The following is a 1,153,433-nucleotide window of genomic DNA, read 5'->3' on the forward strand; positions in this document are numbered from 1 at the left end:
GAGGAAATGAACGTGTGACTTAGAAAATGATGACTCAGGTGATCATTTATTGGGTTTCTGAAAAGCTGTCGCTGGATAAAATAAAAATACCTCGATCTATTCTACACTTTATTTTAAAAAGTACGACCAGGGTTTCAGCATATCATGCTATCATCAGGTAATATAGTAAATATCATATCATCCCGATGATAGCATGATGATATGCAGAAACCCGGGTCGTACTATTGAAAATAAAGTGTGGAATAAAACAAAGTATTTTATTTTATGATGAAGCGGTTCCACAAAGTAACGCCGGAGACCGTGTCTTATACCATCGCGGGAGTTAATGCTTAAAATGTTGATTTCATTCACCTTTTCCATGCTTAAATATTACCTTCAACTTGAAAAACCATGGCTTCCCCCTCGCCTAGTTTTGATCCTGGGTATGCCCTTGGGTGGGGGGTCATGATCTGGATCCGGGCAGTACGGAATACCCCCCGGAAAAGAGGGGCATTCTCCCGCGTGAAATATTTTGTAGGGAGTGCTATGTTCTACGATAAATATCTTTCAAACTTCTCTCACATTTGGGACTTGGAGCAATGCATTTCCAAATGCTCTCCCTTACTCCTGTACAAGGAAATGAAAACTATTACACATGAAAATTAAAAAAATTTGTTAAAATTTAGGGGGATCATGGCCCCCGCATAAATCCGCCCCTGAATTGAAATGAACTTGTGAAAAGAGGAACGATAGGGTAGTTTCCTGAATCGAAGAAAACGAAAGGCATTGATTGCGATTCGTTACCCACCATTAGTGTATTCTTAATATACAAATTATTTGGTTTTAGAAATACCGGTTTAGACGAATGGGAATGGTCAATTTTAACCTCATTTGAAAAAGGCCAGATTGGCGCCCATGCGATGCAACTCCACGTGACGTCACAGGGACCTAGATGCTATACGAGTAGTCAGGAGTTTTACATCATCTGAGATTACCAATGCATGCATGAGGCACAGGGCTCAGGGAAACATGTTTTAATAATCACCTATTAAAACTGCCTAAGGTCGGAAAGTTTCCTTCGTTTGATAAAGTATTAATAATCCTTATTTAAGCCAAGCGCTACCAGCTATCAGGGTACTATGCTACCTGCTAGCATCCTGCGTCGTATCAGCGCTCAAAGTCTCGCCCCAAGGTCACCTCACTTGCGGCAGCGGGAACCAGAACGACATCAAACGGAGTTTTCCCGGCATTCATACTTAGCCGTCGCGCTTTCGCGCGCTTGAAAATTTTCACTTTTCATTTAATCGCGAAAAATAGATATCGTCATTTAAAAATCTAAAAGCGTGAAATACGTACCGCAGGAGTAATAATCCTTCGATTTAGGCAATAAAAAATAATAGGAAACCACCCTATTCTCAGAGGGGCAGAAAAAAATGATCATGTGATTCAGGCTTTACTAAGAAGCAGTGGTGGATTAAAAGTGGGGGCGTGGGTGACCGCCCCCTGACCCATATTTCCCGACAAAAACAGGAAAAATAGACAAGATGGTAATCATTAAGGTAGGTCTCTAATGAAAGTGTTCATTTCACAGGCTATACAAACAACGTTTAAATATAATTGAACAGAATATCTTAAGGCCACATGTCTATAAATGGTCACATTAACGGCGAGAGGAATTGCATACCACATAAGCGTTGCGGAAAGCATTGAGCCAACCCCAAAAAACGACCTAAAACCACTCCCGCAAAGAAAGTGCCGACAAACGTCACATTAGACTTAATGGAAAATAAGTATACAGGCATAATAGTGAATGCAAAAATGTTAGATATTTACCAAAACACAATCATTTCGATGAGAGGGAAGCCGTACACTTTCTCGTTTTTCCATGCAAGCTGTGTATTTTTGGAACAGATACTGAAAGTCAGTGACAATTGCAGTCCTGGGCCAAATGCCAGACTCCATCACAAAACACGAAATACTTCAAAGTAACAAATTATTACATTTCATTGCGTGCGATCGTCCGTACGATACACCTAATATTATACTTTCATGCGAGACACGCCACGGGTATGTTTCATTATCAAGTAATTACTAAATATCTGCATTGATTTTCTTATTGCCCATGCTTGATTTTCTTAATGCCATATTATTATATTACCCATGTGTGCCAAAAAGTTTGGGAAATTGACATTTAAACTGACGGTTGCCTTAATTGACCTCGGTAACCCTAAAAATTCAATTGTGTGCGATTCAACTTTTTGGAAGTTCATTTCAGAATGGCGCCAAGGCACTCAAACTGGTCTTGGTAAATTAAAATATGAGGAAAATTTCAAATTTTGTGTTTTTCATTCGATTTCTTGGTACCCTTAGCTTGAAACTGATCGCTCTGATGAGATTGTAATTTTTTTTTTAATCAGTAGAAAATTGCTTACTCTTCTCTCCTCCCTTTTCCATTAATGTCGTCTTTGTTTCCTTCCCGTTTCAACATAATACCTTAAGTTTTAAACGATAAAAAGTCGCGAAAATAGGAAAAATACTACTTTTTTTTGCTGGAATAGTGCATCCCCTCGACTCTTGAATATCGTGCAAGACTCTATCCTCTGCTACCAGTGGCGGCTCGTGAGTCAAATGCCTGGGGGGGCGCACTCCACCGGGCACCACTCCACTTTTTTAATATTTCGTGTATTTTATTAAGTTTTTACGGCAATTTAGGAATAAAATTTAGTAATGCCATATGTTCCGTTTTTTTCAACAAAAATACCTAGTTTTCCTAATAAAGCTTGATTAATACATACTAAATGCGGTAGACTCTCGTTCATGCGGATCCGCTTAGTCCGGACTCTCGATTATACTGATCAATGATCTTGAAGAATAAAAATATAATTGCTGCGATATTTTGCAAATACAAACGAAAATACGTAACTTTAGGTTTTAGCGCCTACATTCTTCGTGCGGATATGCCCGCAATACACTTATATTGTTCGTTTTGCAATCATAATGCGTTATTTGTCAAATCTATTCGACATTTGCAAAGATTTAGGTATCAATGACACTTGTAACACCTGAGGAGGGAGGGGAGTGTCACTGACTTCCACTAGGCAACAAACACTACTAGAATGCGCGCACTTTGCTATTGTAGATGTAAACTTTGATTGCGGTGTTCGCGTTGCTTCTTGAATACAGTATGATTTAAAATCAATAATTAAATATTTCTCACACATTTTTAACAAAATCTGAAATACTCACATGCCTTAAGTTATATTGCACAAGTCCATCCTTCTTTCCTTTTGTCCAGCAAAGTGATCAATTACACGTTCGTTGAAATCAGCGCCGGACAACAATTTCTTTCCGATTGAACACATAGCAAGGGCACTAGTCTATAAATAAACAAGGGACGACACAAAATGAGCCGACAAAAAATACGACCAAAAAGAACAAGGTGCCAGGACACAGATTTGGGGACAATTTTTCCCTATATTTCCCTAAAACAAAAACGAGCACTGTTGATTAATTCAAAATTGTCTTCTTGAATGTACACTTAGCACTAAGAAACTTCTTAATCGGCAATTAAGCACAGTTAACTCCTCAAAAATGATGTCTGAACTCATTTCACTCCGTTCTTAAGGAGAGTCTTGCGTTACCATAAGGATTAAGGAAGACTCAAGGGAGATAGAAGTCGTGGTCCACAAATGATGATTCAGCTGAGGGACGAATTTAAGGTCAGCAAAGGCACTCAAGCAAACAAAAGACGTCACGCACCATCTCCTTGAGTCTAAGATTCATATGTGGCAAACACACGAAACGCCAACGGGTCGCACTTGGAATAACCATGTCTTCGAAATCATTGCCATGATATAATAGAAAATAAATTCTAGATCGTAAAAGAAGACGGCTCTGAACCACAAATAGGAGCTGTAAGGATCTCCGCACTGATATGAACTCTTCGAAGCCACTTAAATCAGACCCAAGTGGACATTTTCCGTCAGACAGCTACCGCTCTGCCACTGAGGAATTAGGTGAACATGAACTAATACAACAAGGACGGCTAGAAAAATGATGAACCTACACACAAAAGGTGCATTGTACGCGAAACTTCTTGACATTCATTGAATGACTATTTAAAGTCACGTTTTACGGGTTAAATCATGTTTAATCCTTCACCCTATCACGCACGCACCTATTTCTTAAATTATAAATCAGTGGGGAATGTTAACTGATTTTTCCTAATACTGCAGGTCTTTTGATAAATTTATCTGAAAAGTAGGTACCGCATTTCTAATCATCGGGAAGATATGAATACATTGTTCAGGCCTAAACATTATAACATTAGTTTCCCCAAATTTCTTGAAATTCGTAATCATAACAGAACTGTGGCAAATACTCGAGAATAGTTTTCCTACGTCAATACGGCCTTTAACTGGTTGGATTTTATGTGTTCCGGAATTCAAACACCCAAAAACGCAAGCATAATGAGATAATTTATTTTCTGTAGCAATATCTACCAGTAATTAAAAATTAAAATCGTATAACTACACCCAGTACAGTGACCATTCTGATTCCGTACGTCCCTTTTCTGTGGCAGCACCAAGTAGACGCCAGTTTATATGCCCGCCGGCCTGCGCAGCGATGTCAACTCACACGTCGCTCTGCGCATTCTCGGACGACGTCCCAAGACCTCCATAAGACACAACGTTAGCCGCGTCATAGCACCAGCGGCCCCCACCACTACCACTCTCCGTATAACTGCATGGGGATGGATTGGGACGTTCTGGCCAGCGCCCCACGGCTACAAATACGAACTTCTCGCGCCATTTCTTTTCGTGTTTTTCCAATACTTTCGATGTATGGGACTGAAAAAACACTTTGATTAATTAGATGTTTAATTATAAATTAATGGATATTTATTTTATTTACTTTTTCAAATATTTGGGAGGGGCGGCGTCCGAGAGTCCTTATGGGCAAGCCGCCACTGTCTGCTACTCCGAACTTCTGATTGCTTTCTTTCGGAAGTGCTGGGTGATTTCAATGCGTGTGATACGCGCCTCAGCTGCGATGCCGAACAAGGGACAACTCGTAGCACTTAATACGGTCCCGTCTCCGTGTCCCGCCACCGAGCCAACTGATCTCTCATGCGGGGTCCATCATTTGACTTTCAATCAGGTGATGTCGTCGTACGATTATTGCAGTCTCCACGGTATTGATCTCAGGTGGAGATAGGCCATAAAAAATACCAAACGGGATCGGGGTTGGAACAGGTACGGTCAGTGACGTAGCCAGTTGTTTGGGGGGTCCAAAACCTGGGAGGAATATTTTTTAAAAACAGGCTACGAAGTAGAGGTTTTTCAACTAATTTTAACACTTTACCTTATCGAAAATCTTCATTAATTAAAGAAATCTTTTGTGAATTCATGATTTTCCGAATGTTTTATTTTCTTCTATGAAGCAAAATATATTTAAGCTTTCGCGGCTCGTGATGATTAAAAATACGTCACATATGGGTGTATGCCGCGTGTCGTACTGGAGATTGCCCCGACGTTTCGCGACCGACTGCCGGTCACTTTTTCAAGGGAAGTCCCATGAAAATTCCCGTATGTGACTTATTTTTAATCAAAGTATATACGTTTCTATATTTTGAGTAGGGTCAGGACCCCCTGCTACGCCACTGAGTTAGGTGAGCATAAGGAGAGGGAAAACTTAGTAATTCCACGTAATTTTTTTAAAGGACGACCTAGGTTTCGACGTGGTACGTAATCATCCATGAAGTCACGCCAGAGACAATCACTCATATACGGACAATGTCAGCTCTATGGCCTCAAAAGTGAAGCAGAAAATCGTCTCAAATGGCGGCAACGTTAGGAATTAGTAACGTCGCTGGTACGAGACAAATAATTATGATGGTTTGCTGTTTTACAGGTTGGATTGTTGGTCGCGCCCCATTCAACCCTCGCTAAGTTTCCTTCGAGTTGAGTGAGTGCTTGCGAAGGGTTGAGAAGCTGGGGTTGGTCGATGCTGCGAATACTGCAAGCATGAATATTACAAAAGAAGATCCTCAAGTAGTCCTCTAAATATGTTGTCACCAGTAGTGTCTTTGCGCCGGAACACCGTTTCAGCACTGGTTAACAAAAGAAATGGTGGTCAAACAACACTTTTATCAATTTTGTTGCCTCAAGATTTATAATATATACATTCGTAACCAAAACATAAATATTTGTCATAAAATGTACATAATGATTTGAAAGAAAAAAATACTAAGAGTAGTATTTCACGACTAAAAATGTTAAGAAAAGTGCGTTTCGGCACGGCTAATTTTTCCATGACGTCATTGGTTGTCACCCACGGCACATTTAAATGGGTTTACTGAAGTCGCCACTCGTGTCGCTGACGGACAAACTGATCCGAGTTTCACGGCGAAATAATGTATAATTAAGGGTATTAACCGAAATGTAAACACATGATGATGTGATCTGTCAAATCCATTACTTTTCAATGCTATCCCTCGCAACTGCAAACATTTTACTGCTAAGTATTGAAAAAAGTGGTTCGCATTACATTCATCACCGCGCCGCGGACGCTTTTGAACGCCGATTAAAATGCGACCGAAGTGGCGACAGAAATCAGCCTTCTATGGGATGGAATTAGACCTCCTCTATTCAGTCCCCTTGACTCACAGAAAACCAACACAGTAATATATCTCACCTGCGACGTGATCTCTAGCGTTACGGCCATTGGGGGTAGGGTTGATGCCTAGAGTATTTGTTTTCCACCATGTGGGCATGCGTTCAAATTACGGAAGTGACATATATTTTTCAGAATCTGCCCGAGCCTCAGAATAAGAATAGGGTAGTTTCCTTCATCAAATAAAACGAAAGGCATTGATTGCAATTGGTTACCCACCATTAGAGTATTCATAATATACAAATTATTTGGTTTTAGAAATACCGGTCTAGACGAATGGCAATGGTCAATTTTTATCCTCATTTGAAAAAGGCCAGATTGGCGCCCATGCGATGCAACTCCACGTGACGTCACAGGGACCTAGTTTCTATACGAGTAGATAGGAGTTTTACTTTGTCTGAGATTACCAATGCATGCATGAGGCACAGAGCTCAAGGAAACATCTCTTAATAATCACCTATTAAAACTGCCTAAGGTCGGAATGTTTCCTTCGTTTGATAAGGTATTAATAATCCTTATTTAAGCCAAGCGCTACCAGCTAGCAGGGTACTCTGCTACCTGCTAGCATCCTGCGTCGTATCAGCGCTCAAAGCCTCGCCCCAAGGTCACTTCACTTGCGGCAGCGGGAACCAGAACGACGTCACACGGAGTTTTCCCGGCATTCATACTTAGCCGTCGCGTTTTCGCGCGCTTGAAAATTTTCACTTTTCATTTAATCGCGAAAAATAGATATCGTCTTTTAAAAATCTAAATGCGTGAAATATGTACTCCAGGAGTAATATTCTTTCGATTTAGGCAATAAAAAAATAATAGGAAACCACCCTATTCCTATCCTTACTCTGAGGCCCGATCTTCGCTTTATTGCTTAGTGGGCCTCGAGTGCAGCACTCCGTCTGTTGGATGGGATGTTGAACCGTGATCCTTTTGGTGCCTTTCGATAAGATCAGCCCAACGCTGACGCCAGGTTTCGCACCACGGTTTCATCCACGGGTGTACTCAGAATCAAAACTAGGGAGGGGGGGGGCGAAAGCAGCCATGGTCGTTCAAGTTGTAACTTTTTTGCACAAAAAAGGTTAATGAAACCAAAATTTAAAAAAAATTATGACAGCAATTTATTAGTTTTTTTACCTATATGATAGAAAAAATAATGATTTTTAAGTTCCATGTCTTAAACTAATATCATGTTTCTTCAAAATGAAATTTTGTTCATAACTTTTGTTTTTAAACTAAATTTATTTTCGCTGCTGGGGGGGGGGGGGGGAGGATTGGCCCCACCCCTGCTCTCCGCTGGGCACGCTCATGGTTTCATCCCTACCCTTATCCATGGCGCTAATGACCTTAGCTGTCGGTCGCCTCCTCCAAAAACAAATCTAGCAACGAAATGATAAAGTCACAATCAGTTTGAATGTCATCTGTGGTTGTATCATCCACATTGACTTCTCTCCTCGGCCTCTGAAAGATAATTTCATTTGAAATTGAAAAATAATCATAAAAAACTGAGGAAAATTCAAAACCGCTCTGAATTCCCCAAACTCTTCTCTGAAGTGATTAGAATTCTCTATAGAGATATCGCCTAGTATCTCCATTAGGAACGCTCAGTCAGGAAGGATGGGACAAACCTAGTGTCGGAATTAGCCTGCTCTTTACGAAAGACGCCATCATGGTTTAACGTCCCATCTGACGGACGGAGTGTTGAACCGTTTGGGAGCTAACACTCTAGGCACCACCCTAACCCCGATCCTCGTTCGAATATATATTTCGTATCAATATCCACCAGAGCTCTATATCGAGAGGACTGTGATAATCGTACGACGACGCTACCTCATTGAAAGTAAAATCGTGGAACCCGCATGAGAGATTAGCTGGTTGGGTAACAGACCCGGAGTCAGGGTTATATTTAGTGCTAGGGGTCGTCGCTTGAAATATTCAGCATCGCATTTTAGGCGCGTATCACACGCATTGAAATCACCGGACACTTCCGAAAGAAAACAAATCCCAAGTCCGAAGGAGCGGAGGACAGAGACTTGCACAATTTTTAAGGGTTAAGAGGGCAGATCACGTTGATCGTTGGGTCGATCCTATCGCCTGCTATTGCTGCCCAAAGCAATCGACGTGATCAAGATAAGTCGTGTGTTTATTGTATTTTAATTGTCGCTGCAGCGCTTTCTTCCGTATCCAGTTTAAAAGAAAAAATACGTCCTGAATTCTAAGTATGGTGATTATCGAAGAAAAACTAGCGAATAGATACCCGACTCTAACTCCTCAGTTTTGGGTGCCAGATCGAAGATACTAACACCGGGGAACACAGCAATCTACCAGGTCCAAATTAGGCTGTGGTCCAATATTTTCACCCTTGAAGTTCACTCCGGTATAGAGCTCCTATGACAGCGAATTGAGATCGCCGCTTGAGATCACGAACAGCAGTTTGTTTAGACTGTGACGACGTTGTTTACGTGAAGTACAGTCAGAAACGTCGACTTACAAAAAATATTGGGGGGGCCCAAACCGGGGATCCCTCCCCGGGAAATTTTATAAGTAATGAGTTTTAAGTTTTTTAAGCATTTTAGAAGAGTCACGATCAACATTAGAACACTGAGAACTCTAATCTCGATATCTGGACTCTCCGGGGAAAATCGGCAAGCCTGACACTTTTTTCCTCACACCCATAACGAAATATTGAGGGGGCTCGGGCCCCCTCAAGCCCCATGGAGTCGGCGCCACTGAGTACAGTATATGTTAAAACCGAGCTATAAAGCACCCCCCTTATGGACATTCTAGCACAACGTCAGTCTAAACAAACAACAGTTTGTTTAGACTTGTTGTTCGTTTTGTCTCAGTCTGAACAAACTGTAGTTTGTTTACACTGTGACGTTAGAATGACGATAAGGTGGGAGTGCTTCACCACTTCACATAGGTATACTGTACCACATATAATCAATTCTCATGACACTATAAAAATAAAATTTAAATTTGCCATTACCACCGATGAAAGTGTAGAGTTCCTTCCAGTTGATTCGGAGTAAAGTAACGGAATGCTTGATTCACCTATCACCAGCATGGGGGCTCCAATTGCTCCATTCTTGCGATCAAAAGGATCGAATTGTGGAATACCGCGATAGGTCGAGCGTTATTAAGCTTCGATTTCGATGATACCGCGATATTTTTCGTTTACGGCGGTTAGGATAAACTTAAGTTAAACCAATTGGTTAGTTTTAATGAATGAACTTTAATCGCGTAGGGCTTGCGTTTATTGCGTAACGAAAATTTCACAGTTGATTACTTTTAAAATTTTTTAAAACCAGGATCTTCGGGATAACAAAGAAGATTAAATTTTTAAAAGTTCCGATTTTATTGGTATAGACTATATTTGTAAGACCAAGTAAGGATGGTAAAATATGACGAAAAAAACATATTAGCAAAAATAGGTGATGTATGAAATAGTACAATTATTGAAGACAATTGAGAGGTATCATTGAGAAGAAACTACACAGGATAAAATATAAAGGGTCTTCTTCTAGTCAATGATGCTAATTTTAATAGGGTGGTTTCCTATTATTTTTTTATTGCCTAAATCGAAAGATTATTACTCCTGGAGTACGTAATTCATGATTTTAGATTTTTAAATGATGATATCTATTTTTCGCGATTAAATGAAAAGTGAAAAATTTCAAGCACGTGAAAACGCAACGGGTAAGTATGAATGCTGGGAAAACTCCGTGTGACGACATTCTGGTTCCCGCTGCCGCAAGTGAGGTGACCTTGGGGCGAGGCTCTGAGCACTGATACGACGCAGGATGCTAGCAGGTAGCAGGGTACCATGCTAGCTAGTAGTGCTTCATGGCTTAAATAAGGATTATTAACACCTTATCAAACAAAGAAAACTTTCCGACCTTAGCCAGTTTTAATAGGTGATTATTAAGACATGTTTCCCTGAGCTTTGTGCCTCATGCATGCATTGGTAATCTCAGACGATGTAAAAATCCTATCTACTCGAGTAGCAACTAGGTCCCTGTGACGTCACTTGGAGTGGCATCGCATAGGCGCCAATCTGGCCTTTTTCAAATGAGGATAAAATTGACCCTTGCCATTCGTCTAAACCGGTATTTCTAAAACTATATAATTTGTATATTATGAATACTCTAATGGTGGGTAACGAATCACAATCAATGCCTTTCGTTTTCTTTGATGAAGGAAACTACCCTATTGCTCCTCTTTTCACAAGGTCATTTCAATTCAGGAGCCGATTTATGCGGGGGCCATGATCCCCCTAAATTTTATCAAAAATGTTTAATTTTCATGTGTAATAGTTTTTATTTCCTTGTACAGGAGTAAGGGAGAGCATTTGCAAATGCATTGCTCCAAGTCCCAAATGTGAGAGAAGTTTGAAAGATATTTATCGTAGAAAATAGCACTCCCCACAAAACATTTCACACGGGAGAATGCCCCTCTTTTCCGGGGGGTATTCCATACTGCCCGGTTCCAGATCATGACCCCCCCACCCAAGGGCATACCCAGGATCAAAACTAGGGGGGGGGAATGCCATGGTTGTTCAAGTCGAAGGTAATATTTAAGCATGGAAAAGGTGTATGAGATCAACATTTTAAGGAAACTGTAACAGCTCTATATTAGTTTTTAAAATTATTTACTTGAAAAAATATTATTTTCCTATTGCATTTGCAATTTTTGCTTATAAGGGGGGACAGCTGCCCCCTCCTGTGCCTCGCTGGGTACGCCCATGCCGGCTTGCCCCCACCAAATTTGGTGTTGAATGCATGAAGAGATTTGTTCATGAATAATTTACTTAATTCATTCCAAATTTCTCATTTTAAATTGGTTTCGTGCCCATAGGAGATGATAACACCTGCATTAGGATGTCCCAATTCATTCTCCCATTTGGATTGGCTGTCCAATATTTAGTTGATCAAATCCATGCTCCCTAATGCCTAATATGTTGGAACACAGCTTAAAATCTCTCCTGCTGGGCAGGAGTGAACGAAGGAACACATTTTACTCACTAGAAGGCAGATAGGAGAATGATGAAATGAAAATAAGGCTTTTGCTTGTTATTATTTTATTTTAAATAAAAAAATATTAAATAATGTTATACCTTAAAAGTATTCCCAGTAAATTAAAAGAGCTTCTAATGCCAATTGTTATCTTCTAACCATTGCAGAATTATGGAGTTGTCAAAAAACAGACACCATTTCTTAAGTTAATTTTTTAAAAGGTATCCTAAGAAAACGCTATGTTTCCTTATTGAAGGCTTCTGCAGTTTTTTCAATGAGAAAATAAATAATATTTTCAATTTACAGTGTTTTATAACTACTACTTCATAGAAGACATTGGAACGTGTATTTCAGATCTCTAAGGAAACGCACCTTTCTTAAAATAGTCAACAAGAGGTGTGATATAGCAATGCACAAAACTAACCAGTGGTATGAATAGCAGGAATGAGCCGAGCTTGAATTTTAGTTTCAAGATGGCTTACATTATTGACAAGTAAAACCAAGTGAGAAGTACAAAAATTGTCTTCAGTATCTATGACATGTACTCCTATGTCCCGTTGGAAAATTTCCACCTTTTCCAGATCTATAAAAAACAACAATTTTTAACCAAACATAGACGCATAACTTTACAAAGAAAAGAATTTTATACTAGGAATAAGTCTCTTTCAAAATTCACGCACAAAAAAAATAATAAAACACATGTTCAATTCCACCATTTCTTAGGCAAGGGGCCTTTTCCAAAGGGACAAATTTTCCAAAAACAGAGATGGAATGTGAAAATATCTTAAAATAATGTTCCGAGATTGTTCATTAGCTTCCTCACACCTGGTTGACTCGCCTCTTATCATAATTTGTACAAAAATTATCCTCCATTTATACAAAGCCCACTTTCAATACATGTTCAATCTCCTTTCGGGTGAAGTCAATCACCTCTCGAACCAGATTGTACGACAACCAGAATAAGTACCTACAAGTTTATAACCAGGGGGTGAGTTATTACAAATTTTAAGTAGACGTTGTTGTCAACATAACATTAGTTTTTTTCCACTAACTACACGCATTTGCAACTGTAATCAATTCGAACCTCTCTACATAATTATTTACATTGCCGAATAAAGTTGATGTAAACATATTAAAGGCAAGTAGGTACAAATTAAAATGGTATTTAATAATTGTGAAAATGGAAATTGAAAGGAGTTGAAAGAAAGTGATCACTGGAGCTCATGAAAACTAATTTCATGCAATAAAAATCAAATGCACATTGTGCATAAAGACATTCACGCAAGTTTTTCTTCCTTGCTTCAATGGCCCACTTCTTAACCATAATTTCAACTACGTACAAAACAAAGTCCAGACAAAAATATTCTCACAGACAAGGAAATAAATACATTTTTTGAGGGCACTGAAACAAAACACTCTAACACAAAACAAAGGAGTTACATCAGGCAGCTTCGCTGAGCAAACTGATGTTTGAGAATGTACAATATACACATGAGGAATATCTATCCACATTATGTGATACAGATCAGTAATCACCTTTCAATAAACCCATTTTCATGGATTTGTTAAAAATTATTTTTATAACTTAACAAAAAAACTTGAAGCTTCATTATTAAATGTAAAATTCAAGAGCTGTTAATCAATTAACTGACTGGTTAATTATTTTAGTAAATTAAAGAAAATAATTAAGTTTTTTTTTCAGCTATAATACAGTAATTGACTCGCTTTAACTTCTAACTCAGGACATAGAGAATTGTATTCTATTCTAAAAAACAAACATAAGTATTGTTTACCTTCACACACAGTGTGAATCGCAGTTACACATTGGTACATAACAAAAAAAAATACTTTTTGTAGAGGACTAGTTGTGGACGGGGCACGAACTAAGTAGAACGTTTGTGAGGGAGGCCATATCAGTCCAGTCTCTCTTCTCTCCCCTGATCATCATGTTTCGAATACATCCCTTAAAATTGTCCCGACTCAGCAGAGTTCCAGATGATGTGTTATCTGTGGATGGCATTAAGGTTTATTACTCATAACAGCAGAGACATTTCTTGAGGCCATTTTACAAGGTGCATAATGTCACTCATTTTTTACATGTTAGTCATCGTGGAAAAATACCTATTTATCTCAATTTAATCCCCCCCTTTTTTTCCAAAAAGGCCCACAGTAAAAGTAAAGGGAGCCTATAATCAAATGCATTTTAAAAATTTTTCCCGAAACTGAAGCCCCAAAGTTATGGGGTGGGGATTATATTCATAAAATTACGGTATTACTGGTGCTTGAATTGTAAAAATAGCACTACAGTGAAAATAACATGAAATTAATCTCACTATAGTTCCCGGGTAGGTGAAATTTTGTGTTAAAAAAGGCAATATGGACTAAACTGAAGTTATACATTCCTATCTCGAGGATCACCCCTTCCATTTCCATTAAAAGTACTACTTCTATAGGCTGTTTTGCACACGGCACGAGTAAAGATACAGGTTATAACTGTATTAATTTCTTATTACGGCATGAAATTGTGTGAATGCACGAACAAAATTAGAAAAGGGGCTATTTTATCATCTCACTTACATGCATTCTTGCATGCGTTCAAACAATTCAATGCTTTACATGACACAATTTTGACTTCGCATTAGCATTGACTGAATCAAAGTTACCAAGTTATAGGAATGATTCCATTTCATTTACTTTTCATTTGTCACCATTACATTGAATGAATGTTACCATTACTTTTTATGTACCCAAAATAAAATATAAATTAAAATCCTTCATGTTTTCGAAATAAGATTCAGACACATTTACAAAGATATCAGTAATAACATAACATTTTGGAAATAAAATGCTAATGTTGATAAATTTATACATTTTCTAGAAAAAGTATTTGGAACAAATTTATTTTAAAGGATAGAATGAAACATAATTGTTTTGTAAGTGAGTTGAAAAAAGTGTCCATCACAATTACAGATCTGTTGTAAAATTAAGCAAGATAATTTTGGAATGGAATTTATTGTTAACGTAAAAATGTGAAAATTGTGCACATAGTTTGAAAACCATGCATCAGTTGAATATTGAGTGCATTGGACACCTGACAATTTTTCCATACCTTCACTGCATAAATGCTCAACAATCGCCTACTGAATCAAATCCACTCATCTGGTAGCCCTAGCAGGTAGTACTAAATGAGCGGATTTGTTTTCGTGGGTGATTGTTGGGTGTTTGTGCAGTGGAGGTATCCATTTTCCTGACACAAACTCCAAAGGAATCTCTCTTTTGCTCTTTTTCATAGCTCATAAAATTTGTTAAACATCTCATCATCAGCAAGTTTGCTAGTTCTCTTTGATTCTCCAAAAATTGCTTAGAAGTTACACAAAACTCAAATGATTCTGGTGCATATGCTTAGCATGGTATTTTAAAAAATTATGAAAAGTAACTATAAGTAGTAACTTTTTGAAATCATGACTGATACTTCATCCATCTCTGAATGGTAGTTACCATGCAGAGGAAGGGTGTGGAGATTGGAAATCCATAGGATATAGAATTAATTCTGAACAAAAAGCATTGCATACATATAAATTTTTAAAATGACAATAACATGAAAAAATTAACCAAGAAATCTAGTTTCCGTCAAGGAATTTCATGTTCTCGGGACTTTTATAAATACCCGATAATAGCGAAAAAGTTTTAGTCCCACAAGGCTGCCATGTTAATTCATGTCCATATATGTCAAAAACTAATCGACTTTATCTAGTTTTCAGCTGCTTCCTCCCTATGAATGTTATTTTTTACTTTTACATCCCATATGCCATATACCCACACCTATCACAGTTTTGGCTGCGAATTTTGCTGAATCAGTCAATATGTCAATCAATCTGTCATGATATGTATATAGCACTGTGGAAAAAATTTCTGGAAGAAGGTAACATATCCATAAAACTCCATTTCACTCACCCTTTGGATGAACAAAGACATAAAAAACAAGATTTTACTAAATATAACTAGCATTCACTCACCAGGCAATCCTCCTATGTAAAGAGGACTATGGGTATCCGTTTCTGTGAGATTTCCATTCCCAGAAAGGCCATACTGAACATCTTGGTGATCCACTCTTAAGGTAAGCTCATTGTTAACGTAACGAGCCTTCACTTTGTGCCACTGGTCATCACAAAGCTGCATGGGGGAAGATGGGGGCAACCCTTGCTCCACTCGGAATGGACGTCTATCGCCCATGTCCCCAGACATGAGAACCTGAAAGGGATTTTGCAATTAGAGAAAGAATCCAGAATAAGATTTAATTTAAATACACCAACTACTTAACTACCAACACCAATACACCAACTATTTAACTTTGCACCCGTGCGCGTGACTGCATACAAAGCCACTTGTTCCTGCAGTGCTTTGAAGATTTGATTTATAAATTAATTTATTTGTGAATTAATATTATCACTGACTGACATTGAAATAGCATTTTATCAATAGGGTGGATTCCTATTATTTTTTTATTGCCTAAATCGAAAGATTATTACTTCTTGAGTATGCATTTCACGCACTTAGATTTTTAAATGACGATATATATTTTTTGCGATTAAATGAAAAGTGAAAATTTTCAAGCGCGCGAAAACCCGATGGCTAAGTAGGAATGCTGGGAAAAGCCTGTGTGACCTATTTCTGGTTCCAGCTGTCGCCGTGTGAGGTGACCTTGGAGCGAGGCTTTGAGCACTGATACGATGCAGGGTGCTACCAGGTAGCAGAGTACCCTGCTAGCAGGTAGTGCTTGGCTTAAATAAGGATTATTATTACCCTATCAAACGGAGGAAACTTTCTGACCTTAGGCAATTTTAATGGGTGATTATTAAGAGATGTTTCCCTGAGCCCTTTGCTCTGTGTCTCATGCGTGCATTGGTAATCTCAGACGATGTAAAACTCCTATCTACTCATATAGAAACTAGGTCCCTGTGACGTTACGTGGAGTGGCATTGCATGAGCGCCAATCTGGCCTTTTTCAAATGCGGTTAAAATTGACCATTGCCATTCGTCTAAAATGAGATTTCTAAAGCCAAATAATTTGTATATTAGGAATACACTAATGGTTAGTAACAAATTGCAATCAACGCCTTTCGTTTTCTCTGATGAAGGAAACTACCGTATTGTTAATTTATTGACTAAATTATTAGAAAACTTATGATTATCATGAAATTTAATATTATTTCAGCCTTCTTGAATGTTTTTGGAGGGGGCAGAAGGGTGTAAAAAGTTATAGTTTTTGCAATTTTTCCTTAAATCACTTTTCGAAAGAAGGAAATGAGGAATACAAAAATAGAGGATATACCTTTCCATTGTGTAATTCCAAAGAAAGTGCTGGAGATCCACTAGGCTCAGAAACACTTAGCAGTACACCTGTTAATTCAGACGTTCTAAATTCAAGCTCCAGTTCTAATAATGATCCAACATGGAAATTTGATTCTGAAAATTAATGGGAACATGATTAATTAATAAAAAAATTCATGTAGGTATGGAAATATGTAAATACATAAAATGACATTGGAGGATAGATGGTGAATAAAAAAGACACGATTAAGACCATCTGATGATATCAATTTCATTTCAATTAAAAATGTCTCCAGAAAGTCAAGACTACCCCAATGAATGAATCTTAAATCAGTGAAGATTCAACAACTGCTGCATATTATTCATACTCGTTATTGCTAAATTTCAAATTAAAAAAAATAATGAACTGAATAAATGTAAATAAGTACATAATAGTAGTGGGCCTGACTTGGTGGAAATTCTTTATCAAATGAGTTGCAGGAATTAAAACTTTTATGTTTCCTATGAATTGAAAAATGAATTTATACCTATAGAACTAAAAAAATCGAAACGGAAAAATGTAGTCTTTTTTTCAATGATTTCAATACATTTAAATTTAATATATATTATTAAAATGTAATTGTTGACATCTGAAAGACAGTGAGAATATACTTACTGTACACAGCATACGCATCACCCGGGAAATATGATCCTGTTTCAACAATTGGGAAGCACTGACCCACTCGATGGGGAGTTGCGCGCTCACCGACCAAGTCTCGAGGAATATTATCCACAATAAGATCCCGAACACAACCTTTGAAGTTCTCAACTCGAGTAACTTGAGAACGCTGAAAACAAACCAACAATTGAAAGTTGTAGAATATCGTTGCAAAATAAATTGAAGACAAAAATGATTATTTGGCAACCATACGCTATTGCTGGCCTTGGTAGTGTCAGGGTAACATCTCCGACTACCAACCTAGAGGTCGCAGTTGGAATACCACCTGGGTGGATTTATCACCATCCAGGGCATATATGTATCTATGTGATTACCAAACAAGTAAATAGTAAGAAAACTATTTTAAAAGGCAAGAGGTTGAGAGTAAATCATTATCAGTATAAAAAAATGAATAGTGCATTGTAAAAACAGAGCTATAATGCAAATTTGTTGTTCCTTTACAATTGCTACTTTCATTCCTCCTTAACACGTTGCGTACTAGGGTATTTAAATTCCTAGGAACGCCGATTCTGGAAATATGTGCCTATTAGGGCGTACTGCCTTTGGTTTAAACATGGTTAAAAAGCTAATGTTTAGAATATAACTTTACCCAATCAAACACTATGATGTATCCATTAATTATGAATAACGAACAACAACTGAAAATGTACTAACGAATACGTATTGTACGCTTTAAAATTGTTTAGGTTGACGCGCCTAAACGACGAGAATCTTCGTCATCTGTCCGGAACGTTAGGGAAAAAAATGACGAGAATTCACGCCATCCGTACGCAACGTGTTAAAACTCTCATCCTTACACATTCCACTTTGAATACATGTCAGCATTAAAACAAAAATTTCTGGGAAAAAAATAGTTTTTGTCCCAGAAATGTTTGCAAATAGAGCGTACTATATTCCGAGAAATAAGCCAATTAAAGAATTATATTTATAAATATTACAGACAATATCATGCTGGCCTGATGAAGACACTGTTGAGGGAAAAGTAGATGGCAAAAACTGCAAAGGAAGAAATATGTAGGTGTGAAAAGATTAGCTGTTTGGAGAATTGAGTGAAGAGCTGCCTCAAAGCAATCTTAGGATTGTTGACCACTGACAATGATGACTGACAATATGTATTCACTGACATATAAATATTCTATTATCAGGTTATGCACAGTTTTTCATCAACCACTGCCTGTACTGACTCAACTCAAGTTTTGAAAAAGTGGTCACGTAGCCAGAAATTTCATTTGAGGGGGGTCCAAAACCAGGGGTGACAATTTTTGAAGAACAGGCTACCAAGTAGAGGACTTTAAACTAATTTTTAACACTTTTCATGATAGAAAAAACTTAATTTGTCAAAGAAATCTTTTGTAAATGCATGATTTCTCAATTTTTTTTTCTTATTTGAAGGAAAAAAATGGTGTTTTTATATTTTGAGAGGGGGGTCCGGACCCCCTGGACCTTCCCTTGGCTATGCCACTGCTCAAGAGCCAAGAAAGGAGAGGAAATTAGCGCGGTGGCGGCAAAAATTTAATGAAGAGCTCATTGGGGTCAGAAAGCCACCAGTTCAGGAATTACTAGAAGACGTCCGTTCTCCAAAATTTTAAAATAATTTTTTATAATTAGAATTAAGTTAGAATTGTTTATAATAGAGGGTTTTAAACTAATTTTTAACACTTTTCGTAATCGAAAAAACTTCGTTTACCAAAGAAATCTTTTGTAAATGCATGATTGTTCAATATTTTTTTTCTTTTAAAAAGGAAAATAATTGTGTTTTTATATTTTGGGTTTTTATATACCCCCCGGAACCCCCACCCCTGGGTATGCCACTGAAGTCAAGTTTATCTCCAACTCATCGTGACATGAATTTCTAGTTGCTCGCACACCCCTTATAAATAAGCAAAACTTTGGCTTACCAGATTTTCGGGTAGAGAAGCAAGCCAGGTATCGCCAAAGGGTGAATCAGCATTGGGTATACCACCAATGTATATGTCGCCAGCTCCTACGCTGCCGGCACCTCCACCTCCAAGCTTCTTGGGCACTTTCATTCTCGTTGGTTTGCTACTATCAACTGACAGCCAGAGCTTACGATCTTCCTTGCGTATCAACACCTAAAGGAGGAAAAACAGATTCAAATATGACAAAGCATTATTTCATAAATTTTGAAAAAAGCAAGGGTGCTAATGGTAACAGAATTTTTCATTTGATTTAACTCCAGAGTATGGAACTAGAAATTATATTTTTAATTTTAGTTAAATAATAATGACTTCAGAGTCAGAATTGTGCCTCTTCATCTCAGGCAAATATTTACCAAATTTCAACACAAAAGCAACAAATGTTAATAATGGAAATTTTTGGACTACACTGGGCAAGGTGGTCTAGACTGCTGAGCATATTATGCAGCTATAGCAGTCTAAATCGTGCACACTGCACCACCGCTGAGGAGCAAAGCCCAAACTTTGAACACTAGAGGTGTTTGCCCCTGACTAATTTAAGTATACCAGGACAAGCCGCAGTGATAACTTTATGGAGTAAGCTGCAGTCCACAAAATGTGTAAAAATTTCTCAGAGAAAGAAATCATTCACCATGACCTGGATTCGAACCAGGATCCCCTGATTTCCGATAGAGTGCTTTAGCCAGTAAAGCTATCAAGGCGTCATACCAATCTGCTTTTCTCTGTGAAATTTTTGCACAATTTGAGCATTGCAGGTGACTCCGTAAAGTTATCACCATGGCAAGTCATGTTATGCTTAAAGTAGGTAGTAATACTTAATAATCCAAAGAACGAAGTACAACAAAAATTTCTTTTTTAAAAGTAATAATCAGCAAGATATTTTGAGACTTGATACTTCAATGGTTATATTAAGGGTTCCAAAATAAGTTCACACGAATAATCTAAACATATAATTTTATTTATTTGGTTAAGGTATTTGAGGTTGATACTTACACTATGCCAACTTCCATCATTGAAGACTCCAGGAAGTGTAGCTTCATGTTTCCTCTTCCCATGCACAAACACGTGCAACTGACTGTTCTTCAGGGAAACCATGAGGAAAGTTTTTCGCTGTGGCTTGACCACTGGGAGCATGGAACTGTGCCTCTTCTTAGAACCTGGGGATACTCCTCCTCCCTAAATGAATAGAGAATATAAAACTGAATTTTCCATGCTTGAAAACCAGGGTTTCATTGAGATGTTACCAGGAACCAAATCCAGTCGTTAGTCTTCATGAGCTATTCCTAATCAGTGACAGAAGCAATAACCAAAGTAAAAAGTTACCATAATTTGGTTACCCGGGTTGAATACACCTTAGAACAGGGGTGAGCAATGGCTTGGGCTTGAAGGCCATTTTGTATGAGCAAAAGTTATCAGGGGGCAGCACCGTTTGCAATGATTGTATTCATCAGATAACATTATATGTATTTAATTTCAGAAAATATATAAATTGTATAGTAAAAATTTAACAATAATGGTAGTAATTAAATAAATAAAAGGTTGCAGTACTTTTCCACAAAATTTTTTACGTACAACGCGTTTCGGCTCACAGAGCCATAATTGGACATTGCAGGACATTTAAGTGAAAGTTTGGGTAATCCGTATTTTCTGATTATTCGCCCAGATAATCGGGAGTGTACTGTATTTAAAATTGAGGGAAAAATGCATGTGCAGTAATACAGTATTCGATATTCGAGTGAGGCATTTGGAAAAATATCAAGCATTTGTATGCGATATTCAAATTGGGGAAAAATGCTACTCAACCTATCTCCAATAAAAATCCTAAACAGTTGACACTTACCGGCACCATGAAGATGAGGCCTCCTGGGTAATGGGTGCGGAAAGTTATCCCAAGGGAGAAGTTTCGCTGCAGAAGAATGGAGGATCTCTTCCGATGCAGATACTTGATGTGTGAGCCCGGTTTATCGCCCAACTTCACTGCGCCTGGTTCCAACGAATATCTTTCCACCTTCTTGCAACCCCTCTCGGAGCCATCCCTTCGTCCCATACCTGAGTGGAATATCTCGCCAGGATCCCCAGAACCTCCATAAGGCTTTCCCCTGTCGTTGACAACTGGTTGGTGAAGGTGGGATGAGGAGTGACCAGCTCCAGGATAAATGCTGGGACCTTCATTTCGGCCAATGCCCGCGTTTAGGAAGGACACTGGTTTATCGAATCGGAGAAGCCTATTAAGATAGTGGAGAAAATCAATTAATGGAGATGCTTAGTCAAAACTAAGAGGCAATGCAAATTGCAATCAAAGCTAATGCAAATATGGTGTGGTATGTGGCAGAGGCAACTGATAGCTATGCTTTTGTGTGCCATGAGGGAAGCAGAGGTGGATTTAGGTGGTTACAGTGGTAATAACCCCCAAATTTTATCAAAAAGTTTTGACTTTTATTAGTTTAATAGTTTTTGTATCCATGTAAAGGAGTAAAGGGAGTGTATATGCAAATGCATGGCTACAATTCCAAAACATGTGAGAAGTTTGAGTAGTACATATCATAGAGCGTAACACTAAGTCGTTGAGGAAGCAGTCGTTCTTGGATCCATCACTTTTTCTTTATTAAAAACTTTAAAATTTTGAAGGAAAAATTTCTCTACAATTTTCAATGGGCTCATAAATACTCCGTTTTTTAAATTTTAATTTTGCGAGTATTTTTTTCATTGTATATTAGAGTCCATTGTAAAGTCGGCCTAAAAATCTTTATTGGTTGCTCTCAAACCTTTTTTGCCATCGAAATCAATAATATTTCGCAAAAAATATTTTTAGAGCAAGATATCTAATGAAATAAACTATTATGTTGCGGGTTGCCTAGCTAATCATACAAGATATGGCGAATGACTGCTTAAAAGTCAAGAATTTTGTTAATAAAAAATTTTTTTTCACAGAAATATGATAATATGATATAATTGTGCGGTAATCAGCCTTACAAACAAGAAATTAGCAAAATATTAGATTCGCCATTGAACATGAACTCCAAATTTACACCCACACTGAAAGTGTTAATCGCCATACATATAGGACACAAGTGAAGATTACACTTTCTCTGAAAAATCTTTCTCTGAACCTACACCAGGTTTTGAACCCAGCCCCTGTGGATGGGAAGCCAACAAACAATCCACCATCCCAACGTGAACCTTTTCAAGGCAAATATACTCACTCATCATTAAATATGAAGTCTTGTATGGCACCAATCAAGGGATGGAAGTTTGGAGCCATTCCAGCCAAAGCAACGCTAGAATTCCAGCTGCCATCACCAGGCGGAAGTCCACCGAGGAACAAGCCTCCAGATTCTGGGGCTCTTACTTGCGACGCTCCTTCAGGCAGGGTGGCTGAGCTCACTGTTCGATCGTCAACACGAAGTTCAACCCTAACAGAGAGCAAAAATTTCTTAGGGTCTTAGGATATTGCACGCCCAGAAATAGCTTTTGATGCGATTCTGGCTTTGAAAAAACTAGATGAAAGTTAATAAATAGCAATTTTGTAAGAAAAAAAAATACTATCAAAACTGGGAATTTCATAGATTATAAAATTCAAGAATTTATTACGATTCTAATATCAATTGAGCGAATTTCCTCTCTGAAACTGCACTGAAATCTAAAAAAAATATCTCTAAAATAATCTTTTCGAATAACCTTTTCAAAAAAATGATCAGGTTATCTTTTATCTTCTGACACCTTTATTTTATTTATTATTTTAAATAATCTTTTTTCACTATACAACAGCTCAACAATTGCCCACTGTATCAAATCCGCTTATCTAGAAGACCAACAATAGACATACTTGCAGTAGTAGGACCACAAACGCTCACCTCCAAGCTTCGGAGGGGAGCTTTTGTGGTCCAGCTACTGCCAGCTGAGTGCATGCGTATTGTTGGACTACTAGATGAGCAGGTTTGATACAGTGGGCGATTGTTGAACAATTTTACAGCGGAGGTAATGAAATACACATCTTAAACTAATTCTGTGTGAGTCTCCAACTAATTACCACTACCTGAAAACCTGAGGAAAAAATGTAACATAACCAGTGCTGTAGTTGGGCCATACCCCCTAAAATCCAAACTCATTATAAGCGTACTGGTTAAACTACCTTTTTAAGCCACATAAAATACATTCAGGCATTCAGGGAATATGTGGACACAAACATGAAACCTAAAGACCTTGAACAATTACTACAAATAGTTGATTCAATTCCAATTTCCACATCAGGATGCGAAAGATCATTTTTTGCGAAGAATGACATTCTCACTAAAAAAAGGAACAGTTTGTTGGTAAAATAAACAAGAAGATTAATTTTCCTCAGAAGTGCTGGGCCGTCATTGGAAAAATTTAATCCAGAAATTTATGTGCAGTCTTGGCTCAGATCAGGTAGAGGATCAGCTAAAGAAACAGCGTGCCAAAAATATGTCCCACTCAACGAAGTCCACTACGAGTCCATCTGGAACCTCCTTAACCCTCAAGCCTGATATTTTTACACGACCGAAATGCATGTCCATGATATGCACATGCATTTATGATATGCATGCATACCTATGATAACTCTTGATTTTTGTTAAAATTTATCTTTATTTCTAAAAATTAGCTCAAGCTTGACATTCATAGGCAATACAGATATAAAGGTACACAGGTGGTACAAGGGCGGTCGCGCGGCATAATTTATACGCCATGGGTGTCGGATTACTCTTGCCAGTCTAAAAATAAATTAGCTACAATACTTTGAGCTTTGAAAATTCGCACTATAGACTGTCAAAGTTCAATGTAAGAATACATGAGGCCATTCTAGACCAGAACGTATGTACAATGCTGAAATACTAGGTTTTTGAAGATTGGTGTACTTAATATGCCAGCACGCCTGCTTGAGGGTTAAGTGATTTTTGATGAGAACTGCCTAAATAAATGGCAGTTAAGCCGGCTGCCGTTAAAATTTCGCAGGCATTGGAAACAAATATCTATCTTATGCATACATAGATAATAGAGATGCCTTGCTATTTGCTAATGACCACAAATTTCTAAGATTACATACGTAGGTATGCAAAAATTTTCTATTCATTATTTGATTACATTTTTTTAAATTGACAGGAATTTATTAAGTGCTAAGATCGTTGATATTTAACTTTAATGAATGGGCAGTTTAGGGTTGTATGATTTTTTGAACAATCTTTCAAAGCCTAAAATCACTAACAAAAAGAATTTTTAAAAATTATAGCCTAAACAACCACCGAAAACGTTAAAAAAAGGCCACTGAAGGCAAAAAAAGGGCAGTAGGAACAAAGGCAAACATTTTTTTGCCGCTTATTAAAAAATTTTGAAACTCGATATTACGAAGTGCCAATTTCCTGGTCCCACTGACTTCGTATGATCGAGAGTTTACTGTACCGCCTAAATTTTTTTCCCAACTACAGCACTGAACATAGCAACTAAGTTATTGGATAAAAATGCGTTCATTTCCTTCAGATACAAACCTTCTTCCAGTTTTGATCATTGTGACAGCATGGTTGTGGTTGTCATCATAACGCGCTTCTGATCGCAGCCGAACCTCACCTCTCCCTGCTTCTACCCTAGCCTCAACTCGACCCCCATCGAGAGAGACAGAGTAAAAAGAATGGTTCTGTTTGCTGATTTCTGAAGAAACTAGGTCCATATCCGAATCCTGCAATTGGCAGAAAAATTGGTTGTTAGGACTGTAGGTGATGGAATGATTCCTAACACCATTATCTAAAGGCCTGGTTTACCCAGTACATTAACAAGTACCTGTTAATGTGTGAATGCATGAACACTAATGGTGGACCGGACGAATGCATGAACCAAATTAGAACAGGTTCTATTTTCCGTTCATGCATTCACACAAGTTGGGAGGTTAAAAGGTGCAATTTCATGTTCATTCACGTGTTCATACATTTAGATATAACCTTGCGCGTGTTAATGTACTGTTCCTAAAGACATGAATGTATAGAGGCACATGGGCGTAACCAGTAAGGGGCAGCTGCCCCCCCTTAGAAGCAAAAATCGTTTAAGTCTTTAAGGGAAATCAGACTGGATTGAATAAAAAATTTTCAACAATTTTTCTTTAATATTAGTTAAAAACATGTAACTAAAATGTTTTTTTAAGCAAATAATTAAAAAAAAAACAATAAAGCGCTGTTATAATTGTCTGAAAATGTTGGCTTCATTCACTTTTTCCATGCTAAAATGTAAAATGTTACAGCTTGAACGACCATGGCTTGCCCACCCTAGTTTTGATCCTGGTTACCCTCTTGTAAAGGCAAAGTTACAACCGGGCTCATCATTAAAAAAGGAATGACAAGCTAATCAGACATTGACATTGTAGGTAGTTAAGATGCTGATCAGCAAAAGGACAATGCTCAACACGAAGTAAGGACAAAATACATATATCACACAATTAAAAAAAATATTTACAAGACAAGCTACCCTATTTTAAGAATAAAATTGCTTGAGATGTTACCAGAACAATACCAGATATTGATCAATGAATAATGATTATAAAAATTAGAATTTCCTGAAATCAGAAATACCATCGATTTGCTAGAAACATCGAAATTCAATTATTAGGAATTCAATTACTAAAAATTCAAGTTGTGATCATCTTGAAGTCTCCAACTTGGTGGATTAAAACTCACCCCAGCACTGACTAGGTTTGTCATTTCCTCATCAAAATCATCCTTTGAAGATTCCCCTCCAGCACCTGCAGGCTGTTTTGGATATGCATCAAAGGTGGATAACAGAAGAAGGGCATTTGGCTGAGGAGATCTAAAAACAAACCCCAGGGAAGCCTTCTTCTTCAAAGTATGTGAATCCATTTCCAAATAACCATTTCCGTAGAAGCTCACCACTCTTGCAGGCTGTAACGAATGACGTACGAATGTATTGGGCATAATTATTTTCAATTAACTGCTAATTTTTCATCAAGGAAAGAAAAGAGCAGTACATTAACATTTCCAGAAGCTTTTGATTCACTAATATGTTGGAATTTCACCAAATTTAAGCATGAAACGAATTCCTCTATCAGGAAACAATAGAGCTAAATAATTTGACACTAGATAAATAGTGAAAAGTCAGAGATAGTTAAGCCTGAGAATCAAAACATAGCTCTGCAATTTAATGATCTAGTATTTACAGCTGTATTTTACCCTCATTGGCAAGGAGTTGAATTTATTTTTTTATTTTGCAGTAGTTTAAATCAACAAATTTAGAAAAATTTACAGAAATACAACCAGACGTTGCTATTAATCTAATTAAAATTGTAGATGCTTAGATCATAGGATTAATATCTCGATAAAGCAGGAGAAAATAAATATAATCCCTAACTCTGCCTCAGTTGATATTTTTCTTTTATGGACAGTATTTTAAGGTAATATAATGAGATAAGCTGATCAAAATGTAATTATATCAATCATGACCAGTCAAAAAATACACAATATGAGATTACAAGTAGATGTTTATGAAAAATAGATCGACAGCAGTCATAAACATCTGTAAAAAATACCCAGAGGAAACATTTGTTTTAAGATGTAGGTGAATACATGAAGAGTCGATTTTGAAGTTATGTATTTTTTGCTGTTCTCAATATAGATGTACTTATCCTATTACATATTTGTTTTTTTTGTATATGTAATTGACATGACCAAGTTGTATATTTTGTATTTTTGTAACGTAATTGACTTGACTAAGTTTATGTATTGTACGTACTTTTGAGGACTCCATGCAAATGTATTTGCCCAACGACAATAAAATTTAATATTATTATTATTATAAGGAAACAAAACAGTCATGGGCAATACCTTGTTTGGGCAAGATGCCTCCACACCGTAAAATTGTCCCCTGAGTGGGTTGTAGCCTTCTTGCACCATCTGGAGATCTGCCAGACAACCTCGGAAGGGGTGCGCATGTGACCCTTTCCCCTCCAGGATCCCCCCCATTATGCCCCAATCGCCCAGGGGGCCTAGCGAAGGCAGCGAGAATCCGGGGGGAGTGCCTCCAATGTAGTACTCCCCTCCCGACAGATCGGGCAGGGCTTCTGGACCAGAGGGAGGTGGACTTGGAGCCCCATCTCGACTCTCTCCACCCACCTTCAACAATCCTGAAACAATCAGCATGGGATACAGTCAAGGCCTTAGCCAGAAAACATTTTCGGGGGGGTTTATGGAATAGTAGACAAGCATAAAATTATTTTTATAAGATAAATAAAATAGCATATATGGTTAAATATGCATATTTATTATAAACCCTTAAAGGAAAATATAAAAATATTATTATAAAATTGAATTTAGCCTTCTAGCTTTTTTTGCAGCGACCAAATGAATTAACTTCTCGGTATCGATGCCAATTCTGCGGTCCCCCAGGAGGCTCATAAGTCACTCACCTCTCTACCAATTCACAGCACTATTATTTCACACACTGCACCCACAAATTCGCTTAGATAATTATTGACTTAAGTCACATTGGACTACTAGATGTCCCTGCGCCGCTATATAATATCGTTGTGTGAGAACCAAGCGAGCATAAAGTATCTATTTAATTTTTTTCATTTCGGGAGGGGGATCAATCCCCCTTGATCCTCCCCCTGGCTACGGCCTTGGATATAGTAGTAATAACATTGTTATTCAACATTCATATAAAATAATACAGTTGTTGGGAAGAGAGCCTCAAGTTGCCACTGCATCAAGCGACGGAATGTCGATTAACAGGTCAAAATGAACGGTGTGGCATGAGGCAGTCAGGCATGGGACTTGTGTTGGATATAGTGTGCTAGCATATCTGAAGATATACGTGTAATCTTGTGTGCTGTGTTTGCCCCAATAAATGGAGTTTGCTCCTTGAACTCATCTCAGTTATTCCATACAACAACAGTAAAACTCACTTATAACAAATTTCATGGGACCATCACTCTATTTTGTTATAAAGGTTTTCGTTATGTCCAACATAGAGGATTTTTCCCTATTTATCACAAGAATTTCAGGGGACCATTGTTCTATTTCGTTAAACATAAATGTGAACAGAAAGTTTTGCGCAAGAGCCAAGAAAGGAGAACACATTAGAACAGTGGTGGAAAAAATTTATGCAGAGCTCATTGGGGTCTGATAATGGCCAGTTCAGGAATTACTTGAAGATCCATTCTTCAAAATTTTGACCTCACAATGTTCTCATACAACTGGGAATTGAAAAAACTGTATGCCCCTTATACCGGGGAAATAATCATATCCGTTGCATTATGACAACATGCAAAAGATCCAACAATGAATTTTTCCCATATTTAAGCAATTACGAAAATGGGAATATTTGTATGAGGTGCAGAATTACTGCACTATGGAACAAAATGTTTCAACTCTTAAACACCGTGGCGCAGGGTATAACCACTCGTACTGGGGCCAAGCACTGCAGAAGACAGTGGGATAATGAAAAAGATGATGTCTTGAGTGAGTCATGCAACTTTGGATGAACTTTAGTGAAGATGTACTTAATTCTCTAAAAATTGGGTGAAAATGGTGCATTTAAACTGCAATCTTCGTGTTCCTAGATCTATTTTTATATCAGTCTTTATTTTCAAACCATTTCCTTCACTTACCCTTCTCAAGACGCCTCCTTCGATCATAAGCCCTACTTGCTTCCACTCTGATCCACTCTCCATTGTTGTATCGGCCTTCTGTCGACAATTCCAAGCGAGAATCACCACCATACCCTATCCTGAAGACAACCCGTCCTTTGCGAAGCACAATAGATATGTATCTATCCTGAAATAAAATAATTGAGAATTACATGTCACTTCCAACTACTGAAAAGTTAATTAGGTAAGAAAAATTATGAATTCAGCAAACAATATACAGTGGAACCTCGATAAAACGACACCCCACAGTGCACCAATAAACACTCGCTATAGCGATTTGTTGCTTTACCGGAGGTGGTGCAAATAATAGCCAATATACCTCATATTACTCCTTTATTTTTATTTTCTCGCTTAGACGTGTTTGGTGTTTTTTTGGCCATGGTGTGTTCCATCAAATGCTTTCTATTCATGCAACTCATGGACGTGCGGGTATGCTGACGACTGCTTTCTGCCGCCCGAGGAATAAAAGAAGATCAAGCATTCGCGAATGCTAATGCCACAATATTTTCACCAAAATTAACTACTTATTTATCGAACGATAGTTTACCACATAAATTTGAGACTGAGCACTCCATTAACTTCATTTCTAACAGATCGCTAGCAATTACAGAGATTAAGGAGTCTTGGTGTAAGTTTTTCCGGCGGTGAAACCCTCGCTATGGCGAGAGTCAACACCAAAAGGGCCTCGTAAAAACAAAATTTTTAACATGCTTATTATAGGATCAATTGACGGTGCATAGGCTATCTCTCGTAATAGCGGGGGTCTCGCTATAGCCCGTACTCGCTTTAACGAGGTTCCACTGTATAGTAGACTCCAAATTATCCAGCTGCGGCTTATCTGTGTTGCAGATTATCCATGCATTATTTCACTCTTTTTCAGTATTTTCCACGATCTTTATAAAAAGTAAAATCGGACGCAGTATAATCAGAATTACTGCATTTCATTACTAGGCTTATTATTTCAAATAAGAATTTTCTTTACTTAAATGGAATCCCCTACTTGGAGTGTGCAACTGCGCTCCGTGATAATGGATTTGTGTCTCTCGGCAGTTGCACCCCGGGTAACTTGTGTGAGACGCAACTACGTGGCGTGGTGCCTGACAGTTAGTTCCCGAAGTCGTGCAGTGTTTTTGAAGCATTCATGCAAACCTCTTTTCTGTATCCATGATCACACAGCCAAGGATGCGTGCTATTCAAAGCCAGGTCTTATATGGAGCAGTAGACATACAAATACAATCACATTGTCGCTGCTAAAAAGATTGCAGTAAGATGTAGAAAGCTCTCAATGAGCCCGAGAAACACTCTAAAATAACAAAATTAGTGAGTGTTTGGATTATTTGCCTTTTCTGATTATTTGTGCTACCCCAACATTAGTCCAGATAATTGAGAGTGTGCTGTAATATACAGTAATGTTGTAGTCGGTTATATCATACCAATATTGCAAACTCCAGAATTCTAAAAATATTTTAAAGTCTGAATAAAATCATATGACAGCAAAAGGCTAATGACTCGCAAGTGACTCAAATAGTCATTACTTACCTTGTTTCGACTAATAGCTAAGAAGAGAATGGCATCTTCATCAAAAGATCGCATTTCAAAGGAGACACTGAAAACATATTTATTGTATGGTGAGCGGCTATCATGGAGTAAAACAGCATAACTTCCATCCCCACTGAAGCTGTAGGCAGACTCATCCTTTATTTCTTCAGCACTGGAAGGGAATATTAATAAAAATTAGATTATACGAGCCAACTGGAGAAAAATCTGGTTGATGGATTCATTATACATCAGTAGTTCAAACAATACATGAGATCAGTTGCTTATGGATAAAAGAGCATTTCATCTTTTTCTTTAAGCTTTAAAAACCTCAAGAACAATGACTATAACTTATAGCTGTTCAGCCTAATTTATAATCCAAGATTTTTTATTGGTGGGGAAAGATTTTCACGAGGAATTATTAAAATTCTGATATATGTAATTTGATTGCTGGCTAAAAGTAGACAAAGTTTTCCCTCACATCTCCTGCAGGTAAATGATGGAAAATATACATATCATTTTTCATGATTCAAGATCAAACTAGATGAATATAGGGCAAAAATGTTACTGTAATTGGTTTTCTAACAAGTCTACATAAAAGATCATGGGCTTTTTGGGTTAATTCTATAGATAAAATCTTCTTGGGTGTGGTACCACATAAGGCTGTTCAAGGCAAAAATCTTACCTGGTGTCAAGCCTGGGAAGATTTTATCTGCGCCTACATACACTATCAAATACATATTTCAAATATGTGATCATTACTACCAGTTCATCCAAATTGAGCAGATGAATAGGCTCTGAAGATATGGGACATTGGTTTACCTTTTTATCAAATTCTACAGCAGCTATGGATGTAGATAATTCATGCATTAACTCTAAAAAAAATAAAAAAAAAATGAACTCTTTACCCTTCAATGCAAGCAGTGCAGGCTCCATCAGGACTTTCAGCCATGAAGTTCCAGAGACCCAAAGGTTTTCCGTCGATGACGACCTGATGCATACATCCCACAAACCTCTGAGTCTTCAAGGTGTTAGGTTTATCCGATGATGGGTACAAGACAGCTGGAGTGGACGTAGTTGTATGCGAAGACATTTTGCGGCCGTGCCTGTTGCCTGGAGACTCTTCCCAACCCCACCCTCCGATCCACACTTGGTCTGAGTGCAAGTAGTCAATGCGTCCATAGCCAGGTGCTGTGGCATTGGAAACTGGGGGAGCATTGAGGTGATGAGACCCTTCAGGTAGCACCTGGGGTCTAACCCACATCCTTGCCACATTGCCTGTCCTATAGAGAGAGACATATAGAAATTTTATTCTTTTATCTTCACCAACCTCAAAACTGTGCATTTAAGGCCTGCAGAGCAGAAGAATCAATATAACAACGAAACGATATTTAATTGGATGATTTTATCCATTGGTGATGTTAATGTAGCTCTGAACATAACCAGTGGCCCGTCAAGCGGTTTTGTTGGAAACACGAGTTACAACACCTTGAAACAGTGGGGCTCCCACCACTTACGTCATGGAAAAATTAGCAGTGCCAGAATGCACTTCCTTTAAATTTTTTAGAAGTGAAATATGTAGGTATTACTCTCTGTGTTTTATTAATTGCAAGTTATTATTTACATTTTATTACAATTTTTTGTCTTGGTTACCAATGCATCTATTAGAAATTATTATCCCTTTCTTGGTGGCGCCTACAATTCAAAAACATTTTCCATGCTAAGAGTAGCATGAGAATATTTTAAACCTCTCTGTACGGACCTCTATTGTGGGGTGGAGTTACCTTTGTATTTTCATCCCTCAGATTTGAGACCTAGCTCAACGAGGTGACCATCCCTTACCCCGACAACTGGACTACAGCCTCTAACCCAACCATAGCATGAATCCACGGTCATCTCATTGCATTACTGGTGTTTTTTTCAACCAAATATTGCATTTTATTTTCTATAATTTACTCTTCTAAAGGAATTACAAACATTTTTTTACGTATTGTGGAATTTTAGATGGAATTCATTAATAATGACAAAGTTAGTGAACATAAGATACTAAGACTGTGAGTCCAGAAGTCCATTATTTTTAATCCTAAATTTTTGTTTGAAAATTGCTTACGCACAGAAAAAAACACAGAATTCATTTCAAAGAATAAAAAAATTGTAGTATGTTGCAAAATATATCATTGAAAAAACTATTGACAATATAACCACTTTGCAACGGATTCCTGCGGTGAGGATGATCATAAATGAGTTGAGGGAGGGTTGGGCTTAATTGCCAAGGAGTTGCCCAAAGGACTTGCCAAGCTAGGTCTCAGGCCAGGCCTGAATGCAAGACAATTGCTAACTCAGCGGTCACTCCCTTCTTTCGTGTCAGCCAGAGCTGACGTCCAATAGTTTGTGTTGAAAAATCCGTGACAGCTTTACCCGACATCAGGTGTTCTGCTTATGAAAATGCTGATTGGCTCCACCCAACGTCCAGCACGAGAGGGTTAAGAACAACATAATTGATGAAATTGTTATCGTGCTTTTGTTAACTAGTGCCGGAACAGTGTTACGGCACGTTCCGGCACCATGTCACCACTGGCTCCCACCAAAATGGGCCACCAACATCCTAAATCCGAAATTGGATGGAAATGCACCAAACTCATCTGAAACCACATCTTAGCTCAACTATTGATTACCTTTCAACTTCAATGCGATACCAGTGCTTGTCTTCTCCCAAATCCCGGGCTGCTTGAATGATCAATGGATGATAAACTTCCCCAACTCCTCCACCAACGTCCCATGTGAAACGTGCTCTTCTATCCACAATTTCCAGAGCCATGAAGTCTTGCTGTTTCAATGAAAAGTTCCGGAATAAAACAATAAGTATATTATAAGGAAAAATATTTCCTACCAAGGACACAATTAAACAACAAAAATTTCAAAAATTTGCAAAAATGTGAGATTCCTGAATTCAAAATCCATCACTTTTCCTCGAAAAAATCTACGATTCCCCTTACCTTTCCCCAATATCCATTTGATTGCATAATATTACATAAATTTTTAAAGAGTAACAATCAATAAAATAAAAATATCTTTTTAAAACACTCAAAATTCCCAAGTTAAAGGCTGGGTCAACCTTTGGCTGTCATCTGTATGCCTCCAAAATAATAAGCAAAAGGCCCACTCATGCACTATGCCCAGTGCATCTTCAAAACCTTGACTTCTTGCAATCATATTCTGGGAACCATTTAAATTCGCAAGCAATATCATGATTTAATATTTGAGCGCTTAAAGATATTGTGTAATGTGATGTAAGCACTGATATGAAATAAAAGTGGTAAGTATAGGTGGATATTGAAATCAAGGGACTTCATCCTTCACCTTCAGACATAACAAACATCTGATATAGCAAGCGATTGTGCAAGGATTATAAGCCCTCATTAAACCAAGCATCCAATGTATTTGAAAAGGCAAATTTACTGCATTTTTCTGCAACAAAGACACATGCCCTTAGCCAGAAAACAGCGAGGTCGTTCTTTTGATTAGTGGCCAGTTTGACTTGACCTTGACTAGTCCCAACCCTGCAAGGGTATCACAAGGTCCCCAGGCTATACCCCAGAGCTGAAGATGATTCTTAGACCAACTACAGTTGGAGTTTTTAATCTTGGCTGTATTTAGTGCTCCCATTTGAGTGACATTTGTTTGAATATCAGCCAGAGTGAATAATTATGAGCTCAAAGTGGACTTATCGATACCTCCACAGCACAAACGCTCAATCCACCCACCGGATCAAATCCATTCATCTAAGAGCCAAACAATACAAATCCGCTCAGCTGGCAGTATCCAAAGAACAAACGCTCACCTCCGAAGCTAGGAGAATTCGAGGTGAGTATTTATGCTCCGGCTATTGCCAGCTGAATGGATTCGCCTTGTTGGGCTCCTAGATGAGGGGATTTGGTCCGTTGGGCGATTGTTATAATAATAATAATAATTTTTTATTCACCGAACTGGCAATATACATTGCATGGTTTCGTTTGTTGAGCATTTATGCAGTGGAGGTATTGTTATAGCCTGGCATGACTCCTTGTAGGTAGAGTTTCATAGTTAGGGCATTGTGAATAGTTCAGATTTGAATCAAATGAACCAGAAAATGTCACAATTGATTTTATTTACCACCAGCTCAGAATTTTCTTTGACAAGGAATACATTTTGGAGTGACTTAATTTTATTATTTTACAACTATAAGTCAATTCTCTAGTTCATATTTATTCGTTAATTAGGAAAAAATAAATTTTTCATTTCTTTTAAAATTGAAGTAATGGTGACGTCCTATTTCAGGTAAAATGTTTTGAATGCACTAAATTCGCTTTGAGAGAACTATATGTAGAATTGTATATTAATTGGAAATGTATGCATGTAATGAAGGACTAATTAGTTACATTAGTTAATCTTCATACTCACCCCTGTTGCACTTGGTATATAGAGCAGCAGTGAATCCTTTTCCTGCACACCTCTCGCAAAGGTGACCAGTATGGAACTGGTGGTGCTGGGTTCAAGTCCTGGACGGTATGATCGGACACATCTTGGTCCTTTAACTGAACCTTTCAGAGACAGGTGGATCTGAAAGAATGCACCGTGCAGAAGAATGAAAAATAAAAACATGATGAAGAAATAGATGGCATTCACACAAATGTAAAACTACATTCTCTCCCCCTATATACAGTGGAACTTGGTTAGTACGTTTCTGAAGGGACCACGAAAAATGAACGTACTAACCAGGAAAACGTACTAACGAGGAAAGTAAATAATAGCAGTCGGGGTTATTGCAATCAGTGAAAAAGTCGTCATAATTACAATTACTATCGGTAGTTCTCATAGGATCGCCTTCCTGAACTCTTTTCACATTTAAAATCAAGAAAATGAGCGCTACCATGAAAAACAATACCATGTGAATAAAAATCGCAATTTTTCATGGACATCCCGGAGACGATTTCATGATTACGGCGTCTGTCTCCCGTGATTTATCCTATATATATTTACAGAACGAGGACGAGTGAAGCTCAGACAAGCGAAGACAAGTCATTTTTCTTTCTCACAGCGTACTCGGAGAATATAACAACAACCCGGAGTAAGTCAACTGGTTTTTTAAACATCATAAAAATTGGGCAAAATTATATTGACTTTCAAATTACGGCAACAGCCGTAGACATTCGCTTCTGGAATGATACCATTTCGATTGTAAATCGATCGATATATCGACTGATGACACGCAAGATTATTAGATTACGACGTAATTACAAGAAAATTTTATATTAAACAGTTGAAATTTACTTTCAAAATTTGTCTAATGTCGTCTGCTTTCGTTCCGAGATCAAGTTTTTTTAAGCTAAGCTTCGCGTGGAGATCCAGAGGATCGTCTGCTCCCGCAACAGTAGTCAAGTAAATACGCACGACGTCGAGTTTATGGAGCAGTACTGCTTTAGATAATGTGGGAATTGTCTTATACCGTTAAGACCACGGCCGTCTTTAAACCGTGGTTAAGACTCATTTCTTCATCATGATAACTCGTGCAATAGCAACAATTGCCCACTCACGAACTTTGTGCGCAGCAGTGGGCACTCCCAAGCGCTCCAAAGGCAACAGAAGGTGAGGAGCTCGGGGTGGGGAAAATTGGGGCTTCTTATTGGCTGTAGTTTTTCATAGTCAGACATTCCCGAAAAATGGCCGCATTTTATTATTCAGCACGTCACAAGAATTCAGAAATGCATTTGGATAAATTACGGTAGAAGAAAGAGATGTGGAATGAATGGAAGAATGTTAATGGCTAATAATAATAAATTAAATCATGAATTCAGACGTTTGCGACCCTTAAGAAGACACTTAAGAACGAATTGCGGGTTGCGTCACGGCAAGCAATTGAGCGTACTAACCAGGAAAGCGCAATTTTTTCAAATGTACTAACCAAATTCTTTTACCTGTATTTTGTTCGGATGGTACCGGGACCGAGGGAAATCGCCGTACTAAAGAGGAAAACGTACTAAGGAGGAACGTACTAACCAAGTTCCACTGTATCTGGTAAAAACTGTCCAATCATTGATGGCTACATAAGGGGATTCAGTTTGATTTTAATCGACTTCTTCCACAATCTATTGAAATAAAAAAGGCATTGGCAAATGAGCACTGGCTCTCAAAAAAATAAATTAATTAAACAATACTAATAGTAATAAATAAAACTATAAATATGTTCTACTCTAACTCAGTAAATGGAGAATATAATTGAATAAAATTATTTCATTTAATTAAAACATATGAGTGGGGCAAGGATGGTTTAAATAATCCTAGATTGAAGACTGTTGGCTTGAAATCAGTTCATCTTATGACTACTACTTGGAATACATGGTATTTCTGAGAGCAGATTAATGGTGTTGTATAGTTAGGCAAAAAAAACCGTATTCAACAGAACTTTTGTGCATGGTTTTGTATACTAACGGCATATGCTGCATGGCGTGCTTGGGCTATACGATCTCGGAGGAGTTGAAGGCTTTCTGCTAATGAATCATTTTTCTTCTCAGTGCTTTTTATCTTCTCCTCCCTTGCCTCTTTCTCCCTCTTCTCCAATAACATGCGTGCCTCCTGCAGGTCATTCCATGCTTTGTCCACTGCAATGAAATAACATTAGTAATTATGCGATCAACTACACTGAGTCATATTACATATTTAGAAAAACACTTATGCAGTGCATTCTGCTAAATTGGGACGGGTACACTTTGCACTAATTAAGCGGCTTCTCCACTATCTCAAGCATTCTGCACATACACCTTATAGCAAATCTTTACAGTTACCTCCTTCAATTTTTTTTTCAACAATAGGAAGCTAAAAAAAACTCCTCTTAGAATTGCAGAACAGAGGGCGTCCTCCAGAGTATTCATGAGTAAAGAAATGATGAGTGTACACTAGATGACACTAGATCAGTGGCGTAGCCAGGAATTTCGTTTCGGGGGGGGGAGGGGGGGGGGGGGGCCGAAACCAGGGGAGGAAAATTTTTGAAAAACAGGGTACTACATAATGGGTTTTAAACTAATTTTAACACTTTTCATAATTGATATACCCTCATTTTTTAAAGAAATATTTTGTAAATTCATGATTTTTCAATATTTTGTTTTTTTTAATGAAGAAAAATAATAGCATTTTTATGTTTTGGGGGGGGTCAGGACCCCCCAGGCTTCCCCGGCTATGCCACTGCGCTAGACGAATATTCATAGTGATAAAATTGAATTGCCTTCTGAATAATCTAACAGTGCTGAGGGTGAAGTATTCTTCGAAAGTATGACTGATTTTTCATCTCTGGTAAAATATAGGGCAAAAGAGGATAGGTGACAAGGATTACATCAAACATGGAAAGGACTGTCCCAATAGCCAGAGAAGAATCAGGGCAGTATACCTCAATATTGTTCTGCACTAAAAGAATTATCCCAAATAAACAGCTGCCTAAATTATGTTTTGACAGCTTACTCTCCTCTCATCTTCAGAGATGATTCCCTCTCTACACCACTTCATCCCTGAAGACAGTATAGGAGTAAGCTGCTAAAACATTTCAGAGATAACTTTCTTTGATCTGGATGGGAAGTAGAGAAATTATTAGCAAGACAAAATTTTATATTAAAGGAAACTTTTAGCAGCAGTTAGCTTTATTAATGGGTCTAAATCTACACCATAAGCATGAAAATTTACACCGGAAGTTTAATATTTAAGATTTATAGTTAGCATACTGAATGAAGATTTTATGATTATTGCCAGAAAATAAGACACCAGGCAGCACTGGGCATAAAAAAACTAACTACTCTATGATATCAATTGAAAGTAACGATAATAAATATCAAATATGGGCTAAATTAAAAATTACCATGATTTTCTGCAAGAGCTCTATGAATTTCAAGATCAGTATTGGACTTCAGCTGTTCGACTTCAGGACGCAAGTTTTTGGTAGCATTACCAGATATTGCATTCACTTTCTCCAGCAATCTGTCAAGATCTTCTCTCATCGTATCAACTTCAGGAGGTGGTCTGGAAGCTAAGGATACAGAGATTAGTACTCAACACATAATGCCAATTCATTTTCATGGACTATCATAGCATTATGAAGAGAGAGATTGTTAGGCAGCAGCCTGGCCTGCTGAAACCTCAGAGAAAAGAGTGTGAGGTGCCGTAGCCATTAGACTGTGGTGTTCCTTTATTTCTTCTCGAATTTTCTATTCCATGTTCTTAGCACTTACCGTGCTGACCTTAGTACTGTTGATCTGTACCCTAGTGCTAGCCATTTTCAATACTTTTGTGTTATTTCGTAACAGCCACCCTTAGAACCGAGGAATATATTCCTAATATTCAGACACCCTACCTTTTTAGAAAGCCTGTAGACCATGTATGACAGAATAAGGGGTGGTCCCATGATGCCCCCCCCCCCGGTCAAACTAAAAATGTCTCTACTCCAGCATATGGATATATACATTAACACTAGAACCGCCGAACTTTCCAACCCTACCAAAACAGCGGCATGGGACTTTTCTGTCCCATTGACAAAATACGTTGATCCTGTCATGTTTAAGTATAATTAACGGTTTTTTTATGGTTTGTGTGAACAAAACATGTGTTTAGGTAATGTTTAAAACGTTTTATTAAGTACAACTAGGAATACAGTAAACTTATTTTGACAGCAAAAGTGTTGAGGGTAGAGGTGACGCGGCCGGTGCTGCGTGAGTAGGCGGCCGGCGCAGAGAGCACAGAGTATTCCCTTCTGCGCTTCTAACTGGCAGAATAACGGTAACTGTTTATCGATCCCCTTTGTAAACTGTTATTATACTAAATACAAAATAAGTGTACAAAAAAAACTGAAATTGTATGTTTTCCCCATATGGGACAAAAAAGTCCCATCCCACGGTCCTAGGTAAATCGTACAGTATTTTCAATATGACCATTCGAAAGAGCATAAAAAATGAGTACAAGTCAGTAAATTTCAAAGGGATCAAACCACTAGAACATGAATGGCAAACATTTGCAAAGGGCGATGGGACTAAAAAGTCCCGTCAGCGGTTCTAATGTTAAGTCATCTACTTGCAAGACTCGAGTAATGAACTTTCAAAGATACCAACATATATTGTCCGAAACTGGCAGCACAGAGGTCACACTTTATTCTTAGGGGATAAACCTTCAAAAATGTTGCTTGATTGACAGCATCACTAAGTATGAATTGTAGAGAGTAGTGCTAGACCAGTTTGTGACCATCATGAGTTAATGCAAAGTTGTAATGCAGTGCTACCTGCAGCAGTATAACAAAACTTTTAAATGCTTTGCTTGTGTTTTTCAATTTATGAACAAGGTCTCCGAATGCACCTTGTTCATGTATTGAGGACTCATTGTACTGTAACTTACCCATTTCCTTCTCCAGCCGCTCAACTTCAGTTCGGAACTTCTTCTCGGCTTCCATCGCAGCCTTCACGATCTTCTGGAGCGTCGACACTTCCCCCTTCCCTCTCTCCAGTCTCCTCCTCAGGCCCTCCACCAGCTCCCTCCCACCAGCCGCCTCCTCCCACAGTCCTTCAGAGTCCCCCCTAGCATCTTGTGCCCTGTCCAGCAACGAACCAGTTCCATCTTCCTGAGGAGAGTATGCCTGCAAATAAACAATTTGGTAGAAGTACTGAGAAAAAAATAACTGGGGTCGATTACAGTTACAGTCGAGGACTTCAGATCTGGAATCCAGAAACCTGGAAAACCAGAAATCCGAAAAGTTCGAAAATTCCTCTGCGTATTGTTTCGACTTGCCACCTCGTGGCACCACTCTCCGAGCCTTGTTCTGGAACGAGTACGAAGCTAGCACACGCAATGAACATACGCTAACAACCTAGGCAGGAACACATAGGGATCTCAAATATCAAGCACAAGAGCCTGAACACATTTATTAATTAATTAATTACCTGACTATTACGTATGCACATTGATAAATACTAAATGTGATTGGTGAGTTCGTTCATGCCTTCCCCTCCTTTTCTTTTTCTCTCCCCTCCTTTCCATTCCCCTCTTCTCCCGATCGTCCAAAGCGGGCAGTCTCCCTCGATCCCTTCCCGTGACATGACGGCTAACCGTTAAAAAAGAATGTCGTGTGTTTGATTAACGAAATCGTGGAGGTGCCGATGAACTTAACTAGGTTAGGCCTAGAACTTAACACTGAAAAAATATAGATGCATTTGCGCAGATTTACTGTCCGACTAAGGAAGGTATCGATAGATATCGCAACGTCTGCTAGTGAATGCTATCTTATTGCTCGTTCTCATCCAGTATTAATGTTAATATCCATTTCAAGTGTAATTTCTAAGTTATGGTTTCATTGCATACAATTCTCAAAAAAAAGTACCACTTTTTCGACATGCTGAAGACCAGAAATCCAGAAAAACAAGAAATTCAGAAACCCTTTGATCCCAAACTTTCCGGATTTGAGGTCCTCCACTGTTGTGTACATACTTACTTTAAAAAGTTATCATTTACGAGTACAAATTACTGATTAAAAAAAAGTAAATCAGTAAAATTACAATTACTTCTTGTAAGATTGTCACCTCAAGAGACCAACTGTAGAATAGTGCAGTAAAAATTTTAAATAACTGAGTCATAGTAATTGCTAAAGTGGCTCAAAACAAAGCACATAAAATAAAGTGAATAAAATACAAATGTAACAAATAATCTCAGCTACATTGTACAAAAGGTGTTGATGAAATTCTACAAGTTTTATTTTCCTATGAGGGAATCTAAACTAAATTTATTTCCCCTTATCCCTGGCATACAATAGTTATTTACATACAATTATTATTCTTGAGATAATGAAGGCTTGTCACAAATAAATGAATTTTTTGAGAGCTCACTTGAACAAAATACAAATTTTGAATTGAAGTAAAATTATTCTTTACCTTTGAGTAAGCAACTTGTGCAGCCAGGGTAGCATTTTTAGAGGCTTCTTTGGCACTTTCTAAAGCTTCGACAATTTTGCGGTATGCTTGCGCTGCTTGGAGGGCATAACTGGCAACTTCTCTCGTGGCGTTGAATCGACTACAATCATAACAAAACCAAAATTAATGCAGACTACAATATGAGGAATACATAACAATTTAAATCATGCATATCACAAAGTTAAACATACAATTAAAAATTAACTCTAGGTGAAAGAGAAAAAGAAATTCTAAGAAATCGCTTTACATAATTCTAAAAATGATTTTGTAATTAGTATACATTAATGAGCTTTGTAAGTATGATCCAAGGTAATTCTAATCCACAACAAGGCCACAACTTTCTATCATAAATTGAAATTTGAAAAGTTTTACAATATTAAACAAATGAATCTCACAGTTGTGAATAGTGATGCATTTCAGCAACTGGATTGTACTTACCCAATGAATTTTTTCCTGCCCAGTTGTAACAGAATGAAATACAACAAAGATTTTAATGATTGAATCCTAACAAAAAAATATTTTTTATTATACCACCCTCACTACAGCATGCAAATTGGAGAAAACAATTTTCCTTAAAAATTAATTTAAAAAAATAAAGACTAATTAGTAATATTAGTAATTTTATTCAGGCAGCTAGCAATGGCACAACATTGAGGCATCACAAAACAATGGCATGTCTCTGGTACAAGATGAAGTTCAATAATAAAAATAACTAACTCTAAGTATAATACATATGTATTTTCAAATGGGGAAAACTGTCCAACTAACTTCTTTAGATATTACATGGATTGCTTCAACTTTGAGTAGTAAACCTTGGTAATAGTATCGCCCAGCTAGAAGAGTCTGTGAGCTATCCAAATATTAAGGGATAGTAACCCATGACTAATGGATACACACCGATAATAATAACAATGCATAATTTTATTTATCTTCTATTACTTGGACGTCTGATTAAACATCAATTGTGAAAAATGCCACAGTGAAGAAGGATATGGTGAAAATCCAGCACACAAATTTTGTATTGGACCAGAATAGTGCTATCAATGGATTGAATATGAACTGCATTAAATGTATTGATACAATAAGGAGTTCTACTCTGGCCGTTACTATACAATCCAATAATTTGTGTCACGACTTCTTCACTTTTATGCCCCATTAATGCACTCAGATATTTATACTATTGAAAACATTCACTATCAACACCTTCAAAACTCTACTTTTGTATATTGTGTTTTAAAAATGTCGCTCAATCCAAAGATAGGTAAAGGAATGTCGGCCATCACGGAAAATTTATGCCAAATTTACAGTGATCAAATTATGCAGAAAAGAATCCAAGACAATTCCACAGGTATTTTTAAATAGAAAACACAATATTGAAGGCAATTATAGACTGAATTTTTATAAAAAAAGAGAGAAAATTACTTTGGTAATGATGTGGAAATTTGATATTCTCAAAGCCCGTAAGATCTCTGTAGTATATTTAAAATTCCATATCTCTTGTGCTGGCTGATGAAGTTCAAGTTTAAGTTTATAAACCTCTGTACTGATCAGAAAAGCATTGGTATTCTCATGTATACAAGGTATTAACTTCTTGTATGAGTAATACCATAGAGTATATACTTACTCTATGGTAATACATAGAACATAATTGTTAGTACTCACTCTCTGTATTCATCAGCTCTTTCCATCAATTTATCTGCATGATGCTGAGCAGCTCGAACATACTTCTCCTCATAAATTGGGTTGAGCCGAGAAAGCAAACTCTCCCGCTGTTCCACCTTATCCGTCAGGTTTCCCAATTGATACTCGAGTTTTTGCAAGTGCTATCGTAAAAAAATATATTTTAAATTAGATGATTGTTGAAGAGGAAAATTAAGGGGTGATGAACATGGAAAAAAAACAATGTTCGAAGACATTGAATACTTACATTTAAACTGTTTTCAGACAATCTAAGAGCCAACTCCCCATCCCGGTTGTATTTTGCCGCTTCATCAGCTGCCATGGCGATTGCTTCCTGCTCGTCAACAAACTGGGAAAGCCTTCCTTTGACTCTTTCCAATGCAGCAGTGTTCTCTTGGGTAAGTTCCTTTTCCTGTCAAATGTTTACAAAAATTCAAGGTCAACAAAAATTAAACAAAATATTAAACAGTAGTAAAAAAATTCTAGGCAGAGGCCAGAGGGTATAATACACCTGTCTGCCAGCTGCAGGAACAGCCAGTGAAGGCCTAGTTACATTTTTTTCCCATGGGATCAATCACGATGTTGTGCAGCTGCCAGCACGGCACTGTGGGAACTCTGCTGTCATTAAGTAATCTTGAATTACTTGTGACCTTATTTATTGTCAAATACTATCTTTTGATCTAATTTTTGCTATGAAGTGGAACACTCGATTTATGACTGATTGAATGATAACATTTATTTTATCGTTTTAAACAATTAGAATTTAGAAAAGCTTCCTTTGAGTTTATCTCTTCACGGAGGAAAGATAAGGGAACATTATTATATTCTGAACATTCTGAATGAATACCATTTTTAAGAAAACAGCAGAGTGATAGCGGCAGTTATGCCGATGAGAAGACATGGCATCAGCAGCACTGCAAATTTGCTGTTGTCAGCAGTGTAGCACGGTGGTGCACAGGTTTAGGGTTGAGTACTGGGCTATGATTGACATTTCCAAGTTTGAGTCTGGGTGAAATCTCTCGATATATTCAATAAGTATGCCATTTCATATGGTTTTCTGAATTTCAAAATTTCTGTGAAAGCGGAGGAGGACAAGAGAAGGTAACATGAAGGAATTGCTTAACCCTTAGATGCTATTGGAGCCAATATATGTATCGCTTTTGGTTTTTGCTTTAAAACACTCAAGGTTATTGGCCCAAACACTCTAGGTTATCAATGTATCGGCCCAATTTCAAAAATATTTGCTCAATTATTTTCTTTAAAAAAATACATGTACAAAAATACATATTACTATTTTTAAAATCAAATTTATTTCTACTTAAAAAGTAATATGTTCTGAAGATCAAGTCAAAATTTAAGCATCCAATTTCAAGAAATAACTTTGCGAAATATATTTGAAAAATACTGAAAATTAAAAAAAATCGGTCTTGAGCTTTCTGGGAGTGAGAACAGAAATTACCTTTGAGAGCGAAAGGGTTAAAGTTTATAGTTGACTAGTTAAATGGTACAATACTTACTCGCTCCAGAGTTGAAGCCACATTTCCAATGAGATCATCAAGATCTTCCAATCTTGCAGTCCATGTTTCCAAGCTGTCCTGTAAACGATGGGCTCTGCCTCGATCCATTGAGTAATTTTTAAGCCTCCTGAGTAGATCTTCTGATGTCCTGTTGGCAATAAAAAATTAAACTGTAATATCTACAAGGTCTGCAAGCTGAAATAATGGTTCCAAATACTTTTCAATGCATCTATTTCCAGACAGCCAGGGCTCTGGCTAACAAATGAGGGTCCAAGATGATAAAATATCTGGGGTATATAGTCTCAAGAGAAAACCCCCAAAAACAATTAGCTCAACACTTAACTTTGGCCTTGCAAGTAATAATGAAGATGTAAACAGTTCTTGGGTTTCCATTCAGGTTATATCCACCACCTCCATCCTTGCTGACGTTTCGATGAATGGCCTATTCATCATCATTTGTTGATGATTATGATGTTTAAACCATTATAAACCCCAATTGTCATAAACAACAGTCCTGATGACAATGAATAATTCATTCATTGAAAAGTGTTGGCAGGGATGGAGATGGAGAACTAGTCTGGATAGAAAACTGAGAACTGTTTTCGTATCACATTCGTCAGGAGAAAGTTTAATCTTTCATAATAATCAAGACATTGTAGTCGACGTAATAGCCAGAAATGTTTTTAAAAGAGGGTTTAGTTAGAGTAAGTAAGCTTAAATCTGTGTCTCCTCATAATTTTGCGGGACTTGAACCCTTATATCCCAACGGATGAAGTTCGCCATGAAAAAATATTTGACTTAGCCGGGATTTCATGGGGAACTTCATCCATTGGTGTATTTAGCTTTGCACCTGTGCATGTGACTGCGTACAAAGTCACTTGTTCCTGCAGTGCCTTATATCCCTGTTCTTGCTATGACCTTTCCTGTGATATCCATCATATGAATGCTTCCGTCCAGTAAGAAATAAATCAGGCCATCAGTATCACACTCAATGTACATTAAAACTAATCTGACAGCCCTGGATTATGGGAAAATCAAAGAGAAAAATCATCCAATTATCTTCTTTGCATAAAGAAATATGAAAAAAATCCTTTCTTTTTCTTAGTTATGGGAATTCTATTTACCCTCAAACCATAAAGGATTTCAATAAATGCTAGTCGTAATTTCCTTAGAGCACTTCCTTTTTATTTGTTAACGGCTGGCGTCCTAACACCCCCTGCTGCATGCCTTTTAGGTGGCTTGCGGGGTATTATGTAGATGTAGATATTTATTTCTAGACTTATTCAATTGATTTATGAAAATGGCTTAAGATACAAAAAGACCAACCTGAGAGCCTCAGTGGCTGCTACCGATGCTGAACTTGACTGTTGACCTTTGTTACGTATCTGATAGAGAAGTTTACGAGCCTCATTAAGCGCCGCCTCCATACTGATGACTTGTGAATTCTGGTTTCCCTCCCCTCCATACCTGCGCAATTCACTCACAACATCTGAAAAGAAATTGTAAACATTTGGTTCACGTAGAACAGTGACTTTTATCTCAGGAGGAACTATACAATTGTCCAAAAAAATAATTGGTAATTGCAACCATGGGCGATGGGCGTATCCAGCGGGGGGCAGAGGGGTACATTTGCCCCCCTCTAGAAGCGAAAATAAATTTAGTTTAAAACAAAAGTTATGAACAAATTTTCCTTTTGAAGAAAAATGATATTAGTATAAGAAATGGAACTAGAATAAAACTCATTATTTTTTCAAGCAAATAATTATAAAAAATAATATATTGCTGTCATAATTTTCTCAAAATTTTGGTTTAATTAACCTTTTCTGTGCAAAAAAGTTACAACTTGAACGGCCACAGCTAGTTTTACCCCTGCCCCTCCCCCCCTAGTTTTGATTCTGGGTACGCCCATGATTGCAACATTGGAAAATTAGAGATGATTTGACTTAATTGCAAAAATTAATATGATATACATATTAAACAAACAAGGATTATGAATTTGTGCTGAAAGTGGATTTCAATTAATATATGTTTATAATTTAGTTAAATCTTATGATATTAAAGCAGTGCTTCACACAGTGTTTCAGTGTGTTGGAACACACTGGAACAGCATTTTAGCACTGCTCAGGGAAAATTGGGATAGATAAAAATGTGATTGTTTTTATATTTTATTTTTTTATTATTATATAATTGGTAAAACATGATTCCTCATGGTAACTTTCATTTTAAGTTTTAAAAAATTGGATGTTTCAGGGGGGTGTTGGCTTATATTTGAAAATCATGTTTGGATAAATATGTGGTTATGTGTTCCAGTACCTAATATTTTAGAAATTAAGCACTGTATCAAAGTACCGATGTGCTAAAATAAATTAATTCCCCCATTTTAACTCACTCAACTCCAGAAGAACATAATCTCCCTACAGTGATTATCACTTAAGAAAGACAAGTATTATGCTCATGATACTGGATTATTAGTTGGGCAATTAATAGTATAGCAGTATGTTTCTCTATTCGCTCTCCTCTAAGTTGAAGAAGACACAATGTGAAACTCGCATCCCCAACCACTGCACTTTGCTATAAAATTAGAGTATTTACAAAAACATTGATGTTTAGACAGGAGAGTAATAGCTAGGCATACAGTTTTCAGCAGATGCACATTTGATGTATCTCTCATAAAAATTTGATATCACTGAAAACTTTGAAGGTCATGGACAGATGGGTAACTAGGAATTTTGTTGGCCGGGGTCCAAAAACAGGGTGGAAAGTATTTGTCAGTCTGAAAGTATTTGTTAAGTCTTAAGTGGAGGGTTTTAAACTAAGTTTAACACCTTTCATAATTAAGAATTTCAAAGAAATCTTTTGTAAATTCTTGTTTTTTCGATATTTTGTTTTCTTTTATGAAGGAAAGAAATTAATTTTTTATATTTCAGGGGGGTCCCGATCCCTGGACTTCCCCCCTCACTAAGCCACTGATCATGGATTAAATCAACCATGTAATAAATATATTGAATAATTTAAAAAAAATCCACGATTTCCAAATTCTCTTGTTCTTACCTCGAATCATTTTTTGGGCATCAGTTACTTCTTTCTCCTCTCTTGTTACTTCTCGCCACACAAAATTTCCTGATTCTGCAGCATTTGAGGCGGTTACTAGAATTTCCTTGGCCTGAAAAAAATGAACGCTACTTACTTATCCATGAAAACTTTGATTTATCACTATTTGTTACGTTAACGGACGAAGGTGATACATTGTGGGAATCCTGAGCATAGAACATGGTTAATGAAACAACTTATCACCTATCCACTCAATCTCAATGAATTAGCATCAGTATGTTGACAATACTGAGAGATGAGAAAAACTCCCATATTATGTTATCTTTGAACAAAAAAATCTACCCAAGAAAGTGATCTTTCCAGCTGTTTTCATAGTGAGGGCACAAGATAATGGTTAGATGAACCATAATATTATACATTGTATGGTTATCCCAAATTTTTTTAATGATAAAAATGTGACGTCCTTTGGAGTTGTTCAACATTTCATCTTTGATTTTGAATTTTGAGTGCTTGTATCATAAAACTTTTCATATCTTTGTAGGTAGCTTACATTATTTCCCATGCTTACTTTTGATTCTTCTGCGACAAAAACTATTGCAAGCTCCATTCCTTTAATGTCTAATAAAAATTATTGCTATAATTACAGCAAGTTTAAAGTCTAGCCCTAGCTGATACTAGTTCAATCAGGATCACTCAGAAGTTTCCTTACCTTGGTCACAGTGAAGTGCGCCCTCTCTTTAAGAATGCTTATATCACTCTCTCCTGATATGCCCTTCATGGCGGCTTCTCTTGCAGCATCCAGTTTTGCTCTTAGGTCTTGGGTTTGTGTCTCCACGCCAGCCAGTCGACCCCATGGAGCAGGTGTTGCACCACTGAACTGTGATGAACCATAGGTAATTGTTCTTCCTATTTCTGAAGCATAAGTAAGTAGTGGTCCAGTGCAGTTGTCCATGCAAGCTAAAACAGAAGTAAGCGTTGAGTTATTACCATAAAAATGATCCAAAAATATTAATAAAAGATGAGAAAAATACACGAATTGGATTCTCTTGGAATACTTACGGAGAAAACAAAATAAATGGAAATTAAGCAATAAAATGAAATTAGTAATCACTTAACCCTTTGAACTCTAGTCTATTTCACACTAGATGAAGTACGCTTAAAAAGCATCAATCAACGTTTGGTTTGGGGTGAGTTTTACCCTCACCTATACCTCCTAACCAACAGGTTGAATCACTTACTGAATGAGTTCAATAATTTTTTCAGCCAAACACTTTTACTTATTGAAGCCATATTTTATTTTGAATAGTAACGATGGAACTAATATAGGGAACTTTAAGATGAGAATGATTTTTAATGAGAAATATGATAGATGGAAGTTATTATTCAAAATAGTTGAATTTGGAATAGTGGTACAAACCCATTTAAACAGATTTTTTGCAAGAGGTAGTGAAGATTAACAGAAATACATTTATGCACGAATTGTTTTCTGCAATGCAAAGTCACATCAATACACACATGGTGACAATGTTGCATAACACTTAGGATGTTTGCAACTTGCAAGTGAGCAATCGCACTCGCAAGTAATTTGACAATATGTATTGAACAGTTAGCAGTACATCACCATTATTACTGAGGAACGATATTCTTCCGTTTTCAAAATCTTGTTTTTCATATTTTCAAAATAATTATTTTCTAGATTCACGGCCCAAAAATAAAGGTGTACATCTTACATGAGGAAGCACTGTACATGAGAATGTACAATTTGGTATGTGTACCAAAATGCTGCCTGACTTACTCTTGCAACCAGGAGGTGGTCCTGCTGTTAGGATCATTCCAGGCTCCTTGCATTGGGTGCAGTCTCTACCGGTGACGCCAGGTCGACAGTTGCATTCTCCCGTCCTCTCGTGACACTCATCGCTTACGCTCCCAATCGGACTGCAGTTGCATGGTTGACAAGTTCCGACAATTTCATCGCCGTACCTCAACCCAGACTGCTCTGGCTGTACTTCTCCAGACTTTCTCACAGTGCGACCAGGCCATCCATAGAAACCGTAACTGCATCTGTACATTGCAAACCAAGAGAAAACAATAAAATTTATGTATGCATTAATGCGAAACAAATGAATTTCAACATTAGACGTGACACCCTCTGATATGATAAACATAATGGCTTGGTTATGTCAGACAAAACTGTAAGGTTCAGTGGTGCCTACTCCATAGGACCTGAGGGGGCCCGAGCCCCCTCAAAAATTTGTTATGGGGGTGAGGAAAAAATAAGTCAGGCTTGTCGATTTTCCCCGGAGTGTCCAGTTATCGAGAGTCGAGTTTTAGTGATCTAATGTTGATCATATGACTCTTCTAAAAAGCTTTAAAAAAACTTTTAAACTCATTATTGCGATTGTTTTTTTCTTGAGGCTTTCTGGGATAGCTAAGGTGTGTGAAGATCCCTCGGGATGCGAGTATCATGGCAGGCAGACGCATGTATTGTGGTTGTGCAAGGTGAAGATGGAGAGATTAAATTTCTACAAAAATGGAGACTAATTTAGTTAATCCTGGTTAATCCTGTGGACTCAACACAATTCTAAAAAGTCTTGAAGAAATAAAAAATTATCTGAAATAATAATGGCTTCTCATTGAAATGACTCCAAATACTTTCCAGACAATCATAGTTAATCCATCCGTGCAACACAAATGGGTAGAAGAGATTGAAAGATGGATCAACTTCATCACCATATCTTGATGCATGATGGCCTCATGAAAAAAAATTCACGAAGGGACTACTGGTTAGCAAGAACAGAAAAGAAAGGCCTCAGATTAATTAAATGTAGCAAGTGATGAAGAGTGTGAAAGAGAAGAAATACTTGAATGTGAAAAAGTTAGCTGATGGGAGAGTGGAGTGGAGACACGTATCTTAATAATTTTAGGCTTGCTGAACACTGATGGTGACCACTGTGTACATTAGAGAGACTTCTCCTTCTTTTTCCATCTCAATAGTATTTTAATATCACAGTTTATAAATAAAATAATTACAGCAGACTCTCAAATATCCGGTATAATTTTCACTCTTGCTCAATTATTCCGGGATCTTCATAAAAAAATAAAACTGAACGCAAAATCACGCGAATTACTGCATTATACTGCTAGGATACACTGGATTTATTACTTCGATTAGAATCCCCTTCGTAAAACAGAAGCAATTGCACACTAGCTGCATTCCCGGGAGCTACGTGTTCATGTTTTCAAAGCCTCGCAGTGCACGACTACGCTCCGTGATCATGGATGCACGCCCCGCAGCAGTGGCAACCTGGGCAACTTGTGCAAGACGCAACTATGTGGTGTGGTGCCTGAAAGTGTTGTTTCCAACGTCGTGCAGTGGTTTTGAAGAATTCGTGCAAACCACTATTCTGTATCCGTGATCACACAACCATGGATGTGTGGTTTTCAAAACCAGGTCGTATATGGAGCTGTAATAATGCGAGTGCAACCATGTTATCGCCGCTAAAAAGATTGACTTGAAAGACTGGCAAAGAAAGCTCTCAATGAATCCGGCAAGCACTCTAAAATAACAGAATAACTGCATAAATAATAATACTTTGTTTGTTTTACATAAATTATGAACATTACAAGACATTAAAGTGAAATTTTGGTTTATCTGTGTTTTCCAATTATTCGTGCCGTCTCTCCCCATCATTAGGATAATTGGGAGTATGCTGTAGTAACTATTGCCATAACTATTGATTATTACAAGTAATAAGCATGAGGTGAACATGCATCACTCCCAATTAAGTGGATAATTTAGATTTATATGTACTTAGGTGGGCTTACCGGTCACAGCGAGGTCCAGTGTAGCCATGGCGACACCTACAGGTTGCAGATCTTCCAGGGATTACGGTGCATGACTCGGCAAAGTTCCTCTCAGGTCCTGGACCGGGGCAGGGGCATGGCTGGCACCTTATTCCCCTCGCAAGATCACCATAGTGACCCGGGGCACATGTTTCACATGATACTCCACCAGTATTGTCAGTGCAGTTCTGAGTAAAGAGGGAACAATTGAATGTTAATGTGTACATATTCAAAGAAGGAGAATTTCATAGTAAGTATTAAAAAACTGGTATTCTTCGGTTTTCTTCCCACATATAGCATAGTGGAAGGCTGTTTGAATTTTCTAAATGGGGAAATCCTAAAAATTTTGGAAGGTATTGAACTATATGCACTTGGGAGGAACAGTCTACAAGAGTTAGGCTTTGAGCCTAATGTCAAAATAGTATAGGCACAGATAATTCATCACATGTACAAAGAAGAATGCATTGGATGATTACGGTATGGTAATTGGAGGAGCCGACCGACAGCTGAGGTCATTTGCGCCATGAGGGAAGGGTAGGTAAGGAAGGGTGGAGAGAAACCCGGTGTCAGCATTTGCCTGCTCCTAACGAAAGGTGCCAAGTGGACCACGGCTTAACGTCCCATCTGACGGATGGAGTATTGCACTAGATATGTCCTCCACATAGCTTTCTCGCAGGGATCGGGCAGTCTCTGAAAATTCTCTACCACTGCTGGGATTTGAACCCGAGCCCACGAGGTGGGAAGCCAACACTCTAGCCACTACACCAACCAGATATCCCCTTGGATGATTACAAAAAGGTAAATGGTCATGGAATAAAAAAAAATAATATCACTGCTTATACAATAAAAATCTCACCAAGCAATGTCCTGTTTCTCGATCACAGACACCAGATCTTCCATTGCAACGGCATGGTCTAGCCTCTCCAGCAAGTCTGCTAATGATAATGACAATGCTCTCTGCTGTGATGTCTTCCTCATCTGGCCATGGGCTCCTCCATCGATAAAAGCCAATGCTGGGGTCCTGGCATGATGAGGCACCATACTCAGACGGACAATCACAGAGCTCTACTCCATGTGCTGGGGTAAGGTACGGCGTTCGGGTTGAATTCCACCTATTAATAAGAACAAATGAATGATGAACTGAAAGCTTTTGAAAATTAGTATCTACTGGCTTGAATACTGAATAAAAAAATGAAAACCAAATGATTCAATCAAGATAAACCTGATAAATGAGATGATAAATGAAAATGAAAAACTTTGTGTATGTCCATAGTATTTATTATTGTACGGTGCATTTCAGCGAATCGCCTTCGCCATCATTCGCCGGATCAGGTGCTGGAAGAGGATTCGCTGAAACACGTCATATGATAATAAATACTGAGGACATACAAAAAGCTTTTCATTTTATTTACCATTGCAATATGTTCCACAGCATCGCGGCAAACACCGTTGAATACAAGATAAGCGTGGACAAAAATCCTTGCACACTAATATTTGGGTCTGATGACGTCAACTAACAAGTGTTGGTGAAAGTCAATTGTATCAGAGTCCACTCGCTGGAAGTCTGCTCACACTCAGCAAGGATAATTAAAGATAAAATATCAATACCTCCACCGTAAAAACGCTCAACAATCGCCCACCGAATCAAATCCACTCATCTTGTACAACTAGGGCTACTAGGCGAGTGGATTTGATACGGTGGGTGATTTTTGAGCGTTTGTGCAGTGGAAGTATCAATATTGTCCAGCTAGCATCAAATGACAATAGAGTATAGACATACAGACTGTATAGTCAAAAATATTGAATTTGAGATTCACTTAGACTGATTTAAAAAATAATAACTCCATAAAAGGGCTGGAAAAGTTATCTGCAAAGCCATCCTGACATGGTAACTCATTCTCTTTTTAAATACCAATATAAATTGAAATTTAATGATAGCCATCCACCATGATCCACATTTAAATTTAATATTTTTTCATGTTTTTTTTCACTACTCGTTGAGGAAACGAGATCTTGGAAATTGATGACTGAGATAATAGATGCTGGATTGAACTTCAGATAAAACTTAACATTTTATCAGCATCCTAGTAAATAATGAAGCCCGTAGTTGTTACAGGCACATAGGTTGTACTGAGAAAGCAAGGAAAAGAGTTGTAACAATGGGTCAACATACCTCATATATCGTTGATCATTATTCCGCTGGGTCGTCAGCCACTGTTGATCTGCTTTTGATAGTACTGGTGACTCCTCAACAGCATCAAGGGAGACATCTCTCAACCTAGAAACAAAAATAAAAATTTAGACAAGAAACCTCCAGAAAAAGAACCCAAATTGAAACAAACAAATTAACTAAGCCGTTATCAGCACTACAAATCAGTTTAAATAGGATAAACTCTTACTACCTATATCACTGTGTATACATCAACTGCAAACACCAAACATAATTAAAATACCCAACAAGTATTGAAAAACACATCCATTTGAGAGCCTCTTCTTTTTAGAGCTATGGATTTCAAGGAAATTTGACATATTATTTTATAGTAATAAGGTGTATTAAAGTTTAAGATAAGAAAAAACAAAAACAAGAGGATAGAGCAATTGGAGCTGGCTTAGAAGTAAAATGGGAACTGTTGGTAGTCAATCAAGGCAGCTCATTGGTGTAGCAAAATCTGATGGACAATGCTTGTACGAATACACTTGATTTTGAATAGGAAGAATGTACGCACTCCTTTCATGATTTAAATAAATAAAATATCGTAGCACTTTACCACAAGAATTTTTAATGCATACAACGCGCTTCGGCTCCCTGAGCCATCATCTGGTACAAAACATTTCAAAACATCATTACATGATGTTAACAGAAGATAAAAACTTGTAAGTAAGGTGGTGACCATATCAATAACGTTAAGAACCAGGAAAATATTTTAAGTACTAAGCAACTAGATTGCAAAGAGGAAATGATGAAAAAATTGAATAAATGTACTCTTTTTAAAGCAGATGAGACATATAAAAGGAAATACACAAGAAGTGTTCCTATGGGACATGAAAAGTGGGGAAAGACTTGGAGAGAAAACCTTTCATTCCATACACAATCTCCAATGGAATAATGATCTGGACTAGCTAATGAAAACATCATAATTGCACACATACATATTTTTAGTGGCAACAAAAAAGATAATGTATAATTAATTTTTTGACAGTAAGATTTTCATAATTAAAGTTTTGTACAAGAATAGCCCTAAATACAATGAAAGTACTTACGTAATTTTGTCAAAGTCAACAGAATCAGTGGCTCTTATGAGTATATGCTGAATATTCTGCAGGGCCAACATCATAAGCTCCCTTGTCACTTTCACTTGAGGATGATTTTTCAACTTCCATTCTGATTCATGTAATCTATAAATAAAAGAAACAAAAAGTTTATGATGAAAATCACACATTTTGCAAACAAAACATCCAAAAAATAAGGGAGCCTGAGTACCATGGGAGTTCCCCTGTGTGTACCAACTGCTGCAGCAGTTGGTACACACAGGGGAACTATCTAATATATAACACAAATAAAAATCCAAATACAGGCCCAACAAGATGATAGTTATTGTCCCCACACACCACCTTATTTAATAGCTAATTATCAATCAAAAAAAACATAGCTGATACTGATTAATTTTGAAATATCACCTAGTTTCAGATACCCCGACCAAATGTCTGCACCACTGATTTACAAATGGTAGAAATATCACTCTAATGAGTATCAATCAAAGAAAATTTAATAACGAGCAAAATTTTAATGATTCAAAGAATTAAATCCAGTGGACTGTAGGAGATAACTAAAACAATGCAAAATACATGTTGTCATCTCAGAATAACAAAAAAAAATCATAAAAAACAAACACATCAAAATAATCAATGAATGCATAGGAGGATTTAGGGGGAGGACATGCCCCCCTCAGACGCTTAAAAAAATAGGCAATATTTATAATACGGTTTTCATTACGTTCGTTTAATTTTGTTTATTATCATAGAGTAAGTATATTCTTTCTTATATATACTTACTCTATGGTATTACGGAGCCTCTATCATTTAATTTAATATTAATAACTTTCATATTGAAATAGAGAGAATATTTTACACAGTAATAGTTTTATTCTGTTGTATTTTGTTTTTAATCTGAAATATGAGAAGACCTATCAGACCCTTGTGCCCTCCCAGAAAAAATTCCTGGATCCGCCCCTGAATGAATGCATATACATACATAGATCACTAAAGTAAATTGACTGACTGCATCCCCACCCGAAAGAACCTTACCTGACTTGGTAATGGCCGGACGGTGAAGGACGAGAAACAGGATAGTGTTCCAGCACAAGACGGAGATTTCCCTGAATTTGTACTAGAGGATAGGACTCAGTAACTGTGTTTGGAAGCAACGTGTTTCCTCCTTGAGCCTCGACGCCAAACCGTAAATATCCGCCGTATGAGAGGACCTGTAAAATTATAGCGATGAGTTAGTTCATGTAAACATAAAGATGCTAGATAAATGGGGTCCAGTCACACCCAATATTGAAGTTCATGAACAGAATTCTGTACGTGGAAGTGGGGAGATATGTATGATTCTGCACTTTCCTGGCAAACAGAATATTTAAACTTTTATCGGGTTTCTGCTTGGGTAAGAGATTCAAAGAGCACCAACGTTTCAGGTTCCGACTCGTTACCTATTCTCAAGGCTAGCCTTAGAATGAGTGACGAGTAAATTCAGAGTAGAGTGAGTGAATTCAGTAGCCTTGAAAATGGGTGATGAGTAGGAATCCGAAACGTCGGCGCTCTTTGAATATCTTACCCGAGAAAAGTTTAAGTGGGAAGATATGTTATGATGAAAAAAAATCTTTCTCATTCACTCACTCCAGTGGCGCAGCAAGGGGGGGTTTTGGGGGTTAAAACCCCCCCCAGAGCTCAGAGAAATATTTAAGTTTAATCCATTTTACTTAATTGGATTGATATTACTAATAGAACCGTGTAAGGATTAATTATATATCCATCAGAAAGCCGTAAAACTCACCATTTCGAACAGTTTATCATAAAATTTCGCAATTTATTAATCTCCACCTACCGCTTATCCTGGTGGGTATTCCATACCTCCACACACTCCGGTATTAGTTGCACCTAAACCCCCCCCCAGCCTTAATTCCTGGCTGCGCCCCTGACTCACTCTATCATGAGTTTAAAATAAGTAAACACAAAAGTTGCTTATACATGAATTGCCACGAGAAAAGATTCCCCTGCATTGGGAATCGAACCACAGATCTTTGGCTTTCCATGGGATTCAAAGAACCTATGTAGTGTAGTGAAATGCTCAGGGGCCTGGAAAGCTAAAAGTCCGCGATTCGATTCCCGGTCCAGGGGAATTTTTTCTCATGGCAATTCATGAATGTTTCACTACCGTTCACACTGCAGGCTTTGAAATATGTACAGTTGAGGACCTCAAATCTGGAATCCAGAAACCAGGAAAATCAGAAATCCAGAACGTTTGAAAATTCCTCTGCGTAGTGTTTCGACTTGCCACCATGTGGCACCACTCTCCGAGCCATGTTCTGGGACGAGTAGGAAGTTAGCACACTCTATGAACATATGCTAAAAACCTAGGCAGGGACTCGTAGGGATCTCAAACATTGAGTGCGAGAGCCTGAACGCATTTATAAATAATTAATTAATTAAGTAAATATAATAGCATTTGCACAGACTTAGTGTCCGACTAAGGAAGGTATCGATAGATATCACAATGTCTGCCAGCGAATACTATTAACAAAAGCTATTGAGCATGAAGAAAAAGATGTATTTATTGCTCGTTATCATCCAGTATTAATTTTAAAATCCCATTCATGTGTTATTTCTGAGTTATGGTTTTATTGCATTAAAATTATCAGAAAAAAGTGCACCACTTTTTCTTCATGATGAAGACCAGAAATCTAGAAACCCTTTGGTCCCAAGCTTTCTGGAATTGAGGTCCTCAACTGTATTACACTAAAGTTGCTGCCCATTTTCCATGAGTTAGTGATGTCATTACAGTTGCGGTTCATTCATTTGCTCAGGGAGAACTTTATCACCGAGGGTAGGAATCATGCAAATGAGTATAAACAACAATGAACCTCAGAAGGCCCTTGCACAAGGCTAGATACATAACATCTTATATCATAGCAGCCTCAATTTAAAAAAAATTTTTCAATCCACTCTTAAGGTAACACACACATTTTGTTTTTGGATAAACATATTAGTCATGTAAAAAATGAGCAGATACCCTACACAATTCCAACAGCATAACAAGCCACTCTAATAATGTAGAATTCCCAATGATGCAGGTAATTATTGTAAAGTGTTTCCTATAACCAATCCGATGGTTGGATCGGGGAGTTTCATGGCAATGCTAAGAGATAATGCTTGAAGAAATTTGAATTCTTCAAACTACCACAAAATTAAAGGTAAAAAAAGGAAACAAATTAAAAAATTTACATGTATAAAAATTTTCCCTTCACTCAATTAGTGCAAACACCAAAAATGGTAACATAATACACACCTTGTCACCCAAGAAAGGCTTTGGGAGCTGCCAATAGATGGGAGTGTCAAACAGATAGCTAACACCCATTCGGAGGTCTCCGGCATCACCAGGTATCATTTGGAGGTTATTGGCCAAATCTAGTCGGAGCCCTGGCTGTTTCCTTCCACCTCTACCTTCCTGTGTCCTCGAAGAATCATGCTCCTCACCGGGAACAGCAAACTAAGAGAAAAATAATTCTATAAAGAATTCATCTCTTTATGGCATAGCACACTGTTAACAATTAAGAGATTGTATACTGGGCCAGGAAATATTAATAATACTAATAAATAAATAAATAATATACATAAATCAGACAGAATTTTAACACATTCACTGCCGCTTCAAAAATCCAACGATTCGATCTTTGGATTTTTCTCTTTTATAGAAAAAACTTCTGAAATTGTTGGTACAATAAATTATAGTTTCGCTAATAGAGGGCCCTGGTCGTTTCCATGGCAGGGAGGGTATTCCCTAGCCCACCCTTCCATTCCTATCCCTACCCTGGAGGCGTCAACAGGCGCGAAGGTTCATTTCAAATTTTTTCTTCACCTACGCTCCAAAATACTGATTCAATATTCGTACTGGTACAGGTATTTGGAGGAGGTGACCGACAGCTTTGGTCGTTAGCGCCATGAAAGAAGTATAAGGAGGAAAGGGTGGAGAGAAACGCGGCATCGCCATTAGCCTTCTTATTCGGAAGGTGCCGATGGGACCACGGCTTAACGTCCCATCCGACAGACGGTGTGCTACATGGTGTTATCCAACAATTTGATCTTTGGGTTTTACTTATTTATATTAAAATCTTCCAAAATCATTGGCACAATAAAGTATGGTTTCGCTAATAATGGGCCCTGGTCGCTTTCATAGCGGCGAGGGTATTCCCTATCCCACCCTTCCATTCCTATCCCTACCCTTGAGGCGTGGACGGGCTCCTTCCTTCTTCCTCCTAGCGGTGGCGCCTCCATCCTTTTTTCCTTCCCCTTCCACTCCCCTCTCACTGGGAGCACGGGCGTCAGGAGTTTGCTGTATTAATATTGTCAAAGGAGTATGTGACCTGTTTCTACCTCTCTTGTCAACTAGCCCCCAATATGTATCCTTCCTTACATTTCCCTCAAAGGTAGGAAACATCCTCCATACTCGTAAAAAAATACACGGATGAATGAGGATTCTTAAAATAAGTAAGTTTGTTCACTTTTTTTACCTCATGATAGTATCTGATATCCTACAGAATATAATTTAAAATATCATGTTCAATTATATTGATCTGGTAATTTATGCTTGCTTATGGTATCAATTTACAAAAAAATGTTCTGATTTGTTCTGATTTGCTCTGTTGACATGCAAAGAGATGATAACAGGGCCATTTTGTAAAGCATGCTGTTGCGGATTCCCTAAATTTTGCTGCAGTATTTTAAATGGATCCTTGCCAGTATCTTGTTTACATCACAAGACCTAACTGTTTTATTTTCTTGTTTACTTTAAACTTTGAAAGTATGCAATTTTTTATTCAAAGCTTTACTACTGTTTTAAACTCCATTTATTCACAACTGAACTCACCATGCCATTACACAGGTTACAACACACTGCTCTGACCACCTTCCGGTCAGAGATACCAACCTTACATTAATGTCAGTTACCAATCTATAATACTGACCAATCTAAGTTATCCTAAGTGATCTGTGTTTAACCAGACATTGATTTTGCTCTAGTCTTAATGTACTAAAGTAGAATCCTTACAGGAACCTTCCTTCAACTTTGGTGTCTACAATACCGTAGGTATCCTGAGATTTAGAGAGAGATGAAAAGCTGACATCTTCTACTGGCAGGGTATGGAGATTTTTGAACTCTAAATGCTTTATCCCGTCAATGCCCACAGGTGCCATGTGGCACCCAGTGCAGTGCCGAACCAATACTTTTGTAATGCATTAAATATCTGAATTTTAATGTTCATTTTGGTGCACATACTTAGTGGAAGGTTTCCTCTATTATTCAGTCAGTTTGAATTGTGTTCACTGTGTTGAGCTCATATGTATCATATTTTATAAAAATGAACTATGTGGGATTTGAAAATAACTTTGGGCGCTGATGGGTTAACTGGTGATCAATTTTTAAACAGACACAATCCTGATCAGATGAATGATTAGAGTCATCACTCTAGGAGAAATATTATGACTTACATTGATGTAACAGATTTCCTGAGTGTTTACCGGCGACACCTGACCTCCTGGCCTGAACTGTGGATCTGGTGAGTCATACTCTATGTGCACTGTCCTTGAATACGGCATTAAAATCTGAAAGTATGAATTAAAAAACAAGAGATATTAAAAAATTAGCAAGAAACATGCCCACATTTAACCTAAAATCAGTGACAGTACAGGGGTGCCAACTTACAAAAAATATTGGGGGGGCCCAAACCGGGGATCTTGCACCGGGAAATTTTATAGGTAATGAGTTTTAAGTTCTTAAGCATTTTAGAAGAGTCATATGATCAACATTAGAACCCTGATAACTTGAATCCCGATATCTGGACACTCCGAGGAAAGTTGACAAGCCTGGCACATTTTTTCATCACACCCATAACGAATTTTTGAGGGGGCTCGGGCCATGGAGTTGGCGCCACTGTGACAGTATTATGATAGTCTCAAATAATGACAGGTACAATTCTCATAGCAACATACCTGACTCCATGTTACAGAAGCTTCTGTGCAAGATGTACTTCGACCAAAGCAAAAGCATTCAAGGCATCCATTCGGATTATCTCGTGATACGCCAAATGTCCCTGGTTTACACTGGTCACAAGTTCTGCCGAGTGTGTATGGCTGTAAATTAAACATTAACAATTATTAAAGTGTTTTAAAACATGGAACATGATGGCAAATCAAGGTAGAGTTGCCCTTATTCAAACCAGTTTTCAACACAATCAGCACATTATTAATCACATGCATTTTGTAATATTTGTGCATGCATGCATGTACGGATATTTGTTCTCACAGCAATATGATTTTAAAAATCTGATTCTACACTGACCTTGCATCCACAACGCCCAGTATCCTGATCGCACGAACATTCGCTGCCCTTGTTATAGTCCCCAATGTCATAGCCCTCTTCGTCGTAATCATCGAGGGGCATGTCTCCTCTCTCAATGCCTGTCGCATCCTTCTCTCCTTCCCTGTAGTAATGCCGACCACCATCTCCGCCCCGTCCCTTCGGCCTTGGGAGGTTCGCCGTGAAGTTGCAGGTACGAGGGTCTGTGCCTCCAATATCACAATTGCACGGCCTGCAGTCTGGGAAGCCATAGAATCCGAAGGCACACTCTGCACATTTGGGACCACCAAATCCTCTCCTGCAAACGCAACGTCCTGTTGTAGGGTGACATTGGACTCTCAGCATGCCAGATGGGTCACAATCACAGAGCTGCGGACATAAAAAGTGAATGGATAAGATTATTCAAAATGAAACCTCCAGATTAAAGCTATGCACATAGAAAAAAATGCAATTAAAAATTTACTAGAAAACCTCTCTGAGCATTGCAAAAATTGATTGAATAATAACAAAGCAATACTTCCATTAACTATTTCTACCAATAATGCATGAACTGTGGGGTAGAAAACAAGGAATATAGTTGCAAATTATGGTAGAGAATGCCTTTATTCAAACCAGTTTTCTATACAGTCAGCGTACTAATTAAACATATGCATTTTGAGACAGATATTTGTTCTCACAGCACAATTTCTATCATTTATATGCTCCCTTTTCTCTCTTACTCTAGGATAGAGATCCCTTTTAACTCAGGCACATATGCATTTCTAGATTATTTTCATATGAATAAGCCATAAAATAACTTTAGACTCAAAAAATTTATGAAACAGAGGGTTTCCCATTAATATAAATGGAAGCTAAAGGAAAAATTGTCATTATATAATGATGAGATTTAATTATTGACAGCTACAAACATTCTCACTTAGCAAAAGCATGAGATACCTTTCTCCAAAGCATATAGCAAGAAAACATGAAAAATTTACAAAGCACATCAAATAAAAATGATGACCACAGGTCAGAAAAGAAATTTCTAATGAATAGTCCACACTACTATCAAGAGTCATTATGTCCATGATAAAAAAGTCAGTAAATAATTATTTTGCATGGAATAAAGTTATAAATTGTTGTAAATAGTTACTGGGGGGACGATGGTTTTAGATTCAGGAGGAGTGGTAAATGAACACGACCACACGTGTTGAATAACATGGCGAAACTGCGGTTTATTAAAAGAACCAACTTCCGGTGAAGAACAAAAACAAATGAATACAGTAATACGATAGTTGGGAGATTACCAGCCATATTCAAACAAAAACAATCACAACACTCTCCCTTAATCTACCAACTTTACATTGCATTTTTACAATTAACCATACCCAGAGGAATAATGCACTTGCGGTGTGCAGTCACATTAAGTGCCTTAGTAAACACATCGGCAATCATTTTTTCAGATTCCATGTAATTGAGGACAACCTTCTTATGCTTAACAAGTTCCCTGATGTGATGAAACTTCACTTCTATATGCTGAGTGCGAGCATGCAATCCATTGTCAGAGGCTAATTTTAGTGCACTCTGGTTATCATTCCATAAAAGAATTGGCCCCTTCCTACCACATAACTCAGAGAGTAACCCCTTCAAGTAAGTGGCCTTCCTACCTGCAGAGTCAATGGCAATATACTCTGCCTCGGTTGAAGACAAGGCAGTTACACTTTGTTTTTTACTCTCCCAGCAGATTGGTCCACCAGCAGACACAAAAACATACCCAGTCACTGATTTTCTGTTGACGTCATTAGCAAATGACGCATCAACAAAACCACAAACATCCGGATTATTCTCAGTCCTTTGGAATTCTATTCCTGCATCAATTGTTCCTTTTAAATACCTTAACACTCTTTTCACACACTGCCAGTGTTCATTTCCATAGCAGTTGTTGAACTGGCTGAGGTAATTGGTAGCATAGGATATATCAGGCCTGGTACACACTGATAAATACAGTAAACTTCCAATCACTTGTTGGTAAGGTACACTATCACACGTTATCGATTCACCCTTGGTCAGTCGAGTGCCAGGAACCATAGGGGTTGACACAGACTTACATTCTGCCATCCCCACCTTACTCAGCAAGTTCAAAATTACCTGTTTTTGGTTCAACTTTACTTTACCATTACCCATTTCTACCCTCATTCCCAGGCAATCCACGACTGATCCTAAGTCTTTTACCTTAAAACAAGAGTGGAGCTTTTGTTTCAGTTTCTCAGCTTGAACTTCATCATTAAAGAATACAAAAAAGTCATCAACATAGACACATATTATAACCATGGATGCACCATCTCTCCAAAAATAAACACAAGGCTCATGTTGAGATTTCTTAAAACCAACACTTAATACGACTTCATCCATTCTCTCATACCAGGAACGAGAAGCCTGTTTCAGGCCATAAATGGCCTTCTTTAACTTATACACTTTACTTGCATCTGAAACAAAACCTTCCGGTTGGTACATGAAAATGTCTTCACTTAGTGAACCATTCAAAAAGGCTGTGGAAACATCCAAGTGATGTATATGCAAACCATGAGCAACAGCAATTGAAAAACACAATCTTAAGTTATCATGTCTCACCACAGGAGCAAAAGTGTCAAGATAATCAATACCATAACGCTGAGAGAAACCCTTAGCTACCAGGCGAGCCTTAAACTTGTCCACTTCTCCCTCCCCATTCCGCTTCAATTTAAAAACCCATTTGCATTGCACTATATTTCCACCCTTAGGTCTGTCTACAAGATCCCACACATCGTTTTCCTGAAAAGAACTGATCTCTCTTTCCATAGCTTCTTTCCAATGAATTTTATCAGTACCATTTAAAGCCTCGGTAACTGATGTAGGTTCTACCTTTTCATCACATGCTAAATATAACTCAAAACCAGGAAATTCCTTCCTTTGCCTTTCCCTCATAGGATACCTCCTTTCACCTTCATCGACATTATTTCCAGGATTTATTTGCACCTCATTTGCTTCCGCAAAAGACAGATTTTCAATATCATTCTCTGCTCCATGAATGTGATTGACATTGGCATTTGTTTCACTCTGACAATGAACATCATCACTGACATTACACACTGAAGTAAATGGCAAATCATCATCTAAGTTTACAGGCACAGGCATACTGAAAGAACCCTTCTTCCCTTTACCAATAGCCTTGATTGCAGTGAAACTATTTTCAATGAATTTAACATCACGAGCAACAAGAATTTCTCTCGGGTTTTCAGGATTAAGCAAACGATACCCCTTGGAAGCTGAAGAGTAACCCACAAAGACCATTTTCTTGCTCCTAGGATTTAGTTTATCCCCCCTTATTTCCTCAGGGATTAGAGCATATGCATCAGAACCAAACACCCTGAGCTGATCATAGCTGACTTTCTTACCTGACCACAGGACCTCAGGGACATTGTCAGGGACACTCCTGTGGGGGCTTCTGTTTAATAAGTACACAGCAGTGTTAGCTGCTTCTGCCCACATCTCCTTAGGACTTCCTGCGTGAAAGAGCATGCATCGCACTTTCTCCAGAATGGTGCGATTCAGTCTCTCTGCTACACCATTTTGCTGTGGAGTATACCTTACAGTTCTCTGATGTGTGATTCCTCTGCTTTTAAAGAAATTCTGTAACTCATCACTCAAGAACTCAGTTCCATTATCAGACCTGAAAATTTTCAACCTTTTACCAGTTACATTTTCAGCCATATTTACAAAATCAATCACTCTCTGCTTGGTTTCAGACTTGCTCTTTAAGAAATAAACAGTCGTTCTGCGAGAGAAATCATCTATCAAAGTAAGAATGTACCTTGACCCACTCCATGACTTTACATTAGAACCAAAATCACACAGATCAGAGTGAACAAGACCTAGTACCTCATCTGCCCTAGTACCTCCTTCCTTGGGAAAAGGATTTCTGTGCTGTTTTCCAAGAACACAAGCATTACAATCATCAGCAGGTTCATACTTGAAATCAATGCAATCACTTAATTTGTCCCGCAACAATATCATATTTTGCATACCCAAATGACCCATTCTTTGATGCCACAATTCATAATCATTAATATTGCACACAAATGCCTGCTTTGATTTAACATCCAAACGGTATAACCCATTACTCGTTCTACTTGCAGTAGCTAGTTCTGTACCATTACAGACAAAGTCATCATCATACATTTTACAACCCTTTTTATCATAAACAACAGTGATCCCTTTGTCGGCAACTTGACTTACAGAAATCAAATTTTCTTTCAATCCAGGAACATGCACAACATGTTTAAGTTCACAAATGTGATCACTTACATTTAGGTTCACAGATCCAACACCTCTGCTTTTAAGCTTACCGTTATTTCCGACAGTAATCTCAATATGACCGTCAACGTCACGACAATAATCATGCATACGGTCTTCATGGGGTGACATATGCACGGATGCTCCGGAATCTACAAACCAATCTGAGTCACACGATGCAGCCGACAGGGCACACAGAAGACTTCTCAGCGGTTTCCTTTTTTCTCCTTTCTTCTCTCCCTTAACCTCGGCTCTGTTCTCGTTCGGATCCCTCTTCTTCTGCGACTGCGGGCATTGTGTTTTAAGATGCCCCTTTTCACCACAGTTCCAGCACTTCCACGCCTTCACAACTGATGAACTCCCAGCCATGGTCGAAGAGTTGTACTTCTTGCCCTTGGAATACAGGGCAGTGGTTTCGGGAGCACTCGCATTTTGACCGGCACTCACGCTCTTCCGGTAGCTTTCGTCTAACAAAATCGTCTTCACACGATCCAAATTTAAGACATTCTCCCCACTCGTGATGGCCATGACAAGATTGTCATACGAATTTGGCAGCCCCTGAAGCAACATTGCTGCAACAAAGTTTTCCGCCATCGGCTCACCGATACCCTCGAGCTTGTGTGCCAACATTATCACCTCGCTGATATAAGTGTCCATGGTTTCGAACTTTTCTAGCCTCATTTGGCACATAGAACGAAGCAGGGATACATACCGCCACTTGCCTTTATCCTCATATGCCTTGGATAAAGCATTCCAGGCATCCTTTGCCGTTTTAGCTGGCCTTACATGGGGATATACCACAGGCTGCACCATAAGGCAAATGTCTGCTAAAGCTTTCTCGTCCCTACGTTCTTTACCTTCGCCATTATCACTTCCCTGGACACAACTCCACAATCCATTACGACGTAAATAGTTCGTCATCGCGAACGACCAGTCATAATAGTTTTCCCGCCCAACGAGTTTTTCGAAACCATACGCCTGCGAAGTGACCTGAGATTCTTGCATCTTTGCTACCACACGGTTTACCACAAAAATAAAGAAATCTGAATTCAGCAGCGCAGTGGAAAGTGCGATGGGCCCATAACCTGTTGTAAATAGTTACTGGGGGGACGATGGTTTTAGATTCAGGAGGAGTGGTAAATGAACACGACCACACGTGTTGAATAACATGGCGAAACTGCGGTTTATTAAAAGAACCAACTTCCGGTGAAGAACAAAAACAAATGAATACAGTAATACGATAGTTGGGAGATTACCAGCCATATTCAAACAAAAACAATCACAACATAAATTAGCATAAAAGGTAGCCTGTGCATGGAACATTTAAAATTAGGAAATTTTGTACATCTATCTCTGACTATATTTTGGAGGATCAAACCAAGGATTTCACTAAGTTGCTCTTTGTTACCCACCTTACAGCCTGGCTCGGAGGAGTTGGGGTCCCTCCATGACCCAGGCATACAAATTTGACATCTGTCTCCCTCAGAGAGTGGTGGGCAGACACAGCGTCCACTGACAGGGTCACACATGTGACCATCTTGATTGCAGGGCTCACATTCTGAAAAAAAGTATTTTTACCATCAGATACATCTTACCTCTATAGATATCAGTAACCCCTTATATTTCCTTTTTTCTGAATATCACACTTCTATCCTCTATTTAATTTTTATGTTGTCCTTTTTAAATGGAATGGTAGGCAATGAAATGATAGATGAAAAGTTCTCGGGCTGTCCACCGAGTAATAGAATCCTTCTCCGCCGACGTTTCGATGTCCATCAGGGGCATCATCCTCAGGGCAGCTGAGTGTCGAGACATAAATTCGAACTTCATTTATAGGGACGGCCAGGTGGTCAGGTGCCGTGTGAAGCCACCACGTGGCCGTCCCTATAAATGAAGTTCGAATTTATGTCTCGACACTCAGCTGCCCTGAGGATGATGCCCCTGATGGACATCGAAACGTCGGCGGAGAAGGATATTATTACCCGGTGGAAAGCCCGAGAACTTTTCATCCAACACCTACGCCGGGAAAACACCCGATTATATTTCAATGAAATGATATTTTGTGGTCTGCAATCAACGTAGAGGAGTGAAATAAAAGGTGATAATCATTTCATATTGTTCAAGAACGAACCCTCTTCCTGTAAGTATATTAAGAACACAGCGATCGCTACTTGTATTAAATCATTGCATTCCTTCCAATCATGGGCGTACCCAGTGAGGAGCAGAAGGGGGCAGCTGTCCCCCACTAGAAGCAAAAATTGCAAATGTCTTAAAGGAAAACAATATTTTTTCGAGCAAATAATTTTGAAAACTAATAAAGAGCTGTTACAGTCACCTAAAATGTTGATGTCATTCACCTTTTCCATGCTTAAATCTTACCGACAACTTGAACAACCATGGCTTGCCCCCCCTAGTTTTGATCCTGGGTATGCCCTAGCTTCAATTGCATCATATTTCATGAAATATTAGTTCTTTATGTACATATGGGTGTCTTAACATTGTTCCAATCCCAAAATTGGACAAAATTAAGTGAAATTCTAAAAAATTATAATTATTTACTATGTAAAGCTCTGCAAAAGCTGATAAGGTGGTATTAGAGATAAAACTATGACTTTGTTAGTAGTTAAAATGCCAAAGAAAAATGTTTATTTATAATACATACAAAATAAACGTTTCAAATTTTCCTGGTGTTGTGTAAAAATAGATGAAATAAAGAAATCGCTAAAAAATGTAGTTTTTTTTCGTGAATTAGCTGTCAAAGAATGACTTTTCTTGAATAAAACTAATCTGCTGGTGCAGGTAAAAATTAATTACGTAGTTTGACTTACGCTTGCATCCTTGTTCAGAGAAGCCGTAGTATCCGGGGAGGCAGCGATTGCACGCGGGTCCTCCCACGCCTGGCTTGCAGGCGCACCGGCCAGTCTCTGGGTCGCATTCAACTCGAAGCCCTGTACCGCCAGTGCTGGAGCCAACGGCGTCGCAATTGCACTTGCGACAGCCCCTTCCAGTCGACAATCCCCAGTAGCCAGGCTGCAAAGGGAAAGATAGCAAGGAAATTTTAGTCCCAAATGACCAGTGAATGCAAACACGATATTTTGGGAGACCAGCCTCACCACAAGAGCGTACTATGGAATTCTCATGCAAATTAATTAAAGAAAAAATCGCTTATAACGATCACGCATCTAACGAAATCCCGACTACAACGAGGTGAGTTTCCGATCCCTTGGACTTCCTTATTATCGCCAATGTTAATTTCCCTGCAGGTACCGTGTTTGGATAGTACGATATCCCTGTAATTATGAACTATTCTTAGGTCCCTTGGGGAATTACTTCCTCTTTTACAAGGAAATTACGGAACTTACTTATCCGTTCTTACCTAATTAGTCAGTTGTTCTTACGTGTGGTCATCACCACGTAGTTCTACTACTGCTGGTCTTAAAATCCTTCCTTTTATAGCCATTAGATGGAAAGGGTGGTATATCGCTAAAAGTTACGGATTTGTCGCTAAAGACTATTTACGGCATATTAACCGGATATCCTGTGATTTATAGGGCAAAATCCTTTAATATGGATATAACGAAACCCAATTTATAACTAAATAGAATGTGGTCCGGTAAAATTCGTTATAAGCGAGTATACTGTGCATTTTGTTTATCAGAAAAAGCTCTTACTCGTAAAACAAATGAAGCTCTGAAGTCCATAGCATTAAAACCTACACGAAAAATCTAAGACACAAACCTTTTCCATAAAAAAATTATAAGCTAAGAAATCTATATTTTCAAATTTTCCTACGATAAACTGTGTACACTACGTAACAAAAATTCATTGAAAAATTCTTTAAGCAATATTTCTGGTATCCCCTACATTAATAGGAACATCGTTAATCCCAAATTACTATCAAGAGCACTATAATCCTTTTCAAATATCTTTGCGACAGACCCAGCCGTGCAAGCTGATATTGTTTCGTGCGGCGTCGCGGCAGGAGGTGGGACCTGCGACTTTGGTGATGTGGGATGGGGAGAGAGGCGGGCGTTGCTATGTTTCCTCAAAAGACTTTGTCAGTGCATGGAAACGAAAGAATGAGTCAAAAACCCTCCTCCCACTTGGCAACACAGCTAACTTACTTACGAACCGTACACCACGGAGCTCTGAAATAGACTGAATTTCCTCGAGGGAAGGCTGCGCCTACCGCATTTTGGTTGGTTTTCAGGACGTCACGTGCCTTCCGCCCTCACCCCTAAAAAAACTTGGGCCTGCCTCTCAGTCGCAAAGATAGTTGAAATGAACTATAGTGTTCTACTAGAATTCATAGCTTAAATTTTTAAACGGAACTGTTAAATACTAGTGAGTGAAAGGTGGAGGAAAAGGGTAGAGTAAACAAAGATATAGGAAGGGTATTGGGGGAAATACACACGCTATAATACAAAAAATAGATACTTAAAAATTTACTTACCAGACATTGATCGCACGCTCGGCCGGCTACGTTGGGTTTGCAGAGACACTGTCCGCTCACAATATCACAGGCAGGGGAATCGGACCCGTTCTTATGACAACCGCATCCTGCAACGAGAAAACGCACAATAATTAGTACATACACGAGTAAAACAGAAATAAATTAAAGTGATGAGCACTGTTAACGTTCAAAATGATAAAGACTAAAATAGTTACACACAGAATAACAAATAATTTCGTAACTTTCTTTCAAAACTTAACCTGCTAGGTTCCATCGAAAAACTTCGAAAAATATGCTTAACAAGTCATATTTAAGTCTTAAAAGTTCTACGAAATATTTTTATGAAATTAATCAAGAGTTTTGTTCGAGTGTAATCGTCTACATTAAGGGTCTCCAAAATACGGCCCGCGCACTGGTATCGGATACTTCAGTAGACGTTGGTATCGAATACTTCAGTAATCGGCAAATTTGCTATCCGGCCCGCGGGACGATTCGGAACTTGGAATGTGGCCCTCGTGGCCTAGTAAATTGGAGACCCCTGGTCTACATTATATGACCCGTCCCTATAAAACAATTTCCAATCAGTTTATTTCACAATATTTTTTAAAAAGATAAACAATTTTAATGACTGCAATTGACCGTATACGGCACATTGCCCCAAACCCAAATTTCCCGACCGCGAGCGACCTAGCTTCACTTATTGCTAGAGTACGTCTGTCTGTAACGAATACACATGTCCACTGGTAATGCAAGTTCGCTTGCAATGGACGAGCCCTACGCTTGTAGGTACTCATTTTGTCACAGCTTCTTGCCTCCCAAATACGCTTCAGCGCGAAGGCGCTTGAAAACGCTTCCAGTGTACGACCAGCCTTATGGCCGTTTTACACGGGGCACGGAATAGGGTGGTTTCCTATTATTTTTTTATTGCCTAAATCGAAAGATTATTACTCCTGGAGTACGTATTTCACGCTTTTAGATTTTTAAATGACGATATCTATTTTTCGCGATCAAATGAAAAGTGAAAAATTTCAAGCGCGCGAAAACGCGACGCGTAAGTAGGAATGAAGGGAAAAAGTCCGTACGACGCATTTCTGGTTCCCCCTCCCGCCTGGTACGTGACCTTGATCGAGGCTCTGAGCGCTGATAGGACGCAGGATGCTAACGGGTAGCTGAGTACCTTCCTGTCTGGTAGCGCATGGCTTAAAAAAGGTTTATTAATACCTTATCAAGCGAAGAAAACTTTCCGACCTTAGCCAGTTTTAATAGGTGATTATTAAGACATGTTTCCCTGAGCTCTGTGACTCATGCATGCATTGGTAGCCTCTGACGATGCATAACTCCTATCCTCTCGTGTAGAAACTAGGTCCCTGTGACGTCACGTGGAGTGGAATCGCATGGGCGCCAATCTGGCCTTTTTCAAATGAGGATAAAATTTGACCCTTGCCATTCGTCTAAACCGGTATTTCAAAAACCAAATAATTTGTGTATTATGAATACACTACTGGTGGGTAACGAATCGCCATCAATGCCTTTTGTTTTCTTTGATGAAGGAAACTACCCTATTGCGCAGGTTAGAGCTGCATTAATTTCTAAAATGGCGTGAAATTGCTCGAATGCATGAACGACATTAGAACAAGGGCTATTTTTCCGTCTCGCATCCATGCATGTGTTCTAGCAATTCACCGCTTAACACGACGCAATTTTGATTGCGCCTTGGCACGTACGTCAGATTGCGCAATAACGTGCCCCGTGTAAAACAGCCTTTAGTATTGTTAACCAGTGATGACGATGATGATGAGAGTTAATCCTTGTAAATTTGAAAATTAAATTTTTTTAAGCAAAATCACAATGTTAAAAAATACCCTTAAAGTGATAAAGGGAGAAGATTGTTGACCAAAACGGATAGAGAGGAGAGACCGAAAAGTTTACTGGAAGAGCACCCGACTAATTTTTATCCCTTCACAGTCGAAAAATAGATCGACAGACACCACTCAACCCAAACAAGCACTTAACAAACTCGTTCCATTAGCTAACGCTTCAAACAAGTGAAAATAAACGAGGTTGAGAGAGGACGCAAGCCAAGAGCCGGAGTAGGGGTTAAGCTTGAAACGTCAAAACAACCACGAAAAATGGATTTTTGAGGAGGATTCCCGACATAGGAAGAGAGATATATTCATTTGTTGAGTCATCGGATGAACCTGAGCGAGTAGGCGCGTGAAGACAACTGTATATTTACCAACGCCGCAGCCAGGAACAATGGACCAGTTGCAGAAAATTTGTTATGCATCAGATTTTCATCATTTCCCTTTATTTTTTCCCGTAGGATACGAAAATGTCAATTTTAAAGTCGAACAATGAATATAACTAATAACTTCAGGCTTTACTTTGTGAAACCTCTCCTTACTTCTCGTACAATGAATATTAGCGCAAAATATTAACCTTAAAATATGTAAAAAAAACAATTAAGGCGTCTGATTGGCTGATGGCCCGAATGATGTAGAACCACTTCAAAATATCGTGAAAGACGCCCGTAACAGTCGATCTCCGCTGTATTTATAATAGACCAGCTCGCTGTGGCCACTCCTATCACTTAATTGAACCAGTGGCGTAACTAGGAATATGCTTTGGGGGGATGTGAGGGGATAGGAAGGGGACACCACACCTTATAGGAAAATTTTGGAAAAATGACGTACCTGTAAATAAATTTTACATAATTTTAGCACTTAAAATGTGGGTTTCTTTAAAAGGTTACGTTAAAATTTACTATTAGTCAAAACTAGACAATGGTTTTGAATATTATTTTTATTTATCTGAGTCTTTGGGGGGGGGGGGGGGCGGATCCATCAACTACCTATCAAATCCATTTGGAGCCTTTCTACTTTTCCTTTGAATTCAATGTACCGGTGTGTTTTATACTGATTTTTTTGTCAAAATGTTAATGTAATTTTTTTAAACCCTGATACCATTGAAATTCATAGTACCTCCTCAATCCATCAGAGGAAAAGTGATAGGTTTTCACAAATTTGTGGAAGGCAGTTTCCCATAACACCATATAAATTGTTAAACAACGACGTTTTTAATATTTTTCGTCTAATTAAATTTTCTACTACCCTCCCAAATTCTTTATAAACAATATTAATAAATTAACTGGGAAGGAATTAAGTATTTTGAGTAAAATATGCAAACATTGGGTCAAATTGACCCACTCAGGCATAATGGGGCGTAAAGATTGGTCGAGCATGCTTGTGTTTAAGTTCAGTTTGTGGTGTGATTCTGACATGTGCAGTTATAATTTCAAGCGTTCCTTTAGATTCCCTGCGATCGGCGTCGAATTAAAGAAGTTGATGGGTTAAGATCTACTAAATTCAACAGTGAAACGGTCATTTTTTCCGCGATCATTGAAGCGATCACTGGAGCTGTACCTCAAAAGGGGATCGGATTTAAAATAACCGTGTGATTCGGGCTTTACTATGAGATTCTTCTCTCGCAGTCGTTATTTTTTCCCGCCAAACACACCGCATTCACAAACAGGCGCCCGCCATGTTCCACTTCCAACAATCGCTTTTCCTTCCCGCTTCACATATTTTCCTTTCGTCACGGTCTTTTCTCATGCTTATCAGAGTGCGTTTCGGCTGAAAAAAAAGAAGAGCGAAAAAAAAGAATCCCGTCACACTCCGAGGCCATGCCACATTCATTCTTTCGCCTTCAGAAAACAGCGCCGGGTGTCGCGACACTGGTCCCCGTCACATAATGACAAGCGGCTGGGGTCATGCACCCTCTTATTTGGCATAACACGACGCCTTCCATCAGAAAAAATCTAATAAGGAGATAAAAAGAGCGAATGAAAAAGCAACGATACTAAATCTTGGCCTCGGCATCAGGTTACGCGGTACATAAATCTATTTCTAAAGACATTTTCGCTCCAGTAAAAAATGCCGCCGTATATCACTGAGGAGAATCCCGAAAAACATCTTGATAGTGGAGTAAAAAACGCTAACTTCCATGATAAACCTGCTAAAAAGAAATCGATCTAAGAAGAAGTAATGATAATAAATACCAAGATATTTTCCCTTCGTGAATTTTTCACACAATTAACTGAAAAGCGTGGTGTCCATGTGCATCAGTCGGAGAATCAAGTGGTCGAATTGACAAAGAAAAGGGTATGTTAGCCCAATCGCTCCCCGTTAATTCACTAGCAATAAAACCGTACCTGCGGAGAATTCCCAGATACTTTTGTCACTTGGGACAAATTGGGTATGAAGTTTATGTTTCGTTAGGATAAAATTTAAAAAACACGAGAAAAATGTACATGAATTACGCTTCAATGATCTATTGAACCCCTGGACGAAGTCCAAAGAGCAAACCGGTTACTACGAAATTTAACCGATTCCTACACGAAGTCATAAATCATAAACCACGCATGCTACGATACGCCTATAATGGAGGATGGGAGTTTAAACTTTGAATCGCGGGATGCCCATGGGCAAAATCGATTGAAAAGACGGCGATAAAAATGTTAAATTAATCCGCCATGAATAAATCAATAGGTCGCCAGGCAACGCATATTCACCCGCGCCTCTGAATAGCCCGAGTGTAAAGGATCTGAGGGGCTAGACACGGACTTGCCCACCGGTGCTGAGTAATTTATTTCAATTGTATGCGTCAGCCTTATCGGCGTGCACATAAATTTCACGGCCATCCGACCACGTGCCCTCGGGAGTCGTCGAGAATTGCCGCGCGGTCGTGGCCATTCTTAAAGAGGGCCGCATTCGACTTGCCCTAAGGGCGCAATCTGACGAAAAAAAATGAACGGGGGCGAAGCGTGTCGGTAGCGCACGAGCACGGGGTCCAATCGGTTTGGCCGAAGTTAAGGTTGTGTGCGGACAATAAGATTTAAGGCAAATTACCAGGGCCAACAGCGTAAACTTCATAAAGTAAAAGCAACGATTGGTCTCATGTTTTTATGAGAAATTTCTGCACAATATTGCATTTAAAACATAGGATTATCATTACAGAATGGTGCGGTTACAGTAATTCATAAGAAGATAGTAGGGATATTTCAAGATGTTGTTTTGGAGATTTTTTTCTTGCGGGGGGTAAATCAAAAGCGTTTATAGACGTTGTTTTGTTTTTTTACGTAACGTATTCCCACTTAAAAACTGAAATTTGCGCCATCAAAATTTTACATCTCAGAAAATAGAGACGTAAAAGGTCATTAATGTATAACACATAAAATTCATGTAAATTTTGACTGTGGTGTAATGTACATCATATGAATATTTCAAGATGATAGCTCACGTTTTTTTAATTGTTATACGCCACGAAATTGTTATACATCAGTCGAGTGGTACTGATGCGTCCTCTTAACTCTTTCTCCATCTCTCATAACAAAAAACAGCAGCAACGAAGGAACTAGATTCCAAAAGTTCGTAAGTAGACCCATAGCACTTCCTTGCGGAACTAAAGCGGTGAACGCCTTTAATGCCGAGGCTGACGCGAACAAAATATTTTAATAAAATTGTCTCCAAGCAAACCATGTTTTTAACAGCTATGCAGTCTCTAGCGATAAAAGTATCTAACAAATCATGGTGCGGCGCTGTGGCTGGTAGAAAAACGGGAAGCGAAGTGAGTTATCTATGTTCATTTATCTTTATAAGACAGTAAATTAAGGGTCGATAAAGCTAAAATATGGAAAACAACTACGGAGAATGTTAAGTAACTGGAAAAATGCATACCGTTTAGCTCCTTTCCCGGATCACGTTACAGCAAAAACAGTAGTAGCAAAGAAGCTTGATTCTACGAGCGGAAAATAAAAGTGGACCCATAGCACTTCCTTGTGGAACTCGTGGCAGTCAACGCCTTTAACTTGGACGCCGATGAGAGCAACTCACTTTCCTCTCGATTCCCAAACGCGAATCCAGATTTCGCATTCCCGAGTGACCCAGAGGGAATGACGCCATCCTTATTCATGAAAATCGAGTCAAAAGAGATCGATGAGATAAGAATAAAAACAGCTGGAGGCGAGTGAATTCGCGAGCTGGCCATTTCAATTCGCGAGCCGCAGTACAAGGTGCCTCTGTCGGAGGGCCTCCCGAAATAGCCAAGAGGGACACGTGCTGTTGGTTGGGGAGGAAGAGAGAAGAGGCTCCCTGGTGTCTGTTAGAAAGGAACACCCACGCTCCCGTGAGGCCTTAGGGAGGTCACTGGCCTGCGTTTTGGGAGCATTAAGCAGTCATGTACTATTTCAAAGTCTGTGAAACAATAAAAAATGTATATTCTTGGCTTCCTACCAAAGAGAGTGCAGAGCAAATATTGTAGTAAATAACTTATGTAAATGAGTTATAAATGAACGGATAGTGAGTAGCTTTAAGGTACGCACTTATATTGTTAAGAAATAGTCATTGTATCACTACACGACCAATATGTATCTATAAGTAAAAGCAAAATGCATTCTTATTTGATGGTAGCCTTAAAAACGTTCACCTGCAAAGCTACCTAAAATTACTCTACATTGGTAATTGAAATGTAATTTTCTCCATGGAATAATAAAACTTATTATTACTGTAAGTCGAACATATTAAAAATCCGGGCACCTAAAATTGCTGCTTTTGATGCGTACATATAAAAACCTGACATTTAAGAATGCTAAATATGATTACAAAAAAATTAACCACATGACGATAATTTCTTTCACGAAGTAAGATTTGATAGAAAGAAATAGAAAGGAAAATATTTGCAGTTCAGGAAAAAATCCATAATAACAAAAATAATATAATAACTTGCAGGCACATTCAATACAAAATAGATAATTACAAAAAAGATACTCTTTTCATTCTTTGAAAAAATTATGTCTAATTTTTTACCATTTCATAACATAACAAAACATAAAAAATGCATGTACCTTAGTCGACAAAGGCAAAAAGGTTTGGTGCTTTCTCGGTGCATTAAGTGGGTAAACTTTTCGCGGGATTCCCACCGTGTTAAAAATTTCATTTCTGCTCTGACGTTTCGAGCTCTGACTCGGGGCTTATCCTCAGAACTGCTGAATGTCGAAAAAGATTTAACCTAGCAACCAAAAACAAATCGAAATTCAGTATCCCTGAGGATGAGCCCGGAGTCGGAGCTCGAAACGTCGGCAGATATGGAATTCTTTCACGAAACTTGTTCAATACTAAGAGACCTAGTCTGTAACCAATTCGAATTGGCAAAAAAATAACTCATCCTTTTTATCTTTACCAAAGGTTCTCTCTCGTCTACTCTTTTGGCAAGTAAAATTAGAAACTCTCAAGTCTCACGAGGGTGGATAACATCTGATGACTTCTCTACTCCAGACAAAGACATGAAAGGGATGGGCGTCGAATACCTATTATATATTTAAACCTTTTTCGATTCAATATAGTTCTGATCGAGAAAAAAATTAATGGACACCATGGTGTAAGGTAAACTGCAGTAAGGTAAAGAAATATTCCGTTAACAATTATAAACCGACGGAAAAGTGAATAAAAACTAAAAATTGGCGTTAATGACTGATAAGTCGTCAATGATTCATGAAAAGAAATGAAAATCTAGAAGTCTGCATTGCTACTCGTTATTTATGTGGTCGCCAAGATTAAAGTTTTCGTTTTCACGGTACCAAAGTAAATGGAAATCAGTGCATCGTTTTGATGGAGGGAAAATGGTCATCAGAGCACGAATTAAATCTTTATGCGCCGGATCCGATAGGATAGCCGAGTATGCTACGTTTTAACTGACGAGTCCAAATTAGCGTCTCCCAATTTTTCTATTACAGAAACTTCCCACAACGGGCTTTACTAATCCTAACTTCGTCATGGCTCTGCCAAAACAAATTTCTTACATGTGCTCCCCATAATAGGTTTGAAGATATCGTAAATCAATCCCAGATATTAGACCCCATGGGGTAACCAGGTTCAGGAGGGTCCAAATCTATGGGGAAATTTTTTGAAAAACAGGGTACAAAGTAGAGGATTTTAAACTAATTTTAACACGTTTCATATTTGAAAAAACTTCATTTTTCAAAGAAATATATTGTAAATTCATGATTTTTCAATAGTTTGTTTTCTTTCTTGAAGCAAAGTAATTGCGTTTTATTATTTCTGGGGGGGGGGGGGGGGGGGGGCGGACCCCTCTGGACCTCCCCCTCGCTACGCCACTGAGTAGACCCCATCTAATACCTCAGAGCCGGCCTTAAGGCGGGGCGACCGGGGCGACTGCCCCGGGCCCCGCGCTTTGGGGGGCCCCGCGTTCGTGAAAAAAATTAAAATATACGATAGTTTGAAAACGCAATTTCAACTATTACTGTATTGTTAAGTCCGTGCTAGACAAAAAATAATATTATGAAAAAGGAATAATGATGCAGTAATTTAAAGTAAAAAGCGCGCTTTTTATGTTTATTTTACGTTATAATTTTATGAATAAATATAATTATAAATTTAATTTGTATTATACTATTTTGAACTCAACTGCGTGATGGTATCATAACGGCGTAATTACGAAGTCTGAATTTGGGAGGGGAACACATACTTAGCCAGAGAGTGGTAGGGATTCAAAATGCTCGAGTTTGTAGATGGGGTATAGAGTTTAATATTTTAAGTGAAGGGCCCCGCACTGAAGGTTCGCCCCTAGCCCCGCACCTGCTAGTGCCGTCACTGTAATACCTTCTTGTTAAGGTATGAGTACACAAAAAGGATGTATGTGAATGTCACGATATTTACCGAAAGTCAAGTAAGTATACCATTTGCACTCACATACAAGAACGCGAAAAAAAATCCAAAACGAAAGTTTCAAAATATTACGTGCGGAAATTGAAATGTATTTTGAAAGAAATGAATCACCAATACGCACTATTTTTCCACGATTGTTGCGTTTAATAAGTGATTTATCTCACATTTAAACCAACGTTATCCGGTATATTACCAGTAACATCATTAGTGTGCAAATATGACAAAAAACAGGCTGAAAATTATAGCGCAACTCAGCACTAGGAATAAAAACAACTTCAGCAGCTTAAAGTAGCAATTCCAGCAGGTGTTACGTTACGAAGATGGTCGCAAAACTTGGGCAGTAGTCACGTCAGTCACAAGTCACCGTTCACGTGCGACCGCTAGGGTAAAAAGGTGTTAACATTTACAAGTAACCTGAAACCAACGACGACACCAAGATACAGTCGTAAGTCTCCCATAATGCTTCGCCCGTGACCCGGCTACGGCAACCCCTGAGGCGATTACGTGCGTTATCAGTGGATAAACTTCATGGTCTGCCTCACTTTGCGTGTCACACATTAGTCATCGTAGTTTTTTTTCGCTGACGAGTGCGGGCCCTATCTCAACCGCTTTAAGATTGAGGATGGTCGGGGACATAACCTTTTCAACCAGGCGTCAGCACAAATTAACCGCTCAGATGCCTCCAAAACGGCTGCCTCCAAATTAAGAGACGGATGACAGCCCATTGACAAATCCTTCGCGTTAACGATGGAGGGATAAAGAATTTTATATATTTATTTCTATTCTTTCGCCACCGAAAACAACACGATTACCCTTTTGCAGCGGAGATTTAACTTAAACAATTAAACGTACAAAAAAATCCATGCCCTGGACGGAGGCAACCTACCCAGGCGAGACTCGAACCCACGACCTCTTGTATGTCAGGCACGGACTTCATCCTGTCGCCACCGAGGCCAGCAATACTTATGATATAAAACGTCAGATAAAGAATTTTCAACAACTCCATAATAAATCCTTCGAGTTAGCCATGAAGAGATTAAGAATTTTAAATTATAACGTCTGATTATGCATTGATAGATTTAACTATTTAGGGCAAAATATTTATTCAAAAGCTTCAATGAAAATATCGACACGATCCTTATGTTTTGAGATTATTTTCAACATATTATTACCATCAGCTTTGCACTACCGGTTTATGTGGGTTTACGAGGACGACTTCAGAAACCACCACGGCCTGTCTCTTATCTGGATTAATTAACATATGAAGCCGCAATCCACATGACAACAAAATGATTTAAGAAGACTCGAACATGAGCCCGCTCCGTTCATATTTTTCTTTGGATCGCATACCGCAGTGATTGAATAATATCGCAATTTGAACTGATCAACTCAACGGAGACTTCAACAGCCAATGGATTTCACAAAAGACAAAACATCAGTGGCCCATATCTGCGATCCGGCCCAAACTTCTGTCGAAACAATTAATGCCTAACTCTCGAAAAACGTCACCGCTATGGTAAGGAATTTCTATTGTTCAAGTGATTTCCCAATGAAAAACCACAATTTTCATTCACATTACCGCAAATCCAAATCCTCACCTTGTATATATAGGTGGTTCTAGAAATATCCGGCTGAAGGACGAGGACCACTTTTTCAAATACGAATAATTACTTTCACCAGTAAGCCATACTAAAGGACTTATGGTCTAGGGTGTAGCGGTTCCCAAACGGTGGTACCCGTACCTTTTGGAGGTACGCGACGAACCAGTCGGGGGTACGCCGAAAATAATCGGTAATGGCGGACGTTACGTTCCATGATAGTAGTCTGGCAACAGGAGCGGTTAAACTATTATGCATCTTCATGCGTACAAATAAACAAAAGAGAGATCTCAATATATATTTATTCTTTCATTTAAAATATATTAAGTATGAATACTTACAGTCGAAGTAGATGTAAATAAAATACAAAAATAAATTGTAAAACAAAATAAATTACGTCAGGGTAATTGGATATCTAGTTTAACATGGTGAAAAATAATGTCTTAACCACGAATTATGTATGCATATTATATGGGGTATTTAAAACAAAATTTCTATTTATACAATCATTTATAACTAAAAGTGTCACCTTTCCGTAGTGGAATTATGTAACAAAATGTGCACGTCACATATTAGGGGGTGCAGTTATGCACATATAGAAGGGTGCGAGAGGAAACAAAGATTGGGAACCTCTGGTCTAAGGGAAAACGTTTGACGACTGTTTGCAATTCGTCAGAGAGGAGGCGAGCAAGAGAGTTATGGTAATTGGGGAAGTATTTTTTCCATGAGGACTACTTTAAAATTAATTGAGATTCCTTTTCGGTGACAATACGAATCCGAGGCCAATCTAATTGTTCCGCTATGTGTGGTCGTTTAATGGGATCATTTAGGTCACAAGTCGTAATTTGGATAGTTTCCCATTAAAATCGTTATGGTGTCAGGCATTTCTCTGTTTTTGAACATGCTGCTTTTTTCTTCTGACGCACATGATTACTTGAGTGATTCATCCGGAATTTAGCATGAACAAAATAGTTTCGGGTTCAAAAAAATACTACCCAGACAGCACAGAATCCTCCGTATCTAATTCGTATGCAGATAGTATCCATTGACTACCGCTCCGTCACTTTTCGTCAATGGATACTATCTGCATACGAATTAGATACGGAGGATTCTGTGCTGTCTAGGTATCGTCGCTACGATATTCTTCATCTGTGAAAATACGTATTCGAAGGCCAATTTAATTGTTTCGCTATGCGCGGTCGTACAATAGGAACAATCTGATAATTAAGCCTTTTTTGTCGCGTTTTACGCGGTAGAAAATTACTCCATCATCTTGATATTTTCAGGTGACGCAGAGTGCTGGAGCGCATTTGCCTGATTTTAAAGTATAAAAATTTAAAATCTGTGTTAAGTAATGAGGCAAAATTTTCGAATTTGAGAGAACAGCTGTATTTGGCCCCGAGAAAAGAAAGCTTCGTTTTCCTTAGAGCTTCTGCACTTCTGATTCTTCTTAAAACTTCCAAATTACCCACACGATGTATCCATTTGATCTTCATCATTATTCTACAACACCAAATTCCGAAAGATTCAAACCTTGATTTCTCCGTCATCATCATCATCGCCCATGCCCTATTTACTCCGTGATGTTTATTATAATTCCGTGATGTAAATTACAATTCGTAGGTATATATTTCAATGAAGGTATCATGAAGAGCCCTTATTTAAAATTAGTTAACGCAACCTCGCATTGATCCTTGCCACAATCATGGATATAATCTATAAAAGTCACTGTCATAATGTATAATGGTGAAGAAGAACGGCCTAACTGACCAGACTCACTTCTGCGAGGAAATAAGTAGCGTCTAAAAGTATATAAGAAAGTATTAATCAGGTGCTACATGCGGAGTATGTTTCTCTAAGGAAGCAAGGCTTGGACGTTGACAGCAGCGGAGAAGTCAAGAGTGGAAGCGTTAAAAATGTAGTGCTACCGAAAAATGATGAAGATAAATGGATCGACCGAGTTATTAACCCTTTCTAACCCAGAGCTGCTTTTGGGAGAAGTCAAATATCAAGATTTTTCATAAAGAAAACTTGAAAATTGTGTACTCAATCATAAATATCGTGGTAGCTAAATTATTAGTCATTACAATTAACGCCATAAAATAATGCGTAGTTTAGATATTTCCTGAATAGAGCAGAATATTTTTGATGTTGCTTAGAAGCAACATTGGGTTATAATGGGTAAATAAGTAAGTGCTGAGAAGAGTGGGAGAAAAGAGAAGTCTTCTTAAAGCCTTAAGTCGAAGACGGGACTAGTAAGTTGGCTACATTATGAGACATGATGGCCTGACGAATACAATCATAGAAGGGAAGAAGGGCTAGGGAAGTCTCCGAATGAGTTGAATAAGGATGTAAATGAGAAGAAATACGTCACTAGGAAAAGGCTAGTGGATACGCATGCATTCGATATGGTAATGCATACGATGAACGAACTTTTCACCTTTTTTTTTATTTTTTTTTTACATTTTGGATGCATCAAAATTTGAAGTGCTGGCACGACTGGTCCCATTCAACGGCCGCACACAGCGTAACAATTACATTCGTCATGGAAACGGATTGTCACCATAGTGGAATTTCCATTCGCAATCTCGAACCGACGTCCTTCAAATGAGACTCTCCCAAGATGACCGACAGGGTTGTGTGACCAAACCTCAAAAATCTTTCCGCTTCCCATACGACAAAAAGAAAAAGAAACCCACATTCAAAATCTCTCGGGGTCCTAGAGGTCAGCGATGGTCGTTTGTCGTCGCGGCGATGTGGAGACGAGAGTGAGTTGGGGCAGAGGAGGGTCAGCTCGGGTTTGGGGGCACGCTGAAGTGTCGGCGATGCGTCATTTTTTCCTTTCCCTATATAAAAAACAGCGAACCACCCACACGATGCCAGCAAAGCTGGAAAGAAGCAGACCATTATTATCGTTAAGGGGAAAATCGTTTTATGACGGAATCTCTTAAAAAGAGTTATGGGTAACGGGGAGATGGATTTTTTTCTGCTCTCCTTAGGAATGAATGGAAATTTCACTATGGCGGTAATTCGTGTCCATGACGAATCTAATTGTTACTCTGCGTGCAGCCGCTGAATGGAACCAGTCGTGCCAACACTTCAAATTTTCAGACATATTTTATTTTCTTTTCAGACTTGTAACTAAAAATAAACAAACTATAAAGCTCGTTCATCGTAAGGAAACCGTTAAGAGTAATATGCAATACTTTTAGAAGCTACTAATTTCCACTAAGAAGTGAGTCTGATTAGCTGAGCCGCTCTTCTTCAACAAAATACATTGATTATAAGGGTCACAGTCATGTTCATTGTAGGAAATAAAATGTCATAACAGTAGATTCACGGACTCTCTTATGTGGGAGTTATGTATGACCGGAAGAGGTATTTCTCGCGCATTCAAGAATGAATGGAAATTCCATCATGGCGACAATCTATACCCATGACGAATCTAATAGGGTGGTTTCCTATTATTTTTTTATTGCCTACATCGAAAGATTATTACTCCTGGAGTACGCATTTCACGCTTTTAGATTTTTTAATGACGATATCTATTTTTCGCGATTAAATGGAAAGTGAAAAATTTCAAGCGCGCGAAAACGCGACGGCTAAGCATGAATGCTAGGAAAAGCCCAGGTGACGTCATTCTGGTTCCCTCTGCCGCCGTGTGAGGTGACTTTGGGGCGAGGATATGTACGCCGGTGCGATGCAGGCTGCTAGCAGGTAGCTGCTAGCAGATAGCAGAGTACCCTGCTAGCAGGACGACTAAGTCGGGCTAGTCGAGCGACTAAGAGCGACGCATTGAAATTAATTAGCTAATAAAAGAATCTGTTCGAGACGAAAAATTCGAAAAATAAAAACAACGTAAACTGAAAGTAATTCTGTTTTCATTTAAACCATATCCAAAACAGCCCCACTATTTTATGATAATCCGATACTATTGAAGGAGCAAAATTAAGGAAAAAAGATTAAGGAATACCAGAGATCCCAAAAATACTACATCCTGCGGCTTACTCTGAGGTGAGCTCTGCCCTCTCCTATCCAAAATAACCTACGCGTTGAATCACTGATTATGTGAGAGAGAATACGATGTGCCCTTTTCCATAAATGGGCGGATGTACTTCAACATTGCCATTGCTTGAGAATGTGAGAGAATGAGAAAACATGGTCAAATGAAGACTCTTAAACACAAAACGCTTAACTCCGCGAATACGATGACCACGAAAATAACTCTCTGAGGGTGATAATGAACTCCTCGCCAGAAGAAAATAAAGCAAGAATGAGAATTTCTCCTTCCAAAAATGGAAGAATGGAAGGGATAACAGTGAGTTATGTCCTAATATATCCTCCCAATGTGTGTAAAACGCGTAGGAAATCTTCGCATGGACCAGTCGACAATTGAAGATGAATTATCACTGGTTGGGAAGGAGGGGCGGGCTGCCAAGGCGCGATTAGATTCGGGAAGGATTACGAGGATGCTAACGAGAAATGTCCATATCGGATGGCGAAGCATTAGCTGTGATTTCCTACTCCTCCCAAAACCTACCCCGTAAATCACGGCAACTTATACTTGGCTCTGGGACGAATTTTCGGAATAAATGCGTGGACCAACAGCAAAAATTAAAACAACATAAAAAGATAAAAAAAGGCATTTTCCAAAAACAGTATAATATGCACTCAAAAGTAAAATAAAGTAGATTATCACTACTCGGAGAATAAAGCGTGAGTGGTCGACTATATTTATTTGATGTTAATTTGAATAGGTGAAAAAATATTCTGCCCATAATTTCCTAAACTTGGGGAATCACTCGTTCAGATCTGATTTCCATTCGTTTAGTAAATAAATCTGCTATAGATTTTACACAATCATAGTTCATCCGTGAGGAATTAGGAGGATAACCTAATAGAAACCACCGATCAATTTTTTGTTTAAAAATAATAAGAGACAAAGTTCTTGTGTATAAAGCCATATGCTTCTTTAAAACCCTGTACTTAATTTTTAAGTGTATTTAACCAAATCGAGCAATTTGATGTAAGCATAGTTGGTATTACCTTCCGGGAATGCTGATTTTTTTGCGTAAGGTCTTCTAGGTAATTCTACCGGTTTAGTTCGCTGTATAACACCTACGTTTCAAAGGATGGCTCGTGTATCGTTATCAAGGAATCGTCCAGTTTTCGCTAACCCTGCCATAATGCGTGTTTTCATAAGCACACTGAATATTATATTGATTTTTTGCCAAAACGACATGTATGTTCTAAGATATATCAACATTTTCACTATTCTTAGACAAGTATTCCGAAAGCTGAATAAAAGGGCTGGTTTCCCTTAGCAATTCCCAGATATAATAGCGTGGATAACCTATATTTTCTGGCCGTCAGTTGATGTACTGTAGCTATAAGATTGTATATTTTGAAATTTTCCAGAAAATTACTCATACTTTGTTTCCGACACTTCAAGCTAAGACCCAACGGCTAGAGCCGCAACACGTAAACAATAATTCTGATAGAAAAGAAAAAAAAAACTTCCACATGGAATTTCCAATAGGCATCTCGTAAAGAATATACCGAATCGGAGCGAGGCCAAGATTTATAGCACGAAAACGGAATGTGTAGTTGGCATAAAGTGATAGCTGGAGAAATTTCAGTGACCGATCAAAATTATTTTCACGTTTTATCAATTTTCCGACAATCCCCCGGAGATTTCCGTTGAATCCATCCGCCTTTTACACGGGGCACACAAAAATAAAGTGGTACCAACTTAAGAATTCGTTCACGTCCTAGAAACCGCACTGTTAGAATTCAACCCGAGTCACACATCAATAAATGCCGCAAGCATTCCGACGAAGGAAAAAAATCCATGAACTTTAGCCTGGAGTAGAGGAGCACGTGAATCCGCTTTCCATCTTCGTGACTTTCAATAGGTTAAAAAAAAAACAATGCCTAAGCTCCTCTTAACATAATATTCGTGCTTAATTCAAGCCATAATCTGGAAAAATACCTAAAGATTTTAGATTATAAAAAAAGCCATCATTTTCCCCAGCGAATCTGCCTCCAGGCGTGGAGCTAGCAGAGACCACCCCAGTTTACGACCTACAGGGTGAAGAAAGGAGTTTCCCGGGCCCGAAATTCGTAATTTGGGCCCTAAATATTGCTCTTGACGCGGATGGAGGTCAGTCGGGTTGGGTCTGCGGTGTCTATAACCTTTCAGAAGGTCTCTCCGACTACGTCATTCAAACAGTGAAAGTATTATATAAATTTCAACGCTCTAATATAAATACGTATATGATTAATGCCTCCAGAGTACTTGAGAAGAAAAAGAATCACAAATATTGAAAATAAAAATCATAAAAATATTTTTGTACTATTTTTTCATCGCTCAAACAATTATTAACCATTATAGCCTTATTTTTGATGAATTTACACATTTATCTAAAGTAAATCCTTAAACTTAAGTTTAAATTGATTTATACCAAAATTTTGACGAAAATTTCGTCTAATATAATAAATCCAAATTATAAATAAATAAAACTATATAAATGACGAAAGTCTTGAAGTCTAACTAATAAAACAGGTTTGATAAAAAACTTGCATTTAACAAAGTAATTTTTAAAAACGATATACACAAAAATATGTTCGAAATATACAAAAATGAAATGTCAAATATCCTCTACATATATTAAAAGGCAAACAAATAGAACAAAAAATCAATAGAGGCCAAATAAAAATTACTGTCACTGATTATTAAGCGCCGAAAAAGTCTATGGTTCGCTCTATCCTAATGGACCTAGCCAACCTACGGGTGGACGGTAGCCTGCCGTCTACACAGCTTGCCCATCCATCTGACTTAACAGCCGATGGCCATCCGTAATTATTACGAGGTTGAAGGGAAGGGTGGCCATTAATAAGAGGATGGCTGAGGCCTCCCTGTCTTCGTGAGGAATCTCGGAAGCGGAACAGAGGGCAAATTCAGGCGAAAAATCCTAGAAGGACCCACGCAACGGAAGCAAGTTAAAGAAAAATATAAGAGGAGCCCCTGTCTAGCTGCAAAAAATCTCAGCAATTTCGGACCGGCGTCAAAATGTCTATACACTTTTTCTCTGAAATGGTCTCTTATGCTATGTACCTACTGGTTTGAAATTGGTAGCTATGGTAAGCGAAATCATGAGGAAATTTTTTAAACTATCATTGTTGATTTTGTTACTATAGCAATAGAGTATAAAAAGGCCGGTTTAATCCCAATTTCAATGAATAACTTTTAGAGTTAGTATTTTCAATAACTCTTAGTGGAATATAACTGAAGTAGATGATACGCAGGCTATCATCTACGCAGAAAAAAATACAGAGGCAAACTGAAGGAGTCAGGTGTCACAATCCTATATATTATTACAGAAGGGTCTTTTCCTATCATTCCGTATATGCTCCGTTAATACTGCACCTACAGTGATAAATGAGGTATCACATTAAACGTTGAATCACCGGCTTCTGACAAAAATGCAATCTCAATCTCGAATTTCACTATTTAACTATTAATTTGACTCAAAAGTTTCGATAAGAAATACATGTAAAGTTCGTTATTAATGCCTACAGACCTTTTTTCTATCGCACATTTTAAATTAATGATAATGTTCACATATAAATAGTTGAAACATATATCATTGGAAATAAAAATAAGTTCATATTCGTTTTCTTGCATTCGAATTTCGTTTTCCACATGATTTACGGTGAATAAAAAAATATTCATAGTAAAGGAAATTTTAGTATTTTTATAAAAAAAAACATTCATAAAAAAGCTAGAATTTTAGCATTTTTGGTTTACTGTCCCCTCGACGACCGTCAATATTGTTTATGTTGTTTGACGTCTCTTTCTAAGTCGAGTCACAAAATAAATCCTTCATCCTATATATTATTACGGAAAAGTCTGAATCAGGCGCGCAGCTAGGAATTAAGGCTAGGGGGGTTTTTAGGAGCAACTAATACTGGGAGTATGGAATACGGGAGTGCAGGTGACCTCCCCCAGAAAATTTTTAAGATGAATGGTTCAAAATGGTGAGTTTTACGGCTTTCTGAAGGATATTTTATTAATATTTACACTATTCTTTAAGTAATATTTATCCAATTAAGCAAAATAGATTAAATTTTAAAATATCTCTGAGTTCTGATGGGGTTTTATCCCCCAAACCCTCCCTCGCTGCGCCACTGGTCTCGATGATAACAAAAAATTTACAGGCACCAGCATTGGTACTTCTATTATTGTCTTTAAAGAAGTTTTGTTAATTGCTTTCCATTTTTCGGTAACAGACGTCATGATTGTTCCTATTGATACCAAACTCTCTTGCCTGTATTGTACTAATATGTTTCGCATGTTTTATCAAGAAAGCAAGTATAAAGGAAGTACTTTACGATTCACCTTCTTCTCTATTTAAAATCTAATTACACTGTTTCCTTAGCATACTTATTCCTCATACCGTGAAAGTGCGAAATTTGCGCACGGATAGCTGAGAAAAAAGAGACCACCATCCCATTTACTATAGCTCTATTATTCACAAATTAATCGGCGTAATAATTTCTGTGAAACCGGACAAGGGCCAAGCCATATTCAATCACCGATTTCCATGATATCTCCGAGTTAAGCAAAGTTGGACTCGGAGGTTAAGAGAGGGTGACCACTCATATCGTAATTATTGAAAGAACAGAGAGATGGCACTTTTCCACAGGTTTATTATTGAAAGTACGACGCGTTTCGACCGTCAGGTAGCTATCAAGTACGATTTTACTTGGTATTGTACTTGATAATGACCTGATAGTCGAAACGGGTCCTAATTTCAATAACAAACCTGTGGAAAAATACCATCTCTCTGTTACTTCAACACTTACAGGATGTCATTCCACTATACCCAGTGCTGTAGTTGGGCCGGTAGGGCGTACCCCATAAAATCCAAACTCGTTATAAGCGTACCGGTTAAACTACCTTTTTAAATCTGTAAAAAATAGCCCTACTGTGGATTGTCCAATGGATTTCAGGAAGAAAAATCGGAAATGATTATTTACTTGTTCAGAGTTATCTCGTGGCACAACTTGGAATTAATGTAAGAGTTGGAGTTTGACATTTAAATCGCGCCCGGATGTATAATACATTTTCAGCTGTTGGCAATTTTTGGTGAGTACCGCCTAAATTTTTTTCCCATCTACAGCACTGACTATATATCGTCTGCTTCTGTTATTTTTACTCATATCGTAGCTGTGTTGCTTTCGTCTGCTGTCTGCAATGAGCGGACTGGATGACCATGGGGTTGAAACAATGGACCGAAAAGGTCTACTAGAATACCGTAGGTCAACTACCAATTTATTTCAAATTGAATCTTTCGTTCGAAAAAATACGGAGTATGGCGTGGTAGAAAACTTCTTTAATGGTAGTGGCGAAAGCATTTTGTTCTCTGAAAACAGGAATAGATACCTTTCTTGTATCAAAATATCAAATTACGGTAATCAAAGCTATAGCAATACCAAGCGCTCGAAGCTGGGCAACGTGACTTCACGCGCAAAAAATGGACACTTTTTTGGAGAAAAAAATCAAGAACGAAAAATACTACGGGGCAAAGAATATATCATGAAACGCAGAAAAATATAGTCTGTTATGCTTTCTGATGCATTGAAATTGGTTGCTGCCTTCCGCAAAAGCATGAAAATATTTTCGAAACTATCAATTCTGATTTTGTCAATAATTATCAGTTTTGTTAATATAGCGATAGAGCATAAAATGGCCATTTAAATCCGAATTACAATGAATTATGTTTAGAGTTGGTATTTTTAATAACTTGTAGGGGAATATAACTGTAATAGATGATACACACGGCTATTATCTACGCAGAAAATAAATTTTTGATAAGAATCCAATTAGAATCCCACTTACGTCTCAGTACCAAAATTCTACTTCAAGAACGATGAAAATTAAGTTTGGAAAAAGAAGCAAAGAACATGAGAAGTTGCAAATAGAATTTCATAATACTTCTTACTTTGATAATTAACATACATTCGTTCACAATGGAGAATTTTTTCCCCTATACATACCAGTCTTCACTGAGAAATTTACGTATTTATTTTCTGTCAATTTTCCTAACCAACTCCCCTCCAGAATTACGTTGACCAACGCCCTTGGCTGCATTGGCACTAGCAAAATATGAGTGATTTAATTCGCAATTCAAAAATGTGTAAAATCCTATCCAATGCAAATAAAGAAACTAACTGTTTTGGTAAATACATGAGATTGATAAAAAAATGGATTATAACTTTTGAAGGCATTAAAACTTTATTGTTAAGGGCCTATATGTGTATCGTGCATAGTATGCCTAGCTTTATACGATTGTAAATTTTATATTGCAATTCACTTTACAGTCTTACAGTTTTGAATTTATGTATTTCACAAAAAATTCCTTTCCATGTTTTTCATTAGGAAATGAATATTTTTGGTTATAATTTTTTTTCACTTCCGCATTTAAGAGTTTTCGAGTTAGCCAAATTGCAAGCTTATTGCCGTACATGCCACCTTACTTCCCTGAATGGAAATAATTATCCGTATGAACATATGTAAGGTGGAAAAAATATTATAGTTAATGACATAAAAATGTTTGCGTCCCAAAATAAGGAGTAACACGGAGAACATTGTCTAAATACTATGTTTTCAAGCTAGAGAGAAATGAAAACATAAGAGCATTATTTTGCGGAATATATAAGCATATTAGCCAGTTTTTTCCTCGAACAATAAAAGAATCGAATATATTATAAGCAGTGACGTCATGGCAAAATTAGCAGTGTGCGCACTTTCCTAAAGTTTTTTTTTGGATGTTATAAATTACTTTGCATATTATTTAAACGATAAATTATGATTTACATTTTATTAAAAATTTATTGTTTTGGTTTCGAATGTTTATATTGAAATGTTTAGGCAATAAAATTGATAAAAGTGTTATTTCACTATTTTGTCGTTTGTCAACCAGTACCGGAACGGCGTTCCGGCACCATGACACCCCTGATTAAGTCGAACTATGGCAGACAAATCTCTCTTAAGTAGATGAAGTTGTAACCTCATAAATTGCTTGGAAAAAATCGTACCGATCGCCCAGTTCCTATAGGGGCCGGTAGATGGGATGCGTGCAAGGCCATCTTAGAAGTTTCGGAAGAATAAATAAGCAGATTAAAGCAGGAGACTGGAAAGATGATGGGCAGGGAGTGGGGTGGGCATAGCCTGAAATGTATAATCATGGAAAGGAATTCTGGCGAAACTCAACCAAATCCACACGAGATGGCTCCCCTGTCCATCGAACCCGGATATTTAATAATATTCCTTTCCGCTGTGTGCCCGATGGGATGAATAAATATTATTAAGCAATTTTTGGAGGAAATGGTGGGGTTCCTATCGGTGTTTACAATCTTGTCCCGAAGATGAAGACGAAGAGGAAACGTCGTATTTTGAATGAAAGAGTCGAATCGGATATGCTGTAAATAGCGCTTTGATTTTATGCGGGAGCGATGCCCCATTACTGACGGAGCCAGACTCCGTTGGAGGGTTGGGAACACGAACAAAATTTTGGGGCATGCGATCACGGGACTGATTTACGTGAGTCATACATTCCCCACGCTAAATTTTGGCAGGAAAGCGACTCCACATCAAACCTAAGCTTCAGTTCCTCAAAACGGATTTGAAAAAAAAAAACAAATTGCACAGCATGACAACAGTATTTTTTTTACAATGTGGCAGTCTAACATTAAATGCACTCTTTAATTTATTTAACATTATGGTCCCGGTAATCAATAGAAATGAATAGCGATGAATATACAATTATGAAGGCTACTTCAGTACCGGTTCTCCTTTGAGACGACCCAATAGCCTTTCATATTCTCTTATTGTAATATATTCAGTATTTTGTATTGTTTTGTTGAAATCAATGAATTTATTACACCATTTTCTTATTATTTTACCTTCATGGAATTTCGTATTAAACGCACTACCCCCATTCATTCTATCTAAACTCCTATTCTCTTCAAATACAATCAGAAGAACTAAGCGGGATGGATTTGAATTTTTCCATATTGAAAGAAACGCATGCAATTTTCCAGGATTATGAACTTTTACTGCCGACCAAGGTTTCGATGTTACTAGATACCTTCAAGGTGCAAAATAGTCCTGTTAGTTCCAATTACCATGAACGTATCTATTTCTTCCTTCCCTTCTCTTGTTTACCAAACATTCTATCCTCTAACACCATTTTTAAAATCCCCTCCCCGCTGGTACTCGCTCCATCCATGCCTTCTGCGTCCTCCATATCTTAATCTAGAAGCTGTCCCTCCTCAACCACCAAATCCAGCACTTCGTCGCGTCTACTCCCCTACGTCCACTTCACCTTCTCCACCCTTCTCCACACCCCCATCTACTAGTTACTACTGCTACTAATTTTTACTACTAGTAGAACGCCTTCAGTCTTCTCTCGTCCTCCTTCTTGAGTGTCAATATTTCCGCAACATACTCTATAAAGCGCTATACTCCAGATAAGACTTAGAAATTTCATGAGCATGATTTACACTTCGTTGCTGCACCCAGGGGCGAAGCTAAGAATCAAGGCTAGGGGGGGTTTTAGGCGCGACTAATACTTAGGGATGTGGGTTATTGTATACCCTCCAGGGTAAGCGGGAGGTGCGGGGGCTCTCCTCCAGAATTTTTTTAAAGATTAATGGTTCAAAATGGTGAGTTTTACGGCTTTTGGAGGGATATTTCATTAATCCTAACACTATTCTATAAGCCATACTAATCCAATGAAGTAAAACGGAGTAAACCTATAAATTTTTCTGAGCTCTGGGGGGGTGGGGGTTTATCCCCCAAACCCCCCCCCCCCCTAGCTGCGCCACTGGCTGCACCAAGCTACTCAAATCAGCTTTTCGCTTTAAAGGTAGCGGGAAAAAATGGAGTGGTCGAGAAAGAAATGAATTCTTCCCCATGCCAATTCTTCCGATAGGTCCCAAGTCCGGATTCCTATTCAGGGATTCGCCACCAGCGCAGAGGAAGGACCGCACATTAATCAATTCCTGGACTCTCCAACGCTTCTCCTTACGCCAAAGGGGACGAGAAAAAAAGTGGCCACACTATTCACTCTTCGACTTCTCGATCGGCGAGCGAGTTGCTAAGATTTTCACGGAGCTGAAGGACGCGTTGAAACGCCGTGGGCGGCGAATAAAAAAATGAAACTAAAAGAAGTAAAAACATACTGCTTCCTCATATTTTTCGGTGAAATACCCAACTGTGACCAAACTCTAAAGGCTGTTTTATAAACGGAACTTCATTCTCCATTCTTCTCACTACCCACATCTCGAATGCCTCCAGTCTTCTCTCGTCGTCCTACCTAAGTAATATTTCTGCACCACAAAGCGGAAGTTATTATTTATTAACGTATCCTACTGATTAATCTAGGCTTGCATGGAGTATTTCAGAAGTACTCTAGCAGTTTCCTCTCCCTTTTCAATTCACAATAAGGCCTACTCACTTTCAATCTATCTAACAGTCCTATTTTATTCCTTCCTTTCCCTCGTTTACCCAACAATCTACCCTCTAACACTTTTTTCAATATCCCTACCCGCTAAGTACTCCCTCCATCCATACCATCTATCTCTTCCGTATCTCATCCAGAAGCTGACTATACTAACCCACCATGTCTACCGTGGATTTTTTTGTTCCAGTCTATTGCTACGTCCTCTAAAAAAAATCTGAAAGGTAAATTGGCAGCATCGCCCTGAAAGAAAATTCCCAAACTCTAAACCTTTGTACTTTTTACTTTTCGCACAGGCCAGTTTATGTTGGGGGGGAATCGAATCAAAAACAAATTTTAGTATCGGAAGCGTATCAGAATGATAATTTACCTGCTATGAACAATAATATGTGTGCTAAATCAAGGCTCCGACAAAGTTCATTTCGAGCCTGACCAAGCAGCTCAAAAATACATTTAAGTGGAAATTGAATTTGTTTATAAAGTTTTTGGCGGTACATGTACATATACATTTAATTAAGTGTCCCTTTTGATGTTTTATAATCGAAAAAAAAGCATTTTCAGCGATTAATAATGTTTACGACGAGATATATCAAATTTGGAAGTTGAGTGCCGAGTTGTAAATGTCACTTATTTTTCGTAAAACCAACGTGTGATGACCCTTCCACAGCAATATAATATCGAATTCAGCTAAAAATAACATTATGCCAACCATTTCACCGAATGTTCCACGTGACTGAATGTATTCGGACAAGAATCCCGCCTGTATCGAGAACCCACGGCTGGCGCCTTCTCCCAACCACGACGTTCTTCCGCCAACGTGACCACACTGGTGGCGCGATCAATAGCACGCCCATCATATCAACTGTCAAAAATGCTTTCTCTACTGAATATGAATGCCTTACAGCGAAGGAATTGAACCATTATTTTTTTAAAGTCCCTGAATGGGCCCTCTGAATTCTAAGCAGGGAAGGATAGAATCAGCCGTCATCATTCATCCATTACTTAAAGAGTGACTTACGTCGGTCCTCAAACCTTCCCCATGCGATTGTGGTACGACGTCTGCCTCCTGAGCAGATCTACCTTTATATCTTTCTAATTTTGAGTCAAGCACCAACTACTCGACTCGAATTTTCGAGTACTCGCACATATCTACTTGTTATCGAGTCCCTAAATTCACTTCTCGAGGAACATGAAAATAATTACCGGAAGATGTTGAATTTGTAAAGCCTCAAAATATTGAAAATTAACATTGCACCAACATGATTCTATGATTTCAGAAATTGATTTATTATTCATCAACTAAAACAAATTTAGTTTTCGTTTTTTCAGTTTTTATATGAAACCTCGTATAGAACACTTGTGTGAATAAATCCATGAATTGACTTATTTTTACTCTACTTGAATAAAAAAGTTGATTCCAGCGATCAGAAGGTATGATAAAATAAGCAACGAAGGTCGCCTAAGTGTGGAGAAGGAACTCTAATCCACTGGGGAGCGGAAGGTTCGTAACAATGGGCACTCCCTTTCGCATAATAATATAAATAACAGAAAAATAAAGAGCAGTAAGAAAGCTCCGAGACGAAGCCTGTAAGATAAACAAATAGGCCTCATAATGAGGGATTAGGCCAAGGAAGATTACTAGTAGCAATGGGAGGAAAGGAGATTAGAATGGAGCAGAGCAAAGCAATCTGTGGACTGAATCACTAACGACTTTAAGCGATGGTAGGCCAAAGATTTTAGATGGTTCGAAGCCTACGCCTGCACCAAAGGAGGCATTTTAGTATCGACCAAAATGATCTATGGCTTAGAAACACGAGAATTTCCTTGCTCTGGATCGAGAAAATGGAATAGGATGTTTGGGGATACGCAATAGTATGAAAGTACTATGAAGACTTGGTATGCCATCGTACTTGGGGGTGGCGATCAAAAGCTTTTAACATTTGCCTCATGCTGAATTTCTCTTTGAGACAATTAGTTTATTCCCCTCTAGGTGAGGGTCCTCCTGATTATGTTAATTGCTTATACTCTTCTATTTTTTCCAATTTTATTTGATTATAATTTTGTTTAATCAATCAATTCCTATTATTGCATTCTTATCGTATTTTATAATTGTATTCAATTTTTTCACATCCTTTTATTCATAATACATGGACACATGTAACTATTATGAGAAATAGATGAGCTACTTTTGCTTAAATCTTATTTGTAAAATGTACTGCCGAGCAATGCCTTATTTTAATTTAATGGCAACCTCTGCATGAGATTTTATCTTCTAAGGTGCCTAATTACGCTGATTTTATAATCACTCCAAAACCGCCTTAGCTACCTGCTCAATTCATTACCAGATAATATTGATCCGTTTTTTTGCCCTTTAAACTCACTTTTCAAACTCGCCATGCCCCATTCCTCGGCTAATAAATAAACCTCCCTCTCCACCTCCCTTTCCACGCGTCTTCTATTTTTATTCTTTACTATCTTATGCCTGCACTCTTTTTCTAATTTTTTATGTTAAAATTTCATGTTTGTTCCTGCGTCACTATAAATTGGCAGAAATGCTGTATGTGAGCAACTGCTCAAATAAATAAAATAAATAAACACTGGCAGCGCATTCAAAATGGAGTCTAGCGAGGGAGAAGTAGCTTTTGAATATCGTCAAGACGTCGTGTAAGTATCGGTGGAAAGGGTTGCGGGTATATGGTAAAATTATAAGTAAAATGATCGCGTGAAATTGTCATTTCTTTCCGCCATCATTGGAGTGATCGCTGGAGCTGTCCCTCGGAAGGGATGGAAAAAAATGATCGTGCGATTCAGAATTTAAGGAGATAGGTTCACTATTGCTGATTCCAAAACATATACTTTTCGCGTATTTCAAAAACAAATTTGACATTTGATTTCCAGTGCTGTAGTTGGGCCGGTACGGCGTACCCTATAAAATTCAAACTCGTCATAAGCGTACCGGTTAAACTACCTTTTTAAATTTGTAAAAAAATAGCCCTACCGTGAATTGTCCAATGGTTTTTAGTGGGGATGGTCGGATCGGATACCCCGGATCCAAATATCCGCGGATATTGCCCTTCATCGGATACATCGGATCCAAAGTCACGGAAGATATCGGATCTGGATTCGAAATTTTAAATAATAGCTTCAGTGAATGCAACACCCCAATAAGGGTGGAAAGAGTTACGATTCTATCTTCGAATGTGCCGTCGCATGCGATTATTGTCCTACCCATGAACCGTTTTGTTTGAAAGCTCTCGCAGAGGTTACGTAGGAGAATTTCAACCGTGGAAAATAAAAAAAGGCAAAATACGACTGGCACATAGAGCGACTCTTCCCAAGAGATTGAACAATCATCGGGGGAATCTCAGCGTCAGGAATTTGAAAATGCATTTGTATCCGAAAATATCCGATCCGAAAGATCCGGCTCCGAAAATCAAGGATCCGATCCGAATCCGGATCCGAAAAAAATCCTGGATCCGTCCATCCCTAGTTTTTAAAAAGAAAAATCGGAAATGATTAATTACTTGTTCAGAGTTATCTCGTGGCACAACTTGGAACTAATGTAAGAGTTGGAGTTTGACATTTTAATCGTGGCTGGATGTATAATACATTTTCAGCTGTTGGCAAATTTCGGTGAGTACCGACTAAATTTTTTTCCCAACTACAGCACTGACGACATCCATTAAAACTTTAAAATGAGTGTACACAGGTTTAGGATATTTCGATCACCTGCCATGGGATGGGGTAGTCTGAAGAGCCGCTGCTATGGAAACCTATTGGGAGGACCCGAAATAAAAATCCCCTCGGGAAGAGGACCCAACATAAATACGGAGAGATATGAATCGCACGTGGGCGGAAAGATTGGGAATAGAAAAAAAACAGGAGGAGAGAAAGGCTTAGACGGGAGCGCATGGCAAGTTGGGTAGAGCTCTCCCGAGATTAGAATCACCTCGGAATACTGAACGAACCCATGATAATGGAAGGATCCCAAACAAAAAATTCCCCTTCGCCGAATTTCTGAGGGCGTGGATGATGGAAACATAAACATACACTGAGGTCAAGATATCCTATAATAAGTCGGGTCTACTCTGGCAGGCGTTTGACTCTACCTTTGTCCAACCGATGCGCCTGTAAAGTTGTATCTATGAGATAAATCGCGAGAGAAAACTTTCACTTCTTTAAGACGGATCCGATGCGATGCTTCAGGACGTTCGGAAATGCATGGCCTGGTACTCGTATCGTATTAATAATAATAATAATTCGTCTTTACTGGGCGAGATTGGCACTAAAAAGTCCCATATTCCATCTAATAGGATGGTTTCCAATTTTTTTTAAATTGCCTAAATGGAAAGATTATTACTCCTGGAGTACTCGTACGTATTTCACGATTTTAGATTTTTTAAATGACGATATCTATTTTTCACGATTAAATGAAAAGTGAAAATTTTCAAGGGCGCGAAAACGCGACGGCTAAGTATGAATGCAGGGAAAAGCCCGTTTGACATCATTCTGGTTCCAGCTGCAGCCGTGTGAGGCCACCTTGAGAAGCTATGAGCGCCGCTACCATGAACATGCATATGGACGCTCATCGAGCCAATGGCAGATGACCCCAAACAATCCGCTTTTAACGCACAAGCTTGCACTCACAGATATATACAATAGATTGGCAATGGGAGTGGGGGGGGTGAAGCCATGCCTTTCTGCTGGCGGCCATGTTGCTTTCACCGACCTATGCGTTTGCGTAAGTAGGGAACTGGAGGAAAATTACATTGTGAAAGATAATGGCGCATTGATTAAGGCTATGAACTATAGAAAACGTTGTCATTTTCGTTTAAGATGTATCCAATTAAAAAGAAAGGGACCGATCTTGACACTTACGTGGTAAATTAACCCATCTTTGAGCGGAACATAACCGTGACGAAGTTATGAAATTGGTAATATAAGCTGAGCTAAGATTAATACTAATTCGGTTCCTGCTCAATATTATGGAATTGGAATCCATATGCATGAGTTATCTCGAAAAAAAAATATTGTGTCCCAAATGTAGAAGGGGCGTAGCAGATGGGGAAAATGGTTAACTACGTCGTCTGCTAGTGTAGGAAGGTAGCCTACAATCGTGAATACATGGTATTGTTCACCCTTAGATTTACCAGCGACATTGTCACACTATTCAAACAAAATAATTCGAAAATTCCAAAGGTTTGATGCTTCCACTTACTGTATTTTTGTTGTCAAAGAGTTGTTGCTCAGTTAGAGTTGTCAATTAGACGAAAAACGTAGAAGCAATGCTACCTAACCTTTCACTGCCATAAGTAATCGGGCCAAAAATATTACGTAATTAAGTTTGATTCAACCTATTTAAACCCATTATGATCTAACTTTCTGAGCAAGGCATGCTGCTTGGTGCTGTAAAATGCTTTTCTGAGGTCGTAAAGAGTCAATGCGATTGAATTCCTATCCTTAAGCATCAGAAATATAATTTACATTATTTTATATAGGCAGTGTTTTGGATTTCCCCTCACTATCACCCAATTGCGAACTTGAAAAGAAGTTAATGGCTTAAAAAACTCAACGATTTGATCCATGATCATCAATAATCAGTTTCATGTTGTTATAATATTCGAAGGGGAAGCAGACTATAATATAAATCTTACATCATGAGGGGGTACGTTTTTAATTAGAATTTCTATCTTACCGGGATAAGTGATTATAACAGACACCATGTTCTATATAGAAGCCACAAAATGATCAAATACCTGATAAGTGCTACATGGAAAGGTTGAATTATAATGAATGTGACCGCGTCATTTCACCGCGAGCACATGCAAACCATTATTTAAGCGATCAGTTTCTCGGAATTTCACTCAATAGATATTAACAAAGTCAAAACTTATGCTTTTGAAAGAAATTCGTTAAGTTTCCAGATAGAGTTAAAGGTGCATAATACACGCTCTACATATCTAAATAAATAATAATACTACAACGGAAATAAAATTCCGATACAATGTAATAATGCAACAGCGGAAAGTATATGACATAATGGAAACTGGAGAAAGTCTTTTCTTGGTAAACACAGAAAACACAACTTAAAACATCATGATGATTCCGTCATCAAAACACTGACACCGAGACAGAGAATGCACATGTTATTAACCCCTCAACGCCGTCATGCGTACCCAGTACGCTTCCTGACCTACTGTATATATTTTTTTTTTCTCCGCCAGATATTGTATTTTAGATTAAAACAAATTGCTCTATCTTTTGAAGAAATGCTTTCCCTCTCCAATAAAATATTCATAACGACTTTAGGCCTTCAGAAATTTTTAAAATGATTCGATGAAATTCCGTTTTAAACCAGCACATTGACGACTTCGGTCGAAAAACTCAACGCCTATATTTATTCAAATCGCTTGAAAAATTATTATATAGTAGCGCACTACATTATGCAAGTTTACAAAAAATTTTAATGATAATGATCGTATATTATGAACGATATAAATTATTGAATGATAGTATGCCAATAAGGTGAAGTCTTCTTAATCTCATCCGGCCGCTGGGATGGTATTTAAATAAATGCCCGCCGCGCTTGAGGGGTTAATTACCGATCCTAGAGATATGAAGCTACTGCATTTGAAATGATATCGCTTTCAGAAACTCCGGTAAATATCCGCTTCCGTCACACACCTTTAGAATTTGTTTTCGAGAGCAATTTGCATTTCAGCAAAAATAACGTGTCACAGTTTCATGATGCTATTTCTACAACTATGTGAATTTTGTCAACAATAAATTTAAAAAGGTAGAGCATAACCTGCACTTCACGTGATATAAATTTCGTGGCGATACGTACAAAAAAAAGGCTTTGGAAAATATTTTCATGCTCTGTGAGATGGAAGCGGAGACATTACTGAACGCAAACCATGCTTTCCTTATATCTATTATTTACGCGTGTAGAGACACATTTTCGCCCCCAGGAAAATTTCCCCTCGTAGTATACTTAAATGTGCACCCCCACATAACGCAGTGGTTCACCATTCTTCTTTTAAAAAGCTCCAAAAGCAGGAAAAGTAGTCTCTCAAATACACGTATGTTAATGGCACATGAGCAACGGTCGGTGAAAGCAAGATGGCTAGTTGCGCAAAATTCTTCTGCCGGCCGGCTTCAGCGCCACCGTGAGGAAAACATAGGCACTGCCAATCTATTGTATATATCTGTGCTTGCACTCGTGGTCGTGGCGCCACTACTCGGCAGAAAGTAGTACTAAAAATCTAAAACGCGGGTTTTCAAATGTGGCTTTAAGTCGGCCTGAGGCGAAATAATTAGTTACAGTTATTACGATTAAAGGAAGCAATGGAGTAAATCCCGGCAATTATCGATTTCGGTAGCAAACGTCTTTTCACCACAGAAAACTGAAATTCACGTAACGCCACATCGAGTAACACTTTGCCTCACTGTAAACAAACTACATGAAATTTCCTAGGAGTAAAAGAGCTGAATATTTGGAACCGACAAGCCACAAATGCTACAATGCATCCTCTAGCCCTCAACCATGCCAATGATAAAAAGAAAATCTGCATCACGTAGTAACAATGCAAAATAATGAAATGCCTGAAGCAGCAAAGTGATCAATTACAGATAACCCAATTCTGTACTGCTCCTATATTACAAAAAACCGTCACACTGTAAATTAAAGGGTGATTGGCAAGTAAACTAAGCAACAATCTAATAACATTAACCGTAATTCCCTGATGAATCCTACTAATCCTCCTCTGCGTAATTGCTTCCTTCAATTCCATCCATTTGGACCACGATAATCAGATACAACTATTCTACCATTTACCTGTATTGTGATGCCGCTGATAGGTTTGGGATGCATCACAAAGAATAAAATCAAAAGATTCAAGCGTGAAGGAGTGGAATGTTACCACATTGAAATAAATGCTTGCAAGAATCATAGAAAATTTCATGTATTGAAACATCACCTACCTCATGGATTCAATCACTCTTCTCATATGGATTTCAGGGACACCCTAATCCTGAAATATTACCTCCAATGGAAGTGTTGGATGGCCAAATACAAACTAAATGTGATTTAAGATCATTCTCCTGGGCCTGTGCAGGTCTACCTGGACCAACACAACCAAAGAATGGCATCATACAAACACCACCTATGCTTCAGAAGTGTAGTATAGATTCCAGAGATTAATCTCCAAGCATTCTAATCTAAAAGCTGATGAATGACTTTTTATTTTCTCATTAATTCATTTATTTTCATAAACATAAACATTAGCATACATAACAACATCAACACTATAATCCATCAGTCTTCTTTAGATGCCTAAACAAGCTCTGCATCGAAGACTGACCTGTAACGATAAATAAAGAAAAATGTAACACTATCAAGCAGGACTTTTTTTTGGTTATTGATGGGTGCAAATCTTAACCTTCAAGGAATAAGAACAGGAATGAAAACCCTCCACCCAACAATTAAATAGGACATTTTCTTTATCTTCTATTCTGCTTTAAAATTTAAATTTGTATCACCTCTTTAAAAATATAATACAACAGAAATTAGTTTGTATTTATACATTGGAAAATGGACCTTGCCCATCAACAAGTATCCTATGCCATTATTTTACCTTAATGCCCACCACTCAAAAAGTAATTACTACAGAATTGAAGCTACAAAATAGTTTCAAAAATTAACTCAAACAAACAAATGACAGAAATGTAGCACACTAAAGATGAAGTTAATGCCATAAATTACCAGCCTCTCAAATACATAATAATGAGTGATAGGAATTATTAATTATCGAGAGCAGATAAGTAACCCTTCAAATAAACCCAAATGACTTAAGTAACTCCACTTTTACCAACTGACGAGGGAAGACCACATCCACTCCTAGGCTTTATTCAATGCCATATTTTTTATTGCAGAACTGGAAGTGGTTTCATAAAATAATTTAAACTGCGGGAAGCATAGGCAGGATAAGAATTACTTTGCCATCGTTATGGCCTATCAAGCAGTGTTATTTTGAACGCAAAGATAGGAAGACTACACTAGAAAGGGTCACTTCAGATTTCAGCAGAATTCCACTCCTCACCAGACAGAGTGAATGACTCATAAAATAGGTCGCGACTATACTAGAACTTCAAAGGAGCACACAAAGCCCTTTTGAAGGAAGGATTGCTGAAATGCAGACACCACATTAGGGTAACATGAAAAATGTCTCCAGAGCTACCCTCCTAGAAAACCCACCAACAGATTTTAAGGGGAGCAATAATGGCAGCTTTTTTCTCAAATAAACTGCATTTGTTGGTGGCCCTCTTGTAATCACACACAAAGGGTTTCAGAAGATACATTATGGGAAGCAGTGGCATTATTATTCTGCCTAGCAGTTAAAATAAATAGTTTCAAGCAATAAATGAACAAAATGAAGACACGAAAATATACCATAGTTATAAGGCCCTTAACCCTGGTCCGCAGAGTAGGAGTCAATGATACTAGCCTTTACACCAACTCAACCATATTCAGAGAGGGCAGCTATTTTAGAATAATATATAACGCATGTTGAAAGTATCGCATGAAAAATAATTAATTATAGTCACACTAAGGCCCATCCAAGGAAATCACTACCAGTTCTGCAATGCATTCGGCATTATGAATTTCATAAAAATATGGTGCTGAGAAAGGCATAGTAAAATATGTGGTCTCCTTGGTGAATAAATCTTATACATATATAAAACAAAGTTGTAAATCGAGACCTTCGTACATGGGCGTACCCTGCAAGGGGCAGCTGCCCCCCCCAAGAAGCAAAAATGGCAAGTCTTTTGCCAAAATCACTACTGAATTGAAAATATTCAACAAAATCTCTTTAAACCAACGAAAATTTATATACATTAGTATAAGTTATGAAACTATAATAAAATTATTTTTTTCAAGGAAATAATCTCATAAATCCCATGGCTTGCCCCCCTTCCCCCCCTAGCGACCTGAGGGGGCCTGAGCCCTATTTAAAATTCGTTATGGGTGTGATGAAAAAATAAGTCAATTTTCCCGGAGTGTCCAGATATCGAGACTCGAGATATCAGGGTTCTTATTTTGACCATATACATAACTCTTCTAAAATGCTTAAAAAACTTAGAACTCATTTCTTATAAAATTTCGCATGGCCAGATCCCCGGTTTAGGCCCCCCAATATTTTTTGTAAGTCAGCATCCCTGAAACTAATGCCCTTTGACTTTAAACAAATTCAAATTCCAATTTTTGTTTCATTCGCAATGATGATTAAAAAATCACAAGGTGAGTGTTTGTGGCCTGAATCAAGAAAACCCATGTTTTTCTCACCGTCAGTTTTACAATTTTTTTTCTGAAAAAGAAGAGCGTGGTGTAACAGAAATGCTACTGAGTACATTAAATATCCTTACCATATTCTTTCTGAAATTGGCTCTTTTAAAAAAGCCTTTCAAAGTGGTCATATGGATTCTTTCCATCACGCCATCCTGCTATATGTGTCATTCTCTCTTGATCCCACCTTCTTTAGCAAATCATGTATCTATGATTCTTAAGTATTTATTTTTAATTTAAGGGGCACCTGGTTTTGCTGCATTATCTGCAGTGTTCTCATTACTGTAGTCTGGAAGCCAGTCCTTGCACCTATAAGAAAAGTTAAATAAATAAAGAAGTAGCTCTCGCAAATGTAAATACTAAATTTTTCTTTAAAATATAAGCTCTTGAGCCTGGAAAAATGTTAATCACTCAATGCACCACTAAATACTATTCCACAGAAAGTGAATAAAATAATTTTAAATGACTCAACATGATTACCTATGAAACAAAATTAAAGTTAAACACACAGAAATACCCCTGAAAAATATATAAATATACTTGGGCTGCTATTCTGGATAAGTGTTGCAATAAATACCATATGCTATTCCGCGGGTCATTATTGCAACGACCCCGTATTGTGAATGAAGGGGTGCAATAATTTTGTTCGGAATAGCATCTGGCTACTTCTTGCACAAGCTACTTCGGAGCTCTGCCTCTTCCCTTATGAAAAAATAATTCAACATCGCAATGTGAACATTTTCTGGGTAGCAATACCGAATAGCTCGGCCTGGGAGACCGCATATTATTATTGCAACCCAACCAGTTGCGATTCGCTGTTCTGAATAATGAATTGCAACGGTGCTATAGCTATTTTGAGAACTACGTCTTCCAGTGTAGTAAAAACAAGAATTGCAACCATTCTGAATACCGTATTGCATCTGGGTTGCAATATGCTATAATTATATCAACTTCAGTTGCAATATCGGCGAATTGCATGATGCTATTCCATCCAGATTAGCAGCCTTGAATCATACCTAGTTCACATAGACAGACAAAGTAGTTGACCATGACAGTCCACAAGTCTCATAGCCATACATACTATCCTACATGGCAGGACCACCCATCACTTCTCTGATCTTTCAGTTCTAATCCCACACATCTAATCAGACCGATGTATTGATAAAATGTGTTAGTCTCTGTGGACATCATATTTTCAAGGAATGTTCCTTCACTTACTTGTTAGTGGAGCTCATTGGCAGAAGACACAGGTAATGGGGGCAAATTCCTCCTCGGGACCTTATACTCTCATTGGCTGGCATAACCCTCTCATCATTAGTGTCTCCACTGTAAAGATGTCTTTGTGTCCTGACTCATCTCTTTCATCCCGGCTCTGCCTCTGCATTTGTATCAGAATACATTGCTTGCTTTAATTTTCTTTTCCCCCTGTTGTAGCAATCTGGAATGAATGGAGGGATACCAGTCTCATAGATACTATAGAAATTTTACTATCAAAGAAAGCTATCGTAGGTACTCCAAAGTTGTAACTTACCAGTGCCATACATAACCCTTTTGAAAGGGTAAAGCAACCAGCTGTTAGTAACAGAGTAAATGTCTTGCCACACCTACTGTTAAATTAATATTGCTGTTTGTATCTGTCCAAAAAGCTCTTATTTTCTTCATCCGCCCAAGTACTTGGTAGGACCTGGATGCCATCACAGACTCCACAACCAGATTAGCTGAATAAATATAACTAGAAAGAAAACAAGATATGAAATACCTTACGAAAAAATTTCCACTAGCAAAAAATAAAGTTTTATGCAGACACTTATGTAAATAATCATATTCACCCAATGAACAAGGACAAAATGATGTTACTTTACCCCACAATACAAAATAGCTATAAACTGTTGCTCATTCATCGGTATCAAAACAAACACAGAGCAAATTATCAAGATTGAATGCTTTAACTGTACTCTCTAATTTTGCCACAGGAAATAAAATTATATGGGTAGATTTGCAAGGTGAGATGCAAAAACTCCCCTTTTCTCTAAATTTAAATTCTAGGAGCACATTCTCTTTTCTGTGCAATGAACATGCGATGCTATTTTTTATAATATTATAACCTTTTTCGACTTCAACGAAGCACAACTGTCTTTTTCTCGTCTAGAAGCAATAGAGTAGTACAAGTGTAGTATTCTTAATGGGGAGGCATACCTCCTTATATCAGTGGTTCATCGTCACCATGGGGATACATGCAATTTTTCCTCTTGAATAAAGAATAAAGGGAATACATTAAGTTCATCAAAGTGAAATATATAATTGAGTTAACACACATTAACCGTGAGACTAACGCCCGTGATGGGCTGCTGATATTAATACGTATATGAACACCATTATCTTATGTAAAAATTTGTAAAAGAGTTTTCTCGTTAATTAAATTAATTAATCCATACCTCGGAATCTAACTAACTCTATCAAGAAAAACAGCGTACAAGAGAACTTGCTGCGCGAAAACAAACATCTCGCTACACTATGTAACTAAAAACTAAAGTTATGAAAGGTAGAACACGGCAATTTCAATTCCGATATCACATTTTCATTCGATTATGATAAATTAATAGCAAATAGTGGTCAGCGAGGTACCACTGAAAAAATTTAATTAATACTACTCACATAAACAGTAATGGCTGCCTCACCAAGAAACCCAAACAAAATGACCGCATGGCGTAAATACTAGGATTTTCGAATTTCTGGTCTATTAAGACACACGATCTCTTGTATTATGGTCTAAAATTCCACTTGATATAATAATAACGAAACAAATATTATAAATAAAGCTTCTCATATGAATAATAATGGCTGCCTCATTTAGAATCACACCAAAATGACCGCATGGCCAAGAGTAACAACATTACCGGATTTCCGGTAAAGTCTATTAATGAACTAAAATTACACACTATTCAATATTAAATAAGTTAAGTAATGAATATGCAACATAAATAACACAGAATACGTACTTACAGTTACTTGTAACAATGATTTGTTCTTGACGACCATCTTGGCATTATCTGCACTTATTTTCCAGTGGTTGTCTTCCAACTCGGCACAACAGCTTGCATCCCGCTTCCTATTCTTCTCTACCGTGATAGCGAAGAACAGACTCCACGAAAATTGATACTGAACACAAACCACACAAATATTCCGTGCACCCAAGCACAACTCTCACAGCGGTACAACGCGTTGTGGTAAACAACGTAGACAACCACTCCCAAGCGAAGATACTACGCGTCTAACACACTCACACCCACCGATTAATATCTGACAATAAACAGTTTGAGCAGCATTTCGAAGGAAGCTCTATTTACTGCACAATTCTCAATTTTGTCGCTGGCCGACACGAATCTCCCTACTACCGCCATGTAATTTTAACGTGACAAAGCAATCCTCTTCCAAAGTAGCGACGCCACACGACAAATTTTGTAAACCTATCGACAGGAAGTTCGGGAAACAATCGCTTGCATGCAGCGCCCTATGTCGACGATAGTCCATATGTATGTTCATGGCCGCTACGATGCAGGCTGCTAGCAGGCAGCAGAGTATCCTGCTAGCACGTAGCGCTTGGCTTAAATAAGGATTATTAATTCCCTATCAAACGAAGGAAATTTTCCGACCATAGGCATTTTTAATAGGTGATTATTAAGATTTTGGAGATGTTTCCCTGAGCTCTGCGCTTCCTCTGCTCATGCATGCATTGGTAATCTCAGACGATGTAAAACTCCTGACAACTCGTAAGTATAGCAATTAGGTCCCCGTACGTCACGTGGAGTGGCATTGCATGGGCGCCAATCTGGCCTTTCTCGAATGAGGTTAAATTTGACCATTAACATTCGTCTAAAATGGGATTTCTAAAGCCAAATAATTCGTATATTATGAATACACTAATGGTGGGTAACGAATCGTAATCAATGCCTTCCGTTTTCTTTGATGCATGAAACGTCATAGGTATAGAAAATATTTGCAAAGGGATACAATGTCAAGTTACTCTTGAAATTAAATAACGTCGAATGAGTAGAAATAAGAGACATAGAATAATGCTTAAAAAAGAAATAAATGTAACGTGAACATCATTAAATTAACCAAGCGTAAAAAGATGAGAAAAAACGTGGGAAAACCCTACGGATATTGATTCACGTCGCTATTGAAAGAAACCCTCTTTAGGAAAACGCCCACACAAGAAGAGGGCGAGAAAACTCAGCGAAAACCTACTGAGAAAGAGCTAATGTAGACATTAATGTACAAAAATACAAGGAAATATCCCCGAGTACTTAGAAAGGGAAAAAATTAAATTAAGCAGAAGGATATAAGTATTGAATATTAATTCGAAGAAAGGGGCCGAAAACTGAGATTGTAAGGGTAATGAAGTAGTGGTGGAGAAAAAAGCGGAGTCGGCATAAGCCTGTTCTTAAGGGGATAGGTTCACGATTGCTCGATACAATACAATTAATTTTCACATTTTAAAAATAACCTTGCCTTCATGGACGATATCCATGGAGGAAGGCGCATTCTGACGTCAAAATTTCATAAAAATGATTTCTTCGCGTAAAAAAATGAATTTTAGATAAAAATATAAAAGAGCAGTATTTCCAACGAGAAAAAAATTCCTCTCCGTAGAATTAGACCGGCACTTCCTGATCTCTCTAATCCGCATTCCGCCATTACACCACTGAGATATCTTACACAGTATCAGAAAGTTAAACTCATCCAAATCATTCAAATCTATTCTCGATATTTGTTGTTTAGCCGATATTTATTACTAATTTACTTATTGGGTCTCTGTAAATTGGAAATATTTCTGTGCGTGGACATTTTTAATTAAAAAAAATCAAATGAAAAATTATTCGTTGCAAAGTATCAATCCCGTGAACGAACCTGTCAGTGACTGAAAAGATCACAGTATTTTATTTTTAATGATATGGTGATTATTTTCTTGTTAATTAAGGGAATAAAGCGATAACAGTGATTATGAATGCATAAATGGATGGGCTGATTGTATGCAATGTGTACTCCTTATTTTCACCTTAAGGCTGGGGAGCACGATAAATGTAAACTTGAAACTTTTTACACATACCGTGACTGACATTTCCAAACAACAACGGCAACTGTATCCGGATATTCATAAGAGACGGAAAACCTGGAAAACGGCCAATTTAGTTAAACGAAGCCACAGAGAGAGATGAGATGGACCAAGGATGCAACAAGACGTTTTTTTTTCCTGATTCATTCAAGAAAGCAACACATGGGGCCCCCACGATCGCGAAGACATAATTTCGACTTATATCTCAGTTTCATCGAGGAGTGCCAAGCCGTAAAAAAAACAGAAGCGACTCGGAAGAGTCGTTGATGGTCTCAGCGAAGAATTTTCGAGAGATGCGGAAGTCGAATGGTGAAGACATCAACTGAGTTATCCTAATGCCCGAACATGCATGAATGATTTAATTTTACGAAACGCTCTACCATAAATATTCTCCATCCCGCGACTCCCTTGGTTCCCGGCGGTCGCCGTAAATAGTGTGGCTCCAGTCGCTAGGATACTTTTCAATGCACAACAGTGCTGTAGTTGGAAAAAAAATTTAGGCGGTACTCACCAAAAATTCCAACAGCTGAACATGTACTATACATCCGACCGCGAAGGTATTTTAACCGGTACGCTTATAACGAGTTTGGATTTTACTGGGTACGCCGCGGCGTACCCAGCCCAACTACAACACTGATGCACAGTGGTTTCCAAAAGTTTCTTGACAAATTGAGCGGCGCCACTTCTCCTCAGAGAAATTGAGCTTCACTTGCTGCTATTATTGACCTTGGTTACGCGCCACACATATTTCGTTTGTATGTAAATATATGTTGTTCTCGAAGGTAAGAGTGTAGAATATACCGTGTTATTGCATATTTATCTTTCTCTCATTGATTTATTTAATTGACAATGATTTTTTCGTGAGCTCCAATGACTTTCTGTCTCCCAGAGTTCCTGTCGGTTTGTATTTTGCGTATTTTAAGCCTTGCACTACAAGGAACTATCCGTGTTTAATAATTACGATTATTGTTTCAATTTAACCTCACGTGTATGGGTGTCATAAGTAAATATAAGTTTATGATTATTTCTGTGCGTGAAATAGTGCATTGCGGTGTTTTCTGAAGTAGATAGGTTAGTGTGCACTGCTTCGCTCGATTTCTAATTGCATTTTCGTGACGTTGATGACATTTTCTGTATTGTGAAGTGATCGTGTCAAACATCTATGATGGAACGGAGATTGATTTTGTTTACTGCGATGTGTTACTGTCCAAAATATGTCGAGAGAAATACTTAGGTGCATATTCAATCTTTCCGTAGTGGTATTACGGTTGCCGTCGCCTCAGGCAGGCATTTGTTTCTCTCGAATGAGCATACGAAGGCATGCAATCGTGGGACAATTGTTACGAATATTATTGCTCTCTGGCTCGCCCCCTATGAAAAAATTGTATAAACCTGTTTCAAAATTTTATACAATTTTTTCATAGGGGGCATTATACCACAAAAAACGAAAAAAAGCAGAGGACAGCGCCATTTCGTAAAGCATTACCAGCATGACTCAAACATTGTTTTGGATGCACTTCTCAGTTGCCATGAAAACGGTTTTTATTAGTTTAAATAAAACAGAAAAGGCTGGATGCCAAAGAAAAAAGTTTTCATGGTAACTGCAAAGTGCATAAAAAATGTGTGCGTTACAATAGCTCAGCCACTAAGGAGTTGCGACCTCATGTTTATGAACAAAAAAAATGCTTTTAACTGTCTCCAATATCACCTCTTAAAATATAACAGATTCCTCCTGAAACTCCCTGCGTATTTCCCAAACAAAAATTAGTTTTAACAAAAGATCAGGCATAGATAACTTAAGAAAAATTTATAATTATTGTATTGATCAAAACTGATACGTTACAAACCACACATTGTATGAGCTCAGTGACTTGAAAAAATCACTGTAAAATGATATGTGTAAAATTATAGTTTTCTCTTGGCTAATTTACCCCTGAATTTGTTTCTTTTTTAGACCACACAGTACAAATTATTGTAAAGCATTGTTATAACCCTATATTTTTATTCATATCTCCGTTGCCGTAGGAGAATGCTTGTAATTATTGCGAACATAAATGTCTATGAAGCAGTAAATATAATTTCCAGTGATATTTAGGAACCTTTAACCCCTTACCAACTAAATCGCTGAAGTTTTCTCGGATACATAAAAAAAACAACACAAACAAGTGCATAGTGGTATTGGAAGGGTAACCCGGATGAGGACTAAGGTACGGAAGGGATTCGAATATCAAACACCATCTCCATCACATGGGTAGTTATCCCACGCATCAAGAAGAATAATAGAAAGCGGGCGAGTAAATGGAATTGAAATTGCCGCTGAAAACTCACAGCAGGGTCCACAGACGGCGGGTCACATGACTGATGGATGGAGGGATAGAGCGATATCCCTTTGATGGACCGTCAGTGAGGATAAGTCTATCCATCACTCTTGCGCAGGCCAACCATATTCCACGCGCCATGCGAGCCAATTTGAATTTTTCAATTTTCAACTATGTAACTCAGAAGGGCGCCTCGGACAGAACTTCGGCAACTAAACGGAACCAAGAGGTATCACCCACTCGACCGGTCTTTTTATGGCGACGCGCTGTTCGTTTAAAAACTATTTTAACATTCCCACCTTTCATCTCGGAAATTTGTTGTAGAGAAGAAATCCTACCTTCTTTCACAACTTCTTCTAATTAACTCTAACTAAAGTCCAGGCTAGCGGGAAATTTCATACACTTTTTACAGACATTTGTTTCTTCAACACTAAATACGGCCTCAATTTGTTACTCGCCTATGAGTCTTTCGTATGTCTGCACCTTCTTCTGATCACAGGTTTTAATTTAGTATTGTTTTTGTATCAATTTCAATGTTGAATTTTATTAATTCATCCAGTTTCCCTTCAAATAAATAAGTAAAACCATAAATGAGGAGGAATTTTTTAACGAATTTCGCAAAAGTGAATCCTATTGGAAATACAAAAAAAGTAAATGTAAAAAAAGAGAAATAATAATTTTTACTAATTTGTCTTCCCTAATTGGCAGCAAATTTTGTAAATATTTTTCAAATAAATAGTTTTAATTTTCCTTTTTCATACAAACAACATTTAACACTGCCAACGGTACACTTGCACCATTGTTTAAATTTATTTTTGTAACCTGGCTGGTTGGGGTGAGTTCGACTCACCGGTACAGTTAATATCATGCGCATTCGGCTCGGCGGCACCGGTAGATTAATTGAAATTGTATAGTAATAATATATTCATTTTTTGTTCTAGGATATAACTCCTGCGGAATATTGTATCGATTTACAATGTTGTACGGGATTAATACGGGAATAGGCCAATCAGGAAACAAATAGGGGAATTATCATAGTAATAGTTAACAATATACATAAAGCTAATAACGTTATCATTCAACAATGTGAAAAAAGAACAGAATTTCTTCTTTGAACACAAAAATGAACAATAAACACACCAATAAACAAGTAGATGAATTAACTCCGTCAGTAACAACGAAACAAAACTCAGTAACTCTACAGTGACATTAGTAATACAGTAGATGTAACGGTAACTCAAATATAATGATTAGTCGCACGAACTTTGGAGTGGATCACATGTAAAAATTACCAAAGATGTTATCGTCAACAGTAATTCGATTGCCATTTCAACGTTAATCACATTATTTGTTATTATTATGGCCTCAAAGAGGCTGTCACATGCCGTTTCAACGATTTCAAAAACATTTTCCAAAGAGGAGAGAGTTATTTTTCGAATAGCCAGTGCATATTGTGTCTCCCCGTCATCTTCTCATTTCAGTGTCGTGTGTGTGTGTGTGGCGAGAACAATGTGACGGACGATCGCCTGTCGTTTGTTTGCTGGTGGCCCGGGCGACGAGCCAACTCAATTTTGTCGCCAAGCGAGGACTCCGATGGTACGCGGCTGATAGCTCAATTTCGCATCGGCGCCTGGCGTCAGGCGGGCGCCACTATACATTCAAATTCTCGGGGGCGTCAACCGATCGCCGTCATCATCGCCGCGTTACGAAGCATCAATGAAAAAAAAGCATCGAGACGGCGCATTGTCGCTATAATAACTCTCGCTCAAGGAGGTTGAAAATCTCGGTTGTCAATATGAATAAGGCTGCTGGCCCATCGAGTAGAAATATCGGCAGAGGGCGGGTTCAAAGCTCAGCTCAGGACGCATACGGGAAAATAAATGAGAAAATCCAATCGTAATAAAAAAACACGAAAGCCATTCTTAACCAGAAGTGATATGCAGTAAAACTCGCTAATAATGATCACGAATTTAACGAAATCCCGCCTGTAACAAGGTAAGTTTCCGGTACCTTGGTCTTTACTATAATCACCAATGCTAATTTCCCGCGTGTCGGAATGATACGAAATCCCCGCTATTACGAACTATTCTATGCGGATTTATTACCATTTTTGTAAAGAAATAACGGCCATATTCGCTACTTAACCGTTCCTTAGCTTAGCACCAGTATTTCTCACGTGGGGATATCACCACATAGTTTTCAAGTTGATTTAAAAAATCTTCATTTTCAAGCCGTTTGGCGGGACGATGGCTAAATGTCAATGATCTGCTGCTTAAATTGCTATAAATACGATTTGCAGAATATTAGCCGACAATCCTGCGATGTATGGGGTAAAATCGTTTAGTATGGATATATCACTTTTATAACAAAATAGAACGATGGCCCCCTGAAATTCGTAATAAGCGAGTTTTACTGCATTAATAAAATACAACCCATCAAACTTTTAGCAACTTAACGGGACAAAAGATAATTTTTTTGTATAAGTCGGTGCCGTGCATAAGTTGCTATGCTAAATAAAGGTGAAAAAAATCCACTACTTAATTTATTACGATGGTTGTTGCTGGCCGACGGCACTCCCTTGCAGTAGGATTTGAAAATCTATGTATTTAAACTAGGGATGGTCGGATCGGATACCTCGGATCCAAATATCCGCAGATATTGCCGTTTATAGGATACATCGGATCCAAAGTCGAGGAAGACATCGGATCTGGATCCGAAATTTTCAATAATAGCTTCAGTGAATGCAATTCCCCTTAATGGTGGAAAGAGTTTCGATTCTATCTTCGAATGCGCCGTCGCATGCGATTCATGGCACATAGAGCGATTCTTCCCAAGATATTGCCAAGAGACAATCACCGGGGGAATCTCAGCGTCAGGAATTTGAAAAAGCATTTGGATCCGAAAATATCCGATCCGAAAGATCCGGCTCCGAAAACCAACGATCCGAATCCGGATATGAAAAAAATTCTGGATCTGTCCATCCCTAATTTAAACAGGTTCTTACGGCGATATGGTCGTAAGAGTGATGGAAAGTGTACTTGGGCTAAACCCGGGTAGCAATAAGAGTTTTGGTAAACTGAAGTAGGTAGTCGAGCAATGGTCAAACGTTTAAAAACGTGTTTACCGCTGTCAGCGTACAAAACGTTCCCGAAGCCAAAGGGTTTAATGAAAACGGCGTAAAAATTAGCTCAAATACATAAAAAATGTAAAATTAAAAATATGAGGATTGAATAATGCACCCTAATTTTCAATAATAAACTCATTGGTTTTCGTCTTTTTTCGATGGGAAAACTTTTTTCCAGTAACGCGCGCGAAAGGTTTTGAATGGAGAAGTTATGAACATACTTCCTAAATCAAAAAATTACAAAATAAAAATGACATTCATCCATATACTCGTTGAGAGTTCTGTAGTCTGAAGGAGTGGTGCAGGGTAGAATTTTTAGACCACCAAGAGTTAACTTCATTCTATAATGTTGCGTTCTCAACAAATCTTCTCAACTCTTCATCCTCGAAAATGACGATAAATTTTCTGAACTCATATAACTCCATTGTTTACAAAAGCATAGCTAAATTTTTACAGCTATATCTTCAAGAAATACGGAAAGCCATCGAAGCAAATTAATAGGAACATAGAACTTGGAGTCGAAGTTCTTCCACCATTAGCGTTGTCATTGCAATTATAATTTAAAAAATACAAATCCTTAATATGATACCGACTCAGATCCACAATGCCTAGATAAAACTTTCATAACATGCATAATCCCCGATTATCAAGTAGAAGCGAAGTAAACGACGTAAAAAATATAATCCGCAAATTCATTTCCTCAGCTTGAAACGCTAATTTTTTAAAGGTCGGCAAAAAAATCTATTTTCCACTCCAATACGAAAGCCGTAAGACCCTTTTTGAACTGAGAACTCTTTGTATTAATGATTACTTCTTCCGTCGCGTGATCTCACGACCGATGAGTCACGCGAAGCGGAAGTTTTGATGCTTCGGGCTGGATGAAAAATTACGCGATCATTTCATTGCTCTTTGCGAAACGATGTGATTGAGGCTCGAATTGGTGGAGAAGGACGACGATTAACGGCTTAACCATATGAGCGATGTTTCTTTCACATAATCTTTGTCTATTTTCTACATTACCAGTGCTGGTAAGTATCGAGCATAAGTAACTGGATTGCTTGTAACCATTACTTTGGCAGTATTTGAACTTGTAACGATTACTTTTTACGAAATCTAATTTTTGTTTTTAATTTATGCCTCGTTCAGATAACGATTGTTCCAGCAATCGTTGGAACTATAGTGCATTCACACAACGATGGTTAAAACCTGTGCTGCCCTCCAGTGCTGAAATCTAATGTGAACGAGACGTTGACGGTTAGCAAAGCTGTTGAGGTATACAGGGTCAAGATATTACTGTGTTCAACGTGTATTTAACGAATAACTTTTCGTCTTTCTCATGTCGCTTCCTTTTCCGGTCTCCCAGCGCCTCAACATCGTTAAGTGGCAACGTTAGGAACTACGGTAACTGTCGTCAGGACATGCATTCACACTGCTAGTTCGGCCAACTATCGTTAGGACTATCGCTCGGACAATCGTAATCTGAACGAGGCATAATCAAACTTGTTTTCCTTTGGATTCGGCACAATTATAAAATACAATTTAAATGAAGTTTTTATGCGCTACAAGAATGTTGTTATGGAAATATAGCCAACCTCTTAATTAAAATAGGTTCTATTGAGTCCATTAATTTTCGTCAATTTCTTACAGACTAAGGTCTCCATTTAGTACTTTGGGAATTACTATAACATATTTTCAAGGACGATGGAATTATTTTCATCACGCGTGCAGAAAAAGTAAAAAAAAATTACATCGAAATCATTAGGCCATGTAAAATTTGTAATTTTCTCCGCAAAATCATTCCAAACTTATCACCTGTTCAGATAACTTATTTTTTAAGAGTAAAAATAAAACAATAAAGTTTATGTACCGCCTAATCACATCCAATTTAAACCTAATTCTTAAGAGAAAAAAATTCAACAATAAAGTTTATGCACCGCCTATTCACATCAATTTAAAACGCGGTCGTAAAATACTGGGAAAGAGCCAATGCATTGATTCGGAGATAAGTCTTCCCGGTTATCTGATTTGTACAACATTTATGGAGGTGATCTGAATCTACCCAGTGGAAATGAGATAGGAACTCTCAATGACCGGGGCAGTTTCGTGAGGAATTCCACGCGTCATGAGCTTACCTTTCACGACATTCACGACAGACGACAGATGTCATAAAACGCATAGACAAGCGGATAACCATTCAAAGGTCCCATGTCGCTTCGAAGGAGATGACATCAATGACATTTCTGCTGTTCCTATCAAGCCATCGTAAAGTGCCACCGTTCTAAGACAGGCATTTACGACAACTGAGATTCCGCGCATATTACGCTGGTCCCAAAAAAAACCGTTAATGCTCCGCCTTTCATCACAAAGTATGAAGTATCGGTTGGAATTTTGAGCAAAATGATTCACTACACGGAAAAAATTGACTCAAACTATCAAACTGGAGTGATAGGGAGTATTTTTGTTAAATATAATAAAACTTTGATGTATTTTATTGAGCTCTTGATTTATTTTATCAAACGCTCTTGATATATTTCATCGAACATTTTGATATTTCATAGCTTGGTCTATTGTACGATAGAGTTTGGTAAAAATATCTGAATTAATTCAATACGATTCAGAGTTTGGTAACTTTCATCGAAGTTATGATTAATTTAACGAAAGTGCTTGCTTGTTAGATAAAAATTATCAAACTCTATATTGTTAGCCAAATTTGATTGGAGCCATATATGATTTAACACTTTCCCGGGGAACAACTTTTGAAAACTCTTCTCGGGATACCGCACGGGTAAGATTATATGAGAGCGCCGACGTTTCGGGTACCGACTCGCTACCCATTCTCACGGCTACAGACAGAAAATTCGAAGTGACCGTTGAAGCCCAGCATTAGGAGGGGCCGGATTGGTCGATATCCGATTGTTGTCGCGGAAGACCGTGGACCAGCGTAGACTTAGCTCTGGCAAACATAACTCTTTTAAGGGTTCTATTCCAAGAGCTGCTGATCGAAAATCCGGTGTATCTGTTTACATTCTTATTTTCAAGTCTTATTTCGATCGCCTCTTTGGTTAAACGATTCCAGAAATGATTTTATCGCCATAAAACTCTAGTGTCATCCCACCGTATTTTATGGTCCACATCAAAGCTACGCTCGACTATGGCTGATTTTTCCGGTTGACCAAGTCGGAAATGCCTTTGATGTTCTTTGAGACGAGTAGATACTGTTCGCCCAGTCTCACCCACGTAGACATTACCACACTCACAGGGGATTTTATAAACTCCAGGAGTCATTAGGCCAATTGGATCTTTTACACAGACGAGGCGATCTCTTAAACTCGTCATAGGGCGATGGATGGTTTCGATATTATACCTCCTCAAAACCCTAGAAATTTTGCCCGTAATAGTGGAAATATAGGGTAAAAAGGCCCTGGCTGTCGGTTTAGGTTGGTCTTCCTTCATAACCGAGCCCTTTGCATTTACGGAGGATTTTCTGAAGGCCAAAGAGATCTGCCGCTCTCCGTACCCATTCAAACTCGCCTAATTGGACCATTATTTTTAAATTTTTCTTGAGGAGGGCCCCCGCAACTCCTGCTTACCCTGGCGGGTATGCAATATCCCCACACCCCCAAGTATTAGTTGCCCCCCCTAGCCTCAATTCTTAACTGCGCCCCTGATCCTGGGTACGCCTTGTGAACATTCACTCAGAAAGGGAGGAATAAGCTGAAGACCAAGAGAGGCGAACATTTGGAAGCGTTTGCAGAGCTGCACACTGACAACTCGGGCCTCCGACACGAAAGTGAGGAAGAGGAGCCACGCCCACGGAATGAGATGATTTGGGCATGGGCCATTCCAACCAGAAGCTGTCCTCCGACTCAAACAACACCTCGAAAATCGTTTCGAAAAAAACCTGCCCCCCGTGGGCGGCGAGAAATATTTCTCTCTCAGGTCCCATTCACACAACCTCGGTCGTAACAGAGTTCCGCGCGGTAACCATCGTCTGAATTAGCGTTGGTTACGATGAGTTCAGACTAAGATTGTTCCAGCAATCGTTGGAACTATCGTGCATTCACATCACGATGGTTAAAACCTGTGCTGCTCTCTAGTGCTGACATCTAAAATGAACGAGAAATTAATGGTTAGCAAAGCTGTTGAGGTATACACGGTCAAGATATTACTGTGTTCCACGTGTATTTAACGAATAATTTTTCTTCCGTTCATATTCTTCTTTGCTTGGACAAATCCATGAAAAAAATTGAGCAAAGGTAGCTTCATGAACTTTTCGTCCTTCTCTTGTTGTTTCCTCTTCCGGTCTCCCAGCGCCTAACCATCGTAGAGTGCAACGTTCGGAACTACGGTAACTATTTTCAGGACATGCATTCACTCTGCTAGTTCTGTCAACTATCGTTTGGACGATCGCTCGGACAATCGTAATCTGAGCGGGGCAGTACCGAGATATATCAGTAGTTCGTAATGCTACCACATAACCGTGGTCAGCGCTGCTGGCAGGGTCGAAATCGGAAAAAGGAAGAAACGAAATGATCATTTCGGGGCATTGAAGCCGTGTCCCAAGCAACCATTAGGAAGCTCGTATTTGGGCGGCCAAACCAAAAGGGAACGTGAATTGGGACATCCTAACGCAGGTGTTGCCATCTGGTAGGCACTAAGCCAATGAAAAAAAAGAGATCCTTTATGACATGACATTTTTAAGTATATTCTTTGGAAAAGTTATACCTGTGCAATTATTACACGACTTTCTTTGTTTCAGTGGTGATTTCAAGGAATACCAGACTTAATACTTAATAATGAGACAGACTAAAATGCAAGGAGTAATACATTAATCATAAAAGACGAATAAGACATCCTTTATTATACGTAACATTTCTGCAGTTGGTAGCAGCCGAAGCTATCTTTACCGTATTCACAGTCGCAGTGATTTCGAGTATTCAGTGATTTAGTCACCGGCAGTGATCGGTTACTTCTCTTCAATCACAAGTAGCGATATATCGCTAATCACTTGGTAGCAGCCTGAACTATCTTCACCGAATTCAGTGATCCAGTCACTGTGATTTCGAGTATTACGTCACCGACAGTGACTGCTACTTTTCAATAACGATGATTAAGTCACAGTTAGCGATATATCGCTCATTACTTTTGAGTACCCTAAAGTCTGATATTCCTTGAAATCACCACTGAAAGTCGTGAAATAATAGCACAGATATAACTTTTCCAAAGAATATACTAAAAAATGTCATTACCTTCGCGCCAACAATGAGCTACAGAAAGTTATTTTGTGGGGAAGGCAGATTCCACAGAGGTATTCAACTCCATTAGCACTTCCCCATTGACGACTAAAATCACCTCTTAAAATGCATGGTGTAATACATTCATTGAAATAATAAACTATTTTGTAATATTATATGATAATAATAATACTTATTGTAAATAGGATCACTCAACCATTTGTAAATATCAATTACACGACCAACATCAAATTTAATAAATAACCAGACAATCTGGATGTTACTACAGGTAAAATCATTCCATTATTTATTAATTAAAGTATTCTACAAATTAAGGAGGGTTCGATTAGAGTATTTTAGACCTAATCTGTTAGTTTCCCCTCCCTTCATTGACTTCACTCTTCGGTTCATAATGAAGCCAACTCCATTTCATTCAATCTCCAAATCCTATTCTCTTCCTTCCTCTCCCTTGTTTACCCAATATTCTACCCACTACAACCGTTTTCAAAATCCCCTTCCCGCTCAGTACTTGCTCCATTCATACGTTCTGTGTCCTCTATAATCTCATCTATGGGAAGCTGCCTCTTCTCGACCACAATTATTTATTTTTCTCATACCATTACCAAGAAAAAACACACTACTAGTAAACGCTCATCATAATTCAATTGTCTGGAACATAACATGTCGATTATACTCAGGAATAGCAAGAGAAACTAAACGAAAGTCAAAACCAGTAAAATTTCAAATAGTTTCGTTCCCGGGAGCGGAATATAGGAATGAAACGAAATGTATTCAAACCCGAGGAGCTAAACTCAGGGTCGAAACGAAATCGGAGTCAAAACTACTTCGGGTCGAAACTAAACTAAAATTCTGGGACGAAACGAAACACAGATTATGTTTCGCACCCGAGAGACCACGTCCTTCACCATCGAACGGTTTAGTTTCGATCCACACACCGATTACGAAGTGTGGTTGAATGAAGTAGCGGTTCGGCCTACCGTCACTAGATGCATGGGGCATTCATATTTTGACAACAAACATCTACATCTACAAATTACCCTGCGAGCCACCTCTAGGGTGTTTGGCAGGGGGTGATCAATCACCAGCATGCAGCATGCATTTGGACTCCCACATGCACAGTCAAACAGGAGAATGGTGAACGCAAAATCGCATGCAAAGGGTCTGTCATAAAATGGGTCGAAACTATTCCCTCTTTTCCCCCTCCACTCAACTTCTGGGATCGAAACTTAACTATGAGCGGCGGAGTTTCGTTTAATTTAGTTTCGTTCCTGGGAGTAAAGTTTCGTCTCGGGTCGAAACTAAATTCCTTGGTGATTTTAATTTCGTGCGGGAACGAAAATAAATCCATGCCTCGTATTTTCGTTTCACTCCGGGTAGAAACGGAACATTTTCGTTTAGTTCCTCTTGCCATCCCTGATTATACAAGGTGGAGAAAAATGGTGCCACGAATTTAAACTACTAAAATTCTGAGCCAAGAAATCCGATTTTCCGCGAGTGTGCGCTGTTGCCGGATGCCCTGGACTACTCATGACTTCGAATGCTTTACCTGCTGGAGATCACGATGTTGCCAAGACATCCTGCAACATGGCAAATTCGCGGCCAATTGGATCGCCTAATACAAAAATTCCTGTAGTTAAATATGGTGCGTTTTCGACCTAAAAATCACCAGTAAATTTAGTCGTCATTGGCGTCAGCTATCCAGGTTTAAAGTTTCGTGAAACAATTTTTCTCCACCCTGTAAAACGATGCCTTTCTCTCAATGTAAAAAAAATCGGCGACTACGTTCTCACACTAATATTTACTTCTCTTTAGGGGTGTGCGAGTACTCGATAATTCGTGTAGTTTCGGTTACAGAGCTGTTGAGGCCAGTAATTCAGAATCTGCCGAAAGCAAGCGCTATCATGAAATATTATTACAATGCACTGAATTGTTGAGGCCTTTACTTTGTAGAATTCCATATTTAATGTTTGGAAGGAAATTTCTTAGCTTTTATACAAAAAACACACACTTTATTGCCGACTAGTTTCGGTTACACTGTACCATTTTCAAGACTAGTGATACACATCAGAATTTGCCGGTATATATACTCTGTGGTCGGGTGATTGGAGGGGAAGGGGAGAGGGGAGAGGTAAGTGACGGGAATGGTGAAGGAGGGAAGGGATAGGGGAAAACCAGAGGTAGTTACAAAGAAGAGCGTGGGTTGGCGTCACAAGGATTTTTTGGGGTGTAATAGTGGAATGTCTAGGAGGGGGGAGTGGAAAGGGAAAAGGTGGTCATTAGCAATGGGTTCTTTCCTCTTTACAATTTTTAAAATTTCCAACTGTTCCCTGATGTCCAGCTGTGTTCCTTTTTTGACTCGGTGCAGCAATTCCGGGGTAAAATCCGCTTGGTGGCCTTCCTCCCGAAGATGGGTAGCGAATTGGGACATCCCAGTGTTGTTGTAGTAATCGCGCCGGTGTTCCTCCGCTCGCACGGTCAGACTTCTTCCTGTTTGTCCTATGTATTTGGAGTCACAATCACCACACCTTAATTGGTAGACCCCGCTCTTGAGGGCTGAGTCAGTGGGGTCCTTGACTGAAGGTAGCATGCTCTTCAGGTTAGAATTATTGTAAAAGGCCGGTTTTATGTTGATTACTTTGAGTAATTTTTCTAATAATAATTAATTTGAGTAATTACAATGGTGCAAATGCTTTTGCTCAGGGCTGTTTCTAGCAGTTTGGATACATATATATTAATTAAATTGACCAATTATTACTAGACGTTAATTCATTTAAATAGTACTTACACGATATAACTGCGAACTTCAAGCCTGCCTTTGTGAAACCTCTCCATATTGGAAATAAACGAGTAAAACTTTGTCAGGATCACTATTATATTATACGGGCACGACCCGGGTTTCGTAACGTAGTTACATCTTCAGGTCACGTAAATTATCAGTCACCTGAAGATTTAACTACGTTACGAAAGCAGGGTTGTGCCCATATTAATATAATAGTGAACCTGACAAAGTTTTACTCCTGTGCTTACATAACTTTTCAAGACACGTAAATTATCATTCGTCTCCTTATACTGACACAATTACCATCAACATTCCTCATTATCTTTTCCTTTTTACACCAAGCTAAGCATTCAGAAAAGAAAATTCACCAACGGATTTGAAAATGAGAATAATTTGTGGTATATATGTATTATCATATTGCCAGATCCAGGAATGACCAAACTCTAATCGGTACCTGCGAGTAGTTTTCAACTCGACTCGATACTCGACTCGAGACCAAAAATCGCTACTCGCGCATCGCTACTTTTCATGTATTCAAGTAGTTTAAAAATGGGAAAATACTGCTGTTTGCTTCCAAGCAGCTTCCTCGACGTCAGCAAATGAGGTGTGACTTCCGATAGCCGCGTTCGTTTGGAACACCAACCCACCAAAAGGACTTTCCCATTTTCCCCAAAACGTCTTCATTCTTTAAGAGACAGTCCCGAGATGATGGGTGGAAGATAGGAAACAGGAAGGAAGCGAGGGGGGACCGAAGTCGTTCGTGACGTCTATTTTCGAACGGTTCCTCCATGACATGCTACACTCCCATGATCGTCCACGCGTTGCCTAAATATGAAAAACTGTCAGTGGGGATTACCTAAAGGGCCGAATGGTATCCACGCTCCACTTCAAGGCTCAATGGGCTATGAATGGTGACAGGCGTGTTCTGCTGTGCTCCTTTTCCCCTACGCAGGGCTGGGCAAAACACACCAATACCATGAAGAAAGATTTGATGCTTTCCCGGCGAATGATGAGAGTAAACTTCTCTCGGGTTTCCCACCGGGTTAAAGACTTCATAATGGCCGACGTTTCGAGCTCCGACTCGGCGCTCATCCAGTAGCCATGATGATGAGCGCCGAGTCGGAGCTCGAAACGTCGGCCATTATGAAGCCTTTAACCCGGTGGGAAACCCGAGAGAAGTTTACTCACACACCAATCCCATCTTTATTTTTAAGATTAGATTTTATTAATGCGTGTTTTGGCCACTAAGGTAATACAAACATTCAAAATAATTTTGAGGTTTTTCAAAATCAAGTAAAAATGTTGCATTGAATTTAAAAAATTTGTTGGTATTCAATTGTAAATATGTTTTATTTAAATAAATAAAAGATCGTAGCACTTTTCCACAAGAATTTTTAATGCGTACAACGCGTTTCGGCTCACTGAGCCATCATCTGGTACAAGACCAGTCTTGTACTAGATCAAGTCTTGTACCAGATGATGGCTCAGTGAGCCGAAACGCGTTGTACGCATTAAAAATTCTTGTGGAAAAGTGCTACGATATTTTATTTATTTAAATATGTCTAACTTCCACCAATTGAAGCCTGAATCTGTTGAACTTATTGTAAATATGTTACTTACACGTTGGCATCTGTAAAGATTTTAAAACCAACTTTTAGGAAAATGTATTTGTAAGGGCTTGGAATTTCATTCGAAAACTCGTCGATAAAAACAACCAATCTTTACTAATTCACAGATAATTGACAATTCGCAAACTACTAAAAAATAGTTACTTTCCGTAGAATTATACGTACCGACCATATCTCAAGATTGACTCAAAAATTTATTTTATGTTTAGAGTTACGTCACATGGTAAAGTGACGGTCATGTGGTGCTGCATTGTTGTAATGTTGCCAGCTTCTGCTTTCTAATCTCTTCTACGTTCTCTCTAAGATATTAAGTGAAAAATAACTGTCTAAATACGATATTTGCAATACTTTTCATTGAATTATGGACAATAAATTTTAAGTTTTCGTGGGAATAACACTATTGGTGAAAAAATATGGACTTTAAATGGCATTAAAGAATTCACCAATGTCATCCTCTCATATTTCCCACACATAATGCGTTGTATTAACCGTCCAAGATGAAAAACACTGTCAAACGGGGAATAATTAATATATTTAGGACACCTATAAATTTTTTAGCTTTTTCAAGGTAAATACTATTTGGTTAGAATATGCTCATATCAGTAATGACACGCCGTATCCGTCTTTAATAGATATTATTAGATATAAATACGCAATGCTTTGAACTGATAAACTTGTAATTATTGATCGAAATTGAAGAATGATCACACAAGGTATTTCATATTATTTTACTTCATCGGTGCAAAACTGATTGAATAACTTGCATTTAAATTCCGCTGAGATCAACGGCATATTCTTCTAGCTACAAATTATGAAATAAATTTTCATGCTAAAGCGTACCAAAGACAAGATGTAAAATGATCTCTCCTAATGACCTCATCTCCACAGATTGGAAGCGAGCAGTAACAAATATAATATATCGATGAACACCAAGGGGACACGGAAATAATAAATATATTTAAGGGGGAACGTTAAGTGTGAAATTTGGCTGCCGAATCTTAGAAACTTCTTCTTCGCCGATAGAATCTTTATTTCCTCGGCAACTTAAAAAGAGGGAGGAAAACCAGATCTGGTGAACCAGAGCCGTAAACACGCTCTTTTATGTTCAAATGTTCCCATTCCTCGATGTTCCACCCCTCCTCCTGTTTCCGAGGTCTAATAGACTTTCTGAGAGCATCGTGGAAGCAAAGGATAGGACGCTAGACGAGGCGGTTAGTCAAAGTCACGCAATCTAAGACTAACGCCTAGCCTCTCGTGTTTCTATCGGCTTTTAAGGCCGTTTTACACGGGGCACGGAATTGCGCAGTTTAGAGCTGCATTTATTTATAAAATGGCGTGGAATTGCGCGAATGCATGAACGAAATTAGAACAGGGGCTATTTTGCCGTCTCGCATCCACGCGTGTGTTCTAGCAATTCTCCGCTTTACACGACGCAATTTTGATTGCGCCTTCGCACGTACGTCAGATTGCGCAATTCCGTGTACCGTGTAAAACGGCCTTTAGCCTAAGTCGTGTAAAAACTAAGTAATGAACACCCTTAAGAGATAGTACAGATTCACAAATTATCAACAACTCATGAATTATTAAAAATAATTAACTTTGTGAGAACTTATATTGACCAAATCTCAAGATTAACTTAAAAAATAATTGAAGTATATTTTTATTAAAACAAAATTAATTTAACAAAATTATTAAAGTTATATGGTAGCAGTTTTTGACGAATACCACTGGTTTCATTTTTGTTTGACGGGCATCCAAGGTTTCCACCGACATCCGTTAGAAAGCGCTAGTAACTAAGATATAAAATATGCATACTTATGGGTTCAGCAGAAAAGTCATCGTTAGGAGAATTGTCGGAGCACCTTGGTCCATGTCGAATAAAAACATTAGGAAAGACCTAAAACTAACCTCTCTCCTTTCCGTTTTGAAATCATACCTTATCCGGTTCGAGAAATCCTTCCCTGCTACGAAAAATGAACTCCTAACAACTGATTGGGATTATACCCAATCACCATACGCCAAGCACTAAGTCCCCAAGACTGCCCTTATCCCCTCCCACATTCCCACCTCCACTTCATCTAGCCTACGACACTATGCCATGCTCACTCCGCGAAAATAAAACGCTAGAAACCATCAAAGGTGTAGAACTTCTCAGTAGATAGCTAAATCAGCTGGGAGCTTGAGCTACAATCAAAGTCCGCGAAATTTCAGGGTAGCGTAGCGTAACTTATGGGTTATTCACTTGTATCCCTAGGTGTCGATGGCTTTCGGGAGAAGCTGCGTCTTGCGCTGAGCGCTCTGCGTTTTGCGCTAGCTTTCGCGGCCATTGTAAGTCGCATCATCAGGCGATGAATGAACTTGTATCCTTCTGTCACAACAATATTGTGAACCCCACCAACCTTTATCTGGACTTATCCAAAAATTATAAAAATTGCGCTCCAGTCCCTTAAGCCTGAATCACACGATCATTTTTTTTCGTCGCGAAAGTGATCACTATTGCGATCACTCATCCCGTCGCGAAAAGCGATCGCTCTAGTGATCATTTTTCTGAATCACATGGTCACTCCCGCCGTCTCTTTTCGCATCATTTCCAATATCACAGCTCGTTGTCATAGGACCCGCATCACGAAAATATACAGCGTGTTTGTTCATCTAGGTCGTTCCCACGATTGTCAAACGTTGCGCTGTAATCGCTCCATACGGGAATGCGTTCCGATTGGCTGATATGGGGTTTTAGTGACGGTTTTAGCGACGGAAAAAGCGACCGGACGAGTGATGAAAAATAGCGATGGGAATCCTCATCGCGATTGCGATCGCGAAAAAACAATTGCCGGCGACGATCATTTCGCCTAGTGATCGCGATAGTGATCACTTTCGCGACGAAAAAAATTATCGTGTGATTCAGGCTTTAGATTCTAGGGTCCTCAAATTGGGCTCCAATTTGTTTATCTTCCGGTGACTACCGCGTCGGTTGCTATGACGCAGTAGTTGCTATGTGACGGCAATAGTGCCAGCGAAACTGTTGTCGTCACTTAGCAATTGACGCGGTAATAATCGCTTTTCAAAAGATCGCAGCGAAATCGACTCAGGCTATAGGCGCAGAGCAATCCATTTATTCTTAAGAATGTATTTGCAAAAGAGTATTTACACTCGTGGGGAGTATCAATAAAATTTTACCAACACGGTAGATTTATATCGCCACCAATATACATTTCGGCGGCGAAATTTATTTCGAAAATTCGAATTGCCCTAGCAGGCATCGCAAAGGGCGACTTTTTTTAAAACAATTTTGAATTCGCGGTGTGCTATATCACACGTATTGGCCGAATGGAGGATCCTTAAATGAAGAAATGAGCGATTTCATTCGCTATATGATCATGCAAATGATTTCATTCGTATGATTATTCAGCATGATCATTCACCGTGTATAGCGGCCTTAATACGAGAGCATAATTCGCCTCTCTTTTACGATTCGTTCAGTCATTACTGGAAATCAGATTAAACAAGACTGGTTACATGCATTCCCAGCAGAGAAACCTAAAAACGATGTTTCTCCTTTCCTTGAAAACCGAAGTAAGAGCCGGTGCATTTCTTAACAGGCTGCTGCTGGCTGTCTTCTCGATTCGAGGCGCAAGCGGCCGATATCAAAGGAATCACATTGGAAGGTGGAGGGGAGGGGAGTTGAGAAATGCAGAGCCTCGCATGCAAGAGACGAGTGGAGTCTTTTTCCCGCGGATCGGTCGACAAAGAGTTAGAAAATGAGAATCGGCCTCCGCCATCTCCATCGGTGGCGAGAATTCCGAGGGGGGAGAACTTAAAGCTACCACAGAAGCTGGGATCGAAGTAATATCTATATTGGATGCTTCAGGACAGGGTACCCCATTGTAACTAAATTATAAAATCCACGGTTTTTACCAGGTTTTCACGGTCTAAATTGCGTCAAATTCACGGTCTGTTGATAAGCCATTTTAGGAAGAAAAATTGATCACTTAACAATCACTGGCCGCACGTTAACTAAAAATATACAGCAAACGCGTTGAACGCGGGGAATGCAAACGCAGAAATGAAAGTGCCGTTATGACGTCGCCTATCGTTAGCAAAATTCAGATACGGCTAAAGGTCGTGAGTGGGAAAATGGAGGGTGACAGGGAAGTGAAGAGGTGTCTGATTTCTCGCCAGGGTTAATGATTGTCACTTTGGTTAACGGTCTTCCAAACACAGCCTTAAGGTCAGTGTGTCGTCATGGCACACAGCACAATATTTGCGCTTCGAAATACAAGTGTGCTGATAAATGCGAGGACAGTGTCTGCGAGTGACTGACCTTGAAATATGATCGACAAATCGATTTTTCTTTTTATCCGTCAATCGTGTATCTACAATAAAGTTTGAGAGATTTTTAAGGTTTTATGACGAAATTCACGGCTTTTTCCATGTTTTTTTTTCACGGTATGCGAAATTCACGGCTTATTCACGGTTGAGTGGGAACCCTGAAGGGAGGAATCTGCAATGCTTCAGGATTGGTCGCGGAGACAATTTCAAGCATTTTTTCTCCACAAACATGAGGTCGCAACTGCTCAGTTACTCAGCCATGGCAACGAAAAACATGCTCGTGGGTGCACTTTGCAGTTACTATGAAAACGATTTTTTTTCGGTGTCCAGCTTTTCGACATTTCATTTTACACTTCGGATTTTAAAGGACTTTAAATAATTAAGGTTGGACAAAAATTTACGATTATAATTGAGGAGGTGACAAGCCAACGGGTACTAGAGATTTGTTTTCTAAGCAGAGTGAAGCACGGAAATTAGGTAAGTATGGAAAATAATCTTGATCAACAAGATATTTGACAGTGAATTTGATTTTCTGTTCGATTTCAGTACATAACACTCGTATCCCTTGGTCACCAAGTTTTTATATATTTCTTCTATCAATTTATATACGTAACTCTGTTTAGAAAACATATGACTTGTGCCTCTTGGCTTCTCATCACCTTAGATGTCAGAAACAATAAATCTCAAAATGGATGAGATTGCGCAATCGTTTTTTTGATAATCGCTATAAGCTCTAGTTTAATTAAGCTCAAATATTGGCACAATCTTACAACTCTCCAAAAGAAAGGTGACCAGAAACGGCCGCGAAACGTCAGGCAACAAACCGAATAAATACGCCGGGCACACCCGAAAAAACATCACCAACAAACAGGGGCGGATCCAGGATTTTTCTCTGGGGGGGTGGGGGGGCACAAGGTTCTGACAGGTCTTCTCATATTTGAGATTTAGAACTACATGCAAACATTACTGTAGAAAACATTTATTTCATTTTGATATGAAAGTTACAAATATTAAATTAATTAATTGATACTCGGTGTAACAAAAAATTAAATGAACGTAACGGCAACCGTATAAAAAATTATATATATATTTCTTTTAAGCGTCTGGGGGGGGGGGGGCACATGCCCCCGTGTCTGACCACTCTAAATCCGCCTATGCTAACAAATACAAACAAACGCAAGATAGTGCGCGAGACAGCCTCACTGTATTTCATGCTGCTTCAAGTGAACAGGTACTTCGAGTTTGTTTTAGTGTTCGCTAAAATACATACATAGGCGGACAAGGAGAATGACATAGTAAAAGGAACATGAACGGGATGTACAATTATCTCAGCCGTACAAACTTGGAGGTGGTTCACGACGCTAACTACGGATCCAGTGAAAACGGAGAGCACCGTCCTTATATTTCTCTCTAGATTCACTAATAAAAGCTTCATCCGTTCGAGGGTAAGAGCGGTTGGATTACGCAGAAGGTTGTCGATGTTTATAAGAAGAACAAACTGGGTTTGTAAGCAGCTCAGACGGCTTCGGCCCTCAAGCATCGCAATAACATGAAGAAATACACTGAGCGACGAGACGATTTTCCCAGAGCAGAACTCACACACCCGCTACCCTCCGGCCAGTCATCAGACATTTAATCCTCTTGCGTTGATCGAGCTGGATTTTACCACCTTGTGGTAAGGAGCATACATACACAAGGAGCAACCATGAATTGGGAGGGACACTGGCGATCGTTATGGATATAGTGGTCAAATTTACGAGATTCCAGCAAGAATGGAACATCTTATGGGTTAATAGACTCCGTGCTTAATATTATGAAGTAGGACTCCTTGATTTTCGAGAATAAAAATGTTCAGCCTTCACATTTTTTTGAATTTTATACACTTTTTAGTATTCATAACTTTGATTCATTTAGTATTTTTTTCGACGATTTTGTTAAGATCTTATAACCACATTAAAAAGATGCAGGCAGCCAGATTAAATATGTCGCTTTGAAAAGTCTAGCGGATAGGAGAGAGGAATGGAGAGCTGCGTCAAACCAATCTTAGGATTGTTGACTAATAACGATACACAGTAATGACATTAAGGAAATTTTTAGTCGCGAAATCAATTACTAGAATTGATTTCCTGTGCCTTTCTCTTAATTTTAGTCTTGCACGGAGATATCTAAAGACATGACCAAAAGACAAGACAAAAAGTGCAGTTTCTTACGAAGGAGGACGAGAGAAGACAGGAGGCACTACAGATGTGGGTCTGGAGAAGAATGAAATGGTGAAGAGTAAGGAGAGGAGGGAGAACGACGAAGTGCTGGAAATGGTGGATGAGGAGAATAGCATCTAGAAGGGATACAGAAGAGACAGAAGGTATGGATGGAGCGAGTAATCGGGTGGTTTCCTATCATTTTTTTATTGCCTAAATCGAAAGATTATTACTCCTGGAGTACGTATTTCGCTTTTAGATTTTTAAATGACGATATCTATTTTTCGCGATTAAATGAAACGTGAGCATTTTCAAGCGCGCGAAAACGCGACGGGTAAGTATGCCGGGAAAAACTCCGCGTGACGTCGTTCTGGTTCCCGCTGCCGCAAGTGAGGTGACCTTAGGGCGAGGCTCTCAGCGCTGATACGACGCAGGATGCTAGCAGGTAGCAGAGTACCATGCTAGCTGGTACCGCTTGGCTTAAATAAGGATTATTAATACCTTATCAAACGAAGAAAACTTTCCGACCTTAGCCAGTTTTAATAGGTGATTATTAAGACATGTTTCCCTGAGCTCTGTGCCTCATGCATGCATTGGTAACCTCAGATGATGTAAAACTCTTATCCTCTCGTGTAGAAACTAGGTCCCTGTGACGTCACGTGGAGTGGCATCGCATGGGCGCCAATCTGGCCTTTTTCAAATAAGGATAAAATTGACCCTTGCCATTCGTCTAAACCGGTATTTCTAAAACGAAATAATTTGTATATTATGAATACACTAATGGTGGGTAACGAATCGCAATCAATGCCTTTCGTTTTCTTTAATGAAGGAAACTATCCTATTAGCGGGGAGGGGATGTTAAATATGGTTATGGCAATGACATAGGGTAGAATATTGAGTAAACGAGGGAGAGGAAGAATAGAGAAGAATATGAAGAACAGAGGGAGAGGAGAATAGGATTTTTAGATAGATTATAAAGGAGTATACCTTATTTTGAATTGATGGAAAGGAGACTGCTAGAATACTTCCTATATACTCCATGGAAACCGATAGGCTATTTGCACAACAACGCTATAAAAATAACAATAGAATGATATTTAAAACATAGCAACAATAACAATACCTAGGTACATCACAATTAAACCCTCTATAGATATTTTTGGACTTTCAAATTGGAACAATGAGTTTTAAAGAAAAGAATAAATATATTTTTAGAATTGTAATGAATCTCTGCGGGACGGAAAAATTTTCAACCTGTTGGTCATCAATGTACTCCCCTCCAAGAGAGATACATGAAGAGCGTAATGAGACAGGTGCAACAATGGCCGCATACACATTCCTCCCCGTCACTACCGCCCAGAGATGTGGAAAGAATGTAAGCTGGCAGCAAATTGATACGCCATTTTTCTTCCTAGCGCGCTCATGGGAAAGCAATTGCAACCGGCGGAACAAATGCCATCGTAAAACACTCGCTTGACGTTTTCCAAACACAAAGAGCGAGGAGAAACGGGAGTGGGACTCACAGGGGGGGGGGGGGGGGTAGGGGGTCACAGTAGGCCTTGGATCTTTTACAATGCCCTTCCACGCTTTTCTTACGGCACAAACCGCATGTGACAAACGACAAGGGAATAAATGTGCTACCGTTATCGGATGATGTGCAAAATATCCTGAGAGCTTCTTCGCGTACCTTGCTTAAAACCCAAAACCATGGATGGCAATAGACACTAAAAGAAAGTCGAAACCGCTTATATTACAAAAGAGGATCCTCAAGTGGGCCTCTAAATGTGTTGTCACCCCCCGCGCATTTTAATGGGTTTACAAAAGTCGCCACTCGCGTCGCTGACGGACAAATTGATCCGATTTTCACGTAGAAATAAGGTATAATCAGCGGTTTTAACCGATATTTATATACGTGATGATGTGATCTACCAAATTCATAAAAGCTCAATGCTATTCCTATCACAAACATTATACTGAAAAATATTGTAAAGACATGGATCGCATTGCACTCATCACCGCGCCGCCGACATTTTAAAAAACCGATTGAAATGCGACCAAAGTGGCAACAGATATCACCCTTCTATGGGATCGAATTGTGCCTCCTCTATGCAGTCCCCTAGGTCGAAACCAGTAAAATTTCAATCGCTTCGTTCCCAGGAGCGAAATGTAGAAACGAAACGATGTGGACTTAAACCTTGGGAGCTTAACTAAGGGTCCAAACGAAATATGAGTCAAAACTACTTCGGGTCGAAACTAAACTAAAACTCTTGAGACGAAACGAAACAGCAGGTAAAGTTTCGCATCGGAGGGACCACGTGATACACCTTCGAACAGTTTAGTTTCGACCCACACACAGAGCACGAAGTATCATTGAATGAAGTAGAGATTCGGCTTACCGCCTTTGGATGCATGGGGCACTCATATTTTTACCACTAACAGGAGAACGGTGAACGCAACCTGGCCATTCGATTTTTAAGCTTAATGTTTTAACCTCTGTACATGTATGACAAACGTAATGGGTCGAAACTATTCCCTCTTTTCCCCCTCTATACGCAAAATCGCATGCAAGGGTCTGTCATAAAACGGGTCGAAACTATTCCTTTTTATCCCCCTTTACTCAACTTCTGGGATCGAAACTTAACTACTAGCAGCGGAGTTTCGATTAATTTAGTTTCGTTCCCGGGAATTAAGTTTCGTCCCGGGTCGAAACTAAACTCCTTGGTGATTTTAATTTCGTGTGGGAACGAAACTAAATCTACACTTCGTATTTTAGTTTCCCTCCAGATCGAAACGAAACATTTTCGTTTCGTTTCACTTGCCACCCCTGCTTAAAATCCGAAACTGGTCATTTATGACCCGTACCGAAAATCACACTGAAATGTGTAATATTTCATAGCCCACCGAATGAATGGCGGTGAATTATACATGAATTGCCACGATAAAAAATGACCTTTGACCCTTGATTCCCAAGACAAATTTCCCGAGGCTCATTGTACTAGATGTTAGGGAAATTGACATGGGAATCAAAGAACCTGGGGTAGCGCTATGCTTTGCGCAGTGGCCCGGAAAGCCAAATGTCCGTGGTTCGATTGTCGGTCCTGGGGATTTTTCTGTCAAGGCAATTCATGTACACTTTGTAATGCGTGGTTTTTTTCTCGGTGAACAATTAAGGTGAAGATTTCTTTGGTTACACACCAGGTAGGGCCCTCAACATCTCCTTCTAACTTTTCGATAGGCGAGTTTCACACAGACATTTACGACACGGTCGTTAAGTTTAGGTATTTATTATTTTATTTCTATGTTAATACTTTATTTTGTAGCTTCAAACGAGAGTGACTTCCTTGATGATCATAATCAGTAACAATATACTCACAAATAAACAAATTATTGCTAAACAACATGTAAATAGGGATCGGGTTGGTGTGGCGGCTTGAGTGTTGGCTTCCCACCCGGCGGGCTCGGGTTCAAATCCCGGCGATGGTAGACAATTTTCAGATACTGACCGCTCCCAACTTGAATGAAGTGTGGAGGACATTTCATGCGCAATACTCCGTCCGTCGGATGGGACATTAAACCGTGGTCCCCTTGGCGCCTTTCGTTAAGAGCAGGCTAATGCCGACGCCGGGTTTCTCTCCACCCTTCCTTCCATAACCTTCCTACATGGCGCAAATGACCTTAGCTGTCGGTCTCCTCCTCCAAGTACCATAACAACATGTAAATAAACAATTCAAACAACTAAGGCAGCGACAACACTAGACAATCTCTCTGCGAGAAGGAAACAGAATAGCATCGGCTTCTAACGGAAACCGGGCACGCAAAACAGCAGCCTCAAGTTGAACATCGATTAAAGTTACCGACAGCCAAGCTCGGTGAGATCAACGAACATACAAGGATTTGAACCCATGACCTACGAGTTAACTGCAATGCTATTAACTAGCCCTCCCAGGAGGCTCGGTCGAGCAAAGACAACGTGCTTCAGAATGAGGATAGAATGTTACCCGTGAGTCACGGAGAAGAACAGATGCAGGGACTTGGAAAATATATCTTCCAGCTTTGCGCAGTTTTGTTTAATTTAGATAGCAAGATTTATGACACGATTGCGGTGTTTTCATCAAAAGCATATTTTTATTCTGGTATTATTTGGCAATAATTTTAAGTTTTGCCAAACAATACCAGGCACAAAATGAGTTCTAAATGAAAATACCTCAATTAGGTCACAAAGGCGTAAATATGAAAATAAACTCCTCATTGTAAATATGACCATATATTCTTTGATTATATAATCTGCAAGTTATGTCTGACTCCTAACATTAGTATTTTGACTGATTTTTAGTATCAAAGGATACAATCTGTGGAAGCAGCATTTTCACAGTATTTGTACAAAACAATTGATATTAATTTCTTGCTTGAACCACGGAGCAGGCGCGCGGCCAGGAATTAAGGCTAGGGGGGTTTCAGGCGCAACTAATACTAGGGGATATGGAATACTGGAGGTGCGGTTGCCCTCCCCAACAAAGTTTTTATGATAAATGGTTCAAAATGGTGAGTTTTACGGATTTTTGAGGGACATTTTATTAATCCTTACACCATTCTATAAGTAATATTTATCAAAATAAGTTAAATTGATTGAATTTTAAAATTTCTCTGAGTTCTGGAGGGGTTTTGTCCCCTCACTGAGCCACTGCCACGGAGTACCTTTGGAAACCTCTATAGCGACAAAAAAATTATATCCTGCTGAGAGAAATTATAATAGAACCGGGAGGAAAATCTCTAAACTAATTACCTAGCGACAGGGAGAAATAAAGGGATGCAGTATACTTATATCTTAGGGCTGTTACACTACGAATTAATCAAGATAATAACGCAAAAATGCAGCTGGAAGATATATGAGGGGTGAGAATCCAAGGAGTGCAAGCAATTTTCTTTCTAAAGAGTGATAGGTACAGTAATTTATAAAAAATGCACAAAAACTTGTTCGCCAAGGGATACGAGTGAGTCTCAGTTTTGTGCAGACATCGAGTAGAAAATCAAATGCACTACTTAATATCTAGTATATCTCCTTTGTTTTCTATGCCTAATTTCTGTACCTAACTCTGTAAAGTAAAAGAAATCACTTGCTCCCCTCGAATTCTCACCCCCTCTTATCTAAAAAAGAATGAAGTTGTACGATAAAGTGTTGACAAAAAAGGAATCTTGAGGCTAAACATTAAAGAACATGGCCAAAAATTGGATTAGGTGGAACAATTGAACTATTTGGGCAGCCCGTGAAATGAAAACGGGCATAGCAGAAATGGTTTTTCGAAAAAAAATAGCTTTGGCAAAGAAACCTCTTATAAAAAAAAAAAAAAAAAAAAAAAAAAAGATTTAAAAAAAGTAATAAATTAGATTTTCATTACTCGCAGGAGAAATCGTGGGTTCGGAAGTGTGAGTAGTACTTTTTCTTCTCGATTAGAGTAACGAGTCGAGTTGAAAACTACTCGCGAGTATCGAGTCGAGTATGGCAATTTCTGGACCAGGGTATATAACAAGGCATGCTCCAAAATATTCTCTTTTTTCCAATTACCTAGTATATTTTCTATTCTGATTGCTTATCCTGATCTAAAAAGGAAAAAATAACGAGAAGCGTTGATGGTAATTGTGTCAGCATTAGGAGGTGAAAGGAAATTAATGTCTTAAACAGTTTAAGCACAGTTTAAATGAAGTAATCCCTAGTAATACGTCGAAAATTTAATTAATACGTGCATTCAAAGGGCTTGGAAGAGCCCTGAGTAAAGGCATTTGCACAGTAGTTGTAAATGTTACATACACAAATTAATCACTGGCTTACTGGTCTCAACAGCTCTGTAACAGAAACTACTCGACTCGACATTCGTAATGCTACTCGAAACACTCGATTTGAGTACCAACGACTCGACTCGACTCGAATTTTCGAGTACTCGTACATCCGTAATCGTGGGTGTTGATTAGGTTCAAGGACGTACCCAGGATCATAGCTTGGGGGGGGGGGGGCAAGCCATTGTCTATGGGGGCAAACCAAGTTGTGACATTAGATTATGAGATTATTTCCTCAAAAAATTGTTTTATTTTTGTTGCATATCGTACACTAATACATATCATTTTTCGAGAGTTTAAAGAAAATTTGTTGAATGCTCTTGTTTCAATTCAGTACCGATTTTGCTTAAAGACTTTTGCGATTTTTGCTTCTAAGGGAGGGGGGCGGCTGCCCACCTCTGTCCCTCGCTGGGTACGCCCATGATTAGGTCGATTAGAAATGAATGCAGAAGAGCCCGATAGGTGTGTAAGGATTGGCACGAAATATTAATATAAAAAACTGGGAACAGGTAAAAGATTCAAGAGCTATGGAACGGATTCTGTGAGGTGTTCCACGTGCTAATGGGGATGAGCCAACAGTGGTTCGGATGAAACGCTAAACCTTCTTGGGTGCATATGCATGTATACTGTTTGTTCACACCTTGGTCACGAATGGTCTGATTCGTCTCCTAAGTATCTTAGTTCATCTTTCTTTAGCTTCCTCCTCCTCCTTCCTGTAAACCAGTTAATTTTTAATCTCTTCAGCATCGATTATTAACTTACTCTCTTAACATTTTATGAAATTTTATTTACATCTACATCTACATAATAGCCCGCAAGCTGCCTAAAAGGCGTGTGGCAGGGGGTGTTAGGACACCAGCCGTTAACAGCTATTAAAAAAAAATGAAGGGCTCTTACGAGGTTGGGACTAGCGTTTATTAAAGTCCATTATGGTTCGGGGGAAAACGAATTCCCATATCTATCCGTTCGGCAAAACATCTCTCTTAATTTATCGCTTCTATCGGACCTGGAAATATAGTGTGGCTCTAATATTATGTTCTCTGTGTCGCTCTTAAAGGTATCCATTCTCAATTGTTTAAGCAATCTAAGCCTAACGCGCAGCCTCCGAGTCTCCAACGGCTCCCAGCCTAATTCACTTAACATCTGGGTAACACTGTCTGTACGCCCGTAGCAGTTTTTGACGAAACGCGGAGCCTTCCTTTGTATTTTATCCAGTTCGCGGATTAAGTCTTTCTGCACCGGATCCCATACGCTCGCTGCATATTCAAGGTGCGGTCGGACGAGAGCGAAATAGCACCTTTCTTTTACTTTCTCATCCGAAAATCTTCCCACAATACGCTACATGATAATGATCGATGAATGATTTGATTTATATCTGATATGATCTGAATGAAAGCCGTTACTATACTATGCTAATCCGAGAAGGTATAGAGATAACTAAGCATCCAGAGAACTGCAACAGAAGATGGCAACACATTAGCCAACACATGGAAAAGTTTCTTCAAAATCAATGACCAATCAGAGCCCACCTGAGATCCAACCAATCAGAACCGACCTCTAATCCCCAAAGTACCAATAAAAGTCGCCCAAATTTTATGCATCGCTACTTCTGACCTGAAGACGCCAGCAGGATGGCTGGAGAAACCTTCGTCACACATGAACAACTCAACTCGGAGGAACGCCCGGAAGCCGAGACTATTTTGATTTATATCCATTTAATGATATTTAACTCTATTAAATTAATGCATACATTTTTAATTCCCATTTTATTCCTGTCTCAGATCTCGTTTTTCTAATAAACTGACGTTTGCCTAAATTTTGATTCTAAATTCTCACGTCTTAGTCAATATTCTTACCAACTCTACTGTTTCAATTGTATTTTCCTCGTTTTAATCACTGTTCTATATATTTTTATGAATGATGGAAAAACGACACGGGTTTTCTTAATGTTACAGAAGTTGACCTAAACCTTGGGCCTTTGACTTGACCAGCACAACCGTCATCTATTAGAAGACATAAGGCATTATCTTATTTATCATGTCTTCGCATAAACCGAGCTGAAAAAGTGAAGTATATCTGAATCTTGTTCCTGTAAATCCTGTTCCCACATTAATATTCGAAAAGGGGGTGAATATTGACAAGAATATATTGCAAAAACCTCACAAATTTCAAGATGATAGAGTAAGCTGGGGTAATCTTTAAAATATTAATTTGTCGCATATTTGTCTTTTTTGTGCGTCGAAAACTGGCTGATTAGTAGTAGTCTTAAAATGGTTTTGGCCATTGTTCAACTCTCTAAGCACAACTGAGCAAATGAAACAGAATGCAAAATCCTGATCCCACATTAATATTTGAGATAAAGTAGAATATTGAAAAGTATCCATAACATACAACTCGAACATTTCAAGATTCAATTAAATGATAGAGTGAGCAGGAGAATCCTCAGAAACGAGTAATTCGTGGAGAAAAAAAGACAGAATGCGACAAATACTGGCTGAGCACGAGTAATACGTCATCATAATGAGGCTCCTGGTTAAGTCAAGGCAACTGATTCACACACACACACGATACTTCCGCAAGAGAAATGGCACGTGAAAAAATTGACATTAATTTCATATTTCGGGAGGACCTCATTAAAAGCCGTGTGATTAGCGGTGTTGCGGCCGCACAAGTTTTCGGAGAGGTCTTCCGCTACGAACGTTCAAGACGGGACTAAAGAAAGGACGGCGGAAAAAAACACAACTCCAAACCGAATCGCCCAAAGAAACAGAAAGTGCCCAATCATCCTTGGCCCCGGGAAATTAATCGAAAACCATTTCCATCATCGAAACTCATGGGTATGGCTGGCGCTCATCTCATGAGCTGGCGGCGGCCTTTTTTTTTCAAACAGGCCTCTCAAGTAGGACCCACGGCAGAATAGCTGTAATTTTGCAGACTACCACTTAACTAGAAAGAAGTAAGAGGACAAAAACTGATCTCGAGCAGAGGTATTTGGCTAACCTATCCAATAAACTCGCCTCCACACTCACGTTTTCGAAATGTATGAAATAACAAATCATAAATGACTTGTTATTTCGTGACCAAACACTTCCCACTAATTTTCTCCTAGTTCATGTCCCACAATAGAGGAAAATTCGACGGAATCGATGGAGTAAGGCATATTTAAATAGGAAAAGATCACTGAAATCAGTCTTAATATAGTAGATATTTTCTTCAGTCTTAGTATAGATATTTTAATTAATCCAAAGCAGATAGTGTTTGTAACAGCTCGAACTATTTACGGAATACATGTCATTTAATGTATACATTGCATTAAGAGTTCATGCTTGTATAATATATGTAATAATATACAACGTATATACGTCAACATCAAAAGGTTACCTTAGCCAATTAACTATCATCTTTGTCATCATAGCTATTTGCAATGAACCACGTAGCGACCGTTAGTTTTCAAGCAGGATCTACGGTAAATAGCAGTCATTATCATCACCATAAATCAACATCCCTAATATTGGTTTACCGCAGCTACTAAGTTTTTTTAAATATCAGACAAAAAAAAATAGCTGTAATTTTGTAAAATACCATATACATATTTAATATACCAACATGTATCAAAACGCACCTCATGTACTTCAGAAAACTTTTAATATTTAACATACAACTGATTATAGACAAGGGCCAACCCTATAGACATTTAAAGATGACAGCGGAAGTTCTCTGAACAAGTTACAAGTCAAGAAATAAAGCCAAAAAAACACCGAAAGATCGGGAGTTATGTGCTCCTTCAAAGATTTATATAGAAGAAACAAAAAAGAGAAGTGGCCAACACAGAGGCCGCAAAGATAACTAATCCATTAGCCGAAACAAAAGAGAACTTTTCCCTGAATCGCCTGAACGCAACGCGCCTCCATAGGAAAAAATCTGGGACTGCTTCCATGATATCACACAGGAAAACGAAGAATTTAAATTAGCATCAACGGGGAAAGTGAACTTGGAGAGATAAGTGGTTTTTCGTTCAGCGAGCTATCAGCGCTAAAACACGGGAGACCACCAAGGTGAACGCATGGGTTGCTGGAAGCCTTCCGAAATAGACAAGTGACTGACGTTTTCCGTAGACTAGTGTACCTGGATTGGTAAAAAATAGTAGGAGGCAGTGGCGGAACTATGGGGGGGGGGGGGGGGAATTTTAACCCCCCCCCATGGGCTATAGGAATGGTCACTGAAATCAGTCAATTTGTTATTTTCATGAATCTAATGCAGATAGCGTTTGTAGTGCACTTAGCATTCCCCTTGTCCCTCCCTATCCTGTATCCGCCACTGGTATATTGAAAAGCGGGACAGAAACATTAAAATGTACACACAACAAGGGCAACACATTGACTATTGGTAAACCATTCCGGCTTCAATTGGAATCAATTTAGCTTACCTCGCATTATATTTTAATCATTATTATTATTATGTAGTACTCTACCGATTTAGGTAGGTTTCCGTGGAGTATTTACGAAGTATTCTGGCAGTATTCCATATTTTGATGTACTTCCCTCTAAAATTGACATTAGGGCCTACTCCATTCCACTCTAGCTAAAAATCCTATTCTCTTCCTTCCTCTCCCTCGTTTACCTATCATTATACCCTCTAACACTGTTGTCAACATCCCGCTAAGTACTCGCTTTATCCATTTACCTTCCGTCTCCTTCGTGTCTCATCCAAAAGCTGCCTCTCTTCACCCACCATATCCAGCACTTCTTCGTTCACATCATCTTCTCCATTCTTCTCCCAATCTACAGCTCGAAAGCCTCGAAGGTCTTTTCTCGTCCTCCTTCGTGTCCAATTTTCCGCGCCGTAAAGTGCAACACTCAAGATCAGACTCTTCATTAGCCTTTCTTTAAACTCGCACATAAAGATCATCTCATAAGCTCCTTCCTGGTCATGTACTCCTCGTTTTCCAACGAAATTCCCTTCTTTATATCCATTAATGCTCAATCCGTTTTCCTGTTTAATCGTTTATGTGCTACCCAAGTAGGAATTGCTCTAACTGCTCAAGGTTTTCTCCATCTACTTTTGGGTCTCACATTCCAGTCTCGCGATTCTTCACAAAATTGCGTTACTTTGGTCTTCTTGTGATTAATACTCATGCCATATTCCTCTCAACGCTTGTTTAACGTTACAAATTAAAGGTCATATAAACTATCTTATGTCCTCCAAAATACACTTCAAGATTAATGCGGAGTAGGAGCTGTCATTAGTATAATATTCCAGCCATTGGTCTGCGACATTTTGACTCGAGTTATGCCAAGTCAAGAAGAAAACCGTGTTTTACTCACATAAACAAAAAGAAGCAGTTCGTGATGGGCCTTACAAAGACATTTCTCTCTATCCAAGCATTATATCAAGCACTCCTTTGCAAGTAGGAATTCTTTACAGTCCAGAACCTCGCGATAATTCTGCACGTCTAAATTTTAGAATCTACTCCTTTCCGTCGCCGGCGTCCAAGTTTCCACGAAATTCAAAACTACTCTAGTCTCAACATCTTACTCACGATAAGGTTCGCCAACATAACATCCGCAAAAGGTCCATACCATCATTCGCCTTTCATCGGTGGACTTCCCTTCCGATATCGCGATACAGCCCGGGTGATGAGGGGCAGTCCATAAAATACGGACACAAACAGCACCATTCTTCTCCGTCTTCGCGCCGAAATGCAAAAAGGAATTTGATTCAGGAGTTATAGGGGGAGTGGGAATATCGAACAATAGCCATCACTCTTCACGGAGATGTTTCACAGCCAACAGAGACTAGACTAGCTTAACGAATACATCCACTGCGCTAAAAGAAATAAAATGACCTACCCGCGCTATTGCACGGATGTTGTGAGGTGATGTTATATTTTTTAAATTTCTTTCCTTGTATACGCAATTTTCATTTTTGGGCACTATATTTTCCCAATGTGTTTCATATGTCTGTTATATATATTTTTATTTTTCTCTCCATTAGTTGGGTGAACGTAAAAAAAGAGTAAAAAATGTAAACAGCACGGGCCAAATTATGTTTTGAAATTTGGGATTATTTGTAAATGAATGAGTCAAGTACCTCAAAGCGAGGAAAGCCTCAAATGGTATCCGTTTCAAAATCCTTGTTTATACATATTGAATATGTTAATTGAATTAAGAGGAGTTAAATTATTATTATTATTGTTAATAGTATTGTTATTTTTATCAACTAATTTTCAAAATACGCCCTCATCTATCGTCGGGTTCCGAAATTTACTGCCAGTACCGACTGTGCTGTCAAATATCGGAAAATACTGCCTATTTGATAGACGCTGTAGCTTTGGGACAGTCGACAGAGGTTGCTCTGAGAAGCTATACAGAACGAATATAGTACTGATAACGAAAATAAGTATCGACCGAGTAAGAAATGAGGAATTGCTATAAGGAGAGTGGGAGGATAGAGAAGTCTTCTAAAAACCTTAGGGAGAAGACGGGACAACTTATTTGCCAACATGATGAGGCATGATGGCCTGACGAAGACAGTCGTTGAAGAACAGTGGAAGAGAAGAAGGGCAAGGGACGGCCCCGAATGAGTTACATAGGACAGGTCATGAAAAATGTAAAAGTGAAGAAATATGTCACAATGGAAAGGCTAGCGGATAGGAGAGAGGAATGGAGAGCTGCGTCAAACCAATCTTAGGATTGATGACTTACAATTATTTTGTTCAAATTTGGTTTAAATTTACATCAAAGCCTTAAAAATCCATCAGACTGACAGAGAAAGCGCAATATAATGAAGTATCATCATAGTTTTTTTCCGTATAATGTTAGGATTGTTGACTTATAATGATGATGATAAACGAAAAAATGCCTATAAGATCAGTAATTTTGAAGTCTGGTGATTGGTCCAGATATAAAAGACTAGAATCAACCACAGAGTCTAGAGACTAATACCATTAAGTCATAGAGACTATGAGTTCTTCTAATCTGCAGACTTTTTTCTGACTAGAACGTTTCTAGTCAGAAAATACTAGAACCATGATCACAATCGTTCGAAATGTGGGTGTGGAGGATAAAGGTGAAGGATAAATGGAAGGAGAGGAAAAGATACGCGGAAGAACTTGGTGGGAGGGGAAACTTTTAAACGACATATGAAGGATACAAGGTTTGGATAGAGCGAGTATCAAGCGCGTAAGGGATTTTAAATACCGCGTTAAAGAAAGAAAATTTTCATTTTAAGCATAGATATAATGATATTCCAAGGTATTGAACGGTATAATTTATTCCTCATGTCGTAGGCATTAAGCACGCCATTTAAATTACTCTCTCATTGAATATAACTTACTGATGATCCCAGAAGTCAAGGGGTACAATTTTAATTTTTATAATTTTGGAGATAATAGCAAATAATGGTTGGTGGGGTAACGTATTGTTATATATTTATCAGTATTTCACTTAAATTTCTTTGCTACAACAATATTGTTCCTTCCATCGACCATTATCTGCACTTATCTCCAAAATTATAAAAATTGTAAAACACCAGTAACCTTTGGCTTCTAGGGTTCTCATCCGTATACACAGCTCCACTGAATATAGCTTATTTATAATTGTCATATCCGAAATTATGAAGAAATGAAACCAATTTTCATAAAAATAAGTAGAATTAAATAAGTAAACTGCCACAAGTCCACTCTTACGAAAAGTTTTCACTCAAAAGAGCACGTCAGAAAAATATAATCATGCTTGTAAGATAAATACGATCATTGGGAACCAACTTCAATACATGAATCCAGCTCGCACGAAATAAAAAATGGTCCGATTCGAAAATATTTCGTAAAAACGGAAAACAGCTTCGAGCGCATTCCTCGCCAAAAAAGTTCACGCCCCCTGCTTGCTTTAGAGCACGCGCGCCGACTGTGAGGTCAAGGCCCTGCACGGAAGATAACAATAATTCCGAATTCCATGAAGGACACTGCATTGCGAATTCTGACGGGTCCTTTCCTCTTTCAACCACCTTAAGACCCAAAAAATAAACAAACCTCAAGAATCCTTTTGTAACACATTACACTGGTAATATGAAAAAAAAAAACTAAACTCGTGGTAAATAAGGTAAAAAGTTAACTCGTACATCTGAAAGACATAACCAAAAAATACAAGCAAGTTTTGATCATGATACCGTTTTTGATCTATCCGTCTTCGGGTAGCATAAAATTTACAGAAACAAGAAAAAAAACCTACACTACGTTTTACTCTCCGAGTGCTAGAACTATTTTTATTTCTCGAAAATTCACCAATGTTTATTATCTGGATCTAGCATTAAGGCCTTCAATTAACCTTTCTTTATCTTTAAGTTAATTATGGACATCTATTTCCAGTTTTCAACAACAGATTGCGGACTTTTTCGCGCACAATTACCGGCGAAGATGGTAATTTTAATCCCTGCATATGTATCTATGCAAAAACTCCACACTTTTTTCCATTTTCTTTGGTACCTTTAAAAAGGTTTTGTTTGATTTAGGTCACCAAAAGTTCCCGATGGCCATATTTGGCTTCGCATGCTCAAGTAAACAATCGTTGGAACTCGATCGTAGAGCTGATTCAATCATACTTTATATTATAATTTTCATTTTTTGGAATAATCAAATTATAGTAATTTTGTCTTAAATGTGAGTAAATACTGAGAACTATGTAAGACACGAACTTATTAAGGGTGCAGGAGAGCAAAAAGGTATTTCAATAATACCAAATTAGTGATGACTTTATATAAATCCATACGGTGGACAAACGAGGAGAAAATTCGGTACAAAAACTTTTCATTAAAGCTCAAAAAAGTTAACTCTTACATCTGAAAGACATAAGCGAAAAATACTAATAAGTTTTGAACATGAATAATACCAATTTTGATACAGCCGCGTTTGGGTAGCATAAGATTTACAGGAAAACCAAGAAAAACCAACACTACGTTTTACTCTCCGAGTGCTAGAACTATTTTTTTTTATTTTTCTCGAAAATTCACCAATGATTTTTATCTGATTCTTGCGAGAGTCTCCAATAAACATTTTTTTATCTTTAATTCAAATGCGGACATCTATTACCAGTTTTAGACGCTAGTAGAAAGTAAGAACCTAATTAGAAATATTTTAAAGCGTGACAACTACGGGAACGTAGAAAATTAATGAAAACCCTGAAAATTTTCTATGGAGAATTTAGAAATATTTTTTGATGAAGAACTGTCCAGGTATGTTATTTTTCAATTGGAAAATTGAAAATGAACAAACTCCACACGTCTCGAGACAATCCGCCAATAGAGATGTGCCAAACGACGGTACACGGCAACGATTCCATTTCGTAGTTACGATGAGGTAATATAAAGGCCTCTGTTACATATTTACTCTGAGGGTCGCTGAACTGCCAGCAACAAAACCTATTGAAAGGGAAAGGCGGAGGGGGACCGTGACATAACTGCACCTGCTCCGACATTGAAAGAAAGCGCTCAATGAAATTTCCATCGGCGAATTGTAAACTTGGCCTCAATTCTCAAGAGTATACATTCCCGCCCACTGTGCATCAACGTGTCGATAGAATAATCCATTAAAAATGTAAAAAATATTTCCACCAAAGATTTGATGTCATAGAAACGGCGTAAGTGGAAAAAGTTACTAGGCATGTGAAATAATTCGCTACGGTTCACCCCATTTAATAAGAAGAGGACTTATCTATTGACACAAATGCTGATCACAATGGCAGGCTACCTAATAAACGTTAGCAGCAACGAATTCGCGACCCGGTTGGAAAACTGCAATGAAGTCGACACTGATGCCTTTATTCCGGTTCTTTCGTGGCAAAGAATTAGCTACAGCCAATGAAGGAAAAGCGTTAATTATTTTCCTGTGGAAGTTTTTAAACGTCAAATAAAAAAATGCTTTTTGCATATTTTTCTCGATGTTTTTGCTTTCTCGTAGTTTTTAAGTCAAGTTTATACCCGGGGAGGCATGTCATGCCGTCTGAGCACTTAGTTTATATTATTCCCGAGAAATATGCACTAACACATTATTATTTCGGAGAATTAGTAATTACATGGAAATATTGAAATTTAAAATATAACATTATCACCAAAGGTATTTGCATTAAGTTTATAGCGTATGTAACATCACATGTCAATACTCATTGTCAGTGAACCAGAAAACATGTTTGTTTGGGGACTTGCTAGTTGAAAGTAATGAAAAAACTGTTGGAAAGAGCTCTTTGCATGTAAAAGGTATTAAAAATATGATAATAAGATTCATGAGATATATTAATACGATTTATCTACTATGAAAAGCGCCATCCACCAAGTAATTGAAAACATTTTTTTTCTTACGTTCATATCGAGCCGAATAAAAAAGTTTATTTTCTAAAGTTTAAATGGTTTTCGCCTTATTCGAGGCCCTCCTCCATAGCTACAGGTTCGTTTCACGTTACCTTGGCAAAAGAGGATAATGAAACAATCGTAGTCACAATCACTAATTTTCACGCTAAATTGAGTTAGCGATCGCTAATAAAATCAAGAATAGCCGTCCTGTTCAAAAAATTAAAATATTTTTTGTATTTTTCGAGGTGGACTTCTATAGCTACAGATAACGTTAGCAAGTGTCATGAAGATAATGCAAATATCGTAGTTATGACATCAATTTCCACTCAAAATTCTGTTAGCGATCGCTTATAATAACAAAAGAGGATAGTGCTGTAATTGTAGACATGATCACTAATTTCTACGCTGAATTGAGTCAGCGACCGCTAATCAGAACCACAATAAAACGCCCAGTACAAAATAAGTATTCACCGTATCTGAGGCCCTTCCACGACTCGTACTCCTTGGTATATTTGGGCGAGGAGGTCTTCCTGGACCAGGGGAACGTCAGCGGCGGGGCCGGCGTGGTCGTCGACGAGCCCTTCGGCCGGGGCCTCCGGCGCCGAGGATGGACCCCGGCGCCCCGCGGCGAATAACCAACCGGCGGCGGCGGCCCGTAAGGGATGAACACAGCGGCCTGGCCGCACGACACGTAATAACAACCCCGCTGGGCCTGCTGAAGGAGCAGACCGCTGCCCGGCAAGTTGACCACGACCACCAGCAACACTCGGACGGCCAAGAGGGCCCAAGAGTAACGAAGGCGCGGCTCCACAGAGCTCTGGGATGCGGTAACCAGGATACGGCCCCTCTGCGGGGCCGGCGAACAAGTGGGTAGGAGACACAGAACTGAGAGGAACACCAACAAAACCACTTGGGAGGCACTGAATGGGATTCGAACTCGGGGCTCTTGACTGGAGGCGGAGGTCGGACGGGTTGGAAGGTGGGCAAGTCCTCCAACACCTCCTCCGCTCCTCGGACTCATCTCTGGACTGAAGGATCGTAGAGGCGAAGTGCTTGGATGGAGAGTGAAGTGGGAGGGGAAGAGTCGGGAATGAGGGGAAGTAGTTGGAGGGAGGGGTAGGGAGATAGTAGAAGGTGGGGAAGGGTAACGGTGGGGGTGAGGTATAGGAAGAGGGTGAGGTTGTGGAGGATGGGGAAGACTCTGACTGCCTCGGAAGGAACGAGTTGAAGTGACTAAGCCTCCGGAATGGAAGAGGAATCGGAAAGACTTCAAAGAGGGATATCAGGAAAGATTTGCATCCAAACGCCACTCCTATAAGCCACCAGGGAAAGGAATGGCAGACAATTGGGTAGAGCATGAGGTACAGAGCTCAGGGAAACATCTCTTAATAATCACCTATTGAAATTGCCTATGGTCGAAAAGTTTCCTTCGTTTGATAGGGTATTAATAATCCTTATTTAAGCCAAGCGCTACCTGTTAGCAGGGTACTCTGTTACCTGCTAGCAGCCTGCATCGTAGCGGCGTTCATAACCTCGCACCCAGGTGGCCTCACACACCAGCAGCCAGACGTCACACGGGCCTTTCCCAGCATTCATACTTAGCCGTTGCGTTTTCGCGCGCTTGAAAATTTTCACTTTTCCTTTAATTGCGAAAAATAGATATCGTCATTTAATAATCTAAAAGCGTGAAATACGTACTCAAGAAGTAATAATGTTTCGATTTAGGCAATAAAAAAACAGAAAACCACGCTATTGGCCCCCATACCCTCACAGTGTCATTCATCATTCACGTGCCAAATCCTTAGTTCGGGGTGAACCACCACGGAAGAGAGCGGTAGACTAGAGGGTAGAGTGATTGGCTACCGAACGAAAAGTCCTGGGTTCAAGTCTTCGGGTGAAGTCTTCTAACATGACATGACGACGCGTTTGCTCAGGATGAGCACTACTGATACATTATAAGGAGAAAGTTCGCAAGCGTACAATTCTAAACAAACAAAGATCGCATACAATACTCAAATAAATGTTCCGTAAATAGACCACAGTTATCGATGCTAAAAATTAACTTATTTTTTCGTAGAACGAGGATAAATCAACCCTTATATTTTAAGGTAGCACTTTTTGCAGCTATTTTACGCTTTTTAGGTAGGGATCCGACAGAGGCTCGTCGGCTATTGGCTAGACTTAGATTGCTAGAGAGTTGATATCATTCAGAGTGACCTCGAGAACATCATAAACAACTGCACTATTTTTTAAGATATGAGATAAAGGATAAAAGAAGAAAGATATTTTGCCGAGAGGATAGGTAGAAAAATTCGTTTTTCCACCGACAGATAAAATACTTCAATAGCTTGTAGGCAATAACCCAATCACTCAAACAGCTTATACCACTGCAAATATACAGGCAGATAGCTGGCGTCATAAAAACTTCTGCTGCAATGGTGAAAAGGCCAGACCACAAACTTATCACATCAGATTTTGGAGAAACTAATATATCCAGACCGATGGCTAAAATTTTTCACCAATCAAATCAATACTTAGGGCCAAAATTATTTGGTATGTTGCCAAGCAATCCAGCAAAGAAAGGAAAAAGATTAGGATTCATATCTGCTCTCAAAAAAATGGCTTATGTGCAATGAGGAAAGAGAGTGTTTACTAAGAAAGGTAACATTAAAATGCTATTAATTAAATTATATTGTGTATATGTAATTGCTGTACGTTTCTGGAAGCAAGTTAGTTAACATGTGTGTAAGTTTTCTATGCATGCACAATAAATAGATTCATAAAAATGAATGAACAAACGATACGAAAATCAAAATAATCACTGAATTGAATTGGAGAGAATTTGTACCACGTATTTATAGCACCAGTTCAAACATGTATTGGTTGTATGATGCAAGCCCCAAAAAAGGTTCATATGGAGTATTCAAATATACCACTGATTTTGGGTATAGGTACTAAAATTGAGCGTGAGTAAAATAAAGCTGTACTATAATTTTCTTAAATCATACATAGGCGGCTCGTACAGAAGAATAGAGCGAAAATCCACTGTGATCAATGCTAGACTTAAGATTAAAGATAACACAGTGAATGCGCTTGAGCACGACAGCAAGCTTTGTAGTAATAATGAAAGCGGCATGAAAGAATGTGAGGAAACGATTTTAGTTCAAGAAGGAAAGCGGGAAAGTTGATTGGATAGTCAGCGCGCGGGGAGAATGAGAAAAAAAGCAACTTTAGAAAGAAGAACCCTTTATCGGGATCGTAGAAACTAGACCCATTTTGGAAATAAAAGGCGTTTAGTCCATAATAGGTCTTTTAACGACTTTCCAATCTTACGCGCACTAATGCTCAGCCGTGTCCACCATATTCTCTGCCTCACTCCGATAGCCATCCATCCCTACCTTCCTAAACCACATTCACCCTATCCGTTGTTCGATCTCTAAATGCCTTGTCCTTCTCCAATACCGTTTCTTTGTCTCACGGCCTTAAAACACGTCCATTAAGGTCTGCTAGAGCTCGGGGAAGTGACAAAAGGACGCTTAGCTTTGTTAGGAATATTATTTACTTAGTCCTATATTCCAGCAGATTGAATAAAAATAATACCATTTTTAGTCCAACCAACATGTTTAGAATTCAAATGCGGCATTATTTTGTTGATAACTACCTCAAAGAGTAGTTTTTATTGTAATTTGTTGCATTGTACGTTAATATTTTATTTTGCGGACATGCGGTACTCCCACTAAATTACATATCAGAAAATTCTACGATATGTACAATCAGAGCAATTGGAATGTGTTATGATTAGTATTTTGCAAGAATAACTAGGCCTTGTACATCTGTATACATCTTCTAAAGTGAATTAGATAAAATAAATTTTAAGATTATTAAAAAAATGATAAAGTATATGAACATTTTATAATGCGGATATGGTGTATTTACTCCATTCAATACAAATTTGGATGCCGGAGAAATACAACGATGTGTACAATCAAAGCAATCGGAACGTGTTATTACCTACGGCTTGTAAAGTTGTATGCATTTTCAATTGTTTGTTAAAAGAATTTATTAATAAGATTATAGAAAAGTGATACGGTAAATGTACTACACTTTCATAATGACTCATTCATATCATCGCTTCTTATGCCTTTTGTCAGAAAGACAAATATATATTTTAACTTTATATTTTATACCTTCACTACGAATACACGATGACGCAACAACAACTTAATCGGCAACATCATTACGCATGATGGCCTGGGGAAGAAATCGTGGAATATCAAGTCGAAAGGAATAAAGGCAAAGGGTAGCTTCGGATGACATGCATGGAGCATGTGGAGAGTATGTGAAACAGAGGAATTATGTGAGAGTCAAACGAATAGCTAATTGTGAGCGGAGAAATGTGTGGATTGAGAACTCCTGATTATGAAGAAGCAGTAACTGACTTTTAAGCCCTTTTACAGTATTGTATTTTAAACGAAAGGGCTGAAATTATATCGCGTGGAAAATTCCTGAATTTTGAAGCTAAAAAATAAGAGGCATGCTTCGAAGTTATCACGGAAATAACAATCACCTTCGTGTTTAGTCATTTTTGAATATTGGAGAAACATTGTAGAATTAAAAATAAAAAAGGAAAGGGAAAAAGAAATAAAAATAATAATTATGTATGATCATATTAAATATGCATTGCTCAAAAAATTATAATAAATGCACTCAGTGAAGGGAGGATATTAAAAAGGCAAAAGTGAAAAACTAAAATAAAAAGTTAAATACGTGGCATGTTCCGTTGCTGTGTGACACCTTTGCGCCCTACATTAGATTTAAAAAGATATTTATAGCTCTAGGACATATCTCCTCTAACAAAAGAACAAAATCAATTTACAGTAGAGAAATAGAATCATTAACTCAACTCACATACTCATTATGAGCAATAAACCAATGCAACAAGACAATACACCAAAAGTGCTTCATTATACCAAGTTAAAAAAAGACAAAACCTATCACACACGATAGTCCAAAAAGTTATAATACGTTCCATCATAGTAACTATAAGTAACAATACAGCCCATTAGGGACGTAGCGACAAATCACAGAGAGCTGAAGCTTTAATGAATTAGAATAAGATGACATGAAGCCTTCATGAAAAAATAGAGCATTTAAGTCTTTATTTTGGGTGAAGTAATAAATTTTTACCACAACCATCATGAAGCAATTTCACGAAGCGATTCGCAAACCATTTTTCGTCGCAATCCTCTTCGTACTACATCTTCTCCCTTCTTAGCATTTACCCTGAAGGACAAAGGTAGATGTGTAGTTAGCGATCCCAATTACTCTCAAGCTTTTGCCAACACACGAGGATTGCCCACCAATTTCTTCTTCGCCAATACTTTTTCGCACCGTCACTCTTCAAGCTCCTAACACGGGCATGCTGCGATAAATCTTTGTTCAGAGCCGGCCGAAACGCAGCAGTTCACCTGTCTGCGGACAGTAAATTCTGAATCCACCTCGAGAAAACATTGAACAAATACGTGACGCTTGACCTTAAGATAGTTGCGCCGAGGAACAGGGAATGCCCAGGAGAACAAAGAACATGCCAAAAGAATTCTTTCCTAATAATATGCCTACCACAACTTTTTTGTAATTAACACAATTATTTTAGAATATGAGCCTTTCAAAGATGCTACTTATGGCTAGGTTTTCAAAGGAGAGTTCCCATGGATATAAAAACTCACCCCAAACAGCTCCTCACGTCCCTAATTAAAAACTGCGAACGGTACATCTCAGAAAGAAATTTAACAAAATATGTGGAGAAAATATTATTCCCCAGTCCAGAGACCTTTTCGTGATTACGAGTAGAATTTTCAAATAAGTATGACTTCACTGGAAGTAAATGCAAACCTATTGTGTAACGAGGTATTTAATGAATAAATAATAACGCATTATATTTAATCAATACTCTTTTCTGAGAGGCGCTACCACTAATTAAGGGTTGACGATAGAGGGATTCATAATAAATTTTAAGCATGAGGCCAAAAAATGTTTTGCCATCACTACGACACCTACCATGGTAATCAGGAAAAATAAGGAGAAATAGGAAGCAGATGATTCAATCTTAATATTTTTCCGTTTAAAATATATTTCCAGCTATTTTAGAGGCAACCATAGCGCTATTTCCATACGACTAACGCAATTTGGCTTCAATAACAGCAATAATTTGCTAATAACTCAAAAAAGAGTTGGGAAACAATCTTAAGTTTTATTTTTACCATAAATACTATAGTGTATCGAATATTACACCAGTTTTTTGCCCAAAATTCATGCGTATTTTGTCACATTGTGACATTGTTCGTATGTTTAGATAAAAACTGCCGGATTTAAAAATTCGGATTCAATAATGCAATTCCTGAAAAATGTAGTGAGGAAAGCTTAAGTTTTTTTTGTGGCCTTCAGTCGACAAGGTAGAGTACATATGGCATAATTTGAGATTTATACGACATGTAATGCACTTCTTTTCGCGTAACAATCTTCTTCAGGGTAAATATTTGTGCGGTGCATGAAATTACTTTGGGGTCCGCGGATTATCAAATCCTAGTCAACTCGATACGGGAACAGTTCATCTTATTTGTTCAATCACACTAAAAAATGTGATGTCACAATTCTAGTAAAGTGGAAGGCAAAAGTCTCACCCAGAGACCACAAAATTCTCCTCACGTCACCAAAAAAATGATTTGCCATTACGGAAACACCTTTCATGGTAATCCAGAAAAATAAGTACAAATACATTGCAGATAAATCGACCTTAATATTTTTTGGTGAACAATATTTTTCCAGCAATTTGAGGTACCACAGTCGCCATTTCCATACAACTAACGCAATTTGGCCACAATTACAACATTCTTTGCTTGTATTGTAAGAAAAATTCACAGAGGGAAAATGATCTGCCTTGACTGAGATTCGAACCCGGATCCTTCGATTTCCGGCCGAGTGCTTTAGCCAGTTAAGCTACCGAGGCATCATTCTCCCCTGTGGACATTTTTGGACTATAACGGACAAGGAATGACGCCTCGGTAGCCTAACTGGTTAAGCACTCGGCCGGAAATCGTGGGATCCGGGTTCGAATCCCGGTCAAGGCGAATGATTTTTCCTCTGTGGATTTTTCGCACAATTTGTGCATTGCGGGTGACTCCGTAAAAGTTATCACAGCGGCTAGTCCCGGTATACTTCAATAATTCTTTGCTTATAACTCAAAAAAGAGTAACTCGACCTGGTTCGAATATCTACTTCACGAAGATTTCTTCTGCTTCGAGAAAGCCTGAAGTAACCATTGTTTCATGTCTTACAGCCATCCAAGATATGAAAAAAGAGTACAAAACGCGTGTCCTTGTCCTACTCCAAAGCAAATTTCCTTTGAAGGATCTCGAGTGTCCTCACTTCCGCTCCAGTTTTATGCGTTTCTTTATTGTTTTCGCGCGTCTTTTGTTTCATCAACGCCCACATCACTATCTCGAATTTTCTTGAGCATTTCCGTCGAGATACTGAGACATACCCTAGCGAGGGTGCAAATAATACAAGCTTGCCTCATAATAAACGAAAGAAGAATACTTCAACGGGGACAACTACACACCAAAATTGCGATTTAACTGACACTTGGCTCATAATGCCCTAAACATGACTATGGAAATATATTCAAACATACTCACATTTCATATGCGCAAACTCAGCTTCAAACAGGATGAATTTGGCACAGAGAATAAGGTAATTAAGTTGTAGCCGCATGTATTTTTATATCTGAGACGATTAGCACCAATGAAAAATTCTATTGGAAATGTTTACGTTCCTACAAGAAGACAAATATTTACAAGTATTTAAGACAAATATTCAAGAACCCTTATCTGGATGTTTGGAGTAATTGACTGTCATGTCCAATGAAATAATTTTACAAAATATTGGTAGTGATTCCCACTATCTGAAACGGAAATTATAATTTGTAGACGCTTCTAGACTTTCAGGACGTGAAGAAATACGATTCGCTTAGCTTAAATTAATTTTAGTGACTAAAACAACTTGAATAAATATAAAAACTTCAGCAAAATTACAATTATGACTCTATTCTACCTAAATTATAATTTCTCTCGATTTAAAGTAAGGCAGACAGTAGTAATACTTAGTGTGCGATATACGTTTCCACAAAAAAGCGAGGAAAAATCTAATACGAGAGGATATCAATCATTATCACAGAAAATTTTTTTTCAATCAAATAACGAGTCACCTGCATTTCGTTACTAATTCAACAATCACACACAGGACATATTCTTGCCACTTACGGTTATAATTCACCACTCTGAACAGCATATTCTGTACTCACCTGAAACAAAGGAAATAATCTTATTAGTTGACTAGTCTAGTAAACACAGTATAATAATATAATTAAATACAATTACATTGTGTATAGTTAGGATAATAAACATGTGAAGATTATCAAATCCTAGAAATGAAATATCGAATCTAAATATAATTGACTTAAGTCCATTGACATCATTTAGACATTATCACCCTGTGCTACGAATGAAATAAAATACGAGAGAATGACGAGTAATACCAAAATATGTTAGGTAATGGTAAAATATATGCATTGAAGACACTGCCTCAGAGTAGTCATTTAGCAAACCATTGAAGCATAAAACAGATTCATCATTATGGTCGAGGAATATGCAACAGAGGTCAATTTCCTATATATATCAGCAGGTGAAAATAATAATAGGGTGGTTTCCTATGATTTTTTTATTGCCTAAATCGAAATATTATTACTCCTGGAGTACGCATTACACGCTTTTAGATTTTTAAATGACGATATCTTTTTTTCGCGATTAAATGAAAAGTGAAAATTTTCAAGCGCGCGAAAACGCGACGGCTAAGTATGAATGCTCGGAAAAACCCGTGTGATGTCGTTCTGGTTCCCGCTACCGCCGTGTGAGGTGACCTTGGGGCGAGGATGTATGCGCCGCTGCGATGCAGGCTGCTAGCAGGTAGCAGAGTTCCCTGCTAGCTGGTAGCGCTTGGCTTAAATAAGGATTATTAATACCTTATAAACCGAAGGAAACTTTCCGACCAAAGGCAGTTTTAATAGGTGATTATTAAGAGATGCTTCCCTGAGCTCTGTGTCTCACGCATACATTGGTAGACTCAGACGATGTATACCTCCTATCTACTCGTGTAGAAACTAGGTCCCTTTGACATCACGTGGAGTGGCATCGCATGGGCGCCAATCTGGCCTTTTTCAAACCAGGTTAAAATTGACCATTGCCATTCGTCAAAATTGGGATTTCTAAAACCAAATAATTTGCATTTTATGAATACACTAATGGTGGGTAACAAATCGCCATCAATGCCTTTCGTTTTCTTTGATGAAGGAAACTACCCTATTATGGAATTCGGAATTTTATACTTAAAATTTCATTGCAGGTTAAAAAATAATTATATTCCATACTTACTGTATACATTTAACGAATTCAAAACAGTGTCCTACTTGCGGGAGAACTCCTTTTCATGATGGTTATTTCAAAGTTTATGTTTTTTATAATGCGTTTCACTTTGCATGTGTTACATACATTATTTGGTATAATTTGCACATCCATGATAAAACACAAATGGTAATTTCCACACTATTTCATTTAACACTCAACGACCGACCATGGTTTCAACATTTTGTGTCATTTTCAAGGCCTTGAAAATGACACAAATTGTTGAAACAATGATCGGTCGTTGAATGTTAAATTAAATAGTGGAAATTACCATCTGTGTTTTTATCATGGATATAGCAAACTTCCACAAAAGTAAGCCTGAAACGATTTTTTAAATTTGCGCATATTCGCTGTATATTACCAAAACGAATGAACCACTCCTACGTTCATCAGATAATAACTCTCATTTGAAGCATAAATAGCGTTCCTGAAGATTGCCGTAGACGCTGAAAATCACATCCCAAATCGTCATGGCGGTCTAGATTATACTTTTATTTCAAGGTCGACCGTAAAAGTTCTAGCCATGTTCCTTATCGCACAGACCGCTTGGGGTAGATACTTTTTGCAAATGAAGGGCGTGTTCGAATGTGTCCAAGACTTTCAACTGTGGGCACATTACCAACACCGGCGTTGGCACTACGCGTTCGACAAGGCTTTTAAGGGGTGGGAAAAGGCGAATCTTTGATGGCGGTCGTTTCCCACAAAACGGTCGCGGACTTTCGCGTTCGAAACGTGAGGGCGATAAGGTTTAGTGCGGGGATACGACCCAATAAAAATTGGAACGAGAGATTTTCTTACGAGTCTCTAGTACCATGAGCCTCTGTAAAATTGTCATGGGAAATGGAGGACCGTACCCGGTGAGAAACCCTAGAAGTCTTCACTGCCATTGTTCGCCGGGAAAAAATCCCACAGGGAATCGAAGAACCTGGATAGCGTAGAGGTCTGCGTAGTGGCCTGCAAATCCAAAGGTCCGTGCTTCGAATCCCGACTACCACTACGCGATCCAGATTCTTTGATTCCCATAGCAGTTTCCCTAACATCTAGTACCATGAGCCTCGGTAAATTTGCCTTGGGATTCAAAGAAGCGTAGCGTAGAAGAGTGATAGCGTAGTGGCAGCTAAAGCCAAAAGTCCGTGGCTCGATTCCAGCGTCAAGGATCATTTTTTCCCATGGCAATGCATGTATAATTCACCACCATTCACGCGGTAGGCTTTGAAATATTACACACTACAGTGTGATTCGACCAGTTTCGGGTTTTAAGCAGGGGTGGCAAGTGAAACGAAACGAAAATGTTTGGTTTCGCGTTCGAAACGTGAGGGCGATAAGGTTTAGTGCGGGGATACGACCCAATTAAAATCGAACGAGAGATTTTCTTGCGAGTCAACGAATATTGGAGCAAAGCAAGTTTCCAGTAAGGGGACTCTATGAGAGGAGGCCTCGGTCCATCATCATCGTCTACGAGGTACCGTGCAAGTAGGTCTGGCAAGTGAAACAAAACAAAAATGTTTCGTTTCGACCCGGAGCGAAACTAAAATACGAGACCTGGGTTTAGTTTCGTTCCCGCACGAAATTAAAATCACCAAGGAGTTTTGTTTCGACCCGGTACGAAACTTTATTCCCATGAACGAAACTAAATTAATCGAAACTCCGCTGCTCATAGTTTAGTTTCTATCCTAAAAGATGAGTGGAGGGGGATAAGAGGAAATAGTTTCGACCCATTACGTTTGGCATACGTGTAGAGAGGTTAAAATATTGAGCTTAAAAATCGAATGGCCAGTTTGCGTACACCGCTCTCCTTTTAGTGGTAAAAATAGGAGTGCCCCATGCATCTAATGGCGGTAAGCCGAACCTCTACTTCATTCAATCATAATTCGTACTCGGTGTGTGGGTCGAAACTAAACTGTTCGAAGGTGAAGCACATGGTCCCTCCGATGCGAAACTTTACCTGCTGTTTCGTTTCGTCTCAAGAGTTTTAGTTTAGTTTCGACCCGAAGCAGTTTTGACTCCGATTTCGTTTCGACCCTGGGTTTGAATCCATTTCATTTCGTTTCTGCGTTTCGCTCCTGGGAACTAAGCCATTGAGATTTTACTGGTTTTGACTTTCGTTTCATTTCACTCGCCATCCCTGCTTGGAAGCAACCACCAGGGTGAGTGGCACGGGGTGATTCCACATGCAGGTGCCCACATAGCACAAAATATCTTCTAGATATCTAGAAAATATCTTCTACGTCTTGAATACTTTAAATATCTGCTAGATGTCTAGAAAATATCTTCAACGTCTTTGATACTTTAAATAATATATCCTACTTCATCATGCCTAGAATATTCTTCTGTTGCACAGTGGGGACTAGGGAGTTCGCACCTTCCCTATCCCCCTCGAAATATTAAAACATATTTACTTTGTTTCATAAAAGAAAAAAAAATGAAGGATCATCAATTTTTATATTTTGTTGGGGGGGGGGGGGGCGGACCCCCTTCGACCTCCTCCCCCCCCCCCTAAAATCCGACACATAAAAACACATTCACTTTACCTCATAAAAGGAAAAATTGAAAAAAATCATCAATTTTTATATTTCGGGGGGTCCAGTGGGTTCCGGACCCCCTTCCTCCCCCGTAGTATAAAAACACATTTCTTGCCTTGTTAAAAAATATAAATTTGAAATTTGGCGGGGGAATTGGGGGGAAACCGGAGCCCCCAGACCCACGCACTCGCTATTCTACTGATTGAGGCTCTGTAATACACAAAATAAAACGATCATAATGATAAACTGTGTTGAAATTCTTGCCTAATTTTAAACCATCTGGGTGGGGGCACGTGCCCCCCTCCCTCCATATATCCTCCTATGCTGGCTGGGATCCCTAGCGAATCATTTACCCTGAATTTTCCCAATGGATCCAATTTGAATATGAATGTCTAGAAAATATCTTCTCAAAGATATCTTGTAGAATATTTTGTAATATCGGAAAAGCGGACATTCAGATATCTACAAAATATCTAGAAGATATTACAAGATATTTTCTAGACATTAGCTGAAGACACTCTTGATATTTTCTAGACATCTAGAAGATATTTTGTGCTATGTGGGTGTAGTGATCCGGAAATGGAAGATTTCCATTTCCAGGATATGCATAAATATGTTGTTGTGTGACGTCTCAGAATAGGCTGCTATGACAAACTATGCCTCGGGATTTGTACATTTTCACTTTCAAGAACGCCTAACCTTCCTCATCCTCTTCCTTTCCCCTTCCTCTTTGATGAAAACATCCTGATTCCACTTTCCTATACAATGGTACGGTGGAGATGCTATTGGCACTCAGTGACTCACGCACTCAGTTACTTTACGCAGTGTTATTTGTTCGAACTTAATTTTTTTCACAAATTCAAATCATTAAAACTTTGATTTTTGTTGGAAAGTCGAGCTTTTCACTTTGATTGACAATCGATTGCTCGAAAAATCGAATATGACCGACATTAATCCATCACTGACCCCCGTTATAGAGGGCAAAACATTCGCGTTCATATGAAAATATCCTCTTTTATGCACACTTTGCGGCGCAATAACTTTGCCTTTACGAAAAGAGCGTCTCCGTCCGTTGCAACACCTATCACGACATAACTATCCACAATAAAACGCTGAGACAATGCGATTCAAGCCACGCTGTCGGGAAAATGTCACGATAGAAATGATCGCTGGAGGGATGCCTGTCAATTCTCGATAATCGTCCATCCGTCATCCGTCCCTTCGCTTCGGAATCTTAATTTCTCGATCGTTTCCTCCTGTCATGACTCACCCGTCCTTCAATTATCGTCATATGCCTATCCTATCCGAGAGGCATGCCTTAGAGTCGAGTTTGCTGCCGCCGAGAGCGTGTGCATAGGATCTTGGTCTCGCAATGTCAAATAGAACAAAGCGCGTGCTTACGAATTAGGTTCGCAATTTCATTTTACATCAAGGGGACTGCATAGATGAGGCCAAGTTCCATCCCTAAAGGCTTGGTTACACGATACATTAACACGTACGGGTCAATGTCTAAATGTGTGCACGCGAGAATGAACGCCAAAATGCACCGTGTAATCACCCAACTTGCTTGAATGCATGCACAGAAAATAGAACCTGTTCTAATTTGGCTCATGCATAGGCACATGTTTCGTTCCGGTCCACCAAAATCATTCACGCAAACGTACATTAACTTGTATCCGTTATTGTACCGTGTAAACAGGTCTTCATAGACTGATTTCTGTCGTCATTTCGGTCGCACTTTAATCAGTTTTCAAAAATGTCCGCGGCGCAGTGATGAGTGCAATGCGATCCAATATTTTGCTTTAGACTGTTTTTAATTAAGAGGGAGCATTGAAAAGTAATGAATTTGATGTATCACATCATGATGTGTATAAATTTCGGTCGGCACCCCTATTTATACCTTATTTCCCCGTGAAACTCGGATCAGTTTGTCCGTCAGCGACACGAGTGGCGACTTTTTAAAGCTCATTGAATGCGCGATGAGTAACAGCACGAGGCTGACTTGACAATTTGGGAAAATGCTTGAAAAGGCATTAAAATTTTTTAGCTGGGTTTTATTTCATAATATCTCCTAATTAGTTGTAAAATAAATAAGAAAAATGCAAAATAATAACAAAAATTAGTTGGTAAGTTAGTCCGGTCTTTAAAGGGTTAAAATTTTAGCGAAGCCGAACGATTTCAAGCGGCGATCCCTAAAGTTTAACATGCGCGCATTTGTAAATTTTTACTACTAATTGTTCAATCATGCATTATAAGTAGTTTTTTTCTATCTTATTCAAATGTGTATTTTGAGTCACCAACCCAAGCCGACACTACTTTTTATTATTATTATATTGTACAAGTTACAAGTTGGCAATTTGCCAGGTGGTAACAGTTTATACAAAATAAAAAGAAAAACAAAAATATTGCAAATGAGAAATACATTACCAAAATGAAACTAGAAATTGAATATTTAAAATTCCGTGAGATTATTTTCCAATATTAATCCTCTACACCTCTTCTTGAAAATCCTTACGTTGTTAGGGTAGGGCTTAAACAGTTCTGCAGGGAGTCTATTCCATTCCGTAATCGTCCTGTTGAGGTACGAGAATTTCTTTACGTTAGTCCTTTGCGGCCGGCATTTCATCTTGTATTGGTGATCATGCCTACCAATATAGCTGGGGTATTCAATCTTCTTCCGTAGTTCCCCCCATGCCTTTTCCCCTTTCAGTGTGCGGAAGAGTGCGCAAAGCCTATTTATTTTTCTTCTCCGTTCTAGTGTGTCCCACCCCAGTACTTTCAGCATTTTACCGACACTTTCGGTCTTTTTGTGTTTCCCCATGACGTACCTTGCTGCCTTTCTTTGCACCTTCTCGATGGATTCTGTTTGTCCCTTTTCTTATACTTTGATCCTTAGTTCTCAGTATATCAGCTGTCTTTTAGGCATTTCTGAAACAGCGTTGACTTATATGCTACAGTTGACTTCTATCTTGATGTTTCAGTCATGGCGTATATTTTGAGTACTTTTCGAATGAGTAATAAACGTGTTTTTGCACACATTTTTACTTTGTAAAGAACCTTGAATTTTTTCGAATAAACGATATTTTAGTTCAAAATTATATTTTAGTTGATAATACTAGCTCTTCACTTGGAATAAAAATCGACTGCTCGAAAAATCGATTTCTACCAACATTTTTCCAACACTAAACCCACTTTATCCAACCGGCATCTAAGGTCATCACCGCTTGGCTGACTTGTTAACGGTCAAAGGATCCAACTCCGTGGATCTCACTATAACTTTGACCATTTTAATCCGTTTAGCGAAACCTGAATGATTGTCAATATCATTTTACCGACTTAAGAACGAGAAAAAGCAAATCAAATAGAGACATAATCAATGTCCACTCAGAGAATTTCAGTTCCATCATTGATTCTCCACCTTTATAACAACTTGGACAGAATTCACACTTATAATCCAGCGATCTAGAAAAAAACTATCTTAGAACAAGTCTCACACACGATACTATGCCACGATTTCCGTCTATTATGCAACAACACGCTTCTTTGGCTACCGCAGGGCATTCAAAACAAGGAGATTAAGAGAATGAAAAACTAATGGCGCGACAACGGATTTAGATTCCAACTTGAAGTCTTCCAGATTTGAAAGCTTTAGGGAGAGGATCTTGAGATTGAAAACATGTGTTTTGAGTTTTCAACAGAGGGAGCTAATCCTTAGATGCGAAGGCTCAGATTTCGGAGCGAAGGTTTAAGACTAAAAAGAGATGAATCTAGAAGATTTATACACTTCACCATGGAAACCCCGCACCATATCGTAATTAAGCTGGCCTTACGCTTACCAAACAAAATCGTCATGCATGCAACAAAAAAAGGTTAGCAAAAACAGAAATTTTAAAAGGCAATTACTTGAGACTTACGGAAGATGCCAACGGTCATTACGAAGCATACTTAGTTTGAAATTCACTCTAAGTTGACTGGAGTTTTGACTCAGCCGTGTGCCATCGTCTGTTTTTTTTCAGGAAAAATTGTAAGTGATTTTAGGGCACCAGTCGTCAATGATAAAGTGGATAAATACAGCAAATGAAGATGTGCATTTGTTTCTTTATACCCTACATTTAATATAGCTATTTACTATCAGCAGAAATAACGAATTCTCATTACTATCCGTTTGGCAAAGTAGATATCTTATTTTCTCGTTTCCGACCAAATTGGAAATATAGAGCGGTTCCAAATTGATGTCTTGTGCATTACTTTGGAAAGTCTACTCTTAGTTGAGCTAACCTTAGACCAGACTAGCAAACAAGTACACATCCTAATAGATTTTACCGAGGAGAACATTGAAGTCACACCATTTTCACGAGAGGATGCCATTCATGACATGCTCATGAACTTAGAGCGAATGTGAGCAATAATGAATATCGGCCATAGCGTACACAACTATGACTGAGATGGCTTGATCTGTTAGCGCACATAGCCTGGAAGCGGAAATTTTAGAAAACCAATAAAAAGGCGCGCAAATTGACAGCATAAAATCTGTATTCTAAAGAATTTACTGCGGTCTCCTTTATGTAGTCTCTATGTTCTTCACACTCTATCGTCAAAAGATAGGATACTACATAGAAGATGAACAAGTCCGTCCCACTAAAGCTTGATTTTTTTTAGGTACTTCTGGCGCCGTTTAATCGCTTTAGAAATATCCGCAGGGCGACAATGACGTGAGAGCGATTTTAAATTCCTCAATGTTTATTATAAATACATAAATAAATAAAAAAACTCTTCTTGCCCTAGGGTGGGAACACAAAAACACTTAGTTTAGAGGAAGAATAAACGAAAAATAAAAGGAGAGAACTTACGGGGAATTGTTACTTCGAATTTTTTGTGGGACGCAGCCCATCTTTCTCGAGTGAAAAGAGAAAGCCTTTATTTTTTCCTCTAAACTAGGTGTTTCTGTGTGCCCACACTAGGGCATCAAGAAGTTTAATTTAATTTCTATTTATGATGCTCGTGCGAGTCTTATTCAAACGTTTCAATATGTATTGTGTAATATTAAAAATCGAGAGGAATACCATTGAAACGTAATGAGTTTACTAACATCACCAAAATGATAAAGTTCGATAAAAGGCCCTAATTATGGCAAAATCGATCAGCCTCAGTTCTTTCACAGACGAATTGATGACTATACGGGCTAAACCCGAACGCTCAGCCTCTATCTTCCTCGCATTGGCCTCTGTTTTTACTGTCTACACTCCTGCAAGTGATTACGGTATCTTTCGTCCTTTTGAAAAAGTGGTGTATGGCTAGAACACGGATTTTTTGTGGCTAATAGGTAAGAAAAATCCATTTTAGACCCCTACAACTCCGCCACTGACAGAACCAAGGAGACTTTATAGAGGAGGCCCAAATTCGTCTAAGCAAGCATGTAGATATCAGCGCCGAAGGCACGTATACAGAAGCCGTACCGGTGAGTCAAAACTCACCCCAACCAGACAGTCTACAAATTGCTATTAAAAAACAATGGCGTACGTCTATAGTTGGCAGAGTTAATGTTGTTTGCGTGAAAAGAAAATTAAATGAAAATTATTTTGAAAAACGGTGAGCAGTTTGCTTTCCCTTTTTTTAAATTCACAATAGAATAATTATTGTAAAACTTTTTTCACACTTTTATTAACATTAATGCGGTTGCAATAATGAAAATTTAAATTGAGACAACAACTATAATTTGAAGAAAGTAAAGACACACGAAAGACGCATAGACGCGTAAATAATTAAGGCAGTGTAATTTGTGAAGAATAAATATCTGTAAAAGTGTTTGACATTTTGTAAAAGCTTAATTTATACTGCCTATTTGTGCGCTTTATAATCGGTATACGAAATTGTCCGCTGGGCGTCTATGAGTGCAGAGTAAATCATTCATTTAAAATATTTGCAATATGTTACTTCAAATCGCGAGGAATAGAATTGAAAATCTATTAATTAAACAGATGAGATCACGGAGAATATAAATTTCGGTTGACATCCATAATTTTAGCTTATTCCTTCGAGAAATTCGGTCGTTCTCCTCATCGGAAACGCGAGAGGCGACTTTTGTAAAGCTATTCAAATGCGCGGTGGGTAGCAGCAAATTCGGAGTCCGACTTGAGAATCCTCTATCGTAATACTCTTGGTAGTACCCTTGAACTTGACACACTATCTCCAAAAGGTTGAGTCGTCTTTTGCCTAGGAAAAAGGCAAAGAAGTGGTAATATCTTCGGCGGTCGAGGACAAATAGCTTGAGGGATCGGCAGGAAAATTGACCGTGCGGTGGAGGGAGATCTTCAAAGCAGCGAGCTCCGTGATCAAAAAGATGCGACGCGAACCGGCCTATATCGAGTAAACCTGGCGGAGACGGGGCGACGGGAATTGCCCGATAAAAGCCGCGCGGCCGGCGAGAGGTAATCAGTGATTTACGAACCCTAACTCGAATGGAGAGTGCCCCGGTGTATATAGGAGCGGCAAATATATATGCATACATATGTCTACAAAAAGAAATAAAAAAAGACGAGCGCTCGGCGCGAAAGGAACTCGTTTTCTCCCGACTCGAGTTGTCCGCTCAAATCGAGAGGGAAAGGAAAGGAGAGGGAATTCTTCTACTTCTTTATTTTCCGTCTTCGGTGCAAACATAATCGAGAATGTCAAAGCGAAGGAGTACATGTGACTGAAGCATGGTGTTGAGGTCTATTTTAGCATGTTTTGCATCACCGAGGAGTCAAGGAAGTGCGCATTTCGTGTAAGTTTCAACAGAAACTCTCACAGCACCTTATAGGCAGGCGTTAAAAATTAGGCTGTAAGTGGTATATTATAACATATGCATTGAAAAGCTTTCTCAAGAAACTCACGGCAAAGTATCTTTGAGCGAGTATCAACAACACGATTGCGCATCCCTCCCATTCTGATATTAATTGTTTCAGACAATTATAATCACACATTTTCGTTCAACCTTAATTATTTAATGTCCTTAAATATACAGTAAATGTTTCTCTATGGAAGCGAGGCTTGGACGTTGACAGCAGCAGAGAAGTCAAGAGTGGAAGCATTCGAAATGTGGTGCTACCGAAGAATGATGAAGATAAAATAGATTGACCGTGTGAGTAACGAGGAAGTGCTAAGAAGAGTGGGAGAAAAGAGAAACCTCCTAAAAACCTTATGCAGAAGAAGGGACAACTTAGTTGGCCACATTTTAAGGCACGATGGTCTGATGAAGACAATCGTTGAAGGACTAGTGGAAGGGAAGAAGGGCAAGGGACGGCCCCGAATGAGTTATATAGGACAGGTTATAAAGGATGTAAAAGAGAAGAAATATGTAGCTATGAAAAGATTAGCGGATAGGAGAGAGAAATGGAGAGCTGCGTCAAACCAATCTTAGGATTGTTGACTAATGATGATGATGAAATATATAGTATTAAATAAAATGTCGAAAATGCTAGATATCCGAGAAAAACCGTGTTCATAGTTAGAGGCGCAGCTAGGAATTAAGGCTAGAAAGGGCTTTAGGCGCAACCCATACTACTGACTCTGGGGGGCATGGAATACTCGCCACGGTAAGTAGGATGACGATATAGAATGCATTTGTGGTCTCGGAATGATGGCCGAATCCAAAGACGAGGGAAACAACTGACGTTCCAGAAGCGCGATTAAAATCTACAGCTTTTTCCCCTGCGGCGGCAGAAGACCAGACGGACTGGCTTTTTTTTTGCACCGGTCTGATTCCGAGCTCCAAAGAAGTTGAGAGCGTCCATTATGAAGGCGCATGCCAAGGATGCTTCCGGTTTTATAATTCTTCCACTTAGGCCAATTGAGAACCTATGCTGGAGCCGAAAGTGTTTACAGTTGACATTATTTTGCCCAAGTATTACGGTATTTTCTCACAAGGGCAATGCGTTAAGTTGAACTCACTCAGTAATTCAACTGAAAGATTAGTTGGAACAGGTGCGAAAAAAGCAATTAGACCACACCGCTAGAGCATTTTCAGACAATTTAGTTGGGACATGTATGAAAATAGGATGGCTTTCGATTATGGATTAACGTGTATCTGAAGTTATTTTGCCTCGTACCTACTGTCTGAAAAATCATTTTTTAGCATTTTCAGACTATTTAGTTCTGAAAATCATCAACTAATGATTAATTGAGTAAGAGAGAAAAGAAAAAAATAGCACAAAAAAGAAAATAGAAGAAATTACGCATAAATGTATTAGTTTCTATGGAAACAGAACAATAAGGCCATAAATAAAAAAGTGTAAAACAAAAAAACTGGACAAGGGAAAAAGCTGGTACACGCTGGGAAGAAGAAAGGTCTGTTGCGTAAACTTGCGCCGGAAACGGGGCACGTTTACGCAACAGACTTCGACCAAAAAATATTTGTTACGGTTAAAAACACATATAGATCGACAACTGAATACACGCATTTTGTCTTTATTAACTGCTTTATAATGCAATAATGTCGAAAATTTCCTACGTTAAAACATAAAAATTAGAAAATTCATGGAAAAAAATCTACGTAAACGTGCCCCGATCTACCCTATGTCATAATTCGTTGTGTCGAGAACTCGTCGACTTCATGGAACCGACTAAAGGCAATGAAATGTAAAATAAAATTAATAATTCCAATATTAAATTATACCAAGACATTAAGCAAGGCACAGTATTAAATGTATGTGGATTCATAAAGTTTTTTTGCATTTAATTATATACAGTATGTCTTTTTAATGAGTGGTCCCTCATAAAACTACACCCAAATTTAACCTTACGGCTATAACCCAGACAATCGGCTGCTTCCACCCTTCATTTAGCTTTCCATCTGGATATACAGGCTTCTGTTTTCTCCACTCCGCTAGAAGAAGGAATGGAAGAGCCAGCATTTTTCACGCCTCATCTTCTCCAGCACCTTCCCGTGCACCACTTCACGAAGGAATCCAAACCCCTGTGGCACTGCCCCAAGCAGCACCACGAACGCGGCGCATAAGCGGAGAAAAGGCGCTCAAGATAAACTGTTTTAAGGCAGTCTCCATCCCGGCGAAGACAGGTTTAAACCTCGAGCTATATAAAATACGAAGGATAGCGGCTAGACTCGTCCAAAACTGCTACCAGCGGTCAGCTTTTGCAAGAATTAAAGGCTGGTTTGAAGGAAAAAATAGTGCGGCATGACATAAAATACTGAATGAAGTATTAGCTTAATGGGTCTTGGGCGTTCATGCAAACATTCAACGCGTATTAGATGCCACCCTAATTTTATTCCTATGGATTTTCGTATGAAGATTTTCACAGCTTCTTTTATCAATGTTGTTGGTTGCTATCGGGAAATGCTGCGTAGTTAACATTATCTGCTCGACGTTTCGTTATGGTTATAACCTCAGCCGCATATGGAGAGGGTTCCTGGCCAAATCTAATGAACAACGGATATCGTCTTCCGTGAAAATTCAAATCCTAACTGCCTTTAATTTTTATTTTATTTTAATTTAATTTAACCTGACTTTATTTGCTATCCTCTATTACATTAGGGTAAACTGATGAAAAACAAACATCGCCACCTATGTCATAAACCTGTAACGTCGATTTTTCAGGAAAAAGTGACGATGCTGCGTTCCAACTAAAAGAATATCATCAGGAAGTATGATATAATTTGGCCATTGAAGACTTAGGTCCATTTGTGAACATATGCAGCATATAATTTCCGCTTCTTGAAGCAATTTTTTGATATTTTAAAATGCAACGAGGTAATTACGAGCCATTGAGAGACACGGATCATCTATTTTTTGATCCAATTTTTCAGACACAATCATTAATACTCATCACATGTAGACGTTAATTTGGTTCCTCGGAAGGAGAAACACTCCGATGCACGGAGTGAAGAACTTTTAGTTGGTTATAAAAAAAACAACTTTAGTGTAGCGATGGCACATAAATGCTTGTGAATCTGCCTCCTCATGCTGAGGATCCTGAATTTCTTCGGAATATTTTTGCTCTTCCATCTGTCATCGCGGAGGGCGTTTAAAAAGCGTCGATCTTAGGAACTATAAAAAAAACCAAACGCTTAATTTCCGCTAAAAAAAGAGGGAGATTATACATCAAATTCCTACTCGGAGAATGATGACGGAGAAAAATAAAAAAGTACGGAAAAATAAACGGAACCCATTAACCTTATATTATTCTTCCATTCCTTTCTTGAGATTTAGAAATTTAAGGCACAAAAAAATTCACAAACAATCAGCCTATCATTAGGCACGAGAATTAAAATGCGAAAACTTAGGAAATCTTTTAGCGACCGCATATTAAGCAGTTATTAAAACTTGATTGAATAAAACGTGCTCAAATTATTCGTAGGGCAGGAAAAAAAAGGTTTATCCAATGATTCGTCCTAATTAATACCTAATTCCTCCAGATCAGCTTCGGGGTTTCATAATAACAGACCTAATGATTGCTCAGAGTGTGAAAATAAAATTAAAAAAATAATAATGCTTTCTTAATAATTTGATTTTGGTGCCTAGGATTTGTAAATAATCACCTTCTGTAAGCCTTTCGTTGCCGCGTATAATAAAGACAAATATATTCAGAATTGGTCATTGACTTCCGACAATATGCCTGATTATGTTAAACCAACTCATCATACAGAGTGAAACGCCATAGATAAAGAAATAAGATAATAGTAAGATAACACTTTTATCAATTTTTTTGCCTCAAAACTTCCGATACATAAATTCGACACCAAAACAAAAAAAATGTGAACAATAACTTGTAATAAAATGCAAATAATCATAACTCGGTTTTCAAAAATGTCCGCGGCGCGGTAATGACTGCAATGCGATCCACTTCATTCCACTATCTTGTGGTATAGTATTTTTAATTGCAATGAATAGCATTGAAGAGTGATGAATTTGATAAACTACATCACCATGAATGTTGATTTTGGGTTGACACCCTTCATTATACCTTATTTTCCCGTGAAACTCGGATCTCTTTGTCCGTCGGCGACACGACTTTTGTACCGCCACTGACAACACATATACCTAGATATAAATACTTGTAGGTCCTCTTTACAGGTTCATTTAATTAAAATTTCATGACTTACCGAATAGAAAAAAACAGTGAATACCCAGGTTTGGTTGTCGCCTTAACCTTTAGGCTCGTACAAACACTCATGGCTACCCAGGTTGCCCGCTCTCTATGGCTTCTCCACAGGGAGCACACGATGTATCATCTCTTAACTCCCAAACTGTTGGGATGTGCATTCTTCTTTTGAGAAAAAAAGAGACAGTCGGAAGAGATGGAAAGAGTAAACGCAGAGATATCGAGTTCGTGAGGCCTTAACAACCCACAGCTGCCAAGCAACAAAGGATCGTTGCCGTCCACTAAACACGATCATTACGACGGCTACAGAGCCACAATCTTGGCACAATCAGACCGCTGTAAAAACCTCTGCGTCAGAAGTAAAGACTATAATCGCTTACGTGAAATTAAGACATTTACAAGGAATAATTGAGGGTATTTTGACACCAGGGATGGCTTTCACGAGAAGAAGCGGTTTCTCACAGAAAAGAAGGGAAGAGATTAGCAGCCCCCACTTTAGTTTCCACATTATTCGTGACTAACTCGAATGAGGTTTTGAAGAGACGAAATTATGCCCTCACTATGACTAGAGGTACGATACACAAGTCATAACTGTTTATGGTCTCACAAATTATTGGAAACTGGCTGGGGTACAGATTTTTAAGCCAAATATTTTTAAAATCATTTGGAGTACACATAGATGATCTGCCAAAATTGAGTGTTGACGGTTTGTTTCATTATAATTATTCCTATTCTTTTGTCACATTTTATTGAGTTTTCCCTGAGTTTTAAGTAAATATTACAGGTTCTCACCGATGTTCCTCTTTACTGCTGTGTTGAGAAGCTTTCTAGTGAGGTGGCAAGCTGAGATTATTATGGCCTTCTGCAGTTTGATACATGTATTCGGATTAAGATTGAGAATTATTACTATTTTGTATTTGCTTTGAGATGATACCGGTATCAGAAATGACAATAAGCGCTGTCAAAATCCTTTCCATATTCCATTTTATTTTTTTTATAGCCAATTCTAGGTACTTTCCATTGAAATAGAAGAACTAGTCCATAACGGCAATTACACACGGAATATTTTTTTAACGTTCAAACAGCAGCATTTTTACTCTAGGGGGCGGTTTTATAATGGCTGGTCAAATGTTGTGCGTAAACCGTTGTTAACTACTCCTTTGTTGAAATTCTACTCCTGCGTTGAAATCATGAGTTTACCGAAACGTTATTCTGAACTACTTTGACAAATTGTAACTTATTAACATTCTCCAGCTAAGATTTTGGCTGTACCATTTTCCGCTCAACGCTAACCAGACATTATAAAGCCGGCCCAAGGTATCCGAAATAAGAATTGCGAATCAAAATGAGCAGGAATTTCAAATTTTATCGGTAAATACACCCTTAAAATTGGCAAAGAAGCAGATTCCATTAGGAAAACACGAAAAATCTACGACATGGCAGTTGGGGAAGCGAGAGATGAGAATGGATGACTAACACACATGTGTAGTCAGGAGAGGAATTAGGGGGAGGTCACAAGGTCATGATTCCCCCAAATTTGATCAACATTATTAAATTTTTATTAATTTAATAGTTTTGGTATCCTTAAATGTCCACAATTGTTGAATTTAATACGTTTTTAGCCCTAAAAATAAAACCTAACCTAACCCTAACGAATAAAAATGAAATGTTAGGCTCCAAAATGCGTCAAGAATAGGTATTTTAAAAACAATAGGAAAATATATATATAAAATTATTCACATTGGCCCTCTCTCCTGGGGGGGTATTCCATACTCCCCGGACCAAGCTCATTCCCTCCTCCCCCAAATTTGATGCTGAAGTCGCCCATGCGTAGTGTACAATACATCTGGAGCACATTGCCTTACGGAGGCTACACATACATTCGTCACGGTTAAATATCGCTGCTAACACTTTTTCATCGCAGCGAATTGATTGCCTGCTATTTTTTTTCACTTTAACTCGATCCATCCGATAAGTCATAATTCACTCAGCAGGTGACTCGTTTCGCGATTTCCACGAATAAATCACCCGGTCCGGCATCCACGACTTCAACTCGTTTACTTCCGGGCGACGAATAAAAAGCGTTTTGGAGAATAAAACGTTCCTTGCGACACTTCGAATCCATCCCTAACTTTATTAAAACCGATTTAAGACGCAGGATCGACATTTGACGATAAAAAACACTTCTCACACATATCATTAAAAAATATTCTTTGCCAGCGTAGACGAGATTCACCTTGGTAATAAGCAGAATAAGTGCACAAAGATTGTGCATAATTTAATCCTGATTTTTTTATACATACACTTTTCCCAGACATTAGAGGTGTCCGTGAGGCCATTCCTGTTAAACTAACGTGATGTGAATTCAATTTCAACATTCATTTCTTGCCTCGTAACCCAAAAATTAATCGTGACTAGCCAAAGTTTATCAAATACTTTAATAATAATTACTTGATTCAAGCAGAGGAGACATAATTTTCTTTACATCCTCTCCTAAAGACTTTAGAGTCAAGGAAATCCTGGGCCCAAGTAATGGGACACGCCATCCGTTATTAGTTGGAATTACACAAGCGGCAAAAAGCCTGCATAATTTATCACGGGTGTGAGCTCACTGATTTAATACGTGATATATTCCACACTCTATAAACTTGAACAAATGGTGGCACCGCAATATTTTATTCTGGCGGCGAGACAAAGGAGATGTCACTTGCAAAGGACACTTAGTTCATCCAGAAAGCTGAAATAAAAGTGTCGACGATGGACGATAAATTTTGGGAGATCGTGCGGGGAGATATTTGGACGCTTGCCCGCACTTCGGACAGAAAGCCGCGCGACTTTCCCTATGCATGGACGGCTCTTGAGGGCCGAAAATGGACCCGAAATATTTGGCTGAGGTCAGACATTACGAAAGATACATTGGTACAAGTAACTCGTGAATCCGCGATTAACTGAAGTTATGATGGCAAGAATAGGGCGGTTTCCTATTATTTTTTTATTGCCTAAATCGAAAGATTATTACTCCTTGAGTACGTATTTCACATTTTTAGATTTTTAAATGACGATATCTATTTTTCGCGATTAAATGAAAAGTGAAAATTTTCAAGCGCGCGAAAACGCGACGGCTAAGCATGAATGCCGGGAAATCTCCGTGTGACCTCGCTCTGATTCCCGCTGCCGCAAGTGAGGTGACCTTGGGGCGAGGCTTTGAGCGCTGATACGACCCAGGATGCTAGCAGGTAGCAGAGTACCATGCTAGCTGGTAGCGCTTGGCTTAAATAAGGATTATTAATACCATATCAAACGAAGAAAACTTTCCGACCGTAGCCAGTTTTAATAGGTGATTATTAAGACATGTTTCCCTGAGCTCTGAGCCTCATGCATGCATTGGTAATCTCAGACGACGTAAAACTCCTATCTACTTGTATAGATACTAGGTCCCTGTGACGTCACGTGGAGTGGAATCGCATGGGCGCCAATCTGGCCTTTTTCAAATGAGGATAAAATTGACCATTGCCATTCGTCTTAACCGGTATGTCTAAAAACAAATAATTTTATATTATGAATACACTAATGGTGTGTAACGAATCGCAATCAATACCTTTCGTTTTATTTAATGAAGGAAACTACCCTATTTTGCACCGCTTACCGTATTAGGGATACCTTTCGGGACACTTATTCATTGTAATTTTAATAATGAACCAACAAGTGCAATTTTCAACTAACTAACGTGATTGGACTTCAATTACAGCATTCATGTGCTGAGAGGAGACGATCAAGAAAATATCCTTGAAGAAAGATACAGGATCACGTAAGTAAACTTTAGGCAAATTTGTGATTATCTGAAAGAGTGCCGGTAAATAAATATTGCACAAATGAATCATGAAGTAGTCCGCTGAGCAGCACAAGTTTAATTTCTATCACGATTCATACGGTATTTTAAGTCTTTTTCGGCGTTACAGTTTTTTCTGACGTAGATTTTTAGAATTTTTTCTGATGTAGGGAGAGGGACCAGTCAGCGGAAATTAAGCAGATTAGTGGTGGGCGTGGAGGCTGAATGACGAATATTGGATAGAGAGAGATGCTACACACACTCTGCTAAGAAGATTCGGACGAGAAGGACGCAAGGAGACATAAACCCACGTGGGCGGACATGAGGACAGTATGATAATAAGCTTTTCAACGCTCGGAGAAAAAGCGTGGGTACTGATAAATGTTTGTTATAAATTAATGTAGAAGAGCCCTATAGGTGAGTACGGACCGGCACGCACACTTAATTCTCCAAGTGATGAAAAACTTTGTTCACTTTTTAGAACATTTGATAATATTTTTGAAAAAAAGCGCATTTAAAAAAATATAATTTTTACATTATTTTTATTGTCTTTATCATACGTATTGTACTTTTTACTGGTGAATCATATAATCGATTAAACCGGTGCTGTTACAGAAAATGAAAATATTGAATCTTAAAACAAAAGCATTTACTATTTTTAAAAATATAGCTGATTGTATTATTAAAAAAATGTTAAAATTTGAAAAAGAAAAATTCGGAATGGGTAGAACTTAAACTGGTTTCCTCCGACAACGTAAAGAGTCAAATGTTCGTAGAAACTAACGCCATCTATAGAGTGAAATTCACACGCCTATTTTTTTTCATAATGAATCGCTTTCACAAAGTTACGCCACAAACCATCAATTTCATCGTCATGAATGTAAATTTCGTTTGAAACCCCGAAATTTATCTTATATTCCCGTGAAATTCGGATCGATTTGCCCGTCAGCGACGCGAGTGGCGACTTCTGTAAACCAATTTAAATACGCGGTGGGTGACAACACATTATGAAGCCGACTTGAGGATCCTCTATTGTAATATTCGTGGCGTAAAGTAAGTAAGTATGTGATTTCTTACTCCAAACACCACACCTCCTTTACGTTCAAGCACAACTATCAATGGAAGAAGGTCAGAGAAGGCTAGAATGAGTGGTGAGACGATGAAGTTGACGCTTAGGGGACTAGAGGCGTAACGAGAATTGAAGAGGACTTATCGCATCGGAGTCGACGGAGCTGAAGGAGAGTGTCGTGGAAGACGAGGCATGGTGACGCCTACACGTCAAAAACCGAGATTATGACCAAGCCAAAGGCGAGGTTTCCATATGGGGAAAGGAGAGGATGGGAAACAGCACGGTATATTAAATGAAGTGAGTTCGCGACTACGAGAGCCGAAACCAAGGGTACTGCATAGAGGAGGCCCAATTCCATTATCTACTCATTACATACTGTGATGATATCTAAAGGCAGCTATACACGGCGAATGATTTCATGCGCATGATCATTCACCGTGTATGACGGAACAATTCGCGAATGAGCCGTCATGCGCATGATCATTCAGTGAAAATTAGAACATGTTTTATTTTGCTCGCAATATCCTGTGAATGATCACGTGATCATTCACAGGATCCGACCATTGCTCTTGAGGCCGTTTTACACGGGGCACGTACTTGCACAATCTGACGTGTGTACGAAGGCGCAGTCAAAATTGCATCGTGTAAAGCGTGAATTGCTAGAACACATGCGAGAATGCGTGGACATTAGATGGCAAAATAGCCCCTGTTCTAATTTCGCTCATGCATTCGTGCAATTCCACGCCATTTTAGAAATCAATGCAGCTCTAATCTGCGCAATTCCGTGCCTCGTGTAAAACGGCCTTTAAAGATATTTATTCTCAATTGCTCAAGCAATCAAAGTCTAGTGCGCCGCCTCCGAGTCTCCAGCGGCTTCCAACCTAATTCGCCTAACCTCTGCGTAACGATTTCTGTATGCGCGTGGCAGTTTTTAAAGAAATGCTCTGCTTTCCTTGGTATTTCATTAAGTTCACGGATTGAGCCTTCCCGCACCTGATCCCCAATTGCCCGCCGCATATTGATGGATAAGTTCTAACAACACGTATCTTAAATTTGGCCGGTTTGAGATAGGTATCTTAAACAAACTGTTATAACATTAAAAAATAAAATACTGGCAAAAACCAACTCCTTGTTTGCAAACGAATGCTTATTTTTCAGTTTTGTGAACTTTTGATTTTTAATTTCAGTGTACAAGTAAAAGAAATTAATCGTTTTTTTTAGCTCACCTGAAAAGTTGCTATTTTTGAGATACGTGTTGTTAGGACTTAGTCATCGATATTCAAGGTGTGGCCGGATGAGTGCGAAAGATTACTTTTCTTTTACTTTCTCATCCGATTCCGATAATAATTCTACCACATCTACTCAACCATAAACGTCGTGTGATCCTATTCAACAAGGAGACAGGAATACGCGACGCGTTACTCAGTTTTGACGCGCCTAACGGGTGGGTGCCTAAAGTAGTGCGCACGTCCCGATTCATCTGTCCGCGCACGTTAAGCATCGACCTCTATAAGGGGCGTATATTATGTTCCTATAGGCGAGCTCGGATAGCTTTAAATCCACCATCCAAAGTACACGAGAAAGCCGGTCTCAGGATGATTAAAAAACAAGTGATTACATTACAACATCCGCCTGATTCGAATTCCAGCCACGAGGAACACAAGATATTACGAGGACGTCCTTCTCGTTTGATCTTACTCACGTAAATATTGAGCGATCATCTTTTCAAACCACTTCCGCTCACCGTAGCCCTATGGCTGCATCCAACCATTCTGAGCATAAGATGATCTTAAAGAAAACCCACACTAATTTTTGCAGTAGATATGTCACATGCATGTTTTTGAATCTTACAATAACTTAATCCATCTATTAGTAGACTTTTGAAGCCGGCCGAAATAAGCCCATGGACGGAAAGAGACGGATGCGAAACGTAAATTGTGAATATGGACGCCTATTACCTGTAAATTACATGCAAGTATCAAAAACTTAAACAGGATATGCTATTGTATTGATTATTTTAAAGTTTCTTTATCCAAAAACTTGCTTTCTCTGAAGATACATATTTTCTATCATGGTCACTCGTAGAAATTAAGCAACATTAGATTCAGACCCAGTTACCACGCAGTGTGGATATATGGATACGGGTCATTCTGAAGAAACAAGTTGATGCATCACAACAATATTTCACTGGATCAATAAAAATGACCACAGAAGCAGCGTACCAAAATATCTTCACAATCGCAAGCAGAAAGTTTTCTGGGCGGAAATGGATTATGGTAACCTGACTAGTCTCTGTTCAGCATTATATTGTATCTTAAATACTAAAAAAAATACGTTTAAGAAAATGATTTTGAGGTACAATGACCAAATAAGAGTTACATCCAAATGACTGCCTAGCTCTACTATACATGTCATGAAAGTTCAATAGTGATAGCTTTAGTAATAAGCAAGTAATTCGCCACCAAAATAGACCGGTCGAACAGGAAATAGACGCGACATCAACAATTCAAATATGTATATTAATTGTAAATAATTTTACTTGTCTCGAAATAACCACATAGCCTTGAATTTCTACGTGACTTCACCGAGGCGTAGTTAATTGGACTTTTTTCTGAAAGCTCTATAGTTTAATATTAATGATGATTTTATAGTAAATCTTAACCTACCTTAAACTACGTCGAAAAGCGCAAGTTGTGAAATGAGAAAAAATATGCCATCAGCCTCATGTAGCATAAACCTATATGCAACCAAGTAAGGAGCAGACGGAATCTCCTTCCTGAAAGAATCAAGGTGAGAAAAGATAGACCTGATTCCCTCTTTCAAATAGTTTCCTGGTATCACAAAGTGCGAAGCATTCTTACTAACCCGCTCGCTGTCCTTGAAAATGGTGTCCAATCAAAAAGAGGCCCCAACGCCCACCGCGACACAATCGCCAACAAACTCAGAAGACTTTAAGCAATGACAAATGAATTCCGGAAAAACCTCGCCCACGTACAACTCTTCCATGACAGCTTCTTTTCCCGCCACTATAAATCAATAATTTGTCATTTATAATTAGAGAGAAACTTGAGACCGAACGGGTTGAAGTAGCCACATGTTCACGAATGCACGATCCAAAACAAATAATTTTCGAACATGTTCTTTTTTTATGTTTCAACAACTTAACAGACAAAAACCATAGAAAAGCTGTACATTTTTTGACGGTTTTACTTGGGGAACGCAATTTCGCAGAGTATAGTTCCATTTTTTTCTCAATCTGGCATGTAATTGCACGAATGCTTGAACGAATTTAGAACAGGGGCTATTATGCCACCTTGCACCCAAGCATTCTCGCGTGCGTTCCAGCAATTCGCCGCTTTACGCGACGCAATTTTGACTGCGCCATCGTAAATACGTCAGATTGTGCAATTGCCTGCGCCGTGTAAAACGGCCTTAACTCTTGTATGAAGTTTTTTTCACTGATATTTCCCCAGCATTCACGGAAAAAATAAAAAAAATACGTTTATATCTCCTTTAGGTACGGTATATCAAATTTTTTACAGGTGTCTGCGTGGGGTAGACAGGAAGAAGCTTCGATGTGAGGAATAAATAAAATTTTAGAGCTTACAGAAACAGTCGGGATGATAAAAGTAATTTTGTGGAGCGCATAATATGCAAATACCATAGGAGTGATTTTAAAACGTAAATTTTAAAATTATGCAACAACCACTGCGAATAAGATTCTAGAGAGCAACTAGAAATTTTAAAAATTTTGTAACACTCTCATAAACGAATACATTTACCCATGGTTTTCTCTGAGAGCCCTATCCAGTAACTACATCGCGTTTCCGAGATTTCGGAATAGAACTTTCCGTTTCCGTCTCCGATTCCGTTATGACTTCTTACCAGCTTTTGCAGCACCACTTTCACGGTAAAAATATTCCATAACTTACCAGCCGGCATATTACTTTCTGATTCCGAGAAACGGAAAGTCATTTTCCGAAACCCTCCGTCATTTCGGACGCTCCCGGACGAGTTTCCGTGACGGAAAGTTCGGATAGACCTAAGTGGATAGCTCATTCCGAAATTATGTCGTCTTTCCGAGAACCAACCACGAACTATCCGAGAGATTGCCTCTGTGGATAGGGCTCCTAGAGTGCGTTTCAAAATTAATCTCTTCTTCCGTTACGTATGGTTACAATAATAACATACATAAATAGTTAATAATTACTGTAGATGAATATTATTCATCGAAACCCGGGTCTCCTTATTTAAAAAAGGATGTGGTATAAGTAATAGTTATTCATACAAGAAACATTTAAAAGCAGTATTGCTCATCGTTTGCATTCCAAAATAGTGGATAAATCAACACTATTGCTTTCCGAGCGTAACGCGGTCGATCCATATTACCTTAATTTTTTTTAGGTAACACAACATATCGAATGCTTCCTCTATTGACTTCTCGGCACCTTTCAACATCCAAAGCTTCGCTCCCACAGAGAAACATGTTCTATATGTAGCATCTGACGAACTATTTCGCTACTTAAATGTTTGCATTTTTAGCTGCAAAAAGATCATAATTTTTGTAGAAATCCCACTTTTCTTGCGGAATTCAACTGACTATTTCTTCCTTGCTTCTTCCATCGCTGGTTATTCGGCTTCTTATGCAACAAAAAATCTTTCAACTCTCCAAGATTTAGCTTTTCTAATTTAATTTTGTCCTAGCCTCCAGGAGGAAAAAATCAGGCACGCAATCCAGTATGTGGTATAAGAATTAACCTGCGGTTCATCTAAATAAAACCCTCCGTAAGATACAAATCAATGCGATGCGCGTGGGAAGAACAAGGTTGGAAGAAGGCGTGGGTTTACGAAAATAGAAGTCGTTAAGTTTTGTGTTCCGCTACAGGTCCACGCAACTCCCGTCTCTTTCGGAGAGTGCTGCGAGAAAAAGTAAACACGGACATTTCGGAGATTTTTTGGCTCAAGAGACGATGGCTGGAGATGCGGAAGTCGTTCTTTTAGCTTGAATTCAATTTAAGGAGTTGTAAGACATTAATGGACTCTTTTGGAAGTTTTTCTAAAATTTTCCGTCCATTAACATCGTCTTTTTAGATAACACTTTTCACTGGGCGCTAAAAAGAGATCGTATTCACTAAATAAACCTAACCTAATATCAATGCTTTGACGGTGAAATTTTACTCCGGGTACTTACGATTAGATTTATCACACACGTAGAGGTAGTCAGTACTCACCTGAAATAGACAAAAAGGAAAAAAACTTTAGTATTTAGAGTACAAAATTAGTGTGGCATCACCATGTATTTTGATCCAGAAATTAGTAAAAAAACTCGATCAGTTGACATTTGAATTGAGAATAATTTGTCACAATTATCAGAGTTAAGGAGAAAAGAAGGAACATAAGGGAATCATTAAGTTTTATTATATCGTTTCAGAAGTTAACTTACGCAAGTAAACTCTTAAAATCTAAAGAATTTCAATACAATAGATATTTAAAACTAAAGGTAACATAGGGTGAGTACAAGGAACTAGATGATGATATTAGTTAAATAAGACAATGGTAATGACAAGTATTTCTACTGAATTAATTTTCGCACGACGGGTTTCGTTGTTTCAGCAAAAGTTTTAAATGCGTTGTAGCAACGAAATACTACGTGCAAAATCAAATTCAATGCAAATATTGTATTTTATAATTTATCTAATATTAATAACTTCCACCACCAAGTGCCACATATAATACAAGATAGAAGTTGACGCCTGAAATAGATCCGAACAATCACTACGGGGATGGAAACGAAATCCTCTGACGTAACAATTAGTGGATCCGATTTCCGACAGTAAGGGCCCCCGCGCACTGGCAACTTTTACAAAGCAACTATTTAGTTGCTCTGTGGATGTTCAAATGAAACACACGAAATTGACTGTGGCCCCGCGCACGGGCAACTTTTTAGTTGCCGCAACTGCCGTGTGTTCCATAGGGACTTCCTCAAAGCAACTAAATAGTTGCTTCGTAAAAGTTGCCAGGGCGCGGGGGCCCTTAAACTTATAAAGAAGAAAAATAACCTCAGCCGATTTTATTGCAACGTTCTAATGGTAAATAGTGGATTCAAAATTCGATTTCCGACATTATTATTACCTATAAAGAAGAAAAATAACTAAGCAACCTCAGCCGATATTATTGCAACGTTTTAATGGTAATTAAGATACCGGTTGTACCGTGTACTACGTAACTAAAACAAGCTAAGAAATTACGCTATTCAGAAAAAAGAATAATCAAAATAAATTCAACCGATTCAGTCCTGATATAACGGAAGTTCGAAAAATATTGAAATAAAAGGCAGTTGAACTTTTCCAGGTTTTCAGCATCACAGAATTTCCCTGACAAATCCAGGTGGAGTTCGACCTAATATGCTAATAATTGTGGGTAAGTGCAACTACCTTTTATACCAAAGAATAATCAGGCTTAAATTATACTAGCGGAAGTGCTCCGTTGATTCTCAATTGCGGCGAAAAAATCAAGGAATGTCATTCTTAATGTATCATTAATACAGAAAAAAATTAGACCTTTCGTCTTCATTCTCAAAATACTGAACGACAGTGACCTTTCATGTGTTTTATATTCCTTCATTGAAATTTATATGCATGCTGCTTCGTCAAGAATCTCAGCATAGTTCTGTTCTGAAATTTTTTATTTCATAAGCCAAGGGTAAATACGGGACAAAAAATGTTACGGCATTTTTTTGGCGTTGATAGCAATGGTGTTTATTCTCTGCTGTGAGTGAAAGCGCCACCCATATTGCCAAGATTTTTTCCGCATCCAATTTGCAGTGCAAAATTAAAGCGATCATGCCTAGTAATATGCCTGTGGCCTCAAATATTTCGTGCACTTCGTTTCGTAAACCACTTATAGCTAAAACGTGCATTTTTCCAATCATTCCACATCGTCCGGGACGATATTCATTTCTTTCCATGTACGGCAACGTTTAAATTCATTTATCCAATTGTAAACAGTTTCAAACACAGGAGCAGATTTTCCATATTCTTCATTCAAATCAATTTTGATTTCTTTCGGCGTTAACCCTCTCAAATAAAAAAACAAGTGTTTGTTCACCGCACGAAATCCATTATTATAAACAAATGAAAGTTGTTCGCTACGATCGACAACAACAATGAAACTATAGGATGGATACAGCTGGAACTCTAACAGCTCCCTTTTAAAAGACTGCTGCTTCCTAGGAAAAATTCATTTTTGACACTAAGAGAGCATTATCTCGGAAATTATAAGAATTTATTGAACGACCCTCGTATTAGACGGCGAGAGGGTAGGGCTGGTAGTCAAGCAACATGAGGGAAGAAGCTGGCAGATAACGGCTAAAATAAAGGAAAGCAAACACATTCGCACGTTATTCGCAAGAAAGCAAGGCCAAAGTGTGTGCTTTGGAAGGAACAAAAATGTAACCAGAAGCCGAAAAATGGTCAAGAAACGTCATATTTTTCTACCAGCGGCTCATTTGTGCCTGTAGCTCCATTCCGAGAGAGAGGAAATATACACGCACGTCAGATTCACAGAAAGCCCCTCCTAAAAAATATGACAAAAAAAGAGTGGATAGGAGCCCCATACAAAGATATCACGATTTTTTATTTTCATGAAAATACCATTCTTATTGCCAGCAGAAGTACTTCTATTACTCAAGAAGACATTATACTCTCCAAGGGCTAACTGGCGCAGAAAATAGCTTGGTGAAAAAGCAATGGCAGATGTAACTTCTCGAGGTACGTTTTACTTATTTACCTAGGTATCTTGTATAATTAATATTGATTTATCCCCCTACGGAGTTAAATACATGTCCAGCGACATATTTCTTAAGCATATGAGTTGATTCCCGTATCTGCGAGCAAATAATAATTTGTTGATGCCATTAAAAAACACATTTACTTTAAATAGTGTAGCTTTACATCACTCACTGTATTTACTGACTAAATAATCGGAAAGTAGCACCGGTTAGCGTATGCACTACGTTTCGAATCCATTAGGATTCTAGAGTCGTATCGCTACTTTTAACCAGTTTCCGTCAAAAAGACATTTATATTCTAGTAGCAGTTTAGCATTCTTCAGCGCACTGATAATCATTGCCGTAATTTCACAAAGAAATAATCACTTTTTTCATTATAAATTACAGAATTGTTTAGATAAAATCGTAATTGTTTACGAAAATAGGTAGAACCCAGTAATGAGAGCGGTAATTTTGGAAAGTCTCATCAAAGTGGTATTTTCTTCATATTAATTTCTACCTTCGAGGAGGTTGCCACGAGAAGCATACGTAATTTTTACGACAGCTTCACAATATCACCACCCATTTCTAATTCATTGACTGATGCAAACAAAAAATACGATTTTCGTGCTATGTTTTCTGGAGATTTCATTAGAAAATCTGAATTATGGTAAAAATAATGGTAAATATAATATAGAGACACATTAGTGAGTTACTTTTTCGAGTAATTATTAACAGACCGCTGAAACTGAAGTAGAATCACGTTAGCTAATTGAAAATCGCTTAAATAGCTACAAAAATGTTCACTTAAAAATATAAGGACGTCTCCAGGACAGCGGACGACACTGTTGTCACGATAAGTCAACCTAAGCGACGACAGAAATAAGAAAAAGCGACGAGCAGCTCAGCATTGACGCACGATCGAAAAATTGCTCTCATTTCCTTTCTCGCAAACTTTTTCCCGAAATTTCTACTTCGTAGTTACTCTAAAGAAATCTCTACTGTTTACTGTGACTCAAATTTCTTAACTTATATATTTCGTAAAAGAAAGATAATATCTACTTTATGCCATATTTCACGTGGAAAACAGGTCCGCCATTTCGCGTTGCAAAACCAGGTACTTGAGGGCCAAAATCTTCAAAAGTCATGGAAAGTATAGAAAAAGCATCGGGTCAGAGGAACATTTCGTTTTTTATTCCATTAAAATCATACCAACGCAACGCCATCGGCTTAAATTAAAATATTTTCGAAGAAAAACGAGATCGCGCGAGTTTTTGAAAAATTGGTCATGTTTTGGCCACTGCATCTCAGTAACGAATTGTATTTATGTAAAAAACGGCATATAAATCTATAATTGGTATTCATTAATAAGTATCTACGCCAAGTCTCACGTATCTATCTCAATAAAGGTGATTTTGGACTTTTGTCCGACTTTTTCCGATTTCGGACCACTGTGCGACCCTTAGGTTGACTTATCGTGACAATAGTGTCGTCTCCTATCCCGGAGACGTCCTTATATTTTTAAGTGAAAATTTTTTGTAGCCATTTTCATGTAAATAACGTGATTTGACTTCACTTTCAGCGGTCCATTACTAATCACTCAAAACGTAACTCACGCATGTGTCTGGATGTGTCTATACCCGGAAGATGTCGCGGAAGACTGCAGCAAAATATAAAAAGCACATTACGAACATTCTAGGGGTCCTAATTTTGCAACTATAGGTAACGAGGCCGTGAAAATTCGCATTGATGAAAATAATACCCTCCAAGCATGGTCCAATGGAAAGAGACAAAATACTATGAATGGGATGAGACTAATGCATTCTTTCGGAGCCGGAGGAACCCTTCTGGAGAGGCGCGTGCCAGCTTCTCGCGAGACTCGTCTAATGCACCCTTTCGACACGCGTCGTTTACCCCTTCACGACCAGACAATACAGCTCTGGAAGCCTCCAGCCACCCAACCCTCCACGCACGCCCCAAAGTGCATGGAAATTTCTCCCGACAGCCCCAAAACCCACTTTTATCCTTACACCGAGCGGCGCTAAATATAACGGAAAGAGACGCACTCTGCTTTTCTTAGCGAATGCATAAACCTCCCACGCCAAAACACAGACGCTATGCAATTACCGCAGGCACATTTCGTCTCCCGCGAAAGATTTCAGCAGACTATACGGCTGCAACAGTAATGGGTTGCCACGTTTCACTTACGTGATTAAGAGCACGCATCACTGTTTCTCGTTCAGTTATTTTTGACTTTTTTTGTGACTAATACATCGCATAAGACACATAAGATATATTTTCGATTTTTCAGGGAATGAACTAGGCGCGTTTGTGACTAATATATCGCATAAGACACATAAGATATATTTTCGATTTTTCAAGGAATTAACTAGGCGCGTTTTTTAAAAACAGGTAAATTTTTTAAATGTTGAAAAATCCATAAACTTATTGCGACAATTTTAGTTTTACATAAAAGCCCACAATTTAAACTATTTTCCACACAATTTCCGTTTATATTAAGGCGCCATATCGTATCAAACAACAAGCTTTTTTTTACACCGTCGTCATAGAGAATTGCTCGTTATAATGAACGTGAGACTCTACATAAAAGTTAGAGAGCAGGAACTTGAGCCGGTAGCAGAATTAAATATCTTGGGAGGCACATTAGAGGAAAACGGATACAGCAATGCGGACACCAGGAAGAAAATTTGACTTCATTTCTTATAAATATGAAAAAAAAACTGTCTAAGTCAACACATGACAATGATAGACCATGCAAAAAAGTTTGGTTAACAATTAGATAATATATGTGGTGTTCAAAAAAAGTGAGTATAGATGGTGCCATGGTATAGCGATTAATAAAAGATGAAGCATAGACATCTCACCGCTCTAAAAGTTTAGTAATCATCATGTCCGCTGTGCGATACAATTGTAATTAAGTGAAATAGATTTAAAAAAGCTTCATTCGGCTCACTGTACGGCTTAGGGGCCTTCCAGAGTCCTGGAATATTCTTAAAAATTAACCGTGTAAAATTTTTATAACCATGTATAAGTTTGCAAAATTTCAGGCTGATAGATTACGTAATTAACTCATAAAGCTCCCATAATTTTGCAGCTTAACGGTAGCGCTATAGGGCCTTCAATGGCCCTAATATCCCTTTAAAGTGGTTAATCATCTTATCTACATTACAGTTCACATAGTATAACTTCTATATGAACAAAATTTTCTATCTCCCGTGTTGTCTTCAAATTATTAGCCTATTTATACGTTCAACTCGTGTATAGGTACTCACTTTACTTGACTCTTAATGCAATGTACGCAATTTGAAGTCAATTTCTATTGAACAACCGATGGAAATACAAATGCAGAGCTGTTTACAAACACTTCAAACATAAATTGACCCGTATTACTGTCCTTGGTAATGTTAAGTACTTAGGGCCAATATTTTAAATTATAAAAAAATATAAGAAAAAGTTATTGTAAATGGGTGTAATAAACTTGGTTCTATAATGTATCAAAAAAAGATTGCTGCTCCTCAGATGTTGATCGGTAGTTAGAATTAGTTTGATGTTGTTGGACGGATATTTGCGACTGGAAACTGTGATCTGATGAATGTGATGGAGGGCCATATTCCAAAGGGAAACCGGTATTTATTGAAGCATTTCTATGGAGTGATCCTAATTCTGCTTCAAACAGAGCATCATTCATCAGTTTCTGTGCAAAGATTCGCTGTTCAGGAATAAGTAGACGAAGTTTTTGGGCAACATGCTTTCCGTACAGATCAAACTGGTCTTCTTTCTTGACCTCCTTTAATCTTTGGCCCACAGTAACCAAAAGTTGGTCAGTTGGCGTTAGGGGTTTAGCTCGCTTAAATGGCTTGGAAGTTACAGCTCCTGAAGGCCCAGATGGTGTTGACTCAGAGAAGCTCAAGTTATCAGCCTGCTGGGCAAAGCGTTGGGCTGACGACACCTGAGTGGTGGGCGGAGAACATGTATTCTGCTCGGATGTCACATCAATACTCAGTTCTTCCTGAAACCCAACATATATGTTAAGTTCCACAAAATCATTTAATATTGGCTTACTTCTAATGCTATTTTTATCATGCACTATTTTTTCAGTGTCCAAAATCAGAAGAGGAATGGAGGATAGTGGCCAAAGGGTTTGAACTGAAGTGGAACTTTCCAAATTGTTTGGGGGCAATTGATGGCAAACATATTGCAATAACACCACCTCCAGGAAGCGGGTCTTTTTTCTACAATTACAAAAATTTTCATAGCCAGATACTCCTGGCATTAGTTAATGCGAACTATGAAATACTTTACTTTAACTTTGGATGCAATGGCCGCGTATCTGATGGTGGAGTTTTTGAAATGATAGACATTTACAGAGTTCTTAATAATGGACGCCTTAATGTGCCAAAAGAAGACGTTGTTGACGGAGTCACTCTTCCATATGTGTTCATCGCTGACGATGCTTTCCCGCTTCGTGAAGATCTTATGAAGCCTTTTAACAGCAAAATCACTGACAAAAGGCGAAAAATTTATAACTATCGCTTGTCAAGAGGACGACGCGTGGTTGAAAGTGTGTTTGGTATACTCGCAGAAAGATTCGGAGTTTTACAAAAACCTATTTCCTTCATAAATTTAGACAAGGTAGAGAGTGTTACTGTTGCTTGCTGCTATTTACACAATTACCTTCGCAACAAAATACCTAAAGAATACAGCCCTTCTGACTGGTTGGACAATGAAGATTTGGAAACAGGTACATTTACTGCAGGACCTCGAATGGATCCGAACAAAAGTTTGGCACCTGGATCTAATCGGTCAAAAAGTGATAAAGCGAAAGATGTAAGGGAAAGATTCGTGAAATACTTCAACGACGAAGGAGCCGTGGAGTGGCAGGATAGATACGTGCATTAAGACTAATAACATATCTTAAATCTGAGGTTATGTAATAATTTACTAATTAGAAAGTACGAAAATAAAGTCATATGTTAGAAACCATCTGTGCCTGCGTCAAGACATTGCAAACATTGATCTATGAGTAATTATTGAATAGTATAATAATTATAATTTAATTGTATGCGTACCTGATCACTTCCATCAAGGTTTGATACACCTTCCATTGCCTCCTCTTGATCTCGTAGGAAGTTCAGCTCGTTGAAGTACCATAGTTTCGGAACGTACGCGTCCTCAGTTCCCACCCCCGATTTTTGTGAACATTTAATTTTTTTCAGCTCTTTTCTGTATGAACTCCGTAAGTTGTTTATTTTTTTAACAACACTGTCCTTAGTTGCTTGCGGGTCAATCTTTTTCATAAAATTCAATAAATCCTGATAAGCTGCCTCCCTCATGTCCCTGTTGCGGTATTCTTTGGCTTTAATTTTCCAGATACTTCCGTGGCCCCGGTATTTCTCTATGAACTGAAGTAGGCAATCCCTTGACCAGAAAGACATGCTTCACCTAAAGTATTTCACAAAATCCTTCACAATTCACTACAACGCCAACAGGCACACTACACCATCAACAACAAGACAGCTTTGATGATACGTTCATCAAATAGATTTTCTTATGAATATGTATCCATGTTGCTATGCATGTTGCTATGTATGTTGCTATTATGCTTTTGAATAAACAAGGATGCTGATTACGCTCCATTTTAACAATCAGATCTCAAAACAAGAATAAATATCAAACACTATTGAATATACTGCTGACATTTAACGTGTATGATCTATGTAATTACATTGCTCACATTCTACAGCACAAAACAATGCCAATAAATTTTCAATTGATCCTTTGGTTTCAAAGTTAGTAAATATTAGCGTTGTTTACAACAAATCTATCAATTTTCGTGGTATCAAAAATTAAATTTCTGCAAATTGTTAACACGTTGCGTACCGGGGTATTTAAATTCCTAGGAATTCTGGGTGGATGTGTTGAGATTGGAAATATGTGCCTATTAGGGCGTAATGCCTTTGTTTTAAACATGGTTAAAAAGCTAATGTTTAGAATATAACTTTACCCAAGCAAACTTAATGATGCATCAATTCATTATGAATAACGAACAACAATTGAAAACGTACTAACAACTACGCATTGTACGCTTTAAAACTGTTTAGGTTGACGCGCCTAAATGACGAGAATCTTCGTCATCCGTCCGGAACGTTCGGGAAAAAAATGACAAGAATTCTCGCCATCTGTATGCAACGTGTTAATAATAGATTTGGCTATCTTATATAAAAATCCCAAGTTATTGGATCGAAAACTACGGGACTACCAAGCGCTCAAAGTTGGGAAACTTGATTTTAGGCGCAAAAAACGGGTACTTTTTTATAAAAAAAATTACAGAAAACAATATGGGGCGGAAATTTTTTTACGTAGATGATGCAACGTAGAAATAAATTCCCTTTCGTAGCTTTTCGTTGCATTGAAATTGATTGCCTCATCTAGACGATAGAGCTCCTCAAACTATGGCGTCTCGCATTTTTTTTTTTACAAATAGTAGATGCGAGAGGGTTGAAAATGTGGTGGGAGGGGGAAAACAAGTGTCTCGAACTGCAGGATTCACCCTTCACACTCCGTTCCGACTCCGTTTCGCTTGGCCTTGAGGCCGGACCTCATTGGATTCCCATCCGGCCGTCCGGCCGACGATCCGCCTCAAGGCATCGCCACACACGTTCAGTTTGGCCTCAAGGCCCGGACTGTACAGTCCGGGCCTTGAGGCCAAACTGAACGTGTGTGGGAGGCGACCAAACTGCGCAGTCCAGGCCTCAAGGCCGGCCTCGAGGCCAGGCCTTGAGGCCGGGCCTTGAGGCCGGGCCGGAACGTGTGTGGTGGGCCTAAGAAACCATTGGTCCCTAATTCTTCAACCGATTTTTCAAAATATGTAAATTTTTCGGGAAGGGCTCAAGTAGTTTTGCTGGTAAGTCGTTCCAGATCCTTATGGTCCTATTCAAGAAGGAGAACTGCTTTGCATTTGTCCTTTGTAATCGGCACTTTATCTTGAACTGGCGATCATTTTTTCCAACAAAGCTGGGTTTTGTAATGTCCTTTCCAAACTCCTTCCATGCCTTTTCCCCACTCATTCTTTTAAACATACCACATAGCCTGCTCCTTTTCCTCATCTCATATAAACTCTCCCACCTCAGAATTCTGAGCATTTCTGAAACGCTCTCCGTTTTCTTGTGCCTACCAACACATATCTAGCAGCTTTCCTCTGCAACTTCTCCAATTCCTTCACTTCTCCTTTATAATGTAGGTCCCAAACAAGAGATGCGTAGTCTAATGTTGGTCGCACTAGAGTTGTATAGGCCATTTCTTTAGTGGCCCTGGTGCTTCCTCTGAGGTTTCTCATCACCCAGTGCAATATTTTAAACGATTTTTTGATCGTGTGTTCAACGTTTAAACCCCATCCTAATTTTTTTTGCTACATGGACTCCTAAATATTTGAATCTATTTGATTTTGGAAACAAATTAAATGAGCAAAATAGGTGAAAATATAAAATAAAATTATTTTTAAGTCCCCGATATCTTAATATGACTTAAAAATGTAAACTTTTCTTAAAACATATTATTTCGTAAACTTTTAGCCGAATCAGAAATAAAACAAGAATATTTAATGAAAACTGAGAACAAGCATTTCGTAGGTAAGTAAATGTGAGAAAATGAATATCCTAGTAAAAATTAATACATAGAGTGCGCCAATGCGCAAGTCTCAGGAAAAGTTGAAATGAAATGAATAAGATAACCAGGCAGTATTCCCGAATGGACGTATTACGTAAGCTTAACCCATAAGTATAGCGCCTAATCAGAGTGATAAGAAAATAAATCGTAATTAAAGTAATGAATAAGCCGATTTGTAGAATAGGGGAACACTACACTCTTACTAAATGATAAGGGGCCTGTTCATCTCAAATTATCGACCCACTGAAATAGATAACAATATAAGCTTACTTAGGAGCTAAGATGTCTTCAAACTATTAAATATTAAATGTATTTAATCCTAAGTTAAGGTTATTAGTTGTGAAATTAATGTGTCGCAATTCGCACATAATTCATAACACCAGCAGGCATAAAAATATCCTCAAATTATCATTCCGCACGAGAGTTAAAAATTGAGGTTTACATAAAATAAAGTACAACCTCTAAAGAAGTACACAAAATATATTTCCCCAACCCATAATGGATCGGCAGATCATGACAGACTGAACTAGAAAAAAAAGGGCCTCACACACATGAGTAGAAGGTTGAAAAAAAAACAAAACGAAACCACCAAACTTACATGAGACAAACGAAGTAAGCCTGCAAGTTTAATCTAAACAAATAACAACAGGTGGAAAAAAAAGGAATATAAAAAATAAGAGCGAATATAGAGGAAAGGCTGATGAAAACTTAGCAGCCTTAAGTGGTACTGTTTGCGATAACAAAGTCGTTAATATTTTTAAAACGGCAATGCATGCATGCAATCAATCTAAAGAGAAGTTCCATAATGACGTGGAGAAAGGATCAACAATCCTAAAAATATCAATAAAATATCAACAGCTGGAGAAAAGAGAGGATGAAAAATAATGCCTCGTTCAGATTACGATTGTCCAAGCGATCGTCCAAACGATAGTTGTCCGAAATAGCAGTGCAAATGCATGTTCTGACAATAGTTACTGTAGTTATGAACGTTGCCACATTACGATGGTTAGGCGCTGGGAGACCGGAAGCATATTCCTAGACTAGACTAGAGAAATACGAAAAGTTAGTGAAGCTCCCTTCGCTCTATTTTTTTTCAAGCATTTTTCCAAGCAAGGAAGCATATGGGCGGAAGAAAAATTATTCGTTAAATACACTTTGAACACAGTAATATATTGACCCTGCATACCTCAACGGCTTTGCTAACCGTCAATTTCTCGTTAACTTTAGATGTCAGCACTAGTGGGCAGCACAGGTTTTAACCATGGTAGTGTGAATGCACGATAGTTCCAACGATTGACTTCAATAAATCTTAAATGCCCATATTCAAAAGTTAAGGCTCATGGTCTTGAATAAAATGGGTGTCGTGTTGCACATAGCTCATAACACAAAAAAAATTCTAAAAATATCAATAAAAAATCAACGAGCGCAGAAAAGGGAAGATGAAAAACAAGCGAGAATATCGAGGAAAGGCTGATTAAAACTTTGTAGCATTAAGTGACACTGATATGCGACCGAGAAGTCGTTAACATTTTTAAAAAGGCAATGCATGCATGCAATCCATCAAGAGGCTAGTTACCGTAATGATGAGGAAAGAAGACAGACAGCTAAAAAAAAAATTGAAATCGCCAACGAGGATAAAATAACTGGAGGAATGTTTTCCTAAAGCAGAGAGAGAGAGAGAGAAAAAGAAGAGTCCTGACGTCACAGTCATTAAACTCCCGTTTGGGTTACGGATAATCGTTCGAGCGGCGAGGGATAGATTACTGGCAATAATCGAGTTAGCCACCAACTCGACTCAAGAAGAAAAATACGTAAAAAAAACACAACATGGTCCGGAGAATATTCATTACGCAGATGGTGGTCTGATATAAAAATTAAGAGCTTGCGGTCAAGAGGGAAGCCGCTTCATCAGTCCCTGCATTTCTTATTATCCCAGATGGCTTTTCTCATTTAAATTCGGCTCTTAATTAAGTAAACTAATTAAACGCATGAGGAAGGGATACTCTCCTTATAATTTCCGCTTCTGATTTTAATTATTAACCACTCCCTCTGAGAATGGAAACGTCAGAGAATCTATTAATAATTTTAAAAATGTATCCATAACACGAAATTAAGATTTTAAAGTTCAGATAACGCATAAGTTGAACTGATCACCTATTTTATACAAAGTATTCAAGAGTCATTAGTAAAAACCGAAAGTCATATACGTTAAAACAAGCTGTGGAATGAGAAAGAGCGGTTTCTAGGGATGGATAAATAAGAAACAAGAAAAATTCACTTGGAGCCATGTATGTCCAATATAGATGCTGGGGCATCGTTACGGTATCGTTTTTGGCCTAAAATTTGGCACGAACAAGCAATGAGGTGTGTGCCAATAATTGCCGAGTTCAAATACGTCTAACCTTAGCAGCTGCCACAGATAAAGCAATGAATACAGCTGAAAATTTTATCAAAGTTAAGGGGCATGTATACCAACATAATAAAAAATTTGCCTTCGGACTTTCCAAAATGGCGAGAAAAAAATTTAGTTCCCACTATTTTCTGAACAAAGCTCGTCTTAGGAGTAGGCGACGTACAGGTTTAGTAATTTGCGCAATGAGGAAATAGTGGAGAGAAACCTGGAGTCAGCATTTAAATTTTCTCATGAGGCTTTGGGGGGGATCTATCCGCTTAATCCCCCCCGCCCCCGCTATAGTTACGCCACTGCCCCCCCCCCCTACCTACCGATTTATCCTATTCAGGCCTAGGAGGTATGTTATTTTCGCTTTTGAGCTCCAGACAGTTTTCATTCATTCACTCATTACTCTTACACTGTCTCCGAGATGCGAGAGCATTCTTAAAGCAATTTGCTTCGCGGTCAAAAGGTTACTCGCCACTTATCGATGGGTCACTCATTTCACTGCAAGGCGTTGGCGCCGACAATTACTCACAGCCGCAATTAGTTTCACGAAGAATTTGCTGGCGGAGGCGTATTGCTGATGGGGAAAACCCAAACCTCCACAAAGGCGAAGAAAACGAAGTCCAGCAAGGAATTCAGAGGCTACACGACTTAAACATCTTAACTCGTGCACAACAACAAACTGCAATAAGTTAAATATGCTACGTCCTCAATAACTTGTAAAGATAGTTGGGGACTAAGATTAAGCCTGAATCGCACGATCATTTTATCCGTCATTTCTTAGTGGTCGTCACTATCGCCATCACTAGAGTGATCACTCGAAAAACCATCGTCGCCGGCAATTGTTTTTCGCGATCGCGATGAGGATTCCCATCGCTATTTTTCATCGCTCGTCCGGTCGCTTTTTCCGTCGCTGAAACCGTCACTAAAACCCCATATCAGCCAATCAGAACGCTTGCGATTGCAGCGCAGCGTTTGACAATTGTGGGAACGACATAGATAAACAAACAAGATACATATTTTCGTTACGCGGGTCCTATGACAACGAGCTGTGATATCGGAAGTGATTCGAAAGGCGACGGCGGGAGGGACCGTGTGATTCAGAAAAATGATCACTCGAGCGATCAACTTTTCCCGTCGCGAAAAGAGATCGCTCTAGTGATCACTTTTCGCGACGATAGAAAATGATCGTTTGATTTAGACTTTAGATACAAATGACCGCGATTGATGATTAGTGGGTGAGTTTCAAGTGTGATGTCATTTCCATTCCCACTGCTTCCTGAACGCTTTATGGAGCAAACGCTCCTTTCTCAATCAGCTATGCTTTAGATACATACTGAGGAAAAGTAATTTTCACATGTAGGGCATCGACTTCCAAGGATAGCTCGTTAAAATATATGGGAATGAATGAAAGAAGGCAATAATGACCTTATTTCACACGAGAGTTGGGGGATGAATAAGAAAATTTACGAGTTCGCCAAGCACAATGTTTTCTAAATCATAACCATGGCTTAGTAGGTATTATGCTAATCGAACACCACATATATGCAATAGGGTGGCTTCCTATTATTTTTTTATTGCCTATATCGGAAGATTATTACTCCTGGAGTACGTATTTCACGCTTTTAGATTTTTGAATGAAGATATCTCTTTTTCGCGATTAAATGAAAAGTGAAAAGTTTCAAGCGCGCGAAAACGAGACGGGTAAGGAAATCTCTCCGTGTGACGTATTTCTGGTTCCCCCTCCCGTCTTGTGAGGTGACCTTGATCGAGGCTCTGAGCGCTGATACGACGCAGGCTGCCAGAGGGTAGCTGAGTGCCTTGCTGGCTGGTAGCGCTTGGCTTAAAAAAGGTTTATTAATACCTTATTAAACGAAGAAAACTTTCCGACCTTAGCCAGTTTTAATAGGTGATTATTAAGACATGTTTCCGTGAGCTCTGCGCCTCATGCATGCATTGGTAATCTCAGACGATGTATAACTCCTATCTTCTCCTATAGAAACTAGGTCCCTGTGACGTCACGTGGAGTGGCATCGCATGGGCGCCAAATTGGCCCTTTTCAAATGAGGATAAAAATGGACCATTGCCATTCGTCTAAACCGGTATTTCTAAAACGAAATAATTTGTATATTATGAATACAGTAATGGTGGGTTACAAATCGCAATCAATGCCTTTCGGTTTCTTTGATGAAGGAAACTACCCTATTACTAGCTACTACCAGGAAAAAAATACGAAGAGATAATGCGGTTCTGAGATCCCCCAAATAAATACGGATTACAAAATATTCTCCCTCAAATAAATACGGATTACAAAATAATCTCTCCCAAATAAAAAAAGGCATTTATGATAACAATAATAATTATAAATATTATTTATTTACTTTAAAAAATGTTTGTTGCACAAGCTTATAACAGCAAGGAGAGGGAGCTTTAGGTGATCTCCAAGATCATAAGATCAGAATTGAGCCAACAGCAAGTAACAAAAATGAATGCCATAAAATAAATGTAGTAACTGTTACATACATGAATATAGTAAAAAATGAAAAACTGTCAAAATAAATGTTTAATTTTTTCAGTAGAAAAAACAGTTTTTGGCAAGTTTACACATTTTTTGAGAATCTAATTTTTTTATAAATTGCAGCGGGCAGTAAATTAAGTATCTTTGGCTCCATAGAGTGAAAACAGCGTTTATTTAAAGTTAATCTTGGTCCGTTTTTTTACAAGCAGCAAACAAGAGAGAGGCACACAAAATCCTGGTCCACCTGCAGCGTTTTTGATTCTATTACTCTTTCGGTGATGGTGCGTTCAAGTTAGTAGTGGTATTTTAAATTGACTTCTATAATGTATCCCCTCAAGCCCCTTATAATCCCATATGGAAGCGGGGAGAAACCATGGTGATATACTGAAAGAAAAGAGTTTCGAAATCGAGTGATAGCCGTAACAGCGATGAAAAAGAAAGGCGATTAAGATAACCACTTCCTCCTCAGTTGAGATGATGGCCAATTAGAACGGCTTAGAAAACGATCCATGACGCAAGGAATAGACTGATTCAATAACTGAATTTGAGAAAGACGTATTGGCTTAATTGACCCCTCGTGGTTATCATATTTTTTTAAAAATTCAAATAGTCCGCTCCAAATAATGTATTAGGAAAAAAAATTAATTAACTGACAGGATTGATTGTCGACTTTTTACGTTCTTTTGTTATTGTAAAAAGTAAAAATCCACCGGTTGTAATGTTATGCATGAGCAATGAAAGAGTTTATTCTTTGAAAATTTTCAATGCGTGATATCTCCTTAAACCTTGCCCTTGTGTAATCGCAGCACCCTGTAATGTCGAGCTCCACTCGACGTTGGACATGTCAGGTCTATGGACGTATCAGTTACAACAGGCCTTAGTATGGCCTATAGTTTCCATGGTAAATTAACAGCGTCGCCGATATGTGATACTTATTTTCAAATTGACCAAAGAAATTGAAGTTCTATAATATGTAATGTATTTTAATGGCATGAACGCAAATATGAGTTATTGTTCAAACGAGTATTCAGTCACTTTGTATGATAATAGAGTGAGAATCGATGAAATGTTATATTTTTCCGCGATATTATATTTTAGGTATTTTATTAAAAACAATCAATATATTTTTAGCGTTTTAGATTCATTTTTTAGTCACCATATTTACTTCATATAATGTGGAGGACTGTCGAGTCAACCTCGATGTTAGACCGCAAAGGCGTGGTTATATTATAATTTATAAGGAATGGCTATGTTATAATTTAGCCGAATGAGCAAGGCACCGAGTGTTTAATGTCTTCTAAACATACACTAGTGAATGATTTAGTTGGAACGGAATAATTTCCAGGTGAACACCACAAACATTGTAAGCTAATTCTAAAACACGAATTAGCGAGAAGAAGAGGTACTATGATCGTATTTTCATTTACGGAATGGGGAACAACATGGTAACTCGAAAAAGTTTTTTAGCAAATTCAAACAACTGCAGACAGTAGAGGATAAATAATTACCTAAAAGCACACCACAGCATTTTTAAAGCGAAATAAAGTATCCGGCCAATCGGGCGTATTCTCGTGTATGCTGAATATTTTTTATCAAAGTACCTAGCGTACCAATAGTGTATAGTTTAATAGTGTTTATTCTCGACGTATATCAATGAGCAATTTTACTTGAAGGGAATAATTTTGAGATGAATACCACGAAAATTGTAAGCTAACTATAAAACACACAATCAGCGGGCAGTAAAGGTACTAGGACCGTAATTTCAATGAAGAAATGGGGGACAGTATGGTAAAACGAATAAAAGTTTTTCAACAAATTCAAAGAAATTCCAGTCGTTTTGGAATCAAAATTGGAAAAAATTACCTAAATGCACACCATTATAATTCATCGCGAGATACAAGTATTCAGTCACTCGGACATTTACGTTTGTGTTGAATAATTAGTTCACAATTACCTACCCCAGGGGCTAACGAAGATTAAGATAGAAAACGATACACACATTTTACTCAACCTAACCTTTCCACATTATATGAAGTAAGCATGGTGACTAAAAACTGAATCTAAAACGCTAATAATATATGGATTTTTAACAAAATACCTAAAATTTACCATCGCGGAAAAATATAACATTTCATAGATACTCATTCCATCATCACACAAAGCGATGCATGACTGAATACTCGTTGAAACAATAACTCATGTTTGCGTTCATAGCATGAAAATACCTCACATATTATTGAAACTACAATTGCTTTGGTCGATTTGAAAATAAATACCTCATATCGGCGACGTAGTTAATTTACCATGGAAACTATAGGACATACTAGGGCCTGTTGTAACCAATACGTCCATAGACTTGTTTTTTAAGCCTCCTCTTCGTCTTTCTAATCGAGTAGCCGAAGCGCCGCGAGGGAGAAAAATGGACAATTTAAAATATTAAAAAAATAATACATCAGTGGCCACTTAAGATTTAATTCTAGCATAGTTAAAGTAGACACACGTATAGTATATTAAAATAAATTTCCGGCAGAGTCTGGAACGAGACCTTGTGAAAAGCGAATTAAAAATTATTAAAGCATTAAATATTAACAAATATTGGGATATCCTATCAAATTAACTTATTTGATATTAAATGTCTGAAGCAAAGTTTTGGTTTCAATATTGGAGATACATTAGTCACGGCTGTACGACACCCAGATGGAGAGATACAAGGAATTATATGATAAAAGGTAATTTTTAGTCGAAAAAAATGAAAAATTAAAATGTGTATAATCGCATAACAGTCTGGGGTTATTAAGCAGGAGGTGAATAAACGCCCCTTGAGGAATCTTGTCTGAAACATTGTCTTCAAGCCAAACTATAAGTTGGCCGATTCCTCGCACAGCTGGCAAACTACGCCCAGACCTTCGCAAGGATAGGAGTTTGGTCGTGAGACTGAGGAATATAAAAATTCCTGGAATGGGCCCTGCGAACACCATTAGGAGCTTTAAAACCATCAGCGATAACATTTGCCTCGGTGATTACGCGCGGTCTGGACTGAAAATAAACAAGCTCAAGTAACGAGGAGATGAAAATGGAAAAGACTAAAACGTTTCAGTGATATGGTTGGGAAGATATACGGAAAACGAGAAAGAGGACCCAAAAATACTTCAGATTATCGCAACATGCAACACCAGGAGTTGAAAAACAGCACATTAAAGCGCACCATTCTGCTCTGGAATTGAAAAAGCCGAAGTGCCGACAAAAATACGTCTATCTTGTATGATACGTGGTACGATGTGGAAGAAGTTGTTAATATTAGTTACATAAGACATTGCAATATTTTCACTAATTTTTTTTCGCAAGACGCGTTTGGTTGCTGCAACAAAATTCTTAAGTGTATCATGAACAGACAAATCCCTTTCATATGTCATATATACGTCAGTTAAAATAAGAAAAAAGTATCACAATAATATATAATACCACTTTTCATTCCATAAAAAAGTCTTCAATAACTTCCTACTTAATTTGTAAGACTATTAAAAAAAACTGAAAACCGGCGTTCGTCGGGAATTTTCGTGATGTGTTTGCATGCCAGCAAGGGTAAATGAACGAGGCAATTGCCATCAAGTGCATTGATTTTCAACCAATTTGGAAGATTTCGGATTGGTACAGTAGCAGGAGATATGGTGTCCTACTCTGGGGACCTAGGTGGAAAGGCAAGCCGCCTCAATAGGCGTTTGGCGGGGGGTATTAGGACACCAGCCATTAATATATAAAAAGGAAATACCGCAACAAAGTTCCGCCTAGAATTTATTGTGGTTATTTATTTTCTGGGAAAAAAGAATCCATATACGTATCCGTTCGGTAAAATATCTCTCCTAATTTATCGTTTTTGTTGGAACTGGAAATATTTATTTCTTTAATGATTTCCCACTTCCCCGTAAACGGCCTTTACACCGAGTGTTCCAACATTAAAAATAGAACATCACAAACATCCATGCCCTGGATAAGGACCACCAACCCAGGCGGAATTCGAACCGTAGACCTACTGATTGGCAGGCGAGGACTTTACCCCTCCGCCTCAGGGGCCGGCAAATATGAGGTGGTTCTAATATGATGTTCTCAGTATCGCTCTGAAATATATCTAGTCTAAATTGCTTAAGTAATCTAACCTAGCCTTGTAATTTTAAGCCTAGCGCGCAGCCTCCGAGTCTCCTGCGGCTCACAGCCTAATTTATTTAATATCTGTGTAACGATTTTTATAAGCTAGAGGCAATTTTTTTCGCGAATCGCGCAGCTTTCCATTGCATTTTATTAAGTTAGCGTATTAAGTCTCTTCACCGGATACCATATTCTCGATGCATATTCTATATGTGGCCGGAAGAGTACGAAATAACACCTAAACTTTATTTATCCGTTTATTTTACTATTTCATTCGAAAATCTTCCCACAACACGCTCTAAGAATCCCAGCTTCTTCAGGGATCTGCCACAAATATTTATAATATGTGTTCCCCAAGATAGGTTCGAAGTTATCGTAACTCCCTGATACGAATACGCATATACATATATGTATACGAAGACTTGGATTAATACCATTTATATTCGTAGGCTAATCAGTCGATATGCTCCCCTTCTTTACGCCTTTCTCCCGACAACTTTTAACCAAATGATTCGACCGTTGCTCGTCCGTCAAATGCCACCAATTAATCGAGCCCCGCCCTTCACCTCGACCGTAGCGATCATCGCGATTCGTTCGACCGGACCGTAATTCGATTCCACACGCCTTTACACCTCGGCGATAGAGAGTATAATTCAATGCCACGATCAGTCGACGCCATTATAATTCTTGTCGATGGACAAAACGTTCACAAACCATCGCCCATCTACATACATGATACATAAATATTATTCGGAGCCAAAGACGGCAATGCGACGCCATTGTTTCTTATTAGTTCGCTCTCGACACAATAAGATAAAAGATTATCACAGGTTCACGAGTGGAAGAGGGCATGCATGCAATTATCACAATATTCATACTTGTATTTTTTGTTTCACTGTTGTTAAACGATTTTTATGTCTTGCGATATATTATTCTACTTCGAGGCTCTATTATTCAACAAAAAAGTTGAAAATATTTTTTATAAACATTGTGCATTCATTTGCACCCAAAAAGGTGTCTTATGTTAAAATTTGACGACAATGCTTGTCCCGATGATTTTAACCAAGTTTTGTCATTATTTTTATTCGAAGTAGTATCAATGACTAGAGGACTTAAAACTTACTAGGATTAACGGTAGGGGTTTCTATTCCTTCCCAGTGTATAGAAGGGAGATAGTGCAACTTAAATTTTACAATGAATAACATAACATGTTTTTGTACGAACTGTATTTTTCTACAAAAAAGAACGGACGATTTTTCGATAAATCGATCTTTCCGTTTAAATTTTGATTTTTGTTGAAAAGTCGAACTTTTCATGCCAATTTAATATCTACGTGGAGAGCTCAGACACAAACTGGTGTACGTAAAAGGAAATTTTTTTTTTCAATAATTAAACCTTGGCGTTCGCCATTGTTCTCAGCACTTATCATTGTTCTCACCCTTATCTTCATCGATAACATCACTTACCATCTACTTATAGATTTAACAGCTCTTCACTATAGGGTTTCATTATGCAATATTGTGATTCAGCAATCACTATTAGCTGCTTAGATACGCAATGTTGTAATTCATGCTCACTTCACTATGATTCGCAAAGAATTTGGAACTAATCGGAACTTTGCTTAGGGCTCCCAGTAAGTGCTGATATCTGGCGGTCCCAAGTGCTTCAAACCTTAGATAGCGTGTTGAAGAACCTTACACCACGAATCTTCAACCCGCGGCCCTTCGACTAATTTCTTGCGGCCCTTAGAGGCTAAAGGAAATGTTGTATCTCAACTATAAAAATAAAACCAAACATCGACTCACTCATCTAACATAAACAATGTAAAAAACGCATTGAATGATTGAACATTTTAATCGATAAACACTATTGCACTTTGAAATTATATTTTATTATTTTATTGATTTGGTGGTAAAGTGACGTGGAGCATTGAGGAACTCCGGACGATGTAAAATCGATTTTTGGCCCTTGAATTAAAAAAAGATCGAAGACCCCTGACTTACACCACTGTGTTTCTAAGTAGATAGACTATTTTGGATTTGGTTGCCATGGATAACTCAAAATCAACAAAAATTACTTAAACCAATATGTTTCTCAGCCCTCCATATACACGGAGGTGTGGATAGCTGGTTTGTTTTCGGTGAGATATTCACGAGTCTCGTGACGACGGCGCCAAATACGTGTAATTTGCCTCCCGTAAATTCTCCGAGTCTTCGTGGTCGTGGCACGGGTTCCCCTGCGGTCGTGCACGTGACAGGAGGCCGTGCCCCCGAGGTCCTCCCGGCGCATCGTATCTCCCGTGATTATCCTAATCGATCCGGGCGATTTATCGCGGGGCGTGAAACTTCCACGACGTGGGTCACCTCTCCGAAAACCCGTCCTCAATCACTTGGGCGTGATGCGCCCCATTAAATCGACCGTCGTCGAATGGTCCACCCTGCAATTAACATTCAATCCACTAGATGGCTCCGAAAGGTTAGAAAAAATACAAGTGGAGCACTGCTTGAACGAAAAAAATAGGACAGATTCGATTCCCCTCACGTCTTTCATCCATCTCTGTTATATGTCAGAGGAAACCAGGTTGCCTAGTGCTTCCTACTAAAGCCTCGTTCACAAGAACTTAATGCAACTATAATAAAGATTTTGTGGCACTGCATTCATGTATTAATTATGTTTAATGTTCACCCAACATATACATAATTATAAGGTGAACAATCATGAAAGTTAGTCGTGAAATCGTCGTGAAAAATACATAATACGTCGAAAGGCGTTAAAGGAAAGATACGTTGAAGTGGGTCCTTGGCAATGGGATAAAGGGGAAAAGATAACAATGCGGGCTGAAGTGAGGATAAAAAGCTAGTGATGGACAGTGAGACGTTGAGTAGGCTGTTCCATAAGGCGGGAATACTCTCCATTCATTCTCAGTATTGCAATCGCGAATACGAGGATACTCTTTCTCATTACTTGACCCACCGCAGGCGGTAATTTGTGCCAGTAAACCATGTTCACGGCAAACTTCCGGTAATTTTTACAATAATTTTGGTGTCAATATGCCTGTGTTGTGTGATTAGTGTGTTGTTTGTGTTAGCATAAACTTAAAAACTAAACGTTGAGAACGTGAATCGGAACAATGTTTTTATGATACTCTTCTATTTTTTGTTCTTTTTCACTCATTTTTTTCCTTAATACATTTTTTAACTTTTGGGTGATACGCCCATTCATTACGTAGGGGGTTAGGATGTAAGCCGATCGTCATCCAACCTCACGTAGGAGAGATAGAGGGGTCCTGCCATGTATCACGTAATTTTTTTCCCGCAAGAAACAGCGTAAGATTGCGATCTTAGCAATCTCGAATAATAGTCTTAACTAATCTTAAACAAAAATAATATAAAAAATGTTTTTATTCAATAAATCCAACGCCATGAAGTACAGATTAACGTATTCACACTGAAAATACGCACTTTGAACAATCTCACGAGAGATTAGAGAGATGGGGTCGAGCCAAATCTCACGATATCTCACTAAGGGGGGAGGGGGAGTCCAAAAAACGCCAATATCACCTATCGTAATTAATGGACGCACCCTTAACGCATTACAGAATAGTTAAAAAATGGATTAAGGAAATAAATGAACGAAAAAGAACAAAAAACACGATGGTATCATAAAAAAATTGTTCCGATCCACGTTCTCAACGTTTATTTTTTAAGTTTCTGCTAACACAAACTACACAATATACACACAACACAGAAAAATTCGCACCAAAATTACTGTAATGCTAACCGGCAGGCTGCAGTAAACATTGCTTATCGGAACAAAATACCGCCTGCGGTGGGTTAAATAATGAGTAAGAGTATCCCCGTATTCGTAATTGTAATACCGCGAATGAATGACGATTATTCCCGCCTTATGGAACAACCTACTCAACGTCTCAGTGTCCATCACTAGCTCCCTCCCCTCATTTTAGCTCGCATTGTTATCTTCTTCCATTCACCTTGATCTTTCTCCAAAGCTGCACCTCAATGGCTTGGAGACTCGAGATGTCAGATAAACAGCGCCGCTGAACGAGACAATGCTCGGAGTGGAATTGTGAACAGCGCCGTACCGGCGCCCGCGCCGGCGCGGCGCCTTATAAGGGCCACCACACCGCAAGGGGCGCCAAGTGGACTGAGGAGTTGGAATGCCAGAGGGCGCCGAACAAGCGATGAAAAGTCAGCCGAGATTTAAAGCCCTTAAACTAAATCTCCAACGTTTTCGTACTCACGGATCCAACAAGTATGGAACGCATAATGCGGAAACGGGTCACTCCCGTAGACAACCAGCAACTTGGGTCATTAACGCCTTTTAGGCGAGAAATTTGGGCCTCCTCAACCCTGTTCCATGGTCACTTTGTTGCCCCACGAGCATCCGAGACCGTAAAATTTCTCAAACGCTTTTTAACCCCACTCAAATACCTTGTCTTGGAGAATCACAATACTAAAAAACCCACTTCCAAGCACTGACTGACTGATTCGTACAAATGTTCGGGGTGAACGAGACGAGGTACGAAAAAAAGTCATACAATCGACCCCCTCTAAAATCGTCAGAAGTCCTAGGAAAAATTGTCGAAATACTAAATTTTCTATAAATTTTTAATCAAGAGAAGGTTAAATATCACCGAAAAAATCAATCCTTGCGGTAGAAATGGTAGAAAAAAATTGTAAGAATTGACACAGTGACCAGAAAAGGCCGTAGACGATCAAATTTTGCTATAAACGCCCGCATTGACGTAAGGATACAGGAATCTTACGTTGAGTATGCTTTATCGCTAACTTTTCCTAGAAATCCCAGCCTTAATCGATAAGATAGTTTCAGGACTTCAGGTTTTTTACATAAGAATCGATACACACTGACAAATTCCCTGTCAAGCTAATCGTAAATTGGGATTTGTTAATAGAATACTAGAAAAGCGGAAAGACAATAAGTGAGTGAAATTAGCAGCTCCCTCTTCGTTAGACCCCATTTGAGATTCGCTACCAGTGTTTGAGATCCTCATGAATTAGGCGTAAAAATAAGAGTTCGCACACTTACAGGGAAGAGCCGCCAGGTACGTGAAAAGTCTTTACAATAGTCATGTCTGTGTCACAGACTTCTTCGAACAACTCGAATGGGAATCACTGTCAGACCGTAGATTGAAAACTACTGTAATCCTATTACGTGAATTCAACAGCAGTATTTTCCGACGAATTTAATCATATCTTACGATTGCCAACACACTACGGTACCTATATTAGATCATAAAAATAAAATAAGAGAGAGACACCGTGGAACAGATAGATTAACAATGCCCTTTTTTCCGGCGATCGATAAGAGACAAGAGCGGCCGTGTTAGGACTTTAAAATAGGTTAGTTGATTGGTGTAGTAGCTTACCAACATATGCATTCTTTAATGCATGTTTCTGAATTTTCCTAATATTTCTAACGTTATATTTTGTACGTTCTAGTTTCATAGGCAGGCTACCTTCATAACTAGTGGATTATTATCGTACGCCGCGTATATGACGCGTGTGCATGTTACTGGAAGTAAATATTAGTCGTCTGCAGTGGCGTAACAATGGGGGGGGGGGGATAGATCCCCCAAAAGCCGTATAGAAATTAAAAAAATGTTTAAGATATTGTCTAGTTTTGACATATAATAACAGCATCTGCTTAAAGTTAAATTGTAAGTGTCAAAATGATGTAAAATGTACTTCCAGGCTTGTCATTTTTCAACAATTTTTTCGGACCGCGGTTTCCTGTTGGGGGTGGGAGAAGGGGTCGCCGCCCCGGGTCCCTTTATTCCCCCCCAAAGCATGTTCCTAGTTACGCCACTGATCCTCTGGTGCATGTTGGTGACGGTTCATCTTCTGCTAGACACCTCTGTAGATGGCTGACAGGGTAGTATGTAGATGTAGACACAAATTTTCGTTCCTACCAAAGAACAACCCAGTGACTTCTTTCCACGAGTGAATGAAGACTTCAGTGGAAGAGGTATTCCACGACACTCATCGCTTGAATGGGCCACTCCCCGAATACCTTAAAGGCCGGTGCCGATTGACATCGCGTCAAGGGCATAACCCGGGTCTTGGAAAACCTTCTCCTAAACTTATTTGAAAATGCAACCACCACTGACAAATGCTATCTCTACATTAAAAATCGGCGTTTTGAAGTGCTGGTTGGGCTTAATGGATCAGATAAAGTTTCAAACGAGAATAAATGGACCCACTAACGAAAAAAGGACAATGGAGGAGGATAAGCACTGCAGAAAAATAAGGAATATCAATGAAAAGTCAGATATCATCAACGAGATGAAGTCCAGACGAATTACAAAGATCTGGTCATGGCCTACGAAAACGTTCGGGATGCTTCCTATAGTGCTAGATGTAGAAATTTCATGAAATATACTTTGGGTATTGAATTGGCTGATATTTTCTGTAACCTATTATCTTCAACAGTTTTTCCTTCAATCAAAGGATAGCCGAGTCGATTTTAAACTAACTATTAGCATAGAGTAAGTACATAATATACTTTCTCTATGCTATTAGCTAAGATTGAAAACAATACAATCCCGCATATTCCAAACGTTTAAAGGTAATGAATGCAATTCCAGCGTGCTCTAACATAAAGGCTTAAGATAAGGAAATGGAATCTGTCAGTAAATAAGGATCAATAAATTATTATCCTATATGCAACACGAAAATGACATTGAGAAAGACTAAATTAACCAATGAACGTTCTTTTTTAATACTTAAAATAGTATGATGGATGAACTAATTATTATGGTTCACTAAAAAAATAGATAGCTGAACATATGCATTGGGCAATCTCAGTCGATGTTGCACTCTTAATATGAACAATAACATTCATTTTGGTCAGTTGATTAGCTCCTACAGTTTCGGTTCGGTTTCAAAACCCAAAACAATTCATCACCACAACCGCTCTAAGTGGAACATACAGGAAAGCCTCTTATAAGACTGTTGAGGCAAAGTGATGAATAACAGACGGGCGTGGACTGCATAGCCTGATAATCGTTCATTCTAAGGGAGAGTGAAGTAAACGTATGTTACATTTATTGCACCAGAAATCAGTAGAGTGAATTTTCTTTGGCACATAATCCAGAGTTCAACAGATCGAAAAATTGCGTTCATTTTCGCAGTCGCAAACTTTTGTCCAAGATTTTTGTTTTATACTCTTAAAATATCTCTAGCAAATACAGCGATGAAAAATAGGAGCACTAATATTTCTCAAACTAAAGATATTGTCTTCTTTATATCAGGTTTTGACAGAAAAAAAAGGGTCCGCCATTTTTCGACACTATACCACACCAATATTAACCCAAATATTAAAAAATAAAGGAAAGTGTAGATAAAGTACCGTGTTATCGGAATATAATGTTTTTTAATTTCATCCAAATCCTGCCAAAACTCTACCAGCAGCTTAAATCTTAAGTTTTTCGAAGAAATACGAGGTCGGGCGTGATTTTGGAAATTTGGTCATGTTTGGTCCTCTATATCTTAGCAACGGATGGGATCTATGAAAAATGACTTGTTGGTTCATGACCACTAATTATTTGTGAGCATGTAATCATGTTACAAGTCTTTACCTCAAAAAAAGCAATTTTGCACTTTTTTCCCGCTTTTTCCGATTTCGGACCACTGTGAGACAGTTTCCTCGAGTTATTCTGTGCCTTAAGTTTGGATTTTTTTTCTCACGAGGGAGCAATCGCAAGGTAAGATTCAATTGCATTTCCTCACAAACTATAGAAGATGAAAATATTTCTCTTCCACCACAAGATATTTACCCTATTATTCCACCTCTTCAATCCAGGGGCGGTCTGGCCAGGTCGGCACGTCGGCGATCGCCGAGGGCCCCCAGTTTATGGGGGCCATACAAGGCTCGCGTCTATCGTCAAGCGTATATGAAAGGTGTAATAAAAAACGACTCATATTACTTGATTCAATTTTTTTTTGCAATTAAGTAACTCTGCGTTTTCATAAATTGCTTTATTTGCAACATACGGTAAGAAGTTCATCATCATCACTGGTCAACAATCCTAGGATTGGTTTGACGCAGCTCTCCACTCAGTTCTCCTATCAGCTAATCTTTTCATACCTACGTATTTCTTCTCTTTCACATCTCTCTTTACTTGTTCCATATATTTTGTTCCTTTTCCATTCTTGCCTTCCACTTGTCCTTCGACGATTGTCTTCATCAGGCCATCATGTCTCAAGATGTGGCCTATAAGGTTGTTCCGTCTTCTTATTAAGGTTTTCATGAGGCTTCTCTTCTCTCCTACCCTTCTTAGGACTTCCTCGTTACTAACTCGGTCGATCCATTTGATTTTCATCTTTCTTCTGTAGCACCACATTTCAAAGGCCTCTATCCTTGCTTTCTCCGCTACGGTCATTGTCCATGCCTCACTTCCGTATAGGAGCATACTCCAGATGTAGGTTCTTATGAATTGTTTCTTTACTTCCATATTTAAGTTTCCCGCTGTAAGCAGGTCTCTCTTTTGGTGGAATGCTCTCTTCGCCTGGGCTATTCTGCTGATAATTTCTTTCTTGCTTCTCCCGTCACTAGTTATCTTGTTTCCCAAATAACAGAATTCATCCACCTCTATCAGTATTTGCCTCCCTATTTTAATGTTGGTCTTGACTTCTTCTCTTCTGCTGCATACTAAGATCTTGGTTTTCTTCGTGCTTATTTTCAGTTGATATCTACTCATTACCCTACCCATATTAACCAGAATATTTTTCAAATCATTCTCTGTTTCTGCTATAACGGCTATGTCATCGGCAAATCTTAGCATGCTAATTTTTTCTCCATGGATATTCACTCCCAATTCCTTTTCTTTGATTTCATTAATGGCTTTTTCAATGTAAACGTTGAAAATTACGGGTGACAATGTACAGCCTTGTCGCACTCCTTTCTTAATTCTTGCTTCTTCACAGCTGGGCCCTGATTTTATCACGGCTACTTGGTTTTTGTATAAACTGTGGATGATTCTTCTGTCATTATAAAGAACCCCAATTTCCTTTAGGATTCCAAGCATTGTGCTCCAATCCACGTTGTCAAATGCTTTCTCTAAGTCCACAAACGCAACGAATGTTGGCTTGTTCTTTTCCATTCTCATATAAACATAAATATAATTAGTATGTCGAAAGAATTAAGAGAACCTTATGCTTTTTTTGAAAGGGTTTTCGAAAAGGTTATTTTAAAGGATTTTTTTTTATTTCAGAGCAGTTTCAAGGAACAAATTCGCCAAATAGATAATTGAACCTTAATACATTGTTAATTTTTATTAGCTTTGAAATTCTCACTGTTCATAGTATTTTTCTTTAAAAATTGCTTCTTTTAATTAACTTTTATCTGTTTTTTTAAGAGCCACAACAATTTCAAAATCCATTTCAGGACATCCAATTTCTATCCAAAATTTTACCCCACTTCCCCGTAAGGGGGGCCCCATCATGAGCCCCAGCCGAGGGCCTCTAATCACCCCAGACCGCCCCTGCTTCAACCAAGTTTATTTTAGCTGTTTAAGGGCACTGATAACGTAGTTCTATAACAGTAGCGACCTCTTGTTTTTGAGTTAGTACCGTTGTAACCAACTTCGACATGAAAACAAGGAAAGAAAAAAAAAGCGAGTTTCTCATGCTTACCAAGATTTAAATGGAAAACACCCCTTCACGTGACCTTTTCCACTCCATACTTCCCCCCCCCCTCTGACTTTTCTGTGACAAGGCAGATCGCAGATTCCGCCGATGATATCGTGCGGATAGGAGCAGTTATTAACATACTTCGAGGGAACATTTCATTTATTTCAAAAAGCCTTTTGCTACAAAAGGCTGAATTTGAAATAAAACTTTTCTGGCTAGAAGAAATTCATGGGGTAATAAGCTTTGAGATGTTATGTAATGAATTTTTGTCGCTATTTCTGTGTCTGCTTCCATTAATTATCGGATGATGGTGTACGGGATTTAATTAAAATATTGGTTTGCTACGGATTGGTCTGTGTATCAAAATCCGTCGCATTACATGACATTCGTCTCATGTCACAAATCAAAGACGAAAAACACCTACATCGATGCATCAGACATATCTCATACTGCATTCTAGATTGCTGTGCGCATCAAGTATAAAAAGCTATATCTCATCCTCAGCTTTCAGAAATGATTTGGACCATCGGAGGATGGAGTTAGTGGATAAACATCTGGAAGAAGATTGATCACGCGTTTCTGGTCGAACGAAAGCCATAATATATTCTCACTCGTAGAATGATTTCACCAGTTTTTGCACTTCCTGTCGCCATGTGGCAAACGCCAGGGCGGATAAAGTATTCATGTATGATATGGATATCCAGGAGTGGTAGAGTTTTTGCTCTAGATATATTAAGTACTTTCTAACTTAACGGAGGCTTTCTGTTTCGGAAGTCGCTTATAATAACACTACTTTATGCTAAGATTTCAGGGGGTGAGAAGCGCAGGGGTACAAGTGATATTTTTCTCATCAGAGTTATGTGAAGTTAATTGTTAGAAGAAGTACACAAAAACTTGGTTGCCAAGGGTTACAAGTGAGTCTCTGTTCTGTGCGGACATCGAGTGGAAAATCAAATGCACTACTAAGTATCCAATTGATCTCGCTTGTTTTCTATAGCTAATTTCTGTGCCTAACTTTCTTTCAAACCAGAAATCACTTGTACCTCTTGGCTTTTCACCCACTCATTTGACCACGGTTTTACCTAGCCTCTATATAAATTAATCCCTTTGCACAAAAAAAGCTACACGAAAAATATCCCCGGAATTCACAGGTTGATTCTGTCGACACTATTATTTGATTTGCAGCGGTGAGTTTGATTAACACGTCATGTTTTTCGATTAAAAATCATATTTACATTAAAATTAACACTGGCGAAGTAGAGTTATCAGAATTTAAAACACATGTGTTTTGGAGGAGGGGGAATCTATACCACGTGATACGTCGTGAAGCCAATTTTCACACCGATCGTATTGTATATTTTTTCTAATTATAAATTACGAGGTTGTACTAATAACTTTATAAATAATTTATAATTTTTCACTGGTGTAGAGTCAGAGGGTACAACAAAAATTGCAAGAACCGGAAGAAAGACCAGAAAAGGTCGCAGGACTTTCTTAAATAAAACCCAACTTTTTATTTAAAACTTTTTACATTTCTTCAAATCGATATCCGCATTATTAAGGATGTCCGGAACCTCAGTCTCAGATTTTAGTCACTGCACGGTCACATATTGAGCTCACTACCTATATTTTTTATCCGAAGATTGGGCAAGGAACAACGGCGACATCTGCAGGATGGGACTTCTACTACTAGATGACGCGGAAAAACGGGATGGGAAAATAAGGAAGAATTCCCGCGTATGGAAGGCCGTATAACTCCTAGCATGGGTGGTCCACATTTAAATCATTCTCCCCCTCCCTCCTCTCCGACCCCATGGGGAGGAGGGCGCCAAAGAGATAACCAGGGGTCGCCGGCAACCAGCAGAGAGAGAGAGGAGATGGCTGCGACTCAAAAAGGAATGGCTGGATGTGCGCGTGAGGCGAGAATTATGGGCCACGTGGTCGGAGGAGGATAATGTCCCACAGGAGTGGGGGACGCATAATGAGGAGGAAACGATGCTAAGAGTGGGAGACGACCGACTAGATAAACATGAATGACTTCGAGAGAAAAGAAAAAAAAAACAAGCCATCCCCTAAAGAGTTGAACTTAAAGAAGATTTAGCCTCCTCACACATCCGACGCGTCATAATCTGAAAGGAAAAGTGGCGCCAACTCGTGATGGATTGGACACAACAAGGCGCGCGAAGTGACGTAACAATGGGCTCCTTTAGCAATTTTATCGCTTATTATCGATAGTGATATTGTTAAAATATTATAGCTATTAAGGTAGGTTTACATGGAGTATAGAAGTATCCTGGCTATCTGCCCTCTCTTCATGGACTTCCATGGAATAAACACAACAAAGCGCGCACAGTGACATAACAATGTGCTCCCACAATATTTTTATTTTTAATTCTCGATAGTGATACCAATAAAGTATTCCACAGATTATGGTAGGTTTCCATGGGGTATTTAAGAATTATTCTGGCATCCTACCCTTCTTTTATGGACTTCTCACTTCAATTCACTTTTCATTCTGCCTAAAAAATCCAATTCTCTTCTTTCCTCTCCCTCGTTTACCTAACATTTTACCCTCGAACACTGTTTAAAACATCCCCTCCCCACTCAGTACTCGCTCCATCCATACCTTGTGTCTCCTCCGAATCTCACCTACAAGAAGCTGCCTCTCCTCAACCAATATTACTAGCATGGGCGTGCCCAGCGAGGGGCAGCTGCCCCTCGCTGCCCCCATAAGCAAAAATCGCAAATGTCTTTAAGGAAAATAATATTTTTTCAAGCAAATAATTTTAAAGACTAAGAAAGAGCTGTTACACTTACATTAAAAAGTTGATGTCATTCACCTTTTCCATGCCTAAATCTTACCTATAACTTGAACAACCATGGCTTGCCCTCCCACCCCCTAGTTTTGATCCTGGGTACACCCAGCGTCGTTTCTCCTCCTCTCTGTCCACTCCATTCTTCTCCAGACCCACATCTCGAACGCCTCCAGTCTCTTATCGTCCTCCTTCCCAAGCGTCCACGTTTCCGCACCGTAAATCTCCAGATCAAACTCTTCACTAGCCTTTTCGTCAAACTCCTACATAAATTTGAAAAATTAAGAGACCCGTATTTTTTTCATTTTTCGATCCATCGCATACAAAAAATCGTAATCCGAAAATAATTTTTTTGGCGCCAAACGGCGATGTATTCGACAAAACATAGTGCGCCTGGTGACATAACAATGAGTTCTCCATGATAATTTTTTCTAACTATTGGTAGTGATGATTTAAAAAATAAGGAAAAGTTATTTTAACACGTTCCTAGATACGTAGAATACTTCTCGACATATTCACGGCAAACATTCGACGCCTTGCACCCTTTTACTGGTAAGTTGATGACGTTCCGTAATCTTGCTTGTACTCCAACCACTCCTCAGCCACTCCTGGGCATTGCGCACTCAGATAGATTGCGCCTGTAGACCTGGCAAGGATTGCCTATGTTTACACTAATGTGAGCGACGTCTTCCCTTAAAGAACGGTCATCTGTGATGCAGTTAATTCGTGATCCATGTCCTTTCATTAACTGGAAATTAATGATGTCACCAACTCATGAAAAGTGAGCGGCAAATTTCGCAATATCTCACTTAAAACTCACGAGAGAATGGCAGAATGGGAATGAATTTAAATACTGAAACCTAGACAATCTGCCAACCTCCTTGTTTCTGTCTATTTATTGCGATTCCGGAGGTACTGCAATTTATCATTCCATCTTCAAGATTTTTGAATTCTACTATAACAAGTCCGCTGGCAGCATGATTAATTCAAATCCCAAATCTCCAGAGTAATCAGAAAAATTGAAATACGATGTCATGGCTTTTTCCATTTTTCCTTTGCTAGTTTTTTTTCATTTTCACTATAATTTTACATTTCAATTCAGTCTCTGTGACAGGAACTGGAGACATTTTTATTCGAAACATTAAAATTATTCGTGTACTCCTTTGGGGATGCGTAGTATAGCCAGTCATTCGACGAATCCCCTCAATACACGTGAGTATATAAGAGACGATGCGATCGCAAGCGATCCATCAGGATTTAATGAGATCCGTATGATGACAACCCGTCCACAGCGAGAGCAAATGCTTATCTATTGCGTACGTTTAGCCTTAATTTACATAATTTGGACTGCAGATGATTAACGGGCTGAGTAATCTTTCATCTCGTCTTTTTTTTAAAACTTGCACTGACGGCGAAGTTTACTCGTTAATACACACGGGCGTCTCTTGGGCGACATATTTTTGATCCACAACCATATTTGACCGACGATCATGAATATTTTAGCCCTTAATTTATGGGAATCACGAAATTATCGGCAATTTAAAATTTAATAGGTCCACGGACACCCATGAGAGGAAAGGAATTACGGAGACACGAACGCTCCACGAATTCTTCAAGCAAATTCATGCGATACTTAAAAAAAACATCGGATAGGAATTTTGAATCGTAAATAAGGAAAGATTAACGCCTTGATCGTCCAATAACAAAATATAACGAGCGAGGAAATTCTGCTTGAGACTATACACTGCCTTTCACAAATATTTGCTTAAATTTCACCCTGGTATTTTCAGAAGTAAATAGGTTTCATGTCATGTGAATATGAATCAAGAATTTTTTTACCAGGAAATTAGAATTTTAGATCACGGTTTGCGTTGAGAATAACGATTCTCAAGAAATTTCCGACCGTTCACCAAACTGCATCGCCTCTTATATACTCACGTGTATTGAGGGCATTCGTCGATTGACTGGCTTTACTACTCATCTCCAATGGAATACACAAATAATTTTAATGTTTAGAATTAAAATGTCTCCAATCCCTGTCACAGAGACTGAATTGAAATGTAAAATTATAGTGAAAATGAAAAAAAAATCACCAAACAAATTCAAAGCGTTGGTCTTTGATCGAAAAGAGTAGATAGGTGTATCATAGGCTAGGAGAACAAAGAGAAATGGAGAAGATGATTGGTGTGGTGGCTATAGCGTTGGCTACCCAATCCGTGGGCTCGGGTTCAAATCCCGACGGAGGCAGAGAATTTTCAGAGATTGCCCAACTTCTGCTTGTTTTTTTCCTTAAGAGGCGCATACCATTTGGCTGATTCAGGGAAGGGTTCTAATTTGTTTCGGCTAATGATTAGATATATTTGCGGCCTCTATGATGGCCTCTTCTCTTTTTTTTCTTCAGTATAAATCTTAAAGAGAACACATCACTTCCGCACGACCAGTCTTTTTGTCTTAATTTCTTGACTTATTACGGGGATCGGGTTAGTATGGCGGCTATAGTGCTGGCTTCCCACTCCGTGGGCTCGTGATCTAATCCCGGCGATGGCAGGGAGTTTTCAGAGATTGCCCTGCTTGAATGTTGTGTGGAGGGCATTTCAAGCGCGCCACTCCGTCCGTCGGATGGGACGTTAAGCCGTGGTCCCTTTTGCGCCTTTCGTTAAGAACAGGCTAATGCCGACGCCAGGTTTCTCTCCACCCTTCCTCACCTACCCTTCCCTCATGGCGCAAATGATCTCAGCTGTCCATTATTCCAGAGAAGTCACATCCCATGAATATACCGTTTCGCGGGACACAGAAATTACGTAGGAATATATAGGAGCGAAAAGATGTAGGTTATATTTTGTGCACAATGGAACAAATTTTCTAATGTTTAATTATTGAATACTATTGTCATCAGAACCAAGCCAGAGTTTAAAATTTCAAGCCGATCCGAAAATGGGAAGTGGGTTAAAAACCAAAGACATTACTCCATCGATGAAACAGACAAGCAGACTAAGCAAGTTGAGAAAAACCGTATAGAAAGGAAGATGAACACCACCACTAAATGAAGTAGCTTAAGGAAGAAAGACATAAAGGGTTGCAGTTTACAAACCTTAGCATTGCAGAATACAGCGTATATGAATTAATGATTTCGGTTCAATTCTTTCCAGAATGTTATGCGTTCACTCTTCGTCCAACAAGGTCATGAATGGGACCATGTGCGAACATTATTTCGAGAAAAAAATATAAATAACGAATTCCCAGCTGCGATGACTGTTGGTCAGCGACCTTATCTGTAAGGGGGCGCAATATTTTACACCGGAAGAGGGCAGAGGTGCTCAACACGAGCGACGATAAGGCAAGGACAAGACCCATTAATGGATTCGTAGCGAGCTCATTTTTACGATTTGATAAAGGCGACGGAGGGACGTAACTCACGGAGCGGGACGAAATCGTCGATTTTTTTTAACTATCCCTTCGAGACCTCTTCTCAACCCACACGCATCAGCCCTTTTTACAGTTCCTCGTGATTTGGCCGGCGATAAAGAAATTAAGCTCGTAAACGCAAGAAAACATTTGAGAAACGTACCTCTGATCAAAATGAGAGCACATTTTCTATTTACGAACCAATCAAAAAGTCAAAGATTAGCGGAAAGACCTGTATAATGGATACATGCGAATGAGGATCATTCTGCAAAATAAAGAAACGTATTTTAAAGCTAAATTCCATTACAGTATTTAATTAAAAAACTCTCCACGTCCCTGAGGCGCAGTGGATAGCGCGTTTAACTTCTATTCCAAAAGTCGTGAATCCCACCAGGGACAGAATTTTTTGCCGACCTCGTTGGCGCCAGGGTCTGCCGACCAAAAGGTCGCGGGTTTGAACCCCGCCTTTGTGGATTTACCACCATCCAGGGAATGGATGTATGTCATAATCAAACAATTCAATTGTAAGAAAATACTATCTAGTCCTAAATTCGCTTGAAATAATGACGACATTATTATATATTATTATAATGTCATCATTATTTCAAGTCATCGATATTATTACGACATAATTATTATTATTATTAATATCAATAAATGGGTCCTCAACGATAAGCGAGCAGATATTATGAAACTTAATAAAACTAAAGGAACTGAGCTCCCGGAATACATGGACTATTTATGAAATTTTCAACAAGCCGTAAAAAATCTCCGAAAAACTTAGCTACATTTTATCCTCATTTTAAAATGTTTGCCTAAAATTATTATTAAAGCGAGTTCACCTGATGTGACTGATTCCATTAACATTTTTATTTTTCGCTAAATTTCAGTTATAAATCAGAGTAAATTCTCCGGAAGCAACTGAAGAATTCCTTGAGAAGGCTTCCGTGATGAGTAGTAGTTTCTCTCATGGTTTCCGAGTTTATACCGCGTTGTTTCCTGTCTAATTATTTCAACTTCGTCCGCAATCTCTTCAGCATTCTCAGGAGTGAATATTGATGCAAAATATGCCTAAATACGCGAGTTTAAAATGAGAAAACGCGAAAGTTATCGCCCTTTTTTCGTGAGTTGGTGACGTCAGCAAGCTCTTGCCAATCAACCGCTTTTTAAGGGATGGAGACGCTCACATTAGTGTATACAAAAGCTGTCCTTGCCAGGTCTACAGGCAGAAATTATCTATCAAAATTAATTATCTCCGACCAGTTATTGATAATGAATCAAAATTATTATCTCAGAGCAGTCGACGCATGGATTTTGACTTTCAAAACAAACATCAGGATTAGCGAAGCCTTAACAGAATATTGGCTCTTTCCATTTCAAGAATTCACATTTGGCTAAATCAATTCCTCCGATGCCATCGTAGCCAGATTCCAACTGTTTTTCATTGACATAAACCCACCCCTACCAAGCGGGAATCAACGGAATAAAAGTAATAGACTGAGTGTTTCAGGAGGCTTTCAAAGGGGTAAAAGAGACATTTGGAATTTTATAGCCGTTTTGATTGCAGTCAGCGAATTCCCAATCGTAAAAATCCCATATACTCCGGTATTTTATACATCGCCGTAATGGACTCCACGAGATATACTCCCACTCCAGAGAAAAATAACACAGTTGCCTCATTTAATCAAGCCGTGGACGATTCTACATGTTTGATACAACTAGGAAATACTGATAAAATGTACATAGAAGAAATGTTTATTTGATGATCAATGTTACAGTGAAGGAATCACATTGGTGAATGGAATCCCTAAGAGTTTTTTTGCCAAAATATTTACTCAAAAACCAGATGTCTCTGCTGTAATAAAGGCTATAGCGGGATAAGATGGTAAAATCTGCTAGAAAGTATGGGGAAAAACACCAAAAATTGGGTTTTTTCGAATTTTGAGGATTTTCCGGAGTGAAAATGGAAAATCTAACACGGCCATTCAAAAGGACGATAAAAAATACACAAAATATAACTACATAAAAGTTTGCCAAAGATTACTTACATAACCTAAAAATTCAATAAAAAATTCAAATATTTTCCCTAAACACAATTTTGACCCAAAAGTATGAAAAAAATCAGAGAGTTATATGACATAAAAGTATATTTTCATGAATTATTTCAGATTTTTTAAACTAAAGGATCACTTAGGAAAAATGTTTTTCGAAAAAACACGTTTTTTTTACGATAAAAGGACCGTGGGACCAGCTAGGCATCTAAAAATTTCGCTAAAGGAGTTTCTAAATATTTACTTTCGAGAGCATAATCCCAAATAAGAATCCAGTCTAGTGCAGATTTTACCATCTTATCCCGCTATAGCCTTTACAGAAGTGCTACAGGAGTGCTAAAATATATCAGGATGGAAGAAGAGGAATATTAAAGTAAATATCTTGCGGCGTTAGAGAAATGTTTTCATCTTCTCGGGTTTGTGAAGAAATGCACTTAAACCTCACCTGACGATTACTCCCTCGTGAGTAAAAAAATGAAAAATATAGCTTAAGAAGAAGCTATTATTGTAGCCAGTTGCTACTTTCTTTGAATGCGTAGTTCTATTATCGCCGTTGTACTTTGAAGTCAAATTTATTTTATAAACAATGTTACAAGAACGGAATCCCTTTGGAACATGAGAAACTAGAAATACTCTCTTCAGCGATAAATATTTTCCGACAGTGTCAACATCACTTTTAGAGGCCTCACGTTACACAGTAAATCAACCCGTACGAGTTAATTTATAAATGTATGAACGCAAAAATGCACCGTGTAACCAACCTGTGCGAATGTATGTACAAAAAAGGACATGTTCTAATTTGGTTCATACAATCGTAAATTTTCCGTTCTGGTCCACCAAAATGGTATATGCATTTAGACATTAATTATTACGAGTTAATAAAACGTGCAACCAGGCCTTTGGATTCGAATATGGTCACAAAATAAGAAAATGCTGATTTTTCATGCAAAATATCGGAGACCACAACAGAATTCACCTCGGCGGTTCACTACTCATTACTTATAAAATAAATAAATAATACTTGCAATACAGATTATAGCAACCATACATCGTAATGAGTTTCGTGCTTTGTACCAATCCTTCCGGAAATATAAAGGTATCTCTTACTTTTTCGTTTCAGTCGGACCTGAAAACAGTGGTGTTGTAAGAAAATGTTCTTCGTACCTTTCTCAAAAATTCCTTTCTTAATTGCTAGAGCCAAGGGGACTCCATTACAATTGCAATCCTCTCATAGGCGGTTCTAGGGGGGGGGGGGGCACGGGGGCACGTCCCCCCCCCTATAACCGCCTGAAAGTGCAAGATTTATAATACGGTCCCATTATCATTGCGTTCGTTTTGTATTACGAGGTATCCTTGTGCCCCCCAGAACAAAATCCTGGATACGACCTTGCTTGTGCCCCCCCAGAAAGAAATCCTGGATCCGCCCCTGAATCCACTTAACAACAATATTGTGGTTACCTACGCGTTATATCGTTTCGCGCGCATTTCATTCGGCGGTGCCACTAAGCAGCTATATCCCGTTCAGTGTGACTTCTGCCATTAACCGTGGAGGATGTGGTCTCTTATCGTTGATCTCCATTGCGTTTAATGTGAGGTTTTTAAGATTTATTGACTCAGTTACGTATTACGGCCGCGTATTTCCTCATGAAAAGTGGATGACTGATAGCGCCGCGAGTGGCGATTTTGAAATCTGATTTTAATGCGCGCGGAGCGACAACAATTCTAACGGCGGTTTTGAGAATCCTATTCGTGGCTAGAGTACTCAAAGCGTAGCTCGAAGCCTACGAGTCTCTTGCGGCTCCCGACTTCATTCGATTGAAATCTTTGTCACGCTCTCTGCTCGCTAGAAGCTCTTTTTGACAAATCCTTCGTATTTATTCGAATGTCCGATAGTTATGTCAGATGAAAAGGTGACGTGCAGGCACAAAAAAGAGCCCTTAAATCGCTAGCGGAGTATTATTTTTTATCCCGGAAACATTTTGACTTCTGAAATAGTAACAGCTTTAAAAGGGCCGCATCAAAACAGGCTTGTGTGGAGCAAGGGTAGAGGCTCTAGACTTCGGCGTGAAGTCGGCTGGTATGGTATCCATTCAAAAAGCCAAAACATATTCCCAGATCGAGCGAAAGTATCCTGACATATCTAAGCACGTTTGATCTCCGAGTGTGACGATGAAAAAACCTACGCTTCAATCATAGCAAATTAATTTCTTGACATCCAGACACAGTTTTTGTTTTACGACTATAGCACAAGTTACGAGTGAAAAGTTTCATGCTTTATGAAGATTTTTTTTCTCGGAAATGAACAACAGCCAAAACTAAAGGCCGTTTTACACGGGGCACGTTATTACGCAGTTTAGAATTGCATTAATTTCTCATCATGGCGTGCAATGGCGCGAAACCACGAATGAAATTAGAACAAGAGCTATTTTTCCATCTCACGTCCATGCATTATCGCATGCGTGCAAACAATTCGCCGCTTTAAAAGGAGCATCCTTGGGGCTCATTCACTAATTTTATTTCATTGACGATTGTTGTAAAGTTTTAAAAATCAAGAGAGATGAATTTTTTTCATTTTTCCACCCTTAGCACATTGAGCTGAAGTTGGAAAAAAGGTTGAGAAATTATAAAATTACATTTTTCCATGCATGAACCTGAAATTTTGCGACAATTTTCGAAAAGATTCAAATATTATTTCTTAAATATTTCGTTGCGACCCGTGCCTCACCCTTAAGAGCATCAGAACTCCTTGAATACGTCAATACAAGGGGATGCACCCAATCTGTACCGTTCTCCTCCTTTTTTAGACGTAGTGGGAGATGTGTTTAGTGTTCCCCGAGCCAAGATTTGTCGAGACTCCTCTTTTGAAAGCGCACCATCTGACGCGAAGCTTTCCGTCTTCCTTGCACCACTATACGCTCTCAAGCTTTTCAAGTGCGGCTTTGGAAATAGAACTTCGGGGACTTAGATGGACGGCACGGGAGTTAAACGAGCGGAAATGGGAGTGGGAGAGTAAGACACATGGATAGATCAATGGCTGCTAGGAAAGCCCTTTTGAGAAGATGAGGCTGACGGAAACGCCCCCTTTAAAGTTGGTAGGCAAGATGAGGAGAACAGTCAAAACATCCACCCTCGTACGAGCGTACCAACGGAACGCCATTAAAGGAGGACCAAGAACGTGGCGGTCAAGGTGCGTATAATAGGCACCTATTATACGCACCTTGCGTGGCGGTTACGCGTTATACTTGTAAGTTCCGCAAAATGGAAGCGCCGAAGGCGCGAACGTTGAAACTGCACCGGTGAGCCAATCTCACCTCAACCAGTCAGATAGTACAAAAGGTGGTGTGCGCATATGTCGTCTGTCGTCAGTAGCGTTGTTTGTGTGAAGATGAAGATTAAAAAATAAATAATAATTGAGGTATTTGAACTCAAGAAGAAGCATTATTTTTTTATTATTATTACTTTTTTAATTAAATTGTTGAATATTAACAATTTATTATTGCTATTATTATAATTATTATTTTGTTGTGATTTTTCTTTCTTTATTGTTTCATAAAATTTTTAGCAGGTTCGCAACAGCGAATTCATATATTTGAAAATGAGACAAAAATGCAATTTTTGATGGACCTGTGATTTGAAGGAGTTTGAGACATAGGGAAGACTCTTAGGCGAGTAGCTTGGTGAGGCCCATTTCGCGCGCATTTTATTCGGCGGCGCTACTAGGCAGCGGTATCTCGTTCAGTGTAACTTTTGCCATTAGCCGTTAAGGGAAGAAACATTTTCCTAGTTGATAATCGTCTCACTTGCGTAGTAATATTAAGTCGAATTGACGACGAAAGGAATTCAAACACGCGAGATTGTCAGCCTCTTCTTTTACCCGAACAAATTGGCGGTGAAATAACTGTTCAGCCTTCCTTCCCAAATAGCGATTCCTCTACGTCACCTGAGTGCCGAAGAATCAGATCGAATGCCTCTGAAACTTTTTCTAAAACTCTACTGCCAAATTTCCACCCATATTTACTCTTCTCCGCCTTTTTTACGCACTTTTTCTGAACTTGCTTTGGTCTTTTTCATCGACAGAATCTTGTAATTTATTTTTCACTCACTTCCCAATGTCGGATTGGCTGACATTTTGTACACTGGCTAGCTTCTGATGACAGCACAATAATCAACTATCATATATTTGATTTAATTTAACTGTGCACTATTTAATTAACTAATTTAATTTCCATATTGAAAAATAGCTTAAATATTTTCAAACTAATCCAAAAATAGGAAATAGGATTATTACTCCTTTTTTTCTTTCTTTTATTGAATAAAATAAAATATATATGTATTTATTATTACGGAGGCTTCCGCGGTGATTAAATTGATGATTATTTTTAGGGTTAATTCCGCGTCGACTCATTTTTGGCGGACGAAAGTTTCGGGCACGTTCCAACTGCCGTCTTCGGGTCCAACGCGGAATTACCCCGGAAACCAATCATCAATCGGAAATGAGAATTAAGGAAATTTTCTCATTGGAAGGTGCTAGTTATAAATATTTTTGGCAGAAATTTCTTTAACAGTTCTGGCTTAATCAATTACGTGATTCACCACCAAAAAGTAAAAAAAATAAAAATACAAGAAGAAAGATTTAAAAACACGCTTTTTCCAAAAACAGTTTAAAATGCACTAAAATAAGCTTATTGCATCACTCTGTGAATAAAGCATTGGTATTGATTACGTTGGGATATCTATCTTGCGTGTTAATAATCCTTATTAACCTATATCCGACTCTTCTACACTCATTTATAATAAATCTATATTATAATCGGCCCCCATGCTTTATTCTCTGAGAAATTAAAAGATAATTGTTTACTTTTTAGTACATTTTATACCAGTGGCGTAACTAGGTTGGCCTAAATAGGATATAAATAGGATGGCCTGGGAGGGCGACCACTCCCCCCTGCCCCTTCCCCCCCCAAAGTAATGGGATGTTTGGGAAAATTAAAAAAAAACATGCCTGGAAATACATTTTACATAATTTTGGCAATAAAATTTGACTTAACACATTTAGCACGGAGCATGTCAATTGACGTGGTCCCGTCCAAGCTGAGATATGGAGCACATTACGTGCTCTGCCGGTTTATAATATGTCAAAACTAGACAAAAGCTTTAAATATTTTTTTTTGTTTGAGGCTTTGGGGGGGGGATATATCCCCTCATCCCCCCACCATAGTTACCCCACAGTTTTATACTGTTTTTGTATTTTACTTGAATCTTTTTTATTTTATTGCCTTTCTCCACCTCCGCACCTGACTAATATCCACTTCCGAGTCTTCTGATTGTGTGTATGGCCTTTAGCAAGCTTCCCTCTTTTGAACCATCCATGCCGTTTGTAAAAAACTGTATTTGATTGGAAATTTCGGCGCGGAAACCTCCATCTATTTTTATTTCTTATTTTATCAGCCGATTCCGACGACGTTCATGAAAATCAGGCCCGCATTGAATGTGTTAAAGCGGATGCAGTTATAATATGTCAAAACTAGACATAGCTTTAAATATTTTTAAAAATTTGTTTGAGGCTTTGGGGGGAGGGGGGAGGATCTATCCTCTCATCCCCCCACCATAGTTACACCACTGTTTTATACTGTTTTTGGAAAAATTGCATTTTACTTAAATCTTTTTTATTTTATTGTTTTTCTTCATGCCGAGCATCTTCTATTGCACCACATTAATTCAACAACGATTCACTCTGAGTATCCCACGAGTATGGTGAAAAGCTGTAAATGCTGCAATGCATTCTGGTATTTCCAACGCTGGAATTTGGCCAAAAAATAGAATGCAATCAGAAAAGATACAGCACTGGAACACCAATTTGCTTCGAAGAAGAAAAACAAGAGCCAACTCCCTTTCCTTGACATTTTGATTCTCTGGAAAAGTGGCAGGATCCTCGGCCAAAATTAGTACATGAAACCCACGCACACTGACCTATACCTGTATATGAAGACCCACCACCATCCATCCTAGAATGCTGACTTCCCACACTGAGGGTTGTAATATATTTAATTAATACAATTTAATCATATTGATTGTTTGAAGAGTACAATAATTTTTTGTTGCAATAGTTCATGTTGGCAGTATGATTTGCAACTGTGTTCTAAATTCCAATAAATATTTGGTGGGCCCGTGTCCCCTGATGTCTCCTGATTCTGAGAACCAATGAGACACCTCGGCTGTTTCTGTAACGCCAAACAATGTACCTTACCCCAGTCCAGCACTTGCTCCCATCCCGTGAACAATGCAATGCCCGCCAGTCTGTAAACAGTACCTTGTGTTCTTCATTTAACCTGGCAACCTGTTATGTTTAAGGGTTAAACATAACACGGGTTAAAATCCTGGATACTTTTAGGCCAACACTTATTCATTATGCTCAGTTTCTTCATTTATTGTTACGCTACTGCCATCATAACCTCAGTCAAAGAAGAAAGAGCAACGCCCACAGTTGTATTTCATTTGTTTTCATATTTTTTTGATCTTGTGGGAGCAGGCAGCCATTACTCAAAACAGGTAATGATTTCAAATTTATATCCATCTTCATGTTGATACTTTTCATTCAACAGTATACTATGCTCAGTGCTCAGATTGAATCATGCAATTACTATTTTTACGTGTTTCATCTCCAGCTGTTGATCAGGAGAATTACATGGCATCCCTGTCTACTTAATTTTTCTGTTTGGAATGTATTAATCTAAGTTCAAAATCCTCAACTCATTAAAATATATAATCAATAATTAATGCAATATAAGTATTAGTCTGGGTAAAGTAGCCATTGATGAAACAAGGAATGAAGTCACTTAAATTCTATAAGGGGAGGTGTACTATACACTGTCGCTGTCGTATGACCTCAGCTACCCTTGGGATACAAGAGATAAACAATAATTTACTTCTTCATTGATAATTTGACGTATCCTTGAAATGAGGTAAAATTGAAAGAGTGACTTATGCAGAATTTTACAAGAAAAACAATTCCGGAAAGGTCAGCACAAGGCAGCTTTAAGTGTTAAGTATATGGCCTTAAGATACACCTCTAACTAAACACAATATTAGACAATACAATACTTCTCAGGAATGCACATCTCTCGGTATGGTTAACAGCATTTCATACCTCTTAACCCTTTTGAAACGGTGGAGTTTTCCTCTTAGAATGACTGCTGTATTGAGCCACAAGAGACTCTTCTTTCCTCTGGTATGGAGCATTTTTGTGAGACATTCGTTAAGAAGGGTCTCGTGGATAATCACAAGCTCTCAGCTCCAACCTTTTTCGACCCCTCCCAGCGGAGACTCTGTATTATCTCGGACTCCGAGAGTAGTTGTGCTCCCTCCTTTCCGGATTTACGACCCTACCTGCGGCATTGGCTCGCGGTCAACTTATGGATTGCTTATATGTATTTGGCACATGGATAATTGTTGCTTGCACGTAAATTGCAGACTTTGAATTGAATTCCTCATTTTTTTCTGAGCATTGTCAAATTTTAAATGAAGTTCTAAGGTCAACATTAGCGCATCTAATGCAGCAACAATTTCCATGTTGATGTTTGTACAGAACTCGAGGTAGAAGTTCATATTTTTCGCAAAATTTTGTTTAAAAATTGTAAACGCTGCTCAAAAGACAAAGAATTCAATTCTTAGTTTATATTTCTTGAGAAAAGAAGAAACAATTATTTCGAAACCTGACTGGATAAACAATTGTATGACTGCAGTCCCTTACTGCTAACAGGGGTAATATAGGACGAGAGGTCCAGGTACCTACTCCCAGATTTCGAGGGTAAAGCCTAAACCCCACAATGTTGGGTTCCAAAACAAAGACATCATACACCCCCCGACCATCATAAAAAGAGGAGAGGTAGGAAACATAAAAGGGGAGAGCTAGGAAATGTTTATATTTGGCATTCGTTCATTTGCGTAAGAAAACCTCCGATGAAAATACGCGACTTTCGTCTCCTGGGTCAAGAAACGTCCACACGTATATTTTCATCTTTAGTAGGGAAAAGGTTAATGAACATTACAAATTCATCCAAAAAATGAATATCTGAAAATGGTGCTTACCAGCACAACCGCCTCCAGGTGACTGGTAGTAGTTGGGTAGACAGGATTCACAACGCCTTCCAGTGGCTCCAGCCTTGCAAGGGCATTGTCCATTTCGAGCATCACACTGCGTGCGCCCATCGAAGGTTGGCATGGTCCCCAGAGGATCGCAGTCACATGGAGGACAGCCTAAACTGACGCCTCCTCTTCCCTCCTGATAAAAGAGAACAATAAAATACAGTAGATTCCTCTTAATGGGTCCACCTGTTACTTGGGGCAGCCGCTTAATTGGGGCAGATCTTGAAAAACAGAACCCAATAGAGGAATATCCCGGAGTATTCTCCGCTTAATTGGGACAGCATGCCGCTTTATTGGGCCATGAGTCGGCGACATAGACACTATGCTCGCGACGAAATTAAAATTTTTTGTTTTCAGAATACTATTTTTTTTTAATTTTTCTCCTTTGATTTACTTTTATTTTTCACAAATGTTCCTATTCTTGCCCTATTTTGAAAGCTCTTGTTGTTACACTATCCGCAAGAGGATAGGACTTTTCTTTAATAGGACTAAGTAAAACACATTCATTCGGCATCGCCCGAGGCTGTGAAAAATATTTTTAACTAAATTGTTATAATTCTTTTTATTTTATTTTTTTGTTGTTTTATTTTATTTTTTTGTTGTTTTTTTTTGTTTTTTAATTGTTGTAACCACATTTTAATTGTTGTAATCACTACTCCTACCCCAGTAGTATGCAAAATGAGGAGACATAACGCACAAACAGGGTAAAAATGAAGTTTGAAGAACCAAAGGAAAAATTATGCTTGAACAGAGATGCATGCGCTTCAACTGGAATGAAAAAAGTTCACAAATGGCACTATAAATCCTTACCTTACACCTGTCGCAAGCTCTTCCAGTGAATCCTTCAAGACAACGGCATTGACCACTTGAAGCTTCACAGGTTAAAACACCACCAGTTCCGGCACTGTCACAGGTACAAGCTGCAAACATTTAGAAGAGAAATGATCTTTCTTCAGCATGTCCCACATGCACAGAACAAGTTAAAAATTATCTTCAAAGAAAATTCCTCAAATCATGCACCGCAAAAGAAGAGGAATATATGCGGTCCTCAAATCATGCACAGTAAAATTTATTAAACAATCGATCAGTCAAAATATGATAGCAAGAACCCAGGATGTGGAAAGGCAAGTTTTTTGGTACATTTTGAATTTATGGGACTGCTGAGACAATAGCTACTGGAGCCTAGACCAAGAAAATTTAGGAAAATGTGCAAAAACATTTATGTACATAGCCTGAGCATTACATACTCATGTTACAGCAACTGAGGGAGAGTATACAACACTAATAATACTCAAGAATGGTTTCCGAACTGTAAAAGTGCAGTGATACTAATCGTACAGCTCCATGTGTGGTGTTCTAAAGATGTGATACAGTGAAGGTCGTTCACTAAGATCCAAAATATCAGTTAAGTAAAAGAATTTTGTTGATCAAAGAGAAAAATAGGTCACAATAAAAAGGAAACTAGCTGAGAAACCATGAACAGCTTGTAATGATCTCACAACATCAACAACTTGCAGATTGGTTGATGTGGATGAGTACATTGTGAAATTACGAAGCCCATTGAGAGTAATTTCTATTCTGTTTAATTTTGTACTGTTTTATGTTTTGTTTTTTGCGTACCATCAAATCTTTAATGTATTTGATAATGATCTCCCAACAACCCATTTTTCCTGCTAATAGCACAAGAAGTGCTTGAAAGATGAAGGTAAAAGATGCAAAAATATGGGTCTGCATTTTTTTAATTCTAACAATTGACAGTAAAAAAATTGGTTAATGGGCCCATTGAATGCTTTTTTTCTCCTGATTTCTACCGGGTGTGCATCCATTACCTCACACAACAGTGTTGCTGAAATAACAGTCAGCTGGTCAGATCAGTTTAGAGGAGATGCTGTGCTTACGGCTAAGTTTTATATCTTATCTTTCATGGTGAAGCCTACTGAGATTGGATGTTGAAGCAGCATAATGCCTGAAAAGAACATGCTGCTGTGCATTGATGCAAGATGAATCTATGAAACTATAGTACAACAAATTGGATGCATAAAGAATAGAACCCAGAAAAAAATCACTTCAATGAAAGTATCTTGCCAAAACCCTTCCAGAACCATCTTTTGGGAATGCTATTGAATAAACAGCAGCCCACTTACGTCGACAGTCACCCTGTGCAGGATCTCCATAATGATTCGGCTTGCATCTCTCGCAGTTCCAGCCTTCAGTGTTGCCTCTGCATTCCAAACACCGCCCAGTCCGTGGATCACAACGAATTGGCATCTGCCGGCCACCGATACTCATGATGCCACCAGGAAGGGTGCCATGGCCACAGTTACAAGGCCGACAAACAGATCCAACTTCCAACGGGTTGCCGTAGTGGCCTGGTGCACACCTGAAGAATATTTTATCAATTTCAGATATTTAGCAGGCAATAAAAATGACTGAAAATCAAATGAAAAATACCGTATTTCTCCGAATATAGTCCCCCATCCCTAATTTTGAGGCTTCAGTTTCGGGAAAAGTTAACAAAAATGCGTTTGAATATAGTCCCCCCCTTTACTTTTACCATGGGCATTTTTGGAAAAACAGGGGGGACTATATTCAGACATATACGGCATACACAATGATAAATACTTAATTGGAGGAGTGCGATAGCAAAGTGGGTTACTGTCAAATACCTGGTTTTATCAGAAAAATTCAATTACTGCCTGAGCGTTTGCAGGAAATTTTAATGTGAAAAAAAGGTATCATCTCCGCAACATGACAGAAGATGCACACCATACATGATTTTATCAGTAGCATGCACCAGATGACAATCTTAGAAAAACAAAATCTGGGTCATTTCATACATTTCACGCCTAATCACAAGCTTATTGCATAAATTTTAAAGTCATTCTTGAGAGATCACACATGTAGTTTTCTTTTGAATCATGGTAAAAATCACGCAATAGAGCTCGCCCTCTGTTATCATTAAATAATAAACATGTGTTCACCAATGCATGCATGTTTATTTAAACGCATAAATATAATGGTTTAATAGACAGTAGTGCCTTACATTTCCAAAGGATATGAAAAAATGGTGCATATCACTAAAACCTCTCTATAGTGAACCTCCATACATCAAATCGTCCAAATTTTGGTCCCCTCCATTACGATGTAAAGAGGTTTTACTGTATTTGGGTTAAAAGGAAACTCTTCTACATACTGTTCACAGTGAGGTCCAGAGTGAGTGGAAGGGCATCGATTGCAAACATATCCTCCAGGGGCACCCTCTCTCCTCTCACAAGTTGGGCTGAAATTATTCGATGGGATGTCGAGTGGACATCGACAGGGTTTGCAGTCATCTGGTGTCCCTACGCGGGCATCGCCAAAGAATCCTTGGATACAATTCTCACAACGCTCTCCATATGTGTTGTGGTCACAGCGCTGAAAAAAATGTGTGTACGAATTAGGAAAATGTACAAAATTCTTAATTTATAAAAATAACTTCTCTAAATAGTCAATTCTGAGGTCAGAAGGCTTGCAGTTCTACCATTATTGCTACACAAACTTGATTCTAATGTAACCCCCTCTTTCTTACCTACACATTAAAGTCATTTAATGTATAACTTCAAAGAACAACATTGTCATTATTGAAAAAAAATAATTTTCACCACGCATAATAAAAAATAATTTTCACATTCACAATTTTGGCCACTGTATAAAAAAACAAGCGAGAATAGATACATATATTTATAAGATACCCCATCATAACTGGACAACGTAACCATAACAAATAAATGTAGAGAAAAAAATTTAAATCTCTATAAGCCTCAGGATAATGAAGAAAAAAATATTTTTAAACATAAAAAGTTGCTTCAGCTAACATAAAAGTGAATGGGGTCACTCAATCAGAATAAAAATTGCAATTCCATAATAGAATTTGGAAATGTAAAGGAAAGATAAGTTATAACAAAAAACACACCTTTTTCATTCAGCTATTCTCTTTCATTTCATTCAGCAAGTATAATTTAAAAACACGTACAAGAAGAACTGCTTTGTGAAAGAAGAAATTGTTCAAAAGAGTACAAAGAACTATGAAAGGCAGATGTGGGAGACCGAGGAGCAGATGACAAGCAGTGACCTGTTCAACAGGAATGCATCACACCATCAGCTTATCGACCAGAGGGTTCTAGGCCTTTGAGAATTATGCTAAGGATTGGGAAACATAAAAATGAAGTATTTTAATGTGTCAAATTGTTTCACAGTCAACAATTGAAAAAAATTTGTTAATTAGCCATTCCAAAAATTAAAAACTGTATTCCTCACCTTTGAAATCATAAAATAAGTAGTTTCAACACAAAATATCATACTTATTAACAAGGGAAGACCACATACGTACCTTGCTCCTTTTTTCAATGCCATATTTTTTACGCGTTTCTGCGTTCAAAATGACTCTGCTTAAATACCTAAACGCCATTATGATGACAAAAGAAATTCTCCCATGCCTATGCTTGCTGAATTTAAAATTAATGAAATACTTTTCGCGGTATGATCAAAATGAAGACTACGAAATATACTGCTGTAACGCAGTCCTGATCCCTAGCTCCCCACGTGAGAGTCGACGACACTACCTACTACACCAACTGACCCATCTGTAACGAGGTGCACTATTTTGGAATTATATAAGGCTTGTTTAAAGTAGGTACTCCTTGAAAATTTATTAATTACAGCCAAACTAAGGCCCATTCAATGGAACCACTACCAGTTCAGAGATGAGTTCATCATTCCAAATGCCGTAAAAAGTATGGCATTGAAAAAGGCGCAGGAAGATTCATGGTCTCCTCTTGTAAGCCAATTTTTTTCATCATCCATCATTAAAATGTACACTCTGAATAGATTGAGTTTATTTTTAAAAAATGCTCTATATTCATGGCAGAAAGATAAATAAAAGTTAACACTTTGAGTACCGGCTGCTAATTTTAAAGCCCTACTGAAAAATCCAGCCATTTTTACTAAATTTGTACATTTTTTAAAACATTAGCATCAAAAATATACTTATATCGCTGTGTATTTCAGTAAAAATGAGACTTTTCTTTATGAATGAGTTGAATAACATTTATTGCTAATTTTTAAATATATAATTTAGCAATGAAAACCTACTGTTTTTGAAAAATAAAAAAGTTGCAACATATGATTTACTGCCATAACATGCATAACAATTTTTTATTACACTCAATTTGAACTATTTAAAGCATGAAAATCATAAAAAAGCATTGCTCCAAGCAAGACATTATAAATCCTGGATGACAAAAAGGGTCACTGAACCCTCAACGAAAGGTTCTTTCCGCAAAAGAATTTTCACACCAAGTGGCCTAAGATAAGGATGCCGGTAGCTGCAGAGGACTTTTCGTCCTCAAGACATAAAGTGAACTCTTTTTCCATCGAGCAGTTGATTTTTGAAAAAACAGAACTACTAAGCAGTATAGTGGAAAAGTACCACGGGCGAAATATTACGGCTTCACGCGTACAAAGCCAATTAAATAGAAAGACGTAATATTACGTCCATGGCAATCTTCAGAAAGATTAACAGGACGTAATATTACGTCCATGGCACGCAAAGTGTTACATTTATATTAATCAGCACAGTCATACCATGCAATATCCTTTGACTGGATCACAGGTTGGCGAATGCCCATGACAGTCACAACGTCTGCACTCAACGCTATATCTTCCGGGTACCCTCGCATATCCATAGGCACAGTGTTGGCAAGAAGCACCTTCATAGCCTGGGGGACATATGCAGACTTCAATTCTTCGTGCGGGAGGTCCAGGGCTGACAGTTTTTGAACCCAGCTGGATTGATGGCTCCCAAAGTCTTGAAGAGGAAAAGAATTTCATCAAGTTCATGTTTTTGGTTCACATAGTAGGCATATCAGCCAGCAATAGGGCTATCCACACATATTGGTCCTTTTAAATCCACACATATAGGGTCATTTTAAATAAAAGACGAAAGGGAGAGAAAAGTTACCACAAAAAATAATGTGCCCATTCAGTCCTTCTTTAATAAGTTAAACAGAAGAAAAAGCAAAATTTGACACCCAGTTTTCATGAGTTTGTGATGTCATTAGAGTTCTGGTTCATTCATTCATTTAGATAGAACCTTTCACTGTAGAAAGGAATTGCTCACAGGAGTATAAACAACAACAAACCACTCATGATCCGTGCACAAGGCTGAGGCATTAATAAGAAGCGGTGAAACTCTCAGCATGAGCTTAAGACATCATCAAATTCATCTGCAAAAGGGATAAGGTCATCAATCGTTTGTGGTGAATAGTTCCAGAGAGAGGTGATGGATCCATAAATGGGAAATATGAGTCCTTTCAGTTTTCAAACTCTATTGTAAGGAACATTGATATAAATTGGAGAGAGAGCCCATTCTTATAACAGTACAATATTATAGACAATTCATTTTCTTTCAATTCACTTCAATTCATTTTCTGAATATTGTACTCCTATCTTCCATTTATTTTTTCTGTGATCCCTTTTAAATGGAAAGGTAGATAATGAAATGATATTTCGTAGTTTGCAATCAATGTAGAATGATGAAATAAAAAGTGGTTATTATTTCATATTGTTCACGAACGAACCCTCTTCCCACAAAGACATCAAGAACACACCAATTGCTGCTCTTATAAATTCATTTTATTCCTTCCAATGAACATTTCATGAAATTTGAGTTCTTCATGAACACAATGCATGTTTTAGCTTTGTCAAAATTTCAAAATATTAATATTTTATCCCTCTGATAATGGGTAGTAATTATTCTGGTGCATCACGGGGCATACAGCCATAAGTCAAATGACTAACATCAACTATGAACGCTTCTATCTATCATAAAATACTCTCATCAACTACTTCAATTATATTGTTAAAATAATATGCTGCAGAGATCCAACCTGATGTCATCTGATGACGAGTTAAATTCGTCACAGTGAGATTTGGCATCGGAAGTTCACGACGAGCTAGACTCGAAACGGGTTAATAGCTTGTTTCGATCAAGAAATTAAAAAAAAAATCAGTGGATATATTGAATGAGTAAAAGGAGGGGGAGGTATGGATATGGATTAAGACTCACCTTCCTTCAATCTGATCTGTGTGGAACTTTGCCCTCACGAGAACCCTCCTCAGGTTTCCAAGGACTTTCATAAACTGCTCCCTCGTCACTGGCTCATTTGTCCTGTACTCATTCCTGCGAGAAGCTCTCGCTATGTCATTCACGCCTGGAGCCACGTGGTACCAATCTTGGCCCATGCTCCCGACACCGTCCTCAGCAAGGGGGATCACCATGGTGGCATTGCTCACACCAGGATAAGCACCTTCCCCATAGGCTATGGTGTATCCACCACCCTATAACAAAAATTGTGATCATTCCATGCTATGTTAATTTACTTCATTAAAGCTCTTGTAATGATCCGGAAATGGATTTGATTTATTTCTTTCACCTGGCCCAGATGAGGCCACAATCTGGCCCCATTTTCCCAGGGCTCTCTTTACAATGTTATAAATACGGAAACAAAGGAATACAGGCATCAGTAAAAATTAATATGATGGTAGATAATTTATATTATTATGTAACTAGGCCACATTGTATTTTTTGCCAGCTGTCATTAATTATCAATTTACCAAGTCTATGGTACTAATGCAATTGCATTCTTTAATTGCTGGATATGTGTCATTATAATTGTTCGGGCCGGAGTAGCCGTGGGCTTTCCTATTCTTTTAAGTTGAATTTCCCTCCTTTCTTCCTTTTTCCCACCTGCCTTGGTTTTTGTTTCTTTTGTTCCTCTTCACCTATAGAGGGCTCTAGAAGCCCAGGAAGAGATCGTGCATGCCTTGTACCAGAGCATTCGTTTGCCTGTGTCAAGGCAAAGACGATGGTTTTTTTTTATCTAGACGAAGGTCGGCCTAGGAACTACACGTCGACGGCAAGACGGAAAACACACAGGGTGCAGAGTATGGCAGAAGCCAAGGTAAGGTAGGGATTCCCTTCCTTATTATCTTTTCCATCCCCTTCATTTCTTCCTTTTTTCTATACATCAAGATTTGGTTTCCAATCCCTCATTTTTTCTTTTCTTTATTATTTTTATTTTGTTGTAAATGTAAGGCTCCCATACAGCACAAATGGTCGCAAACTGGCATATTGGTCGTGTATTTCACGTGTTTTATCTCGTGTAAAAACCGTTATTACCCGAGTAAAAACGGAATAAATCTGGTGTATAAATGGTCTTATGTCCGCTATAAACCGGATATTACACGTGTATGCGCAAGGAACCCAATAATGGGACCGTTGTAGTTATTCCTTTCTCCACCAGGGTTGTTGATGACCGGAAAATGGCAGTGACCAAGCAAACGGTGGCACTTCACTTATACTAAACAGGTAATAAGACATAGGCAACATATTCGTTCAAAAAATTTCATTTATTGTCTGAGTAAAAGGTTCCTCAGTATAAAATAATTCATCAGGAAATACGTACGGGACAAAACATGAGTGGTGATGGTGTAACAAAAAAGTGGTGATGATGTGAAAAATAATGTGAATGACATAATGGACAACATGATAGCGAATATGAGATGATGGATGGATCTTAAAAGTACTGCTGAATCGTATCTGCTGAACGGCCCCGTGACACGACAATAATGCATTTACTTATTTACCCTCCAGAATAGACATGGAATCAATCTGAATTTATATTAGTTCTACAAAAATTACATTTTATTAGATAAGATGGAAAAGTAATTCCTACCATTTTAAAAGGACATGCATGAAAATTTGCATTACAAACCTCTAAAATAGCATCTGGACCATTGGTTGGCCGTCCACCAGTATCTCCTCTACCAGTCACCCAAGTTACGCCAACTGTCAAATTCTGACCATAACTTGAAAGCTTTTCTCCAAGGAAAGTATCACCTGGTGGGGCCTGGGAAATAAATAGAAATACATTTTTAATCATATTCCTTTATTCCCTCATTGAGGGATTATACTTGGATGAGCAATCAGTCCATTGAGCCTGAATCAAAAGACTATTTTTGGGGTGGTGCCAATAGATAATTTGAACCACAGTAAGAGGATAAAGATGATCAAAGCCAACATAATACACTGAAATCTCTGCACTGCCACCACATTCTACATCAGTGGCATAGCAAAGGGGGGTCCTGATCCCCCCTCAATATATATAAAAACACAATTACTTTGCTTCATCATAAAAGAAAAAAATATTGAAAAGTCATGACTTTATAAAAGATTTCTTTGAAAAATGAAGTTTTTTTCGATGAGTGCTAAAATTAGTTTGAAATCCTCTACTTGGGAACTTACTTTTCACGTCCCTGGTTGAAAAAATAGTAATAAGCAATTTACAACATTTCAATATCTCCTACCTGCCAGTAATATGAATCCAGGCCACCCATATCATCATTAGGAATGGACAGCCTCCTATCTTTCTCATCAATTTCTTTTTCAACATCAGGGATTGGATCAGGATTTGCCAGAGTAGCGTGCAAAATGTCAGGTGCTATACCACCAGGTGGATCATAAGCTAGAGGGATCTCATCAGGATCTTCATCAGCTGCTGATACAGTAGCTGGGATGCTAACTTTTCGGCCACGGAGATCAGTAACCAACCAACCGGATAAGGATGACGACTGAAACAAAAGACAAGATATGTACCATTTGTTTCAAAATTGAAACTGCCATTTATGATCAAATTTTCTGAACTTGTTGTTTTGAGGGTCATTCTCTACTAATTAAGGGTAAAAAATTAAATAAGTAATTTGGCATGAGAAAGGCCTGCAGGAGGATGAGATATACCAACATCCTGTAATCTGGCATGGAAAAATGTATACTGGTCGACCGCTGCACAGCCTTGAGTTTGGACACAACAAACTTCCAGGGTACGACCATACTCTGAAAACGGAGCAAGTCCTGGGACAAAGTAGTGAAAAAAATCAAGAAAATTGGGTAATGATTCAGAAGACTTAACAAAAATATCGCTTTCCACTTGAGCACTACTTGGAATCCAGCAATCAAAAAAATAGAGGATTTAAACTCCAAAGGATGTTCTCGAGTGGCTTTTATTTTGAGGTCTCATGCATTCCATGTCAATTTTTGTTCCTTGCTGTGCCAATAATTGAATATGCTCCTGTAACATGGAGTCCTTATTATGACTACTTCATTAATAGAATTGAAAAGTCTTTGAAATACTTCATAAGTATAAATGCACAGAAATGTGGAGTTGATATGAAATGAATACCTTACAGCAAGGAGCGCAAAGCCTTAGCTCTCAATAATTTAAGTCAGGGGTCTCCAATTTACTAGGCCATGAGGGCCACATTCCAAGTTCCAAATCGCCCCGCGGGCCGGATAGCAAATTTGCCGATGACTGAAGTATTCGATTCCAACGTCTACTGAAGTATCCAGTGGCGTATTTCTTATTTACGAACATTTGAAGGCGACTTTGACGTGTAGAACAGCGCTGCAATGCTCCTAGCGGCGTCTCACAGTTATACGAGCGAGAATCGGGCGCTACTTGAAACGAGTGTGCGGGCCGGATGAAAATCCTCCTCGGGCCGGATCCGGCCCGCGGGCCGTAATTTGGAGACCCCTGCTTTAAGTGATAGGAGGACATATCCAGATAATCTATTTATAAATTGCTAAATTATAAAATTAATTCACCACAACTGCTGAAAATGGTATATTTTAGTGGGCCTCTAGCTGACAATGAGACAAGGTTTAAGAGATTGTATACTCAGGGAGATTTTGGGACAAATCGTTTATATAATATATCAACCAAAGGCAAGGATTATGAGATTTGTCTCCCTACCATGTCATTGGTAGTTGATTGTTTGACATGAGTTTGGTTTATGTGTAGGAGAAAAGCTTAAAGCTTAAATAAAACAATTTATAACATTTTAAATTGTCAGTGAAATATTATCAGTTGTTTCAGGCATGACTCTATGGAAACTACTTGACATAGTGAAATGTAAAGAAAACTTTAAGTAATTTAAAACTTAACTTGTAATTAAAAAATTTAACTTGTAATTTAAAACTTTAAGTTTGTAAAGTAAAAAAAACTTTGTAAGACAGATCTTCTGTGCATCTATACCAGACGATCACAAGCCACGTTGTAGCCTAGGTCCTAGGTATCATCCGAGGTATCATGATGGTATACGTTATACCGATACGTTCTCCTCTCTGCTAGGTCGTACATTGAATATTTATGTGGAATTATTAAGATTTCTTCACTTTTCGGTGAAATATTTTGATGTTGTATGTACCTATTTTTATGTGTAATGTATCTATGTGTATCATCCTTTTATTTCTTGATCCAAGGTTTTTAAAAAAAATTTACTTGGTTTTATGTGAAAAGGGTACCTAATGACATCCCATACTCTGCGCATAATTTATATTCTGTGCAATAAATAAATATGCCAAGATATCAGCCACAATAGAGCATCTCAAATGACTGGAAACTGGAAAAATAATATCCATAAGCTACATTCTCTTATAAAAAGAAAACATCTTACTGCTGTCAATGTGAGGCTGTTATCTTCCTGGCACTCAGGAGATAGTCCCGAACAATAACATGGAGTGCAGCCCAATGGATTAGACTCTTGCAGTGCAAAGAATCCTTTACGGCATTTATCACATCGATCACCTTCAACATTAGCCTGAAAAAAATAAATTAAGTATTATTTCATAATTTATACACAGCTGAAAAATTCACCTAGCAAACAGAATACTACCCAGACGGCACAGAATCCTCCGTATCTAATCCGTATGCAGATAGTATCCAGTGACAAAAAGCGACGGAGCGGTAGTCAATGGATACTATCTGCATACGAATTAGATACGGAGGATTCTGTGCCGTCTGGGTAATAAAATATTCTCGCATAAAGCAATGCAGCAAGCAAGATAAAACAACACTTTCTAACTTGATGTTCAATTAGTAATCTATTTTTGATTCAATTCAAATGACATAGTGGTGCAAAATGACTATAGTCGTTGATGCATCCAAAACAAAATTATGATCAATAACCTTTAACACACGCTAATCATTTCAGCCATTCAAGGATATTTAGTTACTTCTTTGGTCTCGAAGATAACTTTAGTATTCATGCAAAGAGCCACAAAGAACATACCCTAAATGCAGGAAATTCATTCTGTATTCCAGAGTAGAGAAATGAAGAACAGACAGTCAAAAAAATGTGATATAACTACAGTAAGGCTCACTCAAGAATTTTCTTACACTGAATACCCAAGGGATGCTAAAACCTTAATCACACGATCATTTATATTATCCTTCAGAAAGATAGCTCCAGCGATAGCTTTTCAGGGACCAAAGAAATGATCGCTCAACCACCATACCTTTTTCTATCACTTATTTCATCACTGCCCATATTTATAACTGTCATTTAAAAGCCAAGCATGACTTACAATCACTGTTAGCATCCATACGCTTTGATTGGCTGAAGGATGGCACCAATGATGGTTTCAGCAATGAAAAAAGGAAAATGCCGGGTAATGGTGAAAGGGATGGGATTCCAATCCCTAAAGCCATCGAGGAAAATGATTGTGTGAAACGGTCATTTTTCTGCTGTAATTGGAACCAGTGGCTTGCCAGGAGGGTGTTTCCGGACCCCCCCCCCCCCCCCGAAATATTAAAACACAATTATTTTTCTCCATAAAAGAATAAAAAATATTGAAAAATCATGAATTTTCGATCATGAAAAGTGTTTAAATTATTAGTTTAAAACCCTCTACTCAGTACCCTGCTTTTTCAAAAATTTTTCACCCTGGTTTTGGACCCCCCCCCCTCCTTCCGAAAGAAATTCGCCACTGATTAGAACGATTGCTGAAGCTATTGCTTGGCAGGGATAGAAAAAATGTTTGTATTATTCAGGCTTAACCATCAGGAAAATGGTGTCAACCTAGGGTCCCGATAATCCTCCAAGAGGAAAGATCTCACCCAGATAGCTCTCCGTTTTGGCGGTAATTTTCCTGGCTGGTTCAAGGCAAAATAATTACCTGGGCAAACTGCTGTTGTGTTGCCCCTCTACCAGGGAGTTTGGTTCGGAACACCCCCCCCAATAAAGGGGGGGTTATGGGCCAGTAGCGGATATAGAAAAAACTCAAGGGGGGGGGGGCTCCAAATATATCTTGAATTGTCTTATTTTAATCATAATAAAAGATGACCAAGTCACAGGCAAAGTATAAGAAAATGTATTTAAAGTGATTATACACATGTAAAAGACAATGTCATCTTGTGATATAAAAAGTTACAATTGTGGTTTTGCAATATTCGGCAACATAGGTGGACCCGCAAGGGGGGGGACATGCACCCCTTGTGCCCCCCATCTGTATCCGCCACTGGTCCGGGCATTTGATCGCCCCCCTACCTAAATCACCCCGGGCAGTCACCCAGGTTGCCTGGCCCTTATGCCACCCCGGGTAGCATGCACTAAACAAACAAAAAGTGCCATCCGTGGAGGCTTTCACTTACCTTACAAGTGCACTGAATTGTATCAGGGTCACCATCTCTGTCCCAAGACCTTGAGCCCCACCTTCCTCGGCCTCCTCCACTACCCCTCTGCGGATCTCTTGGAGGACAGGGGTCGTTGCCCACGGCGCCAGCAGGGTCACAGGCGCAAGGCTCACAGTCTGGGAAGTGCATGTGCCCGCCAGCGCAACGATCACACTTAGGGCCGGTGAAGCCAGGTCGGCAATTGCAAGTTCCAGGGGGACGCTGCATTTCGAGAAGCGTAAAAGGATGAAACAACTCATTAGCAGCCAGGTAAGTTATGGTATTTGGAGTAGGTGACTAACAGCTGAGGTCATTTGTGCCATAGGGAAGGGTATGGAAGGAAGGGTGGAGAGAAACCCGACATCAGAATTAGCCTGCACCTTAACGAAAGGCACCCAGGGGACCATGGCTTAATGTCCCATCCAGCGGATGAAGTGTTGTGCCTGAAATGTCCTCCATACAACATTCAAGCAGGGATTGGGCAGTCTCTGAAAATTATTTGCCACTGCCGGGATTTGAACGTTAGTGGCCAGAATTTGTGAAATTGCTTCAAGATGGTGGAAGCCAAACTTTTTAATCTCACATAAAATAAAAATGCTGCTTTAAAAAAAAACTGCTAATTTCGCCATGACGTCACTGCCCAGTCAGCACACGAGGTATTATATACATATTTTAAAAGTCAATCTTGGTAAACTATGTAAAGTATGTATATTGAAATATGTAAAATTTACGTATCATATACTCGTAAATATTTACATAGAAAATGTTGTTAACTCTTATTTTAGGTCAACATAAAATGCTGTCTTATTTAATGTGTGATTGATTTAAACCTATTTTCTGGCCCATTTATCGATACATTTAATGGATACTGAATGTAAATTATTTACATTCCATATACTTTTAGAATTGACGTAAAATATACATATATTTACGTCCAATATACATAAACCATTTTCCTGGATTCATGCCAGATATGTAGTTCATTTACTGGACTAATGGTTGCGTGTCGCAAGAATGGCTGGTGCCACATATTAATGATTAGTGCTATCAAAATTAATTACGAACAGAAGAAAATACAATTTTTTGCATTCCTTACTCCACTAGAATCCCAATTTGAAGCGCATGTTGTCCCAATGGAACCAGTTGGATGGCACCTGCAGGCACGGCATGGATTGACATCTGTCTGAGATACCCCAGCTGGTCTATAATATCCATCTCGGCATTTCTCACAATTCACTCCGGCTGTGTTAGCCTGGAAAATAAAATTAAGATTAAAAACACATACGTGCACTTTTCAAATCTGTAAAAAAATTGCTGCTTGATCCCAGATAGTAGGAATAGTTAAATCAAAATGATGCCAAAAATGTTTCCAGTGAATATCCAAGAGGGATAGAGAAATTCATCATCTAAACCTTAATTCCACTGAAAATAGTTAGAAATTACATAATCTATAGCCCTAGTAGCACAGAAAGGATTATACCTGTATATTTTTAAGATTTCGAAATACATCGGTATACAGATTTGCAAATCTGTATTTTATACATATTTTATACATGTCTGATGGTCCATTGTCCTTGATGTATACCAGAATCTTTAAAATATACAAATAATATCCTTATGGTGTAACCAGGGATCATCAAACATGTATAAGATATGTATAACATACAGATTTACGACGAGTTATACGTATTTAATCTATATAAAATCTATATTATATTATGATAAACTAACTAGTGGAAATATTACATGTATACGAGGCTGATTCAACAAACTCTTTTTACAATCACCTTCAGAACACAAGCTTAAGAAAAAGTCAAATGAAAATTACTACTTCTACAGATATACATTATAGATTATTTAAAAGAGTTTGATAAAAGTTCATGACAGAGACCTACTTCTGTATTTTATGAAGGTTATCATCTCTGTCATCATTGAATATTCTTCTTAAGTTTAAGAGCACATGCACAAGAGAGGTTGGCAAAACATGATACATATTATTTGCACACAAAAGGCAACTTTGGACACACAATGCATAACAACACATGAACACAAAGTAGCTGAAGAACTAACATTATATTTCTTTAAAGTCATTAGTGATAAAAACTGAGGAACTTGGTAGCAATTTCCCTATTGTAAAATTATACAGATCTCTGACCTATAAGTAAGGGTGGCTGGTCAATTTCTTGTAAACAAGGCTAATACCCTCTACATGAATATTAAGATATGAAGATCAAAATTTGCCTGAAGAAAGAGGAGACAACTCTCAAAACTAAAATAAAATATGCCATCAGAATAGTATTTGAGAGGAGTTGACAAACTGCATCAGCAATTCTAATTTTTAGGACTTATTTTTCAAATACTGAACGAATGTATGTACATGAATATTTTTCTCCAATGCATATCACACTCCACCTGCAGATAATGTGGTATCTGAATGTCACAGTGCTAATTTAAGGATATCTAAAGTGGCAAAATTCTGCAGAGGTAAAATCATTTGCCTTGACTGGGGTGCAAATGTGGATCTTCCCAATACGTGCCAGGTGTTCCACCACTTTAACTACAAAGGCATCTTCTTCCCCTGCGGAATTGTTTTGGATTTTGAGGACAAGTTGGCTTATGCTGCCGAACATACAAAGCCACAAGGCAGCATGTTTGTACACTCAGTGCCACAGTCCTGAGGCTAAAGATGCTAAAGGTGGTCGCCTTATCATTCAAAGTTATGCCTATAGCCGAGAGACAACGGGGCTGAATTTTTTGTCCTATTTAAGGTGCTGAAAACTTGAGACAGTCATTAGAATCACAGTTTAGACATTAGTCAAAAATATGCACAGAAAGATATCATTCCTTAATGATGGAGCTGGCCTAAAACTCAAAAGCTAATTCTGCCAGGTTGTGCTGATTATCACATCAAAGGAGCAAAATGAAATGTAAAAAACTTTATAATTACGAATAATATAAATTCAATACTATATGACCTAGGTTTTGACGTGACATGCCATCATCTGGTACATATGCATTGAAGACACATCAACTGCTGCATTTGCATTGATGTGCCTTCAATGTAAATGTCCCAGATGATGATGTCGCCACGTCGAAACCTAGGTCAGACAATATTAAATTTATGTAGGATTATAAAGTTTTTACATTTCATTATGTTAAGTCGATTCCATGAAGTCACACCTGAGAAAACAAATTACATCATAGAAGACTGCCACACTCATTGTCAGTAGAAATACCGTTAGTGAAGAATTTTCATCCATTTTTCTCAGGATTTAAGGATTACCCTTCCTTCAGTAATAACTTGGCAATAATACAGTAAGTATTAGCTTCTGTTTTCGTAGCATGGGAAGACAGATGAGATTTGGCCAGCTGCAGCGAATTGAAAGCAACACTATTGGTTAAGAAAGAAAGCAAGAAAGAGTGTACTTGCAGTGCAATTCATGCAGACTCCGCCCCCTCCTCTATATTCACCGTCTGGGTCCATAGAGGCCCTCTCTCTAGCTACCTCGGGGTCATACTTGCAAGCAGACGCATGCCCGTGGCAGTTGCAAGGCTGACAGGGCACGCCAGGTCTCCACGGCCTCTGGTTGAACAGAGGGCAGCACTGCTCGCAACCCTCCCCGCATGCATTGTGCTCACAACGACACTGCCGAAGCTATTGCAATGGAGAAATGGACACTCAACTACTCGCTAAGAGACAGGTGGACACATATACATAATTACATATATACACACCTATAACGACACTGAACATTGAAAAGCCATCATGATGAGGAAGCAATGATTTTAAAAAGCAAGTTAAAATATGTGTGTGCAATGTGTAGGAGGAGGAGTTCTCAATTAAACCACTACATGGTCGCTTGGAATGATTTTAGCGTACATATAATGTAATTTTTTTTCTGCAGCTCTTAAATGCAATTTTTTCATTAAATATTTGAATTTCTGCCTAGTTGATAATTGCTAACACGCAGCAATGAAAAAGGTGATAAGAAAAGGAATGACTGAGTTTAAAAGTGATTAATAAGAGGGAATGAGGGTGCCCATTCCCTGAAATGATGATGGAGAGTTCCCCTCAGAACCTATGATATTAAGAATATCATGCCATGCATTTTCTACACCCCAACAAAATATATGGTTCAAAAATTCTTTAATAGTGAAACTTGCACCATGAGTCTACCCTGTGTGTACCTCTAATAGAGAATCCCCCATAAATGTTCTGGATTCCCAAAAATTATTCTCAAGTTCAATGATTTTTTTCATGGAAAACCTTTAGCAGTGGTGAATTTTGTGCTTCTCAGATAAAGCAGTTAGAAGATACGGCAGTCAACATAATCATGAAGGAAAATGAAAAGAGAGAACATTGCCAGAGCTATGTGCAAATATATTGGTCAAGCAAATTCATATTACTACAAAACTCAATGCTTCCTCATCAGTAACAATAAATTGTACAGATATATGTACTATGCTAAGCACAAACAAGCGAAAGATATAAAAATTCAATGATATCTTACACAAAATTATTTGAGGATATTCATTTCAATTTTTGTGATGAAATAAGGCCATAAATTACTTAGAAAATGGTACTTTCAGCAGTTAGTCACAATCAACAAATATCAATGAAATACACTAAACAGATAAGCGTTATTTTGGAAGTTGCAGTTATTCTAGAAGATGCACATCTCGTGATCCACAGTTTATGTTTAATAATTTAACATCAAAACAAATTTTTAATGCAATTTGAGAAATAAAAGTTACATTGCACAGAAGTTCCCTCTATCTCAACTTTTGGGGAAATCTTTCCAACTTGCAACAAAAAAGAGAAAATATGACAAACAACTTTCATTGATAAGATTACCGATGAAAAAATGCTACCAGAAAGGAAACAGAGATGAAACCTTCAGCCTGAAGGTACCTCCTTCAAAACTTTGTGAATTTGGTAAATATAAAAAATTCTTTTAGAAATAAATATTCTCTTTGGTAAATAGAAAGAAAATATTAATATAATAATTTTTGGTAAGTTGCATGTTAAAAGGACCATAATAGCTTACAAAAAGAATAGTTAACTAGTATAAAGAAATGTGACTTGACTTGATCAGATAGACTGATACATATATATATAAATATTTATAGCTCAATGGAAAAAAAATCCACACGAACAAAAATTATAAATTACAATTTGCAGACTTATTAGGAAATTACAAAATAGATGATTACAATGACGATAAACTTAAATTTACTATCTAATCACAGTACTCCGACAGTCTAAAATAGGAATCTTACTGGGGTCATTAATTATTACCAACTACACACGCAACAGCCATCCATGGAATAAATACCAACGGACAAGTTTGAAAACAGCGATGACCAGAGATGATCCCTATGTAAGTTCATAAATAGAATATGGACAGTCAACAGTGAGCTTCCCCGTGCATGAAAGAAGTCCATAATTTTACCCATTTACAGTTGAAGTTTCCCGTACACATCAAAACAGTTGTAGTGCACCTGTGAATCATATACAGACAAAATTGCATAGATACTTTTGAACTGAAAACGACAGGCAATAGGCATTTGAAGCAAGGCATTGCTATCCACTCCCAAACTTCGAGCGAATATTTACACATATAAGTGTCCTTGTCATGATGAAGAATAGAACTTATAAGTAATCTTGAAGGTTGAATCACAAAGGAAATTCTCAATACAAACTGATAAGGATTGTCGCTTTGGAAAGAAACTGCGAAAATCAAACCGCATCTATTTACTAAACGCTCACATATTGGGGCACATTTACCTTGATTTTGAATACATGATTTCTTTTGCAGTCCACAGATTTCACGAAAGCACAGAGTATACTCTGTGACGAAAGGTACTCATAGAGAACTTCCTATTTCACTAGGGAGTTCAAAAACGGAATGATTTGAATACGCGGTTGGGCTTTCACTTGTCAACCGCGAGGTTTGCAACGCTTGAAAAGTGATCACTCTAATTAAAACACCATTTACAATTAATTTTAATTTTATCCGTATAAATAACAAGTATATCAATCAAAAAGACGCATTTTATGAGCTGAGTCGTTTTTATTTGACTGACTATCGGGTAAAATATTTTCGTCCGTGTAATATAAATTACGATTGGTGATGGTTTTCCGGGTTTACACCGCGTTGATACATGTTTTGCGGACGACAGTTTCGGGCGCGTTCCAGCTCCCGTCTTCGGGTCCAAATGATTTGCAGATCTGTGATCCTTATTTATTTACAGCTAGTCAGACGGATGTTGATTTTTAATTCCATTGTTGGAAAAGCCGTTTGAAAGATGAGGATAAAGGATAGCCGTCTTCCCTATTGAAGTTCTTAGGGTGACTCGCTATTTCGCATACTGATCGCTATTTGAATGGCAAATCACACCATCATCCCAGGCAAAAAGCATCAGTTATTAAAACTCTATATCATAGGGCATATTCCATATCGGATACAGATTCGCTCGCTGGAGAGAAACAACACCTCCTTACCACGCTCCAAGAAAATGGCTACGATCGGGTACTGATTCAAAAAATCGCGCGTAGGGAAGAAGAGAAAAGAGATGTGGCCTTGGACATTGCAAAGGAAGACCAGCAAAAGGCAAAGGCACATGCTCTCTTGCCATACGTGGCTGGAACGTCGGAAAGAATTGCTAGAGTTCTCGCCAAACATGACGTTCTGACGCGATTTATAAGTTTGAAGAAGACCTCTGACCTCCTCCGGAGTGAAAAAGATCGTCATCCATCAGATATCTATGAAGGAGTGTATGAAGTAACGTGTTCCTGTGGTTTATCATACATCGGGCAAACATCTAGATCCCTCAAATGCAGAATAAATGAACATCTGAAGGCAACCGAAAAGAAAAATTTTCGTCTTTCTGCGGTTGCAGAGCATGCATGGTCGGAACCTGGGCACGTCATACTATTCAAGGAATCGAAAATCATCGCCAGGGAAAATAAATATTTCCCTAGGCTGATAAGGGAGGCGATTGAAATAGCGAGTCACCCTAAGAACTTCAATAGGGAAGACGGATATCCTTTATCCTCATCTTTCAAACGGCTTTTCCAACAATGGAATTAAAAATCAACATCCGTCTGACTAGCTGTAAATAAATAAGGATCACAGATCTGCAAATCATTTGGACCCGAAGACGGGAGCTGGAACGCGCCCGAAACTGTCGTCCGCAAAACATGTATCAACGCGGTGTAAACCCGGAAAACCATCACCAAATAACTAACCGCGGAAGCCTCCGTAATAATTATAAATTACGATTATTTATTTTCATTTTATGAGCCGTTAATAGTTTTTTATACTAATTATTGAGGTGTTGGCATCGACTACCAGGTGCAGAAGGATATATCTTGGCCTTCAGCAGAGATTTTCGCCATGCGACTGAATGGATCCAATGAATCGGTCCCTTGAAAGATAAACAAGCACGAACAAGCGCACAGAACTCACTTGATAATAGGTATCGCAATCAAAAATTATCGATCCTATTAATATCGATTTATATCGCTCATGCCATGTGATTGACTATTATCATTGCTGAATGACCTTTACAATCAGCGTAATAGACATCATTTTCTGCCTTTTGCACTCTCGAAATCCATTCTGCTATCGATATTTTTAAAGGATATATTTTGAAATCCGCCCAGCTCTTCAGCAGACTGAATGGACCTAATGTATATGTTCCTTGATAAAGATAAAAAAAAGCTTAACACCACTCACCCACGTGTCCGAATCCACTGTGCAGTCGCGTGCGTGCCCGTTACATTCGCATCGCCCCCCGATCGAGATGTCCTTGATGGAGTAGAAGTACCTGCGCGTCACCGACGGGTCTTGCCTCAGCATATCGCCTCCGCCTTCCTCGTCATCATCTTCGTCTTCCTCCTCCTCTTCATCCTCGTTCTCTTCCTCGTCTTCCTCATCGTAATAATCCCTCGCCCCCGCCCTGCCACCGATTCCGCGGCTGTCGCCCCCTCTGCCACCGGCACTGGCCCCCATCAGGTCCGCGTTCAGGGTCCGGATCTTCTGAAGCCGGAGTCGCACGTAGCGGGCCCTCGTGAAGTCTCTGAGGGCCTCGCTACCTTCCAAGGCTCCTGGGCGGCCGTTTATCAGGGACGTGTGGATCTGCGGAGGTCGATATCATGGACAGAAGACGGCATTAGTTTGTAACACATAGCACATTCGTGCCTGCCGCGAGAACGGCGGTGATATTTACATGACTTGCCATGAGAAAAACATTACACTGAACTGGGAATCGTATCACGGATCTTTTGGCTTTCCTGGGAACTGCTCAGAAGACTAGGCTATCCAGGTTTCTGAATTCTTGAGGCAATGGTGCCAATGTTCATGGCACTAGATGTTAGGCCTTCGCGGACCATCAAGGATGGATACGTGACTCTAAGATTAAGATGGACAAGAAATTAGAAAGAACAGATGTATATAGAAATTCTTCAACCACTCGAGAACATTAATAAAATATAATGCAGTGGCGGATTCATATGGGGGGCCGAGGGGGCGCGCGTCCCCCCTTTCGGGGCTGCCCGCATTGAGGACATTGAAGAACCACAATTGTAACTTTTCTACATCATAAGATCATTGTCTTGTATATGCGTATAATAAGTTTAAATAAAAATATCAAAATGATAAAAAAATAATCAAGTAAAATGAAATTTTTTTGCATGTAACTTGATTATTTTTCATTACTATAAAAGTGTAGGTAGCTCAAAATATCTTTTGCGCCCCCCTTTATTTTTTTCTCCATACGTTGCTGAAAGTGGAACAGGATTAGGTGGTTCAGGTCATGCAGAGATAATTCCGAAGAACAGAGTGGTGAAGAAGATACACTTGGGACATCCAGGTAGTGGAACACTTTAATCATAAAATGATGCGCAATGGAGTCCTGATATATACTTTCGCAAATAGGGGATTGTAAATACGTGTTCCCTTGGACCGGGAATCGAATCACGGATCTTTAGGATTTCCGGGCCACTGCACAGACCACTACGCTATCCAGGTTCCTGAATTCTTACGGGAATTGTACCAACGTTTTAGACTAGATACTAGATGTTTGGCCTTCGCGGTCCATCAAGGATGGCAACGCGATGGAGAAAGGACTTTTATGAAGCCATAGCCGGAATTTTTTCTTATGGCAATCCATGTAAACGGCATTAATTGTTTTAAAACGAGCTGATTGATAGAATTTGGGAAGCCAGAATAGAAGCAGTCAATACAGCTTACAGAGCTTTATTAAAGCTTGGCGAAAGTCACGTTACCTTAGTCGAAACTAAAAAAAGAAGTCTATCGAGCAGTGATTAGACTTGTGGATACTCACGGCTCTGAAATGTGGGCCATGACCTCTGCAGAAGAATTGCTTTAAAGGTGGGAACGAGAAAGAGCAGCGGTATAAAGGAATTCTACAACCACTCAAAGATAGTCACATAAATAAGGTGCTACAGATTAAGGTAGCTTAGGCCATGCAGGGAGAATGCCTGAGAGCGCGTAGTTAAGAAGATATACCTGGGATATTCAGGTGGAAAATGATGGAGGAGACCTAGGAAAAGATTGCTGGACGAGAGGATGATTTGATGATGATGGGAAGTATGCAGATGGAGAATTTAGGCAAAGGATAGTAGCGACTGGTCCAACATAATCGCAAAGACCAAGGACTAGAAAAGTCTGTATCTCAGAGAAGTAAAGCAATACTGTTATACAGAAAATTTTAGGATAATTTTTGATCTTACTTCTCGAAGGTTGATTGGCATTTTAAGAAAGTAATAATTAAGAATCATTATTTTAGGCGACGTTTCGTAGCCTAATGAAAACAGAAAACAAGGATTATATTTCGTTATTATCACCAGTCGATAAACCTCCGTGAAGCAAGAACATATCATTAAAAATAACAGTAGGGGAGAGAAAAGTTAACCATGAAAGATATCACGTACAAATTTTAGGGTTAATGACTGAAATGCAATTTAAAAGCACGATCGGAACATGCACAGTTCACGAAACTCAGAGTTAAAAACACAGCAATTTATGCATCTGTTTCTTAATTTTTAAAGTAGTAAATTACAAGTCCTGGAGCACTTGAAATATCCCCTTTAACAAATAAGGGGTTATAAATGCATGATTTCGAATTCCGATGAATTAGGTACCTCTCCATTTTCGAGTGGGATCAGCTTGGAGTAATAGGAGGTGCAGATGACTTCTGTATCGTGGCGATAGGACGGTTTTCCGCGCCTCGCCTCGATGCCATATCGCTGCAGGCACTCGGCGTCCGATATTGCGTAGTACTGCCATGGCAACCAATGCTGTCCATCCACGGATCGCTCCAGGATCCAATTGCCGGGACGTGGTGATATGGCAGCCTTCACGATCACGTACGCAATCTGGTACACCTGTTGGCAAGCAAATGGAGGAGAGACGGCTTTAGTAATATTTTCACTGTAGGGACCTGTGGATGAAGGCAGACGAAGAAAGAAGAAGATAAAAATGCAATGAAAAAAAAAAAAACGCGCTTTTCCAAAAACAGTGTAATATGCACTAAAAAGTATGAAAAAGCATTTAATCAGTCGGATCAGTCATCGTGTGAGTGAAATGAAGATATATATATATATATATATATATGATTCTGGCTCAGGCTGAGGAAGAAGTCACTGCTTCGAAAGCTCGCAGTTTTATTTTCCCGTGTGAGTGTTTCTTTTTGTGTTTCTATGTTTAGTGATATTGACTTGAACCATTTATATTACGTGTTGAGTGCATCTCATTATATATACATACACAATGTTTTGGAAAACCATAGCTTTCTCTTCACCTTTGACAGGTCCCGAGATGATGTAGATGGTACATTCGTGAAACTGATAATAAGCATCATATCCATCAATTCTATAGGCTGCCTCCAGTGAAAAATACATTCCCTACCGTTTCAAAAACGACAAAAATAAAATAGAAAAGATATGAAAAGTACCGTATTTCCGAAAACAGAATAAAAATTCGCTAAAAAGTAAAAAAAATAAACTTTTCATGACATGAAAAAAGATCTGATGCTTTCCCGGCGTATGCTTGTTGTGAAGGCTGTTCGGGTACTCCACCGGGTAATCTCCTTCATAGATGACCACGAAGGAGAATAATGAAAGATGATTTGCAAATTTCCACAAAAATAAATTTAATCCGACCCGAGCTTCCTTGTTACTACATCATTTTCAAGGTACAAATGGTCAGCACCATTTGTACCTTGAAAATGATGCAGTAACATCGAAACTCGGGTCGGATTAAATTTATTTTCGTGGAAAATTGCAAATCATCTTTCATTATGAATCAATTTCACTCCATCTCGCTTGGTTCCTCGAATTTCATACGAAGGAGAATATTTTCATGACATGAGAATAAAGCGTGGGTGCTGAGTAGGTTCATTAAAAGTAAGTCAATTATTTTGCCATGTTACGTTCATGCATTCTCGCATGTGTTTTAGCAATTTACCGCTTTACACGACGTAAATTTGACTGCGCATTCGTGCACATATCAGGTGTGCAATTACGTGCCCTGTGAAAAACGGCCTTGATGCATGTTTTTGAATTTTTTCTACATTTCTTATTTTTCGGCTTGTTTTGCGTGGTTTAGCTTCATTTGAAGATTGCCTTCATGGGTAGGATATTGATAAATGCAATGGCTCATGTGTCATCGGTAGCGTACATGTTGCTTTGTGCATGATAGTGGAAGTAAATTTTAACCCTATGTTGCATGTTGGTGATAGTTCACCCCATGCCAAACACCTTTGCAAGTGGCTTGTAGGGTAATATGTAGATATATCTCTGTCGTCAACCTCCCGCTCTCTTCCCAGTTCCTTCCTCGCATGGTCTTTAAACATTTCCGACAGACAAAGAGGTCTCGACGACGCATAAAAAAGAGAGTTCTTGAACTCCGCCCCCACCACCTCGGTCGCTTACCTCTCCTTTTATTTCGGGGATTCCACGAACGGATGAGATGACCTTGTGGAGAAGGCAAGACTGCTCGACCTGTCGCAATCATAGCATTCCCACAAGGCTGAGGGAACGCATCACTCCCGCTACTAACAAGCAGTACTTGGGAGTTGGAATTTCAGAATTTATTCCTAAAATTTCAAAATGTATCTATAAAATTTCAAAATGCATTCCCAAAATTTCAAAATGTATCTATAAAATTTCAAAAAGCATTCCTAAAATTTGTAAATGTTTTCCTAACATTTAAATTTAGCCCTAAAATTTATAAATGAATGTATAAAATTTCAAAATGTATCTATAAAATTTCAAAATGTATTTCTAAAATTTCTAAATGTATTCCTAATATTTAAATGTATTCCTAAAATCCGAAAATGAATTCTTAAAATTTGAAAATGTTTCCTAAAATTTCAAAATTTTATCCCTAAAATTTCAAAATGCATAACTTGAGTTTCAAAATGTATCTATAACTAAAACTTCAAAAAGTATTTCTAAAATTTCAAAGTATACTCCTAAAATTTCAAAATGCATCCCTAAAACTTCAAAATCTATTCCTTAAATTTCAGAATATTACCCATTAAGTTTCAAAATATATTCCTAAAATTTCAAAATGTATTTATAAAATTTCAAAATGCATTCCTAAAATTTCCAATTGCATTCCCAATATTTAAATGTATCCCATCCCTAAAATTTGAAAATGTACTCCCATAATTTCAAAACGTAATCCTAAAGTTTCAAAATTGTATGCCTAAAGAACCAAAATAGATTCCTAAAGTTTCAACAACTATTCCTAAAATTTCAAAATTTTAACCCGTAAAATTTCAAAATTAACTTCTAAAACTTCAAAATGCATTCCGAAAATTTCCAAATGTATTACTAAAACTTCAAAAAATATTTCTAACATTTCAAAATGTGCTCCTAAAAGTAGCAAAACTATATGTATTCCTGCTCAATTGAGCAAATTAGAAAGCAAGTAAAAGCATAATTTGAGAAAGAACTGTACGATGAGTTTCACACAGAAAAATCTTACCTCCCGGAAGACGAATAGATTCAAATCTTGGAAAGTGTACGATGATGAATTTTTGGGAAAAGAATAAGTTACACTACTAACGGGACCCAACTATCGAATGCCGAGATCGTAAAATGCTTAGGGAACACGGTTATTCGGAATTTTCGTGGAGTAAACACAATCGCGAAGTATACAAGAAATCCAAACAAATACAGGGATTTGTAAAAAGAATTCTCGGTATATGCCACAGAAAGATGAACGAGATAAGCTATCTGACTCTAATAAGGCCTTACTTGGAATATGCTGCTTGCGTGTAGGACCCTTATGAAGTAGGACTGATAGCTGAAAACAATGGAGCACAGCTCAGTGCGGTCAGATTCGTAATGGTTGTTTACGTTTAAAAGTGCAGCGTTTCCGATATTATAAGTGAGTTAGGATGGGAATCTTCACAGGAGACTAGAGCAAAGAATAAGCTAAATTTACTTAGGAGATTCTGATATTTTTTCTCAATCGACGTGATACATATTCATAGTTTACGGGCGTACAATGGTAGGCGTGATCATGAGAAGAAAATTCAGGAAATATGCTACAAAACAGAGAGATTTAAAATGTCATTCTTTCTTTGCATTATCAGGTATAGCAACGGTGTCTCGATTAATAACATTAATGGCGTCACTCGCTAGGACGGCTCATGGCATATTGTTTTTCCATTTTTCTAACCTTGCAGGGATTCACTTCAGTGATTAACCATTTGCAAGTTTTGCTTAGCATGATTGTGCCCCTACTTTTCGTTACTATGCGTCACTGGAAGAGCCAAGAATTTCGTTCGGAGCGGGGGGGGTTTGGAAAAATATGGTACATAGTAGAAGGTTTTAAACTAATTTTAACACTTTTCATAATCGAGAAAACTTCATTTGTCAAAGTTATCTTTAGTAAAATTATGATTTTTCAATATTTTGTGTTCTTTTATGAAGGAAAGTAATGGTGTTTTTATATTTCTGGAGGGAAGAGGGTTCGGAGCCCCCGGGAATTTTAAATCTCTCTGTTTTGCAGCATATTTCCTTTTATTTCTTCTCGTGGACACGCATACTATTGCACGTCGGTAAACCATGAATATTTTTCACGTCGGTTGAGAAAAAATATCAGAATTTCCTGAGTAAATTTAGCCTATAATATTCTCTAATATGGACCCCCCGGACCTCCCCCCTCGCTACGCCACTGCCATGCGTAATGTTTTTATGACTGTGTGGAGTGCCTGAGGGGATTCTATTGAATGCTGGTAATTGATCAACCATACCAAACACCCTAGAGGTGGCTCGCAGGTTATTGTTTATAATGGTTCAGATAGCATAGAGTACTGCTCTGCCTAGCACGTGGATCCAGCAACCTCGTATAACTTCGGAGAATAGGGTAGATTGTGTTAGTTGCATAGGGTTAGAGAGGAAACTGATTTATCCCTCCCCGATCGGTGGAACAAATGCAGTACCACACGCGCGACCCACTTCCAACGGTTGCTGTTTCCGCAAGTCCATACAAAGGGCCGCGATTGTTGGAGCGACTTGTCACCCGGGCGGGCTGAGGACCCCAATATGCCACCGTTTCCGGAAGTGAGGAAAGAAGTGTACACACGCGATGTTACCCCATGACCCGCGAGGCTAATGGAAAAACCTTGAGCGTTGCAGATGTTGTGATGCACCGAGTTCGGAGGAAATGGAAAACAAGATATACTTGAAATTAGAAATCGCAGGCTATCCTTGTGGAGTCTATGCGTAATTGCAGATGTTTTTAGATTATTTTCCGCGGTCGATAAGAGAATATAACGGCAGGATTAGGACTGAGAGACAGTTTAGTTGACTGTTTATGCAGCTTATTAATTGAGTGGGTGAGAAACCAACGGGTACAAGTGATTTCTTTTTTTATGCAGTGCTCGGTACTGAAATCAGGTATAGAAAACAAACGAGATCACTCGTTTCACGAGACGAGACGAGATCACTCGAAGACGATGGAAAACTCGCTCATCGTAACGTAATTCGTGAGGAACGAGGGAAAAGGCGGGAAGCTCTCGACCAATCACACAACACCTGCCCCGGTTGATACCGCCGTCATCCATGTATAAGGAGGACGATTTTCAAGACTCGACATGCCCTGAAGACGATGGACAACTCGCCCATCGAAACTTCGGCCGAGATGGAGTTGGAGAACCTGACCCGATGGAAATCCCGTGTAACCTTCCACAATTCTATACGCCGGGAAAGCCTACGATCGTTCTTCAAACGAGATCAATTAGACATTTAGTGGCGCATTTGATTTTCCACTCGATGTCAGCACATAACAGAGACTCACTCGTATCCCTTGACAACCAAGTTTTTGTGTATTTCTTCTAACAATTAACTTTACCAAACTCTGTCGAGAAAAGTGTCACTTGTACCCCTTGGCTTCTCACCTACTCAATTTATTTATTTATTAATGGATGTTTCTGAAAATTTCCAGCATTTCGATACCTCCACTGCACAAGCGCTCAGCAATCGCCCAACGAATAAAATCTGCTCATCTAGTGGTCCAACAATACGAATCCGCTCAGCTGGCAGTAGTTGGAGCACAAACGCTCACCTCCGGAGCTTGAAGAATTGGAGGTGAGATTTTATGCTCCGGATACTGCCAGCTGAGCGGATTCGTATTGCTGGGCTACTAGATGAGCGGATTTGATTCGGTGGGCGATTTATGAGCGTCTGTGCAGTGGAGGTATGGATTAATAAGATCATGTATCGCATTCTCTAGCTTCGTAGGAAGATTGCTTTCATAAGAAGGTATAGATTATTCCCATAGCATATCGATAAATCCAGTAAATTACGTGCCGTAATATGTGGCTTTCATGTTGCGGAGTACATGTTGCAAGGTACATGTTGGTGAAAGTAAATTTTAATCCTCTGGTGCATGTTGGTGATGTGTCACCCCCCGCCGAACACCTATGTTGGTGTCTTGGAGGGTAATCTGTATATGTATCATAGGCGGATTTAGGGGGGTGGGTCACGGGGGCACGTGCCCCCCCAAACCCTCAAAATATAGACAACATTTTTAATACGGTCATCATTACGTTCGTTCTGTTTTGGGTATTAAGGAGCCCCAATCATTTAATTTTATATTAATAACCTTCATATTAAAATCAAGAGAATATTTAGTACACTAATTGTTGCATCTTGCTTTTAATCTCAAATATGAGAAGATAGTTTGCCCGTCATTCCCTTGTGGCACCCCCTGAAAAAATCCTGCATCCGCCCTTGATATGCATAGTGTTCTTATCCATGATATGGAGCTATGGATGTAATACGTCCGTAGTATTTACTACTTGTACATGGCGATGAATTATAACGATCTAAGTAGCATCCTATTCCCCATCAGTGGCGGATCTATGGGGGGGCTACAGCCCTCCCCCTTGGGTATCTAATTTACACTTGATATAATGGTAATTTTACCGACCCCCACTACTGCTGGCCAGGGGCGCAGATAGGAATTAAGGCTAGGGGGGTTTAGGTGCAACTAATGCCGGGGTGTATGGGGGTATGAAATACCCACCAGGATAAGCGGTATGAGCGAGATTAATAAATTGCGGAATTTTAAGATGAATGGTTCAAAATGGTGAGTTTTACGGCTTTCTGAGGGATATTTTATTGATCTTAATACTATTCTATGAGTAATATCAATCCAATTGAGTAAAATGGATTAAACTAAAAAATTTCTCTGAGCTCTGGGGGGGGGGGGGTTATCCCCCAAAACCCCCCCTCGCTGCGCCAATGCTTCTGGTAGGTTAACCCCCACTTAGCCCCCTCCCTTGTCCCTATTCTGGATCCGCCACTGTTCCCCATTATAATCAATATTGAGATCTACCGGTTTCGTCAGTTTTGACATCATCAGGTACACTGACAGACCTTTTACATTGTGATGTCTTTAGGCCTAAATAGTTTAAGCGTAGGGATCGCATAGAAGAATTCCTTACCATCCCAGTCATTATTCTACCTAGCCACTCGGAACCATAAATTGTCAAGTTATCGCTCACTTGCTCAATGGAAAAACCCACAGGTCGGTTCTGGCAATATAACCTGACCTATAACCTGACAATTAAAAATTAGACTCGGGTTCAATTTGGTGGAATTAGTCAATCACGATGAATGAAGAACAAACTAGGTCCTTGAGAATGACGGTTACATGTTGGAACCGAGGTCGGCGCAATTTTCATTAAAGTGTGGAAAATTACGAAAGTTTTTGCGTTCTTCCATCATGAAAATTTGAAAATGTTTAAGATCTGGGATTGTATGCTATATACAAGAGCGTACCCAGGATCAAAACTAGGGGATGGGGCAATATCATAGTTGTTCAAGTTGTAGGTAAGATTGAAGCATAAAAAAGGTGAATGAAATCATCATTTTAAGAAAACTGTAACAGCTCTTTATTAGTTCTTAAAATTATCTGCTTGCATAAAATATTATTTTCCTTAAAGACGTTTGGAATTTTTGGTTCTAGGGGGAGTGGGGGGCAGCTACCCCCTCCTGCCCCTCGCTGGATGGCTCTATATATCTATGCTAAATGGTGCAAGAGATTATCATTTTGTAAAGAAAATGCAATAAGTTTTATAATTAAGCCATTTTGCCTCAACGCACTGAATTTTACCGCTGAATGTTTTGATCAGGGAAAATTGTACGGGTATTTAATTTTGGCTTTTAAACTCCTGTACCTGGAATGATGGAGTCTTATCACAGGTCGTCCTTCCCGGAAACACTCTCACCTCGGGGACTGTATTTAGAATGCGTGGGTGGAGATAAGCGTGGGACGTTTGACGGATAATAAAGCGCTGCATTGGACGAGAAAAATAGAGCTTTAAGTAGTTATAGCGCTTCTGTAAAAGTAACAAGAATAGGGTGGTTTTCTACTTTTTTTAATTGCCTAAATGGAAAGATTATTACTCCTGGAGTACGTATTTCACGCTTTTAGATTTTTAAATGACGATATCTATTTTTTGCGATCAATCGAAAAGTGAAAATTTTTAAGCGCGCGAAAACGCGTCGGCTAAGTACGAATGCTGGGAAAAGCCCGTGTGGTGTTATTCTGGTTCTAGTTTCCGCCGCGTGAGGCCACCTTGGTACGAGGCTATGAAGATGATACGATAAGATACGATGAATGCTACTAGTAGGTAGCGCTTGGCTTAAATAAGGATTATTAATACCCTATCAAACGAAGGAAATTTTCCGACCATTGGCAATTTTAATAGGCGTTTCCCTTAGCTCTGTGCCTCATGTATGCATTGCATCTCAGACAATGTAAAACTCCTCACTACCCGTATAGAATCTAGGTCCATGTGACGTCACGTGGAGTGGCGTCGCATGGGCGCCAATCTGGCCTTTTTCAAATGAGGTTAAAATTGACCATTAACATTCATCGAAACTGGGATTTCTATAGCCAAATAATTAGTATATTATGAATACACTAATGTTGGGCAACGAATCACAATAAATGCCTTTCGTTTTCTTTGATGAAGGAAAATACCCTATTTGATGAAACTTTTGTCGCATATTCTTTGAAAGACGCACTTACAACGATCCTAAGAAAAAGCGATTCCCATGTTTCATTTTTGAGCTATTTGACGGCAAAATTAGCATAATTTAAAATGGGCTCTTATGAAGAAATACGGTTTTTTCGAGCTGGAGAAGCCGTTTGTAACAAGAAGTTGCTGAGATAGCACTCATTTGAATCAAACTTAAGTGACAATTCTAAATATTTACGGAAAGCATAAGTTCATGATGAAATTATAAAGATACTTGCGAAAAACTGCCTGAAACTGGCTAGATGACCGCCGGGATCTCTGGTACCATCATCGAAGAACGATAATCACTACACCGACATCGCCTAAATTACGCAAATATATTTTTTTCTCGGCTTTTACATGCGTCTTACATATATAGTTTTTAAATAAATGTATTTATTCAGGATTTACAACTTAGATTGTGAATATTTAGCCAAGGTATGTCTCAACAGTTCATTGTGCAAAGGTTGGAAGCATTGTTGAAACTAGTGAAGTTGACTATTGTAAGTGACTTTTAAAAAATCATTTTTGACGTTTGCATTGTGCCAAGGTGCAAAAATGCACTGAAATATCATTCCTAATTATGCTTTCTTTTATTTAATTTTTTGGCGACTCTTTTGCGTAAATAATAGGTAGCTTGAGTACACCGCTTGACTTCAGCCGATGCCGATCTAACTACCTTAAGAGAAACTGTGAATCGAGAAACCCGACACGTTTAAAACTTGAAGTTATCAAATTCAAAAGTTATTAAATTTTATTATTATAAACTTATGAAACTTAAACCTACAATATTTTGATGTTCGTGATGATTTTTAACCCCCACTTACTATTGACTACTCACGAAAATTTTAATATTTGAGTTCATAGCACGTTTTTTGTTTCTCCTAGAGAAAACATGGGTCATGTTACCACCGGAAAATCGCCTGTTTATTTGATTCCCCCTCTACCCAGTATTACTGCTTACCAAAAATATTTATGTAGGTATTGCCGGGGCTAGGTTGTGAAAAAGTATTCCTACCGACATAAAAAATGCAGTTCAGTATTTGTTTTTCAAAAACGGAATTTTAAATCTATTCGCCCAAGAAGGGTTTTAAATTTAATAGCTATATAAAACCTCAATGTAGTATTGCTGTTATTGTTCATAATACAGTAACTGTTTTGAGAAAAAATGTGTTATCGAGCGCAAACATTCGTTTAAACAGACAGTATGTCGTTGTATGTTCTTAGTGGACAGAGACATCCAAGGAAAATAAATTTATTTAAGTATTTATTTATTTCCATAACACCGAAAACAGCTCTAGACGGCCCTTTACATCGGGGTTAATAACATGTTAGCAGTTTAAAGCACACAATAAACCATGCCCTGCCTGGGGATAACTTACCCTGGTGGGGCTCGAACCCGCGACCCGCGTTTGGCAAGCGAGAACTTAATATTATATCCTATTCATTGATAATAATTTCTACGCTAGGAAGATTTTGTCGCCGTATTGTTCTTTCCCCTTTCCTCTAACGATATATTTTAAAGAATTGGAATTCCAGATCTGAGTAACTCCATTACTAGTTGTTGACATGTAAGAATTCCAACTTAAGTCGACAATTCTGATACGGAAATTTTCCTTTCAGAACTTTGCGGCAGGGATGGCAAGTGCAACGAATCGAAAACGTTACGAAAATAAGAGGTCTGGGTTCAGTTTCGTTCCCGCACGAAATTAAAATCACCAAGAAAAGTCGTTTCATTTCGGAAACGAAACTAAATTAATAGAATCTCCGCTGCTCATATTTAATTTTCGAACCCAGAGGTCGAATAGAGGGGGTTAAGAGGGAATAGTTTCGACCCATTACGTTTGACATACGTGTAGAGAGGTTTAAACATCGAGCTTAAAAATCGAATGGATAGTTTTCGTTCACCGTTCTCCTGTTAGTAGTAAAAATATGAGTGCCCCATGCATCTCATGGCGGTAGGCCGAATCTCTACTTTATTCAACCATACTTCGTACTCCGTGTAGTGGGTCGAAACTAAACCGTTCGAAGGTACAGCACGTAGTCCCTCCGGTACGAAAAATTATCTGTGTTTTGTTTCGTCCCAGAGTTTTAGTTTAGTTTCGACCCGAAGTAGTTTTGACCCCGATTTCGTTTCGATCCTGAGTTTATCTCCTCGGGTTTAAATCCATATCGTTTCCGCATTTCGCTTCCAGGAACGGAACTACTGAAATTTTATTGGTTTTGAGTTCCGTTTAGTTTCTATTGACATCCCTGCTAAGCGGATAGGAAACTTGCATGCCAAAAGGTTACGCATAGTGACTACGTAAGCGTATAAGGAGAGGATGTTGAAGAGGGTGGAGGACTACAACCATTGAGAGCTACTGGATATTTTTCCCGGAACGAAATTCTCTTAAACAGCAGGCAGTAAAAAAAGAAAGGGGTGGGGCGCAAATCAAATGAGCACGTACCGAAGCAGCAACAAGTTTCCCCTCCCACCGAATGGACACTTTGCAGGAAATGTTACGCAAGTGTATCAGGGGAACCAGAGGCGAAGGCAAATAAACCCTGCGGTGTTCAGCGGGTGGGGTTAAGGGAAAGAATTTGAATACGGTTTCGCATGAAAGAATAAAACAAATAGAGAAACAGTGAGTGAGTTCGTATCCTGGCCACTTACACCCGAAAAACCGCATACCACCGAAACGTGTTTGCGATAAACAAAGTTAAGTCGTATGATAGCTTTCTTTTGATAGTTTCTCCTAATTTCCAGGATAATTTCGTGAAATAGGGAGCATAATATAGTTATAATTGCAATACATTGTTGAATAATATGCTGATAATACTTATTCTCTACATTAAGCCTCATTTTTTCGCTATTAATAAATTGTCACATCCTACCAAGATAAAGAGGGAATTGCTCCAAATGATGTGAACATTTAATTGACCCAACAAATGAGTTTGAAAATCATGTCAAAATGTAAAAACATGAAAAAACTTCTAAAAAAAACTAAAAAAATTAGTTTTTATACTATACAATTCGTTACTCATAGGATATAAAATCACATAATGAAACTTAGCACATAATAATCGGTATTCCATGTAATCCACGTCTCCTAGAAATTCTCTCCCAACAAGTGCTTCTTGGACTGCCAATGGATGGTGGTCACGATGTACATTCGCATGATAGCGCGAATTTCACTGCATAAGTAGTGTTACTTATAAGAAATAATTATAAATTTACTCATTTTTTACGCTTTAGCCATCGTGACATCAAATTATTGTTGCATAAATCGTAAAACTTAGGTGATTTAGTGAAAATAATTTGAAATGAATCTTCTAAGTTCCCGTGAAGAAGTTATTCTGTCATTATAGAACGCGATATGGACTCATAGTGACGTCACCTCACCGCCCCCATTTCCATTTGAAGTACTTCTATTTTTCAAAAACAGTGGATATTACGTAACAGAAGGAGTGACTGACCGGTGTGTAGGGAAGGACGAAAATGAGCGGAAAAATGCGCCGGTCCTCTGCTCTCTTGTTTCATTTTATTCACATATATTTTTTTCGGACTCCCGAGATTCCCTCGTGTGATAGCGAGGGCGGGCAACAGTAGCGGTGACTTTGAGTGTGTTGAGACAGAGGCGGGCAAAGAAGAAAGGAAAAACGCCGTCGCCGTCATGGAGAGTTGTGAGCAGCTGAGTGAGGTTGTTGCGGATTTATTGGAGGCGAAAGTGAAAGGAAGGGGGCGGAAAGGGGTGAGTTATGAGAGGGATGAGGGGAAATATGTAGTGTGAACAAACTTAGGTAAGGTAGTAAGGAGGAAAGTGCGGTACGGTCAGTGGGGTAGCCAGGAATTTCGTTCGGAGGGGGGGGGGGGGTTCAAAACAAGGGGGTAACATTTTTGAAAAATGGTGTACTAAGTAGAGGGTTTAAAACTAATTTAAACTCTTTTCATAAACGAAAATACTTCTTTTGTCGAAGAAATATTTTTTTAACGCATGATTTTTCAATATTTAGTTTTCTTTTATGAATAAAAGTAATTGTGTTTTTATAGTGATTTTTGTAGTTTTCCGGGGGAGGGGGGATCCGGACCCTTCGGACCTCCCCTCCGCTACGCCACTGGGTACATTATCTGTAGTGACAAAGAGAAAAATGCAGCTAGAACCACACTATATTTTCAGGTCCGGCAGTACATTTCTTGCATAGGAGGTCCCCATGTTGTTGCATAAGTTGTGGATAGAATAATAATAATTTATTTAACACTAAAAGATAACCCCAATTAGAAGTGCTATAATAATGTCAAGTACAGGGTACAAAAATAGTGGTATAATAAAATAAAATAATATAATAACACCTTGCAATCGTCAGCATACAAGAGGTAATCAGATTAAAACCAGTCAGGTAAGTCATAAATAAAAACATAAAAAATAAATGGTCCAATAATCGAGCCTTGTGGTACACCAGATGTGACTTTCGAAGAGACGAAAGAGAATTTTCAACAGCAACTCTTTGCAATTTTTTACACAAATAAGATTGGAATGGTTTAAGTTATTTGCCACAGATCCCGAGGGATTTCAGTTTTTATAATGTAAGATCATGTTCAACTTTGTTAAAGGGATTTACAGAAGCCATTATTAATAATATATATTAGACAATCGAGATCAGTTGACGAAGCAAGTGAGTAAACGTGAGCCATTAAGTTGGTTGCAGAAAAATGATGGAGTCAAACGAAGTCAAATATCTATCTTTGGCTAAAAAAGGATTGATGAAGAAGCGTTATTTGTAAAGGATGTTTTGGGAAGGTTGAAAGTATAGGAAAGGGGTTTTTGTCGAAAACTGCTGCACGCGAAAAGAGAGCGTTACGAAGCTTCTGCACATATACTACTCATATAATGAAAAAATACCCTAACATGTTCTTCATATTTGAAACCCTTTACTAAGCGGTCGAGGTTATGGTAACTCAGGTAAAAAAACCGTTCATGGGCTAAGGCGGAATACCAGTGGAACGAAATTTCCCTGTCGAATTAGGTGTTTCCCATATATATTAGAGCAAACACGAAGGAAAGCGAAAGATTGAAGCTGCTAGGGTTCGACAAAGTTGAGCGACTCTGAAAACAAATAAATAGACGCAGCAAGGCAAACATTCCACAAATCAGCATCAGTGATCCAGCCTCCGTCAAAGCTGCTGATCAAAGCAATAAATCCAATACTTGTGCAGTCCTATTTGTGTTGCCAGGGATTCTCATGAGTATCTGTGACGACGCATTGATTCTCGTCTGCAGCCTTTTGCCTTCAGAGGGGTGAGTTTTTATCCAAATTCTCTGACTTTTTGTTAACTAAACCATCACATAAGCAGAAGTATTTCTCATTGAAAAATTTCAAAGTTTAAGGACTTGAAAATTATTAAATGATGGTTGAGTAGGGGTGAAAATAGAGAGTTATTTCGAGAAATATCGTGATGATTTGTTGCGATAAAAAGTGCAGCGTTTCCAATAAGTTAGGATGGGAATTCTCACAGGAGCGTGGAGAAAAATATAGGCTAAATAGATCTCAAAGGCTTCAAGGATTTTCTGGTCGGTTCTACCAAGAGTCCATGTTCCTGATCCTCCAATAAAATAAACTTCATAAGAGTCCCACACGTTTGTAGGATATTCCAAGGGAGGCCTTACTAGAGTCAAGTATCTACATCTATATAATACTCTGCGAGCCACCTAGTCATCTTCTTACCAAGTGAACCAAATTCATTCAGTGATGACATACATTTCCTAGGGCTAAATAAAATTGACATGCTGATATATATTTTATTTAATTTATTAAGTAATCTCGTAATTCGGGAACTATAACAAATTTAGCCTCTGCGGGTCAGGAACACGAACTCCACGATGCACGAAACCTTTGAGACCTATTTAGCTTATAATTTGCTCAACTTTCCCGTAAGGATTCCCATCCTAACATATTGGATACGCTGCACTTTTTATCGTGACAACTCATCACGAATCTGGCTGCCCTGCACTTTATTGATTTCAGCTTTCAGTCCTACTTCATAAGTCTCTCACACGCTATATAGTAGTATATTCCAAGTGAGGCCTTACTGGTCAGGTAGCCTATCTATTTCTCCTTTCTACGGCACTAACGAGAATTTTTTTTACAAATCCCAGTTTACCGTTGGATTTCCCGGATATTTTGCGCATGTGATTACCCTATCAAAGATCCCGAGTAATGGTGACCCCTAAGTATTTTACGAGCTCGGCATTCGATAGTTGGATCCCGTTAGCGGTGTAACTTTTTTTTCCAAAAATTCATCACCGCGCACTTTCCAAGGTTTATTTCCGGCACCGTAGCACTACGCAATTCATTTTTGGCAGAGAGGTCCATTCCTAATGCGAATTTATCGCATTTGCCATAAATTTCTACGTACACAACTACAAATTTTGCAGTAGATCACCTGCAAAGAGGCGGATTTTGCTCGTGACTGCGGTGGTCATGCCATTTATGTTAAGACGGAACTAAAGAGAACCTATAAAACTTCAACTAAAAAGTATGCATCCAAAGAGAATTTTTATTTCCCCTTTATGACCCCTTTGAGTGCCAACCTATATTCTAGATACTATATTAAAAGTGCTGAAGCGATTTTTCTGATTTTGGAGTCATCATCACTGGTCAACAATCCTAGGATTGGTTTGACGCAGCTCTCCACTCAGTTCTCCTATCAGGTAATCTTTTCACTCCTACGTATTTCTTCTCTTTCACATATCTCTTTACTTGTTCCATATATTTTGTTCGAGGGCTTCCTTTTCCATTCTTGCCTTCCACCTGTCCTTCGACGATTGTCTTCATCAGGCCATCATGTCTCAAGATGTGGCCTATAAGGTTGTTCCGTCTTCTTATTAAGGTTTTCATGAGGCTTCTCTTCTCTCCTACCCTTCTTAGGACTTCCTCGTTACTAACTCGGTCGATCCATTTGATTTTCATCATTCTTCTGTAGCACCACATTTCAAAGGCCTCTATCCTTGCTTTCTCCGCTGCGGTCATTGTCCATGCCTCACTTCCGTATAGGAGCATACTCCAGATGTAGGTTCTTATAAATTGTTTCTTTACATCCATATTTAAGTTTCCCGCTGTTAGCAGGTCTCTCTTTTGGTGGAATGCTCTCTTAGGTAAGGAAAAAAATTATGTCTCCAAGACGACTAAAGAAATATACATTCAAAAGCTTTAGGAACTTTTTATTACATTTGGTTGCACCTTTCTAATGTATTACTTGACGAAGTTTTGGTAGTATGGGTTAATTTTTATAATCTAAAGAAAATAGTTAATGTTAAAATAAAATGAATATTGACAATTGAATTATTAGTGGATTATCAGTATCTAAGAGTGACATTGCAGGAGGAGCGCTGTCGCGTTACTGGCGAGAGATAGGAGTAGCGCAATGGTGCTCCCCGGCTTTCTTAAGGGTTAATAAAGAAAATAGCTGACTAATGCATAAAGCATATTCACTTTAACAAAATCAGTATTCGCATAAATCGCCCAGTAGGGTAGCTCGAATGTTTTCTGGATATATTAAGTGAAGAACTAATCGCCAGATAAGTCGTTGGTGGGTGACATTTGAGGACAGTCACTTTCATTTGTCTCCTTGACATTTCTTTCGAAGCAGTACTACCAACAAAATCAGCTTTCGAGAACCGCTTCATGATGCAGTCGAAGGTACGAACGGTAGGATTGTTGTAAACATTATCAACCAATGCAAAGGTACATTAACGGAAGTACTCTCACCTCATACTAACAATTTAACAATGAAATATTTTTTGAAGGCGTAGGTAAAACTTACATAAACTCAAGTTGCATGACAATGATTGGGTACCTAAAGGTACTACTGCATATCTACCGTGAAAAAGCAATTTCAAACTTCAAAAGTTCTTTCGTGAAAATATTCATCCATGTAGAAGTTCATTTTAGCTCAATATAAACGTATAAATAGAAGCGAGACTTCCCTTAGACGCGGAAAGAATAGCTATTACAATTATAGTTTTCAATGAATTATCCTGGTCAACTTTAGCTGTAAAACGGGTATCCATCATTACAACAGATGATAGTGACATCGAATCAATCATATCAAATACGAGGGTCGTTCAATAAGTTTTTGGATAAATTTAGAACAACAAACTAAATTGGGTAATTTTTCTACATTTTACATTATATTGTCATTAAAGTATTATAAATTGTTACAAGCATTTTTCAAAGCATTTCAAGCTGCACAAAACGTAGAATTTCGTATCTCCACAAAATGGGCATTAGTTTGGGCGATGCCCTCCTCGTTCGACGTAAATATTTGTCCGCTAAGCCATTTCTTCAAGTTGCGAAATGAGAAAATGTCAACGGTGGCCGAATCTGGTGGATGCGGCGAATTTGGTGATAGTTGGAATTTAATTCCATAATTTTGGTTATTAAAACTGTGCAGGTGTGCAACAGTGCAATGTTTTGTTGAAGGAGAAACTTCTTCTGTTCCAAATGAGGACGCTTTCTACCACTAAAGGGTCCAATAAGGATGCATAATTTTAGCTGTCAAATGGATGTTCACCATTACAACAGACGAGAGTGACCTCGTATTAATGACATCAAATATTTCATTTTTGGACACCCTTCGACAGATCAGGAGGTATACACGATAGTAGAGGCCAGTGGGGAAGCCAGGTATTTCGTTCGGGGGGGTGGGAGGGGTTCCAAAACCAGGGTGAAAATTTTTGGAAAAACAGGGTGCTAAGTAGAGGGTTTTCAACAAATTCTAACAATTTTCATAATCGAAAAAACTTCATTTTTTGTCAAATAAATCTTTGGTAAATTCCTGATTTTTCAATATTTTGTTTTCTTTTATGAAGGAAAGGAATTGTGTTTTTATATTTCAGGGGTTGTCCGGACCCCCCAAAACTCCCCCCCCCCGCTACGCCACCGGTAGAGGCCCAACCCAGTGGACCTGAACGAAAATTAATTCAGTGGGAACGCAGACTTTTTCTCCATTTCACGGCTAAGTGGACACCCGAAACATGGAATCATTGACTCGCGGCGGGCGCAGAATTAACCGCAGTCATTTGTTAGGCATATCGCTCATTATTCCGTTCTCCTGATGCATGGCTTCAACTCCTCCCGAAGATCTTCGTCTTTTTTCCTTTCGAGGAAATTCGTGCGATGATGAATGGCCTCCTGCGGCGTATGCCGATAACGATCTGGTGATCACAAAAGGTTTCATTACCTACCGCGAGGAATAATTTGGTCCGTCCGGTCGTAAATCACATGCGGCGAGTGAATTGAAACTGCCATGTGACATCCGTCGAAAGGTCGTGGGGATGATTTGGGACTCGAATTTGCATAGTAATGGCGGTATTAGCGAATGAAAAATTTTTGCCCCCAGCACAAAACGAGGAAATGCGAAATAATTGCATCGCGGAGACAGAGGAAGCGGCCAGCGAAATTAGATAAGTCCAAACTTGAACAGGGAAGATAGCAGGACTTCCTTCTCCGATGATCGATTTAAATGATTTACAGGTTGCGAACAGCTTTCATGGCATTTCAAGTATTTCTATCTCAATATGAATAAAATTAAAAGAAACAGTAAGATCGGATTAGCTTGGTGGCTTGTGTGCTGCCTTCTAACCTACAAGAAAAGAAGAAAAAAATAACTCCACCAGGACTCGAACCATGGGCGCCCATTTACGAAGTCACGTGATGTACGTCTCAACGCATTCGGCCATGCTACCTGATTAAGTCTTAAACTTACTCGAGGGAATTCATGATGTGCCAAATCTTTACTTGCAGTTATTTCTCGATTCCGGGCCGATTATGAGGGAGAAAGCTGTGACATTTTTGTCTACATTTCCCCCGAATAGTTTCAGAAAATAACTTTCAGATCCCGATAATCTTTCTCGCGATGTCTCCTTGCAAGTGGGTCCAGATTCCGGCGGTGGCAGAGAATTTTCTGAGGCTGCCCGAACCCTGCTTGAGTGTATTGTAGAAGGCTTTTCAGAGTTCCTTGATGGACCTCGATTTTTTCTTTTAAAAGAGGTCGAATGATTGCTTACATAGTCAAGGGACCTAAGACCGCTCTTTCGATTCCCCCACCTTGTCACCGCTGGGTAGGGTTCTCCTTTCGGTCCATTGTCATCAATCGAACCCCTAGCGTCGTTAAGGAAGCAGTCGTTCTTGGATCCATCACTTTTTTTGTCAACGCTTTAAAATTTTGAATGAAACATTTCTCTGCAATTTTCAATGGGCTGTAAAATACTTCGTTTTTCAATTTTAATTTTGTGAGTATATTTTAATTTCAAATTGTGATACTATTAATATAAGTTCGTTAATAAATCTGAAATTGTCATTTTTAAACACATTATAAACATTGCACATTGGAGTACATTGTAATTAAATTTGGCCTAAAAAATCTTTATTGGTTGCTTTCAAATACTTTTTTTGCGATCGAAATCATCAATATTTCGCGCAAAATAATTGGTGAGCTAGACACATTAAAGAATAAAATATTTGTGTTGCGGATTGCCCAAGTAATCATACAAGCTATGGCGAATGATTGCGTAAAAAGTCAAGAATTCTTTTTGAGAAAGATGTTTTTTTCGCAGAAATATGATAATATGACGTAATTTTAAGGTAATCAGTCTTATAAGCATGAAATTAACGAAATAATAGATTCACCACTGAAAATGAACTCCAAATTTAAACCCGCACTGTAAGTGTTGAAGAATTTTACAAATTAAGGTAGGATTTGATGGAGTATTTAAGAAGTACTCTGGCAGTCATTCCTCCCTTCATGGACTTCCCTCTTCAATGCATAATAAGGCCTACTCCCTATCATTATATCTAAAAACTCCATTCTATTCTTCCATCTCCCTCGTTTATCCAATATTCTATCCTCTAGCACATATAAAAGTTAACCATTTATCGAAACTATGGGGATGGTGCAGTATTTCCTGCGCCGCCGATTTAAGGAAGCGGAAATAACCTTTACCTACGGCAACACGGAAGATACCGAGCAGGAAAATTACCGATGATAAAATAACCCCGACGATGAACGATTGGAAGAACGCAAAGATACGAAACCGGGGAGCCTGAGGATAGGCCTCTGAAATACGTATTCGGTTGAGGAAGGATGGAAGACGGGGAAAGAGATTACGAAGGTTGATATGAAATGTCCTCCGGCGGAAGTGACGTATTTGACATAGGGAGTCGAATGGGGTCAGGTCCAATGCCACCCTTTCCCTTCGCCCAGAGAAATATTTCGAAAATAAATTTATTTAAAAGTGTATTTTATTTATAGAACCTTTTCTATTAGGGTTGATTTATTTTTCAAAATTATTTTATTCCATTGATTTTGCAAGACCTAAACAATTAATTTGTATATTGTTATAGTTCTATGCTATATATTTGTTGAGGAGAAAATTCATTTGTTTATAATAGTAGGTATTTATTTTTACAAGAAATAAATTTAATTTTAATCTAAAACTTGGTTTTTTCTTTCCGATAATTTATACTTTAGGTTAAAATTTATCGTGCTTAAACTCTATTTTTTACTAAAACTATTTAATAATTATAAATTTAGTAGGACTAAAATCAAATACAATTAAAGAATACTTGATAGTAAATTTGTTATAACTTAATTCTACTTTATTATTAACCAAATGATTTCTTGAATTCTATTCCATTTTAAATAATGAATGAATAAGAATAATTAGTTGTTAGTGTTTAATTTTACATTAATTGTAATTAAGACACTCGGCCAATGAAATTTCCCGCCTTTTTATATAAAAAAAAGGTAGGAAAGAGATTACAGAGGTTGATATGAAATGTCCTCCAGCGGAAGTGACGTATTTGACGTGGAGAGTCAAATGGGGTCAGGTCCAATGGCATCCTTTCCCTTCGCCCGGAGGGGGCGAATTCTGTCCGGCCGCAAATGACTACGGAGGCTCGAAATTTGCGATGCACATCCGACCCAAATATCGCAGGTTCATATCGGCGGTCGTAACTCAACTCCTCGGGCGCCGGAGTAGTCCGAGGAAGACTCAAACGGATATTACATGGATATTATGTAGTAGGACCCTTGGGAAGACTAATGTGGCCTGCACCATTTTCCAATACCCGCATCGATTTCATTACTGCAGGTACTACCTACTGCTAACAGGACGTTTCAACCACCGCTCGACCGGTCTTCTATCCTTAAATTCGTCTGAATATCTCGGAACTCGGAATTTCAAGGGTATTTATTTGTGTACTAGCAGGCCACCCAGTGCTGATCAGGAAGGATAGTACCCAGAGATGCGGGTAACTTGGAACTTAGAAGTCTTGTTCACATGGCAGGATTTTTAGGTAAAGGTAAAGCAGGTATGATGATTGTATAGATATCTAACAGTAGGGTGGTCCTTATTTTTAAAGTTTTCGAATTTCCTTTGGGACGCCCCCCAGTTTTGTTCCATTTGGTGAGAAAATACATCGTGAAAATTATTTTTGCTATCGGATACCGGGAAAACGTGCCGCATCGCACTTAAATTTTCGAAATTTTGGTATTTTTGGGTATTTTTCGAGCACAACAGAATATTATGTCACTCCCGGATTATTCTATACCTTTTCTGTTTTTTACCTTAGACATTTGTAGTGCATCACCTCAAATATCTTTCATTTCTACCCTTTGGTTCCCGGGATATCGAGCCAATAGTTAGCGCGCGCTACCACAGGCAGACATTTTAGGTGGAAGGCGATTTTGTTTTCCATTCTGAGTTAGGTACAGAAATTATGTAAAGAAAACGAACGAGATGAACTAGATATTTAGAAGTAATTGTGATTTTCCACTCGATGTCAGCAGAGATTAGAGACTCACTCGTATCCCTTGGGTACTTAGTTTTAGCATATTTCTCAAATCAATTTCTACACCGAACTCTTTTGTGGAATAAATAACTACCCCTTAGCTTCTCATTCTCTCAATTGAGGAACTCTTTAGCATTACTTAAATAGTTATTTAAACATAACTTTCGTTAAATGAAAATGGAGGCACTATTTGTTAAAACAGTCCGATAAATATTAACTTAGAAAATAAAGTGTAATTTTACACGCTTTAGACATCCATATAATTATTATTAAGAATCTCCCCAAATATAACTCCAACGTTTTCAACTACTGTAAAACAATCCCACTGCTATGAGCAACTCCGCCGTCTCTGAGTATAAATATCTCACGGCTAACCTTAGATAAACTACACAACATGTTTATCCGACAACTCGGAGAGAGCTCCGTAAAGGGTAAACAAAACTAGAGTACTAGAAAACTAGATCAGCAAATCCGACACTATAGCCGCAACCGCTAAGCCATTACTCACAGCTCTAGGTACATCCTCTCCGGAGCCAGGATTCTCGGAAACTACGGCCTCTTTTTTTTTTTAAATTCAGGAGATGCAGATCTCGAAGAAGTCGTCCTCGGAAGTGTAGCTACGGTAGGGGAGGCTGTCGGAGGAAGTGTCGTCACAGAGACAGGCAGGAAGTGCACGCGAGAGAAGCCGCAGCATTGCATAATCATGTGAGAGTTGCTCCAAAAGGATTCGTGAGTCAAGGGACCCTTCCACTGCATTGCCATTAACATTTCAGAATCCCTAGCGTAGAGCATACAGAGAAACGCCTCAGCGAACTGAGGATTACCGCAGACTAGCAAGTTTCAGCTTGAGTTTTGACCACACTAAACACGGCAAGTGCCATGAATTATTAGCGACCGTTGGACCTGTGTACGAATATACAACTCCCCTAAACTCAGCGAATAAGAATGTTAAGGTGACTGACTAAAAATGTTACGGTTCTTTTATACTACACAGATTTATGTGAAACTTCATACATGATTTAATTTGATACATGTTAGCATAAAGGTGCAGAAAATTTTAAGTTACCCACTAAATTTCATAGATATGCAATGTAATGTCAAGAAGTAGTAAAAAAGAAGTGAAAAAAATTACTGAACAATCAAATTACTCATTAAAAAAATTCTTTCGAGCAAGTAAAAAAGTAAGATACGAGGTGTGTTAATATATAACGCGGATTTTCGTTTTTCTAAAAAATTCGCGTTAGATTTATTCCCATTTTCAATGCTTGCGTCTATTCCATTAATATATTTCTCCAAAAGAAAAAGAATTGCAAGGAATGTTCATGGTATAACGGGATTTTAGTTTTATGAAAAAATATTTATTTTTTTCTACATTTACGTCGCCCCCTTCCATATAGTCCCCAGTATATCTCATGAACTTATACCAATGCTGCTTCCAATCCTTAAAACACTGCTAAAACTAGCTTGGGCAGCGATTTATTTAATGCCATCAATGCTTGTAAAACGACGACTTTTTAAGGTTCCCATTATTTTTGGAAATGAGAAGAAGTAACAAGGAGACATGTTTGGTGAATATGGAGACTGGGGCATCATGTAGAGTACTATATAGTTTTTGGCAAAAAATTCACGAACAAGCTATAGAGTGTGATTCGAAAATTGCCAAACTCGTAAAAACACCCCTGGTGGAGTCCCTGCGAAACTGTTGTTAACCTCTGATGAACAACGCGGCGCAAACCCGGAAGATAGATAGATAGATAGATACACGTATAGGATAGTTTCCTTCATCAAAGGCATTGATCGCGATTCGTTACCTACCATTAGTGTATTCATAATATACAAATTATTTGGTTTTAGAATTCCCAGTCTATACGAATGTTAATAGTCAATTTTAACCTCATTTGAAAAAGACCAGATTGGCGCCTATGCGATGCCACTCCACGTGACGTCACAGGGACCTAGTTTCTATACGAGTAGATAGGAGTTATACATCGTCTGAGATTACCAATGCTTGCATGTGGCATAGAGCTAAGGGAACCATCTCTCAATAATCACTTATTAAAATTGCCTATGGTCGGAAAGTTTCCTTCATTAGATAGGGTATTAATAATACTTATTTAAGCCAAGATACTTTACCAAGGTACTCAGCTATCTACTAGCAGCCTGGATCGTATCGGAGCTCATAGCCTCGCACCAAGGTGGTCTCACACGGCGGCAGCCGGAACCAGAATTACGTCACACGGGCCTTTCCCAGCATTCATACTTAACCGTCTCGCTTTCGCGCGCTAGAAAATTTTCACTTTTCATTTAATCGAGAAAAATATGTATCGTCATTGAAAAATCTAAAAGCGTGAAATACGTGCTCCAGGAGTAATATTCTTTCGATTTAGGCATTTTAAAAAAATATAGGAAACCACCCCATTCAGAATGCCACGGAAAACTACGAGTCAATTGCGGGCATTTTTTGGAGTTCAATTAGTGACTACCTATAGCGTACGCATAATGGCTCACTAACAGTCATTTTGATTGCCGATAATTAAATATATATTTATGAGAGTGCTAAGAAGAGTGGAAGAATGGAGAAGCCTCCTCAAAACCTTAAGCAGAAGATGGGACGACTTAGTTGGCCACATTTTGAGGCATAATGGCTGATGAAGACAATCGTTGAAGGACAGGTATAAGGGAAAAAGGGCAAGGGATGACCCCGAATGAGTTGGGCAGGTTGTAAAGGATGTAAAATAGAAGAAATACGTCGCTATGGAAAGGCTAGTGGATAGGAGAGAGGAATGGAGAGCTGCGTGAAACCAATCTTAGGACCGTTGAATTATGATGATAGAATCATGAACAAGTTAGTGAAATCATCAAAATTGTTTAATTATCAAGACCTCACGTTCGAGACAGCGTCGTTTAAAAATTTATTGGCAAAAATAAGTCGTGAATTCATGTACAGAGGACGTCATTTGTCAACTTCACTCGAGAATCCACCAAGCAAATCACGCGCACGTATATTTCGCAGTAAAACGGCTTTAAATCTGTTGGGACAAGCGGTTTTCACAGCGGGTTTGGTTGCGGATTTTTTTTTTCGACGGGCAAGGGAGAGGTAAAGATTAAACATGAACGCTGCGCGGTGCGTCACGCCGTTTCCCCAGCAACCACGACAACAGGTGGTACCTGCCAAATGCTTTTTTTCTCTCCATCGCTTGAAATGGACTTTTCCCCCTATCTCACACCACCTGATATCAGGATGTGGAATATCTCGGTCGCCGTTTTACTGCGGGGTCATGGTGACGATCGTTTTGCGGAAAATATGTTGATGTCTTCCTTACTTCTGAAGAAGGGATGCTCACATGCCTCATCTTTGTTTCATTTCAAACTTTCCGAGATTCACTGAAGTATTTAAGGACAATACAGTCCAATCAAAGAACCATCGGATATTAGAGAAAGCTGGACATCTGGTTCAAATCTTCAACAGAACACATCTTGGGAATTTCATATTTTTTGCGATTTCAAATCCCTGTTATGCATGCACGAAATATAGTCCCGATGAATGGGGTAGCCGCTTGATTTGGGCCAAGTAACCCTATCTCGCATACATTGTCCCAATTGATCGGCATCCATAGGACGTATTTTTCATAAAAATTTAAAAATAAGTAACCCTGAGAAGGCATACAAACTTACATCCACTGCGGATCGAAAAATTAAGATTAACAAGCCAAAACTTTTTTAAAATTCGCGTTTAAAAATGAAAAACAAATTATATTCGGATTAGATACATCCCTCGGCATGGGTGGCGGTGGGGTTAAAGCCTACCAAACAGAAGGTCATCTGGGTAGGTGGCCGCTATCCAGGAAATGGGCGTTTATTTTGTGCATTGTTAATTTTATAAACCTTTTTATAGAAGCCTTTATGTGCTATTTACGGTGAAACTGGAATTATTATAAATAAATAAATATGAATTGTTCCTTAATAGTTTATACGCAGATAATGTAAAGTTTACAAACACAAGAATGGGGAGGATGTAAATAACGGAATAAAAATGTAAATAATTATGTTAATCACTCCATAAAAAAGTGGGAGAAATTCAAACGGAAATGGTAAAGGAGACTTTATTTGGAGAATGTGAAGTGGAGGGAGAAGAGAAGGTACGATGAAGTACTACACACGGTGGGTGAGGAAATACAGCTTTTAGATGAGATACGGAGGAGACAGAAGGTATGGATGGAGCGAGTAGGTACTTAATGGGCAGGAAATGTTGAAAACAGTGTTGAAGGGTGTAATGTTAGGTAAACAAGAAGAGGATGGAAGAGGATAGGACTTCTAGATAGAATGAAAGGGAGTAGATCTTAATGTGAATTGAAGACGGAAGTCCATGTGGGATGCGAAGGCTGCAATGGAAACCTACCTTAATCGGTATAATACTATAATAATAGAAGAGACAAAAAATGCTTCTTGAGAGTCTCTATCCGAGACTCCCCCGCACAGCAGTCGCATTTTGTAAAAACTAGACTATGGCGTAAGTTGTTGTAGTTACGTTCTAAAGTCAGTCCATTAATACAGCTATAATGATTGCAGCGCCTGCATTTTGGTGACCATTTTTGGAACTCCAGATTTGATTTTTATTCCTAAAGATTACACGAAATACTGTTCAGATCATGGTAAAACAGTAAGAAGAATGCATTGTCATAAAGTTCTGACCTATCCTGTAAATTTCAGCGCTCTAGGTAATCGAGAAGTGGTCGAAATTTGAGTTGCAAGATTTTCCCGAGAAGAAAGCGAGTTTAATAAAACGTAGCAAAAAAATAATAATCTTGAGCTAAAACTCAAACCAAACCCATTTTAGGGAACGTCTTCTTCACTATTTTCCCTCGCATGTCTCATAAAGTCACGGGGAATACAAAATCTAGGATAAACAAACTCAAATGGCCTTAATGTAAACACATGCGTGAGATGGACTCCGGAGGAACTATTTCGCCCCGCGGAGGAAAAAGGCAGGTTCCGTTAAACCAACAATCGGGAGTTCCTCTTCGTGAAAACACTGGTGTGTGAGAAAAGGACAGCGGGATAAGTGCAGTGACCACGCCCTGTCGCATCCTCAGCTTTCTCTCTCCTGTAAGTCGCTCGTGTCACACTCGACAGACCTAAGGAAGGGACACCGCCCCTGGGACCGCAAGCCCATTACGAGAGGCTGGAAAAGAGTATGGGGCCTTAGGGGCCCAGGTCGCCACAGGAAGCAAGACGAGTGTCTGTCAACCGACTCCAATGTTCTTTCCACGAATATTACAATGGAGGATTCTTCAGTCGGCATCTATATTGTCAGCTGCTGTGTAATGAAAAGAGTTTACTAAAGTCGCCACTCGCGTCGCTGACTTATTTATTAATTTCTATTTAATATTTTCTGTCATTCCGTGTATGCTCCGATAATACTACACCTATAGTGATAAATGAGGTATCATTTAAACGTTGAATCACCGGCTTCTGACGAAAAATGCAATATTAATCTCAAATTTCACTATTTACTTATTTGATCAAAATTACTTTATCACTATTACTTTATTTGATCAAAAAGTTTCGATTTTTCCATGCCGATTACTCACTCGAGGTTAAAGAAGTTTTATAAATTGCGTGCCGTAATTCAGTTACAGACGTCATGAGTGTTCCTACTGAACCAAACTCTCTTACCTATATTGTATTCATATGTTTTGTATATTTTTGCAGTAAAACAAATACAAAGAAAGTACTTATGATGCACTTTCTTCTCGATTGAAAACCCAATTACACCGTTTCCTTAACGTTCTTATTCCATGATAGCGTGAAAGTGCGAAATTTCCCAAGGGTTACCTAGTTAATATTATTATTATTATTTCCATTTAGTATGAACAACTAGATTTGCCTTTTCCTTGTCTTGACCGCTATTTTTTAATTATCATGAGTATCCTAGAGTTAAGGTCAAAAGATTGCAAAACTTTTATGCCGCCGTTTCGGTTCATTTGTAAACCATCTTCGGGGCTTTAAATGAAAATCCAGGGTACAATATTAATTCATAAACAAAATTAAAGGTTACAAAATATTTTTACAATAATATAATCAAAAAAAGGTAGATAAAAGAATTTTGACAACCCTTATTTTTGTACAGGGTTGTTTATTGATAGCAACTAAGTTATTACCTAACTTAGTTACCATTAATTTTGATTAATTAAATGAAATTAAATAAAATTAATTAAATGGTAATTATTGGAAACCATCATTTTTATTAATTAATCAATTTAATCATTTCATTAACTAAACTCAAAGATACTCATGATCAGTAATTTAGTAAGGAAATCATTGATAAGTCATGACACCACTATAATAGATTGATAAGTTATGGCATTCAACGGGATGGAATGATGCCTCCGTGTTTCTTCCTACTAGTAAGTACGTTAACTTGTACAATTGTACATGCATAGGAATACACGCACAAATATCTAACCCCTTTCTCCGATTCCCATATGTACCCATTCTTCCGGCTTGACCGCGGCCGCACCTCGGGAGGGTCCGAACATCTTGTACCGATCAAGTCAAACACATGTCCGTGAGGAGAGGGGGGAGGAGGAGAGTAGACTCAAGCCGATGGAAGATGAACGAGGTTGACGGGTGTTGAAAGGGGACTTGGTTCCTTCCGAGGCGGGACATCTTCCTCCTTAAACACTCAAGAGAGAACTTCGACACCACTTCTCTCGACAAGTTTATGGACACTGCAAGGAAACCCTCCTTCTTCAACGGAATGGACGTTCAAGTGAAATCTCATCCGTGAGTGGGACATTTGGAAATTTATGGGTACGCTCGGCGAATTTTATAGATTTAAGCCGGGAAATATGACCGTGGGAAATTGCCGCTCATGTAGGCGTTGTGGTAAAGTTATTTCTTGAATATCCGAGGGTCGTGGGTTCGAGTTCCGCCTGAGCATACCCAGGGTATGGATTACGTAAACTGTTATCGGGTATTCATCCGGGTTAGACCCTCCATCTCCATCCTTGCAGATGTTTCGATGAATGATTTATTCAACGTCTTTAGGGCCGTTGATGCCAGAGATGACGAGTGAAACGAAACGAAAATGTTTGTTTCGAACCGGATGGAAACGAAAATACGAGGCCTAGGTTTAGTTTCGTTCCCGCACGAAATTAAAATCACCAAGGAGTTTAGATTCGACCCGTGACGAAACCTTACTCCCAGGAACGAAACTAAATTAACTGTAACTCCGCTGCTCATACACGTTGCGCACGGATGGCGAGAATTCTCGTCATTTTTTTCCCGAACGTTCCGGACGGATGACGAAGATTCTCGTCATTTAGGCGCGTCAACCTAAACTATTTTAAAGCGTACAATACGCATTCGTTAGTACGTTTTCAGTTGTTGTTCGTTATCCACAATGAATTGGTACATCATAACGTTTGATTGGGTTAAGTTATATTCCAAACATTAGCTTTTTAACCATGTTTAAACCAAAGGCATTACGCCCTAATAGGCACATATTTCCAATTTCGGCGTTCCTAGGAATTTAAATACCCCGACACGCAACGTGTTAGTTTCGAACCCAGAATTTGAGTGGAGGGGGATAAGAGGGAATAGTTTCGACCCATTACGTTTGACATACGAGAAGAGAGGTTGAAACATTGAGCTTAAAAATCGATCGGCCAGTTTGCGTTCACCGTTCTCCTGTTTGTGGTAATAATATGAGTTCCCCATGCATCTCATGGCGGTAGGCCGAGCCTCTAATTCATTCAACCACCATTCCTACTCGGTGAGTGGGTCGGAACGAAAATCTACGAAGGTGATGCACGTGGTCCCTCCGCTTAGAAACATTATCTACGTTTCCTTTCGTCCCAGGGTTTTAGCTTAGCTAGTTTCGACCCGAAGTAGTTTTGACTCCGATTTCGTTTCGACCCTGAGTTTAGCTCCCCGAGTTTTTAAATCCATTTCGTTTCGTTTCTGCATTTTGCTCCTGGGAACGAAACTATGGAAATTTTACTGGTTTTGAATTTGGTTTAGTGTCTATTGCCATCTCTGGTTGATGCAGGTTCTCGAGTGGCCACGTTTAAATTAAGTGTGTCTCTCAAGAACCGGCATCAACTGTTGACGATGATGACGATGAATAAGCCAATCATCGAAACGTCTTTAAGGATGGAGTTGGAGGATAAAACCCGGATTAAAAAATCAAGAACTGTTTACGTCAGCCCTTCTCCTGGAGAAAGATAAATCATTCAGGGTATGAATGCTTGTGTTTTGCATTTTCTTGCCGAAATTCCCGTTGTAAAAGCCATTATCTGCTGCGGAAAGGATTCTCGGGTTCTTCACCCGGCAATGGGCTTCATCTCTCCAGACGTTTCGACGAATGGCTTGCTCTTTATCCTCAGGGGAACTTTTGAATGATCTTGAGGATCGAAGTCGTTCTTCGAAACGACGGGATACGTGTAGCACGTGGAGAACCCAAGAATCCTTCCAGCACCTGATACGCCCAGAAAAACTAAGATCTTAAGTCGATATGAGTTATTTACAGGGTAGCTGAAGAATATTAAATAAAAGATTCTTCTTCTAAGTAATAGACCACACTCCATCTTACGGGACAATCAAGGGAATACATAATCTGTAATTTTTCAGGCCAACCCCTTAAACAGCGGTAAAATTCACTCATACTACCATGGGAAAAATTCCTCTGGACCCGGAATCGAACTACGTAACTTTTGGCTTTCTTGAGCTACATCGCAGAATACTACGCAATCCAGGTTCTTGAATTCCCATGGCAAAAGTATCGAGACTAGGAGTACTCTACGCCATTCGTAATCGGGAATCTTGATAGAGTAGCGGTCTGCACTATGGATCGGAAAGCCACGAGGTCCGTGGTTCGATTCGCGGTCCATCATAATTTATGTGAAAGGCTATTGGTAGTTGCAGAGCATTACTTAATTTAAGTAAGCTGGTCGGAGAAAAAAAGAGTACGTGTCTATGTCATCAAAGTATCAAAATATGCTTTTATTTTTATTATTTATCGACTGCCGGAAAAATCAATGACTTTCCTTGCTCTTAATTGTATCCTTATTCAGGTTCTTATCGCGGTGCCCGTTTAAAAATGATTAAATGCTGACTAATGATAGATTGTATAATATATCGTTTGGAAAAAATGATTAAACGACCATTGTAACTTTAGGAAACATGGCAGAAACAAAAATTAAGCTGGTCACCGGAATTGATTTTCAGTTTTTGGCAAATGAATGCTGTAATTTGTAATTCAATCACGTTATTTTTATTTAAGTAGTGGTACGCGCAAAAGTGGTGGGCAAAGGTATAGGTAAATTAAGGATTGAATTATCACTCTTTCTTCCTCGTTCTTCTTTTCCATTCTAATTTCGATTTACAGGGTGCCAGCTATATGCCTCGTTGATGGTAAAACGATAAAAAAATAATATATGCGTAAAATATTTGTTTTGAATTGCGAATTTCCAATGTAGCCTCGTTAAAATGAATTCAAGTAGTTGAAAACATTATCAATAACCAAATAAAGAATAACTTAATGTGAAAAATATTTTACAGTTATACCGCATCCAAACGAAGAATAATTACATACACAGACCCGGAACGTATAATCATATATTCATACGCTCGTTCCATAGATGACCCCTTGCATTGAAGCCACTGAAGCATGGAAAGAGATGCCAAGCTCACTGCGTTCTCCTTACCTGAAAAGAAAATTGGAAGGATTAATACGTGGACGAGGTAAAAGAAAAAATATAAAACAAATACCATCCCTGCTTAGTTTTTAATGTGAAATAAATTACTCCATTAACATCTAAAGCGAATAAAGGCAACATGAGTCGTATAAATAGAATACTGCGACATAAATAGTATTTTACTATCCTTTCTTACGGTTATTGGAATAGAACACACAAAAAAAACACGTATCGGATTTACTCAGATATCAAAGAGTGTACGGGAATTTCGGAATTGAGTTTCTTCGTGGATGCAAACCTAATTTACGACCAATTTTCGAGGAATAAACAAATAATATGTTAAAAATTCAGTTCTCCGTAATAGGAGCATTGAAAAATGAATGGCAATATTCACTGAAGAGGAAAATTTGATTTTTCAAAATAAGTAGACTGTGCTTTAGTGTTACCCCATTAAACAATTGAAAAATATAATAAAAATAATGAAACCAAATATTGTAAGGTTTGTCTATTCGTTTTATATTGCCAATAACTCCTGCCCAAGACCCTTAGATGTTGAACCATTATAACTCAATGTTGCCTCTAAAGTAACATCAAAATTGTATAAACTTTCACCCCTATTCAGAGGAAATTTTAACTACGTGTTCTTTTTAGCTGTCAAGTTTAATGGCGATATATGCAGCTGCTTCAATAATAATAATTGAGTAGAAAATTTTCTCATTTTTAAAAAGACGCATTGAAATTTTATTTCTCCCTGGACTAGAATGGGTTAATATTTGGTATTTTAGTGAAAACGTCACAAATATATTGAGATATTTGGTGGATTTTTATTTTAGAGGAAAGAATTCTGCATCGCACCGTAAGGTTACAAGAGCAAAAAATTAGAGGTCAAAATAAAATTAAGTTTTTCGTACATTTTTGAAAACTGATGGCCAGTTTTTTTTTAGAATAACGAGCACATCATACCGATTTGCGGTGAATTATGATGGAAGTGTTTATTTTCACCTCTTTTTGCATGTAAGTTAGGGGCACGATTTGTAACGAGAAGCGGCCACGTTTCAGCGACGAATGCAATATGATATGCGATGCCATCCGTTTGCGGCGCAGAGGACCATTACATGGACATTTTTACGATTCTCCCGATACGTGGCGTGTTGGCTCGCAGTGTATCATGCAGCCGTGATGCAGTGGGATTAAGCATTGGGCTAAGACATGATGGAGAGGAACACATTAAGATTAGAAATGAGCAAAGTACTTTTTACACTGGTCGTTCTCACGCAGTTTCTCTTCCTCCGCTGACAGCCTCGGCTGTTCACGCCTCTCTCGGCCTATTATAACTGTAACGGTCGCGTTAGGAGTTATAAATTAGTTTGTTGACTTTTAGTGTAGCTTACTAATTTATGTATTCCTTAATAATTGTTTGGGGATTAGGTTAGTGTGGTGGCTAGAGTGTTAGCTTCCCATCCCGCGGGCTCGTGTTCAAATCCCGGCGGTGGCAGAGATTTTTCAGAGGCTGCCCAATCCTTGATTGAATGTTGTGTGGTGGGCATTTCAAGCTCAACACTTCGTCCGTCGGATGGAACGTTAAGCCGTGGTCCCCTTGATGCCTCTTGGTGATAAGTATTGGACTGTGAAGTAAGCAAGTCCAAATGCCAGGACTGGTCTTCTAATATGTGTATTAATTGCTTTCCTGAGAAATACCAATCATCACATTATTCTCAACTGTTTTCTACTCAATCAACCAAAGATTTAAGACCGTTTTACATGGGGCACGTAATTCTCAGGTTAAAACTGAATTAATTTCTCATAATGCCGTGCAATTGCGCGAATGCACGAACGAAATTAGCACAGGGGCTATTTTGCCAACTCACGCCCATGCATTATCGCATGCCTTCTAGCAAATCACCGCTTTACACGACGTAATTTTGACTGCACCTTCGAACGCACGTCAGATTGTGCAATTACGTGTCCCGTGTAAAACGGCTTTTAAATATCCGTAGTCGCAAATGAAACATTATAACTAAGCCCTCATCCGTATTTTTCATTTTTTTACAACTCAATCTACAAACACACAGTTTTGGTTGCTAAGTACCACAAGAGTCCATCGGATTCTTTTTCCTTAATGCTTGTATTCCATGGTTTGCAAGAAGCAACCTTAACAAAAAAATGCAACACAAAATATTATCGGATCAGGAACACGACGGGTCACAACAGATTGCTAAAGCACTCTTGGGAACGGTTGCCTTCGCAACAACGTTTTTTTATTTTTTCCCTTCTTAACATTAACAATGGTACCTGCAGGAGACGAGGTACCAAGCGTGGAGCAATTTTTTTTACCAGTGATAAATCCCAGAAAGCGCACAGAGCATTTGTAAACGTGCACTCCGATTTCGGTGCGGGCGAACAGAGCGACTAAGGGCTGTCTCAGGGAAGACTGAAGACAAATTAAGTCCATATAACATCAAGAGGTTCTCCCACAAAGGCATGCGCGGATGCGGGAGTAAGATACAGCAAAGTCAGAAGTGCTCGATGGGGACGAATGGTAAGTTTTCGGTAAAATTGTACCCGAGGAAACTCACTTCAGCTGACGCCAAGACTACCGACGATGAAGCAGGCATAAACAACAACAGCAGGTTTGGTGATTAATATTTGCTTTCGAACCACGTCTTCCCTCCAGTTAGCTATTTGAGAATATTCTAGGCTTATAGATTTTGTACATAAAAAGTATTGCATACATTCTGCCTCTATTTAAATCTTTAAGCTACCTTCCTCTCCTATTCTTCATTCACATATGAAAATAAGTAACTTTGGCGGTAATTAATATTGGAATAACTGTCTTCCAAAGAAACATAACACCAGTAACACAGTCTTCGGAGTAGTGCTTCAACCGGTGACTCAGCAAGAGTAATGCGCACGAATATAAAGATATTAACGCACCTTACACGCGGTTAAAAAAGTAGTAGGATTTGAATGTTTCATATCTGATCTTCTGAATAAAAAGTGTACGCAATCCTGCTTCATTAAAAAAGTTAAAAATAGGCCTTTTTCCGCGAAAAAATTCGGAGACAATCTGCGAATTTTTTTTAAGCATGCAGACATAAAGGACAATATTTCGAGCTGTAGATGCATAATATCCTATTAATTCTTCGCAAAAATGTATATCCAGTGAGTGAAACTAATGATAGACTAAAGGAGTGTGTGTAATATGTATCTAACCTAAAGTTCTTCTTAATATCAAAATTTTGTATTTTAATTTCATCTACATTTTTCCTTCTACAGAGCAATAAGCATAATTTATATTAGTATTATGTATTGATTCACTTGAAGATCTTGGGATAATTGAAATAGAGGTGTAACTTCGAACTTCCACAAAATCGCGCCTGAAACGATTTTATAAGTATTTTCTCAAATAGCTCTGGTGTAATGGATTAAGGTTTAGATGTTAATAATGCGTGCCATTCCTTAATCACCAATCAGGCTCTTCTACATTCATTTTGAATGTACTACATCAGCAACAACGCTTTATTCTGCCAGTGAGAAAAAGCTTATTTTTTTAAACTACTTAGTGATTTTATACTGTGATTGAAAAAAAGTTTAAAAAATATTTTTTCTCTCTTGAAACCTTAAACCTTAACAATATCTCCTAAAACGATGAAGAACTTACATAGCGAATGAATTTTTTCCTGCGTTCTCTCACAGTTTAGCGGCTTGTGTCCTAGCACATCTCCTGCCACTCGCCTATTATGGAGGCTGGAAGGGTAGTATGCAGATGTAGGTGGGGATTAATATCCGAGGGATGACCCCACATTATCATCTTCTTGATCCCCAAGACTCCACTTCGAGAAAATACGAGAAAAGAATTGACACCCATAATGCCTCAGGAGCTGACCCCCACCCCCTACTTGGAGTAGAGCAAGAGGTGCATTATGGGTTAAAGAGGGCGAAAAAAAGGGGCCAACAAGGGAACGGTAACCCCTCTGTCACATAGCAAGGGTGGTTTAGGGGAGAAGAGGGTCACCAAGGGTCGTTTCGGGTCCTTTGGCGTCGTGTCGGACCATTAGCTGTGCCGACGGAGCGGTGGTGGACATCTTGTGAGGAAAGCGAGAGGATGAGTGGAAAGGAGGTCTGATGGACGGTAAAAAGCCACTGCGGCAAGATATGTACATGAAAAGGGATGGAGGCCGAAAAACAGAGCTATTTAGGAAGAGGCATTCATTCTACGTTCCAGTAAGCTACCTCGATGGGCGTGTGGGGGGGGGGGGGGGGCTGGCATCCACTGAGGAAATTAATACTTTAAGGCATTCTAAAATTATTCATTTTCTTTTGAGCTCAAAATAATTTTTTTCGCAATTGTACCAGAGGATTTCCCTGTGAGCCGTAACTCGTCGTACGCATGAAATAATTGTGAAAAAGTCCAAATACCTTGTTGTTCAACACGTTTTATTTCATTAGTAATACTACTTTCATTTGTTTACACTCATTACACTTACTTACTCTTATTTATTTTGAAGTAAGAGAACATTTAATGGGAAGTTTCTAAGTCTTTGCAAACTATTTTTAACACAAAATTTTGAATTCAAATTTATTTAGTGTAATTACGTCAACTCTCAGCTTCTGGGTTAAAAAAAACCGAATATAAAAAGGAATCTTATAGCTGATCTCAAAGTATTAATTTTCTTATCTAATATAAGGTATTTTGCGAATTTATACAGGTTTGAATGGGTTAGTTTTCGAATCATCCCGGCCTATGCCCCTTCACGATTTGGACTTATCTTTTACATTCTAACTTTTATTTTTTTATTCCCATACCACCAAAAACCACTCATATTAACATATACTCATATACCACTAAAAACCACTCTCAACAAGATAATATTTACACGTTCACGAACATCTATGCCCAAGGGAGAGTCAATCTACCCAGGCGGGACGCGAACCCGCGACCTCTTGTGTGGCAGGCGAAGAATTTACCCCACCGCTGCCGAGATCAATGTTTACCGACATCTACACAGCAACCTCACAGGTGTTCGGCAGGAGCCAAATATACTCCAACATGTAGTATACTCTACTGTCATCTTTCTTTTTTTATGTCTTTGAAGTCTTCGTAAAAGGGCTGTAAATATGTACATTACAGAAGCTGGCGTAAAGTCTCAATGCTTCATGCAAGTTGAGACCCACCACGCTAAAAGACGAAGATATTAAGTGGACAAATACCTACGCAGTTTAATAAAATTCGCTCTATTTACTACTCCCTTTCATACTAACTTGAGGTCTCATTCTTTTCCCACCCGCTTACCTGGCATTCTTCCCTATGGCAAGGGTTTTCGCATCCCTCTCAATACTCGCTCCACCCAAACCATCTTGTGTCTTCCGAATGTCCTAAAGGAGTTTCTTCTCCTCACCCACCATGTCTAACACTTCGTCGTTCCTCATCAATTCTGTCCATGAAGAAAGATTTCGTGCTTTTCCGGCGAATGGACTTGGTGAAGAGTTCTCGGGATCGCCACCGGGTTCCTGACCCGGTGGCGATCCCGAGAACTCTTCACCAATTCTGTCCATTTACTTCATCCATTGTTCTCCAAGCCTACATCTTGAATGCCTTCAGCCATTTCTGGCCCTCTCTCCGCAGCGTTCTCGTCTCATCGCAAAAAACATGACTTAATTCGTTGATAGACGAAAACATAAAAAAATAAGCTTCTTAAAAAAACTTTTAAAAATGAGCTTCCCCGACTCGCATGCCAAATGTTAAAACTAGGTTGACATTACGTTAAATACCGAATAAATTATACATCACCTAAAACAATTATGGAAAGTTCATGAAAGAAGGAGATAGGAAAGCTTATGCTGGGAAAGCTTCGCAAGCAAATCCGCGACAGAGAAGACGTACATGGTTGCTTTAGACCCAAGTTTGATTCTCACGAACACACCAAATAAAATATGTTAACTACCTTTCTTCTTTCAGTTTTATAATACCTAAAGAGTGGGAGACGAAGTAGTTAAAATAAATATATTTAAATTTAAAATGCTGAGGGTAACATTTTATGAAGAAAAAAATTGTAATGTCATAAAAATATCCATTAAATATTCGCTTACTTTAAAATAAATGAGTACAGAAGAAAATATTTAAAATAAAATACAACGTGTATGCGAGCGATTTTTGGCGATTTTACTTTGTGGAAATTTATGGTAGGGCAATTCCATTTGTGACGGAATTACCTTTAGAGAAAATTATGCAATAGGATATTTCGATTGATTTGTAAAATACAAAAAAAATGGAAAACTTGTAACTGTGCATGATCAAGAAACATTTATGAAGGTGATTTTCATGTACATAAACAAAATTAATTATCGAAATACCTTCTAAACAAGCCCATAATTAACATGTGACGGAATTAGTGCGAGGTCAACCTCCAAAGTGCAATGATTTTAAACATCTTCAAAGCTCTGTGAATCGAAGTATAGTTTGAACACTTTTAGCAAGGCTGTGAATAATATTTCAAACATAGATTTTTTGAAATTCAATCAATTAGCTGTTGATTTATAAAGATAAAATATTTCCAGCCTATTTGTGAGAAAATTTAATTTGTGAGAAAAAGTTGACATTTTCATGGAAATGCCCGGTAACAAAATAGAAACAGCCGTAGTAATTTAACGTTACACACACATCAGACAGACAGCTCTTGAAAATGACGTGTGCATAAAGGTTGAAATAAATAATTAAGCGTGAAAAATTACTACACTATTCTCTATCCTGTAAATTTGAACGCACCTGTGAGAAACATCACCACAAGAGGTAGCAGAAACATAATTTTTAATGGAAGAATTTGCATAATTATCCCATTTTTTTCACGAGAAACATACTTGTGAGCTCTACTCCGTTTATCGGGGTTGTAAAAAAAAGCAACTCGACCCCGTAACCTCTTTCATGCTTTCCCTAGAGTTTACTCTGGTTATAAATTTGTGTCCTCCCCATTCTCTCCTACCCTGACGATCAATTCGAATGGTGACCAAGTCTCCGAGGTCTCTATGGCAGTAGGGACGTTGAGCGACAAAAAAGCACTTTATGCCTCGACATTCGGGCCAAGAGGGATCCCTGGATCCAATTTATATCGCTCCCCATCACTTTAAGATGGAAAGAAAAGGGGGGATGGACTAGACTAGGGCGGTCTGTGGATGATGCGACCGTTTCTCTCCCAAATGGATATGCTTTCTCGAGGGTTTATGGGTAATCCGAAGAGAAGATAGAGAGGAGAGAGGATGGTGAAATTTCAGCTTCGAGATGAAGTCGACGAACGTTTTTTTCCTCGAGTATAATAAACGGATTGAGTTTGATGCAATGACTTCCTTGTCCCCGTTAACTTCTCAACGCTTAAAACTACTGAGACTCTTTTTCCCATGGCTCGAATCCAACGAGGACGAATGGATTCCTTCTCTCTTAAGAATTCAAGTTTTATCGCAGGAGATAGCGTTAATGATAGGATATCCTCACAGGCTGAATGGATGGAGCGTTAGAAGGGAGGATAAATAGTCATATATTGTCCCATAAATAGTATTGAAATAATATTGCGTGAAATCAGAGATGACAAAAACTATTCTGAACTTTTTCCTAATGATATATGAGGAGTACGACATATAAAGATACCAGCCATATATGAAACATTCTGTTCTAACAAATAAATAGAAAGCAAATAGTGTATGCCTGTTGGTCAATCAGCAACAAAAATAAGCTGCTGGGATTGACCAAATATTCGTCAGGAGGACTATACTCTTTCTTAACGATGTGTGATTAATACCAAAATAAGAAGACCGGCCAAGTAGAAAAAATCCTATCCTAATGTATGCATAAAAATCTAACAGTGTCTGCCTGCTGGCTAAACAGTAACAAAAAATAAGACGATGCAATTGACCGAAATTTCGTCAGGAGGACAAAAGATGTGTGAGAAATGCAAAGTAAGAAGATGCCATCTATGCATAAAAAATTCTATCCTAATTCATGCATTGAAGTCTAATGGCCTATCGGTCAAGCAGAAGCAAAAAAATGAGCCGATGCGATTGCCAAAAAATTCTTCGAGAGGATAGAAAACATATCTGTATCACCAGAAAACGATCTGAAAAACTCCTCGGGAACTTTGAAGATCCTAAAGTGAGCATGCTAATGGTTAAAACATTTCCTTTGTCGTGGCTTTGTTTGGTATTTTTCGAAAACATTGACTATCTAAAAGTTGCCCTCCTCACCCGTTCGCACAAACTTTTCCAAAATAAAAAAAAAACATCATAAAATATTTAGGGATTTCATAAAATTTTCGATCATACGATCCTAATAATAATAATATAATATAATATAATAATATATAATTTATTCCATTTACAATCAAATATTACATTTTAGAACATACTTAAATATTTTGGAATATATAGGTACCCCTTTTAGTAGTTTTGGGGCTACCATCTTAAACTTTTTACATAGGTCTGGTGCTAGCACACATGAGAAGTAAAATTTCTTTGTATTCAGTTATTTGTTCTATTGCCGATTGCATTCATTATTACAAAACGTATTTCAAATATTTGGACAAGGATAACTATTTTTCTTATATAAACGCATAATTACATACATAGAATATACAATATACCTGAAGACTGAAAATAAGACTGAAAAATTTTCATCTAAAGACTAATAAAGACTGAAAAATTTTCATCCCTCACCACACGCCGTTTTAGGCTCCTTGGGGGGTAGCATGTAGAAGTATCGATTACAAATTTAAAACAGTATTGCTGCTAAAAATTCGAAATACAGTATTAAAAGAAAAAACGAAACATTTTGGTCTCCTCGGGTTACGGCTGTCAAAGCATAAATCATGGCTCTCTATTCAAAATAGAGTCCGTGGGCACTAAAATGCACTTGATAGAAAACTTGATTATCACGAGTCTAAATTAGAACGTGGAGACAAATACGTTCTAACGATGGCTTCAACAGCAAGATGGTTTATGAACCGTCGGCGGTGCGACGTTCACCAGTCACCCTATCACCCAGGTAGGTGACACCAAAGAGAATAGAAAGATAGATTATCGTTAGGACGCTACGATAACACGGGGCGAAGATAAATGTATGACACAAAGCACCCCCAGAAACTAAAGCTTAATGACGGAAATACATTCTTGCAGACTCATGTTTGGATAAAAATAATTGAATAAGGATCGGGCTAATTTGGTGGCTAGTGCTGGCTTCCGACCCAATGAGTCCGGGTTCAATTCCTGGCGGTTGCAAAGATATTTCAGGGGCTGCCCGATCCCTGGTTGAGTGCTTTGTGGGAGAAAGTTAAGTACAGCACTCTATCAGTGGCGAATTCGGGGGGAGGGTCCGGGTGGTCCCCCCCCCCCCCCCGAAATATAAAAATATGGTTATTTTCCTTCATAAAAGTAAACAAAACATTGGAAAATCATGAATTTACAAGGTATTTCTTTCACAAATGAGGTTTTACAGCACAAACAGTGGCATAGCGAGAGGGAGGCTTCCAGGGGTCCGGACCCCCCCCCCATTCCTCCCCCGAAATATAAAAGCACACTCACTTTGCATCACAAAGGAAAACCAAATATTAAAAAATAATGAATTTACAAAATATTTCTTTGAAAATGGAGTTTTTTCGATTATGATAAGTGTTAAAATTAGTTTAAAATCCATTGCTTAGTACTCTGTTTTTTTATTTCGCCCCCGATTTTGGACCCCCCCTGAACGATATTCCAGGCTACGCCAATTCACTCTATCCGTCGACTGGGACGTTAAGCCGTGGTCCTATTGACGCCTTCCATTAAGATCAGACTAATGCCGATAATGGACTACTCTTCAGCCTACCCTAATTTTGCAGATGACCTAAATTGTCGGGCGACTCCTCTAAATATCGTAGCATGTCGCCGGAAAATAATACAGTAAAATAAATGTTCACATATTTTTACTGCTGACCATGCGTTGATTTAGTCTTAATTTTTACTTAATTTTATAAATTTAATTTAATTTCCATGCTAATAGATGTGAATTTCTCCGAAATTGACGTGGCCGAATCAAATTAGCACGAGTGAACTCATGCACTCACGTTTTGTGTACTTATTATCTGAATATGAGCTATAAATATATACCTATATTTATACTATATCGAATGAATGGACCAATTACACAATACGGTGAAAAGGATGAAGAGCCGATATCCTTTTTTGCAATAATTTTCCATTATTATTATCCATCTCATTAACTGGTCAGCAGTTATATCCAGTAAATTGTTAGAATATTGAGATAAAGCACGAAAATATTTTTCATAAAATACTTTAAATTAAAAACAATGATTGAAATCAAGTTCACAAAACGAAAATTGAATCGTTACGGCTTTGAGGACTGGTAATCTGACCATCCACGATAAAATACACCGTGAAAGTCTGCGATCTTTCTTCACGTTAAATTCAACTCTAATCATCATCATCACTGGTCAACAATCCTAGGATTGGTTTGACGCAGCTCTCCACTCTATTCTCCTATCAGCTAATCTTTTCACACGTACGTATTTCTTCTCTTTTACATCTCTCTTTACTTGTTCCATATATTTTGCTCGAGGTCTTCCTTTTCCATTCTTGCCTTCCACTTGTCCTTCGACGATTGTCTTCATCAGGCCATCATGTCTCAAGATGTGGCCTATAAGGTTGTTCCGTCTTCTTATTAAGGTTTTCATGAGGCTTCTCTTCTCTCCTACTCTTCTTAGGACTTCCTCGTTACTAACTCGGTCGATCCATTTGATTTTCATCATTCTTCTGTAGCACCGCATTTCGAAGGCATCTATCCTTACTTTCTCCGCTGCGGTCATTGTCCATGCCTCACTTCCGTATAGGAGCGTACTCCAGATGTAGGTTCTTATAAATTGTTTCTTTACTTCCATATTTAAGTTTCCCGCTGTAAGCAGGTCTCTCTTTTGGTGGAATGCTCTCTTCGCCAGGGCTATTCTGCTGATAATTTCTTTCTTACTTCTTCCGTCACTAGTTATCTTGCTTCCCAAATAACAGAATTCATCCACCTCTATCAGTTTTTGCTTCCCTATTTTAATGTTGGTCTTGACTTCTTCTCTTCTGCTGCATACTAAGATCTTGGTTTTCTTCGTGCTTATTTTCAGCTGATATCTACCCATTACCCTACCCATATTTCTACCTCACGTAAAGTCAACATAGCAACGGAAACAAAGCATCTCGAAGAATCTTGCTTCGGTTCATCGATCACAGAATTCCGGGATTAACCCCTTTCAAAACCCTAGCCGTGAAAATATTCCAAAAGGGTACCTTGAGGACACCTTCCTGACGCCCTGCCATCTTCCCCCTACCGAGAAATTAATGTACTTTCGTCCAATTACGCAGAGGGCTGCGTCGTTTAACACTTTGTCATCGTGATTAAGAGGTTGGAAGAAAGGAAAAAAGAAGTAGGGGTTGAAAAGGCTTAGGGGTTGAAAAGAAAGGAAAAGATTTCATCCCCCTTTAGAACCCTCCATTAAGACACCATTACGCCACACTCAGGGGATGGGGCCAAAGAGGGGTACGGGAAAGAGACGCAGACGGTAAAAAATACACACGTAATCACTTACGTCGCGGTAGATCACCCCTTCTTATTATTTTTTCAAAGGGAAAGGAGTTGATGATGATGCTAATGTCTCCACTACTCCTTTTTCTCTTTTTTTTTTAAACCTCACCGACTTTTCGAATCTGTCTTCATACTGCCTAATATGCATCACCACCACAAGGTATATGCTATAATCAATGCATGATATTGTTTCCTTCTTCAGCATCAGAGTACCTTCCCACCACACCCGTTCCACCTCTTTACTCCACATTCCTACACCCAGGCTATCTGTAAATAAGTTCTCCGCATTCCATAGACTTTCTTTTATAATAAATTCTCTTCCGGGCTACGTTACGTTTTCTCTGACAATTATAAATTTTACTCACCTGGCATCAACATATTTAACGCATGAATGACTATATAGCTGGCTTAATGTTTGTTGTTTTCGATTTTTTGTTTTATTAAAAATTGTAATAAATAAATAATTTATTTACTTATTTAATATTAGTTGTTATATGTGCACTATAAATTGACAAGACTTACTGTATGTGAACCACTTTATTTAGATAAAAATAAAATAAACAAATAAAATGACTTGCCCATCTTTGCTAAATTAATTCCTAAAGCTAACTATTTCACGCCAAGTTTAATATTTTAATTGCTACAAACCAAGATGGAATATGAAGAAGTAACATTGCAACTAAAATTTTCTTATATGGAGTCTTGCGAAACCTTTTATTTTCTTGGATAAATGATATTTGTAATAAATGCCAGAAAATATATACCAACGTACCAATTATCAATTGGATGATTTTACGCCTAAATTTTTGTAATTTCACTTTAACAGCGGAAGAAAAGTAACTAGGTACTCCTTTTTTCCGCCTTTGCTAACCTTTCCAGGTTTTCGAATATGTCTTCGTATTATCTAATATGCATCATTATAATACGTTTCATTCTATAATATATGCATAACATGCCCATCTACGCACATAGCGCCCTCCTACCACCAACCCTATCATCTACTCTTGCGAAGCCTTTTACTTGCTTGGGTAGATGATATTTATAGAAATAAATGCCATAAAGATCATAAGGCTTATAAAAATAAGGTACATTAAAAAATCATATCAATTGAATGGTTTAAAATTTGACTATAGTTAAGAAAATGAATATTAAAAATGGAATAAATACTCCTTCTCTTTCTTTGAATAGTTCGCAAGTTTTACCTTAGCATGAATGTGGTAGTGTAATATGTTAGTATGCGTGACGTTTTTTGAAACATATGCTATACATGTGGGAATCCTGCTGCATTCTTTTCAAGTAGCACGCGATTCTCGCTCGTTTAACTCTGTGAGACGCCGCTAGGAGCATTGCAGCGCTGAACTGCACGACTGTATGACCACTGATAATGAATACTATTTTCTTTTAAACCATGTTCACAGCCGCACCTTTACAGATTAACTCCTGTCTCTAGCACTGTTGCCACGAATGCCATTATTCACAGGCTGCGTTCTCCCAATCCTCGAATACAGCTACGATATCTACTCCACTGCCTGTCCCTCCAACTTGAAAATTCTGAAACGCCCTCTTAATTTATTTTGAGATTTTTTCCGCATCTCAAATGTGTATTTTGAGTTTTTTTCGAATGTATGATAACTTTTTACAAACTGTGTTAAAAAAAACCTTCAATATTTTCGATTAATATATTTTTCTGTTTAAATTTCGATTTCTGTAGAAAAGTCGAGCTTCTCATTCCGATTAAAATCGATTGCTTGAAAAATCGATTTCGTCTGATATTTTTTCATTATAACACAAATTCTTGCAATACAGAGCATGACGTGACGTGACGTACACAAAGAATATGGAAACGAGCTTTTCATTTCGATCGAAAAATCGATTGATCGAAAAATTGCTTTTGTCCGACATTTTTCCATTACTACGATCAATACACTAATACTTGCATTACAGAACATATTATATACACTCCTGACGAGATGTGCACACAATAAGATGGGAACGAGCCTCTCATTTTGATAAATAGAACCGATTGCTCGAAAAATCGATTTTGACCGTCCCACATTTTTCAATCATTATTCTAATAGAACTACAGAACATATTACACACTACTGACGAAACATACACAAGGAAGATGGAAATGATCTTTTCATTTCGACAAAAAAATCGATTCATCGAAAAAACAATTTCTTATCGAAATGAAATCGATTGAACGAAATATATTTTCAGACATTTTTCCATCACTACGATCACTACAATAATACTTGCACTGCAGTAGGTTCATGTTTCACACTCCTGACGTGACGTACTCAAAAGATGATGGAAACAAATACTAGAGGAGAAAGAGAATAAACAAAGGAGAGGTTAAAAGCTAGACTCCCTTCTCTTACGAAACGCCCCACGGCATTTTTTTCGAAGGAAGAACCGTCGATTTTTTAGATTAATCGATCTTTCGGTGCAAATTTCGGTCGATGTTTATTGAAAAGTCGAGCTTTTCATTTCGATTAAAAATCGATTGTTCGAAAAATCGATTTTGACCAACAATTTTTCATCACACACTAAAATAATTGCACTGCAGAACACATCGCACACTTCTTAAGAGAAGTAAACAAAAGAAGATGGAAACTATGGAAACGAAGACTAGAGAAGAGAGAGAATAAACAAAGGAGAGGTTGAAAGCTAGACTCCCTTCTCTTACGACACGCCCAACAGCAAACTCTTAAACCTCCAACACGCCTTCTCCTCCTCCTATGACGCCGCTGCACACAGTCACAGGCACCGCCGCAAAGTCCCCTTCTTCTTTTTCGGAAACAAAAGACATTCTTCGCCCGCCCCAGTGCCGACGCAACAATTCCGACTCCCTTTCCTCCCATACTCCAACAGTCTAGTCGACGCCCTGTGGCGGAGGGGTCTGAAGGAGCGAAAGAAAAAAAAACTAAAAAAAAAAGAGTTGGAAAAAAATTGAAGGAAGAAATGCGGCAAAAGTCTTTTGAGAAACCCCGGCCTCCCCACTCCCTCTGGAGAGCTCTGACCACACGGAGAATTGGGAAACGAGGAGGCACTTTTGTCCTTTTTAGAGAAGTTCCCAGCGTAAAACAAAGTGAATATCACATTCCTCATACCTGGGCTAAATATAGTAAGGGAACGTGACCTCGGCTATGTGACTTCTTCAAAAAACTCGGCTATATGACGGCTTCAAAAACTTCCTACCTCTCTGTTTCTCTCTCTTCCACGATATTATTAATTTTTGCAAAGTGAAATTGCGACGAGCAACGTGTAAGTACGCCCTTTGAATAAAGGACAAAAGTTATTAGGGTTTCGGCTCAATTAAAGACTTAGAATTCCATGACCTTTCTAAGTTTTATCCCTTTCCACATTGAAAAATTTTTTTTTCTCCTCGAAATACCGATTTATCTGAGTAATTCCGCTAATAGATTTATAACGTATAACATTTTAAAATAGAAAAATGTATTCCTTTAAAATGTAGAAAAGGAAAAAATAATTTCAGGGCGTCCAGCAGCATATGTTTTGAGGATATCTTCGATAGTTTAATCGGATATCTCCTATCCTATCCCCTAAATGGATGATAATTTAAATGATTCTCAGATTGTCCAGGGCAGTGTATTCCCTAAAAAATTTTTCCTCTTTTATGGGAAATCATATCTACTGCATACTATTTTTATAAATGAACTACCTAGTATACTTATTTTAAAAAAACTTAATTTTTATTTTCATAACAAATTAACTAGAATGATATATTATGTATAGAAAGCCTTTACGGAGAGAATTATCCTTGAGAACCAACTGCTTTCAATAATTGGAAAGATTTACTCATTATTTTAATATGCAAGCTCAGCGATCTAAATTTAAATTTACAAGAATGCGCTTGAGTGGCGATGGAGTCGGCTTATCCAATAAAAAATAATAATTTAGTCAAAAAGGCTCCATATTTTCAATAAAATAAGATCATAACTCTAAACTGACAAGCCCCTTGGGCTGAACTTCTTCCTATCTCCAGGGAAATAAGTAAATTTTTAGCGTCTAGGCTTTCTACCACCACCGTTTAAGCTATTGAATTACTTTCTTATCAATTCAATTTATTTTGAATATAAAAATCATGGGTGGTCCTAATATAAAATTAATTAGGTAGCCTTACGTTACCGTTGATATTGGATCCCCCAATCATAAAATCTATTGAAGCTACAGTGGCATAGATTTAGTGAAAGAGAGAAAATATACGAAAGCAAAGGTAAACAAAAGGCATCATTTTGAAGCATCGTACGTTTGAATTAATAAAACAATAAAGCTGTCGCCCATATTTTATGAGATTTTTACGTCATTATTAGGTCTACTTCATTAACTCGGTTAGGGAGAACCTTTCATTGCAGGAAGGAACCTCTCTAAAGTGCGATCAAAACAACGAACTCCAAGAGACCCTTGCACAAGGCCGTTCCAGTTCGCCATGAGTTTGTGACGGCATCGCTTCAGCGGCATAGAGTTTGCGAAAGAAAAATACTATACGAGAGCAAAGGTTAGCGAAAGACTTCATTTTGAAGTACACAAAATAAAGTTTTCGGTAATTGCGCGAGTAGAAGTGCGATTTGAAAGTATGAGAGAAGTTAAGCCGTTGAGATGCGAGGTGAAGCAGGAGAAACAAAAGAAATACTATTGAGCGCATGTACCTGAATCGGGCGAAAGGCCGAGGGTTCATACACGGTTAAGGATGGGGTTGCGGACGGTGAGGGGCCTGGGTAACCGGGTGGAAAGCAACTGAGGTACTTACTAACTCACACAAGGGGTCAAGAGGGTTGAATACATTGGAGGAGGAGGCTGGAGCTGACCCTTCCAACGGCATTGTCTCGTGAAGGAGACCTTCAACAGGTGAGGGGCATTTTGCACCCTTAGGAACGTAGCCAACAGGGTCGGTTGCGAAACGTTTCACTCAAGTCCGTATATCATGGTCACACAAAACAAAATATATTTTTACCTTCTTTCTCTTTTCTATTTTTATATTTTCCTGAAAACGGAACGACGTGTTTTAATACGCTCATTCCGTCAGTTTTTATTTTACTAACGATCGTGATACAGTTTGAAAAATAAATAGAACCGTATTTTTTTCGTTTATCTTGTCCTTGGCATGTTTCTCGAGCCACTCTTCGCAATAACGACAATCTTAACCATATCGCACAAGATTTGATGACGTCACTCACTCATGACGAGGGGGTCACCAATTATCAGCATCTTTTCGGCCTTGCGTAAGGGTCTATTGGGATTCTTTGTTTTGCAAATACCTGTGAGTGATTCCTTCCGATATTGAAAGGCTCTCCTTAAGGGAGTAAATGAAGTAGAACGTCATAAATTCATAAAAAGTGGGCGATAACTATCGATATTTCCAATTAATTCTGGATGGCCATTCTCAATATAACTCTCACATCCTTCGTATTTCTTTTATGGCAATATAATCCCTAATCCCATCAATATTGAATCTCACACAAGATATATAATGCAAGAGCGCGCATGAAGGCTACGTAATAACCAAAAGCGGAGGTCTGATATTAAATATTGTGTGGAATGTACCTACTATGTGTCTTTTTTTTAACCATTCACTAAGAATGCAGTTAAATGAAGTCTCGCCAGAATCAATTCAGTTTTATCATATCCCCTTTTCATCCCGTTTCCGTGATAAAATTTAATTTTCCACAGCTCTTTCTAGTCGTGGTAGGTGTTGCAACGCAGCCTGACCCGCTCTTCAGTGGATGTAGGAGAGGTTGTTGCTAGATGACACGAGGTGTAAGGAAAGAAGCAATTAGCTCTCCGGGCGGTCTTTCTTACGAAGTGGAAACTTTCGCCCCATACCGCAAATTGGAGACGGAACTCTTTTTATGATTCGCAGCCATGATGTTTACATTCATCTCCTCTCACCTACCTTAAACCGTGGGAGATACCTGTCCCACAAGTTTTCACCTTCTACGTCGCCTACTATGGCAAAAGAATATTTTCACCAGCTATGATAGCAAGTCTAATAAGGTGCCTTGAACTTAGAAAAGTAATTATTTCCGTGCAGGCGTATCATCCGTCATTTGTTAAATACTGTTCACAATTATGAAATTAATGAAACAGAAATTACAAGCAATTTTCCACACGAAATTTTATCTTGTTGTCTTTTACAATATATTTTGTATTATTTTTAGCTTGATACATTTTACAGACATTTTTTTTGCATTAATGCGTTCGAAATTAGCTTTACAACGCCTCTGCCTATTCCTTTCGTAATTCTGTTGGTGATCTCTTGTTTACTACTTCCATTTTTAACTAATATTATTCTTAAGGACTTTGTTATGACCCCTTTACGCCTCCGTTTTCTATTGGTAGATCTCGTATTTCATCAAATCCAATAAGCAAGTATTAACAATTTGATGAAGATTTATGCATTAAAAATGCATCCAGTACGCTAAGATAGTTCTTATACTTTTTAGAAAAAAAATATTTTTGGCCAAACATATTATCCTAAGTTTGTCTTGCATGAAAGTGAACTTATTTTAAATTTTCCACTTTCACACGACTCTTTTTTAAACTGAATGCTCCACGTTTACCAGGTTTCTGTAGCCTCTCTGATATACGTAAATACTGAAACGGACATAATAGCGTAATTTGTGGGTCATATTCAGCAGACTACGAATTACTTTGAACAAACCATTCAAATTTCTTTGCAAAAAGTCGAAAAAATGGAATTCTGGCCATCTTTTTCTATTTGCGACCACGGTTCGCCGTGGATTTATCTCATTGTCAGTAAGAAATGCTAAGAATGCGATGAACTAGAGCCGGTGGAGAAATAATCATCTTACAGGAAGACGGGCACATTAATAAGGATATCGAGAGGAAGGTTGCGTTAGCTTAGGATGATTTTATGAATAGCAAAGAGCTAATGAAATGACCGCGATATGATAGCGTTGACAAAGAAATGAATGTGAAGAGTCTGATCTTGAGTCCAGCACTTTACGGAGCGGAAACATCCGCGAACACTGCCCCAGTGAATAAAAAGTGCTGCAGATTTTCATGCTGCACGTTTGGCATAGGTATTTTGCCATTTTAAGTTATGTTCATCTTTCTTGTTCTAATAGAAATTTAGATTAAGGACGTGCTATTCCATGGAAATTTGACCATGAAGGATGTAACTTCGTTATGAATAAATGATGACCTGAATATTTACCTTGAGGATCGATTATAGAGATCGACCGGCAATTTAAAGTCCTTTCTTATGTAATTTAAAGTTATTGCCAATATATCATAATTTAGCTCTTTCACCGTAGAACAACTATAACTAAAACTTCATTTGCAATAAAGACTTATCTACTCCCAAAACCACTCGAGACAAACCTATTTTTTTTTCTGAAGTCGAGATCTTAAATCAATCTTCTTAATCGAATCTAAATATTATCCTTATTATATCACATGTAAGTGCTACAGCAAATTAATTTTTTCGGATAACTTTTATTTTATGCCTAATAATACTACTAACTTGCTTACCTGCCTATATTGATGGCGTGATGGCTAATTCAATTTTATACAACAAGCTGAGAAAAAAGCCTTTCCAATTTCGCTATCGGAGTAAGGGCTTGTTATATCGAGGTCTCCTTTATCGAATTCGCATAAAATAAGGCTGCTGGATGGCAGTGAAAGAATTCCTCTCTCGCAAAGAGATTTTTTAAAAAAGTGACGTCGTCTACTATTTCAAAGTTTCTAGATGTGTTCGTGAAATCAAAAGGGGGACTTGTTAGATGGTGCGCTTTCTTTGCAAGGATAACAAGGCCATTTTAACAGGGAAGAGTAAAGAATCGTTGTTAGTTGATATCAAAAGACACGGTTAGAATAATTGGTTATTTTAGTTCAAATACGCAAGAGGAAATATATGCAAAAGCCCTCTGCGTCTGGGACTTAGGAAAAGGCAAAGGACGAGGTCACGCGATGGATCTGATGAGCAATAGCGTGTTGCTTATTTTTTCTCGGAGTTTTGATTTCTACCTCCGAAAATATGCTATGGGATGCAGAAGGGATATCCTAGAAAGGGTCTAGCCGGTTAAGATGGTGAAAAGTGCCCCCTGATATTTTGAAAAATAAAAAATATACACTTAAAGATCATCCAAAATTATGTGTTTCCCAAAGGTTTCAGGTCCTAACAATGGAAATTAACCCCCCAAAAAATTGAAACACGATTTTTGGTTTTTTAACCACATCTCCAGTTTGTATTTTTGTAAAATATTTTTCTTAATTTTAAAATATATGCATTATTACGCTCTACCATCCTGATTTTTTAAAAACAATTTTGACCGAAAACTAAACTTTTGCATAAGTTTGAAAATTTCAAAATTAAATTTAAAATTTTAGGAAAAAATAGGCACGCCGAAAAAATACATGTTGTTATTCTTACATCAAAGTATAATCCTATTTTTTTTCAGATTTTTAAAATTGGTGGAACAGTGTCAAAAACACGAATAACTGCTTTGCACCATTTGCATCTATGTATTCCAGGAGGATATTTAATTTGATCGATGAGAGCAACGATTTTTGATCAGTTTGTAATATTATCGATTTAGAATAAATATTAACATAAACAATTCCTATCACAATTAGATTAATCGGAATTATTGGTTATAACCGTACTGTAAAGCATTAAGTTCGTCTTCAAGCTTCGAGAAACACAACTAACTTCTGCCGTAAATGATTGTTTTCATATCTCCTGACCCTAATTAACCATGAAGTTATCGCCAGCGTTTGAGCCAATTTACTAGTGGTGCGGCAGTATGACAGAAGTGAATCATGAAATTATCTACAAATTTGTCACTTTACTTGTTTCTCTAAGATTTACCGTTTATGAGAAAAAGCCATTTCGAAAGTTAGCTGGAGCTGCCCAATAATGTTCGGAGAGCGCAGCAATATAGTCATGCATATTACGGAGTTCATAGCTCCAGCTGACTTTCGAATGGCTTTTTCTCAGAAATGGTAAATCTTTAGAGAAAAATGTACGGCGAATATTTCGTAGATAATTTCGTGATTTGCAATTTTTTACACCAACAGAATCGATGGGGACTTTGGGGATGGGGACCAAGCGTTCCTGCAAATCTTCAGCTTGTTGGGAAATTAAGCAAGGGTCAATGTCTATTTTGACTGGGCTGGTCGTAATACTGCAAGAATGTATTGAAATATGTTCTACTGTCTGTAAAAAAGCAAGACACCCCGGTTTTAAGGGCTCTGTCGTCTAAACGAGGCGATCAATTTCAATGCAACAAAAAGCATTCCCGTAGTTTTCGTTCCAATAACTTGGAATTTTGATATAAGAACGCCAACTGTATTATAAACAGTTTTCAGAAACTGCTAACAATTTACAAAAATAATTTTCACGTTTTCTTTTCTCACCATATGGAAAAAAACTCAGGGGCATCCCAAACGAAATTCGAAGACTTTAAAAATAAGGACCACCCTAGTGTAGATGGCCATCTTCAAAAACTTCCAGCCAGGATCTCCCCCGATCAAGAGTTAGCACTACATGGATGCATCCAGGTTTTTTTGAAAACTCAACAAAATACTGGATGCATCCATTCTCTTCTCCCTCTTTCTCTGCAGCTGTTCCCGTCAGGGGTCGCTGTTCCTTAAGTTAAAATTAAGGGAAATGGATGATTATGTGCGGAGTTAGGAATCATATACAGGCGATACCATTTGAAAGCGCTTATGCCTGGAAAGGCAACAACAATGCAGTACATTTAGCATAGCGGATAGTATAAAAGTCCCTCCGAGAGACGGAAACGGAAAGTTCGATTCCGAAATCTCGGAAACGAGGAGACGTAGTTACTGAATAGGGCTCCTGGTTCTGATCTGTACTGAAAAATTCAAGCTGATCCGACAACGGGAAGTGGGTTAAATATCAATTACAAGCTCCCATCGATGAAACAGACGAAGAAGGTTTAAAAAAACGCACGCGAAAAATAGAAAGAGAGGTATAAAGTGACGTCTCAACTCCAAGATCCCAACTTCAAGCCATTCAATCCGACTCGCGGAACCGATTTTCGTTGACGTTTTGGGAGAGGGTAATTTTCGGAAAACGCATTTGGCGTCCTTGAAGCACGTGATTTATAAGGCAAGAAAACTCCGGGAAGGAGAATTCTCCTCGGAAAAGAAGACAAGAGTATAGAAACTGTAGGAGGAATAAAAAAAGGCGAACAGATTTCGACTGGCTCCATCTCCACGGATACTTGTCGAAACAAGTGAAGTAGTGGTCCGACGGAAAGGAATCCTTAGGAGGGCATTATTCATTTGCGCCATTATGTCACGTTGCTCACAGAGTAAATGGGAGGAAAAAATCCCAGGGAGTCTCCCTGAGGACAAGGAAAAAGACGATGACTTCGCTTCCTCGAGACGAGACGATCACGTCCCGAGAGAGAGGTAAGGAAAACGTGATTTTGAAAAAAAATTGAAGAACGATAATAGAGATGCGAGCGCAACTAGCGCCCAGGTAGCGAAAGAAGGAACTAACTGGCTTCGAAATCACGTTCCGGATTAATTTGAGAACTAGATAAAATAAAATGGGAAACATCTGATGCAAAAGGTACGGCTAAAAAAAGTGTAAAATTTCCTTGAAAGGAAAGGGCGAATTCGGAGTAGCTCGAATGGTTCGTTCTTGAATCAAAATGCACTGAAAAAAAATCATTGTAAAAAAAATGGAAAAACTGCACGGAAAGACTGAGGATTTTGTAGAATTGAATGAAAATAGGCTGAAATTCGTTGGAATGAGAGTTGAGTCGCTGATTAAGCTCATAAATAATACAAGTACGTACAGTCTGTTACCTATACTTGGGACAGGGATATAGCTTGGGAGAAAAGGGGACTTTTTTAACTTTTCAGGTTGGCTACCATGATGTAAACAAAGCGAGTTATCGGAGTGGTATCTATTGTTGCACAATGATACTGTCTTCAAAGAGTAGCGTTGATTTATTCTTAAATCTTAATTGGTCGCGTCAGGTCACATTGACCCGACCGATTGGATTTTCTTAAATGTTTTTTTTTAAATGAAGTAACGTCGTTTGAAATTGGAATTATTCTCTAGTCTATCAATTCTTATAATTCGCAGTTTAAGAAATGATCTTAAACTCACACCAATTCTCGTATACCTAAAGTCCGCCCTGACTAAATTTTAAAATCCTTTCGCTATTCTAAAAACCAATAATAAGTTTGTTAATGAATCTTTGGAAAATGTATTAGATATCATTACCAATTAACTATCATACCTTGACCATAAAAACCTTGACAAGAGGGCATAACAAACTTATAGGCTATATCTTGAGTATATCGTGTATGATGTTGGGCACGATACGGAGGAAGTTCTTAATACAGTGAAACCTGCCTTCAGCGGAACCTGAGTTAGGCGGAAACCTGTCTTATCCGGAAAATTTTGTTGGTCCTGGCGGTCACAATAGGGTTTTACGTGCATTGGTGCCCTCTGTTAAACGGAAACTGTCAAACGCGGAAACGGAATCGATTCCCGGGCACGTGTTTCTTGGTTAAGCGGAATTGCAAAAAAAAATTCCATGGACAATTTTTACCGTAAGGAAATAAAGTACTAAAAATGTTTTGTAAAGCCATCTCCATAGAAAATAATCCAACGGAACCAGCCAAATGCGTCGCACGTTCACCATGGTCTACGTCATTATTGACTGACACCACGTCGCAGGAGGGACTTAGGACAATATTGCATCGACCTTAACCACAGCACTTCCGCGTCTCCCTAAACCTAGTGTTAATCCTCCTCCAGTGCCTTATGTCCCTCGTCCCTAATGTAAAGTGCCGTGCGTTTCGTTTCACGTACATTGTATCACATGCTCAACAATACTCCACCCCTCTTCCCTCCTGCTACCTCCTTTCTTAACCAATCCGCCAACCCATTTTTGCAGCAGAGACAAGTGAAGTTGAAGTGTGGAAAGACTCAAGTTTACGAAGCCATTAAGAAGAAAGACGAAATTAAGAAAGAATTTGAAAGAGGTAGGTTCTAAGAAACATATTTCTTCTTTTCCCATGCCACAATAGTTTGCAAAACGACACACCATAAAATAATTGTTGTTTCCGTCGATTATTTTAGGCCTTAGTTTACATTCAAAGAGGAAAACGCCTCTCTGCGAATATGAAGAAATAAACGATTTAGTTTGGGAATGGTTTGTGCGGGCAAGATCGAGGAATATTCCATTGTCAGGTCCAATAGTCCAAGAAAAGGTCAAGGAATTCGCAGTTTCTTTAGGAAAATTGGATTTTAAGGCCTCCAATGGATGGTTAGAGAGCTTCAGAGCAAGACACAATGTTGTTTGGAGCAGTGTGGTTGGCGAGTCAAATGACGTTGATATGGAAACCGTGGAGTGGAAATGTAGGGTTCAAGTAAAAATTAAAGATTATCAACGATGTGATATCTACAACGGGGATGAAACCGGAATGTATTTTAGGGCTCTGCCGTCTAAGTCATTGTGTGTAAAAGGAGACTACTGCAAGAGTTTACATGCATTTCCGAGTTCTATTTATATAAATTAGGGTAAAAATTCAAACAATGATGTTTTATGTACACTAATTCTTTATTCTGTGGGAAGGAAGCACTCAAAGGAGCATTTGACCATTTTCATTTGTGGGAATATGGCAGGGGAGCTCCTAAAGCCTCTTGTCATCCGGAAATCAGCTCGACCACAATGCTTTAAAAACGTTGAAATTGAGAAGCTACCGGTCAAATGGAGTCAGAATAAAAAAGCATGGAACACGGCTTCAATCATGGAAGAGTGGCTTAAAAGTTTCAATGTCGAAATGAGGAGGAAAAATAGGAAAGTCATACTTTTCCTTGACAATGCAACCCGTTACCCTAAAATTCACCTGGCGAATATGAAGCTAGCCTGGTTTCCGGCAAACACAGCAAGCATCACTTAGCCAATGGATCAGGGAGTAATTAGATCGCAGAATGCACAATATAGGAAAAACATGATGCGATCATTATTAGCTGCAGCAGATACTGCGAATTCAGTATCAGAGGTATAAAAAGTATCAGTGCTGGATGCCATTAATTGGATTAATTTGGCAGTGAAAGATATTAAAACATCAACTGTTAAACAATCTTTCGCCAAAGCTGGAATTCTGCCAGAGCTGATCCTCGAGGAAGGTAAAGAAAATAATTTACATCCTGACATATCACCAATGTAAATGCATATTTACGCATTTGCAGGATTATATATATGACCTTTGCTATTTAGGAGCCAATGGTGGATCTTAGCGAATTTGAAGTAAGTAATAAACTGAGATAACATGAGTGCTGAGAGATTTGTGGATTTCGACAACGATCTTCTCACGAGCAATGAAGATGGTTCCTTAACAGCCAATAATGAAGAAGAGGAAATCTGTGATACCGACGAAGAAGTGACCTTAATATGTGAAGAAAATAAAAAATCGTATAGAGAAATGTTGGTCTCATCAAAAGAATTAGAAGAATGCAGTCTCACCAAAGATTACACTGATTTGTTTAACATCTTGCATGGGGCCATTGGCAACGTAGAAAATTGTATTCTACAGGAAAAAAGGAAAGACAGACAAAAATGACTGATTACTTCAAATAAACTATTTAAAAATAATGCGATGCTGTTCTTTTATAATTTCATTATAATTAATCATTTCATAATCGTCTACGTGTAGAATTTGAGTCAAACCAACCTTTTAGGCAACGCATTCAATGGACGTGATATGACTTTCGCGGTCTTTTTTGAATTGTCAGACCCTGAGTTAAGCGGAATACTGTCTTATCCGGAAAAAAGTGAAGGGCCCGAGAGATTCCGCTTAAGACAGGTTTCACTGTATTAGTAAAATTAGACATTGCAAAATTTCCACTGAGTTTTATCATAACACTACTCGTTTTGTCGTTACAAACAACATTATCAGTTGTTTGCACGGACGAAACGCGTAGTTTTCTCAGTAACGCATAAAACTCAGTGGAAATATTGCAATGTCTAATTTTACTAATATATCTTTAGATATGATGGCCCGATGAAGACAATCGTCGAGGGATAATTAGATGACAATGACGGAAAAAGAAGACCTCGAATTAAACATAAGGAAATAGTTAAGAAGGGTGTGACAAAGAAGAAATTCGTAGGTGTAAAAGGATTAGTTTATAGAAGAATTGAGTGGAGAGCAGCGTTTAGCCAATCTTTAGATTATTAACCAGTGATGATGATGATGATAAAAATATAACCTCAAATAGCTCATACTTTACAGTACACCTTTGGAAATTAATGCGTAAACATTTGACAATGCTCCTGCCGTTAGTATTAGAATTTACCCCCAGATGTTCCATGTCTAATATCCTGCAAAGATGTATGCCAATTCGTCCTACGAAAGGCTTCCAGAACCATTTAGATCGAATTTTCTGAAAGGAGGGATTCTTTTTTTCGGTACCAGGGTTGCAGAATTCCCTTTTTTATCCTGACCCACGCCCATTATTTCCAGAGGTAGAACCAAAGAACCCATTCTTTTTTGGCCCATAAAAGGGCATCAAAATTGGACGGCTTGACAAGTGGGGTTCCACCAAAGGAATCTCTGTCTCTCTGACTTGAAGAACTCGATGACTCAAGAGGTTGAAATCGTTGGCAACCGGCAATTTGTTACAAACCCTTATGCTTGAAAGGACGACACTCCCTAGTTATATATCGCTCCTGATATCACAGCCACTTGTTCCATTTGTTGCATCCACGAACATAACAAAAGAAGATCCTCAAGTCGGCCTCTAAATGTGTTGTCACCCACCGCGCATTAAAATGGGTTTATAAAATTCACTGGCGTCGTTGACGGACAAATTGATCCGATTTTCGCGGGGAAATATGGCATAATTAAGGATGTCAATCGGAATTTATTTACATGACGATTCTTATTTATCAATTTCATAACGTTTACATGCTATTCCTTGCAATTACAAACATTTAAACGCAAAATATTGAAAAAAAAGCGGATCGTATTGCACACTCATAACAGCGCCGCGGACATTTTTGAAAACCAATTAAAATGAGACCGAAGTGGCAACAGATATCAGCCTTCTATAAGATGAAATTGAGCCTCTATATGTACAGTCCCCTTTGGTTGTATCGTTTATATACTAATTTATTTCAAGCAATTTATCCAGAGCAATACAAAAGCCATGCCTAAAAAATCGTATTTATGCTAAAAATGGAGGTGTCATAAGGAGGTGTCCATTTATGACGCGAGGTATTTTGTCGAATTTTGGACCCCTTCCCCCTTGGTGAGATATCGTGGGATTTGGCCAGACCTCTCCTTCTAATCTTACGTGAGATTCTTCAGATACGTATTTTCAATGTAAACACGTTCATCTACGCTTAGTTGCGTTGTATTTCTTAAAAAGCAATTCGTTTAATTGTTTCTATTTAAGATTAGTCAAGACTAGTATTTGATATCATTAATATCGTTGTCTATAGTCACATTTTTCACTGTTTCTTGCGGAAAAAAATTATGCGCTGCTTACTATGACCCCCCTTTCCCTCATGTGAGATTACGTGAAAATCGGCTTGAACCCTCAAACCCCCTTTCCGTTGTTGATTGTTTTCCTAACAGAGTTTGACTTCTGAAGTGAGTGTCGTTGTTATAATTATATGATGGCTTAACTCAGAAGATCAATATCCAAGTAAAATACGCCTTGTAAAATTAAGGTGACGTATCACTCCTTCTGAAATTTTGAAGTTTTCAAGGGACATTTATTAAAACCGCGTCAGAATTGGACTAAATATCAAATAAATGAAAATAAATCCGAGAAGACATCGAGCTAAAATTTAAAATATGAATAAAATCTGTCTTTAATTATGCAATGAAGAATGGAGGAGTGCGGAGGAGTGGCAGCTACTCCAGTAATATGTTAGATAAAGACAGGACTGCTAAATCTGCCGCAACAGGACGTATGATTGCCTGATGAAAACAGCCGTCGAAGAACAAGTAGATGGAAAGAAAGGAAAAGGAAGGCCCCGAATGAGCAATAAAGGAAAAAATATTTAGAATATAAAAGAGTACAGATAAGATAATATGAAAAGGATGGCTTATAGGAGACCGGATTGAAGGGTTGCGCCCAACCAATTATCGGACAACCGATGGTTGATGATGATTCCCTACTTAAAAATACCACTTAAGCTAAATTATACACCTACTTTCCAGGTTTCACTAAATAGCATACAGCAAATTGGGGTATTTTTGGCCCAACTGTTCATGATTTATTGGAAACAAACGAAACTGTCTAATTTTGAAATTAATGAACAATGCGTATTAAGTGGTTAAAATTATTGATAGATCATGTACCTTCAATTTATGGCTGTTTCTGAACCTCTAACTATTGTAACTAGGATTTTAAAAAAATTTGGCAAAAGTTACCGTGAATTTTGGACACTTTGTCCCAATCTAATTAAAGCATACAAACTTAGTTCTAAACCATGAGTTGGAGCAATGTTATCCCATAAAAATATCTCGTAGTATACTGTTTTCAAATTTTCTTCAATTTGACCTGCAAAATTTATTTTATTCGGATAGCAATGAAAAAAAAAACATTTCTGCATGGAAAAATAATATTAATATGCGATGTATCAATGTATATATATCCAGTTTATGTTCAAAATTTCTTATTTTCTATGGAACACAGAAAGAAAATAATTATGTAGTGAAGCTGATGCTGCTACCTGTCGACTGATGCAAGAACTAAGTCGATTACTTATGATAATGGCAAAATATAGAACTATGAATCTTTTTACGTCTCTGGGCTATTTAAATACCTGGAAAAGGCCAAAATTTCCCCAGTCGAAACACAAAATGTTCTTGCGGTGAGTTTGAGCCAAATCCAGTTGCAAAGCTATGGGAGAAAGTGAACGGACGACTACGGAAATAATGTAGGGCCTGAACGCGGGAAAAATGGCAGGCATTATATGAAAATATATTCCTGCGGACCGCCTCTAACAGTGGGAATGTCTGGGGACACATTTTTTTGCATTATATTTTCGTGCGAAGGGAGGGATACAGGGTCAAGGGGAAGGATTTCATTCGATTTTCCCTCAGCATCATCATTCTCTTTGAGCATTTTTTTTACGTCTGGACACGATTCTGGAATAACATGATACTCAGAAAGCCACCGTCAAATCCAGTCTTATATAAGAGCACACGAATTTAAAAGTAAAAAATTAAAATAAAAAGGATTAAAATTTTTTTCCTATAAGCAGTATAAAATGCACAAAATAATTTAAAAAATAAGGATTTCACCACTCAGAGAATATGGCTTGGGTGATGATTATAGTGGTTTTAGTAGGTAATGAGTGAAGAAGATCCTGTTGGGCGGGTAAGGATTGGCATGATAATATCTATATTAATATCTAAATTAGTATCTAACATTTCCCCATGATTCTGAAAGGGAAAAAATATCATCTTCACGGAAAATATCATAATATGATTCATCTTTAAGAATATGCGATGATAGGCGCAGTTTCCAACTTTCGTTTGTTTGTGCGCTTTAAATTTCGCTATAGTTATCACATCTCGTGAAGGAAGATTCAGATTTACATGCGATTTTCTTTCTTGAATTCAGAAAATCATAATCAGCACCCAAAATTAATTCTCCGAGGGATGAAAAGCTGATTTCCTTAAAAACTTTCATTTCATTTTATGCTGTTTTTTGAAAAAGAGCGCTAAAAAAAATTGTCTTAATTTTATTTCGATATCTACTTTTCAGCGGTGAATAATGTAATCGATTTAAACTGAGCTACAAAAGATATTTCTGCCAAAAATGTGTAACAGACGCCATACATAGAATAAATTTAAACGTTTTTTTCCATAATGAAATGTATTTAATTAATAAGAGCAAAATGGAAAAATTTCAAACGTTTGATGAATGAATATCGTAAAGTTAATAGTAATCGTAGTTAGTAGTGTAGTTAACCCTTTCTAACCCAGACCTATTTTTGGGAGAATTCAAATATCATGATTTTTCATGAAGAAAATTTTGCACTAAATCATAAATATCGTGGTAGCTAAATTATTAGTCATTACAATTAAAACCACAAAAGGATGAGTAGTTTTGATATTTCCTGAATAGAGCAGAACATTTATATATTTTTGATGATGCTTAGAAGAAAAATTGGTTTATAATGGGTCAAGGAAAAGTAGAAAAGATTCTCCAGTTGGTCTCTGAATGCGAGTCATTCACCGCGATTTTAAATGCGTTTATTAAAGCAAACACTAGCGGATTTCAACGGTAGAGCCATACGAGTATCGCGTGGAAATAAACTATCATTAGGTCTGTGAGCCGGAGTTAGCATGCGAAAAGATTTGATCTATCGAATTGCTAACAATCCAATTATACCTTCGCGACTATAATTGGAACTAATGCTCAATTGCGCATTGAGAAAATGTATGAGAATGCGTAAAATTGGCAGTGGTAATGGCGGAACAATAAAAGCTTAATCCCGTATTGGATTTTGCTAATTTTAATAGTTTTATAAGGATATATTTCTGAAACCCTGACGATGACGCCAATAAAAAATCGCGAAACTTAAGCTCCAAAGGCATACGTTTATTAAAAAAAAGCTGACCAGTCCTTTGCGGAGTAAGCTAAAATATTAAAATTCGAGGGGTTATTTACAGAAATCGTGTGTGTGGACAGGTAAAGAAGGACGTGAGAGAGAAGAAATACGAGAGTGTGAAAATATTAGCTGATAGGAGAATTGAGAGGAGAGCTGCGTCAAACCAGTTTTAGGATTTTTGATCAGTAATGATTCAATTCAATTCAATTCAATTCAATTCATTTATTTACGGGATAACCCATTAACCATATTCTTACATATAGTTTTACATATGATAAACAATACAAAATACTGAACACACATGCAATAAACCCAGAAAAAGAAGAAAAAAAAATCTATACAGAATTGCACATCAATGAATAAAACATGTAGAGAGATACAACAAAATAAAATTTAAAGTATAAACATGTTCTCCAGTAAAAAAGTTCATCTTTGCCACAGGTGACATTTGAATCTGGAAAAGGACATAGAGAAATCGTAACTTTGGCCGAGTCTATTAAAATTCCTCATCATTCTAGATAGCGGGGAGTTAAAGGCATAATTTGTTCTATGGTAGTTAATAACAAATGGGTGCGGATTTCTGGAATTATGTCGGGGTGCGTTAAAATTTACTAAAGAAAGAAGAAAGGAACAGTCAATATAAGAATTAATAATTTTGTAAAGGAATAGGGCATGATGATGACGATTAACACAGATATCTAAAAATATTTTTCTGCTTTCAAAAAAGACTGCGTGAATAGTTCTCGGGTTCGCTACCGGGTCAGGAACTGTATTAATTGCAACAACTGCGACGTTTCAGTGTCCAACTCGGTCCTTAGACGCCTCAAGCAATTTTCCAAAACTCAACACTTACAACCCTGAGGACGGTGGCTGAGTTGGACATCGAAACGTCGGCAATGATGTAGTTCTTGACACGCTGGCGATTCCCTCAATAAATATTCACGCAGAAATGTCTCGCTTAAAATTTATCGAAAAAAGTATTGCATCTATAGTGCGAAGTAGATGACTTAGAATTGTTCCACAAAAACTTTTATAGTTCTGACCCTGGATTTCGACTCGTAAGTAGTCATTATCATGGTGATTCACCTTGATAATGTGATCATGTTATTCATTATTATCATTCGACATTAGCAAGGTAATCACTTTGATTATGGCTATATACTGGCCGAAACTCTGGGTCGAAACAATGAAAGTTTTGTGGAACATTACTTAGTGATTTATCTCGCGCCATAAAATTACATAAAGTGAAGCCTGGACACTTGATAATTATTGCATCATTCCTTTTACAATATAAACGAGAGACTTGTGCGAAGTGGGACGTAAATCCTTTATTTAAATTTTATTTTTCGGTTGCCCACGACTTGCCTTAAGCTTGCTTCTTTATCTTTCGGAATTCCTCCCGTAGAAATATCTCGAATCCGCACTGCTTTATGCATTGGTCAGAATGTTCCCCCGTGGGTTTTTTTACAGCGTGGGAAAAAGGTCCTGGACCGAAAGAAAGAAGAAGACTCGATGGAAGAGTTGAGAAAGAAGCAAGCGTTGGGGACAGCGCGTGGAATCCTAGCAACGAAAACGGGTTTTCTCCGTCCGGGCGAGAAAATGATTACAGCCATCCTTTCTCCCGGTCCATTTCGACGGCTTCCCCGAATATATCCGAGTGAGGAGGAGACAGGGGAAAAGACAAGCAGAAAGGGGCTTATTTGACATGCGTCATTTTTTTCGTGGGCCATGGTTCTTTACCAGACACGTCATTTTCTGTACAACAGGTTAATGAGTAAATTCAACGGTATCTACATCTACATGATACCACGCAAGCTAACTCAGTCACCAAATCCCCCTGCCAAATACACTAGAGGTGGCTCGCAGGATATTATGCAGGGATGGCAATATGAACTAAACCAAAGTGAAAACTAATAGAATTTCAATAGTTTCCTTCCCAGAAGCGAAATGTAGGAACGAAATGGATTTAAATCCAGGGAGCTAAACTCGGGATCGAAACGAAATCGGAGTTAAAACTGCTTCGGGTTGAAAATAAACTAAAACTCTGGGACGAAACGAAACGTGGATAAAGTTTCGTTTCGCACCTGAGGGACCACGTGTTTCACCTTCGAACAATTTAGTTTTATTCTTTGAAATGCAGCGATTGCAATGGTGTATACGTGGGACAGGCAGGAAGAAGTTTTGAAATTAGGAAAAAAGAACATTTAAGTGCTTACAAACATAATAAAGATGAAAAGAGTAATTTTGCTAAGCACTTAATATGTAACTTCCACAGAAGCGATTTTAAAATGAATATTTTAAATTTTTGCAATGACCGCCGAGAACTGGATTCTAGGGAACAGTTAGAAATTTTAAAAATTATTGAAAATCAAGATAGTACCCTTATAAATGAATACCTCTACCCATCCTTTTCACCTATTCTGGCGTCGATTTTAAAATTCATCAAGTAACTAGGTAACAACAAGATTAACAACAAGATAAACAAATTATAATTAGCGCCTGATGATGATGATTACTCATTGAAACCCGGGTCGCGCTCTTATAAAATAAGTGGTATAAGTAACTGTCTATATCCAGGAAATTTAGTTTCGACCCAAACACCAAGTACTAAGTTTGGTCGAACGAAGTAGAGGTTCGGCCTACAGACAATAAGATGCATACGACAGTCATATTTTCACCACTGACAGGAGAACGGTAAACACAAACTGGCCATTCGATTTTTAAGCACAAAGTTTCTCCACTCGATGTTTCGCCACTCTCTACACGTATCTTAAACGTGATGGGTCGAAACTATTCCCTCTTATCCCCCTCCACTCAACTTCAGGGATCGAAACTTTAATATGGGTAGCGGAGTTTCGATTAATTTAGTTTCGTTCCTGGAAGTAAAGTTTAGTCCCGGGTCGAAACTAAACTCCTCGGTGATTTTAATTTCGTGTGGGAACGAAACTAAACCTAGACCTCGTAATTTCGGTTTCCTCCGGGTCGAAACAAACATTTTCGTTTCGTTTCACTTGCCATCCCTGGTATCATGTAGATGTATTATAAGCGTGTGAAGTCTTCCAGTCTTTTGCCTGCATATGAAATATGATTTTGTTCTTTTCTGGCGTGTGATACTGGTAAAATATTATCGGGTTTTGCACCGGGTGAGTTTTTTGTAGGCCGACGTTTCGATGGCTACCTCTGCAACCTTCTTAGGGGCGTCATACCCCGAGGACGATGGTAAAGGCAGCAAAACACCTGGTGTAAAACCCGAGAAGATTTCACATCAACCTGCATATGGGCTAAAACAAATACTTTGTGCGTGGATAGAGTGATTTTACTTGATGCGGTCTGAAGACAGTGTTCACTATCACTTAAGAGTTGATGTCTAATGTAAATGTATTAATACTAGAATGAACGAAAAAATGAACTGATAAATTCCTCAAATTATAAGAATGTATCAACAGAAAATAGAACCTGTTACAATTCATTTCATGCAATCGTACATGTTCCGTTCCATAAAAATCATTTATGGATTCACATATTAACTCGTACAGGTTACTGTGTCGGGCAACCAAACATTGATATCTCTATTATATAATATTTAGTCCTCCAAGTATTACAACGTGGTAAAAAATTATTTTCATTTGAAAACTACTAAGCGAATAAGGTTAATGTTAGTAAATTGTTGTTAGTAATTGTCGGCCTTGGTGGCGGCGGGGATAAGTCCTCGCTGACCATACCGAAGGTCGCGGGTTCGAATCCCAACTGGATGTGTTGCCCTTTCAAGGACATGGGCATGTGTGATTCTCTGTTGTTGATTGTTTAAACATACCGATGTTAAGGCCTCATCGCACTGTTTTCGGGGGCAATTGAGATTAACAAATTAAATAACTAGAGATTGGGTTGATTTAGCAAAAACCAGCTCACCGATGCAGCCAAAATGGAACATCAGATTCAATATCCTTTTTTAAGAGCCTATGGCATTTTATCTTAATCGTACCCTTAAAAACCATTATCCATACTATTAAATTATTAAATCCATAATTGCAAGGGGAAGAAACGAGTTCCATATAATTATTTGTACGGCAAAGTAAAAACCATTTATCTCTTATTTAATCATTTCTGTCGGACCGGATAATATGGTGCGGTTCTAAGATGATGTTCTCCGGTTCGCTTTGAAGAATGCCTGTTCTATACAGCTCAAGAAATTTAATCCTAGTGGGTAGCCTTCGATTCTCTTGCGGCTACAAACCTAATTCGCGTGACAGCTGTGTAACCCTCTGCACTTTCACAGCACTTTTTGACGAATCGCACCGCTCAGGCACACCTTATATTTCTTAGTTTAGCCTTACTTAGTTTTTCATCAGTGATATGTGCTTTTTAGAAAATTACTGACCTGATAGCTATATGTATAGATACAGCATTTTATTTATTGATTGCCAACAAATGCACCATTAACATCAAAACATACCAATTTAAGAAAAATAACAAAAATGAAAAACATATAATACATTAACATTAAGAAGAATGCAACAAATGAAAAACTGAACTCAGAATGCAATAAATAATTAATATAAGTAACGATTACATATAACAATATTAAAATGATTAATTAAATACACATGCGTTCAATCAATATCAAGCGAACAATTTACGATTTTCAATGTTAAACTTAACCCGGTAACGCCTGAATTAAAAATTTCATCCCTACTTTTTATTAATATTCAATTTTAAAATCAATTAGATTCTAATTAATTAGGTGCAAATTTTATACTTTTAGCGCTAATAGTCTTGAACATATAGTCTGGTACCATGTGGTACCTCTAGACCTTTAAGGGATCAAAAAAATCGAAATTAAATAAACATTTGGAATTTCACATTTTAATGCCAAATACTTCAAATATTTTCTATTTTTCAAAAAAAAAAAAGATTCTTTTTCATCTTAAACCACTCCAAAATGTCAAATTTTAATGAAAAAGGCAAACTTTACTGATAAACGAAATTATAGATATGCCTATCTGATTAAAACCCTCAGGATCCCAAACAAATTACAATAAATAACAAAAAAAGGTACGGAGCGTTCTTTTCGTGAATGGCTGGCCATCTAGTCTTATGTCTGGGGCATTGTAACACTATGAGGTGGTGCTGCACACACGCGCCGTCCCCCTCCGAACTTCATTTCCTAACCCTGGCACTCCCTACTCCCACTTTGTTTTTTAAATTCCTTTAACACTCACCAAAGAACTTGCTGACAACATATCTTTTAATTATGTCATTTTTTTATAACAAAACTTTACATTGTTAGAATAAGTTTATTTTAAAATGTCCTTTTTTGACTTCTTTTAAATTTCCAATTCTGATTACCATAATATTATAATGTTTTAGCGTTTTTATTTCAACTTTTAAAACATCTGATTTTTATTCATGTCTTTCACTGATTGGTGAGAATGCAGCCTATATTTTTAAGTATATTCAAAGTTTTTTTTATATTGCTTAAATTAATTATTAATTTTTTATTTTTATTTATTTTTCATATACATATCGAATATGCTGGATTTCCTGAGATGAAATCGGAATGAAGCAAAAAAAAAGACTTGACCAACTCGACATCCAATGACCATTGAATGTCCAAGGATGTGAACCAAATGTACTAAAAGAAGAAAATAATACATACCGATATCATATTTTGTTCCGTAAGAATGAATTTAAATACCTATGTAAAAGAGCCCTGGCTCGGGGAGAAGAGGGTCCCGGATTGTGGCCTCAACCGAGCCAGATAATATAAAACAAAAGTCAAGTCAAGTCCCCTTGTTACACTTATGGGCATAGAATTCATAGAAGTGGCACAGGATATCTCTCCGATGTTAAGCAGAAAAAGTTATTATAATGTCTTCGTACGGACTGACCCGAAGAAATCGCCGAAAAAATCTCAGCGCCCACAGATGTAATCAGAATGATAAAAGCAGGGTGTGAGGAGACCACAGACCTCGAAAGACCAATCAATGTTAAATTGAGCGGGTCGAAATTCAACTTCCGAAAACGGTAGCCATGTGATTTGGACCAGGAAAGGGAGAGTTATTGCCCGGAATGAATCATTCAAGAGAGAAAGAAGATTTAAATCGCTAAATCATTTCCATCGACCGAAATAGCACGGGGAAGACTTATTTATTCCGGCGAGTCGGAAGAAAAAGTTTCCTTATTAGGGAAGATATGAGTCACATCTTCAGACCTTAAATGGCGGGACCTTTTCAAGGAATCGATTCGCGAAGCCTCTTCAATGGAAACGTGTATAGGGCGAAATTTTCATCCGCTCCAGATAAGGTTCTTAAAGGCTTAAAGACGTGACCCTCTTTAAAAGGATACAGAAAGGCCTTTATAAGGGAACAAAGCAGGATATTTTGCATGCTCGGAAGCGCACCGTTCGTGAATCACCGTGGTATTGCTACGTGGTAATGCCGTCTTTTGGGCTTACTGGCTGAATAACAATCAGCATGGATACTTTAAGAGATACAGGAAAGTATTTCCTACAAACAAAAAATAGTCTTACTAATGATAATCACTGACTACTTGATTTGCGTTGAATGCTCAAGATTTTAACGCAATGAAAGGAAGGGAATAAGTGGATACATTAAAAAATATAAATACACTACTAATGAAATGTAATGATTCTTTTGAAGATGTCATAAGGTAATTTTACTGAAAGACTCCAGATGAATAATATTTGACATGTCAGTTGAATTTACGAGGGATTATAGCATCTATCCGAAAAAGCATTGGGAAAACTTATTTATTCCGGCGAGTCGGAAGGAAAAGTTTCCTTACTAGGAAAGATATGAGTTGTTTATTTAACTCATGATTCATTAAATTCCGAAGTATTATTATATCCGTCCTAAAATTCAAAATAAATTCTTCTCCTATCTTTCTACGGTGGTAAATTTTCGATTGGAAAGCATCATTCTATTGATTCATGGAAACCTGGAATAAGATGTGTAAAACGGTGTTGGGCGAGATGTTGAGGAACATATTGCAATGATAAATGAAAAAATTGTGTATATCCACAGTATTTATTATCAAATGACTCGTTGCAGCGAATCACCTTCGCCAGTTTGTACAAGATGATGGCGAAGGTGATTTGATGAAACGTGTCGTACGATAATAAATACAGTGGACATACACAAAGTTTTTCATTTTTCATTTATCAACCAGAAATAATGTAAAAGAAAGATTTTTATGAGCACGAATAATCTAATTGAGAAATTAGGAAAAGCAAACGTTTGCATAATTTTCTTCTAAATCTATTTCTAAACTACTGGTATCAATTTGGCAAACTTTTGAGTCAATTTTGGAGCTGACCATTTCTCTTTCGGGATTTGGGAAGTATTTCACTCTAGCGAAAAATAGCCATAGCAATGATAATAACAGCCTCCCGAATTTGTTTGCAACATGATCAATATGTTGTCGTAATGGCAAAGGAAAACTTTCTTTACAAAACTTTGCTCTACAAAATGATAAGTAAGGAGAACATAACAAATAGAATATTAGAAAAAATAACGGAAATTTCACCATAATGAAGTGACGATGGGCTATCTCAATGAAGCGAAGACAGAATTTTCCCTGAGAAAGTCTTAATTTATTCTTCACCTATCAATCTACGGATTAAAATAATGCGATTCAAACCTATCATAACTATTGACCAGTTAACGGAAGAGTATTAATGTGGTTTACGCTGATTACTATTGATGTGGCAGAGACGTACCTAATATAATTTATATCACCTACGATGAGATGAACGGGTCATTCAGCTAGGCAATAATCTGCAAAACCGCACCTTAAGGCTGGCCACAAATCGACATGAAAAATAAGATGTGTAGTACTTATGCAATTAAATTCATTACCTAACCACATTAGGTGTTTATTTAATACGATTATATATTTTCTAAAGATTTTTGGTGTACTTACAACAACCTCACTCCCTCCATGTAGGTTAAAATCCCATGACGAAAATGAACTCATGAAACACCTCACTCACCTGAAAGAGGAAAAAGGAATAAAATGTTAGTTAAAATACACTAGTCGTAGTACTAACACTCCATTATATGACATATAAGTGAACAGTAACATACATTATTCGGTTCACAAATAGTACTAGAAAATTGATAGCCTGGCATATGAAGCAGGCACGATAAAATACAAGCGATATGCGAGGTGTGTTCAGAAAATAACAGGGATTTTAGTTTTTGGAAAAATTATTAATTATTCGTTTACATCAATTTTGCTGCCTTCAAAATATTTCCCATTAGATATTATGCACTTGTGCCAGAGATTCTTTCAATTCTCGATACACTTCTCAAACTTGACCTTTGGGATAGCCTTACGCTCTGTCAGACAGTTCTTCAAATGTCATCTATGCTTGTAAAACGACGGCGTTTTTAGACTTTTTATTTTTGGCATTCGGGAAAAGTCACACGGACCCAGGTCTGGCAAATCTGGAGGCTGGGGCATCATTACAGTATTGTTTTGAGCCAAAAATTCACGAACAAACAATGAGGTGTGAGCCGATCATCGCCGAGCTCATCAAATCACGCCCAACCTCAGCGGTTGCCATACGCAAAGTGAACAATGAAAAATTTATCATACTTGAAATTTATCACAGCTGAAAAATTTATAATACTTCAGAGGTATGTACACCAAAATAATGAAAAACATCACTGATAACTTCAGGTGACTTTCGCCTGAAGATGTAAATACGTTACGAAACCCGGGTCGTACCCATATTATTATTATTATATTGTACAAGTTAAAAGTTGGATATTTTCCAGGTGGCAACAGTTTATACAAAAAATAAAAATAAAAATATTGCAAATGAGAAATACATTACCAAAATGAAACTAGAAAAGTGAATATTTAAAATTCAGTGATATTAATTTTCCAATATTAATCCTCTACACCTCTTCTTGAAAATCCTTACGTTGTTAGGGTAGGGCTTAAACAGTTCTGCAGGGAGTCTATTCCATTCCGTAATCGTCCTGTTGAGGTACGAGAATTTCTTTACGTCAGTAATAGTGAATCATACAAAGTTTTATTCCTTTATTTCCAATGATAACAAATATTGTCAATCGTACTCTCCAAACTCGCAAGAAATTTAAAGTTAAGTTACTGTTATTTACTGACAACACCTCGATGACTTTAAGCATAGTAGAGTATACAAACATAAATTTGTATTTTAAGAGTATTCACATGACAAAAATTTCTTAACCATTACACCTATCTTATGATTCTCGCATCCAGTATTCCGACCCCTTATATAAAAGTAAACAAAAATTTGCTCAAAAATAATTTTGGTAAGGGAGAGTGCGGGGTAATAAGCAAAAAGTCTCTTGCATGACTCCAATTACCGTTAGAGTACCTTTAATAATGAATTCTCCCATAGGTTTAGGTTTTAATAAATTTCAATTTTGGAATATCCCACGGGAAAATAAGTAATCCATTTTTCAAGACAAATTAGTACCGGGAAGATGGATATTCGTGATTTAATGGCACTGAAAGAGTTCATTAACACATTGAATGCAATAAAAGAATCTAAAAACTCTATTTCGTCATAAAAGATGCATTACAAGACATCATCCATAAAACGAAAGCATGAAATAGGAGAAAAAAGTAAGGTGAGCCATGAGTAAATGGGTTCCCTTGCGAATTTATAAAAATATCGCCACGAAGTCCGTATTATTCCACCATTCAATGCCATACAAGCGAGAAGCACGCCAACTTTACGTGAAAACAGCTTTTTCCGTCACGTTTGTACAATACCTACTACCGTGGAAGCAATCATTTTTTTTGCCTAGTCTCTCACCGCCAATGAAGCGACAATGAATCTCCCCATGCGGAAGAAAAAACCAATGATGAAACGTGGAAGGATGAAGGATATCAGCTGACTTAATATCCCTCGGGAGAAAGTCGTTCCTCTTGTTTATCCACACTCAGCTTCTTGAGACCTCAAATCCCGGTCCCTGAACTAATGAGAGGTCGTGGCAGGATGAAAAATGCATTCAGAGTGAAATGAATAGGGAATTACGACGTGTTGCAGAAAAAAAATCCTCATGAAAATACTCCCCCTTTTATTTTGGTTTTCAAAGTTAAAACTTTCGACCAAACTCACAGTTTGTTTTGGAACGTTAATTTCAAAAGATGTATTACTGGTAGGGGCATGTTAAGAAATGAGTATCCACTAATAGAATACTTCTAGTCATCCGATAGACTCACAGCTTTACGAAATTTAATGCACATTAGAAATCAACTCATTTTTCAGGAATTGAAAACATTTTGTTGTCGTGTTTATCTGTTATAAATAACAAAATATTTTATATATAAAATACAGGAAATTTTGAGTACGCAAAATGCACCCCAAATTTTCAAAATGATAACATAATGACTAATTTACGAGTTGAAAATATCGAAATTAGCCATTGAGACGGTGGAAGACTTAGACACTAAACGTAGTAATTGATGAAACCAATTTCCTAAAGTGAAACCCCAGAGAATTGCATAAATACCATCCACGTGGAAATCTTAAAATCAAATACGACAGAATAAGCTCATACTATTACTTCGTCGCAATACTGGAAAAAATACGACAGTTCGAAAAGTAATAATGCGTCCTCTTAAGGTTAAGAATGAACCCCATGCGACATCGAAAGGGCCAGAAAGCTCATGTCTGTACGGTGGAAATCTAAAAAGGGGTAGTCACATAAACGACCGACGAAGACTTCGAAAGGGAATAGAAGTTTTTTTTTCCTTCTAGGTGATGAAGGAGCATTTCCCATTAGTGAGTGGGATAGGATTCACCTCACATGGGCCTCATCGCCTAAAAAGTCGCCCCCCAAAAGACCAACCAAGTGTATATTTATTCACCTCCAACCCTGTCACCGACTACCCCCAAAACCTATTTACATTCCCCCGCGTTGGTTTGAGAGGGTTTCGGACTGTCGGAGGGAATCGTGGGTGTATTCTGGAAGGGCGTTCGGGGTGGCGAAGGAGTTAAAAATGTATGTGTATAGTCGGCGAGGGTGTTTTTCAAATGGGCAGAGCGGCTAAAGGTTAGCCATTTAATGGTCCGGAGATGCCAAGGGGGTAAAAAGGTTTTCGAGGTTATTAGTGTGGCGATGGAGAGTTGAAATGGAATCCTCACGGAGTTGTGGTTTCGTGGTTTTACCGGAGAAAATCTCATCGGATCTCTTCCTTCTACCGTCTGACTCTTCGATTTGGATTCCAATGGTAGAAACTAAATAATTCACTTTCCTATTCTCTTGCTATCACTCTCCCATTTCCTTACTTAAATAAATATAGCTATATGGATGTAAAAATAATATATATGCATGAATATATACACTTAATGTATATACATTATATAAATATACATATTTCCTTACATTTATAATTGGAAATGGGATAGAATTTATATTATTTTTATTTATACTGAGTATTTACATTTTTTCTTATGCATTACATAATATTGTTGAAAAATGTTGGTCGAAACTTTCCGATTTGGATTCCAATTCGTCCAATAATACTTACATTCAATAGGATTATCACTGACAAGCTATATTAAATGTGAATCTTGGCGTGAAGTTCTTAGCGTAGTTATCATCAATAAACATCGGTATTGGTAAAAAGGCATGTGATAATTCTAGTCTCTTCTTATTTGTTCGCATACAACTAAACGTTTTTTATAATATATTCTTGTAAAATACAATTTTGTAAACATTTACTATGTTATGTGCCATAATTATTTACCCATTTTTATTTTAAATCCTGAGGATGGTTGATAAATAAATCGAAACGTCGAAAAAACTTACATTAAAATTTTAAGACCTACACTTTCATTGAATTTTAATATTATACATAGAGGTAAGGAAAAGAAAAAATAATTTTATCAACAATTTCCACATTGATAGTGATTTTTATAAAATATGCAGGCTATTACGTTATATAACTACAGTGATTATTTTCCTGCTGGATATGCTTTCATTTAGGTGAGTAATCTCAAAATAATATTGAAAAGGAAGGGCGTATTATACAAATGCTGTTGGTCGATAATAATGAAACAAGTCTATTGTCTGAAATAAGATTTTTTAACATCGAAAAGAATGACAACTAATTTTTGCATTATATTCGGCTACAGGAAGCAATAAGCACATGACAATGACGTTGAATTTAACGTTGATTGCATCCGGCACCCTTGGTCAAAATTATGGGCAACAGGAATTGATTAAATAAAATAACAACTTGACTCGTATGCAAAGGACGTCCGGCAGTTTAATAATAGCGTTCGGCACAACATAAGGGTTGGACGGCTAAAACTCTATTATCTGAATAAATTAAAACAGTAAATCCTTTGTAACCTACGAAACATGGCTAGGTAGCAGGGAAAGTTAATTGGGTGAATTCCAATTTACGACTTCACTCCGTGATACATGGGGCGGGGAAAATTGAAATGATGCTTTCAGTCTCGATTTTTAATTGCCTATTCATCCTAAGATTATCAAACGTTTAACTGATAAATGATAGGGGTTAAAATTTAAATTTCCTGTCAGAAAACGAAAAAGGGTCATAACTTTTGTGTATCAATTTACATCTTTGAAAATTGAATGAACTGCTCACTCAGTAGAAGACGCGGTGTCTCTTTCCAAGAACATCTTCATACAATGCATTACGCCGTGAATGAGGAATGTTTCATCTCTATCATCAATAAAAAACAATATATGCGTGGTTTTTTCTACTCATCATAATATAATATGATATTATATAATATAATATGATACGATAGCATTTAATTTTTTTGTGGCAGAGCTACATAAGAACAAGTTTACGTTACAAAGAGATTTTGTTATTTTTGCAGTGATAGAATATAACATAGAATAGTTATTGAGAATTTCTCAAATCAATGAAAAACCGAAGTAGAAAAACAGACCTAAACCAACAGACCTAAACAAACGATAACTGTAATTAACGAGAAATACATACAACTATGACGAATGTTGAATTAAAACTTTTGGGCTATGTCGCCGCGTCAGATTTTGGGTGGCCCCAACGTTTCCCGACCGATGCTGGTCGCTTTCTCAAGGGAATCTGAAGAGGTGGGATTTAAAATTGGTATATATAGGTATACGTGTCAGGTGGTGGGGGGAGGGGAGTGAGACCCCACCACCACCTGACACGTATACCTATATATACCAATTTTAAATCCCACCTCTTCAGATTCCCTTGAGAAAGCGACCAGCATCGGTCGGGAAACGTTGGGGCCACCCAAAATCTGACGCGGCGACATAGCCCAAAAGTTTTAATTCAACATGACGAGCACCCGCGAAAGTTTTAACGAAGAATAACTATGACGAATATATGACCATACATATGACCAAACTAGAATAATTGCATCCTTTCTACATCGTGGACTATATATTGTCCAATTCTATCGTCTTCATTATTGTAGCATTTTAAAATTTACCAAGAATGCTCTTTCAGAAGCCCCTTCTCATTTAATGTCTCTCGGTCGTCAATAAAATATTTGCTTCTCTTGTTTCATGTTTTATTTATCATTTGTGTTATTTTATATTTTTAATAATTTATTATATATAGTGGTTGTATTATTACGTATTTGTTAGTATTCCAGATTTTATGGAAAACTAAATAAAAATACTTTGAGGAACTGAAAATATTTGTCATGCACCGTTAACAAAAATATTTTGTTTTCCACTAATATCACATAGACTCCATAGGGACACACTATGTTATAATAGTGGCGAGATATATTTTCTTTAAATAATATCATAGCAGACATTTTCAACGAGTTATGCAGGATTAACGTGACTCAAATTAATATTTAAATTATCCAGAATAGCAAGGAAGAGAGCTGTATCTATTAAGAGCCGCATGAACGGAGCGGAATCCAATGAAATCGGTTTCACAATTGATATGCCATCTGAGAAGTGATTGGCGGAATATTTTATCCATCGATCCGTGTTGCAATAAGTAAAGTGGGTAATTTATTAACAGAATGAAAGCACTTGTCTATTTACACTCTTCTTTATTACTACAGACCCAAGATTCGGCACACAATGCTAATTCCAGGGCATTATGTGGCTAAAAGAGCTTGAAAATAGCATGCCGAAACATGGGTGGTAAAAATTAAGAAGTCCGAAATAGACGAGTGGAAATGAGAGGTAATAGCACATCTCCACAATGATGTTATGCACACGACGCGTTTCGGATAACAGAGAAATCATTTGGTATCAAGGCGATGATTTCCTGTACCAGATGATGGCTCTATGTGCCGAAACATGTCGTACACATAAAATTATTGCGGTGAAGTGAAACTACCTTGGATGAAAAATTTCTCGGAATTCCCACCGGGTGTGGTATTGGGTTAGTTCTCCCAACGTTTCGATGGCTGAGTCTGCCATCGTGTTCAGGGGTTTACTCTTAATGTTACTTTTTACGGTACTTCTTTATTTATTTATTCATATCCCTGGTTGGCGTTATTGTTGTGTGCGGATGTAGCGATTAATTATGGCATACCAGGCACTGCTCAGTTGGAAGCCTTTATCTTTGTTTAAGCTCTTCTTCGCAAGGCTAATAGCAATTGCCTCCTTTACAATTCTATCCCAATAGTTATTATTAGTGCGGCACAAAACCTTCGTATTTTTGAAGTCCATCCTAAGACCAAGCAATGCTCCGCTACCGCCGACTTTAGCGGATGAAACAGGCGTATGCATCTTTCATGCTCCGTCAGACGTTTTTCGAAATAGCACACATGAAGTCCACATTTAAAAAGAATGGGTACAGCCAACGTGACATACAAGGAGCATTAAAAAAGATCATTTTGAACAGTGATGCAATAGAAGTAAAAGAAAAACCGATAGCCAGAGCCATTCTCCCATATATTTCCAGCTTCAGCAACAAGATAGCCCGGATAATCCGAAGACATAATGTAGATACAATCCACATACCTGCCACAAAGATAAAAACCTGCGTCGGGACACCGAAAGATGCCTTGGGACTCAAAACCTCGGGAGTGTACAGCGTCCCGTGTGAGTGCGGTCACGTTTACATTGGGAAACTGGCCGAAACTGGCCGTACAATCGAAAAAAGCGTGTGGCAAGGGGTGTTAGGACACAAGCCGTTTACAAATAAAAAAGGAAGTGCTCTAAAGAAATTTTCACTAGCATTTATTGAAATCGGTAATGGTTCTGGTGATAACCGAATTCCCATATCTATCCGTTCGACAAAACATCTCTCTTAATTTATCGCTTCAATCGGACCTGAAAATATAGTGCGGCTCTAATATTATGCTCTCCGCGTCGTTCTTAAAGATATCCATTCTCAATTGACGAAGCAATCTAAGCCTAGCGAGCAGCCCCCGAGTCTCCAGCGGATCCCAGCCTAATTCGCTTAACATCTGGGTAACGCTGTCTGTACGCCAGTAGCAGTTTTTAACGAAACGCGCAGCCTTCCTTTGTATTTTATTCAGTTCGCGGATTAAGTCTTCCAGCACCGGATCCCATACGCTCGCTGCATATTCAAGGTGCGGTCGGACAAGTGTGAAATAGCATCTTTCTTTTACTTTCTCATCCGAAAATCTTCCCACAATACGATTGACCAATCCTAATTTCTTCAAGGCTATGCTGCAAATATTCCTTATATATGTTCCCCAAGTGAGGTTCGAGGTTATCGTAACTCTCAGTTACTTCACTTCGTTTTTTGCCTTTTTTTTAATACTATCCAGTGGCGAATCTATAGGGGGGGGGGCTACGGAGGCTATGGCCTATATAGGAGGCTATAAGGAGGCTATAGAGAGTTGGGTATCCAATTTTCATTTGACAGAATGGTAATTTTTTCCGACCCCCACTACTGCTGGCACCCTGTCCCTATCCTGGATCCGCCACTGATACCACCCACAGCATAAACATGGTTATAGTCAGGGGCATACCCAGGATCAAAACTATAAGGGTTCAAGCCGTGGTTGTTCGAGTTTTAACACGGAAAAAGTTAAGGTAAATAAAATTTAAAGAAATTTATGATAGCTCTTTATTAGTTTTAAAAAATTTTTGTTCAAAAAAATTATTTTAATTACATGTTTTATACTTATATGGCTTTTCTTGGATTCAAAGAAAATTTGTTCATAACTTTCTTTTTGAACTACATTTACTTTTGCTTATAGGGGGGAGGGGCAGCTGCCCCCCCTGCCCTCCGCTGGGTATGCCCATGGTTATAGTTGGACGAACTCTGCAAAAAATGTACCGAAATTTTATCGCGGCCTAAGCCATGAGAGAACTCAGTCGATGACTGCCGGTGGAGGGTAAGGTGTTGGGGAAGGGCCAGGCATCATTATATTCCGTTCATTCTCGTGATTTGTCTCGCCATAATTTATATTCCCGACTTCACCGAATGAAGCCGAGTCGGTAGGTGGTCCGGGAGAGGCATTAGAGAGAAAGGAGGGGAGGGTATATTTATAATATTTCGGAAGTCTCTCAAGTCACCATCATTTGGCCTCATCTCCGCCCGCATCCATCTTGGATGGAGACTTCACCGCTCGAGTGAGGAGATCAGTCAAAAGACTGACTGCTTTCGGTCGGCAACTTGAAAAAGGGTCGAATTAGGACGTGTGGGGTCCGATTAAGAAGGAGGAACTGGAAGAGACAGGTTGGAGGCGTTTGGTATATGAGAGAGAGGAGTAGAGTTGGAAAGCAAAGCTGAGTTTCATGCTCAAATGTGGCCCTACTGCATAAACTGATATCTATTAACTATTTCTTTCGAAGTGAGTTCTTTTTTTTAGTATCTAATCCAATATTATTATATAATTATATTATATACACATTGCTGCAAGTAGGCTATTGCCTGGTGGCAGCATTAGATGTATATTCATGAATAACAAATGTATCTATCTAATACAAAGTTTAGAAACAGGAAAGACACCTATGGTAAAAAATAAGCTTCTTTAGCTGGTGCAAAACTTCGCTGGGTGCGATTCCTGTTGTTGTTATCACTAATGGGCATATATATACCGACTGCATCTTTTATAAGGCTTTGATCTCTGCTGCAAGTTCTGCATATTTATTAATTTTGGTGGAGTGTGCTTTCTGTACATTATGGTTTAAGGGAATTATTATTATTGTTATTATTACACATTTCTGCAAGGAGGCTATTGCTTGGTGTCAGCATTAGATGTATACACATGAATAACAAATGTACCTATCATTTACAAAGTTTAGAAACAAAAAATATATCTATGGTAAAAAATAATACATTAATTCTAATATCATACTACTGAGAATTTAACATTGTCCCAATAAACCAATTTCAAACAATCCATTAAATACATTAATTCTAATATAATACAACAAACAAATGAACATCGGCCCAATTAACCCAATTTCACACTCTCCGTATTAAACCATTATGCAATTAACCAATAATGATAAACACTTATTCCTAAAAAAATTCGTATTAAGACCATATGACCTATTTTGCGTTGCGATACTCATGTGATAGACTTCGTATTGCGATGCGGGAGACTCCGAAATAGAAAAAGTAAATAGAAAACAGTTTGACATGGCGTTATCTCAATATTTGAGTTTCTTTTCCAGCTTTCAAGCTAACTTCGAATGCAATGCGATACTTATTAAAAACCTACGATGTCATATTAATACTTCCAGGGCATTGTCAGCATTTTCCTACACCTTGAATTCAAAAATTTCATCCAAGTTTTCTCTCAGGCATAAAAGCTTTATAATTGAGACACAGGAATATGTTTATAAAGTTCTCTCTATATTCTCTGAACATTTTCAGGATGATTTCCTAAGTTTTATACGAGTATTTTGTTGCGAAAAAATCACTGTACGACCAGTTCAGAGGGAGTGAGGGCCTCCTTTCTGAGCGGAAAAAATCCAAGTCAGAGTTTACTGATGACTATTTTATCGTAGTTATTTCGAAGACTGTAATGAATGAAAAATTAATGATCAACCTCCGTCCAAGTTAACGTAAGGGGTGAAAAATACCTCAAATATACCTAAGCATAGCGCCATGTAAAACTCATTTCTTTTTCTTTCGAAGTATTTATATAACTACTTCGAAACTTAACCTTCTGCGAATTCCCCTAAACATGCACCATACTCTTCCTTTTCTACCCGTATGTCTTACGCTGGAATAATACCGGATGACTGGGTCAGGTATAATTCCAGGGTGAGACATAAGGAAATGGCATTTACTTATGGCAATTACATCGAGGCTATTTTGGAAACTGGGTTATTTGCATGAACAAGTAATCTACAAAGGAAACATTACGACCTATAGAGGATTCAAATGTGCAAGGTGGTTTAGAGGGAATATAATGACTTAAGCTCGTGTCTAATAAATATCTCTTAATGTAAAATGACACAAGACAGAACTTACAAGACTAAATATTGACAGATGGCCCCAAACACGGGCTGATATTAGTGACTAAATTGATCTTATTACTTCGGGAAATTCATTCGAATTTTAGCAGCCAGCCGTATTGAGTACGAAATAATATTTCAATATCCTTCCTAAATTATTGTAATTATTTTCAACTGAAAGTAAAAAAATGAAATTCCTCTTACAACTACCGATTTATATCAGGATATTAAGCCAATCAAAATTTTATAAAAATAATATGTTGTAGTATATTTTGCACAGCTATATTTCCTGTTGCTTTTTTTTAAAGCATGATCGTTTTATAGAAGATTACAAGGAGTGAATACCGTTATTTGAAGCATTGTCGCCATGTAATGCAAACTGGAACATGCAGTTCACTGGAACCTCACCCTAGCCATTCCATTGCTCTACATTACTGTTTGCAGCTTATTGTGGAAGACGAATGCTGTAGACGTAGTATTTTTCCTTAGGCTGAGTTACGTAGTTCATGACGTTGACAAAATGGCTAATTTTACGGTGCGCAGAGTCATTTATTGTGTTGGCATGTCTACATTTCTTAATTTTTCATACAAAAAATTATAAAAAAGAATTTAAAATATTTTTTTAATGACGTATAGCATGCACTGAACCCCACAGATGCAAATTTAAAAAGTACAGCGGAACATCATTTTAACGTCTACAGTAACTACAGAAAGTACTTTTAGCGTGTGCACTGGTAAATATACCGAAATGCACCACTCAATGTAACACGAACATTTAACCACCCAACTTAATGGATCTACCCATCCAATGCCGGCGCTGAGGGGTACAGATATCGGCGGCAGGCATAGGAAGGAATACGTTCTCCGATCTGTGAGAGCTGGGAATGAAATGGCCCTTCGAAAACGTAACCACATTCCCATGGGGACAAGACGGATCACTTAGGAGTTTAAGGGACCGCTGAGATAAGCTAGCCGAGAAGACGGCTGAGATAGGATATTTGAGATCTTGAGTGGTGAAGGCAATCCACAGAGATTTATATTCAACTAGGAGACATCTGCGGCGGGATTCAACCTTAGAAACCTTTAAAAGGAGGGTTTTCGTTCTATGAGTTTCTCATACTGCAGTTAAACCGTCACACTAATGTTCCTTCTTTTTTTTATTCAAAGTGCACTTAGAAATCAAGTCAATTGAAGAGGGGTTTGAGCTTATAGCAGCAGTTTTCGGCAAAAATTACTTTGTCGTAAAAATATATGAAAAAAAATGTATTACACATTCCACTTATTTAACTATAAGAGGAAAGTTTTACCGGAAACGTATAAAAAAATATCAATTTCAAGGGTATCAAGAAAATACACTTGAAGTTTGAAATTAAACAAAAAATGGAATACCCCGTTTTCACTTTACTCTAATAACAGGACTAAATGCATTTCAGTGGTTTTATCAATAGAAATTTAACTAATAGTATCACTTCAACAAAATACATTTCAAGCAAAATTGAAGGAATCAATGGAAATTCATTCCGAAAAATTATTGATTACTCTAACGTTATTACTCAGTAACGTTTTGACGAAATATTAACAACATACATCATATGAAAATATAAAATAAAATATTTTGAAGAAAGAGATTTCCAGAACCACTGCATTGATTCATTTGAAAAGTAATAACTTAGTAAGTAAGTACTTTACCTGCATGAAATATTTTCTTTCTTCAACAGAGACCAATGTAAGGTCTTCATGAGACGGATATCACAAGGGGGTCTTTCTTGCGATATCTATTACGATATTGTGTTACCATAGTTCCCTTATATTAGGTAAAATTGACACTAACATATCAATTAATATGATAACGGCAGTGGCGCCGACTTCATGGGGCCTGAGGGGGCCCGAGCCCCCTCAAAAATTCGTTACGGAGGGGAGAAAAAAATGTGGCAGGCTTTTCGATTTTCGCAAGAGTGTCCAGTTATCGAGAGTTGAGTTTTCAGGGTAATAAATTTGACCACATGACTCTTAATTCTTCGTTAAAACTTTCGCGGGTGCTCGTCATTATGATTATAATCTTTTTGGCTATGACGCCGCGTCAATGCTTTTGAAAAAGCGACCAGCATCGGTCGGGAAACGTTGGGGCCACCCAAAGCATTGACGCGGCGACGTAGCCCAAAAGTTTTTAATCATAATCACATGACTCTTCTTAAATGCTTTAGAATACTTTACAACTCACTACATAATATTTTCCGGGGAAAGACTCCTGGTATGGCCCGCCCCAATATTTTCTTTAAGTCGGCACCCCTTGATAACGACATTCATTCCTTCTTTTAATGAACGATTACCAACCATTACTTCAATTTACCAAAATAATATTTGAATTTCTCACAAGATACTCTAAAAACTCCTACTTCGAAAGAAAAATTACGCCGCCAGTTGAGACTGCCAGATACTTCCAAACTTTCAATTGGGCGCTGATTTACAGGAGGACTATACAAGGTTCTAATGCATTTGTAGAGCCAGTACAGTTGTTACTGGTGGCTGAAGAGTTACGAAAGTAACCTCAGCAATTGAAGAACTAGCGTGAGAAACCAACGACGAAGTTTTCACACAAGCATTAGAGAAAAATGAAAAGTCAACGTTATGAGGATGCAGTCCTTTCACCATTTATGAAGTGGATCGTATATTTCACACCGAAGTTTTTTTCTCTGACCAAGATAAGTGGAAAGAACACCTAAGAAGGCGCACGCTATGCCTGGAGGTGTGAATTTTTCGCTCAGCAACATAAATTCTGCGATAAGATGCCAACGTGCACGATACCTTCTTTCGAAACTTTCATTTAGTTTTTTTCTAGCCTCTCGAGATGAAAGTAAAAGCTAAAATCTAGAATTTATTTTGCAATTTGCACTGCGAGTAGAAAAATATTTTCAAATAGAATGTGTGGCTAGTAGAAGAAGCGATCAAAGAACTTGAAACGATTCCAAAAAACTTAATAACACATAGTGAAAAAGTAATACACATAGTAAAGGTGAAATGGGTGGTAAAACGCATAAAGGCTGATATGCACTTGCTTGAAATATTATATGATCACTTGAGACTTAAATTATAAGGAATATTATAGGTTGTAAAGTACGGAAAGGTTTAGAATATGACTTGCAATTTGTGGTCGAGCAGTGTCAGAATACCGTTGATAATGATACATAAATGCGTGAACCTTTCTCTGTAATGTGTTCATGACTGAGAACCATTCTCATATCCTTCATAACCTAGCTTGATGAAGCCTGAATTTGCTATTCACGTGATACCATTAAACCAATTCCTCTCTATCGGTCACATTATTTATTTTTTCATAGCAATCGTTTACAATTTAAGCTGTCATGTTGATATTTTAAGGGAGTAGAACTTGGTCAGATTTTTCCCGTATTTCAAGGATACTGAGCATACAAGCGTACTTTGCCGGCCTCGGTGGCGGTGAGTTATGGACCTCGCCTTCCAAACCATAAATCGCAGGTTCGAATCCCGCCTAGGTAGGTGGTCCCTATCCAGGACATGGGTGTTTGTGTCGTGCTTTGTTAATCCATCGTTGTAAAAGCCGCTATGTGCTGTTAACGAGGAAATTGGAAATAAACAACAAAAAATAAAGAAAAATACTAATTTTACTACTGAGAAAGTACTGATGGTTGAAGGACTTTCTACCAAAAAAATAACAGTTTTAATTGACGCAAAATACGGAGAAAATTTAAATCGGATTTCTACACAAAGTTAGCTAATTAATTGTATCAGTATGAAACTAAACTTGAAAAGTCTGATCAATTAATATTGCTAAATTGTCATTAGAGGAAAGTGGGCAAAATTTCAAGAAAATTCGACAATGAGAAATGGGTTACAAATCATTTACAAGTTCCCATCGATGAAACAGACAAAGCAAGTTAAGGAAAATCGTGTGAAAATGATATCGATTGCTAAAAAAGTCTCTTCAAAAGCCAGCTCTATTAAATTGAATGGAATTGGTATGGATCTGCTTGTACGTAAATAAACGCTTTTATGATGAAAGCAGGGAGATGAAAGTGAATGGCAGAGCCTACTTTGTCTTGAGCAATAAAAATAAACAGTTTTCATTCCGACCCTCTCCAGTTTCTCTATCGCCATAGGCGTCGTGGACGTTAGAGTGGGACTATGGGAATTCCCAAGGGGGTTAAACACAAAAAACAGGAATGCGACCTTTACAGTGTAGTCGCAGGGGAGGTAGGGATAAAAAAAGTGAGCGAGTTCAGGAGTGAGAGAAAATATAATGGAGTGGCGAAAGGATGAATGGGAACAGGGCTAGAAAAGAGAAAAAAATATACTGGGGATGATTGAGACCGAATGACATTAAAAGGGGAAAACAGGCACTATTCCCGAAGTGGAAGAGAATAGGGTGGTTTCCTTCATTAAAGAAAACGAAAGGCATTGATTGCGATTCGTTACCCACCATTAGTGTACATACTCATAATATACAAATTATTTGGTTTTAGAAATCCCAGTTTAGACGAATGTTAATGGTCAATTGTAACCTCGTTTGAAAAAGGCCATATGCGATGCCACTCCACGTGACATCACAGGGACCTTTTCAGAAAATTAGTATTTTTTTAATGTCATGGGACACATGTGTCCCAATGGACCATGAGAGTGCGAGAATCGTTATTATTTCACGTCCCAGATTGTATCTCAGAAACTATTATAGATATCCCTGGTAGCATCAAAAGGATTATTTCTGTATATATTTAAGATTTCGTAATACATAGGTATACAGATTTGCAAATCTTTATGTCATACATATTTTATACATGTCTGATGATCCATGGTCCTTGATGTATACCAGAATCTTTAAAATATACAAATAATATCCTTACGGCGTAATCAGGTATCATCAGACATGTATAAGGTACGTATAATATACAGATTTACGACGAGTTATACCTATTTTATCTATATAAAATCCATATTATGGCATCAGATATAATACGTATAATATCTAGATATTATCTACATGATAGAGGACATTTGCATGTATTTTATACAGATATAATATGTATACAGTGTATACCATGATACGTATTAAATCTAGATATAATCCTTTTGGTGCTACTAGGGATATTGCTTTCATAAAAATGTTTTTGAAATATACGCATTAATATTAGCCTATAAACGTATTTTATAATGCAAGATAATGGCTGCAATATTAATGAACATTAAAGCCTTAATGGATTAAATCGATTTCATAACCCTTACGTTAACAATTCACGCACTCTAAATTTCAGTTTCGTCGCAACGAGGCCTAGTAATAATATACCGTGAGCGTGAAGTCGAAATTTCAACTATAGTAATTGTAGCGCTTTTTATTTTCGCAGGGAAAGTTTTTTGATCCATAGTTAAGTACCCAGCGCGTCGTTGTAGAATATAGTTAGGATGGCATAGTCGGTAAAAAATGAAGTTATAAGTTCATTAACTTACTTCGTACCATAAAAGTATCTCGTGGTCTATCGCTAAATTTCATAATAGAGCTGAAGCTTGTTTAATTCAACATAAAACATTATTAATTAAATATGCTCTAAAGAATAATTTGGTACATGTTTTAAGAGGTGATAGGCACAAAAATGTAAAATAGCAAAGAAATTATATCTTTTTTTTTTTGCTTTCATCAATTTATTCCCTATCACGTTTCAATTTTTTCCTAAAACGAAGATTTTGGATCAATATGAACATTTTTGAAGAGCGTTGGTAACCTTATGTGAGACATATCGTTAAAATAGTCGCAGGAGATAAAATTTTAAATGAATAAATTTTTATTTTATTCTAGGAAACTGAGAAAAAACTACGAAAATTCGGGAAGAAATATTTTAATATTGGACAGGGGTTAAAAAGGCAATTTTGCAAATGTTCAATTTATACAAAATAACTAAGGCGGCCTTTCAAGTTTCAATAAAATGATAATTGTAAACCATGTTTTTTTGAGTAAACGAAACAAAAGAAAACGGAAATTTGGCAATTCATAAACGCTTTTGGTCGGTAATGATATACTTTTATTACTTACAGCAGTGGCGGCTTGCTCATAATAACTCTCGGGCGCTGCTCCTCCCAAAGATTTGAAAAAGGAAAAAAATTAAATACCCATTCAATTAAAATTATACTTCTAATAAACCAAATTGTTTTTTTCAATCGCATACATCGAAAATGTAGGAAAACACGCAAAAATAGCGTGAGAAGTTTGCATTTGTAGGCGCGGGGCGCTGGCCAGAACGTCCCAATCCATCGCCATGCAGTTAGGTATATGAAGAGTGGTAGTGGTGGGTGCTGCTGGTGCCATGACGTGTCTAATCTTGTGCCTTATGGAAGTCTTGGGACGCCGCCCGAGCATGCGCAGAGCGACATATCTAGTGAGATGACATCGCCGCTACGGCTGGCGGCCTTATAATCTGGCTTCTACTTGGTGATGCAGTGTTGCAGAATACCTTACTTTGGTTTAAATTTTATTGTTATAAATATTTAAATTATGTTATTAAAAATTAAACAGATTTAATACCTAGGTAGCCTTAAAAACTCAAAAAATACACAAAATATTAAAAAATTTTGACCCCCCGGTGAAGTGTGCCCCCCCGAGCATTTGACTCACGAGCCGCCACTCACTTACAGATGTATCATCTCCCACCACCAACCAGTATCTAGCTACAAAGAGGCGTCCCAAGTCATTCATTCAAGCTTTTAATACAGCAATATGGAAGCAGACCGATTTTTATGATAAGGGAGGATGGTATATTGTACGATTATTTCATCACAGATGCTCTTCATACGACTGAAAGTACAAGATGATTATTTCGAATCCATTCTCTCAAAAATTTAATGTTCCCTCATTCTGAACATTTATATGCCTCCATACATCACCATAAATAAATTCTAAATGACTTAATGGATACGATAACCATGATTGAGAAGGGAGAAATAATTTTGTACCATATAAGGCACGACCAGCTGGTCGACGTATAGCTTCAAGGCAATCAGTTTCGTAATCTAAGTCCAATCGTGTGTTTTTTTAACGTCCAATTTGCTTTCTATTGAACATGAGTTCACGCAATTTAGTTTGATCATGATTCTCAAACATACAGACCTTGTCAGAACTTTGATGGATGAAGTGATTGCGGTAGCTTCCTAGTAAAAGAAATTTCAAGAAATTGAGCCGACTGCATAGGGAAGAAGAAAAAGAATATCGGCCTTTGGCCTAAAAAGGATTGAAATTTCTCAATAGCCGCGTTGCTATGTTACCTCGTCGGCAGTTTGACCGCTACGCGGTCGATAATTTTCCAGTCCGTCATTCTTACATTAGACCTGTACGCCGGCTGTCACAATCGTCGCCGACGGTATCCACGTGTTTTTTTTCGCGGCGTTCCGAGGTAAATTTGTGGTATGAACACTGATCCTTGATAAAATTATGTCAAAAATAATAATTTGGTGTCAATTATGAGAGATTAAGAGTTTACGAAGTCGATTGCAAAGGAATACTCACGTTTCATACCCAAATGTTTATTTTTTAACGTAATTTATCAAGAAATAGTGTTCTTACTACATAGTTAGCACCAATTCATCGCATAGAGTGGTAATAAAACACGGTGGACATTATATACCACTTCTTAGTAAATACTATAATGATAAATATCCGACAAATTTCGACTTGAAATGTAATATTTGTCAATTTTGAAAAACTTAAGAAACGAAAAGCTTGTTTTGCGCTTTTACCTTGAATGAAAACAAGGAAAAATTACATAAATATTATCAACATTCCAAATGAACACCAATTTTATGATGGCGTTTGCAATTAAACTTTGCTTTTTATGAAATACTAAAACCCTCATATTCGAAAAATTCAACTTAATGAAATATTTGCTACTTTTAAACAATCACGATAGTAAAAATGTTGTTTTGAGTTTTTCCGCAAATGAAAACGAAGATATACTCAACACTCCGAATGAACAAAATTTTATGGTTATATTTTCAATTTAATTTCTCTTTTCATGAAATGCTACAACCCTCAATATCCGCCGAAATTAACTGAATGAAATATTTTTTCACTTTTAAACAACCACGATACCGAAAAGCTTGTTTTTGGGGTTGAAAACGAGGAAACATTATTATAATCTCAAAATTTCCCAATGAACGCTAATTTTATGATGACGATTGCAAATTATTGCGCTTTTTATGTAATACTAGAGCCCTCAACACCTGAAAAATTCAAATTGATGTCATATTTGCCACTTTTAAGCAATCATGACACCGAAAAACTTGTTTTGAGTTTTTTTTCCTGAAATGAGGAAATGAGGAAAATGAGGAAAAATTATGATATTCTCAAAATTCCGAATAATCACCAATTTTATGATGACGCTTGCAATTAAATTTCGCTTTCTTTTGAGATACTAGAATCCTAAATATCGAACAAAATTCAAATTAATATTTGCCACTTATTTATTTACTTACATATACCTACTTACATATATTAATTCGCCACTTTAAAAAAAATCACGATATCGAATAGCCTGTTAACCTTTTCATTAAATATTACGACATTATCAAGTTTTCAGCCTTCACTTGGTGGAACCATATATCTATAGTGCGAAATAAATCACTTAGTATTTTTCCACAAAAAAACTTATAGTGAATACGTGAATTATAAGTATTAAAAATGTAAAAAGCACGCTCATTGTGTAACCGAATATGCTAGAAAATAAAATAAACAAGATAAAAAATGAAATAGGAAAGTTTTTGTGGAACATAACTGATTTATTTTGCTCTATAAATATTACGAAGAAAAATTTATGCATTCTCAACATTTCAAATGAACGCCAATTTCATGATGACGGTAGGGTCAGTCACTCCTATGTGAGACTCTGAGTCGGCAACGTACAGGCCTACATAGCATGAATGTCAAATGTAATGGGATACGCTGAAGATTTGTGGTAGTGATTCTAGTTTCTAGAAGATCGTAGGAATTTGTCTGCCGTAATACAGGGCAATGGACGCGAAACCTTTAGGATTTTTGAGGCCATTTGCTCATATAAGGCAAACAAACTGTGGAACGTGGATACGGAATAAGTTTCTCAATGATTACGATCCACGAGGTATTTTAATTGCGACCTCACAATAGCTGGCGAAGAGAAAGTTGGAAGTGTAATTCGACCAAGGGTTCAAGTCGGACTTGGAAGCAGGTGCAACCGTACGGTATTAAGTCTCCATACTGCATAAAAAATACCAACCAGTTTCGTCTCTTTGATCAAACGAAATGCACATTAGCTCCGACTTAATCAAACAACGGCGGGAGAGTGGTCAAGATTCATTATAACAGCACTTTCAGTTAATGCCGAGAGACAGAGAAGTGAAATCGCTCGAACCTAAGGTAACTGAAGTTGTTGCCTCACGCAGAAGAAATGAGCCACATAAGGTAATGGGGTACAGTGGCGCAGCGAGCGGGGGATTTGGAGGATAAACTCCCCTCCAGAACCCAACAATGATTTATTCAAGATAAAACAGTTACTTCTGCGCTCATGCATTTTGTTTAACAATGCAAAAATGGTGTCCGTGATATGCCGCGCGGCAAATAGCGTACCAAAATGTGAAGTTACTGGCGGATGGTTAATTTAACGAGATTTTTGAGCGAGTATCCACAATAAGATCTCACCCATTTTGAGATTAGTTGTAACGGACAATTATAAACGCATATACAAGAAAAACCATTTTCATGATAACTACGAAGTGCATTAAAAAAAAGTTTGTTTTGGACATAGCTCAGTAAAGCCTGAATCACACCATCATTTTCTTTCGTCGCGAAAAGTGATAACTGGAGTGACCACTTTTCGCGACCGGAAAAGTGATCGGTCGAGTGATCATTTTTCTGAATCACACGGTCCCTCCCGCCTTCGCCTTTCGCATCACTTCCGATATCACAGCTCGTTATCATAGGACCCACATCACGAAAATATAAAGCGTGTTTGTTTATCCATGTCGTTCCCACGATTGTCAAACGTTGCGCTGCAATCGCTCCATACAGGAATGCGTTCTGATTGGCTGATATGGGGTTTTGGTGACGGTTTCAGCGACGGAAAAAGCGAAGTGATGAAAAAAGTGATGGGAATCCTCATCATTAAAGTGATCGCGAAAAACAGTTGCCGGCGACGATCATTTGCGATTGATCACTCTAGTGATCGCGATAGTGATCGGATAAAAAGATCGTTTGATCAGGCTTTACTATGGAGTGGCGACACAATGTTTAACGTCAAAACATGCTTTAAATTGTCTCTCCTACCAAGTGGCGCAGCAAGGGGGTATAAACTCCCCTCAAACTCAGAGAAATTTTCAATTTTTAATCAATTTTACAAAATTGGATAGATATTACTTATAGAATGTGTAAGGATTACTAAAATATCCCTCAATAAACCGTTAAACTCACCATTTTGAACCAATTACTTAAAAAAATTTCTGGGGGAGGGCACTCGCACCTTCCGCTTACCTTGGCGGTTATTCCATACCTTCCAGACCTCCCAGTATTAGTTGCGCCTAAACAAACCCCCCCCGGCCTTAATCCTAGCCGCGCGCCTGATAGGGTGTAGACGCATTTGGTAAAGAAAGAGTGGCTTTTCTGAACAAAAGAATGAAATATGTCGTTCTGACGCTATATACCATTTCATTTGCCATTACTGCTTCAACCATGGTTAGAAATGTAAAAAATGCGATTATCGTAGTATTATAAGAAAATTAAATTTTAATGAAAACAACTGATTTAAAAAAATTACATATATTGGGAGCGTTTGTCTTTTTATGACATAAATTTCTAGAAATTATAACATTTTAAAGTGACGTTATCTAATTCCAGGGTTTTCTAGAAAAATTATTAGAAATTATATTTTATTCGGGACTTTGACTCAGCAATTTCAATATTTTTCAGTGGGAATTAATAAGAATTAAATGTAGGGTCGAAAAATGTCAATTTCCTTTTGTAAGAAAATGTCATTAGGGAAATAATAACATTTAAAATTAAGTTCTGTAAGCCTGAAGGAGTGATATTTCATCGTGAATTTAAATAATAAATAAAAATAATCCTAGTTTTCTATTGTAGCCAAATGTATGATTAACATAATCGTCCAAAACGACTCGAGAGTGCTGCTTTAAAGCATATAATAGGACCACGTCCATTTAATTTATTTAAATAAGTATAAAATTTTAATTTGAAATGAAAAAGATTGAATTTACTTAACTTATCGTCACAAATAAATTTGAAAACGGATAATCAACCCACAATGATTACTGAAAATAACTTTGGCCTCCGGGCTTTTGAAAGAGTTCATTTCTGTTCATCATATGGGTTAATTAGCATAGCCCATTTAACAAAATGAGCAGTATGGAAGCGATATTTATGACGAAATAAGCATTTAGGAGCAAGGAATTCGCTCAGATAATTGATTCCGGGATTCACATTCTTCACGAAATTTTATCCGCAGGGGAATTTGAGCAATACCGATAAATTATAGTTTGAGATTAAAATACAATGTTAAATATTCCTCGATTCTAAAGATATCTCGATGTTTTGTCGCCACAATCATTCATAGAATTTATCCCGCACGATGAAGGAATTCCACTTAGCTGCAGCTATTTGATTCTCCACCGGAAGTATTTATGGAAATCGGAAAACCGATTCGGGATTGCTGAGAATAATATGGGAGGGTAGAACCAGATGTTTGCTTACCCTGGGAACATTGCTATGGATGGAGGGGAAGAAAACCTCAGTTGATGAATGAGGACGGTATATGAAGACAATTACTGGATTGCCTACTAGTTCAATTAACTTGGGTTAATAATAATATACTCGATTTCGTACCCAGGAGGGGGGGCTCTATCCCCCAGTCCTCCAATAAAAAGGCCTCCGGTTTTTCTTGGTCACTCTACCAGTTCTTAAGGGCGTTATACACGGGGCAAGTCATTGCGCAGGTTAGCACAGAAAACATTTGTAGAAATGGCGAAAATGCCAACTCAGAATTAAAGCGGGGAATATTTTGCCATCTCGCATACATGCTTGCTCACATGAGTTCTAGCAATAAACTGCTTTACACGACGCAATTCTGAGAGCGCCTTCGTACATAAGTCAGATTGTACAACGATGTGCCCCGTGTAAAACGGTCTTTACAATTTTTGTTGAACCCTATGAAGCGACACCGCATCTCCCTCCGTTGTTGAGATGATATTTTACGAAATAGTAAAATTGCACGATTTGGCCAAAAATAAAAGTGCTCCGTTCGGTCAGAAAACTGATTTCTCGACATATCACAAGGTCTAGGTCTAGGTCACATTCGAAAAATGATATCTTTGACAATTCGATTTTTGTTGACTCCCTAATATCCCCAAAATATATACGTATAGCGGCAATTGGCAACACTGAAATAGATAGAAAATTTGTTGTTTCTACAATTCTTCCTAGTGTTTCAGACGATTTTCGAGGGGTTCGGTATGACGACTTTTTGAAGTATCTCGTATCGTTCACCCCAAACATTTGTACGAATCAGTCAGTCGGTGGTTGGAAGGCGTTTATAATTTATATAGCATAGTCTTTGAAAAAGTTTTACATCGAATTAATGTCAAAAATCTCATCACTTTTCACTCATTAAATACATTTCTAGACAAATTTTGCTTTCATTGATGTCAAAAGGCGTTTTTTTTAGACTAGAGCGTAGGTCGTCGAGTTGTATAATAGGAAGTGAAGGAGATGAGTGTAAACCAAGAAAATCAATGTAACGTTATTCTTAGTATTAAAGGAAATTTAGTAACCTTGCTTTCACTGATATCAAAAGGAATGCTTTCATTGATGAAATACCACAGGTGAAATTTCATTTAGTCTATAGTGTAGATCGTTGAATTGGATCATAGGTCATGAAGAAGCAACTGTATATAGCTTCCAAGGAAATCATTGTAGCGTTTACATTAATATCATAGAAAATTTAGGAGATGATACAGTAAGCTTTTACGTAAATATTAAAAAGGATTCCATAGGGAACAAAGTGAAAAAATAATTGAATCATTGCGGAAACCTTTCCTGAAAATCGTACTTGTTAGAGTGGGTAAAGAGTGTGGAAAGAGCACTCTATAAATGTCACGGGTCTTCCCACTGTGTGTTTTGGCTGGCATCGAAGTTTTCTTTAGACCCCTCCCCCCTATTGAACCAGCCTTACTTTCCGAGCCCTTCAGTTCCCCCCAATGTGTCTATATGAGGTTCTCTACGGTGATACAAATCACTCGGGACTTTGGAGTGGCACTTGAGGGAATTTGATGCCTCTCAAAATTACACTCACTCCCTCCCCCTCCCTTATGTTTTCAGTAGTTCTCAGGCTACATCTACCAATTTTAACTCCTCTCTCTCTTAAGAAATGACTCCCTGTCCTCTATGAGCCCTAGCGACAGCTACGGCCAAGGGGTTTGCATGGAGGAGGCCCAATTCCATCGCATACAAGGCTGATTTCTGTTGCCACTTCGGTCGAATTTTAATCGGTTTTCAAAAATGTCTAAGACAATAAGGTAGAGTGCAATGCGATCCACTTTTTTTCAATATTTTGCAATGTAATGTTTATAATTGCGAAGAATAGCATTGAAAAGTAATGGATTCGATAGATCACATCATCATTTGTTTAAATTTCGGCTAATACCTCTAATTTTACCTTATTTCCGCGTGAAACTCGGATCACTTTGTCCATCAGCGACGCGAGTGGCGACTTTTGCAAACCCATTTAAATGCGCGGTGGGTGACAACACATTTAGAGGCCGACTTGAGGATCCTATTTTGTAATATTCGTGGCTTAGGCTCTGAGGTGGTGAGACAGATGCCGAAGTACAGCGCGGAAAATGATTATGGAATAAGAGAATAATAACCCGGATTAAGTTGAGTACAGGTCTTCACAAATTTTATTAATGCAAATCTTTTGCTTACGTTTCGGTATATTGATGCACTTTCATCTGGGCTGTGAATGATTATGAGCACATAATTTTGATGCATGAAATACATAAAAGGTTATGAAAATGGTTTTTTCAAATAATGAAGCAAAAAAAAAATCAGAATTAAAATAATTTTTAGACTAGAATTAGAGGGACTAGAGAGAATTAGAGAAACTAGAATTTTGACATACCTTTTTTGCATTTAATGGATTTTATTTATTGATGGTTAACGAAGCTACTACAGTTCATAGTTTCCTATCAATTTTGATTGACGAAATAAAATAGTATAATAAGATTAAAAATAAAATAAGTTCCTGCGGGTCATTTGGCCTAGGTAACAGTGTGGTCAAATTTTCTACGATGCTAAGCGCGGATGCTAATTTCTCTACGGTAAGAAGACTAAATAAATAATAAATAATAGGAGAAGAATAAATAAATAAAATACAGTACAAACAGTGGTATTCAATTCACATTCAGATTCAGTGCGATGATAGTGCTTTTATTATGCTACAATTGAGGAAAATTTCTTCCAATGGAATAAACTATATCCCACACCAATCAGTTCATTAATATATGTCTGTAATACGACGTTTCAATTGGACCTAGAAAAATAGTACCATTTAGTTAATTATACCTTTCCGATGTGATATCCACGGTATGCAGGATTGAGAAGTATTCCATAAAGTTAAACTTAAAATACATCTTAGAAGCACATAGTGCAAAACTTATCTAAAATCTCATTTTGAATTTTTGAGGAAACTCTCTCAAGTAGGTATTTTAAGCAGAGAAAATATTATTATATAGATTTATTTTATCTGAACCTCAATTTTTAACGTTTTTTAGGCCTTTTACAATTAAATGCAAATCTTTTGGCAAACGTTTAGGGATATTTTCATGCCTTCATAAGGGCTGTGAATGAAAATGATTTCATAATTCTTATACATGAAGGTATCAAAGTTTCAATTAATTTTTATTTATTAATAATTATTCAAAGCCTTTTTAATGTGAACCTTTAAGCAAAGTAAAAATAATGTAAATGAATATGAATACATAAATTTGATGCATAAAGGCGTGAAAAGTTCAATTTATTTCAATTTATTATAAATTATTCATTTTATTTTTAATATTCTTTGACGCGCTTCATTTTTCAGGTGTGGTAGCACCTTTGGGTTAAGGAAGAAAATTGTCTTCTTTAGTGAAAAAATAAAAAAATGAATGGTTTCCCGTTATATTCATCTGTTTACCCGCAAGAGTTTACCATATTTTAAAAGATAAGGAAGCTCTCCCAACTCTTGACTATAGAATAATGCCTTGAAGGCGCAGCATTTCCTACCGTACTTATCTCACCTTAGGAGTTAATGCACATTGCTTCCTTTCTTTACTGTCGTCGTCAAAATAATATGCCCCAGTATTTTGAAAATTTATATCTGGGCTTGTGTGCATGATAAAATAATGAAAAATACGTGATTTTAAAGAATATTTTTTTTAATTCTTGTTTTTTATTTGTTGCATGAAAAATTAAAAAAATGTAGACAGGCAAGTGCCATACTTGGTCAACTTCATGAACTTTGTATGTCAACTTAGGGAAAACTTCTACATCTAAAGCACTCATCTTCCACAATAAGTTTCAAACTATGATGTTTATGATTGAAATGGCTCTGGCGTATTTTTAAAACGCATAACTTATTGTTAATTAACGAAAATGTATAAGTAGTATGTAGTCCAACAGTTTACCGCGAAATAAAATAAAAATTCTAGTAACACTTTAATTTATTTTAATTTTTCTATTATCCATAATCTATAAAAATGTTGTTATTAGGGAAGTTAATAAATTTCAATAATACCATTTACAATTACGTAGACCACTTCTTTTGTACAGAGTGCGACCCGGGTTTCAATGAATTATCAACATCTTTAAGCGCAAATTATGATTTATATGATTATGATGATTAATCATAATTTTTATAAATTTTTTTATTAATTTTTTTGCCTGAAGATGATGATAATTCATCGAAACCCGGGTCGTGCTCTGTAAAAAAGGAAGTGGTATAAGTAATTGTGTAATATCCAAGAAAACTTATAATGGAATACGACAAAGTTAGTGAATTTTGTTCATCAACGCCATCTTGCCAAACCGGGCCGCGGCGGGCCACTGCCAGTTCCAGCGAAGCAAGGCTGTTGAACCGGGGAAGGCGTGCAAGTCCGTTGAGTTTGCTCCTCCGACCGCGGCTCAAAGGAAACAATGTACTGTACCCATTCCTTGTACACTTAAAGTATTTGCTTCTAAATCACATTGACAGTAAAAGTAGTAGTGAGCATTGAATCTGTAACCACATGAAGTATTTGGATTGGAGAATTCTTTTCTACCTTCTCTGTTCAAAGGCGCCTGCCGCATAGCCTTATCTGCATCCTACACACCTTTTGCTTTCGGTATCTTAAGAGGGAATCCACGGAAAGGGAGACTTGCATTAAGAGAGCCGCCTATTTCCCCATATCGCGGGAAGAATAAAAACGTCTGGAAAAACGTCGTTTCTTAATGTTTATGCCGCACTGCACTCTGCCTTATTTTATTGCGACCCCATCTGCCTCCTTTTCAAAAATGAAAATGTGGAAATGGCTTTCCCTGTACCTTTAGAACGCTTTTAGGTAACCCAACGCTCAAAACAATTATTTTTAATATTTAATTTAAAAATGGATTATTAAAAAAAATGGTAAATTTTTCCAAAAACAAAAAACAGTTGTAATAAAAGATCCGACATCGACAATTTAAGCAAAATTTATTATTGCGAAATGAATCAAAATTGACAGGTAATTGTTGTACTGAATTAGCTTAGTTACTATCAATAAACGAATCCAATTCATTAAAAAAAAAGTTATACTAAAATTCTGGTCTCTTCTTTTTAATTAATTTACAACTGAATTATTTGTATTATATATTACCTATTGTGAAAAATATTGCAATAACCTTTTATGCCTTTATGTGTCAAATTTAAGTACTCATATTCATTCAAAGACCTGTTGAAGGTGTATAAATATACCGAAACGTAGGCAAAAATTATCATTCTTAAAGACCTACACTCAAATCAGGGATGGCAAGTGAAACGAAACGAAAATGTTTCGTTTCGACCAGTGGCGCCGACTCCAGGGGGCCTGAGGGGGCCCCCTGGAGCCCCCTCAAAAATTCGTTATGGGCGTGAGAAAAAAATGTGTCAGATTTTCCCTGGAGTGTCCAGATATCGAGATTAAAGTTATCAGAGTTCTAGTGTTGATCATATGACTCTTCTAAAATGATTAAAAAACTTAAAACTCAATACTTATAAAATTTCCCGGGGCAAGATCCCTGGTTTGGGCCCCCCAATATTTTTTCTAAGTGGGCACCTCTGGTTTCGATCCAGAGGAAAACGAAAATACGAGGCCTAGGTTTAGTAAAATGCGTATTTCCAAATATAATACCCAGAAAATATAGCACGGAAAGACTATATTTGTGGCTTTTAGTCGATGAAGTACAACAAGAGAAACATATGTTTAAGTTTTCTTGGAAATAAAACTTCCTCCGTTTCTGGGATCAACCCTTATAGAGGTGGATAATAGGGCTTTGGCATTGTCTCTCTTCCTGGCTGTCACCTGATGACGGATTCCCTGTTCATCGCTTCCCGGATCGCGGTTGATTTTATTCGGGGAAGCAAAGACGGGGAAGTAGATGAATGTAGCGTGAACGCAAGGACAGGAGATTAAAAAAAAAGGAATCCCATGCTCAATTTAAATCAATTAATCATCCAGAGTTTGTTTTTCCTTTTTTGTTTCAACACCACTTCCTAGCTTCCAACCAGTTTATGAAGGCTTAGAAAAACATCTTTTTATATCTCTCACTTATTATCGTAGATAGAGCAGCTAAGTATATACGTAGTCAAACGTAATTATCATTAAAGAGAAACGCCAAGGAATGTCAGAGAGAATAATTCCTTTTTCTTCAAATATCTACATTCAGGTAAGAATTCGCTTAGAAATAATTATACTACCGAAAAAACATGTAATCTAGCGTTTGACTAAGAATAACAACACTAGCGCTGCTAATTTTGAAGATACTAACCCCGTACAGAATTTTTTTATGTGCTATTTCAACATGTAACTTTTTATTGCTGTAACTACTGCTTCAGCATGGAATAATTATATATTATTATTTATAAGTATTATATATTTATTTAGTATTATTCTTAAAAGCACGTCCAAACGTAATTCTAGCCTTTTTTGAGCCTCAACTATAAAATAAATCAGTTGCATTATATTCTATTAATTACAAATAATAATTATATTGAATTCCCTAAACTCAGTAATTTGTTAAAATAATGGAGTTGATCCCGCCTCCGATACAATTCCACTTTTATCCTTTTCTTCCCACTCATCTGCTATTGAAATGAAGCTGACACCCTACGAACCTGCCTAGAATGGAGAAACAGAATTGGCCCCTAATTTTATTTCGGGAGGGCCCAACAGAGGGGTTTGTGGGGGGGGGGGGGGAAAGTCGACCCCCGATCTGGGACGGGATTTGAAATCGGGAGGCTCTTGGATTCGGTCCAATGTGGGTGTAGTCTCAACGAAGGTCACTTCCGGCGGAAGCGTCGCTGACGTAAACGAGGTATAATACCAACCCCGGAATGAGGAGAGGAAAAAATTAAAAGAGTGAAAGGTATGGAAACAGTACGAGAGAACTACTTCAACTGTTGAAGACTCCACTTCGAGGAGTAAAAATTGCATTACTATAAAAGGCAATACAATTTACATGATTATAAAAGGAAATATAATGTATGTTGAACGGCACGACGTGGTGGGTGTTCCTCATATTAGCTAAATGAGACGTTGCCATGTTTCCACAGGATTCATTCGAGCAAGACGCGTTTCATTGTTAAAACAGCGCTACACTTGATAGTTTTTCTACCAACGAAACGCGCAGAGTTTTAATAAATTCTGTTGAATTATTGCAACGTCTAATTTAACTAATAGTAAAAAGCAATAACTTTAAAATACTGATTTAAAACTACCGCCTTCATCCTGAAATTTACACGAATACAATCCTTCTGAATATTTTCCTATACCTAAATATTGAAAATTTAGCCTCAGTACTTTCTCAGATTATTTTTTTACAGTCATGATGCTGGAGAATAATGGCAAAGTTCTGAAATTTTGAAAAATCGAAGGCGAAGATCTGATATTTTCAGTTCATTCAGAGGTGGAGACTAGCAAGTTTAGGGACGAAACAAAAAGAGTACACAAGGTTTACCTTTCAAAATACCTCAAAACTAAGTTGTAAAAATCAACTTCCAATTAGAAATTCAAAGTTAGCTAGATCTATGGTTTCCGCGGCGTTTCCCCATGTGAGTCTCGGCTTCCGTGCGTTCCTCCGCGTTGAGTTGTCCATAGGTGACGCCAGCAGGATGGCTGGAGAAACTGTCGTCACCAATGGACTACTCAACGCGGAGGAACGCCCGAAAGCGGAAGCTCACACAGAAAGTAAAAAAAAAGGAATTTTTCTTCTAAAGACAGTATTAGCATAATTTTTGGGTGAGATTTCAAGTTACAGTCATCTTTAGGCCGATTATGTGCTTACTCAGAATTATAATTAGACTTCAAAAAAGTAGACATTACGATATCCTTTTATATCTTTTCAATATGCTGTTCATGAATATTACAAAAGGTGATCCTCAAGTCCCGTAAATATGTTTTTCAACCACCGCGAATTTTAATGGGTTTCAATCTTCCGTCGATAAACTGGAATTCAAATGCTGCAAAACCGATTTGTTAGGACTCGGGTAATGACCGAGATCTTACTCAATGCACTTTCAAATCGCTTCCTTGCTGTAAGATTAGGCAAACCTACGGGAGGTTATAAAATATTGGGAATTTTACCTGTAACTTAACCTACGTTGATGAAACACACCGATAGTCTCCACGGTTTAAGTGACCGCACAAAAAATTCTTAAAAACTGAGGCAAATTCTGCAGCAAAACTATCTCGGACGATTTATTTCACAGATAAATTCGGCTTCAATAACCCATTACTGCCAGAGAATTTTTCACAAATTTTTAGTTAAAATTTCAATCAAGGCTACTTATACTCTTACATTACCTTAAACGAGCTAGTAGCTCTTACCGCCCTGTTTTGGTGCATCTTGCCGGCTGATCAAGACGGATAAATTTGACCCATTCCGACGCACGATAAGCATTCGCAAGGAAATTTAATCCATAGTGAAAAGAAACTTTCGTAAGTAGGTCAATTGGGTGTACTTACCAGATTAATTATTTGCAGAAGCAATCGGAAAAGAACACAAAACTTCGCTCCATCGAACTCGAATGACCATGAATTGCGTAATTTGATTTCCTTACCTGAAATGAAAAAAGAAAGAGAATTAGAATTGTCTAGCATATGGGCGATGCAGAGGATATTTTCGTATAAATATCCATTATTTTCAAAAATGTAAAAATATAACTTTAAGAATGATAAGTGGTCTTCTGAATGCCCTTCCGCAGCAGTAAGCTGCGAATAGGATAGTTAAAATAGGAGGTACGTGAATTGGTTTTATTTTATCATTTATACGACGAATTAAGTACTCGTTCATAATTAATCTTTTCATTTGAATTTTTTTTAGGTAATATGGAGTGGATGTTATGAGTAAGTATAATTTTGAGATAAAGGTATGTGTAAACAAAGCTCTACTTTACACACACTGAACATTTCAAGACGATAGCATACGTCTTTAACATGTATATGAACATAATTTGAAGCTTATGACCCGACCTGCAGATACAATTTAGGAAGAAGTACGTATAAAAATCTAAGTGCACTTCGAGGAGATTATTGCTGGAGGTTTCTGAATTAAATGCACCAAAGGATGAAGTTCGCCATGAGAAAATATTTGACTTAGCCGGGATATTTTAGTCAAATATTTTTTCATGGCGAACTTCATCCGTTGGTGTATTTAACTTTGCACCCGTGCGCGTGACTGCGCACTAAGTCACGTGTTCCTGCAGTGCTTTGATGTTTCTGAAGATTTCACCCACAAACTGAATGCGAAAGTATTGGTTTAGTAGCCCAGTAACGCTAACAACTATGCTATCCACTTCTCTGTATTTTAGTAAGACTACTAACATTATTGTGCTTTGGTACAGTGATTACATCTAAAGTCTTGATTTTTGTTTAAACTAATAAACGTGATGTTTTTTTAAGACAGCAGATGGATCGTATTGTGAAACTTTGAAGAAAGGGCTAGCTAAGAGTCTGATCTGGAATGTAATGCTTTATGGTGCGGAAACGTAGACTATTAAGCCGAAGGACGAGAAAGACTAGAAGCGTTCGAGATGTGGATGCGGCGTAGAATGGAGAAGGTGAAGTGGGTGGAGAGAAGAAGGAACGCCGAAGTGCTGGATATTGTGGGCTAGGATAGGCTAGATAATATACGGTGGAGACAGAAGGTATAGATGGAACGAGTACTTAGAGGAAAGAGGATGCTGAAAACAGTGTTGGAAGGATGAATGTTAGGTAAACGAGGGAGAGGAAGTGAGATAGTAGGATTTTTTAGAGAATGAAAGGGACTAGGCCTTTTTAAGAATTGAAGAACAAGAGAAAAAAATTGTCCATTTTGGGAGGGGAGATGGCCACAATAGTCCTTAAATACTTCATGCAAACCCACCTTAATGGGTAGAATACGTTAAAGAAAATAATTATGTGATGAAATGAGATTTAAAAAATTAGAATTGAAAATACCAACAAACGATTTGTTAAAACCTTAGGATGGAACCTGCACTAGGAGATATTCTACGGGGATCGGGTTGGTGTGGTGGCAAGAATATCGGCTTCCCACCCCATGGCCTCGGGTTCAAATTCCGGCGGTGGCAGACAATTTTCATAGACTTCCCGATCCCTGCTTGAATGCTGTGAAGGACATTTCAAGCGCAACACTCCGTCCGTCGGATGGGACGTTAAGGCGTGGTCCTCTTGGCGCCTTTCATTAAGATCAGGTTAATTGCGGCGCCGGGTTTCTCTCCACCCTTCCTTCCATACCCTTCCGAATTCCTTCCCATAGCGAATTGTGACAAGACGCCTCAACATCCCTCAGCTTTGTACTGAGACCTATCGGCAATCTTTCCAAGTCTCTACGGCTTATTTATAGAATGAGCTCCCTGTCGATATCTGCAACTCGCCTACACTAGGTTCCTTTAACACCGTCTCTTCCAGCACCTCTTCCGGTTGGAGTCAACAACTCTTCAGCCGTATGCAGCTGACCACTACCTATATGGTTTCTCATTTTTTCGACATATCGTGATTTTAATGCTTATTAACGCTATTCATGCTTAATATTTGTTTGAAAAAACTTTATTAACTTTGTACAACATAATGTACATAATTAACATTAAAAAGAAGAACTTTGTGCTTTCACATTAATATTTATTCACGACCATGGTTTCAACGTTAGACGTCATCATCAGGTGATAATAATAATAATAATGTAATGTAGTCTTTATTAAAATGTAAATTTTTAGCGAACTTAAATGTTTCTTTGGAAGATATACTTAACTGAATAAATTATATAATGACAATATCATATTTTTCAGATATTATTTATGCATTGTAACATTTTAAAAATTTTGTAATATGCTATGCAATGTGACTACTTATTTGAATGGATGTTAATGAATGGTTAATATTTTATAGGTTTGGAACTATTGTTTGAAAATTTTTCAACTATCAAATGTAAACAATAAAATTATTATTATTAAAAAAAATATATGAAAGCACAAAGTTCTTCTTTTTAATGTTAATTATGAATCGCTTTCGCCAAGTTAAGACTCAAACAATCTATAATGTATATAAAAAAAACTTATCTTATCTTCCCTCATGGTGCATATGACCTCGGATGTCGGTCGCCTCCTAAAAATAACATTTGATATTTTACACCGCCATTGTTAGTTAAAATTTCATTACGCCTACCCTGATACCAATGCAACCTTTTCTTTATTCCTCGTCAGGTGATTTTCATGTTTTTTTCGCATCCGCGCCTTTTCTGTAAACTGCCCATTCCACCTGTCCATTCCGCACTCCTTTTTTGTACCATCCTCGGTCTTTCGCTCGTGCCCTTCATTTTTTTTTTAATTCCATCCCCTCCGCTGACATCGGAGTCGCGCTGCCTGTCGCAAAACCCAAGGTCCCGCGCGTTTCCTCAAGTTTTTATCGAACGCAGAGCTTCATTTCCGACAGCGGGGAAAAATATTGCGCTTCCCAGCGGAATGAGACGGTCCATCTGATCTGACCATATGCGAGAAAGATTTCTCTCCGTCTGTATCAGTCATCACACTGCGTAAGTGAGACATTACGAAAGGGTAAACACCAATAAGAAATATTCCACTAATTGCATTGCTGGCAATATATCTGTCAGATAGATAACTTATTTATTGGACTGGGGAATTATCCCTTACTTAAAACCAGTATGTAAAACATTCCAATACGTCAAAGTTTCTGGGAAACACAGCAACACAAAACTATAAATTATTTATTAAAAATATGCGGTAAAAATCAATAACAAGAATAAACAATATTATTAGCACTGCAATAACAGAATAAAGAACAATATCAATGGACTGTCTAACGGAAAACTTATTTTAAAGTCATAAATTGTGGCGAGATTTCTAAATACCTATAGACATTTTCCGCTAATTACTCGCTGCCAATATATATGTGAGATAGATAACTTAATTATTGGACTGAGCCATTCTCCTTTATTTATCACTAGCAGTATTGAACATTTCAATGTGTCAAAGATTTCGGGTACTCAGCAATATAAAACAAAATATGATAAATTAATAAAATACAGTTAGAAATAATTAACAAGAACACACAATGTAATCCACACTGGGATAGCATAATAACAATGATAATAGACTACTCAAAAGAGAAACAAATTTAATAATCAACATTTCTTGGCCATATTTCTTAAGAAAACACTTCGACGACACCTTCTTAAATTTAAAAGTTAGTAGCAAGCCTATTTAACTTCAGCATCTCGGGTTGACTTTTGGAAAATAAAGGTTACGTATGTTGGATAGAATATATAAACGGATGGTCTTGTGACGATTTATTATTGATAAATCGAGTCTGAATTTTGAATTATTACCATAAAAAACTGTCTTTGGGTGACCTTTTAGCTGTTTCTTAAAAATGGAAGAAGTAAATTATGATTTATTCAGCATCTATAAATTCTAATTAACTACTCGGATTTCAAGATAACAGCCGTCTTCAGGCCAATTATGTGCTTACTCATAATTCTCATAAGACTTTAAAGAAGTAAACATTACGATATCTTTTTGTTACTTTTCAATACGCTGTTGAACGATATTTATCCGGAAAATGTTTACTTCACCAGAAGAAACGGATGGTCTTGTGACGATTCATTATTGATAAATCGAGTCTGAAATTTGAATTACTACCACAACAAACTGTCTTCGGGTGATATTTGTGCTATTTCTACAAAATGGAAGAAGTATTTTTATTCAGCTTAATTCTTATATGGTACTCGTATTTCAAGATAATAGTCATCTTCAGGCCAATTATGTGCTTACTCATAATTCTAATTAGACTTCAAATGAGTAGACATTACGATATCTTTTTGTATCTTTTCAATATGCTGTTCATGAATATTACGAAAGAGAATCCTCAAATCGGCCTCTAAATGTGTCATCAACCACCGTACATTTAAATGGGTTCACAAAAGTCGTCACACGCCTCGCTGATGGACAAATTGATCCGATTTTCATGGGGAAATAAGGTAAGATCAGCGCTTTAAACTGAAATTTATATACATGATGATGTGATCTATCAATTGATGAAAGCTCAATGCCATTCCACGCATTTAAAATATTGAACTGCAAAATATTGGAGGAAAGTGGATCGCATTGCACTCATCACCGTGGTGCCTTTAATAATAATAATAATAATAATAATAATAATAAAATGCCTTTATTCGGGCGAGGTTGAGACTAAAAAGTCCCCTCTTTCACCTAACCCCTCGATAACGTCAATGCAAGCAAGCACAAAAATGGTGGACAAACGTTTACAATACAAAGAATATACAATATACACTGCTTGTGAAATTTCAAAAATATAAACAACTATATGCGAAAATTTTGTGTAAAAAAGATTTGCGCGGATATTTTTGAAAACCGATTAAAATGCGACCGAAGTGGCAGCAGAAATCAGCCTTCTATGGGATGGAATTGGGTCTCCTCTATGCAGTCCCCTTGATGCTGATGAACCATATCTATCCGGAAATCTATCGTCGGCCTCGGTGGCGGCGGGGACAAGTCCTCGCCTACCATATCAAAGGTCGCGGGTTCCAGTCCCGCCTGTATACAGGGTTTGTCCGGAAAGTAATAGGACTGAGTCGATTTAAAAAAAATTATTGAGCCAATCGTTACAATTCTTTAAAAACTTTCAAAATAGGCTCCTTCTGCATCGATGCATTGCTGCCAGTGTAATTTCCAAGCATTGAAGGCGTCACGGAAGGCATTCTCCGGAATAGCCTTGAGAGCCGAGGTGCACACTGCTTGGATCCCCTCTTACGTCTCAAAATGCTTGGCTTTCATCGGCCATTTCAGGCAAGGAATCAAAAAATGTCCGGGGGGCCACATCTGGGCTGTAGGGCAATTGCAGAAGCGTTGGGATGCCGGCCTTGGTTAGGTAGCTGTTCACAAGAAAGGCGATGTGAGACGCAATTTCTGGTCGTCAGTGAGCACTTTTGGGACCGTCTTCGCGCACACCTTGCACATGTTCAAATGCTCTGTCACTTTGTCATGAACCACAGATCCTCTAAATTTATTGTTAAATTGATAAATTGATTGATAAATTGATAAATTTAACATCTGGGCAATTAAACGAATACTTATTCGACGGTCTGAGGTCAAAACTTTGCGCACACGAGTCACATTGTCGGTGTTTGTCGAAGTCGCAGGTCTTCCAGCACAGTCTTCATCAGCGACCTCTTCCCGGCCCTCCAAAAAGGCCTGGTGCCACCGAAACACACCACTTCTTGCTAAAGCAACATCTGGGTAAGCCTGCTTGATCATATCAAACGTCTCTGTCGCAGATTTACCGAGTTTCACCCAGAATTTAATCGCGTACGTCTGCTCTAACGAACGCTGCATTTTCGGCTTGCACCACTCACAGAAACACGTCGGGCAAAAATGTCTGTCCTGACTCTCCAGGTGCTCGGAGACAACTGACCAGCCACTCGTTCGTTAGCTATGAACTTCATCTACCAAATCCAGTCGGTGCGCGCACGCTCCGAAGTACAGTCGCGGCGGAAGAAAATCAGTCCTATTACTTTCCGGACAAACCCTGCATGTTTCCCCTTCCAGGACATGGGTGAGTATGATCGTTTGCTGATCTCTGCATTTCTTCAGGGTTTTCTTCCGCGTCGGTTGTTGGTTTCTGCCTCGCTTATATACTGTAGGCTGGATGGGAGCTGCACTGTGATTGGCTGTCTGAAGGCTGTCACAGTGCAGCTCCCATCCAGCCTATGGGATATAAGCGAGGCAGAAACCGACAGCCGACACCTTCGACCTGAAGACGCTGGCAGGATAGCAAGCGAAACTGTTGGCCACAAACAAGCTGACGCGGAAGAAAACCCTGAAGAAATGCAGAGATCAAACCATCGCCGCGGAAACCTACGTTCTAACATTATGATCGTTTTCTGTTGAGTTTTTTAAACTCCAGAAGTAAAGGATCACATTGTGCTGTTTTCGGGGGTAATTTAGATAAATAAAGAAATAAATAAAAATGTTAACTCCATCAGAAGAAACGAAGAAAGAAACCGGGAGAGACCTCATGAGACAAGAAACCGCGGTGCCCGTGGACCAGAAAGGAGTGAAGATAAAATGGAGAGTCGAGGAGAGAGGAGAGGATAAAATACAGAAAGGATGCGGTGGTATGGGGAGGAAGGGTACCCCTCCTTATTTGGATAAGCCCATATTGGTTGGGACGGTTTTGTTCGTAGGTTTTAGAGCTCTGCGTCTCAACGCATGCGCGTGGGAGGCGACCGACTGATTTCCCAAATGCGGTTACCAAGGGCACGATAGGGGTTGAATAGAATTCATGAAAAAGGTTTCCCATCAGGACAGGTTCCTGCGAGGCACTTATATAAGTTCAGAAAAAATGTTTACCTACGAGTATTATCATTATCATTAAAGTCTTCTACCGATCAAGGTAGGTTTCCATGGAGTGTAAGAAGAATTCGGGGAGCCTCCCGTCACATCATGCACTTCCCTCTTCAATTCACAATAAGACCTACTCCCTTTCATTCTATCTAATTATCCTATTCTTTTCCATCCCCTCCCTCGTTTCCCTAACATTCTACCCTTTAACACTATTTTCAACATACCATCCCTGCTAAGTATTCTCTCCATCCATACCATCTGCCTCCTCCAAGTTTAGAAAAAATGTATACCAACGAGTATAAAAACAAGATTGTGTTACATAAACAAAGTCTATCCGTACAGCAATCGGACTTCAATTACCAAACGAGAAAACTATAGGAATAAAGAGTGTGGCGCGTTACGGTGCGGACACATGGACACGTAGAAAGGAGTACGAGACAATACTGGAGGCTTTCGAGTACAGAGAAAATGTTTAACTACGAGTATTATTATTATTAAATTATTCTACCGACAAAAGGTAGGTTTCCATGGAGTACTTAAGAAGAATTCCAGGAGCCTCCCTTTCCATCACGCACTAATCTTTTTTTTTTTATAAATACCTAACTAATATTGCTTTAGTAATTGAGCACTGGTTTCTGTTTTGATCGATCTGTGGTCTCCCCTAACCTGAAAGTGTAATATAACCAGGCGCGCCGACTTACAAAAAATATTGGGGGGCCCTAACCGGGGATCTTACCCTGGGAAATTTTATAAGTAGTGAGTTTTAAGTTTTTTAAGCATTTTAAAAGAGTCATATGATCAACATTAGAACCCTGATAAGTCGAATCTCGATATCTGAACACTCCGGGAAAAATCGACAAGCCTGTCACATTTTTTCCTCACACCCATAACGAATTTTTTAGGGGGCTCGGGCCCCCTCAGGCCCCATGGAGTCGGCGCCACTGCATAATGTAACTTAATTAATTTCTTGAATTATTGGGGGGGCTCCGCCCCCCCAAACGAATTATTGAGGGGGCTCGAGCCCCCTCAGGCCCCATGGAGTCGGCGCCTATGAATATAACACCCTTTTAGCACAGTGTGGGATGAGTTCTACACTCATACTAGCGTAGATCTCCCCAGGGCTGAGCTCTACCATATCCAAACCAACATCCGGGTTGTAAGAGGGTGAAAAGCATAAAAACAATTTAAATGATGACAAAATTAGTGTCAATCACCTTAATCCTAAATGTGTGATATTAATGCCTGGGGCTTAATCCGGGGTTAGCTCTACCTTGTGTCCTCACTAAGCTTCGGGTTGAATCAATGAGTGAAGCATTTCAATTATAATAATGACTTGAGAACGTTTGTTATAACACATTTGCTCAACCAATTAAACAATATTATTAAGGAATTTGTTAAAAAAATAGATTATATACCATAGATTGAGAAAACGGACTAATTTTTTGGAAGAAATTTGAAGTCAAAGAGCTCTCAGTCATGGATTTGTAGTAAATGGTGGTTGCTTAGCGAATAAAATTGCTGAGAAAATACAGCAAAACTAGCCGTAAAATAGCTCATTTTTGAAAATTGAAAATAAAAGTAGAAACATGCAAAAAATATTAAAAATTTATCTATTTAATCCAGTTCAAAACAAGCTCGAGGCCACTTAAAGAGGACTCACAATAACAGGAGAAACAATTTAATAATGTTAAGCAACGTAACCAATAATGAACAAAAATATTCAACAGTATTAACAAATAAATAATAGTAAATATTATCGGGTGGTGCGAGGAATAGGGGGAAAATTACGATAGTGATGGTGCAAGATGGACGAGGAATGAAAAAAAGGATCAAAATTTGGAACACGTTGGAGAAATTGCATTAAATAAGCCTTATTACATTGAACAAATATTATCTGTATTTCCCATACATTCAAATATTTTCATTATGCATAACTCTTAAATTTGTAAAACTTATTTTGCATCCAATAACTTTCAGGACGGAAGTTCTACCTGTAGACTGCATTAATTTCTAATGACTTCGATTAATGCTAGTTCTAAGAGTGGGAATATATGTGAAGTTTGGATTTATTACGGCCTTGATGGAAAATAATGGGACCTTGAGAAAAACAGCTCTTTAAAAAACGTGAATTGTCGGTTAAAGGAGTGTCGAATAACCAACAAAACCCTCTGAAGCCGGGATAGGTGGGTTAAATCTTTAAAAAGCACGGAATAATTCATATATTATATCGTCATAATATTAAAAGTCAAATTAACGCAATTAAGATTAATCAATAGAAAAAAACTATATTATTGAAATCAGGAAAGTTTTCGTTTAAAGCCTTCACAAACCTGGCCAATTTTTTTCTCTTGTTCCTGTTCTTCTCAACAGAGGGCTAACTTGAGAGATGGCAACGGTCACGTCACAGAAAGACGTTGGTAAGTTGCCAGGTAGAGCAAGAAAAGTTGTTGGGCACTTCTAGCAGTTCCCAGATAAAAAATATTCCCTTGATACAGAACTTTTGATGAGAAAATCTTTCAAAAAACTTATGACACTGATGCAATAAACTTCCTTCACGTGATTACAATCCGAAAAAAGGCGTTCACGAACCTTTTGTGGCCAAGACTTGAGCTCCTTTTCTCCCACTACTGGTTTTCCACGATATGAAACATCCACAAAAAAAGAATGCTATATAGCTACGCCTTTTGCGGCCAGCTATGCGTCCTACCTTATCCGATTAACTGTCAATTAACCTATAAAACAGACTTAAGATGATAAATGGAATCCGATTTTTAGGGTGAAAAGAGGGAGTTAAATATTGAAGTAAATATGAACTTTTAGAAAGCTGATAAAAATTGAAATCCATGAGTAGGAAAAACAAATAACCCCGCCGGCATAGGTGGCGGTGGGCCTAAGTTCTCGCCTGCCAAACCGATGGTCGCGGGTTCGAGTCCCGCCTGGGCGAGGGTGTTTTTAAATGAGTTGTCCAAATATATTAAAATTATCGTAATAGGGTAGTTTCCTTCATCAAAGAAAACGAAAGGCATTGATTGCGATTCGTTACTCACCATTAGTGTATTCATAATATACAAATTATTTGGTTTTAGAAATACCGGTTTAGACGAATGTTAATGGTGAATTTTTATCCTCATTTGAAAAAAGCCATATTGGCGTCCATGCGATGCCACTCCACGTGACGTCACAGGGACATAGTTTCTATACGAGCAGATAGGAGTTATGCATCGTCTGAGATTACCAATGCATGCATGAGGCACAGAGCTCAGGGAAACATGTCTTAATAATCACTTATTAAAACTGGCCAAGGTCGGAAAGTTTTCTTCGTTTGATAAGGTATTAATAATACTTATTTAAGCCAAGCGCTACCAGCTAGCAGGGTACTCTGCTACCTGCTAGCATCCTGCGTCGTATCAGCGCTCAAAGTCTCGCCCCAAGGTCAACTCACTTGCGGCAGCGGGAACCAGAACGACGTCATACGGAGTTTTCCCGGCATTAATACTTAGCCGTCGCGTTTTCGCGCGCTTAAAAATTTTCACTTTTCATTTAGTCGCGAAAAATAGATATCGTCATTTAAAAATCTAAAAGCGTGACATACGTACTCCAGGAGTAATAATCTTTCGATTTAGGCAATACAAAAATAATAGGAAACCACCCTATTGGGGTCACCTGTGATAATTACAGACATTATCATTATTATAAATAGTTGGGCTATGCTCGGGAATAGGTTTCGCCTTCGATGAAAAGTCTTTAAAATATCTCACACGTGGGTAATTAAAATATATAATATGAAGCACAGAAAAAGTTGATTGAGAATGACTACCTCTTCGCTCACATAGAGAAACATGCTCCATGTGTAGCACCTGATGAATTATCTCCTGGACAAAGTTCCACAATAAATAAATGTACGATTTAAAGTTAATTAAATTCATTTTTTTCAAAAACGAATTATTCGTCCTGAGAAAAGACATTGTACGACCAACCGAGATGGAGCGATGCGTCCTGTGAATGTTTCCCGTGAAAATACAAGATATTATTTCAGACTGATCTTCATGCTTCTCAGTCTAATTTCTTAAATTACTTAATTACTTTACCGTTAAACTAAAGGAATGTAGGCGATGTATAAGATTGGTGGAAGCGGCTGAAAATAGAGGAGACTGGAAAATAAAGAGTTCTAAAAATAAGTGCCGGAAGACGTTTGAGAAAAGAGAGCTCGAGACAAAAGACGCTAACGAGCGCAATTTATTATACCAATTTTATTTCCCCATTCCATTTTTCTCAAGGTAACGAGAAACCACGACGAGAATAAAAACAAATGAATCACAAGACGCGAAGAATAGGCTTAAGAAGGCGGGAGTGGAATGGTGAAACTAAACCTGTCGGAATGGAAGACTTTTTTTAAGTTTGTAAACCCAGATGTGTTTCTAAAACGAAGGCCTCGGTTATTTTCCAACCTGATAAGTAAAAAAAAACCCACGAGGTGATTTGCCACTTGTGAGACTGTTATCGGTACAAAAAATATAGAACGGTGAACTTAAAGCAGTTGTATAAACTCCGACTAAAGCTCCATTGGGTGGCGTCGTATAACATTTTATCCATTGTTTATCCGACTACAAAAATTGAGTGGGTTGGAAGCCAAGCGGTACAAGTGATTTTTCTTTTCTTTACAGAGTTAGGGACAGAAATTAGGCATAGAAAACAAACGATATCAATTAGATACTTAGTAGTGCATTTGATTTTCCACTCGATGTCAGCACTTACTCGTTTCCCCGGGCAACCAGGTTTTGTGGATTTATTCTAACAATTAACTTCACCTAACTCTGTTGAGAAAAAAAAAACACCTCTTGGCTCCCAACCCACTCAATTAATCATTAAATATTGTCATATTTTATTGTCATTAGAGTGAAGAAGAACACGCGAAAAACTATTAGAACGGCGACACAGTCGTCTTCTTCATCTCGTTACGATCAAAATATTTATTGGTGCATTTCATTGTATTTTTTTAAAAGAGATAACGACATCTTCGCATTGAAAATATCTTTTTAAAATTGAATTTTACCCATTCTTCGATTCTTTAAACGGCCGAAAGGTAAATTTCAATTTCCGAGGTGTAGAAAAGAAAATGAGCATCAAAGTTACATGTGCTATATGTAAAAAATATTTCTAAACTTTTCATGTAAGGAAATGTTTATATTGTTCCTCTTACGTAAAATAAACCAAAAGACGGAAATCGACCCACGGCAATGCACTCTACAAAAACGAAGAATAGAATGGGTAAAAAGAATGAATAAAATTATGAGAAGAAGATTATTGGAAGAAATAGAAGAATGGGTAAAGATTTACCATCCGTTGGCAATTTTAGTCTTTGCATGAATGTGGACGTACATTTTATTATTATGCGTAATATTTTTATGATCGAATGTTGTGCATGCGGGAATCCCCTTGCATGTTGCATTATGGTGAATGCTCGTCACCTGCCAAACAACCTAAAGGTCAGGGGCGCAGCTAAGAATTAAGGCTAGGGTTTTTTTTTGCGCCACCAATACTTACTGGTGTTGCATACCTACCAGGGTAAACAAGCTTTGCGGGGGCCCTCCTCCAAAAATGTTTTTAAGAATAATGGTTCATAATGGCGAGTTTTACGGCTTTTTGAGGGATATTTAATTAATCCTAACACTATTCTATAAGTAATACTGATCCAAATAAGTAAAATGGATTAAACTTAAAAATTTCTCTGAGCTCTGGGGGAGGGGGTTTATCCCCCAAACCCCCCACAATCTGCGCCACTGCTAAAGGTGGCTCGCTGGGTAATATTTAGATTTAAAGGCAGGGCTCTTCTTTGACGTATTGTGCTCCTCAATTCTATTTCTTCTCCCATTCTGCACCTATATTTAGGCACCCTTTGGTCTTCAACACCAAGTTTCGAGGGCTTCAATTGGCCCCCTCGGTGTCTATCGCTAAGAGCAGGCTAATGCCGACGCCGGGTTTCTCTCCACCTTTCCTTTCATACCCATCTCACATGGCGCAAATGACCTAAGCCGTCCCTTCTCCTCCAAATACCATACCTTCGAAGGCTTCAAGACTTTTCCATTCAGCTTTACCTAGAGTCTGTGCTCCTGATACGCTGAGTGTCTATAGTTCCGACGAATAAAATATTCCATAAAATATCATGTTTATATGTACTTGATTGGGCCTGTCATGGCTGAATGCATTATGTTCACTTGATAACATGTATGTCATCACTGTATGTGTTGTCAATGTATGTCATCACTGAATGCATTATGTTCACTTGACAACAAGTCAACTAAAACACACTAGAGGTTATTCGAAGGGTATTATGTACATAGTTTCGCAGAGTTATGTCAAATTAAGTTGGTCTGAATGGGGTTTATATTCTTCCCGATAAACGATCGATCGAGCAGGAGCAATGCGTTTTCCTAGGCTTTAAGCACCGTTACGTTTCTCACGTTTCAACAATGCCTCATGAAATAGCCAACTGACTGTGTTCTTTGAAGCAAGACCACCTATAAGGGCGGAGGCAAGTGTAATACCGGTTCCTCACTCCCGATGAGGTACGTATAATTGAGAACCCTGCAAGACATAAAGCGTCAATGGAGGCTGGAGACATGCTTTCCGCCTCTGAATGTTCAGGATGTCCCTTTCTTCCACGAGATAGTGCACCCTTAGAGTGGCTCCATGAGATGGGAAATGGACCGTGTCATCCGGGCGAGGTCTCCACAGCCTTGCCTGGTTCACAGAGATGTATAGAGAGAGATAGAGGCTTCAGGGTACTTGAGCTCATTGGGTAAGAAGGAGCAGCGGCGGATTTAAGAGGAGTCACAGGGGTTATGAACCCCCCAAACTTTATCAAAATTTTTATTAGTGTAATAGTTTTTGTATCCGTAAAAGAGTGAAGTGTCGTATTTGGAATAAGATGCCAACTAATGTTAAATATTGCAGGACTGATATAACTTTTAAACTAAAATATTATGATTATTCACTGTCTCGTCAATAGCACAAGCTACTTTTATTTTATTTTTCTTTAAATCTGCGTTCTGGTTATTATGGTTCATTTTTTTGCTGCAGCCTTTCTTTTACTTGCTTAGTTATGAATACGTGACTTTTGTTTGTGTTTGTATCCAATTGCCGGAAAAACGGCAATAATTTCATGATTTTTCTTTGTTCGGTTATGTAATGAAATGGAATATCATTATGCATAGAAATTTAAAAAATCCAGATTATCGTCATCGTAATCGTCTATCTTGTATTTAATGCCCTCGCAAACTGTCATTTATTTATAAAATTTATTAATATTTTTGTTCTTATACTTTTTTTCATGAACAATTAACATTTTTCTATCTATCTAAAGGGAGTGCATATGCGCTGGTTGCATGTGAGAATTCAAAACATCAGAATCCCCGATTTAGAGAAGTAAAATGATAGTTCATTTTAACTTAAAGTGCAGCAGATTTTTAATAATACAGAAAAAAGGTGGGGTACATGTATTTTAACGAAGTATTTTGAAATCGCAATTGTATTTTGCTTTGAATATCCGATTCCTTGTGGGTAATTGGTATTTCGTATCTCAAACAAAACATTGGGGAATGATAAGCATGCGATTGTAACCAAAATAAAACGGAAATTTTTCCATCTCAGGACCTAACACATGTAGATCCAATGCATACGATACTAGTTTCTGGTGGAGGAAAGGATTGGATCAAATTGTTTCCTCGCATTAATTTCTCTTCACACCTTAAAATTCTGTATTCTAATGAATCATTTCACAATAAGTAATTTTTGGCCAACACAACAGGTTGACCAATTAATATTTCTCCTTTCCTTTCGAAGAAAAAATCTATTCTGAGCCTCCTTCCTTGCACCAGTTACACCTTAACTCGAGGGTCGGGCGCACTTGTAAATGTTTGATGTTCTTCGCCGCCTCCAGCAGGCTCCGCAAGAGGTCATTCCTCGTGGGTTTTAATGGATCCGTTCCCTTACACATGGGCGGGAAAGCGAAGGTATCCCGCACAGCTGGTCTCCCTCGGAACGGGAGAAGGGTCTCCCTCCGTTATGCACACGGGAACGCATTTACATTCGGGTTTTGTGGTCCAACGAGAGATCGTGGAACTGTGGAAGAGAGGTTGCTATGGAGATGGAGGCGGGAACAAAAAATTGAATGCAGACAAGCGAAGATGGGATGTGGGTATGCCTACTCCTGAATGACAAGGCAAGATTCTTTTTTTTGTCTCCTCGTATTCATGAGAATAATATTTTCCAGCCTGAGTGATTCACTCTCTTTCCAGTCCATCGTAGGAGTGACTTGAAGATATAAACGTCCATTGAGGAATAATAATACAAGAAATGGAGCAATGAAATTAATTATTAACTTTAAAATCACAATGTCAGCCTCTGTCGAGCAAATCAATAGTTAAACACGTTGCGTACCGGGGTATTTTAATGTAGATAAACTTAATACCTGGGTAGAGTAGTTAGGAATGAAAATATGTGCCGATTTGGGCGGACTGTCTTTCGGTTTAAACATGATTAAAAAGCTAATGCGTAAAATATAACTTCAAGCATTGTGATACGCCCATTCATTTTAAGTAATGAACAACCCCGATATTAAATGGCCTATGAGAGCTGTATTCGGTGGTTTGGAAATAAAAAAAGCATTAAATGAAAACGTAGGGCAAAATACCAAATATGTATAAATATGCTTTAAAATATCTTAATTCAACGTGTTTAAATTACGAGAATCTTCGTCGTCCGTTCTGAACACTCGGGAAAAGTGACGAGAATTCTCGACATCCGTTTCTACGCCACGTTTTAGCCTTTTATAAACGTGTTTAAACATGAAAATAAGATGGAACGCCATAGTACGTAAATTCATACGGTGTTCACTGAAACTCAAATAGACGTTATCGATTTCTTGTGAACATATCTCACAACGCGCACCTAAATGTTTGGTATTCACGTATACGTTAACGGCTGGTATAGTAACACCTCAAGCCATCAGTCTATCGAGGCAACTTGTACACGAATACGTAGGTAGAGATAAACTAAATTTTTTCTCCTTTCACCAGTTGCATCAATCATTAACAAGTGGTTCTTGAGTCCTGTCCATGAATGACTTTCCACGAATTTGCGGGTATTCATCATCACAAGTCAACAATCCTAAGATTGGTGATGGTTTTCCGGGTTTACACCGCGTTGATACATGTTTGGCGGACGACAGTTTCGGGCGCGTTCCAGCTCCCGTCTTCGGGTCTTTTGGACCCGAAGACGGGAGCTGGAACGCGCCCGAAACTGTCGTCCGCAAAACATGTATCAACGCGGTGTAAACCCGGAAAACCATCACCAATCAACTAACCGCCGAAGCCTCCGTAATAATCCTAAGATTGGTTTGACGCTGCTCTCCACTCAATTCTCCTATCAGCTAATCTTTTCACACCTACATATTTCTTCTCTCTCATATCTTTCTTTACCTGTTCCATATATATTTTTTCGAGGTCTTCCTTTTCCGTTCTCGCCATCCACTTGTACCACGACGATCCCCTCCATCAGTCCATCATGTCTCAAGATGTGCCCTAAAAGGTTGTTCCGTCTTCTTATGTAGGTTTTCATGAGGCTTCTCTTCTCTCCTACTCTTCTTCGGACTTCCTCATTACTAAATAACGGGTACTCATTGCGGGTATTGCTACATATTAATTAAACATTAAGGGTACTGAGAGAAAAAGTAAGGAAGCTGAAAGATAAATCAAGCAGTGTCCATAAGTTGGCGTTAAATCCAAATAAAAAAACAGCTTATGCATATCAGTCTCCCAATAACGCAAAATGTTGCCGACAATTCCACCATTCCATAAAAGGAAAACGGAAGGATGAAGCTTACAATAAGAGCCTCAATATAATAATTAGATATCAAGCCATAATATATTTTGAGGCCAAAATACAAGAAGAGCATTTGGTAATGCCATTCTCATCGAAATTTTAAAATAAGTTTTAGATAGAATTTCACTCCATCGGTTGACGATAACAACTTGGCGTTCAGCACTTGCGTAGCTGTTATGGCTCATAATTTCCCAAGAAAAACCCCAGAGCTGTGAGAATAATTTTCATTGAGCACTTGGTTTAATTTCTCGTACAATTTTTTTTTCAATTCTCAGCTATTTTATGTACATACCGGCCGCTACGTAGAAATGTTGCCCCAGACCAAATTTTAACAGTGTGGCCAGCAGTTAGCTGCTATCACTCAGAATATCTCAATAAATACCCAAGAGATGTGAGACTAATTTTATTTTTGAAGAGCTTGGCTTAATTTTTGTACGATATTTTGTTCCATTTTTAGTTATGTTTCTGCAAAAACCGGCCTTTACATGGAACTGTTACCCCTAAATGTTAACAGTGTGGCCAACAGTTAGCCGAATGTCTTAACAAATACCCTAGAGCCCTGAGGCTAATTTATATTTTTAGCACTTGGTTTAATGTTTCATACAACATTTTGATCCATTTTTAAGCATTTTTTTTGCACAAAACGACCTTTCGTAGACCTGTTACCCCAAACTACAATGGTGCCCAGCAGTCAGCTGGTATTACTCAGAATTTCATAATACACACCCTAGAACTTGGTTTAATTTTTCGTACAACATTTTGTTCAATTTTCAGGTATTTTTTGTACAAACTGTCCTTAACGTAGAACTTGCCCCTGTGAAATCAACTGCACACGGAAGAACGGCTTGGGGAGGGGAAGTTATACGGGGCGGAGAGCTTGGGCCCGACAGCAGTGGTGTAGGAGGACGACTCGTATACATCCACACATATATAAAGGGTGACCGGGCGGGGGCAGTGTTTTTTTTTTTTTAAAGGGAGCCGCGCGAATGTTTACAAAAGTCGGCCGCTTTCGCGCGCGGAGGCGCTGAGATCGGCGGGAGACGAGTCATTGTTCGCGCTGGGTGGGAAATATTGGCGCCACCTCGTTGCACAAAAGCGACGCCGACTGGGCGCCGAGAAAAAACTGATTATTCCGAAAATGTGTCGCGCCTTTTGACTTCGGTCTCACTTCGCCGTCCCACGGACTTTTTTATTCCGACTCCCTCCTCGAATTCAGATACACCTACCTCCACACGAATCCGACCTCAACTTCACTCTAACCTCTTTCATACCAAAAAATTCCAGCTCTGCTGACTTCGTTTCCTCCCCAGTCCATGAGGACGATCTCCACTTCGTACGTAATGAAAGAATCCGAAGGCAAAATAATAATTTCTTGTTCAGATACATTTCACGGGCTAATGAGATGATGAGACCATTGGCGTACCCAGCGAGGGGCTGGAGGGGGCAGCTAACCTCCCCTAGAAGCAAAAATCGCAAATGGGGAAAGAGTTGTCGGGTTTCCAGCCGGGTCCAAGGGTTTTTCAGCACCGACGTTTCGAGGGCGGAGTCTACCATCGACTTCATTAACCCTGAAGACGATGCAAGACTTCGCCCTCAAAACGTCGGTGCTGAGAAACCCTTGGACCCGGCAGGAAACCCGACAAATCTTCCTCCAGTCTATTCACCGGGAAAAACCTTAGATCCTTAAGAAATCGCAAATGTCTTTAAGGAAAATAATATTTTTTCAAGCAAATAATTTTTAAAACTAATAAAGAGCTGTTACAGTTTCCTTAAAATGTAGGTTTCATTCACCTTTTCCATGCTTAAATCTTACCTATAACTTGAAAAACCATGGTTTGCCCCCCTAGTTTTGATTCTGGATGAGCTGTCGATAAATGAGGAAACGAGCTAGGGACCGGTTATTATTAACACATTCAATGCTGGTGTCTTTTATTCATGGCAACATATCTTAATGTTTCTTGGCCAACCATCTCCCTCAGTCATTGGCGTAACCAAGATTTTTTTTGCTGGAGATTTCGGGGCCATTCTGGCGTGCATGGAAAACACCACAGGGCAAAGGGCCCGCGAAGATAGCGCCAGTGCACGCTGGCGGCTTTTTTGCCGCACTGTAATATTTTTGGTTTTCCTAAATATACATTAAAATTTTAAGGTATTTGAATGAATTTGGATGATTTCTAATAATGGAAAGTTCTTTAAATATTTTTCTCTTTCATTTATAAAAAAATAAAGAATATTAATATGAAAATTTCTTGATAAATACATTGAATATTTTTTCTTTAGGAATTGCACATGACGATGTCCTTGGTTGAGGAAAAATCACAGTTATAGAATACCAAAGTGTGCAACTTGTGATCTATACGCAGCAAACGCGCTACATCCAATTTTCGAAAAATGCGGCAAAATCCCCGCTTAGCGTGTAAATAAGGGTTAATGTTGGAAACGTGATTCTTATGACTCAAACACAGTAATTTTGTGGGAGTGCTTATTGAAATAAAGCATTTTTTATTCATAGAGGCCATCTTACCCGTTTTCAGCGCATCTTTAAAAGGCGCAAGAGGGGGGGAGGGGTTGTGAACCGTAAAGCCCCCTTCTTTCGAGCTGTAAGAGTGACATGGGGAACATAATATTAGAGCCCTACTATAATTCCTGGTCCGGTAGAAGCGATAAATTAAGAGAGATGTTTTGATGAACGGATAGATATGGGAATTCGTTTTTCCCCCGGACCATAAAGGACTTTCATAAATGCTAGTCCTAACTTCGATAGAGATCTTCATTTTTATGTGGAAATGGTAGTTGTCCTAGCACCCCCTGCCACACGCCTTTTAGGCGGCTTTCGGGATATTTATTTATTTAATCCAGTCCAAAAACAGCACGAGGCCAATTACAGAGGACTCACGATAACAGGAGAAATGATTTAATAATATTAAGCAACGTAACCAATAATGAACAAAAAATATTCAACAGTATTTACAAATACATAACAAAGAATAGTTCATAATAAAGAAAATTTCATCGGGTGGTGCGAGGAATAGGGGGAAAATTACGATAGTGATGGTGCAAGATGGATGAGGGATGAAAAAAAGAATCAAAATTTGGAACTCATTTGGCATAGGAGTTAACGGAAGAAAAGAAGGCTGAATAGAAAAGAACGTTTGGGGACAGAAAGACGGGGGATGAAACAATGAAATAGGTCACTCGACCTCGTCGTGCGCGAAGGAACACGAAGCGGAAAAAAAGAAAGAAGGTCAGATGGTATTATGTAGATGTAGGTCTAAATAAAAGCTTGTAGCACTTTTCCATAATATTTAAATATTGAGAAAAGTGCTACCAGCTTTTATTTAAATTGAGTTATTCTTTCCTTCCCTGATATTTTGTATGCTTTGCATGACAGTTTCATCGCTGAAGCTGATTCATGGAATTAATGCACTCAGTCGATTCTGTAACACATCCGTCCTCAAGGGAGGATATTTCAAAGTCAATCTTCTCTTCGCCCAGCTTCCACGTGATTCCATTGGCAAGCTATCGCTTATGTGGGCGTTTAATTGTCCTTTTAGCCATTCAAATGAGCGGGGCTGCGTGCGATGAATTATTCAGGAACCGCAACTCTTCCCCCGCGTTGGATTAAAATTAGAAGGAATTAATTTGGAGGGTCTCCCTCCCCACCTGGAAAACTTATTATGTGGATGACTTCACAGATATGCCGTCCTTCATTATTTTCGGAGTGAAATCGGATTATAAGTTCAAATATTTTTCACTTTTCATCCGTTATTCATGGTCGACTCTAAGTGAATTAGCGGAGTCATATCGAGGGCAAATTTCCCTTTATATTGTATACATTTCGTGTTGCTAAGGCAACTGCAAACGAGAAATTATACACTATATACAGGGATCACTAAGTGTCATTTCCAAATCGATCCTCTTTGTAGAAAATGAACTTAATATGAATTGTACTAATTTTTATTTGGTGTCACATTCGAAAAATTAGAACAGTAACGCTTACGTTTAACTAGCACTGTGTGTATCATTCAATCCTTCATCATAACCTTATAGAGGCTTAAGTTTGCTTGTTTAGAATCCAACCTAAGGCATTCACATACTATAACTTTTTAAGCTTAAATATTCAGTGACATGGGCAAGAAAAAATTTACTCTCTTAATCTATAAGACCCATTGAACTTGTTTTTAAAATTAAGATTTCGGGTGAAAAATTATGAATTAAATTAATAACATGTAGGATGGTCCCCCAACCTCTTTAAGAATTGAATATTTGTAATACATATGATTAAAAATCCATTTATCTTGAACATTCTCGCAGTCATAGTTTGTCATGACATCGTTGGATTATATTTGACACTTGTGGAAAATGCAGGACCGCTTAACATGGACGCTTAAACGTGAGGTTGTTCCGTAAAACGACGCAAACTGATAGATAATCCCCGTAATTAATATCGTTAAATTATGGTGTTTTAGTGGAAAGTGAATTTCGGACCGTCGTGAATCTGGCTCTGGTTTAGTGGAGATTGTTGCTGAATTATTTCAGCAAATCTCCTATCTCTTTAAGTACCACAGAGGAGATATAAATTTTCATTCCCTCGCTTATCCTCTTTATTATTGTATGCCAGACAGCTGTTTATTTTATCATGTTTTGTTTGTTTTGTTTGCCTTTTTTTGAGATGTCTTCATGGTTAATTTTCAGTTAACTTTATGAAAAAATGCACCCTTTCCCTAATGCACTATTTCTATTTTCGATCTCTCCAAAAATATGTAGAGAAAATTAAGGGGGAAATATTAAACAAAAAAAGGGACATAAAAAAAGAGCCCAAATACTATTTTGCCTGAAAATCTTTGTCATCACAATGGTCAACCTGGTGCTGTTAAATGGGTTTATCCTCATTCCCATCTGGATAGAAATTAATTCACTGTTTTCAAGCACAGCATCATTTATCATGGGTTCCCGCTTTACAATCCTTGTCTGAACACTGCGCAGTAACATACAAAAGTCTCGTATTTAGGGGAAGGTGAAAATTAAAAAAGCCGATGATTGTTGTTTTGGAATATCTTTTCGGCGAGAATTTTTTGCGATCATCAGTACAAATTTCGGAACATTCATCACCCAACTCTTGTCGTTAGCCTTTCCCAATCCTCAAAGTATGCTTGATAAAACTTGAGATGCCACAAGCGAGTGACGTCTATAGATCCAAATTTTCGTTCCCTCGCCATTTTTTCGGTATAAGCCCCTGAACTCAGTGGCGTAGCGAGTGGGGGAGTCCGCCCCCCACACCCCCCCGGGATATAAAAGCACACTTACTTTGCATCACAAAAGAAAACAAAATATTGAAAAAAACATGAATTTACAAAAGATTGCTTTGAAAAATGAAGTTTTTTCGATTATAAAAAGTGTTAAAATTAGTTTAAAACCCTCTACTTAGTACCCTGTTTTTCAAAAATTTCCCCCCCCCCCTGGTTTTGGACCCCCTCTCGAACAAAACTCCTGGCTACGCCACTGCCTGAACTTTTTGCTTCGAGAAATCACCAAGGCTATAATCTTCTGTTCATTTATTATCTTCCAAAACATCGCCCACGAAAGATAACTCTTTTACATATCTCACTGTTGTTTTTTTTAATTGTTGCGTGCTTCTTTAAACAGCTCAAAACATCATCTTGTCTCATCTTTGCCTTTTTTAGGTAAGAAACCCTTTGTTGATCAATGTCGGTTTTCTGAATAATTTAAACGCAATTTTTTTTATCTCGGATTAAAAAATAAAAATGCATCATAGTACGCCACTCAAATAGAAAGCGGTGATGCGTAGAAGCTTCAACTTTTCAAGTGACAGGTTCATTCTTCTTTATTCTTTACATTATGCCTCCATATATTGTACGAAATATTTTTTTGTGACGGTCTTTCATTTTGTGGTATAATGAATATGTATCACCATGTCAAATCGCCGTTCTGTCAAATTTTACCATTCAAATGGGAAACAAATAGAATATTTCCTGGGTATAAACAGTTACTTATACCACTTATTTTATAAGAGCGCGACCCGGGTTTCAATGAGTAATCATCATCATCAGGCGCTAATTATAATTTGTTTATCTTGTTGTTAATCTTGTTGTTACCTAGTAATAAAATATAATAGAATAATATCATTGCGTAACAAATAATAATAATATAATTTTTTATAATCGAAAAAACTTCATTTTTCAAAGCAATCTTTTGTAAATTCATGTTTTTTTCAATATTTTGTTTTCTTTTGTGATGCAAAGTAAGTGTGCTTTTATATCCCGGGGGGGTGGGGGGGGGGCGGACTCCCCCACTCGCTACGCCACTGTTAATAGAATATTATCATTGAAGTTCCTTTTGGCTCATATACTTGGAATTTCGGTGGTCGATACTCCTTCATTTCTCAAGAAAAATTTATTTAGAGGGACTCATTCAATGTCATATTTTGCGCCGGTGAGTGTTATGCAAAATATTCAGTAATCTTTTTAATAAATTAATGGTTTAAAACTTGATTTCTTGATATTTTAACCGTTTTGTTTGATCTCCATTTGCGTTATTATAATATAATTAACTGGTAAATAATGCATTTGTTAGGGATGATGAACGAAATTTATATTTTTCAAGATGTAACCGATCCAAATCTCATCTTTTCAATGATAATCCTTACCTTTGCAAATGCTTGGAGGACGTAAGCCTTAGGTTTTTCGCACGTGAGTTTAATTTTTTAAATTGGTTAATGTACTAAATGTATGGCGAGGGGTACGATGGAAGATTGGACTTTCTAGTCGCAATATCGCCCAATAAAGATGATAAGTAATTATTACCAATTTTTCTTTATTCCAAACTTATAAAAAGGTTATAAACCCGTTAAATCCATAAAAAAGCAAAAAAACATAACATAAGCCGGCAAAAATGTTAAAAATAAAACCTAAGAAGTATGAAGAATGTTTAACGTACACAAAAAGAGACATCGTGTGTAAGGAATTCAAAAGATAAACTCATAACCGTAAAGTTACATACGAAAATATTGATACTTCTAATATTGCCTTTAAAAAGTTAAGTAAATTGTGTGCCATTATTGAGTATCAGACGTAATGATTGTTCCTACTGTTATCAGACTCTCTTGCCTGTTTTGCATTCATGTGTTTTGAATATTTTTGAAAGAAAAAAAGTACAAAGAAAGTACTTTATGAGACACCACCTTCTCTATTTAAAACTCAATTACACCGTTGCCTTAACATACTTTTTCCCTAATAGCGTGCAATTGCGTAGTTTTCACACGGGCTACACATTAATCATTACTTATCTCAGGTAATAATAAGTGCAGTTATGACTAGTTTACTCTCTTAAAATTTTATTTTCAGCTGAGCTGGTAGTAGAACGTAACCGGGGTGATTAATAATAATTTTTCTCTGGGAAAGGATGTTTCTACATCTAAATAATACCCCGCAAGCCGCCTAAAAGGCGTGTGGCAGGGGGTGTTAGGACACCAGCCGTTTACAGCTAAAAAGAATGAAGTGCTCCAACGAAGTTGGAACTAGCGTTTATTAAAGTCCTTTATGGTTCTGGGGAAAAACGGATTCCCATATTTATCTGTTCGGCAAAATATCTCTCTTAATTTATCGCTTCTGTCGGACCTGGAAATATAGTGTGGCTCTAATATTATGTTCTCTGTGTCGCTCTTAAATAAAATATATGGCCATCACGAAGCCCCGAACCCTGGTCCCCTGGGTGGCAGCCTTCAACGCTACCACTACCCCAACTGACTCGTCTAGTTATGTTTGAGTCATAAATTCGCGAAGCCTACCAATGAAGCAAGAAAAAAGGTTTGCATTGTGGGTTCCATAGGCTATTTTAATGTATTATCGAGTTATGATCAAAAATTTCACCAAATAGTAAGCATTGCCCCTTATGGCACTGTCTATGTTTTGGTCAAAGTGGGCGTGGCTCGTCCTACCCAAGCACCCCTACTCCGGCCACACTTCGCGTCACGCTCTGAACCACTGGTACCCGCTCCAGATATTTACAACATCCTTGGTGCTACCCCTCCCTGTTAGCGAAGCCGTCCAGGAGTATCCTGGCCAAGGGGACTGCATAGAGGAGGCCCAATTCCATCCTATAGAAGGCTGATTTCTGTCGCCACTTCGGTCGCATTTTAATCTGTTTTCAAAAATATCCGCACCACGGTGATGAGTGCAATGCGATCCACTTTTCTCCAATATTTTGCAATTCAATGTCTTTAATTGCGAGGAATAGGCATGAACTTTTATGATATTGATAGATCACATCATCATGTATATAAATTTCAGTTTAAAGCGCTGTTTATGCCCTATTCCACCATGAAAATCAGATCAATTTGTCCGTCAGCGACGCGTGTGACGACTTTTGTAAGCCCACTTAAATACACATTTAGGACTTGAGGATCCTATTTCGTATTATTCATTATCCGGGCTCTCACGAAATCTCACTCGCAAACAAAAGTGGATAGAATATAATTTTGGAGTGCCACACGTACGTATCTTACCTAAAATGGATGTCTACAATGTATCAGTCTCCACCATTCATTTCGATTAAAACGAGCCCGACTTGAGCGACAAAAATGAAGCTTCTGAGGAATATACTATAGTGTGTATTCGAGACTCAAATGACCGATGGCGGCGCTGCTGTCAGTGACGTCAATTTCCAATATGGCCGCCAGAGTGATGGTAAAATCAAAACAATCATAAAGCTTTGGCGTACGGAGAGAACATAAACCATAATATCAAGAGCTAATAAGATAGAAATATTCTTTTAAAACCTTCGTACGGTGTATTTCTCGGCTTCTTTCGTCCGTAAGAAGATCTAGAACTGAAGGGAACTGCTTGACGATGTAACTAAAGGTGTTTATAATGTACCTAATCATTATGAGTCAGGTTTGATTCTCGACTCTATCCGACTCGTATCGCGTTACTTCCTAGCCATTTCTATGGAATACACTACAAAAGAACTTAATAGTATTTCATGCTGCTTCAATACATGGAACCATAATCCATTTCAGGCAGTTTTCGTGTTGTATTTGGGTGCCAAAGCCGTCTGCTTCAGTGATGTGGATTGCTGTGTTCACCTATATTATTATCATATTTCCGGATAAGAAATGAACTAAATAGTTATGTGACGTGATTTACCATTGGGAAATGAAATTGTTTGGTATGATTTAGAAATTTAACGACGACTTAAGGATATTTACTGTTGATTCCCTGTTCTTGGTAAAATCATGGAGACCACAGTTCTTCATTCTTTATCCCCATGTTGAAGTATGTACATACGAGTTACTGAACAGCAAGGTTTCAGATAAATAATGTCTACTACTACTAATTTAGCTATATTTAATAATTTTTTTAATAATTCCTCAGATGAAATTGTACAAGTGGGTGTAATTAATAGGTTGTAATTAATAATTTGCAAAAGGTTCGTATGTATGTTAGGTTCTATAAATCGTCTGCTTTGAGTAACAAAAACACATTCATTTGCTCAAAGTATTGCATTCAGAACTGGTATGCCCTATTCTCGAATTTAACAGAGTTAGTTGGCGCACGGGCCCGCGAAGTACCTGAGCCGCGAGCAAAGGAGGGGAGGAAAGGACTGACAAAAAAATGTATGGAACCGGCACAGGTAGCTGGCGGGTCCGTTCGCCCGTCCCTTTCCTCCCCCCGACGAAGGCAACTAGCACCCCTAATAGAATTATTAACTTTTTTTACTTTCTCATAATATCTCAATCTAAATAGCATATTTGTAAAATACTAAAAAAGCTAAGAAGAATGGTATGAAACACGAAGTGCTCCGATTATAAATAACGAAATGGTCGAAAGTTATTTTTATAGCCGTTATAGTCTATGCTTTGTTTTAGCTTTCGACCATTTCGTTATTTATGAGATGAGGAGAAAGTAAAAAAAAAATTAATAATTCCGCCAGCTACCTGTGTCGGTCCCATACATTTTATTTGCTGGTACTTTCCCCCCTCCTTTGCTCTCGGCTCAGGTAATTCGCGGGCCCGTGCGCCAACTTACGGTGTACACACTATAGTGCCCCTCCTATGCAGACAGAATGGTCTGGGCATCCGTGAGCCGCGTGTTTGACACGCTGTCGCGGAGACGGTTGCCAAGAGCGACTCGCCCGCTTGGACGGAAGGTAAGCAAGGTAATTGGAAGCGGTTCAACGACGCGACAAAAGCGGCTCCGTCCGTTAAAGAGGTCGTTACGTGTTGCGTCCTTCTGGAGCGGCTCTCGGAATTGAATCATAGGGCTCAGTGATTCAACACAGCGGCGGCAGAGGGAGGAAGCAGAGGCGTCGCCGTTGAAGGTTACTGCTTTGTGTCGCGTGCTGCCGCCGCCCGTGATGCATTGGAATGCGTGTGCAAGCGAGCATTGCTTATGCCCTCACGCCCTACGACTCCTACCCGACGCCATGATTCTTGCTCGCGACGACAATAGGGTAGTTTCCTTCATCAAAGAAAACGAAAGGCATCGATTGCGATTCGTTACCCACCATTAGTGTATTCATAATACACAAATTATTTGGTGTTTGAAATACCGGTTTAGACGAATGGCAAGGGTCAAATTTTATCCCCATTTGAAAAAGGCCAGATTGGCGCCCATGCGATTCCACTCCACGTGACGTCACAGGGACCTAGTTTCTACACGAGAGGATAGGAGTTATACATCGTCTGAGGTTACCAATGCATGCATGAGGCACAGAGCTCAGGGAAACGTGTCTTAATAATCACCTATTAAAACTGGCTAAGGTCGGAAAGTTTTCTTCCTTTGATAAGGTATTAATAAACCTTTTTTAAGCCAAGCGCTACCATTCAGCAAGGTACTCAACTACCCGCTGGCAGCCTGCGACGTGTCAGCGCTATGCCTCGCCTCAAGGTCACCTCACCGGGCGGGAGGGGGAACCAGAAATACGACGTACGGAGGTATTTCCCGGCATTCATACTTGAGCGTCGCGTTTTCGCGCGCTTGAAAATTTTCACTTTTCATTCAATCGCGAAAAATAGATATTGTCATTTAGAAATCTAAAAGCGTGAAATACGTACTCCAGGAGTAATAATCTTTCGATTAAGGCAATAAAAAAATAATAGGAAACCACCCTATTGCGGACTGTCGAACGCACAATGCAAACCTTTTTTTTCTTAATTCGTGGGTAGGCTTCGCGAAGTTCTGACTCGAATACCTTTTCCCAGGGAAAAATTATAATCAATCACCACGGATACGTTCTTCAACCAGCTCAGCTGAAATTACAATTTTACGAGAGTAAACCAGCCATTTACCTGCAGTTATACAAGTATTGAATTTAATATAGCTAACGAAAATCAACAAATACAGCAATATTGTATATTTTCAAGGATATTAGCAAGGAGGTTGTGAATATCTTGAGTCACTGTTTCCGAGTTTTTGGGAGTGAAGAAAGTTCTGCCATCTTGGTTTGACTATTTTTGGACTCAGTCTCCGAATGATAGTTTGAGATGGCTAAGGTTTGTTCTAAAAATGAACTAAATTGTTACAAGTAGGTGAGACACGAGGCGTAGGTGGTTACAAGAAATTGAAAACATCGTAACGAAACCCTTGGTCCCTACCTCTTCAACAGCTTTTTCAAAATATGCAAATTTTTTTTGGAAAGGAATAGCCTAATAATACCCTAATATTACTCTAATAGTTTTGCTGGTAGGTCGTTCCAGTCCTATTCAAGAAGTTGAACTGCTTTGGATGTAGAAGCAATGATCGTTGCCTAAGAAGGAATCACCTAATTTCCTAATCAACAACTGCTTGAGTCGCAACTCATCACTAAGGAATTCTCGGTTGGCGTACAATTTAATTCTCGTCCAGGTCGTAATCTCCTGATGATATGAATTCTCCGCGCTATCATTGCAACAAATGCTACCATTAAGTGAAATAAGCCACCATAATCACTGGTATTTCGCCGGTGATTGTCATAGGATTTTTCCCATCATTCGCGACACTTCTATTAATGTATAAACTCTGTTTCTGTTAGCCAATTTACTGGCGGGGATATCCTTGAAAATATACTTTATTACTGTATTTGTTAATTTCCGTAAGCTATAATTCAATTCAATACCAGTATAAGTGCAGGTAAATGACTAGTTTACTTTCGAAAAATTATTTTTCAGCTGAGCTGGTTGTAGAACGTAACCGTGGTTATAGATAATACTTTTTCCCTGGGAAAGTACATTTGAATCACAAATTCGTGAAGCCTACCAACGAATTAAGAAAAAAAGGTTTACATTGTGCGTTCCATAGTTTATTTTAATGTATTAACGAGTTATGACCAAAAATTTTACCAAATAGTAAGCATATACCCTTATGGGATTGTCAACGTTTTGGTCAAAGTGGGCGTGGCTTGTACTCCTACCCAAGCACCCCCATTCCGGCCACACTTCGCTCCACGCTCTAAACCAGTGGTGCCCCCTCCAGATATTTAAAACCTCCCTGAAAATCAGCACTGCAAACAATCAGCAGCGGCAGAACCAATGGGACTGCATAGAGGAGGCCCAATTTCTTCTCATAGAAGGCTGATTACTGTTGCCACTTCGGTCGCATTTTGATCGGCTTTCAGAGATGTCCGCGGAGCGGTGATGAGTGCAATGCGATCCACTATTTCCAATAATATGCAATAAACTGTTTGTCATTGCGAGGAATAACACTGAAAATTTGAACCCCCGGCATTGTTACCGGAAACATTTGCTTCACACGTTTTTGAATTTGCATCTGGACAAAAAGTTATTTCGGGTGGTCAAGATAAATGGGACACCCTGTATATGCATTTCATCCTTATCCACCGTAGGTATCGCACGTCGCAACACAAATGCTTGGCCTTCCGATCTCATCCCATTTGCTCGCGTCCCCTCCTTGAGGGATTGGGCTGGGGTGGCGCTGGCGGCTACAATCACGTTGTCAGGCGCTTTGGAATGCAGCTCGCTTGTCTTCCGTCCCTCAGGGCACGCTTCACACGTGACTGACTGGTCTGTGGGCCGAAATGGAACTACGCGTGAGATTGACACGGGAGCAGAGAGATGTTCCACGGCGTGCTTCGTGACAAGGACATTTCATATGTAAAGGGACAAAATTGGAAAGGGGACTTCGTTGTGGAGACTGGAGCACATTTATACGGAAACCTTAAACGTTTATAAAACAAATAGTACGCCGCCATAGAGATATTCCTTGACTACCTCTTGATGTGATCAATTTGTTTATCAACAGCAGTTAAAAAAACATCTTTAGCAAGCCGAGTCAGGAATATTACTTGTGCGGTATAGAACTATGTAGAAGGCAAGTTTACAATACCTACTTAAAATTTTGGGAATAGGAAATTAAATGTATAAAAAGTATTGTATAGCAGAAGAAAACAATGAAAATATGTTTTTAAAACCCTGTTCTCTTCCTTCGCTTTCCGCACTAATCCAGCAAGCTATAAAAATTTTACCTCAGCTCCTATTTCCTGAAATGTAAAATTTTAGGTAAATGCTAGTTAAATGAAAGATAGAAATACGTCCACAAGATTCATTCCAACGTGACGCGTTCCGTTGTTACAATAGCATTATGAAGTGCTGTGACAACGAAATATTATCAAATGTTGAGACAACGAAACGCGCTATGCTCGAAGAAATTCTGAGGAACTATGCCGATGTTTCCAGTAACGGATAAAGAAAAACCTCTGGGGTGGAGGGGGGTAAAAGATTTTTAGCTACCTATACTTTAATCGCAATGAAAAATAATCAAGTTACATGGAAAATTTAAGTTTTATTTAAGCTGATTATACGCATATACAAGACAATGCTATCTTATGATAGAAAAAAGTTACAGTTGTGACTCGGCAATGCGGAAACCTCCGCAAAGGGGGGAGGGGTGCTCCCTGCGCCCTTCATATGCATCCGCCACTGGATGTTTTCTTAAGCTAATATTAAGAACTTACACGACATCGCGCCTCATGTACAAGATATTTGGTAAATGTGATAAGGTATGAAAATGTTAATAATAAAACGTTATTGTACTTTTCCACACGATTTAATTAATACGACCGGTTTCGTCGCAGAGGCGACATCATCAGGTACCGAAACCGTTATAAGAAACGGTTTATAACGGTTTCCGTACCTGATGATGTCGCCTCTGCGACGAAACCGGTCGTATTAATTAAATCGTGTGGAAAAGTACAATAACGTTTTATTATTAAGAATGGATTTTCACAAAGTAAAGCCAGAAACAATCAAGTTTATGAAAATGTTGATAAGAAATGACTTAATTATTATTCAAAGTATTCTATCAAGGTAGGTTTCCATGGAGTAATAAAGAAGTAATATAGGAACCTCCCTTTCCTTCCAGCAGCACTGCCTTCTCCAATTCACAATTAGGCCTACTCACTTCCATTCTATCTGAAAAATCCTATTCTCTTCCTTCCTATCCCTCGTTTACCTAACATTCTACCCTCTAACTCTGTTTTCACCACACCCTCCCCGCTCAGTACTCTCTTAATCCATGCCTTCAATCTCCTCCATATCTCATCTATAAGCTGCCTCTCCTCACCCACCATGTCCAGCACTTCTTCGTTTCAACTCCTCTTCACCGCCTTCACCATTTTTCTCCACACCTACGTATCGAACGCCTCCAGTTTTTTCTCGTCCTCCTTCCTAAGTATCCACGTTTCCGCACCGTAGAGCGCTATACTCCAGATTAGATTCTTCACTGACATTTTCTTTAAACTCTCACATAACTGCTTTCAACATTACCTTCTAGCTAAGTATGCACCATGAAATTTTTAATAGTTTTCATAAGTTCTGAACAGGTAAAACGCCTAGAAAAGCATTCTCTTAATTTCTTCTCTTAGATTCATCAGCCTTAACCGTTTGCGGTCCAACGTCAGGGCTTGTTCAACAGGCCCCGCATCAGGTCCAAAGTCAAGTTGAGCTCGATATCACAAGGAGGTGCGATTATGCAAGGGAAATGTTCGAAGATTTCGACACACACAGAAAAATTATAAGAATACTTAAACTCTTTGGTTAAGCATGGTAAATACTATAATCCAACTAGTAGACTTTTACTTCTAACAATAAAATAAAATCATTTAAAAGGCCAAAATCCCGATTATCATTTTTTTCGTAAACATTAATTTAGACCAGACCACCTGAATTTAATAAAAATTAGACCGCGACGGGTTAAGTTAACGGAGAGGAAGCTGGGAAGACGTAAGAATATACATATAAGAGGAACGGGTAGGGAAAATCAGAAGAGGCAGATTGACAGGTGAAATGAAGGGCGAAGATGTTATCGATAAAAGGGATGCTTCGAGGTTATGGTTCGCTGTCATGTCCTGTCATCGAGTTACCACGGGCAACACACGCTCACAGCTGCGCTGATCAACGGGATTGTCGTGGGCCGACCATTAGATCTTACCCACGTCTCCATCCATCTTTCGGCCGACACAAACAAAAGAGAACTGTGCTTGTCCACGAGTACACGCCCACAGGTTTGACGTGAGTCGGCAATAGAAATCTACATCTAAACCCTACCCCGCAAGACGCCACAATAAGGTGTGTGGCACGGGGTGCCATGAAACAAGTCGGTAACAAAAAAATAGGTTTATTACTTCCCAAAACAGAAAAATAAACCCCGAAAATAATGTATTAACAATTTTCTTGGATATTAACTATTACTCATACCACTTACCACAGCGCGACCCGGGTTTCGATAAATTATCATCCCCTTCAGGCGCTGTTAAAAAAAGAAGTGGTCTAAATAATAGTTAATATCCAAGAAATCTTTTAATGGAATACCAAAAAGTTAGTAATGAGTTAGTTAATTTTGTTTAATATATTAACATCCAAGGGAAGTTTAAGGTAGCCTTTAAGAAATATATGTGGTGAAACTACCATCCCAGGACTTATAGCTGCTGAGCATAACGAATATAATAACTGAATATAATAATAAAATAACAATATAAACAATTAAAATTTATAAGATAATTTTACGTTAGCTTCCAATGAACCAATTGGAATACAGTTAAAGCAAAAAAACTTCACAAAATAATGTTAAATAAATTATATACACTTTGCTGATTGATGAGCCGTTCCGCTATCAGTTGTAGAAAATACCTCTCTTAATTCATTGTTTCTGTGGAACCTTGAAATACAGTGAGGTTTTACGACGATGTTCTCAATGTTGCTTCGAAAGGTATCTATTCTCAAATGCTCTAGCAGTTTAAGCCAAGCTCGTAGCCTTTGTGTCTCTCAAAGCTCCCAGCCAATTTACAATTAGTGACAAAACTGGGAAACGCTTTCTGTTCGCTATCCTTTTCGCTGTTCCTATTCTAATTTATTCAAAAAATTTAAGTCTAGTACGTAGCCTTCGAGTCTCTAGCGGCTCCCTGCCTAATTCTTTTAAAAACTTAGTTAGCCTCTTTGAAGGTAAGATGTAAATGTAAAATATCGAGGTAAGAAATAAGAGATAGAAATACATATCGAGTATGGACCCTATGGTTCATATATCAAATTTGCTTTATTATCGTAATATAAACGCAGAATCAGACTATTCCCTCAAAAAAAATTTTGCTTAGTTTTCCAATTTTCAATAAGTTTATTCTTACCTTTTGCGGAGAATTCATTGATTGAATTTGGGCATAACAACAGGAATAGAAGCGCCACAAATCACGGCTGATTTCTATGAGTGATTCTCGTCGGTAATCGCAATCACAGTTGAACATCACCGTTACTAATGAGTAGCAGTCACAAGTAACGCCGTGATTGGAATATCACAGTTCCGCTCACCAATATAGCCATTACTATCCTCCTTGCCTCTGGCAAATACCTTCATTTTTTTAAATCTCCAATTCCCCGTTACACAGCACATTTCGGCCTTGCACAACGGGCTTTCCAAAGTTAACAATGCGCAACTCAAACACCCATGCCCTGGATTGAAACCACCCATTCAGGCTGGAATCGAACCCCCGACTTTCAATTCGGCAGGTAAGGATTTTTCCCCACCACCATCAGGAGAAATACGAGATTTTCCTGCCCCTGATTTGGGCTACTTCGAGCTATGCCGTAAGCAGCTTTTCTGAACCAATAGGCGCGTGCATAGAGATAATACACAATAGTTGTTGTGCACAAGACACTTAAAATATACTTTATTATTGGAGGCATTCGAGATGTGGGTATGAAGAAGAATGTAGAAGGTGAAATGGGCAGAGAAGAAGAAAAACGACGAAGTGCTGGACATGGTGGGTGAGGAGAGGAAGCGTATATAAGAGATACGGATGAGACAAAAGGTATGGATTAAGAGAGTACTGAGCGGGGTGGGTATGGTGAAAATGAGTTAGAGGGTATAATGTTGGGTAAACGAGGGAGGGAAGGAAAAGAATAGGATTTTTAGATAGAAGGAACGGGAGTAAGCGTTATTGTGAATTGAAGAAGGCAGTGCTGGAAGGAAAGGGAGGCTACCAGATTACTTCTTTAGTACTCCATGGAAACCTACCTTAAACGGTAGATTGCTATAATAATAATAATAATTTTCTATCAGCACGTCTTCTATGTGGCTATGTTTTTACGTTTTTTTTTGTGAGTCGCGTTTTCTTATAACGCGGAAAAATGGTCGGATCACTCATCATTCTCCAACCAACGTAGAGCTGGAAGAAAACGAGGCGCATGAGGCGTATCCGAATCGGACAAAAGACAATTCCTTCCCCCGGACCGAGAACTAGTGACGCACGGTCGGGTCGCGAGGCGGTCACCAAAGATGGTCCGCTTTCGAGGAAGCGGTGAGGCAGGGAACGTCGAGAAAAAAAAGAAGATCGAAAGCGGTGGAAAGAAACAGAAGAAGGCCGACTTGCGTAACGGAAGGAGGAAGAAGAAGAAGAAGGTCGAGCGAAGCGCACATGGGTCCACACATGTCGCAAAAAGGGTCCGATTTAAAGGGTACCGCGCCAATTAGGGACTTTGTGACCATACCATCCAGTGAGGGACGAGTGAAGTTAGGTATACCCTAGGGTTAAGTCTCCGTGGGGACAAGGATTTCGGCTAAAAACCTCGCGAAATCCCAATTAATTGGCTTGGGAGTCGGGGAGATAATTAAAATATAAAGCACCGCAGATTAAAGCGGAAAAAACAGCTCATCTGCCCACGCAAACGAGACGGAGCTGACTTATTCTCCTGTCACAAAGAAGCTACCGACACAATTCCTTTTATGGGTTCTCCTTTTCTGGCGGAGGGCTTTCTGAAGAAAAGATTCTTCTTGCAACCTTCCTACCCGCGAGGAGTTGACTCAAGGAAAGCAAAAGTACCACGGGCTGTTGCATGGATACAATCGTGGGAGGAACATCGAAAAAAAAATTTCGCAAATACAGTGGAAGCTGGATAATTCGAACATTTTTCTTGGTCCCTAGCATTTTGTATTCAAACAATGCTTAAATATTTTGAATAATTCGCATTTTATTTTAGATAATTCGAAATCTCGGTGAGTCAAATTTAGGTATAAACTATAATGTGAGACTCCACATAATTGTGAATGCATCCGAAAGTATGCTTTATTAAAGGTATTGTCAAAAGGTTTGTGTTAAATAACTTGTGTGCCAGCGTAGAGCCTAATGGCTAACCCTTCTCCTCCCGTCTTAATTCTTCGGAGAATTCGAGGAAACAGGCAAAAATATCAGAATGTTTTGAAAAACAGTAGGTTTTGTTTTATGGTTGCCATGACAGAAGCTTTATGATTATTTTTCAGCATTTTTACTGACAAACTGTTTGTCAATAAAGCGCTTGAAAATAAAACTCTTATTGCGAAGAATATACTATGGTTCTCACATAATTTGAGTGAACTTTGGCGTATAATACGCCGTTTTCTCTTCTGCTACATACGTTTATGGTGGCTTATTACGTTGATCTAGATGAATAACATAAACCGTTAACATAAATAAAACAATTTTGTGGTTGCATAAAATAACAAGTTTCCAATCTGATGGGAGATATTTTGGTTCAATTCAACTGAGCGCGCTATCAATGTAAAATCTCTCCAAAATCAATAATTCCCCTTTTTACAGTTTATTAGCAAATTATTAACAGAATTCGAACTGTGTAACTGTGAAAAAAAGTTTTGCATTTGCTGTCCAAATTAAACATATTGATATAATTTCGATAAATGAAAAACTATAAGAAACGTTAAAATAAGTAGTATTCAATCTTTTATTGACACCACGAGTACTTAGATGAAAATAAAACAGAGCTACAATTTGAGAAAATGAAATTTGAATGCTTTTTTTTCTCTCTGGGAAATTCAATATAAAAATTCTTAACAATTAAATACAACCCAATGGATGAAGGATACATTTATATGTATTTTTATCTGCAACCATATTGGTTATGAACAACATGCATGATTAGTGAAAATAAAAAATCACAATGGCATCTGTTAACGCCTATATACGAAGGGTGTGTGTAGTGTGTACTTATAGTACAGCTTATTATTTAAAATTATGAACCAGTTTCATACTTTTGCTCCATCATTCTCAGTCAACAATCAATGAATGTAAAGGATACATACCAAAGCCAAGTGCGGCAATGGAGCTGTGATAAATTGCTCAAAGTCAATATAAATGTTATTAATGAAAATAATTACAGATAATGAACTGTGGAAATGCGATAGTGACCGTATCAATGAGGAAATTACTTCCTCCCCCAACTTAGCATTTCTAATCCCGTGGATTCCAATCATGCCATGCACTTAATCCTATTGAAATCCTAATCTCAACTTTCCGATTTCCTAGTCCTTCCTAATCTAAACTTTCAAACAAGAATCAATGTGGAGATAAAACTTTTGTCGGCTCAAACGGGTTAAAAGGTAAAAGGAAACAGGGTTTTTGCTCATTGAAATTAGCTTCGGCCCTCCCCTTCACGATATCTTATTTAATCTAATCGACCGTACGTCTTTCCTAGAGAAGCGGGTGAGAATTCTCCATTATAAGAAAGCTAGTGGAAGGTTCAAGAGCCACTTCAAGCGTGAAGGAGGAAGTCGTTTTTTTGCGTAGGATTAAAAAAAAAACCTTCGTAAGAACGGCTTATGGCAGTAATCCAGGGCTCCTGTTCAAAGACTTACTGGAAATTGTGGATAAAAGTCGCTTCTTAGAAAATAATGTGGCGAAAACTTTACCCTAGGAACCACATAGCATGATATCACAGGGGCCTGAGGTGCAATTACGGCGATAATAGAAGGAATTATCGCTAGACGTTGAAAAATTAATGGAAAAATCGGGGTCAGGTTCGTTTTAATGAATGTGGAACTCCGTTTGCAAAGTTGAGTTTAGTGCACCTAAACTCAAGTCACGGCAACAGTTACTTGACAACAGCAGGAAAAAGAATTATGGGCGCCAAGATCTCGATTCTTTTACAAAACAAATCACAAACAAAAAACACCACCAGACACCGATCCAATCAAAATCCAAACACAAGGCATAACAAAATGTCATGAATGACACAATAGATAAGTACAGTATTGCCTCGTTTGCAACATGCTGTACTCAAATTGGCGTGATTTTTATTAAGGATACATCGTCTTAAAATTCTGTCTCCGCCATTTTCTTCAATGTTTTGGTAATTTTCGTCGAAAATCAAAGCAGAAGACATCTAAGGATAATAAATAACACGGGAATCAGTGATACAAGCTCTGCTAAAGAATGAAAGACAAAGGGACAAATAATACTTGGGTCAAAAGCGCACCATTTTTTAACTACAGAAACTTCGAACCCAGCGCTCTCAAGAGTTTGCCTTATTGTCGGACGCCTTTTATACATCGCTATCTCCTGCAGGAAAAGCATTCGAAATCACGATTGGCATCCGCATCCAGTGCATCCGGAAATAGGGCAAACTCGTGGAGCGCTTGAATCATAGTGTCTGTAGTTTAAAAACGGTTCGTTTTCGACCCAAATATCATCAGTATTTTTGGTTTCTACTGGTATCAGCTATCGAGGGTTATAATTTCGTGTCACAGTTTTTTCTCCACCACATATAATCATTCTCTTTTCACGATTAATCGCGAGCTAGAAAGAGCGGCCTCAAAATTTGAACGAACTTGCGTTGGCGAGAGTAAACTGATTAAATGCTCCCACCGTAATTGAAGTTGACCGAAAAGAAGAGAAAAAAACAAAACGGGAAGGAAGGCGCGTACATCCAAACAGGCGAGACGTTTGGGACGCAAATATTTCGCGAGCGACGCCCCAGAGGGACCAGGTATGACATTAATTTAGTTACAAGGCGCCTCGTTAATCCTCTCGTTGGAGGGCGCTGCGTGTGTTTTATGTATAGATCCTGAAAGATTAAGTCGCTTGCAGAGTGGGGGAAGGATGGGACCAGAGTTCAGTTTCAGAAGGGTTTCGAGGCAAGAGAATTACTAATTGCCGCCTGAAAACATGGAAACCCGGAAAAAAGAAAGGCTCTCCAGACAAATTTGCTTCGGTGCCTTGTTTGGTCCAGGTGCCTACGGAGAACAAAGAAAAGATCTGCCCGAATCACTCCCTTGTTATTTTTCGGAGTTCATCCTAATTTCCTACTGCATCACGAACAAGGACACGTAAAATGATACATTTTATATCACCCTGGGGCCGGTTTTTTAATGTCTGGTTAAAATTTTGCTGAGCATGAAAACTGGAGTTAACTCATCCTTGCGTAGGAGATCATGAGATTAACGAAACGTTATTTTGAATTAATTTTACTTATTGTGACTTACTAACATTCTCCAGCTAAGGTTTTGGCTTTACCATGTTCCAGTTAAGGCTAACCAGACATTATAAAACCGGCCCTAAGAAGGCCATTGTTTCCGACGGTTACGGCGAGCTCTACAAAAACTAAGTTAGGACTAACAACAAGTAAGGTTGAAATTACTTTATGCAGGCTTCCGCGGGTCGATGAGTATGAAGATACGTCTCTTTCGGGTAATACAGCAGCGACAGCCAATCACAGATGACCTAGCCTCTACGGACAGATATATAAGGCGGCCAATTCACTGCATCATTACTTCACTGACCTGAGGAAGCCGACTGTAACGCCGGCGAAACTGTCGTCCGAGAACAATGGACCCACGCGGTGTATTACCCGAAAGAGACGTATCTTCAAGGTTGAAATTAGCTTTAGCGATCATTAAAGCGATTTTACTTCTGCATAAATCCTGCCTTATTCCACCGATAGATGATCGACCGAGTAAGCAGTGTGGAAGTCCTACAATAGTGACATTGTTAAATATTTTGAATCGTAGGTCCAGAGATGGCGTACTCAGATACAACCAAAATACGGAATGAAATGTTAAATTAGGGTTGGAGATATAATTTTCCCCATCAACGAAAGTAATCGATGTTCATGCCGGAGATCATGATGTGCAGCGTTGGTAAGAGAGAACTCCACCTAGTGGCGTAACAAGGGGGGGATAGATCCCCCCCAAAGCCTCAGAGAAATAAAAGATATTTAAAACTATTCTTTAGTTTTGATATACAATAACTGAATCTGCTTAAAGTTAAATTTTAAGTGACAAAATTTATTTCCATGTATGTCATTTTTAAAAAATTTTCCCGGATTCCCGTTGCAACGGGGGTGGGAGGTCGCTCCCCAACCCCCTCGTCCCCCCTAAGTATATTTCTAGTTACCCCCTATGAAAAAATTGTTTAAACCTGTGTAAAATTTGTATACATTCTTATACATTACCATGACAATTGTATAAGAATGTATACAAATTTTATACAGGTGTATAAAAATTTTTCATAGGGGACGCCACTGATTCCACCGATAGAAAGATCCAATTAGTTTAAATGTAAAAGTAAGGTAACAGTTTATCAGAACTTATCTGTGGAGTAAGTTTCTTTACGGAAGTTAGGCATGGACAATGACAGCCGCGCAGAAATTAAGGGCACAGGCCTACGAAATATGGCGCTACAGAGGATTGAAGAAGATCATATGGATTGACCTAGTTAGTAATGAGGAAGTCCTAAGAAGAGTAAGAGTAAGTACTCCTCTTTTCATGAGTCTCATGAAAACCTTCATAAGAAGGCGGAACAATCTTGTAGGCACTTTTGCGTTATCGGGAGACTGATATGCTTAAGCTGGTTTTTTATGTGGTTTTAACACCAACTTATGGACACTGCTTGATATATCTTTCAACTTCCTTACTTTTTCTCCCAGTACCCTCCATGTTTTAATTAATATGTAGCAATACCCGCAATGAGTACCCGTTATTTAATAATACGGAAGTCCTAAGAAGAGCAGGAGAGAAGAGAAGCCTCATGAAAACCTAAATAAGAAGACGGAACAACCTTATAGGGCACATCTTGAGACATAATGGCCTGATGAAGACAATCGTTGAGGGACAAGTGGATGGCAAGAACGGAAAAGGAAGACATATAACATTATACATGGAACAGGTAAAGAATGGTGTGAAAGAGAAGAAATACGTAGGTGTGAAAAGATTAGCTTATAAGAAAATTGAGTGGAGAGCTGCGTCAAACCGATCTTACAAATCTCATGTAGGAGTGTTCAGCGGTGATGATGATGACAATATCTCCTACATAACATGAGCATGGAAAATTCTGTTTGGTTGATTGGGGGAGGAGAGTGGGAAGACCGACAACTTGGATCATTTTCACCGCAAGAAGGGAAAGGTGGATAAAAACCCGGTATCGGCATTAGCCTGCAATCAGCGAAGGACCTTGGCTTAACGTCCCATCCGACGGAAGGAAAGCTGAACTTGAGGTACCCTCTACACAGCACTCAAGTAAGTATTATGCCACCCTTGAAAAATCTCCACAAAAATACTATCCAAGGAACAATTCAAGCCAATTGGAATTAATGAGAAGCTTCAGACATATCAATCCCAATTGAAGAACATTTCACGTTGAGAAATCAACAGATATTATGAATATTTATCAGTCAATTAATATAATTAGTTTTCTAAGTACGCTAAATAATGACCCATCATTATCCTCTGGCAGTGTGCGGTTACGGTTGCTAGACAGTCTAATTAGTCAGGGGGTAATCTGAAGCTAATGTAAGTACAGCTTCTGGCGCCAGGAGACTTGTTGACTGGATCCCCTGTTGTACCGACTTTTATAGCCTATCATCGCCATTGGAAGTGGATTAACATCTCTGATATCCCTCCTCCTTTCAGTCATCAGCGTAATCAGCTAATTGCGTCATGCGGTTACGTTGGCTACCAAATGACCGCAGAACGAGATGAATACCAATCAGGTAATTTCGCCGACACAAGTCGATGAGTCCAGGCATCCGTTGATTGGCAGCATCGTCGGAGATGGATTCCGCGCAACCGATGTCTTTAAGGTAGCTCGCACGGTAATCACCGGCCTCTGAGATCTCATGATAATAAATGCGTTCGTATAATGCTAAAACAACGATACATGGAAGGACTGATATGTAGAATTTGGGACTAATTTACATCACAGAGTCGAATGCCTCAAAAGAATAACATCATCATATTACCATGACATTGGTGATACGAAACATAGCAATTTTTCCAATGAAATTACTGACATAAGTGGTACATGAAAACCTTTTTCTAACAACGAAACTCGTCGTGCTAAAACAAATGCATTGGAAAGACTACAATGTTTCATTTAATTAACGTTAATAAGTTCCACCGCATCGTGCCAGTACATTACAAGATCTAACCATAAAATTAAGGGTTATGCGATGGCCATCTACTATACTAGCTAATTATATTACATTTTCATACTGGCCATCAGGGACGGATCCAGGATTTTTTCCGGAGGGGGGGCACAAGGGTTTGACAGGCTAACGATCTTCTCACACTTGAGATTAGACACCAAGATACAACAATTACTGTAGTAAAGATTCTCTTTATTTGGGTATGAAAGTTATTAGTATGAAATTAAATGATTGAGGTTCTGTAATACACTGAACAAAACGGACGTAATGGTAACCATTTTAAAAATGTTGTCTATATTTGGAGCGTTTTGGGGGGCACATGCCCCCTTAGCCTCCCCCCCAAATCCGCCTATGATACTTATACATATTACCCATCAAGCCACCTACAGGTATGCTTGGCAGGTGGTGAACCATTACCAACATGCACCAGAGGGTTAAAATTTACTTCCACTAACAAGTACGTCACACAAGGTACTGTATTTCTTTATATCCTATGGAAATAATCTATACCTTCTGATGAAGGCAATCTGCCTATGTAACTACAACATACAGTACATGATGTTAGATATGATAGGAAAATTCAGAAACTGCACAATAAGGAATACATAAATTAGTAAACTACATAAACAGTCAACTAAAGCATCTCTTAGTCACTAGCGTAATGATAGCAGTATATCAGAAATTGTCTACTTTTTAATCGTTTTCCATCTTAAAGGTGAATTTAGTAGGGGGGGCAAGTACCCCCGTGCCCTCTTAAATTCGCAGATGCTGGCCAGAATTAATATATGAAAATATTGAAAGCGCCTTTAGATACCATTTTAAAATAGAAATATAGCACAAACGTCAGAATATAGAAAGTTGCAGCAACTACTGGCTCCACACTTTAATCTTACCTACACTTTTTTTTAGATCGATTTTATAGAGATCGATTTGGTTTGGTGGCTAATTCTGAAATTTTTGCCATCCCTAACCCTTAAAAGCTCAAGGTGATGTAATATCGGCTTTCGGTTTTCGTTTTAAAACGCTTTGATAGATGGATCCATTTAAGGAATTTCTGCCTAAAAAATTATAACGAGGGCTATCTATTCAGAAAATTTGAAACTATTTTCCCAAGTGATAATTTCTTTAACTCATTAGCGTAATTATGGGGGGATGAAGGGATGGATCCCCCTCCCCGAAGCCTCAGAGAAATTAAAAAACATTTTTAACTATTGTCTAGTTTTGACATATTATAACTGCACCTGGTTAAAGTTAAATTTTTTGTGCCAAAATGATGTAAAATGTATCTGCAGGCATGCAATTTTTCAAAAATTTTCCCGCACCTCCCATTTCCTGGGGGTAGGTCGCCCACCCGGCCCATCCCATCCCCCCAAAACCGTATTCCTACTTACGCCACTGAGTTAACTTATTAGAAACAACGGAGCAAAATATAAAATGCCTAACAATTGAATATTTTACTGCTATCGGAAGCAAACAAGTAGGCCCAATTTCAAGCCAATCTGACAATCAGAAGTGGGTTTATAATTAATTACAAAATTACACACATGAAACCGACAAATAGACGAAGCAAGTTAAGAAAAAGCGTGTAAAAAGCTACATCTTATGGGGAATAGTTCACCAAAAGGCTTGTCTATCGCTTAGCTACTAAGTTAAAAACCCAATCCTATGTGGACTTTACTCCAAGAGCATACCTAGAAATACTTATGTACCGCGTCAACATTTTAACATCAGAATATCCCATGTTCTCCCCACCCAAGGGAAGATACTTAGAGCGAGAAAAAGCTTTCTACGTTAGAAAAAGACCTAACCAAGGAACGTAAAAAGGGACATCGACCGGCGAGGATTCTCATCTCCGCAAGAAAAACAAAATGCGGAGACCCATGGTTAAATGATAAAGGGTCCCATTGTGCTTGCCGTGAAATAATTTAACGAATTTAAAGGGTCGGGGAGAAAGGAGAGACATGGCCGTAGTTTGGCGAATCCTCGGAAGGTGTGGAGGCGATGACCGGGAGAAAAATCGAGGGTGAAAGGCAATGTGTGTTTCTGAGAAAGGGTTAGAATGAAAGTCTCCGGGCTATAACTAACGAATAATAATATAAAATAGAAAGAAATTTTTATAAAAAACAATGTTTTTATAACTAACTAAAAAGAATGCGAGTAAATTTTTGTTCCATAAAATTTTTCATGAATTTTGATTCAAACAAATATTTTTGCTATGACTCTCTATCAATCTCATGTCTTTAAATCGGCTGTTTCCCACCTTTTCTTCCTCGCGTACCGCTCTGTATGTATTTAACTCACTTTTGCTGCGTTTTGGTCGCTATGTAAGGTCTTATACTTTTTGTATGCCGCTTGTTACTTAAGGATCTTTTACTTTTCAATAGGCTAGATTAGGTATAAGCAATATTTCCACTTCCAAGTAAAACGAGCGCATGGTACGTAGGTTACAATATGAAACTAAACTTTTAAAGGAGAGGAACGTTTTTTTGAGGGACTAAAAAAATAAAAAGGATTTCTATGAGTCTGAAAGAGTCTAAATTATTCAATTCAAATACAAAATAACGTTGAGAGCATGTTCCACTGTAACACTCAATTTATACTTAATATCATAGCATAACGAATGAACGAAATACATATTTCTTCGTAAATATTCTACCTTATCTTTATCATCTTTGCGTTTTAATTTCTTTATCTTCTTTTCCAATTCACCTCCTCTTGTTTGCATAAACAAATATGTTGCTATGATTGTTTGTTTGTATGATTGCCGCGCCGCCATTGGATTTTGGTGGCCATTTTTTGAACTAATCCCCATACTCAATTTTACAAGAATAGACAGATAAATAATTGGAATATTAGTGTTTTCATAATTTTTTTCTGGGGTTCCAGACAAGTTTAGAGGGAGTCTTGGGGATCGGGTTGGTGTGGTGGCTAGAGTGTTGGCTTCCCACCTCGTTGGGCTCGGGTTCAAATCCCGGCAGTGGCAGAGAATTTTCAGAGACTACCCGATCCCTGCTAGAATGTTGTGTGGAGGACATTTCAAGCGCAACACTCCGTCCGTCGGATGGGACGTTAAGCCGTGGTCCCCTTGGCGCCTTTCGTTAAGAGCAGGCTAACGCCGACGCCAGGTTTCTCTCCACCCTTCCTTCCACACCCTTCCCTCATGGCGCAAATGACCTCAGCTGTCGGTCGCCTCCTCCAAATACCATACCATAGAGGGAGTCTTCATAAGATTTTTTGTCGTATCTTGTGTCGTTCACCCAAAACATTTGCATGAGTGAGTGAGTGGTCGTTCAGGGGCTTTGTAGTATATAGACTAATATTTTACCCCCAAAATTATAAAATGCACCTTTTATTACATTATTTCACTTACGGGTAGGTGAAACTTAAATCGGTATAAATAATTGTATAAACACAAACTTTGTTTTAAATGCTACATATAATGTGCAAACGTATTTCCTGGTTAAGAGATACGTGGTTCCTCGCATCCACCATTACCGATTATTTTCGGCGTACGGCCACGACCACCGAGAGAGATTCTCTCTTGCTGGTCGTGGTACGGCCCACTGGTTCGGCGCATACCGCTAAGGTGTACGCGAACCACCGCGGTGCACCGGTTGGGAACAACTGGTTTAAATGCAAGGGGACTGCATGGAGGAGGCCCAATTCCATTCCATTGAAGGCTGAATTCTGTTGCCACTTCGGTCGTATATATGAATCGGCATTCAAAAATGTCCTCGGCGTGGTAATAAGTGTAATGCGATACACTTTTTTCCAAAACTTTGCAGTATAATGTTTGTATGGGGGGTATGAGGGGAACCCCCCCCTCCAAAGCCTCAGAGAAATAAAAAAATATTTAGAACTACTGCCTAGTTTTGAAATATATTAACTGGATCTCCTTAGAGTTAAATTATAATTGCCAAAATGATGTAAAATGCATTTTCAGGCATATCATTTTTCAAAACATTTCCCGGTACCCCCACTGCCAGGGGGGTCATTCTCCCTGCTCCTCCATACCCCCCAAAGCATATTCATAGTTACGCCGCTGCCCCAAATTTTACATAATGCTCGGAAATTGAAGAAATTTGGCATGCAAGCCCTAGATAAAGCCGTTACGGAGTGATAAATTACCAACCGAGGCATATAAATACTAAAAAAAATAATTTTGAGATGGGAGGAATTTCATTTTCCCTCACGAAACGAATCTGCCATGACAAAAGTATATTCATGTGCTAAAAAATTGGTAAGATATTCTAAAACAACCGGTCACTCAAGTTTGAACAAATATTTTATTTCATTTTCGTAAACTCTGGAATAGATTCATGCCCAGTATTATTATCATCATCATGAAGGCAGACTCATTAAAACTTTTAAAAATAGCTGGCAACGAGGGCTAAACAATTTAATTTTTTAGCTCTGAGTGGTAATAATACATTCTAGCTGTTGAAAACAATAGTTTAAACGTATCAAAATAGGGAAGATTTCAAAAGAAAATAAAAATTTCGGAAGGCGAATTTGATGATGAAAACGAAACGTAGGCATTATAAACTTGGCCGATAGAAATACGACATTGTTAAAATTCTCCGAATCCTTCTTTTGAAATCGTACGGTTTCAGGATTTAAACGAAAGCAATTTATTTGTAGCAAACAATAATCCCTCCTTCGGCACGCTTTTCATTTTCCACTCGGTGAAACCATCATTTTCAACCAATTGCAGCGATACATTCAGATACGAGTCACCTTTATTGCCCTGGGGGAAGAGTGGACAAGCAACGAGAATCTAAAAATTGCATGTAAAAAATTCAATTTTTAAGCACCCAACACAATAATCCCACGAATTTCCTCGTGAAGAATATCCATCGATGCTGGAGATGGAAAAAATGAACACTGTACAACGGAAAAATTTCTCGAAAGCTTTCTTTCAGATAATAATTAATGCATACTCTTCCATGATATTATTTACATTCTTAATTTCATATTCATTCGTCAACTATATGTTTATTTTTCATACAAACATTTAGTAGCGGAGTAGGTACTTATATATATAGGAAGGTGGTAACGTGCCACCGAAAATTTATTACTGTGAGTGTTTTTATCTTTTTTTGTATACTGTGATTCTGCCCAACCTGGGGTTTTTTATGTTATATACATAAAGGATCATATATACATATACTTCGAACACTACCATACATACTAGGAAAAAGCATGGAAAGAACAAGAAATAGTAAAATGTCACGTAGCATAAAAATAAGTCGTACATGCGCAAATCGAACTGGGACGCAAACCACCAAAATGACTTCAGCAAAAGAAACAAAAACAAACCAGTGCTGTATTTTTAATGCACTAAAAATTTAACAATGTACATTGAAAACCGGCAATCCTCATGTAGTAGATAAGCAATTCTTGCCATGGATATAACTATATCCTGTACTCTCCCTGATAGGATGGTACTCTGCGATATTACATTATAATTTTAATTAATTAGTATTTTAAGATCAACTGATTCAGGCGTGATATAGTGGAAGTTGGACGTATAATTATTATTTTTTTATTATATGTATATAATATATAAACATATTTTAATTTATGATTATCGTTGATGATTTTTTTGCAAAAACACTTCTTGAAAACCTGCCTTAATCTATGGATTAATATTACTTATATAAAGAGTAAAATAGTTTGTCTGTCCACTATGTGTTTCCATACGGCTGCACGCATTGCGAAAAAAGCTAGTACATTTATGCATATCATGCTCTCTAAGTCTGTAGCGCTACTTTCGGTTGCATTCGACGGCGTACTTTGCGTCGTTTTATCATTACAGTTTGTGACGACATGTCATACAACTTTCGCGGTTGGACATCCTGCCAGTTAGGCAGACATCTTGACACGCTCAGAGAGAAGGCATAAAAATCCTCCTCTGTGATCATGAATTCCAAGTTCCAAGCTATCCACTTCCCTGGGTACTAACCTTCCCGAGCAATGCCGGATGGCCCGCTAGTATAATAATAAATATGTGCTCTTTACTCCATCAAGGTGTTCCGCTGAATAAACCCCGTTTATTTCTTTAAATAGTTAATGTTGTTTAGCCTTTATCCCGAGAACGTCAAATTTTAATGAAAAGAAAGTAAAAAAAAACATGCCTCACACACATCCGCTCTGTTGTCCAACATCCCCCTCACTAAGTTATATCCGTTTATTTAGCTGTTTAGTCCGCAGCTCACGGCACCACTTAAGGTTTAAGATCCCTCTCATCTACAGCGGATTGTTGTCGAAACCCTGCCGGATAGAATTATATGGGGCGAGCCAAGTGGGACTTCTTTATTCTTGAAGGCGTGCGGTCTCCATGGCAACGGAGCACTTGTGTGCCCCAACACAGATGGAGTGCCTCCCACGACAGCTCAACCGCAGCACAGGAACATCAGAAACGTTGTCCGTTCCATCCTTCTTTGCGAACGCTAACTCCTCGAAACCTTTTGAGTGTTCAGTCCTTTCTGCCCTGTCGTTTTGGCTTGAGGGCCACTTTTGGGTAACTCGTAATTGGGGGGTACTATTGTCTTTGGCCGATATTCGCAGTGTGTATCTCGGAATAGGATCATAAATTATTTTCTTCCCTTTTTGTAAATTGCCTATGTGAGCTGCAACGTTCGCGACAGAATTAAAGATGGGAAATGACTTTCGGATCTGTCGAACCTTTTTGGAGAACAATATTAAGTTTCTTTCTATATAGCTATTCACGTGCATGTATATTTGCATACACAATTACGGATTTTATTTATTTTATTTTTGGCATCAAATACAAAAATAGTCAAGAAGGCCTTTTATAGTATGTAAAAAGATAAAGTGGAAGTACTAAATATCATTTCATTGAAACATTGCAATATTTCCGCAGGATTACTGCGTGGAATTCTGGGCTTATTCCAATCCTCTGAAAATATTGCAATATTTCATTTAACTAATATAGGTCAAGGAGACTTTTAATTCTCTATTCTTTCTAGAGTCTATTTATTAATTTTAAATGTATTAAAAAGATAAATGCGTTTTTTTTGTTTCTTTGGCTTAAGTTATTGTTGTGTTTTGATAGCTCGCCGTACTGGAATATCCTAGTCCGTTCCATCCTTCTTTGCGAACGCTAACTCCTCGAAACCTTTGAGTGATTAGTCCTCCCTACCCTGTCGTTTTGGCTTGATATTGCTTGAACAGCCACCGACAACTCCTTGATAGAGTCACCAGAAAGTACAAATGATTATTTATATCGAAGTGTTCTAAAGGCTAGGGTAGGTTTTCAAAGAGTTTTTTTTTGTCTCTCCTCTCTAATTGGACTTCTATCTTCAATTCACATTATGGCCCACTCCCATGATTCTTTCTATGGATCCTATTTTCTTCCTCCCCCTTTTATACTGCTCATTTTTTTACAATGTTTTATTAACTTGCTATGTCGTCTTGCAAGGGTCAAATCATGCAACTCAACTCTGACCCACTTTCCGATTAGCCATCAAGCTGAAAATTTTCAGGATTACTCGAAACCAGATGATAATGCAATATTCTAACAATTTTATTACAATTGGAACTGTGTCTCGATTTTTATTCAGAAGTTGAAGTTGAACCTTGTAACTTAAACCTCATAGTATGTAAATATTTGCCATTTATTTCATGCGGCCAACTTAAAATGAAGGCACAATAGATATTTTGCAATGAAGAGTCCTACATCTTTGCGATATAGTTAACGTTGTTCAAAGCAAGTTTTCTGAAAAATAGTAATTACCAACGTGGAACTACTAAAATTACATGGAAACGCTTCTCTGAAGGATGATTAATTGTGTATTTTGAATGAAGATCGTCAAAGATTCACGCTCGATGAATAAAACCTGCAACATTAGAGAGACAGAATCAAAAGCCCACGATAGCGTTTTCATTAAGGAAGCGGGTAGGTACTATTGTTGCTAGCACAAAATCCACAATAATATATTGTAAAGCCTCACGATGAGGGCATTATTGATTGCTTCCGCGCTCCGATGGATAACAGTTGGATACTTGCGCTTGAGTAGGTTTTGGACTAAACAATGCGCACCAGAGTTGACGTGCGTTACATTAGAATTAAGCAAATAACGTTTCGAGCAAACCGCATTCGCTTCTTTCTTAAAGGTTGGGAAATAAACAACGCGTACCATGGAAACAGATGACGAGCGTTACATTATAGTTGAGCAAATAACGTTTCGAGCAGTCCACATATAGGTACTTCTTTCTCTTACGATGAGGACGTCCGACGATTCATTACAATTTCTGGGGAGAATTAAGTTCTAACAACGAGCACTTCCGTACAAGCAAACATCGAATGATATATCCGGTCAGAGGTACAGAGGTCCTTAATTACACGAAGTAACTTTTAAAATAAGAAATCGAGCATTAAAAAAAATTAGAATTTTTACGATTATTACCTCCGGCTAATAATGCTTCGTTCATGGATAAAATACCAAGCTAGATGAAAGAAGTTATAAAAGCAGCATTTACACAATAAAAATTTAAAATGAATTAAATTTTATTTAATAAAATAAGAAAATGAAATTGAAATAGATTACATATATTATTATTAAAATTATTACAGTAAATAACGTTTAATCAAATTTTGCCCTAGCTGCTTGAATTTAATAAACTTATTCTGGCCACAGTTAAAACCTCTTTTTCACTAATTATTAGTTATTTAATGATTTGAAACGCCCTCAATATAATTTTATTACGATTCTAGACCAAGCATAAACATAAACAAAGCAAACAAGATTCTACGAAGATGTAGCCTGGATCAGTTAATTGTCATAATGGCATTTGTATCGCATTTGATATCTACCCATTTTTAAACACAGGTTAAGCATAGATGTATAAAAAACAACGGGTTTGAAATAATAAGAATGCAATAAAATCGCAGAACGAATAGCTCAATAACATCTGCGACTAGTGGCAGAGTAGAAATAAGATGGCTATACACATTGTCTTCAGTTTGGATAGACCGAGTAAGTAATGACACTCGACCAGTGACGTCATGGCAAAATTAGCAGTTCCGGAACGAACTTTCCTTAACTTTTTTTAGAAGGACAATATTACTCGGCGTTTTTTTATCGCAATTATTATTTAAATTATAATATATTTTTTTTGGTTATGAATGTTTATATTTGAAGTTTTGCGGCTAAAACAATGATAAAAGTGTTATTTGACTATTACCTATATCTTTCACTAATGTATTTGTAATTATTGTTTTGTTACCTTCGCAATCCGGCACCATGACACCACTGCACGGGACATCTTAGTTCGTCATATTATGGCCTGAAGCAAAACGTTCTTAGAATGACAGGTGGAAGGGAAGAAGGGCAGTGTACGACCTTGAATGAATTACATATAACAAGTTACAAAGGATGTAAAAAGAGAGAAAATATGTAGCTTTGAAAAGGCAAGCGGATAGGACAGAGGAATGCGTAAAACTAATCTTAGGAATGTTGACTTATAATGATGATGATGGGGAAATTGTGATATATATTATTATTAATGGATTGTATTTCGTTTCCCGGATGAACCCTCCTAAGATAGATCAAGCAGGTGTACTTACGTAACTGTAATTTTGCTCCAGTCATTGGAAGATGCTCACCAGATCCATTAAACTTGACATAGGTTAAAAAAGTAATTTTTCTCTTACCTGAAACAAAAAGAAAAAAGAATGAGTCCTAAATGTCGACTTAAAGTGTTAAAAGATATAACACCAGCACTTGGCAATCCATAAAATTCGTAATTATTACCTATCATTAGAATCTATCTTAGTGTGAAAATCTACCTAAAATACCACACAATAGTTTATTTCTTTAAAGTAATAGTAAAAGGTTAACCTTTGAAAATATTTTAATCGAATAAAATAGTTTATATGAACAATTTTTATATATTTTTTAAATACCTACAATGTACTACAAAACTCGATGACTCATAATAATTTATAAAACGATTTTCTTCTTCGCATAGCGATTCGCGTAACTGGTGAATAGGATACCTAGGACTGGGATCATCTGAGTTCTGCTGCATTGAATTTAATTGTAATAAAACGCTTCATTGTTCGACATAGTGATAATTTCTCGTGAATGAGGTTGACTGCTGAGATATGAGTTCAAAGCGGTATCTTGCCACCATAATCAACTTAGAAGACTGCTAATCCCATTCGTGATTTTAGAAGTGGGAAAAACTTGAGAATGCCTGTGCCTTAATAGAAAAACTATCATTTAATCTGCTTTGTGAGAAAATAACCATATATTTTGCAAATGAAACGACTAATTTCGGCATCTCTTGGAGGAACGAAGTATTATTCATGGCAGAACAAAACAAAAAAGTACTGATTCACAAATAATACTCAAGAAAACGTCTATTAAATACAAGGGGTGCTGCTAAAGGCCCAAAAAGCTGAAGCAAGTGTTAATTAAATGTTTCAATGTTTAAATTTTTAGTTTGTTTTAAATTTTTACTCAGTCTGTATGCTGTTTTCATAAGTTTATTATTTCTGTCATCTATCGAGGTGTTTTCTCTATGAATAAATCATTTTAATTAGTAATGGCATCCATCCCACAACTATTTTAACGCGTCGTACAGATTAAAATAATTGATAATGATGGAAAATTGGTAATATATTTTATTTAACCACGGATATTCATAATTATGCATTATACTCGTTAAAATTCCATGAAATCATTCATGAACGAATGGAAATTATATGTAATAAATGATTAGATCAATAAATGTATAAGTAATTGGGAGTTTTTGTGTATAAACCCCCGCCGAAATCATGGAAAGGTTTTAGCGTCCTGGTAGCGCAAATGGTCGAGCACCCGTCCAGTTCGAGTCCCAGTCAGGCCGCAATTTTACCCTCTGATTTCCGGCTTTTTCCATCTACCACATCACCGTTGTCCTCGTCCTTTTTCTGTTATATGTTCGTATTCCTTTCTTTCTTTACCTGTGAATTAATTTATATGTGAATAAAGTGTCATTTTCGTGGAGCGAAAACAGGATTCTCTTCGGCACGGGTGGGCTAACTCGTTAAGATTCAGCACAGGCTCCCGGGACAAAATTGAGTGGTAGACAGGGGACCTTATATCTCGAGAGCGTACTTTGAATAAAATGTTGCAACTGATAATGAGGTGATTCGGACCACTGAACGTGGAGCAAGCCATAAAATTAGCATGGGAACGCCGTCTGCGACACTTCTTATTTACCTACCAGCGCGCGAAGGGAAGCTTGGAACGACTCGGGCGTTGAGTGTCGGGGACTAGGAAACGGGATTATAAACTCCGGATAAAGACCTCACTTGAGCATTCGCAAGGTGGCGTTAAGGAATACGAAATAGCCAAAGTTTCGTTTGAAGAAAAACTCCTAACAATCATCGCGAAGTATTAACACAAGAATTGGAGCAGATAAGGGGAAGAATAAGTACTTATTAAATCGTTCAGGCGTTGACGTGGTGAAAATGCGATATTTATATTATATCTTATTATTAAAGTACTCTGCCAATTAAGGAAGGTTTCCATGGAATACTTCTGGAATGTTTCCATGGAATTATTCTGGGAGCCTCCATTTCCATCAAGCACCTGAGTATATAAAGTAGACAAACGTAATTACTTGAAAGAGAAGCTCCAAGGCATTTTAGAGAGAATAATTCCTTTTACTACAAATATCTACACTCTGGTAAGAAATTACTTAGAAATAATTATAAATATTATTGAAACATCATGTAATCTAGCGTTTGACTAAGAATAACAACACCAGTGCTGCCTATAGTGAAGATATTAACCCCGTACAGAAATTTCTTATGTGCTATTGCAACATGCAAATCATTATTACTATAACTACTGCTTAAACATGGAATAAATTATATATTATTATTCTTTATAAGTATTATTATTTATTAAATTATTCTACCGATAAATGTAGGTTTCCATTGAGTCATTAGAAGAATTCCGTGAGCCTCCCCTTCAACCCTGCACTTCCAACTTCATTTCACAATAAGACATACTCTCTTTCATTCTATTTGAAAATTATATTCTTTTCCTTCCTCTCCCTCGTTAACCTAACATTCTTCCCTCTATCACTGTCTTCAACATCCACTCCCCGCTAAGTATTCGCTCCATCCGTACCTTCCGTCTCCTCCGTATCTCATCTAAAAGCTGGCTCTCCTCGCCCACCATGTGCAACCACTTCGTCGTTCTTCCTCCTCTACGTTCATTTCACCTATTCCATTCTTCACCACACGCAGATATCGATTGCCTCCAGTCGTCAAATGCGATATATCCATGGTAAAATATGAACAACAAATAGTAATTTCCACGCTTACAATACAATAAAACTTGGTTAAAACATCATTTAAGGGAACACACAATTATCGAAACGTTAGCCATGCCAAACCCGAGAACAATTAAAAATGATTTTGTTTACTCCCTGGTTATTATCATTATAATCGAGTCAATTTGTTATGCCTCTTAGGGGGAAAAATTAACCACAAACATAAATATATTTGAGATTGGAGAAATTAATTTCGATTGCTTTATGTATACTATATATTCTCAAAAATAGGATTCTCAGTACAAAATTTAATTTTAATTTCAAATTATTTCTTATGGCACAAAATAGAATCCACCACTGCTGATTGGAATTTGTTGACACCCCAAATTAACTTTATCAATTAACATTCTGCTCCTTTCAACTTGTAAAAAAGCTTGAATAATGATGAAATATTTATTTATCCAACATATTTTATAAAATCAATGTTGTCAAAGTTTACGTACATCTCCCTAAACAAAACATCATAGAAAGTACGAATAAAGGAATTCTTCTCATCTTCAAAATAACGGCATTTTTCCATTTTAGGGTATCGATTCAATTAGTGATTCAAGCATAAAATTAAAAGTCTACCTCCAAGATAGCTATGACCTGCTATCTCACTCATATTACCTTCGACGTTGGTGATAATTAAAAGGACCAAAACGCATTAAATATAGTTCGAAATTACCAAATATACTGTAGATTTTATGGACAAAATTGTAAGAATTTTCAAAAATTGCAAATGATGCAATATACAAAAAGTAAAATATCGAAAATGAGCAGTTCTAATACATGACTTTTCGATAATTCCTATCTCTGTACATGAATTTGCACGACTCAAGTGAGAGAGATTAATGAAGTTCATTGGTGATCAATTTAGATTGCAAGCTCTTTAATTTACAGGTCAAGAAAATTTCCACTGCATCGGATACAGCTTTTGCACGAATTAGGTTGAAGGCTGCTGGAGACTTGGAAGCTGCATGCTAGGCTTAGAATGTTCGGGTGATTATGAAGAGATATCTTTCAGTACCACATGGGCGTACTCAGCGGGGGGCAGCAAGGGACAGCAGCCTCCCCAGAAGCAAAAGGAAATTTGGTTCAAAACGAAAGTTTTGAACAAATTTCTTTGAATCCATTAAAATTTGTTATTAGTGTAAAACATGTCATTAAAATATTTTTCGAGCAAATAAATATTAAAAAGTAATGTAGCACTGTTATAATTATCTTTTTTATTATCTTTTTTCCTCAACCTTTTATGCGTAACAACTTAACGACCACGACTTGCCCCCCTCTAGTTTTGATCCTGATGCAGTTTTGATCCCCTTGCAGTACCACATGAAGTTATTTCGCAAAATTCGTGAAAATCGCAAACAAATCAGCATGTCTAATCAAACAAAGTCTCAGAGTAAGATCGTGAATTTTAGAACTGGGCATCTACATATGTCTTTGGAAATTGTATTTCATACCTAACCCAGAAAAAATATATGTACATAGTCCTTCGCGTCTTGTGTGTCTTTAATTGTGCTCCATAATGTGTGTACCCAAAATGCGCTAAAAATATAAAAAAGTGACTGAACCGTGTTATATAGTCTACTCTAGACACACCATGTCTGTTTACCATTTACAGGCATTCCAGGTTTGCAAAAAAATATGGTATCATTAACGCTCAAAACTACAAGTGTGAGGTATACGGATGAAAAGAGACAATCAATGGATTAAAGGTTCGCATCCACTTCCAAATTGCAGTTAAACTGCCTCTTTTTATTCACCCTCGTTCAAAAGAGCTCGTTCCAGCGGAATGCTTTGTTCTTTTTTTTTAATTTAACAGGCGACGACCAAATTGCAAAGCCGATAATGTGATTGTGACGGCAGTATTTCGAAAACTCAAATGCAAAGCGTGTTCACGAGAGACTTCAATTGGCAATCAATGCGGTTAAAGTGTCATTAGCGGCGAAGCCGAGGCTGGCACAACGGAATTCCATTCTCCAGTGCATATCCATTCCGGAAATCCTAAAATGCATTACGGGCTTTCAAAACGCGGTCCGAAGCCTCCAGTAACACGGCATCGATTGGGGAAACATCAACGATGGGACGATATGCGGACATAATTAAACGTCGCGGTGCAAAAAAAAAAAAATCTGGCAAGTTTATCGAATATTAGATTGACCCCAATAACGTTATTGAACCACATTGATCCTGATTGGACAACATGAAAACCATCGTTTTTCAAGAGATTTAGCTTTTCAACGGCGTAATGGACCCACTAATTCACAAAATCGCAATTTATTGAAAGAATTCGGTTGATGGCATCAAAAATAAATGTTATGGCGAAAATATCTATCCAATTCAGCCATAATAATTCACCCGTCCTGCATGGTTGAAGGCAAAAACCAAGAGAAAATAGTCGCTTAGTACATGTTTATACTATCTTTTTAAAAATGAACAACCTAAATACCTGAACTATTTTTTTTTCTGCCAGAAATAATAAGTCCAAAATTTTGGCTATCATTAATCTTTAATTTTTCTTAAATTTTTCTATCGGAAGAAGATTAACATCTACGTGTACTACATATTACCACGCAAGCCACCTTGATAACCGTGAGCCGAGAAATGCTAGAACGCCAGTCGTTAACATGTAATGGGGTTGTTCACACAGGCCCGTAGTCGCTATTTATTAATATAATTCGGTAGATGCTATGGAAAGACGAATGACGACCAAAAATTCGTTCAATTGTATTAGGCTCAACTATGTGGAAGTCAATACTCGAAAATGAAAATGAGACTTCGCTGATTTCCACTGATTTATTTCGTCAGTAAGACATGTTTCGAACCATAGAGGTCATTATCAAGTACCTGATAATTACTTGATAATGACTTCTATAGTTCGAAACTTGATTACTTGTTACTTGATAATGAACTCTATGGTTCGAAACATGTCGTACGGACGAAATAAATCAGTGGAAATCAACGAAGTCACCTTTTCATTTTTGACGACGACAATAATGTATCATAAATTTTATCATCAATTGAAATCATGAAAAAAATGTAGGAGTTGTTTAAATTTTATTAATTTATTTAACCAATACAATAATGTAAAATAAAAAAATAGCAAAAGACTCATTTCATTTTCCAGTATCCATTCTAATTCTAAAAAAAGGCAAAGTGGACTTTCAAAACGCGGTCAAATGAGCCTACAATGCCAATGAAGGGGAGACACTCAACGCTGGCCGCTAAGCCGATGTAATTAAACGCCCGCGGGGCCTGGAGCAAAATAATGGTAAGTTTATCTCAAATGAGATTGACTCCAATCACATTACTGCACGTTATCGACCCCGAAATTAAGAATTTATAAGGCAAAATTGAACGATAGATAGGGTATCCCTTTCTCGTAGTAATTAATTGATCACGCCACATTCAGTGAGATATTGTATAATAGATGTAATCGGAATAAGATTAACATCTACGTGTAGTACATGTTACCACGCAAGCCACCTTGATAACCGTGAGCCTGGAAATGCTAGAACGCCAGTCGTTAACATGTAATGGGGTTGTTCATACAAACCCGAAGTCGCTATTTATTAAAATAATTCGGTAGAAGCTATGGAAAGAAGAATGACGACGAAAATAATGTACACTCAATTTAGCAATTTTCTCACCACCTTAGAATGAAAAGACAAAAATTAGTGACGTCATAAAAGTCTACTTGAAAATGAAAAAGACGAATGACGACGAAAATAATGTATACTCCATCCAGCAATTTTCTCATCACTTCAAAATGAAAAGTTAAAAGTTAGTGATGTCATAGGAGTTCACTTTACAGTGAAAAAATGCTGAGGTTGCCGCCGAATGACGACGAAAATAATGTATTCCCCATTCAAAAGTTTTCTCATCACTTTAAAATGAAAATAAAATATTGGAGTTAGGGACGTCATAGAAGTTTTGGCTCATTGACTCATACAGAGAAACCCTATTCTCGACATAAAGAACCACTTATTAGAGCGTTAATAATACCGAGCCACGTGAGACCTATGCGTGAGGCCGAGGAGTAGCGTAGAAGCGGTGAGCCTCGCGGACAGAGTCGGTGGCGTAATAAGCTAACGCAAAAAAGGGGTTGAATGCAAGGGTATTCACTGCCCCGAGCGTGGAATGTTTCAATTATATCATATTTACCATCCTGCGTGGCTTTAGAATGGTTTCGACTTTTTGTAAGTCCTTTCTCCTTTGTATTGTCATCTTGGATGGACCGCGTGGGCCTTAAACCTATTACTTCAAGCATTATTTAATTAAATTCTGTATATATTGCCAGTGAAATTAAGGAACTTGTATAAGAAAGTGATTTGTGAAGTCCAAAGCTCGTCCAAGAAAATACTTTTTCATGGAAATTAATGTAAATAAATTTTTAAAAGTCAAGGTACAAAGGTAGAGTGAATTTGTGAATCAAAGTGAGAGTGAGTTTGATGAAAATTACCTATAATGTGCTGCTGAATGAAATGCAATTTAACACTTTTCAGAGAGAAGGGCAGATGCCTTCGAAATGTAGTGCTACAGAAGAATGATAAGGATCAGACGGATCAAACTAGTAAATAAAGAGTATGTGCTAAGAAGGGTTGGAGAGAAGAGAAACTTCATGAAAACCTTGAGAAGAATAAGGAACAACCTTAGAAGAAATATCTTGAGATATGATGGCCTGATGAAGACAATCTTTGAGGGACTGGCTCCATCCATACCTTCTGTCTCCTCCGTATCTCATCTATAAGCTGCCTCAACTCACCCACCATGTCCAGCACTTCGTCGTTCCTCCTCCTCAACGTCCACTTCACCTTCTCCATTCTTCGCCACACCCACATCTCGAATCCATCCAATCTTTTTTCGTCCTCCTTCCTAAGTGTCCACGTTTCTGCACCGTAAAGTGCTGCACTCTAAATCAGACTCTTCACTGACCTTTTCTTTAAATTCTTACATAGCGACCCTTCAGAAACTCCTTCCTGTTCATGAACGCCTCCTTTACTAATGTAATTCTCTTCCTGATGCCCTTACTGCTGTATCCGTTTTCCTATAATGTGCTGCGTAAATAGTTGAAGTGCTCAACCTGCTCAAGTTTTTCAACATCCACCTTTACCTTAAATTTCACATTCCTCACTCGTGATGTATTAGCTTGGTCTTCTTGTGATTTGTCCTCATTCCATACTCCTTGGTATTGTACGTAAATAAAGCGGAAAATTGAATTTCATTCAACAATAAATAACTTGGTTGCGTCACATTTCTCTATCTACAGAGCGTCACTTTAGTGCCATCACCGAAACAGCTGGTGCCACCTTCGAAAGACCATACTTGACTTAGAAAGACGTCAAAACCATGATCGCCTTACGCTCCAAGTATGGAAAAGAACCCTGTAACTTTTCATCATGAGCGAGGTATAAAATTGGCTACCTACTTTGATTCTTCGGGCGGCTCCTTAAAGAGAAAGAATTATTTTTTTCAGAACCATCAATTTCCTTTCGTGAATCTGCTTTCACAAATCGCCGCTGCTTCGGAAGCCTCTTATTCCTCGTTGGCTTCTGGACTTAATAATCCCGCATCATTGCCATTAATTAGGAAGTTCGGAGTTCCCCACCAACACCGCGCGGCACAGAGCCACACGTGAAGGTGTAAAATCTTGGCCTTGTACTTCCCTGCCCTGTGATCATATCTGAGGGGGTTAGCGGTGATTTCCTAAGACGTTAATTCACCCGGGAAGCCATTAATTCTTAAAAAGTTTTATCTCTTTTTGATCTTGATCGAGAATCAAAGGGGAAGGCAGTCTCTATCAAGGCTATTAATTTGGCTCGCACCTTTTCCTTCAGTTACAGGGGTTCAGAATTTTTGTCGAAAGAATGGCACCGTGATTTTCCTCCGTGAGTCACTTACTTTTCTCCATAATAAATTCCATTTTTATCAACATGGAATTACTATAAAACTATTCTACCGATATTATTCTTAACCGAAAAGAGCCTATATACCTAAATATATAAACCTATATAAATAATAACCTACAAGAATATTCCTAACCGAAAAACCCGAGAAACTTTTGTGCAACTATAAAAGTATTCTACCGATTAAGGTAAGTTTCCATGGAGTACTAAATAAGAATGCTGGGAGCCTCCCTTTCCATCAAGCACCTCCCTCTTCAATTCACAATAAGGCCTACATCTTTTCATTCTATCTAAAAACCCTATTCTTTTCTTTCCTCTCCCTCGTTTACACAACATTCTACCCTCTAACACTGCTTTCAAAATCCCCTCCCCGCTAAGTACTCGCTCCATCCAAACCTTCTGTCTCCTCCGTATCTCATCTAAAAGTTGCCTCTTTTCACCCACCATGTCCAGCACTTCGTCGTTTCTCCTCCTCTCCATCCATTTCACCTTCTCCAAACCCACATCTCGAATGCCTCCAATAATAAAGTATTATGGCAGCGTCCCCTCCCTTCATTGACTTCCCTCTTAACTCACAATAGGGATTACTCCCTTTCAATCTATCTAAAAATCCTATTCTCTTCCTTCCCCTCCCTCGTTTACCTAACATTCTACCCTTAACACCTTTTTCAACATCCCCTCCCCGCTAAGTACTCGCTCCATCCATGCCTTATCTCTCCTTCGCATGTCATCTAGAATAACATTAAAAAAATGATCGCGTTTTAAAATCAGGATAACATGGTATTCGGCGGAGGCGACCGTCAGCTGAGGTAATTTGCGCCATGAGGGAAGGGTATGGAAGGAAGGGTGGAGAGAAACTCGGCGTCGTAAACAGCCTACTCTCAACGAAAGAAGCCGAAGGGACAAAGACTTGACGTCCCATCCGACGGACGGAGTGCTGTACTTAAAATGCCCCCCATAAAAAGCCCTCAATTAGGGATCGGGTAGTTCAAGTAGGATCTGGAATTAAAAAGCATTAACTCTTAAAAAGTCTTTATCTCTTTTCAATATTTAACGAGAATCAAAGGGGACGGCAGGCTCTATCAAGACTATTAATTTGGCTCGTACCTTCACCTTCCCTTACAAGAGTTCAGTATTTCTATCGAAAAAATGGCATCATGATTTTCCTCTATAAGCCACGTGAGTTTCTCAACGGTACTCTTAACTGAAGATTTAAGTTACAATTTACAAAAAAATATACAACGTGGAATTTTCAATTTGCTAGAAAACCAGAGCATAGGGCATATTTTGAAATTATCTCCAAATTGTATTTTACATCGTTCCTCTCTGAACCTTTCTTTAAAGAAAGGACGCGGTCATGCATTTAGACAACCCTGTTATGTGGTAAGGAAAGCAGAGAAGGCGGGAAAATATAACGAATTGGTGTCTATTTTCCGGGGCAGTAAAAAATTCAGTTATCGTGTGGCCATCATGCAATGTTTTTTTTTTTTGATGCCGGGTTAACATGGAAAATTTACTGTTTGAATTGCAGTTCTAGTATGGCCGAGGAAAACAACGGAAATTAAAGGTTCAGACGGTAATATTTGTTTTGATGCGATGCAATGGAATAAAATTAAAAAAATAAGCCATGACATTGGATACTTATATCCGAGTTTTACGAGCTTCACTCTCAACCGTGGCATCTTCTTTAATGCAATTCAGTAAAACTCTGAAAATTGGGTGTCTCCTTTCTTTCCAGTACGATTTTATTTCTGAAAACTTAAGAGTTTGTGGTTAGAGGCTACACTTGAAACTGGATGGCCTACCATGCTCAATTGAGATTAATAAATACAACTAAATCTCTATTATACACAGTGAAAAGGAGATTAGGTCCTGAATCTGCATTATGAATGCCGGTAAGGCTACGGGAAAAAAATCGTCGCTATATTTTTTACGAACTGCTTAACCCATTTCCGCCTACCGAAGCCATTTGGCTACATCCTACAATTCCGAGTACATAAAAAATAATTCGCACTCCTTTCTTCCGTCAAATAGTGGCAAATATGTTTTTGAAGCTTGCAATGACTTATTCCACTTATTTGTTTATTTTCGAATGCGTTCGGAATAAGCCCACGGATAGAAAGAGATGGATACCAAACAGAAATTCAATATGGACGCCTAATGTCTGTAAATAACATGGAAGTATCATAAAAGTAAATAGTAAATGGCATTGTTAAGTTTAATTTAATTTTCATTCATCCATTCATTATGTGCTTGTCCTAACATTTTATCCTATCGACGTCACTTGTAGAAATTGAAAAACATTCGATTCTCACCTCGTTACCACTCAATGTAGCTAAATGTCTACTTGTCATTATGAAGAAACAAGTTGGTGCATCGCTGAAATATTTCTTTGGATTACTAAATACCACTATAGGACCTTAGTACCTTAATCCATTATAACCCAATGTTGTTACTAAGCAACATCAAAAATGTTTAATTTTTTTGATCCATTTAGGAAATATCTACACTATGCATTATTTTGTGGTGTATTTTGTAATGAGGAAATATTTAGCTGCCACGATAATTACGATTGGGTGCAAAATTTTCATGTTTTCAAAATGAAAAATCTTGAAATTTGATTTATACCTGAAGTAGCTCTGGGTTAGAAAGGGTTAAATATCTTCGGAATTGCGAGTTTGGTTCTCTGGGAGGGAAGGGGCCAACATCCTCTGCAAAGGGTTCATGCTTTGCATAAAAAATCTACAAGCCATTTTCATCATGACAAAGCATTTGATATTTTAATATATTTGAGTATTTTGAATATTTTTTTGTTACCTTCCGAAAATTTTAGGGCCGTAAGTTTGCTAGAAGAGCACAAAACTGGAGACAAGGTTGGATTACATGAAATAATTTGTGAGCCCTGAATCGAAAGTCGAATTATCCACTTCCCTGTCGCATAAGTCAGGAAACTGTATTCTAGCATACCAGCGGTTGGCATTTCATGAGCTTATCCCAGTCTCTTATCGTTTGTACTTGATCTTTCATCTCTGGTGGTAAAACTATAGTTACCTATGTCAATGTTTTTGAAACACAAGCCACTCATAATTTTGAATCTATGATACTGATGAGGTAAGTAATTTGTTAATCTGAAATAAAAAATGGCCGGCCATTCACTTTTAATTATAACAAGTTTTAACAAACTCTAAAAGGAACAACAAGGTCACATCATTACCACCGATGGAGATCGAGTATTGGAAATTAGTGGCTAGGCATTATCATAGTTTCTCTGGTACTATATGTGGTACAATGTTGTGGAAGTTCTAAATGTAAGTTAAATGGGACACGAAATGTTCGTAACAACAAAACGCTTAGATTTAAAATAAATGTAGTGGAAATATTGCAATATTTCAATGCCTCATTTAACTAATATTAGCATAGTTATTTATTATGAGTTTCTCTGCTAAATTAGTAGTGCGTAAAGTAAGTAGAGAGATGAAACTAAGATATTTTGGACATAAAAGTAAAGATGGAGATTCATTTTACTAACACTGGTCGTCTTTAACCCTCTCTAACCCAGAGCTGCTTCTGGGAGAAATCAAATTTCAAGATATTTCATTTTGAAAGCCTAAAACTTTGCACTCAATCATAATTATTGTGGAAGCTAAATAGAAGGCCCAATTTTCAGAGATTTCCTGCATTGCGTAAAAGAATACCAGTGTTAACTAAAGGAATTACCATGTTTATTTTTCAATAAAAAATGTATAAGCTTCATATCTTCACTTACACTACTTCACTGGTGTAACTATGGGAGAGATAGATTACAGACCTCCCTCCATCCATAGCTTCAGAGATATATTTTATAGTATTCTAATTTTTTCCCTTTTGTGATGATTTCCCACAGATTTAAAAGTAAAACACTAATTTTAAGTGCCAAAATGATGTAAAATGTATTTCCAGACATGTCATTTTTCAAATATTTTCTCCGCACCCCTCATTGCCAGTGGGGGTCGCCTACCCATGCACCCCCAAAAGAATATTCCTAGTTACACCACTGCTTTAAACTTATTGCGAAGTTAGCAGATAAACTGATAACAGATTTTAGGAAGTTACTATGCTAATGAATACCCACTTATTTTCAATACTTGATCTTCCATCTCCAATGTCAATGCCATATTTGTGTGCATGTTTGTTGGGACAAAAGCCGCTCATCCTCGTGAATGAGTTTCGTTGCCGCACAGAACCTAAAGTGAGCGTTGAAAATCTCTGACGAAACGCCTTTCAGCCAGTCCCACGCGTCCGAGTCGTGAATGGCAGTCAGCTTCGGCGCCTTTCATGACTGCGAGCGGCGAGAGAATCTATTTACAAACTTCGTCCCGGAAAGGAAGTTGCGGTGGGCGTTGCTGGGATACGAGGAGGGGGGGGGGAATACCTGTGGATAGTTGAGGGACAAAGGACAGTTTGGTGGGGTGGGAGAGAGGTGGGCGTTGACCGCATAGAGAGAGAGAGAGAGAGAGGTGCCCCAACGCTTCAATCTCAATGCCATCGCGTCGTCTATGGATGCGTGTACAGTTTAAAGCTTTACTTTTACATTTTTCATTAGAATGGTGCCTTTTCAGCCCCAAAAAAACTCAATTGAAGGTCCTAAGTACTTAGGGCCCTTAAGGCACGGGTAACCATTAAATTAACCAAATTTTATCACGTTAATATAAACCTCATTCAGATCATTTTTAGACCAGGAAAACGTAACTTTTCTCAAATCTGAAAAATAAGGGCCTGCCTAATGTACACTGCATTGCATTAAATATCTTCGCAATGGTGAGTTTAAAGTTTTCTCGGTGGAATCAACTCTGGGTCAACAACCACCGAAAAGGGTTTATGCTTTGCATAAAAAAATCTACAAGCCATTTTCAACACGACAAAGCAATGGATTTTGGAATATTTATGAGTGTTTTGAATATTTTTTCGTGACTTCCCAAAAATTTTAGAGCTGTCAGTTTGTTAGAAGAGCAGAAAACTGGAGTCGAGGCTGGACTACATGAAATTATTTGTGTAGTCTAAATCGAAAGTCAAAGTATCCACTATATCGCAAAGTATATCGTATGATTTTATTTCTGAAAATGAAAGAGTTTGTTAATATTAGTTATATTTGATACTGAATGGCCAGCCATTTTTTTCTCAGATTATCAAATATACCTAACTCATCATCAACATCATCTTCTCGTCCACAGTGATGGTCGGCTTGTGTTTCAACAAACAGTCGCACAACGGTGGTATTAACAGAGATAAAATATCAAGTACTAAAAATGAGAGACCTGAAGAAAGATTTGATGCTTTCCCGGCGAATGATGTGAGTAAACTTCTCTCGGGTTTCCCACCGGGTTATATGTATATAATTAATTAAAAAAAAATGGAAAAAAAATGTATACAAAAGAGAAAGAAATCAAAAGAGCCCATTACAAATGTTGACGTGATTTTCAACCCCGTTTTTAATTACTTTGTACTCATTATTCAATCCTGAAAACGAAATTGTAAGATGTATGTAGCTCTATGTATTTTGATGTCTAATATGTAAGTTTCAGCTAACACAAACAACACACTACCCTGGCAACATATACAACTGCGCCAAATAATTATTGTATTGTACACTGGCTGGTAGGGGTAAACATGGCTTTACCGGAACGGCTTTACACGCGCCTTCGGCGCGCCAACTAATGACTGGAAGGAACCTGACCGGAGAAGGGCAGCATATAAGCAGGCCCATTCCCGCATCACAGCATCCAGTAGCCCTGATGATGAGCGCCGAGTCGGATCTCGAAACGTCGGCCATTATGAAGCCTTTAACCCGGTGGGAAACCCGAGAGAAGTTTACTCACATGAGAGACCTGACATTGGCATATTTACTTTTTTTAATTATTGGCAATTTTTCGCATTTCTTTGCTATGGTTATAGTATGAAAATAAAGTGGAGAATTAGCACCAACAAATAATTGATGCAAAAGAAGAGATTCATTCTTTCCTTCAAATTTTATTCATTCAAATGATGCATATCATCCCGTCACTTATAACACGGATACACTGATTAAAATATTGAAGGGAGACGATTACAGTTTGTTAAAAGCGTAGATGCAGTTACTAGACGCAAATATTTATAAAATATCCTGTTAAAAAGAGTGTTACATCAGGAACTACAAGAACATACCATGTTACGTATAAATAAATACTTGTGAAGACACATTACCATAAATCTAAATCCCTATAGAGGTAAGAGGTAGCTCCTCCAATTACTATCCTTTACATGATTTTTTATATAGTGGCTTCGCTTTATATTCATCTCTTTTTCACTTACCTACAGCTCTTATTTGGATATCACTCATATCAGTAGAGCTCTTCTCTTTTATTTAGCAGTTTATTCAACCGCTTTTAATTGGGTTACCTCGACAAGATTTCAATCCAACAAGGCACTAAGGCTGCTGAAAAATAATGATTGATGTAAGCAGGAAGTAATAAAATAAATGAAGAAACAATTAAATTACGTTAGTGCACTACCATGGCCAAATACACGCCTTCTAGTAGAATGAAATTGGACGCGTAGCGGAAAGGCTTTCAGAAAACAATTCCTTGTGCATCTTAAAATAATTACAAATCTGCATGACATCACAAATATGATTATTAAATCGACTGGATAAATACGATAACAAATATTATACACTGGATAATAAAGGAATGATTGCCAGGCAGTCGGTATCTGGGTCGTAATAAAAATTTTCTTTAGGAATCGTTTTTCTTTTTCCTTTTAATGGCAGAAGTTGACGTCACTTGGCCGAGACGCATGATGCATGGATTATTATGCGGGAAAATATTGTTGGCAATATAGCACTATTCTATACAAGTGAGAAATACTTCTCTATAGTCTGCTCAGCTTAACGCGAGGTATTCCTCTGGGGAAATAATAGCATGGAGGCATCGTCACGTGACCTGGTTTCAAAATCGTTAACATCAAACTCTTCGAGTCTTTTTACGAGACACAATGAGGCATATATCACAGAGATCAGAGATTGGAGCCGCTTAATGCGTGAAAACACTTCTTACGTTTTTTTTTACCTTAATACAATTGTAGTGAATCTCCAAGACTTTTATCGTCCCACTTCCTGAGCGAGGTTTAGGTGTGACAAAGTGACAATATCGGTTATAAAAACTGCCAAAAAATTTATCAATAACAAATCAACGGAGTTTCAGTAGAACATAGCAGTAAAGTTGCAGGAAAAATTGAGAGATATGACAAAGCAGAAAGATTTAAACAGTTAAATGCAAATTACCTTGATTAACATTATTAATAATTAATCAACGAGGTTTCATTCGAACATAGCATTGCGGGTGCTCAGAAGCATTGACAGAGAGATGAACAAGCTGACAATTTGAACGGTTAAATTACACAGTCGCAATAATTATTAGACACCTGTATCATAAAGAAGGCGCAATGCGTTACTCTTCCAACACAAAGAAATAACTTTAACTAGGCTTCGAAAGAAGTACTGCAAATACCAATGTGGTCGATTCCTTTTTAACTCTGGCTAAAAAATAATCATCGCTAGTTTAAACAAGACTATGGTGGTGAAATAAATTTCGATGTCAATTTTGAATTGATATCCCATGATTTCTATTAGTGCTACGCCTTTTAAAAAACTTGAATACTTGCGCTGCATTGACATAATGTATTTATTTAAATGAATAAAAGAGGTTAACTAATGGAGAAAGAATTAATGATGGAAAAAGGATTATATGTTAAAGCAGCAAATTCAAGATGCAGCCTTAGTTGATTCTTAAGTAATCAAGTAGGGTCTGCTTTACTATATTATATTAAAATTAAAGCATAATATATTTGGGAAAATTAAATATGTGCGAGGTTAAACACTATTTACCCGATGAATTCAATACTTCATGAGTTTTTGGTGTTTTTGATTCCTAGTTATATGAGCCTATATAGCAATTCGCGACTTATAAGCGCCTATCTTGGAAACTGATGGTATCTCGCAACACCCTGAGGAGATGAAAAGCATTGAAAAGTAAAAGCAGAAATTTGCAAGCAATTTGAAAGATTTCTTATTTGCAAAATATTCGTAAAAGTCTTGATGCCGTAGCAAGCGATGCATAGCGAATACTTTGAGCCACATACATTTGTACAATCTTAGAAAAAATTAGTATTTCAGATTGTCTTGTATGATCTGCGACAGGATATGATGGAAGTTCGTAATATTAATTAAACGAAAATTTTCACAGTTTCATTTAACTAATATTTCAGGTTTGGTTAAATGGTTTTACTACGTGAACCCTCCAAAAATGTATTGAATAATTGTAGTACATGGCAATAGAATTTAGTAATAAAGGCTGGAAGTAAGTGCTGGAAAGCGCCGGAACGCCGTTATGGTACTGGTTAGAAAAGATAAAATAGTCAAATAACACTTTATCGATTTTGGTGGCTCAAAACTTCTAGTATATACATTCATACCCAAAACAAATATTTTTGTAATAAAATGTTAATAGCAACTCGTAATTAAAAAACACACACAGAGTAATTTATCACTTGTAAAATAAAGTTACGGAAAATGCGATCCGTCACTGCTAATTTTGCTGTGACGTCATTGCTTTCCGGCAAATCTGGAGTCATTAATGAAAGAAATAGTACGCAAATGTCAGAACTATAATCTTGTTGAAGGGTTTCATTGCAATATATTTCTCTTCCGAAATTCATTGGACCGGTTTTGACCAAAAGTTTGATTAATGGACAATGTTTTTTGGCGGCTGCAGTAGTCGATACCTATACAAGGACAATGAGATGGTAAATGGATCGAAAATAGGGCAGCCTGGAGCGATATCAGATACAAAAAATATAAAAAACACTTCGACCGTGAAATCTGACCGAAGCATACGTTTGGGATGAGGCGTAGAAGATGCAGGCATGCTTAAAAGGATGATATGGGTGCCTGAGGTGGAGGCTAATAGCCCCCAATTTGGTTATTCAACGACTGCACGCGTGCATTAAACGTCTCGGGAAGGGGAAGAAAATTAAACGATATAAAAAAAAAAACTTTCCGCTCCTCTTAATTCGGTATCCCTGCATTCTGATACCCCTCGTCACGGCCCAGGTAACCAATAGCGACTCACACATCTTCAATCACCCGGTCCGCCAGCTTCATGAACGAAGAAAATAAACGCCACTTAATTTCCATGCTTCCTCTAATTTTTTGAAAGTCCCATGGAAATCGGGGCGGCTTACTTAAAAAGACCACGGCAAGAGGGCAAACAGAAAGAGGAAGAAGAAAACAGGCCTCGTTAAAAAGAAGCATCTCACCTGACTACCAGTAGTATTTCTGTCTAATTTCGCGACGTATTACCTTTGATAAAAGATTGCGCAATCCTCATGAAATTTTTATGACGGGTAGTGTTGAGACTTGTCACCACTTACGTTATCAAATCCCAAGTACAAAATTTAGCTATCTAGAAAATGCAGAGATATAATTTCAAACTTAAGATACAACCAAAGGATAAATACCTACGGTTTCTTCAATTTATTCTAAAAACTTTAAATTTATAGTTCAAGTAGTAAGGCAGTATATAATCACGAAAAATAGGGGTCCCACCCGAGTTTTTTATATTATTCTTCTTTACCATTGTTAGCCTTAATCTTTCCTCTTCTGCTACATAGCTAAATCTTAGTTATCTTTGCCCTTATTTTCAGATGATATCTACCCATTATATCATATTTACCAGAACATTCTTCAGTTTCCTCTCTCACTGCTATGAAATATATGACATTGGTTAGTTTTTCTCCTTGCACATTCACTCCTGATGCCTTTGCTTTGATTTAATTAATAGCTTCCTCGAAACTATAATACTATCACGTATAATAGAACAGGAGTCGTATCGAATCACAAAGTCGTATATGGTGATTCTTAACATACTCCCCTTCCTTCAGTCTCAAAAGGCCGGGAAATATCTAGACACCATGCATAAAAACACCGAGGACCAAGGAGGCAGGGAAATTGGTCTCGTTAAGGAGTTAAATGCTTGCATATTCCAAGGAAAATTAGGGGTATAGGGGTAAACGGATGGCTGGAATGGGTAAAGAGCACAAAAAAATGGATGGGGAAGAGAAAGAGAAGATATGGAGGAGGGCTATCAAAGGGTCTCGGGATCGCGGGGAAGGGGTTAATAATAATAATTGGCAGGGGGTGTGAGAGATTTTAATTTGATGTTATTAGAAAAGGAGACTTGAAGAGAATTAAAAGGTGTATGGACGGGCCTTTTGGAAGTTAAGATTAATGGAGAGCAAGTTCGAGGGAGTTGGTACGTGAAAGGCGGCTCCGTATCCTTATAAAGACAGAATCCCTTTAATTGACGCTGAAATTCGTCAAAGGGTGTGTTTTGATTTAAATTTAATCACGGAATTCGACCCTTTTAACGGACGATGCTCGGTGGGAGAGAGAAATATGAGATCTCTTCCTCCTTTTACCCCTTTAATAATGTAGAAATTCAACTACTTGATTCTAGTTTCTAAAATGTCGCGAAGATTTGGAAAGATTCTTTCCTTAATTATGCAAAGAAAATACTTTGCATCTATCTAGAACCGGTTAAGAATAAGTTTTTCATTCTCTGAAAAATGAGTGACTTACGTACAGTATATTTTATAAACATACGTAAATTGTATCCGCCGCATGTAATGTAACTTAAAATTTTGGTACTCAGATTGCCTAAGCTCTTTAATGTTAATATTACTATATTGAGTATTTTAATTGTATATTTTCACACCTCAATCAGATTCTAATATGTTAATCCGGGAGTTATCATACTATATTTCATTTTCTCGACGATGACATTTTATTTGCAACGGCTTGTTATTACTCTTGTGATTATTTTTAACACGGAGTCCTCTTTTCTGCTACTTATTTACATAGTTGGATGTTTTATAGCATGAAGTACTGGGTTACAAGAAAGGATGAAATCCTCAGAAGATTTTTAATTTCACCCTATTTCTTAAATTCGATTTCGCAACAATTAGCATATTTTTTCATAAAAGATTGAGTGAAAACAAAATAATTCGCCCCAAATAGATCAATTATACTTTGATAAGATGGATACGACTTCTGTTTTCGAATCAATAATACAGATATTATAGCCTGCGAAGTTTATCCTGTAAATTAACTGCGTACATCACTGATTCGTTTTTATAACGTTACACAGGATTGCATTTCGTCCTGGAAGGATGTTTCTACGAAATAAATAGGTACGTCTGCACGCAAGATGTTACGAAGCTTCACGTTGAAAAATAAGGGCTTAACACCTGAGTACTCACGAATATGTAGGTGACTAAACTTGGGTATAGCTATGGTAGTCAAACACTTCAGTTATGCACCACGTCGAGGAATAAACAGTATCATCAGACGCGTCTAATGAAGTAATATTAGTCATCGCACTGCATTTTTGTGCCTATCAGATAAACTCGGGTGTAGCTATCACGTAATCTGGGCCATTTAATGCATACAATATATTTTCCCAATACTAAGAAGTTGCCCATGCAAAGGAGAAATGTGTCATATAAATATACCTTGATGAAATCAATAGGAAAATAAAACTGACGAATCTAGTTCATTAGTTAGGAAGTACTTCAAATTATACGTAATTACTGCCGAAGACTTTCCTAATCACAAGAAAACAACTAATAGTCTAGTATGACGATCGCCGTTTCTGATAGCTAAAAATTATAGATCATTAAAGTTGAATGCTATTAAAAGAACATAGTCCATACTTATTAAAAAAATAAAGTAATGAATGGGTTTGTAGTCAGACCCTAACCATTAACAAGGTCATTATGAAAAGTCAAGTATACTAGGAGAAAAAGAACCATTTTTGCTCCATTGTTTTTGAAAATAAAAAATAACATTCCTTACAGAGGAGTTTCAAATCGGCTCCGTAATTAGTAAAAGACTGTAACACCAGTCTAATGAACTCGATTTTTCAATTTTCTCGTTTTCTAATTTCCATTCTCGACTTTTCGCTTCAGCTGCCTATCTTACTTTGACCTAATTCCATACAATGAGCCCGATTTTCACGGAATCTTAGCTCTACACGCTACGCGAAACAAGAGGTTGGTGGAATCACACCATTGTGCACTACTCCCGCAGTTTTTCGGCAGCTCGCCGGCAATTGTTTTTCTGAAAAATCACCAGTCCGTGCGCGAACGACTAAATTCGAAGACGAGACGGGAATAAAAACAAAAGCGAATCACTCTAAAGGCAGGATAAGTCGAAAGAATGAATCAAATCCAGGCCAGTCAACGCAGTGACGAAAAGGGAGTACAGGATTTTGTCATGAAAAACCAAACATGCTCGCGTAGCATGGGCAAAGGAAAACAAGTAGCATTCTCAATGATGATGGGAGAGGCCATAAAAAACCGTGGGACATGGACAGTGATTTAGGAGTCACTGTAAAAAAATAAAACGATGCGGTTCCTATAGACAAAGAAAGCAGCTTGAGTCCTTGGTCGGAAATTTTTAATCACAAGTTAGCGCATGGGAGATAAATGGACGCGGTGGTTGTCCGGAAGAGAATCACGTTAGAAAAGAAGGAAGCCTACGTCAGCAGTGAATTGACAGGGAGGAACTTACGTAAGGTTGTCGTTAATATTTATGGAGATTCGCTGCGGGAAATTTTGGGGTTGAAATGCATTCCCTTGTAAAACCGTTTGCTACGGTAGGAAGGAAGGCGCTGGTGACCAAACAAACGAATTTTGTGAGCCAGCTTTAAAATTAGTAGTATACCTTCAAAGAAATCATTTCTTCCGGAAAAATTCACAAATACGTATGTCATGGTTAATGAGGGAGTATTAGTGTGTGTACGTGTTTTCAATAAAACTGAGTTATTTAAATTTTGATGACAGCATTTTTTATAATAACGGTAAAAATGAAGTTCAACATCAACTTCGATTTCTTAAAATTTAAAAATGGAACGGTGGTTACTTAAGTAAACATAAATTATTTTAGGATTTTAACGTGGCTATTTGTAATACCTACCTACTTTCATAAAAATGTACGTAAACACCTGTAATAATTTTGAGCAGATAACGTGGAACAAGACCAGGGACTTGGGAAGATTCACAGTAAAATAATCAGGATTTTACATTTTTTCAGAAACAGTAAAAAATGCACATAAAAATTAAAAAATAAGGTTTTCATCTCTGGTGGATAAAAGCGTGGGTGCTTATCACGTTTATTTAAAATGAATGAATGGAAATACCTTTTTAAAATCTATTTACTTCATTTTTATTTTCTATTTTTTAGAAGTTAATCATGTAGTCGATTATACCAGAGCTTTTAAAGTAATTACTGCCAAAAATATTTAACTACTACAATTTGTTGAGAAAAATAATACTAATAATACTATCTACCTGAGTGAAAATTTGATTTATTAGTTAGATGAAAATGGAATGAAATTTAAGAAGTCTGATCATTAAATATTGTATTGTCAGAAGAAAGCAAGTTTTAAAAATTTAAAGCCAATCCGACCATGGGAAGTGAGTTAAAAATCAAGGAAAAGCAAGTCAAGAAAAAGTGCGTAAAAATATAAAGCGATGCGGTTCCCTTATGCAAAGACGGCAACCACCAATATGAAAATTTGAATAACAAGATTTATGCACTCGAGTTGAACGAGGATGGTAGCTATTGAGTACCAGGAAAAAAATAGCGTTAGAAAGAGTGGAATTCTACATCCGTAGTGAATTGACAGCGGATAGATTTAATAAGGTCCCTAATAAGTTTATGTCATTGCGCTTTAGACGATTTGGGTTGCATGTTTTTCGTATAATCGGTTGGGCACGGGGTGAAGTATCGGTGATTGACACAGAGCTTACGATTTTAGTAGCTTTCTCTCAAATTACTCGTTTACCCTAAAAGAAATCAAATTTTCAGATATGACTATGTTTGTTATGAAGAAGGAGGGAATACCATGTAGCTGACAACTTATTTGTGTTTTTAATGTGAAGCAATTTGTGCGAAAAATCCACAGAGGAAAAATCATTCGCCTTGACCGGGATTCGAACCCGGATCCCTCGATTTCCGGCCGAGTGCTTTAGCCAGTTAAGCTACCGAGGCGTCATTCTCCTCTGTGGAAATTTGTGGACTATACCGGACAAGGTGGTATGGACTGCTGAGCATATGATGCGACTAGCAGTCCAGGTCGTGCGTCGAGGTCGTCCAGGTCGAGCAGTCCACAAATTTCCACAGAGGAGAATGACGCCTCGGTAGCTTAACTGGCTAAAGCACTCGGCCGGAAATCGAGGGATCCGGGTTCGAATCCCGGTCAAGGCGAATGATTTTTCCTCTGTGGATTTTTCGCACTATTTGTGCATTGCGGGTGACTCCGTAAAAAGTTATCACCGTGGCTAGTCCCGGTATACTTTCTGAAGCAATTTGGTTCAAATGAATGGATACCGTTTTTCTTAGCCGCGGCAAAAATTATATATGCACAAAGTATAAAAAGTAAAAATAGAGTGGTGGTATCCAATGTAAATTCAATTGCAATTACCTATTTAACTTCGCTATTTTTGGTACCTCCATTATCAAACAATGCGAAGCCTTTGGTAGGAGGGGGATAAGGTTGGTGTAGTGGCTAGTGTGTTGGCTTCCCACCCGGGGGGCTCGGGTTCAAATCCCGGCAGTGAGAGAGAATTTGCAGAGATTGCCCGATCCCAGCTTGAGTGTTGTGTGGAGGACTTTTCAAGCGCAACACTCCGTCCGTCGGATGGGACGTTAAGCCGTGGTCCCCTTGTCGCCTTTCGTTAAGAGCAGGCTAATGCCGACGCCGGGTTTCTCTCCACCCTACACTCTTTAACATTCACTTATAGCGCCAAATTCTCCTCCAAATACAATACCTTTGGTGAGAGTTTATATTGTGCGTCAAACGGCTCATTGAAGGCTGCCATCGAAGGCTCCCATCATTGATCAGGCACATAGAGTTATCAGGCATTAAAAAAATACAAACCGGAACGTGATATTAGATAATCGGCCACTGATATGCGAACCATAGATCAGGTACGGAAGCGGTATTCCTAGAGAGGTGGCAACTATGCCTTGTGGTTGACGCGCTATCCAGGGAGCGATGAAGGAAATAACGAATGCGGCTTCCGTAAGCAATGATTCGCGTCGCTCAAAGCATTTTAGATGGATGCGTCGGGCGGTCTGATAAGGGCGAACAGGCTGCTTATGTGGGCAAGGCCGTAGCCAGAAAATAGTTTCGGGGGGGTTTATGGAATAGTAGACAAACATAAAATATACATATTTATTATAAACCCTTGAAGGAAAATAAAAAAATATTATTATAAAATTGAATTTAGTCTTCTAGCTTTTTTTTGCAGCGACCAAATGAATTAACTCCTCGGTGTCGATGTCAATTCTGCGGTCCTTCAGGAGGCTCATAAGTCACTCACCTCTCTACTAATTCACAGCACTATTATTCCACACACTGCACTACAACTACGCACACTGCATCTACAAATTCGCTTAGATTATTATTGACTTAAGTCGCATTGGACTACTAGATGTCCCTGCGCCGCTACATAATATCGTCGTGTGAGCATCAAGCAAGCATAAAGTATGTATTTAATTTTTTTCATATCGGGGGGGGGGGGATCAATCCCCCTTGATCCCCCCCTGGCTACGGCCTTGTATGAGGGATCAGAGAAGGATACCGCGGATATACCAAGTCGAAAATAGTAGCCCCAGGGATATGGTGGTATGAAACAGCGTGCATGGCCTGAGGAGAGAACGATTCAGCGGCTATTTCAGGAGTGGAAGAATAATTAATTCCCAAGTGTCGATGGAGGGTCCCGCAAAGTGGTGCAGTTGTCGAAGCTAGGCTTCCCGGTGGTACGCGTCGATTCATCTTCTTTGCGGCAGATTTTCGGGCTTTACAGCAGGCGTCTTCAAATTCTAAGTGTTGGACGCAGGCTTTTTCCGGTATTATGTTGACGTAGGTTTTGGACAGATGCGTCCGAATTGGTTGATTCGTGGAAGAGTTTCTTCCAGGCGTTGGAGAGCGAGTAGATGTCCTCCCTATTAAAATTAGGCGTTTTGGCTATATCGAGAGCCTCACCCACGAATATTATTATTTGGTAGAAAATTAAGAAGCGAGGAAAGGCGTTAACTCAGGGAACGTTTGATTAGAGGAAGTCTGGGGATAGGTAATTACTTATCCCCAGACTTTCTCTAATCAAACTGCTGTTTCTTGTTGTTATATATTTTTATCATTCGAGGGAGGATGATGTGAAATGGAAGCTGGAAATTTAAAAAAAATACCAGGAAATTTGAGATAAAATGACAAATTTGATCACACAATTTACGGAGACCAATTCCCCCAAATCTACCTCTTTACCATAAATATTAATTTTTTAGGATTCTGCAACCGGCATTTCCGGTTTACTTAAATTCGACAAATCGGAAGCCTAGCTGCGATTCATTCGCAAGGTTACCATTTAAACGGATAAAGAAAGCTGTCGGAAGAAGTTCAAGAATGAAGTAAGGTCCATAAACAGAGTAGAAGTTGAAATAAAGGCAAGGACCAAGGCGTCTGTAGTTCATAACGATTCAGTCAAGAACCGCAACATAGAAAACTTGTACGGAGGAGACAAGGTATGGATGGAACGAGTATTTAGCGAGGAGGGGACATTGAAAACATTGTTAGAGGGTAGAATGTGCGGTAAACAAGGGAGAAGAAGGAAGAGAATAGGATATTAAGACGGAATGAAATGGAGTAGACCTTATTACAAACTGAAGAGGGAAATTCACGAAGTGAGAGAAATTGTCAGAATACTTCTCAATCACTCCATGCAAATCTACCTTAATTGGAAGAAAACTTAAATAATAAAATTACAAAATATATTACGCACTTCTATCATCCACGAGCACGAAATGGAGGATTTTAATCATATGTAAAGCATGATATAGTTGTAAATTTTATATTTAATTCATTTATCCCAATTTATTGTATTAGGACCTCTATATTCCAGGAGATATGATAAAATTGAAATTCCTTATGCGTTCGAAAATAAAATATACAGTCATATTCAGTGGAATACGTGTATTTTTTTTTTTTAGAAAGAATGAAGGAAATTTAGGTCTTATCGTGAAGTGAAGAGGGATGTTCATGAAGGGAGGGAAGACTGTTCTCTGCGACTGTACTTCTTAAATACTCCATACAAAACCTACCTTAATCGATGGAATATTTACTTTAAAAATAATAATACCTAAAGTGAAAAAATTGGGAAAAACCAAGACGAGTACAGTTTAATGAGAAATAGAATTGAATGCCAGCTGGAAAAAAATTTACTGCCCATGTCTGAGGAAGCTATTAAGAGTATCCCCAAATGTAATGCCAAGAAATGCCGCCCGCACATTCTCCTGATTAACCACGGTCCATGTTCACGGCAGACTAGTAGAAGTGGACGAAAATGCTTGCGATGCAAATGAGAATGATTTTTTTCGTCCCTCTGCTCTCTTAACCCGCTTTTCTTTTCGTTCCACCTCGCACATCCAGCCTCCGGGCGATGATGTTCCCGAAGAAATTCATACGATATTTATCGCTTGAACGCCAACAAAAATGACTGCCTTTTACCATGAATGTTCTGAGGATTTCCCGATAGATGCTACGAAGATAAATACTTTGGGTTTTTAACCGGGTCAAAGATGATATCTACGACGTTTAGGCTTCTTACTTTACTACCTTATTCAGGGATAAATTAATATGGTTTATATCCCTATCAAATGTGTTACCTCCAACACGTTTCGACGTACTACTCCGCTACCTTATTCCGGGATGAATTACTCAGGTGTCCAACCGGGTCAGAGGAGTAATATACGACATTTACCCTTTTTACTTCCCTACTACCTTCGTGGATTAATTACTCGAGGTTCTATCCCGATCAGAAAAGTTACCTCCGACGTATTTCGACAGCTTACTTTGCTACCTTATTCCAGAATAAATTACTCTTATTTCCATCCGGGTCAGAGTAGTTACCAACGACATATTTCGGCTTCTTACTCTCTTGCCTTATTCAGGGATAAATTACAGGAGTTTCTACCCCACTCATAGGAGTTATCACCGACATGTTTCGACAGCTTATTCCGCTAACTTATTTCGGGATGATTTACTCGGGTGTCCAACCAGATAAAAAGAGTTAGCTCCGACATATTTCGACTTTTTCCTCCTCTACTAATTTTAGGGATAGTTTTCTCGAAACTCATTCAAAGGAGTTGCCTCCGACATGTTTCAACAGCTTACCCCGCCACTGTCTTCAAAATGATACATCTGAAGAAGCGAAGTATTCTCCCGAAATGTGTCGGAGATAAAAATCCCCTTGTGTATTACTGTTTCCAAATTTATGAAGTGATAACATTTCTTGGTGTGTTATATTTGTTAAAAAAAATAGAAAATAATTCAGCTTCCTCATATGATATCTTTTAAAATAACCAGGAATTAAGCCTTCGCTTAGCCCCCGAACTGAGCATTTATCTCGGATTAAAAAAAAAATGATTTTCCCTTGAGGATTGGTTCAAGAATTGCTGAACTATTAGGGCAAACACATTTTTGCCTCGGAGAGTTTGTTTTAAAATATCAGCGAATCGTTCAGTACGAGTCATTTCAAATAAATGTGTTATAACTTTTGCAGGAAGATTTCTGGTCATAATCTCGTGGAGTACCAATTTTCCGAAGGCTAAGTCCACCGTTTTCTTCATTTGGATGGCGATACGTTAACGAGAATTTAGTTAATTTTTAACATGCATTTAAATTTATGGAGACATAATACCCACAAGGTATCAATGGAAAATAAACTTAGAATAAAAGGCTTGATTTAAATTTTACAATTACCTATCTCTTTTTTTTTGCCCGCAGTTTTTAAAAATACCATTGAAACAAGTGGAATGAAAAGACATGATTCATATCACGTGCCACGTTTGCCAATTCTCTTCGGACACTAAACGGGAGGTCACGCATATATTTTCCACTTCTTTTATTATTTAACCTGCACCTCTACCGCAACTGATTGTGGGGTACCATTTTAAAGCCTCTTCACTCGAATCTCCGCAGCGGAGTAAAAGAACATCGCCATATATCAAGTCCCCGATGGGTTCTTCGAAACGCAGTGCAGAGTAGCGCCAGCTACACGGTTAGCTAGGTACTTGAAAGGGTGAAACGAAATAATAAAAAAAACGTAGAAAAAGCATTAAAGAAGAAAGAAGGAAGCTATTTTTTGTTCAAAAGGACTAGTGGCAAAGAATCTTCTCCCTGGGGTAGAAGAACCGTTTGGTTTGAATATCCCGTCGTCGTTTTTAAACGCTGAGGTTGTTCAGAAAAGAACATGGGCCGGGTATACATATATATATATATCAGTTGCACCCCCTGGGGTAACTGCGAAGTTGCCCAAACGACGCTGACGGTGAAAAACGCCTCGATGGGCTTCAAAACAAGTATCCTTTCCTCATGCGAGCGTAATGCTCAAAATTAAGGCCCGTTGTTACGACGGAAATTACCGCATTCTCTGCGGTGACTTTAACGACGCGAGTCTAATCACCAGTGAGACCACAAGAGGCTTTTAACGGCAGAGATGGAACGAAGTATGTACAGAGCTCGGGAAACGGGCCCAGGGAGCAATGAGGTGAAAGAATGAGAGCGAAAAGGATAAAAGAATCAGCGCATTCAAGTATAGGAGGGGATCTACTGATTGACTTGACTTACTTACCAACACATGACCTTTGAACTTAATAAAATACTAATGCTACATGTCCAAGTGCTCAATAACACCTATTTCCCCGCAGGAATCTAATTTTAATTTTCTATACGTAATTGCTACACTCGTCTATTCATCATCTTAAGTCAACAATCCTAGGATTGGTTTGACGCAGCTCTCCACTCAATTCTCCTATCAGGTGACCAGATCTCGAGAATGAAACACAAAGATATCGTGCAGGATAAATAATTTTAATATCTCAAACTTTACCATACGTGTTTGGAGTGGCTTTAAGTCATCATCAGGTAAGTAACAAATTTCATTTCCAGAAAAAAAGATATTGTGGGAGGGGAAAGGCAGTGAACCACAAATAATGAGAGGGAAAGGGTCAGAAGGAAGAATAAGAGGAGTACAGGTCTTAAGAGGATGTAAGGATGCAAATATACATAGTACATAGTTAAGAAAGATAACTATATACTGACCAAAATACAAAATTCCCATAATTCTAACTCGTACATATCTTGGAAGGCGAATTTTAAAAAGTAAAAATTAGGAGCACTGGAGTTGTATGCAATTGCATTTTTCGATATTTACCGATGGATTTGAAAATACCTTTTCAGCCTCATAACTCATGAGCAATGCTCAATAAAAGACCAAAAAAAGAAATTACGATAATAAACGTTTGAAATTAAGTTAGAATAGTTTTAAATGAGATCGTGAAAGATTAAAAAAATGTTTCTTTCTTCCATTTCCTGACCTCTATATTTAATATCAAATTTAAGTCATAGACTAAAGTTTAAAAAATTGAAATCCAAGTTATTCCGAAGCTGCGGTTTATTTATCAACCACTATTAGGGTTTGAAATGAAAATGAGTACATGATTTTGATTAATAAACATAAAAATTGGCCAAAACAATTAAAAAATAGAATGATTAAAAAAAGAAACAATGCGTTGTAAATTGACGAAAAAGATGAGGCCAGTGCATGAATGATAATAAACTACTCATTTTCATTTCAAGGACTTTAAGATGCTTTATAGATAGACTGAAACGTCGGAATTTTTTTATATTATCGTAAAAAAACGTTTTTGTAACCAATCATTACGTTTATGTATCAAAATTATACCCTGAACTTAATTTCCACCACTGAATAATAGAAACGTTGGCAAAACTTGAAATTCTATTTTAAGACCAACACTCTAAGATTCAAATTTTATTTCGTGAACTAAGCAAATTGACGCGATTCGTGTAAGTATATGTACTGGTAACATATAATTTTTGAAGGTACCGATACCGTGAAACTGGAGGATTCAGTCAAAGGAGTGGAAATTTAAAGCATTGACGTTACTGGTCAACGAATTTTAATTTTTTTCGACGGCCTTCAAAATACCAATGATTTCTAGCCTTCGAAACCGACAGACGCGGGCCTTAGGAACACCATCATGCATTTCAAACGCCTACATGAGGTACCTCCTAACCTTTCCTACTAAACTCGAAGGGGATGTCGCAACGTAATGGAGAATTGACATCACGCCACCCAACTAGCTTCTCATCTGACCATTCAGATCCCCGGTCGCCGACTAAGTGTTTGTAATTCCTCCTGCGGGCCTGGAATCCAATGTGGGCCGTTGAGACTACATATCAGAGTCGTGTCGTTCATGAAAGATACGTTCACCACGAACCATTCAAGGGCATGAACCGAATGAATCGAATCAAAGTTTTACTATTAAATCGCTACAAATGAACAGATTTGGGATATATTTATTCATAATCTATTTATTTATCCCTGTACCACCTAAAAAACAGCACCATTACCCTCTAATATGGGAGTGTTTAACTAAACAAATGCGCAAGAACATCGTTGTCCTGGATAGAGGTAACCTGCCCGGGCGGGAACCCGCGATCTCTTACGTGGCAGGCAACTTTACCCTGCCGCCTCTGAGACCGGTGGGAAATAAGCGAGGAATTGGTTTAATAATACTTTGCAATATTCGGGCGTTGATTTGGGGATTTTTTAAAATGAAAACTGAGAGCCGTATATTCCTCTCCGTTGACAAAAGCAGTTTAATAATGGGATTGGTTACTGTGATGTCGCCACCTTTTTTTTCTTCTCAAACAATAATAATCACTTATACTCTTTAGCGCTTTATTTCATTCCCTCCATCCAAAATGGCTCTCTCTCTAAAAATCCCGTTTACTCCCCATCGCCATAGCGCCCTCAACTCCAAAACACCAAAATAAATACGAATACGCATACAAATAACAAAAATACAATTTAAACATCAGCGCAAAATTAATTACGCCACACATCATGGATACGACGTTACATTACAGAAAAGAACGGTTTTTTAATTAAAAAGAATCAATTGGCACTTTTTATGCGCTAAGTATGCGTTGCTTTCCAATCAAAACACTGTTCTGACTGAGGCTAGAAGGAAAAGCACCTATGTATCTTCAAGGTGACAGTATTTCAGACCTTGCAACCAATTTTAAAATGCCTTTTCCTCTGGCCGTGTAAAAAGACATCAACTTTATTTCACGAGACAGGAGAGATATATAACAAATTTAAGCATTTCAAAGTATTTAGGGTCATTTAAAGTTTTTTTTACCATGATAAATAAATAATTGATGCAAGATTTCATCTCTCGGATATTCGTATTGACTTCAGCAATGCAGAAAATTATTCGACGAACCCATTATCCACAAAGGAGACGGAGATTTAGGTGGTCTCCAAGATCATAAGGTAATGTATGCCACAAAAATAAACGCAGTAAATATAACAACGAAATACCACAAAAAATAATTTTAAATTATTCCTAAAGAAAAAAAAAGCCAGTCTTCGGAAAATTTAAACTTATTTTAGAATTCATTGTTTTTAATTTCAGGGGGGCAGTAAATTAACTATCTTTGGCCTATGCAGAAAAAGCAACGTCAATATAAAATTAATCCTCTGTCGGTTTGCTTAAATTTTTGACACATTATTTAAAATATATTTACATTTATTAGAAACACTCGGCGTATTGCCGCTTCTGGCTAAAAACTTTTTAAGACTTTAAATAGACGTAAATTGAGAAACAATTCGTTCATTACGAATGCTTCGAGGAACGAAAATCAATGCCATGAACCAGGTCATACGAACCTCGAGTCGTGGATATGAACCGAACTTACAACGTCTGCTACCTACAGTAGGCAGAGGCTGCGTCCCTAATACGGAATCTCTCTCGAATTCACGCCGTGTCGTGCTGTGCGGCGATTTAGGAGTCCGCACGCGATTTGAATTCAGGAAGGCAACTACGATCCATCATCGGAGTGAAGGGTGTTTGACGGCCCGAGATGCGTGCGTGAACTTATTCCGGATGATACTAATACTGCTTCTACGTAGACATTTGATCCGAACGACAGAAGTGAAAGCTTACAGTCCATCAGTGGCGAAGCTTGATCATAATGAGAAATAGGGTAGCTACCTTCATCAAAGGAAACGAAAGGCATTGATTGCGATTCCTTACCCACCATTAGTGTTTTCATAATATACAAATTATGGTTTTAGAAATCCCAGTTTAGACGAATGTTAATGGTCAATTTTAACCTATTTGAAAAAGGCCAGATTGGCGGCTATACGATGCCACTCCACGTGACGTCACAGGGACCGAGATGCTAAGTAGTTGTCAGGAATTTTATATCGTCTGAGATTACCAATGCATGCACGAGGCACAGAGCGCAAGGAAACATTTCTTAATAATCACCTATTAAATTTGCCTATTGACGGAAAGTTTCCTTCGTTCGATAGGGTATTAATAATCCTTATTTAAGCCAAGCGCTACCTGCTAGCAGCCTGCATCGTAGTGGTGCTCATAGCTTCGCACCAAGGTGGCCTCACGCAGTGGCAGCCCGAGCCAGAATGACGTCACATGGGCTTTTCACAGCATTCATTTTCAGCTGTCACGTTTTCCGCGCGATTGAATTAAATAGATATCGTCATTTAAAAATCTAAAAGCGTGAAATACGTTCTCCAGGAGTAATAATCTTTCGAGTTAGGCTATAAAAAAAAATAGAAAAACACCCTATTATGTCAGTAAACATTTGTTACGTGTAACGTTCAACCTACGTAGTGCAATTTCTGCTTATTTAAATGAAAGCTATTAGCACTTTTCCACAATTATTTTGATGTGAACAAGTTGGTATATGATTCACACAGCCATCGTATGGTACATGAGAATATTACATTTATAATTTTATAAATTTATCACCATTATAAACTCAAGGGAAAGCGCGAAAGAGGTTCCGGGGACGAGATGTTTTTTTTACAACCCTAATAAATAGTGTAGGGCTCTCAAGTATGTATATCGTGGAAGAGGTGGGTGACCTAAGGAAATACTCCTGTTAAAAATTATGTATCTGCTGCCTCTTTTCGTAATGTTTCCCACACTTGCATCCACGTTGAATTATGTGCAACCGAGTCAGGCATGATACAAGAAGAAGAATGAGGGCTCAAGGGGAGCCCTTCGAGGATACAGCACACCGGGGCCGGGAACCAGAAATCTTGCTGATACGCCCGATCACCCGGGGAGGGGGAGGACAGGAAGGAAAAAGGAAAGAGGCGCCGTCGCGATAGTAGCTCGACGACGCCTCTGGGGTAGGATAGGTTTGGAAGGGATGGGACGGGGAAAAACACCTTAACGCTATAGAAGCGAAAAGGGCCCAACTTAATAGCGAAACCAAGCAAAGCCATTACTGTGCCAGCTATTTTAGAGGATTATCCTACGAGGGAGAATAATCCAACGATCAAATTGCTATATCAGGCATGATACAGTGGAAGTTCGACATTTTGAAATTAAAGGTGGAATCGCTTTTCCACCTTTATTTTAATGCGTACGACGCGTTTCGGCTCGCAGCGCCATAATCTGGTTCATCATAATGTCACATTTATACATTTGAAGAAGAGGTGGGGGATGATTTGACAAGTTTGAGGAAGGGGTTTGGATATAGAAATACATCGGGGGGACAGTGACAAAACATACAACTAAATAGATAAACAACCTCGCAGTACAGAATGAAATTTCATCACCATGGTATCAACAATATGACTCCAATGAGTTGAAAAAAGGAAACCACTTAAATTATAGCTGGATTTTTTTTATTTATGAATAATAAATTACAATAAAACTATAAATTATTGGCATCAATTATACTGCAATCATATGCTATTGTAGATAATAAAATACTACCCCAAGAGAATCATAATTTTACCAGCTCATCTTGTCTCCTGCTCGAATTACACGATTATATAGAGGGCTTACATACGATTTTGTCATTTTTTGCGTCCGCATAATGGAGATGACAAATGAGTGATGCAATATGATGCATATTATCCTCATTGGAAATGCAGAGGGAAGCGCTTATACATCCAACCATTGTTACTCAGTACTTTTACGGCATCCTCGTATCTCGTACGGCCTTTTATAGCTTCTACTATAAATGCTGCTTACGCATTTGAATCGCACATAAGGATTGCTTATTGCCTGCTACCCGCATCAATGGGTAGTCATCGGAAATACAAAAAAATAAATAAACATCAAAGGTTTAAAAAGTCGCAATAAACTAGGGTTGTTTATGCGGCTGTAAATTCATGAAAATAGCAGCGAACCAGACAACGTAGGTCTCTAGAAGTCACATCTGATTTCCTTCCACATCTTGAAATGCAAATTCCTCAGGACGGAAAACAAGTAATAAAGCTATAATTACACAGATAATATATTGTTGTGGTCAGCAGGAGAATAAAATACAAGCTTTGATCGTTTAAAATGGAGAGGAAGAGAATTATTTTGATCACAAAATCCGAAACTCACGACTTGAAGGTATTTTGCAAGAGACACGAGGACAAATTATGGATGTATCTTGAAAGCCAGAGTCTCGTGCGTGGAAAATTCTAACCATTTATGGAGTAAAAGTACGGTAAGTACATTGACCTATCCATCAAGTTTATGTATATAAGAGAGAAAACTCAAAGGCATGAGTAATGTTAATAGGCGTTAGTTTTAGTTAAGAAGAAGTAATTCAAAAATAATTTTTTAACTTACATTAATATATTTCTGTAATCGACGAGGGTAACCAAAAACCTCGTACGTAGAAAATACTAACCATTTATGGGGTAAAGGTACGGTAAGAACACTGACCTATCCATCATTAGTTAACGTTAAAGTTAGCCTCTACACTCTCAGGCTCAACTTTGTGGAAGTTCATTTCTACAATTTAAAAGAACAAACTTTGTATTGATACACCAATTTATTTCCGTGGTAAAACTAGTTTCGACGCAGCGGCATCATCCTCAGGTATAAAGGTTACAAACAATAAAATATCCTTATATATCATGTGGTTTTCGTTGGGGAGGAATAATATCTTTGTCCCCCACGAAAACCACATGATATATAAGGATATTTTATTGCTTGTAACCTTTATACCCGAAGATGACGCCACTATGTTGAAACTAGTTTTACCACGAAAATAAATTGGTGGATAGATACAAAGATACGTACGATAGATACATTCTTTTGAATTGTTAACGTTAAAGTTGTGAATGAGAGAGAAATTCCACAGGCAGGGTTAATAAAGAATAGGCGTTAGTTTTAGTTAAGAAAGAATTAATTCATCGATAATTTTTTAACATGCAGACATATATTTTTGTAATCGACTTGGTTAACCAAGAATTACCATGCAAATAGAAAATTGACCAAAAATATAAGAACCAGGTTTATATCAATGCTTCACTACTTTATATCGATATTTAAAATGATTCATCTGGTTAAATAAACAATTTCAGGCGATTCATTGAAAATTAATAAAATAGCATCCAAGTTGAAGAGAAATATTTTGGCTCAAGAACAATACAACCTATTTTCCATTTTTACACGCTGTGGGTGTAAATGTTTTTGGTCCAAAATAAAAAAAACTCCGCTGGAATTAGGTAATCTAACGCCTTGAGGCCAAAATATTGGATTGGATACTAAAGGTTCTATAACACATTGTCTTTTCACTAAGCAAAGATAAATACCATTCTGCATGCTAGCATTTCTCTATATTTTATTCACAGATAAACAGCGTAAAGGCAAAATTTTCCGCCCGAGAAAAATTAAAAGATCGTAATGGAATTAATTTTTAGAAGTAAACGTTCTTATTAATTTTTTTCTGCCAAATAAAATGCATGCTACTCGACAGAAAATTTAGTTGCCGCCTGGAGAACCCCATGTCGTAATACTCATACACGTTATTTGAAAAAATCGAAGTCAAGTGCCTTGCTTTATCACCATGCAGACGTAATCCAGTTGGTTAGCAAACTGAATAGGCGGAAATGCGGTTTCAATAGTTGACAATTCTGAAGCCACCTTGGTGCCTACCTGCCAATGTATCACAAATGAAAGGAGATGGATACGCCCAAGGATAACCTGACCTTCTCCACGTGACTTTAAGTTACTTAATATCCCAGGTAATTCCGTTCACGCATTTCATGAATAGGAACGACAGATGAATGATGAAGTCAAATTGAATTTGCGCCCCTGAATGAAAGGGCTTGTCTCTCATGGAGATGTATGTAGAGGATACCTGAGCGCCTGAGGAGCGATGCATTATACAAACACGAGCTCAGAAAAAAGGCAGCTTCTGGCCCAGTACCAATGCCGTAACCTTTATGCTTACGCAAGGGATAAAGGGGTATGGAACACACGAAAATTGAGAAGTCGAAGAAATCCTATAGATGTTACATCACGACAATTGAAAAGCATTAATAAAAAGGTTACCTCGGAGCAAGGGATACAGTAGTGGATACAGACATCACTCAAGGGGGGAGGGGCGCAAAATATATTTTGAGCTAGGCACCTTGTTATTTATTTATATCCATTATCCCATAAACAGCACAATTACTGCCTTTACAATGGGAAATTAACAATTAACAATGAAGGGAATTCACACACGCCCATGCCCTTGATAAGGGTAACTTAACCAGGCGGGACTCGAACCCGCGACCTTCGGTTTGGCAGGCGAGGACTTTATGCCACCGCCACCGTGGCCGGTCGGTACCTATATTTTTATAGTAATGAAAAATAATCAAGTTATATGCGAATTTTAGAAAGTTTTAATCAAACTGATGATAAACACATACAAGACCATACCATCTTATGATATTAAAAAGTTACAATTGTGATTCTGCAATGTTCGGCAATGAAGGCGGCCCCAATAGGGGGGGGGGGCGCCCCCTACGGCCCCCCCATGTATCCGCCACTGAAGGGATAGTACGAAAGAATTTCACAATATATTTTTATAATATTTACAACATGATTTGACGTATTGCCAGTAAGTAACGTCATCAAAAAAAGTAAGCTTTTTCGATGCAACTTCTCTGTAAGGTTGCTTGATTTTTTTAATGATACTTTGAAGTCTTATTATAGATTCCTTAATAGATCTGAGCATTATAATTTATTTATTGTTTGCTTTTTAGCTTAAAGAGCTATACTAGAAGTTCCCTCGTCAAGGCACTCAAGAAGGGATCATGCAGCCTCTTAAAAACGAGCACTCCGTCCTTCGGGTTGGACGTTTAGCCGTTGTCCTCTCGGCGCCTATCGTTTGGAGTAGGCTAATGTCGACGCCGGGTTTCTCTATTATCGACTGACTAAGGTTGAAATTTATTAATAAAAAAAAGCTTTTGAGGTGACACTTTCGAAAATTTAACTGTAAGTAAGACTTTTTATTCAAACCATGCTCAAAACCATAAAAATATTTATGATAGCCCAGCATATTGATAACTATATGAATAACAATTAGGTATTACTGACCCTGAAAAGTAACTCATTGGATACGGATATGAATTAAGTACTGATTCGAGCTTTACTGAATGCAATGATACCAGTTTTTAAGCGGCCACCGAATGGGTTTAAGGAAAGTGGAAGCCTGCTCGGTTCAAGGGTTAGCACACAAGGGTAGCCTTGTAATAAGTACAGGCGACCGATTGGGCAGGTTTTACATTATTTCATTTCTAGTACCCGGCATTTTTTTAATGCTACAGAGAGTGTATGCATGGTTAATCCCGAGGAATTATAACATAATTATAAAATAAAACTACTGGCATTATTCCTTTAAAATTTTTTACTGGGTGCCTCACTGGAAGATAATGCAAAATGCTTTCAAACCGATCTTGAGACAAAACTCTTTGTGAAAAATTATCAATAATTTTTATTTGATTAATTAACTGATTATTTAAGGTCGGTGCGTCTAAGAATAAGTCAAATTCAAAGAAAATTAGTAGACTATATTGTAATTACAAATTGAATGTTCAAGCTAGCTCGAAAAAATCGTCTACAACAAGCTGCACTCCCCTGTAACCAACAACAGTAGACAAACAAAACACAAACGAAAATTTCGCTCATTCGTTCATTTGGCTGACCAAATAGCGCAATATAAACATCTTGGTACCTACTGTCATTAAGTTTTCATCTAAAAAAACGAATTTACCCTTATTTTTTTAGTGTGTGTACAAGGTGGCTTGAAAAATAGTCTACAACAAACTTCACTCCCTTGTCACCAACAAAAATAGACAAACAAAGCACTAACGAAAAGTTCGCTCCAGCGAATGGCAGACCAAGGAGCGCAATATAAACATCTTGGCACCTTCTGTTATTAATTTTTAATCTAAAAAATGGATTTTTACTCTTATTTTTTTCTTCGAATTCCGCAATGCAGCTCGGCATAATGCAAAGATGAAATCGCAAGCGCGCTTTATGAGGTATGAAGATTCCTTCTCTGCGACGGGACGGGATACGACTTCACCGATCCGACCCGAGGATTCATAAATCGGCGGATCATGGGGCCGCACCCATACACAACGTGTCCTCTCTCCTTCCACACCATCTGCCTAGGAACACATACTTCCAACGCTCCCAGAGCGGGTACTGACGCAAACCAGATCGGAGGTGCGCCTTAAGGCCGTTTTACACCGTACACGGAATTGCGCAATCTGACGTGCGTGCGAAGGCGCAATCAAAATTGCGTCGTTTAAAGCGGGGAATGCTAGAACACATGCGAGAATGCGTGGATGCGAGACGTCAAGGCTGTTTTACACGGTACACGGAATTGCGCAATCTGACGTACGTGCGAAGGCGCAATCAAAATTGCGTCGTTTAAAGCGGTGAATTGCTAAACACATGCGAGAATGCGTGGATGCGAGACGTCAAAATAGCCCCTGTTCTAATTTCGTTCATGCATTCGCGCTATTCTGCGCCATTTTAGAAATTAATGCAGCTCTAACCTGCGCAATTCCGTGCCCCGTGTAAAACGGCCTTTATGAACGGAAGTTGCGCAATAAGCTACTGTACTGAGTAGTGCCAATATAATTCACACATTTCCTTATTTAGGGCCGCTTTTATTTTTTCTGGTTATCTTTAAACCATTAATATTTATACAAAAGACGATACTGAAGTCGGCCTCTGATTGTGTTGTCACCCACCGCGCATGTAAACGAGTTTATAAATTTCGCCACTCGTGTCGCTGACAGACAAATTGATCCGAGTTTCACAGTTTAATGAGATATAATCAGCCGTTTCAACGAACATTTACATTACGAATGCTTAATTTATAAAGAAATTTATCAAACTCACAACTCTTCTATGCTAATCCTCACAGTGACAAACATTATACTGAAAAATATTGGAAAATAGTGGATTGCATTGCAGTCATCACAGCGCCGCGGACATTTTTGAAAACCGATTAAAATGCGACCGTAAAATCAGCTCTCTGCGGGATGGAATTAGGCCTCCTCTATGCAGTACCCTTGCTTTAAACTGATGGCCTGATGAAAGCATGATGAAAGCAGGTATGGTATGGTATTTGAAGGAGGCGACCGACAGCTGAAGTCAAATGCGCCATGAGGGTAGGGTATGGAAGGAAGAGTGGAGAGAAACCCGGCGTCGGCATTAGCCTGCTCTTAAAGAAAGGCGCCAAGAGGACCACGGCTTAACGTCCCATCAGACGGACGGAGTGTTGCGCTTGCAATGTCCTCCACACAACACTCAAACAGGGATCGGGCAGTCTCTGAAAATTCTCTGCCACTGCCGGGAATTGAACCCGAGCCCGCCGGGTGGGAAGCCAACACTCTAGCCACCACACCGACCCGATCCCCCACTGATGAAAGCAATCGTAAGACAGGTGGAAGGGAATAAGGGCAAGTGAAGGCCTCGAATAAGTTACATAGAACAGTTTATAAAGTATGTAAAAGAGAATTAATGCTTCGATATGAAAAGGTTAGCGGATTGGAGAGAGGAATGCAGAGCTGCGTCAAACCAATGTTAGGATTGTTGACTAATTATGATGACGATGAGCTTTAAACGGTCCATGGTACAGAGTTTGAGGGTTCTAGGTGAACCCTTCGAAGGATACAATGCACCGGGGCCGGGAACCAAGCCAGTGGCTTATACGCCCGATCACCCGGGGAGGGGGAGGAGAGGAAGGAAAAAGGAAAGAGGCGCCGCCGCGATAGGAGCCCGACGACACCTCTGGGAGAGGAAAGGTGCGGAAGGGACGGGAGAGGGAAAAACACCCTTACGCTATGAAAGCGAAGAAGGCTCACTAAATAGCGAAACCAAGCATAAGCAATTAATGTTCTAACGACCTTGGAGGACCATTCTATGAGGGAGAATGATCCAACAATCAAATCGTTAGATGGTCCATGGTACATTCCTAACCTCACCTGGAGAAAATTTGATAGTGCAGTAAAGAATATTATTGAGAACTATACAAAAGAAAAAGGGGTATTGGATCGGCCATATATTAAGAGGGAAGGGGATTTCAAATACAGCAGTCGAGGGAATGGTGGAAGGAGAAGAGAAAGAAGGCTAAAGATGACAGATGAAGAGAAGATAGAAAGAAAGAAGAAGGAAACCAAGGAGGAGACACGGTACAGGTAGAAGTGTAGACAATTTTGATGTTTGGGACCTGCCAGTGGGCAGAAAACCAGTTGTTGATGATGACAGTAAAGCCAAGTCGCTCATAATACCTATAATAGAAGAATGCGTAAACTCTGATTTTCACTCTCCTCAAATCTGTTATTACGCATTATAAATCCAGTCCTTCGTTCTCTCCTAGTGAAAGTAAAAACACTGTTATATCTTCCACACAAAACACTTAATGGTTTAACGAGCGAAAGTGGATAATCCATATAAATGTGTGCTTGTTGCGACGGCATGTATAGAACATAATGAAGAAGAGTGAATGGCGTCGAGGAAAAATGATTCATGGACCTTGATGTTTGGGGCCTGACAGTGGGCAGAAAACCTGTTGTTGATGATAACAGGACAGCCGAGTCGCTCAGATGAACGTTCAGTTGAATTTGTGAACGTACATAGAAGAATGCAGAATAAATAAGAAGAATAAACATTAAGGACGTACATCACAAGAGTAAGTAGTCGGCCGGTAGCACTGTTCATAATCCTTATGTTCCTAAACCCAACATTGAATCCTACAAACATGACCATGAGCCTACTGCCCCCTCAATTTTGAAGGCGTTGGAAATGCCACTATGTATACTATATATATTATGATAGGGGGTTAAATAGCTTACCCAAAAAGTCTTGTATCATGTTATGCACGATGTGGTGGTAGTTATAAATATTAGTAAAATTGGACATTGCAATATCTCCATTGAGTTTTATTTTGACTCTACGCGTTTCGTTGTTACAAACAGCATTATTTATTTATTATGCTTAATGTTCGCCCAACATATACATAATTATAGGGCGAACAATACAAGAATATAACCACAAAAAATTGAAAATAAATTGGTCACAGCCACAAAAAAGTAACAATCATGATAAAAATGCTAAAAATATTAACTAAATACTATCACAGTCGCGAAACATATTCTGAGCATCTTTTACAAAGCAGTATTTCTTTTGATACAAGTCTAAATCGTTAAAGCTTTTGTTATATAGTACACAAATCCTTCGTACTGGCGTATGACTTGATAATGTTGATTGTAACATTGATCAAATTACAGCGAAACTCAGTGGAAATATTACAATGTCCAATTTTACTGAAATTACCCAAAAAAGTGGAAACTATGATTGCCGTAGATAAATGTAGTGTATTGTAGGAACTATTTTGTGAATATTAATGGTGAGTGCATTAGTTGCGTTTGCTTGACCTACTTAAGGTAATTTAAGTTGATTTCCATTCATTTCTGGTCATTTAAAAATATACCATACTGAACCAGAAAATATTAAAATTTCTTCGTTCTAAATTAAATAAGGTGTTTAACTGCAATAAAGGTATACCACCAAAAGACAAAGCACTATGCCAAACTTAGGATTTCAGAGTTATGAATGATTTCCACGAAGTTAAACCAATATCACGCTCATGTAAATCGTGACTACTAGCATAGAGTAAGTATATTCTTATAGAGCTAGTAGCATAGAGTAACTATGTACTTACTCTATGCTACTAGCCACAGGTCATACCGACCAACAAAAACACATCAGCTTTTTTGAAAATATTTTATTTATATTAATATTAGACAATTATATCGTGCCGTAGTGGTTAGTGCAACCAACTCGTGCAACGAAACTGTAATACATAATGACAAAAGAATTAAAACGCTTAATAAACATTTGTACAAATAGATTAAGTTCAGCAAGGCTGTTTGAAAAAAATTCATTTACGGAAAGCATAAGGTCGCGCTGAAGTCTAGAGAATAACTCAGGAAAATCGGCTAGGGGCAAGAAATGAAAACGCTCCTACACCGTACTGATTTTTAATTTGAAGAAATCACATCGATGCGGTCTTTAAAAAACTACTTCTACAAGCTAATTCAGGTATTTCCGTAAAGATAAGTTCATTCAAACAATAAAAAAAATGCTTGAGAGAGCAAATCGGCCTTATCGGGCTTAGCTGATCCAGTGGTTACAATGGATGCATATCGGATAGAGGGTCGTAGGTTCAAATCCGGGCGATAGAATTGGTTGATGATGGGGTAAAGTCCTCGCCAATCAAACTAAAGGTACTGTGCTCGTGTACCGCCTGGGAAAGTTACACCTAACCAGGATATAAAGGTTTGAGATCGCTGTTAGTTGTTCTAAGCCCCTGGTGTGAAGGCAAAATGGAACATAAAAACCTTTTAAATGCCTACCTCTAAGCGCTACGCATGGTTTTTATATACTAATGTATTTCTACCTTATACCATTACATTTTAATTCAATGTTGGATGCCTCGAGATAGCCAAAGAGAACATCAAAGTCCCGAGAAGTGAAAGGAAAGGAAAATAAAAAGAACTAGTTTCCGGCTTAATGGGATTTCCATAAAAATTCAACCACCCACAGTTGTACTGGGACAAATATTTTCGATAAACCGAACGGCATAGTTGTGAAAGCGCGTTATCTTTGGAAACAAAGCATGAAAACAATTCATAATTCGATTCGAAGAGCAAGTATAAAATATTTTACACCATTTACAAGTGCGATTAACTTTACGATATATTTGTGATGAAAGCACTTCTGCGGTCGTGCCACTTAAAATGCATACATGGTCACTTTGGTCTCGCGAATCCTCATGAATACGCATTACGCAACCAGCAGTGGCGAGCGCGTTGAAACAGTAAACGGGTATTTCAGATGCGTGGGTCTTACGCACACGTGCGATCTTATGACGGTGGCAACGCAATTTGAAACCCCGCAAGACCATGTTTTGAACACCTTCCATTCACTTTTCCTCCTCTGGGAGAGAGAGAGGCAATAACTTCTTACGAACGGCATAATGAAAATGAATACATTATTCTAAAAAGAGAAGCCCACACCGCGTGTGACTCAACACCATTTCTATGCAGATGATTCCCGGAAACACTCCTGCAATGGTAAGTTAAATGATTCCTAATATTGTGATTTGATTCCCGCCTGCGTCACTGCTCTTCAAAAGCACCAACATCGTGTATTCATGGAATCATGGATTAAGCCAATTCTCAGAAGCTCATTCAGAAATTACCATAGCATTTAGCCAGGAATACGAATCTCTCATTTGGTTGGGTTACTTTCAATAGGTCATCAGTCAGAAACTAATAAGGTTATTGACAAGATACCTATAGAGGGATGAAGGGAATTGAAGGACAAGTGAGAAGATAATAATAGCGGAAAAGATAAAATATATGGATCAAGCAATAAAAGATGCGAAAGAAAGAGGAAAAATACTTATGCTTGAAAATGTATAACTATAGAAAAATTTGTTGAGAGTTGAGAGCAGCTTCAAAACAATCCTAGGATTGTCGGCTGTAAAAAAGCCAATAAAGACAACCGAAAGAACAAAAAGATAGTAATCAGAAGAATTTAAATGATTTAAATGTAAAAAAGGTAATTGATAGGCGGCTCCTTATCTCACACGCTTCTCCTTAAAGGTATCGAATTCATTTATTCTTGGAATCATAGATATAGCCATTTACTTGAAACTCGCTTACTAGTCAGCGTATAATTTATTCATTAATACGATGCTTTCACTTCGCAAGGTGATTTCCAATTGGGTTTCGGTCTAAAGCTCATTTTCTTATTGCCAAGACATCAACAGAGAAGTGGTAGGGATGAAACAATATGAGTCGAAATTGCGTGAAGATAAAAAAAATACCGGTAGAATTGAAGGGGCAAGTGATTTCTTTAGCAAAACATTATTTGATGTTCCCATTTATTGAAAAGCCATTTGTTTGAGGCAGACGAATTGTAAACTTAATTGAGCATGTGGCCAATCTATACAGTAAAAACACCTATTAGCACTCATATTGGCAAATGGTCCTTGAATTAAAATGCGGGATCTGCATATTCAACATTACGCCCTCAATGAATTAACCAGTTAAATGTTGCACAGATGCATTATTCAAACCAAGTTTATTATTACCATTAAAAGGGCAGCATCCAAATAAAATAATGATAAAAGTAACTTAAGTCCAACCTATTGAAAAGATTTGTTAGAGTATTGGAAGATGCTAATATTAGCATCTAGCCAAGGATATGGAATGTGCCAAAATTGACAACACTTATCAGGGGCGCAGCTAGGAATTAAGGCTAGGGGGTGTTTCAGGCGCAACTAATACTGGGGTGCCTGGAGGTGTGGTATACCCGCCAGGGTAAGCAGGAGAAGCGGGGGCCCTCTGCCAGAAAAAAATTAGGATAAATGGTTCAACATGTTGAGTTTTACGGCCTTCTGAGGAATATTTTGTTAATCCTCACACTATTCTATAAGCAATATTAATCCATTTAAGTAAAATAGATTTAACTTTAAAATTTCTCTGAGCTCTGGGGGGGTTTATCTCCCAAAATCCCCCCCTCGCGGCGCCACTGACACTAATACTCTAAAATGAGTTTTAATCTAATATTTAACGATGTTTTTAATTGTGCGAAAGATCCCTGGATAAAAACAGACAAGGTGGTATGGACTGCTGAGCATACGATGCCACAAGTAGCCCAAATCGTGCGCACAGCGCCACAGCCGGAGAGCAAAGCCCGAACTTTGAACACACAGAGGTGTTCGCTCTAGTCTGATTTAAGTATGCCGGGACTAGACACGGTAATAACTTTACGAGAGTCATCCGCAATGCACAATTTGTATGAAAGATCCACAGAGAAGTCCGGTAGTGTCCAAAAATGTCTACAGAAAGGAAAGACGCCTCGGTGTCTTGAGCACTGACTAAAGCACCTGACCGGAAATTGGGGGATACGGGTTCGAATCCCGGTCAAGGCGAACGATTATTTTTCTCTGTGGATTTTTCGCATAATTCGTGCATTGCGGTAGACTCCCGTAAAAGCTATCACCGTGGCTAGTCCCGGTATAATTAAATTAGATGACTTAGATATTAGTTTACTTTAAAGTAAGATCTCATGCTTTCCCCGCGAATATAATCAAAGAAGACTATTCGGGCTTCCAGTCCAGTGGTCTCCCTCCATTCTGCCAACGCACAGTGGGCTAGAATCGAAAAAAGCTGGCCAAAACCTCAAAAACGATTTGTTTGAGTTAGGAAGTTGAAACTTCGCATACATATTCTCAAATAAATTGTGCATAACTTTCCAGATTATTTCTTTCCTGTGTATCCACCTTAACAATATATAGGGGGTCAAAGTTGAACAAATTTAGCGAAAAACGACCAACCTCGATTTTTTCTGAAAACAGCCAAATTTATCCTCGTGCAGTGATTTCATGAATAGATTTATGGACAAAACTGTTATACCATCTTAATTGAAACTTCTATTTCTTCCGTTTGAGGGGTTTTTAAAGATTTTGTTTCATCAATAACCATAGATATATAACAAAATGACGGAACCTGTTTTCAGCCCATTTTTTTTTACATAAACGTAGAGAAAAAAGCAGATATCGCCACGGACTTCCACCAAGTGACTGATACCACGCCGTTCTATGAAGCTTCTGCATTGTGGATCTAAAGTCAAAACTTGGACTCCCTTAGTGATAAATCGTGAGATTTGGTTCGACCCCCTCCCTCTCATATCGCGTGAGATTGTTCAAAATGTGGACCCACCTTTTGGCTGGCAGGTAGCAAAACAATTAAAGAGCTACTGTGCTACTTTGTGACGTTCGCATGACCGCGATAAATATTATTGTGTAGAATACAGTCATATTTTAATAGAGAAACAATTTTTATTCAATTCAACCTAGTTTTTTTTCACAATTTTACCGTCTCTTGAGAAAAAAACAATTACGTGATTCTATTCAGGAGTCCCTCTCTCTCGTGAGTTTGGGTGGGAAACTACTTGACCTTCCACCCCTAAACGCCTCAAGTAATTAACCCTTTATTCATAGCGTCGGGTCATTTGATCCGACTGGATTTTATTAGATGATTCTTTTAAATAAATAACGTCGTAAGAAATTGGAATTTTTTCTAGTCTATTATTTCTTGTAATTCTACCGCTGAGTAAAGTTGAATTTACAAAGTAATGATTTGTTTCGCTTCACCCGATGTTTTGACCTGACCGTGAGCTTTTCAGATTATTTTTCCACCTTTGACCCAAAGCATTTTAATGCTTTAGCCTTATATTAGTCATTTCTATGCAGCAGGCTGATTTTTTCTCATGTTATAAAGCTCAATATGTTTCCCTCTTTTTATAAAATTTATGTTTCTACATGCGTTCTCTACATATTAAATATTGATTCCATTTTCTTTGCACAGGCCATAGTTAATGAAATGTTAATTGTGTATCTATCTGCAAAGTTAACAATAAAAATGTATAAAATAAGGGATGTAGAAAATAGTGCAAGAGGGTAGAATGTTGGGTAAACCAGGGATAGGAAGGAAGAGAATAGGATTTTTTTAGATAGAATGAAAGGGGGTAGGCCTTATTATGAATTTAAAAGGGAATTCCATGAAGGGAGGAGAGATTGCCAGAATATTTCTTAAGTAGTCCATTCAAACCTAAGTTAACCCATTATAACTCAATGCTGCCTCTAAGTAACATCAGAAGTATATAATTTTTTTTAGCTTTATTCAGGAAAGGTTTTAACTACATGTTCTTTTGCGCTGTAAAGTTTAATGATGACAAATGTAACTGTAACAATAGTTATGATCGAGTAGAACTTTTTAACATTTTTAGAATGAGAACTATTGCAATTTTATTTCTCCCAGAAACAGCTCTGGGTTAGGAAGGGTTAATATGTAGAATACATATACATATAATAGTGAGTTTCATTATGCGCAGAAAAAATAGAAAAAGCTCTTATTTCTATTAAAAACTAAAAATACGTAACGAGAGATATATCGAGAAGGTGTTGGAACCATTATAGCCTCTAAGACGAAAGGGTGCTTACACACTATGGGCGTGTCCATTAAACGCATGATCAATGGAGGGTGTGCACTTAAAAACTAAAGGTCAGGGAGGAGAACATTATTGCATAACTAAGTTTCTACGCAACGAAATAGCTCCCGTTCATTCATCATCACAACACGGTGAAAACAGGAAATTCGATCGGATATTTATTCTCGCAGTCACAGAGCAAATCCATTTATAACGACGGCAGGCGCACCTCTCTTGTTTTATGAATAAGTTTCCGCGATGACACGATCCCATATAACGATTCGCTCGCGCAAGTAACGGCTGCCTCCGTCAGATGAAATGCAAAGAGAAGGCTCAAAAGGTTGGGCGAAAGCCACAAAGAAAGAGACAAACATTAAATCGTGTTACTTCATTAAAAATGCCGATATTGCGTAGTGGAAAATGGAAAATAGTTGCAAAATATTAATTATTACTAAACATTATCCCGGTATTCGACATCAATAGAATCAATTTTTTTTATTTTCTTGAGGGTAGGATTTCAATGCTAAAATTTTTAAGGGCAAGTGTTCCTTGATTCTTAGTTAATGCCATTGTAAATCATTTGGGAGCGTCATAAGTTTGGTTATTTGGTTCAAATTTCATTTGTTAATATTATGGTATTAATTTTAATGCATTTTCAGTTCATTTAGTTAGCCCTTAAGTAGGTAAGCTTTTCATTCATTTATTTTAATTCCCATGCTACTACTATGTTCTGCTTAGTTGAAGTCGTCAAGATCGAAGTTGAAAGATCGCGTTTGGAACGAAACTCGATGATCTTGGATCCAACTCGATTCCCTTGATATTTGAATATCAAAACTCGATTTTCGATATCAATCGAGATAGATTTTTCTATCACTAAAGTGGATTACCTTTCCAAGGTTCCTTCTATTCTTATTGCTTATTTTGGTTTTATTTTACCTGCCCCAGATGAGGCCACATTCCGGCCTCCGGCTAGCATGGTAGTGATTACGATGACAGTCTAAAGTACCAAGTAGGAGCGATCGAAACTCTGATATCATGGATCCATCTCGATTTCCTCGATCTTTGACAATTAAAACTCAATTTTCGACGTTAATCGAAATGGATTTTTGCATCACTGACATAGATCACCTTTCCAGTCGTCACTCTTGGTCTAATTCAACGTCTACCTATATAAATAAGTGATAGGTAACTGGCTGGCTTGGTAGTGATGACGATTACTGTCTACAGTACCAAGTAGATCGGAACTCAAAGATCATGGATCCATCTCTATTTCCTCGATATTTGACAATTAAAACTTGATTTTTGATGTTAATCGAGATGGATTTTTTCGTCAATGTCAGAGATTACCTTTTCAACTGTTCCTCTGGGTCTTATTCAACGTCTTACGATAGAAATAGGTGATAGATAACTGGCTGGCTTGGTAGTGATGACGATGAGTCTACAGTACCAAGCAGGTGCGATCGAAACTCTGAGATCATGGCTCCATCTCGATTTCCTCGATCTTCGACTATTAAAACTAAATTTTCGATTTTAATCGAAATGGATTTTTCCTTCAATGACATAGATCACCTTTCCAATCGTCACTCTGGGTCTTATTCAATGTTTTACGATAGAAATAGGTGATAGATAACTAGCTTACTTGGTAGTGACGACGATGGAAGTCTACAGTACCGAGGAGGTGCATGGCTAGCACTGTACTAAGGTCGCGCCCACTGCCCCGCTTCTCCCCTTTTCAGAATGAACGGGGAGTGCCACACACCGGTCCGCCTCCGTGGAAACCAAACAACTCCCTCCCCTCCATATCCCCCTTCCACCCTTCCCCTCCCGCATACATTCAGCCTCCATTCACATCTTCCAAGCCAAGCCGTGTCGCTGTAGACTGCGTTGAATCGGCAGCATTGCCTTAATATTACCTTGTCCTTTCTATCACTGAACCTTGAATAACATAGTAAAGATAGGAAACGGTTATTATTACTAAATAATATATCTAGAAACATGATATGCTTCCTTCACAAACAACCCTACCCTCTGAACTTATTATTGATTACAGTAGATTTTTGTGTATTGTGATATATCCAATGTACCTGATCACTTTTTGCAACGACTAATTTACTACCCCGTCACATTTATTTTTGACTAACGATGGGAAGAACATATCTATGGCTAAGTTCTAACAACACGTACATCTCAAAATTTGGCCAGTCTGAGTTAATAATATGTTAATACTGTTAATAAAAAATAAAATTCAAGCAAAAAGCAAATAGTTCTTTGCAAACGTATGCTTATTTTTCAGTTTTATGTATTTTTGGTTTTTAATTTCAACTAAAATTATGTACAACCAAAAAATTAATCGTTTTTTTTTAGCTCTCCTGAAAAGTTGCTAATTTTGAGATACTTGTTGTTAAAACTTAGCCATCTTTATCATGCGTAATCAAACAACGGTTCGCGAGTTCACTCCTCGGAATGATGGCATAATTGATTAAAAAATAGGGGTTGTAACATTCCACGCAGTATTTATTGAAACCTTCACCAGTTTCGACCTTTTCAGGTCATCATTAAGAGGTAACAGAAGGCTTATTGATAAAAATAAACATTGTTATATTCCACACTGTATTTTCTATTTACCATTGGTATAGAAAGTTAACCTTGATAACGACCTGAAAAAGTCGTAACCGGTAGGTTTTCAATAAATACTGTGTGGAATATAACAGCCTTTATTTTTTATATGTCCATGAATTATGTCGATTGAACTTGTTACCTCTTAATTCCCAAAGGAAATATTTTACGTGATCCATTCTATTATCCCTCTTACCACTCCTGCAAACCTGTGCATTCTAATCATTACACCAAGATAGTAACTATGATGCCCACGCCAGCCTATCCAATCTTTCTTCAAGTCTCTCAAGCGTGCATTAGTATTTATTTCAACTTCTTCACATAACCACCTCTTATGTTTAAAATTCCCCACCGTCAAACATCATATCATTAGCATCCTTACAATCATTAATAGAAAAATTACATCGATATTTGAGGAGCCGAATTTAAATTTCATTATTTTTTACCTTTTAAAAAATTCTCTTGGTGACAAAGGGCTCATTGTGGTTTCGTAAAATACTTTTCCCTTAAAATTTTCTGATTACTGATCAATATTACTGATGTGATTTATGTTGTCACTTGGACTATTTGTTTCCATGCGGTTCATTCATGTGTTTGAACAAGATATAAAAATCTAATTTTTTTAGTTGTTACCCTTAGGTCTTATACAGAGCATTTCCCCATTAGTTATTCTGTTCATCCCACACAATCTGCCCTTACGAAGTTACAAGCTCTCCCACCTTAGAACGTAAATGTAACACCTTTTTCTTACGTTTCACTAGCAAATAATTGCAGCTTTCTCTGCTATTGATTATTTAATAAAATAAACACTCCCAAGGAAGGAAAGGCATCAGGTATAAAATCTATTTTCAAAGCTTAAATTTACCAACTTTTCCCAGCGTCTACTTCCTAGCAAACTTTCTTGAGAATACGGGGAGTGTCACACACCGGTCCGCCTCCATGGAAACCAAACAACACCCTCCCCTCAAAATCCCACCCTCCCTTCCCCTCCAACACGCACAGTCTCTTCCATTCAAGTCTTCCGAGCCAAGTCGAGTCGCGGCAGACTTCCATGTGTCGGCATCGGTGCCAAGTCGACCAATAATACCTCACCCTTATCCATTCGAGTAAAGCAATTTTTCTGTTCTCATTCAAGCCATTAAGAACCGTTTTTACTGATAGTTAAGAGGTTCACATATTATTAACATTGTTAAACACGACCTATCCCATACAGTAAAACAACTAAAAAATACGTATATTACATCGATGGCTAAGTTCTAATTACATTTATTTCAAAATTCGACCGGTCTGAGAAAATACTGCTAATACTTATAATAAAAAATAAAATTCATTCAAAGAAAAACTTTGTTTGCAAATGTATGCTTCTTTTTCAGTTTTATGCATTTTTGGTTTTTAATTTCAATTAAAATTATATACAATTAAAAAAATAAATAGTTTTTTGCTCCCCTGAAAGTTGCTATTTTAGAGATACGCGTTGCTAGAATTTAGCCATCGATATGTGCCACAATGGAAAAGTAGTATGACTGAAAAAGACTGATAAAATATAAATTATGCTTTCCTCCGTTTTCACCCGGTTGCAGTACCAAGCCAGTTATATAGAACTACGTACACTTAATTATTAAAGTATTCCACGGATTCAGGTAGGTTTGCATGGAGTTTTTAAGAAATGTTCTGGCAGTCTCTCCTACTTTCATGGACGTTCATCTCCAATTTATAAAAAGGCCTACTCCCTATCACTCTATGTATTAATACCATTATCTTCCTTCCTCTCCCTCGTTTACCCAACATTCTACCCTCAAAAAAACACGTAGAGCAATGTACAGGCTAAATTTACTTAGTATGTCAGAAGATTATTTTTCTTGGACGACGTGTAACAAATATCCGTTTACTGTCGTACTATGGTAGACGTGATAACTAGAAGAAAAGGAAGGATAGAAAATGCATGCTAGTGATTTATCACCCTGGCTTCAAGGTTTTTGCAAATGTACCATCGGTCTTTCTCGGCAATTTGCCTCAGCGATAAGGTTTCCATAATTTCAAGTGCAACACCCCAATATAGGCTCTAAAAGACTAAGGAGAATAAGATTTATTGACAGAATGAAAGGACATTCTCTAAACACTCCTTTACAACCAAGCTCTCAAAAACTCTTTCAGTAGCAGAAATGACGATCATAATACAAAATATGTCTTCATTGGAGAAAAAGTGGATAATTCCAAGATAATTCCCTGTTGGTAAACCTTAGTCCACCTATAAGATTTTCCCTCAAATCCATTTTCTAACTCTTCGACTCCTCCTGAGTCACGCCTTTGTGCACCGTTGTTATTGTTTTGATTGGAGGGGAGGCTGCTTGAGTTTTCAAACCGTCTGGAGGAGGAGGCCATAGGGTTTGAGGAGGTTTAACACGTAAAAGGAAAACAGTAGCCTCCGCCGAGACGTAAACTAACACCTTGGGTCTTATGCCCTTTCAGACTCTCCTGCTGTAAACAAAACTTCGCTCAGTAGAAAAAAAGTATATGCCGTGGACACAGTCGGCTTATCCCTCACAGTTCTGGACCAGACGCTCTGCGCGACCGGCCTTGGATGCTGAGGATCTCTGCGGATGCCCGAGAGGAAAAGAAAAACAGAAGAAGCACGTATTCCGTCTTTATCAACTATAGGCGGGCGCCTTGGAGCAGCTATCTCGTTTTATAGGGGTCGGGTGGCAGGAAGGAGCCAGATGTATCCGATGAAAGCTTTCGAGCCTATTAACGTCTTCGTATCGATCTATATAAAGATAGGATATGTCCTCAAGGGAGGCTTCGCAGCAGCTCTTTAAGGGAAACGTGAGAGACTGGCCAAGAGAAGAAGAATTTGGGGAATACACAGGAAAACGGATCTTGGAAATGAATCTATTTATCTACATCTACATACTACCCCGCAAGCCGCCAAAAGAGGCGCGTGGCAAGGGGTGTTAGAATACCAGTCGTTAACATATAAAAGCAAATTCTCAAACAAAACTACGACTGGTGAAAAATTTCTCGGGATTCCCACCGGGTGTGGTATTGGGCTAATTCTCCCAACGTTTCAATGGCTGAGTCTGCCATCGTCTTCCGGAGTTTACTCTTTATGGTACTTTTTACGGTACTTAAAAATATCCCGAAGAAATTTTTCATTAATCTATCAACGCTGGGAAAACCTAAAATTTTAAAATTACGACTATTTATTATTAAAGTATTTATCAACATCTACGTATTACCCCGCAAGCCGCCTAAAAGGCGTGTGGCAGGGGGTGTTAAGACACCAGCCGTTTACATATAAAAAGCAAATTCTCAAACAAAATTACGACCAGCATTAATTAAAGTCCTTCATGGTTCGGGGAAAAAACGACTTCCCATATCTATTCGTTCGGCAAAACATCTCTCTTAATTTATCCCTTCAGTCGGACCTGGAAATATAGTGGGGCTTTAATATTATGTTATCCGTGTTGCTCTTCAATATACCTATTCTCAAACGAGCTTGAAAGATATATCAGTTCAGTAAGTTTCACACAAACCAAGTTAAGAGACCAAAGATATTATTATTTTACAATGATAAAAAGTGTTTCGCAACTTTCACAAACGGAGCCTTTACACATAGAAAATCTTGTTTCAACTCCTTGATATGTACTATATTTGCAATTGATCGGGGAATGAACAATTTTAATTTTAATAAAATGATTCCTTTCGACCTCAACCTATAGAATAATCATGGTCGATTAAAATAATGAATTAAGCTCTAGGAAAGAAGAAGTGTCAATGATGAACAGGGTTTATAGTTTTAATATTTCATTACGAGAAAGCTATCTTTCTATCAAGAAAGAAATCTCATTTCGCTGATTGCTCTATCACTTTATGTAAGAAAAACACGGGTGGAATTTGCATTTTAATGAATTGATTCCTTTTAACCTCAACCAAGACAAAATTCATGTCCGACATAAAAAATAAACTCATCACAAAGAAGGAAAAACGCTCAATCATGTCGGCTTTTGGATGAAACCAGTGAGGATAAATTTTAGTAAAATGTTTTCAATATATCATCGTGAGAAAGCTATCTTTCCAGCAAGAAAGGAATCTCCTTTCGCTGATTTTAATGGCACGCTATGCCGGAAAAACAAAGGCGGAATTTGCGAAGCGATAATAGATACCTTCTTCTACTTTCCTTGGAAGAGATCATTATCGAAAGATGGACAAAACCGGTAGGAACAAATTTTAGTCAAAATCGTGAACAGCGTAATATTTCATTACGAGGAAGGTATCTTTCTAGCCGGAGAGCAATATCCTTTCGCCGATTGGACTAGCACGTTACGTAGGAAAAACACCGGCGGCATTTGCGAAGCGAATACCTTCTTTTATCATCCCCGAAAGAGATCTTTATCGAGAGATTTAGGAGATTGCGTATTCAGAACGTTTATTACCGAGATCCTCAAACAACATGGCAGAGGCGTGGGACGACTGGACGGCTTCCGGTGTTAACCACGGTCTTCAGAACCGCTTGGGTTGCGGCCGCACTGCTATAGCCGCCCGGTCACACCTCTTGCAACTGCCGGGAAATCTGTGGGCGTCGGATGACTGCGTGGGCCGGTCGGCCAGGTGGACCCTTAGGACGCTTGACCACATGGTCCGCTTGGATTGATATTCAAGTGGTACCTCTTTTCTTATAGGGGTAAAAAGTGCTACATTCCCTTATCACCCATAATCCACCTTGTCTGAAAACATTCTTGATCCCATTCTTAAGTCGCGAATTATCTCGTGAATAAATTAGTTGCTCCTTACACATTACCATCCAAAAAAATTAATCTTGAAATCGAGATATAGCACCTGGGAATTTCAGAAAACTTGTTTTTTTAATATTATTAATGACATTCTCAAATATTTTGAATCGATGAACAACTTTCTGCATCGACACTTCAGTGGACCTGAGGAAGCCAACTGGAACGCCGGCGAAATATTGTCCTACAAAATGGATAAACGCGGAAGAATACCCGGAAAATTCACCAGATATCATCATAATCTCCGCGGAAGCCTACTTGGAAACAATGGAAATAGTACCCTACCCTGAATTTACGAAATCACAAGGCTGTGGCTTTGACGAGGGTGGACAGGTGGACCCTCACCTGTATAAACCTACCCATAGTTTGAATGAATTGTAGTGAGTAGGTACGTATACATACGATTGAATACGTGTGCATATTTTAATTTCGAACTCATAAGGAATTTCAAATTGATCTTATCTCAGGGAATACTTATAGAAGGCCTACAACAACAACAAATTGAAATAAATGAATTGAATACAGGATTTCATCCGTGTTTTGGTTTGTATATAGTTCAAATCGCACATTGCCTTTGAATTCTTTTAAGTTCGCGGATTAAGTCTTTCTGCACCGGATCACATATTCTCGCCACATATTTAAGGTGCCGTAGCGTTTACACTTTTTAGTGTATTTTCAAGTACGAAAGATTTTGCGTCTTCAGTAATCGACGATGTTCATTTTAGTGCTGGCATTGCTGGAGAGGAGGTTGTGGAGAAGAATGGATAAGTTGAAATGCAAGGAGAGTAGGAGAAACGACGAAGTGCTGGACATGGTGGGTGAGGAGAGGCAGCTTTAGATGAGATACAGAGGAGACAGAAGGTATGGAGGGAGTGAGTACTGGGCGGGAAGGGGATGTTGAAACAGTGTTACAGTGTGGAATGTATGGTAAGCGATGGAGAGGAAGGAAGAAAATAATATTTTTTTTAGATAGAATTAAAGGGAGTAGGCCTCATGGTAAAGTTAAGAGGAAATTACATGAAGAGAGGAGAGATTGTCGGAATGCTTCTTAGGTACTCCAGGCAAACCTACCTTAACCGGCAGAATGCTTTAACAATGAAATAATAAATCAAATACACCATGACCTTGGATGATAAAATTGCGTAAAAATAGTCGTATAAGTTTGAGAAATAAAATGTGCGTTTAAAAAAATAATTTTCCATTATTATCAGTATAATAAGTCTTTAAAACAACATCGCATCGCGTACGGCTGAATTAATCGAGGGATGTTGGCATAAAAAATGATCATACAGGCTTTGTTCTACTCAGTGGTGTAGCCAGGAATTTCGTTCGGGGAGGGGGGGAGGAAGGGGTCCGAAATCAGGGGGGAAAATATTTGAAAAACAGGGTACTAAATAGTGGGTTTTAAACCAATTTTAATGCTGTTCATAATCGAAAAAAATTCATTTGTTAAAAGAATATTTTTTAAATTCATGATTTTTTCAATATTTTGTTATCTTTTATGGGAAAAAAATAATTGTGTTTTTATATTTCGGGGGGGGGGGTCCGGACGCCCTGGACCCCGCCCCTGGCTACGCCACTGGTTGTACTATAACATCCTGACGCCGGGAAATCTGCCCACTTCAATTGATTAGAAGAAAACGATGTGGGCGATATGGGCAGAACGACCTATTTCCACTGACCTCACGTGGAAAGAAATCAAGCGTTGAATAAATAGTTCAAGCTAAGGCGATATTCACTCGTAGGAAACATAATGGAAGAGTTATGTATGATCTTAGGTTTTACCGGCGTATCAGTTGCAGAAAAGTTTCCCGGGTTTTCCACCGGTTGATGTCGTCCATGTCTCCCGACGTTTCGAACCGCGACTTGCTGATCATCCTCATTGGAATAAATGATCTGATGTTCAGAAGATCCCCTTAGGATGATCAGCAAGTCGCGGTTCGAAACGCCGGGAGACATGGACGACATCAACCGGTGGAAAACCCGAGAAACTTTTCTGCATAATGGAAGAGAATGCACCAAGATCGTTAAGGGCTCACTAACAATAAGTTATATCAAATATCCTAAAGATACGACACGAAATATCAATAAGAAGAGCAATGGAAAGCAATGATATATGTCTGCCTTCTCTAAGAATATACATTACAGCAAAAAAACATCGTCTCATGAACGGTAAATCTCACTAGACTTTTCGTCACATTTTTTTTCTTCAATTTTTAATATTTCCAGCATAAAATTTTCAGTGAATTTAGAGTAAATCCTTGTAAGATAGCAATTTGCTTTCATTCAATTTATTTCGATTGGAAATTTCATTTCATTCACAAATAGGAAGATTATCAGCTATCAAGCTATATTCACTCGAAGAAAATATAATGGAAGAGAAAGCACCAAGATCGTTAAGGGATTGCTTATTCATAGCAAATGTCCTAAGAATACAACACGAAATATCAATGAGAAGAGCAATGGAAAGCAGTGACAGATGTCTGCCTCTTCAAAGAACATATATTAGAGTTAGAAAAATCGTCAGATGAACAGTTAATCTCAGTCGACTGGCTATTTTTCGTCAAGTTTTAATATTTCCATCATAAAATATTCTATCTAGTATTTACAATGAGTCCTAGTCAAAGTTTACTTGTACGATTGCATTTGCTTTCATGCAATTTATTTCGATTGGAAATTTTATTTTGCTCACAAAGTAGAAAAGACTATCAGGAATTGATAATTACCATTCGTAAGTACTTAATTAGTTTTTATTAACATTCTATAAATGAAGTTGGGGTTTGAGGTTATAAACCATTACGCATGAATGATTTATCAACTTACTCGAACATTCTTGATACTAGTTTCAACTTACTCAGATTGGCTGCGTTTTCAGGAAGTTTACAGAACAAATATCATTTATTTTTTAATAAATCAATACATAACACAGTTACGTGTCCAAATTTTATTTTTATCATGCTGTAAAGGCAAGAACATAATTATTTATGTTTCCCGTCGAAATGACATGAACCTCTGTTCTAGTAGTCAGAAAATTTTTTTTTACAACGACATAAATATTTTTGCTCAAACAAATGCTATGTCATAGACATGTGCCGGCATAAGTAAATCTGTATAAAAACTGATTTTCAAATGTAATTCCCATAACATCAGTACGGAAAACTTATTTCTCGTGGCCTGTAGTCGATGAGGCACACTAAGAAGAGGTTATTTGTAAATATTCATGGCAATGGCACACGCTGCGTCCAGAGGTATTTAAGTCACGTCATGCATTGCATATGAACGGAAGTTTAATATGCTCACAAAACGCTGAATAAAAACTCGACTACGTATACAACTTGTTTCTTGTGAATCTTATATAACTTTAATTTCAACCACAGGGAGGTACTTCTACTATAACGTCATATAATTCTATTGCCACTCTTACGACAGTTTTCTACGCATATTCCAATGCTTTCTAAAATTTGAATGCCCCCATCTCTTAGAAAGTAGAAAAATAAATCGTTCGATATTTCCCCTAACCAAAAGCCCTCGAAGATTTTGGAAGAAAACACTTTTAACTATATTATAAAGGAAGGGACATAAATTTTGATACGTCCTAAAAATGGATAATGGATAATGAAAAACCAAGAGAGAGAGAGGAGACTAGGTTAAATTTATGACCGACAGAGGGAGACTCCTATCGCAACATCCTGTCCCCATTAAGTTTTCTAGAATCCCCCGTGGTGTCTACGAACAGCAATTTGGGCGTCATATCTGAGGAAGTGCTGGCTGTAAGCACTCCTCGCTTATGGATTTAACGCTTAAGAATGCCCGGGAGCTACCTTCACAGAGAAAATGATAAATGACCAACCAGTTAACAAATACAGACGGACTTAAATAAACCTCAGATTTATAAGAGGAAAACACACATAATAAGCCCAAATTACATATGAATTTCTCACTACCCTGAAACAGCATTGAAGGGTCGAGAGTATATTGCATTAAAATAGCTGAGTAAATGGTAATTATCACTTTGCTCAATCGAAATGAAGGGAATACTAAAAAGAGCTGGAGGATACGGTAGGGAGTTATGGCCAGATAATAAATCATAGGTAGACAAAAGTGGCGAGGATAAGGAAGCTGACAAGATGTGAGCGTTTGTAAAAGGTGTGAGAATTAGAGCCGGGGTGTGGAATTGAAAGGGGACTGTTGGAACGAGGAAGAGGTAAGATTAGGAATAGGAGTGGTAAAGAAAGGAAATTTAAACAGTATGAAAGAGCAATATCAATGTTGAACTAATGCGAAAATGATTAAGTGAAAACTGCTCGAATGGTCTTTTACCGTGAAATATTACTGGCACAAATCTTGAAATTCCCAAGGTATACATAGAGGCAACTGAACATTTTTATCGTTATTATAATACTCTACCGATTAAGGTAGGTTTCCATGGAATATTTAAAGAGGAATTCCGGGAGCCTTCCATTCCATCATTCACTTCCCTCTTCAATTCACAATAAGACCTACTCCCTTTCATTCTATCTAAAAATCCTATTATTTTCCTTCCTCTCCCTCGTTTACCTATAACATTCTACCCCCTAACACTCTTTCAATATCCCCTCCCTGCTAAGTACTCGCTAGCCTGTATAAAATACTTGACGATTTTGCCTTAACCATTTCTCATATGTAAAAATTTAATACATGGGATACATATAAGTGATGACAAAGGACGACTAAATATACTTCTTCCCCTGATGAGTGGAATAGCGATGGAAACTGTCGGTCGATATCGATTTTTCGAGCAATCGGTTGTTAATTATTGTTATTTACGTATGAAATTTTTCAATTAAAATCACAACAATTTTGATAGTGGGGTCGGTCACTTAGACTTGCGATGCATTGAGATAATTCCAAGCACGTATATTTATATATTACGTATATGGATGGGGAAGATAAATTATAATGAAAAAAGTCTTCCTCAAACTCATTGTTTATGACAACGAACCACTTTTGACGGACGCACGAGGCCGAGATGTAGCGAGAAAGTGGTGAGCTGTTCATTAATAGTCCGTGACGTCATCAACTTTTTCAGCGATAGGGGTAATTACGTCGATATTTATATATTTCGTATGTGGATGGTGAAGATAAATTAATACGAAAGAATTCTTCCTCATATTCATTTTGTTTCATATTCATATAACTTGAAAATGAAAAAATGCAAAAGTTACTCCCCAACTTTATCTGAGTTAGTGACGTATTTCAAGGGAAGTAAGCAGTGGGATTTGTGAAGTATTTTTTCAGCATTTAAGATAAATTTAAACATTCTTTCATGCACTATAAAAATTATGATACTAAATACGAAATTTTTCAGAATTTACATAAAAAATAAGTAATATATATTTATGCATAAAATAAATAATATATATGCATAAAACCTCAGATAACCACCTACATTTCAGTGAGAATACCCCAGGATTGCATATCATACGATGCATCGTTGCTCGATGTCCCCCATTGCACACATGATGATACCACGTGTTTTATTTGGTGGGATGTAGGTAGGTAAGCGATGATTTTTTCATGGTATTTGTATCAGATCACTACCTAAAATTCATACAGAGTACCTCAGAACTGCATACGATGCATCGCGGTTCAATTCCCCTCCTTTGCACAAATGAGGTTACCTCGTCTTTTATTTCGTGGGAAGTTAGCGGTGATGTTTCCATGGGTTGGGTTGGGCGCTGCAGAAGTTCGCGTGGGTAGAAGTGGAGGACACCTCTATCCCACTCTTTCTGCAGCCACCCAAGGAGGCTAGCTGACCGGAAGATGAGTGGATAAACAAAAAAAGATGAAGGGAATGAGAGTGGGATCCTATTAAGGGAGTGACGAGGCGTGTCTGTTTACGGAGGAAGGAGACGACATCGGGACGGACCTCCCTATGCGACGCCTGCGAGAACTGGACACTATCTGTCCTCCGTGAGGGCCTGTTCTGGAATTTGAGGTCGCATGGGCGAGGTGATGCAGGGAACTTTCATCGATAGCCCACCAGCAGCAGTGTATATACTAAGGTACAGAAATAACGTGCGCTCGAATTTGGAAATGAATAGCTAGTTCACGAAAAGGGACAAATAAAAAAACTTATTGTATCACATTTCCCATTTTCATTTCTACACCTAATCATTACTGTTAGAGAGACTGGTGCAAATGTGTAAGCTTGTTGGTAATGTGGAAGTATAACCTTTAGGGATTGGGAGGTACTGTAGGCTAGCGGTGATCGCATTAACTTCTTGGCCTGCTTCTTTAGTAAGCCTGTAGGAGCGCTGACAGTCAACTCATGGTTCATTGTCTGTGAAATACTTGTTCAAGTTTCTCTTCATTCTTTAAACTTTCGAGGTACGTTTTTAAATTTAATGTAATCACCTACTCAACCAAGCGAATTTTTAGTGCTAAATAAGTTATTGTTACGCATAAAACATGCTACAATCTGGTGTATTTAAGTAACATACTAGCTGGAAAATGTAGCATAATTTTAGCTTCATAGTTCAATACGCCGATGCTGGAAATACGGAAAACCAACACTGGGGTAAATTTGGAAATGTGTCCACATTTCCCTCACCTAAATGTGTTTTGTTTACTACATCACCTTCTCGCCAGTTTGAGAAGCCGATGAAGATTACTGGCCCCCAACCCCAAGTGTAAATAGGTAAATTGGGATGTACAATCTATGATAAAAGCGACTGTTTCCGTAGAAGAAAAGAAGAATATACTTTGTGCGCCAATTGTGAAAATGAGAACTACATTTGTGACTTTCGCAAGTGAACATTTTATTGAAAATTGCCATTTCTAAGCCTTTGCTTTGATTTTTCAATGAATAATAAGTAAATGATCTGATATTTCATTTTGCTCTAGTATTATAGCCAGAATACAAACGTTTCTACATTACCAAGTGTCAATTTATAATTTACTATTATTTTAACGAAGCAAACGCATAAATTTAGCATAAAATCAAAAGCGGTTATAAAGGATAGTATCTTTGCGAGTGTTTTCATTAATTTAGAAAAATTCCGTTAGAAAACAAACTAGTTATAACATAATTTAAAATAGGGTTTCCACTTTTGCACCACTACCTCTACTATTATTGATATTATTAACCGGAACTTGGAATATTCGAACACCAAAGTACCAGTTAAAAACTTCGAACTATCAAAAAATTTGAACTAAAGAAGTCCTTAATAAATAGGTCAAAAACAATAAAATTCATGTTTCCAATCAAAACTCTTTATTAAAATAAAAAGTGAATAAATTCATTTCCTAACCTCATGTTACTTTTATTTATTCGCTAATCCTTACGTTTCATCTAGAAAGAAAACGCATTTAATCCGAGCCAATCATCACCTCGAAAATGATTCAAAAAGGACCTTAAACGTTAGAAATGCCACTATGGGACCAATAAAAATATCCTTCGGTATAGTCTGCTCACTAAACTCTTCTGAGGAGCACCAGACTTTTTTAGCCATTTAAAATAAGATTGATTTACAACAATCGGCAAAAAAGTTCTGCGACCGTCAATTGTTATTAGCGGGCAACCGCTCTGAAAGAGTCGACAGTGGAGAGAAAAAAATTGACGGACGTTTACGGCTAACCGGCCCCTAAAAATATATCCATTCACCAATATATACGACTGTGAGGCATTCCTCTTAAATCCTTTAGCACGCATATCAACGAAGATAAAAATAGGAATAAAAATAATGAGTAAAAATATTACCTTCACATCCCAACGGATGAGATTCACGACTAGCGTTCGGAGCGGCCCCCACCACGAATGATTTACGGACGGACAAAATACTTGTTCTTTCGACGTTATCCGCGCGGCTAAAGCCTCGTTACATGAATTTTAATGGCTACAGCAGTGCAGCGCGTGAGTGTATGTGTGTTGGAACATAAGCGGGCAAGTGCAAAAGAAGGGGTATGCTGGAGAAAGAAGGCTAGGAGGTGGGCATAAAATTTTACTGCGAGGTTCTTTTTAACGAGGCCACGGGACAAGGAAATGAGGGAATGCGGGAGTATGAGAGATAGATGTAGAGAGAAAGAGGTTGCGTGGAGACGCTATCCCGCCAAGTCGTGGGTAAATGGCTTTTTATGTCGATTCAATTCGGGAGATACCAGCAATGGATTCGCGCGGCGGAAGGAAGATCTGAGCACGATTGATATCGGCAAGGCATTAAATCAAAGATTTTTTTGCGGAACGTCTTGTTCCGTTGCGCATAACCCACAGTTAAATGGCGCCCTGGGTTCCGATTTACAAAAATAAAAAATATTAATGGCGATCACTGATATCTCCCGTAGGGTAACGAATTTTAAGATGGCGCATCATTTCCTCTCCTAAGTTTGCATTTTGGCCCTTATTACACTAAGCCACCAGGCAGCGCAAACAGTCGCGCCACCGGTGACGCAGTCGGCAACAAGTGCAGGGCAACTAGTGGCTCCACTCAAGGGGACTGCATAGAAGAGGCCCCATTCCATTCCATTGAAGGCTGATTTCTGTCGCCACTTCGGTCGCATTTTAATCGGTTTTCAAAAATGTCCGCGGCGCGGTGATGAGTGCAATACGATCCACTTTTTTCAAACATTTTGCTGTATAATGTCTGTTTATGCATTTTCAAGAAATAGCATTGAGATTTTATGACTATGACAGATTACATGATGTGCATTAATATCGGTTAAAGCCCCTAATTGTAGCAAATTTCCCCGTGAAACTAGGATCATTTTGTCTGTCAGCTACGCGAGTGGCGACTTTTGTAAACCCAATTAATCGAGCGGTGGTTGGCAACACATTTAGAGGCCAAATTGAAGATCCGCTTTTGTAATATTCGTGGCACCACCAACAAATCGTTGTTCGGCAGTACGATAGTTAATTAAGTTAACCAGTCTGCCTTCCTGTTGTCTCGCTGCCTTTTCAATGTACTGTTTTATTTACGCGAATTGTGTACTGCATTATATCTAATGAAATGCAGAATAGAACATAGTTCTTCACAAAGAGTATTTCTGCTTTTTTTAATTTATCTTTTTACATCTTTATGCTGTTATTTATTCAAGGAGAACTACCAATTTAGAAGCGTTTATGCCGTTTTTGGTGGTGAAATGAATAAATAAATAATATCGATTATCCGCAATTACATTCGTTCCCATTCTTTTCTCCGATTAATTACCCCCAGACTTTCTCTAATCAAACGTTCCCTGTGCTACCGCCTCTCCTCACTTCTGAAATCTCTACAAGAACACGTTGATCCTTTCATGTTTTTATCTGACTCTTTCATCAACCTTGCTATGTCTTATGCATCTTGAAAAAAACTAAGCTCCAAAAACCTTGGCTCCTTACCCCACCTGAGCAAAATGTGGCTGAAAACATGCCATGCTTTCCATGGGCGCAGCTAGGAATTAAGGCTTCGGGGTTAGGGGGGTTTAGGTGCACCTGATACCGGGGTATGTGGAATACACACCAGAATAAGCGGTAGGTGCGAGAGTAATAAATTGCGGAATTTTAAGATAAATGTTTAAAATCGTTTCAGGCTTAATTTTGTGGAATAATGCTATATCCATGATTATAACACAAATGGCAATTTCCACACTATTTAATTTAACACCTTGAAAATGACACTAAGTGTTGAAACCATGGTCGGTCGTTAACTCTTAAATTGTGTGGAATTCACCATTTGTGTTTTAATCATGTTTAGGATAAATGGCTCAAAATATTGAGTTTTACGGCTTTCTGAGGGATATTTCATTAATCCTTACATTATTCTTAACTAAGTAAGATGCGAGTTTATCGATACTTTCCCAAACGGAAGAGCCCCTTCACAGCATGGAATTTAATTTAATTAAGTTTTATTTCCATTTTGTAGATTTTTCTCTCAATATTTTCCATTTTTTTCAAACATTTCAATTTTATTTCCAATTTTTTCTTGTTTCTCCGAATTTTTCCTTTTTTCCTAAAATAAAATCTACCAATTTTTTTAATCCCCTAAAACCCCACCCTCGCTGCGCCAGTGAAGCTTTTATCAAGCTCTTTAGCCTGTCTCACCTGTTTCAGATCCAGCGTGATGGTGACCCACTCGTACTGCCGCCCCCTCTCCAGCGTCGGACTCTGCCACCAGCGGTTCGATCCGTCGATGGCGTTGGTGATGGGATGTCTCTTGGATGGGTCCGAAGATCGCTTGTCGCAAACACCGCACTGCGGAGGCCGCATCGGAGACGCGTGCTCCACCAGCTTGCAGTAAGACTCCTGCCCCCGGAGGCCGCAAGTGGCGTTGCAGGTGATCTCGGCGGAGGCGGCCAGGTTGACGACGGATGGGAAGAGGCCCTCCTCGGAGGACGATGCGCCCAGAGTGTGGGTGGTGTAGGAGGTGACCACGGTGTCTCCCCCGGTCGCCCTCGAAGATTCATCCGTTCTGGAACCGCCTCGACTCGCTGGAAGTCAAAGACATTTCGGTCAGTAGCTAGGACACTGAGGGTATATAAAAACATTTGCGCTCCATAAGGGGGCAAATGTTTTTATATTAACTCGTTAACGCCTAACGGTACCATATGGTACCAGCTGGGAGTGCAATACTATACGAACCTTTTTTTTATTGTAATTTGTTAGGCATTTTTGAGAGTTTTAAACGGTTAACCACATTTATAATTACGTTTTTCAGAAAAACTTGCTTTTTGAAAGCAAGATTCGTCATTTTTGAGTAAATTTGGATGAAAATGAATCTTTCTTTTCGCGAAAAAGGAAAATATTTAACGTTTTTGGCATTAAAATCTGAAACTCGAAATGCTAATTTAATTTCAATTTTTTACCCCTTAAGGTCCAAGCGGTACCACATGGTACCAGACTGTATCCTCAAGACTACTATTGATAAAACTATAAGATGTGGACATAATTAATCGGAATTTAATTGTTTTTTAAAATTAAATATTACGAAAAAGTTCGGATGAAATGTTTAATTCAGGCATTACCGGGTTAATATTAGGATTGGACGGATCCAGGATTTTATCAGATGCGGATTTGGATCGGATCCTTGATTTTCGGAGCCGGATCTTTCGGATCGGATATTTTCGGATCCAAATGCATTTTCAAATCCCTGACGCTGTGATTCCCCCGATGATTGTTCAATCCCTTGGGAAGAGTCACACTATGTGCCAGTCGCATTTTGCCCTTTTTATTTTACACGGCTGAAATTCTCCTACATAACCTCTGCGAGAGCTTTCAAACAAAACGGTTCATGAGTAGGACAAGAATCGCATGCGACGGCGCATTCGAAGAGAGAATCGGAGCTATTTCAACCCTTATGGGGCACTTTCAACCCTTATGCATTCACTGAAGCTATTATTAAAAATTTCGGATCCAGATTCGATGTCTTCCGCGACTTGTCCGATGTATCCGATGAAGGGCAATATCCGCGGATATTTGGATCCGAGGTATCCGATCCGACCATCCATAATTAATATTTAAATTAATTTTTATTTTTTATATTTTTTATTTATATTTTTCAAAATATTCATGGATATTATTCTATCATTTTTACAACCCGGAGGAAGGTTCGGTGAGGGTAGAGCCTATCTAGACTAACCAGGAGACATCGTGAGGTCGAAATGTCGATAATATTTTCCGAAATTACACCATGGAAGGAAATGAACTACACATGACGATTTCAGTGTTCAAAAACATCAACGTACTAAGCGTTTAATAGTATAACTAGAGATGACAATCGGGTAACATGTGACGAGAGTCATAATTAGCATAACGTTAGCCTTTTATCACGCTAAGTACAATATTTCCACCAATTCTGAATGGACCCTTCGAAATGAAACGGAGAAGCACGTTATTATTATGGTATTCTACCGATTAAGGTAGGTTTCCATGGAGTATCCAAGAAGTGATCTGGGAGCCTCCCTTTCCTTCCAGCACTGCCTTCTTCAATTCACTGTAAGGCCTACTCCCTTTCAATTTATCAAAAAATCCTATTCTTTTCCTTCCCCTCCCTAGTTTCCCTAACATTCTACCCTCTAACACCATTTTCAACATCCCCTCCCCTCTAAGTACTCGCTCCATCCATACCTTCTGTCTCCTCCGTATCTCATCTAAAAGCTGCCTCTCCTCGCCCACAATGTCCAGCACTTCGTCGTTCCTTTTCCTCTCCGTCCATTTCACCCTCTCCATTCTTCTCCATACCCACATCTCGAATGCCTCCAATCTTCTCTCGTCTTCTTTCCTCAGTGTCCACGTTTCCGCACCGTAGAGCGCTACACTCTAGATCAAACTCTTCACTAACATTTTCTTTAAACTCTTACATAGCGATCCTCTCAGAAGCTCCTTCCTCTTCATGAACGCCTCCTTCGCTAATGCAATTCTCTTCCTGATGTCCTTACTACTGTGTCCGTTTTCCTCTAATGTGCTTCCCAAATAGTTGAATTGCTTAACCTGCTCAAGTTTTTCACCATCCACCTTTATCTTGAGTCTCACATTCCTCGCTCGTGATGTTTTACAAAACCGCATAACCTTAGTTTTCTTGTGATTAATCTTCATCCCATACTCCTCGCAACGCTCGTATAACGCAGCCACTAGAGCCTGAAGCCCCCTCGCTGACTGGCTAATCAACGCCTGATCATCCGCGAATCTCACTGATTTGAGCATCATTCCTCCCACTTTTATTCCAGCTTCGAGAAGCACGTAAGTTTGCATAATAATTCAAAAGTCTTTATACAGGGATGGATTTTCACACCGCGAAAAACACACTAGCTTAGTATTTTATTAAGGAATGATTTCATAATTCTCTGGAAAATTGCCATTGAAAATAGATCTTTCAGCTCAGTGGCGTAACTAGGAATATGCTTTGGGGGTTGGGGGGATGGAGGTTCCTGGGGTGGCGACCCACCCGCACACGCAACGGGGGGTCGGGGGAAATAAAAGAAAGCCATTCCTGAAAAACATTTTACATAATTTTGGCACTTAAAATTTTAACAGATACAGTTAATTTACGTCAAAACTAGACATTAGTTTTTAATTTTTTTTATTTCTCAAAGGCTTTGGGGAATCTATCCCCTCATTCTCCCTATAATTACGCCAATGGTTCAGCTGAATGAAGAGAAAGTTGATGCGAAACATCCACAAAATCCAAAGCCTCTCATGCATCCTCCTATGGATCAGAACTAAAATACTCCAGAGATGCCCAGAGAACATCGCCTTAGCTTTATTAGCTTCAACTACGACATTTACTGAGCCCCGATAAAGTGTACGGCAGTACAGGGGAGAATTTGGGGCAATCTAATATCAACTCTTTGATATCCTGGAGCTAGTCATATCCTCTTCTAATGAATTCAGTGGGGCAGGAATCGGCGGTAATTCGATGACGCTCGGAGCTGAACGGAGTATGAAGAGCTACTTAGGCGCCTCCTTCATTTAACCGGAAACCCGATCTGTGTGCTATGAGATGAGCAATTTATGAAGCAATCGAATTCAAACGAGTTAAAACCCTCCAATCCATAAGCAGAAATTTATTCGAGAAGACCTTTTATCATTGTTCTCTCACAGAGATTATGAGACGAAGTAAATGAGAAGACTGAATATAATGAGGCATATAATCGATGTGAATCATATTTTCCGAAGTTACAGTGAAAGGGGTGAAATATTCATAAATAAAACGCGAGGGGATGCGAGTTTATCGATTATTCCCGAACGGGAGAGCCTCTTCTTCGCATGTAATTTAATTTAATTGTTTCCATTTTATCAAATTAATTCTACTTGGTTTTCCATATTTTTCATTTCTTTCAAATTTCTCCATTTTATTTCCTAATTTTTTCTTTTTTTCCCCGAATTTTCCCATTTTTTTTCAAATTTTCTACTAAATTTTTAAAATATTTTTACTTACACGAAGATGATGTGATGACGGTTCGACTGCCTCCCACACGGCCACCTTTAACACCACCAACGATACCGGTGCTGCTAACACCTGCACCACCAATACCACCGCCGCCATACGAGTGGACCGTCGAGAAAGACGAAGACGAGTTGTAAACGGTGGTCTTCGAACTGCCGTCCGGCGAACTCCACGACGTCGTATGTGTCCGCGATGCGTTCCGCGTGCGACCGTCGGGCGAGACCCACGACGTCGAGTGCGACGTGTTTCGGGGCAGTCCGCCGCCCCAAGCTGCGCCAATACCGCCGTGTTCTGCGCCGAACACGGATCCTGCGCCGGACCCCGAAATCTCCGCCTCGCTGGTCCTCGTGTATGTGGCGTTCTTGCGGAAGGTCCTCGAGTGAGAGTACGAGGACTCTACCGGTTCCAGGAGCGGTATCGAGGGGTTCTCCAGGCTCGTCGTGTGGAATGAGTAGTTACGCTGTGCTCCCGATTTGGTTTGCGAACGGGATGCTGGGACTTCCAAGTCGTAATAATCCGGATCTGAAAAGAGAGGAGGAAGAAAACCATACGATTAGACAGGACATTAAATGGTGGAATGGGTAAAGGAGGTCTGTTGGTACTACGGTAGGTCAGATCATATAAATAAAATAAAAGAGATAGACTGTAGAACAGATAGATTCAGAATGTCGTTTCTTCCGCGATCAATAAGAGACTATAACGACAGCGTTAGTACTCACAGATAGATTTGTAGTGTAGCCTACTGACTTACATGCATTTATCTGAATTTTCCTAATATTTCTAACATCATGATTTGTGTATTTTAGCTTTCTTGGAAGATTACCGTAATGGGTAGTTGGCAAGTTTTGCCTTTGTACGAGTGTAGTAGTATAATTTGGTAGAATGCTTAGCGGTTTTTTGGACCGCGTGGTGTGCATTTGGTAATTATTTTGCATGCTGCACGCTGGTGACTGATCACCTCCTGCTAAACACCCTTGAGGTATCTCGCAGGGTATTATGTTACGGATCATGTATCATTCCGAATCCTTTCGATTACTAGTATAAGAATTTTCCAGGCCCTGAGCAATGTGCTACAACCATCCGGCCTTTGGAAATATAAAAATTAAAGGTTAACATATCTCGGAAATTGATAAAATATATAGGAATCCCCCAGTAATTTTCGCAGATACTCGACCGTAAGGAATATGCAATTCAGAAAAGGCCTCTTTAGAAATAGGATAGAGAGGAGTCCAGGCGAAAAGGCCGGGGAACTAGTTCAACATTTAAGCAAACATTGGATAACTAATCTTAAACAATCATCCGGATAATTTTTGAATCCTGAATCCTCACGTATGTTGCATAATAATATTCCATGCCCAGCGCAATGGGTAAAAACCATCTGCATGGTGGAAATGGAAAGCAAACAAAAATCTCGAAAACTGATCAAATCTGAGGGAATCTTCGTATAACTTTTTGCAATAATTCGACCGGAAGGGATTTCCAATTCAGACGCTTCCTTAGCAACGGGGAAACCGTGCAGTCCAGGCGTAAAGCCACGAGACCGACCGCGTGAGTGTGTGTTGGGTGATAATTTGACAGAACCGGCTCACCTGTTCACAATGCCTCATTAAGGCAGGAGGGAAACCACAGACCGAAAACCCAGGCCTACCACTGCGCGCATTCATCGATCGCAATAATTGACTTCACGCTCGGCTGGCTTCGCTCCGTGCAGGTGCGTCCTAATGGCGAATAAAAAAAAGCATAAAGGGAAAAGGGAAGCAATGCATCGTCTCATTAATCGGAGATCAATGTTCCCTTCCTTTCCCCGATTTGTGGGTCATGCTGAAGCTGCTGCCTACCTCCGGAGGCAGACATTCCGCAACGAATACTCTTAACTTTCCGTCGAGCGCAATGGATCTGATAGACATACCACGAAGTATTTTCATTTCTCCATAGACCCTTGACGTTTATAGTAGCAAAATTCACTAACTCATTGCTATTAACTTTGTGGTATCTTCATTATAAGTTTTCTCAGATATTTCACTATTACTTACCACTAATTTTTTTACATAACGCCACCCGGGTTTCGATGAGTTATCATCATCTTCAGGCGTAAATTATAAAGTATTTATCATATTATTGTTACCTAGCTATCTAACGGAGGAAGAGATGAATTTTAAAACGGAAGCCAAAATAGGGGAAAAGGATGGGTAAAGCTATTCGTTTATCAGAGTGCTATTTATTTTTATTTCTTTTTAAATTATTGAAAATCAGGACAGCAGCAAATTAGAATATTGCCGCGCAAAATAAATAAAAACCTGTAGGAAAATTTTAAAAGCCGTAATAGTAGGAAAATAGAAAAATCAAAGAAGGCAGGGAAACAGAAATAAATAGAGAAGATTTTTTAGTAAAAAATTATTGTATTTTATCAAAAAAGATTGCTTCACAAATCGGAAACAGACATGAAATCGAAATTTTTTTAAAATAAAAATTATTGTATCGTATCAAACAACTTGCATTGGAACTTTAGGCAAAACTCAAACTATTCATTCCCATCTGACTGACAACTGTCTTTCACTAGATATTTTGTACACATCCACCAGTCGTAAGTAAGTAATACAAAAAATATTCTATTGTATCAAAAAAGAACTTGCTCCATAACTTGAGGAAAAACTCAAAATTTTCATTTTCAGCCGACTATCATCTGCCTTTATTTTAGTCATTATTTATAGCACAGTAAGTGTGTAATTCAAGTTGAAATACTCCATCAATTTACATTAGCGTTACGTGTTCTCCATTGTTTTCGGCATTTCATGGAACGAATATAAAATAACCAGCAAAAATGGGTACCTGATACTACCGTATTTAACTGCCTTCACGATTAGCAATGACAGTTTTGAGACACAGATTGAAAATATTTAACACTTTCATGTTGCGATATATATTTATATGATAATAATTGCCTAAGCGACTACCTCAGACAACGGTCATCCATTGTACAGCTTATATGGTGGAGAGGAGGTAATTTACTCATGTTATCGAAACAGGAAGAAATAAGACTCGATATATCTTACTTAGACGCCGCAGAGATACAGGCGTATAATTTTTACTTTAGCCACTAGCATTCGAAATAAAACTATTATGGATACAGATCTGGCAAGGAGCACAAAGCTCTATCCTAAACCTCCTAAATATGAGACATCACCAGTGTGAGAGAAAAATACTTCGCTACGGTAAAGTTAAATGATTTATGGTGAGTTAGGAAAGATTTAGAGTCATAAGTGTAGCGCACCTTCAATTAAAAAAAGTATTTTCGGAAATCCCAACCGCGCCATCTCTGACAGGTTCGTTTTAAAAATCTGATTAATGGGAAAAGAATAGATGGAGACTATTATTTTCAATAAAACTCTTGGTTTACTTGGCAGCTTGTCACCTGTGACCGGAAGATATATATGTCTAAATATCCATGAACATCGTAGCGTTCAGTGGAGTGCGAAAATACAAAAACTGCGTCTACGTGATTGAACGAGACTGTAAAAACGAACAAAATTTGTCAGTTTAAAATTCGACCATATCAAAAATACAATCTGGAGGCGAAGTTTATCTCATTCACAAACAGTAAATTATACATGCTATAAATTATTAAATTATGTAAATTAAATGAATTTGAGTATGCCAAAGTAATACCAGTAAAGCAAAATTATTAGCTATAACATCTATTTGAAAGTAAAATGTTTAACCGTATAAATTATAGGTGTATACCCGAACCAGTTATAACACTGATACGGTATTTATCGCCAAAATAGCGAATAAACCCTAACAATATCGTACTATATGGATGATAAGAGAAACAAGAATTTTTGACGATATTTGGTTTCTTATTTTTACGTTTATTTTACAGAAAATTCACATAAATTTCATTGAACCAGGATTCATGTGTTTAATTTGGTATGAACATTAACTTTGTTTTATTTCCTGGCATCTGTAAACTTTGAAAGCTATTTTTCTATTGAAATTTTTTATGAAAATTATTTACTGCATATAATTCAAGTGCTCGATATTACAAAATCCAAAAGCTCCCGAATGAAAAATAAACTTTATAATTAAATATTCGGCACAAGAAACCGACTAAAAAAAACTCTACAGTATAATTGTCTATACATTTATATAGGCTCCTGAGGAGTTTCCTAAGGCCAATAAAATTTATTTATTTACTATAATTTTTGGTTTTTTCCCGGCGAACAATTGCCGTGAAGTAGTCTCGGGTTTCACACCGGGTCAGGTCCTCCATTTCTCCTTCCAACGTTTCGATGGACAGAAATGGAGGACCTGACCCGGTGTGAAACCCGAGAAAACTTCACTTTAATTAGTTATTTACTATTTATGCCATACCATAAAGGAAGAAAAAAGGCTTGCATTAATCATCGGTTGTAATTACATATGATATCACGTGAGAAAAAGTAAAATACAAAAAAAAAATTTGAATAAAAGACTGACACTTAGTGGGGGAGAATATTTTCCAGATTCGTTTCAGTTGTTTTCGTAATAAATTACGGGAACTACTGAGAAATAAAAATTGAGTGAAAGGCTGCCCAACATTCCAGTGCTCGAGAGAAAACTAGAGTTTGAAATCCAAAGATTATCTTTTCCTTCCCTTTAATACATTTGATTTATTGGTTGACATAAAAAGTATCCCATCACGTCGGAGACTTTTAATTTATGAGAAAGCTACCACCTCCATTTCAAGTAGCACGACGAAATAATCAGTTTCTACGTCTTATCTCCTTTAAAAGAGCTCGAAGAAAAGCGAATGCTTTTGGGAATTCAGATAAATCGTCCAATTTAGGATGGCAGCCGCAAAAGAAGTCGCAATAATTCGTTTCAAGAAGCAGAAATTGGGTAGGAGATGAAAAATTCTGATAAGGTAAAAACGAAAGGGACGAAGCGAAATTTATAATTCAAAGGGTGCTGTGACTATTAAAAGATGAATATTATGAGTGTTCAAAGCGCCGCCAGACGTCACCACTGCATACACTAACCGTAATTGTTCTTGTCAACGCTGTACAATATACTGCTGTAAAATAGCCAATTTCTTAAAGAAAATTTTCTTTTGAAAATTAAATTTTACATAAAAAATTACATGCTATTGAGATTTAGTTCATGAAGGACGAATTTACGGATTAGAGTACCAATTTTTATGTTAGAGTAACGGAGCAGAATAACGAATGGACGTTATCAAACAATAATTCCTCAATTATTTGATACAAAATTTGCATTTAAACAGGTGAATCTGTGCTTGTGTGGTGTCTAAAGAACACGTAGTAGAATTTTGCAACGCATGGGCCGATCAGGATGATTCGATAGACAAATGCAATCTATTATCCTTTATCTGCCATAGGAAAATACTATCTCGCACTCAGTGGTGAAAGACTAGAAACTATAAAACTATTTGAAATCGCGATCAACCCCTTAACCATAAGTTCAGACGCAAAAGAAATACATGTATCGCACGTAGTTCTAATGAAAAGAATAGTGCCTCACCAAAATCTATAAAACCATCTGGAGTAATATTTTGATCGATATCGGAATTAAATAGAAAACTTGAGTTTGAGAGATGTACCCTACGAAAATGAACTGAGTTGCATTCGACAACGCTGCGAAAATTTTCTTTATTCCTATCAGGAAAAATTAACATCATCTCCTTTCCTCTGAAAAAGATAAAGATAAATTCTAAGACGCGTTCAAATAAAAATTGCTTGGGCCAGATGCTCCAGGTGAATTTCAGATGAAATGGATAATTTAAAACCACAAATAATAAGCAAGTTTACCTTTGTAAATCAAATGCACTAATGAAGTATTCTAAGGAAAAATTGGCAAGCAACAACAGAATTTAGTTGAAAAAAGACCTGATTACATTAAAAAATGATGTGCTATAGAGATTTGGTCCAGCATAGGAGAGTATATGCATTAGAATATCTAGTTTTTTTGCTAGAGTAATGGAGCACAATATATTGTGTGCGTTGTAAACGACGTATTTCTCAATATATGGGCGTACCCAGCAGGGGAAAGTGGGGGGCAGCTGCCAGAAGTAAAAGTAAATTTAGTTCAAAACCAAAGTGATTTTTTATATCTAAGAAAATGAAGAAGTAAAAGCTAGAATAGTAACAACCAATAGGGCTTCTAGAGCATTAAGAAAGCGTAGAAAAAGTCACGTAGCTATAGTACGAACTCAATAACCGTAGCCCATCAAATAATGATAAGACTTGTGGTTAAGGACGGCTCAAAAACACGGGCCATGACCTCTGCGGACCCCGATTTGGTTCAAAACGAAAGTTTTGAACAAATTTGAATCACCTGAAATTGATATGCCTATAAAACATGTAATAAAAATAAAAATATTTTTCGAGCAAATAATTTTAAAAACTAAGAAAGCATCGTTATAATTGTCTTAAGATTTTGATTTCCTTACGCTTTTCTGTGTTACAACTTGAACGACCACGGCTTGCCCCCTTCATGTTTTGATCCTAGGTACGCCCTTGCCTCAATATGGAAAAAGGAAAAAGCAGAGCTCTTAGCGATGGGATAATACAATAATTGCTTGGCCGAACATTCCTCCTGCATGATCAACTGTGGTTTATTAACGCTCAGGAACTCATTAAGCGGCAATTAAAAGCATCAATCTTTTTCCTTCCACACCGCAATCACGGATCGCATCGTGATCAAACAAAACCTCCAGTCCTTGGCGAAAGATTCCCCGACCACGCTAGAAAAAAAAATTACCACTCATCCCTCAACCATTTTTCACCAACCGTCCCCGCACTGCGAACGGCGATTAACTCCGCATGCGATCCTGAATTATAACGAACCTCCTTTTGCAAATTAAATGCATTACGTGGGAGAACCACGGATTTAAGCTCTTCATCAGAGAGTGGGGTAATTAGGAGTCTTTCTACCTGAGGTTCCCATTTGGGTTCCTTCGTGAGTTCGTGAAAAAAAAGAAGAAAATAATAAAATTAAAATCAGCCGGTTTTAAAACGCCGAAGGAAATAAACATAAGGGAGTCTATATATAGTCCCGAGGTCATTACCGCAGATACAAGGCTCTGCGTGTCAATACGCCGTGTAAAGAAGTGGTACACCGCTGGTGGTAAATCAAAGTAAGCACTGAGATAGCGCTCTAATTCCAAAACCAAGGAAAATACTTTTTTAACTGAAGGAGCGCTACATTTATGACACTTAACCTTTGCTAAGTCACCATAAATCATTAAACTTCACCTTAGCGAAGTATTCTTCTCACAGTCAGCTTATTACGACACACTAGTTGCACCTAGGTTTCTGGGTTTTCCTCGGCGTGGATTCGTCATCGTGACGACAGTTTTGCCGGCGTTGTGACAGGCGTTTTTAAGTTTGAACAGATATTTACCTTAATGGTTTGCTAGCGATATTGAGCTGAAGGTTGTGCTATTTTCGAAAGCATTTGTCAGTAAAGTAATTAATTTACCAATTACATTCCTTGATAGACCAATGCTTTCGAACCAAATACGATAATTATCGTCAATATCATTAGCAAGCCTCTCAAACGAAATATCCCCGTAGATATTCAAAATCTAAAGCTACTTACTAAAAAGTAAATTGCGAACTTAGCCGGTTTATCTTAACATTTCCTTCATATCATTCTGGTAAAAAAAATATGCGAATGATGTTATGACTGTCCCACATTAGATAACCATTTCCTAAAGTTTATTCGTTAGAAATCAGTCAATATTCGATTTAAGTAAATTCTACGAAGTGATGACTAGTACACGATGGAGGAAATACCTATCTCTTCAGACCTAACTATGAATTTTAAATGTCATGATCACGTTGAAATCTTACGTGTAAGTTATTCGGATTCTGAAGTTGGCTTACTGTTTTTACTGGCGTTGAAGTAAAAAAACACATAACTACAAAGTTAGGTGAGGTCAATATAAACAGGCATTCCACCACAGCCTTTAAAAGCATCATGAAGACCATGCGTGAAAAGAAAACGTGGGACAGCATAATCTAAACCGCCTGCACTTTCATCATGTTAGCACCGAAAAGCGGACAGCCGAAATCTATTACAAAACCGCACCTATTTATTTTGTGGAAATGACTTGAGATATTTCGAATGTTAAAAGTAAACGGGAAATAGAAAAAACAGCAAGACAGAATAGGCAAGCAGAGGAGGTGGGTACCGTTAGGTAAATAGTGCTATTTAAAATCTAATTAGCGGCTGTGGCCATTGACATCATGCAAGCGTTGGAGACTGGAGTTAAATGAATGGCCATTATAGACGGATGGGGGTAAGGGAAGAAAAGTCTTATGGAAACTAGTACTGGAGGTACATCTACATCTACATATACACTATACCCTGCAAGCCACCTCTAGGGTGTTTGGCAGGGGGTGATCAATCACCAGCATGCAGCATGTAAGCGGACACCACACGATCATAAAAATGTTACACATTATAACAAAATACATATCAACATTCTTGCAAAGGACAAACTTACCAACGGTTAGTAAGTCCTATTGCAAATCCATACATGGTTAGAACAGTGGAAAAACAATATGCAATGTCACGAATAGAAGGATCAACAACTTTGCTATTTCCACATAATATTTTATTAACACCGACCATGGTTTCGTTAGAGACAAACATTATCGAGGTATCATCCACCTTGATAAAGTTATTCTGTAACGAAACCATGGTCGGTGTTAATAAAATATTATGTGGAAATGGCAAAGTTGTTGATCCTTCCATTCGTGCGATTATGGATTTCCACCAAGTTTCGCCCTCTACTATTAATTATAATATGCAATGTGTCGTCATAGTGAGTGACGCCATTAATTTTATTATCGAGACGCTGCGGCGTTGCTATCCTTAGTAGCACGAGCAAAGAATGACCTTATAATCTCTCTGTTTTGCAGTCTTTTACCTTTATTTTCTTCTCGTGATCACGTCTACTAACGTACGACGGTAAACGAAGGATATTTCTCACGTCTTCTGAGCAATTTTAGTTCCTACTGTCATCATCTATCTAGGGTTGTAATTGTGTGACACAGATTTTCACCACCCTTTACATTACGCAATCCAAATTAGGATAGGCGAAAGTCATAATGGGATGTGATTCGATATCTTTCTCAATGACATCTCGCTTAACCGATCGCTGCATTCTCTTTCTGATTGCCGCAAGCTCGACACTTTCGATACATTACATCCACGAATGATTTTTTTGTCGCGTCCTCCTGCACGTTGTTGATTGACGACCGCAAACACGAGGAAAGAGGACACCTGTACCAGTTGTCTTCGCCTCAGCATCGCGTAGGGAAAGAACGATTATCCTCACCGGGGTCCAACGTCGACAGTCGCATTCCGCCTAATTAAGAAGAGGAACTTGAGACTTCCTCGCCGAGAGAGCAAAGAAAGGACGGCAAACACACCAGCACTCAAGGAATGAATCACACTCACTCAATGTGGAGGTAACTAACTGCTCGTCGAGGATTTTTTAAGGCGACATTACATGCGGAGGTATTTCCCGGCTAATAAATTACCGCGGGTGTATGTTTAAGTCCCCGCGCTATCCATCAAGCTCGTCGCCAATTAGGAGTTCTTCCTTTACCAAATGGAAATTATTACTCGGCAACTATTAAAATTAACATTCGCAGAGAACTTGAGGACGCGAATCTACAGCGAAAAAAAAATACTCGGGTAATTGGCCATTTTTTTGGGTCCAAAGACGAGATATTCCATTAAAATGTTTTTAGAGAGTTACAAGTGGAACAAAAAGGAGTATCAAGTAGAATTTCTTATCTGTAATTAACTGCAGACGGACAGGAAGACAAAAACGTTGGGTAGTTATTACGGGAATCTGCTGCTTATATCAAATAGTGAGCTACCTCGCGTCCTAATATGGAGTACAGCATAGAAAAACATAGGATGATAAGATTCGCAGATAGCTACTCTCTATTAACCGTTTTCTAATACACGCGAAAAGACTAGAACAAAAGCTGCAACTAGTGGAAGATTTTGAGGTAAATTTTACATGTTTTTGAGATACGTGTTGTTAGAACTTAGCCGTTGATATGGATTATTATGTGCGGAGTTAGGAATCTAAGTTACAGGCGATACCAGTTGGAAGCGTTTTGCATACAAATTTTAACATTTTAAATGTACTTTTAAGCTTTTATAAATGGCGTACCTAGCTAACAAGAGTAGTAATTACTTTTATCTCGTACGTTCTCATTTCTTAATGATATGACAATGTTTACTAAGTTCAAATTTGTGTTTCTTTTTGCGTAACGGCACGTTTTCAATTATGCCAGAGTAAATAGAACGTTATTTGCTCATATTACAACTCACGCAAAGCATTTATGTTTGTTGAAAATGATTTGGTAAAAAAAGAAGTTTCTACAAAAGGGTGCCTACATCCCTATATTACGGGAAGAAATTAATTTAAATGTCAAAAATGATGTTCTTATATAAACTCTTTATTATCAGAGCACATTCAGGTTAATTTGGCCTTTGAGATCGACAGTCTTTACTCCGACTGACTGCCCTATTTATCCCCAGAATTTCCAAAATATGAAAAAATGGGCATTAAATTTAAATTAGAAGACTGTGTAAGTATTAGCATGCACTATTGTAACTATAGTGTATTTGCGAAACAAATATTTGAAACAGAAAAAAATATAAATTATTTTCTTAAATTATGAGATTAATTTAAAAATACATTTTCTCAGTCTCTACGCATGAGAAAAGACGTTCATTATTAGTAAAATCCGATAGTTTTTACAGCCGGTGAGCAAAAAAAAAAACGGATTCTAATACAGTATTTTTCCACCATATGATCCTTAAGAGCCATAAAAATTAATATCAGTACTTATTTTTTCATGATAACAAGAATTGAAAGACATAAAATGAGAGATGAGTGAATAAAGAGAGAAAAAATGCATAGAATTACCGGGAAAAACAGCATAGAGCAAGAGAGTCTATGTTCCGGATGTATTATAACAAAAGGTTTCCATGGGAAACAATAATGACGTCGAGCCCTCGTTCCAGGAGCCCTGTCCTGTAACTACGTCTCCTCGTTTCCGAGATTTCGGAATCGAACTTTCCGTTTCTGTCACTTGGAGGCGCTTTTATGCTATCCGCTATGCTAAATGTACTGCATTGTTCAAAATCTTCAATGCCTTTCAAGGCTATAACGCTTCCAACTGGTATCACCTGTAACTTAGATTCCTAACTCCGCACATAATCATCCATAACGATGGCTAAGGTCTAACAACACGTATCTCAAAAATAGCAACTTCTCAGGAGAGCAAAAAACGATTGATTTTTTTACCTGTACACTGAAATAAAAAACGAAAAGTTCATGAAACTGAAAAAGAAGCATTCATTTGCAAACAAAGTTGTTTTTTGTTTGTATTTTATGTTTTTGGTATTTTTTACACTTTGTTTAAGATACCTGTCTCCGGCCGAATTTGAGATGTGTGTTGTTAGAACTTAGTCATCGATATCCATTAATTTTTAGTACAAATACCGTGCTAGTGTTGCAAATTACTTGTGACTTCTTACCAGCTTCTGCAGCACCACTTTCGCGGTAAAAATAATCCATAACTTATCAACTGGTGCATCAATTTCCGATTCCGAGAAACGGAAAGTCATTTTTCGAGACGCTCCGTCATTTCGGACGCTCTCGGATGAGTTTCCTTAACGGAAAGTTCGGATAGGCCTTAGTGGATGGCTCATTACGAAATTATGACATCTTTCCGAGGACCAACCACTACCTATCCGATGAATTGCCTCAGTGGATAGAGCCCCAGAAATCTCTAGAACAGGTGACGAAAATGCTGTCTCCCAGGCCAACATAATACGACGGAATAACCGGATGGAGTATCATAAAAGTCAACAGAGAAGACGGCTACACATTAGCCAACACATGGAAAAGGGTCTTCAAAATCAATGACCAATTAGAGCCCGCCTGAGATCCAACCAATCAGAACCGACTTCTGATCCCCAAAGTACCTATAGAAGACGACCAAATTTATGCATCGTTACTTCTAACCTGAAGACTCCAGCAGGATGGCTGGAGAAACTGTCGTCACCTATGGACAACTCAACGCGGAGGAACGCCCGGAAACCGAGATTCTAATGAAGAAACGCCGAGGAAACCTCAGATCAAACTTATCGTGAAAGATGTTGTGAAAACTGGCAGCATGACATAAAGCAAGGTTGAAAAGACGACAAAAACACAATATCTATACCAAAAAAGTAGATAATGACATAAGCAGATCGGGGAATGTCATTTGAGCACGATGGACGCAAATTTTCAGGTTCACTTATCATTCAGATTATCCTCAGGCTCTCGCTTGTAGTTGAACCAACGCGGAAACGCGAATGCTAAATCCAAACATAATCGGCCAATCCACTTCAGAGATGGACATCGAGAGCTTGTTTACTTTGATCCTAGCGCAGTTAATGACTTTTGCAGGGTCATTTATACGAGAGTGGAATGAAAAGGCCTTTCACCTCATTGTTGCGTAGTAACTACGTAGAGAACATTGCCTTTCCATCCATCAGAATTAACAATCGAACTCAAAATCATTGTAATGGAAGGGATGATGTCAGGTAAACAGGAAAGAGGAAGAATTAGAGCAGGAACAATGAATTTGATAATTTGAATGCTGGAGGATTCAACTTGGTCCACGAATAACACCACTTTTTTATCAAAACAATTAGATTAGAAACCCTCTCACTTATTTCCTATTCTCATCAAAAATTCAGCATCAAATCTGAGATAATTCATGGTTGATTTAAAAAATAAACATTGTAAACGATAATCACTACAATTTTATTCTGGTTGACTAATGAAGAAAGCTTTCTGTGCATTTGACTGAAAATTGTATAAAAATTATTTGAAAATCGTATGCAAAATCAGCTTTAAAGATGAAATGCCACCCGTAAGTTGAAAAATAGAGAGAAATACATAATGAGCTGAGGTTACAGTTCTCATTTAAAAGCAGATACTTTAAAATACCACTTACAACGTCTGCAATATTCTGAAATTGCATTCTCATGGAGATGTAACTTAATTTTTTGCCAGAATCAGCGGTATCATGGTGACGGAACGGCGTTTGGCACTGTTTAGCAAAAGACATAATAGTCAAATAACACCTTTATCAATTTTTCAGCCTCTAAATTTCTAATACATACATTCGTAACGAAACAAAAAAATTAGTAATAACAAGTAAAAAATTACTAATAATAAAAAACACAGAGAGTAATATTTCACTTCTAAAAAAAGTTAAGTGCGTTCCTGCGCTGCTAATTTTGCCATTACGTCACTGGCCAGACTTCACAAATACCAATGCTAAATAACGATATAGTTCGACATATTGATATGAAAATAAGTGCTGTAGAAAAGTGCAACTACCTTTAATTTAAATAGTAAGGGAACAATTACAGAGGAGGAAAATCATTTCCATTGCAATAGCATCCCATGCATAGAATACGAATGGTTCAAGCCCCCTGCAACCATTCGAGAAACTAAAAAAATGAAAAATTAATGCCTCCATTTAAATTTTCGATTTATATATTTCGATCTATCGATTTATCGTTTAATATATTGCCTGTGAAATTAAGCCTTCCAATTTCGCTACTGATTAAAAAATATTGTCATGATGCCAGTTGCTATCGGGTGTAGGTATTAGGCTTCTTATGTCCCTGTTCCTGTGAAATCAAAAATAATATTATTTGATTTTATGTATTATGTAACCTATGTATTATTCCTCTTTTTATCAAATTGAATTAAGTGCAATGATTTAATTTGGTGATGGGTCAAATCAATATTTAGTGACAAGTATAAGTAATATATAATAGCCTTGAGTTATAAAAAACTGCACTACAGGGACCTTCAATTTCCTTAAATTTTCCTTGAGAGGGCTAATGGACCATTGCACACCTAACTTCTTGCCTCCCCATGGAAGGTATTACAAATGCGCCCTAGTAAATTAGTTGATACTGAGCGTTCAAGCTAACCCCTTCGGCAGACCAATAGATCACCTAGAAAATCCTTCGTCTCGATCCCAGGAAATTCAGGAAGTCAGTTCGGACGGAACTGCAAGCAATGAAACAGATTACGTGTAGAATCGCCTAATTTCGAGAGTCAATCATGCTCAGTAAGAGAATTCCAACCCGATCCGGGGATGAGTTCGTATCCCAAGTGTACAGATGAAGGAGGTACATTTACCACTGCAGTCATACACTAAGCCTGAGTCACAGAACAATACAACGGTTTTAAGGTATGCATAATAAGGTAGCTTCAGATAATTAGATTTGTAGTTTTAGACCTAACAACAACTTAAAGCTCAAGTAAATCTTAAGTAAGGCCATTAGAAAGGAAGTTCAACTTATTCAGGCGTGATATAGTGTAAGTTTAACATATTAAAATAAAAGGTAGTTGCACATTTCGATTTATTTAGGAAGGAAGATAGTAATTTCTATCGATGGTCTTGAAAACCATGAAAAATACAATTAGGTATATTTCATAATTGATATTAGGTCTGAGGTCTTGATGGTAGAGCATTTAAATTACAGGTATACCGTTATAGTCAAGTTATACCGTTATTCTTTAAAGACAAAAAGTTCAGACTTTTCCCTTGAAGCATTTTTTGGTGTCAATTTAATAAACTCGTCCGCTCTGTGGCGTCGGGGATAAGTTCTCGTCCACCATACCGAAGGTCGCGGGTTCGAGTTCGAGATAGGCTCCCCTTCCAGGATATAGATGTGTGTGATCGTCTGTTGTTGATCGTTTAACCTTCCGATATAAAGAGCCTCATTCTGCTGTTTTCGGGGTAATTGAAATTAAATAAAAAATGAAGAATAAAGTTTATTTCGTACAAGTGTAAGCTACAGCCAGCGCTAAAAAGTTAGCGCAACAATCGTAAGGAAAGTCGAAAATTTTATCGCTAAATTCAGGTTTAGGGACCACTAATAACAACCATAAACAGAATCCTAAGTAACTTCGTGTGCTCAGATCATACACACTAATCACTTGTTGGCAGCACAGCAATCCGAAAACCCAACACGGCCGATGTCCTTATCCCTGGAAACACAAGAATCCATTTTGGACTAGTAGATTAGTGTGTAGCGAATGCTTCATGAATCGCCTCGTTTTGAATGCCACTTCGCTCGATAGAGAGTCCTCCAAACAGATTTGTGGCCGATTCCGGATCACACGCATCAAATACACCGTTGCTGCCATCAATTTATCAGAGCTTCCCCATTATTCCTATACGAACAGTCGTATTTTGCCTTCATTATCGAAAAAATACAAGCTTAAACATTATATTACCACCTCAGAATTTTTAGCACGTAGAGAGAAGAACCCAGTGGCGGCTCATGACTAAAATACTGGGAGGGGCACACTGTACCGGGGGTCAAAATATGAGAATATTTTGTGTATTTTAGTGAGTTTTTAAGGCAATCTAGAGACAATTATGACTCACTAATACATAAAAACAATCATCAACACTAAAACACTAACAATCACCTACTCGATTAACTCAACTACAACTAGGCCTATTTTATATTAAAACAATTTACACATAATAAGTCAACTGGTAACTAAAACAAGGTATTCTGCAACACTGTAACACCAAGATACGGCCGCCGGCCGGCGCGGCGATGTCATCTCACTAGATACGTCGCTCTGCGCATTCTCGGGCGGCGTCCTAAGACTTCCAAGATAAGGCACAAGCTTAGACGCGTCATAGCACCAGCAGCCCCCAACACTATCACTCATCATATAACTGCATGGCGATGGATTGGGGCGTTCTTGCCAGCGCCCCGCGGCTACAAATGCGAACTTCTCGCGCTATTTTTGCGTGTTTTTACCCTACATTAGCGATGTATGCGATTAAAAAAACACTTTGGTTAACTAGATGCATAATTATAATTGAATGGATATTTATTTTTTCTACTTTTTCAAATCTTTGGGAGGGGCGGCGGCCGAGAGTCCTTATGGGCAGGCCGCCACTGGAAGAACCTTGTCAACATTTACCATTATATATTGTGGCAAAAGAAATTTGCACACAATGCATAAAAACACAAATTTCAAATCTGAAATACAGGAAAATTTTTACTAGGGTCAACTCTATACTCGTTGAGAGTTGCAAGGTGATAGTATAAGTTAATTTCATCGCTAAAATTAGGTTTTGGGACTGCTGATAACAACCAGAATAGACTCTTAAGTTACTTCGTGGGCTCAGATCATACAAACTAATTAGCTCTTGGTAACACAGCATCCGAAAAACCAACACGGCCCAATAAACAAGTAATATCATGAAAAGTGACTGATAGACTAGGCATTGTGCGTCCTATGATTTTAGCAATAAATTGAGTTATCGATCGCTGACAGCAATCTGAATAAACAACCAGTCAACTTTTTGGTCGGAATATTTCAATTGCTGGTAAGGGTCAAAGTAAGACAAAATTATTTAATTGAGTAAAGTATTTAATTAGTCCATAAAAGTAGGTTGGAGTAGGCACAGATAGTGTCGAGGAACCCACCCCGTTCCCTCCTTCCTTCCCTCTCTTGAGTTTTTCCCCTCCTTCCCTGGGAAGGTTCCCTCCCTCTCTTCTCAATCCAGGTATCCGGCGACCGAGCGTATGTAAGGCGGACGCGAGCAGAACGCGGGAGGAGAAGCACCTCATTGTGCCATGTAATGTCATTGTGTTATTTGATTTCACCGAATAAAACTCCATTGAGAAAAGCTCGGTTGATTGATTGACCAAAAAACCAACAAAGTATTAAATCCCAACATCATCATCAGTGATGAGTCGCATGATTTTTTTGACGCAACTCTCCATTCTTCTCTCTTATCACCTGTCATTTTGATCGTGACGCATTGATTTTCTTTAAAATCCTTAATAACTTGTCCTATGAAATTCATTCGGGGTCGCCCCTATCCACCTTCTACGATTGTTTTCAACAGGCCATCATGTCTCATGATGCGGTCGGCTAAGCTGTCCCATATTCTACTAAGGGTTCTTAGAAGACTTCTCTCTATTCCCACTCTTATTAGCACTTCCTCATTGCTTACTCGGTCGATCGATTTTATCATCTTCATTCATCCTCCGGTAGCACCACATTTCGAATGCTTCCAATGTTGACTTCTCGGCAACTATCAGCGCCCAAGCCTCGCATCCATTGAGAAACATGCTCCATGTCAATGGCTAAGTTCTAACAATACGTATCTCAAAAATAGCACCTTTTCAGGAGAGCTAAAAAAACGATTAATTTTTTTTGTTGCATATGTTTTTAGTTGAAATTAAAAACCAAAAATACATAAAACTGAAAAATAAGCATACATTTGCAAAGAAATATTTGCTTTTTGCTTGAATTTTATTTTTTATTGACAGTATTAACACAGTATTAACTTAGACAGGCCAAATTTTGAAATTGTACGTGTTGCTAGAACTTAGCCATCGATGTGTTCTTCCCGTCGTTAGTAAAAAATAAATGTGACAGGGTAGTTAATTAGTCATTGCAAAAAGTGATCAAGTACATTGGATAAATCACAATAAGTACACAATATTTCACTGTAATCAATAATAAATAAGGAAGGCGGAACGACGAAGTGCTGGACATGGTGGGTGAGGAGATGCGGCTCCTAGATGATAGATATAGAGCAAACAGAAGGTATGGATGGAGCGAGTACTTAGCGGGAATGGTATGTTGAAAACTGTGTTAGAGGGTAGAATGTTAGGGAAACGAGGGAGGGGAAGGAAAAGAATGGTAATATTAGATTTAATGATAGGGAGTAGGCCTTTTTATAAACTGGAGATACAGTCCATGAAGGTAGGAGAGACTGCCAGAATATTTCTTAAAACTCCATGCAAACCTACCTTAATCGGTGGAATACTTCAATAATTAAGTGGACGTAGAAGAAAGCATAATTTATATTTTATCAGTCTTTTTCAGTCATACTAATATTCCATTATGACACATATCGATGGCTAAGTTCTAACAACACGTATCTCAAAAATAGCAACTTTTCAGGAGAGCAAAAGAAACGATTTATATTTTTAATTGTACACTGGAATTAAAAACAAAAAATTAATAAAACTGAAAAAGAAGCATTCATTTGCCAACAAAGAGTTGTTTTTTGCTTGTATTTTAATTTTTTTGACGTTATTACACTTCGTTTAAGATGCCTGTCTAAAACCGGCCGAATTTGAGGTACGTGTTGCTAGAACTTAGCCATCGATATGCAGCATCTGATGAATTTTTCCGCACTTCTATGCTTGCATTCTCAGCTGTAAGTAAGAAGATTCTTCTTTTGGTGGAAAGCCCTCTTCGTCTGCGCTATTCCACTGACGATCGGATAATAAATCGGATTCCTGGATAGCAAAATTTAGGAGTTTGGTTTTCCTTCTTGGGGTTATTATAATATTTTTTCTTCTATTCTTTCTATTAGTTCTTCATTACTTTCCCCATGCTAAATAGTTTTGGGAGCCCAGTTATCTTCGTAAATGCAGAGAACTCAAACTATTCATCCAAATATTCCACAAAGAGAAATTATTCCTGTTCACCTGGATTCGAACCAGGATCCCCCATAGCTGTTCTATTGCTTAAGCCGGTTGTACTATCGAAACTTCATTCCTCGCAAAGAAAACTTGTGGGCTATACCGGACAAGATATTAAACATAATGTCCGGCATAGCCCACAAATTTCCGCAGAGATGAATGAGGCCTCGGTAAGTTAACTGGCTGAAGTATTCGTCTGGAGATCGGGGGATCCGGGTGCGAATCCCGGTGAAAACGATTAATTTTTTCTTTGTGGAATTTTCGCATAATTTTACCATTTCGGATGATTCTGTAAAGTGATCACCGTGGCTATTCCCGTTAGAGTTAAATTACTCAACCTAATCACTTCGGTAGCACGGACATACACGTAACACATTCGGCTGTTCTCACTCCGAGAAACACAGGAATTCAGTCCGAAGTCGTTGATGCTCGACGAAGCGGAATGCGCGGCGAATCGCCACATTTCAGATGCCACTTATGCCCCTCCGCAGGGGGTCTTCCAACCCGTATTTGTGGACGATTCAGGATCACACGTGTCAGGATTAGGGAGTCGAATACCGGCACCTATTAGCCTCGCCCCACAAAACCCGTGATAGATAGTCTGCGGCAATCCGCCAGGGGAGTGACTCACTGCGCCGGCATTTAAATCGATTTAACCGGAGACGTAGCGATTAATTTATTTCAAACGAGATACCCTACCCTACTCCTCCATTCCAGGTCCGACCACACCTGTTCCCATAGCGGCGACGTACGATTACACACCTGTGAACGAGGTTGAAAAAGAATAAAACGCTAGTCGGTCTGATGCATATCGTAACGTTCGATGTTAAAGGATGTATCGCCTTGTGTATACCGATCCGTTACGTGGATAGATTGAGATTACTTTAAAAGGACGAATATCTTACCTTCTCAAACGGTCATGTTTTGCCCTCTTAAGTTACGGATTACTCGTTTAACCATCTCAATCCTGGTGTGTTGTATACAACACATCGACGTTTGAATTGTTTTACCGCTTGGCAAAGAAAAATGTCGTTATTGCAACTTGTTCTGTGCTTCATAACATATTATAGCATGATACAGAAGTACATAAATGGCTATTGTTATTTGTTAACATCTAATCAAACAGAAAACATGAATTTCAGACCAAAAATAACGGTATTTGTCCCGGTACTGAGAACGCTAACACTTTTGCCAACACATTTACCCATTTCCGCCAACCGTAGTCATGTAACTACACCTTATCGTGCAAGGCAAATGAGCCTCTTCATGAAAAAATGCATAGTATTTTGTTTTCAAATTTCTGTTACTTTATTTTTATTATTTTTTTTTAATTTCCTTATTTTGTTACTCATGCGCTACGTAAAGTTTTGTTAACCTAATCCAGGCATTACTTTATTTTTTGTTTTCAAATTGTTTCGAATACGTTGCCTAATGTTATATTGACAAAATCCGTTTATTAGTTAGTTATTTTTTTAAGTTGGCAGAAAAAATCCCACTTAATAAAAGAGACGAGTGCAACTTAAAATTTCAGTATGGATGCTTAGTACCTGAAAATAAAATACAAAGTATAATTGAAGTAAAAATATGGAAATTATAGTTTTACATTTCCTTCATCCAAAAGAATGATTTCCCTTAAGGCTTAATCCTTTGTTAAGACAGTTGGAAATGCACCAAATATATTTTGACACCGTTACCGTCTTGTGTAGTCATGTGGCTACAGGTCTTTCAGAGGAAACAGTTTGATGAATGCACGAAAAAAGTATTTAAAAAGTACATTAATAATACGAACACGTGAACGAAGCACAAAAACATCTTAAAAATCTTGAGCAGAAATTTCTTGGGTGGAAATAGGTGAATAAATTAAGCCATTTCCGCCCGCGGTAACCATGTGCCTACATCCTACCGCTCTGAGCATATGATCAAATTTTCCCCTCAAACTCCTTCCGTAACCAATAATATTTTAAATAAGTCAATTTGAAGATTTTAATGAAAAGGCTAGCGAAGAGTTTGTTCTGATGTGCAGCCCTTTACGGTCCGGAAACGTGGACACTTAGAAAGGAGCATAAGAGATGACTGGATGTGTTCGAAATGTGGGTCTGGAAAAAAATGGAGAAGGTGAAGTGGACAAAGAGGAAGAGGAAAGCTGGACATAATGAGTGACAGCTTCAGGATGGGATACGGAGGAGACAGAAAGTTTGAATGGAGCGATTTTTGAACAGGTAGGGAATGATGAAAACAGTGTTAGATGGAAAAATTTGGGTAAGGAAGAGAATAGGATTTTTAGATAGAATAGGGTAGTTACTTTCATCAAAGAAAACGAAAGGCATTGATTGCGATTCTTTACCCACCATTAGTGTATTCATAATATACAAATTATTTGGTTTAGAAATACCGGTTTAGACGAATGGCATTGGTCAATTTTATCCTCATTTGAAAAGGCCAGATTGGCGCCCATGCGATGCCACTCCTTCTGACGTCACAGGGACCTAGTTTCTATACGAGTTGATAGGAGTTTTACATCGTCTGAGATTACCAATGCATGCATGAGGCACAGAGCTCAGGGAAACATATCTTAATAATCACCTATTAAAATTACCTATGGTCAGAAAGTTTCCTTCGTTTGATAAGGTATTAATAATCCTTATGTAAGCCAAGCGCTACTTGCTAGGAGAGTAGGTACTCTGCTACCTGCTAGCAGCCTGCATCGTATCGGCGCTCATAGCCTCGCACCAAGGTGGCCTCACACTGCGGCAGCTAGAACCAGATGACGTCACACGGGGTTTTCCCAACATTCATACTTAGCCGTCGCGTTTTCGCGCGCTTGAAAATTTTCACTTTTCATTTTATAGCGAAAAAATAGATATCGTCATTTAAAAATCTAAAAGCATGAAATACGTACTCCAAGAGTAATAATCTTTCGATTTAGGCAATAAAAAATAATAAGAAACCACCCTAGTGCGGAGAATAGGCCTTATTACAGATTTTAACAATCAACTCAAAATTGGGAAGCAGGACAGGCCGCGATAATATACCAAATTTGAAACGGAATTTAACGGAAATGGGTCAAGAATTACCGATAATTTTCCACTAATACTCTGATTTCACGACCAGATTCCTGGTGAAGCAGGTCATTCACTTAACCTAAGGTGAGTGGTCCAAGTGTTCTGAAATATAAGTGGAAACTTTCTAGCAACTTTTAGATATTTACAACCCAAAGAAATTCCTGGAGATTAGGTCTGATACACCTCTCTCCATGATATTGTCTTGCTATTTTCAGAGGATATAAAGTCGTTAATTGCCAACATATTCCCATTTTCAAAATTTTGAAAATTGAATATTAGAATATAATATTGGTGAAATTTTCAAATTTGCGACACAAGAACATGTTGACCAGAGGTTGACTTATACATCCTAATTTATAGAATAAATTTGTATACATAAAGTTAAATCCTGTACCAACCCCATTTTAACTGAGATTTTAAATCTTGAGCTTCATTAGTGTGGCTAGTGAGTTTAGGTATGATGAGAGATCACTATAGAACATAGCAATTGAATTTGAATACGAAGAATAGAAAGTAGATTGAAAATAGAAAGGTTGGAATTCGGTACACAAACATAATTCTAAAGTAAGAAATGGAAATGATGAGGCCAATGAAGTGATTTTGCAACATAAAGATTAATTTATTGGATTGTTTTAAGTGAACAAAGATAAGATTTTATCATAAATAAGATTTCGTACAAAAACTCAAAGATTGATTAAACAAAAAAGAGGAGTTATTATTGAATAATTTGACAATAGCTGGGAATAAACCACTGTATCATTTTGGAACCTCTGGTAGAAGAATAAAAAAATAACCTATTATGGAATGAAAAAAGTACAAACAAAATGTTTCCAAATGATAATTGGCTACCGTGAAATATTTAACAAATTTCATGTCGATGAATACAAAATTCATACACTATCACCGCAACATACCAACTTTTCAAAAGAGCTCAAGATTCCTCCTCGTTACCTAATAAATGCTCAGGTTGAAATCCGATTCGTTGCCCATCCTATTAAGAGCTTGCGCGAAAGCGCCAATCTTCTTTCGCTTTTTCTTTTTTCTTCCTCCAGATGGAGCTCAATCATAAGTCCCGAGACGAGAGAGAAAGCAGAGGTATTAAAAAAAGACGAAACGAAATGCGGGCGCCACTTTTTGACGAAAATAAGTCTTTTGAGGACCAAAAGTGGAAGGATGTAGCCAAGGCAGATAGAATTGCAAGACTTCCAAGAGATGAATAAATAAAGGAATACTTTCCCACCTCCCTCTTCCACGGATGAAAGTCTACCAGAGACTACTCTATCTCTCTAGGAAACGTCGAATTATTAATTATATTTATTATTTATCAGCGTTTCGTACATAATTTGGAAGCAATTCCTTCCATTGATAAAATCCTTCCATTATAGAAGTAATTTATCATAAATTCCATATTTTAAATTGAAGTAATATAAAATTTTAACTAATATTTTTTCCTCCATCAAAACGCTTCAGTAAACTGCGCCTTTTCATTGTTTAAATATTTTTTATATTTCAATTTTAAAATTTAGATATTAGATCAAAAATTATTATAGCGAAGTACGCATGCATTTTTATCTAGGTTCTCATTTCGTATTGTCAAAACGATAAAAGTAATTACAATTACAAAATTGATTACAACCCCGGTTAGAGCGGCAAGCACAAACAGGCAATAGAAGAACCAATGAAAGTTAATGACATATTTATGCAATTAGGAGATGAATATTTAGCACAAAACACATTTTTTTAACCTCAATCAAGAGAAAAGAACAGTTAGATAATAAGTATTAAGAGAGTAATATAGTTTTAAGACAGGTAAATGATATTATCAAGTTTCACAAAAGTTACATTCGCTTATTCACTCGAAGAAAACCTTCATAAAGTTAAGTTCGAAAGATTGATATGTTCAAAAAACCATTCCATTGTTCCATTATTCGGAAATTCTCTAAAAATTGCACCTTAAGACTCAGAGAAAGGAAAACGAGATGATAACGGGGGAAGACGCGAAGGGGATAAAAGGAAAATCTTCGCAGGAGACGGATGGAAAAAATGAAGGAACTTTCATTCCCATCCTTTCGAGGCCGACGACTTTTAAGTGGCTTCTTGAAGCGGCCTGGGATGAGTTCCGGACGAAGATGAAATCGAGAATGTGAAACCTATACTACCGAAAGGAGTGCGGAAACTAAAGGAGTAAGGGGAGCCTAATTGGGAGGGAAGATAAAAAGAAGAGAAAAAGCAGTCGGAAGGCGGCAATTTATACCGAGTGAAGTCATTTTGAATAATCATATTGCTTCTATCTTCGGAGTTCAGCATGACATGACACCAATCCAATTTGCGGAAGCAATAAGAGAAAGTATGATCTTAGGTTTTCCCGGCGTATCAGTTGCAGAAAAGTTTCTCGGGTTTTCCACCGGTTGATGTCGTCCATGTCTCCCGACGTTTCGATCCGCAACCGATCCGATTTCGAGGATGATCAGCAAGTCGCGGATCGAAACGTCGGGAGACATGGACGACATCAACCGGTGGAAAACCCGAGAAACTTTTCTGCAATAAGAGAAAGACTCACATCCTCAATGGTACAGCCCGTAGGTCGATATGAATAGGTGAGGGTAGACCTCACTCAGAATTTATCATAGTCGTGAGATTGGTACACATTCAGACTTCATTTTCTTAGACGAATTTCATCACTTATCAGTGATTTAAATTGTGCGTTGATGAGGATAGGTTAGGGTAGAGCTCACCCCGAAATTCCATAGGCGTGTGATAAGCACATCATTAGGGTTCAGTTCCTTGCGGGCAAACTTTGCGGAATGGGCTTGTAAGTTCACAAATTCGTGTGACATCACCAGATTCTACGTCCTTCTCCCAGGCAGCGATTCAAAATTTAAGGTTGGTTTGGATAGGTTAGGGTAGAGCTCAACCCAAACTAAGAAAAAGGCGTATAAAAAACACAATTTCAGGGAAGCAATGGAAGTTACTTCCCCTTGAATAACTCTCACTTTAATTATATTTTAAGTAATTAGGCATGCTGCCGGAAGATTTTCGGGTAAAAAAGTAGAAGAGAGATGTTATTTTACTCTCACGCGGCCACATCTTAAGCTATGGGATCCATCGCAGGGAAACTTAATCCGTGAGCTTATCACTAAATCGTGTAAATGCATGCGTCCTGTTTCACTATCAAACATTGAAAAAAAACGCACAGTTTTATTGCACTTTTTTCTTTCTAGTGGAGTGAAAAGATTTATTAAAACATTGGAACGCAAGTTTTTTTTATAAAAAAGTGACTGACACGATTTTATTCGCTTAAATTGCAGAATTAACATTGAAATGTTATATTTTGTTAGGAGTTTATACGAAATAAATTTTAATCCGATATGCAACACCGTAATCAGACATGGAAGCAAACTTATGATAGAGATCCATCTGGAGGAAGAAAAATGAAAAGTCGAAAAAAGATTGGCGCTTTTGCGCAAGCTCAAATAGGATTAGCAACGAATCGAATTTCAATCCGAGCATTTATTAGGTAACAAGGAGGTCTAAGACTATTTTATTCACTAAAATTGGATAGTAACATTGAAATGTTAGATTTATTTATGGAGTATGTTTATACGAAATAACTTTTAATCCGGTATCCAACCCCGTGATGAGGCATGGAAGCAAACGATCAATTTTTTACTATTACTATTCTCCTCTTACCGGAGTGAAAAGATTTATTAAGAGTTAGGAACGCATATATTTTTTTATTTAAAAGTGTCTAACACTATTTCATTAGCCAGCCTCGGTGGCGGCGGGATTAATTCCTCGCCTGTCAAACCGATGGTCACAGATTCGAGCCCCGCCTGGGCATTGATGTATTTAAATGTGTAGCCCAACCGCACTACTATGATCGTAATTGGGAAAACCTATGATAATTACAGACACCAATGTTTACATGATTGATAAATTTTCATAATTAAAATTGAACTGTCATATTTCATAGGAGTATTTACGAAATAAATTTTAATAAAACATTATTAATATCTACTTATATATTTTGACATAAAAAACAGGACATTGGGCAGAATCACAGTACACAAAAAAGGATAAAAAAACACTCACAGTAAGCACTAAATTTTCGGTGGCGCATTACCACCTTCCTCGAGTTAGGTAGGAGACTGTAAGGTAAAGGATGAAAGCTGAGGGAGGGGGAAATAGTGGGGATGTAGGGTCAAAATATTTATGTTATTTTATGTTATTTACCTCGTCGAGGGACATTTCGAAGTGTCTATATATATTTTTTTATATATTTACGACATCAATATTTATTTTTATTCAATCTTCATCCCGTGATCAAGTATAGAAGAAAACGAATTTTTTTTCGCGTTACGTTCCTTTTGAGCGGAGTTAAAGATTTTTTCAAACGTTTTGAAAGCATTCTTTTTTTATTTAAAAGTTTCCGAGACCTTTTGATTAACTAGAATTTCATAAATTAAATTAAACTGTTATATTTTGAAGGGAGTATTTAAGAAATATTTTTCAACCCTGTGATCAAGTATGGAAGCAAAGGAACAATTTTTTGGCACTATATTTTCTTGTACAAGTTGAGTGAAAAGATTTATTCAAACGTTTGAGATGTGTGTTTTTTTTATTTTCCACCGATATCCCGGTGGCTACCCATTAGGACGACAAGCACCATTAAACCCCAAGGCAAACTCTTCTGACGCCGCGAGCTACGAGAGAAAAACCTCGCTTCGCTTGCGAGAGCGAAGCGCGGGTCATGAATTGGATGCGAATAACGGAGCAGTAGCCGGGTCCATTGGGAGGCAGGAATGACAAATGCGAGAGCAAATAGTACGCGGGTCTGCGCATGTGCTGACGGCTCGTCTCCGGTGGATAGGCAAATGGACGGGGCAAAAAAAAAACCCGTAGAAAACAAAAATTTAATGAGATTTTAGTCGAAAGAGAGCAAGCAGTTTTTTTTTTACACTCCTGTTTGAGTAGTCCCGCGAGTCGCAGCGTAGCCTATCCTGCTAGGCTTAGCGGGCGAGTGCAAAGTAAAAGCAGCCAGCCATTAGGATATCCCTGAAACGAGGTAAATGTTAACTTGTGAATTCTGACTAATTAAAACCACTTAGACACGGTTTTAGTTTATCAATTTCAAAGAAATGATTTTTTTTACGTTTGTTACTCATTTAATATGCTTCTTAATTGTAGGGATGATTAAAAAAAAAAATTGACGGGTCAGTTATGAGAAAATGATTTTCTTACTGTATAACATCAAGCAGATAAATTTCTCACGGGTGGGAAGAGAAATATTTTCTCTCCCTCAGTTTCTGTTATATTAACCTGCTTTTTGGCCTCACGAAGAAGAACTCTGGGATTCTAGAGAAGTTTCAAAATTTTAAATAGTGAATAGTTTTTTAATTCAAATGGTTTATAAGTCTCTGAGGCTATTTGTTTGACCAAAATAGTGTAACTAAAATCATACTGTCGTTTTATATTGGGAGTATTTACGGTTTAAATTTTGGCCGATGTTCAACCCAGTTTCACCATGTTAGTAAAAATGACTAAAAAGACCGAATAGGCAATCAATATCTCTCGACAGCTTGACGAAACAGTTGGAGAACAACGAGATGGCAGCAACTATTTGCTGTACTGAGCAATTTCAAGGCTACTGTATAAAACAAGTACTTTCGTACTTTTCGTACGCGCAAAGCCATTTACATCAAAGTTGAAATTCGTCAGGAATTCTTTTGGCTCATCCAGGATTCGAGCCCGGATCTCCCATTTACCATTCACGTATGCTAACAGTTTATGGTGTAATAGTCGCAAGTAAGAAAAAAGGCAGTCAAGTATAGGTAAACTTGTACCATAATAATGGGGCAGTAATTAATATGGATTAAAACGTTAAGAAAATTTGGGGCAGTTTATAATAAAATCAATATTTAATAATCCGTCTTCAACTTACACTATAACTGGTAATGCACCTGATTGGTAATAGGGAGTACTGTAAGTGGATTCCGGCAAATTAAAATTATTAAATGACATTTTAATGGGGAATTGCATCGATGTGAACTCTAATGTTGCTTCAGCTAAAGTCGAATTCACTAACGGACATACCATATATCAAAAGTATAAGGGAGGCTCTTTAAAATATAAAAGATACAGTGTCCGGCGTGATGCGGTGGAAATCTTTGATATTCAGCTTATTAAAACAACTTGTCTGTTTCCACACTATTTTATTTTTACCGACCATGGTTTCTGCAGCTTGTGCCATTGTCAAGGTGCCTTGACAATGTGTGTGACACAAGTGTGCCTTGACAATGGCACAAGCTGCCGAAACCATGGTCGGTAAAAATAAAATAGAGTGGAAACAGACAAGTTGTTTTAATAAGCTCTTTAAAATAGTAAGTTTGTATACTCATAGAATAGAAATTAATCTTGATGAAAGAACTGGTTTCCATAACCATGGGGGATGCAAGAAAAAATAGTGAACATTCACTTGATTGCTTTGGAGTTCGGTCAATTGCGTATCTTAACATTTCCATAAATATTAAAAAACAAAATTTTAACGATGGTGACTCCCGTGAAGTGGTGAAATAGGCGGAGCTAGGTTTTTCCTCCTCGTCGATTCATGTTCATTACGATAGGTTCGCCGGCGTTGCAAATGTTTTTTATAGTTGTATATTTATAATAGTCGCAGTATGAGTCTTCAGGTTTGATTCCCCATCTTTTTCAAATATTTCCTTCTTATTCGAAAAAATGAACGAATAAAAAAATATCTAACGGTGGAATATTGCCCAAGGAGTAGCGGGATATATTTTTATAAACCTCTATGGCTTTATTACTAACACGCATTTAAAGAAGATTTGAAAATTTCAAAGAATTATTCCATCCCTAAAATATGAGATAATTATTAAATATTTCACTAAATACAAGCTGAACGTGGGATAAATATTTTGCATGGCTTAAGAACTCTCCAAGTCCTAGTGAAAATTTGGGCCGTGAATCATTGAAATATCTCTTGGGGGCAGAATCATCATGCTCATCCTGTAATTTCCCTTCTTCTTTTATATTATTTTGAATTTCATGTCAGAAGACGCCTGCTGCAACGCTGGCGAAACAGTCGTCATGAAGATTAATCGACGCGGAGGAGAACTCAGAAGCCTTGCTGCGCATTCAGCACCAAAGGATATATCGCAGCAATAAACATCAAACCATCGACACAGTGCGGGACAGAAAATATGGTGACCAAGCTTTTTAGGCACTGATAAATGAGTTTCATCAGCGACAGAAAAAAATGACAGGGAGAACGATAAATACGATAAAAATTTGACGGCTGCGACTTCTTTATATTTCGACTGCAGTCAAGCAGAAAACTATGCAAGAGCTGGTGAAATAGAAAACACAAAAAGAAAGAACGAAGCCCGCAAAAAAATAATCCCATAAGCTTGAATAAAAAAGCATATTCACTTTCACTTTCCTTTGCGGGAATTCCTCATTAGGGGGATAAAAGACTCACCCAAAATCAGAGCAAAAACTTTTTCCGATGTCCGTACGTATGACGCCTGAGGAAATGATGCTCGTAAAAAAAATGGAATAAAATTATTCGGTAAACAACGATCCGTAACATCAAGCTATCCCTTATGACAGCGATGTAGAAAATAATGACACTCAATTGTCAACTTTACAAGGTCAAGGGTTCGAATAATATCGGACGTTTCTTTTTCAACACTAAACCTACCAGATACAAAAAACAATATCAAAATATATTCAATGAACTACTATTCATGAAGTTTCATTATCATTGAAGAAGCCTGATCAAACATAAGTTGTGTTCTGTTTCCCTTGTGTTGCAGTATGCATTATATGCAAGTGCTATACTTGCACTTCATTATTTAAGTATTCCATCGATTAAGGTAGGTTTCCACGAGGTATTTAAGAAGTATTCTGCCCTCATCCCACACTTAAAGAAACATTATATCGTCTGACATAGTTTTCAACATCCTCTCCCAACATACTCGCTCCACCCATACCTTCTGTCTCATCTAGAAGCCTCTCTTTCTGGAAGGTCCAGAACTTTATCGTTCCTCCTCCTCTCTGTCCATTTCACCTGCTCCATTCTTCTCTAGATCCGCGTCTCGAATGCCTATCATCGTCTCTCGTCCTATTTCATAATAGTCTATCTTTCCATAACTTATGGCGCTCTTAATCGTAGGCTTCACTATCGTTCTCTTTAAACTCTCATAAGCATGAGCTCCTTCCTGTCCAAAAAGCCTCCTTTGCAATTGCAATTGTCATCCTGATGTCCTAACTGCTGTATCCGTTTTCCTTTAATGTGCTGCCTAAATAGTTGCATTGCTCTACCTACTCAATTTTTGCCCGCCTACTTTGATCTTGAATCTCACATTCTTAGCGCGCGATGATTTACAAAACCGTATATCTTTATGATAAATCCTCATGCAATACTCGCCGCAACGTTTGACTAACACATCCACTTTAGTAGCTTTAATTCTCGCTTGCAGATTATGTGCAATATACTCCAAAAAGGGGATGAAGCGTTCTAGCCAAATGGGAGCTTACAATATCCGCGTGTGCGTAAATGTGTTTGACCAATGCTGGCAAGAAATACATCGCATGGATAGCACATAAAAGTTAATAATAATAATTTTTATTCCGCGTTTAACAAAATACACGTTTTCAGTCACATTTGCGTCAAAAATTTAGAAGGGAATATACGTGCACCCAGAGCATATCCCGTTTAGGGGTTATCAAAATTTAATATTCATAGTGAGCGGCTACTGCAAGTATGTACCTGCATATTATTCTTATCTGTCATAATCAAAGATCAGTTCATAATTAAGCGTTTTAATGCAGAGATTTCACCCCCCACCGAACGTAAAACAGAATCCTTTTTCTGCATAGCACAAGTGACTTTGTACGCAGTCATGCGTAACGTTATATACCTACACCAAAGATGAAATTCGGCATGAAAAAAATCATTTGGCTCCGCCGGGATTCGAATCCGAATCTCCGGATCACATTGTTTGGATAACCCAGTCTAAGATTCCCCTATGGAGATAATAGCTTGGTTTTGCAACTAAAAATTTCGGGTTCGAATCCCGGCTATACCATATGATTTATTCATGACGAATTGAGCTAGGTTTTTATTCCACGTATAAGAATCCAACTTAAAAAAAAATTAATTGATATAACATCACAGTAACGAAGGAATAGGAGATTAAAAAAATATCGTGTAGCATTTACCCATTTCTGACCCAGAGCTTCCTCTGGGAGAAATAAAATTTCAATAATTTTCATTTTGAAAATTTTTTACTAAATCATAATTATCGTGGTAGCTAAATATTTTGCCATTACTTACAATCGACACCACAGAATAATGCGTAGTTAAGATATTTCCTAAATAGATCTGAAAATTTTTTATGTTGCTTAGAAGCGAAATTAGGTTACAATGGGTTAGCTAAAGAAGATAATCAACTCTGAACTGCATAGCAAATTTGAAATGTCAAATATTAAAAGTAATTTGGACTGCGAACTTCAAGAAAACAAGGGCGAAGGTCAATGTCAGGTATCTTCGAGCAAAACGTAATGCTTTTATTCGCAGCGCATTCAGTTCATTCATGCAACGTCAAAAGGCTCAGCACTGGACTGTGGAACATGGGAGGAATCAAACTAATGGATCAAGCTAATGAATCGCGGAATGAAAAATCCCTCAAAGTTTTCGAACTCGCCGATACTACCGAGATGAGCCGGAGCCAAGGAGAAAATTGATCGATGATCTGCAATTCGTTTTCATTCCGATTCATGCGCGCACTTGCGCGAGTAACGAACGGAATGATGAATTGCGGCCAATGACAGCGGAGGAGGGGGGTTTAAAATGATCGATATCTGTTGAGTGGGAAAATGGCGGCACACCTCTTGCCGGGCCCTCGACATCCGTCACTCAGTAGCGCGTTGCAAATCACGAGATGCAATTCTCCTCGGCGAGAGACGGCCGTAAAATGCGAGGCTAAATTCTTTCCACACAAGAGAGAACGATTTGGATTTTTGTCGATTGCGTTCGATAGCTTAACGTACCACACCGATTAAATTCAATTTAGATATCACTTGACACTCTTGTTTTATTCTCAATCCTATTTTACATCCACTTCAAGATGTTTCTCTACTTAACAATTCATTATTTATCTTTTATCGCCATAGCATCGTCTCAAACAAAGAAATAAAAGAAATCAAAATAAAAACAAATATGCTCACAAATAAACAAAACAAACAACAAATGAACTTAAAAACAGAAAATAAACTACACATATACAAAAGTGATATTGGTCTTTAAGACACATGCATCAAGCTGTAAATTTCAACTTTTTGATGATCCCTGCGTAAAGCTCAAATATGAGTGAAAGATGTGGGTAAACCATTCTTGGTATTCCCAACGGGTTAATTTTTCCATAATGGCCAACGTTTCAAGCCCCGACTCGGGGATTATCCTCAGGGCAAAATGTTTTTAAAAATTTGTTTGTGATTCTAAGTCTCATTGTCAAAATTATTTAAGTACGAGCGTGCTGCGCCCGCTCCCGGCGGGCTTCCCCCGCTCTTTTCAATGCAGGTCCACAGAGGGATAGGCGCGTTTCTAATTTTAAAATGTAGAAAAAAAAGGCAGGGTCTTATGTACAAATTTAATTGGAATATTCATGTACAAATTGAGGTCAGAGGACCTCTTTAATCACAATATTGGAAGTAATTACACTTTCCTCTGTTAAACGCACATGATGACGCATACTTACGTATCAACAGGAGACTTGAATGTGGAATCAGCCGCATTTTGATAAAAGTTATTTAAAGAATGCGAGATATTGTTGCAAATGAACAAATGTTTCAGTTTGTGTGCCGTTATCGTCAGGAATATTTACCGTTTTTTGTTTTTTTTTATTATTTAAAAACCAATTTTAGGAAACAAGAGCAATATTCAGGAAGTAAGATATGCCGTCGCATGTTCTCCGATAAATTCTGTGCATTTTGGTACCTCATTTGTAGAGTTTGGTTGCGTATAAGCTGAGAAAAAGGTATCCATACAGTAGAAATAATATAGAAGATTATTCTACCGATTAAGGTAGGTTTCCATGGAGTACTTGAGAAGAATTCTGGGATCCTCCCTCCCCATCAACCACTTCCCTCTTCAATTCACAATAAGTCCTACCCCCCTTCATTCTATCTAAAAATCCTATTCTTTTACTTCCCATCCTCGTTTACCTAACATTCTACCCTCTGGCACTGTTTTCAACATCCCCTCCCCACTAAGTACTTGCTCCATCCATACCTTCTGTCTCCTCCGTATCTCATCTAAAAGCTGCCTCTCCTCACCCATCATGCCCATGTCCACCCACTTTCAACATAAATTTAGTTAATTAAAATGAAGCATTTGATAATGTGGTGTTAATGTGGTTTGACAATGAAGCATTTGACAATGTGGTGTTAATGGCAGGACGCGTTTCGATGATGTCATATCGTTGTCCAGTGTGACTTGACAATGGCAATAACACATTCGAAAATGATGCCAAATGCGCCGCACAGCGTAGTTGATAAATTTAGTGAGTGGAATCTGCAAAATTTCTGCCATTCATTATTTTACGCATCTCACTTAAACATTCAGTTTTATTTTAAATGTCAATTATTAACTGATTTTGTGTATTTCGAGCATCCAAGAATTGAAGCGGGTTTCATACTTCCATCAGGTTATTTGGAAAAATCACAATGAAATATATGTTACGCTTACATATACTTATGGTAAATGGAGAAGATGATTCGCTAGTCTACATGATCTACATGATGATAATACATGCCATCCACGTTTTGGGTACTAAGCCTAGTAATCTTGATGACATTTCATTTGCAAAATAAGTATAATATTTACTTTATCATAAAGATTTTCTTAACCTCAAACAGCATTTGTAAGATCGTTTGAACTGATTTATATTCCTTCCATCTTTACTTAAAGATTTCTTTCAGCGCTGTATGAATAGCTATTAGAGCTACCGGTTCCATGTCACCATAATTTTCCACAAATCCTCCGTTGGCGACAGTAGCATTATTTCTTTATCGATTGGAAAGAATAATAAAAAAAATTCACTACCTTCTTGTGACAGAGACAAAAGTTGTTTCACGTCAACTTTTCTCGGGAGTGCCTCAAGAATGGGAGGAGGATGAAAGAGTAGAAATGAAGCCATTAAAAGCCCCACAAGATTTCTTTGTTTTTATTTCGGCCTTAATTGACGCCGATTTTCTTAATGATCGTGGTGGAAAAAATAAGTGGCACGTGTTAGCCCAAGACGGGTGACACTTGCGATTCAAGTTTTCCGAACTGCTTCCGATTTTTAACCACACTGAGAATCACGTCTACCAGTGGGAGTGACAAGTGGTTCAGATTAGAACATCACTCTCGCTACTCAAAGGGATAATTCATTGAAAATTACAAGTACTCAATTGACAAGGTTAAACTATAATAGAACAAAAAATTAACTTTGCTTTGTTCTTTTTTTAAATGATAATTCAAATTTATTTACGTTTGACGTTTATCATCAAACAATACATAACCAATGCAGTTTAGCGTATTGAAAAGTTGATGTATAAACAATAATAATGACATTTTTAGGCAGTTGAAATTTAACATCAAATAATACATTATCAATTCATTATAACATGTTAAAAAGTGAATGTATAAACAAAAAAATCATACATTCATTAATTATGTACCTTTTATGAATAATCGTTGCAATTTTGGTCCTGATAAGTCCGTTAGAACTTGTCAGCGAGAGCAAGATTTTACAAAGTTCATTTACTCTGTAGATTATTTATCATTATGATGTCCTTATTTTCACAAGTCATCATCAATTGTGAGGTCACAGATTTCGTAATCTCTTGATAATGACCAAGAGGTAACACATACTGCTTACTTCTCAAGAGGACAGAATTCTATTACCTCTTGATAATGACCAAAAAAGGTCGAAGCCGCACGGGTTTTTAATAAATACTGCGTGGAATAAAAAATACTCTATTTTTCATACTATCATCTCGCCATTCCATGAAGTGAACTGATATGAGGGTAAAAATAATTTAAAATCGCCAAATATTAATCACAATATTAATATTACTTTTTCCGCATAAAGTTAAAATGTAGATAAACAATTTACAATAAGAATAGTGCAATAAATGAACATCAATTCATGAAAGAAATCTCAAATGTTCGAATCATTTTCAAGAATTCAATTTTCCCATTCAAAAATATTACTGTCTAAAATCCGAAGATTCAAGTGTGATATAGTGGAAATTTACCTTATTGAAATAAGTAGGTGCTTACAATTTTCAATGAATATAAAATTAATTGCTACCTAGGTTTCAATGTTACAGGATCATCTTCAAGGTGGTGAATGTAGTGACATTGAATACACGGTCGTAGTAAATTTTATACTCATGGACAATTGCAAGTGTTTATTTCAATATATAGTAAGAGCGTGATGCGCCCGCTCCCCCCTCTTTACAATGCAGGTCCACAGAGGGATATGCGCGTTTCTTATTTTAAATCGTAGTAAAAAAGGCAGGGTCTTATATACAAATTTAAGTGGAACGTTCATGCTCAAATTGAGGTCAGAGGACCTCTTTAAACACAACATTGGAAGTAATTACACTATCCTCTGTTCATACTTGTTTAGAGTTTTCCTTATATTTACAAAAATATTTTGAAAAGATCTTACCCTAGAGAATGCTACATAAAGTTGGCCATGAGAGAATACAGGGTCAGGCAGGAATAAGACAGCTCTTTGCAAAGCCTGACCCTGAGCATTGTTAATAGTCATCGCATAGGAAACCTTAATGGGAAATTGTCTGCGAGTCAAATTAAAAGGCATGGTGGGATCCGACGACGTTAACTGTATTCTTGGGATGAGGACAATCTCGCCGGAATCGATTATTTTTTTTTTTTAATCGATCATTTTTTTATTAATTTTATAAAACCAATTTTAGGAAACAATAGCAATATTTAGGAAGTAAGATATGCCGTCGCATGTTCTCTGATAAATTCTGCGCATTTTGGTACCTTATTTGTAGAGTTTGGTAGCGTATAAGTTGAGAAAAAGGTATCTATAAAGTAGAAATAATATAGAAGATTACTCATTGTCGATCAGTTTCATAATATGTTAACATATGGTGTATTTGTGAATTTAATTTTGAGAAAGTTATTTACGATAAATTTGGTAAATTCATAAATATGTGATATCTTTAGATCGAGAAAAATCAATTATCTACGAAAATATTGTATGATATGGAATTCTGGGAAATCAACCACTCACTAGTACTTTAGAATGTACTTTGTTCCACCACCCTCTGACGACAAAAATCGATTGTCTATACTTGAGCCGTTAAGAATAGATTTCTTTAAGCGCAACACGGAGAAATCATATTAGAGCCCCAATTTACAGGTCCGACAGAAGCGAATAATTAAGTGAAATATTTTGCCGAACGGATGGATTATGAAAGGCCGCGCGGTTCATCAAAAACTGACGCGGGCGTACAGACAGCGTTACCCACATGTTAAGCGAACTAGGCTGGGAGCCGCTGGAGAGTCGGACGCATCGCGCTAGGCTTAGATTGCTTGAGCAATTGAAAATAGATATCTTTAAGAGCGACAAGGAGAACATAATATTAGAGCCCCACTACATTTCCAGGTCCGACAGAAGCGATAAATTAAGGGAGATATTTTGCCGAACGCATAGATATGCGAATTCCTTTTTCCCCCGAACCATAAAGGACTTTGATAAATTCTAATCGTAATTCCACATTTCCCTTTTATGCGTAAACGGCTGGTGTCCTAACATCCCCTGCCACACGTCTTTTAGGAGGCTTGCGTGGCAGTATGTAAATGTGGATGGATACTTTAATAATAAATAATCGTAATTTTGTTTTAGCACTTGCCTATTTTATGTAAACGGCCGGTGTCCTAACATCCCCTGCCACACGCCTTTTAAGGCGGCTTGCGGGGTGGTACGTAACTGTAGAATCAGGAATCGGTTAGCCTATGAAAAATCTCCCCAGCCGCCGGGATTTAAACCCCGAACCACAGGGGGGAGAGGCAGCACTCTATGCAACACACAAACCCTATCCCCTTCCCACAAACTCGTGGAATCTTAAGTAAAAATTGAGAGATGAGAAGCAGTTAAGAACCCGAGGGAAGAAGATGCAGGAGATGGAAGTAAATAAGCGAGGAGCACCTGTGTGACCGCGTGTCTTCGGGCAAAGACCTTTAGGCGTTGGGTTGATGGGTCGGCAGCCGTCTGCAGCGAAGGAACAGGGGAGGTTGGGGGAAGAGAGTTGTACGGCCGGGTAGCCAAGGAACGGCGAAGGAGGAGAAAGCTCAAGAATGAGAAGTGAGGATGCATTTAAAAGTACAGAGATTTCTCACAAGAGATACTGAAAGGTCTACGCTTTTTTGGCGAAATATTTTTCTGAAAACTATTCGCAAAAGAAGTGACGAAAAAATGTTTTTCCAGAATACGTTGCATCCATTGAGATCAAAAAGCAAAATACGGGTACCCAGATTGGGAAAATTTCCATCCCTTCATTTTTTAGTCAACAGATTTTTCAGCTATTTAATCCGTAGCGTTAATGATGAAGATAAAAAATAGATCGGACGTGTAAGTAACGAGGAAGTGCTAAGATGAGTGGAAGAAAAAAGGAGTCTTCTAAAAACCTTATTTACTTACAACTTACTCGTCCACATTATGAGGTATGCTGGCCTGATGAAAACAATCGTAGAAGGACAGGTGGAAGGGAAGAAGGGCAAGGGACGGCCCCGAATGAGTTACTTAGGTCAGGTTATAAAGGATGTAAAAGAAAAGAAATACGTCGCAATGAAAAGGTCAGCGGAATAGGAGAGAGAAATGGAGAGCTGCGTCAAACCAATTTTAGGATTTTTCACTAATGACGATGATGACCATATTTTGACTCCATTTATCGCACCCATACGCTAATAATTCCATAAGTAGCCAATAGTAGCAGTAATATAAGCCTATGTTTAACATTTATATGGATACTTGAGGTATGACGAATTTATCCGTATAATGTACATCTACATCTACATCTACAAATTACCCTGCGAGCCACCTCTAGGGTGTTTGGCAGGGGGTGATCAATCACCAGCATGCAGCATGCATTTGGACTCCCACATGCACACCACACCGTCCAAGAAACGTCCCGTATAATAACAAACTATACTACTATATGCTGTTAGAAATAGAATATAGAATAGAAATTCAGAAACATGCAGTAAGTTTTACATAGGTTAGTAGGCTACACTACAAGTCATGCAATCTATTTACGCGTTCTATTGCTGCCGTTATAATCTCTTATTGATCGTGGAAAAAATGACATTCGGAATCTGTCTGTTCTGCAATCTATCTCTCTTATTTTATTTATATGATCTGATCTTCCGTAGTACGTTGGCGTCCGCAAGATATGGTTAACTTCGTCAGAAAAGACACTGCTCTTGAATTTATCTAAAAGGTTTAGTCTATTTTTCAATCTACGGTCCGACAGAGATTCCCATCCGAGTTTATGTAAGAGGTCAGTTACACTAACAAGTAATGTACACTACATGTAAAAACGACAGCATCTATTATAGCCGTTATCGTAATTATGCCACGAAATTACTGTCAAAATCTAAAGGAACCTCAACCGAAGTCTTTTTTAATACAGTCTAGCTCCACTTGGATTTATTTCATTATCACTATCATGAGTCAACAATCCTAAGATTTGTTTAACGCAGCTCTCCATTCCTCTCTCCTATCCGCTAACCTTTTCATAGCGACGTATTTCTTTTACATCCATTATAATCTATCCTATATAACTCATTCGGGGCTGTACCTTGCCCTCTACCCTTCTACCTGGCCTACTACGATTGTTTACATCAGGCCATCATGCCTCATAATGTGGCCAACTTAGTTCTTGCTTTCGTTCGGGTTAGCACTCTCTAACTATTTCCCCCGAGGACTCATTATTATCTTCATTTTTCTTCTATTGACCTCTCTGCTGCTGTTTAAGTCCAAGCCTTTCTTCCGTTGAAAAACATAATCCATACGCAGTATCTGATGAATTTTGTCCTTGTGCGATGTAGTTGAGTTCAATTTAATTCAAAACAGGATTATTATTATGAAACTAAACGAAATTTGCATATTTTAATCTAAATCTATGAAGAATTAAAAAATGATTAATACCACTACTTAGACTTTATACTGCGTAAACTTTCCCTGCGCGAACTTGCACCTCATCATATTCTCCCTCAACTTAATTTAGTCATTGATTTTAAATCATTCAGTCAGTTTTCGTATAAAATGATTAACTACTAATATTTGAAATTTATCCACCGTTTAGTGTTCCCGTATATTCCCGGTCATAATTTAATTATTACACCGACATGTTTAAGAAACTACTTCACATTCCTTGCTAAGTCGATAGAAATCTTCTCGAATTAAACAAGTCTTTTGGAGCGCTCTATCTGGTTTTTTAAAACAAAGACCGCAAAAACCGTAGTAGGTGGCGCAATTCAATTATCTGGGGAAAGCACATTAGAGGAAAATGGATACAGCAATAAAAACATCAGGGAGAGAATGGCGTCAGCAAAGGAGGCGCCAACGAACAGGTTAAAGCTTATGACAGGATCTTTATTTAGGAGTATAAAGAAAAGGCCAGTGAAGAGTTTGATAAGGAACTCAGGATCAGCTTTACGGTGCGGAAACGTGGACACTTAGGAAGGAAGACGAGAGAAGACTGGAGGCGTTCGAGATGTGGGTGAGGAGAAGAATGGAGAAGATGAAATGGACGGAGCGGAAGAAGAACGAAGAAGTGCTGGACATGGTGGGTGAGGAGAGGTAGCTTCTTGATGAGATACGGAGGAGACAGTATGGATGGAGCGAGTGCTTTGTGGGAAGGGGACGTTGAAAACGGTGTTAGAGGGTAGAATGTTTGGTAAACGAGGGAGAGGAAGGAATAGGATTTTTAGATAGCATGGGAGAGAGTAGGCCTTATTGAGAATTGAAAATGGATCTCCATGGAGGAAGATAAGGATGCCTGACTACGTCTTACACTTAAAGCACTCCATGCAAACCTACGTTAATTGGTACAATACTTTGATAATAATTTAATTTGAATGCTAGTTATTTTTTTCTTTCACTCGCGAATAGTTAATATTAACCTTGCATTATATCTATGATTAAAGCTTTCATTTAAATTTTTTTCCATTTTCCATATTTTGGAAGTGCTTGGAAATAACGTGGTTTTGGATTATGGTGTCAGCTTTTGGCTCCTGAAAGACCATTATAAGTGCTCTTTCAGTGGTTACTTTGAGATATTACTACGGGTGTGCCACTTCTTCACACGGTGTATCGACACAAAGTCCTTAAAGTTCTGTAGACTGCCGGACTGCTCTCATGCACTATATGCAATATGCAATACTATACCTTAATCGCTAGAATGCTTTAACCCTCTATGCCCCAGGGTGACTTTGAGGTAACATACCGCATTTATGCACTTTTTGTTATTTTTTTAAAATTTCTTGGTCTCTGTATACCATTGTGACTTCAAAGTAACAGTTAGCCTACCCAATCCCCTCTCATGTATTACTTTTAGTTTGTTTTTCCCCTCCTGAGGTTCTCTGTCAGATATCTGCACATGCACATGTACAAAATTGGGGCATAGAGGGTTAATAATATGGAGCGGTGTAAGCATACCCCGTTCTAACCTGTGGATGGAATAGGGGGGCGATGATTTTCACGATATGTTGGAACGGTAAAGGCGAAACCGTCGCCCATAGCCTTCTGGTCCCATTCCTCCAAGACAAGTTTCCCTAAGACATTCTCCCCACATCCACCGCCCTCTCAACAACACAAACTGTCAGTTTTCAGGTGACTCGCGGAATTAATAGTTACGCCACTAATTAAAGACTTCACTCGGACTGTTTGATTTTATTGCGAATTCTCATCACCGGAGCCATTGTTATTAAAGCCACTATGCATGATGAATGATTATGTTGTTAATGATGCGTGTTAAACGGAAAAATCGCGAATGACCCGTGATGCTCATGTTCATTCAATGAAAATTAGAATATGTTATACGTTTGCCTACGTGATCCCGTGAATGATGGCAGCACGAATGATTTCATCCGCATGATCAATCATCATGATCATTCGCTGTGTAAAGCGGCCTTTTAAAGCTAAACAGCCAGCATATAGAACCCAGCGAGGATATTTATTTATTTTTATTTATTTAAGGAGTTGCTCACATACAGCATTTCTGCCAATTTATAGTCACGCAGTAACAAACATGAAATTTTAACATAAAAAATCTGAACAAAGAACACAGGAATAAGATAGTAAATAACAAAATAGAGGGGACGAGGAAAGGGAGGTGGAGAGGGAGGTTTATTAATTAGCCAAGGAATGGGACATAGCGAGTTTCACAAATGAGTTTAAGGGCAGAAAAAACGGGTCAATATTGTCTGGTAATGAATTAAGCAGGGAGCAAAGACGGCGTTGGAGTGAGCGCTTAACAAGGGATAGTCTAGGGATAGGCGTATGGAGTAAGGAATGTGTACGAGTGGGTCGGCAAGGCACTCTGAAATTAATGGATGAAAGCAAATCAGGACAATCAATGTGTGAATTTAGAATATTGTGAATAAGTTTAAAGTCTGTTTTAATCCTTTGTTGGGAGAGATCAGTCATTGAGTCATCATCAGTCATATATTTAATCCGGGAGTTTCATAAAATAAAAACGATAGCTACGGGAGTCGTCGAAAAAGTGTAACGAGCGAAAAGAGAGAGACCTGCTTACAGCGGGAAACTTAAATATGGAAGTAAAGAAACAATTTATAAGAACCTACATCTGGAGTATGCTCCTATACGGAAGTGAGGCATGGACAATGACTGCAGCGGAGAAAGCAAGGATAGAGGCCTTTGAAATGTGGTGCTACAGAAGAATGATGAAAATCAAATGGATCGACCGAGTTAGTAACGAGGAAGTCCTAAGAAGGGTAGGAGAGAAGAGAAGCCTCATGAAAACCTTAATAAGAAGACCGAACAACCTTATAGGCCACATCTTGAGACACGATGGCCTGATGAAGACAATCGTCGAAGGACAAGTGGAAGGCAAGAATGGAAAAGGAAGACCCCGAACAAAATATATGGAACAAGTAAAGAGAGATGTGAAAGAGAAGAAATGCGTGGGTGTGAAAAGATTAGCTGATAGGAGAACTGAGTGGAGAGCTGCGTCAAACCAATCCTAGGATTGTTGACCAGTGATGATGATGATGAGCGAAAAGAAAGCGTTGAACCGGCTGAGATCGTGGTAGGTTTGTTCGCCGAGTATTTTGAAAGCTGAATGGATTTTTCGGGATTAGACAGGGAGGTTGTAAATACACTGGCGGGCATAACTGGTCCCGGGCGTTGTGCGTAGTGTGGCTGGAATGGGGGTGCTTGGGTAGGATAGCCACGCCCACTTCGACCAAAACATTGATAGTCCCATAAGAGTCAATGCTAACTATTTGGTGAAATATTCGGTCATGATCGTTGGTACATAAAAATAAACTATCGCAAACGAACAGAGCAAACCTTGATATCTGGCGATTTTTCCGGGTATTATTCCACGTTTATTCATTTTTTCCTACAAAATTGATAAACGCGGAATAATACCCGGAAAAATCACCAGATATCATCATAATCTCCGCGGAAGCCTACTTCGAAAGAGTAAACCTTTTTTCTATCTACATGGGAAGGCTTCGTGAAAATATGCCTCGAGTATATTTTCCCAAGGAAAAATTATTTTCAATCGCCACGGTTCGGCTAAACAACTAGCTTAGCCGAAAATAACATTTTACAAGTGTAAAATGTCCATTCACCTGAACTTCTACTGGTAATGAATAAGATTACAAACAATGGAAATCTTACGATTGCGGACCGGTCGTAATAAAAGTATGAAAGTATGTTTACGACGATATATTATCACCACGATATGACTATATGGACAGTTTAATTAGTAGTATGACAAACGAGCGGAAAACTTCTACGACAATCAAGAAGTAATTGTTGCATTTTCATTTTATAAATCAGAGGCGATATAACGAATAGAATACTTGGTTATGTACGTATACTGTTTGAAATTTGAAAAAATTGTCAAACCAAGATGGCGGAATGTTGACCACGCTCAAAACTCTAATACAGCGCCTCCAGTGTATTTAAAACCTTCTTGGGATTAAAACCCTTTGGTCCGTTTTCAAGGACGCGCTTCGGGTGAAGAGACTCGAAAACAGGATGTTCAGCCAATCAGAAGCCTGGGCTCCTTCGCGGATAGGTGTATGGATTTGTTTTTCCTTGAGAGAAAAAAGAACATTATTATATGCTTGGTGGGACTATCAAATTTGAAAATGTTAGCATAAGTGACCCCCGAACAAAATCAAAACTAAGTAAGATCGAGAAAATACGCATTGAAAAAATACTAATCTAGCGGAGGAAGTGGGCCTTATTAAATGAAGAAGGGAGTTTTTACAGCATTTGTTTCGGAAAGGATTCCGCGCGGTCCATGTGTCTCGGGGGCATTCCAGTTCCGAGGATGCGGAGTCGACTCCGGGGCAGGCGAGGCCTCGCCTCCCGGCGAATCTCTCCATCCTCCTCCCCCTTTTCGGCACTGCCCCCATCAACCTCCACCGCCATCCCCCGGGGGCGGGTCATCGTCCTACCGGCGGCGGTGGAACAGCGCAATGGGATGATGGCTATCGCTTGTCACTATCCAGGAAAGGCCTGCGGGAATTAAACCCCTCGCGGGCAACAGAACACGCCTCGACCCGCCGAGCCGTTTCCATGCTCTCGACAAGTTAGTAGCCTCACTCGGAAACGGTAAGGGAGGTATGGGAAGGTTATACAAGAAAGTCGTGGGGGAAGGGATTTGAAAATGCAAATATGGACGATTCATAGAAACATACTTATTTCTACTCAGTTTGGAACTCTTACATGATGATGAAACTCGCGTTAATTTAAACATGGCAGTTTTTGCAAAATATCTACATCTACATACTACCCCGCAAGCCGCCTAAAAGGCATGTGGCGGGAGGTGTTAGGACACCAGCTATTTGCTCATAAAAAAGGAATGCTCTAACGAAATTACGAGTGGCATTTATTAAAGTTGTTTATGGTTCGGGGAAAAAAAGTATTCCCATATCTATTCGTTCTAATAAATACCTCTAATGCTTAATCGCTTCTGTCGGACCTGGAAATGTAGTGTGGCTCAAATATTATGTTCTCCGTGTCGCTTTTAAAGATATCCATTCTCAATTGTTCAAACAGTCTAAACCTAGCGTGCAGCCTCCGAGTCTCCAGCGGTCAAGTCTATTTTATTTATATTAAGTTTGATTTGATATTTTATATGCTTTATATCTTAGAGTATATAGTTCAACATAAACTAAATCCAAAGAAGATCGGAAAGAAAGCGAATCAACCCCACAGGACTGGTAGTTTTTCGTGGCTCATTATTTGCTTAGAAATATATCTTTTTTAATTTTAAAAAGTTAGTGATTCACAAAGTTATCGTACTGTGCACTTAATTTTAATTTCACAATCTCTACTAAACGTGCTTCGTTTACCTTGCAATCAAGGGCTTACCCAGGATCAAAACTAGTGGGGGCAACCCATAGTCGTTCAAGTCTTTACATTTTTGCACGTAAAAGGTGAATTAAACCAACATTTTAAGAAAATTGAAATTGCGCCTAGTTTTTAAAATATATGCTTGAAAAAAATAATTTTACTCACATGTCTTAATTTAGTATCACTTTTTATGGGTTAAAATAAAATTTGTTGAAAATTTCGTTTCAATCCAGTTCAGATCTTCGTAATAAACTTCGGTGATTTTTACTTCTAGGGGGGGGGGGGGGCAGTTCCCCCCTACTGACCCCGCTGGGTACGCCCATGCTTGCAACTATAATCAGGCATTGTTTTACATGACTGCAAGCCAATCAAAACACGTGTAGCAGAGTTTGCGAAATATGAAATTAAGTGCACAGTACGATATTCTATGTATAATTTAATACAATGTTCCACGATATTTATCGAAAAAGGGGACTATTTAAAAGTAAAATTACGCAATCTTTTCCTTATGGTATGGTATTCGAGACGTTTACGCAAGACAGTCATGGGTGCAAGCATTTGAACATTCATGCAAGGAAAGAAATCATACTTGGCTCCACCACATTGAGCAAAAACCCAAATAGATTATAATTCCATATAAAATGACATTGGTGGTTTCCACAAAATACATTTTACGTTAATGTTAATATAATTTAATAAAGACTTAAATTCTAAAAAATCAAAGCTTAAAACATCTTTTTTTTAATTATTATTTTTTTTTCTCCTCTTCTATTCTTGACCTTGTTTAATACATTTTATAATATTATTTGGAGTTTAGGTCAATCTAAAACAAGTTGTAGCCAACGTTTCGATTTATTTAAAATCATCCTCAGGGCTATGAAACAGAAAACATGAACAATATAAAATACAAAGATGACAACGATATACAATATTTTTACATAAAAATGTTACGATCGCGTTTTTTATACAGTAATATAATTTAAAGAAAGAAAAACAATTATATATATATAAGAACAGAATAGAATACACAAAAAATTTTGACATACCTATTAACTTTGTAAATATTTATTGATGTTGTGTTACTAACGTATTGCCACACCTAGTTACCATTAATTGTGATTGAAGCCCTCCCCATAGTCTGCATTTGCTGCCACCCCTCAAGCATTTTTTCCAAAACCCTCCGCACCATCCTGCGGGTCGCTGGCTTCCCTCTTATTCTCTTGCTCCACCCATCTGCATCCACAATGCCCCACTCATTTTCAAAACGTGCTGCATCTCCCACCTAAGTTGGTGCTGTCTCAATGGCGGCAAAGAAGAGGCAGGTCGGTGTTTGTGGAAATTGGAGGGTAGGGTGGGAAGGACGGAGGGCCAAAACAACGCCCCTTTTAGAAGATGAATGCCTTGATCTCGTCATACAGCACAAGCACCAATGCACCACCAGTGCCACGGAGCACGTTGGAGAAAGCTCCCTTGAAGAAGGCGCCGCCACCCTCACTCTTGTAGCTCTTGCCCCAGCAGTCCAATGTTCTTGTACATAACTTACACTTTGACCTTCCAGACTGCATCATCATTCTCCTCCTGACAGTGTCAAATGGATATGACATAATACCAGCAACAGTGGTCACAGTCTGTGCAATAGCAAATGAGACAAGGAATGGAGTTGTTTTGGGGTTAGGCAACATATCCTTGGCGGTATCGAAGAAACCGAAATATGCTGTTCAGTAGATGATAATACCCTGCACAGACTCTACGAAACCACGGTATAATTCAGAAAGACCATCGGACTTGAAGACCTTGGCCAAGCAGTCTCCTAAGCCACTGTACTCACGCTCGCTTCCTGACTTGCCAATATCGGCGGCCAACCTTGTTCGGGCGAAGTCAAGGGGGTACACGAAGCACATAGATGTCGCTCCAGCGGCACCACCACAGGCTACGTTACTCAAGAAATAACGCCAGAATTGGGTGTTCTTATCGACACCACCAAGGAACAACTGCTTGTATTTATCCTTGAAGGCGAAGTTGAGGGCTTGGGTTGGGAAATAACGGATCACGTTGGCCAAGTTACCTCTCCAGTAGCTGAGAAAGCCTTGTTCCATTGGGATTCTGAAAAATCAATCAACCATTCCCTTGTATTGCTTTTCTTTGGAGATTTGCTTTGAGGCATGTTGCACTTGAAGTAAAAGCTTCACACGTTCAATCGGTGCAACAGCAGTTTTTGAAATGCCGGAGCTACTCCAGCGGCGAGAAAATCCTTCATAAAGGCCAAGGGATCCCCAAGCGACGTCATTTTCTGTTCTGGTGTTCGTACGTCGGCTTCGGATGAGGAGGGTGCAGCGAACAACTCAGCGATTAACAATTTTAACAACAGCGATCAATCAATATTAATGGTAGTAACATTTTTATGTAAAAATATTGCATATCGTTGTCATCTTTGTATTTTATATTGTTCATGTTTTCTCTTTCATAGCCCTGAAGATGATTTTAAATAAATCGAAACGTTGGCTATAACTTGTTTGACATTGACCTAAACTCCAAGAAATATAATAAAATCTATCGTTTTTGGGAATTTCAAATTAAAAGTTTTACCAGGTGGAAACTAAAACTACGACTAATCACTTTCACTCGACCGGTCTCTTTCCGTACTGCTTGCTGAAAACTTAACGCTATCAACTTAAGCTATCTAGGAAAATAAGAATTTTGCTTCCTAACAAATTAACTTCCATTTTTGGCTAGTTTTGATGCACTTGTATCATCTTCACGACTAGACTTATTACTTTACATTATCAACTTAAAATTATTAGCTCACCAACTGTGGACACTCACCACAATTCGCAGTCATCGATGAAAACTAAAAGTTTACCAGAGTATTTCCACATTTGGGGGTTTACTCAATGCAATTTAAAAATTAAATATTATATATCGTTTGGAGTAGATTCACTCAAAATAACTTTTAAAAAAAATTTGGTTATACATCCTTTGGCCAAGATTTACTCGATACAACTTAAAAAATTACGAATATTTATCTTTTGCCGAAGATTTATACCACCAATATACCTCGATAAAAAGAGGCCTATGGAGCTAGTGAAAGCGATACTTCCTCGATTACGAAGCTTCCATTGAGAAGTGATATTTGTGTGAAATTTGAATGTGTACCAAATAATCACAACCGCTCTTCGCCACTCAAAGCTATAATCCCTGACTATGAAATTTGATATGTTAACTGACTTGCTTAAGCCCTGATAGTGATATAATAATCAGTAAAAAAAAATAAATTGATATAAATTAGAAGCTTTAGGATAATTTTTTTTTACAAAAACGTAATACGCTGTCGAATAAAATACAAGAGCCTTGATAAAATAAAGTGCTTTTACCGCAGAGTACCCTAGGTTGAGTAATTCTTTACAAAGTGATTGATTGGAATTCCTCCTCTATTTATAATCAATATATTTTTTGCTATTAATCACGCAATATGTATGTTGAAATCAATAGTTTTCATTAAGTATACAAGGAGAAAAACTCTTTTATTACCGTCAGAGATCATAGTTTACATTGCTCTTACAACAATTATTATAGAGTAAATACTTATCTCATTGCAACAATCATTAAGAAATTGCTGTAGATGATGTTTTCCTCAGTAATTACAAAGTTCATTACGATTCATAAAGCATATGACAGCCCATGATTTATTGACCACGAACTCTTATTAAAAAAAAGTTGCAATACTATTTCCATTCATTTCAAGCGAGCATTTTTTTTCAAAACCGTCCGCACAATCCTGCGGGTCGCTGGCTTCCCTCTTATTCTCTTGCTCAACCTATCTGCATCCACAATGCCCCATTCATTTTCAAAACGTGCTGCATCTCCCACCTAAGTTGGTGCTGTCTCAATGGCGGCAAAGAGGAGGCAGGTCGGTGTTCTGTAGTAATTGGAGGGTAGGGTGGGAAGGACGGAGGGCCAACACGACGCCCCTTTTAGAAGATGAATGCCTTGATCTCGTCATACAGCACAAGCACCAATGCACCACCAGTGCCACGGAGAATGTTGGAGAAAGCTCCCTTGAAGAAAGCGCCGCCACCCTCACTCCGGTAGATCTTGCCCCAGCAGTCCAAGGTGTTCTTGTACATAACTTCACCCTTTGACCTTCCAGACTGCATCATCATTCTCCTCCTGACAGTGTCAAATGGATATGACATAATACCAGCAACAGTGGTCACAGTCTGTGCAATAGCAAATGAGATAAGGAATGGAGTTGTTTTGGGGTTAGGCAACATTCCCTTGGCGGTATCGAAGAAACCGAAATATGCTGCTCGGTAGATGATAATACCCTGCACAGACACTACGAAACCACGGTATAATCCAAAAAGACCATCGGACTTGTAGACCTTGGCCAAGCAGTTTAATAAGCCACTGAACTCACGCTCGCTTCCTGACTTGCCAATATCGGCGGCCAACCTTGTTCGGGCGAAGTCAAGGGGGTACACGAAGCACATAGATGTCGCTCCAGCGGCACCACCACTGGCTACGTTACCCAAGAAATAACGCCAGAACTGGGTGTTCTTATCGACACCACCAAGGAACAACTGCTTGTATTTATCCTTGAAGGCGAAGTTGAGGGCTTGGGTTGGGAAATAACGGATCACGTTGGCCAAGTTACCTCTCCAGTAGCTGAGAAAGCCTTGTTCCTTTGGGATTCTGACAAAGCAATCGATCATTCCTTTGTATTGCTTTTCTTTGGAGATTTGCTTTGAGACATGTTGCACTTGAAGTAAAAGCTTCACACGTTCAATCGGGGCAACAGCAGTTTTTGAAATGGCGGCAGCTACTCCAGCGGCGAGAAAATCCTTCATAAATTCAATGGGATCCCCAAGCGACGTCATTTTCTGTTCTGGTGTTCGTACGTCTGCTTCGGATGAAGAGGGTGTAGCGAACAACTCCGCGATTAACAATTTTATCAACAGCGATCAATCAACATTAATGGTAACTAGGTGAGGCAATACCTTAGTAACACAACATCAATAAATATGTACGAAGTTAAGAGGTATGTAAACATTTTTTGTGTATTTTCTTCTGTTATTATACATATATTTTGTATACTTTAAATTATATTACTGTATAAAAAACGCGATCGCAACATTTTTATGTAAAAATATTGTATATCGTTGTCATCTTTGTATTTTATATTGTTCATGTTTTCTCTTTCATAGCCCTGAGAACGAAACGCCCAGGAGAAGGCTGCAAAGCTGGGAACTGCGGAAAACAACAACGAGAAATATACTTGGACTTGGACTCATAGCCCTGAGGATGATTTTATATAAATCGAAACGTTGGCTATAACTTGTTTTAAATTGACCTAAACTCCAAGAAATATGATAAAATCTATTATTTTTGGGAATTTCAAATTAAAATTTTTACCAGGTGGAAACTAAAAGTACGACTAATCACTTTCACTCGACCGGTCTCTTTCCGTACTGCTTGCTGAAAACTTAACACTATGAACTTAAGCTAGCTAGGAAAATAAGAATATTGCTTCCTATAATTTAACTTCCATTTTTGGCTAGCTTTGATACACTTGTATCATCTTCACGACTAGACTTATTACTTTACATTATCAACTTAAAATTATTAGCTCACCAACTGTGGACACTCATCAAAATTCGCAGTTATCGATGAAATCTAAAAGTTTACCAGAGTATTTCCACATTTGAGGGTTTACTCAATGCAATTTAAGAATTTAAGATTTTATATCGTTTGGAGTAGATTCACTCACAATAACTTTAAAAAAAGTTTAGATTATACATCCTTTGGCTAAGATTTACTCGATACAACTTAAAAATTTACGAATATGTATCTTTTGCCGAAGATTTATACCACCAATATACCTCGATAAAAAGAGGCCTGTGGAGCGAGTGAAAGCGATACTTCCTCGATTACGAAGCTTCCATTGAGAAGTGATATTTGTGTGAAATTTGAATGTGTACTAAATAATCACAATCGCCCTTCACCACTCAAAGCTATAATCCCTGACTATGAAATTTGATATGTTAGCTGACTTACTTAAGCCCTTATAGTGATATAATAATCAGTAAAAAAATAATAAATTGATATAAATTAGAAGCTTTAGGATATAATTTTTTTTACAGAAACGTAATACGCTGTCTAACAAAATACAAGAGCCTTGATAAAATAAAGTGCTTTTACCGCAGAGTACCCTAGGATGAGTAATTCTTTACAAAGTGATTGATTGAAATTCCTCCTCTATTTATTATCAATATATTTTTGCTATTAAACACGCAATATGTATGTTGAAATCAATAGTTTTCATAAAGTATACAAGGAGAAAAACGCTTTTGTTAGCGTCGGAGATCATAGTTTACATTGCTTTTAACAATTGTTATAGAGTAAATACTTATCTCGTTGCACCAGTCATTAAGAAATCGCTGTAGATGATGTTTTCCTCAGTAATTACAAAGTTCATTACGATTCATAAAGCATATGACAGCCCATGATTTATTGACCACAAACTCTTGTTCAAAAGAAATATCGCAATACTATTTCCATTCATTTCGAAGTTTGCATTGCCGCATCAGCCTGAACCATTTCTAACGCGAGAAAACGTACACACTACATCCATAGCCATTCCAAATGACAGCGGAGAGAAAAATTATGCCGCAAGCTCGAAATACCGCGGTGCAATTTTTCACGTGCAGTCCGGAGAGTGGACAGAAAGCGATATTTCATTGCTTCTACGGCTTCGAACTCGAGCACACCGCAGGAATAACAAAAGACGACCCAGTTCCGTAAGTCGACCACCCTAGTGGGGAGATAATGACCCGACAGGCAGGTCTTCGAAACCGGATTACCGTCATTCCGTGTCGTACCGACACTGAAGCACCTAGAGGTTTGGAGGCAGGTACCGCAAACGATACCTTACCGAAAAAAAAATTCATAAAATACCACCTGTTATCTGGTCTTTATACACTTCGGAGGCTTCCTATATGACACCTTAGTGCACCTGGCACATATACGGATTGCATATAGGGGGTAATACGAAAGAAAATCTGTTTTCAGGTCGTTGTCTCTTATATCCGCAACCTATTTTTCTATTTCATCAAGTAATTTACATTACCAACGGGTTGAGAACCTCTAAAGGGACAAGAAACCCTTAAATATTGGGCAATTTTAGCTTTTAAATGAATGTGGGAGTATAATTTGTTAGTATTCGTAACATTTTTGTGACCGTACACTGCGCATGTGGGAATCCTCTTGCATGCTGGTGATTGATCACCCCCTGCCAAACACCAAAGAGATAGCTGTGTCGAAGTTGAGTTCTGATGAAATTTCGTAGCTTATGCTGGTCACATCTTCAGATCAGGTCCGATTCCGATCAGACGAGCTGCCGAAGGACCCTGACAGATTCTTCCTGTAGCCAATGGCCACCACTACCAATGTTGTCAAAAATAATTTGAATAAAACTGACTTTTGTTTGCGAGGCTAGTATAGTGTGTTGTTTGTGAGAAGAGGAAGCTTAAAAACTAAGTGGCTGTTCGTAAAACTTGAACAACTAAAACTAAGAAAAATAAATAAAAACCATAACTGGAACAAATTGTATGTATGTATAACAAGTATGGCGTAACTAATTTTTTCTTTTCTTTTAAACTATTTTTAACGGCCTTTTTTTATTTTTTAAAATTAGATTGTAGTCCTTTTCATTTTCGTTATTTTTTATTTTTTTTGCGGATTTTCGAAGCTTTTTTGAATTTTTTCTTTTGTTTTTAACGTTTCATTGCTTTTCAATATTTTTACAAAAAAGTGGCAGAAGCAGGAAAGACAAAGGAAAGACTCATAGACGAGTAATATGTTTAGGCAGTGGATGTGTAGTTGGAAAATTTGAATCGTAATTCCAAATATTTACGAGGAGTGGATTCTGTGCAAGTGTGAGTCGTTCGCCCATGCATATAGCCTGCTTACTAATGAACTCTTGAACTGTCGGGAGTTTGTGAGAACGGAGCACATGGATCATTTTGATTCTATGCGGAATGTGCAGTACTTTGCGGAGGGACTTATTCTGAAATGTATTTAATTTAGACAGAATCGGGGAGAAGTTTGCAAAATCTCTGCTCCGAAGAGCAGGATGGGACGAATAATTCCCTTATACAATCGTAATTTGTTGTCTTCTGTCAATGGAGAGTCTTTGGTAGGAAGTCCGTTGAGTCAAAACGTACCTGCCGGGCCTTGAGCGCCGATAGATGAAAATGGCCCGCAATATATATACCATCCCCATGAATTTTTTCATGAACTTTTTGCTTTGATGAGCCATTTTATTGTAAATTGTGTTTTTGCTCCAAGGGTTTTTTCCCAAAGCATAATAAATATCTATTCTATACTATTCTCCCCAGGGTGACCAATGGGTGGCTCGACCATTCAGCGTCGACGACCTCGATTTTGGCGTTCTGTTTTGCTTATAAGTCTTTTCCAGGTACCTAGCATTTAAGATGTCCGTTTGCCATATCTTACGGACGCGAACATACCACGGAAGATCAGGTCATATAAATAAAATAAGGGAGATTCAGAATATCTTTTTTCCCACGATCAATAAGAGATTATAGCATTAGAACTTATAAATAGATTAGATGACTAGTAATGTAGCCTACTAACCTATTTAAAACTTTATGCAAGTTTCTTAATTTTATTATTATTCCTAACAGCATATGGTAGTATAATTTGTTAGTATCCGTGACGTTTTTTGGACTGTAAGATGTACACATGGGAGTCAAATTGCATGCTGCATGCTGGTGATCGATCACCCCCTGCGAAACACCCTAGAGGTGGCTCGCAGGGTATTATGTAGATGTAGATGCGTCCAACGAGGCGTCATGACACACGACGACGCACTTTGGGCTACATAGAGGCTGCCGCCGCTGGCAGACGTCTTCCAGTCCCGCGCGCGGATTCTACGAGAAAACACAACACTCATTCCGCAGCGAAATTCGGCATATTGCTAACTTTCACGATATGTCGTGGATTCTATTTCGACGCCCGTGCGCGGGGACTGGACGACAAGAGGACCAGCCGCCGTCGCAGCGGCGGTGACCTTCGACTCACGAGAGCACCGCTCAAGCCTGCTCCGAAAGGGTACGATTAGTGATGGGTCGATCATGAACGATTCGATCAAAAAGATTGAATCACTAGGTGAATCAAATGACTCATGATTCATTTCGTTAAACAAGTCGATCATCAATCATCAATCACTCCGACTTCCGGTTTCATATCAATCATCCCGGTTTCCGGTTTGTTTCAAAATTTGGAACGATCGATGCTTGATCTATTTTCGTCAGGGCAGAAATAGTTGTGAGAAAATTAAATACTATGTTATGAAGAACAGAATACTTATCTAATCTTTTTCTTAAATGTTTTCCAGCAGTTATCAGTATTAATTACACCAATACACGTAAAAGGAAAATATTAAGATGACTCCTGTTGGAGAACGTTAAGAAGTAGAAGTTAAAGCTGGTTACATTTTATTGTGCCGTTCATAAAATTATCCTGCAGATCAGATTCATGCATAGTGTGTGGTGTATTTTGTGTTACACTTTGAGATATGTAGTTAGAAATTATTTTATTAGTGTTAAGAAACTATGGCAGTTTTGCCTTCCCAAATATTTTCATGACACTACTCTCTTCATTTTTGCAATCTAATTTACTCACCTAGGAATTCACAATCAAAATAGTATATGAAATGATAATATGGATAGCAATCAGCGTTACCAATGCTCTTCGCAGATGAGGCAGTATTTATTCAATTATTCAAAGTGATTTATTACATCCATTGATTGAGTCTTTTTGATCATGATTCTTTTTGAGTCTTTTCGATCATGATTCCTTTTGAGTCTTTTCGATCATGATTCCTTTTGAGTCTTTTCAATCATGACTCCTTTGAGTCTTTTCGATCTTGATTCCTTTGAGTCTTTTCGATCTTGATTCATTTGAGTCTTTTCGATCATAATGATTGAATCAATTGATTGAATCACTTATGTGACTCGAGTCAAAATGATTGAATCACTAAAATGATCGACTTTACCCATCACAAGTTACGATGGCCCAAAGTCGAAGCCCGTGAAAATATTTTTCACGAAACTGTCGTTTGAAGACTCAACGACTGAAGAGCCCATTGTGCAATGAGCAGTCGAAAAGGATGGCCCATCTGTTCACAGTTGTACAATTTTTTTAAATTTTAAATTTAAGAAAGACAACCACATACAGCATGCAGGTGCCATTTTAATACTGCCAGGTGACAATACATAAATTAAAGGACGGATACTCAATATAACAAGTACTTAACAATAATTACATTTATAAAAACAAAAGGACAACAAGAATTTGCAGGTACAGCCTACTTCAGTGACAGATAGGATTGGAAAAGACATATGAAGGGTTTCAATGGAAGTGCAAAGTGGTCGATGTGTGGAGGGAGTGAGTTCAGCACACAAGTAATGCGGCAGAAAAACGAACGTTTAGTAAATGAAAGTCTAGGAATGGGCATGTGGGTTAGGGATAAGGTGTGTTCATCATCTATATTGAACGTTTCTCTTGATTTTTCGATTTCAATAGCCTCACGTATGATAGTGGGCCATTTCCATCGATCGACACTCAGACCTGATCTGAATATGTGACCAGAATAGGCCACGAAACGTAGTCGGAAATAAACTTCCACGCAGTTAACCCGAAAAGCAATGGAGAGAAATGCAATCAAGCGCTGCGAAATTCTCTAGCAGAAACAATCGGTATGGTATGGTATGGTATTTGGAGGAGGCGACCGACAGCTGAGGTCATTTACGCCATAAGGGAAGGTACAGCAGAAAGGGTGGAGAGAAACCCGGCGTCGGCATTAGCCTGCTCTTAACGAAAGGCGACAAGCGAACCACGGCTTAACGTCCCATCCGACGGACGGAGTGTGGCGCTTGAAATGTCCTCCACACAACATTCAAGCAGGGATCGGGCAGTCTCTGAAAATTCTCTGCCACTACCAGGATTTAAAACCGAGCCCGCCAGGTGGGAAGCCAACACTCTAGCCACCAGACCAACCCGATCCCCAGAAACAATCGAGATAGCACGCAGTGTATTTTGTAGAGGAAGCTAAAAAAAGCGATTGAAGCTCTTAAAGCCTAAATTTAACGACTCATCAATAGAGCACCAAAAAGAAATTTCAGATGTGTTAAAACAATTACGACGATTAGGTTTCAATGTTACAACATCATCTTCAAAATATCCACTTCAATAACGCCTAGAAGATAAATTAACATGGAAACTTAGGTCGTAATAAATTTAACAATCGTGGTAAAAACAAGTATATTTTAAATCAGGCAATGTGAGTAGGATTGTCCTCTTCTTAAAGTCTTTCCATCTGCAGCTACTAAGACGGCATCGGACTTCTGCGCGTTTCTCAGGTTCGTTGTTTTTTTTTAGCTGCGAATTGGGCTGAGAGCCGCTGGAGACACGGAAGCTGCGCGCTAGGCTTAGATTGCTTGGACAATTGAGAATGGATATCTTTAAGAGCGACACAGAGAACATAATATTAGAGCCACACTATATTTCCAGGTGCGCTAGAAGCGATACATTAAGAGAGATGTTTTGCCGAACGGATATATACGGGAATTCGTTTTTTCCCCAAACCATAAAGGACTTTAATAAACGCTAGCCCCAACTTCGTTAGAGCACTTCTTTTTTTATGTGTATATGGTTGGTGTCCTAACACCCCCTGCCACACGCCTTTTATGCGGCTTGCGGGGTATTATGTAGATGCATACTTGCGATCGGCCAATATTTTAAATCTGCGCTTCTGGCTCAAATATCAAGCTGATACATGTATGAACCTCCGCTGGTATGAAAAATAAATCAAGCAGGACTTCGCATGGCAAGTTTACCTCCGCTACCTGTCGCACCGACCTCACGCCATTAGCGCTCCTGTACGCCTCACAGTGAATTTCTGAGGTGCAAAATGTTCATACGCCTTAATGGAATTCCGATGGAGAAAAAGAACGAGTCGAAGTGCGGTAGGGGATTACCACATTCTCCGGAACACGAATCTGAGCCATCCAAAGACGGCCCAGAAATCCTTTAGTAAGGCGGTCGTATCGAATTTCCCGACGTCGGAAACAAGACGATAAATTCACTTCTCAGGTGGTGCAAGAGGCTGCAAATCCGACTGCTTGGCCCCAGTCCATCTCCGCCTGCACAGAAGACCCTCCATGAAGGGGTTTGCTGGCGGGAGAATGATTTGTTGGAGAAACAAGTTTCTGCACGTATTATCGTCGTAATATTTTTTTTTCTAAATGAAGACTGAATTACTGCTGGCTGTGCTGAAAGAAACATTTCGCACTTGCCCCACGCCTTAAAAAATAGTCCCCCTTTTATCCATTAAACCGTAAATAATTGAGATAAATACATAAAATACCGAAATATAGTAAAGGTAAAGTATGAATTTGCGGTAATTCATATCTATTATGTGTGATATATAACCTTCACAATTAAAGCTAGGGTCATACCGAAGAAAAGTGCCCATTGGAAAGTTAAAAATGTGTAACTAGTTGATTTATTATTAACGGACAAAAATATATCATGTTTGATTTGAAATTCACAGCTCTGTGAGGAGTGTATATTATTTTCATAAATTCTAATGTGATAGACCTCTCATCCCCTGCCAAACACCCTTGAGGTGGCTAGCAGGGTACTATGTAGATGTTAATCAGTCGCAAATAGCGTTTTATTAATCACATAATCCAATACCATTGTGCCCATCAGTTATGCATATATATCGTCATAATATTTTTTTCTAACCGGTGAGTGAATTACTTCTAGCAGTGCTGAAAAGTCACCTCACATTTGCACTACCTACGCCTTGAGAATAAGTCCCCAGTTTACCCATTAAAACCCTAAATAATCGGTAAAAAATACATAAAATAATCAGAATTTACTAAAGGTAAAATGTGCATGTATCGTAATTCATGTTTATGTTTGCCTGTTTTAAGTTCCATTTTTTAAACACAAAAATATTTCATACTTGCTTTTTTAAGCGCGTGTATTATTGCCATGAATTTTACTGTAAAGACCTTCCGTCGCAAGTACCGTATTATAAATCATATATACCAATACCATTCTACCAACCGCTTAAATGCGTTAGCATTCTTTGACATGCACTATTCCGGCATCAATTTGCCCATACTTATGTCTGAACGTTTCTTTCATTTACGTAGAAAATAATTTATAGCTGGAATATTAATCTGAAAAATGGATAAGGCCACACTTGCCAGCATTTGTTTTGATTATATGTATTTTTACCATCAGTATCACGTGAAATCCCGTGAATGGATTAATTAGATTAAGGAACGATCGAAAAGCAGTTCACTTCAGCAGTTCAGCAAGTTTTCCCGACATGTACCGGGCAAAAAAAAATTATTGCCAAATGTATATACGAGGTTTGCACATAAATAAAACACCAATCTATGGTAAATTAATATAGATATTTGTAAAATTCACCTCGCCACCTGTCTGCGGATGAGTGATCGGCTTACTTCCTTGTATGACGTGTGACGGATGCGTAAAAATGATGTATCTCCGCAACAAAAAAACCGCGATGAAATTTTGTAAATACACTAAAAAATGGGAATCTTAGGCTAATTGGAATTCTTAATTTTATTCTTACGAATTTTTTTCCAGGAATTCGCGTAATATTTCTTGTTCTACTGAATTGTAGAGCTTATTTTAAAAAAAACATAAAATGTTGAGTACCTACTGATCAATGCGTTGAATTTACACACATATTATTGTGTGCAAGACTTCGTATCACAATTGCATACATATATTTGAATGGTAATGTAGTCCCCAGGCATAGACCACACGGTGAGAAAACGAAAAAGACATTTCCCACTTTTCCGTCGTTTTCCTAGCTACAGGTGTGGCCTTTAAGGCTTTAGGGTTGTCCTGGGTGACTTTTCCTTTATTGGTCACGCGTCTTAATGCAGAACATGAGTCCCATAAGCCGAAACTAACCTTCGGTCGGTTAGTTGGACCCTGTGGGCACTCTGATGGGTAATTTAAGCGGGGGTTCGCACCTTTTGAAAGAGGTGGGGTAAGTTTGAGAAGAGTGGGAGGGTTGGAAGAAGGAACAAGGGAATGTTGTCGCCATGAGGGTAGCAGGTCGGGAACGCCGAAAGGAGAAGCGCAGGCAATATTCCAACTCCTTTTGTCTCCTCTTTAAACAACACCCTGGTCCTCTCCAACAAACTCAGGTGGAATTCCGAGGAACAACCCTGCCAACCTTTGAAATTTCTCATGCCTTCCATGTTCTTCTCGTACTGAGAAGAACATGGAAGGCATGTAGCATAAAACGGAGAAAAAAGTTATTAACGTTATTATTTAAGTACTCCGCCAGTTTAGATAGTCTGCATGGAGCATTTTAGAATCTCTCCCACAGTACCCTCTCCCATCTTCAGATTACGACTGTCCCCGCGATCGTCCTGACGATAGTCGGCAGAAGTATTTGTGTGAATGCATGTCCAGACAATAGTTCACGTAGTTCCTAACGTTGCCACTTTACGATGGTCAGACGCTGCGAACCAAATTAACATTACCTAACCAATCTTGGGATTGTTGAACAGTGATTATGATGATGAAAATTAGATTGGCCGAAGAGCAGTTATGCAGTATTAATAGTATTTTCCTTTTATAACTAACCTAGTCGGAAAACACCTCACGTCTTATGCTAAATAAAGTTAGATAAATTTTAATTCTCTCATGTATGTAAGTTACTAAATCGTTTGGAATAGTTAATCATAGCCTCCCCTACCTCCATGAAATAGCCTACTAGATTACTGCACTATTTAATAACTCATTTAAAAACAAAAAACATAATTCCACATCAAGGTAGATTTTTTAAATCATGGTCCTTCTATTTTTTAGAAAATATGTTTCAGCTGTAATTTAAAACGTTAAAAGGTTAAGTTTCATTTTCAATATATCGTAGCATATCGATGACTAAAAATGGAATGTACTAAATCATCAAGCGAAGTTATAAACATTTCATTAATTCAGAATCATATCTGTGTCTCGCACAATCACCTTCAGCAGTTATTAATAAATGGCGCTTTAATGGCAAGAGATTTTGACGTTCATTGATCCCAAATAACCCGGCAAAGACAAGAGAATTCCCGCTCATTTCCCAGCGCGCGGAAAACAAACAGTTGAAAAACGACTCCGCAAGGCGTGACGAAAGGATCAACTGCTCGCGGGAGAACGGGTTCCGCTTAATTAACCCTCCCGAGTTGAGTGTCACAGAAAGAAGAAGCTGCCGCGTAGGTTTCTTTCAGGCACTTCAACCACGAGAATGTGTAAAAAAAGTATTTTTTTAATTTTTTGCAACACTGCCCATAAAAAAATACTACAGCTGCACGTGGAATTAATAATCATTCAACTAATCAAATAATTAATAATCAAATTATTCGTTTTGATACAGGAAAATACGTTTGCAAAGCTAGTAGATATTTAAAGCCTACAATACTTTTCCAAAATTTTCAGGGTATGTTGAGTCAACCGAAGTTAACAATTGATCTGAAACCTTTATCTCGAAAAAATTACTCAGTACTACCTAAGACATATAATTTCCGTAGTTCCGTAGTATTTCACTAGTATTTAATCACTCTTTCATTTCGAAATGTGGTGCTACAGAAGAATGATGAATATCTAATGGGTCAACAGTGTTAGCAATAAGGAAGTTCTAAGCAGAGAAGAGAAAAAGAGAAGCCTCATGTAAAACATGACAAGAAGACGAAACAACTATACGGGCCATATCATGAGACATGATGGCCTGATAAAGACGATCGTCGAAGGACAAGTAGATGGCAAGAACGGAAAATGTATACCTCGAATGTGGAGAAGGTAAAGAAGGACATGAAAGAGAAGAAATTCGTAGGTTTTAAAAGATTAGCTGATAGGAGAACTGAGTGGAGAGCTGCGTCAAACCAATCTTAGAATGACTATTGAATAATGATGATTGTGAGGGCTTTAAAAATGTCCATATGCAATTTTATGCTACGATGCTCATGGGAATTTAGGTTATCAATACACACATAATCCCGTTCGTTCCATGCGCCCGCAATATTAATATACAAGAGGATGATGTATGTCCTTTTATTTTACATCAAATGAGTGGTCTTTCAAATATGATGACTTTTCAACGGTACGCCTGCCACTACGCAACCCAAATCTTATAATTAAGCTATAAAAAGTAATAAAGTATATTTTATAATCTGCGATACTGGCAAATATAATTGAGATATTGACAAATGTATACTCAAAGAAGTGGTATTAATATGGAGGCGATCATGGTGGCCAATATCCACCAAAGTCTAGTAATAATATTCATAAATATTAACTGTTTGAATAGAAACTAAAAACAGCAGTACACGTAGAACAGTTCAGGAAAATGAGTAAAATTATGACTTCAAACGTAGGAATTTGAATGAGATAGAAGAATAGAATGGAGAGCAGCGTTAAACTAATCTTGGGATTGTCAACCAGTGCTGATGACTTCAGATTTTCCATATTTCTCCTCAAAGAGTGCCACTAAATGAGGTATAGGAATTTGAATTTTCTCGCTAATCCGTGCGAAGGAATATAATCCCTACGACCGCTTCAATCAAAGCTCCCGCGTTGAGCAGAGGAGAAAGAAAGGGGTAAGCGAATGGCACAAGAGATGGATAGTAGCGTCTGCCTGACGTCGGAATCGTTTGATATGTGAGCTGAGAGATAGTGAGGCTAGTAGAAGGAGCGAACATAATTTTCGCTCACTCCACTAATGGGCTGTAATATCCGCCTTCCGTTCGCCGGCAATGATAGCGCGGTGAATTCATATCATCAGGAGATCATGACCCGGACGAAAGTTAAATTGTACATCAACCGAGGATTCCTTAGTGATGAGTTGCGGCTCAAGCAGTTGTTGATTAGGAAATTAGGTGATTCCTTCTTAGGCAACGATCATTACTTCTACATCCAAAGAAGTTATCATCCTTGAATAGGCCCATAAGGGACTGGAAAGAGCCACGAGCGAAACTATTTGAGCCCTTCCCAAAAAATTTACGCATTTTTAAAAAGCGGTTGAAGAGGTAGGAACCAAGGGTTTCGTTATGATGCTTTCGATATCTTTTTGCATCGTATGTTACCACCAGGCCAATGGATTCGGATTTTATCCTACGGTGGTGGTGGTGCCGTAACACCCTCTGCTACACGCCTATTAAGACCAATGGCGTAGCCAGGAATTTCGTCCGGGGGGATGGAGGTGATCCAAAACCGGGGGAAATTTTTAGAAAAATAGGGTACTAAGCAGAAGGTTTTAGACTAATTTTAACATTTTTTATATTAAAAAAGCTTCATTTTCAAAGAAATATTTTGTAAATTTATGATTAATCAATATTTTGTTTTCTTTTATGATCAAGCAAAGTAATTGTTTCTATCCAAATTTACATAAATATAGTGTTGTAGTTTTTTCGGAGTTTGAAACTGTTGCTATCAAATAAAAGAGTGAGGCTAAAAAACGACATTGAATAGCATTAATTGATTTATTATAATAGAGCATCCTTAATTTATTTTCTATGTGTCTTAATATTTCGGGGGGGATTCCAAACCCTTTCGCTACGTCACTGATTGAGATGGGTTACTGGGTAGTGAATAGATTTGTCTACTGTCTAAAACCACTGACACCCGAGTTTGAGGAGATCTAGCGTCTAAACGAAGAAATAAATTTCAATGCAACAAAAAGCGTACAAAAGAGAATTTATTTCTACGTTTAATTATTTATTTTAAAACATATTTGGCTTCATAGTGTTTCCTTTACTTAATATTTTCACAAAAAAATTAATTTCGCGTAAAATCAAGTTGCTCAACTTTGAGCGCTTGGTATTCCCATTGTTTTTGTTCCAGTATCTTGCAATTTTGGTGGAAGAAAGCCAGATCTAGTATCAGCAGTTTGCAGGAAACAAATTGTTTATACCAGTAAAATTGATTGATTTGAATTAAAAAACGCAAATCTCTGCTAACTTCGAAACCAATGGGTCAATAGCACTCTTTTATTTTAATAAGCACTCTCCAACTGCTATCGCCGTTAATAAGTCTTCCGGATGTCCCAGAGGCTTTCCATAAATAGGCGACCATCGAGCAGAAGATATTCTCGGCAGTATGTAATTTCTTCTTTGCTTCCCGAAGTCTCGTCCGTCCTCGAAGGACGCAAATATTCCGTCCAGTCATCCGCGACCCCTGTTCACGGTTGAATAGCATCGCTTTTATCGCAACATCTCCCGCCGGCCACTTCCCTCTAAAAATAAAACCTCGATTACTTCACGACCTCGTTATTACGTCAACCTCCTCGTAAGGAGTACAACGATGAGTCTCCACTGCAGCCTTGCGAAGGAAAAATGTAAGTCCAAGGTTAAGGCCTCCGTGGCCGCCGGAGTTAAAAAGACACGGATGCAGCATTTCGGAAAGTGTATCGCCAACGATTAATGCATGAATAATATTCCTGCAGTTGCGTTGAAGCTGTATGTCTCTCAGTTGTGGTACACGCAAGCGAGCTGAAACTTTGCTACATAATTATAATGACATTTGTTTTTGCTCATAAAATTAAGGCTGAGGAACAATTAATGTGAGCGTGTGATAATGAGAGAGATATACTTAGAAACCGATAGATTTAAAATATCGTTTTTTCGCAATCTATAAAAGAGACTAACGGTATTGTTACGACATATAAAAAGGTTAGTTGAGTGGGAGTTTAGCTTAGGTATTGACCCATGTATTCTTTAGCGCAAGTTTACGAATTTTCTTAGTACCTATTTCTAATAACATGTTCTAGCTTCATATACAAATTGCCTTCTTAAGTTGGATATAGATTAATCCCATAGCTCATATTGCGAAGTACATGTTCGTGGAAGTAAATTTTAATTCTCTGCTGCATGTTGGTGATGGGTCACCCCCCGCCAAACACCTCTGTAGGTACCTAGCAGAGTAATACGTAGATGTAAATGTGCGATGGGAACCGTATTAAATGAATTAAGTGTGACAGGAGACGTGTGTCATCTCTCAAAACATATGGACATTAGGTCATTTTCTATTAATTGGCCCCAAATATTTCATTTCAACCGTTTTACAGTGACACATTAACCATTTAGCTCTCAAGGCAATTTCCTTGTTTACTCCCAGAAAGCAAAAACCCATTGAAGAATGCGTCAGGCGTTATATAGAGAAACGAGGGAGGGGTAGGAAAAGAATAGGATTTTTAGATAGAATGAAAGGAGTATATCTTATTGTGAATTGAAGAGGGAAGTGCATGATGGAAGGGGAGGCTCTCTCGGAATTCTTCCTAAGTGCTCCATGGAAACCTTCCTTAATAAGTAGAATACTTTAATAAACTCGTAATCATACACACGAGAAAAAGGAAGTTGAGGGCAAATTCTTAGTCGATGTCCGGCGAATCTTGGCAAAATGTCGGAAGGAGACAATTTGTTTTTCTCCCCTTTACTATGTTATTAGATAACCGCAAATATTTTCATCGATGGACTCCATTGAATCGACCGTTTGAGAGACCGTGAAAAACCGTATACGCATCCTCTTAAATGGGTTGCTTTCGATTACATACAGCTTCCATGATAATTCACAATGATGATGACATCGCCAGCCGTTGATACATTGGCATCGAATGAAATAAACATATAATAATAAATACTTATACAAATGAATTGAAAGGTAAGGAAAGACAGGTATAGGAACATGTAATGGAAAAAGGATATCCAAAGAAACAAATTCTTTGCTATACATAGAATATATTAAGCACATATATAATAAACACAGTACGAGAAATACCATTTATATGGAGGGATAAAAATTTGTACGAGATCCTAAAAAAGCGAAACTTAATTTCACAAAATATCATAAATTTTGTACATGAGATTAAACTTGCGGTCGATATATCGGCACCTTGACAGTTTTTAGGTGAAAACCGAAAGTCGATATATCTTGACCGTCTAAGGGTTAAGAAACAACACATTAAACTAAAAAAAAACACAAACACATCGAGAATGCAGAGTAAAAACACAAACTTGAACAGAAATACAAGCAATTGTTTTTTTATATTTTTAATCAGATAACCTAAACTCCCGATTTTGAAATAGCATTTTCAGAACATGCCGATAAAATGTAAAAAACAAATAGAATATTTTCACTCACTATAACGATCCCAAAAGACAATGAGGGACGAGTTTCGAGGCTAGTATTTCTGTGTTATCGTTCGTTTCCAAGGGAAAGGCTCCTATCTGCTACGGAAATCGCACTTCTCGGTGGTCGTGAGTCGGGTACAGCGTGATCGACTCGCAGACACGGCGCGTCGCGTGCAACGGTCCGTGATGTTGTTCGCAGTTTGCACCGCCGACGAAAAATGACCATATCAGATCGCATACCTCTCGCTGCGAACGGCGCCACCCATGGCGTCGAAAAAACGGAACTAAAGCCTTAATAATACGATCAAATTTATCCGTCCCTCATATAATAGCTCAAGCTATAAGTTTTCAGGGTCCAAAAGAATGATCGCTCGACTTATCATTTTCAGAATTACACGATCATTCCCACCGTCCCTGTTTCCATCCCTTTTTCCGTCACTTTCCGTATCGAAAAAACACAAGCATATCGAGAACGCAGAGTAAAAACACAAACTTGATAAGAAATACAGAAATTTGTTTGTTTTCATTTTCATTCAAATAACCTAAATTCCCGGCACGGTAACGATGAATTACCAAGCTAGATTTTCCTGAGGTTAACTAATTTTTATTTATTTATTTTTTTAAAATTTATTTCCATTGCCCCCGAAAACAGCACAATGAGGCCTTTACATCGGGAGTTTTTAAACAATCGACAGCAGACGATAACACACACCCATGTTCTGGAAGGGTCATCCTATCCAGGCGGGACTCGAACCCGCGACCTTCGGTGTGGTAGGCGAGGAATTATCCCCGCCGCCACCGAGGCCGACATACACCAACAAAAAAAATCAATTATTTGTTTACCATACCACCCTCTTAGAGATCGGAGCTTGGGAAAAGGCTATAAGCGATTGACAACAATGAAATAACAGGTCATGCTAATCGTAAATTGGGATTTGTTAAAAGAAAACTGGCTGAAAATCTTCCCTCTCCGCTGATCTTGAGTTCTCGCTTTTTTGAGAGCTCACAACCTTACCCATCTGCTACTTTATCTCAAAAAATTGGCCTCCTCTCTTAGAAAAAGCTGATATAACGTTCGTCAACTTAAAGAGACTTGATAAAAATAGAATTTATGCTAGTTACTGGATTACTTCTTGAGTTTTCAAATCAAATTAATGCTCTAATATTGTCAACTCACGTAAGCAACATGAAAATGACGTTACGGCCTTCTGAAATAACTGGATAGAAGTCAATATAAAAAAAAATGCTCAAGAAGTGAAAACTATGCATTCTAAGATACTCTTATTCCGCTTTTTAACCACAATGAATGTCGGTTAAAATGGCAAAACATTGTCTTCTATAACATTTTAGAAAACTATTTTTCAATAATCTCTAAGTTGTCCGCGTGATTTACCTTAGCAGCCATCTCGGCAAAATCATGATTCATTCTGTTGTAAATAGGCTTAGAAGAAATTGGATTTTGTTTCTAGCGAACAATTGTATTGAAAATAAATTATCAGCCCTTTAAGACAGCTTTATATCCACAAATATTTATTTTGTATTAATATTTTTATATACAATGTACTAGAAAGGGCAGTTGGCCGTTGATCGCTAGTGTAACAAAATAGTGCAATTGCCAACTAACCTAATTAAAAGGTAGATTTCTTGAAGTAACATAGTCCACAGAAACATGAGTGATTTTTAAATTCACACAACAATATCTATATTTCCCTTCCTCTATGCTGACCCTGAGTTCTAACTTCTTACTCCACCATTTCTATCCATTATGCCTCCTTATCCGTAAGAATTAGCCTCCTCTCTGCTGATACAAGGTTCGACATACTTAAATAGACTTGATAAAAATGAAATTCAGCCTAGTCACCGTATTATTTCTTGAGTTAATATCAAATGAATGCTGTAATTGAAGTTAACTTATGTCTGTAATATGAAAATGGCACGACGCGACGGTCAGCTGAAATAAAGTTAATTTCAAAATATGTATGAAAATTAAATAATTTACATTCTATGTACTCTAATTTGTACTATTTTGCTTTTTAACCGCATTTAATGTTGGATAAAACGGCGACACATTGTTTATATGGCATTTTTTAAAAAGTATTTTATTAATAGCGCTGCTGCCAACGTAGCTACTAGACGGTAGATTTATTATAATAAAATAGTTCTCAACGGCATGAGCTAGGTATATTTAACACTGGAACCGCGGACGGGACTTTTTTGTCCCATCGCCCTTTGCAAATGTTTGCCATTCATGTACTAATGGTTTGATCCCTTTGAAATTTACCGACTTTTACTCATTTTTTATGCTCTTTTGAATGGTCACATTGAAAATATTGTACAATGTTTGGTTCGCGAGAAAAATGACGATTTCCCTAGAACCGCGGGATGGGACCTTTTTGTCCCATATGGGGAAAACATACAATTTCAGTTTTTTTGTTCACTTATTTTGTATTTAGCATAATAACAGTTTATTACGAAGGGGATCGATGCACAGATACCGTTATTCTGCCAGTTAGAAGCGCAGAAGGGTGCATAATCTGTGCACTGCGCCGGCCGCCTACTCTCGCAGTGCCGGCCGCGTCACCTCTGCCCGGCGCGTCTGCAGGTCTGAGCTTGCAACCAACACGTCAAAATAAGTTTACTGTATTCCTAGTTATACTTAATAAGATGTTTTAAACATTATCTAAAAACGTGTTTTGTTCACACAAACTACAAAAAAACCGTCAATTATACTTAAACATGACAGGATCAACGTATTTTGTCAATGGGACAAAAAAGTCCCATGCCGCGGTTTTGGTGGGGTTGGAAAGTACAGTGGTTCAAGTGTTGAATTCACCCATCAATCTATATTTTCCTTCTTCTCCGCTGATCCTGAGTTCTAACTTCTATCGACTGGTTAATCCTTATCTTGAATCACGAATATTACAAAAGAGGATTCTCAAGACGGCCTCTAAATCCGTCGTCAACCAACGCACATTAAAATGTATTTACAGAAGTCGCCACTCGCGTCTCTGACGGAAAAAGGGATCAGAGTTACAAGGAAAATAAGATATAATTAACAGTGTTAACAAAAATTAATGTTTATGAGGATGAGATCTATGAAATTCATAACTTTTCAATGCTATCCCTCGCAATAGGGTGGTTTCCTTTTATTTTTTTATTGCCTACATCGGAAGATTATTACTCCTGGAGTACGTATTTCACGCTTTTAGATTTGTAAAGGACGATATCTATTTCTCGCGATTAAATGAAAAGTGAACATTTTCATGCGCGCGAAAACGCGACGGGTAAGGAAATCTCTCCGTGTGACGTATTTCTGGTTCCCCCTCCCGCCTTGTGAGGTGACCTTGATCGAGGCTCTGAGCGCTGATAGGACGCAGGATGCTAGATGGTAGCTGAGTACCTTGCTGTCTGGTAGCGCTTGGCTTAAAAAAGGTTTATTAATACCTTATCAAAACGAAGAAAACTTTCCGACCTTAGCCAGTTTTAATAGGTGATTATTAAGACATGTTTCCCTGAGCTCTGCGCCTCATGCATGCATTGGTAATCTCAGACGATGTATAACTCCTATCTTCTCCTATAGAAACTAGGTCCCTGTGACGTCACGTGGAGTGGCATCGCATGGGCGCCAATCTGGCCCTTTTCAAATGAGGATAAAAATGGACCATTGCCATTCGTCTAAACCGGTATTTCTAAAACGAAATAATTTGTATATTATGAATACAGTAATTGTGGGTAACAAATCGCAATCAATGCCTTTCGGTTTCTTTGATGAAGGAAACTACCCTATTACAAACATTTTACTGCAAAATATTGGATAAAAGTGGATCGAATTGAACTCATCACTGCGCCGCGGACATTTTTGAAAACCGATTAAAATGCGACCGAAGTGGCAACACAAATCTCCCATTAATGGGATGGAATTGGACCTCCGCTGAGCAGACCCCTTATCTCGAACGATTAGCCTCCTACCCACCATTATTCTCGAAGGAGGACAGTCGTTTTCAACGGTACTCCGTTCGGGAGTCTACCTCTCTGGCAAATCCTTCGAGATCCGACCGTCCAGCGGACAGACACCATAGCGATGACAATCAGACAGAGCCGTCCAACGTTCCAATCTATCGGGTGACACTAATCCGCCGCTACGCCGACTGAGAACACGGTAAGGCTCTTCCAGCAACTACTGCCACAGTGGGAAAACCGATCCTCCGATTAGAGCCACGACCAGTATCGTCTATCCTCAACCCTCTCATTGCCCGAGGTCCATACGGGCAAAAAAAATAGGCGGAGCAGCGTTTTTAAGGGAGTACAGTAGTAACAGGGTGGAAAACGTCGATGCAAACCTTCGACATTTCTCTTTTCGTATGATATCAAGGGTTGGCGAGGTTACCTAGTGGAATCTTCTCCCTTTATCCTGCTTAAAAGAAGTATCCCCTTACCACAACCAAATTTGACTTTGTTTAAAAGATATTTTTTGTGCGTAGGACCAAAGGGTTTTTATTTGTTACCTCAGTGATGCTTTATTTCCAAGTCTTTGAAAAAGTTTTTGCAAAATACACATTTTTGGCTTCTCACTAAAGAAATTGTAGAACAAATATAGCAATAAAATATTGATGTAAATTAATTATAAATACTATTTTCATTGTTATTTTCATGTGCGAACCCTGTGCATGTGCTTTGTTAACATAGATTGCCAAGGTAATACAAAATGAGCTACACTATATGTTAAGCATAATATATTATTATTTTGGATGGTAGCCTCAAACAGGTTATCCTACGAGGCTATCTAAAATTAGTCAATTTTGCTGTTGTCATGTAATTTGTGTGTGGAGTGATAAATTATTATTATTAAAAAAATATTATTATATCTTGACATGATTTATAAAAATAAAAGAGAATGTCTGTTTGTATGTCCGCTATGCATTTCCATACGGCTGCACGGATTGCAACCAAAGTTAGTAAGTAGGAGCACCGCATGCTACCAAACGCCGTAGTGCAACGTTTGATTCGGTCTTTCGTGTCGTTATCTTATTATCGTTTGTTACTACACGTCATACAACTCCTGCGGTTGGACATCCTGCCGGGTAGGTATCTCTTTACAAGATCAAAGAGGAAATATAAAATCTTATATAGTACGGCATCGCATACCTCACCTCAGACTCTTTTCACAGTCAAAATATCAGACTAATGTTCAAAATGTCAGAGTAATTAAAGGAAAGAATGATTTTATTCAATGAAAATATGTTTCTAATCCGACTTCTAGCACGCTTATAGAAGCAGCTTGGCAGTTTACTAAACGCATGGAGTATGTCAATGAATTACGTTCGTGAAATTCGACACGAATAAAAATAAAATCATAACTGCAAAAATGTATACAATAATGTACAATGCAGAGTTATACAGGAGATAAACAAGGGTAAAAGCAAATGAAATGTGGAGCCACAAAAGGGAGAGGACAATAATTGGATCGGCCCAGTGAATGATATAGTTTTCAGAAGAGTAGGAAAGTAGAGAAGCTACATGAAAAAACTTTTAATGGTCACATCTTATGAATGATGGTCTAATGAAACAATCGTTAAGAGATAAGTGCAAGAACAGAAAAGGAAGACCACATATGAAATTTATGAAAAGTTAATGAAGGATGTAATGGCAAAGGAATATGTAAGGTTGAAAATATTAGCCCATAAGAGAACTTAAAAGTGGAAGGAGAGAAGTATCAAACCAATTTTTGTAATATCGATAATGATAAAACGAAACGTTAAAAATTCCAGCGCCATCGAATTTTCAAAAAGGCTAAAACAAGACGGTATATATTTTTATTACGTAGTGAAACATCATTCGTATACGCGAAATGCGGCGATAAATATTATGGTGCAATTGAATTTTCCAAGTATTTCTAATATGTTTTGCATGTTATAGCTGCATAGGCAGTTTGCCTTCATAAGTAATTGGTAAGTTTTGCCTTCGCATAAATGTGGAAGTATACCTTATTAGTATGCGTAAAATTTTAATAACTGTGTGGTATGAAATTGGAAACCCTCTTGAATGCAGCATGTTAGTGATTGATCACCCCCTGCCAAACACCCTAGTGGTGGATCGCATGATATTAAGTAGATGTAGATGAATTATCTTCATTCCAATCTATGAAAGCCTCATCGCACTAGCTCTAGCGATTCCTTCATGTTCACTAGTTCTCGTCTCCATGAATGAACATTCTTTCTCCGTTTACTCAAAGAACTTTCCCAGCCTTTTCCAGTTTTGCTTTCCCAAGAACAGCACCCTCGTACCTTAACTACCCATTCAATTGACTTTTAAGCCCTCTTCTTGGCCAAATCTTTCCATCCCCAGCGCTGAAGGGGACCCAAGCAGTCGAAAAAAATATAGGAATACAAGACACCCTGTCTCGCAGTTACTTTGACCATTCCTGGGATTGTCCCGTTTCCCTTCGGCTACTACCGACGGCTTAAGCCCATGCCAATCCCTGCAGTAAAGGACTTGCATTGTTTAGAGGTACACCGGACATCGAGGCGGGACATCGAGGAACCCCTTTTTATTATGCTGTCGTCGTCCTTGCGTATTTTTTTCCCTCTGAAGACGCTTAGTCGACCTTGCCCCAGCCGGAGGATTTGGCAGTCTGTTTGTCTCCACTTGAGGACGGGTATATTGTGAGGGTAAAGCGTAGTAGTGGCCATTGAGAAAAAAACGTGACTATTCGACTTTCTCCGTAAGGCGTGGAAACACGTTGAGTCTTTCAGATTTTTGTTTTCCATTGTGTGGCCACAAATATTACTAGTCTCTAGGGGTGTGGCTTTGGGCGGCGTATTCGACTATATTCGTGTCCCAAGTTGGGACTCCCAACTCGCTAGGCATTAGGTAGCATGGGTTTGGGCGGCCAAATTTTGCGCAGCCAACCCAAAAGGGAGGATAAATTGGGACAGCATAAATATTGTGGTTATCATTACGCAGGTTTTGCCATCTGCTGGACATATAGCCAATGAAAAACAAGAGAAATGATTTGAACAAATGATGAGCGAAATCCTTGACATTCACATTGCATTCAAAATTTATGTTGTTAACGTTCTAGTGTAATTTCATGTTTTCGTTACAGCATTGCATTACAAGTCGTATAACAGCATTTTGTCATAACATTAGTATCTTAAGCAACCTTTTCAGTTTTAGTATTAGTAAATTAAGGGCTTACACATTTGTTACACATACGCAGGGGGAAAACCGCGAAAGTTTTTGCAGAAATTAAAAGGATTTTAACCCGTATAAACTTTGAAGAATCAACCCGACGCACTATCCACTAATCTAAGGACTGGACTAAAGTGCGAGATAGGACTCTCGGTTCTTAAATGGGCTGAGAGTCTGGAGTCGAACTGGCCCATTTCCAGTGGCCCAAAGGGCCGTCAAAGTGGCCCATGGGAAATGTCCAGTCCATTCTAGATTGAGATTTCTCCCCGTCGACTGTCCACTCCACACTTATTGTTAGTGAACGTGTCTGTCCAGATGACCCACTGACGGCCGTGAACTTCCCCCATCGTCACACTCCCCTAAAAGGGTCCCCACTTAAAAGACATATTTGCATTTGACCCTCTCTCAGGCGTGTTTGCACCACTCTCCTCTAGCAGACGGAATTCAATTAACGCGTGCGCGACTCGTGTTTTCGCACGCGGGCCAACAGATGAACCTCCAGGCCGGGACGGTCAGTGGACCTCACGCATTAGCTTGGCCAACTCTTCGCCACAGTGCTTCTTACAGCAGAGTAGTGTCCCAACTCGTTAGCCATTGGGGAGCATGCATTTGGGCAGCCAGATTCTGGGCAGCCAACCAAAAGGGAGCATGAACTGGGACATCCTTACGCAGGTGCTGTCATCTGCTGGACACTATACCAATAGGGTGGTTTCCTATTATTTTTTATTGCCTAATTCGAAAGATTACTACTCATGGAGTACGTATTTCACGGTTTTAGATTCTTAAATGACGATATCTATTTTCCACTATTAAATGAAAGATGAAAAATTTCAAGCGCGCGAAAACAGGACGGCTGAGCATGAATGCTGGGAAAAACCCATGTGACGTCGTTCAGGTTCTGGCTTCCGCCGTGTGAGGCCACCTTGGTGCGAGGCTATGAGCGCCGTTACGATACAGGCTGCTAGCAGGTAGCTCTTGGCTTAAATAAGGATTATTAATACCCTATCAAACGAAGAAAACTTTCCGACCTTAGGCAGTTTTAATAGGTGATTATTAAGAGATGTTTCCCTGAGCTCTGTGCCTCATGCATGCATTGGTAATCTGAGACGATGCAAAACTCCCATCTACTCGTATAGAAGCTAGGTCCCTTCCTAAATCTAGGAGACCACAGCCATCTCACCGACGGACTTGAAGTTACATCCTCAAGGAACTCAAGTAGGAATTGGGCAGCCTCTGAAAAATCTCCCATTTATAGCCAGAAAATCTCGAGATAGTTGTCATCATCATCATCACTGGTCAACAATCCTAAGATTGGTTTGACGCAGCTCTCCACTCAATTCTCCTATTACCTAATCTTTTCACACCTACATATTTTTTCTCTTTCACATCTTTCTTTAACTTCCATTTATTTTGTTCGAGGTCTTCCTATTCCATTCTTGCCATCCAATGGCGTAGCCAGGGTAGAGATCTCTTTTATTGCGTACAACGCTTTCCGGCTCACTGAGCCATCATCTGGTACAAGACCTTGTCCTGTTTGGTTCTTGTACCAGATGATGGCTCAGTGAGCCGAAACGTGTTGTACGCAGTAAAACATTTTGTGGAAAAGTGCTACGATCTTTTATTTATGTAAATATGTCTAACTTCCACCAATTGAAGCCTGAATCTTTTGAACTTAATTCATACTTTTTAGAGTCAGCAATTAAGGGTGTACACTCTACATGTCCTTTTAGAACGTTATATATTTATTTTATTTTTGTTTTGGGGTAGAAACTGGATTAAAACGCGTTGCACCACAAGAGAAAAGTTTCAGTTTTAAGTCTATTTTTCCTCAATTCTGGCATAAAAATGAACAACTCTACTTCAGTACCCTGGAATGCAATGAAAAATGCATATGTAACATGGCCAAGGTTTAACTCACGAAATGGGAAATCGTGATTCGTCCGATGCGAAAGTTTTTGCCGCGTTGTTGAGCGCTCCAAAGTACGTCCGTCCTTCAGCCAGGTGAGAAGCAGCGTCCTAAGATACGCAAGCAATTTCTTTCCCGGGAGCGTTCGCTACGGATGAAATCGAGTCTGACTTGTGACAGCAAGATTCACGGAGAGAGATCTAAGAGAGGCATTCATTGAACGCCGTTCAAAACCTTTCTCGCTGTCCGGGCGTCGGTTTCCCGCAGTGCCCCGGATGTCCACCTTTTTCCATCCGTTGCATGTTATCCCGTCGCGTCGGTCAGTTATCCGCGAGCAGAGAGCGTGCCCCAGTCGTGACTGGTTCGACTCGTGACGAGACGTCCAATCCGCGTGTGAAGGCACTCACGGACGGAAATCACATCTCTCACGTCTTTTGGAGCTTCCTATCTTTGACCGCACCCTTGTCATTGAGGCGCTGGGATCGTGTGGGCAAATTTTCGCCGTGAGATCGACGCAACGATACGAACTTACTTCTGCAACGGCCGAAGCATTCGCTAGTGATCACCTCAGTCAGGCGAACGATAAGTAAGTGTCCTCTTGTAACAGAAGTTTGCCTTTAACCACAGTTCAATAACAAACACTTTTTGACCAAATTTTTAACAAATACGTTTGACAAAATGTTTAACAAATACTTTTTGATTTTTAACAAATATATATTGACCAATTATGAGAACCGTGTTATACTCATATTTAAGATAATCTAGTAATTTAACTCCGGGTGTTTTTCAAGATTTTATAATCGTTTTAGAACGTGCTTGCCTATTTTTATCAAACGGACTCAAAGAAACGGAATGAACATGCTAAATTAACCAAAGTTTAATACGAGATTTCATTCTCAAATACTTTAAGACGGGGACAATTTGGTATAAGTTTAAAATCCCATTCTTTAAAAAAATCGAAAATTCTAAATAAATTGCGGTATGAATAATTATTTTAACATTTAAATATCCGTGTTCCATATCAAATTTGATATTAGGGCTGATTTTTTGCGAAAGAAGATTAAGAACCTTATGTGAGTGATACTTTACTTGAATAAAAAGACGTTAATGTTAGGATGATATGAAGCGACAATACAATATAAGTAGGTATTAGCAAAGAGCTTTTGGATACATATTATGGATTTTTCTTTTTTATCACTCCAAATCCATTTATGTGCACATAGATGAGATATATGGAAGAGGTTATCAAATATGAGAAAAAGAAAACCTAAGTCTGTACAGATTAGTAGACAGGATAATTGAAAGGAGGGCTGAAAGAAAACGATTTTAGGATACCTGAACATTTGAGAGAAATGTGTTATACATATGCGAGATTTTACACTTTCCCGGCGAACAATATGTATAAACTTTTCTCGGGATTCTGCGCGGGTAAGATTTTGTTAGAGCACCGACGTTTCGGGTACCGACTCATTACCCAGTAGCTGTTATACAAATATGTAAGATAATCTAGTAATTTAACTCGGGGTGTCGTGATAATCTAAGATTTTATAATCGTTTAAAAATCCGTTTTCACGCATTAATCTACTAATATATTAAATAAATTGACCATTTCCATGGGTTTCACCGTCACGGGATTGAAAATAGTAAACCACAGACTAACCAATGGGACTAGTGGAGAGGTCAGATATGTGCATTAGGATGTTGCTTATTTTTTATTTTTTCTCGGATTTTTGATTTCTACCTCTTAAAATATGCTATGGGGTTCAGAATGGATATCCTAAAAAATTCAGCTCAATTTTTTAACATTTAGAGGTCGCTCAAAGAGCATAAATTCAATAACATTAAATTTTCCCGATTTTTTTTAGCAAAATCATTTTCAGGAGTAACGCACGACCAGCTCGCCGTCAGGGTTGTGACGCGCTGCTGTAGCTCGCAGAAAAGTATTGTATTCCTGGGAAACTGTTGAGCGGACGTTAAAATGGAGCAAATTTTGGTCCCAAAGGACTTCAAAATCGTGCGTTACCCCTGAAAATGATGTTACTCCCAAAAATCGGGAAAATTTAATGTTATTGCATTTATGCTCTTTGAGCGACCTCTAAATGTTAAAAAATTGAGCTGAATTTTTTAGGATATCCATTCTGAACCCCATAGCATATTTTAAGAGGTAGAAATCAAAAATCCGAGAAAAAATAAAAAATAAGCAACACCCTAATGTGCATACGATTGATAACAGACTGCTTGCAATCTGACTTTATACTTAAAAAAATGAGCTGAAAGTCTGCTGAGGAAATTGAAAGATTTCACGAGAAGATATATTCTCCATAGTTACCGCCTTATGTGTTCGCTTCTTTTCCTCGGGCAATCGCGTCGAGGTGTGAGAGCGGGTTTTGACTTTATGGCAATAATTTCGTGGAATGGTTTCATTCCGCACGAGATAAAATCCATTCCAAAAATGGTATCGAGTCGAGTGGAAAAATAAAAATATTTCACCATATCCGCGTTTGATATATCGCTATTAAACTTTCGGGCCGTTCCCCATAGAATGCCTTTTGCGGTCACAGTCTGACGTTTTATGGACGCAGACAAGACATTTCTGTCGACATACACGGCCACTGACTTAATTTCTCTTCCAAAAACTATTCTTTATGCATCACTTTCTCTTTCACCCGGCGTGAAAAATGTCAGACGCTATACCTATTACTTCTGCCTTAATACCAAGGGACGGGGTCAGTCCAAGCAGCAAGAATTAGGTCACAGATGGCTTTATCATGATGGCCATATCACCTATTATAAAAAAAATCCTTATGTATTTCAACAAAATTTCACCTGCGATCAAATGTCACAGTTAATACATAAATATCAAATGATAATGCATTTGTTTTATTACATTACAACGATATTATCAAAAAAGAACAAAAAACGTTGTTGCTTTCCTCCGTACACAGAAAATTTATGCCAAGGAAAGATGTGCCAAGAATTACATATATTTTCTTCACGGGTTTCTCTTAGAATGAACACGTGAAGTCTTTTCATCCCTTTACCCCGAATGTGATAAATTCTTTTAGTTGATATTATGGCGGCTCAGGCGTTTTCTTGATAATATAGATACAAATTTGTATGGAAATTCGCATGAATGATTAAAATATTACTTAAGATTACGAATCATGTTATAACATATAGATAAATCAATCTTGACTACACGAATATCATTCTAAGGAACACATACCCAAGCAGCGTTGAAGTTAGAGATATTTAGATAAAAATGTATAGATAAAAAATATATCGTGGGTAATAGCTTTTATGTATCGGAACTGATAACATTTTACCATCGATTTTATACTTGTCATTTATATAATTTTGACGAAAAATAGGTGTCATTAAGTATTACCTATTTTAAATTAAACTTTTAGCTACAACTTGAATGCCAAAAAGGAAGATGATATTGGGTCAGAAATGTTTTTGTTCATTAGTTTGGTCTCTTAGTTCATGGCTCATTAAAGTTCTCTTAATTTTTGGAAATAGAAATAAGTCACTCGGAGCCATGTCTGGCGAATATGGAGGCTTGGGCATCGTTACAGCATTGTTTTTGGCCAAAAATTCACGAAAAAGCAATGCAGTGTGAGCCGAAATTCGCTGAGTTTATAAAAACACGTCTAATCTTAGCGCCTTCCACAGAGAAAGAATGCAGCTGAAAATTTTATCACCCTTCAGGGGAACATTTAACAAACATAATACAAAAATTGATAATCAGACTCCCCAAATCCACGAAGTTTAAAAATTCCCGTCAATTTCCGAACAAACCTCGTATTCCTGCTTTCGTCGTCTTCGTACCCAATTTAAAGGAAATAAATGATACAATCGAAATAAACAGCATTTAAACAAACGCTATCGTCGTAGTAAGAAAATTAGACCAATCAGATCCACCACGTGATCTCAGACTTTTTTCATTTTAATTGCGACCCTTGTAGTTATTCTCTGGCACATTTCTTATAATTATAACATTTTAACAATCGGACTCTCAAACTCGCGAGAAATTAATGTAATTCAGTAGCAAGCAATAGCCGGGGTTAGATCAACTGGGGGCACTATAATGATTCTGCGTAGATATCGGAAAAAATTATCACACCAAAGTAAGCGTAATTTCTAATTGTTTTATTACAGTTTTGATTTGAACATGTGATTTCATGAAAAAAGAGTCTATTCACGATGGAGTTACTTCAATTAGTCATGTTGTCGTAATGCAGAAATTGAATTACTTTTCATACCACTACTTACAATTAATTATATTATTTACTTTATTTTCCTCTAAAGATTTGAAAGATTTGGCGTAACACATTGTGAACTTCCGAGTACTTTTTCTTACACCGTCAAAGTATACAAAAACTTTCATTATTGTTTCCTTCATGGCAATTTTGACACTAAAAGTTAAGGGTATTTCTTGTCATTTAGACCATAATTCAATATTACACTAAGTGGTTGCAAATAATTTTATTTTGCTTTATATTTTTAAAGGATCACATTGTTTTAGTGTCAGTTCTACCTTCCCAGTTTGGACAGGCTATAGATGTTACACCTATAGTCTGCCTCGATTATCGAGTACCAAAGGCAATCACTGCTAATGGCAATGAACGATCAGCCGAGGAGAAAACGAAATGAAATGAAGGGATAAGATATTGAGGCAGTGGAAATGAGGGTGGGCTTATTGGGGAACCGTGAATCGTTTCGCGTCTCTCATAAATCACGGCTCGTGATTCGCTTAGTCACCGTAACACAAGAGGGCACTCTAACAGTGATGCACGGCCCGTGATCGACCGCAACAATTTCCACGAGTGCATCGCACCACCCACGTCGCCTCTTTCACGAATCAAATTACGAAAAAAAACTAACTGCCGTGCAAATGCATTCTCTGCTTCGCTGTTCCACAAGGTATTTCCACAAATTTTCGGATGAGAAAGTTTATTTATTTATTTCAAAAACCCACATAAAGCAATTATTGCCGATTTGCAGTGGTGCAATAACAAGATAACAAATAATATATAACAAAAAACAAAATACATATAATGTTACGGGAGTCAGATCAACCTAAGCTATGCCGAGAATCAAGTACATAAAATATTACGAGAATAAAAACCTCCAAATTAAAGAACACAATTACATAAAGCTTAAGGAAATTGTAGCGAAGGTAAGAAATGGCAAGTGTTGCTATTGATGTTCCGAGAGGTAAGATAGAGGCAGGTTAGTAAAGACTATATTTAAAGGGTCACATTGTTGTAACTAAATATGTAATTGTCACTAAAAGTAAAAGAAAGGTGCTTTTTCTCACTCGTCCGACCGCACCTTGAATATGCAGCGAGCGTATGGGATCCGGTGCAGAAAGAATTAATCCGCGAACTGAAAAAATACTAAGGAAGGCTGCGCGGTTCGTCAAAAACCGCTACGGGCGTACAGACAGCGTTACTCAGATGTTTAGTGAATAAGGCTGGGAACCGCTGGAGACTCAGAGGCGATAAATTAAGAGAGATTTTTTGCCGAACGAATAGATATGGGAATTCGTTTTTTCCCTGAACCATAAAGGACTTTAATAAACGCTAGTCCCAACTTCGTCAGAGCACTTCATTTTTTATGTGTATATACCTGTTGTCCTAACACCCCCTGCCATACGTTTTTTAGGCGGCTTGCGGGGTATTATGTAGATGAAGGTAAAGAATTCCAACAAGTGTATCAACAAGTGAGGGATCCTTAGAGCAATAATAATAGTAGATGCATGGTTTCATTCATAGCGCTAAAATAAGGAAGTTCGAAATTTGTCACATAAACCCCTACCTGCAGGGAGAACTCATCTTCGGGATTGGCCGACCACCGGCTGAAATCGCCGACAGGCCCGGGAAGTCGCGCGCACTACAGCCACACAACTTAGACCCCAACATGGTGAGAAGTAGAAGCCATTCCCTTAGGAAGTCCGGTGATCGGGTAAACCAGGGGAACCGTAAAATATGCGTGAAGTTTTAGTCCCTAGAAAAATGCTTAAATTATTCATGAATATTCGCTCTTACCTGTTACATCGACATACTTCCCCAAAAGCCGCTTCAATCGGCGAGTGTCGGAGGAGTTAGGATATCGGCGGTTAACCTGATCTGAGATACTAAAACGTATAGGTATACTTTAGAAAACTGAGTTTGATAAATCATTAATTTTAGTGCTAAAGAAAAGTTATTTTACTGGTGAAAAAAGAATACATTTATTTACCCATTCGGAAAAATACCTCTCTAATTTTATCGCTTCGAACATATGAAGCCTGAACAAAAAAGCAAAGCAAAATATTTATAGTATGACGTTAAACTGGCGACAATAAAAACGGAATAACTTCAATAACGAAAGCGGAACGAAAAAAGAAATGCCGCATTTTGGAATAGTACTTAAAGATAAACAAGCCAGTTGTCTGATAGCCTAAGGATAACTTTCACGACTACCTCTTAAATTTTGTTACCGCTTAAAATACATTAAGACTACAGTAAAAAACTGGTGTAAAATTGATGGAAAAAGATATGTATTGCGAAAATCAAAATATGAATGCTAAGAGATCAACTACGTTAAAAATATACTGCCTCAGAACTTTAAAAAATTGAATGTAGGCCATTCAGTTTTAATTTACCTAAGAAAAAATAAGGAATTTATCAGTAAAAGTTTTATTAGCGCCATAAAATTAAATGAGTATTTTATGGCAATCGATAGCATAACAATAACACAAGCCACTTGTGACGGAGAAAGAACGCCCTTATATCGTTTATCAAACCAGCTTTCTAAAAATGTCTTACCTCAGCCATCAGGAAAAAGTTTACTGAGACTTAGCAGCATAAAATGAACAGATTCCGAAGACGTTAAATTATAAAGCAGTTGCTTGCACATATTGCCACAGCGTTGCCGGCCTCCCTAGCGGCAGGGTGAAGTCCTCGCTTGAAAAACAAGAAGTCGCGGGTTTGATTCCCGCCAGGGTAGGTTGTCCCATTCCAGGGCATGGTTGCTCATATAAATTCAATTGTTAAATCAGTTGAATACCCCTATGTAAAATGGCCAATATGTGCTGTAATCGGTGGGATGGGAATAAATAAATATATAAATAAAATAAATAATATCCGTGTAAAGACGAAAATTATAGCTGATTTACGTTCTGGTGCCGTATTTAAATGCCAAATAATCGCTTTCTCTACCAGAATAAGTTCCTCGTTCCCATAATCATGCCAAATCCAAGGAGTGACATTTTTAACAAAGTTCATGCATCAAATGAATACAAAAATTCAATAACGTAATGCCTCAGCTAAAAAGAAATCATTGCACAATAGTTAAATTAATTATTTGTCTGATTTTATTCTATGGCTAATTAGTTAGAGATGATAAAAAAAATTGTTACACTAACCCAAGAATAGTCGGGTTCTAGGATATGATGATGACGGATTGAGGAAGATGGGAGGTCAGATATAAACTAGAACGAGAAGAGACGGGAACCGAAAAGACGAGAGCGATGCAGTCGTGGCAACGTGAAGAACGTGAGAGATCAGAGTCCGTAGTCAAGGAGAAGAAAGGAGGTGGATGGATACTGGATTCTCTACGGAATAAAATGAGAATGTTTTTTTAAAGTTGGTACTTCCTCTGAAAATTTACAGAATGAGGTCGCTTACCAGTTTTTGCTTTAAATTGTCGATTATGATTGAGTTTGAAAATTAAATAATCTTTGAAAGTAGATAACAGTACTTTCAAAAGGTGGTAGAACTTTAAGAACTTAGGAGTCAGATTAGACGAGAGAAACAATGAAGAGGCCGAAATTAAAATTTGGGTCCTGCTCAGAAGTAGATGCTATCGGGCACTACAAAATCTGCTCCTCTGAAAAAGCGCAAAAGTAAGGCTCTACAAGAGTAAGATACTATTTATTGCACCGTATGAATCTGAAATATGAACTCTAAATACTAAATCAGAAAGCTCATAGTCTTCCATAAAAAAAATACTACCTTCTATTCTTGATCCAATGCATAATCAAGACCTGGATGATACGGGCCAACAATCCTCTATATTATTTCTACTGTATAGATACCTTTTTCTCAACTTATACGCAACCAAACTCTACAAATGAGGTACCAAAATGCACAGAATTTATCAGAGAACATGCGACGGCATATCCTACTTCCTAAATATTGCTATTGTTTCCTAAAATTGGTTTTTAAAAATAAAAAAAGAATCGATTCCGTCAAGATTTTCCTCATCCCAAGAATACAGTTAACGCCGTCGGATCCCACTATGCCTTTTAATTTGACTCGCAGACAATTTCCCATTAAGGTTTCCTATGCGATGACTTTTAACAAGGCTCAGGGTTAGACTTTGCAAAGAGCTGGCTTTATTCCTGCCTGACCCTGTATTCCCTCATGGCCAACTTTATGTAGCATTCTCTAGGGTAAGATCTTTTCAAAATATTTTTGTAAATATTAAGGAAAACGATAAACAAGTATTAACAAAGGAGAGTGTAATTACTTCAAATGCTGTTTTTAAAGAGGTCCTCTGACCTCAATTTGTACATGAACATTCCAATTAAATTTGTACATAAGACCCTGCCTTTTTTTCTACATTTTAAAATTATAAACGAGCCTATCCCTCTGTGGACCTGCATTGAAAAGAGCGGGGGAAGCACGCTGGGAGCGGGCGCATCACGCTCGTTTCCTAATATTTCCTGAATTTTTCTAGTATTTCTAACAGTGTGTTTTGCATGTTCTAGCTTCAGAGGCAGATTGCCTTCATAAGTAGGATATGTGTCATTTGTAGCGTACATGACACGTAGTGCACGTAAAAGGGAGTAAAATTTAATTATCTGCTGCATGTTGGTGAAGGTTCATCCCGTGCCAAACACCTCTGTCGGTGGCTTGCAAATGTGGATGTGGATGAAGCATAAGGATGCTTACAAAATAAAGTTACAGAAAAATATGCTCTACATTTCAATGAATTGATAGGGTCCCTTTCATGACTTACCTACATAGAGACCGTATTTTCATTAACGACAGTAACAATCACGAAAGGTAAGCACAAGCTATTAGGAAATATTGACAATTGACGCCGCGGTTTTCCGTAAGTATTTGTATTCAACTATATACTTGTAATTATTACTGTTGCAATTAACTACTTCTTTCCTCACGGTTTACGTGCTTAATCTATATATTTATATATCATCCTGAAAGTGATCTCGTAATAATATGTACCGCTGTATTATGAATTCCAAGTTTGCAGAGAGCTTTTTCATTTCTTTTTAAATTTTTTTTGCCTGCCACGATTGCATAACTATTTTGATTTTGTATATAGAGTTTATCAATGTATTATTAATCTTATTTTTGAATTTCGTAATTGTATTGTATTAAATATCCCAGGTGTTATCCTAGTAATTTTCTCTGCAATAATAAGTGCGGCTGTCGTATGAAATCGAATTTTCCTTTTTTAATTTTTTTTGTCCTGCCTGTCATCATTGTATTATAACTATTTGATTTTGCATATTGAGCTCATCACAGTAATACTAATCAAAATTTCAATTTCAAAATTGTGTTATTTTGAAGAATTGAACTTTATTATCTCGGGGGCTAAGAAGAGCCCACGATAATAAAAGTTATTATTATTATTCTTATTTATCCCAGATATGATAAACATGAGGTCAGAGAGGTCATTCATTGAGACAAAAGATAGGCTATCAGGCGTGAAATAAGCATAGAATATGCTTATCAACGATTTTCACACCCTGCAAAGATTAATTAGGAATGTTCGCGTACGATGAAGAATTAGGCTGAACTGAATTAGGCTCTCAGTCATGAAGAAGGTGATATTTTAGTTAAAAAATATTTAGTGATGGACAATAAGTCTGTCAATGTATGGTGGTAAATATCATTTCTCTTATATATTTATTTGGCGTTATCAAATACCAATACGGAAGAGAAATTATATTATTGTGACAATAAGGTAAAGACCTCTTATCTTTGTTCTGCGGAGCAAACTGTGTTTGTATCCGAGCGATTTGATCGATGGATTTTTCTTCCTCATAGAATAATCCTCCGAAATCGCTGGCACAGTAATGGCTTTGCCTGGTTTCGTTATTTAGTTGGGCCCTTTTTGCTTCTATAGCGTTAAGGTGTTTTTCCCCGTACCATCCCTTCCGAACCTATCCTACCCCAGAGGCGTCGACGGGCTCCTATCGCGGCGGCGCGCCGCCTAATTAATAATAATTCATTAATAGAGGCGCCTCTTTCCTTTTCCCTTCCTCTCCAGCCCATCCCCGGGTGATCGGGCCTATAAGTCTCTGACTTGGTTCCCGGCCCCGGTGTGTTGTATCCCAGAAGGTCTCCCCTTGAGCCCTCATTCTCTCTGTGCTTGTATCCTTATATTTTGCCGGCCTCGGTGGCGACGGGCGTAAGTCCTCGCCTACCATACCGAAGGTCGCGGATTCGAGTCCTGCCTGGATAGGTTGCCCCTTCCAGGAAATGGGTGTGTGTGATCGTATTTGCTGATTGATTAAAACTCCCTATGTAAAAGCCTCAGTGCGCTGTTTTCTGGGGTAATTCAGATATATAAATAAAAACATATAAAATATTTAGCGATGGACAATAAGTCTCTCAATGTATGATGGTGAATATCATTTCTCCTGGATTTATTCTCATAAATTATCTCTATCCCTTTACTGACCTTTAATAGGAGCGCATAGTTCAAAATTCAATTTTCACAACGTGTCTATACAGTTTTTAGATGGAGCACTCTATCTCTCGGCTGCATGAATATTCATCGCTATGGAGTCAAGAGGATTAAGCATTCTAGTCCATATTTCTAAAGCAATCCCTCCTCAAATAATAATTTTCTATTCGCCTCGGGTCCAAATGAAATTCCTTAGATGCCATTGGAGATACGTGACCAAGAGGCCTGACTATGAGAATTTATGGAAATACATACCACGCGAATGCCGTATTTCAAGGAAACTTACAGCTCTAGACATTCCGTTACGCTTAAGCGGATCAGTAACCCAGACTGGCTCGGTTATACGGAGAACGAACTGTTTAAGTTTTCGCAATAACAACTAGGTGCAAGGTACTTTTTTTAAATACAGCATATTTAAAAAAAAAGCTTTTCATTTTATCCATTAATGTTGAAATCACGGCTCATACTGCAAGCCTATGAGAAGAATTAAAGTGAAGCATGTAAATGACGAATTGGAAACACAATTTATCTTCCTCCGCAGTTAAAATTGCCCTAAAAAATAAAAAGCATTTTAAAAAATCTATATTGGACGAGAGGTGACTGGTGGCGATCGAGATATGGCTGTGAAGAAGAATGGAGAAGGTCAAGTGGGCAGCTAGGAGGAACGACGAAGTGCTGGATATGGTGGGTGAGAAGAGGTAGCTTCTTGATGAGGTGTAGAGGAGACAGACGGCATGGATGGACGGAGTACTTAGCGGGGAGGGGATGTTGAAAACAATGTTAAAGGGTAAAATGTTGGGTAAACGAGGGAGATGAAGGAAGAGAATAGGATTTTTAGATAGAATGAAAGGGAGTAGGCCTTATTACGAATTTAAAGGGGGAAGGAGAGGCTGTCAGAATACTTCTTCAGTACTCTATGGAAACCTACCATATTCGGTAGAGTACTTAAAAAATGCTATCTAGATTTATAATTAGGACTCGAACTGGTTCATTCCGTCTCAGCACATAAAAAATCGAGATGACTTGAAAAGAGAAATCGGCAGAAATATTTTCACGCCCTTACCTTTATTACAATACCTATGTTCATATGGCTATGTGATTCTGGGTCATTTGATTTTTTTTTGCAATAATGCTGAGCGTGTAAAATTTTCTATAATTACTCCGCGTTTGTTCATTTTTAAATGAACAAAAATTATTCAAACTCTCTTTGGTGCCACTACCGCATCCATTTCTGCTTGTTCATCACAATCATTTTTATAAATGTTTCATCGCAGTGCCCAATTTGTGTTTCTACAGAAGAATGATGAGCATCCGATGTATCGACAGGGTTTACAGTGAGGAAGTGCCAAGAAGAGTGGGAGAGATAAGTCTCATGGAAACCTTGATAAAATGACGGAATAACGTTATAGGCCATATCTTGATACACGAGGGGCTGGTGAAAACAATCGTCGAGGGACAAATAGATGGCAAGATTGGAAAATGAAGACCTCAAACAAAATTTATTGGAAAGGCAAAGAAGGATGTAAAGGAAAAGAAATACATAGGGGTGAAAAGATTTGCTGATAGAAGTAGTAAGTGGAGAGCTAAATCAAACCAATCTTGGGATTACAGTCAAGTGTAGATAATGATCTAACGAGGCATCGAAATGGTAAAGCATCGAGACATATATCGACAAAAAACGATTGTTTATTGTTTTAATTTTTCTTTTGAAACGACTTAAGTTTTTCAATTTTGGGTAGTAATTCAATTCTCTGACCAAATTTCGTTAAATCGATTTTACCAGCCCAAAGTCAATAGCATTATAAGAATTGTATAAAACAAGTTAGATAAAATAATTCCTCCATTTTTGCCATGAACAGTTTAAGTTGGTTTCAGTGAATTATAATTCACGATAGGCAAACACTATTGACAGTCGGTGCCAACATTATGCGCCACTGTACTTTACAAATTTATATCTGGGCTTGTAAGCATGCAAAAATAATGAATTATAAGTCATTTAGAAGAAAATTTCATTTTAAATTCTGAGTAGTTGTTTTTGTTCAATGACAAAGTCGAAAATGTAGACACTCCAGTACAATAAAAAACTCCGTGCACCGTAAAATTTGCCCTTCTGTCAACTTTATGACCTTTGTAACTCAATGTAGGGAAAAATACAAAGTCTACAGCATTTATTTTCCACAATAAGTTATTAAAAGTAATGGAAATGTATAAAATGGCTTTGGCGTATTTCTGTAACTCAGATTTTGATGTTAATCAACGAAAGTATGTAAAAATTATCTAGTCCTACAATTTAGCCAGATAGAAAATATAAGCGTTCATAAGCGCTTAGGCATTTACATGGAGAACGATGTTTGAGTAGTCAGCATGGGAGTTAATGCAAGATTAAAGTTGAGTCCTTGGAGATTATATCAGCCGTTTGGTTCGCTTTTTACTCCCAGTAATGGCTCTCTTGGGTAATGCTACGGTTATTGGATGAATTCCCGATAACACGGTGCACTAGTCATATGGGAAACATTTAAACAAGTTTGAAACAGCCATTTCATGTAGGCTAGCGTGTCATTTTTTTATATAGAGATGCTCTCTAGCAATTCCACTAATTTCATGAACGAAGTTCATCCGGAGAGTAAGATATGCTTTTGCCGATGAGTTTTAACAGAAGCGTACGGGAGAAAAATAACGTTTTCCGAATAAAGTGACATTATCTTCGAGTTTTTTCCTCTTCACAGGATTAAATTAAAAGGCTATTACCATAGAGAATTCTTTGCCAGTACTATCAAAGAAGACAGTTTCTTAGTTAAACTGATTAGCTTAGGTAACTGAGCTCGAAGCGACCTCTATAGGAACAAATGATAGAACAAAGAAACGACTTAACTTCAGAGTAAAGCTAATATAATAGGTTACAGAAAGAACGAGAGAGGTATGTTATAATATTCGTAGTATTAATTTATTAACGATGCCAAAAAAGATAGGCAAGGGCCAATAGGCAGAGTATAATTTAATAAAAATAAATTCAAAATAGGAAAATATAAATAAAAAAAATACACGGTTGGATTAAGGAAGGTAGGTTCATGTAAGAAGGATATGGCAGTGAAGTAAGGCTAGATGGCGTTGAAGAATTCGCAGGCAACGATGTGAAGTAAAATAACTACGAATCCTCATCCACTGATCCGCAGAGTAATGTATATAAACGAAAACTAATAATTATAACATGGCTTTTGAAATATAAAATAGATAATAACGCTATAAAATTCATTATTTTAATTGAACATGATATAATAATATGTTTCAATAATTACATCACTGTAATAGGGTTTTTTCCTATTTCTTTATTGCCAAAATCGAAAGATTATTACTCCTGGAGTACATATTTCACGCTTTTAGATTTTTAAATGACAATATCTATTTTTCGCGATTTGATGAAAAGTGAAAAATTTCAACAGCGCGAAAACAGGACGGCTAAGCATGAATGCTGCGAAAAGCCCGTGTGACGTCAGGCTGTTGCTGTGTGAGGCCACCTGGCCACCTGCGTGCGAGGCTATGAACCCCGATACAAAGTAGGCTGCCTGCTCCCGAGCATGGCGGGAGCATATCGTAGAGTATCCTGCTAGCAGGTAGCACTTGGCTTAAATAGGGATTATTAATACCCTATCAAATGAAGGAAAATTTCCGACCATAGGCAATTTTAATAGGTGATTATTAAGGGATGTTTCCCTGAGCTCTGTGCCTCATGCATGCATTGGTAATCTGAGACGATGCAAAACTCCTATCTACTCGTATAGAAGCTAGGTCCCTTTAAAGTCACGTGGAGTGGCATCGCATGGGCGCCAATCTGGCCTTTTTCAAATGAGTTAAAATTGACCATTAACATTGGTGTAAACCGGGATTTCAAAAAAAAACTTATAATTTGCATATTATGAACACAATAATGGCGGGTAACGAATCGCACGCGATGCCTTTATTTTTCTTGATGTTGGAAACTACCCTATTGCCAATGCACCCAAAGCAAAAATCCTTGTATTAGGAGAATTCCAAATAGTGTTCCTAATTGTTTCCCGCAGGAAATCGATTCAGGGAAGAGGAAAATGAATTTTTGAGCTAATAGCAGAAAATATTCGATTCCCACCGTAATCAGTTATCTTAAATATTTTTACTTCAATATTTATTTTGGTTTTGGACTTGATTTTGCCTATGATAATTCAGTCATCGATTAACGAAAACAAAATTAACATAATATAAATTAACATTCACGACGAATTGAAATTTGAATACATTTTCTCCATTAAAACCTTTTCTCTCTATTCCCACGCTGTAGAATAATGTAAATGGACCCATAAAACAGTTAAAAGGATTTAAAAAAATGAAACACCATCGCACAAAATTGACTGCATGTCGGACTATTTTCTATCACAAAAGAGGGGAAACGCATGCAAAAAAAGCTCGTTTTTACCAAGCGAAAATCACCGTGATTTATTTCCCACCGTTCACGAGGATTAAAATAATAAAATGAAATAAAAATAAACTTAAAAAAAAAACTTTTTATCGCGAACTAAAAATTAATACAAAAAATTTCCTTTGATCCTGACAGAGTCTATAAATTATATTCTTCTTATACATCGAAAAACGTTGGGCGCATATTCCACTGTATCACTCCATTTGTTAACAAATTTGTTGTTATTACTATCATTCTTGTTCCTTTACTTAAAATACAACGCCGCCTTATGATTTTGGTGGCCATTTTTGGACTAATCTCCGTATTTAATTTTTTCTCCATATTTCATTTAATTAAAGAATAAATTTTTTGCCACTGCGACATTATATATTGGCGTAAATGCTGTATGTGAGCAATTCCTTAAGTAAATAAATAAATAAATTTCCAGCGTGCATTTAAATGGGTTTACAAAAGTAGCCACTCGCGTCGCTTACGGACAAAGTGATATGATTAATTTTTTTTTATTTTTTGGAAAAGACCTACGATCTTTTGTTTATTTAAATATGTCTAACTTCCACCAATTGAAGCCTGGTCCACCTGTCTGTTGATCTTAAAGTGATCTGAGTTTCATGGGGAAATAAGTTTTAATTAGGGGTGCTAAGGATTTTAAAGAGTAGACACGCGTAGATATACAAATATATTAGCTAATAGGATAATTTAGTGGATAGCTAAGTCAAACCAATCTTAGGATTTTTCGCACAATTTGTGCATCGCGGGTGACTCAGTAAAGTTATCACCGCGGCTAGTTCCGGTATACTTAGAAACTAACCAATCCTAGGATTGTTGACAAGTGATGACGATGATCAACCAAAATTTATACTCATGATGATATGATCTATCAAAATCATAGCTTTTCAATGCTATTCCTCGCATTGCGAACATAATAATGCAAAATAATGGAAGAAAGAGAATCGTATTGCTTTCATCACCGCAAAGGGGACATTTTTGAAAACCGATTAAAATGCGACCGAAGTGACAACAGAAATCATCCTTCTATGTGATGGAATTGGGCCTCCTCTTTACAGTCTCCTTGGTGTATCGTTTACACTCATTTTATTTGAGTAATTTATTCAGAACAATGCAAAAGGCATGCGTAAAAACTCGTATTTATGCTAAAAATGGATATCATAAGGAGGCATTCTTTAATGACGTGAGGAATTTTGACGATATTTGGACCCTAAAGTGAGATATCGTGAGATTTGGCTCGCTCATCTCCCTCTAACATCACGTGAGATTGTTCAAAATGCGTATTTTAAGTGTAAATACGTTCGTCAAGGCTTAATCGCGTTGGATTTATTAAAAAAACAATTTTAAAAATTATTACGGAGGCTTCCGCGGTGAGTTGATTGGTGATGGTTTTCCGGGTTTGGTCCAGACGGGAGCTGGAACGCGACCGAAACTGTCGTCCGCAAAACATGAATCAACGCGGTGTAAACCCGGAAAACCATCACCAATTTAAAAAATTATCTTTATTTAAGATTAGTTAAGACTAGCATTTGAGATAGTTAAGATCGTTGTCTAGAATAACATCTATACTGTTTCTTGCGGAAAAAAATTATGCGATACTTACCAGGACCCCCTCACTTGAGATGAGGTGAGAATAGGCTTGGAGTGTATTGGATCTTCTCCATGAAGTCCTCTTGGGCTTCGCGACTATCATTTGGTAACACCTGCGATAGGACGTCCCAATTCTCATCCTCCCTTTTGGGTTGGCCACCCAATCCAAGCTCCCTAATGACTAACGAGAAGGGATGCGGGTTAAATGAATTGCCTAAAACCCTAAATTGCCGAAGAGATCTCTCGGTTGAAAAAGAGGGAAAACGTTCCAACGAGAAAGAGATACAATCTCAGAGTGCCAGGTGTCCATAAATTTTCGGCGGGTGCAGTGGTGGGCGTTAACCCATTTCCAGAACGACCTCCTAATCCATAAATGAACGTTGAAGCCGTTCCCTTATAAAAAAACCAAGGCCTATCTTAGAGGGCAAAGCAGCTAGTTATGATATAATGAGAGGATCAGAGGTGATGACCTCAAAGAGCATGGGAGAAAGATGGAAATTGAACCGTGGATTTCCAAAACGGCACGAGACTACTTAGCAGAACATTGAAGTGAAGATTTCTTGAACGGTTAAAACTTTTACTCATACCACTAATTTTACGCGCAGTTTTAATGCATGGGAAAAATGCAATATTGAATTCGGTTTAAAATCTGATGCTTTCCCGGCCAATATATTCCAAAAAGGCTATTCGGGCTTCCAGCCGGGTGGTCTCCCTCCATTCTGCCGACGTTTCGGAACACGAGTCGGGCTCCAAAATAAGGGCTAATGGTGAGTGGATGAAGTTTGCCATTGTATCCCACCATAGGGTGAAGTGGGGCCACGTGAAAATTCTAAGCCGTGAGATTAAATTCTGCGAAAGGCTGGTAAAGGAATCCATCGAAATCCGGCTGACAAGTAACACCCTCAATCGTGACGCCGAGTATTCACTACGTAATATATGGAAACCGGCACTGAGGAAAATAAGATTGGCTGCCTCCCGGCCAATTACGTAAGACCTTACAACCAATTGAAGAGTACATAAGCTGGCAAAATTCATCCACTCACCATTAGCCCTGACGATGGAACCCGACTCGTGTTCCGAAACGTCGGCAGAATGGAGGGAGACCACCCGGCTGGAAGCCCGAATAGCCTTTTCCGAATTGTATTCGGTATGTCTGTATAAATATATCTGACCTCAATAAACGATTTTATTTTCTACTGGTGAATACTATTAACGAATTCTTTTCGGGTTCTCAGCCAGGTTAATTCATACGTATAAGCCAATATATTCCAATTTCACAAATTAGAATATATTAGTGTGAAATTGGACTTTCAAAGAGTAACACGACCTTGAAGATGGGAGACAAGTCCTCTCTCGAAACGTCGGCTTATACGAAAGAATTAACCTGACTGAGAACCCGAGAATAATTCATCGATGTCTGAACTCACTTTCTCGTCAATTAACAAAACGCAATACAATGTAACATGATTTCGATGGTGGTTCTAGGTTTGGTAAGGAATGCAACTACCAAAAACATACGATGATGCCCAGGTCTCGAATTCACAAAATTGATATTATTAATAATAATAAATACAAAATATATTAAATTAAGTAATAATGAATAAAATACATAATATCAATAATATTCCGTCCACCACGTGCAGAAACTCTGCGATGCCCAATCCTCGGTATACGACCGCAAAGGGATAAAATATAAAGACAAGGCCACGTACCTTGGGGTGACCCTGGACGAAAAACTTACTTTTAAAGAACATGTTACCAATATTACGACAAAGGCACTTGGTGTAAAGGAAAGCTTAGCACCAATTTTAAACAACAATTCAACGCCACCAGAGGTGAGAGACTTTATTCATAACACATACTTTAGACCCACAATGACACAGGCGATACCATTATGGATCGGGTTAACCAATAAAACTGACAGAGAAAAAATATACATTACGGAGCGAAAATGCCTAAGACCGATCCTTAAAACCAGATGGGGAACGGAAGAACGCAATAATAAAGGCATATTAAAAAAAGCCGAAATTAATAACATTAAAATATATGGAATAATATAAAATATACGGAAATATTGCTTGACATACTACGAATCACTAGAAAGGAATGAAGAACTACTTATAAAGGAATTATCGACTTCAAAGTTGAACACTTGGGATAAACATAATAGAAGAGAGTTCTGTATGAAAATTCAGGCAGGGTGAGCCTAAAAAAGGGAAAACAGAAGAGATGAACATTGCGAAAAAATCGAGATGATCTATTAGAGCAAATAAAAGCTATTATCAGCAATCCACAACACAAGGCTGAGACTTTGTTTGATTAGATACGATGAATTTTTTTTGCAATTTTCACGAATTTTGTTTTTGATAAAGTTTAGATATTGGTGCTGGAAAAATTCTATTAACTTTACAGAATTGTGAAAAAGCTTTGAAATAATTTCCTTTGAAAAATGTTATTTATAGTTTTTTATACTATCAGCAGTATAATGCACTGCTTGCTATAAAAAACGGATTTATAGTTTCCTTCACAATTCACCTTTTTCGGTTAAAATTAGTATTGGACCTGTTACAGCGTAATATACTAATCTCAGTTTGAAATACAATTTGCAGGTAAATGTATTAGTTTTATGAAACTGATCTATACAAGATAAAATGAGCCGTACTATATCACTCACTGCAATGACTACCGATCTATTTATTTTTGATAAAGCGACCCGGAATTTGATTAATCATCACCATCACGAGTAAGTTATAATGTATATATCTTTTTATAGTAACGTAGTTTATGACGTAAAAAAATAGATGAGTTTTGAAACGTACTCCAGAAAATGGGAAAATAATGGGTAAAGAATTTCGTTAGTGAGATTTTGTCCCGGTAATTATTATTTTTAATTCTAACTGCTCTCTAGAATCTAATTTGTGGCGGTCGCAGTATATTTTTAAAATGTCAATTTAAAAATGGCTCCTTAGGCAGTTACATATTAAGTGTTTAGCAAAATTACTTTTATCATCTTTGTTATTTCTGTAAGAACTTAAATGTTCTTTCTTACTCATACCGAAGATTCTTCCTGTTTTCCCCACCTAGACACCATTGCATTTACATAAAATAAAGGTGGTATCTATAAGTACAAGTTGTCCAACCAAGAAACTTTATAATAGATTGTCACACATTTAACAATGAGTTAGTGGATTTTATTTTATTATGAAAACTTTAATTTGCGCACATATAGTGCTCACTAAAACTGTTCTTCGATTTATTTCTTATTATTAATAGTCCATGAAACAGTTAATCTATTTTGGGAGAAAAGTTAGACCGATGGCTTTGTGGACTTACAGAAAAAGTGGTACGTCTCTTAACACCGACTAGTAACTGTTTCGAAATTCACTCACGATTTTAGTTTCATCGCCATTTCATCATACAAAAAATAGGTACCTAATTAGCACCTTAAGCAAACATTGTTTTAATATAACTGTTAGCATATCAGTTTCAGTGGATTCGAGCTTAATGAGCAGATTAGTGGAAGTCTCATGGGAACAAAATTCAATTCACCCCCTGGCTAGATTTTAGCGTTATATGTGCTGTGTCATTAAATGAGAGTTGGGCAGCGTTGACATACGATAATAGAGATGGGTTCCCAGGACTAGTTATATGATGAGGAAGATAGCAAAAAATACTTTTTATATGCTAAAAATTGCCTATCTGGCCTTCACTTTAATTTTGGGCCAATACCACCCATTCGTGGGCTGTTTAAACAGCTGGAGTAAACTCAAGTTAATTTCTCGATTGGGCCACGTTTTACACGAAATTTGTATCAAATAAGTTCCTGTCCCCTAAATCCGGAGGCCCAGTTAAATGGAATCTTTTGCACTTCCTTGATTTCTCTATATATTCTTCATATTTTCTGTTTTTTCCCTGTCTTGTAAATCCCTTCATCAATTAAAATACTGGTGGAAATAAGTGTAAGTCTCGGCAATTGGCGTGGCCAAATAAAAAAGGTTGTACGGACCGCAGGTAAGCACTGCGAATAAGGAGAGATATTTTACCGGCTTATGTTCTCGAAATCATACTAAAATGAAGCCATGATTATTTTAGGTCATCATTATTATCATCAATAGTTTTAAAATGACCGTCATGATCGAAAACATGAGTAATCAATCGAAAACCATGGAAGAAAGCAAAATAATTAGAAGAAAGACAAAATTGTCAGAAGTTTATCTTCCTGTATATACGGAGTGAGCCTAACAAAGACCAATCAGACGTCCTTCACCCTAATCCAATTTATCCAATTAATTTTATTTAGATTTGGTTTTTTAATTCCCTCACCTTTCCCTGGTTTCAGCGTGACTTGTAACATTCAACGTCATGATGTACATCACCCAGGAGTTTTGGCTAGGGCCTAGGTTATTGCATAACATGCACAATAACATGCATAGTTTAAACAGCTACAATAGTAACAAGTGAGTAACGCAATGAGTCGTCATTTTATTTTAGATTCAGAACAATCCCACGTCATGGAGTCAACTTCCCTATCATTGTAATTATAGCCAGCCATAATTATGCAAAGTAAAAAGTAGAAGATTAGAGACCTACACTTATTAATATAATTTTTATAAATGTCAGGAACATAAACAAAATAACTATTGTAATTCTAGTGCTAACTAGTACAACTAGATCCATGATAAAAACTACAAAAGGTAATTTCAAAGCTCAACTATCGACCATGGTTTCAACGTGTTGCCATTTTCAAGGAAATACAACAGGCATTCTCTCAGTATCTATATCCAGAGCCAAGTTAAGAGGTGGAGGTATACCAAATTGGCGGGAGGGAAGTGACAGGGGGAACAGTTTGGGTGAACAAATGAATGAGGCCGGATAATAGGAAACAGACAACAAGTGGGGCTTGAGTGAAGGTCAACCTTTTGACGTCATGGGGATGCTTAACTTAAACAAAGATGAGTCAGTAAAAATAAAACGTCATTACAAGCCCATGCTGGTTATCGGAAATTTTAATTTTTTTAATTTCAACATTTTCAACATTTCAATTTTAAATTTTCCATGTATCCTGGGCTCTGGGTATTAATACTGACAGATTTTTCAAGTTCGAACATTTTCGCGACGTTGATCACATGATCTCTGTATTCAGTTCAGGTTTTCACCGCGTCCGTTGGCTTTTGGCGACAACAGTTTCGCTGACTGCAATGCCATTGAAACTGTCGTCGTCAAAAACCAAAGGACGCCGTGAAAACCCAAAGAGAATGCAGAGATCATACGGACCGATTGCTTGCTGCATCACCACGAGAGTGACATAATACGTTAAGGCCATGGTGGGTAGTTGAGGTTTGAATTAAAGTTCGGAAATTACCATTTTATACTACTTTTTTCATGGGTATATATCGAGCTTCCACCAAGACAAGCCTAAAAAGATTTTATACGCTAGTACAACTAGAGATTACACTCTGGAAACACGTATGAAAAACAGACAAGCAGGTGGGCAGAAATGTGTAAATTACCATCGTGAGTACAGGCAATCACATTAAAATGCATTCATAAATATTCTCGTCCTCATCAGCGCTTTCAAAAGAGCCGCCACGGTCGAAACAAGGAGGAGATGGCTTTGAAATGAGAGGGACGCAAGGGGGAGAAAGGCTTTTGTTGGGATACCAGCGATTTCTTTTTTTTTCCTTTTCTTACGAGAGACTGCGTAGGCAGAGAATGAGCTTTTGGAGTCTGTGGGAGACCGTCATGCGTGGGAGGAGTAACATTCGTATTGAGAGGGACGGGAATGCAGGCATAGATGCGGTGGAAGATAACTGCGTCTCGAGCATCCAACATGCACCTGCGCGCACGGAAAGTAAAATAAAGGGAATTTGAATGGTTTCAGCTACAAAGTTGAATAGTTAGGGGTAAACCAGAACATTGGCGGAACCAGGATAGGAACAAGGGGGGGGGGCTAAGATTACCACTATGTATAGCCAGAAAATCCTTTGATTTTCTGGCTTTTCCATCTTCCACAGTACCGTTGTACTTGTCCTTTTTCCATTATATGTTCCTACCCCTTTCTTTCCTTCTCTATGAATTTATTTGTATGTTTGCGCTTGAGGCACCGTATTAATGAATGAAGGAGTGCATCGGCAATATTGGCTTATTTCACTCGAGCTCCGCGTGCCTCGAAACGCATGTACCTGTCTCTTTCCAGCTATCGTGTGAGTGTGTATCTTTCCTTTCATCATTGTGTCCTCGTCCATTTCTTCTGCTGGTGAGTGGTGAGCTGCCCCAGTGCCATCTATTGGTTACTGTTGTGGGCCAAAAGCAAAGGGAGTTTACTGTGTATAAACCCCCGCCGAAATCATGATAAATCTAAGCGTCCTGGTAGCGCAAATGTTAGAGCACCTGGCCGGCAACCCGGAGATTCTGGGTTCGAGTCCCAGTCAGACCGCAATTTTAATCTCTAATTTTCTGGCTTTTTCCATCTACCACAGCACCTCGTCCGTTTTCTATCATATGTTCCTATCCCTTTTTTTCCTTCTCAATGAATTGAAAATGGAAACCTCCAAATACTTCGGTGTCACATAGTGAGTTTCGTTGCACCTATTATTTCTAACAGTATGTGGTGGTATAATTTGTTAGTATGCGTGACGTTATTTGGACCGTGTGGTATGCATGTGGTAATCCAATTGCATGCTGGTGATTGATCACCCCCCGCCAAACATCCTAGAGGTGGCTCGCACTGTATTATGTAGATGTACATGTACATGTTGCGCAGCGCACATTCGTCGAAATTTTTCCCATTCCTCTGGTGCATACTGGTGATGGTGCCTCTCTAACGATTTGATCGTTGGATCCTTCTTTCTCATAGAATGGTCCTCCAAGATCGTTAGAACATAATTTGCGTATGCTTGGTTTCGCTAATAGTAGGACCCGCCCGCCTCTATGACGGTGCGGGATTCCTCGTCCCTTCCCTTCCTACCCTATCCCCTCCCAGGAGGCGTCGTCGGGCTCCTATCGCGGCGGCGCCTCCTTCCTTTTTCCTTCCTGTCCTCCCCCCTTCTGGGTGCAGAGGAGAAAAGCTAGCGGTTACGGTCCCGAAGATCGAAGCATAGGCTTAACTTACTTAGGAAACTCGAAGAAGATATTTTCTCAGACGACGTGAATAATATCCTTCGTTTACCATCGTCCTACAGTAGACGCGATCATGAGAAAAAAATAAAAGAAATAGACTGCAAAACAGAGAGATTTAAAATGTCATTCTTCCCTCGTACTATTAAGGATAGCAACGTTGTCTCAATTGAAAGGATTAATGGCAACGCTCGCTAGGATCACTCATTGCATGTTTTTTCGTAGTTTTAACCTTGCATGTATTTGCTCTAGGAATTACTAACCATTAGCATTTTTTGTATGAATAAGCATGTATATTTTTCTAGTGTGCGTAATATTTCTATGACCGTGTGGTGTACATGTGGCGGTCCTCTTGCATGCTGCATGTCGGTGATTGGTCACCCCCTGCCAAACACCCTAGAGGTGGCTCGTCTCGTTCCCACTGGTGATGGTGCCAAACACCAATGTAGGTGGCTTGCACACAGTGGCGTAACTAGGATTATGGGGGGGAATGGGATGGCCTGAGATGACGACCCCCCCCCCCCCCCAAGAGGTCCGGGAAAATAAAAAAAATGATATGCCTGGAAATACACTTTTCAACAATTTTGCGCTCAAAATTTAACTTTAAGCAGATCCAGTTATTTTTATGCATCAAAAATAGATAACCGTTTTAAGTACTTTTTTATTTCTCTGAGGCTTTTGGAGGATCTATCCCATCATCCCCCATTGTTACGACACCGGATGTGCATGTAGTGAGCCCACCAAACAAAATAGTTTCCGAAAGAGTGAAATTTGGAATCGATGAGGAGGAAGTTTTGGCTTCAGGTGCATTTCACGAGTTGATCAGAGGATAAAAAGGGCTGAAAAGGGTTGGGAAGATACCGCCCCACATAAATTACACATCCCTCCCATTCGATTCCTCCACCTTTCAACCCCTCAACCCGGACCACCCCGCCCACGTTCCCTCCACAACATATAACGACCAGGCCCGTGCTGGGCCGCCGGGACACCGGAACTTATCCTGGAGCGCCCTCCAGCCCGGATATCTTTAGCGCCCTCCTGTTCCGAAATTGACAAAATTTACAGACAGAATAACAACATTGAGCAGTTAACTTGATTTCAATGATAAAGAATGACCGTAGGATTTCCCGGCGTATAGAATTGTGGAAGGTTAAACGGGATTTCCACCGGGTCAGGTTCTCCAACTCCATCTCGGCCGACGTTTCGATGGGCGAGTTGTCCTTCGTCATCAGGGCATCAAGCCATGCGGGGCGAAACGTCGGCCGAGATGGCGTTGGAGAACCTGACACGGTGGAAATCCCGTGTAACCTTCCATGATTTCAATGATGTTTCATTTGACAGCATAATAAACACCGTTTTGAGTAAATAAAATAATAATTTAGATTAATATAATTCTATCTGGTAAGATTCAAGAGCGTAAGGATTAAAATTTCAAAATTTATTTGCTATATTCCACACCCCCAGAACCCCCGCTAGTCCCTCTGCATAGCGCTGGCGCCCTCTAGCCATGGCCGTCCACAGCACTAAGAAGGGGTAGGTACGGACAGGATAACGACCCTTCCCCCCGCCCCTGCTGCTTTCACAAGGCCGCAAGGGTGGCCAAACACCCATTCAAACGTTTATCAGAAAGAAAAGACAATGGCTGGTTCCACAATATATTAAATACTGCGACCGGTTTCAATACATAGCATCATAATCAGGGTATGTATTAAAAGGTATCATCAAAGGTATAGTATCATCAGATATGTATTGAAACCGGTCGCAGTATTTAATAAATTGTGGAACCTACCATTGTCTCTCCTTTCTGATACACCATGAAAGAGTTCCATCATGTTTCGCCTGACACGAGTGAAACACTCAAAATTTTTCGAAGTAGATGCTATTAAATACTTACTATGGACGATTATCCAGTCGGCTGCTAAATACATTGTAATCCACCGCTCATTTAAATATCATAGTAACTGAATTAATTAGGAACTAGGTAACCAGCACAAAAAAAATCGAACTATCTCGCTATCAGGGAATAAGTATGGTAAGGAAATGGTGCAATAGGGTAGTTTCCTTCATCAAAGAAAACGAAAGGCATTGATTGCGATTCGTTACCCACCATTAGTGTATTTGTAATATACAAAATTATTTGGTTTTAGAATTCCCGGTTTAGACGAATGTTAATGGTCAATTTTAACCTCATTTGAAAAAGGCCAGATTGGCGCCCATGCGATGCCACTCCACGTGACGTCACAGGGACCTAGTTTCTATACGAGTAGATAGTAGTTATACATCGTCTGAGATTACCAATGCATGCATGAGGCACAGACTTCAGGGAAACTAGCAGGGTACTCTGCTACCCGTTAGCAGCCAGCATCGCAGCGGCGCACAATATACTCGCCCCAAGGTCACCTCACACGGCGAAAGCGGGAACCAGAATGACATCACACGGGCTTTTCCCGGCATTCTTACTTGGCCGCCGCGTTTTCACGCGCTTGAAAGTTTTCACTTTTCAAATAATAGCGAAAAATAGATATCGTCATTTAAAAATCTAAAAGCGTGCAATGAGTACTTCAGGAGTAATAATCTTTCGACTTAGGCAATAAAAAATAATTGCAAACCACCCTGTTGGGTTTTAATGGAGAAGAAAGTGTATCATAAAGTACTTTTTTATACTTGACTGACTGACTTTGCCTCTTACAATTTCAGCGCAATGTTTACGGGGAGGGAATCGTTTGCGGAGGGGAGAGAGTCGCGAATCACCAAATAGGGAAGACTCTCTCGCCTCACAGCTCTATCTGCTGAGTCGTTCATTTCAACTGACTCACTTGCGCAGTGCCCATCACTAGCCTACAGCAGAGTAGGTGAAACGTCGCGATAAAAATGACAACGCGGAGGGAACCCGGAAGTCTGCCCTACTACGAGCGCTATTTATTCATTTAAAGTAAAAGTATACATCCACATGATACCCTACGAGCCACCTCTAGGGTGTTTGGCAGGGTGTTATCAATCACCAACATGCAGCATGCAAGAGGACCGCCACATGTCATAGAAATATTACGCGTACCAGCAAAATATACATGCATATACATAAAAAGCTTGCTAATGGTTAGTAATTCCTAGAGTTAATATATGCAAGGTTAGAACTAAGGAAAAGAAAACATGCAATGAGTGATCCTAGGGAATGACGCCATAAATCCTTTCAATTGAGACAACGTTGCTATCCTTAATAGTACGAGGGAAGAATGACATTTTAAATCTCTCTATTTTGCAGTTTATTTATTTTATTTTATTCCCATGAACAGGTCTACCATCGTACGATGGTAAACAAAGGATATTATTCGCGTCGTCTGAGAAAATATCTTCTTCATATGATGACAATAAGGCACTTTTTGACAACGGTCCATCCTATAAACCCATAAAATTTCAAGGCAAGGAAGGCCTTGAATTATTAACAGGTATTTCGTCTTGAAAGCAGAAAAAATATGACTGTTTGAGAGGGAGTGATGTTTCCTCTGAATATCCTTGCATATACACTACCTGCAGCCAGCCACCCGCAGAGGTGGAGAGGCAAGGCCATCCCGCGGCGAAGATACAAGTCCAGCCCCTTCGCTACAACCCCCGCCGCACTTCAAAAACCCTACCTCGAGGCTACCACTTCCTCCCTTCAACGTGGGAAAAGAAAGTTTAGAGGAAAGTTCACCACGTGGTACTATTTTAATAAAATCGGGGAGACTCACATCGATAGACGGAGCAAAGATCGGACTACGTAATCATCTCAACATTTTACTCTACTGCCCCGATTTATAAGATCTGTGTGGATCCTTACGATGCGAAAACATGGGCATTTAGGAAGCAGCACTAGAGAAGACTGACGGCGGTCGAGATGGGGGTGTGGAGAAGTATGGAGAAGGTGAAGTGGACGTAGAGGAGGAAGAACGACGAAGTGCTGGACATGGTGAGTGAGGAGAGGCAGCTTCTATATGAGATACGGAGGATATAGAAGTTATGGATGGAGCGATTACTTAGCGAGAAGAAACGATGTGTTAGAGGGAAGAACGTTAGGTAAACGAGGGAGAGGAAAGAAGAGAAAAGGATTTTTAGGTAGAATGAAAGGGAGTAGGTCTCACTGTGAATTGAAGAGGGAAATGAAGTAAGATCTTATATTTTCCCGGCTTTTCAAGTGGAGAAAGGATTTTCGGGTTATATATCGGGTAATTGGCTCCATGTCTCCCGTCATTTCGAAAAACGACTTGCTCATCATCCTCCGGGGATCGTCCGAATGAAGAATGGCAAGTCATCCTTCGAAACGTAAGGAGACATAGAGGCAATTACCCGTTGGAAAACTCGATAATCCTTTCTGCAAAAGGAAGGGGAGGCTACCGGAATATTTCATAAGTACTCCATGGAAGCCTAGCTTAATCGGTAGAACACGTAACATCCACATAAACTGTGAGCCACCTCTAGGGTGTTGGCAGGGGGTGATAAATCACCAGCATGCAGCATGCATAAGGATTCACACATACATTCCACACAGTTATAAAAATAATAAGTATACCGACAAACACACTTCCTCAAAGGCAAAACCCGCCAACCATTAATAAAGGCAATCTGATGATAAAGCTAGAACACGCAAAACATGCTGTTATAAATACTAAAAAAACTCAGAAATATGTATTACGTAATACTTAAGTTAGTAGGCTACAATACAAGTCATTTAATCTATTTGTGAGTTCTACCGCTGCCGTTATAGCCTCTTATTGCTTACAGCGTATTCTAAATGGGGTCTTTAAGGTGAGAAGTAGCTAATTTCTCTCACTTTGTCGGCTCACTTTCCTAGCATTATTTTATAAAAGTAAGTGCTATTACGTTTAGGTTCCGTGGCGGAGTGCGCGGCGAAGACTTCTCAGCGGAAGTGGAGGACGATTGAAGGCTTAGAAAGTGGTTTGGGGGTTGTTTGCCGTTGGTGGGGCGGTGGGGACGGCATGGGGGGTGTGGCGGCGGCGGAGGGCGATACTTCTCTCCGGGGGCCGTGGGCGGAGGTGCCCATTCATGCTGTCAGGTACCCTGCTGGGCCAAGGGCGTCCCCCGCATACATATACTATGAGCGATGCAAATCCATCGAAACGAGGTTAACCCTCACGTCGCTACATCCGCTTTAAATGGCCAGAATCGTAAAAAAAGAATAACATAAATAGACTCGGAGTTGCGTATAAAATCCATAAATTGGTATTAAATTTAAAAAATCGCGACGTTACTAAATAAAACGAATGGGGATAAAATGTTACAGTATATTCAAAAATTAGAAGAGAGAAAAACACGGCCGTAGTTAAGAGGTAGCGATTACTCAAGGGATGTCATGCTGCGCGAAATATTTACGAGCGAATATCTCTCGAACCCGGGCCGATGTGGAAGAAAGCCGTGATACTTTTTCTACCTTACCTATATAGTTTCAGTTAATAACATCCGCATGCAGTCACTTTGAACATCACTTTGGCGATGTCTCCTTGTCAGTGGAACTTGGGTATTTGTACAATAGATCCCGATTAATTATTTTATTAAAAAATCGCCCTCGTAGTAAGCGCACTGAGGGAAAGAGACGGTCGCCAAATGGAAATGCATTAATGGCGCCTACTGTCAGAAAATCTCATGCAAGTATCATAAAATTTAACAGAAAATGGGATTGTATAGATTATTTTAGCTTTACTTTATTCAAAATATGCATTCCCTGAATATTTATTCATTCCATCAAGGTCAATCGTAGAAACACATTAATAACTACATTAGATTCATACTTCGTTGCCAGAATATTTTGTAAAACGATCAGACTAGATTTCAAATATTAACTTCCGTGGTGTATTTATATGAATCGCTAACTGCAGGAAGACACCATGTTCAAGTTGGACGATGTTTCTTCTCTCTTCTTTAAGTTGTTACTAGGTGCAAGACTGAACGTTTCCTACTAATTGGAGACATGTTATGGAAACATATGCTCGGTGTCACTAGCATGGCATGTTTCCTTTTCGTGGGAAACGTTTACCCTTGTACCTAGGTACAACCTGAATATAAAAAAGATAAATCGTCGAACTCGGACATGATGCTTTTCTGCAGTTAGCGATTCATATAACGGTGTTATAGATGCTTTTAACATCATATGCTTGGACTATTCTGATGTTCGAACCTTGGTAACAACCTCTGATTTTCTAAGACCGTGGTAACAACGCTCACCGGTTTTAGTATTCATTGGAGAATTCAATGAAGAGAGGCCCAGTATTTAAGTGAATGATTTTCCAAAACATTTCGCCGAGAATAACACGCGACAAACTATACTCACGACGAGTGCAAAGGATAGTAGGTACCTAGTCCGCATCTCATGCTCCGACGGCTAAGCATTTTGATTAGATATAGTGACGAGAATTGTACGAGAAATAACTACGGTAACCATGGCAACAATGACTTACAATTTCGTTAGTGATTGAATTTCCCTATAAAGAAACGCTGCAATTTCATTCAAATTTTCTCTTTACCCCGCCGATTGAAATTATATAAAAACGAAACTTTATTCACAAAAGATATTTTCATTCATTCTGCTAAAAACACGAGACAGTCATTTATTTTAAAACAGAGCATTAATCTCATTCGTCCTCATCTTTTTCAAACAGATCGCAAACTAAATATTTCTCAATGAATCCACCTTCGTTTTCCGTCAAATAGATTATTGCTTCGCCTTGATTATAGAAAAAATATATAATTCCGGCCAGCTTTACGCCGCTTCCTACGACTCTTACATCCGAAAATTCGCTTTTGTTGGATGAGAGAGCGTTACAGTGAAAATAAAATCGTCATGGCGATAAAACCATCAAAGGAATGGAATCGACACGAGAAGAATAGTCAACGGAATAATCCCGGATATAGGCAGTCCTCTGTGAATCAAGTTCGAATCGACTGCGCGCACCATATTCCGCATTCTAAATGGAGAACAGATCGGATCAAGGTTCCAGCGGATGCCGAAAGCAAACTATGGGAACGAAAAATCCTCTCGCGCAAGCACGCAGAGTTCATCAAAGTGGACGTATATAAAAAAAAAGGCATATACAAAGGAAAATACATCTACATCTACATAATACCCCGAAAGTCGCCTAAAAGGCGTGTGGGAGGGGGTTTTAAGGCCGTTTTACACGGTACACGGAATTGCGCAATCTGACGTACGTGCGAAGGCGCAATCAAAATTGCGTCGTGTAAAGCGGTGAATTGCTAGAACACATGCGAGAATGCGTGGATGCGAGACGTCAGAATAGTTCCTGCTCTAATTTCGCTCATGCATTCGCGTAATTCCGCGCCATTTTAGAAATTAATGCAGCTCTAACCTGCGCAATTCCGTGCCCCGTGTAAAACGGCCTTTAGGACACCAGACATGTACACATAAAAAATGAAGTGCTCTTCGAAGTTGGGAATAGCATTTATTTAGGTCCTTTATGGTTCGGGGGAAAAACGAATTCCCATATCTATCCGTTCGGTAAAACATCTCTCTTTATCGCTTCTATCGGACCTGGGATGCGCATAGTGTGGCAGTAATATTATGTTCTCTGTGTCACTCTTAAAGATATCCTTTCTCAATTGTTCAATCAATCTAAGCCAAGCGCGCAGCCTCCGAGTCTCCAGCGGGTCCCAGCCTAATTCGTTTAACATCTGCGTAACGCTGTCTGTACGCCCGTAGCAGTTTTCGACGAAATACGACGTAGATGCGCAGACACTAAAAGCTGAGGACAACGTTGAAACACCAACTTAAGCATTATAGTGAGAAATGGAAAAAAATCATCAAAAGGAAATACTTGCATGGAGAAGATCAGCATAAATCATTATCAATAAGTATTCATAATGCTATAAAACAGTGGCGTAATTAGGAACATGCCTTGGGGGGGATGGGATGGCCTGGGGTGGCGACCCTTCCACCCACCCCCTAGCAAAATCTGGTGAAATTTTTGAAAAAATACATACTTACCAGGAAATACATTTTGCGCCATTTTGGCGCTAAAAATTGAACTTAAAGCAGATGCAGTTTTTATATGCCACAACTAGTCGATAGTTTTCAATATTTTTTTTATTTCTCTGAGGCTTTGAGGGGGGAATTTTCCCCTCATTCCCATCATAGTCACGCCACCGCTATAAAATATATAATTTCAAAAATGTATCAGCATAACAGATGATTTTGTAATGATTGTACTCATTGTTAGCGTAAAGCTCTGATGTTACATTTTCATGGTAAGGAATATTCGGGGTTAAAATTCAATATTTTAGCACCGTAAATATTCTTATACTTCCCATGTTTTAATAACGCGTCGTAGAGTAAATATGCAAACGTTTATCATCATAACCGACGATTTTCTAATGGTTTCCTTATTTTGAACCACTGGTAGTACTTCTTTACAAACAAATATTGCTGAATTATAATTCAATACTTCAGCACCGTAAATATTTTTACACCTCCCATGTTTTAACAACGCATCATAAGATAAATATTCAAATATTTATCAGCATAACAGAATATTTTATAATGGTTTCCCTATTTTGAAGCCCTAATACACCTTCTTAAAAAACAAGTATTCGATGGCTAAGTTTTAACAAAACGTATCTCAAATTTGGCCGGTTTGAGACAGGTATCTTAAACAGTGTATTAACATTAAAAAAATAAAATATAAGCAAAATAAATGTCTTTGTTTACAAATGAATGCTTCTTCTTCAGTTTTATTAACTTCTGGTTTTTCATTTCAAAAAGTTAATTGTTTTTTCGCTAGCCTGAAAAGTTTCTGTTTTTGAGATACGTGCTGTTAGAACTTAGCCATCGTATTGCTGAATTACAATTCAGTATTTAGGCACCGTAAATATTTTGATACTTCCCGTATAATAACACAATGTAGAAAGGTAAATATTCTTTGGAAATTGCTACATATATTTGAATTTCATTTCTGTGTAAAATAATCGCGCATGAAATAGTAAAAGTCACCAGGCAGCGATTTTTTCAGGTTTCCTTCCGCGTGATCTATTTTACTCAAGGAGATTGTAAATATTTGGAGGCACTGTTTCCAAGTTTTTAGCGAGGCCAAAGTTCCGCCATCTTGGATTGACAATTTTTGGCTCAAGAATATGAGAGTGGATTACAATTTAGCTTTCAGCATTTTATTAAATAAATCTATAAAACATTGTATAAAACCGTGGAATGCTACGTGCATATTTTGAGCATATAATTAACGAATACACTTTTTGTCACTTTAATACACTTTGGGCTCATTGCGCGAGCTGTGGACCTAGACTGTTTTTTTTTATTACTGTTGTTTTTTTCCGTTTATCAATTTGGAAATCACGACAAAAAATTAATGCTACTAAATGTAATGCGAAAAAAGTGACCTTTAACTAACTCTTATGATACTCAAGGCATTGCAATTAAATCAATGAATCAAAAATAAAGTCATGGGACAGTGAAAATCCAGTAATGAGGTGCACTACTTACGTTAAGTATATCCTTCACTTTTTAAGCATTCCAGTCAAAACGTTCTCCGTACAATGGATTATTACCTGAAAAAATAAAAACCCAAGTTTGAGAAAACAGTAATCTTACATAAATACAAGCCAATTTTAAACATACACCATATATATAGCTTAAGGTCTTACTTTACTCTCGGATTCATATTCACTAATCGATTCGTTTGCCATTTACCATCGCCATATACACTCCTCTCCAATAAATACTTAAGGATGTAAAGTGCGAGTAAATAAATTTCATTAAAATAAAAATACCAACAATAAAAGAAATTTAGCAATGACATGTAGCATAATTTAATGCCAATAATAGCAATAAAAGCAATAACAATTTTAAGATAAACGACAGAATTAAGTTGGTACAACAAATAACAGTATTATTATTTTCCGCAATGAATTATAAGTCAATTGGAGGTTGTTATTTTCATGTTGAAATGTCTTGAGGAATTAAGTGAGTGTTTCATTAAGATTTCTCCAATTCGCATTCAACACGATTGTGATTATTTAACCAGTGGCGTAGCCGCGGGAGGTGGGGTTTCCGGGTCACAACCCCAACCGTTTAGCCTTTAAAGATTTATTCCATCTAATTTATATACTTTAATTTGACAAATAATCGTACAAATTACTGTTTTCGAGTCCTAAAAATCACGTTTTCAACATTAAAATACAAAAAGTTTCGGGTGAGGATCCGTGGAACCCGTTGCCGTGGGCTGTTTTCCATACACCCCGGAAGGGCCCCGAAATATCGTCTGAATCAAATTAAAACCCCCCACTTCAAAATCTTGGTTACGCCACTGTATGCAGCATTATCACCGCAAATTAGTTAGCTATTCCAGCAAGCCGTTTGCTTAAATCAAATTGCTACCAGACAATTTAAACAATCGTCTAATGATGAGGGCACAAAGAGACACCGATTTTACCTCAGACATTCCTGTTCGCAACAAATTAATTACTTATTCTAGTCTTGCCCATCCTGTAGCTAATTTAGCAGTCAATGCTTGTCACGCACTACGGAGACCTTCGATTGAATAGCATGATTGCATTCCTAGCCACCAGGGGAAGGTTAGCTGAACGTGATGGTGGAACGATATTGAAAGGTAAGTTTGCGGGGTAATTACAAGGACACTTACGATTGATCGATCGCCAAATAAATGAATAATTGACGATAAATCTGTTCTAATGGTAAGATACTATGAGATTTGGGTTCTAGCCGACACAATGGGGTAATTCACTCAGATTAAATTGTACCAACTCAGGTTTTATGCAAGTGAATTTTTTGATGTGATGCTAATGCTTGAAAGTAGCACCTTCTTAAACATGACTTTATTTAAATAAAAAATGTATAGAGACATTGTAAATGAGTAAAGCTTGTACAAAAAATATTTTTAATGATATTTGTCCGTTACTTATGATCAAAACATAAATAATTAAATTAAATTGGCAAAATAAATGGACTTAACAGAAAAAACGAAATTCTCGTGATCCGTGCCCGATGTGTTAAACAAGCTAGGCGGAATTTGAAGGCGGTATGGCCGACGCGAAAAGTGAATTTGGCCATTAAAGTGCCGAATATTTGAAAGATACGCGTATCCCAGAGGAGACTCGGGTTTTTCTACAGTCTGTGATGGGTGGTACATTTTTTTGCGATGAAAAAAAGACCCGAACCAATCTCTGGACAGTAGAATCTGCCCAGGTGGTCAAGAGATTCCACGAAAATTCAGACGATCACCGCCTCCCATTCACTAAATCCAGGAATTACTAACTCACGGACGTGAGTTCTTGGCCCTCAAAACCTCCCATTATTAATCGCTTAGGCTGAAATATTTAGTTCACGTCACCTTTTTTTAGGTATATTACCGAAAAATACATGCATTTAAGGGATGAATAACAGGAATTAAAACGCTTGGATCCCCATTTAGGAAGTCAGTCGAGGGTATTTTGGGCCCAAGACCCCAAGACCTACCTGACCGCCGACCACCAGAAATGGCGGGGCCAACGTAGAACGCCTTGGAATATTCTCGAAATCAGTGTTGGTAAGTAATCGAGTAAAAGTAATCGGATTACTTTTAGCGATTACTTTAGCAATTATTTGCACTTGTCACGAATACTTTTTACGAAAGGTAATTTTTATTTGTAACTAGACGACCCACTCAACTTCGTATCACCTTCGTATCTATCTATGAATACATAAATCAATTGAAGTTAGTTCTTCTCGCTAAAACTCTAAGATGGCTAACACAATTTGGCTAATTTTGGTTGTAAAATATCTGTGTAAGTAAATGAACATTTAATAAGTATTTGAGGAGGAGGAACGAAGAAGTGCTGGGAATGGTGGTGGAGGAGAGGGAGCTTTTTGATGAGATACGGAGGAGACAGAAGGTATGGATGGAGGGACTACTTAGCGGGGAGGGGATGTGGAAAGCAGGATTAGAGGGTTGGGTTGAGGGATATTGTGTATTAGAGGGATTAGAATGTTGGGTATACGAAGGAGAGGAAGTAAAAGAATAGGATTTTGAGATAGAATAAAAAGGAATAGGCTTTATTGTGAATTGAAGAGGGAAGTGCTTGATGGAAAAGGAGGCTCCCGTATTTCTTCTTAAGTTCTCCATGGAACAACCTTAGTCGATAGAATACGTGAATAATTATAATACATGCAAACAGCCGCACCCACCCCAGATGGCTTGCGGGATGTGTGTAGATGTATCAAAGGACCTTCCTTGGAACAATACCATGATACCATCCACCTGTAGCTCAAATGGGTAGTGAAATGGCACACGTCCGACAGGCGTCATGAGATACGGAGTCGACGTGAGTCGAGGGAGTGACTATAGAATCGCCAGATGAACGCTCGTTTTATTTTTCGTTCGTGAAAAGTTTCGCCTGGCCCTGAGGCTTTGAGAGGATGACTGGCGATATACGTTTTTGTATCGCCGTGCGGAATGGTCCGACAGTGAGGCCGATTGTAGGCGCCCTCATGCGGAGGGCGGGCAAACTTAACTTTTTCTTCATTCCAAGCCGTCGCATGCGAACCAGTCCCCAATCCGTCACTGCCTCCGCCTTTAAAAAAGCTCCGAGACGCTGACCAGCTGCAGGTCTTGACCCACGAATTCCTCAGCCCACACCCTATATCACCCCATCATTTAAACCATCTCCTCACTATGGCGACTGCGGTGGTTTATTAGGAACAATATTTACTATTAATTGGTATTATCTAGGGATGGTCGGATCGGATAACTCGGATCTAAATATCCGCGGATATTGCCCTTCATCAGATACATCGGATCCAAAGTCGCGGAAGACATCGGATCTGGATCCGAAATTTTAAATAATAACTTCAGTGAATGCAACGCCCCATAAGGGTGGAAAGGGTCCGATTCTCTTTTCGAATGTGCCGTCGCATGCGATTCTTGTCCTACGCCACTGGTGGCAGTGGTTTATCTGAAGATTTCTCCTATTTTCATTTCCAAACCCAAGCGTAACAGTTTAGGTCCTGAGCATGTGAAGATGTTAAAAAAACTTGAAAGCCTATAAAAGTGATTTCTAATTTATAAAATATTAAAACGTGTACTAAAATCTAAAAATCATTCCTTCGATTGTACGTACCCAGAATGAACTTGAATAATTACTTTGTTTATTAGCAGGACTTTGAAAATGTATTTGGAATCGAAAATATCCGATCCGAAAGATCCGGCTCCGAAAATTAAGGACCCGAATCCGGATCCGTCCATCCCTAGTATTATCCTAGCAAATTACTTACATAATTCATCTACATTAATCCCAAGAGCTGACGCAATGGGTATGAGACGGTGATTGCATGGATACTTACTGGTAATATGTCAAAGAATGTTTTGTGTTCATTAACATCTCGGAGTATAGGTCTAAGGATGATATGGAACACTGTTTGCCAACGCAGTGCATGTAACAAGTGACTTAGTACGCAGTCACGTGCACGGGTTCAACGATGAAGTTCGCCACGAAAAAATATTTGCCTAAGCCGGAATTCGAAGCCGTATCTCCCGATTAACAGTCTGATGTTTTAGCCAATTACTCCACTAAGCAGTTTTCCCAGAGCGAATATCGTGATTGGTTTTACCGAATAAGTTGTTGACATCACAAGTTAACACCGCGGCGCTAACTGGCTATCAACACCTAGTCATCCGCTAGCCTCACTGATTAACACATCATCCTCAAAATGTTTGTGACATTAAGTAAAACCATACCTTATTTTGCCTTTCCGGAGTAGTCAAACGTTGTTTCGTGGATATAATTTTTGAAATACAAAGTTGTCATCTTCTCAAAATAGAGCGGTATAAAGTAAAGCGCGATGAGTACTTAATATCTAGTTCGTCATGATGGTATCTTTTCGCTGATTGGATTCCTGAGTGAGTTAAAATAATTAATAAATAGCGCAAATGTCGATACCATGTTATTGGCCAAGAGAATACGAAGTGCTGAGAATGAATTCTTAGATATTAATCAACTCCAAAAGACACACGCATGCACACATCACAGCGTCCCTGCAATTTCAACTTCCTCAATTTTTGTTGTAGATAAAACTTTAGAGAAATAGCAAAGCAAAACTATTTCATGATTATTTGTTCAGTTACCTATCTGCTCTAATTCCGATATGAAGTAAATTTCAACACATTTAAACATATGCGATAGTCATAGCGTTAAAAGTATAGTAATAGTAAATATTAGGTTATTTAGTATGTAATGTAATTTCGGAGAGGTGCAGAAAAAGTATAAAATCGCTTTTGAAGAAAATGTAAGCCCAATTTTAGCGCTGAAATTTATTAAACCGATTCATATGGCGTGATATGATGGAAGATCGACAAATTGAAATCAAAGGTAGTGGCTCTTTTCCACAATTATATAATCGAGGAAATCGTACTCCCCTTATATGACGCATGAGTCAATTGAATTTAATTTCATTACCAAAAAATAACCTCACAATACCTTCAAATTGAGGGAACATGTGGTGAATGCGATACGATTGGAAGAAGTGAAACCAAAATGATGGCACAGTTTCCGTGTGTCTCGAAGACTTCATCACAAATATCTTATGGACCTCATGGCGACCTCACGGAAAGGCGGCAGCTTGTGAAGACTAGATCCTCAAACGGTGCAAATGACTCAATCAATATACCTGACGACTTTAATCGGATCGAGTTGGAGAAGGTGATGGAACAACCGGAGAGAAAGACTAAAGAAATGAGGTCACGAAACCTTTTTTAATGTCTCTTTTCCGTTTCTCCATTATAAACCTCTCCCGAGCCAAAAAAAACAAACGTTCCGAGCAAGTATTCACATTGCCATTTATGGGCGCATTGAAGAACACGGAAGTCTCGATGCTGGCTCATATTTCGGGCGTTTTCCAATCCGAAGTTAAGGTTGCTTCTTACGAACATTCGCATTCACTGAGATTCGGACCAGGTGCCCCAAGCATACTTGTATGGTACTAGCTGCTAGCTAACTTAAATGTTAAATTATATCGACTCACAAAAAGCAACCTTAAGGATATTATTAGCGCATTCATAATGATGAACTCTGTAGTAAGAATGCTAGACAAACGGTGATTTCCAATTGTTTACTCCAAAATTTTACAGTTGACGGTCGATAGGGTCATTAAAAACCCAGCTACTAAAATGAATGCAAATGATCATTAGTTTAGGCTCACGCTGACAAGCCATTAACCCTTAATAACCCAATATTGCTTTCTAAGCATCATCAAAAATGTTTAAAGTTTCAGCTCTATTAAGGAGATATCTATACTACCTATTATTATGTAGTGTGTATTTTAGGACGAAATATTTAGCTGCCACGATAGTTATCATTGAGTGTAAAATTTTCAAGTTTTCAAAAAATCTTGAAACTTAATTTCTACCAGAATCAGCTCTAGGTTAGAAAGGGTTGACACTCCAGTAACCATAGTTACAGAAAAAATTCCCTTTTGCTGTAACATCGACCGATGACCAACGGTATCATTTTAAGTGTATTAAGTAACAAGAAATGTCATTGAAAATTTTACGCAAAAATACTTATCTCACAAGCGATTTCAATTTAAGATACAACTTAATGATATTTTATTCTTTTCTACATAGATCCCAATAAAGATAATCCAAAATAAATTGTCAAGTAAGGAGGGTGGGGGTTGGAGAGGAATACGTGACTATTTGTCATGACTCCTTACGTGACTTTTTACTCAAGCATTTTTAAATTATATGTTAATCTTGATGTTGCTGCATTTTAGTGAAACATGTTTACTCCTTAAAAATAAAAATTTATTTGGAAAAGCGCAAAGCCTCCATCATTCGCTTTAATAGTTCATCGATTTCAATTTACTTCGTTTCCAATAAATTTCAGGGTATAACCTAAAGATGGGCAAGAAAAATTGAATATAAAGCGATCGTAATACGAAAAGCAACGAATAAAATAACCAGGAATTTTATTTTATCAATACCTAAGTTAGAATAACGAAAAATCAATCCTAACATGCACTTTATATGAGTGATCACCACTCTAAGCGCCGTAACGTTTTCAATTTCATACATAATGTTTCAATTTTTGATATCGTTTATTAGGTTTCAATCAGGGCCCACTCATATCTCCTCCTTCACACGACCATCAGTAACCCATCCTTTGAAAAAACCTGAGGTGGCTATAACTTCGTCAGCGGCGACTTGAGTTTTACCTTAAATACTCCATGGATTATTAACATGGAAGATTACCAGGATATTAAGTTTGAAACGCATTTTTCTAAGAAATTACCTCTTTAACCTAAAACTTTTTAGATTTTATATATACCAACTATTCGAATTTTTGATAACATACATACTGTTTCAATTGCTGTTGTTACACCGTTTAATTTTTCATTTCATAACCACAGTTTCAATTTTTGATTACACACATACTTTTTCAATCATTTATTTCATAAATACAATTTGAAATTTTGATTTCATAAATAGTTTCAATTTTTGATTGCATAAAGTCAGTTTCAAACTTTGATATCATAATACAGTTTCAATTTTTGATTCCATAAATTGTTTCCAATGAAGACCCTCTCCCCTTACACAGATAAACTCTCCCCCTTCATAAATACAGTTAAAGTTTTTGAATTCACACATACTGCTTCAAATTTTTATTTCATAAATAGAGTTTTCATTTTTGATTTCATAAAGTCAGTTTCAATTTTTGATTCCATAAATCGTTTCCAATGGAGGCCCTGCACTCTCTTGCAACTTCTCCCCCTGCACACGCCATTCCGTAACCCATCCTTAAAAAAAAACCTGCGGCAACGGCCACATCTTCGTCAGCGTCGACTTGAGTTTTACCGCATTCCGACCTACTTCTTTTTATTCATCGCCACCGCAAACTATAAAAAGAAAATCGGGCCCACGCCTTTCATCCCCATATGGCCGCGTCTCCCTCACACAGCACCACTTCCTCTTCCTCGACCACGCCCCCATCCCTCCCCACGACCCACCCTTACTTCCCTTTTGGGGGAGCTCTCCCCTCCCACTCTGTCACGTCTCCTGGCAATATTTCTTCGCTCACCACCAACACACTTCGCCGCAGCAGCTAAACCCTTCTCTCCTTTCTCCTATCCACGGTCGTATATGAGACCCATCCAGCCACCAGGTTGAATTTCATGAATCAATATTTTCTTATGTATATAAACCTATTTCATTCAGATGCCTACAATTTTGGCATAGCATATTCATGAATAGTAGGAAGTATAGTTAAGCACAAACATGAATCCTGTTTTTCTGAGATGCTCCATAGGTCATTAAGTTTAAACGTAATATTTTTCAAGTACTTTTATTACTACTTAAGTGTTCTGCCCTTATTATTTACAATTAAAATACCCTCTCCGCTCAGTGGTCGCTCTATTCATACCTTTCGTCTCCTCTGAATCTCATCTAGAAGCTACCTCTCCTGTCCCACCCACCTTATCCAGCACTTCGTCGTTCCTCCTCCTCTCCGCCCACTTCACCTTCTCCTTTCTTACCCACACCCACATCTCGAACGCCTCAAGTCTTTTCTAGTCCTACTTATTAAGTGTTCATGTTTGCACATAGCAAATCGCTACACTCCAGATTAGACTCTTCACTTGCCATTTCTGAAAACTTTTACATTACAATTCTGTAATAAGCTCCTTCCAGTTCATGAACGCCTTTTTTGGCGCAATTCTCTTCTTTTCAGGTAATAATGGTATATACATAATTTAAGGAAAACATTGAAACTTATATTAAAATCAGCAACAAATTTCATTGTTCGAAATTAAAAAACGATGCGCGCGTGTATGATAAGTTTCGCTCCAAAACACCAAAAAATACGCTAACGAAGTCTATACGGGACTTACATCGGGTGATACAGCGGCTGCCGGAGTTTATTTGAACTACGGTTCGTATTCTTTTAATCGTTCGATGAAAAATTGTAAAAAGGTCACGTGACACCACGGTAAAGGCCAAGTAATGCCAATGTCATTTAACTGAGTTTTATTGGAAATATGTATTTGAACACTTTCGACAAAGGAATGCATATAATCGTTGACATTAGAAAGGTGCACCCTAATACTTAACCAAATTGTTCCAAATAGATGATAGAATGAAAGTCAATGAAGGTATTCAAAGTACTCAAACGATCAAAAATTCTTTCTCCAAGATATATTTTTCCAAGCGAGGTGTGCCAAAATTTGTTAATCCGACAAAAAAAAACAGCATTAGCTTTAATTTTAAAAAAGGATTCTGCGATTAGCAATTTTTTCTCACGGAGAGAAAATCATTAAAAAAATAAACTCCTTCACGTGGCTTTCCTAACGAAAACAGTTCGCGAAAAATACCAAGTTTTTAGCATACATCTACATCAAGTACGTATGACTTCTACGGGTCGAAGGGCAAATCCTAAATCACCGAGAGCAGTACTCGAGGGTTGAAAGAGACATCTCTGCGCTCGAGGCGGTATTTGGACCAATTTAATGAGGTTCCTCTGCATGGTGCATTGCCGACTCCGCGGAAAAGGTCGGGACGATTATTTTTGTGAGGCAATTAAAATTTGAGCTTCAGACCGCAACATTTTCGTACGTATTTAAATAAATAAAAGATTGTAGCACTTTTCCACAGTTTTTTTTACTGCGTACAACGCTTTTCGGCTCAGAGAGCCATCATCTGGTACAAGAGATTGCAAAACATTTGAAAATCACATTTATAACTTTGAGGGGGTTGGGAAGGATTTGACATGTATAAAGTAAGGGGAGGGAACAGGAGTACAGAGTGGAAACAGTGGGAAAAGATACAACTACGGGATGTGGGGAACACACGGTGGAAGGAGAACTCTAGTTATAACTGTAAAATAACATCAATCAACACTTTCTCTAAGGTAAAAAGGTGATTTTCAAATGTTTTGCAGTGTCTTGTACCAGATGATGGCTCAGTGAGCCGAAACGCGTTGTACGCAGTAACAATTTTGTGGAAAAGTGGTACAATCTTTTATTTATTTAAATATGTCTAACTTACACCAATTGAATTCTGAGTCTGCTGAACATTTTCGTACGTATTACACTGGCGACGTTTTACCAAGAAGGATGGAATATATTACGTAACGATAATCCACTATTTATTTTGAAACACCCGATATACTTATGGCTACCATGGTTATTTGACCGCTACCGCTTAAATTTTAACCGCAGTGACTATTGTATCATTTAAATTCTAGGATACGCGCATGAAAGTTTTGAAAGATCTGATGGAAGAAATTATGTCACCTTGGAGTAGCGTGGTAGTCAAGTTGGTAGAGCATATGTTTTGAAAAAAAATGAATAATGATCTGAGAGTTCAAATCAAATCGATAGGAATGGGTTCAAATCTCATGTAAATATTTCTGGTACTTCTAATTGAAAAACCTCGTAGTGCGAAGAGGGCAAGGAGGTTGGGATATTCTGCAGGGGGCATCAATGCTTACGAGCATAGAGAGAGGTGTGGCAGGAATGGGGGTGATTGGGTAGGAGTAGCCACGCCTACTTTGGCCAAAACATTGACAATACGTTAAGGATCAATACTCAATATTCGGTGAAATTTTTGGCCATAGCTCATTAAAATAGATTATGCAACGCACATTGTCAACCTTTCTTTCTTACTTCATTAGTTGCCTTCGCGAAGTTACATCTACAGTAACTTTTACGTTCTACAACCAGCTCAGCTGAAAATAAAATTTAACAAGTCTAAACTAGTCATTTCCCTGTATTTATACTGTCTTTTAATTTTATTATAGCCAACGGAAATCCAACAATTACAAAAATAAAGTATGTTTTCAAGTTATTTAAGTATACCGGGACTAGCCACGGTGATAACTTTTACATAGTCACCCGCAATGCACAAATTGTGCGAAAAATCCACAGAGGAAAAATGACGCATCGGTAGCTTAACTAGCCCAAGCACTCGGCCGGAATTCGAGGGATCCGGGTTCGGATCCCGGTCAAGGCGAATGATTTTTCCTCTGTGGACTTTTCGCTCATATATTTTCAAGGATATTCCCACCATTAAAATGGCTAACAGGACACAGAAGTTATACATTAATAGAAGTATCGTGAACAATGGGTTAACTCTGATGACAACCACCGCACCGGTTAAACATTAGTGATTATGATAGTATTTTTAACTTAATACAGTGCATTTTTGGAACAAAACTTAGCCACCTCAAAATATCAGTGTCCAAAAATTGTCAACCCAAGATGGCGGAGCTCTGACCACGCTATAAACACGAACACAAGCCTCCAGATATTACGACCTCCTTAGGTTTTCCTCACTTAAAATGCATGATTATATCTTTAATTTATTTATTTATTGTCATCACCTCGAAAAGATCACTATATGACATTTACATTGAGGTGTTACAACTAATAGCAAAGGATGATCACAAATATCCATACACTTGTTAGGGATAACCAATCTAGGCGGGACTCGAACCCTTAACCTACAGTTTGGCGGGCGAGGACTTTATTATTTTATTTATTAAGTTGTCCACAGCATATTTGACAGTTTACAGTGGCACAACATGACAAATATAAAGTACAAACACAATTAAAAATAAAAACTTAAATAACAATGCATTAAATGCAATCATATTGGCCTTAAGGGTTTCTATTCAGATAGGAAATAGCTCGGTTTGTAAAAGTGTGATTAGGAAAAGAGAACGGGTCGATGCGGTCTGGAAGAGAATTGATGAGGGAAGAGAGGTGGAAGAGGAGGGAACGTTTGGTCAGTGACAATCTGGGAATGGGCATATGGAGGAGCGAATGCGTTCGAGTGGGTCTGCATGGAACTTTAAAGGGTTATTTGGAGATGACATCGGGACAGTTTATGGCATATTTTTGAATACTTTGTAGTTTTAGAGTTACATTAGTTTTAGATCGGATTTGAGAATTAGATTTGGAGTATTAGATATAGAAAGAGTAACAAAACAATATCAGCTGGCATATTACGAAAATGAGGGACTCTGTACTTAACTATTTTAGTGAAAAATTTGTCACAATGTTTAGAGCCAAAATATTGGATGGAGCTGAATCTTTGCCCCCGATATCGGCAAAATACTATCCGGAGCCCGGGATTAAAACTGGGACCTTAAGGTCTTCAGTCAAACGCTCTTCCAACTGAGCTATCCCAGCTGATACCGTATGACGGGAAAATTTTTCCACTTTTTTTTCAAGTACTCTCTTGTAAGTAAAAGTACGGTTGTGCATAAAACCACCATAGACCACTAATCTTAGTCATTGCTTTCAAAATGTGTGGAAAAACAACAACTTACGTAAACGCTTATACGCTAAAAAATTGAAAACATAGTTGGCAAAGATTCCCTGGAACTGGGGATATTTTGCAAACTGAGTTGAAACCAGCGTAAATCCCAGTAAAACAATGGAAAAAAATAATTTAAAACTTTGAAAACTCTTTAATATGAAGAAAGATACTTAGAAATATTAAAAAATTGAAAGTGGAATTTACATAATCCGCTAAATTCAATATTAAAATTAGAATTTCTGTATATAAGTCAGAAAAGGTAAAGATGCCATATGTTTCATTGTAGGAAGGGTCAATTATATCGTCAGTGTAGTCTCTCCCGGTCTACGGAACGCACCTTAATGGGTAGAATAATTTAATTGCCATAGGTCACGAAAAAGACACGTCTAGTAATTCGTCCACACGAGAGTATCTCTCTCCCTTCGTTTACGAAACTATCGCCTCCCACACCTCCCTCCTCACCGCACATCCCTTCAATCTTCTGCCGCACCCTCGTGCGGTTTGCGGTCATCCCAAACACGCTGTCCCGCACTTCCTAAGATTGGAGGCATTTCCACTCTCCATCCACCTCCTATCTCCCTTGTACTCCATTGTACGCAAAAATTCAAAGCAAAAGTTTATTCTTTCCTTCTTCATGAAAAAACAAATCAGGCTGATTGTCGACGAGTTGACTTTGTGGAAGTTCATGGATAGTAATAATCGAAACAACTGTAGAAATTTTATTTATTTATTTATTTAATTAGTCCAAAAATAGCACGAGGCCAATTACAGAGGACAGAGATTAACGAGAGAATAATTTTCTAACATTAATAAAAGCGTAACCAACAATGAACAAAATAATATTCAATAGCATTTACAAATAAATAACAAAGAATTGTACACTTCATCGGGTGGTGCGAGGAGTAGTGGGAGAATTACGGTATAGATGGCGCAAGATAGATGAGGGAATAAAAAAAGGATCAAAATCTGGAACACATTTGGAATAGGAGTTCATGGAAGAAGCAAGTCTGAATAGAAAAGAGCGTTTAGAGACAGAAAGGCGGGGGAAACAATGAAATACGCCACTCGACCTCGTCGTGCGCGAAGGAACACGAAGCGTGAAAAGGGAAAGAAGGTCAGATAATCTGTAAGATCAAAATGATTTTTTTAAATGTGGAATATTGCTACAGCTGTTTCAATTATTACCATAAATCAGTAGTTCAGCATAGGTACACAAAAATGATCTTGTGACGCTGTTATTCAGTATTTGTTATCTGTCTCAGATTATACCAAAAAGAATCAGCGGCAATTATTAATATAAATTCCTTTAATTGTATTGATTTATAAAGATGCTATAAATATTTTCTTTCTTCAGTAATCCAGTAAGTTTCTGTTTTTGGTTTTTTTACCATAGAAGAGTTACGCCATTTGTTATCACTGTTTTATTCCCTTAGATTTATTGTACATGAAATATTCTGATTGTACGTTTATATTTCATTCTCAAAGCTTTTCTTGTATTTTTTTCAAAATTACAATGTCATGACGTTCGTTCTATAGAATGTTAAAACACCTTAAGCACCCTAGTATTGTTCAATTGGTGCTCTTAGAGGCATTGTACCCAGAGACAATAAATATTATTATTGTATTATTACTCCGGTATAATTCAGCTCCGATACTACACGATAACACACTACAATACTCCACTTCCACGACAATATTGGCTGCATATTCAAGGTGCGGTCGGACGAGTACGAAATAACACCTATTGTGGTTTGGACAGCTCAGTGGCCTTTTTAGTGACTGCCATGGCAGCTGCCAAAACCCGTGTTGTCAACATTAACACAAGTGAGTAATTAACTAGGTATCACCAGGGATATGACCTCGAGACGCCTATATCAGCAGTTAATCGCCCTAAATCAGAGATAAACATTATAATTACGTCGCTTCCCGGTGAATGATGTCTTGTAGTTGAACTCGGGCTGTCGATCGGGTGAAGATCCCCGATGATGCCGACGTTTCGAAAACAGACTCGCTTTTTTGGAAGCTTAATGACATTTGAAGTCACTGCTATATTAGATTCTAAAATCCGTATGGCTACTTTCAAAATAAGTGTGTTGAATGACTCCAAAGGTGCCGACGGTTGAAGGTCTCTTATGATGACCACGTTTGGTGGACAGCCCGAGTTCAACTACGGGAGACTAACACTCTCTCACCAATTTACATTTATTTTCCGATTAAACTCAAGTCTTACCGATTTATTATTCAATATACAAAAGCCACAAGCTCACAGTGGGATATTTTCAGCGAAACGGCAAAAGGAAGATGGGAATTAAAACGCAATCGATCATAAGGATATGGGTTCCGGAGGAGAGCCTTGCCGAATAAATCATTATGAGGTAACAGCTGTTTGAAGTTCGCGTGGGCCGCAGGAAGATATTCGCTGCCGGGTGATTAGAGCTGTCAAACACACGCTCCTGGGGGTAGGTCAAGACGTCATTCCACACGCCTGACTACCTCCTTCAAAGATCCCGAGATTAATATGCAGCTTATTGATTAATGTGCAATTTTTTTGGCACTCAAAGTATACAGGGTATTTCAGAAGGAATCTGCAATACTTGAAACGTGGTAGAGGAGACAATTTTAAGCATTTTTTGTCCTAAAAAAATGGGCAACAGAAATGGCGTGCTGAAATTCTTCACTTTAAAAATAAGTTTTTAGGATGTAAGTAATGAGGAAGTATTGAGAAAAGTGGGAGAAAAAATAAGTCTTCTAAAAACCTGAATGAGAAGAGTGAACTACTTAGTTGGCTACATTATGAGACATGACGGCCTGATGAAAACAATCTTAGAAGGACAGGTGGAAGGGAAGAACGGTAAGGGACGGCCACGAATGAGTTACACAGGACAAATTATAAAGGATGTAAAAGAGAAGATACGTAGCTATGAAAAGGCGAGCGGATAGGAGAGAGGAATGAAGAGCTGCGTCAAACCGATCTTAGGATTGTTGACTAATGATGATGATCATTGGATGCATAGAAAATTGTCATACGCAATCGAACTACATAGATGAGGCATCAGCCCGCCCCGTCGAAGCCAGATTTTCATTGCCTCTTTGTGTGCAATTAAATAGCTTTCAAAAATACCCACAGCGCGGTGATGACTGCGGTTCATTCCTTCCCTAAATTTACTATACAGTGTGTTTCAGGAGGAATCTGCAATATTTCAGGAGGTTGTATGGGAGACAATTATGAGCATTTTTTGCCCTATAAATATGGGTCGCACCTCCTTAGTTACTGAGCTATGGCAACGCAAATATTTTTCGGATGCACTTCGCAGTTTCCCTGGGAACTGTTTTTAGTAAGTATCCAGCCTTTTCGACTTTTTCTTTAATTCTCTGGATATTTAAGGGCATTAAATAATTATGTTTGGACGAAAATGTGCGAAAATAATTGTCTGAAACAGTCCCAAAATGGGTGAGATTGCTTAGTCGTATTGTTGATACTCGCTCAAAGCTGCCGTTTAATTAAGCTGAAAGACTAACAGCATGTATTTCTCCAGGTAATTTTGTATTTGCCCGACATTTTTTCGTCGTATTTTTTCAATGCATAACTTGACCTTTAATTTCTTAGTGGAATCCTTCTCTTTAATTCTAATATTTCATGAATACACGTTTTAATTACTAACCGAAAGTCAATAAAATCTGTGTTAGATTGTGTTATTTATATTAATATGCTGTTGCATGGAGTGACTCACGCTTGGAAGGAGCTTACACCACCTTCATGAATATACGTTTACTATTTGTTTATTTATTTATTCCTTATAATTTTTCATAACCATTTAGTGTGCATGCAGATTACCTACTTCATTCTGAGAGCTAATGACGGTCTTCCTATCATTCAAGAGGAGCTTCACAGGGTAGGACGTAGATTTGATGATAGATGATGCCAGGTTTGTGTGCAGTGAATTCACTGAGTACATTATGCGCTTGAAGTATAGGAGGTAAATGAAGCAGTATAAAGTCCAAGTCATATCAATGGATCATAATAAAAATGACGCCCTGATGCAGCGACAGGAAGAGGTAGCTCTATACGCCCGCACAAATCACCTCGAAGATGAAAACACCCGCGACAGAAAAGTCCGCCCTCCGCGAGCTTTACGCTGAACACAAAAGACGAACGATGCAGTGAATCACTCGGAGATTTACACGCACGTATTCATATTCGGTTCGAGTATGAGTCACGCGGATGCATATGCATGGGAGAGAACCTACCCGAGACGAGAATAGAGGAAAAAGACGGGCTCTATATTTCCAAATAAAATATAAATTTCTGTGACATCACTGGATGCATAGAGGTATTGCCATACGCAATGGGAGACACCTGTTCTCACCGTTGAATCTAGAAAATTTTATTGCCACTTTGGGTGAATTTAAATCAGGAATGGCAATTGAAACTAAACTGTTCGAATGTAAAGCACGTGATCCCTCCGGTGCGAAACATAATCTGTGTTTCATTTCGTCCGAGAGGTTTAGTTTAGTTTCGACCCGAAGTAGTTTTGATTCCGATTTCGTTTCGACCCTGAGTTTAGCTCCCTGGGTTTAATTCTTTTTCGTTCCATTTCTAAATTTCGCTGCCGGGAACGAAACTATTGATATTTTACTGGTTTTGACTTTCGTTTATTTTTGATAGCCATCCTTGCTTCATACTTAACCTCAACATTTTTAAAATATACTTTTAACTTTTAAGGACGTAAACATTCACGAAAAATAATAAATTTAGACCTGTTTAACCTTTCTGATGCGTCATCTCAATTGTCCGCCATCGAAACATCGTTCTGCTGGGAGTCTCCTATGCTACGAGACACAATGAAACGAGCTTCCTCGTTTCAAGTCTTCTGTTCTCGCGAATGACAATGCCTCTATGCATCCAGTGAAGCCCTTTAAAACTTATTTTTATTTTTGAAAGTTGAGGTACGAAGCCCGTGATTTTCCACCATTTTCATCTCACTCAGGTATGCTCTGTGTCAGGCATATGCATCTCCGTGACTCACGCGTATACGAACCGAATATGAATGCGTACATATAAATCTCTCTATGATTCACTGCATCGTACGCCTTTTGTGCCCCACGAAAAGCTCACGGAGGGCGGACTCTTCTGTCGCGGGCGTTTTTATCGCGAATTTTGCGATAGAGGCAAGTGGGTTGCATAGAGGAGGCCCAATTCCATCCCATAGAAGGTTGATTTCTGTTTCGGACGCATTTTAATCGGCTTTCAAAAATGTCCGCGGCGCGGTGATGAGTGCAATGCGAAGTATTTTTTTTCCATATTTTGCAGTATAATGTTAGAAATCGAGAGGAATAACATTGAAAAGTTATAATTTTTAATAAATAACATCATCATGAATGTAAATGTTGGTTGACGACCTTAATTTTACCTTACATCCCCGTGAAATTTGGATCAATTTGTCTGTCATCGACGCGAGTGGCGACTTCTGTAAACGCATTTAACACTTTGAGTGCCGGCTACTAAATTTAAAGCCCTACTGAAAAATCCAGCCATTTTTACTATATTCGTACATTTTTTAAAACAATAGCTTCAAAAATATATTTATATCGATGTGCATTTCAACAAAAATGGACTTTGCTCTTCTTTATGAATGAGTTGAATAACATTTATTGCTAATTTTTTAATATATATTTTAACAATGAAAACCTACTGTTTTTGAAAAATAAAAAAGTTGCAACATATGATGTACCGCCATAACATGCATAATAATTTTTTTAATACGCTCAATTTGAACTATTTAAAGCATGAAAATCATTAAAAAGCATTGTTCCAAGCAAAGCATTATAAATCCTGGATGACAAAAAGGGTCAATGCACCCTCAACGAACGGTCCATTGGCCCAAAGAATTTTCACACTAAGTGGCCTTTGATGAGGATGAGGAGGCCACTAAGATGAGGATGCCGGTAGCTACAGAGGACTTTTCGTCCTCAAGACATAAAGTGAACTCTTTTTCCATCGAGCAGTTGATTTTTGAAAAAACAGAACCCATAAGCAGTAAACTGGAAAAGTACCACGAGCGAAATATTACGGCTTCACGCATACAAAGCCACTTAACACTAGAATGCCGAAGGGTGTCATTTTGACACCCAGTATATTTTATAATTTTTTCGTTCGGTTTATGTGCTTCGTTGGATGCAGTTTGATTATTACTAGCCAAATTAGTATTTTAGAATAAAATATTATTTTCATGATTGTTTATGTTTTACATAATTTCAATAAATATCAGATTCTTATAATTTTTTCGAAAATTTATTAGCTCGTTTTGCTCTATTTGCGAATGATTTTCCTTGAAGCCAGCCAAATTTTACCACGACGACACTTATTTTTATATACACTACACACTTTTATATACACTACACACAACGACACACAAACAACATAATTTTTTGAAAATTTCAAAACACAAAAAACAAGTATTACAATTAAGGTGACGCTTTAACACTAGCGACTAAGAAAAATAAATAATCTGCAACATAACACGGCTATAAGAGCATGGGTGTCATAATGACACCCTCACGGCAATCTTGGGGTGTGCCAATTTCCCGGCATTTTAGTGTTAAATGGAAAGACGTAATATTACGTCCATGGCAATCCTCAGAAGGATTAGCAGGACGTAATATTACGTCCATGGCACGCAAAGTGTTAAATGTGCGGTGGGCGGCAACCAGGGATGGCAATCGAAACTAAAAGAAAGTCAAAACCAGTAAAATTTCGATATTTCGTTCCCAGAAGCGAAATTCAGAAACGAAATGAAATGGTTTTAATCTCGGGGAGCTAAACTCAGGGTTGAAACGAAATCGGAATCAAAACTACTTCGGGTCGAAACTAAACTAAACCTCTGTGACGAAACGAAAGACATATTATGTTTCGCACCAGAGGAACCACGTGCTTTACCGTCGAACTGTTTAGTTTCGACCCACACACCGAGTATGAAGTGTGGTTGAATGAAGTAGAGGTTCGGCCTACGGCCATCAGATGCTCGGGGAAATCATATTTTTACCACTAACAGGAGGACGCAGTACTGCTTTTGAAAATGAGGGAAATGGCATTCAAGAGTTATGAATTTGGTAAATAACATCATCATTAATGTAAATTGACACCCCAAATTATACCTTATTTACTCGTGAAACACGGATCTATTTCTCCGTCAGCGACACCAGTTGCGACTTCTGTAAAACCCATTTAAATACGCGGTGGGTTAACAACACTTTTATAGGCCGACCTGAGGATCCTCTTTTGTAATATTAGTGGACATAGTATTTGCTCCAGAAGTTCTTTAGATATGTAGTCACCCCCCGCGCATTTAAAGGAGTTTACTGAAGTCTGCGATTGCGTCGCGGACGGTCAAAGCGATCCGAATTTCGAGGTGAAAGAAGCTATAACTGGGGGAGAGCCGGGAAATTTTTATTTGTATTGATATTATTTATTTATCGCAGATTTGATATGAAGATCTCACAAGCAAACGTTATCAGAACTCAACTTCGACGCAGCTAACCCGAAAAGCAATAGAGAGAAATGCAATTCAGCACTGCGAAAGCCTCACGGAGATATTTATGTAAGTCTATCGATTAAGGTAAGTTTGCATGAAGGGTTTAAGCTATTATTGATCCCCACATTTAGAGCATCTCAGCTACACCTGATATTTTGACTTCAAAAAGTGTTTCAAATTTTTTCAGTGTAATAGTTAAGGGCAGAGCCCCCCATTTTCACAGTATGCCATCTGGTAGTGTTTCTCCTGCACTTTCCATACCTAATGTTCCAAATTTTATTTTCAAAACCGGTTTAAAACTAATATGCACATCATTATAAACTCTGCCATTGACTGTCTTGATTTTATCTCCGATTTGAAGTTTAACGTTCCATGCAGACCCACTCGCACGCATTTGCTCCTCCATATGCCCATTTCCGGATTGTCACTGACCAAACGTTCCCTCCTCTTCCGCCACTCTTCCCACACAAACTCTATTCCTGACCACATTGACCCGTTCTCATTTCATAGCGACACTTTTAACGACTGGGCTCTTTTCCAGCTGAATGAAAATTCTTAAGGTCATTATCATTATCCTCAACGCACTTTTATTTGTTGTATTTTGTTGTTCTCACAACAAAACAAAGATCTTGTTCAAGTTGTATAAAAAAATGCGATCGTAACATTTTTATGTAAAAATATTGTATATCGTTGTTATCTTTGTATTTTATATTGCTCATGTGTTTTTTTTCTTTCATAGCCCTGATGATGATTTAAAATAAATCGGAACGTTGCCTATAACTTGTTTTACATTGACCTAAACTCCAGGAAATATTATAACATATATTAAACAAGGTCAAGAGAAGAAGAGAAAAAAAATAAGAGGCATTCTGGCAGCATTTCCTCCAATTGTGAACATCTATCTTAATTTCACAATGAGGCCTACTCTCTTTCATTCTATCTAAAAATTTCAATCTCTACCTTCCTCTCCCTCGTTAACCTAACATTCCAACCTCAAAAATTGTTTTCAGCGTCCCCTTCCCGCTTAGTACTCGCTCCCGTGATGATATAACTTATCGAAATCATAACTTTGCGACGCTGTTCTTCTCGCGATTGTACACGTTATATAATTCACATATTGAGAATCAAGGAATCCCTCTCTCCTCATCGTCGCGTATCCAGTTGACTTTTGCTACATTTTGATACTACATTAAGTTCAAATGGATGTCTGTCTTCACCGCCCTGCTAATATTTTAGCTGACTCCTTGAATTTATCGACTTGATAAGCATTTATGTGAGACAAGGCATTGAAAGAATTTTCAGTCACCTACACGGGGCAAGTAAATTATTTTCTATTGTAGCATTTTGCTCAATGTGTTGATAACTTTTATCTCATTTTTCTTCTAAAGGATGATCTTTTTATTTCTTAACTATCAAATTATTCTGTTCTATTTTGAATCTGTAATCAACATTGAAAACTGACCGTCCGATATATCAGACGGAATAATCTTATTGATTAATTGCCCAGATACATCTTACTTGCCAGTTTACAGAGGCAAAATATAACAAATTTTAAAAATAAGAACACAACTAAACAAACAACTTAAATAAATAAAAATGCATTGAGGATAATGATAATGACCTCAAGAATTTTCATTCAGCTGTATTATTTAAACTATTGATTGTAAATATTTTAAAATTGCAGACATAAGTTAAAATGAACCTTATTAGCCAGGACAATTGCTTTTTAAATTAAATTCAACAAAAATAACTTTATGCACAAATGGTTTAAGACCACTGCTCTACGCTATGAAATATGTGCGCTTTCAAAATAGAGAATCAATAACCATAAATACTCCCCGATGCTCGCAATCCTTTCTCCTCACGCGCGAAACATCTTCCTCAGTCTACTGCCGTAACTCACCCCTTTCCCTTCGACCTTTTAAGAACTCCACGCAGTCTAGCAAGCCCCTCTTTTTTTGTGCGGTCCCGCAAAATGGATTTCTCGAATAAAGGGGTTAGTCACACCGTAGACTACGAGTCTCGCGGGCCTTAAGGACGGGAGGATACGCATGAAAGTGGCGGAAAATAGAGAGAAAAAAAGAAATACGGAAAAGAGAGAAAGATAACTCGAAAGGGAGTGTGGATATCCCTCTTGAGGCTTTCCAGAAATAGAACTCGCGAAACAAGAAGGGCGCCTGGCTGGTGGAAGACGCATGAGGGGGACAGTGAAAGTGATTCAACGAAGCACGAGGTTCCACTAGTCTTTCCCGTCTTGGCGCGAACACGTGCTGCGATAACCATTCATCTTCACCTGCTTCTGACGCCTTCACTTCGCCCACGTTCCTTGGCGGAAAAAAAGAATTCATTCTCTGAAGGCAGTATTTTAAAATTTGGAAAGGCAAAAGTCCTATCAATATACATGAAAGAGGATATACATGTCTGTCCTATCTAGCGATTCGATCGATGGATTTTTCTTCCTCATAGGAAAATCCACTAGGAACGCTTGAACATTAATTGCTTATGCTTGCTTTCGCTAATAGTAGGGCCCCCTTCGCATCTATAGCGTTGGGGTGTTTTCCCCTCGTCCCGTCCCTTCCGTTCCTATCCCTTCCCAGAGGCGTCGGCGGGCTCCCATCACGGCGGCGCCTCTATCCTTTTTCCTTCCCTTCCTTCCCCTCCCCGGGTGTCTGGGCGTATAAGCCACTGGCTTGGTTCCCGGCCCCGGTGCGTTGTATCCTTCGAAGGGTTCACCTAGAACCCTCAAACTCTCTGTTTGTCTGTCCTCTATGCGTTTCTATAAGGCTGCACGGATTGCGAAAAAAGTTAATAACATAGGTGCTTATTATGCTCGAAAACCCTTTAGTACTACTTTCAATTGCGTATAACGCGTCCTTCGCGTAGTTTTCTCATTTTTCCCGTTCGTTACGCCATGCCATACAAATTCTGCGGTAGTACATCCTGAAGGGTAGGCATATCTCTTGACATGCTCAAAGATAAAACATAAAAATCCTATATGATCATGATATCCATGTTCCAAGTTTCCCACCTCTCCAGGTACCATCTTTTCTGAGCAACGCCGGATGGCCTGCTAGTAACGGATAAACCTCCATCTTCACTTTCCTTTCTCACAATAAAGTATATCGCTGGTGCATTATTATAGGAGTGTTAGAAAAGTAATAAGACTGATTTAGTACAAACTTTTGGTTAATCTCGAAATTGAATATGTTATTAGTTCCTAATTATCCCTTGGGTTTAACAACGTTGGAGATTTTCCATCTCTGCTTCCAACATTTCGACGAGCGACAAGGTTATTGCCTTCAGGTATCCAGGAATCCAAGCAAATGAGCGTTGACGTTCCTCTTAACACTGCAGCGTGCAGCTACACTTTGAGCGCACTATAAGGGGAGATGTAAAGTCACACTTAGTTTGAAACCAGAGAGACCATCAACGATATTGTTCGCCGGGAAAGGATCGGGGATTAGATTAGGGAAAAAATTTTTGCCGTATTTTCTCAGATATATGATGTTTATACTCGATGATACAGAGGTAAGTCAACAAATACTAACCGAATACTGAAAACTTTTCAAAGCGGTAAATTAATTTTTTAATGAATAATTTGAAGAGGAGAAAATGGCATACTTCGATCGTTTGAGATGGAGTGATGCACCCTCTTAATTTGAGACCTGTCAATGACTCGTATGAGCTCGAGGGGAGAAAACGAAATTATGACTTTTGCAAACAGATGGAGACACGGACGACTGTGGTCGCAAAATTCCTAATCAAATCCGGCAAGCCCTACTTTCGTCTGGGATTATTTTTAGCGTACAATCTTCCGTTCCCATAAATCTTTTATGGCGATTCGGTCGCTGTAGGAGGCGTTGCCGCGCATAATTCCGCGGAAGTGGCAGGATGACGGTGATCGGAGCCAGGTGTCTCCCAGTGGGGAAAATCCACGCTTCGTATGGCCCACGAATCCTATATGAGCGGTGACACACGTCTCCATAAATTTAGATACATGCCAGACCGAAACTTTTTCCATTTCACCACTAAATTAAGCCACGAAGATGTCACTTGTTTCCCGTTTCGCAGAAATATAGTCGCGAGATGGCTTATAACCTTTCAGAACCTCATCCAATGCCGTCTGTAAAAAAAGGAAGACACCCGAGCCTTTCAAGCGCTTTCTCAACCAAACGAAGGAACCAATTTCAATGTAACGAAAAGTGTAAGAGAGATCAATTATTTCTAAGTTGTGTCATATACGAGGGCCGTTTTTTTTCAATCTCCGATCCTTCAGCAAAAACAACATACAAGTGACAGGCGGATACTGCGCAGGTAGGGCAATAGGGTGGTTTCCTATTATTTTTTTATTGCCTAAATCGAAAGATTATTACTCCTGGAGTACGTATTTCACGCTTTTAGATTTTTAAATGACAATATCTATTTTTCGTGATTAAATGAAAAGTGAAAATTTTCAAGCGCGCGAAAACGCGACGCGTAAGTAGGAATGATGGGAAATCTCTCCGTACGTCGTATTTCTGGTTCCCCCTCCGCCCGGTGAGGTGACCTTGAGGCGAGGCTTAGCGCTGATACGTCGCAGGCTGCCAGCGGGTAGCCTAGTACTCTGCCGGCTGGTAGCGCTTGGCTTAAATAAGGATTATTAATACCTTATCAAACGAGGAAAACTTTCCGACCTTAGCCAGTTTTAATAAGTGATTATTAAGACATGTTTCCCTGAGCTCTGCGCCTCATGCATGCTTTGGTAACCTCAGACGATGTATAACTCCTATCTTCTCCTATAGAAACTAGGTCCCTGTGACGTCACGTGGAGTGGCATCGCATGGGCGCCAATCTGGCCCTTTTCAAATGAGGATAAAAATGGACCATTGCCATTCGTCTAAACCGGCATTTATAAAACGAAATAATTAGTATATTATGAATACACTAATGGTGGGTAACGAATCGCAATTATTGCCTTTTGTTTTCTTTGATGAAGGAAACTACCCTATTGCGCGTCCTCCGCACCACACGCTCAAGTCATTTCTGATCGTAAGTTGTTAGTTTACGGTTAGTAGCAATATCATTAACTACACTACCTCAATTAATTCTCCCGCCGAGTGTGTACTGCGGAGCGACAGCCAGAAAACTCGCCGAATGGCTTCAGCATTGACTTTTCATGACCTTTGTGCCGATGAAAGAGAATTGCGTTCATGCAGCTGCTCAGTGTGAAACATTATGTCCATTTACATTCAAAACAAAAGAAGAGACAAGTTGAATTCTGCAAGTGTTCTGATCCACGACAACGCCCGTCATCTTAGCGCTAATGCAGCCCAACCACTCCTTGAGAAAATTCAATGGAACATATTGGATAGCCCGCCGTACAATGACGATGTAGTGCCGTGTGATTACCATCTTTTCGCGGAAATAAAGATTTGAATAGGAGGGAAGCACTTTCAAACTGGCGATGAACTTCAGGATAGAGGCAACATTCATTAGAAGTCATTGGTGGTAGCATTCTATGAAGAAGGTATAGTTAAGCTTGTCCATAGGCAAGACCAATTCCTCAATCGCCGAAGCGATTATGTCGAAAAGACACCACAGGTGTGCTCAATATTTCCCCATGAAATGATTTTTAATCAATCATTTCGTCCTCTATTCATGGCCCATCGGAGGTTAAAAAAAAACAGGTCCTCGTACTTTTGAACCCCCTGATAGACGCAATTAATCTGTGAGATGATGTAACAGACGACAGAAGTCTGAGAATATTTTTCCTGTTATATGTTCAAGTTTTGTAGTATAAAAGTGCAATGATACATGCAAATGTTGTCTAAAAACATAAATATATACAATTATAAAAGAAAAGTTTACTTTTATATGCTTCCTAAGCCTGGTGTCCTAATACCCAAGGCCATACACTTTTTAAGTGGCTTGTGGGGTATTATGCAAATGTAGATGTTGATAACGCCCACACAAATATTGCATAATAATAATAATAAAATGCCTTTAATGAGACTAAGAAGTCCCCTCTTCCACCTAACCCCTCGATAGCGTCAATGCAAACATATTGAAAACTTGTATATAAACCTTTACAATACAAAATATATACAATATACACTATTAGTGAAATGTCAAAAAAGATAAACAAGTATGTAAGAAAAGTTTGTGTAAAAAAGATTTCTGTTTGTGGGAAAAAACATGAGGATAAGGATATAAGGGTGTAGTATCCTTCAGCGAAAAATCCCACTGCAGGAAAACGCCCACACAAGAAGGGGGGCGTGAAAAACCTGCGAAAACCTACTGAGTGAAAGTTCACCCACTCACTTCGTCGTTCCTCCTACTCTCCGTCCACTTCACCACCTCCTTTTTCTCCGCACCCAAATCTCGAACGCCACATTTCTTCTCTCGTCCTCCTTTCTTGGTGTCCACGTTTCTGCTTCATAAAGCGCTACACTCTAGATCAAACTCTTCACTAACCTTTTCTAACATAACGATCACTGCGATCCCTAACGATAAATTTCTTCCTGTTCATGAACGCCATCTTTGCTAACGCAATTCTCTTCCTGATGTCCTTGCTGCTGCATCCATCTTCCTCTTATAGGGTTATCATAAAAGAATGCTGCTGTTTTGAGCATGGTTAAAATGAAAATTGTTTTTTTTTCTCGAATTTGTCGTCTCAAACAGTATTTTTTTATACAAGAATTGCCATGAGAAAAAAAAAGTTTTTTAGTTGAATAATAAATTTCAAAATGTGCGTCCTTAGTTGCTCGACAAGAGAGAAACCCGGTGTTGACATAAGCCTACTCCAAAGGGAAGTTGCCGAGGGGACCGCGACTCAAAAGTCCCATCAGACGGGCGAAGTGCTGCACTCGAAGTTCCCTCCTCAAGACACTCAAGCAGTTATCGTGCAGCCTCTGAAAAATCTCGGCCAAGATTTCCCTACTATCTTCCTATGAGTTACTGAAACCGCATCATTCTTTTATGATAACTCTGCGTATCGACCGTCAGGGCAATTAAAGGATCTAACCTATTTTAATGTGAATCCATCCATCCAAACACATAATCTTCTCTATATTTGTTGGGCAGATCTCACCTTAGAGTGAACTCCGGATTTAACGGAAGCTAATGAGTAATACGCTCGCAGATTCCGTAATTTCGACCCCCGACCCCACAAGCATCTTTGCCTTTCTCATTGGTTACTTCACCCACGTGATGTCTTTTAGACGTCAGATAAAATTAATGCAGTACACCAACCGATGACGCCCGAAGGCTAAAAACACGTGTTGCATGCATAATGAATCTGCTCGAAGTAATGCGTCTCTTGCGTTGATTTTAATTTATTATTTTATTCCTCATGCTAAGACGCCTGTCACGGTTGGATGCTCACACATGTTACCTTACACTTCCTAATTTCTCTTCCCTTATAATAAGGTTGTGACAGAGTTAGCGAATACTGGGTCCCTGACTTTCCTCGAAATAAAATATTCATTTTTATAAACACAAAGAAAACCAAGATATCAGTACGCAGCAGAAGAGAAGAAGTCAAGACTAAGACTAATAAATAGGAAAGCAAAAACTGGTACAGGCAGATGCATTCTGTTACTTGGGAAGCAGTATGACTAGCAACAGGAGAAGTAAGAAAGAAGTTATCAGCAGAATAGCCCAGGCGAAGACAGCATTCCACCAAAAGAGAGACCTGCTTACAACAGGAAACTTAAATATGGATGAAAGGAAACAATTTTAAGAACTTACATTTGGAGTATGCTCCTATACGGAAGTGAGGCATGGACAATCACAGCAGCGGAGAAAGCAAGGATAGAGGCCTTCGAAATGTGGTGCTACAGAAGAATGATGAGGATCAAATGGATCGACCGAGTTAGCAATGAACAAGTCCTATGGAGAGTAGGATAGAAGAAAAGCCTCATGAAAACCTTCTTATTAGAAGTCGTAACAATCTTATGGGTCACATCTTGAGACATGATCGCCTGAGTGTGGCACAAGTACATTTTTTGTACATATTTTATCACGAATAAACGCTCAAGGAGCAATAAATAATCCCCATTCTGAAGTATTTATTCATGGGCTTACGCAATGAAAGACAGCGCCAAATTCTCATTGCGGGAATCGTCCAAAATTTAGCGAAACTCTAAATACATGAATGAATTTTGGTTTCCAAAGTTTTAGGAAGATACTTAAAAATAATCCAAGTGCTAGAAGTTTCAGTAACGCACCTTTCAAATAAAAAGAGCTGTTATCAATTTTGTGAACTGCGGACACAGGACGGCTCATTGCTGAATAAATTCATAAAACTGATTGTGATGGAGTGGAATTTTTCCTTATTGAAAGAAACACTTGCAATTAAAAACCTAGGTCGGGAATGAAAGTTTATAATCGTGAAAAATTGCAAGTGTTTCTTTCAATACGCTGATAATATACGCGAGAAGCAATAAATAGAGCCCATTGTTGAATCAATCTTGATCGTTTAATTTCACTCTTAGTTGCCTCGTGCATGAGTTTTCGACATAAAAAACAAAGTTGTGTCTCAGGTTTACCTGTAAGAGATATCGTGGTGTAAAAAAACGCTTAGCGTCTAAAACGATGCTGAAAGAAGGGTGGTTAGAGTAAGAGGGAGTTAGAGCAGAAAGTAAGTTTGAGGGTGGAAAGGAAAAAGATGGTTTTCTTGGTCTGATTGATCAATTTATGGAGCATCCGTGCCAGGACTGCTTGAAGCTCACCCGCACAAACGTATCAAAGAGAAATGTGTGCGTGAGAAGTTGTGGGAAAGAAGGAGAGGAAAATAAGAGCATCTTTGGAAGGGATAAATGCGGAAGAGGGTGTTTTTGGGGGAATAAAAGGAAGCAAGAGGTGAAAACGGAGTGGACGGGGATGAAAGCGTTTTACGAGGTCGTGATAAGAATCTTGGATTGTGTTTTGGTAAGGATAGTGTGATTTCTCCTTTTCAGGATAAGGCAGATGCTTTCAAAGCGGGAGAATACAGCCCTTATGAAGATAAACTTTCTCTCTCACTCACACTGTAAAAAATTATAGCCTTAAAAATTAAAGAGTGGATTGATTAACCTTTTGGTCTTATACAGTAATTGCTTTTGCAAATTTACCTCAACTATAAATTGCTATGCAAATTTATACAGAATATCTCAACTTAAAGAGAAAGAAGTTTGTTCTGATTTTTTTTAATTGCCAAAAGGTATTCATTGCATTTACAAAACCTGACGCAAAGATACATTATTGTGACATAACATTAATATTCTACATTATTTATGGGGATTTTTGGAAATGGTATGACAAAGTCAATCTTATATGAATGAAAGCATTCTTGTTACCAGAAAGTTAAAAAGATCCCATTTGTTTTTTATCGCGTTCCAAAATTAAAACAGGTCACAAAAAATGTAACACTTTATTAGTGCAGAGAAATTAGATGACGAACGATACGTATGATGGGAAACAAGATTATCACGAGGGTCGTTCAATAACTTTTAGATTTTCCAATACACTGGGTCCCTCACTGTACGCGGAGAAAACATCTTAAATCTATCGGTTCATCATTCTATTTACCTAATATTATCATTGTGATCATTCCACCATAATTAGGCTCTCTTAAATATCTTGAAAATCAAGGAACGAGTATATATAGTCATAGGAAGTTTGTCTCAATGATTAGTTGGCAATTTTTGCCTTTGCATGAGTGTGGAAGCATAATTTGTTGGTATTCGTGAAAATTTTATGACTGTGAGGTATGCATTTAGGAATCCTCTTGCATGCTACATGTCGGCGATTGATAACCCCCTGCCAAACACACTAGAGGTGGCTCGCATGGTATTATGTAGAAGTATATGTATTCTTCTATCAATGCTCCATACCTCCACAAGATTCTTAAAAAAATCAATAATTTAGAAATGATTAATATGCTGCGTTCAACGACCAAATGTGACCGATAAAAAGGAAGTATTACAACCTTTTAAACACATGTGAATTGAATAGGATAAACAACATTGCGGAAGAGTAAGCCACGAAGGAGCCATACCCAAGACTCGCGTAAGGGAAGAGTTGTGCACCTACATAATGGCGTACACGGAAGGACAGCGGTTTAAATGGTCGCCGTTTAACGGTAACGGCCGTAGCGATCGCTTCGGCCGACTGCTTCGGTGGACATCAACGGGAGGACAAGACCCGCCCCCCGGCGAACGAGACGACTTCCATCCCCTCCCGCCCCAGCGACCCCTACCGCTGCGAAACCGCGGACACTATTTGTCGTTTGTCGAGTCATGCGAGGGAAGGTGCCGAGCCGGTGAGGGAAGACAGCATGCCGCCGAACGGTAAAGCACCTGTGTAACGGCCTCGAATGCCTCGGATCGCTACGAGCAACACGTAACCAGCGCTCTTACTCGTGTTAAAATAAATAGGTATTTACGCATAATGGAGGTAAAGAAACAATAGCACAAAGTAAAAATAATTTTTTAATAAAAAACAGCGTTTTAATCGCGAACAAAATCCACAAACTCTTGATTAACTTTGTGGTATTCCATTATAAGTTTTCAATGAATTATCGTCATCTTCAGGCGCAAATATAAATCATAATTTGCGCCTGTAAAAAAATAAATGTGGTATAAGTAATTGTGTGATATCCAGGAAAACTTGTTTTTATCGCGAACTATAAGGAATACAATAAATTTCCATGGCGCCGTAGTGAATCTCCAAATTATATTATTAATATACAATAAAAAACCTTGGGCGAATATTCCACTAAAACACTCAACTTATAAACAAATTTTATGTTGCGACTCTCTATCATTCTCGTTATTTTAAATGATCGCAGCGCCGTCATCGGATTTTGGTGGTCATTTTTTTGACTAATCCCTATATTTAATTTTAAATTCTGGAAAACAATCGATATAAAGTAAAAAAATCATAATGTGTTTCAATATTGCATTGCTATATGATTCTGAGTTAGCCTGTAAATTTCAGCTTGATATATACTGTGAAAATGGGTTAAAATAGAGTTGCAAGATTCGACTCGGACGAGGTGATAAACAACGAAGCGAGTTTGTGAAACAGTTATAAAATAATACAACCGATTAATGTCCTATAGAGAAGCAGCTTACTGCGCTATTAGGCACATATAAGACACTTTTGGCACTTTTATTGCCCTTTATTTCATTTTTAAAGGCCCCCCTCTAATGGACACAATGCACAAATGCTGCAACACAAACAAGTACCTTTATCAGTTTAATAACGCTTGAAGAATGAAATAGCAAATCATTTAATTCAAAATTATTTTTCGATGCTTTTACCCTCACTTTTGGAATGGTTGCTAACGCGACCTTAAGCATTTTTAACGGCGATATGCGTATATTCCTTCCCGTTAAACGACTCATTGAGCGATTTTTCTCTCCCTATTTTGACCGCTGATAGGCACAATAATTGAAGGGGTGAGTAGCCAAGGGGTCAATTTTTTATTTTTATAATTCAATGCTGCATTTCGATTTTGAGATAGGAGTGAAGCTAATGAGTGAATCCCACGATATATACATTTTAAGGATTAATTTTTAATGTATTCCAGAATCACTGAAAAATATTATTTTTCCCATAAAAAAAATTCAGCTAATAGTTAAAACAATTATGCATTTCAACTTTCAATGTGTTTTATAACTGATATTTCAACAATATAGTTGGTGGACTCACGGTATGCTTCGAATGAATATGAAAGCCGCTTTTTTGGGTCGAATTTTACCGTTTTCGTTGTCCATATCAACAGTATAATTCACTGAATCAGCAATTTTTGGCACCACTTTTCCTTTATTGTTGATATTGCGAATAAACGGTTGTATCAAATTCAACGAATAGAATTACTTTTTCAATTAATTTACGTCATATCGACTGATGGAAAAGCATAGTTTAACTCACCTATATCATGCGTGGCCGTAATTGAAGATTACAGTACAGTTATTTATACCTGATTACACACCTTTTTTTAAATGTTTTCTTCTAGCCTGAGCATAAAATGAAGTTACTGTTACTTTAACTAATTCACATTTAGCAGTAAGAATAACTTGTGGAAAATTAACTTTTACTACTCACATTTATTTTTACTTAATTATTCATCCATGTAATGTTTTATTTTAGCTTGACCATAAAGTGAAGGTAATTTTAGAGATAAATTATAATAAAAGCTATTTTCAAATAATTTCCTCGTATTGAATAATTGAATGATGATTACTAACTGTCCTTAACTACTTGATCTCTTTAAAGCATTCAGCAGCGACGTATACGTTCGTATAATACTTGCTTTGAATCTCATAGTCATTAACCACTCAGGAATTCCACTAAAACACTCAACTTATAAACAAATTTTATGTTGCGACTCTCTATCATTCTCGTTATTTTAAATGATCGCAGCGCCGTCATCGGATTTTGGTGGTCATTTTTTTGACTACCATCGAAACACATAAACTGCATTGGAAACGCCATGGGTGGTGGCCTTTGCCGAGTAAAACTCGCTCCGTTTAAAACTAGGCCAAATTATTTCGAGGATATTATATGCGAGGAATTTCAATTAGAACGAATGCTCCCCTGGGGGGAGAAATGTTATAATGGGGAAGATTGCGTGCACTTAATGGACTTCCGATAAGTGCATTTTAAAATTGAAGACGTATCAGCTCCGAGGCATGATCGCCTGCATAAAGTTATCCTGCACCGCTTGGGGTCGGGGTGGAATGTTCCCACTGAGATAGGGGTGAGTGGAATACACCCCGTGGAGAGGTCCACTAGGGGATGAAAACGTACGTGGGAATATTTACAGCGGTGAGTTCAGGATGGGTCTGAGGAAAATAGTCGTAACTCGCACTCTATCCATGAAGCCGTAGGGGTTGAAGGGAAGCTGTTTGAGATTACCACAAGGGCAAGACGCGGCAAGGGGTATGGAAGATGGTCATTTAAATATCGGCATCATACCGGTGGGTGGTCAAAGCAATAATAAAGGATATATTACATATCGATACTGCCACGGAGCTGTCAATTATATCGTTTATCTACCGTTTTTAAATACGTTTGCATTGACACTACCGATGGGTTAGGTAGAAGAGGGGACTTCTTAGTCTCAACCTCGACCAATTAAAGACATATTATTATTATTTGTAAAGCAGATTCCTATTAAAATAAAATTTTTCCGGCAAATTATGTTGGAAAATTTTTCTCGGGCTTTCCGCCGCTCCATTTATGCAGACGTTTCGACCTCCAACTCGAGGATCACCCTTAGGGGTAATGAATATCGTTTTATTGGATATATATTCCAATTATTTGAACGTAAGGATTTCAGGGTTGGTTCCGTAATATTTTTCAAAAAAATAATTTTGCATTACTTTTTTAAAATTCTGATGATTAAATCTTTTTAAATTTCAATTATCTTTACGATTAAACTGCTCACTAGTGGATGTTATCATTAAACGTAACAATTAAACGTGAATAACAAAAAAAACTTTTGACAGAAGTATTGAAGCTAAAACCCAAATAGCCTTTTTCAATAGGATTTTCAATTCTCAGTTTTTATAATTTCTTGTTTTACGTTGCTATTGCTTCGGGGTTGACCCAAAAGATTTTAATTATTTTAACAAATTGACCACGAAAGTTATGAGCATTGTTGTAAACCTTATGATTATAATGAGTTTTTATACTGCGATCAAGGATTATTTCTCGTGGTGAAAATGTTAATGATGAATGGATAAAGGATGATTTGTAGTATAGTACGTATTCTATTTTCCAAAACTAGTACCTAGTGAGACAAATTTAAGGATATTTTTCGATATCATTTTGAAGCAAACTTATATCCAAAGTTGTAAAATTCAAATGCATCAAAAGTGCAACTTTTGAAAGTAGACGATGAAAAACTCCGCTCAATTTATTATCTAGGGCTGAAAAAGTGAAAACAATTAAACAAATAAGTATTGAAGTAGATTTTGATCTAGTTTATCACTGAATTATGCTAACTAAATGAATTTAAAATTTTCTGCGTGTAAAAAAATAAATTTAGTACCACGGAAGAGCTATTAATTTAACAGCTATCTCAATCATTCAAACGAGCGCCAAAATTTAACATGAGTTTAGTGTATTGACAAAACCCTTATTTAAACACCAAAATTGCCTAGTTTCCAAATGCAAACATTATGCTTCGACAATAGTCATTGAGTAGTTATTTGAAATTCGTGCACGCAAATAAATCCATGCCCAAAAAACCAAGCATTTTCACGTCAAATTCATTCATATTCAATATTTCCGTTTTTAACTCTCAACCGAATGCTTGAGATAACAATTTTAGCTTTACGGTGGCATTTATACATTTTTATTGTAAAAGCCAATATTTAAAATCCGCTTTCCGTCCGTTTAATTCGTTAACACGTTAATACTATCAGAAACTTAATCTAAAAGCTATGTCAAATAAAAGCAACGCAGTCAGAATATTTATTGAGTATATATCAAATAAATATTCGGCCTGCATTTCAAGCATTCCTTTTTCAATGCATTTTCTCGCTGATTTGATCGTATTTTGAATTCTCGTTTAAAATAATGAAAATATGGTTACTGAGAAAAAAATCATACCATAAACAAACCAAAGAAATGGAAAGCGATCCTAAGGGAATTTCACATCGGAGTTGATTAAAAAGAGTAAAGAATTATTATAGATAACCATACCCTGATAATTAAAATCCATACGGGAGTCGAACTCAAGACATGCAATTTGGCAGGCGAGGACTTTATCGACATTTTTCAGATTCGAGTAAAAGTTGTGTTTTCTTAGTTTCAAAACGATTCGAATGAGGTCAATATTCACGTGTTAATATTTGGGTAGTTTAAAACCCATGCCCATAAGGCCAAAAGTACTGTGTACCTTCAAATGAGTTTCTTGGGGCAGAAAAAAGTACTATCAATTCGCAAAACATGAATGTAAAGCCCTCAAAGACCAAATTTCTCTTTGTTTTGACCTATTTCTAAGCGTTTACGAGATATTGTCCGTCGTAATGCGATGCACCCCCCAGGGAGCCACCCTGCACCGCGGGGCCGCTGAGGTAAGGCCCGCACCAATTGCTACGTCGAACAACCTGCTTTCTCCTCAGCGGGAGAAATTTTTTAACAAGTAATATTTACATATTTAATCTAAAAATCTTCCGGCGATCAGGGTAGTGAATGTCGATGCATTTCACCAAAGTAATATACCTAATCGGGGGTAAGAAAAAGCATATGATCGAAACAATCGTTAAATGCGGTTAGAGATCGAGAGAACATCATCTCCAGATTAAGTAATCATATTCTACTCACCATACTGCAATTAAAATCACCCCTCTGTGAAAATGAAGATATTCAGCACACCATAAGAGTTTTTACTCACCTGAAAAGAAAGAAATTTATGATAAAAACATTATGTTTGAGATATTTACTGCAATTAAGAGACATGAATTAGAACCGAAGTAAGATCATATTTTTAGCTCCAAATAATGTGGGATAAGGAGTGTAGGTTTTAGGAGCGAGTACTTATGGCGATTTCAGTCAAATCTAGGAAAAAAATGAAAGAAAAAATGTCGAAATAATAGTATTTTCTTCTTTTATTTAGTTTATATCTTCGGGCTGGTCGTCAAGATGATATTTGAAAACCAAAAAACTATAATTATCAAAATTTTAGCAATTTTATTACAAAGAAAGAGACATAAAACAAAGCAGACGCATGTTAACCGTATATCTCATAAGTGGAGCCCCCCAAGGAAATTCCAAATCTCCAAATCTTTGAAATGCCCATCCTTTACGACCAAGCCGTGCTATCTATAGTCGGGTGAATAACTGGGTGGCTATTCGGAATATTTCATTCTATCCCTGCCTTACACATTTTTGGCTAGCAATTTCAAAACAAAAAATTTCCACGCAAAATCATCCAACAACTCTTGGTTCTTCCTCGGATCGTATCTGGGAATTTGTTGAGAATTTTAGGAATTCCAAATTCTGGAAAGTTGAAACGGCGAAGGAATTCTTGACCTTTTTTTAAAAGAAAGAAAGAAAGGAAGGGAAATATATTTAAGAAAAGCTCGGAATGTGAAATTATTGCCAGATGAATTCCCTTGAAAGCATTTTTAGTGTCTGTCTTTTCTTTTGCTTTGGAAAAATAAACATGGTATATATTTATACACGTAAGAGTTGAAAAAGTTATCAAAACTTGTTACTGAAACCCTAAAAGATATCTTTGTGCATTAAATTTATTTTACACCATCATAATTAATTAGTATGGGATTTTTCAACAATTCAAAATATCAATTATGTGACCACTCACATAAGATTAAGATTTACCCTTACCTACTCATTTGTTTTCCAACATGTTTCCACTGTGTTTTCTAAAAAAACGGCCATATTTCCAAAGTGTTATACATTCAGCAATTTTCCCTAAAAGTTGATGCAAAATTCAGTAATTCATTAACAAATGATTCTTTGCACTTAAGAGAAATGACAACATATTTTAGCTAAGGCCATTAAAAAAAGGTTGAGATATAACTACGGAAATCAAGGATGATGGAAAAGCAAAGGATTATGGTTTTACTATACATATATAAATGTATATTACATCATAACCTTACGGGAAGACACTGTTGTCGTTTGCAGCGGTGCAGCGAGGGCGGTTTTGGGGGATAAACCCCCCACCCCCAGACCTCAGAAATGTTTTTAAATTTAATTCCATTTTACTTAATTGGATCAATATTACTTACAGAATAGTGTAAATGTTAATAAAATATCCCTCCGAAACTCGTAAAACTCACTATTTTGAACTATTTACCTTGAAAATTTTCTGAAGGAGTGTCCCCGCACCTCCCGCTTAGCCTGGCGGGTATTCCACACCCCCAGACACCTTAGTAAGAGTTGTGCCTAAAACCCCCCCTAGGCATAGTTGCTAGCTGCGCCCCTTGTCGTCTGTGCTTTTCCATCAATATAATCCTTATAGCTGTCCACTCAATTTTGTAGGTTCATGATTTTAGCTTCGTTTTACCGCTTCGACTTCGTGAAAGACATCAGATGGCATATGAATGATTTTAATCGCACTTACTATTACTTTTATCCTTTGATCTTTCGAAAATCTTTCTGTGGAATAGAGCAAATAATTTTGCGACTCAATATCTACTATTTAACCAAAAGTGAAGAAAATTCAAATGCATATGAATCATAGAAATTTATTTCGAATAGCATTTATCAGCCATTTAACAGCCAGGTATTTAGTTCGATTCAAGTACAAAGCCATTAATACCTGAGACTCTGCATCGATTCTTGAATTAAGATGAAGTCACCCTAAATGGAATTCTCTAAATTTTTCTGCTTTTAAGGCTGACTTATATTCTAGACACATTACACGTTTCCCAACACCGCGCAAATTAACAAAAAACGGAAGATTTAAACAGTGCAGCTTAGTAAAATCCACGCAGAGACCGTTTCCCACGTAGTAATAGGAAGTCGTCGCTCGTCTACAGTAAGTTCCGATAGCTAACAGTCAATACCCGACAAAGTGGAACGCGGGAGTTCAAGGCGTAATTACTCCTACTTCGAAACTGGGTCTAAGAAAATGATTTTTCCGTAGTAGAAGTTTTTCACTTAGTATACATACATTTTTGGGGGCTTAAATTTTGGTTTCCATTACTTATTCCATGGATATTTCATAACATTTTTTTGATATTTTGGATACCGCGCAAACTACTTAGAAATAAATTAAAATTAAATTAAAAAGTTTTTCAATCAGTTTTATTCTTCATTCGGGATAAAAAATTATTTAAAAAATGATCAAAGCTTCTTTCTGTTACCCTAAAATATCTCTTAATGCATAAAATATATTTTACACTTTAAAAAATATAATTAGTGTTTGATTTTTCAACAATTCAAAATATCAATTAGGTGACCATTCACATAAAACGGTTTACCTTACCTACTTGTAGACGTCGTAGTTTTCTCTAGGTTGGGTTACAAAGTTCATGAAGTTGTCAGAACGGCTAATTTTACGGTGCACGGAGCCATTTATTGCACTGGCGTGTCTATATTTTTACGTTTTCATAAAACAAAAAAATACTTTGGAATTAAAGGAATAAAGTCAATTTAAAATGACGTATTATTCATTATTTTATCATACTTTTGAGGGCCAGATATAAATTTTTAAATTCCAGTGGCACATCATTTTGACGCTGGAAGTTGCCGACATAATGAATAAACACCAAGGGTGAATTTTGCCATAAAAAATCAACTTAGTCTGGTTTCGAACCCTGATCACGCAAATGCAGCTAAGGCATACTAGTCAGTTACACTACTAAGCTTACTTATCACATTGAATTTCAAGATGGATTTTACTGAACAACTTGGTGGCGTATTTGATTAGTACGCCTGATCTTCAATTGGAAGATCAGGTTCCGAAACCCAGCTAAGTTAAATATTTTTCCATGGTGATCTTCTCTCATCTTTGGTGTTTATAATTTTATTATTATGTGGATTAGTTTGCGCGGAATCAAAAATGTAAAACCTTTTTTTCTTCTATCAATCTTTTATTTCTTACCAATTCTTGTCTCATTTGGTCTATCTCTTCACAAAACCATTTCTCATCCCTGGACTGTGTCAACAATTTCTCTGCTAAAAGAGAAAAAAATAGAATACCGCATTTACGTAACATGTCCACCTATGAATTCCACCATCTACTGCCCTGAATTGCTCTGTTTCATCAATTTTAAAATTCGACCCCGCCCCACCTGTTCTCATCCCCTAATCCAAATGCCCGTTCCCAGACTTTCACTCACTTAACGTTCATTTTTCTACTGCATTGCATCTCCAATGAACTCAATCCCTCCATACATTGACCCCTTTGCACTTCCATTGAGATCCTTTACAAGCCTTTCCCTATCTTATCCGTCACCGAACTAGCTTGTTGCTGCATATTCTCGCTGCCTTTTTATGTAATTTAATCTTTTCCTTTATTTATTTAATATTTATTCCTGTAATTTAATTTAATTTGTCATATTGCTTGCTTATCCTATAATTTATGTATTGTTACCAGGCTACTATTGAATGGCAACGCTGTTGTAAGTCCCAGAGGGAATGTTTGAGATTTAATTACATAATTTAAGGATTATGGAAAAGCAAAGGCTAACATAATTTTGCATAATCTTACGGGAAGAAACTGTTGTCGTTTTTTCTTTGGCATTAATATATTCCTAATAGCTGTCTACCCAATTTTGTAGGTTCATGATTTTTACATTTAAAATAAAAAAAATAAAAAAGACGCCAGATCTGCAATCGGGAGCTCCGTGTTCGAATCCCAGCAAAGCCAAATATTTATTAATGCCGAACTCCATCCTTGGTGAATATAACTGTGCACCCGTGCGCAAAATTGCGTGAAAAGTCACTTTTTCACGCAGAGCGTAATATAAAAGATTTGATCAGTTCAACGAAACAAAATCCACAGAGGTGCCAAGTCGAACGGGATGATTGGACCTTCCCTACCATCTGTACTCCTCCAAACATCTATAGAGCGGTCAGCAGCCAACGAAGTGGAACGTGGAAACAAGAAAAAGAAGTAAACAGGGAAAATTTGGGAAGAAAATGTGGAGATTGAGTCTGGGTATGATCGAAGATCCGTGTGGAGCATATTGGAGAAAAAGAGGTTATACGAAATTAAGTAGGAGTGTCCCACATGGTCCGATTTTTCTAAAAAAAATATTCCTCTCCGTTCGGCTTGGTAACCGCTCATTACCGTGCTCGAAAACCTCAGGACGTGATATAAATCTTCGGAGCATGGAAAAGAATAAAAAAAATGTACATAAAACAACGGATGGGGAAATCATCAATCAGAAAGAATCAATATGGTTTCCACGGAGATGCTTTTCCCTAAGGTTGAGTTGGAATATCGATAGAGAGCGCGCCTAATACGAAACTCCCTCAGAGAGAGCCAACCAATATTGGTGCCGGCGGAAATTCATTAAAATAGCATGTTTCTAAAGCCTTTCTTACAATAGAGTGGTTTCCTATTATTTTTTATTGCCTAATTCGAAAGATCATAACTCCTGGAGTAAGTATTTCACGCTTTTAGATTTTTAAATGACGATATCTATTTTTCGCGATTAAATGAAAAGTGAAAACTTTCAAGCGCGCGAAAACGCGACGGGTAAGTATGAATGCCGGGAAAACTCCCGTGTGACGTCGTTCTGGTTCCCGCTGCCGCAAGTGAGGTGACCTTGGGGCGAGGCTCTGAGCGCTGATACGATGGAGGATGCTAGCAGGTAGCAGAGTGCCATGCTAGCTGGTAGCTCTTGCCTTAAATAAGGGTTATTTATACCTTATCAAACGAAGAAAACTTTCCGACCTTAGCCAGTTTTAATAGGTGATTATTAAGACATGTTTCCCTGAGCTCTGCGACTCATGCATGCATTGGTAATCCCAGACGATGTAAAACTCCTATCTACTCGTATAGAAACTAGGTCCCTGTGACGTCACGTGGAGTGGCATCGCATGGGCGCCAATCTGGCCTTTTTCAAATGAGGATAAAATTGAACCTGGCCATTCGTCTAAACCGGTATTTCTAAAACCAAATAATTTGAATATTATGAATAAACTTATGGTGGGTAACGAATCGCAATCAATGCCTTCCGTTTTCTTTGATGAAGGAAACTACCCTATAGCTGACTAGATTTAATCGAAAACTCGCGTAGCTATGAGGTTTAAAGCTCAAAAAGTTCGTCTGTTAGTTCTCAGTGGCTTAAAATGGCGTAGTTAGTAGTAGTTTATTTTGTGATCTCTTTTGTATGTTATATTCATCTTATGTTCTTAATGGACAATTTGTTCAAGAACAATAAATATTATTATTAGTTGCAAGAGTAATCATTAGTTTGGAAAGGCTTAAATATCTATTGAAATTAATTAGCAGCACGGAAGATAGTTTTACCTATTGAGACACATTAAAAACATTAAGAGCTTTAAATCGGTGTCTCCATTGGCTTTTCGGGATCGGGATCTCTGTGTGTACTTACTAAGATCGAAAAATAAGTCAGTCATTAGTTTAATACATATATGTCAAGTTAAGCTAAATTATTGCGAAGCAGCACTAGCCGATGCTCAATCAAAAAATCCTTCGTATAGCTGACGAGAGGAAAAGTGAGAATATATTAGCGGAAAAGGTGACAATTAGAGCCGGTTTTATAATGTCTGGCTAGCTCTAACCCTGAGATGATACAACCTCTCACTCTACTTGACGGGTAACTAAAAGTTCTGTCCAAGGACCAAGTCTGATCTTATTTAGAAGCTAACCAGAACTTTCATCCACCACCAGGTAATGTGGGGGACTGAATCATATTGTGGTTAGCGTTAACAAGACATTATAAAACCGGCCCATAGAGTAGTCAGCACATAGGAAACTAATTAATTATCTTATATCCTAATAATCGGCGGTTATTATGAACACAAATTCCATGTATTCCGTTTGCAAATTTTAGACTCAAGGTAGTTCGAAAACAATATGCAATCAATTAAAATATTTCACTGAGCAATTTTCCTGTTATAACCTCCCTTTTTTCTAGCGTTTAATTAGCATATTTCAGATGTGTGTTCGATTATTACGAATTAAATCTTGACTATTCGCTCAACGAGATTTAGTTTTATGCTTAAATATTTGAAAATTCTCACATTATTATGCATCTCTGATGGTTTTTCTTAACATGTGTCCTTTGTGAAAATATGCTGTTTTATACTCTCGAAATGATTGCAATAAAGGTGCGAAAAATGTGCAAAACGTTCGCAGGATGATAGTTAACTAAATAAATAATTATTTCATCAGTCACACAAATTAAAAAAAACAAAACTACATTATTAATGAAAAACAGGTCAAGATATTTGCATCCTAATTATTTGCATATATCCTGAATGAACGACCCATTTTCAAAACTTCGTTCTTATTGAAGTACCAAACCAAAATGAACAAGCTTTATGCAAATGAAAAGAGGAAGTTTTAAAGTTTTTCATCATAATGTGCAATATCAATTTAATTTAGTAAAATTAATAAATTAATATAATGAATAAATACGATTTTTGAAACTGGGTCCATCATTTAGAATAACCCAGTATACTCAGCATGGAAAAACATTGCGGACATATATCTTTTGCCTCATAAGGAATGCATGTCGGTAAATCGGCAGTAATGTTCGTCGTAAAATTTACAGCACCGAAGCAATGACATTTACCACCCAGATTGACAAGCGATTCTAGTTGATTCGAACGAGCATCACTCCAGCTTCTCAACCGACCAGCAAGAGGAAATTGTCCGGACACGAGGCCTGAGTAATCCGGTTTTATAGCATGGAATACACGCGCATCGTAGCCGAGGGTAACTAACCTGTTCTCTTACAGCTAATTGAAGAATCTTCGAAATCGGCAGGAAGCCCTTAACCTGGAGGGTGGGAGTTATTTGTGATGACACCCAAAACAAAAAAATCCTCCACTCGCATATTTTCAGCATTTTATGTTATGCTTATTAACAGTGGTGGTGTATTTTATACATATTCTCCCTGAAATACGGAGCTATTTACATCTAACTGAACACATTGAAGGAGTTTCACTATAAAAGATACATTTTCCTGCGTAATTCACATTGGTAGCATATTTTATATTCATTATCTCTCCCATACGGAAATAATTCCATTCGGAACCCATGTAAACCCATGTATTCGAGTAAATAGCCGGTGATTCGACGTCGTGATTCGAGGGAGCAAACCGCCGGTAGAGTGATTGTCGTTAGATTTTGAAAAGTTATAACAAATGAATAAATATTATCCTAAAAATAAATATAATGCACTAAAATGATTACAATTATCCTATTGCAAGTAAATATATGAAATATGAGTTTTGGCGAGCATACATGTTGAGAACTCACTGTACGTACTGAATTATGTAATAATATATTTTGTTACATAAAATATAAGGTAGGGAAATGAAAACTTTAAGAAAAATTAAAATGGTATTTAGGGCCAAAATTTCCATGAAAAATTAATAGGCGAATGGTTTGACATCGAACTGAGCATATTGAAGTGGTGCCACTATATGGGTTTTGGCCTATGGGTAGAATAAACCTATGCGTTTTGGCGAGCATAATACATGTTGAGAACTCACTCTACGTACTGAGTAAATTTGCTAACTAAATAAGCATAATGTTAAAACAAATTTACAATTTATAATCATTCCAAATGGTTGATTTCAATTAGATTCGATGTGTTTGATGTTATTAATTCCAATGACGATAAGAACCCACGCATTGAGTAGTAGGAAAACATTTGCACGCACAACGTATTCCGATCACATTGAAACCAATGAGAAACCATAATTCGGAATGAAAACTAATTGAAATAATTCCTAACAATGTCAAGCACCATCTACCTTATTACTAGGTGAAGTCATGTACCATGGTAAGTAATCGATAATTACGTAACCTACATCGAAACCTGATCTGCCTGAAAAAGAAATAATTGGAAAAAAAAGGCCCTGTTTTCTAGCCTGAATAATCAAGTATTTTATCCCAATTCTGACAGAGTATGACAAATACTGCGACGCGCGGATACGGTACAGTAAAGTTGGAGACCTTGAATTCCTTCTAGGAGACCACCATAGTTTTTTACATCTTTTTTTTGGTACTTTGTTTTTCCTTTTCATTGATTTTATACAATACTTATTTTGTCATTATGTTTTCAGCTATCTAAAGTTTTACAAAGTTTTATACAACGTTTCATCCTTTTCTTCTAACTCTTTTAATGTTTTCAAACGAATTATTTATTTATTTGTGTATTTATATGTTCAAATATTCATTTATTCACTAATGCCTTCTATTCACATACGGCAAAAACTTTGGCTTTCCGGAGACGGCAACACCACGTTGTCCGAAAGGCTTGACTGCTAATCGACGGATAATCCAGAGATGAACTGAAATCTGAACTGTTGTTGAAAGTCAGATATTTCACCGGCCTGCGAGCCACTCCTTTGTCATGACACTTTGAAACTCTGTACATAGAGCCCTGGGTTGGGGGACGATGGGGCCACCTGGCCTCACCCAATCCAGGATAAATCCAGTCAAGTCACCCTACTAATTTAAATAGTGCAATTTTGTTTCTCAAGGAAATAGGTCTGTTTGAAAAAATTTAAAATTTACGGTCTATTTATTGAAAATAAATTGTGCAGCAACGATCCCTTTATTTTACGACTTGAATCAAATGGCTGAGTAGTGGTGCAGAACAACCTAGCCGTCGACGCACCCTAACGTTCAATTCTACTAATAATACTCATTATTTAACTTACGTGGATTGCTCCACAATTATTTGCGCAACGGTTCGAAGAGTACCTCGTACACGTAATTTGCATCAGTAAAACCTGGATACAAACTAGGGCAAAACTTCGTGCATTCTGACGTATCTACCACTGTTTAGCCACAAAATGCCAATTTTGAGTCCGTGTCCGCGAAAAAAATATTCTGGCGACATCTATAGAGAGTGACTGTGAAACATAAAATTCGTCGATTTGTGACCCTCTTCTCATAAATGATGAACGAGAGTCAGGGGTTTACCTAGAGGTCACACATTTTTTTGGCCTAATTTCTTATCAGTTCCACAACTTTTTTACAGTGAGCCAGTCTACTTGAAAAGAAATCGATTTATTCGAACCGCCCTAATGCACACACGAGAACTCAGGGACATGAATTATATCTACTTGCGGGATTCTGCCCAAATACAGAAAAAACGGCGTACAATGGTGGAGAAAAATTTATTAAAGGTGGACCAGCGCTCCCTAAGCTCAAAAGATGGAATTGAATGTTAGAATGTTCTCTTATGAAATGGTTCCGCCTTCCTCCAAACTCAACTTCATTATTTGGGAGAAGTCGGAAGCTAGGTCAAAGGTCGGATTGTATTTTTTTGATTGGTATAGCAACAAAAAGTTATTCTCACGTGCGGCTATCACCACATAGTTCCATTATTGATCTTAAAATCCTTCCCCTTATGGATGTTTGATGGAAAGGGAGGGACAATAGTTATTTTTTACGCATATGTTGAATAAATAAAGACGATTAACAGTGCATTAGCCGAAAATCCTGTTACGTATATGGCAAAATCTTTTAATACGGTTGCAACGAAATCCCGTTCATAGCAAAATAGAACGATGGTCCCCTGAAATTCGTTATATGCGAGTTTTAAAATATTCACAAAATAAAATTCTACGAAGTATATTTGTTTTTTCTCCTTTAGATAATGGCACAAAAAACATCTACGGTCCTAATTTTCCATTGGTTACAGATGAGATTGCACTAATTACAGGCACATGAGCAGATGTGTTAAAAGTATTGTATTTATTTAAAGCTACGAAAACATTATATTACAAGTAATAGATTAAGATACCACTATTTTATACGTTGAAAGAAAGACTCGGGATTTTTGAAAACACTGAAGGCAGTGGCGTAGCGATGGGGGAGCGTCCGGGAAGTCCGGACCCCCACCACCCCCGAAATATAAAAACATAATTACTTTCCATAAATTAAAACGAAATAATGATAAATCATGAATTTCCAAAAGATTTCTCGGACAACTGAAGATTTTTCGGTTATAAAAAGTGTTAAAATTAGTTTAAAATCTTCTACTAACAATAAGTACCTGTTCTCAAAAATGTCCACCCTAGTTTTGGACGCCCCCCCCCCTAACCGAAACTCCTGGCTACCCCACTGACTCAAGGGGTAGGGGAGAAGCACTTCTTGAGCTGAAAGGGTGGGAGGAGCAGAGACAGGAATGAGACGATGTTCTCTTGTGCGAAGTTTCCACATTGCTCCAAACAAGCCCTTATTTACTCCTCCACGCTCCGAAGTAGGTATCACGGCTTGCCAGACTGAGTTCTCCAGCCTACTTCAACCCTAAAGAACACTCGTGGCGTATTTGTTACCTCGCGCTGAAAACGGGGGTCCTTAGGTGAGAAAACCTCATCGGAATCAAAGCCAGATAAAGTGCTGACAAAGTTAACGGCATTGCATTGGAGACCTTTTGGAATTGTATCAAAATACCTTTACGCTAACTGAAAACTTGAAGCTTGTACGTGGTCGACGGGCTCCATATTATCAATAATAGACACTTTGTTACTTCCAAAATACATAGTGACAGTAAAAAAGTGTCTGTTATTGATAATACATTCTCTATAGTCTAACTAGTAGTCTAGTCATAACTCTATAGTCTAGGGAATCGTGAAAATAGCAGCTTTAACTGGATAAGACTTGACGTTTCCGATTGCTGTTAAAGTGGCTAGTGAGCACCTTAAAACTACAAATAGGAAGATTTTGTTCCGGCGAAATATTTCGTCGCTAAGCATTAAACGATTGTAGGATTGGAAACGTTTATTCCCTGAAAACCCACAATCGTTGTAGCAAGTAAATACCGATTTTTCTAGCAATTTTCGTAGCCAACTTACAATTAGACATTTAGTCATTATGATTATAATAGTAGTATAACAAAAAAGAAAGGTTTCCTTGGGGTATTCCGACAGTCTCCACGTTCTTCATCGAATTCCCTCTGAAATTACAACTAGGCTTACTCCCATTAATTTCATCTAAAAATTTCTATTTTCTTCCTTTCTCTCCCTCATCCTCTTCCCACAAAGTTCTCACTTCATACATACTGAATAAAATACAAAGGTAGGCTGCGTGTTTCGTCAAAAACTGCCACGGCCGTACAAACAGCGTTACCCAGATGTTAAGCGAATAAGGCTGGAAGCCGCTGGAGACTCGGAGGCTGCGCGCTAGGCTTAGATTTCTTGAACAATTTAGAATGGATATCTTTAAGATCGACACAGAGAACAAAATATTAGAGCCGCACTATATTTCCAGGCACGACAGAAGCGATAAATTAAGAGGCATGCTTTGCCGAACGGATAGATATGGGAATTCGTTTTTCCCCCGAACCATAAAGGACTTTAAACGCTAGTCCCAACTTCGTTAGAGCACTTCATTTTTTATGTGTTTACAGCTGGTGTCCTAACACCCCCTGCCACACGCCTTTTAGGTGGCTTGCGGGGTATTATGTAGATATAGATGTAGATAACTTCTGCGTATCTCATCTAGAACCTGCCTCTCCTCACCCACCATGTCGCGCACTTCATCGCTCCTCCTCCTCTGCGTCCACTTCACCCTCCCCATTCTCCTCCAGGGCCTGAATTTCCAATTTTACTAGCCAAAGAGAAAAGTCTCCCTTTCGGGACGAATGACGTTATCATAGTCCGGTAGTGGTGCTGCTGAGATTGAACCAAATGGTGAAGATCGCAGTTAAAAAATCGAGTTTGGATCAAAACTCGAAGTATATGGCTTCGATCTCGATTTCGTCGATCTTTGAATATTAAAACTGGACCGATGAAAAATCGATTTAGATCAAAAGAGATTTTTCCATTACTAGTTAAGATACGCTTCAATGATATCTGAAAGTACGTGAATATCCCTCTTAAGTTCACTATATTTTTGTACTTGACCCAGGGGACTAATATCTGTGTATGTGTATGCAAAAAGAAAACACAGATATTAGTACGCCTTTTATATGAGGAATGAGAGGAAAAAAATAGTTTATCCGTCAAACGAGGTCAGGCTCATTTCGAGGCTTTTTGGAGGGGAACCACTACTTCATGAGTGTCCTCAGTTCTGTCATATTCATAAAAGTTCGTCTAGAGTCACCGTCTTGCCAAAAACTAGCATTCACAGAATGAATGGGATATAATTTGAAATCAAAAAGGAATATATAACACGCGGAGTCCAGTCCTTTTAACGAGTTTCAGCAGAGCATATAAGTAGGGCATATTTTAAATCTTCACGAAAATGATATTCTAGAGAGAAGGGCATCATATTCTCCATGGCATTGCGCCTGTCATGGATGGATCTCGGAGAAAGAACGGGTACCGAACGAATGCCAAAATTAATTCTAAATAGCAAAATCAAAGAGGTAAAAATGGGTAAATTAATAAAAATTTGGAGATATAAGCTGGAAAAAGTAAAAAGAAAACCAAGATATTAGAGCGCAGCAGAAGAGAAGAAGTCAAGACGAACATTAAAACGGGGAAACAAAATTTGGTAGATGTGGATGAATTCTATTAGTTAGATTAAAGCCTCAATGGCGGTGGGATAAAGTCATCGCCTGCCAAATCGTAGGTCGCGGGTTCGAATCCCGCCTGGGTCATGTATTTTTTTTTAATTCCTCCGTTGTAAAGGCCTCCATGTGCTGTTTACGGGGAAGTTGTAAATAAATAAATGGATAAATTAATAAAAAGGTGTAGATAGAAGCTGGAAAAAGTAATAAGAAAAGCAAGATTTTCGCACGCAGCGGAAGAGAAGAAGCCAAGACGAAAATTTAAACAGGGAAACAAAAATTGGTAGATTGGATTATTTCTGGTAATTGGAAAGCAGGATAACTGGCGATGGAAGAAAGAAGAAAGAAATTATCAGCATAATAGCCTAGGTGAAGAGATCATTTCATCGAAAGAAAGATCTACTTACCGTGGAAAATTAAAAAAAAGAAGTGAGGAAACAGTTTATGAGAACTTACCATTGGATCATGCTTCTCTACGGAAGTGAGGCATGAATAATGACGGCAGCGGAGAAAGCAAGGTTACAGGTCTTCGAAATGTGGTGCTAATGCTACATAAAAATTTATGAGGAACAAATCGATGGACCAAGTAAGTAATAAAGAAGTCCTATGAAGACAAGGAGAGAAGAGAAGCCTCATGTAAACCTTAAAAAGAAGACAGAAAACTTTATAGGCCACATCTTGAGACATGATGGCCTGATGAAGACAATCGTCGAGGGACAAGTAGATGGCAAGAACGGAAAAGGATGAACTCGAATGACATATACATGTATGGAACAGGTAAAGAAGGATATGAAAGAGAAGAAATAGCTATTAGAATGTGGTGAATGTAGCGTAGGCTTTCCACCTTGTGGGCTTGGGTTCAAATCCCGGTCGTAGCAGAGAATTTTCAGAGACTACCCTGCTTGAATGTTTTGAGGAGGACATTTCAAAACTCCGCCCGTCGGATGGGACGCCATCGGTTGAAATTCTGTTTCAATGATCCCCAGTCACCCATTCAGTCACTTTAAACGGAAAAATTCCCTGTAAGGATTTTTTTACGGCCATTTTCCCCAAATTGGCTCTTAAAACTCTATTGTGCCCAACCACCACCGGTTTTCGAGTGAAAATTTGACTCTCCACTGGTGCTACCACCAAAATCCTCATCTACTTCCCATCATTCCGGGACCACGGTCGTCAAGATCAACCCACCTTCTCTTATATCGATCGTTTTAACCTAAGTGGATCCCTGAGGCAAATCATCCTGCTCTCCAGCCCCGCCTCTTATATCCATGCACGAGGTTTATTATCGTGGCAAACCCTTCGGTCAAACGGTTAGGCTGCGCTCGGGGTGTAAAAAAAAACAAAAGAACTTCGAGAAGGAGTATCAGGTGGCGGAGGAGGAGCCCTCTGGGAAGTGAATTTTAAAAAAATTAAAAAGGACGCTTAATTCGCCAGGCTTGATGAATGGCCTGCACCGTAAAATTAAAATCACAGCGAGAAGATGGGTGGGGAAAAATCTTAAAAGCATAAATAATTTCGTGGGGTCGAGTTGAAAGTACTCACCGTTGGGAACCTACGATGAAGTATTAGTTTTTTTCAGAACTTTTTCGAGGTCGTTCTTCGATATCTTGAAAATTTATGCCATAAATCGTTATATTTTTTCTCAGTAGTAACATCATTCCCCTTGGAAACTTCCATTTTAATGATTGCGTCTTGTTTTCTTGTTTTTTCGTCGGAAGTATTTATCTATATACTAAAAAACACACTTCCGACCAATGACTGACTGATAAATACAAATATTTTGGGCAAATAAGACGATGCCGGCCTCGGTGGCGGCAGGGCAATGCGATCGCTTGCCAAACAAGAGGTCGCGGGTTCGCGCCCCGCCTTGGTAAGTTTCCTCTATCCAGGGCACAGTTGTTCGTGCACGTGTAATTGTGAAATTTATTGTATCCCTATTTAAAGCAGCCAGTATATACCGTATTCGGGGGTTTGATAATAAAATATAAATAGATATACGACAAAATGTCATAAAATCAAGGCACGACATTGGTACCTACCCCCCCTAACGAGCGAAAGACAGTTTCAACCTATGACCACGGAATTCAGGGTATAATTTTCGATTATACCGAAAACATAAACGAACGAACGCGGAAAAAGTGGTGTTGACTATTTATGCAATGAGGCTTAGATTGGTGGAACCAGTGTTGGTACGTAATCGAGAAAAAGTAATCGGATTATTTGTAACGATTACTTTTGCCGTAACTTCTATTAGTAACGGTTGCTTTTGACAAAATGTAACTTTTACCAATAATTTACTCCTTACGTTGAATGAGGAATCGTTACTTTCGTTGTAAGCGTTACTTAGTCGCAATCGACCAATACCTTAATGATTTACTTAGGACAATTGATAATTTCGAATTTCTGAGTACCAAAATTACCATTTTTTTTACATTCAGCTACCCTTAAGATGTAGCCTACTTATGATGGGCACATAATACGGCACCCCTTGCATTGTTAAAGCGGTTATAATCTCATGTATCGCAAGTGAAATTGCAACTTTAATTTCAATGTATATGACTCAGTTATTTCACATTACAACTGCACTGTTCTACCTCGTTCAGAGTACGTTTGTCCTAGCGATCGTCCTAACGATGGTTGGTTGAACTAGCAGAGTGAATGCATGTCCTGAAAATAGTTACCGTAGTTACGAACGTTGCCACTTTACGATGGTTAGGCGCTGGGAGACCGGAAGAGGAAGCGACAAGAGAAAGACGAAAAGTTCGTGAAGCTCCTTTCGCTCTGTTTTTTCATGGATTTGTCATAGCAAGGAAGAATATGGGCGGAAGAAAAATTATTCGTTAAATACACGTCGAGCTCAGTAATCTCTTGACCCTGCATACCTCAACAGCTTTGCTAACCGTCAATATCTCGTTCACTTTAGATGTCAGCACGAGAGGGCAGCACAGGTTTTAACCATCGCTGCGTGAATGCACGATAGTTCCAACGATTGCTGGAACAATCGTAATCTGGAAGAGGCATTCGCCAGTTGCCAAGTGATCTCTGGAATGGACAGTCTTACATGTGGTAAGTGCAACTGTAATTTTACGGATTATTTTTTTTAACCTGTAATATGTACTACTCGCAATTGATTACTTTTTATGCAGAAACTATAACTGAGTCTAGTTAAAATTCCTCAGTACTTAAACGAACATTGGGTGGGACACAGGTTAAAACCGGAAGAGCGGAGACAACTCCACCACCGGACGATTTAAAAACGAGATTTCAATCAAATCCGGTTTTCCGCTAAGTCATCCGAGTATGCGACCTCACCAGAAGTCCAACTCTGCTCGCAGATGACCTCCGCGGTCATTTCCAGCAAAAGCAATATCTTTTTTTTTCCGACGGAGAAAATCTAAGGGGGTAGTTATCGCTGCTGAGTGGTCCAAATACTCTTTCAGAAGTTACGAAAAAATGTTTTACAGCATATAATGCATCGATCGAGATTAAAAAGCAAAATAAGAGAACGAATAATGTTAATATTTCAATCTAAGTCAACAGTTTGTTCAGCTATTTAAGCCGAAATTTGCGCAAATTTAATGCAATTAACGGTATTTGACTTCAATTACCGCATTCATATGCTAATACCTCAATAAGTAGCCATTAGTAGCAGTAAAAATAGAGAAAGTATAATATATATCAGGATATTTGAGGCATGACGATCGTAAAATTTGTTATATTTTTAAAAACTACATTGCTCTTTAAACTATTTTTTAGCTGTTATATCTTAATTTTCCTATTACTGTCAAACAATAATGGTACTTATTCCGGATTTTTTTTCAACACTAGCAACTGTCGTCATTTTACAAGCGTAGATAACATTGATAAAAATAGCTTGCGCAGCTAAAGACTAACCTAAACGTCGAGTTAAAAAGTCTTCCAAGGAAAAAGAACGAAAGCAGAGCTGTCAGACACGCATAATATCTAATGAGCACAATTTTGAATGCGACAACATTAGTGTAGAAGAATAAATTTACATTTAAAAAAACTAAATATACCGTGAATTTCTTTCCCTGAACAATATACCTAAGCTTAATTTAATTAGATCTTTGAACGAATATCCACAACAAAAATGCGAAATATCTCCTAAATTGTAAAGATAAAAATCACCCCCGGTAAACATAGGAAAATACAGAAAAGAGCTAGAGGAAATTTAAAAAATCAGACAAAAACTTATAGATAACTTGTGAGATCATTCCTTAAAAATAAATTAATTTACCGAAGTATGATCTCTCTGAGGTAATAATGAAAAAGATGGACAGAAAAGAGATCTCAGTTATAAAAGGCGATAAGGAACTCGAGAGATTAAAACCAGACATGAGAAAAGAATTGGGATAAGTAATTGTTAAACTTCGGTCCGAACGAGTGAATTTGAGTAGGTATTTAGAGCGACAATGGTGGCAACAATATCGCGTTCGTTACATGTATTATTAGTAAATGCTTCGAAATTGAAATAGTTTATGGTATAAAATTAATCTCAGAACTTAATAAAACGAGAACTTTGAGCGAATATCAACAATATGATTGTACCATCTCACCTATTTTGAGATTGTTTCAGACAATTATAATCGCACATTTTCGTCCAACCAAAATTATTTAATGGCCTTAAACATCCAGTGTGTTAAATAGAGAATGTAAAAGGCTGGCTATCGTTTTCATGGTAACAGCAAGGTGCACCCAACAAAATGTTTGAGTTGCCATAGCTCAGTAACCAAGGAGTTGCGACCCAATGTGTATGGAAAAAAATGCTTAAATTATCTCCCCTGCCACTTCTGAAGTATTGCAAATTCCAGAGTCTGAAACAAGTACAAATAGATGACAACCAAACCTCTGGCGTCAGAGACTCTGTCCCCTTTAACTCTCACTTCATAGCCGCTAGAGGCTCGGAGGCTGCGCTCTAGGCTAAGATTGCTTCAACAATTGAGAACAGATATCCTTAGCAGCGACAAGAAGAACACAATTTTAGAGCCCCATTGTATTTCCAGTTCCGTCAGAGGCAATAAACTAAAAGATATATTTTGCCGAACGGATAGATGCGCGAATTCCTTTTTTCCCCAAACAATAAAGGACTTCAATAAATGTTAGTCGTAATATTGTTTGAGCAATTACTTTTTATATCGATACGTCCACTGCAAAACCGCTCAACAATCGCCCGCTGAATCAAATCCGCTCATCTAAGATCCTGACAATACGAATGCGCTCAGCTGGCTATTGCCGGAGCATAAACGCTCACCTCCATTTCTCCTGCTTCGGAGGTGAGCGTTTATGCTCCGGCTATTGTCAGCTGAGCGCAATCGTATTGTTGGGCAATTAGATGAGCGGATTTGATTCGCAGGCAGATTGTTGATCGGTTTTGCAGGTTTCGATATGTGGACGGCTGGAGTATTAACACCCACTGCCACACGTCTTTTTAGGCGGCTTTCGAGGTATTAACGCGTTCAAAGAAGAGCTGCCAGGCATGTGAAAGGCCGTTACTATAGTCTTGTTAGCGTAACTGACCTCTGAGATAAACTCGGATGGGAATCTCTGTCGGACCGTAGATTGAAAAATAGACTAAACCTTTTAGATAAATTCAAGAGCAGTGTCATTTCTAACGAAGTTAGCCATATCCTAAGGACGCCAACATACTTCGGAAGATCAGATCATATAAATATGATCAGAGAAATAGACTGTAGAACAGACAGATCCAGAATGTCTTTTTTTCCACGATCAATAAGAGATTATAACGGCAGCGATAGAACTCATGAATAGATTAGATCACTTGTAGTGTAGCCTACTAACCTATGTAAAACTTAATGCATGTTTCTTAATTTTATTTTTTTTTCTAACAGCATATGGCCTTATAATTTGTTTGTATGCGTGACGTTTTTTGGACGGTGTGGTGTGCATGCGTGAATCCAATTGCATGCTGCATGCTGGTGATTGATCACCCCCTGCCAAACACCCTAGAGGTGGCTCGCAGGGTATCATGTAGATGTAGATGTAGTATAGTGGATGAACCTCCTCAGTCTCCTCCTACCCCCGCCCCCAACTCACCCCTTCCCCTCCAACAATACTCACTTCCCGTCCCCGCTTGCCTCGCGTATACCTGGACGCGTAATTTTTATTTTTCTCCCTTCCCTCCTCCGTTGAATCTCGCGGGTGGGCCAATTTGCCTACCTCTCTTCCCAGAAGCCCCGCATCGCCGCTTGCCGACTCGCCCCCAGGCCATTCACTCACTGCCTTCTATACCTCTCCGCTTCCGCCCCTTCTTGAGACGCTGTATGGGTGAAGGCGACCCCTCCTTCATCCCCAACATGAGTCAACAGTGAGTCCGATATTCTTAAGTCATGATCCGACATAAATTTCCAGTATTTGAGCATTTACACATTAAAAATTTTCCTGGATATCACACCATTCCTTATACCACTTCTTTTTCACAGAGCGCGACCCGGGTTTCAATGATTTATCATTATCTTCAGGCGCAAATTGTGTGATATACAGGAAAACTTATGATGCAATACCTCAAAGTTAATCCAGAGTAAGTGAATTTTGTTCACTTACACATTCTTTGCAGCAGTTTTATTTCAAATTCTGGAAATACTATTCTGAGGCGAAAATCTAATGATGCCAACATAGCCAAAAGTATTCATCACTCCCTATAAACCTGTCCGATCATCAGCTTGAAAGGCAGTCAAATCTCTCACGACGTGTACAGAATATTTTTTATTTTTGTATAGTTCAACCACGAATATTACAAAAGAGGATCCTCAAGTCGGCCTCTAAATGTGTTGTTAACCACCGCGAATTAAAATGGGTTTACAAAAATCGCCACTCGCGTCGCTGACGGACAAATTGATCCGAGTTTCAGTTCTGTAGTTGGGTCGGTACGGCGTACCCCCTAAAATCCAAACTCGTTACAAGCGTACAGGTTAAAGTACCCTTTTAAGTCTGTAAAAAATATCCCTCCTGTAAATTGTCGAATGGATTTCAGAAAGAAAAATCGGAAATGATTATTTACTTGTTCTGAGTTATCTCGTGGCAAAACTTGGAACTAATATAAAAGTTAGAGTTTGACATTTCAATCGCGGCCGAATATATAATACATGTTCAACTGTTGGCAATTTTCGGTGAGTAATGCCTAATTTTTTTCCTTACCACAGCATTGCCGAATTTCATGGGGAAAAAAATATAATCAGCAGTTTCAATCAGTTTGCTAATGAATGCTTCTTTTTCAGTTTTATGAACTTTTGGTTTTTAATTTCAGTGTACAAGTAAAAAAATTAATCGTTTTTTTGCTCTCCTGAAAAGTTGCAATTTTTGAGATACATGTTGTTAGAACTTAGCCATCGATATAGCCCACTTACGAGGACCTACATCCGTAAAAATAAATTCGCAAGGGAATTACATAGAGGGGGAGCAAAATTTATCCCAAGGCTGCTACCACTTCCTCACAATTACAAGCATTATTCTGCAAAATATTGGAGAAAGTGGATCGCACTCTTCACCGCGCCGCGGACCATTTTGAAAACCGATAAAAATGCGACCGAAGTGGCAACAGAAATCAGCATTTTATGGGATGGAATTGGGTCTGTTTTATGCAGTCCTCTTGAGTTGAACGGTCGATTGAAGTATCGTACGTTTCAGTTTATTTAAAACCATCATCAGGGCTATAAATGAAAACATGAGAACAATATAAAATACAATGATATACAATATTTTTACATAAATAAATGTTACGATAGTTTTTTTACAAAAATATAATTAAAAAATATATATATAAATAAGAACAGAATGCACAAAAAATTTTGACCTACCTTAGCTTTGCACATATTTATTGATAAAACGTTACTAAGATATTACCAAACCTAGTTATTTTGACATACCTTAGCTAAGGTATGTCAAAAAATTTTGTGCATTCTGTTCTTATTTATATATACATTAAAAAATTATATTATTGTAAAAAAACTATCGTAACATTTATTTACGTAAACATATTGTATATAATTGTATTTTATATTGTTCTCATGTTTTCATTCATAGCCGTTATGATAGTTTAAAATAAACTAAAACGTTGGCTACAACTATTTTGCATCATATATACTGGACCTATACTCCAAGAACTATTTAACCATTAATTAAAAGTTAAATTTATAAGGTTCATTTGAGATTTTCAATGGGCAGGAGCCGAGTTTTTCCACATCTGATAATAATTTAAGTATATTACAATACCCGGGTTGCGCACAGTGAAGCTTACAAAGAGAAATTCTTCTATTTCCCCTTTTTCAAGCTTGTAATCTTAAAATCTCACGTTTCGGTGCAGACTTTACACAGATAAGTTGACCACACTCAGCTCCTTGCTCACTTTTCAATCGGAGTAAAGTTTTCCAGCGTGTCACTTCCAATTATCTTGATACAAATGATTTTTCTGCATTCCGCCCTCTCATCAACCAAGCAGAGGTGATTTCCTGACCCTCATCTTACGCCGTGGTGGTGATTTCACTGCATTCAACTGTTCTTTTAGCTTTGGCGCCGTCACGAAACATCAAAGGAACGAGAGCCGTCGAAATACTTCCATTTAAGGCCTCGCCAAATTTTTTTTCGCGTTGATCCCACGCCGAACTTGATGAGAGAAATCTGTGTCATTTGAGATAAACGTTTTCGGCGGCTCATTTTTTTTTGCTCATATATAGGGTTCAAGTGTCGCCTTGAAGGCGGGAAGGAGTTGCTATAATGACTTCCCTGACACAATCAGGGCGGCAATACAAAGTGTGGTGAAAGTGTGCTTTCGTTTTCAAACTGGAATATACGTCTATATCGTCAGTAATCTTCTTCCGGACGTGTGAAAAGAAATACTTCGCTTAAAAACAGAATGCAAGCCTTCTTCGGCACAGAAGCATTAAGGAAACTAATAAATTCCGCTCAACTGGTCGTTTTTTGTGTTTTTTTCGTGAAGAATAACTCGTAAATAGCTTTGGCTATCATATTGATGTACGGTAAAATACCGAGAAGGGTCTACTCAATGCACTCTGAGAATTGTAATATCATAACTTAAGATTTAATCTACTTTCGGAGCAAAAAGTTAGAACGATCAACTTTGAGCATTTGTATGAAATTCTGTGGAAGCTCATACATATATCGTTTTACTCATTGTTTATTCGATTTCAACAATGAATCATCAAACATTGTTTAAACATACACATAGATTATAGATTATAATCTATGAATAATAAATATATGTATAGATTATACGGTCGAAATAGTGAAGAAGAACACGCGAAAAACTATGGGAAAGGCGAAACGGTCGTCTTCTTCATCATTGTCGCAAGTAAAATATTTGATTGCTGCATTTCATTATTTTTTATAGAGAGAACGATATCTTCACATCATAAATAGATTATTAGAATTAAATTTCACGCATTCCTCGATTTTTTTCAATGGTCAAATGAAGATTACAATTTCCGAGGTGAAGAAAAGAGCATTAATGTCGACTCTATTTATAGAGAGAACGATATCTTCGCATTACAAATAGCTTTTTAAAATTGAATTTCACTCATTACTCGATTTTTTTAAATGGCTAAAAGGTAGATTTTTATTTCCGAGGTGTAGAAAAGAACATGAATATCAGCCGGTCGGTATATAAAAAAATATTCCCAATATTTTCATGCAAGGAAATACTTATATTGTTCCTCTTACTTAAAATAAACCACACATACTAATTACCAAATACCTCTAGTGTTCAAAGTTTGGGCTTTGCTCTCTGGCTGTGGCGCAGTGCGCAAGACTTGGACTGCTAGTCGCATTATATGCTCAGCGGACCAGATCATCTTGTTTACATCTACATAATACCCCGCAAGATACCTCAAAGGCGTGTGGCAGAGGGTGTTAGGACACCAGCCGTATACACACAAAAATGAAGTGCTGTAACGAAGTTAGGACTAGCATTTACTAAAGTCCTTCATTGTTCAGGGGAAAAACGAATTCCCATATCTATCCGTTCGGCAAAACATCTCTCTTAATTTATCGCTTCTATCGGATCTGGAAATATAATGTAGCTCTAATATTATGTTCTCTGTGCCGTTCTAAGATATCCATTCTCAATTGTTCAAGCAATCTAAGCCTAGCGCGCAGCCTCCGAGTCACCAGCGGCTCCCAGCCTAATTCGCTTAACATCTGTCCGGAAGAGTCCACAAATTTGCAACGAAGGGAATAAATGACGCATCGGTAACTTTACTACATTAGTAGGTAGAGCAATCGACTAGTAAAGAACTGGACTTGAAATCGGGGCACACGGGTTCGAATCCTGATTAAGGCGAGTCATTTTTTTCTCTGTGGACTTTGCGCACTATGTGTATTGCGGTTGTCTCCGTAATGTTATCACTGTATCTAGTTCCGTATACTTAATGAAAAAGAGAATGTTGTTTAAAAAATATCTCATATCATTCAATCTCGCTGCGTAGTTACGTAAGAATGCATATTGAAATAGAGTAGAACTTAAATCCAGAACATAAGTTACGTAAAAGAATGCGTTTCATCCCCATTTTGTCAGTTCCAAACGGGTTCGGTTTCTGTTATCGGTCTTCGGTTCTAGTTATTTATCAAATGTTTCGTTTTTATAATTGAATTTTCAAATTTAAAACTATTTCCGTCAGGTTATTCTGAAAATTATCAAAGATAAGAGGATAAGTTATCTAACAAGTGAGTGGGTCCACAACAGCATGTCAAATTAAAGCATGTAATGTTATCTACTCTTGGGAAAAGGTTTTAAATGGCCTTACGTCAAATAAATTCGGTGCCAATTCTTTTTGGATATGGTTCCAATGCCGATTCTTTGCTCACCGATCAGTGGAACCTATAACCGAAAGAGCCGAACATACCTATTCATAATTATTTATTTTGAGGTTTGACTTCAACGCTCAGAAACAGCGTCAACGGTTCAGGATTAGTTATTAATTTATTTAATAATTCAAAAACAGACGATATGGCCTTTATATGGAATATAAAACTTGTAATCTGCAGCTTTATCAAATATAAACTATGAATATAACTGTAAAGAAAGAATGAAACAAATATTCAGGTGAAGATTGCTTGGATTTTTGAAATTACCTTTTTAATGATTCGAAGGCCGTTGAGATAGGGACGGGTAAGTAGACGAAATGGGGTTTAGAAGGTAGGAAGTCTTTAAAAAAGCGATCTCTGGGTGAGAGGGAGACTTTAGGTTGGGAATAGTATTTAAAAAGTAATATAATATAGTATTTAAATAATAATATAAACGCATTAGTTATAGAGAATAGTTATAGAGAACTAAAATATACAGTTAAATAAGTTTCGTTTCAAACCAACTCCGTCTTTTGATAGGAGTCAATTGAAAATGACTCCCTTATGAAGCGCAAGAGAAGAAGATTCTTTTAGGAATTGGCACTTCATTACCACATAGTGCTGCTCAAAGATCTATGTTGGTGGTTACTACGAAAGGCGCGGGTGGCAAATGAAGTGAAAGATTTCTTCCCAATTGCAAAAATATTCGATGCTGCGGAAGGACTTCACGAGCTAGTGATACTAAGAGGACTAACGTACCTCTACGGAGGCGAATCACATCTTAAGGACCATCGCCTGAGAGCCACTGTCCTTTTCTAAATTTAAATCCGAATGAGAGACTTGATGCAAGCATTTTTTCAGCTGCTCAGACGCGTTTTTGTCCTGCCCAGCCAATTTACAGTCCATCAAAATCAAACAATTAATTTTAAGCTTTCTCGCAATAAATTAAGAATTTGCTTTCTAAGTGGTCATGCAAACTTAAAAATGGAGCTCTTTGAAATTGCAAGGTTTCCGACCCATGCTGTACGATGATGGCCCAGTAAGTTAACTTATTCGCTCACATTTGCTATGTTTAACAAATTTCCTGCAAATGAGATGCATCACATGAATTCTTAGCGTGAAAATTATTGAAATATGATTGTTTAAATGCGTCTATATACCCACACCTTCAGACAAAATTCCATGTTTGATATTTATGCTCTCTAATGAGCGCATATAGAAATCACAACCGTGACATTGGAACTAATAGTTGAACCTTAAAAAAAATCCATACAATTTCTAATCGTGTTACAATGCGTGATAGCTTTACATTAAATGCAGTGCAAACTTCAACCTGAGGCATTAAAAAATTACTTGAACTGAATCAGAGGTATTTTAGACGGGTTTGACTTTGTCCGAAGGAAAATATAACTGGTACCCGATGAATAAATTTCACGCAGTTCACTTCATTTTCCCACATTCGAGGAAATTAGGTATTAAATCCTCAGTCACCACTTTAAAAGCGTGAAAACGTTTTTCCAAATTCACGAAAGATTCTTGGTGAAATGAGAGAAACCACTCATTATACACAAACGTCATTAATTCTCTCTTTTACACTTTAGTTCGACACAACCGTGACCTGTTCCTCAGATTATGTGCGTTCACGCGTCAAATACGAGATACGGGGTAGCTCTTATCCTCGGGTTATTCCCTCGAGGGCATGGAAATATATTTGGACGACTGAAGTTTACGAGACACGCTGTCATTACTTCAAAACGGTGGAGGTTTTGGGCAGGTGAGGAATATAATAATACGATGGGATGAATAATGGGATGGTTTTTTTTTTGGTGGGCATCAATTTACGACACAGTGATTTAACTCACGGTCGGAAGGTATTTGGTCGATACAAGGTATTCCGAGGCCCCACAAAGTTATGCGTCAGAAAAATTGAAGATTGGCGAGGAGTCACGGGAAAGAATTGATGTTAAATAACAAAATTTTGATACCAAAAATCGGAAAAATGTAGGGATATGCAAAAATAATTCATTCACAAGGTAATTTTATGCAAAAATTTTATTTTTAGATTGCTTGAAAAATATACTAATCATAGGCCCCGGAAAAATAATTGTCGGGAAGGGGGGGGGGGGGAATACATTCGGTGATATATAAGCCTTCAAGAAACTGCACTGGGTGATGAGAAATCTAAAGGGAAGCAAGTTTCGCACGAAGGAAATGGCGTATAAAGCACTGGTTAGGCCTATCCTAGAGTATGCCTCAATGGTGTGGGATCCATATGAGGTGGGACATATAAAGGCCTTGGAGAGAGTTCAAAGAAAAGCGGCTCGATACGTTTTGGGTAGGCATCGGAGGATAGAGAGCGTATCAGGCATGTTAAAAATACTAGGGTGGGAATCTTTGGAAAGTAGGAGAAAAAGAAACCGACTCTGCGGTATGTATAAAATATACAAAGGGGATAAAGCATGGAGGGAATTAAGCAATGAAGTGGGAAAACCTAATTTCATAGGTAGTAACGATCATCAGTTCAAAATCAAATGCCGGGCGCAGAGGACCAATGTTAAAAAATTTTCATACCCGAATAAAACAATTGAAGATTGGAACAGATTGCCTGCAGAGTTATTTGAGCCCTTTCCTAGTAATGTAAAAATATTTAAGAAAAAGCTGAAAAAGTGTTTAATTTTTTAGAAATTTGAATTAAATTTTAAAATTTGTACAACTGTATAGTTGATATGTGACTTTGTGGGGATGTTGTGTTTTTATTTTTTGTATATACATGTTACCACCTGGCCAGTTGCCAAATTGTAACTTATGCAATAATAAAAAGAAGAACACAATGGTAATTTCCACACTTTTAATGCCACAACTCAGCAACCGAACATGGTTTCAACACGTAAGTGTCATTTTCAAGGATTTTCATCAAGTCATCTTCTTTTTATCATGGATATAAAGAACTTCCACAAAATCGAGCCGGATACGATTTTATAAATACATTCGGTGCTATTATTTAGACGTTATGTTGCCACGCGTGAATTTTTTGTTTAAACAGGAAAATTATAGTAATTTTTTCGAAAGGAACGTTTAAATGTTTTTTTTTGGGAAATGTTTTCCATTTATAAGCACTATTGCAATTCAAATTTCATATAAAAAAGATATTTAAATAACACGCTTTTTACGAACACTGCTGATTAGGTTTATTAGAAATAGGTTTATTTATTAAAGCAATTTTAGTTAAATGTAATTGATATAATACAGCGTTAAAACCAAGCTATACATTTTGAAACACCCGGTTTAATTAATTTCTAAATTAAATTGTAATTGGCATACCGCAAATGGGTATTGCTTTTTGGATTGGACTAGGATTCGTGCAAATACGGGATCGAAATCAATTACGTTTTCACTGTTTTAAACAAATAACAACTCGTTCTTTGTCCACTACGGATTGCCGACGCATTTAAATTTGCTGTACCAGAGAATGAAAATATACAGTTAAATAAGTTTCATTTCAAACCAACTCCGTCTTTTGATGGGAGTCCATTGAAAATGACTCCATTATGAAGGGCAAGAGAAGAAGATTCTTTTAGGAATTGGCACTTCATTACCGCATAGTGCTGCTCAAAGATCCATGCTCACAGGAAACGGAAGTTAAGTGGGAGACTGGAAAGCGGGTTGAGGAATGAATTGAGTGAATTAAGGCACACAAGCTCACGGTGTACTTATAAAGCAGGAAGCTATCCTTTGGCACACTAGCTAGAAGCGAAACTATTCAGAGAATCATGGATAAAATCCACAAAATAAAGACTGTTCCTTTGGTGATATTGTATTGCGCCTTGGCAAATAGTAGGTGCCACTGGCGGAAACAGATGGGGGCGCAGCCCCCCCCCCCCTTGCGGGCCCGCCTGTATTGCCAAACATTGCAGAACCACAATTATAACTTTTTTATATGATAAGATGGCATTGTCATGTAAATGCGAGTGATAAATTTAACTAAAATTTTCTTAAACTCTGCACGGACTTGATTATTTTTTATTAGGATAAAAGTAAAGGTAACTCAAAATATCTTTTGCGTCCCCCCCCTTCCTCGAGTTTTTTTTGTATTCCCTACTGGTAGGTGCGCAAAGAAGCTGGTTAAGCTTTTCCTTTAAACACCACAATCCTCGAGTACAAGTTCACTTGCATCGCAGCGAACAGTAAAGGATCTGATTGGAGTTCATTGAAACTACTTAGACCGTAGCTCAAAAAATATCTGATAACCTCAAGAATAAATAATTGCTCAGACCTACAATTGAATAAATTGAATGAGAAGAGAAGTGTCATGACTTTTTGTTTAAAACACCAAAATCGTATGGCAATGGTTTTGCTTACATTTCAGGGAACAGAAAGTAATCTGATACCACTGAACTGAAACCACTTAAACCGTAGATAAAATTATCTGAAATATTAGTGGGTGAGAAGGAAAGGGGTACAAGTGATTTCTTTCTTCTACCCGGAGTTATGTGCAGGAAGTAGATATAATAAATAAACGAGATCAATTAGATGTTTAGTAGTGCATTAGATTTTCCACGCGATGACAGCACAGAGCAGAGACTCACTCGTATCCCATGGCAACCAAGTTTCTGTGTATTTCTTCAAACAATTAACTTTACCTAACTCGGTTGAGAAAAAAAAATCACTTGTACCCCTTGGCTTCTCACCCTGTCATATATAGTTGGCTTCCCACCTGTCTGGATTCTCGAATGGTAACATTTTTAAGCACAACTATGTAACCGAGGAGATTGCATAAAAGAGGCCTAATTCTATCCCACAGAGGGCTGATTTCTGTTGCCACTTCGGTCGCATTTTAATCGGTTTTCAAAAATGTCCGCGGCGCGGTGATGAGTGCAATGCGATCCACTTTCTCCTATATTTTGCAGGATAATGCCTGTAATTGAGAGGAAGTGGTAGCAGCATTGGGATAAATTTTGCGCCCCCTCTATGTAATTCCCTTTCGAATTTATTTTTACGGATGTAGGTTCGCGCAATTGGACTATATCGATGGATAAGTTCTAACAACATGTATCTCAAAAATTGCAACTTTTTAGGAGAGCAAAAAAACGATTAATTTTTTTACTTGTACACTGAAATTAAAAACCAAAAGTTCATAAAACTGAAAAAGAAGCATTCATTTGCAAACACGTAGTTGGTTTTTGCTTGTATTTTATTTTTTTTTAATGATAAAACACTTTTTTTTAAGAAACCTGTCACAAACTTGCAGAGTTTGAGTTACGTGTTGCTAGAACTTAGCCATCGATATGGAAAGAACTCCAATCCATTCTATAGATGGTCGATTTCTATGTTTGACTTCGGTGGCTTTTCAATCGATTTTCTAAAATGTCTACAGCGAGCGCGACCAGAGGCATTTTAAGTTCGAAAAAAAATAATGCAGTTTGCCAACGGCCAAAATAGGAAGCGCTCAAGAATTAAGAGGATGCATCCCTCCCGTATATCGACCGGACTTTTTTTTTGGTATCGTATTTCATTTTAAGGGGATATGTCCACGCAAGGTGACTACATTGAAAGAGCCCCACTGCATTGTCAAGAAGGAGGTTGATTATTGTTCGACGTCGATCACTTTTTAGTAGCAATGGTCAATACGATCCACTTTGTTCCTGATATTTTGCAGTGAAATATTTTGAAGTTGTAAATGTAAATTAATCAAATTCATAACTTTTCATTGCTATTTATCGCATAAAATGAATGGAATAGCTTTGAAAAGTTATAAATTTGATTAATCACATCATCACGTGAATAAAATTTAGGTTTAATCACCTAGTGATACCTAATTTCTCCGTGAAACTCGGATCACTTTGTCCGTCAGCGACGCGAGTGGCGACTTTTGTAAACTTATTAATATCCGCAGTGGGTGACAACACATTTTGAGACCGACTTTAGGATCCTCTTTTGTAGTATTCGTGACAATATCAATTATTCCTACAAGTACCAAACCGAGAATAAAGGCCGTTTTACATGGGGCACGGAATAATTTCTAAAATGGCGTGGACTAGCGCGAATGCATGAACGGAATTAGAACAGGGGCTATTTTGTCATATCACGACCACGCATTCTCGCATGTGTTCTAGCAATTCACCTGAAGAAAAGTTTCTCAGGTTTTCCACCGGTTGATGTTTTCCATGTCTCCCGACGTTTCGAGGAGCGACTTGCTGTTCATCCTAAGGGGATCCTCCGAAGAAGAAGATTCGGAATATCCCCTGAGGATGATCAGCAAGTCGCTGCTCGAATCGTGGGGAGACATGATAAACATCAACCGGTGTAAAACCCGAGAAACTTTCTGCTTCTGATACGCCGGGAAAAACTAAGATCAAAAAGTAATTCACCGCTTTACACGACGCAATTTTGACTGCGCCTTCGTACACAGATTGTGCAAGTACCCCGCGTAAAATGACCTTAAGAATAACATAACATGTAGAAGTGGTGCAGCGAGGGGGGGTTTGGGGGAAAAAAAACCCAGAACTCAGAGAATTTTTTAGTTTAATCCATTTCACTTAATTGGATTAATATTACTTAGAGAATAGTGTAAATATTAATACAATATCCCTCAGAAGACCGTAAAACTCACCATTTATCTGAAAAATTTTCGTGGACAGGGCCCCCGCACCTCCCGCCTACCCTGGCGGGTATTCCACACCCTCAGACACCACAGTGTTTTGCGCCTGAAACCCTCCCCCTAGCCTTAATTTCTAGCTGCGCCCGTGGCATGCAGTATTCTCGCTCGCTCCGACCGGGTTCACCGAAATTTGAAGTGCGGCGTTTTTTAAAAGCGTTCGGGGTTGCATGGAGGGACTGCCGTTTGGGAGTTCGTCTGCCGTGGGGGATGAGAAAGAGGGGGGCTAAAGAAGGGGGTTGGGGGGACGGTCTATTCGTTGGGCAGCGTGGGAGGGGGAGGAAGGGGAGGGGAAGTCAGCGGAACCGGTTTGTGGGTATGCGCCCACTATACGCGAGGATCCCAATCTCTGTGGGTGAGCGTTGAACGCCCTCTCACGCCGCTAAACCTCTTCCCTCTCCTCCTCCTCCTTACTTCCTTCCTTTCTCTTTCTGTTCTTTCCCCTTCCCCTCCTCCTCCATTTCCTCTTTTACTAAGGAGGTTTCTAAAGAGAATAGGAAGTAAATACCATGTACACTGTTTATTATAGCATTCTACCGATTAAGGTAGGTTTCCATTGAGTGTTCAAGAAGTGATCTGGAAGCCTACCTTTCCTTCCAGCACTGCCTTCTTTAATTCACTGTAAGGCCTAATCCCTTTCAATCTATCTAAAAATCCTATTCTTTTCCGTCCCCACCCTCGTTTCCCTAACATTCTACCCTCTTAATACCTTTTTCAACATCCCCTCCCCGCTAAGCACTAACTCCATCCATACCTTCTGTCTCCTCCGTACCTCATCTAAAAGCTGCCTCTCCTCGCCAACCAAATCCAGCACTTCGTCGTTCCTTTTCCTCTTCGTCCATTTCACCCTCTCCATTGTTCTCCATACCCACATCTCGAATGCCTCCAATCTTTTCTCGTCTTCTTTCCTCAGTGTCCACGTTTCCGCACCGTAGAGAGCTACACTCCAAATCAAACTCTTCACTAACCTTTTCTTTAAACTCTTACATTACGATCCTCTCAGAAGCTCCTTCCGTTCATGAACGCCTCCTTTGCTAATGCAATTCCTGATGTCCTTGCTACTGTATCCGTTTTCCTCTAATGTGCTGCCCAAATAGTTATACTGCTCTACCTGTTCAAGTTTTTTCCCACCTACTTTTATCTTGAGTCTCACATTCCTCGCTCAGGGGTCGGCAAAAGAATATTAGGATTAACCCATTTTGACCCAATGTTCCTTCTAAGCAACATCAAAAATTTGTACATTTTCTGCTCTATTTAGGAAATATCTAAACTACGCATACCTTTGTGATGTAATTATAATTATGAAATATTTAGCTACCACGATAATCATGATCGGGTGCAAAATTTTCAAGTTTTCAAAATTAAAAATCATGAAATTCTATATCTCCCAAAATCAAGTCTGGGTTAGAAAGGTTTAATTAATATTATAGACATAAAGGATGGGAATCTATACAGGAACGATATCGAAGTATGGGCTTAACTCACTAAGGAAATTCGAAGAAGATATTTTCTCAGACGACGTGAATCACATCCTTCGTTTACCGTCGTACTATGGTAGACGTGATCATGAGAAGAAAATAAAAGAAATAGACTGCAAAACAGAGAGATTAAAAATGTTATTCTTCCCTGGTATTATTAAGGATAGCAACGTTGTCTCAATTGTTAGGATTAATGGCGTCACTCGCTAGGATGACACATTGCTTATTTTCATAGTTCTAACCTTGCATGTATTTGGTCAAGGAATTACTTACCGTTAGCAAGTATTTCTATAAATATGCATCTTACGGACGCCAACATACGCCATATTGTAGAACAGGCAGATTCAGAAGGTCTTTTTTTCCTCGATCAATAAGAGATTGTAACGACAGCGATAGAACTCAAAAATAGATTAGATGACTTTTAGTGTAGCCTACTAACTTATGTAAAAATTAATGTATGTTTATTAATTTTATTATTATTTATAACAGCATATAGTAGTATAATTTGTTAGTATGCGTGACGTTTTTTGGACTGTGTGGTGCGAATGTGGGAGTCCAATTGCATGCTGCATGCTGGTGATTGATCACCCCATCCCAAACACCCTAGAGGCGGCTCGCAGGGTACTGGGAAGGTGTAGATGAATACTCTGCGAGCCACCTCTAGGGTGTTTAGCAGGGGCTGATCAATCACCAGCACGCAGTATGCAATTTGACTCCCACAGGCACACCACACGGTCCAAAAAACGTCACGCATACTAACAAATAATGCAACCACATGCTGTTGGAATAATAATAAAATTCAGAAACATGCCTTAAGGTATACATAAGTTAGTAGCCTACACTACAAGTCATCCAATCAATTAGCGAGTTCTAACGCTGCTTTACTATCGGCTGAGAAAATAAAGGAAAGGTCATATTTCACACTCGTCCGACCGCACCTTGAATATACAGCAAGAATATAGGATCCGGTACAGAAAAACTTAATCCGCGAACTGAATAAAATAGAAAGGTAGGCTGCACGGTTCGTCAAAAACTACTACGGGCGTACAGACAAGTTACCTACATGTTAAACGAATTAGGCTGGGAGCCGCTGGAGACTCGGAGGCTGCGCGCTAGGGTTAGATTGTTTGAACAATGAGAATGGATATCTTTAAGAGCGACAAAGAGAACATAATATTAGAGCCGCACTATATTTGCAGGTCCGACAGAAGCGATAAATTAAAAGAGGTATTTTGGCGAACGGATAGATTTGCGAATACGTTTCCCCCCGCACCATAAAGGACTTCAATGAATGCCTGTCGTAATTTCGTTATAACATTTCCTTTTTATGTGCTAATGGATATTGTCCTACCTCCCCATGCCACACGCCTTTAAGGTGACTTTTCATGCCTTTGTATGCCTTTTCATTCATTTATTTTAAATATCATGCTGCCACCAGGTAATAGCCTACTTGTAGCAATATGTTATAATGAATAAACAAATTGTAAAGGGAAATAGTTAAAAATAAATATTTATAATACACCACTAAAACCTTATGTCTATCACATATTTATGCTCCAGGCTGTTCCTTGAATCGAGTTTCCCATTCAAGATAGCTCCTCCTTTTATTCTTGATCAGAGGGGCTTCCTCACCCGGATTGCGTACAGCTAGAACAGCCAGAAAACTACAAGTGAACTACCCTTATTGGCCGAGTCAACTTATTTTCATCTTTCAGATTCTCATAGACTGGATGATTTCCAGAATTTGATACTTAAACCCTTTTTTATGCGAAATGGTTTCTCTAATAACCGTTGCGAATAACAAAGGAGAATATTTTACATTCCAGATTTAGAAATACCATAAAATTTATACGCCTATCACAACCTGTTCTTTGAATCGAGTTTCCCATTAATCTTAGATCCTCCTTTCATTCTTGTTCAAAGTATCAAATACACTAAATTGTAAGTGAACTTTCCTAATTGGTCCAGCAAACTTATTTTTTATCTTTCAGCATCCCCTCTTAAGGACGATTTCCTGAATTTGATACTAAAATAACTTTTTTTGCGAAATTGCTTCACTAATAACCTTTGTGGATAACAATGGAAAATATTTTACATTCCAGATTTAGAAAACACCATAAAAATTATACGCCTGCTCCAGCCTGTTCCTCGAATCGAGTTTCCCATTAAACTTAGCACCTCCTTTCATTCTTGATCAAAGGCCCTTCCTCATCTGGATCGAGTACCCGCATTCTTCAGCCATTTATAAAGCATCTCATAAGTTTAATCCCTTTCTAAGAATTTCTTACGCTACGGAGAATGTTTTATCCTGGCCTCCTTAAGTTTTCGATATAAAACCCCTCCATTTCTGTTTTCTCTTTTGCCCGTCATCCTTAGCCCGCTTCTTTCCTCAAACAAAAGTATGTAATTCCACACCCCACCCTCGCACAATGGTCCATTCTCCCCAGCTTTCCATATTCTTTATCGCCGAGAGAAAAGGGAAAATATTCATCACTTCCCAGGGTTTAGATTTCCAGAAACCCCACCTTATTCTCAGCCAGCTATATACTCCAAGGGAGATAAAAATTCTAGCGTTTCAAGTTTCACCTCGAGGTGTTCCGATGACAACGTACATGCTTCGTGCACGAAAGAGCCGGGTTCGTATTCGGTCGGTTCGTATTGTCGAGAGCTATTCGTGCTATTGGTCCCCGGAAAGAGTGCATGCAGAAATAGGGAAATGCGAGCCGCTGGACACATGATGGTTGTAAAACTTTACAGAAAAAACTCTACTCTGGTCTGGTACTATTTTTTAAGGAGGAACAGAGATATGTACATGACTTAAGTACTATGGATATGACTTAAATTGATTATGAGACAGGATATTACTTAAATTGACTATGAGACAGGATATGACTTAAATATTCATTATGTTGGGTACAAGTAGAGGCTGGGTGATAAGCGGTAGGCTCACATTGTTTGAAAAATTGGGAACTACCTAAGTCTTTCACAGTAACGCAGCTACCTGAAATGGAAAAAAATAATTGATCTAAATAAATATAAACAGAATGAGCGTGATAAAATAGTGATAAAAAGTTAATACTACGATTCTGCTACTACTGCCGGCAGGGGGTTTTAGCCAGAGGCGATTTGCGCATGCTCATATATATTAACTTAGGTTGGTAATTCCGAAATTCGTAAATTAACCATTTTCATTTGGTGTCAATCATTCACTTGGTTCATCCCTTCTAACCCTTCCGTGACTGTGCCTAGAAAACTTGCGCGAACAACTGTGGGGGGTATTTCAGGTACTACATTTGTAATTCACATATTATAATTTTTATTTTAGTTTTTACTGTAATTCAACACCATGGCTCTTTTTTAATGATACATTATCTTGTTTTGTATAATTTATAAATTCATTGTAAGCCACATTTAGGTTTTAAATTGATTTAGTGCAAAATGGCAGGAATCTTTCATATTTTACTGTTGTAACTAAACATTGACTAACATGCTATGAAGAATCAAGCACAAAAGGTGCCATCATGAAGAATATTGGCGTTATAATGTGAATATGAATATGAATGTAGAATACTGAAGTTAAAATGTAAAAAAATTATTGCATTCATCTTTTATCCCTGCACTCATATAACAAGCAAATGCTTTTTTCCTCCCGCCAACAGTTGTGCAGGGTAACTCAGTTATTGCTAATTTTGGTATAAAAATTGAAATAAAAATTGAAATAAAAATTGAAGTTTTCAAAAACAATTTAAATAAAAAAAAAATCATTCGTCGCCTAAAGAAGGACAAAGTGGTTGATTTCAAATACAAAAAATATCAATGGGACATAATAAAAAAATAAGAAATTACCCAACATTAACAGTTATCCCGCAGAGTCACGGAAGATTTAAACAATAGTACCTATAAGAATCAACCTTCTAATTATTTATTTACTTTCTGAATTCAGCCACAAAAAACTAATGTAAAGCATTTACTGTGATTACTAAAAACTTGTTATTGGTATTGCCCCCCCTCAAAATATTACACATATTCGCATCAGCTTCCAATATCTAATATTTTTATTCACACCAGGAATAATCTCAATTAATTTAAGTTACAATCACCTAATCCCAGAATGAATTGTGTGGCGACTTAAAATGGGATAAGAGTCAAAACTTTTCTTTCGACCGTTTTAAACACGTGAAATAATCCGGCAGTCTTCAGTGATTCTTAAAAGCCTTTGCTCTGTTCTTTTTTTTTTCCTTTAAAAGAAGCTTACCAGGAGCCCTAAAACAGTCATCACGAGAGATTTTCGTGGAAGCTGGTCCGAGGAACGGCGGAAAATAGGCGAACATAATTCTTGACCCGGGGTCCTTCTCCCAGCCGCGAGAAGTAATCTGATATTTATGTGGGGCCGTGGTAAGAGCCCGCGATGCTAAGGGGAAAAGAGGTTGGAATTCGGCATTGCATGGAGGTCACGGCGGAGAGCAGTTGGGTCGACCCTTCATCCACCTGTTCGCTCTCCCAAAGAACCCTCCAAATCGCCAATCCGTATTTATAACGCCCAGTTCATTGAAAATAATCACAATAAATTACCAATTACTGATATAGATCGGTTTTCTTTGTCAATTAAAAATATCACTCACGTCACATCAACATATTTAACGCAAAAATGATCATATGACTGGATAAATAATGTGTTTTTGGCTACGACAATCGGTTTGTCGTTTCGTTTTTTGTCTCATTTAAAATTGTAATTAATAATTTATTTATTTTTTAGTTTTCATAAATCCACTTTAAATTGGCCGTCTTGCTGTATGTCTAACATTTTATTAAAATAAATTATTATTAATACAAATCATGTCTCTGCACAAAAGCCGTAAGATGCCACCTAATTATATTTAAAGAATGCAAACGATTTCATTATTATTTTGCGCCAAAATTATATAATAGAATTTCTGTTTGAGACAGTTATTTAATTTTCCTCATAAAGGGTTATCTGTATTATGTTAATTATATATATTATTTTATTTATAAATTTAATTTAATTACAATTTTTGTTTAATAATGAATTCATATTATTATATTCAGATTGCATTTTGTAATGGTTGTTTGTTCTCATACTTTTTATTAATTTTATTGATTGTGGAATGGATGAAGGGTGAGGGACGGCCCCGAAAGAGTTGCATAGGATATGTTATAAAGGATGTAAAAGAGAAAAATACGTCGGTATGAAAAGACTAGCAGAAAGGAGAGAAGAATGGAGAGCTCCGTCAAAGCAATCTTAGGATTGTTAACTAATGATGATAATAAGGATTGTTAACTGATGATGATAATAATGATTGATTGTATAAGGACACTTGTTTCTATGATGAATCACAGATGAGCTGCTTTTGTTTTAAGCTCATTTGTAAAGTACTCCGAGCACTGTCTTATTTTCGTTGAATGGCAGCCCCTTCGAAAGATTGAATCTTGCAATTTCACTGTTTGTTTATGCATTTATGTGTGAATTTTGGCAGTGAAATTAATATTTTTAACTTCAAATTGTAAAATAAATGGCAACTTAAGTCATTGTTGGCCATGCTCTTCAACCAAAACTTTCCGTGAGAAATCTCATGCAAAGATAAAAGCAAATTCACGTTTAAGTATCGCACTCCCCTTCAAAATTTGAACGATTTTAAATTATACCCATCACCAGGATGTAGTATTTATGTTCTAGGAATCTTCTGAGTTAGTAAGAGGTGTTAAATTTGGCCTGGAATTCTGAGTTAGATATATTTCTTTCTTCCAAGGGTTCTCTCTCTGATGCATGCAAAAACAAACGAGGAACGTATCGATTGAGAATACAATGGATCCGAAATTCTTAGCACAGCATGGATATTCATATGAGCATTCCACATGCAAGCTGACAAACCTAAATATTATCGCAATCACATCGGATAACAGACGTATCCAAACATCTGAAAGACGGATTTTTTTGCCCAAAAAACGTAATCTAAACGTTCCGACCAGATTATGCGTATCCACTTGACGATCAGACCGCGTGTATCACTCCAAAGCTGTTTACACAAACTGCGGAAAATTTACAATAGTAAAACGCCGCTTTTCAAGAGCTGTGATACGAGAAGATGTGTTTGACGACAAAACAAATCATGAACGTAGATGTAGATATGGAAAAATCACTTAATCATAAGTTCTACGGTATACATTGTAGACGTACAAAACATTTATTTTAATTTCTATTTGAAATAAATTGGCACACATTCACCAATTTTGAAAATATCACTTATAGCTATATACTTCACTTTTCACTCACGAAACATGAGTTGATCCCGGAGAATATCTCCAATATCTGCAAATTCTAAGGAAATCAAGGCAACAGGCCTCAACGATCCAAATTACGCTGAAATGCGTCTCTGTTTTGCAATTGAGATGCGACTGTGAAAAAGAGATCTCCTTAAAAATATGTTGGCCCAATGAGGCGCTTAGTTCAATCCCAAGGTTTATAATAAAAACAAATAAAATGCTCGCATAGTGACATAAAAGAGTTGGTCTCCTACTAAAGGTCTTTTTTACATATAATTTAATAATAATTCCTGAAAAACACAGAAATCACCTATCAACCACAACAAATCTATGACTTACTATCACGAGTGTAAAAATGTAATTAGCAAATAAATTAAACCGATTTAGGCCTTATATGGTAGAAGTTTGACACATTGAAATAAAAGGTAGTTGCACTTTCCCACAGTTACTTTGATGCTCACGACAAATTTCGGCTCACAGAGCCATTAGAGGCATAACAGATCCATATAGCTATCATCTGGTTCAATACCAGTACTAGTATCTAAGTCTTGTACCAGATTATGGCTCAGTGAGCGGAAACGCGTCATACGCATTAAAACAACCATTGAAAAGTACAGATACCTTATATTTCAATAAGTATTATAATAAGCAAACACATTTTCCAACCTATGATTTTATACTCACATTTAGGTAGACATTTTAATTAGTGACGCGGCTGTCTTCCTCATTGTAATCACGAGAACATTGTTTGCGGAACATGAACTATATACGAATATTTGTAACTTCCGGGATTTCAGAAAGCATAAATTCAGCAAGACTAACATTACCCGAATACTCTAATAGATAACGCGAATTTAACCGATTAAATTTAAGTTTTTTTAAATTAAATGTATTGACTAATTACATTAAAAAACTCGTGTGGGATAATGTACTCAACATTTATTATTATTTATACAATTAGAAAATGGAATGACAACGTAAGCCGTTACTGGCCATGCTATTCACACCAAAAATTTCCGTGAGAAGTCACATGCAAAAATCGTAGCATGAGACATCGTGTAGGTAAGTCTCTAAAATAGAAATATGAAAAACTCTAAATTCACGTTTCAGTCCCTTACTCCCCTTCAAATTTCGAACGATTTTAAATTATACCCATGTAATCCCAGGGATTTTCATCCGTCAAAGCAGTGTTTTGAGAAGCAGAACAAATGACTCCTCAAAACAAGCTGCGGGCCTTTAAGCGCATTACGAAGAAGGGATTAGTGATGTTCAGAACTGATCTTACCCTCAGAGGAACGTTCACTATACGATATTCTTTCGAACAACGATAAGGCGGGACTTAAATCTTAGTTAGACAAGCCTATTAGAGCACAAAATTTCGATCTCTCTCGTACTTCTCTTGAAAATAAGCCGGAACATTAATTTGCAGCTCCAAAATTCAATGGAGAGAATACGTAAGTAGAAGTTGAAGCAATAAATGACCTTGACTGTAGAAATACGCATCTTAGTAAAGGCACGTCTTCGGATTATGAGCATGGACCATTGGAAATGACTGCTATTAGCATCAAAAGAGTGTAGAAAATCGCTTGGGAATACTTTTATCGGCAGAAAATATATTTCCTAAGAACTAGAATCATAAACGAGGCTTCTCAACAGCACTTTGGTATTCTCCTGTGAAAAATAATGTAAGAATTTGAAATGTGACACCGCCGAAGATTGATGAACATAAAAATGTATCGACTGAGAAAGTAATGAGTAAGTACTAAGAAGAGCGGGAGAAAGGAGATGCCCTCTTAAAACCTTAAGGAGAAGACGGGACAATTTAGTTAGCTAAAATATGAGACATGAGGCATGATAAAAACAACCTCAGATGGACTAGTGGAAGGGAAGAAGGGCATGGGACGGCCCCGAATGAGTTACATAGGACAGTTTATAAAGAGAAGAAATACCTACTTCGCTACGAAGAGGCTAGCGGATAGGAGAGAGGGATGGAGAGCTGCGTCCAACCAATCTGAGAATTGTTGACTAATGATGATGATGATGAATGTCAAAAATGAAACCATATAAATTTGGCGAGTCAGTATTCACCATTAAGTAAACTCAACAACATATTTCGACGGGATCATAAGAACTCTGCAAATACGAGAAATTTTTAAGCTCTACTTTTGGTGTTGACATTATTATCACTGCAAGTGAAACGAAAATTTTTTCCCCCGATTCAAAATGTTTTTACGGAGAGTTTGCTAGATGAACAAAATGATTGTAAAGTTTGATCGCTTTTTCTGATAGCCACAAACAATACGCTATTCCCTAAAAGTGAAATGCGGACGTAATAACTGATTGATACTGGTGTACCATAAAATCAGATCCAAGAATGGGAAAAGAAAAGGGCTGGGGAGAAATCATCTCGCTGCTTTTGACTATAATCCTACCGCTTAAAACGGCTGGTTTTTGCGGCGAACAATTGGTCCCTCAACCATTAAAGATGCCTTTGGCAATATATCTACAGCTCTCTCCTTTAGTGTACTGAACAATGAACTGTTTGTATCGGGGAAATAGTACCACAATTTTGAGTGATTTCTAGATCTAAAGCGGGAAAAATGACCAATTTTTTAAAAAGAAATTTTCAAAAAGAATGCATAGCTACAGAACGCTACCGCATTCTAATACTTATTGGCGTGAAAGGAGGAAGCGAAAACTGTATATCGTAAACTTTCCATCATCAACACTCTTGAAGCACTCAACATCGAATTCCAACAAGGCGCTACTTTTTTCCTAGGAAACTCACTGCGATGGATTTCAAATCGTGCCACAACAAAAGAGGCGAAAGATTAAGCATATGGTGTATTTTAAAAACTAGATTTTATGTGCCAATTCTCCCCTACGCAAAAAGGAGAAATTCTTCCTCCATTTCGAGATGCATGGAAGTTGCGAGATGCGCGATTAAAATCAGCTTAAGTCTTCAATGATTATTTAAATAACTGTGTCGCAAACTCTATGGAAATTTCAGAGATTCTCCATGGACATTATTCATATCCTATATCATCAATGTAGAAAAAAGCATAGTTGAACTGAACTGATTCGTTCATTGGTGTTCGTGAATATTAGGGAGCCACTATTCAATTCTAATTTCATGCAAATAATTAAATCATATACTAATACTTTCGTAAATATTACCATATCATCGAATACAGCACATATTGGCCATTTAAAATCGGGGCGTCCCCCATGTAATCCCCCCTAAATCACCCCTGTTCAACTGGTAATTACGGTCATATATTTTACACCTCCTTTGAGTTCCATGTATTTAAACTCTCTCCAGCTGGCTCAGAAACATTGACCTCAACCTATAACGACCTCAAGGCTTTCCACTCCCCATAAAACCTAACTGGATTTATTCACGACGCACACCAGCCATTTGAGGTCAAAGGTCGCGGGTTCGCGCACCACCTTGGGCCCTGGAGGGATACCTCTTTTCATGACTGGAGCTCCGGAAAACCTGCAGACTGAGAAACGCGAACACGCGATGCGCCGACTAACGGATCTTACCGGGAAGACGATGGGATAGAAAAAAAATTCTGAAACACAGGAAACCATCTCCTCTTCTCCTCTATGCTCACACGTCTTGCTCAAGCAACTCAACGTTCCATCCCCGTAAGGCGAGATGTACGACTGCGACAGGGCAGATGTACGACGGCCTCCCACGAAGATAATGCCATTCCCTGGGTTCGAATCCCGGTCGCGTCGAAAGAACGATTTCCCAACCCCGTAAAAAAAGCGGATGTTTCGTGGGGTTGGTACACATTTTATTTTTATTTTATTTTTTATTTTAAAGAAATATAACCACATACAGCATATGCCATTTTATAGTGGCCAGGTAACAATACATAAATTAGAGGACGAAGACGCAATATAACATGTAGAAAACAATAATTACATTTACAAAAACAAAAGGACAACAAGAAACTGCAGTGACAGACTACTTCGGTGACAGATAGGATAGGGAAAGGCTTATGAAGGATTTCAATGGAAGTGCAAAGGGGTCGATGTGTGGAGGGAGTGAGTTCAACACAGAAGTAATGCGGTAGAAAAACGAACGTTTAGTGAGTGAAAGTCTAGGAATGGGCATGTGGATTAGGGGATGAGAACGGGTAGGGCACGTGAAGTATGCAAGAAAGCTAACCGTAACTGGGATTTGTAATAAGAATTCTCGGTAAATGCCCAAAAAAGGCGAAAGAAATAAGCTACCTGACTCTAGTGAGGCCTCAATTAGATTATCGATGGCTAAGTTCTAACAAAACGTATCTCAAATTCGTCCGGTTCGAGACAGGTATCATAAACAAAGTTTAATATTGTTAAAAAATTAATATACAGGCAAAAAACAACTTTTTTCCTGGATATAGACAGTTACTTATACCACTTATTTTATAAGAGCGTGACCCGGGTTTCAATGAGTAATCATCATCATCAGGCGCTAATTATAATTTGTTTATCTTGTTGTTAATCTTGTTGTTACCTAGTTACTTGATGAATTTTAAAACAGACGCCAGAATAGGTGAAAAGGATGGGTAGAGGTATTCATTTATAAGGGTACTATCTTGATTTTCAATAATTTTTAAAATTTCTAACTGTTCCCTAGAATCCAGTTCTCGACGGTCATTGCAAAAATTCATCAAGTAACTAGGTAACAACAAGATTAACAACAAGATAAACAAATTATAATTAGCGCCTGATGATGATGATTACTCATTGAAACCCGGGTCGCGCTCTTATAAAATAAGTGGTATAAGTAACTGTCTATATCCAGGAAATAATGGAATACCACATAGTTAACCAAGAGTTAGTGAATTTTGTTCAAAAAACAACTCTTTATTTGCAAATGAATGCTTCTTTTTCAGTTCTATGAACTTTTGGTTTTTAATTTCAGTGTACAAGTGAAAAAATAAATCGTTTTTTTGATCTCCTGAAAAGTTGCTATTTTTGAGATACGTGTTCTTAGAACTTAATCATCGATATGCTGCTAACGAATGGGACCCTTACGAAGTAGGACTAATAGCTGAAGTCAATCCAGTACAGCGCAGGGCGGCCAGATTTGTGATGAGTTGTTACGACAAAAAGTGTAACTTAGGAAATTCGAAGATGATATTTTCTCAGACGATGTGAATCATATCCTTCGTTTACCGTCGTGCTACGGTAGACGTGATCATGAGAAGAAAATAAAAGAAATAGACTGCAAAACAGAGAGATTAAAAATGTCATTCTTCCCTCGTACTACTATTAAGGATGGCAACATTGTCTCAATTGATAGGATTAATGGCGTCACTCGCTAGGATGACTCATTGTATATTTTTTCCATAGTTCTAACCTTGCATGTATTTGCTCTACGAATTACTTACCGTTAGCGAGTTTTTTTTTATGAATATGCATGTATATTTTGCTAGTATGCGTAATATTTCTATGACCGTGTGGTGTGCATGTGGTGGTCCTCTTGCATGCTGTATGTTGGTGATTGGTCATTCCCTGCCAAACACCCTAAACTTGTCTTGCATAGGTCTTGTCTTGTCTAGGGTGTTATGCAGATTTAAATATTGAGACAATCATCAATAGAATCAAAATAATAAAAAAAACAATATGCAAAAAGTTGCTACTGGCGTCGGAAAATATAATTAAATTTTTCACGAAAAAAGCATGTAATATAAAAAACTGTAAAAAAGAGAATATGCTGTTCAGATTTTCAATGTTTTTTTCAAATGTCATCAATAAAGTGTTGAAGTTTCTGCTAGCACATGCAGCACTGTACTCTCACAACACATACATGTGCGCACAACATTTTTTATTGTTATTGTAAAATGACTGGTAGTGGTGAACTTTATTGGCTGAAATGCGGCTGAGGCGCTTTAAATACGTTGGTTCCCTATTATTTTTTTACTGCCAAAATCGAAAGATTATTACTCCTAGAGTACGTAATTCACGGTTTTAGATTTTTACATGACGATACCTATTTTTCGTGATTAAATGAAAAGTGAAAAATTTCAAGCGCTCGTAAACGCGGCGGCTGAGTATGAATGCTGGGAAAAGCCCGTGCGACGTAATTCTGGTTCCGGCTGCCGCCGTGTGTGGCCACATTGGTGCGAGGCTATGTGTGCCGCTAAGATGCAGGCTGCTAGCAGGTAGCAGAGTACCCAGCTAGCAGGTTGCGCTAGGCTTAAATAAGGATTATTATTACCAAATCAAACGAAGGAAACTTTCCGATTATAGGCTATTTTAATTGGTGATTATTAAGAGATGTTTCCCTGAGCTGTATGCCTTATGAATGCATTGGTAATATCAGACGATGTAAAACTTCTGACTACTCGTATAGCATCTAGGTTCCTGTGACGTCACGTTAAGTGGTATCGCATGGGCGCCAACCTGGCCTTTTTCATATGAGGTTAAAATTGACCATTAATATTCGTCTAAACTGGGTTTCTACAACAAAAAAAATCTACATTATGAATATGCTAATGGTGGGTAACTAATCGCAATCAATGCCTTTCGTTTTCTTTGCTGAAGAAAACTACCCCATTTTGTGACAATGTTGGTTGGTGTCTGGATGCATACGCATAGGTATTTAAGGATTGAAAGCAAATATTTTGGCCAACGTTTTACATTTTTATAACTTCTTCGGGGCTTTTTCAATGATTATGATTTGTCGTTCTGATAACTAAAATTATAAATAAAGAAATGAATATATCAATCATATTCATAGCAATTAAGTCAGAGCTTTTGTAATGAAAATGATTTGTGATTCTGATAATTAAAAAAATTCATAAACAAATGAAGAGAAAAATCATATCCATAGCAAAAAGTTCGGGGCTTTTGCAATGAGTAGGTATGATTTGTCGTTCTGATGTTTACAATAATAAATAAATAAAATAATACACAAATCATTTTAATAGCAAAAAAGCCCTGTAGAAGGTACAAAAAATGCAGCGAAACGTTGGCCAAAAATATTGCATTTAAATCTCAAAGACCTACTCCCCTAGACACAAATAAACTTTGGGTGCTTGGCTCAATTTTTACATTTTTGGTATTTGGAAATTCCTATTGAGGAAATTAAAAACTATTTTCCGCGGCAACTTAGACGGTTCATCACCCTCCGGGTCACCATTCAGTCACTCATGTCCCTCCAGGCATATGTATGCCATCTTCTGCACCAAAGAGCAACTATTTCATTGCCATAAAACAAACAAAAGGCACCTAATGAAAGATAAAAAGATATACGTCCGAGCGCTAAATATTAGCTCGCACGAGAACTGAGTGGAGCCGCATCGAATCCACCTTCGTATTCCTGAACAGAGATGATGATCAGAAGCACAGCCGCAATGTTTTTTATTTCTTTAACCATTTACGCGTCTCTCTTGAACTGCATCAAAGCCCGAGAATGATTGAATGAGACAGCCATCTTTCTCTTTGAAGGTAAAAAAATAAATATTTGAAATATAAAATGTCGAAACGGACTCTGCTATAACTTTTTTCTTACTTCTACTATAACTTGAAATCTAGGTTAATGAGAGCACAATGGGACAAAACTTTAAATATTGAATAATATATTGTCATCAGAATCAAGCAAGTGTGAAAAATTTCAAGCCAATCAGACAGAGGGAAGTGGGTTAAAAACCAGTATGGGATTCCATCGATGAAACAGACGAACAGAAAGACGAAGCAATTTAAGATAAAGCAAGTAAAAACTAAAGTTTTTACGCCAACGTCCTCCTATGATTACAAAAAATTTAGACACTCGAGCGTGGGGTGTTGCAAGCAGTGAGAAAGAGTGGAACTTCGTTTGCGGAAGTGTCCAAAATCAGGGGAAATAAAAAAAATATAGGGTAGGTACTAAGTAGAGTATTTTAAACTAATTTTAAAAGTGTTCATTAAAAAACTTCATTTGTCTAGGCAATATTTTGTAAATTCATAATTTTCCAATGTTTTGTTTTATTCTTATGGAGCAAAATAATTGGGTTTTTATGTTTCGGGGGGGGGGGGGGGGGTGTGGGGGGGGGGGGGGGGGAATCATATGATCCAAGTATGATGAAGTGGAATTTTCCCATATTCAAATAAACACGTGCAATTTTCCACGATTATAAATTTTTTTCCGAGTAACTACATCAACTCCACGGTACATTGCACCTTGTACCTTGAACGTTGCACCATGAAGATGATGTAGTAAGATGGAAACTAGGTCAGAATAAATGTTATAACCGTGAAAGATTGGAAGTGTTCATTTTAATATTCTCAATATATTTACGTGAGAATAAAATAAGGCGTAAGCGGCATTTCAACCAAATCTGACAATAAGAAGTAGGTTGAAAACCAATCTCAAGATTACATCAATGAATCGGACGAATGGCCGGACGAAGAAAATTAAGCAAAAGCGCGTAATAAAAAGAACAAGAGGGTTAGACATTGCGAGACGCATCTTCGTCATGCTTCCGAAGTGCACGATATTCAGCCCTTCCGTAGTGGGCGAGCCCACTCAATCTCCTCCACTCAAGTGCTCATTCAAATGCCAAAACAGGCGCGGAGGATTACTTCCACTCGATCTGCACTCAACGCGCGCGCGGGCGGGTGACCGTCGCGCCGCCAAGTGCAGCGGCAAAGGAGGGAATTCCTGATCTGAGAGGAGCGGGCGAAGGATGAGTTATACTGTGTGTGACGGGTGTTCGTCGGGCGCTAAGTGCATTGCCGAAGAGCGGGAGCAGCAAGCATCTCCGCTTTTTCCACCTCATCCATATTCATGGGACGGTAACGTCTCTTGAGCGCGCGTCAAAGTGCGCCTAAAATTTTCGTCTCCGAAAACCCGAGCTCGGCCAGAGGCTTTTTAGACTCGAGAAAAAAATAATAATGCAGTTTGCCGACGGACAAAAAAAGGAAGCGTTGAAGAATTAAGAGGACGCATCGCTCCCGTACATCGACCGGACTTTTTTTTTGGTATCGTATTTCTTTTTAAGGAGGCAAGTTCGAGCATATAATTTTTTGCAATAATTTGCATTCGCGAGGAATAGCATTTAAAAGTTATACATTACACATATCACACTATGCCGAACATAAATTTCGATGAAAATTCCATATTATAGCTTATTTTTCTGTAAAATTCGGATTCCTACGGTTTCGTTCGGGACACATGAAGAGTTTATTTTTCAAATTACCAAACAATTCCTGCTCATAGTTTGAAAAACTTCAAGTCTGGACATAAACTGGCGAAATACTATTATTTATTAGGCTTTTCAGACTATCAAAAAAATTATGTAGTTTGCCGATGGACAAAAGGGAAACGTTGAAGAATTAAGAGGACACATCGATTCCGTACATCGACCGGACTTTTTTTTGGTATTGTATTTCTTTTTAAGGAGGCAGGTTTGCGCATATAATTTTTTCCAATAATTTTCATTCGCGAGAAATAGCATTTAAAAGTTATATATTAGACATATCACGCCAACTCGAACATTATTTCGATTAAAAGCCCAAATTATAGCTTATTTTTCTGTAAAATTCGGATTCCTGCGGTTTCGTTCTGTTTTCCTTCGGGTTTTCACGCTCCCCTTCCTGTGTGGGTGTTTTCCTGCAGTGGGTTTTTTTCGCTGAAGAATACTAAACACTTATCCTCATATTTTTCCCCACAAAGAGAAATCTTTTTTTTACACAAAAGTTTCACTTATACTTGCATATCTTTTATGATATTTCACAAATAGTGTATATTGTATATCTTTTTGTATTGTAAACGTTTATCTACCGTTTTTAAATATGTTTTCATAGACGCTATCGAGGGGTTAGGTGGAAGAGGGGACTTCTTAATCTCATCCTCGCCCGAATAAAGGCATCTCATTATCATTCCTCTGCCCAGTATTGCCAGGTAGAATGAAGCAAATAATGAAGAATGGTTTAAGATAAGTTCACGGGATGTATACATTATTTTTTCCAATTACCAAACAATTCCTGCTCTTAGCATGAAAAAAGCTCAAGTATTGACATGATGTGACGAAAGACTATGCCTTATGACGCTTCTTCGGCCGAAAAAAATACTAATGCAGTTTGCCGATGGCCAAAAAAGAAGGCGTTGAAAAATTATGAGGAAGCATTAATGCGACCGAAATTTTCTTTTGCATCGTATTTCTTTTTAACGGGGCTGTGTTCGCGTAAGGGGACTGCATAGAATGAGCGCCATTCCATCCAAGAGGAGGTTGATTTCTGTTGCCGCTTCGATTGCATTTTAATTGGTTTTCAAAAACGTCCACATCGCGGAGTTGACTGTAGAGCGAACCAATTTTTTTCCCGTAGTTTGCAATCACGAGGAATATCATTGAAAAGTTAAAATTTCAAATTAATATTTCGGTTGACAACTCAAATTTTACCTGATTCCTCCGTAAAATCGTATTGCTCTGCCTACTAGCATTTTCAGGTAAAATGAATATTAATATTCGATTTAGGACTATTTCACGGGATACATGAAGTTTTTTTTTCTATTACCAAACAATTCTTGCTCTCAGTATGAAAGAAATTCAAGTCTGGAGTTAAAATGGCGAAATACTATGACTTATGAAGCTTTTTAGACTCTAAAAAAATAATGCAGTTTTCCAAAGGCCAAAAAAGGATGCGTTGAAGAATTAAGAGGATGCAATACCTCCGTAAATCTACTGAAATTTGCTTTTAGTATCGCATTTATTTTTAAGGAGATAGGTTCATGAAAGGGGTCTACGTAGTGAGAGCCCCGATCCATCCCGTAGTAGCTCCACTTCTGTTGCCACTTTGGTCGCCTTTTGATAAATTTTCAAAAATGTCCACAGCGTGGCGTTGAGTGCAGTACGATCCACTTTTTTCCAATAATTTTCAATCGCGAGTAGAGGCAGATCATGATAGGGGCAAGGGGGGGTTAGGTAGGGGACCTGGGCGGTAACCTCCCAACAGTAGAGGGAGTACGAACTAAATCACTATTTTACCTGGTATAAATTAGACACTCAAGGGGAGCCGGAGTCCCTTTATGGATCCGCCACTGATCACAAGGAATAGCATGGTCAGAAAAAAATAGAAAAGTTACAAATTTGATAGATCACACCATCTCGAACATACATTCGATTAACAGTCCAAATTAAATTTTTTCATTTTTCAATTTATCATCACCTAACAGCATATTTAAGGCCCATACTTCAGGGGTTTCACCAAGTAACTAATATGGACTAACACGAACACCAATATCCGACAGTCAGGACTCGAACCCGCTCCCGTCAGTGTAAAATTAGGATCGCTCTCCCCGCCAGCGACGCGAGTGGCGACTTTTGTAAAGCCATTTAAATGCGCGATAGGAGACAACACAACTACGGGTCAACTTAATTATCCCCTCTAATTATATCCGTGGGCTGGCGAAGGCGCGTTACAAAAACACTTTCAACGTAATTTTTCCACGCATATTTGAAAAAAGCTGCTTTTACAGACGACACCCGTCGAGGATAAAAAGCAAAATGTAACGTACACGACATGTGGATATTTCAATTCTTATAGTTTTAAAATTAAAATTTTCTAGCCCTCCAGGTTTTTGAGCTGAGAGCAGCACAATGTTTTTTTATTTATCTCAATTACCCCCGAAAACAGCACAATGAGGCCTTTACATCGGGGGTTGAATTGAAATAATCAACAACAGACGATCACACAAACCCATGTCCTGGAAGGGGCAACCTATCCAGGCCTGACTCGAACCCGCGCCCTTCGGTATGGTAGGCGAGGACTTATCTCCACCGCCACCGAGGCCGACAACTTGTAATTATCATCATAGAGCAATGAAAATAAAATAGAAGAATAGAGAAAAACCTGAGCTAAAAGATACTACAGGGAAGGCAAAAATCTGCATGGATGAAATTTTACGGCTTTCTTTATGGTAAAATGAAGACGGTTTCATAACGGTTAACGCTATATAGGCGACTGGGCAACTTATATTGCTAAACAAGATTAAAGAGTATGAAGATGACTGGGCAGCGGAAAACTGGTCGAAGGCGAAAACTTATAGAATAAATGTACACGCACATCGGCTGGCATATCAATGGAAATTAATTGATTTTATAATATTTATTTCACTACTTGATACTCTAATGGTTTCAATAAATTAAAATTCGATTACTCAAAACTTCATTCTCTCTAGAAAGCATGCAAGTATTTCTCAAAACCCTGTAAATTAAAATAATAAAATAAAGTTACTTAAATTAAAAAATATTTTCCGAATAAGAATAACCGTTATAACCAGACAACACCAATGAATTTATAATTTTATTTGATTATTCTGTAAACTTGAAAAATCAGGGGGGTTAAAGGAAATCAAGTATCGCGTAAGGTGCCTTTTACTTCGAATGCATTTAAAATGGAGATAAAAACTTGGGATGTTCTTCCCAGAATAACCACATTTTCCGTGAGGGATTCGACAGGAAGTAGATTCTAAGGACATGCAGAAAAACAATGAGGCATTTATTCCTAGAACTAATAGAAATTAAACCCATAAAATACAAAAATGAGACTCAGCAGCTGCCTCGGGATAAAACAGTGAGATGGGGAAAAAGCGGAATCTACGACCATGATCATGAATGGCTTGGGGTGATTGAACGAAGAATAAGCATTGAACACTATAAGTTCGTACGAAAAAATACTCCATTATTATACGCGACCGCAGGTAAACATTGAATGGGTGTATTCAATGTGCTTTTTTTTTCAAAACAACATTCCCAAGAAATAAATGACGCGGAAACCTTGAATTATTCAAAACGTATCTTCACTCGCAAGCGAAAGCAATAGAACGAGAAGTACGTGGAGGGAACTTCCTGCTTCCTTCCCTGAGTTTGTGCAGCTGTTGCTTAATAATAGACCAACTAGTGGCAGATACAATTCAGTTTATAACTGAGAACTTCCAGAGCAGGTGAATATGGCCTGATGGCATTTATATACGGATAGATGATTGGAATGGTTTACCGGAGGAAATTGTTTTTGAGCCCTTTCCAACTCACGCCACTATATTTATCAGTAGGATAAATAAAATTGAATTTTGAGGGCTTTGCAAACGAATATTTTTTGAATTTGATGTCTCTTGTCTTTTTTACTTTGGTCTTCGTATATTATTGCGTAAAAATGGATTTTGAGGGCAATGTAAATGTATACATGTATTGTTTTTTGCTGATTTGGTGCTATGTACATGGGGACATGTATTGTGTAAAAAATGGTATTTTGAGGGCTTTTTAAAATGTTTTGGAACTTAGTATTTTGTTTTGTATTTTGGTTTATGTATATTAATATGTGTCTTAATTTACTTCCTAACTTTATGTTACCACCCGACTTCATGATCGACTTGTAACTAATTATTTAATAATAATAATAATCAATGATATAATAATGAATAATCATGGTATTGCAAATGGTATCTAAGCATAAGAAAATCATCATCATAATTAGTCAATAATCCTAAGATTGGTTTGACGCAGCTATTCCTATCTCCTATTGAATTCGGTGCCATTTCATCTAAAATATTGTCTCTTTAGTTCTTTGTCAACAACATTTATTTGTAAATAACTCGAAAAATATTGCGGTAATGTTTCATTTTTTTGACTCATGACAATATCAGTTTTTATAAAAGAAATATCACTAGTGCTCCTATAATGATGTTTATTTTATTATATTCCTTTTATCACACAGGGCGCAGCTAGGGATTGAGGCTGGGGGGGGGGGGGGGTGGGTTTAGGTGCAACTAATACCGGGGTGTGTGGTGGTATGGATTACCCACCAGGATAAGCTATAGGTGCGAAATTAATAAATTGCGGAATTTTAAGATAAATGGTTCAAAACGGTGAGTTTTACGGCTTTCTGAGGGATAATTTATTAATCCTAAGACTATTCTATTAGTAATATCAATCCAATTGAGTAAAATGGATTAAACTTAAAAATTTCTCTGAGCTCTGGGGGGAGGGGGTTTAACCCCCAAAACCCCCCCTCGCTGCGCCACTGCTTTCACACGCATTGCAATAGGAGCAAAAATAATTATGGTAGATTAATTAATTGTTAATTAAAAACATAGATTGACAATTCCAATTTTAAGACAGGTAAAAAACATTAATAGCATCTTTGTAAGAAAACCACATACGTATTGGCTACGTTTGGACCTAGAGTCCCATATGATATTCGCATTCGGGTGGAAAATTCCAGATGTTTAAACCGATAACAGTATTTATGTACATTTAAGAATGCATCATGCATGAATGAGAGCTTTACCCCCAAGTTCGTGACCAGCGTGCGACATGCACAATCTTTCCGTACGGTAGGATTCCGCACTCTGAGCGGAGAACATGCTGCACACTAAATACACGTGGTAGTTTCATATATTTCATTGAACCACTTGAATTGCTTGCTTATCTTCCGTACACCTGCTGCGCTCAGGGAAGAATCAGTCTGGTGCTACGATGAAAACAAAAAAGTTTTCATTAAGTGAAAGTTTGAAAATGGTTGGTTCAAACAGTAGGAAAAAGCGCTAATATACAAATATGTGTATCGAATTATGAACGTTTTGTTTAACGTAATTTTGCATTTTAACCGAAATAGACGTTCACTATAAAGGAATAACCTTTTTTGTAATGTATGAAAGTATTTGAGTAAACTGTTCTCGGTATTCCTCACGAAGGAAGCTATTGAAATTAAGCTGGAGAAAAATAATTTCAATATAGACACTGGGTATTCCATCAGCAACTTCTGGATACCCGTTCTCCATGAGATATTATTAGTGAGGGAAAGTTCGCGAATACACCAATCTGGAACTAACGCCATCTAGCGTCACAGAGATAGTAAATCATGATGCAAGTGACCTAATTATCTCATTTGACGTAATTACAGTCAGAGAATATTATTTATAAAAAACAGGTCACATAAGGAAATAGACAGTGTCATATAGGTGCGACAAAAGAACTGGCATCATTCTTTTAATTTTTAATGTTTTAAAAAATATTTTTTATTTACTAAATTTATTGCAACGATGATTCTTAGGAACCAAAAATTAAATAAATCAACATTCAGCCCTGATAATGAGCGCCGAGACGGAGCTTGAAACATAAGTTGTTATGAAATAATTAACCAGGTGGGAATCCCACATAGTTTACCCACATAATTCGCCCGGAAAGCATCAAATCATATTTCATGAAAGTATTTGTTTCAAATCGCGCGGAAGTGAGCCTATCTCTATAAAAGTACAACTTTTAAGCGCTGAAAGACCTATCAAAAATGGTTCATTAGGGACAAACACAAGACTTTCGCGGAAGTGAATCCGATGAATGGGCGTAATTAATAAAACGCAAGATTGCTATCCTTTTAATTGATCGTCTGAAGAGAATATATAGTTTCGGTCGTTTGCTTAAATACCTTGGGCGGTCGTAAGATGTTCCACTTGTCTCGGGTACTCCTTCTTCGACACGTAAGATGGATTATCATGATTGCCATCATATATTCCCGTCTGAGGGTAATCTTGGAAGCCTGTCAATATTTGCGAACCGTTTTATACATGCCAAAAAGGAGCTCTTCAACGTATCCATTTAACTTATGCCATGAAAAACAACGGAATTTGTTGGGTAATTTGACCACAAACTTAGAGATAAAGTCTATTGGATACACCTAAAAACTATCCATGATAAAACTTAAAATGTTTATTTCCACACTTAAATAAAACACTCAAGTACCGACCATGGTTTCAACGTATTACGTCATTTTCGAGGTCACATTACGTTACAAGGTCAATTACCGTTTTAAGTTTTTGTCATGGATATATCGAACTTCCACCAAATCAAGCCTAAAATAAATATAAAGGGTAAGTATAAAAAAGCCTTTTATACCTATAAAACCTAATTCTAAAAGCTCATATGCATTGGACAGAAGACGTTAATCCAAAATGGATTGTACGTAATTTAAAGGCAGAAATGATGAGCTCTCCATTTCGGATGGAAATACTTACTGCAAGCAAAAGGCACTGAGATCCAATTCATGAAGTTTATTTACAGTAAGCATTTCTACAAACATGACTGATTAACTGCACCCTTGCCAAACCTAGTGACTTATGAAGCCTATCAATAAATTGGAAGACAATCAATAGTTGCGATCCTTTGCATGCCAAAAGGAGCTATTCAACATATCCATTTAACTAATTCGATGAAAAACGACGAATTTGCTGGGTAGTTTAACCTCAGACTTGAGATGAAACCTTTAGAGATACACTCATAAACGAATTAGTTATAAAAGCCCAAAGATAGTGGACAGAAGATGTTGGTCCAATTAGGATTAAACGTCAAATACTAATCACTTTCTTCATCATGACCTCAATTTATATAGGAATTAATTATTTCTTGGAGTGTAAATCAGTAAAATGAAATTCAAAATGTTCACCAACATTTCAATACTATACAACCTCTTCATCAAGGCTCTGAATAATGGTTTTTTACAATAATATAATAAAAAATGCAAAAAATGATATTGTGCATAAATCACAAAATGCCATACTGTATTTGAGTTTTGTTTTTCGATTGTAGATAGGTGAGTAAAATATCATTGCTACCATCAATAATCAAAATTGTAAAAAATCTCATTGTAAAAATTGTTCATCTATTCATGTATTAATTTATTGTAACCATTATTCATAGCCCCGATCAAGGTGTAATCAATATAATATCGAAAAGTCGGCGAACATTTTGCATTTCATTTTACTGATCTACACTCAAAGAATTAATGAATTACAAAGCTGAATGTAAAGGCAAAAATGATGTGCACTCAATTTTGGATGGAAATACTGCAAGCAAAACGCACTGATATTCAATCCATGAAGTTTATTTACAGTAACCATTTTCTGCAAACGTGAGTGATTAACTTCATCATTCCCAAACCTAATGTCATACCAATGGATGGCCATTTTTGTAAATTGGATGGATTTTAACCAAAAAGATTAGTTAAGTAGAGGGGCTTTAATTTCCCATTTGTACCAGTGCAAATAACAAAGTTTTGACAATGAGTCTTAGCGAAAACTTTCGGGAGAAAACATAACCTAATAAACCGTGAAATCTGTTGGTATATACATATATTTGAATGCATTTTCTATGTTAATGTGTTACCATTTGCATAATTGTTTTTGTTGATTTTTTTAAAATATTAGTTTCTGTGTGTGTGAATATTTACAACGGAGAATACATGTTCTTTTAAGATTGAAGTAACAAATTAATTTCCATCTGGCCTGAAAATCAACCCAGTAAAACAAAATCTCGCCATTTTTTCGAAGTTCCATGGCAAACACCAATTCTACTTTTCGACTTCTAGCGACTAAAAAATGTAGCTTTGATATTTTTGGAGTTTTTTCCGCTTTTGACCTTTTTATTTAATATATAAACATCGTCTTAGAGTTAACGTCTTTATAAATTTTAAATGCAATTTTTACCAACGTTTTAGTATATTTATTTACCTTCATCAGGGATTTTTGAAATGGCCACCATGTGATGCTACACTGCAGATTTGATTATTCATTACAATTTTAATAACACTCTCAAATATATGTATCTTGCAAAGCATAGTTAAAGGTTTTTGGCCCTTCAATGGATTATATTTGCAGGGATAGTGAATTTGGAACGATTAGTGAAAGAACTACGAGTATACAAAGCCTTAGAAGATAAAAATTAATCTCAGACCTCTTCCTTGTAATTAAATTTCCCTTAAAAACTCCCCAAGCCAAAAAATGTCTTTGCCTTTAAGATCTAACAACCTTCAATAGCACTATTCAGTATTCACACAGTATTGTGTGTTGCTGCCTATATTTTCAGCCAAACGTATTCTTATCAATGAAATTTCCCTAGCTCACCACACCAAAACTATCTTTGTCTTCAATATCCAGCAACATTAAATGGCACTATACACAAAATATTGTGTGTTATTGTCCAACCACGACAAAAAATCCTAGTTTATTTACATCCTGACCCCACAACTGCCGCTGTCTAGTAATTGGATCCCACTGCATATGAGGTAACACATCCGGAAACAGCCTAAACGTCTTGAACAATAATCACTTCAGTCGTCTCGAAAGAACTTTAAAAGCAAGTATATACGTAAATCTTGCAGTTGAGACATACAGGTTTATATATCTCTGACGAGGGCTCATGCTTGCTGCCGTAGGTATCCGTAAAACTTCACCCTCCTGACAAGATGGAAGGCTTTGGTCGGTCTTCGGAGAAGTGAAGGAAGTGAACTAAAATCGATCACAGAAGGAACCAAGAGTATAAAAAGTCTTGGAAGAAAGAAATAAATTTCAGCCAAACATATTCGTATCAATGAAATTTTCCTAACAAACGCACCACACCAAATATGTTTTTGCCTCCACGGTATAACAGCCTTTACTGGCGCTATTCACACAATATTTCGTTGCTGCCTGTATTTTCTGCCATTATTCCTATCGATGAAATTTCCCTAACCAACTTACCACACCAAAACTATCTTCGTCTTCAATACCCAGCAACCTTAAATGGCACTACACATACAATAATGTGTGTTGCTGTCCCACTAAGAAAAGACACCCTTGTTTTTTTTACATCCTGACCCCACAACCTTCGCTATCTAGCAATTCGTTCCCACTGAATATGAGGTAACACATAGCCGAAAACAGCCTAAACGTCATAAACAATAATCACTTGAGTCGTCTCGAAAGAACTTTAAAAGCAAGTACATAAATACGTAAACCTTGCAGTCGAGACATACAGGTTTATATATCTCTGACGAGGGTTCATGCTTGCTGCCGTAGGTATCCGTAAAACTTCACCCTCCTGACAAGATGGAAGGGTTTGGTCGCTGTTCGGGGAAAGGGATGCGAGCAACATGACGCGTTGAGAAGACGTAAATAATTCGTTCGTAAAGTTCGGAGTGCGACGCTCCACTGTTTCTTTCTTTCTCTCTTTCTCTCTCTGAAATGCCACCCTCCGAGACTTCCATTAAGGAAAATGATGCGGCAGTTAAAATCATATCGGCCTTCCCAAGTCGCCGACGAAGGCGATTAAAGGCAACGAATAACAAAAGTGGAACGTCTTTATGAATTGAAGCGAATATATATACGATGTTCTCCGTCACGAAGCCCTTGAACCCCATCTAAATTTCTCGCTGAGTAATAAGAAATAAAGTAAAATAAAAAAAAAGAAACAGGACAAGCCCAATGGAGATATGAAATTACAGCTTTGTCACGCGGGGCGCGCGATGAGAGAGAGAAAGGCTTTTATAGCCCCGAGCTTCGAACAGTTGCAAGACGGAAAGCGCAATCTTTTGCGGTTCTTAGAAGAAAGGAACAGATTAAATTCTCCTCTCGTCGGCGTTCCTTCACTGTTCACGCAGAGTTAATCATAATTATACAGATTAATCTTTTTGGAAAGTCTAGGAAGACTTAATAATAACTTGACCGACGCGAGTGTTCTGTGGAGCGTTTGACGAAAATTAACATCTCTATGAGGTACATGCATAAAAACTAGGTGTACAATGGATATAGGGCTGGGGAATTCTTACGAAGAATTACTGAACGTTAATGACTAGCAGAGAACCACAGAATATAAGGAATTTTACGTCAATAACTCTGCAAGGCGCAAATATTTTCCCCACCGAAGTACAAGTATTTCAATCCTAAGATTGCTGTATAGCAGCCCTTATTCTTTATTTCTCTAATGTAGATCCTACAGTTCCCGAACGTTCTTCCGTGTAATTTTATTTGTTTACCCTAAGTACTGAACTCCTAGTCTTCCCCTCCCGGAACATTTTTTGCAGCTTTTTCTTCCTATATTTCTGATTATGTGAAATCATTTGAAATGTTTATTTTGTATATAACCTGCTTATCCCGTTTATATAAATAAATTTCACCATGCTCCCATTCCGTAATTATTCTCTCACTAATAATGAGGTTTTTATCATTCGGTGTATAAATTAAATTTTTTTCATGTACCTCGATGTATCCATTGACGATGCTTATGTTATGCGCATTCTTCAATGAAGCAGCATTACTGTTGGTATATGCTGGACTAAAAATCTGCTTTACATATCCCTAGGACAATTCTGAATTGACAAGTTTTGTTCCATTTGAATAACTTTCGTTTTATACTGTATCTACTCTTTTCGTTGAAATTATTCAATATGCATTTTTCCTCATTTTATTAAGTATTTATATATTGCCATATTATATATTATTAATGCTATATTGTCATATTACGGAGTCATTTTGAGTTAATGTATACTGCATATGTTCAGCAGCATATTATCCTAGGATAATACATTTATTAATAATTATAATTATTATATGGATAATTATAGAAATATTAGATACTATTTGAACTCTACTAATGCGATATCGTATAATTAACACAGCAAATCCAGGTCAAAACAATATTAACTTCCAGCGCATAAAAATACATAAATGTGATAGTTTGACGTCTGCGTACAATGTCGCACGCCTGCAATTATCGAAAAAAGAAAAAGACATAGAACTGAACACTAATTTTGTGGAAAGGGATAAATGGAGAGTAGCAGTATATCTCTCTTTTGACTGCACACAAATAAATGAATAAACCATCATCAAAGAATACGAAAGAATGTTTTTACGCCCATTTAATGGCTACACCTAAACAAAATGCTATTTTTATGCGAATTTTTTGTAAATTAATAGAGATTATTTCTTCCGCGCACCAATTTATAGCTAGGTAATCCATTTATTTGACTCGGGGTACACAAAATGTTCTTATACGTATTTCAACTTAATAGTTCATCGGTTGGTTACCAATAGCTCTGTGCTCGTTGTTACTATGACTGATATTAATAAATAGTTTTTAATGAGGAATTTAAACTGTGAACTTGAAAGCGTTGATGTAGCAATGGATAGTGGATTGCAAAACAACACGAAAGAATATTCATAAACCTACATATACATAACACCTAAACATAATATGAGGAGGCTATTTAACAGTTAACCTTCTGCTGATTCGGAAGTTAGTTGTATCCTAGCTAGAGACTCATTATACAACATAATTATCACTGGTTATCCATCCCATCCTAAGAATGGTTTGACGCAGTTCTCAACTAAATTCTCCTAAAAGTTGATCTTTTCACACCCACATATTTCTTCTCTTTCATACCCTTCTTTCCTTGTTCCATATATTTTGTTTGAGGTCTTTCTTCTACGTTCTTGCCATCCAATTTTCCCTCGACGACTCTTCACTAGGCCATCATATCACAATTATTTCCCATAAGGTCGTTCCGTCTTCTTGTCAAGGTTTTCATGAGGCTCCTCTACTCTCCTACTCCTCTTGGGACTTCCTCATTACTAACTCGGTCGATCCATTTGATCCTCATCATACTACCGTAGCACCAAATTTCGAAGCCTTCTTCCCTTCGATTACTCCGCTGCTGTCATTGTTAACGTCTCATTTCCGCAGATAAACATATTATTACTGAGCAATTCTTCTCAAATGTCTCAAGATTTGGTCTAAACTAATATTTTCACACCAACGTATTTCTTCTCTTTCACAACCTTCTTTACTTGTTCCATATATTTTATTTGAGGTATTCCTTTTCCGTTCTTGCCATCCATTTGTTCTTGGAACTTGAAATGACAAGTTTTCATATGCACGCCGAGCAAAATATGTCATCATTATCACTAATCAACAATCTTGAGATTGGTTTGACGCAGCTCTCCACTAAATTCCCTTATCAGCTAATCTTTTCACACATACGAATTTTGTTCACTTTCTAAACCTCCTGTAATTCCATGTATTTTATTTGAGGTCTTCCTTTTTCGTCCTTGCCATCTATTTGTCCCTGGTACTCAAAATCTTTATTCATAATATGCAAGCCGAAATTACTCGTTCACTTTTAGTATCTGTTGCCCTGTCAGCCTCTGCCACTCATCCCTAGGGCGTAACGCGAAGATGCAGGTACAGATGCGCCGTTGAAACCGTCTTCTTCTTATCTCTCTCTCTCCTCCTTGCTTCCCTTTCATGTGCCACTCCTCTGCCCTCAGGGATGGAGGACCAGGAGCGGCAGTTGTATAGTATCTTGTATATGTTGGGAGGTGGGGGTGAATGTTTCGGGGAACAATGGGTAATGCAGGAGGTTGTTTGAGCAAGGGCAGGAAGAGTGGCGCTTGAGATAAGTTGAAATTGATGCGGGATCAGGCACTGAGGTTAAGGAACGCAGAACGAGCGCGAATCTTAGGTCACTCCACGGCTGAGTTCAACTCTCTTGCATTGCAGGACCACGCCCCCTTTTACTCGACGGAATCTAAAGCTACCGTTAAATTGTGGGTAAACTTTTCTCGGGGTTCCCACCGGGTTACAAACTCTCTCTCTCTCTACGTTTCTAGCTCCGACTCGGGGCTCATCTTCAGGGCGGCTGGATGTCGTTTTATTTGTTTATAAGGGAACAGGTTATGCATGGAGATAGATAATACTTCAAAAACACAATTAGCTGCGATTAAAGAGATGACTGGAAATGACATTGTGTATTTTAATACATTTATAATAATATACCAAATTAATTGTAACAATGTGACATAGTAACAAAAAAATTTTATCCTAATATTATTTCTAACAAGACAAGATGAAATGAAAACTTGTCTATTTCCACATGTTATTTTATTGTGACCGACCATGCTTTCGTTACAGCGTAACATTATCAAGGTGAGGAGTTAAAGGTAAATTGACTAGTATGTATAGCAAAGAAAGGGGGGGGTGCCGAACCTATCACCGAACCCAACCCCCACATCCCCCTAACCAACAGAACCCGAAAATTCCCAACCCACCCCCCCTTTTCTTTGCTAAGTATATATACTAGTCAGCTTAATTGTAACTCCTCACCTTGATAATGTTACGCTGTAACGAAAGCATGGTAGGTCACAATGAAATACCATGTGGAAATAGACAAGTTTGTATTTCATCTATTCCTACGATAAAGGATTTCCACAAAGTTACGCCAGCTACTATTCACTAATTTCCTAAGTCTGATATGGAATGGAGTAGAAAATCTCTCCTGAATAAGTGGCGATATTCTTGGGTTTCTCATTAATACGATTCAGTTGAGCATCCCGCATTCTCTGTCTCCTGAGATTCGTCCCTCAATGGCTGAGGAAGGGGTCGTGGCATGCTGGCGGTGTCTATCTGTGGAGGTGGGAGGCTGGGCGGACAGGCTGGGGGGATTCGTATTCGCCACGCCCTCAGTTGCTCTTTTGTTCCTTACTTTTGAGTGTAATCGTGGGGGGTAGGATGTTTTGCTAAGATATGACTGCAGGCTGTATGGTACGAGTAATAATTTCTATTGCAATCATCGGCTTTGCGCCAGTCCGAGAAGAATTTATATCGACATTATCAATAGTCATGGAACAACACTGGACTACTCAAGCAATAAAATTCTTATACCCGCTCCCTAAGAGAAGCCAGGAAATAACACAAGTGACCGTCTTGAGAATGACCTCTGGAATTGCTCCCCATTTAAATACATGGGAAAGGAGACAGCTTATGATTTTTTTCGTAGCTCAAATTATTTGCATGAGTCACTACGACTTACAAAATTTTTGGATTCTTCTGACTTTTTTCAACCTCAAAATGCACTATCCTTCATCACCATCATCATCACTGGTCAACAATCCTAAGATTAGTTTCACGCTGCTCTCTTCTCAATTCTCCGATCAGCTGCTTATTTTCACACCGACGTATTACTTCTCTTTCACATATTTCTTTACCTGTTCCATATACAGCTACGGCAAAATCTGAGAGTTGCGATAAATCCAAACCTATCGTGAGGATGAATCTCAATAAATTAGGATAAACTTTTCTCAGGATTCCCACCAGGTTATAAACTTCATTTCTGACGTCGCTTCGAGATCCGACTTGGTGCGTCATCCTTATGACTGCTGAATGCCGTTTTATTTGTTTTTCGGTTGCTATGTCATATTTTTTCAATTAATTTGGTGTGTCAAACTATAATAAATTTACTAAAATGCATAATGCCAATAACTTGCCGGCCATGGTGGCGGCGGGGTTAAGGCCTCGCCTGCCAAACAAGAGGTCGCAGGTTCGACTCCCGCCTGGGTAGATTTATCCCTACCAGGGCAGAGTTGTTTGTATACGTGCAATTGTTAAATTTGTTGAATACCCCGATATAAAATGGCCGGTAGGAGCTGTATGCGGTGGTTTAGGAATGAAATTAAGTAAAAATGAAATATAAATTAAATAAATATGGTTGATCAGCCTCTATGTAACTCGTCAAGAAAACATCAAATGTATTTAATCGTAATAAATATTTTCCGTGGAGCCCTGAAGTAGCTAGGATTCGCAAAGCGAGTTAAGGAACGGAGTTTGGATGAATAAATGAAAGAAGCTACGTTAGGCCGCACCTCTAGAAAGCGGCAAACATTAGGGATATGGCCTAGAAGATTTAATATGTTCAACTCAATGAAATATTTCACGATTCGTCAAAGACTGATTCGAGAGAACAGAGAGGACATCGACCGTTTACATATAAAAAGCAAATTCTCAAATAAAATTACTAATAGCATTTATTAAAGTCCTCTATGGTTCCGGGGAAAAACGAATTTCTATATCTATCCGTTCGAAAAATTCTTTTTAGATGGCTAGTGTCGTAACACACTCCGGCACATGCCCATTGAGGCAGCTATCGGGTTAGCACGTAGATATGTGTGCATATATAGTCCATCTCCACTGTAAATTCATCAGTCGTTCGTTAGCGCTGAATTTCGATACGAGAATAGGATCGTCAACAACAAGGGAGGCTGTGTACATGTCTGCATCTTCTTTCTTCCATGCCCCTTCCATCATCATGTTCCCGATTCAAACTCCTCCCCCTTCCTTCCACGGAAATATTCACCTCCCATTGAAGCGCGCATACCGATCCCTATCTTTCGAAGAACACGGGATTAATTATGCGCGGCCGTGATTACGGCAGTGGGTCGCGGTGAGTCGTGCCTTCAGAGCATACTGAACGAGCGGGCGTAATGTTTTCCGGGGCCAGCCCTTGCGCTTTGCATGTGTGGCCCATTCCTCATTTTCTGCCGCCAGGGTCCGCTGTTACCCCGCCGTGTACGTAAAGTCGTGATCGGAGCATATGCATTCAAGCGTTCTCAAGGGGACAGGCAGCATGTGAGGCGAAGGCTGAAGCCAACACTGAAACGCCCAACTTCAGTATCACAAACATTAGTTTGACGAGAGTATATAACCTGGAATGGGAAAAATATAGTCCAAGGAGAATTTGGAGCACAAAATACCGCTCTAATTGTATTATAAATACAAAATACACAATACTTGGATACTAAGACTTGGATATTTGAAAAAACAACACATCAGTATTTTAAACACCTTTTGAAGCATAAAATACATTTTCAACGAAACTAAGAGATCTTAAAAAAATATAACATGCCTTGGCACGTTGTGAATAGTTGCAAACATGAAGAAAAGGATTATAACGAAAATGAAGTAATACCTAAAGCACAATGCTACAGAAGTGTTATCAGAGCTACTTCAAAAGAATTTTACAAATGAATTTTTTATTTTAAAATGGAAAAATATAAAAAATCTGTATTTGAAATATAAGATACATTCAGATTGTGTGTTTGAAATAATAAATACAAATTACAAACAAACTGTTACACCGTCGTGTAATGAAGCCGTTATGAGGGCATATATGTTCAAGCGTTCTCTAGGTGGGAGCATGTTAACTGAAAGCTGAAGCCAACATTGAAAGCCCGGACTTCACTATTAATGGTAAAAAAGAAATATCTAGAAAATTAAATAATTTAATAATGCTCTGAAAGAATTTTTTTTGTTTGAAAAATGAAAAACAAATCGGTGGAAAAAAACGAAGTTTAGGTAAGTTATTCATTCAAAATGTTCAAACAATTACGCGAAGTATGGCCGAAAACCACCACTTTCAATTTGGGAATGATTTAATTTAAATATTGATACTTTTCCGTCTCCGAAAATATAAAATTTAAGATTTTTTGATCAATAGCAAAATTTTAAGGAAAAACAAAGCCAAGGTAAGTTATTCATCCAAAAGTTTCAGCAAATCCGCAAAGTATCGCCGGAAATCACCAACTTTACTTTTAGAACGATTTCATTTAAATATTCATACTTCTTCTTATTCCAAAACATAAAATATAATGATTGTGTATCTTGAACAATGTGGAGAAAGTTATTAATAATAGTTAAGCAAGAAATTGCAATAATTCCACTGAATTTATTTTATCATTAAAACGTTCTCGCCATTAAAAATAATGAAAATAAAATAATTTCTACCAACTTATATTTAAAGTAGGGTCTCTTTAGGAATCTTTCAACTGCAATTGTGTATTAGTATAAACACAACAGGAACGACAGTCCGCATGATACAATACGCGAAACGATTACTCAATTATATCAAACCAAATAACAGAGCTTGAAAAATTTTCCCAAACTAGCAAGCACTTTCGTAAAATAAAACATCGCTTCAATGAAAGTCACCAAACACTGAAGCGTATAGAATTTATGCAGATATGTTTACCAAACTCTTTAGTAAAATCAACCCCATTATGGCATGCCGAAATGTTTGATAAAATTTATCAAAAAAGTCTGATAAAATAAATCAAGTGATTCATAATTTGCATCAAAGTTTATGTACATTTAACAAAACTACTCCCTATCATACAAGTTTTTTAGTTTTTGATTAATCTTTTTTTTCCGGCGAGGATGAACTTTTGAGCCCAGAAAAATAGCCTCGATTACACGCGAAAGTGTAGATGTCTGCCATTGCTTCCTCTTACTACTCTTCTATCACGTTCTTCTCATTTTCTCAAAACAGGGCCCGACGGTGATCCGTCTAGTAGGTAGAATAGTGATCACCCGCCATCCTTTCACCACGGCTCGGTCGAAAAGACTGCATAAATGACCCGTCGTGCTGGGATGGATGCTGTACCACGTATGCAACCCCATGATCCCATCGGGAGACTCTGAATTGCTGCATTAATTAACTCAAAATGCTCTTGAGCTGCATGTAGGTCTCCATGCTTGATTAAGCAGCATGTATCAAAGGACTACGTGTAGCTACCGATAAAATTCTATACGGTCCTACCAACAATGCGATAACCATAAATGGTGGCACGGGAAATTTATGTATTTGCAGTACGTCCGGATGTTTTTATTATGTTTTTGCTACACAATTTCCAAAAAAAGTTGTTTATTTTTTTAAAGTCCCATACCACCAAAAACATCACACATTGGCCTTTTACATCAGGGTTTATTCAACAAGATAACCATTATTCGTGAACGAACAATCATGCCCTGAATAGCAGCAATACACCCAGGCGGGACTCCAACCCGTGGCCTCTTGTTTTGTAACCAAGGACTTCACTCCGACGGCACCGAGGCCGGTATATTATTATGGTGGTGTTATTTGCAAGGATGAAATTTCAAAGTATTAAGTATTTTGAAACACATTGAAATCAAAATATATTTTTTATGCAAAATTATGCTTGTAAGTTTTGAGTGCACAACCGTTAACGCCAACTTTTTTCCTTCCCAATACGTAATGCAGTGGAAATCTCAAATCCAGCTATTTTATCTCCATTTTTGTTTCTTTTTATCAATTACCTCTTGTTGGTAATACGAATTAATCATTCCATTGCATGGGAAACAAATGGAGTTTTAAAATATAGGCGTCGCAACAAAGTCTAAAAGAGATAATATTACTGGAATTAGATGCAAGACAAATTCGTTTCCCAACGCACACCACATATTTAACTAAGAGGTAAGTCCTTAGAATAAAGGAAATGTATAACTTGACCCGTTGGTGACAAAGACTAGACAAGAGGCACCAAAAATATCATATTTAACGGAGAGGTAGGTCCCTAAAATAGAAGAACAGAGTACAGTGTTCCTAGAGTAGGTGGAAGAGGGGACTTTTTAGTCTCAACATCGCCCGAATAAATCTATCTAGAATGAAGGAAATCTACAGTTCGACCCCTGGGTAACTAAGACTAGCCGTGACATACCTAACGGTTAAACAATGCACTAAATTTTTATGAATGCGTTTTAAAATATCAATAGATTTAACAGTTTAAAACGAACCTTAGTTACACGTGTGATGAAGATTCATAGGAGCTCGATTGTCAGATTCTGACGAATAAGGGATGGGATTTGTATTTGGAGCATAATTACAGACGCGAAAGAGAAGAGAGGATTGACACAGTGGCAGACATGTACGCAGACCCTGTTATCGACGATACGGTTCTTGTCTTGAAATTTTATCGCTAATGAACCCCTGAATATATGGTAGATATACAATAGATGGTGTAGCATCACGTGAATACGAAGAGGCTTTGGATGTATGCCGTGAGAAAGGATTACGGCCTGCGACTGTGCCATTAAAAAAAAACTAGAACTGCAAAAGTTCTCTGTTCTCAAGAGTTCGATGTACTGCTAAAAATTTTGATTTCAAAGAATATGGAGTCTTCCATGACGAAAATAAAAACTGAGGTCAGTGACATTATGTACATTTTTCTATTGAAATTAACACTTGTTCGAACAAATATCCTATAGAGTGTCAATAAAAATGAAACTTATACCGCGAAAAACTGATGTAGTGATGGAAAAATCAATTTTGACCGATATTTTCAATCACTATCCTAGTGCCCTTAACTATGTAGTCCACTTGATGAGAAATAACACATCAGTAGTGCTTAATCATACGATTTTTTTCGATTGATCATTTGGTTCAAATTTCGATTTTTATTGAAAAGTCGAGCTTTTCATTGCGATTACATATCGACTGCTCGAAAAATCGATTTTGACCCACATTTCTTTCATCACTGAACTGGTGCCTACTCTATGTGGTCCGCTTTATGAGAAATATCATAACCGTAGTGCTTTAACCGTCGATCTTTTTCGATTGATCGATATTTCGGTCCAAATTTCGATTTTTGTTGAAAAGTTGAGCTTTTCATCGCGAATAAAAGTCGGATCTGATCGAAATATTGATTACAACCGACATTATTCTATCAATAATCTGGTGCAATCGATTTTTTTCGATTTATCAACATTTCAATTTTTCAAACTTTATACTTCACGACCCCTTATTATATATATATATATATTTTTTATATCACGAGATGTGGGTCAAATGTAAATATTATTTATTTTTTCAAACTTTGCCTACGTTTCGGACATTATATTTGTCCATCCTCAGGGCTTTAAGTCTGATGTTGTTTTTTTTTTTGGAATAAGAAGGCAACTACCTTACTTTAGCTGACACAACTACCTCCTGGTCAGACAACCCTCTCAGCACAGAGCACTTCAGATGTGATGAACTGCTTGCCTAAGGTGCTCAGGTCGGTGGTAATGCGTTTGGCCAGCCAGTGACGGGTGAACAGGGGGAGGGAAGCATCTGACATGCTCGACCGACGCAACGTCAGAATCGCTTCCACCAGACCGAAGGAACTTGTTCAGCACAGCGAATATCTGAGAATTCAGGACCTGATACCTCCTGATTCGTGCCACCATTCGCTTCAGGTGAACACCCTTGACATTTTCATCCTTGCCATCTACTCTCTGAACCCGCAGAATGTGATAGCAGAAATCTAATGCTTCAAACCGTCGCTGCTGTCCAAGAAAAAAATAGATAAAAACAACATCAGACTTAAAGCCCTGAGGATGGACAAATATAATGTCCGAAACGTAGGCAAAGTTTGAAAAAATAAATAATATTTACATTTGACCCACATCTCGTGATATAAAAAAAATATATATATATTTCAATTTTTGTTGAGAAGTCAAGATTTTACTTTCTATTTAAAAGCGTTTGGTCGAAAATTCGATTTTGACTGATATTTTTCTATCACTAGACTGGTATCTACTATATCTCGTTGATAAGAACCATCATATCCGCAGAGCTTTCCACTATCCTCGTTATATATATGCCATTCCGTATCCAGGCCATCCCTCATTAACTAATGCTGCATCATCCCATTCTTAGCCGTGCTCCTGCATTATTTACTGCCATACGGAAGAACCCACGGAGAGAAAAGCCGCCGAGCTGGTGGAGTGAATTTTTCTTCACGAGTCGAAAATTCCATTCCTCGCGTTGGGTAAATTAAGCCGCGCTGGTTCGATCGTCAGTTGTTTTTTTTTCCCTTTCACAAAGCAGAAGAAGAAGAAAAAAAAAACGGCGAAGCGCGCACAAACAATCTCGAATGAAGCTATTTATTTTGCGGAGAAAGGAGAAGAGAAAAAAAAAGATTAAAAAAGTATCAAAAAACTTTTGAAAGCATACGTTTATCGAGGCGCTTAGAAAAAATGACGGAATCACAAGGAAGAATTAATCATCGTGGCTCTGGGGGGATATCTGAGCCTCCTCCTCCTCTTCCTCCATCTACCGGCAATATTTTAAGTAGCGTATACACGGCGGAGTCCGTGGAGGCCAATCATCAATCAGTCTTTTGTCGAACGCGAAAGTGGGTGGAGGTGCTTTTTCATTCGTAAAATGATTGGTGCGCGCCTAAACCTTCTCCCGCTGTGCTCAGATGCTGTGAAAACGTGGCCACCGACACGGACGATGTGGTGGCCGAAGCTTCTATTGCCTGTCCAGAAGACCTCGGTTCAAATACCTGTGCAGTCGGAAGTTTTACATTAAATTTAACTTATAACGAGCGTGCTGCGCCCGCTCCCAGCGGGATTCCCCCGCTCTTTTCAATGCAGGTCCACAGAGGGACAGGCGCGTTTATAATTTTAAAATGTAGAAAAAAGGCAGGGTCTTATGTACAAATTTAATTGGAATGTTCATGCACAAATTGAGGTCAGAGGACCTCTTTAAACACAACATTGGACTTGGTGGACTTTGTACACAGTTAAAACCCTTATTTTAGGGGTTTTTCACCCCGACAGTGCCTTAGTAAGCAGTACCCTCCCGCATGTGACAAGGTATGGATTTGTGACGTCAACATCTTGCTCAGTAAAACCTGTCCCGAAATTTTCTCTGATAAAATAGCTTGGTGTTGTAACTGGATAACACACCTGACCGGCAATCTGGAGATCCGGGTTCGAATCCCGGCTAAGTCAAATATATTTTCATGGCGAATTTCATCCGTTCGTCTTGATTATGGCATTGCATTGGAAGCGCCTCGCTATCCACCCGTGCCATCACCAGCATCTCCTCTCCTTCCCGAGACTTTTGGCAATATATTCACTTTTGGCTATTCTGGACGCACAAATTCATTATTACATCATACCTTTTGCTTGAATTGATTTGGAAATTGGGTTTTTTGAATGGAAATAAACTTTGGGGTAAAAGAAACTTTAAATACTGTGTGTGAATATTAGCTTCCCGACACCACGGGCAAGAACCCAAACAATAGGGTAGTTTCCTTCATCAAAGAAAACGAAAGGCATTGATTACGAATCGTTACCCACCATTAGTGTATTCATAATATACAAATTATTTGGCTTTAGAAATACCGGTTTAGACGAATGGCAATGGTCAATTTTATCCTCATTTGAAAAAGGCCAGATTGGCGCCCATGCGATGCCACTCCACGTTACGTCACAGGGACCTAGTTCCTATACGAGTAATTAGGAGTTATACATCGTCTGAGGTTACCAATGCATGCATGAGGCACAGAGCTCAGGGAAACATGTATTAATAATCACCTACTAAAACTGGCTAAGGTCGGAAAGTTTTCTTCGTTTGAAAAGGTATTAATAAACCTTTTTTAAGCCAAGCGCTACCTTTCAGCAAGGTACTCTGCTACCTGCTAGCATCCTGGGTCGTATCAGCGCTCAAAGCCTCGCCCCAAGGTCACCTCACTTGCGGCAGCGGGAACCAGGACGACGTCACACGGAGTTTTCCCATCATTCCTACTTAGCCGTCGCGTTTTCGTGCGCTTGAAAATTTTCACTTTTCATTTAATCGCAAAAAATAGATATCGTCATTTAAAAATCTGAAAGCGTGAAATACTTACTCCAGGAGTAATAATCTTTCGATTTAGGCAATAAAAAAATAATAGGAAACCACCCTATTTAAGCGTGCGCCCCGTGACTTAAGGTAGCGGGCCGGACCATTACATAGGTCATGTCAAAATATCTCCGTATTGGTTCATAGTTATTTTGTTATACTTACCAGGCCTTTTTTCTAATCATCTATGCTATCCATGCAATTATCCACCGAAACTCACCTGAAAAGAAGTTAAACTGAAATTAGCCACATGTAAAGAATTGCATTATTAAAAAGTTGCATTGAATATCACAAGCTGCCAATCTTAGAACAATAATATCCTTCTTGGCGACTTGATTCGTAGTGGAGGTAAATACATACATTCCATTCTTCATCAAGTTTAATACAATTGCTAGTGATCTGAACTTTATTTAAATAAAATAAACATGGAAATATAATTAACAGAAAGAATCAATTAATAACAGAAAGCCAATTATACCAAGCTGTGAATTTTTGATAGGCAATAGACACTAAACGAGAAAGCAAAGAATCAAGAACATGGAATTATGTGCGAAAGGCCTTTAGCTTCTCAATGACAGAGAAATAGTTAACTCTCACGCATGGAAACATGCATGCAAAAGTTTTTTTCCAAGGTATTCAAAACTCGTTTCTTTAACATAAGAATTTTGCAATTTTCATAATAAATGAATAAAGGAAGGAAAATAAAAACTTTACAATAACAATGTAAAATTTTAATACACTATAGACGGACGAGCATTCTGTTTCATAATTGCATCATTTATGAGGCATTCCTTTGGTTAACCAAATTGAGCAATCTGAGCGAATATCGATATGGCTTACATAAGATGAAATTCATCAAGAAACAGAACCAAGAAAGTCACTGCAAAAGACGAAGTGATAGCTTCCCGAAAATTCAGTGGGCAGCTTCGTTGCTTTTGATTTCCAGCAGCTTGGAAAGTATCGTATATACAAGGGAACACGGGGTAGAACCGGGGCCGGAGCAGAATGAGGTTCGAGTTTCGTAGCGGGTTTTTTAGAGACAACTCTATGTTTATACTGCGGCAATTGTCATCCAAAATTAGTCGAAGGTTGGGTCATTTCAGAACTTGTGCAGGACTGGATAGCGAAGCAGATGATTATGTTCTTGTGTATTGTGATTAGACTTCAAAAAAAGTAAAAGTGTACTGCACCTCAACATTCGTTCAAAACAACAGAAAAGAACATGCAAGTTTAGTTTTTCTTTTGTTTATCACATTGAACTTGTTTTTGCAATTCATTTTCACACTACCCCATTCCACCCCATGTCTGGAGCAAAAACGGGGCGAATGACATAATATTTTGATTTTGGGAAAAAATATAAAATTAATTTTTTTTCCGTTATATTATCGTATTATTGCGTTCAATACGTTTTAAAAGGTCTATCAAAAATGTGAGTTAACTTCATTAAACCGTTGTGTGCTTGTTTTTTAATGTTTTTAACCCGATAATCCTTGCACCGGGTTCCCCTAGGTTAAAAAAAGAAGGAAAAAAGAAGGAAAATAACCAGAGCCTCCCACTCATCAAATGGTCCTCTGTAGGGCCCTATAATTGCCTCAACTCAACGATTCCCGTGACGTCATCTCGCATCGCTCAACAACCGCCCTCTCTCTCTCGAGAAAAATAATTCGAAAAAATACCCAAATTTGGGCGGGAAAGCCGATTTGTTCGGTGCTTACAACCTTTAAAACTTCCCCCCCTACGCGCGCCAGCCTCCGCTCTCTCCCGCCCAAAACAAATGAATGACGCTCACTTTGCGGAAATATAAAAAAGGAGAAGTGTCGAAAGCATTAGAAAAAAAAGGAGCAACGAAATAAATTTAAAAAAAATCGCGGACGACCGGTTGACCTCGACAACGAATGAAGCGATCGCATTACGTCACGCGTGGGGCCGGTGATAACGCCGCGGGGGCCGACGGGAATTTCGGAAAAAAAATACGATTCGGGAGCGAAGCACCTATCTTATCCATCTCCTATCATCGGAATACGTTTCCGAAAGGGGTTTTACGGCAGCTTAAACTGCCCCACCGTTTTAGTATTGCAATCTCTCGATGCCGTACCGTTATAGGAATAGTATCGTCTGATATTTTTTTCAACTCACTGACTTTTTGTGCAGTGATTTTATTTCAAGCTACGGTGTTTCGGCTAAGTGTTGTGAATTTGTTTGAGGACGGGATATTTTTGGTTTCAAAGAAGTTGTTGATAAAGAAGAGGGCCAGTTGTTGGATTCGAGCAATGAAAGGGAAGTCTTGGGGCCAAAAAGGTCGAAATATTTTTAAGGTTAACGTAAGCTTTTAGCTTCAACTGCTAATTCTGATTTAAAGCTTTGTAGAAGGTTTACAGTTAATGAACGAATTTTGTATTGTGAATGCAACAAAAAATTTTGACGACCTAATAACACACGTATCCATATTTTAGAAATCGCAATAGACATAAAAAAGCAAGAAAAATCGGTATCATTACATAGTGTATTGGTTAACAAATATATAAAATGCCATGTGTGAAATGCAAATGATAACTGTATATAACTATAGACCGAATGTCTAAATAAATTTTTTATACGTGCAAAAGCGCATACATTTACCCCAAAGAAACTGAAATCTCCTCATCTTTCTCTTGCCATTTCAGTTGACTCAACTATTTCTTCGAACGACAGAAGATTTTCAAACACTACAAAATCCTTTACCATAAATATTGTCTGAAGTACACAGTCGTATGGAAGTGAAAGTTGGATGGCAGGAAAAATTTAAAGGGGAAGACCTAAGGCTGCTGCGATGTAGATACTGCGGAAAATGACAAAAAGCAGGGAGGAAAGAAAATAAAAGCAGGAAGATTTTTAGACCAGTGCCTGAAGTGAGAGGAATAAGAGCTGTGTTACTTTATGGAGGATCAATTTCAATTTGTGTGACATTGGACTTCCATAAAGTAACACAGCCTTGAGGATGGGAGACAAGTCGTCTCTCGAAAGAGGACAAAGGTGAAAAAGAGAAAAATAAAATTCATTTGACATGTTCCCGGGCAATATCTATGTATTTATAACAAACAGCCATGAAGAGAAAGTATTAGCAGAGAAAGAAATGCGTAAGAGGAAGAAGTATTTCATCATCATCACTGGTCAACAATCCTAGGATTGGTTTGACGCAGCTCTCTACTCAGTTCTCCTATCAGCTAATCTTTTCACTCCTACGTATTTCTTCTCTTTCACATCTCTCTTTACTTGTTCCATATATTTTGTTCGAGGTCTTCCTTTTCCATTCTTGCCTTCCACCTGTCCTTCGACGATTGTCTTCATCAGGCCATCATGTCTCAAGATGTGGCCTATAAGGTTGTTCCGTCTTCTTATTAAGGTTTTCATGAGGCTTCTCTTCTCTCCTACCCTTCTTTGTATCAGAAGTATTTGAAGGGGATAAAGAGCAAAGATGCAGCAAATACGTGAAGCTGAAGCAAACGGCAGATGACTGATATGAATGACTATTTCGATGAGGCATTAGCCACAAGGATAGATACATATCTACGATGAATACTCATAAAGTAAGAACCGTTTGCTTATATTTTAATATTGGTACCTCAGAACACAGTTTCACTCCTACAGAGCCATCTAGTGCTCTATTGAGAAGCTATAGCGGCGTTTGTTTTGACGAATATTTCTCGGGATCTCAGCCAGGTTAATGCTTTTATATAAGCCGACGTTTCGGAAGACGACTTGTCTCCCTACCTCAAGGCTGTGTTACTTTATGGAGGATCAAATTCAATTTGTGTGAAATTGGACTTCCATAAAGTAACACGGCCTTGAGGATGGGAGACAAGTCGTCTCTCGAAACGTCGGCTTATATAAAAGCATTAACCTGGCTGAGAACCCGAGAAATATTCGTCAGGAGTATTCACCAGGAAAAATTAAAAACGTTAGGTATTTGTTTTGTTTAAGAAGGCATTTGCTTGCTCGTGCATACAAACAACAATGTCCAAAACAATGGTTGATCCCGCCAGCTGTGAAGTGCGTTCTGTCATACGATTCTCGTATGCATAAGGATCTTCGTTGGTAATTCTTTGATCACCCACCGTACAGTTCTGACCTTGCACCTAGCGTAAACTTCCACTTGAAACAGTGGCTCGATGGAGAACGTTACGAAACCGAAGAGGAACTCATGAACGGCGTTGTTGGTTCAACTTTCAGGCGTCGAGCTTCTATGCATAGGGGTTAAAGACATAGGCGGGTCTAGGGGGGGCACGGGGGCGCGTGCCCCCCCCAGACCCTTGACCCCAGACCAGTATCCTTGTGCCCCCCCAGAACAAAATACTGGATACGACCTTGCTTGTGCCCCCCCAGAAAGAAATCCTGGATCCACCCCTGGCTAAAGAAGCTGGTGCAAAGGTACGAAGAATGCTTAGAAGTGAACGGCGGTCATATAGAGAAGTGAAGTAGATTTATAGCTAACTAAAAGTGCTAATAAATTGTGTTTTATCCGAGCATATTTTTTCCTGTGACCAAGCGGCCCTTACTTTATGAATACGCCACGATTTTTTTCTTAATCTTCGAAAATAATCCTTATTACTTTATGCACTCCAATAAATTGTGATTTTATCCTATCAAAACATTTTACATGTTATATAAGTATCCCAGCGTTTGATAAGCCTTACGAGGTCTAATGACAATATTGTTTCTCAAGTATTGAAAGAAATGGTAATTGCACCTTACCGTAATTATTACAGTAATAAAGTGCTGCTATATTTTCAAGTTGCACTATATCACAAGTTTATGTAAAATTTGGTATTTACTCAACGGTTTGATCCGTAATGAAAAATACACGACAAAATGAAGACATAACGTTATTCAAATGTCTCTAAATAATTAAACAAGTTTAAATTAGTTAAAGAGCACATACTCTATAGATTCTGAAGGCATAGTTTTTCTTGTACAGGCTCCAAATAATAGAATGGCACTTAAATATTATTATCAATGAGAATCCTCTTTTAGCTAGCTAAAGAAATATTTAAAGAAGGACTAATTTTTCTGACGAAATTACATTGATTTATGTGAAAGAGTGATTAAATCGTTGACCGAGCAAGAATAGGTTAAAAATCAAGGACTGGACCAAAATAGCCACTCCCACATTGAAGTATTTGACTCACATGGGCATTAAATACATGCACATCCAATGGATATGTGTACTTGGGATCGAGATATTTTGAACTGTCCATATTCTGAGGTCTACTTCGTATCTCGCTCATGCATACGTGTCCCATCGTTCACGTGCATAATTAACATGTATTAATTGGCGAGTCAAATGCAAATCTGCTCATTCGGTGAAGTAATCATCGACCCAATTGAAACTGGTGTCTTTTTTATTCCGCATTTTTCACTACAATAGAAATTTTGAAATAAACCTTCTCTTCACTTTTTTAAACCATAAAATATGAAATAAAAATTAACTTAAATCAATCTAGGCTAATCATTAATTCTCGGCTTACATTCAAAAGTGCATACCATACCATTATCAAGAATAGGTACATGGCTTGCTAAATTTTACATTCGTAACCAAAGAAAAAATTTTTGTAATAAAAATTTAAACAATAACTTGTAATAAAATAACAAACAGAATAATATTTAACTTCTAAAAAAAGTTAAGGCAAGTGCGTTCCGGAACTAATTTTGACATGACGTCACTGCTTGTTTTTCGCTGACAAAAATGCGCTGATTTGCTTGAAAGGGTGATTATGTCGTTGACCGAGCATGAATAGGTAAAAATTAAAGGCCTGGACCATTATAGTCACTCCCACATGAAGCCCCAAGTATTTGACGCACATCCAATGATTACGTGTAAGTATTTGGGATCGAGATATTTTGGACTGTCCATATTCTGTTTCTGGTGAGAAGTGCATCTTTACTTTGTACTTAATTTAGTCTGCTTGCGGAAATATAACCTAAAATGTGAAAAATTTAAACAATGGAGGGCAAGTCGCTTGCAATCAAGCAGATTGGCAAGCTTGGTAGAGTGAGTTTCATCACCATCCATACAAAAAATTTATCTTTTCTTTTCAAACTATTACCTGTGTATAAATATTTCAGAGCAATCACCGAGATGGTTTTTTTTAGCATGCGCGAGATCCAATATTCAAGTTAGCGCACCCCGGCGCTCATTCCTTTGATTTTGGTTTTTTTTTTGTTGTGGTTTGGTAATATTTTGGTCTCGTCCCTGCTGTCACTTCGCGCAATCTATGTTCAATTCAAAACTCATTAGAGCAATTTGCACAATTTAGAGCATATTTTAAAATTTTATTCACCGCTTAAAGTTTTGGGATATCCATGAGTCCAACATTTAAGCCCGTTAAATAATTGACACCGTTATCATCCACCACTTGCGAACGAAGCCGTATTTTTTAATTCCATGAAGGATATTAATAATCTGGTTTCATTGTTACGGGTTTTGAATTTGATGGTGACGCCAATTAAAATGCAGTAGTTAAAGCTTTCACACGTGGACACATTCTTAAATGAAAATTAAAACATAGGCGTAATGTCTAGGTTAGCAAGGGATGGCAGATGAAACATTAACTATTCCATCCCATAATGCATTAAAATATAGATTTATTCATCACTAGATTAAAAAAATACTAATGCTCCCTTTGAAGAAACTATTTGGAAATTCATCATTATTTTTTTTAAAATACGCTTAAATACATTAAATATTTTATATGATTGCATACTAGTCCTGCACAAAGGCATCATCGACTATTATTGCCACAAACCAGTCGTTTCGTCTATTCGTTCCACTATTATCGCGAGTGGTTTCGTCAGGTTAGGGTACATGACACGATGAACCTAAGCTGTGTTGAAACTTAAGGCTACTTAGATTTAAAAAATAACAGATGAATTTAGCCAAGAGGTTTGTTTCACTTATTCAGGAGATACTGACTGCTGTTTTTTACTTTAAATACTTTAAAAGCCAAAATTTCAACCATATTATAGCAATTAAGATAATAAATTGACCAGGTGAGTATACAAACTCAAGCAAATCCCACCAGCTTTCTAAATTTAGCTTTCTCTGTGCAACAGTTATTTCCAAAGTACCTATGTCATTTTTGATTTGAAAAATAAACGAAAACTCAGGCCAGAGAATTATCAAAAGTATATGAAATATTACTAAGTTGAGCAATTTTAATTGCTATGTAAATCTATACGATGGTGGGTACTAGCATCGAGGTTATGGATTATAATTACACTTTTTATGGTGAATAATAATCATAATAATAATGTCGTCTTTATTATTCAAGTGAATTTAGGCCAACATTGTCCTCTCTTACAGCTAACTTGATCGACATGCCCTGGATGGTGATCAAGCCACCCAGGCGGGATTCGAACCCACGACCTCTAGGTTAACAGTCGGGGACTTTACCCCGGCGCCACCGAGGCCGGCATGGATAATATAATGGTGAATGGTATAAACCTCTAGTAACCATGAAGGAGTATAAGCCTAAACAAGCTACATTAGCGTTTTAATAGTGCTTATATTCATTTTGTAAGATTATTTATATATCAATGGAAACAATATTAAACTGTCTGCCTGTCGGTGCAATTGGAAGAGCATCAAACTTTAAGTTGGAATGTTCTGGATTTAAACCCTAATCACGGCATACTTGTACCCTTTATCTTTTCTTTCCGATTCTATTTGATTTTCGGCTACGAACTTGTCCATTTTTATGTTGCTTCTTGTGTTGTGTTTGGTTTGATAATACTTCGCCTCCTATATCGTGTTTGTTGAGGACGCCATTCACTGCAAAAAAAAATACTCGAATCAGAGATTAGGCAGATGAGAATATCATCCAAATTCACAGATGGATTCGCTGTGTAAAGTCATATAATCCCGCCGAGGATGACTAATGGAAGTAGGTCACGTTGCGGCTAGCGATGGGGAGCAAAAAATAACAAACCTCTAGTATTTTGAAACTGGTGGCAAGAGGCAATTTAATAGATTACTACATGCAGTAGTAATTCCGACTGACTTCTGGAAAAAGAAAACGACAGAAAAGCACACCCTTGATCTCCACTCCTAGAAAATACCCCGGATAATCCCAATTCTCTAAAGCCTTAAATGAAATTTTACAAATCCAGGCTAGTATTTTAGCCGCAACGAGAATGATAGATTCCGACAAGTTAAATCCTTTGATAATACTAGAATAGCACTGTCGCACTGTGCCGAGATAAGCTGGCCATTATCCAAGTTTTTGGATAAATCCTGGACACGAAACTAGGCATTAAATATTAAACGTGATCACCGTTAGCTATTGAAAAATATAAAAAAATAATTATATTTAACGAAGCGATAGTTACCAAGTTTTTTTCTTAACATATTTTCCTCTAAATTTCCCCGAAAGAGCGTCTAGATACGTTTAAGTTACATTTAATGCAAGTCATTTGCTAATATAACCTACTTTCTCATTAAGAAACTGATTTCCAGGTAAAAAAATTTCGTTTTACGAATGCATTATATTAGCCCACAGGCTCTAACCGCTTGATCTATTGTTTTTCAATGTATAATTATCTCCTTATTCTCCTAATCTTATTTTCTCGGTAATAGTAATTCCTTCATCGGCAAAAATATAAATCAATATTCATTTAAAATGAGTCTTTCATAGTTTTCTGTCGTTAAGTGAAATCATGTTATAATGAATGAATGAATGGACATTTATTTATGCTCTGGGTTTTTCCTTAAGAGAAAACAGAAATTACCACAATTTTTGCACATACAACAAAAATAAAAAAATAAATCAATAACATACAAGTGCAATTGACTCCAGAAAAATTAATTCAACCGTCACATGAATATATGCAACAAAAAGCAAAAAAGTACGTCGAAAGCAAAAAATAAGCTCAGGTAAACGATGAAAAGCAAACAGAACGAACAAGAGGAAGCACAAACAGCAAAAAGAACGGGACAAGAGGAAGAGAAAAATCAGAAGAAAAACTTTATATAAACTATGTTCATCCAATGTTTAATGATCATACTACAACAAAAAGTCATTCATCATCCTACCAACGCTGACTTCCCTTACTCATGCGTCAACCTCAAACCGGAATTGCTGTGAACAACATTCGCAGGAAACACAAACAGAGCTTTCACACTGAGAGAAGGGAATTCATTCGTTGACTTCAGATCAATGACATCTGATGGATCCGTATGTTACCAGTATCTCAGTTCGCTTAACGGAAGCAATGATAGTAATTTTTTCAAGGGAAGAAGTACTTAAATGCAGCATTTGCGATTGCTTTTTTGCCCGTGGTCACTCCGATTGACTTCCTTAACTCGCATCAATCGAGAGCATTGCATTAGCTCAGCCACCACTGACTTGCACCGGGGAGATCTAATATCGACGCAAGTCGCAACTGAGATGGATGCCCTCTGGAGGAGCCAATAAAAAGAAGAGAGTTCGAGCCCGCGGCCCCCGCAATGCATTATGGGAAGAAAGAGAGACAGTTCCACGCGCCGCTTTTTATTCCTTGGCCCTGAGGTCATCCATCAATGGGTGAGACGTTTGACTCGATTCTTTCGAGACCGACTCTTGCAGAGATCGTTTAGCTTGCGAAAACGAACGCGCCTTTAGTGTTGGAGAAGTGTCGGTCGAAATCGATTTTAAGAGGAACCGATTTTTAATCGAATATAAAAATCGAATTTTCAAAAAAATCGAAATTGAACCAAAATATCGATAAATTGAAAAAAATCTTTCGGTTTTATGTGATTGAAGTCAATGTAGATAATTGAATCGTTGAATGTTTTTGGAATCGCTATCTCCGTGCAAATATCACGTCCACCAACAGCAGAATAATCCCGTGAAGAGTTTTTGCAAAAAGAGTATAATATCCCTCCCACCATGTTGAAACTGAAAAAGTAGTAGACTATTTCAATAGAGATATTGGGCATAGACTACATACCGCTTTAAAAATACCAATACGCAAAAACGCGGGAAAATTGGGGTTAAAAAATACTTCTTACAAGAACGTTATCATTCGTTTGAAAAATCACTAAAAACACATGAGAGTTGCAGAAAAAAACCAAAACGTCTATTCAGAATAAATGATTGAATTATTACTCGTAATTATTGACAAATGCATGTACATTCAAGTTATTGGATAACCGCTTAGAATCATTCGGCTCCACCAAAATCTTTCAGAAAGATCGATTGATTGATAAGGTATCTTGATGATAGAGGGCGTGCCGTTCTAATTCTACCGACCTTAGAGAAAAGCCTTCCTCATGGGAGTAGCGATATAATAAACCGACGATAAATATAAAATAGCGATAAGGTGATATGATAAACCGACCGAAGCCGCTGAGATAAAAGGAAATGGTCAAGTTCGAAGCTGAAAATTCGAATTCGGATCGAAACTCAAGATCATGGCTCGATCTCTATCTCTTCGATATGTGACAATCAAAACTCGATTTACGATTTTAATAGAATCGGTTTTTCCGTCACTATGCTCCTTCTTTCCCTCCGTTAACGCGAACGAATTTCATGCATGGTTCGCACGCTCTTAACGTTTCAAAAATTTACTGACGTTTCCTGATTTTTCAAAACAGTTTCAAATATTTTACTGGATATTCTCAGGTTTATTAAAAGATAATTGGCATTTTGGTAGGGATTTCAAAATAATTCTCTTGACATAAAAAAGTCGAAAGGAAATAATTTCCTATTTTCCATCCGATCCAACCTTCAGGTTAAATCAATGGGAGAATAGATCGTTTTATTTTTTTATTTAAATATATCTGTACTTCGGTGGTAAAGGACACTTATTCGTTTTCATAATTTTTCAGTAGAGCAGTTTAAAGATTTTTTTTAAATTTCCATTAATTACTAGAAGGTTAGGTAACAAGTTTACAACATTTTTAGGTTACAATGTTATTGGTATAATAACGTAACCTTTTAGTAATTACTGGTTAAGTTTTTAAAAAATCTTAAAACTGCTGCACAGAAACAGTAGGAAAATAGACATAGTGTCTATCACCTTAGAGGTACAGATATATTCTCCATGCAATGAAGATGATCATAGGAAACGAACCTTTTAAATCCCCCCTCACAGAGATTATCCTGTTGGGCTAATGAAAGGAGATTTACTAGGTCTAGGTGGACATAGGGGTGCCGAGTCATAATAAATATTGGAGGGGGAGGCAAGCCGATGGTCTTGCCCCGGGAAATTTTATAAATAGTGAGTTTTATAGTTTTCTAAAGCATTTTAGAAGAGTTATATGATCAACATTAGAACCATGAAAACTCGACTCTCGATAACTGAACACTCAAAATCGACAAGCCTGAGACATATTTACTTAACCCTCCAAAACGAACTCTTGAGGGGGCTAGGGCCGCCTCAGGCCCCATGGAGTCGGCGCCACTGGGTGGACATGATATTAGTATGTAGGTAGGGACTCTAAAAACATTCCACGATTCAAATATTTTCATGGACGTAAGGAAATATAGAAGGCAGCCTCTGGTAGCCGACACGACAGGGCCAGGGAAATTCGTCGTTCCGATACGCTGAAGTAAATCTGGTCGGATAAAAAGAATGTTGCCGGGAAGAGGACATAAAATTTCCGATCGCCAATAAAATGAGGGACGCCGCTATTCCTCGAAACATAAAACAGATGCCGAGGAAGCAGGCACGAATTCAGGGAAGGGCCCTCCATTACAGAATACAGGCCCTATTTTTGTATTCAAGATAGTGGATGCCATGGAAACGGAATATTTAAAATCAAATGGTGACTTTCTTCTTTGATATGAAAGCGAGAGCTGAGAGGTTATTCCTTGAGGATATATCAAAGATTACATTATATTTATAAAAATCCCAGGAAGGGATTGAAACAGTATTTGCTTATATTATGTACGTAATTGGTAGCGATTGGTGGTAATATACAGGGTTATCATAAAAGAATTGCGTGATTTTGAATATGGTTTAATTGAAATGGAGTTTCTTGCAGCTTATGCTCTTTATTTTTCGTCTGAAAAAGTTTTTAACCCTCGAGAGGTGCGCCTGATATTTTTACGCGACCGGGCGCGTGGCGTAATTTGTCCACGATACATACACTTACATGATAACTCTTGATTTTTGTTAAAATTTATCTTTATTTAGAAATAAGGTCAACCTTGTGAATTTATAGGTGATACAGATATAAAGGTACACAGGTGGAACTGCTAGTACACAGCCAGTCGCGCGGCGTAATATATACGCCATGGGTGTCATGTTCCTCTTGCTGTTCTAAATAATATTTGCTACAATACTTTGTGCTTTAAAAACTCGCGCTAAGTATAGAGAGTCAAAATGACATTGTAATAATACGCGAGACCATTCAAGGAAAGCTAAGCACGAGGTAAAGGGCTGGTCGCGCGGCGTACTAATTTGTACGCCACGTGTGTCGATTCCTCTTGCCGATCTAAAAATAAATTAGCTACTATACTTCGAGCTTTGAAAACTCGCACTAAGGACATTCAAAAGTACATTGTAAGAATACACGAGGACATTCTAGACCAGAATGTACATACAATGTTGAAATCCTTGGTTTCCGAACATTGGCGTACTTTATACGCCAGCGCGCCCGCTCGAGGGTTAATACAACTAATAAATTCAATATCTGAAGCCTTATTCGCTTTACAAGAGAAAACCCTGGCGTCGACATTTTTTCCTAAAACAGACCAATGAGGACCACGGCTTAACGTCCCATCTGACGGACGGAGTGCAGCAGTCGGAGATGCAGTGAGAGGTCTACCGGAGGTTCTTAACGGGAGGTATAAAATAAATAAATTTTGATATTTTAATCCTTACCTTCTTGAGATTGAATTGAATCTTGCTAGATTTAATTATAGTATTTTAAATTATCATTTTGTTTACTCTGGACGGTTTTTACTATGCTGTTAATTGAGACATCAATGAAATCAAGTTAAATGCTCAATGTTGGTATTCTGACTGTAAAATTTGTCAGTTTCGGAACAGGGGGGCGCCAAAGATTTCCAGGCTGCAGGTCGTATTGGGATACGCCCCGGAGTCCCGGCGGCCCAGCACGGGCCTGGTTGCGACCCCATATTTATGGACAAAAATGCTTAAAATTGTATCCCCTACCACCTCCTGAAGTATTGTAAATTCCTCCTCAAACACCACGTATTTCAAGCTTACCGTGTGAACTGTGGTGGATATTATTTTAATTTCCACTGTCTAATGGTACTTTTTCCCATAGTAAAACTCATAATTTTACCCTTTTACCCCGCCATTTTCTTCTTTACACCTCAGTTCATCGCCTTTCATTCTGTCTTTTGCTATTCCTCCTATTCTTCTTCACATATCCCTTCTGTTTTTCATTTTCTTTCGCACCACGTGCGTCTATATATTTGCTCGGGTAAATCCCGAGGACATGCCTTATATAGTCGAAACGAGCGTGTGCGGCGTATCGCCTTCTTTTGTTTTTTATTATTATTTTCAGCTCTCGTTGTTTTTCCCCCACCTCCCCTCCCGCATGCGTGACCACATTTTGGAGCAAAAATTGACCTCGTAAAAATATCGAATATATTAAAACCTCGGCCCAAACTCTAGCGCGAACACTGAGGAAACTTTCATAACTCTTTTATTTTTCATCTTTCAGTAAAATATTACGTCAAACTCTGCACCAAAAGAGCCAGCTAGGACGTTTATGTTTCCATATTTGCTCTGCACATTTCCATCCACCATTCGTTACACTAAAATATCTATATCAACAAAACAGTTCGAAAACCGTATGCGCTACGGATAAAGAGAGAAAAAAGAGACCCTCGCTTGTGCTAACCTAAATAAAATAAGCTCTTATAAAAATTTTTTTTTTAAAAACCAGCCTTTATATTTAGATTACAGGGGATGAGCAACGTTTATATATGACACAAAGCAAAAAAACTCAGTGACCCCGAACTCACCAACCTGTCTGTTTGTTTGTCTGTTTGTCTGGTACAAATCTTGTAACTCAAATTTGACTCACTTCCTGTGAAGCAAAAACGCTGAAATTTTGCACACTTCTTCGTTTCCGATGACAATACATGAAAATCTAACTTTTTCTCTCCAACCCCCCTTTAACCACCCCCCAGTCAACCTATAGCCCCCCAAAACATGTTTTTGATCTAAGAAGTTCCAAATGGTCGATTTTCGTGTTTTGCGACCACAGTAAAAGTTATCCACTTTAGGCATATCCACATAGTAGGCATTTAAAAGCATAGGGGTGGCATTTTGAAACATAGGGGGCTTACCATTCACTGAAAATTTAATAAATATACTTAGTGACTTTTTTAATACGTCACTTTTGGTTTTTCGGGGTCACTGAGATTTTTTGCTTTGTGTCATATATAAACGTTGCTCATCCCCTGTAATCTAAATATAAAGGCTGGTTTTAAAAAAAAAATTTTTTATAAGAGCTTATTTAATATATCGCTTTTCCACTGATCGTCATCAAAGTTGGCACTTACAAAGTGGGACGTACTTTATCTAACAAATGTATTTAAGCCATCCATTTCTTAGCATAAGGCCCTTATGGCCTTACGGTATATTGTCTAAAAACATCTGTAAATAAATAATTTACCACATATATATTTTACTAATGGAAAAAATCGCATGGATTTCACCAGCACCAAAACTAGAGGAGAAAATTTTAAAGGGTGCATTTAACTTAATTCCATTCAAAATCGAGCAATATATGTATTGATTATGTAGGCCAAGACCTTTGTAGCCTAAAAATTAGCAACTGTACTAACCAGAAATATTCTCATGGAATCAAAGAAATGACAAATATTCTCTTTTATTGAAGTAATCACTGGGTGTAAGGGATTTATTTTTGGGTTCTAAGACACTTTCATCATTTCAATCCCCAGAGACATAACAGTAAGGAGCCCATGAAATATCGCCCTCAAACATTATAGTCAAATCCGTCAGGTTAGAGAGTAAAGAAGTGAGTTGCCGAAAGTTTCGTCGTTAACTTAATTCTTTTGATACTATACGATATCCACTTATAAGTCTTCGTATTTAAGCCATGTACTACCGGCTAGCTGGGTGCTTTGCTACCTGCTAGCAGCCTACATCGTAGCGGGGCTCAAAGCTTCGCCCCAAGGTCACCTCACACGGCAGCAGCGGGACCCAGAATGACGTCACACGGAGTTTTCCCAGCATTCATACTCAGCCATCGCGTTTTCGCGCGCTTGAAAATTTTCACTTTTCATTTAATCGCGAAAACAAGATATCGTCATTTAAAAGTCTAAGAGCGTGTCATGCGTACTCCAGGAGTAATAATCTTTCGATTTAGGTAAAAAAAATAATAGGAAACCACCCTATTGACGTGGTCCCGTCCAAGCCGAGATAAGGAGAACGTCAATTGACGTGCTAAGCCTGTAGAGCCGGGAGCCCCTTCATTTAACTTAATTCTACTCAAAATCGAGCTAAATTTACGTTGATTATGTAGGCCAAGACTTTTGTAGCCTAAAAATTAGCTATCGTGCTAACCAGAAAGAAATATTCTCATCTCTATAGTCACAAGCTCAACTTTGCGGAAGTTCTTTTCAATAAATAAAAAAGAACAATTTTTGTATTAATCCACCAATTTATTTTCGTGGTACGACTAGTTTCGACGCACCGGCGTCAACCTCAAGTACCTTGATACCTCAAGTACCTTGATACCTCAAGTACCTCAAGTACCAAGTACTTGAGGATGACGCCGGTGCGTCGAAACTAGTCGTACCACGAAAATAAACTGGTGGATTAATTCAAAGTTTGTTCGTTTTTATTTATTGAAATATTCTCATGTAATCCAAAGAAATGAAAAAGATTCCCTTTTATTGAAGTACTCACTGGGTGTAAAGGATTTATTCTCCACCTCCGCACGGAACTAATTTCCACTTCCAAGTCTTCCGATCGTGTTCATGGCCTTCAGCAAGCTTCCCTCTTTCGACCCGTGTGCGCCGTTTGTAAAAAGCAGTGTTTGAACGGATGTTTTGGCGCGGAAACCTCCCTCTATTTTTCTTTCTTATTTTTACGGCCGATTTTGACGACGACAATGAAAATCGGGGCCGCACTGAATAAGTTAACACGTTCAAATCGTAGATATTCATTCATGTGCTATAAATTCATGAATCAAATCATATTTTCATAAGGCGTGATCGATGATTGACGAAACCTTGAGACTGATAAAACACAATTAGCTACCTTACTTAATTATGATAGGCAACACAGGCCAACAAAAACATTTGTTTTAAAACTTTTTTTTTATTTTAATAGCCGATCTTTATACATTTTTATATACCGAATGCAAACCTGGCCTTAGCGTTTTTGTATCACCCATAGTTTCCAAGCAATATGTATTTTATTATACAGTCTAAAACCCCTTTACAGTATATAGGGAAATCAATGAAACACTGTGTTAGGTCATGAAATGGTTTGTATTTACGATTAAATTACTTTTAATATTATTACATCATCTTCATTCATTAGACCTACTTTTTAAATTTTATTGTAACTAAAAATATTGCTTGATTTCATAAATTGAACAATAAAATATGAAGAAATGATGGGTAATACAACTTTTTAAGCATCATATTCGGATTCAGCAACCTAAAAAACTTAAGAATGAGGTATTTTCAGAAAAAAGTTTTTTCATCGTTGGCTTGTGTAATTAAAAGTGACGTCATGGCAAAATTAGCAGTGCCGGAATGCTATTTCCTTGACTGTTTTTAGAAGCGTGTGCGTTTTTTAATACTAGTTATTATTTACGTATTACTACAATTTTTTATTTTGGTTACGAATGCATATATTAGAAATTTTTAGGAACCAAAATTGATAAAAGTGTTATTTGAGTACAACGTCTTTTGTTGACCAGTGACGGAACGGCGCGTTCCGGCGTTTATAAACATATAATTCCATTTTCTCAATGACACCTCTGGTAAGTACTTAAAAATGGGTCAACAAAAGACGTAATTTTCTAATTCTCCATTGTTAATTCAATCAAAAAGATACTCAAAATATTTAACGTCTACAGATAAATAAGATAAGTATTAAAATTATTGTGGCCTCTTTCCAATATGATGACTGCATTGCGGTGTTGCTCTTTCAACGTCAATTCTCAATGCATCAATTCACTTTGTGGCAAGGAATTCTCTCCGAACCCCCGGTGCGTCATTTGTTCAGCATTGGGTTCAGTACAGTGGTTTCATTTGTAATAATAAACTTAAATTGTTAATAATAATATGGCTGTACAAATGAAGTTTATAAACATTTAATTCTATTCTCTTTCGCTGTCCAATTTCTCTGAAAATCTCATTTGTTTAGCAGAAAAATGTTGTTTTTTTCTTGCTTTTCATTTTCGCTGAAATTAACTAAAGCACTTCCTTATTTCCTTGACAATCAGTGATGATAATGATAATAAGTGATTGTAACTGTGATTATTAATTGATGAGCAGCTTGATGAAATATTGCTCATTTTTCAACTAAATTGCATTAAATGCTGGAATTCTACATAAATAATATCTCCTCATTCTTTTATCGTTTCCACGTAGTAAAAAAATTATCTCTATATATACTGTCTCTCATCGTGCTTTCATTTTTTTTACGTAAAAAGGCAGGACAAGATCAATTGAGTTCCACTAGTTCTTTTGCTTCCAACATATCTTTCCGAATTGTATCATGGCTCACACTAGTTACCAGAGTAGTTTTCCAAGAGTTAGAGCTCAAATTTGTTAAGCATTTTAAGCATAAGCAAGTTAATTAAAGAATGTTAATTTTGTGAAGCAGTAAAAACCTCGCGTTTCATCTACGGCGGGAAACTAGCCCGCCATCCAAGACCGATCCATGTTTTTTGGAGCCAAACCATATTTGAATATTAATTTATGCGAATACAATGCGATAAAAATAGGAACACAAGCCCATGTGGATTTTCCACGACGGATATAATGCAGTCACTGTGGCTTCGATTAAATGAAGCGAGCGGGATGAATATGTTAGTAAAGGTTTATTTATAGAGCATGTAATGAACCGAATTTCTAGTTCTGAATAGCATTATCCTAGGGGAAATATTCAGTCTAATACCGACGCGGTTTTTAGCTTGTATAAAACCTGAGTTCTGGCAGAGTAGGCATATTTTTAATACAATTCGAGTAAAGAAATAGTTTTTGTTTTTTGTTATTACCGTTTTTCAAAAAAAATACTCAAGTTAGTTAATTTCTACAGAGAAATACGAAACTAAAATTATTTATACCTGTAATGTCCGGCTATTTCCCGGTGAACAAAAGCAGTGAAGATTTTTTCTGGTTTGGCATCGGGTAATGTAGCGTCCGGTGCGAAACTTAAAAAAATCTTGTCATATTATTTTTACCTTTTTACAAGATGATAAACTCATTGTGATATTGATCACGCAATACATTTGATGGCGATTTAGTTCATTATGCCGAGATATATATTATACATATAAATTCCATGCAAATTCTTGGACCCAAAGGACCACTAGATGCAAAGCTAGCCTTTTGACAGTGAAACCGTACCTCCCTAATAGCATCAGCATTCTTAATTATAATTTCAAAATCCAAATTTGAATTTATTAGGTATTGGTACCCATAGAAAGAATATGAAAACTAGGCGAAGAGAGCAAAAGTAACATAATACAAGGCTTATTAATTATTTATTGAAATTATTAAGTTTTATTCCATAGAAATAATTTCTGTCCTATCCGTGTTTCAATGCAAAGGCACAATTTTCAAGACTATAAAGATGATTTTGTTGTATTCCTGAAGACTATGTTTTTAGTTTGATACCCGAGTCGCAGTAAAGTCCTCTTCATTTCACCGGAATATTCTAATTTTGCAACTAAGCACTTTAAACTATTTGCAAGGAATTCATCTGAACCACCTATTTAATATAGACTTCTGGTCAATACGAAATTAGAAGTATTGTTACCTTGCACGCTCATCAAGTTTATATTGAAAAAATGTTGTGTTTTCCACAAAATACATTCAAACTCAACCCTCGATTCAATGAAACAACATAATTTTCAGGCATATGAAGATGATGTTGTCAATGCTGTAATCCTGAAGATTATGGTGCTACATTGAAAACTTTCTCGTTTTAATATCCTCTCCATTTCGCTGAAATATCTCCAGTTTTGTAATTAGGTTTTTCAACTATTTGCAAGAAATAAATCTGAATAATATATTTACTACAGACTTCAGGTAAATATGTAATCAAAATATTTGTCACCCCTTTAGATCGCTAATTAAATATTTATTGAAATAATTAGGTGATGATTAAAAATTAGTTGATGCTGTTAATGTTGAAACATTGAAACCATGCTCGTTATGAAATCCTCTTCATTACGCTGGACTATTCCTATTAACCCATTCGGGTAAATAGCCGGCGATTCGCCGGCGTGGTATAATTTTCCTCAATGGTAAAGAGACAGCAAACCGCCGATAGAGTGATATTCATTTGATGTGAAATTTTTTATGACTAATGAATAAATATTATCCTGAAAATAAATATAATGTACTAAAATGATTACAACCAAACCATTGGATTATACAATCAAATATTATGTTGCATAAAATATTAGGCTAGTAAATGAAAACTTCAAGACAAATTAAAATTCTATTTAGGTCCGAAATTTCCATGGAAAATTAAGAAGCGAATGGGTTAATTAAGTATCTAGACTAATAGCAAGAGATGAATCTGAACCACCTACTCAGTATAAGTCTAATATAAGCTAATGAATATCAACTTCTCTTATAAACCTTAGAAACAATTGAGTTCTAGGACGCCCAAGGCCGTTATTTATTCCTGTGAATGCTCTGCGGCTAATCCATCAAGAGAAAAATAAGATGCATGGAAACAGGCTCATTGGTGGCATTAGCGCTTTGGAATCAGAAGCATGGAGAATGGAATTTAAAGAGAATATATCTAAGCTGCACCATTCGAATGTAAAATTCGTCATGGAACAGAGCGAGCGTAAAGCATAAAATATTACGGTCGAGAAATGAAAACTTCTCTCTGGGGAAAAAAAGTGTGCGGACAACTGCCACGTACGTGAGGGAATTCTATCGGAATGTTCCAAGTTTTCATCACGAGAGTAGCAGAGAATTTTTCGGGAGAATATCACATTCGTGCTAGGGTAAAAACTGAAGAGGAATTAATGAGAATTGCGCTGTGCAGCAGTTTAAATATCATACTGGAGATCCTAAACATGGCCAGTCAAACACGGTCCGCTACACAGTTGTTGTCACAGCTCGAACACTGCTGGGCATGAATCATTTTTTTTGAATTTATAAGTACAAGTTCGAAATATTTCAACCGGCCACAACAACTCAGTGTTTATACCTGAAGGCTCGTTGGACGAGTAAAGAATACATGTGAAGCGATGCCCCAATTATTCCTACATAACTAAAACGCTTTAAAAAAACTTGCTAAATTACAATGGGTAATTAAATCTTCGTAATTCCACTACAATGTCAGGATACGGCAAATGAAAATTTCCATTAACTTACGTTAGCACTATTTATACTCATTGTCTTGTGAATCTTAGAAACAATCGAGTTCTAGGACTCCCAAGGCTATTTTTTATTCCAATGAAGCACCTGCGAATAATCTATAAAAAGTAAAATAAGATGTATAGAAACAGGCTCATTAGTGGTATTAGCGCTTTGGAATCAGAAGCACGTAGAATGGAATTTTAAAGAGAATATATCGAAGTTGATAATTCAAGATTGTATACCACTTATTTTTTAGAAAATACCTGGACACTTTGCTGCAACTTACTATATTTTTATCGTACTCATTTCAGAAAATTGATTTCATACTACCTCAGTTAAGATAATAATAAAGGGAGAATATTACAAATGTATAGCCTTCCAGAGTTGTATTCATTGTAAATAACACTGATTACCTCAGAAGCGCTCTTCAACGAAAGTACAATTGTATTTTAAAGAATATTTTTTCCCTATACCCAATGAAAACTTAAGCAATGTCATTGATTAGAGATAAGAAAAAACAAAAGATTACTGCAGGCAAGTGGTATCTAATGAAACACGTTGTAAATGCTGAGAGCTGCAATTCAATTTGGGACATTTCAAAATTCCCACGAAGTAATTATTAAAATATGATTGAAAGAATAAAATGATTAAATAGGTACTAAACTAAATTTATAACATAAGAACATGGTAAAATAAATTGCTGTCAACCGCCCTGAACATGTGGGCAATCAAACGTTATTTTGTGCTATAGTCGCACTTAAGGCCTCAAAGAGCCGTAAGTGGCAGGTAAATCTAAGGCTTATGACCACTTCTATAGCTTAATAGTTAAACCTTCCACTACATTCTCTAACCCGACTGTTATAGCATAACCCACCTTTAACCGCATAAACTTTCAACCTATCTAAATGAAGAAATTGAGTCGTTTAATCATATCATAATACTCAATCATCTATTATTGCATGTACTATTTGTTTAAAATAGAAGTACACTACACTGCTGGAATTTTTTTGTACCATTCATTTTCCATCGAACAAAAATCCCCGGTGAGAACTATAAACAGCGATTGCAACCTCTTGTTTTTTAAAACATACGTGGAAAAGTTTCTGCGATTCACTTAATTTTTATAGTAAACATTTCAAAAAATTGATGCTCCACTGCTTTAGTTCAATTACTAATAAAAAATCATGAATATTATACATCTTTCCATTGTTATCATTCATCGTGAAAGTACCTACCCTAAAGCGGCAGTATATCAAAAACTACCCACTCTACTCGTCCATTAGCACGTCCCCTTTAAAATTATTGATTTCTCCTATTTGTGCACATAGCTTCAGTGTAGACGTGATTTATTTAGCATAAATAGCATATATTCATGTGTTAATATTTCATGGCATTAACAATGACAGCCTCAGCAACGATAAGGTATATAGGCTCTCGTAAGTCATGTCATGATGGTTAGTCATATCAAACACCCATAATTTGTTGAAATTATTTGAAAACAGAAGATTTGTATTATTTGAATCGTTCCCAGCAATGGGAGTAATTTTTCGACACTAAATAAATGTCCATCCATAAATTTTCATTCTTTACATATGATCATTCAAATAGAAATCTGAACATAGGGTGAATAGTAGCCATAACACTGGTTCTCCTTGATGGCTACCTAAAGTTACTCTTTAGTATATAATCAATTCTATTCTGGAATCTTTTTCTTTTTGGAGTTATAAACAATTTATTTATAGTCAATCCAGTTGTCCTAAGCAGTCCTTACCCGTGTTACTACCGACTTGGATTGTCCTGATAACCAAAGCTTAAATCCCAGGTATGACTCCGTATTTCCCAAAAATATCTAAGACCTGTTCTTCAAAAATATATTGAAAGTATTTGAGCCGTTAAGTTGCATCTTGGTGCTTTATCATACGGTTTAGCATGCATAATTGTTGAAATTATTTGAACATAGTAGGTATGTTTTCTTTGAACGGTTCCCGAAAATGAGAGTTATTTTTCGAAACAAGAAGGAATCAAGGAGGTCTATCAGTTAATCAAATCCAATCCAAATCCAACTTCACAAGGGCCAAACCACGTAGATCCCGACTTAAGCAACCTGGACTACCGTTATTTTAATATCATATTCGACTCTATCTTAACTAAACAGATCTTAGGTCGCCTGTTAAAATTTAAAAAATACTTGAAACCAATTAAGCTGTTAAGTCTTACTCGTAAATACTCAATCATTAATAAAGGCAAATATAATTTGTAAAAATCATTAGTTATAACTTCAAAACAGGATACATAGGTATCGAAAATACATTCCTCAGTGCAATACATAACAATACAGACATTTAAATCGATATCTGAGCAATGGGCTTATAGTTAATCCCAGTAACTTAGTCCGCGCAAATCCGTATTGCTCCCGATTTGGGCTGGTTTTAATATCAGAGAGAGTGACAGATTTGAACCCATATTTCCTAACACAAAAGACTAAGAACGGCTCTAAATTCATAAAATTAAGATAAATTGACCCGTAATTTATTGAGTAGCATGATACTAAATCATTTATATAAGCATATATAAATTGTAAAAATTAATAGATCACCAAACGATTTTAATTTCTCCTGGTGAATACTACTGATGAATATTTCTCGGGTTCTCATCCATAAAAAAAGAAAAAAAGCATTAAAATAGTTAAAAGTTAAAAGCATTAGCCTGGCTGAGAACCCGAGAAATATTCATTAAAAGTACACTGATTGAATTCTTCGAAATGTTCCAAACATTGGGTTATTTGTACCCGGTTAGAATTCTTTGTGTCGGTCCCAATATTTGGAGTACTTTTCCCAAAAAAAGGTGTGCATATCAGTACAAAAATTTCATTCCGTAGTATACGCCCATTTAATTCGAGATCTGGGCAACGGGCCATTAGTTAATCCAATTATCTCAACCAGTGCCAAACCCTTGTTGCTCCCGACTCGGACTGCCCCGTCAAACGTTGCTTGAATGACCTCACTGGGCAACGAGCCCGCCTCACGAAGGCGACGGAGGACTAGACTTCAGATTCGGGGGAGGAGAGAGCGATAGTTCGCATGGCGATAAGGGACCAGAGGCGGTGCGATGAAGCGATGGTGTGCCTTGGCCCGCGACCAACTCCACGGAGGTCCGATTATCGACGGGCTCAGATGGCCGCTGCTCGAAACGGTCTCCGGCGATTACGGAGGAGATGAAAACGAAAGTGGTACAGACGGATGGGTTGACTACGAAAAGGTCCCGTGCAAAGTGAGTAGGCCCACCTTTTAAATAGGAATCCCTGCAGTGGGTCCGACCTCTTGCAGCTTCTTGTGGGTGAGAATGACCCATAATAAATTTTTGCATCCATACGCGTTAAATTTTTGCATTTTTGATTCATTAAATAAGCTTTGTGTTCCTTGGCGTAGTTTCTTCGTTCAAAAAGCTAGAGAGAAATTTTACTAGTTATGATGTGAAGAAAATGTTGGTGAAGAGTTTGATTTGGAGTGTAGCTCTCTACGGTGCGGAAGCGTGGACACTAAGGAGGGAGAACGAGAGAAGATTGAAGGCATTCGAGATGTGGGATTGGAGAAGAATAGAGAAGGCGAAATGGACAGAGAGGAGGAGGAAATACGAAGTGCTGCACATGGTGGGTGAGGAGACGCAACTTTTAGATGAGATGCGGAGGAGACAGGAGATTTGAATGGAGTACTTAGTTAGCAGGGAGGAATGTTGAAAACGGTGTTAGTGGGTAGAATGTTAGGGAAACGGGGGAGGGGTCGGAAAAGAATAGGATTTTTAGATAGATTTAAAGGGAGTGAGCCTTACTGTGAATTGAAGAAGGGAGTCCTGGAAGGAAAGAGAGGCTCCCAGATTATTTGTTTAGTACTCCATGGAAAGCTACCTCAATCGGTGGAATACTATAATAATAAACATAATGATATGTAATGTAAACAGTTCACGGGTTTCCATATGGATTAGATCCTCCATCTCCATCCTTGAAGACGTATCGATGAATGACTTATTCATCGTCATCAGGGCCGTTGATGGCGATGAATGAGTAATCCCGAAACGGAGGGAAGTATGGAGGATCTAACCCAGATAGGAACCCGGGAATCGTTTACGTCAGCCATTCGCCGGGAGAAAGTTAAACATTTCATATGACGCAATGTATATTTTTAAATTACATCCCCTCATCATCGCCTCCAATCTAAGGCATGGGTCACCCTAATTTCATATTGATTGTGAAAAAATAGATAACGGATAGAAAAATCTGAAAGCAACATTCATTGTTCGAATAAAGTTATAAATTGAAAATTCTAGTTTTTATCAATCAACACTATAATATAATGCACAATGGCAGCACCAAGCATAAAAAGAGAGAGTAAGAGCTTATTTAAACGCTTGGGTAATCAAATGATCCTAAGGGGACATTCATAGTAACGTAGTTTATTTTCAAAATCTATAAACAACATAAATGGTGATGATGGAAACTTGTAAATACTTAAATAAATAAAAGATTGTAGCGCTTTTACACAATTTTTTTCTGTGTACAACGCGTTTCAGCTCACAGAGCCATCATCTGGTACAAGACCAGATTATGGCTGTTTGAGCCGAAACGCGTTGTACGCAGTAAAAAAAACTGTGGGAAAGTGTAACAATCTTTTATTTATTTAAATATGTCTAACTTCCACCAATTGAAGCCTGAATCTGTTGAACTTACTTGTATATACGTAAAAATTACCCACGCGACTTTTATGGCGTTTAACTCTGATTCAGTGTGGCACAACATGCAATAAAAATATCCACTGCTCACAATATAAAAATCATAATGTCACCATAAAATTCATTCAAGCCGAAGGTTTGCATTGGTAGGTAAAGGTAGAGGTCATCCCTGACTAAATTACAGACGTGTGACACCACTGATATTGGAGGGAGACTGTTCCTTTTACACGGGCCACCTCCCACCGTTTTTGCATCGGGGTGTATGAAGGCTTCACCCGTAATTTTAGCTCGGGATCCTATTACCAGTATCCAAGCGTTCTGCCCACCCTATAACGCTGCGTGTACTCATCATATTTCCAATAAGTCATGGCAAAAAATTTTAATTCACTATCTGGCGAAGCGCCACTGCGACACCAGAATGCAAAAAATATATATACGTAGTTATGCCAAAATATCTCCATAGTCCGTGAATCAAATAAGCTTGTATTCCATTATAGGCTCACCCCTGACAAAAAGCATAGATATGGCTGACAATGCAAAGAGCGAGAGAGGTATAATATAAAGTTATCTACTTGCCGCCACAGCAAATAATACAATAATACATGTATGAAAAGTGAAAACGATATAATCATAATAACTCAAGAATGGAGATTAAGTAATCCACGAAGGCTTCAGCACTGATTACATTGATAATTGTTTTTCGGAAAAATGCGGCCTCGACTCATTTAGGTGGACGGCAGTTTTGGTGGACAAAAAAATTATCAATCCTAAGATTGGTTTGACGCAGCTCTCCATTCCTCTCCCCTACCCGCTAGCCTTTTCATAGCGACGTATTTTTTACGCTCTTTTACGTCCTTTATAAACTGTATCATGCAACTCATTCCGGGCCGTTCTTTGCCCTTCTTTCCTTCCACCTGTCCATCTACGATTGGTTTCATCAAGCCATCATAATGTAGCCTCGAAAATGAAAAGGAGACTTCGTTGATTTCCACAGATTTATTTCGTCCGTACGACATGTTTCGAACCATAGAGGTCATTATCAAGTACCTGGTAATGTCATAGAGGTAATTATCGAACCATATAGGTCATTATCAAGTACAGGGGTACATGATAGTGACCTCTATGGTTCGGAACATGTCGTACGGACAAAATAAATCAGTGGAAATCAATGAAGTCTCCTTTTCATTTTCGAGTATTCACTTCCACATAGTTGGGCCTAATTCAATTGAACGAATGATGTAGTCTATTTATTTGTCCCATATTCTCCTTAACCCCTAACTAATTTCGCGGTTTTTTGAGATGTTAGTACTGGCGTGGGGCATACCATATCCCCAAATTATTGATTTAATTTCTTAATAACTACTGATAGTTTGTCAATACCACCACGCATTTTTGAAATTTTAAATTGTTTTCAACATTTGTAGATTATTAGATTTTGATATATTCAATATTTAACATTTTTCATATTTTTAGAAAAAACCTTGCATCTTTTGTGTGAAAACTTAAAATTATATTTAATTTTCTCTTCATCCAGGTCCTAGGAACTCATAATTTAATTCAGCAGGCTGGTTGTCGGGGTTACTACCGCGTAGATTCATCTCTGCAGACGACAGTTTTGCCAGCATTGCAGCAGGCTTTTTCAGGTCAATGAAGGAAAGAAACTTTGTTGACCTGAAGAAGCCTGCTGCAATGCCGGCGAAACTGCCGTCTGCAGAGATGAATCTACGCGGTAGTAACCCCGAAAACCAGTCTGCAGAATCCTCACCACACCGCGAAAGCCTACACAAGGATTTCATAATTCAGTTATTACAACAAAATGCAAAAAAGTAATATACACTTCACTTCACAATGGTAATTACTTCAATGCGAAAAAAACGAGGTATCTATAATATAACTAGTGGCGTCGGGACATACCGAGTGCCCAGATTACTTTGCACAATGTTTACACTTCACAAGGGTGAGATAAACCAAAACCCAGCATCATTTCCTTGAAGAAGTGACCAGCAGTCGGTCACGAAACGTCGGGGAAATCTCCATTACGACACGCGGCATACACCCGTATGTCACTTATTTTTAACCATTTTATTTTCATCATTCTCCGATAGCACCACGTTTCGAGTGCTTCCTCTCTTGACTTCTTTGCTGCTGTCAACGTACAATGCAAATGATAATGAATATAAATAATTTTATGCCGAAAATCCATCATATTTGGAATCTAATGACAAAAATTTGGCTTTCCGGGCCAGTGCACAAAATACTACGCTGGCTGGGATTCTATTTTTTCTTTTTTTTCGGCGGAAAATTTGCGGTGATTCAAACGAATGCAATGATATTACGTTATTGATCACTGGCTTGGAAAACCAAAAGTCCATGGTTAGTTTACCATACCAACTTAATTTTTAATTTTTTCCTTTCTCGTGGAAAACAAATGGATCTAGCCGATGTGAAAGAGAAATAAATGAGACCACCTCAAACGGATGGGTTTAAAAATTGATTTGTATGCATTATAAGGGACTATAATGTATATGGCCTATGTCTTGAATAGTACTTAACGTATCCAAAGGGACTGTTTCAATATTTTTTTTACAGCATTCATCAACCGTGTTTCATTTATGTTTAAAAGCTAGATTTTGCATTGTAAGTAAATTTTCCGGCGAACTATATCAAAATCTGTAAACAATGAGTAAAGTACAACGCGAAAGTTGAAGAATAGGAATTAGAAATATTATTATGTTATAATTATTATAAATTAATATATTAATATTGTAATCATTAAACTATCATAACTATACAGTAATGTTGAAATTCCTAACATTCTCAAGATACTTTCCGTAATTGTCCTCAATTATAACACTTGTTTTATTATATTACGATACTATAAACGAATGTGCAATTAAAACTCGCAATCATCAACTTGTCAGTTGCAATCATATTTCCGTGATAATTTTTATCGGAATTTATCGTCGCATATAAATACCAGTTATCATTGAGACACCCCAGTCGGATAAGCCATATCTTGTTTACAAGAGGACTAAATAAAGGAGGCTCTACTTCATTCCACATAGGCTGATATTTGCTGTGACTTGGGGAGAATTATAGTCGGTTTTCAAAACTATCTGCAGCGTGACTCTCAGCGCATTTCTTCAAAATATTTGCAATGGAATATTATCACTCTAAGGCAATAGCATTGTAAAGTTATGAACTTGAAGCTGTATATCTTAAAGGAAGCTAAGGGGGCCCACCACCCCCTAAAATTTAAATAATTTTTAAGGTCCGTCGCGGCTTGGAGCTATCGTAACAAACAATATTACTGTTAGGGAAAATCATATTAATTTTCAATACATTAACGCATGTAAAACCAATTAATGTTCAAATTTCCTTCTATTTTATAGATCTAAAGCCCAAACTAATGCCCTTTCTGCTACCTGTCAACTGATGCAAGAACTTAGCCCATAACTCAATGCGAATGCCAAAATACAGAACTATGAATCTTTTTACGTCTCTGGGTCGAAGTTAGCCGGAAAGAGCCAAATTTACCCCAGTTGACCGTACTTTAATATTCATACTCAGGGATTTTGACGCATAAATTCACTGAACTGGCTCGCCGAAAATACGGTCCTACCGCTCCGGCCGAGCCTTCCCCTATCTCCATACCAGCAATTACTGAGCGGCGAGACAGTGCAGGCGAGAGTTAAGCTCGTGCAAATGACAGGATTCCCATATTTTTACGAAGTTTATAATCGCCCATATCTTAAGGCATAATAGCCTGCTGGAGTCAATCGTCGAGGAATAAGCGAATGGCAAGAACGCGAAAGGAGAGTATAAAAAAAGAATAAAACAAAAGTTTTTATTTTTAAAGAGCCGCTTGAAGAAAATAAAAGATGCGCTAAAATGTAATAAATGAGCTCTCATCACTCGGAATGATTAAGCTTATCAGGATTTATTGTAGAAGAGGTAGGTGATAGGTGTGTGAGTATTGGCTCGCAATATTATTATCTACCCCTAATTAATTAAGCACCTACGCCTTTTTCTACGAGCTTATTACGAATGGTAAAAAGCTTATTTATGTACGTTTTAATGAACTTTACACAGTTTTGTCAAAAATCGTGTTTGTTAACTTTTATTTCACTTTTTTACTCTACTTTTTTTGTGGTGAATGGTATAACTTGATAACTGCATGATATCACTTGCTTATAGTCGAAAAAACTAGGGATGGCAACAGAAACTAAACGAAATTCAAAAACCAGTAAAAATTCAATAGCTTCCTTCCATGCATGGAATTGTAGAAATGAAACGTAATGGATTTAAACCTCGATAGCTAAACTCAAGGTCGAAACGAAATCGGAGTCAAAACTACTTCGGGTAAAAACTAAAGTAAAACTATGGGGCGACACGAAACGCAAATAGTGTTTCGCACCGGAAAAACCGCGTGCTTCACCATCGAACAGTTTAGTTTTGACCCACACACTGGGTATGAAGTGTGGAAGAATGAGGCAGAGGTTCGGCCTATCGCCAATTAGATGCATGGGGCACTCATATTTTTTTACCACTAAGGCCCAGCGCACACGGTGTGACTGTTTTACAACTACCGTTGCAAACCAGTTGCGCGCGCAACTGTTTTGTGACCTCGACAATGTAATTGAGTGGGGAGGCGCTCACGACGCGACTGGTTTTTGACGATCTCAAACCAGTCTGAAAACAGTCACATGCAACCGTGGGCCCGCGGTTGCAGTTGCGTTGCAGACTTCAGATGCACGAGACCACGTGGTGTTTTGGTGGTATTTTGACGGCCGTATAGTGTCGATCTCAAAATGAATGATCAAGAACTCAACATGAAGCTCGTTGGAGCAATAGAGAAGCATGAAGTCCTGAACAAACACAAACTATCTAACGTCTTTCGTATTGATAACAGTTCACAGCGTCTTCTTCGCCTGACTCAGCGATAGTAAGCGCTGACGGCCAATGCAAGAGCTTAAAAAACAACACGTACCGCACTAAATAAACACTCCACTGATTGAAAAATAGACGAAACTGATTTACAACAGCCCTTTGTCATTACACCCGTGTGCGGACAGAAGTTTTGTTTCTGTTGCAAACTGGTTGCAGATGCAACTGATTCCCAACTGTGGTTACAAAATAGTCGCTCCGTGTGCGCTGGGCCTAACAGGAGAACGGTGAATGCGAACTGGCCATTCGATTTTTAAGCTTAATGTTTCAACCTCTATACACGTTCGTCAAATGTAATGGGTCGATATAAGACACAGTCACTGGCGTTTCTTTGTGGAACTGCTTCATCATAAAATAAAAATACTTTCTTCAATTCCACACTTTATTTTAAATAGTACGACCCGGGTTTCTGCATGTCATGCTATCATCAGGTGATACCCGAGTCGTACTATTTAAAGTAAAATGTTGGATAGAACAAAGTATTTTCATTTAATTTTTTGTAATGGGTCGAAACTATTCCCTCTCATCCCCCTCCACTCACCTTCTGGGATCGAAATATAACTATGAGCAGCGGAGTTGCGATTAATTTCGTTTCGTTCACGGGAATAAAGTCTCGTACTGGGTCGATACTAAACTCCTTGGTGATTTTATTTTCGTGCAGGAGCGAAAATAAACCTAGGCCTCGTATTTTCGTTTCCCTCCGGGTCAAAACGAAAAATTTTCGTTTTGTTTCACTTGCCATCCCCGGAAAAAACGGTTCTTCCGCCTCGGCCAAAAAACCTCCCCCGCATAGAACTGGCGGAAAGGCCGCGAAGGGCACGGGCGAGCCGGAGAGGATGACCGGAATCTCATTTCAAGGCCCCCGGCCGCTCTTTCAAGGCAGCAGAAGCGGGGGAGAGTCACTGTGCGGAGGAGATCTTGGCAGTGAAAAGAAAGGGAGAGGGAGACATCCTTGGTCGAGGCCGCGATTTCCTGCCCTGCTGGCGAGCTGAGCATTCATACCACGACCATCACATTAGACGATTCTAATGTCCGCCGCTTGAATTGTCGTCGCTCTGCGCGCATTAAAATCAGATTTCAGAAATCGCCACTCGTGGCGCTACCAGTCATCTGTATCCACCAAGGTCCGCAGAGGATTTTTAGGGTAATTTTTTGTGGCGTGAAAATTTTTCCAGAGTCGAACCGAGGTCCTCAGGGTCATAAACCGCCCGTGTTCGCAGGTATACTATATAATTTTCTATGGTCGTGGAAAATTTCATGCACCTGACTTCCTAAATAAGGATTTAAGACATGATTCCTTGGAATCCATGCATCCGAAGCGCTGTAGTGCGAAATTTACTTTTTCCAGTGAGTTGACCATTTTTCTAGATTCGAACCGAGGACCGTAAACTCAAAATCCAAACGTATCATAAATTATCATTTTATTAGCTATGTGTAATCAAAATTTCAAATCGCTGCGTACATTACTTTGTGAGCAAACCGTGTTTCTTTTTACCCATGTCTTCCGTTTATTTGCACGTACGTAAAATTTGAATTACGGCCTTGTTCGTGACTGAAGATGGTGGATTACATTGGTCAAGTCCGAGTCACGACCTGTCCTTTACCGACCTTGGTATCAACTTCTCACGGAGAAAAATGCGGCAGTAATATTAGCCCGGTCAAATTAACCCAAAATATAGGGGTACCCTTCGATAAATTCCCAACAGGCTGAAAATTTACAGGAATGTTACTAATGCCACGTTCATGAAATCCTAAAAAATCCCCATCGATTCCGTGTGTGTAAAAAACTTTATTCATGGTCAAATGCCACAAAAATGAGTTTTTTGCATTTTTTGCCCAAACGTTACTTTCACGATAAAAATTGCTCAGACCAAAATTGTAGATGAGGAAATTATCAACAAAATTTTTAGAGTACTTTTTTTCTCTAAGGTTTACCGTTTCTGAGAAAAACCCAATCGAAATTTAGCTGGGGGGTCATTCCATGTGAATTCAACACACCACTCAACCCGACCACCTCGGATTTATTTCAAATTTGGTGTAATCAATGGTACTGGTAAGTGATGGACAAATACCAATTTGTAGAGGTATATGATGATTTCGACAAAAGTTACAGGTCCGCAAATGTTGTGAATTTTGTCGAAATTTCAGCGTGTCTCTCTAAAGGTAAATGACTATAATTCCGGTTCTATTCAAGGTAGAATGGTAATGAAAGGTAATGAAACTTATGTTTTTGGAAAGTAGGGCTTTACATTAATATACAACAGGGCTGTATTCTCCGTAATGTGGATGACTATATTGTTGCTCTCTCCGAACATTATTGGACATCCTTATCTCTATTTCTCTTTTGAATATAGGCGTTAGGTTGGCTATTTCCCAGTCATTAGTTCTTCGTGTTGCTTGATGGATTTACTGAATATTAACTGCAAGTTAGGGTCAATTTCCGAAGCTATTTCTTCATAAACGCGAAAAGGGTTCCGTCTGGACCAGGTGACTTATTTGGACTGAGCAATTTCAATCATCACGTACATAAAGTTCGGATAAAACATTTTCCTCATTTTCCCGTGATCCTGGGATCAGTTTGTCCGTCAGCGACGACAGCGGCAACTTTTGTGAATCCATTTAAATGCGCGGTGTGTGACGACACATTTAAAGGCAGACTTCAGGATCATCTTTTGTAATATTCGTGGGTGAAATGATGGACATTATTATATGGTATCACAAACGTCCACGGGATGGATACAGTTTTTTTCCAAGTACATTTCCGAGGAGGTACTTCGTATTTTCATGACCCACATTGATTTCAACGTACTACTGGCTAAAGTATCATCGTTCACGAGTCTTAAGCAGCTATCCATAAAATAAGAACGTTATAAAAAGTTCAGCTACCTTAAATTTTCCGACAGAGACAGTTCGAATATATTTTCTATCTATGAATGTTATTGATAACATCATGTTGGACGAAACAAATCAGTGGAAATCAACGAAGTCACCTTTTCATTTTCGAGTATTAACTTCCACATAGTTGAGCCTAATATAATTGAACGAATCATGCTGTGCATTAATTTCGGTTTAACATATCTAGTTTCCCCGTGAAACTCGCATCACATTGTCCGTCAGCGACGCCAGTGGCGACTTTTGTAAATCCATTTTAAAATCGCGATGTGTGACACGAAATTTAGATGCCGGCTTGAGGATCTTCTTTCGTAATATTCGTTGGGACTACATAGAGGAGGTAGATTATAGATCCTAGATTTTCCCGGCGGATCAAGTGCAGAAAGGATTCTCAGTTTTCTTCACCGGGTAACACGCTCTATATCTCCCGAAGATTCCCTGAGAATGAAGAGAAAGTCGTTATTTAAAACGTCGGGAGACATTGAGGCAATTACCTGGTGGAAAACCCGGGAATCCATTCTGTATACAGAGAAGGCATCAGATCGTACCATAAGATATTGATATATAGGCATTTCGGGAGTAATTTGCCATTCTTCAGGAGCTGGTAGGTAGTGGTGTCATGGGTAACAGAAGGCATAATTGTCAAGTAACACCTTTATCAATTTTGTTACCACAAAACAACTAATGTATACAATCGTAACCAAAACAAAATTTGTGATAAAATGTAAATAATAACTTATAATAAAAAACACACAGTAATACTTCACTTCAAAAAAATGTAAGGAAAGTGCGTTCCGGCATTGCTAATTTTGCGATGATAAATTTGTCTGTGGTGGAAGGGGAGGCAATTTCAAGCTAATCGCGTCCTTTGTCCATTAACATAGGTTCGCAACTCCTTAGTTACCGAGGTATGGCAACCAAGTTGAGGATCCTCTTTCGTAATATTCGAGCAGGTCCCCTTGATTCATGCATATACGTGCTGCTACTCTTGCAGACTCCAACGCCCACCCACCCCACCAAGTTCCTCCGCGGAAAGAAGGGAAGGGGAGGGTGGGGGGAAGAGAGAGGTCAAAAGCTCCGTCCGCCTTCGCCGCCAAAGATAAGCCACACACACTTCCCCTCTTTCACTCTCCCAGGACATATAAAACGGCTTCCCCGACCCTCTTCGTGAAAAGACGGCGGGAGAGAGAAAGGAAGACGTCCGGGGATAGATCCTCTCATTCTTCCGCGACCAGAGTATGCAAAGTATCTTAGCCTCGACGCCATCACTCCGTGGAAGCATGCGAAAAATTAAGGAGCAAGCACCGCGGCAGGAAAAATTTTTATTATATTTTTTTGTAAATTAAATATTTACGGGGCAAGCACATTTCACACATTCAAACTGAAAGTTTCAATAGCTTATGATAGAGGTCACTCGATACTAAGCCACAGACTTGTGAATATCACGTATTCGGAATAGACTTTGGAAAAAACCTCTATGAATTTTTCTTGTAGAATGGGATTTTATCGAAGGCTTCAGCCGGGATATTAAGCCTCGACCCTTCGGTAATTTGTCCAACGCTCTACCAACGAGCCTACAATGTACCACTGACAAATATATGGTGTATATATTAATACCAAGCAAACCAATAAGATGCTGCCTCCTAAAACATTGCGAGCAAGGAATATCATCGACACATACAAGTAGATGTATTCAAAAAAGAGCACAATATTGCAGGGCAACTTTTTCGGGAGACCGTTAAAAGAAAACGGGAATAGCCGAAGGGAACAATCAATAACACATTAGGGTTAGGAAAGGAGACGTGCGTGAACAGAAAATAGAATGTGAGGGGATTACGATTAAGGGAATAAAAAACAGCTCCCGCAACCCTCTTCCTAAAAATACGGCAACAGAAAGGGAGATCTCCGAACAATGATCCTGTCATTCTTCCTCAATCAGAAATGCAAAGTATCCTAACCTCGACACCAACCTTCCATGGATGCATGCAAAACATTAAGGAGCAGCGCAAGAGTAAACCGAAAATTTAGCCAAAAAAACAAGGACTACTACAATAAAAAATAAATTAATAATATCGTGTCACCGGACCACCATGTATCAAAATCCTGTTTATGTAAAATCATGCAAAGTATGAAATTCCATTCCTCAACATCTGAAAGACACTATGAAAGTAGATAGTTTTAAAAAAAAGATTATACTTATTTAATTTAAATGAAATTTTTTCTACATGTTAAAATATTGAAAGTTAACGCATTTTCTTGAATGGGATACTGTATTTTGTCTCTTTAATATGAAATTTGCTTTGATGGCTGTATTTTTCTCTATTTATTATGAAATTTGATGACTATGTCAATATATTGAGAGTGGATCTCTATGAGTGCAATACTTCTCCAGATGTTCATGTTAATATTTTGTTATCAACAATCAAAAACAATGTTCAATGTCCCATTGAAATTCCCACAAGATTTTCTCAACTTATGTGTGTATGTACTTATGCTCATTTGGACAATCTTAGAGCAAATAAAATATCTATATATTAAGTGATTTTTTCGATGGTATTGTAAATAAATAAAACAAATAAAAATAAAATAAAAATACCAGCACTAACTCCGTTACTAACATTAATATAAACAGCCTAAATCAAAATGGAAACACTAGGATAGGTTGTGCGCGTGTCAAGTTATATTACGCTAATCGGTAGTTGTTGAGAAAACAAATTCTTGAACTCTGCAATTAATCCAATAATGTACCTTCCGTGTTTATTGCTTCTGCCGGACTTAGACATGACACACGGCTGATAAATCATATTCTCTGTGTTTCAATGAAATCATTTTCTTTAAAATTTCTGAACCAAGTCATCTCAGGCGTGTATGTCAGGGACTCCAGCACTATAGCAGCAGACAAAATAATCACAGTAAAAGCTTTGCTAGATCAGTTCCCTAGTAGCTGATTTGAATAAAGCAAGCAGCCTTCCTCTGCATTGCATAAATTTATCGCGATAAATCTTTAGGCTTGATGCAGAAATATAAAGTGAAAAATAGATACATAATCTGTGAAAAAATCCAGATAGCTCCAACTCAGACACTATAATTCATACAGACATTAACATGTATTTGCGATAATGGTTTTATACGCTCTTAGCATTATTATAGATGATCTGTCTCATTGAAATAGCCCCATTTTAACCTTCATATACTTCTCCATGACCCGATTCGACCTCCACTTGCAGGTGAACACATAAAGCCACTTTTCGGAACATGTTTTCTTACTCACGGGAATGACGACGCGCGTGCTCTCAAACTAATCGTTTGACCGATAAATTCCAGCAGAAATATTTCCGTATTTTCCCCTTGACAAGATTTGAATGGACCGTAAAACGCTTTCACAAAATTTGAGTCGTGGTAAAGATAAATAACACCTTAAGTCATAAAAAATGTAGCTTCAAAGAACTCTTTTAAGTCCATTCGCGAAGGACTACGATATTGAATGTTTTTTCCTTAAAAATCAGTGAAATCTCAAGCAAATACCTTTTTATGGATGTTTTTCCCAGGGATAAGAGCTGGCTCCCTACGCATAATCCCCAAGCATGCACAATAGGGCAGTTTCCTTCATCAAAGAAAACGACAGGCATTGATTACGATTCGTTACCCACCATTAGTCTATTCATAATATACAAATTATTTGGTTTTAGAAATACCGGTTTAGACGAATGGCAAGGGTCAATTTTATCCTCATTTGAAAAAGGCCAGATTGGCGCCCATGCGATGCCACTCCACGTGACGTCAAAGGGGCCTAGTTTCTATACGAGTAGATAGGAGTTATACATCGTCTGAGGTTACCAATGCATGCATGAGGCACAGAGCTCAGGGAAACGTGTCTTAATATATACCTATTAAAACTGGCTAAGGTCGAAAGTTTCCATCGTTTGATAAGGTATTAATAATCCATAATTAAGCCAAGCGCTACCTGCTAGCAGGGTACTCTGCTACCAGCTAGCATCCTGCGTCGTATCAGCGCTCAGAGCCCCGCCCCAAGGTCACCTCAATTGCGGCAGAGGGAACCAGAACGACGTCACACGGGAGTTTTCCCGGCATTCATACTTACCCGTCGCTTTTTCGCGCGCTTTAAAATTTTCACTTTTAATTTAATCGCAAAAAATAGATATCGTCATTTAAAAATCTAAAAGCTTGAAATACGTACTCCAGGAGTAATAATCTTTCGATTGAGGCAATAAAATAATAATAGGAAACCACTCTATTTCAGGAAGTCCAGGGGAAGGAAAGTTATTTATCTTCGATGCGTGAATTTCACACTACTGTGGCTCATTCCGAGATGAGTTTTACCCTCGCCTATTCCAGCCATCCTTAAAAGGTCAAGGAACTGTGTGAGCGAAGTTGACCTGGTAAATGCCGCGATGTAATTCATGCCCAGTAAATTTATAAGATGAAGTGAATGATCTCAACCGGAAATTGGACTTAAAAGAGTCGATTATTCAACCGAAGAATCCCTCGCAAAAGTAATAAAATATTCGTAAGTACAACTTGCTTCCATTCAAGAATTATTAAACACCACCAAAAGTAAGAATGCCACATAAATTTGAGGTGGTTCTCTTTTCTCAGATTTCATTTGGTTTTCTTTTAATTTAATCACCAAGAATAAGGATGAAAAGCAATACTCAATGGAAAATTACGCTTATTTTCACGTAACCCAATAGTGGCGGACACTTTTTCCCCCCACATTTCGTTATCACTACCGTAAAATATAGTTTTGGTACTGAGCGAAAAGTTTGTTAAAGCGTTACAGAAATGCACGATACGCGCATTTTGCTTTCAACCCTCACTTATGACCTGACAGAAAATACTTCGGAGTTAGTAGGGACACTTTTTCCCCCCGCAATTCGTTATCACTACCGTAAAATATAGTTTTGGTACTGAGCGAAAAGTTTGTCAAAACGTTACAGAAATGCACGATACGCGCATTTTGCTTTCAACCCTCACTTATGACCTGACAGAAAATACTTCGTCTTGACTTTAGAATTGAGTCGCCGTGTCGAAAACCTCCGTTATACCGTTATGCTTCCTGATTCGTCAAAACTCACTCCCGCCGGAGCAAGAAGTACAAGTTAGATATATATGTCCCCCGTAGGCATATTTTTTGTCCCCAGTTTTATTCACGTTGTGAGAGGCCGAAGAATATCCGGAGGCGAGGAGATTAGTGAAAGATAAAGTTGGCCACGAGCAGAGATGTATCGCTGATTCAGAAAGCGACGACGGGAGATAGAAATCGATTACATTATAATCGGTACTTTATTCGACCTTTGCTACATATCTGATTGTGAGTCTGAGTATGAAGTAACACTCAAGAATAATGCCGTAGATTTGGAACAGTTATCTCTCGATTCGAATGCGTCTTAAATTTGAAAAAAAATACATTTTAATGGGAAATTAGAGGAAGCATTTACATACATTGTGCAGTTCTTCCATTAAAGTTATAAAATATTTTATACGGTTGGGTAAATGAAATCAAGTGAGGGCACCACATTGAGTTTGAATTCATTTCCAGAATTTTCCTGGTTGAATACACTATTAATCTATATCAGCTTCCGCCGCCTCTGCTTGAGAATGTTTTAGGCTATACATTTATAATACGCTGAGCTATGTTAAGCTTTTAAAAACATATCACCTCGGGCGCAGTTAAATTTTTCCGTAACTTAAACCAGCTTGTAACCACCTGCTTGATTGCAGTATTAAACTCTGCCAATTTCCGCTACTGAGAAATATGTTGTGGCTACGGTATGTTAATATAAAACACAAATATATAACCACAAGTGGAGTTAAGTTTCTCATAACTTATACCAGCTAATGTTTGCAGACGTGTAATATGCTGACATTCTTTCCTGCCAATTTAAGTACCAGGAAAAAGAAATCCTTACGCGCAGATAATATCTTGCGCTTCAGCTGTCAAACGAAACATATATAGGATTCCTCGAGCGACCCGCTTATAATTCCGTCAAGGGCAGAGGGATGATTTAGTTGAACACGGAGCCTGGATTCTGGTGCGATCCTGATTCCCTTATGACGCATAATTACACCTTGCTCATCCGTTGAGTGCGAGGAATCTGACGTTCACCCTCACCTAGACAGCCTCTCCTTGTTCCAGCGAGCAGTCAAGCCTTTCGCTTCTGTCAGAGCCGCGACGAGAACAAGATAGCAAGGCGGTATTAAAGGCGTGGCTGACACGGATGCGATGTGTAACGCTTTAAACAGCCCGTGTTTCGCACCTCAAATCTCCGCTCAAGGAATTCAAAAGCGCCCGAGGCTGTATTTTTTCAGGAGTTAAGTCAGCTTGGATCTACAGACGTTTCATCTGCCGGCATTCTTTCAAACCAATGTACCCAGAAGCAAGGGCACTGCGGAGAGGAGACTCAATTCCATCCCGTTGAAGACTGATTTCTGTTGCCATTTCGGTCGCGTTTTAATCGGTTTTCAAAAATGTCCGCGGCGCGGTTTGAGTGTAATGCGACCCTCTTTTTTCCCAATAATTTTCGGTTTAATGTTTGTAATTTTAAGGAATAGTATTGTAAAGTTATGAATTTGTTAGATCGCATGATCATGATTATCAATTTCGTTAAACATCCCTGATTATACTATATTTCCTCGAGAAACTTAGATCAATTTGTCCGACAGCGACGCGAGAGGCAACTTTTGTAAACCCACTTAAATGTGTTCGCAGATAGTGCGAAAAAGCTACAGAGAAAAAAATCAATCGCCTTGGCCGGGTTTGGAACTTGGATCCCTCGATTTCCGGCCGAATGCTATCGCCAGTTAAGGAACCGTGGCGTCATTATTACAATTTCCACAGGTGAGAATGACGACTCAGTAGCTACATGTCTAAAGCACTCGGCAATCGAGGAATCCGGATTCGATTCCCGGTCAAGGCGAATGACTTTTTCCTCTGTGGATTTTTCGCACAGCATGTGCATTGCGGGTGACTCCCGTAAAGGTTATCACCGTGGCTGGTTCCGGAATACTTAAATTAATCACAGACTAATATTGCAAGTTCCACAAAGTTTTCAAAAGTCTGACCCAGGTTTAGACTCGGTACAAAATGTCACCTTTGACAATCATATAGTTTTCAGTGTCAGGGGTGCAGCTAGGAATTAAGTCTAGGGGGGTTTTAGGCGCAACTAATACTTGGGGCAAGAGGGGTGTGGAATACCCGCCAGGGTAAGTAGGAGGAGTGGGAGCCCTCATCCAGAAAAATTTTAAGATGAATTTTTCAAAATGGTGTATTTTACGGCTTTGTGAGGGATATTTTCTTAATATTTACACTATTCTTAAAGTAATAATAATCTAATTGAGTAAAATGGATTAAACTTAAAAATTTCCTCTAAGCTCTTGGGGAAGCATTATACCCCCAAGTCCCCCCTCGCTGCGCCTCTGTTCAGTGCTAAAACCCCGGTCTTACTATGAAAAAGGTTTGAGGAACATACATATTTGTGAATACGTGATTATGTGATCTGAATTAAATGTTTTCTGCAATGCTGTCATCTGGTTTCAAAGGAAAATTTTAATTTCCTAAACTTCATTTGAGCAATGATCTTGATGAACCCGTATATTAAAAATAAATATTTTAATTTTTTTTATAAGGAGATAGGATAGACGAAAGAGGCTATAAATGAGAATTTTTCTTTTCAATATTTTCGGGACTTCTTACCCGGGAAACTTTCAGGAAACACCAGCCGTAAATATGAACGAGGTTGCTTAAAAATGACTGAATGCGACCTGGCTCCCTATAAAGTCATATGGGTCACGAAAAAAAACAATTTCTCTCGAAGAAATGGGATGGTTCAATTGTGGGGAGATGGGATAATACGAAAAAGTAGTCAGACACTATGCCTACAGAGTAAGTAGTGCTTCTTCATCCGCTACACTTGCAAACTCCGTCCCATGAAGCTACGACTCGGTGCTGAATAATCAGGCCATAAAACAAGCCCTCGTCACCTCATTTCACCATCCGGAACCATTAAAAAGTCACCCGAAACTGTTTACCTAAGCACCGATTTATCTCAAGGGAGAAAAGTTGGTTAGAATAACAAACAAAATAATCAATCACTTCTAAAGAGGAATCACTCTTACACGAACATCCTCCTCGATTGATATTTAGCCTTGGTCCAGAAAGTGGCCCGTTGGGCGATCAATCAACAGCTATCCGACCGCAGGGAGAAAGACAAAGTTGTAATCATCACCAAGACGGCTTAATTAAGTGGTCACTTTAACGTCCATCCCCTGGTATCCCAACTATCTTTAAAATGAGAGGCGCTTCTGAATTAATGCACCTGGCCAGTACACGGGAGAGAAGGTCCCGAATTAGATCTTAACCATTAGGAGTAACATTAGTAGCCATACTATGTCCATTATGGACGCGGAAACTTTACTTATTTTCCTCAGGAAGGTTCAATAGTCCGGCTATATAATTTTAATAATGATAAACAATACAAAATCAGCTGTATTCCCATCATTATGGTTGCTAGACTTGAGAAAATAAGAAAGATATCTTTCAGGGCGAGACGAAGAACATTATCTTACTCGTAGAAACAGGGATAGCAATCGAAACTAAACGATAGTCAAAACCAGTAACATTGCAATAGTTTCGTTCCCGGGAGGGAAATGTAGAAACGAAATTGATTTAAACCCGGGGAGATAAACTCAGGGCCGAAACGAAATCGGAGTCAAAACTACTTCCGGTCGAAACTAAACAGATTGTGTTCCGCAACGGAGGGACCACGTGCTTCACCTTCGAACAGTTTAGTTTCGACTCACACACCGAGTACGAAGTATGATTGAATCAAGTAGAGGCTCGGCTTACCGCCATTAGATCCAAGGGACACTCACATTTCTACCACTAACAGGAGAACGGCGAGCGCAAACTGGCCATTCGGTTTTTAACCTCAATTTTGTAACTTCTCTACATGTATGTGAAACGTAATGGATCGAAACTATTCCTTCTTATCCCCCTCCACTCAACTTCTGGGATGGAAACTTTAATATGAGCAGCGTAGTTTCGAATAAATAAGTTTCGTTCACGGGAGTAAAGTTTCATCCCGCGCCGAAACTAAACTCCTTGGTAATTTTAATTTCGTACAGGAACGAAACTAAACCTAAGCGTTGTATCTTCATTTCCCTCCAGCTCGAAACGAAACATTATCTTTTCGTTTCTCTTGCCATCACTGCTTAGAACCTGACTCTATTTCTAAGTCCGGCAGAAAGTGAGAGATATTTTAAGTGACTGGATAGGTACATATGAATTCGCCCGAACAATAATAGACTTACTAGGGCGCCAAGTCTGGACTGCCCGGTAGGTCGTTGAATTTTTTCATTAACCGCATTGACCAAATTGTCTGAAACCACCGATCGTCGGCCAGAGCGTGGTTCATCATGCACATTCATTAAAAAGTCGTACCCTCTTGCGCACTCTACTGTCACTTATTATGTCACGACCGTAAACTTCAGTAACTGCCGATGAATTTCTGCCCCTGAAATGCTTCTTGCAGACAAAACCCGTATCACTGCCCCTAATTCACAATCGGCGGGCTAATCAACTGTCTTAAACACTGTGAAGAAACACTACGATACCTCCACTGCAAAAACGCTCAACAATCGCCTACCGAATCAACACCGCTCGTCTAGTGGCCCAACAATACGAATCAACTCACAAGCAATACCATGCCGGCAGAAGCCGGAGCAAAAACGCTCACCACCAAGCTTGGAGAATAGGAGATGAGCGTTTGTGCTCCAGCTTCTACTATCTGAGCGGATACGTATTGTTGGGCTACTAGATGAGCGGATTTGATTCGGTGGGCGATTGTCGAGCGTTTATGCAGTGGAGGTATCGAATATAAACTGCACTCATCAACAGTAACAACGCTAATGGCGGCGCTTGACGCGCAAGGCATGCCGGGAGTCGGCGCGCATGCGTGTTTTGTCCTTGGTGCCAAATTCAAATAGTAACGGCGAATCGGACCTACCTTTTGGAATAACCCTCGTATGTCATCCAATGTCTTCCTTATACTAGAAAGACTTTTTCATTGTAACTCATAGTAACTTATATTAGTTCGCAAAATTGATGGGCCGGTATCAAACTCAGTTGATCAAAAACCCATGGAATGATCGATGTATTCCCGTGTATTCCATTCGCCATCATATCAAAAAGCAAAGATAATGGCATCCTCTCAAACGTGAAGTGAGATCTAGGATGGATGTGGAGAATAGACAAGCCCTGGAGGCGAAGGAAAAAGGCAATCTTTTCGCTGCGATGGAGGCCATTTCTCCAGTGTCCTCTCCAAGCAGTGACCGATGGCAACACGTGGATGAGTTTCTGGAGAGAGGATAAGTCGGTTTGCACAGGAGCGAGATACTTAAGAAGACCCATCACTCCCGCCAGGACGATCGTATTTTACCTTTTTCATGACATACCTATTACTACTTCAAAATTAAAGCTTTCATCTTGAAAATTTCCGGGTTTACAGAGTAGAAAATCTGTATCTAGATATATCTCAACCCTACATCTAAATCTACCCTGAAAGCAACCGACAGTGGTGTTTGGCAGGGGGTAAATCGTCACCAACATCCACCACCACCAGGGAATTAAAATTTACTACTACTAATAGGCACTGCTCAACATGTACCTTATATATGACACATACCCTATTCGATTAATCTATATCCTTTTTATCCCTTCTGTGACTGTTCGGGGTAACTCAGTTACCCCAAATGATGTTCATGTATGCTTTTTTATATTTTTTACTTTGTCCTTTCGATATTTTTTGTATTTGAGCTCAACCACTTAGTCATTATTTAGGCAACGAATATTTTTTTATTTAAATTCTTTCTGAAAACTTCAATTTTATTTGGTGGGGTAACTGAGTTACCCCTCACAGCTGTCGGCGGAAAAAAAACTTGTTTGTTATATGAGTGCAGGAATAAAAGTTGATGAAATAAATTTTGTTATATTATAGCTTCAATAATTCCAATATTCTACGTGATGGCACCTTTTGTGCTAGTTTGTTTATAGCATGTTAGTCTACGTACTGTTAGCAAAATATGAAAGATTCCTGCCATTTTGAACAAAATCAATTTAAAACCTTAATGTAGTCTACAATGTATTTATAAATTATACAAAGCAAGATATGATATTATTAAAAAGTGAGCCTTGGTGTTTAGTTACAGGAAAGGCTAAAAGAGTACGTATAATTAATGAATATAAATGGGGTACGTGAGATACTCCACACAGCCGTTCGCGTAAGTTTTTTAGACACAGTCACGGAAGGGTTAAGAAAGCAATCTGCCTATGAAGCTAGAATATGCAAAAGATGCCGTTAGAATCACTAGAGAAATTCAGAAACATGAAATATGGAATACATTTGTTAGTTAACTCTTATTTTGTTTTTATGATCTAACTACTGTAGCATGAAGGCGTTCGTAAGACATGGCTAACTTCGTCGGAAAAGAAAATACGCTTGAATTTACATAATAGGTTTAGTCTAGTTTTCAATCTATGTTCTGATAATGACTCCCATCCGAGTAATTCTGAGAGGTCAGTAACACTAACAAGACTATAGTAATGGCTTTATGCGTACCTGGCTGCTCTTCTCTGTACAACTTCTCGGTTCTTAAGCCTATTTCATTATGATCCCAAACACTGGCAGCGTATTTCAAAGATATAACCCATCCTCAAGTTCGCTCAGAGAAAATGGCTTGGTGGTATCATTGGCTAGCACACCTGACCGGTTAACGGGAGATCCGAATTCGAATCCCGACTAAGCAAAATATTTTTTCATGCTGAAATTCATCCTTGGTGTATATATCTTCCTATGATAATTTTTCCCACAAAATGAGCATGAGTTTAATGATTTTTATTTTTTTACCCGTTGGCTGTGCTGTTAGCACTAGAAATGCTGGAGCCACCATTTTAACCGTTTTTGAATTTCAAATTGTCTCCCCTTCCCCCAGGATGGTTAAAAATTGTTGACATTCGTGACTTTTAATAAATTTTTATCCTCCGACCTCAAGCCAAAAATTTTTATTTTCGGCAGCATGATTTATTAAAATATTTGCTGATATACACAATAGCGCAAGAGCGGTTATTTTAACCGGTATTATTAATATTCTTCTTATTATTTGTCTCCCTTACATTAAAATCTATACCTCCACAACAGAAATGTTCAACAATCGCCCACAGAATCAAATCCGCTAATCTAGTAGCCCAACAATACGAATCCGCTCAAGTGGTAGTGTCCGGAGCATAAACGCTCACCTCCAAGCTTAGAGAATATGAGATGCTGATGATTTTTGCAGTGGAGGTATCGAATTTTTTTTCTAGCATTATGAGTAGCAGATTTATTGAGGAGATTGAATTTACAACTGATTTTCTGGATGTTTCTATACAATTTCTCTTTTATTCTATTCAGTTGCAACACAGAATTGTTGCATAGACTATGACCCCAGAAATTGCCTAACAAAGTTAATGTTCAATTTGAAAAATTAAATTGTTTAACAATTTTATTTTTATTTGAAAGTATTCGAAATTTTGAGTTAAAATTAAAAAATTCGCACTTAAAAATTCAATATTCGATAAAAATTATTCGCACACGCCCACCACAACGAGGGAAAACACCTACCGATCAAAATGCCCACTGCCGGAACATTTAGGCATGAGAAAAATACGGCGCTTCTAGTATTAAGGCATGTGTGCGGAACAATGGGTTTGGGGGCTTTGGGCAAGGCGAAAGAGGGGGCATAAAAAGGTGACCGTAGGTAATCGTCAGACCGAGAAACAAATGAGCTACGGTGTTTCCTCTTTTTCCGTCGTTCCCTAGGGTTTTGTGAGTGAGGTCCGGGGGTGGGGGTGGTAGTTAGCTCCGAGGAGATATGGGAAGGAAGACAAGGCAGAGGAAGGGAATTTTTTCCAAGAACGGGGGGGAAAGGCTTCTAGAGGTGGTAAATTTGCAGGTAGACCCTTCACTGGCCCTTTTCAAGGGTTGCATGACCTGTAAGTGACTTGAGGGTTTCTCATGTCTGTCACGCTTCCATCTTACTTAAGTAGATGCCTGGAGTCAGTAGCATTCCTTTCGCTCAAGATGTAGAGGGTGAGACAAATCCCAATCGTGGAAGCTTAGGAATCCTCCAGTCTTGAGCCTAATGATATTTTGACGCCAATGCCTTAAAAATTCAAACAAATTCAATTAAAAATTAAAAAATTATACACAAAGGCGTACCCAGGATCATAACTTGGGGGGCAAGCTATGGTTTGGGGGGTGGCAAGCCATGGGATTTATGAGATTATTTCCTTGAAAAATCAGTTTTATTTTAGTTACATATATCTTATACTAATACATATCATTTTTCGTGGGTTTAAAGAAAATTTGTTGAATACTTTCGTTTCAATTCAGTACTGATTTTGCTTATAGACTATTGCGATTTTTACTTCTAGGGGGGGACAGCTGCCCCCCCTGCCCCTCGCTGGGTATGCCCATGTTTATACATTCTACCGGTGCATTTCATTAAAAAACATTGGGTATATATTTTTTTAATACAAATATTCTCGCGGCAGACCAAAGAGCCACCAAGTGCGTCCACCAAGTTGTGGATGGTAGGTAAACCTCTAGACGAAATAATAATTTTTATGGGCGACTTTATAGCCTTTATTGGGCGAAATTGGTACTAGAAATTCCCACGTTCCATCGAACCCTTCGTCATACATTAAAATATTTGCAGAGGAATACGTGGTCAATTTACTTTTGAAGTTAATGAAATCAAATAATACCAAAAGATAGAAATAAAACATAAAAAATAGAAGCATTCTTAAAAAAATAGAAAGCGAACATGTTGATGATATTGAGGTTATGGAGGTCATGGGTAACATGAAGGAGGATGATACAGCGGTTAGCTGCGATGTTAGCGAGTTCACTCCTCGAATAAGCAGTCGTGGATAAAAAAAGCGATGTCGTTCTGAGGGGTATTGATCTATTCTAGGGTAAGTTCAGTCATTTTAATGATACCGAAACCAGTGAATATACCGGTACTTAGCGAAAGGAGGCCGCCAATTTTAGAAGTCACCTTATTTTTTTAGAGAATTTTGAGGGTCAAGTAACAAGTCGTTGTTTTCACTTTGTGGTCTTTGAATTCATCAAAAATGTCAACAAAATTGTTTATTCGGAAAAGTAGCCACAACCCCTATAAAAAACCAAACCAGTGCTTAAGCAGCGGTTGGCTGAAAAGATAGCTATTTCAACATTCAAGACTAAAAATGATAACTTTCATGTACATTCCTTGTTGGAAATAACACGAAAGGCGATATTTGATTAAAAAATAATAATTTTACCAAGAACAGTCGCACAAATAATAGTTCTGATCTGATAATGTTGCATGCGTTATGCCTTAAATACATTAATTTAATTAAAATGAAATAATTTTGGTGAACATCGAAACCTAGGTCGGAAAATTTTTTATCACCGTGGAATATTTCTATAAACACCAGAGTGTTTATTTCAATATAGGGATATTGTTGGAAGTATCGACCCATGTTGTTATCGACCTAGTTGCAGGTATCGAGCTATGAGCTGTATTCTTCCCCTGCATTACCATTATTTGCAACTTTCCTTTACGAAGAACAAAAATATACCTAAGGACATAGTTTAAAATTTGGTCGATGATGACGGCAATCTCCTAATTCTGGGTCAAATTTAAATACTCAGCGTGCGCATTGGGGAGCAAGAGTGGGCAGCTAGAAGCCCCTCCCCCCTAGAAGCAAAGGTAAATATTGTTCAAAACGAAACTTTTGAACAAATTTCTTTAAACCCAAGGAAAGTGATATTAGTATAAAACATGCATTTAAAATAGAAAAGTTTTTTCGCAGTAAATAATTTTAAAAACTAATAAAGCGCTGTTATAATTAAACGGGTTCGCCACCGGTATCGCTGACGGTAAAAGTTATCTGAATTTCACGGGCAAATAAGGTATAGTTTGGGGCGATAATCGAAATTTATATGCATGAAGATTGTGATCTATCAAATTCATTCCTTTCTGATTATATTCCTCGCAACCGCAAAAATTATACTGCAAATTATTGGAAAAAAATGGATCCTATCGCACTCATCACTGCGCCGCGGACAATTTTGAAAACGGATTAAAATTCGACCGAAGTGGCAACAGAAATCTGCCTTCTATGGATTGGAATTGGGTCTCCTTTATGCAGTCCCCTTGATTGAAAATTTTGAATACAGTGGCAGGCTATAGCAGGCTGCCACAAAACGCACTTACTGACGCTCTACACGAGAATCTTACACGGCGCTAACGTTTGAAGTTCACCATTGTCGTAAATCGGCTTTCCACCTTTTGTTCCCCTAGTCCACCGTGTCTAAGAACCCTCTCAAAGCGGGAACATCATTTTCTGCGCAGTGACAAAAGTCCCTTAGGGCGTCGAGATGGAAAGAAAATGGGTGAAAGGGATGTGGTCATTTTTCGGTTACGTTTCTAGTCTCGGTGGGAAGAATCTAGGATTGATGTGTATCGGCCACAGCAGGGGTAGCTGTTTTGGCGCGCCGTAGATCTTGCCTATTGTTCACGAGAATAGGAGAATCCCTTTCACCCCCTGCCGCTCACCATTCACGTTCCGTCCTTTCTCCTTCCGCAAGTCCTCCGGCTACCTGACCATTTTTCTTGCCGACAGGTTCCTCCACTTCCGCGGGAACGAGCAGCTCATTTCAAATGAGTCCTTTCCGACACCGCCTCAGAGAGTCAACCTTTCAGGTATACTCAAATATGAACAGCGACTATGGTTAACTTCATCAGTGAGAAATCAGTTCAGATTTAAAAAATCGACAGAAATACTCAATCATTTAGGCAGACTCAACTATGAACAATGAATGAGGCTAATTCCACAAAATGAGATTCAAAACAAATCGAAAGAACGAGTGAACCTTATAGGTAGACTCGACTATGAACCACAGATTTGTTTAATTTCTCAGAATGAGATTCAAAACAAATCGAAATAGAGAGTCAACTTTTTTGTAGATTCCACTATGATCAATGAATTTGGTCAATTCCAATGTTCGAGACCCAAAACAGATCAGCAGAAAGAGACAACCGAGTTTGTAGACTCAAATATTATCTAAAATCTCCTTTAACACCTCGGAAGTATATGAAAAAAAATCGATAGAAATGGTGAAACTTATAGTTAGACTCGACTATGAATTAAAGATTTGATAAATTCCTCAGTACATATAAGATTCGTAACATATCGATAGAATGAGTCAACATTTTTGGTAGACTCCAAAATGAGCAATGAATTTCGTCAATGCCACAGTGTAAAACTCAAAACAAATCGACAGAAAGAGTTAACCTTTGTGATTGAATCAGCAATGAAAAATGAAGACGGGAGCTGGAACGCGCCCGAAACATATGAGTCAACGCGGAATGAACCCGAAAAACAATCAACTCACCGCGGAAGCCTCCGTAATAGTGAACAATGAATTTGGTAAATTCGTCAGTAGGAGATTCGATACGAAACCACAGGTGGAGTCAACCTAATAGTAAGACTCAACTTGGGACAACTACATTTGGTTAATACCTCAATATAAATGCGATGGTGGTTGGCGTAACATGGTGAAACTCCTTCATGATGCACAAAGGTTAAGAAAAAGACTTCGCTGTTCCACAAAATAAAATATATTTGCGACCGGTTTCGATACAGCGCATCATCATCTGGCCAGATGATGATGCGCTGTATCGAAACCGGTCGCAAATATATTTTATTTTGTGAAACAGCGAAGTCTTTTCTTAACCTTTGTGCACTTCAATATAAGGCTGAAAACATATCGATAGAAAGAGTCAACCTTTTTGGTAGACAATAGACTCCGCTGGTGGCCAATGTACTTGCACGTAGTTGTTTATTTTTCCGTTTTAGCGCTGCTGTCGGGTAAACCGATTCTTTCTACATTCTCTAAAACTCCTCAGAAACAACCATCCACATACTACCACGCCCATGTCTTTCCCATCCTTCTTCCATAATACATCTAATCCCAGTGCATAGAATCCGGGATGGCAAGTGAAAAGAAACGAAAATGTTTCGTTTCGACCCGGAGGGAAACGGAAATACGAGGTCTAGGTTTAGAGTCGTTCCCGCACGAAATTAAAATCACAAGCTTCCACTGGGCATTCAAATCCTTACGCATATCATTTTTATGAGGGCGTTTCCGTTCAGAATCATCCGGGCCCTTATGAAAAGTATATATTCTGCAGACCCATGAGAGTGATTTAAAAATTTGCAACTCTTAATTTCATAAGTTCATATTTCATAAAATTACAGCTTACTTTGAGAAAATATTTATAACTGCATACTAAATCACTAGGTGGGAGGTGTTAGGATAGTAACCGTAAACAAAAGAAGAAGAAAAAATAAAGAAAATGAGAAACGCGTACAGAGTTCCACTTAGCAAGTCCATTATTGTTCGGGCGAATTCGTATACCCCTGTCCGTACACGCAATATATCTCTCATAATTCATCGTTTATACCGGACTTAGAAATAGAGTGAGTATCTAAGCAGGAATGCCAAGTGAAACGAAATCAGAATGTTTCGTTTGAACCCGGGGGGTAACGAAAATACGAGGCCTAGGTTTAGTTCCGTTCCCGCACGAAAATGAAATTCACCAAAGAGTTTAGTTACGACCCAGGACGACACTTTACTCTCTTGAACGAAACTAATTTAATCGAAACTCCGCTGCTCTTAGTTAAGCTTCGATCCCAGAAGTTGAGCGGAGGGGGATGAGAGGGACAAGTTTCGACCCATTACGTTTGACATTCGTGTAGAGGGGTTAAAATATTGAGCTTAAAAATTGAATGGCCAGAAAAGTATCTCGGGTTTTCCACCGGTTGATGTCGTCCATGTCTCCCAACGTATCGATCCGCGACTTGCTGATCAACCTCAGGTGATCTTCCGAATGCCGTTCTTCGAAAATTTTCCAGTATATATACACCCCATCCAAGGTCAGGTCTAACCTGATCGGTTCACGCGTGTTGTGGTTTTCCAGCCATTTTTGTTGTATACAAGGGACTTCATTATTGGTCTCCAAGCATTGCTGATTTGGAAGCCAGTGTCCCCGTTGAAGTTATTGCGGTTGATGCGGCTCTGAATGGCTTCTTTGACAAGGCGGTCTCAGTAGCCATGTGCCCGGCGTAGCAGTTTCGTCTCCTTCCATTGTATGGCATGGTCCTCACTGATGCTATGCTCCGCCACTGCAGACTTTTCCGGTTGGGCCATCCATAAGTACCTCTAATGTTCCTTCGTTCTAGTTTCAATGGTCCGACTGGTCTCTCCAATATATGTCTTCCCGCACTCGCATGGAATTTCGTAAGCTCCTGGTGTCTTCACTGCCTGGTGCGAAACATTACCTACGTTTCGTTTCGTCTCAGAGTTTTAGTTACGTTTCGACCCGAAGTAGTTCTGACTCCGATTTCGTTTCGACCCCGAGTTTATCTCCCCGGGTTTAAATCCATCACGTTTCGTTTCAACATATCGCTCCTGGTAACGCTACTATATAAATTCCACTGGTTTTGCTTTCGCTTAGCTTCTATAGCTATCCCTACTTAGAATATTCACTAGCCTGAGCATATTCTCGGGTTCTCCAACCGCTAATTGGCTCCATACCTCTCGCCGTTTCGAAGAACTACTCGCACTTCATACTTAGTGGACTTGCGGCTGCATGTGCTGAAATCAGCTGTTATTTGCATCTATCGAACTTTCTTCGATTTTTCGCAATATCTGTCTTCTTTTTCTTTCCCCGTCTTTGGCTACGCATGCATAAACTTGGAGACACCACTCCGTCTATTTATTCAATTATCTCAAGTATTCGGGATATATAAGTCTTTATCTCATTTGATTCCAAGTTTTCAAAATTTTACTTGGACTTTTCCCGTACCTACAGAGGATAGAATTTTTCTTAAATGAGGGGAAGGAAGGGAGTAAATAGGATTTTTAGTTAAAATGAATGGGAGTAGAACTTATTATGTATTGAAGAGGAAAGTCCACGAAAGGAGGGAGATCGCCAGTACACTACTTAATTAATTAACCTAAATTAATCGGCAGAATACTTTAATAATATTGCTCAAATTATCACGGACGCGGAGGCTGCGCGCTAGGCCTAGATTGCTTGCGCAATTGAGAAAAGATATCTTATAGCGCGAGATGGAGAACATAATATTAGAGCCCCTCCGTATTTCCAGGTCAGAGGGAAGTGATAAATAAAGAGAAATATTTTTTCGATTGGATAGATATGAGAATTCTTTTTTCCCCAAAAACCTTACCGACTTTAATAAATGGTAGTCGTAATTTTGCTTGAGGATTAGCTTTTTATATGTAAAATTCTGGTGTCCTGACACCCCCTTCCTTACGACTTTTTAGGCGGCTTTGGGGGGTAGTATGTAGATGTAGATGAAAAATGCCCACCAATCTGAGCCAGCAACGATTGAATCATTAGTTTAGACATTTGATACCTCTTCTTCAAATACGATCGCCGTGCAATCTGAGTCATGGCTGAGGGCTAGATACATTTTTATGCAGGATAATGGTAGTGATCACACCTATGAGTACCGATTGCATGATAATGTGAAAACGCTTAGTATGAATGGCAGTACCTTTTCATCGCAACCCCATTCAGCGCCTTCTATTGAGAGAACCCATCGAACACGCTCGGTGCATTCTTCCCAAGCCTTTCCATAGAGCTCTCCCTCCTCGACATTCAAATAGAGCAATTCGTATTTTTACCGCGGTAAATCGACGGTTATTCACGCCCGGAGTAACGGGAGTACGGTCGAGGGTCGGCTCTCCACGGATGGAAAGAATGAAATTTTCTGGGTGAACCAAAGCCATTCACGGCATCACAATCCGCGAACCACTTCACGTCACACCACGAAGGTGAGAACCAAATTACCATTCTTGCACTTCTCATCGCCAACTTTCCACTCATCACGGCACATTTTTTTTGTGAGATGAAAAGAATTGGGTTAGATACGGCGATTTTTTCCAGTCATCTATTTCAACACAAGACATGATACAGATTCAGTGAAAACGAGAGAACTAGGCTTGGGACTGACCGAAAGCAGAAGTCAAAATTGAAAGCAGGTAAACGGGGGAAAATGCCGAAAACTGCCGTGTAACTGATAATAAGTTTTAAAAAAACTTAGATAAGTTAGTTAAATAAGGTCTCCAGAACTTAAGTTACATAAAACGATGAAAAACCAATATTCAATTATCAGTTATTCAATACGAATGTTTATGGTGATGGTTCATCCTCTGCCAAACACCTCTCTAGGTGTCTTTTACGGAAATATGTAGATTAGTTCGCTTAGGTGAGGGTAGAGATCACCCCTCAGTAAGACAGTGGAGTGCAAAATATACACATTGACGAGGGGAGAACTTTCCTTCCCTCAACCTCACCCGTCAGAGAGAATTTTGCACGTGGATATCCTAATGCTTAATCAGGGATATTTATCATTGACCCTTCGGTCAATTGCGCAAATATCTACCCCTAAGATGCCACGCTCTCTTACTGTGTATTCCTAATTGGCAGAAGAAAATGCTATATCCTGATACCACTACCACAGCGAGTTTTATAAACTTAATTCAAACAATTCAATATTTCACAATATCCTCAAAGGAACACACGTTAAAGAAAAGCGTACTTTGACTCATTACTTACAGTATATTCTTTTGTTTTGGCCGCACCAGCCAGCTGTCAGCTTGTTAATTTAAGAGGTGGCAACCCCAACACTGGTCCTTACCACAGGGGTGCCTATATTCCACCATGTAAAAACTCATGCTTAAGTTAGCTGTTAAAATTTCATGCACCGTAATGTGGAATAAATATATATATATATTATTATTATTTAAAAAAAATATATTTTCACAGCATTTTTGCTGGTTTTAGGCGAGGTACGGGTATCACCAAGTACTCTCGTCTTTTTACTCTGTGTTGAAAAATTTTCTGACTATCCGGCAAGTATTTGCCGGATTTAAAATTGCTGCTTTTTGTATTGTAATAAACAAGTTTTTCGGCAGTTCAATAGTTTGAAGTCCTTGATGGATTAAATTATTATTATTAATATTGTTATTATTATTATTTTATTATTATTGAATCACATTTTTACCGTGGTCAATCGAAGGTCATTCACGATCAGCGTCACGGGAGTAAGGCTGAGGGACATGTATCGACGGATAGTAAGAATGAAATATTCTGGCGAAACCAAAGCCACTCACGCCATCACAATCGGTGATATTCGCGACCCACTTCACGTCACACCACGAAGGTGAGAACTGAATTACCATTCCTGCACTCCATGGTAACTTCTCGCCGCTAACCTTTCACTCATCACTGCACATTTTTTATGCGACATGGAAAGAATTGGGTAAGATACTTCGATTTTTCCAGGGCTTTTTTCAATTCATAGATGCCATAGATTCAGAAGAAACGAGAGCAATAGGATAAATAGTAAACGGAATCAGAGGTCAGAATTAAAATCGTGAGGCCGGGAAAAAATGCCGTTATAACAATTATGAAATCTGAGAAAGGTCAGTAAAATGAGGCCGTCACTTATATCAAAGAATTAAAACCTAAAATGCATCACTCATTGATTCAACACAAAAATTGGTTCGTATAGCTCACCCTTGACTAAGATACAGGCATGCAAAATTCGCACATTCAAGGGATGGAGCCAGTTATCTTTCTCTTGGACCGCCTAGCCCAGCGAGAATTTTTTAGGCGAAACCGCGATCCTCCAGTCAGTTTCAAAGGAAACAAAATATTGAAAGTCATGAATTTACAAAAGAGTTCTTTGGTAAATAGGGTTTTTCGGTTATGAATAGTGTTAAATTAGTTTAAAACCCTCTAATTAGTACTCTTTTTTTCGTAGAACTACCAAAGAGCCTGGACCCTTCCTGTAGGACACCTAACTTGGTTGCATCGTCAGGTGACTGATCTTACATGCACCTTATATTTATACACACATATGACAGTGAGGACATCTGTCGGAAAGGGAAAGGACTGGTGTCACCTGACAAAGTAGCCAAGTTACGAAAGCCGGGTCGTGCCCATAATTAAATAATTGTGAACCTTACAAAGTTTTATTTCTTTATTATCAGCATTCGGGATGAATTTGCCAGCATACCCCCTTATATTTTTATTTTATTTTAAAGAAATATAACCACATACAGCATATACTTGCCATTTTATAGTGGCCAGGTAACAATACATAAATTAGAGGACGAAGACGCAATATAACATGTAGAAAACAATAATTACATTTACAAAAACAAAAGGACAACAAGAAACTGCAGTGACAGACTACTTCGGTGACAGATAGGATAGGGAAAGGCTAATGAAGGATTTCAATGGAAGTGCAAAGGGGTCGATGAGTGGAAGGAGTGAGTTCAACACAGAAGTAATGCGGTATTATATGATGGTAATAGACATGAAAAACGCCAGAAAATTGATATCTCGTATTCATTTGCTAAGTCCAAGGACCCTGCAAGCTTTAAATGCCGAAATTCGGGATGAATTGGCCAGCATACCCCCTGATATGCTGGTAACAGCCACGACAAACGCCAGCAAATGGTTCACTCACCGTTTGGAGAGTGGGGGACGTCACCTACCTGGCTTCGTCTTCAAAATTGTGTTAAACAGAACTTTAGATATGTGCCTACATTATAAAAAAACAAGTAAAACGTTTCTGATCAATAAAATGGGATTTAATAAGTTTTATAAAAATAAAATTATGCAGCCGCACCCTGTATAACACGCCAGAGTGACGGAGTTCCTTTCCCCAAGGCGGCTTGAGACCAAGCGGGAGCTTGTGAGACCCCAAGGGTCCGAGAAAACGGCTTGTGGCCAGAGGGCGCTAGTGTTTTTTTTTGTTCGCTGCATAAGGCGGAGAGTAAAGGAAGGGAGTCCACCACATTGAACACACATTTACACACACACACACACACAAGCGAAACACATGCACGCGGACCCCCCCTAGAAGTAGGCAGGCGCCTCTGGCCGTTCGATCTAGCCCGGAGAGCCGCAGTGCGATCCATACACGGCAGTTCCCTCCGCTGGACTTCGCTAATTTATTCCCCCGTTGCTTCGCGAGAGTTTATATTCTTTGGAAAACACTCGCCTCTATTCGACGCGGTCATTATGCCGAGCTAGCCACGGAGCATCGCCTGTAACAGCCACTAGATCACGGGTCTCCAAAATTTTCAATGCAAGGGCCACGTTACATATTTCCCAAATTTATGTCGGCCGAAGGAATAAAAATAAGCAAATCCGAGTCAGTAATTTAATTTCTTCAATAATAAGAGCGTAAACGTAAAAAAATTTAAAAAAATATCTAGCCGGAAAAAAATCGATGGAATGATATGTATAGGTGCCTCACGTTTTTTCTTCAAAACATAAATGGCTTTACTTTTTAGAACTCGGACTGTCAAAAATTTTACAACTCGCACATAAATATTTAGGAAATAGACGATTAAATCGGTCGAATCAAAACGGCAAATGGTCTGAAGTCGACGATCTAGCATCGTCGAACACGAAGTAAATAAGGTCTGAGCGTCTTCCCAGCAAGCATAAGATTCATGATTCGATACTCATTCGATGTGAAATTTTCTCCATATGTTTTCGGCCTTCATTTCATCACTATGCCATCATTAATCACATTGTCAACGTCATGGGCTTATGTTCCTATCCATGGGCGTACCCCGCGGGGGCAAGAGGCGGCAGCTGCCCCCCCAGAAGCAAAAATCACAAAAGTATTTGAGGAAAATCAGGACTGGAATGAAACGAAAGTTTTCAAATTTGTGTTTAACCCACGAAAAATGATATTAGTATATATAAGATATGTAGCTATATTAACAATATTTTTTCAAGCAAATAATTTTAATAACCAAAAACTAAAGCGCTCTTAAGGCCGTTTTACACGGGGCTAGGAATGGCGCAGGTTAGAGCTGCATTAATTTCTAAAATGGCGTGGAATTGCGCGAATGTATGAACGAAATTAGAACAGGGGCTATTTTGCCGCCTTGCATCCACGCATTCTCACATATGTTCTAGCAATTCACCGCTTCACACGACGCAATTTTGATTGCGCCTTCGCACATACGTCAGATTGCGCAATTCCGTGTACCGTGTAAAACGGCCTTTATAATTTTCTTAAAATCTTGGTTTTATTCGACTTTTCTGTACTAGAATGTTACAACTCGAGCAAAATCGATTGCCCCTTCTTGTTTTGATCTTGGGTATGCCCTTGTTCCCATCCTTTTGTTTCAACATCTATTCATCTTTTTATATGCATGTATGTTAAGTAGTCAAATATGATAAAAAAAGAAAATTATCTGCGCGCGTGGAATTCAAATTTTTACTTTTGAGCATTAAAATGTAACGATAATTTGCACCAGCTTTAGAGTAGAATAGAGCTGAATTAATAGCCGAAGAAACGTAGGCATTTTTTATTTTTATATTACCACGCACTCACGCCCCCTTAGAGGGAAATGGAGCGCCCCCCAGTTTGGGAACCCCTGCCTTAGAGCCTTCACCTTTAAAGAGAGATGAATCCCAAGGTCGCAGTCTATCCAGTGTTGAATCCGTTCGAAAGTGAGGAGAGGGCCTCTGCATGCATCTGACTCACCTTCCAACACCCTCCCACCTAACACGTGGGGTCCATTTACGACTTTCGCGGGAGATTGTGTCTAGCAAGTGCGGGGCGCCAAGCGTAAAATTAGATTCTCTCGGCGCCTTTGAATAATAATGCGGTGGCGAGAAACAGCATGTGGATGTGGTGCCATACAGTAGTGCGGTGAACAATTCTGCAGCTTTGGGGTACAAGGAAAATCTTGCCCCTCACCCTGCTAGATATTATTATGAAGACTAGGTAACACGTGCGAAAATTTTGCACTTTTACGCTATCGTGGAATATGTACGTTAAGGAAACGGTATAATTGGGTTTTAATTGGAGAAGGTGTATCGTAACGAAATTTCTTTATGCTTGCTTTCTCGCAAAAAGTGTACAAAAAATATGAATACAATACTGGCAAGAGAGTTTAGTACCAGTAAGGAACAATCATGACGTCTGTTACTGAATAATGGAACGCAATTCACAAACATTTTTTTAAAGATAATGCTAGAAGTAACAATGTTGTCGTCTGAAACAATTTTTATTGTGAGTTTCTTTAGCGCAAACATACATATCACGGAAAGTGCGAACTCTAGAAAATGATATTTTTTACGTGACTTCTCTTGTGGAATGACTTTAGAAAAACTGCAACCATGCAATCATATATATACACGTGAGACTGCAATTCCTAACATTGCATTAAACAAGGATTGAACGATTGGAAATCATGAAATGAAAATATAACTCAGGCGGGTGGAGCATGTTGACTTTTTGCCATTCAAATATTCCCTCTTTTCGTGTGGTAGATGAAAGAAGAATATTTCGAGTATTTATTAAAAGAAATATAGACAATTTTTTATACACAAATGCGTTAATGAATCATCAATAACTGATTCTCAACGAAATTAACATCAGTGAAGTTGGAAGAGAGATAAAAATTTTCTGTGCATCGCACTTGAAAATAACCGAAACTTCCTGTAATTTTCAAAGTTCACAGGTAAATACGAAAAAATATCCATTTTCACCATAAGTTTAGATTATTGTCGTTGGAAACTAACCCTCGTCCGAAAATAAGAAATTTACGTCATGAAATTTTTAAAATTACTTAGACCTCCAAACTTCCCTTCCATACAGGGTCACTTCCATTGCTACAGAAAATGATGGAGGAAGAATAATCTGACAATGAGTATCTAATAGCATAAATCTAAACGAAAATTAAATTACTATTGCGTAAATGAATCATCAATATCTGATTCTCAACACAATTAATATTAGCGAAGTCAGAAGAGAGATAAAAATATTTTTTTAATGCTCCGTACATAAAAATAACAGTAACTTCCGTTAATTTTCAAAGTTTACAGGTAAGTACGATGAGATCTAAAATATAAAATACGACATCTTCGCCTTAAGTACACAATGCAGTCGTTGGATACTAATCCACATCCGAAAATAAGACATTAACGTCATCACTTTTTTAAAACTACTTACACCTCCAAACTTTTTTTTTCAAACCAGGGTCACTTCCAATGCTACAGAAAAAAAAACTCAGGGAAACTGCATTAACTCGCCATTCTGTTGGATGGAGAACATTTTTGGCTGAAAAGTTTTGAAAGACCCTTTGAGGTACAGGGGGGTTAGAGAAAGGGATACACGGTGAAAGTCCTCGCAAACGAGGTTATTTACAAGAGACGCAGGCGCTTCTGTGGTCCTCTCTAAGTGCTTTTGCTCCCTTATCGTGACGCAAGAGAATATTACAGCCGGCTACGAGCTCAGAACAATCTCCCTAATGACATTGCCTTTCCAAAATTTGCCCTCGACTTACATGCGCGTACAGAGCGTTGACAGAAACTATAACTATAGGTAAAATCAAGGGAACTGCGTAGATGACGCCTAATTCCATCCAGTAGAAGGCTGATTTCTGTTGCCACCTCGGTCGCATTTCAACACATTCAGTGCGAAGCATGTCAATAGGGTAGTTTTCTTCATCAGAGAAAACGAAAGGAATCGATTGCGATTCGCTACCTACAATTAATTAACATGAGTGATGAGTGCAATCCGATCCACTTTTTCTCAATATTTTGCATTATAATCGTTTTAATTGCGAGGAATATCCTTGAATAGTTATGAATTTGACAAATTGCATCATTATGAATGTAAATTCCTGTTTGCACCCTTTAATTTTACCTTGTTTCCACATTACAAGTTTAATTTCATCATTTACGACCGCCATCAGGAAACTTCCTCTTTAAATCCCTCTTTCTTTCTCTGCCCTTCCCAAATGACATATGAGCGGATGAGGCGTTCATAGAAGTGGAGTATTACGTGATATCTGAGTGTATTTAATCATGTTTTTTTTTGTCGTTGTTTCTTGTTATACTTTATTATTTAACCATTTGTTTAAAAATCCAATGTAAAAGGTCTCATGTACTGTTTTTCGGTTTATTGCACACAAATAAATTACCCTCGGATCAATTTGTCTGTCAGAGACGCCAGGGCGACTTTTGTAAACCCATTTAAACGTGTGGTGGGTGACAACACATTTAGAGGCCGACTTGAGGATCTTCTTCTGTAATATTCGTGGGTAAAATAAAGGGCAATAATATACGGTTTCGCATTCGCCCGTGCGATGAATATAGTTTATTTCCAAGTGCCATTGACCATAATATATAAATTATTTGGTTTAGGAAATCCCAGTTTCGACGAATATTAACGATCAATTTTAACCTCATTTGAAAACGGCCAGATTGGTGCCCATGCGATGCCACTCCACGTGACGTCACAGGGACCTAGATTCTATACGAGTAGACAGAGGTTTTGCATCGTCTGAGATTACCAATGCATACATGTGGCACAGAGCTCAGGGAAACATCTCTTAAGAATCACCTAATAAAATTGCCTATGCTCGGAGAGTTTCCTTCGTTTGATAGAGTAATTAAATCGTTATTTAATCCAAGCGCTACCTGCTAGCTGGGTACTTTGGTACCTGCTAGCTGCCTACATCGTAGCGGCGCTCAGAGCCTCGCCCCAAGGTCACCTCACACGGCGGCAGCGGGAACCAGAAATATGTCACACGGGCTTTTCCCAGTTTTTATACCTAGCCGTCGCGTTTTCGCGCGCATGACAATTTTATTTACCACATTGTTATTGTTTTTTCCTTTTTCTCTAAGATTTACCATTTCTACTGTCCAGTAATGTTCGGAGAGTGCAACAATATAGTCTCCACATTAAGGAGAATAGAGCAGCAGCTAAATTTCGAGTGGCTTTTTCTCAGAAATGGTAAACCTTGGAGAAAAAGTACGTGAAAATTTTGTAGATAATATGCTGATCTACAATTTTGTTCCCACCATTTTTATCGTAAAACTAACCGTTTGGCCAAAAAATACAAAAAACCCATTTTTCTGACCTTTGACCTTGAATAAAACTTTTTTGCACACGCGGGATCGATGGGGACCTTTCAGGATTTCATAAGAATGGTATTCATAGCGTTCCTGTAAATTTTCAGCTTGTTGGGAATTTATGCAAGGGTCAATGTCTATTTTGACGGGGATATAAGACGATGATGTTTCCCATGACAAAAACATAAATGGTAATTTCCACAATATTAATTTAACACAAAACGACCGACCATGGTTTCGACACTTTGTGTCATTATCAAGGTAATCCAACCAACACTCTCTCGGTATTTATACCCAGGCCAAGGTAGGAGGTGGGAGCATATGGAATTGGAGTGAGGAAACCATGGTCGGTCGTTAAGGGTTAAGTTAAATAGCGTGGAAATTACCATTTGTGTTTTTATCATGGAATTAACAATATTCCACAAAATCAAGCCTGAAACAATTTTATACTATGATGTTCATTTTTATGATGTTTACATCGAAAGTAAATTTTATTTCAATTTGATTTGAGATGATAAAGGAGAGGCCTTTCGTCACTAGCTGAGAGCACGATGGTACTTTTTAACAATATATGAAGGATAATAGAATTTTTCTAACGAATCATCCGGATCGGCTCATGCGTTATCGAGATATTTGTTCAAAAACTCTAAAATAAAGTTTAATATTTAATTTATATCATTGTAAGCCATGAGTAAATTATTCGTTATGCAGAAGTACAGATTAGCCTTTTGCAATTATTGTGTTTGGGTGTTAATAGTACTCCGAGGGACAGTTCCAGCGAAAAAATGTTTTATTGAATGTTTTGGCACGGAAAATTAATGTTCAATATTGGACAATATTTTCTTAGTATTTTTTACTTCTCATTTTTCATATAATTAGCCTAAAGAATGGATAAATAAATTTTTGAATTTATTTTTTGCCATTATTTTTTTAAAAAATCTGAATATTTACATTAGACCTTCAGTAACAATTGCCAATATTCATGAAACTTCCCGCTGAAAATTTTATCGGGAGTCAAATTTTTATAGAATATACTCATGTCAAGTTAACATATTTTAAATATTAAAACACCTTAAATTATTCATTTTCATACTGAATAGAATCCATAAAGTTACTCCAAAAAACCTTCAGTTACGCATAGAAAAGCGACAATAGATGACGCCGATCAGCTGGCGAGTCGATAAACTTCGAGAATCAGGTGCCTATAACGGGTCGGGTCGGGAATTGAATTAGTGTGGCCATGTTCAAAGTTTCGATCCGCCTGAGATGAAATGATCCGACTCTCGAAAATTGCTTTGTGCGAGCGGTCACGATCGCACATTTCCGAAGTAATCGATTCGATTCATTTCGTGCGAGATGCGAAATTCGAGTTATTTTCCGCAAGATTCTGTGTGATGACAGCTATCACCCACCCTACCCTAATAACCTTCCTATGGGAGATTTCTGTTCACTGAAATGCCCGAAAACCACTACTATGGTCGAAATCGGTTCGATCCAGTGCAAAAAGATCTGGTAATGGCCAAGAGCGGACAGAATATTCAGAAGAAATTTGTTGATCATTCTAATTTTGGTTAATTTGGCTCATTGACTAATTTCTTCACCTTCTTATTACAGAATCTCCTCCTTAATCTAATACCTAAACGTAACATTAAATAGTAGCCTTGAGATATTAATTTTATTCCATTCATGAACTGATTCAAAATTAGCCCGCGACTGAATTTTCCTGATCAGACAACCCGAGAACTTTCATTGAATGTTCAAGTGTGAAAAAATCATTTTGAGCTATTCATAGATAATTCCTTTCGTACGCAGAAAAATGGAGTACTTCTAGATATTTCTATCTACTGATGACTTAAAACACAATAAAAGATTTTTATGATATGCTCCCGGAATCTTGTTACTACCATAGTTGAGGAAAAGTCAAACTTTTTTGGCCCAAATACCAAGACTTTCTAAGATATGAACGAAGTCACAGAATAACATTCTGCCCGAAGCTCCACAGCATAGGCCACTTGATCTTTAGCCATAGACAGCATATAAGATTGAAAAAACTGCATGGCATAAATGAATACAATTAAATAACAGTTTCCAGCCGAAATACCACTAACTCAAAGAAGACAAATACACAAAATACAAATATCCCAAGTAATTTTCTTCTAAAATTCATAAAGCCTCCACCTTTCTTTCTCAGAATACTTAGCGATAGTTTTTCTACGAGCGGATAGCAGCTCTTTATCGACTAATATATTACACCAGCATATGAAAAAAACTGCGACAGCATTATTTTTATTAATTCTCTATTTAATGCCTCGTAATTAACTAATTCACAAAAAAAATCGTCGGCAAGGGGAGGGTAAAAATTACAACATTTGTAAACGCAGTCGGCAAACTGTCCATTGTAGTCACTGTTATGGATGTAAAAATTGACAATAATTCATGATTTAAAAATGTCTGATAAAATTAGAAAACGACCAGGAACTCATCACCTACTTATTTTCGTATCACACTTTTCAATTATTTCCGTTCGAGTCTCCCAAAAAAGAGGATACAACCTCTTGTATCTATCCACAGTTTATTTGTGCCCACCGTTGGCGCTACTTCCCAACACGATTCCACCTGAGTGAGTGAGCTGCCCTATAGATGAACGTGTAGCTCTTCATTCCGACATGAATAAGCATAAAATTGAAGGGATAGCAACCTGCGCAACAATGCCAATGGAATAAAGACCGGGCGGGTTTCCCACAGTGGAATTCTACAGATGCACACCATGGTAGCGGAGATAATCAAGCAGTCAATAGGGTCCAAAACCACCACAAGCACAATTTTCCTCCATATCCCATACTGACTTCCTCCCCCAACGCCACTGAACCTTGATAGGATTCTCTCAAATGATGCACCTGTACTCGAGCAATCTTTCAGCAACCATTGTATCTCCCTCGTTGAACAATTAAACGTGCACACTGACATCTTTGGCGTCGGACCGATATTTTTCCTTAGCTACGCACCTATATAGTATGATCAGATTTGACGGGTATAAGCGTGCAAGCCGAAAGCAAAAATTCGATAGACGAGATTCGGGTGAATTATTAGCAGGTTAGCTCGCTACGCAGTGGGCACAAATGGAAAAACGCTGGCCAAAATTAAGATATTATTTTATCAAAATTATAAACAAAAATTTCTGTTTCCCAAAGAGTTTCATCTCCTGAATCTGATCTTGATATAACTTCTACGCTCTCTATTTTAGCATTTTTTAAGCTGTAATCATTGAAACAATTTTTAGATAAACTCGCTACCGAGATAGTAGTGATTTGGGATAACTAATTATGTATGGAGGACTAAAAGCAAGAACTCTCAGGGTTCAAGGCGAACCCTGCTAAGGGTACAACCACCGGGGCCCGGAACCAAGCCAGGGGCTTATACGCCAGGAATCCCGGGGAGGGGGCTGGAGAGGAAGGAAAAGGGAGAGAGGCGCCGTCGCGATCGGAGCCCGCCGACGCCTCCAGGGAAAGGAAAAGGGATGGAAGGGCGAATTATGTATGGAGGACTAAAAGCAGTATGATTTTAAAGCAAAAGATACATTAATTTCAGTTACAATGACAGAATTTACGACAGGTAATTGATGGGATTCGAACCTGCGGCCATCAGCATAGACGAGGAGCTACCCAAATCGGAAAGACTACTACATATTTACTGATATTTTAGCTTCCCTGTAGTTGATGAGTCAGATTATATTAAAATTAAATAAGTTGACTTCGAGTAAGGGTATTTAGAAATTTAATGCTTAGATTTAAATGAAATCACTTTTATTTTATCATAAAAAATCCACGATCCAAATGAATCCAAAGAGAATCGTCGTCCGATTTCACCGCGCCTGACTCATTGTCGCAAAAATAAAATTTTACACTGAAAATTTACCGAGGTAAAATTTTCACTTTTGAGATGCAAGTTGTAATTGTTGACATTAATTAAATTGCCCTTAATTTTTCAAGTTTATAGGGTAATTTTAAACAAATAATACGTTAAGGAGGAAAACAAATTTCGAACGATGGAGTAGGAATGAAGGCACCCCTTAAGCTAACTATTTCATGTCGATTGACCTTATTTTGTGAAAAATCGATGTGCTCCTAACTCCGCAATAAAAGAGGGCATACGTTCTTTACGAGGGGAACTTCGGAATCATTCGTTGCACCTGAATAGGGATTCTACTGGATGAATCAAATAAGCCGTCATTCCCAAAAACTAATGGCCATCTTAAATAAGAATTTCCTGCGGCAGTGATCTCCGGGAACCCTTTTTCATCTCCCGTATCGAATTGCATCGAGAAACCTTCTAAAGGGCCAGGTTCATCTGCTTTCTTTGGGAACTCACTTCCCAGTCAATAGGAGGCTCCGTAGAGATAGCCTTAACCCATCCTAACAACCTCTCTTCAATCTTTTTCCCGGAAAAAAATGAAGAGTAGTCCAGGGAAAGAGGATTGGTTTTATTTATTCAATGGAGTTTAGCATTCAGTGTCATTTATATAAACGCAGCTATTAGATATAAAACTTTATTGAATGCAAACGATATTACAGTAGTTTTCTGATGTATAAAACGTTGAACAAACACATCTTCTCTCATGAATTTTATGCATTTAGACCGGAGTCAAATATTTCCCTTTAATTCAAGTAGTAGTAGTAGTAGTAGAATTGAGTGTTCGGGTGCGTCGACGGCTAGGTCATTCTGCACTACTACTCAATCATTTGATTAAAATCGTATAATAAAGGAATATTCACAGCAAAATTAATTTGCATAGAATAGACAGGAACTTCTAAACTTTATTAAACAGACCTATTTCCTTGAGAAACAAAATCTCCTTCTCATAAATAGCATAGAAAAGAGTGGCTCTGGACTTGTGACACGTTATGACATCAACAGGTAGAAGGATACAATTCGAGTAGACATTAACAGTGAGCTAGAGTGTATCGTTATGTTATAAGAAGGAGAATTATTTCCCAAAGGCGAAGGCGAGGTCTTTGTCATGAATTCGCCTATCTTGCCTAACCTACTGAATGTTTCCTAATAGAAGGATTATATTTAGTTTGACGGAGAAACGATCACATTTGATTCTACTCCAACTGGAGACCAGAACGTCATAGAGGATTAACCAATTCTGTAAATTAAGCCATTTCAAAGGCTACGCCTGCCGAGAATTACCACGGTATAACCCGTTAGCGTTAAATATTTTCCCATAACGCGGCGTATAGAAAAAGAACGAGTTTTTCAATCGAAAGTGCATTCTTCAAAACATACGACCACGCCATTCACAACAGTGCCGCAGGGAGTTAAGTGATCGAGTAGTAACTTCCAAACTCCTAGTTGCACTATAGCCTATTTTACTATATAATAAAATACTTTATTCAAGCTAAAAAAAACTTAACACTAACGATTTTCGATCTTGATATAAATATATTGGGTACTTTTTCATATTTATATCATGCATGACAATGGTTATAGACTTCCGACGCATCATGAATCTCTTGGTAGAAGATAATAAAAAGAGTCGACGTTCATAGCGCAGAAAAAAATTCAGTATCGTTTTATTTCAGTGAGGTCAAAAGTTCCACCAGACTTCATCTTACATTCGTGCGAATGATCCACTGAGAAAAAATCATCCGCCTTGACCGGGTGACTCCAGTATAAGTTATCACCGTGGCTAGTCCCGGTATACTTTTTAAAAAATTCATCTTACATTCTCTTTGCATGCCTATCTATACACAAAATTTTCCAATGTATGCACAATTTTTAATTTGATTCATAAATGATACCTTGAGTCTACTCCGCCTAACGAGAGACCATAACGTGATAAAGTACCAACCTGTTCGGATGATTGAGCCATTCAGAAAAGCTACGACTGTCGAGAATTCCCTCGGTATAAACCTCTAAGCATGAAATATTTTCCCATAACGCGGTGTATAGGTAAAAAAATGTTTTTTTCTCATCGAACGTGCATCACCTCAAAGAATACGATCTTGCCATTCACAAATCTTGCCGAAGGGGGATAAGAGATCGAATAGTAACTTCCAAACTCCCTTTACAAAGTAAATTGTGTCCTACTGTAACGCCGTCATATTTGTGTTTATTTACTTGATGTTATTGATAAAATTGTTGCTACGGGGATGTTGGTGGTAGTGGTTGTTGACTGTAAGAAAAGGAGAGATTGTGTGGCGTTAAAAAGATATATGAAATAAAAGAGCGATATTAGCAAAGGTGGCGTTACAGACATTTAATTGGTGGTAGCGGTGGGAGGCAGCGCCACCTTTGCTAATATCGCTCTTTTATTTCATATATCTTTTTAACGCCACACAATCTCTCCTTTTCTTACAGTCAACAACCACTACCACCAACATCCCCGTAGCAACAAATTTATCAATAACATCAAGTAAATAAACACAAATATAGCAACAATTTTATCTATAACATCAAGTAAATAAACACAAATATGACGGCGTTACACTACCCTTACGTAAAATTGAAATAAACAAGATGCTCCATTCAAGATTTTTTAAAAAATAATACCTTTGATTTTCGATCTAGGCATAAAGATTATCTCTCGTATTATTTTTATGAGGAAAAATATTTTCACAAAAACTTAGTGGTAAATCGCTCTTTATTCCTATCTGAACATACACTATCCCAATACAATGCGCAATATTTATCTTGATGGATAAATGATACCATTTAAGTCCACTTCACCTAACGAGAGAGACCGTAACGTGATAAAGCATCAACCTATTCAGACGATTAAGCCATTCAGAAAAGCTACGCCTGCCGAACATTACCACGGTATAAGCCTCTAAGCATGAAATATTTTCCCATAACGCGGCGTATAGGTAAAAAAAAAAAGATTTTTTTTTCGTCGAACGTGCATTCCCTCAGAGCAGGGCATATAACTACGGAGACGTCATTCAGAATCGTGCCGAAGGGAATTTTAGTGATCGGTTACCACGGCCGCAGTTTCGAAGACGCCCTATGCACTACGTCGGACAGTCCGAGATCTGTAGATATGCTGGATGGGTTTGTGTGTGTGGGGGGGAATGTGGGAAGGGGCACATAATTTACCGTACCCCGTGGATAATCATCTTCCGTCGGAGCGGGCGGTTTATCGCTTAAGCATCGAGAACAAAGCAGTTCGTGACCGCCGAGAGAAGCATCGTTATAAGGCACGGCCCAGGTCAGAACATCCGAACCCAAAACGACTTCACGTATCGTAAGACGGCGAACAATGGATCGAGTTCGCCTCCAAAATATGCGTATGTGCTACAACTCCGGCAGCAACACGTGCGTTGGTTCATTGAGTTTCCCCAAGAAAATTAAACAGTGTGTGCAATAAATTCTTTTCGGGATTCCCACCAGGTTAAGGCCGATTTATTGGAAAAATTAGCATTAAATTATCCTTAGAGACATAGACGGATTTAGGGGGGGACACGGGGGCACGTGCCCACCCTCAAACGCTTAAAAAATTGATGAGATTGTTAATACACTTATTAGTAAATTTTATATTTTTGAAATAAAAGTTATCAATATCTACATATTAATAATTTTTATACTAAAATTTAGAGTATATTTCGTAGAGTTACCTTTGCATGTAGTTTTTTGATCTCAAATATGAGAAGACCATTTGCATCTCAGACCCTGGAACCCCTCCCCCCCTGAAATCCTGGATTCGCCCTCGCTTAGAGAACACTAATCGTGAGAGTCCAGTGTCCAAAATTCAACGAGCAAATGAATAAATAAATAGATATAATCATTAAAATTAGCGCAGGTTTTTGTAACTATGAATGTGGAGGAATTGTGTCGCACCCATTTTTCGCAAGCGCTTTTCGTCCGCGTTTTGTTATCTTTAACCGTGAATCAAAGGGACTGCATAGAGGAGACCCAATTCCATCCCATTGAAGGCTGATTTCTGTTGCCGATTTGGTCACATTTTAATCGGTTTTCAAAAATGTCCGAGGCACGGTGATGAGTAAAATTCGATCTACATTAATCCAATGTTTTGCTATATAACGTTTGCCATTGCGAGGAATAGCATTGAACAGTAAAGAACTTGATAGATCACATGATCATTTCTATAAATTTCGATTTATATCCCTAATTATACCATATTTCCCCGTGAAACTCGGATCAATTTATAATAATATTTAAAAACGTTATTTTTTCTATAGACGCCCAAAGCTGTACAACTAACCTTTAGTCAATGGCTTGTATTGCTATTGATTTTATAAACCAGCCTTTAGGTACCTACTCCATGTATGCTAACGCTTCCATGGAATACTTGGGGTGTATTTGTAAAATCCGAACCAAAAAACGCCTTCACGTATAGTAAGACGGCGAACAATGGATCGGGTTCGCTTCCAAAATATGCGTACTTGCTCTAGCAGCAATACATGCATCGGTTTGTTGAGTTGAAAACAGCCGTAATATTGGGGAACTCAGGCTGCATTTACTCCGGCAAATGTTTGCGAGAGTTACCTCACATCATATCGATGGCTAAGTTCTAACAATACGTATCTCAAATTCGGCCGGTTTGAGACAGGTATCAAATAAGTGTAATAATATTTAAAATAATAAAATGCAAGCAAAAATCTTTGTTTGCAAATGAATGCTTTTTTTTCAATTTTACGAACTTTTTTTTTTTTAATTTAAGTGTGTAAGTAACAAATATTAATTGTTTTTTTGCTCTCCTGAAAATCTGCTATCTTTGAGATACGTGTTGTTAGAGCTTAGCAATCGGTATACGAAAACAGATATGCCCCTTTATGGACTTTGCCGGTGTATGATATCAAAATCAACCGCTGACGTTCAGCTCTTTGTACTAGCAAGTGAGGACACCGTTCATCACACGGTTTTCAGATAGTTGTTTCAACTCGCTCATGCTTAGCACAGCTCACGAGTCTTATGACGGTAACAGTTCCGAGCAACCTCCTCATGACTAATGAAAAAATTTTGATGTTAGCCCCAATTTTTGGCCCTCATATTTTCCCCCGGCAATGTATCTTCTGTTTAAATAATCGCAGCACTTTACCTTCGATCATGTAAACAGCGGAAAAATTGGAATAAAATTGTCACAACTCCAAAACTTTTTTAAGATATGCCAACGCACTGAGCCACCATATGAATACGATTCAAACTCGTATTCTTATGGTTATACCAAAAACAACATCGTGATTGGGCTCGAAATGGTGAAAATATTAACGTTGTAAAATTATTGGTCCGAGTTGATGTTGGGCCAAACCACATCAGTACCGAAGAGTATAAATGGGCATATCAAAGTTATTTACCGTCTACAGAGGGCGTCGGATATTATTTATTAAAGTATTTTACTGATTAAGATAGTGCATAGAAGTATGGAGGAAGTAGTATGTAGAATTTAAGAGGTACTATGGCAGTCTCTCCTTCCTTAATGGACTTCCCTCTTCAATTCATAATAAGGCCTTCCATTCTATCTATAAATCTTATTCTCTTCCTTCTTCTCCCTCGTTTACCCAACGATCTACTCTCTAACACTGTTTTCAATATCCCCTTCCCTCTCACAATTCGTTCCATCCATACCTTCTGTCTCCTCCGTATCATATCTAGATGGTGCCTCTCCTTACCCACCATGTCCAGCACTTCATCCTTCCTCCTCTTTTTCGTCCACCATTTCGTCCATTTCTGGTTACCGCATCTACATTTTGGTATTCTCTTCCTGAAGATCTAGAACAGAAGAGCTCTAACCATGCATTTAAATATAAATTATACATGGCTTTACTCAATGGAGAGCGAAAATAAACTCCTACATAAAATACAGCCAACACATTCCGTGTGTTGTTAAATTTCAATCCTTGTTTACGAGCCATTTCTTTATTATTTGTGTATCAAACTACTTTATTGTTATTACTTGATATTTTCATGAACTTTGTGCTTTTTTATGAGCCAATTATTGTAAACTGTGTTTTGATCCAAGGGTATTCCCAGAGAATGGATAAATATATATTATATTCACCATACTCTCTCCATTATCCTCCGGACCGAAATAAGTTGCTAATGTTTTCCCTTTCCGTCAAGATATTTCGAATGTAACTTGCACCAAATATTGCGAGCGTAAATACAGCCCAAGATATTACTTCCTTTCCACAAATGTGCTGCGCATATCTCATGAGGAAAGTTTCGAAAAGTAAGAGATCACTGTGTGGTCCCTAATGCTATCTCCAATCCCCACAACGCTTAAAACAAATTTTTCTCAAATGTTAGTTTTTTTTGGACTTGTAACATCCATTTATTTGGCTTAATCTAATTTTTACTGCGGCGAAAACGCGGCCTCCTCCTCTGATGTAGGCATTAAATCTTCCACTAAGTGCACGGTGTCTCCGTGTTTTGATAGCTTCCGCCGCCGTAATGGGCCTAGCGTGTTTTGTTTTCTTGCAGCAAATTTGGGGAAAGGGGATCCGATGTATTGCAAGCGCTAAATCATGAAATCAAATGGTCATTGCCCGCAGAAGAGAAAGGGAATCTGAATCTAAATACCGTACGCGGTCGTCAACTTCCTTGTTTTCGCGAGAGTAACGGATAGCATTGAATCATGGCCTGAAAATAGGGAGTGAGGGACAATAACAAATCGAAGAAAAATTGTTCGAACATTAGCAATGCATTCTCTTCCTCTTCCTTAGGGAAATAGGTTCACCACTGTGCGAACCGAAGAATATACTTTTATCGACTATACTATAAAACCCACTTCCGACTACTGACTGACTGATTCATACGAGTGAACGAGAAATTATACGGCAAAAAGTCATAGAATTGACCCTCTCTGAAATCTGACACCCTGGGAAAAATTGTAAAATCACTAACTTTTCCATCAATTGCTGTATTGTGTACTGCCTCTATGCCTTATAAAATCTTAGAACCATATACATCTACATACTACCCCACAAGCCGCTAAGAAAGGTATGTGGCAGTGGGTGTTAGGATACCAGCCGTATAAGTATATAAAGCACATGCTCAAAAGAATTTACGAATAGCATTTATTGAAGTCCTTTACAGTTCGGGGGAAAAGGCGGATAACCCTATCTATCCCTTGGGAAAAATATCACTCTTAATTTATCGTTTTTGGGTTTATCGAGACAACAAGTCATAGAATCGACCCTTTCTATAATAGTCTGACACTAACTAATAGTCAAACTCTGCGAATGCGCAATATGAAAATTGGAAAAACTCTATATTTTATATCTATTACAGTGTTTCTAACAGCATCATATTAATACTGGGGATATTTGGGGGGTCAAAAGATCAATTTTTCAAAAATATTATTTATCAAATCCAGACCGCATGGTACGTTGAGAAACAAATTTTCAGACCGATGGGAGCACTTTTAATTTTGGATAAATCGTAAAATTTCACTATTTCGTGAATTATTATCTCAACAACGAATAGAGATACGGTGCTACGTCACAAGATTCAACAAAAATTGCAAGAACAGACAAAGTGACCAGAAAAGTCACTAAGTCACTAAAAGTCACAAAAGTAAAGAAAAGTTCACAAGACGCAGCAAGCGAAAGCGAGTGTTATCGATAAACTGCGTTTCTACGGTTGCCTAAAATCCATCTAGGATAATAACTAAGCATTGAACCCAGTGTGTGAGTAATAAAATTCTTATATTTTTAATTTATTTCTTTTACTCTCAATTCGAGCCGGCTTTAGAGCCATTTTCTCGCAGCTAGCTTCATATATAGAATAGGACATCATACACTGAATAATTGAGCTAGTAAATAAAATGTGATGCAACGACAGGGCTAAATTATAATTTTATCACGATTTTAATTATGCAACGAATATTATTTCACTTTTTTGGTCAAAATGAAAAAGACATTCTTACTGCAATCAAAATTTTCCTATGCTTACCTAGGCAAGAATTGTCATAAGAGCCAATGTACAAATGTAGATTTTCTAACGCAAATATTTCCTAATAGAAAGAAAAGTACTCAGAAAAACACCTAGTATGTAATTATAAAGGACAGATCAAGAACTGTGTTAGGCAAAAGAGCATAAGGAAACTGAAGGAGATTGCTAGGCAAAGTAGAAATTTCAGGCTGCAGTGGGCCTCAGTGGCGCAGCGAGGGGGGGTTTAGGGGATAAACCACCCCCCCCAGAACTCAGAGAAATTTTAAAATTCAATATAAAAATTAAATACTCAATTGAATAAATATTACTAAGAGAATCGTGTAAGGATATCCATCAGAAGGCCGTAACTCACCATTTTGAACCTTTTATCTTAAATATTTTCCAGGGGAGGGCACCCGCACCTCCCGCATTCCAGAAGCTCCTGAAAAACCCTCTAGCCTGAATTTTCTAGCTGTGGCTTGGTAGGCCTATAATAATCTTAGGATTGTAATAGAAAAATAATGATAAATTCATTTATTTTTCTTGGAATGAATTCTTCGGAACATAGTATCGATTTACAATGGTGTGCAAGACAAGCAACACGGGAATGAGCCAATCAGAGAATCAGGTAATAAACTGTGTAAATTTTCATAATAAATGTTGACAATACAACGTTAAAATGCAACAACTATCGAAAAAAGAACTGAATTGTTTCTTCTAAAATAATAATGAACATTAAACATATCAAAAAACAAATTAATGAATTCAGTCACAGTAACAAAACGCAGTAACAACGTAACGAAGGAAACAAAGTTGTCATTCAACAATGTGAAAAAATAACTAAAATGCTAATTGATATTGTACAAGAATAAATGAATCAATGTAATTTTTGGTACAAAACTAACCAATTGAAATGGAAATGATACAACAAACGATAACACACTGCAAAGGCATTTCATGTGTCCTTCATCCCAAGAATATGCTAACAGAGACTGGGGTAAAACAATGCAGCGAAGATCCGATGGCTATTTCCAGAAGCTTCACGGACCACACGCGCTCAGCTGGCGGCATTAATTTCTTGACGATGACCAGATGAAGTCCAGTCAGCGCCCATTCTAATCCCGAACGATCTTCAAAGTCTTACGGATGACTTCACCTTAATTGCTCGCAGTTCCTTCGGCGTTTTTATCACCCTACGTTCGGGAGGGGGCAAAGAAATGCCTACTCTTTTAAGACCCTAAGGGGTAGGGGTTGACATAAATAGAGAAAGGCTGGGGGGAAGAAAGACCATGGACGTTGAGGATATCGCAAACGAGCTGGTCGCATCGCCTAGAAAAACATCGTGTGGAACGATTTTTCGATTTTTATGCTAGTATTTCTCTAAGTATTAAAAGAAAATAGAGACACTGGCACTTTTCCACAGATTTATTTAAAGTACGACGCGTTTAAACCGTTAGGTAATTATCAAGTACAATGAGACCTGGGTCATGAGTACAATGAGTTAAATAAACCTGTAGAAAAGTGTCATCTCTATTTTCTTTTAATACTTACAGGATGTCATCCCAATACATTTTGCCTGCTTCTGTTACCCTGTTTATCTAGTACTTCTCATCCACATCACACTTCGCATGAAAGCGCTACGGTGGTTTGTAGTTAAAAATCGAAGAAGATTTTATCGTTATCAGGGCATCATGCCCTGACGGCGATGCTATTACATCCGATCACATTATGCCCTGATAACGATGGGCAATTCGTTCATCGAAACGTCGGCCGAAATGGAGTTGGAGAACCTGATCCGGTGGAAATCCCGAGTAACCTTCCACGATTCTATACGCCGGGAAAGCCTGCGATAATTCATGATGTAAAACAAACTTAACAATTTTAAATATTTGAGAATACATTTAGTCATTCCAACTTTTGAAGACACTAGCATTAATACCAAAAGATGCATCAGCCCATCTCATAAGGTGATATATCGTGAAACTGAATCTTATATCATACCACTGAGTTTAAAAAAATAAAAGATCGTAGCACTTTTCAACAAGATTTTTTTAATGCGTATAACGCGTTCCGGCTCACTGAGCCATCATCTGGTACAAGACCGAAACGCTTTGTACGCATTAAAAAATATTGTGGAAAAGTGCTACGATCTTTTATTTAAATATGTCTAACTTCCACTAATTGAAGCCTGAATCTGTTGAACATATACCACTGAGTGGTACCATTGACTTTTTTGAATGCCATTTAACTTCTTTTTCGATGCATCGACACTAAAACATCGAGTAGGTAGTCAAAGAAATCGAGGAGGCATCCCTATGGGCGAAAGAGGGTTCCGCTAGACATAAATACGGAAAGGGCGGTGGAAGAGAGGGAGCAATAGGGTAGAAATAAAGACGAGGTTAGAAAATAAAAAAAACGACACTGCGGCTTTTTCAAGAAACTTATTTACGGTCGTTTTGCGAGCAGACTTCCGCACTCGCCCGGGGAGGAAGGAGAAATGCCCCGTGACGGTAAACATGCACTCTTTACCTACCCCAACAGACCTCCACTTCGTTTTTTTTCATCTTTTCTATATGTTTTCCCCCCTTTTACCTCTTCACCCCGCTGCAGCTGCCAGGATTTGGTGTTTCACCTCCTCCTCTAAAGGATGAATCACACGATCATTTTTTCCATCCCTTTAGAGGGACATCTTTAGCCATGGTGGAAAAAATTATCATTTCTCTCGATCGTTTTCCGTGATGGCTCGAGGGGTCAAATAACTAAAGCAAATGCACCTCATATTGACAGAAATACGAATACTACAAAAGAGAATTCTCAAGGCGTCCTCTAAATGTGTTGTAACTCACCGCGCATTTATATGGGTTTAAAAAGACACATAAAATGATGCCTCATTTAACTGTAGGTTCAGTATTAACGGAGCACATACGAAATGACAGAAAAAGACCTTTCTGTAATAATTAGTACTGATAATGGTTGGCGGGGTACACAATACTGTGATGGATGCAAGTAATGCATGGAAGAAATGCAAGTGAATCACTGATAAGCATATAGGTACGTATAGATACAGTGATTTATATGTATCTCTTTGTTACAACAATATTGTGCACCCCACCAACCACTATCTGCAATCATGTCCAAAACAAAATTGCACTTAGTCCCCTTTCATCCGTTCAAGATAAAGTTCTGAATTTGGGAAGTTGAGGATGTCGCATTGGCTAAAAAAAAAACAAGAGCCACTCGCGACGTTGACAAATTGACAGTTTCACGGGGAAATAAGATATAATTAGGTGTGTAAACCGAAATTTATATTCCTAATGATGTAATCAAATTCATAACTTTTCGATGCTATTCCTCGCAATTACAAACATTGCATTGCAAAATGATGAAAAAAGTGGATCGCGTGGCACTCATCACCGCGCTGCGGACATTTTTGAAAACCGATTAAAATGTGACCAAAGTGGCAACAGTAATCTGCCTTCTATGGGGTAGAATTGGACCTCCACTATGCAGTCTTCCTGGACAGAAATATCCACCTTCCAAGGTTACCCCTACAGTATCATTACTGGAGAAAAAAAGGCTATGAATTCACGGTGAAAGAGTGAAAATGGAATGTTATGAAACCATAAAGGGAGTACATAAACAGAAAAAAAAGATCCAACTCTCCCTCTTCAAGGTTAAGCCGAAAACATGGCTATGACCTCGAGACGCTAGAGGTCACTGCCAAGAAAGGTCCCCGCTACACTGCTTAGGAGCGACAATGACGAGAATTAAATATATACTTAGGATAATAGGGTTGTTCTCTCATACCGGAATAACAATTACAGATAAGAACTTAGCAGATGAAATAGAGTGATGAGGTAAAGAATAAAAAAATATTCCACTCACAATTGTCAGTATCCATGAGTTGGTGACGTCATTAGAATTCCAGTTCATTCAATCGTTCAGGGAGAATTGGTTATTGAAGGAATGGATAGCTCTCAGAGTGCAAACAAAAACATGCCACAAAGGACGGATGGCTGGGAAGAAGCAGTGACCAGTTCGGCAGGAGTGCGTGACGTCATCAACTTAATGCGCAATGGTAAGTTCGTAGATGTTTTGCTGTGACTAGCTCGAGAGGTAGATAATAGATCGAAAAACGGATTAATACATATCTTTTCATTGTTAAAACAAAGAAATTCTACAAAAAATCTTTTGAGAAAGCTCATTTTTATATAGCCTCTGCATCTTTGAATTGCGACACAATTATATAGTGACGGAAATATCCCCAATCCGAATATAACCCTACTGCATCACCTCTTGAAAAAGTAAAAAAAAGATGAAGATACGGTGAGTGAGAGAAAGTGAAATTTCTCAAAAACGTACACAGAAAACAAAATCTTTCAAAAAAAACTTTTTTTAGACATTTTCCTCTCCAAGCTAACCCGAAAAGACGACGGTGACCTCAAGCCGGCAAGAGAAGGTCCCCGCCACAATGCAAGAGAGCCGTAATGACGAGGGATAAATATAAACCAGGGATAACCCAAGAGAGAAAGTAAGAGCATGAAACCGTCTTTTCATTCAGGGGTGGCTGGCTGGCAAGGGGCCTTTACCGCCGGAACGCGGGTCACCGACTCCTCCCCCGCAGACAGCGCCACGTCACCCCCGCGGCCGTCACGGAAAGCATTAGGCGCCGGCGGTGACGGAAAACGAATATTCTCCGCCCTCCCAACTCGAAGACTCAACCATGACCTAGGTCTCTGTGACGAGAAACGGTTGCCAGGGAGGAGGGGGAGAGGGGAGGGGGAAGAAGGGAGGGGAGAAGGTGGGGTGATGTAACATTGTGAACGAGATAGGGGTAAAAAAGACGTGACGGTTTCCTCGACTCGCCGTTCACTTTCAACTACATCTACGTGCAGTAACGTCTACATCTGAGTACAAGGGCGGATCCAGGATTTTTCTGGTGGCCTGAATGGCAAACGGTCTTCTCAAATGTGAGAATAAAAACAACACTGAACAATTATTTTACGAAATATTGCGTTATTAATGTTAAAATATTAAAAATTTACATATAAGGGGGTGAGAAACCAAGGGATATAAGTGATTATTTTCTCGCCAGAGTTTGGTAAATTAAAATTGCTAGAAGAAATACACATACATAAACTTGATTGCCTAGGGATACAATTGATTCTCTGTTCTGTGCTAACATCCAGTGGAAAATCAAAATGCACTGCAAAGTATCTAATTGGCCTCGTTTGTTTTTTCTATAGCTAATTTCTGTGCCTACCTCTGTATCAAATCAAAATGAATTCACTTATACCCCTTGGATTCTCACCCACTTATATATAATAACGACAGTTTACGACCACTTTCTCACTTCGGCGATGCTTCTTTTCGAGCGCAGACTGGCGAATGACCAATGACCGGCAAATTTATCTTCTTGACTAGGGTTCAAGGCTTAAATGATTGAGGTTCCGTGAAAAGCAAAACAAAACCAACTTAATAATAACCGCATTAAAAATCTTATCTATTTTTTAAGCGTCTGGGGGGAGCACGTGCCCCCGACCCCCTCTAAATCCACCTACGTCTGGTTACTATCCTGCAAGCTGCCCTCAATAGGAGCGCGGAAGGGGAAATGGGGGTCATACAACACCAAACGTTAAAAAAATTAAATAATATTATAGAAACAAGCTTTTTATGACGTTTTTATTGCCTCGTTTTGTTGTTTGACATCTTGTCCATGTCAAATCTTGCAACTCGAATTTATCCCGTTTCCCAATCAGTTATCAAGCTGAAATTTTCAGCATAACTCAAAACTAGATGGCAATACATTATTCTTACACTTATATTACGATTTTAACCGTATCTCCATTGTTATTCAGAATTTAAAATTAAATATGGAGATTAGTTCATAAAATGGACACCAAAATCCGATGGCGGCGCTCCGATCATTAAAAGGAACGGGAATGGTAAAGAGTCACGGCGGCTTGCGGGGTAGTATGTTGATTTAGATATACATTTTTTTATTGATGAGAAGGCCTTTTGAAGCCCTAAAAGGACCCCTAAAATTGAAGACTATATCAGCGGTTTCCAAGCGGTGGTATGCATACACCTTGGGATAAATATACATAGATATGTATACATATTTTTACACACAATATATGGGGCATTTAAGACAAAGTTTCTATGGATACAATTACTTATAACTGAATATGCCATCTACCCGTAGTGAAATTATGCAATAAAATGTGCACGTTACATTTTTGGGTGTACAATAGTAGTTACTTACATATAGAGGGGTACAGGAGGAAAAAAAGGTTGGCGACCGCTGCTTTTATATCAATAAAAATTAATGCTGAGATAAAAGCTGGTTTCTTTACAGGAAACCCCTCCTCTTGGTTGGGTAGCCGTGTCAGCCAATTCCGCAGTTCTCTCGAGTACAAGGACCGCTGGCCAATGCGGACTCCCCATGTTCTCCGTGAAAAGGGGGAAACTGGAGCGTGCAGCTTGTTCTTACCTTCCCTAACCCCTTCAAGCCTTCCCTTCAGACCCCAACACAACTCGAGGAAAATAAAGGAGCGGAGGAACTCGTGGGGGTTAATGAGAACGAGTTGTGGGGGCGTGAGAGTGCGCAGACAAGTGAGACACGGCGCACGCAATCGCAGCGAAAAAAAGGAACGTCGACGAGCGCAATCTCCCTTCCTTTTCTTTCTTCTTTTTCTCTTATTTAATCCTCTCTCTTCCTCATTCCTGACCCGGCGTCCTTTAAGATGCTCTTCCCAGGTGGACTTCATTACCGAAAAAGTGAATATCTTTGTGCCTGACTCGTTTGTTTCCAAGCCAGTCACCAGTAAGATTTTTTACCAGAGTTGACTTAAAATTTTCACATTTTTCTCGGTTTTACCATTTCGTGGCTCATCCCAAAGGTTGGTTTGGATAGGTAAGGATAGATCTGACCTCGTACTAAGCAACAGGCGTGTGAAACTCAGTTGATTCAAGAAGATTACAAGGTATCTACACTTTTCGACAATTATGTCAATGCATTCGTCTCACATAGGAGCGCCGAATTCTAGAAAAATATTGGGGGGCCCCATACCGGGGGCCTTGCCCCATGAAATTTTCTAAATTTTAGATGAAAAATAGTGAATTTATAGTTTTTAAAAAGTATTTTAGAAAAGTCATATGATCAACATTTGAATCCCGAAATTCGACTCTCGATAATTCGACAGCCTGACAAAGTTTTTGGCTTTAAAAAAAGAAACAAAACATAAATAAGCACGGTATTTTCGTAAAATGCTTATTTAATGTACGTTAATAAGTATGCTTATGGACTGTTAAAGAGAAGTGAATTTTCAGCTCTGAAATGTCTGAAATTATATATAAATAAATCCAAAATTATCATTAAATTAATAAATTACTATAGAAGATTCAAATTATCTAATTGTCTTTAATTATAGGGGCTGGCACCGAAAACGAATTTTTGCAGGGGCTCAGCCCCCCTCAGGCCCCATGAAGTCAGCGCCACTGGGCATACATATCTTTTATGTGTTACAAGACCCTGAATCATTATGGAAAAAATAAATTAATAAAAATAATTTATAAATGTTTTGGAAAATATTATATACTTAAATTACGAACTGGAAATAAATTTATTAAAAATTGATAGCTTGCTAGCTACCTACAAGTTAGGTCAAAATTAATCTATTATGCCTCTTTTGCAACTTAGCAACACGATTTATCAGCAAACCGCACATTCGGATTCAGCGAAAAAAAAACCCAGAGTAAAAGAAATCAAAACTACCCCAAAAATGTCTGGTAAAAACTACATTTTGACTAGAAGAAATGTTAAACAAATGGACTGTAAAATTTCAAAATGTATTTCTTAAACCTTTTTTTCGCGATATATCGTCTATTTTTTCCTTCGTACTTTTTATTTACATATATTTTCATGCTACTCCGTTAGAGTAATTTATTAAGCTTCAATTTCAGTGCCAACATATTTGCTATGCCTCATATTCACTTGGCATTGTATTTAGTAAAAATGTCATTTATAAAAAAGCTGTAATTTATTTTGAATATCCTATCAATTTAATACATATTTTTAATTTATATTTCCCTAAAGAGTTTGAAATTGTATTGATACATATCTAATTACTCCAAGGGCTAAATGAGTGGTATTATCAACCGCGTGATTCACTTACGCTAACCCTCCCATAGCACTGTCTCTGCGCGGTCCGGACGTGTCAAAACCTCACGACATGTTTGCAAACATCATATTCGGATTCAGAAATTTCAAAGAGCGGACGAATGCAAAACTACCACAAATATGCTCTGTCAAAACTATATAATGAATGGCATAAATGGTAAGTAAAAGTACTTTACGATTTAAAAATGTTTCTCATCGGCCGTTTTTTCACCAGGGCTTATCTATCAGTATTTTTTCTTCATGAGTTATAGTAGTAGCATATATTTGTATATTATTCCTAAAGAGGGATATATTACGTTTTAAATCCAGTGCCTACATGTATGCTAACCCTATAATTCACTTGAGATGGAATCTAACACAAATAGTGTGATTGAATAATATTTTTTATTTTGAACATTTTATTTATTTTGTCAATTTAATTCATGCATTTCTTTGGTACGTCTCCAATTATGTATTTATATGTGTGCAAATTATCCTAATTATGTTATTATCTTACGGAATAAATTATATTATAAGGAAAATAATAAATTATCTAATAAAATCTAAATTGTAAATAATCTCATTCTAAATTCTAAGATAATATTTTAATTAAATGTAAACATAATGTCTAAATTTTGAGATAAGTAATAAATTATCTAATAAAATATATATTCTAAATAAACTAAATCTAAATTCTATGAAAAAATCTAAATTAAATGCAAAGATAAAGTCTAAATTCTAAGATAAATAATAAATTATCTAACAAAATATAAATTCAAAATAATCTAAACCTAAATTCTAAAATAATATCTAAATTAAATGTGAACATAAAGTCTAAATTCTAAGACAAATAATAAATGATCTAATAAAATATAAATTATAAATAATCTAAACCTAAATTCTAAAATAATATCTAAATTAAATATAAGGATAAAGTCCAAATTATAAGGTAAATAATAAATGATAATATCATAAATAATAATATCGTTACATGCGCAAGGCAAAAGAAGATTCTTTCCCTTTCTGCCTGCATGAATCACTTCACCCACAATCTCTCCCTACGCGGTCCTGACGGGCCAGACCCACGCATCCCTGGGGGTACATGATCCTGCAGCCGCCTTTCCGATTCCCGAGTTGTCAGTACTCTCTTTCTTCCCAGTGAGATCGTGCCAGACATCCGAGGGAGCTAGTTAATTTTTTTTGGGGGGAAAAGGAGGGTCAATCGCCTGAAATAAAAGGGTTCAGTAGGGGACTATTATGGTGGAAAAGGCTGGTAGGGGGAGTTTGCTCCTCTCCCTATAGGTGTAGGGTGGCCATAACCTTTTCATTGCATTGTTGAGTGTGGAGGGCGGTGGTGACGAACAACGACTTGTCATCGTGCCAACCAGACGGCCATGCCAAATATTTTGCATCTCTACCCTCCCTCTATCTCCGTCATCGGGAGACTCAATCATTCATTTAGGGGGGGCGTTGAGTGCGTAAAAATTGAGTTCGTTACGAGCAATTTTGCTGTAAGTCAAAATGTTCAACCAGTTCAACAAGATTATCATCGGACGAGTTGTGAAAATATGCCGAAACCATTTTTTAAAAGAATGCAACTTCATTCGTCTACATTGCCAAACCTGCTTGACAAATTTTCTGCAATAATTTAATGCGTGTAAATACGTCTACATACTACTCCGCAAGCTGCCTCAATTGGCATGCGGCATGGGGTGTTACAACACCGTTTACGCATAAAAAGGAAATGCTATAACGAAATTACGCCTAGCAATTATTGAAGTCCTTTATCGTGCAGGTAAAAATCGAATATGTTTACCTATCCTTTCGGCAAAATATCTCTCTGAACTTATCGTTTTTGTAAATAATTCAAGACGTCTTTACGCTGCATTTCTTAATTAAATTGCATTTTCTGCAGTATTTTCGAAGTCTTTATCATCATTTTTTCATTCAAGATTCCAACAATTAAAACAAATAAAATACTAATAAGATGATAATGTGCTTAATTATAATTTACCTATATTAGATGATGTATCACGTAAATTAAAATTCACTGTTCATCTCAGGTTGACCAATAAGGCAATTCAAATTTCAAGAGGATGCGTGTCTTCCGCTCAACTAGTTTTTTCCGCGATTACCTATCAAACTTTTTTAAACTTAATCAACTGGCTTGGAATATTCAGGGTGTATAAAGCATGCCATTATCAACATTTGCCTGGCCCTTGAAAATTATTCATAGGTATTTTCAATCATATTATAAATTTGAGGTGCAGGCAAACAATTATTATATTTAATTATTGTATGGTATTATCGGTAGAATATTTTAATAACTTAAATTAAATAATTATTAAAATATTCTACCGATTAAGGTAGGTTTGTATGGAGTATTTAAGAAGTATTCTGGCAGTCTCCCCTATTTTCGTGACTTCCTACTTCAATTCACAATAAGACCTACTAGTTTTCATTTTAACTAAAAATCCTATTCTCTTCCTTCCCCTCCTTCGTTTACCTAATATTCATCCCTCCTACACGGTTTTCAATACTAGCCGTTTACATATAAAACGCAAATCGTCAAACAAAATTACGACTACCATTTATTTAAGTCGGTAAGCTTTGGAGGAAAAAAAGAATTCCCATATCTATCCAATCGGAAAAATATCTCATAAATTATCGATTCTGCTGGACATAGAAATATTGTGGGGCTCTAATATTATTTTCACCGTTTTGATATAAAGACATCTATTAAATATATCTTTTATCAATTCCTCAAGCAATCTAGGCCTAGCGCGAAGCCTCCGAGTCAGGGATAATGTTAGTATTATTATTAAAGCATTCTGCCGATTAAGTTAGGTTTGTTTGAAGTATTTAAGTAGTATACTGGCAGTCTACCTCCCTTCATGGACTTCCGTCTTCAGTTTACAATAAGGCCTATTCCCTTTCATTCAACTAAAAATCCTATTCTCTTCCTTCCTCTCCTTCTTTTACCTTATATTCTTCCCTCCAACACGGTTTTCAACATCCCCTCCACGCTAAGTACTCTCTCCATCCATACCTTTTGTCTCCTCCGCATCTCACTTAAAAGATACCTCTCCTTACCCACCATATTTAGCACTTCGTCGTTCCTCCTCCTCTCCGTCCACTTCACTTTCTTCATTCTTCTCCACACCCACATCTCATGAAGTTCTATTTGTCCTCGGAATTTTCAGGTGATATCGTAAGCGATACAAGAGTAAACCCGTCACGGATAAAGATAAAAACGGCAGATCGACCAGTGAGTATACATTCGCTTTGTGGGCCGCATGAGGCCCGCGAGCCTTAAATTGCCGACCCCTTAAGCGAAGGAAAACCAATCTTTACCACATTATGTTCTGCGTAAGGTAAAGATGAGGGTGGATGAAGTTCCCCTCGAAGGGTACGATCCCCAAAAAAATCGCCCACTGCCAACCACAGTTATTAATTCCGCAAAACTGCCCTCACTTGGGGAGAAATTTGATTCCTTCGAAATTTCCGACCGTCCGCCTTCCTATCCACCGCTAAAACACAAGGATGTGCTTTTTTATAATCTTCGGAGAGATGAGACGAAAATTATCCAACCATTTCAGGTTTGACCCGCAAAAACCTTCTCAATGGAATTCTAAGCATTCCCCTTATCAAACACACCATTATCCACACGAGTATTTACCTTCACAAAAAATTAAGGCCCACAGGAACTACATAGTAAATTTTCTACATTACGAACATGATTTTTTTCCATCGAATCGTAAATCCGGTGTCCCATGTTTAAATATTTCGTAATTTTTTTAAGAATTCTGCATACAAAAAATCTGCTTCATAAAAAGTCTCTAAAATGCGTATGGTCATCAGGCAGTGATATATGCCGAGTCTAAGATTAATTAGTTCTTTCTCCAAGCTTACTTTGTACGCATAAATTTTTAACTGCTTTTTAACTGCTTTTTAACAAAAACTGGTCCGTATATTTGAATCGCCGCATAGCGCAGGTACCATATATTTTGTATATAAGTAATATTTCGTACTGAGGAATGGTTTTTATGAATGAGACGGTAACTTCATCATTCATTTTCAAAAATAATTTTTCGGTTAAAATGCATTGAAGATATTTGGAAATAAGTTTTAAGTCACTTCCATAATGACAATACTTCATGTTCAAACGCAAAATAATGTACAAACCTTAACAATGGAGAAAAAGTTGGTATTATTACCATTGAATACGCGATAAATATTGAGTAGCTACTATCTCTCATTTGGTGGTTTCATAATGTATCTTTTTCATTTGTTAGAAGAACATCAGCATACTTCATTTATCAGTCAAAGGAGATAACGACATTCCAATGCACTGCAATATTCAAAAGTAAAGCGACTCGAGCCTAAAATATTTTTTAGAAAAATTCTCTGATAGCTGGGACTAAAAACCAATTATATTTATAACCTTAAGCTATCATCTTGGAAATTTCAGAGTTTATAATTATCAAATTCTGTCTCTGTCTCAAATACACAATTTTAAGAGAAATTGTCAAATTAGATACGTAGGAACATTTTAACAAGGTTCAAATTTGTTATACCCTTAACCCGGGTAAGGGCGCGCGGTATGTATATCACGCCATGGTTGTTCTTTTTTTTAATAAGAATAATTATTAGTATAAATTTAACTCGGTGGACCTATTTAAAAAAGAACGCAGCATAACTATATCATACCAAGGAAAGATAAAACAAATATTTTCTTTAGGGAGTCGATGACACCCCACGCGCCTTCTTATGTTAATTTTTCGCCAAGCACCATCTCCTGGGCTAATATATTAAATTAATGATACAATAACCAGACGAGTAATACGTAATAATAATAGAAAACTTATACTAGATAGTGCCCTGAAGGACATGTTGAAGAGTGCAGGAAGATTTTGGCAAGCAAAGAATGGAAAGGAAGGAGATAGCAATTTTAGATGCCACGAAGAGGAAGGTTGAGAATGCCGGCATGAGAAAGGGGAGATAGGTTTATTCTAGGGGGGTTTTCTTGCAATAAAGCAGGATCAGAGGAAAAGCCCTGTGACCATAGTGGCTAGACCCTGAAATGAACACGCTTGCGGCTGCAGGTGAAAGGCTCTCAGAAGTTTCATAAAGCCAGTGCCGTATTGGACGATGTCAAAGAGGAATTACAAACAAAATACCTATAGCAGCTGAATGAAATAATGGCCTCCATTAATTTTAACGCTATTTGGCGAGACGGAGTGAAAGGCTATCATGTACGGAAGAAAAACGCGGAAAATGAATTTTTTTTTGCTCGAAAATTTCCGTGAAATTTTTATACCACCAACGATTAATTGCTTACATGACCTTGTTGACATGAATGGCTACGCCATTTTTTTCTAACTAAAGAGTTATATATTTATGAAGAATACAATTTTTAATTTACCGAAACAAGCTCGCTCCTTCGACATAAATGTCTGTTAAAATGTTAATTATGATTTCTTATCGCAAACCACGCAAAAATAAATTTTAAAATACATAAATTTTAAATATACCAATTTTTTCCGACTAAAGAGTTACATAATTAAGAAGAGCACAATTTTTATTTGCCGAAGCAAACTCGCTTCTTCGACATAAATGTCTGTTAAAATGTTAATTATGATTTCTTATCGCAAACCACGCAAAAATAAATTTTAAAATACATAAATTTTAAATATACCAATTTTTTCCGACTAAAGAGTTACATAATTAAGAAGAGCACAATTTTTATTTGCCGAAGAAAACTCGCTTCTTCGACATAAATGTCTCTTTCTAGGTCAATTATGCTTTCTAATCGCAAACCATGCAAAAAATAAATTTAATAATTGAACTGAGAATGGAATACTTTAAAATATTATTTTTCCCCTCAATTTTGGCAGATTCTAATTTTCATCCTATATTTTTAAATGTTTACGGCTCAACTGAAACGATATCTCGTCATAGCAAATACTATCTCTAAAATACGTTTGATACTCAGACAGTGTTTAATGCAGAATCTCACATATGTTTTAAGTTCTCGTTCCAAAGTTCTCGTTTAATGGGGAACTTGCATGAATTTTTTTTATTTCACAGGTGGACAGAAAATTATTTTCTGAATACAACAAAGAAAACCGCATGCAAATCTGAGTTTTCCTTCGCGAGATATTTAATGATAAATATAACGAATTTTAAAGCGCGGGAAAAACTCCCTCACCCCCCAAGCCACTGCCGACGAAGCCTCGATGACGTCAAAGGTGCCTAAACATCACGCGAAGCTATTGTTGTGATTGTTTGTAATAGTTGCCAGCAGTTGTGAGAGCTTCGTTTGTTAGACGTGTTGATTATTTTATATTTAAAGATAAATATCCGACGATAGAGGCTTGGAAGCCCTCATATTTTGCATTATTTATAATATTAATATCTGAGTAAGGGCATAAAATATAAAACTGGAGCAGTTAAACCAAAAATTTTATAATACCTAAATAACATCGTTGTAGGAGTCTGAGCCACGGCCATTGGAAGGGGGATGCGTTAATTGTAAGTTGATGTTATCGACGGCATATAATTCATTTAAGTATGTCATTAGAACGATTTTGATGTTTACTAATGTCCGCTTAGCTTTTATATACAATAACTTCATCCGTTTATTCGTAGGTACCGGAGAATTCGCCGTTTAGGACTGTATGTGCTTGTATTATGAGGTGAATTCCAGTCAATGCAACTTTTGCTCGCTGATTGGAGACATCTAGGAACATTTTTGTGCCAAAATAGTGTTATTTTCAACGTGACATCTCCCGTTAAGCTACTACTAATAATCACAGTGCCAGTGGTTGTAATGCACAAAGTTTGACAAGGTTGAAAAATATCGGCCAAGAGTTATCAGTGTTCCATCGTGATTGAACTGTAAAAAGTGCTATTACGCTATCGATAAATGTCTAACAGTAGTGTAAAAATTGTCAGTGGCGTGCTAATCTCCGTTGTTCATCGTAGATATGGCATTTCACGATCACGCTATTGAAATAAAAACTGTGAGTGAAGTTTGTTATTCCATTATTTCAACGAATAGTAGTGAGAAAAGTCACCTGTGTCACTTGTGTGGGCTAATTTAAGGGTTTAAATCAGTGAATAAATAGTTGTTTTCATCATAACGAGTTCTGTTATTGTAAGTTGTACATGATGAATATAAGAATGTGACAGTGACATCCAGTTTTTGATAAGAGTATTTGCCTATTTCCCACTATATTTTTATGGTATATGCTAGTATATTGTTTATGGATTTACCTATATTATTGAAATAGGTTATAGCTTGTGTGTGTGTTGGCAGCGGAACCGATTCGCGATCTCACATGTGGATTGTGTGCAGACTGTTTTGCTGTGAATTCGTACCGTAGGACGGATAGGACTACCTTCTCCGTTAATTCGGTGTTGCCAAATTCAACAGCACAGCTTACTCTAATGTCAACAGCACAGCTTACGATCGTTATCCTCCAGTATTACAAGTTTCTTTTACAACTCGATTTGCCGCCGACGTATAGCAATAATTTGTCTTAACAAATTCCATGAGGGTCGTGGCATCAATTTTTGGTGTCCTAAAAAAAGGCTGGTGTCCTAACACCCCATGCCACACGCCTTTTAGGCGGCTTGCGGGGTATTATGTAGATGTAGATGAATTTCAGGTGTACTATTCGAACGAGTGGCAACGTTATCATCCATTTTTCTTATCACTAAAACATACGAAGTGAAACGCTTGTACTTCATCATCCCGATGCCGCATTATTAATATCCCAAGTAATAATCTAGGCACAGTAGCAATAGGAAAACTTGCCCAAGAATAACAGAACAAAATAAAGTGACGATGAGCGGCTAAATACTCCCTCAAAATAATTTTTACACCATGCGCTCAGCGTATTTCCCTACGGTTGTTTAGGCACCTATGACGTCACGCCTGGCCTCGGCAACGCTCGGGTGTCTTCGCGCAGTGGTCGGCTCAGAGAAATTTTTCTCGATTTTAAATGCAATTTTTTTATTTCTTTTGATGTTGAATGGAGAAACTGAAGGTATTTTTGCGAGCTTATGTATCCATTTGACTTATTCAAAATAGTTTTTAGGGCAATCTACGACCCATGCAAGTTCCTCATTAAGGCCAAAGATAAATATTATCAGACAATTATAATTGCCTATTTTACTCCAACCTTAAAAAATCCAGGGTATTAAATGAAATGTCGAAAAATCTGGATACCCAAGAAAAACCGTTTTCATGGTAACTGAAAATTAAATTCAAAACAATGTTTGCGTTGCCATTGTTCAGTAACAAAAGAGTTGCGATCCCATGTTCATAGGCAAAAAGTTTAAAATGGTCTCCCCTACCACCCCTTGAATTATTGCACGTTCCTCCCTAAACACTCTTTTTGGTACATACCTTTAGAATTCTTTTTTGTGAGTTGGATTAATTATTCCGCACTCTACCAATCTCTGACTTCCAATAGACGATATCTCCTAATCTCCAAAAACGATTAATTATTCGGGGATCAACTATGTAGGCACTAGAAAAGGGGAAAATACGAAAGTAATCAATGACCACAGAGTAGTTGTGATGGTGCCAATCAAATCGATCACAATCTCTGCTTTGAAAACGCCGTTTGACTTCAAACTCTTGTGACGCTGATTAAATTTCAGCTGAAATGCACGCTGGCCATGCTTTTTGGGTTTCATTACGGGTTTAATCACAAAACTTCGGGAGAGAAAAAAAAACCAATCTGTGGCCTGAAACAATACGTTATTGCAATGAGGGAATGGACGCGGTATCGCCCTTCTCCGCGGTTGCAGACTGGCAAAAAATAAAAATTAAACTAATAATATCAGATCGGATTTCAAAAATAAAGATATCGGAAAAAGAGCAAAAATCAGCTTTAATCACCTTTGAAGGAGACTTTGTAATCAGAAGGTTATTCAATACGTGAGAGGGATAAATAGTACAGGTCATAATTTTGAAGATCTTTCGTACTCAAAGGGGTAAAAACGTGCAGAATCATAAAAAAATTAAATTATCGTCTTGGAAAATTCACGGAATATACAGAGGATAATACAAGCACAGAAGTGAGGAAACAATTCCTCATACGTATGAAGAATGTCTCTGCATGGCAGGGAGCAATGGCGCCAACTCCATGGGGCCTGAGGGGGCCCAAGCCCCCCCAAAAATTCGCTATGGGTGTGATGAAAAAATGTGCCAAGCTTGTCGATTTTCCCCGGAGTGTCCAGATCTCGATCTTCGAGTCAACAGGGTTCTAATGTTGATCATATGACTCTTCTAAAATGCTTAAAAAACTTAAAACTCACTAATTATAAAATTTCCCGGGGCAAGATCCCCGGTTTGGGCCCCCCCAATATTTTTTGTAAGTCGGCGTCCCTGGCAGGGAGGCTTGGAAGTTGATAGCGGCAGAGATGTCATGAGAGGAAGCATTCGTAATGTAGTACAACCGAAGAATGTAATGATGAGATAATACGGATCGAGTGTAGTAAGTAATGAGGAAGTGCTAAGAAGAGTGGGAGAAAAGAGAAGTCTTCTAAACACCGTGAGCAGAAGATGGGACAACTTTGTTGGCCACATGATGGCCTGATGAAAACTATCGTAAAAGGACAGGTGGAAGGGAATAATGACAGGGGACAGCCACGAATGATTTACATAGGACCGGTCATTAAGGATGTAAAAGAAAAGAAATACGTCGCTATGAAAAGACTAGCTGATAAGGATAGCTATGCCAAACCAATCTTAGGATTGTTGACTTTTGATTTCAATGATTCTGATTTATCACTGAAATGGTAAGCATTAACAGGTGATTGGTTCAAGGATGGAAAATCTTTGATAATTGAAGGCTGAGGCGAAAGCCGTTCTTCTTCCGGCGCAGTATGTACGAAGTATGGTTGAATGAAGCTGAGGTTCGGCCATTAGATCCATTGGGAACTCATACTTTTACCAAAAATAGGAAAACGGTGAACGCACTCTGGCCATTCGATTTTTAAGCTCAATGTTTTAACCTTTCTACACGCATGCCAAACGTAATGGGTCGAAACTATTCCCTCTTATCCTCCTCCACTCAACTTTTAGGATCGAAACTTAACTATGAGCAGCGGAGTTACGTTTAATTTAGTTTCGTTCCTGGAATTAAAGTTTCGTCCAAGGTCGAAACTAAACTATTTGGCGATTTAAATTTCGCTCGGGGACGAAACTAAACCTATACCTCGTATTTTCGTTTCCCTCCGGGTCGAAACGAAACATTTTCGTTCCGTTTCACTTGCCATTCATGTTTAAAAGGCAGAGGGAGGCTGGTAGATGAACGGGTGACAGTCTGTCACCGGTACGACCGGGTCTTTTAAAGACCGATTGTCCAAAAAGAGTGCTTCCAACGTTCACTGGCAAGAAAAGAGTATGATAAATAGCGCATGATAATATCAGAAATAAAAAAATAGAAATAAAAATAAATGAAAAAATTACATAAATACGATAGCTTATTGCAATGGAAAAAATCGCAGGGCTTTCGTCCATATCTATCCATTAAGTATATCCATTGTTAAGAAAGTATAAAATCCAAAATTCTGTGAATATCCGACTCATGTTGGCCATGCGCAAAAAAATACACTGTCACACAGGATCGGATTGAATTAATATAGTCAAGATACGGCGATGTTATCTTGAAGTTTTAGAAGCAGGTTTAATCCAAAGAATGCGCATTTTTTTCTATATAAATCTCCACTAACACCTATCCCAACCAAACCCATTAACTCTTAGCTCCAAAAATAAACTTTGTTTAAATCCGATGATAGAATTTCATAGTGAGAGTCTAAAACCCCCTGCCACACGCCTTTTAGGCGGCTTGCGGTGTAGTATGTAGGCGTAAATGAACCTGCAGTTTGAAGCATAGAGAATGTGAGGGAATCTCCATCGAAAAATGAGGACGTACCGCAACATTGCTTCAAGGGTAAATTGTTGATGCAAAAGATACATACGAGTGCTTTATGTGTGTGTAATCGTGATAATGAAAACCTAAATTGTGAACTCATGAGGTCCGTAGATGTTGAAGGAACATGAATCTGCACATAATACGGACGCAACCGCTGAGATATAATCCGAAACGGATATATTACCATTTTACGACTCGATCACCTGGCAACCGAACACCAAACATGAGTAAAATAAACTGACGGATGACATCATTGCTTTGAGTCTCCATTTCTTCGCCAAACACGAGGGAATAACTTGATTTCCTTTTCCGGCGTGAACGCGGGTACAAGGAGCACCAACAAAGTTAGCTCACTCAGCTCCCGGACTCATGGTCAATAAAAAAATTCGCTCGGCCAATAAAAGAAGGTCGTAAATGCGCCATTATTTTCGTTCCATCATTTTGAGCTCCTCGTCTTGGCGTCTGCCCGAGTTTTGGACAGGGAATAAGTATTTGAGTCCAAATCTGGTAACGATATCTAGTGCTTCAAGAAAAAATTATGCGGGTGATGACCCACATTAGATGAATGTACCACGCGAATTTGAGATACGCTGGGTGTTAATATGGGCATGGAGTCTTTCGGGAAAAGTATTTAGGCCTGACAGAATCTCGTTGCATGAATTCTCTGAGTACGAGAAACTTTTCATTGAGATCGTCTATATTTGTATATGGAGTATGTTTCTCTATGGAAGCGAGGCTTGGACGTTTACAGCAGCAGAGAAGTTAAGAGTGGAAGATTTCGAAACGCGGTGCTACCGAAGAATGATGATGATAAAATGGATTGACCTTGTAAGTAACGAGGAAGAGCTAAGAAGAGTGGGAGAAAATAGAAGCCTTCTAAAAACGTTAAGCAGAAGACGGGACAACTTATTTGGCCACATTTTGAGGCAAGATGGCTTGATGAAGACTATCTTTGAAGGACAAGTGGAAGGGAAGAAGGGCAAGGGACGGCCCCGAATGAGTCACAGAGGGCAGGTTTAAAACGATTTTCAAGAGAAGAAATACGTCTCTATGAAAAGGTTAGCGGATAGGAGAGAGAAATGGAGAGCTGCGTCAAACCAATCTTAGGATTTTTCACTAATGATGATGACGTCTATATTTACATCTACATCTGCATACTACCTTACAAGCACTCTCAATAGGCAAGTGGCGGGAGATGTTATGACACCAGCCGTTAAAAAATGAAAAGGATATCCTCAAACGAAGTCCCGCGTACCATGCAGTGGCGTAGCGAGGGGAGGGGTCCGGACCTCCCTCGGAATATAAAAGCACACTTACGTTGCATCACAAAGGAAAACCAAATATTGAAAAATCACGAATTTACAAAAGATTTCCTTAAAAAATGTAGTTTTTTCGGTAATTAAAAGTGTTAAAATTAGTATAAAACCCTCTACTTAGTACTCTGTTTAAAAAAAAAATTCCCCCCTGGTTTTGGACCCCCCCACCCCCCCGAAGAAAATTCCTGGCTACTGCTACCATGCATTGAAGTCCTTTATTTTTCGGCGGACATTTCCTTAGACACATTTATTGCTTAAAACTAAGTGTTGCTTAAAATAGGCGAGGGCGGTTATAGCCCCTCAAAAGGACACAGATACGGTTACAATTACACGCAGTCAGGGAAGCCGCTTCCGTTCTTTTCCCTCATCCATCTAGCATCTCAAGGAATTACGTATAGGGTGTAATTGATTGACATAATTTTAAGATTGATTGACAGTGGTTTTCAATGTTCTTTGTGAGAAGAGCTAGTCATCACATTACCAATCCCCAAAATTATCGAAAATTCGCATTTTAGAGGTCTTCTAATAGAAATTTCAACTGTAATTCAACAAATTATGGCCGATTAACTATTATCCATAACTTTAAGATTGCAGTGGGCTTATTTACAGTGGTTTGCAATGGGCATGCTTATGGCCAATTATACATTTCTTATTATCACATTATCCCTAAAATTATTGAAAATTTGAATTGTATACGTCTTCTTAGAGGAATTTGGACTGTACTTCAACAAATTAAGAAGCTATGCCAATTAACTATCGTCCATAATTTGAAAATTGATATATAGTTGTTTGCAATGGGCATACTTCTGACTAATTACATACTTTTTATTACCACATTATCCCAAAAATCATCGAACATTCGAATTGTAGAGGTTTTCTAAGAGGAATTTGGACTGTACGCCAACAAATTAAGAGACTAGGCCCATTGACCATCTTCTAAAGACCTCAAAGATCTCAGAATTAGCCCGCCGCCGACACGAGTCCTTTTACGCAGGTTCATCCAACACCCCTCCCATCACTTCCACAACTCACTAAACGCCATACCATGGAGAACAAATGAGTGGGAGGGTAGTGTGGAGCTGTATTCTAAAAAGAAAGCAAGCTGTGCGACCTGAATGCTATGGGCAGCGGGAGAGAACCGGAGGGTTTCTCGTTCTCCGCAGAAGAAGGTGGAAGGACACGAAATCAGAGGAAGAGTAGGGAACACGAAAGGGATAGCGAGGGTCGCGACAGGAAAAAACAAGAGAGGAACACAGCGCGCCGCTCTCGATTCCAATGAGGAAGAGCCGATACCAAGAGGGACTACCAGGAGGTTCCAATTCGTCCTATATAGTGTTTCAGGAGGCGTTAGGGTAGACAATTTTAAGCACTTTTTGCCCATAAAAGTGGAGTTGCAACTCGTATGGTATGTGGCACGCAGTGGCGGATACAGAAAAAACTCATGGGGGGGGCGCAACATATCTTGAGTTGTCTTTACTTTTATCGTAATAAAATATGATCAAGTCACAGGCAAAGTATATGAAAACTTTTATTTAAAGTGATTATAAACATGTAAATGACAATGCCATCTTATGATATAAAAAAGCTACAATTGTGGTTTTGCAATGTTCGGCAATACAGGCGGACCCGCAAGGGGGGGGCGCGCGCCCCCTGCGCCCCCCATCTGTATCCGCCACTGGTGGCACGATGTGGTACAAGTTCTTTTTATTAATTAAATGAGACGTTGCAATATTTCCACTGAATTTATTTTAGCACGACGCTTTTCTTTGTCACAACAATTCTTGTTTTGCACTTGAGAATTTTGTTGTTACAACAATCGAGGACCAAGATTTTAGACTTTCCCGGCGAACAGAACACACGAACTTTCCTCGGGATTCCGCGCGAGTAAGATTTTGTCCACTTTTCAGTTACCATGAAAACGGTTTTTCTTGTGTATCCAGCCTTTTCGACATTTTATTTAATACTCTGTATTTTTTGAAGGACATTAAATAATTTAGGTTGGACGAAAATGTGCGATTATAATCGTCTGAATCAATAATCTCAAAATTGGTGAGACTGTGCAATCATATTGTTTATACTTGCTCCAAGCTCTCGTGATTAATTTTTTACCATCAACGATTTTAGTTCTGAAGCATTCGCCAATAATACATTTAACGAACTCAATATTGTTGCCACATTTGTTGCTCCAAATAGCCATGCATCAACAATCCTAAGATTGGTTTGACGAAGCTCTCCATTTCTCTCTCCTATCCGCTAATCTCGTCATAGCTACATATTTATTCTCTTTTACATCCTTTATAACCTGTCCTATATAACTCATTCGGGGCCGTCCCTTGCCCTTTTTCCCTTCCACTTGTCCTTCAACGATTGTCTTCATCAGACCGTCGTGCCTCAAAATGTGGCCAACTAAGTTGTCCCTTCTTCTGCTAAATATTTTTAGGAGGCTTCTCTTTTCTCCTACTCTCTTTAGCACTTCCTGGTTACTCACACGGTCAATCCATTTTATCTTCATCATTCTTCGGTAGCACCACATTTCGAATGCTTCCACTCTTGACTTCTCTGCTGCTGTCAACGTCCAAGCCTCGCTTCCATAGAGAAACACCCTCCATATGTAGCATCTGATGAATTGTTTCCTTACTTCTATGCTGGTATTTTCAGCTGTAAGAAGATTCTTCTTTTTGTAGAAAGCCCTCTTCGCCTGCGCTATTCGACTGTGTATTTCTTTCTTGCGCATACCCAATCAAATTCACTCGTTCAGACCGAAGCCTAACAAATACTTATCCCGATTCTTTTCTCATATCTAGTTTTAATCTCCGGAATTCCCTGCCCCCTTCCACAACAGATTTTTCTTCTCTATCCATTAAAAAAATCTGTTTCATTACCACCTCAAATAAATTTAAATTAATTCTATTCTTAAGGTGTGCTCTCACAAGTTATCTATCTGTAAGTTTTTGTCTTATTTTTTTCTTCACCCTGTTATTTTCTGTATTTCCTTTTATTTGATTGGGGTATTTTTTTTTGGCGTATGTTTTTTTGCGTTTTGTTGCCAAGATATTTGTGTCTGATGTATTTCTATTGTTTTTTTTCAGAAATTGTTGTATATTTACTCTAATGGGGACAGCCAGAGCATTGATAAACTTTCACCTCATTCATTCATTCAAGCTTTTATATCGCCAAGGCCTGAGGAAAGGTAACTTTTGGTAGCCCATTGCATTACCATATGGACCAATTCTAGCAGAATCCTGCGGTAGTGATACGTAATTATCTGCAAGGTAGTAGCGACAGGGAGGGGGTGAGGTCAAAGGGTTCAAACCTCTCCGATATAGTTGGTGAAACTGGGTCTCAAGAGTATGACCCTTCCCCATGGGCTGTATCCTCTCCCCAAATGAATCCCTCCGAAAATTAATTTTCTGGTCTCGGCCATGATCGGCACTAAAATTCCATTCGTTATTGTTACCGAATAATAATTATGAATATATTACATACTTTATTTCATTCATTTACACGGCGCCTTAAGCGCAAACATACAATTAAATTCAGAGGTAAGGAAAGAAAGGGATAGGAACATATAATAGAAAAAGGACGAGGACAACGGTGCTTTGGTAGATGGAAAAAGTCAGAAATCAGAGGGTAAAAATGCGGCCTAACTGGGACCAGCCAGCCGGCACCTGGACCTGAGCGCCTGGCCGGCAGCCAGGAGGTTCTGGGTTCGAATTCCAGTCAGGCAGCATTTTTGCCCTCTGATTTCTGGCTTTTTTACATCTACCACAGCACCGTTGTCCCCGTCCTTTTTCTATTATATGTTCCTATCCCTTTCTTTCCTTACATCTGAATTTAATTGTATATATTACATACTTGATACAGGGGCATTCTTGAAGCGTTATTTCATGTCAGTTACGCAATTATGAAACGTCCAAGTTTTGTTTTGACAGGAAGTAATTTTGACTCCGATTATGTTTCGTCCCCGAGTTTATCTCCCCAGGTTTAAATCCATTTCGTTTCGTTTCTACATTTCGCTCCCGGGAACGAAACTATTGAAAATTTACTGCTTTCGACTTTCGTTTATTTTCGATTGCCATCCGTACCTGAGGGTGACTCAGGAACGCCGCTGGCTAGACTGTGATTTTTCCTTAAATACCAGTTTTTCATTCCTGAGATAAATTAAATATGAAAACATTTCAGAAAGACATCGAAATTTCAAAGAGGTAAAACCATGATGGTCGGGGCAAAAAACAATATACGACCGGTAAAGAAGGAAATGGTGCATTCTCGTTCGTGCATGAATACTGTGTATTCACATTAGCGTATCACATTTGGCTCCATAGTTTAATGTTGATTGTAATGCAACGATATATGTTCTAGATTTACGTGAGTGTATTCCGAAATTTAAAAAAAAAATCAGCCCCGATTATCCAGTCTTTTCCCGTAACGCGTTACTAATATTAACTTTTAAACGTTGATTAGCGCCTTGGAGTGTATTGAAAAATATTTGGCCAAAGTTTCCGTGTATTTTTATACCTTCATAGTGGCTTTCTTGATATCAATATGATTTGTTCATTTATTTGTTTTTAACAATAATTTCTACTCAAAGAAAAAAATGAAAATATACCTGGTTCAATTCTCTTGGCAACATGAAGCAAATCTGTGACGCAGCGAGTGGGGGGATTTTGGGGGATAAACCCCCCCACCAGAGCTCAGCGAATTTTTTTAAATTAAAATATTGTGATGTGACAAATTTTGTCACTGATATTAGGGGGACGGATGGCTCACAAACAAAACATCAAACCATTGGCGTAGAATATGCTTTGGGGGGATGAAGAGGCCTAGGGGATGATCCTGATAACAGGGGTTCCGGGAAAATTTTTGAAAAATGACATGCCTGGAAATACATTTATTATCACTTTGGCACTTAAAATGTAACTTTAAGCAGATGTAGTTATTAAACATCAAAACTAGACGATAATTTTAAATAGTTTTTCATTTCTCTGAGGCTTTGGAGGGGGAATCTATCCCCCCCCCCCCATAGTTACGCGATTGCATCAAACTATTAACACAGCCGTAAAACTCACCATTTTGAACCTTCTTAAAAAATTTCTAGGGGAGGGCCCCCGCACCTACTGCTCACCTTACCCCCCCCCCCCCCCCCCCCCGAGTATTAGTTGCGGCTTAATAAACAAATCCTATTATTTGCAAAAAATAATGAAAGTTATAAAAATTTACCAAAACGTTGGCCAAAAATTAAGCATTTAATACTTAATAGACCCTCACTCCCAGACACAAATTAACGTTAAAAATTGAGGTCAAGAAAAAGAAAAAAAGTAACTTTTAAATACTAATACAGTTAAACGCTGCTTAATAATCACGCTATAATTGTGAAAGTTTCAGTGTACACATAACTATCACGAATTTAAATTTGCTAGTACATGAAATTTGAAAACTTGACCCCGGTATTTCCAAAAATTTTTAATTTTCATATTTGAAATACGGGCTAATATTGAAGAAGGTTTTCTTTATAAACCCTGAAACTTTCCAGCCGTCATTGTGCGGGTAGTGACGCAATCAATAAGTTCTCTGTTCGCATTTATTTATAATCTTCTTCGGTGAGTCTTGTGTTTTCTTAGTATTAGGGAGGCCACTCACCTGTTTGTTCTCGGTGAGCTCGACCCCAACCCTGGCTGCGCCTGTGGGAAGACTGCGTAGTCCCCATGCCCATCAGCAGGACGAGAGCCGCTGTCAGAAGCAACGGGGACCGAAGCAGGGTCCCTGAGGAACCCATGGCTGCTTCAGCACACGCTCCACCGATATGATCCAACAGAAAAATGGAAGAACACACCACCTCCGACACTTCTAACAAAAAACAACGAAAAGATGACGACCGGCGTCCACACAGGATGGTGGGCCAAGGTTTAACACCTCTGCGAATCTCCCGCCGATAAGGCTCCGAGACACAAATACACGTTGCTCTTTTGTTTTCCTCTCGCGGAGCCCAAGTTACTCACGCAACAGAGCGCTGGAAGCCCGACCAGTTGAAGTGGGCACTCGAGGCCTCTGGCGCTGTCGGTGAACCAAAATATACCACCGGCGCCTTTGAGATAAGGCAGGGGAAACCCACCCTCATTGATTCACGGAGCCGAAGGTCTACAGGTCGGGGTGAAATTGGCCCAATTGTCAACCGCACTTACAACGATCACGAGGTAAAAATCACAACACTAGAGTCGGAAAGGGCTGGTACGCCTCCTTGAACCGAAAATTTACCCTCAAGGGTCTTTGTTTTTCTTAAAAAAAAAACAACTCCCTCCAAATACTGCAAAAACTGCGTGAAGCGGCAGACTACCAGAATTATTTACTCCGGAAAATCCATGAAAACGATCCGGGGATCGCTACATGCTGCGCGGACAAATGCTATCGAACAGCTGAGCCGGACGTCAGGATCGGAGGTAAACAACAACAACACTCGAAGCAGACTTGGATATAAACTAAAGAACGTGAAGCGACGTTTCGCAGCGGCAGCACGAGTACAACTTGAGGTTCCCCAAGCGATCGAGGTAGCACGCCAACAATGAGGAATCAAACACCCGGAGGGTCCCGTCGCGCCGACAATGCAGACGCGGTCTGAGCCAGCAGCAACCACACGCGCCCGAAGTCTGTCCGGCTCGGGGCGATAGACGTACACACCGGGCGAAACACGCGCGGCAGACTGAAGACAAATTTCAAAGAGACGCGCTCCGTTCGTGACGGGGTTTTGCCGCCCATGCGCGCAGGGATACACGGAACCGGCTCCGAGCTGGAGGGAGAGGAAAGTAGAGAGAGAGAGAGCTTAGCAGACGACGCGCCGTGTTTGAGACCGGCGCGAAAGATTTCCCTCGCCACTGCAAGGCCTAATACGACATGACCACGATTAAATAGACTCAGTGAGATTAATTGAGAAAAAATTGACATCAAATAACTATTGAAACACCCAGATGGGTATAATATTAACGTTATCGTTCATAAAAAAGGTCTCATTCGTCTTCCTGAATGAACTTATTCAACTCTTATGCGCCGTAAACCAAACTTAATTGATGATTTCGACCATATGATCGTATATAACTCACAAAGGATCAAGTTGGCGTCGATAAATAGCGAAAACAGCCAGCTTGGTATCGTGCTTTTACCCATTGACAGCGCAAAAACATTAGAACGTATTTCTACACGTTCGGAAATAACTTTTTTCCTTCAAAAACCACGCACAAATTATTTTTTTGGTGGTTAGTAATTTATGAACCTTGTAATGATGGCTTTCAACGTGAAAGAAAATATTTTTATAACGAGTTGGTCAAACTCCCCCGCTGAATCCGAGGCGGCGTGCTCTAGCTGCCATCTAGTGATCTCTTTGGTGCACTGTCAAGGCACGGTTTAATCTGGCGCGCAAGGTTGAACACGCTATCGACGAGGCCTTCATCAAATTCACTGCATATCATGACAGTCTGGCGTGACTCAAAGACTCTAGCTAAGATCCTAGGTGACATTATAACATCAGACAGGATCACGCTGGGGAAGAATGCACGAAATTATCAAGACTTAGTATTAATGCGTTTAAAATTCAATTGAATATTCACCATTATCATCAAGCGCTTGATAAAGATACGCACAATCCTTTTTTGAATTGGTTGGTTGTTTTAAACTTCCATAACCACGATTTACTAAGTTCAGCATTCTTTCGGGCTGCATCCGCGTCCGTTGTCGAAGAACCACAACAGTTTCGCCAGCTCTCCTGCCAGCGTCCTCAGGTGAAGGAAGAATCATGCAGCCCGAAAGAATGCTGAACTCAAGTAATCACCGCGGAAACCTACGTACGAACACGATTTACTAAGCTTCTAGTTGTCTTTATATGTGTGTGAAACCAATTAAAAAGTAATTGGTCAAAATAATTTCATGATAAACTTGCTGAAATGAAAATATGACACTTTACACGGTGATTTTAAAAAATAATGAAAAGGATACTAGGATAATCAATCAATAAAAAACCTTCCTCACATTTTTTTAAAGAATGATTTTTTTTAATTTTCCATAACATACACTCACTGACATTTTTGTTTCCGAGCGATTTTTTGTTTAAGCTGAGGGGCAAAAAGATGGTGTGCTCATCTGTTTTGTGAGATGTAATCTGCTCCACCAAAGATATTATCTGATGCAGTCATTAGTGTGTATCAGTACGTGATATGCATAAGTGATATGAAAACAATATCCTTGAATATGTTTCTTCATTATACCTAAGTGCAGCTTTCAGCACACAACATATTAAACAAATTACCATGCATAAATTGTTTTGAGATACACTTAATGATGCATTTTTTTCTTCACAATACAAGTTTGCTCCAGAATAAGTTGAATTTTTTGCACACAAAAAGCGATTTAATACAACTTATCGTTAAATCCACCAAACACTGCGACATATTGTTTTCTTTTACAATATGTGGTCAGAAAGACACAATGTAGAGGATAAGCTCCAATTATGCGTTATACATAAGCATAAAATAAAACACATTCCATCAAAAACTTTGTCACAAATAAGCACAAAACATTCTCAAAACACTGAAGTATATAAAATAAAAAAATCAGCAGATGATAGCGTTCAGCTGCATTTCACGATTGTGATTATTTTTCTCTGGATAACACCTTGATATGCAAAGAAATGAGGACTATGAATGAAAACTTCTTAATGTGATGGCATTGAATTTCATACTGTTACATTTTTTACCCAAACTCAGCCTTTTGATATATTGCCGTGATTTTATTTTTCTAAAAGTCTGGCCTGATTTAATGCACTTATCTCATTCCATGAGCCGACCATTATAGACAACATTATAAACAACTGCAAAAGTAGTAGACAAATTCTAAGGAACATGATATGATCGAGTTTAATATTAAACCAGACAAAAATGAAATGCCGTTTTAGAGATATGAGTACCTTGGATATGACGCCTTCTTTGACAGCCCTGGATTGTCACAATACACTAAAAATGCCCCTTCATCTTACAAACGTTCCCTCACCTCGGCAACTGATGATTTTGGAAAATTCTACTGACTGACATCCAAGGAAAGTGTGCTTTTTGGAGGGCATGTTAGAAAAATTAGTAGAAAGCAATAGAATCCCCATTTTTAGGCGATAAGAGTTTTTGCCTCCACAAGTATTCAAACATACAAAGTTATCTATTTCACTGCCAGAAATCTCCGGGTGCCTTGCAAGTAGATCGTCAGGATATGCCAACTGTAATTACTGATATGATAGTTTTTTATTTGTGGAAAACCTAGGCAAGAAATTCTTGCACTACATATTGCTGACTGCTAACCAATAGGATGCACACAGATCAGTGTATCGAACAAGTCTTACTTTTATAACATTTTGGTTTTTGATGATGAGCATAAAAATACTTGCTGGCAATAGGTACCTGTTGATATTAGCTCTCAACAAAGTCCTGGACAAGCAATGGAACAGTTCTCTGGCAGAGGAATAGTTAAGGTAGCAATAGTTCAGAAAAATGCAAGATAACAGACAGACATTTTAGGAGTGGCATATTCAGTGATGTGGACAGTGGAAATTCCAGTCACCAGAATACAAATAACTGCTTACACATATCACCATGAAACAACTCTCAATTTTTCAAAGCACGCATAGAAACAACATGTTATTTGAATCTTTTTTTTTCGTACAAAGGCTAATGCATTAAATTTATTTTTTCATTATTCCAAATGATGCCAATTTTTTAATCCCAAACATCATGAAAAGACTAAATTTTTTTTAAATATCCATATTCACACAAACTATCCCCCAGTTAAAACCAATAGCCCTATACTGCTAAACCTCTTACATATTTACAACAAACACAGCAAAATGAAACACTATATTAGAGTCATTATAGTGTCAAAAATAAAGTCTCTATGAATTAAAAGGCTATACTTCAGAAGAACACACAATGACATACCGTTCATACTCGGTTTTGAAATTTCACAATACAGTACCTTAATAGTTACAATTAACCTCCCTTCCCTCTAGATCTTGATATTTCTCACTAGGTGGCAGGCAGTATGTGGCTGATGACGATTTTTCCTATCCAAAATTATTCAAAGCATTCATGTTTGTAGTAGGAAATTTGGGCTAGAAATCCAAAGACTAAAAACAAACAACATTTTTTTTTCATTTAACTACAACTACTTTCTTAGGAATTACACTTCACTCCTAGCCAAACAATGGATGCAGTTCAGGTTCCAACAATTACTATTTTCACTCTTTTTTTTATTCAAAGTGAAACCAGCAATTCAGTTCCGTCATCCTCCATAACTTTTTTTTTAATTAGTTTAGTGTCCCAAGATTTTTCGCAATCACACTATTTCTCTTCCTATTGTTTATTTTTCCTCATGGTAAGCATAACTTTTACAGCCAAAAAAAAAAGTATTTCTTTCTGTCACAAAAAGCAAAATACTGCACTACACTGCTTCTTTCACAACACCAAGGAGACCACAAATAAAAAAAAAGTATTTTTTCCACACTGTGCTTATCTTGCTGACTGATGTCATCACAAGTTATTTTTCTTCTGGGAATTAAAAAATTGATGCCTTTGAAAAACTTGATAAACCGTCCACACATATACAAACAGGCACACACAAATCGTATCTGTAATTTTTTTTTCATTGATTGATTGTTAATGGATAGCTGATAGGGATTCGGATTATGCATGAATGTATGTATAGGCTACGCAAGGTTTTGAACAAAAGAGCTAAGAAAGTACATATGTATAATGCTTTCCACACAAAAAAGATTGAAGTAGTAAAAAACATAACCAAAACAGGCACTTTTCGACAACATGACTCTTATTTTTTTGTAAATTTTTCTTTGGGTGGGTTTTCTTCAATCTCTCATTTATTGTTTGCCAACGTATCCAGCATTTCATTCAAGAGCACAGCATTTGCTGGAAAAAATGGCATATGATCCCATTGACATTGTCCTGAGTGCTATATTATCAGACATACAAGAGTAGAGATGATAGGGAGGGGATGCGTACAGACTTTTTTCTTAACAATTTATTTATTTTTTTTTCTTACTTATACCTTAATGATACTTCAACAGCTCAATATATTATTTCATCCATGTTGGAGTCTGGCGTTTGCGGCTTGTTTTATATCTTTTGCTGGTGCATCAATTCTTTTGTTTTGTTCTTATTGGCAACCATTCCGAGGCTTGATGTATTGGTTGCTTAAACTGGTTGGTAGGGGGTACTCCTAAACCAACCAAACTTACTCCCTGCGAGGCACAATACCAGGCCTACCTCTGAAAACAAAAATGATAAGGAATTAGTACTCAGGGTTACATGAATGTAGGCAGTAAATATTAGCCAATCAAAATACCATAATGTGCACTGAATTGTTGAGGCCTTTACTTTGTAGAATACCATTATATGGTTGGAAGAAAATTACTTTGCTTTTCTACAAAACACACACTTTATTGCCGATTAGTTTCGGTACACGGTACTCTTTTCTGTACACTGTACTGAGTTCTCCCCTTCCCCTCCAATCACCCAACCACAGAGTATATATCCCGGCAAAATCTTATGTGTATGTATCACTAGTCTTGAAAATGGTACAGTGTACCGAAACTAGTCGGCAATAAAGTGTGTGTTTTGTAGAAAAGCAAAGTAATTTTCCTCCCACCAAAATACCATAAGCATATAAAATAAATTTTCAAATGAAATAGACATCAGAAATCATGTTTTATCAGTTGATCTTTGATTAGGGGGGTCATGGGATTCAAATCTACTAAAAATTTTAAAATAGTCTCATTGTATGGGGATCAGAATGGTGTAATGGCTAAGTGTTGGCTTCCTACTTTAAGGGTCTGAGTTCAAAGTCCTGCAGTGGCGGGAATTTTTCAGAAGTGGCCTGCTAAAGTGAACTGTGAAAAGCATTCCAAGAATATAACTCCGTCCGCTGCATGGGACGTGAGGCTTTGGTCCCCTTGGTGCCTGTCATTGAAAGCATGCCCATATCATTGTTGTATTTCTTTCCACAATATCCAATGAGACAGACAACCTCAGCTGTCAGTTGCGTCTTCCAAACACAATACCATTCTTAATTCATGGCTCTAATGAAATTGCAATCCACTGTCTAAGAAACTTGACCAGTTTATCACATCCTGTTGCCATAGCCCTCTCTTGATTAGTAACCCAAGAACACTTCTTCAAAACAGCACTAAAAGATGTAACAAACTTAAGCTACCCAATAAATTTCCCTTGTGAATTTTTAGTGCCTTATCAAGACAATGAGATGTAATGCTACTGTGTGCACAATGTTCTTTGATAGCACATGTATGTTCAGTCCTGATACTAAAACTTGACTGAAAAAAATGAGTTATTATGGTGTTCGGTCTTAGAATGAAGTTAGATACAACAAGCGAATAGCCCACAGTGGACTTTGAAGGAGTCATTCAGGTTAGAAAAAAACTCTGAATATGAAATATTTCCATAAATGTTCACAATGTGGTGGTTTTGCAGGTACCTATGTTATGCCCCATTTCCATGAAGAGCATTCCTTCAATGGTAACATTTTACCCACATGTTGTCCGCAATGTAAGTGCTATAAAATGGATACCATAGAAACTCATCTTACCGAACTTTTAGTGAACCAAGTAACTTTTCTGCTACCTATGCAAAAACTTTTTTAATACTTGAGTGGCTTGTATGGTATTAAAATGTAAGTGGATAAGAGACTAAATTTTACTGAAGTACCAACGTTAATCACAGAAATTGAGTAGGGTAGCCAACATAGCAAACATTACACAACATGTGACATAAAAGCTTTTTTGAAATAGCGTATCTCATAATATATGATATTAGATTATAGAACTTGAGCAACTCTACAGTCAAACCATGGATGTTTAATGTGCTAAAATAGATCCTCAGAAAGATGAAAGCCATATTCATACCGATACTTTACTCTGAAAAGTGTGGTTATCGTTTTAATATAAACTTCTGAGTAAACCAATATGTTAGGCTGAAATTTAATGAAAAACATTTGTGGGAGTACTATGCAATACTTTCCTAGAGATTTTAAGTTGACTTTGGTACACTTCACTTCATAGTTATGGTGTGGTAATGACACTCATAAAATACTACCGATTCCACCATCAATTTATCAAATTAATCAATCAATCAATTCAAAGGAACCAGCCAATTACTTATCCTTTTTTTCATTTTACCACAGCCTTTAAGATCCTGAGTGTATACTCCCTTTAATTATAAGAACACATGGAAGAAACTTGACGAAGAATTTGAGGTATCGCAAGTGAAACCAGTTGATGGGGAATGCATTTTTACTCTTAACAACAATTATTTTTCTTCCAAACTGTATCATTTGCATCTGGGTTACCGATTTTTCCATAAACACAAATAATTCACTATGTAAAAAAAGCAAAATTATTTCTTAGATCTTCAGTGAAATTGCAAGAGCAGAAAGGTTATGTAATTGTAATTAATTTTTATCAGCTTCAAATTTTTTTCTACCAAGGACTCAGTTAGACCACTTCTGTGTTGATTAGTGAAATTGTAACTACGTTATACAGCTCTAAATGGTGAAAATATGGATGTTGAATATTTGTTACATACCTTTAAATGAGGCAATTTGCAACTTAATTAAGCATAAAATATGTAACGATATGAATTATACTCCATTTTTAACTATAGATAGTGGATGTATTTATGCTTATTTAGACCTTCAACTAGAAGGTTAGTTAGGGTAAGTGAGGATGGAGATCAGATCAAGCAAATAAATTATGAATCTAGAGCAGATATTAGGAGGGTAGACGAGATATAGGTACATACTACCTTAATGATGCAGAAAATTAGGAAATAAATAAGTACTATAGATTTCAATGGCTAAATAAATCATACGTGAGGATACAGCCTTGATATGCAGTGACTCCATCCATGGCAAATTTAGGGGGTTGGGGGGAAGTGGCCCCCCAGATACTTAAAAAACAGACAAGATTTTTAACACGATTATCATTGCGTTTGTTATATTTTGTGTATTACTTTTACTAAGGGATGCCGACTTAAAAAAAATATTGGGGGGGCCCGAACCAGGGATCTTGCCCCGGGAAATTTTTTAAGTGGTGAGTTTTAAGTTTTTTAAGCATTTTAGAAGAGTAGAATGATAAAAATTAGAACCCTTATAACTCCAATATCGATATCTGGACACTCCGGGGAAAATCAACAACCCTTCTACATTTTTCCTCACACCCATAACGAATTTTTGAGGGGGCTCGGGCCCCCTTAAGCCCCATGGAGTCGGTGCCACTGCTTTTACTTGTGCTAAGTAAGCCTCAATCAAATAATTTAATATTTATAACTTTCATATCAAAATAGAGAGAATATTTTCTACAGTAATTGTTGCACTTTATTTTTAATCTCTAATATGAGAAGAACTGTCAGACCGTTGTGCCCCCCCTGGATAAAATCCTGGATCCGCCCCTGACTCTATTCATATATATTAACTATTCATAGTGTGCATCAGATATGTGCACAGATATAAAGCATCATGAGCGCTCTTATTTAGAATGAGTCAAACTAACCTGCAAATGATATAGCATATACATACTAAATGATTCTGTTATCGATTCATATCCATACTTTTTTGCAAAGTAAGGTTCTTATGGGAGATACAGAGGGGCAAACCCGAAGGACCAGTGAAGCAGCGAGGGGGGAAGTTTGGGGGATAAACCCCCACAGAGCTCCGAGAAATTTTTGAGTTAAATCCATTTTACTTAATTGGATTAACATTATTTACAGAATAGTGTAAAGATTAATAAAATATCCCTCCCAGAGCTGTAAAACTCACCATTTCGAACCATTTATCGTAAAAATTCTTTTCTGGGGGAGGGCCCCGGAACCTCCCGCTTACCCTAGCGGATATTCCACACCCTGCAGACCTCCCAGTATTAGTTGTGCCCAAAATCCCCCCTAGCCTTAATTCCCACCTGCGCCCCTGCGAAGGACAAAATTTTTGGCTGAATTTGAAAATAAAATTCTGTAGATATCTGACAGGCATGATTGCCTCTAGGCAAGTGGCTATGAACAGCATGGTATGGTATTTGGAGGAGGCGACCGAATGATGAGCTTATTTGTCCCCATGAGGGAAGGGTGAAGAAGGAGGGTGGAGAGAAACCCAGCATTGACATTAGCCTGCTCTTAACGAAAGGCACCAGGGGGACCACAGCTCAATGTCCTATCCGACGGACAGTGTGTTGCACTTGAAATGCGATCCACATAACTTTCAAGCAGGGATCAGGCAGTCTCTGAAAATTCCCTGTCACCGCTGGGATTTGAACTCCAGGGCATGTGGTGGGAAGCCAACCAGGTCCGTGCTGGACCCCTTCTTAGGGCAGTGGACGGCCAAGGCCAGAGGGCATCAGCACTATGCAGGGGGAGGACTACTGGGTGTCAGAGGGGGTGTGGAATATAATAAATAAATCTTGAAATTTTAATCCTTAGCCTCTTGAGAGATTGAATTGAATCTTAGCAGATTGAATTATATTAATTTTAATTTTTAATTTTTTTACTCAAGATGGTGTTTATTATTCTGTTAAATAAGGCATCATTGAAATCAGTGGCTGATCCAGTATAGGGACAAGGGGGGGGGGCTAAATAAGGGGTAACCTCTCCGAAGTAGTGGGGGTCGGAATAAAATTACCATTCTATCTAGAGTAAATCAGATACCATAGATAGGCCCCCCATAGATCTGCCACTGATTGAAATCAAGTTAATTGCTCTATGTTGGCATTCTGATGGTAAAACTTGTCGGTTTCGGAACACGAGGGCCCCAAAGATTTCCAGGTAGGAGGACACAATGGTATATGTCCCAGTGTCCTGGGTGGCCTAGCACTGGCCTGAAGCCAACACTCTAGCCACCAGTGGCACAGTTAGGGGTGGTTTTGGGGGATAAACCCCCCAGAGATCAAAGAAATTTTTAAGTTTAATGCATTTTACTTACTTGGATTGATATTACTAATAGAATAGTGTAAGTATTAATAAATTATCCCTCAGAAAGCCTTAAAACTCACCATTATGAACCTTTCACCTCAAAAATTTTCTGTGAGAGGGCCCCCCGCACCTACCACTTTATACACCACAGGTATACAATACCCATCACACACTTAAGTATTAGTTGTGCCTAAAACCTCCCCAGCCTTAATTCTTAGCTGTGCCCCTGGTACCAAGTGCAATAATACTTGACCCACTATGTCACTATTCTCTCTATTTGCTCTTGTGAAATATTTTTACTCTTCACATCGAATGGAAACAATGGCAATAAAATGGCAAATTCGGCCATAATTCACTACTTATCATAAAAAATGTAGTGTCCAAACTTAATATACTGCATGAACATATGCAGGGGGCGGATCCAGGATTTTTTTCCCAGGGGGTACAAGGGTCTGACAGGTCTTTTCATATTTGAAATTTAAAAGAAATGCAACTATTACTGTATAAAATATTCTCTTCATTTAAATATGACAGTTATTTATATTAAATTAATTGAGGCTCCATAATACACAAAATAAAACAAACTTAATGATAACTTATTTAAATTCATGTCTATTTTTTGAGTGTTGGGGGGGTGGGGGTTGTACCCTAATTCTGCCTATGAACATATGTAAACCAGTGAAATGATTTCTTAGATAACTTGCATTTAATGTTATGGCAAAAATCAAAAGACTTTGGGATTTTAATACTTCATCTAAAGGCACAATATAACACCACTAATATGAAAATGGACTGGTTTCATTGACATTATTTTAATAGTATGTATACCTATACATCTTACATTTGTGATACCTGCCATACTCGTCATATCATTATAATACTGAATTTTGACTTACCTAAACGAACCATTCGTCCTTCTGGCTGGAGGAGATGTCACTGGAAAGAGAGGAAAGTAAATTTTAAATAATATATGTATTCAATTTTACATAAAATTTGATTCACATAATTACTTATCTACCAAGGAAAATTAGCCAAAACAATTAAGCTGATAGCCACAATTTCATTTAAAAGAATATGAAAAGTTTTTACATTATGTTTCCACTGAATTTCTGGTGGAGAATTATTCTAATGATGCATATACATAAGTTTCAGCACAATAAGGTATTCATTTAAAAAGAAACTTGTCGTGCTGTTCGACATCTTACCACTTCAGTCCTACCAATGAACAAATTCACAACAGCACTATGAATGTTAGCTGATGACAGTGAAACATTTTTCTATAAAGATTTACACACATTTTCATCAGATAAAAAGTAAAAACCACGTCAATCTCATAGTGATTATGACAACCAAACTGAATGCATCATCCACATAAAATGGTTGGATTATAAATTATTTCATATTACTTCTTACTTCAGGAATCATTAATATTCACTGCAAAGTTCTTTTGGAACCTTCTCCTTTGTTGGAGAACCATGGTACCACTACAAAAACTCTACAGAAGAAAAATATCTGCCTTGGATAGGATTTGAATATTGATTCCCCAATTTTGGGCCATGTCTACCACATAAACCTTACTAAGCAGAATTTTTTTGGCTTTAGAGGACAATGATTATGCTGCCAGATATACAATGCCACAAGGCCATAATGTACATAGTCCCACAGTCTATAGGCTAAAGACAGAACTTAGAATATTCAGGTGCTCTCTGAAGACTTTACTCAAGAAAATTACCTTGGCATACCCAGTGATGTGACTTCATGGAGTCACTTGCCAGTGCCGACAATGAGGGCTCAGATAATATTTCCCCCACATAAAAGACAGGCAGGTTGACATGGATCACTCATACTTTGTTGAAAGGTAGATTTATTAATAAAAATGTGTGCTATAACATGGGATATGTGTATAATTACATCTTCTGTTTAGATGGACAAACATTCTGAATATTAAAAAGCAGGATTGGAAAACCTATAAGCTAGTATAAAAAGTAAATGTTCATGAACGTAATACTTAGTGCATATTATATGCACTGCAGACACTACACCATTAAAATAAAAATAGAATTTTCATCAAAGTCTTTCTCAGTGACTCATCACTATTAAATTATTCTCTAGTGACATATCTTTTTGGTTCAGATGGTGAAGGAAGACGGCTACACCTAGTTTCCCAATAAATGTTCACATGCATTTGCATTATTCCATTGCCATTATTGAATTATATGTATTTATGAAATGTGTTGAGATTGTTACTATTGTTGTTACTCATACCTTGACCACAAATCAAACATAAACTCAAAGTTGTGTAGACCGATAAACTAGCTAAATCTAGGCATTTTTTTTTTAGTTCATGGAGCTAGGAATTGCACCCATGTGTTCCATCAAGAATGGCAACACAGCTTATGAGGGCGTCAAAAAAGCAACAACCAGTTCTGAACCTTTACTACTTAAGCTGCCCATTGCCATGGATGTGGTTCTTTGAGATATTTTTTAGGTGGGAAAAAACACACAGAAGAGGTTCAGTTTGCTAAGTGTTGCACCTTTTCTATCCATTTATGATGCAAATTGCGATAAATTTCAAAGAACCACATCCATGCCAATGGGTGGCTTTAGTACCTGTAAAGATTCAGAACTAGTTGACGCTTTTTTGATGCCCTCATAAGCTGTGTTGTCATCCTTGATGGAACACATGAGGGCAATGCATGGCTCCATGAACTCAAAAAAATAAATTTAAAAAAATCTTGGGAATGTCTAGATTTAGCTAGTGTATCAGTCTGCAAAAGTGGGAAATTAACATCCTTAAGTGGGAAAAACATTATTTCTGTCAACAAAGGGAGTAATTTCAAGAGATCCCATTTCTCCATTGGAAACCTGGCTGTGTTGTATGAATGCAGATATATTTTAACTCTATTAAACATAGCCACAAAGTCATGTTGAAGGGGGTAAATATTGTAATTTAATTAAAATTAGCAACAATGTCACATGATGTTAACATAAGGCATCTCAGTTCCTAGGGTGGAATGAAAATTTAACTCCATCACCAAATTCCCCAAAAACTGTACTTGAGAAATGTAAAACACGGTAATGTATTGCAGTGGCGTAACTAGGAATATGCTTTGTGAGGGAATGGGGGAGCCAAGGGGGCAGACCACCTCTCCCACCCCCTCCCCCAGGTGGTTTGAGAAAATTTTTGAAAAATAAAATGCCGGGAAATACCTATTACATCATTTTGGCCCTTAAAATTTGGGTTTCACAGCAAATGCAGTGAAAACTAAACAATATGTGAAAAATAAACAATAGGTTATAGATATTTTTTTTTTAATTTCTCTGGGACTTTGTAGGGGGGATCTATCCCCTTCTTCAACCCCCCCCCCATAGTTATGCCACTAATGAATTGTATGGAATCACTTGGTGGCAGTGGCAAATCTATGTGGGGGGGTCTATAACTCCCCCTTGGATATACAATTTACACTAGATAGAGCAGTGATTTTGTTCTGTTTGGACCCCCACTGTACTACAGGGAGGTTAACCCTTACTTAGCCCCCACCCCCTTGTCCCTATCCTGGATTCACCACTGCTTGGATGACATTAAAGTACGTACTCCCATTCAGAGAAAAAAGAGAGAAAATATAGTTTCCCTTCCCTGGAACTTTGGTACATCACACGCACTTGCTCTAAACCCATTTCAAGCTAGTCTACAATAACTTAATAAATAATCCCCAGAGGAAAACAAGAATCAAGTGATAAGCTATTAAATAACAAAATGTTTCCATCAGATAAATTCAGGGGCAATGCATATGGAATTTCATCAAATGAGTAACAGACGATTTGAAGGCCTGAGACAAAGCCATTGAAAAGTGGCATAGCAGGTAATGTTGAAGATCAAATGGATAGGCAAAACATTGATTGATTGAAATATTTCCTGTTATATCAGCACTTTTACCAAAACACAATTTATTATAGGGATAAATGAATTGTCCCCTAAATAATATTACTTATTACAGTGATCAACGTCTTCTTTATGACTTTATATTTGTATCGAATTTAGTACCTATTTAACCTTTCCAATGCTGTAATAGTCAGTACCTACCGAAAACTTTTCTTAGAATCTGTCAAAATTTATTCAACTATCTCAAAGTATACCGAACAATTTAAACATATATCATCATTGCAGATAAACAGTAGCGGAAAATTACAGAAAAAACTCAAGGGGGGTGCAAAAGATATCTTGAGCTACCTTTACTTTTATCGTAATAAAAAGATCATCAAGTCACGCGGGAAATTTAAGAAATTTTTATTTAAATTGATTATAAACGTAAACAAGATAATGCCATCTTATGAGATAAAAAAAGTTACAATCGTGGTTATACAATGTGCGGAGATACAGGCGGTATCACAAGGGGCGGCGCGCGCCCCCTGCTGAATACATTTTTCTAATGCTGATATATATAATAAACACTGATGCTGATTGAATACTATAAATGAGTAGCTTTAAGCTTCAAGTTGATTTTTTACCGGGTCAAAGTCTAAGATAACTGGGTGAGTAGACGTATGAAAAGCTGTCAATGTGGTGTCAAAAATTCCAGAAATATCGCAAATTGACGCTTTCTACCGTCAGCGTCAAAATTATGTGCACCACTACATCTACATCTACATAATACCCCGCAAGCCGCCTAAAAGGCGTGTGGCAGGGGGTGTTAGGACACCAGCCGTTTACAGCTAAAAAAAAAAAAAAAAAAAAAAAAATAAGTGGTCAAACGAAGTTGGGACTAGCGTTTATTAAAGTCCTTTATGGTTCGGGGGAAAAACGAATTCGCATATCTATCCGTTCGGCAAAACATCTCTCTTAATTTTTCACTTCTATCGGACCTGGAAATATAGTGTGGCTCTAATATTATGTTCTCTGTGTCGCTCTTAAAGATATCCATTCTCAATAGGGTGGTTTCCTTCATCAAAGAAAACGAAAGGCATTGATTGCGATTCGTTACCCACCATTAGTGTATTCATAATATACAAATTATTTTGTTTTAGAAATACTGGGTTAGACGAATGGCAATGGTCCATTTTTATCCTCATTTGAAAAGGGCCAGATTGGCGCCCATGCGATGTCACTCCACGTGACGTCACAGGGACCTAGTTTCTATACGAGAAGATAGGAGTTATACGTCGTCTGGGGTTACCATTGCACGCATGAGGCGCGGAGCTCAGGGAAACATGTCTTAACAATCACTTATTAAAACTGGCTAAGGTCGGAAAGTTTTCCTCGTTTGATAAGTTATAATTAATCCTTATTTAAGCCAAGAGCTACCAGCCAGCAGGGTACTAGGCTAGCCGCTAGCAGCCTGCGTCGTATCAGCGCTAAGCCTCGCCTCAAGGTCACCTCGCAGGGCGGGAGGGGGAACCAGAAATACGTCACGCGGAGAGACTTCCCGACATTTTTACTTAAGCGTCGCGTTTTCGCGCGCTTGAAAATTTTCACTTTTCATTTAATCGCGAAAAATAGATATCGTCATTTAAAAATCTAAAAGCGTGAAATACGTACTCCAGGAGTAATAATCTTTCAATTTAGGCAATAAAAAAATAATAGGAAACCACCCTATTGTTCAAGCAATCTAAGCCTAGCGCGCAGCCTCCTAGTCTCCAACGGCTCCCAGCCTAATTCGCTTAACATCTGGGTAACACTGTCTGTACGCCCGTAGCAGTTTTTGACGAAACGCGCAGACTTCCTTTGAATTTTATTCAGTTCGCGGATTAAGTCTTTCTGCACCGGATCCCATATGCTCGCTGCATATTCAAGGTTCGGTCGGACGAGAGCGAAATAGCACCTTTCCTTTACTTTCTCATCCGAAAATCTTCCCACAATACGCTTGACGAATCCTAATTTCTTCAGGGCTGTGCCGCAAATATTCTTTATATGTGTTCCCCACGTGAGGTTCGAGGTTATCGTAACTCCCAGGTACTTCACTTCGTCTGTTGCCTTTACATTAATGCCATCCACTGCATAAACATGGTTAGAGTTGGACGAATTCCGCAAGAAATGTACCGCCATGCATTTGCTCAGATTAAGTTCGAGTCCCCACTCTTGGCTCCACAAATGAACGTTGTTTAAGTCAGATGATAGAATTTCATAGTCAGAGTGATCACTTATTTCGCGATAGATGACAGCGTCGTCAGCAAATAAACGTATTTTACTGCTAATGTGGGAGCAGAGATCATTAATGTATATAATGAACAACAGGGGGCCGATTACGCTTCCTTGTGGAACACCTGATGTAACGTTTACAACATCGGAGCTAATTCCGTCAAGAACAACTTTTTGTTTACGATCTCTGAGAAAGTCGCGTATCCAGTTTAAAACTGTCTCGTTTAATCCGCATGACTGTAATTTGTATAAAAGTTTGTTGTGAGGTACAGTGTCGAAAGATTTCTTAAAATCTAGAAATAGTGCGTCAACTTGTCTTTTCGATTCACCCGATTTTATAACGTCGTGAAGAAAGAGCGCGAGCTGTGTTTCGCATGATCTACCTTTTCGGAATCCGTGCTGACAGTCATGGAGGAAGTTACGTCTGTCCAAGAAAGTCATGATATTGCTAACGACGATATGCTCAAGTATCTTGCCTATAATCGATGTTAATGAAATCGGACGGTAGTTGCCTGGGTCATGTCTGTTTCCCTTTTTGAATATGGGTGTAACGCTTGCAATTTTCCAGTCGGGCGGTAACTTCCCTTCGGAGAGTGACTTCTTGAATATGATCTCTAAATAAGGTGCGATCTGTGGAGCTAACTCCCTGAGGACACGCGCGGGTATTCCCTCCGGACCCGGGGATTTACTATTCTTAATCGATTGTAGTTGTTTAGTTATCCCATCACGTTGTATAGATATTTCTTCCATCGATTCCTCAGTATATGGGATGTCTAAATTGAACTGAGTATCGTCAGTAGTGTATACACTTTCGAAGTGGGAATTTAAAGTATTAGCTTTGTCAATATTTTCGGTGACAAGTTTACCATCTTTATCAAATAAAGAATCTACGGTTGAATGTTTTCCCTGAAGCTCTCTCGCGTACGACCAAAAGGATTTCGGATTTTCTTCGAGTAATTCACCGAGTACTTTTTTCTTAAACTTTCGCATTGCCGTTCGCATTGATTTCTTGGTCATTGAGCGTTGTGCAGCGTAACTTTCTTTAGCTTCAAGTTCCTTCGATTTATTACGTGACGTGATGGATTTTCTGTACAAGTTGTAAAGTTTTCTCTGTTTCCTAAGTTCCCTTCTGACATCGTTATTGTACCAGCGAGGTTCTTTATTGTCACATTTCAGTTTTTGCGGAATATGTTCGTTGATTCCTTGGCGCAGAATTTCTAGGAAGTGTTTCCATGTCGCATCTGTGTTTTGGTCCTTTGATGTAACTACGAATTTTTTGTAGTAGTCATTAAGCATCTCGCCAAATTTAGTGAAGTTGCATTTATCAAATAAGTAAATTTTGCGTTTAGGTTTTACGGCTGCCACTACATCAATTTTTAACGTTGCAAAGATTACTCTGTGATCGCTTATACCGTCAATAATATCGAGTTGTTTTATCAATTTAGGATGGCTTACTGCTAAAAGGTCTAATATCTTATTTCCTCTCGTAGGTTTGTCAACTACTTGGGCTAGAGAGTGATTTGCAAGTATGTTGAGTAATACCTCGCTGATTTCTCTATTCCTTGAATTCGTTTTTACAGTGTAAGTATCCCAGTTTATGGATGGAAGATTAAAATCACCCCCGATTACTATTACACTATTACCGTCTCTCTGAGTAAATGCAGATATTTGATTTTCTAGAAGGTACATAATATCGACTTCGGAGTTCGGCGATCTATAAAAAGAGCAAACATGAATACTCCTTTTGTTTCGTTGTTTAATTGTACACCATACGCTTTCTATTTCGTTATCAATTATTTCGTGGGCGGCGCTGTGCAAATGTGATTTAACTGCTATAAAAACTCCGCCACCTGTTCTACCCGCCACTACGAGGCTTTGCAAATTTATATCTGGACCTGTGCGCATGCTAAAATAATGAATTATACGTCACTTTAAAGAAAATTTTATTCTAAATTCTGTTACGTTTTTTGCTGAGAGACATAGTCAAAAATGTAGACACGTCAGCGCAATAAATAACTCCGCGCTCCGTAAAATTAGCCGTTTTGTCGAATACATGAAATTCGTAACTCAACCTAGGGAAAACTACGAAGTCTACAGAGTTTATCTTCCGCGATAAGTTGAAAAAAGTAATGGGGACAGTGACGCAGCGAGGGGGGAGGTCCGGAACCCCCCCCCCCCCACACCCCCGAAGTATAAAAACTCAATTTCTTTCCTTAATAAAATAAAACAAAATAATGAAAAATCATGAATTTACGTTAGGTTTCTTTGGCAAACTAAGTTTTTTCGATTATGAAAAATGTTAAAATTAGTTTAAAACCCTAAAATCCTTTAATTAGTACCCTGTTTTTCAAAAACTTTTCACCCTGATTTTGGACCCCTCCGAATAAAATTCCTGGCTACCCCCCTGAATGGGGATACATAAAATGGCTTTGCCTTATGTTTAGAGGTAAGTAGAGGTCGTCTCTGTGGCTAGCATGAACTCATAATATTATGGCTGCAACATAGTACTCGCCGTCAGAGCGGAGGCCAACACGGTCGCTAACGATGCATGACCGTCGAGGCAATCACTTGTTTGTACTGCACCTTTGCGTACACAGCCTTGGCCGCTTGGAGTTGACCCCCTGACCTATACCGCGTCCAGTTTACACTATCACGGCGAGGGTACAGCGTGGAAATATAGATTCTCTCCATAAGGCCTCGTAAACCCGCTCATAGTTCAATCACTGAGACAGAATATTGCACCGCGCAGTGACCCATCTTCGGTGGTCATATACCCAGCCAAAAATAGAGATTTTTTCGAGTTACATTGCGAACGGTACATTGATCTTTCTCCGTTACTATCATCGATCCTTCGGCAGCGGCGAAATTTTCTCACATACACGATAAATCATAGTTTTTGCCGAGGCTATTTAGATGATTTAATTGAAACTAGAAGCTTGAGTGTGGTGAAAGGGCTCCATAATAGAAATGACATGTCACGAAGTGTTATCATTGCTAATATTAAGATGATTTTAACCTTTGCCAATACACATTACGAAAAGAGGGCGCAAAATATCTTCTCATGCAAGCGCTATGCGTTCGGAAACAAATACAATATATACTTATTCCATAATTTAAAAATTCCAATCCGAGACCAGAAAACCTAGTATTAACTCCTGCCAATCACAAATTATATACTGTCTACACTCTAAAAAAATGACGAATAACGAAAGAACGTAAAATTTTCTTATAATTTAAATAACAACATTTTGCATTTCTAAGATTGATTTTTACATTATTACTCACTTAAATGTTAAATTTGTATCCATGAACACAATTCTTAGTTCATATGACCAAGTTATAAAAAGAGCGGATATATAAAAGAGTGGATGTATAAAAGAGCGGAACGCAGCGAACATTTGGAGTAAACAAAATAAATGAACTTCATACGAACAGTAAAAGACACGAAGGAAAATCCAAAGAAAAATCTCTATCCGGCAAAGGAAATCAATGGAAGCCAAGGTATTAACCTTTTCGCGCCGGGCTCCTTCACGGGAAGTTGCTTTTGGCTGTACGAAGGCTTTGGGCATTTCTTTTTCGCTCTGTACGGAGTTGTTTCTCGGCAAGGAATCGTACAGGTAGTCGCTCCCTCCACTTAACTACGTAGTTCTACCACTGCGTACCACATACATTGCCTGACCCCATTCCATTGTAGGTAAAAATGTTCCGCTTCAGTCGCTTTTTAATCGGTTTCCGGAAATATTCGCGATGATTTTAGAGCGTTCCACTTTTGCAAATATTTCGCTGTATAGTAATTGGGCCCGCTGCAAATGTGAGACTAAAGATAAAAGTAAGTGGGAAAAAACTTGAGCATGTAGAGCAATTCAACTATTTGGGTAGCACGCTAAAGGTAAACGGATACAGGTCTAAAGGCATCTGGAAGAGAATTGCGTTTGAAAACGAGGCGTTCATGAACAGGAAGGAGCTTACGAGAGGGTCACTATGTAAGAGTTTAAAGAAAAGGTAAGTGAAGAATCCGATCTGGAGTGTAGCGCTAAGGATGGAAGACGAGAAAAGACTGGAGCCGTTCGATATGTAGGTGTGGTGAAGAATGAAGAAGGTATAGTGGAAGGAGAGGAGGAGAAACTACGAAGTGCTGGGAATGGTGGGTGAGGAGATGCAGCTTTTAGATGAGACACGGAGGAGACAGAAGGTATGGATGGAACGAGTACCTAGCGGGGAGGCAGGTTTGCCGACCTACAAAAAATATTTGGGGGGCCCAAACCGGGGATCTTGCCCTGGGAAATTTTATGAGTAGCGAGTTTCAAGTTTTTTTAAAGCATTTTGGAAGAGTCATATGATCAATATTATAACCCTGATAACTCGAATCTCGATATCTGGACACTCCGGGGAAAATCCACAAGCCTGACACATTTTTTCCTCACATCCATAACGAATTATTGAGGAGGTTCGGGTCCCCTCAGGCCCCCATGGAGTCGGCGCCACTCCGGGGAGGGGATGTTGAAAACAACGTCAGAGGGTAGAATGTTAGGTAAATGAGGAAGAGGACGGAAAAAATAGGATTTTTAGATAGGATGAAAGGGGGTAGGCCTTATTCTTAATTGAAGGTGGAAGTGTTCGAAGAAAGGGGATTTTCCCAGAATTTCCAACAGTCTGATCTCGAGTGTAGCTCTCTACGGTGCGAAAACATGGGAAGGAAGACAAGAGAAGGCTGGAGGCATTCGTGATGCGCATGTGGAGAAGAATGTAGGTGAATAGGGTAGTTTCCTCCATCAAAGAATACGAAAGGCATTGATTGCGATTCGTTACCCACCATTAGTGTATTCATAATATACAAATTATTTGGTTTTAGAATTCCCAGTTTAGACGGATGGCAATGGTTAATTTTAACTGCATTTGAAAAAGGCCATATTGGTGCCCATGCGATGCCACTCCACTTGACATCACAGGGACCTAGATTCTATACGAGTAGGTAATTAGGAGTTTTACATCGTCTGAGATTACCAATTCATGCATGAGGCACAGACATCAGGGAAACATCTCTTAATAATCACCTATTAAAACTGCCTATGGTAGGAAAGTTTCATTCGTTAGATAAGGTATTAAAAATCCTTATTTAAGCCAAGCGCTACCTGTTAGCAGGGTACTCTGCTACCTGCTAGCAGCCTGCATCGCAGTGGCGCACACATCCTCGCCCGATGGTCACCTCACACGGCGACAGCGGGAACCAGAATGACATCACACGGGCTTTTCCCAGCATTCATACTTAGCCGTCGCTTTTTCACGCGCTTGAAATTTTTCACTTTTCATTCAATCGCGAAAATAGATATCTTCATTTAAAAATCTAAAAGCGTGAAATGCGTACTCCAGGTGTAATAATCTTTCGATTAAGGCAATACAAAATAATAGAAAACCACCCTATTGGACTGAGAGGAGGAGGAACGACGAAGTGCTGGACATGGTGGGTGAGGTGAGGAAGATTTCAAATGAGATTCTAAGAGACAGGAAGGAGTTTACCAGAGGATCGCTTTGTTAGAGTTTAAAGAAAAGGTTAGTGAAGAGTCCGGCCTGGAGTGTAGCGCTTTGCGGTGCGGAAACGTGGACACTTATGAATGTTTTGCCGAACGGATAGATATGGGAATTCGTTTTTCCCCCGAACCATAAAGGACTTCAATAAATGCTAGTCCCAACATCGTTAGAGTACTTCTTTTTTTATCTGTAAACGGCTGGTGTCCTAACACCCCCTGCCACACGCCTTTTAGGTGGCTTGCGGGGTATTATGTAGATGTCGATTCCATTGAAGGTTTGATTTTTCAACATAAATCGGTTTCCAGAAATATTTATTGATTATGCAATTAACTCCTTGCCTCTTAATCGTGTGTCATCCATGAAAGATCTTGGAATTATTGTGGACCAAAAACTTCTGTTCTCTGAACACATTCATGCGATCAAATCTAAAGCCATGCCACTCTTAGGACTACTCTACCGGTTCACGGAAATCTCCAGTACTAAGGCACTCCAATCCTACTTCTCAACCATAGTTCTTCCGGTGATCAACTATTGCTCCCCAATTTGGTCAATGTCTGCTCCCACTAATCTTGCCATCCTTAACAGTGTTACAACTTTTTTTGCAAAAATTGTAAAATTTAGAAACCCAAATCTACGCGAGTCACCTACTAGTGCAGTTTTATCCTCTTTATCCCTCCATAGTCTATCCCTTCTCCGACTTCAATCAGACATCAAATTCATTTATAATACCCTTAACTCCCACTTCGATAGTCCTGACATTGTTTACTTCCTCAACATTAGAGTACCTTCCCGCCATACCCGATCTACTTCTTTACTCCACATTCCTACACCCAGGCTATCTATAATTAAGCGCTCACTTTTCCATAGGCTTTACTTTTTAATAAATACTTTACCCAGTGATATTGATCCGTTTGGTCTGACACTTAAAAATTTTACTCATCGGGAATTAACATATTTATCGCATACATGACTAGATAGCCGGATAAATGTTTGTTTTTCTTTTGTATTCTATTTAAATTTGTATGAATTAGTTATTCTTTAATTATTTAATATTTGTTGTTATAAGTGCACTTTAAATTGGCAGTATTGCTGTATGTGTACCCCTTTATTAAAATAAAAAATAAAAAAAATATTTGCTGCGCGGCGTAGAGTTTGCAATGTGATGAATGATCATCCCTGAGGATGGAACACGACTCGAGTTCCAATACGTCGGCAGAATGAAGAGAGAACAAGTGATTGGAAGCCCGAATAGCCTTCTTTGACTATATTCGCCGGGAAAGCATCATATCTTACTTCACTCAGGAAGGAGGACGAGAGAAGCTCGTAGACGTTCGAGATATAGGTGAAAAGAAGAATAAAGAAGGGGAAGTGGACGGAGAGGAGGGGGAACGACGAAGTGCTGGACATGGTGGGTGAAGAGAGGCAGATTTTAACACTAGATCCGCTGAACTTTCCAACCCCACCAAAACAGCGGCATGGGACTTTTTTGTCCCATTGACAAAATACGTTGATCCTGTCATGTTTAAGTATAATTGACGGTTTTTTTGTGGTTTGTGTGAACAAAACACGTGTTTAGGTAATTTTTAAAACGTTTTATTAAGTATGACTAGGAATACAGTAAAATTATTTTGACGTGTTGGTTGCAAGCTCAGACCTGCAGACGCGCCGGGCAGAGGTGACGCGGCCGGCGCTGCGTGAGTAGGCGGCCGGCGCAGTGCACAGATTATACCCTTCTGCGCTTCTAACTGGCAGAATAACGGTGTCTGTGCATCTATCCCCTTCGTAATAAACTGTTATTATGATAAATACAAAAAAGTGTAAAAAGATACTGAAATTATATGTTTTCCCTTAAATAGGGCAAAAAAGTCCGCGGTTCTAGGTAAATCGTCGTTTTTCTCGCGAACCAAACATTGTACAATATTTTCGATATCACCATTCGAAAAAACATAAAAAATGAGTTTAAGTCATTAAATTTCGAAGGGATCAAACCACTAGTACATGAATGACAAACATTTGCAAAGGGCGATGGGACAAAAAAGTCCCGTCCGCGGTTCTAGTGTTAAATGTGTTTCGAAGGAGACAGGAGTTGTGGATGGAGGGAGTACTCAGCGGGGAGGGGACGTTGAAAACAGTGATAGACAGTGGTGTAGCCAGGAATTTCGTCCGGGGGGGTCCAAAACCAGGGGTAAAATTTTTTGAAAAACATGGTACTCAGTAATGGGTTTTACACTAATTTTAACACTTTTCATAATCGAAAAAACTTCATTTGTTTAATAAATATTTTGTAAATTCATGATTTTTCAATATTTTGTTTTATGGAGGAAAAATAATTGTGTTTTTACATTTTGGATGGGGGGTGCAGATCCCCTTAATTCCACTCTTCGCTACGCCACTGGTGATAGAGGTTAAAATGTTAGGTCAACGAGGGAGAGGAAGGAAGAGAATAGGATAATTAAATAGAATGAAACGGAGTAGGCCTTAGGCCTTATTATGAATTGATGAGGAAAGTACATGAAGCGAAGGGAGCCTGCCAGAATGCTTCTTAAATACTCCTTACAGATCTACCTTAATCGATGGAATACTTAAATAATAATACAGCTTGGTATTTCGAGGAGCATCAAAGAAAAACTCTGTATTTCATAGACCAAATCATCATAAATATATATTTTATTTAAATCCCCATTAAAAAACCATTTCTCCGTGAAATTTGGATCAATTTGTCCGTCAGTGACGCAATTGGTGACCTCCATGAACCTTTTCCAGTGGAGTTTGTCCAGCACTGCATATCAGAAAAAATATTTAAAACAACCATTACACACGAAATTAAAACTTTCATTTTAAAATAACAGACGAAGGGAACAGAGATAGAGATCATTAGGGCAACAAATGGAAAAGAATGCAGCGTTCAAGATTTTTTGTTATAACTTCCGCAATAATGGGTTAAATCTAGCAAAACACGGTGAGAAATAAAGATAATAGATGTGTTTACCATTATCAATGAGAAAACTTGTAAATAAAGGCTAACTTTGAAAGATAATAACAAAAAATGACGCAGCGCCGCTGCGAAGCCGAAAATCCAACGACGCGACGTCACTAAATTCGTAAATCCATATGTGCAAACACATCAGGAATGGAATTTTAGCAAATGAAAATATTTTTGTCAACTATTCCCCCTCTTGGAAATTCCCCTGAAGTTGAGTAACGCTCCAACCCCATCGTAACCCTCCCCTACCAACGCGTAATAGCAACGAATAAACAACAAAATAACTATAAGAATAACGATTTCTGTACCTGAAGATGTCGCCTCTGCGACGAAACCGGTCGTCTCAAATATATTGTGTGAAAGAGTATCAAACCTTTTTATTGTTTACAATGGATTTTCACAAAGTTAATCCTGAAACAATCGAGTTTAATCCATATGAGGGTTAACACTTTCAGTGCCGGTCGCTAATTTTAAATCCCAACTAAAAAATCCAGCCATTATTACTAAATTCGCAATTTTTTTGTAAATATTAGCATCAAAAATATATTTATATCGATGAGTATTTCAATAAAAATGGACATTGATCTTGTTTATGAATGATTTGAATAACATTTATTGCTAACTTTCGAATATATATTTTAATGAAAACCTACTGTTTTTGAAAAATAAAAAAAGTTGCAACAAATGATGTACCGCCATAAAATGCTTGATATTTTTTATCACGCTCAATTTGAGCTATTTAAACCATGGAATTCATTCAAAAGCGTTTTTCCTAGCAAATCATTCAAAATCCTGGATGACAAAAAGGGTCACTGAACCCTCAACGAACGGTTCTTTCCTACAAAGAATTTTTACACAAAGTAGGCTGAGAAAAGGGTACCGGTAGCTACAGAAGACTTATCGTCCTCAAGACATTAAAAGAACTCTTTTTTCCATCGAGCAGTTGATTTTTGAAATAGCAGAACCACTAAGCAGTAAACTGGGCAAGTACCATGGGCGAAATATTACAGCTTCACGCATATGAAGTCAATTAAATAGAAAGACGTAATATTACGTCCATGGCAATCCTCGCAAAGATTAGCTGGACGTAATATTACGTCCATGGCACGCAGAGTGATGAGAGGTGGGTGACTACAGATCTAAAAGCAGACTTGAGGATCCTCTTTTGTGACATTCGTGGTACTACCTATTATAAGCCATACTCGATTGCCTTGGAGTCGTATCCCAGTATCGTTCCAGATCCACGCTTAATATAGCATCCAAGTTCATTTGACGAGTTATTTATGCGTCCCAATGATCCATTGGAATCCGTCACCGGAGACTACTCTTCTATTTCCGGGAGCTTTGATACTAGCGGTGATTCTAAAGCTTGTCATTAACCCTAGGAGACGAAATCACAAAGCCAGCCGTTGACCGAAAGAGAATTCACAAGAGTATTTACGTCACTAAACATATCAGGACCAACTATATTCTTGTGACCCACGATTCAACTTGCAGACAACAACGCAATAAATTTGAATCAGCACTAATGTCGGCGTCAAAATGATGTGCTGATGCACTTTGCAAATTTATGTCTGGACTTCAGTGCATGCCATAATAATGAATTATACGTCATTTTAAAGATAATTTTATTATAATTCTAATACAGTTTTTGTTTTATGTAAATTTTAAAAATGTAGACACGCTAGTGCAATAAAAGACTCCGCGCACCATAAAATTAACTGTTTTGTCAACTTCATGACATTTGTGACTCAACCTAAGGAAAACTATTACGTCTACAGCATTCATCTTCCACAAAAAGTTGCAAAAATTAATGTAGATTAATAAAAATGGCTTTTGCGTATTATTATGACGCATATTTGTTGTAAAATAATGAAAATGTTTAAACATTATCTAGTCCTACAATTACCCCGAAAGAAAAAATAAAATTGATAGAAACACTTCTTAATTTATTTTCAATTTTTCTATGATCCGAAAATACATGATTTTTATGTAGTATAGATTATATATGGGCATTAAAAAAATACGCCGGAGTGAACGAATGCTGCGTTGCCACGTCTGGCGCGCGAAACTTTGCTTCCTAGTAACCAGCGCTGGCCAGGCGCGGCCCAGTTTGGCAGCATGACATTAGTAGAAGTTATTAACATTCCTAAATATCAATACTTTTATAGATTATGGATTCCGCAGTGCTTACTTGGCGGGAGAATAAATTGAGGCAGTGTAGGTAATGAGATTGCTACTAAACTTGACCTAACATATTAAGGTAATAAATGACTTGAGCGTGTGGTCCGCAGGACGAGGAATAGGGTAGTTTCCTTCATCAAAGAAAACGAAAGGAATTGATTGCGATTCGTTACCCTCCATTAGTGTATTCATAATATACAAATTATTTGGTTTTAGAAATACCGGTTTAGGCAAATGGCTTTGGTCAATTTTATCCTCATTTGAAAAAGGCCAGATTGGCGCCCATGCGATGCTACTCCACGTGACGTCACAGGGGCCTAATTTCTATACGAGTAGATAGGAGTTTTAACGATTTGAGGTTACCAATGCATGCATGAGGCACAGAGCTCAGGGAAACATTTTTTAATAATCAGCTATAAAAACTGACTAAAGTCGGAAAGTTTTCTTCGTTTGATAAGGTATTAATAATCCTTATTTAAGCCAAGCGCTGCTAGCTAGCATGGTATTCTGCTACCTACTAGCATCCTGCGTCGTATCAGCGCTCAGAGACTCGCCCCAAGGTCTCCTCAGTTCCGGCAGCGGGAACCAGAACGACGTCACACGGACTTTCTCCCGGCATTCATACTTACCCGTCGCGTTTTCGCGCGCTTGAAAAGTTTCACTTTTCATTTAATCGCGAAAAATAGATATAGTCATTTAAAAATCTAAAAGCGTGAAATACGTACTCCAGGAGTAATAATCTTTCGATTTAGGCAATAAAAATATAATAGGAAACCATCCTATTGAGGCAGTGTAGGTAATGATATTGCCACTAATCTTAACCTAACTTATTACGGTAAGAAATGACTTTAGGTGCGCAGGACGAGCAATTGCCCTATCTGCGCAGTAACCGGCTGTCACTTGTAAAGGCCGTTTTACACGGGGCACGTAATTGCGCAGGTTAGAACTGCAATAATTTCTAAAATAGCGCGGAATTGCGTGAATGCATGAACAAAATTAGAATAGGGGCTATTTTGACGTCTCGCATCCACGCATTCTCGCATGTGTTCCAGCAATTCACCGCTTTACTCGCACGCCTTACGCCTTCGTAAGTACGTCAGATTGCGCAATTCCGTGTACCGTGTAAAACGGCCTTAAGGTGTTTTTGCTGAGCTATGGGAGGTTGAAAGAAAAACTCCCTCGTACTTACGGACTATTTTTTTTATTTTAGAGAGTATTTTTTTAGATTTCAGCCCATGGAGTATCGTAATAATCCGTCAGCAATACGCCACCATGTGATTTTTAGAGTGAGCGCATAGCACTCGCCGCAAGAACTCGCGTGAATTATTTTTTGCAGGATGCACGGCGAATGCAGATGGTTGGATCATATAAAGCCGAGTAGACGAAAGAACCCGTAACCTATATTTAGCCGTTGATCGAATGGAGCGAATGAATGTTTGACGGCGAGTCCATGCGGGCTCAAATCGGCAATACGATAGCGCAAACACGACGCGGAACTGAAAAGCCGTCTGCGCGCCGAGTAGCACAGTAACCAAATCACTGCTTCGCGGGTAAGGAATTATTTGCACGTATATCCCTCCGATGACAAGCTTCATAACATCAAACGAAAATATTTCGGAATGAATCGTGCGAAAATAAAAGTTTTGAAGTGGTTTTCCATTTTTCCCGTTTTGCATTGATGACGAGCATGATCACTCAACTACGTCATGCCGAGTAAAATAACTTTCGTCAGTTTGGCTTCGGGTAATGGACACGAATTTAATTGAAGGCATATTTGTGCTTAGTGTCGGATGAAAATCACTAGGAAAATATGACTTGGTTCAAAGAGGATAATAACAGTTGGGTAAACGGACTTTCGTGTTTCAGCATATAGGTATTTAACGAGTGCCTTCGAGTTATTTGGGGCTAAACGCGATATAATACCAGGAGTTTACAGAGGATAGGCAAATTTGACCCGCAGAGCAAGTATACTCGTCAGTCGTTCAGATTTCGAATTCTGAATTTATTTAATTAATGGTCTAACAGGAGAACTGCATTCAGAATACCTTCAATTTTGAGAAAATCAATAGTAACTAGCACTTTTCTACGAATACTATAGTATTTAAATATAATTAACGGAAAATTTCCGTAATTCATAATTTACTTATGTGCTAGAAATCCGCCAGATTAAGCCTAAAACCTCTCTACCTCGAAATTTAACCAAATTTAAGAATAAATAAAGACAATGCAGCCCAATGAACAACTATCACCAAGCCAGAATACTATGGAAACACCAAAAAAGTCTATAAATGGACATTCAAACACTGTTTTGGCACTTATTTACACTGAAACCAAGGAAATCAATCCTTCATATCCCAACGCTCGTTGCCCAACAAATAAATAATCTACTAATTGAGTCAATAATCCTCATCAATGCGTTATTAAAATGACAGAAAGCAAACATCAATACTCAAGTTTTGGAAGTGATAATGGAGGGTCTCACATAAAGCCTGAGGAGGAAACTTTACGCAGAAGTTTTATTTGCTCCAAAACCTCAATTGCCGAAGCCACCTCGCGGGATAACCACGAAATCTGACGTTTAGAACTAACTGGAACTATCTAGACGTAAATACGAGATATATTTTTTTAGGGGATAGTGTAATGATAAGTCAACAGAACCCCATCTAAGTTCAAAACAAACTTTAGACCGCCCAAAGTGGACCTAATTATAACAGGATCTCTTGACCCTCTTAGGGTTTTTCTTATGTAGTGAAAGGTAAGCATGGATGAGCTGTAGACAGAAGCGGATGGAAATAAAAGTGGTGTACGGTTCTTGCCAGCAAGCAGAACATTTGATGATGCTGAGGCGTGGGTATATGGTTGGGGTGTTTTTAATTTCAGTAATACGAGAGTCATAAAAATTTCCTAGCCTGATTTGCCGTCAAAATCATTTATTATCTAGAAAAAATATAAACCTTACTTATTTATTTACAACATCCCCTTGAGCAGTATATATCGGCATTTTACATCGAGGCTTCCAACAGTAATAATGCGCAACAAAATCAATCACGCCCTTGATTAAAACCACATACTCAGGCAGGACATGAACACGCGACCTTTCCTACCATGGCAAGAACATTTTTTTTCGGAGTCGCACCATTCAGAGCTAATTCCGTCACGAACTACTTTTTATTTACGATCACACAGAAAGTCGCGTATACTATTTACTACCAGTGGCGCCGACTCCATGGGGCCTGAGGGGGCCCGAGCCCCCTCAAAAATTCGTTATGGGTGTGAGAAAAAAATGTGTCAGGCTTGTCAATTTTCCACAGAGTGTCCAGATATTGAGATTCGAGTTATCAGGGTTCTAATGTTGATCATATGACTCTTCTAAAATGCTTAAAAAACTTAAAACTCAATACTTATGAAATTTCCCGGGGCAAGATCCCCGGTGTTGCCCCCCCCCAATATTTTTTGTAAGTCGGCACCCCTGTTTACTACCGTTTCGTTAAGCTCGCATGACTGTAATCTATAAAATAGAGGAATGAACCCTGTCGAAGGCTTACTTAAACTCTATAAATAAAGCGTCGACTTGTCTTTTCGATTCACCAGATTTGAGAACGTCGAGAAGAAATGGCGTAGTTAAGTACATACCTGTCGGACCCCGAATTCCTCACTTTGCCAGGCAGCAGAGGTGGGCCCGGAAGCCGCTGCAGTACCCGATGACCCGGCCCGCAGGGAGAAGCAGGTTTCCCGGCGGGAACACTCGCGTGGCTCCCGGGAAGGGGACCTGCGTGGTCCCGCCGCCCGCACCCACGATTGTCGCTCCGCCGGCAACCATGCCGCCACCGCCCATGTTCATGCCGCCCATCGTCCCCGCTCCACTGCCGTTCCAACCGCGTATCTGGTGCACTGCAAAAACCATCGGTTAACAGAGACTTCGAGGGTTCTGGGCGAACCCTCACCAGGGTTACAACGCACCGGGGCCAGGAACCAAGCACGAAGCTTATACGCCCGCGCACCCGGGGAGGGGGAAGAAAGAAAGGAAAAAGGATTGAGACGCCGTCGCGATCGGAGCCCGCCGACGCCTCCAGGGAAGGAAAAGGGATGGAAGGGGGGAAAATAGGGATAAAACACCCCAGTGCTATGGAAGCAAAGGGAGCCCTACCTAGCGAAACCAAGCGATGCTATTTCTCTGCCACCATCCCGGGGAGATTTTTCTATGAGGAAGAAAAATCCCAATATAGGGACAGTGGGAAACCATCGGTTAACAATCAAACATCGGGGTCATCAGAAATGTTTTACTTCTACTCGACTATATCGATGGCTGAGTTCTAACAAAACGTATCTCAAAAAAAGCAACTTTTCTGTAGAGCAAAAAAAAAAACGATCAATTCTTTTTACTTGTACACTGATATTAAAAACCATAAGTTCTTAAAACTGAAAGAGAAGCATTCATTTGAAAACAAAGAGTTGTTTTTTGCTTGTATTTTATTTTTTTAATGTTATTACACCTTGTTTAAGATACCTGTCTCAAACAGGTCGAATTTGATGTACGTGTTGTTGGAACTTAGCCATCGATATAGCGCGGTCAAAATAGACATTGACCCCTGCAAAAATTCCCATTAAGCTGAAAATTTACAGGAACGTTAGAAATACCACACTTATGACGTGACTCCTGAAAAGTTACCATCGGATCCGTGTGTGCAAAAATTTTATTCAAGGTCAAAGGTCAGAAAAATTTTTTTTTTGCATTTTAGTTAGCAAAATGGTTCATTTTACGATAAAATTGCTCAGACAAAAATTGTAGACCAGGAAATAATCTAAAAAATTGTCGGTTTACTTTTTTCTCTTGGATTTACCATTTCTGAGAAAAAGCCATTCGAAAGTTAGCAGGAGCTGTCCAATAATGTTCGGAGAGCGCAACAATGTAGTCATGCACATTACGGAAAATACTGCTTCAGCTAAATTTTGCATGGATTTTTCTCAAAAATGGTAAATCTTAGAGAAAAAGTAAAGCAACAGTTTTGTACATAATTTCCTAATCTACAATTTTTGTCCTAGAAATTTTTATCGTAAAACTAACACCTTGGCCAAAAAATGCAAAAAAAAAAACGATTTTCGTGACCTTTGACTTAGAGTAACATTTTTTGCTTACACGGGATGGATGGGGAATTTTTAGGATTTCATTAGAGTGGTATTCTTAACGTTCCTGTTAATTTTCAGCGTGTTGGGAATTCATGTAAGCTTTATGATACCTCAATTAGAAACATCGAGGTTGTATCCCGACTCCGCACTTCACAGGCCATTTTTAACATATTTTCCTTTCCTGCGACCCTTAGTTTAAATTTTAGTGAATTTTTCAAGTTCAATTCATTTTACTTAATTGGTTCAATGGGGTATTATTTACAATGGAAACGAAACCCTAGGGCGGGCTCGCGGGGATACACTCCTGGGGCAGGGACTGTAAGCGCTAGCTTTTCTCCTCTGCACCCAGAAGGGGAAGGACGGGAGGGAGCAAGGAAGGAGGCGCCGCCGCGATGAGAGCTCAACGACGCCTCCGGGGAGGGGATAGGGAAGGAAGGGAAGGGACGAGGAATCCCGCACCGTCACAAAGGCGGGCGGGCCCTACTAACAGCGAAACCAAGCGAAACGCAATTAATATTCTACCAATCTTAGTGGAATTTCCTATGAGGAAGAAAAATCCATCGATCGAATCGGTAGATAGTATTACTTACAGAATAGTGTAAGGATTATTAAAAATAAGTCACATACGGGTGTATGCCGCGTGTCGTACTGGAGATTGCCCCGACGCGACGCTTCGCGACCGACTGCTGGTCACTTTTGATTTGATTGACAATGCATTATTCCCTTGAAAAAGTGACTAGCAGTCGGTCGCGAAACGTCGGGGCAATCTCCAATACGACACGCGGCATACACCCGTATGTGACTTATTTTTAATCATCATGAGCCGCGAAAGATTCAATCAAGAAAAGTGTAAGGATTAATAAAATATCCCTCAGAAAGCCGTGAAACTCGCCATGTTGAACCATTTATCTTAAACTTTCTAGGTTCGGGCAGCACCTCCCACTTACCCTTGCGGGTATTCGATATCCCCCAGAATTCCAAGTATTAGCCGCGCCTAAAACTCCCCCTAGCCTTGGTTTGTAGCTGCGCCACTGGAATCATATAATACCCTTCATATTTTGTACCCCGCGCAGATTTGATGGTAACAAGGGATGCCCCTCAAGTGTCACCATCGGATCTCCTTAAAATTTTGCTAGGCGATAGGAATCTACATCTACATACTACCCCGCAAGCCGCCTAAAAGGCATGTGGCAGGGGGTGTTAGGACACCATCCATTTGCACATAAAAAGCTCTAACGAAATTATGACTGGCATTTATTAAAGTCCTTTATAGTTCGGGGGAAAAAGGAATTCGTATATCTACGAGTATCCGTTCGGCAAAATATCTCCCTTAATTCATCGCTTCTGTCGGACCTGGAGATATAGTGGGGCTCTAATATTAAGCTCTCCGTGAGCTCTTAAAGACATCCATTCTCGTTTGTTCATAACAATGTCAGCCTAGCGGGTTAGGAATGGGTTACCCATGAGCGGGGGTGCAGCTGGGAATTAAGGCTAGCTGGTGTTTTAGGTGCAACTAATACTGGGGTGTACAGGGGGTATTAAATACCCGCCAGGGTAAGCGGGAGGCCCTCCCCCAGAAAAATTTAAGATAAATGGTTCAAATGGTAAGTTTTCCGGCTCTCTGAGGGATATTTTATAAATCCTTATACTATTCTATAAGTAACATTAATGCAATGAAGTAAAATGGATATAAATTCAACATTTAGAGGGGGGGAGAGGTTATCCCCCAAAACCCCTCTCGCTGCGCCACTGCCCATGAGGTGTTGTTTTGACTGATGGTCGCTAAAAATCACCTATTAAAACTGCCTGTGTTCGGAAAGTTTCCTTCGTTTGATAAGCTATTAATAATCCTTATTTAAGCCAAACGCTACCTGCTAGCAGGGTACTCAGCTACCTAACAGCCTGCATCGCAGTGGAGCACACATCCTCGCCCCAAGGTCACCTCACACGGCGACAGCGGGAACCAGAATGACCTCACACGGATTTTTCCCAGCATTCATACTTATCCGTCGCGTTTTCGTGCGCTTGAAAATGTTCACTTTTCATTTAATCGCGAAAAATAGATATTGTCATTTAAAAATATGAAAGCGTGTAATGCGTACTCCAAGAGTAATAATCTTTCGATTTAGGCAATAAAAAAATAATAGGAAACCACCCTATTCTTTATAGTGTGGTAATATAAGTCTCCAAGTCGGCATCCAAAGAAAATGTCTTCCTCAAGAAAACTTACGCGGGTAGGCTGACGTTGAATTGGCGGATGACAATAGCTGTTGCTGCTGAGACTGGGCATTGGCGGAGGCCGTCGAGGATGAAGCCGCTCCCGAGGGCACTGCCCTCTGGCGGCGGCAAATGCAAAGCACCACAGTGGCGACAGAGGCGCACAGCGCCAGCAAAGTTCCGACGGCCACCGCAGCAAACATGGCGACGCTCATCCCCAGGATGGTTCCGGAGTCATTTCCTGTAACAGGTGAAGAGGGCAAGGAAGCACGTCCTGAAGGTCTCATTAATGAATTCTGAATTAATTGATTAAAGCGATAATGCGCTAAGGATGACGGCACTGCAAGCAACAATTTCGATGAATGCACTGAATTTAAAAGGTCGAATCACTTCCTATCGACTGGTGTTTTTTTTTTTCGCGACAAATTAATATTTAAAATCAAATGCTATCGTTATGAATTGTTCAGGGTGTATTCAGAATAACTTTTTCATCAATTGTCTATACCTCAAGCATTAAAAAAATCTTATCCGAGAAAAATCATAAAGCTTTCAGATTTGAGTTACAGGCAAACATTAACAAGGGTAACCAGAGTGTGCTCTGGATATGTCAATAAATATGAAAAATCTGAGAAAATACGACAATGAAATTATTTTATATGTGATACAGGACAAAGAAAACAGATTAAAATCTATAAGTTGCAATAAAATTTAAGGTGATGGCATTTGATGAAGTACTGTCTACTTTTTAGAAAATAATTCTTATTTAAGATGCAGGGAAATATTGGTTAACTTCTACTATATAATATAAAATGAAAAACAAAGTAATATTTTATTCAATAGGTAATTTGCTTACTGGTTATATATTAGGTTATTTACTATAGGTTAGTGTGATATCCGCGATGAAAAAGATAAACTTTTCGAAATTGAGATAAATGCAAGTGATTAAAAAGTGTTTCCTTTATATTCAAATAAAATTCAAGACTGAAACAGTTATCCGAGGCATTAAAGGAAGGCATCTGACGAAATACTAACGACATAAGGAAAAAAATGAGGTGAATTCTCAATTTCCATAAATTTTGATAAAGGTTACTCTATGAATTCAGAAAAAAATCAAGACGATAGCATTACAGAACTCATTGAATAGGTGAATCTGAAAAAAGCGATGTAAATTCTGCAACAATGACAACATAATAAGTATAAGAAAATAAATAATATGATGCAAGAAAATGCATGCTTAGTGGTTACAAAATTTCGAGAGAAAATTTTCTTGTTTCAGATGCAGGGATATATTGGAAAACATCTACTATAATATACAAAAAAATTATATTTCATTCAATAGCTAATTCGTTTATTTGTTATTTATTAGGTTATTTATAGTAGGTTAGGGTGAAATCCACCATGAAAAAAAATTATTTGCCTTACCTGACATGGGAACCTGGATATCCCTATCGTCAACTTCTGCAATAATGACAACATAATAAGTATAAGATAATAAATAATATGGTGCAAGAAAATGCATGCTCAGTGCTTACAAAACTACTCGAGAAAATTTTCTTATTTCATATGCAGGGAAATATTGGAAAACTACTACTATAATAAAGGAAATAAAAAAATAAAAAAATTATATTTTACTTCAATAGGTAGATCGTTAACTTGTTATATATTAGGTTATTTATAATAGGTCAGGATGAAATCCACAATGAAAAAAATCATTTGCCTTACCTGGGATGGGAACCTGGACATCCCTATCGTCAACTTCTGCAATAATGACAACATAATAACTATAAGATAATATATAAAATGGTGCAAGAAAATGCATGCTCAGTGCTTACAAAATTACTCGAGAAAATTTTCTTATTTCATATGCAGGGAAATATTGGAAAACTGCTACTATAATATAGAAAATAAAAAATAACAAAAATACATTTTATTCAATAGGTAATTTGTTTACGTGTTATATATTAGGTTATTTATAATAGGTTACGGTGAAATCCGCCATGAAAAAAAAATTATTTGCTTACCTGAGATGGGAACCTGGATATCCCTATCGTCAACTTCAGCAATAATGACAACATAATAACTATAATATAATAAATAATATGATGCGAGAAAATGCATGCTCAGTGCTTACAAAATTACTAGAGAAAATTTTCTCATTTCATACGCAGGGAAATATTGGAAAAAATATACTATAATATAGAAAATAAAAAATAACAAAAATATATTTTATTCAATAGGTAATTTGTTTACTCGTTATATATTAGGTTATTTATAACAGGTAATGGTTAAATCCGCGATGAAAAAAATCATATGCCTTACCTGAGGTTGTAACCTGGACATTAGGGCGGATCGGAAAAATCGATTTTTTTCAAATCCATCTGGCCCATTGAAAAAAAGTTGTGGGACCGATCAAAAATAAGGCCTGAAAAATTTGAGACCTGTAGGTGAACCCCTGACCCTCGCTCAAATGCAATTTAGGGGGGGAAGGTCGAAATTCGAAAAATATAGTATTTTATGGTCATTTCCTATAGATTTTGCCGAGTTACTGTCCTTCTAAGACAAAAATTTCGTGCATTTTGACGTATCTGCCACCGTTTAGCCACAAAATGCCTAATTTGAGTCCGCGCCCGCGGAGATAATATTCCAACGCCCACGCAGCGTCGCGGATACAAGAGCCGCCGGCCGATCCCCTCCCCTCCCCGCTCACTTCTACCCCTCCCACGCCTCCAATACAGCAAAATGCATTCCGCGTATACTGCTAGGAGGTCATTTATCTTTGATAATATAAATCGGAAGATGGTAGAAGGTAATAAAGGAAGTTTAGTGAGACGATTTGTCCCTTATTAGGCGCCTCGTCGGGGTTAAACAAATCGATGTTACCAACTTTTAGAGAAGTGATGAAATATTTTTTGATCCGAGAACGCAGGAAAGGAGCCTACGGTCTATGAAAAGGCCTCTCGAGTGGCTATAAAGGTGTGCGAACTATGGTGACCCTTCCCTTCCATTATGTGTGTGACTAAATGATTTAGCGGTACAAAAGGAAGTACCAAAACTTACGGAAAATGCGAATAGGCCAAACGTAGGGTTTTTGCTTAAGTACAAACCTGAAGCACTTTGGAAAGAACATTTGAAATTATGCGATATTTTTGCGTGTAAGTGCAAGAAGGAGCATAATGTTCCCCCCAATGAATAAGTATGTTGAGAGAACAGCGGACGAAACTAAAGATGATGGCTGCAGAATTGAGTCTTAAAGAAACTCGACAACTGAGGAAAAAAAAGAGAATCGCCGGAGAGTGTTGAGTCAACATCGTCAATTCTTGTATGGGAAAATAGTATCAAAAATTTTCTTCATCAATTCATCCGAAGAAAATTAAACTGAAGAGATATCATCCGATTTTTATCTCTACTTTCCTCATCAAATAAAAATTCTGGACTAAACTCAAACTGGAACTTCTGCGAGGAAAATGCGTCTGCCAAATGTGATAGAGGTATATGCAAGAACCAAGAAACAGCAATGATCGTCCCCGCAACTTAAGTTGACGCAAAAATCATAACTTCGTAAGAAATATCCAAGGTAGTTTGCAAGAATTACTTACGTAGACAGAAAAAGATGCTAATTATTGTGAATACGAAAAGAGAGGTATCAAAGGGTGTCATCAAAGGGCTACATTTTTATGGAGTGAAAGACTATACTTTTGTCTGATGAAAAAAGGCATGAGCACTTATCAATCCAAGTTTAGAGGGGAATGTGTGATGTTAGTTGAAGAAACAGGGTCCCACTTTTGGGTTCGCCTCCCCAGTCGTAGGATTAGCAAAAGTTATAAAATCTGCGATTCTCGATTCCTTTCCGAGTGAAAATTAGATACACGAAAATAAAAAGGATTTGAATGCGATGGTGAATACCGCCCAAAAAGGAGGCATCATCCCTATGCTACAAGCATAATTCCAACATCCCTTGCTATGTGAGTAAACTCTTCTCGGGATTCCCACCGGGTTAATTTTTCCATAATGGCAAACGTTTCAAGCTTCGACTCGGGACTCATCATCAGGGATAAATTTCGTTGAATCCCGAGAAGAGTTTACTCACATCATTCGCCGGGAAAGTATCAAATCATATTTCATCCCTTACAGAGGTCTATTTGCTAATTGCACTAATTTGACTTAGATTTGCGGCATAAATATTGGGAGGGCATTCTAAGGACCGAATTTGCGTTGTTGCAAGTATTTGTTTGGCGGCCGATCCGAGATTTTTTAAAGTGCTGGATTTTAATATCAACTTTACGGACTACTCGCTGATGACATATTGGAGAGAGACCACAGTACCTCCGGCTACATCTGACCTTAGGGCTGTGGATTTTCAAAAATCTGTTGATGAACTTTCAGATTTGAAGTTAAATATTTCTTTTTGTTATAGATACGGACGAGAGATTCGTGAAGTTATTCACAAAAACTTTGTTGACAACAGCAAAAGACGAGGAATGACACTGATATAAGAAATACAGATTGGAAAGCAGGTAATTGAAAAATTCTTTCGTGATTGTTCATCCACAGACGATACTGAAACATTAAATATTTAGACTAACGAAGTAAGACGCACTTGGTGTGAATTTTGGTGCATTTGGCGCGTGGGAGAAGCTTGCGGGGAGGGGACGCGAGCGGCTTTCGCCCAAAATCCATTTAATCATATCTGTCGGACAAAACCGAAATTGGAGCGCATATCCGAAGGTAGCACACCTTTATAGCCACTCGAGAGGCCTTTTCATGGACCGTAGGCTCCTTTCCTGCGTTCTCGGATCAAAAAATATTTCATCACTTCTCTAAAAGTTGGTAACATCGATTTGTTTAACCCCGACGAGGCGCCTAATAAGGGACAAGTCGTCTCACTAAGCTTCCTTTATTACCTTCTACCATCTTCCGATTTATATTATCAAAGATAAATGACCTCCTATCAGTATGCGCGGGATGCATTTTGCTGTATTGGAGGCGTGGGAGGGGTAGAAGGGAGCGGGGAGGGGAGGGGATCGGCCGGCGGCTCTTGTATCCGCGACGCTGCGTGGGCGTTGGAATATTATCTCCGCGGGCGCGGACTCAAATTAGGCATTTTGTGGCTAAACGGTGGCAGATACGTCAAAATGCACGAAATTTTTGTCTTAGAAGGACAGTAACTCGGCAAAATCTATAGGAAATGACCATAAAATACTATATTTTTCGAATTTCGACCTTCCCCCCCTAAATTGCATTTGAGCGAGGGTCAGGGGTTCACCTACAGGTCTCAAATTTTTCAGGCCTTATTTTTGATCGGTCCCACAACTTTTTTTCAACGGGCCAAATGGATTTGAAAAAAATCGATTTTTCCGATTCGCCCTACTGGACATCCCTATCGTCAACTTCTGCAATAATGACAATATAATAAGTATTAGATAATAAATAATATGATGCAAGAAAATGCATGCTCAGTCCTTACAAAATTTCGAGAAAAAAATTTCTTATTTCAGATGCAGGGAAACATCTACTATAATATAGAAAATAAAAAATAACAAAATTTTATTTTAATTCAAGAGGTAATTGTTTGCTTGCTATATACTAGGTTATATTTAATAGGTCAGGATGAAATCCGAGATGAAAAAAATCATTTGCCTTACCTGAGATTCGAACCTGGACCTCCCTATTGTCAACTATGTATGCTACCAGTGGCACCACGACCGTAACTTATCTGAGACACGGGTTCGTATCCTCGTAAAGCCAAATGATTTTTTTCACGGTGGTTTTTCACCCTTGGTGCGACTAACTTTGAAACTATGCGCGTGACAACGTCTAATGTAAATTGTTGCATGCAGTGCTAATACTCAATAGGGATGGAATAAGGCTAAGGGTTAGGTTCGTGACACTTACGTGTACAGCTGTTGCTAGCCTCTTCGTCTGACCCGTCAAAGCAGTGGTTGACACCATCACACACGAGGTCGTTGTCAACGCAGAACTCTTTCAGCGTGCACCTGAAGTCCTTGCATGCATGCTCTGTAACGAGAAGAATAACGTGTATGATAGGGAGGACAAAAAGTCACCGTGAGAAAAATACATAATCTAAACGCTAGTACACTAGGTTAAGAATCGTAGTATCTAGGAAAAATTAAAATTGTTTTATAACCGTCAACATTATTTTTTTATTCAATAATAATTTTATTAGCCCCTACATTTAGATTTCACAGCTGAATAACAAAGAGAGGGAGCCGCTCCATGTATGTAAGGATTAAAGAACTACAAAGGGCGACCAATAACAAACAGTTTAAACTCTCCTCCATCGCCGACCATGCATGGTCGGAACCTGGCCACGACATCCAATTTGAGGAAAAGAAACTTTTAGTTAAGGGGAGCCGATACTTTCCAAGACAAATCAGGGAAGCAATAGAAATTCAAAAAACACCATTGAATTTCTATAGATAAGATGGATACTTCCTTCACAGCGCCTGGAAAAGAGTCATCAAAAAGAGAGCCAATCATAGAGAAGCGCCCAGTCAGACAGCCAATCACAGTGCAGCTCCTATCCAGCCTACGGTATATAAGCGAGGCAGAAACCATGGCACACCGATCGCACACGCGGCAGGAAAAGCAGAGGAATTCCGGCGTCCTCCAGAATGTATACACGCCGATGCGCGATCCCCTCTTCAGTGAAAAGAAACTTGCGATTTGCACCAGGCACGCAGTAAGGAAAAGGGGTTACCTGCTGCCCAGGAAGACCACGCCTGCAGTCCAGCCTGAAACGGGATTGCTTAAACACATCACAGAAGAAGAAATGGAAGACACGAGGCCCAGGAAGAACAAGGCACCGGGCGACGACGGCATCCGGACCCTACACCTCCAGAAAGGCCAACGTGCATTCCACTCCTGAACAACATCTTCAACGCCTCGCTCGCCCTCGGGTACTACCCGCAGGCTTGGCAGAAAATGACGATGGTCATGATTCCCAAGCCTGGAAAGGACAGCACCAAGGCAGAAAATTACAGAAAATTAGGAAAATGGTTCGAGAGGATCGTCGGCCGAAGATTGACGGACCTACTGGAGAGTAATAGAGGACTACCGCAGCTCCAGTACGGGTTCCGACCACACAGATGCACCACGGACCCTCTGACACTCCTGACCAGCACAGCCGAGGAAGCCAGTAACAGGAACCAATACACGGCAGCATTATTCCTGGACATAGAGAGGGCATTCGACAGCGTGTGGCACGACGGTCTAATGTACAAGCTAGAGAATCTGCCCGGGACGGAGCCGGACATCCTGAGGCTCATCAACTGTTTCCTGAGAAACAGAAATGCGAAGGTGAGAGTCGCATCGCAGCTCTCTTCCGCATTACCACTACGAGCAGGTGTCCCTCAGGGCATCTTGCTGTCCCCCCTGCTCTTCTCGCTGTACTGCCACGACATTCCCACTAATAACCGACGCACAGTGGGCCAAAATCCAAAAAAGCTGGCCAAAAGTCGAAAAATGAAGTTATTGCAAATCAACCAAAAACAGTTGATATTCATTATTAAGTATGTACTCTATAAGATAGGATACCATACAGAGCATGGAATACGTTAATATAATTTTTACAGCTGTTTAAAGTAGAGCATGTCGGAGTGATTTTAGCGACCAAATTTTTTCCGTTGAAAATAGCTAAATTTGTAGCTTCATTACAGTGTCGTTGTTACGAATATTGGTTTCAATGTATTTTTATCCATAAAATTGGTCTTCATAAAATGAATATGGACAGTGTTTGTTTGATTTTACTTGTTAATTCATATTTTTATAATTTTTCAAAAACTGTGTTGATTTTTCATTGAATTTCATTTTTAACGGCAATTATCGTTTGTATATACATCAGAATACACGGAGTTATTTGCACTGTGAGATAGACAAAAGCATATAGAATAATGTCCAGAATGCAGTTTTTGCGATAACTTGCGATCCTAATTTTAACAACCATATTTCTGTGAATCCACCCCGGCCGCACGGTCCACTGTGGCGGCCACGAAACGGCGGCGGGACTAAGCGAAGAAAGGATGTGATATCCGTGCATAAAGACTACGGAATACTAAAAGTCCAATGACATTTGTCACTTGAATACATATTTTATGAATAATTGTCATATTGATTTTGCACGTTATACTGTAAATGGCTAAATTCAACGAACATCTTGTCTCAAATAACAATTTCTTGCTATATTGGTCACTGGCAATTCTACGATTAGGTCATTGGAAGGTTCCTCGGCAGAGTTATGGCTAAAATATATTTGAAAGGATTTTCTCAGAATTTCGGATTTCCCTAAAGCATCATGGGCAGGCTGCGGTCGAGGGGTTTAGGAAGGTCATGCACGTGCAGCGACAGGCGCCCACGCCGAATGGTTGAGGATTTGCGACCCTCCGTACTTACTGGCCCGACAATGCTGGTTTTACAACCTTACCAGTAATGACTCTTTTCTACTTCCCCTAATTCATCGGTAGCTATCCCATGTTATGCTTATTACACTTTTTTGTCTCTTTTTGCCGACCCTTACCGCCACTTGTTCCGACAAATGGAATTCTTAGTTAGGGTTTTTCGGTTGTTTTTGCGTACCACATCCATCAGTTGTCCTAGAGAGAGTGTCGAGTGAACATCCACTATAACACTGGATTGATCTGTTCAACGTCAGAAGCGCTTTAAAAGAGGATATAGTTACCTACTCGTTCCTGGGAACCAAAGCCTCCTTGCACCCGCCTCCGTTTCGTTGTGACTTCAATAAGTGTTCGTCGCATCCATCGAAAAAGATTTTACTTTCCATTGTAGCGAGAAGCAGTTCGAAGTTAAGAAAAATTTTTAAAATGATTCCTAGTTGTAGTCCGCAATTTTTTTTTTGCTACCCATGTAAGAATGATGATAGTTCGGTTTTCGATGGAACTGATTACCTGATATTTTTTAATGTCTTTTTGATTCAAGTTTTTGACAGTGAAATTATTAGCTAGTATTTCTTCAATATTAAAATTATAAATTATTATAGTCTCTGCCACTGGTTTAAATTTATGTTGCATTGCACTTAACTACTTATTATTTGCGGTGACTTTATGGTATGTACCCTTATCTGACGGTTTTACCCTTGGGTCTTCGCGCGGAGGCCGCGTGCGGACGGTAATAAACCTAACAGTTCGCGCGCTTTCCTAGCCCTTTTCACTCGGCGGCTGCCCACTTGTGTCCCCAGATTTGTTCTTTTACTTTGAACACGTGCAAATTTTTCCAATCTAGAAATTTAATTTTCCCAAAATAAGCCGTCTAAGCGATTGGCTCGCTCATTTCTAGCCGAGTCAGTTTCCTTTCAGTATTCCTTGTCGAATTGCCGAAGGACGTCCACAGAGTAGTTGCTCAGTTATGGATACAACAACAGAGACTAGTCAAGATTTACATAGTGTCGTCTTGGCAAATAGAGAGGGAACTATTCACAAAGTTTTTATGCATGGAGCGGGAATCGTGAAATATGACATTCTTCCTATTGGGCAGCTTTCCGAAGAGGCATTGGAAGCCCGACACAAGGACTAGAACATTAGAAGATTAGAACAAATCGGGTAAAACATACCAGAAAAGTTGACTTTTTGACTCAAAATATACCTTAAGCACAACTATATGATAGCTTTAACGTTGTTAGCAGTAGAAAAAATTCTATTTTTCCCTTGATATTTCCTGAGCAGAAGATAGGCGTGCCCCTGTAGAGTTTGCTTCCCGCATCACATTCGCCTATTTTAATTGTTATCGCCCTTCTAAACAACCTTTTGGCCTACATAATCCTAAATAAGTTAAATTGCACATTTACAATACACAATTTGTAAAATGTTTCGTTAATTTACTAATAACTTAGACTCTAGCGACTTTTGGCCAGCTTTTTTCTATTCTAGCCCACTGTGCGACGTAGGAGGGCCCAAAAAGTGGAAGTTATTCAATACGCTGACGACACTGCCCTATGGAGCACATCCCCGCAGGCCGACAAAGCAGTGAAGAAAGTCCAGACCATGCTCTTCCGGCTAGAGAGATGGTTCAAGGACTGGAGAACCCGGCCCAACCCAAAGAAGACACAGCTGATTATCATCAAGCCCGCGACGAAGAGGCACTTCGACAACCATAGTGTCACCCTATGGGACCAAGAGATCCACCGCTCCGACACCGCATCGTACCTGGGGACTCTAATCGACCAAAACCTTAATTTCAGGAAGCATGTCCACAACGTATGGTCGAGATGCAACAGACGAAGTAACTTAATCCGCGCAGTAAGAGCGCGAGGTCTCAGAACAGTGCGGCCTGCTCCTATACAAGGCCTTTTTAGGCCTGTCATGGAGTACGCCGCGCTGGCTGTGCTCCCGACCGGTAATGCCCTAAGAAAATACGCCGACCTTGAAGACGAGTTTTACGTCAGATTTCCTGTAGCACCCTAGAACGAAGCCTCGAAGGGTATACGAATTAAATTATTGCGAACCTCTCCTCCACAGGCTCTGCCGACTAAGTAGCAACGCGGCAAAGCGGATCTCCGTGCACAACCATAGGCTCTTCGAGGACATCATGCTTCCGTCTAAGGGGGTCATCATCAAAAGAAAAAGGAAGAAGCTCTACTCTGCCCCCCGGATCATCAACGATTACATGCACCTCTACCACCGGGACGCCGTAATGCCGCACACACTGACGATTCGACCAGCCATCCCAGCCCCCGAGACATTAACCGTCTTTCCTGGACTCCCACTGGTGCGGAGGAAGAAGAAAAGGAAGAGGACGCCAAAGAAGATCGACGTTCCAAGTAACCCCCCCCCCATTGTGCCCCACAGTGCGTCCCCTACAAATGGCAGATAGAGCAAAGACAGCAAAGACACTACAGACTCCAGTGAAAATGCCAGTGATATGTATCCCCACCCAGTGACTTCCAGTGACGGGTATCAGACCCATCCCAGTGATATATATTTATTTATTTTATTTATTGTCTATTTATTTATTGAGAGTATATTTTTTGTTAAGTTACCACCGTAATCTACCTTGGCACCTTGGTGACTATTGTGTTGAGTTTATTGTATATATTTATTGTACCGTGGTGGCCTGACGGTGCTTTTACGGGTTTCCCACCTACTTAGGGCAAATGCCGGGCCAACACCACTCCTGTACCAGTGAAAAATCCCCAGTAACGCTGAAGAGGCGCAAGGCTATACTAGCTTCACAAGCTGTTGTTATTGTTTCAAATTTTATGTTATTGTCACTTGCTCGTGAAATAAACGATTGTTGAACTTGAACTGAAACAGCCGACACCTTTGACCTGAAGACTCTGGCAGGATAGCCAGCGAAACTGTTGTCTACAAACAATCTGACGCGGAAGATAACCCTGAAGAAATGCAGAGATCAAAGAGAAGGAGGTTTAGGTGGTGTCCAAGGTCATAGGACCACCTGGTCTCCGAGGTCATGGGATGGAGCCATCATCAGATAACAAAAATGTATGCCAATATAGGCTGCATTTTTCGGGTTTCACCGCGTCGTGGTTGCGTTGGGGACAACAGTTTCTCCTGAATTCCAGCAGGCGTCTTCCGGTTGAAGTGATTATGCCATGTTTTGGCCGCCGTTATATAGGCAGCCCAGTGGTGTATGTTCACCCTGATTGGTCGCCTTGCGGTCAATAGCATAGTGGTATGGGGCGAAGAGTCTCATCCACGTACTGTGGAGTTGGTAGATATCCTCTCGATTGAAATTATGAGGATGTTTAGATATTTCAATCGCCTCTCGGATGATCCTCGGAAAATATCGGGATTCTCTGGCGATGACTTTTGTTTCTTCCCAGTTAATGTCGTGTCCAGGTTCACTCAGAATATTCTCAGCCACAGCCGACAGAATACACGGCATAATCACTTCGACCTGAAGACGCCTGCTGGAATACAGGAGAAACTGTTGTCCCCAACGCAACCACGACGCGGTGAAACCCGGAAAATGCAGCCAGCGCACCGCGGAAGCCTTCGCACCAAAAATGTACGCCACAAAAATAAAATAATAACGTGTGGAATTTCAAAAAATTACATCAAAATAAATGCACAATTATTTCTTGTGAGAAAAGCCAATCTTTGGAAAGTCTTAACATTTTATTTGAGGATTGAATTTTTTTAATTTTAGCGGGAAGTAACTGATATATCTTTGGTCCCATGTAAAAAAAAAACGTTTACATACTGTTACCTTGGTCTTTTTGTTATTACTAATGACTCACTCCTTAAATTACATTTACATTCATCAAATCCACTCGGCACATTGCCACTTCTGGCATAAAACAATTTTAGAGCCTCAAACAATGGAAATGAAAGATCATAAGTATAACTATTCATAATAATTTCTATAAATAGCTAATCTTTTTGGAAATTTGTTACATTCATAACAAAAAGAAAGTTGTTTTTTCAGACATAGTGAGTGACTGTTACAAAAATTATCCGTTGACAATGCATTTAGTAAGCTTTGGAACAGCACGACTTAATTCTAAGTCATTCTGCGTGGAAGTACCCAAATCCTTTCTAGAAGTATAATAGGAAGCGTTTAGTGAACGCTTTTGCTCTTATAAATGCTTCACAGATATGAGGATAATTTTTCTCCTAGCATTTTATTCAATTTCTCGCCATTCACGCGGTTTTTCTTAACTCGCTTCGCCTGTTAGTCTGTTTCATCAATGGATTCTTGTAATTGATATTTAAACCCCTTTTCATTGTCGGATCGGCTTGAAATTGAGCACACTTTCTTTCTTTTGATGACAGTACAATATATAAAATCAGACATTTAAATTTTCGTTCCATAGTTCTCAAGTTAGTTAACCAAAAATGCAATATGGATAAATAGTTTTAAATTTTCTCAATAGATGGCGTTGGTTCTACATTTTCTGGCTGAAATTTCTTCGAAGAACAATTCCGGTATCATGTTGTAGATACATCATCAGGTGCCAGATCATGATTACTCATAGGTAACTACGTAACTAAACCCAGGTTGTCCATTACACGTTTAGAATAAACCTTTCTAAGAGTAATACTTTAATTTTCCATTATGGAATGATGTCACACAGGAAAGCCCAAGGCTATTAGCAGTGATTAAGTTCATCAAATAGTACCTCCTAAATGCGTACGAGATTTGAGTGATACTTTTTGCTCTTTGCAATTAATGTAATCATCTTGGGAATTTTCCCATACGGAATAATAATTAAAAAGCTGAAGAATCACTCAACATCAATGGCCTCTGAATGGGAGTTATTGCATCATTTCTGAGTCGGTATGCGGAACGGCGTGGATGTAGACGGTTTTAGCTAGCCCCTGTGACAGTTTACATTCGAAGAGTTTTTTTTGACCTCTTCGATTTTTGAAATGGCTGATATTCGAGAACATCGTGCAGCGTTGAAATTTTGCTCTCTGTTCAGTAAAATTGAGTCGGACACGGTTTACTATGTTGTCTACAGCTAATAAAGAACACGCATTAAAAATAACTCAAGTGCACGAATGATATTGACAATTCAAACGCGGCAACATGTCGATGGAAGACATTCAACGCCCGGATCGGCCTTCCAGGTCCAAAACTGATGAAAATATGGGGAAAAAATATGAAAAAAATATGGAAAAAAATCTTAATCTTGTGTACGAGGATAAGAGGCATACTATTGATGGACTCCCTGAACAATCTGGTAATTCGTGGAGTGCATTACAGCGAATTTTAGCTGAAGATCAGCAATTGAGACGTATCGCGGCGAAATTCATCCCCTTGGTTGTTGTCTCCTGATAGAAAGTGGCACGTGTTGCTGATTGCCGCGATTTGAGGTTTTGGTAAAAAAAATTGCATGATACAGCTTCCTCGCCCACCCTACTCACCAGATCTAGCACCTTTTGAGTTCCTTTTGTTCAACCAGAAGAAAATGGTGGTGAAAGGTAAATGCTTTGGTCATATTACGGAGATGAAAGTAAAATCGAAGGCGGCGCTGCAAGGCATCGGAAACGACGAGTACTAAAGGCTTTTCGATTAGTGGAAAAAACATTTCAAACAATGTATCAGGGTAAATGGAGAGTGGGTACTTCGAAGGTGAATAACGTTTGTAAGATAAAAAATTAAATTTTGTATTAAAAAAATTGTGTCCAGTTATTTTTGGGTCCACCCTAGTTTAAGTAAAGCCTGAATCACACGATCATTTTCTTTCGTCGCGGAAAGTGATCACTAGAGCGATCACTAGAGTGATCATTTCTCTGAATCACACGGTCCCTCCCGCCATCGCTTTTCGCATCACTTTCGATATCACAGCTCGTTGTCATAGGGCCCGCATAACGAAAATATATCGCGTGTTTGTTTATCTATGTCGTTCCCACGACTATCAAACGTTGCGCTGCAATCGCTCCATACGGGAATGCGTTCTGATTGGCTGATATGGGGTTTTAGTGACGTTTTTAGCGACGGAAAAAGCGACCGGACGAGTGATGAAAAATAGTGATGGGAATCCTCATTGGGATCGTGATCGCGAAAAACAATTGCCGACGACGATCATTTGCGAGTGATCACTCTAGTGATCGCGATAGTGATCACTAGGAAATGATGGATAAAATGATCGTGTGATTCAGGATTAACATTAGAATCGCTGAACTTTCCTACCCCACCAAAACCGCGGCATGGGACTTTTTTTGTTCCAATGACAAAATACGTTGATCCTGTCATGTTTAAGTATAATTGACGGTTTTTTTGTGGTTTGTGTGAACAAAACACGTGTTTAGGTAATTTTTAAAACGTTTTATTAAGTATGACTAGGAATACAGTAAAATTATTTTGACGTGTTGGTTGCAAGCTCAGACCTGCAGACGCGCCAGGTAGAGGTGACGCGGCCGGCGCTGCGTGAGTAGGCGGCCGGCGCAGTGCACAGATTATTCCCTTTTGCGCTTCTAACTGGCAGAATAACGGTATCTGTGCATCGATCCCCTTCGTAATAAACTGTTATTATGCTAAATACAAAATAAGTGTACAAAAAAAACTGAAATTGTATGTTTTCCCCATGCGGGACAAAAAAGTCCCATCCCGCGGATCTAGTTAAATCGTCGTTTTTCTCGCGAACCAAACATTGTACAATATTTTCGATATCACCATTCGAAAGAACATAAAAAATGAGTAAAAGTCAGTGAATTTCAAAGGGATCAAACCACTAGTACATGAATGACAAACATTTGCAAAGGGCGATGGGACAAAAAAGTCCCGTCCGCGGTTCTAGTGTTAAGTGTGTTTCGAAGGAGACAGGAGTTGTGGATGAGGGAGTACTCAGTGGGGAGGGGACGTTGAAAACAGTGATAGACAGTTGTGTAGCCAGGAATTTCGTCCGGGGGGGTCCAAAACCAGGGCTAAAATTTTTTGAAAAACATGGTACTCAGTAATGGGTTTTACACTAATTTTAACACTTTTCATAATCGAAAAAACTTCATTTGTTTAATAAATATTTTGTAAATTCATGATTTTTCAATATTTTGTTTTATGGAGGAAAAATAATTGTGTTTTTACATTTTGGATGGGGGGTGCAGATCCCCTTAATTCCACTCTTCGCTACGCCACTGGTGATAGAGGTTAAAATGTTAGGTCAACGAGGGAGAGCATAAAAAATGAGTAAAAGTCAGTAAATTTCAAAGGGATCAAACCACTAGCACATGAATGGCAAACATTTGCATAGGGCGATGGGGCAAAAAAGTCCCGTCCGCGGTTCTAGTGTTAAGAAAGACGCTGGAGACGGGCAGAACGACGACAATGAAGCCCAGGAGAGAGATACACGGGACGATAGAAGGGGAATTCGGAATCGTGATCGTCCTCCGTCCTGGAGGGCGAAGGAGCGTGGAAATAATGACGGGAGCAGAAGGGGGCGTTAGCGTCTGTTGTAATGGCCGCTAGCGCAGACGGATGGATGCGGCAATGCAATGGCGAAGCAACGGATGTCTACAGGGTAAGTGGGGGTGTTCACATAAACAAGGGGCTAAACGAAGGAGATAACGAGAGGCTAGAACCCAAAGGACCGTAACATAACTTAACGGATTCGATCCGTAATGTTTACGAAAGAGGTTGGGTATTGGAAAGTTGGAGTAACAAGAGGGCGAACGCCAACTGCGTAGCAAATAACGTAAAATCAAATGTACATCTGGTAAATAATTTTGTACGATGTTTTCCCAGAACTAATATTCATCTCTGGGAAGGCGGTGGTAATGATCGAAGCCTAATGTGATCAAAAAAATTATTGGAATAAGTGGTTCATTACCTTAGGATTCAATAACTTACTAGAATGAAGGCGGAAAAGAATAGGATATAGGATACGAGATGTGTCTAGAAAATAACGCTAATATAAGTAAAAAAAAATATATTTATTCATCTGCATAAATGTTTTTGCCTTCAAAATCGATTATATTAGTTATAATATGCGTTGCATAGGCGGATCTACGGGGGGGGGGGGGGGGGGGCACGTGCCCCCCAGACCCTTAAAAAATATGGAAGATTTTAATACGGTCCCATTATCATTGCGTTCGTTTTGTATTACGAGGTATCCTTGTGCCCCTCCCAGAACAAAATCCTGGATACGGCCTTGCTTGTGAAAGCCCCCCCCCCCAGAAAGAAATCCTGGATCCGCCCCTGATCTGTTGTGTCACCGCTTCTTCCAATTCTCAAAACACTTCTCAAACTTTATCTTTGGGATAACCATTATCTCTGTCAGCGATTTCTTTTTATGTCATTCATGCTTGTAAATCGATGGCTCTATAAGGTTCTCTTTATTTTTGGAAGCAGGAAAAAGTCACACGGAGCCATACCTAGTGAATACGGAGGCTGGGGAATCTTTACAGAATTATTTTAGGCCAAAAATTTACGAGAAAGCAATGAAGTGTGAGTCGAAAATTGGTGAGACCAAATAGTACGTCTAACCTCAGCGGCTGCCACAGACAAAGTAAAAATGAATACAGTTGAAATTTTTTTTCATACTTCAGAGGCATAAAAATAATATAAGAAATTTGACAGTCGGACCTTCCTTACTAAAAATTTATTTCCCGTTTTTTTCTGAAAATTTCTTGTAAATAATGGAAATGTCGTAGAAGTAAAAATTTCACCTTGTGCATGATTCTGTACGATTTTTTCCAGAATTAAGAAATCTTTCTCCAGCAGAACTTGGCAATAAATCAATTCACAAAGTATATATTCGTAGGATTCCACTAAAAACATTTAATTAACAACCAATGTTTCAACTACAAGGCGGTTTTAATGACACTAACCCAAATATTTAACCCGGAGGTGAGTATGGTTAGGCAAGGGTAAAGGGCTACCCTTACTAAGCTATGGACGCATAATTATCATAATATCAAGCATTTTCGATAGTACGGCCTTTTCTATTGTATTTGCCACCTCTCTCTTCGAGAATTTCTGATTGGGAGTTTCCGAGAACTTCACCCGCGATTTAAACCTGGAATCCTCTGATTAGTTGCCAAATTATCTATCTACTTACGATCTTGATTTCACCTTCATTACCTCGAGCTGATTTTTATTACACGCTTCTTTTTTTACTTACCGCGTCGGTTTGTCTGTTTCATCAGTGGAATCTAGTAATTGATTTTAAACCCACTTCTTACGGATGGATCGGCTTGAAATTTAGCGCACTCACTTGTTTCTGTTGACCATATAACATTCTTTTATCAGACATTGTACATTATTTTCCATTGCACCAAAATTAACTAAATTTACACATGGGAAAATATTTTCTCAATTGATAGTGTTTGTTACACAAATTTTTTTCATTAACACCTCCGATTTAATCGATTACATGATTCATTACTGAAAAGTAGAGAATAAAATTAAAACAGCAAAGATTTAAAAACACGCTACTTTCCAAAACAGTGTAAAATTCACTAAAAAATAATCTTTTCTTCACTCGGAGAATATAGCAATGGGGCTCATTAGGTTATTTAGGTATGAAATTGCCAGTCAATACTTATTCACGTATCCAGTTTTTCGACACACATTTCTATATAACCTAATCAGCATTCGTGATTTATACTACGAGTGACGAAAAGCATATTTCCTTCTTTTCAGCGCATTTTTTAATGTTTTTTTTAGAAAAAGGATCTTTAAAATCATTTTTTACAGTTTTATTACTTATGTTAAGCTTCGGCAATTATTTAAGCTCAAGATAATACATGTAGGATGCCACCTTTCCACTGGGTATCATTTATGCTAAGTAAAGCAATAAATACGAACTGATTCCATAAATGATAGAGCAAAGGGTAGTGCCATTATTGAGTAGAAACAGTAATATTTATGCTCAGTACCATATTCACTTCAAAAGACGCAGGGTGATCACTGCGTTTCAAAATTTCTGAAACTGCGACCTGCCAATGGGATACGCAGTAAATTAGGGAGATTTAATAGATGAGAGATGGCAAAGAAACAATAGGATAAGGCTTTCGGGAAAGGGTTCCTACTGGAGAGAATCCTGATGACGGATAGAGGATGTAGATCGAAGGGGTAGGATAAGGTCTGGCTGTCGGAGTAATCAAGCGATAAGGGATAGAAACAAAAGACCGCTGCGCTGCAGGGGAAACTTCTTCCATCTACGTGATAATCCAAATGAGAAGCGTTTCCTCGTGAACAAACCCACGGGCCATGCTTGAGGAATTGCCAAGTTGGGAAAGGAGGGGAAGTCATTTTTGGACTGGGAGAGGATTAGTAGAGGATATCTGGACGCCTATTAACCTGCTCACAAAATTCATACTGTACTGTAAAGTTATGAATTTTAATATCATTTAATTAAGTGTTGTACTAAGTGATTAAGTGGTGATGAGTACTAGATACCAGCTGAAAATCAACAAAAAGAAGACTAACATAATAGTATGCAGCAAAAGTGAGGATGCCAGGACAAAAATTAAGCTGGGAAAGCTTGAAGAGATGAAAGAGTTTATTACTTAGGAAGCCAAATTACCCAATGACGGGCGAAGGAAGAAAGAAATAGTCAATAGAATAACGCAGGCGAAGAGGGTTATTTATAAAAAGAAGAATCCTCTTAGAGCAGAGAATAAAATAATAGTATTAAGGAAATGGACTGATGAAAACAATTGTAGAAGGACAGGTGGAAGGGAAGAAGGGCAAGGTACGGCCCCGAATGAATCACATAGGACTATTATGTAACGGATATGATAGAGAATAAATATGTCACTATGAAATAGCTAGCAAATGGGAGAGAGGAATCAAGAGCTGCCTCAAATCAATCTTATGATTGTTGTCTAATGATGATAATGATGATATATGTGCTTCTACGATAAGTTTGTTTCGTCAAATTTCCAGTCAAAACTAGAAAAAAATTAAGATACAGGCATGTGAATCATCTGCCCTATTGACCGGTATTAGTAAATATTTATTTTTATTCAGGTATTCTGTTGATGTTAAATAAAATAGCTTCATGGGTAAAATATTCCATTTTTTATGTTAATTAGATGCTTACTCTTAACCTGATAGATCAACTTAATGTAAAAGATAAATATTGAGTGTGATAGCTTAATTTTCAATGATTGCTCACGGAATTAGCACGCTAATTAAATCTGCTGTTATGTATTGTGTTTACGAAAAGAATATTCCCGTAAATATTGTATACTCGCTATTTGATAAGTTAAAAAATATATTGACTGACCACCGTCACAAATTTCAGGAAGAAGGAAAAAATATTTGGCACAATATAGCAAACGAAATCTATCGAGAAAACTTAAAAATATTTTTCCATGTGTAAGTTTGGTTAATTAATTAGTGCACAACTAAACAAATTTTCACATAACTAATCATTGAATATTGTTTTTTCATCAAAAGCAAGCAACATTTCAACATTTTAAGCCAATTCAACACTGGGAAGTGGGTTAAAATTCAATTACAAGTTTCCATCGATGAAAAAGGTGAACAGAATTTACGAAGAAGAAAAATAAGATGAGATGGAGGCAAGGTAAGAAAAAGCGTGTCAAAACCTTGGTAGCATGAACATCCACACCTAAATACAGCACCTTAAGCCGCTTAAAAAGTCTTAGGCGGGAAGTGTTTTGCCACGAGCCGTTAAAACTTACGAGAATAGAAAAAAGAGGAATATATACTTATTCAACGGAAGTATGTTTGCATTTGAATGTCCATTTCAGTTCCAACTAGTATTAATTGAAATTCGTTTGTTGCTCAGAGTAAATTTTCATTTTAAAATCGAAAGTTTCATTTCAGAAGTATCACGAAATAGCTGCCTAGAATTACGAAAATGAATCTTACATCAGACGATTTTAATCGTAGCGGTAAATTTTTAAGCATCATTTTATATTTTTTGATAAACATGTTTCAAATCTATCCTACGGCCGTAAATTATTTCTTTGAATGCATTAATAAATTACGGAGAATATTCATCCTATTTTTTTTAACTTTTCCGAAAATTTGTGGCGAATCGAAAGCATTGTATCGCAAATAATCAAATTCAGAAAGAAAATTCGAAGCTGGAGAAGATCAAAGCATAGTTCTTTACTTGCATGGGAATTGCGTTGCAGATAGTTGAATTATAAACATAAAATACGTTTGATAGGGTCTACTGGAGGAGAAAGGCACTAGGGATAGTAACCCTTGGGCTCTTTCACACTCACCCTTTCTTCAAGGGTGTCCTGGTTACTTTCGTTCGGCCATCTCGTCTCTCGGCTCCATTCAATCCCCCTGGACCACCTTTCGCCGAATGTTTCCTGGGAGAATATCTTCCCTTGGAGGTGGTAAAGTGAGTGACCAGGGCCCAGCAGATGAAAACCTGATTATTAGATGCTCCAAAAGGGATTGGACCTTTTCTTCTTTACGACGATGCAAACATACCGGCCCCGGTGTCATTCAGAACTTCGTTCCAGGACCTGCGCAGGCGCAGAGGTGTCAAAGGAGAGTAGAAAATTTGCCGGCAGGTGCGAGAAAAGAAATTACGGTCCTATCTTAGCCTGGATGGGAGGACTCGGAAAGTTAGAGGAAAGTGGATAGTAGACTGCTTTCGGCGAAGATATTCTATCGAAATATATGGACTACTTTCATTCCACCCCTACCACTACTGTTGGTAATCGTATTCTTTCTAGTAGAAGTAAACCTATTCTAAAATATACCTTTTTTCATCCTCGACCAATTTTATGTTATGATTTATATCACGATTGAAAAATAAATGCCCTTGAAATAATAAGTAGAAGTAGCGAACGTGAAATGGTGTAAATCCTTCATTGGAGAAGTTGAAAATGTCATTCACCTCCAAAATTACGCTGTAACGAAACCATGGTCTGACAAAATAAATCACCACGTTTAAAAAAAGGATCATTCTTTTAATATCACGGAGTGTATTAGAAGTTCTTCACGGCGAATGCAAACGTGTCGGTCCTCGATCAGATTTCATTTCACATTTCGTTCTATAACCTACACTGGCGTAGAAGTGAGTTTGAAGGGGGGGTAGAAAATTCGCCGGCAGGTGCGAGAAAGGAAATTATGGTTCTATTTTAGCCTGGAGAGGAGAATCTGGAAAATTCATGTCATTGAATTAAAATACACATATTAACATTTTTTTCTCGAACAGTATTTTTAAAATAATTAATCGAAGAATTGATAACTCTCTAAGCAGTTATCTTGTTCATAGGTAGAAAATGAGATCACACGATGTTTCGATTGAAGGCGTGGTTTTGAGAAATCGGTCCCAACGTTTCGACGGCTAAGTTAGCCATCAACTTCAGGGGTAGAAACTGGAGCCAAAATGGTCAAGCTCGATGATGAAAAATCGAGCTTGGATAGAAAATCGATGATTTATGATCCATGAATGTTTCCATTATTAGCTTACGTCTTTCGCTGCAGCGGCTGGCGGGCTGACGACTATTGTTTCTCTATCATTCGCGGTGTTGTAAGCCGTTTGAAGGGATACTTTTGATTTGATTATTTGTTTTAATTTCACTATCGCATAATAATCATAATAAGAATGAATTTTCAACCACACCATGATTGGTTATCGGCAAATAAATATGTGAGTTGTTGATTGAAAGTTTTTGGAAAATTTATGGCGTCATTGATGTAAGCTCCCACTATTTTCGTGCGAATAGCGTTGCTCTAGGCTCATAACGGTTGAAAAAGCATTGCTTTAAAAATATAATTATGAAACAGTTAATGACCCTTTTTTTATGAAACATTGAAACCTATGCCTCAAGCATCTGAATATAATTAAGAAAATTAGTTCGGGATATAAATTCGTCATGTCTACGATACGCCAAGTTAATTCGTTGTGATCGTGGCTCTATGTCCCTCGTTGTAGAGGCTAGCGGAGCTAACGACCATGATAGGTTATTGGGCAATAAATAGTGAAGCTTTTAGGTCGAGTTTCTACACTAGTTGAGGGGAAATCAATATAAAAAGATAAGTACAACACAAAAATAATTGGCATCTAACAAATGATGTTTGATGATTTTCACCAAAGATGATTTATCCTCTCCTTCACAACTAATCCTTTATCGTCCACGGGATATATATGTACCAAATTATTATTTTTTGTACTTTCTGTGATATCCTTTAGATATTTTAGTTTCCACATTGTTAAGAACTTTCAATTGAAATGCTGTTTACGAAGTGGAAATTTAGTAGTTTATAACAAATCAATGAGAGGATCAATTATAACTAGACTTTCGGTGTATTCTCTATGTGTACCTAGCCTGTGAAGTTAGTACGAAAAACACCGCATTTGTGTTTCAATTTTCACAAAATAAGTGTTTTTATGCCATGTGACACATGTGTCCTAAGGACCATGAGGGAGCGAGAATAGGGTGGTTTCCTATTATTTTTATTACCCAAATCGAAAGATTATTACTCCTTGAGTGCACATTTTACACTTTTATATCTTTAAATGACGATATCTATTTTTCGCGGTTAAATGAAAAGTGAACATTCTCAAGCGCGCGAAAACGCGACGGCCAAGTATGAATGCTGGGAAAAGCCCGTGTGACGTCATTCTGGTTCTCGCTCCCACTGCGATGCAGGCAGGTAGCAGAGTACCCTGCTAGCAGGTAGCGCTTGGCTTAGATAAGGATTATTAATACCTTATCAAAGGAAGGAAACTTTCAGACCATAGGCAGTTTTAATAGGCGATTATTAAGAGATGTTTCCCTGAGCTCTGTGCCTCATGCATGCATTGGTAATCTCAGACGATGTGAAACTCCTATCTAATCGTATAAAAACTAGGTCCCTGTGACGTTACGTGTAGTGGCATTGCATGGGCGCCAATCTGGCCTTTTTCAAATTGACCATTGCCATTCGTTTAAACTGGAATTTCTAAAACCAAATTATTTGTATATTATGAATACAGTTATGGTGGGTAATCAACGGTGGGGAATCGCAATCAATGCCTTTCGTTTTCTTTGATGAAGGAAACTAACCTATTGGTATTAATTCACGACCCACACTGTATCTCAGAAACTATTACAGATATCGCTTTCATATAAATGTTTTGGAATGCACGCGTTACGTTAAGGTGTTACGTCAAAAACGTATTTTGTTATGCATTCCAATGGCTGCAATCTTTATGGACGTTAAAGGGATAAGCTTTATGTAATATATGCATATGAAAATTAAAAAAGGTAAATTACTTCTGGAGATGAATGCATAATATTTAAGTTAAGTCAAGTTAATTTTTTGCGATCGTGGCTCGATGCCTTTCGCTGCAGCGGCTAGCTGAACTGACGACGATTGCTTCTCTGTCGTTCGCGGCGCTGTGAACCGTTTGAGTGGATACTGGATAGATAGCGTCGCTCCAGGGGTTACAGAATGTGACCTCTCTCATGCTCTTACAGGGCCGGTCGCCTTTCCCATCCCCCCTCTCTTCCCCTCTCCTCCCCTCTCGTTATCGGCAAATTGACGGGGAAGCGCAAATTAAGTTGCCGCGCCTTAGGCGAGACGCGTTCGTCGTTACCATGGAGATGTACTACGCTGCTCGCACCGTCGCTCCGAGGGCTGCGGCTCTTCCATTTGAACGCGAGATGGGGGGGCAGTGCGCTTATCTGGCGAAAAAGGGACGTCTGGTTTACGGGAGGGGCGAAGTCAAGTCGAGGGGACGGCCATATCTAGATTAAAATGCTCTTTTTTTATCGGGAGGGAAAAAATATGCGGAAATTTTGAAGAGATCAATCATGATTCATGTTTGTTGCTTTTCTGTCCATCTTCTTTTTTTCCGAAGATTAGCTAATACAACATGCCAATTACAATTGGATAAGTAACAATTAATACGCATTTTTAACCCTTTCATTCTCACAGTGATTTCCATTTTCAATCCCATACAGTTCTAGCCCGGATTAAAAAACGCGTGAGGCGTTAATGAACAAATATCAATGTAAACTAGTTATTTTGTTCATACAAGGCATATTTATAAAGGAAGGGCCATTTAGCGACAGAAAAAAATATACTCATATGAAAAACACATCTTATTGGAACTTTTAGTTGGCTACAAACCTACTTCACATCTCTAGATAATCGCCGTTCACTTCCAAGTATTTTTCGTGCCACTGCACTAGCTTCTTTAACCACTGCGCATAGAAGTTCGCCACCTGAGAGTTTAACCAATTGGACGAATCTACTGCTCACACTGCTGTCAAAAGCAATCAGAAAATTCAAGATTTTTCGCTGAGAACTCTTTGACCACCCAGTCCTTACCTAGTGCCTCGCGACTACCTCCTATTCTTGCACTTGAAACAGTGGCTCGGTGAACAACGCATCGAAACTGAAGAGGAACTCAACGGCTTTAAAGACAATTGTCAATTGGTTCAACTCTCAGACAGCGAGCTTCTATGCATATGGGTTAAGGAAGCAGGTGAAGCGGTACGAACAATGCTTAAAAGTGAACGACAATTATGTAAAGAAGTGAAGTAGGCTTGTAGCTAACTAAGAGTTACAAAAAATGTGTTTCAAATTGGTAAATTTTTTCCAACGACCAAACAGCCCTTACTTAATGAATATGTCTTGTACAATAATAAAAATAATAATAAGTTTTAGTACTCCTTGTAACAAATTACGTTTAAATTACAAATGTAGAGTAATTTCAGGTGGCCTTAAAGGCATAAAATTATAATGCATAATGCTTTTAATGAAAAATACAAAATACCCTTAACAATCTCTTAATTGTGTAAGCGCGTACCTAAAGCTACTTGCTAACAGATTTTTAGAACTAATTTTTACCACAATATTTGCTCTTCACTCCATTTGGTGAGAAGAACAAATAAGTATAACGCGACCGTGGACGTAAGCATAGAGCACTAACTGCTGTAAAACAAATGTATTTCATCAGGAATGATAAAAATTCCTATAATCTTCAGTATAAAAGTAAATCTAACTCAATATACTATAAACAAACTTTTATTAAACACGTGGCTTATGTATCGGCCCATTGAGCGTTTTTAGGCAAAATCCGAAAGCCGATATATCGGCATCAAGAGCGTCTAAGGATTAAGTGAACACGAACTACAGGGAAGGAATCAGCTCTGCCAGCCGCTGCGGCGAAAGATATGGAGCCATGATAACAAGAAATGAACTTGATGTGACTATGACATAGTGCATTCATCTCAGGAACTAAAAAATATATTTTTTCTATTTATATCCTTGAGTTATAAATTTCATTGAAATACATCGAAAGTTTAATCGGCTATTCCATAGTAATATTTTCAAACTAATGCTTTTTCAACCATTATGAGCCTACCGCATCGCTAATAATACGCGAATAAGTTTGCTTCATTGGGGCAACTATTTAACAAAAACTCAGCCCCAATTATTAATTCAACTGATTCTAATACACCGGGACTAGCCAAGGTGATAACTTTACGCAGCCACCCACAACACACCAATGTGCGAATTAATAGCTTAGCTGGCTAAATCACTCGGCCGGATATCGAGGAATCCAGGTTCGAATCTTGGTCAAGGCGATGTAAATTTCCTTTGAGCATTTTGGCAAGTGAATCAACTATTTATTACCAAAAACCATTCGTGGCGTAGATTTACATTCATCTATACCACGATTGTTATTCTGTAACGGCATTAAAAATGCAATTTCCAGAAAAAAACGCAGGGATAACCATTTTTGTATAAAAGGAATCAAGTGAAGGAATTAATATCGTAATGTTGTGTTAAGTAATTTTCATCAAAATAATAATTTCTTAGTTCCTCGTTGGAAAATACCAATTTAAGCTTCACCGTTAAGTTACCTATACTGAGAGGGGGAGGAAGGGTGGGGGGTCCGGTAGATGGAAGTGTGAGGTCACATTATCCATCCTCTGTACGACGCTATCTATCCAGTATCCACTCAAACGGCTCACAGCGCTGCGAACGACAGGGGAGCAATATGCAGCTCCTCTAGCCGGTGCAGCGAGTGGCATAGAGCCACAGTGACTACAAATTAACCTGGCGTAACTTGGCCTTGCTCTGGTGCTAAAGAGTACGTAAGTCTCAGTATAGGTCTTCCTCTTGCAAAACTTTGCAAGAGTTCAGCATCATTTCACGACCGATTTCGATACGTTTTATACTATCCCCATTTTTTAAAACCCATTGAAACTGGCAGCGAAGTGAAATTTAAGAATTCGTGGTAAATTATCAGCAAACTTTTAACGAGTAAATAGATTGGAATTCTACCAGATTAGAAATACAAATCTCTACATTAAAGCCCTCTATATTAATGAGAAATCTAAAAAAAAAAGAGTATTTATAGTTTAACTCAAGAGTGGCTAAACTCGACACGACGAAGGTATTAATTGAGCAACGATTAACTTCATTAAATTTTCACCTATAAATTCTATCCAATGGCAAAGAAGACAGAAATTCTTATGGATTGAAATAAGAGCAATTGCAATTAATAAAATAAAAATAAAAAATCAATTAAAAACATTGTAACAATCCTTTATGCGGTCATTTATCAATTTAATGTTAACATTATCATTCGTAGCCCTGAAGAAGATACAAGAAATATATCGAAACATTGGCAAGCAATTTTACATATAATTCTCAGACCTATACTCCAATACATTTCTTAGGTAAGAAAGTACCAACAGCTTCCTTCTAATTATAATTATCGCTAATTATCGCTATGAACCTTACTTACACCCCTTTAGTTTGCATGAAATATTACAGAAACCCATTACAGGGAATAAAATCAATTGTCTATTTTTTTTAAATGACTTTTTCATTCCTCGATTCTAACGACCGCGACGTACTATTATCTAAGACATAAAGAATAAATAATATATCTGAAAAATCAGTATTCAATGTAAGCCTTTAAGAACCACATGATGTTTGGAGCACAGGTGGTGGGCAGTTCAGTAAGAGTTCAGTGATATTTTCCCTTCTATTGTTTAAATAAAAAAATTTGGCTCTCTATTCAGAGGGATCATTCTATCTACATCTACATAATATCCCGTAAGCCGCCTAAAAGACGTGTGACAGGGGATGTTATGACACCAGCCGTTTGCATTTAAAAAGAAAGTGCTCTAAGGAAATTACGACTTTATTAATGTCCTTTATGGTTTGGGGTAAAAACGAATTCCCATATATATCTTCCTATGTCATAGGATGTGATATAGTTCATATTTATACTGGGAAATAGGACTCAAATTATCATTGAAAATGGTAAATAGAATCTTCTTGTCCAGAAATAGAAATGTAATATTCTATTAATCAATCACTACGTTCAATTTATACTTTAAAACGGAAAGCATCATAAAAAAACACAGACGCGGCTTTTCTCGGTATTAAAAAGATCATGAATGCGTGGGATCGTGTCACAATATCAATGTCAAAAGATGGGAAACGATGGTGAGTATATTATAAAACCTCAATTTTTACCACAGGAAATTGTATGAAAGTAATGAATATTGGGAATAGCGTGAATGATCTCTTTAAAAATATTAATTCATTAATTCACTGCTTGTGTGAATTCACTGCTTGAAAATATGTAAAGAGGCCGTTTCGTGCTGTGCTCGAGGACAATGTGAGTAAATTCATGAACTAGCCCAGCAGTAATCGAATTTGATGTGTAAATGAAAGGCACGTTGCTTGATCTTTCACCTTGGTCAACTTTTCCAATTATGTTGGTTAAACTTTTCTTAACTCCTTGGCAATTGTGTGATGCATTTCATACTTAAAATGACATATCGAACATAATTCAATCATATATATCGGTGGTTGGCTTCTTTATGGCCAAAATTAATGGTGTAATTGTCTATATGCCCATGATTACATTCAATTTCGACAGTTTTGATTCTATTTATCTCAATAAACAATGACACAGGCCTTCCGAACATTAAACGGAGTTATGGGAGTCGCTGGAAGCAAGACGGAGAAATTCCTGAGAGTTGGATGCGCCGTGACCCATTCAAAACACACCCAAACCTTGTGTTCGTTATCATTCCACTAGTGCTTGGCACAATGTTTGCAGTGATCTCCACGCGATGCGTAAATTGCTCAAGGGTTCAATTGAAGTAAACCACGGTTGCTTAATTAGCATCCCACTGTTGACTTTCTTCGCGAGCAATGAAGCGAATTGTTCGTGAAGCCAAGTTCCGGGTGATGTTCTAGACTGGAATGCTGGGAGAGATGAGAAATGGTGGCGTCAATAGGCTGAAACCCCAATTTTCGCTCCAGAAAACCGCTTGAAAATCGTGGAGATTAAGAATAAAATTAACCGTTTCCTTTACGTAGTGCGGGAACCTGGCAGCATTAACTTTTAATAGAAGCAAGAACGCATTTAAAATAGTAATAAGTACTTCCCTTCCTCCTCATTTAAATGACTGTGCATTAGCGAACATAAGGACGTCTCCATCATTAGGATGAAGATATCTTCAAGTATTGAGGATATTGACTCATTTAAATAAAAATGCAAGATCTTCTAAACAGTTGAGATAAATACTTAAATTAGATATTTGGAGATCACTAGACAGAAGGTAAAGACAAAAACCTTTCTATAAGTTTTTAATGTATTGATAAACTAAAATATATCCCAATTTGGAGTTACGGCAATGATTGGGCAGTTATTTAGATTCTCCCAGCTAAATTCGATTTTATAAATTAATTTATTTTTACTCACCCCATTCTATGAAAAAAGTTTTGTTCTTCCAATTTTAACATATATATGAAACTCAAATGAAAGTGTTTTTTTAAGGTAATGAACAAAAGAATTGCAGTAATCTGAATTTAAAATTCAGAATCAGCGTTAACATATGAGTCCCAAATTACAGTCAGTGGTATTAGAGTTCCCATTAGATGTAATCTAACAATGGTGAAAAAAATGGAGTGATTATTCCCAATAAAAATTAGAACTCCATCTTTTTTTCAAAGATATGGCCATAATTTAGTTCTTTAATCAATAGAGGTGAAAATATTAATTGAACTTATCAAAACTGTTCACCAAATAAGTCCAAAACATTTCTCTCGTTTTATAATAAATATTTATTTTTATTTGTAGGTACACGCAAAATTTATAGTTTACACTGAGGTTCGTGGCAATATTAATGTTTCCCGTGGATTTTCCGCACTTTTTTGGGTAATATTTGCAAGTACCCACTCTATTTACGTATCTTTTGAAATGGAAATGGTATTAAATTCATCTATTCATACAGCCCACCATGTGGTGACCTATATTTCCTCGGTGAAGCCCTGTTGGAGAATAAGGCTCACAAAAATATACGTTTCAATCATTAGCTTTGAGGCTATTGAATTACTACGAGTACCTACCTTTAATTCACATTGTGCATATATTTCAAATTTTCTATGGACACCGTAATCCTATACTCCGTATTGTGATGACGTGGCCGCTAATTATACTAAATCCCTCTCAAGCACCGAAGCCACAGTTAATAAGGGTACTTAATACAGCTTTCAATAGGCTGTAAAGCTTGAAAAACATCACATCAGTAACCACTTTTCCAATGAATTCAACCACACACAGGATTAATTTTGATGCAAAAAAGACGATTTTCGAATCTAATGAAACAATATAACACATTGTGGATACGTTATTGAATTTTTATGGAGCGACTCAATTTTTATAACACCGCCGATCTAAGCTCGGAAAATGATTCCTGGCTAATCTCAGTCACATCCAATGGAGGGTAAAGTTTTTTTTTTCAATTGATGCGCTAATACCGGTCTCGCGGTATTACGGAAGGAGTGTAGAAGTAATAGGACATTCATTAAAATTCACCAACAATGATAATTCAATGAAATTTATCGAATAGGTGGAATTTATGAGTGGAATATAATTAATTTATGAATGAAGATTCCGCGGAGAAAAAAAATTCGCATTGACCGGGTTTCGAACCCGGAACCCCGATATCTGGTTGAGTATTTAAGTCAGTTCAGCTACCAAAGCGTAAGTGATTTTGCAAATTCGCATGTTCAACACCGTAGAATCCTTCAAAATGTATCGGATATTACTCCATACAATAAGAGAACTTCCATCCAAAGACAATTCAGGACAAAGAGAACGCCCATCCATGAGCATTATCACTGGAGAAAGCGGTAAGGATTGAAAATATAGCATGGATGTAGTGGGGTAGTAATCAGCATTAGTTATCATCATAAGCCAACAATCGTAAAGGTGCGTTTACACTGAGTAACATGTTAAATAAACAAGTTTCATATAATATGTTTTACGAAAAAGCTACAAATCCGTGTAACAAATTACATGTAACATGGTGTTTTAAAACAAAAAATCGTGTTACACAACAAATTTTTGGTTTCCCACGCCAAGCTGGAAGCCAAAAATTTGTTGCAAAACACGATATTTTGCTTTATAACAAAATTTTACATAGATTTGTAACTTTTTCGTAAAACATGTTATATGTAACTTGTTTTATATAACATGTTAAAGAGTGTAAACGCACCTTAAGATTGGTTTGCGGCAGTTTTCCTTTCCGCTCCACTATCCGCTAGCCTTTTGATTTCTTTTATAGAATAAAATAAAATAACTTGTTTTATTCCACACTTTATTTTTAATAGCACGACCCGGGTTTCAGCATCTAATGCTATCATCAGGATGATGATATCATTTATACATCGATGATGATAGCATTAGATGCTGAAACCCGGGTCGTGCTATTTAAAATAAAGCGTGGAATATCACAAAGTTATTTTATTTTATTCTATAATGAAGCAATTCCACAAAGTAACGCCTGAGACTGTATCTTATATTGAAAGAAATTTCTTCTCTTTTACATCCTTCATGACCATTTCCATGTAGGTAACTCATTCGGAGACGTTCCTTGCCCTTCTTCCTTACCACCTATCCTTCTACAATTGTTATCAACAAGCGTTAACGCTTCATAATATGGCCGGATAAGCTGCACCGTCTTCTCTTTTTGGAAGATTTCTCTTTCTGGTTTTTGGAAGATTTCTCTTTCCTCCCACTCTTCTCAACAGTTCCTTATAACTTACTCTGCCGATACATTTTTCCTTTATCATTCATCGGTAGCGTCACCTTTGAATGCTTCCGCTCTTGACTTATCTGCTACTGTTAACGTCCAAACCTCTTTTCCATGGAGGAAAATGTCCATATGTAGAATACTTTGAATTTTTTCCCGACTTTTATTATTATTTTTATACTATCTATTTCACTGGTACTATCTTATTCACTGGTAACATTTTCCGCTCACCTAATACCAGTTGACTTTTTATGTAATAGTCCGATCTTTAGGTTAAAAGTGGCACCTGCTGACAAGCCTTGTATGGCTTAGCGGGACCCTATCATTTTTACCATGCATGTTAATCCGAATTTTACATTTATTTACTTTTATCTAGCGAAATATAATATTTATGATATGCTACGAATATGTACCTGATGTTTTTCTCAATAGGAGATATTAATGTATGGTCTGTGTTAACTAAATAAGTGATAAAAATACAAGAGTGTTTATTTTGTATACTTGTTCTTAAACTTGTCAATAAACTTGCCATTATTAAAAGAAATCATTGCTGCAAGTAGGCCATTGCCTGGTGGCAGCATTAGATGTACATGAATAACAAATGTGTACATACCAAGTTTCTATCTATCTAATACAAAGTTTAGAAACAGAATAGATATCCATGGTAAAAATAATAGTGGTAATAATAATGGTAGAGATAATGAACTTTCGATCAAATTTCAAAATGAAACATTTTATGCTCCTGGGAACAAAACACACTATTATTGGGATACTGCAGTGCTGAAAGATAGATTAAAGATTTGAATTGCATTAATACGCAGCGTGAAAAGCTAGATACTATTGGTCATCAAATCAATACTGCAGGATTCATTGAAGCAAAAACATAATCTGTAAATTTCAGCCTTCCTTTCGAACTGATGTGTCATCAATACGTGGAATCATTTCTAATGTCAGCGAAAACAAAAGTGTTTATTCCCGTGCGTTGGTTAAAATTCGCTTTATTTCAAACAGAATAAACTGAAGCAAAGATGTCAATTCTACTCAATGGGCATCACAATTGACCAGAGGGAATATCAATCAGAACTGGTATCGACGAAGCCCTTATTTTGTGGTTGAAATATTGAGTAATCCATTTTTCGGGCATTCCATCGTATTTCCAACTAAACAAACTGAAGCAAAGATGTTAATTCTAATCGATGAGCATCACAATTAACCAGAGGTGATATCGCTCAGAGCTTGTATAGAATAAGTCCCAAGGATTTTGTGGGTGAAATATTGAATAATCCATTTTTTTGGGGATACTTTTAACCTATCAATGTTTATGTTCGTAAATACATCGTTTCAGGCTCGATGTGGTGGAAATGCAATACATCCATAAAAAAATATAAACTGCAAATGGCAATTTCAATACTTAAATATAGAACTTCACTTCCAACCATGGTTTCGATATTCTATATCATTTTCAAGGGATAATTCTATTTTTATAATGACCCTTGAAAAAAACATATTGGCAAACCATTGTGGGTAGAAGAATGTTTAATTGAAATGTGGATATTATAATTTGAATTTTATATTTTATCATAAATAGACGAAAATAATGCAAATAGACGTCTGTATAAGATCAATTATTTATAGATGAAGTTGATAATACACCACGGACTGGCTAAAAATGGTAGAGAAAATTAACGTACATTCATATTACTATCTTACAGTTTTGCTGAATTTATAAAAAAGAGATTTAATAAACCAGTCATGAGAGAAAAAATGTTTCCCCTTACAACAGGCATAAAGCGTAGCATGTGGTATTCAATAATAAAATATAGGAAGGAAGAATTGAAAAAAGTATCTTTAGTAAATACTTGAACAAAAGAAATGCTCTGAACATTCGTCAATTTCCTTTTCACAATTGCATAACCTAGTAAGGCTATTATGAAGCGCCATCTATTCAATAAAAATAGAGTTATCGCCTTGCAATATTTTTTACGTTACGCCGCGGTGCGCCAAAAAGGTATTAAAGGGGATTAAATTGATAAATATTTTCGATAGATTTCGGTAGATATCGAGTTGCGCGCAGCCTGCGAGTCTCTAACGACTCCCAGCTTAATAAGGTAGTTTTCTTCATCAAAGAAAACGAAAGGCATTGATTGCGATTCGTTACCCACCATTAGTGTATTCATAATATAAAAATTATTTGGTTTTAGAAATACCGGTTTAGACGAATGGCAATGATCAATTTTATCCTCATTTGAAAAAGGTCAGATTGGCGCCCATGCGATTCCACTCCACGTGACGTCACAGGGACCTAGTTTCAATACGAGTAGATAGGAGTTTTACATCGTCTGAGGTTACCAATGCATGCATGAGGCACAGAGCTCAGGGAAAAATGTCTTAATAATCACCTATTAAAACTGGCTAAGGTCGGAAAGTTTTCCTCGTTTGATAAGGTATTAATAATCCTTATTTAAGCCATGCGCTACTAGCTAGCACGGTACTCTGCTACCTGCATTCCCAGCATTCATACTTAGCCGTCGCGTTTTCGTTCGTTTGAAAATTTTCACTTTTCATTTAATCGCGAAAAATACATATCGTCATTAATAATCTAAGAGCGTGAAATACGTACTACAGGAATAATAATAATCTTTCGATTTAGGCAATAAAAAAATAATAGGAAACCACCATATTCGCTTAACACCTGGGTAGCGCTGTCTGTACACCCGTAGCAGTTTTTGACGAAACGCAGCTTTCATTTGTATTTTATTCAGTTCGCGGATTACGTCTTCTTCACCGAATCCCATACTCTCGCTGCATATTCAAGGTGCGGTCGGACGAGTGAGAAATAGCACTTTTCCTTTACTTTCTCATCCAAATATACCTATTCACATATTACGCTTGACGAATCCTAACTTCTTAAGGGCCGCAAGAGCTTCGTCAAGGATCGAGGTAATCAAGATTGTGATATTATCTTCGAGTTTCGATTAAAACTCGATTTTTCAACTTCGATCTTGAACATTTCGTTCGATCTTAGAAGCATCAGTACAATTTTCGCAGTACACACATCGCAGCTTTCATTTGTATTTTATTCAGTTCGCGGATTAAGTCTTCTGCACTGGATCCCATACACTCGCTGCATATTCAAGGTGCGGTCGGACGAGTGCGAAATAGCACTTTTCTTTTACTTTCTCATCTGTAAATCTTCCCACAATACGCTTGACGAATCCTAACTTCTTCAGGGCTATGCCACAAATATTCCCCGTGTCCTTCTTGATCCAAATAGACTTGACACATAATAGCCTGCTGAGGAAAATCGTCGAGGGACAGGTGGATGGCAAGAACTGAAAAGGAAGACCTTGAATAAAGTACATGGAACAGATAAAGAAGGATGGGAAAGAAGAAAAACGTTGGCGTGAAAAAATTAACTGATAAGAGAATTGAGTGGAGAGCTGCCTCAAACCAATCTCACGACTGTTGACCAGTGATGATGATTATCAAAATATAACCTCTAGTAACTCGTGGTTCATAAGAGACTATAGGAAATTAGTGCGTAATCATTTGACAAGGTGCCTGCTATTGTAATAAAAATTTACTCACAGGTGTCCAATGTCTACATCTACAACTACATAATTCCCCGCAAGCCTCCTAAAAGGCGTGTGGCAGGGGGTGTTAGGACACCAACCATATACACATTAAAAAAATGTGCTCTAACGAAGTTGGGACTAGCGTTTATTAAAGTCCTTTATGGTTCGGGGGAAAAACGAATTCCCATATCAATCCGTTTGGCAAAACATCTCTCTTAATTTATCGCTTCTATCGGACCTGGAAATATAGCGTGGCTCTAATATTATGTTCTCTGTGTCGCTCTTAAAGATATCCATTCTCGATTGTTCAACCAATCTAAGCCTAGCGCGCAGCCTCCGAGTCTCCAACGGCTCCCAGTCTAATTCGCTTAGCATCTGGGTGACACTGTCTGTACGCCCGTAGCAGTTTTTGACGAAACGCGCAGCCTTCCTTTGTATTTCATTCAGTTCGCGGATTAAGTCTTTCTGCACCGGATCCCATACGCTCGCTGCATATACAAGGTGCGGTCGGACGAGAGCGAAATAGCAAAAGATGCATGCCAACTCGTTAAAACTTGGTTAAAAAACAAAAAATAAAATAGAGGGCAGTTGACTTTATCTTACATGCGCGTCCTACCCACTAGTATCACCAGAGAAATATTTTGCCCAATTGAAAAGTTTATAACCAACACACATAACATAATAATCGCTAAAATAAAGTGGATATTGAAGAGAGTAATGATAAATACCGCGGAAAAAAGGTGGAGGACACTATTTTATTAAAGTACGTAACAACTCCATCCAGGAATTAATTCAAGTGAAATACCTCTAAGCGGATACACAGAAAAACGAGTGAAAATAGGTTATTGTGTTTGCCGAGCGGATGGCCCTATAACGGAGCGAGGATTAAAACTGTTTGCGCTGAGGATTGGTTGTAACGGTTAGGTGCTCATCGGGTCACCGGCGAAGAGGAGCAAAATGAGAGGATTATATGATAGCGCCCGCTGGGTTAGTTCCTCCTCACTACTCAAACCATGGGAAGGAAATGCTTCACCACTTTCCCTCCTTAAAAACTCAAGAAAACGTTTCTCGGTATCAGGGGAAGTTTCTATCGAGATAGCGAAATGCACACCGGCACTATTAATCCAGGAAATTGCTTTCATTGATTACGAGAGGCCGGCGATTATATCCATAGAATTATCGGTTTCGGGATAAATTTTCACATGTGCCGCGCTTTAAGCCTGTGTTTCTTGACTTAATTCTCTATTTACTTATTTATTTAAGTAATATACCGACTAAGGTAGGTTTGCATGGAGTTACTAAGAAGTATTCACTTCAATCTATATAAAAATCCTATTATCTTCCTCCACCGTCATCGTTTGCAAAAAATCTACCTTTCAAAATCATTTTCAACATCCTTTACCCGCTAAGTACTCTCCCCATCCATACCTTCTGTCTCCTCCGTATCTCATCGAGAAGCTGCCGCTCCTCACCCACCATATCCAGCGCTTATTTGTTCCTCCTCCTTTCCGTCCACTTAACCTTCCCTATTCTTCTCCACACTCATATCTCGAACGCCTCCTCTCTTCTCTCGTCCTCATTCCCAACTGTCCATGTTTCCGCAACGCAAAGCGCTAGACTCCAGACGAGACTCTTCACTGACTTTTTCTTCAAATTCTTACATAGCGTTCCTCTTAAAATCTCCTTCCTGTTCATGAACGCTAACGCTCTTCCTAATGTCCTAACAGCTGTATCCATTTTTCCTCTAATTTGCTCCCCGAATAGAGAATTTCTCTACCTGCTAAAGCATTTCCCCACCTACTTTCACCTTCAGTTTCAAATTCCCAGCTCGCGATGGTTTTCAAAACCGAATTCACTGAAAGGAATAAAAATAAATCTTGGGATTGCATAGCGTGGATGAAAATCGAGCAAATAGAGAAGATTGTTTGATGATTTATTCTAATGAACAAACATAATTTTCGCTACGAACACGTAAACTTCTTAATATATAAAATTCAAAAACAACTATCTAGGTTATGTACGTTAACCTCTGTTTATTTACTTTTACCTCCCCAAAAACATCTAATTTTTAGGCATCAGGGGGTTTTAACAATCAACGACAATGAACTATCATAAAAATCCATGCCCTTGATAGGGGCACCTAACTAGGCGAGACTCGAACCCACGACCTTCGGTTTGGCAGGCGAGGCAGACAGGACCGCCACCGAGGCATAATATTACAGCCTGTTTTTCAAGTTTTCTCAGGATTGAATTGCATTTTTTCTCAGCATACAATAGAGATAAAGTGCGCAATATATGTATCAATGTTACAATCATATTCTGCTTCTACCAGACAAATTCGTCATTTGATTCGTATGAAAAGAATATTCATTAAAAATCACAAATTCTTGATGGCGAATAGTACACAGGTACATAAACTTAATTCGCTTAAAGGAAAATGCAGTTTAAATGAATTAAGTTGCCACTGAATGAAGAATTTTATACTATAGTCAATTATTTGAAAAATATTCAAGCTTCTTTCTAGGATACACCTAAATATTTTCTCACGGACAATTTGACGCACGGAAACGTTTGACTTAAGGACATTTTCCATTCCCAAGCAGAAGGATATTGCATAATGTGCATTTGTATAAGGATAGAAACCTCTAGATAGAAATAGAAACCTACGCTATAAAACTTGCGATCTAATATTAAGCTTGTAAAAGAGGTTTTCTATAGTTCACTTCCGACTCACGGACACCTCTCTCCTACGAAAACATTTTCGAGGACCGTCAGTGACCGTAAATGAGAGATTACACTGTATATGATTAAGTACATCCACTCTTGCGTGAGAACTTGAATTTGATCTCCCTCCAATATGCTTATCGGTAAAATAAAAACGTTTATCTCTCTTCGAGTTTATCTTTAAAATCTTTTTCGAATCTCTTATTTCTCCCAATTGGTCTCAAACAGGAAGTTTTCGCCGGAAATCTTCACAAAAATTGGAACATAAGTGCCAAAATCAATTGATAGCCAGACAAGGCTGATGATTACTCTCACTTTCCTCATGATAATATCAATAAGATACCATAATTCGAGTGTCAATTCGGCACGAAGTCTACAAGGGCTCTTGAGAGATAAAACGTTGGCAAGCAAAAGTAATAGCAACACGAATTAAAGCCGCCACGCAGCTAAAACATGAACTAAAAAATACGCTACATTTTTGGCCTGAAACAGTGGGATCGGAAAAAAATGTCATACAAACACTTAAACTGGCTGGAATACAAACAAAGTCGCCGATAATACCTCATTTGTCTTACAGCTAAAAGAAATTACTCGGATTACTCCATAAAAATATCTGGCAATTCCGACCGTAAATACTCTTGCTATAACTTTTTTAAAGGAAAGTTAGTAACCTTGTATTCATAAAGTGTACTTACGACCATTTGTTATTAAAATTATTATAAAAAAATTAAATTTTCTAAAAAATTTGATATTTGCAATCAAATACGATCTACCTTTTTCTTCATACCACACGAATATTTTTTCTCGCCGTTCTAAGCGATTGTATGTTCAAAAATGATATTCGTAGCTTAATTTATTTCATATTAATTTTTTCTCATTACTAACTCCTATAGTACCCTTTGATAGTAATTTATTTTACTTTCATTTTTCACTTTAAATTACACTATCATGTTTATAATTCCTTGAGGGCCAGAAATTTATCCGTAGGTAGTGAGATAAAAATAGATAATGTGACTTCTCTGGCTGTTAATAATAATAATCAATTGAACAGTTTTGGATAAAATTAACATCAGGTCTGAATAATAATGCCATTATTTCATAGAGCGAGCAGTTAGGAAAATTTTTAATTAAAGCCTCTCTTTAACGATCGGCTGCTCCCAAGCACCTATTTTTTTCAATTTGGCGCGAATCACATTTCTTAAAATTCATCGGGAACAGATATTCAAATACATAAGGAATTCGGTATTCGGAAAAGGGTTTTCACGGAGTTATCCTGCAAAAAAATAGGATTTCATAGTATTTTATTGCAGGATATTGCATGATGATTGCATAGTGTAATAAATACGAAATGATTTACCTTTATCAATGGTAGTTTTAAAGACATCATTATTCTTTAAAAATTAAAAATTTCAAACATAAACTTGAGATTTTTATATAATTTAGCACAAGGCCTCGCTGGTATTGGAAATAGTAAAATAGTCTTTGTTAGCTAAAAGTACTGCAATAGTCAACATAGGGCTTATTTGATTAAATATCTTTCGGTACCGAATACAAATATAATTTTTAATAGAGCTGGTTGGCGTTTAGAATCTCAAGATTCTTTGAATAGACTCTTAGTAACACTCAACTGCTCCAAAACACCCTTTTTTGAACCCCTGCACGTAAGCTGTTACCCTAAGTTTATCGTGAAATACCCCTCATTACATCTAGCGGAAGATGGAATCTCAAAAGATTTCCACGCACGCAAGGCAGGGCCTGTACGTGTGGAACAGGGTCGGAATCCTTAAAGGATAACGAGGAGCAAGCTTCCTGAGATTGTGTACAGATGTCGTGACCTGATCACTCGACTAGCTATTCGAGGGTGCTTGGGAACGATAGTAAAAAAAAATCCGGACCTTGATTACGGGGATCAGAATTTGAGGTCGGGAAACGGAATCGGGGTCCCATTCATCCTCGTTGAGGAGTTCTCGTGAAGTTCGTTGCCCTCCCACTTGTTAAAGGAGTGGAGATGCTAAAGATTTATACATCCCCTCTCTTCGTCGAACTCGACAAAAGACTGTCATTCTTTCCACGAGGTACGAAACCCTAGAGGACGATGTATTGGGTAAGTTTCCCCTATCCAGGGCATAGTCTTTCATGTACGTTTCATAGTTGAATTCATTGAACACCCCGATTTTAAATGGCCTATGAGAGCTATATTCGGAGGTTTGGGAATAAGATTTTAAAAAATAAAAAAAATTATATCACTAGGAATACATATTTCGGTTTACAGCTAATATAATAGCTTATTTTTGGATAGAAGCTCACTCAACCGTAAGCAACACTCGTGGCGACTCGAGAAAACGCATTTAACTACACGGTAGGTGAAAGAACTTGTAATGGATGTTTGGAAAATGCTCCACGAAAATGTTTTCGTCAATGAGATTGAGAAGTTTTGGTGATACAGTGAGATTTACAAAACTGTATTCAGGGTTGTCATGAAGGTTATTTCACTATGAAGGTGAGGTACGTTGACCATCCCATGGGTTTTCAAAAGGCTATAAGTACAGTTAAAGCTATTTATGGTGGCACTAAAAGACTTGATTTCCTTGAAAAAAGCAGCATACTAGTTTGGAATTCAATGCTGGATATAGATGCTAGATTGGGAATAAATTTTCAGGGATTTAGTTTAGAAAATAATGATATCAAATATACAATTAGTCTATGGTGAAGAGAAAATAAGTATGATTGAATTTCATGAGAAAGTAATATTCTTTACTTGTACCTCATCGAATGAAGGCCACAAAGTCTTTGTTTTCCTTTCCTTATTTTATGGAAAATACAGTTTTTAATTCCAAATTTTAAACAGGCTCTTAAGATGATACTTATCTGAGCATACCAAACTGTAAAATAATATCCGAATGTAAATGCCGTTTAGGAAAAAAAATTGTATCGTGCTCATTTTACGTTAAAAGTCATGAAAACTAATATTTAGGCATGATAGATTATGATAAATTTCGTCAATAGACCGTTTTGAATGTATTTTCTTTGGATAGTACAGCCGTGAAAATACTTCCCAAAACGTTTCCTTAATAAAACGTTTCCTTCCTTTTCTTAAAAAGTAGCATAAAATCCATAAAAATATGTGCAACGAGAGGATTACAAAAAATGCAAGGTGGAAGAGGACTCTCAATGTTGGATAGAGGTGATGAAACGAAAGAAAATCATCTATTTAAACTTTTTTCAGGTTTCCGCGCGGGTAAGGTATTCGAAATATTCTGTATAAATATTCTGTTCGCCGGGAAAGCGTAAAATCATATCTATTGGATCGTTCAATGATGCGCTCGGCGCCATCATGAAGCCACTAATACGTGAATAGTGAATGCACGTGAGTGGGCGAATTCATCAGCACGACCGCCCACTTTGTGAAGGACGAGGAACGGGAAATTCAGACTCCCACCACCAGGTGGCCGCGTCGAGCCGCGGCCAATCACTCAACACGTGACTGTACACGGAGGCGCGAACGCGTAATAATGAAATGATCGAACGATTATATCTCCGATCAATCGTGGAAATGATAACCCAGAAGTGCCACAGCGGGAAATTAATAAGCTCTTTGATTCGTGCGCGGCGAGCATTAATCTCATGCCCCTCCCCCCTCTCTCGCGTAATAAATATCGAGTGGGTTAATTAAAACGAGAGCAGGAATTGCCAGATTAAATCCGCATCGTTAATCCGCGAAAGTGCAGGCTCGTTAGGGAAAGGCGTAATTAGTTTATGAGGATGACTGCAACACCACGCCTCAGGATTCCTCAGCAAAAGCGTTGGAAAGTAGCCGGTCTGACGTAATAACAGTCTCATTTCATTCGAGAGAAGGGAATTTAAGTATTAAAATAAAAGATTAAGAATGAGTGGAATAAAGTGACTTTTAAATCCGAATGTTACTTGTGCAATCGAAAGTAATGTTCAAGCACACAAAAAAATGTGATGATACAAAAGATGACAATGGATTACTCAATCGAATTTGAGGTGTTTAAATGAAACTATATCCTTAATTTTGTTGGTATTAAATGGTGATGCAAGTAAATATGAAAATATTTACAGATTTGTGAAGTGCAACCAGTCTGTTTTTTTTTGCTTATAATAATGATGATCATTTTATTGTTATAAAAAGGGAGTGAAGGACATCATAAATTCTTAATATCTCAAAGCTCTGAACGCAAAAATCTATATCATGTGCTTACTTATAAAATTAAGAAATTTTATTCCTTATTTCTATCTGTGACGTGAGGGTTAAATCAACTATTAAAATTACGATACACACATCTCGAGCGAAAAGTGAGGTTTTGACGAATCGAGAAAACGTGTTAAAACTACTCAAAATTCTAGAATTTTGAACCGTATAGGCTTCTATGTCTAACCAAATTTATTAGACTAAATGCAAACATTAGTAAAAAAATAATTTGTTGGTAAGTAAGTAAGGTGATGCTGGAATAAAGTGGCATTAAAATCCAAATTTTACTTGTGCAATTAAAAGGAAGGATAATTACACCAAGGGATGAAGTTCGCCATGAAAGAATATTTTACTTAGCCGGGATACGAACTTGGATCTTCCGATTGCCAGGCCATTTTCTCAGCCATTAACTCAGAGCGAACTTCGGGATGGACGGGAACTTAGTGGTGGAACTGGTTAACGCGCCTGACCGGCAATCGGGAGATCCGGGTTCGAATCCCAGCTAAGTCAAATATTTTTTCATGGTGAACTTCATCCTTTGGTGTATTTAACTTTGCACCCATGCGCGTGACTGCGTTCAAAGTCACTTGTTCCTGCAATGCTTTGAAAAGGAAGGCTCTATCATATCAAAGAATATGTGATGGCACAAAAGGTGTTAATGGATTTCTTTATTGTATTCGAGGTGTTTTAATGAGAATAGTAACCAAAATTCGGTTGGCATTCGATAGTAAGAATACCATATGGCGTTGCTGAACCAGCCGCAATTGAAAATCTCCGGCAGTGTGAAAGAATTAATTTTTGAAAAGTATACTAACGTTCTCAATAAAGAAATAGATGAAGAGTTGAAGCCGATAGGCAGGTTTTTGAAAGGTACAAGCTAAACTACCAAATGAACGATGTCACAGTAAATCTTCTTCGGAGAAGGAAACGTAACTCAAAATTCGATTCAGAGATGGAGTTGCGAACGAGAGTGACAGGAAAAGAAAATGGAGATGGAAGGTAATGAAAGGAGAACGCCATGAGTGACACTTTGGGAATATGTAGAACAAATGAATTTTCAGCTCGAATCAAATCCAATCAGAACTCTTACACGCATTATCACTCTGAGTTTATGGCTCCTCATGGCTTTATCAGGAACAAAATTGACAACGACGCGTCGTCGCGACGTGCGTTTAACCATAATACGGGCAAGGTGAGTCTCTTGGACTCATCGCATCACATTTTTGAGAATTTTATTATGTTATTGAAATGTCATCATGTTGTAAATTTTTTACTTCTTCTAATGGTATATTTCCTATATATTATAGTAATTCAAAATTTTTTCGGAATCAAAGTAACTTAAAAATAATTTTTTTTCCCTGAATTCCCAAAAATCCGGGCAAGGTGAGTCAGTTTGCACGAAATGTAAAAAGTAATGTGCATTTTACAAATATTTGGTCTGAATTGTCAAAATAATGTAAAATTATCACTAGGTACATATAACGATAAATATTTGGTGTTTTATGTAGTGAAAACAGAAACAATTAGTCAAAAGAGTCCACTGTACTCGCTGTTTGACTATGTATGAAATTGATAAGTAATGTAAAACTTTTGTTAAACGAATAATAATCAATTTTATGTTAAATGATTCTTAGGTGCACAATATGTACAAATTGATGTGAAAAGTAATATTTTTCACTGTTTAATAGTTTAAATTAAAAGCAAGAGTTAAAAGAGTCCATTGGCCGATTATGTCAGAAAATATGTTGCCCGTATCAGAATTAAGGCAGTGGAAAAGTAGGCAGTAAAATACTCTCCAGGAAAATGAAAAAAATCGGGAGATTCATTATAACTCCAAGTTCCCTTATCAAGAAATCGGTTACACTATCTCTACACAGATTTTTTGTTAGGTATTCCTTTTTCACACAGCATTAATATTGATAGCTCTACATAAGACATTGCAGGTATTTTTTCCACATCCATTCATTCAATTTTTCATTAATGAAACGGATATCATAAATATTACCCTAAAAAACATGACCCTTAGACAGGGGACCGAGTATAAGATTGAGGATATGGACTTCATTCGCCCAGTAAATTTACATACCGTGTGTTTTACACGACGGGAGTAATCTACATAGCATAATTTATAAATTGATATGTTAAAAATATATGTCCAAATTATTGTTTGGAAAATATGATGTTATATGACGTATAGAGGTAAGTACAATACTATCCCATACTCAATATCGCAGTGGTCGTGGTAGAATCGCAGCTTTACCTAAGTAGTTTCTTTATCAAACTTATTATACCCCATTCCCATTCTACATAACTCCCATAAATAACCTGTGATATTTGATATCTGATTAATTTTTTCTGTCATGTCTCATGAGGAAAGCTCTCCTTAGAAAACATGCTCTAGTCGTCAATGGAAAGGGAAATTTACCGAGATTAATTAATTAATCGAAACCTTATTTATATGTCTGCACATCTGAAATTTCAGTAAAAATCGTAACTTTTACCTAAACAACCTAACTTCTTGAAAATGCATCAACTATGTGACTATATTTCCTTTAAGTTCAAAGATCATACACTTAAAATCCTTGCATATTCTTCCCAATTACTCTACCACTTTGAAAAAAGGTACAAGAACACCGAATCGATAAGCATACCTGCGAAGATTGCCTTTAAATTAGGGCATCCTCTAGATTTCAAATTATTTCAGAAATAAATGGGAACAACGTTAAATAGCATTTTCAAATTTGCCAATATTTTTCATATGAAGCATAGCGGAGCAATTCTAAAAGCATAAATATTAATGTTCAATCCAATTATATAATAAAACTTGAGAATGAAATAGCTTAAATATAATTACTTGAATCTCTATGTAGTTGAAAGATCAGCATTTTCTAAGGCTATTTGAAAGAATCTCTCACCTATGCATTCATTCGAAAGCCGTCATCGGAGAAGCCTTTTTCCACTGCAGGCAGAAGAAAAATTTGGGACCTTGGCATTTTGATTTTAAAGCAAATTCAGTTCAAATAAGACCTAATGGGATAGGCACATAAGCTTCCAAAGGGCGGAATGAGGTGCCAATTGAAATAGCCCACTTCATTCACTCCAGCAGAACTTCGTGGAATTTTCCCGGCACAAATAAAACTTCCACGAAAATATACGTATTCATTCCTATGGCGAGTAAGCACCAATTTTTTTGGGCCAAACGGGAGAAAACTAAATGTCCTGCTATTAAAAATGACGAAGAGGCGTTGAAGCCAGTTAGCAGAGGGAGTATTTTTTATTCTCCTACTTTTCGAGTGAAAAATGACGATTCTAGGATTACCCATCGCGTGCACGGGACCATTTGGAAGCCTTTTTTAACAAGTCAATCCTGCAGATATAAAGTGGAGAGGAAATCATCTGAGGAATTGGAAATTACTTTTACAGTCCCAATTTTGACGGTTCAATACTTGGGTTAGTTCATGAGCCCCAATGGAATTATGAATTTAATATTTTCCTTATGAACTGCAAACTTTGATTTAAAAAGAGTAATAGGCACGCTAAAAATTTATATTGAGTTTTTACGTCGGAAAATATTTAGCTCTCAAATTAAATAGATAGCAGAAGCATTGCTTGTTAGCTCCCTAAGTTCAGAATTTTCTCAATACTTAAAAATAAATGTTTTCCATTTAAATATTCAGTAAGTGGACGAGGAATGTTCTATTTAATCAGAAATAAAGTATGATTAAGTGAATGGCAAGTTTCTCGAAAAAGTTAACTGCTGGAAATAATTAATCTAAGCATTAATGCATTAGGCAAATGAATGCCGTGGAAATTGGTAGGTAGGGATCACACGGTGGTTGTTTTCCTTTGTATTTTAGGTGAAATAATGAATGTACATATATGCTGTTAATAACACTACGAAACAGTAAAAGAGACTGTTACCGCACGTTTAGATGTTCTTAATGTTTTTATGCATCCTGAATTCAAAAATGATAATAAAAAAAATAAAATAACAAACATTAAGAAGATACACTTTTTCCAAAAGTAGTATAAATGCACTAAATAGTAAAAAAAATAACCTTATCATCAAGTGTAGAAAACGTGTGACTGCTTATTAGGTTTATTAGATAGCAGTGTAGAGGAGCCTGATGGGTAAGGACTTTTTAGTCTATTTTGTACTGTTTTCGGAAAAAATTGATTTTTATAAAAATTTTATTTTAGTTTTATCATCTAATTGAAAGTGGTGAAGCATGTAATCAATTAAACCAGAGCTGATAAATATTAGGACTTACATTTGGAGAATGCATATTTAATAGATTTTCGAGTGTCGTATTCTCCGAGTGAGTGAAAATCTATAAAAAAACTATTGGAAGGCTTTTCACTAGCATCCCTGTTTATCGAGTTCCTCTATTCTTATAATCCTTAGAGAAATTTCCGGACCTTTGTGACATCATGTTCTCTTGCTTTGGCCCTCGTTACCTTCACCTCTGCTTCTCTTAACCTCACCACCGTCCCGCGAGATAACTCAAACATTTCTCCTTCCTTCCTCCCTTCACAGGACACCGCTTGATTCATAGGAATTTGCCGCAGGGGAGACGGCTTCCCCAAATTCCTGGTTCCTTGGCCTTTCCATGCGCGCCAAAGTGGAAAGGGGCATCAGAGGATGGGGGAATTAGGGCGACCACGAGTGACAACCGAGCATGTCAAAGGAGGGCAGGGCGAGTGGGAAAGATGGCGAGTTTGATGCCTGCTTCTAGGCCTGCACAAAGATGGCATTACGGGGCAGTGGAGGAGGAGGGGTCATGACCCCTTTTTTTATTTTATTAAATTTTTGTATCCTTGTGAAGGAGTACTGGCAGGGCCGGTTATTGCCGTAAGCAAAGTATCAAAAAAGACTCAAGGATATAATGAAAAGTATCGTTGAAGAGTAGGTGGAAGAGAATATTAGCCGAGGTAAATCACCGATGAGATACAAAGAGCAGGTGTTGAAGGACGTTAAGGATAAGAATTATAAGGGTATTAAAACATTAGCCGATTAGATAACTGAGAGGAGAGCTGCGTCAAACCAATCTTAAGATTGATAAATGTTGATGGTGGCGAACGACATTTATGCATGACTAGCAGACCACCCGACGTTGATAAGGGAGCATAATACTCAGTGAAGAAGGAAACTTGGAATTCATGGTCATGTAGCAGGATTTTTTTGTTTTTTTTTTCTTTCCTTCGAGCGTGCAAGAAGTGTGACTATCCGGCAGGTTGTACAACAGCAGAAAATGCATGGCGTTATGTTACAAACAGTAATGAGAAAACGACGAAAATTACGGGTCAGGTGTAACTTAAATTAGCACTAAGGGATTTGGAAGCATGAAATACACCTCTGTACTAGCTTTAGTGGCAATCTGTTCAACCGTATGGAAACGCATGCCGGACATACAAACAGAAATCCTCTTTCATATGTATATAAATGATAAAATCTTAGTAACCCATGGCTTTTCAATGCTATTCCACCGGAGAAATTATGCGCAATTATGAGAATAATTGCAGATTCTTCCTGAAATACCCAGAAGATATTAACCGTACTAACCAAAAATTAGCAGTCCAAATAACGTTAAAAGGAGAAAATTTTCATCTGGCATTTGTATCCCAATTAGGATCCACAAAAAACAGGCCCAGCTTAGGCTACGAATCACGGTTTTACGGGACGGATAGGTGCCTTATAGGTATAGGCAGTACCCTTGCCGTTTCAGACACATTCGCAGCGGGAAGATGACGTCACCGCTCCCTGAAGAGGCTCCAATGTTGCGTGGGTTGGCATGTAGGGTGGGTGAGGTGGTAGGGGCGCTAGTTATGAAAGGGTGGTTGAGGGGTCGCCAGGCGAAGCGAGGGAAGCGAAGCGCCGCTGGTGACGGAGGGAGGAAGTTATTAAAGCCGCTGGAATTCCACCGGCAGAGGCGGCGTGATTTCTCCTTTGATTCAGAGCGATTAGCGGGACACACCTCGCCACTCTTCCCCCGCGCGCCTCTATAACACACAAAACCCATGCGATCCTTCAGCCTTTTACAGTTCTCTGAATGTAAGTTTTCCGTTTCAAATGTAGGTACCTAATAATTTAAATGAATTCCTCCATTCGAAAATGAAAATGAGACTTCGTTGATTTCCACTGATTTATTTCGTCCGTACGAAATGTTTCAAACCATACAGGTCATTATCAAGTAATTATAATGATAATGACCTCTATGGTTCAAAACATGTCGTACGGACGAAATAAATCAGTGGAAATCAACGAAGTCTCCTTTTCATTTTCGAGTATTAACTTCCACATAGTTGAGCCTTATACAATTGAACGAATTCCTCTATTCTTTGCAACTTAAAATAAGGCCTGTATTGTTAAGAAGACACATAACTCCCTCTTAAAAAGTCGGATTTAGTCTATATTTGGCAACGAGGTTGGTACTCGCTCAAAACTTGTGCGTGTTACCACACTGAAATTTTCAGGGATTGCAGAGAACCCATTTTCTATATATGATGCATTTTAATTATTAAAATATTGCTTATGAGAAGATATTTATGTTAAGTTTTCATTCTTATGGTAGAAAAAAGGTGGATTAAAATCTACTCTGTCTATCCCGAATATATTCAGATTATGTCTTAAGTATTAAAGAAGTATTTTTTTCTTTAAAAGACTACAGGTTGAGAGCGGATGATCCGTTCCTAAAATCAATGACTACTGCTCGAATAAAATAGGAATGTTGAACAATGTTACTCTTTTTTTCCAGAACTAAATTCATGTATAATATTCCTGGAAAATTAAAGGTGACTATAAAATGGAGGAAAATTTTTTCAATCTTTCACTTGCCGACAGCTGTGACCAGTTTACAGCTTTGCCCACGAACGTACTTAGGCCATAGAATACACGTATCGTATACTCAAAGGTAAAGTATCACCACTGTAACAGTAATTGTGAGAGTTTGCTTTCAAATCAATCACGAGACGAGGTAAATAACGGAGGATTGAAGTTACAAGGCAATAAAATTGACATTCTCTTATGACACGTGATAGGAAAGGCAACTGTGTGAAGAAAGCCGATAAATTTGACAATAAACAAAAAAATAAGCTGTTTGTGATGAATATACGATAAAGAATCTCAAACAAATAATTTCTCGTTGCAAAATAACGCAAAGGCTACACAATGTGGTTAAGTCTATATCAGCATGGTTCTCTCTAGCAATTTGCACAAAGATTATGCTCCAGCTTATGGTATTCAGGAAAAGGCGTGAAAATACTTCATAGGTGCAGTCAAACAGGAGGAGAAATAAATAAATAAAAAGTCCAAAGTACGCAAAAAGTCTTAATTATTTGACGTAGAAAAGTGAGCTTCGCGGTAATAAGGAAAAAGATAAGTAGAAAGAGTGAGCACTGCGGTGCGGTGAATATGTCTCCTGAAGTTCGACTTCTATTAGATTCGTATGAAATAATTAAGGATTACGTAAAAAAAAACCCTAGGTTGGGTAGAATCACAGAACACACTGACAAAAGATAAAAAACACTCACAGTAAGTACTGAATTTTCGGTGGCGTATTACCACCTTCCTCAGAGTTAGGTAAGAGACTGTCAATTTACATGCCACAATAGGGTTTTACCATAAGCAACATCATAGGGAAAGGCAGAGGTGTAAAGCAAGCGAATAAACTAAAATCAAAGGATTCTATTTGGATTACACCAATAAAGAAGCCATTTGAGAGAAACGATTGATTAAGAAACTCAATCAGAAAATACTCAGCCACACAAGAAGACAAATAAGAACGTGGGTAAACTTTTATCGGGATTACCACCGGGTTAATGTTTTTATCTTGCTCATATATATTCAGCCCTGAAGATGAGTGCCGAGACGGTACTTGAAACGTTGGCCGATATAAAAACATTAACCCGATGGGAATCCCGAGAAAAGTTTACCTGCAAATAATATTCAGCCCTGAAGATGAGTGCTGAGACGGCACTTGAAGCGTTGGCCGATATAAAAACATTAACCCGGTGGGAATTCCGAGAAAAGTTTACCCACATTATTCGCCGGGAAAGCATTAAATCATATTTCACAAATAAGAACGTGATTAAGTCTACATCAGCATGAACTCATCTCTAGCAATGTGCAAAAATAGCATCCTCCACCTTTAAGGCGTGAAAATACTTCATTGGTGGAGTTAAACTTGAGGCATAACAAGAAACAAATAAAAACTTCAAAGTACGAAAAAATTCTATAATGTCACGCAGAAAAAAAAACAAAACTTCGCGGTAATAAGGAAAAAGAGGAGTAGGAAGTGTGAGCACTGTGGTGATACAATTGTGAAGAATATGTCTCTTGAGGTTTGACGTGCGGTAGATTCGCGGTAGTAACGTCTTGCTTTTACGAGATAAGGCGAGAGTGAAAAGATGAGTAAGTAAAAGAATTTCAACTTAGGAAGAGAGAATGGTGAAACTGATGCGCGCGGAATAGCGAGGGGATTTTACGGTTGGATTTTTCAAGAGATAAAGACCTCAAGAGTCAGCTTCATTATAAGAAGGTTAAGCCATAAACTTATTCAGCAGTGACTTCTTTTCATTTTCTCCACGACTCTATAGAAAAATTTCTTTCATCTCACAACGTAAAGAAAGTCCTTTCCGCTGTCATAACGTATTCTACCGTACACTTACGGAAATAAAAACTAGGGACGATATTCCACCTGGAGATAAGATAATGGGAAAGAGCAAGAAGCTCAAATAGTTGATATGATAACTACAGTTAACAGAATAAAAAATTGCACGAGCATTATTTGGTATCTAATGCAAGTAACTGGTTTAAGAAAGCAAATTTAAAATTATACATACAACGAAAACAACTTTATGGCCTCAGAAAAATGTAAGTCATGAAACGTTGAACTGGATAAAAAATTGACGTCAGTACTCGAATGTGATATGACTTCAACTTCATAGACTCATATATTTTGTATCATTTGATTTTTGCGTACCGAGAGCATTGAAATTTTCTACTGTTCAATCGAATGTTGTCTTATGTGAAGATGGTTTTCCATTTTCACATAAGACAACATTCGATTACAATTGTAAAAATAATTTTTTAAGGCATGCAGATCAATCAAAGGGATTTTTTTTTTGTAACTTATTTCGGCAGCTTGAGACGACTGCAACGCCATTTTCATTGAACTAAATATTTTCGCCTTAGTCACATAATTAATATGTATTTAATTCTGTAGTATATCATTTTGTATATCAAGGATAAAGTTTATATTGCATTATTCGTTTACGTTTTTCTACATGTATATGTATTCTTTACCTCATAACAAAGTAATGAATTAAATTGGGAGAAACCAATCCATGTTACAACACGAGCGAATGGTCGACTTGTAACTTTAATTTTTATAATTATAATACTTACTATGATTATAATTATAACCACGGGCAAATTTTACGATGTTTATTGAAATATCCAGAAAAACTTTGCCTTCATAGCCCAAAACGTAGTAGTAAGACTTACTTTCAAACTTTGAAGAAATATTCTAGTTTCTCAGAGGGACCTCTTGATAAACTTTATATCTTGTTCCCCTCTTTCCCCCGTAGCCTTAAGAAGAGCGCGCAAGACACAGCCCAAAGGTTTAATGCGGAGGAATACGTTACGGCCTGGGTAACTAGGACGCCATTTAGCGGTGAGATGCCTCTTCCCATCCGACGACAAACATCCATTTTTCGAGCATTAAGGGAAGACGATTACTTCGCAAGGGCGGAAGCTAGCGTCTCCCGCACAGCGGAAGTTCAGGCGACGGCCGGGAGAGGCCTCCACTGACTCGAAAGGGGTTGCGAGAGAAGGTGGGGTGGGGCTTTATGAGAGGCAGAGGTGAACTTCGAGGAGAGGTTGCTAGGAAACTAGGAGCAAAACGCCAAAGAAGGAGAAAACGTGGAGATTAGTTTGTGGGAAAAACCGAAGGATGGCAACGATAAGGTAAGATTATATCGGAAATGCAGTCCGACCACAAAAAAAACATTGAGAATCATCAGAAATCCTCTGCAACTTAATTTAAAGTAAAAATTAGGATATAAATTTTAGTTGAGAAAATTAGAATCAGCTGAATTGAGAGAAGTTCAAAGCATTTTGTATATTCTTGTAATAATTTTACTTGAAAAATTTGGGAATGATAACCTTTATTAAATGTTCAAAGAGTTTAATTTTATGATATATTAGAGAAACAACATGCTTTGATTTATCATTTTCTTCGAGACTTCCGTGTAAATGGCTGCAAAAATTTCAAATGACCACGAAGTGAATTATTATATATAAGACTTCAGGGAATAATAAAAAAGGTCTGCAAAGAATTTATTTATTTATGGGTGTCAAAAAGTGAACACTAATTGAGTAAAAAAAAACAAAAGTTGTTTCTCGCAACTTTTTATCCACAGTACACCTATTACTGACACAAGACATGTATCATACATTTTGATGGCTGTATCCGTAGTAGTTTGAGCTGTGCCTTGGCGAGTGAATGAATGAGACAGTCACAAAAAGCCGGATTATAGAAGACATTTACGGCGTGAATGTTTCTTTCACAGTATATAACAAACTTAAATGAGGGGAAAAAGCGGCTATACTCGATTAAATAATTGCGCGGCACTTGGGTAGTGAATACTCACGTATTTGACTAAATAGGAAATCACAAAAGCTTTAAAACTGACAAATCACCAGTTAAAGATAAAGGGCCCATCACATCTGACAAATATAAAGCAGTTCTCCGTCTTGAACAAGACCATATGGCACTGTAACGGCCTATCAATAAAAATATTTGAGCCCAAGAGTTAATAGATACCCCATACTACAAAAAAAAAAGATTTTATTACAACTATCAAACTGGTGTGAGAGGCAGTATTTTTGTTAAATATTCTTAAACTTTGATGTAAATTATTAAGCACTTGATTTACTTTACCCAACGCTCTTTATATATTTCATCAAATATTTTGATATTTCATATTTTATTATCTTTTTGATTTTGGTAGTTTTTATCGAACTGCTGTGGCCAGTTCGGTAACAATTATCAAACCAGTTTGATATAATTCATCAAACTGATTTCATAATTGTTACGGAATTTTTCAATGTGCCATATGAACTGAAATGTTTGATAAATTTCATCAGAATTCGATAGTTTTAACTAAACGTTTTTTCCGTGCATGAATACCAACCCGAAACAGTGATTGACAACATATCATTAAAACTTTACTACGATTTGCCGATCCAAACAGATAAAACTACGGTCAATAATAGAACAGACATAATATTGATTCCCAAGAAATATAGAACTTGTTAGATAGCTGATATTGCTGTACCACTGTCGCATCGAAAAGACAATAACCGGAAAGATAAATAAGTACCGAGAATTGGCAATAGAAATTAAAAGAATATGAAATATGGTACAGGTTTTTTATAGCTCCAATTGTTATCTCTGCCACCGGTATCATCCCAAAACATATACAAAATAGTTTCAAAATACTCAACCTTCATCCAAACACATTCATCAAATTGCAAAAGGCTGTAACAATTTCAACCAGCCCTATCACAAGAAATTTTCTCAACGCAAGAGAACATTAAAGAGATACTTTGGTGAAAACCTGCGCTCTTCACAATAAAACAACTCAGTGAAAACTGAAGAAATTTTAAGGAAAAAGATAATAATAATATTACTTAATTTTTTACGAAATACGTAATAACTATCAAATATTGTATTTCCATAAAAGATGCGTCTCCTACAAAATTTGAACGAAATATAATGAATAGGAATCGTTAAAGGTTAACACGACGAGAAGAATAGTTTCACGAATCTACCGTCCGGAATCAGCCAAACAAAATCCGTCAACAGGCGAATTTCCCGTGGGTGTAAATGAGCTCGACACAGTCTCACCCCGACGGATACAACTGCACTGGCACCAAGAAGCATCCCTGTGGGACGCTTTCCGAATGTAACGGGCAAGAGGGGGGAAGTGAGGCTCCTCGCAGAAGACGGACCCAAGGGGGAGTTGAAGAATTGGCCCTGCGGCGAGGAAGGTCGTGCAACTGAAGGGTGCTAAAGGAAGGAGGAGAACAAGGGGGGGATCTAAGGGGCCGGCAGGAAGGAAACATGCTGGAGAAGAGTAGTGGTATCCGCGGGTAGGACTGGTTAGAACAGTACATAGAGTGGACAGAGAGAACCATGAAAACTTTGATGCGAAAATAATTGATTCATCAGACTGCGATCCAAAACCTTCTGCAATCATTTACTATTCAATATATTTTATTTTAAATAAGAACTTACGTGTAATTAGTCATCATAACTAAAATGATATCCTCATTTCCGTACCTCTCCTCAGATCTACAGGCCATAACAGTTTGTCTGGTCACTAAAATCCTTACCCTACCTGACTGTCTTCTATTCACAGGCGTGCTGAAGACTTCTCTGTCACCAGAGCAACGTATTATTCCATTACGTGACTTAGAAAGAGACTAAGAAACGTAAAAAAATACACCGCGTCTCTAAGTTTACATTGCTGTATGTAATGTGCCCACAAAACTGTGTCACCTGTAGGTGACTTCGGGCGTTGCCGGGACTAGTCTACCAATTAAGATATTTTTTCAAGTTTATTGAAGGAATATTTTGGTAGTCTGTCCTCCCTTCATGGATTTCCTTCCTCAATTCACAATATGGCCTATTCCCTATCCTCCTATCTAAAAAGCCTATTCTCTTCCTTCCTGTCCCTCGTTCATGTTAGAGTGTGTAATTTCTCATGCGTGCAATAAAAAAAGAAATATGATATCATTATGTTGACAGGTATCCTAGTTACGGTGATGTAATAATATATATGCCATTGATTGATTAAGTCCTTGTATCGTGACCGTGACTATACAACTTCATAAGAAAATAAAATAATACTTAGAACATAAATTACAACAGTTTGCCCAACATTCTACCCTCTTAAGTTTTACACATTTATTACAAGGTTATCAGAAAGTATATATTCTTAAACTATCAGAGTAGAAATGCAGTTAAGTAAAAGGAGAAGAATACAAATTCAAACAAGTATAAACAAAGGCGCTGTGCATACCGCCGATACTATGGAGACTATATAATATTCTATGACACATTTTTTCGCGAAAAGGAGTAAGAAGGAAGGATGATAGGAAATACAATGAATGGGCGTGAGCAAAAAAATTAAATCTCAGATTTTTTTATTTACCTCAACTACCCTCGAAAAGAGCACAATGAGGCCTTTACAACAAACAACTGACGATCACACACCCGTGTTCTGGATAGAGGTAACCTATCGAGGCGGGACTCGAACCCGCGACCTTCGGCAGGGTAGGCAAATTTTGCATGGTATGATGATATGCTATTGGATTTAACAATATCAATGATAGGAGTAGTTATACTTCTATTTATTATTTGAGAAGCATTTCCATCACAACGACAAGTTTTTGCAACGAATTCTATGAATGCATCGATTGAATGATGTCTAAAAATACCACAAACTGAACACAGTTATTCTAAATTACCAATTATTCAGAACCACCAAGTCCAATTAGATACCCAATACATCTCAACTTAAACAGACCTATGTAAAAGCAGTCGTAAGAGAATACAGACCCGAGAAACAGAAAGACTGTTGAAAAATTGGCTGCGTGGCGAGGAGACTTGCAACTGAAGGGTGCTAAAGGAAGGAGAAGACTAAATGGAGGTCGAGGAGGGTTCTGAGGGTGGTCCAGCGGGAGATGTAGGGTGTCTTCCCGGCTGAGATGGCGTGGCAGTGTACGGAGGGGTGAGGACAGTTGCGCAGAGGGTCGCCAGTGTGAAGGCAACAAGCAGAATCAAGGGGACGGGGTGAAGAAAGGGGGTGTTGGCAGGGAGAGATATTATTCGCAGTTTAATTGCGGAAGTTGCGACACAATTAGTGGCCGGGTGCGACTATTAATCTCACGGTTCGAGGCGAGAGAGTGGGAGGGAGGGGGGAGTGCGAGAAGTGAGAAAGAAAAGCATATGGTGGAGACAGGGATGGTTGAGGACGAGGAAAAGTAATGATTGCTGCGGAGAAAATTGAAAGTAGCTTAATTCAGTGCCTTAGTGAGGGTCAAACGTCATCGCAAGCATTGTTAAAAGAGGAATTTTAAGATACGGAACCAAGTTTGATATACAGACTTATAATCAGTGGCGGATGCAGGACAGGGACAAGGGGGGAGGCTAAGTGGGGTTTAAAACTCCAGCAGTAGTGGGGGTCGGAAAAATTATCATTCTATCTAGTGTAAATTGGATACCCTCCTTAGCCTCCTTAGCCTCCCCCCCTTAGATCCGCCAGTGGTTATAATAAAAAAATGGTTCGGTTTCAGTAATTACTACGAATATTGTAGGCAGTGGCGCCGACTCCATGGGGCCTGAGGGGGCCCGAGCCCCCTCAAAAATTTGTTATGGGTGTGAGGAAAAAATGTGTCAGGCTTGTCGATTTTCCCCGGAGTGCCTAGATATCGAGATTCCAGTTATAAGGGTTCTTATGTTGATCATATGACTCTTCTAAAATGCTCATTAAACTTAAAACTCGACTACTTTTAAAATTTCCCGGTGCAAGATCTCCGATTGGGGCCCCCCCAATATTTATTGTAAGTCGGAATCCCTGAGTGTAGGGATACGTTTGCAGAGATTTCACATGGGCCTGTGCGATCCCTTTTTGAGTACCTTTCGTTAGGAGTAGGCAAACGTGGATACCGGGTTTCTCTCTTGTAGAGCGAGTGCATTGAAATTTATTAACTATCCGAAAAAGCTGTTTGAGACTACAAAAACGAAAACTCGCAAGTAAAAATAATAAACTGTTAGTATTTTTGCTTTCCATAAAACCGCAAAACTCTTTAATGATAACCCTCTATTACTCGCTCCTGGACTTTATTACCGATAAATTAAAGCATAATTCCGATAATACGGCTGCTAGCAATTCCGTGATGGATTATTCTAGAAAAATTAATGCACATTTTTAAAACAATAAAATACAACAATAACATGAAATGTCATTTAATGATTTTTTACACTTTGAGTATATTAAAAAGTCAGCTTTAAAATAAGATACATGGCACGAAGAAAATTTAGTGATCAGATAGGAGTTATACGACGCCAGGAACTTTTTTTTTGCTAAAATGCCAAAACAATTTATTCGTATTGAGCGCACAAAAATGTTATTTTTTTGCACAACGGTGACGGGGTATATATTGAGGTGAATCTAAACACAGGCAGTAATTTTAATCAAAATCTGAGGTGACAAACAGATCAACGGATAATAACGGTTGTTGAATTACGGTGGAATGACCCCAAATATTTCTGACAAGCTGCACTCTTGCCCTTTTGGAGCCTAATTAACCCTTCCGCGACCGTACCAAGAGAACTTACGTGAAGGACTGTATGGGGTATCTCAGGTATGCCATTTATAATTCATAAATTATATGTTGTATTTTAGTCTTTCCTGTACTTCAACACCATGATTCTTTTTTTAATGGCATAATATCTTGTCTTGTATAATTTATAAATGTACAGTGGGATACATTTAGATTTTTTAATTGATTTTGTGCGAAATGGAAGGAATATCTCATATTTTGCTATTGTAACTGTGCATTGACTAACATGCTATGAAAAAACTAGTACAAAAGGTATAATCATGTAGAATATTGGCGTTCATAGAATTATAATATAATAAAATTTATTGAATTCAACTTTTTTCCCTGCACTCTAACAAACAAGTTCTTTTTTCTTCCCGCCAATAGCTGTGCGGGGTAACTCAGTAACCCCACCAATAAAAATTACAGTATACAAAAACATCGTAGGCTTTCCCGGCGTATAGAATTGTGGAAGGTTACACGGGATTTCCACCGGGTCAGGTTCACCAACTCCATCTCGGCCTGCGAGAACCTGACCCGATGGAAATCCCGTGTAACCTTACACTATACAAAAACAGTTTAAGTGAAAAAAAAACATTCGTCGCCTAAATAAAGACATAGCGGTTGAGCTCAAATACAAAAAATATCAAAGGGACAAAATAAAAAATTATACAACATTAACATTATTTGGGGTAACTGAGTTATCCCGCACAGTCACTGAAGGGCTATTATAATTCCCAGCGTAAGGATAATTAATTTCCATGAGAATGCGACAGAAATCAATGAATTTAAGCATATCTAGGAAGAAGTAAATCCACTCTTTCCACAGCATTGAATACATGGAACAGCTTTATACGCGATTGCTCGTTAATTATCGGTAACCCTTTCTGCGGGCACGCATGATGTTGACAAAATAAAACGTTTTTCACTCCGTAACACTGGGCAGTAGTGGCTAGACAAAAAGTAGTCGGCGAAGATTTAATACCACCTCATCCACAAAAACAGACGAAAAGATATATATTTTTTTCAAGCAACAAGCCGAGGAAAAGAATCACAAATGCGATTAAGAGCATTTAGATTTTTTTGCAAAAAACAAGCTAGAATCGGAAGAAAACCTCAGGGATGGTCCAGATTATGGCGACGGTCGAAACATTCAGCAGTGAGGCGAGCTTAGCAGAGGAGAAAAAACACAAGAGGACACGTGGACGCTCAGGGAGGAAATAAAAATATGTATTCAACTTTTCCGCGGACCCTTAAAGGCGCGGATTATATCCGAGCAGCGGCGCAGAAATTTAAGCGCTGCGAGGGATTTTGTTTCGAGAAAAAAAAGTGACGATCAAGCATCCATCCTCTTTCCTCTATACACGCTAGACGAGTCACGGAGTATGTACTATCTTTTGCTACCCCAGATCTAACGGATGGAGTCGCTTTCTTCCTCGTGAGGGATGAAATGGGAGCTTTAAAGCGACGCTATGTCTTGTTTTCCCTCCTTCAGTTCACATATTATTAATCTTTTCTCGGACCAATTTATTTACGCAAAGATCGTTATAGAGTAAGGCATCTTTAAGGCATCGTTCAGACAATTCGACATACCGATGGGTAAATTCTAACAACACGCATCTCAAAATTTGGTTGTTCTGAGATAATACTGCTAATGCTGTCAAAAAAAATAAATTTTAAGCAAAAAACGACTCTTTTTTTGCAAATGTATCCTTCTTTTTCAGGTTTATGTTTTGTGGTTTTTAATTTCAATCAAAATTATAACCAATCAAAAAAATTAATCGTTTTTTTGCTCTCCTGTAAGGTTGCTATTTTTAACATACGTGTTACTACAATTTAGTCATCGATATCTTGAACAAGGAACGTGGATCGGTTAGTCTTAAACGCTTAAATGAAAAGCTTGAATTAATTTGATTAACGTTCGTCTACTCGTTCGGCATAGGAAAAATGTAAAGCGTGATCAAGACAATTAAAACCATTATTTTACTCATATGCCATCAATTTGGAGCGAATTGTTGAGCTTCCCTTCTGCTTCATCAGGTATTACGGGGAGCTCACTTCATGTTTTATAACTCCCCATAAAATTTAATCAGGGCTTCAACGGCGAATCCTTTCCACGCGGCCACGATGTGAATACTCATGTCATCTCTAAAGGGAAGGCTAGAAAACCTTCATTTACTGGTAAAAATGTTTCAATACCATTCGAAATCAATGAATATTCGAACAATTCAAGTTAAGACAACTTTGATAGTAAAGAAAGGATTCAGTAGCATTCAAGACAAGATTGCCACTATCATGACGATTGAAATGAATGACGTCATATCATTCGAAAAAGCTTATTGAAATAGTCTTGAACGGAATTTGATGCGAATTTGACAGTGTGAAACCGCCTTGAGAACTATGCCTTGCAAACATATTTACAGGAGTTATCTTGGTGGAAGTATACACTCAACTTTTCTCAAAATATTCTTTCGTAAGGAACGGCCTCTGGAAAGTGTATGCAAATGTGAGATCAAAATAAAGTTCACAGAAACCTCGGTTAACGTGGATATCTATTTCATTAAACATTGAATAGAAAATTTTGCTGCATCAAATCTTTCCGTTAAATGATTTCAGCATCAAAAATAATGAAACAAATCGATTTATCAAGTTACAATATTTCCATAAAATAAAAAATGTTCCAATTTTCAAAGACCAAGACCGAGAACAATAAAAGTTTAACTAGTAAAATGGAACCAAAATTATGAGCAAAGGCAAGATATTTAACTAACAAAAAAGACGATTTTCCATGTAAATTTCGATCACTAAAATATATAACCTAGTTGTGTCTCTCATTGTTTGAATTTTAATCATCTATTTTTACAGCGTTTTGTTATCCTCGCTTTCTTGTTTGTCCGCCCGGGAAAATTTTGCAACTCAAAGGGCATAGCCGAGTAAGATATTGAAAAGTCCCCCCTCTCGGATTTTTCCCAGACTTGGGGCATAGGATTGGGGATCAAATAGGACTAACCTCCCCACACTTCCAGCCCGCTAGAGGCCCACCATGGCCGGCTAGCTCGAAATTTCGATTTCCACTCTTTTTTAAATATCTCGTGATAGAAAGCATATTTTTCAATGCAATTTGCGCCATTTGATGGATTTCTTAATGGAGCATATGCCCAATGTTTTTCACAACTTTTCAGGGGCATGAAGAGAAATGGCGTCGATTTGAAAATTTCAAACGCTAGTTTTCATAAAATATTTTTGAGAGGGCCACAGTTAAAAAATGTGTTTTGAAGGAGTATTTAAATACCTTTCGGCTAATGCAATGAAAAAAGAACATTTAGGTGGTGGAACACCCCGAAAAAAAAGAAAATATGCCATTTTGGCCATTTTATGCTGTTTTTCCCGTGACCTTTGCCCCCATAACACCCGTTTCATACCATCATTCACATATTTAGTCCTCTCACTGACGCTCAAACTCATACCGATTGTAATTCCAACCTCAAGGGACAGAGTTTTGTGGATGCTGGTGCCGAAAATGGCTTCAGGACTCCGAAAACCTCCGAGTAAGATATTTCAAATCAAAAAAATTCCACACACCCAAACCCCTTCCCCACTCCTTCACAGCTGAGAATAGATTTAATTTGTAAGTGTGCGAGATTTATCCTGCGTCCTCGACGATCTACTAGTCAGATATTCCAAAATGAAAAAAAAACTCCTTGAGGCTGAATGTTCAATTTTTTAACTTTTTTATCTAAATAATTTTTGAATAAAAATATTATAACATGCATCAATGAAGATTCAAAGGACGACGAATAAAATTTTTTAGTGAAAAATCACCAAAAATCGATGTTTGAGCAGATATTGTTTATTTTTCACAAGTTTTTTTGTTATTTATATGCAAAACAGTAAAATGGTTGAAAAATTGAATATTTTGTAGTCTTCATTTTAGCACGTGCCTAACATTAACTATGAAAAAATCCCAAGGCGTAGTTCGGGTAGTCTCAAGGGTTTTTTTTTCAGTTTGGAAAGTCTCTAGCGGGCTGGAAGTGTGGGGAGGTTAGTCCTATTTGATCCCTAATGCTATGCCCTAAGTCTGGGAAAAATCCGTGAGGGGGTTTTCAATATCTTACTCGGCTGTGCCCTTTCGACCACTTCTCGATTACCCAGAGCGCTGAAATTTACAGGGTGGGTGAGAACTTGATGACAATGCAATTTTCATGCTCTTTTACTACGATGTGAACAGTATTTTGAGTAATATTTAGGAATAAAAATCAAATCTGGAGTTCTAAAAATGGTTACCAAAATGCAGGCGCTTCAATCATTATAGCTGTATTTAAATTATTTTAGAACGTGATTTCAACGACTTATGCCGTAGTCTAGTTGTTATAAAATGCCACTGCTGTGCGGGGTAGTCTAGGGTCGAGACTTTCAATAAGCTTTTTTTTAACATCACATTTATGTTTAGGTTTTTATAAGGTATTAAAGTATTTTGAAGCAGTAGGCCTCGGTAGACAGTGGTAAGAGCTATTGGCAAAAGTTTTCCCTTGGTCCCATTAAAGTAAATTTCACAAAAAATCTTCTTTAAGAGATTGTGCATATGCACCGTGTAAGTTGCGTAAAGAAAAGGCATATATATTATCAGGTTCCAGCTAAACATATTGATAGAGACTTTTCCTAAGTTCGTGACAGTTAAATGCGGCTGCTGTACGGATCGAGACTATCAGTAAGCAATTTTTAAAATATGATATTAGAAGAAACAATTGGTTAAGCAGAGAAAATTTTCAGAGTGTTAACAGAAAATAAATTAACAACAAAGCTCAACACTATAAATTATTCTAAAGTAAACTCACGTACAAATTTCCTGGTAAATGACTTTTAAAAGAGCAAACATTCTATGAAGATCGCAAACAAACATTTAAGTCAGCATTAATTTCAAAATAAAAACCACTGGCATGATTATAATCCCAGTAGAAGGAGCAAATATGAGTTGAAACGCAAAAGCGAGTACCTGAGAAATGGGGTAAATTCAGTGCTCAGAGAAGACCTTTATTCCGGCTTAAAACTTTATAGCCGGTACTCAGGGTCGGTCTCTAGCCTTTTATTTCTTCCCTGCTGGCTGAAATATGGAGCTTTTTGGTGTCATAAGGGCACCGCGAGGAATGTTTATCTCCGACGCACTCGGTAAAGCAGTGGCGCTACGGATCTTCTTTGCTCGCGACGCGACTTTGTGCAGTGGGGTCGTTGACCGAGACATTCGAGTCGATTGATTAAACAGCCGAGCGTCGAGAACGACCGTTTTTCTGTCCCTTACGAAGCTTGTCACGAGGATGTATTTAAAAATAATCGACATCTATGACGGATAGAAATCAATTAAGTGAGAATTATTTACGAATATTGATAAAAGTTCTCCGTAACGTAATTTCAGCGGAAAAAAGATTCAACATTGGTAATTTTGTTCAATTACGCTTTAACTCCTTGCGCTGTGGTGACGAGTCTATCTCGTCATGAACTTTCGAAGCCAAACCGCGCAATGACGAGTGTATCTCGTCATCGGATTTTTATAATTTTAGCACTATTTAGAGGAATAATATAATCATTTTTAAAGCTAAGTATTGTTAAAACATTCATAAGTATACATAAATAATTCATATTTCATGAAACATGATGCATTGGAAGGATTAAAGTGGTGTCATTCGAGTAGCGATAGCTGTGTTCTCCATGTTTAATAATCACATTTTATTTCACGATTCTACGTTGATTGCAAGTTACAAAATATCACTTCACTACCTACCATTTTAAAGAGAACCAGAGAAAAAAATAAATTGAAAATTGGAGCACGATATTCAGAAAAACAATCTTAGTGGAAGGGGTTAATCAATTAACAAAATTTCCAAATGGTAGGATATTATTGATAATTTCTCAAAAGGAGTCGCTAGTTTTTTTTAGCATTTTTTGGGTATCGTACGCAGTGACTGTATAGCCAACGATTGTAGTGAATATGATGGCCTAAGCCCATTCCTCAGCAAAATAAAGTTCGCAAGATATGTGCGGCATGTGTGTCTTCAACGGCAAGCCCACCAACACTTCACACATTCTTTATTTACTAAGCTCTTTATTCTCCGAGCTGGCCTATAAGTTTGTTCCGTCTTCTTATTAGGGTTTCCATGAAGCTTATCTTCTCTCCTACTCTTCTTAGGACTTCCTCATTACTTATTCGGACGATCCATTTGATCCTCATAATTATTTTGTGGCACCACATTTGGGTTATTTTTTCTCTTATTTAAAGCTTAATTTTAACTTCCAGTGCATTTTGAGATGCTTTTTGGAAAAATACAGTATTTTAAAAATTTATTCATATTTTTTTCGTAATTTATACTATTTATTTAAAAATTAACTAATAGTGGTATGCGGGACCAATATTTATCTACCTAAAAACTTTTATCAGTGTTATCTGTCATTGACATTTCGTCTAAAAAACACAACGACTCCGAGGAAGGGTATTGCCAGATGACATGGGCGACTCCTCCATTGCAGACTTATATATTCTTGTCTCCTGTTCCCTATTCTCACTACCCTTCCCTCAAAAAATAAACTTTTCATCAATCGGAAGCGCCCACGTAATATTATCCGAGTAATGAAAGCCACATTTTTTACTTTAAAGTGCATTTTATACTGTTTATAAATGTTTTTATTTTATTTTTAATCTATTTTGCATTATTTAAATATTTTATTATTCCTATTATTTAAAATTATATTTTTTCCCACCATCACCAGTCAACAATCCTAAGATTGGTTTGACGCAGCTCTCCACTCAATTCTCCTATCAGCTAATCTTTCCACATCTACGTATTTCTTCTCTTTCTATTTTTCTTTAACTGTTCCACATAATTAAAAAAAATCCTTTTCCGTTCTTGCCATCCACTTGTCCCTCGACGATAGTCTTCATCAGGCCATCGTGTCCAAAGATGTGACCTATAAGGTTGTTCCGTCTTCTTTAGGTTTTCATGAGGCTTCTCATCTCTCCTACTCTTCTTAGGACTTCCTCATTACTAACTCGGTCCATCCATTTGATTTTCGTCATTATTTCTCTTCAATCTTTGAAAAACCAAAGATTTCAATATTGTACGTACGTTCTGGTCTACAATGGCCTCGTGTATTCTTACACTGCACTTTGACTGTCTATAGTGCGACTTTTCAAAGCTCGAAGTACTGCAGATTATTTATTTTTAGACCGGCAAGATGAACCGACACCACTGGTGTAAAAAGTACGCCGATCGACCGGCCCTGTACCTCGTGCTTTGATTTTCTTGAATGGGCACGTATTTTCTTACAATTTCATTATGACTGTCCATACTTAGCGTGAGGTTTTAAAGCACTAAGCATTGTAGCAAATTTTTCATAGATCGGCAAGAGGAACTCGACACCCGTGGCGTATAAATTACGCCGCGCGACCGGCCGTGTACCACCTATGTGCCTTTATATCTGTATCGCCTATAAATGTACAAGCTTGAACTAATTTATACAAATAAATATAAATTTTAACAAAAATCTAGTGCGTCTCAAGCGTTATCATATAAATGCATATATCGTGGACAGAGTATGCCACCCGCCCGGTCGTGTAAAAATACCAGGCGCGCCCGCTCGAGGGTTAAAAATTCACCAATAGTAAAATTTGGGGCCAATCTCAAGAATTTTCAGTGTTATCCCTTATCCACATTTTTGTCAGGTAACCATGATGATACGGAGGAAGGGCGGGGATGTATGGTTTGGGACTCTCCTCCATTGCAGACTTATATATTCATGTCTCTCGTTCCCCATTCTCGCCAAACCTTCCTCCACCCCTCCTCCTGACCTCCTTCCTCCCCCACAACCACCGCAGTCTTCATTTCATTTCTACACCCCCTAGACTCCACCCGCATTTTTCCCCCGTCGTTCAGACTCCGTGCAAAACCCTTTCCAATATCTTCTCCTGGCGTCTCCGAGAAAACGGAAGATTTTCACAGAAGTGGCACGGAAGACCGTCTCCATACATGTCCCTCGCCGATCACGAAGCTTGCGATACAGCAAGTTTTTTTATGCTATCAGTCTAGTATCGATCGATATTTTTAAATACGGCAAGTAAATGACAGCAGAAAATTCTTAAGCACCAGAATACTGCAATAAGAGGAATAACTTATCGATAGGACTTCAATTTTCCCCGGCAGGACATTTTTCGCGTTATTATTATGCGTAATGATTTGGCGAGAAGCGCCGAAAATAGTGAGTATGATCAGTTCTGTTCAACAATTCGTCTTTGCGTAGTTTTGAAGAAAAAATATATAAACCTACATTTATGGAATGCTCCTATACGGATGTGAGGCATGGACAATGACAGCAGCGGAGAAAGCAAGGATAGAGGCTTTCGAAATGTGGTGCTACAGAAGAATGGTAAAAACCTTATCGATCGACCGTGTTAGTAATGAGGAAGGCCTAAGACGAGTCCGAGAGAAGAGAAGTCTAATGAAAACCTTGACCCTCAGACGGATTAATTCTATTATCATTTAAACCATGTTCAAATCCGCATAATTACTTTACGATAAACCTGTATGTAAATTGCATGAGAAAATATTAAGATTTTAATTTTTAAAGTCCAAGTATGGGTAAATTTAGAAATAAAGTAATCTAAACAATTTTAAAAGGGCTATTTAATAAACTGCTTGAGACGACAAATAAAAAAATAAAAAAACACTTTAAATAATACTGTTTTCATTAAAACCATGACGATAATCCTGTTCTACGGATTATTTAACTTTTTGAGGCCGCATGATTTCAATTTTGCACTCTTCTTAAGAATACATTTCAATTACTTTGAGCGCTATGCAATTTTTTAATTGTACCCTAGGGTGCCTTGTTTTACCACTTTTTTTTAGAAGAGAATCGTAACACTATGAAGAAGTCGCGTGCCCAAATGGGTGTTATAAATATGATTTTATTCCAAATCGGTTAATATCTTCTGTCCAACATATTGCCTTAAAATTTCGAAATTTTTCACCAAAAAATGTTAAAAATGTAAATAATTTGATTTTTGTTCAATCGACCACTAATTGTTTGCCTAGGGGAATAAATTTGGACTTAAATCGGTATATTTGACCAAATATGTAAGCTAATTAGCTTATTTTTATTGATAAAATGACCTTTTATCGTGTCCCCGAAAGCAGTTTGGGGAGGGGAGGGGGGCGTAGGCAACCCGCAACACTCAACCTCATTTTCCTCCTTGCATTCGATAAATGACGTGAAGTAGGGATGTTTTCAGTAAAAAAACGTGGAAATCATGTCTGTAAATTGCACAAATACAATGTATTTGTGCAATTTTCAGACATGATTTGTCATTTTTATTTCTCATTTGATTTTTATGAGGTATGCCATTGTCAAATACAATGTATTTGTGCAATGGCATACCTCATATGCTATACAACGTATTTGGCGTTATTTAGCGTGGGGCATATGTTGTATCTACTAGACAAGACAGAGAGAGAGAGAGAAGATAGTGGGTGATGGAGATACGAGGAGCCGAGTCTGTGGTTTTCTTTCTGTGGAGATGGAGAAAGAGAATGGAAATGGGGTAAATGTGGATGGAATAGAAATGGAAAGAAATGAGGGAAGACGGCGGGCATGGATTTCAAGAGGGGAACAAGAATGCCAAAAACAGACGCTCGGGAAGAAGTCTTTTGTTCATCGGTGAATAGAACGAGATCGACGGAGTACTGACAAAACAGTGAGAATTTTTCCCCCGAATAATGCCAACACTGATCGAAAAAATTTAAATTTTCAGCATCGAAAGAAAAATTTGCCTCTCTATCATCAGAAATATCCGAAAATACTAGCCGATGGTATTAGCGGTGAATAAAGAATAAACTGCAGTTTCCGTCTTCATTCAATTCCTTCTGCATGATGAAATACACAATTATTAGGGTTCGACTACAAAGATGCCTTTCATTTTATCTTGCTGGAATTTTATATTCTCATAAAAGTAGCTCACAATATCAAAACAACATACAGAATTACCAGGTAAATAATTATACCCTATACATATCAAAGGCGCTGTAATTTGTGCAAAGAAATATAAATTATTCGCTATGTCATAAAGGAATTACACCGGTGTGCAGCGACTTACGATGAAGTGCATCAAATACTACCTATTTTATAAGCCGGAACTACTCATTTTAGACTAATATGTTGGATATTAATAGGGATTGGTGCTCTTGTAACATTCAGGCCATGGGAGTGATAGTAGTAAGGGCTGACGAGTTCAAAATAAATAACTTATACTATTAAAAACGACATCATATTTAAAATTCCGGTTAATTATGTAAATATCTCATCAAAAGTAAACATTCGGCAATATGTGAAGTATGAAACTCGCGCCAATGAAGAATGATTTTTCTTTCAGGGCAATATCGTAGTATTCTTGTTGCGTGGAACATCCGAGAGATTTGCAAGCCGATAAATTCGTTGCTCCTGGCAGCAAAATCTTGCTTTTCCAAGATAAAATAATTCTTTTCCAAATCAGAAGAAAGGAGTCGTACTAAACACAGAGACGACGGGAACACTTCATTGGAGCAGATGAAATGAATGCCGACACTACAGTTGATGCGGGACTATAAGTATATGGCAGCAATCATATTAGAGGATAGATACAAAAAGACGTAAAACGAGATAACTCGTTACCAGAAAAGAACTGAGCGGCCGCTGGATGGTGGATAGAGAATAGAATGTAACAGGTGTAAGAATCCGTAGCAAAATCATAAGTCTCACAGGATCGCTACAATCTGCACAAGTGGAACAAACAGTGGAACAAACAAACAGTGAGACATGTAATATTCCAACCCGTCATGTTTCATCCTTCCGACTGAAAATAAGTTAGAGCTGCACTGTAGTGTTTCCAAGGGACGAACAAAAACTGTGAAATTCAATAGACTAAGCCTATAAAATGAAATGTATAATCTAAGAATGAGTTTACAGAAGAAAATGATTAGTTTTAATATAATTTATTGAGTTGGCAGAATCAACTTCCAACATTGAAATCTTTCAAATTAGGAACATCACAGTCTTTATTTCTGAAAATAAGAGAACCATGAACTATGTTTTCCATTTAAATTAGCTAAAATGTGAATTTTCCATAACTATCTATCATAAACACATATTTTAAGTTAAAATACGAACAGAAAACTGTTGAACACTCTAGGTAGATGTCATTCGTAAAAACTCAGAGGTTGAGTTTGGCTAAAATGGATTTAGAATATTGCTTGCTGATACCATTTCCATGACTATTGTAGAATTTTTGGGTAACCATTAGGTCCGTATGCGAAAAAATATCAGCAAGTTAAAGATATAAGAAAAAATAAATTAAAAATAGGGCTAAAATTCGGAGGAACAGGCGTTATTTGTTAGAAAAAAGTGGCTAGTTTTGGACGAGGAATGGTTAAACTGGTAATTTAAGCAGAGAAAAACCACATCACATAGCCAGAAATGCTTGCTTATTTTGTTATGATTCTAAATAAATTGAATTTTTATCTCCATCGATTTAATTACCATTTCATTTTTCTAGTCATTTTATGTATACCAAAACAAATAAGAAGGTCACGCTATTTTCAGAGGATGCCATAAAGTGTTACAGTACAATGAGTTGCTCTACTATTATGCCACCTTCCATTCGTGCAACAGTTGCGTGCATGTCTAGCAATACTTAGACGTTTTCCTCAGGAAGAACACGCCACCACGGAGCGTATTTTACCTCAGTTTACCGCTGTGCAGACATAGTAATGCCACTAAGGTGATTGGATACCAGATAAAGTTCCTAAACTAGAATTTCGAAAGAAAACACTAAACGCCATAGGGAAAATAGCTTCAGCACAAGGCAGATGTTTAAAATTATACACAAAAGGTATTTCCTTGCCCTCCGTTGAACAGCAATTGCAATTTTTCAGCCATATTTTTATAACAGAATAAGAAAATTTGATGACACAGACGGAATCGCATTTATGCTAGCGCAGGCACCATATTGTGAAGTTTTTTTTCTCCTGAAATTAATTTAATTTGTCGCTACGGTTTAATAATACGGGCTAAAATCATGTATGAGAGAGTACAAATTTAAGATTTTTAAGATAAAATTTCACAATTTTAAGATAAAATAATGAATCGATTCAAGCTTCATGCACCAATGTATGCTTTTTATCGAAGGTCACTGAAATACCAAGTACTACATGAATAAAATGCCGGCCTGGACTAAAACCGAGATTTGGCAATTCATGTCACGGTGACATGGTCACGATGGTGTTCATACGTGGGCACGGTCATATATAGTCACGTACATTGATTTTTATTACTTGATACTGCGAAAACTCATTTCGGCCAATTAATTACCATATCTTCTTGAAATACTCGTACATATATATATATAGCGGCTAAACTAGAAGCAGGAGTATGCTAATAAGAATTGTATAAGTAAAGGAAATGTTGCTTATTTAACAGCACTTTACATACATACATAAAAGGAGTTCTATTTGAAGGCAAGAAAGTGAAATTCACATTCAATGAGAGCTCAAATTTAGCAGAAAATCGTTTCTAAGTTAATAAGTTGAATACCTAATGGGGGTATTTTAAACAGATCTTCAGCTTATTTTTTGTTAATTAATACACATTTTTATTACTGTATTATGTCATTAGTCGCCTTTAATGATGTATTTGATCGCAGGGTAATTTTTTTCCTAAATGAATCCCAAATTTTCACCTGATAAAAACGACTGACAATGAATGTCGAAAGATGTTAAGGTCATACCGCAACCCTTACATATATGCATGTATAGAGTTACGCATACTACCCAAGGATAGATTAGGTTGAGTGAGATTTGAATGCAAGGGCTATATATATATGTGTTTATTCGGTTGAGGTTGAGACTAAAAGCCCACTCTTCCACCGAACCCCTCATTAGCGTCATTGCATGCATATTAAAAAAGGTTAATAATCGTTTACAACTGGAATATATTAGTTTAAAATAGGAAAATATACAATTACAATATTCACTTCTTGTGAAATGTCAAACAAGATAAACAAGATATTGAGAATGAAAGGTTAAGATTTTACTTAAACATGTGGAAATTTAGGGTATAAAAGATTTATGTTTGTAGGAAAAAACATAAAGATAAGAGAGTAATATCCTTCAGCGAAAAACCCCATCGCAGGAAAACGCCCAAACAAGAGAGGGGGAAAGATTATTCCATCCCCTTTATGCATTTACGGTAAAAAAATTAGAATTTTAGTTTTCCCCTGGCGTATATTTTGCAGGAATGTTTCCGGGGGTTTTCACCGGGAGTGGTTTTCTGTCAATACTGCCAACGTTTCAACGGGTGAGCCTGACATCGTCGTCAGGGGTAGAATCTTTACGGTATTTTGTTTATTTATTTATTAATTCATATCTTTGGTTGCCCTGATTGTTGTTAACGTATGTAGCGATAAATAATAAAATTCTAGGCACTGCTTATGTCTCGTTAAGATTACCATTGTTCCAGCAATCGTTGGAACTATCGTGCATTCACACAACGATGGTTAAAATCTGTTCTGCCCCCTAGAGCTGACATCTAAAGTGAACGAGAAATTCATGGTTAGCAAAGCTGTTGAGGTATGCAGGGTCAAGATATTACCTTTTTTAAGCGTGTATTTAGCGAATAATTTTTCTTCTGCCCATAATATTCCTTGCTTGAAAATCCATGAAAAAATAGAGCGAATGGCGCTTCACAAAGTTTTCGTGCTTCTCTTGTCGCTTCCTCTTCCGGCCTCCCATCGCCTAAGCGTAAAGTAGCAACGTTTGGAACTACTGTAACTATTGTCAGGACATGCATTCACACTGCTAGTTCGGCCAACTATCGTTAGGACGATCGCTCTGACAATCGTAATCTGAACGAGGCATTAGTTGGAAGCCTTTGTTTCTATTTAATTCATGGTTAGCAAAGCTGTTGAGGTATGCAGGGTCAAGATATTACCTTTTTTAAGCGTGTATTTAGCGAATAATTTTTCTTCTGCCCATAATATTCCTTGCTTGAAAATCCATGAAAAAATAGAGCGAATGGCGCTTCACAAAGTTTTCGTGCTTCTCTTGTCGCTTCCTCTTCCGGCCTCCCATCGCCTAAGCGTAAAGTAGCAACGTTTGGAACTACTGTAACTATTGTCAGGACATGCATTCACACTGCTAGTTCGGCCAACTATCGTTAGGACGATCGCTCTGACAATCGTAATCTGAACGAGGCATTAGTTGGAAGCCTTTGTTTCTATTTAATTCATGGTTAGCAAAGCTGTTGAGGTATGCAGGGTCAAGATATTACCTTTTTTAAGCGTGTATTTAGCGAATAATTTTTCTTCTGCCCATAATATTCCTTGCTTGAAAATCCATGAAAAAATAGAGCGAATGGCGCTTCACAAAGTTTTCGTGCTTCTCTTGTCGCTTCCTCTTCCGGCCTCCCATCGCCTAAGCGTAAAGTAGCAACGTTTGGAACTACTGTAACTATTGTCAGGACATGCATTCACACTGCTAGTTCGGCCAACTATCGTTAGGACGATCGCTCTGACAATCGTAATCTGAACGAGGCATTAGTTGGAAGCCTTTGTTTCTATTTACGCTCTCCTCCTACAGGTTAATTTTAATCGCCTCCTTTACAATTCGATCCTAATAATGTTCAGAATATAATAATAATAATAATAATGATAATGAAACGTACTTGATAGACATTGCCGTACCTAATTCGCATAATATCACTACAATCTACACCAACAAAATGGAAAAGTATGAAGAACTTAAAAATGAAATCAAGAGATTGTGGAAATCAGATAAAGTACATGGTAGTGAAGGCTATTCAAGTTCTCAGCCCTGAAGAAGGAGTACGACTCGTACCCCGAAACGTCGGCAGCCATGGAGGAGATTACCCGGTGGAAAACTCGAATAGCCTTCACTATCACTATACGCCGGGAAAGCATCCGATCTTTTTTCAGATAAAGTACACATAATACCAATCATTATCTCTGCCACAGGAGTAGTGTCTCATTCATTCCATCAAGGTCTTCAAACTTTTGGACAGCCGAAAACTTGTTTATTACAGTACAAAAAGCAGCAATTTTAAATACTTGCCGAATTGTCAAAAAATTTTCAACATAGAGTAGAACGACGAGAGTATTTGGTGATACCCTTACCTCGCCTAAAACCAGCAAAAATGCTGTGAAAATATATTTTTTTAAATAATAATAATACAGAATCTTAAGGTGGATGATTTGTTATAAATGGCAGTTCTGTGATGAGGCATAATAAGATGGTGATACGAGATAGGGCGAGGCTGGAAGAAACAAGGCAGTGAGTTCGTGGGGCCGAGGAAAATCAGTACCTTGTGCCCACAGACCTTATGCCGGGAGCGCTTAAAAATGCATGCGAGGAAATTAAGGGTCGAAGAATTGGTGCGAGACAGGCAAAGGGTTTCCGGGGGAGGAGTTAAGGTCAGTGGAAGGTGGGAACAGTACAAGGGTACGGTACCCTGAGCCCTATATCTTCCCAAGGCCAGGGATTCACGCGACCCGTCCTCTGCCTTACAATGCTCAACTGTCTCTTCGCCAAAAAAGGTCAACACTAGTCACTAACTCATGCTTCTCAAGATAGAAAGTGAAACATGGGTTCAAACCAGAATAAGGATGTATTTAATAGGTGACGTACGTATATAAAATCATATTCGCTTACTTTTGCGGGCCAAAGCAAAAGGAGTTTTCTCTGAATAAACTTCTGCCAAAACCGTAATATATCTAATTGTAAGTGTCATGGTAGCGCAACTGATAGAACACTTGACTGGCAATCGAGAGGTTCGAGTCCCAGTCGGGCTGCATTTTTACATGTCCCGGCTGGGTAACCTCTGATTTTTGGCTATTTTCATCTACCACAGCACCGTTTTCCTCGTCCTTTCTCTGTTATATGTACCAATACCTTTTTTTCCTATACTATGAAATTATTTGTATGTTTGCGCTTATGGCGTCGTGTGAATGTATGAATGATTTTAAAGTTACACTCGTATATATGACTTTGCATTTCTTTACTTCGATAGTGGCTTAGTAAGCACGAACTGCGTCTCCTGTGCCACGGTGTAGACCTGTGATGTCGACACCTTGTTCGGTTAACCCAGTCTGATATTTGCCTTGGAATAATATGGTGGTGATGTAACTGGTAGCAAAACGGCCCGGAAATCAAGAGATCTGAGTTTGAATCCCGTGTATGCGGAATGGTTTTTTCATGGCAAATTCATCCTTGGTGTAACTGACTCGATGACGTGATAATGAAAATAGTGGGAAACAATGTTATCAGTTTCGATAAAATTAATACTTTTCCATAGGCCCAAGTTTTTTCTCAACGCTATCTAAAATATATATCGATATAAATTTTCGAATTTCGTATATATTAAATATCTGGCAAACTGCAACAGATGATGTTTCTAACACTGTCCAAAATCAGCGGACGAGGAGAAACAATAGCCGTGTCTATAAATACTAGTACGGCATTACAAAAAATATCTTTATCAGCGTACTAGATGTATGTACCTTGACTTCTTATCAATGCTAGCAAAACGTAAGCAAGAAAAAATATCTGAAAAGGAACATATATTAATTACCCAAGCGTCAAATTTGGAAGCAGAAGTGTAGTAGATGAAGTAAAAAAATAGCATTCCAATCTCATTCCGCCAGAAGTTTAGTTGTTGAGTATGCATCGATGCTTTGCTTTTCACCAAGAAACCCAGCAGGAGTTCCAGACTAAAGAGCTCTGAATATTCACGAAAAAATGGAAATGAACTTTCTATTTCGAATGACTAGCCCTATTTACGATTAAAATTGAAGAATTTAGACCTAATTCACCAAAGGGTTCATATCAATGTTATGTACTTATGTGAAACATATTTTGTTTGAAGAAACTTTGGATTTTTTTATACTTGAGATGTTGCAGGAAATTTTCAACCTTAAATCCGAATTAAAGGTAGGTAAGGTTAATTTATAATTTGGTTTTTATGGAATAGCTCAACAACTTAAATTCTATAAAATAGCTCAAAATAAATCGTTTAATTGCGGACTCCACATATATTCATTATAAAATATGCAAGCATGGCTTCGTAACTAGTGGAATTTTTTTAAATTAATCGAATTGTAACTTGCTTACGCTATATTAATACATTCGGCTCCCTCAAGATCAGTTCCTTCTTTTTACTATTGAAATTTTTGGATTAGCCGATAAATCTCTCATAAACAGTAATCAAAAATATTCTTAACAACATGGTATGCATACTTTGTCTCCCTACCAAAAATTGGGGTGCAATTTATTGAGTACATACGAACAATGAAAAATTGGTGATGCTATAAGGCCATTAGTGAAAGAAAACTTAGAAGAAAAGTATTTTGAATTCTCTCTGCGGAGAAAAGGTAAGAATTGCTATTCAATTTCTTATTTCCCCGTAATATACGACATGCACACTGGCCTCCATGAAATCGTACTGTGCAGAATATTAGCTTTCTCAAACATTACCGCCAGAGGATACACCAAGGAAGGAACATAGTGTCTGAGCAATTCACGAAGATAGCTACGCAAAGAGGCACGTGAATGATAATTTTTCCACATTATAACTCCGTACTAGGCACAGGGACTCCAATATATCCTGTCACCTGGGTAGAACGGAGAGGAAAAAATGATTTCGAAAGTTAGCGACATATTCCTGAAGAATAGAAGTGTCACGAAATCCAGCGAGGCCCAAAAAGAATCGATGTGATATATTCAATGCGATGGCAGGATCCAGTTTTTCACTCCGGAAAAATATGGTGTACATTCTTTCGTGTCAAAACTTGATGTCCGTAACTTCGTTTTATTTTTTTTTCTCTCCCTAGAGTGAAGAATAAAACATGAAAGTTTTCACAAAGCATGAAAGAAGTCACGCTTCACGTCTCTCTGACAAACTGCGCCGCAAGAAATGATTTGTATACAAATTCCATGGCCGGGTTCCAACGTTGCGCTTGTCCCCCATGTTCCTGCGATCCCAGCGGGATTCCTTGATGACCTACTGTTGGGGTTAAGGGTGGGTGGGGCAAAGGGTAAGGGACTGTTGTTGGAGAAAATCTCGGAGGAATATGGGCGCTGCCTTCCTCAAGAAACTTTCTTCAAAAAAAAGGATATCCCAGTGACTTACTGGAATGAGGTTCCTTTTTTCACGTCGCTACCTATACTTTGTACATTAGGATGTTGCTTATTTTTTTATTTTTGCACATATTTGTATATCTACCTTTTAAAATATGCTGTGAGGTGCAGAATGGATATCCGATAAATTTCAGCCCGATTTTTTTAACATTTAGAGGTCGCTCAAATTGCATTAATGCCAAAACATTCAAAGATCTAACCCAACACCTAGTACCAAGAGCCCCGGTACAATTGCCATGGAATTAAGGAACCTGGATAGCTTAGTGGTCTGCGCAGTGGTCCGCGATTCGAATCCCGGTCCAGGGGAACTTTTTCTCACGGCAATTCATGTATATTTCACCGCAGTTCACGCGGCAGGATTAGAAATATTACACAAAGACATTCAATTTTCCCGATAAAGGAAGATAACATCATTTTCAGGTGTAACTCACAATTTTGCAGACCTTTAGGAACAATATTTGCTCCATTTTTACGTTCGCTCAACAGTTATCCTAGAAAATAATACTTTTCCGCGAGCTACTGTTACAACTAACAATGTACATGCTTTTAAATTTGACGAGAGAGTAATGAATACTTTCCGGATGATGTGTGATTCCTCCATTACGTAATATTCCTCGGTGAGGTAAAGACCTTTCAATGCTAATGTTTCTTCTTACTTTAGCACTAATACCAATATCCACAGTTCGTACGCTATTAGTGGACTTAGGGATCAAAGAGCATGCAACGGACCAAACTTCAATCTCATTCCTCCGTCAACATTATAATAGCGTACATTCGTAATTCTAATTTATACATTTTAGTGGGAAATTTAAGCATACCTACCGGAACTAGCAACGGTGATAACTTTACAGTCTCCCGAAATACACAAATTGTGCCCAAAATCGCAAACTGCAGGAAATTTGAGAACTAGAAATTTACGGCCAATACTACCTTGTCAGATATAGTCCTCTAATTTCCACAGAGGAGAATGAAATATCGGAAGCTAAACTGGTTAAAGCACTAGACCGGAAATCAGGGGATACTAGTTCGAATCCCGGTCAAGGCGAATGATATTCTCCTCTGTGGCTTTTCGCACAATTTAGTGGGAAACACCAACAGAACCATCGGATATCCAAAACCTCAAGCTTGTCTACCTTGCCGCTTTACTCGACATTTGTTAAGTCCCATTGATTACAAAAACTTATTGATAAGAGTCCGGTCATGTGCATATTACGTTCTACATATGAGAGAAAAGAGGTCACATTCTCGGTATGTTACTTGTGTGAGGCTCTTTGAGAGTGACCTCTGACGTGGAATTGTGATACTCCCCGAAGACCTGGGGTTTCGACAAAGGATACCTTAAATTCCTAACCGACAGCCCCCTTGAGTCGAGGCTAACCGAAGAAAAAAGAAGCGGTAACATGACTGCCACAGCAATATTGAGGCACCGTGGCAGAGACTTGGGGAAGGAATAAGTACGGGAAAAAGAGTACTACAACTTTGATCCATTCGTAAGGGCCAAAATACCTTTTGATTGGCCAAGCGGACAGTGATTATTTTATTTTGCAGAAAATAAAACCATGGGCTTACTGTAGTCGTAGTCGTAGTAAAGCAGCGAGAATCATCCTATAGTGCATATCAATTGCAGTAACGTTTACGGTTACAACCAACAGCAAGGAAATAAAAATCGGTCCCTCTGAAACATGAACAAATACACTATTTCTTCATAAAATTATTTAGTAATTCGTCGAATTTTTGCATCAAAAACTATTTTTTAACACTTTGACATGGTTAGTTTCACATTTTCCTATGGTATAAATTTGGAAATGTAAATGTAATATTTTCTCATGCGTAAAAATTACATTTTTGAGATAGAGGCAAGTGATGAATAATTTCTATTTCATGTACTCAGGGCTTTAAAAATAATGAAGATATTTTAGACAGAGTAATACATAAAAACAGAAGTAAGGGTACATACCTAAACTTTGATCAATTCGCAAGGGCTAAAATATTTATTTTTTATTGCACTTAATTATAATTTAACGAACTCTACTACACGTATTTCGACTGGCTTGCTGTTATCATCAAGTACTGAGATGACTGCACACACGTGTAGTAGTGGTTGTGAAATAAAAATAAAAATTTAAGAGAAACTCATATTTAGCCATAAAATTTGAGTCCTAGCATTTCCATTGTTAGAGGTTTCGGCTTCCTATATTTGCTTGAATATTGGAACTGGCGGAGGTACGCTCATCTCCGTACCTGATGATGACTGCTTTCCACTCGAAACACGTGTAGTAGATTTAGTGAAAATAAAATTAAATAGACGGCACGATATCTTTGAGTATCATTGAATTTGCTGTCTACGATATACCCGCGGAAAAGTTGACAGCTTTTTCGATTTAAGGTAGTTAAAACCCCCCGGAAAAAGTAAAAAGAATTTCATGAAACTTTGGTTGCATATTCTTTTAATAACGCAATTTCAATGATCCAAAAAAAGGGAATTCCAGGTGCCGTTCTTGAGATATTTGACGTTCAAATTATGAAAATTTAACATGGGCTCTTATGGAGAAATACGGTTTTTTCGAGCTAGTTTAGCTGTTTGAAACAAGATGTTGTTGAGACGGCATGTTTTTCTACCGCCTTTTTGAATGCGAATCAAATGTCTTTTATTTATGAATAGACATATTTACTTAGGATCTACCTCTTAGATTGTGAATATATATATATATATATATATATATATATATATATATATATATATATATATATATATATATATATATATATATATATATATATTCAAGGTGTGTCGTCAACCGTTCAGTGTACAAAGGTTCGGAACAGTGTTGAAACTAATCATGTTGACTACTGTAAATACCTTTAAAATATCACTTTTCACGCTTGAATTATGCTGAGGTGCAAAATTGCACTCACAATTCATTCCTAATTACGTTTACCTTCGTTTAAACATTTTTGGCGACTCTTTTACGTAAATAATAGGTATCTTGAGTACATCACTTGGCGTCAGCAGACGCCACTCTGCCTTAACCCTTTTAAAGTCCGAACTAACTCACCAACTAATTTTAATCATTTTTTGCACATTCTATTTATTTTACAACTAATTAAGAGATACTATGAAAGAAAACACGAACAAAAATGTTTAAATGTGTTTTAATAATAATAATTATTTTTTTTTCTCTTTTCTTGACCTTATTTAATATATAATATGGTATTTCCTGGAGTATAGGTCATTTAAACAAAAGTTAGCAGCAAGTTAAAATTCGATAACCTCAGCAAAATTTATTTTTATTTAATACATCAAAATGAATGGTAACCTAGGTTGTGGCAATACCTTAGAAACAAAACATAAATAAATATGTTCAAAGTTTAGAGGTATGTCAAAATTTTTTGTATATTACATTCTGTTCTTATATATATGTTTATATATAAATATTTCTTTAAATTATATTGTATTATATAAAAAAACCCAATTGTTCCTTCTTTATGTATAAATATTGTGTATCGTCTTATTCTCTGTATTTTATATTGTTTCACACTTTTTCTAACATAGCCCTGAAGATGATTTAAGAAAATAAATCGAAACGTTGGCTGCTAACTTTTGTTTAAATGACCTATACACCAGGAAATACCATGTTATAAATGTGTTTTCAAATATGTTGCCAAATGGGAACAGGTTACAAGATTTTACTATTGATTGAACGCTGTATAATACACACTTGATCAAAAAACTAAGTTTAACAATGTAATGCATATAATGATCTTTTGAATTGATGAGCTTTTGTTAATGGAGAGCAGGGGTAGGGAAAATTATCGAATAAACCGCATACTCACTATAGAGGTGATGAAAATAAGCAATTTTGAAAAGGCATAATTAACTACCACTATGTACACAAGTCATGTGATTCACTTGAAAATATACTTCCATACTTTATTTACATAACGAAAGCTATAAAAGTGATCACAGATGCGAAATATAATTTTCATGAGTTTTTATACATCTGTTCTCAATTGGGAACATTGGACAATATGTTAATATTGGTACGGCTACTTGAAGTTTGATCTGAGGTTTCCTCGGCGTTTCTTCATTAGAATCTCGGTTTCCGGGCGTTCCTCCGCGTTTAGATGTCCATAAGTGACGACAGTTTCTCCAGCCATCCTGTTGGCGTCTACAGGTACCTACCGATTTGATCGATAGATTTTTCTTCCTCATAGGAAAATCTACTAAAATTGGTAGCATATTAATTGCGTAAGCTTGGTTTCGCTGATGGTAGGACCTGCCCGCCTTGTGACGGTGCAGGGTTCCTCGTCCTCTCCCTTCCTTCCCCGTCCTTCCCCTGGAGGCGTCGTCGGGCTCTCATCGCGGTGGCGCCTCCTTTCCTTGTTCCTTCCCGTCCTTCCCCTTCTGGTGGCAGAGGAAAAAAGCTGATCGCTTATAATCCCTGCTCCAGGAGTGTATCCCGCGAGCCCGTCCTAAGGGTTTCGTTCCCACTGGCGTCTTCAGGTCAGAAGTAGCGATGCAAAACATTTGGCCGTCTTATATAGGTACTGTCGTCGTCAGGTTCTCAGAAGTTTCCTGTCTGAGAACCTGACGACGACAGAACCTATATAAGACGGCCAAATTTTTTGCATCGCTACTTCTGACCTGAAGACGCCAGCAGGATGGCTGGAGGAACTGTCGTCACTTATGGACATCTAAACGCGGAGGAACGCCCGGAAGCCAAGACTCATACGGCTACTTGAAGTAAGGACAGAAAAGGATATGCATACGTTTCCTATCTTCTCCTTCTCAACTCTGTCACTTTACTCCACCTCTCCTTACCCCTTCCTCCCTTCCTATATCATTGATCCCCTCACACCATCAGCCCAAGGGCCTTTCCACTTGACGCCCAGGAAGGGGCAGCCGGACGCAGGCAGGAAGACTGGAGATGCTTGGAGAGGCTGAAGAGCAAGGGCACAGGAGAGGAAGGGAGGGAAAGGGGTCGGTCAACTCTCGCGCCCCCCAACAACCCTGTCTCCCGCCCCCAACTTACCGCTCCCCTGCCCCCGCAAGAAAGTTGAAATTAGATTTCTCGGGATAAAAAAAAACTGGGTGTGGCATTCGAAGTTAAACAAGATAAGCCTACTGGTCCCCACAATTACTTGCAAAAGAAACCATTTATTTAAAAAAAAAGGCGTTAAATTTAACCTTACAGCAAATAACTAAAAAATACAAATGCCAAGATTCATGAAAATACAAGCTAAAACTTCTAGCAATGGAGGTGCTAGGACTCAAATGTTGTGGCTACACAGGGGTTTCTCATCAAATATATTCAAGTGGGATATCATTTCGTTAATATCATTATCAAAAGCCATTTTGCAACATCATCATCACCAGTCAATCAGTCAGTTTCAGGGAGTCATTGCTCATGGATGCGTATTTTCAAGTTTCCTAATTGTGTACAGTAATATTCGGTACATATAGAAACGATTCTGAGGTATAGAACTTAAAAGACACAAGGCAACAAGGTAGGAAATGAGAACTTTCCCAATTTTTATATTCAAATGAAGAATACTGTATCTCCTTCCTTCGATTATGATACACTCATTCTGTTAGCCTCCCATCCCGTAGACCTAGGTTCAAATCCCGACAGTCGTCATAATTTAACAATCTTAAGATTGGTTTGAGGCAGCTCTCCAATCCTCTCTCCTATCCACTAGCCTTTTCATACAGACGTATTTATTCTCTTTAGATCCTTTATAACCTGTCCTATGTAAGTTATTCGTGGCCGTCACTTTCCCTTCTTCCTTTCCAGCTGTCCTTCTAAGATTGTTTTCATCAGGCCATCATGCCTAAAAATGTGCGCAACTAAGTTTTCATATCTTCTCCTGAAGGTTTTTAGAATATTTTTTCTTCCATTCCTGTTAGATATTCCTCATTACTTTCTCATTACATCGATTTTATCTTCACCATTCTTTAGTAACATCACACTTCGCATGCTTCCACTCTCGACTTCTCCGCTGCTGTCAACGTCCAAGCCTCGATTCCACAGAGAAATATGATACATAAGTAGCATTTTATGAGTTGTTTCTGAGCCATTTCGCATATGGAATGAAATTCATCATTTTCTATGGATTCAAGTGTGATGAATGTGTATCGACTGAAATCTTCAAACATGGCCAATTTAATTTGATAGAAAATACTGAAAAAAGGATTTATACCAACCGTAAGTATTGTGTCAATCGTGTATCTTTTGCTTTATTAATAGGATTATTGCATTATTACGAATTTAACTTCGAAGAGAATGATTCCTTACTTCCATTCTTAAATTTCCAATTTTAAGTAGATTTTTATTATGGCGAAATGCTCTTGAATGGTAAATATAAAAACATGTTCGATTGCAAAAAAAACATCCTTCCAGGCATTCCTACACTTCATGATGAAACCCCCATTTATTCATCGAGAATCGTATTCAATATTTAAGTTCTGAAATAATGATTCCTTACTTTCATGCTTGAATTTCCCGTTTTCAGTGAATATATCTTTTGGCGGAACGTTCCTGAATGATAAATTTAAAAATATGTTTGATTTGAAACATACCACAACTTTAAGTTCTGATGGAATGCTTCCGTACTTCCACGCTTAAGAACTCTCAGATTCCTTTGGGCAAGCGACCGGCATCGGTCGGGAAACGTTGGGGCTGTTCGATACTAAATAAGCGTCTTCAACCGACTTGTTAAAGGATGGTTACTTCAACGAAATGAAAAACGCGTAAAGATAGTTAGTGGTCTGTATTAACAAAAAGAAGTGGTTAACATCACAGAGTAGATGCGTCTAGGCTGATGCCACGCCGAACACTGCCCGCCTTGTCTATATATCTCTGAGCATGCGGCCCTCGCACCTTGTCAAGTCACCCCAGAGCCTCCCCCAAGGCCCCACCGAAGGCGCCCAACCCAGGCCTCCACTCATACATCCATCATCACCACCTCCACTCATCCCAACCCTAAGGTCCAAACAGGGGCCACCCAAAAATTGACGCGGCGACATAGCCCAAAAGTTTTTATTTAACGAGTAGCCGCGAAAGTTTTAACACGTTGCGTACGGCAGTGTTAAAATCAGTGGCAGGTATTTTAACTGGAACACTTCAATATGCAATCCTCTCTTCCTTTAATCTAGTATTGTAAACGGAACACAGGTAAAGAAATTCATCCGTGAAAGTAGCGGCTTTAAAGGCTCAACTGTATAAGAAAAAAGATATGCAGATATTGTAAATGCATACAACTTATGCAAAAATATATATTATTAATGATTGCTGCCCGTTGCATATAAAAAACTGATATAATTAAATAATACTGGAAAAATAAAAGGAGTCAACAGCAAAAACAAGAATTATCGTTATACGTTCTTAGCGCAGGGCTCAGGAAAAACGAAGATTCTCGTGATCCGTACGCAACGTGTTAACGAAGAATTCCATGATTAAATTCCCCGTTTTAAGTAGATTTTAATTTCAGTGGAATGCTCTTAAGTAGTGAATATAAAAATATTTTCGATTTCAAGCAAAGATTCTTTCAAACATACCTACGTTTGCCGAATGCCATATTTATTGGAGTAAATGATTTATCATTATTCATGTTCTATTTATTTAGTTATTTATTTATTTTTTCATGTTATACCCTAAATGTTGTGATGGGTATATGTGCATTCTTAGTTTTTTTTGCTATGATTGATTAAGTTAACTTCGAGATTTCATTTCTATGCCCTGATGTGTTAGTTGTGCTGAATTCCATTCGGAAATATTTTATATATTTTGTACAAGTTTATTTTGTAATTTCTTTTGTTTGTAATATCCATTTTATGTTCATAATGGACAATTTGTCAAAGAACAATAAATATTATTATTACATTTCACGAGAAACCCGTCAGCTATCCATTGAATTAGAGTCACAGCAAGACCCTTGTCAGAAGTTTGGGGTGCTGCGGCTCTGCCTCTTTTTGCATTCACCGGATCACCCTTGATCACACCCAGACCGAGGTGTGGGGATCGTGTTTACAGCAGAGGTGTTAATGAAGTCCAGCATCGCCCAAGGAGCTAAGAGGGTTCCCATGGGGATAGCAGGGGGATAGGGATTCCTTCCTGAGCAAACAAGACCTAAAAGGACTTTATCTCTTCTCTCACCCTCACCACAAAACATCTTCACCTCCAAACACCCACCATACGCACTACCCCATTCCATCATTTCACCCTCGCTTATTCTCTAACTTCTCCGGTTGAAGATAGCTAAGGTCATCCGCTAAATACAATCAAGTCATCTTAGAAAATGCGCAAATGATACCGCAGATTCTGAACACATTGTTTCGTTTTTCTAAAACAGGGTTATCATATAATTATAGTGCGGTTTTATACTTGGTTTAAATGAAAACACAATCACTCACAGTTCATGTTTTTTTCTAATTTTCCGCCGAAAACAGTTTTGATAATTTAATAAATTTCAATATGTTCTTACCACTCTTTATTCCCTTAGAAAATATTGACACGAAAATCTATGTCGTTCTTTATAGAACTGCATTTTAATACCACAGATACGGATAATCTAATTCCGCTTCATCAACCCATTATTTCATGCTTTTTCACTCTATAAAATATGAAAATTATATCAATGAATATTTTGTGAAAATGGTAAGCTTACGGTTTTATAAGAGTTTTTATAAGTGATATATGGTAAATGTGATAACAATAATAAAATATGTAGAAATTTATACGAAAAAACAAAAATAAAAATATCAAAGCAACCAAATTTGGCACTAATTCTCTTATTTTTCAAATATTTACCATACTTTCAATACGCAGGAGAAGAACTAGAATTGACAGCAATAACATCTTCAACATACTCACAACCTCGACTCCACCACAGATAAGCGAGACTTACCTAGAATAAAAAGGAAAAAACGTAATCAATATTATGACATACAAGGTATAGATAAAAAAGTACTACTTAGCCAGTGATTCAAACATTAGAACTACCAATTAACCATTATTGAATAAGGGGGTGTAGAAGTTTCATTGTTACATCAACATCACCCTTTATATTTGGAAATATTTTTCACAGATAAGTCAAATGACCGCTTGCTAGTTTTAAGCAACTACTAAATATAACCAAAAGACGTAATCAAAGCGAGTATAAGTAAAATCTATCCCTCGAAATCTGAGTCTGAAGAGCAGGCATTATTTATTTCGAGAAAAGTTACTTCCGTTAGTTACTTATTCCTCAAAAAGAATAATTTTTCCAACTCTAGATCTTACTTCAGTAAAATATATGCCGTTAGCCGAAGTGTCATACGTCATATACTGAAGTTTTCATTGTTGATATCTTATATTCTAGCGTCAAAAGGGAACTAAATTGAGTTTTGAGAAAGATAGATCACTTAACATAAATACAAACGTCTATCAGAACGTACCTCTACAAGAGTTTTTAAATAGGAAAGCTGGGGATAAAATTATTTTCGTCGAAGAAAAACACCATAAAATTCACGAAAACGTTCGTTCAAATAAATTGCTTTGATCAGCAATTCAAAAGATTTTCTAACCTTTTAATCTCTGATAGACATTAATTTAGCGTTATTTAATTCATCTACTATTTATCTTGTGGTTATTTAAAATATTTCATTCGTCATTTGCTTTACTCTTATTGAAGAAATTGACATATATTTTACACGAATAATTGCTAAGGAAATTGCGTCCGGAAAAAAAAAGAAAAAAAATACTATTTATGCATCTGCAAACCTTTTTTCCGTAGCAAATTTCAATAATTTGTAAAGGATTTCATATAAGTCAACGATATTTACCAATGTGAAGTTAATTGGACTATTTACTAATTACATGGAAAACGATTTTGATTGGGCGCTTTACCATCATAACTAAACTTTAATCGATAAAGCATCTAGAATGATCTCGCAGAACGGCATGATAAATATTTGGCATAATAAAGTGGCACGTAATAGTGTTTCAAATACACTCCAAGATAATTCAGGTTCGAATTGTCATAGATGCTTCGATAATTTTTCTTGGGCTTGATAATTCTGCAGTAACTCGCATATTACACCAAGTACGACGGATTATTAATGTTGAGCAATACTATACTGAGGTAGTGACCCTTTGACCTATGAATGACCCCTAGAGGTACATCTTACAAATATCACGACCGTGTAGTCCTACCTATTACCCGAGCAAGCAGAATATTGATTACACTCCAAGCACAGTAAACATTGGCTTCCCTATGCAAACGTCGACGAGTATATTTTTCATTTAACCACAGATAAAAATTATAGACTGCAAAATGCTGCTCTAAAAATTAAAATACCATAGCAGATGAGTTTTTCGTTAAAAACAGGTGGACATTGACACATAACAAAATTAAACTACCACATGAAATGTTACGCAAAAAGCAACCCAATATATTTCGAATTCCTGAGGGATGATATGGAAACTAGTTTGCTTGACTATGAGTAGTACAAATAGATAAAGTAACTTCCCTTAAAAAGTTGCATTGATAATTATTGAACTTTAAAATTAGTGAGAGAGTTAAAATATTTTTAATTTCCATTTATCAGTGCGAAATTTCGTGATATCATCATCATCATCATTGAAAAGAGTATTTCACTTAATAAAATCTTAGCATTTGCAATGGCTTACGACTCCATAGTAATAGCACATTGAAACTGTTAACACTCTATAAGTAAATATAAAGCTACATTTTCTTAGTTTTTTCTTTTTAATTTTTTTTAAAGTTTTCTTTTTAATTCCACTTCTTTTAATTCTAACGTTGATAAAATTTACCAAATTGTTATCATAATAAAATTGGTCACCTGAACAGCATTATTTAAATTGGAAAATTGAAAAAAATATTAGAAAGCCACTGGATAAGTACATACTTCATAAGTTAACGTGGGTGGTCCATGTAAAAACAATTGGATAGGTAATAAACACAGACGAAAAAACGGAGGTAAATAAACTGATAATAGACGTTCCATCTAGGTGAATATAAGCTGATGAAATACAAAGGAAATAAAAAGAATGGAATTCTGCTGGCGTGACGAATATGTTTCACGTGCCAGTCGAGTAGAAATTTTGAAAATTTTCCGAGAAATAATCTCTACCGAATACCAGAATTGAATCTGCGTCTCCAGGTTGGGTATATCAACATATTATCAACCCCAAAAACCCGATCTCTAGACAGTGAAGTATTCCTTGCCAAAGTACCAATCTTTGGAGGTGGAGAAATCATTTGAGCAATTGAAATTCCAAAAGAAAGGCACAGGACAGGCATTCGCATGCGAATAAAAATCCTGCCACGCAAAGCAATACACTGGAAACTCTTTAGTGATGCCTGAGACCTTCGTTCTCAGGGAAGTCATTTTTCTTTAGAGTAGCATCAGATAGTAAAGAAGGTTTGTCCCAGCGATCTTTTCTCGCCCGCCTGTTGCTTGGTTGCCCATTGAATGAAGCTCATCAAGGAGTGCAATGCTTGTGAAAAAGCTGTCAAACGCAAAACGGTATTTACCAGGATACTGTGCTGTAAGTGCATCAGTAAAATGCAAATGAATGAAGCACCTACACTGTATTCTTGGCATTGAGTGTTCGGTTGTTTCCTTGATCAGGCTGAAACCAGCAAATGTAGCCTAGACGCATTGGACCACACCAGAATTTAAACCCAAACCGAATAGACTTACCGTATGGTACCGCTAGGCGTTAACGGGTTAATCATTCAAGGTAACAAGATTAACACATCGAGACTCATAGTATTAATTTTCTGAAAGGTTGAAAATATATCCCTTGGCAGGTACCGTTTCAAAAATCCTCTCTTCAATGAAGATGGATTTGAAAAACCGTATATATTTACTTGCCTTCACAGCAGAGCCAAAGACATGCGACAAAAAATTAAATTAGCAAACGTAATGCAACATATAACCTAGAACCTCTCGTGGGGAACAAATATAAGGAATATTTGCGGCACAGCCCAGAAGAAATTAAGAGTTGTCAATCGTATTGTGGGGAGATTTTTGGATGAGAAAGTAAAAGAAATGTGCTATTTCGCTCTCGTCCGACCGCACATTGAATATGCAGTGAGCGTATGGGATCCGGTGATCAAAGACTTAATCCACGAACTGAAAAATATGCAAAGGAAGACTGCACGGCTCGTCAAAAACTGCTCCGGGCTTACAGACAGCGTTACACATATGTTAAGCGAATTAGGCTGGGAGCCACTGCAGACTCGGAGACTGCGCGCTAGGTTTAGATTGCTTGAACAATTGAGAATGGATATCTTTAAGAGTGACACGGAGAACATAATATAAGAGTCCAATTATATTTCCATGAATGACATAAGCGATAAATTAAGAGAGATATTTAGCCGAACGGATAGATATGCGAATTCCTTTTTCACCCGAACCATAAAGGACTTTGATAAATGGCAGTCGTAATTTCGTTAGAGCATTTCCTTTTATGTGCAATGGCTGGTGCTTGGTAGTTTGTAGATGTAGATGAACATTTTATATAAAGCAAAACTGGCAACATCTGAAATGCAATGAAGGCGTAATGGTATTAATGAAATGTTGACACCTCGCAATAGGTATTAACTTTTGAGTAATGATACATTTAGTATTGTAACTGAAGAACAAAGAAATAATCGCGGAAATACAGTTACCTCATACGAGATATGTTCAGAAAATAACGGGAACTAAATTTCTTTCGAATTTGGAGGGTCTGATAGTCAATTTTTGATCACGTCGCCGTTATACACGCCCCTAGTGTTTTTCATGCCCCAAGCCTCCTTCATAGTGTAACGGTTAATTCTATTTTGTGGTTACTTCGGAGAGTTCTATAGGGGTTTAACCGAGTTATGGAATCGGTTGCCATGCATATCTCAAAATCAGCAAAAATTGACTCACGAGTACTCGAGATTGAGCAAAAATTGACTTATGAGATTGATTCGTACACCAATGTGTTTCGCGGCCCTCCAGTTATTTGGGCAGTAAAGGCATTGTTTACACTGTGACTCGGGTCAGGGAATTTCAACGGGAAAATCATTTGAAATTTTAACGGACTACAAAGTCAAACTGTGGGAGAATTAACACTCAACCGCGACAGGTCTCTTTCACCTCCGTTGTGTTTTATATTCACCCTCGAGGGCGCAGCATCATTAACGAAACAAACACTCGACACTGTGATGGCGAGAATTTTTTCAGTTTTTATTTTTGCATTTCGACTCGAGCCTATTCGCGCATGCCCGCGACAGATTATTACGTGACCACGAGGGCAAGTGTAGTTTTTTTTTTTTTTTTTTTTTAGCCTCACGGTAGAGAAAAGAAAGAGAGGTGTTGTACACATGCTTTGCTTCCCCAAAACCGACTTCACGGCCGGCTGGACTCTTCCTACCCTCTTTCTCTCTCCCATTTAATTAGACCCTAATTAGCACCCAACAATCACACGGAGAGGGGGAGGGGGCCGCCACATCTGGGGTGGAGGGGGTGGTGACACTCAGGGGTCCAGTGCTGCTCCACTCCAGAGGGGAGCTGTCTCGCTACGTGGTCCTTACTTGGTAAAGCACCCTTCTTTCGCAACAGACTTGACGGTTGGGGGATGATGTCTTATGGTCACCACACCGGATGTTTATAACCTGAATCCAATCTCTTCTTCTTTAACCTTTCCGTGACTGTGGCTAGAAAACTTACGAGAACGACTGTGTGGGATATCTCAGGTACCCCGTTTATAATTCATAAATTATACGTTGTATTTTAGTCTTTCCTGTAATTCAACACCATGCCTCTTTTTTAATGCTATATTATCTTGTTTTTTACATTTTATTAATACATTGTAGGCTATATTTTGGTTTTTACATTGATTAAGTGCGAAATGGCAAAAATCTTTCATATTTTGCAAATGTAAAGTGAATAACATTGCTATGGAAAAACAAGTACAAAAGGTGCCTATGTGTAGAATATTGGCGTTAATGAAGTGACATTATAATAACATATATTGCATTCAACTTTTATCCCTGCAGTCATTTAAAAAACAATTTTTTTTTCTTCCCGCGGGATGACTCAGTTACACCACCAATAAAAATTGAAGTTTCCAAAAACAATTTAAATGTAAAAAAAATCATTCGTGGCCTAAATAACGAAAAAGTGGTAGAGCCCAAATATAACAAATATCAAAGGAATAAAATAAAAAAGAAAAGAACTATACAACATTAACATAATTTGGGCTAACTGAGTTACCCCGTACAGTCACGGAAGGGTTAAAAAAAGTTCACTCAGAAGAGCCTTTAAGAAAAATTACAATATTTTTAATCGCTTAACATGACTCAAGGGCTACGATCAAGGCTTTGATCTCTTGAGAAATTTATAGTACCTAATAATAAAAAATAATAATGATAATAGAAATTCAAACTGAAAAAGGTCAAAATAATTTCAACTTGCCATATCGCGAGCAAATTTCTCTACTGAACAGAACAGAATTAGTAACTTTGGTGAGGATTCATTCTTTTTACATAAAAAAATACTGAAAAAAATACAATAAAAAGAATGCTATAATAAAAATAAGAGCAATAATAATGATAGCAAAAATGATAATGGTAATAAAAGGATCTGGTGGAGGCGTGGTGAGACTAAGGGGGTCCACTCTATGGGGGGAGCTGTCTAGCTGACGTGGTCCTTCCTTGGTAAAGCACTCTACTCTCGCAACAGACTCAACCTGAGGGGAAAGGTGTCTTATGGTCACCACACCGGATGTTAATCTCCTCAATCCTATATCATCATCTTTAAAAAAATTTTATCTCCCTTTGACGATCTTAGATGAGTTCACAAGATTTTAAATATTATAATTGCTTGATAAATAGGAGAACTCGGGGTGGAATGGGGTAAGCGATTTTTAAGTGCGAAACATATCGGCAATAACTATAACTAGTCCAGATTGGTGTTGCTTATCTTATAACCAACACTAATCTGGACTAGATATAGTTAATGCCACTTGCGCAGCACCTTTTTTCGCGCTTAAAAAATCGCTTACCCCGGGTCTTCCTATATTCCAAAATATTATCTCTCATTAAGTTCTTGATAAGATATTTAGGAACTAGCCCTGAAGAAGGTATAAAAATATATCAAAACGTTGACCAAAAAGCTTGTATTTTATTCTTAAAGACCAACATTCTAAGACGCTAATAGACGTTAAAATTAGAGGCTACCAGAAAGAAAAAACTCAATAACTCCGTACCTTACCTTTAACCCATCAAAACCCTATTTAGCTTCTAAGCAACATCAAAAATGTATAAATGCTCAGCTTTATGCAGGAAATATCTAAACTACGTGTTATTAAACTGTAAAGTTTAATGGCGAAATATGTAGCTGACACGATAATGGGGAAGTTGCATGAAATGTTTTGCAAGAAAAAGATTCTTACAGCAATTTTCACCTACAAAACTTCTCGTACACCATTGCGTTTATCATGAAATTCATTTAAAACAGTGAAATCTGCAAACGCGAAGTTAGCTCTGATTGTTGGTGACGTCATTTCTCCCTACGGCGCGGGCGTTTTCGTTTTGCATTTACGGCCGCAGAAGCTACAATGAAGCAGTCGTTGAGTAAGTGAATATTTCGGTATTTTTTTTAATCCGTGTTTTCTCTGAGACGTTTTATGACGCTATTAAGTCACGTCAAGTTTATTTTATCCATTTTCTTCATTCGTAAAAAAAGAATATATCGAATATATGCGCAATGGAAGACGGTTTCGTGAAAGATGGTTGAGAAGAAACTTTTTTACCATGATAAGTCTTGAAATTTAATTTCTCCCAGAAGAAGCTTCTGAGCTAGAACGAGTTAAATAGGTTCACCTTGGTTCAGGTATTTTTCTTGTGCAGAAAGTGGTAGCCCGGTTTTCAAGGTCCTCAACACAGGGTTGGCCACCCTGGTATCGTCGCGTAAAAAGAACACGTCCAGCTTCCCTCCTCTTCAAACCTTTTATTTTAACCCCGGCCCTTTCCACTGCCACGGTAGAGAGGGTGGGGATTTCAAGTAAGAGCTTGGTTGCGTATAGGGTGGGCCCTACCCTCTCCCCCTCACTGCTTTCAAGGCAACGATGCCTCCAAGGGCCAAGGAAGCACCGGAGTAGATTGCGCAGGCTGGCTATCTGAATCCAATCTTCCTTATCTACTCTTCTTCCCATTGGTCCATATACTCTTCATCCTTCCCTCCTCCTTCGGCCTTTTACCAATTTTTCTGAAATTCCGGGTGCGTGCGTGACTTTTTTCCCTTCTTCCACGCCACACTTTTCTGAAGACGTCTTAATTTTTTTTAAATCAAGGCCGATAGTAAAATTTATACAATAGGGTCATTCCATTTCAAATCAACCAATATAATTAAAAATATGTAGCCTGAAATTTTTAATTATCCTGATTTTTTCGTCATTGGTTCCCTACAAGTAGACAAAACAAACGTGCACAAAACAGCATTTGAAAAAAAATTACTAGTCATACTTTTTTTTTTGGCAGCCATTTTTTAAAGGGCGGCTGGGAAAATTTTGTTAAAATCGTGAATCGCATAGAGTTTAATTTCGAAGCTATTTTAAAAGATATCAGAATAATTCAAAGACCAGTGTGTTCATTATGAAAATAACCTTTGATAACCATGTTTTAAATTTTTCTCAATCGTAAAATACAGTCAGCCAAAATCTTTCCGTAAAAAAACTCGGGAAAAATTTGTCAATACGAACTTTGTAACGCCATCAATTTTTGTGGAGGAAACGAGACTCGCTGATAAAATGTTATTTCTGAGTTGAATACTTAAAAAACTACTTGCAGCATAAGTTTTAGGACTGAGAATGCACTCCTTTTTTTCTAGAGCTTGCCAAACAATGCCGAATGCCTTTTAACGACATAGAAATGGTTACATAGACCTTATTTCATCCAACTTCTCCTTATTGCTATAAATTATTTAAAATAATCTTAAAATCAGCGTACCTATTGTCAATCACCTCCCGCCTGCCATCCCTAGGCGATTTAGCTAGCATTAAATTAGTTTTAATTAGTCGAATACACATAAAACATAATTGCTGATAATATTTTGGAACAATCATAATTAGTGAAGAAAATAAAAATTGTACAGGACTCCAATGAACCTCGAACCAGAAACCTCGAAGTGTACGCTGGCCACTTGGAAAAACAATGATCAACACCACGAAAATCTTCGAACCTACAAATATTAGTAAACGTTTATTTCTTTCGCTCGAATCCTCGTCCTAGCCAGTAAATGACTCTTCCGGTCGGCGCTGGGTAATTATTTAATCTTATTAAAAAGCTTATGAGTGACTGGTTCGTTTCTTGAACGAGTAAATTTTTCAAATTGACTGAGACAACATGCTTCGTGGTGCGAAATGCAGATCGCTCTGATAGAAGAAATTAAGACACAAACGTCTCTGTAAAATGAGATGACATGACATATATCATAATTCATTCTATTGATGACATGAAACATATCATAATTAATTCTATTCATGACATGACATACAACATAATTAATTCTATTTTTTCGGCAATTTAATCTCCATCCTCTGAGGAAAAATGTCCTCCATCGATGCTATACATTTCTATCTATTTTCAACTGCTCATGTAATTCACCTCGGATCGCGTCTTTTATCAGGCCAATCCGTTTTCTTTATTCTCTTTGTTGATCATTTGTGTTACATTCATTGATTATTTCTGGTAATCCTCGGTTGCAGAATTCATCTTGTTCAGCAAATGCAAAGTATTCCTCTATATCCGATGTATTCCTTTTCAACTGCTTGTATCATCCCCCTCCAACCACACGTCTAGTATCAGACCAATCCTTTTTCTTATCCATTCTCCTAGCTTACCTTTTGTCATCATTACACCTAACAGGTTGACCTGGGAGTGTTTCCGTCACATACACATTTTAGACATTTTTAGAAGGTATTTGATGATTAATTTTGTTTCTGTATATGACCATCATCTTCATAAAAGACTTTTGACTATGCACATTGAGAAGCGTTTGAATTTTTTATTATTTTACAATTTTATTTAAATATCCCACTGCAAAATTCTCTCTAAAGGTAATTCCGTCATGCATGAAATTCCCAATTTACAAAAACATTTTAAAAAGTGACGTACATGCATCAACCTGTCCCATGAAACTCATTTGGAGCAGTCCTTGCCCATCTTCTCTTCCATTTGCCCTTCAACGATTGTTTTCTGAACGTCATTATGCCTTTTAACGTGGCCAACTAAGTTGTGAACAAAAATGTGAAAAATTGTATGCCAAACACGCTGCCCACGTCTGCACCTCCTTTTATGCCTCTTAATTCAATTTTTCCTTTCATCAGCGGCGACTAATTCGCCCACACGTGAATTCGAATAAGTCATTCTCATCTGAGCCTCGGACGCATAAGTGGGCGTGGCTGGACGCGGAGACGTTTACCGGGGTCGGAGAGAGGGAAAGGCCCCCTGGGGGCAGGGAGGGGCCGTCGGAGACGGATCGGCCGTCTAGAGGGCAGTGAGTCGAAAAGACAGCACTTGCGGAGGTCGAAGTGGTTACGAAGGCGGGACAGAACGTTCGGAGTACAGTCCATCAGCGTTTACAGTTCGTATCGACCGCTCCTAGACGTAAAGTAGTATTTCAAAAAGTCATCCCACTCAGGTTTACCTCGAATTTATAGTCCGTAATATTTTCTCTGTAAAAAATGAGCCATGATTAAATCGTATCTGAAATTTAGTCCAAAAAATCGTTTGTCAAAATACCAGTCAACAATGGAAAAAATTTCAGATACGATTAAATGTCTCAAATTTTACAGATTTGCTGGACTGGAAATTCAAGATACGCCTGTATGAATGATTTACTTAGATGGTACTCTACGGCATGAAGCGCATTACGGCATGAAATGCATTACGGCGACTTATCACAGCCGCTCGTAATTTGCCTTTTTTGCGATGTAGCAATGTAATCGTTTAAAACCTGCTGTTACCGTCTATACAGCGCACATAATATCAATACCGACCTATGCCGATATTTTCCTATATCTAAAGTGTACGTATGTTGCACCCCGAAGCGTTACTCCCCAGCAGAAAATTGTCTGAGAAAGTCTCTCGGGTTAGTTATTCCTTTTCTGCCAACGTTTAGGCGAAATACTTTTTCATCATCATTAGGGCTAGTTGATGAATTATTTTACATCTGAGAATATACGTGGGGAATTTATTTATACTTTTATTTATTTTATTGAATTCGTATACCACCGACAACAGCACCATTGGCCTATCCATGCCCTGGATAGGGGCAACCTACCCCGGCGGGACTCGAAACCGCGACCCGTTTTGTGGCAGGCTAGAACATTACCCTGCCGCTAACGAGGCCGGCAAGTGAAAGGAAGTGATTGTCAAGGATTTACCGAATATATCCTGAAGATTTCAATTTCACAGCGTGACTAAAAAAGGAATTCGTCGCGAAACAAATACCAATTCAGCATAAGTGAGTTTTCTAAGTACTCTTACTTTCACAAGAAGAATATAAATATTGAACGATAACAGTATTTTCCCAGGATATTTTATCATTAGAATGGAGTTTATTATCTTGAATTTATTGCACTAGCATTTTGAATACTTTTCATAATAATTTTAGCCCTCAAGAAGGTATAAAAAGATGCTGAAATGTTGGCAAAAATTAGCATTTAAAATTCTTCAAGACCTACACTCCAAGACAAAGAAATGAAACAGAGGTCTGGAGAAGGAGAAAACCCAATATTTTGATTTTCAAAATCACTGCAAGGAAATACTTATTTGTAATAAAATAAGACAAATGTATTTATTCAATCGCGCAATTGCAAATCATTGTCCTTAATGTGACAGACAATTAGCAGAACAGCAAATGGCCGAAAGCGGAAGAATATTGTTTTCGGTAAACCAACATCATTAAATGGCAATAGTAATTTGAAATAACACAAGTGAAAAGTATATATATTTCATCGAGTTATCACGAATCTACCTCCTTAATGTATAAATAAATTAGAAGAAAAGCGAATGGCTCAAAAGTGAAAGAATACTTTTCAGGCCAATGGCAAAAGAAGTAGAAATCAGAATGGGAATATATGAATAATAAAAAAAATAATTTAAGTTCGGGATCAACTCTGAAAAGCGAAATAATAGCACGCTAATGAATAAAAACTCTCGCGCCGTTCAGCAGGAGTGGAGCGTTTTCTTAAAACACTTGAAAATCACATGATGAAAATATAAAATGAAGGGTAACTTTTCTTTTCCCAGCAGGTATTATTCTTTATTTGGAGTTTAATATCTTCATTCTCTGTACCAATATTATGATTATCAATACCATTAAAGGGTTATGTAGAATCTGAGTTTACACCCTACATCTCCAGTGTCAGCAACAAAATATCCCGAATACTCAAGAGACATAACATAGAAGCGATACACAAACCGTCCAGCAAGATAAAGACCTGCATCGGAACACCGAAAGATGACCTGCGCCTCAAGACGTCGGGAGTATACAGCATCCCATGTGAATGTGGCCACGTTTACATTGGGGAAACAGGCCGCACCATAGAAAAAAGGCTGACGGAACACGAACGATGCATACGCTTGTTCCACCCACTGAAATCAGCGGTGGCAGAGCATTGCCTGGACCTCGGTCACCGAGTGGATTTTAAAAGTACCAAAGTGCTATGCCGCACAGACAACTACTGGGATCGAATTGTCAAAGAAGCCATACAAATCAACATACACCAAAAGAACCTAAACAGAGACAAAGGCTTCCAGTTAAGTAATACGTGGAAGTCAGTGATCAATCACTATAAATCACCCCAATTCAGAAAGGACCAATCAGGGCCCACTTGAACGGCCCTCATGAGTATAAATACCGGAGAAAAAACTTGGCTCAACATTAACCCCTGATGACGATGACGGACTTAGTCATGGAAACGTTGGGAACTACAACCCGATACGACACCCGGTGAGAAACCCGAGAAATATTCCTGCACATTAAAGGGTTATGCTTATTTCAAATAGCACAGGGGAAAAGTATTCAATCAATCGCGCAATACCGAATCCACCTTCTTCACGTGCAAGCAAATTACCATAAAAGAGCAGTACTTATTTCCAAAAACGCAATCGAAAAGTATTTTATAAATCGCAAATCTACCTCCGTAATCTGCAGGGAAATTAGTAAAATAGCACATGGCTAGAAAGTGTGAGAAAAATGTTTTTTTTTGTTGGGCCAACAGCAAAGAAAGTAGAAATTAGAACGGGGAATATGGGAACGGTGAAAAAGAGTGGAAGTTCTGGATCAACTGTGAAAAGCGAAATAATCAACACGCTAATGAATAAAAACTCTCGCGCCGTTGAGCATTCTTCCCTCGAGAAAAAGGTGCCTGGGCAAAAAAAGGCAAATAAAGAGCGATGAGATGGAGTGGACGGACGAAAAAAAAATAAAAAATGAAAAGAGCAAATGAGAATCCGGAGGGGAATTTCCAATTCCTCCATGTCAATAAAAATCATACAAAAAAAATATCCGCGACCTCTCCTCCATCTCGCAAAGATTATTACGTGTGGATGGGAAGAAAGTTTGGCCGTTTAATTTTCATATTTTTTTCCTCCTATCAATGCAATTTTACTCCTTTTGGAATGAATAATGATAAAAAATTAAAAATAATTATTGTAGCTTAAGGGAATAGATAGTGCTTAGAAAATTTAAGTATTTCACATGAATTTTCGTAGCTCTATGTATTAGGAAATGAAGATTCTTTTTGCACATTCCACAATGATACTTTGTTGTCGACCATGTTTTCGGGGACATAATGTTATAATTAAGGTATGATTTCATATACCTTCTATGATATAGCCAATTTAACCATTCTGTAATCCAATTATTTAACAATAAAATTAATCTTTCAGATTGAAAACAGATGTATTACTTCCCTTATGTATAAAGGCACAAGGGAAGCAAGGGACAAAATTGCTTCCCTTGTGCCTTTGCTTTTTCTGAATCCGAATTGGTCCTCATCCAAACACTCTTCTGCTCTTCGTTCTATTCATATATAGATTATCCTTGTCAGTATTTTCGACGCATGTGCTGTCAGGCTTATGTTCCTTATTTTTCACAATTATCCGCTCTTTTCCTCTTGGAATTGGGATTATAATGTTCCGCTCAAAGTCCTTTGGTACCTCACCCGTCGAATACATTTCGCTAATGATTTTGCACAGCTGGTTCAACGCCTTTTCCCCTGTATTTTTAATTAGCTCTGTGGGAATATCGTCCATTCCATATGCTTTATTTACCCAAAGGTCATTTATAAGCAGCATCAAATTCTGATCCTAATCGGTAATAATTTAAAATGAAGAATTTTATCGCATACAGCGGTAACCGTTCTTTCGTAGTAATTAGCCAGTGATGATGAAGAATACAAACACTTCTTTCACTATTTAAATCCTCTTTGTTATCTAGATCTATTTAAATAAAATGAAAGGCAATTAAAACAGAGGCATTTTTACACTAGGACCATCATGGCCATAAGGTGAGGGAATTAAACCCTGCGTGCGTGGGCGAAGAGGCAGGATGAAGGGAGATGCCTGGGGTCAGAGGGGATATGAAGGTCGCATGTTTGAGAGGTCACGAGGAAGATAGTGGAAGGGCCTTTCTCGGAGCATTTCTCGTCCTTTGATGTTATCTGCACCTCCTTCTCTAAATCTCCTTTCTCCGCTTCGTTGTGCTTGTGCTGCCATCTCTTCCCCTACAAAGGCGTCTACTCCTTCGTTGAACCACAGTATCCGCTGTCTTGTTTCTTGATGTGCACTGCACGGTCCCTTAATTCGCTATGCTCACGAAGTTTCATACAAGTGGAGACTGATTTAAGCCTGGAGATGATACTTCTGTGGTTGAAACTTTACTTGAGAATATAAGAATAAAATTTGAAGGACAACAGAAAAATTGTAGTCAATTAACTCCTCGACATTAGTTTCCGAGAAATATTTCATAACTATATATTTTTCCTTACATCGCCAGCTACCACTCACGGCTCTAAGGATAGAACGGTAGATGGAATAATAATAGCCGAGTTGGGATAACTAGAGGTAGATTAAGCATGCAGGTAACTAAATGAGTACAGTAAATTTTAATTACATTTATTTAGAACGTCCTGAGATGATTAAATAAACGAAAACCTTTTCCACCATAGATATTAAGGCACTTGAGCAATGGTCTACAATATACAATTTGTAGCATGCGAATCGGTTATTAAAGAACCTAAAAAAGAATCAGAGCGGCACATGTAATATGTTCTAGTATCACGATTCTACTATTTTCACTCTTGTCCTTTTTCTCATGGTATATTATAATTTCATTGCCGTAATACATTTTACGGAGAAAGTATGTTCCTTTCTTCCTCCTAAATATTTAATAAGCTACCTCAATTCGAATATTAAGCCATATTAGACCATAAATTTGAACAATTTTTATTTTCTACATTAGTCTTTCAATTCGTTATATGTTTCCTTCGAACGACTCTTCCGTTTCCAACGTGGATTCATATAGTTTCTTAAAAACATTGCTCGGCAGTGGTAGTTGAAGTCTCTAATAACCTCTCTAAAATCATTAATTCCGCTAATCGTGATGTTTGCACACGCAATAAATCATCATGAGAAATAATAAAGAGAATATTTTTCCACCAACTTATGTTATCATTTCGCTCTGACTAATCGACAAGGGTCTAGCAGCAACCATCTCATTTTCTTAAAAAAATAAATTTGAGCTCCTGCTATTTATCAATTATCATTGAGGTCAAATTTGAAGTTGATGTTTTCGGAAAATAACGGGAAATATAATTACTAATTTGAAAAAATGTTTATTCGTGTACATTATTGCTTCCACCTTCAAAATAGTCCCCTTACAATGGGGATCACTCTTTCATGCATTCCTTTTAACAGACGAAAATCGCCGAGCTTATAAAAACATATCTAACATAAAAAGCTGCCACAGTCAAAGTAAACAATGAATACAGCTGAAATTTTAATTATACTAAAGGGCATGTATACCAACATAATAAAAAAATTAACAACCGGACTTACCCAAAAGAGCTAATTTTAAAAATTTCCGTTGTTTTCTAAACATCTCTCAAGTAATAATTTCGCTTTTAATGCCTCTATGCGCTGAGAAAATCAGTATTTTATTGTTTTTTCACACCTCATTCTATTACTCCAAATTGGAACTGTGTCCATTTATCAAAAGCTCAAATTTAATTTTCTCGAAACTGAGATGGTTCCAGGTCAGAGGGCGTAGCCCCAAGGAGGGAGGTCCGGGGGTCCGAAGCCCCCCTCTCCGAAACATAAAAATACAATTACCTTCCCTCCGAAAAGACAACAAAATATTGAAAAAATATGAATTTACGAAGGATTACTTTGACAAATGGAGTTTTTTTCGATTATGAAAAGTGTTTACATTAGCTTAAAACCCTGTAGTCTGTTTTTCAAAAATTCCCCCCCTGAAAGAAATTCCTGGCTACCCGACTGTTGCAGCTAGAAACAAGTAGAAAACAAAGAGCGATATGGCTACATGAGTAGATATGGAAAAAATTCAATTTTTAGTTTCCCATGATGATTTATTGCTTATGAAATTGTAGTCACAGGTACCAAAACTAATAATTACAGAGATGTTATTAGAACCTAAACTATCACCACCTAGTGAGATATTTAAAGAAAAATATATTAAACCAGCTTAGTAAAGGGGTAGTTGTTAAAAGTAAATTTAAAAAAAATGTGAATATAAATATAGCGTATCAAAATTTTTACAATAAATCCTTGATTAAAGTTTTCGCGGCTCATGATGATTATAAATAAGTCTCATACGGGTGTATGCCGCGTGTCGTAATGGAGATTGCCCCGACGCGACGTTTCGCGACCGACTGCTGGTCACTTTTTCAAGGGAATCATGCTGGGATTGGTTTTTGATACCATTTTTATATTTCAGGTGGGAGGGGTGGGCGGAGGGTGTGAGGAGTTAGGACTGGAGGGGGAAGGTAACGAAATGTTGCGGATGACTGGGTTCCAAGTACTGCTGATTCTTAATCCGGTATCTCTATTATAGTTGTTCTTGCTGCATAAAACCGTATGTGACTTATTTTTAATCAATAAATCCTTGTTAAAAATTTATTCGAATAAATATTTCACAGTATAACCATTACGTAATCCTTGACCAAAATTTCGGAAAACCATGCTAAAAAATATTGGATTCTTCGTTTCATTTTTAGTACTCTCCACTAGACCTTGATTCTTTTACGAGATTTTTCTCTTCTAAACCATGCGTGCTATTTCACCAAGAGAGCGATCCTCGCCCTTTCAAGACCCACCCCATTCCTGGAAGATAAGAAGAGAAGGGCTGCTGTAGGGATGGGAGAGGCAGAAAAGGGTCTAGTTCACAAGACCCCTCACTCAGAATGCCTAAGCTTCCTCAAAGGATTATGGGCTCACTCCTTCTTCCTCAACATCCTTCCTCCTGGCTGATGCTTCACTGCCGATAGATAGCTCCAAGCGGAACCAAGTTTTCCTTATTCAGCACGACGCGTCGCGACGCCAAGAAAAATGTAGCTCCGATAAAGAGCATATAATAATTGCAAAATCGAAAAATACGGCAAAAAATTACCAATATCGGGTTCAACTGGTAGCTAGAAAGTTTACTTCAAATACCGATTACGAACAGGGAAAATAATTCCTCTAAGTCTGATTAATTATTATACAAATTAAGAAAAAAATCATTGCTCAAATAAAGAGCATGGAATAATTATATTCTCGTATAATAATTACGCACAATAAAAAAATATATAAAATCGAAACAAGTGGCTAAAAATAACCAATATTGGGTTCAAATGATGGCTAAAAATTTTAATTCCAATCCCAATTAATACCAGGGAAAATTATTACTCCAATGCAGAATAAAATATTAGCCAAATAAAGATAAATGCTGTTGAAATAAAGAGCATTGATAAATTTTAAAATGGAAGGAAATGGCAAGAAATTACCCATATCTGGTTCAAGTGATGGCTAGAAATTGTACTAAACCCCTATTACGGCCAAGAAAATTGTTCCAAGACTGAGTAAATCATTAAACGAGTAAAGAAAAATATTGCTTAAATGAAGAGCATAGAACAATCATAAAATCGAATGACATGGCAAACATCTACCAATATTGGGTTCAAGTAATGGTTAGTATGTTTAATTCTAATGCCAATAACGACCAGGGGAAAATATTGCTCCAAGTCTGAGTGAATTATTAGAAAATAGACAAATATTGAACCAATAAAGTAAAAATTTTCAAAGAAATAGCATACACAGCAGAAAGGCATATTGAAAAATGACGATGGCATATCAGTTTATTCTCACTGAGACATCTATTTAGGCATTTATCAACTTTTTCGCACACCCAGATATGCACCGCCATGCGACCTAATTTTGCACGAGTACTAATTGAAAATAAAGCATAGAAATGGGATGGAAAAGCTTCTATTAAAGGCTCAATGGGGGGTTGTAACTCTCCGGTGCTGGGACCAAGTTTAAAATGAGCGTGCAGGTATTCTCCGTCGAACGCACTAAACCCCATCCCTGTAGCTCTTGGTGCGGTTGGGATAGACCCTAAGGTGTGACTGCGAAAAATGCAGACAGACTTTGATGCTACAAACTTAATACGATATAGATAGAAATTCAGTAGCATTTGTTTAGATGGCGGCTAAAATAACCCAGCCGTTCCCAATACACCTCAGAGCAATTTAAAGGTCCACTCAATCTCATCAAGTCACCCCACCAAACAGTTCAAAGCCATCCTACGGAGGAAACTAATGTCTTACTGCCCACGTAGCGCTTGAGGGCAGTGCGTGCTTGACTTAATCGGGTACCGTAACCGGGTCTGCCAGGCCAACGACCAGCGTCGCACGCTACACCAATTTCGTTACCACAATTGCATGACACGTACCGGCAGTATGAGAACACTTCCACAAATTGGCGAGGCAATTTCGTCATCTTCCGTGAATTTTAGGAGATTGGAAGTGAGAAAGTCATCAATCACATGTTATCACTTCGTGCAAAGGATTATAAGTCGTGACTTATGATAGGCCCAATTGTATGTACAATCGTTACTTCCGCTTCGGGTGATATGTATGGCGTGGAGAATCAATTAAGAGTTCCATTATTGGTGAGAAATAAGTATCAATTTTCAGAGATTTGGTTACCTATTCGGAAATAGAAGTTAAAATATAAGTTAACAAGTATCACCATAATGACCAGCATGGAAGTTTTTTTTAATAGAACGAAATTTCCATAAACCAGAAAAGCCAATTTTTCAATTTCAATTGAATGGGTATGAAGCCAAGGGGTACTTTAAGGGGTTGCTATAAATTATTAAAAATAATCTTAAAACCAGCATACCTATTGTCAATCGCCCCCCGCCTGCCATTCCAAGGCGATTAGGTTAGCATAAAATAAGTTTTAAGTAGTCGAATCCACATAAAACATAATTGCTCATAACATTTTGAAATAATCATAATTAGTGAAGGAAATAAAAATTAATGGAACTCCAACAGGTCCCGAACCTGAAACCGGGAAAAACAAAGATCACTACCACAACAATCTTCGAACCTACAAATATTAACCCCAGAGAGGGCACGCTGGCGTATAAAGTACAACAATCTTCGAATACCAAATGTTTCAATATTGCACGTATATTCTGATCTAGGCCTAGAATGGCCTCGTGTATTCTTACTATGCACTTTGACTGTCCATAGTGCGAGTTTTCAAAGTTTTTAAAGTATTGTAGCTAGTTTATTTTTAGATCGGAAAAAGGAACCGACATCTATGGCATACAGAGTACCTACTATGCGCTATTGGCAGTGTACTTCATGCTTTGCTTTTCTTGAATGGCCTCGTGTATTCTTACAATGTCATTTTTACTGTCTATAGCGTGAGTTTTTAAAGCACAAAGTATTGTAGCAAATTATTTTTAGATCGGCAAGAGGAACTTGACAACCGTGGCGTATAAATTACACCATGCGACCGGCCGTGTACCACCTGTGTACCATCTGTATCACCTATAAATGTACAAGTTTGGATTAATTTCTACAAATAAAGATTACTCTAAGAAAAGAAATTAAAGAATTTAAGAAAAATTTAATTCAATATTTATTTTTTTTGAGTAAAAAATGTTACCTACGCAGTAATTCCCGAAAGCAACCTCCAACAAAGATAAATTTGAACAAAAATCGATTGTTAAGGCCTGGTTACACGATACATTAACATGTACGGGGTAATGGCTAAGTGTATGGACGCGTGAATGAACACGAAAATGCGCCGTGTAACCACCCAACTAGCGCGAATGCATGAACGGAGAACAGAATCTGTTCTAATTTGGTTCATGCATTCGTACATGTTCCGTTCTGGTCCACCAAAATCATTCTCATGCAAACGTACATTAACTTGCACGTGTTAATGTACCGTGTAACCAGGCCTTTATCATATAAATTCATACATCGTGGACTAAGTACGCCACGCGCCAGGTCGTGTAAAAATATCAGGCGCACCCGCTCGAGGGTTAATGCCAAAGCATAGATATATACCAATATAGAATAAATATTTTTTTCGAAAAACTAAAATTTCCGGTATTTCATGCGCACACCTCGAGCTTAATACCTCGGGCAAACATCCTCAAAGACAAACGAATAGGGAGGGAGGATTATGGGTAGGAAATCGTGGAGGTGGTCGAGGAGCGTGGGTTCTTCAGAGCACGACAAGGGCCCGAAGTCGGTTAACCTGTGCTCGGGAACGGTTTCGTAATAGTTCTAAATACCCGGAGCCACCGCTTTCAAGGGGGTGAGGCGGGGGAATGAGACCTCGTTTGCAGAAAACAGGGGACCAATTTGGACGTCCAATCGGCGCAGAGGAAATGGGCGGCCATCAAGGCTATGGGACCAGATTGCGCACCCTGGGAGGGATTGTTCGACCCTTAAGGGTAACCGGGATGGAGGTATACGGTATATAGAAGGTGGAACTGTGGGAAGGTCAGGCCATTCTTGGAGTTTCTGGCCTGTTTCGTAGTGGAGATGGAAAGGGTTAAGAGGGAATTGGTTGGCTAGTTAGCTTCGCTCGAGAGGGTATTCATTAAAAATAATTATGCCCACGGCAAGTGATCATTGGGCATTCAGCGAATATATCTTTCAGCACGTAATCACACGTAGAAGGGTATTTTAAAGGCCGTTGAACTCTTACTTCCTAAATAATGTTAGCCAAAACAGTACCTAGTCCCCATTGAAATTTCGACCATAAATGACTTTCAACAAAATGGTTTATCATTGGGAATTCAAGCAATTATTTCGATATTATGTTAATCAAAAATGTTCCTTTCAGCACGTAATGACGTATAGGAGTGGGAATTTTAAAGGCCATTCAATAAACTCTCCCTAAATAATGGTGGCCATGATAGTTCTTGGTCGCCACTAAAATTGGGATTCTATACATAACTAAGAACAATGTGATCTACAAAAATTCACATACAAAATAAGATTTCCCAGCTAATTGTTTGCTGGAAATTTCGTTAGAATAGAAGCTTTTCCAGTGCCGAATAATTACCTAAAAAAGGTGGCCAGGGTAGTCCTTAGGCCCCACTGAAATATAGATTCTACTGGTCGATCAAAAATTTGGTCAGCAATAATGCAAACTAAAAAGTACTTTCCTATCTAAATTTTCGGGAAACCTTATTAGGAAGAACATTTACATACTGGTCGTTATGGCGATACTTGCTTAAGCACTTATAAACTATTGATTAGTGTGAGAATAAATATTTTCTCACAACAAAAATGAAAAACAAAAGATTTCTTTTTCAATCTTAATAGTATCCTAAAGTAAAAAAATGTGAACAAGCCCAATTGCAACCAAAATAATTGACTGGCTATATGAGAGGGTATAATTATGCCCTGGGCAAGTGATCACTGGGCGGTCAAGGAATATTTCTTTCAGCATGTAATGTCACGTGGGAGTCGGCATTTTACATGCTGTTTCACATACACTCCATAAAAAATGGTGGCCAAGACATTACTTAACCACTATTTAAATCGCGAATTTATACGAGCATTAAAAATTTGGTCTGCAATTATTCAAATTAAAATTAGATTTCCCTAGCTACAGTTTCTGGAAATTTCATAGGTGAAAACGAATTTTAATGCTGGTCGTTATGGCGAATGCTATGTTAAGTCTAAACACATGAAAAATATTGATTACCGCGAGAGTAAATATTTTCTCACGACAAAAATGATCAATGGAAAAGAAAAATCGATTTAATTTCCAGTCTTAATCATATTTTAAAGAATAAAAATGGAAAACGAGCCCAATGGTAACCAATATTTAAACTTATTTTTCCAGGTTCTGAATGGAAATTTCTAAAGGCGCAAATGATTGGCTAAGGTTAATTGCTGCCTCACCGTCAAGTAAATTAAATTATAAGGACAAGAGAACCAGAAAGTGACTTAGAGAATAATAATAAAACCACATTATCTTACAATCTATTAACTGAATTCCTCATAACACTTCCATCTATTCATCTTGCAGAAGATGAACTGAAAGAATCGGGAATCGCCATTAAAATACGATTATTATTATATTGCAGTTTTCTACAGATTACTGTGGGTTTATACGGAACATTCACAAAGCATTCCGGCAGACTCTCCTAATAGGCTTCTCCCTTTCATTCTCAATAAAAATCCTATTCTTTTCCTTCTTCTCCCTCGTTTCCCTAACATTCTACCCTCTAACACCATTTTCAACATTCCCTCCCCGCTAAGTACTCGCTCCATCCATACCTTCTGCCTCCTTCGTATCTCATCTAAAAGCTACCTCTCCTCACCCGCCATATCCAGCACTTATTCGTTCCTCTTCCTTTCCGTCCAGTTCACCTTCCTCATTCTTTTAAACACCCACATCTCCAACAGTCTTCTCTCGTTCTCCATCCCAAGTGCCCATGTTTCTGCTTCATAAAGCGTGATGTATGTGTATTTATGGCTGAAATCACTTTTGTATATGTTTAGTTTGTTTTCTTTTCTTGAGTTCATTTGTTGTTTGTTTTATTTGCCTGTGAGCATGTTTGTTTTTATTTTGATTTCTTTTTCCTGATTTGATGATGGTGGTGGCTATGGTGATGAGAGATAAATAAGTGATTGTTGGAAAAAAAGCCATCTTGAAGTGAATGTATATTAAGAAAAGAATTAAATACAGTGTGTCAAGTAATATTTTACTTCTGTTAAATCGCTTTGATGCGTTAAGCGCTACACTCCAGATCAGACTCTTCACTACCCTGTTCTTTGAACTCTTACACAACGATCCTCTCATAAGATTCTTCCTATTTATGATGGCCTCATTTGCTTACGACATTCTCCTCTTGATGTTCTCACCCCTGTATCCGTTTTCCTCAAATGTGTTACCCAAACAGTTGAATTGCTTTACCTGCTCATGTTTTTCCACACTTACCTACTTTTACATATTTTCATACTGGTTGTTAAGACATTAATGTAGTCACAATAAAACTATTGATTCACGCAATAGTAATAATTTCTCACGAGAAAAATGAAAAACTGTCAATTTATTTTTCAATCTTATTAATAATATTTTAAAGTAAAAAAAATGTGAACGAGCCCCATTGTGACCAGAAGAAATGGTTGGCTAGTTAGTATCTTGACAGAGTATTCACTAAAAATAACTATGTTCAGGGCCAGTGATCATTGGGTCGTCAAGGAATATCTCATTCAGCAAATAATGGCAAGTGGGAGTTCATCCTTTCAATATGATGAAGAATAATATATCTGCGGTGGGATATGGAGACTGGAGTGACATCGTCTGGCCCGCCGTCACCTGGCAACAGGCTCCCATGGATTTCACGGATCGGGGGCAGACAGGATGATCAAAGCAGTCGGGGATGAAAAGGGTTTCCTCGTCTGAGTCCGAGATGAATACAGGTAACGAGGTAGGTGGGGATTGAATAGTATCAGAGAACAAGGAAACCACCGTCTCCTTTCCCACAAATACATATCTGTTCTCCTGGAAGGACAGCGGGGTAGCAAGAATTCTGAGGCACTGGAGGGTGGGAAAATACAAGAGGAAATAATTATTGAAGAATAAAGCCATTAAAATAAAAAAAATGCTGAACCGAGATATTGGAAAGGGCGAAATGGCAAATGATCTAATGGGAAATTACACGGGGGGACGGACAGGTCTAACTCGAATAACATATAGTGTACCTAATATAATCAGTAAAACATTAAAATAATAATAATAATAATCTCGCTAATCCCTCATGAAAGAGGAATCGAAAAGTACAATAATTTGAATTGAAAATAAATCTTGCAAAAAATGTAAGCTATCAATCGCAGTTGGCTCTCTTTAACCCACGCATATTTTAGTATCCTTCCAAAAAGATGTCCTGGTGTTCTTGTGTAGCAAGAGCAGATCAATTTACTCAAAATCATTGCCGTAATATTTTTACAAAGCACTAATTTTCAAATTTTGCTGTACTTGTGAGATGGCATGGGTTCATTCCTTATTAAGCTTATGTTTTAATTAATTACTCTGAATAAAAAAAACAAAGCAAAATTCAGCGCTCCACAACTTTCACACGAATTACTTTCAAGGAGCCGCCATAGAATCGGAGGCTACCATAGTTTGCTAAGGTAATTTGAGCTGTTATGAATAGGTTTTTTTATGATGGGCAATAAGAACGTTATCTATGAATCTCACTATACTTATAGGTCCGAATGAAACAACAAAATAAAGTAATCATTTTCCCGAGCGGATTCCTACAGGAAATCGTTTTTCCCTCATACAATGAAGAACTAACATGAAACCCCTGCCAAACGCCTATTGAAGTGACTTGCAGGGTAGTTTGTAAATGTAGATTGTGCTATCTCGTGAAATGCACAGTCCTCTCAGTGCAGCCAAACGAAGGAAGATAGAAATACTGCTATAAAAAAATTGTTAAAATTTACATAGAGAGTTTGGTTCGGTGGGTTTGTCGTTAGGTAGGTTGGTGGTAATAATGTACATAAACCCAGGGCTATAGTTGGGGAAAAAATTTAGGCGGTACTCACCAAAATTTGCCAACAGCTGAACAATGAACAGATATTATACATTTCGCTAAATGTCGCGATTGAAATGTCGAACTCCAACTCTTATATTAGTGCCAAGTTGTGCCACGAGATAACTCTGAACAAGTAAATAATCATTTCCGATTTTTCTTTCTAAAATCCATTGGAAAATTTACAGTCGGGCTCTTTTTTACATATTTATAAAGGTAGATTAACCGTACCGCTCCAACTACAGCACTGCATAAACCTGTCTTAAGCGGCCACCGAGGAGGAAAAACAAAAAAGGCCGCTGTATAAAAGCGAGAGATTAGGCTAGAACTCATGGTTTCAGGCCACGAAGAGGTAATCTGTTATTCCAATATTAATTCACCGTATGAAAACGATGGATCGCTCACCTCTAAGGAAGTTTATCTATTCTACTGAAAAAAACTATCCTCAAATTTAAATTTCCCCGATTTTCAATACATAATTTGTTAATAAGAATTGTATCTAGACAGCAGGGTGATGAATAAATATGAATTCACCACTAATTGGACGCTCCTCAGAACATCTTGGAAGTACCGTATGGAAATTGCTCCCTTAGGCAAGGGAGCAACTTAGTGGTGTTCCTAAGTATTGACTCAAAGTAAAAGATGAAGGTGATGTATGTATCTCATTTTACCGAATCCATCAAACCTAGATATGTATCGACTTAATTCATTATTCCAATCTAAGATGATAAAAATAATTTGAAATTCAAAATTGAGAGGCGGTTTAGGGAAATTAACTGTCCTCTCTACCCTCTACCCATTGTCAGTTAAAAAATTAAGAGGATCTAAAATTAATAATTTCCGCCGATTAGCAAGTGAAGCTGATAAGAGCAGCATAAGGAAAATGTTACTGGAATATAATTGATTAATGAAGTCTTAATTTAGGTCATACAGGGCCCCAACAACAATAAAATATGATTAGATGCTTTCCCAGCGAATGATGTGGGTAAACTCTTCTCGGGATTCCCACCGAGTTAATTTTTCAATAATGGCCAACGTTTCCGACTCGGGGATAGCTTTTAGATACTTTTTAGTTTATATATATATGTGTGTACATATATTTATAATTTATATATAATTAATTGTTACAATGAGACTTTGCAACCACAAACAAATAAAACAGCATTCAGGCCTGAGGATGAGCCCCGAGTCGAAGCTTGAAACGTTGGCCATTATGGAAAATTAACCCGGTGGGAATCCCGAGAGCAGTTTACCCACAACAATACAATGTATTGATGGTAGTAGATATATAACATAAGAGGTGAGATAAAGCAGATGACTTCTAGGAACGTAAGAGAATACTGAAAAGTGTTGCCGTCTTATCTTCTTTTCCTGGTATCTCTCAAAGCGGGGAGGAAAAAATTCATCTCGTCTACCTTGTCCACCTGCCGAGTACATTTCCTCTCCGCGGATTACACAAGGAATCCGCTTATGGCAATTTCTCAGAAAAAGTCCGGGCATTAAAAGGAGAAGGAAGTAGCGGAAAAGGAGCATTCATAAGTCCTCAAATTTGATCCATACTTCGGCGAATTTCATTCGAATGTATCATAAGGATGGTAGAAGGGTAAAATCAGTCGGAAAAAAAGATATTTAATTACTTATGCCCAAATATAATATAAAAATCTTACATTTTATGAACAATTGGATTTGTGGACAAAATAGAGCAATTTGAATAAAATCACTACCAAGGAGGAAACGAGAGATAATGCGGGATAATAAGGAGGTATTGAAAATTGAAATTGAACAAAGTAATTTTATTTATGCAAGAAAATTATAGCTCAGCGGAATACCCATTTGGTGTATGCAGAAAAGCTATTTGATACTATTAGGTGTGAACGGTGGGTGTACGCTGACATCATGTCACTGCGCTTCAAAATGACAACTCGTAATACAATATTTTATTTCCATTTAGTTATCAGATTTACACTAAAAATAACAGAATAATTTATTTACTTAATCGTTCATCAGCAACAAGTTTGTTAAGCTTTTCTAAACCAGAGCCCCTTCTGGGAGAAGCTAAATTATAGTGGCAGCTACATATTTCACTATTAAACATTACAGCATAAAAGAACACGAAGTTTAAATCTTTCCTGAGCAGACCTGGAAATGAGTACATTGTTTATGTTACTTCCCACTGTCCCTCTCATTGAGATTTTTCTTCCTCGTAGAAAAATCTCCCAGGGATGGTGGAAGAGAAATTGCGTAGGCATGGTTTCGCTTGGTAGGGCCCCTTTTGCTTACATAGCACTGGGGTGCTTAATCCCTACTCCCATCTCCTTCCAACCCTTTTCCTTCCCTGGAGGCGCCGGCGGGCTCCGATCGCGACGGCGTCTCTATCCTTTTTCCTCCCTCTCCGCCCCCTCCCCGGGTGTCCTGGCGTATAAGCCTCGGGCTTGGTTCCGGGCCCCGGTGCGTTGTATCCCGAGAGAGGGTTCGCCCAGAACCCTCTAAGCCTTTGTTTATGTTACTGTTATGATTACTTGTTGATCAACCCTTTCCCTGCCCAAGAGGCGTCCTATCGCGGCGGCGCCTCTTTCCTTTTCCCTTCCTTTCCTCCCCTCCCGGGTGATCGGGCGTATCAGCAAGGTTGCTGGCTTCTGGCCCCGGTGTGTTGCACCCTCGAAGGGCTCCCTTGATACCTTTTTCTTCTTCTTGTTGATGTTACTTAAAATCAACATTGGATCCGAATGGGTTAAAAGCTATCATTTTAAAGTCCTTTAGAGTTGAGGGGAAAATGATTTTCCATGTCTACCCTTGCATCGATATATCTATCTTGTTTCATTGTCTCTGTTGGGCCGGGAATTATAGCGCGATTCTAAGATAATGCCCTCCGAGTCGCTCTCTACCATATCTGTTCCTAATTGCACAAGAAATCTGACACGTAATCCCATAATCTCAAGACGCTTCAAGCAAAATAGAAAAAGCTGGTAACACTTCGCTGGCAGAAGCTTTTGACTAATCACGCCACTTTCCCCAGCATTATATTCAGTTAATATAAGTGTTGGATTGCACAGGATAAAAATAAATAATGCAAAAGCTAAATATATACAGATCTGGCTTCCGATCTTATCCGAACGCCCCCAGGGGAAGTCCTTACCTGCCACACAAGAGGTCGTGGGTTCGACGCCCACCTGGGTAGGTGCCCCTATCCAGGGGATGGATGATCGTCTACGTTTGATTGTTTAGTTAAAAACCCCGATGTAAAAGGCCAATTGTACTGTTTTCGGAGGTAAAGGAAAAAATTAAATAAATAAATAAAATTTAAGAATAGCTTAGGGAAATGAGGTTTTTTTTTCTTGATCTTTATACTCAATAACAAATCAGTATCTTGGAATATTGGCCTTAAAAAATTGAAATTCAACTTGTACCAACGTTCAATAAACTAAAAAATTGTTATGAATCTCATACCATTTTTTTTCAAGACACACTTTTCCAAGATACTGATTCAAAATTCAAATTAACGTCATATTTCTACATGAAAAAATTGTAACCATTCCATTGAAATGTCATTGACTATTTCATATACCCAGACAAAAGGTTCTCGGGTTAATGCCAGGAGTTCCGCAAGTCTATAGTGGAAGAAAATGAGGACTGGTAAGGAAAACCTAAATTCGAGCGTTGATCATTATGGTGTGCCGTGATCCAGTGCACGCCCATTTAAGTGTTCCGTGCTCCGAAATGAAGAAAAAGGCAGGGAACACAAGAGCTGGGTGGGATGGCAAGGGTTGGGGGTAAAAAAAGGGGGGAATATTGAAGTTGGGAAGGGTACTGATGGGGGATGAGGAGGGAAGAAATAATGAGGAAGTCGAGGGTAGGGTGGAAGGATAGCAAGTGGAGCAGAAGATAAGGAGAACTGGGAAGAGGGCAAAATAAAACTTGAGCGGAATCTGCTGGGGCATTCTCAAGTGACATGGCTGGGACGCAAGGGATATTCAAACTTTAATGGAGCACTACTATGTGCATAGTGAAGCACATAGTAGGTATACCATAAGGATATAGACTATTGGCACCGAGGGAATAGATGTGTTTCGGTGGCTAGGACTTTGACTTCACACCATATGGGTTCAGATTCAAATCCCTGCGGAGGATTTTTAAAGGTTACCCGATCCTGATTTGAGTTCTGTATGGAGTGCACTTCTAGTTAAGCTGTCTCCCTGTCAGCGGGGATGGCAAGTAAAACAAAAAGAAAATGTTTCGTTACGACCCAGAGAGAAACGAAAATACGAGGCCTAGGTTTAGTTTCGTTACTACACGAAATTAAAATCAGCAAGGAGTTTAGCTTCGACCCAGGACGAACCTTTAATCCCATGAACGAAACTAAATTAATCGAAACTTCGCTACTCATAGTTAAGCTTCGATCCCAAAAGTTGAGTGGAGGGGGATAAGAGGGAATAGTTTCAACCCTTTACGTTTGATGTACGTGTAGAGAGGTTAAAAAATTGAGCTTAAAAAGTAAATGGCCAGTTTGCGTTCACCGTTCTCCTGTTAGTGGTCAAAATATGTGTGCCCCATGAATCTAATGGCGCAAGGCCGAACCTCTACTACATTCAAAGATACTTCGTACTCCGTGTGTGGGTTGAAACTAAACTGTTCGAAGGTGAAGTACGTGGTCCCTCCAGTGCGAAACGTAATAAGTTTTGTTTCGTCCAGGGGTTTAGTTTAGTTCCGACCCGAAGTAGTTTTGACTTCGATTTATTTTCAACCCTGAGTTTAGCTCCTCGATTTCATTCTTTCTCGTTCCGTTTACACATTCCGATACCGGGAACGAAACTATCGATATTTTACTGGTTTTAACTTTCATTCAATTTTGATTGCCATCCTTGCCAGTCAGATGACGGGTTTAACTGTGGTTCCCTTCGTGCTTTTAGTTAAGGGTTGGCTAATACCGATGCCGGATTTCTCTCTAAGCTTCCTTCCCTCTTGGCGAAAATAACATTAGACGTCGGCCATCTCCTCCAATCACCATGCCTGAAAATTACCGAGTCCAAATGACGGTTGAAACCTCTATACACCCGGCATCGAATATACTAGAGTCGATCGACAGAGAGGTGGTCCAGGAAAATGAACCGGCCACTCTACCATCTAAGTAAGACGTTTAAACTTAAGTGACTTAGTTCAGTGCGAGCTCTACACTCACCTCTTCATGCCACCTTTTAAGTTGAATCAGTTACATAGATGGAAGGGCAAAGGGTCATAAATCATTTTAAAATTCCATCAATAACATTGGGGAACAATTTTTAACACATTTCCTGATGAATGCAATTTTTGAGCTGCTACGGTACGAGTATTGTTTTTTTAAATCCGTATTTATCATCAGTATGTTAACAATTGGCAATGTTGGAGGTTTAATTTGGTCTCAGCCACTGAAAATCAAGCGTGATATCAGTGACATCATGTTCTTATTTAAAACAGTGAATGGCATTATAGACTGCCCTGATCTGTTGGGGAAGGTTGACATTAAGATACCGGTAGGAACGCGCTTCAGGACAATCTTCATCAGAAAATACCAACCTGTCCTCTATGCATATAACTGTGGCTACTCAAGACTCTTTCGCTTTGATAGAGATGCAACATCAGAAGTAAACTTTTTTGGAATCAATGCAGTGAAGTGCAAGGGTGAAATTCGTATATTATTGCCTTGATATTGAAGGCGCTTATGTGCATTTAAACCACCTCATAATTTTGGTTTTATTGGATATGGTTGTAACTTATATTAACTTTTTATTCCTTCTTGAGTTCAACTTTTCATATTTTTGTGTTATTCCTAAAATTAATGGTTTACTTTGCATTGTTGTAATTTTTCATATATGAGTATGTTGTTTTGTAAGTGATGGATCTATTTACAATAAATAAACAATTAAATAAACTAGACCCACGAATAAAGAAAGTAGATAATTATGTTTTTGTGTATGAAAGCAACTATAAAATCGATTTTTCAGGATACGGGAACATCGAAAACCAACCAAATACTCCAAAAGTTCTCCCAACAAACCACGAACCGTAAGTACCTCAGAGTATCTCAAATTCTCCAGTGGAAAGTAGCAGTACACAATCCTCGTGTCTCATGAGACGGTCTTAAGAGCACTCGGAAGTTGGATTCGACCACATTTTGCAGGACCTAGTTCCGTAGTAATTTCGGATCCATCGACTTAGGACCTTGGCGTTTCGATAACTCTGAAACAGCACCCCGGAACATGTACTTAATGAGAGAAAAGCTATCTCGCCGGGAAAAAGCAATCCGATTGCAAGTTCAAAAGAAGATAGTAAAACAACTCGGTGCTCTCACGGAAAAAAGGGGATGAGTAGGTTTGGGCACTGAAGGTGAAGGATTACGGTACTTTCGAGGAAGAAAATAAACGAAACTAGTTGCAATGAAAAAGTACGAGGTAACAGAGGGCGTTCCGTATTTTTCTGCCATCTAATTCCATTCGAGGGAGGATAATTTAGGAACGAAATATCGCCGAAAAGCAAGCATCTAGGGCATACTGAAACTTAAAAAAAAAGAAAATATTAGAAAAAGATAAAATCAAGAAAATGTTGTACAGATAGAAGTGACAGGGAAATTGGATTATAATTGTAACTACACAAAGATAGGAAAAAATTAAAACAATTGAATAGACGATCGAAAATATTACTTCGCAGAGAAAGAAGCGATTGTGATAAACATTTGCATTCAAAGCAACCAAGGTCCATCAAAGGCCACCGACTTTCAAACTATCACAATAAAATGAAACCATGAATCATTTTAATTCGATAGAAATCGAATTACTCAGCAAGAAAGAAATTGTAATAAAAAATAACAATCAATTTAATCCCTTGAATAATTTCAATAATAACAATAATAATAGGTGATTTCGTACAGCAAGGGAATGTGTTAAATGCAAGGGCGGTTTTTTTCAACCTCCGGTCGCTTGGAAACAGGCGGTTACCCCGCGTATAGGGCAACTGCGCAACCTCTACACCACACGTTCAAGTCATTTCTGACCTCAAGTTGTTATTTAATGGTTAGTGATGATCGCATTAACTACACTGCCTCAATTGATAGAGTTGTAATAATACAATAATGTTATAAGGTGAAACATGCCACCATTTCTTTACTTCGGTAACTCCTTCACTTCTTGCAATTATTCATTTTTACGTAAATTTAACCATTAAAAACACTTAACTTACCAAATATTTTAAAGAATACTCTAATATAAAGATAGTTAAGAGAAAATTAGAACTTAAATTTTATGCAACCCATCCATAAATTTACAAGGCATGAAAAACCAGCTTTAATGCATTTTGGAAAGGGAAGTAAAACGCCGGCTTGCATTTATTTTTTACCCGGTTCCTCTTAAAATGTTAATGAGAAAAATTTTAGCGCGGAAGAAAGAGGAGGTGGAACTGGAAGTGAAAAAAGATAACCAGCTCAGGAAAAGGGGGGGAGATTGAGGAGGGAATGACCATTCTTGCCAACCCATGAACTTGTGAATTGCTTTTCTAAGTTCTTTCCTAAGCAGTTCTCTGTTCTCATACTCCTCGCAGTACTATCCTTACCGTTTAAAATTCTAAATATATTTTGATCAAAATACCATAGTGCAATGATTTAAAATTGCTACAATTAACCGCTTACTGATCTTACCCACAATCAAAGATTCTCTATTAACCATTGACTTGCATTATAGATTATCATAAAACCATTGCAAGTGAGGATAATTGTAGTAAATGTAACAACAAATGGGGTTATAGTGCTACAAAATAATCCCTTGATATAATATCAACACAGTTACAATTGATGCAAGTCAATTCAAGGTTTCTTGAATTAATATTTATTAGTTATATTTATTATTTATTTCAAGAAGAGGTATAAGCAATAGGAATTCATCAAAGAAACCTTAAAATGAAATACCACATTGCTGAAATGAGAAAGTTTGATTTAGTAAGTCAATTTGTTTACAAAGGCGCCTTACTTAGTAAGCGCTCAATAGATACTGCAAAATTTCCATAAAGCACCAAAAATATTTGAATAGATTTGCCAAATTTTCCATTTTAAATAAGCAACAAAATATAAAGAGAAAAATATTAAAAACACAAGTTGACAACAACAGGACGAATATTTGAGAAACGTTGAGTAAAGAATAGTGTAGGGAGCAAATTTAACGATGAGGAAGAAAACGCGAGAGGTGGCAAATGTTAAGTAAAAAGTATATAATCAGGACTTTAATGCATGAAGCGTCTTTGTCTGGGGCAGATATATATCTTTGAGCCATCCCTGTTTAAAAGCTTCATAAAAATTTGACTTCTCTTGGCAACGCATCGCCTGGCTTACTCATAACCTCAACATTTCCCACCCTAATCCTCCTCCCTGCCCAGTATTCACGCCGTTAAACCTTCCCACACTCCTGCTGCTAGCTCAGTTCATCCACTCCACGGTACCAAACTCTCCTTTCTGCCAACACCACTTCTGAATTGCCAGTCTTCCTGCGTCTACGGAAGCAACGCTCATTAAAGCGATTCGACGAAAAAGCCATTTACCTTCTTCGCAAGAGAACGTCAAGGATGAAAATTTTAAAAGCCATCCACTAGGAATCCACTAGGAATTAGAATTCATTGTTGGCTTTTGTTTTTATTTTTTCTATCGCAAAACCCCACCCTGCCCTTTTATTTAACCACTCCTCTTTGTTCCTCGGGTATAGAGGGTGGCATTAAAGGTACCAACCTCTTTGACGCGACAACGTCCTGTGGTTGCGCGGGAATAAAAATAGGAAATGGGGCCATGAAATTTTCGCTTTAAGAACGTATGGTCGCCCGGCTGAATGCGAAGAGTGTTAGGAGGTTTAAGCAGAGTACCTCCGGGCTGAAATTCCTTCGCTGGCGTCCACGATAGTTTTCGCGTTTTTAACCCATCCTGTTCTTTCAGAAATGTAGGCTGTATTGTACGAAAAACTGCGTATTATTATTCGTTATATAGCTAATGCTTTCTCTGGTAGCTTCGTGGGTCAGTCATTTCACCTTGTTTCAACGTTTCAGCCACCAAAGTTTTCCCAACGTCCTATGCTGGAGTATTTACCAGATTGGCTATATTTGGTACTATACTACTCAGCAACTTTTTCCGCAAATTGCGAAATTGGGAACCATTGTGTTCTTCGCTGGCGTCCCCGATAGTTTTAGCGATATTAACCCCAGTGTTCTTTCAAATTTGCAAAATGTAGGCTGGATTGTACTCAAAACTGATACTTGTGCTTATTATGCGTTATACAGGTGAGGGATTCTCTAGTGACCTCTCGGGTCAGTCCTTTCATCTTTTTTCAACGTTTAAGCCACCAAAGTTTTCCCAAGGTCATATGCTGGAGTATTTACAAGATTGGTTATTTCTAGTACAATAATGTTCAGCGTCAAGGAATAATTCTCGGGTTTCCCACCGGGTAAGGTTTTGGGTCGCTGGTCCCAACGTTTCGAAGGCTGGGTCTGCCATCGTCTTCAGGGGTAGAAAAGAAAACACGAATTTAAATTACCCAAAACCAACCCCTCTGGGATACCGAAGAATTATTCCTTCAAAATATACGCCGGGAAAACCTCATTTCTAACTGTTCAGCGTATGTTTCCGCAAAAGGCCAAGTTGGAAACCGCTGCGTCCACGCATCTGCTTTCGTTTAAGTTCACTTTCAATAGTGTCTTCCACGCTCTATCTCAGAATGGGGTGGCTACCCATACCTTATTATAGTCTGTATACCGTAGGGTGGCGCACGGACCCGCCGGCTACCTGAGTCGGTCCCATAGTTTTTATGGTCTGTCCTTCCCCCCCCTCCCCTGGCGCTCGCGGACCCGTACGGGTCCTTCTGCTACCTGAGTCGGTCACATAGAGTTTTTATTGTCGGTCTTTCCCTCCCCCGGCGCTCTAAGCTCGCGGGCCGACTCAGGTAGCTGGCGGGCTGTGCGCCACCCGACGGTATACAGACTATAAGCGTTGAAGGCGAATCACAAGTACTAATTAACTTTCTATTGGTCACAATAGAAAAGGGAAATTCTGGTTGATTTTCAGCGATATATCCTGCCGTTTATAATTATTAATTGCATGGAATATTAAAAACAATAAAATTTGAATCGACATTTTTACAATGTTTACCCGATATGCGCCTAATGTCGGTATTCGTATGAAAGCCTTCAATATTTAAATTACAAAATAATTTAAAGAGGCAATGCCTTGCTTCAAAACTTTGAAAGAAAAATGCCTATTTATAAGTTTCCATAAAAGTATCGCAGTGTGATCAAGTATCTATTCAATATGAATATAACTTAAGTATTTAAGAAGCTATATGCAGCATTTTTTATTTATTATTTGTTTGCGAATGATCGGATATTAGTGATCCATAGCGCATATCTCAAGCGTAATTGCAATTCAGATTGCTACCGAAGAGTTCCTTCCTCAGCCTGCTGAAATATTCCCCATGTCATCGAATCGTGTTTTCATACCTTCAATGCAAACCGCTGAAATGCAAGAGAGCCATATTCACTACAAATAATCTCACGATCAATACCTACTAATTACCGGCATGCGGTGAGTGTGACTCAGGTAAACGCAATTAATTTGATCACTATCACGTTTAATATGGTCGTTTGAGGAATCCACTCCTTCATTCATCAAACTGATGAAAAGCCATTGCTTAAAGTGAAAGGTGACTCCTAGCAACGCGATAAATTAACGCATAAAATTTCAAAAATTAGTCGTATCTCGACCGTTCAACTTTTATTCGGAATCTAATTGCCAATTACAACTAATTAAATATATCTTTCACGTCTTTTACCCCTATTGATATATATGCATGTAATGCTTTGATTTTTTGTCACCAGCGTCAGCCTTATACAAGGGAAATAGAGCTAATTTCTGGCTTTGTATCTCCAAAACAATTCACCATTTAGAGAATTTTTAAAAATTGGGTAGCACTTTTTAGTGCGGAATTATCACCAAAGAGAAAACTAGAGCATAAAATTAAGATAGCCTATCTGTAGGTTCTAAAATTAGCGCCTATCAAGAAGTCACTTATAGCTGAACGAAATTTAAATGTGAGGCGAATAACAGTTTTAGCTTCCAAAAATTATCACGGATTAACCTTCGCTGGAGCACATTTTCATTTGATAAACTACACTCAAAATCAGATTTCTGTGATTAATTACGTAATCGGTTTGTGGAAATCAATTAACCCCAAATTGTTTGTCGGAATGTTAGGTCTTTCACAAAAACAATTAACTTTCTAAGCTTCAAGTAGTTAAAAAATATAAGTTGATATCTTTTGGCACAGTAATAGCTTTCTCTGCATTGTATGTCCGGAAATAAACGTATTAGCTAGCGTAAAATCATACGAAAAGGTGCCAGCTTCAAAATATTGCTGTGACTTTAGGGCTTTGTGGAGTTATTGAAATAATAAGTTAATAAGGTTCGGAAAAAATTGCTCTTATTGTATTATACGCTCGGAAATACACGTATCTAATCACGAAATATAGGGTCATCATAAAAGTAAGAAGATATTTTGATGAAGGTTCAAACGAAAACAGATTTACATAAAGATTACGTTTTTTTTAATTCGTCGTCACACCCACATTTTTGTTAAAACACGGTGAAATATTCGCTCAATATATCCAAAAATTTAAGAATAATCCATTCGATGATCATTTTATAGCTTGTGGCTCAACAGTTTATATATTTACAAACTTCTCCCCTTCTGCTCAGTAGGTTTATATTACTCGCAGATGAGCGTAAAGCCTCCGAGTGCGTCCACAGGGTTGCGGAAGGTGTTGACAGATTTAGATAGTTCACTCATCGAATAAGCAGTCGTGGGCAAAAAGCGACGTCGTTATGAAGGTGTATTGGCCTATCCTTGGGTAAGGTAGGCCATTTAAAGATGCCGAGACCTGTGAAGATACCGTGACTTGGCGATGGGAGGCTGCCAACAATTACGCCCTTCATTGCCCGGGGTATAGGGCAGCAGCTCTTCCTCCTAAGCGTGAAGGTGGGAACCATATGCATCGGTACAGCGACACACATTTTATTACGGGCGTGGTGACATTGTTTTAACGGCTGTAGTATTGAGATGAGAAAGGCAAGGGAAAATCACCACATTATTATCCTGGGAAGTCGCCACTACTCCCCTCATTTTTATATATCATTACATAGATATAAAAAGATTCGTGATAGGAAAATTAGGTGGAGAGCTAAGTCAAACCAATCTAGTGATCGTTGATCAGTGATGAAGATCACCATGCCAAGAATTTATAGAATTGGGGAAGGATAGACGCTTTTAAGTTGAGCAGAGTACTTGACGACGCATCGACGACCAAAGGTCGCCATCGCAAAGGATCGGAATCCTTTAGAACTTCTATGGAATGAGACCCTGAGCTACTAAGCTACTTTTACGGTCCTAAATTCTAAGCACCCTTAGCTAAGCAGACCTTCACAAAGTAAAGGTGCTTCGAAGTATAAAATTCCATAAAATAAATTCTAAGCATCCTTAGCTAAGCAGACCCTCACAAAGTAAAGGTGCTTCGCAATATAAAATTCCATAAAATAGTAGTTGAAAACTTTTTGGGCAACGTCGTCACGATAGATTTCCATGACAAGTGACTAGTATCGGTCGGCAAACGTTGCGGTCACCGAAAAAACGACGCGGCGGCATAGCCCAAAAAGTTTTTAACTACCATGACAAGCATCTGCAAAAGTTTAAATAAAGAATTCCATAAAAGAGAACATTGACAGAAATGAATCTTTTCCTCGGAATTTTCCCATTGAAGAAACGTGTAAGAATACATGGTTAAGAAGGAGTAGGCATTCCAGTAAAATACTGGAAAAATGTGTCAATATATTTGAAGACATAATATTGTAAATTAATTAGGAGAAATATATTTTTTGGGTGCTATGATGGAAGAAAAAAATGCCTATGAACACGGTGAAAACATGCGAACAGTATTGTTAGAAAGGCAACATTTTGGGGAACGCAAAAAGTAAAAAAGATGGGAGTAAGGATGGCCATCTCTAGATTGAACGAAAAATAAGAAGGAGTTTACAAGGAAAAGAGTTTACGTGGTGCAGAAAAAAGGGTCTAGAAAACAGGATATCACAAAGACAAATGGAGATAGGGAAAAATGATTCTCAATTCTTATAATTATTAAAGAACTCAATCTGTAATAAGGTTTCATGAAACAAGCAACGGTCAAAGGATTATTTATTATTATATCAATGAAACATTCTTTAAAGGATTATAAATAAGCTTTCGCCATTCCAGTCATAACTAAAAAATTACAAAAATAATGCATGGAAAACGTGCAGAAATATAAAAAAATTAAAAATAGCTTATAAGTAGTAATTGAAGCATTAAATGAAGCTTTACAATGAAACGAACACACAATCCTTTTGATGGCACTGAAAAGATGGTGCACTACTTTTATGGGAGCTGATGTTAAAAGGTGAAAGGCTTTGTGAATAGTAAAGATGGTCAAACAGATTGCCTTTTCTGGAATATTGCGGAAAGTAAGAACCGCATCGGAAGAGAGTGGAAGTTTCGCGACGCAGAAAAAAAACACGAACGAAAAGAGGCAGATGATGAGATAAATTTCAGTCGAGGAAAGGCAGGAAATATATAAAAACTATCAAAGAAACCATCCTATCGAGTTGAATCACGGTGAAATAGTTGCTCAATACACCCCAATCAACTAAGAAACATGAGGTTAAATAAAAGAGGATGTCATGAGAACAGGCGGAGGTAAAAAAAAATATTACTCAATTCTTGTGGTAATTAAAGGAATTATTACGGAATATCATTTCATTCAAATGATTATTTATTACTATACCAATGTAGCAGTCGGTAAAGGGCGATAAATTATCAAGCATAAATCCGGTCAGAACTGGAACAGGCTAATTATAATGCACAGATAACATGAAAATAAATATAAAAGTCCACGGAATTGAACATTAATTGTAATTAAAGCATTGAGTGGACTTTAACGATGCAAGAAACATACATACCTACTGGTAGTGACTAGTATACTACTCGTTTTTGGGCGATGGCGCTAAAATGAATGATTTAGGGAGGGGTTAAGACGGACTTATGGATTGCCAACTCTGGAATATTACGGAAAATAAGAACCGCATGGAAAAGGAGGGGAAGTTACGGGACGCAGAAAAAAAAACACGCACGAAAAGAGGCAGAGAATGAGATGAAGGTGGGCGGGGAAAGGTAGGAAAGAAATCTGAATTATCAGTGAACCATCCTATCCAGTTGAATCACGATGAAACATATGCTCAATAGATACCAATAAATAAAGAAATATAACGATAAATAAAAGAGGATGTCATGAGGACAGGCGGAGGTAAGAAGAAATGACTCAATCCTTGAAAACATTCAAGGAATTTTTCCGGAATACCATTTCATTCTAAAGATTATTTATTACTACGTCAATGTAGCATAATACAAAGTACGATAAATTGTCAAATATAAATCTGGTAAGAAATGAAAGAGGTTAATTATAATACACGGAAAAGATGAAGAAAAATATAAAAGTCCAAGAAATTGTAAATTAATTGTAATTAAAAAAAATTAGTGGATTTTACGATACAAGAAACATACATCAATTTGATGGCGAGAAAGATGGTGGACTACTCGTTTTTGGGCGATGGTATTAAATAGAATGGCTTTGGGAGGGGTAAAGATGGTCATATGGATTGCCAACTCTGGAATATTACGAACAATAAGAACCGCATTGAAAGGGAGGGGAAGTTACGGGAATAAAAAAAACACGCTCGAAAAGAGGAAGAGGATGAGGTGAAGACCGGCGGGGAAAGGCAGGAAAGAGATCAGAGCGGGAAAAAATACGTCGAAAAGAGGAAAAGGGCGCGCTTTCTTCCTGGAGGGCGGATGCCCAGGCATATATAAAGCTGGAACGTAAGCCGCTCAAGGAATCCGCTCCCAGGGGTAACCGCTTCGTAACCCCATTAAAACAGGAAAGGACGGGGAACAGGTAGAGAAGAGTGGAGCATAAGGCGCAAAAAGAGATGCGATGAACAAGGAAGGAGGAGAGAAGGGGTACAACAAGAATACCATAGGAAAAGAAATGAAAATGAAGTGTTGGCACAGCTTTTACAATGAACGGTGAAAATAAAAAATAAAAAAAATGTAGGGCTAGGTAAGATACATAATGTACAATGAAGTTGAGACACGCACAGTTGTATGAAATCCAAAAAAAACATACACAAATAGTGGAGACGGAATCAGTGGCGGATACAGAAAAAACTCAAGGGTAGGGCGTGCAAAAGATATCTTGCGTTACCTTTGCTATTATCGTAATAAAAAATCATCAAGTCAGATGCAAAGTAAATGAAAGTTTTATTGAATCTGATTATACACATATTGAAGACGGACCTAAGACGTCTTATGATATTAAAAAATTTACAATTGTGGTTCCGTAATGTTTGGAGATAAGGGCAGCATAGCAGGGGGGGCTGCCCCCTCGACCCCCATATGTATCCGCCACTGTACGGAATGCTAAGAGTAACTACACAAAAATTACTCAGCCAAAGCATTCGACTGCTAACATAGTAGTTCCTCCGTTCGTCCTTGACTATCAACCACTAGGAGAACTTTTAATTTGGTCAAATCGTGAAATTTCACCATTTCATGAATTATTATGTCAACAACGGAGGAAGATATGCTTTGTCTTAGGGATACAAAGACATGGTGGCAGGAAGTGGCAGAGTGACCAGAATAGGCTACAGGCAAGCGAAAGCGAATAGTACCATAGCATTCAAATTCATGTGAAAAATATTGTGAAATTTATGAAAAAATATTACAATATTTGAAAAATTTCCTTTTTTCAGCTCCAGAATTTCAGCTTTTTTCTCAAAGATTGTCATTTAGGGAATGAGGAACGAAATAGAATATAAGACAATAGTGGAGAAAAAAATCTTTCATTACGGAGGAGGACACATGGAGATATCTTTCGCAGAAATATTACACCATACATCCGAAGAGTGAGTCACCAGTGTAGCTTTCAACAGGAGGAAAAGAGAAAATCAGCAACGTGAATACACTCGTTGAGAGGCAGGAAAACTTTGAAAAGGAGGAAATGTTGGCAGGAGATGAAATGGTAAAGGAAAAAATAAGGACGATGTTCTAATCCTTGAGGCAGGGCGATGACCTCCACACATCTCCCTTCCGGCTAATCCATAGTGGATCCTCCGCATGAAAGAGGAGGAATTCGATCAAAAAGGCATCGGTGTCATACGCAGCGAGTGACATCAAAGGATAATAAAAGGTAAAGGAATCACGCAAGGGACTCATACCAGTCTATCGGATCACCAGTGCTGAGGGCAGGTCCAGGTAAGCGGAAAAACGGTCGGATTAAGGAGACAGGTTCACGAGTACGCGATTCAAAACAAAATACATTTCAAACACGTCACCGAAAAAATGTTTCGCCATCATAGATGATATTCATCGAGACTGAAAATCTAATTGGAGTTTAGAGAATGATAGTAATTCAATTCTCACAATTTTAGGCCAACACTAGCAGTATCGCGATTGTATGGCCTAAAAAGACAATTGCCCATCATTTTGAGAAGTAGTAATCATTTTAAATATTTCTTAGTTTACGTTAAAATTAATTGATAACTTCATTAAGTTTAATATTTACCTTTATCTGTCCTTAACCTGAGTCAAATTTTAGGAATCGTTTCATTATAAAAAAATTAAATGTACAGCCACCACGTCGCCTCCGCCCTGGCCTACCACACGCCGCTCGCTACGGCAAATGTGGTGCTTATCTCCATTCAAATTGTAACAAGGAATTTTTAATAAATATATAAATAAAATATATATGCTAACCAAAACATCAAAATAGCCATACAGTAATCAATAGCAATCAAATAGTATGGTTATTTGCTGAATAAAACACACGTTACCGTTAAAAATATAATAAAAATACTTAACCCGCCATTTTTACGGGACGGCCTTTTAAGGTGGACAGGTTGTATAAATCCATTTATATGTGAAAAAATTAATCATATTTTGATATCATTTTTGTATTTTATACTATAATCACTACATATTATAGTTATTATTTCCATTAAGTATGTTTATTATCATTATTAACGTTCCAATTTTTAATTTTGACGTCAATAAATTGTATTCAAATGTTTAATCACAATGCCAAATTTTTTGATCGAAATTTCCTTTTTCACACAAATTTTACACCGCCAACGCAAATATGCGCACCAAAAATTGCAATATATATTTGAAAAATTGACTGGTTTGGGTGAGTCAGTGGACTTAACCGTACCGGCAATTTTGAACGCGCCTTCGACGTGGCAAACAGATCGTGAGTGAGAGGAGAAAAGATCGTTCCTGAAAGAGCATCATCACTAGCGATCGAAACGGTGACGCCAATAATTAATCGTTCTTATTCAGCACACTACAGCCTATAGGTGCTCCATCTTGTGGGATTAGGGAGCGATTCCTTCCTCTTCCAGAAATTCTCCTTACATTCTCCGCTCACGTTCCGTAATAAGCTCTGCGTCGCCCTCCGCAGCCTTTGACTCGCGGGCCTCCCCCATTTTGCAAGGAGATTACCCCGAGACGTGACGCGGGCCAATAATGAAGGTGTGGCGGTGTTACGTGGGCCTTGAGTGAGGGCTTCAGAATTTAGCGCGGGACAGACATGCAGACGAGCTGGAACAAACGACTCGACACGCTTATGGGGCCGATTCCGATCGAAGAGGAGGCCTTAACGATCGTCGCTACCAAGACGGAAACGAATCAAAGCAAACATCGGCGTCTATTGCCTGCGTTTCGCGGTCGTGTACAAACTTAGTTATTTTTTCCATTCATGTGTTGGTGGCATTATTCTGGAATACTGTAGTGGACGGAACAACCTTAAAGGCCACATTTTGAGACATGATGGCCTGATGAAGACAATCGTCGAAGGACAGGTGGAGGGCAAGAACGGAAAAGGAAGACCTCGAACAAAATATATGGAACAAGTAAAGAAAGATGTGAAAGAGAAGAAATACGTAGGTGTGAAAAGATTAGCTGATAGGAGAACTGAGTGGAGAGCTGCGTCAAACCAATCCTAGGATTGTTGACCTGTGATGATGATGACTGTAGTTGATCACATATAACCCGGTCAAAATAGACATTGACCCTTGCACAAATTCCCAACAAACTGAAAATTTACAGTAACAAGCAGAAAATTTAAAGGCCTGAGCAATTTTTTTCGTAAAACTAACCGTTTGGCTAATATATGCAAAAAAAACATTTTTGTGACCTTTGACTTAACATTTTTGGCACTCACGGGCTCGATGGGGACTTTTCACGATTTCATTAGTGGTATTAGTAAAGTTCCTGTAAATTTTCAGCTTGTGGGGAATTTATGTTAAGGGTGCCCCTATATTTTGGACTAATTTGACCGGGCTAATAGTGATTCAACCCTGTGGTTGGTTTGGATTGGTGAGGTATAGGTCACCCGAACTAAGTATGTGGACTAAGCTACAACTGCATAAGCTTCACACATTCTTGCTATCTTGATATTTGATCTAATTCCTTTCGATGAGCCATATCGAACTCCAATAAATACTTTTTGGTATATTTGGATGGCTTCGTCCGGGATTGGGGCCCGATACGTTACGATCAGTAATCACACCGCTTTGTCCAGTGGGCCACTAGGACCCTGTACTATAAACATGCTTGAAGAAATGCAGCTTTTATTTACTTACAACTAACAGATGAGCTGGAACAAACAATTTGACACGCTTATGGGGCCGAATCCGATCGAAGACGAGGCCTTAACGATCGCTATCACCAAGATGGAAACGAATAAAAGCAACCATCATCATGAATTGAATACGCACCCTGGTTATGTACAAACTAAGCTATTTTTTTCGATTCATCTGCTGGTGACTTTATTCTGGAATGCTGTATTTAAACAGTGATTTAACTCAGTGGTTGGTTTGGATTGGTGAGGGTAAAGCCATAGTATATATACTTACTCTATGGTAGCTATAGCTCATCCTGAACTAAGCTATTGCAGCATAAATTTCACGTATTCTGGATATGCGGTCTAATTCTTATCCCGGAGTCATGCAGACAAGCTGGAAAAAAAGACTAGACACGCTAACAGTGCCGATTCTGATCGAAGAGGAGGCCTTAACGATCGCTATTACCAAGATTGAAACGAGTCAAAGCAAAAATTAGCATGCATTGGCTGTGATTCGTGGTTGCCTACAAACTACGATATTTTTTCATTAAACTGCGGCCGAATTTACTCTGAAATACTGTAGTTTTTCATAGAGATATTTAAGCGGGAAGTTGGCTTGGACTTGGTGGGGTAGAGCTCACTGTCGACTAATCCATCTACCGATTCGATCGATGGATTTTTCTTCCTCATAGGAAAATCCATTAGGATCGGTAGAATATTAATTGCGTAAGCTTGGTTTCGTTAGTAGTAGGACCCGCCCGCCTTTGTGACGTCGGGCGTCGTCGGGCTCTCATCGCGGCGGCGCCTCCTTCCTCCTTGTTCCTATCCGTCATTCCCCTTCTGGGTGCAGAGGAACAAAGCTCGCGCTTATAGTCCCTGCCCTTTATTAATTATTCTATCTTTATTCCTTCCAACCTTTATTATCCTTTTATTAATTTATTATCCTTGCGAGCCCACCCTGGAGTCTCGTTTCCACTCTCGACTAAACCACCGCCGCCTTAACTTCAAAAATTCTGGATATTTGGTCCATTTCATTTCCCTGAACCAAATCACACCTCGAGGATATTTGTTTTGAGTGTTCGATGATTTTCGGATAGCCGCTTTGGTACCACCCATCGGTCACTGCTGTGAACCAAAGCTAAGGAAGAATTCAGCTTCATAAACCCCCGCCGAAAAAATCATACACTTAAGTGCCTTTGTAGTGCAAATGAAAGAGCATCGTAAGTGTCTTGGCTAAAGTCAATGAAAAAATGAATGCAACTAAAATATTGCAATTCTTATTGTATTTCAAAGTGAATTTGTAGAGAAATTAACAAGAAATGGAAAATTATAGCTATACCTTCAAATTTTTTAAACTAAGTATTATTAGAATAAATTATTGAACAATTATTTAAGCTGATTCCGTCCGAAAAAATTTTAGGCTGAAAAATCGACATCCTGAAAAATACCCGTTATTATTCTTTTTTCGTTTTTTTTGCAAAGCGCTTTAATTGGCATTTTTCACAATTCTAAATATTTGGAATTTTTATTCACGTGTACGAGTTCATACGTAACATTATTAGTTATAGTTTGATAGGGTCACATTTGTACTCACTGGGGTCTTTGACGGCCGTAATGATCAGCTTGAAGCCGTTGGATTCCGTGCCCCAACCGTCCGTGACGTATTTCAGCGTCACGAAGTTGGTCCGGGTGTAGATGGCTCCCACCGTTGTCTTGGTGTTGCGGCACGAGAGGTCCGCCTTCGATGTCCGGCGCAACGTTGACGCGAGGTTGGGTGAGAAAAGAGAGGGAAAGAAATACAGAAGATTAGGAAACCAAATAGTACGAATGAAATATGTGATTGATTGGTAAATTGAGCGACTGTAACCATCTCTTAATTGTTGAAGAAAAACATTATTCAGTTTTTTTTCTTTCATAGCCCAGAGGATGATTTAAAATAAATCGAAACGTTGGCTATAACTTGTTTTACATTGACCTAAACTCCAAGAAATATCATAAAATGTATTGAACAAGGTCAAGAATAGAAGAGGGAAAAAATAATTATTATTATTTTTATAATTTGACTTAAGATGGTTTGTAGACGACACGAAGTATTGGTGATTATCGTTAAATATTTCAAAATAGGCTTTTCATTTAAGCCTCAGTTCCCAAAGAGTCCTGAAGGTAAGAACCATACAATGACCAATTTTTGTAAATATTACATTTCAACTAAAATATGAAACCCCCGCCCCCATTCACCATAAAACGTTGTTATTTTTAACAATATGTTCCCATTAAGTTCATCAGGCTTTGCTGAAAACTTAAGTTTTACTCTCTGAGTGCAAGAACCATTATTTGCTTCCCATTTTTCTCCAGAATATACCTTTAGTCATCATATAGTCTGAGGTTTCAGGCGAGATGGAGTGGAAACGTGGCATAATGAAAATGAAAAAGCAGGAGCAATTTCCACAATTTTACATTTATTAATACGACCGGTTTCGCTTTTCAGCATCATCAGGTACAAAAATATCAAGTGCGCTGTGCTTAAATAGGAAGGTAGGAGGGGGTGGTGGGCGGTAAGGCGGGGGAAGGGGATGGAGGGAGGGTGTACAGTCACGGGGCTTGGGAAAACTGAGGATGGGGTTAGAGAGGAGTATGACAAATACACTAATTGTCCTTAATGTCTTCCTCCAAGGGGAAGGTGGGAAGGCCCCTGGTACCCTCTCCGCTGGGTTCCAACGCTCCAGTCGCTCGGTCCGGTCAGCTACCCCTGGATGCCTCATGAACTTACATAACTTTTGAAAAAACGGAAGTTTACACCACTTTCTTCCATTATTGATGTCTGCTGGCAAGAGGGATGTACTAAGGCCAATCGCGTGCTTCTTCGACGGTAGCGATGTCAAATTTTTCCCCCGAGTAGTTAACTTATCATCACATAATTTCGACGCCCCGAAAATGGAAATACTCAACAAAGGACTAAAATACGTGCCTCCACGCCCCATATCGACCATCGACTACAAGAACCTCGCAGCAGATTGTGAAGTCTCCCTTGGAAGAGAAACACCCGGCTCCAAACAACTCGTGGCCAACACTATCGGAGAGGATATTACAAGGAAACGACCGCTGAATCCAAGGGCATCGGCAGAAGCAAAGACACTGAGGGATCTAATCAAAGAAGTAAAAGAGGAGAAGCTCACCATTGTTAAAGCAGACAAAGGCCAATGCATGGTGATTTTGGACGAAGCAGATTACAAAAGTAAGTGCCGAGATTTCATTTTAAACAACCAATTCGAAATTCTGTGTAAAGATCCAACTAAGCAATTTCAAAGAAGGATTAAATCCGAGATTGCCTCATGCACGACCCTACTCAGTGTTAGAGAGAAATATTTTTTGACTACCATGAATCCACTGCCTCCAAGACTTTACGGAATGCCCAAGCTACATAAAACAGACGCTCCGATCAGACCAGTGGTATCCAGTGTAAGTGCACCAGCGCATAAATTGGCTTATAAAGTGAATGCCTTATTCAGACAATTTACGGACTTTTCTGCTAAGTACGCTATTAGAAATTCCATAAGTTTAACGGAAAAACTACGAAGTGTGAACTTGCCACCAAATGCCAAACTAGTGTCCTTTGATGTCCAAAACCTATTCACCTCCATCCCCACGGAAGAAGTGCTTAGACTGGCGAAAGAAACCTTAGACCGTGCTAATGTAACACCAAAACTAGCAGGAGAATTGCACAGACTAATGAAGATTTGTGTTGATCAAAATTACTTTCTGTTCGACGGAGTATACTACAAACAAAAGGAGGGCCTGGCTATGGGCTCACCACTATCTCCAATATTAGCCGAAATTTTCATGAACAATTTAGAAGAGAAAATCTTCGACCCCAAGAACAACCAAGTTTCAAATGTTTTATATTGGTTCCGATATGTCGACGATGTCCTTTGCTGTTGGACGGGCAGCCACAGACAATTAAACAACTTCTTATCATTCCTCAACTCAATACATGAAGCCTACACTTTCACCATGGAACTTGAAGACGACAAAAAGATCAACTTTTTGGACCTTTCCATCATTAGAAGTTCGTCAAAACACGATTTTGCCATCTACAGGAAGCCTACCTACACGGACCAAGTAATTCCTTCAGATTCCGCCCACCCGATTTCGCATAAATTAGCCAGCTTCAATTCAATGATTCATAGACTTATAAATATACCCATGTCGGAGATGAATTATAAAAAGGAACTTGCGACTATTAAGAATATTGCTGTGACCAACGGATACAGTGCCGACATGATCAACTCTCTCCTCACCAAGAAACGGAAGAAGCACGCGATTGGCCTTAGTACATCCCTCTTGCCAGCAGACATCAATAATGGAAGAAAGTGGTGTAAACTTCCGTTTTTTCAAAAGTTATCCTATAAAATAGTGAATCTCATTCCAAAGGACAAATATAAAGTCGCCTTCTACACACCAAACTCGCTCAAAAAATCACTTTGTAAAAACAAGGACACTATTGAGAAAACTAATCGGAGTGGGGTATACGAGGTAATTTGTGATTGTGGAGCGAGCTATGTAGGGCAAACAGGACGTGATTTCACCACGAGAATGAAAGAACACAAGAAGTGCAAAGAAAACGGTGATGAGACATCCATGGTAGCAAAACACCTGTTAAGTTCGGGCCATGATTGTGAATTTGATCCTGTGATTCTCCACGTAGCCGACAAAGGAAGGAAACTTGATGCCCTGGAACAAATAGAAATTAACATAAGGAAAAAGAGTAATAAGCCCCTCCTCAACGAACTTCTGTATTACACCAGCTCACCCCTCCTATCCATTGACTTCCATTAGCCATTCCCCCTCCCCCCCCCTTCCCCCAGGACGCGGTTGCCCCCCCCCCCCTCATCCTCCTCGACGGCCGACACCATGAGGCATCCAGGGGTAGCTGACCGGACCGAGCGACTGGAGCGTTGGAACCCAGCGGAGAGGGTACCAGGGGCCTTCCCACCTTCCCCTTGGAGGAAGACATTAAGGACAATTAGTGTATTTGTCATACTCCTCTCTAACCCCATCCTCAGTTTTCCCAAGCCCCGTGACTGTACACCCTCCCTCCATCCCCTTCCCCCGCCTTACCGCCCACCACCCCCTCCTACCTTCCTATTTAAGCACAGCGCACTTGATATTTTTGTACCTGATGATGCTGAAAAGCGAAACCGGTCGTATTAATAAATGTAAAATTGTGGAAATTGCTCCTGCTTTTTCATTTTCATTTAGTCATCATGTCATTCTTGTAGTCATGTCTTCTATTGTATATAGAATCGTTCATTTTTTCTAAACCATCCTTTACCACAATGCTTGTCTCAGGATTCCATAAGCTAATTACTTCAGTCAGATACATGCTATTTTGACAAATTTGATAACTATCCTATAACATAAGGATCATGATAAAAGTTAAACTTAAGCTCGTCGATGGATTGCTTTTTGAGTTATCACAAATTTAATGCTGCCATGTGGGTAATATCACAGTAATTACATGAAAATCGAGCTTCTGCAGGCTCAATTACCTTAATTTAAGTGTTAACTTAAAAATATGAGTGAAAAGGAATTCCCGAAGGCGAGTCTTTCTGCTAATTATTGTTACGTACCTACATTTTCCACGTTGCGTTTATTGCCGAGACCTGCTTCTTGCTATTGAACCATGCCCATTCAAAAACCCCTACAAATGCTGCATTTGGTTATTTACATACATAGTTATGATACACGGGAATATTACGAACATAAAACAAAATACTGATAAATTATTACACAAATATGCACGGAGCGTAATTATGAGGTGTAAATTCATTAGATCCAATCTGTTTCTTGTCTTCAGTAACAAATCTTGTTGTGAAACATGAATATAACACCGACATTACCTCTCGAGAGGGCTTTTGTCATTAAGACGAACGAAAATCTTGATAAATCAATTTGCTACGGACCATAATGGGTTGCGCATTAAGGACGTTGAGGAATGAAACTTTCCATCCTCCAGCCTTCCCATGATTCCCCTCTCCACTATGGCACACGCCCTGTTTCCAAGTTTCACCCTCGTCTCGTACTGAAGTTAATGTTTCCTCCGCTAACTCCTCTTCCAACCTTTACGCCTGTAACCCCAGCGGGTTCGCTTCCTGTCTCTCCCGACGGAGTGAACATGTGTAAAGGGAGCTAACAGTTTCATGCCCCCAGGCTAGCGATTTGTCTCCACAAGATCCAAACTCCACGAACGATCGTTTTTTTATTAATTTTCTTTTCATATTGAAGATAAATATTCCTTCCTAATGGGTGTACAGTACCATCCTCATGCGTGAAGTTTCAAAAATACGAGGGTAATCTATAAAGTATCCGCCGTTTTGAAATAAAAATTAAACCGGTAAAGTTGGAACAATTTTACTATATGCATCTTAAAAATAAAACTTTATTTTATTCTTTTAATTGTTCCAGACAGACTCCAAATCGATTCAAGCACTTGTCGTATCATTTAACAGTCGTGATATCCCCTATTTACAAAAATCTGCCGCCAGTGAATGGAGCCAACCTGTTACTCCGTTTTGAAGCTCTTCGTCATAGTTGAACAACAAAAACCTTGAGTCGTTTGTTTTTTTTCATTTTAACAAAATCGCACCCACTGAGGGACTACACTTTCAATGGCAATATTTGGGACATAAACCGCACAAAATCCACGATGAATATCGGCTGCCGATTGATTTTTTCCCAAAGAAATCGTAAAACACCAGGCATTTCACACTTGGCGGGATTTTCTTTTATGGCACTCATGTTTGTAGGCTATAACTGGACAACCCGGGAAATCTTGTGTTGCCTCTTTTGGGCTTCCTGATCGTTCGACGTTACTTGTGCTGGTGTGATCACAACGGAATTCAGTAAATCACTTCCATTGAAAAATACCAAGGGAGATTTTTACAAGGCATATCAGCGTAACAAGAAAAATATATGCTACAACCAAGAAAACATAAAGGTAAAACAAAATAAACTCCCTGAAAAAATATAAAACATTTTAACAAATTTAGATTTATCCACATAAAAGGGTGAGATTTTCTCTTGCCACTCATATGTCTCCTCAACTCTCTTGCTGTAATTCACGTCGATATTATTTCAATACCTGTTTTTCAATCAGGGATACATTCATATTTTTGCATATTTGATCTGCAAATTTCCATCTGCATAAAATAAACGAATGATCCTAAAACTGGATAAAGATAATTTATGGTATGTAACGCTACTCTTAATGGAAACTGCTGGCACTTATGGCGACGTCAATTATGCCAGAAAACATCTGCCACAAAAATAATCCCCAACCTCCAATTATCATTCGCTCCATAAAGTCAGATTCAGGCTCTGACTCAGCTTCGCACTATCCAAAGTTGCAAGGGAGACGCCGAGACAAAATCGGAGCTTCGAATTATGCGAAGAGAAATGCGATCATAACGTTCTCACCCAATTATGCGTGTAAACAAAGCACAGCATCCAAATAAACCAGCACATAGAGCTTCATTTGAACACTCCAGATTTCGGAAGCACCTTACAGTTACCATGAAAACATTTTTTCTTGGGTATCCTTTACGATATTTCATTTAAAATTATGCCTTTTCAAGGACATAAAATAATTATGGTGGGCCAAAATGTGCTATTATAATTATCGGAAACAATTATTTGAGATTATGAGTGAGATTGCGCAATCGTATTGATGATACTCGCTCGAGGCTCTAGTCTAATTAAGCTCAAAGATTGAGTGTTCCTCGGTTCTTGGTTAATGCCGTTATATTTATTAGTGATAGATGGAAATTGGGTTATTGAGTTCAAATTGCGTTGTTTTATTAGTTTTATGGTATTGGAATCAGTGAATAATGAAAGATGATTTGCAATTTTCCACAAAAATAAATTAAATCCGATCCGAGTTTCGATGTTAATAAATTTTAAAGTTACAAAGGTGGTAAGTGCAGTTAATTTATACATATTTAGGAGGCGGAAGTGGCAGATCTGAGGGGAGAGAGAGGAGAAATGGGATGAAAAATCCTCAAGGAGGTGGCTGGAACCGCCCTCCTACCCACCCTCAGAAGGACGCGTCCTCTAGTGTCCTGCTAATCCATATGGCAGCCCACTGGCACAGAAGACGTCTTCCCCCTTCCACTCCATTCACCGATGGCCCTCGGAAACAACACCCGAAGATAAGAAGACCACCACGTGTATTTAAATGCTTTCGTTTCTATGGTCAAAGTTTGTTAACCCTGGAAAAAACCCTTTAATATCCACCCTTTTTACCTCCTCCGGTTTTACCAAGCAACACCTCTCCACTCTCCCCACGCTTTCCACTTCTACCCATTCCAGCTCGGGTCGGATTAAACATTTTTTTTGGAAAATTGCAAATCATCTTTCATTATGAATCAATTCCACTCCATCTCGCTTGATTCCTCGAATTTTATAGAATTAATGAAGTCTTTATCCTGCAGGTGTGTCTTCGGTTCCTTACTTCGCTCTAATGCAGATAGGGTTTTCATTAATTTATTTGAAATCTCACGCCACTACCGAGCGAAGGCTTCTTATAGCAATATTTAATACATGAGATACAAAACTGTAAAGAGTCTGGTAGCAATACGAAATTAATGAATTAATCAAAGTAGGAATACAAAACTGAAGAGGGTGCACGAATTCTGATATTTAGAAAGCAGTGTAACTAGCGATGGGAGAAGCAAGAAATAAATTATAAATAATATTAATCCAGGCGAAGAATTCCATCAAAAGAGACATACGTATATTTACAGTGGGAAATTTAAAAATAGAAATAGGAAAACAGTCTATCAAAACTTCAATTTGGATTATGCATCTCTAGGGAAGCGTGGAATGGACAATGACTGGAGAGATCTCAGATTTCAAGGTTAAATCAAAACCATAATAAGAAGACGGAACAACCTCATTGGCCATATCCTGAGACGTAATGGCCTGATGAAGATTGTCGTAGAGAGAAAAGGAGATGGAAAAAAAAGGAATACCTCAAATGAAATACATGGAACACGTGAAGAAGTATTTGAAAGTGAAGAAATAAGTAGGGGTGAAAAGATTAGCTTCCAAGAATTGAGTTGAAAACTGCGTAAAACAAATCTTAGAATTGTTGACCAATGATCATGATATTCCGGACAGTATTTATCTATTAAAAACTCTTTCGGTTTCGACCTTTATAGGCCATTATCAAGAGGTAACAACCTCGCTGCCTTTCGATAATTTTTCCTCATGATAATGACCTGAAAAGGTCGAAACCGGTAGAGGTTTCAATATATACTGTGTAGGGCATAGCAAAGTTTATTTTTTATCTTATTATGTCACCATTCCACAAAGTGAACTCGCGAACCATTGGTTGCCTGGTGGTAGTATGGGATCTAAAATGATTAAACGAATTCTGTAAGTTTTTTCTTTCTTATTTATTTGGGCCAAAATCATAACTTAAGTTGAATAAACTTACGAGGACAGTTTGTTAATTGAATACGAGTGAATAGTCAAGAAATTGTGTAATTGTAGCAGCCTCACGACCACAGCTTGAAAGTATTTTTAACTACGCGCAGTTGCAACGCGTGAAAAAAATAAATATATAGAAGGGTTTTGGCGAAGAATAGGAGAAAGAGTGACCTTGGAAATGCTTCTAAGGCGAAAAAGGTAGGGCAGAGAATAAGGATACAAAAATATGTAATTTACAAACAAATTATTTGTAATTATTAAACGAATGAATGAATTAAAATTGTGTATTCACACTCAATTCGAAGGGTTGCTGATGATTAGATCCGTGCCATTCAACGTGCCGATCCAGGCGATAAGGCTGCAGGAGACGGGAACAAGTCTAAGAAACAAGATGGTATCCTCCTTCCCCTGATGAGACTGGGTTTTACTCAAACTCCCAAACCATCCCGAGGGCCCGTGTCCCAAGCGTAAAAGGATGATACTCGTGCGGGTAAAAACTTGTGCGTTTGTTCAGCGTCGCAGTTTCAGCCGTTGTTTCCAAGTGCTCCAGGGCTTTGGGAAATTAATTCTGTCGTCAGAAATTCCTCCAGTGGAATATTGTTTTTTTTCTTTTTTCCCACACGGAATCTGCGCGTTCCTTTCCGTCATTTGTTCATTTTTTCCGCATAATATCCATCCCCTGAGTGAGTCGTGTTTTTCTATTTGATTTCTTTTATTCCTTGCGATGCGTAGAGCAGATGTTCCTGATCTTTCCAATCTAAGCAGCGGGGAAAATACAGGAAGGAAATTCAAAGTCCAGGCTATGCCGAATAGAACAGCCAATGTTCATTTAATAGTAGCACGAAGACGGAAAAAAATTGCCTGGAAAACTGCTATAAAACAATTTGAAAATGACCAGCCTTTTCTCCTATTATCTCTCAATATATATGCCTACTTTTTATTTCCTAAGCGATAGATATGGTTAAACTATGGGAAACGTTACTCCCTTATATTAAATTAACTAAATTTCCATTAAAGGTATACACAACCATTATTAAAACTTTTGAATCAGATTATTTGATAAGTAAATCATTTTAATAAATAAAGTACAAAAAAATACAAAAGATTTCCGTTTAACTTTTTAAATGACATAAAAGAAATGTCACCTTTCTCGCAAATTACTATCAATAGTCATGAAAAGGTTTAAAAGGCCTCGGAAGACCTGACTCAACACGGCTTTTACCGGAGGTTAAACTTGATAATGTTTTTCAAATAAGGAAAAACTAATGGTAACACATAAAATCGGAGAATAACCGAGGTAGACCAATCGATAAGCCAGTGCAATATAGCAATGGATAATTTTTCGTAAGACAGATGGTGTAATATTACGCCCGCATAAAAAATCGAAGGATTTCACGTGGCGTAATATTACCCTCATAAAACACAAAGTGTTGAAGTCAAATACGAGTAATACAACAATGTGCGTGATACAACAAAGGTTAGTTTTTAATCTATCATTTCACGATTTCACAAAAAAAACTCGCAAACCATTCATTTTGAGCTAAAGCCCTTCTCCCTTGTGGAGTTTTACGCTAAGATGTTCGTTTAATAAGTTCGCGACTCTTTGAATTACTCGTACCTTTCTAAATCCAAATCTAATTTACATACATCGTCAAATTATGATGAGGGATGCGATTTATAATTCCGGGAAAACAACCTAATAATTTAAAACCAAATCTCATCCTTTGTGATTAAAGTACATTCACTACTAGGAGAAACAAGGAAAATCGGACATATATACCTTGCTCGGGGAAAGTATTTCCAACTTTAACGACTTAAAATACTTGGGGGTTAATTTCAATTCTAAACTTGACTGAGAAATGCATATTGATCAGGTGGTAGGGAAATCATTTAAAACTCTGGGTGATGAGAAATAGAAAAGAGAGAAAAAAACCAAAGAATTGGCCTACATGACCATGGTTCGGCCAGTAGGTACTAGTATATGCTTTTTCTCTGTGGGATCCCCAATTGCAAAAAAGAATCTTTAGAGCTTGCAAAAGCTCAGTGGCAGGTATAATCCAGGGAAAACATAGAAATAGGGAAAGTGTAACAGCTATACTAAGGTTTTTAGGATGGAAACATCTTAAAGTGAGAAGAACCATAAATAGGTTATGCGGGGTAGGTACGAAACCTTTACAAAAGGACGGGGTTGGAAAGAAATCGGTCGAAAGATGGACTCACCCTGTTACACAGGAAGGAAAGATCATAAATTCAAAATTAAGTTAAAAAAACTGAAAACAGATATTTTGAAAAAAATCCTTCCTACATAGAGGATAAAGAGGTATGGAAAGACCTACCTGAAGTTATTTTTAAGATCTTCCCCACAAATGCGAAAATTTAAAGGAATAAATTTTCATCATTTATTGGTCGATTACACAGTGTTTTATTATGGATGGTATGAAATGAGGCTAATTAGGTCAATGTTCATTTGTTAGTTTTATGATATTAGAATTAATTTATTATATGGAGTGTTTGGAATTGGGTTATTGTGGTCATAGTTCAAGTGTTAATTGTATGGTAATAGAATGAATGTATTATTTTTTTACAATATGTGTCTTTTCTGTTTCTTACTTAGTTGTTATATTGGTACATTAGTTATTCGTGTGTGTAAATTAAATGCTGCCACCAGGTATTTGCCTACTTACAGCAATATGTAATAGTAATAATAATAAAGTAAAGGCCCCTTCAGCTACTAAAGAATATCATAAAAAAATATTTGCGTTGAGTTCACGAAGATTGCAAAATTACGAGATTATAGATCAGGTAGAGTACACATAATAACAATAATCATCTCTGCCACAGTAGTAGTGCCTCATTCAATCCATCAAGGTCTTAAAACTATTGGACTGCCGAAGAACTTGTACATTATAATACAAAGAGCAGCAATTTAAAATACATATCGGATTGTCAGAAAATTTTTCAATAACACAGAGTTAAGAGACGAGAGTGCTTGGTGATACCCGTACCTCGCCTAAAACCAGCAAAAATGCTGTGAAAAAAATAAAAATAAATAATAATAATAATTATAAAATAACTCTGAAATCGTGCGCTTAGCCGCTTCAAAAAGTTCGTTACCTGCAACACCTGAGATTTCATTTTCAGCTCGCCAACGAATAAGGAACAGCAACATTTTGTTATCTGTGTTTTGTGCTCTCACCTTGTAGCTGCCGACGGCATGTGCCCCATCGTAGACGAACAGGTGGTCGTTGCAGTCTAGCTGGAGGAGGTCGAAGCGCAGCATGAACCGCTGGAGGATGGAGTGCGTCTGGAAGGTGATGGCGCAGTCCAGGTTCCGCTCGTTCTGCGATCGGAGCACGGCTCCGTCTATCTTGCGGTACAACTGCTGCAGGAAGTGGCTCTTGCACAGAGACGCCATGTGATCTATAAATAATTGAGAAAAAGGACTCATCAGTAACACAATTCACAAAGGCCTCACTTCGCAGAATTCTTTCTAATGGAGTGGTTTACTATTTTTCTATTGCCTAGATCGAAAGATTATTCTCTTGGAGTAAGCATTTCACGCTTTTAGATTTTCAATTATAATGATGATATCTATTTTTTGCGATTCGATGAAAAGTGAAAAATTTCAAGCGCGCGAAAACGCGACGGTTAAGTATGAATGCTGGGAAAAGTCCGTGTGGCGTCATTCTGGTTGCCACTGCCGTGGTGTGAGGCCACCTTGGTGCGAGGCTATGAGCGCCACTACGATGCAGGATGCTAGCAGGTAGCGCTTGGCTTAAATAAGGATTATTATTAATACCCTATGTCTTATATAAGGATTATAGTATAAAATTATAGGTAATTTTAATAGGTGATTATTAAGAGATATTTCCCTGAGCTCTGTGCCTCATGCATGCATTGGTAATCTCAGACGATTTAAAACTATTCACTCGTGTAGAAACTAGGTCACTGTGACGTTACGTGGAGTGGCATCGCATGGGCGCCAATCTGGTCTTTTTTAAATGCGGTTAAAATTCACCATTTGCCATTCGCCTAAACTGGGATTTCTAAATCCAAATAATCTGTATATTATGAATACACTAATGGTGGGTGCAATCAATGAATTTCGTTTTCTTTGATGAAGAAAACTACCCTATTATATGTATTTTACATTTTATGTACAGGATTTTACGTTGAGAACATAAGAATATTTTTTTAAAAAAATGGACAGGTGAATGAAGAAGATGAAATAATCGTGATTGGTGACGGTCTCTATGTCGACACGTGCTAGAATTTAAATTATTTTGGAAGGAAAACTAAAAAACCCATTGAGATAACAACAACAAAAACCGGCATTCGGAATCGGGGAACTAAACTCATCGAACGGCATGTGTACGACCCAAAACCAGAACACCAAAACCACATACGTCCTCTTGAAAATCTTTTTGACGATGCCGCCTCTTCGTAAACGGGCCATTTCGTTGTCCTCTCGAAAAGGATATCTCAAAATGCTGCCGCAACCACTGCCGGTGGCTCGTACATACCTTCTCCACCCACCCATCATTAGCCACTGCAAGCTTTGAAGCATTAAAACAACACATCCACTTCTGAGGGATCTCTCCAACGGACGAGGCCTCGACAAACGAGAGGAATCGATATTCTCTTTGTCCACACTTTCGCGAACACCGGCAGCGTGGTCCAAAACTCTCCCTCTGTAGCCACCACCACTCCCTGGATCTTTAATTACGGCCGCGGGGACTTTATCCTTTCGGAAAGGGATCCTCCAATTTTCATGCAGGCCCGGAAGCCCTAGTTTACGTCCGGCGGACCGCTGCTTCCCATTTAGTATTTAGGGGCGTAAATGACTCTTTGCCATGGTGACCGAGATTACGGCTTGCAGCAGGATGAGCAAAGAGTAGGATAATGCTGGACACCGATTTTATGAAATTTTTATGAACAATACATTTAGGTGTTGGATATGATTGGAGTTTTACCAAACTCGAGACTAAATTATAAGTAAATATTGTGTTGTATTAACATCTCGAATAATGCTGGACATACCGATTTTATGGCATTTTTATGAGCAATACATTTAGGCGTTGGATATGATTTTTTAACGTCTCGGAGTATAATAATAATAATTCCGGCAAGGTTTTTTTAAGCTATTAAATCTATACTCCGAGACGTTAATAGAAAATAAAATAATTGAAAATGAAAAAAATAAATATTTGAATACCTTCTTTTTGCAGTAATTTTCATTCAATTAAGAACTTTTAAGAAAGCTATTAAGTGTTTCAGTAGGATAAATTGAGTTCTTGATCACATTTATTTATCTCTTAATCATATTTTCAATTCCAGGAAATGAAAATTTCGAAAGAATTGTAAATATTCATGGCAAAATAAAAGTTAAATTATAAAATGATCCGGGCGTTATTTTGATGCATCGTTATAATCGAGAGTTCTTACTTAGGTTAGTTTGGAAGAAACGAATGGTTTTCTTTATATAGCTGTTTCAAGACTATGTTGTTGTATGTGTTCATATATTCAAAGTCTCCACCATGTTGACAGAGATTACATCAGGGTGAGCAAAGAGTAGGAAAATGGGGGATATGCCAATTCGATGACATTTTCAGGAGCAATGTATTTAGGTGTTGAATACGATTAGAGGTATACCACAGTTGAGATTAAATCAAAAATAAATATTTGAATTTTTTCTTCTTGTTGTAATTTCCTTTCACTCAAGAACTATAGAGGGTTCGATTAATATTAAATAGGTCCTTTTCCTCTTAATTACACTAATTCATCTATTTATCGTAATTCCAGTGCCAAGATAAGAAGATTGCGAAAGAATCGTAAAAAATTCATTAAAAAAGTAGAAGTAAAATTGTAAAATTACCCGGAAAATAATTTCTTGAATCATTATAATTCTCACGATATTTCTTTCTAAGGTTATTTTCATTCGTCCCAGTAAGGTTTGTAAAGTAATATCGCAATTCCAGAGCCAGGAAAAGAATATTGCGAAATAAGAGCAAGGATGCATGGCAAAATTAAAGTAAAATCATAAAATGGCCCGTATATTATTTTCTTACATCGTATCGTTCTTCTTTCGAGATATTTTTCTCATGTTAGTCTCACTACAATCGAATTTTTTTCTTTCTATGAATGTTTCAAGACTGACAGGTCTTGACTCAGTCTTGTCAAGAAGGACTAGCAGGTTAAGATGGTGAAAAGTGCCCCGGATATTTTGAAAAATAAGAAATATACACTTAAAGTGCATCCAAAATTATGTGTCTCCTCTAACAATAAGTTTCAGGCCTTAACAATGGATTGGAACCCCCAAAAAAATTTAAACACGATTTTTTAGCAATATCTCCAGTTTTTATTTTTGTAAAATACAATACAATTACGTTCTACCATCATAATTTTTTCAAAATTTTTTGACCGAAAACTACACTTTTACAGAGACAGAACAAAACCAAAATATGTATACTCAATGATAAATGATTGAGCTTGACACTGAAGTTTCCTTCACGACCTCTTGTTTAGAATATAGCCTGTATTCCGGAGATATCTATCTGTATGTAATAGCATGAATATCATGGGAATAAAATTCATGTTTATCATTCCTTACTAAAGATTATCGTACCGAATAGGAATCACAGGAAAACAAAAAAAATGCATTCACTATACATAATGAAGTATATTCTATGAAAGTAATACATTATTAGCAGAATTATTTTTCCAATGCCGAAAATAAAGAGACTGTTTGCCATGGATTTTTTCCGCAATGCATTGCCAATACCACTTTAGTAATTCATCTACTTTAAATAAAAATCTAGAAAATTTTGGCGGTACAATAATTGGCGTTTCGCACGCCTTTGTTGACGAGTACGTAAGTTAGGGAGCAGTTGAAATTCTTCTTGCTGCCCTCTACAGGATGTTAAATCCACAAAAATGAGCAATTCACTCAATCAAAGGAAATTAGTCTGCAGATGACATTTTTTCCTTCATTAATATGGAAACTTCCACGACTGAAGCAGAACTGAAGAGCTAGTTGAGGTAACATTTGAGGTAATGATGAAAAATTTGGATTGACAAGGATACTCCTTGCAGCAACAAAAGGCAAAAATGATATTTCACATGTCAAGTAGAATTAAGCAACTACCAATGGTGAACGTAAAGCATAAATAAAATCCAAAACGGAAAGTATAATTTTTTATGACTTTTGTATTCCGGTGACTGGTTCGTATCATATTATAAATTTCATACATCTCATATCAAAATATCATGAATCAAAAATTATAAATTAAAAGATTATTCCATTCTATCTCCTAGTAAAATTAACTCAAACATAAACGCTAACAATTTTTCATATATTTTTTTAATAAAATATATCAGCAGTTATTGAGAAATTAACATCACATTTTACAATGAAAACGATGTGTTTTTTAGTCAGCGAGGAAAACGGAGGAAGCAAACATTACGACTCTTTTGACAGTGAGAGGACAGGCAAAGGAAAATACAAAAAAGCAGTAATTTCGTAGGGTCAGTGAGGAGAAACGGGTCAAGGGGTACAAACGAGGAAAAGAAAGTAATTACACGAGAGAATAATTTTCGGACAGGAAGCTAAAGAAATCGCCATCCCAATTTTGTTAACTGATTCGGTGATGGTCATGGGACTAATATTCAGCTAACCATAGCCAAACATCCAACACCATCAGTTTTTGTTTACGTTATGGCTAAATTTTAATTTTTTTACCAAAAAATAGCACAATGTCAGTATAGTGAGATAAAAAGCAATCTCTAACATACATAATATTGAAGCACTATTTATGGCCAAGTTGATTGGAGAAGGCAAAAAGGAAATCTATAATAAGCAATAATTACTTCCTTTAAAGTTCAAATTACTGCCTCTCAACCGTTTGTATTTCGTCATTATTTGCGAATATTCACTCCGAAAAAAAACACGAAATAATCTTGAAAAGAATATGGAGAAGAGATCAGATACGAGAAATTAAAGAGATCATTCAGTTTGAGATGCAACAATATTCTTGCATAGGTTTCTGACGTATATACTTTGAACATATCAAGATGATTTCGCAAGTTTTCAAGGTTTAAATGCGGTATTAATTAGTTTATTATAACTGTTAATTAAGACGAATAAAATATAAAATACTAGCAAATACTGTCACGAATGTCACGTTTGTAAACTACACGACGAAAGCCACTAAATACTGTACTATATCTCAACGAACCTTAATAAGAGCATTGAGTTGATTAATTGAATAAAAAAACAATATTAAGTAATACGCAACGGAAGCAGACTAGTAAAGCGATGGTGGTGCACCTATTTAAGGACAATTGCTGTTGAAACCAATAAAAATCTTTTGATCCAAATACTCATTTACTAAACAAACTAGCACTAATAATCTTTTAAATAAGAATGAGATCAGTGTGATTACCATCGCCTCACCCTAACTCGCAGACAGACTAAGAACTAACCATATTCTTAAGTTCACCTCGTTCAAAAGAAAGCGCCAATGAGGCTAACTGAAGACGCTAAGGATGTATTTATTAATACTTTTTGTATGTATCCACTATAAGACTAGCTATTGCATAGCCGGTTTCTAAGTTTTTTTCACATCGCCGTTCTTGCATGAGTGTTTCCCTGAAATGTGTTCCTTTTTAACGACACCCAATTCATAATCCATAGGTTTTCGCCATATATATACTTATTTTATCAAACGTAATGCCAATATTTTATAATATTTCACCTTTTCTAAGTCATTTATTCCCTTTACCACCATGTACTTTGATGAAATCAATGCTTTCACCCTTGATTGTAATTAATTCTACGATTTTATTTGACCATGCATAAAAGTGTATACATTAAGTACTATTTTAATGAGGGGCTGGATGGAAGAAGGAACCACGTCTTAAAATGGGCGTTTTATAATTGAGTTGTTGAGAAGCCAAGGGGTACAAGAGAAAAAAAATCCGATGCTTTCCCGGCGTATGCTGGTAGTGAAGGCTGTTCGGGTGTTCCACTGGGTAATCTCCTTCATGGCAGGCAAGGGGTACAAGTGATTTTTTTCTCAACAGTGTTAGCTAAAGTTAATTGTTAGAAGAAATACACAAAAACTTGGTTACCATGGGATACGAGTGAGTCTCTGTTCTTTACTGACATCCAGTGAAAAATCAAATGCACCGCTAAACATCTCATTGATCTCGTTTGTTTTCTATACTTAATTTCTGTACCTAACACTGCATAGAAAAAAAGAAATCACTCGTATCCCTTGGATTCTCACCCACTCAATTATTATTTTCATAAAATTCTCAGCCATGCCAACGGATTGGCGTGTATGGGTAGAAAATGGCATTTCGGAGCCGGCACAATGTCACATTACCGCTCCTTAAGACTCTCAAGCAAATTAAAAGTCTACCTATGAGCCTGGAGGGAGCTAGCGCAAGGTACGGGTTGAAGGTGGGAGATTGTCATTCTCTTCAGGGAAAATTAATCTCTTAATTGTTCACTTCCTCACAGCCGAGAGGGGAACAACAAACTTTGAGTCCCGAAAATTGCAAAACTAAAGGAGCTATTAGATTACCTGGTTATACACTCAAAGAGTTAACATGATTATGTTTATCGCGCATCAATGCATGTTTGGATTGATCGAAGTTCGATTTTTTTATAATTTCATTAAGCAAGGTAAAGTGAAGCCTGCCCTAAAATTAAGTGAAGAGATCTATTAGGTTCAAAATAACCTTAGATTAGAACAAACAATTTTGCAAAACATAGTAGGTATGTATAATCTATCAATCTATATTGGTAATAACAGAAGCGATTAGTGGCTCGTAATTATTCCGTAGGTCTTCTGACTGTCATGAATATCATATATAGGAAATTTTTTATTTTCCAATGGTTGTATATTTCTGTTCACTATGAAAACAATAGTAAACGATCGCAAATTACTGTCAATTGACCTACTGAAACAGGTACTGCCTGTAAGGATTGTATTTTTCTCTATTTTTTTCTTGAAGTAGAAATGTACAAATGCTTCCATTACTTACTCAAAATAGGTATATGAAGCATCATTTCACAGACTTTTATATTTTTTAAGAGTAACTTTTAGGCTTCTTTCACTGGAGTAGTTTAGATACGATGTACCTACACAGTTTTAAATTAGTTGTCTGAAGTCATACTAATGCAGAACGCAATTCTGAATTACGCAATATTTGTACCACCCCTAGTGTCATAGGTCCAACCTCCTTTCATGACGCAGCTCGAAGCATCCCGACATCGTACGATCGGACGAGTCGCAAGGATACTAGAAAAGGATCATAATAACACTGGCGGTGGTATAATGAAATAGAATTATCTCTGCATATATAATACGCACCACTACCGTTCAACTGGTACATTTTCCTGACGTTTAACTTGTTATCATTTTACAATTCACTGGGAATACAGAAGGGATTGTTGTTAAATTTTTTTACGTTTTTTAGATGAAATTTTTTCATAAATTCCTCCGAGGTAAAATATTCGCATTCCAGATAGATGCAAATGTTGATAATGACTAAATCTATGCACTCTGAATATTACAAGATCATGGTGATAGAGAACTGAATAGGGAAGTCTATATAGGGTAGGGAGATTATCAGAATACTTCGTAAATACTCCATGGAAACCTAGCTACGTTTTACCTGGTTGATAATATTACAGGTTGAGGCCGGTTTATATGAAAGTTCCTTTATCGGTCGATTCTTTTTGTGATAATAATTCTGTAACACATCGGTTTCTCTTACTTTGAAAAAAAACATAATAAAGTGCAATTTTTCGGTTACGATTTTCTTCCATTCCGAATACGATTCGGTTCCAATTGTGGTACCGATTTGATTCCGGTTCCTTTCTGGTTACGGTGCCGTTCCGGTTATGGTTCCGTTTCGGTTACGGTACAATTACGGTTACGCTACCGTTCCGGTTACAGTACCGTTCCGATTTTGGTACCGTTCCCATTGCGGTTCGTATCCCATTATCGGCGAATAGGTTAAGGATTTCAAGATAAAATTAAAGAGAGCGGGATTAGCTGTTAACTGAAGAGAAAATTCTTCGTTGGGAGGACGGAGAGGCTAAGCATATTCATAAAACTTTCATGTTAACCGGCCTTAACCTGTAATATTATCAAACCAGGTAAAACGTATAGAACTTTAACGAACTTCAATAGGTCTAATGTGACTAATTCTATGCACTCAAAATATTACAAGATCATGATAATAGCGAACTGAGTAGAGAAGTCCATGAAGGGAAGGGAGACTGCCAGGATATTTCGTTAGTACTCCATGAAAAGCCACCTTAAACTTTGGAATGCGCTAATAACAACAATTCTATATTTCGCTTATTTCGTCCACTTAAATCCCAAGAAGATTCAAAGATCCATAAAAATCGTTGATCATTTTTGCTATAAAGTACTTGTCCAGCCACAAAATTGTGTAGCGAAAGGCAATTTTCTGCTGGCAGTATTACTGTAAAATGGAGACGTGTAAAGCTGCCGCTGAACATATAGAACAAATGGTTTTTCTGCGTGAGAAGGATCAAATATTACATGATTCGTTCACGAATTTAATCTTTATTACAATTGTGCAAATGCCTTTACTCAGGGCTCTTCCAACAGTTTGGATACGTGTATTAATCTTATTTTCGACATATTATCTGGGGTTAATTCCTTTCGATTGTGCTCACGGAACTGTTTAAAACGTTTTAATTTTCATTCATCTCCAAATCCTGACACAATTACCTTCAACATTCCTCATTTTCGTCTCCTTTTTGCATCAATCTAAGCATTTAGGGTAGAAAATTCATAATGGCATTGGATAAATGGGAATAGGTTGACACGTGCGTTGGTGTGTTGCATGGTCCAGAAATTACTACACTCGACTCGATACTCGAGAGTAGTTATCAACTCGACTCGATACTCGACTCTAGGTCAAAAAGTATTACTCGCACATCCTTAAAAAATAGAAAACATAAACCATCCTTCACTGGTAATAGTTTAAACTGGTAAAACGTATCGAACTTGACCAAACTTCAACCGTTCCTGCGGAAGTAATGCGTGTTCTTAACCTTCATATGGATTCGCTGCGCCTTAGCGGCGCTTGTGGTTTTAAAAGTGGCGTGAAAATTTTCCATTACGATGAATCATTCTGAAATTTTCAGTAGTCCATTTTTTCTTCTTTCTTCGTCTACATGTATAATTTTGTTGGCATAGTGTGGATAGTTTACATTTTATTGGCCTCTTATGAAAAAAATTACGCCGTTGGATTTACGGCGCCGCTGCGGCGCCTAGAATTTCCTCGTCGCTACGTAGGGGACTTCACTCTTAATGTTGATGTCAAAACAATTATGTTTCGTGTGAAATAATATAATCTATTTACAATCACATCATTTAATTTTTTAAAGTTTATAAACAAAATGAATTTGTTTAACAAAATGAAAATATTACTTCACTCGAATCGATACTCGCGAGTAGTTATCAACTCGACTCGATACTCGACTCTTGGTCAAAAAGTACTACTCGCACATGCTTAAAAAAAAGAAAAGATAAACCGGCCTCAACTGGTAATAGTCTAACCTGGTAAAACGTAACGAACTTTAACAAACTTCAGTCGGTTGAGCGGAAGTGATGCGTGTACTTAAAGAACTGTGCCAGAGATCCAAATGAAATTCGTGGGAATTTTAATGCCAGTTCATCATTTATAATTAAGACACAAAACCACTTCCTCTTAATGGCAGTGGATTCATCATTTGATTAAGACCACTTGGGTGACGTCGTGCTTGGGAGCAAAGCGGAGAGTAAACGACAAAAGGAGATCCGCTCTTGGTTAAGAGGGAACATGAACGGCGGCCAAAGGATGAGCCAAGAAAGGATGACGTCTCCCCACAAGAAGCTCAGAAGGAGAACGCGGTTATCTCAGCCGCAAAACCCAGAAGAACATCCCATAATCCTTGTCGTCGGATTGGACTGTTGTTATAACTCCCTCTTCTGAAGGAAAATGAAGCCGGGTAAAGATCGCTCGGAAGGTAAAACCGTATGATTTTTACAAGGGGCTTCCACACTACGGCGAACCCCTCTTTAAGACGCTCGGGAGAGCTTGAAACTTTTGCCGCGGAAAATTCTCGGCTGTTGGCGGCTCGGGTGAGATTGTGGGGAGAAAGTTCAAATTAAGAAGCTCCCTCCCTTTCCTATCCTCACTTAAGTCTTTTTTTTCCTGGGAGAGCCATTCCGTACACTTAAGCTTCTCTACCGCACCATGCACTCCGGTCCTTCCCGACCCATTCCCTGGCCCTTTACCGCTTCCCCACACTTGCTCTACCCCACCCGCCACTGTCATTTCACCGAAACCCTGCCTCCACTTGCGACAAACCCTATATGAGCCATTGTGATGCTTACATTAATTTCCACGATATAAAATATTCCTGGACCGAGAATCGAACCGCAGACCTTAGGCTTTCCGGGCCAATACGCTTTACAGATTCCTGGATTCCAATGGTAATTGTCCAGAGGAGATTTTTCTCATGGCAATTCTTGCATATTACACCACAACAAATATTACAAAAGGGGATACTCAAACCGGTGTCTAAATATCACCTCGCATTTGAATGGGTTTACAGACATCGCCACACGTATCACTTACGGGCAATTGGATCCGATTTTCACGGGGAAATAAGGTATACATAGGGATTTTAACCAAAATTTAAACGCATGATGATGCGATCTTTTAAATTCATAAAATCTCAATACTATTCCTCGTAACTGCAGACATAATACTCCAAAATGTTGTTTAAAAATAGACCGCATTGCACTCATCACTGCGCCACGGACATTTTTAAAAACTGATTACACGTGAACGAAGTGGCAACAGATATAATCCTTTTATGGGATGGAATTGGGCCTCCTCTATGCAGACCCCTTGTTCACCGCCGTTCACGCGGCACGCTTCGAAATATGACATAAACCGAATACGCTTAAGCACGGTGATGGAACACGATGTAGTTGGCGGATTGCGCCAAGTGCATCATTCAGGGACGCAGCAACTTAGGAGACCTTACTTCTAAGTTTACACCTATTGGACCTTCCCATTCTTTGAAAGGGTTTGTGAACAGTATAAAACGTTTATGATTCGTAACATTAAAGCCTACATTAAGCAATTGTCTAGTGCTGTTGAGGAATTTGATTTCTATGGTAAAGATGCGAATATTGTGTGTAAAAATATTATATTATATAAATATGTCAACCAATTGGCGTCGAGTACAGCAATACCGGTCCCAAATCCGGAAACTACTGCGCAACTTGTTGAAAAAGATGCACGTGCCGTTTTTACGAAATTCGTTTCAGGGGGATATGATGCTTTAGAATATGACAAAGATACTCCACCGGTAATTACTTTTGGTGACTATAGCGAAACTGATAATTCACGTTATACTAGAAAATTCTATGGCTAATAAGCACTTTATCCAGGTTGTGAAAAGTATTTAAAGTTTTCCTAACACTTAACTTCAGACGATAAATATAAAAGTATTATTTCACACATAAATCTCCTTCTCTTTGTTACCTTGTATTCAGCGTTAAAATCAAGATGTAGAAGTAAATAAATTTATATTTCCCTCGTATATTGGTTGTTGATGTGCCGGAGCGTTCGTCAACATCAACGTCTTATCGGCCATCTTATACCAGTCGTAAATTCTTGTATTACTCACAGCAGACTCACCATAGAATTTTGCTAACATTTCATACATCTTTCACAACTTCATTTGCAGATATTTACATGCTTTGTAATCATTCTCTTTCAATTTCTTTTAAAAATTGAAAATTAGCAGGCTCGAAAAAAAAACACCAGTAACCTCAGCGGCTACCATAAAACGAATGAAACATTGAAGTCAACTGAAAAGTTTATCATACCTTAGGGGCATGTATACCACCATAATAAACGATGCTTGAAACAGTGGGTTTAATGGGTGCCGGCTTCGGTGTCGGGGGGGTGAAGTCCTTGCCTGCCAAACCAAAGATCGCGGGTTCCGCCTGGGTAAGTTAGCCTCATCTAGGCCATGGATGTCTGTGTGAGTTTTTTTTGTTATATATTATATAATCTAAAAACCCCAATGTAAAGGCCGAATAGAGCTGTTTTCGGTGGTTTTGATATAAGTAAATAAAAAAATTAATAATATATAGCAACTCATGGATTAGTTAAAATAAAAACTCGCTCCTAGCATAAATTGATGGACTAATTACCGACTTTGAGATAATTTTAGAAGCAGTAACAATGAAGGTAAAGAGAACGCACTGCATTACAACTTAATGTATCCAAAGATGCTTGAAAGTGCAATTTTGAGGGTAAAAAATGAGTAAAAATCTACATTCTACAGCGCTTTCACTACACTCGTCTCCATCCCAGTAACGAGGGGACTCATTAGAACGGAAAAATGGAAAAGATGACGGAGATATCCTTCGACCACTTGGTCGAGAAGGGTGTTTTGTTTTTGCAAAAAAATATTCAGGGACCCCTCTCCAGTTGAAAGCAAGAAACTCTTCAAGGGTGATGCTCGTTGAAGGGACTCGGGCGGCGTAAGTTGATTGGAGAGACATCTTGAGGGAGATCGGGAAATACTGAAGTAGAAAGAGGGTCAATAGGAAGTGAAAAAAATAATCTAATATCTACTAAATTAATTCAGGCCAATGGTTACCCTGGTTTTCAAACAAAAATTTCTGTCATGTATCGTGGATTGCTTATCCCGGTGTACTTTCGAATCTAACCATATTCTTTGACTTTAATTGCGATTCGCATGAACAACGATGCATATGTCTTAATATTTAATTACAATATATTTTTATTTATTATAAGAAAGATCAGTATTCATTTAACCAACCAATTGTCTTGACAGCGATTCGTAAAATGTTATTTAGCATCTTTAAGGCTTCAAAATGTTTTAAAACATTGGCACATGATTGAGACTTATCGCACCCTTAGCCAAACTTAAACTTTTGATAATAGAGTTTAAAAAAAGCACCGAGCTATCGCTATAATTAAAACAGTAAAGTAACGAAATAGCCCCCATTTCCCTGTATCCATTAAAAAAACCATTAAAAGAGAATAAACACCGAGATATGTCAACCTGGAGGGCAGTTAGACTATGTGGAAACTTGGTTTTCATAGCTTCGACCAATCTTGACGCACATCACAAGAAGGGGCAGATATAAACAATATAAGACCGGTGAAATTCTGAATACGCACATTAGCTATGATAAAAATAATAACTAAAGGAAACTTTGGAAAAATAAAGTCAGTACAATAGAGTGGAAGTCCTAACGTTCAATACTCAAACTACAGAAAAACTGTAATAATATTAAGATGGGAATTAGACACATAATGTGAGGTATAAAACTAATCAGGTATCTAAAAAAATACAGATTTTTTTACTATTATTACCTTCATTTGCATGTATAAACTTGTTCCTTCTTAGCCATAGGGCTTGTCAGAAGGTTCCAGTTACTCACATTGAGCACATTGAGAGCATAGCATTTATATTACAAGTAAAACTGTTTCACATTTCTAGACAATAAGCAACAACACGCCATCAAAAAGGATTAGGTATCCAGTTGGAACTATAGCAATGAAGGTACAAAATGGAAGTGAAGACATGTCGAGCTATAAGCCATGTAGGATTTTACAGATGTGTAATATTTCAAAGTAAGCCGCAAATACCTTACAATTAGTAATATTTCCAAGCCTGCCACGTGATATTAAAGGAATGAAAATGTCTTAAAATTATAATTTGAGAGGAAAATCAGAAACAATAGGGTAGTTTCCTTCATCAAAGAAAACGAAAGGCATTGATTGCGATTCGTTACCCACCATTAGTGTATTCATAATACACAAATTATTTGGTTTTTGAAATACCGGTTTAGACGAATGGCAAGGGTCAAATATTATCTTCATTTGAAAAAGGCCAGATTGGCGCCCATGCGATTCCACTCCACGTGACGTCACAGGGACCTAGTTTCTACACGAGAGGATAGGAGTTATACATCGTCTGATGTTACCAATGCATGCATGAGACACAGAGCTCAGGGAAACATTTCTTAATAATCACCTATTAAAACTGGCTAAGGTCGGAAAGTTTTCTTCGTTTGATAAGGCATTAATAAACCATTTTTAAGCCAAGCGCTACCAGCCAGCAAGGTACTCAGCTACCCGCTAGCATCCTGCGTCCTATCAGCGCTTAGAGCCTCGATCAAGGTCACCTCACAAGGCGGGAGGGGGAACCAGAAATGCGTCGCACGGACTTTTCCCCATCGTTCCTACTTACGCGTCGCGTTTTCGCGCGCTTGAAATTTTTCACTTTTCATTTTATCGCGAAAAATAGATATCGTCATTTAAAAATCTAAAAGCGTGAAATACGTACTCCAGGAGAAATAATCTTTCCATTTAGGCAATAAAAAAATAATAGGAAACCACCCTAATACCAAGAAGATGGTGTACAATGCTGTGCAATAGTGCAGCTTTCCTGAAAATTTGGCTGCTCTAACAGCAAACGATAGAAACGATTGCAACATCAATGAATCCTAGGAAGCCAACTGGAACGGAAATGATTTATGGATATGGATAGCCATGGAAGAAGATCCAAAGAATTGTTTCTTTAAGGTCACTCTGGTGACTTTGCGCTGCTAGAGAGCAGATAATAATAATTTCGTCTTCATTTTTCAAGCGAATTTAGGACAACATTGTCCTCTCTTACAATTAACTTGATTGACAATCACAAACATCCATACCCTGGATGTTAATCAATCCACCCAGGCGGGATTCGAAGCCGCGACCTCTAGGTTAGCAGTCAGAGACTATACCCCGGCGCCACCGAGCAGAGTCAAGACGGGCGATATATTTCGCTCGTTAGCAGCGACCTCTTTCTTACCCCCCTCATATCATATTCCCGAGACCTTCTTCACCGCTTTCCACTCGCTAGCTTCTGACCTCCGACATCCCCATACAAATCCAAAACCACCCACCGATCGGGACGGGGAGGTGTTTGAATAATTAACGGACGCCAGGTAGTGCCAACCAAAGTGATTTGCAACAGAGCTACCAAACCGACCAGTCTAGCGATAATACAAATGAGAGGAAAGTCTCCACGTTTGTTTTCATAAATAAAATCAGAGGTACATTAGTAAATCTACAACCCTCTGCGCTATACAAATTCACAAAAATTAGCGTCATTTGTAATAAATTTTGCTCAGCACATGTCATGTCATTTTATGTTTTCAATAATTTTGAATGTCTACAAAATGTCCTCGTGGAGTAATGTTATACATTTTTTTAACCTGGTATGTATGGAACATTCTAAAATGCCTTCTGAAATGGCATTTTTTATTTCTCAAGACTCTTTCGTCTCAATAGAGATACAGCATCACATATAAACTTTTTTTCAGAATTAGGGCTGTCAAGTTCTAGGGTGAAATAATAAAATTTTTACCTTGAGATTGTTGGGTGCATTTGCATTATGAACCTCCTAATTGATTTCTTTAGTTATATATAATTGTCACTTATGTTAACTATTTATTCCTTGCTTAGTTCAGCATTTTCTTTATTTTTGTACGTCCTGCCAGTAATTACTGGATATATTTTGCCATTTTGTTACTTTTGTTGATATCATATTGATTTAAATTAAGTGGTATATCCGTGGACAATAAATAGATAAATGAATTAATAGCCAAAGAAAGTTAAAATTATTACCTTTAGATTGGTTGGGTGCAATTGCATTGTAAACCTCCTAATTGTTTTCTTTAGTTAGATATAATTGTCACTTATGTTAACTATTTATTACTTGCTGAGTTCAGCATTTTCTTTATTTTTGTATGCCCTACCAGTAATTACTGGATACATTTTGTCCATTTTTTTACTTTTGTTGATAACATTATGATTCAAATTAAGTGGTTTATCCCTGGACAATAAATAGATGAATGAATATATAGCTAAAGAAAGGTTATATACAGGTAAAACTCATTTATTTGGAGCAGAAAAAGGTGAAAGACTTCATTTCATCCGTCTCACACTTTTTCTCTCCAATATAATCCCTCGCTACCACCAGTACTTGAGTTCTCCACCTGAAGCCCTACCATCGGTAACTTATCAAACTTTCTAGACAGCAGTTCACCCGTTCCGCAGTGCTTCAGTTGCCCGTTTTTCTCCCATGAGTCCATTCCGCTATAGCAAACGGAGAGCTAGGTAAATTCACCCCTAGGCCAAGCCGTGTGGGGAGTTATCATCCATAGGAAGGCAGTTCGTGAGACTATCAGAAGTAACGTTAAAGAAGAACTTCTGACAGATATATCGATTCAAATTCTTCGCTCCCGCACTGTCCAATACTTATTCTAGTCATTGCATTCGTATTTTAACGGAAAATGATCTGGTATTTCCATTCTTTTTTGACATGAACATTCTTCCGACACCGAGATAAAAAGCGTTTGTAACATAGTTGCAGTGTAAATAATGTGTTATAGGAATAAGTACATGGAAAACGGTATATCTAAACATATTCCATTAGAATATAACGATCTTATCAATAAATTATTGATACCTGTGAATGGTTACATTCAGATTCATCATCTCATGAAAAAATGTATATGAACGAACAAATTATTGATCATTAATTTTAGTGAAAACAATTCATACAATAGACTTTTCTTAAATTGACTTGATAAACATAACACCTTATTATGGTTTAAAAAATATTGGAGGATCAAATGTAAAATCTTATCACTAATATTACAAGAGAATAGAAAATATTTTAGCATTATCGGCTAAGAGTTTTATGTTATCAGACGATAATTACTTTAGTAATATTTTCAGCCCTGGAGAGGGAATCATACCAAATGAAATATATTTTTCTGCATAAGGAAGTTTTTCAGTGAATACTATTTCACTAATTAAAATCAAACTTCGTGAAATCGGAGTGTTCAAAATCAAAGAGATAAAATGGTGAAAAAATATAAAATTAAATGTATCACTACAAGTATTCAGTGTGAGGTTACAAAAAGCCCTTATGATTTAAAAGAAAGAGACACAACTAATGGCATGGAAAGAAATGCCTTTCCATTATAATAATGCTCTATCAAATCATTTCTCTCAAATATACGATACGATTCCAGCTTGAAAATAATGGGGAAGACAATGAGCGCGAACGGAACAAAAGAAAAAAATCCGAACGTCGATTCGCGCCAAACAATCCATGTTTTGAATTGGTTTCCATAGAAACGGAAACGAAATAAGATCGATAAACAAACGAGGGTAGGGGTCCGAAGGAAAGCTTAAGAGAGATAAAGAGAGAAAGAGCGTCGAGGAAATGTGAGGAATGAAGTTTTTTTTTATTTCTAAAAAAGAATGAAGACACGAAGAGCGCGTGAGCAAAGCAGGCGTCCTGTTTTCTTCATTTTCCCGGGAGATGGCACTGCGGGACGTCTCGAGCGGCGGCGGAAAGTGATTGGCCGCGGCGGGGGCTTTTAAGGTGAGACGAGTCAGACAACCTATTGACCCTCCCCCCCTCTATTCTTCCGTGAACAAGAGGGGTACTCTGTCACGTCGAGTGATTTCCCGAGATCACGGAAAATGTAATGTAACCCGAAGGCAGTCTGCAATTACGAAAAAATATTCGTTTGAAAAAAAAATCAATTCGAAATAATTTCATCAACTTTGAGGGGTTGGAAAGGCGTGGTGACGAAGGTAATTGCGTTAGTGGGACATAGTTTTAATTGAAAAAAAATAATTGAAAATTGGTTGGAGACGAAAATATGGTAAAATATCTCCCTTGAAGTTATATCCATTTACGCGGGAAATCAAGAAATGTGTGGTATTTTGGTACAATCTAACAACGGAAGGTATTTTAGAAAAAAGAAATCAAATACAGTCCTATTTATTCGATATCATGAAAGAAATTTTAATGAATGGGCACATGGAATAAGAAACATAGCATGTGGTTCAAAAATTAATCTTTTATATCAGATTTCCTAATTTATCAAGTACCCTGCACCAATTAACAAACCGATCTAAAGAGCAACAACATTTTAACTGAACTAGTAATCCACTATCTACGTAGGAAAAAAAATTACTTCGTACTTCCCCATATTAACTTTTATTTTCCCGACCGTTTTCTGCGCTTTCGTATACGATGCATAAAACATTGAAGTCAACGGGGAAATGAATTAAGAAATAAGCCATATTTTAGCGCAGTCAAGAAATGAAAAAAAAACTTCATGAGAATATCAGGAAGAGAGTGTGTTGAAGGATAATTCCCCCTGATGATAATTTCGCTAGCTTTTTATTTTATGATTGATTTGAATGATTGACTAATTATTTTACCTTTTAACTCACTTTTACCCTCCTATTTCGGTAGATTACGCGAGATCCATTCCATGATATGGATATCGCATTTCTAATTTTCTTAAAGCGCAAAGTTCGAAATTTTAAAATATTGCAGATATTGTAGACTATCCGACTGATATCTCCTTCTTGGTGCTTACCCTAAAGAACAGCCAATCATACAGTCAACAGCCCATTTAACTATAAATGACTAATCATTGCTATATCGAGAAACACATACGTGATACGACAAAAATTCTTACCTTATCCTGTCAGTCGAACCACGGCTGATTTTTATGCCAGCAATTTTATTCATTCAAGATCACATAGCAAACTGAACTTTAACAAACTAATAAATCCACTATTATTTCTACTTTATCACATTCAGCACTGGAGAAAATATCGTGGTAAGATTAATCGAAACGACTGCTTAAGCTTTCACTAGACCGTTTTCCGAAGAGCACCTAGAACCCACCTAAACAGGCTGAGGTAGCACAGCTGAGTAATGCCATTTCATAACGCCGAGTGTTATGGAAAGAGCAAGCAATCTATATTATCCCCGACTCTAAATTATAGCTACTACATCACTCGTTCACCTAGTTTAAGCCATGTCGTGAGAAGAGACCGCAAAACTCCAAGAGCGAAAAAAATTAAGCTAGATGATATTCCATGTAAAATTAAAAATATATTAAATTATATTATTGTGTAAAAAAAGGCGATCGTAACGTTTTTATGTTAAAATATTGGATATCGTTGTTATCTTTGTAATTTATGTTGTTTTTATGTTTTTTCTTTCATAGCCCTGATGATGATTTAAAATAAATCGAAACGTTGGCTATAACTTGTTTTCATGAAGTACATTACCTAAACTCCAGGAAAAATTATAACATGTAAACATAGGGTAGAGACCAAGTACCAGAGCAAATGTCAAGATGTCTCTAGCAGGTTAATAACGCATGTCAACATGCAGGTGCGGATCTGTGGAGGGACTACTTCCTCCCCGATTAGGTTGAAACATACACTTGATTAAATCGAAATTTTTGGAGATTACCACTCTGTATTAAAGTCATTAATTACATCTTCCGGTAAATTTAGCAACTCTTACGAATCAAAATACAATTTTTTTTAAATCTTAGGGCCTATTTCACACGCTTTGGTACTAATAAAACCATCTATAAATAATAAAATGAGAAAAAGGTCATTCCTGACCACGGTTATTCATTAACATCAAACCTAGCAGGTAATGGAGTACACTATTTATTCTTCTTGTTTCCTGTGAACGTAAGACCAAGGTCAATAAGTAAATTAAAATTATTATATTATCATTGTTTTAGGGAAATACTTATGATTTATTATACACAGCGAATGTAGCAACTTTAGCTATTAACGTAACAATTTAACTACTTCCAAAACAAAAGTGTGTAATATTCCTTTTGATACACCACTTTCCCAGCCTCCCTCTATTGGTAAAGACACAAGTCCCTTCTCTTGTTCTACGCTGCTTCTCCAACTCCTTTCTCTCTGACCCAGACTTTCCTTGAAAACTCGTTCGTGAACGCGGGATTCGTGGTACGTTTAGGTATCCAAATTTTTCAATCGCGAAATAAAAATGTTGTAATCCTCAAATATGAAATCCAAGTCTGTTGAAATATTGAATTGGATGGATGAGGCAGATACTTTGTAGACATGTTCCGCTGAACTGCAGCATTATCAAGACTCTTAAGTCTTCCAGCGAAACATGTCGACTGTAGTTAAATAAATTTTTATGTGGAAGGTGCAAAGCGTTTCACTTCATATCTCATGTTGAAATATTGAGTATTTTCGAGGTCCATTAGAATAATACAGACATCACTTCAGCCTACACCATTTTCACCAATATGGTGGATAAATGACAGGGAAAGGGATAAAAATTGTTATGAATATCCATTGGCAACAAGGTTATTAAACGATGACGCGAGAGACCAGTTAAATTGATAGAATACTCAAATATAGTTGGCAAATTTTAAGATAAGATTACAGAGCACAGAAAATATTTAAATTTACAATAGTTATTCAGGGGACAAGGTAATATATTTATTGTACAAGAAATATTTAAATTACAGCCATTTCACAAGGTTTGATTAATAAAAACTCGGATTCGACCCATAAAAAAACTCAAATGCTAAAATGGCGAAATTAATCAAAATGAAAATGACACATGATTTAGGCCAAAGTGTGCTACTTTCCTGCTTCTCCGCCGCTTGGACAGCCTCTCTCATAAGGTGTAGACACTGGTCCTATACCCCGTCCTTCACCGCTTATCCTCCTCCTTTCCCTTTGGCGCTGTCTTTCCCTTGAAACTCGTTCACAAACGCGGCATTCGTGGTAGCAGCGCTGCCCCGAGGGCCACCCTCCCGCCCCTGTCCGCCATTTTTCATTCCCTCAGCGTTTCCGAGATGGGTCGAGGCGGGACCTCAAAGAACTCGGCCGGCCCTGGCGCACCGAAAGGGGGAAAACATCTCCTCCCTTTGGCCCGCACACAAGCAGGGCCGGCGGTCCTGTCCCGTGTCAACCTCCGCCCCTCAACCTCCCACTGCTCGACTTCCCATCCCATTTGTTCTTTCCTGAGATTTTTTTGGACACCCTACGGCGCCATCGGAACCACAGGCGAATAAAAAGGGATTAAAGGTGAGACTTAGGCACTTTAGAGATTAGTTTACAATTGAAAAGAACACAGCTTCTTCTCAAGGTTATCTCATTTAAAGAATGTATAAATTATTATATGAATTGTCTGATAACACTGTTCTGCAAAAAAAGTTAAAAAAAATGCCCGGCTACAATTTAGGGTGTTTCTAGCTAGTTTTGGGTCGCTAAATCCGAAAATGTCCTCGGTTTTTTTCTATCAGCCTCCATTTTTACGAGCAATCCCTAAATTAGATATACCCAGTATCTAAACTTATAGCTTTTCAAGGGACTTTTACTAATGTTATCTGCTTCTGATTGAGAAAACTGACGTTTTAAGGCTATCAGGGTCACGAGAGAGACATACTTGAATGGGGTTCAAAAGATTTAGGGGGTGAAAATTGAAAAAACAAAACATTAAAATGACCATTTTACTTCACTTTTTATTGCATATGATATGGTAGATAATAGAAAAGTTTTTAAGGGATGAATACACTGTCCACCCCCCATTTTGTAAAGGATTGATAGAACATAAAATATAAGAGGGGAAGGGGGGTCTACGAGTGGGAATAGGAGGTGGTATAAAGAGCTGCCAAAAAAATCTGGACACAAATCAGATTTGTCAAAATATTATTTGTGACAGCGTTTGGGGGGTCATGATTTTCACTTCGTTGTCCTCCTTACTCCCAAAATTAGCCAGAAGCACCCTAAATTGTAGCCGGGCATTTTTAAACTTTTTTTTTTGCAGGACAGTGTAATGATCATGAGCGTACTGCACGTGTTTCAATTGTTAAACAATCATCATCATGATGATTATGTGGCGTTAAAAATCGCGAATTGCACGTTTGCAAAAATTTTCATTTAAAATTCTTCAAGACCTTAACTCCAAGACACTGAATCAACAACAGCAATAATAATTTTATTTATTTCCTTAGCCATACGGCTTTGGGTATCAGTAAAAATCAATCTTTTTATTAAAAAATTTTATTATAGACAATCACAGATTCCGGCCATTTCGCACAAAATCAATGTAAAAACCAAAATATAGCCTGCAATGTATTTATAAATTATGCGAAACAAGAATTATATCCTTTGAAAAAAGAGCCATTGTGTTGAATTACAGAAAAGACTAAAATACAACACATTATTTATGAATTGTAAATGGGGTACGTGAAATACCTCACAGAAGGAACTGTAAAAAATTCTACAGCGAAATCTCACGCAGGGAGCACCTAATTTTTTACACACTTAAATGGTAGGTGTCACACCACCTTCCGCCGCATACATATTGATATGCTAGCAGAGAAGAATAAATACAATACACTTATCACTGTACTGCGCTACTACTGTATTATATGGCGATATGGTAGAGTAAGTATCGGAAGAAAAATTTAATATAAGGTATTAAAAGACACGCTTTTTCCAAAAACAGTAAAAAATTCGCCAAAAATAAAAAAAAATTAGCTTATCATCAATCGGGGAATAATTCGTGCTTGCTGATTAGGATAAATGGGGAATAGTGTTGAAGAGAAATAGATGAGAAAGGATTAACACGCAATATAGATATCCAAACCTAATAACCACCCATGATATGTTTTCGGAGTCACGAAAGCCTATTTGTCACTTTTAAGTGGATTTGATGCCGTTTTTTTAACTAGCGTGTTAATTTTTACATTTCTTTGTTTAATTTTTTTGCGACTTTTTAGAGGTGAATTGCAGGATCAATTAAAACAGTGCTTTTAAATAAATTTTTGCAAAAAAAATTAAAACGCACGCCATCTAATGAAAAAATAAAACGCTATGTTTCCATAAGGAAATTTATTTAATTAATTAGAGAACTAGAAAAAAAATTGAAAATATATGGTTATTGAACACTGTATTATCATCAGAGTCAATGAATTAAAAATGTTAAGCCGATCAGCCGATTGGAATTGGGTTGAGAATCAATTTAAAAATTCCGTCGATGAAACTGAGAAACAAACGGAAGTTAAGAAAAAAGCCGTAGACAGAATAGGTTTATATATGAACGTTTAGGTTAACTAATACGAACTAAACGTTTGAAAGAGCAACTGCTTTTTATGGCTACTTTTTGGATTAAAAATGCTATTTATCCCGCTTGAACTCTAATTACTTTCACTTAACAGGACTTTTAACTTGTTTAATTTGCCACTTTAGGTTCGTCGATTTTAGTTACACAACATACTTTCACCTAAAATGAATTTCGCAAACTTTTAATTAGAACTTTCACTTCGAGGGTTATGTTGATATTTTCTCGTAGTCTTTAGAGGAGATTCCGCCACAATGCAAATAGACTCCGTCGAGAAACTTATCGCAGATATCCTTAGGAAGCGAGTCTCAAAACTGTCGATAGATGGGTGGGAAGGGCTCTTTCACTTCGAGTGAAAGTGTGTGAGCCCTCCAGGGCCACATTCAATCGCCAGTTTCCCCCTTGCTCAGCATTCCCTAGCATCCTTTCAACGTTTTCTAGGAAGGTGCGCACCTGCGGAAGGTCAACGTGTGCCCTCGTAAAAGGAGTCCCCCTAAAGACCGCAAAGAGCGTTTGGAACTCAACGAAGCTTTCGCCCACAGTATGCCTACCCTTTCGTTTCCTCAAATCCATTCCCTAGATTCTCATCGTTTCTGGGAAGATGCGCACTTAAAAAGGTTGGTACGCCATAAAAAATTGATCTCATGATTTCACGAAAAATTTGAAATGATACCTACTATCTAGCAGTAATAAATCCACCGCCGACCACAAAAATGGCTTTCCGGGCTATGTTGCCTGAAAATTGTATTCGAAAATCCGTATTTCTATGCAGGGTTTTATGCCAGCATTGATCATACCAATCACATGCAACTAATCAGAAATCCATTAATGAATTTCCGACCCGTCTAGCACGATTCGGATCTGAGAGTTACAAGCAGCCAATCCTTAGGAAGGAAGAGGCAAATTAACTCCTATTACGTACGAAGTTAAGTAGCTGGGGGCATTGGAATTCATTGAAGGCATATGACGAGGATAAAAATTAGGAAGAAAAATTGTAACCATTAGCCTAACACGGGACAATAGGCATTGAAAAACAATTTAGGCTCCTTCCCTGTCAAAATCAATGTGCCATAAGCATTACTAGTACCACACCAGATAAAGTCCTAAGTGCTCTGGTACAAAAGGTGACTGATTCACGATAATAACTACTGCAATTCGTTTCGATCAAGAGGTAAAAAAATTGCTAATGAAGGCAATTTCTCAGTTACAGCAAAAATGAATAGGCTTGATATTTTTGATAGTTTTTCTACCACATACGTTTATTATCCGAAAAGCCGATGCTAACGATATTTTTTCAATAGTGTAATTGATTTTTTTATTATTTAATTTATTGTTTGTAAACACATTAAAATACATTAAAAAATACATGGTTCAAATATTAAAATACATATAATACATTAAAAACATCCCCTTTACAAATTATTAACACGCTTTTCACTATATAACCAACACATATTTTGACTTATTGGGCAAGAAAAGATAACAGAGAAAAACCCTGATATTACAATATTTTAGAATAAAAAAAATATTTTTACAATTAGGAGACCTTCTTAGCCAAAACAGGCTCATCAGCAGGTTCTCCATAATTCATTTTCAAGAAGTTAAAAACATCTAAAAACAATAAAAGAAACGATAAAAAAACTTATATTGCCTTAAAATTAAAAATTAAAGTCCTCGAATAGATAATTTAAAAGTTTACTTTTGACAGCCGAATATGTGGTTAAACCATGCATTTCTTTAGGTAATTTGTTAAACAATTTAGGAACGGTAACCACCATTTTTTTTCACCGTATTGATTGAAGCGTTTGGGGATTTTATATTGGTATAGATTCCTCTTTTCCATTTTATGAAAATTGTCGTTTAGTGTTTTATATTTATTGGAAAAATAATTATCAATTTCTAAAATATAGGTTAGAAGTTTTTCGAGTGGTAGTATTCTTAGTGTTTTATAGAAATTATTTGTATCGTGAGAGTCTGTGTTCGCTGACAAGTTATTATCATTTTTTTGTTGTAAGCAATCGCTTTGATGATCCGGTTTTGTGTACTGTATAGTTTTATTTTATGTACCCTACTGGTTTTACCCCAAATAGTAACACCATATCTTAATATTGATTCAGCTGTTTCGTAGTACAACATCTTTTAAACTTAGAAAACATTTTTTAAATTAAGAAAATAGCTGGTAAACCCAAAATATGCCTCGGCATTGGACTAGAAAAGCATAAAAAATTAAAAATGCTGTTCTCACACCCGAAAAATCTCCCTCAAACGAGAAACAAAAGACGATCTAAATAGCGTTTTCGTCCATTTTTAACGCAGAGAGCCCTCCCTCACCCAGTAAAAGCACCTAACATGATTAAAAAAACAACTCATTCAAAATAACAGTGACATCTATCGAGAGATAATTTCACATTTTTTAAAAATTCTTTCTTTGACACCGCGAGGGATTAATGCTACTGCTGAGTTTAACCTTTGATGCGAGCGCAAAAGGTTATGCAAACTTCTATCTCAGTGAAGCACACTGTAAAGTTAAGTGACCTGTTATTAGTTGGTTACCTATAAAAGCATGATAAGTTTTAGGTTGAAAGAGAACTAAAAACAACATCAAAGCCATCGTAAAATGAACGTGAGTAAATCCAAATCTCAGCCTGAGGGAAGCTTTTTTAGTTAAAAAATTTAGCGTAAACAGACTTTAAAAAAGAAGATAGAAAGAAAAGCTTCACTATGCGTAAATTTAGAGCATAAAAATAAGCAACTTTATCCACTCATGACCACTAAAACATAGAGCCAAATCTGGCGTTAGTTCACGATCGTATTTAAGGAAAAGGAGAGCTCATATCATTACCCACAGGATTTAGTACACGTTACTGCTAGGGATGGTCGGATCGGATACCTCGGATCCAAATATCCGCGGATATTGCCCTTCATCGGATACATCGGATCTAAAGTCGCAGAAGACATCGGATCTGGATCCAAAATTTTAAACAATAGCTTCAAGGAATGCAGCGCCCCATAAGGGTGGAAAGAGTTCCGATTCTCTCTTCGAATGTGCAGTCGCATGCAATTCTTGTGTACGCCACTGGTTAATGGTTTATCCGAAGATTTTTCCTATTTTCATTTCCAAACCCAAGCGTAACAGTCTAGGTCCTGAGCATGCAAAGATGTTTAAAAAAAAACAACTTGAAAGCCTATAAAAATGTTTTTTAATTTATAACAATATTAAAATGGGTATGAAAATCTAAAAAGCATTCCTTCAATTGAATGTACCAAGAATAAACTTGAATAATTACTTCGTTTAATAGCAGGAATTTGAAAATGCATTTGGATCCGATCCGAAAGATCCAGCTCCGAAAATCAAGGATCCGGTACGAATCCGGATCCGAAAAAAAATCCTGGATCCGTCCATCCCTAGTTACTACTATTGGCGAGTTTTGTTTGCGGACCTAGGGTTGGAATGGGACGAAACATTTCTATGTCATACGCGAAAAAATAATAAAACTAATACGATACATACTGGTCGAGAAAGTATAATTTTTATCGTCTACTTCAGCTTAAAGTGTACTCCAAAACCAAAATATATCTACCATCGGCGCAAAAAAGGTAGAGCGCCGAACTTGAACTATTTGTCTAAAATCCTGCCGTAGTTCCATAGGGATGTGCTAATATCGTTTCACTCTTTGTTCATTCAACTAAAACAATGCAATGCAAACAAATCAATTAAATATTTTCCCCGTGACGAGATGAAGAAGACCATTTTGCTGTTCTCATAGTTTTTCGCGTGTTCTTCTTCACTCTTTCGACCTTAGAAGATAAATATTTACGTTTAAACAATGTTAAATGATCCATTGTTGTAGTCAAGCTGTAACAGCAATCAGTACTTCAGGGAAACAAGAATTACTTATGATGAAGGGGATAGAAAATTTTCATTGCCACATCAAGTTAGCGAACATAAGGTACTCCAAGTGCGGAAATATTACAGGGAATTCAATGGATGGATCACTCAATTAGATTTCAAATGCACGCTGATGTTAGCAAATTTAAAGCATACAATTGGACCTTGTATGAAACATAAGGATTGGTTTAATAGAATTTTAAACCCTACAACAAAATTTAAAGTGTCGCCATGTATGTCACTTTTGCTTTTAATTCCGACAATATACGAATATAATCACCTGTTAGATTAAAGGATTTATTCGTAATGCCGCAATCAAGTATTTAAAATGTATTCGTAGTTCGAAGAAAATAAATACAACTTAAAATGTTTTATGTAGGATCTCCTATTCACGTTAAACAGTTCCCATACCATTTAAAACAAAGCCTAGAGAAATTGTTTTTCATAGAAAGTTAACGAAACAATGCACATTTACTGTTGAGGTCTCGGAAAATTATTAACCCTTCTGTGACTGTGACTAGAAAACTTACGCGAAGGACTATGTGTGGTATTTCACGTACCCCATTTACAATTCATAAATAATGTGTTGTATTTTAGTCTTTTCTGTAATTCAACACAATGGCTCTTTTTTCAAATGATATAATTCTTGTTTCGCATAATTTATAGATACATTGTAGACAATATTTTGGTTTTTACATTGATTTTGTGCGAAATGGCTGGAATCTTTCATAATTTGCTAATGTAATTGTACATTGACTAGTATGATATGAAAAAACAAATACAAAAGGTGCCATAGTGTGGATAATGAGCGTTCTTGATATTATAATATAGTAATATTTATTGCATTTAACTTATTTCCCTGCACTTATATACCAAACAAGATTTTTTTCCCGCGAACAGCTGTGCGGGGTAACTCAGTTACCCCACCGATAAAAATTGAAGTTTTTAAAAACAATCTAAATGAAAAAAAAATCATTCGTTACCTAAATAACGACAAAGTAGTTGAGCTTTAATACAAAAAACATCGATGGGGCAAAATAAAAAAATTATACAATATAAACATCGTTTGGGGCATCTGATTAATCCCGCACAGTCACCGAAGGGATAAACTAGGAGTCGAAACTCCTTGATTACTAAGCTAAGGCAAGGCAAACAATTTTTTATGCATATTGCAGTTACAATGAAAACTGTTTTTCTTGATTAACCCACTTTTTCGGCATTTTATTTAATGCTCTTATTTTTAAGGATATTAAATAATTAAGGTTTGACGAATATGACCGATTATAATTGCCTCGAATTAATTAATTTCAAAATGGGTGAGCTTGTGCTATCGCATTGTAGATAATTGCTCATTGCTTTCAATAAATTAAGCTCAAAGATGAATGGTATCAGACGACAAAGTGGTTGAGCTTAAAAACAAAAAATATCACAGGGACAAAACAAAAAAATTATACACCATTAACATAATTTGGGGTTACTAAGTTACCCCGCATAGCCACGGAAGGGTTTAGGTTTCGTGTGCCCATAAACGAAACTTGCCCGAATGTCCTACAGCAGAAAGTGAGCGCTTTTGCCGTTATGAGAGAAAAGTGTTCTTCAAAGGTTTTGACGCGGGTCTTCGCATCTCGGGAAGCATATCGCAGAATAAGGAAGCCGTTATCTCCCTCCTCCCGTCGGATACGACCCTTTGAATCTCACGCGCCAGCCCGGAGAAGCATAATTTATTCTCGCAGTGCCGCGTCCTGACACATTTCAGGCCCTCATCTCACACTCACTCGCGAAGGTCAAAGAGCAGAAACAAGGAAGAATTCGAGGAAGAAAGAGACCTCGTCTAGGTCGTGAGGAGGCAAAAGAGCACGGACCCGGCAGAATCAGTAAAATGATTTTAAAAAACAATATGTTTTCCGTGTTACTTAATTGAAGGACCTTGCTTTCCGGAGTTTTCGGGGATTTTGATAATAGAAATAGAAGCATTGTGCTATCGCATTGTAGATAATTGCTCATTGCTTTCAATAAATTAAGCTCTAAGATGAATGGTATCAGACGACAAAGTGGTTGAGCTTAAAAACAAAAAATATCAAAGGGACAAAACAAAAAAATTATACACCATTAACATAATTTGGGGTTACTAAATTACCCCGCATAGTCACGGAAGGGTTTAGGTTTCGCGTGCCCATAAACGAAACTTGCCCGAATGTTGAATTGAGAAAAACAGGCTTAAATACAACGGCAAGCGTAATAAAAACATCAATGAACAATAAAAAAAAAGAGACATTCGCAAATTACCAGTCTATTTCCTACAGGGGAAATATTTTGGCTAGTAGGAAACTTTTGAGGAATTTTTTATTGAAATACTAAACCTAAAAACAAATATTAAGGTTTCATGCCCTGAAGGTCAAAGAGTTGAAACATTTTTTGTCACTTAGTCGGGTTGTGTCTACAAATATCCACCGAGGGGAATGACGCCTCGACCGGAAATCGAGGGATCCAGGTTCGAATCCTGGTCAAAGAGCTGAAACATGGTAGGATTAGAGGAAGAAAGAGACTACGGCTAGGTCGCGAGGAGAAAAGTGAGCACGGACCCGGAAGATAATATGTCAGTACAATGATAAAAAAAATGTTTCCCGTGTTGCTTCATTGAAGGACCTTGCTCTCCCAAAATTACCGAGCGACAGATATTTTTTCCGGGATTTTGAGAATAGAAATGGAGGCATTGACAGAAAACAGGTGTTAATACAACGGCAAGCGTAATAAAAACATCATTTAACAAGGAAAAAGGGACAAATTAGCAAAATATCATATTCTCTCCTAAGTGGGAAAATATTCGGGCTACTAGGCAAAATTTGAAGACTCTTTTTCATCGAAATACCTAAAAACAAATTATATAAAGTTTCATAGCGCGAAGGTCAGTTATTAGAAATATGGTGGCACTCAAGGAAGCACGGGTGCGAGGAGAAATAATAGCACGTACCCGGAAGAGGAAAAGTCTGCAAAATGATTAAAAAAAAGTGTTTTCCATGCTGATAAGTTGAAGGACCTTCATTTCTGTAAAATAACCAAACTATAAATATTTCTTCAAGGATTTTGAGAATACAAATAGAAACATCGACAGAAAAAACAGGTAAAATTACAACGGCAAGGGTAATAAAAAAATTAATTAACCAGGAAAAAGAGAGACATTTGCAAAATAACATTCTCTTTTACACGAGGGAATATATTTGGGCAAGAGAGAAATTTTGAGGAAGAACGAGACCAAGGCACTGTGATGAGAAACAATAGAATGGACCCGGACGAGAACATGTCGGTAAAATGATAAAAAAAAAGGGGTTTTCTGTAGTGCTAAATTTAAGGGCCTAACTTTCTGTAATATTAGCGTACTATAGATATTTTTTCTGGAATTTTGAGAATATAAATACAAGCCTTGACAGAAAAAACAAATGGAATGCAACAGCAAACGCACTACATACATCCTGATTTTCGGTATATAGAGTGTTACTAAATAGATTGACCTTACTTTCTGAAAATCAGTGAATTACAAATATTTTACGAGGATTTGAGAAAAGAAATAGAAGTATTGACAGAAAAACAGGTAAAAATAAAATGGCAAGCGTTATAAAAACATCATTTAACCAAGAAAAAGGGAAAAATAGCACGATGCCTTATTCTGTTTAACGCGGGAAAATATTTGGACCACTATGAAAATTTTGAAGACTTTTTTTATCGAAAAATTAAACCTAAAAACAAATTATAAAATTTCATAACGCGAAGGTCAAAGAGTTAAAACATTTTTTGTAACTTTGTCGGGTTATGCCTACAAATATACACAGATAGGAATGACGCCTCGGTAGCTCGAACGCCTCGACTGGAAATCGAGGAATCCGGTTTCAAATCCCGGTCAAGGCGAATGATTTTTTCTTCGTAGATTTTTCGCACAGTTGAAACATGATGCGTTCAAGGAAGAAAGTGGGTATAGCACGGGTGCGATGAGAAACAATAGCATGGACCTGGAAGATAATATGTCAGTAAAATGATGAAAAAAATGTTTTTCCGTACACAGAGCGCTGGTAAACCGAGGGACCTTTATTTCTGAAAATTAGCGAACCACAAATATTTATGTAACCCTTTAGTAAGCGCGAGGGTCACCTGGGTGGCCCACAGGGTTTCATTCATGTGCCATTTTTCTTACGATGGCATAATATACATGTGATTTTAGGTAGCTGCACAATTATTTAGTCCTCGAAATCCTCGCTTGGTTTTTATTGATAGAAATCGGCAAAAGCTTAGCAATAAATTGCGCACGAACGGAAGTGTTCGTGACTGGCCCACGCGAATAACTGTGAAACATTTTTCTCTCGGCATAACTTATAACTGTGCGGCAAATTTTGTATAATATTTGTCTGCTTTGACGTGCAAACAATATTCGAAACGTTTACGATACTTTTACGGTACCTCGGCATGCGGTTGCTTTCTTACCTTCTTCGCAGGGGAAGGGGGCGATTAATTATGATTGAGTTGCTTAGTGACAAAAAGTTCACTAAACAATATGAAAAGTCCAAATTTATTGTTAGTAAACAAATTTCACAAAATGTTGAAAAATTAAGGAAATAAAAGAAATTGAAATTTGGCCACCTGTGTGGCCCGCGCGCCCAGCAAAACAAAAATTTAACGAGCCCACTAAAGGTTTTGAACACACAAAAGAAGCGTTGATAGACAGGTAGGTAGAAATATAACCTCAAACCTAATAAATATGTCAGTTAAAGAGGAAAAAATATATTGGCAAAAATTATTTTTTAGGTGGGAAAATATTTAGGCTACTACGAAAATTTTAAAGAATTTGTCATCAAGATAGAACGCATAAAAATAATTTGATTAGCTTTGATCCCGCAGGTGGAGGAAATAAACTAAAAGAACAGCAAGATAAAACGAATATAATCAATCAATCCAAGCTATCGCGTAATACCAGCAGTTTATTAAAATCTTTTTGAAACCTGTGTTAAACGGAGCCTCAAGGGACCAGTAACATTTTCTCAGATGAGACGAATTTTGCCTTAACTCAAATGGAATATCCGGAAGTTACAGAAACCTGACGTCAAAAGGTCAGATACATTAGCGAGAAGGATTATTTGGATAAAATTACAGCAAAGTACAAAGCACAATACAGTACAGAAGAGTACAAAGGAGTTAATATCAATAATATCTATAGGTTTTTGAATCAAGTAGATTATAAATACGATTTCCGTCATATTTAAATGCACAAAATTCACCATTACCGCGCTATCTTGGATCAAATGAATCTGAGATCCTGCGAATACGCGTGGAATGTGCGAAAAATACCTGAGCACCTCCACCAAATCCCTCTATTTTTTGGATTATCACCTCTCTACCATTTATTTAATTTTTCACCACGATAAGATGCAGACACCATCACTACATTAACTTGAAATTCCCTGCTAAGGTCTAAAAAATGAAATAGTGGACAAATTCTCGAAGGAAGGATCAACTGAATTAAATAAGAAGTGAAAACACATAAAGGTAATTTATCCCTCAGAAAAATAATCATCAGAGACAATAAGTTCAACAGATTCAGGCTTCAATTGGTGGAAGTTAGACATATTTAAGTAAATGAAAGGTCGTAGCACTTTTCCACAAGAATTTTTAATGCGTACAACGCGTTTCGGCTCACTGAGCCATCATCTGGTACAAGAACTGAAAAAGAAAGACAAGGGTCTTGTACCAGATGATGGCTCAGTGAGCCGAAACGCGTTGTACGCATTAAAAATTCTTGTGGAAAAGTGCTACGACCTTTCATTTACTTAAAAAAAAGAGACAATAATATTTATAATATATAGAATGCAAAGTGAAGAAACTACCCCAGCTCTATTTTAAACTCCATTAATTACAATTCAATTTCGAATATTCGCTAACAAGATAAGTCATGCGACGCTTCCTTGAATTAAACCTTGTTCTGCTGGTTGTCAGTCCGCTTTCCTTATTCCAAAATTTCCACCCAAGAAGGTTTATCTTATAGAGCAGCTGTCGAGCTCAATTTCGCAGCCAACATTTTAGACGAGAAGCCTTCCGCTAGAGCTGGCTTTTACTCAAGCCATAATTTGGTGACTGAGTTAAGTGGATGAAGAGTGTTTGAAAAGCTCACTAAAATTTACCCTGAGAGAAACAGAGAGTGAAACTACTAAGCATATGCAATGTAGTATATTTAATTGATGGACTACATTTATTCGGTATCAGAAACTGAAATAAGACCATAACCTAGAAACATTGATCAGCAGAATTAATTGCTTCAACGCTTCAAATTAAAGTAAAATTCTCACTGGTATATTTAACAGATAATAAAACCTCCTCTGACTAACTAAATGTAACGAACGTCAACGCATACTTAAATAATTTTACCCAAGAAATTTTCAATTTAATCAATCGATGTATACAATGTAAACAAATTTAATCTTGTTAAATAATTCAAGGCTGAATGAAATTGCAAATAACATTACGATAATTCCTTCGGTTTTCCGATGCAGAGAGGTAAAACTCACATTATAAATAAGAGGATAAAGCCATGGTATGCAAAAAATTACTTCTTACTGGCATGAAATATATCTTTTGCGGAAAAAATAATGAGCTGAGATCAGAAACTCAGTTACATATCATTACCCTAAGTTATCATAACATAAACACATATCGAAATAAATAAAGTTGAGCCTTAAATATTCGGGCCTCAATTTGTGGCGCCAGTCAGTGCGTTGAGTATTTAAATTACTCATATTGTGATTATTTTAAGTGTTTTTGATAAATTAATTATAGTTAGTGGTTTTCGGCGATACTTTGTGGAATATTCGGAACATGTTTGATGAATAAATATAAAATTTGTTTTTCCACAGAATATTTTATTAAAACACGACAACGCATTCGACGATTAAAGTCATCTCAACGTCATCTTCTGTCATCAGGTCGTGTTTTGATATAATACACCGTGGAAAAAGAGTTTAAATTTATTCATACAAAAAGAGTATTGTATGGTATCATTATTTTAACTTTATGCTCGAATAAGCTCAGACGGATCACTGGCAGCTTACACCTTTTTCAATTTCTTGCTAACGTCATTTCTGATATTAGAAAATGACGTTAACCATTGAAACTGTTGGAATACGGGATTGTATCTTAAAATGAAGTAACTCAATCCTGATGCAAGTAAATATATTAGATACTCATGGTTACAGATTGACATGTGGGAGATATTCATAAGTTACGTATGCCCAGAACAACACATCGTTGCGCACACCACGCCACGTAGTGGCAGACCGATCAACCAGCGGCCCGCCGCGGCGCCCATTAGGGACCTACCTATCTACCAGAAACCATGGCCGTGTTTTAATAAAAAAATATTTGGAAAAACAAAGCTCAATTTATTAATCCAAAACCTTTATTACAGGATACCATTATTTTAAGTTTATTCTTGAGTAAGCTAAGACGAAGCACCAGCAGTTTACACCTTTTTTTAATTTCTTGTTGTTTTACGTTAGGTTGAAGATGAGGAGAGGCCAAGTCTGAAGACGGAAGGCGTGGGGAGCCGTATGTTTGAGACCGATAGACAGAGGAGGCATGCAGGAAATTCTTGAGACGATCCGAGACATTATTGCTGTTCCCGCATCGAATTCCGGGCGCAACAGCTTCAAGGAGTTGCGAGGCGAGGGAACATGCGCGCCTCCTCACAAGGAGCGGCGGAAATTCCAAGCCTCTTGAGGGGCGAAATCCACTTACCGTACCATACTGCGAGGAGAAGGCACGGAATAAAAATCACACATACAACATCTTCAAAGGGAAACTTCGGGCGCGATCGGATGCGTAGATGAATGGGGAGTTGAATGGGGCCGTGGGAGTGATCAGTCGGATAAGGCGGCGCGATAGGTCGATACATCGATCAAGATGCGAGACACGCCCCTTGTAAAAACGGGGAGTCAGGAAACAATTTGAGAGACTCCATTCTCTTTGAGTAAGGAATGAGGTTAGCCTACGCAAAATTAGTACCATGGCCCTTGTGTTGTGCTCGAGCAAATTAAATGGGGGCGGGCGACTAACCCAAAGTTAGCCGTAGTTCTTAAAAAAAGATGCCTATAAAAAAGAGAAATCCTTAAGGACAATTCTTTAACGAATTAATGTTTTAATAAAAATAATATGAAATGGGAAACAGGTTTTTATGGCGCCTATTCACACCTGTGCTACCAGCATCATCCCAAAACAAATAAAATATAAGAGTAGTTTTACTCTACTCAGCCTAAATCCAAATGTATACATACAAACTGCAAAATGCCACAACAATATCAACTTGCTAAATCATGAGAAAATGTCTCAATTCGACAAATAAGAGCTATTTTCGTTAGAACCTGGACTTAATACACGAAATAAATTCCGTGAGGACTGAAAAAAATCAATGAAAAAAATGATAATAATAAGTCCAATAATAATTATCAAACGGATTAATGTACTTGTAAAAAGTCATTACCATAGACATCTTATATTTAAAAAATAATAGATCCATTAAATATAGCCTACAATCCCCATCCATATAGGCTCGGAATCTAAAGTTATTCGGGGGACTAAAACAAATATTATTTTCGTTGAGTGTGCATATATTCCAGATTTTCTTAAAAGTAGAAGCGTGATCCGGAAAATAATTATACTAATTATACTACTATGATCTTGAACGCTGAAACAGCAATTGCGAACTATGCATTCTTGAAATACAAGAAATAATTGATCCTATCACATAAAATAATCTGAAATCTATTGCAGCTTCTAAATTTCAGAAATGGATGCATTATTATGGAAATAATAAGTGTGAGCCAAAATCATTTGTGATATTATCAAAATATTCGATGAAGTTTTTCCCTCCTTATACCTTTATCAACTGCAAAAAAATTTATTTCTTCTTAACTGTGAATTTTCCTTCGAGGATGAAATAAATAAAAATTAATAAAAATAAATAAATTTCGCATTATTGAGTTCATATCTTGTTGAATTCAAATTCACAACCTCATATAGAACTCCTTCATTTGATGACAATATGATATATTAAGTTTGATGTAAATAAGAGTCGCCATAACTATCGTTGTACAATTATAACTTTCCTGCATAAACAATTCGATACATCGCGCTATCGCTAAGCTTTTATTGAGACATCACTTCATTTTCAGTAATGCACATTAAATTTTCTCAATTCTGGAGCCGATCGCATGAAAATAAAAACTAAAAGCAGGCTTAGGACTATGCTACTCGTATTTTTGACAATGGCAAATTATATTTGAGAAAACGTCCAACTCCTCTTAGGAAATTCTCCAGTCTTAGTATTTTCATCTATTTAAAACATACATATCGTTTCACACTTCAATGAAAGCTAATATTAAGACAATAAATTTATTTTGGTGTATTTTTTCTGCATTGCATGGCTAATTAATTTTTATTCCGACACATTTTAAGTCTTACTATCGCCAGTTTTCTGAAACCAGGATTCGATACATCGCATTATCGCCAATTCTAGCTGTTATATGATCCCCTTTTTTTTGGGGAATTCGGGAATTCTTCGAAGAATGGGGTCGCCAAGGGGGTGACTGGTCCCTGAAGGAGCGCATCCCACGAGTGTACCCTTAGAGGTGATCCACAAGTTCCCCAGGCGAAGTTTTCCTGCAACCGCCTACTTCCTTCACTCCCTCTACCAACTGGAAGGATACCCCTCAATGCGAAGCCTTCTCCGGCCCATTCTCCTGGCTATAGTCTCCCCCGATCAAACAGTGTTTTAAGCTTCATGCAGTCACACTGAAATTTCCGCAAAAGTTCTTTTTTTTTTTTTGAAGACACAGGACCATATTCGAGGACTTATGAGTATGAGATTCTTGCGAACGCTGTACTGACGTAAATGACGAGAAAATGGTCTACAAACATGCGCATTCATGCATGTACCGATAAATTTGAATAAAGCTTAGCGGGAGTAAGTTTTTCTCGAATTAATTTGGCGAAAAACTGGTTATTGTACAACGATAGTTTGGACGACTGCCATTTACGTCAATCATCATGCGATTTAAAATATATATGCAAATGAGGGAGTTTCATATCTGATCATAATTAAGTTAAATTCATCTTTAAAGTCGGTTATAAATGGTAAGGAACTAATTTAAAGTAAGTATAATCTATTTAAAAGAAACAAAATATTAATTAATAATGCTAACTTATTTTAATCTTGTAACAAGTAATTTAGTTGTTATTCCACTTCGTATTATTATGTCTCACGTCGTGGATAAACATGTAACAAGAAAATCTATTTTTTCTTCTAACTGGGAAAAAACACGATTTCGATATCTTCTCTTACCTTATATTTTCATTACTTTGCCAGATTGCTCGAGGTTTAGAGATACGTTTGCAATTTACTCGACAAAATGAGATAGTAAATTTACAGACAATTAAAGATATGAAAATAATTCCTTATACCCTTAGTCATGACCAACTGTACCTTCTAATTTAGACACAAATTTGGCATATGAATAATTATTCCTTCTTTTAAGTATAATGTCTAATTATTTGCCACACTTCATCAATTAAATTGTCACAAAATCCAATTACTTGATGCAAAGGGGTACCAGTTACAAACTTAATTCTTGACCAATTATAACCCCCCTTGCCTTATGGCTTCTTGTATCTTATATGAAAATAAAAGTGGTAAAAGAAAATGGTGAGCCCAACGTTATGGTACAATCTTTAAAAGAAAATTCAGGTTTGAGAAGAATTAAAATTGTTACGCCAGGTTTTCAAGATTTATGCTGCTACGCTGAAATTTCCGCAAAAGGTTTTGCTTCTCGCGAAGTCGAAGATTCGAGGGCTGGAAAATACGGGTTTCTCGTGCAGTCGTTGAAGGCGAGAAAATGGTATGACAACATTCGAATTCATGGATTCACCGAGGATATGACGGGAAGGGAATATAATACACCCCTAAACGGAGTAAAAGAAATGCGTGAGAAATATGGAAGAAAAAATGCAGTTGACGGTAACAATCCGCGCCGAATATATCTGAGGTAAAAAAGGCATTGTTTGAAGTATACAGGGTTTGTCCGGAAAGTAATAGGACTGAGTCGATTTAAAAAAATTTATTGAGCCAATCTTTACAATTCTTTAAAAACTTTCAAAATAGGCTCCTTCTGCGTTGATACATTGCTGGCAACGCAATTTCCAAGCATTGAAGGTGTCAAGGAAGGCATTCTCCGGATTAGCCTTGAGAGCCGAGGTGAATGCTGCTTGGATCCCCTCTGTCGTCTCAAAATGCTAGCCTTTCATCGGCCATTTCAGGCAAGGAAACTAAAAAATGTCCGGGGGGCACATCTGGGCTGTAGGGCAATTGCAGAAGCGTTGGGATGCCGGCCTTGGTTAGGTAGCTGTTCACAAAAAAAGCGATGTGAGCCGCAATTTCTGGCCGTCAGTGAGCACTTTTGGGACCATCTTCGCGCACACCTTGCGCATGTTCAAATGCTCTGTCACAATGTCATGAACCACAGATTTTGATAAATTTAACATCTGGGCAATTAAACGAATACTTAGTCGACGGTCTGAGTTCAAAACTTTGCGCACACGAGTCACATTGTCGGTGTTTGTCGAAGTCGCACGGTCTTCATCAGTGACCTCTTCCCGGCCCTCCAAAAAGGCCTGATGCCACCGAAACACACCACTTCTCACTAAAGCAACATCTGGGTAAGCCTGCTTGATCATATCAAACGTCTCTGTCGCAGATTTATCGAGTTTCGCACAGAATTTAATCGCGTACATCTGCTCTAACGAACGCTGCATTTTCGGCTTGCGCCACTCACAGAAACACGTCGGGCAAAAATGTCTGTCCTGACTCTCCAGGTGCTCGGAGACAACTGACCAGCCGCTCATTCGTTAGCTATGAACACCCTCTACCGAATCCAGTTGGTGCGTGCACGCTCCGAAGTACAGTCGCGGCGGAAGAAAATCAGTCCTATTACTTTCCGGACCAACCCTGTATGGTGATGTTATCAAGACTCTAATATAATCTTTATCGTGACGTTAACTAACTGCTGGTATTCAAACTCAAGAAACGTCTGTGGTGACAGTCGACAGACAAAACTCCAACTACTGTCGGCGCAAAAAAGTTAGAACGCTGAACTTTAAGCATTTGCATTAAATTCTGCCGAAACTTCATAGGGTCGTGTAATATATCGTTTTACTCGTTGTTTATTTGACTACAACAATAAACGATAAAACATTGTTTAAACGTAAACACTTAGCTTAGACGGTCGAAAGAGTGAAGAAGAACACGTGAATAACTATGAGAACGGCGAAACGTTCGTCGTCTTCATCTTGTCACGGGAAAAAATATTTGTTGGTTACATTTTATCGAATTCTCATAGAGATAACAACACACTCGCATTATAAATACCTTTTTAAAATTAAATTTTACTGTCTTTGATTTTTTTCATGACCGAAAGGTAGATTTCTATTTCCGAGGTGTAGAAAAGAAAATGAATATGAAAGTTATGTATGCTATAAGTAAAAAATATTTCTAAACTTTTCATGTAAAGTAATTTTTATATTGTTCCTCTAGCTCAAAATAAACCAAAAAGACAAAAATCGCTCTGCGGCAATGCACTCTACCAAAACGAAGGATAGAAGAATAGAGATCAAAGATTAATGTAGATCTTCACCAATAATTATAAATATATGAAGAATGATGACTTATATGCAGTACAGATAAACAAGAGGACTCATTAGAAACTTAATTTTCCCATGAATAAGCAAATTATCATGCAACGGAATAAACTTGCACAAATTTATTAAGTTACTTGGTTGAAGCAATAGCGTAACACGGAGATGCCAAATGCTTGATAGTTCAATAGATCACAGTTTCGTACACACATTCCGACAAAGTTCAGAAGAAATGAAGTACACCACTGGAATCACGGTTGTCCCAGACAACTCAAGAATTGCGAGTCAACTCCAGCGGCTTCACTGATTAATGGTGCGACGACTATACCACTCGTGGAATTCGCTCTATGAGCCGGCGACTTAGGCAATGGTGATGACGTTGCCACTTGTGCAAAAAGATCGAATTTAACTTCCCATTTTATCATTGTGACATGAAATAGTGCCCAGATACTGAGATGACATCCGCGACGTTGATTTAAGTATAAAATTACCGTTATAATGGTGGAAGTTTCATATGGAAGATAGATTTTAAAGAATAGTACTTCAATACGGCTTCGACTAGGAATCGAAAAAATGATACAAGCGGGGTAGTTTGTAGATGTGGATGGAGATATGGACTATCAGGTTGTTCCGTCAACTTATCAAGTTTAAATCGAAACCCAGAACTTCAACTAAATGGTGTAAAATACCTTTTATAGGCCCTTTGTCTAATGCTGTATCCCAAGCTATCCCCAAAAACAATTACAAAGTTGCTTTTTATAATAATAACACCTTGGGTAGACTGTTAAATAATGCTAAAGATGTTATTGAACCAAAATTAAAATCTGGCATTTATAAATTAAAATGTAATGATTGTGATTCATGCTACATCGGCCAAACGGGACGAGACTTCAACACCAGGGTAAAGGAACACAGGGCATGTTGGAAAAACAAGGACGATGCGTCAGCTTTCGCCCGGCACCTCCTGGGAATGGGGCACAGAAGTAATTTTGACCCCGAAATACTCCATTTTACTAATAAAGGAAGAAGGATGGACGCCTTAGAAATTCGAGAAATACCTGTAGTCATAAATGGAAACCTTGTTAACGACATAACCTTTCCCAACCCATCCCCCTTATTACTCATCACCCTCCCAAATCCTCCACCCCAACAACCCACCTGACAAACTGTGTCCCCCCCCCTATTCTTTTCCACGAATTACCAATCCCAGCTTGAATCCAAACCTTTTCCCCCACCGCCACATCAACAACCACTATATATATACCTGCCCCCACCATATATTGTATGTATTTGAAAATGGTGTAATAGCCGAAACCGGTAATAAAATAGAAACTGTGAATTTTGTGGAAGTAACAAAGTGTTTTTCATTATTAATACTTATCAAGTTTGTCAATAGGCTTTTCTTCTCGTCTACTCTTCAGAGGACTTCCTCATAACCAACTCGGTCCATCCATTTGATCCTCATCATTCTTCTGTAGCACCACATTCCGAAGTCCTCTACCCTTGATTTCTCCGCGGCTATCATTCCCCATACCTCAAGTCCATAGAGTAGGGAACGTAAATGTAAAGGTGGTTTCATGTTGTCAAATTCCGTTCAAGACTCCGTGAACAAGGTTTATGGAATCGATATGTCGTCGCATCGTAAGAATTCGTTTTTCCTCGGAACCATAAAGGACTTAAATACATGATATCCATAATTTTGTTGGAGAATTTGCCTTTTTTATATAGCGGGCTGGTGCCCTAACACCCCCTTCCACATGCCTTTTTAGCCTGCTTGATGGGTAGTATTTAGATATAGATGAACCCCATAAATGTAAACATCCAGAAATTAAGATTAATGTAAATTTTAAATGTCGTTGCAAACAGCGAACATAAGCAATCGGTAGGACTGTAATAGTTCCGAGATCTTCCTCTATGTATACGGTGAACTACTCGCCATCCCGATTATTTTCTTACAAACTAACCCCGCAATCATTTTGTTCGAACGGGTAAAGATTCACCGTCATGCCATCAACGTGGTGATACGCGGAGCGTGAAGTACGATGGATGCGTTTCGAAGACGCGAACGGGTAAAATGGCGGATGCCGCAGATGAGAGGACTTCCTCCGGCAGTTTGAGCGTCACCCCTCGACCCCATTTCTTGCCAAACGAAACTTTTCGCAAGTTTCTTCATTAGAAGTTATCCCGTGTGCCCGCGAGCGCGAGGCATATTTCTTGGTGCTTCCACTTTGCGCCGCAGGGCGGCGCGCCTCCCGCGAAGCCAATCCCTTTCGATACCCCAAGTGAGGTGAAGGTAGCCTGCTTTTGATTATAGCCGCCTAGAAATCAATTTACACCTAGTATCCGCTGCGATATTATGTCACTCCAATTCACAGCAATATCTCGAAGACCGTTTGTTCGATTTTTTTAATGAAGTGTCTCAAACTCGTTCGTTAAATTATAAGTTTAATAATGGTTTTCATGCTTTTTGATGGAATAAAAATAATTTCACTGTGTGCTAAGAAGAATTATTTCAGCACATTTTCTGTTAGCTCCGCCGATGAATCACAATATCTCTAAGACGTTTTAATCGATTTTTCAATGAACTTACTCAAAGTAAATCATTTATTTCAAATTTTACTGATGGTATTTTGATGGAAAGTGTTGTCACCTTACGCTAAGAAGCAAAATTTCAACACGTTTTTCAACTGACAAGGCATAAGCGTCTCATTTTCGGCTATGAAGAAACAAAAAAGTCGTGAAAATTTCCTTCCAATATGTTTTACCAAGAAACTCTACAAGTATTTAAAAAAAGTTTCATATAGCTACCTAGATCAGAAATAGAGTCGATGATTATTTTTCGGGTTGATTCCGCGTCTACTCATTTTTGCCGTACGACAGTTTCGGGCGCGTTCCAGCTCCCGTCTTTGGGTCAAAATGATCTGCAGAGCTGCAATTCTTTAAACTATAATATAGCGGCAATTTCACTCACTGACTGACTCATTGAAACAAATTCGCAGGCCAAACTGTGATAGGTGTGGGTATTTGGCTTATTGGACGTAAAAGTAAAAAAAATCATCGGGAGAGAATCTGAAAACTTGAAAAAGTCGATTAGTTTTCGAGATATATCGACTTGAATTAACATGGGAGCCTTATGGAACTAAAACTTTTTCGCTTTAATCTTGTGCTTATAAACGTCCGAGGAACATGATATTCAATGGACATAAACTAGATTTTTTGGTCGATGTTTTGGTTTGGTTGCCATTGCGACGAATTGATATTTAGTATTTTTATTTTAGTTTGAACGCTTTCAATGCTTTTCTTATGGGAAAACTTTAGGAATGATTTTGACCAACTAGCAATAATCGTAGGACAAATTCCTTGAAATACAAGGTGGAGGATTTTTTGGCTATCTTCGAATTTTCATGAGTCGAAACAATTCCGAGGAATAAAGGATTTCGATTTTACATTTCGTGATGGGCGAATTTTCAAACTCGGATTTCGGCCTTGAGACATGTGCTATATGAAAATTTGGAATCTCCTGGAAAAACCGTAAAGGGTGCTTCGCATATCCTGACGAAGAGAGAAAGAGAGTGAAATAAGTTAACCAGAAAAATTCTCTGAGCGTGAAATAAAACCATTGCTGACATCAATGACGCATGTATTCCGAAATAGCATAAATAAACGACCGTTGAATAAATTTTATTTTCGGATCAAATGGCCTATCTTGCAGATATTAATGTTAGAATTCGGACGACGAAATTTTGCTAGGAACAGCAGATACGGACTGAAAAAATTGGGGTCTTAAGGTTTTTAGAGCAGCTCATCGCTGAATAATAATCACCGGAGTCATTATTGAGTTTAGTGCTTCCATCCTTTATGTATCTTACTTCGTTATATTCATACTTTCAGGACATTGATGGGAGTTAATTAAAAAAGCGGAAGTGCAGTGAAGAAAAAATATACCATCAATGATTACTTCACAATCATAACAGTAAGATTCATGGAGACGTAATTCATATATGAGTTCGACGTATTCAGTGACATATTCATATAGCAGTGAAGCAAACATAATATATTTCCTTGCTAAAAGTTTCTCCTTGCCTCAATAGTCCCGTACCACCGAACCTTTTGAAATGAAAATTATATCAATCAATCAATTTTAACTCTACTTTAAATTTTCTCTAATTCAATTTTCAGAAGCACCAAATAACATAGAACTGGCTAAATTGGAACGATTCGCATTAATTAAAGTACTACACGAAACTAGAAACTTTTTATTCTGTCATGCTCACGGATGCAAGGTTATTTACACGAAGAATGCAATTCACTATGAAAATTTCATTTGCATAATCCAGATTCTGAACCGGAATCTCCGGATTGTGAGTCAAATATACTATCTGTTATATCACCAAGATATCTTCTTCATTTTTCATCCCTGGTATTTATATAAAATTTTAATTGAACAGTGCTATGGGTAATACTATCAAATACAGTAGTAGAGACAACATTTAGCTGTGAGACCTTAATTTGCTCGTCCTATTCATGCATGTCGTGACAAATGGATATTACTCATTAACTTAATGCTTAGGCAATTATTTCAGATACTTCACCTTTTTCTAGTTTGAGAAAAGGCAACAGTTTTTACTTCATATTTTTCAAAACGCAGAAGTTCTCAGAAAGTATCACTGGCATAGCTTTTCAGAGTACATTAACTAATTCAATTTACCAAACAACTAATTCACGCAAACTATAAATTTTAACGGAAATTCGGAAAGTAAAGTAATTAAACGTGAAGCCAAACGAGCAGTGCACTCTTTACTTCAAAACCCAGCTCTCGTTACTCTCTGTGCAGTACATAATCGATTAAAACGGGGAGTAGTTGAAGGAGGAATAAAGATAAACAAGCCGACTTTGAACCGGAGGCTCTGAAGTAGGTAAATGAGATTTTGCGTCACGAAGACTCTTCGTTTCCATCGCAGAGCATTATTGGATCTTCCCCCAAACTTCTACCGATAGGCGGCTCTGGTGTGCTTAATTTTGCGCGTGCACTCACTTCACCCCACCTCCAATGCAGTTCATGCACTTATTTGCTCCTTTTATTCACGTATATATATAGTGCATGCAAAAATGCGGATTACTTTATCACACATCAGATGGCGTGCAAAATTTGGGACGAAAACTCCACGTTCCGCGTCGAATAACTCCGCGGATTTTATAGACTCGGCAGTTAAAGAATGGCCGCGAGGTTGGAGAAAAAGTTTTTACGACACTCTCACGGTTACTTTATATTTTTAAGAATATGAAGGAGATAGCGTGAACCTCTTTTCTATTTATTCCGCATGAACCCAGGGGAATCTTGCAAGAAATAAAGAATGAGTAGTAACATGACCTAGATTGTCGGCAAAAAACTTTAAATCTAGAAAAACAGAGCAGGCAAAATGGGGATTTCATATAAGTAGGTCAAAAAAGTATTACATTCATTTCTAATTTTTTAAAATAAATCTCACTATGATGTCATTTTACATTCGTCAAATAAATATAACTTGGGATGAATTATTTGCACCCTAAGAAAAATCAATTCTATCGATAAGCAGTGAAATGAGACGCAAAATATACAGAAAAAATATTAATAGATTTTTAAATATCATTCTATCCGCTCTCACAAAATAGGAATGACAATGTAAACTTTTTCTATCTATATCTCAGCAGCCCTGTATTACAGACCTTCGCGAAATGAAACTCACATCAGAAAATTAATTTTAAAATTTTTTTTCACTTCCAGAACCACCAGATAACTTAGAAGTAGGCTACATTTGTTCATGTCACATTTTTTTAAAGATCCGCATGAAACAAGCAAATCTCCATGACGTCACGCGCACAGTTGCAGAGTTGCATACACCAAGAATCAAATTTGGCATGGAAAAATCATTTTATCGTCTCTATCGTGAGTATCATTGGTATTTTCATACTTTTACAATTGGGCCTTGAGTAAGATCTCATCTGTAAATGATTAATTCCATGGGATGGGACCAAATATTCGATTAGTTGCTTTACACTTGCAAAATAACGCTTCTGCAAAAGTCTTTTTGATAGTAAACTGTGAAATACTACAAAATTTTGTGGCCAATGCGGCTTATACATGGCTAACTCACGAGCTTCAACAAAGTGTAGAATAGACATTTGAAGAAGGGAAACGAACTAAGACAGGGAAAATGCGAAATAAGCAAGATTTGAAGGTGAGTGTGAGGAAATCGTTTTATTATTTGCCAGCAAAAAGACACTTCTGCATGGGAAATCCGGCTTAGACATCGACACTCACGTGTTTCCAATACTCACAGAAATGATATTTCAAGTAAGGAAGCGAAATATGATGGTGAAAATACGAAATAAGCAAGATTTGACACAGAAAGAGTAAAGTAATTATCGTATCACTTGCCAGCAAAAAGACGTTTCTAAAAATGGCTTGTTGCCAGTAAAACGGTGAAATTCTAAAAACGTATTTGGGAAATATGGCTTTTACATCACTGCACACGAGGTTATAACAAACGCAGGCATGCCATTTGAAGACGAGAACCGAAATACGAATACGAAAATACGAGAATACGAAATAAGCAAAATATAAGACAGAGAGAGAGAGAGATAAAGACAATCGTTCTATTACTTGCACAACACTTTCTCTTCTTTGATAAACCCCTACTAGTTCACTTCACCCGCGAGATAGGCCCTCGCAGCCATTCTCTCGTGGAACCACTCCTTTAAACGCATTACGACGTTCCGCTAGCGTTCGCGCTTCAACGGGCCCAAGATTTAAGTGTTGGCGGTTCATAAAACTCGGATTAGCATTTATCGCCGGAACGTGGAGGATTCCCTTGTGGCGATGCGTTCTAAAACAAGGAAGAAGCAGCGTGAAGAGGAAACTCAAGTTAGGAACAGTTGAGATAGCGACTCCTTGAGAGATTAAAAAGAAAATTATTTGCCCTTCTCAGGAATTGAATTTCATGCTAGACCCCGAGGCAGTTAATACGTAATTGCTTCGCCTCAAAGCGAGTCTAAAGTGCGCATATAACAAAATGAAGACTACCGTTAAACTGAGCGCAAGGCGAGATGAGGATGGTCTTACTTGGAGGTTAAAAAAGGAGAGATGATATACGATAAAAGGCTTATATACCAGAGAGATCTTGATAGCAGCGAGTAAAATGATTACGTATTTTTACAGCAGTGCGGATTAAAAGTTAAAGAAACTTTTAGCCCACAAGAGGCAGATGGGACCGGAATAACAAAATGGTTATAAGAGCGGTGAAAAAATTCTTAGACGTTCATTAAGATAAAAATTCATGGGCTAGGGATATTTTCAGCGGTTGCACACTCTAATGGGAGCCTGAAATCCCACTTTGCATACAGAAAAAAGGTCATCTGCCCAGCTGCATACATACATTCGGCCATAAGGCGTAAATTAGGTTGAAATTCTAGGGAGTAAAAATTGAAACGACTGTACTAATTTTCCACACTTATTTAATATTTCCTTGCTTACGCATCATTTTTAAGAGACAGCTCTTGAAAATAATGCGTAAGCATTGAAATCGGTCGAAAAATATTTTTTAGAGTGTGGAAAATTAATACAGCCGTTTCATTTATTAGTATCCATTGAATTCCAAAAATTCAACAATCAGCCTGAACTCCTAATGAACTTTCATCACGTTACTAACGGCAAATTGGCATTAGACAAAAGGGTACTTAACAATTATTGAAGAAATCATAATACTAATTCAAAAAAATGTATCCTTTCATAGTAAAAATCAATAGTAATTAATCACTCATTAATAATATCAAGATGGGACAAAATTTTAGGGATATCTTGGTAAAGTACAGATATCTTCTTGGATACCTCGATAGATAATGACACGGACAATTGCCCAAGAACCAAAACCGGTCGTTCAAAAACAAATGTGCGGCAAGTCACCAAGACATGTATAAAACTACTTTCCACAAAGTTAACCCGAATACGCAAAACTACAGGGGGAAAGATAATTTAATTTTAAAAATTAATTTTAATAAACGAATAAATTTTATTGGATATAGTTAACTCCTTTAAAGCCTATTAAATATATTTGACACACAGACGGTAAAGTTACTGCAGAAAAATCGTAAAAAAATCGGTACAATATTTTTAAACAGTAAACGAAAATACGAAATTATTTCGCCAATTCAAACAAAAAATTTCATAAAAAAACAAATGAAAACAAACATTTACGAGCAAAATAAAAAAAACAAAAAATTCACAAACAAACATAAACTAAAGTAATTTTAAGCGTCATACGTTATAAAATCGTGCAATCGCCGGAAATAATTTGAAAAATATGAAAACACGAAAATAAAAAGTTCCTCATACTAATGTTATTATCAATGTTCATGAAAATAAAATAAAAACAAGCATTATTTTATTTTTTCCGACGCGATATCCTTCAACCCTTGGGGAAACGAATTAACCTTGCTTAAATTAACGCATAGAGCATAGATTTAATGGCAACAAAATAGTAACACAAACTAGCTATCGCAAGGCCGTATACTGAACGATATTCCTGAATGTTTAGTATTATAATCTAACCTTCTATGGTATGGCAGAGTCTAATCTAATGTTGATGAGTGATCAAAGACGAAATATCCATAAAATTTACTTACGGAATTAGGCCAAAGTTAAGCACTGCAGCCTGATCGAAGTTTCCGTAGTTTGTGCAGTAGACTTGTAATACTAATCGAATCATCGTATCGACCTGAGTAGTTTTTCGCTGTTGTACCTACTCCGCGAACTGTCTAAGTCACTCACGAAGCCTAGCTCACGAGTATCTCAAATATTGGTAGCGTAATCCGAATGAGGTATAACTGGGGCAAGGTAGCTTAATTATTAATTAAGCTTCTTCGCCCATCTCCCGGTATCTTTATTGACACTCTGTGCTCTTACTTAGGAAGGTCACAACTCACCGCTATTTCAGGGATCTTCAGCACTCATCAAAAGCTGAGAAAATCCATTAATCACCTCCAAATAATATAATTTACCGGCATATTTCTCTACATCTAAATCCTTTAGAGCCATATGGCCTAGTTACTTATTCACATTTTGATGCCATGACCTTTAAAAGTCCTGAATTGATGAAAAGCACAATGATAATTGTTAGAGAGAATATGATGATGATTGATACCATAGGGTATATGAAAACAAAAAAATAAAGGATATGTCAATAGGACAAACGTATATATATTAAGTACGTAACGTACGTAAACGTATATACGTATAAATTCTGTTCTCATCTTTTCGTCAATCCTTCCTGACCCACCTATTTCTCGAAAATACTTCCCCGCTTCCTCTACACACGAACTATCTCCGATCCTCATCGCATCTCGGATTCGGTTTCCGGAGTATTGACTCTAGTCGCGACACAGGAGCACGGCTCTAGCGTGGAATAAGGGCGCTGCGATGGAACAAGGGTGCGGGGCGCGTAAGTTTTAAAGGTTGGAGAGGGCAGACGGAGGCGCTACTCTATGCAGAGGGTTCACCGTGCCGCGCTCAAGAGGATGCCGGGAAGGGTGGGCGGATGTTTGAAAGGGACCGCGACGAACTGCGAAAACAGCGAAGGAACAAACAAATGACTGGGGAGTGGGCGCGCCCACGCTGGGCGCTGTTCGAATGTCGTCTCTACTCTCGCAGCCAGCAGAGGGCACTGGGAGGAACCATGGGGAAAGCAAGTGAGGAACAATCAGTAATGCTCAAAGAAGAATTTTAAAGACCATGAATATAATATGATGGATAACAAAATAAAATTTAAAGAAGGATAAATATGTAATTAGGCCAAGATTAAATTTGTGGAAGTGGCTTTCTTTTTTAAAATAACTTATTAAAATTAAAAAGAAGAACATTGTGCTTTCACATGAATATTATATTTATTCACAAAGGGCATAGCCGGATAAGAAGGTGAAAAGTCCCCCCTCCCGGATTTTTCTCGTACTTGGGGTATGCGATTTGGAATCAAATAGGACAAACCTCCCCACATTTCCAGCCCGCTAGATGCCAACCAGGGCCGGCTAGATCGAAAATACGATTTTCACTCTTTTTTTAATAACTAGGTCAAGAAGGCATATTTTTTAATGCGGTGTGCGGCATTTGAAACCTTATTTAATGGCACATATTTTCAATTTTTTTCAAGAACTTCGGGCGGGGCAAGAAGATATGGCGTCGATTTGAAAATTTCTAATACATGTTTTCATAAAATTTTCTTGAGAGGGCCAAAAAGAAAAAACGTTTTCTGGAAGTGTTTTTTAATACACTTTCGGCTGGCGTATTGAAAATATAACTTTTAGGTGGTGGAACATCGCGAAAAATGCGATTGAAAATATGCGATTTTGGCCATTTGGCTCTATGCTCTGGCCCTCCATAACACCCCTTTTTAGTTATTATAGTATTGTACCAATTAAAGTGCTCACCACAGGGACAGAATTGTATTGATACTGGTGCCGAAAATGGCTTAAGGGCCTCCGAAAACTGCCGGAATGTAAGAATTTAGATTAAGAAAATGAGCTCGATTTGAGTTTTCCCCGCGTTGTATCTACACGCAAGTGTTGTTTCATTTGTGGATATACCGCTACAAATTACCTCCATCCTGTTCCCGCATAAGCTAGATTGAAGGGGGTGGAGGTAGATCATTTCTTTCAAAAATGTGGTCTGTAAAGGTTATCTACATTATAAGTGGTTTTTACCAATGAAATTCCCACTTTCCGTATCTACTGCATAAGTATTTCCTTACATGTTTCTAAAATTCGTCTATTTGTTGACAAAGTCGAATATTTATCTAACCGCAGTTTGACGGCGAAACTTAGTGACTTCCTTTTTCTAGAGAACTGATCGTCCGCGAACTTTTACTGTTTTGTCATGAGACCAAGTAACAGAGTTACTTAGTGTGTTAACGTCGGCGAGATATTCGAATATTAGGTCAGTCACTCAAGGGCTGATAGTTTTTCTTTTTAAGCTCCAAACCGGAAACATGAACAGAACTAGCTCCTATTTGTAAACCATTCCCTATTTTTACCCTTGAAGGGTTGTGGTTTATATGCCCAGACCCATTTTGGGCAATCAAAATGATACCGATTCTCTAAAATCAATCTTGTAATCGGCATATCCAGTAATAATTTCATGAAAAAAGGTGACATTTTGATTCTGGATATAGGATTTCGGGATGTTGTGTCATATTTAGAAGATGATTTAGAGTTAAGCGTGCTTATGCCGACGCTAAAAGGCATGCGAGCTCAGTTAACGACTAAAGAATTGAATAAATAGTGATTTCGTGGCTAAATTAAGACGGGTAGGTATTGTTAGTATTGAGGAAAAATATCATTAAAATATAAGGAACTATAATTTTTATTTAGAATATAATCACAGCGAATGGCATCGTATGGGGCAGCATATTGAGATATTTCTGTGACTGTGGTAATGGAATAGAAGAATAGAGTGTTGCGCTCATATAGCAGCAACAATTTATTATTTATCCCACGGGCAGTACCAAGATAAAATCGCAAGACCTTGATTTTATTAAGTAATATTAAATAAGATTTTAACTAGCATTTGTTTTGACGGACAACGTAGTAACATGCATCAATGAATATTCAGAGGATTACGAATCACCTTTCAAGAGCGATTTTCATTGACATCCTGGGGTCAATATAAAATTGTATGGTGAAAATTCATCTTTTCGGCTAATTATTCTTCACCAGTTTTTTTTATTTGTTTGCCAACTGGGAAAAAGTTGAAACCCATAATTTTTTTCATTTCAGCAAACAGCTATCATTAAGTTATAATGATATCCACATAGCTTAGCATAGGTGAGATAATTTCAATGAATTTATATCTGATAAGGACATTGAGGAAGTTCAATAAATTCTCATTGAAAGGAATGACGGAGGGGGTTGGAAGCAGGGAAATTCTTTTTAGCTTACTCGGGCGTTTTCAAGGGCCCTGAAGGCATTTTTGGAACCAGTATCAATACAATTCTGTCCCTGTGGTGAGCACTTTAATTGGTACAATACTATAATAACTAAAAAGGGGTGTTATGGAGGGCCAGAGCATAGAGCCAAATGGCCAAAATCGCATATTTTCAATCGCATTTTTCGCGATGTTCCACCACCTAAAAGTTATATTTTCAATACGCCAGCCGAAAGGTATTAAAAAACACTTCCAGAAAACGTTTTTTCTTTTTGGCCCTCTCAAGAAAATTTTATGAAAACTTGTATTAGAAATTTTCAAATCGACGCCATATCTTCTTGCCCCGCCCGAAGTTCTTGAAAAAAATTGAAAATATGTGCCATTAAATAAGGTTTCAAATGCCGCACACCGCGTTAAAAAATATGAATTCTTGACCGAGATATTTAAAAAAGAGTGAAAATCGTATTTTCAATCTAGCCGGCCCTGGTGGGCTCATAGCGAGCTGGAAATATGGGAAGGTTTGTCCTATTTGATTCCAAATCGCATACCCCAAGTACGAGAAAAATCCGGGAGGGGGGACTTTTCACCTTCTTATCCGGCTATGCCCTTTACGACCATGGTTTCAACGTTAGACGTCATTATCAGGTAAACTCTAAAGAGCTCCATCACATCCTTTTATACCAGGCTGGGAGGGGGAGGGAGGAGGGTATAAAAGGATGTGATGTACCTCTGTAGAGTTCACCTGATGATGACGTCTAACGTTGAAACCAATTTGTGAATAAATATTCATGTGAAAGCACAAAGTTCTTTTTTTTTAATTTTAATAATGAATCGCTTTCATAAAGTTACGCCTCAAACAATCAATTTTAAAGTAACTTAGTATCATTCCACATAAATTTAATAAAACCACCGTAACGGGTCGAAACTATTCCGTCTTATCCCCCTCCACTCAACTTCTGGGATCAAAATTTTACTATGAGCAGCGGGGTTTAGATTAATTTAGTTTCGTTCCAGAGAGTAAAGTTTCGTCCCGGGTCGAAACTAAACTTCTTGGTGATTTTAATTTCGTGCGGGAACGAAACTAAACATGGGCCTCGCATTTTTCCCTGCGGGTCGAAACGAAACATTTTTTTTTTTCGTTTCACTTGCCATCCATACCTGAAACTCTTCATTATTGTGAAGCACTTTTGACCTGGTTCTTCACGCCAGAGGTAACTATTTAACTGGTATAATACCTTAGAAGTAATGGGGCCACAGCTACCGGCCCCTTTTTTTCCTAATACAACGTAGTTCTCGGTAGTAAGGGGCTTAACGTTTTGACTAAAACTTTACTTCTGATGCGCTATCAGAAAGCCAAGGGTCCAGAAAAAATTGGGCTTATATTTCTAAAAGCACCCTCAGCGGCCAAGCAACTTTTCGGTAACGACGAGTCCCTTGACCGGCTATCGAGGATCTGTCAATGGCAAATGGAAAAAGCATTTCTCTAATCGCCTTAGTCATCCCTGGACGAACGTCGAACTCCAAAACAACTTTCTGCAACAACTATATTTCTCCGATGCAGTTGAGATCGGTCAGTGAGCTAAGGTAAATTCTAAGGAGGAAGACATAGATTGAGTTGTGAACGTTGACTTCATAGAAACTATAGTAAGAGAATTTCTTTTTTAAAACTAAACTCACCGTCTTCACTAAAAACAACTAGTAAGATTCATAGTGGCCTTCCCTTTGAATAAGTACAGCAAAAATATACGAGAATTCCTTCACCAAACAGCTTACTAGCAACTAAAAATAACAACCTAAGTATTGTTATTCTTCAGGTCCATGTTATTAATCCTATAAAGCTGAAAATTAAATGAAAAATTTCTTCTGAAACTGTTGAGGCTAAAAGTAAACGGCTGTTTCATAAGTATTGAGGTTTTTGTTTTTGCTCTGTAATATTGCGTTTGTATTTCATTTGTGCGCTTTTTTGAGTCTGAGTTTTCTTTTGAAAGAATTGTATTAAAAGTAAACTTAAATAAGTAACATAAGTAATAAGTCTCATTTGTAACATTATGATATTTCTTTTATCTACATTATTATACAATGCTTCAATGAGAAACTTAAAAAAAATAATTATGAAATTTCTGATATGATAAAATGAATTTAAATAACGATATAAATTATATGAAAAATTCTTAATGTTTTTGCGGGTACAGGAAATAAGAAGATGGCATTGACACAGGTTTATCATACGAGGTTCTCTAAAAATGTTTTTCTAGTACAATAAAGAATAAATAGATAACATTTATAGTATTTAATCAGTTTGTAACGAGAATTAGATGTAATTAAGGCAAGTTTCACTGTTATCACAAGAGTAAGCATTGCTAAATCTATAGCTATTGCTGACAATGATTCCTCAAATTAATTCTCACTATATCGGATGTGTGTTGGAGGTAGTTACTTGCAGTTCACACTAGTCTATCAGCATATATTTTGACATATGAATAACTGCTGTGCTGTAAACTGCCGCAGCTGTAAAAAAAACCAAACTCAAAATTAGAAGTAATCCTTTGAATGACAAGAAACATTGGGCGATAATAGTTTGAGGTTTGAATTAGGTGCTGATGGCAGGATTAAAAAAACCCTTGATTTGAAAATTTAAATCCATGATGGCTTGATGGACACGACTTCAGTTCACACAAAATCATATAATACCAGGTAATGGTCCCAATTTTTTTTTTTAATTTTTCACTTTTTGATCTTAGAAACTTAAGAATATTGGAATTACATTGATACTAACGCAAAATGATGATTATGGAAGTTACACCACATTTAATGATGAAGTAAATTACATTTGACCTGTTTTTCCATCACAATAACGATGTATTTACGCGAATACAAAACTGATTGCATTATTTATGGATCGATTTATACCATCCATGAAAACATGCAACGTATTGAACGAGATTAGAACTTAGAATTCAATAGAGCAATTCCCAGTTTTATTTCAGCAATTGAACAATTCCCAGAACTATTCCATTCACTATTTCTTAAAATGTCGCAATGACTGCAAGAAGCGAATGGTTTTTCCGTATTGGAATGAAGCAGGAAGTAATCATATGGGCCATGTCATGGCGTAATGGAGGTTGGAGATTCTCTATGCTAGCTTTTCTGTCATGCCATGTGATCACGCGCTATATTTTCACAGAGAATGCAGCTGCTGCAGATATTTCGTTGCACCCGGGCAAACATTTTGAGCAGTCTTTCGATGACTTCCGCGGAGAAAACCTCATTTCCTATCTCTGCTAGAAGCAATAGCCTCTAAAAGATCACCCATTCTATCTCAAAAATACACATCAAACAATTTTTCTTCCTATTGCTGACAAACTCATCCCCAAGCCCTTCTGTAACACATTCTCGCACCACTCAGACTTTCCTTATCACTGAACAAATTTACTCTCAACCAATTTTAGCACGTCTATTCCTATCTTTTATTCTTATTAAATTCACGGATTTTATTTGGTTTTACACCAATTCTAATGATGTGAAACCAATAGTACGATTACAGTCATGCGACCACTTCCAACAGGCGTAAATAAAAATGAAAGAAAACGAATTGAGTAACAAGCCAACTAAATAGTCATTTGCAGACTACTGGCATTATTAAAGGTAATTATTTTCTTTGCGTAAAATATGAGTCCATATCAAGTAAGTATAATTTTATTGGATAAAATGAATGGATCAATTTCAGTTAGGAAAGATTATAAAGGACCTAATACGGGAGAAAAAAAGCTAAGGCAGTGATAATCTGATATCCGGATTGTGGAGTAGTAAGTTCGTTTGGATGGGAAAATGTTGATTTAAGACACAATAAACGATATTAATGAAGTTAGCGGGGTTTCTAAGCGTATGTTGCTGCTGACATATGACGCGTACTTCGCCAGTTCAAAATGATGTTGAGCAATGATGGTTCCTACAACGAAAACTAATTCTCGTACCGTTCTCAGGGCGAGTAGAAAACCTGAGAAGATTTCATCAGTATTCTGTTGTTTTCTTTTACCTAGCATTCATTTCGTATAGGTTGATCTCATCCTATTCCCTCATTGAGCTAGTTTTTCCCAGATTCTACCCTGCATCAGATCTGCATGACTATAAAGAAATTTCGGTCACATAGTTGTAGAAATCTTCACGTTATGTCTGATGTCTATTTAGTAATCAATAGCTGATCTAAAACAAATCAATGAGCTCAGAACAGCGTCACATTTTAGAAATCAATAAGGCTTTTCCCCATTCCTGTGTTTTCATAATACGTTATTTAATGAACTGCTTAGTGCCCTAGATGAGAAAGAAAGAAAAAACTAAGGCAGGGTGATAACATAGAAAAAAGGGTAGGTTGTTACGCTAAGAAAGATATGGAATAAGATTTAATTCCATTACGCAGGTATATTAACAACGCTATCCTTTAGGAGCTGATAGATAATCTCCCAATGAGTTTTTATTTAGTTTTGATGTGGACCAGCGAAATAGTTTCATTCAAGTATGTGCATTTCTTGTAAAATATAGATGTCCATCTTCGGCTTCTTCTTTCTTCCCCAATCTTCTCCCACAATGAAAAGTTCTACAAAACCTAAATTTCAGGTAATATAATCGACAAACCCATTTTTAAGCAATTAAAACAAGTGAACGATTTTTTATGAAGATAGTACCATATTACGGTAACATCCAATTTTGAAAATTTATCAAAAGTCACCCGCCCATGTATTACCTCACGTCTTCGATTATCAGAGGAGGAAATAAAGCCGTATTCTGGTGAAGTAGAAGGAAGAAATTTGTGAGAAATGAAGACGTTCAAATTCTTAAATTGCTTGCGAGGAGCACGCGGAAATAACTTTTCCGACCTCTTGAAATGTTTGCTCCGAAATCGCATGACCCGATAATACCGACCGAGACTCTCACATAAGCTGCGGAACACTGAAAAGTAATTTCAGTTTTCGTCCGCATATCGCCACCATTCCACCCCCTTCCCACGACTCTATCTCATCCAACTTAGAGGTCTTCGTCGCCCGGCACATACTTTTGCCAAGCTTCCAGACGATAGGCGACCCGTTTTCTCTCTCCAGTGGTCACCGATTTCTCATCTATTTCTTTACTTGACCACCACACAACTTATCGTTTTCACCGCAGGACTGTAGGTTTCCTATCGCGGGGCGATAGAGGAAATTGTGTCATCAACGGGAAAAACCTACTTCGTTCTAACCGATATGAAACTTTAGAGCCGAGATATATAACGTGTCATTCTATCCGTATATTATCAACGACAGCAATAGATTCGCGATTCATGAAAGAAACCACTGCAATCGTTAAGGCGCCAGATTAAACGTATTTTTTCATTTTCATTTATTTGTTTACTCTTCAATTTCTCTCCATATTTTTTGTCTAATCGTTTTTTTTTTATAATTTCGTAAACTAAAATTCTTCGTTGAAAACTGTTTTTTTTATTCCTCACGTTGAATTGATGCACAAATTTTCATTACTACGTTAGCTAATATTTTTTATTTAAGTGTATTTGTGTTCAATTCTCATAATGACAAACCTGCTTCATTATAATCATTCTCTTTCTTCAAGGCCGTTATCAAACTTAAAAAAAAATAATCACTACGAGATTATTTTCTCGTACTATAAGGAACTGTAAACGTTGCGCAATTCTTATAATATACCATGCAATAGCTAGGACGATATATAACATCTTTCATTCTCATTACAAAAGTTAATCAATTTCTCATAAACACCAGAGAACAGTAGGTTTATTGACGCTGGCGATGAAGGAAAACGTTTCATTACAGGAGAAAACCTATCTCAACCACTCTAACCGTTATTTTACTTTAAGACCGATATGCAAGTTTAGAGTTAAGGTATATAAAGATATAGATTTAGAGATATACAGATTTAGATACATAGATTTAGAGATATAATGTGTAATTCTATCCTTATACCCTCAGCGACAACAAAAGTTTCGCAATATATTAAAGAAATCATTGCAATAATTAGTATGACTGATTACGAGCCTTTTTATTCATTCATTCCCCGGCTCGTTCCACATTTGCATTTCATATTTTTCAACTTATCATTTTTGAGAGGTGGGTAACCAAAGTTTCTTCGTTTTAAAGCGTTTCCTTGCATTGTTTGGATACCATTACATTGATTACTAAACGTTATCTTATTTTATTCTTATATTTAATTGCATTTATGTTGCATAGTGTTATGAATGATTGATGGAAACTCGCTCCAACTTCGCACTTCCAGACGATGTACGTGTTATTATCATTATATCTACTTTCTGGACCGCTAAAAAATGCTCAAGTGGCCTTTTGCATGCGATGTGCTGCTAATTAGTCGCCCCCTAATAAACAAAGAAACATGTCCCATAAGGTAATTTATGTTGGGGGAATTATTTTTCCAGCACTAAATAGTGTTGAACCAAAAATTACACGTATTATACTTTAAAACTGCCTCTGATCAAATTTCTAAGACTCTCATTGGGGCTTAAACCATGTTCTACATAATATTTTAATCATCATTTTATTTATCATATTTTTAATCATTATTTTTTTCTTCTAAGTAGAGCAGTTATCGATTTCACATTTATCCCTGAAAACCCAAACTACACATTATAAAATGCTAACTTCAATCTAAAAAACCCAAAATAAGAAATAGGTAAAAGCTAACACGTGTGAATCATACTTTGTATTTTTTTATATTTTATATTAATTACGAAGTATATTTCTTAATCACTGGCATTTAATGATTTCAAATTGATCCCTGATAACTCTAACTACCTAGAATAAAATGCTAACTTAAATCCTACTAAATAAAAAATAGGAAATTGGCAAAACCTGTAACTTCTTATTAATAAAGAGTATTTTTTATTACATATTATTTGTAAGACCTGTTCATAATCATTTTTGTGGGAGACTAAATTTATACGGTCTCGTAAGCACTATTGAAACCCACGTGAAGAAATCCTCAACACGCCTGCTGTCGCACAGGTCTCGTATTTGTGACCCCAGAGTGCCACAGAGGGGGTGGATAGAAAAATAAGTGGAAAATCTTTGGGCCGAAGGGGAGACCTTCGAGGGAGTTTTCGGCGACTGCCGAGTTGTGGACTTGGTGGATTTGGATTGGGCGCAAGAGCGGAGCATCGGCGCAGAAATTGAAAGAAGATTAATCGTCCAAACTTCCGCGGCGCTGCAGGCGCAAGGGTTCTCGCGTGTGGTTCGTAAGGATAAGCATGTGGTCCATTGCTGGACGTCTTGCGTCGCAGTGCTGCCTGCTTTCCAAGGGTTCCACACCTTCATCGATTCATTTGAACGGTTTGAAAGCCATCATCTATGAGTAATATACAGTAGATTCCGGTTAATTGGGACATATCGGGACTTGTGCACTTTGCCTTAATTAAGCGGCTGCACCCATTAGGGGAACTCTCTAGTATATGGGCATAAAAAAACTTTGAAATGGTAGAAAGAAGACTAAAGAATGTTTATAATGCAACATAAGTTTATTAAATAAATTTGATTAATAAATCAGCGAGTTTAGTTAATTTACTATCATTTTAAAGAATTATAACACTTTTGTTAAAAATATTTTCACATCCTCGGGCGACGCTGAATGAATGTCTTTTACTAGGTCCTATTAAAGAAAAGTCCTATCCTCTTGCGGATTCTATAACAACAAGAGCTTTCAAAATAGGGCAAGAATAGGAACATTTTTGAAAAATAAGAGTAAATCAAAGAAGGAAAATATAAAAAAATAGTATTCTGAGAACAAAAAATTTTAATTTCGTCGCGAATATAGTCTATGTCCCAGACTCTTGGCCCAATAAAGCGGCATGCTGTCCCAATTAAGCCAAGGAAACTCTGGGATATTCCTCTAGTGGGTTCTGATCTTCAAGATCTGCCCCAGTTAAGCGGCTGCCCCAAGTAACCGGTGGACCCATTGAACGGAATCTACTGTAGTTAACAAATATAGGGATGTGCGAGTATTAATTTTTGATCTCGAGTCGAGTATCGAGTCGAGTATGGTAATTGTGAACCAGGCAATACAAGCAATGCTTGTTCCAACTTATTATCATTTTTTCCTATCCCCAATTTTCAATTCTGAATTCAATTTCAAAGGAAAAGATAATGAGGAACATTGATGTAAATCGTGTCAGATTTAGGAAGGAAAGGAAAGTATGATAGGATACAAAAGTATTGCAAAAGAAAATAAGAGCGGTACAGTGATCCACTCTGATTACGCCGCCAGGTCGGAAGACACCGCAAAAATATTAAGTAATAAAAAACGACAAAAAGGTAATCGGCGTCCACGTCGACTACTATGGTAGTTGATTGCTACGTATACAACAATCTCTTATGCTATGGCATGAGAACGGCTTATCGACCGTAAAAACATTATTATTACATGAGTTATCAGACGCCGCTTACTGTTGGCAGATTTCTGAAGTTACTGGCCTCGACAGCTCTGTAACCGAAACTACTCGATTCGACTCGACATTCGTAATACTACTCGAATCACTCGAGTCGAATACCAACTACTCGACTCGAATTTTCGAGTACTCGCACATCCCTAATAAAATATAAATTATCGATCTATAAATTTTAATAGCATTCATAGGAATTCATCACCTATTTCGATATATTTTAGAAGAAGAATTTAAAATTCCTCCAGGGATACCCACCTTCGTCCATTAGTTTCGACGGTTTAAAAAGCCTTAATCTGTGAATAATTTAGTTGTAATATATTAATAACTGAACAATCATGTAAAGTACATTCCTAAGGATTCACCACATTCTTCGATGTATTATAAGGATTTAGAAGTCCACCAGCGTTTCCCCGCCTAAATCGACTCATTTTACGGTTTCAAAGCCCTCATTGATAAAAAATGCAATAGTTATATAACGTTAATTACCGAACTATCATGTCACAAAAATCTTAAGGATTCACCACATCCTTTGATATATTTTGGGAATTTAAAAGTCTTCCAGGAATTCCCCACCTTTATTGATATTGATGACGGTTTGAAAGCCCTCATTTCTAAATATAAAGAATATCGTAGGTAAATAAAAATTCTAAGAATTCACTACATTCATCGATATATTTTGGGGATTTTTAAGTCATCCCCGCCATCATCGATTCATTTAAAATCCCTCATCTGTGAGAAATATAGCTACCTATAAATTATTGTCTCCACACAGCTAAATCATGAACTTATAAAAAGCAACGGAGGAGGACGAAAAATAAGCTGTAAAAGACTATTCCAACAGGCATCATCACAAGATCAGATTCGGAATAGGAAATGGAGTGCGAAAAATCCACAGGATAAAATCATTCGCCTTGACCAGGATTCGAACCTGGATTCCCCGACTTCAAGTCGAATTCTTCAGCCAATTAAGCTACCGAGGCTACATTCCTCCCTGTGGATAAAGTAATGCGTCGGTAGCATAACATGCTAAGCATTCGAAGGGAAATCGGGAGATCCGGGTTCGAATCGCGGTCAAGGCGAATGATTTTTACTCTGTGGATTTGCACTATTTGTGCATTGCCGGTGACTCCCGTAAAAAGTTACCACCGCGGCTAGTCCCGGTATACTTAAAATTATAGGTAATGGAATTGGAAAATGGGATATAACTCGGAATAGGGAGTGGACCACTTCTTCCGTTAACTCCATGAGACACTTCCCGATCGATGTTGACTGCATACGCCAACTTTTTCCTTCTGAAGAAATTCCGCAATCATTCATCTTCCTTGAAAAGGTATTCGAAAAATTCACCAAGGGATGCTTTCTCCTCAGACAGATCCTACGGAGAAAAATATTCTCCCCACATGCGAGGCAGAGCATTTCGTCCACCTTCCATTTATTTTCCAACTTCCTCACGACGTAAGTCTACACATACATCTTGATCATTGCTCCATTTTTTCTTGACAGCTCCAGCGCATCGGTTTTCGCGCTCTGGCCATTCACAAAGCCAAAGGGGCGAAAAGTATATTAAAGAACGATATTCGACGGATTTCCGTCAAAGTGACCTGATTTCGAAAAAAATTGTCATTAGGTACCTTTTTCACTGCTATCCAGTGAGCTTAATGCTCTGTAGGAAGGTTTTACGCAGAAAAATAGTTTAGCATATTTAATCTCACGCGGAAATAAAATCAATAAAGTGTTGGAGATCGAATTTTATTTCTTTTTTCCCTAAATTTCACTTGACTGAGGACTATGATCATGAAAAATTGTGGCAAAAATGAAGTATGTTGAAAGCAACAAGTTCATGACAACAGCAATAAAAAAGTGGAAAGGGGAATTGTGTTTAATATAGAAATAATTCAAAATCGAAGGGATAAATCACCTACTTACTTCTAATTTTCTACTTCGATAAAGATCTAATTCCCATGTTAAGAATTCTTTTCCAACACCACAAACATAGTATTTCCTTCGCTCATCTTGCCTATGGTCACCGGGAGTAGTACTACCCCAAACTTAGCCATCACATGAGCCTAATAAAACTTTAGCACACTAATTTATCTCATTCTGAATACATATAGTAAATAGTTCTATCACATATTGAACGTAAAGATAATTTAAACCCATTTAATACTTAAAGCGCTAACTAAGTTTCTCGACATTTTCAAGTGAATAATGTGTTTATGCATGTATTTTTCTACAGGTAGCCAAACGTAAATTAGCCTACTAAATTATTTACGGACTCTAGTGATAAGATACGTGAATAGGTAGTTAAATACAACCGTAGATGCAACCGGAATTTAAAAAAAATACGTATTAATGAAACTCTTGTGAAGGAAAAGCACAATGATTTTCACAGAATATAATTCTTGCAACTATGGGGATATAAAGTAATAAAATACCTTCACGATCACTTCAAATCAAGAATCGTTAAGTTAGTTGATACATTATGAGAATACGCTTCAAATTAACTACTATAGATTTATCAAACAAATATCACTCCAAAAAGTTCTTCAATATCAAAAAAACGATGTTTCATGACACAATTTCCCAAGCCTGGATAAAATTACCATCACCAATTTTTACGCTCATTTTTAATTCATAATTGCTCTCGTTAAGACATAAACTTAATGCAAAATAGGAAAAAAACAAGGTAGTATATGCAGCTACTCGCTATACCTACTGTCGAGAAATTTAGGTCTCACAATGTGAAGCCCCATTTAAAAAAAAAGAGGGTTGTTCATTTTCAGTTTCCTCGGAAAAAAGGAGCGATATAAGTGTCCCAATAACCGCGCCCTGAAATATTCGCTCCTAAGCGGCACCAACAATAAAAGCCAAGAGTTTTAAGCCCATCGTTCGTGGAGTGGGACAAGAAAAATCTTTTTCAAGGAACCTTTCTAGCATACGGATTATAATGCTCAAAACAAAACATTAAGTTCCCGTTAGAATTTAGAAGAATAGCTCGAATGAGCAGCTGAGGCAGGGAAAACCAGGACGAGGGGCCTCCATGAAAGGGTTCCCTTGGCAACGGGCAAACAAAGGAAGCTTCCTCTAAAAGATCTTACTGCTGAGAAACAAAAGAATAAAGGTTTGCGCACAACGGAGAGCGAAAATACATGTGAAAATGATGTGCTTCACTGACAAGCGAGATAAACAGACATTTTGACGGACAATGAGATAAACGGAACGTGAATTTTGCCATCAAGAAAGTCTGTTTTCGTATAAAAGGTCATAATTCCGGAATTAACGTTTCCTAAAAACCAAGCGGAAAAGGAGCGGTTCAGGTATCACATTTCAGGAACAATATTTCTCTGGATTTGAAAACATAATAAATTACGTGTCTTAGAGATCATTAAAACTACTCATGGAAAAATCATAGTAAAGTTTAAAATAAAAAGGTTATGACAAGGTAACAAAAAAGATGGTTACTTTAGGAACAAAGTGTATGTAACTTTAAAAAAAATTTTAAAATTTTCTCCAAAAAATTCCTCTTCTTCGATTGATGACTCTGAGAAAAAGGTTGCCCGAGCTACATTTGCTGGGATTTTTTTAATCACCCGCATTTTTATTTCATTTTGATGGCTGTCAGGGCATACGAAAAATGTTTTAGCTATATCGGAAGAATCAGGATAAAAATAAAACTTTGGCTCGTCAAGTAGCCAACCAAGGCGCATAGGGGACCCGGGCTTAACGTCCTATCCGACGGACGGAGTGCCGCTCATAAGAGTGCTATACTCAAGGCACTCAAAATTGGTATCGGGTAGCCTTTGAAAAATCTCTCTCACCCAATCCTTTCTGTCTTCCTGTGAATTACTGAAACAGGACCATTATTTTATCATAACCATGTATTAGAATTTCAGAATCTTAATATTCCTTCACAAGGAATTGATTTATTTGAAAAGTTATGAGAACTTTTTATCGCCGGAATGGTGAACTAATTTAGCTCAGGACTTATGTATTAAATAGAGAATTAAAATTTATTGATGCCTGGGCCAAAAAGGGATTTTATGGACAAACCTTTCATATATAAGACCAAACATATTTTGTTCACTACCGCCGGATCTCACTGAAATGTAATGGTAAAAAAGAAAAAAAATCTGAAATATAGTAGTAAAACTGAAAAGCTATAAAATGAAGTTCATGAAATCAGTAAGAAAACAGTTGCTTGAAACTGTAGATCACTTTTTTAGAATAGGATCTGACGCCATCACACGAGGACTGATGCAAGGATGTTATGAAATATTGTAATATTTTTTCATTTCTATCTTTATATAGGTACTCATTTTCCATTTTTTAATTTCAATTATGTGTTATGTCCGTCTGTTTTGTATATTTTATTTTAGCGCACCAGCAGTTGTGTGAAAGTTTAAAATAAGAAAAAAACGTATGCATCGCGGGGCAAATTAAAATTTGAGATTTATTTGCGAATGAGTGAGTTAGGAGTCCTAAAACGAGGCGAAAATCTCAAACGGTGTCCAATTTTTAATCTCTATTAAAACATGTTTCATGTATCATTATAATCTAATGGAGTCCAGAGAATTATGTAGTTGCTATATTCGGTTAAAATGTCGGAACATCGACAGATCCTCTACTTCCCATAATACGTCTTTTTTATCTCTCGTACCATCCCCAACAGTTAAAATTTCGCTCGCTCGCTCAATACTAGTTCAATCTGCTTGGCTATGAGCTAGGGTAGCTCCAAATTTCTGCCAGCCGAGGGCTTCCATTTCGCACCGGCCGCATGCTGGTCCCTCCAGGGAGACGTGGTCGCGGTTTTGGCAGGGCACACACTTGATCCTCGCCGGGATAGAGGTTTTGAGTTCCCAGTGGAGATCGGCCATCGGTGCGGTCAAGTGTTCTGTTACACCCTCCACGCCCCTATGAGTATTGCCTTTTGCCGGGAGATTCAGTATCCCCAGCCTGGGAGTTAATGCCGGCTTCGAGAGATCTATCTATCTGATAGTATCTATTCGTCCCCAGAAATACCGTGTCATTACTTGAAAAATCGAAATGTGCCGACTATATCTTGTGCTAGAAGAACGTTCAGCTAGATTATAACACGGTATATTCCTATGAATTTATTACACAATATAACCATGTCATCTCAGCATCTGTATCAAATTGCAGTGCGATAAACTGGCAGAATAAATCGAATTAATGTAAATGTTTCCCTTTTTTAAGCTCTACTGCCGCAATTTCATATTCTAAGGTGACAATGTAAAACGAGCAACCTGTTTTTACAATAGACACTCTCAAAACAGTACTTATATGTTTGACTAAATCAGGCCTCTTTTCGTGGATGTTTACATAAATTGAGCGCAAAGTATTTTAACATTTGTTGAAAAAATCCTCTTCTTGTCACTGATTAGCTTTTTACCCCGTAATTGTTCCCCGATTCCATTCCTGACTGCATTACCCTTCCTCCACGTGAATATATTCACCTTTTTCCAATTGTAATTGATGTCCGAACGAATAAAAATGAACCCACACGATGGTAAAACAACATTTGTCGGAGAAACCTAGCAAAACTTATCGAGCGCAATCTATTATTAAAGTTGTGATAAAATTTCAGCAAAGTAAGAGAAAATATCTCACAGAAAAACACACTTCGTTTTGACGACGTTACGATGCTTTTACCATCTCCCATGATCATGGAGGAAGCCTTCTCCTCTTATCACAGCTGGGCTACTTCTTGCCTTTCACCCATCATTATTCCCCAGTCATATTCCTTGCTGAATTCACCTTCCCCCTATTCACTATTATGGTCCATTTCCGCTTCAAAATGATGTCACGCAAAGATAGATGAAAGAGATACGAACCTCAATAATGACAAAAAAAAGAAATTTGGAGATATATAACAGAACGTATTAAGCGCAATGAATTTTAAAATTTGTGAAGAAATTCTCTATATATGTAAAAGAGAGTGAAAATCGTGTTAGTTAGACCATTTACAGCTCGAGAACGGCTGCACCGATTTAATTGATATTTGGTTTTTTAGATTCGCCTCAGCCACGGATAATAAAATAACCATTAAAAATATTAAAAGTTCATGAATTGAAAATTGATCTTTATTTTCGGGTAATTTCTTTAGGAGTTGGTGACAATGCAAAAGCTAAAGTTGGTCAAAACTAGAATATTCATTTATTTTTTCAACCAATATAATGACTGAGCTTCTTAACAATATTCAAAACATGTCAATGGTTAAAACATATTTAAAATATTAAAATTATATTAAAATAATTTTAATTCAAGCAGGAGTCTTCTATAAACTGCCTATTTTGATTTTTAAATAGTGTAACTTAACTGATCATTGATAACTAGGCGATACGACGTTCGCCGGGTCAGCTAGTTAAATATAAATGAAAGAAGATACCACACAGAGAAAAATGACCAACAGCAAGACGTTTCGTTTCCTAGACGTTTTGATAAGAGGCTTCAGGTTCAGGAAGGAAGACTCCTCTTCTCGGCAATACTTGACTTTTGTCTCTCAAACTATCATTATTTCCACATTCTTTTCTCCGCCATTTGACCCGATGGCAATTCATCTCCGAGGAAGAGGTGAAATATGAAGGTCAAGATGGCGGCGAGCTGGTGCGACATGGGCATACAAACAGTATCACAGCGTTTACAAAATTACATCACTCGAAATGGCGATTATGAAGAAAAATAGATAATTGATCAATCTTCAAAATTATCTACCTTACATAGAAAATAAGCATTTTTTTCTAATTTGAAAAAAAATTGGAGACCTCACCTTTGGCATTAGCCTCGTATTAAAATTACTTCTCATTTTAGCCGGCAAACATTACAGCTAAAACTTATATATCGCAAGGCATTTTTAATACTGCGGTCGAATTTATGCAAAATGGTGACTATTTATTTGATGTTTCGTTCTGACGACGTTTCGATGACCGTGCTATATTTCATGTTCAGAGAAGATACCTACTCTTCTTGTCACTGCTTGGCCTTATTTAGCCTTTGGTATTCTAAAATCCGCGATCAAATTGATTAAAAAATAACTTCCTTCATCAAAAAAAAAGGAAAGGCATTGATTGCGATTCATTACCCACCATTACTGTATTCATAATATACAAATTATTTGGTTTTAGAAATCCCACTTTTGACGAATGTTAACGGTCAATGTTAACCTCATTAGAAAAAGGCCAGTTTGGCGCCCATGCGATGCCAATCCACATGACGTCACAGGGACCCATATGCTATACGAGTAGAGAGGAGTTTTACGTCGTTTGAGATTGCCAATGCATGCAGGAGGCACAGTGCTCAGGGTAACATCTCTTAATAATCACCTAATAAAATTGCCTATGGTTGGAAAGTTTCCTTCGTTTGATAGGGTATTAATAATCCTTATTTAAGCCAAGCTACCTGTTAGCTGGGTACTCTGCTACCTGCTAGCTGCCTGCATCGTAGTGGCGCTCATAGCCCCGCAACAAGGTGGCCTCACACGGAGGCAGCTGGAACCAGAAAGACGTCACACGGGCTTTTCCCAGCATTCATACTTAACCGTCGCGTTTTCACGTGCTTGAAAATTTTCAATTATTATTCAATCGCGAAAAATATACATCGCCATTTAAAAATCTAAAAGCGTGAAATACGTACTCCAGGAGTAATAATCTTTCGTTTTAGGCAGTAAAAAAATAATAGGAAACCACCTTTTAACCTGAGGATGAGTATAGGTTACGAGACGTTTCGTTTCCTCGACGTTTCGATGACCATACCATATTTCATGTTCATGGAGGAAGCCTCCTCTTATCACTGCTTCGCTACTACGTGCCTTTCACCCCATCATTATTCCCCCAATTCCTTTCTCCCGCCCCATTCCCTCTCCCTATCAATAGCTTTGCCTCTCAACGTTCCACTCCATCGAACACGCCATAAGGGCAACGATATCCCCCACCCACGCCATCCCTGCGTCACTCACCCCTGCCCCCATCCCCCAAAGTCCCTTTAACTAATCTTTCCTTTTTCCGCCCCCGCGAAGCACCCTTCCCGTGATCCTCAGCCCACGACCTGCCTGCCCCCTGGCGGAAATAACCTCTCTTTCTCTCTCTCTCTCCTTCTCTCCGCCAAAAACTAATTTCATTCTTCACTTGTTTCCCTCCAATTTCGCATTGAATTATTCGGTTTCCGCAAAAGTGCCCCATATTAAATATATATGTATTCTATGTGGGACAGTGGAAAAAGTAAATATATCTACATAGTGATGTACATCCATTTTTATACATAACTTTTTCCATCTACCACAGCACCTTAGTCCTCGTCGTTTATCTATTACATGTTCCTATCTTTTTCTTTACTTACCTGAGAATTTATTTGTACATTTTTTATTCACATATATTTGTATGAATATTCCTTTGTTCAGTCATACAACGTATTAAGCGCAAAAATACATTAATGTAAGTGCAAAGAGAGGGAAAGAATGGGATAGGAACACATAACAGGAAAAGGACGAGGACAACGGTGCTGTGGTAGATGGAAAAAGCCAGAAATCGGATAGGCAAAATTCTAATTGACTGGGACTCGAAACCACAACATCTCGCTTCCGGTGCAGCTCCACTAGTTGCGGTAACAGGACACTTATAGGTACATACCCAGATTTCGGCGGGGGTTCATTCTCGGAAAACACCTTTTCCTTATATTTATATACATACACAGATATGCATTAAAATGGATGTTTGAGTATTTGAGATGAATGGACTTTGACACCATTTCCTCCCATGACTGTCAAAATCGGTATATTCCTGTATTTTTTCAAGTCAAAATCGTAAAATATCCATTAAATTTACCCTGTCTCATTTAAACGCTCTAATAGTAGTCTCAAAAATGTCTCAAAAACCATGGCTATAATCGAGAAAACACATTTTCTCTGAAATGGGGATAATAACAGTAAATGATTAAGGGGTTTTTTTAAAAGACAAAAATCAAAGCTGGAGATCTTATATACAACTAAACTCGAACTATGTACGACAGAGGAGGCATCAAAGACTTATCTCCGCATTAGAAAATGAGCAACGAAATTTCGTATCTAAAATACAGTAGTCATTTACGTGGTAATAACCGCAAGATAGATCTCAACTATGAAGAAAGTTGACCGGAAACTGTCATTGCCCGCGATTTTGAAGTGACTTGGAAATTAAAATTCAATGGAAGTTCGTCTTTATTAGGGTGAAATGAAGATAAATCAAAAACTGGCCCTCCAAATATCGCCCTAAGGCTGAGATTAGTAATTTTTAAGTGAGATTGGAATTATTTTGCGCTAATAGCCGGGGGCTTATGTGGTTTTTTTAAATTAATACATCAGAGTAATTCCTTGGCCCACAATACCAATATTTAAACATGTGCTAAAGTAAATAAATTTAATAATTAAAGTTGAGGCAACTCAGCGTCTGCCGAGGTTTGCCGGTATATACATACATATATAGAGGAGCTTCGTGGGTGGTTACCGGTTTGGATTTTCTTCCCGTCGGCCAACAGCCCTTTTTCTCCGACTTTCCATCGCATTTCCATTTCCAACGACTATCCCCAGGCTTCCTCTCTCTCTCTCCACGGTCCAGCGAGAGAAAAAAACTCGACCGTGGTGACATCTCTGAGAGAATATTTTCACTAGTCCACAATGCGTTGGAATTTTTTCATGATTTTAATTTCCTTTCCCTGCTTCTCTGATACTTTCTCCCGCTGAGGCGAAATGAGTGGATATTTGTTTGGATAATATATTATTATTCCGCTCGCCCGGAAATTTACACGCTTCCCTGAAACATTGATGTAATGTCAGCTTGAACTTTCAAATGATTTCAGCCCATGACCTTTGAGTAAATATAACATCGTATTTTTATTTAGGGCACCGTTTCCTTACTTAAACATTATCAAATCGTAGAAAAGCATTGGGAAAGATGTGATTTTTCCCGTTTCCAGATTGAATTATTGCAGAGATCAGACCTGGTGCTTCTTGGTATTTAGGTATTTATGATAAAACATTTGACGGTAATTTTAATCGAGAATGTTTTTTTACCGTCGTCTTTTGCCGATTCATAATCAATTCCGTCACTAGAAATAGCAATACCATAAGTATATCTTAAATTGTGAACAGATAATTCAGTAACTTAGTGGTATTCGGAAGAAGAATGATATATTTTTTAATAGTGAAGCCATACGGCGACCTTTAGTTTTGGTGCATGAGAAACTAATTTTCAGGAGTAACATGACAAATACTAAATATACAAATACTTTTTTGAGAGAAATTTTAATGTATCATCATGTGATAAGGGATAATTTAACTATTATTTTCACAAATAACAGAACATATACAGCTCATTTACTTTAATATAAGTCACACTATAGTTTACTTTAGTCAAGTCGTTTTTCCCTGGATATTTTGTATAGTTAGAATATGAATATCATTTTTTTATTAACATAAGAAAATGAAAGAACATTTTTTTCTTTGCCAGAAATGAAAAATCGGTCACATTACGTAACTTAATCTTTAAAAGATTGGTGAAATTTTTCCGTCAAAAATCCAATTGGATTATTAATTTAAACACATTATGAGAAGGTGTAATGCCGTCGCAAGACTGGAACAAATGTGATTAAAGCTTAAATTAATTGACTACCAAGACTATAATTTTAAATGAGTCGGTTAAGTTTCAGAAGACGCCCATAATGAACATTCGCACCAATTAGTTTAACGTGCAGAATTACCACGGTTCTGTCCCAAAAGTCAAATGGGGTTGAGGGTGCGACCCGAACGATTCTGGGGTGCGAGGGATTGGACTAAATTATTGAGGAGGGGTTGTAATCCCTGCGTCCCATGAGAATTTAACACGCAATTCATTATTCCCATTTAAAAAAAAGATTCTTTTTTTTCTCTTCTCTTTTCCAAACAAATTTTTTTATTGCATACATATCCAACCTTCCCCTCGTTGGACAGTTGCTCCAACAATCACTTCCTCGTAAACAATCTAATGGTACCAATAAAGATTTGGAAAAAACCATTTCCTCGCTCCCCTGCCCCGATATCCTTTCAGGAACACCCCTTAAATCTTCGATTTTCTCCGGCGACCCTTAGATTTCCCCACCAAAAACCCTCTTTTCCGCCAGTAATTCCCTCCAGATCCGGTGGTTTTAACCCCCCCAAGTAACTTTCTCTCGCAAACCTTAATGGTGCCCAACTCTCAAGCAAAAAGAAATCAGGTCTGATTCCCCAGGGGGTTGTACCGCATCATCTCTTACAAACATGCCGCATCCCCCGTCACATTTCCGAAAACGCTAATCCCTAGTTTCCTCAGGAAGAGCTCAAAACTTGTTCCCAATTAATCCATTCCCCGTAAGTCTGCAACCGAAAGAAACGTACTCTTAATGTAACTTTCGATGTTCCATGTACGATCCTGTTGTAGATATTGATTAACCCTCGAGCGGGCGCGCCTTATGTTTTTACACGACCGGGCGCGTGGCGTATTTGTCCTCGATATCCTTATGCATTTATGATATATATGCATTTATATGATAACACTCGATTTTTGTTAAAACTTATTTTTTATCTATCTGCATTTTCCATCTGAAACAACCATCATATTAAAATAACAATCTCTTACGAAGATCTCGTTTATCCTGTTGATACAAAGCGTCAAACCTTTATCACTTTGTAAGGATCTGAAAACAATTTTAAAATTAAATAATTTGATTGAAGTTAAATTAATTTACTTAAATTAATACTTCCGTCTACAATCAAGGACGTTTCTCAAGAAATATGACTCAATAATCGACTATATAGGTGCTGCGAATGATCTATCGTACACTTTGATTGTTGTAACTTATGATAAATTTAGTGTGGTAATGATTTTTATTTATTTTCTATCTGCATAAAATTTATTCAGTTAAGTTTCTTAGCTTATAAGTTCGTCATTACCCATTGAGTGTGCTCCTCAAGGGTAGTAGCTACGGACCACTTAACAAGCGCATCTAATTTACCACAGTGATTTTACGCTAAATATGCATGGACTATATAGCAAAGCCGTAAAATTTCTTGATAAATCTATGAACTCTCAGCATAATGGTATTCTAGAACACTAATGGTCAGATTATTGCCTGCAGATCAAAAAAATATGCATGGGAATTGGCGTAATTCTAAGCAAATAAACTCAGCCAATTCAATACCATGTAATATTGAGAACATGAAGAATTTAGACCGCACTGTTTTTCTTATAAGTTACGGCAGTCAAAGTGTTCTTACTAGCTATCACAAAAAAACTTTCATTTTGTGAAATCAATCAATTTTATTTTTTAATGCATTATGATGACACTCCACGAGTTATATTTTTTCTTTAGTATTGAGTCTATCTTTCAAAAGGTTACACGTTACTGTTATAGACAACTTTATTTTTCAGAAGTCATAGCAATAAAGGTATACTTGCTTATTATCACATAAACCATAATTATGTGAATTGAGTCAGTTTAATTTTTAATATACTGAGCCACAAAAGGTATTTCTTATTGCTTCGATTGGGCCCCATCTTTCGAAAGTTTACACGTCACTGTTCAAGACAACTGTATTAAAAGTTATGGAAGTTATAACAATTTTGTGAAATAAATCAATTTTATTTCCAAACAAATGATAATTATATCCCCCTAAAGTTATTTTACAGCCTACCACATGTTTGCACATCACTGCCTTAGATAGAACCATCGGCATTCTTGAATTAAACAATGAAAGAGAGGCTCCGGTGCTAAAAATGCGTACGTTTTCAGGCACTCAAAAACATTCAGTGATCACTGAAAAGCAGAGGGTATCATGGAATGAGCTCAAACACTGTGTGCACAGGCACTTGAACTTCCACCACAAATCAAAGCAAGGTGGTACAAGATTATTTGGATAGAGATAATCTATCATCCATGGCTCTGCCCACCTCCAAACCATTGAGGGAAAACTTGAATAATCCTTTCTCGAGCATAGGCATGAAGTTTCACTAGGCGGTTCATAGACAGCCGTTTCCGGGTGGGAAAGGATTCGGGAATCCTCGCGGCCTATTTCGCATGGATGAACTTCAACGGGGAGCTTTCTTGAGTGCTCCACCAAAAACATGAGGGAATCGTTCGCAGGTTTAGAAGCTCTCTCGGAACTAAATCAGAGGCTTGTGTGTGCCTCCTCACATTCCCCGAAGGATTCCACCCCTTGAATCGGAATCCCCAAGGTGGAATGACCTCCAAAGAATGCGGGAAGCATTCGACAAACTCCACGGAATATTCGCAATACTTTAGCCAAATCGTATTATCGGTGAAAATGTCCGAGTTCCGACACTTCCAGATGTCCATGATCTTCAGCTTTCTCCGAAATATGATAAATTGATCAAATTTATGCCAAACTACGTGATGTGTTCAGAAAATGATGGGATTTTTTTTTAAGTTAGCGAGTCTGGTGAGTCCGATTCTCAAATGTTTAATTACGCAGGTAAAAACTGTTTTATTATTATGTCAAATGTTTTATTACGCAGGTATGTTCCGGAAACATGATGAAATTTGTATCCGTATTCATTGTTTACTTTGTCTGTGGTAGCCCTTAACGTTAGACGTTTTTTCCATGGCCTCATCACTTTTCGTTTCTCAAAATAAATGAATGAAAGATTTTTATTTCGTATTTTGCATAAAAGATCAAATAAGATGTAACCTATAAAGAGACTTGAAGGGCGTTGTTTTAGAGGGCGAGTTTAAAGAGCTTTAAATGCGTAGATGACAATAAACGGAAAACGCTAATCGGTAAAGCGTTTCTTAAAAATCGAGTTTGAAAGTATTTCAAGGATAGAAAAAACGTTGCAACAAGTGCATATCATCTAATGCGGAACATTTTCAATAACGTGGCATTATTTACTTGTGACTAAACAGATGCATTCCCATGGAATTAGTCCATAATCGTACTTAATCCTATACCGTTCATCATTTGGTTACAGTATAGTGCAAAAACTAATTCATTTTTCGTTTCACAAAGTAAATTAAAAACATTGAAACGTGTTACCGTGTCGTTGGAACACAGGTTTTCACAAAAAAATGACAAAGCAATACATTATCTTTAAAGTTGAATTCTCTATGGAGCTACCCATCCCAATTTTATTCCACCGAGGAGGCTCATGAGCCAGCCCTTACCATTAGTGGCAGGTTTAACACATTCAGCGCGGAGCACGTCAATTGACGTGGCAACATTTTTATTTTGAAATGATTTATAGTTTTATCTTTCGATATGAAGTCAGGAATATCATTCCACACCCTTATACATGAGTTAATGGTCGACAATTGGTAAACAGTTGTTCTACATTGAGGAACTTTGAATCGTTTTATGACTCTATTTAATACGTTGCTTAGGTTTGCAATTACCTTTTCATAGAGCTAATCCGGTATGGAGCACATGACGTGCTATGCCGGCCGGTCGGAAGTCAAATACTTTCTCCGCATACGTACCTGACTAATATCCGCTTCTGAGTCTTCCGACTATGTGCATGGCCTTCAGCAATCTTTCCTCCTTCGATCCGTATGCGCTGTTTGTAAATAGCAGTATTTAAACCGAAGTTATGTGGCGAAAACCTCTCTTTATTTTTCTTTCTTATTTTATCGGCCGATTCTGACAACGTTCATGAAAATCAGGCCCGCATTGAATGTGTTTCATACCTACATGATACATGATGTAATCCGATATCTATACTAAAGTCTGAATTATTTTCATGAATCGGTGTTCCAACCGTTGCGTCCGCAAGGTCCACCAAACAGAGCATAAAAATACTCGTGGCTTAAACTCGTAGGGAAGAAATATACAGGGTGCAGTAAAATTGAGTCACGATTTTAAACCTGGATAGCTGATGCCTGTATGAACCAAAACTACAAATGATAAATAGGTCGAAAACGTACCATTTTTAAACTGTCCGCTCCGATTTACTGCGAGTTTGCCCTGTTTCCGGACGCCTTGGATTTATCGCAATCTCCGGAAGGCGAAGTACTCGAAATCATTAGTTGTCTAGAGCATCCAACAAAAGGTAAAACTCGCGGTCAGCCAGAGCGCTTGGCTCAATGTTTCTGTACTTTAAAAACCTTGAACTAAAGATCATTTGTAATTTTGGTTTTTACTGGCATAAGCCATCCGAGGTTAAAATTTCCTGACACATTTTTTTCTCTCGTTTTTTCTACATCTCTTAAAGGAAAAATAAACATACCCCTAGGGTTGGATAAGCTCCTTACATACTTAAGCTACCATAGAAGGTTTTTCATAAATTAGAGATTTTCTGCACTCAGTATTATATTAGATTCAGTATTCAGTATATATATTCAGTAGTATTCAGTATATATTACGTTAGAACCTGTGGGGGCAGCCATGTGACTCTGGTCGAATACTGGATACGTTCTGGCTACAGAGGAAGTTATCTCTCCCATAGAATTCTCTCCTAATCTCGCAAGATTTTCACTCCTCACACACCCCTGTCTCATAAGCTTGGAATCAATGACACCCATATTTCTCTGCTTTCCGAACACAATAGTTCCCTTAATCGATAGGATGTCTCTCCTATCGAGCTCCAAATCGGATGTCATTTTTCTCTGCCTATTGCAGATCGATTTTTTCCCAAAATACGGGGACAAGTCAACCAAGAGTTGCGGTATGAAGCGCTAACTTTAGCATCGCCGAGGTTCAGTCCTTTTTAAAACAAGAATGCAAAGTAATAGCGCATGTAGACGTAAAAAAAGTCATTATTAATTCCTTTCTGAAGATAATAACGTAAGATTGACGTGTGTCAGTGAGGAAAGACCAAAGTTCTTTCTAAGTGTAACCTTCACCTATGGAGTTCCTACATCAGACTATCGCCCGCGCCGAAGTTTTTAGTAATTGCAATTAATAAGTAAGTCATTACAATAGTTGAAAAATCCAATATGATTAATTGTCTCCATATAATATAATAAAATTTATAGTTACTCAAATAACGAATCTCTGAGTCAAAGATTTCACTACAATACTCAACCGTTGGAAAATTACGAGAGGATTGCATTATATTAACACGAAAATTATTGACATAAGGAAGCGTAATCTTTCTCGCACCCCGAAGCTACACATCGATAGCTTAGTTCTAACAACACGTATCTCAAAAATATCAACTTTTCAGGCGTGCAAAAAAACGATTAATTTTTTTCACTTGTACACTGAAATTAAAAACCAAAAGTTCGTAAAACTGAAAAAGAAGCATTCATATGCAAAAAAATAGTTGTTATTTTGCTTGTATTTTATTTTTTTAATGCTATAACACTTTGTTTAAGATACCTGCCTCAAACCGGCCGAATTTGAGATACGCGTTGTTAGAACTTAGCCATCGATATACTTCAACTATCTAAAGATAGTTACTTTTATAGGTAAATTCAACCTAAATAACGAGGAATGAGATTATTAAGAGAAAAAAATTATTGACTATCGGGCATAATTTTAAGAAATGCAACAAATAGCCTAAAAGCTACCACGAAATTGGAATTCCACTAATTACGTCAAAATAAATGCTCTTAAGTGCAGAAAATGCATGCGTTTTATTCACACGCGGTAACATATTTGATACTATAAAATAATTGAACTCATTTAAGCTAACACTATAAGACAAAGATAAGCGCAAGATGGCAACAGAAAGATGCCCTAAAAAGGAAATTTTCAATTGTTTCCTCCTTACGGCAAACACTCATTAAATCTGAGCTTGGACATGAATGCTCAGCCTCAGCTTTTTAATTGTCTTCCTCCGCAGTGAAGAAGACCCACTTGGCGTTGCATTAAAGCGGTGTTCTCAAGGCCACGGAAAAATTACTCAGGTGGCCGAGTTGGGTTACGCTGAAATGTGCTCTTGAATGGGCAGGAATTAGTGTGGAGAGAGAATCGTCGACCATCTTCTTGTTTCATTCCGAACACGGGCCCCTTATGAATTCCTCTTCAGAACTCTGCCTTTTTCCATACGTCCGGCGGAGGGATAGCAAGCCTTACCTAGGAAAAGTAGGTAAAACGCGAAACAATTGCGTTGGCCTGGCTCTGTACCTTTGTCTGACAAGAACAGTTAGTTCTCCAACTCATCCCAGGCGTAAAACCGATTGTAGCGGAGCGAATATATCTACTAGGTACCTCTAGCGGAGAAGAAAAATAATGAAAATAAGGTACATCAATTTTATTAGCAGCAATGTTTAGCGAAACGTACAGTAAGAGCTTTTTGAGAATTTCAATGAGTTTGTTTGGAACTTCACAAATTATTGTATTTGAGCCCAGATTGTAACATGAGTGGATTTCATTGGTACAGATTATTCTGGGCGGATTGGAGTTGGTACTATAACGGGAGTATTTAATTAACTCGCTGGAAAAGACTAAAATATTCCCGATACATATTCATGCATGTCAAAATATTCTTTTCGTGAGAGTCCCCTCCCTCTTAAGACTTGTCCGATGGTCTTGACGAAACCTCTGCCCTCTAAATAAATCTTCACACAAAACCCCATATTTTAACTTAAAATTTAGCCCACCTACACCTCCCACCAATATATATCCCAAGACGATATCCATGGATATCTAAATTAGGTTCATATATCCAGAAACACGTCGTTATGGATGTATAAACGATGGATATTTTAATTACATTACATATATATCCTATTTTTAATATTCAATACGAGTTGTGAAAATAACGTTATATGGATATAAAAGCTGTGATATCAGTGATATTAAGACAATTGTTATTCGTTGTAAACAGCATGCATAGGTATAATATGTTCTGTATAGAACTGAAGGATACAAATTTTTTCTTTTGTATGCATAGGGATTACCAAAAACTGCTATAAGTACACCAGTTATCTACTCATTAGATGCTGAGAAAATATCAAAAAGATGTTGATGAATGGGCCTCCATGTCCACTGTTTGACATCCCTGAAACGTTGCTCGGATGTCATATGTTAACTCCGAAAATGTTGTCTGGAGGTTGTTGGGATATTTATAGCTGCTTGGGATACCAGTCTAGTTGCCTTTTACTCAGACAGGTCCTGATAACTACGTGTAAACGTTGAAACCGTTCCAGCGAATATCGATCTGATGTGTAGTAGAGTTTGTGAAAATGAAATTAAGTGCACAGTGCAATATCATTGCGTTTTATAGTCAACATTCTGTTCCTCAATATCTTTGCGGAAAAGTTGACTATGCAACGTTGTTTATCATTACAACCATCTGGGCCTCTACCCTTACACCACGAGGAATACGTAACGTAATAGCGACAAAACACCTCGGGGATCAGGTTGGTGTGGTGGCTAGAGTGTTGGCGTCCCACCCGGCGGACTCGGGTTCAAATCCCGGCGGTGGAAGAGAATTTTCAGAGACTACCCGGTCCCTGCTTAAATTTTTTGTGGAGAACATTTCAAGCGCAACACTCCGTCCGTCGGATGGGACGTTAAGCCGTGGTCCCCTTGGCGCCTTTCGTTAAGAGCAGGCTAATGTCGACGCCGAGTTTCTCTCCACCCTTCCTAACCTATCCTTCACTCATGGCGCAAATGATCTCGGCTGTCGGTCGCCTCCCCCAATTACCATACCATACCACAAAAAACCCCTTACTATTTCTACACTATTTCTTCATACTCTCCCGCGAATGGGTCTACTTGAGAGGAAACCCATTTGGAGAACCCAAACCTATCGCCTATCGTCCCACTCTCCACTTCTCTCAGACTTTCTTCCATTTGTGCCGATTCCAAGGCGCCGCTCACCAGCACTTCTATCTGGGATCGCCGTCGATAGCTCCACCAAAGTCTTCAGACACTGAACGCTGCACCGCGCGTGGCCACTCCACGATTCCAATCTCGTTCGAGGCAGACGATGCTTCTAGGTTTTCCATTCCTCGCGAATCTGTTTCATTCGTTTTCCATCTCTTCCTTTTCATCCAACTCGTTCATTCCCGAGTCTAGCATCGGTCGATACACTTAAGAGTACTCATCTGAGCCGGAAATCCATTTCTCGTGCATCCAAGTAACGCTTGGAGGTGAACGATGGGAAAAACACAATACTATCCGAGGACTGGCAGAAACCAAACATTCTCTGAATAGATGGGTGCACATCCAGAATGGAACAGCATAAATTTTTAATATTTAGGTAGCATACATTTGAAAAAGTGGGGTAGCCAGGATATTCGTTCGGGGGAGGGGTCGAAAACCAGGGGGGAAAATTTTGAAAAAAAAGGTACTAAGTAGAGGATTTTAAACTAATTTTAACACTTTATATTATACAAAATACCTCATTTATCAAAGAAATGTTTTGTGATTTTTTTCTATACTTTTTCTTTCATGAAGGAAAGTAATTGTGTTTTTATATTTCGGGGGGGGAGAGGCCGGACTCCCCGGAACTTCCCCCTCGGTACGCCACTGCTTAAAAAGAATACGCTTTTAAGTGACTACTTTCACGACATGAAACGTGTTTCCCATGACTATTCCATAGCTCTTTCACTTAGATGTCTGAGTCTGAAACCTCATTTCACTTCACGTGAATAGGAGAACCTAAAATTTGGAGGTGAATAACGAAAAAAAAAGATACTTCTAATACAATGGAAGAAGGAGAACACTAGTTGCATAGACATTGCGCTTTCACAATAATCCGGCCCAAGCATAAAATCTTTACCTCACTTTGCCATGTTATACCCATGTCTTTTGATTTTAGGATCATATTTCACTTAGAAGAAAAAATAACAATTTCGATGGCTTGATCAAGCCGATCAACCGGTATGATTAGGTAAATAATGGAATGGAAATACATTTATTGCTTATCCAAATTAAGCTTGAAGCTAAATAGCAGAAAGAAAAAAACACTGTCAGTAGAACGATAGAAAGCAAACGATTGAAAGGATATAGGATATATTACTTAACTACGGTAATGATTTAATATTGGGAGTATGGGAGTTTTACAATGAATGGAAGAAAGGGTATGGTTAATTATTATTTAAATAGCTTTCCAGCTTCATCATGTAAAGTGATTTGAAAAGTATGGAAAATTTTTGTCCAATAGTATTTTTTTGTTTTTCGAGTTGAGTAACCATGTGTTTATTTATTGAGTAAACATAAACATATGGAATTCCGTACCGTTATGTAGCAGCAGATGGAAAATTCATATACAAATTCAAAGACTGTTACGGGAACTGATAAGAACAACTATATATTTTTAGATATCCATCCCATGATGTACTAATTACAGGGAATTTTAGCAATGCACGCTTTTTTTATCTGACGATCATAGACATCGCGGCTATTTAACTCGCTTGAAGGTTATGGAATTTAAGTGCGCCATTTCTTACCGACTTCTTTCATAAGTGTGTCAACCGCTGCGCTACATTTAGCATTGTGTTCTGTCGTAGGCCAAGCGCTAATGTCTCCAGTTTCTCTCCAAACGTTCGTCCGGCCTTCGCCCGTCATTGTGCCGGAATGAGAAAACGTCCTCCCGGCTGGAGAATAGTCATTCACATCGCATCAGCGAGAGAATCTCTCTGCAGCTCCTTTTGTAAGCAGTTAGCACTCGCTCCACTTGAGGTGATTACACGTACGAAACATTCGCTGGGGAAAATAGCAGAAGAGATGGTAGAGGCAAAAAATAAGGAACTCTTTGGTTTAGCTTGGTATTCATGCATGAATAGGAACATCGATTATTTTTTGAAAGATTACATCACTTGGAGGACCTTAAAAATGCACAATTTTGATGACTCAATTGAAATATGAAAATTTCAAGGATATTACAGCGCAAGGAGGCAATTGGTCAACGGTATTTATTTTAGCTTCAGCAGCTACTGTTTCATCAATGGTGAGTGGTATATCAAGGACAAAAAGAATTCTTCAAGATTGGGTTTCACTCCCAATCCTAGAGGGTCAATTACAATTTTAAGTAACTAATTCATCGAATCAATTCGCCCCATTTTCGTAAATTAAATAAGTTATATCCAAACTACAAACCTATAACCATTCATCTATTAACGAGGAGCCGAGGCCTTGATCTACGAGTAACATTTCCGTAATGAATTCAGCATACATTGAAAGTAGTAGTTTCGTTAGGATCTTTTAAATAAATTCATAATCTATGACTGACACGTCTTAGGATATTCACCATTTCTTTCGTCGGTTTATATCAATCAAAACGCCTTGTTATTTGAAAACATGATCATTTTATGGATTTTAGATTAGCGACTTAACTTATATTTACTCTCATAAAATAGCATTTGAACACCTAACGAATGAAAAGTAAAGCTGAATGGATTAAATGTCACATCGTAAGTAGACATGGCAACTGCACTCTATGCATCGATTGATCGTTTGATTGATCTTCTATCAGGTATCGTTCGTGATTAAGAAACTTAATAGAAAAAAATATTTTAAAATAATTGACCTAGGGAGTAACGAGAAAGTGCTAAGAAGAGTGGGAGAAAAGAGAAACCTCCTAAAAACCTTGTGCAGAAGAAGGGACAACTTAGTTGGCCACAATTTGAGGCACGATGGTCTGATGAAGACAATCGTTGAAGGACAAGTGGAAGGGAAAAAGGGCAAGGGACGGCCCCGAATGAGTTATATAGGACAAGTTATAAAGAATGTAAAAGAGAAGAAATATGTAGCTATGATAAGATTAGCGGTTAGGAGAGAGAAATGGAGAGCTGCGTCAAACCAATCTTAGGATTGTTGACTAATGATGATGAATAGAAAAAAAATCCATCACAGGGCAGAGGGGAAAAACATAAAATGTATATGAATAAATGGAATATCTAAGGAGACAGATGCCTAAATTTTGATTCAGGTGAAGAAACCTTGTCTTGAAAAATGTCTCTTAAGAAAACTCACGCCGACTCTGTATTTTTAAGGATTTGTTTGGCTTCACTTGCATTTATTTCTCGTAAAACGAGTCATCGTTTCGATTAAATCAACAAGATATCCTGCAAGCATTCAATACTAAGGTTTTTACATTAAATGGGTGCCGAATATTTTCGCATTTTTCGCAAATTTCATTTGAGGCACACGCTCAGATATACCCATATACAGCCGAATGATCGCTCAGAAAATATAACCTATACCTTAAAGAAAACTGAGGATAAGTAAAATAACCATTCGGTGGCTCAGAAAAAATGAAATGTTTGTTTAAAATTCAAGATAATCAAATTCAATCTACTAAAAATGCATGTAAGCGGAATGAAGAGACGTCCTTTGAAAAAATGATAGTACACAATTGATAGTATGGATCAAAACATGTTGTACTGAGGAAATAAACCAGTGGAAGTCAACGAAGTCTTCTTTTCATTTGTGAATATCAACTTGTAGTCAATAGTTGAGCCGGATACCATTGAACGGAAATATGTTAGTACTTACAATTGCATAACACCATTACACTTAGGCCACCATAAAGTACTCACCTGAAATAAAAGAAAAAAAAATCATTAATCATTTGCGTGTTATCTTAACAAAAGTATTTATTGGATATATAAGAGCACTATTTATTAGAATAAAATCAAGTAATAAAATAAGAATAGGTTTTCAGATATACAAAAATTATTCCTACAATATACCACTGATCTATCGGAAGAAAAGGATATTATCTACGATATCTATTTATTCACATAAAAAATTTTACTCCATCGGGGTTCACCAAACATTTTACATATTATTGTATCTGTATATTTGCTCCTATAGAGAAGAAGCAATAGGCTTTTAGTTATACAAAACTTATGCTGAATATATACCACTGATCTATCGTTAGAAAAGGATAAAAGCTGTGATATATATTTATTAGCAAAGAAAATATTACTCCTTCGGGGCTCACCAAATATTTGTACATATTATTGTATGTATACATAAGCTCATATAGAGATCTTCCTATTCATCTAGAAGTAATAATATTAATTTATAAGAATATCCTACCATGATGCTGCTTATGAAACATACGTGAAACAATAGTTGCCTATATCTAAGGAAACACTCGGAATTATCTTTCGAGTTGGGTCAGCAAGTGCTTCAGATCAAAATCGGAGTAAATGCTGCAAACGAAGCTTAATTAGAGCCTTTAAAAGCCTCGATCTCTTGATGTCCAATCAAATACTGGAAATAGACAGTGAAGAAACGGAAACTGTCTTCCATAACGAAGATATTAAATAAAAATTCCAAGGTACCCATTGAAGGCTAAAAGTCTGAAAACATTCTATCTATCAAATCATTTTTAATACTCTTTATTAGCTCATGTAGAAAAGAATGTAAAATTCACAGATTTATCCGATTTCAAAGATGAGATAATTGTTCAATTGTGATGACGAATTCTAATCCGGCTAAATTTTGGAATACATAGTTTATTAATTTACAATTTACACACAATATAAATAGTTTCTCACTAACGGGCCTTTAGTTATGGCAAATACGCTTTAATAAAACAAGGTTCATTATGATAAATAACTAAACGAGGGTTTTTAAAACAACTATCACCAAATACCGCCGACCATTGATAATGTATACACCCATAATTCCAGATAACATTCACTTAATTGCATATGAACACAATATGCGAAATTAATTTCAAAAGAGAAAGATAAATTGAAAGAAAACGGAGGTAAGAACCTCGCGTAGCTTATCCTAGAGTTTTAAAATAATAAAACCCTAGAAGAGACGGTGTTCACTTTGCCTAATCACGCTCCAGATATGTAGGGCCAACATTAGCAATGGAAATGGAAGAAAGTGCGCAAAGAGCTTTGCCTGGGTTAATCTACTTCCTCGGATTCAAATGAGACTGGAGTGTTAGCGTACGGAGACCGACAGAGGGCAGGGCAGGTGCGAGAGAGTCTAAGCGCTCGGATAGGTAAAAGGATATTGCCGTGGGGGTTTGGAAAAGGTGACTAAAAGAAGCAGTACAAGAGGAATGGAGGTGGAATGGGGAAAATTTTGATGGTTTAATGTGCTCTAGGAAAGCCACCGCCATCAAATTCGGTTACGCGAAGCACTTTCGGAGAATTGAATTACAAAGCACTCGGTAAATAATGAACTGCAATGGAAGGACTCGGAAGAACATTGAAATAGCACTTTAACACGACCATCCTCTTGCTTGAAAATGCTTGGATAATGCGTGCCAGTCTGCAGTTTCAAACGTTCCAGTGGCTATGACTATCGTACATTTTTTTTAAATATACGTATGTACAAAAATATCGGCATGTTAGTGAATTATATTGAATGGATATATTGAACCATAAATATAAGTAGGTCTTCACTTGAAAATGAACAAAAAGAATAGTTCATTATGAGTTAACATCTCTAGGACACCCAAATCCATGGCCAAGCCAAAATAATAATTGCATACAATTTACAGGTGAATTGAATGTAATATATGATAAAAAATCTTGACAAACTGCCACCAAAGTCGGTAACGTGAAGCACTTTCTAAGAATTGAATTACAAAGCAGTCGATAAATACTGAACTGCTATGGAAGGAGGCGGAAGAAAATTGAAATAGCAATTTAGCTCGACCATCCCCTTCCTTAAAAATGCTTGGATAATGCAAGCCAGGCTGCAGTTCAATGAGAATGGAAAAAAGTAGGAGGAAAAACCATATAAGAAGCTTCAAACGTTTAAGTATCGAGCGTTATTGTACACTTTCGTAGAAAAATACGTTTACAATAATAAATATTTGTTTGAAAATGTACTACAAGTACTAATCACTATGAGGAACTACCGTTTGGTCCACCATATCCATGGTCAACCCTTAGGACGCTGATGCTGAAAAATACGCAATTTGACGTATAAATTTTTTAAAAAATAATAGCATGCCATTTTCAGATTAATTGAAAGTAATATATGATAAAAAATCTAGATAAATTGCCACCTAATTCGGTTACGCGAAGCACTTTCGGAGAATTAAGTTACAAAGCACTCGGTAAATAATAATCTGCAATCGGGTGATTCGAAAGACAGTGGAAAAGCACTCTAGCATACCATCCTCTTCCTTGAAAATGCTTATATAATGAGTGCTATTCTGCAGTTTAATGATAATGGAAAAAATTTGCAGTAAAACCGTTAAAGAAGCTTCAAACGTTTCTGAATCTAGTGTCATGCGTGGTGCGTTTCTCGAGAAAAATAGATTTACAATTAAACCAACATATAGTTGAATCTAGCTGGAGTGGGTATGATGAAAACAAATATAAGTAAGTCTTGATTTGAACATGAACTACAACCGAAAATCATTTTGAGTAGGCATAGATTTCTAGGATAACCACATTCATGGTTAAGACTTACGACTCAAAAATTGAAAATATTCGCAGACACATAGCCATCGAAAATAATGTATACATCAATAAAATGCAATATATGATAAAAGATACTCAAAGAACTTGATAGCATAGTAATCTACGCTGCAACTCAGAAAGCCAATGGTCCTTAGTTCTATTCCCGATTCAGGGAATTTTTTTCATGGCTATTTACATAAATTGAAAAAATTAAACGGAGATATTTTTCCATCCTACTTAAATTGAAATTTTATGTCTAAGAATGTATTTACATCCATTCATGCTGAAAAATAAAGTCCATTAACCGATACTACGGTCGGCATCTTAGAGAACATTAATGATATAATAAAAACAAGCGGCAAATTGATCATAACAAATCCCAATGGTCCGGAAAGCTAAAGGCCGGTGGTTTGACCCCAGGTCCAAGTGATTTTTATCATGGGAATTCAAGTGAATCCCATAATATGGCGATATTCTACAGACCTCAAGAGACTAGGAGTTTACGTGATAGGCTTAGCTTGCTTGAAAAATTGAGAATAGATATCTTTTAGAGCGACACGAAGAAATCATATAAAAGCCCCACTTTGTTTCCAGGTCTGAAATAAACGGTACATTTAGATGTATAGTTTGCCAAATGGCATTCGTTTTACCCCCGCACGATAAAATACTTTAATAAATGTTAGGCGTACGTTCACTAGAGCATTTCATTTTTATATTTAACATTAATTTATAAAAAAAGCATTGTTTTTCTCCCTTTTTATATTTTTACATTGTCACCTAAACATCAAATTTCTTCATTTTAAGTTATCGTTTTATGAAAGGAATGTGGATCATTCATTATTTTCAAGGGACTATTTATCGGGCTCCCCTTAACTCCTATGTTGGACTTGAAAATACAGCGGGATTCCAAAATTACGTTCTATTGTCGCGCTTGATGGTATCAATAAAGAATAGATAAATTTAAGAGCAACAGACACGATAAATTAAAGACATATTTTGCCGAACGGATAGGTATATGAGTTAATTTTTCTCCCGGACAATAAAAGGATTAAATACATACTGGGCATAATTTTGCAACAGCATCTCCTTCTTATTTGCAAACAGTCGATGCCCTAACACCCACTGCTACACCCCTATGGCTTGAAGGGCAGTACATAAACGCAGATGGACGACTTCCTGGACCCAGAGAAGGATTTCACTGGAAAATCTCTTCATAATTATCAATCAAAAATCAATTTTAATCTTCGAGGGTTGCCCAAAAAGTAATGTACCATATTTTTTTTTCGGCATTTATATATTGCAAGTATTGAGAACTACTCGCATGAAATAATGATCTTTCAACTACACACTCTATTTTTTCTCGTGATCTACTTCAAAAAAAGGCGTGTTTGCCCTGTGGGTAGCAATTTTTGTTCTGTCCCTGACCGCTGCAAATCTTTCATAATAATGAAATGAAATTATTGATAAAGTTACATTTCCAATTTTCTTTTTTTTATGTGTATATATTAGTGGTAAAAATGAATAGATGACTAAAAGACAACAAAGATTCAAAGAAAGGTGCCGGACACTGAAAAAAAATTCAGTGAATGGAGTAGATTGCAAAAAATAAGAAAACTTCATAATTCGATGGATGCCTAAAATGTAATCTGTCATATTTTTTTCTTCAATATTTATACATTACGCATAATGAGAATCCCACAAACGAAAGAATGATGATTCAGCAACAAACCCTATTTTCCCACGAAAGATCCGCCCCGTTCCAATTCTTCTATTCTAGTCCCCAACCGCTGCATATCTTGGAGTACCGCCGAACCGACTTCTGATGTCCTCGTCCTCTGAGCCTAGGGAGTAATAGTACTCCTGTTGACAGTGAATACTCCATAGAATTTGCACGGACGTTTATGCAAATTCCCTATTCTTTCTTTCTTTGCACTGAATTCAATGACAGCATGCTGCTTGCAAAGTATATCACTTACAGATGCCATTTTAAAACGGCCCTGCAGAAACACTCGCTGCCGGAGGCACCAGAAATGTTGTCCACGCACCCATTAAACTTTAGATAATTCATATGTGACGTTTGGCATTCGCAAAATTGTTGTAGGTCGAGAAAACACTTGTGGTGCATTACTTCCTAGGCAATCCTTGTATTATGTCACGCGTTTGCTTATTTTATCCAGAATGAATTCTGTCTAATTATTAGAGATACCGATGGTGACAAAATCAACCTTACAAATAATGACGATAATTAATCACATGAAAAGCTAACAAACTGACTCATTTTTGGTAAAGCAAATCGATATGTGCCACCTTTGATGAGAAACCATTCAGCAGCAAATACACAATATGAAGTTATTCTAAAAATTAAATTCTGTTCCTCTAAATGAAAGACCAAAGTTGAGTCTGCTACGAGTGAACCTTTCATGGCTTAGTTTAACCCTCGAGCGAGCGCGCTGGCGCATAAAGTACGCCAATCTTCGAAAACCAAGGATTTCAAGATTGTGCGAACATTCTAGTTTAGAATGACCTCGTGTATTCTTAGAATGTACTTTTAATGTCTATAGCGTGAGTTTTAAAGCACAAAGTATTGTAGGAAATATTTTTTAGATCGACAAGAGGAACCAACACCCGTGGCGTACGAAGTACGCCGCGTGACCGGACGTGTACCTCGTGCTTTTCTTTTCTTGAGTGGCCTCGCGTATTCTGCAATGTCATTTTGACTGTCTATAGCGTGAGTTTTTAAATCACAAATTATTGTAGCAATTTTTTTTTAGATCGCCAAGAGGAATCCGACACCCATGGCGTATAAATTGCGCCGCGTGACCGGCCGTGTACCAGCTGTACCACCTGTGTATCTTTATATCTGCACCACCTATAAATGTACAAGCTTGAACTGATTTCCAAAAAAAGATAAATTTGAACAAAAATCGAGAGTTATCATATAAATGCATATATCGCATATATATATACCACCTTTGTACCTTTATATCTGTATCGTCTATTACTCTAAAAGTTCGAACTAATTTTTATAAATAAAGATAAATTTTAACAAAAATCTAGTTTTATCATATAAATGCATATGTATCATGAATTGATAACGATATCGTGGACAAAGTACGCCGGTCGTGTAAAAATATCAGGCGTGCCCGCCCGAGGTTTAAAATTGCACAGTCATACCGGCATGATCCATATCACACTCGGGCCAAGCCTTCTCCCGATTCCGACCGGCATTTTCCGATCGCGATTCCCCTTAACTGCTACGGCCCCTTCCTCCGCGGCCACCTGTCACCTGTTACCCCGCCAAACCATCAGCGTGGAGAGTCCCTCTCATGCATCCGCTCCCCTCAAATATTACTCCGTCGCTCTCCAAAGTGAAAGAGCACTCCAAGCAGTCACTCCCCTTTACTTCAACCTGCCACCGCGACAGGATCTTCTCCCCAACCTACAAAGGTACACTAACGCACGTGCACTTACATCGCGCCGCCCTGCAAAAATGTCTCGCGATGGTTGAGTCGTAAAACGGTCGACACGAAATTACTTTAATTTCCGCTTTCCCACATCCAATGAACTTGGATTTTGATCGAGATTATAGGCTATACTGCTACGTGTGTAAAGAATGCTAAATCGATTATAGGCGGATCTTTTCACGACTATTATGTTTGACATTTATCCAATCATTATCTTTAATAGGTATAGGTATTCCTAAAGTTTTACGAGAATTATTTTGTACATAGAGAAAAGGGGATTGAATTGAAAACATAAAAGTAACCGACAAATTTCCACATAAGTTAGAAGTATAATAATCATGTATCAATTGAAATAAGATAAAGAACGGGTTAAAAATTGATTGAACCAAAATATTTTTCAGACAAGAGTAAGATAATCATATCTTTCACAAATGTTGATAAAAGATGCAAACCTAGTTAAACAGTCCCAAATGGCATTCTTCCATCCTTGCTCCAAATCCGTATTTGCTTAAATAAACTCAAGTTCGTATAGCATGCCGCTCGACAAAAACGTTTCGTAATCTTTAGCCGCGGAGTGGTTGGCACAATGTTACATACATGGCTACATTCCCTAGTTGAAATAAGCTTTGGATTATGTATAGATTTTACGGAAAATTGTATGCGTAAATATGTTAACTACAATACCTCATGCATGAACAATTTCTAATCCGTTTGAAACGCATTTTCCGACTATGGGCATCTTTAAATCAGAGGAATTTATATTTTTAATGCTAATTATTGTTTTTAAACTTTTCAAATGTATTTTGGAGAGAAATGCGGATAAACCATATCAGAAAACATGTCACCCACTAATCTTTACAACCAACCTCTCATCCTTGGACTGTGTCAGCAATTTCTTTGTTAAAACAGTGAAAAATAGATTTTCGTAACCAACCGCACTAATGCTATGCCCTGACCTCACTACCCATAAGCTCACAGCTGATTTAAACCCTATTTATAAGATTCTCAATTCCATCATCGACTGTCCTGAATTGCTCTCTTTTATGAATTTTAAAGTTCCATCCCGCCCCACCCGTTTTCATCCCCTAATCCTAGGCTTTCACTTACTAAATGTTCGTTTTTCTACCGCAATGCTTTTGTGGTGAACTCACTCCCTCCACAAACTAACCACTTTGCATTTCCTTTTAAATGCTTTACAAGCCTTTCCCTATCATATCTGTCACCGAAATTGCTTGTACCTGCAGATTCTTGTTGTCTATTTGTAAATTTATTCTTGTTTCTCCTTGCTATATTGTTTGTTTGCCCTCTAATTTAATGTATTGATACCTGTCTACTATAAAATGCAACTGTATGTAGTTTGTGGTTCTCTACCTTTAAAAGTAAAAATAAAAAATACGAATGAATGTACTTTCAAGATGGATCCTTATGAAACCTAATTCAAATTGGCCATAAAAGTGATTACCTAGAACAATGAGCCTCCATCAAAAATACTTTTCCTCGAGGATAATTCATTTTTAATCACTTCTTATATTGAGGAAAAATAAAAATGGGAACTTTTCCACAAAATTATTTAATAATTTAGGACACTTTTCGATCGTCAGGTCAAAACTATGTCTATGATATGAGTGTCGAAACGCGTCTTATATTATTGAATAAACTTGTGGAAAATTTTTCATCTATCTTTTCCATTAATTCAGGATGTTATTCCAATAGATACCGTGCACCTCAGTTACTTTCATAATTTTTTGCTACCACTTTACATGGTTGAGCCTCAGCTGGATCAGAAGACGAATTTTTGTCGCATTTTTTTGAAATTTAATCTATCATGCCGTCATCTAGTCCGAGCAATCGCTATCCTTCTCCGAGGGCCATTTCTAGGGCACCGCAACGTCCGTTGGATTGGGCGTTAATCTCGGGGCCCTTCGGGACCTTCCTTTGGCAGGGGAGGCTGATGCCCGGACGAGCGGAGGCGCTCAGTTGAGCCCCTAGATTAATTGGTGCCCCCGCGGATCGATCTTCTCATTGCCCGGACGACGCTCTCTAGAGTATATGGGCAGAGTTGAAGTGATGGGGCCGCGGGTAATGGAGATGAGAGCCATTTACGGGGACAGCATTAAAGGTAGGACAAAATAGATTCAATAGAGCAAACACACATGAACTTAAAAAAAGCCATCATTACAAGTAGTAGAGGTACTCCTTAACCCTCAACCGGTGACGTGCGGTCTGAGAGACCGCTGCGTTTCTAAAATTATGAATATTTTCAAAATTAAGATTTCAAAATATCTATAATTCTCGTTAGCTTCATATTTTTGCATAACAAGGACATCCCACTCTTAAAATTTAACGCTCCTTTTATTAATTTCTGTAAATTTGCAATTGAACTCGATTAGCGGTCTATGAGACCGCACTTCACTTACTAAGAATGCATCAAGAAAATGAAAAAGCGGGATAAATTTCATGGCTTCTTACTACTTAGCCTCCCAACTTTAACAATAAAGGCCTTTTTTGAATCTGGCGAAATATTGATACATAAATTTAATAATTATAACTCAAGTGTTTTTGGCATCAGTTTTTTGATCTTGCTTCAAATCACAATTTTTTATGACAAATTGGTTCGTATCGGGAGAGTAAAAATTTTAATAAAAGTTTTAAAACAGTTAAGCATTCAATGAAAAATGAAACAAAACAATAAAAATGGCGTAGCAATATTTTATGAATTTTTGATTTATTGCTGTCTCCCAGACCGCACGTCACTGGTAGTGTAATAAGAATTGCACGTCACTGGTTAAGGGTTAAGGTATGAAAGACAGGGGCGCAGAAGGAATTAAAGGTGGGGGGGGGGTTTATGTGCAACTAATACCGGGGTGTGTGGAGGTATGGAATAACCACCAGGATAAGCGGTATATGCGAGATTATTAAATTGCGGAATTTTAAGGTAAACGGTTCAAAATGGTGAGTTTTACGGCTTTCTGAGGGATAATTTATTAATCCTTACACTATTCTATTAGTAACATCAATCCAATTAAATGAAATGGATAAAACTTAAATATTTCTCTGAGCTCTGGGGGGGGGGGTTTAACCCCCAAAATCCCCCCCTCGCAGCGCCACTGATGAAAGATACCGTAATCCATGGAAATAATATTCAGTAGCATTGACTACAACCTATAAAATTGTTTCATGATTTTTCAAAATAATAATAACGTCCGCAATGATCCCATGTTCCTCCAATTGCGATCATTTCAACGTTATGGGGAAGTCGGATGAAATTTTTTTCATCGAAATAATGCATGATTATTATGGCAATTTTAACCAGGAATCCATTTTCACCAATCAAACTTCTCGTAAACCATTGACTTTATCACTAAAATTCATTTAAAACAGTGAAATCCGTCTGTAAACGCGAAGTTAACTCTGATTGTTGGTGTTTCCGCGTATTCTCTGAGAAATTTTATGACTCAATTTAGTCACGTCAAATATTTTTCATCCATTTTCTGTATTCGTAGAAAAAGAATGCATCGAAAATATGCGAAATGGAAGACGGTTTCGTGAAAGGCTGTTTCAATAATCTCCCAAAGGCGGATTCCATAATGATGACATTATATTTTAAAAGTAACCCGGACTTTTGGGCTGCAGAATTTAAAGAAGTGAAGGCTTCGCGGTAAATTTTTCTACTTTTTTTTAAATTGTGGACAGCGCATTTAAAAACAGCCATACCCAGGCTTCACTCGAACCCGCGATCATTGACTAGACATAGTTTAATATGTTACTCGAAGGAGCATGTGACTCACCATTAATAAAGCAACCCGATCCATGTGAGTCTAGGGACGCCAAACATTTATTCCCTTGTAAGAGGGAATGATCCACATTACCGTTTTTATACTGCCACCTACACATCAATTTGTGTAGTTTTCACTTAACTTTTCATGAAGTGAATGTGGATAACTCCTTCTTGCAAGGGAATATCTATCGAGCTTCCCTAGACACCTCATGGCTTAGGATACAGTTCGACATGTGACACACATGCTCCTTTGAAGAACATATCTCACTATTCAAGACAATTTATTGCCATTATTCCTATTAACATTTTTACATCACTGCGATGAAGTAAGTAACTAATATTTTAGCACTACGTATTGGCTTTAAAATAAACAATTACTCAAAAAAAGTTCCCAATAAATGAACATCATAAATAACATCTGACTTCCGCAATTGATGTAGGGTACTTCCACGCCTTGCAATAGAAGACCAAAATTCGATCACAATCCTTCAGTAATCTCAATTAACCGAGGTCTCCGACGTTCGCTACTTACTGGAGCGTAGGGAAAATATAAAATTTCCTCCTAATGTTTTACGTACGGTGTGGTGAAGAAAAAATGAACAATGAAAATACAAACAAGAAAAAGAGTAAAGACCAAAGAAATAACAAAGAAAAATGAACAACCTACTTGAAAAATAGCCCTATCAGTACACTAAACGTTGAATGAAAATCAGACGTACACACCTATTACTAAGTTACCCATTTAGGCATTCATAACCCTTGGTGCAATGGTGGCTAAGTGCGGGAGTCCACAGCATTAACGCTTTGACAAATCTTCCAGAAAGATACTCGTAAAGACAGTGAAATAAAATTGTTACAAGTCAAATTATTCTTCCTGCCAAATAGAGAAAGAAGAAACCTTCTACCTATCCTGTCTCAACCTGCAGCGGTGTTTTTCACACACCGCAGGAGGATGTTTTATGTACTTTGAGTAAAACAGTTTCCTGGTGACATGAGTTGACGAATAATCGCGTCCCTCGGAGAGAGTCTTTCGGTTGCAATCGAATTATTTCATATTCTATGAATTTTGGAGAGTAAATTAATTTACCGTTTCCCATGTTAATTCTTTTTGCTGCTGCAAAAAAATTTTCTCATTGCAACGAGACCTATTGTAAAATACCACGAGAGAAGAAGCTAATTTTTCATGGAACGCGATCATTGTGCCACACATTTCATTGGGAAACTGTTTTAACACATCAATTGAGATAGATGTTTTGCGGAAGGTATTACAGCAGATTGAGGCGGGATAGGTAAAAGATAGCTTTTCACTCTTCGATAGAAACGGTAGTTTTATTTGCTATAATCTTATTAAACTGTGCTTAGGAATAAGTATCTTTCTGAAAGATTAGTGAAAAATTAAAATTGTTGACCGGAATTTTTATTAACGATACAAATACTTTAGATAATTTTTGCATTTTATCGTATTCATCGATCAAACAATGGCTAACAGAAAAATGATGCATTTTAATCTTCGCTTTTAGTCTTCGCTAAATTTCACTATTTATGATGGTTAATGTGTTTAGAATGCTTCGAGTGAGCAGTAAGGTAATTGAAACACAATGTAACGCCCCCAACGAATTTAATCTAAAATGCATTGTACTTGCAAAAAAACTTGAAGAAATTCCTCGTTTTGGTTGGCAGATGCACTGTAAAAAGCCATCGACTAAAACTGAAAGTGGATAACTTAAGTTTTATTACAAAATTCCCTCATTTGACGAAACAAAAATTAGATTAAAAATTCAGGGCCAACGTCCTCGTTCTTTTCTTGTCGCTCTATTTTTGTTCATTCGATTGGCGAACGAGACTGGCTTGACATCCGTCCCCTAGAGGGATCGCCAGCTCCCCAGGGTCCATCCGGTAGAGACTCCCTCTATCGCGAAATCCTCCTCGACTCAGGCTCGCCTATTTGCTGGGGATGTTTACGCCGGGAATTTCAAAGCAAATCGGATTCAGATCGCCGACAGAGGAGACGTCCTCACCGGGCTCAGAGAGAAGTGAATAGGCCGGCGGGAGAGACACGTGTAAGGGCATTTTGTCAATTTCACGGGATCGGTCGGCACTGAAGGGGAATTAAGATCGCGTCTGATGAAACGTCCCATGGTGTAGCGGCTTATTTTGACTGACGAGAATAATTTTACGGGAAAAGAATGAAAAAGACACCCTGAGTAGATCAACTCAACACTCTCAATTTGTCCGGAGAGGCTAGCTGGGCACCATAAAACAATTTTTATTCACATGTATTAGAATGGGTCTAATAATTTCAGTAGGTACTCATATTTTCAGCGCATTTTTTAGTACTTAAGTAGTAAATTATCCAATCACAAGACGTTTATTTTTTAATATCGTGGATGTTTTCAATGTGTATTGGGTGAATAATCTGTTTAAAAATGAACCTAAGAGTATTTCGTCAATTTTATGCAATTGAAGGCGTGTTAACATCGCGAATGATAAAATACTTCAAAGTCTATCGGATTATTTTGACCTTCGCGATTTTTTTTACAGGAAAATGAACAATAGTATCCTGGAGCGGATCTACATAGCTCTCTTAGTAGATCGGTTGACGTTTTACGGGCAATTTAAATGTCTTATAATCGGTTCTAAATGTGGTCATATTTACAGCGCATTTTGAGCATTTACATGGTCAATTTTAAAATTTTCCTTTAGCTTTATTTCCACTTTTAGGATACAATAGTGTGGTTTTTCCCCTACTGTTAGTGCTTCAATTGTGAATAAGGTGTATTATCTATTAAAGATGCACCTGAGGACATTTGGTCAATTTTATGGAACTAAAGTGGAATTTACATCGTCCCAGATGAAATTTTTCAATGCCTGGTGGCTTTTTTTGACCGTCGAAAATAATGAAAAAATTGGGAAAAAGAATGCAAACGCACCCCTAAGCAGATTGACTTAACCTTCTCCATTTTTCCATATTTTTAGCCCATTTCTCAGTATTTTAGTGATTGATTTTCCTATTTTTATTTTACTTCGTTTGCTTGTTTCAAAGATCGGGGTATCCTAATATTTAGAACTCTTGGCTGCTGATCTAGAGGTCACAGGCTTAAATCACGGATAAAGCCTTCGGACACCATAAAGCAATATCCTCCGATTTAATAGTGTCCTCCCATTTAAAGGGAAAGGAATTGGCACCCCTACCGTGAATTTTGAAGTTCTGGCGATGATGATAAGAGCGTTTCTTCCATTTCTTAGAATAAAAAAGATTCAAAATCGCGTCTGAAGAAATGCCACAAGTAAGGTCTATCGGCTTATTTTGACGTCGAAAAAAATGTTAGGCTAAAATGTAAAAGTCACCATGAGCAGATCAAGTTGACCCTCTGAGTTTGTTCGGTGGGTTTAGCTGGACATCCTAAAAACAATTTTCTATTCACATTTCTTAGAATAGGTTCAATAATTTCACTGATTACATATTAAGGGCATTTTTTGAATATTTAAGTGATCAATTAACTTAATTTCCATTTCACGGATCCTAAAATACCTTTCTCTTTCACTGCTCTAGGTGTTTTCAATGTGAATTGGGAGTCATTTTTTAAAACCTTCCATTAAAAAATTACATTCTAAGGATCTTATGGTTCGTTTGTTCTTTACCACCGTGGGTGTTTTCAATGGGGAGTCTAATCTGTTTAAACATCAACATGAGGGCATTTTGCCAATTTCAAGGGATCTGTTGCAACTGAGGAGAAATTAATATCCATTCTAAAGAAATGCTCTAAGGTCTTTCGGCTTATTTTGACCGTCACGAATGATAGGACTTTAAAAAAAAGATGCAAAAGTCAACGCATGGAGATCGACTTAGTGACGTTTGAGTAACATAATTAAGTAAGTTATAATAGCTATGGGTCAGAAATTGATGAATCAGTAACTCTCTGTTTGTTTGATTAGATACAGTGATGTAATTCAAAATAACAAAATCATAATCATTACTGTAATAAACGTAAAGCGGGACTCTTTTAAAATGAATAAAATTGCTTCGTTTGAAGATTATAAATCTTCATAGCAAAAATCAAAGAGAGAAGGTAGTCGGGATAGAAGAAGAACTAAAAACGCCGCTGATGAAATGTCTGAAGGTCTCTCGGCTTATTTAGACTACTACAAATAGATTTGCATGGAAAGATCGTTCATGGCACCCGTAGGAGATCTACATTTTTTAAAGCTCATTTATGTACTTCTGAGACCAAATACTTTTTTCTTTTTCTTTTTACTCTGAGTTATCATAAATGATAACTACGCCACAGGTTATTTACGAAAAATATAAAACACATTTTGTAGTAAATGATTTCGAAATAGATTTTGACTCTCTCTTAATCCTAAAAATATCGCTCAGTTACCTTACAATATTTTAAATTCATTCGATGTTTTAACAGCCTAATTGCCATTACGAAAATGTGTGTAATCTGTAAAAAGTATAATTTATTTTAAGGATTGGGAATGTACAACTCCTTTAGCACATTGAAAAGTACATTACAATACATAACGTTAAAAGAAAATATATTTTAAATATAAATGAAAAATGAATGGATTGAAAAGCATAATAATCTTAGACCTACACCACGAACTTCGACGGTCTGCATAAATGCGAAGCGTTTACCAATATAATTACAAATATTGGCGCCTTTTAAAAACGAACTTTTTGCGGGAAGGAAAGTGAATATGTTTGACTACGTTAGCATTTACCTCTTATAAAACTTTAAATAATTTATCAATACGTATTGATGTGTGAAAATCACGAAGAAAATAAAAAGAAGCATAGAAACGCTAATTTCCACCTTGGGAATACCCGTGCTCGAAACTATTCGCAGAAGACATTTTCTTTGTATCAGTGGTTAAGAATTCGAAGTTTCCCTAAGTTTTAAGTAAGCTTAAGCCTGCGGGAAGAAGGGAGTTTTCGCCAGGGGTAGATTAACTCCGACAGAGTTTGAATTGATTCAGATTAATCTTGATTCCTTTGCCATAGAGGTAGAGATAAAGGAAACTCGATGCTACGGAAACTAATCCAACTGATGTATCCCATACCCAACATCCAGTTCTAAAGGAATCTAATGTTCGGAACATCACTCAATTTTCATTCGAATGATAAATACTTCTGCCATGAAGAAATCGTATTTCAAATTGAATTAGAGGCAAAAAAGGCACCTTAGTTATCTATCAATAACTAATGTGCCTTATGCCCCTCAACTACAGCTATAATATATCCAGCTTTACCTGAAAACGTAATGGTGTTATTTCCCAGCAGCATATCAATGAATCAAGTCATTTTTAATCCATTAAAAACAGGATTTATACTAGAAAATGAAGGATTGTATCACTTAAGTGACAGTGTCCATCTTGAAGAATAAATCTTTTTTCCGAGGCTTCTCGTGAAAGGCCTCCTTTCCGACCTTCGCAAGGTATTTTAATAATATACAAAGATTGAGTAGCGTTTGTTCTAGAGCCACTGCAGCGCTGTTGTCGGTACTCCACCTGCATGCTTTTATCCCCTTAGTTCGTTGGTTTTCATGATTTAGTTTCATAGAATTACCTCAGGCCGTGTAACATATTGCAAGATTAATTCCTGATTGGTTTCAAAAATGATTAAAGATGTTAAAATTGTCAAGACTCAAAGTCTAATGCATATTTTCTTTTCAGAGCAATAGACCAGAACACGATCCATAAATTGCACCATCGCACTATGGCCAGCTGTTGCACTATTATGAGCCAGCAGTTAATCCACTTTATATATAAAACACCCACTGCTTCCTCTTTATGACTTGCGTGATGTGACCAAACCATTAAGTTCTATTTACAAGGTCTCTGAGTCACTCAACGCGGGAAACAATTTTTCACGTTCAAGGTGAAAGGTGATCTAAAATAACTGTAAATCCATTTGTTGGGGTCCATTTGAAATTGACTTCATTTATTATTTCATGAATGGGCTCTACGATGTCAAACGTGGCACACGTTGGTGAACTTAAATTAAAAAAAAAATTGATATGAATACATCAGAAGACAGGATTTCAATTATTGTTGGAAGGATAAAATGTCTCTTTCTCTGGGCAGACTAACCAGGTTCCTGAGTTTTAATGGTATTTCTCATTCCTGAATAGGTTAGTGGCCCAGTTAGCCAGCCGAAGGTCGTTGTTTCGATTCCCTGTTCAGGGGCACATTTTTTCAGGGTAGTAACGATTAATTTCACCGTTGTTCACGCGTCAAGATTGAAATATTACACCGTCTTTCGATTGTCTTAAGCTGACATCATCGGGGAGGAGAACCGGTTATAAATAGGACTCGTCTTGAGGTGATGGATTTGATTTCAAATTCCAATCCGGCAGTTGTGTGAGTATTTGGCCCAATCATTCAACAACCCTAAGAAGGGAATAGAACCGAGGAGTACCTGATAAGAAGTGACCCGCATGCATGAGCTAGTGACTTCATCAGCTTTACCGCGAAAGGATAAAGGGTGTATATGTTGAAAATAGCTTGAGAAGTTGGCGAAGGATAGATAAACGAAAAAAAAATTTTCTTAATTTTTCGAATTTCGTCAAAATCGGTAGGAAAGGATCTGGTACATTTATTTCCTTCAAAAATTCTTTCAGTAAATGAGCGCTTACCTTGGTCATGCTCTGCAGGAAATTAAGTGTCGTTTCAACAAAACTCGAATGAGAATGAAAAAATAGGGTAGTTTCCTTCATCAAAGAAAACGAAAGGCATTGATTGCGATTCGTTACCCACCATTAGTGTATTACTAACATAAAAATTATTTGTTTTTAGAAATCCCAGTTTAGACGAATGTTAATGGACAATTTTAACCTCATTTGAAAGAGGCATGATTGGCGCCATGAGATTCCACTCTACGTGTCGTCACAGGGGCCTAGATACTATACGAGTAGTCAGGGGTTTTACATCGTCTTAGATTACCAATGCATGCATGAGGCACAGAGCTCAGGGAAATATCTCTTACTAATCACCCATTAAAATTGCCTATGGTCGGAAAGTTTCCTTTATTTGATAGGATATTAATAATCCTTGTTTATGCCACGCGCTATCTGCTAGCAGGGTACTCCGTCACCTGCTAGCAGCCTGCATCGTTGCGGCACTCATAGCCTCGCACCAAGATGGCCTCATACAGTGGCAACCGGAACCAGAAAGACGTCACATGGGCTTTTCCCAGCATTCATACTTAGCCGTCGCGTTTTCGTGCGCTTGAAGATTCGCTTTTCATTTAATCGCAAAAAATATGTATCGTCATTTAAAAATCTAAAAGCATAAAATACGTACTCCAGGAGTAATAATCTTACGATTTATGCTATGAAAAAAATAAAAAACCACCCTATTCTTCTCGCGATTTTCAGATCTTCCTCCAGATATTCATCGCTTTCCATTCACGCCAATGCCCCGTTGACTACTGAGACACAATCCCTTCCTCACCCTACTCCTGTCGCCTTACACTTTCCGCACAATCTGTCAGGGCCGACCCTTAAGAAGACACCTACACCGAATAACTCGGATCTAACACCCAACTCTCTCCTCAGAGGGGATTCCGGATCCTTCCGCTTTTTTGTCCTCGGGAACCGATTCATTCTCTCGCGCCAAATCCCCTTCACGTCTCCGGGCTAACTAGCAGCCACTTTCTTTCGCTCAGTTCTAAGTCCAAGAGTTTGCAACTCTGTCCCCAAGTGAGGAACGTGGTGGATTCTACTTTGCCGGTGAGATTATGATGGAGAATCGTCCGGAACAACGTTTCCCTTTAGAAGGAATTTCTATCAATTGTGGAAAATTTATAGATAGATAGAAAAATATTTATTGTTCAGGAAAAATTCCGCAAGAACAATAATAATATTACTTAAAAAATACATTACACTACCATATTCAACATAAATTATTACAATGATTACATTGATATTTAATTTCATGGCATACCCGACCAAGCACATGTATGAAATATAGTAGAGGATATTATAAGTCAGGGGATAAAATTTACCAAGCAAACGCTTATTCCAATATTACAAAAATTAGAATAATTTCATACAATTTCTTTCATTACTAAAGCTAATAATAACTATCTTAAGAATAACAGTGTATTAATGTTGAAATTCTTTCGGGTTTCCCACCGGGTGAGGCTGACGTTTCAATGGCCGTGTCGTCCATCGAAACGTCGGCGTAGATGGAGAGTCTCACTCGGTGGGAAACCCGAAACAACTTCAACACCATCATACGCCGGGAAAGCCTCAGATCTTTCTTAACAGCGTAATACCTCAGTTCTTTCTTAACAGCGTAATACATTCTTTTCTCCTAGAAGGATGATATACGTATTTAAGGTACGTGAATTTCCTAATTTTTAAATTTTTTTATGCCATTTATTTTAAATCGGACTTGATCTACTGCAGAACTACTTCCAATGGGGAAATCGGGTTGGTACGATAGTTAGAGTGTAGGTATCACACCCAATGAGTCTCGATTAAAATACCGGAGGTGGCTGATATTCATTATACTTTGTTATACCGGCTTAACCTGGATCCTCCAAAAATATTTTTTTAGAAGAATACATGATATGTTAGGGGAAGGATAGGGATAATTTTTACTACATTCTGAAAATATTACATTGATAGGTTGTGTAGTTTCCGATATACAGGCTAAGACATAAATGTCACATTGGGCGAATTTGTTGTCTTTTGGTGCAAGGCAATATTTCCGCAAGTAGAGCAAATATTTTTGCTACAGAGTTACTTTGTTTAGTCAAAAATATTTTAAACATATTTATTTGGCACTAATTATCATTTATTCTGAAAATTGACAACTTTTTATTTAAACTCAAAGAATTTTACGGAAATTTTTGCAATAATTTTCAGTTTTACACTGCCCACGACTTGATAAATTTTTCGATTAAAGGTTACATGCTTTTAAATGTATACATTTTCTGGATTTTTTCAATGCTATTTTGCAAATTCTATCAGGAGAGTTTTAAGGATACAATTTCACTCTGAATGGACGAGTCATAAACTGAAATTTAACCACTTAAAATAAAAATTTTTTCTAACAAAGTATAAAACAAAACAATGTACCGTGCCCGAACGCTGCAATGCCCTTCAGAGTGGAGCGATACCGTGTGTGATATTTCTGTTACATTGGACTGATCGAGGTTAAGTGCTTTGTGGAGGGAACATCAAGTACAGCATTTATTTCTTTGGTTGTGGTCACTTTGGTGCCTTTTATTTAGGGCATATAAACGCTGACGCCGGGTGTCTTTCCGCCCTCCTTTCCCTACCCTTCCATAGTTGCGGAAATGACACAAGTTGTCGGTCAACACTTCCAAATACCATACCATGAGAAACCCCAACATTTGAAATTCCATTTTTATTCTCCTACTATATCCTCTCGATATCTCTTGAGATGCTGTATTCTGAGCATCCATCATGCCAGGCGTTTTCCAGCATTTATTCTTTCGATGGATGAATATATAGAAAAATAATTTCGATCAATTTACTGCATTGAACACCTTGAGACATGAAGTGGAGCTATAGAAACTAGTTATAACATGCGAACGGCAGTATAGTCATGGCAACATTAGCCGTGTCGCAACGCAATTCCCTGTACCTTTTTTAGAAGTGAAATATTACTATGAGTGTTTTTATTACAAGTTATTTTTTACATTTTATTGCCATTAGTTTTTTTTTGGTTACGAATATGTGTATTAAAAATTTTGAGGCACCGAAATTGATATAATTGTTACTTGACTAATATTTCTTTTTTTAACCAGTGCTGGAACGGCGCAATCGGGCACCATGACACCACTGGAGAACGGAATAAGCTAGAGCCTCAAGATGATAAAAAGAAGGCAGATTTTAGTGAGCATATAGTTCAATACCGGTATCCAAACGTCTTCACCTTAAATATCGGAATCGTAGAAGCTCGAAAAAACTTGTAATAGAAATATCATGCCAGAAAAGCATACATTAATAAAGTAGTTAATTAAGTGTGCACAAAAACTAATTCAAACGGCGTAACTGATCCGACTTTTATAAAACTAGGCTTCGGAAGCACGATTTATGGCTAATTAATTTTCCTCAAGTATATTTTTTCTTGAAATTACGCGATGCGCAGACAAAACAGCATCATCCTAAAATTGATGGCCCTACACTGCTTAATAATACTGCTATAACTGTTAGGTATGCCACATGAGAAAAAAAACAATAGAGATTTTGAGCGGTCATTTTCACAATACTAACCTGGTATTTCAAAGCATTAAATTCACAATAATTAATCACTGGCCAACACTTTATTATGGGCCCTGGCTTTCTCGTAAGTTTTAAGCCCCTATTAAGTTATTCTCGTTGTTCTCTCTGCATCCTTCAACTCTCATTGCCTTCAAGCTCCCTCTACACTCTAAGTCTCTCTCTCTCCTTTATTATCTATCTACTGTTTAATTGTTTATTGATTTTATATACTCCTGTAATCAATCTTTTACCTGATTTTCCGTTTTAGTATTTTTACACCCTATACACCGTTCTCAGAGTTTCATTATATATTCTTCATATTATTTTTGACGTACTTACTTATTTTAATTATTTCATCATCCCAACATTTTATGATTCTTTATTGATATTTTATGCAAATTTGTTCAGTTTTCAGTTTTTAATTTCTTCAAACCTCACATATTTATTTTATTGATTTTTTTAATCATGCCTTTTTAACCTGGTTTGCGTTAACTTCTAATGGCTTAAATTCAATCTCTATTTTATTCCTACCATGAATCATGACTTCCTGAGCGGTGACAGCCACAGGAGGCCACTCAAAGACTTTACCGGCTCAACAAGATGCCAGGAAGGAGAAATTCTATAAAATATCGAGGAACAACTAGACGAAAGAATGTATTCGTACCAATTACTGTATTTAAGTTCAATGCCAAAACAAATGCCATGTAAAAGAGTCCAGGCCCTGGGGAAGAGGCGGCCGGATCGTGGCCTCACCTGGGCCTGATAAATTAAACAGCACAGTCAAGTGAAGTCAAGTCTCCTTGGCCGCTTCTATCAGAACAAAAGAGTTAATTTTGGCGTCATTTCAATTCCCATTTTTTTCTGTACGATTCTAGCCATTTCTCGTGTCTTGAAGAATTTGACTATGTTCTTCCATTCTCAAAGAATAATTTTATCCAAACCCATTTCAATCATTCCTCTCGTTCTTAAGTTGGGCCTTCAATAATCTAATAACTGGAAAATATTTTATTCCTGCGCTATGGATGTTTCTGCGCTTATCTAGAGAGTGAATTACTTTCCAAAATAAAAAAAACAACATCCAATAAATTATTAAAATGAGAAAGATAATAAAAGAGGTTTTCACAAAATAGCAGCTTGCCATTTTTGTTCAAATCACATTATAAATACATTTCATGGCATTTTAAAAACATTTACCTGAGAACAACAAACTATTTACATGGTGGTCATTGTTATCTATGATTATATTTAACAATCACCCTTAAAGTTTCAAATAGGACCTTTAAATTCAAAAATTTCAATGATTGCTATACAACTCCTTCAACATCTTTTAAATTTATGTTGTGTCTGCCTGATCGGAGACGCGTTGGAATATAAAACCATGCATCTAAGAGCTCGTGAACGGAGGAAAATCACGAATTAAAAGTCGAAAGCATGAATAGTTACTCTGTGCCTTGAAAGAGAAGGCGCGGTTCAGTTGGGGCGGGTGGCATTAGGTTGGTTGGTTGGGTTGGCGGTTGGCGGGGTGGCAGCAGACAAAATCAATAGCGAACCACCCCTTCGCCTCCTCGCAGATGCAACGCCTCCTTTTGTCGGGGGCCGGCTGGGGAATGGCCAGGGGTGGGTGGGGGATCCCCATCTACCCTTGTCCTCCACGTATCTCCACCACCCGTCCTCAAACCCTGCGACTCACGTCTTGAGGGAACTCGATGCCGCGGTGCATCCAAGACGACATGAACGCTCCTAATGGGATATTTCACAGAACCTTTTTTATTTCATATCTCCACAATTGCTATTACTTTCTTTATAATAATTAATTATCTTTGGATGAACATTTTATTCTCTATCTCCACTGTTTTTAAAATTATATTCATTGTAATTAATCATCTCAGGGTAATAATTGATTGTAATTTTAATTTGGAACTCTGATTTATAATATAATCAATAAAATACGCAAAACATCTTATAGAATGTATCACATTCGTAAATAAATCACCGTTGAATTTCAGTAGAAAGTAGATTATTTTGTGGCTGAATCTTTAATAAGATATGAAATAATGACATGGGGAAATATAGATAATATACTTACTCTAATTAATTGGAATATTTTTTCTCAGATTTTGCTCCGGTATTTTTAAACATGTGGTGGGGATTATATACCAAGCCAAATTACTTTCATTATGATTATTTATCAAGGAGACCTCGTCATTTAGGAGTTTTCACTCGATGTGACGTAAATAATTTTCAATTTGGTGTTGATTACCATTCTCCGTCATTTCTACTTCCACTTCTTTGATCACAATAATTAAACTTTTCTTTAAAAAATGAAAATATTTGCGGCTGCAATTAATGATACTGTTTCCCTCACGTACTTCGCTAAACATTCAGAGCTAATAAGTCACCTGCTGTATCTATTTCAGTTTGTTTCGTTAGTGGAATGAACCGTGTCAGTGCGATTGTAATAGTGCTTTCTCCCGTCCCTGTGGGCCCAGGCTCAAATCCCGGAGGTGGCGAAGAATTTTTACAAAAAAATTGTTCAATCCCTGATTAAATGCTGCGTTGAGGGCACGTAAACAAGCTGTTTGAGGAGGAATCTAAAAGGCTTCAGGAGGTGTTAGGGAAGACAAATTTTAGTACTTTTTCACATATCCTTGGGGTTGAAACTCCTTAGTTACTAATCTGTGGCAACGAAAACATTTTTTGATGCACTTTGCAGTTACTATAAAAACAGGTTGCCTTGACTAACCAGGCTTTTCGACATTTTAATACCCTGGATTTTTTAGGACATTAATTGATAAAAGTTGGGCGAAAATGTGCTATTATAATTTGCTGAAACATCAATCTGAACAAAATCTCAAAATACGCAATCGTGCTGTTGATACTCGCTGAAAGCTCTCGATTAGTAAAGCTAAAAGATAAATTGTTTCAGTCGTTGATAATCGCAAATTCTGTCTAACTCTAATTATTTAATTTCCTCTCAATAAGTAATATATGTTAAGAGTGTTAAATTAAATATCTAGAAGGCTGGATACAAAAAAAAAACCTGTTTTTAAGATAATTGCAAAGTGCATTTAAAAAAATACATGCTTTGTCATAGCTCAGTAATGAAGCAGTTACGACCCCATATTTACGGGAACAAAAATTCCGCCTGAAACACCGCATCCTCAACCATTACAGATTCCTTCTGAAACAGCATATGTATAGGGTGAAGGAAGACAGTATACTTTTACTTAAGTACTCCACCCATTGAATGGAACTTTAAGCCATATTCTCCTTTATCCCTTTCGCTAAGATACTGCTGACTCCGAGTTTCTCTCCACCTTTCCTATCCTAACACTCCATGGAGGCACAAATGGCCTCAGCTGCCGGTTGCTTCCTCCAAATAATAATATGCCATACCATTGAATGAGATGTTCGTAAAACTCAGTCTACATCTGTACAAAGTCCCTTTGTAAAGCATAACGCTCTCTAGAGAAAACTACTGAAAAATTCAGCAGGAACACATGTATACAACGGTATGGAGAGCTATCCGATGAATCCAGACGCAGTTTGCCTTACAAGGAGAATATTTGAGGACAATGCATTGCGAGCAGGAACGAAAACATTCGCCATTCCATGTGAATCTTTACACACTCCAAATTTCACTCGTTAGGTACCGTGTTCGTCTCGCGAAATCTTTGCCTATTTTTCTGGAAAGGAAGCGTACGCCATTGAAGCCATATCACACGAATATAAGATCACAAAAGAGTGGTGAAAAAAACATAACAGAAAACATAATTATGAATAATATTTGAGTGCAATTTTGCACCTCGGCACAATACAAATATCCAAAATAATTTTTAAAAGGTATTTACAGTAGTCAACTTGACTCGTAGTTTCGACACTGCTACGAACCTTTGTACACTGCACTGTTGACGACACACCTTGAATGAAAGTGGTAAATACTAAATATATATATAATATTTATAAACAAAATATATGCAAAACTTATTTAAAAGCTGGGAAATTAAATACATTTGCGTCATTTAGTCACAGTCGTTACAGTGGTTTTCGTTTCGCGATGTTAGTACCATGCAATATTGTCAGTTTCAGGCAGTTTTTCTCAAATATCTTTCTTATTTAGTCATGAAATTATACTTTCCCATATATATTTAGATTGAACACATAATTTTGCTTCTGATAGGTGCGGTCTCAACAACTTCTTGTTGCAAACAGCTTCGCTAGCTCGAATAAAGCGTATTTCTCCGCAAGAGCCCATGTTAAATTATCCTAATTTTACGGTCAAATACCTCAAAAACGGCTCATGGGTATGCCTTTTCCTTTGCATCACTGAAAAAAGGTCTTTCAAAGAATATGTGACCTAAGTTTCGTCAAATTGTTGCCACTTTTACCAATGCGCTCTAGCTACCTTCGCGCTACTACTACTACAAGGTAAAAATGGTGCAAATAAAACAACAACGAACTCAATCACACGTAATGCGCTGTAAAAAGAGGTCATTCTAATGACAACGGAAGAGCCGACTCTCGGTTTAAAAATTTGTTCTCATCGTGACACATGCCTCTTTCATTTGTTTTCCATTTTCGCGATCGCTGCTTCCACAAAAAATCTTTTTTTTTAATCAATCGGTCTCGTCGACAAACCAAACACTCGCAGATCGTTTTTCCATTCATTTGAAATAATAATACATCGTTCAAAGAAAGTCATGTTTGGAGCGATTGGAAAGTAAAAAAATAGACGCGAGTATTAATAAGTCATAAATGGTGAAGTGTATTGTAGAAAGTCATTACGGGATAAAAAAGATGGTGAAGTCACTGGTACAACGGAACTTTTTCTGCCTTCGGTTTTTTTTAAAGGTAAGCATATATGGCAAATACACACAGAGTGATTTCGCATTCGTTTATATTATATAGCGATCCAGTAAAAAGGAAAGGTTGATTACCACCGCTATATGCTAATAACATTACGTGCAAAAAATAAATTATGAATTTCAGGGAAACATGATATATTCCAAGATCGAAATTTTTGCCGCCAGTTGAGATTAGATTGCGCTGAAATTAATGGGTTCCAATTTAAAGGGACGGATTTATTTCAATAAAATGGATTTAATATTTAAGAGGAATGCGGTTAGGAGAAAACGAACATTTTACTGCGAATGGGTCCATTTAGGTGAAATAGGTGTTCGCAGTAAATTTGAATTTTTTTTAACAATAAGCTTGAAACATGCTTCTTATCCCTCCGTTTATTCCAGCAAGTTTTCTTTTACGGACTCTAACCCAAACTCCATCCAATACTTCCAACCTTAGACCGTCAATTTTTAATGTGAAGCTTAACTTGAATGGTAGTAAAACTATCGATCAAGAGTCTGCCTATTTTTTCATGATCAACTGCAGCTAATTCCAACTAGTAACACTAGCAAAAGGTCATTCGAGCAATACTGAACTAGTTTACCGTTAGGTAATTTTTCTTTAATAAAAGCCCATGACATACAATTTGTTTTCAAGACCAATTTTAATTGAAAAAAAAACGAAGTATTTCTAGTGGAAATTTTTTAAATATTCCCCCTTCTTCTCACATACATTCATTGGCTTCCGATTTGTGACCGCGCTATACGGAGCTGTTAAAATGGCGTCTATAACCGAGGTGCGTTCCATGCAAAGGGCAGTGATTGAGTTTCTTATGGCGGTAAACCAGGGTATATGAGATGTTCATAGGCACTTGCAGCATGTCTACAGTGATCTGGTCCTGGAAGAAAGCACAGTAAGTCGTTGAGCAACGCATTTTTCATCAACGCAGCCTCGGGAATGATGAGGATGTTATTGATGCAATACAACTTCTGACCAGATGAAGCCAGTGGATAGTGGATTCGAAACCCTAGGGCGGGCTCGCGGGATTACTCTCCTGAGCCGAAGTCTGAAGCTTTAAGCTTATCACCTCTGCACCGCAGAAGGGGGAGGACAAGGCAGGGAAAAGGAAGGAGGCGTCGCCGCGATAGGAGCCCGACGACGCCTCCTGGGATAGGATATGGTTGGAAGGGAACGGAAGAGGAATTCCGCACTGCCAGCTGCTACCGTTCTACTACTAGTGACCCCATACTTTAATGTTTCTACAAAAATGAAAGATTTTCCTATGAGTAAGGAAAATCCTACGATTTTTCGTCGATACCAGATGAAGCCAGCAGGATGGCTGGAGAAACTGTCGTCACCGATGGACAACACAACGCGGAGGAACGCCCGAAAGCCCGGACTATTATGGAGAAACGCCGCGAAAACCATAGATCCAGCTTGGAGTACGACGTTGGCCCATCGACCAGTTGGTACATCGACCAGTGGAATGGTACCACTCAGGCAAACAGACCCTCACTTCAAGTTGGCGTTAAGCCGTAGAAATGAATAGAAATTATGTTGAAAATTAGCGTTGTGTAGCTAAAATATTGGGGAATAAAATGATGTATTTGAATACTAAATAAAACAGCAACTTTTCCAGAAAAAAAATGCTGCATATCTTATTGAAATCCCCTCGTATGATAACTTTGGTTATATCATTGCTCAGAAGTGAGCTTTCTCAAGGGGCTTTCTTTCTTTTTAAAAATTATCGAACGTGATAACATATATAAATAAACAAATTGAAGTAACAAACACACGAAAGCTATGTTTCCATTACTGTTAAATAAACTATTAACGATATCATAATACTTAAAGTAGAGTTGGATATTTTTCTACCCAAAAGATCCAATTCATAAGTTTAGTGTATTATATCACGATGACCTGTTTCAAGTATAATGTCCTCATATGAGGATATCAAAATTTTGCCGTCAAATGGCAAACATGTTTTATTATAACTATATTCGTACTTGTATATTATGGTCAATCACACGTAAAAAACTCGACTTAAAAATTTATATCGCTTGAATTTAGCAACTCATCCATGAGTGGGCTAAAGATATTTGATAAAAAAATTTGCTCGCCTATTTCAACTGAGTTACATGGTGATCTTAGTATATCAAATAAAAACTACGTTGTACTTTAAACTCTGTGCGTAGCAAGAAATGAAGACAATCTGTAAGTTTGAATAGGAAACGAGATATCACTCTTCCATTATTGCACGTAGTAAGCTCCATCGTAACCTTGTGAACGCATACAATACAATAAAATTCCAAGAACCTGTTCATGGCGAGAAATGAAGGCACTCCGGTTGTTTTAACAGGAATCGAGATATCATGGAAGATGTTAAACTCATCCATTATTTCACGTACTTATTGTTAGCTCCTTCGTTACCTTAGTAACGCATAAGGTACAGTAAAATTCCGAGAATCTGTTCGTGGCAAGAAATGATAGCACTTCGTGAGTATGAACAGGCAATGAAATAGCATAGTATATGCTACACTCTTCAATTATTTCCCGCACTAAGCTCCTTGGTTACCCTGGTAACGTATACGGTATTCTGAGAAGCCAATAAGAGCATAGCCAAAGACGACTGGCTCTTCATCTTCGGTGGAGGAATTCCAGCCTTGCGTTGCCATGCAACCACATCGTCCCGAAAAAAATGCATCATGTGTAGCTCTCTACTGAAACTCTAGAGCGGTAACTTGTTGATTCAGGCCGTTGCGGTTAATACTGGTTCAGAAGGGGAATTTTCGTACCATATTCGGCTTCTTTGAGACCACAATAGCTAAGTTTCTAATAACGTACATGGCTACATGCTATAAAACCCACTCCAGATCACCGACTCACTGACTGACTGATTCATAAAAATGTTTGAGATGAAGAGACAGAATTTGGCAAAAAGTCATAGAATCGACCCCCTCTAAAATCGTTAGAATTCTATAAAAAGGTTACCGAAACACTAAATTTTCAATCAACTTCTGGGTTGGAAACTATTTCTACGCCCAGTGTTTCATTCACATGTACTTATGGGGGTCAAAAAATCGATTTTTTTAAATGTCATTTTTCGTACACAAACCACCAGTGGGAAAGCCGGGAATTTCGTTCGGAGTGGTCCAAAACCACGGTGGAACATTTTTGAAAAGCAGGGTACTAAGCAAGGGGTTTTAAACTAATTTTAACACTTTCAATAATCGAAATAATTTCCTTTGGCACAGAAATCTTATCCAAATTCATGATTTTTTAATTTTTTAATTTTCTTTTCAGAAGGAAAGAAATTGTGTTTTTACATTTCGGGGGGGTCCGCCTCCTCCCCTGGCAACGCTACTATAGACCACGTGATACGTCGAGAAACCAATTTTTCGACCGATCGGAGAAATTTTAATGTCGGCCAAATCGTAAATTTTCACTATTCCGTGAATTATTTTCTAAATAACGGAGTTAAATACGGTTTTGCGTCATAGATTTCAACAAATATTGTAAGAACTGGCAGAGAGACTAGAAAAGGCGTAAGGCCTTTTCCGGAGTGGTCTAGGGCGTTTTCCCTCCTGCGACCTAGAGAGAGTTATTATTATGAAAGTATTCTGTCAAAGCAGATTTACACGGAATATTTTGGCGCTGAGCCGGGCCTGTCTCCACTTCTAACATGGAAATTCTCTATTCAATTCACAATAAAGTCCATATCCCCCTTCCATCTTGTCTATAAATCCTATTCTCTTCCTTCTTCTCCTTCTCTAACCTAGAAATCTTCTCTAGAACACTTTTTTAACATCCTCTCCCCGGTAAGTACCCCCTTAATCCATACTTTCTGTCTCCTCCGTATCCATCTAGAAGCTGCTTCTCCTCACCCACCATGTCCAGCACTACGTCGATCCTCCTCCTCTCCGCCCACTTCACCTTTTCCGCTTTTTCGCCGCACCCACACCTCAGTCTTCTCTCGTCCTCCTTCCTAAGTGTCCAACTTTCCGTACCGTTAAGCGCTACACTCCAGATCAGACTTTTCACTAACCTTTTTTATATTTCTTAAATAATGGTCCTGTCATAAGCTCCGTCCTGTAAGGCGGCATAAATCCCTCTTGATCTGTCGCGTTTGTTCTACTTTGGCTAATAACTCGTTTAAAATGAACCTTATCATCTTGAAATCGACGGCATTTAAACAATGCTATAGCTTTTTCACTAAAAACTCAGGAAACACTGCATGCAACTAAGTATTTCAAAATTGTATATATTGTTCTTTCATTGATGTGTTATTGATCAATGTTAGTTTAGTGGAACAAATACTATTATAAGGAATAAATTCAGCGAGGACGCTCTAGCCTTAGTGACGAACCACGTGAAGGGTGACCAAAAACCGCCGTCACTCAAGAAAACGTGGATGCTGTGCGTAACATGATAATGGAAAATCGTCATGTTACATACCGTGAGATTCAGGCATCATGGAACATCTCAGAGACCTTAGTGCAAAAGATCTTACCGGAAGAATTAGGTGTTAAAAAATTGGTTTCCCGCTGGATACCGCACCTCCTCACAGAGGAACAGAAAGCAGCTCGAGTCAAATGGTGTCGAAACACTCTACAACGATTCAACTCAGGAGCATCGTGGCACGTTGACAACATCGTAAGTGGTGATGAATCATGGATCTATAGCTACGAGCCTGAATAAAAACACCAATCTTCAGTATGGGTCTTCCAAAGTAAGCTCAAACCGACAAAAGTTTTTCACTCTCGCAGCGTTTCCAAGAAAATGGTCGCATCGCTCGTATCCAAATCAGGACATGTATTAACGATTGCTCTTGAAAATCAAAGAACAGTTAATGCTCAATGGTTTACGACCATTTCTTTGCCGGAAGTGATCACCGAGCTTCGGAAAGATAATCCTAATCTGCGCATTACGCTCCATCATGACAAGCTCACACACCACTCGAGTCACAAAGTCGTTTTTGGAACAGCAAAACGTCGAAATTCTTGACCATCCTCCATAAAGCGCGGAATTAAGCCCCAATGATTTCTTCACATTCCCCAGAATCAACAATATGCTACGAGGAAAGCGCTCCCAGACGTCTGAAGAAGCGGTTGATGCCTACAAAACAGCCATTTTGACTACCTCTACTTCGGAATGGAATAAAAGTTATAACAACTAGTTCCATCGAATGCAAAATTGCAACTATCATGGAGAGTCTTTTGCAAAACAGTAAAAAATTGCGTTATTGTACCTCTAATAGTTTTCTTCATTCCCAACACTTAAAAAGCTACCTCGTAAACATCGCATTCTCCTCCTACCCTCCCCCACATATAGCTACGAGCCTGAATTGTATGCCATGGCTGTTTTGTAGGCATAATATCCTTCCCTCGGCAGAGATTTATAATATCCCTTCCACTCTCATCACTCGCTCCACGTAAAACATCTGACTCCTTCGAATCATTATGAGAGAAAATAAATAAGTCGTCGATTATATCTCGGAAGAACATAGGTGGCATCTGAAATCTTCGCTTGTTGTGTATTGCCATTCATAGTTTACTGAAACTTATCATTTTCAAATAATTATCTCAAACATGCTCTTAACAAAGCATTTAACACTTAAGTAAGGAGCTAATTGATCCCATTCATTACGCATAATCTTTCACTTACTCTTGTCCTGTCTGCTAGCTTATGCTTCTATGCTAAAAATGCATTAAATGTAGCTATGATTACTCACGGCTTACTTATGTGATCTGAAGAAACAGGTACATTTTGAGAATAAATATCTTCTCCCTATTTTCTATCATATGCTCAAAGCTAATATTTGAAGCTAACTGAAAAATAGAAACAGTTAGGCTATATAAGATGGTGTACAATTTCAGCAAATAATTTTTTGTCGTTTAAAGATCTTTATCTTCCGCTATTTCTTAGAAAGACCCGCATTGCGTCACTACGAAACACAAAGAGCAAAACAGGCGAAGGAAAAGTAATATTCAATCAACGGGCACTCATTTATACGAGTTGGCTCTCTTCTCCCGTATAAAAGCCGGCGAAGCAGTTTTTCTTTCCGTTTTCAATCCATAGCTTACGAGTATTCCCGGATTTTTTTATTTCGGAAAAATATTCGGCTTTGTGAGACAGGACGATGAAAAGTATTGCGGAGAGAAAAGAGATGGGAAAAAAGTTGTTCGCATTTTTAGCGAAAATTAAAAACTCAACAGCTTCTTAAGATTCCCCTATTCAAGCTCCCTGGGCATTAATATAAACTAAGGAGTGGCCGAAGAATTTCAACGGGCGGATATCCGGAGCAGCGAGAGATGTAGGAGGATAATATCGATTTTAATCAATCCAGGAAGCTCTCTCTTCCCGCTTCATTCACGAGAAAATCCGCTCAATCGGGATTCCTATATTAACTACATTTTGGAACTTTCGGAAGCTGGTATTTTGCTTATACGATCAATAGTACAAGATTAGGTAGGTACAATAATTCAGCTTCGTCGATTGACGTCCACCAGAAATAGGCTGTCCTAGCTATATTTACTGGGATTTTTTTTAACACCTGCATTTAAAAACGTTTTATTTTTGTTTTTACTTCATGTCCTCGCTGCGATGCCAGTTAAGGCATGCGAAAACTATTCTCCATACCAAAACTCGTAATTCGTAGGCTCGTTGAAGTGTTGTTTTTATGAGGTATTACCAAATGAATGCTGTTACGGAAGTGAAGTCACGTTAGTTACGAGAGAATGGCGCTTGGGTCACCTCAAAAATGTTAGGAGTGATACTCCATGGACAAGGTTCATTGATAAATTTAAGTGGCTGATTTTACTCGTTTTTTACATAAGCACACGTAGGAATGATAAACAAATATACTCGCATGCTACCACTTCCCAGATAAATCCATAATTTGCTATAGAGTGCAAATATTATGAAATTACCTATCAACAAGTTAGTAGAATGTTAATTTAATTATGGTAGAATGGTATATTTAATTATGGTAGCTTATAATATAATGAAAAAAATTGAGTAAAATTAACTGTAGCAATATTGAACAGCTTCTATTTTAAAACAATAGGGTTCGTATTTTTTTTTATTAAATCAAAATTTTGCATAGTTTGAGAGTGCATTAACTTGCTTATTAAAACTGTTATCATCGTGTTTATCAAATTGCAAAAAGATACAAATGAGCATTAGACTGATGAAATATAATTTGTTTGCCAAGAAGAGATAATCAAGCAAGACCTCGCTTAATAGCTCAAATATCATAAAATCGCTTTTTAAAAATTGTTTGACTTCTTGTTATTCTTTCAATAACTTTACAAAGATTTTAATAAGCATTTTAAAGGATGGAGAGGTTGGCAAAATAACAGCAAAAATCACCGCTTCAAAGTAATGAAATGAGAAAACGCAGACGGTTACTTAGCAAGTCCAAAATTCCTAAATTTTCCACTCTAGTACGCTATAGGAGTTTAATTTTTGGAGTAATTTAAATTCCACCCTCACGTTCATCTCTCACCGAGCTTGAAGCTTGGAGAGAAGTTTAAAGAATGCTCTTAGGGTAAATGACCCCTTCTCTGCACGTTTTGTGACGTGAGCGAATTTTCCCCACGTCATTCTGCATGCACAGAGGCCAAGTAGGATTAGCCATCTGAGTCTCTCCTGTAAATAACACGGAGATCTCTTCGCGCTAAGATAACAATACGATGCCTTTAATTAAAGCCTGATCATGACAGGGAATTTCATCAACAGACAGGAACTCGTAAAACAGGAGCTCACATAAACTCGTGCATTCGTTAAATTTCTCACCTTTAAGTTGGGAATCACGAAGTATTAGCCAACGAACTAAGTTAAGGGTGCAGAAAAATGTGAAATAAAAATATTATTGTGTGTTTCCATGGCAATAAAATTATGACAAAACTAAAAAAAATAATAAAAAAAAGGTTTCCATATTTATTTACACCGTATTTCACAACAGCCATGCACTATTTAGAAGTTTCACACATTAACTTACTTACATCAACTCAAATCAATTCTTACATTAGTCTCATATAAATTTGGATAGACCGGATATTTACAGAAAGTTAGCAGTCAACTGCAAGCCTTGAATAGCGAAAGAGAAAATAAAATTGGGTCGAAAAAGGGGCAATATAACTTGGGAAACATCACAAAAATCTCCATATGTATGATATTTTTTCTAGAAGCCCAGACTGATGTAGGAAGCTGAATTTACGACTGTATCCTTACGGTAAATTCGAGGACGGTATTTTTTTCAATATTCGATCGCTCATCAAAAACAATATGCAGGCGACAGGCGGGCAGTGTGCAGATAGGGTGATTGCGCGTCCTCCGCACCACACGCTCATGTCATTTCCGACCCTAATTTGTTAGTTTAAGGTAAGTAGCAATCTCATCAACTACACTTCCTCAATTGATTCTCCCGCCAAGGGTAAACTGCGGAGAGACAGCAAAAAACCTCGCCGAATGGCTTTACCATTGACATTAGTTGACCTAAATGCCGATAAAAAGAGATTTTTTTAATGCACTGTGGCTAGAGTGTGAAACATTACGTCCATTTCCATTCAAAACAAAAGAAGAGACATGCTGACTTTTGAAAGTGTTTTGATCCATGTCAACGACCGTCATCTCCGCGCTGATGCAGCCCGCTTATTGCTTCTTGAGCAATTTGAATGGGACACTTTCGATCACCCGCCGTGCATTGTCGACATAGTGCCGTGTTGCTTCCATCTCAACGCTGAAATGAAGAAGTGGCTAGGAGGGAAGCGTTTTCAAACGGGTGATAAGCTTCAGGACAAAGGATAAATTCGTAGGAAGTCATTGGCGACAAGATCCTATGAAGAAAATATGGTAAAGCTGCACACTTGATATATTTGTACCTGATTATGCTGTAAAGCGAAATCGTTAGTACCAACAAATTTAAAATTGTGGAAATTGCTCATGCTTTTTCATTTTTCATGGTGAAGCTTGTCCAAAGGCACGACCAATTCCTCAATCACCTCGGCGATTACGTCAAAAGCACACCACAATTGTGCTCAACATTTAGAAATGAAATAATTTTTAATCGATCACTTTGTTTTCCGTTCATGGCCCATCGGAGGAAAAAAAAAAGACCCTCGTAAATAGTGGCGCAGCGAGTGGAGTTTTGAGGGATAAACTGTCCCCCAGAACTCAGAGACATTTTAAAATTTAATCCATTTTACATTAATGGATAAACATTAATTATATAATAGTGTAAGGATTAATAAAATATCCTTCAGAAAGCCGTAAAACTCACCATTTTGAACCATATATCTTAAAAATATTCTGGGGGAGGGCACCCACACCTCCCGTATTCCATACCCCCCAGTATAAGTTGCTCCTAAAACCCCCCCTAGCCTTAATTCCTAGCTGTGCACCTGCTCGTGCATGCAGTCATGATGATAGGATAGTGATTTAATAGCTGTCATCTACTCATACAAATTAAAACGGGTAAGAATGCAAGATTTAATGGATTTAAACATTTAAATATCCATCCGTTTAACCTGAATGGTGTCATTTTACATGGCAATAAAAAAGTTCTTACGACATAGATATTGTACACATAAACGAAAAAGTAAGTGAATTGAACAGCAAAATGTCGACAAGAAAAGTCTGACACGATAAAACTTAAATGCATACGTCTTACATCATTACTATTCTGGCAATTACTGTAAGATAAAGTCTTCTATCCATTAGGGTAAATACATGTGATTACGATGACCAGAATTTAATCCCATTCAATCCCAATGCTTGCAAAGCACTATGACGTGCGTTAGGATCAGTAAATGGACAATAAACTCATCTGGAAAATCCATTTTCTAAGACAAACCGGAAACAAGAAGTGTCTAACGTAGTGCTGAACGCCAAGAGCAATCTCCGCTTAGTAGTGTGTTTAAACCCTTTCCGGTCCAATGTCGAGGCAAACTCAACAGGCTTAGTGTCAGGTTGACCAGAGTTCGACATCACACGGTTATTTTATAAGGGTAATATTTCCAGAGATGTTACACTGAGAAAAATTTTAAAGAATTAACTCTTTGAGTCCATTATCGTTATCTAACCCAAATATAGCAAAAAATTTATTTTCACTTTAAAAAAGAAAACAATAATATAAAAAAGGTCAAAAATCAATTCTGTCAATAATGTATTTTTTTCCTAAAAATTAAGTTTGATCAGACTACTTGAATTTAAAAAATAGATTGCAAAAGATTAACTATTTTAGCCCCACCCTAAGATATCTTAGTTCTTAGCGAGCTTTCAGCTGCCTCTTTAAGAGAATCTCTATCCTCTTTGCCCTCCCAGTTCAACCGACTATTCTTCCATGTCCAATGCAAGCTCTAGGAAGGCAACTCCACTCACCACCGGGTACTCTAAGAGAATTTTGCGTCCCCGCTCCAAACATCCTTCCTTGTTCCTGGACCCCAATCGCCTAGACTCAGCCTAAGCCTCTCAAGAACCTTATGTTCCGATTCCACGGGGGAATCTTCCACTTCCTTCAAAGACTACTCACTATTTTCCTTTTTCTTCTCGTCTTCCTTTTCCCATTGCTCTACCGATGATTCTTCAGTAAACAAAGGTACTCCTATCTCTCACCAACTAGCAAAGGTTTTTCATAGTAGGATAAGATTATCATGCTTTAAAGAAACTACCGTAATTTTTACGCGAGGTCTTGACATTATTTTCTTGTCTAAGAACCGGTTTTACAAAACTGTTTCTTTCTAGGGTGCTATTGTGTAATACAATGCCTGATTGAAACAACTGATGAATGCCACATTTGAAATAGACAAATTCAGAAAGTACAACTTTTGATGATGAACCTTGAATTGATTAATGGATCATTATTAATGAAAGTAAACGTTGTCCGTTGACTCCATTTCATACGAAGTAACATCATCAGGTGGGATATAGTTTCAAATTCATAAATTTCGTTTTTTGAATCGGAAATAACCAAAAATATAGCGTCAAATGTCAACAAAAATTATAAAAAATTCTCAACTTGGCGACTGCGTTAGTGCAGATGCTGTGGTACTGTCAAACTAATTAGAAAAAAGACCGCAGGCCACGATATCGACAAATTTTCACAGGATAGGCTACGTTTCTTTTAATTAAAAATCGGCTCAGCTGAGAGGATTAAGTCAGCTACGTTATCATCTAAATTATAGCCCCCTGGTTAAAGAGATCAGAGGAGAGTGCCGTCACTTGGCAATGTGCAGAATACAAAAAGTTATATCTCTCAAAATATACCAAATTTAGAATGCATACTAGAAATTTAAAGTTAGTTCCATACTTTTTTATTCTTGTAACTCACATTTCAATCACGAGTTACTAACTCGCGCGGCAAGAAACATCGGCTTAGACGCCGGAACGTGCCGCAAAAATACACCCGGGCGCTGGTGACATTGAGGTTTACTATCGGCGCACAGTGCTACTTTAAACTGCACACCTGCACCGTCCCATGTAGTCTAGTGGCCAGGATAACTGGCTTTCACCCAGAAGGCTCACGTTAGATTCCCAGCATGGGAGCATTTTTTTTATCTAGGAGCAGTAGACCGATGGTTACCGTATCACACTTCTACGTTGAGGCCCTGGGTTCCATTCTTGCACGCGGATTCTATTTCTTGACTAATTTTATATTGTTGTAATTGGGTGTGTCAATAAATATTATTATATCATGTAGCATCCCACGAAATGATCTTTGGATTTTTCGCTTTTATTTTTAAAATCTTCCAATTTCGCTGGTATAACAAGAAATGGTTTCGCTAATAGTGGGCTCCGTTGTTTCCATAGTGGCGCGGGTATTCCCTATCCTTCCCTTCCACACCTATCCCTTCCTTGGAGGTGTCGTCGGGCTCTCATCGCAGCGATGCCTCCTGTCCTTTTTTCCTTCCTCAGTCCTTCCCCTCTTGAGATGGCACGGGTGTGAAAGTCACTGACTTGGTTCCCGACCCTCAGGAGCGTAACCTTCGCGAGCCCGCCCTGGGTACCCGAATCCAATGCATATCATGTAGCACACACCAAATTATGGGAATTAGATATTACATCTTTAATTGTTTTCAAAAATTGCAAGAAGAAAAACGTAGGGCCACCAAGAAATACATCCCTCTCAGATATCGCAGAACATTCACGAACCGCACAAGGGCACCAGATAAACAAAGAATAATCGCCAAGGAAAAACAGTTACTTCCCCAAGACGACCCAAGAAGCTTTAGAACTCGCCAAAACGCCAGGAAACTCCAATATTTATAGAGATAAGCTCCCCTTACTTTGGTAGAGACTTTTCACGGTAACCACTCTCAAAATCCGCATGTGGCTTCGGCCGAGAAAAAAACCCAAATAAAAATGGAACGGAACTTCTACGAATGTGAAGCATAATTGTAAGGCAGGGAAGGAGGTGTGGAGAGAAACCCGGCGTCAGCCTGCTCTAAAGGAAAGTCACTGATCCCATCCGACGCCAGGGATCCCATCCGACGGACGTAGTGTTTGTATACTGCGCATAATTAAAATCTCCAAATTTTTGCATTGCAGGTGACACTATAAAGTTACCACCGAGGCTAGTACCGTTATACTTATATCCGGAAATCATAGTTCCATCAACTACTTACCTTAGAAGCCTTCAAAATGATTGAAAAATTGCCATTTTAAACAATCGGAATGTGAACGATTTTAATTTACTTGTGAACAGTATTTAAAAAATCTTCTCGGGTTCTACACTAGGTGAATTCAGTCGTATTGACTAACGTATTGGAAAACGGCTTTTCTCCCATTTTCTAGGCGTGTTACTTACCGAACGATTAAAACGAGGCTGAAAGAACACGGAAGGCATTTTCGATTAGCACAACCAGAGAAGTCGGCACAAGGTATTAATGAAGACCATCCCATTGGAAGGTGTGATGCATTAACTATTTGCCACGCACAACGCTACTGGCAGCGCATAGTTAAGGAAGCCATTGTGATCCGCCTCAATCCCAAAAATTTCCATCATGATACTTCTCTAATAGCAGTATAGCATAGCAATACATGGAGACCTGTGATAAGTCGCGCAAAGAAACTGGGAAAGCACATAAAGAACTAAACAAAAAATTCAGCCGATCGGACGACACCTGAGCCGAAAATCGGGGGATCCGGTTCGTATCCCGGTCAAGGCCAACAATTGTTTTCTCTGTGGAATTTTCGCGCAAACAGTCGATTCGGTTCATTGCGAAATTGGACATTCAGACAGCAACACGTCTCGAAAATAGAAGAAAAATCGTTTTTCGAAACGTCGGCCAATGCGACAGATTTAACCTGGTGTAGAACGCGAGAAGAATTTCTGAGCGTTTTAATGCGGTTGCGCCAATTATCGCCGACATCTCGAATCACCACCGCAAACAGCCGAGAGAAATAACTCCCTCCAAGACTTCTGTCCCACCCCACCACTTTCCAACTCTTCCCCTTCATCCGAAAGCTTAAGGATTCTTCCCACTTGAGTTAAGACGACATCTCGCGGAAGAAGAAGACGAGCAAAACATCCACGAGAGCAGTGGCGAAGAACTTCTTTTTTTTTTTAACCGTCGGGAGGGCACAAAAGTGCCGAGACTTAGAGGTCTTGAAGAGCTCTTCGAGTTAGTTCTCATTTATTCAGTCGCCAGTATTTTCTTTTTTTATTTAATCTTCGCTGCTTGCCGCGGATAATTTTCGAAATTATTCCCGATTGAGGGTTGAGAAGAAAAACATTTGAGCGAAAGAGAAAAAGAGGGAGGACCCTCCCAACAATAACGGAGTGCTAAGAAAAAAATAATAGGAAAGACTGGATCCGTTTCCGGGACTACATCGAGATTTTCAATTCCACGAGATTGGGGGAAAGAAACTTTTTCGTAGGAGACGTTCGCCCGTAGAGGCACGAATATATACGCACATATGTGTCTAGTCTCTTCGAGAAGATTGTTTTTTTTTTTTGTCAAGTGAACTTAACTCGAGCCTCAGGGAAAACTTTTCCCAATAGCTCTTCCCACTCCGTACTGGGATCTACATTATAGCTGAGAAATACCTCAAGAGAAAACTTAAACAAAAATAATGAAGCTGGTGATTACTTCAAGGAATATAAATTAAGCATTTAATGGCCAAGACGTATAATTAATCAATGTTAGTCTCTCGGAGATGGGATGCCAATGATATCGACTAAAAAAGGATGAATTTGCGAAATGATATTTTGTAGTTAGTAAACATCACGTTAACGTAACTGTCACGAACTTGGGGAAAGTCCCAATCAATATGTTTAGCTGAAACATGAGAAAATTTATGCCAAATTTTCATACCAACGCTGTAATAGGACCAAATTAATTGATGAGAAATACCTCAAGCAGAACATTAACAAGAAATAATCTAGTAATTGATTAAATTAACAACTGATACGGTGCACATATGTCTAGTCATTTCAAGAATATTTTTGTTGTCAAATTAACTTTAATGGAACCTAGGGAAAACTTTCGCAAATTACTCTTCCCACTCTCTACCGAGACCTACTTTATTGCTTCAAAATGCTTAACATTAAAATAATTATGCTGGTAATTACTTCAGCTATGGCCAATATTAGTATCCCATAAAAACACTCAATTATTTTAGCAACATCAAATACTATCAGAAAATTGTAGTCTAGTATTCTCAAGAAAATTTTTTTGTTATGTGGACTTAAATGAAGCCTAGGGAAAACTTTTGCCAATCTTTGCTTTTCTTTTTGCTTTTCTTTGCTTTTCAACCTGTACTAAGATCTACTTTATTGCTGCGAAATAAAATAAAAGTGATAAAAGTGAGAAATGTAGATGGTATGAGGGTGAAGACAAAAGAAGGTGAAATGCAGAATGTGAGAAGCTATAGGAGAAATAGAAGAAGAGAGAAAAAGAAGGATAGGAATGGTGAAAGAAGGTTTCAAGAAGAAGAAGAGAGCTTTGTGTAACAAGGCACTGGAATTAAAATTGAGGAAGAGATTGGTGAAATTCTATGTGTGGAGTGTGTTTATTAATGGATGTGAGACTTGGACGATGGGGAAGAGAGACAGGGACTGGATTGAGGCGTTTGAGATGTGGGTTTGGAGGAAGATGGAGGGAATACGGTGGACGGATCGAGTTAGGAATGAGCGAGTGTCAAATGCGATAGGTGAGAAAAGAACATTGATGGACAAAATTAATCAAAGGAAGGGTAACTGGCTGAGACATTTGATGAGAGGGAATGGAATTTTGAAAGTAGATTTGGAGGGAACGGTGGAAGGGATCAGAAGAAGGGGAAAGAGAAGGCTGAAGTTTATCGACAACGTAAAAATTGGAAGATATGGAGACCTCGAGGAGATGGCCGGAGACAGGAGAAAATGGAGACAGCATTGGCGCGGGGGACCTGGCGATGGGCAGAACACCACAAGATGATGAGCAACATCAATTACTGTTAGAAAATTGTGCCGAGTATAAGGTTCTGATTGTTTCCATACAGTGAATTAAAAACGTAGCCCAGTGGCCACTACGGAGAGAATGGAAAAAGATCCTCACCCGCCCTTTCCCCACCACCCTGTGTTCCTCCCGCACCTTTTTCGCCAAAGGGTCCCACTTATCGCCTTTCTCGCGTTCGCTCCTCTCCAGGCGTTGTGGAGGCAAGCCGTTACACCGCCTTCGACCTCAAGTGGGCAACACAAATGCGCCCGCCATCGATCGCCCCCGAGGTTGATGATTCAAGGGCCTTTTCACACATAGCCACTTCCCACCGACCTCCATCCCGGGAGAAGCTACAACCGGAGAGTCTCATATCGGTTACGGAAAGCAGCGAGGAGTCACAAAACTCGTTTCACCCAATTTTATTCCTGTAAATTAGTCAAATTTATGGCTTAAACAGCGAAATTATGAAAGTGACACATATTCACACACACAGGGTAAGGGAGCGTGTCCCCCCCACCCAGACGCTTAAAAATTATACGAGATTTTTAGCAAAAATATTAATAAATTTTATATTTTTATGTAAAGGGCATGAATATTTACATATTAATAACTTTTATTAAGTGTATTAAGTATATATTTACATATTATTTTTAAGTACATTTCATAGAGTAATTGTTGCATATAGCTTTAATCCCAAATATGAGAAGACTTTTTGCCTGCCAGACTCTGGCGTCCAGGTAATCTACTCTTTTGGAACGAGTAAAATATAAATCTTTGGCACCGTAACGTAGAGCTCCAAACTCCAGATCCCCCTTTACTGTGATGGTGAGCCTATCCTTTGACTCGTGCAAACAATACCTTTTCTCACGATCAGAAGCATAGAGACGTTTTAATTCGGGCAAGTTAAGCTGACGACCCAAATTATTCCTGGACAACTGAGCTCAGTACGCAAAAACAATACAGGACCCATCATTTTATATTACTCTGTAAAAATATTATAATATATATGAATATAGTGAAATCTCGAAGATTATATATGAATCGATCTTCAACTTACTTGGATGGAAGTAGAATAAGAGCAAACCAACGTCTTTGGTATTGATGGTTTATCTGTAATCTCAATCAAACGCAGGCTACAAAAGAAACTTGTTCATCATAAGATTTGCTTTGCGTGGTGCTTCGATGGCTACTGTCATTCGTTAAACTATTGTAATGGTACTTTAAAAAATAATTTCTTTCCTTACAAATTTATTGAGAAAATTCCTTGGATGCGATTATAGTTGATCATGCAACACCCAGATACGAAAAGACTCGACGTCCCTTTGACATCGAGGAAAATCTACACTTTTAGAAGGCCATTCTCAAGAGTAAAATCTCAACCTTGGGCACGCCTCAGCTCCATACTAGCCTCTCAGTTCCCCATTCACTACTATGCGACTATAGTTTGTCTTTTATAATGAACCTATCCTTTGCTTTGCATAGTAATACCTTTTCTCACGATAAAAAGCTGAGAGTTAGACGTAGTAATCGGTCCAAGTTACCAATTCTATTTAATTAGCGGTACAACTACATAATTCGTGCAACTATTTCATGTTTAATAAAGAATTCATTTATTTCCTTCCAAATTGAATGAGAAAATTCCTTGGAGGCCATTAAAGTTGATCATGCAAAACTCAGATGCCAAAAGACTCCACGGTTGCATGGCGTCCACGAAATATACTCTTTTGGCAAAATCTAATACTTCGCCATCGCATCGCAAAGCTCAAACCAAGCCTCTCAGGTCCCCATTCACTGCGAAGCGGCTTGGAGTTCGTCTTCTATCATTAACCTATCCTTTGACTCGCGCAATAAAACCTTCTCTCACGATCAGAAGCAGAGAGTTAGACGCAGTAATTCGGACCAAGTTACATGCTGATAACCAAAATTAATACTGGGCAACTGAGCTCGGTACACAGTAAAAAATACAATAATAATCATGTATTAATCTGAAATAAAATGATAAAATAGATGGATAAAGTAAAATTGCGAGAATTACTTGCAAATTGAGCTTCAAATTTTATTGAATGGAAGCAGTAAAAGATTAAATCTATGGCCAGGAAATAAATGTTTTATCAACAATCTTAATGATAAAATAATTCTTGGAGTATAGTTCAAAGAGAGAGGAGGTTCTTGGAGTATGGGACTTGAGGTATGAGGCCAAGATAAGAGGAAAAAATCAAAAATCTTAGTTAAACGCGGGCGGCAAAAGAAACTTCAGATTTGTTTTATGAGCTTTATATAATTTACTGGCATTCGCAAAAAAGTCAGGATTACATAAAAATTGATTTATTTCGCTCCAAATTAAATGAAAAAATTCGATGCATGCGAGTTAAGTTCACCATGCAGCACTAAAATGCTATAGGAATCGACGGTCGCATGAAATCCAGGTAATATGCTCCATTGGAAAACATTTCGAATGAGTATAATCTCAGCCTTAGCAACCGCATCGCAAAGCTCCAAACAGTTCCCCATTCACTGCAAAGCGGCTTGGGGTTTGTCTTCTGCCATGAACCTATCCTTTGACTCGGGCAATAGTACCTTTTCCTCTCCAGAATCAGAGAGTTACACGTAGTAATTTGGGCCAAGTTACATGCTGACGACCCATATTATTCCTGGGCAACGGAGCTCAGTACGCAGGAAACAATACAGGTCACGCAGGGGGATGCTTGATGGCAGACTAGGAGATGAAGGGCTGAAGGACGAGGCAAGGCAGTCGGAGGATTAAGGGGAGTGAGGTCAGGGGCGCGGGAGCAAATTGGTGCCGAGGGTCTGGAGGGAGGAAACGCGGGTGAGGAATGTTAATTGCGCGCGAACGTGCAGCGATTCGACGCAGAGAAGGGGTCCGAAGACAATCCCTTGAGGAACTCGAGCGCGCACCTTCGTCTTGAGGGAACGCATCAATCCGTACGCTCGACCGGTTGCATAATTCTTTTTCGCGGCACGTTTCATGCATGAAACTTTGATTTTATGTCGAGTATTTTAGCATCCTAGAGCTGCATGATCAAATTTACACGTATATATATAGAATTTTCTCATTTAGTGTGGAAGGAAAGGGATTAATTTTTAAATAACCATGAGAAGTTGTGGGAACCTTCGTAGCGGCCGAAGTATCTCATTAAAAAAATCTTACCATAAACAATTTTCCTATGCAGCCTCTGTTAGGTATGTATATCGTCCTAAGTGAAGAATGACGAAAAGCAAAATGAAAATTATGAGAATAAGAAGGGGGGGGGTGTTGTAAGTTATCGAACGTTGCAGGAGTCGCGATTTCGATGGAAAATCGATCATCGTTAATTACTCGGAATTCGTTCGACTTTTGGATATTCCAAAATAACAAAAACATCGAGCAAAAAATCTAGTATTTTGCATTTCAAGGAATTTGTCCTACGATTATTGCAAGTTGGTAAAAAAAATTCCAAAGTTAGGCCCATAAGAAAGGCATTGGAAATTTTAAAAAATTAAAAAAATACTTAAAATCAAAGTATTGCAAAAGAAAACCACACCAAAAAATCAACCAAAAAATCTTGTATCTCATTCATTAAGGACTTTGTATTACAATTATTGCAAGTTGTTTTGAAAAAATCCAAAGATAGGCCCATAAGAAAAGCATTGGAAATTTAAAAAAACTCTGTTTAACTATGGCTATGTATATCGTCCTAGGTGGAGAATGACGAAAGGGAAAATAAAAATGATGAGAATAAGAAGGGGTACCAGCCCTAAGTTCTGTTAATAAGAAAAGAGGTTTCTACAAAAAGAAAAATAGTCTAACAGCTGAGAATTCAAGCATAGAAGTAAGGGAAAAAATTACAAATGCTACATATGTAGCAGGTTTTCCCATGGGAGCGAAGGTTGAAAGTTGAAAACTGCAGAAAAGTCAAGAGCGGAAACATTCATAATGTGGTGCTACCGAAGAACGATGAAAATAAAATGGATCGACCGGGTAAAGTGATAAGGAAGTGCTACGAGCAGAAAGACCTTCTAAGTCCCTAAGAGTAATATGGGACAACTTGGTTGGCCACATTACGAGGCATAATAGCCTGATGTAAACTACCGTCGAAGGACAGGTGGAAGGAAAGAAGGGCATGGGAAGGCACCGAATGAGTTACATAGGACAGGTTATAAATGATTCAAAAGAAAAGAAATATGACACTATGAATAGATTTGTGGACAGTGGCGGATCTATTTGGGGGGGGGGGGGCTATAGCCCTCCTTGGATCATGGAATTTTATGGCATATAGAACACTGCAAAAGCATATCTATATCTCAAATATAATAATTGAACAATTGAGATAAAAATTCGGGTAGTATTCTCCAATTCAACTTATGTATACGAAAATGCTTGCAGATGAATATTTCATTTGCCCAGAAAAATTTAAGATGGCAGTTTTAAACAATTAACAAGTGGAGTTACTTGCTTCAAAATTATGTAATCATCTTGAAACTTCATGGTATATAGATTAAAACCTTTTGATCATAAATGCCTGTATCTCAAATATAAAAATTTAACATTTGAGATAAAAAATGAGGCAAAGTTTTCAAAGAAATGATCAAGAATCCTAAGATTAGATTGACGGGGAATATTTGAGATTTCCATATATTCAGAGAAATCGAGATAATTTATACCACCCAATGGTCATACAAATGTTTGTGGTCATACAAATGGTCATACAAATATACATATGTTTAAAATGGAAAGTTAAGGGTTTTTGCCTACAAAGATTTAGCATGCATAAAATACCCAGTTTCAAACTTATGGGTTAGAAAAAAGAAAAACCCAACAGTGAACGCAAATTTTCAATTGCCATTGGGAATAAATTAACATTTAATTTTCTATGGAAAATTTTTGTATCGCTAGGGAAAAATTTTACGGTAAACCTATATCTGATTCAAACATTTTAGAAGCAAAAAAGCCCATTGAATGACTTACTTTTTAAAGTAATATTGAATATTTCTACTTTTAGGGATTTTAAACGATTTTATAATGTCACTTCATTATACAATATATCAAATATACTTTCGAAGCATGTCAAAAAAAGTATGCCTCCGAAAATATTTTTGGCAATCAATCACCTCAGAGCACCTAAAGACCTTACATGAGAAACCTCTCCCAGCTTTAACGAGGGGAAAACTTTTATTTGTGGAGATATTCATTCTCAGTTATGAAATACAAAGTGTCCAATTCACAATCAATTCCCCAGAATTGATTAATGAATAGCTGGGCGGAGTCACACATATGTTTCGCTCTAATAATAATATAATATAATAATATAATATATAATTTATTCCATTTACAATCAAATATTACATTTTAGAACATACTTAAATATTTTGGAATATATAGGTACCCCTTTTAGTAGTTTTGGGGCTACCATCATAAACTTTTTACATAGGTCTGGTGCTAGCACACATGAGAAGTAAAATTTCTTTGTATTCAGTTATTTGTTCTATTGCCGATTGCATTCATTATTACAAAACGTATTTCAAATATTTGGACAAGGATAACTATTTTTCTTATATAAACGCATAATTACATACATAGAATATACAATATACCTTTTATTGTAAACTTTTTAACCCACCTTTCTTAGTAGAAACTCTAATTAGGCAAAGAACAACTAAGAATGAGGAAAGGATAAATAATGAGCATAATTGAATAAAGATAACAGAAACGTTCCAAAAAACAAATAAATCAAATTAGCTCAAATTGACTTTTAATTTATAAATAATAAATTATCCCTGAGACAAAAACAAAAAAGTATTTAAGCACGTTTGAATCGTTTCATAATATGATATATCCATGATAAAATATAAAACAATAGTTGTTTTGCTTTGTTTTTATATAATATCATCAATATTTTTAGGGTACCTGGAATACAATCAAATCTTTCCTCATGCTTTGTTATACACTCTAAGTGTGAAAAGTCGAAAGGAGTTATTCAACTTATGCGCACAATCAGGAAATTATTTAAGAGAAAGACAAAATAAAAAATCTTTTTTCTCTTGGAAAGAATAAAATGTAATTCACTCCCACCTTACCAAAGGGCATAGTGCAGAGCAGCCACCATAGCAACGCACTTAGCGTTAAAGAACCTTTTTTGAACTTGGTCCAATTAATTTGCCAGCCCACTGAACAAGGAAACTTTTTCAAAAGTTTTCGCGCCACTGTTTTTACAACACATAAAGGACAACTCGAAAAGTTTTAACGAACCTAAAAGCCGTGGGAGTCTTTTTTAATTCTCTTAGCGCTTTCTTCTCGGCGATGGGAGCTTGAGAATTTTTTATCATTCGACTGAATGTGGAGAAACGAACCAGAAAATAATTTAAGATATCAACGGTTATTGAGGGCTCGGAGTGAAGAAAGTGAATCAAACAGGAAATATTCCATCGATCATGTATGTCCCACTTAAGGTATTGTAATTTTTTTTAAATCTCAACGAACTATTAACCCTTTTGTATAAGGAATTTGAAAATTTACGAGGTTTATTGACACAAAGAATTGGAAATAATGTATAAAACCTAATAATAGACTTTTCAAACTAAAATATTAAAGTAATTTATGTCACTTACAGCAGCGATACAATTATTTACTTTCCATAAAATGCGTTTCTATACCTTTATCTGTGAACTGAAGGAATATTTTACCTCATTTATACTGAAAAATAATATGGCCATAAGCCGACGTCGCCATGAATCTTTGCGGATAAATATCATAATTATGAGAGTTTTTTTTTACCAGTGTAAAGTCTTTCATACGATTAATCCTGTGCAGTCTACCACTTAAAATATAAAGAACACGTTAAAAAAGGAAATGTAACCGTAAAATAATGCCACTTTGATAAAGAAATGGGAGCCGAGTTTGGAAAATGTCATTACCAGAAGCTAAACATTAGAAAAAAACTTGAAAAAAGCTACGACAATCAGAGTGCTGACCTTAAAGCATCTGCAAACTTTCCGCATTTTAAATAAAATGTATACTTCCGAATGCGTCACAAAAGTAGAATACAATATTCATTTTGTTAAGCAGCTGAGTATAAGGTCGGTAAAGGATTTTTTTAACGTAGGCGTTCTGCTTCTCATAAGATACCCTTCAGTTTCTCTTTGTTGGCTAAACATCTCACCTTGAGTTTTATAAATATAACTCAACCTACACGCCTTTCTTGGAAACCGATGTTTTTCGAAGAATAAGCTTTTTTCTCGGAACTGAAAACATCCCTGCTTTTGCACTTCGTTAACCTTAACGCCCACATAAACTCTATACCCCTCGGGAATTTCCTCCGCTTTTCACACTTTCCAACAATCAGGAACACTTCCTTCGTCTTATTTTCGTTCTTTGAAGTCAAATACCGAATAAAAAAGTAAATTTTCACTCCACCCTTTTGAGTTCATCACACCAAATATAGCTCAACAGAAGACCAAAATCCATTATTAATCGATGTTTCCACAGATTATTAAAAAGAGCAATCCGTTGCTTATTCCGCAATAAACAACCTAGATGACCTAGATAAAGCCATTAGACGTCTGGAAATTAAATTCTCAAAGTCCGATGTGGCCCAAGGAAAGGAACTGGCTCATCTACCCGGAATGTGTGGTATTTACACACCTGTGGCTTAGTCTGGGTTGAGCTTTACTCTCACTCACTACAAAAGACCTTCGCACTTTTACGATGAAAGTGATATCAGTTTCCACGACTTTTTCAACAATTATTTGTTGATGTGGTGGTTAAATCAACTACGAAAATTGCACTAACCTATGTTGTCGAGTCATACAACCATTCGGCGATTGGTGGGAATACTGAAATTCTTTAGATAAAATGTTGTGATATTCGTAAGCTCCGAAAAATGTTTGGTTGGGCCGTAGAAAAATCTCGTTAAATTTAGCTCATTAATACGATCACGGTATCAAAAGTTTCATCAGCTGTAAAGAAATGGAAGTAGTACCTATGATTTCAATAACGTTTTTGGTAGCAATTCTTTAGACTGTAATCAGCAAGCCTTCGACATTCATTTAAAACCATTTAATATCATATTAGAATACACTTAGAAGATGAGTAAGAGCTGATATTGCTCTTTAAATTATATCGAATATATACTAATGGAATACTTGCTTATTAAATATTTTATTTTTATTTTTTGAAATATTTTCATTTCTTAACATTTCACTGATACTAAGCAGACGTTGAAAAGTCCAGCACTACTATTTATCAAAGACCGATGACAAATAAAAGTGAATTATTTCATAAATATGATATAATGACACTGAATATGTATTGCATGATTAATTTAGGTTTAAACCCACGCAAATCTTCGGTTTCAGCAAAAGTTTCAAAGAGGAACTCCTATAAGATTTAAGTTTGTCTGCAAGCTATTGCTAAAAAAAGTTGCTGAAACGGTCGAAATTAAAGATAATCAAAATGACAACCAAACAAGTAAGATTCAATTATTTACGAGAACATTACACCTTCAAGCCTTTCCATTGTCGTCAAAAGAACGACTAAACAGCACAAATACGAGGTCCGTATCCCCTTTCAAGCGACACCTCACGGTTAGACCTGAAGTAATTAGATTCTAGCCGGAATGATCCCTAGTACCTCGGATCATCTACGATTACACTGAATCGCTAATAAAACCCTTCGCCCTCTCTTGCCTGTGAAGGCAAGGATCTGAACTCACCGAGGAAATCTGGTCTTGGGTAATACAAGACTGAGCGGACGCACTTTGAATGCCTAATAAACAGGGAACTCGGGGAAGGCCCAGGCTTCTATGTCTAGCATACGCTGCCATTGCCGGAGGTTTGATTAAGCACGATTGAGCAACGGGTAAATAACTGAATCCAATGTCTATCAAACTATTCTACCGCGGCACTAAATATAAAATGAATTTATGCCATTAACGATCCTGCAAAAATGTCCACAATTAAGTCATCGGTTGTATTTATTACAGTGCGAAGAAGGTTAGAAGAGCTAAAATTAGACAGTCCATTTAAAAATTGCTGAGTTAAAACAGATCTGCTCTACAATAAAATCGATAAAATCTCTGAAATAATTTTGAATATTTCAAAATCTTATTCACAGACTCAAATTGTTACACAAGTTGAAGAGAATAAATAGGGAGTAATTATCATTAAGAGTATCCACGCACTGGGAGCCGATGAGGATGGAGATATATTAAATCACACTTCTCACAACGATTAATTAATAATAGCAATTGATTTCAGCAAAGAACTGGTAGTTTTTTCTTGTGATTGAAAGAAAGAACTACCCAGTATACCAAAAATAATAACTACCCAGGATATCTGAGTTAAGTTAAAAAGATTAACCTCAATTACATTTGGGCAGTGAGCATTTCTTAGAAAATACTTCATTTTATATTCTCTGAATTTGTTATAGGAAGGGATCCATAAACTTTTGTTGTCTCAGAACAAGCGTAGATCAAGGGTGCTCAGGAGGACTTGGGAGACTGCAGAGATGAAATCAGAAAGTGTTGGCGAAACATCGAGGTTTTACATCGATATTCATTCCCAATCCCTAACAGTTTAATCCAGTTTTTCTTTTATACTATTTCAATTTCCCGCCATAAATATTACCAGATATTCCTTTAGCTTATCAAAGGAAGTCGAGGGAAGGGATGAGAACTACGGCTGCCTTCAAGCGAGAGATTTGCCACCACCAGGAAAGAGACCAATACATTATAAATGAATTTACATCGCGATGCATGGTACAAAAATGTCAGCAGCTTAGTCATAAAATGTATTTGTTATTGTGAGAAAAAAGTTGTAATAGCTACAAAAGTCACTGGTCAACGACTCATTTAAAAATTATATGCACCAAGAATGAATTTCGCCATGAAAACATAATACCTCTGTGTATATAACTTTACACTGCGCGACTGCGTACAAAGCTCATTTTTTCATGGAGTGTATTTAAAATTGCTGAGTAAAGACCTAAAAATTTCTGAATAGCAGGGTTAATATTTCCGACACATTATTTAGCAAAGGAAGTCAGATGCTAAGGAAAAAAGATACGGAGAAAATTCGATTGGCAGAGTGGAAGCAATGATCGACCACCACCAAGGGTAAGAGTGAAGAATTAGTAGGCTGATAAATACCATATTCCGCGAAAAATATTGCCTCTTGAATTCAAGATTCATCAGGATTTTCTAACAATACACATGAAATGTAAAAATGAATTTATTCCGGAAAACATGTTACAAAACTGTCAGCCATTAAGTCATAGACTGTATTGGTAACTGTAAAAAATGTTTAAATAGTTAAAATTTGAACTGCCAATGACCAGTTTAAAAATTATAGAGTTAATCCCAAAGATATTGTGGTTTGATTAGTTTATATTTCCATTTAATAGCGTATGAGAGGAAGTCGAAAGCTAATGGAAAGGAATAAGGAAAAACCTGAATTCATCAGGCAATTTTACCGCGATATTAAATATAAAAATAAGTTGAAAAAACAAAACATTTTACAAAAATGTCAGCAGTTCCCTAATATACTATATATTTTATTGAAAAAAAAATATTATCTAAGGTACAATTTGACTAATAGGTGTACCATTTAGAAATTGCTCGGTTGAAAGACCCAAAAATTGGTGAATTGAAGAGTTAATATTTCCTTTAAATAGCCAACGTGGGAAAATAGCCGAAGTGGGAAAATAAAGGAAAGGGGTACAGATAAACTTCGATTGGATGAGTGCGAGCAGTGATCGGCCAATAGGGGTAAGAGAGGCAAGTAAGCAGAATGGGGAAAGCTGCCATAAATATTCCGCAAAAAATATTTCCTCTTTAATTCAAGATCCATCAGAATATGCTATCAAGAAATTGTATATAATATGAATTTATACCACGAAAGATGTTATAAAAATATCAGCCATTAAGTCATTGACTGTATTTGTAAACATAAAAAAGGTTATGATTGTTAAAATTTGACTGGTAAATTACTCATTGAAATATTGGTGAGTTAATACAAAAAACTTGTTAGATTGAAGAGTTTATATTTCCTCTTTCATTCAAGATCCATCGAACTATTTTACCAAGATATTATACATCATCATCAACTGATTTTCTACCTAATGGCAGGCAACAAACACCAAAGTTGTCTCCATCTCCTCCTGTTTAAGATTTCATCTTTAGTTTACTTTCATATATTTTTAAGATCATTGCGTCTGTAATATTCAGCATTATAAAAAAAATTAATAGTTGATTTTTCAATTAAAAATGAAATGAAAAACTAACAACTTGAAAATGACGCCTCAGCGTTGAAACACGTCGTACCAACATGGATTTTCACAAATTCAAAGCCGAATCGATTGATTTCGATTTGCGAAGATGGAAAAGGACTACAAGGGCATCACACAGCCTCTCAACCGGCCAGCCTTGGCACTCACTCACTAACTCATGATCACACGTAGACACCAAAACACACGGGCAAAACCTACCGGGAGAAAAAGCTCAAGAAGAGCGGGTCAAGATGTACAATAGCCAAGTGATATGCGTATAGCGCTATTTTCGCCTCCACGAGGCCATTTAAAACAAATGCATTCGAAATGAATTGATTCCAGGATAAATGTTACAAAAATATCAGGAGTCAAGCCATAGACGGCATTTGTTATTGTGAAATAAAAAGTCATAATACTTACAATTTCACTAATAAATGACTGATTAAAAAAATAAATTGAAGATTGCTTAAATAGCCAATAATAGGAAGTGAGAAACTAAAGGAAAGGGGCACGTATAAACTTCGATTGGTAGAGTGCGAGCAGAGATCGGCCAACAGGGGGGTAAGAGAGCGGAGTTGGCAGGGTGGGGAATCGGGACTATGAGGACAGTTTTTCGACGAAGTTGGTTAAGGGTGAATGGGGGTGAGGGAAGGGGGTGAATGCGGTTGAGGACTGGGCGGGGTCGCGACCACACGAAGGGTTGGAGAGAGAATGAGCGACAGCTGGGAGTCCAACTTGGAGTTAAGGGAAGGGGTGGATAGGGGTGGGAGAGACATTGACGGAGCGATAAATCGTCCAACCCCCCCAACCTCACCACTGCTTCCAAAGCGAACGACTTGGCAGGGCCCACGAGGGGAGAATTTCGATGGAGGCATTAATCAGCGGGAAGGATTTCCAAAGCGGAGGGGGGGGACTGGTCTTCGATCCCGCAGGAAGGGACTCTTGCCAGCGCGCTGGCGGTAATGCTCCCCCGGAGACTGACACACGGGGACGTGGTGTACCCTTAGCGGGGAAGACTTTATAAGTCGCCCTTCCTCCTTTCCTGGAAGAGAGTATGGTCCTCGACGAGGCTACTCCTGATCTCTCTCTACGATTCCACAATCATAAGCTGGGAATATTGAATTTATTCATATGATATTTTCCTTGAATAAGGTTTTCCCGGGTTTTTAGCCGGGGAAGAATATTAATTTTCTCCAACGCCTCAAGGTTCGATACGTACTGCTTCCTCGTGGAATGCGATTATTTCCTCCGTAATTTTCCGTTGAATAAACGGAATAAAGAGTTTTCGAATTTCCAGAACCTCAAAGGGTCGTCGTTTTACAAGCATTTTACGAGAAAAACAGGATATTAATCCTCCATCATTCGCGCCACATTTTGGAATGCGATTTGTCGCGATTCGCGCGGCGTCCCACGGACACCATTTAGTAATGGTTAAAGAAACTAAATGCTAGTAGAAATGACTGCTTTAACTACAAAAAATTATTCAAATAACATTTAATTTCTTGCATGGACATCAAATATAGGCATGATGATTGAGATATTCATATTAATAAATTACTTAACACACTTTTTTTACACCATGATAGTTTCATTCATGTGATATATTGATTACAACCTTAAATGTGTCGCAAAAAATTATCCCAAATTTTATGCTTTAAATACTAGTTAATAATGTTTGTTTAAATTTTAAAATGCATTAAGAAACTTTGCAATGTGTATCGCGAAGGAATTAGGATATAACGTATTGTACCTCAAGTTGTCGCGTGGAGTATACCAGAAGCCAAAAGTGACAAAGTATTCGTATTGATTCCAGAAATGTGACAAAATATAAAATCATACTGGTGGCTAATTCAGAAGCATAAAATAATTAGATACAAGGCGGACAGTTTCCTAACTTTGAAAACACGATGTGGGAAAAGAGAAGAAAATAACTTGGCGTCTGGTAACAAACGGAGGGTTAAAATAAATTGCTGACAGAGCTAAAAGGTATACCAAAGATCGAGTTTGAAAAGTGTTTAAAGGATTGGGAAGCGTAAGCACAATTGCATAATTTTTAGTGGGGAATATTTTTTCAAAATGATACATTTTCTGTTATCTTCCCATGTGCATAAAAGCAATCTATTGGACAAGCCAAAATTCTTGTGATGAAGAAGCAGCAAAAAAATTAGATCAGTAAAAATTTTCAAAACAGGAAATTTTGTTGATTTTGCTTGGCATTTCTGATGACAATAGAGTATTTATAAATCAGACATTTGAAAATTTTCTCCATGTTTATCCTTCATTATCATTTAGATTCTCTAAATTTTCACCTGGAAAAAGGTGTTATCTTTTCTCCATAGAAAGGAAATCAACAAAACTTTTTCACATGGGGACCCTAGAAGCTAAGGTGAACAAGTGCAATTTTCGAAATAATGGAGAAAAGTGTGGCAATGGTTGGTGGAGTGGGTACATAATATTTCTATAGCAGAGGAATACATGTGAATTATTGAATCTTTACTTACATACTTACTAGTGATTGAATAATATCCTTTTGTTACAACAACATTTTATACCCCACCAAACATTATCTTCACTTTTCTACAAAATTATAAAAATTTCACTTGCACCGTTAGACTTCGAGAGTCCTCACTTGAAAAGTTTCCAACATCCACTGTTCTTGCTGAAGCTGTATTAAGACAATAGGCACACTTTACCAGCTCTAGAATACAGAGGCAGATCATTGGCCAAGAAAAATTTGGAAATGTTACCTTGAACTCAAGATTCCAGCATTGAATGTGTTTAGGAGGCAGATGCATGAGCGTGAGGCGCCCCAGAATACCTGATAGACGCTATGCATATTCCATCTTTGTACTCGCATATCACCTCCGCACTTGAATATACTTGGTCAACTCTCAAGGAAACCTCTCCTCGTTGGCTACGACCAAAGCCTCGTCGTCCACATGGTAACTGAGTCGCACGTGGCCCCTCCTGTGCCCGCCAAAATCCCGAGGGACGAGGTCATGTAACCGGAGCTAAGTCACTTCGTTATCCAATAAACCACTCCCGTGGGGAAAAGAACAGGAGGTTGGGGTAAGGAGGGAGGTTAGCAGGAGAAAATTAAGAGATGGGGAAAGATTAAGACCTGCGCGCCTGTCTTTTACTGGATTGCAGCCCAGACGCTTTGAAATATGTTATTTTGATTACAGAGTTTTGAAAATCTTAGAAAAGCGAAGGATTTAAAGTTTTAAATAAATGTGTAACATGATAGAAGTTTAAAACCTAGCCAGATAATTCCATAAATCTAAGAATTTTAATCTTGAGTGCAAAGCCACAAATGCATCTGTGATTTAGAGTTAAGGAAAATAAAACAAAACATCATCACTTTGTTTTAAATTACCTAATTTAAAATTTATAGAGAATAAGCAAGTGTTTCTTAACATATAAAATAAAGTAAACATATATATAGTTTAATTTTTTCTCCGACACCAAAACTTATGACATAGAATTGCCCAAAAAGTTGTGTATTTAGTTTTGAATTACTTTGATTTTTAGCAAAAAACGAAATGTATCTATAATGTAATATATTGTTTAAATATGACATATACAGAGATCATATTCACATGGCTCTTGTCGTCCACGCATTTTACAAAATATTGTGCCCGAAAAGACTCGATACACAAAGACAAAAGACTAATTTTTTCTGTTTTTATGAAAAGATTTTACCAAAAGAATTATAAGTAACATCTTCTGTAGAGAAAATATAAAACCTTGTTTCCATATGGAAATTTAGAGAATTATTTGAATATAAATGGAGTAAATATTCTAATGTCTCATTAATGAATTCTCTACTGTCATCAGAAGCAAGAAAGTGCGCAAACTTTCAAGGCGATCCAACAAAGGAAAGTGGTTTAAATATCAATTAAAATTTAACAAAAAGCATGTACAAATAGATTTGGCTGTTACATTTATCCCTTATATTTCAATATACTTTCATGCAGTTTTGACCCCAGAAAAAGAGATATCACGTAATCTAAAGGTGTTGATCTTACAATGCCAAAAGCAATGGGTACGCATTACTTCATTAGTGGTGGATACATATAGAGGACGCAGGAGGCGCGCGCCCCCCTTCCGAGGCCGCCTGTATTGACAAACGTTGCAGAACCACAATGGTAACTATTTTATATCATAAGATGGAATTTTCTTGGATATGTGAATAATAACTTTTATTAAAACTTTCTTAAAATTTTCATGTGACATGGTTATTTTTATCACAATAAAAGTAAAGGTAACTCATGAAATCATTTTCGCCCCTCCTTGAGTTTTTCCTGCATCCGCTACTGCATTAAGGAATAAAAACCATTAATATTGAAAATGCTAACGAACGTGAGTTTACGCAGTGTTGTATATATTTTAATGAAAAGTAGAAAATATATACATCCGGCAATTGGAAGGTTCAGGACTCGAGCCACATTCGTATTATTGCCCTCTGATTTCTATATTCATAGACACATGTTTATATTCAAAGTAATTTTAATTGAAAATGCAAATGGGCATTTCGAGAGTTTTCACTTAATTTGCACGGCGTTTTTCACAATAATCATAACATGCATTAGCGACTTCCGTATTGTGTATTTACATAATGCAGTCTTACAATTGCTTTCACGACAAATAGAATACCTACTGCTGATATTAAATTTAGTGCGTTACAAGATCTTCACCAAGGTAGTGCTTTTAATATAGCACACTTAATATACGACGGCAAGTAAGATGATGAGCGCGGAACTGGAGACCTACGGGAAATATATATGGTGCGGAAAGTGAGGGGGCAACAAGGATTTGTTTGAACCTTTTAAAAAGGTCAAACGCACGGTGGTGAAGCTGAGCAGGAGCCACGAAAAGGAAGAAGAACGACGAGGCCCGTAAAAAGGTCTGCGTTTCGGAAATAATTGAACCTGCACGTCCATTCCCACAACGCTCATAAGAAGGCCATATAACTCCTTTTCTTGCACGCCCAGAAAATAATAGGACCCTGGAAAAGCTCCAGCGAGGAGGTATCACAGCGGAGCTTTGGAAAATAAAACATTTTAAGGAGTAGTCCTAGGCAGTCATAATATGATGGAAAGAAAACGTTTGAAAACCTGGGGCAGGTGAAGTTTACGGACTTCACGCACAAATTGGCATGCCTGCGTGAGCAGTAAACGCGCTATTGTAGGTATTTATTTAATATGCCGTGCATGAAGACAAATGAAATCATGTGACTTTTTTAGTAAACAGATATTGAAACTAAGACATAATATCAGCCTTGATTATATTCTAACTCTCACATTTAAATATTTAGAACGAAATGAAAAAATACCTCCAGCCGCATTCGCAAGGAACCACAAAAATATGATATACATAAAGAATAAACTTAAAATAGCTCAATCCTCATAAATATTAAGTTATGGAATGGGATTTATTACTTAACATAGTGTTTATGGACTTTTTTCAGACTAAAATAGTGCACTAGAAAAAAATATGAAATTGTAAATAACTATCGAATGTAGATACCTATGCTTGTTAACTACCACGTGATCAAAAAAGAACGATTGGACTGGATTAATGAGTCGATTTAGGGTCCTTAGTCTCACAGCCAAAAAAATGGTATAACCCTTCGGTGTAAAGTATCAGACTTGATAATATATGAATGGCAATAAAAAAGGTGATTCCCCATTTCAATAATAATCTTAGAAATTCAGCTATCAATTAAAAATAATATTTAAGTATAAAAATATCATTTTCATAAAAAACACGTTTTATTAAAAAGAATACAATAACGGCCTACGGCATCTTACATTGTTGAAAATTTCAAATGTCATTGATGAGAAAGTAAAAATAAGTTTTCGAAGAGCATTTCAGATATCAAAAACGAAAAACAAGGTGCGCATTTAAAGTTATATACGCTTTCTCTAGGAGACAAGTCTGAGACAATTTGACCGGCAAGTTTTAATTTTTTAATCTTAAGTGTGTACCAGTTGCGTTCTCAAGTCAGTTGCTATAATGCTAGTCATTGCTATAATGATTGCAGCGCCTGCATTTTTGTGACCATTTTTGGAACTCCAGAATTGATTTTTATTCCTAAATATTACACGAAGTACTGTCCAGAACGAGGTAGAAGAGTAATAAAATTGCATTGTTATCAATTTCTGACCTATCCTGTAAATTCCAGCGCGGGAAGTGGTCGAGAAATTTGAGATGCAAGATTTTTCCGGACCGATAAACAAGCAAGTGAGTTTAATAAAACGTGATAAAAATACCTGAAAATGAATGAAAACAGCTGACCCAGAACCGAATGCCGTAGCCACGCCAATATAAAAGCAATCCAAATACGTTAAATGCTCAGAAATGAAGTGCAACAAATGATTGTTTGAGCCTTGATTAAGGAACTGGTTTCTAATACGAATTTCTCCTATTAACATAAGATTGCTGTGTAAAAACTTTCTAAATATTTAAAGATTTAATTCATAATTTCAGTCGACCTCACCTTAAAGCAATTATTTCCAAAAGTTTCCAAAAGAGATGATTGATTTAATTCAAAGTCGACAACATCAAGACACATTTCTTTACCTTTGATTCAATGGGACAAACAATTTCCTTGTCATCCCCCACAAAAGCACAACCAGCAAACGGAAGGAATTCCCGGCATCCTCCCACTAATTCACCCTCGCAAAAAAAATATTCCATCCTCCACCACCTGGATATTTCCGATCGAGATTAATATCCCTCCACTCACCATTATATTTTCCACCTCTCAAAATTCCCCTCCTTTGACTCCCGAGAGCAAAAACATTAATTCGTCCTGATGCTCGCATTTCGCTTCCCTTTTAATCACCCGAGGAAAATCGGGACCAATTTATTTCGATCAACCCCTCGCTCTCCCTTCCAGCCTTTTTACTCCGATAACCTCTCCCCACCCACAGAGAGATTTCTCGAGAGATTCCTCTCGCAAACCTCACCTTTTTATTTTCCGTCCATCCCTCCTTTTACCTTTTTCTTTTCCACTTGGGTTCCTCTCACCGAGTCGGGAACTATTAAGTTCCAATCAATCAATCCCACGCCCCAGCGATTAATCCGACTCTCTTTTACGGGATACAGGGTAGGCAGAGAACGGCGGAGACGAAGATACTTCTGCCCTGCGGGCTACAACGTTCGCACACAGACACTCCGTTCCAGACGGACGTTCCAGAAAGCTCAAGGCGCTATTTTCGTCTGAAACCCCCAGACGACTGTAGTGAGAGAGTCTCTCTACCTTTTGGTCTCTTGCCTCTCTCTCTTGAGTCTCCTATTTCCCAAATCCCTCCTATTTTCTAGTGGTTAAAACTCTGGTAACACCACCTGTAGGTTTCTGCAAGGTTTATTTGAGTTATCAGCGGCTTTACCGGGAAATAATAAGCTTTAAATCCAGAAGTATTAATATAAATTATATAGTCCTTTCTAAAAAATATATTCATCATTGCTCCTTTTTAATTTATGCATGAAATTTGATTTTTTTGTACTTTTATCACCTGATATTTTTTTTCCTTCCATAAAGCTCAGTAAATGTTTATGAGAACTGACTCTTTCCTGCAATAATATGAAACTGACTAAGATGCCTCTCTCCTGAGTCTTCTATTTCAAAAATCCCTCCTATTTTATAGCGGTTAAACTCCGATTACACCACCTGTGGGTTTGCGTAAGGTTTATACACTCTTTACAGCTTCTCTGAGTTTTACCGCGAAAGAATGAATGCCATAAAATATGAAGGTGCATGATAAAATTTTGAGTCCGTTCATGATTGCTTTTTTCAATTATTCTTCATTATTATTAATTTTTTTGTATTTTTATTATCTAATTAACAGCAGAGAAAATGGTTAAGAAACCTACCTCTCTTCTGCAATAATATGAAAATCACTAAGTGCTTGATATTTTGGGAGAATTGTGTCTCCAGACTAATTGAGTCTCCAGGCGAACGTTCCATAGAGAAAGCTCAAGGCGCTGTTTTCGTGTGAAACCCCCAGACGGCTGTGTAGTGAGAGAGAGTCTCTCTCTCTCTCCCTCTCTCTCTACCTTTTGATCTCTTGCCTATTTCTCTTGAGTCTACCATTTCCCAAATCCCTCCTATTTTCTATCGGCTAAACTCTGGTAACACCGCCTGTGGGTTTCTGCAAGGTTTATAGACTCTTTGACAACTTGTGTTATTAGGGGTTTTAGCGGGACATAATGTGTGTTTTAAAATTTATAAGTCTTCAATAAAATTATTGAGTCCTTTCAAACAAATATACTCGTGACTGCTCCTTTTTAAATTATGCACGCTGACTTTTTTGTATTCCTATCGCCTAATAAACTTTTTTCTGCCATGCATTACAACAAAAAAGTATAAGAGAGGAGGCTAAGACAGAAATTAAGCTAAGGAAGCAAAAGCTTGAAGACGAGAAAGAGTTTTCCTACTTGGGAAGCTGAATTACCTACGATAGACGAAGCAAGAAATAAATTGTCAGTAAATAAGCGCGGGCGAAAGCCTTTTCTACAAATAGAAGAATCTTCTTATAGCTGCGAATGCAAACATAGAAGTAAGGAAACAATTCATCCCATGCTACACATGGAGCGTGTTTCTCTAAAGAGGTGAGGGTAAGACGTGGACAGCAGCAAAGAAGTCAAGAGTGGAAGCATTTGAAATGTGGTGTTGCCGAAGAATGATGAAGATAAAATGGATCGACCGTGTAAGTAACGAGGAAGTGATGAGAAGAATGGTAGAAAAGAGAAGTGTTCTGAAAACCTTAAGCAGAAGACGGGACAACTTAGTTGGCCACATTTTGAATTTTTGTACTAAAAATGTTACCTCTTCATCATTTGTGTTTAAAAAGTCAAAAACAAAAATCAAGGGGGTACGTACGTAAAGATAATGCTGTTAACTACATTTGAATCCGATATTGATTCCAAGATAAATTATAAATGAGCATAAAATCACATATTTAATGAATAAATGAAAATACGGCTGTTTCCACGACAAAATGATGCGTGGAGACAATAAAAAAAGAACTCGAAAAATATTATCAAAGTGGTAGAATACTAGCTTATAATATAAAACAGCCAAGAGTAATGTTAGAGAATGTTGTTTAATTGAACTCGATGAATATTATTGAAACCTTTTTCAATATGTTCTTATATTATTTTAATTCCTTTAACAAACCTTTCCCGCAATTCCATGCCATTTATCGAGTATGATAGCGACAGGATGATTCAAGGACTTACCTGAAAAATAAAGGAGAGAGAACAATTAGTAGAGATCCCAAGCTGTATCAAAATAAAACATAAACTATTTTTAAGTATTCATAACACCCCAAACTAAGTTCACACATTAGTTCACTGCCTATGAAAGAGGAAAACTCATTCTGATAAAGTTAGGTAGAGAATTCCGTGGAAATGTTTACAGAAAGTTGAAGCCAACTTTATTCATAAAATTGGAACTGATTAGCCTTCAGGAATCAGAACTTCAACTTCGGAAACAGTACAAACATAAAATCCGTCACCTAATTCCGCAGAAAACTCAAAAACGTATTTCCATAAGGTTTATCTTTGAACTACACTCAAACCATTAATTCAATCAAATTGAAAATAATGATCGAATAATTCTGATTAAAATGTGGCATGAAACAAAAAAAGGAAAATGGTGGAAAGTAATAGTAACACTTGCTAATTCCACTAAACAGGGAAACCTTTACATTACTTAAATAGTGAATATTATAATAAAATTTCAGCAAACATTTGCAAAATCGTTTTCAATTGAGCACTATGCCTGACTAATAAATATCCAGGTGATTGAAGCTGATTGTAAAATATGTATAATATCCGTTCATCGGAGAATAAATTGAACTAATAAGGAATTTATAAAACTCTTCTCCTGTTACACAACAGAGCATATTGTACCATCGGCTCCCTTCCATTCTCCGAACGGAAAATATTTTCCCAATTCAGACCCACTTCCAAACAGCTGAAAGCCCTGTGGCCTCTGAAAGAGGACTTATTTCATCACCGCCTGTAGCGGGCACAATTCCTTCGCAGCTCCAGCACAATCAACGGATCCCCGCCTCCTTCCTTATCATCCTTTACAAAGGGAATCGTTTCCCGTACCGTTGCTAATTCAACACAGGGTCGGTGGAGCGAACGAAATTGCATTATCTGCGAAGAACACAGAAATCAAGGAGACCTAAAATCGCAACAGAGGCCGTGCAGTCACATTCCGTATCTGTGGAAAAAGGAAGCGGAAAGATTCTCTTTTATATTCCGACATTAAGCTTTTCCGATGAAGGGAAGTACATCATAATTTGAGAAGAAATAGACGTTGCTTCATCAACCAGAAAGAGAACAGGGACATAAGAGGAACGTTTGGTCGCGTGAAGCATTGCAATTGAATCAGTTGCTAGATCTGGAGTCTATACTAGAGGAAACAGTATATTCGAAGGGACGAGACTGATCAACAAAACGAAAATGACACAATTGTTTACTTATAGTTGCCGTTAAGTACCTGCTATCATGTGATCTTTCGCATGTAATCATATTCGTTCCTCAAATCAAATAAACATTGTCCTCTTTCAAATTTTTTTCATCGTATCATATTATATAATGTCTTTCTCGTCACATTCGCTGCTTTTTATTGAAGTACAACCTGCTACACATGCTTTCAACGTTTTGAGTTGGAGATAATTTTTCCTCCAAGAATATCATCCCACGTTGCGGAATTCTCTAAATTTTTGCTCTGAATGATATGATGTTCTAACTTCTAAGATATAAATGATGCTGAACTACCATAGTGAAAGAAATCCTTGGTTAATAACATTTCTTATCTGTGCAGCCAGTAGTTCACATAGAAAACATTGACCAAAAAATACTGATTCCTATATTAACGTCAACAATTGTGCCATGGTGTCGGAACGAGCGATTTTATTACAAAAATTTTCGTTTTGGTTACATTCGACAGATGCGTGACACAATTAGCATTAGCACAAAGCTATTTGATGACGGAGGTGATGAGGAATATTTTCTGGATATTGTATTTTTAAATATTCTTACTTACATAACGTTTTTCACGGTGATACTTAAAGGGTTGATGTGTCCCGTCTAATTGTCCTTGCGCCTTGTAATTGTACTTAACAATTCTCTTTGCGCCCCCTAGCATTGCTAGTTAGCGTTAACTGGGTACAGTGGTAAGTTTACGAAATATTGAGAATTAAAATACACTTTTTCATGTACTATTACTATTATATAAGTGTTTTGCAAAATTATAGCGCAATTTTTGCCAACATTTCCGTAAATTTATACAACTTTATCAGGGCTTGTAATGACAATGAGTACCTACATAATTGTGGTATATAAGCAGCATAAAATGTTAATAAATTATTTTTTACTTAGGTAAAAAGGAAAAAATAGCTGTGTATTAGTACAAGAGAAGACACTTAAATTATGACTTGTCTTTAACTGATAACTTCGGGCTTGACTTTGTGAAACCTCTTCATATTGGAAATAAAGGAGTAAAACTTACTCAGGTTCACTATTATATTAATATGGGCACGACCCGGGTTTCGTAACGTAGTTAAGAAACCCAGTTACCTGAAGTACCTGACCTTCGTCGGGCACCTTACCTTACGTACCTGAAGATGTAACTACGTTACTAAACCCGGGTCGTGCCCACACTAATGTAATAGTGAACATGACAAAGTTTTTTTTTCCTTTATTTCCAATATGACTTATCTTTTTGCAATGTTTATTGAAGATTACTAAGCTAAGTTTGCTCATGGTTACATATGAATTGAAATTACTTATATCGTAGCGCAGAAGAAGAAACTTTAATTTTGAAACATCTTTTTTCAATGTTTATTGAAGATTACTAAGCTAAGTATGTTCATGCTTACCTATGAATTGAAATTAATTATGTCATAATAAAATTTTCTTAAATCCTTTAGGATGACACGCTTATAATTAGTGGATCCAAGCCAAAATCCCCTCAGCATTTTGATAGATGCGTACACAATCACTATCAGTTCACGAATATAATATATAATGAGCGCCTGTTGACGATAATGAGGAGGAAAGGAAGAGTGCATTAAGCGTTCCTCAGAACAAAAGCTTGAAAGGAAGGAAGAGTTGAAAAGAAAGAAAGCAAAAGATGCCGTCCCTTCTTTTGGAACCACACGATGCGTGAATCCCTTTTCTCTCTCTTCCACATTCCAGATGAAAGAGTTCTAGTGCAGGGAAGGCGGCAGTCAGCCCTGGCTCTGTTTAGGGAGAGGAGTAGAGAAGGAGATAAGAAGGAGGAAGGCTGTATCTGGATAAGCGAGGGTCCAGCGGGAAGTCCACGTGCGGTATGAGTTTCTTCCTCTTCCCTTTGTGACTGACGTGGAGTAAAGTTCGTCGGAAGATGAGAGAAAGGATTCGAGTGTCCAGGCTGCTTTTCCAGGCTACGAGGGGCGGCAGGGGTGGGCGCAAGATGAGGAGAAATGGATGGGGTAGGAGCAGGCTAAAGAAGCCCTCGGGGGCCGGTCGATTACCGTTGCGTTTCCTCTTGCCACGAAGATAGACGCTCGTGCAATTCCTATACGATTTATGTTCACTTTACGCCCCTTGCATTTTAAAGTGGCCTAAACTAGGTGGAGTGGTAATAATAGGAACTATTGAGGGATGAGATAAAAATTGTTTTCGCATATTAAGACTATTAGTTTAGCGTCATGGAGTATCTCCTTTGAAAAATTTTTGATGAAATTTTCGCCATTGTTTCCGTTCATTTGTACACCTTCTTCAGGGATTGGAATGAAAATTAGAGCATAATTTTGATAAATAAACAGAAAAAAAGGTATTAAAATGTGTTTATTTCAATAAAAAATTAAATTATCAATTTTAAATTAACAAAAAAGAGGAGACTGGAATTTTTACATTACTTAATGCAATGTTTATTGATTGGTCTCTACAGCCTTGCTAAGCTTTCTTTCGGGTTGTGTCTGCGACTGTGGCAGTCCCTGCGTGGCAGCAGCGTACCCTCAGTGACTGCCACGGGTTATTCGGGTGGAATAGTTGTTTAATTTGACGAGAAGTGACCAAATTTTACGGCCTGTGGAGAGACCCTTTTTGTATTGATTAGAGGCCGCAGAGCTCAATATCGCCTTATTTAAGAATCTTTTGAGCGTCATGGTGAAATATAGCCTATGTAAGTTCTACACCTGCAATTGTAAAATGCTCCGCAAGCCGGCTACATAGCCTAGTAACGGGAGGTGCTGCGATACCATGCATTTACATGTACTGAAAGAATTATGGTGAGCGCTGGTAGGAAGATTTTAAGACAGCCTAGAATTTACTTTAGTCCATTATTGTGTGAGGGGAAAATGAATTCCTATGCATAAGCATTTGGCAAAATTTCTATTTTATCGTCTATATGTCGGCCCAGAAAATATGTGACGTCTCCAAGATGATACTCTCCGTTTCAACTTGATGGCAATCGGTTCTCGAAGTTACGATTGATTTAGTTTCGTTCCTGGAAGTAGGATTTCGTCTCGAGTCGAATCCTTGGTGATTTTAATTTCGTGCGGGAACGAAAATACACCTATATCTCGTATTTTCGTTTCCCTCCGGGTCGAAACAAACCATTTTTGTTTCGTTTCACTTGTCATCCCTGCTTCAAAGTTCAGTGAAGAGTAACCCATGTCAGCTGCTGATATTTATTTTACTATGGTGCTACCTTTTGATGCTTTTAGTGTTTTTAGTTCGAGGCCATAATTATTATTACCATCATCAAGACACTGTCTTTGAAGTATGCATTGAAGAGAGAATTGCCATATGACGTGTTTGAATTGTACTTATCAGAATTAACGATGAGGACAACATACTATCAGAAAGGAAACCAAATTTGTTGCAAACAAACAGTAGCTGATACAACGTTGTTGGGCTACTCGTTCTTCACCGTAATTCATAGTTTTCCCGGTAATTTTGCCGGCCTCTGCGGCGGGGTAAATTCCTTCCCTGCCAAAGAAGAGGTCGCGGGTTCGAGTCTCGCCTGGGTTGGTTTCCCTTATCCAGGGCATGGTTGTTCGTGCACGTTTAATTGTTGAACTTGTTAAACAACCCGATGTAAAATGCGAGCTGTATTCCATGGTTAACAAATCCACGGGTGGTTCCATGGGTTTTTTTCCATGGTTAACAAAATTTGGACATAGAAACGAAAGCATTTAAATACACGTGGCGGTCTTCTTATCTCCGGGTGTTGTTTCCGAGGGCCATCGGTGAATGGTGTGGAAGGGGGAACGTCTTCTGTGCCCGTAGGCTGCCGTACGGATTAGTAGGGCCCTCGAGGACGCGTTCTTCTGAGGGTGGGAAGGTGGAGAGCGGGGGGTCGGTTTCCACTCTCCCCTCCCCCCCCACGCTTTCCACTTCTACCCATTCCAGCCACCTCCTTGAGGACTTTCCATCCCATTTCTCCTCTCTCAGTTGTACCTTGAAAATGATGTAGTAACATCGAAACTCGAGTCGAATTAAATTTTATTTTTGTAGAAAATTGCAAATCATTGTTTCATTATTTATTTTTTATTTATTTATTCTCAAACCACCGAATACAGCTCGCATTTTACATCGGGTTGTTTAACAAGTTAAACAATTAAACGTGCACGAACAACCATGCCCTGGATAAGGGAAACCAACCCAGGCGAGACTCGAACCCGCGACCTCTTCTTTGGCAGGCAAGGAATTTACCCCGCCGCAGAGGCCGGCAAAATTAACGGGGAAAACTATGCATTACGGGGAAGAACGAGTATCCCAACAACGTTGTTTCAGCTACTGTTTGTTTGCAACAAATTTGGTTTCCTTTCTCATAGTATGTTGTCCTCATCGTTAATTCTGACAAGTACAATTCAAACACGTCATATGGCAATTCTCTCTTCAATGCATACTTCGGAGTCAGTGTCATGGTGATAGTAATAATAATAATTATGGCTTCGAACTAAAAACACTAAAAAAGCGAAAATTGCAAGTCATTGTTTCATTATGAATCAATTCCACTCCATCTCGCTTGATTCCTCGAATTTTATAAAAAATAAATAAATAAATTTCTCGCATCAATCCGTCCTCGTCCCCTACAAGGATGGCATGGTCCAGCATTTCCTTGACCGAGTCCACGTTCATCTCCTTGCGTTCATTATGCAGGTCGAGTCTCTCAGTGCCCTCAAGGAAGGTACGTCCCACTTCTTTCGCCCTTGTGTACCCTCAGATCTCTTGTTTTTGAAGTCTTGGACATACGCATTCATTCCTCCCGGGAGTCGTAACTCTTCTCGTCTCCAGATGTTCCCGCGTGGAAGGAAGTACAAACGCGGAGCTGCGATGATATCAAAATGTCTTGCCTCAACTTTTATCGCGGAGAAAAATAACACGCGTGAAAAACTCTCGGGAACGAGTTAACGGACGTTCCGTGGCAGAAATTGGAGCAGTAAGAAGGGTTAAGGTCGAGATAACAGATTTATCTCCGTGAGCTCGTTTAGCGAGAATATTCTCGACGCTGGTTATTTTATCTCCTTTTACTGAAACAAGATTTGAGATGGCGAGCGAATACTTGTCGGGGGAATAAATTGCCGCATCTTGAGCACAATATGCCGCGTATACAGTCTCATACACTTTTTTAATTAAATAAAATGTCAGATTACGACAGGAGAGCTGGTTTACATATAAACTTAACACGCTATTTCCATATTCTCGTGTACTCGCACCGGTTAAGTACCACTCCTCAGTAAGAAGATCAGGATGAATAAATTGTTAGATGTTATAATCCATCATCTTTGAACACTTTGAGTGCTAATGACGCAATATGATGTTTTCGTAAAACTTCGTAGAAATGCAATGTAATAATAATAACAGTGTGAATTCAATAGTCTTTTATATTGTCGCCTTAATATTACGGTCGGATATCTACCTAGCCCTATTCTTTAAACGAGTTAGTGCAATGAAAATACACTAAATGGTAGAGTTTTAGATATGCCAGCTTTTAACTCAACTTTATATGCACTGTGGTAAAAATACAAGGAATTTATAAAATTTAGGAAAAATGCTCAGCACTGGATTGAGGAATTGAACAAAAAGGGCTAATAGTGTTGCCTAAGTGCGATATTCTTGAAAGAGAGTGAAAAATACAAGTTAAAGACTTCATTTGAAATATTTCAATGCAATGTTAATACATACCGTTACGGATAGTGACATGATTTACCGCTTAATTCGATTAAACAATGGGCATATTATTTCCTAAGTTACATTTAATGTATAAAATATAAATATAAATTCCTTAATAATATCAAATAGGCCTGCCAATCGAAAACATGGAATAAAAATCGTTCAATGATATTTTTTTACTGACGTCAAGGCTGAGAAGCAAGTGAAATTAATAAAATTTATAAATATAACTCTTTCATGGATTGCATGGCTATTAAATAACTGGCACCCAACTAGTGATAATAAATTACTGTTGTTAAAGGCCTCACGGAGACTAGCGAATACCGCTCATAACAATTTAAAATTTTTTAGATAAATTACACATTACTGAGCTTAGGCAATCAGCTTGGCGTAAATGATATCGTAAATCCTAGAGTTGTCCTTGAGGTTAAATTTTCCGCGTTCCAATGGTAAGAGCGAACTGGGAGCAGCTTGGCCCTGAGGCAAACTCCTCTGCTCAGCCTGACAACTGCATTCCCAGAGGCCTCCCAATTCGCAATAATACATGGACACACATGGTGCCGAGAATTCGTCGAGTAGAATGGAACGGATCTCAGCCCATGACCGGGCCAACGTCCGCCCCTACTGGCATCCGATAAATCTTCGAAATTGTATAGCAGAAGCGCGGAATCCAGCGGTACATTCGATTCTCAGGCAAGTCCGGGGTGCTTTGTAAGTGAAGCGGGCGCGCAAACCTCCATTTGGATGGATATGGGAGAGTGAAAGGCGGGAGGACCAAGTATGGTGCCTTGGGGTATGCGAATCTCAAAATCGCATTGAACCTATGGCTTTCGTCAAAGGTCAAATGACCTGATACTTATCATTCTGTACTGCGGGCTTCGCAGTGTGTTCTAGCTGTGAATTTATACATGATTCTTAATGGTGATGCAATGATCTTAGGAGGAATCATAACTAGTGACGTATTAGTGACCAAATTCTTAAATTATCAACTTGAAATTTTCAGAGCATATAGAAACGACAGTCAAGAACATTTGATTGAATCAGCAGGTCGATCATTTTGCCTTCTCAAACCTATTTTTTGCACTTGAGGAATATGAAAATTCGATGAGGGTTTCCTCTCCACACTCTGAAAATTTGAACGTGGAAATTAATTTTAAACGAGTATACGCCGCGAAAAAAGGCAAAGTAAAGCCAGCCTCGCAGCAGGCGTCTTCAAGCTTGAAGGAAACCGATTCACTCAATGTAAGCACGCCGTCGATGATGTTCACCACCGTTGCGATGGGAGTTTTCAGATGAGCCACGCATAAATAATTATAATGCACGGAAGTTCATAATAGGTACATTCTAAGTTCATAATGGGTACATAGGTACGAAGACTAAACTGTTGTTACGAAGATGGATCAACGCGGAGCACAACAAGAAAGCCAAACTGCGCCTTTTCTCTATTTTCCAGAGTGACCGATTTCTCACAAAACGACAAAGATTTCGAAAAAATGCATGATTTAGGCGGAAAGAACATTATATAATTCATTTATAGTATTGCAATCCTGAGATAAGTGTGATGCAGTTCATGATTACTCTATTTTGTCATGCTGCTTCCTTTAGTTCTTCAATGTGTTTTGTTTTGTGTTCTTCATATTCTTCTCTAACAACTTATTTCTTGACCATTTTTGGGAGCGTTTCTCATTATTTATCCTCCTTCAATCCAGATGCTTGAGTAAACCTTTAATCTTCTCTGCACGGTATTGAAGTTGCTTCAATGTAGAGATAAATGTACAATTATGATTAAAAGATGACAATGAATCATTGAAAACAAGGGAAATGATTATGGCATTGATAACAGTGATTATAGTTCAGTAAAATAATTTCCTGCTGCAAATATGGTGAAATTATCGTCACGTAGATAAACCAACGGGGTGGACAACCCGGAGGCATAGCTGCGCCTTCTGAACCACTCCACTGAAGCCTCCTATCAACAACTAGAGGAAAACCTTACTAACAAATTCAATTTGTGCGCCGACACACAGCGTTTTATTTTCAATCTGGCCCTGGAAGTAGAGAAATTTTCTAACCTCCGTTCGATCACTCCTGCAGTAACATCTCCACGGGTCCTTGCCTAATTCTATTTCCTCCCATTCCCCGCAATTTCATTTGCTCGCGACCTAAACCGTCAGGCGCCACCCATTCCCCTAGGGCGGAAATCCACTCCCAGGCCCACCAAGAATGAGGAGCTTCCTGCTTTGCTGAGTGCTCTTACTCCAAGATTCGGGACGACTAAGAAAACCAGCACCGCAGGTGGAATTGCACGACGGCATGATTATCCGAGGTCGGTAAGACGTGGAGTGGCATGTGCGATGAGGAGACAGTCTCACTCGAGGTGAGCACCTCATCGACGATGTTCACCACCGTTACGATAGGAATTTGCAGATGAGCTACGCAGTAATAATTATTATGTAGGATAGTTCAACATTCTGTTTCCGTAAATTAACGATCTTGAGCAATTGAGAATAGATATCTTTAACCCTCGCAGTGTCTTGGGCATATCGGCTTAAGCTTCCCCGTCGAAAAGTGCTACAAACAGAAACTACTATGAGGTAGTTAATTGTTCAATTTAATAATCATGCAGCAGCTAAATTCTTGATTAAAAAACAGGATTAATTATGCAGTTATGCTAATACTAAATTAATAAGAGTAAAATAAAAAACAGTATGAGGATATACCAGAATGTGATATAAGATAATTTTTTCTCGATGATATTAATTTAATTTTAATACCTTTGGAATTTCTCGCCAGCGTAAATGCTAGTAGTTGGCACTGAGAGGGTTAACACCGACACGGAGAACTTCATTAAACTTTCACGTCCGACAGAAACGATATATTACGAGTGATATTTCGTCAAATGGATATGCATGTGACTTCGTTTTGTCCTCGAGCAATTAAGGACTTCAATACTAGTCGGAACTTCAGTAAAACATTTTCTTTTATTTTGATAACGGGTACTACCCCACCCGTAAACGGGTAATACCGCTATTGAGACGGCTTGCAGGGTAGTATGACGATGTAGATGAACGACTCCCTGGAGCTAGTGCATTTTTTATAGCAAAATATTTATAATTACTGTTAACACACTAACTTTTAATCTATTATGTCATGCTCTGCTTTATATTCTTCAGAAAAGATTTTGTCTCGCCTAACCATTCCATCTTAAGAAATACGAACCGAAGGTGAAATTGTATGACGTCGTGATTATCCGAGGTCTGTGATACGTGGAGTGGCATTCGCGATAACGAGACCGTCTCACTCAAGCTGAATACCCCTTCGATGATGTTCACCAATGTTACCATGGGAATTTATAGATGAGCTACGCGATAGTAAGAATTAGAACGGTATCGTAAAATTCTGTTATCGCAAATTAACGATCTTGGGTAATTGAGAATATATATCTTTAAGAGTGATGCAAAGAACATCATATAAGATCCCCACTCAAGGTGAGAATGACATATGATCTACAACCATTGGTGTTTGATATTTTATTCTGGATACATCATCTGACATACATTCACTTAGGAAGGCCAAGGTTTTAACTAGAAGTGGCATTCCATAATATATATCCTCCATTTTACTTCAAGGACGAACAATAGGAAATAAATGAAAAATAACCTCATGAATGGAAAGAGATATTATATATAACGTTTTTAGGACTTCCAATCTGGAATTTCTTCATTTTTCAAATGCGACCACATGTTATAACTCCCTTCCCGAAACCAGCATTAAAGCCAATTCGACACAAGTAAAAGCAAATGGAGGAAGAGAAAGTATCATATATATTTTTTTTCTATTTTGATACTTTGATAAATTCATTTATGTATTTTTTTCCTTTTTGCAAATTCTGAATACAATTGCATCAACATGAATTATAAGTAACTTGATTAATAGAATAAATTCTTTCCTGCCTTTTCATGACGAAGACGAGATCACAAAATATCAGTTGCTACTATATTCACTGTGCTTTCATATGCTTTAATCCCTACTGGCACACTTTAAAGTATAGGTAACCCGCAAACAGTGTTTTTTTCTCTTTCTCCAGCAAAGAAAGAACTCTTCTTCAATACGCGGAGGAAAAATAAAGCACAAAAACACACCTCAGGAGCAGAGGCTGTATTCCTTAATGCATTACATTTTTCTTTCTGTCCCATCTTCCGGTGAGAATTATTCGCTCAGCATTAACGCACTCAGAAGACTACCGGGAGAGATTCGTTATGTTAATGCTATTTCGCTCGAATTCCTCTCATTTGCCTCTTACTCGGGAGCAGTGCCCTAGAATACCAGGGCCTTCCGTCCACCCCTTCCCCAGGATTTTCGCGAGGGTGTGGTTGGCGTTGCTGGGATACGGAGAATGGTATGAGTCAGGAGGAGATGCAAGGAATAACATTACGTCCCACCTTTCTCTCGGCAGACATTTTGTAACAGGACAGCTTTAAGTTTTTCCCGGGGAAAATTTCGTTTTCAAAGGAGCGGCATGATAAGAATTGAATCAAGGAGAATGTTAGAATGGGGACATTCCCTCTTTTGGACAGCAAGTCCTTCCCGCTAGCTCCGAAGGAGCCTTAATGATTTTGAAGCACGAAAGCCTAGGATGAACTTGAAGAATACCTGTTGTTATAAGAACCTCATGACAATTAATTATTAACTAGGTAACCAATGCAAAAAAATTCGCACTTTCACGCTATGAGGGAATATGTATGTTAAGGATACGGTGTAATTGGGTTTGTAATGGAGAAGAAGTTGTATCATAAAGTTCTTTCTTTATAGAACCTTTATAATTCTTAAAACAGTTTCAAGATAAATTCTCATTCTTATACATAACAATTTTATACCCATGTATAAACACTAAGTGCATTTCGTACTATTTTCATTTTTTGCTGCCAATTCCCGTTTATAATACTTCTTGAGTACTTTCAAATCGATATTTTTATTAGTTGGTCTCATACGTTATCTTCACACACTTCCTCATACACGATGTCTCTTTTAGAGAACGTTAAACAATCTTCATCGTAAGATTTTTAAAAATATTTCTGCCTACTCATGTTATGTTTCTTTACTTTATTTTTGAAGTACACGGGTTTTAAACCTTTTGAAGTTTAAAACTAAAAGAATATGTGCAGTTGACATACGATCAAATGAGATGGAAAATAGAATTTTTAAGTCAAATTAATGGGTATATACTGAGATTTGATATTTAGATTGTACTTTTCATCCAGAGCCGTTGATTTAACGTTTAAAATGATATCTCATCTGTAGGTGTAGTATTAACGGGTGATAAGTAAAGCAGGTTGTTGTCACAATGAGTGAGTATAGGTATATATTAGAAGGGTTTAAATAATTTATATGAAAACATTACGAAAGAATTAAAAATACATTACAAAAATGCGCAAAATAGCATAACACTAAAAACAAGCTTCTTCACGCAAAAATAAAATCGAAAACCCTTAAATCATAAAATTAATTTAATTAATAAAATTCTATGCCTCAACTGGAACTGTTGCGGTAGTTGGAAAACACTATTTCCCAACACAAATCATCTCCAAACAATAGAATGACACTCATTTCATCGTTACTCCCCTACCTGAACATTAAGTGTGGTGCTACGATTATGCTCTCTGTCTCTCTGGAATGCCTTGACAGCATATATTCGCGTAGAGATATATTGAATGACACATGAGTAAATCATATAGAAATTGCAAATGAAAATTATAAACATTAATAATAAATATATCTTCCACCAGTGCAACAAGGTTCAGACACCTGCCAATGAAGACACAGCTCCACATAACCGAATGGGCTAGATTCTCACCAAACACGTAGATTTGTGGTAAACCTGATTTGCATATACGATCAAAATCACCGTCACCAATGCCCATCGAATTTAAATTATTTTGCTACAACCGGCATTTCTCGAGAAAAATTGCTTACCCGACCAACTCCTGAAGTATTGCAGATTCTCCTAGTAACACCCTGTGTAAATAAATGTATAGAATTAAATCTAAACGTTAGAAATATATCATTCTTCCGCTGGTACCAATGGTGAGTCCACACAACTACCAATGTAGTCACTGATCCACAGAACCGACTGGGCTTGATTCTCACCAAGAAGGTAGATTAGGGGATAAAGCTGATTCGCATTTGCGTTCAAACTTACCGTCCCCAATGACCATCGAATTTAAATGATAAAGCCGCAACCGGTAAATCTCAAGAAAAATTGCTAACCCACCTCCTGAAGTATTGCAGATTCCCCTTGTGACAACTTTGTATAAATAAACATATAGAATTTAAATCTAAATGTTATTAATAATATATATTTCTTCTGCTGGTACCACAATGGTGATTTCAGACGCCTACCAATGTAGTCACTATTCCACAGAACCGACTGGGCTTGATTCTCACCAGGCGCGGAGATTTGGGGATGAAGCTGATTTGCATTTGCGTTCAAATTTACCGTCACCAATGACCATCGAATTTAACTGACAAAGCCACAACCGGGAAATTCTCTACAAATATCATTTCCTTCTCGGTTCCGTGAGGTTTTTAAAATACCCAGGATTACGGAAAACCCGCGGGAGATGAAGTATCTCCACTCCTTTTTTATTTTAAAAAGAAATCTCTCCTAGTTTTGAGGAATGCATTTATCAAGCCAGAAATCTCAGCCGGAAGACTCAGCAGGAACGGTGATGAAGTCCATTCTTCACGTTGGAGAAGTATGAAGCAGCGTCGAAGCCCCGTGAGTGACCCAAATTCAAAACGTGAAATTCGTGGAAGATGGCCATTTAAAAAAAAAATAAAATCAAAAGAACTGTATTAGCACGGACGCATTTAACATTTGAATGAAGCGTTTGATGACTAAGTCTCCACACCGTTCTGAGCAGAAAGAGACTTCTGGATGTTAACTCCACACGGTTTTTTTTACGTGGGTGAATGATAATTTTTACGGTAGGTAGCGCAATGTCTGACAAAGAAAAGCTACAATGGGAAAATGTATTAGTAATAGTTTCTGAAGATTCACACAAACTATACTTTTGCTAAATATTTTTAGTAACTTTTCATCACCTTATCTGCACAACTGTTCGAATTTTTCAATCGACTCGAAGCATCAAACACGATAAATCATCGGATAAAATTCAGTATCACATATTTAACGATCATTTCAATGCACCACTAATGACTTAGATCATTATATTCGTTATCCGAGTAGTTCCACAATAGATAAATTTAAGAAATCGTTTTCGTAGTAAATTCTTGCAGAATATTTCCTTCGTGATAGACGATTGTTTTACTACCTTATTGACAATCCACAACTCTAGGACCCAAAGAGGACCAAGAGCAGAGATTTTAATATATTTTGGCATTTTTCTCAATGATTTTTTCCGAAATTATCCGCTTCCGATGTTAATTCTTCAAATACATTTTTGCATACAACAGAAAACGGTCACACAAAGGATAGCATTATTTAGATAGTCCATTACAATATGAACTTTACCCGTAGTAAAACCAAAAAGAGCGTTTGTTCATCCAGACTAAAATTAGATAGCCATCAATTTTCCTCACTAACCTCTATTCATTACACAAGAAAAAGCTATTCTGACAACCAAAATATCTTTTCGACTAGTACATCGCGTATATGTCACCTAAAATATCGTATAAGTCTTTTCGCCAATATAAACATTTTTTTCGGTGTAATCAATCAATTTGTAGTAATATCAGGGAAAGATATTCTTTAGGTTAATATTAGCTCCAATTATCGTAATAATATTAAATTGATCATATTAATCCACCAGTTTTTAAATACTGACAAAAGCATCAATTCCCTGGGCTTCATAGACACCAAGTCTTGCACTATAGTGTTGTGAGATGTACTAAAAATCATTCCAAATAGGTTATATATACCTGAGAGCCTTCGGTTGCCTTTAGCGTAGTGATTCGATTCCGTAAGTTTAAATATAATTGTACCTTGCCTGTAGTTTTAATTCATTTAATTATTTAGCGGTTATTCAGCTCTTTATGATTTGCTTGAAAGGGAGCCATCCCTTGCATACTGCAAAGTATTACCCTCCTTAATAGAGACTGCACGGCCGTTTTCAACGCAAATTGCAATCGGAGATGCTAGAAGATTCTCATTCTAGACTTCCGTGTTAACCAGCTTTTAAGCATCTTAAACTCAATTTCGTGGGGACCAACCTACGATTGGTAATTGCTTCATTGAATCGATTAAAACTCTTTGGTGCCTGGTATATGGTCCGCACTGAGTCAATCCCGTTGTTATGTCTCATTTATCCACAGGAAAATATAATTCCATAATTATATAATAATGTGGTTATAGGGAACTCAAATTATGACCGACTGTCTTACACCACAAACTTCACGTCGGACACGTCATTTTGAAGGGTAACCTATACTTGCTTCGCCATATTTATTAGAATTTTTTTTCTTTCGTATTAATTTTTTCTGAATTGTATTAATTTTATATTATACTCATTTGTATGAAACATAATTTAATTTTTCACATAGAAATGGAGTTATACCACCTGCCTGTCTTAAAAAAACAACTTCCATCAGAAGGACGGGTCACAGTATTTTATTTGTAACCGTAACGCGTGTTTTATTGAGGAAATCAGTACGCTATATTACATCTAGCCATTTTTAAGTGTGAGTTAGCACATTTCTGCATTTATCATTCGTTATTACATTTTCAATGGAAAAATGCAGCATGTCTGCCTTACCGAGTGGCATGTGGTAGGCCAGGGCCGGGAAGCAGGAGCGACAAGACCGCTGTTCATTTTAAATTATTTATTGTAAAATATTTTGTAAACAATAAATCAGTTGTATTTATAAATGAATGAAAAGGTTATATTTAAGGAAGTAATCCCTTAATTCCAACGTAAACTGAAAAATATTTTAAATAATTAATCCCCCATCCTAATGGTCCTTCTAGGAAACCATACGGCCCCGTCCGAAAAAATATTTAAAATAATTAATCCCCCATCCTAATGACTGGTGATGGTCCTTCTAGGAAGCCATTCAACCCGTCCGAATAATGTAAGGTGGAGGGAGACCTTCTTGAAAGCTCCTTTTACGTGCAAATGTTCCGAGTGGACCAGTGCCGCGAGATGGAAATATAAATCACACCTTACCTCAAGAATTTTCGCTAATTCCCGAAATGTTCCGCGGACGACGCAAACGGAGGGAGTCCTTCACTTCCGGGTTAATCAGCGAGATAGCCGCGGCGCAAATAGCTTGGGAGCACGAATAAAAGATTTTCCACCAGAGGCAAAGTAAATTTTCCTAATTTTCCATTTCAGTGACCACGGAATGCAAAATTGCTCCTTAAAATTTTCTCTGGGTATTTCACGCACCTTTACTCACGCTGCAGATTTAAGAGATGAACTAAAGCACCATCCTATGAAAGAGAGAAGCTTTATCTTCTTCCCAATCAAGGGATTTCACAGAAATGTTATTCAACGCTCGGCAGTATGCATAACATTATACTCTCAACTGCAAAATCAGGCTAATAAGGATTCGAATTTGGCCTCATTTGGAGAGAGTTCTGGCTGACTAATCAAATTAGTTCCGAAAAACATCAGGATAATTTGTGATAATAAGATTCTGAGAAGGTGTTGAGAATAAATTGAACCTTCGCTGAAATTAGACGAATAATGAGTTGCGCCAATAAAAAAATGCATAAAAGAGAGCTCAGTAGAAATTTATAAAGAGCCCAATTACTGCCGAATAATTAAATAAATTAAAAATAAAGTTAAGTTTTAATGTTTTTTTACAATAACAGAAGCAAACCACTGCACAAAAAAGGGAAGAACCTCAGCAATTATAATACCCGTCATGCAAATATTTTTTTTTTTAAGTTTCAAATGTACTTGCGGTTCATTAGTGCGCCAGAGAATTTCATGGATGAAAGAAACAGTAATGCATTATATAAACGGAGAATAATTATTGAGTTTAAAATAAAATTACGAGGTCGTAAATATAAACAGCCCCATTGTGTTCCGCTGATTAAAATTTCTCATTATATACTAATCCATGCCAACAATATGCTTTCATTCAAACGCAGAAAGAGGTAAATTTGAAGGAAGGTAAAAAAATACTTGAATAATCAGGCACGGATGAAGTAATGGGCCAATTGAAGAGGAAGGTAAACAACCAAGCTTCGTCGAAATAAATGTGCCATCTGCGAAGGAGTTCTCCATTTACTCAGCGAGACATAGGATGCTGCTCTCCTAAACAGAGTCTGAACGACCATTTTCACCGCAAATTGCAGCAGGAGATGCTAGACGATACTCATTCTAGGGTTCCGTGTTACCCAGATTTTATGCATCTTAAATTCAATTGAATCCAACCTATGATTGGTAATTGGACCAATCTAAGATTGGTAATTGCCTCATTGAATCGATTTAAACTCTTTGGCGCCCGTTAAATTGCCCGCAGTGCGGCAATCGCATTGTTATGCCTCATTTATTCACGGGCAAAAAACAATTAAGACTTTAACTATGGAGGGGCACTTAGGAATTTCTCAATGGAGATGCAAAACCGTTACGAAGCTTTCATCTAAGTAAGTATATACTATTTTTCTCGATATATTTTTTTATAAATAACTAGCAGGCCAGCCGGTGTTGCTCGCTAAGGATAGTAACCAGAGTAGGGGGAAACTAGGGACTTGGATTTAATGGTCAAATGGCAGGATTTTTAGGTAAAGGAAAAAAGTAGTTCGATTATGGCATACATATGCAACAGCAAACAATGGAAAAAATTATTTCCGTGTACCGCAAACTGGATCAGCCTATACCCCGCTCCACATCATTGATCGTTGTGAGTGTCCGTTGTAACACTTATTTTTGAGTCATTTCGGGTTGTTTTGAGTTGGATTTTGGTGTGACGATGGATAGGAGAGCAATGGAGCGAACAATAATAAGCAGCAGAGGTGGAGTGGGGCGATTGTTGTAGACGGCGCGGGATGGAGTGTAGGGGGAGTTGGATGGTAATAGTTGTGGCGTACGGTTGTCTCTTCGCTCACGAGTTTGTTTATAAAGTGTTTAAAGTTTTTATAAAGTAAAGTGTTATAAAAATATTTGTAAGTTCATTGAAGAGAGAATTATAAACGCTACACCGTGAATGTGTAAACCAATAACGCCGTGTGAACCCATACCCCAGCAAAAAGGTTTCCACCAAGAGGGTTAAGAGTTAACAGTTAATAGTTGGTCACGTGGCGATTATCAGACGCCAGGCGATTCTCTTTTCTTTGCCCACATCGTATTTTCATATTTATGAACCTCATATTCCTTGTATCTGATTATTTTATGATTCTGAAATAGTCACCAATATGATTATATTTTTTCTCACATCCATGGAATAAATTTTGATATTTTGTTGTTTTTGGAGTCTGGAAGACACCGCGCGACAACTTTCAAGCTGTGAGTTTCAATAGGTTACATGCTAATAGCTTCGTGATATTCAACGCAAAGTTTTTAAATACGTTTATAATTGAAACTAAAAACTATTTAAAGCATTAAACTTTGCATATGCATCTCAATGCTACGAATTTTTTACTGTAATCGATTTAAAACCTGGCAAAAACTATTATTGCGAAGAATTTACTATGGTTATTTACGTACCTAATGTGAAAAATATGTTGGTATTTACCGTGCAAATTAAACATGTTGATATAATTTCGATGAAAGCTGCATTTAACTTAACAACCAAAAGCACACGAAAATCCATGCCCTGGATATGGACAACCAGGCGGGACTTGAACCTCTTGTGGGGCAGGTAAGGACTTCACACCCCTCCGCCATCGAGTCCAGTAATCATTTTAACCTCCCATTACCTCATTAAAGTTTGTGCGCAAAGACACCGTAGTTGAGACAAATTGCGAGAAAGGGGATATTTATTATTATCTATCATAGTTTTATGTATATTTAGACAATGGTGACTTTGACTTAAGAACTACACTATTAATTAGAGAATTACTTAGTTGCTATGCTCCTCAAATAAAACAGAAATATTTTTTTCCGGTATTAAGATATAACATCCTCTCCCAAATAAACTTCGAAAGGCATGTGCGACCAGTGTTTCTCGCTGGTAATGAAAGCGCATATTTCTTCCCATTCCTCCGGGTAGTAATATCACGGCATTGGATTTTAGGGTTGAATTTTCCCGGATGGCTTTCACCCTATCTCCGAAAAAAGCCGCCTACAGACGCTTCCCAACCGATGCGATGCTCCATTTGAATTCTCGAAAATCTCTTGCTCCCGACAACGGATTCAAATGAACATAGCGGAATAATATTTTCGTCATTTTGGGAGGAACATTCGTGGAATGAACGACCCCTTGTATTTTCTCGATAGGAATATAGAACGGATTGTTGTAGTCGCGAGGCTCGAGAATTTTGACTAATAAATTTCTTTGAACCAGTAAATCCTTTCATCCCTCACTATTTATTAAGGTTTATAAACTCTCCGAGTCATTATATTCGTTTCAGAAATATTTATATTTTTACCTCTAGTAATCTCAGTCTCTACAGTTCTGAATGTTTTTACAAATAGAATTCTTTTAATGTTATGGTAATGAATATTTTTGGTTTTATGTTTTCCATTTCCAAATTTAAGATATTTAAAGCCTGATTACAGGTTTATTACCTTTCAGGCTACCTTGCTTCCCTAAATGAAAATAATTTACTGAATGTGCATTTGTATGCGTGTACATGTGCACATCTTACATAAAAACCAAGTAACTGTGATGAAATCGGGACACAACTGAATAAGCTGGTATTGAAAAAAGAGTCAAACAAGGACGTTCGCTATCCTCTGTAATTTTCAACCTTAGCATCGGAAAAGCCGCTATTGAAACAAAGAGAAGGCTTAGAGTGTCAATCAACAAGGAGAAAGAATTAGTATATTGCGAATTGCTGACGATATAACAGTCATAGCCGAGACAGAAAATGATTTTAAAAAGACAGAAATATGGAAAGAACAATTGCCAAATATTAGCTGAAAACAAATAAAAATAAAATGTTTGTATGCAGTAAAAGAAAGGAGGCCAGGGCAAACATTAAAATAAGAAAACAAAAGCAGGTATAGGTGAATGAGTTTTGTTACCTATGAAGCTGAATTACCAGCGATGGACTTAGCAAGAAAGAAACATTAGAAAAGTGCAGGCGAATGGAGCTTACTACAGAAGGAAGACTCAACTAACAGCTGAGAAAACAAGTATAGAAATAAGGAAACAATTCGTCAGATGCTATATTTGTAGCATGTTTCTCCGTGGTAGCGAGGCTTGGAAAATCTTAGTTTCGATAAAACTGTACAAGAATGGTTAAAGAAGTTTCTTTACCGAAGAATACACCACCAAATCAACCGAATTTTTCCCAAGGATTTTTTGACCTGTGATCTGTGTTTTGTCATCTCCGCTTGGCAATCCAAACTTTCAATCGTAATTGCGCAAGAAAAATGTAACTAATGCCGACATTTCAGCGAGTCTGAAAAATTATGGTGCATTTTAAGGCAAAGAGAGATATTATCTCTTCAATTTATGAGAAGTATGTTCCGTGGGGGAAAAAACAGAATTTATTATTAAAATTACTAGAATTTTCCGCATGTTCTTAAGTTCTTCCGGGTGAATTCCAAATCTCAGTTACAGAAATGCTTAGGATGCCCCAATATTTTTAAGAACAAGCGAAGAGAAAAGAAAAGGGAAGGTCGGAGAGGAGGGGTCGGGATATTATTGGCTCGGGGAGATACGACGTGGGCGTGATAATGTGGCATAGGGTTGGATGTGATCGCATTTTGCCGAAATAAAGGAGCGGATATATAACTGACAGGGTGAATTGTTGGGGCCTAGTTGGGCACAGGAAACAGAGGAAAACTAACGAATTTATCCAAAAATAAATGACAAAACACGACCGGATGAGAGGGAATGATGGGTGCGCCTGAGGACGATTTTGGACTTACAGAGTATGAAAGTTACACCTAGCATATACTTAAGGAAGCTTCCAAAAAATTTTTCCATAGGTAATAAAAATAAAGTAAAATATATTTACAATAAAACACTTTAAAAATTAGCAATAATCCACTAAAAGATAAAAAATTAGCTTTTTATTACTCTGATAATGAAGCGTGGGCATTTATAAGGTGTATTAGAAGTGAGTGTATAATATCATGGTAGGTAAGTAAGGATTTGCACCCAATATAAATATCTTAAACTAATCAACATCTATGCTTCATTCTTCAATTGATGATAACCTTACTTTTCACTTAGTATTGCAACTTAACTCTTCTTGGAAAAGCGTTTTTTATCTTTATAGTATTTTATTTTAAATGCTACAATTTAGAGGTGAATCACGTAATCAATTACACCCGAGCTGTTGAATATATATCTGCGATAAAATTGGTAACTACAGCCATTAATGGAGTAAAATCAAAATTATTTTTCTACATAGAAATTTATTTAATAATGATAACACAATGGAACCGAATTTAAATATATAATTTCTTGATTCTGTATCGTCATTAGATGCAAGCAAGAGCGCAAAGTTTCAAGACGATCCGAAAATGGGAAGTGGGTTTAATATCGATAACAAGATTCCATCCGTGAAACAGACCAACAGATAAGCAAGTTCAGAAAAGGCGTATGAAAAGTATTTTGGAGATGACTGGTTTAGCAGGTCATTTGTTCCATTGAGAATGGGAAGGTAGGAAAGGTGGAGAGAAATCCCCGGCGTCCTCGTCAAGTCCCCGACCTGCTCTAAACGAAACGCGACTACAGGACCACGCCTGAATGTCCCATCCGAAAAACTAAGAGCTGAAATTGATATGTATGGAACAAGGCACTCAGGCAGTGTTCGGATGGTAACTGAAAAATTTCCTTCATCACCGGGATTTGAACGTAGATCTACGGGATGAGAGGCCAACACAATAGCCACTGAGCCATTCCAATGCCCATACATCTTATAAAATGCCGTTTTATTCCAAGACCTCATCTTTTGGGAGACTAAAATGTATGAAAAAATTAAAGAGAAAGGAATAGTTCACAAAGCACTTACTCAACCATGGCCAAAAACGCCTTCAAGCCAATCTAAATATTCTAATATTCTCTTAACCCTTCATAACCCAAGGTTGCTTCTAAGCAACATCAAAAATGTTTAAACTCTCAGCTCTATCCAGGAAATATCTAAAATACCCATTATTTTGTAATTTAAATTTTAATGATGAAATAGTTAGCTGCCACGATAATTATCATTGAGTGTAAAATTTTCGAGTTTTCAAAATGAAAAATCTTTTTTTGATTTCTCCCAGAATCAGTTCTGGGTTATATAAATAGGGAAATAAAGTACCTAATTATTTTTTTTGTTTTATTCAGTTATAAGGGGTATAGCCCCAGAGCCATTAATAAATTATTCCTTCATTCGGGAGAATCGGATTCGAATCCGGGTTAAGATATATTCTCTTCGTATTCTTCGCATTCAAGATGCCCTGACGCTCATCTTATTCCATGAAACGCGTCCCTCTCCCTCTCCTGCCCGGCTAAAACCTCAACCCTTTTCCCCAACCGTTACCCATTCCCCAGCTCCAAACCCCATGCCACCATCTCGTTCACTCACTTCCCGGCTGGAATATTGATCTAAAATGCGGAGAGGTGGCAAGCCTGCGCGAGGGAATCCAGAGGGAGGACTCTCACTCCGCGAAGAATAGGAGTCTGAGGGAGGCGTGGGGTGAGGAAAGTTAAAGAGGGGGGGAGGTAGAGAAAGCATTATAGAGTAAACAGGGAAGAAAGACGGATGGGATATAGTGAAAGAAGAGATATAATAGTCATATTGAAGGAAAAATATCGGTCAACATCGATATTTCGAGAAATCGATTTTAATAGAAATTATACGATCGAATTTAAAAAAATCTAATTTTGAATTGAAAGATCGATTAATCAAAGAAATCGGCGATCGAGTTAAAGAGGGGATGGGAGGTAGAGAGAGCATAGAGAGAACAGAGTAGGAAGACAGGTAGGTTCAGGAATGGGAGAAGGTGAAAGGTGAGAAATGGCTGATTAGTTGTAGTGAAGGAAAAATATCGGTAAAAATCGATTTTTTGAGCTATCAATTTTAATCGAAATGAAAAAGTTGACTTTTCAACAAAAATCGGAATTTGTGCCAAAAGATGGATAAACATAAATAATTGTCGGATTTTTTAAATACAGTTTGTACAAAATATGATTATTACACATGAGAACAATATTCAAATAAAATTTTGAAATGAATAAAAAAACTCCCAATAATCTACTTTCGTCTACTTACAAATTCAGATTTATTAAAGTTTTAGGCTCCTCCCTTCGAACCATTCGTCTTCACTTAAATCTTAATACAGGTCAACTGATTGAGATGCATATTTGATTATCGATGGCATTCTTTCCAATTTCGCAGGCCTTGGAGAGAAGTTTTTCACATGGGACGGATTACGCTATCATAAGCTAGTAGTGACGTTGCTGAGATCAAACGAAATGCTCAAGATCGAAGTTGAAAAATCGAGTTTGGATCGAAACTAGAAAAGGATGGCTCGATATCGATTCCCTCCATCTTTGACAACTAAGATTCGATTTTTCCATCACTACATAATTTTCGGGAACGAACGACATTTTGGTCGTTAACGCTCAAATATGAAAGTGATACAATTAAATGGTATGTTATGAGCGCCACGGTAAATCAATACCTAACCTCAATGCTCAATGCCTACCAATCTATTTTCCATCTAGCTTGACGTCCTAATGAAGTCCATTTTTTATTTTGAACTTTAACTTCTCTTTCTTTATCTAAATCAGTCTAGAGGGAAAAGTCTTATTAAACTAACTTCCGACCAAAAATAGATCAGAGAAAAATTTACTCAAGATTTTGCATACTTGGTACGCATCAACATTTGTCTCCAAGACACTAATTCTATATTATTTTTCACGAGTAATCCATCAAAGTAATTTGGGACCATTATAAGGGGAATATACTACATTTGAAGGCCTGTTCACTCGAATCATTAACACGTACGAGTTAGTGTCTGATTGCAAGAATGAGTTTGGTGGATCGGATGGATGTTCGATTGTATGAACAAAATTAGATTATGTTCTATTCCCTGTAGGTACATGCGTTCGCACAAGTTGGCTGTGTATTTTGGCGTTCATTCACGCGTTCATACATTTAGGCCTTAATCCGTACGTATAAATGTATCATGTAAACAGGCCTTTAAACCATAGTAATGCACAATGATTCTCTACCGCGGTAAGGAACTCAGCCAATGAGAAATCGGTGACGCCACATTTTGTGGGTTAGGAGGATAGCGTAGGGGCCTTCCTTTTATTTAGGGCCGACCCTCCCCAACATAAAAATAAGAGAGCCCTCGAAGGTTAGGTCCCAAGTAAATAGGCAGGTCCTCGCCCTTCTCCTCTGAGATGCGGCTAAACTAAATTCACTATACTCTCGACACCGTACACTTTTCAGGGGTGAATGCAGCATCAAATTTGGAGGCTATCATGACCTAGACCCGAGGAGTATGAAATACCCCCGGGAGAAATAGTCCCGGCGCGTTCTCCCGAGTAAATGTTTCAGAATAAACATTTTTTACACATTTTGGAGGCTAAAATTTCATTTTTATTCTTAACTATACATGCAATTGAACAACTTTAGGCATTTAAGAATACAAAAACTATTAAACTAATAAAAATTAAAAAACATTTTTTCTTAGGTGGAATCAAGGCCCCCTGTGACCCTCAACTAAATTTGCACGTGATAAAATTAATAAATTTTACTGCCGCTTTTTAGTATATCATTAACATTTTGCTAATTTCAAGCACATTATTGCTCGACCATTACTTTCTATGTCATTATTAATTAATTATTCTAATAGTGTCATTGTCTTAGAGTTCCTTCGATAAAATTTAGAGAAAAAAAACACCCGCAATATCGAATGGGTGAAGTATTTCCCAGTCTCGATATCAAATGATGGAACATGGCCCCTCCGGGCCGATGTGTTGATGACTACATTACGGCCATTAGATGATGGGATTTGGGGATGGTGCTGCAAAATGAATCGAGTCAACGATCGTAACTAAGGGGAACGGAGGTAGGGGGATAAGGCACTAGAGTGGGTGGGGGATGGGGACCATAGATCTGACCTGTCGCTCCCTCTTGAAAACTTTCGATCGCACTTATCCCAGAAGTTTTGCCCTAAAGCGACTGCGAAAGTTGACGTCACCCGCTTTGGGGTGGATCCTTACCTTGCTTCACCCATATCCCAACCTCTTAAGAGGCCAAATCTCTCCACAAGTCCTTGATCAAACCCATCTTAAGCTATGCCTCTCAAGTATGAGTCATGGCTACGAGAACTCACTTCAACAAAATGCAATCCACTGAAAAGAAAATGCTGAGATAATATTTCGCCACACCCCAGTTCATTTGTAACCGTGAATTCAGAAAAGGGCGCTGAATTAATCCGATTTTAACAGATATTAAGGCAAAACTATCAATCTTCACTCTACAGAATGGACCATGGTGGTGAGAACCAACGTGATCAAACTGCAAACCAATGGAAATATAATTCACAGAAAAATTTGGCGCCAAACCCTGCTTCATACGGAAAATTGATCCCCAAAAAGAGCGCAAAATTAATCAAAATTAATCATATATAAACTGATATCAAGGACTCTAGCCCATCTTCCCTCTCCAAAATGATCCATGGCTATAAAAAAAACCACTAAAAAACTGCAATCCACTGAAAACAAAGTAGGTACTAAGAAAAAAAATTCCGCACCCTGGTCCATGCGTAAACGTAATCTCCAAAAAGAGTGCGAAATAACCCAGATTGAAACTAATATCATGGCAATTAACCAATCTTCCCTTTCCTATATGATCCAAGGCTATAACAATGAACTAGAAAAACTACAATCCACTGAAAACAAATTGCTAAGAAAAATTTTCGCCGTAGCCTGGTCCATTCGTTACCGGAAATAATGCTGAGTTAACCTAATTATAAATGATTTCAAGGCCAAATAATCAATATTTCTCCTCCCCAGGATGGTTAATGGCGGTATGAACCCACTTCAACAAACTGTAAACCACTGAAAAAAATACTAAGTAAAAACTGTCGCCACACACTGATTCGTAGGTATACGTGATATCCCAAAAGAGCGCGAAATTACTCCAATTTAGACTAATATCAAGACCAACAACCAATCTTCACTCTCCAGTATTATGGACAATGGCGAGGAGAAGTCTCTTGGGCAAATGTAAATTCACCGAAAAAGAATACTGAGAACAATTTCCACCGCTCCCTAGATCATGCGTAACAGTGGTCTGCGAAAAAAGCTCTGTTTTAATCCAATTTAAATTGATATCAAGGATACTAATCAATCCTTCCTCTCCAGTGGTAAAAACCCACTTGAATAAAGTGCAATTCCCTAAAAACGAATTATTAAGAAAACTTTCCACCTCACCCGAACTCATATGTTACCGTGATCTTGGAAAATATCACAATATAACCTCAATTTAAACTGATGTCAAGGCCAACTAACCCATCTTCCAAAAAATCCCTAATTAGCACTGGTATTGAGACTCTTTCATAACATTAGAACAATCACCTCATTCCACTCGCATGATAAAACAACCGAACTATACCCCCTTACTCTGAAATCTGCTTTCTGTCGCACTACGACAAACAAGTGAGACGATTCTGAAGAAACGAACGAGAAAGAAACGCTTTGGAGAGAGCCTAAAGCTTGGAGCCAATGATCACGCAGAAAGTTATGTTTTCCAGATGTTCTCATAATACCCTTAAAATGAAAAGACTATCTGACAGGAGAGTAAAATGGAGAGTTGCGTCAAACAAATCTTAGGGTATTTGACTAGATATGATGATGGACATTTTGAGTGTGAGCCATAGGTTAATCATGAAAACAGTTTAATCTATACACCCAGGCAATTTAAAAATGATTGCATGAATTTTCAAATAAATATTACATCTCCGAAGAGTAAGAAATAAGTTAAATTAAAAAATGAAAACATTTCCCATTCACTGCCAGCATTTTTTTATGCCTTTATCCTCCAGCTACCTTCAAGTGGGACAGTTTACCTTTCTTCATAAGCTTCTCAAATACGCAACCTGGAATGTAGTTTAGAACTAAGCCTTGAGTTGGTGCAGTCCACTTTGTGACATAAGAATTTGTGACATAACAACATAAGAATATGGGGCTTTTTTATATCCCATTACGAATTGCTTTCATTGTCGTCAAATTTTATTTTTCCACGATGCAATTATTAATAATCCATAAAATATAACGACTAAGACTATACACAAAATATTTTTTGTAACAAACATAATTAATTTCCTTTACTAGCTATTTTCACCTGATTCCGATGATGCATATCGGCATAGAATTGCATAAGTAAGTATAATATATAAGGTGTGATAGCAAATAAATAGTTCATTATATTATTTATCCTCAACAATTTATACCATATTTTTCCCTTTTCTCACTCTTAAAAGTCATCTTCAAGTGGGACAATACATCCTTCTACATTATCATTATAATTTTGTTACTTGAATAATACCATAACTTTTAGGAGTGCTCATTATTGCCATTCTTTTGATGAAACACGATATGTATAAAGACTTGATCCTCAACCCTTTCAGTGCGGCGCACCGATATATCGGCTTTTACGTAGTTGTTGTTAAATTTGAGAATATTGAAATAAAAAAACTTATATATCAGTACACGTATAAAATGTTGTGATTAACGTCCAATTTAATCTCGTTACTCAAAAAAAACACTTAAAGATATCAAAAAAATTAACTATATAATGTTTATTTTTCCTAGTTGCCACATTTTATTAAAATACCCTCCGCATTTTTCGACTGTACCCCGGGAAGAAGGATAGCACCAAAAGGGTGAATAATGCAATCATAGCCTAGTGAAATACACGCATTGGACGAATAATACGTATTCATAAAAAACTTACATAATCCTCAAAGTTTGAATGTCGACGAAAATCGTACTTTAATTAACATACTAATGCATACAGATATAGGCTCAAACGCATTACGAGAGGCTGGAGTTATAAACGGGACCGAATCGTGGATAGAATCGATAAGTTCTCCTGCTGACCGCTTACAAAAAGGGCTGGCTAATTGGAAGTTGGGCCATATAAAGCGATTAATTTTTTTTATTAATAACTCCAAATTCTCTCTCGCTTGCAGTGAGTCCAAAATCGCTTAGTACATCTCAGATTTAGCCGCATAGCGGTGATTTCAAATTAAAGCTTTAAACTCTCAGGTGGGGATATAATTTTGTGAATACACCAAATTCCTAACTGATTGCAAGGGAGAAAAGTGCATGAATAGTAATGCTGCGGCGGGACAGTAGCGTAGCCAGGGGGTGCAGGGGGTCCGGACCTCCCCCCGAAATATAAAATTATTATTTTCCTTCATAAAAAAACAAAATATTGAAAAAAAAACGAATTTGTAAAATATTTCTTTAGAAAATGAGGTTTTTTTTCGATTACGAAAAGTGTTAAAATTAGGTTAAAACTTACTACTTACAATTAGTGTTGTTTCAAAACTTTTCCCTGTTTTTCAAAACTTTTCCCCCCTGGTTTTCGACCCCCCCCGGAACGAAATTCCTGGATACGCCACGGTGGCGGGGCCAGGCAAAACTTTGGTTTTTGAGATTAACTGATATTGAAACACAAATAGACCTTCCAGCATAAAATTCCATATTTCTCTTTAGTTGGCATATAACTTTGGAACAACTTTTCTCACACTTCGCTCGCGGTAGGTAATGTATTGATTTTTTGAACAATTTTTCTATCACATTTTTTCTATCGAAGAATTAGAAGTAAACATTGGTGCTTCAGCGGACCAGCGGTACGAAAATTCCACAGAGAAAAAATCATTCGCCTTGACCGAGATTCGAACTCGGATTGCCCAATTCCCAGTAGAATGATTCAGCCCGATAAGCTCCCGAGGCACCATTTATTTCAGTGGGAATTAGTGAAATATATCTACTGACACATACGCAGCTTAACTTGCTACAGCACTCGAAGGGATATCGGGATTTTCCGGGATCCAGGTTCGAATCCCGGTCGGCGCGAATGATTTTTTTCGCTATGGAAGTCTCGCACAATTTTGTCATTGCTGGTGATTCCGTAGAGTTATCGCCGTGGATAGTCGCGGTATACTTTAATTAGACAAGCAGTACGTGTGGCTAGACCCCAAATCAGAGTTCCCGCCTTACTAAACTGCATACTATGCCCCAGAGCAGCATCCGGAGACTTGAGTTTCAGCCGGAGATAGCTGGGATGGACGGGTGGGGTTGAGACGAGCTGAAATGCGTGGAGACAGGGGGAGAGGATAGGGGGAGTCGGAGGGCGCGTGGCAAACCCCTTGGGTGGTGGGGTAGGAGAAGGAGGGCGAGAATTTACGGCGTGTGGCAGCGGGTGAGAAGGACCGTGGCAATGGAATTATGGGAAGCGAAGAAGATATCGAACGTACCACGAGGGAAGAAGATGGGACAGGCGTCTGAGGAGAAGATATAGCATGAGGAAGAGTGAAGGGAGGGTTCATGCAGCGATATTGAGGTAGTTTTGATGCTGCAGGGCGATCAACAGCCTTTAGCTTAATTTAAATCGAAGTGGTGAGAAGCCAAGGTGTACAAGTGATATTTTTCTCAACAGAGTTAGATAGGGATGTGCGAGTACTCGAAAATTCGAGTCGAGTCGAGTAGTTGGTACTGGACTAGAGCAATGGCGCAGCTAAGGGGGTATTTGGGGGATAAATCCCCCCCCCCCCCAGATCTCAGAGAAATTTTTAAGTTTAATCCATTTTACTTATTTGGATGAGTATTACTTAAAGAATAGTGTTAGGATTTATCAAATATCCCTCAGGAAGCCGTAAAACTCGCTATTTTGAACCATTATTCTTCAAGTTTTTCTGGAGGAGGACCCCCGCAACTCCTGCTTACCCTGGTAGGTATGCAATACCCCCACACCCGTAAGTATTAGTTGCGCCTAAAACCCCCCTAGCCTTAATTCCTAGCAGCGCCCCTGGACTAGAGTTTTTCGAGTAGCATTACGAATGTCGAGTTGAGTAGTTTTTGTTACAAAGATGCCGAGGCCAGTAAGCCAGTAATTAACTTACGTATATATTCTTTACTACTATCGTGCAAATGCCTTTACTCAGAGCTCTTCCAAACCGTTCGGATGCACATATCAATTGAATTTTCGGCATATTACCAGGGGTTAAGTCATTTGACCTGTGCTTCAACTGTTTAAGATACATTCATTTCCATCCATCTCTAAATGTTGACGCATTTATCATTAACGTTCCTTATTATTTTTTTAATTCAGGAAAATAATTCAGAATAGAATATGTACTAAAGGATTGGGAAAAAGAGAACATGTTGGAGCATGTTTCATCTTATTGCCTGGTCCAGAAATTAAAAACTATACTTGAGAACAAAAAGTACTACTCGCACATCCCTACAGTTAGGTAAAGTTAATTGTTCGAAAAAATACAGAAAAATTGGTTGCCAAGGGATACCAGTGAGTTCTGTGCTGACATCGAGTGGAATATCAAATTCACTTTATCAAATACCTAATTCATCTCGTTTGTTTTCTATAACTAATTTCTGAACCTAACTATGTATAGAAAAAAAACCACTTGTACCCCTTGGCTTCCAAACCACTCAATTAACATTAATAATTATTAATGAAAAACGTTTTTCTTGTTGACTTAAATTGACATCTTTAAATTAATCTTCTACTCACCCTTGGTAATTAAATAACATTATAATTAAAATTATAACTACAAATAAACCCAAATACCATAATCCAAAAAAAACAACAAAAATTTTATGATAGACCCAACTTATCACACAATATCTTTAAACAAGTCCGTGTCGGTTGAAATTCGTCGGTCGAAACTACTCTGGTTTTTGTAATTATTGCGTGCCTACTTCCAGAATCTATTCAATTTATTCAGCTCAATTGTAATTAAAATTTCTAATTAATACAATAATGCAGGAAAAATAAATCGCCCAGTTGGAGCTTTCTGTACAGACAGTTTAATTGGCGTGCACTAATTTATTAAGGCAATGTAGCTACAGATTTGTGTATTACAGACGCCATTGGAACTTGATTTGGTTTTACTTCTGGTTTTGGCTTTAAGTTAAACTTCAGGCTTGCAACAGATTCATAAAACGAAGGAAAATATTGTACGTCTATTAAAACATCCAAAATACATGGCGATTTGTCTACAAAAGTTGGTGGTCAAAAGTTTAAAGGTTTACTAAAGAAAATTCTGCTGTTTGCTCTTTAATATTTTTTATTCTAACGGGCATAAGAAATTTAAGCTTCGAAACCTTTGATAATATTTTTCAAAATAAGCCTCGATAGAAATGTTTCAAGTTTATCTCTACAAATGTACATTCACGTGTTTAATGGGACATAAAATGTACATATTTCAGCTTCCTTTATCATATTTAAATATCAATGAAATATGTATGGTTTTAGCAGCTCAATAAAACGTTCGTGATCTTTTTGCGGGTAAGTAATTTCGAATAATATTGGGGTGCAGTGACTAATAGCAGTCAAGCGTATAATAACTTGAGCTAAATGCCTATTTTCTCCATTAATAACAGGGAATGCTATTTAGGGAAAACATTTTACAGGCATGAATAAACATGGCATAGGTAGCTATTTAGTGCCCCTAAATGAGCAAGGGCTCTGATAGGAAATAAATGCTCCAGATGCAACAAGTTTTACAATTACTTAGGCTTTACAAATGGCATATCCTAAATGAAACCCGTTGAAAATTACTTTCAAGCGTTTTTTTTTTCATTACACTTTATTTATTTGACTAAGTTATCCAAAGAAAACTGTAAGAAAATCTATTTTTTACCAAGAAGACTCACATTTATTTCGATGAGACATTTTCACGCACATTATAATTTAGTTTACTAGAAGAGAATACTCCAAGCATTCTCCTACCCTAACATAAAACCTATTAAAAAAAGAAACTACATATTAGATAGTAATTTTAATGCAATTATAATATGAATAGCGGGAGATCAGGCTATTTGTAACAAAGCGACGCATTGAAGTAAAGTCCTTCAAGCGTCTCTCAGAGGCGTTGGTGATGATACGCGTAATCGTGCTACACTTATCATTTTGACTCCGGTTCATAATCAAGTAAGTGGGGTTGGGATTGCCCGAACGAGTTGAGTTACACGAGTTAAGGAGCCCTTCGCTACGGAACGGTGGCTGCAAAGGTTTGGTGGAGGGGAAACCTGGAGAGTTTAAGACGGAGTCGGAGGAGGGAGACAGACACCTTTGGAACTCCGGAGATGGGGGAAAAGTGAAGGAGACATGAGTAGAGGTCGCCCGGGAGGAAGCCAACGCCTCAAGACCCAGTAAAGGGATGTTCCGCTATTCCCCTGTTGGAAGTAACCCCCAGCGGGAAGGTTTCTCGATCCAATGGATGATATATTTGGCAAACTAGCCGCGTGGAACTTCGTAACTGATGTGACAAAGACACTAAAAGAAAATTCAAATTATACTTACTACTTACTCTGAATTGATGAAGAGTTCCCGATTGAGGTTATATGCTGATTACGCTTAAGGTTACGCGCTAGGCTTAGATTGCTTGAGCAATTGAGTATAGATATCTTTAAAAGCGACACGGAGGACATCATATTAGAATCCCACAATATTTATAGGTCTGGCAAGAATGATATGTTAAGAAAGACGTTTTGTATAAGGGTTAGGCATGAGAATTCATTTTTTTCCCGAACAACAAAGGCCTTCAATAAATGCTAGTCGTACTTTTTTTATCATTTGCTTTTTATACGTAGACTGCTGGTGTCCTAACACCCCCTGCCACACGTCTTTTTTGGCGGTCTTGGTAGTATGTAGCTGTAGAAATGACTGTAAATAATATTTAAAACTCAGATTCAGAAACTCAGCCATCCCTGATTTAAAGCTTGCGACCGACAGCTACCTTTTTGTAGGAGGTATTGCAATGACAAAGAATGATACATGCTTAACCCTTTCCAGTCCAAATAATGAATATGCAGCAAAAAAATTTATTTACTGCACTAAAATGACTTTGAAAGTGTTATATATGTGCAGAGAATCTTTAGTGCGTTCAAATATATATTAATACAAAATTTCAGACCTGATTCCAAATGGAATCAGTGGCCTTTTTGAAAGCAATGATTTCCGTTCTAACTGAAGTTTCATTTAAATAGTATACAGGTTTAAAACAACATAAAATTTGTAAATAATGTACAAATTACATTGTTAAATTATCAATTTATTTAATAAAACAAATTTTTGAACTTCATGTAGATTACATATTACCTTTTACATGAAATACAGGGGACAAATATATCATTTTACATGAAAAGTTTTGAAACAGTTTTTTTCGTTGGAGAAGCACAATGGTAAGTTGCATTTCTCGCACTTCACTCGCGTATAACTTTTTATGCACAATTTACATCTATTTTTAGTATTTACATGCAAAGGCCAATGATCAATCCCATCGAATCGAACATCGGCCACCGGCCGTGGTGTAAAAGTTCTTTTCGCCACTCCTTTTCCCTCCACACTCGGTGATGAAGATGGTCTTCCTCTCTTATTAGAGATATTGGGACCAAAGTAGAGTAATGCATGAGCTACAGATAATTTGAACTCAATCAAGGGCATATATTTTTCTTTCAATTGCTCACAATGTCTGCGGTATAACAGCCAAGCATTTACAACACTGAGGTCGATGAAGTGAAAAATCACCCTGAGGTAATAACGCTTCCCTTTGAGGTTTGTTCTGTAAAGTTCCAGAAGCATATCTTGTTTATCGACTCCTCCCATATGCTTATTGTACGCACGAACAATATTTGGCTGTGGCACGTCTATGTACCTTTTTTCTGCTACAGACCAGCGTCGAACATTTTCCACAGGATGAGCCCCAACAAAGTTGGAAATTAAATACACTGGTTTATTGTCCAGCCATTTCAAAACAAACGTATTTTCACTTTTCTCAAGTCTATAATCAAAGCTACCCCTCCCTTGTTTTTTCAACTCCTTGTCACTTTTCAAAGTGCATTGCCCTAGCCTATTTCTACGGATAGTTCCTGCAGCTAAAATACCATCTTTCCTTAGTTGCGAGAATAGTTTAGGCGAGGAAAACCAGTTATCACAATATAATTTGAAATTTTTGTGCTTAGGGATATTTTCTGCTAGCCGAATGACAATATCACCACTGATTCCAAGACCAGATTCTTTTACATTAGTTTGCTTGCCCAGATAAATTTCAAAATCATACACAAATCCGCTAACCCCTGCACGAGCAAAAACCTTCACTCCCCACTTGTGTGGTTTGCTTTTCATATACTGCTTCAATGCTGTATGAGCTTTCAAAGGAATCATAAATTCATCCACTGAATTATGCTCTTCCGGTTCCACTTTCAGGAAGTTTTTCCTTAGAGCATTTAAAAATGGCCGGATTTTGAACAGTTTATCGTAAGCAGGATCATCACGGGACAACATATTGTCATTATTATTAAAATGTAGATTACCTCGCAAAGTTTTGAATCTATTGCGAGACATGACATCTGCAATTTGACCATATCGCGACTTTTCACTCCAGAACATGGAGTAACTTGGCATTGTGACAATGCTCATAATCATATGAATTCCTAGGAGCTGATGTATTTCTTTGTCATTAGTGTTTACATTTTGGCATTTTTCCTGCACTGAATAGAGATTAGTTTGCTCTACAATATTACTTATCATATCATTATCAACAAAAAGCTTGAAATATGAAAATGGGGTGCTAATTTCATCAGGAGGTGGTGAAAATTGAGAGTCACATGAGGAATCAACATAACCTAGGTCTTCATAAGTCCATAATGACCTATTTACTTTTCTCTGCGATTGGTTCATTAGATGCGGATAACGTTGTGCCAAAGGCATGTCATCATCATCACTATCATCACTACACTTATTTACTTCAAAAGCAAGTCCGACATCAGGGATGTTCGGAAAACCCTGTACCTCGGTATTCATAACGTCAGGTCCGACTGCTTCTCTATTCAAAAGCCAATCCGGGTTTTCCTCTGAGATGTCTTCATCATCTGAGATGTCAATATCAGAGATGTCACCTTCTAAAATGTACACTATTTCCTTAGTCGTCAATGATGTCGCCATCGTCTGAAATGGAAATGATTCGGTGAAAATAAAATCTATTTTCCAAAATCCCTGTGGCTTTACTAAACATAAATACACTGAAAAAACAATTAGACAATTCCGTTCATGAGATATTCAATTAACACGTTCCGTCAATTCTAATTCGTATTTAAAATACCAACTATTTCGTTGGATCTCAACTAATGAGCTTACTTTCAGTAAAATGATGCTTTGCAAACTCGGTCAAACTTAACACATACATCTGGGCCACTGATTCCAAATGGAATCATGTTATATTTTATAAAATTACAAAGACATTTCCTCTCGCAGAAGCTTAAAATCTCTTATAATCAATGTCAAACAATGTCGAAAGAGCTCTTAATTTTTATGGTCAAAATACTGCACTTACCTCCGTTTTTCATTCATGTAAAACTCCGCCGATGAACTCCGAAGAATACTCACAAGCACATGTGCAGCAATCTTCATCAATAGCTGAAGATCGTATTTATTCTTGAACGGCGAGTCATAAAACCTGGTGGTGGCACTATGTACTACGGCCGCTAACGCTAAATAGAGTCCGCGGGGGATTTGAATTGATGCTCGAAGCAGGAAAGCGACGTGATTCCATTTGGACTCACTGGACCGGAAAGGGTTAATTAATTGAATATGTTTCTTCTGCAATAATAAATAATTAATTAATAATAGATGCACGTACATAAAAAAATGTAAAATCGTTCGTAGTAATTTTCCCACTGTTTCTCGACAAAGAGAATTTGCAACATAAGGAAGTTATGTGGGAGAAAAACACGACCACGGCGTCGAACTACCAATCTTTTAATGAAAAGCGTATAGGGGATCACAACTTAACGTATCATCCGACGTAAGGAGTAGTATACATGATGTGCACGACGCGAAGCACTCACACAGGTATCGGAAAGTCATTGAAAAATCCGTGCCACCTCTGGTATTCGAATTTGGGGCTAATGGTTGGGGCCATATCCACCACCCTGACTCGGAGCCAAATGCCATCATTATCTTTTGAATGCTTTCATCCAAATTGTGAGGCCGCAGCCCTGGGTCGGTTTCCGTAATATCCATGAACAGCATCCTCTTTTTGTTCCCATCCAACCGCTTTGGAGCATGTCCCCCTTCAGTTGGCTATCTCAATATAGTTTCCTCTAAACGGGCGGCGCCTATCCTTATGTTTGTCGTGGACTCCTTTAGAAATCGTGCGGGCCAGAAGCCAAACATTTTGACTCCGTCCTTTGGTTGACCTAAGCCCACTCCTACTTGGTTTTCAAAGGGCGGTAAGTAGTTGGTTTTATAAGAATACCCCGGTTGTGAGACACCTCTTTCTTTAAGCCTGAACTACGTGTATTTTTGGCGTCATCTTGAAGTGAGAGCTAACACCCTCGGCTCAAAGTGTGTAGAACATTGTTTGTTCAGGAATGTTTACAAAAAATTCGCTTTCATGCATTCCGACCTAGCGCCCCGGACGGCGCAGTGTCATAACCTAAAATAGGTATAAGAATCTATGAGTGTCGTCACAGCTCATTAAAAATATCTTTCCGACAGAGTCAGGTATAAATTTTTTTGAGGGGGGGAGGGGTGAGGGCGGAGGGCACGTGACTTCCTGATAGTCAACCAAAATGCGATAGAAGGAGCCAAGCTTCAGGGAAATTCCATAACTTTCCGAGTACGCTTCGTGAGTAATTTGCTAAGTAGAAAGAGGGTTACTGAGACAGCATTTCGTTGCAATGCACTGACCAAGACTTTAGTGAAAACAGGGCAATGCCCACGTCTATCACTCCTCATCTCACTTCCCTATTGTTTTGGGTCACCTCAAGCCGCGAAGCCGTTATATTCATTCCGAGCTTGCACGACTGGGCCAGGCGCAAACGCATTTGAAAAGGATCCACCAAACTACGCCGTCTACGGTTCCGCATCGTGGACTCTTTCAGTGACCCTCATAGCGCAGAGTCGAAAAATGCTCGAAAAAGTTACAGTCTGGTCAAAACTCAGGCATGGCAATCGAAACTAAACGAAAGTCAAAATCGGTATAATTTCAATAGTTTCGTTTCCAACGGTGAAATTTAGAAACGAAACGAAATGGATTTAAACCCGTGGAGCTAAAACTCGGGGTCGAAACGATCGGAGTCAAAACTACTTCGGGTCGAAACTAAATTAAACCTCTGGGACGCAACGAAATGCAGATTATGTTTCGCACCGGAGGGACCACGTGCGTCACCTTCCAACAGTTTAGTTTCGACCCGCGCACCGAGTACGAATTATGACTGAATGAAGTAGAGGTTCGGCCTGCCGCCATGAGATGCATGGGGCACTCATATTTTGACCACTAACAGGAGAACGGTGAACAAAAACTGGCAATTCGATTTTTAAGCTCAATATATTAATCTCTCCACACGTATGTCACTCGTAATGGGTAGAAAGTATACCCTCTTATCCCCTTCCACTCAACTTCTGGGATCAACACTTAACTATGAGCAGCGGAGTTATTATTTTAATTTGTATATTAATTTAATTTCGTTCCCCGGAAGTTAATTTTCGTCTCGCGACGAAACTAAACTCTTTGGTGATTTTAATTTGGTGATTTAATCCGGGCAAGTGAAACGAAAATGTTTCGTTTCACTTGCCCGGATTTTTCGATTACATTTCCAGGTATTAGCGCTGGTTGATATCAATTTTATGGCCGCCAGTGGATTTCAGCAGATTCATTTTCATCCACAATTACTCAAAAATGTCCAATCTTGTCTGAAAAATGTAACAATAAATATGTTTAACTGTTTAAAACTCTCAAAATGCCAAACAAATTACAATAAGTAACAGAAAAGGTGCGTTTAGTATTGCACAACCAGCTGGTAACATATGATACACTAGGAGTTAACGGGTTAATCCGTCACCGCAAAGTATAAGAACTCCGCCATTCCCTTAAGCATCCCTTTCACATACATCTTGGGCGAACAACGTACTCAGTCCAGCGAATATTTGACAGTCGGATGAAATTGGTTGTAATCAGATAAGTTCAATTGCACGGACAAGAAACTTATACTGTTTCGTAAAAAAAACATTTCAAAGAGCACATGTAAACACACGAGATTTATTAACTATATTTTTTGATCTAGCGTAACCTAATATTATATTTATTTATATCAATTCTGTGGGGTTTTTTTTACCCAAATTTTCAAATTAAAAAAAACTTTAAATTCGTCACACACACGCAACGTAGCAAATTTAACGCACCAAAAATAATGGATTAAAATTAACTAATAGGACCAAAAGGTTATTTTAATTTAAACGATAAAATTTTTCGATTACAGTTCAAGATATTATAGCACGTAAAACTCACTTCAGTGGCCATGTCAATGGGAATGCGTTAAGAGATTTCCATGAAATTGACGAATTACTATTTTATTTTAAATAACGTTAATTTATGAGTGATTTCAGAGGGATTCATAGCTAGCATGCACTTTGGCGAGCGAATATGCTCAAAGTCTTATCTCTGGTCGCTCATCTCCCCATCCTTTATATATGCCCATACTATCTTTCCTCCTCGCAGTCCTTAGCACCCCCTGGCCTCTCTTAATCCGTCACCGCAAAGTAGAACAGACCCACCATTCCCTACAGCACCCCTACCGCATGCACCTTCGGCCACCGCCGTACTCCATCCTCGGAAAGCCCTTTCCGGATTTATGCCTTCCCATTTTATACTACGAGCCCCGACACCCGTTATACTCGACGGCTTCCTAACGCCATACTATTAATAAAGTATTTTTTGCAGACTGGGAGGTTTTTTTTTATTCACACTGTAACCCCATGGGAGTCATACCTCGCGACCTCACACGTAGACAGCGTTATTACATGGAATGGAAGCATGAAGCAACGGCCGTGACGTCTGATTATGAACCAGACCTCTCTATTTTCGTGCCTCGGTCTCTCAAGTAATGTTCAACCAAGGTTGAAAGCAGCAACTGTAACAGTATCGTCATAATAAGCCCTTTAAAAAATCGTTAAAACTCAGAGTCATGCGTTTAAATGGAATGATTGAATAAGTAGCTCACTTAATGTATATCGTTTTTTAGTAGCGAGCTCAGATTTTGTGGTTAAAAAAGGGAAGAGGGACCTAATATAGAATTATATGGTATGTATATAAAGGGGTTTATATAAAAGGATACAAATTCTGATCCGGAGGCAGTAAATATTAATTTAGAAATATAATTAAGTTGCCTCAGGGGTGCGTACATGTATGATGTAAAATATACTGAGAATAAACTGCTAAAACGTGCTATAATGATGAAGTATCGCATAAATCCAGAGGTGAAAAAGCATTTCTTGTTGTGCAACATCGAATTAACTTCTAAGCCGATGAATTAATCTACGATACTTTCCAGATAATGGTGACTTGATGCCAATATGCAACAAGATATGAGGCAGTTGGAGAATTTTCTTGATGCATGGACGTATCGCTAAAATTAAACAGATTTGAAAGTCACAATAACACATATAATTTACTAAGAAGAACTACTGTATGGTATTGAAGAATAACTGCAAACAAAACTAAGGTAACTCACTTTCTCTGCAGGAAAAACAAGTTCACGTAGTGAGTAAGTAACGAAACATCTGGTGATATCCTAGAAATATTGCCTTTAGTGATTTTATTTTTCTGGAAAGGAGAGGACAACGAAGCATAAACTCTCTCTCGCTACTAAAATAATGCAAAAAACTAAGTGAGATACCAATCACATTATTTCATTTTCTCGCGTGACTCCAAGCGTTAACGTCTAAAGTCATTAACAAAAACATGAGAAGAAGAGATTTCGTATGATTTTATAAGATTGAGAATTACAAAAAATAATGAGGCTAATGCGTTACAGAAAATTAGTGCTATACCCGCTTGATTTGTACACTAATAATAAGAAATATCTAGGTTAGTACATGGATGTCATGGACAAATCTTCTCAAAACTTTTCGATAATCTGAGCAGGTATAAAATTCAGATCAACAAAATCAACCACGATACGCAAATTTTCATTCATATATGCATGCATTAAGAATAATGTACATGTCGACAGAAATACGGATTTTATGATTGGCACTCTTCTATCAGTTAATTTATCAAAGCTTTAAAACAAACACTCTCTTTGTACGCTTTCAAAGTTGGCAAAGAAATCATCTCAAATTACCCCATGAATTACTATCTAATACTCAATATTAAATAATATCCATTTATGGTCAAAAAATTATGAAATAGATGATATCAACGCAAAAATGCACAAAAAACTGTTAATTATAACTTCTTGTTACGTGAATGTGAACCATTGGTAAACAACGACTAAATAAATTTTTCGTTATGTCAAAATTTTCAGCATTGCAAATCGATACATATGAATCCACGATGAATCCGATATGTAAGTACTATCTTTGTATATTTTTGAGTTGTCATTGACTTCATCTTAAATTTTCCTCATGATCTAATATCCAATACATTAAATACTATTCATTCCTGGAAATAAATGAAGTAATATATAAGGTCAATCCGAAAATGTACAAAAAAACTCTAAATTACAAATTCTTGGATGTGCTCCACTTGGTAACAGTGGCTCCATAAATTTGTCGCAACGCAATTACAATTTTCTTCAAGATTGCTAATCATACATTATGTGGATATGATGAATCCGGTATGCTCGTACCTACTATCTTTGCACATATTTTAAGTTTGAAAATAATTCATGCTAAAATGTCTGCATGAATTAATATCTAACGTCTAATGTATTAAAGAATATCCTTTAGTGGAAAAAATATCAGCAACAGATTGGGTAAATCCAAAATTGCTCAAAATGTAAAAAACTGCAAATTACAAGTTCTTACTACTTGGATGTGTGCCATTTGGAAACAATGACTCCATAAATTTATCGTAACACCAACTTTTTCAGCATTGCAAATCGATGCCATATGAAAGGCATGATGTATCCGATACGTAGCTTTTTTTTCAAAGTTGGCAAAGAAATTATCATAAATTTTCCTTATGAATTAATACATAATATCCAATGTGCTAAGGAATATCCATTTACGAAAAAAAGTGAGCAATAGATTGGGCCAACCCGAAAGTGTACAAAATGTAAAAAACTGTAAATAAAAAATCTTGATACACAAAGCGCAACTCAAAGTATTTCAGGATTGCCCATTGATACCATATGAAAGGTACGATAAATCCTCAATATATATATTCATCTAATATCCTCTAAATTAAATAATATAATATAATAATATAAATAATATAATTAAATAATCTCTATTTTTGGAAAAATATATAACAATATATATAGGGTCAATCCGAAACTGTAAAAAAATGTAAAAAACTCTAAATTAAAAATTCTTTCCGCATGGATGTGCGCTATTTGTAAACAATGACTCCATAAATATATCGCAACGCCAAGTTTTTCTGCATTACATATCGATACCACGTGAAAGACGTGATGAATCCGATATGTGGGTACGTCAAGCAGTTCTCTTCAGGAAATGGATAGGGGCTCTATCTCAGTCTCCTCCTCAGAGTAATATCCCGGCCCTCCGCCCATTTTTATGGCCGTCTCCGGTTTGAGTCTTTAATCTCACACAGGCCCGTCGCCCTATCCCTCAAGTCGTTCCCCGGCGGATGAGTCCATCCCTCTCCGCCAAACTCAAACCCTCTTCCCCCCTAAAGGTCCCTCCCTTTGACCCCAAAATCCGGACAAGAAACTACGCATCACCACTTCATTTTTTCGCTTCACTTCACTTTTTTTATCTCCATGAATATTTTATTTAATCATACCTCTGAAATGGATATTAAAAGTATTGCTATAAGACGGTTGGGTATGATGCTCATAAAATGGCTTTGTGGTGCAAATGGGTAGGATGCCTGACCGGTAGTTTGGGGTTCAGGTTGAGAATCTCCGCTGAGCAAAGTGATTTTTTCAAGGTTCATGTTCCATTCTTGATATAAATAGTTTCCAATTTCTACGAATAATCTTCTTAAACTGTTTTTATTCGGCTTTTATTTATTTCAATATTTAAAAATTCAAAATAGAATTCAATCAAAAGAAACTATGAAGACTACAGATGAATATAACATTAAGTACCTTTTGTTTTATATGGATCAGGGGTCTGGTTAATTACAAAGTAAGAAGGAAGACTAATAGTCTTTGAAAACACATATTCCGCACTGTTTTGGTGCAGTGTACGATCAGTGCACACAGAGAATGCGCAACAAAAGAAATCCCAGGGTCGCCTATTAGGACCCAAATACCATTAATAAATAACTATTAACCCGTACGGAAATTTCACATTTTCACGCCCTCAGGGAATAAGAATGTTAAGGAAACAGTGAAATTTGGATTTAAATAGGGAAGAAGATTTATAATTAAGTACTTTCCCTATACTTGTTTTCTTGAAAAATATACAAAACATATGAATACAATACAGGCAAGAGAGTTTGGTACCAGTGTGGGACAAGCATGACGTCTGTTACTGAATAATGTAATGCAAATCACCAAACTTCTACGAATATTACAAAAAAGGACCCTGAAGTCTGTCTCTAAATGTGTTGTCACCCACCGCGCATGTAAATGGGTTTAAAAATTCACCACTCGCGTCGCTGTCGGACAAATTGATCCAAGTTTCACGGGGAAATAAGGTGTAATTGGGGGTGTCAACCAAATTTTACATTCATGATGGTGTAATTCATCAAATTCATAACTCTTAAATGCTATTCCTCGAAATTACAAACATTATAATGCAAAATATTGGAAAAAGTGGATGGAATTGCACTCATTACAGCGCCGCGGACATTTTTGAAACCGTTTAAAAGCGACCGAAGTGGCAACAGAAATCAGTCTTCAATGGGATGGCATTGGACTTCCTCAATGCAATCCCCTTGCAAACTCCCTTAACGCCTGTTTACACGGCACATTAACACGTACGGGTTAATGTCTAAATGTATGAACGCAAGAATGAACGCCAAAATGCACCGTGTAAACACCCAACTTGTGCGAATGCATGCACAGAAAATAGAACCTGTTCTAATTTGGTCCATGCATTCGTACATGTTCCGTTCCGGTCCACAAAAATCATTCACGCAAACGTACATTAACTCGTACGTGTTAATGTATCGTGTAAACAGGCCTTTAAAGGCAAAATTTTATACCATACCTCCATGCACAATCACCATGTGCATTTCGTAGTATTTTAATTTTGGTCGTCAAATCCCGTAGATAAAAATTATTGAATACTTTTAACACGATATTTTTCTTTTTTTGTGATCACGTTATCCTTAACGCCATATCTCTTTCAGAGAACATTAAACATTCTTCATTCCTCTTAGAATATATTTTTAATATTTTTTTCTACTTATGTTACGTTTCTTTGGTTTAGTTATGGATTTAACGGGTTTTTAAACCTTTTTTTTAAGTTTAGAACAAAAAAATGTGTGGAGTCGATATACCTCGAGGGAGTAATCGACAAAGAAAAATCAAAACTTTTAATTCACATTAATGAGTAAATAGTGAAATATAAGATTGAGATTGTATTTTTCGTTAGATTCCGGTTATTCAACGTTTAAAATGGTACCTCGTTTATCAATGTAAATGCAGTTTTAACGGAGCATTTACGGAATGACAGAAAAAGACCTTTCTGTAGTTATATTTTTAATGCAATCGGACACGTGCCGGCTAATGAACAAAAATTCGTATATTTCAAGAATCACAAGCTCGTGCAGATGCAGATGGTGCGAGAAAGAGAGAGAAAATACCTCCTCTCTGCTGTAGGAGTGCCCTTCCGTTATGAGAACTCGTAATAGGCACCTGGGCTCACCATTTTTGGAGACAACGCAGATCAAAGATTTACCTGTGGACGGGCTAACTGCGTAATCACTCATTGGTGGATAGCACAATGAACCTCGAACAAATTCACAATTATTATTAAATTTAAAGTGCCTTCTGTCTCCTTTAAATTTTCAAGTGCCTATCCACATGTGTGGCGTTAAAATTTCCAAGAACAAATACTAAGCAGTGCCTTAACCAAAATTCCCCCAGTGACCCATGTCCTTCCACAGCCGGACTCAAAGACCTTCCATAGACTATTGTCTTTTAGAAAACTCAATGTACCCCGCTAACCCTCTCTTCTTCCCCAACACCGCCACCTTCTTTAGCTCTCGTCTCCTCACCCACTTTAACCCCGCCCTCCCCTGTCTGGTAAAAAACCCTCGTCCCAAACCAAGGCTGCCCCTTCTCCCTTCTCCCCCCTCCCCCCCCCCCCTATTCCCTATTTCAGTCCGTGTTTAACCCTCACCCCCGCCTCCCAACTAGTCCTTTTCCTTTCCGACAGATGTCCTCACAGTCACTTGTGTACTTTGGGTATAAATGTATGATGCATGCAGGTTTAGTCACCTGACGATGTAACTAAGTTACGAAACCCGGGTCGTGCCCTTAATTAAACAATCAGTGAACCTTACAAAGTTTTATTTCCTTAATTCCAATATTATTATTAAAGTATTCTACCGATTAAGACAGGTTCCCATGGAGTACTTAAGAAGAATTCTGGGATCCTTCCTCCCCATCAACCACTTCCCCCTTCAGTTCACACAAAGGCCTATTCCCTTTCATTCTTTCTAAAAATCCTATTGTCTTTCTTCCTCTCCCTCGTTTACCCAACATTCTACCTTCTGACACTGTTTTCAGCAACCCCTCCCCGCTAAGTACTCGCTACAACTATACCTTCTGTCTCCTCCGTATCTCATCCAAAAGCTGCCTCTTCTCACCCACCATGTCCAGCACTTCATCGCTCCTCCTCCTCTCCGTCCACTTCACCTTCTCTATTCATCGCCACACCCAAATATCGAATGCCTCGAGTCTTCTCTCGTCCTCCTTGCTAAGTGTCCACGTTTCTGCACCGTAAAGCGCTACACCCCAGATCAGACTCTTCACGTACCTTTTCTTTAAATTCTTACATGGCGAACCTCTCATAAGCTCCTTCTTGTTCGTGAACGCCTCCTTTGATAATGCAATTCTCTTCCTAATGTCCGTACAACAGTATCCGTTTTCCTCTAACGTACTTCCTAAGTAGTTGAAATACTCAACCTGCTCAAGTTTTCTAACCACCCACCTTAATCGTAAGTCTCACAATCCTCGCTCGTGATGATTTACAAAACCGCATAACTTTGGTCTTCTTGTGATTAATCCTCATCCCATATTCCTCGCAAATCTCGTATAACGCACCTTTCACAATGAGCAATAAAAAAATTCACAATGAAAAACGAAAAATTTAATGAAATCTCCAAACTGTAGAACATAATTGGACAATAAACAAAACAACGATAACGATAAACAAAACTGGATGATTGGAATTATTAACCCCCCAACACCTTTCGTCTCCTTCCTTTGGCCAATCCCTCACATCAATTTTCCATACTTAAACATCTTGAGGGTGCTATTATTACGTTTTTCATATGATCCCCATGACCACCTAGGTCTAAGTACTCCTGACGATCTTAGTCCCACCGAAACGTCAATCAATCAATCCATTTCTCTGGGTATTACTTCTCCAAAACTATGTGGCATCAATATCCCACATACAATTGTTTTCCTAGATTTCTTCCCTTTCCTTCAGGCAAGTTCCTTTAGAATAACTTTTGGTCACACTGTGTCCTTTACAACCGGCAGAATTCTTCTCTTAGTCTCTTCCCTCGACCCCAGCTCCACAGGGCTCTCTAACCCTCTTCAGACTGGGCAGGTCTCTGTGTTTTTCTTTCCTTTCTTCTGTTGCCATAAGACTTTTATACCCTTCTCCCACCCCTTTCCCGTATTCTATCTTTCCTCATCGAGAAATGTTCCCGAGTAACCGCATTCCTGTCCTTCTTTTTCAACTTGTGCTCCACACAACCCATAGGGCGATATTTCCTGCTTTCCCCATATCATCTGTCTTTTCTTTCTCCATAAGGAGAGAAGTTTTCCTTTACGCAGCAATATTAATCCTATCCCTGAAAACTCTCGGCTCGTCTCCTTTTCAACTCAATTCCATTTGCTTTTCTCTTTTGTTTTCTTTTTTATGTATTCCGAATTATTTTTCTCCTCTAACTCATCACCAAACAACACCTTTCGCATCACATCCTTTCATTGAACAGCTCCCTCACATCAATTTTTCCTTGTAAAGCATCTTCACGCTACTGTTATTACTTTTTATGCGTATGATCACTATGTATTCTGCAACAGTTTCTTTTATTTCGTCAAATATTCCACTCATATTTACCCTTACAGTGGTTATATCATAAATAAACGAGGAAGTGGTTTTTGTTTGATGGAGTATAGCAATTTCGTTAACGAATGTGCGTTTAACCTGGTCAAATGGGACCTTGCGATCGCAAGCTGCTATGCCGCTTAGCAAAAACTAGTTAGTAAGTTTCGCACACGGTGAATTCAATCCTTCTGTGTGATATCGCCGCGAATGCATTCTTGTAGCGTAATTATTAAATAGCATTCATTGTGTGATGATTTGTCGTTTTTATCGACCACCTTCCATTTGTTGCGATACTTGAATACCCATATGTATACCTTCCAACTCAATTTAACTGAACTTATATAATTAATGGCAGGTAAATTATTGATGACCATTACAACGTCGTTGTTACCTCATTGTACTGGATTATGCTGGATATATATTTAACAGCTGTGGCTGTCTCTGGTGTGTTTTCTTTCCATTGCATGTAAAAATTAGTCTTAAATTTGATTTCCTACGTTCAACAATTCTTGTGCCTGAAAAGGAATTGGGTGGTATTCGATACCTTAAAATGAAGCATTCCACCTAATCTTGGTATGAATGCTTTTTTCATGGTGTCCTTTGACATTTATGGTGGTTGCTCAATCTCATGAGATGGAAAGCTTCTATTTTATTATTGCTGTTATTTCCTTATTGTACTGGTGTTGGACCTACTTATAATTAAAACCTCAACTTGTCTCTGGCGTGTTTTGTTTCCATTTTATATGAACATTAGTATTTATTATGATTTTACGCGTAAAGTGCATTATGCTTTAGCTCTTGAGAACATGAACAAAGTTCCTACGCTTGTTCAACAATTCTCATGTCTGAGGAGGAAACGGTTGGTGCTTGGTAACTTACACTGGAGCATTCCATATAATCTGGGTGTGAATACTTTTTTCGTGGTATCCTTTGCTATCTAGGATGGTTGGTTTATCTCATGAGATAGCAATATTCTATTTTATTATGGTCATTAATGCCTAATTTTGCTAGTGTTGGACATATATTAAACATCAGTTCATGTCTCTGGTGTTCTTTTCCATTGCATTTGAAAATTAGTCTTCATTTTCATTTTTAAAGTATAGTACATTATGTTTTAGCTCTTGAGGGCATGAAAACTGTCTCTGTTGGTGCTCAAAAATTCTTGTGACTGAAAAGGAATAGACTTGTACATGGTAACTTACACTGAAGCCTTCCACCTAATCTGGGTGCGAATGCTTTTTTCATGGTGTCCTTCGCCATTTTGTCTGGGTGGCTAATCTCGTGAGATTGCAACCTTCTATTTTTAAGTACAATTCAACATTGCCAATTTCGCCCGCCTCGATATCACCTCATCCCTGCTCTCTCCGCAGCTATCTTCCATTTTACACTTTACATTTACGATCGGGCGATATCAGGGCAGGCCTCTTAAACTCAATACCTCATCGCCATTTCCCCCTTCCCTAATCCTTATCTTATCTTTCAGAAAGTCTTCTCCTCTTTAAGCCAGGGGGAAGACTAGTAGCCATAATCTCTCTCCCTTTTCCCATTTGACTAACCCTTCCTTTCCCCCCATTTGACCGAGCCTCCGATGCCGCATTTAACTCTCCCCTGTACCCTCCCTTTATCTCTGGTATCTCGGATTATAGAGATTCCTGCCTATTAGCCGTTTCCTTTGGCGGTCCCCATCAATCCTCTCTCTATGACATCCTGTTCCTTCCTTAAGGGCTGCTTGCCCCTTTTCCCTCCGTTTAGCTGCGTGGCCGAGCGCTGCAGGAAGATTCCCACTTTTAACGTTCGAAAAGCCGAAATCTCCATTCTACCGGTGCGGTATTGAATTTAACGCATCGCAATAGTCATTTTCAAACTTTCTTCAGATTATCTGCAAAAATTTCTCTCACCGGATTGTAGAATCATAATGTTTTTATTGACAGGACGAAAAATGGGAATGTACAGGATGTTTCAGCTGTTAACCATGCTTTTTCCATGCTTGCATATATCATTTCTATTAACATACTACCCAGTGTGCTGTTTCTATGTAGGCGAAAAGCCAACAATTTGGTCAACAACTGTTAACTAGTGAAAGAATACAAAAATAAATTTTAAGTACGGGGAGAGGGATTTGACGAGTAAAATAGACTACAGTAGAAGGCTGTAGTAGTAAAACATTAAAGGGGAAAATCAAGAAAGACCAAATGGCTACATTTTTTCAAGCATTAAAAAATGCTAGAATCCCACAACTAGAAATACTATTGGAGATTTTAATTGTGAAAAAGTTGAAATTATAGTAAGATTGGGCAAATATATAGAATAACCTAAGTAGCTTTAACGATAGAACGTATTTAAAATAAAAAATGCATTTGTAGACTAATCTACCTATACGCGATAAGGTTACTTTCTTCCACCAAACTTAATCTAACTCTAAATACACTAATCAAGTTGAAGATGTATTAAGAAAGTCATAGAGATAAGAGGGCCGTTTGACTATTCCATTATTTCTCTTAAATTGCAAATTAGAGCAGCTGCAGAAGTGGAAGGGATTCATTTTATGACGAAGTAATAAGAGAAGAATGTTTACCTGGATACGTAAACAAATTCAAAACACATCATGGATGGTATGGTTTAAACTTTAGAGTTCCCATTGTAGATGACTCTCTTTTTAAAGGAGCATCTGGATAATCTCCCACTCTTCGCCATATTGTGCAAATAAAAAACGGAATACTTTTATCGTCTGCTATGTTTTATGTAAGTACAATGCCAGAGACCGGTTCTTCTCATACGATGAAAAACTTCGCAGGTACAGCAAAAGTTACGAAACAGAGTAGGACTAAGAAATAAGGGGACGAGAAATGAAGGAAAGAGAACAAGCAACGAACAAGGTTGAGGGAAGACAAGAAGAAGTGTCAACGGAGTTTAAATCAAACTACCCGAGCGAAAGTTTCAGGATATCAGAGGAGGAAAAGAAAAAGCAGTAGTGAGACTGATCGTAGGTAAGTGACAAGATACAGAAATCGATTACAAGAAAAGCACTTCGACTACACCTCGTTATATAATTCGGTTTCCAAGGGAGTATGCAACCGATAGGTAACTAAGCAACGAGGGTAAGCTTGCTGGATAAAGATGTGACGGAATTTCAGAGGTCACGAGGAAGGTGTGAGTTCAACTCACTCGTTGACGAGGCAGAGAGAAAGGCGAAAGGTGTGGGCTGCAGAGAGATTCTATTTCCCTACGGGCCTTGGCGAAGCATCTACACTCTAGTTTTTATAACCTGCGAAGAGGGAAATGCTTGCACGTGTGTTATAATAGGCTTACGTTTGAAGCACTTCTACGCCTAGATACAAGTCTGCGGTTCGAAGGGCTGAAGGATTGCCAGAAGCTTGATTAAATGGACGAAATCTACTATCGGATAGGGAATGTGAGAAAAACAAGCAAATAATGTTGATCTCGTGGCACTTCGCATGCCTTCTCTGTCCGAAATCGTATTAATTAAAATGGTACTATTCAAATAAATATAATTTGCACTATTACACACTTTTTTATTTTTCTCAAGCGGTCTTAGCATACTAATGTCCATTTGAAGTCGTTAAAAACTACACAAGTTTTCAATAAATGAGAGAAGTAATAAAAAAGAATGAATTCCAACTAAAGTATGTCAGAGAGGAATCGGAAGCATGGAAACTTCTGATGCAGTCATCTGAAGACTACAAAATGTAAACTTCGAAAGCTACCTGCGTCATCGCTGCCTACATCTACATGCTACCCCTAAGCCGCCTAAAAATGCGTGTGGCAGGGGGTGTTAGGACACCAGCCGTTTACAAATAAAAAGGAAATTCGGTAGAAATTAGTATTTATTTAATTACTTTTGTTGTTAGGGATAAAACGAATTCCCATGCCTATCCGTTATGCAAAATGTCTCTCTTAAAGATGTCTATTCTCGATTGTTCAAGCAATCGAAACCTTTTGCGCAGCCTCCGTGTATCTTACGGCTCCGAGCCAAATTTCCTAATCCCATTAGGTAACGCGGCTTACGCACATACCCGTTTTTGAGGAATTGCGCTGCTTTCCTTTGCATATTATTCAGTTCACGGATTAAGTCTTCATGCGTTAGATCACACATGCTCACTGCATATTCAAGGAGTGATCGGAAGAGTGCGAAATTGCTATATTATTTTACTTTCTAATCCGAAAATATTCCCACAATGCGCTTGACGAATCTCAACTTCTTCCGGACTCAACCAAAAACATTAATTATATGTGTTCTCCATGATAGGTTCGAGAACTCCCAGGCACTTCACTTCGTCTGTTGTCTTCATTCTAATGTCATCCAAAACATAAACATGGAAATAGTTGGACGACTTCCGCAAGAAATTCACTGGCGTGTATTTGTTCAGATTAAGGTCGAGTCCTCACTCTTCGCTCCCCAAATGAAGTTTGTCGAATGAAATTCGATGATAGATTTTCAAATTTAAGTGTAGAATGATTACTAATTTCACGATATATGACAACGTCGTCAGCGAAAAAACATGTTTTACTGCTAATTCGGGAGCAGAGGTCATTACATAAATAATAGAAGGGTGGGCCGATTACGCTTAAGGAGATCAGAAGCCATTTCGTCAAGAATACATCATATTGTTACACATGGACAACCGAAATGGCGACCGTGGCTACATTTCAGTTTGAATCTCATCACTCATTGCCGTTAACACTTCATGAATAATAGATATAAATAATTGATAATAAAAATTATCAAATTACAAAAAAATTCACGCCAATATAATCCTACCCATCAGAGCAAAGGCAGTCGTAAAAATACATTACCTTTCCCAGCACTGTAAACAAAAAATTCAAAAGTACAGTAAATAATTACGATAGTTCTTTTAAAGTGATCGCAGTCAGGTAAAGTATTAATGCAGACATTTTTTTACTTCAACACCCCGAAAACAGCCCCTTTAAGCTCCTTGCAGTGATTACAATGGTGTCTAGATGGGGCGGACAGGAAGAGGATCCGATGTTAGGAAGAAAGAGTATTTAAATGCTTACAGAAAGAATAAAGATGATAAAAGTAAGTTTACAAAATACTTATATATAACATGTACCTGCCATGAGAGTGATTTTAAAATGAATATTTTCTAAGTATGCAGCGACCGCCGCAAAGTAGATTCCAGAGAGCAGTTAGAAAATAAAAAATAAAATAACCAGGACAACGCTCTCATAAACGAATATATTAACCCATTCTTTTCCCATATTCTGACGTCCGTTTCAAAATTCATATTTTCCCTAGTTAGGCAACTAGGTTAAAAAATAAGTTAAATGCATAATAATTTACGCCCGATATGAATCGATCATCGAAAGCCGGGTTGCTTTATGTAAAAAAGTAGTGTAATAAGTAAAACTTTACTAACTAAGAAACCGAAAGCGCCTTTAAGGCTTTTACAGCGAGGGAATTGAACAAAAAATATCGTAGAAAGTTCATATAATCTATATTTTAAGCAAAATTTTATAAAAGTAACAGAGGCAGACGAAATTTAGTGGAATGGCATTCTATAATTATTAAAATAAAATAGGGATGGCACTTTTCCACAGTTTTATTTAAACTACGACACGTTTCAACCGTTAGGTCAGTGTCAAGTTCAATTAACTTGATTACATTGTTGATTGATACAAGTTAATTGTACTTGATAATGACCTAACGGTTGAAACGCGTCGTACTTTAAATAAACCTGTGGAAAAGTTCCATTTCTATTTTCTTTCAATACTTATGAAATTTAATGTTAAAATACAGACAATGACTATCGCAGTGATAGCACTACAATGTGGGTAGTCAAACGCTCACATTGCTGAATGCCATTTTAAATATTCCCTTGGGCAGCCGAAGTTTTTTGAAAACAGTGCTTGAAGCGGAGCTTTCCTAAACCATTTAATCGTCCGCATCGCTGTGGACGTAACATCCGTCGCTGACGCGGATACCATGTCCTCTTTCCTCACTCCACCCTCACGCCCCTCTTTGGAATGCGGCATTCGCATTGAGTTCGTTATCTCACTCATTAAAACCTTTCTCTCTTATTTTTACCTCCCTTCTTCTTTACATCCTTCGTTCGCACGTATTCACCCTACCGCCCTTAGCCAGTACCGTTACGGAATTTGCCGTCAAATTCTTTTCAGAAACAATCCCAACATTTTGGCCCCAAAAAAAATTGTGAGAAAAAAAATCACACAAAACCCTCATGAATTTATTTTAATTATGTAATTGCTACTTTTATTTGCATGGAATCAGGTTGGTATGCCTTTTATGTAACGATAAAAAAAGAAAATTCATCTTGTGCATACTATATCACTTGAGTGAATAAACTTGAATCCGCAAGAATCTTTACGAATCAAACTTTTGACACAATAAAATTATCATGCGTTGATTGTCTTTTAGCTTTTTTCTTGTCCGAAAATCGCGCATATTAAAATAAGCAGGCTTTAGGGCCGGCCCTCCAGCACGGATAAATGCCGTAAAGCGACAACAATCCTCTGCGTTATTACTAATATTCTAGCTAGTGTGATGGTTCCCGCAAATCTAAACCCACAAGAAAGTATTAAGGTACTACTTACGGAGCAAGCACCAAAATAGTGAGAATGTTGAAAATGTGATATTATGGTACGAGTCGTATTGTATCTAGTTAATACCTCTCAATTTCCTGATAGCAAAGGCGGTGGAATATCTCAACTGTAGAATTTTCTCTGGTATACTTCACCAGCATTTTCGACCATCCTAAAGTGTATGTAGAGTGAAAACTTGGTGTTAGGTCTTCTACTCTACCTCCAGCTTCCGCCAAATACGTCAGTTTAATCCCCCACAGCCAGATCCTTGACTTAACTCCGAGGAAGGAAGGAGAAAAACAACTTGATTTAAATACAAACCCAGCAGAAAAACAAGGTTGTTTGTCCAACCCCGCGGTGAAAAAAAGTTCCCTGAAGGGATGCAAAAAAGTTAGACTTGGCTCGCATGCAAAATTAGAGTCAGGGAGGTTTTCCGCCGCTTGAAAAAAACATATTTTTCAAATGAAAGTCAAATATATGGATATGCAAAATTCAACGTTAATATAAGGAAATTATTCTCCTAACACAAGTAAACAATGTGAAATTATGGGGATTCAACTTTACCAAATTAATATGTGATTCAACTTTAAGTAGGCTCAAATAATATCCGACGCAGCATAGAAAATAAAGTGATGAATGTGAGTGTTTTATGCAATTGAGTCTGTTTATTTCCCGGTCTTCTCTATGCATTAAAAGAATAAAATGTGAATTGAACGTAAAAATAATGTAAAAACTATTGACTGGCTATGTTGGTAACGGAATTCTTAAGACGCTTAATTCATTACCAAAAACACAATAAATAATAAAAGTATGCTCACGAAAAACAATTATACAGAAGGAGTTAACGTTTGAAACACTAATAATTATGAAGCCAACCCTGACTACGGTATCAGTGGGGAAAAGTCCTCGCCTGACAAACAACAGTTCGCGGGTACGAGTCCCGCCTGGGTAGATAGCCCCTATCCAAGGCATGATTGTTCGTGTGCATATGAATGTTACACGTTGAAAACTAGGGATGAGTCGATTCCAAATGTCGATTCTCGATTCCACCGATTCTCGGGCACGGAATCGGAATCGAGAATCGATCGCCTAAAGTCGATTCCGATTCCATCGATTCCAGGAAGATAAATGTTTTGAGCATAGACGTTTGAGCATATAAGTTTGGGGCACAAAGGCTGCCACACATCTAAGCGGCCGCGGTGTCAGCCTTGCTCGCGCGGAGGATACGCCCGGCACGCGGGTGCTGCGACTAACATACCTAAGCGGCCTCGGAAACATGAAAAAGTCGGCAAGAGCGACAAACCGACGAACCCTGAAATGGCGCGTGATCATGAGCAACTCTAAGAGGAAAAAAAATTGGAAACCTCGGGATCGGGAAGCAATGCATGCGCTTTCCGTTCTTTTATTAGCCGCTGGTCACGGCAAATCAAAGTATTGCGATTATGAATCACATTCGGAGAATTCATCTCGACCACCAATTTTAAAGTATAATAGATCGAAATATATTTTTTTCTATTTTCGAATGATATTTGAAGTCTGATGATAATAAAAACGTGCAGAGAGCGAGTTTTCCTGTGAAAAAAGTTTCTTATAAATACGCGCTGAGAGCGGGTTTTTTTATATACGTAACTTTTTTAGACTAACACGCGTCTGCGTCAATAATAAAAAAATTAGACACATTCGCGTTTGTATAGCCCAGTGTCATCAATGCAACCCTTGAGGAAGTTGATACTTGCTTGGCATAAGCCGCCGCGGCCTCCGGGCGGACTCGACAGGTTGCGTTCGGCCGCCACCGCGCAGCGCGCACCCGCCAGGCTGCTCTAGTGTGTATGGACGCAATGAACGCTACATTATTGTTTAGCCACCGCGGCCAAACGAGAATGTAGCCACCGCGGCTATTGTTATTTTTAGGGATGGTCGGATCGGATACCTCGGATCCAAATATCCGCGGATATTGCCCTTCATCGGATACATCGGATCCAAAGTCGCGGAAGACATCG

At 38.0% G+C, this 1,153,433-nt stretch overlaps 6 protein-coding genes, 1 long non-coding RNA gene and 1 pseudogene across 15 annotated transcripts; all 8 read right to left on the reverse strand.

The window, feature by feature from the left end:
- Positions 1-11,708: 11,708 nt before the first annotated feature.
- LOC124168700 (laminin subunit alpha-1) lies at positions 11,709-241,703 on the reverse strand. Its single transcript, XM_046546967.1, has 51 exons — positions 241,683-241,703; positions 240,709-240,864; positions 239,592-239,834; positions 237,616-237,759; positions 235,471-235,734; positions 234,879-235,013; positions 233,171-233,442; positions 231,688-231,910; positions 229,259-229,479; positions 228,210-228,445; positions 226,876-226,985; positions 226,009-226,201; positions 70,303-70,409; positions 68,678-68,879; positions 67,262-67,407; positions 61,521-61,907; positions 61,172-61,312; positions 60,671-60,784; positions 58,473-58,673; positions 56,213-56,388; positions 55,169-55,303; positions 54,081-54,185; positions 52,764-53,019; positions 51,890-52,095; positions 49,860-50,125; positions 48,774-49,021; positions 48,065-48,176; positions 46,340-46,502; positions 45,014-45,161; positions 43,744-43,908; positions 43,479-43,639; positions 41,778-41,916; positions 40,252-40,489; positions 38,729-38,896; positions 37,315-37,484; positions 35,287-35,445; positions 33,522-33,673; positions 31,755-32,129; positions 30,850-31,021; positions 29,272-29,437; positions 27,488-27,786; positions 26,327-26,548; positions 25,151-25,338; positions 22,850-23,059; positions 21,487-21,871; positions 20,640-20,822; positions 19,608-19,802; positions 17,647-17,818; positions 16,993-17,126; positions 15,677-15,911; positions 11,709-13,667 (listed from the first exon to the last, which is right to left on the reverse strand). Exons 1-51 carry the CDS (start codon positions 241,701-241,703, stop codon positions 13,522-13,524), a joined length of 9,765 nt encoding a protein of 3,254 aa, XP_046402923.1. The 3' UTR covers positions 11,709-13,521.
- Positions 102,424-108,050, reverse strand: LOC124169831. Of its 7 annotated transcripts, none has more exons than XR_006867247.1 (6): positions 107,519-108,050; positions 106,712-106,763; positions 106,047-106,247; positions 105,734-105,953; positions 104,596-104,824; positions 102,424-102,533 (listed from the first exon to the last, which is right to left on the reverse strand). It is a non-coding gene; the product is annotated as an uncharacterized LOC124169831 (long non-coding RNA). The 7 variants fall into 7 exon arrangements; XR_006867250.1 differs by having other exon boundaries at positions 107,515-108,050; XR_006867251.1 differs by lacking the exon at positions 107,519-108,050 and adding an exon at positions 107,171-107,455.
- Positions 186,566-189,079, reverse strand: LOC124169830. The gene is made up of 2 exons (XM_046548617.1): positions 188,326-189,079; positions 186,566-187,265 (listed from the first exon to the last, which is right to left on the reverse strand). Exons 1-2 carry the CDS (start codon positions 188,689-188,691, stop codon positions 186,741-186,743), a joined length of 891 nt encoding a protein of 296 aa, XP_046404573.1. The 5' UTR covers positions 188,692-189,079; the 3' UTR covers positions 186,566-186,740.
- Positions 241,704-242,639: 936 nt separating the features above from the next.
- LOC124168701 (laminin subunit alpha-1-like) lies at positions 242,640-781,234 on the reverse strand. The gene is made up of 7 exons (XM_046546968.1): positions 780,194-781,234; positions 469,220-469,750; positions 465,388-465,773; positions 249,784-250,026; positions 247,355-247,756; positions 243,039-243,267; positions 242,640-242,710 (listed from the first exon to the last, which is right to left on the reverse strand). The coding sequence occupies exons 1-7, from the start codon at positions 780,327-780,329 to the stop codon at positions 242,640-242,642; spliced, it is 1,998 nt and encodes a 665-aa protein (XP_046402924.1). The 5' UTR covers positions 780,330-781,234.
- On the reverse strand, positions 514,777-515,849 carry LOC124169188 (annotated as a pseudogene).
- Positions 517,048-518,467, reverse strand: LOC124169187 (ADP,ATP carrier protein-like). Its single transcript, XM_046547704.1, has one exon. The coding sequence runs from the start codon at positions 518,420-518,422 to the stop codon at positions 517,517-517,519; it is 906 nt and encodes a 301-aa protein (XP_046403660.1). The 5' UTR covers positions 518,423-518,467; the 3' UTR covers positions 517,048-517,516.
- A 1,336-nt stretch (positions 781,235-782,570) lies between the features above and the next one.
- LOC124168831 (neuropilin and tolloid-like protein 2) lies at positions 782,571-955,110 on the reverse strand. 3 transcript variants are annotated; one of them, XM_046547162.1, is made up of 9 exons: positions 954,889-955,110; positions 943,798-943,942; positions 820,632-820,754; positions 816,462-816,497; positions 816,162-816,197; positions 814,753-814,980; positions 811,029-811,286; positions 791,460-791,499; positions 782,571-785,861 (listed from the first exon to the last, which is right to left on the reverse strand). In XM_046547162.1, the coding sequence occupies exons 1-7, from the start codon at positions 955,105-955,107 to the stop codon at positions 811,048-811,050; spliced, it is 1,026 nt and encodes a 341-aa protein (XP_046403118.1). In that variant the 5' UTR covers positions 955,108-955,110; the 3' UTR covers positions 782,571-785,861; positions 791,460-791,499; positions 811,029-811,047. The 3 variants fall into 3 exon arrangements, with proteins under 3 accessions (XP_046403118.1, XP_046403120.1, XP_046403119.1); XM_046547164.1 differs by lacking the exons at positions 816,162-816,197; positions 816,462-816,497; XM_046547163.1 differs by lacking the exons at positions 816,162-816,197; positions 816,462-816,497 and having other exon boundaries at positions 814,753-815,013.
- A 176,317-nt stretch (positions 955,111-1,131,427) lies between these two features.
- Positions 1,131,428-1,134,211, reverse strand: LOC124168832 (piggyBac transposable element-derived protein 2-like). The gene is made up of 2 exons (XM_046547165.1): positions 1,133,975-1,134,211; positions 1,131,428-1,133,589 (listed from the first exon to the last, which is right to left on the reverse strand). Exon 2 carries the CDS (start codon positions 1,133,584-1,133,586, stop codon positions 1,131,772-1,131,774), a length of 1,815 nt encoding a protein of 604 aa, XP_046403121.1. The 5' UTR covers positions 1,133,587-1,133,589; positions 1,133,975-1,134,211; the 3' UTR covers positions 1,131,428-1,131,771.
- Between the last annotated feature and the right edge of the window lie 19,222 nt (positions 1,134,212-1,153,433).

This window comes from Ischnura elegans, chromosome 12 (assembly GCF_921293095.1).
Source record: "Ischnura elegans chromosome 12, ioIscEleg1.1, whole genome shotgun sequence".
Taxonomy (NCBI): Eukaryota; Metazoa; Arthropoda; class Insecta; order Odonata; family Coenagrionidae; genus Ischnura; species Ischnura elegans.

Coding starts and splice junctions, on each gene's coding strand:
- LOC124169187 (XM_046547704.1), bottom strand. CDS start 518,422: ATGACGTCGCTTGGGGATCCCATTGAATTTATGAAGGATTTTCTCGCC.
- LOC124168831 (XM_046547162.1), bottom strand. CDS start 955,107: ATGGCGTCTCTGTGCAAGAGCCACTTCCTGCAGCAGTTGTACCGCAAG. Junction 816,198..816,461: donor TGTCCAGGTTCCCATCCCAG/GTAAGGCAAATG, acceptor TCATTATTGCAG/AAGTTGACGATAGGGATATC. Junction 811,287..814,752: donor TTCAACGTCAGCCTACCCGC/GTAAGTTTTCTT, acceptor TGGTTTTTGCAG/TGCACCAGATACGCGGTTGG.
- LOC124169830 (XM_046548617.1), bottom strand. CDS start 188,691: ATGTCTTTCTGGTCAAGGGATTGCCTACTTCAGTTCATAGAGAAATAC. Junction 187,266..188,325: donor ACCTTGATGGAAGTGATCAG/GTACGCATACAA, acceptor GTTGGGTTTCAG/GAAGAACTGAGTATTGATGT.
- LOC124168832 (XM_046547165.1), bottom strand. CDS start 1,133,586: ATGGCGACATCATTGACGACTAAGGAAATAGTGTACATTTTAGAAGGT.
- LOC124168700 (XM_046546967.1), bottom strand. CDS start 241,703: ATGACTTTAAAGAAATATAAT. Junction 60,785..61,171: donor CTTCTGTAACATGGAGTCAG/GTATGTTGCTAT, acceptor TCATACTTTCAG/ATTTTAATGCCGTATTCAAG. Junction 37,485..38,728: donor AGCTCTTGCAGAAAATCATG/GTAATTTTTAAT, acceptor ATTTCATTGCAG/TGGACAAAGCATGGAATGAC.
- LOC124168701 (XM_046546968.1), bottom strand. CDS start 780,329: ATGGGTTCCTCAGGGACCCTGCTTCGGTCCCCGTTGCTTCTGACAGCG. Junction 250,027..465,387: donor TCACGCTGGATCTGAAACAG/GTGAGACAGGCT, acceptor GCTTGCCAACAG/GTGTACCAGATTGCGTACGT. Junction 243,268..247,354: donor CAGTGGATTCGGACACGTGG/GTGAGTGGTGTT, acceptor CCATTGCAATAG/CTTCGGCAGTGTCGTTGTGA.